General features: G+C 32.4%; 25 protein-coding genes and 6 long non-coding RNA genes across 61 annotated transcripts; 19 read left to right on the top strand and 12 right to left on the bottom strand.

The window, feature by feature from the left end:
- Positions 1-1,437: 1,437 nt before the first annotated feature.
- LOC149481156 (cytochrome P450 CYP12A2-like) lies at positions 1,438-14,022 on the bottom strand. Its single transcript, XM_089706175.1, has 12 exons — positions 13,938-14,022; positions 13,136-13,269; positions 12,630-12,760; positions 11,951-12,063; positions 11,181-11,297; positions 10,682-10,833; positions 9,696-9,819; positions 5,408-5,564; positions 4,174-4,200; positions 2,653-2,838; positions 2,083-2,254; positions 1,438-1,716 (listed from the first exon to the last, which is right to left on the bottom strand). The coding sequence occupies exons 1-12, from the start codon at positions 13,982-13,984 to the stop codon at positions 1,565-1,567; spliced, it is 1,512 nt and encodes a 503-aa protein (XP_089562301.1). The 5' UTR covers positions 13,985-14,022; the 3' UTR covers positions 1,438-1,564.
- Positions 14,023-56,362: 42,340 nt separating this feature from the next.
- On the top strand, positions 56,363-87,649 carry LOC149481155 (uncharacterized). Its single transcript, XM_089705683.1, has 35 exons — positions 56,363-56,472; positions 57,493-57,623; positions 59,540-59,629; positions 60,035-60,199; positions 61,748-61,852; positions 64,545-64,610; positions 64,982-65,102; positions 66,331-66,508; positions 66,864-66,970; positions 67,045-67,184; positions 67,267-67,887; positions 67,962-68,156; positions 68,540-68,677; positions 68,876-69,043; positions 69,123-69,206; positions 69,369-69,519; positions 69,594-70,128; positions 70,209-70,516; positions 70,741-70,959; positions 71,040-71,130; positions 71,212-71,772; positions 71,919-72,045; positions 72,138-72,358; positions 72,876-73,084; positions 73,453-73,635; positions 74,107-74,230; positions 75,609-75,740; positions 76,149-76,295; positions 78,981-79,133; positions 79,832-79,908; positions 80,979-81,152; positions 81,562-81,747; positions 85,993-86,179; positions 86,846-86,981; positions 87,532-87,649. Exons 1-35 carry the CDS (start codon positions 56,458-56,460, stop codon positions 87,581-87,583), a joined length of 6,297 nt encoding a protein of 2,098 aa, XP_089561809.1. The 5' UTR covers positions 56,363-56,457; the 3' UTR covers positions 87,584-87,649.
- Positions 87,650-91,560: 3,911 nt separating this feature from the next.
- LOC149481154 (uncharacterized) lies at positions 91,561-120,152 on the top strand. Its single transcript, XM_089706152.1, has 3 exons — positions 91,561-91,991; positions 97,133-98,035; positions 118,005-120,152. Exons 2-3 carry the CDS (start codon positions 97,149-97,151, stop codon positions 119,296-119,298), a joined length of 2,181 nt encoding a protein of 726 aa, XP_089562278.1. The 5' UTR covers positions 91,561-91,991; positions 97,133-97,148; the 3' UTR covers positions 119,299-120,152.
- A 55,225-nt stretch (positions 120,153-175,377) lies between these two features.
- On the top strand, positions 175,378-177,875 carry odd (odd skipped). The gene is made up of 3 exons (XM_089705629.1): positions 175,378-175,546; positions 175,857-176,409; positions 176,929-177,875. The coding sequence occupies exons 1-3, from the start codon at positions 175,441-175,443 to the stop codon at positions 177,320-177,322; spliced, it is 1,053 nt and encodes a 350-aa protein (XP_089561755.1). The 5' UTR covers positions 175,378-175,440; the 3' UTR covers positions 177,323-177,875.
- A 41,748-nt stretch (positions 177,876-219,623) lies between these two features.
- Positions 219,624-222,075, bottom strand: LOC149481152 (uncharacterized). The gene is made up of 3 exons (XR_016316903.1): positions 221,900-222,075; positions 221,347-221,482; positions 219,624-220,561 (listed from the first exon to the last, which is right to left on the bottom strand). It is a non-coding gene; the product is annotated as an uncharacterized LOC149481152 (long non-coding RNA).
- A 9,256-nt stretch (positions 222,076-231,331) lies between these two features.
- On the top strand, positions 231,332-236,445 carry LOC149481151 (uncharacterized). The gene is made up of 2 exons (XM_089705603.1): positions 231,332-232,482; positions 234,854-236,445. Exons 1-2 carry the CDS (start codon positions 231,452-231,454, stop codon positions 235,227-235,229), a joined length of 1,407 nt encoding a protein of 468 aa, XP_089561729.1. The 5' UTR covers positions 231,332-231,451; the 3' UTR covers positions 235,230-236,445.
- Positions 236,446-295,786: 59,341 nt separating this feature from the next.
- On the bottom strand, positions 295,787-322,800 carry drm (odd-skipped family member drumstick). Of its 5 annotated transcripts, none has more exons than XM_089705680.1 (3): positions 322,565-322,800; positions 302,960-303,220; positions 295,787-296,948 (listed from the first exon to the last, which is right to left on the bottom strand). In XM_089705680.1, exons 2-3 carry the CDS (start codon positions 303,175-303,177, stop codon positions 296,900-296,902), a joined length of 267 nt encoding a protein of 88 aa, XP_089561806.1. In that variant the 5' UTR covers positions 303,178-303,220; positions 322,565-322,800; the 3' UTR covers positions 295,787-296,899. The 5 variants fall into 5 exon arrangements, with proteins under 5 accessions (XP_089561806.1, XP_089561807.1, XP_089561805.1 ...); XM_089705681.1 differs by lacking the exon at positions 322,565-322,800 and adding an exon at positions 320,058-320,204; XM_089705679.1 differs by lacking the exon at positions 322,565-322,800 and adding an exon at positions 319,709-319,919.
- Positions 322,801-342,879: 20,079 nt separating this feature from the next.
- Positions 342,880-357,922, bottom strand: AGO3 (Argonaute 3). Its single transcript, XM_089705545.1, has 17 exons — positions 357,787-357,922; positions 357,405-357,607; positions 355,280-355,370; positions 354,405-354,498; positions 353,658-353,787; positions 352,364-352,535; positions 350,300-350,427; positions 349,771-349,934; positions 348,986-349,183; positions 348,196-348,345; positions 347,562-347,739; positions 347,036-347,293; positions 346,182-346,409; positions 345,256-345,439; positions 344,452-344,617; positions 343,611-343,829; positions 342,880-343,212 (listed from the first exon to the last, which is right to left on the bottom strand). Exons 2-17 carry the CDS (start codon positions 357,603-357,605, stop codon positions 342,948-342,950), a joined length of 2,826 nt encoding a protein of 941 aa, XP_089561671.1. The 5' UTR covers positions 357,606-357,607; positions 357,787-357,922; the 3' UTR covers positions 342,880-342,947.
- Positions 357,923-371,585: 13,663 nt separating this feature from the next.
- LOC149481148 (NFU1 iron-sulfur cluster scaffold homolog, mitochondrial-like) lies at positions 371,586-373,657 on the bottom strand. 2 transcript variants are annotated; one of them, XM_089705642.1, is made up of 5 exons: positions 373,469-373,657; positions 373,173-373,411; positions 372,655-372,840; positions 372,212-372,399; positions 371,586-371,827 (listed from the first exon to the last, which is right to left on the bottom strand). In XM_089705642.1, the coding sequence occupies exons 1-5, from the start codon at positions 373,540-373,542 to the stop codon at positions 371,690-371,692; spliced, it is 825 nt and encodes a 274-aa protein (XP_089561768.1). In that variant the 5' UTR covers positions 373,543-373,657; the 3' UTR covers positions 371,586-371,689. The 2 variants fall into 2 exon arrangements, with proteins under 2 accessions (XP_089561768.1, XP_089561769.1); XM_089705643.1 differs by having other exon boundaries at positions 373,173-373,399.
- A 980-nt stretch (positions 373,658-374,637) lies between these two features.
- spz3 (Spaetzle domain-containing protein 3) lies at positions 374,638-407,502 on the bottom strand. Its single transcript, XM_089705592.1, has 7 exons — positions 407,345-407,502; positions 395,342-396,301; positions 384,012-384,133; positions 377,583-377,707; positions 376,981-377,196; positions 376,355-376,480; positions 374,638-375,903 (listed from the first exon to the last, which is right to left on the bottom strand). The coding sequence occupies exons 2-7, from the start codon at positions 396,120-396,122 to the stop codon at positions 375,747-375,749; spliced, it is 1,527 nt and encodes a 508-aa protein (XP_089561718.1). The 5' UTR covers positions 396,123-396,301; positions 407,345-407,502; the 3' UTR covers positions 374,638-375,746.
- Positions 401,140-401,794, top strand: LOC149481147 (uncharacterized). The gene is made up of 3 exons (XR_016316927.1): positions 401,140-401,487; positions 401,614-401,675; positions 401,750-401,794. It is a non-coding gene; the product is annotated as an uncharacterized LOC149481147 (long non-coding RNA).
- A 165-nt stretch (positions 407,503-407,667) lies between the features above and the next one.
- On the bottom strand, positions 407,668-408,669 carry LOC149481145 (uncharacterized). The gene has a single exon (XM_089706111.1). The coding sequence runs from the start codon at positions 408,565-408,567 to the stop codon at positions 407,668-407,670; it is 900 nt and encodes a 299-aa protein (XP_089562237.1). The 5' UTR covers positions 408,568-408,669.
- Positions 408,670-441,264: 32,595 nt separating this feature from the next.
- LOC149481144 (UPAR/Ly6 domain-containing protein bero-like) lies at positions 441,265-452,376 on the top strand. Its single transcript, XM_089705800.1, has 4 exons — positions 441,265-441,418; positions 450,041-450,120; positions 451,331-451,448; positions 451,759-452,376. The coding sequence occupies exons 1-4, from the start codon at positions 441,361-441,363 to the stop codon at positions 451,986-451,988; spliced, it is 486 nt and encodes a 161-aa protein (XP_089561926.1). The 5' UTR covers positions 441,265-441,360; the 3' UTR covers positions 451,989-452,376.
- A 6,152-nt stretch (positions 452,377-458,528) lies between these two features.
- LOC149481143 (uncharacterized) lies at positions 458,529-466,092 on the top strand. Of its 2 annotated transcripts, none has more exons than XM_089705884.1 (4): positions 458,529-458,735; positions 463,891-464,906; positions 464,991-465,099; positions 465,603-466,092. In XM_089705884.1, the coding sequence occupies exons 1-4, from the start codon at positions 458,678-458,680 to the stop codon at positions 465,803-465,805; spliced, it is 1,386 nt and encodes a 461-aa protein (XP_089562010.1). In that variant the 5' UTR covers positions 458,529-458,677; the 3' UTR covers positions 465,806-466,092. The 2 variants fall into 2 exon arrangements, with proteins under 2 accessions (XP_089562010.1, XP_089562009.1); XM_089705883.1 differs by lacking the exon at positions 458,529-458,735 and adding an exon at positions 463,666-463,808.
- A 547-nt stretch (positions 466,093-466,639) lies between these two features.
- LOC149481142 (uncharacterized) lies at positions 466,640-467,773 on the top strand. Its single transcript, XM_089706036.1, has 3 exons — positions 466,640-466,712; positions 466,933-467,181; positions 467,541-467,773. The coding sequence occupies exons 1-3, from the start codon at positions 466,640-466,642 to the stop codon at positions 467,765-467,767; spliced, it is 549 nt and encodes a 182-aa protein (XP_089562162.1). The 3' UTR covers positions 467,768-467,773.
- Positions 467,774-469,441: 1,668 nt separating this feature from the next.
- Positions 469,442-486,845, top strand: LOC149481141 (UPAR/Ly6 domain-containing protein twit-like). The gene is made up of 3 exons (XM_089705670.1): positions 469,442-469,600; positions 482,002-482,193; positions 485,693-486,845. Exons 1-3 carry the CDS (start codon positions 469,543-469,545, stop codon positions 485,896-485,898), a joined length of 456 nt encoding a protein of 151 aa, XP_089561796.1. The 5' UTR covers positions 469,442-469,542; the 3' UTR covers positions 485,899-486,845.
- A 1,989-nt stretch (positions 486,846-488,834) lies between these two features.
- crok (crooked) lies at positions 488,835-493,953 on the bottom strand. 2 transcript variants are annotated; one of them, XM_089705672.1, is made up of 4 exons: positions 493,769-493,953; positions 493,533-493,694; positions 489,438-490,366; positions 489,115-489,254 (listed from the first exon to the last, which is right to left on the bottom strand). In XM_089705672.1, exons 1-3 carry the CDS (start codon positions 493,827-493,829, stop codon positions 490,071-490,073), a joined length of 519 nt encoding a protein of 172 aa, XP_089561798.1. In that variant the 5' UTR covers positions 493,830-493,953; the 3' UTR covers positions 489,115-489,254; positions 489,438-490,070. The 2 variants fall into 2 exon arrangements, with proteins under 2 accessions (XP_089561797.1, XP_089561798.1); XM_089705671.1 differs by lacking the exon at positions 489,438-490,366 and having other exon boundaries at positions 488,835-489,254.
- Positions 493,954-495,332: 1,379 nt separating this feature from the next.
- LOC149481139 (uncharacterized) lies at positions 495,333-497,092 on the top strand. Its single transcript, XM_089705673.1, has 3 exons — positions 495,333-495,536; positions 495,617-495,796; positions 496,089-497,092. Exons 1-3 carry the CDS (start codon positions 495,488-495,490, stop codon positions 496,301-496,303), a joined length of 444 nt encoding a protein of 147 aa, XP_089561799.1. The 5' UTR covers positions 495,333-495,487; the 3' UTR covers positions 496,304-497,092.
- On the bottom strand, positions 497,072-777,745 carry LOC149481131 (glutathione S-transferase 2-like). 3 transcript variants are annotated; one of them, XM_089705658.1, is made up of 5 exons: positions 777,609-777,745; positions 499,163-499,301; positions 498,449-498,616; positions 497,968-498,110; positions 497,072-497,413 (listed from the first exon to the last, which is right to left on the bottom strand). In XM_089705658.1, exons 2-5 carry the CDS (start codon positions 499,293-499,295, stop codon positions 497,243-497,245), a joined length of 615 nt encoding a protein of 204 aa, XP_089561784.1. In that variant the 5' UTR covers positions 499,296-499,301; positions 777,609-777,745; the 3' UTR covers positions 497,072-497,242. The 3 variants fall into 3 exon arrangements, with proteins under 3 accessions (XP_089561784.1, XP_089561783.1, XP_089561782.1); XM_089705657.1 differs by lacking the exon at positions 777,609-777,745 and adding an exon at positions 522,837-522,924; XM_089705656.1 differs by lacking the exon at positions 777,609-777,745 and adding an exon at positions 499,536-499,590.
- Positions 503,530-560,254, top strand: LOC149481137 (putative G protein-coupled receptor CG31760). Its single transcript, XM_089705686.1, has 18 exons — positions 503,530-503,600; positions 537,518-537,643; positions 545,735-545,918; positions 549,040-549,235; positions 549,558-549,716; positions 550,123-550,258; positions 551,135-551,267; positions 551,672-551,804; positions 552,100-552,253; positions 553,356-553,465; positions 554,265-554,409; positions 554,757-554,826; positions 555,008-555,146; positions 555,317-555,422; positions 555,848-555,991; positions 556,316-556,477; positions 556,915-557,706; positions 558,097-560,254. Exons 2-17 carry the CDS (start codon positions 537,551-537,553, stop codon positions 556,942-556,944), a joined length of 2,094 nt encoding a protein of 697 aa, XP_089561812.1. The 5' UTR covers positions 503,530-503,600; positions 537,518-537,550; the 3' UTR covers positions 556,945-557,706; positions 558,097-560,254.
- LOC149481138 (uncharacterized) lies at positions 534,220-535,495 on the bottom strand. Its single transcript, XR_016316954.1, has 3 exons — positions 535,132-535,495; positions 534,947-535,008; positions 534,220-534,872 (listed from the first exon to the last, which is right to left on the bottom strand). It is a non-coding gene; the product is annotated as an uncharacterized LOC149481138 (long non-coding RNA).
- Positions 557,027-561,687, bottom strand: LOC149481136 (protein MIS12 homolog). Of its 2 annotated transcripts, XR_016316893.1 has the most exons (3): positions 560,826-561,687; positions 560,640-560,723; positions 557,027-557,086 (listed from the first exon to the last, which is right to left on the bottom strand). XR_016316893.1 is itself a non-coding variant. In XM_089705654.1 (2 exons), the coding sequence occupies exon 1, from the start codon at positions 561,453-561,455 to the stop codon at positions 560,835-560,837; it is 621 nt and encodes a 206-aa protein (XP_089561780.1). In that variant the 5' UTR covers positions 561,456-561,663; the 3' UTR covers positions 560,611-560,723; positions 560,826-560,834. The 2 variants fall into 2 exon arrangements, 1 of the variants encoding a protein (XP_089561780.1); XM_089705654.1 differs by lacking the exon at positions 557,027-557,086 and having other exon boundaries at positions 560,611-560,723; positions 560,826-561,663.
- On the top strand, positions 566,033-760,391 carry Pde11 (Phosphodiesterase 11). Of its 7 annotated transcripts, none has more exons than XM_089705542.1 (21): positions 566,033-566,335; positions 610,799-610,877; positions 636,210-636,224; positions 692,025-692,166; positions 696,145-696,261; positions 701,628-701,802; positions 711,276-711,421; positions 719,403-719,553; positions 727,961-728,068; positions 729,194-729,442; positions 746,566-746,724; positions 748,391-748,525; positions 751,544-751,693; positions 752,239-752,289; positions 753,051-753,305; positions 753,707-753,816; positions 754,196-754,384; positions 754,834-755,062; positions 756,214-756,297; positions 756,482-757,892; positions 759,184-760,391. In XM_089705542.1, exons 4-20 carry the CDS (start codon positions 692,075-692,077, stop codon positions 756,824-756,826), a joined length of 2,745 nt encoding a protein of 914 aa, XP_089561668.1. In that variant the 5' UTR covers positions 566,033-566,335; positions 610,799-610,877; positions 636,210-636,224; positions 692,025-692,074; the 3' UTR covers positions 756,827-757,892; positions 759,184-760,391. The 7 variants fall into 7 exon arrangements, with proteins under 7 accessions (XP_089561668.1, XP_089561669.1, XP_089561670.1 ...); XM_089705543.1 differs by having other exon boundaries at positions 636,210-636,266; XM_089705544.1 differs by lacking the exon at positions 636,210-636,224.
- On the top strand, positions 739,293-740,341 carry LOC149481135 (uncharacterized). Its single transcript, XR_016316905.1, has 2 exons — positions 739,293-739,493; positions 739,667-740,341. It is a non-coding gene; the product is annotated as an uncharacterized LOC149481135 (long non-coding RNA).
- On the top strand, positions 741,339-742,178 carry LOC149481134 (uncharacterized). Of its 2 annotated transcripts, XR_016316900.1 has the most exons (3): positions 741,339-741,421; positions 741,563-741,743; positions 742,085-742,178. It is a non-coding gene; the product is annotated as an uncharacterized LOC149481134 (long non-coding RNA). The 2 variants fall into 2 exon arrangements; XR_016316899.1 differs by having other exon boundaries at positions 741,350-741,743.
- On the top strand, positions 761,168-761,851 carry LOC149481132 (uncharacterized). The gene has a single exon (XM_089705652.1). The coding sequence runs from the start codon at positions 761,168-761,170 to the stop codon at positions 761,846-761,848; it is 681 nt and encodes a 226-aa protein (XP_089561778.1). The 3' UTR covers positions 761,849-761,851.
- Positions 763,399-804,866, top strand: LOC149481130 (long-chain-fatty-acid--CoA ligase 5). Of its 5 annotated transcripts, none has more exons than XM_089705552.1 (15): positions 763,399-763,515; positions 763,916-763,952; positions 785,257-785,411; positions 794,194-794,317; positions 794,987-795,130; positions 795,302-795,427; positions 795,614-795,813; positions 796,115-796,315; positions 797,005-797,222; positions 797,384-797,534; positions 799,413-799,523; positions 799,879-800,046; positions 801,249-801,392; positions 802,707-802,880; positions 803,302-804,866. In XM_089705552.1, exons 2-15 carry the CDS (start codon positions 763,943-763,945, stop codon positions 803,437-803,439), a joined length of 2,064 nt encoding a protein of 687 aa, XP_089561678.1. In that variant the 5' UTR covers positions 763,399-763,515; positions 763,916-763,942; the 3' UTR covers positions 803,440-804,866. The 5 variants fall into 5 exon arrangements, with proteins under 5 accessions (XP_089561678.1, XP_089561679.1, XP_089561676.1 ...); XM_089705553.1 differs by lacking the exon at positions 763,399-763,515 and adding an exon at positions 763,686-763,743; XM_089705550.1 differs by lacking the exons at positions 763,399-763,515; positions 763,916-763,952 and adding exons at positions 776,099-776,255; positions 783,213-783,495.
- A 5,090-nt stretch (positions 804,867-809,956) lies between these two features.
- On the top strand, positions 809,957-918,618 carry for (cGMP-dependent protein kinase for). 5 transcript variants are annotated; one of them, XM_089706126.1, is made up of 12 exons: positions 809,957-810,316; positions 851,190-851,906; positions 881,069-881,235; positions 896,029-896,248; positions 906,717-906,858; positions 910,672-910,766; positions 912,552-912,698; positions 914,073-914,392; positions 914,876-914,963; positions 916,105-916,289; positions 916,618-916,834; positions 917,134-918,618. In XM_089706126.1, the coding sequence occupies exons 2-12, from the start codon at positions 851,422-851,424 to the stop codon at positions 917,297-917,299; spliced, it is 2,232 nt and encodes a 743-aa protein (XP_089562252.1). In that variant the 5' UTR covers positions 809,957-810,316; positions 851,190-851,421; the 3' UTR covers positions 917,300-918,618. The 5 variants fall into 5 exon arrangements, with proteins under 5 accessions (XP_089562252.1, XP_089562253.1, XP_089562249.1 ...); XM_089706127.1 differs by lacking the exon at positions 809,957-810,316 and adding an exon at positions 837,564-837,703; XM_089706123.1 differs by lacking the exons at positions 809,957-810,316; positions 851,190-851,906; positions 881,069-881,235 and adding exons at positions 886,961-887,102; positions 889,978-891,811.
- On the top strand, positions 869,464-877,155 carry LOC149481129 (uncharacterized). Of its 3 annotated transcripts, none has more exons than XM_089706145.1 (2): positions 869,464-869,905; positions 876,620-877,155. In XM_089706145.1, the coding sequence occupies exon 2, from the start codon at positions 876,703-876,705 to the stop codon at positions 877,126-877,128; it is 426 nt and encodes a 141-aa protein (XP_089562271.1). In that variant the 5' UTR covers positions 869,464-869,905; positions 876,620-876,702; the 3' UTR covers positions 877,129-877,155. The 3 variants fall into 3 exon arrangements, with proteins under 3 accessions (XP_089562271.1, XP_089562273.1, XP_089562272.1); XM_089706147.1 differs by having other exon boundaries at positions 876,583-877,155; XM_089706146.1 differs by having other exon boundaries at positions 876,565-877,155.
- An 8,188-nt stretch (positions 918,619-926,806) lies between the features above and the next one.
- RapGAP1 (Rap GTPase activating protein 1) lies at positions 926,807-1,150,728 on the top strand. 4 transcript variants are annotated; one of them, XM_089706131.1, is made up of 14 exons: positions 926,807-927,007; positions 981,024-981,152; positions 1,054,559-1,054,700; positions 1,123,975-1,124,161; positions 1,129,526-1,129,710; positions 1,143,278-1,143,422; positions 1,143,662-1,143,937; positions 1,144,513-1,144,694; positions 1,144,957-1,145,054; positions 1,145,665-1,146,021; positions 1,146,232-1,146,319; positions 1,146,721-1,146,904; positions 1,148,381-1,148,547; positions 1,148,768-1,150,728. In XM_089706131.1, the coding sequence occupies exons 2-14, from the start codon at positions 981,082-981,084 to the stop codon at positions 1,148,906-1,148,908; spliced, it is 2,223 nt and encodes a 740-aa protein (XP_089562257.1). In that variant the 5' UTR covers positions 926,807-927,007; positions 981,024-981,081; the 3' UTR covers positions 1,148,909-1,150,728. The 4 variants fall into 4 exon arrangements, with proteins under 4 accessions (XP_089562257.1, XP_089562255.1, XP_089562258.1 ...); XM_089706129.1 differs by lacking the exons at positions 926,807-927,007; positions 981,024-981,152 and adding exons at positions 1,010,240-1,010,475; positions 1,045,931-1,046,095; XM_089706132.1 differs by lacking the exons at positions 926,807-927,007; positions 981,024-981,152 and adding an exon at positions 1,010,241-1,010,475.
- On the bottom strand, positions 972,576-978,658 carry LOC149481127 (uncharacterized). Its single transcript, XR_016316968.1, has 5 exons — positions 978,445-978,658; positions 978,179-978,297; positions 976,185-976,288; positions 975,117-975,237; positions 972,576-973,275 (listed from the first exon to the last, which is right to left on the bottom strand). It is a non-coding gene; the product is annotated as an uncharacterized LOC149481127 (long non-coding RNA).
- Positions 1,150,729-1,153,433: the final 2,705 nt, after the last annotated feature.

The raw sequence follows: 1,153,433 nt of genomic DNA, 5'->3' as shown, positions 1-1,153,433 counted from the left end.
TTTCTGGTTAGCATTGTAACTGGTATATTCTTTTAAATATTAATGCACAATGCTATTTCAATGCTTTCGTTGTAAGTACACTATTATACTGTTAAATTACATTTAAATATGAGTTCTATGTTTCCGGGATGTCAATTTGTTTGCGAGCCTTTTCTACAAAAGATATTTATTTCTGGCAGAAAATATTTGAACTGGCATACAAACTATAGGGAAAGTAAGGGTTATAGCTGTATCTACAATTTTAATAAAAAGTTGAGGGGTCAAAATACCACACGAAGAGCTGAAAATTTTACGGTTTGTATCTAACCTTTTTGTGACTGGGATTATGTATTTACTGGCTAGTAAATATTTGTACATCAAAATATCTCCGAGTGACTATAAATAAAGGGTATTCATGCAAGTAATAGTAAAAACAATTAGTAAACTGGAGCCTGGGAACATTTGGTCCAAATGCCACATGACGTAAATTTTTCCAATCGAATATGGCCGGGTTTTAGTCACGCGATAACGGGAAAAAATTTCTCTTATTCTGAACTTTCGTACAATGTTGTGTATGAGTTCGTGTGTGTACCACATGTTGTGAAATAAATATGACTGTATGGTGAAGGTTCTAGACCACAGTATTTGATAAAATACTTACAGTTAAGAGATTAAGCGCTACCATTTGATATAATATTTTCTTAAGAAATATTTTTGTACAAAAAATATGGGTAATTTGTCAAGTATTAGTGAGTTTCACAACTTGTGAACATGGTCCATTTAGTTTATCAGGATATGACAAACTGGTCATATTCAATGTAATCCAATGGAGGTTTTAATATTATGCTTAATAAGAAATAATGCGAATAATACAGTATAAACAGTATTTTTTCGTTACATGATACAAAAAGAAATACAATCTTTAAACCTGTCACAATACGAGAACGACACACAATTTCGTCGCATCCAAATAGAGGGAACGGCACTCTAGAGAATTTTTCATATGAATTCATATCAGTGTACCTATTCATTTTTATGTAAAATAATGCAAGGGCGTTATTTTGTCTAATATATTCATGAAGAGACGAAACACTTTGCTTGGGAAGCATGTATCGACGATCTTTCAACTTTATGACTAAGGATCGGGTAAATGTAATGAATTATTGAAATACGCTTGTAGGAAAAGTTTTTATGTTTGAATAATGTTTTGGATGTAAGAAAATGATAATATTATAGTTTTCTAATCATTGGTTAAAGAAATAAAAATAATAAACATTTATTAGATGTGCAAAACTAACTTTTTATTAGAAAACACCTAGTAAGCTAACGAAAGCTTGCGTATTCGAAATAATTTCTGTAACAGCTTATCGATACATTTGCTATGTGAAAAATAAAAATCTTTAGTAAAATAAGTCCGTTTACAAGGAAAAAGTAAGGAGAGAAAATAAAAGTACCCAATAATATAAAAAATAGTGTATTCAAGTATGAAAATTATATTATATTACATTCCTTAAACTCTAACTACATTAAGTAAATATAACAAAAAGGTTTCTTAAAAAATCAGGCTTCTTTTATAATCGACTCATTAAATGTCTTTAAAAACAAAATTAAAAGGTTTAACGACGTAGTTAATGCCTCCCAGTTTCGTCTTTATCGGAGGGCCGATCCAATCGAGTCGAAACTTTTGTATCACTGTACTTATAAAAGTTTCCATCTCCAATTCAGCTATACGACGCCCTGAAAAAAGAAATATATAGTACAAAACGTAGAATATAATATATTCTTTTTTAAAGCCGGTTTTAATAGGTTTTTTTTAGAAATTGGAAGTTTTGGCAGCTATGGTAGAGAATTAATTAATAAATAAAGTTTGCTTTCACGGATTTTTATATAACTGAAATTGCTTATTAACCATCCTCTCTATCCCAGTACTACGTATACAGACATGATACATTTATTCAAAAATTGAAGGAAACTAAAATTTATGAATTTTCTTATATTAAAAGAGTTTCAGTTGTCAGTGGTTTGATTTTAATTCATTTCTTATCATCCAGTTTCGGATACTCTTCAATTTTATTAAATATTTTTATTTTAAAAAACAATTACCTATACAACTTCTGGCCCCGAAGCCGAACGGATTGAACGCAAACGGGTCAGCGTTACGATAGTACAGCGGGTCAGCTTTGTCAGCGATCCATCGTTCAGGAATGAACTCCGTCGGGCGAGGAAAGTGAGACTCTAGCATGGATAGGTATTGGTGGATGAAGAATATGTCCGTCTGTGGAATTAACAATTTGTTTAGTTTATTATTATATTATTATCTGTGAAAGTGAAATTAGTAATATGCACTATAAGGATACAAGCCTTGATCAGTAAATAATTCGTTTTTATTCTGTTGTTATAAATGCGTATATTTAAAATAAATCGATTTGAACTAAATAGTTTTTATTAATTCTTTTAATTATAATTTCAGGCATATACACATGCTAAAGTCTTCATTAATAATAATAAGGTAATGTCTTAAAAATTCAATCGATGTAATCTCCGGTTTTGAGAATAACTTTAGATGTCAGAAATGGTATGAGTATTTGAGTAATTTAAATAATAGTACCTACGTATACATAATCATTAATCAAACTTTCAATCATTGTGGAAACTATTAATAAAATCACTCACATTTTTAGGTATTTTATATCCCAGTAGATTGTAATCTTTTGATATTTTCCTTATATTTCCTATAACGACTGGCAACATTCGCATTGACTCCTTTATGCAGGCTTTTAAATATGGCCGCCTTTCGCTGTCAGATAATAGTTCTTCACGCAGTTTGTTTTGCTTTTCCGGATTGTTTGCCAGCAGATAGGGTAACGGCACCAGTGGTCAGCCAGGCACCAGTGATCAGCCTATTGCGTTGTTTATTGGCCATAAATATCGCTGCAATCAAAATAACCAAATCACGCGCACTTAAATAGAAGCTCTGTTTCGTTATTGGTTCATGCATCACGCAATAGGAGCGGCAGGGGGTCAGGGGAGAGAAGTAAACACGTTCATACAGGTGCTGTCCGCCGACAAGAGCAGAAGTGTCATGTTCGCCATATTTTTTGTTTCACGTGGTGCTCTTTTGAAAGGTGAGAAATAACATATTTTAGTATGAAATGTGAGTGTGTTTTATAGATAATAACTTTATAGATTACTTGGAGCATTTAATTTTATGAAATTTGATAAAAAATATTGTTTTTTTAGTTAAAAATTTGAGGGGCTGACCATTGGATACTGATTTTTTATGAAAGATCCAATGGACAGCCCCGGGGCTGATTACTGGGATTATTTCCTAATTGTTAGATAACCCAGTGGTCAGCCGCATTTCAAAATATCTTTTCAAGCGGCTGACCACTGGGTCTCAATCTGTGGTCTCAATGATCCAGTATTCAGCCACGATGTTATTGAAATAATATTTTAAGTATAAATTTGTGTGTAAATCTATAAGTTAGTTAAGTTTTACCTGAAATAATGGTATTATGTGTATTCATATCCAAAAGTTATTATTGTTCCCTTTTTTTTAGCTAAAAATGCCGCCAAGACAACAGTATCCTCCAGAGAAACTCTCATCTGCCATGGAAGCCATACGAAGTGGAATGCCGATTAGGGAGGCCAGTAGAACATATGGATTATAGATACATCAATAGGACATATTATATACTAATATCGTTGATTTTTTTAAAAAGAATTATTGCTGTTTTTATGATAAGTAATAACAAGTTCCTAGAAAATAAGAAGACACAAAGAGATTGTAATAGTATGTTTAAAATAATAATGCATTATGTGCGATATACATTTTTTTGTGCTAAGTGAATCGTTGCTATAAAAATGTGATTAATATCGTTGATTTTGATATAACATTGTTTATTTTGATATCATTATGAGTTATACTTACTAAAGGCTGAACACTGGGTTCAACAAGGCTGTTTATTGGTTTTTAGAGGCTGTTCACAGGGACACTGGGCCATTTTTTGTTTAAAATTAATTATATATTTTACTAAGAGAATTATTGTTTTTAATAAACGTTGATTCGAAACTACAATAAACAATAAATCCATACATGTTGTACGTTTTTTTATTCGACGATTGTTGTAGAAATGGCAATTGTCCAAACTTCAAAAAGCTGTTATGAGGCTGACCACTGGTGCCGTTACCCTATAGAGTTGTTATTACGCTGTTTGACGTCTGGAATGAAATTGTTATTTACATTAATACAGTATCTTATTAATACATATTTAGTTATATAAATAGTTAGTGTAATACTAGTATAATTAATTCAACTATCCAAGTAATTTTAAGTGTGTTTTAGGGTTATAAAGTTAAGTTGTTAACTTATTAAAGTTTTTTTTACATTATTTGATGTTGGAAACTTCACTATTGTAGAGCTAAAAAAATTGGAATTAAATTAATCATACCTAATGTGCTAGGAAAATAATCTGGTCCTAACATTTACTGTTTACTTGTAATTAGGTAACAGAAGCGATATCTATAAGGAAAATAACTAAGAAATGCCTTTTTTTCTGTATATTTATTCTGGCAAATTTTAACTTATTATATTTCAATAAATCCAATTATTTTGAATCTGGAAAATGTGTACGTAACGATCAGTTCTAGAAAGTGCAATTTCTCGCATATAAAAATGCAATCACAACGTCGTAGCACAAAAGAAACGTTCATTGTTTTAATTTAATTCAAATAACTGTTTTGCTTTTAAAGTTACGTATTCGAGTTTAATGTAGTGAAAACGCAATGGTTTAAAATGTAAACAGTAATTCCTTTGTGAATAGTATGCTATTATTAATGATAGTAGATTTGTTTTTCAGGAGTAGATTTTTCATTGGATTCTAAGCGATTTATCGCGTATGTATCTGACCACAAACTATTGGTTAAGTAGGCATCTGAGGTTTCTGTTAATTATTATACTAAGGTCAATTTAACGCGAAGCTGTAGCAATTAATCGCGGTATTATAAACTTGACAAATGGAAGTACGACTCAAAAAACTCTATTACAAGTTGCTACCTTACCTACCTTAAAAAAATTATAGAATTTCTTTTAATAGGTATAACATAACACAAAATATTATCCATTCAAAGATTTGTACACTTTATACAAATAAATCTTAATCAGCCTATTCACCACAGTTACTTATCTATTGTACCTGTATATTAAAAATTAATTAAAGCATTAATCCTAAAATGGCATATACTTGCAAATTAACTTCCACATAAAGCCTTTAATATAGCGCTATAAATTACGTTGAAAATTATGAAACGAGCTCCAATTATTTATTGAAGCACTCATCACGTTGACCAATATATTGAATGATACATCATAATAATGCCTTAATTAAAGTTTATAATGATTAATCTATGATCGATATTAATTAATTACCGTATCAACGCCGGCGAATAGCATGTCACTGGCCATGATGGTCGCCATTTTGTCGTCGATTTCAAGCAGTTTTTCTAACACTCCTCTCTCTTCGTTGGGTTTTTTGTCGCGTGTCTTCAGTTCGTTTTTCGCTTCTTTGATGAATTGTGCGGTTAATCTATATGATTAGATTAACTCTTAATTAAAACTATATATTATCATAGTGATTAAGAATTAATGAAAAAGAGCTTATAAAGAGCAAAAGCAAACCAAAATTCAATTTATGAAAGAATTGAATTGTTATTATTTATAAATCGTTAAAAGCTTCGACGAAATTGAAACTAATGGAAAAAGGATAAATGGATCCCATCAAAAACATCCTGTAAAAAACCCAAGTCTCGCAGCTCAGTCTTTCTACCGTCAAAAGTTGTGAGATCCATGTAATACCAAGTCGGTTAATCTATTTAGTGTCTACTTGAAGGACCTTCTGTCTTAAGTTATTACATAAGTTATTATCATGCCAATATTAAAAATATTTAACGCTTTAAACAAATAAATCGACTTGGACATCGCTTGATTTGATTATTAGTATGTATCACACAGCACGACGGGCCAGCGACCAACAGGAACGAGAGTTTCAATCGCGTGAGGCGCGAGAGACTAAAGAATCTAATATAATATTGTAATATTCATTTTGTTTTCATGCGATGTCCAAGTCGATCTATTTGTTTAAAACGTTAAATATTTTTAATATTGGCATGATAATAACTTATGTAATAACTTAAGACAGAAGGTCCTTCAAGTAGACACTAAATAGATTAACCGACTTGGTATTACATGGATCTCACAACTTTTGACGGTAGAAAGACTGAGCTGCGAGACTTGGGTTTTTTACAGGATGTTTTTGATGGGATCTCACTTCTTTTTGTAGAGCCTTTCTTTTTGATACCATCTACTTCTAACGAATTTTGTTAAAGGTCTTATGATATTTTCTTATTTTTATATGTAGTCTTCCTCTTTTTTTTTTCCGGTACTACTTCTTGAGCTTCAGCCACAGTTTTTCTCAAAGCCCACTCCCTGTCTCTATGGGCTTTTCTCGGAGGCTTTGATGTCTCAATTTTTGACAAGTCTGGACGGTAAATATAGACTACAAGCCCGCATAGGACAAAAATATGGGTCAAATGAACCACCAGGGGACATATCTAGAACGATAGCAGAGCAAAAAATAATAAGATTCATCACTATGCCGTCACTTGTAAGCTGTCCAACTGAGTGCAGATGAGAATTGAAAAGTACAGGTAGACTCGGTAAATTTTGGTCATATATTTTTGTACGGCATTCTTAACCATCGATAGATCCATTAAAAATAATAAGAAACCGCTCAGTGCCGTACTAAAATGGTGGTCCACCAAGTCGGAATTTTTATTTAATTTCCGAGAGTTACCGGGGGTAAATTTGGTCATTTGACCATGTACGGCATCTGTGTCATACTATTGCTATACTGCTTTTAATCCATTATTCCGCAACGCCGTACAAAAATCATGGGGACAAGGGGAAAAAATCGAGAGTTGCAATCCCCTCTCTTTCCCCACTCCAGGGGGTCATTTGACTAAGTACGGCTTCGGTTCCAAAATATTATCTAGCACTCAAAAGTACTATTAAAAGCAATGCCGTCAAAAAATAATTGTTCTTTTAAATGTATACCAATAATCATCTTAATTTCATCGAATTCTTGATATAAAGAGCTGTAAGGTCATTTGACCCTGTACGGGAACTTTTTTTTTAACATGATATTGTAAAATTCAATTGTTGTATAGTATTGCCGTTCAAAAGAAACCGTTCTAAAAAAAGTTATAGAGAAATGCAAAACCAGAAATTTTGTTAAAGTTTAAACATCGTAGATTAATGAAATATAATAGTTTTCTACACTTTATTCGTTGTTTTAAATAGTATTAACATAGATAAATTAGGAAAAAACGATGCCGTACATTTTTGTGCAGACCACATCTTTTAGGCTGATGAAAGCGACGAAAGCTACAATTTTAAGGGTGCTTTATGGCCATTTGATACAGTACGGCATTAACATATTTTTACCCAACTACGGCAAAGCAAAAGGAGGGTTATGGTTGTTTACAGGTCATGTATGTATGTTCATCTATTCCCTCGTAACTTCTAAACTACTTATCAGAATTCGACAAATGACATATCATTAGAAGCGTCTGAATTGTTCACTGGATAACCAGCGACCAGCTAGCTAAAGGCTATATGGGGTTTCACAAAATCTAATGTGGCGCCCTCTAGCGGACAAAACATACAGAGTAAAAAAATAAAGTTAAGATAAATATGCAGTGTTTGGTATCATTTGAAAGCGCTTTACTTGTACATTTTGAATATGTATATATTACTAGCATTTGCTTGTGACTTTACCTGTATTCATTGACTGATTGCATATAATTCACATCTTTTCGTTCATAGTTTTTTTATTAGTTCATCAATTTAACGGAGTCCATTCCACCTGACTCCGACTTTCCAAGGTGATAATTAACCACCTCGAGCTTCTTAATATTAATGTATATTTATATTTTATTATAAAAATATAAAGCAAACATTTCGTTATATGGATTTTTTTCTTTTTCAGATTTTTCCCCTTTGAACCAACGAAAATGTACGGCACATGAAAAAATATTATCTATGCATAAAATACTTTAAAAATAAATTTATTTCGTGTTGTGTCAAATGACCCCCTGGAGTGGGGAAAGAGAGGGGATTACAACTCTCGATTTTTTCCCCTTGTCCCCATAATTTTTGTACGGCGTTGCGGAATAATGGATTAAAAGCAGTATAGCAATAGTATGACACAGATGCCGTACATGGTCAAATGACCAAATTTACCCCCGGTAACTCTCGGAAATTAAATAAAAATTCCGACTTGGTGGACCACCATTTTTGTACGGCACTGAGCGGTTTCTTATTATTTTTAATGGATCTATCGATGGTTAAGAATGCCGTACAAAAATATATGACCAAAATTTACCGAGTCTACCTGTACTTTTCAATTCTCATCTGCACTCAGTTGGACAGCTTACAAGTGACGGCATAGTGATGAATCTTATTATTTTTTGCTCTGCTATCGTTCTAGATATGTCCCCTGGTGGTTCATTTGACCCATATTTTTGTCCTATGCGGGCTTGTAGTCTAATACTTCTTAATCTGTTGTATTCACAAATTGATGATTCCTGCGCTTTAATACTTCCAAAGTCGACATTAATGAGATGTAAACCGCCCTGACTTGTAACTCTCGAAAGTGCTACGTAAGCTTGACCGGATGTGAACACTGCAGAACCTATATCCATCAGCGCATTACTTAGGCTTAGGCCCTGACTTTTATGTATAGTTATAGCATAGGCTATACATATGGGAAATTGTTCGCGATGAACATAAGCTCTATTAATAATTTCAAATTTAGTTTTGACCGGACCAAGCTCGTACCTATGCATTATTAGATTTTCGTACTTCAAGACATGTCCAATCATGTGTTTTTTATTACGTCGACCATTTTACAAGTAATACCTAATGTTGTTCAGTTTCATGGGCTAAACACACCCTTACCCACCCTATACCCCCTCCCTTGCCTCATATGGTAGGTACCTATCTACACCTATTAAATTTATAACCACCACCAACCATCAACTGCATAAATAACTTTGTAGTCCCATATATTTATATGGGATTACAAAGTTATTGATGCAGTTGGTGTATTTGGAAAACTGGACCGAAATTACAAAATATTTAAGTTTTCCTATGATTAAGACACTAAACTCTATATGTATTCCAAATATGAAGCTTCTAAGTCTGCTAGAAGTGCCTTGGACTTTTGATGATCGGTGAGTCAGTGAGTGACAAAATTTAGAAACTTTAACAAGTTGTCATTCTTAAACTACTGGTTCAAATTGACTGAAATTTTAAGTATTCCGTGTTTATACAATGCCGGATTAGTTACTGAAGATTCAGGTTTCTTGCTTTATCCACAACCGAATTATAGGGGGTCGAAAAAGGCCCGAATTGCTTCGAGAAAAGGATGGTACGGCCGTGCCGCTTTTTTTTTGCTCGACTTGGCGGGGGCACTGCCGTGCCCCCAGATATATAAAATAGACAAAGCTCTTTTGTAAAATTACCTTTACCTCTTGTATAACAATGAATCTCTAAGAAAATGTCTGGCATTAAAAGAAATGGTGATTTAACTTTCGTTGGTTTCAAGCAAAATAGAATTTTAAATCTTGACATAAAAGGTATAAATATAGAAAATCACCTGTCAAGTTCCTTGTACCGTAGCATGATCTGTCTGTACGTTGGTGTCGAGATATATCGCCAAATATTCGGTCGGAATTCCAGTTTTTCAACGAGCACAAATATGTCTCGAACGGTTTGAATGATAGACCGGGAGATACTGACACAAAATTTCGAGTCATTTGTAACAGGATGGCGGTTCTACAGGGTTCTTAGTACGCAATGACAAAAAGAAAAATGATGGTGTGAACGCTGGTACCGGCGGCTTAGTCGCGTGGGCGTTAGTCGAACTCGTCGGAAAATAGCGAAAGTCAAACGATTTGTAACAGTATGGCACTTATTTTTCCTGTAAGTTTGAGGATCAACGAATATAAATACAAAATTTCAAAGATCTAGGTGTTGGAAATCTTCACTTATATAAATTAATAATAAATTTATTTTTCAAGTATGACAGCACTTTTTCCCCCTACTAGAAGTATGGCAAATATAATAATGGTCACATTTTATCAAATACTCTCCAAAAAGCCAAATGCAATACTGGTACAAAAAGATAAGCGAAATAAAAAAATTTTGCAGATTTTCGGCGGTATGGCGACCATTTGGAATCGTCCGAAAAGTATGGCATGGCGATTTTCGTAAATGGCTGCACGACGATGGTTACCTGTGCAAAAGTTAGCTTGGTACAAATGGTTGAATAATTGTTTTTTTTAAATCAACACATTCGCGTCGGTATGGCGGGCTGTAAGTCATACCGGAAAAGTATGGCATGACACTACCGCCTACTTCTTTTTTATGGGCTATCGGTAAATTCTAAAATTTTTGTGTTACAAATCGTTTGACTTTCGCTATTTTTCCGACGAGTTCGACTAACGCCCACGCGACTAACCCACCGGTACCAGCGTTCACACCATCATTTTTCTTTTTGTCATTGCGTACTAAGACCCCTGTAGAACCGCCATCCTGTTACAAATGACTCGAAATTTTGTGTCAGTATCTCCCGGTCTATGAGTTGTCTTACGGGTGAAGTGTTCGGGAGCGTGGGATCCAGGCAATGGAGACGTTTGCCGAGCGCTATGGCGCCGATCGACTCGAGGGACCACAGATTCATTTCTAAATCGAAGTCCTCTATCATGTTTGTTGCGTTTCTTTTTGATTTAATCCTGAAAGTGTTAATTTGTTTGCGAATATTATGTTATTGGTTAGGTATTTCATTTGCAGTTTTTATGACACCCTTGCATTTTTCTATGCAATTAACAAGATACATATAAATCTTGACTTTAGAGTAAAACATTCCTCGTATGAGATAATTTGAATCATTTTGTTGTGTAAGCTTGAACTTAAGTAAGCTTTTACGATATTAAAATTATTAATTCATTTCTCACTGAAACCCTCTATTTATTCACGAATCATAACTTCATAGTGCATCCCACTAATAGAATCGCTAAAAGCATTGTGGTGTCTTCGCAAACTTCAATTATTTTAATTAAGTCCAAGTTTTGACGTTTACCTGGTAATAGTTTCGTCAGCTACTTCTCTTAATGTATTCTGGTACAGTCTTATAGTTTTCGGCTGCATCAAAATCGGATTCACCGCCGACCTAAATCTCTTCCAAACTTCTCCGTGACTGTAAGGGAATATTTAATTTTAATAATGTCTTTAATGTTCAGGTATCGATTTATTCTTAGTTATGTTCTTATAACATTATTTTGTACCAAATAGTCTTTTGAAGTAGTTTGGTATCTAATAATACTATTTGTACGTGTAAGCACTTTCCTCAAACTTATAATACTTATGTAAAATCGTAAACCCATTTTCCTGAAATGATCTTAAACACTCGAATCTAAAATTTTGCAAGATTGGGAAAAATATCTCCATGATATGAAACTCACAAACTTGGCGGCTATAATATTGTTGGTAAGATACGTTTTTCTGTCATTTTCCATTTAGGTACGGAAAAGTTCAAAAGTACCTAACAGACGTTTTTCATATCAATGAATGTTTGTTTATGTTTGAAGATTTTTTCTTACATTTTCTTTTCGCTTTCAGAATTTAATATTTTTGAAGTGAAACTTGTTTAGGCGCGTTGAGAGTAAAATTTCAAGATGGCAATACCGTCACGTCTTGGAGCAAGGCGACGATTTTGATATCTTTAAATCTTGCCAAATAAGTTTCACTTCTGACACGTGTGCTCGGCACACACGCCCTTTTTATAACCTGCTCATTTTATCCATAATTATCGATTTCTAATATACTTACCCCTAGTCTATAAATACTTACTCTGAAACGAGTCCAGTTGGAGAGTCAGGGGTAGCTTTATTTTTATTCCTTCTATAAAGTTCTAGAGTATCGAAGCCAGGCCGGACCGGCAGAACATTTTCGCCTCGCAGAACCTACAAGCAATTTAATTTATAGGTAGGTATATGAGTACACACATAAATAATATTTTACACATGGATAACAATTCAAATGTTATTCCTTTGGGATGAAGTCATTTGAACATTTGCGGAAACGAATTTGTCGATAACGCAATTGTTTGGGTCTGACTACTGAAGCGCCTTAATAGTTTTGTGTTTACTATTGAACTATATTTTGTATGGATGCTGTGAGTACACTATTCTAATATTATGTAGTATTCAAATAAGCAGCATTAAATCGATATTGAAAAATAACATCAAATGCGTTCAAAACGTATTATATAATAATTTCATTACTGCCTTTGTAGAAATGTGGAGGATAAATAAATAAATTCTTTTATAATATTTTAATCGAATGCGAAAGAATCTTCTTGCAATAAGAATTCACATGATGATATCACAATATGAATTATTTGTTTACTAATCGACCAATTTAATGGCGACCAATTTAAAAATAAATAAGTGCATCTACACTTAAACAAACAATACATTTGAAAATATATTATTAAGAGATAAAAAGCTAATATAATTAAAAATTTTACTTGTTCCGATGCTTTAGCGTCGAATAATATGACCATAGAGCGAGCGCCAAAGAGTCCATCTACTTTAACTATAGGGCCGTACATTTTGTGCATTACATCAAACATTGGCTTTTCTGTTGCAGCTTGCATATCTGTAATTATTCATTTAATTAATTTTGTATTTATCTTACCATAATATGTGTTATTTTATTAATCTACTTCATAAAAAGTAAGAGCTTCTCAATTCAGTCGGTATATTTTATACTAGTACAATAAAAATAATTTATGAATGTAAGAAAACACTTCATTGTATACTATTACAAATAGGGATAACAGACATTCATTTAACAAAAAAATAAACATGCACAAATACCGGCCTTATGGCAGCCTTATATGGCATAGTCATCTCTTCCAGGCAACGATATTTTGAGTTATAATTTTATTGATAAAAACGATAGGTACCTAAAATTGTAGCGCATTCATTAATATTACCTAAACATAAAAAAACTACTAAATTAAAAACATACGCTTTGGAAAGAAGATTTTCGCGTAGTTGGAGATAAGCGACATCGTCCTTGAAGGCCCCGGTATTTCCTTCCATGATTTCAGTTCAAGTGACTCTACATCTGCTTTTCCGAGGGCTGCGTTTGTTGCGACGTTTCTAGAAACAAATAATCATAGTTATAGCACAGATAATATAATACTATAGTAGTAGTTATGGTTTAAAAATAAATAAAGAAATAAAATATCTGTAATTAATTTTATTATTATGTTAAATCATATAACTTATAATTGTAGAGGTACATATATAACGCGCGGGAGATAACAAAACACATAGAAATATATTATAATGTTAATATTATATAAAATTACTAGCGGCCCGCCCCGGCTTCGCCCGTGGTACATATGAAAAATAGATGTTGGCCGATTCTCAGACTTACCCGATATGCACAGAAAATTTCATGAGAATCGGTCCACCCGTTTCGGAGGAGTATGCAGACTAACACTGTGACACGAGAATTTTATATATAAGATGTAGATATTAACAATCATACCATTTAAACATAAGTATAATATTATAATATCAAACACTTTTAAAGTTATCTGTGAAACATGCGCAGTTATATAAATATTTATGTTTATTATCTTACACGTAAACAAATCATTAAAAACAAACACAAAACCTCAGATTATTATTTTTTTTTATTTTTTACAGAACACATTTGAAAAGATGATTATAAATGAGCAGAACAGTAATATATTATAATAGAAAAATTAAATATGTATTCTACAAGTTATTTTTATTGGAATATTCTAAGATTAAATTACCTTATTAAATTTCTGTTCACCACACAATATGTTCTTACGACACCCATCTTATGCACTGGATAGATAGACTATTTATAAATACAAACTATTATAATGTCCATGTTTATCTTCTCTAATGATAACAACTCACTTAAACTCTAATACTCAATAACTCATTTGCTACACTGATATGAAATAACTAATGAGTCAATTAATAACTAGTCTATACGTATACATATTTGTGGAAAAAATATTTTAGAGATATATAATCGTTTTATTATTTTTGACAAATATAACTTCATTAATATAAGGATCATTAAGCTTAATGAGACAAAAAGATAATTAGAGCCTACGTTTTCAATAGAAGATATTTTTGACATACATATACTCTATATTATTATCTACGTCTAATCTTAATCGTCAGTGTTTAATTCTTATACAATAATGTTGAGCTTCAAGTAAAAGATCATTTTATATTCATCTTTTATTCTTCAGTTATCATACGGAACCATATATTATAGTATTAATATTAGTTCCAGATGCAATTTATGGTAGATATCATGTAACGCGTAATTAGAGATAATACTAGAGTACTAACCTATAGTAAATATAAATTGAAACCTTGATTATTAGGGTATAGAGTCACTATTCCATTACCACGTACAGTATTATTAACATCGGTAATTTAAATTCAATGTCATGGCCACTACATAAGTGTAAACTAACTAGGTAATGTTGCAATAAATCCTATCCTTATAATTATGCGAAAGTTTGTGAGGATGTGTGTGTGTTTGTTACTCTTTCACGCAAATACTACTGGACAATTATTAAATGGATAAACATTACAATGAAATTTAGCACACATATAGAGGGTAACTTGGATTAACACATAGTATAGGTTTTATCCCGGAAATCCCACGGGAACGGGAACTGTGCGGGTTTTTCTTTGAAAACGCGGGCGAAGCTGCGGGCGGAAAGCTAGAGTAAGAATTAGGATTTTTAGTAAAGAGTTAGGATTTTTATAAATATTGATTATTTGTTTATGTACTAGTTAATGGCCACAAACAACATAAGACTGATAAGTAGGTATTACAAATTAATATAAGACTGAAATGGCCCTTAAGACCTATGCTTGCACATCCAAATGTATAATGACTATGCTCCTTACACAATAAATATAGCAACTCAGTGGATATTTTCTCAGACTCCCTCTATAAGTTTCGGAAAGCAATGCTTAACATTAAGACTTAACTCTTTTTCAAATTTATTTATTTATTTATTATTTATTTAACAATTTAATATACCACACCGAGTAATATTTACAATTATACAAAGACGATTAATATGGTAGGTACATTAGGCGGCCTTATCGCTTACTAGCGAACTCTTCCAGGCTGCCCAAGGTAAGAGATAAAGAAGAAATACATGTAACGCGGGTGGCTGATATAATACATAAAATAATAATATAGATCATGGAAGATAGAATACATAAAATACAAAAATGAATAATAGGAAAGGATAAAATACATTATATTAAATAGAAGGATATGCTAAATTGGAGAGGTGCTTATATAAAAGAGATTTAAAAGATTTTATAGAGGAAGCTCGTCTAACATCCACAGGCAGAGAATTCCACAGTCTGATAGCGGTTACAACAAATGAGTTACCGAGGAAGGAAGTATGGTGAGAAGGAAAGCTAAGGAGAAGGTTATCGGCGGAACGAAGAGTGTAGGAACCTGAATCTAAGAATTTAAATTGATTTTTAAGATAGGAGGGAGAATTGGGATTAAAGAGGATGGAATATAACAACTTCAATGCATTTGCATTCCGGCGAAGTCTAATAGGAAGCCACTTGAGTTTTTTGCGAAACTGGGAAACGTGGTCGTATTTGCGTAATCCGTAAACAAAACGAATGCAGAAATTTTGGAGACGCTCAAGTGTATTCAATTGCTCTTCACTAAGATCAGTGGTACAGGCGTCAGCGTAGTCAAGGAGAGGAAGGAGAAGGGATTTAGCTAACGTAATTTTGGTAGAAATCGGTAAGAAATGCCGTAAACGTCTCAAGGAACTTGCTGCAGCGTAAAGTTTACGACTTGTTTCCTTTAAGTGGTACGACCAAGACATGGTCGTGTCAAAGTGAACCCCTAGATTTTTGACATTACTTTTAAATTCGATTATGGAGCCATCTATATAAACTTTAGGCATGCATGCCCAGTCAATGCGCGAAATTAAATGGGAGCTACCAATTACAATAACAAATTCACATATTATTGTCCTTATGTCCGTAATATATAGATGAAATATTTAATGTAATAACTTTTTTAATATTGCCTGTTGTAGTTAATCAGAACTCTTTAATGATAAAAGCACACACATTTCTTTTTTGTTTAATTGTATATGATCCATTGAAATGTTACATTTTTTAGGCCTGACCTTGAGTTTTTTAGAGGACGCAATTTTATTTTTTTGATGTGTAGGGGGGGTCAGTGTGAAGCTATCACCAAGTTTGTGGGGTCGCCACCCTTGTCCCACGGCCGCCATCTTGAAAATAGCGATTGAAATGGTTTTTACGATATATCTCTTAAACTATTTATCTGATTATAAAAAAATGTTAACATTATTCGTTGCAAATTAAATTCTCTACAACTTAGGTTCAGTAACTTTTTGTCGTAGAACTATAGACAAAAAAGTTATAAGTGAAAATATTCAGAAATTAGAGATGTTTATATTTTTCAATAAAACTTTTTTTTATAAGTTTACGAAGAAATTATATCAGACCATTTTTGTAGATTGTTTTTCGTAGAACAACTTTTATTAACAACATTTTTTCATTAAGTAAATAGCTAAGGTTTTACAGCCATCCGAAGTGAGTACTATTTTAAGTACTCTTTACTATACAGAATACGATATATTATGTGTATACTAATAATAATTTGTCACCAGTAATTACTTTATTTTTGTTATAATAATATTTTTAATAATTAATTTTACAATATTATTAATAATTAATTATTGAATCTTTTCCCCACAACCCAGGAGGTATAGTCTGGAAGTGCGTTTTTTTTACGTCGAAAAGCAGGGCTGAAATGTTCTGCAGTGTGCTTCCATTGTTGTGGAGTCCGGGAAAAGAGCCAATAGCCAATTTATTATGTATAGTTACTACTGAAAAATAGTACTCACTTCGGATGGCTGTAAAACCTTAGCTATTTACTTAATGAAAAAATGTTGTAAATAAAAGTTGTTCTACGAAAAACAATCTACAAAAATGGTCTGATATAATTTCTTCGTAAACTTATAAAAAAAAGTTTTATTGAAAAATATAAACATCTCTAATTTCTGAACATTTTCGCTTATAACTTTTTGTTTATAGTTCTACGACAAAAAGTTACTGAACCTAAGTTGTAGAGAATTTAATTTGCAACGAATAATGTTAACATTGTTTTATTATCAGATAAATAGTTTAAGAGATATATCGTAAAAACCATTTCAACCGCTATTTTCAAGATGGCGGCCGTGGGACAAGGGTGGCGACCCCACAAACTTGGTGATAGCTTCACACTGACCCCCCCTACACATCAAAAAAATAAAATTGCGTCCTCTAAAAAATGCGACCCCAAATGTAACTTTTCAATGGACCAATAGATATATTGTGTATAGATATCGCCTAATTTATTATTATTTTCTGTGAATGTAGTGTTCATCTATAATAGTTGTGCATAATAACGTGTAAATCCTATGTAACTGTTTTAAGTGAATGATACATAAGTAACAACTGGTGATGAACCTTTTTAATAAATAAATAAATAAATAAATAAATAAATAATAAGTTCTTCTCGTTGTTCAAAATAAATAGGGCTGATAAGTTAATATTACAATAGCATTATCACACTTTTGTCCATTCAGGTAGCGTCATGTATTAGGTGGCAAGATTTCCTTTTATAATTCTAACACTAAAAATAAGGAAAATAAAAATAATTTAATTGTAGATATAGCAGGCACTAAATATCTGGTAATTGAATACAAACTAAAATAAACTCCATAATGTAAGGATTGAAAATGTCATATTAATATAGATGTAATATCACTTTTGGAAAGCATATTATAGCGATAGCGAAGTTAACCGAAATAATATAGTGAAATGTTTTATTGGAAAAGTTGAAAGAATTGTAATCGGCCTTCGTAGTAAAGCTAGGGTTTAGGATACGATTTGTATTTTATAAATCTGATATAAAATTGTAAATACGAAAGTCTGTATGTGAGGATTGTGCTTATAATAGCACCGATTTGTACGGAATTAAAAAAATAAATTCTTTAAAAAGTTAGAAAGAAAGTGAACTAAAATCTATCTAGTTTTATATTATACTGCTCTATTATTATATTAGGTCTAATCTACTAATATATTGTTATCTATTAAATCTTAATATTATATTTAACAATAAAATTAATGAAAAGCAAAATTCTGAAATTTTATAGTGAAAATAAAATAAAACATTTGCTGTCTGAATCATATAATTCACGTTTCGTTAAATTGATGCTTTACTAAAGACTCTGTACAGTAAAACGTTTTATAACTTTAGGAACAATTCTAATTACTCTTGCAAGTGTCTGTTAAGGAAATATTACCCTCTACTGAAACTTAAGTCGTTCTTTCATTATTCTATTGCTATATTATGCATTAACATAATCTTAATATACAGGGTTACTTGTAAAACACCAGCAACCTCGCAGGACAAGATAGCTAACATCATAAGTAACAACATTTGTTCTACGACTTTTGGCATAACGCAATAAATTATTTTTAAATGATTTTTTAAACTTTTATTGTACTCTCCTTACATTTGTAAGTCTATGTTCTATTAATTATCGGATGGACGACGCGACGCCCCCTTCCCCCTCTCGTTCGCTTTTTGTTTACGTAATTTTTGGGAGGCGTAGAGTTTATAATATTCAGACGGAAAATTAAATGAATATTTATTTTTGTATGAAAATAAAATCTAACAAATTATCAAAAGTCGTAGAACAAATGTTGTTACTTATGATGTTAGCTATCTTGTCCTGCGAGGTTGCCGGTGTTTTACAAGTAACCCTGTATATAAATCTCGTGTCACAATGTTTGTCCTCAATGGACTCCTAAACCACTTAACCGATTATAATAAAATTCGCACACCATGTGCAGTTCAATCCAACTTGAGAGATAGGATAGTTTAAACATGTAGGTACCACGGGCGAAGCCGGGGCGGACCACTAGTATATTATATTTTAATCTACAACAATCCAAATATTAATATGGATATTCTTCTTATAATAGTAAATTTATATCAAAGTATATCAGCTGATAAAACTTTGAGATAAATTTCGCACCGTTATTACATTTAAAAAGTTGCTGTTTCAAAATTGATGTATTGTGTAGATATAACGACTTAACATAAGCTCTTAATATCACACAATATTGCAGCCATATGTTTGCAATATTTCTCCTTTATATACAATTTGTATCTAATAAGATTCGTAAAATGTTTTCTTTTCCCTCCAACTTATTAAGCCCATAAAGTGGTACAGAACTAATAAAGAGAACCCTTCACGAATTTATTTTACTTTCTCGTAATGTTCAATGAAACAGACGTATAAACTGATTCTCTTTACGTTTTTAATTCACTTACTATTGTACAAAAGAAGCATGACCTTAATTAGGAATGTGGTAATATTATTATATTATGAATGGTTATCACTACATCCATACTAATATTATAAATGCGAAAGTAACTCTGTCTGTCTGTCTGTTACTCAATCACGCCTAAACTACTGAACCAATTTTCATGAAATTTGTTATGGAGATATTTTGATACCCGAGAAAGGACATCGGCTACTTTTTATCCCGGGAAAATGATGCAATCCCGGAAATCCCACGGGAACGGGAACTATGCGGGTTTTTCTTTGACTGCGCGGGCGAAGCCGCGGGCGGTAACCTAGTATTAGTATAAAACAATGTCGCTTTCACTGTCCCTATGTCCCTATGTATGCTTAAATCTTTAAAACTAGGCAACGCATTTTGATGTCGTTTCTTTTAATAGATAGAGTGATTCAAGAGGAAGGTTTCAGTAAATAATTTAATAGGTTTTAGACAAAGCTGCCGAAGCTACGGGTGGAAAGCTAGTAAATTATAAAACATTAGTTTCACCCGCAACTTCGTGCGCGTGATCAAAGGAAATTCCCATAATATAATGAATGAAATATTTCAACACGGTATAAAGCAGTATATTGAGTAGCCACTAAATTTATTGATTCCAGATACAAAAATCATCGTGTAAAATCGCTCTGTTGCGGTATGAAAAACAGGACAAACAAACTTTTTATATATTGGTTAGGATTTATATGAAGAAAGAAAATCACGGATTCAAGTTTCCAACTAAACTTTCGACAAATTGACCGAAATTTGTCCGAAATTTCATTTCCGACTTTACGAATAGCCTTATATAGGTTGCTTTGGGCGGTGGAATGACGGTAACTCGGGTTTAGAAACTCATCAAAAAGGACAATGTGGAATAAATTTTAGACATGGTTCATGGATGAAATAGACGCCTGGTAAAAACTAGTTTCCTTTATAGTTTGATTGTTGATAGATACATTATATTTTACGTAATACGTATTTACGCATTTGTTTGTGACTTTGTATATTATTATTATGATTACAATACGTAACCATGTCATAACTTTTATTAATAAAATTATTATTTAAATTAGAACTTATATTATTACCGTTTTGTAAAAAAACGAGCTGGAAAAGAAGGAAGGAAAGGAGAGAGGAAATTATGGATTGCAGTAGCTATATCTATTAAATAACACAATAAATAGCAATACAATCAAGTTCCTCAATTAAAACATATGAAATGAAATGCGTAATCGAATGCATGTCATTTATCTAAATAATATATACATATTTTAATGTTTGAAACAAAATATTGGTTGAATAATTAATTAACCGTTCTGCATCACTCGTTCTACGCAATGTTCAATTTATTGCAAACTTCCAATCGTGACGTCGAATATCCATTTAGATTTTATTCAAATTGTTTAATTGTAAACATGAAACCAGCATGCAAATATATTATATTATATCGGCGGCGGCTGGATTTATAAACTATGTGGGCTGGTTATATCCTCTACATTGGGCGTCTTGGGTAACTTCGAGCATCAAAAGACATAAACGGAATCTAACACTGACAATCACTTATGAACTGAAATGAATACTTTGTATAGCGAATCTAAACTCAAACTAATATAGAGACTGATATAGACTCGAACAGACAAGTCCGCTCGGCACGAGCTCCAACACTTGAATGCCCGTCCGCTACCACGGCCATGTCCAAGTGCACTCCGTGAGTCATGCGCTTGCGTTCGGTAATATCCCCTGATATTAGGGGGATCTCCGACATATATTTATTAATTTCTCTGTTCGAGGCAAGCTTTTTCGTGCAATTGATTATATAACAAAGTAACTTCATGGATATAACGGATACAGAATATTATGTTATCTCAGAATTACGAATAGTATCATTATATTCTTTTTAATATAATAATCTATCGTGTTATTGTAATAATTGAAGAATACATAAACATGATTGCATTCCCGTTAACGCTGAACTCAAATTCGAACTTGTATATCAAAAAAGGATTACGCCAAAACGCGCACCAAAATCCGTAAAAGAAACAATAAAATATGTACGAAAACGTCCGATATGCAGTATCCCATAAATGGAAACCTAAATCCGTGGCCGACGAAGCTTTCCTTTTTTCTGTCTAGTTTTTGTACGCCGCAAAGCTGAAAACTCTTCGAAAACGCAAAACATGCATGATTTCCGTTCTTCAAAATATATTCATGACATTTAATAGACTGCTTGCATAAAATTAACTACGTTAAAAAAAACCGACTTCAAAAACGGAAAAATAAAAAATAAAAGGATTTGATATTATTAATTACTACATATTATTTAGATGTGCTATTTATTAAATAGGTTAAATAGGTCAACACGAATTATTAAACGAACCAAAGTCGATAAATTTCAGTCAATTAATTACTGAGTTCCTATGGCCACCTTCCGATTCCATCATCAAATCAGCTCTATGTTTTAGATCTATTATCTCCCTCTCCCTCTCCCTCTCTCTCTCCCTCTCCCTCTCCCTCTCCCTCTCCCTCTCCCTCTCCCTCTCCCTCTCCCTCTCCCTCTCCCTCTCCCTCTCCCTCTCCCTCTCCCTCTCCCTCTCCCTCTCCCTCTCCCTCTCCCTCTCCCTCTCCCTCTCCCTCTCCCTCTCCCTCTCCCTCTCCCTCTCCCTCTCCCTCTCCCTCTCCCTCTCCCTCTCCCTCTCCCTCTCCCTCTCCCTCTCCCTCTCCCTCTCCCTCTCCCTCTCCCTCTCCCTCTCCCTCTCCCTCTCCCTCTCCCTCTCCCTCTCCCTCTCCCTCTCCCTCTCCCACTCCCACTCCCACTCTCACTCCCACTCTCACTCCCACTCCTACTCCCACTCCCACAGTGTAGGTACATATTTATTTTTATACGAATTTATTAAGATACAAAAAGTTAAAATGACAATATTATCTTAAATATATTTTTTAAAAATCGCCCAAGCAAAAACGGCTGTATCTTTTGATTGTGTTGGTTTATAAGTTTTATTTTTTCACATTGGTATTCAGTATTTAATTTTAGCTTGATACTGTCACGCGTTCCTGAGAATTGTATTTTAGACAGATAGACGGACAATAAAGTGATCCAATAAGGGTTTCCTTGAGGTTCGAAGACCGGGATAAGACTTCGGTTATAGTTGCTAGTTACATATTATTTTTTATTGTTGCCCCACCATGAGCCCATGGCTAGCAACGTAAATGTATGTAAGTTATCCAGTCGTATAACTGATGCTTCGTCGATTATTTCCAGCACAAATACATGTAAAATGCTTAGAAATCGGTACATTAACGAAAGCACATCAGCCTGTATTGATTTATGACAGCAATAAATGAGATTAGACGGTCCACCAGCATTACCCAGTAAGGTCGTTTATCAATCAACGCTTTATTTGAGATCGTTCAATAAAAATTATGACAATATTAAGACCTAACTTTTACAGTCTTTGGCACTCGTTTCATTTTTGCTAGATTACTTTGAGGAAGAAATATTGCTACGCCTGTTTTTTCCTTCTTAAAATTCCGCTGTGCTGATAATCTGTGAATTATTAATGATTGTCGTCTAAAGATAATGTAATGAACGGTTAAATTAATAAATTAACCACGTTCAATAAATGAATCAAGGTGTTTAATTATAATTCATTAACGTTTACCTATAATACAATGTAAATTAGGTGTTGAATTCTCTGCAAAATTTATTCTCTATAGTGTATATTACATTATTTTCATGTCAGTCAATACGTTTGGAAACCTATAAATTAAATTGTTAATTTCTCTATTTTACCATATTGTATAGTTTATTAAAAATACACTTTACTAGAACACGGTCAATGTAAAAGCCGATATTTGATTAAAAACCTGATTTACATATTTACCAACCAGCATTTCATATTCCATACAAGCAATTAAGTACACAATTCGTAATAATAATAAAATTATTTCTAATGTACATACTAATAACTTATAACAATACGTTATTATGATTACTAATCATGTCTATAGTTTCTGTTATGGTTCAATATACTGTATTTTAAATTCACATACGCTATAATATTATTTGTCAATACGAAATTTGAGCAATAACCCATTATTCTATAGACCATAGAATAATTCGAATGTTCTATTGAGCTCGCTTCACAAATTGATTATTCAACAATAGGCTACGCTGTGAACTCTAAACATCAAATGAGCTAATATGAACCACAGAGGCATATTTAATACTAGCTGTGTCTTACCATTTAACACGCATTGTTCAGGTTCTATTGGTCTTAGCATGATGGTATATTGCCTATAGCCTAATAGATAAATGGGCTATCTAATACTGAAATAATTTTTCAAATCGGACCCGTATTTCCTAAAATTAGCGCGTTCAAACAAACAAACTCTTCAGCTCTATAATATTAGTACCTATACATTTATATAATTTCTCCAATCTACACGAGACTAAGTGCTTTTTCCAATACGCTATTATATTAGATTAGGGTTAACTGTTATTTAGCCGGCCTTTCAGCTCAGTTTATCGCGTCGCTTATTGTTAATCTAATTTTTTGAGATAAAGAAATAATTGCTGGTATAAAGTGATAATGGGGCCCTTTTTGGTTATGTTTATACGTAATGTAATGTTCGTGTTAAATTATTTAGTAGTAAGTTATTTAGTAGAGTTAATTTTGTATTGAAATAATTTTATTAATAAAATGTGTGACTGGACATGGACAACCAATTAATAAAATTTGTAATTTTGGTTTACCAATAATGATAGAATACCACGCGTGTAATACGTCATTGAAGGCTAATTAATTATTTTCCCGCGCAATCAATACGAAATAATAAACTAATTACAATCAGACCTGGAACCTCATTGCTATTTAAAATATCAATTTAATTTCTAAAATTAAAAACAGGAAACAAAATAAATCTTTATCATAAAAATAAACTAAGTATATTTTTTAAGCAGAAATGCTTTTTAATAAATACAATGAATTTGTTAAAGCAAAAGTATTGCTTAAAGCTATGTATATTCGAATCGACTGCATGGTGATTTTTCACGAAATTTAATCTTCAGGTGACGTTTTCCCACATAAAAATTGCGCCTTTATTCATGGCTTACTAATAGCAAAGGAAAAAATGTACCTATATATGAGGATTTTCGATAAATAATAGAAATTTATTCAAGTAAATGCTGAAATTAAATTAAATGTTTTACCTGAAGTGGATTCGAGCATTTTAGTTTATTTAGGCAAATAATTTGTAGTAATATGATGTTCAATTTATATCTACAAATAGAATATTAATTAATATTCATACTTATTATATTATCAGCAAGACTAAAAAAGCAATATATGTACAGTAAATATTCCTTCAACCCCATTATATGTACTATGGTATTATTTTAACATGGAAAGTGAACCTTGACTGTCATACACAGATACACTGCAGATGAAGTGTTTACTTCTATTCTAACGAACGCACTTGCTTACGGATAATGCCTGTATAAATTCTCGAATAAAACCATTAATCATGCCAAAGCGAGCCTTTTGTCTATCGAGTTAGAAAGTGTATGGAACATTTCTAAACTTCACAAAAGGCATAGGTAATATTATACTAGCTGTGCCGGGCGGTTTCACCCGCGAGAAAAATCAAGAACATATTTTTATATCTCATGTGTTATTCTGATTTATAACGTACTAGCTTTCCGCCCGCGGCTTCGCCCGCTTTGTCTAAAACATAATAAATTATATAATAAAACCTTCCTCTTGAATCACTCTATCTATTAAAAAAACCGCATCAAAATCCGTTGCGTAGTTTTAAAGATTTAAGCATACATAGGGACATAGGGACAGAGAAAACGACTTTGTTTTATACTGTGTATTGATGTTCCAACCAAATCCATCCTATAGTTTATACCTAAAGAGAAACAAACATCCATCCATACTCACAAACTTCTTCGTTTATATTATTAGTAGGACAAGTAATATCGTAATGCCGTAGCTAAAGATACAATATGATAATTCGCACCAGAAAAAAATGGAGTCTTAGATTAAACATACATTTTGTTCACGTATTTTTTTGATTGGGTGTGTTTCGTTTTATTTAGAGATATGTTATGAATTTAATACATCGCTGTGAAGCTGAAAATGTTATGAAAATAAGAAGTATTAAGGGGCAAAGTAATATAAGACATAGAGCTTGAAGTGTGAAAAACATGTTAAAGAAAGAATTTAAATTTGAACAAATAATTATAAACTGTATTAATTGAGTTTTTATAATACCAAATCACAATTTGTCAAATCAAGGTCAAATCTAATCGAGTAAATTGAACGAATTAAAAAATTAAATTGCGTCCTCTGAAAAATGCAACCCCAAATGTAACTTTTCAATGGACTAAATATTCATAATGAAAATCGACATTGTCTGAACTATTTCAACCTGATAAAATAACGTTCAAATTTCTTATACCGTATTATATTGAATAATCATAATATTATGGTCTTCGTTAATTCCTTAACAATTCCCACACCAGTATACAGTCTCAACTAGACGTAAAACGCAGGCTTGTAAGCATTTGCAAGATGGAACCGAAGCCCTTGGGTAGTTTGGCATTAGGCCAGAATTCCGTAGGGTGCATTGGAATACCGCGCTGTTGTGCCATAAATTCTGCCTCGTGACGTCGTTTGTTAGTGACGTGGCTTATTGGTTGTAGATCTGATTATATACGTTTTATGTTTAATAATTCGTGTTTGGTTATGCGCCTTTTTGCCGTTCTTTAAAGATAAATAAATTTTCCCAGCATCTCAAAGTCATACATCTTGTTTCTCCTATTTTTTACGGATAATATTATGTTCTAGCAATTTTCTTTTTATACATTTTGTTATAAGTAACTAATTATGTATTATATTGTGTAGCATAGGTAGGGCGTTCATAACTTAGGTAGGACGTTGTATTTTATAATATATAACTAGATTTTGAAATACGTATCTTCAAGATAAATTTAAGATATTTATTACCTTCATACTCATAGCATCTTGCAAGTCAGCAGCCCAACCAGCGATGATATAACTCCGTCTTTAGTATGTTACAATCGAGAAGTGAGCCGCGAAAAAATTATGCTACGACACGTTCCCTAAAAACAGTGAAATTGTTTGAGAAACTTTGTCACTATATTAAATTTTAACTTGGAGTTACAAGAAAATTGACTTTTCAGCATTCTATTCTTTGATAACTTAATTATAAACCTACGCCGTCTGTCTGTATGTTCACGATGAACTCAATTACCACTGTACCCCTTTTGGATCTATTTTTATAATTGGATAGCGTAGATCTTAAAGCAGTTTTTCGTATATTACAAGTGAAGTTTTTCAACGCGCTAAATATATTATATTATACATATAAAATAGTAGAGAAGAAAAATATTTATGAGGCGAGTTAATGTATTCATTTCTGTTTCAGGTACTTTAAGTCTAATTCAACAATGAAAAGGTCACATTTACATAATTTATTTATAAAAGGTTTAGCGTAAAAGCTTTTTTAGTTTTTTCGTTAATATTTAAAATGTTGAACTCTTTTAAAATGGTGAATTTTTAAGTCACATAAATCATACATACTTTTGAATATATTTGTTTGTGTAACAATGAAATACATTATATTATTTACATTAACATATTATTTATTTCGTCATTTTTATAAGAATGTTACATTTTTATAAATAATATTTAAGTATTTTTTCCTTAAATTGTTGTTATAATTGGCTTATTATAAATATGACTCCACCCACAGAATAAGGAAGTTAAATCGTGTATTTCACAAATGAGAAAGGATTCCTTTTGTGTAATAAATCAAGCTCTAGTGTGGAAGAAAAATTACTCCTTACGTCTCAGCTCGGGCTGTCGCGGCGCTTTTCTTACCGTGGATACAATGAAATATACACTAGTAAGGGAAATAGAGGAAGTTTTTTTGTATTTTTAAGTTGTTTCAGTTTTTAGTAGTTCGAAAATTTATTAGGCATGTATATTGTATATACAGGGTGTCCCACTATCGGTATACTAAGCGCGAAGGGATTTGTAGTTTAGCATACACTGATCACGTAAAAAATACTTTAACCCTTAAAGCTTTTCTGTCACTTTTTTAGTACATGTACTTATTGCCGTGTAAATCTTGAACATTCCAAAAAATCTAGAAAATTGACTACGTTGGAGAAAGTACGATAACAATCCTTTATTTTTCTCCTACATGCCAATTATAGAGAACATTTGATTCGTGTGCTAGGTGACTGTTGAATTTAGGGATTCCTGGAATTAGTGATGGTTTGTGTTTCTGGTCAATAATAGCTTTAATGAAATAGTTTCCATGTTTGATTTCTATTGATTTAACTTTCAGGTGAGATAAACTGTTGTTTATGCTCTAAAGATTATGAAATATTCAAATAATTATATAACAAAATATTCGAAATATAGCTGGTCCGTTTTTTGGGACAGTGCTGTAGATACAGGTAACTAAGAACCCATTGGCATGTCCCAAGAAACGGACGTTGCCATGATTCCTATTTTAATAAAACGTCACTTTTATGGGATTTTCTTGCTTAAGTGTCTTTAATTATACATAGTATTATTTTTAATTAAGTTCAAAATGACGAATATAATCTAAGATCAGTTAAATATGTTGGGTCTACAATAGAACCGGGAGTTCCTCAACCTCCACATGCATTTCGTCTAAATGTCCTAATCATCGGCCAAATATCACTTCACATTTTAGAAAAACCATTATTATTTGTATTAAATTAAACCAAAGGTTGCTTGACACGAAATAATAAATGTTATTTAATATTCTACACAACTAAATAGTGTGATTGAGCTCGAGAGGGCTCATTTATCATTTGTAAGGTATTTAGTTAAAATTGAAGAATTTTTTGTTATAATAGATAGTGAAATACTTACTGTGTTACAATAAAACAATAAAATGCTACTTGAAATTGTTATCAATTGTGTTATATTAAGTGAATTTTATTTTTTTTCACTCTTATTTTATAAGCTGTATAACAGCGTTGTCCGTTTTTTGAGACAGCATTGAAGACGGGGTTCTTGGCAAAGGCCGTTTTAACGGACATCCTGAAAAACCTACTTACAGAAAATTTGTTTTATTTTTTTCTCTACTATAGTATTTTTTAATCAATAACTATCACTAAAACCAATTCAGGTTATATCTGGGGACATTATTTCAGGGCTCGCCGTGTTAAGGGTTAAAAAAAATTACGTTAAAATTTTTTTGCTAATTTTTTCCTTAAAATCCATGTTTTCTTCTCTAACTTCGCGCAGGCGGCATATACCGCTTCGCTAATGTGAGCATTTTGTCTATGAAAACATAATTTTAAAAGATAGCTCACGTGCGGGTGACAAAGTTAGGCGGGTTGCTTATTAGGGGTGTACACATAGAGTTTTAAGAATTCATCTATTTGAAAAAAAAATGCGTTTGGAATTTTTTAAGTATTTTTTACGTACTCAGCGTATGCAAAACTATAACCTCCTTTGAGCTTAGTATACCAACAGTGGGACACCCGGTAGAGTGTAAGTTGATTAGGTATTAAACATTAAATATTATTAATACCTTACTTCAATAAATAAATGTTGTTGTTTTTTTTTAATTATATTAAATACTTAAATTCTACGAATATTATAATATTCAAAAAATATTTTTGTACAAATAAATTCGTCGCTAGCACATTTGCCGCATTTTAATCCGTCAGTCCTCGGATCACAGACACAATAGAAAATCTATTGTGTCTCGGCCCGATCGGGCCGCTCGGTGGTCAATGGGTTAAATAAAAATAAAACACCTGAAATGTGTTGGGCACTCGCGCGTCAAAGTTATGGATCAAATGCTTGTAAAATAAATTTTCGAAATAATTTTTGCGAATTTGCAAAGCTTATGCTGTGCGTCAATATGGAGTCAAACAGCGTGTTTCGTTTTAAATTCATTTTCATATTATTTCCGTCTGACCCTGGAATTCAAGAGGCATGCTTATGTCACTGAAAACGTTTCCGAGATGAATCTTTGTGGAAATGAAACGAATGTTTTAAACGGTGACGGTGCAAGGTAAAATTAAACGTATTGGCTATAAAATAGAATGTTGTTTTCAGAAATTATGTTTTTTTACGATTTTTATTACTTTAATTGTTTTATTTGATTCCTCGTGTGGAAACTTGTACATATGAATGAGGTAGGTAAATCGGCGTTTTTTAAAGTACATAATTTCCTTGATGCGACATTTGAATAGAAAGATATTATAGTATTCAATACAATCATTAACCGGTATTGAAACAAATAAAATAATACTATCATGGATTCATACTGTAGAGTTGACTTACGAACTATTTTAAGTAAACTGCTTTTTATTTTACTATATTATAACAAACAAAATGTAACGTAACTTAAACACTTCTTGAGATACATTCTTATGCTCATTTTCATTACACCCAGAATTAAACAAGATCGTTCCACTTAAATAGCTCTTACAAAGTTACTCTCCACCGTGTCGCAGAAATGAAGTAAAAATAAAACTTTCCTCTCCATAAAGTGGAAAATAAAGTGTTCAATTAAATGAAAATGAAACAGCTAGAAAGTGTTAATAAATACTTGCGATGAAATGAGCAAAGTGGCACAATTTTCGATATCATTCCAATCGTCTTAGATGGACTTATGGGCGCGTGTCTTTCGTACAAGTTTCCAGCTTTTGTTATTGAGAATTATTAGCTTTTGAATATTGTATTGAGATGTTTGGTGAGCAAATTAGAATATCATACATATTTAGTAATTAAAAGCTTATTCGTATTTAATTTTAAACTATTTAGATTTATTGAAGTTGAAAGTATTATAAATGTTTTGACCCTAATCTAGGATTTATAGCAATACCTGAATTCCAAATATGTGATGCGTTCAAAACAAGGCAGTAAAAAATTGCAGCTTATTCTGTAAATTAAAAACATCCTTATGTTTTTCTATACACAAAAGTTCCAATACAATTAATTGATATGGAGTATGGACTAACTGATTGCTTGCAAGCATAATTTATTTATAAATAATTTTAACACATTTAAATTTACACGAATTAAAAACATCAATTCAGTAAATAAGTATTTTTATTTAGCTAATGAATATATGAAAAATGTTTTCAATTTCAGCATTTTCTCTTGTAAAATATACCTAACTACTAGATATTAATTCACATCCATTTCATTTCACAAACCACATAGCAAAGTTATATTAAAAGGCTCCATTTGAAATGCATATGAGTATTTTTAAATATGAATAAAAAAATGTATTTTCTATCTATAAATCTGCGTCATTTCATTGCAATAATTATGATATTATGTTATATTTATTAATTAATTCAAGAAAATATTATGAAGTCATAATATTTCTGAAGACAAGAAATTCTACTCAGAATGATTTCGACTATTTCGACACTTCTGCCACAGTAAATTTGCTAGACTATGTATTGTGCTTCTGCCATATTATATTGCACGCTTACTTACGTTTTCTAAATCGTTCACCATTCCTTCAACATAATACCGTATGTACATAAAACATCAATCCAAACGCTTGTTGTTTTGCAGTTGCTCTCTCGAACAATAGAACCGGACCTGACGATGAATGATAACACGTTAAATGGATCGTTGATGATTGATACGCTCGAATGGCACGGAAAATTAAGAATTGGATAAAAGTTCGCGCCAGCAAAAATCCGAAAGTGCGAGTCGGACTCGCGTACCGAGGGTTCCGTAGAAACCTGTTTTTATATGTTGAAATTGTATAATATTATACTTTTCAGAAATTTTCCTTTATCCGTGCTATACGATGTTGCTTCCAAATTTCAAGATTATGTGTTTACGGGAAGTACCATGAAGGTTTTGATTCTCTTGCATATGTCGAAAATTTGGTGTACCTTTTGATTGCATTGGCTCATAAATGATTTTTTTGCAACTTCAACGGACGGTAGACCTGATTAATGAGTATTCAATACAAATTTCAGCTAGCTATCTCCACGCATTCCTTCGAAATAGAGTCTTGACTGACAGACAGATGGACAACGAAGTGATCCTGATCCTATAAGGGTTCCGCTTTTTCCTTTTGTGGTTCGGAACCCTAACAATATGAAAGCCATGAATTGGGAAATGACAAGGATTTTCAAAGCATTAGGGGATACAACGGCTATAGAGCTGACGCGATTTGGATATGAATTTCGATCAAATATCCCTGAATAAATAAAAAATGGAATACATTTTATAGTATCTCCCTTAAAAGCTCTTTCAAGTTTATATGAATTATGGTATTTATCGTTATGTTTATTACAACTGTTTATAAATATTAAAAGCTTTTTGTTGTTGTATTATACACCTGTAATACCTGTATCAAATACATAGGATTGTAAATATGACTCGTCATTCATAATAATATCCAAAATATACATCAATAGCTAATGAATATCGATTGTTATATTGAAATTAACAATTTCACAGAGCTGTTTTTACCTAGAGGAACATTTGAAGCCATCTGAGGTGCTAAAAATATATAAAAAATCGAGATGAATACATAAAAATACATTCCCCGCCCAAAAACTACTTAACTAGAAGCACTCATATTAAATACAAGTATTTTAATTAACGTAACGAGGGTCTCGGGAAATTGCTGGGAGTAAAAAATTGGCCTTAATTATAGCAGTGCTGACTTGCAGCTTTACCCTTAGTCACGATTATCGGTTCGGTATAATAGCTATAGGTATGTATCTGCTTTGAAAATGTATCTTTGAAAATTTGGAAATAGACATATATGTCCGTCCTTTACTTGTACTGTACTTTTTATGAAAATGTTTATCATTTATAGATTGTACTTACATACTTAGTTTTTTGATAGCTAATATACACAAGCCTTTCCTATATCTTTAGAATGTCGTTGGGGTAGTCTGAAATTATGTTTATAAAAATTAACGTCAATTTTTTTGTTATTATTGTTGTATTCTATTTGTGTTAACAAACTACATACTAACGTAGTACAACGTTAAGCGAGCAAACATGTTTATAATAAATTATAATTTCTCTAAGTGATTGAGATGTAATCCTTTTGATAAATAAATGTCTTAAACCGTAATATAGGTACTATTCCTAAAGCTATCAAAAGACTAAATGTAAGTACATGATCTGTGGCTATAGGTAAAGATATGTGAGATATTATGTTCTCTGTGTAATGTGTGTAATCTTCACATATTTGAAATAAGTAAATGAATAATTTGTCTGATATAAAATGATGTGGTTTAATGGAACTAGAAGTCTGAAATTTGCGCATATTATAATGTTTATAATCTATCCATATATAATATTTGTTTGGCTATTTGTCTCCTAAGTACTTGTATTATTGGGTACCTATTTCAAATATAATATTGTTAATTTCAGTAATTTAGAACTTGGGTTCGACATTAAGAAAAATGTACCTTAATACAACACTGTGTGAGTATATATTTGCACACTCAGACCCTAACCTTTCAGGAAATACAGCTGAATGTAAATCGTTACTCGTCGGTTTAGTTGACAATGAATAAACAATGAGCTTTCCATTTATTTTAATACTAGCGGTCCGCCCCGGCTTCGCCCGTGGTACATATTTACGTTTTCTCTACATAAAAACCATCCTCGTACTTCAAGGAATATAATAAAAAAAGAATTATCGAAATCGGTTCAGCCGTTCTCGAGTTATGCGCTTACCAACACATTTTGCGATTCATTTTTATATATAAGAAGATGAAATGTGATTCATACTAGCTTTCATCTCATGGCACTTGGGTAAAATGTAATCATAACTGTTATTTACGAGTTATTAACAAGAGGAGACATTAGGTAGTTTAAAAACTGTTCAAATATCATAAGATACTAGATTTCGGCAGTGACAGAATTAGGGTTGATGCCGCCCTAGGCCCTGTTTTATTCGGCCCACGGCTTCACCCGCGTATTCAAATAAAAACCCGCATAGTAACTATTCGGGTTTTTATTTGAGTTCCCGTGTGAATTCCGATATCAAACCTATCCTATGTTCTTTGTCAGGTCTTAAGCTAGATGTACAAAATTTTATATAAATCGTCTCAGTGGTTGAAGCGTGAAAAAGAGATAAACAGATACTATCGCATTAATAATATTAAGTTAGGATTAGCGAAGAAATGTCTTTATCTGCTTCATTTGGTATATCACTGAGGGCCGATTTTTCAATGCTTGGTTAAAATTTATCCGTCCAATAAAGTATTACACGATAATATTAAAATGTTACGTAAAACTGTCAAATACGGGCAATTAGAATACGTTTTTAAAATGGTCGTTTTATACATTATTCGACGAGCCCTGAATTGAGCTTTTGAATTTTGCAATTACGTAGTTTACAGCCAAAATATTGATTGTGATTTAAACGAAATGACATAAATACCTGTGACAAAATTACCAAGGCTCAAAATTAGGCTTTGCTTTTAAGCCGACCAGGTTAATACAAAAGGGTTTCATTTCAAAATGAAACATAATTTTAGTAGAGATTCTTATTGTTATTAATTTACCAAGGAATTGTGGACAACATTAATTATCATTTTACTACTTGTACATTGTTATATGGTATTGACAGTGGGATTATTTAATTACGTGCTTTTATTAATTAGCTGAAATTAAATAATTTTTGGAATTAAATTCTCCAATGTATAAATTATTTTTATCCTGACTGTTAAATAAAAGAAATATATCGAATTGGCTATTAATTCTAATCAATCACTGATCAATTTCACATCATTTTATTATCATTCCTCCTACGGCTTTTATTTCGGGCTAAAACTACTGGTCCGGGAGCCAGCAGCAGATTTTATGACCAAGTTCCTCTCAAGCGGTAATTAGTAAAATGCATCAAAGTATAGTATTATGAAGCCTCGTGAACGTCAGCTGGAGCTCGGTTGGGGGGAAGAGCGGTTGTAGCCTCCCGTATCAGCTGACGGTTTTTCCACCAAGATACAGCCAGCTGACATATATATTTATCCACAGTTACATATAAGCTATCATCAGGTAAATTTTTGTTTGAGAGGAAATAACGGAAAATAAATTTTTCTTTAAATTTAACTTTCATGTTCGAGACACCAGCTGACGTATAATACACCATGTTGTAACCAGCTGACTATTTTTTTTCGTTGAGATATTGGGTTAGCTACAATTTGACAAATTTTTAGCTGAGAGGAAATGAATGAATGAATGTATTTTTTTTCCTATGTGCGTGGGAGGCTACAACCGCTCACCCCCCCAACCGAGCGCCAGCTGACGTTCACGAGGCTTTATAATACTATACTCTCATGCGTCTGACGAATTATCTCTTGAGAGGAAATAGTTAACCAAATTTGAAAATTTGGTGTACCTTTTGATGGCATTGGCTCATAAATGATTTTTTTTGCAACTTCAACGGACGGTAGACCTGATTAATGAGTATTCAATACAAATTTCAGCTAGCTATCTCCACGCATTCCTTCGAAATAGGGTCTTGACTGACAGACAGATGGACAACGAAGTGATCCTATAAGGGTTCCGCTTTTTCCTTTTGTGGTTCGGAACCCTAACAATATGAAAGCCATGAATTGGGAAATGACAAGGATTTTCAAAGCATTAGGGGATACAACGGCTATAGAGCTGACGCGATTTGGATATGAATTTCGATCAAATATCCCTGAATAAATAAAAAATGGAATACATTTTATAGTATCTCCCTTAAAAGCTATTTCAAGTTTATATGAATTATGGTATTTATCGTTATGTTTATTACAACTGTTTATAAATATTAAAAGCTTTTTGTTGTTGTATTATACACCTGTAATACCTGTATGAAATACATAGGATTGTAAATATGACTCATCATTCATAATAATATCCAAAATATACATCAATAGCTAATGAATATCGATTGTTATATTGAAATTAACAATTTCACAGAGCTGTTTTTACCTAGAGCGACATTTGAAGCCATCTGAGGTGCTAAAAATATATAAAAAATCGAGATGAATACATAAAAATACATTCCCCGCCCAAAAACTACTTAACTAGAAGCTCTCATATTAAATACAAGTATTTTAATTAACGTAACGAGGGTCTCGGGAAATTGCTGAGAGTAAAAAATTGGCCTTAATTATAGCAGTGCTGACTTGCAGCTTTACTCTAGTCTCGATTATCGGTTCGGTATTCTATAGGTATGTATCTGCTTTGAAAATGTATCTTTGAAAATTTGGAAATAGACATATATGTCCGTCCTTTACTTGTACTGTACTTTTTATGAAAATGTTTATCATTTATAGAATTGTACTTACATAATTAGTTTTTTGATAGCTAATATAAGTACTATTCCTAAAGCTATCAAAAGACGAAATGGAAGTACATGATCTGTGGCTATAGGTAAAGATATGTTAGATATTATGTGCTCTAATGTGTGTAATCTTCACATATTTGAAATAAGTACATAAATGAATAATTTGTATGATATTTAGATCTGATGAAAATGATGTGGTTTAATGGAACTAGAAGTCTGAAAATATAATGTTTATAATCTATCCATATATTATATTTGTTTGGCTATTTGTCTTTTAAGTACTTGTATTATTGGGTACCTATTTCAAGTATAATATTGGTAATTTTAGTAATTTAGAACTAGGGTTGAAATTAAGAAAAATGTACCTTAATACAACACTGTGTGAGTATATTATATTTGCACACTCAGACCCTAACCTTTCAGGAAATACAGCTGAATGTAAATCGTTAGTCGTCGGTTTAGTTGACAATGAATATACAATGAGCTTTCCATTTACTATTTTAATATGAAATGTGATTCATACTAGCTTTCATCTCATGGTACTTGGGTAAAATGTAATCATAACTGTTATTTACGAGTTATTAACAAGAGGAGACATTAGGTAGTTTAAAAACTGTTCAAATATCATAAGATACTAGATTTCGGCAGTGACAGAATTAGGGTTGATGCCGCCCTAGGCCCTGTTTTATTCGGCCCATGGCTTCACCCGCGTAATCAAATAAAAACCGGCATAGTAACTATGCGGATTTTTATTTGAGTTCCCGTGGGAATTCCGATATCAAACCTATCCTATGTTCTTTGTCAGGTCTTAAGCTAGATGTACAAAATTTTATATAAATCGTCTCAGTGGTCGAAGCGTGAAAAAGAGACAGACAGATACTATCGCATTAATAATATTAAGTTAGAATTAGCGAAGAAATGTCTTTATCTGCTTCATTTGGTATATTACTACAAATAACTCATTAATCTCTCTCTTACATATAACAAAACTACTGAATTGTGCTTTTGAATTTTGCAATAACGTAGCTTACAGCCAAAATATCGATTGCGATTTAAACGAAATGACATAAATACCTGTGACAAAATTACCAAGGCAGCCAGAAGGGTTTCATTTCGAAATGAAACATAATTTTGGTAAATTCGTATTGTTACTAATTTAGCAGAGAATTAAGGACATAATTAATTATCATTTTGTCATTACTACTCGTACATTGTTATCTGGTATTGACAGTGTGATTATTTAATTACGTGCTTTTATTAATTAGCTGAAATTAAATAATTTTTGGAAGTAAATTCTCAAATATATACATTATTTTATTCCTGACTGTTATAATATAACAGATATATATCGTATTGGCTATTAATTCTAATCGATCACTGATTGATTTGACTGCTCCTACTGCTTTTTATTCTAGCTAAAACTACGCAAGAAAAGCCGTATCACAAATATTTCACAAGTGTATCAATACTAGAAAATGAACATATTTTACTTCAACGAATACTCGACGAATAGTTTAAATACATTTATACATAAAACATATCGTTATAAATTTATTTGCGATATTCCTCTCGTTAATAAATCGGAAGTTCGCTGAAATACCTTGAGTTACTTTGGCTTGCAGTGAAAATATTTGTATTCGTGGTCGTAACTGCATCACCGGTATTAGCAAACAAACTCCACTACGTTTTAACTCTCAAATATCTGTCTATTTCGGTCATATAATTAATTTATACTTCCCTTTGACTGCATAGTCAGTGAGGAAATTCAGTTGTATACCAACTAATATAGATTATACACTTATTTGTACAAGTTAGGTAATATTTGTTATTAATTTATTTATTTTCTCAGACTGATACATAAAGAATATTATGAATAAAGTTATTAGATATTTACATACATAAAGACAAATATGATATTGATATTAATAACAATATTGCGTGTATAGAAATAAATGTGCTTCATAATGTTATATTACTTCCTTTGAAGCTCCTAAGATCTTTCGCTGTACAGAGCAGAAAAAACAGTAACTTTTCATTTTTCAAACTCGTTTGTAGTTCAAAGAGAATGGGTTAAAAATCTAAAACAATGTTTCAACCTTTAAAAGCCCATCCGTTTGAATCACAAAGACTTTTCATTAATTCAAACTTTGATCAACGATAATAGTCGTGATATCAGATATGTGGGAAATAGAGTTTTCGGAGATTTTGGGAAACGAGAAATTTGAATGAAGTTTTCTGGTTGTCGGACGATAGGTAGGTATAGCAAATTGTTTGTGTAAGGCTGTCCCCATACAGTCGTAATGCCTGTTCAAATTCACATTATTTATTCATAATAATATGATTATGAATTAAGAATCTTAAAATTTTATGTCTTAAATAGGGGAACGAATTCGAGAAGTACCTATGTTACTTTAAATAATGTTCAAAAGATATCAGATTAAAAAAAAGGAATATTCGATTAAGATTATTGTTATAAACACAAATTATTTATTTCGTCGAACATTATACTAGTACGTATATATACGTACGTATGCTTACCTAATATCAAACTAATAATAACCTATTTAAGACTACGTTTACCATAATATTACTATGATGGATATATATAGGATAAAATTTTGAAAATTTAAAAAATTTGCATGAAGGCTTCGCATTATATCTACGTTATTCATAGATTCTTCATTATAAGCTAGCGGAGTCTTAACAGGAAATGTCAGGAAAATATGTTGTGGTCGTGAAGACTTCACTCTGATATGTTTGCGATACAGCTTATTCGCTGTGGGAAAAATTATACTTTTATTTATTTTTATTTTATTTATTTAAGTATAGACTTTCATTGCTTATATGTACATAATGTTCATTGTACAATTACAAAATACTTACCCTTAGGATATTACTACGTGAGAATTTGTTCTTGGTGTTTTTTCTATTTTCTCCAAAGTGCTCATACATTTTGTAAGACAACTCTTTTAAATCTATCTGATAGTCCCGCTTTGATTTAAGTCATAAAAATATTTGTACTATAAGGTTATAATGATATTTTGTTATCGATGTACATACATAACACATACGATTGCGAGGAAAATGAATCGCTACATTCGTCACTCTTTCAAGAATTTGATAAAACACCAATCTGTGAATCTGAAACAAGTGTTGATATAAATCTAAAACACATATAAATGTTCGCTAGCCGAAACTTTCAAGGTTTGCTATATATCACTCAAGTTTGGCCAAAATGATATCTGATGTTACCTCATTATTTCAACTTGCTTTCAAAACTTTGGCCATTTGTGACTTCATAATCTTTGTAGCAGCCATAAAATATGGAACTGGTGCATTTATTTGCTGCTTGTAAAACATTTGATTCCAATTTATCAATTTCCGATCTAAAATTATTGTAGAATATTTTTAACAACATAATATATAATGTTAACATAATATTATAAAAGAGCAACTACTATTTGATTAATCAATTATTATTACAAATATTAGAGAGAGTTTATTATGGTATAAACGTAGAGGCCTATTATTTAGTAACGCCGGATCTTTTTTCATTTCAGTATTATAGTTCAACTATATTTCATATCTCATAATAAATGAGTTACGGTTACATTTACATAAAACTATCCACAGTAAACATATAATTCAATATAATTTTCGTTACATTTCTTTGAAAATTAAATACAAACACAAGTGGCTAGAATAAATACGCAAAATCAATACAAACTTGCAGTGCAAAGTTGATATTCTAAAGGATTGTTGACACAATGAACCAAGATAGCCATTAAACTGATGAAATTTTGTTCTACACCAATAATTGTATAAATTATAGAAGAACGTTTTGTTTTTATTCTCTACGATAACACGTCATATTATTTTTTAAGACCTCTTGTAGTAAAGGCAAGAGCATACTTTATTAAATCATCAAAGTATAACCTAACTGATTTAAGTAACTAATTCAAATGTTACATCGTTTTTTTTAAAATCGATTCTTTAATAATAAAGATTGTTGCTTGTAATTAACATGTTGACACATTTACTATACATATACCTGTTGTTACAGTCCAAACGTATTATTTGAATGTTCAATGCCCACTAAATACAATTACACAATCTCAAACAACTTGTCATCGTATGAAAATGAGCATGATTACAAACTATAATTCCAATATCCATTATAGCCATACACAAAATAAAATAAATTATCTACAGAACTAAATTCTCCCGTTTAATTAAATTTCAGTACTTCCCTTACATTATACCGCGAAGGGTGCGTCAATTGTGAAATGATCAATCCTTCAGAATTGTTCCCGTATCGATATAATCTCAGGCTGTTTCCCGAACAAATTATAGCGGTTGGAGGAAACAATTAAATTGCGGAGCGTGCTATTGGTAAGGAGAATGGAGCACTAATTGTTTTGACGAATAACGCTCTAATTAATTCAATTCTCTGATGGTTTTCGCGTTGCAATGTATTTTCCGGAGGTGTGTGCTAACCCGCTTTTGTTATCGCTTTAGAGTTGTTGTTAGATTTAATTGGATGGTTGTTGTTTTTGTTACGGGTGACAGTTTGTTGTAAAAATTGCTACTTATTACATAATGCCTTTCTAATTGGTGTTCGTGTTTAGTGGGAATACGAGAGTCATCAGCTCTTCGTCTATTTTAGTTCTTTTTGTTCATCACGTTAAAGTCTTCATAATATTTCGTAATTCTTGTATATAAGTATAATAAATATAAGTACTAATTTCTAATATAGTATACTTACTTGTATACGAAGTATACGAAGAATAAGTACTGTAAGGAAGTCAAGGGGTCAAAAAGAAGGCTAATAAGAATCCATACTAATATTATAAATGCGAAAGTAACTCTGTCTGTCTGTGTGTTACTCAATCACGCCTAAACTACTGAACCAATTTGCATGAAATTTGGTATAGAGATATTTTGATACCCGAGAAAAGACATAGGATAGGTTTTATAACGGAAATCCTACGGGAACGGGTTTTTCTTTTAAAACGCGGGCGAAGCCGCGGGCGGAAAGCTAGTGAAAAATATTGCGCCTATAAAAAAGTCACAAAGCTCTCGCATATTAAAGTTAAAAGTGTTTTCACACAAAACAATTTAACCTCGAAAATGGTGGCACGTCGACATAAAAATAGCAAACTTGATTTAGTTCGGTCAGATTTTGTGCAATTTGTCGATTCAAACTGGTCGGGAAGTTAATAGACCAGGTGCCAATAGGGTCATTTGAACAGCTATGAGCTAACAAGGAATGTTCACGTAGTTAGCAATTATAACTGCTATTAAAGGAGACGTGGTAAATCGATTTAGTATACTGCAGAACTTTATGTAATTATGACGCGATCTTACAATGATTAGCTAAGCTCATTTTAGGAAACGCCGACAGTATATACCTATGCAGAATGGGTTATTTGATAAACAAACGTTAAAAAACTTGAAAAATTCATAATGATAACATAAATGTACAATTTGTTATTTTATCGATTTAGAGGAAAATATTTATGTTCTCGACTCTACTTTTGAAAAATATCATGTATATTCTTGTATTAGTTAATTTCATTAAAAATTAACATGCTATTATGTATCTCGATCTACTTTGTTACAAATCATTATAATATAAGCCTTAATTGAGCTTACTGTGGGACTAGGTCGATTTGTGTAATAATGTCCTATAATATTTATTTATTTATTTATTTATTATTAATTGTTCTTGTTAAAACTGAGTTTGTTTTGACCATACTGACAATGGAAATTTGTATCTAAAATTGCTCAATTAATCGATTTTCATAGAAATAAAATCATACTTTAGAAAAGTTATTTAATTTTAATCCTTACAACTAATAGTTAATGGATGATTTAAGAAATTAAAGGCGATACAACTTTATATAATCCGAACCACTAATATGTGTGACGTCACAACGCGTAGGTACTAACAGAAACGACTATTGTTACAAAAAATTGAAGGTACATTGTGTGATACATAACGTGTATAATACACAACTAAATGGCTAATCTGTTAAGCGCTGACGTTCAATACAAAAGCCTTTGTACAGTATATTCGTTTACGCAACAAATATTTACCCGGCCGATCCCTCAAAATGAATTGAATTGAGCCTTCCCGCTTTTTGTTGGGTAAAAGATAGCATTCGTGCTATTGTTGTGATAGAACGTAATACAAATGGTTTGGAGATAATCCCAAACTATTTCCTTATAAACATATAGTTACTAATTAGTTTAATTTCGTCGGTCATATCACTATCACTATCACTATACAACAAAGTCGCTTTCTCTGTCCCTATGTCCCTATATATGTTGAAATCTTTAAAACTACGCAACGGATTTTGATGCGGTTTTTTTTATAGATAGAGTGATTCAAGAGGAAGGTTTTAGTATATAATTTATTATGTTTTAGACAAAGCGGGCGAAGCCGCGGGCGGAAAGCTAGTTGCATATATACTTCAAAAGATATTCAAATGTGGTTTGAATTTTCTTCACAATGTTTGATGAAAGAGATTTTTCATAGATATGAATTTTATTACTCATAACATAAAATAATATTAGCAACCACCTTTTTAATTTCATATAACGGGTATACGAGAGCTCAGATTCAGGAATTTAATATTAACGTCGTTCTTCCAGTCTATTTATCGGTATCATGAGCAAGGGTGACCTAGTTAGTATGAAATTTTAGCTTCGTATTTACATTAATTTTGATGGCATTATATGTATTATTTATTGTTCATCATGTTTGAAAAAAAAGGGTTTAAACTGTGTTTTTGCTCTTTATGCCCATACTTGCTGTATTCAAAGTAAACGATTTGAAATAAATGTATTATACTGGAGTATACATACCTACCTGCTACAAAAAGGGACTTCTAATCACTCTCGTCAAAAGTAATATTACGATATATGTAATTGAAAAAAAAAAATTGTCTATTAGTGTCTTAAAACTGATCGAATGAGAAGAATTTTAAGACGACTGCTAACTAACAACATAATCATGTTATTGCGTCCTTGAGTAATCGCTCAAGGACGCAATAAAAAGTTGAAAAACAGGCGTTTAAAATATATAAAAATGTATGTAGGTACTTATGTATAAAATATCCAACTAAGCTCTTACAACGAATACCTTCACTCACAGTTGCTTCCAACTGCTGTGCATTTAAACTCGATACAAAGAAGCCAAAAGTTACATTCTCTCTGCAAGATTAAATCGCGAAGCCTTCACAGCCAACTTGTAATATCCGGGAAAACTCATTTCAACGATCGCTCTATGCAAATAGTTCCTGATTATTCCTGTCATATTGAGGATATCGAGTTGGCAATACTAGATATCAACGGTTTAATAGTTTGTTTTTTATAGGAGCACTGTTAAATGCATCGCTACGTGCGGTTTATAACGAATGTTGGAATAATAAGAATAATTATTCTTTATTGTGAAAACAATTTCAAGAAAATTTGTGATTTAAAAATTGATTTATGATACTTATTATTTACCCACATTCACAAAATATAATTAAAAAGTCGGTCCTACTCTTATATCTAGAACGTTTCGGATACATAGGTACTCATATTTTATAAAAATATTCTCAATAAATACCCATTTTTTAAATCTTAACATAGAATTTAGGTAGGTATATTAAGACAATATTTGTAAACTTAAATATAAAAAATATGAAACATACTGCTGTTTTTCTCTTACATATAAAGATAAATGTATAGATACCCTCATCTCACTAAGCGAGGATATCTCGTGACTGTAATTTGTGTTACTAATGGGGGAATTACGCTAATGTCTAGAAGTTTCTGCTGTCCTTGCAAATTATTTCATCTGGTCTTTTTTTTAATATCTGAATTTGATTGTATTTAAGTTGTCCCTTGGAATTGTGAGTTGTGACTTGTGACCGTAGTATTGTCTTGTGTTTGTTATTTGTAGAAAAATACAGAATTGATTATGTAAATTGATAAAATTTATATATAAGTATATCAGATAGAAAAATTTTATATTCTGGTAAGAAATAACATGAAATAAGCATATTAAAATAACTTCGTTAAAACATTATAATATTGTAATATGCCTTTCACCGCAATTTGCTCTTCCAACTAGCTGCTTAAGTGTTTGTTATGAAGAGTAACTTATCCTATCCAAAGTACAAAAAACTTATATGTTAAGGTTAGTTCGCTCGTAGGTAACAATCTTTGGCAGTGTTCCAGTTGGCAAGTAATGCAATAGGTACCAGCTAAGACAGCTTGTGGAATAGGGAATAATAGAATAATAGGCTTAGGGAATAATAGTTTTTGTAAATGTTATGTAGATTTAATATAGGTAACTGTTTAAAATATAATGGGGTGGGAACGGCTAACAGTTATATTGAATAATTAACTTCGACTCTGTTTGTCTATGATATGTGAAATTAAAACAACAGAAGTATTAAAAGGAGTAAGAAATGATTAGAAGAAGAACACAACACACAAGATAAAATGATTCAGCACCGTATTTTGAAAATATTTTCTTCCTACCCACGTCATTAATTTAAAAAATGTTGTCATTTAAATTTTACAAAGTCACATATCGCTATATATTTTTTTTTGAAAGAAAAAGAAGACAATTTTTCCCCCAGATGTTGGTAGTTACAGTTAGTACAAAATATGTATTGATACTTCCTCAAATAAAATTTAAAAAGTATTTTATCATTAGATACAAGAATTGGAAAATGAAACATATCTCACAAATCAAATCAAACATCATAACTCCACACATTAAAAACTACGTTAAGTAAATAACAGCCACTTGAAAGTTTCCATTTCCTTAAAAGCCATCCAATTGACATTTGTAGAACACCTCATTTTATGTGTGACAACAGCCATGACCCCGACGTCTCGTTTTATTACATTTTTATTGTCCCCCCATAAAAACTTTATTACTGTAAACGTCTTAGGCTGTTAAAATTTGTTATGATTAAACATTTTATAATGAACCAGGAAGAGTGCTCTTAATAATATAGCAAAAATTTCATGTATTTTCCATTAGATTAATAATTAATTTAACATTTTGTAACAAACTTAGTCATTTTTTAAGTATAAATTTGACTTGAATAAATCAGGTATCTCAATATTCATTTAAAATTGTCCGCACTATTGCCAATTTATACATCCACCTATTTTGAAGTGGACTGTCTTAAAAATTAATATTGTAAACAATTATCTACCGTTTCAGCTTTTTAACCATACTCTACTTTACAACCAGTACCGGTTCTATAAAAAAAAAACAGTCTTAGTATTTTTAGGTATATCTTTATCATAATATCCGTATTCACTACCTTTATGCTAAAAGTGCTACCATAAAATATCACTGAATGGCGATATCACGAAATATATCACTTAGATGATAGGTTTTTAAATTACCTCCACGTTATCATCTATCCATTAAGCCATCAATCATCGATAAAAGCTCAACAAATAACGTATAAAGCAACTACGTATGAAAAATGTTTACTATGAAAGCCATTACGTTAAATATGGTCTCCATTTTAGTAAATAACGACATATGAAGTACTAACTGAGCCCCACGGTTTTACCGGCATTGCTCCGCTCCTGTTGGTTAAGACCGAAGTGTGATCCTAGAGCCTTCCTCAATAAATGGGCTATCAACACCGAAAGATTTTTTCAAATCGGACCAGTGTTCCTGAGTATAGCGCATTCAAACAAACAATCTCTTCAGCTTTATTATAAGTATAGATTCTTACGAACGATTCTTCAATAAAACTAGACTATTAAATAAATACAACCACTTATATACTCGGCATTGATTTAATATAAAGAGATTACCTAATTGTAAAAATATAAAAAGAAGAAGTTGAGTTTCGTAGAAGTTTGAGAAGAAGTATGAAATTTCTGTTTGTACGGTTGTGAAAGGAGATGGAAATACATCGTTTATTCTGTCGAGTTACAAAACGATTTAGAATTTCAATTTATTACAATACAATACAAACTTTATCGAAACAAATTGTTTTGTACCATTTGTAGGTTTACCCGTAGGTTTTAAGACGATTACAAATCGCTTGATACTGTAGCACTAAGTAATAGAAAAATAAATCTTTGATTTAAATTGCAGGACAAGTGACAATTATGACATAAAATTATGTTGCTATTAAAAATTCAAGTAACGAAAAAAAAATACATTGGATGCAACATGTTACCAACATTGGGGTTTTTATGGCACTTAAAGTACATAACGCAATATTTTTTAATATTAATGTTTAAGTGATTTCAATATATAAATTCAACTGAAAAAATACGAATGAAAGATTTCAACTGTAAAAGTCAGTTCATATTATGACACAAAGCAATTCTCTACCATCGTACCTACATGAAATGAATGTTTAGGATTTAATATTACTTTTTCACATAAATAAATCCCAATAAATCCAAAAGCGATTGGCAAAAAAATGTACAAGAAACGATATTTAGGGTTTACTACACCCCTACGGCATGACAGACATTGTCTAATAAGATGTCAGTCTGTCATGCCTGTCACAATTTGAGCGTAGTACAATATAATCCGTAAGTTTATCTTTTCCCCGATATAAAGTTAACGGGTAAACTCGTAAATAGCTTAAACGGTATCATGCAAAATTTAACGTCTATGTGCCCCTCAAGTGTCAGAAAACAGAAAGACGTTGACTGAAAGTTTACTGACGGTTTAATACCAAAATTGGTTTCCGCGAAGTAAATGATTTACGTAATATGTTTTTGAAATAAATTAATACACAATAACAATTTAAAAAAGGAAGAAACCCGTTAAAATGACGTTCGATTATAATATAGCTTCAAAGTCCTCTTAAGTTGTTGTTAAAATTCATGATAAATTAATTAAAAAAATAGTAGAATCGTTAACTAATATATTCAAATTCAAATTCAAATTCAAATTCAAATTATATTTATTTGCAAGAATGTAGTTACAAATTATAGATGTTTTTAATTACAATATTATGTGGCTAATACATTCTACCCATTGATTGGGTGTGAAAATATTGAAAAGAAGGTTGATTAGTCTAATTATTTAAATGTACACACAATTCAGTTTACACTACTTCAAAGTCATAAATTCTTCAATGTCATAAAATTGTTTCACCATTAACCAGTTCGTCAGTTTATTTTTGAAAAAAATTACTGGTAGTTCCTTGAAATTGTCCGGTATTTTATTATATATTTTAATAGCCATAAATATTACACTGTTTTTAGCTTTGTTAATTCTACACGTTGGGAAATGTAATTTGTTTTGGTATCTTGTCAACATATGCGAATTTACTTCTCCTTTCTTCTTAAAGTATTCCGGGTGATATTTTACAAATAAACATACTTCTCTTATGTACATGCAAGTTAAAGTAAGGATCCGTAATTTACTAAACAGAGGTCTACAACTGTCTCTTTGGTTCAAACCGCACAGAGCTCTGATACATTTTTTTGTGAGACAAATACCTTCCGCACATCACAAGATTGTCCCCAAAGAATTATTCCATACGAAAGTACAGAGGAAACGTAGGCATGATAAGCATTTATTGCTGCATTCATAGAAACAGTATCTCTTAAACGCCGTAGTACGTAAACGAAACGATTAATTCTGTCACAAACGTAATCAATATGTTTGTTCCATTTTAGACCTTCATCCAACAAAACACCCAAGAATTTATGATGATCTACTTGTTCTATTACTTGGTTATCACACTTTATATTTAGGTTTATTTTGGAGCAATTCTTTGTATAAAATTGAATTATTTTTGTTTTTAATAAGTTAATTTTAAGATTTTACAATAATTTTACAATATTTTTAACTGCTTCATTTATATCTCTCTCGTACGTTTCCTTTTCAGTACATTTAACAATTAGGGTAGTGTCGTCTGCGAATAAAACTGATTTGTGTTTCACTGATTTCGGTAGGTCATTAATATACAAGAGAAATAAAAATATAGATTTAGATCTAAGTAATATAAACATAATAAAAGTCTAACCGAAAACTAAAACGAGGGTTTGAGTTTATTTCAGGCTATCACAAATATATTCGCTATCCACCCGAGTTTAAAGCCCACGTAATAAAAAAGCGATTTCTCGAGCAGCAGTAAAAGTTTGTGAGTATCCGGGGGAAAAATAAACTGTAAAATATACTTAATTATGCACTCAGCAAATTAATGTATCTCTACTTATGTACTAGCTATCCCGGCAAACGTTGTTCTGCCTGACTCTTATTACTTGGGTGTATGAAAAATAGAGGTTGACGATACGGCTCACAAAATTTCATGACAATCCGACCAGCCGTTTCGGAGGAGTAAGGTAACAAACATTATGACACGATAATTTAATATATTAATCGAAAATAATTGAAATAGATTATTTAATCTAAAATGCCTTAGAAACAGCTTATTCCATTAGAGGTATCGAGTAATAGAGTCTGTTAATATCCTGGGCGAAGGCGGATTCTGATAATTTGCAGTTGCAATTCGCATCGGGAAGACATCTCAGTGTAATATATCAAACTAAATTGATTCTCGATTAACGTTTACGTTCGTAGAGCTATTTCAGTCTCTAGGATAATCTGTTATTCCGCATACATTATTATAACGATATTACGATATATTATCTTATACGATGAGATCGTTATTATTATTGTGTAACGATAAAATTACAGGTATTTTGTTATACTACATTTTGTTTATCAATATCTTTACTAATACGGTTGAAATCTGTCTTATTAAAGCTGTTGTATAAAACTAAAATGTTAGACAAAATATCTCATACTTATTATATGTACTAAAAAATAATTATAAAAAAGGATAACGACTCAATGTACTTCGTTACTTCGCAAATACGCAGTAAATTTGGTTTACATATCATTAGAAGCGTGAATGAATAGTGATACAAAAAAGTTTTTACTTCTTTCTCGACTTTCAAATAAAAACGTCCAAATGAGACAAGGGAAAAATGAAAATAATGTAAGAAAATGGAGCGCGCTAATGAAGCGTAGACCCTATAGAAGCGCTCCTCGTGTATTTTAAACACGTGCTTTAAAATGTGGGAAAATTGTAAGAATCTTCTAGATTTTTTTAAGTTTCTTAGAATGTATTGTTACGTGGAAATTCTTGTTTACATTTTTATATGGACTTGTAAAATGTTGTATAAGAATGTTATTGTGTATTTTATTTTTCTTATTTCAAAGTGCAATCGAAAACAAGGAAAATCTACTGTAAGAATATAGTTAGTAGGTTTATTAATATTGATTTAATTATATTATGTTAGTCATAATATAAACAAGAAATTTTATTTATTCCGCATAAGTAAATTAATTAATTAGCCAAATCACATAACAATGAAATTCATTACTAAAGGAAGTTCGCAGGATAAGCTTGCAGCATAATATAACAATTCTTAAACTATTTCAATTCCAACTAATAATGCTAGCTACAGCAATGTCTCTAACAAGAGTTGCATTACTAGGAAGAGGTTATTGACGATACTAGTATACTCTGAAATACAATCTTATATTAAATACTAAGATAATAAAGTCAAATATAATAGCGTACGTTAGCAAATTGCCTCTTGAAAAGCGTTCGTATGTGAGGATTTTCTTTATGTATAATACTGTAAAATAACGACGGTATTACTGATACAGCTCAGTAAATCAATCAGATATAATTGACTCTTGAAACGATATTGTACGAGCATGAATGTTGCCATTTAAAAACAAACATGTTGGTATAATAATAAGCTATATTGAACGTACAGATTTTAACTGACTTGGTTTATATTTTGCAATGTATTTTTGCATAGTTCAATCTATAAAATACAACTCTCATAAATATTAACGATATGGTAACGATACGATATTGGGGCATACTAAATAGACTCCGGTCTCCGGCGTAGAAAGAATAGAAATCGTTATTTCGACTCGGAAATTGGATTGGGCGCGTGAAGAGCTAATATAAACGCAGGGAATTGTCGATTTAGCCCTATTTTCGACATTATTACAATGAACGAGGAAAATTTTGAAGCGTCAAATGTTTTGCTGAACATTAATGCGAATTTAATGACGGATAATCAAGATTACGGTACGCGTAAAATAAAAATAAAATCAATATTTCTATTGTATTGGAAGCTTTAACAATATTTCACGAGAAAAATTCTATAAAGCTTGAAGGAATAAAATTGCTTACGATATTACATTTTATTATTACATCTAGGTAGAAATTCCTGTGTAGAATATTGTAGTATGCCGACAAAGTTTATTGTATATGTATTTTTCAGCTAGCAACAGCTTAAAATTCTTATCTGCCTTTTAATGTCGCCAAAAATGTGCATTATATTATAATTGCACTATACCGAGTTATTTCACGTATAAAATGACACAAGGCTAATGTTTTCACATCACACCTAAAAAAGTTATTGTCTTCATTTATTATTCACATTCAGAACGCTACCTTTTCCGCACATTAGGCAAATTCGTAGCGTCAATTTATCTCATTTTCTTTGTTTTGTCGAAATGAGTGAAACGGTAAAAATAAGGAATATCGCTCACAGATTTAGAAATAAAAGAGCTTGTGACAAATGTGCAGGAAATTGCGCAGATTTTTCTTTATGTGTTTCTTTTTAATTATTGTTTGATGTTTCATTACAGGGAGGTTTGTTTAAAATTAGATATAATTATGACTAACGCCATATAGACCGGGAGATACTGACACAAAATTTCGAGTCATTTGTAACAGGATGGCGGTTCTACAGGGGTCTTAGTACGCAATGACAAAAAGAAAAATGATGGTGTGAACGCTGGTACCGGTGGGTTAGTCGCGTGGGCGTTAGTCGAACTCGTCGGAAAAATAGCGAAAGTCAAACGATTTGTAACACAAAAATTTTAGAATTTACCGATAGCCCATAAAAAAGAAGTAGGCGGTAGTGTCATGCCATACTTTTCCGGTATGACTTACAGCCCGCCATACCGACGCGAATGTGTTGATTTAAAAAAAACAATTATTCAACCATTTGTACCAAGCTAACTTTTGCACAGGTAACCATCGTCGTGCAGCCATTTACGAAAATCGCCATGCCATACTTTTCGGACGATTCCAAATGGTCGCCATACCGCCGAAAATCTGCAAAATTTTTTTATTTCGCCTATCTTTTTGTACCAGTATTGCATTTGGCGTTTTGGAGAGTATTTGATAAAATGTGACCATTATTATATTTGCCATACTTCTAGTAGGGGGAAAAAGTGCTGTCATACTTGAAAAATAAATTTATTATTAATTTATATAAGTGAAGATTTCCAACACCTAGATCTTTGAAATTTTGTATTTATATTCGTCGATCCTCAAACTTACAGGAAAAATAAGTGCCATACTGTTACAAATCGTTTGACTTTCGCTATTTTCCGACGAGTTCGACTAGCGCCCACGCGACTAAGCCGCCGGTACCAGCGTTCACACCATCATTTTTCTTTTTGTCATTGCGTACTAAGAACCCTGTAGAACCACCATCCTGTTACAAATGACTCGAAATTTTGTGTCAGTATCTCCCGGTCTAATAGGTAATAACAAAAAATATTATATGAAATTACTATCACATAGGTACCTACTGTAACGTAGAGTTTTGAATAAAACTTTTTCATTTCAGTAAAACGTAGTAACTATTTAATAATATTATGTGGTAAAAGTGTAAGTGCATTTAATATTTAGTTCCATAACAAAATAGAGTACGTTATAGTACCTAGTAGGTACTTCACGCTTTAACGCATGACGTTGTTTCTCCTTTCTACAAATATCTATTAAAAAAAAATTGTTCAAACTAAAACAACACAACCTCGTTAAATCCTGAATATCCACTGTTCTAGCTTTAAATAACACCATTTATAGCACTAGTTCTAAAAGAATAAATAGGATAAGACCTTAACCAGAGTTTGCGTGGAATAAACGTTTACCACATGAAACCAATTATACAGTCGAGTGCAGCGTAATTGCACCGAAGTGCTGGGGAGATTTACTTAGCTGCAATTACTTAACTTTGACACAAAACATTAACCTTGGTTTAACTAAAACTACTGTTTAAACACAATTATTAGAGTGAAGTTTCAAATTTGCGACTGGAGAAACTGTTTGTTGTGTAGGGTCACTTATGTTCAAATTTTGTCGATCTGTAAACTGTAAATTAAATACGGTATTTATCGGCCCATACATCATTTCAAATTTGTTCTTGGAAAGGGTTGGCAATAAGAACCTCATTTAAAAAAAAAGTAGGTACATTTTCAATGAAATTGTGGCATTGAAAAAATTACAAGTATTACATCCATAAACTAACATTATTGTAGTTGTAATTAAACAACTCGAATATCAATAACTATGAAAATACATATTTTATATCATGCATTCAAATTTTTATTTCTTACCGTCTAACTTATAATTATATACCCCATTATCTTCTCATAAAATATCTAAACTTATTTAATTTTATTGTTCATACAAGATTTCCATAATTCATAAACATTAAACATTCACATTACACGTACTAAAAACTTCATACAGTAAGTACTTAATGTATTTATTATCTCCTACATGAATTTCTTCGCAGTTTACATTGTTAACTTTTACTTACATTACATAAAGCCGAATTTCACGAATCTTGAAGTTTTCCAAGAGAATATGTTTTAACGAAAGCGCTTTCAGCTCTTAAAGTTTCCAATATTTTCTAAGAACATTATCGCCGTGGAAAGTTCTAGACCTGATCATTACCGAACAAAGACTCGAGAACACAATCGATGCACTAAACCGTAGAACGTGTTATGCAAGTTAGACACTTGACCAAAGATTTTCTGTAAAGGTGGAAATTTAAAGCATATTTTCTTTAGATTCAACGACAAACGCATTTTTTTTTTCATAAATTTTCACATTTTTAAACAGCCAAGAAGTGAAATTGCGGTCTGATTCAAAACGAAAAAAAAAATCTAAATTTGAAAATGGAACGCTAAACCACAGCTGAACGCTTGGATAAAATATTGCACAAATTTAAAAAATTATGTTAATCCTTGTAAATTGTAATATGTATGCACGTAGTTTATTATTCCTTAAAATTTTAGAAAACTGATAAAAATATCTAAAACTTTTTTTAAATGCCAAATTCAAAAGTTAATTTGATATTTTGTTCCTTGTGCGGTTCGAGCGCGCGAATGCTGGCTACCAACAAAGAAAAAAAAATGTGGCGGGAAATTTTTAAATGTCAAATGGCATTGTGATCGATTTGTGCTTTTACGATAAAAGTGTTAATTAATAAATAATAATTATATGTACTAAACACTTTTAGGTAATTCATTAATTAAAATTAATATTATAAGTTAAAACTATGTACAATTTTGTTTTTTTTTTGTTATAGGTGGAGTGGGTGGGCCGGGCGGGCCGGGAGTATCAGTTTCAACACAGGTAAGATTATCATTAATAATTTTGATTGAAAATAATAATTATATACGAATGATTTATGTACTATTAATAAATTGACAAACATACTTATTCTTTGTAATATGTATTAATTTGCATGCTGTTTTTAAATAATGGCTAAACATGCTGTACATAAACTATAAGTAAAACAAATGTAACATTTTTATACCATGTTTATCGTAAATAAAGAATTATGAATTACGTATTTTCTATAAAATATACATTATTTTAACGATGTGAGTACCTCAAATACAAATCTTGTAGTGCCTATACTTAAACAATAAGAAATGGATAATTTTGATGCTATTATTCATATGTATATCGATATATTTATACTAAAAATGTATATTTGTTAAATGTTATCTTTAAATACCGATATACCTTAGGTATATTAAATATACCTAAGGTATATCGGTACCACATTATAAAATCTAAATTTTAGATTTTATAATGCAAATATTAATGGATTTGTGAGTATATTTTAATATATTATTAAGTATCAAAAATTATATATTCCCTGTGAAGTACATATTTTCAGTTTCTTCTTTACTTTACATAAATGAATTCCTTTTCTATTCAGAGCGTATCTATAACTATTGGAAATTCTTCCCTATTATTCAAATTCAACCAATGCCAGCTATTTTATGATTTATGCACGATTCGTATTTATGATATTTTATTCCTTGAGAAAATATAAAAGTACGCTGCATTTATATTTAAAATAGTTTACATTTTTATGTTTTCTAACTTCACTTTTTTAATTTATTAAAATTTTATATTGACATATTTATTGAAAATCGTTTTGAATTAAACACTGAAAGAATGTGAAACGACCAAGTATGAACTGATAACATTACGGCCATTAAGGCCAAACTATTTTGTAAAGGCATATTGTACAATAACATTGCAATAACATGAATTTCAAACACAACTTACGTTTATATCATAACACAATTACGTAAACTAGAGCAATTAGCAACAACACAGGGTATGATCATGTCCGCGTAAAAAGTTCCCAAGAGAACTATGACGGCGAGTCTTCCTCTCAAATGACGTAAGTTTGAAACTTTAACTGCAATGTAAGATACTCCTGCCTGAGGGAGGAAATAAATTTTCTGTTTATGCGCTATATTCGGTGTTAAAATGTTCATAATTTTTGTAAATTCAACTTAATTTATAGTTTCTGTATTTCGACTCCAGAGGCTAATAAAATGGTATCAAATTATCATTAAGATTTTTTTGGATACTTATCTAGGTATATCAGTTTTTTTGAAGTGAAATTACTTTAGACGCGTTGAGAGTAAAATTTCAAAGTTGCGTCATGGCAATACTGTCACGTCATGTAGTAATGCGACGATTTTTGTATCCTTGAAACTTGCCCAAGAAGTTTCACTTCTTACACGTGTGTTCAGTACACACGCTCTTTTTTTAAATTAATGATTAAAATTGTATTTTCTTTTTCTAATACGAATCAGGATTCTTATCTTTGGTCATTTAAAGACAAGTTTAAATAAAAGTAATATGAAACATGTAATATACGGAACCCAACAGGGTATGAAATGTGGTATATGTCGAAATGGATGCAGGCGGAACGCTAACACGATACATCCTTTGTTGTTCAAACCTCAAGAGTGAAACTTGGCTCATTATCGCCGACTTCATTCCTAATTCGGTTATCTCATTGAAGTGTTGATTAAGCTTCTGTAATAAGCACGTTACTTTGGCGAAAAATATTTTATGAAAATTTTCTTTGCTATTTTCTTTTTCAAATTACATCTTAAGACCTTTTAACAAAAGCATCTAATGTTTTAAAGACGTAATTATTAGATGAAATTTTCAAATACTGGTTTTTTTAATCAACTTTAGTTATTATTTTAATTCGAATTTTTATCACAAAAAATGTCCTAGCTGCTTATGTCATGGAAAATATAATAAATGATTTTCAAAATCTGATTATTTGAAGAAATCTGTAAAGGTAGATACAATAATTATTATCTAGGTATATTATGGGGTATATTACAACTACGACATAAATTACTTACTGCACTATAGCCTTTATATAGCTGAAACAGCATTAATCTGAACGCTGGTGACCTTATGCTCAATTACGAAACGTAGCTGCAGACAACAAAGCTTTTAGTCCCTGAAAGTGCCAATAAAGCATAGACAGGCCTTTCTATCTCTTTAATAAAATAATGAAATTTCCATTTCATTCTCCCTTCAAACTCATAAAGTGTTATTTTAATTTTGCAGTCTAATTAGGTTTCACTGGAATTGAATATAAATTTAGCTAAATATCTCGCTTCTTGAATCATTCGCTTACTCGCTTTTAGATAATTGGAATAAACCACTGCTTTTGTGGAGAACTTAGGATTATTTCTTAACGAAATTGAAAACATAACAGCTTTTCCAACGAGAAAACAATATAAATCATATACATTTTGTGGTAATTTTAAATAATCTTCTTCAGATTAAATAAATTGAATGAATAAAAACAAAATATTTTCACATATCACTTGTGAATGCTATCTCCGGTTTTCTAGTGCGGTGGCTCGATGTGTGCTGAAATCTAAACAGATTTTGAACGTGGGTAGTTATTTTTGAACGTTTGAGTTCTGGTTATTTTAAGTTTGTTTTTCTTTTCTTTGTTATACCATGTTTGTTCAGATTATATAAGAGAAAGCAACATTCAGTAGTGTGGAATTTATTCTAGTGCTATTTTTATTGTATTGAATAAAGTAGAAGAAAGAAAGTGATAAATTTTTATACAACCTACGTAGGTTTAGGTAAAATACGTATTTTACTTAGGATATTCGTAGATCCTCGTCAAAGGATAATAGCGTTATCTGTTTTCTAAGAATAATTCCTATTGGTTCAAGAAATGAAAATCGAATATTTACATAGGAATATGTTTCTATAGGCAGACATAGCACACTCGGCGAAAGGCTACGAATCGGAGGATGAAAACTCGGGCAGAAAGCGGCAGAGGGTCAGCGACGACCGGCCAGCCAGTCGGACGACCATGTACTCTAAACAGGTACGTATATAGCATAGATAATATTACAATACTGGTATATAGTTAGGTTTTACGACTGTTAAACATTTGAAGTTATACAATTATTAATGCCTTTAAAATGAAATCTTTTTGTCTAATTATTATTTGTCCCAATTTAAATAATAGGCTGAGTAAATATGATTAAAAGCTATTTCATCTGTAAATATTTAAACAATGCGGTACAGTCTACAGACATCCATAACTTCCGTTTCATAAAGTTTAACGTTTTGGTTTTTAAAAGCTCTACATCGAACAAACCGATGTAGAATTTTTTTTGTGTTTAAAGTTAAAATCAATATAGATTTATATATTAGAGGTGTCTAAAAACATTGCGCACATGATATTATTACAATACATTTTTTTAATAATAGGTATATACATCATAATTCAGGGCAGGTTATTAAAATGATTTTCGTTAATAAATCATTTTAATAACCTGTCAAATAACTTTAAAATAGATGAAAATTTCACACAGAATAAGGAAATTTGAAGAAAATAAATTTTATTCCGTAGCCTGAAAAGAATACTATCTCGGCTGTCCAACACATCGTAAAAGTAGAAATAAATAGCGCTAAGATCCTCGCTGTCTTCAATCACTATTGTAGGAAAGCAATTTCTTGTGTGCGATATTATCTGACTTGATCGATGTTACGATGTTTGATAAGGTTTAAGGTTAATTCTTTCAGCGCATCATTAACCTTGATTTATTTGTGTGAACTTTTCATAAAAGTTGAACTAAACCTTGTCCTTATTTATCTATCAATTAACGTAAATTTAACGTAGGTAGAATCATCATATGTATGTATTTTAATTGGACCAATTTAGAAATACTGTAGTTAGTATACAATGTTGGAAGTATAAGCTATTAGTTTGGTAGCTCGTGCAAGACTATAAAAATAGTATATAAGCTCATTTCAGCATAATATAATGCGTTTTAGTTATAATAATGCCATCTTATAATTCAAGTTTATCGCTTACGGGTAAATTTTCTTCGTATTCAAGGAGTTCCGGGAACAATACTGTATCAACAACAAACAACTGGATTTGTTGGAACTGGAGAAGTCCAAGAAGGATCGATTCCTCGGATGCCTGTCACAATACCACATCGAGAGCCCATGTTCCAGAACCAACAGGTAATCTTTATTTATAATTTCATTTTTACTTTGTATTTAGTATGATTGTGGTGTGTGTGTGTGATTGTGATGATATTTGCAATTTCCTTTATGTTTATTCGACTCGTAAAACTTATGATTGTGAATATTTTGGTGTCGATGATAAATGAAATAAGGTCGAACTTATTCAGCTTAAAAAATAGGACAAAGACAGGATAAGGGAAATAGGTTAATAACATTGACCACTATCAAACTATACATCCTGATTAAGTTAATCTTCAAGTTGTAATTTGCGCTAACAACACGAACAACAGTATTAGTATATTTGGGATACAGAGATTAAGCCTACAAGCGAGACAGTTGTACTAAATTGAGCACATTAATTTGTGTTCCAAAACTGCGTAGAATTATGTACGTCGTAAATTGTTTAATCTGGGAGATCAAGATTAATTTGTTAAACAAATAATAAATGTTTCACCATTAGCTACACTGTCTAAAATGTTTGCCCCATTAAACGTTTTACAGCCTAGAAATTGAGCAAGGGTAACAATTATTGCAACTCTTGTAAAGTTTAGGGTTAATTTTTTCAATGTCTTGGATACTAAAAGCATCATCTAATTTTTATGGGACCTTTTAAAAAAGTTCCTTTTTCTAAAACATAGTGTTATCATAAGCTGCTTTTAAAGATGATGCTTTAAGTATCCACGACATTGAAAAATTAACCCTAAACATGCCCTAAACTTTACAACGTACGATACATTATGAAGAGGCATTTTATTATTAAAATTGGTGTAGATAATTTAATATTATTTTCCTTTACTTCAAGTAATCACACGAATTTATTGTCACTCTATCTATACGTATGTCATCAAATAAATAATAAAAACCGTCGTAAATCTTGATTGTGATAAACCCTATGCAGAAGAACGTGCCTGGACCTCTAATTCACTCGAGTACCCTCGGTCACTCCCTAGTGCCATATCAAAGCTCCATCCATGCATAACATATGAGCTTACTTATTCAAGCCTTGGTTTTCGGGAAGTTAAAAGTTATTACTCTCGAGTCAACAACAAATCTCGGGCACGCAAACAGTATTTCACCTGTCAGCGTGGATAAATATTCCTATTGGGTCCTTCAGGAACATACGGTGTGAGTGAAAAATTGTTGTATGGTATGGTATCACATAATGATTAGTTGTGGTTTGTGTGAAACAAATTGTTCTATATTATGGTGATGGTATGGTGGCTAATTAAAGGAAATGTCACCTTGATCTGCACGATGACAACATATTAATATTATGCACTTGTGTTCTTCAAATAGTAAATTTTGAATCTTATGCCGTGATGTTTTGGCGGATGTAATAATGTTGGAGTTTATAAATAATATTATATTTTAGGTACTATATATATCTCGATCACGAAAGATATAGTAATAATCCTTAGCGTATTAAGGAACCAATAATTTAATACCAGATAGCTTCCATATTGTGAAAGTGATGTTTAATCTATAAATACTTGGATTATAAAATGTTTTTCCTCGTAGCCGGTCTCTAAACAGATTAGCTAAATAAATGATCCTCTCACGGGAAGCGTTAAGGTAACGAATCGAGCGTTTTATTATGGTTGCACCCTCCTAATAGTATTAGTAATACCGGACAAAAGGTTAGTCCATTTATCCCGTGTTTTTATTGCTGAAACAAGTTTCGATATATTTCATGGATCCGGGACTATGTTAGTTTAACGGTTAAAGTAATGGGAGTAGTAAATACTGTTTCGTATTTTTATTTAATAGTTAAGCGAACAGTATTTTTAATCGCCAAACAGTTGTAGAAATATGTTGCCTACAAAATCTAATAAAACATTAAAATATTAAGTTTTATACTATATTGTACGTATTTATATAATGCAGAGAAACATAAAAGCCTTATTATATTCCAGAGCGTCATTTCTATCCGTTTGTGTCCGTCGTCGAGTGCCCTCAGATGAGAATCTCAACACCGATTATGCACCCATACAACGCTATCCCAGGTATTACAATTTCCCTATATAGAAATAGAATAAAATGTTCTAAATAGAATACATGAAATAGTAAATTTTTGTGTAGCAGAATGATATAATTGTTATGTTGTATGTATTTGTCGTAGCGCCGTAGCAATGCCTACGGAAATTAACGTTTGCAAGATTGTTTGCAAGTTTTGTTAAAACTGTATTTGTTTTATAATAATATATTTTGCCTAAACTATTAATAAGACGATAAAATATTCAATCTAATTTCAAATAAAACACTAAAAATCATAATTATTTTGGTATACATATGATCAATGATCATACAACAAATAAATGTAAATAATAATATTTTATACACAATTTGGATGTCCAATACCTGGATATCCAAAAGCACATAATATCGGGCATCCGACCCGCTGACCGCAGGTTCGGGCAGCCATCGCCCGCGCCGGCCGAGCTGCGCGCACACGACGCAGAGCTCGAGTGCTCGTACTTCAGGCGTCGGCCGCGCTCCGTGTGCAGCCAGCCTGACCCCAAGCGGTACACGTGGATGCCAGAGGATGAGGACTTCACCCGCATGGAGTGGCCACAGTTAGTTATTATACTATTTACTTTTTACAGTTTTTTATTCGACTGCTTCCTTACTACTTCATTAGCTCTGCGACCCAAACAGTGTTTTGACTTACTAATAGTACCTAATTTCCCTCGTTTGCACGCAACTTCTTGCTAATTGACCTACCTGGAAAGGCTGAGAAACGGCCGATAAACGTCGACCAGTTGGAATACGCAGATAAACATTTTCCACATTCTGATCATCAATTTTTTGAAACGCTTAAAATAAGTTATTCTATCAAGTATAAACTATACTTAACGAATTTTTAACTTGAAATTATCCGCCAAAAATTTGTAACTGGGGTTGGAAGTTTCTTAAACTTTTCGCAGCATAATAGACACAGTTGGTCTAGAATTTTATCTCAACATACTATATATTAGACAAAGCCAGCAAATTGATAAACACAAACCTAACTTTATCCCAAGAATTAAGTATAGCTCAGTAAATTCGAAGCGGATCTTCCGCATGGGTCTCCATCCCAGATTACGTTGCTAGAGTTAGGCTTAGAGTTGCTTGGCCTAAACAATTGTGCGTTCATTGTTGTTAATTTACCTCTTTGGACTACTTCAGATTATGAAGGATGTCTACTTAAATTAAGTTGATTAACAGTTGAAGAAACATTACAGACTTAATTGTGAAAGTAATATGAATAGCAAGCATATTATAATAATGTAATATTACTGTCTTAATATTTATATGAAAAGTAGGGCGAAATCTTCAAAGGCATATAATATAATTAAGTGGCTTCAAAATTTTCAAATATAACACTTCTCTTTTATTTTAATTAAGAGCGACGCAAATTGCGCGATAAATGAATTGATCTAAATGTAATTCTATTAACGAAAGTGGCAATTACCGGAGGCCAATATCGAAAAGATCTTCGTTAAATCCCTTATAAAATGTAGACCGCCACAAATTATTCGAAATGCCAAAATTTACATTAGCCCCGGATGTTTGAAATCGATAATTGATTCAGCCAAGGATCGAGCTCAAAGTTTTCTTGTTTGAGAACCATCTTGTTTACTGAAACTTTATGATACTTGTATTGATACTAGAAATAATAAGTTGGTGAATCAATAAAGCTTGTTATTAATTTATATATGGAAGATCAAGTACCTATAGGGAAAAAATACTAATTTGCTTATAATGGTAATATTTCGTATAAAAGATTTGTATAGCAATATGTAGTACTTTATTAAAGTCATTGCTTATAAACTGTTGCAGCAGAAACAAAATACATTTGTTGCCCATGTATTTTTTCGAAGTACTAAAACTTAAAATTAACTGAAAATTTTGAGAAATCGTCGCCAGGTAAAATTTTAAATATTGTGACTCCGTAGTCCGTACTACGATTTATAAAACACAAAACTTATTATAATAGATAATTGATTCGCATTTGCCACAAACAGCAAGAGAATCTGACACAAAACTTATATAAACTTATATGAAAACAATATTATTGAACGTAGCATTTCGAGGATAGTTGGAATCGAGCAAACTGAAGTATAAATTGGATTGGCTTTCAGATCGGTAATAGAAGATAACGCGGGGTGGCCGCAAAATTACAGTGTCGACCAAATCGCGTCTGTCAGCCGCGGCGGCTCGCTTCCGAGACCGCCTTCAATAATACCGTAAGTATTTTTTACTGTTGTAATATTTGTGATGATTGTGTTTTTTTCGAAGTGTAGTTTTTTACTGCGTAAATATGCCATATCTTGAACTAGTAATAACTTGGAGTCCCAAATGATCCCTATAATTTCTGACTTTTTGCATTCAATGTACTTAATTTAAAGTAAAGACAAAAATGTTACTAATTTTAAGACAGACAAAAGTAAAATCGATCAATTACGTAGCAAATGGTGTACTTTTAAAATATATAAATAGAGCGGTTATTTACACTGCTCTATTTATAAAGCATAACTTATATTTCTAATGGTAATTTGTAAATATAAATTCAGACAAGAGCAAATATTATTAAAATATTCATAGCTTTGAACCCACTTGTAATTTATACCATAACGAAAGCTAGCTAATAAGCGATATTTATCTTAATTTGAATACAAATTTGTTTTCTCATAAAATATATAAACATCGAAGAATATACATAGAATCCTATATAGTGAATACAATTTCAAAAAATAATTTATTTTTATTTGCGAAATTCACGTTCATATTTGTATACGTACAATCGAATAGATCGCGAGTTTTTATGAATCCCGTACAAAATCTTATTAGCCACGTCTGGTGGATCAAGAAGGTTTTTTCCTATTTATTTTTATTCTCAGCTCCAAAACAAGCTTACGTTGAGATAAAAATAAATTGTTTTATTCATCTATTCAAACATTTTGCGTAATATCCAGTCTCCCGCAAGCCCTACTGTATTAGAGATACTCATCACGCTCTGAGGCCTAAAGCACTTCATTTATCCATTTCATCCTCTTTTATTCCAACGATAGAACAAAGGCCAAAGAAAGGTCGAATGGGAACGCTTTAACAATTAGCGGTTAGATGATTGCTTACGTGCGTTCACGACATATTTTTCTGCATGTTAGATTTTGCAATTATCATAGTACGCTCGTTTACTGCTACACAATATTGTTAAGCTTAACAAATAGAATACAAAAAAAAACGTTTTTATTAGTTTTTTGCTTTGCATCATATTTTCATAATTATGACCGCAATGTCAATATGACAAGCAAACAACACAATTGAAACTGGGCAGGGGTTTCCTTCTAGCAGTATTATTTCCAGTGTGAGAAAGTGTATGTGGGCTGATCCTTTAAAATTAAATTTAAAAAAATCATTCATTTAGTTGTCAATAAATAATGCTGTATATTAGTTTTGTTTCCTTATACAAGGCTTCTGGTAAACCACGTTGAAACATAACACAACAATAGACTACGTAGTTAGTACCTGCTTACTTCAGTCCTCAGTATTATATGTGGTGTGATAATCTCTTATTGAGTTAACGAACCGACCGCAGTCAATTATGTGGCACCACAGGTATTGTATTGTAATTACGGGGTACATACAATGGCAATATTATCGTCCTAGCCTGGTAGAAATAGCATAGTTGCACTGTTCATACATTGACTTTAAGAGCGCATATTCTATTTAACGCAAGTCAAAAACTCCGCGATCTATTACGATAGATCGCGGCTTGCGCTATCCTTTTACTATGAACAGCATAGGTCCGCAGGAGAGCGCCGAGCAACATGTCCTCTCTCTGGAAAGGCTCGCTGCCGACTGATTTTAATCGGGTCGCGCGCAGTGTTTTATAGTACTTTAAAAAAATTTGTAGAAAAATAATAGAGGTACCTTAGTTGATTTTTTAAATTTTATCTTATAAGTAAGACATTCTTTTATTGCAATATGTATAAATTATATTCAATAAAGTCAAATATCTTGGTGAAAATAATCATTTTGTCGACTATAATTTCTAAAAAAATTCACATTGTTCGGATTTTAATTTCGTAAGTTAGGAGTCCAAAATAAAAAAATCTTTTAACTAACTATTTTAATAAGGATTTTTGCAGTTAGTTAAAAATAATTGTGTGTTAGATCTGTCAGCAATTTCAGATATTTTTAGCTTCGAAATTGACACTAAAAGTGAAATCAAGTAATCATCGGCTCAGTTATCTTGATGGTATTCAGAAATACTGTATTAATTGAAAAAAACTCTTAACTAACTACATAGACAATAAAATTTCCTAAAATTATTAGTAATTCATATGTTTGTAAGATAAGTGGTTGATGGACAATCTGGTTTGAAAAATCACATATTTGAGCCAAACAGCGCACGGACCGCGTAAACCCTCTTAATAACTCAGGCCCCGGAATCACAGACACAATAGAAAATCCATTGTGTCGTGGGCCGATCGGGCCGTTCGGGGTCAATGGGTTAAACCAATTTAGACTTTATATTATTAAGTTTTGAAATCTATTAATACCTAATTAAATTACATAAATAGATTTTTATTAATTTTACTTCAGCTCATTTTTTATTAGATAGTACCTAATGTAGCGTAGGTAGGTTCGATTTTGTTTCTACAAATAATGTATTGCAAACAAAAATTTAATAAACTTCTTTATAAGGTTTGTACAAAACTTTACAACAAACAAATTTTTATGATATGAATGACTGCTATGTTTTTTTGTTGTTTAAAATTATACCTCAATTCGCTGTTTGTACAATATCTTCATAATTAGGTAAAAAAGGCAAAATATAAATAGAAAGAGAGCATTATATTATATAAATGTACGTGTTATACTAAAATGAACACTCTGTACGTGAAATAAGTACGTATATCTGCAATGTTACAGTTGCCCCGCCCACACTCCAATACCACCGCCACCTCCGCCACCACCACTCACCATACCACCTCACAGGTAACGTATGCCCAGCACTGTCATAGTAATCATACAATAAGGTTGCAAAAAATAATAAGGCTGCTTTAAACTATTCCTTACTAATTACATTCCTTAAACTATCGAAAATTGTACAAACCAGGTAAAATGGCAGACATTGATGAAAAATGATTTAATTGGGTTCCAAAAAATTGCATTAATCTTTTTCAATAGATAAACAAAAACGTGTTTGTAGTATATTAACTCCAAACGCAAATTTCGTAATTGTCTCTCTTCACCAAACGTCAGGAATAAAATTATAGTATACGTAAAATGTACATACTTACAAATTTTTTATAGGTCCGTTAATATTTACACAATTGGTTTAATATTAATATTTATCAATATTTCAGAACAAAACACGTATCATTCGCTCGTTCGCACACCCTTACAACGTTCGACGACTCCGTGATGCCCGCAGCAGTTGGCGGCACTCGATTCAGGCGGGACTGCGAACGACTGATTGACGGACGGGTGGGTTTTTGCTTTCAAGTTCATTTCAGCTTCTAATTGGATAACGTTTGAAGTTTTAGTCAAGATGGCTGCTTTATATAATTTTTGCTCTATTTAGGTACATTAACATAACAATTAATTAACATTTATTATACTCACATTGTTAATGTCATCAACTTGATGCTCTCGAGAGGCTGCAAAACTTTTGCATCAGATTCATTTTCGGCTTGCGCAAGTTCGATCATGTTTCTGATTTTCGCAAAAGATTACACTGGCTACCTATTCGCCTTCGCCGGAATACTCACATCCTTCAACTCCTGTACTCTGTCCTGTTTAACCCCAAAACTCCTGTCTATCTCAAAAATCAGTTTCATTATTTAAACTCCAATAGTTCCCTTTCCCTTCGTTCCTCTGATCTCCTTCTCCTATCCACCCCTATTCACCATACCAATTTTTTTAACTCCTCCTTTACCGTCCTAGCGATTCGGCTGTGGAATGCTCTTCCTGAGACTATCAGACGCGCCAAAACACCACATCATTTCAAGTCACTTGTAAAAGAGCACTTTTTCTCCAGTAGTTTCCTTTTTTATCTTATAAATATGTATTTATATTTTATATATACTATGTATAATATGTATTTATATACATGTATAATATGTATTTATATGCATATATATATATATATATATATATATATATATATATAAATATATTTATTAATTTGTATAAATTAACTTATTATTTTTATTTAATTTGTATGTATAATATAATTAATATAACTTGATTAATACATATATACTGAATTATCTATGTCTATTCTTTAATTAGTAATGAATTATTTGTATTATCTATTCTTTTTTTTTTAATCTTTTTGATGCGCCCTCGCTTTTTACCAATGTCTTACATGTCCTTTATTTTTATGGTTGCCTGGAAGAGATTGCTTTTAAGCAATAAGGCCGCCTATTGTACACTTTCCAATTTTGTGTATTCACTTATTTTAAATTTCTGTTATATGTACAATAAAGTGTCATAAATAAATAAATAAATAAATAAATAAATAATGTGTACTTATGTAAGTACATTATTTCGTCAGGATGAGTTTTATATATTTTTTTTGCTCATCAGTCGCTTACAAACACTGTATTAATTAGTTTCATAGTTCTCCATCAAAGAATATTATTTTTATTTACTTAAAATATTTCTTAATATCCTTCCTGAATTTCACCTCAATAATGAAATTGTATTACAGCCAGAAAACAAACCATACGCGACACTGCCAGTAATGTTCCAGCCGTTCGCGCCATACCCGCCCTACGTGGCGCCCGCTCCAGTGCACTACCCGCCAGCCCCGCTCGCCCCACACGCGCCACACGCCATGCAGCACGCACCCGTACGACCGCATGAACCGGCGAAGGTCGTCGTACTGGGTGAGACGTTCTAGAACATTTTATAGTTTTAACGCAGAAAAAGTCGTTGGGATTGGTGAGATATTAGAGAACGTTCGCACGCACCACCCGTGGCAATGCAACACGAGCCGGCTAACTGGGTGAGATGTAACATTAGGTACCTAAATAAAACTGTAAGGTTATAAAAAATATACGAATATACATACAATAAAATGTTTTAGAAAATTTGATAGTATTAACGGAGTCATTGCGCTCGGTGAGATGTTAAAGCTCGGCGGTTAGCTAATCTAAATTATAAGTAAAAGGTTTATTACTTATAATCATGAAAATATTCTTATTGGCATTTTGTTAACATACGTTTCCTGTTTTCTTTCAGACACTCTTAAGAAAGGGGTTATGAGGACACAAGCTACACAGACAGAAGCAAGTTTAGGAAAGAAAGCTACAAATTACTTATCGCTTAGCCCAAGAACAATCAAAAGGGTATGAATCTAACCAACAATACTTTACATTTGTAATTCTCCCGTGAAATAAAATATATCTTCTGTCAAAATTAGGTAAAAATGGTAGCAGCTGGTGTACAAACAAATGGCATTACTGTTGGTGTCAGAAGGTTAACAAAGTCATTCTCAGAGGTAGGCGGTGATCGTTTAGCAGGAATAGATTCTAATGGAGATGTTACTGCAGCTATTGAAAGGTTCGTATACGAAACAAAATCACTATAACACTTACCTTATGCACATAAACGATTATTTGATACTCATTATTGATTATTTCAGTATAATTGCGGGTGAACATGAAAAATTGCATAGAACACAATCAGAAGAACCTCCTCGGTCTCCCCGTTCGCCAATCAAACCACCATTGTCACCCTTGCAAAGAGGAGATTCTGATGACGTCACATCTTGCTCCATAAAATCAATAGCTTCATCCCAAGTTGACAAATCATCTGAACTTAGTGCTCTGCAAAAACAAACTCAAGAATACTTCCAACAAAACTTCCAATTTATTCACGAAAGCGATAGAGACGACACTATTGACGACGACATTGAAAATATAGAAAAAAGTATGGCATTAAACAGAAGAAATTTAGAATACTTACAACAAGAAATCGCTAAGCAAGCACAAATTGATAGATCGTTGAGATCGATTCTTTCTAAAAGCACGAGCGATGCATCGCAAAAGACAGTGAATTTATCAAAGACATCTACATTTCAATCTGAACCATCTACTGAAACATCAGCGACAACAACGGATGATAGTGAAAAAAATGAAAAAGAAATTATTATCGATTTTGAACCTAGACCAGATGATGAAGCTATACCATTTACAACGTTAAGGAGAAAAAATAAAAGAGTACTCCAAAAAACGTTATCTGAAGGCGAAATATTGCTCGATGCGTAAGTTTCTAAGTTAGAAATTCTATTAATAACTAATTTGATCATAATATTCTGATGTTAATGTTATTTTTTAGTCGAAAAACAGAAATATGCACAGGAAGTGAAGGAGTTAAAGATGCACCAATTATAATGTCAACTAGTCAAGAAAATATGACCAGAGAAGACAGAGAACGCGAAGCAATGTTTAAACAGTATATCGCTCAGAATTACAGTGAAACACCTATTAAGGATGAAGGCATTTTCCCATTTGAACCAGATGGATCGTTTAGGTAATAATTTAGTAATTATATGACAATGCTTTTAAACACTTATCAAATGCATTTTGCACGTACACTTTGTTTGGAACGGATTATTTATAAAGAAATCGGTACAACGCAATCAATACTATGTTATGTATGTTATGACTTATAACAATAGTGTAAAAAATAGCATGGAATAAATTACATTTAATGCAGTAAAATTGACCCTAATTTAAAAAAAAAAACAATGTAAAAATACCCATTAAAGTAAGCCATAACATTACATACATATCATAATAAAATAAGTTAGCTTACTTGACTAAGTAAAATAGAATCATCTTTTTCATGCTCTATAATGTACAATATCTTTATGCTTGCTTAATGCATTTTCGTTCATGTAATCCTCTTCTTAGTTCTTCAGAAAGCAATGCACCGTATGAAGACTTTCATGAAAAATATATTAGTTACAAGCATGAATCATTTAGAATTCGAAGCGTTAGCTTTGAAGATAAAACAGAAACTCATGATAAGGAAGAAATTCCAGTGGACAGGTTGGTATTGGTTGATAGCTACATATTATCATAATATTTTATAGGAAAATATCGAAAGCAACAGCTTGCTTTATGCTTTTTGAGCAACGAACAACAACATAAATAATAACTTCATTCAAAATGCTTAGTAATTTTAAACATTTTTTTTAAGTACGTAACTACGTGATAAGAAATTTTTATATAATTTAAAATTTTCAGTACTGCAAAATCAAGTCCAGCTTCACCAGAAATAACAAATCATGAGCTCGTAGAGGAACAAAAAGTGAAACGCACTGTTATTTCCAATAATGTTACAACTATACTTGCACCTTTAGAAAAAAATTCTCCATCTGCATCTAACGAATCACTTACTGTAGATCAAAGCAGGTAACAAACATAAGCCAACTTATCATACTATTATTTACCTTAATAAAAACGTCAGTAAATTAAATATGACTATTTTCAGAGATCACTCTGATGGAATGTGGAATGAATCGCAAGCGACTGTATTACAATTAGATTCTGGCACTGATAATGGCACAGTTGTAAGGTCTGTATATTAATATTTATGCTGAGTAGAGATATTATCATAAATGTTATAATTAATAGCTCCTATTACAATTTCACGTATGCATGTAAAATTAAAAAGTTTTAGTTTCAAATAAAAAAACTCAAGGCACTGTTAAGAAAATGAGTCCATTATTATTTTCAGCTCTTCGGACCTTAGTTCATTAGCAGCATCACCTGGAGCATTGGCTTTATTAACTCCAACATCACGAAGGAAACAACTGTTATTATTACAACATCAACAGAGATCCTCCTTAGATACAGATGCTTTAGATGAAGAATTTGATGCATCTCAAGTCTGTATACTATCACATATTATATTTATAAACTATTTTCTTTACTGTTAGTAATGTAAAATATTTTATTTCAGAGTCAATCACCAACATCGCCGCGTAATAAATTAGACACATCGAGTTCAAGTTCCATTCATCAAATGCGGCCATCACTTTCGCCTCCAGCTGTTGTACCAAATATTCCATTGCCTATGTTAGCAATAACAAAACAACCGACTATTTCCAAAACATCGCCTTCTCATCCGAAAATAAACCACACGCCACAAATTGCAATAACACATCCCAGCTTAGATTTGAGTGACGTTCCGTTTAAACGGACTCCCAGTTTCATAAATAAAAAGCGAGAAAGGGCACTAAGTCCATCGAGAAGACAAGAATTAACGCAGAAAAAAGTTCCACCAAAAGAACCAAATGGCACAATACCTAACCAGATGGTACAATCGCCGTCAGAACCAACATTGGCTAAAGCAGGAAGCAGTGAGACTAGCTTAGCAAGGACCGATTCAGGTAAATTAAATACAGATGTATCAGAGAGTACCACTACAACAGAAGATTATGTTACAGCTAATTCAGATAGTTCTAAGAAGAGTAATAGTAAAAACCAAAATCATAGTAAGTAATTAAAAATATTATTAACTATCTAAAAAATTGCCCTTTATTCAAATGTGATAATGTAATACGATTATTTTTAGGTTCAGAAAATAACAACAAAGCGCAAGATGGGTCGTCATTTGAAAGTGCATCAAGTTTGTATTCGTCAACTAAAACGGATAACATAGCGGAAGATTTAATCGTGCCAAGTTTTTCACCGCCTTTAGAAATTAATGATGATTTCATTGTACCTAATCTATCATCGCCACCATTACCAATACCTGATAGAAAAATAAAGCCTTCCGTAGAAAGATTTGAAGTTAAAGCGGAAATCAATCCATCGGTAGAATATATAAGAAAACATAAGACTGAAATTTGTAAATCCAAAGATGATGTTCCTCCTAGAACAGTAAGTACTTCCGTTGAAAAGCCTTTACTAAAAATTAATGTGTTACTTATTATACAAATCGATCAAAAAGTGAAGCTCCTAAAATATGCCTCATTTTTTAAATATTTTACTTGCATATTGAAACTATGATATAATTATAATATGATATATTTACAGAAATTCCAATGACACAATTTAAAGTTACCTTATCAATTCAATAATTCATATTATTATTTTTTTTTAAGATTATTCCAACACGAGAAACAACAAGCCTTAAAAGCAGTTCTAGCGGCAGTTATAGTATAGGTGGGTCCAACCCTAACATAATTGAAAGTGTTATTGATAAGACTCCAACAGAAAAAATGAAAGATTTGCCTGAAAAACCGGAACCGCAAGAAATCAAATCCAAACCAGAAAAACCTCCGAAGCAAGAACAAAAAGATCAATCTATACCGAAAAATATGGTAAATAAAGTAATTTTTATTAAAGAAATTTTAATAAATAATACACAAATACTAACAGTCGATTGGTGTGTTTCTTATAGGGTTCGCTGTCCGATGATGAAAGAAGTGTTCATTACTCGTCATCAGGCTATTATGAAAGTCCAATAGACGATGACGATGATGGAGGTTTGAGTAAGACATTAATTAGTAGTTATGTCAATATAAGTTATATTGATTGAATTTATCATTCATTAAAATTAGATTCAATTTCAGCCTACAAACATTCGCAAAAATATAGATCTACAAGTCGTCCTAAACTTTGGTTGTCAGAAGAGAAACGACGAAAAAAGAAAGCTTTTACATTGGAATTTTCAAAATCATATGATGACTCAATATCCACATCTCAAGATGATTGGGGTAAAAAAGACAAGGAATTAAACAATCAAAGCCATAGATTGGAAAGAAGTTCTTTAAAATCGACTCTATCAAAATCTCCATTAGACGAAAAAAATCCAGAAGCAAGAAAAAAGAAGACACATTTTATGGACAAGACCAAAAGTTTACAATCTTCACCCAGAGAATCGGTCGATATTGAAAAGTCATTACGGGATAAAATTATCAAAGAGAAAGAATCTGACAATAAACGGCCACTTGAAAGGGAAAGATACGTAAAAAGAACCAAACTAAAGGCAAAAAGTCCTACTCAAAGTAAAACGGTAGATATCAGCCACCGAGGATCGCATTATGAAAGAAGAGAAGCATTAGGTTCCAATATGAAATTACATCTTAATATACCTACCTCAGATGATTCAAGTGAACAATATAAGAAAAACGGTAATTTAAAAGATTTTTTCTAATATTTTTTTAATGGAACATTTCACATTTTTGATCTCCAGAATGTAATCGTGTCATTAAATCGCTACAAGAAGAAAAGAATACAAATAAAACTGTTTTATGACCTTATTATTATTTATTTTTAGGAACGAGTAATGGAAATGTATCTCCCAGAAAACATAGACGATTGCGCGACAGTCCAAGAAGGAAAGGAACTAATTCCTCAACAGCCAAGTCTCCAACATCCAATAATAATCACTCTGGTTCATACTCGTGAGTATCACATTTCTTATAAAATAATTGAATATGCCTGAATTATTATTATGTGCATTTTACTAAAATAACCAACCTTTATTTACTTTCAGCTCAAGACCAAGGAGAAAAAGCGGTTCGAATGAAAGCATATCATTACCAGGAAGTTTGCCTCGAAGAAAACAATCCATACCAACGTTGCCTTGTATGAGCTCGTTAGAAGCTGAAGACATTGAAACCGCTCGAACATTAACAAGCGCTGGTTCAAGATTAACTCCTTTACGCTATGTTAAAAGCCCTACATCGTCACCGAGGCACCGTAAACCAGATAAAGGTTGGACACACAACTTATGCATTTACAAAATTTATATTTTTTTAACATCGCTACCAATGGCAATTTCAATAAGCGTGAAATCACTCAAAATATTTCATAACAAAAACAATTTTCTTAAATTAAATAAGATAGTAACTTTACGATACCGACTTTCCCACGTTTTGTTAAATCGTTTGTTATTAAACTCTGGTCACAAAGCATATTCTATTTTTCAAGATATGTACAATTATTTTTTTGTTTTACTTAATTTTTTAGCCCCACTGCGAAGTCTTCAAATAACATTTAACATTTAGTTACTCAAATCTCTGAAGCATTCTGAACGATCACATCCATACTAATCATAATATTATTATAATGATAAATATAATTATTGAAATTTCCACTCGCCCACATCTTTTATTATTATTTTTTTTTGTAAATAACGTGCTAAATAACTACCCTCATTGTATGACTTTAGCTTAGCGAATTGTCAATTCTTCCAAAAACCAATAAACAGTAAAGGAAGTTTCGTTAACAGACGGAAAGTTTGCAAAGGCGGCCTCAGCCGAATCCCTCCGTTCCGTTTCACCAGGCTCGGACTCGGTGTTCTATTCGGAGCAAACCGAGCACAGCGCCGGCGCTGAGTGCGAGGCGCGTGCACACTGTCTGCACTGCGGCAAGGAGGTGCACATCGTCACCGCGCCGCATGAACATGACAGCCGCGCGTCTAAGACCTCGCACACTGATGTAAGTGCTTCTGTAGCTGTCTATAACTTATACCATTTGCCTTGGCATTCACTAGCGCACCACGAGTCGAGCCCTGAGCCGTATCAAGCTGTTCACAAATCCACCATCATCCAATTTCATTAAAAGCATAAAGCAGTAAACTTGAATTACTATTCTTTTACAAACAGTTTATAAGTCAAATTACAACATGTAGTTAAAATAAAATAATAAAAAAATAAAAATCATTTATTGAACATCAGTTGAATGATAACAAGTCCTATTACCATTTTTATCTTACGTGCGTTTCTGAAATACTGAGTTTCAAACCAAGGGATACAAAGACACATTTGTATCGAACCCATAATTCACACATAACAATAATTCTACAGGAATCCTATGCGGACGCAACACCAGATATAGTCCCAGCACCAGCCGGTTTCGCAGACTCGCCATCTTGTATGACAGCAAAGAAGCCCGCAACTGGAGCTCGTTTATACAAGAAGCTAGATAAACGATACCGTTCTGAAGATAAATCTAGACACTATCGACATAGACAAGATGTTCGTGCTAAGGTATGTGACAGCATCTACCGTAACTCTTCCCTTCTCTGACCGCATAATATAAGATAGAAAAATGTTACCTGAGTACCAGAAGAGTGGAATGTTCAAATTCAAATTCAAATAATGTTACAGAATAGATTTTTTGTTATATAGTAATTCAAATAATTCAAACCTGTCAGTTTTTAATTGCAAATAATGTAAAGCCTACAATAGTAGGCTAGCGTCGATCCTGATGGTAATTATAGATGCGAAAGTAACTCTGTTTGATGAAATTTGAAATAAAAATTGGTAACCTTGGAAAACTAAACATAAGGGTATTGAAAATTTACAGCTTTTACGGGATAAAGTTAAATGTACGCGAGGGAAATTTTTGCAAAGCTTCGATCGCGTACATTTTATTTCTACGCGTAAAAGCTGTAAAATGAAATTTTAATGTAATAACAATACCTTCATAATCAATTTATTTTGTGTTGTTTTGTATAGTCGGAAGAAAGGGGTAAAGAAGAATACGCATCAAGCGAGAAGCCCCAAGATGCCCGTATCGCTCGCTCCGCTGGGAACAGTCTCGACAAACTCGGCGGGTCCAATGCTAGCGTCGATCCTGATGGTAATTTATTATTCGAAAAATAATTTAATTAAAAAAAAGTTGATTAAAACTGAGCAAAAGCTCATAATATCCTACTTATAGAGCAAATGAAAATTTTGTGTGTAAATTTTTATGCATTATTTTTCATTTTATTTTTTTTCAAATCAAATCAAATAATTTATTGCATACTAATACATTTTACATATTAGAAACCTTATGCAGATCTTGCAATACAATATTATACTTAAATTACATTCATATTGTCACATACATTTCAATTTTCCAATACACAGATTACAAATTAAACATAATAATAATATACAATTTAGATACTATGTCCGGGATCACAGACTAATTAAATAGACCACATCTAGAAGTGGTGAGGCCGGTCATTACTATTTATGATAATAATTATATAGGATGTCGTTTAGAGCCTAAGTTTACGAAATAATATTATATAATTATATAAGAAATGAGCGGTTTACCAAACAAATTTTATTTTAATTGTAGCAGGAATGGACATAATACGATATTATACTTGTCAGCGATATAGCATTTTATCGATCAACAATACGCAAGGGAAATGACACACGAGCGGCCACCATAATTAATTTCATTCATTTTTTTGTTTTTTCAATTCGTATCAATAATAAATAATTTCTTCCTATATTTTTCTATAAATTGTTGCAAAGATTATTTCAATCAAACTTTATGGTTTATATGCATTTATAATATGAACAGAATCTACTATGGGGAGTGCTCTGAGGAATTGTTCCACCTACTACCAGCCGCACAGTTCCACCACCGGACCACACGCCGTAAAAACCAGTTCCATCCGCACCATCTGGATGGTTGGCGCTCCACCACTGTCCGCTTCACCCGCAACTTCCTTCCGCGTACGGTGAAACTGTGGAACGATTTGCCACCTGCGGTGTTCCCGAACAACTACGACATTGGGGCCTTCAAGAAAAGAGCTTATTTGTCCATAAAAGGCCGGCAAAGCACCTGTAACACTCCTAGTGTTACAAGTGTTTATGGGCGGTGGTGACCACTTAGCATCAGGTGGCCCATCTGCTCTTTTGCTTGCTCTGACATAAAAAAAAAATGTATTCTTCTTTGACTGACCGGTTGGCTTGGTTGGTAGTGGCCCTGCCTTCCAAGCCAGAGGTCGTGGGTTCGATTCCCACCCGGGGCAAATATTTGTGTGATGAACATAGATGTTTGCTCTGTGTCTGGGTGTTAATTATCTATATTAGTATTTATTTAAAAATTATATACTTTTGTATGTTTATCAGCCATCTGGTTTCCATAACACAAGCGAAAGCTTAGTATGGGATCAGATTGTGCCGTGTGTGAAAATTGTCCTAAAAATATTTATTTATTCTAACCCGTTGTCCAGAACACGAGGAATGTTCCGGAAGCTCGGAAGGCGCGGAGGGGCGCGAGCGCGGCGTGTACGCGACGCCGTGGTGGTGCGGGAACTGGATACTGCTGTCGGAGACTGATGACCATTGGACTAGGATTCCACCTGGTAAGTGTGATTTAATAATATAATAATTTTATTTAAAACGAAAATTTTGATTCCGGAAAATTTACCCAGCCTTCGTGCTGATGCTTGTCTTAATTTTAAAATTAAGTAATTAATTAATCACATTATTGATGAAATCTTTTGATCTGAATTTCGACGAATAAGTTTTATCCAAGCATTGAAAAATTGGCCCTAAATGTAACATATGTGTTTTTTGCTTAAATAAATAAAATTTTCATTTTCTTTTTCATTCATTTTCATTTTCAAATAAAATGTTTGTCCTTTGCAGTTTACTGCTAATAGTTCCCCCAATATCATTTTTAACTAAAACACCAAAACCACAATGATTTTCATATCAATCGTTAAATAACTTAAAAATACATTTGTTTTTTAAATGATTTTTTCTCTTAGATTCATTAGCATCACCAGATCCAAGTCAAGAAGATCCAACAGAATCTGAAACCGAGTTCAACAAGCGCTACGTGGCTCTCACGCACCGCCTCGTGCACCGACGCGCTTGTATAGAGCTCAACAAACGACAGACTAATAATACTTTTGGTAAGTAAATATGTATTATAAATATATTTAATTCCATCGGATACAGGTATGATTAGATTTAAGTCGAGAAGTATCGAAGGAATATGAATCAGAGTTCAACAAGCGCTACGTCGCGCTCACGCACCGCCTGGTGCATGGACCTCAACGACAAATCAATTTTGTTCATACCGAAAATTTACTCTCTCTTGAAGTATAATTCCACTGCAATTTTATAATATGTGGTCTTACTATTATAATCAGCAAAAAATGAGGCCCGGGGAAAAAATAAATAAAAACCACGAACAAAAGCCTCTGGTGGAAAGTTTAATTTCTGCATTTGTATCATTCATGGATTAGCTGATTTTTTTAAATCACTCATAACATGTTTGGAAATCAGTAGTATTAACTGTTTGAAATAATTAAAAAATGTACTTGGTTTTCCAAACTCTAATACAACAAAATATTTTAAATGAACTTCTCGATATTTTGCTATCCAGCCAAGATTTACGCAGCATTTTTTTCTCATGTAAAGATTGCACGCAAGTAAAATCACAAAACGCTCTATTTGCTGTTATTTGTTTATTTGTAAAAGGTACCTTACAGCTAAACATAAATTCAATAGAACATTATGCTTATGAATGTAAATAACCTCGTAATTTACAAACATTTTACGAAAGTACCTTACAAACAAACGTATATATAGAAAAAGAGCGTGTCCCGAGCACACGTGTCAGAAGTGGAACTTCTTTGATAGATACCAAAATTTTCGCCTTACTCAATGACGTGACGGTATTGCCATGACGCGACCTTGAAATTTTACTCTCAACGCGCCTAAAGAAGTTTCACTTCAATAAGAAAACTAAACAAGGAACTTATTAAAGCACGATGAAAACGAAGTAATTTATTCAGACCATACGCATGTAGAAAGGCACGAAATACGTCAGAACGAGCTACTATAATAACAATTAAACGCATTACGTCACGACTAATGTAAAATTAACGCGTCTCTCCTAACCCGTGACGCGAGGGCTATTTCCGTCACCTCTCTTTATTTCAATTCTTACACCTGATATTTTAAGAACGACCTCAAACATTTTTTAGCGACGCTCATTATCGGCGAATATGACATAATGGTCTATTGTTAAAGTCGGATAATACGTAACTTTTAACTTTTATTTTAGTTAAAACTATACAAAGCTTTCGTATTTTCTAAAAAATAATGTTAAAAAAAATTTTCATTTTATTTCATTATACTTAAAGCATCCGCCAGGTATTCCTTCATATAAAAATAATTCGATAGAGGTATAAGTTTGTGAATCATCGTGTGTTTAGTGGTTTAAATAGAAACGTAGAGTCGATAAAAAGTCGCTACTGTTACTGACCGAACGAATGCGCACTAAATTTAATTTCACATGGCCAGCATAACGTCAATTCTCAGTTGTTGAAGTCGCGCGACTGAAGCGAGACGATGTTGTCTCCCGTCGTCGTATGAAGTGCTTATTTTCTATCGATTTGACATTTGCGGGTTAATGACGTCATTTCGTTACAGCATACGTACCGATAACTTTGTAATATTTTGATTCGTTCAAGTGCGTTTACATTACAATGCACGATTTGTGTAGCAAAACAATGGGCCACGCTCGTAAGTCATATTTCAGTTACCTGTGATTGTGATTTACATACGTTTCACGATACTCATTGCGATCTTTGTCCCGTTTTAGTTAGAGGAGTTTTATCTAAGCCACATGGCAGCTTAAGACAAAAATTGGAGGAGATTTTCAAATTGATGCTGGTCTTGTGGTGCCGACAAAGTGAAATAAACAGGCTTGTTGCTTCAGAACCGAGTGGTAACATATTTATTATCAAATAAAAAAGATAATAATTTTCAACAATCATTTCACAATTAACTTTTGATCATCATAATATTTACATATTTCTTCATCGATCTGCAGCTATTTTAATAACCGGTTTTATCATTCTAGTATAAAAAAACGTGGTTAAATCTCGATCCTTGTTCTCACGCGTGTTATCACAAATTACGCGAATATGAATTAAAATTTACAGCTCGTTTTTGAACAATTAACGCGAATGTTATAAGCCTGGCGCTAGTATGAATGGAGCTATGCGGTCATTGGCTCCACGCCAAGTATCTAATCATATAGTTTGCATTTTTTCCGATATTAGGTCGAGATTTAAAACTATGTATGTCATGGCCATGCTCTCTATTGACGTGGGCTGTACCATGAGTGTTTTACAGATAACCTACATACCTATTTTGTTTACGACTTTCAGCTTTTATGCATTGAATATTTTTGCGGTTGAATTATGTTTGACCTAATCAATGACCTAATACGATATAGTTTCAAGAGCATTATCAATGAATTATTGTATTACATATGTTCCGTAGTGAAGGGTTAATCTCTGCTTACATGTTCGTTTCAACTAGGTATTATACCAAAATGCAAAAAAAAATAACATTATGGAGACTAAGTTACTCTACCAAAATTGATTGTTTGCGTGCTTAACTCATATTATAATTGTTTATGGGTTCACTTCAATTTTATCAAAATGTAATACGACGATATCTTTATCGATGGGATATACATTTATGATTATTATTCCATAATTTAATACCAAAATGCACCAATTCTGTGAAATATTTTTGTTCTACAAGTTTATAATAATATTTGAATCCAACAATTGCAGAAAGCGACAAAACGGTGGTAGTACGTCGTGGTAACGAAGAGTTTGGGTTCCGAATCCACGGCAGCAAGCCGGTGGTCGTGTCCGCGATAGAACCGGACACGCCGGCGGAGACCTCTGGATTGGAAGTTGGCGATATTATTATATCGGTTAATGGTAAGGGTTTTGTGTTTTTTTGACGTGACAACGTCTTATAATTCGATAGAGCCGGCTGCACGCACGAAAAAACATGACTCATGCGGCGTTACCTTGCCCTGAGGCGTTCCATGTAAGGCTTGAAGTGCAAGCGAGAGCGCGGAACGAGCGACAAAGAAGCACAATCGGACGTTGTCACGTTCAACTATCGTCAGTAAACCGACTTTACAGACAACCAATTTTTTGTTTAGTCTATGGACAGTAAAAAAAAGTAAAGTATAGATGCTTATTAATTGTTTACTAGAATGTTATCTAATGTGTATTTTTTGCTTGATGATTCCAATTTATGAACAGTTGATGAATGAAAGATAACTTTTTGCATACGATTTTAGGAAAAAAATGAAAGAGAATTTTTTAGACCTTTAAAATATTAAAAATACATTATAGTTACTACCACTACACAGTATATTATCAGTAAATTGATTCAAACTAAAATGTAACGAAATATAAAAACTATTTTTTTTTATTCCAACAATAGCAAAATATGTTATGACCATCGACCAGTGGTTGTATGGTCGATGGTTATGACTCTACAGTTTGATTATATTTTAAGAACTCCAACATTAACACATGGATTAATAATAATGAAAAGATTTGACTCGTGTAGTTTAAACCATTGCAGTTAAATAATTTATATTAAGTATGTAAATCTGTTTCAGGAATCAACGTGTTAGACAAAACACACTCGGAAGTTGTGAAAATAGCTCATTCTGGCTCGGAAATTCTGGAATTAGATGTGAGTAATTTGCACTTAAATATCTTGTTAATAATATTATGAGGCAAGAGGAATGGTTACGTATTCGCAAAGATATAATTCATAATTAATAAGAATAATAATTACTGCGTACTTTAAAGGTTTCAATGAAGCCCTGTAAATTAAAACAAAACAAACGTGACGTAATGAATAATTATTGATATTTAGTTTAACTATAATCAGGAAGAAATTTAAAAACAAAAACATGTAAAGTCAAAAAAAATATATGGAAAAGCTAATTTTGATTATTTGCTCTATATTCTCTGTCAAACTAAAAAAAAATATGGTTGATACATTTCGGTACTGCAATTAGTTTCCGATTATTAATAAACGCACAACGCGATTTCCAATTCGATGGGGTGATATTGTGACGTCATCTCACAACTCACACTCACACACTTGCTCCGCTTGTCAGCTTGAACTTACATTGTCGTTCAGTACTATTGCGATTCACTAAGAAGCTGAAAGATACGCTACTACGACTAAGGTAGTCGTAGTAGCGTATCTTTCAGCTAGTCGTACTAGCGTATCTTACCGTGGTGAATGTGAATGGATTAATTACGATGATGATGATGACACATTTCCATAATGTACAGCTTATGTACCAGAATAAAACATAAGCTTTTTGCCTAGCGTTCCTCTACGGAATAAACAGCTAATTTCAAATAATAACTTAATTTGACTGAAAGTGTGAAAATTAGAGGTAACTTCGTGATTTATGTTTTTGATCGAACAGAATCCCTGAATATAATTATCATCTTATTTGATATCTATTTTATTTTTTAGACTTGGTTTTGAATATTACACGTTGATGCGTGTTGTTGTCTCATAGTTGTCTTTGGTAATTTTGCTTTATACCCCCTCTTGTACTATCCGCGAGGGGGGCTAGTGATCTGTACTACAGGTCTTTCACAGACCTATTTCAGACACTAGTCCTTCACAACGAAAATGCTACATACTTACATATTTAGTTCGTTTGTAATAGTTTTAAGTTGTGAAGGCAAATAAATGAACTTTTATTTATTTATCTTAATACCGTGCTCATGTACCAGGTGGCCAGAACATGCGAGGCGGTGGCCACACTAGCGCACGAGGGCGGGGGGGCGGCGCTGTACTCGGGCTACCTGTGGCGCGCCGCCGCCCGCCCGCACGCGCCGCTGCGCTGGACGCGCCGCTGGTTCGTGCTCAAGCGGGACAACTGCTTGTACTACTATAAGACCGACTCGGTGAGTAGTACACACATACACACACACACACAGACACATGTGCGTACAGAGTGATACTCACACACATGTACAAACACACACACAATATGAACAACAATCGTATTATATCTCACACATTAATGACCATCTTTTAGGATATGCATTAACTATATTTATTACCAGTTTTTATAACATTATTTGTCACCCAAAACTCTATTAAAAAAAAACCTTAAACTAAAATAATTATCTACAGTATAATTATTCCCGCTGCAGATACACAGGCACATGCGCGTTTACGATTAGAATTATTAATATTATTTAACGCGTGTAACAAAAAATCAATAATTTTGTCTCATCACTTCCAGCTTAAATTCATACCCATATATGTAAAACTTCAAAAACATATTGACTCTATAACATCTATTTACAGAGCATCCACCCCGTGGGCGCTCTCATGCTAGTGAACTACCAGCTCAGCGAGGAGGACGCGGGTCGGCCGCACGGGTTCCGGCTGCAGCGCGGCGGCGGCGCGCGTCTCCGCCTCGCCGCGGACTCGCCCGAGGCCTCCGCCAGGTGGCGCGCTGTACTCGCACACGCTATTGATGCGACCAATCAGGTAAGCACACATACATACATTACGTTGTTGAGACGCACACTCACATACACATTGGATGAAATGGACACGTTCGCGGTGCAATGTGGAAACACACACGCATATGACACTTGATTCGCTGAGAAAACGCATGTGGTCCCGCGTGGAAACGTACAAACGCACACACACACATGACATGCAGAGGACACGTACGTTTTACCGTGTCGAGATGCTCACACACATAGACACACATTACACGCAGAGGAAACGCATGCGGGACCGCCGTACTTGATATATTATAGAGAGCACGTACGCGGTACTGCGTGGAGACGCACACACACACACGTCATGATATCTATGATGAGAAAGAGGGTTGTTTTAGTCGGTATGGACAATAAGACCATGATCGAAACCGACATACCAGGTCGCAGACCTTGACCTGATATACTTAACAGTATTTTTTCCCTCTATAATAAAAAAAAGACGTGTAGCACTCGGGGACTGCCACGGTAAAGCTATTGCATAGCATGCCTTCAAGCCACGCCTCCGTGTCCGTCGGAGTGGGGAGCGTGAGGTTTTTTCGTTACGGAATTTCTCGATTCGTTCCCCGCGCTCAAGGCCCGCAATAGAAGCTATGCAATAGCTTAAAAAAACACACACACATGATACAGAGGATACATACGCTGTACCACGTCGAGATGCACCGACACATTAATATCTAATACATAACACGCAGAGGAAACGCGTATGCAACGCGTATAATAATTCGCGTGCTCTTTCAAACAGTCACAAATTCACACAAACAGACCCAGATGTTTTTTCCACATTCCTAATTGTTAAAACACCAAAATAGTAGAAGACAATATAACGACACGTTTACATGGGTACATGTGACGCACCGATGAAGAGATAAAACAAAGACAAAACAAAGGGTTGACCCACGGAATTACCTTAAAGTATCAGATTCATGGTCATACGACGTTGCATTGTAAACTGAAACAATATGAAATAATGGCCTTAGGAAATATCACATGATTCCAGAAAAACAAATCTGTTCGAAATGATGAAGAAACACGAATTTTATAAAACCTTTCAGAATATTTTCTTACCAAAAATATTTTTACTAGCTGCGATTCGCGGTTTCACCCGCGTGGCTCCGCTCCTGTAAATATAAATATGTATATACAGCCTTTCTCGATAAATGGGCTATCTAACACCGAAAGATTGTTTCAATTCGGACCATTTTAATTATTATCCAATGAAAAACATGCATTACAATAGCTAATAGCTATTATTATTCGAATATTTCTGCAATGCAACAATATTCACGGTTTCCAATTTGAGGCAAAGCTCTATACTCTACATTAAGAAACTTAAGTTTGCGACAGCGATCACGAGATGTCACTTTATGAAAAATCGTGGTAGAGTCTGTACTATTAACTATTCTGTGGTAGAGTAGAAAAATTAGAATCATTTTTTTATTTCAATCAATTTCTATGACACTATCAATTTGGTAAGAATCACCTAAATAGAACAAACAAACAGATCATAATTAATAATACATCTGTTACTATAAATACTAAAATTATGTCAAAAGTACCTACAAGATGGCGTTACTCAGTTTTGTCTTTGTCTCGTTCACACGTGGAAACTTAAGCATTTGTGATCATTTTTGGTTGCATATTAGTTCTAATACTGAAACATAGATGTCACTAATTATACAATTTGGTATTTTACGTAATACATTTCATTACATTGTATTATAATCATATTAATATAGTTCAACAATAAGATATTGATGTTATTACAAACAAGAATAATTGTCCGTATTTAAGCAAAAAGGAACCACCCAGCAAAAACGCACTTCTGAGATATCAAAGGATTTACAAAAACATTTGCAGCTCTGTTAGATGAAGTAAAATTAAAATTTATTTTATTTAAATTCATTGATAAATTACTTATTTAAGTATGTGTATATAAATTTGCTCTGAATATTCTTAAACTTTCTAGATAATTAAGAAAATGTGCATGTGGTTCCTTTTAACATTTATCAATTGATAGGTTTTCTCTTATACAAAAAGGAACCACATCCCAGGGATTTAATGATATAAATGAAACTATGTATTTATAATATCGTAATTAAAGCTTTAATTAATAAAATATATAAAATAATACTTATATAGGACGTTCATTCCACGTTATCATCAAATTGGATTTCGAAATCCACCGTGTCTAGTCCATCTATGTGGTCTTCTATTGCATCATCACTAATGAGACCGTTATAAAAACTGTGCATCTTGTGGAATGAGATGTAATATGGACTGAATATATCGCTAGAAGGTGAAGAAAGCTTCTCCAGAGGCAGTGACGTATAAGGTTTTTCGTTATCTTCTGTAAGAAAAAAAAAAAAGCTTTAAATCAAAATAATAAAGCCGCGTGGCTTTTATACGTAGGTAGGTATATGGCGACAGCAAAATATTATTAGTTCTTATAAAACAGTGGCAACCCTAGCAAAAAATTAAATAAACTTGTTAAAATTTTGAATTTCGCAGGGAAGGGCCTTGTTCCGGTCAAAACAGTAGCCGCGCGAGTTTTAAAATCAAACAAATAATTATATGCGCTGAATGATGTGGCTGAATGTACTGTACTGAATCTGAATCTAAACGTATTTTACCAAAATAGTAGGTACCTAGATCATCGACAGTTATTTTTAAAACAGGGTTTAGACTTTAGTAGTTTCATCTCACAATGACAGATGAATCGTAACAAAATGATCTCTTAATTCGACTCGCCGCGCCTTCGTGAACAACGACATTGTCGTTAAAATACGTAAATCCACAGAGGATTCCTCTTGTACTTACTTAATGAACTATCTTCTTAAAATCACACCACAATCGGGAATGAATCAAAAGTGGATAAAGCGTACCTGCATCTCAGATTCAATAAGTACTTAAATGCATTAAATAAAACTACTTACGCGTTGTATCTTCATTATTATCTTCGGTGTTCGTCTCCAATGCTTTTCTTACCAATTGCTTGCTTATTTATTTATTACTAAACATTTTCACATTTAATTTTAAAGGTAATTTACAAAAACAATAGAACTTACTTCGCGGAGGAAAAAAACACCGTCACGTATTCGAACTACTTCGCTGAATGTCACCTATATTGTCAGATGTTCGACGTTTTACTTAAAAAATTGGAGTTTTGCACTTAAGTAATGAAATACGTTGTTTAAAGATGAGAAGCATTGTAACAAGTCAAGGCATTTGGTTCCATATAGCGATGATGGGTTTCAGAATGTTTTACAATATTTATTTATGCATAATAGAACCGAATGCTTGTGGTTTTATTTTGCAATAAAAAATTACAATTAAATTATGTATTTATTTTACGCATAACCATACCACAGAAACCTGGTTCCATTTTGTGTATTAAAAATAATTGTTATTAATAGAAATATGTGTAATGTATAATGGTACCAAGTAGGTGTGGATCTGTTTTGTATAAAATGACATGATAGTAATATCGTTTATTTGTTTGAACAAAGCAGTCCCGTGGTGCTGTGGTTCGGTTTTGCTTAATATGGTATTATTCGTTGTTGCTGGTGGTTCCTTTCTGCTTTTAGTATACCTTGTTTCCAACGTAAAAATCATGTGGTTCTTGTTTGTATAAGAATTTAGACCACTTTTGAATGAGTATTCTTCAATAAAAGTAAAAAACGAAATTTGTCGAGTGGTTCCATTTTGCATAAATACGGACAATTGTATGTAAAGGAATTAGGTTGTAATGGTTTATTGTTATTGATAAGTTCAGTGTAGCATTCGAAAGTCGTTCAATTTTGGAGGTCGCGTATTTTTGTTACCGACTTGCATTTTGAAGAATAAATGCTTAGCTCTGTATTCGTAGTAAATTCTTAAACAGGATTTTTTTTTTTGAAATTGTAAAACATTTACAAATTAGTAGTAATTTAAATAACATTCGTCAATCTGAATAATTGTAAATGCATCGAATAAACTATGTACCAGTTTAATGTTTGAGGGGAGGGTTTAAAAAGTGAAAGAGGGTAGAGCTAAAATATTTGAGTTTTTCATAATAAACGAAATATCTTCTTTAATCTTAACTGTAAACAAATCTCGTAAAGTATCATTTATTTTTTTGTGTAAAATAGTGTATCCAAAGCAACTCTTTAGAGCTTTTCATCAGTTTTATTATTTATTTAATTGTCTAAATACTTTTACCAATAAAATTCTAATTAATTTCAAACAGCGAGACGGCTGGCTCGAAGTGACAATACGGAACATGAAGCTGCCTCCTTCATCCATCCCTCGGCCAGATTGCTTCGGGTACCTCATGAAGCTTGGCTCCAAGTGGAAGTCGTGGGCCAAGCGATACTGCGTACTGAAAGATGCATGCCTATATTTCTATAGCGATGGGAACAGCAAGAGCGCGTTTGGTAAGTATTATTGTGGGAAAATAGATCTTATGGCTATGGGGATAAGTGTCAATATGAAACATGAAGCTCGGCTCCAAGTGGAAGTCGTGGGCCAAGCGATACTGCGTGCTGAAGGACGCGTGTCTCTACTTCTATAGCGATGGGAACAGCAAGAGCGCGTATGGTAGCGCGCGCGAAGTACTATTTCAAAATCTTATATAAAATTATAAAATTTATAAAAGTATTGGTAATCCAACACCAACAGGATATTCCAAACACAGTTTGCGCACTATTTATTTTATAATACACTTATGGCCTTCTGGCAGCAAGATCGTTCCAGAAAGTAATTTTCACATGATTAACAAATAAAGAAAAAGAGCATGTGTTATGTGTTAACACATAGATAGGATAGATTTTGTCCCGGAAATCCCACGGGAACGGGAACTGTGCGGGTTTTTCTTTGAAAATGCAGGAGAAGCCGCGGGCCGAAAGCTAGTAAATGAATATTTTTGAAGTGAAAACTTCTTTAGTGGCGTTGGGTATAAAATCGTCAGGACACGTGACCTGATCGAAAAAGCGTAAGACGGATGGATATCAAACATGCTCAACGTTAATAATCAAGTTTTCACTTCTGCCGGCACTCCCGTTTTTTTTCTATAACAAACCCTGTATCCATGTATTGTGTAGGCATGGCGTGCCTGCACGGGTACCGCGTGGCGGGGTGCGCGGCGGGCGGCAAGAAGTTCGCGTTCGAGGCCGCGCCCTCAGAGCCCAACCAGAGACACTTCTACTTCCACACCGAGTCCGAGATGGACAGGAAGCGGTGAGGCTTTTCACTAGTGATAGATAATTAGATAGTAGGATGCTGTGGGGATGGGATCTTGATTGGTTTTTAGTTTTATGACATTCAAATGGCTGTAAATAAAATTAAAATCATGATTTTCATATAAGAGATTTGTGAAGTCCGAGGTGGACAAGAGGAGGCTTTGAGTATAGATAGTGTGATGTTATGGGGTGGATGTTTCCTTAGTTTTTAGATTGATCATCATCATCGTCATCATCAGGCCGTATTGGTACGTTCTCGCTACTGGGACATAGGCCTCCTATGAGTGCTAGTTTAATACCAGGCAAATAAAAAGGATTTTTAAGGTTTAAATATATTTGAGATTCAAAGTCTTCGTGAAATTAAATAACGTATAATGAAGTTTCATAATCATAATCAATTTTTTAAAGAAACTTTCCATAAAGTAATCAGATCCTACAAGTACGGCTGTTTTACTTATCTTGTTTACTTATTTAAGTCCAGCAAAAGACTTCCTTCTCAAAAATACAATAATAATGATTTATTATATTCAAATATTCTTTTTTTACAGATGGATGGCAGCCCTAGAGTACTCAATAGACAGATGGATGAAGGCCGGTTGACGAACATATTTCATGTCGGATTCTTTCGAATTTGTATGAACATCGCAAATATAATTTTATTTTATGTTTTTGTTTTTTATTTACTTTTATTATTTTACTTTGTCGTTATTATACGTTATTTTAGTCGAGAATTGCTATTGACTCATCACATCTACGGGTAAAAATTTTATCAAGTATGATAAATTTTGTTAATCAACATAATATTATTATTATTACCTATGCATTTGGTTCGTGTCGGTTCTTTATTAAATATTATAGTATAATATATGATATTTGTATAGATAACACCCGTCCTAAAGTTTTACCTGCTAAACCGTATGGGGACAAAACACATTATTAAAAGCTTATAAATATATTTACGTTTTAAAATATTGTAAACAGAGAATTAGTAATCGTTAAGAAATTTTAGAATTTATTTATGAAGAATTATTATACATATAAATATTATATTCAATTCAATCTTTTGGAAATGATTCACTTTAAAAAACATAGCAACGACGCATCGAATAATATCTAAACATAGCTTAGTTTTAATAATGTCTTGTTGAAGAATAAAATAAAATATTTAAAAATTAGATATATTTATTGAAACTCATTGAAATATAGGTAGATAAAAATATCTAAACAAGAATTATAAAATGATTTGTAAAATTACTTTGATGTAATAAAGATAAATTGATTATTATCAATAATTCCGATGCAATCATTTTACTTTTACTGTGCCCATAAATGAGCGAAAGCCGTCTAAAGATTCTAAGAGAGGTTGGAAAGATCTATCCAATATAGAGACGAACCGAGAGGTTTTATTTATTTTTATTTAGAAATTTACTTATCTAATTTGATTTAAATTAAATATTTTCAGTCGAATAAAATCTATTTTAAACTAACCTATCTCTGTTTTATCAATTCTTTATCGCTATACCTATAAGAATGACAAAAACAAAAAACTTTGATTAGATTACGCAATATAAAGTGTATAACAGTAATAGGCAGAAAAAGGCTATCCAAATCCTTTTGATTGAAATTCGTTAAGATCTCATAATATGTATTTTGTCATAATTTATCTCCTATTATTTTTTAAAAGCTTTTACTTGATATACTTTGAGCAAAAACAATCACTTCAATTTTTTATCCTTACAATTAGAATAAAATATCTGTGCCAACGATAAAGCTCGACTCTTAAAAAACCTGGGATGATGGGGAAATTTTTCACCCTTTGAAAGAACTAAAATTAACATTTACCAGAAAAAAAATTGTCACGCTTTGATAACTTATTTTTATTACCTGAAAAGTTTCTCGATAAACCTATATTGCCAAATACATTGACAATACTAACAACTCTACCTTGAACTTTAAACAAATATGCATGCCCCAGTAAATAAATATTATACGAAAGTATCTTAAAATTTTAGTTTAGATATATAAATAAAATGGACTCTACTTTTTCCAGTCTTTTGTTTCCTGAAATTATTTTTATAAATAAGAGGATTCACATTTCTTGGCAATGAATAATGATCATTTGCTAGTATTATGGTTAGGGAGCCAGGTGCAAATTTGGTTAACTATTTCCTCTCAAGAGATAATTCGTCAGACGCATGAGAGTATAGTATTATAAAGCCTCGTGAACGTCAGCTGGTGCTCGGTTGGGGGGGTGCCTCCCACGCACATAGGAAAAAAAATACATTCATTCATTCATTTCCTCTCAGCTAAAAATTTGTCAAATTGTAGCTAACCCAATATCTCAACGAAAAAAAATAGTCAGCTGGTTACAACATGGTGTATTATACGTCAGCTGGTGTCTCGAACATGAAAGTTAAATTTAAAGAAAAATTTATTTTCCGTTATTTCCTCTCAAACAAAAATTTACCTGATGATACCTTATATGTAACTGTGGATAAATATATATGTCAGCTGGCTGTATCTTGGTGGAAAAACCGTCAGCTGATACGGGAGGCTACAACCGCTCTTCCCCCCAACCGAGCTCCAGCTGACGTTCACGAGGCTTCATAATACTATACTTTGATGCATTTTACTAATTACCGCTTGAGAGGAACTTGGTCATAAAATCTGCTGCTGGCTCCCGGACCATTAAAACTTAAAACAACTTATTGAATTACATTTTAAACAGTAGAACCTCTTTTTGAGCGAAACAGTTATAGAGTTTTCCACCTATAGATATGGAGCATAAAATAAATAATAATTCTCTCTCGAAGTAATTGTGCAGGACACTGCGTTTACGTCTTAATAATTCTATTTTAAAACAAAAGGATGAAATTTATAAACTCATGTTATTTACTGTTGCAATTTAATTATATTTGCGTAAAAATAATCAGATTTAATTAAAAGTTATAATTATAAACGGTCTTTAAATTTACACTGAATTTTATTTAATTATTTTCATAACGAGTATAGACCATTTTCAATACCAAAGTATTTTATATTAAATAATTCATAAATAGTATAAATACATGATCTTTGTGCTGTTGGAACAATCTCGGCCATGACTTTTTAAAGATGGTTTACATTACTTCTTCGAATAAACTATACGTGAAGACTTATAAAATATATTACCTATATTACGAATATTTACCAAAACTAAAACTTATCAGTAGTTGTTATGATGGAGGAATAAGTGGATCATTGATATTTGTAGAAAATATATAATTTAGATATAGATAGACATTGTGTGCAAATGTGTCATCAAAAATGTATAATTTAGACGCCAAAATGTAGAGTCAGATTTATAAGCTTTTACAAATAAGTTGTTAATTGTATTGATGTGCCAATATAGGAAATAAAGAATATGTATTACATATTATTCATATTAAGTTGTTCTTTTTTGAAGTTTTAAATTTTATGTGTACCTACTAAGTGTTAACGATTTCGATTTCATTACGGTACATGTGATACCTGTGTACATATTCATAAAAATACGTTTTTCATGTATTGTAAAATGATTTTAAATATATTAAACGATGCGATGAGTATTCGATATTATTGTTAAATACCCTTAGATTGTGGTCCATATTAGGTGACTATTAAATAGTGCATTAAAATTGATAAATAATAGGAAAGAATAATCGAAGTGAAATTGTATATAGTTAATGTTTAAAGCTCAAATATATATAAATAATAAATAAAAAAGACTTGTTAACAGACTTCGTAAATGCTTTCTAGAGTAGCCTTTTACAATAGTGAGTGTTTTAAAATTATTGAGCGTGAGACGTAAGGTACGAATTCGAAGAGATATTAAGATTATAAAGAATATAAATGCACGTTAACATAAAATATTAATTACATAATGATTTTATTCATATTTAATAGATTTATCGATATTTAAAATACAAGATGTAATATGTGTTCATAAGAGAATATTTAAACGAATGGAAATTTCAATGTCCTTACTTAAGTTCTTTAATATTGTCTTTTTAATTACAGTTTAGCATAATTTTACGATACGACTATGATATCAAGTTTATTTACATCACCACTTTAATAATATTGTACCTAGGTTTTCTATGTGTTGTAAGTCATTTTGTAACAGAAATAAAAAAGAAAATGGAAATGGTTACACTCGGCGTTGGAAAATTATTGAATGTTACGTTAATGTGGACAATTTTTGAAATTTATGTGATTGTAAAAATAGATTTCGTTGTAATAAATTATGAAAAATACACAATTCGTTTTATTTGAATCCCTCATTCATGTTTGGAATTTATCGAATCCTAGGCTCTTGATAATTTGAAAGGTAAAGAATACATATTTTTTCAATTATTAGCGAGTGGGAACAAAATCCACGTGGAACCAAACATTCGAGGGTGGCGTTAATTTACACGACTTATAAGCTACTAACACGTAAAATAAACAAAACAACGATATCCTTCCCTTTTTATTGCCTTCGAAGTAAAAAGTAAGGCTGCGTCGGGCGGGCGCGGGGCGCGGCGTGCGGGGCCGCTACGGGAGCGCTACTGCCTCCGACGACGTGGGCACAGTAGTACGCGCACTCTACGCCTCACCGCCGCGCGCCTGCGCACACGCATTCGCTACGCCTGACTCTACAACCACAAAATGAGTGCAACACACATAACTATATGAGCGGATTACAGTGCAAAAACTCGAACAGTGATGTGATGATAGTGTATCGATGATTAAAACATCTCGTGTCGGTAATAACTCTTCGCCAGTGTCTATTAACTGTTTTATGGCCTGTACAGTGCGTCTATTGTTGTGTGCACATCCACTAATCTCCTATTCACCTGTTGGAGTCACTGTGGTTAGACTGTGTAATGTGACAAAAAATTGCAATGAACCTTTGTTCCACGCGGACCCTCGGTTTGTAAACTGTGGACGACTACCTGACTTCTGAGGGTAGAAGTGTCTAGTGATCGATCGGACGACCCGTCGACTTGTGAGTCCTTTTTTTATATAATACGTAATTTAATACAACGGATGTGGAATAAATTGGGTAGGCAGGGTGCGCTTTACGTCGCTACCTGTTTTATTTTCATAGTCATATGTTCACATCCTACTAGTTCGTGACTGCGCCATGCATGTTTATTATTTTATTATAAAAATACCACCCAAGAAAACGATACCTTTTATAACGGTCTGCGGTTAAATGCTATTGTTCTTTTTGTTATGCCTCGTGCCACTGTGTTACAGTAATTACAATTATCAGTAGCCTCATTGTCTTGTGGAAAATTATGAGGTGCTAATCTCTATTATTTAAGAGCTTAACAGATTAACATTTAAAACAGTTTCTGAAATGCTAAAATTATTTACAGTTAAATTGTTTTCAGATTTTAAATTATTGTTTTTGATATAAAATATGCATAGAGATTCGTTGAATATGAAAAAAATTGTAGAGCGCGCATGCGCTTATGTCTACATGCATGTTAAATGCCTTATTAAATATGTATTCACTTGGTTTCATCGTTTTATAAAAGCTATTCAAAGAGCCAATGTTTTATGTAAGTTTATTTTTGTATGCAAAGGCTTGCACGCGGTATAAAGCAAGGCTTCTCGTTAACGTGTAATGGACACCGGCAAGTTTCGAGTTTGCGGTTATCGACCGCCTGCGTTTTGTTTTGTACAACTACCGTCATTGACAAGGTGACCAAGGAGACATTGTGTCATTTGTATATGTAACTACAGCTTGTAAATATGTTCACGCTAACGAATTACAGTAATGTTAGTAAAAACTCTAATGTAGAGCCGATAGAGTTGATTCATTAGTTTTTAAATGTATTTCCTTACTATTTCATTTAATTGTAGAGTTGTAATAGCTCATTTAAGTTTGCTCCTTAATCTAGACTTTTACTCATAGGGAAAATAAAAGTATATTTATAATTCATTATGTAGCTTGATAGGATAGAATGCCTCATGGCTCTACATCAGGATAATAAAAATCGACCCATCTCATCTATTAAATATAAAAATTCGCAATTAAATTATAAATGCCAGATGTTAATAATAATAACTTGTATCATAGTTGTCATTCGATACGATTAAACAATTTAATGGGCAACCGCTTACGCAGCTGACTTTTATGCTCCAATAAAATATGCAGGTGATTTTACTATGCAATGCTATCACAAATTGCCTTAACACCGATTGACTAGCACATCTGCCCTTTAAGCCCAGTAGCATGCTTTTTGTAACGAAAAGTTTTTTTGGAAATTAGAAAGCTGTACGTTTATCAGCTCTACAAATCAATAACACATGGTTGTGGAGTTTGGTTCAGCTTTTGTAGTCGTTTTTACAGTGTCATTGCATCAAATAATACGTAACTTATTACCTCTAGTATAATCCGTATTTGATTAAGATTATTTCATAACACATCGCTGTAAATGCATTTGAAGAAACCTTCATTTCCTCAACTTTTGAAGTGCACAAAGGAAAGTAAATAAACCTTGTCCCATGTTTGAATAGGATTGTTTGCCTCTACATAGAGGTGTCTGCTCATACAACACAGTAGAAACGTGCTCAGTACCAGCAAATGGTAGTTAATCTGTACATTAACTGATAATGTAATCTAATCTGACATATGCTTCGTTATTGCTTATCATTACAACAGCAACCTTGCGGCACCAAAAAAGAATTCCACGTAAAATACCATTAAACCTAATTGTATCCCATATACCAATTCGGTATTTGTACATCAAGATTGTTTGATTTTGATAAGTGATAATCAAATATCAAGATAAAAATTTAATAATCAGGCCAGTTATTAATAAAAGAGGAAAGGGACTTCCTAAATTCTCTTTCATCAATGCCGCCACTTTAATAGGTTAATTGCACTATGAATGATAATGTTAGATATCATAAGTAGCGAAATGCAATTCCACTATAGTTGCAGTAGTATCCTGTCATATAAGACACTTGTTATTTTGATAATATTTCTTTTAAAGTGAACGTCTTAAGACTTTCTTAAATAAACAATATTGGTCTTACCACAAAACAATTTAAACACAGTCTAACTTTAAACCAGGGATCTGTCACTTTAATTGTTGTCTATGTGAAATACGAAAAAACCATATTAAAGAGAACCCGCGCTTAAAGTTAAACCCTGTCTAAAGTTTTTTGTGGTAAGACAGTATCAGTTCTACCACGCTATAATGTAGGTTCAGTGTGCTGCTACATGAAAAACAAGATTTAGTCTACGCAAGGAGGATGGATTAATATATTATGTGAGTTTTGCTTCACGTAGTTTATAACATTAAAAGGCAGGTCATTTTCATAAAAAAATGTTCATAAAAATAGTTAATAATAATTTACACCCTATATAATTTGTCACGAGAATATACTAAAATCTAAAATTCCCTAAATGCCGTCATTTATACGTTATTTTAATTAAGAAAACGAATACAATTAAAAAGTAAAATCAAAATGATGTTGCTGATGAGTTATCTTATTTATTACATGTGCAAAAATATTTAAAATCACAAGTCAACAACCCCAAGTTACCCATTAAAAACAAATTAACGAACTGGAGCGGGGACGGGTTCCGAAAACCGTTGATTTAAAGCTTGTACCGAATTGAGGAACCCAGATAATCTGATTCTGCGTATATACCTACCACCTGACTCCGTAATATTTATTATCCTTACCATACATTTTTATGCATAAACAAATCAAGATTAAAATATGTTTATGATTCTCACGGTTACATAATGCATGATACCTTTAATATGTTAATAATAGTCAATCTGTATAAAATCCAGATTGAAATGAAATATTCAGTGTGAATTCGCAGATAGACTACAAGTGTGTAGAGGCAGATCTCGATCCATAAATTTTCATACGATTTAATAGGACAATTTCAATTTATAATTAGCTCTATCGTGTACACTATATCTTTGCTCATTAAAAATACAACTTGTATGTCAATAAAGATTAGAGGTAGAATAACGTAGATGACGTCGTTTTACTAATATTGTAAAACTTTTTAATGATTGTCACATTTTAGCTACTTTTGTAAGAAATCCAGGTACGTACGTACCGTTTAGTATCATATTATGATTTTTTTTTGACGAAGAATTTTTTGATTTTCCGAAAACAACCAAAACGTTTTCTAATACTGTTTCTCTATCGATGTCGTCGATTATAAACATGTATAATAACATATCCAATTTTATGTCTCTAAAAAATGTTTACGTCTATCATTACACTTAAAAAACTATTACTCACTATAGCTCTTGCATACATTTTCATATCTTAAGATCCCCGGACCAAAAGAGAGATAAAAGTAGTTTTACAGCTTTAGAGCAAGTAAGATGGTAGAAACTCGATCAGCCGTTGCCTAAGTGTGAGTGAGAGGTGGATATCAATGCTATGGGAGTGAAGGAGACGGTGAATCAGAAGGCTTTTACGGTAGAACGGACAACATGCAGTGAAATGTAGCCCCGGTACGCTCGCCTTTTCCATCTCGCTTGAATAAATTGATTCTAAGATTAATCTTTATTTACTTGCTGTAACTTATCTTTGGGCTTGTTTTATTTTTAAACGCATTGTGATACCGTACCCTGAGTGTCCGCCGTGCGATGTTTACTGACCTTAAATGATATTAAGTGATCATTCGCATTTGGCTTCAAGGGGTATTAATAAATAATTCGTTGTTTTAATTAACTTTTTAAATAACAACACATTAATTTTATAAGACTATCTTTAGAATAATATGCATAGAAGAAATGTACACCGGAAAGCTAAAGACAACATCGTTTATTAAGCGCAAGGCAGTAAATACGGTGAAGATGTTTTATTGTCACGAGCCATGATGTTCCTTTCAGTTGGGAACAGTCGGACAAATCGTAAATCTCAGAATAGCAATCTTTTCAGTGGTTATTACTGTTGAACAAACAAAACGGTCTAACACTTGTCCCAGCTTCTTAAATTACCAAATATAAAGCCATAATTTCCAAATAAAAAATATCAAGAATTTTCATGCAAATCACCGAATCCATTTAAATTATATATATTAAAAATATTTAGAGAATAAGCAATTAATAAACGACAGGGCAATATTTTATGTTCGTTATTTATTATCGAAATAAGTTTAAGAAATATCTCGTATAAGCTATCGATAGCGACGTATCAAATATGGACGTATATGTCTTTCGGAGCCGAAATCCGGTCGTCATTAACATTTCCCGATATCACCAGAAGCTAAGAAACGATACTATTCTGTATAAACTGTTGAATGATTCATGAGATACAGAATCCATTAACATAATTATAAAGTTTGTAAATAAAGCAAAACAATGAAATACGTTTATGGATTTGTTAGAAGATGGTAATGCAAAAATAAAAGTGTAAAGAGGAAACATTAATGTTATTTTTAGCGAAGATAGTTTTCTTGTTATATACAAGTACATTTAATGTTATTAAAGCTTAAATTTTTGTTAAAATACTTCTCAAAATCTCCAAATATCTAACAGTTATATTTGTGCCTCATTAATTGGAAAATCTTTCATTAACTAGAAAGGTAGAAGAGCCAATAAAACTTTCGAAACAAACACTTAACTCTGTTTGACAATAGAAATTGCTATCCATCCGCGAAAAGTGAAGCCCAGTTGTGAAAAAGCGTAGGTGGATCGCGTGAGAAATGATACGGTTCCATGGTAATAGCCAAGACAATAAGCTACTTAATTAAACATGTGTCTCGATCCATAAATCTAAATGTTCAGCACCTGTAAGTGTCGAGTTAGCGAACTAAACTCATATCGTTAGCCGAGGAGCGAGTGAGAGCCGTAAAGATAAGAATCAAGTGTAGCTGTGGGTTGTCGCGACCAGTCGGCTAAATAACCACGGTTTTATAGACAATCTTATTATTCATGACTTAACATCGACATCTAAATTTTGGGAGTATTATGAATGTGTAGTCTAAACAAAACTTTACTGCCCTTTATGCATGCTATTAAGATTGAAATTTAAATACGATTTACATATCTAAATGCAATGTACATTTTTAGTTTTAGTGTAATAATATAACGCCATTCATCAACATTTTAAAGTTATCTTAAAATTAATCTGAGCTTGTTTTTATTTCAGATGACTTGAAGACGTTATGTCGGATACTAGTGGAAACGCAACTGTAGTAACAAGGGCGTCAACACCTCGCCCAGTACCCGATAGTCCTGTCAATGCTCCATTGCGCTCCAGACATGATCAGTTCCTCGCGAGCTCAGCTGAAAGGGCGGCGCAGAGACCCTCGTCAAATGGCAGAAACCCTGCAAACTTTGACTCACCACCACTACCATACCATAGACAGATGACCACGGGTGCTCTCCTAACATCTACGCATAGAGAATCATCTGCTTTTGTTCCTGTTGTACCAACCAGAGCAATGCATCCCGTTATGTACCCTAATGAAATGCATCCAGCATTAATCCCTTCAGAAATTATCGAACGGGAACGTATGCTGGATAGAGAAAGACCTGAACCTTCTAAAGGTTCACCGGATAGAGCTTCTGGAACATTCAATAAGAGAAATTCATTCGACTTGATGGCTATGATGGTTGAAAAGAGAAAAGAAGTGGCTCTTAGAGAGGCAGCGGCTGCGATGCTCTTACCTCACCACAGGACATCATCAATTGAAGGAATGATTTCGGATGGATCATCGCAGCCTCCTATTTATGGCCCTCCGGGAGCTTTTCTTGGTGCACCGGGGCCGTCACCTACAGCAGCGAATAGTTTCAATTTTCCTGGGGCAGGATTATTTCCACCGGGAGCTGGTCCTCATCAAATGCATCCACACCTCGACAGACGATTATTGCGCGCTCCTGGCAGAGCGTCTAGACCGAAGAAGCAGTTTATATGTAAATTCTGTAATCGACAATTTACAAAGTCATACAATTTACTGATCCACGAGAGGACGCACACAGATGAGAGACCTTACTCCTGTGATATTTGTGGAAAAGCTTTCAGACGACAAGATCATCTACGGGACCACAGGTTAGTGTTACAAATTTGTTTTATTCAACTTAGTCGACACTTTATTAATGCAACAATACTTGTACAATGTACATGTATTACTACAAAAACATACTCAATAATAAAAGCTATTCCTGTACCAACCGTAGCTTTTTCCGTCTTTAATATTCTGCTACTGCTTTTGCAATTTATTTTATAAACGTTAATTATAAGGCTGGTATCTATTAGTACACATATTAATTTTCTACAACACTGATCCTAGTAAGTAAACAACCAATTTATATGCACGCAACAGGCAGCCGGTGTAACTCAAGTTGCAGATGTTAACCCGAGTGTGGCCGCATCCGCCGCGATACTAGGAAATTGTTCATTTATAAAACTTTTAAATCGTAGTATGCTTCTAGGAATCTTATCTTGATAGAATATTTTAAGCTACACGGTGTTAGTGCTATGCTTTCATGGTTCACGTTATGGTTGAAAAAAATAAATTACGACTGGTGTTATATGCAAGATTTTTTTCACGTAATGTGCTTTTCCGTACCATACATTTTGTTGGATATACGCAGACAGATACATACCTTAACATAATAACTAAAGCTATACTTTTGATGAGAAATTAAACTCGTTTATTCAGTATAAGAGAAGATCTCCTTAAAAAATTTAATTAATCAATTTTAAAAAGTTCCCACAACGTAAATCGAGCCGTCAATAAAATATAGATTTATTGTTTCTATAAAAAGCCAGGCGGTTCTTTCGTATTTAAAATAATAATTAATAGCATGTTTTATTACTTGTATACGTCAAATATATTGTATAGTTCCATAATATAGCTATGTATTAAAATTCTTATTTTAGTATAAATCTAATCCTTTGATATATTTAAATAAAAAATATTACGTCTTTCATTTGGTCATCGGCTTTAGTGATTTGAGGTTTTTAATATCTCAATAAAATCTACCTTTATACGTTATAACTTTGAATGTTACGAATGATTATGTCAAACTCTCTTTATTATTTAATACGTACTGTAAAGTCCTTTAACACCAAAAGGTTCATTTCGAGTGTTTTACATTTTTCCATAAGAGATATTTTTCATAGACTGTCACAGACAAATATATTGTAAACCTTGTGCAAAACTTCAATTCAAATAAAAGTAATCAATAGAGCTTATAATTGATTTTAAAATTACGCATTGCATTTGCCATCACATACAAAGATCTACAGAACGCTAGATTAGTTTTCATATTCACAAAGCGCTTACACAAAATAAATCTAATCCAAGCAACCGTTTTAGTTGTCAAGGTAATCCGAGATTAAAATTAAATTGCCATTCAATAAACCATTTCTGGTTTCCAATCAAAATATAAAAACGAAATCAAGCGTAGAGGAATCACGGACTTAGTGATTTTTGATGAATCTTAATACCCATTCGAGGCTTCGTCTCGCATTAGGTTACGCGTTTTTTACTCCGTCGTAATTAGTTTAAAAATGATGATTCATCCGTTTCTATTGGAGTCTGAGACGGTAATGGAAGTTGGTACGGTCAGAAAAAAAAAGATTATTTCCTCAATTTATACTCTTATGTCTTCAACGATCATTATGCTTACAATTTGAAATAATAATAAGTAGATTGTTCAAAGTCTTTTTCAATTACGTAATACGTATATAATTATTTACAAAATAGTTTTTTCGTCTATTGAATTTAACTTATAAGAAGAATAGCTTTATTATTTTAAAAGTATTCAATTATTACGAACTGTATGCGGTATTAAAATTTTATTATAATAACAAATGTTTTAGCCGCTCCTGTTTTGCTAACGCTACTTTATTCGATTGTGTTATTACTGAACTATTTCGTTTTTTTTATGCTGCTAGAGCTCTTTTGTTGCAGTTCAATAGACCATTAACTATTTGACTTTTTATAAATTTGGAACATAACTTCGTAAATGCAAACAGTTGTATGAAATTTTAACATATTATATCCTTCAAAAGTGTTGCTGAAAAATTACTTTGAATTTAAAGTTAACCCGTATTTTTATGTTCTTAATCATTTGAGGTATTAATGTATGACACCACGTCACCCAAATATGATTGTGCATTGTTTTTATCGTATAAGACATTATGGTCCGATTGCCTTTATAATCAAGATGCCTGGAGTATAATACCAGGTATTACTCTCGGCTCGTAATTAATAACTCGGAGAAAAACTACGTGATGACGTCTTGACCTTTCAAGGACATGCAATTCGCGCCAATTTTGCGATTCTCAGAATAATCTTTATGTTCATGACTCTTAGCTATAGCTTCATTGAAATAAATCGTTCACTTCGTATAAGTTGTTCTCTTTATTTGTAGCACTTACTTTCTAAAAGGTAGAGACAAATTATTCAAACTGTTTCAAGATTTGTCCTATAACACTTTCCAAGTTAATTTTGACGACGTTATCTATACAACGTTTACACTTTTCTAAATTAAGATAACATTACGTTTGATAAAACGAACACCTCTGAATACTCATCAAAGGTTAACAAATTCCATCGGTAATACGACATAGGAGTTCCCACCATTACTTTTACGTTTGTATCTTTTTGATATATCAAATTGTACTTACTAGGGCCAAGAGAATACAGTAAGCTTCACCTGAGGTACATAATATATTTAACATTTACATTACATAATGCATTTACTGATCGAATTGCTGATTTTAAAACGAAATCAGCACAAAATTTTTAAGTAATTTGCAGTTTAACGAATAAATTTTTCGCAAAAATTACAAGATGCTATCGTCGATGTGTAAATAGAGCTTATAATCGCATCGTATATATTATAGTGGTCTCATATGCAATTATGATTCGTCTGAGAGCACGTATAATGGGGACTGGTCGTACCTTCTCGTTCCGATCGCTTAAGGGGCTGGAGCAAAAAGGGATATCAAATTAATACTGAATCCATAATAAATCAAAGCGGGCAGGTGGACTCGGTCGCGAGAACAACAGTTTCGCCTACGGATATCTTTAGAAATTATCATCTCGGTCCCATTCCAATAATAACTCGCCTTATTTCCTTACTGATACCTAAATCGATTGCGAGAATTTCTGATATTCAAAACAGTCAAAACGATTTCAGAAATGTTACCCGCGGGCGAAAGGGAGTGTCACGCGATCGGTGAAAATGTTTTGATATCAGTCTCGAAAATTCGCGTCTGCCGAATGTTTGGTTCAAAATTAATGCAAGCGTTGATTGGAAAATTTCTCATACACGTATCTCGTGTTAAGATGAGCCTGCATTTGAAATAATCGTGACCGAAGCTGAGGAATAATTAACAAGAAACGCCGCACGAGCGTTCGTTGATTTCACAGTATCTATAGCTTTTGAAAGTTCTTTCGGACCGTGTACTGGCTTGCGCAACTGAGTTATACCTATCTATAAGCCTTTTTATTCATTAACCACACCTGCGGCTTCGAATAAAAATCGCTACATGTTAAGAAATATATATTAAGTCAATAAATTGCCTTTGGCTTTCCGATATCGCGGAGAAAGATCTTCAGTGGTCAAATTTGTTTTCGCGACGTATGTTATAGCTTCATAATTGTTTAAGTTCGGCACTTAACATTTGAGCGAGACCTGTAATTTTATATGTATCAATAAGGTTGAAGAGATACATTATTTAAATATAAGTGAGACGATTGCGTGTGCTTGCAAATCGATTTTTTGTTAGAATCTGAAGCAGTCAAATTATGTTCTCGCGTGATATTGATTCGGATATGTCTTAAATTTATTCAGATACGTTAATCTGTCTGCTAATCATTTTTGTAGTAAAAAATTCCATTTCAAACGATCGGATCATTTAAACAAGAATAAAAAGAGCATTTCTGTTTTTAATAATATCTATCTAGATTCTAGATATGACGAGTTAATACGCGTCATTACTGATGCAAATATTCATACATTAAAGTGCAATGAAATAATAATAAAGTTTAATACATAAAATAAACTTTCAATTAACATTCCCTAGATAACATCGGGCCCATTAATCAAAGTGCACTCGTTAAAACGGAAGGTGTTCGCAGTGGTGCATTTTATACTTATTTTATATTAGGCTTTGTACAATCAAGTTACTTTAATATATTATAATCAATTTAAACTTTCAAAGGTTTATTGATCACTAGCTGTTGCCCGCGACTTCGTCCGCGATTACGTCGTTTTAGGTCATTCGTCGTTTAAAAAAAATACGTGACACTTTATTTTTGAATGTTCTTAATTGTCTCTTATAAAATTTAACTACATTAAAATTGAACACTCTGAAAATCTTAAAATCGGAGAAAATTGAAAATCTGAGGAAAACATGAAGGAATGTGATTTAAATTCTACATTACTTAGTATTTCAAATAATAATCTAAATTAAATGTAGATTAACAGTTTGAGCGCACCGTTATAGAATATGTACCTAAGTATTAAATTACGTTAGTTTACATAGTAACAAAACAAAAACACGATGACTTTCTTTCGCGCTCGGTACCACAAACTAAGCATGTTAATGGTACGTGGCCCGCGTCACTTGACCCCCCGCGAGTTCCCCTCCTTTGCTATGCGAAAATACATTCGTCGCCCTGCTGTAGGAAAAATTGTAATACTGTGGCCTGGGCGTTATACACGCCCAGGGAGTTCCTGAGTGCCGATAGACATTTATAACAATCTTATATTAATATCACCATCTTGAGGAAAAGCTTCTAATGTCGATTTAAAACTGCATACATACGAATTAACCTGATGAAACATGTTCTAAAATTGTGAAATGAGTTCAGTTTTAAATTCAAGAAATATTGATAATTCTTGTATTCGACTATTCGTTGTAGTCGAATACAAAATATATTTAAAGAAACTTAGGTTGGCCTTCAGGCAAAAGGGATCCTATCAAATGGTAAACTTGTCCTTGTATCTTAAAAGTAAGCATGAAAGGACCTTCTGATAATTGTTGAGCACCAAAGGATCATTTGAAACGCACTACTATAAGAGCGAATATTGTCTAAGAACTGTTTAGATTGCACGTCATGTTCCTCTAAAAGTAGTGATTTCAAAGGTTCCGGTGTATCTTCAAACGAAAGCCGACTCCTTACTCCACTTTAAAGCATTACAAAAATAACATACTACGTTAATATCGCCTATACAGAAGATGATCTGTAATCAATTGTGAGGTTATAATAAAACCCACTTTTATATTTGTCGGACCCCACCACCGAATTCGTAGATTGATCTTCTATGTTTACCTCTAAGTCATTAAGACTATGCGAAATCTGTCTGCAGTAAGAGGGGCCTCTCGCTATTCGTCCGTTTCCAGAGACCGAATAGTTTCAATTCTTAATCTTTCATTAAACAAACTTAATAATCGTTTTTGTCTCAATTAATTGTAATATTCGCGTCCCTACTCTAGTCATTGCTTATGCTCATGTTCATCTTCAAGAGATCGAATAATATTATGGTGCACCCTATCATTTGTCAAACGGTCTTCATATTGAGTAAAAGTTTCAGATTCTCGAGATAAAATGTGACGGCCGTGATCAGCTGTGAGACGTTATACCCTCTCAGTGAAGGTTTCGGTCTCACGGGATAGTACATGCCGTTCGCGGTCAGCTGTGAGCCGCAATTCTCGTTGTGAAGCGGTTTCAGGTTCTCGGCATAACACGTGTTGTTTTCGGCCTAGAGTATACCTCTAACGATTCTTGAGAACTCTTATTTCTCATTTTCTTAGCTTTGCTCGAATTTCGAGATAAAGATTTTTTAGAGGGCACTGATGCATGAAAATAAAAATTGAGTTAAAACGGACTGAGAGTGTTATAGACAAATATAATCAGAAAGCTTCGAACTCCTAAGCTATCGGAAGTTACACGTGTTATTGTGAGTCAACCATAAAAGATAGACATTTATGATGTCGGGAGATATTTTTTATATAATAAGGAGAACATTTCTTTCATACATGATTTCTGTGTAGCTTTAACCATTAAGGTTGCACACGCGACGAAAGCTTAAAAATGGAGTTACTGCTCTGCTCAGGAATATGAAAAATAATTGTACCAAGTTTCGTTTAAATCCGTCGAGTAGTTTTTGTTTCTATACCGTTTATACGGACAAAAATTTTACTGTTTGCTTCTTTGGCATCAGTGTCGATCCCTAATCACCCCGTGATAGTTATTTAGGAAATATATTTCATGTACAGATTTAATATACCTAAGTATACATAATATATTTAGATTTCAATTTCCATGTAACGTTAAATTCGACTATACAATAACTAACAGACAACGCAGGTTACTCTCGTTTCCGTAAGTTGAGGCGGCTACATATTCGGTCCTCATAACATCACTTTTAGTGAACGAAACGACAGCGCGGTTTAATTCGATGCCAACACCATCAGAAAAAAGGAAATATTTTTAATTGTGAAAAAATATTATGATTTACACTATTTTAATATAAAATATATGGCTGTGAGTGTGTAAAAATAAATCCAGCTAGTTTCACATCACACTTATGTTTATAATTAGCTATACGACATGAAAATATACATATTAATTACCAAGCAATAATCATACAGGTAAATACTGAACAAAAGTATTAACAGTCAAAGTTTATTTTTACTAACATTTAACAACACCCATGTAAATGATGAAGAAATGATAATTATCAACGAACTAACCTTTTCTATAATACTTAACACAGCACATTTTTTAAATTATCTTGCTCAACTCTGCTCAAAAATTTGAGGGTTTTGTTGGAACTGTAATGTGTCAAAACTATGATATATCTAAACTACGATACAACTTGCATGCGGAAATGCTCATTACAATCAGTGAATTTAAAGAATAACTAACAACAACTATTCAATTTTATTGAGCTGATGAATATCTTTTGCCTGGAAGAGATCACCGCCGCCTAATAAATATACTGTGTTTTCTTATAAAATCGTAACATAATTTCTTTTATCTACTAAATTTTAATAAATAAGTTCTTTTTGTTATTTTTATCTAAAATGATCTTGAGCTTATATTAGGCAAAAGTATACATTAACTTTTTATAATTTCAGGACCGCACCTTAAATGGGGTGCTCGGAAAATATGCCTACGGATTATTAATAGAGAAATGATACCTACGTAACAAAGTTATGTTGGTTCCATTTTATTTATAAAATATAATGAAAATGGGCAAATATAAAACATATTATGTAAAATGATTAAAAATAAATAAATGAAGCAACTACGATTCAAGGAAAACATCTTTTTCAGTGTGAAAATGCTCTAAGCAATCCTGGATGATGAGTAGGTATAATATCATGTACTCTCATCCCAGTACGGTCGGTACCTCGATAGCCATAACGATAAATATTATAATCAGATAACAGCAAAGTCAGAATAAAAATCATAACTTGTACAGTTGTGAGTGCAAAATTTATGTTTCATTTGGCAATAACATTTTTTTCGGTACTAAAACGTAGTAGTTTGATATGTGGTTGGCTGCCCCTCCTCTCCTTCCTGAAAAATATCCTCCAAAATTACCCGAGATACTTCCAATGATTGAACCATACGTTGGACATTAACTTCAGTCAAAAATTGACGAAGCGGATGATTACTAATTTCCACTTAATCCTTGCTGCCACTATCTTCATCATCAAATCATCAATTTTCAAGTGTTGTTGTAAAATTGTCAGCAGAAATAGTCTTCCAAAGGCGATATAATTTTATGAACATTGAATCTGTAAATAAAAAATCAAACGTTAATAATTGTAAATCAATAAAAAAAGCTACTTACATATAAAATTTTATCAACAAACTACTGTTCCCAACGCACCTCAAAATCTTGTAAAAGTCAAAAAGAATTCATCATTTTATTATTTCATTCTAAAAGTGTAATATAAAACCATTATAAAACCAATAAAAAACATGAATTGCTATCATTATAAAAATAAATACCTATAAAAGTAACAACTTACCTTTTGTGGGAACGCATGGTGAAAATTCACAAAACACGAAGATTGAATTTGATATTTTTGGTTTTATGACATTTATTTTAATTTTATTTATTTATTTATTCAAATGCTTTATAAATATAAATTTATAAATAATAAATTTATAAAGAATAGAAACATTCGATCACGAAATTATGTGGGTTCGAGTCCCGCCTCGTGATCGAATTTTTTCTATTCTTTATAAATTTATAAAACACGAAGATTAAAAATGTAACCAATGAACACAATCAATATTAGATTAATTGTAATGGTGTCTAGTTTGACTTAAAATAATAAACATCTACCCTCACTTTTAAAAATGTAGTATATTCACACGAAATATAAGCGCACCTTATAGGGAAGGGAAGATATGGGTTAAAGAGTTAAATAAATAACATGATTATATTTAAATTATTAATTTTCAACAGTTGTTCAGTAGTGATAACATGTAAATTGATTTGATTTTTACGAAATCTCATAGATGGCGCTGTTTCAAATTTGTCTTTATACTACTAAATTCATTAAACTGTTTCTCTGCCCAAATTACGTAAATGACATAGTTTTTATTTTGTAAAGCTAGATAATAGCATGGCTTACTCGAAACCAACATTTAAACATGAGTCTTTAGATTGTACGCTGTCGTAGTACACGGAATATGTAAGAAAAATAAAGGTTCACAGCTCCTCCCGCGAAGGTGATATCATGATAATATGTTTAAACTATCCTCACCCGACCTCTTAGGAATATTCATGCAAAATTTGAAGTAAATCTATGCAGTACTTTCTGAGATTAGCCCGGAAATACATACAGACAAACAGACAAACAGACAAACCGACAAACAGACAAAAATTCTAAAAACTATATTTTTGGCTTCTATATCGATTATAGATCATGGATCAAGTATTCTTTTAAAAAAATATTCAATGTACAGTTTTGACTTTCCTACGATTTTATTATATGTATAGATTTACCGCTAATATTGTACATTTCCTTTTAATTACAAAGTATTTTAAGCGCTACATACACGTACAAATAACATACAATTGTGTATTAAAAGATTGAAAGTAGGTATCTGAGATCGTAACTCTTAAAATCATACTTTAACTCATGAAGCATAAGGTTTAATATGCAAAATGTTACATAAGCCTGCGTGGGTTGACAAGACGTATGCTTATCTCCGATTTAGCATTTCTCTGCTACTTAATCCAGTTTTTAAAAGCCATTAGGCTTGTAGTAGCGATATGATGCTGGCACGACCGTGGTTTGTGGTCAAAAGTTTGTCTTGAGCAATATTACCTTACTAGGTTCTAGAATTACACCTCTGATAAAGTACATTTAGAGTTAAATTCTCCATAATAATGAATAACGTTCGCGTAGGTACGTTATTATAGCCAGTTATTAAATAAAAACCTTTATGCAATCAGCTGTATGATTATTTCCACACCAAGTTCTAAACGTTAATAATTTAGAATGATTTTTTTAACTAATGACATGCTATTTTGCGTTATAGGAAATGTCAGAATTAAATCTATCCACATACAAAAAGCCACTTACTAAGATAAACTACTAAGCTATTCTAATAATTTGAGTACGGACGTACATTCAAGTCGCTTGTGTACTCGGGTTGAAGATTTTCGTTTAAATAATTTCTGAGTAGTGTCAAGCAGGCTCACGGTAAACAGCGACCGGTCGGTTGAGCAAACAAAACGATGGATGCTGGACCACTCCGGCCTCAAAAAGCCCACACCGCTCGCCAACATATTTGTATTGACATAACATCTCACGGTATTTGTATATGAATATTTTAATTATTGGACCTCGTCTACGGATTTATATTGGATTCATAGCTATAGGACAACTTGGGTTTTGCAATATCTATTTTATGGTAAGAAGAGATATGAAGGAGATAAATTTTCTTCTAATCGTATGTCATTCAGTAATGCAGCTTGCTCTACCTGACCTGCTAGCCAGTGATTATTTGTCAACTTCCAAACAATTCCTTGACGTAACCCCAAAAACAAGTTTGAAAGTATTCCAACGCTATGCCATTGTTATTTATGAACGTAGAAGAAAGGTATCCCAAGCCACGTCTGTCCATTTATCATAAATGTCGTCTTATGTTTCACGGACACTCACACTATTGAATATATCATACAGCTCACAAACACACAGACAGGTAAAATTCTTAAATCGTATTTATATTCTGTGGAATAACTGCTTTTTCCTAAAGCGGATTAACATGACTAATTTTTAATAGAAAACCAATTAGCATTAAATTTGTTTGGGATAAATTATGAAATAGTGATTTGTTAGAGCTACAGTTAGAATTTAAAAGCCTCTACGTCGTAGAGGCTTTTCAAAGTTTATATCTATTAATAAATTTAGCTCGTAGAGTCTACGAACTACGTTTATTCTGAGATATAATTTTTTTTAAAGAAATTGCTTTTACAAAGGAAAAAGCAATTTTCTTAATTACATAATATGTCAGTGAGGATAAGTGATATTTTAAATTTAATCAGATCGCTGCGTTATTTAGTTAGATGGAGATAATTCGAAGATTGTAGGAAATTGTGGATGCGAGGGAATGCGGTAAAATTTAACATGAGAGTCGATTTTATCTCCCGTACTGATGGCGTTCATGGTTTAAACCATAGTAGGTATAAAGAGTTTAAACGCCATACGCCTTTAACCGGTTGTCCTTGATAGCTTGCTCCTTTTACAGATACTTGTAAGTTTTTTCTCACTATATTGTGAGTAATGAAGACATGAAATATGCGTTTATATGTAGTACATCTCAAATTTACTATATTTTTAAAATAACTATAGGTATACAGGTTATTAAACCTATCATTTAACATCATACTTTGGTGTATAATAATTATAAACATAATTTAAAATACACATTTATGTACCTTCATAAGGGACCATCATTACAGCTTAACATATTGAAAAACTTTAAACGGTATCCATATTCTTAAGACTTAATTCCCATAGTTCGGTTGAAATCTCACAAAAAACATCATCTCAGTTAGACCAAAGCCAGTTTTGAAAAGAAATAATCGCGTTATTTATTACCGCTGCCAGAGAAGAGCCTTTAATCTGTTTTAAGCACGTACAAGCCGATATTATGGGAGATTGGAACTTTGATAGAATAGATATAAAACTTTACCAATAGCATTTTTGAGCTTTGGGACCAGATCACGTTAATTATTCATTTTACTGCGCCATCGTAATATTATACTCATATTTTAGCTTCAAATGGCCGCGATAAGCTGGGCTTTTTTATTTAAATTATAATGTTTTTGAGCGAAATTCTGAGAATAATGTATTAACGTAATTTTTGGTTGCTTGTTTTTCTAGTTTTTTTTTTTTTTAAGTTGGCATAAACCATAATATATTAAAGTATAAAGTTTATACTTCTCTCGCATCTTGGGATATGGATTTGTATTTCTTTATGTGTACCTACATAAAATTACTTTGTAGTTTAATTTCAATGCTAGGAATACCATACTCATATAACATAAAAACTAATTTATCACAAAACATGTATCGATAGAAAACCGCACCGTATATTTGAAATACGTAATAAATAATAAACGATCCGATAGAATGATTACATCCAATCACATGGCTGGCTCTTAAACTGGATTTATTATAAAACCAAAATTAACACTCCTACATATACCCCGTTGGCCTAATTGCAGCCGGGCAATAAATCATAAGACGCCCGATCGAGGCATAAAATTGGACGAAGGATTCCGAGTCTAATTGGTTCCATACATACTTGAACCTATCAATACAACTTGATTAATGGTATCAAGTGACTTCAATATAATTGCCAGCGGACACCGTCATGAATCAACCGACACACTAGTACATCTGATAAGAACTAGTTTTACCTAACGAATTCAAAGGCTACTTTAGCTAACAACTCATTTCGTTGTCTTTTTAAGTCACGTACGCTGCGGTGTTTTTGGTATAAAACGAGGCGTGTTCGTACGTTTCGGCCGTTTTATCTTATCGCGTGTAATGAGTTTATGGAAGGAGACAATAAATTTATTTACGGTCAACGTGGGAATAGATCTAGACTCGAAAATATTCTAGAACAAAACTCCTAAGCCGTTTTGAAAGTTAGAACAAGGTCTCGCCGGGGGAGTCGAGCGTATCACAAAATTAAAATCTTAGAGCTGTTTGTATGGTTAAAAGAAACAAAATGTTATTATAGCTAGCATAAGCGTTGCGCTATCGAATTTCACAAAAGCGAGCAGATTGAAAAATTAGATTGTGTTTCGGAATCGGTGGAGCGCGATCGAATCGAGTATCAACTATCGACTTTTTGTTAGATCGAGAGGCGCCACTGTTTTTTACAACAGTTTTTACAATCACACATATTCGGAAAGAATTAAACTCGAATGCGAGAGACGCGGCGAATGGACGTTAAATATAAATGAGATTTCGGTTTCATGAAGTAACGCACCTGATGGCAGTGTGAGTCAAGTAAGTACAATGAATGTTTGCGTCAGTCAGAGGTGAAATTGAGTGTGAAGCGGCAGCGGCGAGCCGTCGCTCCCATTAAGTCACTTGGACGCCGACCGCCGCAGAACCGGCTTTCGCGCCACAGTATGTAGAGCTTTACCAACGCACCACGAATATTTGCCGCATCATCGTTTTGTTACACTTAAAGGAATTAAGACCTTAGCTTCTGGGGATAGAGTTGATTTATAATTGGCTAAGATTGTGAATGTTTCAACTGAAAATACTGAACGGTTACATTCAGTCTTGATAGGTAGAGTCAGTGGTGCATTTGTAAACTTGTGGAAATATATTTCACGAAAGCTTTCATATTCTTATTGGCTTCTTCATTGACTATTCTAACTTGATAACTTGTCTTAGTAACAAAGTATTTATTTATTAAAACATATTGGAAGGGTGCTAAATAACGTAATTCCCAAGTAAAGGCGCGACAATCTCTAGCCAGCTACATACCTCCACGCTCGCACGGCCTCTGGCGCGCTCCATTAGTATATTCCATTTATTTTTTGTCCACGTACCTGTCCGACTTTGGGGATTCGACTTTTTATAAGCCGCGCGACGAATACTAAATTTCTTTAGTATAACAACAGAAAATAAATGATGCACCGTGGAACTATGCGACTTTGTGACTTTATCATTTTTCGATTAAGGTTTTTTGACGAACTCAAAGTGGAGAGTAATGACGACGCTCTTTCGAGTTTTATGCTCTATTACGTTATACTTAACGAACAATACAACCTTAATCTTTTACTATTTAATAAACCATGTTTTAATGTGATGTTCTTGGAAATTCTCTATATATCTTTTACAACATACATAAAAGTCTCAACGTACAAGCTTGTTGTTGCCATGGCCGAGCCGCTTCGTATAAATTAATATTTCTATTACGTTTTCGCCGTATCAAATTACCATCTACAAAATTATAACTCGCACTAAAAGCTGTTAAGCATCTCGCATATAAAATATTATAAAACGCGCATTTGTAGACGGAACGATCGTAAAGCGCAAAACGTTATTCCACGAGCGAGCGGGTTATATAAACTAAAAACGAGTGCTATTACCATTACAAAAAAGACCGCTTTTTGACATCTCATTCCGCTGAAAGTGCAAAAAATAGCGCTATGAGCGCACTAATACAGTGTTGCGAAAAATATTCATGCGAACACTGGCTCATTTGCATATGTCATATACTTGTAAATGGTTGGCTACTGCCTCGGCATATATAGACATTACAAAGTTAAGAGGCGACGCGGGTTGCATAAACAGTATTATTTATTACACCCGATAGAGTAGGGACATAAATTTTTCAAATATTATATCTTTCGAGTCGATTTCAATTCTAATTAAATTAGCAATAAATAACCGGATAGATAAAGTCCGTAAAGGATTACTAGAAAGAATTCTATTAAAGACTGGATAAACTGTGCTTGTTAATAGTAAGAGATAAGATAGGTTAATTCGTTAATAGGAGAGTAAATCTCGTAGATTTCTTCCTTATTTACAAACAGTTTTATAATCATTTAGCACATGTTCAAAATAGTATTAGGAAATTTTACATTAATTATAGAGTTATCACAATCCTCATACAACTAACAAACACGTACATAAAAAGGAAAAAATAAGCTAAATTTACATGCAATACTTTTCTATTTTTCCCACTCAAAGGTCGACAAAATCTTCCATTGACGAGCCGTCATTCTAATGTTAATTAGCTGAAAGTCGAACGAGCTTTGGTAGCAGCGACAAATCGGCTAGTACATGCAGAGATAAAATGGCGTGGGTAGAAACAACCAACTATTGGTTAAGAGCCTTTATGTACGCTAATACATCCGTCTGACATTGGATATTTACATATTCAGCTTCTAAACTGTAGGATTAAAGGTTTTAGAAGTGCATTTGGCTGGAGATTTTTATGCCAAGCAATATTGTAACAATAACAAATAAATTAAAGATTAGTAATTAATCTTATTCAAACTTATAGAATTACACAGCATTCACATTTAGCTGGTTCTAATTCTAGACAAAACTTTGTTATAATACTAAAAACAATGGTAAGAAATATGTTTAAAGGTTTTTTGCCTTTTCTGATACACGTGTTCAGAAGCTTTATTTCAATTGCAATAAAAAACGTATATGCATATCTAACATTTAATTCCAGTGTTATTATGGACAGAGTACAGACAGAAATATTTAAAGTAAAACTCACAAAAAATCATGTAAAAAATCTCGAAGCACTTGAGAATAAAATAATAATTAAACAGCATTTTCTGTAATTTATGCAAAAGAATTTTTGTGGTACTTGAATATTGCATCAGTTTCTAAAATTCGGATGATTTGGAACAACAGATTCAGTCATTTCATTATACAAATCGCCGGATTATGTTAATTCAGAGTCACTTTAATCTCTTTTGATTTACCTACGAAACCACTTGTAAGCGTTTCTTATAAATTTATGTATGACTTGTCGCTACTGTTTTGTATTAGCGTGTTTTCAAATACGGGTATCTAATTAAGTTTACAATTTGCATAATTAAGGTGACTTTTTGTCTTCAACTCGAATTTATATTATATTATCTATTTAATGGACGTCGTTGCGTTATCGCAAGCCACATCGAGTCATATTATGTATTTGGGTTAACACCGAACATTGATTCCGACAAAGGAATTCGATTTCCATTTTTAATATATTTTTGACATCGTTCGAGAATTAAACTAATTGAAGTGTTCGGATTTGAATAAATAATTTATTATTTACGACTTTTGATTAAGGAATTGCGAATGGTTGGAAATATAAATAACTAATTACTTTAATATGTAAGTCGATAAGCAGAGCTTTGGCAGCATCAATCTATGAGATAGGAGGCTTAGATGTTGAGATGAGTGCGGGGAGGGATCGGACAGTGACCCCACGGCATTCCGCTGCGCGTCGGACCTGCTCTCTTTACTTTTAATGTAAAATACATGAAACAGCTGCTTCATAGAGCTTTTTCAGAGATGTACTATAATCAATTACTGCCTATGTTCTTTCACATGATAAAGTGTTAATGATTCTACCTATTAAAGCTTATTTTTAACCCATTGAGCCCCGAACGGCCCGATCGGTCCACTACACAATAGATTTTCTATTGTGTCTGTGATTCCGGGACCTGAGTTATTACATTAAATAGATGCTCTATTAAAAATTCGAGGTGATCATTTTGATTAAATAATAGTTGATAAATACAAATTAAGAAATGAACAGATAGAACATTCAGTACTAAGAATTAGTTCCTACGTAATATTTTGAAGAATCCATTAATGAATATCGTCATCAAACCAAATAAATACGGGTACGTGACTTTCGTACAGAAATATCCAAATATTTATATATGCGTTGAATCTCATCGAAGGTATAAAAGCCATTCTACAAACCTTGAAACACACTCAGCCAGGAAAATAAATATTGCTTATCTAGGGTAATCTTTCCGTTGTTTATTAAATGGAAATTTATTGTGTACTCAATATTTATTGTGAAAATAAGAACATAATAAAATGCGTTTTATTCGAGATAAATAAATGCGATATTCACACTATTTCTTCTATGATGTTGTGGTTGACAAGCCTAATATTTCATGGTTCTATAGCAATCAGACATCGATAGGCAATCACAGCCTCACGATTGAATGTAGAAAAAACTGACCCGGATCGTGCAAGCAATAAGAATGGTGTGATAAAAAATCTTTTTTACATCGAGCCTGAGTAAAATTTGTTAAAACGCTTCATAAAATAATATAGTTGAAAGTTGTTTACCGCACTCTACAAGTTTAATGAATTAAGTACTAGACGTAGTAATGGAAGAACTAGATTGACAAAAAGTTTTTAGCTTTCTGTTTTCCAAATATATTATATGAAATTTGGTGCAAATTTCATCTAAATCGGTTCCGTGGTTGAAGCGTGAAGTAGACATCGATAGACAGAGTTACTTTCGCATTTATAATAATAGTTAGGATTGCTGTTTTATGCAATATTTTAATACTGTTTAGTATTTGCCGTTTCTTAAGTTTGTAAAATTTGTAACCCGAAACGGGGACGGTCAGAACCTGTTTTCGCGAGTAAACGCCACGTTTCTCAATGAGTTTGTACTTGAACATTTTTTAGATCAGTTGACTGACCTAAACCTTTATCCATATATGGAACAACTGAATTTTATCAGTACGGTGTCCGTTTAACAGTAAGTTAAGTCATTACCCTGTATTTTGATCATTAATAAGTTATACAATGTTGATTATAAATATTGATTATGATTCTTGTAACACATCAAAATCTAAGCTAAAATTATCTATTCACTGATAGATATTGCACTACCTTCTTTTCACAAATGTATGCGTAGGTACTAGGTACCATTTCCTTCTACTTACCTTAAAAAACAGCAGTAAATATAAAGAGAAATCCATTCTTTCCACCGCAAGAACATAACCAAGCGGTAATGGAAAATATTTTTAATGTAAGCCATTAGCGCGAGGTCCGAGTCGTCTGTAATTTCGACTTTTTTTAATCCCCGCGCCGTGCCTTGATGGGATTCTGAACGACTGTCCATTGCGATCCTTATCACGAAGTATAATATTAAGAGACAGACGTTACTTATATTTTATAACGTCAAAATTGATCGAACTGGCGCGATAAGTCGGACGCAGAGATTTGTTTATACCTACATTAATTATGTGCATTATTTATATTCCATCCGCTAATGTAATATACGCATATGTTAATTATTCTTTCTGGTTTGTTTGATATTGCGACGGGATGTTATGTTTGCGTTGTGAGAATTATTGTCTAGTTTTCAAAGTAACCCGGTAATTGCCTTGTTAATATAAAGCTAGCGGTCGCTTTGAAGTTGTAAAGTTGTTTGACCAGTAGTATCCGTCATCCCACGTAGTCGCTTAGACTTCTCAATTCATTTCGGAATTAAGATATCGCGTTCATTAGATATTTCTAATTTATTGGAAGTTGTTTCGACTCTGTGTCGGGTTTTTATTTAATTGGATCGTTTCGTCTAACTTCGATTAATAAGTAATTGGAAACTGGATTTTTTGTCTACAGGTGTTCTGGCGGAGCAAGAGAAATTGCCTGTATTGTGTTTCTATATACTGCTGTATAGATCTTTATCACATGCTTTAGTTCTACAATGTAAAGTTTTAAAGTGTTCCTTTGAAATACAGAGCTTAAAATTTTTGTCTCAAAAAGCAAATCTTCAACAAAGCTGTAAACAAAATAGAATCTAAATACAAAAAGTTCGACTCTCTAACTGTATATTTTTAATTCTCTGTAACACGAAATTAAATGGTATTACGAGAAAGATTCCCAAGGCTTTATCTGAAGTTATTACGTGTTGGGAACAGCAATACTAAATTTTAACGTTAATCTCCATATTAATATCCTCGACCGTGAGACTTAACCGTTGAGATCGGAACCTCCGGTTTCTAGGTACAAACCGGTCGATATGAACATTCATATTTGCGTGATTCTTGCTATCGGTGTATATTGCTTTTTAATTCCATTACTTTGTTCAATTAGACAAATTGGGAAGAGCGAAATTTTAATACGTTTTCGTAATGGTTCAATTTAAAAATTTTCAGACGGTGAATTTGAAAAGTAATGGTCCAGTTAACTGTCATTTTTCAAGATCATAGAAATATCAGTATATTATAAAATACATCCATACTAATATTATAAATGCGAAAGTAACTCTGTCTGTCTGTCTGTTACTCAATCACGCCTTAACTACTGAACCAATTTGCATGAAATTTGGTATAGAGATATTTTGATACCCGAGAAAGGACATAGGCTACTTTTTACCCCGTGACATAGGATAGGTTTTATCCCGGAAATCCCACGGGAACGGGAACTATGCGGGTTTTTCTTTGACTGCGCGGTCGAAGCCGCGGGTGGAAAGCTAGTGTATAATAAAAGAAAAAATAAAACAAGATTAAAAAATATACCTAATTCAAAATATGAACTGTCCAAACACAATATGATAAATTAAAATAACTAAAATATCTTTCAAGGAATTAGATATATGAGTTTCCCACCGCCATCAAAGTGACAAGGCATCAAAAACGAAATCTTGATGCAGCACAAACCAGTAACTTGAGATGTACGAGATCATTATGCCCTTTTTATTTATCTTCCATAGTAATGATATATTATTTACACGGTGCATTCCTCGACGACCAAGAATGCTAAGACTCATTACCATTAAAACCCGGCCCTTATATTTATTTTATTACATTCTCAAAATTTTCAAATATAATTTTGATAATTAAGGTCGCATTAACACAATAAAGAGTGTGATGTCGCCAAGGACATAAAACTAAATGGTTCCGATATTGCAGCCTTCGCTAAGTAACAAAACTTGTATTTTTTACATTTTATTTGCAACATTTTAGATTCCGAGATCTGTAAAGGATTTTTATTTTTGTATCGTGGTTATGTTTAACTGGTTAACGTTATATTTTTAATGTTGCTAATGTGCTTTATTACTATCAGGATATTAACAAAATTTATGAAAAAAAAATCATTTAAATTACACCGACATATCATTATAAAAAAATACCTACTAATTCCTTTTAAATAATAGGAGGTACCTACGGACAGCACATTCCATTTAAACAAGCTCCCCATATCTCTTCTTCAACTTCAACAATGTAAATAAATCACAAGTAAAAAATCAATTATAATATTAATCGAAAGGCTATCGTTTATATTCTGCGAGAACATGAAATTTATTTTAATCAGCTAGCCGATACACCGGTGCTTTTATATTAATCGAACCGATTGGCCACAAAATGCTTTTAACGTAATTCGATTCGGCCGAACTGGCACTTGGAAACGCGACCAATTAAAAATGGCCTCTCGTGCAACGTCTTCCAAGAGTTAATTAAAAGCAGAGATAGCTTTAGAAGGGTCTTAGAATAGTGGTTCATCGAACGTTGGCAATACATCGTCCGAGTCGCCTTGAGTCTCAAATTACTTGGATCACGTTCAAGGTGCGCTTGCGCAGAATAGTGGTCACTGAAGTTAATACATAACGCTACATAATGGTTCCTAGAACATTGGCATATCTATTTCGTGTTCCCGTCTTGAATATCTTTAGTAAATCTGTGCGAATTAAAAGTTTGAACTAAAACTTGTATCACTGCTTGCTTACATTTTAATGGCATTATTCTTTATTTCAATACAAGTAAATATATTTTATAATAGTATTTAAGCAAATTATCGTTGCTAAAAATACTAAACTTTATTATTATTCGCCATTAAAAAGATATATATCGAGCTCGACTTATGCTCCGCCCATCACCAGCCTTTTAATTAACTCGTGCAGTTTTATTGCTTCAATTATTAAAACCGCGATAAACACTAGTTATGATTATATGACTATTGCAATAATAACATTCATTAAATAGTTTTTTCGTTTTTGTTGCAGATACATACATTCGAAGGAGAAACCGTTTAAATGTACGGAATGTGGAAAAGGCTTCTGCCAGTCGAGGACTCTCGCCGTGCACAAGATCCTGCATATGGAAGAATCGCCTCACAAATGCCCAGTTTGCAGCCGTAGCTTCAATCAACGATCAAACCTTAAAACACATCTTCTCACACATACTGATCATAAGCCTTATGAATGCAACTCGTGTGGCAAAGTGTTTAGAAGAAATTGTGATTTACGGCGTCATGCTTTAACACATGCAGTGGGTGATGTTCCTCCTGGAGATGTTCTTGATGTTGGAGAAGAGGATATTGGCAGACCCGGTTCCCCTATAGAACCAGGGTATGATGATGAAGATCCAGAACTATCGTCCCCAGAACATTCCCCGGTTAGACGAGCGCGTTCATCTTCCGTTGAAAGTATTGGAAGAGAACAAAGTGAAGAGCGACCTAGGCGAGCTTCGCCGCCTCCACACAGCGTTGAAAGAACTCACTGTCACCATAATGAACCGAGAGACCGAGCCAGCCCGTACACTATGAGACCACAGCATCCAGATAAACATCGCATGCCGTCAGCAGAAATGTATGAAAAGCGCAGATATACATCAGAAGAAATAATGGAAAAGGAAATGCGATACAGTGAGATACCGGAGCCACAAGTAAGGCACCCGCAATTACAGATTCGGCGAGATTTACATCAAATACAGCCTCCTGATCCTTCGAAAATCAACCAACTAACCAGCCCGCCTATAGATCCTGGGCCTTCAGGGATGTTCCTTAGTTCATTTAGAAAGAGAAGTCATCCGCCAGACATAGGAGAAAATATGAGAACTTGTGCTCCTGTTTATCGTAGTAGATCTCCAGAGCCAACTAATTTATCGATGCCACGCCCACCGATGGGCAGTAATGATGTTGCAGTCGGCATGCCGCCACCTATCTTAAGTATACCGGCGTACCATAAATTCGGGCTACCTTTGCCCCCGCCACACCCTCAAGTGGCTTACGGTCCTATACCACACCCTGTTTTAGGACCTCAACAGACATGTGCTCAAGATCTTATAGTCAAACAAACAGCTCCAAAAGACACTGCACCGAGTACATCGACGAGCGTATCAACTTGCAAAGATGGTTCGCAAAATGCTAAAGGGCATGATGATATTAATTCAAGCTCCATTGTTAGTGGGATTAAAAATATAGTTGGGATTCAACCGCCAGCTAATTCAAAGTCTGGGACTAGCCAGTCGAGTGGACCCAAAAAAGGTTTCAGCATAGAGGACATCATGAGACGTTGATGATGCGTTTAGGTATTTTTAGTAGTAGTTTAATATAAATTTGCAATATATGCTTAATGATAATGGAAAGTATTATTAGTTCAGGTTACTTTGTAAAATTATAAGCAGTACCTACATGTTGTATGTATTTGAAATGTGGATTGGGTTTTCGTAAAGATCTCATATGGTTTGTTTGTGCAGTGTTTTGTTTACGTCCAAATTTTATAGTTAGTTAAAGAGAAGTTTAGGCCATATTTAACGATATTTTAATGTTTGAGTTCCGAAGTATCAATGTTATATCTTGTATGTATGTTTAGATTATAATAAAATTAAGTTGCGACTGGTAAATTGATGATTGTGTTATTTATTATTTAGTTTTTAAGTATTGATAAGATGGCAATGTTAGTGTATGTAGTTTTAATTTCGTGATGATTTTATTATACGTAATGTACTGTTATAAATGTGAAGATTGTATAAGTATTACAATTTATTAAGAACTTTGATTAGAGAAAATAAGGTTGAACTGTATAGTTTTGGAATTTTGTCATTTGTTAGGTAAATAACGGAATTTGTTACATTAGGTACATATTAGGTATTTGTTAAGATAAAGGCTATCTTCATGTCGTTATTATGGGTAGAGCGAGCCATTAATAATTTACGATAGCCTGGTTTACATGGATAGTAATTAAGTACTGAATTTATCTCTAATCAAAGATTAAAATTTAATGATTGTTTATGTTTAACCACACCGTCTTTATTGCATTTAAAAGAAGTGTACTTACTTAGCTCGTTTTGCTCATTTTAATGTTCTTACTATAATTAAAATAATGTTACGTAGGTACATATACTTTTCTATTTTATTTAATAAATTGTAATTAAAATATGTTAATTGTTTTATTTACGAGTCAAATACTATTGCCGAGAATACCAATGCCGAGATTTACCCTCTTTAAGGCTGCAGTCTAGCAAAATTGCGTTTTCAACAAGTTATTTGACAATTTTTTCCCGGCTAATGAAATGATAAACTGATTTTTTTTTTCTTGTTTATCAATTAGTGTTATATACGCAATGCGCGTGAATTTTTTCACATTTATAAAGTTACTTTATGTTACCTTAATCAGGCCTTCAAGATAACTCTCTTTCCCCCAAAGACATTTCGAGCTAAGTTTGTGCACTCACTACGTTGCAACCGATTACAATTTACACAATCTGATCAGCGCATTATTATCCTTATATAGTCGTTATTAAAAACTGCTGAATACAATTGCCGAAAAACTTATGATTTTCCTAATTAGAACGTTATAAATTCATTAAATTTCCCATTTTTTGCCTTACAAAATCTATTGATAAATACTGCTAAAAGTTATTTTTTCCATTAATTTATTCGAGTTGGTTGAAGACCAATGAGTATTAATCCTTTAAAAAGTTTTTTTTTTTAATTTTGATAATTCTTTAAATATTAAAAATATATTTAAAATAATTAGGAAAAATCCTAGCGAATTTCTTCAGTCGCGCTCCTTGGGCCGGAGCGTTCTGACGTGTGCTCTACGCTCGATTTTCCTTCATACCGAAGTGAAAGTTGCTCTACTTCATTAAATTTAATATTTTTGTTAATTGATTATTTTTATCTTAGTTTTATGCAAATTTTCATATTTTTAAACATTTGATTTCGATATGGAAAATAAACGAAAAAAATATGCGTGTAACTATAACTAGAAAAAAAATTATCTTCGAACATAAAGTTAATGAAACCAAATAGATTACAAAGGTGATTGGCAACAATTTCTTTATTTTACGGGGTGTCAGTAAAGGGATGTATGTTTCTTCACTACATAGTATAAAACAAAGTCGCTTTCTCTGTCCCTATGTCCCTTTGTACGCTTAAATCTTTGAAACTACGCAACGGATTTTGATGTGTTTTTTTTAATAGATAGAGTGATTCAAGAGGAAGGTTTATATGTATAATAACATCCATTAAATAGTGGAGAAGTACTGTTATTTTTGAGGTTTCTAATGTGATGTCGTAAATAATTACATTTTTTCCGCTTACATTGCAAACGCAGGCTGAACCCTACGAGTTTTATCAAAATAATGTACACACACAAGTATTGTACACATTGAAAAGGTCTACAGAAAAGTCCGTGATGGTATATGTCTATCTCTTATGGATAACCCACAATAACTTTTTTTGTCATTTACTTTTTACGACAAATAATGGCTAATTTTCGAAGCGATTTTAACCAATACAACATTAATCCTTAACCAATTAAATACCTTGAATACATTGTTCATTTAATATAGATCTATATGGCCCTTTACACCGTATGATTGAAGTGAATATTTTCGAAGATAATATTACAGGTTTAAAAATTGCGGGACGTAGCGTTTGTGGCGGTACCGGCCGGCCGCCGCGGCCGCGCCATTGCACCCATGCGAAGCATGGGCGGGTCGCTAGTTAAAACTAAAGTAAGCTCATAAATTTTCTTATAATAATATAATTTTTTTTTGAAGTTCCAAAAATGTTTATTTTTCGTTTGAGAAATACGAAATATAATATAAACTTGTATTGAGAACTTGAACTTGGGACATACGGGGAAAATGATTTGTTTACTCCAAAATTCCAAATATGTCGAGGTGTTTCAATTTTTTCTTCTAGTCATTTTAAACGTAGCGGCATGTTGTTTGATTATTAATTTTGTAACTTAAATACAGGATGTTGGTTTTATATTCTGATCTTACAGACGCGCTGACAAATTTAGTCCACCATTTCTAGTTTGGTCCACCAACTCTATTTACCAATATTAAAATGAATGGATCATCATCACATCATCAAAACTCAGATGTAATGGAAGATCACAATAACATAGAAAATTCAATGGGTGTTGAGAACTAAACAAACACAAGTAACAGAGACGCACAGAATAAAAAAAGAGGACGAAAACGATAATTCGTTGATGCTTTCCCTTTTCGACGTATTGTTAGGGTACATCACCAATCTGCAAAAAACAAAACTGATGATTCCCAATTGCTGATTAAAAATGAAAAACAAATAATCGACAACAGTGGTGAAAATTTGCTGATCACAATGAAACATCCTTCAGTGGTAGCAGATTTACTCATTTAAAATTTATCGGTGAACAGCGTAAAGGAGAGGAGGACAGGAAAACATTATGAATGTCGATGGTGGATTGTATACAGGGTGTAATCGATAAGTATGTGCAGGCGATTATGACGTTATTATTGCAGGTATCAAAAAACTTAAAACTGATATCGAAATTACTTTACCTAATGAGCAAAATGACAATAATAACTTTTTAAAAGTATAACGAGAAATATCTAAAAAATTTACTTTATACACTCCCATATCAAGAAGGGAAAATGGGACTAGTAGAAGTTAAATGTCTAATTCCGGCAAAAGACATGAATGCGGAAGATGCGGTTAAAAATAAAAAAATTAATATTTGAAATACAATGAAAAAAAATAACACTTTTGTCATAGATAAGAATCATGACTATTTTTTCCAAATTCAGGGACAACTAAACGTTGCAGAAGTAGAAGTCTGCTTATTTGCTGTTTGGACTGGAGTGAATCATGATCGTCTAATATTAATTTAGTGAGAAACGTCTTCCCAGTTCAAAATGGAGAAATAAACCATCCACGCGAAGACCGACATCCGCGCGGACGGAGTCGCGGTCTGAAGCTAGTCAGAAATAAATATCTTTTGTTTTCATTTGCACATTTTTCTATTTTATAATTTTTTACACAAACATTACATTTTTTTTATTATATACAAAATTTGTTTATCCGTTTTATTAGTGAAACTGAACAACTTTCACTAAGAAACTTAGGTCTAAAAAAATGTAGAGAGTTATGCATTTTGTATGTAAAGCTTATTTTTTTTTTTTATATTTCGTCCAAATTTCTTTGTTAAAGTTGATCAGTTATATAAACATGAAGTTGAAGATATCAATAGAACGTATTCGCAAATTTTGTGTACTTATAAAAAGAATCAACTGGTGTAATTTTCACGAAAATTGTTTCAAATTGTCATTTTAGGTACTTATTACGAATATTAAATTATGCATACGAATGATTTAATTTATAAAAATTAAGTGGAGCAACTTTCCCTTAGTACATTTGTATTATTTACATATAGGATGACAGGATGCATTTGTTTGCACTACTAGACCAAGCCCTTAAGTAGATAGTATAATTTTTATGTAGAGATCAGAGTAAAATAACTTATCATTAGATACTTAAATATTTTGATAAATAATACCAAGTTAACAGATGTTTTCATCACTCTAATGTTTGACTTAAAATAGAGAAAGCAGTTGTAAATGATCACAAGTTACCCCAAAAATAATAGAAACTAAATTTAACAACGTTTCTGTACAAAGTTCAAACATTGTCATATCAAAAGCAGTTTTACGAGAGTTTTACAATGAATCTCAGACACGTACCTTCAGCTACTTATATGTGTGTGAAACAAGCTGCGAAGGAATATTTTATATTATGTCTGCTATAAAACATTAACGACTTTCCGTCCAGTTGTGATCAGTCAAAATGGCTGGTAGCTACATGACTAATAGGTACTCTTTCATGAACTAAAATAAAGGGGACTTTTTCTGAATTGAATAGGTAGGACCAAAGTTAATTTGTACTAGTGTTATAAATCTGAAGTTAAAATTCAGGATTGACTGGTTTGAATTTAAAATCGTTTTTGTACCGCATGGTTCAATCTTAGGGTTCAAATTATTGACAAGGTATGACCCGGTGAAATGAAAAACATTGCAATTATGAACAAAAACTACTAACCGATAGAGCTGTGTAAAATAAAGTATGGAAAATAATTAACCCTGTTTGGCTTAATAACTTTTCTAAGTATATAACTTAAATAAGTTTATAGAATTGATCTAGGTATTACAATTTTATTGATCTGCTCAATATATGTAGTTTACCTAATTTCTTTCGAAATCCGTTATATTTAGCGTAGATAAAGACAGGGCGTGAACATTTTGAAGCTTTTTACTGCAGAGTGAGAAATAAGTATGAGTGATTGATTTATGTGTTTATGTAGTAATTTCAAAATTATTTAATGAATTACAACAAAAGATACAATTGGTACCTTTTTTTTTTTTTAGTGGGGAAATCTTGCATAGATACCCACGGCCTCCGGGGAAGAGGCCGCGGGTTATGTCGGATTCCTACCGACCAAAACCCCACTGTGTTCCGTCAAGCCGCATCAACGACGGGGCCACGGGTATGATACAATTGGTACCTATTTTATACTTATTTCACTTATTTCTTTCGTAGATTCAAATTTCAATCGATGATGTAATTGTATTGTTTCACTAATTTCTATTGAATTTTGTCATCAGAACCCGGATTCGTTGTTTCGGAATAATCGTAAATCTATACGTGCTGTGAATTCGAAGCATAATGAGTTGTTTTACATAAACTACGTGTGGTGGGAAATCCGAACCACTGAATCGTACGTGATGAGAAATTTGTCATGTAACTGGTGAAACATACAGCAATAGCGGTATGGAGACGTTTTTATGATATAGGAAAATGGGAAGAGGTATTGGCAAGTGGGAATCGCGAATTCTGATGTGTATGATTTAGGTTAGGTTCAAATGTGACACGTACCACCGCCCACCCGAATGAAGGCGCTTTTCAGTTGATGTTTTGTTGTGCCTGTAAATGTGTGAATCCAAATTTGTTATGTGTATTTGTTATGCTTCTGTATTGATGTGTCATATCTTCGTTCATGTACACTACAAACAAAAGCACGAACGCTAAAACTCAACTCTGTGTTGAAAATTATGTTACACCTTACAAAACGTACAAATTACACAAACTCAGTTTTGTGAATAATGAGCAATAAGTAACGAGAATTTGTGATAGGGTTTTGATTTCTTATTCTTTAGAATCTAGATTAATTGATCTTATTTACTTATAAAGAAACATTAATCGCAAAAATATTTACTACGAGTATTAGAAACTCTTCTGAAAAAAGCTTTAGGTCCTTAGGAAAGCTCATGATAGCAAGGGAATTTTAACAAATCTTTATACAAAGTCGCCTGCACCAGTTACTCGTGAGTAATGGCACCTATAAAACTCTTTTTTGCTCCATATCCATGTCTGTCAAAGAACGCCTGATCTATGACGTTCGATTCACCTTCTAAACTACTTCCGAGTACAAAGCCAGTCAGACGTTCAATGGTCCTGTGATTAACAGTTTATTTGAACTAGTGTATCGGAACACTTAGCGAATTTCTATTAGAACGAGTTTGGTATCGAACGATCTCCTAAACTGGTCGCATTGTACGCGGCTTGCAACTGGGCTATACTGTGAATACTAAAACTTTGAATGTGGGTACAATTTAAGAAAATAACGTTTTATTTTTAGTCAACTGCATAATAAATATAAGTGCCAGCTTATTTGATTATATGTATAAGGGTGGCAAACTAAAATATATAAATAAAAGATAATATAAATTCCTAAAACACTATGCAGTTGATGCCTAAAGATTACATCGTCTTGTCTTGTATCAGATTGTTCTTGGTTGTTGTATCTAATATAAAATCAAGTTCTTCGTAAAAAGTAATTGAAGCTGATTAATTAAAATAGCATTCTATCTTATATAACTACTAGCGGTCCGCCCCGGCTTCGCCCGTGGTACCTACATGTTTAAACTATCCTATCTCTCAATTTGGATCGAACTGCACATGGTGTGCGAATTTTATTATAATCGGTTAAGTGGTTTAGGAGTCCATTGAGGACAAACATTGCGACACGAGATTTATATATTGTTAGACGTAACTTTTGATTTAATATTTTTGTGGATGAGTAGTTGTCAATATAGTTGTCACTGTTTCCTGTCCGAACATGCTTAGCTATCGCATACTATAAATTGCCGCGTTCCTTTGACTCGTGGCGCATTCGTACGAATCGTGCCTAGGGGCTCGGACGTTGTTTATACGACGTTCGACCCAACTACCCTCACTTTACTAATAGTCGTTGACTAGCTGCGTTTTGTTATCAACTACCTACATCAATTAGGTAGCTGTGTAGAATCGCAGTACATTCTTATTACGTTCAAACTAATATTTAACTAACTTCGCATCTTTTATTTCTTATATCAGAAGCGGGATAGAATTCAAGCCCATACTTTTTAAATGTGTTTTAGTTTACGTAGTTTTGTAACGGCATACTGGCGTTTGTGGTTTTTCGTGCGTTGTGTAAAATAAAAGTTTGTTACGTGGATTATTGCAACGGGAATGTAGTTCATCGAAGGAGTTGTGTGTAGTGATCCAAATCGCTAGTCGAACCCTGGCGTTGAGGTATTGTCTAGTCGCTGACGTATCGTAGTGATGTATTTCACTAGTCGAACGAGCGTAGATATACCAAGATACGCGAAGGGAGTGTAGGCACTGTCATGTGGATGTGGTTATTGTTCTGTCAGGTCAGTCTGGCCGAGGCAGGATGGTTGTGTAATCCCAAGATGAACTACCGTAGTGTTTTAATACGAGAAAAGGCGTACGAGGACGTACGATTGTCAGTATGGCCGTGTTAGACGTAACTTTTGATTTAATATTTTTGTGGATGAGTAGTTGTCAATATAGTTGTCACTGTTTCCTGCTAGGGGCTCGGACGTTGTTTATACGACGTTCGACCCAACTACCCTCACTTTACTAATAGTCGTTGACTAGCTGCGTTTTGTTATCAACTACCTACATCAATTAGGTAGCTGTGTAGAATCGCAGTACATTCTTATTACGTTCAAACTAATATTTAACTAACTTCGCATCTTTTATTTCTTATAATATACATATTAAGATACAAGACATAATACTATTACAATTACTTAACTGTATTACATACTTTAATGTAAAGACGTAAAGAAGGGATTAAAAAGGTACCTACTTAGTTCCAACTAAACATCGAACTACGGTGTAGACCCACTATACTTTATAGTTTATACTATTTCTTCTCCAGAGACATATCAGGTTACTAAATCTCAATTGACACATCTCTAACGAATTAAACATGAGTTCTATGTCTTCATGTAAATTACTTTAAAGAATTACATACTTTCTGTACTGGCAAAGATTTATCATAAAAATTCGATTCGGGTGGTACATTCTTCCTCAGGATATAAGTCAAAATTCAACCATGTGTAAGGCTTCATTATGTGAACCAGACGAAAATAAATAAATCAAAGCATCAGTGGTCGATATTAGTGTAGGTACGCATTATCAGACTGGGCTGGCCAGTGGATCGTAAGAGGTTCCTTGTATGCTGTAGGGTTTGCAGGCAATCGAGCGGAAAGGAATTTTTGCTTAAATTAAAGTCAAGTTATGGAAGAACAATATAAGCTTGAGGTGACGCTGATAGCGTAGATAATTACATTATATGGTAGCTCAGTAATGGTAAAAATAAATGTTACCTAGTTTATGATGTGAAAATACAAGCATGATATGTACTAGGATTCCAAGATTTTTGATTAATTATATCATTAAAGACCACTTTACATACTATTGTAGATGATTTTCTCATGAGATGAAAGAAATTGCTATCTATATAGATAGTGTATGTACCTCCGCCATACCTACCTCATTGACGATCTGTGATTTAAAAATAAAATCGAATGCTTTCAAGAGCTTTAAATTGTATGATGATCAATCATGTCCTAAAATGGCTTTGTTAAACTACCTGCATTTATTTACACAGCATAAATGCCTTTCCAAATAAAATAATCGAGTGACAACCCTATCGGAACACCAAGCAGCCAATACATTGAACTGCCTAATTAAAACGGTGCAGGACCCAGACCCTTTATCGGTCCCGAAGATAGCGTTACTGCAAAATGACACGCGAGCGTTCGGCAACGTTCGACAAACTTCGGCGAAATCTGTAGATAATTCGAACGTAATTTATGAGGAATGCGGTCTATAATAGCACTTTCAGGTTCTATTAATAAATCTTTTGGTACCAACCCTGTTATACATACAACAATTAATTTATATTCTTGAGATTTAATGACCAAAAAATGTTTAATAGAAGCGAACTGGGAAACTATGGATTATTAATATTATGTATGAATTATTTAATGCAATAAACAAATAATTCAGTATACTCATTTAAATAATAATCTAAAAAATCAGGTATTTAATTTCACACAATGTTTTATCTATCATATTAAGTGTTAAGACATCGTAACATCGAGGTTAAGAAACCCAATACTTATATAAAACTTCACAAGACGTCAAACTTAAGTTATATGTACTTGAAAATGTACCTAAACGCTTGAGTACTTTTAATACAAAACACATTTCAACATTAACACCGTTTATCTAAGTGCTCATTACTCGACTCATTAATAGCAAAGTAAAATTATATATAATAATATACTATGTACCTACTTTGTTATACGCAGTATTATAATTCATAGGATATTAGAGATAAACTACGATAACATGGCGCGCCCCTCCAAATTACTGTTTCAATCTGTGTAGTGAAATACAAATATTTAAATATTATATTATTATTATTTATAATAATATAATAATTAAATTATTAATTTTTATTATTATATTATATTATTATATTATTTATTATGAATTTCACAAATACTTTCAAACGTTTTGAATTTTGGAGGGGCGCGCCATGTTATCGTAGTTTATCTCTACATGGTGATGTCACTTCAATAAGATTTTTTATCCCCATCATAATTATTAATTATTAGTGTTTATCTTAAATCTGCTACATCCCTCTCACTACATACCGCAGGCATTTGCAGGCAATGCTTTTTGAGGAAGGTTCTGTGTAACATTTGAGCATTTATTACATAACTAATGAGTAGAGCGAATTTTCATTATTTTTTTTTTCAGAAAAATTTAAAAACTGCAGTCTCGGTCATTAGACATGTCCACATACTTACTAGTATTATTTATTTAATCCTTTCGATTGTTTGATAAAAAAAAATAGTACTATGTTTTAGCAGCTTTTCTAGCTGACTCTATTCAAGTACCATGTTAAAATTAGTCTGTAATAAATCTATGCAAATAAGTATACGTACATTAATATCCAGAACTGCAATGACATCAGACGTTTTTCTTAAAAGGTTGAACAGTTTCGATTCAGGTTTATTTGACATAGTTTTATCTTCGTTTTTTTCGAATTTTGTAATGTCCTCATTGATTTCACCTTTCTATAACCATATTATGAAATAATAATTATTATTAAAAAAATCTTATTTATTAAAAAAAAAAGCTGAGAGTAGTAGTTTTTTTTTCATGAATTGAGATTTGTAATTGAATCTAACCTTATACTCCCTACGGGTCTATAGGACTTTAACATTAACTTTATAAAACGGTAATGGTCAAATTAACAAACATGGTTTAATTGAACAGAACTTTCAAAATATGAATAGGTAGTTTTATGATATTTCTTGAGAGCGTTTGGATAAAATCTGTATAGTGAGGCGAGCTAGAAGTGGCGCGTATGAAATAATAAATGCTCTATGTTGTAGATTTTATTTTCTAATGTTGGTAATTGTTTGAACTTTGAATTTATATACGTTTTGTAAGAGAATACAATAAATAATAATTAATTAAGTCTTGCGGCTAATAAAGTATCAGCTATTCATGAAATATCTCATGCAATCAAAAATTACACAAGGCAAAATCGACTAGGCCTTAAACCTATTTCAAAAACATCATTTTTTCATCATGATGGATGATGATAAAGTGATCAGTATTTTACAAACTTATTACTACAATATTATATTGTCATCGTTCGCTTTCTTAAGAGAAATGCTATAAACCTCAAGCTTACACAATTGTGAATATAATTATATAGAACAACATTGTGAAAAATAAGGAAAGCTCTAGCTTTTATTGAAACTATCCCACCCACAATCTATAAATTTAAAATTTACATTAGCCCAAAAATATCAGCTCTAATCCCTAAAAAATTAACAAAGTCCAATCTCTTATACCCCCAGTACATTGCACTTGGGTATTAACTCGGCAACCCGGAGAACCAGTTCTACCTATACCGCGGACCGCCTGCGCTGCAGCTGCATAGAAACACCATAATATTGAATAGTATGGGTTTTTAAATATTTCTAGTTTAGTTCGAGAATTGACGAACGTCAGGCGGTGATGTATTTTAATTTGGCAGGGTTGGAGGCAGTTGATGGAGATGATGTATTTACTTATGACAATAATTTGCATTCAAAATATTTGTAGATATGGTTCTATATGGATTTGTTTAGATCACCACGGTAAGTACAGGCAAAGAGGTACACAGGTAGTAAGGAAAGTATTTCATAGGTACTGCAAATATGAAGAGCAAGGTAAGTACTCAAGTGTTTTATTGTTAAATATTTTCTGTGTGTGTAGAATTTTATTTTATATTTTAACAATTTTGTATAGTATAAAGTGTGTTCAAAATTGTGGGCTTGTAAACAGTAGATGATCAAATTATGTATAATGTTACGTGCGTATACCTACATTTTAGCAAGGACTTAACTAGTAACAGTATAATTTTCGTAATGTTTATACACAGCATGCATTGAGAATGTGGTAAGAAAACAATTTTTTATTTAAGTGGGTAGTAACAAAATTTTTATATGTCTTTATTTATTACAAAATGATGGTATCCCTACACAACTTTATACACGTACGGATTAGTATTACGAATCGAGACTGGCTATTTTCTCGGGCTAGCCTTAATAGAGTATTGCATTTAATTATACGCGAAATGAAATGAGATTATTTTGTACTTTGTTTCTTTGTGTTTCGTTTCAGGATAATGTACGTCTTTATATAGATTGAAAGGTATCGATAGCAATATTTTTTTATTGAATTTTACTGATTTGATCGAGTTGAGGATATGGAAAGTTAAGATAATTACTTGACAGCCATTTTGAACATTTATTAACATTGTAGGTAATACTTATGTACACTAGTTCGTAATTTTGTAATAAGAATTTTCCGGTTCTAGTAGTAAGATTCAGCGTGAATATTTTCCTGGTTATCGTAAAAACTGAGCATCATATATTATTACGATGAGGTAGACGGTGTCCTGAATAAATTTTATTACTTATCTAGTCATAGCTTATGTTTTGTGTGTGAAAAATACCTATTAATTTAAATTTTAAGTTTTGAGTGTCAACTACTGAGTTAACGTTAGCATAAAAATTAAGAGTTCTTAATTATTTGAAATGAAGTAACTTACATAAATAATTGATGTCTTACCAACTAAGTAAGCTCGTAAAAAATTCAGACAAACAATTTATGAAAAATGGAATAGTTACGCAACAAAAATAATAGTCTTTTTAAAAATGTTTTATTTTTTTTAAACAAGATTAATGTTTAATCTAGTAAATAATTGCTGTCCGCCTTCATATAAACGTCAGTTAAAAAGGGAAAGGTCAGTTAGTTTTACGTCAATAGTGATAGAATCTTGTGATAGCGTTTATTTTTTATGATAGACGAGGAAAGCGAATAGGCGTCTCATATTATGTCAGGGTTGCCAGCTGGATGATAATTAATTAAAAAGTTTAAATATAGTAATATTGGATTTCGTCTGGATATAGCTGTTGTTTATAAAATGGTATAATTTCACTTTTACTAATGTTATATTAAATGTGAAAGTATATTAATTTATAAATTTTCATGATACCTTAGTTTATTTGACGCTCAATTCCGATGAAAGTGCAATTTTTGACTGAATATTAAGTATTATGAAATAATACATACTCTATGACACAATTTCTCTTTTCCCCTGTTTACTGGCATCCCTAGCATATCCCAGGATTAGCGACTAGTTCCTAATTTACAAAACTAACAACAAAAACTTGTTGTCAACCCTACGTGATGTTATATGATATGCATCCATATAGTTGTCTAGTATATATTATGCTTTATTTCTCTACTATGTAATATTTTGTACACTTTATTAGCTCTTCTAACAAAAAATATTTATAACTAGTATTTACCTTGACTTCCGCGCGTTCCATCTTAGACCACATCTCAGCTTAACATCAGGCGAGATTGTGGTCAAGCGCTTCCCTATTACCAATAAAAAAAAAAAAAAAAAACTTTACTTGTATCTTTAATTGTTATAATGTGATGTTCTTTAAATAAGGTACGTTATAATTTAGAAAACATAATTATGCTTGCTTACAAACTACTTTCCAAGCTATGAACTGTTCTTTAAATAATCAAATATTATTCGCAACCTCTTTTTGTTCACTATGTTAATTACGTTAGGCGGTTTTTATTTCGGAATAGACAATTGAGTCTCTACTCTATGTAATAACATTATATCAAAGTATACAAATAAGTACGTTTTTTAATGTTTTATATTTATATAGTATTTATTATTAAAAGTTAGTTGTCTGATGAGAGAATCGATTTAATTCCGTAAATTCCCTAAGCTTTGACCATACCTTACTGGCTCAGTTATTCCTAAATAACAATTAATTAGTAAGAAAAGATATCAATCTGACGTATAAAATTCAATAAACTGTGAGATGAAAAATTGACCCAAAGTAAATTTTTGTTAAAAATCTTATATAGCTTTCTGCTTTTTACTGATAAGAAATCAGTATATCCGTCCTTGTCAGTAAACAATGGGGTATCGTCTACCACAAAAAGAATACGACAGTGGCCCTTTAGTGACGTGAGACGTATCGATAATTATTCACGATAACTTTGATATATTCTATAAGAAATGTGTTGATTATCTGTAAAAATGTATTTATTCTTTATTAAGATTGAGCGTCTTCGCCACTTTAAACTTAATATTTATACTGATGATTCAAAAGCACTGTCGATTGATGTCAATTTATAACCTACTATGATTGCTAATCTCATAGCTAATTAGCTATACTCGTAAGAGCTACGTTTATATATACCTATCGACATTTTTTTTATAATATTGCAACTTTAATATCGTCGCACAATGAATTTAGTTTATTATTAGTTTCAAACTTATAATAAACGTTTTCTAGTTACGCTGGCTACTTACTAAACATTACAAAATACCAATCATAAATGCAATATAAAACAAATTGACTATAATATTTTAAAACAGTTCAGGCCATTTCATGTGAAAATATTCAATATTAGTATTAGTATCACAGTATAATTAAAATTATTGTAAAAACATCACCAAATCCTTGCAATGTCTCAAATTCAGTCACAACTATCGACTATCGACAAAATCTATCGATATCTGTCCGTGCCTAGCGCTACTGCCACAAAAAATATTTTATCGAGCACGGGACAGAGTAAAAAAACAAATGGCCGGTAAGTCACTCGAGTCGCGTGACGGGCGGGGAGAGGCAAGTTATTATTTTTTTGTCACAAGCGTCGGGTTGGACTCGCTCGCTCATTGTAACTTGTGGCTCTCAAACTTTTAAGTTTTTGAAGTGAAACTTCTTAAGGCGCGTTGAGAGTACAATTTGAAGGTCGCGTTATGACAATACCATCGCCGTCCGTACCGTACCGACATGGAGAAAAGCGACGATTTTGGTATCAACCTTTGAATCTTGCCAAAAAAGTTTCACTTTTGACACGTGTGCTTAAGATGAGAATGATGATAAATTATAATACAAAATTAATACATACTGTATAAGTTGATCTTTCGTATGGAGAAATAATGCATGCGTTTTAGTAAACAAACTGGATTAATATACAGGGCTGTATAGGACAACAATTTTTTAAAGGAAATATACAGAAATACACTTAAAAAGGGTTTTTGAGAGAGAAAATCCTCCTCTACTATATTTTGAATTATTTAAATTGATTTTTTTATATTGCAAGGAATGACCTCTTCTCTTGACTTCTTTAAAAACTCTCTCTCTTAACTTCTTTAAAATAGTTAAATATTTATATAAAATTATTTTTGGAATTCAAATTGTATTTACTACTAGCGGTCCGCCCCGGCTTCGCCCGTGGTACATATTTACGTTTTCTCTACATAAAAACTATCCTCGTACTTCAAGGAATATAATAAAAAAAGAATTATCGAAATCGGTTCAGCCGTTCTCGAGTTATGCGCTTACCAACACATTTTGCGATTCATTTTTATATATAACTAGCGGTCCGCCCCGGCTTCGCCTGTGGTACATATTTACGTTTTCTCTACGTAAAAACCATCCTCGTACTTCAAGTAATATAATAAAAAAAGAATTATCGAAATCGGTTCAGCCGTTCTCGAGTTATGCGCTTACCAACACATTTTGCGATTCATTTTTATATTATTTATATAATAAGATAAGAAGATTTACTATGTAGGAACTAATGTTTTTGAATTCCACTTATATATTTTACGATAAGTTTTAGAACCTTTGACATTTTACTAAAGGAACTCTCTTCAAATACTTGTTCTAACTAAATGATATTCATCCTTTAAAGTAAAAGTATTAGGAAAGTACTACATACTATTAAAATTGTAACATTAGTAGAAATTTCTTCCATGTTAGAATTACTTATTGGTTATCCTTATAATTAACTAGCTTTCCGCCCGCGGCTTCGCCCGCGTTTTCAAAGAAAAACCCGCATAGTTCCCGTTCCCGAGGGATTTCCGGGATATAACCTATCCTATCTCTCAAGTTGGATCGAACTGCACATGGTGTGCGAATTTTATTATAATCGGTTAAGTGGTTTAGGAGTCCATTGAGGACAAACATTGTGACACGAGATTTATATATATTAAGATTAAAACAATTTATTGAAACACTCTTATTTTACGTTGAATACCTAAGTAGGTAGGCAAAAGGCGTTGTTGAACATTTATATTAAATTAAAAATATATTAAACAGAGATATAAAGTAAATATTATTCTTAATACTTATTTGTTCTGAAGCTATGACTATAAAAGCTTGAAATTAATATTTTGGTTTCATGGCATTCAAATGCTTTATAAATATAAATTTATAAAGAATAGAAAAAATTCGATCCGTCCCGCGAAAATTCGTCCCGCCTCGTGATCGAATTTTTTCTATTCTTTATAAATTTATATCTATAAAAGCTTGTTAAGTAAATAATATTATTTATAATCAAAAAATTATAACCAAATAGCTCTACCAAACATACTTTCTCTACATCTTAGCTCTACATCTAATAATTAATTGTTGTTCATTTTATTTGTTTATTTTTAAAGAATTAGCAATATGGTTTAAACGTTTATAATTTACATGATACATACTAACTAAGCTTATTTGGTTATTGTGACGAATAATTATGAATGTTTATTGTTAACCAATAACCATATAGTAGGTATTATTCATAAGAAAATACTGGCTTTAATATTATATTAATTTTAAATGTAATAGAGCCATCTATGTCAAAAGGGATAGTATTTTATCATTTATTTTTGTAAATATCTACCTATACCTAAAAAATGTTTTAATAACACTGAAATAAATAAAATAATTGAAAAAATAGAGCATAATTTATCTGTTTTATAAGCTTTGTTTTCTTAGCACGGAAACTATCATCTTAACTGATAGGCGATAGCTATAACCTAGTACACAAGATCTAAAGATTCCGTTCTACATTCAGTCTGTCATAGTCACATCTACATTTCCCATAAAAATGTAACACGACACGACAAATCGTTAACTAATAATTATGACACGACTAATCGCTTGCAAATCGAACACTAATAATTATAATTCTTAACTCCACTGGAAGCATTGCGCTATACAATGCAATGAGCCGCACACCGAGCTATAAAATATCTGCCATCTTGATATTATATTTTGATCAAAGAGCATGCGCGCCACGCCCCCCATGGCGACCACGCCTGGTAAGGGTGACTGGGGTGAAATAATAAGGGAGGATACAGATTGTAGATAAGGGTAATATGAATATGATGATACTTTTATAGTCTTGTAAAAATGTACATTTTACGCTACGCTTTTAGTAGTTCATTGTCTCTATGATCTGTATAGGAAGGATACTTGTTTCAGTAATCGATTTAGTTCTTAGACGCTGAATAAATTTGTTTCGGGTTTCGTAGTTGTCTCTATTATGTTTCTAGAAGATGAACTTATTATACGATTTGACGTCGAAGCAAATTAAACAGTAAACACAAGAATTAGCGGTAATTTCTCATAAAATAACGCGACATCAGTAAAAGCGTGATCTTCCCATCTACTGAAAGTAGCAAAAGGATGTCCATTACTATGAAGCATATTTATTAATTATTTCTAATCTTTATACCTAGGTAGCTTTCTTTCTTATTCTTGTTTACATAGATACCCACAGCCCACTAAACCGCGGCGCCCGGGGAAGGAGGAATTTGTACTAAATAAATCCTTAATATTTCATAAATCTTTAAAATGTATAGTTGGTACCTAAGTCAAATCACGTGCTCAAACATAAACACACAAACGTACATAACAGTTATCAAATCATCTCAACCAGTTAATGACGGAATTATCTTTACAATAAGCAGATTAACTGCGTCATAGCAATATAGCCGATAAACGTATCACGGAAAGCATTTATCACGACTATTTGCCATCACATTTGTAGGGCGATGCTTCTTAATCAGATTCATTACGGGCTCAATCAACAAACATTGGTTGGTGTTTGTATTGCGCGATATTGCGTTGGGAATCAATTGGTTTCGGTAACTTGCTTGGTTGATTAATGTTTATACTGATATTGTTAATTATGTCTGGTGTTAATGTGATTACGGAATTTTTATCTTATTATAAAAGGCTATCTTATTATCTGACTTTAATTCACACTCATAGCATAGGTACCATCTAAAGTATCATCACTTTAAATTGTTAGTCTCAGATTTAGGTAACAACAAAAAAAACTTTATTGTGCACCAAAATTATTTAACTTAGAAGAAAAAAAAAATAAAACAAAAGTTGAGCACAACAGGCGGTCTTATAGTTAAGACAGCGATCTCTTCCAGACAACCTAAAATTACGTATCTGGCACGAACGACGCTTAGTACCACGATTATGATTACTAGGAAGTAGGAACACAGACTAAATTCAAAACAACGAACAAACTAACTAGGTAGGTACTAAGTTAGAAGAAAACAACGCGCTAATTCCAAAAGAAGCAGCTCACAATTTATCACCCTACCAAGCACTTGTTATTACACTGTCCTTCAACAATTTAACGGTCAAGCGACAGTATGGCAGTGGATCTGCGGGATTTACGACTTTTCTCCGCTTAATGAAACTCGGTCGCCGCGACGCAAACACATAAAGAAACTACAAATTAGAGCGTAATGTTTACGGGGGTTGTTATTCGTGGCTGAACATTTAGGATACGGGGCTATTTCTGGAGATAATTTTGTTTTATAAATATTTATTTAACTTTAATAAACTTCGTGCAAGTTACGATACTGGTAGGTACCTACCTAATTTGACTCCTTAAAAAATAGGTAATAGGTATATCATTCAATGTATAGGTAATAACTGTTATGATAATCTAGGAATACCTATGAGTATTTCCATTAGAGTTTACACAATAATTGATTCTGTACTTGCCCGAACTCCGAAGCCCTCTCTTGATGCACACAGGATTTAAATTATTAAACTCAAACTCAAACATTCATTTATTCAATTAGACTACTATTTAGTAGCACTTTCGAATCGTCATTACATAAGTATTTTTAACATTTACCACCGATTCGGAAAGCAGTATCTACGGAGAAGAATCGGCAAGAAACTCCATAGTTGCTCTTTTAAATCATGTCAATATTACATAATATGTAACTTATATCTAACTACATAATAATATATCATAATATGCCAAAGAACTGTCCTGTGGTTTTTACGCGATAACCCTCCATGGGTCTTTATCGTCTATATATTCCTGAATACTGTAGTACGCTCTCTGAACTAGTACATTTTTTATATAAGTTTTAAATTTAGAACTACTATACTCTTTAATATTGTGAGGAATTCTATTATATAAGCGTATACCTTGACCCATAAATGAATTTTTAACTTTAGCTAATCGGAAAAATGGCATTTCAATTCTATTCCTGTTCCTTGTGCCATAATCGTGTCTATCTCCTACTCTTGTGTGCAAGTCGGAGCTTTTGTGTACATGCAATTAAATTTAATATTAAAATAGGTACTTACTTAAGTAGTTATAAGTAGTAGGTATTTAAATTTCCTATAAGTAGATTCTTCATCTAATAATTAAGTACCTTTAGGTACCTGTATATAAAGCACAGATAATCTACTATACATATAAAAATAAGTCGGGTTTTCCTTCCTGACGCTATAACTCCAGAATGCACGAACCGATTTCCACGGTTTTGCATTCGTTGGATAGGTCTCGGGCTCCGTGAGGTTTATAGCAAAGAAAAGGTGTCTCTGGTGGCGAAACGGAGTTCGCCCGGTTTGCTAGTAATAATTAATATTATTATCATACTAGGTATCATACAAGGTTAGTACCTACCTAACCCAATAAAAATGCAGGCAGAAAATGATCGTGAAACATGGATGTAACTTTTTGTTCAATTAAATGTTTACTATTATTCTGATAAATAAAGAAGCAATAGTAGACGAAAAAAGCGACATCTATACTTCTAACTTAAAATTGTGATATGTATCTTATATGTACGAAATAATATAATCAATAAAAGTTTACAATAAAATATATAGATGGCGCTAATTCACATTATACTTCAGCGCCATCTATCGACATTACAGAAACACTGAACCGTGGCAATCAATACTTGTATATATATTCGTTCACCACTCGGAGTATAGAGGGCAGTGTACGAGAAACTACAGTGGGGAGCCCATGTCAACACCGCTGCAGGTAAGTTCTGTTCAGCTGCATAATATGCAGTCCGAAAAATACGGCATCTCACCGATGAAGATACAGTTAGATTGGTTTATTTCAGCTACTTTCATAGCATTATGTCCTATGATATTCTACTATGGGGCAGGGCTGCAGATAGAAACTATATTTATCTTACAGAAAAGAGCCATTCGCTCTATATATAATTTACGTGCTCGGGACTCACTAAGAGATCATTTTAAGAATACTGGTATCCTTACTGTACCATCACAGTATATTATATTTAATAATATTTTATATGTACACAAAAGCTCCGACTTTACACACAAGAGTAGGAGATAGACACGATTATGGCACAATGAACAGGAATAGAATTGAAATGCCAATTTTCCGATTAGCTAAAGTTAAAAACTTATTTATGGGTCAAGGTATACGCTTATACAGGGTGTCCCAAAAAGTAGTGATGAACGGAAGCTGGGAGGTAGAGGACCTAAAGGGCTATCCGAATCACCCCCATGTATGTTATGCGATTTTTCGTATTTTCGGAGTTATGACGTTTTTTTCAATTTTTCACCTATCGCCGAGTACGGTGATATTTTCACTCATGGTGACGTCAATTATTGCGGAAGGTGCTTGATTTTTTTTGTGTGCTAAGCTGAAAGATAGGCCAATTCAGTATGGTAACATTTACTATCGTTAGATCTTTGAATGGAATAAAAAAAAGAATTAAAATGCCAAGAAAGATAAAATTACCCAGTATGTTCTCCACTTCAAGGGCCCGTAAAAAAATAAAATCACATAAAAAAAGTTTTCCATTTGGCTTTTAAAAACTTGCTCTATCTATCAGGTAGCTACCCTGAAAATTTCATTTTATTGTTCAGAAGGCTTCAATCGAAAAATTGAAATCTAAATGAGGTAAGTGCAAAAATTGAATTAACATGATGATTAATAAAAACAAATTAAAACCAATAACAAGGTGTTTAATTACAAGAAATTTTTAAAATGACCCCGCTATTGCTCAGTGCAAGTGCGACATCACCGTAAAAAGTTGTCTTTTAAATGTCTGAATGCCCTTTTATCATTTTTAATGGTTTCTTCTGCTACTATGAATTTCCAGGTTATTTCGTTCAAATTGTGGCAGTCTCTCGTCTTTGTAGTATCCCCACGGAAAAAAATCAATAGGGTTTATGTCCGGGGACCGTCGAGGCCAGGCTAAAGGGCAAAGATACCCTGAAAGATGGATTGGTCGTTGCAGCCTGCGCATGCGCTGGTGACGCCTGCCTTAAAGCCTGGCCTGCACGGTCCCTCGACCTAAACCCCATTGATTTGTTTCAATGGGGATACTAAAAAGACCTCGGCTACTTGAGAGAATGCTACAATTTGGACGAAATAACCCGGAAATTCATAGTAGCAGAAGAAACCATTAAAAATGATAAAAGGGCATTCAGACATTTAAAAGACAACTTTTTACGGTGATGTCGCACTTGCATTGAGCAACAGCGGGGTTATTTTAAAAATTTCTGGTAATTAAACACCTATTTATGGGTTTTAATTTGGTTTTAATGATCATCATGTTAATAAAATTTTTGCACTTACCACATTTAGATTTCAATTTTTCGATTGAAGCCTTCTGAATAATAAAATGAAATTTTTAGGGTAGCTACCTGATAGATAGAGCGAGTTTTTAAAAGCCAAATGGAAAACTTTTTTTATGTGATTTTATTTTTTTATGGGCCCTTGAAGTTGTGAACATACTGGGTAATTTTATCTTTCTTGGCATTTAATTCTTTTTTTATTCCATTCGAAGATCTAACGATAGTAAATGTTACCATACTGAATTGGCCTATCTTTCAGCTTACCACACAAAAAAAAATCAAGCATCTAGCGCAATAAGTCACGTCACCATAAATAAAAATCTCATCGTACTCAGCGATAGATGAAAAATTGAAAAAAATGTCATAACTCCGAAAATACGAAAAATCGCATAACATACATGGGGGTGATTCGGATAGCTCTCTAGGTCCTCTACCTCCCAGCTTCCGTTCATCACTACTTTTTGGGACACCCTGTATAATAGAATTCCTCACAATATTAAAGAGTTTAGTAGTTCTAAATTTGAAACTTATATAAAAAATGTACTAGTTCAGAGAGCGTACTACAGTATTCAGGAATATATGGACTATAAAGACCCATGGAGGATTATCGCGTAAAAACCACAGGACAGTTCTTTGGCATATTATGTTACATAATATTATGTAATATTGACATGATTTAAAAGAGCAACTATGGAGTTTCTTGCCGATTCTTCTCCATAGATACTGCTTTCCGAATCGGTGGTAAATGTTAAAAATACTTATGTAATGACGATTCGAAAGTGCTACTAAAATATAGTAGTCTAATTGAATAAATGAATGTTTGAGTTTGAGATTTGTAATCAATTATTAGCTTTTAAGTATTTGTATATTTTTTTTCTTATATAGTCTAATCTAATCTTCTTCTTCTTCTTTATATATAAAAATGAATCGCAAAATGTGTTGGTAAGCGCATAACTCGAGAACGGCTGAACCGATTTCGATAATTCTTTTTTTATTATATTCCTTGAAGTACGAGGATGGTTCTTATGTAGAGAAAACGTAAACATGTACCACGGGCGAAGCCGGGGCGGAGCGCTAGTATAATATAAAAAAATATCCCTATTTTAATTTTAGAATTAAAATATATTTGATTCAACTGTTTAGTTGTAAGTGAGTTTAAGCGCCATCTAGAATAAGTTGAAAGCGCTATCTAGTGATAAAGTGATGAATCATTCTATTGATTTGTAACATTATATTACACACGATTTTATATAGATGGCGTTGTAATTAAATAGCAATGCAATGGATATCATTATTCAAATTATAATATTACCACAGTATTACCATAAATTACCTATAGCAGTATAAATACCTATAGAAACAAGTCATGTTTCTTTTATACCTACAACAACATTACAAATGCATAAAAGACTATCCAATATAAGCGACGTCCCTGAATAAATTGAAAATCTCTTCCAACCCGCCACCCTAAAAATTTGCATGCAGAAGCGCCACTTCAAAGGTAACTGTTGATAACTTACCTTCTGCAGAGTTTATGCCCAATTTCCATTGAAATACCATTCATATTTCTTTGCAATACAGTTCAAACTCCTTTGTTCCGTTCCATTGAATTTCAGGCATCAATTTTGAACTGGGAAATTGTTTTTGTCACTTCAAACGCAACCTTAGCGCTGAAAGATAAGGTTTAAATTGAAATGCATGTATCATTCTTGTATGTTCTTTTGGATCTGTGTTTATGTAGATAAGTTCATCTGAAAGCAGAGTTGATGAAGGGTGGTATAACGCAATTTTGTACTGTTGAATGAGTTTTGGTAGCCGCCAGCCATTTTCCATTCTGTATGGAATATTTACTTGGAAACTTGGTATATTCACTGCTTTTACGGTTAAATTATAAAGCGCTTTCTTTAGGTATGAGATTCCTGTCTTTGATTTATTTGTTTCTTTCGTGCTTTTTAACTTTATTAATTACGCCGTCTGATATTTTTTTAATCTTTTTGTTTTTTATTTTCTAATCATGTTTAAATATGAAACTAATAAAACTGAAATTTTTAAGATATTTACCTACTTACCAAGATTAAAATCAATTTAAAATGTATATACCTTACGAATTACTATAGAGATAACGATATTCGTATCTATTGTTGTTATTAGCTAGATCAAAGTTAATAATTATAATAATTTTCACATACTGATAAAATCCGTAACTGAAACATGGCGGGCGTGACGTCATCGCGACGGGTGTCAATATTGCTCTTATCAATGTTGCATCTGTTTGATCTGCCCTATTTATTAAACGCCATAGAATAGTGTGAAAGAGATTTATCAGAAAGATCAGTATACTAGTTTACTTTTTAAATACAATTTAAATCAAAAGTTTTCGTTCAAAGGTATCTGATCTATTATGTAGGTCAAAGGGAATGGCCTCGATCTCATTTCATGGACAGCAACTTTTTGCTACTAGTATCTAGAGTCTAGACCTTAGACATTGGACAAATGGTAGAACTCGTGTATTTATGTATCCAAAACAGTTTTACATTACCTATTGAACTTTACGATTATTCAACTACCTACCCAGAACTAAAGCTTATTTCTTGGTTTGGGAAAGATGATGGTGAAAATAAAATCTTTAATGTCCGACACATTTATGAGCTTTTCCCTAACAGACAATATTTTATTATCTTCAGTCTTAATATTCTTATATAATAGGTACGTACTTATGTGCAGAAACTTTTAACTCTAAAAATAATGAAGATATCTCATCTTCAGTCCACTGCAATCCCTATAATATCTAAAGACGACACCTTATATCCGGAACTAGATCGACGGCTATCTAAGATAAATGATGAAACTAACACCTTACTCTATTGACCCAAGTAGGTATAGATAAGCATTTCACCGTTCAAGTAGTCGCTGTCAAAATTGTCAAATATTGTAAATATTTACTTTCTTGATACTTTCCCACGATGAAACTGTCTACGATTAAGTAAAGAGTGATAGAATTGGTAAAGACAAGATGTTTTTGGAGAAATGTAGCTGGATTGGACTAATTCAATAAGAAGTTGGTTATGATAAATAATAATTATGCACCTAGATGGTTAACTTGAATATAATTGACTAGCTTTCCACCCGCAGCTTCGCCCGCGTTTTCAAAGAAAAGCCGCATAGTTCCCATTCCTGTGGGATTTCCGGGATAAAACCTATCATATGTGTTAATCCAAGTCTGCATGTTACTATATGTGTGCTTAATTTCATTGTAATCGGTTCAGTAGTATTTGCGTGAAAGAGTAACAAACTCACACATACACATCCATCCTCACAAACTTTCGCAATTATAATAGTAGTAGGATTAACTACCTTTTGTGTCTTAGGCTATTGATAAGGGATAGGAACAAGTAACATTTATTCCTTGTCGATAGGTACCTACTCAATTGAAAAATTAAGAATTGTCTATTATAACACATAGGAAATGTTGCTATCTCATGGAAGCACCTAAGCACGTATGGAAATTGCCTACCTACCTATCTCTAGATTGAAAAAAGATGTTTACCGCTCAGGCGCCAAAAAAAGTTCGCACGCTTATAATCTTATCATTTCTAACTAAACATGTAAATATACATTTAAATACCATCTGAATTTTACTTGAGTACTTGGTATAGGTACCAAATACCAATATACCAAATGGATTACCTATAATAAATGAGAATTGCACCCTGATTCACTGCTTCAGATACGGGACATTTTTAGGATTAAATTTTTCTAATTCGAATTTCAATCATTTTATTTCTTTAAATTTTATCGAGGTAGCATTCAGAAATTCACGATGTCAACTGTTCAGGATTTCAATACCTGCCTAATATTGATAACTAAGCCAGCAAAAGATTTCATGACCATTTCCTTTCGAGCTGATAACTTCTACAAATTACAATGGTTAAGGGTTAAGTACAATTTTGTATGTATATTTTTATACTTATTGTTGTGTTACCATATTTTCTGACTGTACTACAGAGTACAGACAAAATAGTGCAATTTTCATATTATTTTTATTTTACTTAGGTAGGTAAAAAGCCGTAATAGGTACCTTTTTTTTTAAGTGGGGAAATCTTCCAGAGATACCCACGGCCCCCGGGGAAGGAGCCGTGGGTTATGTCGGATTCTTACCGACTAAAACCCCACTGTATTCCGTAGTAGCCAGTAGGTCCTGCTATTTGTTAAGGCTATAGTTAAAATATATTTATATTGATAACTTCAATCAGTTCTGGGATTATCGATATTGCACGAGATAGTTTGTTTCTAGTTGAATTTGTTTATTCATAGGTAGTTAGTGGAAAAAATTGTCACCGATAAATGAGGAAATCGAAAGATAAAAACAAGAGTTAGTGATTAGCTTCTGAATATTATTAGTAATAACGGAAAATAAAATGATTAATGCATACAATTTTGTATTATCTTTGAACATTCGGTTATAGAGGCTTATCTCAGCGGAACAGAAGATAAAATATTATAACTCAGTGTGCATAAAATATACCTAGTATGTATCATTATAAGTAGAACATGACAATAATATTATCTGATTAGTATAAGCAAGTATTTATCCTGAATAATATAATTAGCTTCTAAGTAATTCTGTCTTTCCTTAGAATTGGAGATAATATTTTGTACTAATCCAAGGAAAAATAGATTTTATTGTGATTAAATAGTAGGCTACCAGTAGTAAAGTGAATGTTATGAATAATGATTGTGTTGATGTCATGCATGATCAATCTGCTACTACTAAATTCGGTAGTCACACGATTCAAAGAAGCTATGACAAATTTATTACATACTAGCTTACCGCCAGCGGCTTCGCCCGCTTTGTCTAAAACCTAATAAATTATATACTAAAGTCTAAAACCTTCCTCTTGAATCATTTTATCTATTAATAAAAACCGCATAAAAATCCGTTGCGAAGTTTTAAAGATTTAAGCATACAAAGGGACATAGGGAAAGAGAAAGCGACTGTTTTATACTATGTAGTGATGATGATTCATATGATTTTATCTATGTTTGAACATTTGTAGGAACATGTAAAAATTGTAGGAACAGAGCTGATGGAAATTTCCAAAAATTTGTGATTAGAAAAAATTTTGATTATTTTACAAACTTTGTAGGCACCTAACTACATCAAATTCGTTGTTGGGTAAACTAAATTTTACACGAGTTGCTAATATTTTAGTTTAGTATGTTACTGTGAGCTGTATGAAGATGCAGTTTGAGACTAAACCAAAGGTCTAATTATTATGGTTATTTTACCCAAAGCTCAATTCCAAGAACTACTCATATTCATATTTATCTTAGAGCTAAAGATCTTTTCGCCGCTCTTAGGTCAAAGCACTTGACCGATAGTAATCCGTTCCCATGCATTTAATAATAGTCAGTAGCGAGTTATCAAACCGATATCGGAAGTTATGCCAATATTATTCAAATCCTACGTCAGCTTGTTCTTAGAAGTAAAAAAAGTAAATAGTACGTGTTCTTTTTTATAGCGTTGATTTTTTATATTTTCCTGTAACTTACCTAAAGTGTTTAATCCTTGTTTAATCTGATGCAAACCATATTTATTGAAGACCAAACCAAGAATTAATATATTTTCCAAAAAAAATTAGATTAATTTTTGACAAATATTATTTTCTTAACTGTTTCAATTAAATTTTAAGAAATTCTAAAAAGAAGCCCTCAATATATTTTTAGCAATTCTTGTTATCAGTCTAGTGATAGTAGGTAGGTACATTAATTTGCTATCGTTTACATATTTGACATGTAAATAAAAATTTCAGCGTGGGAATTAGGATTCATAAATTATTTCCTGCGAATAAATTATGTTTAAATTTTAATAATTATTTTGTTGAAAAACATAACGATGTGGTACCTACCGATAATTTAGAAATTATTTTTATTTAAGCATAGTCATTTTTATAGCTTTATGAAAAAACATTAGCAGAAGTCATAGCTATATTTAATTTAGTGCGTACTAAAACTATCGGAGTTACCTTCAAAGTGACTTTTTTGACCGGTTTTTGTTTTAAACAAAAATGTTATTTGTACAATTTTTTCGTTAGTCGCGTTCCGTCCACGCGCCGCTGTTGTAAAACCATTTAAGAACAATGCCATCATATTTAACAAAATATGAGAATTCTTTACGGATAATAACTATTGGACAATATTTTCAGAAGGTTGAAAAAGTGTAATGGCCAACTTCTTACTAAATGACTAATATTTTATGGCACAATTTAAATATAACCTGTAGAATCTTCACGTTGTTTGAATTTTTGTGAATAATAATTTAAGATACACATACACATTATTACAATATAAAATCTATATTTTGATACATTTAATAAGTATATAGAAATAGTTTTAGCTTTGAGTAGGTAGTCTTGGAAGATAAAAAGGAAAAAGCTTTATAGATATTTTGCATAAATAAAATGGATTATTTCAAATACAAGTTTGAGTTGAAATATGTATATATTTTCAAAGTAGTTCAGCTCAGAAATCAGAATCAAATATTTCAATCATGTTTTTCATGAAGTTCAATTCATAAAAGCAAATCTATAAATAGATGACTAGTCATCCCAGTTTTAATTGAACTACAATAAAGAAAGATAAAATTTAATTATATTCGAGGTTTATTTATTTATTTTATTTATTTGACACTTCATTACACACATTATTTTATAAAATATAAAAGTAAATAATAAATCACAAAGTTACAGCTTTAATATGTGTAACGGGGCGGCCTTATCACTTCAGAGTGATCTCTACCAGGCGACCCCTCAGGCAAAGGACAAGTGTTTGCTGTATAAAGGGAGGCATCAAAATTTATTAAAAAAAAAAAAAAACTAAACAATATTTTACAAACATACATATTACTTAATAATTAATAATATATACCTACTAAATGATAAACATACACATATAAAAAAAAAATAGTTATTAATATTACTTAAAGTATTAAGGTCACTACTCGGAGCCATATTCCAGATCTAAATAATATTTATGTATTAGACGTTTATAAGAAGTTAAAGATTGTGCACGTCTTATATCCACAGGTAAAGAGTTCCACAATCTTACAGCGGTTGAAGCAAATGAATAACTTAGGAATTCAGTTTTTCGAGTAGCCACACGCAGTGTGAGTCTTTCTTTCGACCGTAGAGTATAAGTTTCATTCTGGAGGAATTCAAAGTTATTCTTAAGATAAGCAGGCGATTTAGGGTCAAAAAGTACTTGATACAAAAGACGGAGAAAATGTATATTACGACGAGATCGGATTGGCAGCCACTTGAGTTTTTTCCTAAAATACGAAACATGATCGTACTTCCGAAGCCCAAAAATGAAACGTATACAAAAGTTTTGCAGTCGCTCCAGTTTATTTAAAAGCTCCTGTGTAAGATCCGGACAGCAAGCGTCAGCGTAATCGATAATAGGCAAAAGAAGAGATTGTGCTAATATGATTTTCGTGGAGAATGGCAAGAAGTTACGCAAACGCCTTAGCGAGCAAGATGCAGCATAAACCCTACGACTCACCTCTTTTATGTGATCACGCCAAGATAAAGTTGTATCAAGGTACACACCAAGGTTTTTAACAGTTTTGCTAAAAGGTATAACAATGCCATCAATAGAAATAGGTGTGAGGTTCTCCCAGTCAAGCCTTGAGATGAGACGGGGGCTACCAATGATGATGACCTGACTCTTAGATGGATTAATGGTAAGGCCATAGTTTGTGCTCCATTCAACAATCCTGGCTAAATCAGCATTAGTTGAGGCTATAGCATGTGATATATCTTCGAGGCTTGACTGAGTGTATATTTGCAAGTCATCGGCGTACATGTGGTAGAGAGAAGTTAAATTACTTGTGATAGAGTTTATAAATATCGCAAAAAGAAGAGGAGACAACACGCCACCCTGCGGGACACCATCAGTAATGGATGACCAGGATGATATTTTATCATCAACTATTATGCGCTGTCGCCGTCCACGCAGGTAACTTTGAAACCAATCAATCACCTCTGGAGATATATTAATTGAACGAAGCAGACCTAACAATACTCTATGATTGACACTATTGAAAGCATTACTAAAGTCTAAAAGAGTTAATACGGTTAGCTGCTTATTGTCCATACCTGATCTAATGTCGTCGGTAACCTTAACTAACGCTGTCGTAGTACTGTGACCAGGACGGAAACCGGATTGGAAAGGACTAAGGACGCTGTTTATGTTCAGAAAGGTGGTAAGTTGTTGATGTATCAAGCGTTCTAGGACTTTGGAGAGGAAGGGTAAAATGGAAATAGGGCGGTAATCAGTGGGATTACTGGGATTATTTTTTTTTGGAAGAGGTATAATTTGAGCAGCTTTCCAAAGGTCAGGAAAACTGCACGTAGTTACGCTACAATTTAAAATATGGGTGAGGATAGGAGAAATTATATCAAGGATGGGAATGATCATACTACGACAGATAAGATCACTTCCGACCGCATTAGAAGATATGGACAGAACGTTCTTCTTAATATCACAGTCGGTGAATTGATTAAAGACGAATGATGGGAATTGAGGTGTTGGAAGTGATGAAAGATAAGCTAAGGTACGATGAATTAAATTGTCATCGAAGGAGGTAGAAGATGAAGAGAAGTGTTGATTTAAAGAATCGATGTTAACATTATGCGGGAGATTGGTTTCAGATTTTCCAACACCTAAGGTTCTAAGAAATTTCCATGTTTTTGCAGTGTCACCACTGTCAATAGATTTATGGATATGGCGTCGTTGTGCATCTCTACACAACATGTTACACCGATTCCTGATATTCTTATACTTCAATTTGGCTGCATCAGTTTTTGCGGACTTAAGTTTTGACTTCGCTCGGTTTTTCTGATTCATAATAGCAACAATATCCTTGGTAAGCCACGGCGCAGGCAGATGTTTCTTTTTAACGCGCCTTAGCGGTGCATGCTTATCGTATAAATGAGTAATGATGCTATTGAATATACCCACTTTAGCATCGATTGATTCAGCTTCAAAAACATCTGACCAGCTCATTTGTCTGGCGTCAGACAAGAGGTTCTCCTGGTTAATTCCACCAAAATTACGTAGCAACAGGACAGATGGTCGAAGTTTTGGTGGACGTAATTTATAGGACAAGTAAATTAGTTCATGACAGGAAAATGCATCAGCAGGACATTGATCAAACTTCGCAACAAATTCGGGAGAGGAGACTATCATGAGATCTAACAGAGAAGGGATGCAACCAGGCATAAAGTGAGTAGCATTTTGGGTAAGAACATGAAGGTCAAACGAGTTAACAAGGCCAAGTAATTTGTTGGAACGGTGATCACGTTTCAGAAGACACGTATTAAAGTCCCCCATAAAAATAACATGTTTGTAAATCGGTAAGTAGTTTTCAAGCGTATTTTCTAAAGATGCAAAGTAGTCTACTAAAAGCGAAGGGCTGTAAAATACACCAAGTAAAATTTTAGAGTGAGAAAGATCCAGTTCTATGAGAAGATGTTCTGCTGTATTTAATGGTGGAGGTTGGGGAGAAGTACTTACAATTTTATAAGGCAAGTGTGAGCGAAGGTATATGGCCACACCACCGCCACCTTTTCCAATTCGGTCATTACGAATTAAGTTAAATCCGGGAAGGGAGTAGGAAGATGAAGGAAGACAGGGCTTAAGCCATGTCTCAGACACAAGTATTGCGTGAATATTATTCGACACGAATGACGCCAGCATATCCGGAAAATGAGCAGGGATGCTTTGAGCGTTCATATGAATAACATTTAAATGTTTCGGTACGTCGCAAAAATAAGCAGAGAGGGTAACGTCCAAAGGTTCTGCAGAAGCGCTATGAAAACTATCATCACTGAACGTACACTGTGATGAGATACTAGATTGACAATCATTAAAATCTGAAATATCGCTCTGTGACATTTCTGTGGAAAAGTAATATAATAGATGAGAACAAATAAATAAGTACAAAAATAAATAAGTAAAAAGAAAAGAATGAATAAATATGTGTAATGTAATAATATGAAAATAATATCTAAGGTATACTAAAACTAAGGGAAAACAAATATTAAATATACTAGACTTTAAAAAATATAATATTATTATATAAATTAAAAAAAAATACTACTAAAACTTTTAATTTATTGAAATATAAATAAATAAACAATACTTATACTACTAATAATAATATATAAAAAAAAATTATAATAATTTTTAACGAAGTTCAAAAAAAAAAAACTTTATCCTTTACCTAAGGCATCTTACATTAATTATTATAACGGCAACACAGAGGTATACACAAGAATTATTAGTGTACTGACACTGACGTAAAATTGACATAGGACATATTTTGACACTAAAGCAATCATCAATACAAAACATACATAATTATTATTCTTTGAATCTGTATACAATTTTAACAAACTTATTTAGCTAATAGTGATTAATAAAGAACACATAAACAAATTTGCAGGAAACAGTTTACAGCAATCAACAATTCAATTTTAACATACTTATTTAGCTAATAGTGATTACTAAAAAAAACACATAGGTAAACAAATTTGCAGGTTACAGTTTACAGCAATCAACGATTCAATTTTAACATACTTATTTATCTAATAGTGATTAATAAAAAAGAACACATAAACAAATTTGCAGGTTACAGTTTACAGCAATCAACGATTCATTTTAAACATACTTATTTAGCTATTAGGTATAAATAAAAACAATCAAAATTTCAGGTAAGGTACAGTTAACAGCGATAATCAATACAATTTTTACATATAATACTAATTTAGCTAATAGTGATTAATAAAAACACTTAATCAAAATTGCAGGTTAGGTACAGTTTACAGCAATCATCAATGCAACTTTTACATACTAATTTAGATTAATAGTGATCAATAAAAAACACTTAATCAAATTTGCAGGTTACAAATGAGAATAAGAATGAAATTATTGATAATGCAAAGAAATTGAATAAATCAGTTTTATAATTCATAATAATTGGTGAGAATTGAACATTAAAAACACTACATTCAAATTTGCGGGTTACAAATTAGAGAATGAAATTAATGATAATACAAAGGAATTTGAAAATAAATTAACAACTACTACTATGTTTAACAAAGTATATAGAAGTAATATGTATACACTATAAATTATTAGCTAGGTATTACTTACATAATTAGTTAAGTACTAACTCAAATCCTTACATCACTGATTAGTTTTAGTTTATAGTTGTATACTACAATTGGTTTATTAAGATGATAGAGATTTGGATTAATATTTTGCAGTGAAATGAGAAGAAAAAAAACATTAATTTAGACACTATATTTAACAAAAAAAAAAAGGCATAGAAGTAGTATGTATGTTGCGATAGAACTAGTAGTTATTACTTAGGTACATGATTAGATACTATTTAATTAATAATTAAACATAGGTACAATCAATTTATTTAGATTTAGTTAACAAATTTAGATAAGTTAAAGTAGAGAAAAGAGTAAGTATATATAAAGAAAAAATAGGTAATTGATTTTACAACATCACTTAGCTTTAGTAGGACGTCTTGACCGCTGAGGATATTTCTGGGCATTGGTATTGTTATTGGGGGGCGCAGGGATATTGTCTGAAGTAGCCTCAAGATCTGATAAGCACTCAATACGCCGTCGTGAACCATCTATCACTGCAAAAATCCGGCCATTAGAAGTCCAGCATTTATTCACACCATAGCGATTTCTTGCTGCCATGAAAACTTTGTGTCGCTCATTAGTCAAGAATTCAGATAAAGTAATTCCTGACCCTCTAAGATTAGACTTTGCAGACCAGATTACTTCTTTCATATTAGATTCATAAAATTTAATAAGTATCGGTCTTGGTTTGTCACCTTTTAGAGCTCCTAACCGATGACAACGTTTCAAACTGGCACTGGAGAAATCGGTCACCTTAACTTTTTCAGTAATCACTTTTACAACACAATCAATCGTATTCTCGTTACCCTCCTCAGTGATTCCATGAAGCAGAAGAATATTTCGCCTATTCCTCATCTCCTGCTGATCCAGTAATTTTGCAAGTGAAGCAACTTGATTTTGGAGACACTGCAAAGATGACAGGACGAATGTACGAAACGCGTGGAATTCCGAAATCAGTTGCGGAGCAGGGTCCGTTGAAGAAGAAGTCGAGTTTTGTAGTTGCTGGTGAAAATCAGCCATCTTTTTTTGAAACATTTCGGACATATCCATCATTGACTGCTGAATTGATTCCATTGTTAAGTGCGGTGCAGTTTTCAAAAACACCTGTTGCGTTTTACGTATTTTAACTCGGAGAAACACAATGGATGTAAGACACGGTAGGTAAATACGGCTTTAGCACATATTTTATACTAGTTCTACCCAGTAAATGTATTTTTAAAATAATTTATAGTTAGAGCACACTTCAAAGTCGTTTTAAAGTTTTCACGCCTACCCTCGAAAAAAAGAGGTTTCTCTACTTATAAAAGATGAACTGTAGGTATCGACTAACGACTAGTTTATTTCACACAAAATTTTACGTAGATTTTTGAAACCAGCGGTACCTCATTGTTACATAGCCAAGCTCATCAAAAGAGTCGAAACAAATAACTGTGAGTTTTGAGTTTGAGTCTAACCGTATCTTCACGCGTATCAAACTAATTATTAGCTTCGTCTACAACAGCAGGGCGTAGACAAAAACACAATGGTATAAACATGGAAATACGCGTTAAATGTACTATTTGTATGGACGGTCATTATCGTTGATATTTGACACAAAATGTCAATACAAGATACACAATGGGATGCTCATGCGACGCTTTGTTTACAGGAAAACCATTAAACGTTATTGGCCGAAACATTTTTTGATGTTACTCGGAATTGATTTTGTAATTGCTAATGGGCATTATTTTTTTGTGATTGCTGTTTTATGACTGTTTAATTTCGATAAAGTACCTAGATGCTATACAATGTGAATCATGAATTAAGGTAGCAAATATACAGCGTGGAAATTTTCGATGGACCCTGGATGGAAAGTACCTACCTACTTGAAAAACTGAAAATATAAAATTTTTCTGAAAGGAATTTATTTTCAATCTGGAATCAGTTTACAATTTTGGGACTTTGAATTATATTAATTTATTTATTTTATTTATTTATTTATTTATAATTTTATATTTTGAACTATACGTTTTGGTAGGTACATATTTCTGAATAAGTTACCACTTACAATTAGGTACCTATATTATTTTTATTTTTATGTTATTGTGATGCTTAAAACGTAAGATCAAAACACAGATGCAGTTTTACTACACCTTATGCCTTTTATTTTACAGTAAAAACGTAATAAATTTCAATATAATTTATGTCCCCAAAATGTGACCTACTGTTTTTATTACCTACCACCCCTTCACTGTTTATCGGTAATTTAATCGATTCGAACCAACTTAAAAGTTTACAGCCAAACACGACGAACAATTAGTTTTTAATTTTTTTACTCCATCCAAAAAGTTTATAGTTAAATTCCTTGTAGACTTACGAAGTTAAAATGCACCTTAATCATTTGTAATAGAGCGTTTCTAAGTTTATAGATAATGTAGTAAGTAATTCAATGTTTTACGATAGCTCTAAAAATAAAATTTATTAGTATGACAATTCGCTGAACGTCCGTTTTTGCTGCAAACCCTTTATCGTTTTATAGCCCTGTGACACCGATTTAAGAATAGCCAAAAGGTGCAACACTACAAAACACGGTTTAAGAATGAAACCAACTTTGTGAGGTAAAGAAGTATTCCTTGCTAAGATATTTTATATAAGAACAATCCAAGAGTCAATCTAGCCTACCTACTATGGCCTAGTATTAAACAGAGTATTTAATAATTTAGTAGCTAAACACCGAAACAAGAGAAGATCACAAAATTATTTTAGTCAACAATTTAATGAGATTAAAAATAAACTAACACATTTAAAACACAAAAAAGACATTGCCTCGCTCGTTTCAAGTAGCCCAACATTATAATCATGGTAATACTTGACATTCCTTAAAACGCGAAACACATGTCCTCATGCTTGCCATAACGTTATCTCTCAACTCATTTACAAGTTTAGATAGCTGCACACTTACGCATTAGCTGCGAAGAGGGATCCTGCAGTATACGTAAGCGCTGTAGCGCTTTATTCAGTTGCTCTACATTGGAATTTAAAGCAAAAGCTGTAAAAGCTCTAACAGTAAAAACAACGCTGCAGAGTTTAAAGTATTATTGTTTTGTAATATGTTATTCATATTGCGTATATTCTTCGTAAATGATGCATTAAAAAGAATCTCAAAAATGTTTCAGAAATAATTATTGATTAACTATGACATTAAATACGTTACGAAATACTTAGGTATATTGCAGCGTATGCACAGTCTTTAAACATTTTCATTGTTGCATTTGTAATATACATACTAAAATGACAAAATAAATATCATACAGCGCTTCATTCGCTTGATTGTATGTCTGTACCACTTCAGTTTTCATCTTTTTAAGCTGTACTGATAAGCGAGTGAAAATGTTCACAGAAAAGGTGTTCGGTTTTAAGTGACGATGACTATTTTTGACACGTACAAGTTAAGGGAAGCTAAAAAATGTTTACGACATATTGCCACGATAAGTAGGCCTACTTGCGCCTGCGCAAAAATGAGTGGATATCGTGAAAACCACTTAGAAACAAGTTTTAATTTTATTGTTATTTTGCTAATAGTAAAAATACACAACATTTTCGATAGCTTTCAGTCCAACAGATGATTATTGTACCAACAAATATTATATTATTGTTTAAACTCGGACTCTACAAATTAAAAGGATTGCTTTGTAACTTCCAGTGCAGAAAATGTATATTAATTACTATAATATAATAAATTTCCTATTTGAATCAATAATCAATATGTTATATAAAAATATATTAAAATTTAATTTCATAAATAATTAAGAGTGTCAAAAATATTATGTTGGATCTGTTTAATGACGCAGTTATTCTTGCAAACCATACTTAAGTATAAATTGAACCAAGAGCATGTCATCATACATACTCTTTATCAAAACTATTGCCTATTTAATTATCCAGTTACGTCAATCAAAGTTTCCCAAAGTATCATACTGATCATAACGAAGCCGTAGGGTGGCCGATAAGGGAGCCAGATGCACCATCCGCCCACCGATTTTGTTACATTGCGATTACATCTACGTACTTTAGTTGATTTTATTGCGATGAAAAGGATTCAGAAAATGGTGTGAGTCTAAATAGTTTGTTGCAACATCACTACATAGTATACAAAAGTCGCTTACTCTGTCAAAACTACGAAACCGATTTTGATGTTGTTTTTTTATTAGATATAGTGATTCAAGGGGAAGATTTTAGTATATATAATTATTAGGTTTTAGACAAAGCGGGCGAAGCCGCGGGCGGAAAGCTAGTGACTAAATATAATGAGTGAAATACAGACATCACGCTCAGAATAACCCAGAGCTGGTTTTAATACAGTTATTACGAGTTCTAATACCTATTTGATTTTTTGCATTTGTAGGTTCCTGGCATTTTTAATATAAACACGGTCTATCAAAATATTTCTTAAAATTCGTTCGTTTAAGAAATAACGAATTTACGTCTAACAAAAATTTAAACTAAGAGATGCATTAATAATCTACAAAAGCACTCTATGAAAAAACGACCCAATTTTAATCCCTATCCAAGAATTTCTCCAAGTTGCGTGCGATTCGGTCAATTTCACGTTTCATTTCAATCTGCGAAGATATATCGACATTTCTTCGAATTTAAGCGTAGGTAAATACAGAAGCCACTTTGAAATAATATAGACATGTGGTGACATTTTTTATATAGTTACTATTATTTTGATCTATAACTAAAGATGAGATCAAAACTACAAGTTTGAGTTTTGAATTAACTGTGCAAGTAGATTAGATGGAGAAGATAGTTATTAAAGGTTGCTATGTTTTTTAATCTTCATAGATTTTTAAGAAAGAACAAAACTAAATTAAAAATTTTAAATACCTTCGTTCGTTCACTCTACACAAAATAATGCTACGCTATTTTGTGGTAGGTATATCCTATAAACCTTAAAAGAGCATCAAAAAAGTGAAACGTCGACACGTAATTTCATTTTCAAAGGACGTATTGTCATTACCATAGTCAATAATGCGTTCAAATCAGAACTGTACAAATGCACGGAAATTATCCCCATACATTGTGAGGCGATGCCCCGCTAGGCTACAGTTAGAACAACTATTCCTCTTATAATTACCTTGGTGACGATTCTTTTCTTATTGCTTATTGAATTGGTCAAAATACGAAGGCACGCTTACACCCCACGCCCATTGTCCGACGATCAACACACCGCATTTAGTCAAAATTTTGGTTTACATTTCTGGGAAGCAATGCCATTCTCAACATTTGTAACTTGTCAAACACAAGGCCCGTTATGGCTCGCAAGCGACAGTTACTCGTGTTTTTTGCTCCTCTAAATTTATGAGAACCAATAAATATTCAAAATTAGGTTATTTTATTAGAGCAGACTTCCATAGTAGTCGTACAGTTCTTACTTTCAATGTTTTGTTAATGGTCGATGTAAAACGGCTTTGTTTAGTGTTTTGTGATCCAATAAAAAGTTTCGCTTTTAAAGGTCACTTTTTGGCGTGTGACTAATATTTCTTTAGAACGCTTTCGTTTTTTAAACATTTGCTATTAGTAAAGAATAATTGTATCTTTGGACATTTTTTTAGGAATGAGGCACGAGTCTATGACAATTATTGTAATCTATACATGTAATAAACTAGCGGTCCGCCCCGGCTTCGCCCGTGGTACCTACATGTTTAAACTATCCTATCTCTCAAGTTGGATCGAACTGCACAATGCACATGGTGTGCGAATTTTATTATAATCGGTTAAGTGGTTTAGGAGTCCATTGAGGACAAACATTGTGACACGAGATTTATATATAAAATATTTACTAGTTATAAGGAAGAGTAAAAAATCATCATGCAAAGTCATCATTTGCACAAACTAAAAGACTAAAATATAATCTAAAGAGATATTCCATGAATGATGATACCTAAGAAAATTTTCAGTTACTTACACAAAAATACCTTTTAGTTACCTTAATAGGCACTAATGTGCATCCAGCATTTTATAAATTGCAATTCATAAAATGCTGGATGCACATTAGTGCCTAACTAACGCAAAACGCTTACTAAATGTTTAAAATTTAAATCATAGGATAACCGCAATTTCTAACATTATTTAACTTTAGACCGGAGACAATAATATCTTCCAAAAAATACTCCAATAACTGCATTGTGAATTAAGTTAAGTACAAATTAAATAGGTAGAGTATCTTCTAGCTTCCATATTATGCTCTCGACGGACACACATGTATTTAGAAAATTTCTATAAACATATCCTTTAAAGGTTTTAGTCTCAATATTAGTCATCAACTGTACAGTTACAATTTTATTACTGAATTTCCATTAGTTCCACTAGATAAATGATACATTCTACAGAAAATAGTCCAGTGAAAGTATATAAATAACCTCTTTCTTCCTAATAAGCGTTGCGAATGCTTCACAAACAGAATTTCACTTTTACATCCTAATTACCCTTTCTTCAACTACCCTTTTAGGATTTATGGTCACACCATTTCGCGCAAAGGATACAATGTTTGTCGCAGGGCTTTGTTCATTGTCTCCTCGTTCCAAATAAATGCAACTCTTTCTCCTTTGATTCGTCTAGCGGTGCTTTTCAACTATTGCCGTTGTTTGAACCGTAAACAAAACGGTCCTTGTTACGGTAAGTAAAAGGGTAAATAAAATTACTTTTCGGAACTTTCCTGAACCGAGACGTTGCTGAATAATGGCCTTTACTACCCTTGCATTTCTTAGTTTATATAGCTGTTGATTCCTTGCACATCTTCTAGCGACCTTGTACGTTGAATTATTTATTGTATTTCACAATATTACAAGTACAGTTATGCGATTTGTTGCGATTTTTATTGCATGGTTTATGTTCGCGAAGTGCCTAACGAACCCTTTTGCAATTATGTTTTGTTAAACCCGTTAGTTTTTATGTTTTTGCGTTGTTTTATTGAGGTTTGCAGTAAAGGATTGCAAAAAGGGTTGCTAGTTTTTTAGAATCGCTAAATGTTTATTATACGCCATTTTTAGCAAAATACCGTGTAACAATGTCTAATGTGTTTTTACAGACTGATATTTATTGTATTCCGTTATTGGCATTTGGCATAGTTAAAAAATAAAAACCTATGTCTTTATCACCAATTATTTTTCTTAAATATCTATCCGAGATGAGAGTTCTTAAAATATTATAATGGTAGAGCCTATCTGTATGACCATTAGTGTTGCTTCGTTATTGACGAATCGAAAATTAATTATTTTATATGTCTCAATTGAAACGAGGTAGGTGTTGATTTTTTGAACGTACCGATTTCAATTATTACCAGGGCAATCTAAGCACAACGCAACTACCCATGTAGTTTTCTGGATTTCTTTAAGTCAGAATAAATGTTACTGAGCAATAGTTTTAGATTATGGCTTTGATATAGTTTGTGACATAATATTTCTTCATTTTTGTCTAGATAATATGTGACTTGTGAGGAGTTATGAATGACAAGTATATTACTTTACGAAACTTTAATAATTACATAAACAAAGCATCGCGAGCTTTTCTAAAGCATAGCTTTTGTGACTAACAAATTAAGTTGATATTAGGTAGAGTACCTACGTAACGCAGAGATAAAATAATTATCATAAAGTTCGAAAGCTATATCTACACTACAGTATTCACTGCTCTTTTTCCTTATAAGTTATCTTCTAACGATATAATTGAGTTATCGCTAATGATATCGTCGCTAAATGACAATAAATCCACACTAACCATTAAAACAAATCCCGTACATAAAGCCAAAATCACGATGCATTTTATGTCAATTTGTCCTAACTCCCTCTGCGGCTGACAATTGCTTACAGTACGTGTCAAATAACACTTTTTGTAACGGAATATTATGTCATTCAAATTTTATATCTATCTACAACACGTTAAGGTATATATTGGTATGTCTGGATAGTAGTGTTAATGTGATGTTTGTGTGTACGGACCCCTGTTTGAACAACAAATTAGTTCCATTATACGCTTGTAAAGGGAGGATGTAACGCCTATAGGATTAAATGTTGTTCAATATATTTCATAATTGAAAGTATACATTTTATTAATATCGTTCCGATCTCAAAGTTACTTTTAGGGCAACTAAATTGTACGATTTAAGGATTCATTATTAGCTAATACGTTTGTAGATAAGGATATGGTACATAGATTCAATAAAAAAATGTAATTTAAAATGTGACGTAAATCATTTTTATCGGATATATTTCATCAATTTGGCACTGTGTCTTATGGAGTGGAAAGCGTCGATCGCCTATAGCACAGGTCTAGTACCCAGTTTAGGCGATTGTCGTGTCTCATGTATGTAAACTTTTTATAATGTGGGTCCAAATAAATATTTTTATTTCATTTTCATTTCATTTCAATTAAAAATTGGCATTTTTGTAAGATTCTTAGTTTCCCTTCCTCTATCTGTTGCAATATACCTTATCTATAAATATTTTAATGCAAAATTGTTCCATGTTTGTTAGACAATTCATAACGCAGCCCTTAGGCCTTAATATTTTTCAGTTGTTTACAAGTTTCGCTTAGGTGCCTATATTATAAATTTTTAGATAGGTTTTATTCATAAATTAGTTAAAATTTGTTTTTAAAATATAGAGGATAGCAAATTTATCCATTATTAGGGCGGTAATAAGGTATTATTACCACACTTCTGAATAGTACACAACATTACAACGTAGCAAGCTTTAAGCTCTGTCACCATGATCTAACAAAAAGGTCCAAAAATATATCCAAATCACATTCGAAGGGCAATTTTATTATGACTAGTTTTTATTTAAAATGTACTTTAATTGTAAATGTCTCAGCAATATACATTTTTTGTGTTCGACGTGCTCCAAAATCGTGCACCCGGCTACATTCGAAATCGGTGCCTTTACAACTATCTATGTTTTGTGTATTTCAAATAGAAACAATGGTGCATCATAAACATCTATTTTTCCCTACAATAAACTAATTCGTTCCTACTGTTCTATAGCATTGTAAACTTCCGAATTGTAAAGCAGTATTGCTTAACAACATTAGCGGCAGTCTTTGAAACCGTCCGTCAGTTTCAGAACGTTCTAATGTTTTTGCAAAGTTGAAAATTGCGTAAAATATAAGTATGTAAAAATGTTTTATTGCTCTAACTATGAAAGTTCGCTGGAGAAATGTTTATTGCGCAAAAGGCATTAGAAGAGAAATTGCGATAAAAAAGTGCCGTTAAAAGTTTCTTTTGCAGACTGTTTTTTGTTGTGAAATATGCAAATGTCTTAAAATTTTACCTGACTTGTGATAAAGTTAATTTAACTTTGACTTAAAACATTTAGTGGTACAAGAGTGAAATGATAGAGCACAATTTGCTCTATATTGTTAAAATGTAGATCCAATAAAGAACATTTAGAAAAAATACTTACGAATTTTTTTAGGAATTACACACAAAATTAAAAAGCATTTAATTTAGAATCGGGTACGTTATACATATCGAAATACAAATCAATCACAACAAATATCGCTTACGTTTTCATGACGGTATAATATTCCAGAGAGTTATAAAACAATCCACCCTGCATATTTGCAAATGTAAAGTTTGTTTGAAAATTGAAATATTATATTGATCCTGTTGTATCCTCTATAAAAATCATATCTTTAATCCAATTTAGTAGCATAATAATAACGTTTTATTATACATATAAAGAGACCTAGAAGGCACCTTTAGTTCCCGCTACAATGTTTATTTTTAAATATACTAATAATAATTAAAAAAAATGCTTTCACGTGCTCCGGTTGTTCCAGTACAGTTAGGAAACGCTGCAATAGGGCAATATTCAGTAAGTTTATGGTGCAACCGTTCAATAGTTTTATAACCGGCTACTTTCTTTCCGTTACTCCAGTTATATTATTTTAAAAGTACCGACAAAGGTACCGTTCTTACTGTATCCTTTGTATGGAGAAAGCTGAATGCCGATAGACGTAATTTGTTTTTAAATGCGTCCATTTTGGTGCTTCGCGAAATTTTATTAGAATGTACAGTTGGAGCAATAAAAAGAAATTTTCGTAAACTATGAAATAAGACGTTGCGAATAAAGCTTGAAAGTTCACCAATTTAGGTAATAGTCGTAGAATGTGAAAATGCATATGAAATTTAACCGTATTATGATATTTCTTATATTCTGTCAGACAATTATTATTAACAACATCGATGTCGCCTTAGGACAAATGACATATTACGATACCATCTTTGTAATATGGGCTATCTGTAAAAATGTGGAAAATGTAAATTTTAAGGAGTCATAGAATTAACAAATAAGGTAGAGAAAATAATATTGTCGCTGTACTTTGTCATTGCATAAGCTTTGAGAGATTAGTTAAAATTCATATGCGTGTAGGGTAGTATGTAGTAGCTGTATTTTTAATTATTTATCCTATGATACCGATCTGTAATCTGTTACAGTAGGTGTACAAAATATACCGTGTGTACTTACACGACTCACCACACACGACACCACATGCCACTTCAAAAACTTCAAGGAATTTCAATCGAAGAATAAACCGAATCTATAGAAGAAATCAATCTCAAATGTACTGAAGCACATTTTAAATTAAGGCAAGGTGTGTGGGCTAAAGTGCGTATGAGAGTAGCATTGGTAAAGTCAAAATGCATGAAATTGCGTCACTTTAAATCGATATAATGCGGTGTTTGAAGTGACGATAGCTTTCAAGTACGGTGACAATCGAGAGAGGTTTAGTGCAATCGATTGTGAAGGTATTGTTGTATTGAACATAGGTGATATTCAATATTGGATGCGTATTTCATGCCATAAGCCGTGGTTATATAGGGTAAGCTCGTTTTTTGAATAAGCACATGGTTTGGAATTTATTTGATATTATTGTAACATAATATTACGTAATTTTCATCTCAGGGGATGAAATATAGATTGATTGATTGTCAGGGGATCTGTTCTATATCAACAATACTCCTATAACTCCTTTAATTCCTCCTTTATTTTAATTTGTAGGTACCTACACGCTATAATACGACAGATACGTAACAAATTAACAATATTAATTTATTTTATCTGCTTTAAACTTCTTTAAATAACAATATAATTTTGACATTTTAACGATTTATCAAACCAATCATTAGAAATTAAAAAAAAATCTACCTATTCCACCAATCAAAGCAAACCCTAAGAACATAAAAATTAAAGTTTGTTAAAACAAGGGATTCCATCAACAACATGCCATGTCTAAAATATTTTGCGGTTTGGAAATTTCATTCATAAAATGAGTCAAATGTAAATATTTGGTCAAGTTGTGCACAACTATTGAGATGAATCAAACAACTATAGGTTTTAGAACGTTACATTTAAAGTTGATATTTCCAAAGGTAATTATGGCAAGGGTTTTATTTGGTCTAGGATTTTTACATGCATTGACGCCACTTAAGACCACCCAAGTCGGAGGATTTCGCACCATCACTTGAATCATAGTTTGTTTTAGATGTATTCATGACGACTTAACTCGGCTTATAGTTAAGCCTTCTTTTATCTTAATAACAATATGTTTACTATTCAATATTTACATAATACTATGTTGAGGTATCGTCCTATCTTTATTTCAAATCTGCTTATTTTTGTTCGTTCTGGGAGTTTAATTAACATGTATCAAGGAAAGGATTTCCTTTACATTTATGTAAAAAAGCTTGTAAATTTTACAAAATCATGAAATACGCAGCTGGTACAATGGCTTTTTATATAAAACAAGGAGAATAAATAAGCACAATGTCGCTCTACTTATACCGAGACCCTTTATTTTAGCAACGCTAGCATAGTATGTAACAAAAAATAATCTACAGAATTCTATTAGCCAACCACGTTTCCCTTTAAAAAAACCTATAGATACATACATTAGAATAAATCCATACCAACCAAGGTACTAATAACAAAATTATAAAGCCAACTAAGTATTCAGCTCTACACTCTATACAAAAAGGGTCAACAATATAACCTCTAAGACAAAAAGGGTCAACAATAACCTCTAAGAAATGCCTGAAGAAAGAACCTCTTTTGACGTTTACACTCTACAGTGTAGAGATGAAATACCTCTTTCGTCTTTTTAAGAATGTAGAGTTCTCTACTAACTCTAACTCTCTAACTCTATACTCTACAAATGTCAAAAGAGGGTCTTTTTTACAGGCAATTCTTTCTCATCTATGTCGACGACATAAAACGTTAACTGTCATATAAATGTAGCTATCATATCTAGGCTTACAGTAACAAGGTCGATAGCAAATGAAGCACTTCTGGTTAAACGATGATTATACGGATCCATTACGTTACAACACCGACACATTAGCCATTTGATTTGTTTACGGCGCAAGTCATGGGCGAAGGCGAGTTTATTTGCAATATAAGCGAATTAATCATCAAAGGCACATGCACATATAAGATATTTGATTTGATGTTTTCCTGACGCTTTTGATGGTTAATACGTATTTTCAAAATTTAAATTCTTTGGTGAAAAGTATATAGAGTTGGAATGAATTATTATAATTAAATAGGACCTAGCGTTGGACCTAGCTAAGCTGAGATTTCTGTCTTATGGCCATTATTTTAGTTTTACTAACTTGACCGTCACTAGTAATTTATTATTTTTTTAATTCATTTATTTATAATGCTTCTAACGCAGAAATTTGTCTTTCGTTACAATTCTGATCATTCGATTACAAAGTAATTTAATTGTGAAAAGTGCAATTATACCCCTATTTCTTTTCAGTTACACTCCACAAAACAGTATCATTGATACGCCCGCCGCGATAATAGCAGTCACAACAGACTTGTCATAGCTGTCATTTTTATTGCTGTCTCGTTTATTATCATAATATAATCCAGTATTAAATAATGTGACGTACCTACCTAGATAATCATTTAATTTTTTTGATCTCATAAATACAGTAAGCTAATAGTTTAAAGTATAAACTATCTTAAGAAATTTATATGAATACTGCTAAAATGATATAATTTAATTTACTTGATAAAAGGATTTATATCATATGGATGGAATTAGCGAGATTTGTTGATAAAAAAAAAGAAACTGAAATAAGATTCCGCGTTAGTACTTAATTGGCATTTCTGAACAGACGAACCTGGGCAATGTGAAGTATTCCATAGATCATGTGTAATTCTGATGTATAACCTATATTTCTATATTTACTAGGTACCTATAAAGTTTCATGCAAATCCGTCCCTAGTTTTTTCGTGAAAGAGTAACAAACATCCAAAGTCAAAAACTTCTTATTTTATTAGTAGGATTGATTTATCTCATAATATAGGAGTTAGGACAGATATTCAATTATTTCTCTACACGCAATACTCATTATGCCCCAGACGAACGCTATCATTCAATTGTAAGTTTTGTAACGTAAATAAACAGACGTTCGCAAAATGGCGGTCAATTATAGCAGTTATCATATCAAATAAACTGTCAAAATCGCAATATTTATCAGACACGGCTAGATCAAAGGTGTTTCAATAAATATATTAGTGAATATCTGCTACCGTAGCGGCGGCTTTGATGTGCGATACCGTCGGCGCGGGCTCTTTGATAATCTATCGGCTACTTTGAAATATTATCAGTGACTACCTGTGAATTGTTCTGTTTTATACATAATGGAGAATGTCGCGATAATACGCTCTAGAAGTACTCGATCGATGCATTTAAACTAATTGTTGTAGTACGTCGAGTCTATCAATTTCATAATGAAGACGAGGTTAGAAGTTGAAAATTATTTCTGCAATATTCGATCACTTCCTATAATTATTTATTGGCGGAATTCGATCCCGCCTACCTATTTTTGTGGTTCGCAGCCACCTTTAAGATCATAAATTGGAATAATAACATATTTTGAAAAATTTTAATGAATAATATGGAATTATTATAGTTAGATCTTAATTTGAAATAAATACGTAATCATCTCAACCCAGAATTTAAAATCGAACCGAACCAATACTAAAGGAAAAAATATTTATAGAACAGATTAATTACAAAATGATGAAACTCATATGTACAGGAATTAATTACGATGCATTAAATAAATGTAAATATGTAGATAATGATCGAATTAATGATTAGAGGCTTTCATTTATGTTTAATTGCATATAATTTATCAATTAAATTAATGACTAAGTGTGAGGTGTTGGAACTTGGAAGTGAAGGATTGTATCGTTAATTTATTAGGTATGAGTAATTAATGCATTTTATATTTTGATTATATGAAATAATGAGCAATAAGACTATGTACCTACTCGATGTCACTGAAGATGCTGTACATCTTCATTAGCTGTAGGTACCTGTATAATAAAAATTGTAAAATGCCCTATATCTATCATTAAACATACTTATTAATTTTATTATAATATGTAATTCGTTGTTATGGAAAATACTTGTACTTAAAAATAAATCAATCAGTTAGGTATCTCTTCAATAGACATTGATTTAAATATTTAAAATATGTAACAAGCTTAGAATCGAGATAAAAAGGTAAATAAGTATAAATAAATTAGTCATCTATTTGTAGAACAGCAAAATGACCCATAATATTTATGATTATTTACTAATTAATGAAGTATAGAGCTACTTCGAATTGAGCCACAAATCGCTTACAAAATAAACTTGAAGAACTCTTTGCTTTAACTTTTTATTAATAAATATTTTTGTTTAGCAAACAAAACTTTTTTGAAAACCATTAAAAAGCAATGACGTTGTTTCTTGAGTGACCTATTCATAATTGAAAGAAAGACGCGGACGTAGCATAGGCACGATTTCTGTAAACACTATCTGATATCTCTATGTTTTTTAAGAAGAAAGAAAAACATATTACAGACCAAAAAATAACACGCACTTACTAAGAATTGCATACACTTCAATATGTAGATAGGTATTATTACAAAAAGTTGTTTACAGGTTATTGGGGTCATTCGAACAATTTGCAAAAATCTTTTGTTGTTTACGCTGAAACTGACAAAAGGCTTTTGAAATAGACGAACAAACTATGCTTTTTTGAGCTCAACAAAGGTCATAGTTTAAGGCGAAGTCGAGCGAATGTTATCAGTAGTTTTATGAAGCCTTATCTACGCCCATTCAGGTTCATTCCATTGTTTTTAACTTCGGCATTTAAAAGGAAACGGTGGCAGACAAGGCGCCTTAATACCATTATTTTAATAGAGAACAATTCTATATGTTTACAATCGTCGGTACTTTGTTCATTGTTTTTGAAAGTCGGCACCTTTTAAGATTTTTGCTCCTATGTACACAGAGCTGGAGCAATGCTAAAATTTTACTAATTGCACGTTGTTAAGCGTTGATTTGGGAGGTGCGTTTCCTGTTTGAGGTAAAAACGTGCTAAAACGAGTGTTTAGTGAATCATTGAATTAATTATAAAAACAAAATGAACTTTATACGAAAACCCTTCAAAAGGGGAATGCTTGACATAGACAGGGCAGCTTTTAATGAAAAAAGACAAGGTCACCAACATCGAGATATGTCACCAAATTTAATTTCAATTTAAATAAAACTTAAATAGAGAATAATTAAAAGAATATAATATGTTAAGAAGAAATAAACTATAAAGAGAAGTGTTTTTGTTTTGTCGAATCTAACTTTTATTCTTTAAAATTCGGTAATAAATCGAACGTGGACAATGAATGTTTTACAAAAATCTAAAATAAAAAAGAAAATTTCGACATGGGAATTGGGGTTTACCCCAGAAAAACCTAAGCCTATAAAATCATAATTAACTAATCTCAAATAGGTATGTAGGTAAGCTATAATACTATAAACCAATTTTGTTCAATTACTGAGCAATGTGTACAAAAATGACACTTAAATTTTCAATGCAAGGTCATACATTCAACGAGGAAGCTTCTAATAGCATTGAAATATAACCAATGTAGAGTACGAAACGTTATAACTGAAAACGTCAAAGTAAATATTTAATGAAGCCATAAGGAACTCGTCTCGGCTTTATGGTGATATATTTTTATGAAACCGGGAAATCCTTTTTTGGACTGTTTTCGGTTCTAGTGATTTCTATAATATTGAATGAACGTTTTGGTTGATTTTTTCAGGGATGGGAGGTGTTAGATTAATTTGAAGATAGTTGTATATTATTTATGTACCTAGGACCTAGGTAGAGGAGTATGAAAGATGTAGCATATGAAATATATATTTTTTAATTGCAAACTTTCAGAACTTTACTATACCTACTTTAGAATAACGTATGATTAAGTACCAAATAAATATTTACATAGTTAATATGAATCTTTATTAATCGTTTGCTCTGAAGTCGTCTTTGAATCAGAAGTAGCTTTTGCCAAATTTTGGTACCTAAAAAGGATACTCGGCCAAATAAAATAATTGTGGAAAGAATATCCAATAAATAATTCATATTCCTATTAAATGTGCCATACTTTGTTGGGACTTGGGTATAGGTAGGGTGGTGGCACCAATTATCGGCCATGTCAACTTTTTTTGAACTTTGACTGGATGTAATTTTTACATTAATTGCTTTTTCTTTCTTACAATGCCTTTTTCGGGTAGATAGATATTGAAACTCCATTACTACATTTGCAAAATTACGAATCCATTGTTACTTTATTAAATATAGAATTTTTATTTCGAATATGCCGATTTCCCTCAATATCGGCCACTAACAGCAAGATAACACCCTAATATCTGCCGTCTTTAGCCCTAATATCGGCATACCTTTTCTTAGGTGAAGTTAGATGAATAAAACTTAAAACAGGTAAAAATTTTTATAATCGATTGAGATACAAATCAGTTTTTTAACTCGCCTATCATGAATGGTCTTTTCGTTACTTTGTCTTAAAAATTTAAAGTAATATACCAAGTTCAGTATTCTTATAAAACAAATAAAGATACGGGGTTAAATGAGACTTGTGTCAATCAACTAGAAAAAGAATTAGCTTGGAAATGTTATAAGAAATCACCCAATCATTAAACCAACATATTCATAGAATACTACTTCACTTCTCATCCACCCACTATTTGATAAACCAAGAAACCAGGAGGATGGTGTGGTATTAAAGATTACTTTTGGTGGTCTACGGATGTAGGGAAAACAACCATAAAGATTCTCCTGCTGCAGATATGACTAGCAAAACATTTATTGTTACTTTTTCACTGCCCTTAGCAACTTCATAAATGTTCTTCCATCTCTTAGGCCCTATTACTTTCCCTGTCTTCGGAAATATACTAAAGCTCGTCTCATCCCCATTAATATTATCCGTGGGTCTTGTAATATGTCTTCTGTTTCCGATTGATTTTATATTATGTTCTTGTAAGTCATTAAACCACTTTCTTCTGTAACTACAGCCCTGGCCAGCTTCTTTCATTTTAAAAACAAGGAATACTTTTTCCCTGGTTTTCCATTTTTAAACGGATTGGGTCTTTTATCTTCTTTTATAATATTTTTAACGCTATTTATCACGTTGCCACGTGATCCAGGAAAACCGTAGATAGGTAAACCGTAGATCACTCCTCAGGATGTCGTATTGTCGAGATGCTTCTCTGATGCTCATATTTTGATTTTTGACGGCATTCACTGTCTCTATAATTTTACTATGGTCAACAAAAAGGACAAACAAAAAGGTCAACAAAAAGGAAAACGTTTGCAATAGCCAACGTTTTACTTTTAGTTGATCTTTTGCTAGTTAAGATTGTGCTGGCATGATTTTGGCATAGCAATTAGGTAGTTAACAAAAATTAAAATACATCACCTCTCTGTTTATTGTAAAGTCCGACGGTAGTAGAAAAGGTTTTAACTAAGGTGGCCGTTATTACGCAACAATTCGCTTTATATCGGCCGTAGCTAATAAAAATCGTTTTTAGGCGGCCGACTTTAGGATCCAGGGATCAAACGGAGCTGTTGTTTCATTTCTAACCTTATTAATATCACTGCTAACATATAAAATAGCTAAACATGTTATTTGAAGTTTTCGTGCATTACCCCAATATCGACCACCCGGCCGATATTGAGATTTATCAGCAAATACAGATCCCCAATCTCGGCCCCGCAATTATTTCATTAAAAAGACAAATAAATGTAAAAACACACTATTTTATCGATAATTTGACTGTTTTTCTTTGAGAACACATAAAATTCAATACTATATGTTTGTTTAATTCCATTAAAATACTTATCCACGTAAAGCGTCGACTCAGCGATTTGACTACGCAATGCCGCCAAACTACGCACGTTTTTACCTTCACGTGCTCTATGGCTTACTGAATTTTCAAGAGTTGAGGTACCCACACCGAAATTTGGGAGGTTTTGCTTATGTATATAGACTCACTTTTTGCATAAAAACTTTTATGATTTAAGATCGATATTTATAGTTATATTCCGTTTTCTCGAAAAGGCCGATATTAGGAGCAGGCCGATAATAGGAGACTCCACCCTATACTAATGTAAGAATATAGAGATACTTAACCTGTATTTTCCACAAATTAAAACGTCTATAAAGATATAGTATAAATAAATATTTATATGGAAATCCATGTCAAGTTTATTTGTTTTTTGATTACGCGTTATTTTTACTAAGTGAAACAGATACTTTGGTAAATAATCATTTTACGATCTGATTGTACCTACTCTAATCCAATTTTATCAGATATTACAAGGCATAATTAAGAATGTGTCTAATTAAAAACTTTATGTACGGGAAACCCGAGTAGAAGACAATGATTTTGCATTTGAACAGCATTTAATTCATTTCCTTGATAAAAAGTTTTATTCTTTGTTTAGTAATAAATATTCATGTTTTAATATTCTGATTTTATCCAAAACTAGCTGCTCCGTGCGGTTTCACTCCCGTGGCTTCACTTCTGTTGGTCGTAGCGTGATGATATATAGCCTTATAGCCTTCCTCGATAAATGAGCTATCTAACACCGAAAGAATTTTTCAAATCAGACCAAGTAGTTCCTGAGATTAACGCGTACAAACAAACAAACTCTTCAGCTTTATACCTAATATTAGTATAGATATACAGAAGTTATAATACAAAACTGTACCTATAGATACCTATAGGGTAATAAATAAAGTAGGTATTGTGTAGGTATTATATTTAGGTATACATTTATAGTCCAACTTAATTAAAATTCCCTGAAACTAAATCAGTACCTATCAATTGCACTTTTTAATTCCACATAAATTTCTTTATAATTATAAGTAGATATTTATAATAGTTGTTAACTCTTCATTTAAATAACTTGCATATAAGACAGCCCTTCGAATAGTTAATATTCAAATCATATGCGTCTTTGATCCGACTTTAATGCAGTTTTCTACGATGTTTGAAGATAACATCTACAAATTTCATTGCAATATCTAAATCTCTATCAATTGTCTGAATAATATAGGTAGGTAGGTTGTTACGTAGATAAAATAGCTTCAACTGTAGGTACATTTAGAAAATGAGTATTGTTAAAGGTAGTTAGTTACTACTTACCTACTATTAGTACCTACTTACCTACTAATATAGTTAGTTTCATGTTGTAGGTATTTATTGATATCAAATGTCAATTAAAATTTTTACTTTACTTTTATATTTAATCGATCAACTTCACTAATTACCTTATAGTAATCACTTCACTGAATTAAATGACTTTCAAAATTAAATTATCAAATAACGATTAAAAAGAACGTAATATTGAGCTTTTAAACGAATACCTAGGTTCCTAGATAAAATCTTGAAAATTCATATAAATTCAATTTTTTTGTTACTTTGTAAGCTCGGCTAGAGTCTAGATAGTAGCCTTATTCGGTTATAATTACTTTTTTTGTGTAGGTAATTTAATTATTTATCTTCTAAATTTAAAATGTAACAGATATTAATATTAATTTACTTAATATTTTAAAGTTATAGGAGTAGGTAGTATAACTCTACCATTCCTTAAAAATACTAAACATCTTATATCAACTGAATAAACGCGAATCAAAGTTAGTACAAATTATAAAATACATAGAACTAATCGCGAACATTAAAACACACGAACGGAACAACGATTTGCAATTACATACAGCAAATGTAATTAATTTAATGTGTTTCCTACGAAGTGCATGTTCGCTAAGTGAATAATTATTTAGGTGTACACTCAAGCGCAAATTACGAATGGAGGTACAAATTATTGTACCTATTTGAGTTTACTATTATCGTATCTATACTAATATTATAAAGAGGAAAAGTTTGTAAGTATGTATGTAAGTATGTATGTATGTATGGTTTTCACGCAAAAACTACTGTACCGATTTCAAAAATTCTTTCACCATTAGAAAGCTGCATCTTTACTGAGCAACATAGGCTATATTGCATTTTCAAAAAAAATAGAGATCCTTACCAAAAATGCAATAATGTAACCCAAGGTGTAAAAAAATCCTCAATAAAACTTCTGTCATCGCGTGCGCTGCGGAATCTATTGAAGATAGAACAAAAAAATGTTCTACAGTATTATAGAATGGATCAATATCTACAAGAAAGTCCGCGATACCATATGTCCATCTTCAGTAGTTATGTTACTACAACAACTTTTTTACGTTTTCAAAGTAAATAGAAGTGCCGACAGTAATCAAACCATGTTATCCATACACATATATTAATCCTTATCCCATTAAATGATGTTTTATTATAGACTGTTTCAATACCAGCAAAATACTTTTTAAATGAAAAGAATTGGATATTCCATTCAAAAGATATAACGAATTTAAAAGTGTCAATCTACAGAAAATAGTAGGTATACTGTTCGAGCAGGCCGTAGTGCGGGGGTTACGGAGGAATTCTACCAATATGCGTCTTGACGGAACACAGTGGGGTTTTGGTCGGTAGGAATCCGATATAACCCACGGCCCCTCCCCTGGAGGCCGTGGGTATCTATGAAAGATTTCCCCACTAAAACAAAAAAAAAAGGCCGTAGTGCGGGACGGGGTAAAGGTGATTTTCATGTCCGACCTATAGTAGACTTTTCACTGTAAAGATATCGCTATCTATGCGGGTGAAACCGCAGGGCATTGCTAGTTATGTATAAAACTTGAGCCAATAGAAACATAATACAAAGTTAAAATATTTATTTATGTTAATTAACGCAAATAAAAATGTAGAGAATATAAGTAGGTATTTTGTTTACTTCATCCTGTTCCTAACAGTCTATCATTGTATAGAATATAGATTATTAAATTTATTTTCTTCTTTACACCAAAAATAACGAGAATGAAAGAACTTGACAAAGCTGGTATAAAAAAAAAATAGTTATTGAGGTGAGGAGGTGGAAAAATAATAACACTTGTGTTATTATTTTTCCACCTCCTAACATAATATGTGCGTAAATGTAGAGCGTAAATGTTATTTACGATACAAGTATGATAATATAATGTATTTTCTTAGCAGTTGAGTTACCTACTCACTTACTGAGATTGACCACTGTGATTGAAAGTCGGTAAGATCTAAGGGTAAGATCTTAAACAAAACGTATCGTGTTCTTTCCGACTACCAAATATCACACATCTGTGAGTAGTCATTGTGAGCTTTTAATATAAACATCACAAGTTTCAACTAAATAGTAGCTCTCAATTATAAACAAATTAATCTCGCCAAGTATTAAATTACACAATCAGACCGCATACACGTAATAGCATTTGTCTTTCCTCGCAATAATTTCCCAACAATCGTTCATACAGACCTCACTTCAACAAGGTGTCTAGTGGCAGAGCTGACACATTCAATAAGGTCACAAAACGCGATTTAGTTACATAGAATAATCGTGTTTAAGGTGAAGTAATAAGGGTTGTAATGGTGTGTTATGGTCAACATGGGTAGTGTTAATCAATGTTTGCGTCGGCGCCTTTGATGGTGACACAAAGGCCGCCGCCCGTGTCGCCTCTCACCTGACCCATGTTTGCGAAGCCAAATGTAGATATTAGTGAATTGCCATTATTTTGTATTCGATGTTTTGTTCATTTCATTGAAGTTGATTTGTATTTAAATAGATGATCCGTCATATTTGTAATAAGTCTGCTCTACATAGCTATTATTGCGACTTATTTGGCTCTATCTAGCGAATTACGCTAACTAAACTTAAATAATGGTTCATTGTAGGTAATAGTGTAAATTTTGCTGGTAAAGGAATTTATTTTCAAAATTGCTTATGTAGGTATTATTTCTCCATCAGGTACAAATAAACATAGATAGGTACAGGTATCAAATCTTTCCTCTTTATATAATTCATTCAAAGTGTAGATTTATCTACATGGATTGTACAAACATTAATAATTATTATATTTTCATGCTGTTGCCTGTAATCTTGTAAAAAAATATTGTGAGTGGGTGTTACATGGTAGATCGTATAGGTAGGTAGGATGCCTATACGGTATGTCGCATTGATAATATGCTTAATAATATTAATTACAGAAATTAAGCTGTGTGTATTGTACGTTTCGTTTTTAGATTTAAAATTTAAATGTCTGTAAACGTCATTAGAAACATAAATTAAAAAAAAAAGATCATTATGTATTATGTAATAAATTTAATTTATATTCTTGTGTATTATGTTAACAATTTTTAATATAATATCTTTACACATTTATACAATAACATCGCCGATATGGTCTCTATTTGAATCTCTCAAACTCTACCAAAAATGTTAAACGCACTTTTACAAAATTTTAAATGTACCTATAGGTGTAATATGTTTAAAAATAATAATATCTTTGTATAATATGTATTTATCATTGCAAAAATAATATTGAGTAGACACTAGATAATTTTGAATCAAACTTTTATCTTCTAGGTTATAAAATTTTGTCAAATATTATGTACTTATTAAATTATAAGTATATTTTGTATTAAATTTTTATAGTTCGGTTAAGTTACAAAATATTAACAAAATAAAAATTCTCTGAAATAAATGTCCCTTAACATAAAATCAACATCCAAACATTGTCTAAATCTGAACAAAGACTTGCCTACGAAACGCAATTACGAAGGCAATTCGCTCACCTAATAGCATTACTAGAGGTGCCTTGTCACCAAAAATTTGCATTAACCATTCTACTTTCCAAACGTCATATCTCTCCTAGAGTTATTGCGACAAAGTTCCGGAGCGATCTCTACATTATCAAGTTGGAACTCTATCGCAATACGCGCGTTGGCATTTCGAACGATTCGCGACTCACGCCGATCGATTCTGAAGGCAGAGCTCAGTAAGCCCCGCCCACTGGGAGGCGCGGAGCTGCTTCGGGAGCCGACACAGGCGCCGGTGGAAGTCGGCGCCTTTGATCTCTCCCTACCCCGCGCCGTGCGAACACAGGTCTCGATAGTGAACGCACACAAGCTCATTACACTTCTCGAGCTCTCCCAAGCCGGTTGTCAGTCCGAACCGGTTTGTTGACATCAGTGTCCAGTGCTAGTGTAGTGTTTTGTTTCTATGGATTGTACTCTTGTGGAAATGGAAGATAAGGCGTACAGTGTTGACAGTTCCGACGATATCAATATCGAGGAAGAGGAAGACGAACACATTGAGGAAAATCACAGTAAGTTTCTTTTGGATTTATTTTTGACTTTTCTATGTTTAAACACTGTATAATTTTTATTATTCTTTGTTATATTGTGTGTTTAATTGATGGTCAGATAAAATAATACCTTGAATTAACTAATTTATCTTATAAACAAACACCAATCAAGATAAATGCGTTATCATAATCAGTGGACATAGTCTTTATTATTTACATACAATACGCTTAATTGTGTAGTGTTCACATGTTTTAATTTCATTCATATTTTTTGTTTAACGAATAACTAAGTTATGCAATTATAGGTTTCTAATTAATCCTTTTTTTACAGGCTATCCGCCCGATTTTCCGATCGAAGCTCTTGTGAAGTTGGAGCGGCCGTCACCTCCCTTACCGACGCCGCCTAACACTCCAACCGACGACACACCACCCGCTGTCGTGGTATCGCGACACCAGACCTGGCCAGCACCACAATACCCTAACTACAGACCAATGCAGACCCCATACTCCTACGACAAACAAGTTCCTTACAGCTACCCAGCTGCTTCCTATGTTCCACCTCAAGTTGCCTCCCTTCCTCCATCCGCACCTTATCACGCAATGCTGGTCAACCAATGGATAAGAAACGCTGCTTTGTATCACCACTCGTTGAGATATCCGTCCATGGCGCAAAGAATGCCGGGAAGGAATCCACCGCAAATGAGAGCGCCAGGAGTCCCTGGCACGAGGCCAAAGAAACAATTTATTTGCAAATATTGCAACCGCCAGTTTACGAAATCATACAACCTGCTGATTCACGAGAGAACACACACGGATGAGCGTCCCTACTCATGTGACATCTGCGGGAAGGCTTTCAGGAGGCAAGATCATCTTAGAGATCATAGGTAAGTTTCACGAATGTTTATCATTATATAATTTCTTAGATTCCTTACATAATACATCAATTAAAGTAATTCAATAATTGTTAATCGAAAGCGTGAAAATAGAAATAGGTCCTTCAATTATACCAATGACTTTACTATAATGTCTCGTTTCTAATGCTAACAACGTGATTTAAGGCGTATTTCATCGAAGCATTGTGGCGATAAGAAAGTTAAAAAACGAATTCGAAGTGTAAACCTTTTTGTGAGGTCGCGAGGCGGCCGCACGCGCTCTTCACACAACCGGTTTAGATCTTTACGACGTCCATATCTGTCTTGCTCCGCCGTCGAACAAATTACATGTTATATTTCTTTGCTTTTACGAGATAGCATTTTCAAATTTTAAATCAATAATGCATCGTATCTAATCGTGAGAATACGTTTACATTAAGAGGATACACATTGAAACCTAATGCAGTGTAACCGATCCCCGTCTATAAGTGAAAGTTGTACAATATCTTATGTTGATTTTCTTTTTTACAGGTACATTCATTCTAAAGAGAAGCCATTCAAATGTACCGAATGCGGTAAAGGCTTTTGTCAATCGAGAACATTGGCCGTACACAAAATTTTACACATGGAAGAGTCGCCTCACAAATGCCCCGTTTGCAACAAAAGTTTCAACCAAAGATCGAACTTGAAGACGCATCTGATGACGCACAGCGAGGCCAACAAGCATCATTTAGAACATCTCGAGGGATGTCAAGAGGTTTCATCAACGAGTCAGGTTTCTGACAGTCCTTTATTGGATCTGTCACACAAGCCCACTCCGCCGCCTCAGGCGTTCCAGCAACTACACGCCAGTCCACAACAATCTCCAGTGGAGGCGCCTAAGAGGCCGTTAGGCTTTTCAATAGAAGACATAATGAAACGTTAATAACGTACTGAGTAATTGTAGTTTTAGCCAAACATGTTTTGTAACTAATGTACAAAGACGTTATTTATTATTTGTAAATCACTTCATTTCTGAGTACCTATTCTGCCAAAGATGTATTTCAGTACTATGTAGAATTACAGTATTAGTAGTGTTAAATTGCGCTCAGTGTTAATATGTTCGATTATTAATCTCACTTCGTTTGTGATTCGTCATCTAAGCTCATTTAATCGCTCGGATTATAGTTCAATCGCTTCATTTTAATATGTAAAGTTTGATCTTTTCATGCTTAAGACTGATTATTGTTTATCATTGTTATGTTTTTTTAGAGATTTATTTATTGTGATAGAGTTTTATCGTAGGGTGGTTAACTAAAGTTACCAAAAATATTACCGTTGTTTTAAGTAAGTTAATTCCAAATAAACCTATGACTCAGATCATGTTCAATGTACGTTATAGTATTAGTGTATAGTATAGTATTTGTTCCTTGTAAATATTAGGTTTAGAGTCAGTATTAAATAAGTTAAGAGGCTACTTAAAATAAGAAAAAAAGAAAAGAAAGATTATAATTACTTTCCTTGTTTTATTTCCCAATTGATGACTCACTAACTTCATATAAAACACATATTTATACCTACTTCAAAACCTACATAACTACCTAAACTATTAATTAAACTATGAATTACAACATTACTTACACACTACAATTTATTAAATTGATCAATTCACCTTTTTAAGGAATTATTTTATGGTTGTTAATAAAACAATACACTTCTAAAATAACCGAAAGAAAAGGCCACGTCTAAACAATACCAACGTCCTCATAGGTCATTTTCGGCAGGTAGATAATAAATAATAATGGTATATTCGGTAATATAATCACCTAACTATTCAAACTATAAAATATCACAAAAATCCATATCTACTACAGTAAAAGTTCTTTATTCGCGGGCAATAGGTTCCGTAAATGTGCCGCGAATAGAGAAACCGTGAATATGGAATGGTAATTTGTATGGGGTTATAGGGGATACGTTCCTAGGTGACGAAAAAAGGAAGCAAATACATAAAGAAATCAGTTTTATTGAAATTTTTGACCATACATTATTATTAATTAGGTATTATCTTCAGGTTTAGGCCAATAGCTTAGCACTTTTTACTCGTTTTTTAGTCGACATCATAAATTCGTAGTTGTAGTTCAGGCGTTTTCTAAGGATAACAATTGATTATTATTTAGGTAAATACATATATGTATGTACCGATGTACCGATTCGCTCCGCGAATAAAGAATTTTGGGCCGCGAATATAGAAATTAGGTCGCATTTTTTCCACCCGCGAATAGTGAAACCGCGAATGAAGGAAGCGCGAATAAGGAACTTTTACTGTATAATATTATAAATGCGAAAGTAACTCTGTCTGTCTGTCTGTTACTCAATCACGCCTAAACTACTGAACCAATTTGCATGAAATTTGGTATGGAGATATTTTGATACCCGAGAAAGGACATAGGCTACCTTTTATTGCGAAATATGTACCACGGGCGAAGCCGGGGCGGACCTCTAGTATGAAATAAACTGGCTTAGAATATAAATATTACATTTTACACTAATAAAGCTTGGGTTATAATTACCTCATGATACTGCATCACGAAACATAGTTAAATCGCATATATGCAACATATTGTATACCTACAGAACGAACAATAGAAATACTAACTAATTACGATGGAATAAGTTTGACTGCATCTAAAGTTTAATTTATAACACTAGTTAATTTAAGTTAAAATTTTAAAAAAGGCATAAATTTTCCTATCCTTTACTGATATTGTACCTACTATTGTTATTATTGCAGCACAATAAAGTGTTTAAAATAAAATAAAATAAAAATAAATGATAAATTCTACAAAAATATAACACTAACCAGGGACAAAGGATATTAGTAGTTATTACATTCACATTAACACTAAGTTATAATTTAATTAAATAATGTAGTAACATGGAATAAAAATAGCAAAGATACCTTTTTGTAAATAAAATTAATAACATTCTTAGACCTTTTATTTAATTTGCATTAAATTATGAACTTCTAAATCCCATATTACTGCCTCTTCCTACGCTATAATACCTAGTGTAAGACATAAGTTTTGTATACGTTTCTTCAAACAACTACTAAGCTTTTAAAATATTAGGCATACCTACATTATTTTTTGTGTGACAAATAAATTACTTAGGAAGTATGTATAATAAATACTTAGCGGTATATAATAATAAAGTTAATTTCATAATTACATATAATCATTCATGAAATATAAATAATAATAGATATGTTATAGAATTATTATTTTAAGTTTTTAGTTTATTTAAGTATGGTGAAGTAATATCCCTTACTTAGTTAGATCTAGCCTCTAGGTAGATGCTCGGTAAGTAAATTTGTTAGATATTACCAGTAAAATGTACAATATTTTATTGAATCACAAATTATTTCAATTATTATTCCAGCTATTATTGTTCAGATTTTTAAGTTATATCATAAACTCTCCTAAATACATTTTTGTAAATAATTAAATAAATAAATAAATAAATAAAAAATTTATTTTGTAAGTAAATAATTACAATGATACTTCCAAATGTAGAGCTACTTAATATAAACTTTTTACATCAAAATACTATAAAAAAACATACTCTATCATACAAAACCGTATAATTAAATCAAATCTTACACATCTTTTAATTAAACCAACCAACCAAAAGAAAACGATTACAAATAGCTACAAATTGCTTATTTCCTCAAGCAAATAATTGGAGCATAGTTATTTTTTCATTAATTCTTTGTCACGCCATCTAGTTTGTCACGCCAGAACTAACGTGTGTCATTTGTCACAACGGGGTGTCGCTACTAGTCACATTTGTAGAGATTATGTTTCTCAACTCTCGCTCTATGTAGAGCGGAATATATTGAATTTTAAGCATATAAAGTTTACTGTAGAGCTTAAATAATTATTCATTAAGTGTGGGACACTACGAAAGTTGTAAATAGTATTAAATTACTTGCTAGTTACAATAAGTGACGGGCTATCATTAAATGATTATACCTAGGTAATTATCTAACTTTGATTAAATTATTTGAATAATTTATTAGGTTCAATATTAATAATACATATTTGGATAAAATATATTCAATGCATTTTTTACAATCAAATTAAAGACAACTCACTTATCTAAAGACAATATGGCATTATGTGCAAAATACTTTTGTTTTAGTAGTGTTGATCAGTGTAGAGCAAGAGTTACATAACTATGTAGTTAAAATGCAAATAATTTTACCATAGAATGGACTAAATAATTGTTTTAGGAATCATTTGTATTTCGAAACATCGGTTTAAAATGAATATGTACCTACGAAAGTATCAAACTTTTTTCTATTTGGTGTTCAAGATTCAAAAGAACCACAATTTTTGAGTCGTAGGCATAATTTTGTATATTTTTGTTATCCTTATTTTATCCAACATCAAAGGTAAACTCTCAAACAGCTTCTAAGCCTTTTCTCAATTAGGACCGTTCAAATCTAAACAATTTTATAAGGGAGGGTTAATTATTTAGATTTAGTGGAAGGATAGAAATTGCCTTAGATTACAACCGACGCGGCACGCACGGGTTTGACAGATGCAACAATTTAGTTCCGTTCTCGTATACGCAATTTAGCAGTCAATGAAAATTGCACAAAACCCATCCGATTGAAGCCTAATCGCTGACGAGGCCGCGAATTCCATCCAAACATTTTCCCATGACTATTTAGAGTTTTGGATAAACTTCGATAATCGACCATTTTTTACCTTTTGTCCCAATTAAAACCAATTTGGTGAGATTAAATTCGAATTTGGAACTCCGCTGCCATATCTCAAGTTGTTTTGTCTGTCATGCGCCTGCGCACTGACTGACGGTTTCGTTGATTTATTAATATTTTGTATTGATTTATCGATGATAATTAAAGGATTTCTATTCTATTTTAGGTTTAAATTTACGGTTACGGTAGCTTGGTAGAATAAAGTAGGCCAAAAATCATTGTTTTATTGTTTTTTCTACGATTGTGTTTTTTTAGTCAGCCTTTAAAACATCTGCCTATATTTTATTACTCACATACTAATACGAATGTAGGGATACGCAGTTGTAAGGGCCTCCATCACTTATGACAAGGAATGTTTGTAATACTTGTTGAAATCGAAGAATGAACTACATATATATTTCACATTATGACTTGAGATACTTTTAAGTTTTAATATACACTCAGGTTCAGATTATAAATTGTAAATTGTACAGTTCTTATCAAATTTAAATTATTTTTTATTCTTTACATAAAAAGAAACAGTTTAAAACTTCACACTAAATTTGAATAGCATCTAAATTAAGCTACAGCTTAAAATAAGTTTTGAAATAATAATCTTTAAAAAATATCATCTCTTATTAGTGGAAAGTTCTAACAAAAAACTAAATATTTAAAGTTATTACGCAAAAGGTCAAACTCCAAATTAACATAGTAGTGGGCAATTTTGAGTCATAGGTGAACAATAAAATGACTTAATGAAGATTACCCGCCCGCGGCTTAATATCAAGTAGCTTCACAAAACAAAGGAATTATTTGGATATTTATTACACTTTAGATAATTATCCTCGTTTTTACTGCCGTTTTGATAGAGATTTATGTTAGCTCTGAGCGATGCTCCTAATGTGCAATCAAATATAAATAACTGTGTACAGTTGTTTGTGTTATATTTGGAGTGGAAATTTACCTTGACGGTTTTAGAAACTAACTACTAACTTCTAACTGTTATTTTACATTAGGGTTATGGTGAATGAAATAGGTAGGTATATTACGTGGACGGGACGTCAGTTCGCAATCTGTCCATGAAAATTCTTAGTATATGCCTTCAGTAAAGTTCAGTAAAGCTCCCAAAGGATAAAGTCCACTGAAAGCCATTCTACCGGGATAAGAAAGTTTAAAGGATATACTAAAATAAATGTGTCGTGTGTCGTCGTCGCGTCGTCGTGTTTTGTAAGCGTGTGACGCTGCCTGTAACAAAATATCCTTGCTAGACCTCTAGCAGTGTTAGCAATAGAAATGAAAAGAAATCGTCTCTATAATGAGTACCTACCTACACAGCGTGATAGCATTATGTTGGTATGATGCCACGAGTCCAAGATTTTCATATTTTTTTGGACAATAATGGACCAAGCCAGAAGTATTTAACAACTAGGTACGAGCAAGTATCTATGGATTAAACAGTAGTCTGTATTAAAAATATCTAAGTCATTCTAACCCAAGCAATAAATTCCAAACATTTCTTCAATTTAAACCCACATTTTAGTGAATATCCCGTATTTATTTCACAAAACCGTTGGCGCACGCGCCTCAAGCCGCACACGCAATCTGATTGACAGCTGTCAATCACCACAAATCATCGGTATAATAGGTTCATTTCGGCCAATTAGACCCGAGTCGCACCCACTGTGGGTGAAATAAACCCATGACCTAATATGAATATTGAATATTAAACGTTCTGTATTATTATTGTATTATACATCTGTTACTTGGGGCGTTTATTACTTTTGTGAATGTATTCCCGACCAGCAAGGCAAGATTTACAGAATGGGACGAAATATAGATACGATTGAAGGATCAGATTCAGGGATAGGATTACCTGAGAATTTGTGGAGATTTTATACTATTATCTATAGGTAAATCATGTTTTAAATTTAGGCATATAGGACAAGAGATGTGATTCTCTGGACCTTATATCAATCCTGAATTAAAACTGTTATAGGTACCTATATTCAGACAATTGAATTTGTTTTTTTCTAAATCATAGGTCACTTAAATTATTCCATATCAAAGAAATTGCCATCATCTTTATAAATTTATATTTATAAAGCATTTGAATGCCATAAAACCAAAAATATCAATTTCAAATTGCCATCAGTTTCAGACACAACAATTTAAATATATTTTCTCGTCCTTATTAAAAAGGGTTGTCTGTGTTTGTACCGCTTATGCCTTTTAAGAAGTGTAGAAATAACGGAATCATTTAATTGTATTAAACAAAATATAAATAACAAAGATACTAATACTATGATGTTGATCTTCTCTCTATTATGCTTAACTCTGATTAATTAACTTTCATCATAATGTTTTGCCGCATTAAAGCTTATTACAGTATTACTACAATATTTCGTAAGGTTTAAATACACACTTCAAGTAACAAAGCATGTTGATACCTTCACGTCAAAATCTTTCGAAGATTGACAAGCCGACAACTGAAATTAGTCTCACGTCATCTATTTATTAAACTTTACTTGTATTTACAACCTTATTCCAACAGCAATAAAGCTTTCGATAAACATCAAAGGGCAATGTCACAATAACGATAGACGTGCACACGTCAAACAAAAATTTGGAATGGGCTAAAATTAAATCTTCTTTTTGATTTCAAGTTTTTGAATGGAATTTAGAAAATAACGTTCATGTTAAGGTTGGATTATTAGCAGGAGAAATAAAATGTACCTACATAGTTTCATGTACCTAGTAATTTTATATTTCGTCCTTTTTAGCGTTGCCAGTGCTACATGGAACAAGAACTTGGGTCAAAAATCACTTCAACGTCATTGCAAAATCACGTTTTTTTTATGAAAAGATCTTGAATAATTTCACCTGAAAATCCCATTAGGTACTTTCCATTTTTTTAATTTCTAAATGTATCGAGCACCGGAGACCATCACCATCGTCATCGTCATCATCGTCATATTTGTTTTTACTACCAAGGTTCTTCAAAGTCTTCGTCTAAGATTATTTGATTGAATTGGACTATATTTTTAAACAATTCCAGCGAAGGTACTTTCATTCAACTATTATTACAGTCACACTCCACGTCTTGAAAACTATAGGTATTTTGTTTTTAATTTTATATTCTTAACATTGACGTTTGCGTGTGTATAATTGCTACGCTATATAATTTGTAATTGCTCCAAAATAGACCCTACAATTAAATGCATAATAACCGAATAATTAGACCAATCTCTTAATCGGAATTAAATCTGTCAGTTTCTAAGTAATAGCAGGTAAATAGAAAAGGGTTCTATCCTTCAAGAACGTATAATTATTTTGGATCAAAATCCGATGTGCGGTTTCGGGGTTATTAAATAGAATTTCGAACAAATGTGCTTATAAATAGTCTTGAAATGATACGGCAATAGATGATGATAATTTTGTTATGACTTAAGACGAATTTTGCAGTATCTCTGGATATTATCGTCAGACGTGCCTTCCGTATGTTTTTTGTAAATAGACTTTGTGAGCAATTTGACGGGCGCTTTAATATAAATAATGATCGGTTTATGACATTTTAATGGTGCAAAATAGAGATTTATGAGGCCATTTTGCTACAATGAAATGTTTGTCTAATTATTGGGGAGATGATGATGTAGGTGTGTCATTGGGTTTTGGATGCGGTCAGCAGAAGTCTTTATCCTTCTTTATTACGTTTAATTTGAGGAAATTGTTACTTTACCATCCCTTACCGTACCTTTTTCATAAATTTTCCTTATTTCAAATGCAATAGATTAAAATAAATGCCAAAAGTATTTTACCAAGCAATGTGCTTTATTTTAACTGCATGATATAATTAATTAATAACAACAAATGTAACGCAATATTAATACTCCAACTAATTTTCAACTGGCGTTACTTTTTACCTAATACCAGCTAATCTTTAGGCGCCAGTATTCACGAGCCGTTCAGAAACTAATCAATGTAACCAATGATTACCACTTTTCGATTGTAAGAGGGTAGGTTAAAGTAAACTAAATTACATTCTATTAGGGTAGTATTTTGTGATACATTTTTTATATTACTTGAAATTATAGCGTAAGTCTGACGGAGGTTTATAACTTGGTACCTAAATAAGTAAAAATACTTATTTACACATAGCCACCAATAACTAGCATGTTTATTAATAAAACTAGTGTTCAAACTATTTTTAACAACCCTATTCTAAGTCTGATTTCATTCTAAGCGACGTTCTCGTCTTAGTGGAAACTATAACAACATTTCGTATAACTTCATAGAAGTACGAATTTTGTGTAACTCCATTGAATTAGCAGAAAATGTTTCCCTTTTCACGAAAACACACCAGCGTTAGTTAGTTGGCGACGGAGACCTGAAGAGTCCTGAAGAGTCTCCGTCGCCAACTAAAATAACTAAAACATAATATTATCATAGAGATATATCAATAGGTACCTACAATTAACATCTTAGTTTCTAGGTCTTTTTATTATATACCTACCTATATGGAACTAACGTACATAAACAATTAGAAAGAGAGCGAAATTCATTCATTCACATTATCGTATCCTGCGATAATCACTTTGCTCTTTAAAAAATAAATAAATATATGTCTATAGTTTTGTTTCTGTTTCGTTCATTCACTCAGACCTATCATTATAACGAGAAGAACCATTTATTTTTTGCGCCGTTTTATGAATGATCTCTTACAGTTGCGAATTTTGTGATTTCATTGTATTTTACGACGCAAAAAATTAAGCTTCCACTATCCACACCGATCTTATGTTGTTATAAATTATGTTTAATTAGCACAGTCTTATATAATTTCAATTTTTTTATTGGATATAATGTTTTGGTTTAATGCCTTTTCCATTGTATTAGCACCGAAGTTTGTATTATTACATTCATTTTGTATATTTACACAGTTTCTTAAACATTCGAAAGGTAGGTACTATGATGTATATTGCTGTAAAATTACAGACTGCCTGAACAATTTTAGTAAGACGGTGATGATAATTAGGTACCTATATATTAAAGGTATAACGTCAAATCTTACAAAGTTCACTATTTCCTTGAAATATCTGTTGAAACAATTCATCTAAACACGTGTGCTAACGCACTTACACATCTTTAATCGTGAGAAATTTACCGCACGACTTTCATATTACCCACCACAGACGAACACATTTGTTACATACTAGTATAGCTGATAAATTATCAAGATAAAGGTCATAGGTGCTCTTTACTACCGTTCAAAGTATTTTTATTGTGTCACAGCTAGAAATATAATGCAGGGGACGCGTGCTATGATCACGCGATAAAGAACAAACTGACGAATTTTTTGTTTTTTTTTTCAGATAAACGTTGAAATAGCGCAGACGAAGGAATTCCTGTTGTGTTTTAAATTAGATTGGATGTATTGGGTAACTTACTGACGAATAAGAATATATCAATGATGTATTAAACGAGGAGATTTAAGCCTTCTTGCGCATTAAGTTAAACCATAGCTAAAGTTTCAGAGTCGATAATGAATTTTAATCTTCTGATCCGATTTGTGTGGGAACTAAAGTCTTAATCGTTCATAACAGTGGGTAAAAAGAATAAAAACAGTGTTACCATCATAGACCGCGGACCCAAAAAGTAACCGAAATCCACCTGCACCAGTAACACCCAGAGCATTAAGCCACAGCACGACTCGCCTGAAGCCAAGTCGCTTATTAGGGATGTACCACGCACCTGTGTGAATATTTTCATAATCCTCCTAATTAGAGGTTTGCGGATATTCCCAAAGAACGCCGAAAGCCAAACGGTTGAGCCTTACTGTGGAGGCAATAAATTGTTCGACATTTGACCCCAACTTTTTTTTGGTATTCGCCCTCTGGCTGCCTTCATCCGTAAGGTTTGGAAAGTTCAGAGAGTATCTAGTGTAGTTTCACTGTGGTAATTAACAATTATGTAAAGGATTGGACAGACTAGTTTCGGATTTAATAATGTAAAAGTTTATTATACAGTCAGAGTGCATATTCATGGAGACGAGTCGTTAATAAAGTACTTAATTTGCATGCTTGCTAGGTTGCGAATCGATCAAGATTGCAATACACATTGCTATAACGCGTTTTATAAAGTTCATGGCTTTTTATCATTTCTCTTATTATATTCATCTATTGCAATTGTAAGTGTGCAAAATGTACAATATGTTCAAATCGCATAATGATTGTTGAATTTCAAACAAACGATATCGTAAAACAATTTCCCTCACGATAGTGCCACATAAATCCCGGGTCGAAGCTTGCTCTCTGCTCACTAATGTCGAAAATATTTATCGCAACCATCGTCAACTGTGGCGTTCGCCCGAGGGCTACCCGCCTCGCCGTCAAGTTCCCACGTGTTCCGAATGCTTGGATTGCGTGCGACCTCTTACACCACTCCGTAAGGTACGACCAACGCTAAATCTGTATCATTATCGTGATCAACAACCGCAGTATCGTCACTTTTATCTCCTGGACTTTGTTTGTCTGTGGCTTTTTTATTATGTGGAGCGGCGATTGCTGCTGCAGTGGGTCTACCGTTTGCTTCAGGCTAGTTTTTGAGATCGGTTCTCACCTACGATTTACCGTGGGATCTTATTAGGAATTTTTTGTAGGTGAAACTTTCATTACGTATGTTGTTACTCTCTCAATTGATTGTATATTTTTGTTGGTATTAAGTATCAAGGAAAAGACATGCAAATTGTTTGACTTCGTAAATGGCTGTAAAACTCTCTCAGTCTTTGCATTATGGACGATGAAAATAGCCATTGAATAAGAATCATTTCTCAAAGAGTAGTATAATAGAGGTCGTAATAGCAGCACTCATGGTAATAACGATGCTAAGCCACAAGTGATTACAAGCGTTTACCGAATTATTCGGTTCAATCATTCACTGTAATATTGGGAATAAAATCTCTGGAATTTTATTGGAACGTCAGCCAGTTTTTGTAATAACTATGTCTGAGCTGAAAGGGTTCAGGAATTTCGTTATAAATATAGTACTTAGAGTCGGAATGTTAATAAGTATATTGATTGTGAAGCTTAATATAGGTACTGATTATAAAAATTCAAGACAGGAATGTAGAGATATTTTTATAGAAAATAACACTGATTTTTTTAAGAACAAATGGTTTTTTGTCTATAAAACTACGTAATTATTACTGTACGTTAATAAAAAGAAATTATCTTAAATAATATGATAAAGTTACGTTACGTTACGTTAATGACATAAAAATATTAATACAGCAACCGTAGTTTCCTCATAATATTAGCATCAGTGTCCTAAAAAATGGATTAAGCGTAGAGTCCCAAAATGCTTATTGGAAACGTTGCCCGCCCCTAACCGCTTGATTCGTTTCAGCCTACTGCCAATTAGGGTCAATTTTCGGCTAGCACAAAGGTCCTGAAGACCACAGGTCGGTAATTAAAACAAACAGGATCAAAAAGGTCCGCTCCAGGCGCCACGGGGAGACGTGCGTCCCGACGCGCCGTCGCGCTGCCCGCAACCTACCCCCTCATTATAAACTTAATCTAATTATTGAATTCGTACAATGTTGTGTTTACATTTTTTTTCTAATTTACTCCTCTATATTTTGGGATGGATGCGTAAGCGCTAAATGGCACGTTTAAAGCAATATATCATACAAAATGGAGTCACTGTGGAACCGACGGTGATTTTCTCACGCTAAGGACACGGAGTCAGATTTCGGTCCAGTTATTACAGGTTATGTTTTGCCTCTATATAATGATTGTGTGGCGCTTAACTAGTAATACATTTTTTCTGGTACTGAGTCAGATAATAGGAATTTTAATGAAAAATATTGGAAGGATAATAGACGATCACATTAGCTATTAGGTCAATGGTATGACAAACCAATTTGTGAACCCAAGACAGTTATATTAAATTGTTCTATTCGATGGGCTGCTGTGGAATGTATATAATGAATATATTATGTACTTTTTAAAGAAAAGATGTCACTCTTGCTATTTTCCATATACCATGGAAAGTTCTAGCAAAAATGTATATACTTTCCCAGAACTCCGCCCTTTCCTATGAGAGTGATAGTATAGACTTAATTACTTGTGGATTATAATATATTTTACACAATTGACTAGTGTTGGTATTTGGTTCAGTAAGTACTTATCATATTTACACTGTTATGTTTTTAATAAGTATCATGTTCTGTAGTCTATATTAGGTACCAGAAAATCTAGGTAGCTGACCACAAATTCAAAGTAGTTATTTCAGATCGCTTCTAAGAAAGGTTCACAAAAGTTTCGTGGGAAGACACAGGACAGGGGGTCAATGTATCGACCTCCATGAGCAAATTACAAGTCGGCGATGGACGTGATCGATTTGTCCATGCATATGACATGTTATTGTGAGCGTTTTGGTTCCAAAGCGATTCATTTACCACGCTTACATTGAGTGGAAAGTCGTCATTAAGTCTTTATTAGTGTTCCCACAATTATGGGGTAAGAGATTGTGTGTTATCGTGTCATTTTGTTTTGACATTGTGATGGTGGTGACATAAACAGAAATATGTATTATGTATGTTATTTGAATATAATTCAGTGCTATTATATACTAGCGGTCCGCCCCGGCTTCGCCCGTGGTACATGTTTACGTTTTCTCTACATAAGAACCATCCTCGTACTTCAAGGAATATAATAAAAAAAGAATTATCGAAATCGGTTCAGCCGTTCTCAAGTTATGCGCTTACCAACACATTTTGCGATTCATTTTTATATATAAAAGATTAATATAATTATTAATTTATAATACTAGTTAATTTTTGCAACTTTTTAATATTGAAATCTAATATTATAACGAAACTTAACTTTTCTTAATACATATAGTTATGTATTGCAATTTGCAGCTCGATTTCATGAATCAAGATACATGTTTATTGTTTGTGCAAAAATGCGAATGCAACTTTGCAAGATACATTAGGTAGGTACTGTCACTACTCATACATTTGTTGCGAAGAAAATACAGTTATGATTTTGTATGATGTAAGTCTACGGAAGTAATCCTGTCGAATATTACCCAAAAATATGTTATACTTTTCATCACCTCTCCTCTTAGGTACATCACCTTGAAACAAAATAAAATTTAGGTGATAACTAAAAGTTAAAACTACGGTCTACGCACATGTTTATGCATATTGCACATAATTTAACACCTATATATATTTTAATGTCTTTCAAATATTTTCATGATGAACTCCGTTATTATTATTTATCCTCAATTCAGTTGTTGTTAAAGTTGTTGTTGAAATTCAGTGAAATTATATAACAGGCGATTCCTCATAACATAACCTAGAAATAATTTAATAAAGTCGTTAAATAAATATATTTCAAATATTATAAATTCTTGAACATAACACTTCATCGCAATAATTGCTACTTCAATTACGACAGGCGCTACAAATCTAAACAAAAATAAAAAAAAGACATAGAATAGATAAGTATAATATACTAAAATATAATTGCATACATAAGTATGTTGAATCGAATGGTATCCCCGGCTATATCTAACAAGCGAATAAATTCAAGGCGCGTAGTTACTTGAATATGCATTATTCGTTCCACAGTACGCATATCTACTGGACGTCATCAACACAGTGGGGTCAGAAACTGCATAATCAGCCTTACGTAAGTAAATCTGATAGCACTAGGCGTGTCGGTTGGGCGGGCTCCGCATTCTAAATTCAAATTGCTAGTTACCGCTCACGCGAACTAATTGTACAGATTAAAAACATTAAAAATATACACTATGTACTAACTTTTTTAAAACGGCCAGTGTTGTTTAATGAAACATTTTAATTTTGCGAACTTATTGTATCTACCTACAGATTAAAAATATAAACATAATATACAAACTTTTTAAAACCAGCCAATGTTCTTTATGAAACATTTTAAGCGACGTTCGATTTGCAAATTGTAAGCTAATATTTATTTCAAAATGGTTATTTATTGGTTGTGAAAATTGAATTAAAGATATTCAAAAATAAAGCAGGATCGCGTGTTTTCCATCACTTAATAATCGCTACCTTTTACTGATCATAAGGATATCTCAATCGGTGAACTCAATAAATTGATTGCTATAATAAACATCGTTGGTCTTTAGATGCAGTGTTTTGTTGTACGATGGTTTCGGGCCACGAAAAAAGAGACTTTAAAATCGTTTGACCGACTTTGAAAAATAGTAAATTTTTACAGGTTTTTAAGTTCTCTATCTATCTCTATATAGAGTTTTTTTTTTATTGAATGTAGCCTACAGCCCACTATCATGGTACATAACATAACATACTGTTCATATACCTACCATGTATGCAAAAAGAGATACATAGCGTTTCATCAAAATTTTTACGTAGAAAAACGCAAATATGAAACTTAAAATAACTACCAATGTACCTATTAGATAAATTAAATTAATACAGTAACAGTAACTATGTAAGAGCCCCTCGTTTTTAGTATCGAAATATATAACAATAACTCATCGTATCCTTATAATATTATAAACGTGAAAGTTTGTGAGATAAGTTGGAGAATAGTTGTATGAAATTTGCAATTGAGATAAATTATAATCTGGACAGAAAATAGGCGTATGACCCCGTAATCAAGCGATATAAACCACGTGCGCCAACACGTTGTGTTTTATTTATTCCTATATTATTGTTTTAGAATTGTAATTTTGCAATTTGCAATTTAAGCTGTGAGAAGTAACGGTTTTATACATCTTGAACTAATATCTATCCATCAGTCACTGTGGAGACTCAGGCCTCTTATGAGGGTTCAGTCACAGATTACTCAATACATAGTTACTACATAAGTTATGCGTTATTATTACGTCGGTCAAGGGTGGGTTTGCAGTAGCCACGTATGTCGTCAAACTTTTTTCTCAATGTCAATTATTATTTTGTTACATTTTTAACCGCGTATTTTATGGCCTCAGTGTTTAAATCACTTCTCACTTAGATAGTTGCGTGTCTCGAAGCTACTCGTGTTCGCACGCAAAGTGTTTTTATTTAAAAAGTCGCTTTTCGCCTAAAGCTGTTTAAAAACATGAGCCAAACTCATTAGTATTGGCGTATGAAATGATGAATTGAATTTTGTTTTTATCAAACATATAAGCTTTATGCATTCTCGAAGGTATACAAGATAAATGGGACTGTTTGTGAATTGTGTTTTTATTCATTTTTGTAAATAAGTTATACATTTCAATTTTCAATTTTATCAACAAAGGTATGTACACAATTAGTTGGTATTAGTCGGCGCTTACGTATTTTCTAGAATGACCTAAAATAATATGTTTTGGCCTCCAACGATAAGAGAATTTATTTGACTCTATACGGCCGCGGCACCACTGCTTGCTTGTTTTCAATTTGGAATGTGCACAGGAAAATATGAATAGCAATTTACTTTTATTTAAAGGGAAATAAAAAAAATAATTAATGTTCCTTTTAAATATAAAAAGAGAATTGAATTGAAATGAAAAATTTTAGAAGACGAAGAATATAGAAATAAAAAGAAAATAAAGAGTAAGGAGGAGAAGAAAGTATAACAATTTTCAATAAATACTCTTTATGAACATGGTATTTGGCAATAAGTTCCCTCTAAAGGGATATTAAAATGAAAAATATGCTTCAGACTGATTGGCGTGGGAAAAAGTTTCGCAGTTCAAAATTGAAAAAAAGTCAAATAAATATCGTGCGGCGCATTCCCGCGTCTGGTACTATGTCGATTATATTTGGTGCATCATTACGATCGCTAATTATATGGTGCTGTTAAAACCACCCAGTAAATAAATAAAAACATAGAAAAAGGTAATTCATCACTTTTTATCAGTTGTAGCTGATACACTGGTTTCAGATATGTATTATGTATTCTAGTCTTTTCTGTAAAGCCATTTTATTATGTGAAAAAAAAACAGATCTTTGTCAGCCCTGCTATGTAGTATGCGCTGTAGTATATTGTATAGAAAGCAGGTAATGCTACGGTATTTAATATTTATGCAACAGTGAATAATATTATTAACTCTAGGTGTGAAGTAATTCGTATTACTACGCTGCTGACCTGTTTCTGCAATTGAAACGACAAAACTGATTACAATATGATTTGCGACACTGCCTTATTTTATTTTGAAATCAATCACAACGTGTACAGCTCAGTTTAAGTTTATTGTGAAGTAGTAGATACAATAAAATATAAATTGCACACAGTAGATTTTTGTGAAAAGGACAAGGATAATAATTATGTAGAATTTCTCCACTTTATAAGGTAAATACTACAAATGTACTGTAAATACTACAGAATAAATCAAAGTGCCAGGATGAATAGTGTTATACCTATGTTATGAGGTTCCGAGATTATATTAAAGAGTTGTAAAAGTATTCTGTAAAAACAATATTTCTAACGAAATTCAAGTCTATCATGTAAAACGACTACACGAAATTAACTGCAATCATAATATACAATTTATAAACTGAAATTTTGGAGTATAACGTAACATAAAATAATATTATGGTAATAACAGCTCCATATAAGTATTTCAAAAACCATCGATGCTTTTTTTGATCGAGCCGCGGTGCGCACGCGCTGGTGGGTGGATTTTTTCACGTTTCTACACGATTAGAATGGTAAACTCCCATCGTAAAACGTTTTATTGTTCAACGAACATAGCAACATATTTTGTAACGTAATAGTTGTAATGTCATAATTTGAAACGTTTAAGTAAAACATATTATAGGTATCTCGTTCGAATATTGGGTTTTGAAATAGTATTCGCGTGAAGGCGTGAAGGTTTGTTTAGCTCTCTTGCTTTTTATTAGTTTAATATAGAAGTATTTTGCTGTCGGTATGTGCAAAAAGTATCTACTTACTTGATATTTGTATAAGTGTACTTGCATTTTGTTAACTTAAAAATCGAAAGACTATGATAGACAGATATACTTTTAAAACTTACAAGAAGACTCAGAGAGATATTATTCATTCTATTTATAATTTAATTAATAATGTAAATTAGCATCTGAACATTTAAGCTCTAATACTAAAATCTTAACATAAATTGAACCGCCATTTAACCTGCATTTAAATCAACGCACAATACCTTCGACCCAGTGAACCTAGTGCAAGCAGATCGGAATTTACGGCTTTAGCCTCTTTGACTTATGTTCTGCGGCCGCCCTTTACTTTTTAATTTTTATTGAGGATACTTGAAAATTAAATTCTACGTGTATGTATGGTAGAGATGTCGGCGTTTGGTGTTTGTTGTAAATATGAAGGTTAGTCTGTTCTGCTATGACGTCATAATACCTGAAAGAATTTAAAAATTGCAGGCTTTTTAAGTTCATTATAGCTTGGAAACAGATAATCAGGCATACTATGTATGTACCTATCTACTGAAATTTCTCTAGGTAATCTACGCGAAATAAACTCAAGTGAAACATCAAAAAACTAGACATATTAACTTATAATTTAACAGCATTACTTTTCATTTAGCGAAGATTAACATCGACGTTTCGAAACGCAGCCGCATTATGCAAAACACTGAAAAGATTATCAGCGTACAGGAAACCTCATTGTTTCCATCCTATTTACATACAGAGCTCATCTGTCGATCTGTGTACTGATTGCATCGCCCATCGCCTTGTTTTATTTTCCCATTCATTGATGCAATGAAACTTAATATCATGAATATATAATATGTGGTGATAAGGTTGGTGTATCAATGGGTTGGATTTTTTTCGTAAGAGGTCCGGTTATTGAAAGGAGTATCGTCTATTGGTAAGATATAAGGTAACATAGAGCTTTCACGAATAAATCTATTACCTTCGATATGAAATGATCAGCATGTTTCGCCTTCTAATCAATGTTTTGAAAACAATCTGAGCGATGAAAATTAAATAAGCTCTTTTACTTTTTTTTTTTGTAATAGTACAATAAATTTCATTTCAGGATGGAAACTTGCACGAAAAATAAACACCAGCAGGAAATATTTCTATTAAAATCTGATAATTATTGTATTCAATCCCATGTATTAAAATAAATAATATAATTTAAATACATATAGGTAAGTAAATCGAAACTTGTCCGCTTTACAAAAACTAAACGCCGCGTAATTGTGAATAAGTGATTTTGTATTTTCCACACATGACTGGATGATTGGATAGATTTAAATTATATTTTCGCCATCACAAGATAGCTAAAGCAAGGTGTGGTCCCTAGTGTTGTTCAGATCCATAGCGTTTTATCGATAAACTTGAAATTCTATCGATATCTTTGACATTCCTAAACAAACGATATAAAGTCATAGATAATGCAAATGTTTGACTGTTTCACACTCAGGAAATATTTATATGAGTCGATAAATAGCCAATTAACTTTGGTCCTATTATAATATTATTAATATTAATATTCTATTGAAAAACTAGCAAAACTTTGTAACTACGTGAAAGTGATTTTCTAACTTTCTATTTAATGGATCGTCTGGATTATCACATACAGATTAAGAGTCCAATACATAATAACATTATGATCAACCAATATCATCAACATAATTAAGATACAATACTAAAATACGTAACACACAAAATTGTAAGATGAAATACAATAATAATATCGATAACATCAGACACCGGTACATCACTACAGTTCGCGTGACCTCTGGCCTTCGCCCGCGCATCGCACATGCCTCGAGGCGAGCCCGCCCCACACCTTTTCGGTATCAAAGAAAAAATCGATTCTACCTTTTTGGTATCGAAAAAAACATCGATACCGTACCAAAATCGTTGGATTTACTGATCGCTCGATACATCTCGAATCGTGATATGAATTTGCGCTTGTTTTTTGATAGTGAATACAAGCCATTTGCGTTGCAAAACATTTATGTTGAACATGTTATAACGTGTAATATTTAAGATGATTTGAACTTTTGAATAACTGGTATTGGAAGCCAATGTTTATAGCTAAAACATCCGCAAGTGTTTTTGTAACAGGCATTTAAATGTGAATGTTTCCTCGCATGAACAGAGTAAGTTACAATTAAATTCATCAAAAAATCGTGTAGATTTAGGCTCAATTAATGAGGTATTGTGCAAAGTAATGTTGGTGGCGGATTGAGCACTTAAGAAATATTAATCAAATTTAATAAAATACTCTTTTGAATGCACGAAAGATAGCCACAGATCGAGTTATACAATCGGTATAATCATCACCGAAACGACGCCTATAAAAAGTCTGTATTACAATCAAAGATGATAAGATAAAAAACCATCAAGATAACAAAACACGTGTTGATCATTAAGACACCTACAGAATAATTCGAATTCCACACATAATCCACTGAAAGGCATTCAAGCAACAATGCACAAAGGCCAGCTTGACTCAATTAAATCTTAATTCGTACAAAGAAGTCGATTAATGAAATTAAGTCGGCATTTACCCGGGTTAACCATCAAAGCACACAATAGCCCTAAATAGTAACAATCAAGTGAAAAGATCCTCGAATGCCCAACAAAAGCCCTAACTAACCCACCTTGCGTTGCAGTGACTATTAAAATTTAATGACATGATTTATGCGGTTAAAAAAACACACACGAGAAAAGGGTACGATGTTACGATCCATTTTTCATATAACGCAGTTGGTAGCAAATGGTCAAATAAAAAATGTTAAACAGAACCGACACTTTATGAAAAACGCACTCCAACTGTGAGCGGGCTTTGTCATCGAATACAGAATTTATACATGCTTACCTGTTGAGCTCCAGCCGTGAATATAACATAAAGAATATTCCATATTTCTGGATTTGTGTTACGTAACTGGTATGGCTACACGAAAGTAACGGGAGGCAAATATTTTGCGCTAGATTTAAGGTAAAAGTACTATTATTAGTAAAAAAAGTAAGTGGCTTTGTCTTTCTACTTTATTTATTCCTTTAATTATGTCTATAATGTAGAGTACGTTTTTTTGACAGTATATGTATAATGTTTATCTCATTAACAAAACATACCTAATTACAGTCTGTAGTTAAATTATCGCAATTCAGTCCAACTTAAAAACAAAAGCATTTTAACAAAAAATAAATAAAACAAATACTTACTTTCTTTGTGCCATACCGAATTATAATATTTGGTCATTCTCTTAGTGGTAGCCGTCTCATTTATAATATTTTATAGAAATCAACAAAACAGAATCGAGAACATTAACATGGCATACAAAGCGCTATGCCCCGATTTCTTACTGCATTTTTATTGGTTATTAGTTAAGAATAGGTTACCCAAGTTTTTTGATAATGACAAACCTTTTAAGCCATTTATTTGTGAATGGTGTTATGAAATGCAAATTGGTTTTGATTCACGTTTGACAATATCATTGTGAATTTATTATCTAGTATATTTTCGATAATAATTTAGATATTAATATTCTTATGCTCTTTGTTATTATTTGTAAGGAATATAATGAACGATACTATATATGTATTATAATTTACGTGCTTGGGACTCACTAAGAGATCATTTTAAGAATACTGGTATCCTTACTGTACGGTGTACCATCACAGTATATATTTAATAATATTTTGCATGTACACAAAAGCTCCGACTTACACACAAGAGTAGGAGATAGACACGATTATGGCACAGGAATAGAATTGAAATGCCATTTTTCCGATTAGCTAAAGTTAAAAATTCATTTATGGGTCAAGGTATACGCTTTTACAATAGAATTCCTCACAATATTAAAGAGTTTAGTACTTAGTTCTAAATTTAAAACTTATATAAAAAATGTACTAGTTCAGAGAGCGTACGTACAACGTATTCAGGAATATATGGACGATAAAAACCCATGGAGGGTTGTCGCGTAAAAACCACAGGACAGTTCTTTGGCATATTATGATATAATAAGTAGTTAGATATAGGTAAGTTACATATTATTATGTAATATTGACATGATTTTAAAAGAGCAACTATGGGGTTTCTTGCCGATTCTTCTCCATAGATATTGCTTTCCGAATCGGTGGTAAATGTTAAAAATACTTATGTAATGACGATTCGAAAGTACGACTAAATAGTAGTCTAATTGAATAAATGAATGTTTGAGTTTGAGTTTGAGTTCGATTATGATTTTATTGGTGTTTATATTGATATAATTTAATGAGACAATCATAGAACCTTAGGCTAACCAGTTATAGTAGATTTGTCAGTAAGGCCTAAACCAGTTTACAATAGGTTTGAAATAATATTTTCTTCGGAGGCTACGGTATCACATTATGCAGGATCTCCTAACAAAAAAGGAAAAATCGATAGTCATGGAATATTTACTGTTAATAGATTACTGGTATGAGTTTGTGTACCTGAGTTTAATATAATTATTTATTAAAACAACAGTATGTGATTATACATATTATAACTTCATAAAGTTGTATTAATGAACCAGCACATTATCATCAATTCCTATTAAATATTATGGTCACCCTCTTTATAAATAATTTAAGTAATTTTTCTATTCAACTGTAAACATCTCAATGTCAATACAAAGGTACGTGGGCATACATTGATGACATAAAATACGGTTATACTCCTAAGATAACAGTGTAACGGTATTATATAGATTAAATTCTCTGTTGCCTCTCGCTTTGTTAAAATAACTCGTCTTTAATATTAGTATAATGGACATTTGTAGGTACTAGTAGATATTTGATATTTTATGGAGAAGAACACCAAAAACTGCAGTTGCAATTAACTACATGAATTATGTTAGGATTGAAAGTATTTATCTTTAACATAAATTTATTACCTATCTAGTTATAAATATTAAACTTTTGTAATTTAATTGTCGTATCTTTATTTATGGCGATATTGTTCACTGAATTAAATATTTGTATCAAAGTACACACCATTTTTTATTTGTCATTAAGATAACTAAATTAGAGAAAAATGATACAAAATACATTTTATTTTGTATTATTGAAGTGAAACTTCTTTATCGGGGTTGGGCAAAAATTTAGTGTAACATTTTTGCGTTACGCCATACGCGTGACATTTTTGCGTTACGCCATACTCGTGACATTTTTAAGGTCATAAAGAAGTTTCACTTCTTACGTGTGTACTCTAGTACACGCATACATTTTTTTTTCTCTCGTCTCGTCGTCATAAATGTCAACATTCTATCTTCTTTGCTTCTTTGTATTTCAGGCTTCAAGCATCATGTCAACACCACCACTTCTGTGAATCCTATTGAATTCTCAATTCTCGTCCAATTTTGAAAGACAAATTTAAAAATAAAGTATTTCAAATGGAAATTACATTAAACATTAACATAACAGGATGTTCTATTAATTTCTGAGTTACATAAAATTCTTCTTAAGAATAGAATAAGAAAAATAATAAAATAAATTGATTAAAGTATTTTATTCAGATAACTATAGAAACTTTTTTTCAATCCAGAAAAAGCTTCGATTCTCAAATCTATCAATATTTTCTTGTATTCTTAGCGATGTTTAATTATGCTTACCATTTTACAATACGAAAGCGCAGCAGACAAAAAGACGCCAAAAGATGCAAAACAAAAAACAGCGTGGGTACAAACGGCAAAACAAAATATTTTACAAAAATGCCCCAAATTTGTTCGGGTCACCGTGACTACGCGTTTTCAGACGTCACCATATTATATTGTATTCCACTCAAAAATAGTAGCGAATGTGACATTGACAAAGGGTGTTGGGATGCTGTCGAACTGAAGTGGTAGCAAAAAAATCTCGATAAAGTGTAGAATTTATTATTAAACGCACACACCTGTCGCTAATTACCACCTTTTGGCGGCTCTAGCCTTTGTGACGCGAAATGAACAATATGAAAACGTTTTTTAACAGGGGCTTTGATATAAATAAACGTTTTTTCATAATGAAATTTCATGGGAATAAATTGGAGTATTGGAGAGATCAGAGAACAGTTGGGTTTTCTATACCTTCGAAATGATGTCCATATGCAGCCATATCTCAGTGAGATTGGACAGTTGTTCAATAAACGATTGGAATAAGAAAATGGAGAAGAAGAGCTTATAATTGGATAATAGCTTAGGATAAAATCATATTAGTAATGCATAATTTCAGAACAAGATGATATAGAATGCATAGGCACCTACGTTTAGATTTTTTTCTATTAAAATTAAAGTATGAATTGAATCGTATTGTAGGTAGTAACTTTATAAACTTCTTTTATTTCATATTATCGACATAGATTTTTTTATTAATTAACAGCATTAGGAAAGCAAGAACTTTCAAATTTAAATCCTTTTAGATGCTCATATTCTTATTATAAAATTGGACTATAAAATAAAATCATTTATCATATGTTCTTTTAACTAGTTATTCCAAATAATTTTAAATAAATGTATAAATACAATTTTCATATATAAAATATAAATACAATTTATATATTTCAGCTCTACTTCATCCCACTCCTGGACTTCGGGGGAGCATTTACGATGTTCCCTCTGTAGTTCAACGGATTACAAGACACATAACTATCTACGCATCTTCAGCATGTAAATTACAAAAAGGCTATTACCACAACGCACTCCATTGTTGTCCAATTAAATAAAACCAAGTTGAACCCACGACACCCACAGCTGTCGACATGGTCAGAGGTCATACCTGCTTATTGAATACGACACTAATATTATGTATCTATTCAATCAAGCGCGGTGCGTGTTCAAATCAATCATCAATTTGAATACATTTGATAGTATCGCCTGTAACTTAATAAAAAATGTTTGTTACAACGTCTTGGTCTCGTCTTTGAACGCTACACTTATGTGTAGTTGAGAATGATTCAGTATAAATTGGTAGGGTTAAGCGTATTTAATTAGTGGAGATCGTTATTTTATGCACTGGCTTATGAATATTTTTCATAGATATGCATGAAAATCAAAACTATTTGTCCTAATTGTTCATTGTAACATTTATCTCAATGAGCATGTTACTCATTATGCGATTTTTTAATTCAATAAACTTATCTGGTATGATGTCTATCTCTATCCGTCTAAATAAAATTTGTACTATTTTTAAAGGGCTGGTAATCCATTTAATTCCATTTCTATGTTTTTTTCGTATATATTTTTTCGTATATATTTTTTCGTCATCTAATGTGTTCTACTATGGCGTAAAACTTACGGATCGCGTCCAAAATGAGATACTGCGCTCAAAAACGCAGATAACCGATGTAGCTCATAAAGCTGCTGAGCTGAAATGGAACTGGGCTGGCCATGTTTGCCGAATGTCGGAGGAGTTGTGGGCGAAAATTACCACTTTGTGGATCCCCAACAAGGACAAAAGGCTGCGTGGTAGGCCCAGGACAAGATGGCGGGACGAGCTTGATTCCCATTTAGCGGATTGGAGCAAAATTGCTCAAAATAGGGAGAAATGGATTGAGGGAAGAGAGGCCTTTGCTCAGCAGTGGGACAGCCATGGCTCATAATAATAAAAAAAAAAAATAATGTGTTCTGTTGTTCTATAGTTCATCTAACCTTTGTTTCATAATTGTTGGGGACTGTACTTTTTTAATTTCACGTATCAATTTTTCGGAGCAAAATTATTAAACATTGAAACATACCGTGATTCAATTTTATCACTCCGATTGAATATTGATATCAACAAAACATAATAACATATTGATGCCAAAGTTAATTCACTTTGACTCGCACAAGCCCGAGTGTAAAATATTAAAAACAGCACGAAAGCATATTATTGTAAACATTTATAAATTTCATAAAAGATTAAATCCATTTGGACCCGAACATTCGATCCAATTAATAAGATTCGTGCAGTGCCGATATAACATATTGCATTTACAATTAGGGGTGCGCTCCCTGCTGTTTTCTTCTACCGTACAAGCCTCAAATAGCCATAGCACGATTTGACCTGTGGCATTTTTGTCACACGATAATAACCCTTAAGTTATCAGATATAAGATACACAATAAACACCAGGTTAAATTATTAGATAATGCCCGCGGGTCATTCAGTACTATTTCATAGTTTTGACTACCTACGCGGTGTTGACAGTGAAAAATTGTACGAAACTTTCCACGGCTATACAGTTTTGGAGCGTATTTATTGTTTTCACTTTTTGAATGGCTTTAAGTTATATTGAATATGAGATTTATGTTGTTACCTTTTGAGATCAGGTTATATTGGAGATGTTATAACGGGTTTGATATTACATAATATTTTATATTATGTTACTTACTGTTGAATAAAATGTAACATTATTCTCAGATATTTACTTTGTGCGTTGACAAAGTACAAAATAATTAAGAGCTTTTGTATTCGTGAGCTTTCTTTGCACGCTTTCATTTATTACACTACTCACAAAAATCTGATATTAAGAAGTGATATTTATAAATTAGTTAATTAGATACTATAAACTAATATTAATAATGGTATCTATACCTACTAATATTATAAAGCTGAAGAGTTTTTTTGTTTGTTTTTTTGTTTGAACGCGCTAATTTCAGGAACTACCTACTGGTCCGATTTGAAAAATTATTCGGTGTTAGATAGCCCATTTATCGAGGAAGGCTATAGGCTATATATCATCACGCTAAGACCAACAGGAGCCGAGCAATGCGGGTGTAACCGCGGGGCACAGCTAGTCAACGATACAATAAAGATGAAGATAATGTTTTGCCGTTATATTGGGTACTTCAATTTATAGTCTTTACTCATAAAGAATGGAAAGTACGTTAATTCATAATTATGTGTGAAAAAGATTGAGATTATACATACGTATAGTGTAGGCTTACGGTGGATTGGCATGCAGTAAAGATCGAAATAAAATTGCTGCTTTCAGAATAGTCATTATTGCAGTAATCCAGATCATAAGTGAAGCTTATCTAGCGGTTAAGACCTAAATAAACCAATTCAGAGAGGACCGTTGGATATAAGATTTACGTCATATTGCTATTCATAGCCATAAGCCACATCATCATTAGTTTTCCTTTTCCTCAACATTCTTCTCAAGCATTGTCATCGATATTAAATTTTAAATTTACAGTAGACCCGCGATATTCCGACATTCGTTTTGACATGTCGGATTATAGGGGGCGACGGATAGGCCAGGGGCCAGTGTAACGCGGGTCTACTGTATAGACAAGAAAATATAGCTATAGGAAATAACAAATTTCTTCAATATTCAATAACATGCAATCCACTTGCCCATTGCGTACAAACTCAGAATTTCCAGTCATACTTTATAAGCTATCTAACAGAATACAATTACTTACCTACTTGCGTTGAAAATTTATAGCGGCTTTCGTAAAACGGACAAATTACATGCAATTGCGTTTAGTAACCGTTAAATCATTTCCCACGCAAAGCTAACCAGGTTTAAACGATTTGTCTTCACGCCAACTAGAACACTGTCAGATAATTAAAAGTCAACATAATATATTATGGGGAGGGCAATCACGGGAGTCTTTGACGACTGCCTTGGGCGAAAAGTGATCGATGTCGGGGTGTCCGTCTTCTTTAGTTGTGATTGATTTTTAGTACAGGGGAATGCACGTGCGTTTAGAGGACTTAACCTTCTTATTGTATGTGTACTACCCTTCCCTGTTGTCCAGGTCGAAATAAAATGGTGCGTGGTTAATCTTCTTTTCTAAACGGTTCATTCAGGTTATCTCTCCCATTAGAGGTACGGTCTACGGAGTACTCGAATTATCTGTCTTTCTTGTTTGAGTGTCATAAGCCACGTCAGTGTAAATGAAGATTTCATAAACGATCTTCCTGAATTGACATTTAGATATTAAAATTTCAATCATATTAATAGGCATTTACCAATCATAGTAATTACCCAATTTATCGTCACACCAACACCTCCTTAATTTTCCAATAGTCTTCAAACAACGCCAATAAATAAGGCCAAATTCATACCAAAATGTCCCAACTTATAAGACACGACAACTTATAACTTTTCAAGACAAATACACATTAAAAGTATGAATATAGCCTAAACAGTGACTTTACAAAAATGGTTACTTATAAAGCAATTAACCCGCACCATTCTCACTTGCTCCATTCATTAGTTAAGTCCATTTGTAACATCAATTAATTCTTTGTTTCAATGTGTCAGTTGTAAATTGAGAAGCAAACACTAGTTACGAACGTATAAACAATGTATGAAAAACGATCTGTCCAGTGATGTTACTTAATGGAGTCTGGAGTGATGTAAGGGATTTGTAATATTTCAACTTGAGTGTGTTAGAGGTTCATATGTAGCTAGATGTGTTAGTACTTATTAGAACTATGTTTATGTTGCTAAGTTGGGACTATGTTTATTGAAATTTTACATTGTTTGGCTAGACTCTAGTCAAAAAATGTAAAATTAACTAGAGAAAGAAAATTTAACGCTCTACTTTTTATTCGGGCAATAATATCTTAAAAACACTTGATTATTATTAACATCTCATATAATTTAAGATCGGATCATTATAAAAATTACATTCGTTATATCAACAAGGATGAAGTGACGCATCTCGTTTGTGAAACCTTAAACATGTACATATTATACATTTAACTCCATAAAGGAACATACCACAAATCCAGACGCACTTAAGCAAAATGAGAAATTAATCATAACATTTTTTCAATCCTGAATAACTCATTAAAAACTCGCATAAAATCGCGTCCCAAGAAATGACAATACGGCACCTTAAGTCAGTGCGCTTGCGCAGCTTGATTTAAGAGATATGCACACGTGTCAAAGCAGTAAGTAAATCACCGCAGTCGTAACAAGCGGTAATGATTTATACCGAGCAATTAAAAGGGACGTTATTAAGGGTCACTCGCTCACTCGAGTCGCCAACACACCGATAAAACGATTATACAAGCGACAGAATGAGATTAAATCGATTCGACTCGCCGCATCATTTCGGTTACCATAAAATATTTTTGACAATTTCAGAAACATCCAGCCCGTTAGAATTACGACGGGTTCGTCCTGTAAATCATCGGTTTTGAGGTTTCGCGACCCCCATCAAAGAGTTAAGACGACGCAACGTATTATATAGTTTAGTGAAAACGATCGCTCGACTTTGAATGGAGTCATAAACTCTGGGCCGTCTTGCCTCACGAGGACTTGGCGGCGATTTACGAAGCATTGTCGTATTGATTTTCCTAAACTCCTGTGCAAACAAACGGACGTGCCGTGTGCATTTTGCGGAGAAAGGCCCGACTTAGACAATGTAATCATAACTATTGCACTAAACAGACAACATGAAATATCCAGTGCCAAAGCTCATGACTGTTATTTACGAACAATAACTACTAAATATTATAAAAGCATTCGAAGCGATATATCGATAACTGATACAAAATATTGGGAGATATTTAATATTTATCAAGTTGAACATTAGATTCAATAGCTTCATTGAACTCATTCAAAATACCATTTGTGAAATGGAACAAGTATCAGGTAACAAGTATTACATTTTAACGGACTAGATTTACTTCAATTGCATTCACATTTAACAAAATTTATCTTATTATTTGTAGATGTATGTAGCTGCATATCATTTGTAATAGGTACATACAGTATTTTATTTTATAAAATTCCGATCAATCTTCAATTTTTTTTTAAGTTTAAACAAGATGAATTAATTAATCACGTTCAGCCCAAAATGATGCAACGAAATTTTGAATAGTGCACTAATTCCATGAACTAACAAGTCGAGTCTGATTGTTTACACATCCCTAAACACGAGCCCAATAAAAAAAAATCATTAACAACGAAAAATAATTATATTTTATAACATCTCCGCCTATTTTTGGCTACCAAAGCACTCCCGTTTTGAATTCTATTAAAACTTAATTAACTTTTTGTGGGGTATAAATTTGGAATGAGCTGAGGACTCACAATTTGTTTTGCTACTTCTAAACGTCACTTGTTTTATGATAAATGTGGTCCTGTCGAAATGGGATTGTTCAGCAACGTGCCGACAAAGTGCTGTCGTCATGCTCGTTATAGGAATTGGCGATTTGGAAATGAAGTATTAATGGAGGTATTCAGTCAAGGTAAGCTTCGAAATTAATCGCATGTATAAATTGGGTCTCGTTTTATTATTGTATTAGGAGCGGTTAATAAGTTTAATATGTGATTGGTTATTTAAATGTCTGGGTAACAAAGCCTTGCTCTATCTAGCCTTGCAAATTATAATGATATATTTTTATCGTCTAATTTCATTTTTAGAATTAGACTGCAATATATTTTAATTATTTGAAATTCCTTCCTTATATCTCCGTTACCCTACAAAAACTATACCTATATCGCACTAACCCCCAAATTGATACATAACGGCCAATCAGTGTTAAACTGTTTTCATCAAAACAATTGAGCTGGTTTCCATGGCAGGAATTTAAGACACGCAGGTTGGGCCTAAGGCGATCACTGATCTCAGCACAATATTTCACAGTCGGCCAATGGTTTGGGAACTCCCGCTGTGCTTCTGAATTAAGTAAAAGCCTTCGAGCTCTTGTTTCTTGATACCTCTAGCGGGTTAAGCGACGGTCATACTGGAGTGTGTTTTCTTGGAGTATTTGGGACAGGCATTGTTTTATAGAACATATTTTTGTTGATTCGAATGATCTAAATTGTATTAAAAAAAAAACATCTAGTGTTTCAATCGTGCGTATTTGCTACTATGAATGTCTACTCCATATTTATGAAAGTTTTATGAAGTTAAATAATATATAAAGAAGTCAGATTGTATTTTTTTACAAATTAACAGTTTAGAAAACTTCTCTTCCCTCTCTTTAACAGGACACATGAGTAAAGTTTATGCATTACTTTGATCAATTTTGCCTGAGGCATCTACAAAGCCTTTCCTCATTTTAGTTGTTTCTATTTTATCACTACCTTACACGCAAGCTAAATCGTAAAGGTTTCTCATACATTTACTGTACTTAGAATAAATTGATCGCAAGCATTGGATCATACAAAGCATCTCATACAAGGCATCCCAATACAAAGTCAATTTGATGCAGCAAAATGTTAAAAACAAACAAGTCCCATCAACCATTATGACCCAACCCTTACTCGCCTTAATAGATGTCTCGGTCCAATTTACCATTTGACATGTTTTTAATTTAGCGTCGCCCGCGGCTGCCGTCGGCGGAGCACCTAAATAACGTACATATTTTTCCAGAAATCATTTGCCGCCGCTCATTACCAGGCTCATTTGAATATTCCTGTTGTAGGATATAGCGATATATGATTTCGATGGTCTTTATGTGTAAGTGACATAAGACATTATATTATGTTAAGTGTGAGTTTATTTGTGTGAATCTTATAAATTGTGACTTTTTTACGCTTCAAACATGTGTTTCAAGAGCAAAAGTTTTCTTTGGATCGATGATACCTTTTAAGCAATTTTTGATCTCAGTTCCTACAAGCTTTTGTTCTTTTGACATATTGGCCACTAACTCGTTGCAATACCTCAAGGTCTAGAAAATGAGGGAAATTACATAAAATCTAATAATAGCATAAACGATTTTTGTAACTTGCAATGCACATCAGTGATAAATTATAAGTATTTTTTTCCTTATTATTCAAACCCCGACATAAGATTCTCGCAATTATGTTGTTCATATGAACTTATTGCAATAATAGGCCAACGTTTTATATATTAAAAATTAAAATAATACTATTACATTTTGACACAAGTACCTACTTACATGGGTACGAAAAGAAATACGGAAACCTAATAACGTACCTACCTCATACCTACTACATTACAAGTGAAGAGTGCAGTTTCACTGATCGATTTTCTTTAGGGGCAAGTAGGTGAACCGGGAATCGAACCCAGGACCCACGGTTCTACGCTTACGCGTCAACCACTGAACCAAGGAGGCGGTCATTATAGTAAGTAGATAATATTTACTGAACCTTATTTTTATCCGCATTATACAATAACACAAAAATAAAGGAAAAAACGTTCAGCGTAACTTCTTCACGTGTTTGTGTATAAAATAAAAATATATTTTATTAAGCTCATAAGACATAAAGTACGATTCAGGGTATCTGCATTCTGCACCATTTATAACTAAATGAGATGATGATAATAATATTTTAGCACATTGCCTTTCCGGTGTTGTCTTACAAATGTGTCATAATATGTGTCGAAAATATTTATATAAAAATACATTTATATTTTGTTATTTGTATTAAATGTTAAATTGTTATATTGGATCGTTCCTTATCACACGTTGCGAAAGGGGGCTAGAAAAGTTGTAACGACATTTTTTTTAGTAACTTCGTTCCATCCGGGTGTCCCTTGACACCTGTCAAGTTTTTTTTAGAATCACAAATCAGTCATAAGAATTTTAATTCGAATTATAAGTAACTAGCTTTCCACCCGCGGCATCGCCCGCGCAGTCAATGAAAAACCGGTATAGTTCCCGTTCCCGTGGGATTTCCGGGATAAAACCTATCCTATGTCCTTTCTCGGGTATCAAAATATCTCTATACCAAATTTCATGCAAATTGGTTCAGTAGTTAAGGCGTGATTGAGTAACAGACAGACAGACAGAGTTACTTTCGCATTTATAATATTAGTATGGATTTTTAAGTAGATCTCATAATGGATAATGACAAAATATAACTTCCAAGTTAATATTATATTTTTTTTGCAGTTAAGTAGGTACACTATTATTTTAATAACATACAAAAATAAATAAATCAAATAAATGGAAAGGAATGAGTGAAAGAATAGATGGTCATAATATTTACTATTACTTATTCCCTTTTTATAAAAACAATACTTTTACAAATACATACTTACATTTTCACTTCCTACGTCGAGTCAAAAATTCTCATCTCAATGAAAGTGATTAAATTTTTTTTTTAATAAAACAACACAAATTATCCACTTATAAGTATTATTAGATAAACAATATTCATTAACTTAAGCTTACATTTTCACATAATACATAATTCGAAATGGTTAGTCCGCGGCTCGGGGTCACTCGAGGTCAACCAACTCTGACCGCGCTGACAATGCCAAAATGTCTCACCTCTTGAGGTCAGGCGCATGTACCATTACACTGGAATTTATAATATAATGGAATAATATAATGTCATTTGACAAAAGCCTAGTGTATTAAAATTAAAAGGAAGTAAGAAGATGATAAAATTTTGTTAGTAGATAATATTGTAGCTTGTAATAGGCTATGGAAATGAGATATTGCTTATTTAGATTTAGAATATCGTTCTTTTTATTGCAATAGAGCATTATTGCAATAGGCCTAGAGGTTTTCTTACACATTTGAAGAGCACAAGCAAAAAACAACAAGGAAGCATATAAATATTAAACTTACACATATGTAAATCTATTGTGTCAGAAATCAAACAATCTTTATATTAGTAAATTAATGGACTTCTATATGGTATAAAAATCAAATAATCGTTTATGGTTTCAACAGACCAATCGATTAACAAAAAACGTTATTATGTTGATATTAAACTAATAAATTTCCGCACACAAACGATACCAAATAAAATTTTATGACGGCCAAATAATAGAAAATTTGCACATAAATAAGCGTAATTTGCTTTAACCTGTCTATTTAGATGTTTTTATAAAACGTATCAGTTGAATTGTCAATTAATAGATTAACAGGTTTTAGACCTATGAATATATTGTGGCGTTGCCACTTTTATTATCTATATTTTGTTATTTGTGGCGTTCCGAAACGGAACGCTCTTGACCGGATTTCAAACAGATTCGACCGTTAATTTTCTCAGACATTACGGAGATAATACGCAGTTAATACGTACTTAATACCAACACACAATTATTCATAAGTCTCCTGTTAGGCTGTTTAGTTGTATAGACTGAACTCGTTGTGGTGAAACATTGTATAGTATTAACAGATTGTAATAGTGAAAGATTGACTCAAAGTTTAATCTACAAAGTGCTTTCATTTTACATGGGTAACAAAACCCCATAATATCATTATGTTATGTTCATTCAAATTGACTTCGCGTATAAAAATACTGGGAAAAATAAATCAATCAATTAAAATACTTCATAATCTCATAATTGCAAAATATTCTTCCTCATCACGAGAAATTTTTGACACAAAACAACAAGAAAACTTTTTACGAACTTTCGTTTATTAACAGTGCATCGATATTCCGTACAAGATGATTTAACATCAGCCTCTATATTCATAAAGTAAAGAGATTTAGTACCATACAGTAATTCGTACGAAACAATACAATTATACGACTACTTACAATAAACTCATAAATAAAAACCATAATCAGGGTTTAAATCACTCATTTACGAAGCAAACACGACTTAACAAGGCCTAAATAAACATTTTCAACGACTGTATTCACAAACATATTAAAATTCAGAATCCTTTGTCAGGTAAATAAGAAAAATGTCGCCGGTAAAACTCGACCTTCCATTTCGCAATGGCTCATCAGAATTTTTCATATATTTATCACCACCCTTTTAAGTTGAAATCGCGCCAATACATTTGGTGTCTCTACGTAAAACAAACAATTTGTAATCCTGAATTATGTGCTGCTGAATGCATACATTTAAAAGATATGAATCTATAAACTAGGGTTGTGCGACGATGTGATCGGGTGTATCGATAGTTTTATTTCTGTTAGTAGTGATTAAATCAACTAAGTTAAATTGTTGATAGAGATGTATCTTCGGAATTAATTTGGGATATTTGACCTATTTTGTTTATCATAATAGGTAACTATGTAGATAGTTTATAGATTCGTAAATTAGGTTTTGGAAATTGATGAAAAAAACGGTTGCCTGTGTGACCTGTGTCCCTTTAGCAGGAATAAAATATAGTGGTAATGGTATTGAAGTTAATAAAATGACAAGTAAAATGTAGAGATCAATTTGGTGTTGCCTTCCCCTTTTCCTAAAATCTATGATACAGGTACATAATAGGTAGTTTAAATTTATGAATAAATTATAGATATATATGTTGAAGAAATTAATTTACCTACTTAAAATTATACTAAAACGCTCACATGCACCATAGGAAAACTATCGACATTCCCCTCACTACTATTAAGTCATCGACTTAAACAAATAAAAATATCGATGTATCGCCACAGTCGACCTTTCCAGAATACCGTGACTATTTGTCACCTGTACTCGACTCCTGTACGGGTACGTTGCAACACGCTGATTCCCATCACTAGTGCTAAGAACAACAGCTTAAAACATAACTAATTTTTTACAAAACAATACTTTATTATTATTACAATAGGGTTGTCAATTGATTATTAACTATTAATAACTTGAGACCAAATAAATGTGCCAGCAAATTTATTCTTTCACAATGTTCCATGTTGTTCTAACCGCTTTGCAATCAATTTGACAGACATTGCTTGAATTCTTAAGATCCATGAAATATTAATCTAAAAACTTATTTTTTATTTATTGAGCTTTTGTTTGAATAAATATGTAATACATTAATATGATTCCAATAAATAACCACTGTCTTTTTAAATTTGGCAAAAATTCGTTTAGGATTTTTTGCATAAAGACAATGAAGGATTTTAGAATAAAAAATATATCATAAAAAAGTAACAACTATTCTTACCTATTAATTATAATTGGTGCAAACATGTTACAATCACAACCTAATATGTCACTTAGGAATAACGCAACGTACCTACTACCGTGAAATATTGAATTTGACCGCCTCCTTGTTACAGTGGTTGAGCGTAGAACCGAGGGGTCCTGGGTTCGATTCCCGGTGGGGACGAAGAAAAAAAAATGTCTCGGTCTGGACGGACACAGAAGTCTGATCACCTACTTGTCCGTAAATAAAATCGATCAGTGAAACAGATCTAATTACTTACCCCTTACCCCACTCGGGGATATGGGACTTCACTTTACACTACCGTGAAATAATTTCCAAAGCCTGTTCAATAGTTTTCAATTTATCTGTTGCAAATATGCAAAATCGAACCTTAGTGTTTTCTGAGATGTAAAAAATCAACAAAAACTTTCTAGCTTAAACTAAATAAACCATCAAATTCATCCCAGAATTTGAAATTAGATATAATCAAAGATATAATGGCCAGTCAACACATCTTAACCTTACATTAACCAGTAACCATTAAAGTATTCCAAAGTTATAGACAAGATCGATATAAAATATTTGTTTCCATTTTATTCATCAGTATCAGAAATCGTTAAGCAATTTAAAATGTAAATATTCTAATGACATAAACAGTCGTTTAGAATAGGAAATAAAGCCATGATGGAGATAATATTGTTTGATTGGACGTTTTTTTCTTTTATTGGTAGAATTTTTAGTTACGTATTTAAGAACTTCATTTTTCTCAGGAATGTGTGGTGTTAATCAATGTTAATTTTCACATCAATATGAAATTTATATGCGAGTAATAATTATCAGTGATTGTATTTAAAATTATTGACATTGGATGTTGTTTAATTGAAATTCTTAACTAGGTCCCTAGGTACAAATAAATGTTTGTTCATTAGCTGCAGATTATGTATTCTTAAATTGCTTTTAAGGATATTTTTTTTAATTTTTGTTGACATTCATTAAATAACATGTTTTAGGTTCTATGTTAAGCTCCAAGCTAAACTCTAACATTAAAAAAAATGGTTCAATTCGAATATAAAATACTATTACATCAAATAACGTCATTCGAGCAACATAATATAAACAGTCTACATTAATATTTTTAAACAAGTACCTTCTATACTTGTTCCATCACAAGCGTAGGCGGAACAGACATCAAATAAAGTAGACTACGATCAAATAGCCAACGAAATAATTGTTCAATATATCTCCTTGTACTTTATAGCAGTTAGGAATCTCTTAATCATCCGATACGAAACTAAAAACATAAATAAGATGCCACGCATAACAACGCAACAAGTTCCGGAACCAAAATTGATCGAATCAACTTTAATTATAGACGGTTTTGAATAATATGAACGGACGTGGTGCCAATACCGAATCATAAATAACACCGTCAAATGAATTAAGTACCGCGAGCGTCATCATTATTCTTCATAAGGCACTCACTCGTCTAATGATTTCCAAAACTCGGACTACCGAACTAATAAACATCAATCAAACGTTAGAGCTTTAATAAAAATTATCAATCATATTACTGTCTATAACGAATTCGATTTTATGCAAACAGAAGAAACAAAAGCATTAGATGTTAAAGGAACAACGTTTGATGTTAACCTACTGTGCAATGTAAGGGGGAATCGATTAGTCATTATTTGATTTAGTTTGGCTAGTAAGCCCCTGGAGAGAGGCGGCGGGGGGGCACTAGCTTTGCTTTTCGGTGATCATGAACCTATCCTTCGACTATGCGCACGTGGAATAATTTGGCTCACATACCTATGGATATAATTAAAAATAATAAAATAGATATAAGATGTAAACACAAGATAAAGGAGTATAATTAATGCAAGTTTAAGACTGAACAAAACGCGCGTGAATCGAAATAAAATGGCGAGTTATTAATATTGTCTACGGATTACAGTTGATTAATTATTGTTTACGTTTATTTTAATATTGTGCAGTAGGTACATCTGCAATATATTAAACAGAATATAAAACCCAAAATGATAACAATTCATCTTATTGAGTCTTTGTTCGCATTAGTGTAACAAAAAATTGAATACAAGATATATTGATTTGTTCACCTTCATGTTACATTGAATAATTTTAAAAGCTTAGAAGTAATGATTTTGATAGACGTTTCTGCTCAGAGGGAAGCAGCCGATTCGAATCAAAGAAATACAAGCATTCATTAACTCATACAGAAGTAATAAACTTCGAGGGGGGCTAATTATGAATAAGTAACCTTCACGTAATACGATTAAAAACACAAGTAATACGAACTCAATGCAACATAATTTACTGACTTTACATGCTCATTTGTGATTAGCCGGCGCGAAAGGGCAAATCCTGTATTAAGATAGGTAATGAGGTTAAATTCCATGTCTATTTTGAAAAGGTTACAAGTCAATACCGAACCCAACGTAACTTAGATTCTAGCAAACAGATATATGGCTCATATTTATTGTAACACATTCAAAGTTGCTGACGAAAGTGCGGTAGAAAATTAAATACAAAAAGTTACGATATTTAATGAAGAATTACGTAATGTGGACTCTATATAATGTGTGAATAGGGTTTATATTAAAAACGGTGATGTTAATGAAACGAAGAAAGAAGTTAACGATGGATTGTGTGGTAAGTCGGCACCCTGCTGCCGTGGACCCCGACCGCGCCTATCACGGACAAGACATCGATTAGTGATCGACTGAATTCAATTGCTTGGCGAGACATGAGTCGATACGGTCGAATCGAGACGGACCGATCGATATGTATTGTTCGATTTTTTGAAAATTTGCATTTTAAGAACGTCACGTCAACGACAACGCTGAGTCACCTGACAAATGGAACGGATCGATCGTGTCAGATATCGAATGCGTTGACCGTAAGCCCCGTTTTATTATTGTTGTAAAATGATTACTGTCAACTGTTACAAGGATTTTTTATCAAATCCTATCTCGCTTGTTGTTTTCGTCATTTCATTGGATGTTTCTCGATGCTATCTAAACATCAACAAAATTTAATAACGTTAGATAATTTTAAAATTTCTTGGCTAGCTCCCACAAACGAATAGAATAGAAACTTATAGCTTGTAATTTTTGTATCAGACTATAAAACATGCTAATGTACGTTAAATATTATTATTATATTAACGTATTCATTGTTTATCGTCACACGCATAGCACGATCTTCCGATATTTCATCTTTATTGGCCTGTGTCATGACATCACCATATACGCTGCCCGTTGATAGTTAAGTTTTGTCTTCATACAGTTTATATAATACATTGATCATACTTACTTTAGATAAATTATGTGTTGTCACGAAATACTTCAAGCGTGCTTTATTATTATTCGCTGCATAAGGACTGGTTTATTCGTAACTACTACAAGTGAAGACGTTTATTTTAAATGCATTTTATGTATTTATTTTATTGTTTCCGCAGGTTAACCTTTGATAACGTGAACATAAATTCAATAAACATTCGCAATAAAGATACTTAATACTTTACATCTAATGATATAAATTTCATTTTACATAGAGTCATATTTTGTACGTTACATTTTAGCCCTTTCTCCCAGGTTTAACCGCTTAAATAATTTTATGACTTTCATCAATATAATTTCTATAATCTAAAACTAAAATAAAATACATTTTTAATTAAATTACACTTAATTTTAAGTTTACACTTTATTTTAAGTTTACAAAGTAGGTACCTACAATAAATTATTCCAAACGTGATTAAGGTGCCACTTTATAAAAATATTGTAAAGGTTCTATCAAAATAATAATAATAATATTTTTTATAACAATACCCTTTATCTATCAACATGTATGTTGATTATACGTTTTGCATTCTCTACACAGTAGGGCACCCACAGTTAATGTAATATAAGAATTTGAATAACACCATTAATAACCTCTTGAGATCGTATTTATTTCATTCTTTATTAGTAATTTATAAAATTGTTACTCGTTTTGTTTTGTATAAGAAACGTTTTTATAACTTGCGTCCTTTTATGGACTATTTTTACGTCAGGAATAAGAAGTCTTTTATGGTATAAATCAGCTCGCATTGGGTCAGCTTTGTGGGTTATTGTCTAATGTCCAAACACTTATGAAGGGCACTTACTTACTATGTCTCAGCACTGGGAAGAAATAAATAAGCTTATGATGATAAACAGAGTTATTAATGAAATATTAGAATGATATAATGATAATAGAGAGGGTAATGTGAAGAGAATTAGCTTGCTTAGCTCACAGTAAAATTTTCGTTCCTTTGCTGCTATTGTAATGTCTATGTAAATTGCGTGAAAACTATCTCCTCGACAAATGGTGGTAACACTGTCATTAAATATTTTAAACACTTGACACATAAAATATAACTTATTTTATGAATTGAACAATTGAACTTGAACAATGCGTTCAAGTTTTTAAAAAAGCAGCTTTTAAAAAAGCTCGTTCTAAGTAGGTACCTATTAATAGGTACTGCGTACTGTATCAACATAAAAACACAAATCGATTCAGCCTTCATGTTTTGCGTTAATCATTTAATTTTATATTATTATAACCATGTTCTCGTCTCATATCGATAGTTACCACCAAGTGACCATTAAAAATGTATCGAAAGAGACTCCGACATATTTTGGTGAAGTCAAGCGTAAAGATTGAGTTAATTGTGACCTCGCCGCTAAGCGTCTGAAGAGCCTTTATGTTTCTTTTGTGATTTATTTCAAGAACTGGCGAAATAGCTCTAATTAGCTTTTCGTACCAACCTTGCACATAAATCTGTACCTACATAAGGAAGTAGTCATTTTTTTCACCATAATCACTATTCACTAGATGTTACAATATCTACTATTTTATAAAAAAAAATCTCTTCATCTAAAAGCATATCAATGCTATAAAACTAAATGTTACATAATATACATATTTTTTACTTTACATTTTTTTAATGCAAAACGTTATTATATTCAATATTTGGACGCATTAGCTTAGGTACAATTTACGGCTCATACTGAAATTTTAATTCACACCTAACATAGGTAACTAACAAGAGAAATTTAGATTTCATCGTAGTTCGTAACAGAGCTCCAATAAATATTTTTTAAACATCCGCATTAAAGCGCGACACACACGGTGAAGATACTATAATATTTTATCTTAAGATACTGTTATATTTTAAATTGTATAAACAACAATCATTTTAAATTATTGGATCAATTTTACTGTGATATTATTTCGATTATGCAATCATCAGCTGAAAGAAGTTTTAATAATAGGAAAAAATGTAAATATAAAATAGTTGGTTGGAATTCACACATTAAACATTTTCATCTACTCGCTAGGCAAACTTTCCTGGAATGGGTGTCCTACGGTAAGCCGCGTTCGGGATACTATTTCGATGCTATGTTCTCGGCACGTAAAGAATTTAAGACTGCATTAAAATATGTTCAAAAAAATCAAGACAAAATAAAGTTAGATATTTTAGCTCAAAATCATTATACCGGAAATTTTATTGAATTTTGGAAGGAAACTAAGAAAATGGATTACAAAAACGTTTTACCTGCTTGCGTAGATGGACAACAAGATTCTAAAGCTATAGCTAATCTTTTCAAGGCACAGTTTAATACGAACCCTATAGCTAATGCAAATGTTAATGGTAATGTGTATGTATCAACTTCAGCTGAGACCGTACAATCAACTGAGAAACATAAGCAAAGTAATAATATCATAACATCTAAGGACGTTTCTCAGGTGATTAAAAATATGAAGCGCGGAAAGTCACCGGGTCATGATGCTCTTAGTATAGAACACGTTTTATATGCTGGTAAAAACATCTACCCTGTTCTGGCTCAATTTTATACTCTCTGTCTCAAACATTGCTATTTACCTAAGGATTTAATTAAAACTATAGTTATCCCTGTCCCTAAGAATAAAACCGGTAGTATCTCGAGCGTGGCTAATTATCGACCTATCTCGCTGGCAACAATTGTGGCCAGGATACTTGAAAAAATTTTGCACTCCAAATTGTCCCCATATATTAATATTGACGATGCCCAATTCGGTTTTAGACCTGAATTGGGAACTGATATGGCTATATATACATTAAAAGAAATTGTTGACTGTTATAATAATCAGAATACTAGTGTATATGCATGTTTTTTAGACTTAAGTCGTGCCTTTGATACCTTGAACCATGATATATTATGGAAAAAAGTTCGCAGCAGTGATGTTTCTTCCGACGTTGTTGGTCTTTTTACATATTGGTATGATAATCAGACGAACAGCGTTAGGTGGGGCAGTACTCTGTCCGACAGCTATATTCTCCCGTGTGGTGTTAGACAGGGTGGAGTAACCTCTCCCGATCTGTTTAACTTATATATTAATGATTTGATTGTGGAGCTGAGTAGGACTGAAGTTGGACTTAAACTAGATGGCAGATATGTCAATAATTTGAGTTATGCTGATGATATGGTCCTACTCAGCCCCTCAATCAAAGGGCTACGAAAACTTGTTGGCATATGTGAAAGATATGCTCTTTCGCATAGTCTACAGTATAATGTAAAGAAAACAGAAATGTTGATATTCAGATCGGGTAAGGGACCGGATAACATTCCGCCAATCTGCATTAACGGTCACCCTATTAAAATAGTAGATAGCTTTAAGTATCTTGGCCACATTGTTACATCCAAAAGAAAAGATGATGCCGATATTGAGCGACAACGACGTGCCCTCTGTGTCGTCGGCAATATGATCATCCGGAAATTTCGTAGGGCATCCAATTCCGTTAAAGTTCATTTATTTAAGACTTTCTGTCAGTCCCTCTATACTTGTCAACTTTGGACTAATTACACCAAAAAAGCATACGATGGCATTCGAGTAGAGCACAATAACATCTTCCGATATTTGATGGGGCTCGACAAATTTTGCAGCGCTTCGGAGATGTATACCAACTTTAGAGTAAACTCCTTGAATGCCATCCAGAGACACAGGATTGCTACATTTATGTCCAGAGTTGACAAGTGTAGAAATAAAATTGTACGCAGTCTGGCTGACAGAAATATAACTAGTAGTTTGTATAAAACTTGGATCTCAATTATTATGAGATAATTAAGTAATGGCTTTATGTTTTTATTGTATTAAAATTGTATTCATGTAAATTATGGGACTAAATTGTTCTGAAATAAAGAATTTATTATTATTATTATTATTATTATTAACGCATCCGGTATCAGCGTTCGGACCATCATTTTTCTTTTTGCCATTGCGTACTAAGACTCCTGTAGAACCGCCATCCTGTTACGCGATGACGCGAAATTTTGTGGGTCATTTGTGTCATGCGTTAAGATACTGTAATATAAAATATAACAGTATCTTAAGATAAAATATTATAGTATCTTCACCGTGTGTGACGCGCTTAAGTCATCCGTTAGCTGTATGCTTTAATATTGTCATCGGTCCGTTTCAGAATTTCATAATTCATATTTCACTCAAGTTTCATTCTCTTGTTAAAAAATACTTATCCCAAATCCTTCTCCAGTTTAGTCTATCCCTGTTCCAAATTTCATCAAAACAGAGTTACTTTCACATGTGTATAAGTAGGTATGTAGGTACTTACCTACATGTATTTATAACAAAAACTCAATGCTCATTACTTTACCCACTGCTCTATAAATAAGCCAGAGCGTGTCTTTTATCTATAACCAGTTCTGACATTATATAAATAGTCCACTAATTGCTTCAGCAATGTCTTATTCGAAAGGTTTTTGTTAAGGCGACATACAATCATGCTTGTGCACCTTTTGGGCTACGCCCCCTGGGTGGAGCATAAGAGCGCGCGGGACGCTTCACAAAAATCCCCTCGCCACGCCACACAACTGAATAGATGACGGAAACATACGGAACTAACGGAGGTTCAATGAACTTTACTTATATTCTTATATTCGCGCGGTTAAAGCTGAGTAAAGCGATCCGGCAACGTCTTTTCGTTGCCGGGCCCATCGAAGTAGAAAAATCGACCTTTGTTCCTTTGCACGAAGGTCGATTTTTAATTGGTACAAATCTGGTTACAAAAAATGAGCTTGTGACTAAATTATTTTATGATGTAATTATTTGTTATTGTTAGAATTGTCGCTACCTACGTTACTAGCTTATTTGCAAATCTTTGTAAACAAATTTTATAGGTTTTCGACATGGGGACTTTACGTACAATCTTTATATATAAAAATGAATCGCAAAATGTGTTGGTAAGCGCATAGCTCGAGAACGGCTGAACCGATTTCGATAATTCTTTTTTTTATTATATTCCTTCAAGTACGAGGATGGTTCTTATGTAGAGAAAACGTAAACATGTACCACGGGCGAAGCCGGGGCGGACCGCTAGTATGATAATAAAAATACATAATAGAATAATGCTATTTACGTTTGTTTTTTTTTTACATTATTATCGGTTTTAAAATATTTAAAAAACGGGTTTTTGTTTTTATATCATATTTATTGAAAAAAAACAATAATAGACAAAAAAATATTTTTTACAATTTTGATTATTTTTGAATAAATATATCCGACATTTTGATATACTTAACATCAGATATTTTCGAATGCTGGTTTTGTTACCATTTTATTGTTCCAATGTTTATCTTCTTGATACGACTTCTTCTCCTTGTTCCGTAAATAAATATGTCTCTTGCCCGTTACTTTGAGCTATCCTTGTACATTGAGGTGCTGAAACAACCATAATAAGTTATAATAGGAGAACAATTAATTGATAATACCTCTTATAATACCACGATTATTATAAAGATACTGTCATCAAAACTAGAAAAAATTGCACAGCTGTGTACGTTCCTTTGTCGCTTTATTATCCTAGCCCGTAATAAACTCGATTGTCGGCGTCTTACATAGCAAACTTTCTGAGAAAATCGTTCTTTTGTTTGCAAAATTTTACGGTTGACCGCAATTATTCTAACAATTAGTAAAAAATTTCGCTGTGTCCGTTCGTTTATTGCTCTATTGTCCTATCTCGTAAAAAAGTCGGCATCATAGTTACATAACTACAAATTTTTCAAATATTTTTTATATAAAATTTATAAGTCATTATGCTTATGCATAATATGCAAATAGTATTCATACAAACAAATTAAAAAATTACTCATACATTCATTCATTCGAATTGATATATGTATAAATAAATATCCTTTATCTAATCCTTGTCTTGGGATTGCTCACATGTGTATAGAATTGTTAGTAGATCAGCAATAAGCCTAAAATAGCATGATATCTAATAAGTAAAAAAATTACAATTACCGGTGCAGTGAAAGACCTCAACAATAGTTATAATACCATAAAAAAAAAAAAACAAAAAGTTATACGCAATAGGGTTGAAATAAAAATTGTTTCTGATCTCACTGGTAATTACCTACCCGTCAGTGATAACTTACACTAGTCTGAAATATTCCACTATCTTCAATCTTATGACTTATAAATAAATGACATAAGAATAAACTTACACAAAAAAGTACTATGTGAAACTGTCTGAAGATCCACATCAGTTTCTGGTAATCATGGTTGGTCTAAAAGACCAACGTGTCTTTATTGCATCCTGGCTTGGAAGCTGCACATCGGATTTTTCGTGGTCGCGCTTTGCTATAAGAAATAAACATACATACACAAATCAGTAGTATATTTATTGGAAAATGAAATCTCAAAAAAACAACTAAAACATTACCTATTTATACCAATAATAAAATTATAAATAAAAATAAAGACAGAGTGCATAAAATTATAAAATTTTGATTTGTGCGTTGCTAAATTCAGACTTTGTAAACATATATGTACTAATACAAAAATCATAAATAGGTAATGAAATCTCAAAATATGACTAAAATAATATTACTTATTACAAATAAAAATAACTATCAGATTTTCATTTATGCGTTTCTCAATTTAGACTTGTAAACATATACCTAGTAATCAAAATATTTGAAGTTGAAATCTTTAGACTTGTAGCGACCGAAAGACATAATAAATATTATAAATAAGCATGATAAACATTAAACTTACCTATTTAGATTCAATAACTGTAGTTTCTTCATCTGCCTTCGCAACATTTTCTTCCTAATGTTCTCACCATCAATGTTTTGGCCACCAAAATTCACCATGTTTATGAAAAACTTTAGTAACACTAACACTAAATCACGTATGCGAGTAGACAACGGCACCGCGCGAAAAAGTTGTACAGGACAGCTCTCTAAGACGCGTTGGCGTTGACTAACAGGAGGCGGAACGGCGGAAGCGACCGGCCTGTGCGCAATTTTTTGCTCATAGTTTATAAATATATTTTTTTTAAATTACTGATGTATTAATTGAAAAATCTAATCCCGTACGTCCCTCTAGAATTGAATGGAAGTGGATGTGGATAAAATTTCATTGATATTACTTTACTATTGTCCAAATGAAATTGATTCTCCGTTTAATTTTTGGCCAACTTCACAACGTTTTTCTATCGAGGCAAATTTTGTCAATCGTGTTTCGGTTTCCAAACGTCACTAAACAAACTCTTCAATTAAATAAATCGATAAATAAAAAAAATCAAATTCAAAGTTTATGAAGAAAAAAATTAATTCTCCGTGCGCTCGAAACGTCTGTTTTGGGTCTCATTTCGCCTTAAGGCGGCTTGTGTCGTGTTAACATTGAATCGCGATTGTGCATCGATTTGTAATGAATTGTTCAGTTTAATTGTGTAATGATAGATAATTGAAATTGTATTATTTGTCTGTGCAGTTTTATTCAAGCGATCAGTTATAGTGTAGTAGATAAATAGAATGCAATAGAATTATATGGTTGTATACTAAAAATAATTGTAAACAGGTAACCTGTTTTATCTAGATTCAATATTTAGGTTCTGTATCAAGCCATATGCTAGCTAGGGTAATTATAAAATCATTAGTGAAAATTATAATAAATGAAAACACTGTTTAGATTTTGCCATGTTTTTTCAATTTAAAATTTACTATTATACAAATTATTGTATAGATATTATGTTCGTATACCTAGTGAAAAATTTTAGTAAATTTGAAAACATACCATCTCTACTTATAGGTAGATCAATTTACGAGAAATTTTAAATATCACTAAGATAACCGAAAGATTTAACATAATCAAATTCAAATTAAATCAAAAATCAATTACCTTTTTAAAAGATCAAACGTATCAACCTTTGCCAAATGGGTTATAAAGATAACTGAGAATCAATAGCAGATTTCGTAATAAAGCATAAAACTAAGATAAACATTAATTAGTTCACTTAACAAATCATCGTTGATAATGCAATGCCATTAAATTGCAAACAAGAAATTCGACTGACATTAAACCTTACTTAGGTTTGACGACACATTTTTTATTTATCTTATCGATATTAAAATATTATCGATATAAAGCTCCTGTTAAATTTATGTGATCAATTATTTTACGTCATATCAAGTTAAGAAAGTGTTGTGATGAATCTTGCTTTAAATAATTATCGATAGTTTAATCGGTACGATAAATATGATGGGACTATAATTCAAATTAATTCATGAATATTTCATAATACTATAGACGGATGGATTCAGCTATAAACACAATAACTACATTTACAAAAGCTATAGTTTTACATAACCCAATGCATATGTAAATCATTGATGTCTAACCTCAATAATAGCCATATTATAATACTGAGAACAAAGAAAGGTATTATAAAAGCATCACCCACTGGAAACGTTCACCTAGACTAATTTATTGTTCCATAGTGATTTTATGGGTCCCATAACAATGTTGTAAATTCATCGACACGTACGGTAATTCACGGCACATCACTATTTCAAAATCGTGTGTGGTAAAAAACAAACAGTGATTTCAAGTTTTATTCATCTAAATACGGTTGTAAAACATAAAAAATCGTTTTTCCACCAAACTTTGATTGCCGGCAATGAAATAATTAAACGTGACAATCGTAAAACACTGTACTTCTATAAAATGTTATAGCCTGATCGCGTAAACATACTGGGAAATTATTACCTACATATGCCTACCTTACTCATAGACAAGAATAATATATCTTATACTTTTTATTTCAATAGCTATAATCTGCCTTAATTACGCCTCTTATAACGCACAATTTTTGGTTTGCTGGATTAAAAAAAAAGCTCAAAAAACAGGGGCAGAGCCGGTGCAGCTAGCAGTGCTGGCTAGGAATATGTATTGTTCTAAAGATAATAAGATTCATGAAATAAGTCAATTATAAAAAAAATTACAAATCACTTTAACAAAATTATATTTTATTGGCGCTACAGGAATTTATCAATAAAACCTTCGTACCATAAATACATTCAACTTGGCTAAAAAAGTCATCGTTACATGAAATTCGATATTTGTTACAATCAATAAAATTTTATATATTTTGTAGTTGCTGCTTTTAAGATAAGAAATCAAACAGTATTCTGATCGATATTTTATTGACGTAAGTATCTAGTGTATTGTTTTGTTTTATTGATTGTTGTTTGAATTATTGCTCGTAAATAAGTAGATCTTATCCAATCAAGTATTAACTATTCCTTTATCTTCGTTTTCATTTATTTCACACTAGCGATCTGCCCCGGCTTCGTCCATGGTACATGTTTACGTTTTCTCTCCATAAGAACCACCCTCGTTCTTCAAGGCATATTATAAAAAAATAATTAACGAAATTGGTTCAGCCGTCCTCGCGGAGTTATGCGCTTACCAACACTTTATGCGATTCATTTTTATATTATAGATAAATACGATTTTGGTACCTAATACATAAATGTAAAATTTGAATTCCGCAATCCAGATTTCCCCTTTCAAAAACACTTAACGAAATTTCTAAAGCTAAAACACTCAAATCTCGCTGATATGTCCTACAAAGTAACGAGCTATCATTAAATCACAGGTAACTTAAAACCACCGATCAATTTTCCTACCTCCGACATAATGGTTCCTATACACCAACTATTTACAACTAGATACAACCAACATAGTCTTCTGCGTCTCACCTATTTAGAACAAAACTATACAACCTGCCTAAAGCTCGAGAACTACACCCCAATATTCCGCACTCGATAACCGCACTTATTGTAATGGATTGAAAGGCCATATTCCTGTGTGTGTATTTGGATATGAATGCATGTATTTGCATGTGTACCCAGTTCACTTTGTAATGAAACATTGAATACATTTAGCGGTGTCAAGTGAACATCTCTTTTAGTACAGCGACACTAAAATTGAAATATTGCTTTGAAATGTGTTAATGTTCGCATTTTGCTATTTAGATTTCTCAGACTATTTAAATTTATGTGGATACTTAAATAGGTAAATTGGAAACTAATAGAAAAAAACTTCCCTTTTACACTAAGCAAAATAAATTATGAAGTAGGAACCCTACCGAAGTAGCTACCCTACCTAGTTACCGAAAACTCAATAGCCAAAAATATGATTATGTACTACGCGATCGCAAAAATATCCTCATAATATATTAAATAGTAAATAATAATATCATATTTTATAATAGTTTCAAACCTGTATTCTTTATGATCTAAATAATACACGTACCTATTTATCTCAACTCAAAACAAAAGTTTTTGCTTCAAAATTGCCTATCAATAATGTTTCCATCTCTTGTTCCTTAAGCTTTGTACACATGGAACAAGTATAAAACTTACAACAATAAACAATAATAAAATGAAACATATGTATGAGATCAATAATTTAATTTTATGTTAAAATTGTTTAAAGGCGTCATGAAACTTCTAGAGAGTAAAATGTCAAGGTTACATCATGGCAATACCGTCACGACATGGAGTAAGGCGACGATATCTTTTACATTTACGACGGTATCTTTTAAATTTTAATCTTGCCAAAGAAGTTTCACATCTGACGCGTGTGCTCGGCACACAGGCTCTTTTTGCTTATTGCATTAACAATGAAATGGAAGAAAGAAAGAAGCTTAAATGAAGGACTATATCAAAATCTAGTTTTACTATTTATTGATTTAATTAAAATTTAAAAGTAATAAACAAGCCTGTAAAAATGTAGAGCCAAGGAAATGTCTAAAAAATAATTTACATAATTAATTATTTATCAAATGTTTATTAATTAGTGGAAGTTTTAACTGACTATAATTTAATTAAACTAATAATTTAAAAAGGAAATTATTAGCATTAATTCAAACAACACACGTTTATGTGAACTCAGCTTTACATATTTAAAAGCTCTCGCAAATCGTCAAAAAGCTGCGTGGGCGCAGGTTATTTGCGGTCAAATTATGTAATGATTAAGTTATGAGTTGAGATTGACTTATATTTATGATATGTAATATTAAATTCATTCAATAGCCTCAATTTGTAGCTCTTTATAAATAGTTTCTTAATAGTAAAATTATTTTTGTACATATCTCAAAATATAGAATGGAAGAGAGATAACTCAGTGTTGTTTTTAAGATTTTCAAGTACCTACAATATTATGTGTATTTTAATTGTATATAACAACTAATTATAATAATAGTTTCAAGAGAAGGTTTTTTTGCACACTTCTTCATTGACCTATTCAATAATTATTGTCTAACATGATCCAATTTTATTAGTAATTTGCCAATTTTGCGAAATATAGTTCATTTTGAAGATTTGCCCTTGATTATGTTATCCCAAAGCTGCTTATTATCATCAAAATACTTTGATATGACAATGCGTATAGGTACTATAATCAAACTATAATAGATCGTTAATATTAATATTTATTTAACGTCACCATTGAATATACAAATATAGCTGTCATCAAGCACCTAAACTTTCATACTAGTTTACTGTCAACTACAATACAAGATACGCATTAAGGAACAGGTTATTAAAGTGAAACTTTTATTACATCGTCTCAAACTTTTTGGTCTGTGTAGCGCATGTCGCGTACGTATCGCGGCTGCCGAGTAGGTATCTACCGTCCGACCGTCCGACCGTCACGCGACATGCGCTACACAAAGCAGTGTTCGGAACCTTTCGAACAGTTTCACTTTTACCGTGGTTTCATAAAACCACACAACATTTTTTTAAATTTATATGGGAAAGCATACGTCACACATGTTAACACTGCATTACTAATCTACCAAACTAGCCTAATAACTTGATAATCCTTCTGAAAATTGTGATGAACATGTATGAACATTTTCATCATAAAACGTCTTGGATTCCACCTAGTACTCCATTACATCTTCACTATACCTTCGACAGTTACCAAACTGATAAACGTTATTTATCCCCAATAAAAAGCTCTTAAATTCCGTTATGGCAACATTACTTGTAGATAAATTAATTTTATATCGCGGTCGTGAGCGCGGGCTGCCCCCGGGCGAGTCGGCGTGAGAAAGCTGAGCTAGACCATGCTGTCAACACTACGTCAAGTGCGTCATTTTTGCTGGAATTGGATGATCTGGAACGTTCTAATCACAATAATGTATTATGGCTGAAGAACTTGGGATAAACGTTACGTTACTTTACATTACTGGCAACTATAGGAATGTTGGTTGTGACAATTCTTTAAAGAAGTATAAAATTTAAAAGCCTAAAAGCCTAAGATCTAAATAATACTTTTCAGTTACCTACATTGGGAACAAGTCCACAACCTTTTGTTATTAATATTTCCTTATGGACTCTATATTATATTCTATAGGTACCCTACATCATTATTATGTTTTATACCCTGATAATGAGATACTTGTTATAAACTCTAATATAATTTTATAAATACCAATTATGGCATTATCTTTTATTTTATTTTTTCTTGTTATGAATGAACAATGAATCAACAGTAGATACCTATTCTAAAATCTGATTTACTCCAATATTACTACAATACTAAATAGAATCAATAATCGAGCTGCCACGATACCCAGATTTTCGTCCATACCTCTATACTCGATTCTGCAAAGTTTCCCTAGTTTCCCATGTCAGTTACGTGCAATTACCACCACGCTCTATTGGAGCATGCGCCTTTGTCTCTGATTAGTCAGCGTGACAGTTGCTCGACTATTTTGTTGCTAAATCGTTGCAATTGCTTCGAGTGCCGGAATTAACGCTCTTGGCGATGTGGGTCTTGTTTTGAGGTAGGTGGAGTTCTGAGTAGTAGGTTTCAGAGAGCCTCACACGAAATATAGCTTTTACATTATTTAGTTTCCTAATTGTCTTGACTCTAGCAATAATTTTTTGGGCATTCACAAAGTTTTGAGTAGGATTTCCAATTTATAATCCCTACTTAATATTACAAATGCGAAAGTAACTCTGTCTGTCTGTATGTCTGTCTGTTACGCTTTTTATCTTTATCAAAACTATTTTAAATATATTTATTTTTATCAAAACACCACGCTGGCGAAGCCGCGGGCGAAAGCTAGTAAATGATAAAGTGTCCTGTCTTTTTTTACAACTAACTGAACCATGTAAAGAAAAATATTGATAAGTATACATAATATATCTAATACACAGTAACTAATATATTCTGAGGTGTAAACTTAAAAGTTAAAAGCATTATTAATATGTAGGTTCTTATTCACTTCTGCTCCCCTAGTCAAGTGGCTTTCTGTTAGCGTAGCGTTCAATAGAATAGACTACGAATGTATGAGATTGACGTAAGCTGTAGATAAACGTATCTACAGCTTACGTCAATCTCATACATTCGTAGTCTATACGTATCTACAGCTTACGTCAATCTCATACATTCGTAGTCTATTCTATTGAACGCTACGCTAACAGAAAGCCACTTGACTAGGGGGGCTGACATAATATTGGATTTCAATATCACACGCACCGTAGGTACGTAAGTATATCTTCATTTTTAGAAATGTATTTTACATTACATAAATACATAAAATGGAAATGAGAACCTGATAACCAAATCTCAATTCTCGTTTTAAGATACATTATACATTTACAGCAAGGTATTAACGATCAATTGGTATTTCATGCTTATGAAAACATGTGAAAGGTTTACTAAGTAATAGTGTATTTATTCAACAAGAGCTTTTGAGTTTTCATAATATACTAGCGGTCCGCCCCGGCTTCGCCCGTGGTACATAGGTATTTACGTTTTCTCTACACAAGAACCATCCTCGTACTTCAAGAATTATAATAAAAAAAAGAATTATCGAAATCGGTCCACCCGTTTACACGTGATGCTGTGACAACGCGAAACGCCCTATTTTAAATATATTTAATTTTTGTATAATACTAGCAATGCCCTGCGGTTTCACCCGCATAGATAGCGATATCGTTACAGTGAAAAGTCTACTAAATAGGTCGGACTATAGGTTTAATTTTTAATCACATGAAAATCACCTTTACCCCGTCCCGTGGGGCCGTGGGTTATGTCGGATTCCTACCGACCAAAACCCCACTGTGTTCCGTCAAGACGCATATTGGTAGAATTCCTCCGTGACCCCCGCACTACGGCCTGCTCGAACAGTATACCTACTATTTTCTGTAGATTGACACTTTTAAAAATTCGTTATATCTTTTGAATGGAATATCCAATTCTTTTCATTTAAAAAGTATTTTGCTTGGTATTGAAACAGTCTATAATAAAACATCATTTAATGGGATAAGGATTAATATATGTGTATGGATAACATGGTTTGATTACTGTCGGCACTTTTATTTACTTTGAAAACGTAAAAAAGTTGTTGTAGTAACATAACTACTGAAGATGGACATATGGTATCGCGGACTTTCTTGTAGATATTGATCCATTCTATAATACCGTAGAACATTTTTTTGTTCTATCTTCAATAGATTCCGCAGCGCACGCGATGACAGAAGTTTTATTGAGGATTTTTTTACACCTTGGGTTACATTATTGCATTTTTGGTAAGGATCTCTAATTTTTTTGAAAATGCAATATAGCCTATGTTGCTCAGTAAAGATGCAGCTTTCTAATGGTGAAAGAATTTTTGAAATCGGTCCAGTAGTTTTTGCGTGAAAACCATACATACATACATACATACTTACATACATACTTACAAACTTTTCCTCTTTATAATATTAGTATAGATATAGATCTGTTAATTATTTACTCAGACAGCGCTTTCTATGAGCTGAGCCATTCATATTATAGGGTAGACTGTATACCTCACTACCTGCGAAGAAAATAATATCATTTTCTATTACACAATACAAATATAAGGTGAAATATGATAATTAGGTACCTATAGTTTTGCTTGGAACTAGAAATTTTATTGTTTTCTGATATTTTTAAAGATGAACGAAGTGTTCCATAAATGTAAGTGAAGCTTCTTCATAATATGTATGAAAATAATCATAAAAAAAAACTAAACAAACAATAAAGTAACAGTAATTCCGGGACACTATTTATTTTGACAGTTTATTTTGAATTCACACTTTGCAAATCCTTAAAACAAAGGAGCATAAAATTAAAATTATGTTTGATTTGTAAATACAAAGATAATAAACATGTGTATTGTGTACAGAGGATATTATTTTTCTTGTTCATCCTACATTAAATATTTTAAACTTTGTAAACATTGTTTACAATTAACTGTTTTTTCATTCATATTAACAAGGCACTAGGTACATAGGTAGATACCTACATAATGTCTACATTTATAAAATATAATATAATTCAGGTAATGTATGTACGTACCTCGAAATTATAGTTACAAAATTCATAAATTTAAAATGTTGTTTAATTAATATAAAAATAATTGTTTATTTAATTGACTTTGTGATAAATAAACCGGCATAATATTATAATTGAAAGTAAAAGCTTTTATGGATAAACTTACAATATAATTTTTACTCAACTTTCACCTTATAAAAGTAACTACCTAGGTACTTAATACAATAACTAACATCAAATTTGATTTACCTTGATAACATATTGTACCTACCTATAATTTTCTAAGCTACAAGAAAAATATTTAACATAAATACGTTCAAACAAATTTGCACTTCAATAGAACAAATGTCTCGTTTACAACTTGATTAATATTTCGTCATCAATAAGCCACTTATTAACCTGCCTAAGAAGTGTGTGAAATATGTAACAATCCATAGATAATATTTCAAAACATGACACGTTGTTGTCATAAGCGCATTGTGGTCAACCATTATAGTGATTACGGATGGCATTACAAGTAAGCGATTGAGCGTGACGTGACCCACTAACAAAACAAATGGGCCGATCGCTCGAATTGTTTTCCCATAGCCCGAACGATTCCATTCAGAATCTCATTACACTCGAAAGAGCCACAACAAATCTGGCGCAATGTTGTTCTCATGGACGTGTCTGTCGTTAGGGCAGCGTGAGCCGTGAGGTGACCATTACTGTACAAAGAGTTGCCTAAAATAGAGAGCTTTTGTGAGGCGGACGAAGGGGAGGCGGGGGCGGGGCGGTCACGGGCTGCCCGCCGGCTCAGTCGCGCCGCGCCGAACGCTCGCCTCGCACGCCGTCCTCCGTGTCGTGACTCGAAGCGCATGCGCACGCGATAACCCCCACCGCGCCACAACACGTGCTTCAGTGACCACCTGATGATAACCTACCACTAGCGCCCACGCGAAAATGCAAGAACAGAGCACATCCCGTACGAATAAATCGACTCTCAACTCATTGGAAAGTGCCATCATCAAGCTGAAAAATAATCTGCAGATTCAAGACAACAAGACGTCCGAAATGAATGGACTGCTCAACGATACACCAGTGCACGAGGATACGAAAGCAAGTAAGAGTACTAATTCATCAACCAGTACGAATTTAAATTTATCAATAGCATCCGCAGCGCTTTTACAAGAGAATATGTTGCAAAGATCATTACAAGGCGTTGTGATTTCGCTTCAAAATGCGATGATGAATTCTCTACAACAGGCAGCGCTTTTACCTTCTAATTCTGCAGCCGCTGCAGCGCTGAATTTACAAGCATTAGAATCCTATTTGACTTTACAACGTCTCACAACAGTATCTACCGCTAGCAACTCTCCTCAACCCGACAACAGTTCATCCTCCAAACAAGATATATTGCGAATAGCAACCGCTAGCGCAAAGATAAGTGAAATAGATTCCGTTGAGAGCCCATTAAAAGTAGCGTCACCAAAATCTCCTGAAGAATACCCGTTACCTGACGCTATTGCCGCGGATGATGTTGATTTATCAGAAGAAGTAGAAGAAGACTTAGCACTACTAGACAATGAAGACGAATTTACTTTAGAACAACATTTGGAAGCAACCTCAAAGAGTTATAGCTACAATTCTGCACAAAATCTAGATAATGGATATCCGAGTCTCCTCATGAATGCCATGTATCAACAACAAATGAACGGTCCATCTCAATCAGTTTCACCTCCGCCTAACTCATCTAGTTCTAAATCTACAAACAGTTCTACATCATCAACGGGTAGCAGTATATCGAATAAACAAAAGACAACCAGCAGCGGACCTAGAACAAAGAAACAATTCATCTGCAAGTTTTGCAATCGACAGTTTACGAAATCATACAATTTATTAATTCATGAAAGAACTCACACAGACGAGCGACCGTATTCATGTGACATCTGCGGAAAGGCTTTCCGACGGCAAGATCATCTACGAGACCACAGGTAAAAAAAGCTTTTGTTTTATTTATTTAAATACTATTTGACATGATTAAACGTATCTTATTGTCATCTTTATATTTATGAGTAATGATTCATCAATTATGAATATTTAAATAACTTGTTAGAGTTGTAATAATAAGTTTGTGTAACATACCATTTATTGTAGGCGTTAAATTACCATAGCCTAAAAGATAACCTTTTAACACGGATAGAAATAATAACAAATGAATGTAACTTTATCTCTACATTTGAAACTAATAGCTAAATCAATGGGAGATATAAATTTTATTCTTTCCTAAAGCGTCGTATCGGATGGGCCGACCCGCTTTTATAAGATAAAACAAGGTTATAGCCGTGTCGAAGAACATTTGGAGGGATCACGATTCTCATTTTTCAATATCAATAAAAGATTTTAGTCTTCGAGTTTCAACGCAAAACGTTATGAACTTTTGAATAATGGCGGTGTAGAAAAATATTTAAAACAAAAAGGGTTAACTACGGTCGAGCAGATGGTATCGAGGGATCCTTCGTCACGCTCGTAAATTATTTTACAAAACCATCGCTAATCTGAGAGCCGATGTTTTAATTTTGCATCTTCATTTTGTTTTTACATTTGAATTCCTCTGAATCTGTGCGCATATCTGTCTTATCGGCGAATGTTATCTCGTTAAAAATTCTTAATCCTAATTCGAAGAAAATTGGAATTCCGAACGACGATAACAATAAATAATTCCATTACGGACACGCGTCGTACCCACGGTGATACAACAACTTTAGAGTGTGTTTATCTATTTCTCCACTTATCTTTTCGTGTTCCCCACCCGAAGGAGGCAAAGGTGTTAAATTTTTAACACCTGTCTCGGCGATTTCTACCCAAATCACCGTATCTCTGTCGTAATAAAATAAATTTCGTGTAGACGCCGCAGGGTTAACCCGAGCTGGGCCCGGCCTGTCCGTGTTCAATCGATGTCCGTTGACACGATACATTCAAATGGAATGGAGCGTTCGACGGGTTTTAACAAAGCAATGGTGATCCCGACGCGAGGATTAATGTGGACGACAAATACAAAGACCGTTGTAATTAAACATTTTAACAATGTGAAACCGAATGTCTGTAGATGACGATTTCCTAATACTGTTTTTTATGAACATTTTTTTGAACTTATGAGATTTTAATTTAACATAAAGATTTAAAATCTGTTTATCATTTGTTATTAACACGAAAACACATAAAGCCATTAAAACCGAAGTTAACACATTCATTCAAATTCTCAAAAATCAAATTTGTTGATAACCGCATCGTAATTATAGACTTAAACATTCACCGCTTATTAATTAGCATTCGGTTAAAAGTTAATAAGGTATCATAGATGTAATTTCACAGGCCATCAATATACATCGTCTCTTTAATTAATCAGAGATGTCGCGATGGAGTTAGGCCTAACTGCGCTCGCGCCGATCGACTACGCTCCAATGCGCGACTTAATCAGCCCATCATCTTATCCAAATCATTTTTTCATTCATCTGGTAACACTTAATCGTCGGCTATCGTTATCTCGATTATTATTACATATATTACGTTACTTGGAACACGAATTTTCTATCGTTTTATTTGTTTATACGCTATGCTTCGCGGCTTTACGACCATTATTATTGATTACACGTTTCTTTGTAATTGTTGTTTGTTATGGATTGATACGGTGTTGATTTTGTACAGAGATATTTACCGTTAGGGAATATTTAGTCACACTATCACAATTTTGGTGTGTCTAGCGTTTATTTATAGCCATCTTCTCAATCTAAATTATTTAAAAAAAGCTCAGTTGTTCAAAAATAAACATTTCTCTTCCAAAGTTTTATCATTCATGTACGCATTAATGGTATTAGGCATAAAAAGGGAGTGTACGCCAATTTATTACCAATATCCTGGGGGCACTTGTTTGGCTCAGCTCCTACAAGGTGTTCACATCTTGGGCAGCGTTTCGGCGCCTCAAGACATGATGTATTTATTCGAAGCCTGTTAACGCGTTGGACACAAATTATGCTTATAAGAGCTGTTTATGAATGCTCCTTTCACGGCTATATATTTTCGATAATGGACTGCTAATAGTGTTAGGCGTTTGTAATATTAAGCTTCGGATATGTGAATTTATTTGGCAGTTCTATTTCTAATGGTGTTGTCGTATGTTTATGATCTTATTTGCTCGATTTTTTTAGAAATAGCCTGAACTTTAATGGATAATTTTTAATTGTAGAATAGGTATTTCATACTATTAGAGCGCAAATTCTTTGTAGAGCCTTTTAAAGAGTGTGCTCTTTAGTAGACATAGTTGTAATTTTTACCTTGTATTAACATGCTTTTTTTCTGTTACAGATACATCCACTCAAAGGAAAAGCCTTTCAAATGTCTGGAATGTGGAAAAGGGTTCTGCCAATCGAGGACGTTAGCCGTGCATAAAATTCTACACATGGAAGAATCTCCTCACAAATGCCCCGTCTGCAGTCGAAGTTTCAACCAGAGGTCTAATCTCAAGACGCATCTCCTCACTCACACTGACATAAAACCCTACAACTGCTCCTCATGTGGAAAGGTGTTCAGACGAAACTGTGACTTAAGACGTCACAGCTTAACGCACAATTTGGTTGGAATGGCCTCCGTCAACACTTCGCCCAGTGGAAGCAATGGGAAGAGTCCGTTACTCAACCCCAACTTTCCCATTGACAATTTAGACACGGAAGAAGAGAATTGAAACCTCCTGTGTATTGCAATTAAAGACTGATGAATCAAGTGCCTTTTAGAATTAAGTATCGAATCTTCTATATTGTGTGCCTTTGTTTTCGTAGTATTATTCTAGTGCGTAATTTTCATCTCCTATCTTCTAAATTCTCTGATCTCATTTAAATGTAAATATAATTTATGTGCCTTAGTCAGCTGACCGTCCATTTAGCTCGAAATAATGAGTGTATATAAAATGAATTTTATCGTCATTGTTGAACTCTATCAGCCGTACAAATAAACGAGTTATAACATTTTATGAAAAGAATAAACTAAGAATAAGGAAAAATCATACAAATAAACACGTAATAAATGAAACCTAGTATAACTTCGTAATAAGTATTCATACTAATGCTATTTCGTCCTTATTCCGGCTACCACCCTAGTATAAGTCTGACATAACCGAGTTATAACGTATCTTTTAGTACATTGTGCTGTGTTTTACAAGTTTTAGAAGCAATTTTCAATCTAAATTTGAGATAATAGCAATGAGAGTAATACGAGAAGTAGAAAAAGTTGAGCAAATTAATAATTTCATTACGTACCTATTGAAATGGAAAATTTTGTATGAAATGTCAAAATATACGAAATTATGAAAAACCCTTTTGATATTTATAATGATTTATTTATTTACGACATGCGCCAAACCATACATACATAAAACTTATTTCTAAACTTATCACAATAATATAAACTTTCGTTGAAAATATAAATCTTCTAAGCCTGGAGTTGTATGTTTTGAGTACCAGTTATTTGGCAACTCTCTATCTCAAGGTGGGTTTATCTTCTGTTCTCCAGATATTGGATAGCGTTCTCTTTCATTTGCTTGCATATTTAATGATATATTTAAATTATTTCCAATAAATATTTAAAAAATAAATAAACAGAACATCGTATGATGAAACTTCACAACAAATTCGAGGAAGTCAAACGAGCGTCAAAATGACAGCACCAAGGCTTGACCGTAGACAATTTCAATGTTTTTCATAATTTAGTGAATGAATTGCTACGTTGCCGCTTCGCGCCTATTGCATAGCGTGAGCATAGTTACATCGACGTTATTCCAAATTTATTTGTAAGAAATTATGACATCCTTATTCTTTATTTATTCTTATCATATCTATTCATTGCATAAGGTTTGAATAAGCAAGTTTTTATTTGTACGGCTGTATATGTACTTAATTGATAATTATTTTGGATGTAAGATATTCGCAATAAATTACCTACTTATTTTGTAAAGGTTGTACAAAAATAAAATCTTATGAATGAAGCTGATGTTTTATTTCTGATAAAAGTTTTGTGTTACTAAAATTTTTAACCTTTTGGTGACTAGAATACCTATTAAATATTTACTATTATCCGTAGAGTCTATAAATAAATCTTATAATTCAGGTCCAGATTATACATGTAAAAATAATAATCCAGTAAGTTTAATATATTTTAATAGTTTCAACAACTACAAGTAAATCTACAGTTTCCTCTCAACATAATAATATAATGTGAGAACACAGAATACACCTTTCTCTTTCATTCACGCACTTTCCCTATCTTTTGTCCTATTCATTTAGTAGATATGGTTGTATAGGAACATGTTTTAAGCGATATGTTGTTGTTACTTTTAACAACATATGATCGATTTTTTTACTATTCTATGTTACCGTTACAAATTCTAAAAACTTGAATAGATTTTGAGCAATTCAGGTATAGGGATAAATAAATCAGACAGGGAGATTATTATAGGGTATTTATGTACTTTCTTTATGAAAACACAACTTGGAGGAAGTAAATACAAAAGGCAGGGTATGTGTCGATGTGTATTATAAATAAGCAAACAGCTTTCAGGCGTACTATGTTCTTTTATATATTTAACTTTGTGGTATTTATATAGTTGTAGTTATATTTTTGTTATTGTAGAGTTGTTGGGCAATTCAATACAATACACATAATATAATAAAAGATGTATCCTCATTCTAAGACTAGCTATTATTTATTTGGCAATAAAAGAGATTCATTTAAACTAATTTAATTTAATTGTAAAAGTAATGTATACGTAATTCTTTAATAACCTTAACGAATTATCTATGCGTTTGCTCTACTTAAGTTAATCTCTAAAATACCTGGACGAATTTTGGCAGAACTATCAGTGGATCTTCTTGGAATGATTTTAACGTCGCGTGGGTTAGATTCACTAGCAGATAGTGATTTTTTATCTACCTAAAAATATATCGCCAACTAAATGCTATGTTGTTCTCATATTGAAATTCAAACATTGCGAATTAAGATTTGCGTATATCAAAATATAGACTTGATCTTATAAAGTGGGAGAAAGTATTCAGTAAATATTTATAACTTATTGTTTTAAAAACCTGCAAAACTCATTTACCAAAAAATGGGCAGAGATGAAAAAAAAAGTTTTAGTAGGTACCTAAAGATACTGTCAGTGACGTCATCAGGGAAAAGACAGAAAAAAACCAGCGACGCAGTGACGTCATCAGGAAAAAGACAGAAAAAAACCAGCGACGCCAATCTCAAACAGCAATAAACATTGTTAATTATATTAAATCTGTATACAGCCACCTGTACAACGTCACCAAACACAGTAAAACAAACGTCTTCATTAACTTACATGATATATGACTGCACTTGCTTTGATAAATGTTAATATTAAGTTTGTTATTTAAAGACCGGTCTCAAAGGTCAGGCAAAGAGAAGTCAACCTATTAATGGTCATCGTACAGAATATTTTGATTAGACTTAATGCTCTAATAATAAATAAACGTCACAACGATTGTGGTATTATTGGAAATGTGTAATCTGTGGGAAATTTACTTTCGAATCAGAAATTTGGTTTGTGTTGTTTTGAAATATGATATTGTAAAAATTTAAACCATAAGTATAGTACTGCAAATGTTTAATAATCTTATACTATGTTTTAATATGATAAAGTATTACAAGTATGTAGAGAAATATTGTATTGGAATTTGTGACTCTACATAATATTATGCATTCAACGAAACATGAAACATAATACATTGAAAAATTACAGTTTTTGCCTCTTTAATTAATTATTACAATTAATAGGTTGGTAAACCACAAAAATATATTAGTACCTATTTATTGTTAAGTTTTAACATTCTCTTCTCTTTTATTTCAACAGGAATAGGTAGTATATGACTCTATTAGTCGTAAGAAATAGGGAGCGCTACCTATAGCTTATAATCCAGGATTCGTCTACTAAAAAATCGTGTGCTTGTGAGAATATCACATTCGTCACAACAGGTGTGACGACCACAAAACTAGTAATTACAAAAATAAACCAAAGCGGAAAGCTGTTAATAACAAAAGACGACTACCGAGCTTGAAAAATCGTTTCAATTCAACACAAAATCTTCGATGCATTCAACGTGATCAAAAAGAATTCGACTTAATCCAACACAATAGTTGAGAGTGTATCAAAATGACATAAAGATTCCTTTCATAGTGAAGTGGATAAAGGGCCCATATGTCTCGCTTTTTTCGGGGTTTTAAATTGATGAAGTGTTAAAAAGGTCAGTTATTTGTGGGGCGTTGTTTTGTCTAGTAAATTCGCGTAAGTATCATATAATCGTTTAGTAAAAAATGTGTATAGTCTATGATTAAAGATTTAGAATTTTGTACATGCATGTAATATATATGAAAACATAATGTTATGTTATTAATACAACTAATAAGATTATTTTAAATTTAAATGGATGCTTCCTATAAATTTTAAGATAAAATTCAATAACTCTTTGAATACATAGCCAGGTTACAACTTTTGTACTAAAATTATAGAGCTAAAAATTATTGAAATAAAATATACGGAACCATTACTTAAAGACAGCTAGGTAAAGTACCTAACCAATATATTAATTAGATTTAGGTTGGGTGATTAAGTAGCCAATAAATCAAAGAATGTAAACAGATACCTAGGTGTACTTTTTTATTACCACTGCTATAAATTCGGAATCTGGCATTTAAATCAAATGTTATGAGCAAAGTCAACTCTTGTGTTACATTTAACCGATTTAAAAAATAATTTAAATTGGTATAATATTGTACTAGCTTAATTGTGAGATTCGTGTAGGACTAATATCAATGCGAAAACATGAGACCAACGGAAGGAATTAAATTAAAGAGATTTTAAGGATAGTGAATTTTTTATATAGTCTTGTGTATGTTTTGTTGTGTGTATGTTACTTTATTCCTAAAAATTCATTGGAGTCGACTGAAATGGTTGAAAAGTACCTACTACCTATATTTATTCAATTGCAAACATTTATTGTAAGAGGTAAATTACAGATCCAGTTGTGAGGTATCACTAATAGTTTTTTAATTTGAAAATTGTACCACACATATTGCTATTAATCGCACCTAAATACCTCGAATTTGTCGCAAGCTCTATCATTTTACAACCCCAGCCATTCAGTTTGTGACAACATAATAATGGAAGCAAGAAAGCGAGTGAAGTGTAATCCACGATCACAAATTATATACCAATCACCCCAGGAAATCCCGCTGCGTTAAGTCGATACCTTCCATTTTTTCTCACATTGTCATCGACACCGAAATTACTGTCAATTGTCACAAAGGATTGTTTACTTTTAACGGTGTTTGAGAAATATTTGCTTTTAGCATCGAGTGCTTTGAGATTTTGTGGTGCGTTTATTCGACGACCACACACGCTCGCCTTTTTTTTCGTTTGCAAAATTGTATAAGGTGTTTTGACAATGCTTTCGAAACGTGAGGTCGGGCTGTTTCGTATGTTAGCGCTCTTTGTGGTGTGGCTTATTGTTTTAATGGTTTCACTTTATTTTTCTTTGTTTGAACGCGAATTATATGGACGGCTCGAGTAATTCTTGATCTCTGCGTTAGAACAACGGACACCTACAAGCTTTTGACTCTTCACACTTCAAGTCGAAACCAGTTTTCGAATAATCAATGCTGTCTACGTCATACTTCCGCATAGCGACTGAGGTGTGTTCTTGCCTCTTGGTTCATTCAGTTTAGGAAAAACTTTAGGTTATTTAATAATATTTTGTACAATATATTTTGAATTTCAGAATCTTTTATAATGAGCTTTTACATTTGTGTTTTACATTGTGATTGTATTGATAATTGATATGTTTTCATTTTCTGGCTAACTATATTATTATTCTAAATTTATAATTTTATAGTTAAAGTTACAGTAAATATGACCTAACCTTATTAATGGAAGTAAATGAAAATTATAAAAAAGGCACCAAACAATAATTTTAAACTCAAAATTGTATTCCATAAACTTTAAAATTTCACCATAACTTTAACCCTCAAACGAGGGCATTTAAATCAATTCAAGGATATGACCAAAGATAAAGTAAGGGCAGAAAACAGATGTGTCATTGCGCAATCGTAATTGAAGTTACATCACAGCGCAGTAACATCGGTATCGAGGAGATATGTTCTAGCGTCGTGTGCGGCCGTTATCGGCACTACTATCGCGACGGCGCAGTTACTGTCCGCTGTGACACGATGCGCGTGGGCAAGCGGCAAAGATTCGATAGCGCAGAACTGGTAATGTATAGGTACATAGTTAAATACTCCTGTAAGTATGTTTGTTAAATGTTAATGGTTTATATTCTAGTGTTATTAATATCTAAATGTTTGATTACCTGGTGTCACATTATTAAGAATACTAAAGAGATTACTGGATTTAAATTGGCCTTTCTTAGTGGGTATATTTTTTCATTGTAATATACGAATTATTTTTTCATTGTAAATAAAATATTATTCCATTGCAAACATGATTCGTTTTTCAGAACGTTCTACATCCTACAGAAGTAGACATATTAATGAATACAGCCTACAGAAGTAGAAAATTAATTTTACATTATTAGTTCTACATCCTACAGAAGTAGCTCAAATTGTTCTAGAAACAAAGGTACGCAAGTATCTGAATTGGTTTGTTTGGTGATCAAAAATGAATTTCAGTCAATTTGCGTGCGAAGTGCGATATTTCATGTGATTCTCTTTTTAAATTATTGCTCAGATCTAAGTTTTACACGTACAATAAATTTTTACGTTTTTATTTTATCTACAGGATTTGATTCATCAAGGCTACTAATAAAATCACACACAGCCGGTTATCCAACTTAACCATATTATTATCATTATGATTAGTATTTAGTAGAGGCTAGAGCATAGGTACATACTTAAACATGTAAATTGTTGACACATCTGTTTATAAGCTACTCTTTGAATCACATACACTTAGCATATATAAAAAGGACGTGCAATCACAATTGTCACCGTTAATTCGCGGACTGATATGATAATACCGAAGCTCGCTCTTGAGATTGCAATGAAATATAAAATGAATATTTAAGCGTTCACTTTAACTTGATAGTCGAATAAATATGGAATGACCTCACTTGCATTTAACCTTTGTTGTATGTTTGTTGAAGGTACATCGAATTTGTTACAAACGTTATTTGTCTTTATATAGGTAAAACTAGAGAATTATTCTATAGGTAGGTAGGTACCTATAATATGAGAATTGAAGTAGGTAACTGAATGATTCAATAAAAAAATAGTTACCTACGAGTCATTTAGGTGTGCTTGTTCTTTTTAACTATAATTAGATAAGGTGCAGCAAAATGTTGAAGGTATGAAGTCTGACTATACCTACTAGTTATATACCTACTTACATACATGTAGTGTAGTAGTAGGTGTAGGTACCTATGAAAAATGAAAATGAAAAACCTCTATATAATATCTAATACCTAGAGCTATTGCACGAGTAATAACTTCTGTTGATATTTTATTTTTGTTAATTTACATGCATGCAATTAATAATTTAATGTTATTTTTTAATCTTATCTTTCTTTATTTAGGGATTTTTTGTCCAAGAGGTCTATGTCAATCCCATCGTACCTTGTACAAATATGTATAATTATGAATGTAGTAAGTATTAACATACGAAAGTACGTACCTATAACCTACTTATCATGCATGTAGCCTGTAGAGTGTAGGTACCTATGTTCCTACATCTACCTATAGCCTATGGATAGGCTATTTATTGTTTATTGTTTTATTTTATACCTAGGTATAGTTCCTAGGTAGGTATAGCTATCTACTGCCAAAATTAAATTTCGCGACTTATAAGTATTTACTAAACTAAAACCAATAGGCTATACCTACCTACGTTATAGCTACATTGAAAAAATGAAACAAAAGTGGATGTTCTTTATAAGAAAATGGTTAAAAAGAAAAAGATGCATAACTTGAGACCTGCCTTGGTACAAGAACTGCCTTGTTCTTGAAACAAGAGTCGAATTTTGTCTGAAAAAAATTTTCTTGCACATACCTACCTACCTAGCAATAAGTATAAGTAAGTCATGTTATTTTTGATTTTTCAAAGCCTTGTGTTTCAAAAGCAGTTAAATTTAAACTGTTTTTGAAACACAAGGCTTATTTATTATTAATTATTTAGGCAGGTAATAAATATTGAAATAATAATTTATTACAAGAAAATTAAATACATAGATATTAAAAAATAAAATAATTACCATTGTGATTAACTACCTTATAATTTCCTTCATCGTTTACCTGCCGTAAGTTTACTTAGTAGGTACCTACCTAATTAATTCATATTTTTAATAATAAAATTGTTTTAAATACAGTAGGTACCTATAGGTAGGTAGTTGTAATCTAATTAACATCACTCTTATGCCAGTAGATAGGTACCTATAGCTATAAATATATTCTAATAATATCAAATTTTTCCTATAAAAATAACAGCGTAATTGATACCTCCACTTTTCTTCACCTGATGACATCAATAAGTTCAATCCTCTGTTCAACGTAATTCAATACTTTTAAAATGCTGTTTCAGGGCGGTGGGCGGGGCCAGCACAAGCCCCGCCCCCACTCATAAACTAGATTGTGATTGGGCGTCGCTATCGATGCGCGTGCGCCGTCGAAATTCAAATTGAATTGATCAGTATTGAGCGCGCGCTTTGAGCACGTATGTTATGGCAATCTGTTAAATTGATTTTGTACACTTTTTTTAATAAGAATTATTTTACGTTTTAGCCAACAATTGATTAATCATGATGCTCCATATAGGTTACATTAAAATTTGTAAAGTTCAATAATGAATAGGTACCTATGTTTATTTTAGAGAATAAAATTCTGAGAGAGATAAATAAAAAAGTCTGTTTTTCCTTGTGATAGGCAACCTGTAGGTTTGACAATAATTTCATCTGTATGATAGGTACTTTTAAGTTAGGTTATCTAGGTATGTGCTTTGCTGATTTGCTCTACTTAACTTATTACAAGTTTCACACCATTCATCTATAAGATTTTTTTAAAATTAAATTAAAAAACCTACCAGTTTCTCCATAAGCCAGCTTTAAAAAAAAGGTTTTTACCTATTCTTATAAAGAAATAGGTAGGTACATCTGCTCATTAATAAGATAGGCCAAATTAAACCATTGTGCTACATTTGAAAGTTACTTACTTAAGTATTTGTGTAACAATTAGATCATGGTAGGTAGTAACACACCTTTTCCGTCCAACCTATCTTCTATACAAAGCAAATATACATTATAGATAGCAAAATATACTACAGATTACAACAAAATACAACCTAATAAATATAATCATCGTGTTAGTCATCCATAAAGGTATTTCTCGATAAAACTAATGGATATTTAGGTTAACCTAAATGCTAATACTAGATCAGCAATAGAAATATCCCCTAATAGCTTCGACAAATTGTGCTCAGAATCTACTAGTACCTATATATTATCTGTGCTATCTACAAGGAATCGTAAGTAAAGACATGTATATTATCCTAATGATTTTGCTATTGTTCTAGTTTAGTCTAAATGTTTGGTCGTGGTTAATAGATATTGAAAACATAGTGTATTTTGATGGTGGATGTTGTTTATTTTGTACTTTTTAAAAGAGGGGTTTTAGCTCAATAGGTTCCTAGACTTATAAATTTATAATAGGTATAGGTAGGTTTTAATGATTTTCATGTTGTTGTTCATTTTCGTGTTGTTAGTAGGTATTGTTTCGTTGTTGAGTTCTTTGAGCTATTGATTTAAGTAATAGGTTGCATGTTTTGGTTAATAACGTATCCTTTGAAATTTAGATATCTTTATGTATATTAGAATCCCCTTCTTCATAACTCAAAAACTGTTTATTGGAACTGCGGCTAGAATTAAAAGAAACATTTGGTTGAAATCTATGATAACCTATTACCCTGATATTTACTATTTTCAATTATATAGGCTAGGTATGTGTAATATTACAATATCAATAGTCCTAAATGTATTTTACATAGGTACTTTATCTTTGGTTTTGAATATTTTTTTCTTTAAGATTAATTAGTTATCAGCTGATAATTTGGCCAAAATGACTCTTGTAGACTCACAATTAGACAGATGACTCTTCAATAGAGTTTAATAGTCGTAAATTATTTTAAAAGATTACAGGTTTTTCTTTATATTCGTTTTACGTTGTTTAAAAGTTATTAAGGGTTTGTCCTAGTTTGTACAAATGTATGTGACTGTATTTACACGTTCGAGAACATAATATTGATAGGTATTGAGTTCTCTTACATTTTCTTTTTGCCAGTTATTCAAAAAATTAGAAAGATTCTATTATAAAATGTATTTTCAAGGTACATATTCTACCGATAGTTAGGTAGATATCCTACTTAGTTATGACAAATTATTTCTTTATTTCGTATATTTCAGCCTAATGCTTCTTCTGTGTATCTCTTGTGGTTGTAACTAGTCTATGTTTATTGTATTAGTAGGTATAGTAATAACTAATCGTGTCTTATTTTTATTGTTCGTTGGATAGATACCTAGGTGCCAACTACAATTTCTACACGCACAATCAGGCTCTTAGTAAATATATTTTTATTCGTATCGTAGGTTATCCAAATGTAGAGCAAGAAAATTAAATAACAACGATTGTTACGCGTCGGTGTAACAGGCGGCCGGAGCACGCGCTAGGCCCTCAAAGGTATTCACATACACAAATATTTGACATCCTCCGCCCATTGTGTCGGCCTCACCTAAAGGTTATCTTATCATTTGTTTGCGGAACAAACACCTCTGTTTGGTGACAGGCGCTCGAGTGTCTGTCCGTTTGTCTTCAATGTTAAATAAGCGCTTATCTGCAATCGAAGTCGCGCGCATTGCTATGCGCTTCGGGGAAATGGAGCTTTGAATTGTGATAATGTTTTAATGTTTTGTGTTTTATTGTTTATTTGTTTTTGAGTTGTTTTGTTTTCGTAAAACTTGATGAAAGTTAGAATTAAATCGAATTAAATGTCTGTCTAAATGGCTATATGTTATCACATACCTATAAGTGCCACTATTTCTGATCAATATACCTAATATGTTATTATCTATATATTTTTAACTGTTATAAAACAATTGTTCATAATAATATTCTGGTTGGTATTTTAAACGATTGAAGGTTAAGATATTTATCTTTAGAATCGTCGAGAAAACAGGCAAATATCGTGATAACAATTAGTAACACAATGCCTGTTATTGAAACTAGTGCATGTATTCTTATTCGTTTAAGCATAAAAAAAAGAAATATTTCATTCAGTGAAGTGACAAGAGTATCGCCTACCTACCTCCTAAAAAGGACGTGCCCTGTTATTTTCATGCCCATAAAGCTTAAGTAGGTGAATATTAAATAATTATCCCTAACAGGGACTTTATAAGCGCAGAAACCTGGTTAACGTCTTAATTGCCTACATTCAGTCCATCAACGGGCAATTTTATATAGGGTTCAAGTAGGTTGTTTATCGTTTTATTACGCAATAGCCTCCGATGGTCCTTAAAGTTCTGGCAGAGTTTTCACACGGGGGGCTATTTTGGATGTTCGATAGTTTTGCAAACGGTGTGCAAAGCAGTAAAACTTTATAAGACTTTGAAGGTAACCTAGGTGATAAAAGGTTACACTACGATAAGAAAACATACCTAGAATACAATATCTTATTAAATAAGTAAAAAATAAATAAATTGAACAATTTATGGGTTAATCGTTAATCAATTATTATAATAGATTAGACTCAGCTAAGTAAGTATCTTATAATCCTGATACTATCCTTAAACGTTCATTGCAAATATGAACTTTTACCTATATTTCTACATTGTATTTTGTAAAAAAATGTGTACCTATATGTTCCTTAATTAAAATACAAATTCACCCCGTGTGAATATGGTCTAATTAACAGCTTTATTTAAAGAATTGGCCATCATTAATTAACGTATAGGCCGACAAAATAGGGTTTCATAATTAAAATGTCTTAATTTTATTGGGCTACCCTTGGACGTGTTCCTTTATATGCCCAATAAAGGGGATCATTTAGGGGGCTCATTATTGAGGGATCGATAATTCGTCAGGTAAAATTGAATGGTATCTTAGTAGCCCATATTAAATAAATTAAAAAAGTAACAGAATCCAATTGCTATTGTTTAATAAGAACATAAGAAGGAAATAATTATGAAGTTAATTGGAATAACATGTTAGAAAAATTAATGTCTGTCTCACGATGCTTTATTCATTCACTTTGATTAGGATGGATAAAATAGGTTATTATTTTTTACGAACATTCTAAATTATATTTTTTATTATAATATTTTCTTGAAGACTCAGCATTTACTAAAACATGTAATGTCTTCTTACGATATTTAATTATTGAACAGATGACCAACTACAACTTTTTCTCAAAGCTGCATTACATTATCATGTACCTAGGTTATGATTTTAAATCATGCATAATATCTATCACATTTTCCTAATTAGAGAGACATTTGACATAGGTAGGTACTATTACTTTAAAGTTACAAGTGACAACTCTAAACCTCAAACACTTAGCAATAAAAAATTAAAAACTACACAATCCAACCTCTTTAGACAGAAATCATTAATTATAAGTTAATTACTAAAAGTAACGAGTGTAATAGAGCTACCTCAACATAGAAATAAAATCTATGAAATAATACCAATTAACTTCTACCAGTTATTATAAACGAAATTAGTTCATGGCTATTGGCTTCTCGGTTTATAAAATTCATTCATTATTTATATATGTAGGTATGTGTAACGTGGGATAGTAGATAAATTAAAGGAATTGGTTCCGTAGTCCGTACCCAAGAATACAATATAAAAATAGCGATACCCAATATAATAATATAATAACATGAAATTTTTATGAATTGTATTTTAGTAAAAAATGATAAATGCATAATATAACGTAGGTACATTACCTAACACTAAAAACAGTGCGTTCGTTTAAACGTATGTTTTTTTTATTAAATTGAGAGATAATAAATTAATTAAGTAATCTGCTCATTTAATATTTTATCAAAAAAATATCAATTCAACTAGAGTTTTTAATAAAAACTTTTGCAACTTAAAAGACAATTGAAAATTTTGTGGAGATTTTTTATAAAAAAAATCCACAAAATTATATCACATCACTGTATAACCCTAAATACTAAACTGTATCGTGTACATAATTTGAATTTGATTTTAATGTAAATTTATTTTTTTCTTTTTAATTAAAACCAACCCACGGGTCCCACTGTTTCACAAATATAAACAGAAGTTTACGACCGCCACTTTTTTAATTATAGTTATGTTTAGTTCTATTTGTTTAATGGCTACCAAATGACAAGTTACGGTCGTATTTTAGAATAATTTCTATCTCTTACAATTCCCATATTATTATACTCATTAATTTTTATATGATGCCTTGTGGAAACCAAATAAATGTATGTAGAGCCTATGTCACTCGAGAATAATATAACTTTCAACTGTTGAATGACTTTTTTATTTCATTCACTCTCCATTTCACTTATATTTAGTTTAGTGAAAGGATACATAACTAAATTTAATTATTGAAAAGACGCAATGAACAAGAATATTCGACATCTTCCGTGATTTCGTGGTATCTTTTTCACATTTCGTGAAATCTCTGTTATTATCTTTTCCCTGTACACCTATCTATTAACTTCTTATAATATTGTGGTCAACCTGCAGAATGATTGAACAGATCCTAATGAAGCTTGCACATTTATTAACATTTAGTCTGAACTTCAACCTCTTGGTCTCCTTCTGAAAATTATAAAATGCAGTAAATATAAAATTTATTAAACAACCAGTAAAAAAATTGTTGTATGATCTGATCTGATCTTGAAAAAACCTGAGAATACAATTTTAATAATACAAATAAAAATAATTTGGAAAATCCAAAAGTGCACGCCTCATAATTTTTTTTTAATAAATATTTATTAATTATTATTTTTGTTTATTTAATAACAATTAAACCACATCGAATCAGACCCTGAAAAATGAAAGGGTTCTATTCCTGAGCATACTCAAGCGTAAGAGAAAAAAAAAGACTCGATTAGTAAAGTATTTCGGTCGCTATCGTGTTAACAAGAAAAAGGATCCGCACATACAGACACACGGACGTCCAAGACAGAACTTTTTTAAACTGTTTTTTAACTAGTTTAAATAACAAAAATGACATCAAAAATATCATGAACGTTAAAAATAGTGTTTTTTCTTAATATGTGTGTGTATGTATTATCTTACAAGTGCAATGTATGATACATAAAGACATTTTAAGTTTGAAAAATCAGATGTTTTGCGCGAAGTGACAGTAGTACCCACCTCAACGCTTCGCTTATGAGGCGTGCAATAAATGTGAACAATACTGAATTTCTTATTGATATTTCTTTAAGTAGTCCTTGATTTTACTATCAACGTATTTTATGTTAAAGCCTTATTCAATTACCGATTATATGAAGTTCAACACTTGAAACGCTTAATAAATTATTGTTGCATAAATAAGGTTAACATCATAGTGCTGAAGAAAGCGAGGCGTGTAGCGAAGCGATTTCTGTAAGTTTACGAAATGTAGTAAAATGTGAATTGAATGATACTTATTATTTAAATAAATAATAGGTACCTATATTTATTAATTTTCTTAATTAACATTTAAATCAGACTAAAATTATTTGAGGTCAGGGAAAAACAAGTAAAAGAGAAGTTGAAATTAATATTTTATTAAGTACCTACTCATTAAGTTTTTACTAATTTTATAATTCTGCCTCTGAATGGACCTTATATTCAATTTGATTTTAATTTAGTATTTAGGTAGGTACCAAGTATTGGCAATATTTTATTTTCTCTCGTATCATAACCGTTTTATGTTGCATTTTGTAAAGCTTAAGATGGAAAGGTAAAGAGTGAAAGCACTCATTACAGTAAGTAAAATTTAACTTATGTTAAATATTATAGCAAACTTTATTATAACACAATAACATAATTAACAGTAAATTCCCCGTATAAAAAGTAAAATATTTTTCCGCTTGTCGCTAATCGCCCTCGCTATCCTCAACACCATAACCACACTCTCAATAGTAACAAGTGACAGCATCTTCGAAACGCAGCCGACAACGACTTAAAATACTTTTACACGGTCGTGTCGTAACCGTATGAGGTAAGAATTTAAAGCAAATATCGGATCCGTATTGCCTATAACGTCGAGTAATATTGATAATAAAATCCAAATCGAACTGTTACAGCCAGTTGCAGTAATGAAATAATTTGCAACAGTTTATTACGTTTAAATGAAAATCAACTTATCGACGGCGGGTGGTAATGGAGTAATGAGAGCTTTTAACACGATCGAAGCGGGATTAATGATAATATTGTGGACTCTATTACCTTGTAATAAGGGAGATAATTGTATTCGTTATTAATTGAGACGTATATCTTTGCTTAATGCGATCACTGTTTGGTGCTTGGAAACTAATTTGCAAGTAATTGATGAACATTAAGTACATTTTGATTGTGTTGGTTATTTTTAGTGGCTAATTGTACGATCTTGGCGCAATTAAAATTTTGTTGATTTTTAGCTTTGATGTTGATCGCTATGAACTGTCGGGATGTGTTTTTTATTTGTTATTATGTTTTGTAAATTACTTTCGGGTCTTAATTAAGGGCTAAATATACGTATTTCGTTTAAACAAGCATAAAATATGACAGGAATGTTTATTGCAAATGGAAAATTAATATTTGTATTGAAATTTTTATGATAATTATGTGGTTTGTAATAATTTCGTATGTAAATAAATAAGTCAATGTTTTCATTGACTACTTTAATCAGAAATTCCTTTTCATAGCTTTAAAAAATACCTCTTAATTTGAGAATTTTCACAAAAAAAAGAAGATACCAAAATCGTCGCCTTACTCCATGACGCGACCTTGGAATTTTACTCTCAAGTCTCAACTAAAGCTTTAGGTACCTACTTCACAATATAGAATGAAAAGCCAAATTTCCAATTTAGATAAATATCGCACCAAAAACATAACCCACTACAATAGTATAGTTACTTGTTTATTATATCGACCCGTGTTGAGATCTCCAAACCACACGTTCATCAGACAATTAAAAAGCAAAGAAAGGGTATCGGCTGTATCCATTATGGCACCTATTGTTAACAATCCTCACAATACGATGCTTATGACCCGTTTAGTTTGTGAAAAAAGAAATGGCTAAATAGTTAACACACTGCTGTTGAGAATGTAGAGCTTTTTGAATATTGGACACTTTTAGCACAGATTAGAGAATAGTTACTTCCTTTTAGTAAAGTCATTAGGAATTACAAAATGATAAATGAGAACACAAATGTACATCTTACGGTTGTGTTCTCATTATTTATAAACCCAAGGTGACTATAAAACATGAATCAATAAAGTAATAAGAACAGTAGTTGTATTATGAAATGTATTAAGATTTTAATGCTGTCTCTACAATATCGCAATTACAAAACATTATTTTTCTACTGAATTAATCTTAAATTGTCTTATACTTATGCACACTATGACTTATTACAGTTTTTTTTTCATTTGTTGTTAAATAATAAAAAATGTTTAATGTTTTGTTATCTGAACAAAGCGTGCGTGTGTATCACATATTATTTCGGACCATAACAAATTCGGGCAGATCAAGCGGCGGGCTTGACGTTCAAGGATTTCGATGTATGAATATAACTCGAGTTTTATTATAAACGTCGTTTATGTTAGATGCCATTGTGAAATCCAATAAAAGCTGAAACAAATCACTGACCATTATGTCAAATCACGTTCCGAAGTGCTATGTTATTGCACGCTTATCTCCGCTCTAAACCTTTACTGCACGAGTCGACAGCCGCAATTAGTTTGACTAAGATGTTCAACAAGATTGAATAAATCTGACCCACATTTGAGTACTAAACAAAACTAGCCATTACAGATAATAAACGTACAGCTATAGCTGCTATGTGTCTATAGTCTATACAAACAGTGTTGTCATTGATCGAAATTCGAACGTCATTCGAACTAAATCTAATGCAATCAAGTAAAGATGGCGTCTCGCGTTTCGGGAGTGCTGCTCGATATTGGACTCTATCGCGTACGATTTAGGGCGATGTTATGAGTGTATTAGTATAACAAGTCGGTAATGTAATGGTATCGTACGGTATGACAGTTGATTAAAAGGGACCGAAAGAGAGGCGAGGTTGGGGGCCCGCGACAGCACCGTAGGGGCCACGCGGCAGGAGGGCCCTGATGATTGTATTTAAAATAAATAAGTACCTCAATGAACGATTGTCCGCGCATTCCCGAGTGGTTTATGGATGTATGTGATTGCGCATCGATAATTTATGCGATGTTTGTCGGTTGCGATGTATCGATACCGGATATTGATCGTTTTACTTCGTTTATAGTCTTTGTATGGATTAGACACAGACAAGTTATTACGTGCTAGCACTAATCGTGATGCAATAAACGTTATAGGTAGTAATATGTTAAACGTTCCTAATAATAATTATATGGAGCAATATCTTTGCTATAGACTTATTTTATAAAGTACACACATAGGTATTGTTTATAAATTATACTGACGTTTTGTTATGAAAGCAATTACGTTTTACATTAATTTATTTCAGATTCATTACCTAATAATATCTTGTAAGAAACTCTTAGCAGTTAAGTTATATTGGAATATTGTTTACTTCATAAATATAAAATTATAATTGTAATCTTTTTTCCAATTCCCAGTCTTTTCAGAATCTGTACCCAAAATAATAATAAAACGGTATCATTACAGGGTATCCGACAAAACAGATAACAACAAAAATGGTACAATCCCTATGTAATTACAAGACGATTAAGCACAGGCTAAATAGAATATCTATTAAATAACGCATCTGTTAAAGGGTAGATGCATTCATAATGGTTTTATAATGTCCAAATGCTATAATCACAAGCTTATCTTTTTTTCAGTGTAGCTTCATTAGCTAGCCGTGGTTTAACCAGGGGTTATATAATAGTATAAGAACCTAATTGTGGGTTAAGATAAATGGTTGCGCTTTTTGTGACAATATATAATAACCGACGGTTAAGTTTAATCGGATGATTACATGCAGGCATTATCGTTTGAATTGTGACTACTTCATCGTAAGGAACAGATGGTATTTGGTTGAAAATTATGAAATTTGTTGAAGGTAAATTTAATTGCAAAACTTTCATTGAAGCTGCCTCTTAATTCTCTCTAAAGAACTGATTAGAAGAAGAAGAATGGACCTACCTTTATTAGAAACATTTCCACAAAAATAGGAAAATCGTTCTGAAAATTCCTCTTAATGTAGATAACCTAGTAATTCAAATAAGCCCAAATCAAATGCACTCCTAAACATACTGTATTAATAAACCAGATGACATTTCAAAGAATCATAAATTTTACAACTGTCTTCCGAAGAACTGCGAACAACGCGCCTAAGTAGAAACTTATGTATGTTTATTTTTTGATAGGACTGTGTAACTGTGTGCCTTTTCTCTTAAAATCTTTTTTCGAAGGTTTTTTATTTATGTCTCCAATAAAAGAGGTGGCCTTCTTACATCGCACGACCTTTATTTTTTTCGTGGCATTTTTTTTAGCGCGCATACTTACATATTTATTTTTCGCGTTGGCTTTGAATGTTTTGTGATAACGATATTAAATAAAAATGTTTGATATTTCATAGAATGGGTCACGTTAATGCAAGCTTTATTGGTTAGGTTTTTCTGGCAAGATGTATAGATAAGTAGGCACGTAATGATTTTAGTGTTGCATGTATGCGAAATACAAAAAAAAATATTTTAAATATTTTTCCTCACCTTGGTAGAGTGATTGGCGCATATAAGCGGACTCCGTAAATATGGACAGCATGCCGATTACCATTAAAGACATTTATCAAACACTGATCTATACAATAAGTCATTCCCATTCTAACGCGAATAATAAACAAATCTATGTAGATATTACCAATACTTTTTTGCAAGTATCATTTTTGACTTACAATCAATGTATCATCTTAAATCATTTTAAATACGTTGAATATTAATTTTAAAATCATAATTGCATCCAAAATGAGCCGCGAAAATCGATTGACGCCACCTTTTCGGCTTAGATATAGAGCTGTCAAAATGTGAGTCAAAACTTTATAATCTGATAAACGGAATTCTTGTTAAAGTGTTAACGTTTAACAATGAAGAGATCAAAGTGATATTAACTATGAAAGCTATAGATAGGTAGCCCGGAATGTCGTGGGACTCAGTTCATAATCGGATATATTTTTATTCGTTAGCATGGGAAAATGTTGTTTTTAAATTCTTCATTGACAACTCGTTTGTTTGAGATTATTGCATTTGAATATTGGTTTTGAACTGTTGATTAATGTTTTGGTTATTTTGGTAGCTAAGCTTTGTTTACATTTGTGTTGTAATAACAATTTTCAACAAGAACTAAAGGAAAATCTTGAAGTAAGTATAGGGGAAATTTCAAATTATAGACATTTGGTACCTATACAATGATACCTATTGAAATAACAAATATCAGTCAGAAGAATCGGATAATCTCTCTATTATAACTTATTTATGAAATCATAGGACTAAATATGTCAATTATTATTGTCGTATCAACAAACAACAATCCATAACAAAAAAAAAACGATAAAAAGGATAAAACGGTTTCGTGATCTTTATTAAAATTCCACGCAGCGCCTTCAATTTCTCAAGTCAATTATATATTCAGTGTTTGTACATGAATAAATTTATAAACTATATTGTTTGACAAATTGTGTCCCATAAAGTTGCTGGAGGCGCCACTCGTAAGACGATTTTTAAGATTTGAATAAGTTTTTTCATTTTTATGGTGATAATATTATTAGTGGTGATTGTATCATTTTTTTAAAGTTTAATACATACTACATGTATAATTGTATATGTATACTCTACTTAGTACCATTTAAATCCAAAGAACAATTCCAAAAATTAATAATTAATTGTTTCAAAATTTTAAAATACTTGTATTCCTACCTAAATAATATATAAGAACTAAGTTTTTATTCTATAGTATGGAAACGAACTGTTATTCTTATTACGTACGTAGGTTACCTTATTTTTGAAAAGAAACCTCACTGTTTATCCACGATTTTACATAATGGAAGAAACAACATAACCTTAGATAAATCGTAAATATTTATATTTCATTTATGCTTGAAAACAAGCGCATGCGAATCGGTTTGAACCATTTTCATGAAAATATCCATGTACGTTCGCTAAGTTTGAATAATGTCCTAAACTGTTTTTCATACCCCTAGTAGTAAAGGTCTTTGCAGGACGTATTATTGCTCACCTATTATTTAGATCTATACTTTTTAAATTGATGCTAACAGCGATTACTTCTCCAGTTCTCCACGTATTAGTTTTGCCAACCCTACATGCAAACCCCCAACAAATTGCATTTCAACCCACACAACCCATTGAATGGGTTACTTTTATCCCGTACGTAGGGCGGGCCTGTGACCGGCGATTATGGTGGCCCTTTTTATTCCTTTCGCTACGTAGATGCCTTTTACATTGCCGTTCAATTATCGAAGCGCGGTGAGCGTTGGAATTATGTGGATGGGACGCTTTGTTCTAGAGATAGCCGGTTTTGAAGCACAACGTAAGTTTTATAATCACACATAACAGTGAAGGAAATTCTTTCCTTTAGATTTTCTTAAATTTACTTACAACAAAACACATAGTATTCTCAGTAAATTCAGAAGTACATTTTATATATTATTGCCTACTGCGGGAATATTACGGTTACAGTATTTTAATAGTATAGCTTAATTTTTATTCAATATAATTATTATAAGACTTAACAATACACTTCGACATGGCACATATATCTGTAGATGTTACATTAGGGTTTTACTGGAAAGTGGAGGATTTTTATAAATACCAGTAGGATTTTTACTATGAGCTTAGCTAGTAGCTATGCCTACTAGTTTTCAACTTAAAAATTCCTCAAAAACAAATCCATCCATTGGTGAAAACAAATGAGATTCGGTGCAGTATATTTTAGTTTAACGGAGGACTTTGCTTTATAATATGTAGTGTCCAACAGCTGTCCACACACCACAGAATATGTATAGAAGCTGTTTAGGCTATTTCAACATAGGCGTATCCATACAATTCTTTCCCGCCTACGCATACTGATTGCACTCTTCTTGACATTAGTTCGAGTGTGTTCGCTGCATACGCTTATACCTCGAACACTTTTGCTAAATAACTCTTAAACTATGTTATTTCGCAGTCGGATTTGAATCAATGGCATTTATAAATTGCAATATGAATGTAGAATTTCAATCTGATGGTGTCAAAATTTGCTGAAACGGAATAGTAATTACTTCATATTTGTATATAGATAATAAATAAATAATACGATATAACGAATATATTATAGTATATTCACATAAATCTCTCCTTTTAAGTGCCATTTTTTCAAACTAAATACCTTTAATCTGATTGACTAGATTTTCAATTATTTTTTAAGTTATTGATACAGAGCTACGAATTTCTTACCCAAATTAATAAATACGGTGAAAATAAGCATATATAAGTAGCTACCTATAAGTCGTCTATTTAACTAGTTTTAAAATTTATTTTTAATGCCATTAGACGTAGTATATTATTATTAGTCTGTGCTATTAGCTACAAATTTCTTTCAAAATGACAAATTAATAAAATCCCTTAAAATAAATAATTACAATTATACTAAAATCGTCTAGAAATCTCTCTCTTATCATAGCCATGTGAAAGCTTGACCTGACCTCTCCAATCTCTATATCCGTAGTCTTCCGCGAGAAATTATCGAATGTCCTTATCTTGCTCGCCTCAAATTATTGTACAGTTAGTGATGCGCTTGCGCAGTACGCGACGCTGCACCTTATCAACTTCAACAAGCATTGATATAAGACAACAAATAATATAAGAGACCTTTCCTTTGTTTGGGAGTTGATTATTGGCGTTTTAAATTTAGTTTTTTGACTTGAAAAGCTTTTTTAAGATTTTACGTATATTTGAACAATAAGAAACCAGTTTGAACGAGATATCATATAATTGTTTGGTATTCGTAAATAGATTATATGTATATACAGACTAATTGTTTAATTTTACTGAATCGAATGACATAAATTGCTTTTTTATTTCCGAAATGAAACATTTTGTAATAGATGCTCTTTGAAGGAAGCTTTAGAAAAGGTTTATTTACTCACAAAAATAAATACTCAAGAAATGTAAGCTTTACTTTTCCAATTCAAGGCGTGCATCTATACGAAAACTCTATAGTTTTCGTTAAATACCAAATTTAATGAAAACACAACCGCTATCAATAAAAATATCGGTTACATAGATAGCTTAATTAACAAAAGATGCACCATACGATTGGAAACCGCACACTACGTTTAAAATCTCGAAAATCAGTGCGATAAGATAAAGCGTACGTCAACGATGCCCGACCAGGGTGGAAGAGCTCTACCCTAATGGTATCACAATGTAGCCAGAGGTCAAGCTGAACTGGTGATGGATATTCAACATCCAAATCTTAATTAGCGTCTGCGGTGACCGTCATTATGTATTAAGCTTTCGTTTCATCAGAGATCTGTTTTCTGCTTGAGAGGATGCCGGCGCCTGCATACCTGTCCGGTGCCTTTGCCCTTATCGATTTAACATAGATCGTGTTACGTGTCTGGATATTTTCCGATCCATTGTAGTTGGTGATGACGTGATTCTGGAATTTCGTAAACAACTCTTGATACACTGTTATGGTGCTTTTTATTTAAAATCCTAGATTTTATAAATAAGAAAGATGAGTTGGAAGTTTGCTACTCGCACAAAAAATACGTATCAATGAATTGCAGGATAAATAAAACTCATTCCCTAATTTTGTGATTCATAACTATACTTGTGTAAATATCTATCTGTGAATTATCATCATTAGAATTTACTGAGGTATATGATGACGCTTTACAAGATAATATGACTGATAATAATATAATTCCAATTAGCGTAAAAACCATGAAAAACACAAAACCCAAAGCATCACAAGCAAACACACGATATAAACTAGTCCTAAAACCTATCCCGTCAACACCTCAACATTGTAAACACATACATTGTAACGATATAAACGCAATGAATAATCGAAGATAGTGATCTCGACGATATCTCAGATCGTTTTCATTACAAATTTATTTCATCCGAATTGAGCAATAATTTGTCGTCAGGGGTTAGCCCGCCGTGGACCGGACTATAATGACGTCCTTATACGATTACCATAGATGACTATTACCACAGATACTATAATGCTATACTATAATGCTATACCTTACATAATACATTGTTAACGCTTAGGAAGCGTTAATTTTTCTTCGAATAGCTATAGCGGAGTTTATTATCTTTATGAACTAGTGTATTCAATTATAAAGGTACGGAAGTCTGTGAATATAATTTTAGGTAAAATATAGTAAACAAAATATTCAGATTAAAATAAAATGTTAAATAATAAGTTCTTTTTTCGATTGGGATTAAAACATATGACAGACGGCCATTTACGCACCTTTTAATATACTTACTATCTTATTATTAAGTTTTCTTTTCTTCTCAAGACTTCTCTAAGCATTATAGAACTTACCAAATTAAAATTAATACAATGATAAATTCGTCAAAACAAAACATAGGAAAGTTAGGATAGGACCAGGATCGGTTGTTTCTTCATGTATTTTTTTAATCGCATAAGTATTGGTCAGTCAAACCTGTGAATATGTAAACAGACCCATTCCTAATCTCATTACCAATATCCGTTTTAGCATAAGTGACAGGTTTAGAGAAAAAAACGCCACACCTCTGATCCTCTATTTACCATAGATTTGCAAACAAACTCCCATAATATTGTCTCTAATAATCTGTGAATAAAAAATGATACCAACCAAAGATAATCTGACCACAGCTAAACGAAAGTTAATCGGCTTTTCAATGTAAACTTATTGTTTAGAAAAAACTAATCCCACCCAGTTGCGGGTGAGGCTGTATCGAGGAATCTCTTTCCCAAGCCTTGTTCACTGCTGATGGATTTACGACACTTTAAGACACATCCTTTTTTACTCTGTATCAATAAATTTGTCGTAAATTTAAACGTATTGAAATAAAGAGCAAATTCCCTTGCCCGATTTCGCATTCAGAGTCAATATGTGCTGTATTATTTCATGATTTATGACATAAAGGACTAGCTACTGTTGTTGCTTTGTCTCATTTTAATTTACGTTTGACTTAACTTCTATCCGATTTGGATATAATCCTTGGTTAAGCTTGGAAATATTTTTAAAGGCACATTCCTTGGTCCGTTAATTTTGGCAGTGTGAGCAAATCTTAATCCTAAATTTAATTAAAATTTCTTTGGGAGTTAAAATTTAAAAACAAACACAAAAGATTAATAAATTAAGACAACGTTGAGAACAGTTACATTTGGCTTCATTCATGTTTATAGTAAAGGAACATTTTTAAGCTCATTTAAAAAAATCCGTTACATTGCGATCTAAAAAAAACACCTGACACCAGACCGGACCTTACGGTATGTTTTTTGTAAATTTTTCACAAGCAAACAGCATTGAAATTCATTGCAAATTGGAGCATATTGATGTATCTGTGTTATATCGGATGCAATGCTGTAATGTTGGCAAATGTTTCAATAATCCTGACCAGAAAGCAATCTTAAAGTTAGTCCATCCACCTCGGTGGTCCCTTATCGCCAATACGTCCAATGTCACTTCTGCTGAGACATTTCACCTTTTTTATAGCTCTGCTCTTCGCGACTCTAAATTACAAACTTACATCTACCGTAAAATCACGATGCGTAAACCTTATCTGGTTGTTTTAAAGTTCAAAATTGAGTTGTAGTTCAATAGGAGGCTTCGTAGAAACTTTGTTTACATCTATAGTTTTATCTCAGTCTACTTTCTCACCTTTTTACGACACAACGTGTGGCTCGAAGTGTCTAAGATACAATTATCGATTACGTAATGTTATCGGTACCGATCTTTTGTCTTCCGGTTCGATTTTTGTTGATTTAGGTTGGTTTTCTTCAATTTAGTGGCGCTAGGTTATTCAATGGTCAGTTTCCTGTTAGATTTCACGTGTTTCTTTTTTTATTTTGTCAATGAAATCTTTGTTTATTGGTTTTACCTGTGGGGCAGACCCAGCTACGTCTGTTATTAAAATAACATAAACGAAAGATAATGTTTGCATACTAACGCCTTAAATGTGTGAAAATGCTTAATGGTGTTTCGGGGCGAGTACCTATTATAAGCCTAGCTAAAACTTTGACCACCAAGAAACTAATTGAGTAGCTATCCTACTCGCAACGAGGAATAAAGATATTTTTATTGCAAAATCAAACAATTTGCACAAAACACTACATTAACCTGCTCACATTTCTTAATATTTATTCGCACACTTTTCATAACAACTGCTATACATTACAATTTCTCAAAACATTAAACAAACAATAGGGGGCGACGTTAAAAATTAACTCATTCCTCGACTTCGTTGATTCTTATCGCAAAAATACGCGTTAATGGCTCACTCGAATGCTATCAAATAATTATCTGCGAGATAATCTCATATTACGACTACAATAAACTAAGGCCACGCGTAATAATTCAGGAGAAATTATACCATAATTTAAATAGGAGTATAATTTTCAACGCAACGGAATAGCTACTTCAGTAAGAAAATTATAAGACGTAAATAAACTGCTTCGTATCAAATTGCATAAGAGAAATCTTAAATATGTGCATATTGTACGAGGCGTCTGTTTGTATGAAGACATGAATACCGGCGGAACAACACAAGCGTAATGTCTTGGTTGAATTATTTACAGAGTCTATTGTTTATCGCATTGTGTCGCAAATATACAAGTGCATGTTACAGGTGGTTGTGGAAAAATCAATATCATGTGCATTCTTTAAAGCTTGTCAGTATTCCATAACATTATTTTTTTAGCTCCTGCTTTACACTTTGATGATGGTTTAATGCGAAAATGTATTATGTATTCTATTGTATAAGTAGGTACAGGGTTATGGTTTTTAATTTTTATCGCTGAAAGGGCTTCACAGATTTTCATGAAAATGAAAAATGAGATACTTTTTGAGCCTGATATAGATTTTTGAGCATAACATATACATTTTTAGGGTATTTTTTTAAACATAATATATACATAATAATACCTATTATAGGAAATAATAGTTTTAAATTACGATTTATTTTAATAATAAATAAATAATGATGTACTGGCATCATTATTAAGGTTAAATAGTTTATATATTATTCATAACCACAAAGCATAGATATTGTTTATCCCATACTACCGTTGTACCACATCCCATATTGCGTAAAATAAATCATAAATACCACAAGAAAACAATGATTAATTCCAACAATCAATTTCAATTTACATAAATGTTTTTATCCTATGACTCTTCAGTTGAATCGACAAGGATGGTACTCAGGGAATAAATAATAAAGCACTAATATGTAATTATACATAATAAGAGGCGTGGTTGCGTCCAACATTGGCCCAAACGATTGAATTATGCTAAAATTATTCATTGTACCTATAGAATTGATGGTTGTGGATTTTTGAGTTCTTGTTCTGGTAGGTCATAAGGTTAGGTGCATGAAAATGCTAATTAAAACATTTAAATAATAAAGAAAATACTTATAGTGCGCATATGAGTTGATGGCCTATGCATATGGTTGATATTTTGAAGCACCTAGCTTCAAAAATACTTAATAGGTAGGTAGATATCTATCTAGGTTGCATCGGAAATCTTTTAAAGCTAAAACTTAGCCGGAAGAAAGATGTTTTTTTTTACGACTGCAGGAGAGTAGCACTTCTTTTATTTATTCAATGTTTTATATTTATTGTATAAGCAGATTATCTGACCTTTTTTATTAAACTGTTAATAAAAAAAATAAGATACAATCGCCGTAATAGTGCTAACAACAAAAAATCTAAATCCAGTCAAAACATAATATCACTCCGACCAAATAATATATTTAATTACGTCATTACGAAACAAAGTCTTCACGCATGACAATTCTCACAACAAATTGCCGCCAGGCGTCGGGGGCGACAAAAAATTTGCTCCAGTTCCACACAAAACATTTATTGCGACTAACAAGCGGACCCCGATGTTATCGTATGTATTACTTTCATCCTTTATCGCGCGCCCTTATAATTGATTAGGGTGGGGTTATATGGTGCTAAGAATATTTTTTTATTTATTGTAAAATATATCTAAAAGTTTATCGAGGAATCAATTTTGAATTTTAATGGCACAAAATATTAAAGGGATTTGAGGGAGGTATTTTTTAATCACTGCATTTTTTTAATTTCAGAGAATAGGCATTACATAACACATCCGTTTACCTGTAAGACACAAATAATATTTTTTACAGTTATAGTTAATTAAAAACTAACCAAAAAATTTTTAAATTTACCTTACAACATATTTAAATTAAACACAAACGAAATTTCCTATTAACACAAATATTAGGTAATAGAATTCAAATTATTGCATTACTCATTTTAGAACTATGAATTCAATGCCCTTTACTGTTATTGTACCACAAGAACTACGAAAAAAACATCTCATAAACGGAGCCATGTAACTCAACCCTATTTTTTATAGACAGGGTTACCGATAATCATGTCACAGGTTTTTTACCCAAAACCACACAAGACAAAATGGCGTTACCATCAGATTATCATAGGCTTGTGGTCGGATTATTGCTTTATTTTTTCTCTCGCCTACCTGTCCAGAACCTTAAAATATTAGGACGGATAGGCCAACTATTCGATATAGAGGTAACCAAATTAGAAAGACCCCTGTATTTACCGCTGTAGAACGAATAGTTAGGTCTCTATAAAATGGTAATGTTGGACCCAAATTAAAAGGGCAAGCAAGCTTCTTAACCGGGTGAATATTTTGTTTATTGTATCTATTAGAGATTTGTCATAAATTCGTGGATGTGTAAGATAAATACTTTGATATACGCTCAAATATTTGTGGTATTCGTTATACAGTGATTGGAGTGTTTAAATCTAACATTGTTGAGTTATGAGCAATCAAATGTAAGGGCTTGGCAGAGTTGGCACCTGTGGTTATGTTTTTAACATGATTTTGTTAGTGAAACGATTAACGCGCTTGTGTTAGAGTAAAACAAGGATGTAATTGTAATATACCTATATTATACTAGATGTGCTTGTAAAATATACAATGTTCATTAAAAGTTTAAGTTTAGTAGGTAACCGACAATTATTGTTTCCTGATAAGTTTTCATAAAATTTTCGTATAGGTACCTAAGAATTATTAGGGCTCTACATTTTATATCCGATTTATTTTGTGTATCTGTTATATTGGTTTATTAGCACTTCGAATTTACTAGAATTCATAGGTTGTGCTAAGAAGTGCACAAATTTTAAATAAACTTATTGTATAATAAATAATAATATAATAACAATATTTCTATTACTCATCATAAATCGGTTTTAATAATGTGCGATTACACTATAAACAGGCTATTTAATTCTATTTCCTGAACTTTTTTATCATATTTTCATAAATTATAGAGAATGTCTTAATTTATTTTATAATGCAACATTAGGATGCCAGTAAAATATAAAAGTATCAATAAAATATTATTTATTTGCTTGTCAATCACACCCACGCGACTCCTAATGAAAGATTAAATTTATTTTAGATTCCACAATTATTAATTATTCATTTTAATAAAGACGTTTACGATTCGTATTGATTTATAAATTGATGATATCAGTTTCTATTTTTGATTAATTCAGATGTTGCACAATATATAAAAGTCCACTAATATAAAAAATAACTTAAGTATTTTAATATATGTTACTCAATATCGCAGAAATTGCCTGATTGATTTGAATGAAATCTCTTATTGAGTTGTAAATAAGAATGAAACTTATTAATTAAAAGTTCTTGTAAAAAAAACCTGTAACCTTTATTTTATATTACTCAGAGCCGCGACAATGATAAGTATGACTACAACACAATACAATATTGTTTCCAAAAACGTTTCCTTATATTTTATCGTGTATCAATTCAATTTAACGTCTTTTTTATACATCTCTTACTTTTACGAGCGTACCGGGATTTTTTGTAAGTATTTTATGTTACAGAGGCAAAAGTGTGACGTGTCACGATGTAAATGACGAACGTCACGAAACCAATTTCAGCCATCGATAAGTCATAAACAATCTTATAGTTATGTAGACCGTATGCGTTTCTATATTACTCACTCAATGTGATAAAGCTCGATAATGCATGTGCTACTTAGATTAGCTCAAAAAAGTATTTAAATATCGCGGAAAAGAAAAAAAATAGGAATGAACAATTATTGTCAAATTCAAATAAGCTTTCCATAAGCCTTATTTTCGCGCTGTACATATCCTACAGCAAAAGAAAGTGTTGCTAAGAATCTTTTACTATTAAATACATATTATAATTACCTAATAACAGAACAATTCTTAACATCAATAATTGGTCTAAGTTCATAGTAATTTTCTCATATTACCTATATCATGTAGGTAGGTATATGTAACAACGGTTTCCACAATCAATTACAGTTTACAAAGGGCATACAATTGCCGTGTGGGTGATCCCTGTTTTATGGTAAAACGCTTTATACTGCGCCATAATGTGTTGAACGGTGGACCCATAATATTTTTATCGTGAAAATGTATCAGATAACTGGGGTCGATGACACGGTACTTTGTTTGACAAAAGCTTTGGGCAATTCGCTAAGAAATATAAATGTTCTGTTGAATTTTTCTAAATTCTACAAGTCACATGGGTATTATCTTAATAAATAAATAAAGAAACGTTTACCTATATAATATGTAAAAAGGTAACATAAATGAACTGATTAATAAATAAATAACCTTTAAGTAGGTACCTATAGGAAAAAAGTGCTTTCACATACAGAAGCATTATTATATAAGTAAATAAATCGTTTATTTTCCATATAATGTAGGTATTTACGTATAACCTTGGCATAAGCAACGTATTAGTAAACTAAAACAATTCCATAACTGAGGCAAATAACAGTAAAGCACAACATTGCACCGACCCTACCGCACCTTAAATTTATCTCAGAAAGCATCGCAAAAATAAAGCATTTATACACGAACGTGAACACTCGCGAAAGAATTCCATACATCAGGTAATAAAAAGAGGTATCGTAAGGAAAGCAGCTCAATCGTTGAATGGAGTGCCTTATTTATTACTTTAGATTATCACAACAAATCACTGGACCGATTGTCGTGGAATCATTTGGTGTAACCCGAGAACACCCCTTTACATTTGATGATTGGACAAATAAATATATTTCCCGTATCCTGTTTATCGCTTCTCTGGTGTTAATAAAAATGTAGAGAGGACTGAGGAAGGATGGAACTGTTTTATGTATATGCTTTTCCCTTTTCGTTGATACAGATGTTAATTGTAAATGCCTCATTGCATAGTGCCTGTGTGTGTCCTGTAAAACAAACAAAATATAAATTAAATATTTATAGTTTTCTTAATATGGTTTACTAATAATGTTTATGCATAGGATTCTTTACATATTTAAAGATGCTACATTAAAATGAACTATAACAACTATACTTGTTTAACAAACAATTATACTATTTAACCTTAATTTTATAAATCTTTGTTCCAGCCATAACTCCGCAATCCGCAACAAAAACCACACATACAATCATATCCATCCCACCCCATCTCCCCAACCGGTGTGAATGGGCTCATCGCCGGGTGGCCGGCGTCCGTCGCCGTATCGCTCTCAATAAATTAGGAGCCGCTAATACAAGCCGTGCCCTTACAGAAGACTGTCGTGTCAACCCGCCACTAATGTACTGCCTCGATAACACCTTCAAAAGCTCTCATGTACGTACAAGACGACGCGCTTCAATTACATGGAGGATGAAATATTAGAGAGGAGGTTAGACTGGATAGAAATGGACTCATACGTCTTTCAAAATTTTCAGATAAATTAGGTTCTGGTCCTATTTTTTTTAAGCCAACTCACTTACGTATACTGTTTCTTTGGTATAGGTACTGTACTGCTTTTTTTTAGAATATAAGTATATAATAAGGTAGTTGAATTTCACTTACCTTAAAAATATGGAAAATATTTGAAGTAATAGAAAAATTAAAACTAACCAAAGCTCTCACATAAAATAATTGATAGCATTCTACAAAAGCTTTTTCTTATTTACCTACTTTGTATGAGCTTTTATATGCTATTGCATTCCCACCAACATCAGGAGTCACAATATTTCTTTGCATGCGAATACTTACTGAATTAAATACAAAAATACACCAATAATTATAGATGCTCTATCCTCAAATGTAGCGCTTCTTATCCAACAAGAGAAAAATTTGTATTGTGACGAAATAAATCCTCGCGTACTTTATTTTTAACGACCATAATTGATTGTGCTCAAATTTATGGATTTATATAAATTTTGCGACGTGATTCAACGTTTTACCGTTCACATTAAGGATTGTAAATCAGGAGTACTTCTTGAGAATTTATTACGAGCGTATTGTGATAGCTTGTGTCGCAAATCAGTTTTATTTTTGGTCGGAATGCGGTGTGCGATTTTTCTTTAAGGAGAGCAACACTATGTTCGCTTCGCTTGTCCTTTTAGGTTATTTTAAATCGTGTTATTATAGCCTACTGTTTCAAAAGTGGTTCAAAAAATAAAATAAAAGCTCTTCTAATGTTAACTAATTTAAATATTTTTATTTTACTTATTCATGAGGCGTAAATATTTTTTTTGCAATGATTATTATAATATGATCATCATATTTTAGAAGCGGTACAAAGCGGGTAAGTATGTTTATCACAGCTATGTTTTACTAGCGGTCCGCCCCGGCTTCGCCCGTGGTACATATTTCGCAATAAAAAGTAGCCTATGTCCTTTCTCGAGTATCAAAATATCTCCATACTAAATTTCACGCAAATTGGTTCAGTAGTTTAGGCGTGATTGCGTAACAGACAGACAGACAGAGTTACTTTCGCATTTATAATATTAGTATGGATTGTACCTATATTATGTTTTATTCGTGTATTTATATTTAAAAGTATATACTTAACAAGAAGGCCGCTAATTAATTTCTCTTCACTAACTTTATGTGAGGTCATCTTTATGAGTTCATAGATTCTTAACACTAGAAAATTACGTCTTACCTACGTTACAGTCATAACATTGAAAATGATAATGTTTGAAATGACAGTAGTACAGTAGCAGTAGTTCGTTATAGATAGTAGTATAATGTTCCTTTGTAGGAAACTATGCAGAACATATTCATTATGTTATAATTTTATTACAACTTGAAGTTACTAAAATCGTAGAGCATGATGACCTTACACAAAATAACCGACAAACAACGGATAAATTCATACATTTTCTCGTTGGTACTTAATAAATAACTTGTAATGCAGATCGGTCTTATTAAATCATTGTAGTCTAGATTGTATTCAAAAAGTCAGATTCCTCATATCTACCGCTGCATACGAATTAACTTTGTTGTATTCAAGGGTTACCTAAATGGCTTTATTACCTTGAGTTAAGATTCCAAGGGCCATAAACGTAGGATAAAGACGTTAGTCTTTGATCTATCTCCACACCTCGTGATTGTTTAATTGTAGGTATATACTAACTATTAACTGCGACTTTGTCTATGTAGATATCATTTTTTTTCATGAATTGACTGAGCCAAAACCAACTGATTGAGATAAAATAAACACGTAGTTTAAAGTGTATTAATTATTGCTTAAAATATATTAGTAAAACCAAATAAATTTCCTATTACCAAGATTTGTGTGAACAATCAAAATAAAGATCGGATCATGATGATTCAGACAAACAGAAAAATGCGACTAGCCATTTTTTAAGTTCAATTGCGCAGTCTTTTATTACAGTAAATACATACTAGGTACTAACTCGTATGACACACCTTAATAAAAAATACCGATTATCAATGTTATTTTCTCTACGTGCTTTTTTTTATGTTATTAATTTTAGTGTTATTGTTGCTATTTTCTTGTCGTGGTGCTTTCTTATTTATCTTTTACGGTTCTTTATGTTTTATGTGTGTGTGTTGTGCTGTCCTTGATAAATAAATGTTTCTTTCTTTCTTTCTTTTTTTAACTACGGTGCTATCACACAAATAGTAAGTATTTATAAGTAGATATCAAAATGAAGATTTTTGTTATTAAATTAGTTAAGTGAAAACTCTCTCAAACAAAAGCGTACCGAAACAATTACAGTCCTTTCACGCCTCATCGCCACAATGCGTTGAAACCATCCGAAATATTCCAACCTGACCTTTGGCTAATGCACTGTCTATATGTCTATCCAGTGAGCCAAAACTAGTAATTAACCTATTGGAGCCAATACAAAGTTGCACCGAGCTCCCACGATCTTACGATACGCTTCTAAGAACAGTCCTTTTTATATTTAAAAGGTTTTCGACTAGATAATTATACGTTTACTTGGGGTGCTTTTCTGAGATGTATCTTATGATTATGCGGTAGCTGTGATGAATCAGTTTTTGCTTTGTGCAATGCGGTCTATGTATTTGGTATTGAAGACTTCGTAAGCTTTAGGTAGGTACTTGATATTTGTTTAATACCTATTGTGTTTTATCAATGTCGTCTAGATTGGTAGAGCTGTTTTAGATTAGCCGGAATAATCAGATAAACCAAAAATAAATTTAAAAATGCAATTAAAATAATTACATATAACATAGACTTATTGTTTTAATAGTATAGCAGCGAAAGTAATGAATACTATATCTTGATTGTATGTTATGGGATGATTAATAAACATGAATTTTTTCGCATTCGATGAGAGTATGCGATAAGGAATGGGGATGAAAGTGTGAAAAGCATTCAATTTTATCTGTTCCTAATCTCTAAAAATTTCATAACCTTTTTTTAAGAATCAAATGATGAGTTTTGTTCAATTATTCAACACCATATTACTCATTAAAATCCAAATTAATTACCAAAACAATTATGCATACATTTAAAAAATTAACGAAGTGATTAATCAACACAAATGTAAGCGTCCCGTGTTAATCAATGCGGTGAAACAAGAAAACAAACGGCACGCAATCTGCAAAACAAATTAGCAATTATCTGGATCGTTATGGTTAAGGGCCCTTAGTAGGTGAACACGGCAAAATGGACTGTTTTCTATGAGCTATAATTGAAAATATTGAAGTTTTTTCGCACTGAAATTTCTAATATGTATTACAGAACGTATGTGTGATGGGATGACTGTTTCCAAAACACGATTGGAAAAATTTTGCTCGATAAAAAAAAATCCTGAAGTTACCTCTAAAATATCATATAAATGCTCATTACAACTGTATTTTACGATAATAATTCGTATAAAATCACAAATACATAGGTATTTACCTTCTCGATTTCGTGACTGTTTTAGATTTAGAAAATACTAAATATTTTCATTCACTTTTTGATAAAAATGTGAATGGCGCTTACGATTTTAAGTTTCGAGCACATTGATTCCATACTAAACGCGGATCCCCTCACCGCTTACCTCAGGCCCGAATAGCTGAATTTTCGCTGACCGCCTAACCCCTCTTAACGCGAAGGCGCTGGTTTAAATTAAAGTTAAGGAGCCGTCATTAGGGCTCTTACAAACTGGCTTCTGTTACGCCTTTTTGTGGTAAAAGCGAATCGCTTGCCCGTCGTTAATGCATCGATACGCATCTGTAGGAATGTCGTGTACAGGGTGTTGTGTTGTTCGAAGGGGGAACGTAATGTAGAGCATACTGAAACATGTTGAATTCCAAAAACAATTTGTAGGGGCAGTTGTGATCAAATATCGGAGATGTTCTAAGAACTTTAATCGTTTTATTATTGAAATCTATGTATAAGTAGAAATTTAGAATAATAGGTATGTATTGACATAATGTAAACTTGTAGGTTTGTCAAATGAACTTAGTAGGCAAGCCAGTGCTTGTAATGTTCATTTGATGAAACCTAGTGTAACATTAACTACGGATAATCTTTTTAGAAGTTGGTCTAATGTGCATGATATATCAACAATTAGTGAAGCTATAATTATTAATTCATTAAATGTCTGTAAATAAAAGATTGTCTAGTTATTAAAATACGCATGTAGCGCTTAGGTACAATATTATGTATTGTTATAATGAATATAAGATATTATATCAGGTGAAGTTTGAAAAATATCTTATATATAAAATTCTCGTGTCACAATGTTAGTCTGCATACTCCTCCGAAACGGGTGGACCGATTCTCATGAAATTTTCTGTGCATATCGGGTAAGTCTGAGAATCGGCCAACATCTATTTTTCATATGTACCACGGGCGAAGCCGGGGCGGGCCGCTAGTAATCTTATAAAGTTTAACACCCTGTATAACGTTCAATGTTTCAAACAGAATACGTCAGGCTTGTCAAAAAGACGTAGTGGTCGCGTCAATCAAGATAGAGTGAGTGCAGGCAAAAAACAAAAGTTTGCCAATTATTACTAGTTCGGCCATAATGGTTTTGGCATATAAGCACATTGCTTGCGAAGCACTAATTAGTTGTTGTTAATCTTTAATATTTAAATGGTTTTATGCATCGGTGGGGATAGAGAGCAATTTGCGTTTTTTAATTGATGGTGTGCTTTATAAACAGTTTTGTTGATATAGTTTTATATTATTTTTCACGTGAGACATATACCTACCTGAGATACCTACTTATAGATATTGTATAGCTATTGCTGGAAGATAGCTAGTAAATGAATGTAGATACTATAGTTATAATTAGCTTAAAAATTAACACTGACGACTGTTCTTGAGTTCTATCTCTCATTTTACTATGTTCTATAGCATGTGACTTTGCGCAAACTTTTACGCATCTGAGAATTTAATAGATTTAAAAGACATGACTCACTGTAGAGATTTGATTAATTATAAATGTATCATAATTCATACGTTTCAAAGAAAAACATTTCGTTTTTATTGTGTCAAACTTTAAATATCTAACGGTTATTCTATCAAACCATTATTACACAACAGCCGGCAATCAAAGAAATTAAATGCAACACTTATTAGATACGGTTAACAAATAACATGTTATTAGATTTTTGTCTGTCTGTCTGTCAAAACGTCCTTCAGTGGCATGAGATGAGACGAAAATGACAACCTCCGTTCTAGAACCTGTGATTATAACTTAACCAGCGGTTAACCGCGTTTTTACCTTATAATTATTTATTTGATAGTATCTTTTGTTTTTAATTTCATTATTTACCTATCTATCTAGGTCTGTGGTGTGCCTACATGAGCGTGAAACTTAGGTAATATATATATACTCATATTATTAAGCTGAAGAGATTGTTTGTTTGTTTGAACGCGCTAATCTCAGGAACTAGTCCGATTGAAAAATTCTTTCGGTGTTAGATTTCCCATTTATTCAGGAAGGCTTTTATAGGCTATAATATCATCATATCAGTATAAAAACAACAGGAGCGGAGCACTGCGGGTAAAACCGCGGAGCACAGCTAGTGTTATATTATATGTTTTTTTATTCCATACTTTTATTTTACAGTATTAATTATTCTTCAAACTAAAGAAAAAAAAAACAAATGTATCAGATTTATTGGTTTTTAATGCAGATATAAGTTAATTAATAATTAGCTACTTCGTTTTGCTTTTGCTATTTTCCAGTGACATTTAAGACTTGAAAAAGTAATAAATAAGATAAAGTGGTATGTATCATAAAGTATATTATGATACAAATGCATTATTCAATTATTAATGGAAACTATTTTTGTAAACAAAATAGTTGAAATATAGAAAATCATATCCCATATGCATATTGTATTACATAAACGTGGAGTGGTTAGGTATTAAGTGTTGGAGGCTAAATGCCTTTTTTTGCTTTCCCAGTTTGCACCTGCCAAAGCAAAAAAATCTTTAATTCTTCAATAATTATTAAATTCATACGTCATAAAGGTACTTATAGGTATAATATTTTACACATAGGTAACATTAACAGTAATTCCTAAATAATAATACGAAATTCAATATCGTGAGAAACCAAAAAATATATTATTCTGGATTACGTTAAAAGCACCGATTTAACCCTAAAATGTTCGCGTGTAACCAATGATAGACAATAGGTCTATAAACCCTCTTATTACCGCCCTTTTCCACGTTAACAGTCATTTGATTAATTAAAACTTGGGAGATCAATCGGGGTGTCTATAAAATTTGCTTTTTAATTACCCAGTACTAAACAAAATTGGCTTTGTTTTTTTAAATCGTATTCCAGAAAGACGGAGGCCTTTGTAAACCTATCGGTTCTATTGATGATTATCCAAGGTTAATATATGTTATTGACTGTGATTATATTTTTTCGATTGGTGGTATTTATTAGATAACGTTAATAGGGCGCTTAAAACATTTCACAGTAGTGTGATGGAAAAAACGCTAATAATTATAATGATATCCTCGTAGCGGTCATTAGGTGCGCTTTATTGTTTTATTTTGTTTTCGTTTCCATGTAGGTATATAACAAACGAAGATAATTGTGCATGTACGTATTATTCAAGCTGATTTCTTCGTTTTAGAACATGTTCTATGTCAGTTATTTTACTTGAGATAGGCACATTTTGACAAATAGGTTTTACCGATGTATTATAACATATTACGTAAGTAATTATTAATGAGTATTGCACGCAAAAGTATATAACACAAATAAAAAAACAATTATGTAAATATCAAACACTGCAAATACTTTTATATAAAACACGCATACCTGCTTTAGGGAATCCATTAAATCTTTAACACCGAGGTGGTCATTTGATAAGCTTGTTTTGACATGTCGTATTTATGCGGTGTTGGAAACACACAACTTTATCTAAATTACATTGGAAGCTTCGGACATATCTATTTAAGCCCCAAAGTCAATTAAGTATGCCTGGGACTTCTACTAATACAGCTTTATCTCGAAATTTTATTGTATTTTTTTATGAAACGACAAAATCAATTAATGCACTGATAAGATCTACTACATTTAGGAATCTATGTTTATAATTTGTGGTTTTTATGTGAAATGTCCTCTCGCAATGTGAAATCTAATCGAGTCATCTACACCTCAGCGTAACAAATAAAAGACGTGGAGTTACCAAAAGAATGCTGTCTCAATCGCAGCTGGGACAAATTAATTTCGTTAATCAAACGCGGCGCAGGCGCAATGCATCAAGCGGACAGCGAGAGAGCCGATAACATTAGCGTGATATACGGTTCCCCTAAAACGTCGCGGTAAAAAAGGCCCCGTACGCAGGAGAGTGTTAATCGTGTACTTCGTGAGTGATTATATTAAAGTCGAATGTGTAATTTTGCAGTGTAAATATATGCAATCTGATTAAGACATTAGGTGGACACATTGACTTCAATATAACTATATGTAATATAATTTGGGATTATACAAAGTCTTAGATGCTTATAGAAGGCTTCGCTTTATATTAAGGATTAATCCTAAGGTACTTTTAGCATTGGATACTGGAACTGACCCAGGTTGTCTGGATGAGATCGCTGCCTTAGGGATAAGACCGCCTGTATTAATATACCTGTCTATATTTATGTTTATTATTTACTTCTATTTTTATTTTTCTGTGCACAATAAAGTATTTTTGTTTTGTTTTTTGTTATAACGTTGCTACACTGTTAAAAGCTTGTTGATCCTGAATCTTTAGTACCTACAGTCCATGTTCACCCATATAAACAATTACTTATTACCAGTAGTTATCTTATTACTATACAAATATAATAGTTCAAACCCTAAAATAATATCCCTGGTTAGTTTTGTACTCAACCAAGCAAATTTTCGTTATATGTATTGTATCTTGGGTCTCTGCTAAATATGACAAATACATATTTCCTTTATACGGGTATTAGAACAAACATCATTAAAAACTATGACAAAATAAATATTGTTACAAGTAAAATAGGTAACAAAACATTAATCTTAACAAATATACCATAACAGGTCAACCTACGTAAAGTTAGGACAATTAGTATCTTGACAAAATACTATAATATATCTTGTCAGTTTTAAATAAAAATAATAAAGATATTATTCTATTTAACGCCTTTTTAACAATAAGTAATGACAATGAAAAATATATAAGTTCATTTCATAATTTAAAAACAACATTATGGCGTTTCTGTTGACATGTGATAACTTTTAACAAAAATCTAGTTAGTTAGAGTTTAAAAGAATTATGACGATAAACATGTAATATATTTTAGTCGCCCACGTATTATTATTAGGATTAATTACTTCTTTTCTTTGTTATATAGCTTGTAGGATTGTGAGACAATTTGAATGGTTTTATAATGGTTTTATATAACTATATTCCTAGTGAGATGAATCGCTTTCGTGTAACCACAGTACAACTATGTTACGGTAGGTATATAATTATATCCTTAGAGATACAACTATTTACGGCTTTATCTATCTTACTGCGACACATATAATATATTGTTAATTACTTGTTAGTTGTTATGCAATTATGTTCCAAAAACTTTGCACCAATTACAAAGCAAAGCAATTGCAAAGCAAAGCCTCATACCGCCTCTTACAGATTAAAAATTCTTTTAAATCTACATAAACATATGAAAAAACAACCAGCAGTATTCGTAATTCAAACATGGCCCAAGGCATTACACAAAAGGCGTAATCAAACCACTTATCTAACTCGATGACTGATCGCTTATTGTCCGCTGGCTACCGGTCTTACCTGCCATAATTACGTTCCATACAGTCATAACTCAAACAACACGTTTGTCTAAACTATATCTTAATACAACGCAATTGAGATCAATTCGATGTGAGCGAAACAGCTGCTTATGTTGTTCCATTTTCGCAATTCACACAAAACGTAGGCTACCTGACTTACGCCGCTCATTGTAATAATTGATAGAGCAATTTAGGGTTTATACGAACGCATTAAAATACATTTTTGCATTGTTGTTTTATTGCAAAATGTCAATTGATGCTAAACACTTAACCCTTAATTTGGCACCGATAAAAATATTCAAAATATATGAATTTGACAATTTTGTGGTTTCAGGAGTATGTCATAAAGTTCTCGAAAAATGAAAAAAAAAATCTACCATTGCCCACTGCTGGGAAAACTGGTGTCCGTCACAGCGGACACTGCCAAATTACGGAAAATAAAAACCACAGTTAATTTTATTTTTTTTACTAAAGAAAAATACAGAAATGAACATTTTAGAACTATTTGATACCGAAGTACAGTTTATTTTATATGGAAATTAAAAAAAAAACAATTCATGTTTATTTTGTATGAAAATTAAAAAAGAAGTCTAAATTCTTCTTCTGTTAGTTGAATTGACTTGCCGGTTTTTTGAACTGAATATAAGTTTGTCTGCTCTACGAAACTAGTAAAAATATCTTGAGAAAAAAAAGGTGAAAGAAACTCAAAGGTGAATCATCTTCTGGCATGTCTATGTAATCATCCTCCTCACCTTCTTCTATTGTCGCTTGGTGACGGAATTGAGTTACTCTCCAATAATTGTAAGTCAGCTGAAAGTTGTTTTTTTTTTTTGGTCTTTTGGCTTTGACTGTGGGTGGTTTCTTAGTACTTATTTTTCGGGGTGCTAATCAAGAAGCTATTGGTGTTATAGGCGTTGCAGGCAATCTAGGAATAGCAGATAGGGATAGAACATTTTCAAAAAAAGACTCGCCAATTTACGCACGAAAGACTCTGGTCGTCAGCAGGTCTATCAGAATCTTCGGAGTGTAATTCTTCATCGTCGGATGTATCTATTGTTACGTTAGCAAGGGAATATGGTGCAGGAGAAAACAAGGGGTGGAAGAATTAGTACTTGCATCATGGAATTCAGTTTCCAAATCTGATATTTCGCTAGCATCGGAAGGTGCATGTTCATTCGGCACTAAAGCAATAATTTTACTTGCGCGGTTAGGCTGTTGGCAAAGAAAAAAAATCCAAACTCAGAACCATAACCAAACAAGTAGAAGCACCCACATTTTGGCGGTGTCCGCCGCAGCGGACATAGTAATAAAGTGGTACTTTTCTATACAATTAGCAACGTCCGCTGTGACGGACAAAACATTTTGGTTACAAATAAACACCATAATAATGTAATAAAGTGTGTATGTTTTTGTAAATAATGATTGAAATGTTTATTATCTAATAAATAAATATATAATTCAATTCATTTTTCCACAAAAAATAAGAAAAATAGGTATAAAAACCTTGAGCAAAACAGGTGGCTGCATTTTAGCAGACATTTTGCGTCCCAACTGACATATGCAATGTTGTCACAATCATTACTTAATTTTTTACTATTTGTTTATGGTATAAATAAACATTTAATCGATTAGAAATCGATGAACATGAAATAAAAACTTGGCAGGATTTATTTTAAATAAGTGTCCGTCACACCGGACTATACCAAATTAAGGGTTAAGAATGTATCTCTTTGAAGAAATCTTGAGCACTTTGCAGAGTATCCGATATTTCTTATTGCTTTTAGAGCATTGTGATGTTTTTTGTGATAAATGTAATGCACTTGAATATTTTGCATCTTTGTGAATTCCAAACCTATTGTATTATTAGCGCATATTGTTCATGAAAACAAAGATAATATTGTAATGAATCGTAAAACAATAGCAATTAATAATTTGTAATAAAATGTCCTTATTAACTGAAAGCGTCGCGGTCGTGGCCAAATAATTACGGTGCACTACTAAGTGCTTGGGCAAAACTTTTAGCTACTAGCTATTAAGTATTCTGTGGCAAAACTATAATTGTCCGTATTTAAGCAAAAAGGAACCACCCAGCAAAAACGCACTTCTGAGATATCAAAGGATTTACAAAAACATTTGCAGCTCTGTCAGATGAAGTAAAATTAAAATTTATTTTATTTAAATTCATTGATAAATTACTTATTTAAGTATGTGTATATAAATTTGCACTGAATATTCTTAAACTTTCTAGATAATTAAGAAAATGTGCATGTGGTTCCTTTTAACATTTATCAATTGATAGGTTTTCTCTTATACAAAAAGGAACCACATCCCAGGGATTTAATGATATAAATGAAACTATGTATTTATAATATCGTAATTAAAGCTTTAATTAATAAAATATATAAAATAATACTTATATAGGACGTTTATTCGACGTTATCATCAAATTGGATTTCGAAATCCACCGTGTCTAGTCCATCTATGTGGTCTTCTATTTCATCATCACTAATGAGACCGTTATAAAAACTGTGCATCTTGTGGAATGAGATGTAATATGGACTGAATATCGCTAGAAGGTGAAGAAAGCTTCTCCAGAGGCAGCGACGTATAAGGTTCTTCGTTATCTTCTGTAATAAAAAGAAAAAAGCTTTAAATCAAAACAATAAAGCCGCGTGGCTTTTCTACGTAGGTAGGTATATGGCGACAGCCCCTCCCATCGTTCCAAGCCTTGTCGTGGCGGGGGGGCTCAGTACCTGGGTTGCAAGCCAGCATCTTGGGGAAGCTAATATGGAATACACACGTGCCGCTCCTGATTCGTTTTTCATAAAACTATACGGGACGCGGCCCTGGAGTAGGGTCCTTGGAGACCAACGGCTGCAATACAGCGATGGATGGCGGTTGGTAAACCGCGGCGCGGCGGGCCTAGTGAGAGGATGTCTCTTGCTGGGCACTGGGGCTTAGGCCCCCCGCCGGGCAAACTGTTACCTCTAACGTGTGACGTTGTCATGTCTAGCGGCACGTTAGAGACCAGGGGGCTTGCCTTAATCGGCCGGCCCAAGAGGAAGGTGACCTCAGAAAAAACCCCTCCAATTCGGCGCTGGGGCGCCCCTCAGGGCCTACGCGCGGCGTCGAATTCCTGCTTCCATCTGCGTGGCAGGTGGCTTGGCGAGAGGACCAAGTCATAGCGGCCAACCCCCGGATACCGCCCGCCCTCCGGGGCGTAATAGGGTTACCCGGGTGCAGGGGGCACCGCCCGGGTGGACCGTATACATCCCCCATGCTCGTGGGACCTTACCTCAGTATACAATGAACCAATTCGTCGAAGAAGAAGGAGGAATAAAAGCAAAAGTAGAAGGAGGCATGTCGAGAGAATCGGCAGTAAGAATCGGCAGTAAGAAGTGCAGTGTTGTGTTGGAACGCGTGACAGACGCTATGCCTACACCCATTGCAGTTACTAGTGTAACAGAAGCGGCCGCAGAGTCGGATTCTGCCAACTCTATGGCTAGCATGAATTCGCAGGCTACAATGAGTCCCCTGGTTCGCCGGGAGGCTCTGTGCACTCCGAAAGAGTCACGGTTTTGGCGGTGTCGAAAACGCTCCCGGTTAGACGATGGAAGCTCCAGCGACACTTCTATCGCCTCTGGTAGGAAACCTAGAACTGGTTACCGCAAGGCGCATAGAGTAGAGAAGAATACCGAAGAGGGAGTTGATCTAGGCGTACCAGCTTCAGCAGACCCAGAACCCAAATCTGTGCTCACACCCTCGATAGCTCTGCAAACCAACAGCGTGAATGCATCGACTGAAGATGTACGGAGGAGGATTGAAACAAACCTGGCGACGGTGGAAAAGATCGCCAAAGTGTCAAACCACCTGAAGACCACCTTTGTGGCTGACTTGAGAAACGCCGCTAAGGCTATTAGGGAGGATACCGACTCCCTCGCGTTGAGGACGCTTACCGATGAAACGAGGGCGCTCCGGGCAGAGAATGAAAGGTTGCGTATACGGCTGGATTTGCTCCAAAACGAGATGCGGGAAATGCGACTTCTCATGCATCGGGGCCCAGCTGCGTCTGCACAGACAGCGGAGTTGACACATGACTTTGAGGCTAGGATGGTACGCCAACTGGGAGAAATAATCGACGCACGGCTTCGAAACTTAGAGGCTCAAACGAGTCGTCAACAAAAATCGCGTCACTCTATTGTGGAGGATGGGAAAGGAAGCCGGGTTGCTGGCATCCAACAGCAGAGTTGCTCCGAACCCTCGGAGGATATGGGTCCAAGACCAAGGAAAGCAAAGACTCTCTCCAAACTGACTCGGGATGTGACGGAAGCCAAAGAGGGAAGTTTAAAAAAGAAGGGACAGAAGAAGCAGAAGAAGAATAAAAAGGGAGCAGAAAATGAGGGACAGACGGTGGAACCTGCGTCCACTTTCTCTCCTGCGGTGGTGGTTTCTTCGCGTCTTGACGCAGAGTCCCCTACGGAGCCCGCACCCATCTCTTCTAGCGAGGGCTGGTCAGTGGTGGGAAAGAAAGGCAAGGCGAGCGCAAAGAAGGTTCAACAGCCTGTGTTCAATAAGCATACAATGGAACTGCGGAGGGCGTCTCGAGCACCTAGGCCAACACAATCTAGGCTAAGGGCTCCGCGATCCGCGGCAGTGGTTTTGACAATTCCTACAGAGGCCCGGGAAAGCGGTGCCACGTACGCTGCGGCTATTAAGGAGGCTAGGTCAAAAATAGACTTGAAAGAAGCGGGCATCGAATGCGTCAAATTTCGCCAGGCGGTTACGGGAGCCACTATCATCCAAATCTCCGGGCCTGACAGTAGCGATAAGGCTGATCTCCTGTCAGTCAAACTGAAGACCTTATTCAAAGACAGAGACATCAAAGTGTCTAGACCGGTTAAAATGGCGGATGTACGCGTGTCAGGCCTAGATGCGTCTATCACAATGAATGACTTGAAGGAAGCCGTAGCTGTAAAGGGAGGATGCCCAGCGGAGCAGATAAGGGTGAGCCAATTACAAAAGGACAGATCCGGTTTGTACGCAGCCTGGGTGAACTGCCCTATAACAGCAGCCAAAAACATCGCTGAGACACGCTTTCTCGTCGGATGGGTTGCGGCGAGAGTAAAGGTGCAAAAGCCAAGGGTGTTACGTTGCTATCGCTGCCTCGAAGTTGGCCACGTGGCTAACCGGTGTACATCAGAGTGCGACCGCAGCCAGCTGTGCTATCGCTGCGGGCAGCCAGACCACAAAGCCGTCAATTGCACTGCCAAGCCAAACTGCACTATTTGTGCGGCGGCAGGCAAGAAGGCAGATCATCGCCTAGGTGGTAGTGGCTGTTCAGTTGATAAAGTAACCAAAGAAAGGCCTAATAAACATACAGTGGGCCCCCAGGAAGGGGGAGCAGATATGGAGATAGTGGAAACCGTCAAAGTATAAATGGAACTACGCTTTTTACAATCGAACCTCAACCACTGTGCCAGGGCCCAGGATTTGCTGATCCAGAGCCTGGCACAGTGGTCGATTCACATCGGAATTTTATCAGAACCGTATGCTGTTCCCCCTGGGCGGGATAACTGGATAGGAGACATTGATGAGGTGGCTGCTATAGTGGTGACACAAGCGGATGGATCACCCACAATTTGTGCACATGCGAAGGGTCACGGCTGCGTAGCTGCTAGGTTTGCTGATATAATTGTAATCGGAGCATACTTCTCACCGAATAAAACGCTTTCTGAGTTCGAAGCGTTTTTGGGAGAAGTGTGCTCCCTGATTCAATGGGGTCGCCCTCATCAAATTATCATCGCGGGAGACCTAAACGCAAAATCTGTCGCGTGGGGTTCCTCAGCATCAAATGCTCGTGGAGACGTCCTATTGGAATGGCTCGCAGCTCAGAACCTGGTCCCACTCAATCTAGGCAATGAAAACACATGTGTGCGCATGCAGGGGGGTTCAGTGGTCGACGTGACGTTTGCGAGTCCCACTCTTGCCGGTCGAATCAGGGGCTGGCAGGTCCTGTCGGAGGTTGAGACCTTATCTGATCATAAGTATATCAGGTTCGAGGTTCTTCCAACGGCGGGACCTACGAGGAACACAAGCTCTGCTCCTGTTGAGGCTGGCCCACGATGGTCCCTAAAGAGTCTGAATGGAAATCTTTTAGAATTAGCGTCCTTAATCAGGGCGTGGTGTCCGAGACCTGACACCATAAATGTGGATGCTGAGGCTGATTGGTTTGGCGAGACAATGGCGCAAATATCGGATGCAGCAATGTCAAGGCTCAGAAGATCTCTCCCACGGAACAAAGTTTACTGGTGGTCGATGGATCTTGCGCGCCTCCGATCAACCTGTGTTACTGCTAGACGACAATACACCAAGTATAGGCGAAGGCGGAGGTGTGCTGACTACTCCACCGTGGAAGAGGCTGAACGGTACGCTGCGTACCAGAATGCCAAAAAATCTCTTAGAGAATCTATCGCGGTCGCAAAAGAGAGAGCCTGGGCCGAATTACTGGACACACTAGACCTGGATCCCTGGGGACGCCCTTACAGGTTGGTGATGAACAAGCTGCGTCCTTGGGCCCCACCGATCACAGCTAAATTAGAGCCAGCGCTTCTTAAAAAAGTAATAACAACCTTATTTCCGGGTCGCAATACAATTGAGCCTGCCGATCGAGTTAGGTGCACCAACCAAGAGGAAAGGATCAGTGACGAAATTATCCCGGACGTGTCGTCAGCGGAATTGAAGGCGGCGGTAGACCGCCTCCAAAGGAAAACCACTGCCCCAGGCCCCGACGGCGTACATGGTAGAGTGTGGTCTCTTGCCCTCTCATATGGTCTGGACCAGCGATTCCGTGTGCTATTAACCGAATGCTTTAAGAGCGGGAGGTTTCCAGAACGGTGGAAAGTTGGCCGCCTCGTGTTATTAAAGAAGAGCGGTAAACCGGCGGACCTGCCATCGGCGTACAGGCCGATCGTCCTGCTTAATGAAGCAGGCAAGCTGTTCGAGCGCATTATCGCCAACCGCATCCAGAACCATCTGGCAAGGATTGGACCAGATCTTGAGGAAGCTCAGTATGGTTTCAGGCGAGGACGCTCGACAGTGGATGCTATAGCACGCCTACGCGACATTGCAGAAGGATGCGTTTCCCAGGGTGGGGTAGCACTGGCAATATCACTGGATATCTCCAATGCATTTAACACTCTACCCTGGGACAAAATCTTAGACGGCCTGTCTCGACACCGTTTGCCGTCATATCTTCGCCGCATCATTTCATCTTATCTCCGAGAGCGACAAATTACCTTTCCACGGCAAGACGGCTGGGGCAGGTATAGGGTTGAACGCGGTGTTCCACAGGGCTCTGTGTTGGGGCCTCTTCTGTGGAATATCGGGTACAATCACGTATTACGAGGAGGGCTGCCGCAAGGCGTAACCGCCATATGCTACGCCGATGATACCCTAGTGGTATCCACAGGCCGCGACTTTAGAGAGGCACGACTCCGCGCGACGGCTGGAGTGGCTCAAGTAGTTGCCAGAATAAAAAGCCTCGGACTCAAAGTAGCCCTCGATAAATCCGAAGCTATATGCTTTCACGGCCATCGGAGAGCACCACAGGCTGGAGAAGAGATCGTTGTGGGTGGAGTGCCCATCCGGATCGGGCCCCGACTGAAATACCTCGGTTTGGTGCTCGATCCGCGATGGACATTTCAAGCTCACTTCTCGGCACTGGGGTCAAAGCTCACCACCACGGCAGCGGCTCTTTGCCGTATCATGCCCAACATTGGAGGGCCGAGCGGGGCGTGTCGCAGACTCTTTGCCGGAGTGGTGCGCTCACAGGCGTTGTATGGATGCCCAATATGGGCCGACAAACTATTGACGCGAAACACGATCGTGCTAGGGCGGTCGCAGCGAGTGATAGCTATAAGGGTAGCAAGGGCGTATCGCACCGTGTCGTATGATGCGGTTTGCGTCATAGCCGGTACTGCACCCTGGCACCTCGAGGCGGCCGCCCTGGCGGAAGTCTATTGGCGCAGAGTGGAGGTAAGAGAGAGGGATGAAGAGTTGCCCTCCGAAACACTTGAAGGCTGGAAGCGGGAGGCTCGCGACGCGGTGTTCGTCAATTGGAGTCGAGAAATTAATTCATCCTGCGTGGGGGCCTGGACCCTCAGCGCGATAAGCCCTGTGCTTAGAGAGTGGGTAGAGAGGAGGTGGGGGCCTCTCAGCTACCGGCTTGTGCAGGTCCTGTCAGGACATGGATGCTTTGGCAGCTACCTGCACAGGATAGGTCGGGAACCGGCCCCCACCTGTCACCACTGCAGCGACCAATTGGACACGGCTCATCACACCCTGGCTGAGTGCCCGGCATGGACGGCGGAGCGAAGGGCTCTTGAAGGCTTGCTAGGAGAGGAAGAGGTGACCCTGCGGGGCCTCGCGAAAGTGATGGTCAGTGGCAACACTAAATGGAAGACAGTCGTGGCCTTTTGCGAGGCCGTGATGAAAGCAAAGGAGGTTGCAGAGAGGGCCCGGGAGAATGACCCAACGGCGGATCCTCTGCGCCGACGTAGACCCGGCAGACGCAGACGTCTTTACGCCCAGCATCAGCCGTGAAAATAACAGGAACTGACGAACAAGCTCAGGGGGAGGTTTACGTAGAAACGAGCATATTGTAGCTATGCTCGCGGCAAGTAAACCGGCCCCCCCTGTGCCAGAAGGTGGATAGCCCGGCAATAGAACGTCGTTATCCTCATCGGATACCGACGCCTATTGCCACGTTATGGGCTTAGGCGAGCCGCCAAGTCGCGGCAATGACCACGTAAGCGGTGGGGGTACAAGGCCTGGCTGTTAACCCCTGCCGCCGAAGGTGAACAGTGGCCACCGTTGGGTTTTAGTGGGTATGGCTTCTTGCGAGTCCCACATACCCCCTCACGCAGAAAAACTGCAGAGGGGGATGCGTAAATGCATTTCCCAACGTAAAAAAAAAAAAAAAAAAAAAAAAAAAAAAAAAAAAAAAAAAAAAAAAAAAAAAAAAAAAAAAAAAAAAAAAAAAAAAAAAAAAAAAAAAAAAGGTATATGGCGACAGCAAAATATTATTAGTTCTTATAAAGCCGTGTCCCTACTAGACGACTAAGTATGTTGTATGTACATGCGCCATGTACAAAAAACTGGCTAAGTGCGAGTCGGACTCGCGCAACGAAGAGTTCCGTACCATTATCTATAAAAACGGTAAAAAATCACGGCTTATTGTATGGGAGCTTCTTAAATATTTATTAAGCTATTGCATAGCTTCTATCGCGGGCCTTGAGCGCGGGGACCGAATCGAGAAATTCCGTAACGAAAAAACCTCACGCTCTCCACTACGACGGGCTCGGAGGTGTGGCTTGAAGGCATGCTTTACCGCGGCAGTCCCCGAATGCCACACGTCTTTTTTTATTCTGTTTTTTAGTATTTGTTGTTACAGCGGCATCAGAAATACATCATATGAAATTTCGACTGTCTAACTGTCACGGTTCATGAGACAGAGGGATAGACGGACAGCGGAGTCTTAGTAATAGGGTCTCATTTTACCCTTTGGGTACGGAACCCTAAAAATCATACGCAACAGTGGCAACCCTAGCAAAAAATTAAATAAACTTGTTAAATTTCGCAGACTAGGGCCTTGTTCCGGTCAAAACAGTAGCCACGCGAGTTTTAAAATCAAACAAATAATTATATGCGCTGAATGATGTGGCTGAATGTACTGTACTGAATCTGAATCTAAACGTATTTTACCAAAATAGTAGGTAGGTACCTAGATCATCGACAGTTATTTTTAAAACAGGGTTTAGACTTTAGTAGTTTCATCTCACAATGACAGATGAATCGTAACAAAATGATCTCTTAATTCGACTCGCCGCGCCTTCGTGAACAACGACATTGTCGTTAAAATACGTAAATCCACAGAGGATTCCTCTTGTACCTACTTAATGAACTATCTTCTTAAAATCACACCACAATCGGGAATGAATCAAAAGTGGATAAAGCGTACCTGCATCTCAGATTCAATAAGTACTTAAATGCATTAAATAAAACTACTTACCCGTTGTATCTTCATTATTATCTTCGGTGTTCGTCTCCAATGCTTTTCTTACCCATTGCTTGCTTATTTATTTATTACTAAATATTTTCACATTTAATTTTAAAGGTAATTAACAAAATCAATAGAACTTACTTCGCGGAGGAAAAAAACACCGTCACGTATTCGAACTACTTCGCTGAATGTCACCTATATTGACAGATGTTCGACGTTTTACTTAAAAAATTGGAGTTTTGCACTTTGAGCTATTTAAGTAATGAAATACGTTGTTTAAAGATGAGAAGCATTGTAACAAGTCAAGGCATTTGGTTCCATATAGCGATGATGGGTTTCAGAATGTTTTACAATATTTATTTATGCATAATAGAACCGAATGCTTGTGGTTTTATTTTGCAATAAAAAATTACAATTAAATTATGTATTTATTTTACGCATAACCATACCACAGAAACCTGGTTCCATTTTGTGTATTAAAAATAATTGTTATTAATAGAAATATGTGTAATGTATAATGGTACCAAGTAGGTGTGGATCTGTTTTGTATAAAATGACATGATAGTAATATCGTTTATTTGTTTGAACAAAGCAGTCCCGTGGTGCTGTGGTTCGGTTTTGCTTAATATGGTATTATTCGTTGTTGCTGGTGGTTCCTTTCTGCTTTTAGTATACCTTGTTTCCAACGTAAAAATCATGTGGTTCTTGTTTGTATAAGAATTTAGACCACTTTTGAATGAGTATTCTTCAATAAAAGTAAAAAACGAAATTTGTCGAGTGGTTCCATTTTGCATAAATACGGACAATTTATACTCAAATCAAAGGCTAACAGGACAGGACTTTTACGCTTTAGCAGTTTTTGCCTTTTGTCAAATCGGTCAAGTAGTGCCTTTGATTAGCACGTTCAAACAAAGAAACTCTTCAGGTTTATAATATTATTTATTAGTATATAGATTGCTCTTACGTGCTAAAGGTTAGAAAGCATACATTCACGTATCCCAAACCGCAAACAATGGACACAAAATCCAACCAAATAAATGACAATCAAACGGCGTTTCGAACACGTTCGATGTAATAATACATACGAATCGGTTCCCATAATTGTGTTGATTTGTTGTTGAATTACATGAGACAATGGGAGGCGTAGTTGTATGGGATCACGATGACAGCGGGCGCATCTCTGATGGGCTCTGTTCACAATGGACAACGTTGGGCGAGTATAGACAATCACGATAGTGTAGAGGGCCTAAACACCTAAATGTCTATGATCAGCTGTTATAGTAGATGTTTATTCATTATAGCCGTAATGGTGGCAAACATTGACGATCATTTGTTGGGCCAACACTGCCCATTTTGAAGAGGGCCCATGAAATAATGAACGCGCCCTGTTGTGGTCAATGGGTTGAGGCGAATGCAGATATGCATTTCAATAATTATTGACGTTTACATGGAAGTATTAATAAGGGATATAGTGAAATTTGCCGTTACAGGGAGTGTCGGTCAAAGGGCAAAACAAACAATTAAAGCTATTATTTATTCTATTTAACGCCTTTTTAACTAAGCTTTATGAAATCAAAGTTAAATGAGATTACAATACATTGCCCATTTGGTATTAAATATTATTCAACCATGATAGGATACGCATTAAGTTGGTAGTTAATGTTTCACTCGCAATTATCATTTATATTGTTCTCCTCAGTAAGCATTAATTATAAACGATGATAAATAAATGGACATTTTTCAATTGTATCACGGACCTTGTAATTATTTATTTAAACCATAAACATAACTCGTCAATTTTTGAAATATACTTTTTTACTTTTTATGTTTTTAAATACAATACAAATCGATAATATAATTGTTGTATTTAACAATAAAACAGTTATTAATATCCTTTGACATTAAGGGCAGGGAAATAGAAGACTATCATTGGACCAAATAAAAACTAACAGAAAAAAAAAACTGAATCATACTTCTAATAATTATCTTTTCAATTTCGAACATCATCATAGAGGGATAATATTAAAAAAATGTAAGTGTGATATATTATATCTGTTCCCAACAATAAAAATATCATCGTTATTACAGATGTAGGTATATTTAAATAGATCAAACAAGTAAAGAGTAAACGGAACAAATACATTAGGTACTAAAACATTGTACTAATGTTTATCTATATACTTCCTGTATGAACGTTGTTATTACCCAACTTTATTGACCAAATAGTTAATTTGAGATATTATTTCGAATTGATTTCTACTTTAATTCTGTAAAATGTTGAATATATTTTCTGCTTATATAATACTTAATAGAGTTTCACATAATATAAAAGTGTAGTCCCGTGTCCCCGTAGTGGGGTAGGGGGCAGATACATTATTCATACATCTGTTTCACTGATCGATTTTTCTTTAGGGACAAGTAGGTGATCAGCCTTCTGTGTCCTGCCAGACCGAGACATTTTTTTTTCGTCTCCACCGGGAATCGAACCCAGGACCCCTCGGTTCTACGCTCACGCGTCAACCACTGTACCGAGGAGGTGGTCTTCACATAATATAACTCTCCATAATTCTATGCAGAGAGAGTAACAACATGGTAACAACTAACACTATCTAAGGTTTTATTTATTTATCAATTGTATAGAAATCAGTGCTGCGAATCAAGTGTAAGGCCCTGCGCAGACGACAGACTATCCGTGACGCACTTTTTAGTCTGTGAAAATGGAACCTATGAAATTATATGCAGTAACGCACACGACGCGCAAAAAGTCCGGCGCACAAAAAATCCGTGTAATTCGGGCAGACCGCACCGCGCCGCTCCGCACAAAAGTGTGTGAAAAGAATTGAACGTTTGCTTCAACGCGCGCTAACGCAGACGGCGCACACTTTACACGATTTCCATAGCGTCTACGTCCCTACAGCTCTGCCGACAAAATGATCGAAGATGTGCGTCGTGTGCGTTGAGTCTGTGAAAAATCCGCGACCGACTATTTGCGCGCCATGCAGACTTTTTGTGCGCCGCAGACTCGATCGCACAAAAAGTGTGCCGTCTGCGCAGGGCCTAAATAATATAGAAAAAGCAAGACATTAGGTATATTTCAAATTTTAATTTATTATCTGAGAACCATGTAGGTATATGGTTTTTTTCTACCTTTTTGTAAGTTACTGGTAAAGTCCTTAGTAATTATTTTTAAGGGGTAAGTATATATTATTACTACCTATACCTATTAAAAAAATAATATTCTTAATTATTTGGAAATTGAATAAAATTAACAAAATACATGACACACAATCCAAAAACTTAGTGGCATTAAATCTATTTAAAACTAGCGGTCCGCCCCGGCTTCGCCCGTGGTACATGTTTACGTTTTCTCTACATAAGAACCATCCTCGTACTTCAAGGAATATAATAAAAAAAGAATTATCGAAATCGGTTCAGCCGTTCTCGAGTTATGCGCTTACCAACACATTTTGCGATTCATTTTTATATATAAGAATATATTATAATAAGCTAACTACTATTTAAAATAACTAATATAAGACTATCTTTATAACTACAATATCTCTATTAAAATATGGTCGCCTAGAAATACAATAATATATTATACAAGTAATCTAACTCATTAGTCGATGAGTGGTTATTTATCTACATAATGAAGCTATCAAATCCACACAATTCGATACACGGCAATCTATAACAAATTTATTTTACTACCAAAAAGATAAAGTTTAACAAATTGAAAAATTCTTATGCAATCATTAAATATGTTGAATATAATAGTTTTATGTAGTCGATGTCTGTCTCTGTCTTTAGCGTTTGTATGATGATTACTCAGAGTTCATTCTTTAATGTGTCTTTTGATTTTAAATCATTAAAAATGTTTTTTGCGAAGCTTCTTAAAGAAATAAGAAAATAAAATTGAAAACTACACTGTCTACTCTATTACTTCACAAACCTAAGTCTATTCAAAAGTGATGACAAACTACATTTTTTATAGATTTGAAGGCATTACAAGACTTTAGTCTTAGCAAAGTTTCTAATGTATTTAACCTATGTAGTAATTTAATAAAAAAATTGTAAACTAATTTGTCTATTCTACTAAATTACAAACCTAAAAGCCTATCTAAAAGACAAACAGCATAATATAAACATAACAATCACGTTTAATAATAGAAAGAACAAAGAAAATATAGAGTGCCATTTTAGTAGATATAAAGCTATATACACTGTTATGTATAGTATAGAAGCGTTGGTGACCTTATGTTGTCGGTGCCGGCCGATACGGGTTAAAGAAAGATTGCGCTTCAATAAACTAGTGATGTTCTAATGATTTATCGATAAACGTTTACGGAATATAAAATATTGTTTTTGAATAATTTTTACGTATTCCGTATTCCACATATTCCTATTCCATTTAGGTAGATACCTAAGTTTGGCAGTTAAATAATTAACTCAGCTATCATTTCAGATTATTGATAAATGGATGGTTACACCATCCACTTTTGTATTTACGGTTATTGTAAGAGAATGCATATAAATTATTTTCATCTATTAAGTAATTTTCAAAAGTCTAGCATTTTTGAACGTAAATACTGTTCACAGTTCTGAATATTTTGCAATATATTTACTACTGGCGAATTTATATTTCTATCGATATCAAATGTCAGTAGAGCAACCCTAAGGGTCGCCGCCCACGCGGGTCGCATGCTATATTCGCACCGCCCCAACTTCGAGACAGAATCAGAATCGTTTAATATCTTTCACAATCACATCACCTCAACCTTTGGCACATCACCCTAATTTACCAACGTTACAAAACTTCAAAAATCAACACGTCAATTTATCGCCACCACCTACACTGTCGATAGAAAAACCTATTATTTATGACGTCACATCGTGGTAAATTCGGCCAATTATACCGAGTGGTCTGTAGCGGGTCACACCCGTAATATAATATCAGATCATTATACCACTTAAACGCGGAAATGTGTGGGTGCAAAACCACCGTATCCAAACTATAATTTGAGTTCTGTCCGTCCGTCCGTTATATACGTCTGCTAATAGCCGTAACAGCATTTAATTGTTAGCGTTTGTGATTTGTTAGACTTAGATTTTTAATTGTAAACACGTGCGTCGATTGGTGTCTGATAGCCGGATGCAAATTCATGTGGGTGATATGTCTACTTTCTTTTCTAGAACAATAACAAATTTATCTATGCCATTGTAAATCTTGATGAAATAATCATAAAAATAGTTTTCGTATAAGTCGGACGCAGTTAATATTAGACCATAAGAAACTCTTGAAACTAACCTACTCACATAAAACCGAACACATTGTTACAAATTTTCATACTTGCCAACTCCTGTCCACAAAATGGTATTGGCACGCGACATTCAAAATACTGCACGCCTCTCGACCCCGGAGGATCACGATTTATTCAATGGATTTAGTCGCCTCGGCTTTCGATACCATTCTTTGATTCAGGGTTGTTGAGATTTATTTTTTATATTTACTATACCTAAGTATAGGTATCTTGTTTTGCCTAGAACATATATTGATGAGAGGTCATTTAGTAGATGATGCTGTTGCTTTAATAATTTATGCCAAAACAATCTTGAAAAAAATGTTTTCGTTTAAACGTGTAATTAACGTCCTGAATAGTAATTATAAGCTGATGAACCTAGTTAGCTGCGACACACATCCATGTAGGTTTACTTTTCAACGAAGATCCACCTTTATAGTAGAGAAAGCTCTTTCACGGCTACCGGCTAAACTTTAACTGGCGGGTCACGAGTGGTCAGGCATCCGCCCTCCCGGAATGGCGCGAAAGGATGCGGGTTCGAGTCCCGCCTCGTGATCGAATTTTTTCTGTTCTTTATAAATTATGTTAATAAAGCATTTGAATGCCATAAAACCAAAAATATCAATTTCATCCTCAGACCTATCTAACACCAAGTAAAACTTGATAGCACAACCCTGCTATACTTTTATTCCTATTGAATGGATCCGAAGAGGCGAACTGAATGCGTTGTGTTCAACACGATGTTGCCAGCAGTGCATCAAGCACTTATTTATGTGTCACGTGTTGCCCAGGGCGGTGTACTTAGATTTCAGTTTGTAATCTGCATGGCTTTTGTGGTGATAAACACGGAAAGCTCGATTTGGAAAGGACTGAAAGGACCTCTGCAAAAAATCTTTAAAACATACGGACATGTAACTAATTATATGTATTTCTAAAACAAACTCGACATCATAGAACTACATTGCCAACATAAACAAAAGTGTAATCACTATCTTAGCGATCATTATCACAAAACCTTTAGTAAATTATAAGTTTTCAAGGAACTAAGTAATATATAATATTATGATACATTTGACTAACAATTAACCACTAATTAAAACGCAATAACACGCAATCATAACTCACAAACGCAATACGTGTCAATTCGCTTCTCCGAAAGTCAATTTCGCGCCATTTTGCTTGCACCGCAACCGCAGGTTATGATCTCATGTCGTCGATTGGCCCATCCGTCACGGATGCGAGTCCTTTTGACAGGGGCGTAGCTACCGCCGTATCTGCCGTATCAATTATACGGGGCCCCCGCGCCCAGGGGGCCCCCAAGCACATGTGAGAAATCTTTACCCTTCCTAAGGCCCTCCAAACAAAATTTTATACGGGGCCCCGCCAAGGTACGCTACGCTTCTGCCTTTTGAATAATATACTATGGTAATATGTAATCTATACTAATATTATAAAGCTGAAGAGTTTGTTTATTTGAACGCGCTAATCTCAGGAACTACGAAAAATTATTTCGGTTTTAGATAGCCCATTTACTGAGGGAGGCTATAGGCTATAATATACCATATTACCATCACGCTATGACCAACAAGAGCAGAGCACTGCGGGTAAAACCGCGGGGCACAGCTTTTATATAGGATACACTCTTGTACTAAATAAAGATTTCAAAAAATCATGTGTCCAAAATCATTCTGCTGTTATTTTATTTAAATTATTATCAATGAAATATAAAAAGTGTAGATACATAGAGTGAAAAAGTGTGAAATGAAACATCAAAAACCAAATTGAAGTTTTACATAAAATAAAAACAACAAAGTTTGAAGTGTTGAATTATTTTGAGTTTAAATTATTTTACTGCTTTTTAATAACATAAATCTATCGGCGATTTGTCCCACTAACAAAAGACTTCAAAAAGATCGTTGAACCTAAATAAATATCAATAATAATATTTGAATAACGTAGACTATGCAAATATTGGTTTTTAATTCAGGTGTAAAATAATTTGGTAAACGTATAATTGGTTTAATAGTACATATTTGCATAAAAACAGGTGTTCGAACAAATACTAATAGCGTCAAATGACGAGCATGTAATTGTGTAAAAATATCGAAACGAAAACTTAAAATTGTTATACATAAAGCAGTCTTAATTCTATTAGCAGCATGTGTCATAATCGCTTGTATTTATTTTTTAATTATTCCAATATTTGTTGTAAGAACAACTCCACTAATAGTCAGCTTACACGCAACGTATTCAATTAAATCTCTATAAATCTAGTCCATTCACGGGTTTTCCATTGATAGAAAATAATTTTATTTGTAGTTCGACCGTAAAACAATTATGTGTAATTACAAATTTTGTTCCTTGGTTCCGTTTATAGAAAATCGATTTAAATTTATAACTCGTATAATGGCCGAAGGAAGTATTGGATTGTTCTTAATATTCATATAGGTACATACCAAGTAACGAATAAAATGAATAGGGAACTGAGAACCTTTATGTCTCGTAACTAATTTATCGGTGTTTGGTTTTACTGTGTCGGTGTGGTAAAGGTAAAGAATTAATGAATGAATGCTATAGAAACGGTTTTTATTAATTTTAGTTTTTTGGTAACGAAACTACAAAACGAGAAGCTTAATTTGTTGAGATGTTCAATGATTCTTGAAAAGATTTTATTAATTATATTGCAACCAAATTTGATTGGAATTTCTATTGTTTTTAACAGATCTTAATGCGCTTTTCGCGAAGCGATATTTGTGTGTAAAAAAGTGGTAACAAAATTGTGGTCATCTAGTAGTTTTTCTCACCTAATAATATTTAAAGATAAAAATTAAATTTACAACCTATAAACGGCAGACAGCAGTTACTAAGAAGATGTTGTATTATAGCACAATTTTCCAATGTACAGAACATTGTCCTCAAAGGATGTTAAGTAGGTAAGTACCTAGTTCAACGAAAAAGATATCTAAACTGAAGTCCCATACTATGTTTATCAAGTCTCTATAACAAATAATATTCCACGAAGGGCATTCATTTTTAAGCAGCGTATACATCAATTAAAAAGCAATTAAAGCATGATCAATACTTGTGTGAACTAGGCTCATTAGAACAGGCGCCTACGCCTACCCACGCGTGCAGCCAACCTTATATCATTATGCAATTGTAACACAGCTCATCTTGATTTGTTGTTAAAATTTTCCAGGCAAGTGATTGGAAACTATACTATTATAAACGAGAATTACTGAGCACGGATTGCGTAGAAAATTAAAAGCATACTGTTAAAAGCTTGTAAAGTTCCACATCCTGGTGTAAACCTGTGCTGCAAAATTACAAGCTTCTGTGTTCCATCTATTGTATAAAGTGATTGATATTTTCGAAATCAAATAGAATACCTATAGGCTAAATTATTACATAGGTTTCTTATTAAAGTATAACTTGGTACTAAATACCTATGTTAAAACTGAATTGAAATCAAACTGTATAGTGTGTTTATAAGTCACAATATCTACTCTTATAACAATTCATTAGCGATTATAGAATCTACACATGGAAAATAATCATCATTATTTTCGTCAAAATATAAACGTTGCTATCGAACAAAATATGCAATGTATTTGTAATACCTATCAGAATTCTAATAATATGCCTTTTCTGAAGACCCGAGGTAAGAACCTATATATCGGAAAAATTTGCTACCATTTGTCCTTATATATTTCATTATATTCGAATGTCGCTCTAACAGGTCTACAAATCCTGAAAGTTTTCTTTACATGTTTTATTTTAATTTCAGGTTGTCCACAGGCATCACCACCAGCACCTAACCTTTACCGTTTTAACCTTTAACGTGAAATCCAGTAGGTAACAGTTACATCGATGCTATTCTTCTGCACAAAGTCACGATTAGACCCTCCTTCCGCGTATTGTGCATCGCGCCTAGAGGTAAACTCCTAGATATCATTTGTTCATTTGGTGCAACGTGGGAAGTCCACGCTAATGTAGTTTATTTGTATGTAATTTATATAATAATATTATTACTTTATTTATTTCCCTGCTTATTGAGTCTAATTCGAACTGTTGTCATTTTCTTGCTGATCTCATAAACTGATTCATCTTATGAATACACTTTTTGTTTTTTCAGAATGCGTTTGGATGATGAGGAGATCTTGTAATGGATGATTGGATCAGCATGCTCCTCTGACTACTCTATTAACATAACCATTAACTAATTTTTAAAAAGCAAAGTTCATGTATCCTAGTAGTTAATGTATACTTTTTTAACAATTGAAAACGTTTGCTGACGTTACCCCTTCGGAAGAAATAAAACGTATTATCAGACTATATAATATAGGTTTCGCCTCGGATCAGTCCACTTAAATTTGTAGATATAGTTATTAAATTACTGTTTTTTATGTATTAGCGTGTAAAATAGTTATAAGTATGTGTGTACCTGAGCGACATAATCATTTCGCGATTAAGCTCTTAAATAAAGATAAAAAAAAACAATACTTTAACATTTTTTTTTATTTGCTATTGTTTCTATATCAACCCTCCTTACATCAATGACAGCCACATAACTATTTTAACCACACCATCAGGATCCCGATTAATAAGTATCACAAATGAGTTGCAAAATAATAATGTAATCATGCATCACACCGTGGGAACCAGGAACCGTGACTTACTAAATAAAAATTTAACTTTCTAGAACATTGCTTCCGTTGGTACTTTTTGATTACATCTGAGATGTGAAGTTGAGACAAATGTCTCATTTATATGCTGTAATGATGTTCTCGTTTGTAATTGGAGCTTGTGTGCCAAGATTTAAAATTTGCTCATTTAAAAAAAAGAATTCTGTCAAGGCTACAGCAAACAGTAGTTTCATCTGTCCTATAGGACTTAAGGACATTACCATTAGAAAATTTGTTTATTTATTATTGAGAAGGTTCTTAAAAAAGAGCTGTACCATCTTTCTGCTTGGTGTACCTAGGTATGTATAAGAAAAAGAATCGTTGTCTATGGTACCTATAATTCACGCGGATCGATAGATACTGAACTGCAGTAGTTATTGCCAGTAAATTGTATTAAATTCTATTATTATTCTTATCTGCAATTACAATTTAAGTATCATTTATTCATACAAACTAAAACATATCTTCTATGTACATTGTTGACTACGTAACAAACAAATGTAATAAAGCTGTTTATACACCAGGCTTTATCTGCACCAAAGCATTTAAAATAAAGCTGCATTGTATACACTGACACTAAATCTGTATCAAACCTATAAAAAAAGCTGCATACACACTAAGCTTTATCGGCAATAAGCCGATCTAAGATTACGTGGTTTGGACAGGCGATGACTAACGCGGGCAGAACGGCCACCGTGTTACGCGGGAAACCTGTTCCATGCGAAAACATTCAGTGGAATTCATTTGGTCGAATTCCTAATTTATTGATGTTTGAATTTGGAATTGCTATTTTTGTAGAGTATTGTTTTGAAGTTAGGATGGGTATCATAGGTGTACACTGGGTATGATTGAATATCGTAAAGGCATTATTTTGGTTAAAAATATATCATGACCTTATGGACAATAATATTCTAATTTCAGGAAATACTTATTTAAAATAAATGGCTCATTCCTTACCACACTGAATAGATATTAAACTCAGAAATAGCCTTATATCTACCCATTAAATCACTCATTCGATTAAAATAATTTTTTGAGTTTAATGTTATATTGATTAGGTACTTTTAAAGATACCTATATCGGTGAAAGCTTCAGAGGCCTTAATTTTAATCAGGTATATTAAAGAATAAAACGCTGATAAATATTTAATTATTATTTATTGTTATACATCTACACGATGAAATACATAAGTAAATAGAAACATTTTGCATATTCATTTTTATACAACTTATTCTAACTCATAATATATGGCTAAATGACAGATATCTGTCAAATATTGGCACGTGGAATAAAAATATAACGCCTAATCTTCAAATATATTATAAATTATAATATTAAGGCAATGGTCTTATGACATTTTATATATAAACAAGATTTATATATTTTGTGTTAAGACTATTTTAAACTACTGATTACTTCGTCGTAACAACGAAGTATAGTAGTTGTGTTACAATTATAAATGAACAAAATATTAAATGACATTTAATGATTATAGATTTTTATCGAAAAGAGACTTTAGGAACGATGCATACAATATCTATGAAGCATAAAATTTATATAAGCTATATTATATCAATATTCATTAATCATCTCTCTATAGGCATTTTAGGAACGAACTCCTAATCCTTCCTTAAGTTATTAAACAATCCCGTACGTTCTACGTATAAGAAGCTAATCATAACAATTTAAATATAACATAAATATTATTTTACATAGAATATAGCTAAGCAGTTAAGCCGTTTATATGCTACCGTCACTTATCCTAATAAATACTATTTACAAATCACCAGAATACATTTTTTTCTGTATTTAAATATTTTTTTCAACATAAGCAACATTTTTTTATAATATTGTCGAATATGGATACTAAATGGAACGTGCATGTTTAATATTTAAATATAAAAAATGTTTACACAATTTTAAACGAATAATTATCAAATTAAAAATGTGTAAGTATCTTTATATTTATTTACACGGTCTATGACCATATTTGCATTGAATTAACTGGAACAACATAATTTTAAAACAAAGGTCTACCAGACATTTAAACGCATTTTTCAATAGATTCCAATTTGGAACGTTGCGTTCCAAATTCGAATATTTGATCTTCTTTTTTTATGGCAGGCCGCTTGTTTTAAATATTCTTTTGTTTTATATTTAATTCTGGCTTTTTATGGTGATACTTGAATACTGTTAACAGAATTCCCGGGTTTTAAAGCGTTTGACGTCACTGGGGTCTTCATAATTGTGGTATCACCATCGCAAATACATGGTCTCCTTGTTGGATTTGTAATGAATGTCTCTGTAACAAACATAACACAATAAATACACATTGTAAAATATTTAGTTATTATCTTCCATAACCTTTAAGTTTAAGTTTTAAGAATTATTAATATTACTAATTACTATACACCCAATAGAAAAATTGATTAAATTTAAATTTTAAATGCTTGTAGGGCGTTTATAAGCACGACCGTACTTATTTTGAAATACAAAAATATTCAATATCGCGGTCTCTGCAAATCAAATGTCATCAAATAATCCTACATTCAGTATGTTTAAAAATGTTGAATTGATAAAAAACATTTGTACAATATTGAACCTTACTCTATTGTGTTAGAGACCGTTGTTGAATCGTGCTACCTCCATCACCTTCACCGCCACAAGCATTGACTACATCTACAACAATCGAGAAAAATATGTTAATAACATTCATTTGACATAAGAAATAGATGTTATAAATACATTAATTCTCTGTCGAGCGTCAATAATCATGACTTGCCAAAATTATTTTGCAAAAAAATAATTTTCTGAATACATTATTCTCAACAATCCCAGTTATTTGTGTACACAACCAGTGCAAATACAATCTACTGTTAGTGAAAAATTTAGAATTTTGAAACCGTTACCAATGTCACCAAAAAGTATAAAAAAGTCTTTAAAAAATACACCGTTACAATGTTAAAAATTTAACCGTTAAAATCCCAAATGAGATTTAACTTATCCCTGAAACAAACTAAAGGATTGTCAAAAGCCCTTTTTTGATGTTTTTCGCTAGGTGCTAAAGCCTCCAAGGCCTAAAACATCTTAAAGGGATTAACAGAAACACGTGGCCAAATCCTCACTAAGTTTTTAAAAGGTTTAAAAATATATTAACAGTGAATGAAACTTTAAAAACAAAACACAAATTATTATTAAAATTGGTATCACAGTGAAATTTTCTTGTCATATTTTTCCTGCTAACTGCTTTCACTAATGTTGTTAAATACCTAATTATTATATTATAGGTACCCGTAAATTGATGATTGACTTTCCAGTCCAACCTAAACGAAATATCCTTGAAAATGACGAGAACACTGATACGTTTTACTATTTAAAAATTACATAATTATTATTATCTACGAATGCAGTTTTCATACTTCCGTTTCCTAACACTTACAAAAGTAAACCATAAATTCCTTGCAATGTCGTAATTACATTTTTTACGCCTCACACGTAATGAGATAATGAACGTAATCATGATTAAGAGATTAGTCCGCCCGTGAACCACGGTGTAGTAATCTGATAAAACGTGTTGAAATGTTAATGACTTCATATTAATTATGTGTATTTAAATTCCCGTCACCTGCAGCGCTAATAATGCAGATAAATTAGCCGTAATAGCTACTATTTTATCGAATATTTAGCACTCTGTTACATTTAATTACTACAGGTTATGCAAAAACGATAAAGCATTTCTAACATTGACTTACTTTTTCCAATAGATCAGATATTAATAAACATACCTGACCATAGAAATACTATAAGTAATTTACTAATTCTGTAGTTAATATTTTGAAATCTAAATTTCCAAGTAGCATTTCGATACTACGATCGAATAAAACAATTGCACTTTACAAGTACACAAGATCGCGATGGGTTTACGTAATCCGTGCAGAAATCGCGTCGAAACCGTATCGTAAAGGGCGCAGGTGACAGCATTTATACTTCCCGATACATCGGGTTACTTCGTGAACACCCTGTATGTAGTGTGGGAACGGAACCGTTTTCGTATACAGCATGATTGTTTTATCACGACTGTGGTTTAATTAGTGTTTTATTTGTGGGCTTCCTGATTCTTGTTGTTTAACCGTAATATGGTATGGTTTCAATTTATGATTTTTAAATTACAATTTAACATAAGAATGGCTATAACCTATGAATAATTTTATTTATTATATAATAATGCAAACATTTTAATGTCTAAAACCTAAATATCATAAAAAATCTTTTCTAAAATGTTATTGAAATTAGGTACTTTGTCCCTCTATTTTTATCCTCATAATTTCTAAAACAAAAGCAACATATTCCTATCTTGAAACTAATTGCTAAAACAGTTCAACACCCTGTATAAGCCAACTTAGAGTCAACTAATTAACCGCATTGCCACCTTCGTCGCGAACGATTTTGTACAAACACCCATTGTCTCCGATCTAGTTCAATTATACCCAATTACCTTTGCGCAGGAACATTACCTATTTGGAGCTTGGCTAAAATTAGTTCTGTTAGAATTAAATCCAGCTTCGAACGCTAAATTGGCCAGCATCGCACGAACTTTAGCTAAAAAATTGTTAACGGGTTATTTTGATAGTTTTTAATTGTATCTTACAATCAAACTAGGGACTATTAAAATATTTTAAATACTAACGGAAACATGAACTAAAATCAAGACATAGAATATATATAGGAACGTTTAAAAAAGTAATTTAGACACAAGCAACACAAACCTAAAAAGAAAACAAAACGCCCCAACTACAGTTTTTACTAAAAAGATAATATCGAGTTCAAGTAAACTCGAATCGACCTATCGGCCGATACCTGATCTGAACAATGACCCACTCTGCTAACTTTATAGACCATCTCGATCGCAATTAAGGTGGTAAGCCCTTTGTTATCGATACGTCAAAGGCTAGCTTAATTACGATATCTGTACGTGACTAAGATGTTCGTTTAATTAAGTGGGTATAAATGTCACCGAATGTTAGCCCGTTCACACATAATACACGGCTGTTTATTCTGTGGTAGGGACATTTAATCTTACTATAGACCTATGTGCATTTATCATAGTTGCATATCGGTAAAATTGTCATGTGATAATGAGACCAGTTTCTGTAATATATCTGTTAAAATTTGATGTTTCACAAAGGTACTTTTTGCTTGCAGGTATAACAAAAACTAAACAATGTACAACCAGTAAAAATACATTTTTTTCAATCTGTATAACAACCGTCGCGTGCTACAAGGATGAAAAAGGTAACTAGACGTAAACAAAACTATTATATATGCATTAAAAAAAATATAGAAAAGTATAATAAAACAGCTAGTCGTGTCGACCCCTGCATAAGAGCGTTTATGAAAATTGAATAATTGGTCGTAAACATCGCCAAACGTTTAACTATTTCCGCGTAAATGATCAGTACTGGGTTCATGCACACTTATTTAGCGAAATAATCAGTAGCGGTACCTCACCGCCGTCGGCACTCACGTACAGAGGTTCACACGATATATGCAACTAGCGTGTCCTACGTATGCGCTTTTCATGGCTTACAGTTTTGACAGAATGTATCCTAGAAAGGTCTCTTTCAATCATGGTAAAGAGGACACGACACAAAAAATTGCCGCTATAGATTGATGAATCTAGAAGAATGGAATGTTCTATCGTCTATACAAAACGAAATGAAAGTGTGAAAGAACGATATCTATTTTTAGACATACCGAAATGAAATTAACCATCAATTTTCCAGACAGAATCGCACCAACCGCAACTGATCACCAATTTTTCGGTCGATCAATCCATCTAGCCTTACAGTTACATCACGTGTCTTGCCCCTATATGCATAGATACCGTAACATCGATACGGTATACATTGTTACAAATTGTGCTCATATGGGGCTACCGCGTTCGCACAGTTTCGGAAGCATTAGGGGCTATTAAGAACCGTTAACACACCGCCACGTCACGAGCTCACGATTCCGCGTGAGGGATCTATCGAGATCTCGGTAGCGGCTGCAGCCCTCCGAGTTCTCACACGGCACACATTCACGTGTGCACTGCGCTCTTTACTGCGTCATAAAGCTTGTGAACTACTCAAAATAGGAAGTAAAAAGCCAGAAATATAACAGTGTGTAATTCAAAGATTAGATGATACCAAGAATAACTGATAAGTAAAGACGGGTGTCTCATATACGACATAACTAAGAAAAGAATTCCTATATCCCAAATTCGCAGTGTGAATGATGATGAAAATTACCTACTCCTCTTATAGCATTAATATGATACTGTTGATATTTTGACACGACATAAATTTTAACTGTGTATATCTAATTTACTTAAACCTACAATGAGTTCGAGCAACGAATGAATAAATAATTGAACCACTAAACAAACACTAACAATGAGCAGAGACGAGTATGACATTATTTTGGAGACAAAGATGAATTAGCGAAACGTCATAAGCCTGTCAAGTCGTCGCTACTAGCACATTGTATGGTAATTAGCCAAGTACAAGAATGTCACCATCCCACTGTTGTAGCGAAATAAATTAACAAGTTCAAAGGCCTTGTTGTGGAAGTGACGATTTCATTGTCACGGTGAAAGCTAATCCAATAATAAAAACGGATGAAACATGGAAGATGGTAAGAAACATCGTTGAAAGGCATAAGATGGTATAGATCGATTAGATTAGTAACTACATACTACATGAAAATATATTCAGAAACATCCTTATTCCTCTTTTAAATGATACTTCTACTACTACAATCAAATAATTTTTATTTGTAACGAAATATTTTGACTAAAACGTTATAACCAATGATGCTTGATATACTTTCAATTGGACCCATTAAAGCAAATAAATCAAAGGAAACTATAAGACATAAGACAAAAGTAAGTCTTTTTCATTCCCACGAATTACAAATCTTATCAGAACCAATGTACTCATAAAATGCATTCGATACTTGCATTTTCCTATGTTCGTCTGAGCCGAGGACCTCGCCTAATAAATTAATACCTTGATTTAAAGCTTAGTAATCGACATTGTATGTAGATAATAAATTTAAACGATTACATTTATGGCATAGATAAGAATTATACAATTAAAACCTTATTTAATTGCCCTTTTAGATATCCTTGACGATTCAAATGCCTTTATTTCAAATTGCAATAATTTTTAATTGGTAAAGTCGTTAAATTTAACAAATTAGTCATATCTGCATCTGTTTGTTGTTTGATTAATTACTAACAACAAATCATTATGGTAGCGATTAACTAATGAACTCGAATTATTGAATAAAATTAACATGCAATTTATCAAACTACTGTAACTAATACTAATTCATTGTTCAAACGGCAGCGAATATTCTATCCACAATCCACAATTTCCCTTGGACATAAAATGCTGTTATTCCCAGCTACTTACACTTTTAAGACGAAAAGATTAGACCCAACCAAAGTATTTCAGAACCCTTTAAAACCCACTGATCCTGCGGTTATTGTAACAGTAGTAGCTCAGAACGTCACAGCTGATTGCGCTGCTGATAAAGTAAAGCCCTAATACGCCTCGATGCGTCTAGCCACGGCCTTGTCTCCTGTGACAGAGAAACCGCTAAGAATGTAGGTCGCTTGTCAAATTAACGTAACAATCCCATTACAAAATGTATAGAATGTAACATTCGGTTTGGTTGTTTGAGCAAAATTGATTGGAAGTATGAAAATTTAATGGTAAGAATGAACGGACTGTGTAAAGTTTTGTATAGCATGATTGATTTGATAAATCAAAGGAATGTTTTCGAGACTCAAAAGGATAAACAAAATAAATTTCGATTAGTCTACGGAAGGGGTAGGTGCATATTATTCACATTTAAATTTGTAAGAAGTTTTGAAATCATGGCCCATTTGCAGTTGAATTCATTTTAATTGTACATACCTACCTGAATTCAGACATAGGATCCAAGTTTGACAATATAAATTATTAGGTTATTGTTATGTAATCACCAATGTCAGGTACTTAATCATAATAATTAAAGTATAAATAACCAACCACACACGTATTTGTTTAGCTTTTTCCTATAAATAAATCCCGAACTATAACAATCTAACTAGTAACTACCTACTACTACTAGCTTTAGTAAATTATTCATCCTAGCCATCACTGTGATACCAATAAACTAACAAATTAAATTTCATATTCAGTCTTTAAAACCTGTCTTAAACTTTATAACAATTTACAATTAATGTTAAAATAGAAACTATTAAAAAAATTTAATTTCACTTACCTGTGCTGACGTAAATTGTCCTGCCTTTTGAAACTCTTCCCACAGACCTCACAGCTGAAAGACAGCTCGGGGCTCTTGTGGGTCCTCTCGTGTATCATAAGGTTATAGGACTTAGTGAACCGACGTTGGCAATACTTGCAGACGAACTCGCATTTTGGGCGCAGTTTACGCCTGAAATCTCTTGTGTGATCTTCGTCGATTTGCATCACGGCGAACATTTTGTCTGGGCTATGGTGCTTGTGACGGGCGGGGCTTGGGCGCCTGTTGACAATGATAACTTATCAGTTGACAGCTCTATACGATTCTTAACTCTATGCGCTAATGTTAAAGTAGAAAATGTTGTGGGGCGCGCACTGATAATTTTAATACCTATTTGTTTTAACGTTATGCTCGTATAATGGAGTAATTTCGTGCTCAGTACTAATATTTTTATACCACCCACAACATACTCAATTAAAAATATGACGACTATAATTTCTTGATAAACAAAATAAAATAAAATTTTCTATAAACAATAACAAAATTTCAAAACACTATAAATACACCTATCAACACAAAACATGCACACCAAACCATCAATTCGTAATACGCACCTTAAAAGCGTCAAAAGAACAAGCTACACTTTCACAAACTTGAACAGTAACATAGATCGCTAATGAGTTATTGCAACTGGATGTGACACGTGCGACGGTAAGCGGGTGCGTTTGGCAACTGAGCGAGGGTGCGGAAACTACTGATAACATTACGCGGAAGACGCATCGCCCCCACCACGTGCGAGTGAATGAGCAGGCTACAGGTAGCGGGACGGTAGGCTCATACAGAAAATGCACTGCAATACTAGTTGTACCGCGTTTCAGTATACGTTCGAGCGATTTGTGGGGCATGAGTTTGTGAATAGATCACACGTAGTTTTCATGTATAAGCAATATTAAGGTTGTGCGTTATCACGAATGACGCGAATCATTAAGTCCTCAATGATATACTATAAAATTAAATGATCCAGTAAAATAAAGAAACAATGGGAATAAAGCAAACGGTACCAAATTGAAATCGGAACAAAACTCACTTTACGTATACGTCACTTTATACGTCTCTCGTCATATAAGAGCAAATTGTGCGGGTTTTACTTAATTACAGAGACATAAGTAACGTTTACTATCGGTCACGGTGGGAAAGCCGCCGCCCGCTCGCGGCGCTACCGTGCGTGCGTTTCACTCACGACGCACTTTTGGCACTGGCGCTTACAACCGCAAAATTACCGACTTCTGTTGTTATTGCTCCGTTCATTGCACTTTCTAGTTTGTGTAGTTCTTGTAATATTTATATGAGACGTTAAAAACTGTCAGAAATCACCGTCTTTCATATTTAGGAATCGCTAACTCAGAAGACAACACTACCTATAACCATAGTTTGTATGTTTGTATGTCACGTTTGCTGTAGGGATTTAGTGTTGTCTGATGTAACACTAAATTGCAAATCATTAAACTGCCGACATTATTAAATAAAACAATTTTCACACAGTATTAAAATCTTAACTAAGGATTCAAAGGTGCGAACCACAGACATAGATAGACTACGCAAGTACCGCGATCTGTATGAAAACCAAGCGTGTCATATTTTTTGTACTGACCTTGACGCGTTATGACGTCACGAACGCTTTTTAGTGATGGTAATTTCATTTTACGCTAAATCGATTAGGACGCCACTCGCGCGGCGATTCTAGTATCGTCCTATCCCATCGAAGAAAATCGAAAGAAATCAGATCAAACTAGATCTATGTCTAAGAGGTAATTAAATAAATGAATCGTAATCGATTACTAATTGGATTCAAGACAGAAAAATGATAATTACCATAGACAGAGGAATGATAAAAGAAATTTATAAACCTTTTAATATTCTAACAAGTAAACTAATGTGTTTTAGCTTTTTCTTACATATGCCCATTGAGTTACCGTGTACTACGTACTAGAGAGGCCATCGAAAGAAAGTAATGAAACTGTCAATCAATCAATCTTTATGTCCCGTTGCATCAATCCATTTTTCTTTTATGTTCGGGTTACTTGGAAAACTGAAAAAACAAACATAGTCTAAGCAATAAGGAGTTTTCTTAAAAAACTCCCAAGATGACACTTTAACTAATGGCGTCCATGTCATAATATTTATTTTTAGTACCTTTGTATTAAAATACTTAAAAGTTCTAGGTCAAGTCGTATTAAATGACAAAAAAAATCTATGCCTTTTTTTCTGAAAAATTGCTCCTTCAAATTATCATTTTTCTGTTCGATTATAAAATCGATTAGAATCGAGAACTGTTGCATCAAATGAACATCACTAACCACAAAATTGGACAGAAAAATGAGAACAGAAAAATGAGAAGACGCTATTCATTGCTTGTTATCATACGACTCGATCTTTACCGTGCCAAGTAAAAGCCGCAATGTATTCCGAATCATTTCGTATGATTTGGTATCCGTGTTTGTCACGATCGTTTTCCACAGATATTCTTTATTTGATTTTAAAATAAATAGTGCATATTCTGATTAGAAAATTACTTACCGGTGGAAGGAAACATCTCTGCTAACTCGGCCACTCACAGCTGTGGAGTTTCTACAGTTTATAACGGCGTAATTCGGCATTTTACTTTATTCAGCTTCACGTCTTTCCTTGGCGAACTGCAAGCGCGGACTGAGTGTAGGCCAGCGTCAAGTAAGTTTCATAATCTTAGTTTGGACACGGGAAGTACATACACTCGCTTAGTCTATCTTGATACATGTCTGTGGTGCGAACAGTTATTTCACGCTTCAACACCGACTTGTAATTATGTCTTGTATTTATAAATAAATGAGTAATAAATACTGCTTTGAAATATACTAGGTACCTGGTACATGTTAAAGGCATTCTTGGCTAATATTATAATATTAGTAGAGGTCAAATTAAAAAGTTGAAATAAGTTAATGGCTATAATCGTAACAACATCACATGAAATTATACCTAGATTCACTACTACGTTCCAAAAATATATCAAGAACTTACCACCAAAATAAACTTATTATCCGTTTTTAATAAATATTTTAAATAAGCACGATTCATCCAGAAACACTATATCATTGTATTCCAGACAAGACGCTAGACGCGAATGTCATTAAACCTTAGGGTGCACTCACACACATCAGTCACCGTCACGGCACGTCACCGGACAGGATTAAAAAAAAATATGTATCAATAGTTCTAGTATGACTCTGTTCCCACACGACAGTCGCCGGCACGAAATCTATCAGTGACGTCCCCGGTCAGGCACGTCAAATAATCTTTCCATACATGTATCATACTTTTATCCCCACTCACCCGGTGCCGTCACGTCTCAGTTCAGTCAGCGTCGTGCTACCGTCAATAATTGCTACATGTTCTCTTGCGTGACACACGTCTAATCACTGACTAACCTGATGTATGTGTTCAATGATTCAGTCAAACCGGCGACGTGACTGACGGACAACATGACGGTGACTGGTGTTTGTGGATACGTACACAAACCGTCACCGATCAGTCATCGGTGACTTGACGGTGACTGATGTGTGTGAGTGCACCCTAAATAACCAAAAAACGAACTCACGACGTCAAAATCGCGGCATGTGATGGCAACGAAAAATCGGCAATCTAACAAATCTAAAGCATTTCGACATAACTGGCTACCATTTACGGAAGATGTCCCCTGTATACTTTTAGATAATTATCTTGTAGTCACGAAGTACACGATTTAGTAGCTATATCATCTCTTATGGTATGAGAGATGGCTAGAGATTTATCTAGAAATTTCTTTTGATCTAACAGCTGAGAAATATTAGCGAAATCGTTGGAGTAGAACGGCTTTTTATGGTCAATTTGTGTAAAATTGTATAATACACGTAGGTAGGTACTATATTAACCAACTAGCGGTCCGCCCCGGTTTCGCCCGTGGTACATATTTCGCAATAAAAAGTAGCCTATGTTCTTTCTAAGGGTCTAAAGATTGTCTGTGCCAAATTTCATCAAAATCAGACCAGCACTTTATGAGCCTATTCATTACAAATTACAATCAAACAAACAAACAAAGTTTTCCTCTTTATAATATTAGTGTAGATTGGAAATCAGAGCTTATATTTTGTTTTCAAAATAATTTTTAATTAGTATCTAGTAGGTAATAACTTGTATCTACTACTAGATTTTACTTAGGTACCTACATAGTACATACTTAATTGTAGGTTTTTATTTTTATATATTATCTGCAGTGCAAAGTTTCTATCATATATTTATTTTACCTTAAAATGTTACATTCAATTTACCTCCTCAGAACTATGGCCTCTAATAACATTAAACACATTAATTAAAACATAAGCGGATACACGAATGAATCATGCACCGATATTTTGGAGCGGCATTCTTCAAAATTGATACATGATTCAGCGAATGAACTATTGACCTGCGTTCATAGAACGACGTTCGGAAATGTACTGCGCTGTGACAAATAGTGGAAATTCATTGTTACATTCTATATATTGTTTTTGCGAAGTTAGTAGGTAAGTAATGAGAACTCAAGATATTGACAAGTGACCTAAAATTTAAAGTTACATTATCTTATTTGAAAAAAAATAATTTCCTCAATATTTATTAAACTGTGTTAGCTAATTGAAAATATGGCTTCAAAATTGGCTTGATTTGTAATTCTTATAATTATTTTAACGCGCGACTTTTGAGGCAAGGGTACATACCTAAGTGCATATTAGGTACGCCTTTTAACTTTAAAATCTTAAATTCAATCTCCGGCTAAGAATGATAAACAGCCCCTGATAACATCATAATTAATATACTTACAAATACCTGATCGTTTGGTCCCCAGATGCATCTAGCATTCTGCACTACCACCAGAATTTCTTAAGCTCCTAATACATTAGTAATAACTCAACCATTAATATATTATATATAACTTAACACTTTACCAAAGATCGCTAAATTATGCGTCAGCAGGTGAGAAGCTGTGGTTTTCGATTTGTTTTAAAAGGTCTGAGTCAACTGTTCATTAATATTAAGTGAAAGGTACATCGCTACAAGATTCGTATTACATAAACTGTATATCAGTAGGTTAGTTTGTGTTAGTTATGGCATAACGCAATAGTATTTAGCAAAATTATCTTAGTTTGTAAATTGACTTCGATTTGAACGCTATTTAGATGGCTCAAACTGGTAAAAAAGGGTAAAAATTAAAAAAAAAACATACGTCATGTATATATCTATCAACATATCAGCATGAAACCAGTTATATATGTAAATTGCTTGTAAATTGCATCAAGACCAATGAAAACTTAAAAAAAATTACCTAGGTAAATTTTAAAATTAAAAATGAATACAGCTCTCAATGTTTGATAGCATTTACCGGAAAAAACACACATAAAATAGGCAATTGTAGGTAGGTGTAGGACTTAGGAGAGACCGGATAGAAGAATTTTGCGTGATAGGTAGTATAACTTGTACAGTTGTAGATACTATTTTTTTTTTCAAAAACAGCGAGTATAATAGGTATTATATTCCTGTATAATATGTTTGCATTGAAAAATATGTTTATGTATCTACTTATAGGTTGCAATGATAAAAAGTACGAGCACTCGTAGATTGAGATAAATGACGTAGGTACCTAGGTATCGTAAGATGTCAGAAAAAACAGATTATAAAACGCATTACAGAGAAGGATATAAGTTATAACTTATAATATATAGGTAACTCACGCAGAGGCGGCTCGCCCTAAGGAGCGCTGGTGCAGTGAACTCCCATAAATAATTATTATAATAAAATCATACTCCTTAATTTCATTATTAATATTAATTATTACTATTTAAAATCAATCGTAATCGTAAAAAACTACTGTCAATACCAATGAAATATATCCATCATTCCATCATTCCATATACCTGAATAATACTGTATTATACAATAACGCGCGAAGCGGAGCGCTCACGATTGCGCTCCAATGAAAAAATATTTAGTACATTTCCTAATACGAAATCCAATAGGAGTGAAAGAGAGGGTTTGCCAGTGCCCTGTGCGCGTGAAACAGAAGATTTTCTATGGAAAAATAGCAAAATTCGGAGCGCCGCTCCCGCAAACGTTGCCGGTTCGATTTACCGCCGCGCCTGGGCGCCCGTACACAGGACAGCGACGTTGCCACTCTCTATATATATTATAAACAAACACTCGACTCTCGAGTCAACTTCAATGCGCGCGAATGCAAATTCGGGAATTTTCTGATTAAAATCATAAGATACGTGTTGAAATAGTCTGTAGTTATCAGTATTACTTGTGAGTGTGAAAATGAACAATTGTAATGTGGCGTTCATTAAAAAGTGTGTTAAAACGTTACAAATTCGGCTTGAATTGAAAGCTAAGGGACTGCCACGGCCTGAACTTGACCTTACGCAAAAATGTACGAAAAAATGAAAACATATACGCGTGTGTTTAAATCCGAACAATATTATGTGAAAACACCGTGGTTATGTGGTTGTGATGAAAGCAACAACAGACATTTACGAATGTCTTGTCGCTTTAAGTTATAGATATTTTTGCACACCAAAAAGAAAGACGTATGTATTTCCTTTATAAGTAATTTTTTGATAAATGTACTGCTGTACAGTTACACCATGTATTTTCAGTGTTTTATTTCAAGTGAACACCCATAAAATTTTGTCACGAGCCGCCTCTAGTCACGCTTACTACATTCCTCTGCCTAGTTCTTGCAGTTTCTTTAAATTTTAAAAGATTTTTGTAATAATTTTGCTTTCCTTATTTGTTCGAACGACAACAATGAAAAAATTAGACTAATCTCGAATCATATTATAATTTAATTACTAACAAATATTCTGTATTTTTTAATAATAATTTCCAATTCCAAGCAATAGAATTCAAAATACCACAGTGTGAACAAGGCCTATTCTATTTTATAACTTTACGATGTGTTCGCAAATCATAAAGGCTACAATATATTTAACAAAAACTGCCACTAACCAGTTAATCACGAAACATTCCACAAATTAATAAAAGTACATTTAAAACGAAATTATTTTTCCATTGTGAGCAACATAGTTGATGCTGTTAAGCATTACAATGCTTCTTTTAAGTGCATTGCGTGGTTTTTGTTTTGCTTTTGCGCTGGCAATGTACATTAATATTAGCAGTAGTGTCGAATAAAATACTGTGTAAGATATTTCCTAAGAGTGTATTTTGAGTAATTAAAAATGATTTTTGTATTAAATTTTTTAAATGAAGTATTTTCCATAACATTTATTTTATTCCTTAATACTATTGCCATAATATTTTCATAGCCGTAATATCTACAAGATTAAAAACTACTCAAGTAAGTAGATAAATCTCAAAACATTTGAACCTAAAAGAGAAAATCAGATGTTGAAAGAGATGAAAGGGAATTCATCAAGTTATTGTGTCTATAGACGTGCCTAATGTGAACACACACAATAATAGATCTATTATTGTGTGTGTATTGTTCGCTCGCTGAGTCAGCGTGACTTGGGATTATGGTTCTTGGAATTTGGTATGAAAGTTGAAATTCGCTTGATGATTGTGCAAGTTGGATTTTAGCGCGCTTGTAACAGGATACGTGAATTATAAGTTTGAGGCAAATTGCAATTTAAGGAATGATTTTAGATAATATGGCTACGCGCAGACATACAGCGTTCTGCGTTCCGCGTTCTGCGTTCTGCGTTCGTCAGTTCTGCGTTCTGCGTTCTAGCGCACACAGGAGCTGTTCAAGACATTTGCGTTCTATTTCGTGACTCTCCGCACGTGAAACATGCCTCTCGAAAGTTCATCTTCCGAAGATGAAGCCTTGCTTTTTGTGAAGTCTAGAGGAGTCAAAAAAAAGTAGAAAATGTTGGGTACACCCTATCAACACGAAACGAGATGATATGGGAGAATTTAGTATTCTTATCCCTGAGCTGCTTCAAGATGAAGAGAGATTTTGTATTTATTTTCGAATGTCAATAAAAAGCTTCAATGAGTTACATGACTATGTAAAATCTGAAATAGAAAAATAAGATACCAATTGGAGAAGACGGACCAGCCATAGCGAGAACGCGAGTTCTTTGTAATTCTGTACAGAGAACGCGAGAACGCAAGCGTTCCGAATGACCGCCGCGGTCTAACTGCGTTCTGTGTGCGCCGGCGCTATAGATCCTTCACATTACAAAGAACGCGGAACGCAGAACGCAGAACGCGGAACGCAGAACGCTCTCTGTCTGCGCGTACCCTATATTGAAACAAAATCTTTAAAACTGTTTAAAATGATCAAGACGAAAAATGAATGGAGCTGCGTTTGGAACAAACAAAATATAATACTTTATTTTATTTATTTATTTATTACTCTTCAATAAAACTATACATATAAAACTTATTGCTAATATAAGTATACAAAACAAAAAAAACAGTATAGTATATTAGGCGGCCTTATCACTTAGAAGTGATCTCTTCCAGGCAACCTGGGCAAAAGGTAACAAGCTTACTGAAATGACAATGGTAGGTGGTAGAAAAAAAGCAAAAGTACTTTCTTATCGGCGAATGAGAAATTCGTGCAGAAACTAGCATTTCCATTGTCCACTGTACAAAAAGTTGGTCAAAACGGTCTATGTGTCGTTACACAGATGACATAGACCGTATGTTTTCACATGACGTTTAATATGACCTAAAACTTAAACTCTCATAACTAGGTAGGTTATAAAAATCTACTGTGCGTAAAAATCTACATATACCTAATAAATAAAATCTATTGTGGGAAGAATATAATATGTGCTGATAAAGATCCTATAACAATTTTATTTATATTCATAAATACCTCACGATAATATTAATTAAAACCTACGTGTTTTCATGCCAGCCTATTAAAACTAGTATGTAATACAAAAATATTTATGCAGTGTAATAAAATTTACATAGATGAGACGATAAAATTCACAAATGCTTAATACTTTTCAACTACGTAACGTACCTACAACCCGTTGCAAAAACGAATGAACTTTGCACAAAATATTAATAGTCTTCATGAAAAAGTGAAGGATACTTACTCCTTTGCTAATAAACGCAAAATAACAAGCTATAATGCCGGCTCAGAACGATTAAAGCCTCGACAGTAAATTAGCCATCTTTTAACTCATTCTGCGCCATAAATATCATTAAGAATAAAATGGTTAAGAATAAAAGTATCTCGTGCTATGCGCGTGCTCTTGTATTTCAACACAATTTTATGTTTATCATTCTATTTGACATTTTTACGAACAATGACTCGTGTTCTCCCTCGCGCTGATAGGGATCGCCTTGGTGGTGAAAGGGATGGAATACAATTGTTAACTTGTCCTTAAATTTTTGAATAGAATGCCGAGTATGAGCTGAATCACGTTGTAATAATTATACTTTTTATAAAAGATTTTAATGCATTTATAATTTACGCGGTGTGTTTTATTTTTTATGAATGGACGCGATATCTCCGTAGCTATTGTTTAATGATTATAGCAAGTGAAAGATTGAACCACTAATCTATATTTTTATAAAAATACTCCAATGTTAATAAAATAACTGAATAACAATTGAAGTAAAATTGACGCGAAAATACCTAAGTTGGTTTGATGAAAAATATAAATTTTATTTAAATGTATTTTATTAAGCTTTTTATAAACTACCTACCTATGCATAAAAATCGATCAAGTTGATTGTAACTTATCCTTATTTTAGCAAAAGATAATGAGTACATTATAACTTAATTTAAATTCAAGCTGCACTAAGCCGAGACCAAATTATAATATACAAATGAGCGAGTGAGCAAAATAACGAACAGTTTATGTACCGCGCGTTCTCACAGGAACGGTATGCGCAGGCGACGGACAGCGCGAGGAATGGAGTCGACTTTGAGCTTACAAAATGATTACGTGGTTAAAATTATTTCACGAACTGTAAATATTTTTGGGATTTATAGACTATTATAGGTATCATTAAATTTGTAACGTTGTTATAATATAACGGTCTCATAATTATAATCATTTTTGAGCAATGCCTTAACAAAATCAACTTTTTTACATACGTTTTCGAGTTTTCTTTATTTTACGTAGCAGACACTTATCTCGTACTAACATACCTATGCAAAAATGTTACCATTAAGTATTACATGATGTTGAGATTAGGAAATTATTAACCTATAAGTAGCTAACCTATTAATTTTAATTGTATTTTTTCCAACATTTTATATATAAATCATTGAAACTTCTCAAATCAATAAGAACATAAGTTGTTAATAAATTCTAAATAAAAAAAATAGCATAAACGCCACTCCATTCATTCCCCTGTCGTCTGATCAACGTATCTGAGTGCCTGATATATTGGACTCTCGGCCCGATAGCCTCCGGCAACGCTTCGCCCTCCCTGCCCTCAGGCTTGTAATCCAGCTTGCTTAACACTTAGGTATATAAAAACACATTCATTTAGGTACTATGTAGGTATATGGGTTTCTTTTTAATTCTATAGAGCTTATTTTTGTAATGAACGTGTGTTTTTGTTTTTATTTCAATTAAGATTTGCACGTTTTGAATATTTTTATTACTTAGATACATAAACAAGTTGATTAAAATTTTCTTCGTACTATGAATAAAGATTAATTTAAATATATACCTACATTATTATTGATTACTTAAATAACCAAAAAAGGAACGTATATTTCAACGAAACAAATTCAGAGCTGAAGAAATACCAGCAATTCTAAAACTATTTGATATTCATAATTATTAAAAAAATTAAAAAAACGAACAAAATATTACTGTATACCTATGCAAACTTATTCCATCCCGCCTACTTGGAAAAAAAAGAAAAAATTCATAATCTGTGGACCATTTTGAAAAAGGAACGCGCGCAATTTGCATACAAAACATCCCCATACGAATCCCCTCGGGATGCACGGTAGCATTTACACACGTATGTATTATATACGTATACGCACACACATGCGAACACACGGCTACTGGTTTACGCGGCGGCCAATCAAAGACGTGATCACTTTTATATGAGCCGTTGTGTGATGCGTTTTTTACTGGTTCTTTTTGAAGCTAGTTTTGTACATAGCAGAAATTCTTAATAAGTGCTTTTGAAAATGCGGTAGAGAATAAATTTTAAAGAGAAGAATATAATATATGTATATATATTATAATTTATAACATTTAAATGTTAAAGGAAAGTATCAACTTAGTAAGTCAAATTTATTGTTTTGCGATTTTTTTCTAGATCTATTAATAAAAAATAATGCCTACTTTCATTTTAAAACAAACAATACAATGATGGCATATTTATTAAGGATTAGTGAAATGTTACTAGACTATAATTAAACCTTTAAAATGATCATAAAGACTGCATCGTGATCATGAAGTTACATAATTGATCATCACGAAGTTGGCCCGCGGTCTTAATCTCAATATTATGCTACTAAATAGTTTAGGCTTTAGGCAATTAAATGTAGCTCTAATTCTATTATTTGTTTGTTTTTATTACGGTTCTTATAATTGTATTAACGATTTATAAATTATTAGGTAGTATTAATAACCTTAATTAATTAAGAAACACGGTGGTAGATAATGTTGGTACCGATAAACATAGGTAGATCATATTATAACCTCCCTATAAAAAAATAAATATTTAAAAGAGTGAGAGAAATTTTAATAACATTCTAAATTCTAATAAAAATATGATCCACAGATTCCGTAAAAAACATTTCAATAAAAAGCTGCCAGTGCAAAAAAACAAAACGATTCAAAATAAGAACGCACGTTACCCGGCTACTGTTCACCAATCAAAACGCGAGGGCGTGGCGCGTAACACGGCAGCCGAATTAGAAAGAATATATAAAAATGGAACTTTTACTTTTTTTACCGACGACGCGTGGGAGGAACTTTCTATCGCCCGGAGGTTAATTCTCGTGGGATACTTTAACGTCTTATGTTCTCTAATTTAAAATCTAAACAGCGATAACTATAGCTTTGTATTTAAAGTTTACGTATTCTTTTCAATATTTTTATTAGTTTATTTTTCTTCTTTAAATATAACGTATAATCTGTTTAATCTTAGCAAACAAAATCGACCGCAAACGGTCAAACATAGCAAAAAAGGCAGGTATACACCTGTGGCGCTTCCTGTCAAATGCTTGACCGAATAGCGCCGGTGTGAACTGGCCTTAGCTAACAATCAATGGACATGAATGAACGTGTGAAGTGTACTCTAAATAAAGTAAATTATACCTCTTTACTCTAAAGCAGGTATAACCAACATTTTTTTCAACTGTCTTTACCATATTACAATAAAAGTTACGAAGAAATATCTGCTAGGTATAGGTACAATATTATAATATTATTGACTATTGACAGAATAAGTGTTAATTTATCATATTCTTGTCATGTCGAACAGTGTCAATTTGAATTATATCGTTTATGATCACAATTTATTGTCAAACCGTTCACACTAGATAATACCCAACGAATTCGCGTCATAAGCAGTATAATAAATTAGAAAAGTCCTATTCAAACAACGATAAGTTTATTCAATTAGGTAGGTACCTACCCATAGGTAAGCGTTATCAGTTAGCCTTATGTTACTTAGGTAAGTTGATTTTATTATACACCGTAAATGTTATCGCTAAATAAAGTTATCAGTCGTACGTCGGGATGTTCAAAGGGTTCGCATTCAACTCGTGCGCAAACAAAGCTGTGCGATAAGTTATCGAACGGATAGAATACAAGAGATTAGCTACATACTTGCTTGTACAATTGTACTATTTGCGAACTCTTTGTATGCAATACACGTACAATTTTAATTGCCCTGTGAGCGGTGCTATTGTATGATGTTGTCTTATTAACGGGATTCGTGTTACAACGATAAATACGTATTATGTTAAAGTTAGAAGTTTTAATGTGTTTTGCGTAACGAATCCTATCCTACTACCTAATATTATAAATGCGAAAGTTTGTGAGGATGATGGATGTATGTGTACCTATGTAGGTCTGTATGTTTTGTTACTCTTTCACGCAAATACTACTGAACTGATTACGATGAAATTAAGCACACATATAGAAAGTAACTTGGTTTAAAACATAGGATATGTTTTATTACGGAAATCCCTTGCGAACGGGAACTATGAGGGTTTTTCTTTTAAAACGCGGGTGAAGACGCGCGAAAGCTAGTTTTAAATTAGCAATACAATAGTCGATACCTACGGGTTTTAAGGTTATGCACCCCTGTAAAGTCCGCCGTACTATTTGTTAGTATTTAACCATTTAACACATCTCAGAAAGGAATTCGTTTATCTATAGCCACGGTAAGATAAGCTTAGCCGAAACTTTTGTCTTTATCTCAGGCAAACAAAAGTTTCCTGTTCTTCAAATTATATGTTATGAGGGCGTTATGTACAAATGCGGCTTTTGACTTTGTAAATATAGGTACCTACAATCGTTTTTCCTATACGTTTGATATTTTCATAACAAAATATTTTGTTGGTATTTTCAATTTAGAGAAAATTCAATATAGGTATTCATAACTGATTATCTATCCATTAAAAATATACTTAGCATTATATTTTTTCAGTTTTTACCATTTTCTCATTGTGTCTATAATTTTTGAAACCATAGAGTACCAAATTACGAACCTATGTAAACAAACCCTTATGTATTCACCAACATGGCGTCCGAGAACAATCAATTCCGTGTCCCCGTCGATACGAGCGCATTATAAATGGATACACGAGTCGGCGTTATGACAAAAGCGTTTCTGACGATAAATAATCATTGTCTTCAGACATTATTCCACCCTGTGGCTCGTAAACATCCAGCAATGTGTTAATATGAGCCGCGTATGTGACAGTCTGTGCTCTTCGGCGGATTTAAAAGAAAGTGACGTATGCGCCCCGCCGGGATTCAAAACATTCCGAACGTTTTCAAATTTCGAACGTTTTCCCTTTTTGTTTTTAATGGTCGACTTTCGTTTGTAAGTCACAGTTTGATAAATTGACTTTGTGTCCCTTAATATGATTTTTAGTCTGGCTTCTGGCTAAAAGTAGAGTGAAATTTTTAAAGAAGTTATTTATATATTAGCACAGATCTTTCAATTTTGTCTTGTGATTTCCACAATGGTAGCTGCATGGTAGCTGTATATTTTTAAACCAGCTTGTTTCGTTCAGGTTACTTAAAGTGCAACTATAACATTATACAGGGTGTCCCGCTGTTGGTATACTAAGCTCAAAGGAGGTTATAGTTTTGCATACGCTGAGTACGTAAAAAATAATTAAAAAATTCCAGACGCATTTTTTTTTCATATAGATGAATTCTTAAAACTCTATGTGTACACCCATAACAAGCGAGCCGCCCAACTTTGCCACCAGCACGTGAGCTATCGTTTAAGATTATGTTTTCATAGATAAAATGCTCATATTAGAGAAGCGGTATATGCCAGCTGCGCGAAGCTAGAGAAGAAAACACGGATTTTCAGGAAAAATTTTGCAAAAAATTTTGGACGTAATTTTTTTTTAAAGTATTTTTTACGTGATCAGTGTATGCAAAACTACAAGTTCCTTCGCGCTTAGTATACCAATAGTGGGACACCCTGTATACCAACAACACGCTCTATATTATGAAGTCTAGTATTATAAAAAAACACTTACGTCTACATAAAATTTAAAGCAAATGTATAATTATATGCACATTAGAACACAAAAGCTTAAATTGTTTTTACAGTCTATAATTTAGTATCTAGTATTAAAGTCATTGAAGGTGTAACACGCAAAACGACTATTTTTGTAATTGACTTTAGAAATGATCAAATGTGAAATGATAATTATTAAGTAGTTTAAATACAAGATAAAACTATTAAAATTAATAGTTTCTAGAGTAAATTTTATCTCAACTATCGTCTTAGGTATTTAAAAGCAGAAATTAAAATGTAATTAACACAAACAATATGTCACTACCGTAATACTGTTTATATAGTAGAGACAAAATTTGTTTAATAGTAAGCTCATAATATTATTATTATGTATTACATCAATTTAATAAATTCAAATGTTCATACGAAAAAAGAATCAAATTGTACATTTATATGAAAATTCAAATAAATTGTTAAGCTTTTTATGCAATTACAGTTGACGCAAATAGTAAACGCGCTCGCAAAATATGAAGCAGATATCATTTATGACGTAAAAACTAAAAACAAGTGATTCTTTGCGCATTAGTATCATAATTTTATACGCAAATGTGACAAATATTTTCTCATTTCGTGACGTTTGAAATAATAATATTTTAACAAAACAGTGGGCATGCTTTGGGGCTACATGCAATCGGCTTCAGTTATAAAAATGTAAATTTTTGTCGCCGCGGGCCTGCGATTAAACATCAATTTAAATTGATACCCGAATCATGTCGTTTTTTCACAATAATATGTATATGATTATTTAGAACTGTGAACACTTTTAATTTTGTAGTATGTTTAATACGGTTTAGTTTATTAATGTACCGTGTAGTAAGATTATGATTTTAACTATAATAGGTAATTGGCGAAAAATAGAGTCATGTTCTGATTTATTACTTTAGATTTTGAAATAAAATAAAGATATCTATTTTATAGCGGACATAAATACGGATTATAATGGACATAAATATTTATTGACAATGAAAAATAAATTCAGCTGGAAAATGACATGTGATAAAAATGAAAACCTTAATATTTTTGCGCATTAGTAGATAATAATTTACTGGATACTGGCACATGATATTGCAGTATAAAATTCACCTGTCTTCACCTATAGAGTGTCATTAATTCTCTAAAGTTTGTGTGAAAATCGACAACATTACACAAATCTCATGGGAACCTACATTAAGGGCGTCAAAAGGCATACCTAATGATGCGTGAAAAAACTAGAGTTCGACAAAAGTAACGAATTAAACGATTCTCGTACGTGTAATCTTTTGAAAGGAGACCTTTTCGAAAACCATTCTTCTTTTATTGTTAAATAAACCATAAATCGTTATAAAATGGACACAATTCCACATTGAATGGGATTCAAGTCGGGTGCTTTACATCGAAAAAAATGCATGAAAGACATATTTTGAATAACATTTTTTTGGAACCTAGCGCCAAGAGGCGCTAAGAGCAAGCTGCTCTATAAATCTAACGATTTTATTTCGATATTTTATGAGTGGTAGGTCAGTTTTCTTGTGCATAATAATATAAATATAAATTATGTCCAATTCTGATTAATTTATGGCTCATCTTCAAGAAATGTTCTGAAAGACCCAAAGAAGTAAACAAATTCACAATAAATGAACCCAATTGGAAATGTTTTGCTGCGCTTAATCCATTACGACGAACGATAAAACAAAGATATCAATTCTAACACTAGTTTGACATATGAACAAAGTTGACATATTAATAAAACATGCAAAAATATCAAATGGCTGTGAAATAAAAGTAGTAAAATAGGAAGATATAAATTTTACGACCATATAAACATAACATAAATACATTTGCAAGTCAAATCGATCTCTCTCTTAATTGTTTCGTCAGATTTATCATTATTTGAGATTATCTCATGCGATAACGAGTTACTGGAGGTGGTGCATCCCTTATCTCCGATCTCAGGAACGCGATATTAAGAGAGCTTCGATTTAGTTAAAATTAAGTAAGAGTTGGAGTACTCACTGTGTTTGGGCGCGAATGACTGGGTTTTAATACTGATTAATGGTTATTTTTACGTATAAATTAGTCGGCTGCGCGGCGTAGACTGTTCGAGTGCGGTAAAAAACAGTAATTTATTAGTGGCGACTTCTCGTGTTGGCACGGGCTTAACGAGTGTGTGGCGTGCGGTGCGGTGGACGGAAAAAACTGGCTCGCCTGGTACGTAGCTCGAGCAGCAGTGGCCTGAGGAAGAATAACCCCAGGAGTCGCTGGGAGCTGCCACCGCTTCCGAACGCGCCCCGCGCCCCGCGCCCCCGCGCCCCGCCGCGCCCCGCGCCGCCCGCCCGATACAGATCACGCATTCTACGAATACCTTCAACTACGGCGCTGGGGACCGCCTGCCATCTTTGTCGCTCCCTCGCCGGTGATGCGTCGGATGATCGCGCGGGTGAAGGGGCCTGATGGATGCTCAGCAGAAGAGCAGGAAGCGGCTCAGTTCGGCGAGCAAAGGTCGCGCGGGCCAAGCGAGGTGGACGACGCAGCGCTGTGGAACTCGCGTCGAAGTAGCTGCGCGTGCGCAACACCGGCAGCGCCCACATGACCGGTCGGCCGCGCGGCGCTCGCGGAAAGCTAGCCGTCCCGCTCGCGCGTACCGGGCCGCGGCTGTCTCGCTCACGCCCAGCGACGTGGAAAAATGTATCTAGTTCTGTCGAGGCGACGCGACGCGGAGTGCAGTAGCAGTAAAGTTTTTTTTTTCGTTTTAATAAATTTGTGGTTGTTCGTCTCGCTTAGGCGCGCGCCCGAGGCGTCGTCGAGCGAGACGGTAGATTGCCACCGGGTTACGCCTTCCGCGCGTTCTCGTCATTATGTAGGTTGGCCGTATTAGAGCCTCCGTGTATTGAGAGTGCATGTATAAAATATAATAATGTAGTAAATACGGCGCTTGTTTGCGGTGAGGCCTGTTATTTATGTGCGCCCGCGGCTACCGCGATACGCACCGCCCCCAAACCATTTGTCTCCACCTCGCACACTCGTTACTTATGTACAGACATCACTCGGTTTATACTTTAATAAATAACAGTTTATTGTTCATTTACTTTTCTTTGACATGCTCTTTGTAATTTCACATCTTATTCCACAACAGATGTAGGTACCTACAAGCGTAATATTATTTTTAATTAAATATCATTGTACGTTCGCAAGGATAAACAGTTATTACACAAAAAAACTTGGATAACGGACCACGCGCCACGTAAAATCCATTACAATACAAAGTGACAATTTTGACGAAAAAAGTTGAGCCTAACAAATCTTGCATTCCATTCAAGACGGTCACGCTTGTTAGATTCCAATCACTATTCACGTTGACAATACGTAAAAACATCAAAACATATTACAGTCGCATTGTTTACGAAATTGGACTTCATTATGCGAAACTACGGGAAGCTTATACGCTCATTGTCGGGTGTTAAACTGCGAAGTGTTACAATAAACAATGGTGGACATAGAAAACCGAATGTTTGCTCACAATCCGTAGAGACAATCGACGTTTACGGCCGGACAAAGACGTCAATCGATTAGATTCTTTTGTTGACAGAAATACGAACTGCGACCACACCGCTTGACGTGCGTTGCTAATTTTCTAATTTTGTACCCTCCAAAGATGGTGCAAGAATTAATGTACTTTCGAGGAACGGTAATAAATATTTTTGGCATATTTCATTTTCTTTTTATATTTTTTTTTTAATACTTGATTTGTTGTGAAAGCGATAGTGATACACTAAATAAAGCAACTATTCTTTTCTAAAATATAATCTTAATGGTAGATACTTTACATCTTTAATAATCTATAAATATTACTTTAAAATGTGCTCTAGGTAGAGCGCGTGATATTTAGGTACGTGGCTTCTGACTTTAACACAAACATTCTGATATTTAACCTTTATAAGATATTCTACATTAAGTCTACCCGACGCAATCGAGCGCTTTGTCTTTATAAACCGCTGACGCAATTGAAGACCAAAACGAACCATGGCAATTTAAACAAAAAAGGAACTTAATCCCAAACAATAGAGTCCCATTTCACAACATTTAAACTGTTAGCGTTCGAAAGAATTGTTCGTTGACAACAGAGACATCGATTCTATTCTTTTTTGAATATCGATTGTAAAAAGCATTCTCATGATGCTGTGAGAACACAGGTCGAGTCGAGTGTACAATCGTGGCTTAAATTCCTTAGTCTATTCAATGTAATCTGCTGTCTTTGTGTATGGAGTTACACGCTGGCCTGTCAAATTATCATTGTTAATTTTGAACACGAAGGTACATGCAGATCGGTAGACGGAAGATTATCAGATGCTTTCCCGTCGGATCGTCGTAAGAAAGACTAGAGTCGAATCCTTATTTGGATATAATGGTCCGCTTCACCGTTACCATCTTGTTAAGACTGTGATTAAACAAGGATAAGACCGAGTCGGTTAAGAGATTTATTATATTGCTTATAAGTATGAGCCATTATTCGAGGTTAAACAAAACCAATAAAAATAATGAGAATTTTACCGTCATTAAGAGATACAGAATAAAGAATCGCCTAATTTAAAAAGCAAAATAACGAAATATTATTGCGAAAATATTTATTCTCGAAAATCTCTATCATGTTTTGCATCAATAAAAAAAGAATATGGTATTTGAATGCATATATTTCGGAATGATAAATGCGATTAATCTCTAATCTGCCACCGAATTCTTCGCTGAATACCTGACTTGTACTTTATTGAATATCCACTAAATTAAAAGTCATTTTGGCCTTTTTAAAATTTAAAATAATTTATTAATTGTTGACTGGCGTCCTAAAAATATAATAAAAAAATATTCGCTTACCCATTTGTGAAAAATAGCAGGGAGTAGAAGGGAAAACTTGAACACGAAGCGTCCGTCGGCGAATCGACGAAACGATAAAAAAATCTTTATAAATGTTTAAAATCAGACCGTACAATATCAACGCTGCGACACAACTGCCTGTTAAGAAATCAGGAAAGTATGATAGCGAATTTTTTAGCTTTAAATATGTGAATTTGCAGGACCGCACCGATTTGAACTGATACCAAAAAAGACATCGACAGTTGACATTCGGCCGCCGAATAATTGTGTTTTACAAGCGAACCGAATAATAAATAATTCAATTTTGCGGTCCGCCGATTATATTACAGGCTTTATCCATTCCGTATGATGCAGGCGACAATAAAAATGCAAATGACGCCCAACGATGTTGTAATTTACGGTGTTGAGTTTTTGAAAGAAACGCCAAGTATGGCTATCGATCGTATATTATATATTCGGGTTTTACTACTTAAATCATTAGTCGACTACGCCTTTACAGATTTGACGTGTTTCTGTTAATATATGCCGCTTGTTAACGCTTCTGAATGTGCGCACAGATTAATACTATTGTTCTCTAAATATATAAAAAAATGTAAAAACCGCTGACCTCAGCTCACTTACGTCAGATCGTAGGAAATACATATTCTTACATAACAATTTTACAGTGCGATGATCTATGTACCGTCTCGTAAAGTATGATTCACATTGCGTACATATTTTTTTGGGATTACATCAGATCCGTTTGCATATCGCTTTAAATCTGTATTCCTTAAAATAAAATACGAAAATAAACATACTTATACCGATTCATTCATGGTGTCCACACGTATTATGTCTGCCATTCGCCATAAATTATAATTGAAATGTCATCGAGAACATTAAAGATTCGTCATGTCGTTTTAATATTGTTTCCTTCCTTATCTACGAAACCAGATGTTTCTATTTCCAATCACGGCATCAGACGGAGTTAAAAAAAATCAATTTACAGGTTATTTAGTGAATGTATTATGCAGATTTAATCGATTGTGTTCTTCGAAAATCGATAAATCTATAAAGGCGAGACAAATAAGTCATAACATTGGAAGTCCCGGTAAGGACAAGGCCAGACAATTCGTTTTTTTTAGTTTAGGTATCGATGCAAAAATCGAGTTGTTGCTAAATAAAAAAGTGAACGATCTTTCCGAACCAGTTTGCCGACGTGTCATTGTAAATACCTAAGTAAATTATTTTAAACACATTGTCACGTATGCTAATGAAATAAAACGTACCTAAATATTAAATTAGAATGTTGTTGTGTCCACATATCACTAAATATAATATTTCAGCTGTCCAATTTATTTAATTTTAATCACCGTACAAGATTAACGTATCACAGAAGTTTCCGAACGATATTACATCACTTAAATAAGATAAAAATGTGGGCCGTTAAAATTTTATTGCGGCTAAAATTTATATCGTGTTACATCGCTCTACAAATATCTTATAATACGTTAAAAATATAATAAAGAATCAAAACAACATGTATTAGTGCGATTGGCCGTATTTTAAACATCCTAAATTATAATTCTTAAACCACCTGTTTAATAACCGAGAACCTAATCAATTCACACATTGCCCCTCATCAAATGTTATAAATGTATTTGTTCGTTGCTTTTATTAGCTCGAAACATTAAGATGTGGATGTGTATTTTAAAAGCTCTCGTCGACACATCGCAAAGTAATTTGATAGTTGTGGACTAATGCGAATTAAATCGATTAAATTTTGCCCTGATGCATTTATTATCGAATATCGATACACCTACATAATGATTTTATATTCATTACTAATAAATTCTGTATTTATTGAGCTATTTCTATACAGTTTGTATTGGGCTTATCATCTACTGCGAGCTATAGATAAGCGAAACTAATAAATTAAGTGTGTTCAGAAAGCATAGTTTCGATTGAACACATAAATAACCGTTACAATAATAAGTTATTGTCAACCAGTTACTAAATCGAATTACGTGATAATATTCATTTCGCTTTGGATTATTTTCAGCTTTAAATCAAATGCTTGGAGTGAAGTGAGACCATGGTTTAACTTTCTATATTGTCATAAGATAGGTTGGAACGTGCCTACAAAGAGAACTTTTTTATCTTACATATGTCATTTCCATTACCTTTACCTACCTATAAAATATTTTTTTTAACTAATTATGATTTTAAGCAATACCAATTTGTTAAAATTGCCTATCTTCGATATTTTAAATATCTTTTCATTTTACATAATAACTAATAAGTATTGAAATAATATCGCCCAACTTTTAGTGGAAAACAAAGTGTCCATGAATTTAAAGTGAGTAGTTTGGTGTATCAAATTTCGTGACACCTTTTAAACACCTTGAAATTATCAAATGACCTAACAGAGACTACGCATTGACAGACAGCTCCAATGGTAATAAATATTATATTGGAATAATTAATTAATAATCTGTGAAATCTAAACGTTCAAAAATCGATAATTAATTTACGTAATATATTAAAATTACGCGTTCGTTATAATAAATTGTGCTAATTGGCAATTTTAAAATGACGGTTAGAGTTAATTGGAGGAAGGTATAATTTTAAATTTTTTTGGTGTAGTTTATAACTTAGATAATCACCAAGACACTTAAAAGCCGATTTTCACATAATTTTCGCTGGCACGTTAAACTAGCATGTAGCTCATGTTTTAATTATTCCTATACCTACTTACTCTATCTCTCTATTATTCTTTACAATCAGCTGATCATTATTTTACTTACCTAGGTACTAGATAGGTTCCTACTTCCTACCTGTATTGGTTGTTCCAGTATTTTCCTAAAGCTCTAGATTTCATGAAATACCTATTTGGGTAGTCATCTATGAAAATGAAAACTTAATTGAAAAGCATATTTTCCTTTCACACCACTACTATATTATCTACTATATTATTATAATATATTATGTCAAAGTTAAAACGAGGAAAAGCGTGATCACAGGCCACCCATCCATTCTAGTCGGTGCTCTTAACACTCTTTCTAACGGATGTATTAAAGTGTATCGGAAAATGATATTTACCGACACCACACAGGAAGTTTTTGTTTGACACCGACAAAGTTTCAAGCACTCAGCTTACAAAATGTCGGCGAACTTTCTTGGAACGCCGCGGAAAAACGATAGGGTGCCTTTATGGCGATTTGTGTAAAGTAAAAACTCATAATATTTTTGCTTTTAAACCTCCCGTACGCACTTCTGAAATGAACCATGATGCTATAGACATAAGGTGGTATTTGAAGTGACGGTAGTTGATTTAGTATGGTCCGAAGAATGGTCTTAATGTGGTGACGTAGCGGTGACACTTTTCAAATATTGTTGCGCTTTGAGATAAAGGTTCTGTCGGCGCTTTATATGGAGTTTGCGTGCGGGCTCTGTCAATCGAGATTCTTTGTTGCAAGATATAGATGTCTAGACTCTAGACTCTAGACCCGATACATGACCTCCTTTACGCCTGAATAGAAACCTTTAGCTAACTTTAATGAGCTGTTTGCTTGTTAGATTGTAGATTGTTTAAATAAATTGGATGCATTGAGCGTTAATGACAATCTCTTTTAGTGGGTTGGGTCATTACCCAACCCATTGGTAGCCTTTCAATTTTTATATGTAATACATTTATCAGGTGGTTAATAGATAATAGGTAGTACCTAAGTAGTATAAATATTAGTATTTTCATGAAAAAATTAAAATAGAATAACATTTTCATTTTTATCGAATATTCGATATTATACGTAACATTTAAAAACCAATACCATTTAATTAGGTATCTTATAAGTACTAATGTAGATTTATCAACACACATACCTAGGTATATAATAATATTACAATAGTGCACTTTATTAATGAAAGAATCAACACTTTATATACACAGATATTAAATGAATCTAAATAACGGGGCTTAATTTAATTGTCAATACCTAATCAAATTTGATTAATTTCAAAGACTGTTAGATTAGAATTAGCCTTTGACCGAAAAGCAAAGGTCAGTCTTGTGTCTCATAAGTGTTATAGTGGATTGAACTAATCTTTCACAGAGCAGGCTTTTACTTTCAATATCTTCATTTTAATAATCCTTCGCCTCAAATTATCCGTTGTCTGACGATTTTTTTTTCATAATTAGATGATGAGATTTTATTGGCGTGAATCGTGATTACCTATGAGTATATAAACAACAATTTACATAATTAAAATGTATATGAGTACATTTTTTCGAACATTCTTATGTTAAAATATGAAGGTGCTAAATTAAACATCCTGAATTATAAAACACTTGCACTCAAAGCCTGTACATGCATTACACATAGTTGTCGCAAAATATAATTCATGGGGCCTAAAATACGTCATTCGGCAGAAATAATAAGGCTGTGGGTACAATATAGGGCCATAACGGAGCCCTGACGTCGTCCAATACATGACGTCCGCTTATGCTTATTTATATGGCTTTTGCTGTGACGTCCAACATAGACAGAGAGTTGGAATAAGGTAAGAAACGATTATAGAAATATTGTTCTGGATTTAGAATATTAAATGGACTAGGTAAATATGACGTAGGTACCTAAATTATATGATATATAGCTTATTCCAAATTCTTGTTAATTGAAAATAGGCGGTGTAACTGACCTAGCATTGGTTCGGGTTTGGTTTAACATATAGAAATTAAAACTAAACTAACATAGCTGACTGAAACAGTTGTGAAGTACTCCTACGGTAAGGTAGATAATCTTTGAAACAGCTGATGGCTAAAAATAGTGTAAATAAGCCTTAAAAATCTAATAGGAAGGGCAGCTGAAAGGGTACGTAGCTGGATATCTCTACCTGCATAAAATGTCATCTATAAGTGTCCTTTAACTCGGTCAAAATAAAAAGCTCCTTACCATCTAAAACAAGTAAATCTTTATAATTAAACTCTTAGACTATGCATAAAGGCATGCCGCCTGTATAATAGGAGGACAGCAAAGCATTGTAATGCCTTTACATGTATATACCGAGACCATTCATCTCGCGCCGATGGTTGAGGTATGGGCACCATAATGTTCCAACCATAATAATTCCACGCTAACTAAATAAATTAAATTCCAATCATTAGGCTACTCATAGGCTATTAGACTGTGTTGCTTGTGTTGTGTAATGATAGATGTCTTTGTAAGTGTTAATAGTTTCTAATATTTTTTATAGAATCCTACATATTATTCTGAAATTTTACTTAACCTATATCTTACTTAAATATGCAAAATAATACAGATAGGAATAAAAGTTATGACAAAGTTTATAGAACGGTGCTTTTACATCAAACGAGTGAATGCTCATTCTTACCCCACTTTGTTAAATTATTTTAGTGTCAACAGGCAGTAGTAGCAGTAGCAGTTAGTAGAGCATTCTTTCGTTGTTCTTAGTGCGTTGAAAACGATTCCTTGCAATGTACTGAACAACAATGAATACGAATTTTCGTTTACACTCGCTCGATCACGAAATAATGCTCTTGCTCTAGCTCTATGTTCGTTTGATGAAAATGCACCGTGAGAGAATGGCATTTTCTCCCTGCTTTATGTTTTTCATGAATATGAATAGTTCAGAAGAGCGTCTTCAAAGCTAGGGTCAATAAGCTCTTCCTATGTGCCTGACTAAATATCGCCGCTTTTCATCACGCTATGATTTGTGGTAAAAATGTAGAGTCGAAAAATGAATATTTATTTATATTTAGAAGATTATTTTTTATACTCAATTTTTTACATAAATCTACATAATATATAACTTGGGACAAAATAATTACTTGACAATGTGAAATTATTTTATTTTTTTAAAAGAATGTAGCTCACCTAATATGAATATAGTAAACAATAGAGTAGATATGATTACTTTTAGTTTTAAGTAAGAAATGTGTAATTAATTGAAAATACGCTGTATATTTCTGTACTTTTCTCAAAATTTAGGCCTACTATTTACTGTTCTCTATCTATTTCCATAATATACTAGTTAAGTAAATATCAACAAATGATATAAGTCCCACTTTGCCAAAATAATTAAGTACCTAAACATAAAGCCCGCAAATAAACCAAAGCAAGTATGTTCATTAACTAAAAAGCCTTCGACAGCGATTATTATAAGCTATACAGTATACATATATCGATATATATCAGCGAGAGGTCCGATGTTCCCACGGCAGCCCGGGGCTAAAGCCAAGAGTCTGAAATCCGAACTGATTACAGACTTCACAGTCTATTTAATGTTTAGAATAACTTTAGAAACTGTTCAAGGCGCTTTAAGACGTGTTGATGTTTTTAATTTGTAGTTAGTTATATATAAAATGGTTTAGTAACTATTAAGTTAAGATTTATTAGATTTTTTAAATTTCATCTCAAAATCAAAAATACACCATCTCACACATGACCATCTACTACGTATATTAAAAAATGGGTTTCTATTAGTGTCCGACCGAAGGTTCGGTTTCGGTTTCGGTTTCGGCTGAGTTTCGGCCAAAAATCAAGTTTCGGCCGCAGTTTCGGTTTCGGCCAAAATCGGCCGAAACTTTTGCCGAAACCGAAACTTATTTCGCAAGTTCAGTGAACTTAGTTCACACACGTTCACACGCTCGCCTAACGTTGTCAAAGCGTTGGTTGACCCACGCTGGTGGTAATTATTATTTTTATATAAGAGGTATACCTAAAAGAGACTGATTATTCTTCTAAGTACAAATACCAATCCAAAGTATTAAAGAGAAAGATCTCAAATTACCAATACTTAGTATTTAAAGTAACAGTAACACTGGGGAATATTTATGTTTTTCTTTTTTGTCTTAAATTAAAAGTTTACTATTTTATAACGTAGAAAAAAATATTAATGGGCTTCAAAATACTCTAGATAAAAATGCAATTTAAAACTTTAAAAAATTTAAGCAGTTCAAACGCCGCCATTTTGCGCGCGCTTTGCGTGACGTCACATGACACGTCCAGTGGGTGTTTACCATAAGTGTTTACTGTGGAGTGCTGAATACAATGTCGTGTCAGATGACGTCACATTTTAGAAGTTTGAATTTCGCTCCCTTATTTTGCACTTTTTGAATTTTATTTTAGGGGTTAAAATAATAAGCAAATAAAAAAAATCCTTTTCATTATAAATTATAATATTACGATAATAAGTATTGAAGAAAAAAATATTTTAGGCCATTTCAAATTTTAGTATGCATATTAGGTATTAGGTATTAGGTACTGATTTGATTTAGATGACTGATTTTACTGCGAACTTAATTTGAAAAAATAATAAAAATTAAATTTTTTATTATTAATACATATTTTAAAAATGTAATTTTTTATTTTATATTAAATAAATGATTACAGCAAATTTAATATACTGTGTTTTCATTTCATGCCCTAATTAAGGCAAAATAATAGGTAAAATGCGCCAAAGTTCAGTATTTTTAGAAATTTAATACTTGGCCACGTGAGTTTCGGTTTCGGTTTCGGTTTCGGCCGAAACTGAAGCCACGGCCGAACATTCGGTTTCGGTTTCGGTTTCGGCCTGGAAACCAGTTTCGGTCGGACACTAGTTTCTATAGTGGGATCAATTATTTTATATACCTAGAGATATAGATAGAGATGCAGTGAATTGCACTTTGCACTTTGCATATAGGTAGGTATTTATGTAGATATTGTGACAAATATTTGAGTACTAATATGTATTAGGATAAATAAAATTATATTGGACAAACAGATTTAATGATAGCCACATAAGTTCAGTGGATATAAAATATTAAAATAAAATTATGTATTTACTGCTAAAAAGCCCTAAAAGGTACAAAAGTAGGTATATCTAAAACCACGCCCTTCATGAATCCGAATCACATTACCTCAGCGCGAAGGCATTTAGTAGGTTTGGCGTCGATAGCATTTCCTATGATGCATCAAAGATAACAAGTACCTAATGGGATTTTCCTGTTGCCTATAACGAGTTAAATTCGATAAATCTACTTTCATTCCAATAGAGGTGGCGTCATCATCATCATCATCATCAGCCCATATACATTCCCACTGCTGGGACACGGGCCTCCTCTGAGGGTACAGGCCATAATCCACCACGCTGGCCGCACAAGTGCGGGTTGGCGGATGTCACATGTCATCGAACTTTTGATTCTTCGACATGTCGGTTTCTTCACGATATTTTTCTTCGTCCTTCGAGTAGTGGTGATGTTACAACATGCGCAGACAAATTGAAAAATTTATTTATTTCCTGCGCGCTCTCCTGGTCTCGAACCCCGGACTTATCGATTCGAAGTCCGAGGTATCACCACTGAGCCACCTCTGCTCTAGAGGTCGCGTAAACATCAAAAAAATATATTAAATATTCAAATTGCATTGCAATAAAACAACAGGACACCTATGCAAATAAATATCCAGAGGCACCGTGCTTGTAGGAACTCCACAGGGTATCTCACGTTTTAGTTTTACGACGGCCTAGGCAACTGTAGGTAGGCATCGCTAATTTTAATATAGCCTTTATGTTGTAGCAATATGAACTATCGATGTTTCTTGTTTAATTGAATTATAGTTCCGTCTGTTATAAAGTAATTCAATGTGTCATTTATAATGAATAATTTCGTTGCGGTGTTGATTCAGAAGTTGCGAGTCTAGAACATTCATTATTATTTGAGCAAACACGAAAGTTTGAATATTATGATATAATTAAATAAATTTCTATTTAGGGGAGCGTCAACGAAACTTTTGATGCCGTTATAGTCCATTGAATAAAAAGTTCTAGAGTGCGTGAGTTAGTAACGTAAGATTAGGGCATGCACCCGGGTTTACCCGGTTCCGAAAAACCCGGGTAAACCCGGGTTTTTTGATGATCTTGAGAACCGGGTCTGAAAAGTATGAAACCCGGTTCTCCCGGTTCCGACCAAAATATTAAAATATAAAGTATTATTTATATTTTGCTGCATTATTTTAACAAATTTATTGTATCTGGCAACGTCGGACTCACGTGCATCGCGAATTTTCGTGCCACGCCTCAAGCGTGGCTCTGATTGGTTGTCTAACCTTAGATTCTATAAGTTTCCTACGGTTGTATTACCAAAAAAAAAATTAGGCTTCGAAAATGACAAAAATTACGCTACAGAAATATTTTTATTAGATTTTGTTGTGAATTTGAAAAGCTGTTGATTTTACTGTTTCATATAATGATCCAGTCATGTTTTTGTTTTTGGTATCAAGCTGTTTATATCGAATACTTAAGTCTTCGGTCTCATTTTATGTGAAAAAGTCAAACACACAAGCCAACGCATCAAAATATACAGCCGTAAATGCTGAAAATTTTCGCAAATTTCGACATTCGCATGGGACTCAAAACCTACAGCTGGGTACTTTTCATGAACACAGAGCCTTTAAATTTGGTAAAAGTAACGTCTTATAACACAGATAAAGGAAAAATTGCTAGAAACATAAATTTTAATGTTACAACATTATAAAAAATAGGTTTGTTGGGAGCCCTCGGAGCGCGAGTCCGACTCGCACTTGGCCGGTTTTTTGCTTTATAGTTTGCAGTTATTGAATAAGGTTTAAGTTTATATGTAATATTATGATAACAAGGTACTTTTATAAGACTGATAAATAAAGAAAAGTATTGAAATTTTGTTTCTTTATTAATTTAATAAAATAAGACACAAGCTGCGTAAAATAAAAGACCCATCAGTTACTTTTACAGTTACTTTTGTTTAATTTCGTATTTTTTCCGAAGTATTATAAAAGAACCGGGTAACCCGGTTCTACCCGGTTCTGAGCTCGATTTGGAACCGGGTTTCAGAAACTTGGAACCGGACTCGGTTCTGCATGCCCTACGTAAGATGTTTCTTCGGAAACATGTCAAGAGTCCCTAGGTAATACGATACTTGAACTTTTTATTTTTTTTCTTCCAAAAAAACTCAAAAGTGCAACTTGTGACCGGTACCGATAGATTGCTCATAATTAGGTCTATCATTGATAAAAAAACCAGATTCCACCATGGAGGCCTTTAGGAGGTATTGAATTTTATTAGGGTAGTTACGATACATGAACTTTTTAACTAACTACCCTAATAAAATTCAATTCCCCGTAAACGCCTCCATGGTGAAATCTGGTATTTTTATCAATGATAGACCTAATTATGAGCAATCTATCTGTACCGGTCACAAGTTGCACTTTTGAGCTTTTTGGAAGAAAAAAAATAAAAAGTTCATGTATCGTAACTACCCTGATAAAATTCAATTCCCCGTAAACGCCTCCGTGGTGGAATCTGGTATTTTAGCAATGATAGACCTAATTATGAGCAATCTATCTGTACCGGTCACAAGTTGCACTTTTGAGTTTTTTGGAAGAAAAAAATAAAAAGAGCAAGTTCAGTAACTCAAACTGCCCTAATATAATATTTTGACAATCGATTCCTCCTAAAGGCTTCCATGGAGGAATGTGTTTATTTTACCAATTATAGAACTAATTAAGAGCAATCTATCAGTACTGGTCACAAGTTGCACATTTGAGTTTTTTGGAAGAAAGAAATATTTTTTGATCGATTGATGTTGAAATTGTTTGAGCCAAAATCATGTTTTACTGCGTATAACTCAGAAACGGTAGGATATAGGAAAAAATGATTCAGGTACAACTTGTAGATAATTTTATGGCCTTTCAATTTTTCCTTGAAAGTTTTTCTCTAACATGTACCGTTTTTGAGATTTAAGCGAAAAATGAAAAAATGGACCCATTTCCCCCCTCCCCCCACTGCGGGGCTCCTCCTAGTGGCCCGGGGTTTTAGTATGTTTATTACCTAGGGACTCTTGACATGTTTCCGAAGAAACATCTTACGTTACTAACTCATGCACTCTTGACTCATTCAATGGACTATTATTAAAGATACAATTTTTAAACACAAAAAATGACCGACACATATTTTGTTGCAAGTACATTATACATAGTAGGAGAGATAGAGCAAGAAAGTTTAATTTAACTGAATCATGTATTGTTAGTAGTAGTTACGAAGTAACTATTCTCTAATCTGTGGTAGTAGTGTTACTAACTACTGTAACTGTTACCTAAGTAGGTAACCGTACTTGGCTGCGAAGAATGAAACTTATAGAGCACAAACATTTTACATACTTTTTACTCATCTTTCTACTTTCAACGATTTGCTACACACATCTAAATCTGTTACTTTTCAATATTATTTTTTTAACAGTCATCGCATAAATTGTACAAAGAAACAGCTCGTCAACGGTCATCTAATTATCGTCACATCTTTATTGGAAAATAACCAACTTCATCGATGAAAGTTATACGATTTTGAACTCTATTTCTTTTATAAACTGTATAAAATAATAAACGGATGTGAAAAAAATCGATAGACGCGTTGTGGGGTCTAATTAAGATATGTAAGCGATATGGTTAGTTGTATTGTGGAAATGACGCTCCGATATTGATGAGTGATATGTATAATTTAATAAATATATTTGTTAAAACGTGTAGGAAGACCGTATGTCTGTGAAATCATGAGAATAGGAGGAGGCTGTTGTACCTGTACATATTATGTGTTTATGGTTCGTACTAATTTAAAATGAGTTTCAATTACTTAGGAAAGGAAAGGTAGAGCAAGCTGGAAGCTCTATTAAATTATTTGTGAAACTGTAAAACTGAACTAGTTTTTTTCTTTTGCTTTAGATAATAACCTAGTTACGTAAAATAAAATTTTCGCATCAATAAAATTTCTTATAGCATTGTAAATTAATTTTATAATAATTATTTTTCTCATATGTATTATGATTTATGAACTTTTGAGCGTTAAACTCGAAAGTTCATAAAATATGTCCCACATTCTCAATTAAACGACCCGCCAATTTATCACTCGTTGTTAGCTTAGGCTAACCGCAAAATTGAAAAAATCCGAATTGGTCATCTGTGCAAGTAAATACAGATAAATAATCGGGTTTTCTTTAATTGAATATGTCGAAGCGGTGTGATGCGTGGGCTGCTGATACGAATTATAGGCCATTGTTACGGCTGGGTGGGCAATGGTAATATTTTGCAGCAATATTTAAAGAAAAACTTTGCTAATGATACATTGCGTCATGCTCCTGCAATGGTTATATTTAACGCTGTCCTCTTTGGCTCTTTGGTAGTTGTTACCTACATACAGGTAATGTAACTAGGTATAAGTGGCGAGACCTGGGTTTGATATACCTACGCTGGAAACTCAAGAAAAGGCTTACCATTATCTTTATATTGACAAGTTAAATTAAAAAGAAATTTTCTTATTCTCAGGGTCCAGGAAGGCAAGAACCTTATTATTCGCTTTAACTACATAGGAGTTGTTAAGTTGTCCCGTTCCATTTCTATAACCTACTTCAGAAGCGCATAATATAAGTAACTAGGTAATGTAATCGTTAGCTGAACAAAAGGATTAGATTAGGAAAATTACGGAATAGGTACTTATCTTATGTGTCGAATAAGCCTCAACGGAAAGACTACCTATGAAACAATTTCAGGACATTACCTAATCTACTTTTCCACTCCTTTGATGTTATCAAAATATTCCATTGATAAAGTCTATGTAATAAAATCAGTGTTTCCGTAAATAATGATAAGATCTGAATTATTATAGTGCGTTTAATGTTGTCATACATAAATACTACAAATAGATACCTACTATTTTCATTCATAAAGTTTAACATCTACGATTTCTTGAAATATTTAAACGTTTCCTTAGAAAATAGAGGTTGTCTCATCGTTTCATAAGCTTTAAATAACAGCAAATTTTTGTTACACATAAGTCATTGTTTTTATAAGATAAATTATATTGAAGCACCACTCTCATTAAGGTTGTCGATCTTGTACCATCGTATTTGCATGAAATGCATGCGTCTCTAAAATTGACCAAGAATCGATCGCTAAAAATCCATGTCGCTCGCTCAACTAAACAAAAAATACCGTCCATCCCACGCAGTTTACACGAAAACTGATACTTATTGCCATTACCATAAAATCGCCGTCGCATGAACGTAATCTCATAAGCCGTTGTATGATATTCAGCTTCAATAATGCGTGCATTGGGCAGGCGCGCGCGCGCTTGGATCTGACCACTACTGTGCAGTTCCCACGAACTTGCGTCGTGCTGTGCTCCTCACTCTGTATAGCTGCGTCCCGTTCCCACTTGATGGACTGCCGCTCTTTCGTTAAACGAAGCACACCCACACACGGTGTCGGTATTTCAGTTTGTTCCGACTTTCTGAAGTACACCCGCATAGATTAGCTACGTCAGCCCACAACTTGGATTTTCTAATGCGTTGTATGAACGGTAAGAGATGGGTACTACAAATATTATATGCAGGAATAATTAGCGAATGTTGAATAATGAGTAAAGGGAACGTTTCTGCTATAGTGTAGACCGTACCTACGTAGGTATTTACCTATGCATATTTATTGATCGATGTCTAACTACTGAACCAATTTGGATGAAATTTAATAAGACGACGGATTATGACTTGCAATAACATTGTTATAAGTTTATTTGTATTATTTACTGTATGTAGTACGAGAGAACTTCTGATCTAAAACTCTCATAAATACCTAATAGGTAATTATAGATAATCGACTTAAATTTTAATGAAGATCAATTATTATATTTTAATGGCTCCCTATACTTTTGACAGAGAGAACACGTCATATTCTGGAACAGATTTTTTTATGAACCTGAATTATTTCTATTAACATAATAGGTACCTACCTATATATCTAGGTAATAAAGCCAATCATAGATTGCCTAAAAATGTAGAGTATCTGTAGAGATAAAACATTATCTCTACACAATACACATACCAGCCTCAACGCATGTTTACTTTAGGTATCATTGGGATCAATTAGCCACATCTTTTAGCAAATTAACAAACCTGAAACCACCAAGAATTTAGACCACGTTGGTCAATACTGCGCGCGTGCTCTGAACATGTTGTCAGGCAATGCCGCGGGGCTAACTCTATTTCATATAATTAGACGAAATTTCAGCGAAAAGCTATTAGCCCGATACAGAATTAGCGTTTAATGTAATTGAAGCCATTTTGAACGTCAATCTTTTGCATTCCAATCGGACTTTTAGCTGTTGTTAGTGAAAAATGTTGGTTTTATTAGCTAAATAAATCCAACAATGCATTCTTTCATTTAAGTATTATGAAATAAATGGAGAAAAAATGTTTATATACCTCTTTCAACTATTCATTTAATGAATTAATAAGAGTGTTGGTATCTACAACGTTAAGCAATCTTACGAGGTAAAGCTATTGCATAGCATGCCTTCAAGCCACACCTCCGTGTCCGTCGGAGTGGGGAGCGTGAGGTTTTTTCGTTACGGAATTTCTCGATTCGGTCCCCGCGCTCAAGGCTCGCGATAGATGCTATGCAATAGCTTAAAAAACTTTGCGCTAGATATATAAGATATGTATATAGAAATTAGAAATGACCTTATTTTTGTTTGCTAAAATTAAGTCTAATAAATAAATAGGTTAGGTTTTGCGCTTGCGAATTGTAAATATTCTGTTGGCAAAGTTTCAAATCTAAAGTTAATTAAAAATAATTTCAGTGTTATAGTTAAGTTTCAATACTCGGTTGGGTGTAAATAATTTGTCTTTTGGTAAAATAAAACAAGCTATTTATATAAATCTCTTTTAATTGAAAAAAAAATAGAATTAAAAACTTACTAACTAAAAGGCACAAGATTCATAATGATTAACAATTCTTAGTCAACATCTTTAGAAGTTACCTTATTCTAGGATATTATTAATACTTAATATTTATTTTGGCAGTTTTATCATAGCTTAGTAGTTAGTGAATATCTAGCTCAATGGAAAAATAACAAATTACATAACCACAATTTTATAGAAAAAAAGCTCTTGAAAAAAGTGCCAAAGAAATATACATACATACAATGTAAAACATAATCCTCCTTCTGTCGAAGTCGGGTAAAAAGGTTTTATACAGAATGCCAAAGGTACAATTGTTTATTAAAAATAGATAAGAATCCGAAATAAATTCGTAACTACTGAAAGTATATTTAGTTGAGAATTAAAGCGCGTCACACACGGTGAAGATAATGTAAAATATATATTATCTTAGAGCATATTTCCGATTATCGCTCGCCATACAAATCCTATGAGCTATAACACACGACGAAGATAATATATATTTTACCTTCAATATTTTAAGATACCAAGCGATAAGCCATCTATAGGCCGGGAGATACTGACACAAAATTTCGGGTCATTTGTAACAGGATGGCGGTTCTACAGGGCTCTTAGTACGCAATGACAAAAAGAAAAATGATGTTCAGAACGCTGATACCGGATACCTTAAGATACTGTAATATTTTATATTAGAGAATCTTAACATAAAATATTATAGTATCTTCACCGTGTGTAATGCGCTTAAGAACCCCACAGCCTCATAAAACTATAAAAAAACAAAAATAATTTCGCAACTTAAAAGACCTCCTTATTGTCATTTAAAATGAGTGTAATACCTAACTAAAAATTATATAAAAATCTACTATAAATGCGAAAGTAAATTTGTCAATTCAAACAAAATTGAACCTTATTATAAACCATCACGGTATACATTATAATTTATAAGTACTTAAATGCGAAGATAAGTCGATATGTTCTCAACATGATTCCATACCATAGAAATCTAAATAACAAGACACATAGAAGTTCTATAATGTCATAATTCGTATGAAAACCACTGTCGCCAAAATCAACACATTTAAAACGATAGCTAAACTTGTGTGTACACAAGTAAACTATGCCTTTTATTGGACAGCTTGGTTTTAGTGAAAACTAACTTAATATTAAATTAAGCTTTTTATTATGTATCCTAACGCACGAATTAACGGTTTATTTTAGAATAACATCTTTAAGTATATGAGACGTTTTGTTTCTTTTTGCTCCAATACGAAAAAACGTGATAATAAGAATGATCGACTGTGTCATTTATTGTTATTTCGATTACTATTAGACCGGACTCTCAGTGGAGTTTCGTTTGCAAAAATAGCGGACCTAAATCTGACTTCTGATATATATTGTATAGCTCCCAGACATCCTATAGACAGATGTTGCCAACCAGTTTTGTGGTCCCCCTCCCCCACCCCGGTAATTAAATATGGCATTCAAAGAAAAAAATTAAAATTTCGAAAACATGCCGTGTGGGGTATCAAAATATGAAAGAGCTTATTGAGCAGATTACGAATATATAGCATACTATAACATTTCTTGCACTTTCTCTAAGATTTTTTAGAAAATTTACGAAAATGCTCCATTTTTGATTTAACTTTAAACCACTATAGATTGAAAACTCATCAATATATTTTTTAAATTATTATTTTAAATAATTAACAATACTCCATTGTTTACGATTCAATAGTTCGTACAGTGAAATAGTTGCATGGGGGAGTGGGGGGAGCATCCAAAGATGGCGAGTATATTTTCAAGTTTTTGCCAGAAATAAAGGCCTAATACAAAAATATCGGTGTCAGGGCTTAGAATAATTATCTCTGCACTGTCTTTGTGTTTGACAGAATGAAAAATATCGCAGAAAATTCTTGAATCAGCCTCTGTGTGATTAGATTTGAAAAATGGACCATTTTCGTAAATTTTCTAAAAAATCTTAGAGAAAGTGTAAGAAATGTTATAGTATGCTATACTTAGATCATTAAGTAATGGATAACACTCGCAGGCGTTTCCCCTTTTGCTGAGGTATAAGATTATTCGAATCGAAAAATCTTATGCTTTCATAAAAACTACTTGCGTAATCGATTACAAACACTCTGCGTATTCGTAAAACATCGAAAGGACGTCTGCGAGTGCTCCGCTTAAAATGCCGTTTTGCACTGTCAAGTCTTGCAGAAGCAATTCAAACATGTCGAATATTAAAAAAGATGGAATAACCTTTAATTTGTGTATATTTTTTTATTTTTTAACGTACATTTCTAATTAAATGCAATTTCTAATAATCGTCGATGTATCGTTTAGCGATATGATCAAGACAAATAATCGTCGATTATTAATCGAGTCATGTTTCGAGAGAGAAAGAGACGAGACTATCATGGAAAGAAAATATACAAATTTAATCTTTATCTACTAAGAGAGAAAGTTGAATTTAAAACGCGATAATGAACCGCATTCCTTACGAGACTATCTTTTAAAGAAATACAAATTTAATCTTTATGATCTAAGTTATAAAGTTGAATTTAGAACGCGATATTGAACCACACTCCCAACGAGACAACTTGGAATGAAATACAAATTTAATCTTTATGAACTTGAGGATAGAGTTGAATTTAAAAACTCGTCGCTTAAAAGGTCGTAAATTTTTACGACTTTCGTGACACAAATTATTTTTGTGAATGTGTGATTGTGTTTCAATAGTGTGAGTTGCCCTCCCCGCACCAAAATCAGCAGAAAGTTTAGTTAGAACATTTGCCAGCGTACTCCATCCATTACTTAATGATCTAAGATGCTATATATTCGTGATCTACTCAATCAGCTCTTTCATTTGATACCCCACGCGGCATGTTTTGGAAATGTTTATTTTTTTCTTTGTATGCCATATTTACCGGGGTGGGGGGAGGGGGACCACAAAACTGGTTGGCAACATCTGTCTATAGGATGTCTGGGATCTATACAATATATATCAGAAGTCAGATTTAGGTCCGCTATTTATGCAAACGAACATCTCCTTGGAGCCCGCTCTAAATGAGTAAATTGACAATAAATTTTTTAAAAATAAAACGAGAAATATCCAAAAATTTTACATTAAACACGCAGCATATTGATCTTACTTAGGTATACGACATCACAGTTTTCTAAAAAAGAAAAAAAAGATCCGTTTCGCAGATTTTAGAGTAATAATAATTATAAAAATAAGAATACCCGTAACTATGTGACTATTTTCCTTTTTTGCGAACATACAGTGTGTATGTAAGGTAATTAATTATGTGTATCGAAATCAAAGAGTATTGACGAATGAATTAAATTGGTATTACAGTTATTATATTGGTAAGTTTTATTACAAGATATAAAAAATACAAATCGACGCATGTGTATGAAATTAAAGTTAATACAATTTAACTTGCAATATCTAAAATCACATAATATGTTATGGATTACTAAAAACTAATTATGTACTTACTAAAATTTTACAGTGTAACATAATATTACATAACAATTCTAGCACGACTACTTATAAAACTAATTACTAATTAAAATAATCTGAACTTTATACTAACAATTTAGAGGAAAATATTATGTAGTTCTTTGTGCACTTTGTCACTTACAATTATGGGACAAACTTAGAATCAAATTAAATGAGTACTAACATAGAAATCAAATGTGTGCTTTTTTAACATTGCTGTATAGTTAATACCCCAGCCACACGACTCGACGAGTGGTATGGGAAGTGACGAGGGAAGTAAGCAGGGACGTAGTGTGGCCACGTTACTCGTCATGCCACTCGTCGTGCTCATCGTCCTGCTCACTGCTCCCTATTTTGTCGGCTTTTGCGCGCGAGTCAAAGGACCGGCAGTACGAGTGCGAATTAGGGATGGGCGTCATGGAATCAACGGACTAGTTAAATTAACCGTCTATATGTACACTCAACGATTCGACTATTCCATCGCTCACCAATGCACTAGTTGAATTCAATGGCTAAACAGTCTTATTGATAAGAATAAATTCTTTTCTTTGAAGTTTAAAAAAAAAAAAAATTTTGGTTTACAAGATCAATGTTTTGAATAAAAACAAACGATAATAAGTTTTTTAGTAATACATACTTTTTTTTAGGGAGTATAATTTTTGTAAGAAAGCATAAACATTTATTAATTGTTTCATTGAGATTAGAATTTATTAAATAATAGTTATTTATTTTACACATGGACTAGTCGAAGATTTTAACTAGTTGAACGACTAGTCTAACGATCTAGTCTCGTTGATGAAAAATACGTCGACGACCCATCCCTAGTGAAGAGCGTCGCGATTAATCGCGCGAGTAGAGCAGTGTGTGGCCAGACGGCAATATCGAGGCGAGCGGCAGCGCGATGAGCAGGACGAGGAGCAGCACGAGTAGCAGGACGAGTAGCATAGTGTGGCTGGGGTATAATAATCGACTGTTATTCAAGACAGCAATTATTGCATTGCCATTTTTTTATTTCACGCGCGTAATGCTTGGTTTACAAGGGTTAAGTAACTAAGTGCGTGCTCTTCACGTACACTAATACTAGCTTTCCGACCGTGTCTTCGCTCGCGTTTTCAAAGAAAAATAGTTCTAGTTCCCGTGGGTTTTCCGGGATAAAATCTATTCTGTGTTAATCCAAGTTACCCTCTAGATGAGTGCTACATTTCATTGTAATCGATTCAGTAGTACTTGCGTGAAAGAGTAACAAACATATCAACACATACACATTCATCTTCAAATTATCGCATTTATTATATAAGTAGGACTTACCTCACCGTTCACACATTGGGACTTAGTATAAGTGACAAGAACTAAGCACTTAGTTGCGAAGCCCGTGTAAACCGGCGTAATATTTTGATGAAAATGCAAGATTCTACCTCCAGATAATAAAAAGGTAAGCGAATTCTAAAAAATTATGAACAAAGCCATTTTTTTCATATAAGATGCCTTTATTGACGAAATATAATCCAAACCCAACATTTTTAATCTTGTACATTTGTCAGCTTGTCATTTTCAATTGAGTTGATTCTCAATAATCTCAAAAACGGCTTAACCAATTTGGTTCGTATATAAATAAATCCATGTAGGCGAAATCGTTAGAAAAGGTGGGCTCATTTGTAAATGCTACAAAACATTATGAAATCAAAATTATTCAAACGACATATTGTAGCCATTTATTTTTTGTCACTCTTAAATAAAAAATCAAATATTAATGGTATTACCACAAAATAATTTAAACACAGTCTAGCTTTAAACCAGGGATCTGTCACTTGTTGTCTATGTGAAATACGACATAGCCAGATTAAAGAGAACCCGCGCTTAAAGTTAAACCATGTCTAAAGTTTTTTGTGGTAAGATAGTATGTAATTCACAATACTTAGAAATTATTAATTCAGAGGACGTTATTTTTAGAGGTAGAGAAGTAAGAGTATCTATATACTTTATTTTATACCTACATTTTTGTCCAAAAATTTGAAAAAAGTTAATTTGAATATATCCTTGTTACGGTGGGCTAATTTGGTTTACAAATGGGATAACAACGTATCTATATAATATAATACATATTTTACTTTCTTGCAGTATGTTAAATATAGATTTTATAGGAAAAACAGCTTATCCGCCAATGCATCAGATGGTGTATCATGTATACTTTGTCCTACCAAATACGCCAATCTATGTGCATATTGGCAAGGGGCTGGAACTCGTACTGTTCCGGGCCAATTGTAATACAAATGGCACATTTTGTATGTAAGCCGTTGGCATTGATCCGGGGACATTGGACTATCGTCGTGGACCACTACATAGTGGGTTGGTGTTACTGTACCTTGGTTCACCTTTTGGGAGACTATGAGGAAATCGTACCTGGAATGTCAAGGGATTGTGTTAATATAGAAAAATATAGAAGAATAGGACTTGTGTGAGGAAATTTTAGTTTTATAAATTACTTTATAATATGTTTTATAAAATATCAATACTGAATTCTCTACAAAATGTTTAGAGCTGGACTACTAAATTTTAATTCAAAAGTATTTAAAAGAACAATTTTGTACTGTCAAAAATAAAATTTGCTTGCAAAATCAGAGAAAAAATCGGTGTATTAAAATCGAAAACGTTACTTTATACACAATAGACAATTGAATATCAATTGCTGAAAAATCCTAAACATTTATTCATATTTAAATGACGTCATAATATATCCATATTATTTTATACTCTTTTTCTACCAGAAACAAATCTAAAACCTTATAAAAAATACTCACCAATTTCGTCTAGTAATATCGTGATCTACCACAGTTCCCGGCGGCGGATTTTCCAATCCTTGATGTGATTTCATAAAGATCCTCGTGTTAATTCTCTTTTGTACCACAATGTATGTAAGCATTGGTTCGTACACTTCGCCAAAGCTTGAGAAACACACTTTCATTTGTGGTATCTCATAATCTTGGATTAATTTTAACTGACCATCACCTACACCGTCCCTGTAAATAATAAGTATTTGATTTTGATACAATCTTTTTGCCAAAAATCTTCTGAATTTGACAATAGACGTGGTTGCTTCTAAATACATTATTTACATATTTGACGCTGCATTGCTATTGTAATTTAAAAAATGCTAATTATGTTTTAAATGTTTAAATGGGACATTTCTATATCCGATTGAAAATTCGAATTAAAGCCACGAGGCGTTACTGCTACTAAATAATGATAATACTTAAACAAGTATGTGTAGTAGCAGAATAATCAATTTCTACCAACGAAATAACAAAGCTTGAGACATCGTATTACACTAATATTCTGCCGGTAATAGTTCAATATTTTTATAAAAGTTTTCCATTTATTTTCAAAAAATTATCATTCTGTACCCCAATCGTAATAAAAAAAGACGGGTTGCACTCCGGGAGTGCCGGCAGAAGTGAAAACATGATTATTAACGTTCAGCATGTTTGATATTTTGGAATGGTATCCGTCTTTATACGCATGGAACATAAGGGCTAAAAAAAAAATCCGTCTTACGCTTTTTCGATCAGGCCACGTGTCCTGACGCGAGTTTAAGATTTTATACCCAACGCCGCTAAAGAAGTTTTCACTTCAAAAACTTACCTAAACATAATAATCCTCTCCGGCAAGCGTCCATTGACTCTCAGGAAATGTTTCAAAGAGTCGACCAAACAGGCCTTCAGCTTGTCCACTATTTCTTGACCCCTTTCTTGGAACACCGCTCTTGAATACCAGTGCGTCATAGATTGGTTGTAAGAGGCTACAAACGCTGTGAAGAAAAATTGTTATTAATTTAATAATTTGTTAACTTTACACACATTTTAACACAAATAGGCATAGATAGATGATATGTAATATAATAATTAGTTGGTTATATAGTTAGTTAAATAGTTATAGTTAGTAAATAGTTAGTTTGGCAAAAATGAGAAAAGAATAGGCGTTAGTTTAATTGCAATCACGGATTTACTATAGTAGCAAAATTTTATTTAGAATTTTATAAGCAATTATATATTATAATGCAGTTCGTATATGGAAGTGCATCTAATAAATGTAAATATTATCATTTTTTACTCAATTATTTTCTGATTACCTATCTTAATTTAATCTCAAAACTCACTAAAAACTAAAACATAATTGACTGACCGGTTGGCTTGGTTGGTAGTGGCCCTGCCTTCCAAGCCAGAGGTTGTGGGTTCGATTCCCACCCGGGACAAATATTTGTGTGATGAACATAGATGTTTGCTCTGTGTCTGGGTGTTAATTATCTATATAAGTAGTTATGTAAAATTATATATGTATGTTTATCAGCCATCTGGTTTCCATAACACAAGCGAAAGCTTAGTATGGGATCAGATTGTGCCGTGTGTGAAAACTGTCCTGAAATATTTATTTATAAATATAACTTACAGCAAACACTGCGTCTCTTCCTAGCGGGATCGTGGTATGAATCGATACCAATGACCATAGCACTTTTAAACGGAATGCTAATACTCCACAAAGTACCGCCCAGTTTGCAGTTAATTTGTAACAGAATCTTCTGCGTAATGGCGCGAATCTTCTGACTGTTCATTATTGTACGTGCGTTTATAACCTGGACGGAATAATAATAAGTTTTTTTAGTATAATATAACATTTATAGATTATACAATGATATGCATGAAAGAGTATATCTTAAGTTAGGGACTTTTGATGTTAACTACACTATTATAATTATAGCGTATCATTGATACCAGATAATGTTGGGAAATACAAATAATGTGAAATAATATTAATAAATAATTATTAATTTTACTACGTAAAAGATTGATTTTATTTTTAAATGATATTTTGATGAGAATAACATACCCTCTTTACAAACTGAGTACCTCCTAGGTCATATAAATTATTCCTACCTGATACGCTACGGGGTTATCAGCACAGTTTATCTTTTTCATTCAATTGTAGCTAAGATATTACGATCTACTTCAAACTATCTTGTTTACAAGCTTTCTATATACTAAACTATTATTATACTACAGTATTTATACTACAGTATTCAGGAATATATGGACGATAAAAACCCATGGAGGGTTGTCGCGTAAAAACCACAGGACAGTTCTTTGGCATATTATGATATATTATGTAGTTAGATATAAGTTACATATTATGTAATATTGACATGATTTTAAAAGAGCAACTATGGAGTTTCTTGCCGATTCTTCTCCATAGATACTGCTTTCCGAATCGGTGGTAAATGTTAAAAATACTTATGTAATGACGATTCGAAAGTGCTACTAAATAGTAGTCTAATTGAATAAATGAATGTTTGAGTTTGAGTTTGAGTTTATTCCTACCTGAGACGCTACAGGATTATCAGCACAGCATATCTTCTTTATAGCTGCATATCTATCGTCTCTACTCGTTGGACAGATCGCTACAACCAATTGTAGCTGAGACGTTATAGTCTTCTTTAAACTCATGACGTATGCATCAGTTCGATCATTTGGTAGTCTTACAAGGTTCGGTTCGGCTACTTTTATGCCCATTGGTGTACAGTTCCGCTTAACTGTGTCTACGAAGTTCTGTAAGTAGATACAAAATGTATAAGCATTAATGTCTTGGGTTTGATTTGTAGTCTCCCCGTGTCTATGATCGCTAATGTGTTCGTAGTTCGCGATAAATAATATAATAAATTAATTGCGTTTAAAATCCGTTAAAAATTATAATGGCTTTAATTTCTAAATGATTATAATTATATTGTATATGATTATTATAAATTATAAAATTATCCCTTTAATTAGAATGCAGAATGTTTACAATTTCTATTTGTTTATCTTTTAATTTGGGAAATATAAACTTAATATTCATATGTAAAGTATACATATGATTTATTAATGAATATAAAAAACACACATGTCTCAAAAGTAAAATATTTAAAGACATACTTAAACAAAACCTGACCTAGTTAATTCATTAAATCTCTAATTTATAAAAAAAAAATTGGTTGTCTGTAAAGTCGGTTTACTGACGATAGTTGAACGTGACAACGTCCGATTGTGCTTCTTTGTCGCTCGTTCCGCGCTCTCGCTTGCACTTCAAGCCTTACATGGAACGCCTCAGAGCGAGGTAACGCCGCATGAGTCATGTTTTTTCGTGCGTGCAGCCGGCTCTATCGAATTGTAAGACGTTGTCACGTCAAAAAACTCACCATAGTAACATTCTTATCCCTATCTGTATATAACACGGCCCAGCTATTGATATCCACAGCTTGCATTACGGGATTCCTTGTGACTTCTGCGTTCCACTCTGCATTTGGTTTCCCCGGCACTTTCACATTATTGCCAAAGTAAAGTGTCTCTGGTGGGAGGGTCCTCGCTACAATGTTTATTGTTTCTGGGGCCAGGCTTAACCCCCAGCCTTTGAGACGGTTTTTAGCTGTCTCGTTATTTAACACGTTGCTTATGTACTGTAATTTAATAAATGATAGTTGGATTTTTAAAGAATATTTTCTCGTTTAATTATATATTTGTGTCTAGGCTTTTTGTGTATTTTTGAAACATCATCAAACTTGATTTTACAGTATATTTTAAAGGTTTTACTTGTTCGGGGCTCAATGGGTTAATATTTTATGTATGGCATTCTACATTCCAACCTAATAGTTATGAATATTAAGCTAATATCATAAATTATAATAAACTATAATTTATAATTATAAGAAATTTCTACAACCAAACCTTTTTAAAAGCGGCATAACGTTGGTTAGGCGTAATACGAGTGTACGTAGCTACATCCTTCATTAATTTAAAGTTACTCCTTTGATCGTCAGTTAGACCTGTGAGCTGACATAACTCAGGCACTAAGCATATCATGTAGTCTATCGGTTTTTCCGAACCGGGAACGCGTTTTGACTCCCTAAAATAAAAAAAAAGAGTAAATTGTAATAAATGGGAAAATAAAGGAACTAATTCTATAGTTAATTAATAACCGAGTTTCCTATGAGATCTTTTGGGTAGAAATAATATGCGATTTTAGTGATAGTCTAATTGAAATATTACGACATATTAAAGTTGAGATTTGGGCTTTTTTACGTTTTTTTTAAGGCACATAGAGAAAAAACACGATAAACATGATTAAGTTTCCTCTCCATAATACCATCCTCGTAATTCAAGGAAAATTATAAAAATACAATTAACGAAATCAGTTCAGACATTCTCGAGTTTTGCGCTCAGAAACACATTTGGCGATTAATTTTAACTATAGATCAGTTCCACTGTAAAAGTTATTGCATATGAATTTTTCAGCGCTCACGTTCCCTTACTTTTTCAATTTTGGTTATATGTACATATTGTTATATAATATTGTAATCACCTTGATATAAGCATAGGCTGGTCCCAATCCATGATATCAATACCATAATTCTTCTTGTAGTAGTCAATGTATGATATCTGTATTGTTTCACCTTTCTCCTTTTTTTCAAATGTTGATTTTGGTGTCATTGTATCATCAATACTGTCCACACTAAAAACATAAATAAAATAAGATCATAACACAACTTACATTATTGTCATTATTTTAGAACAAAACTTCGGTTTAGTGACTGACTAGATTTCCGCCCGCGGCTTCGTCCGCGTTTTCAAAGGAAAACCCGCATAGTTCCCGTTCCCGTGGGATTTCCGGGATAAAACCTATCCTATGTGTTAATCCAAGTTACCCTCTATATGTGTGCTAAATTTCATTGTAATCGGTTCAGTAGTTTTTACGTGAAAGAGTAACAAACATCCATACATCCATACTTACAAACTTTCGCCTTTATAATAGTACATATTAAGATTAAGATAAGATTGATTTGAAAGATCAAAGGAATTAAAAATTAGGCAGAAGAAACAGTAATATTATAAAATAATAAATAAAAAATAACTAATTTATAACAATCCAGATACTGTTGATTAATAATTGCAAGTTTATCAAATTTTTTATTATCCTAACAATACTCTATTTAAGCTATGACAAATATAATTAACCCAAATATATTTAAAACCGTTCACTCAATATTAGCTTGCACTGTAACTAACATGATTTTCTTTTATATTTCACGTCTATGACAGGAGATAAATGTAGAAAATATTTTTAATCTCGAGAAACACTCGCTACAACTTACCGGAACAATTTCTTATTATACGTCGTCATAACAGAGCAACTAATTAATTTCTCCGAAAGTGCCCGTTTCCAATTGGCACCCTCTTGTTGTGCCGTTTCTTTTATAAGAGATAACACAGATTGTGTTCTCAACACGCGTGACGTAGAATCCAATGTTAACATTAGACCTCCTTCGTATTCGTCTACAGCTGTTACGTACCTGTTAAATATAGTAGAGTAGTAGTAGAGATAGTAAAATTTAATAGAATTCATTGTTTAAATGTTTTGTATTGATTACAATTAATAGAGTAACAGGCTATATCTAGTACTAGCTTCCGCCCACGGATTCGCCCGCGTGGTGTTTTGATAAAAGGTAGCCTATGTCTTTCTCAGGGTGTACCTAAAGATTGTCTGTGCCAAATTTCATCAAAATCGGTTGAGAGGTTGAAGCGGGAAAGCGTAACAGATAGACAGACAGACAGACAGAGTTACTTTCGCATTTATAATATTAGAAGGGAAGTAGGGATTTTGATTTTTGACTTTGATATTTAGTTTTAAAACATTCAAATGCTATGTATAGTGTATATATTATGAATACTTTACTTTTGATACAAATAGGTGTTTTCCAATAATATTTGAATAAGCTAAAAGGTACAAAATAATTAAGACAACTTTGTGTGGAGGAACCAAATATTTGCGTAAAATTACTATGAAGTTTATCTTGAGCCATATAAAATAGAAATTATAAAACATCATATATTATTTTTCTATATATCTTAGAATGTCTTAATATACAAAACAACATACCCTGGCCAAACTTCCAGCTTATACTGTGGAATTTGAATAGCAGCGTGTTGGTTGAAGTGTTGTCTTCCAAATCGTACTAGGTCTAAATCGTACATAATGTGCTTGAACAATAGATTATATATGTGTATCATTTCACTTAGTCGACGCGTACGACGAAACGTTATCTAAAATCAAATAAAATGGATTACGAACGAATTTTACCATGAAAAAAATGTTTTACTGTAGAACATCATGATTTAATGACACATGCAAGCAAATGAGAATGATGTCTCACTCAAGGACACACAGAGAGTATTGGCAAGTAATTATAACTTGTGTAACATATTAAAAATAGCAACAAACATGTTTTATTTTCAACAAGCAACAGTACTGCCTGTATTTCCAAAATCTCTTCTTGCGTGAATGAGTATATACCCTTATAAAATAACATACATCCATCCTTATAAAATTTCGCATTATGGATTCAGAACCACTTCAGTAAATTTTATTCACAATATTCAATAATTAAATTAATATATAAAATACTTACGGTCAAATTAACTTTGCTGTTATCATAAGGATTAGTGGACTCTAACTGCATCACATCACTCGGCAATCTGTGTGGTACATATAAAGTTGTCCCATCAAATGTCTTTTCTTTGAATAAATGACGATGTTCTGTAAATAGAGGAATTATTGATTATTTCGTAGTTTTTACACTATAAGGGTGCACTCACACACATCAGTCACCGTCAAGTCACCGATGACTGATCGGTGACGGTTTGTGTACGTATCCACAAACACCAGTCACCGTCATGTTGTCCGTCAGTCACGTCGCCGGTTTGACTGAATCATTGAACACATACATCAGGTTAGTCAGTGATTAGACGTGTGTCACGCTAGAGAACATGTAGCAATTATTGACGGTAGCACGACGCTGACTGAACTGAGACGTGACGGCACCGGGTGAGTGGGGATAAAAGTATGATACATGTATGGAAAGATTATTTGACGTGCCTGACCGGTGACGTCACTGATAGATTTCGTGCCGGCGACTGTCGTGTGGGAACAGAGTCATACTAGAACTATTGATACATATTTTTTTTTAATCCTGTCCGGTGACGTGCCGTGACGGTGACTGATGTGTGTGAGTGCACCCTTATAGTTAGTGTAAATTGTGTATGAATAAAAGTTGCATTTGATCGAGTGAAGTACACACATTATAATGTAATGATATTTAAAACAAACACACAAGAACAACTGTTCAAAAGCTGCATTAATTTAATAATAATTATATGTCTTTCTAAGGGTAGAGTCATAGTATTAAAGAGTTTAGTAGTGTTAAATTTAAAACTTATTTAAAAAATGTATTAGTTTAGACAAAATCCATGGAGGGTTGTCGCGTAAGAACTACAGGACAGTTCTTTGGCATATTATGATATATATTATGTAGTTAGATATAAGTTACATGTAATGTGAAATTATATTGTATAAGGACATGATTTTAAAAGAGCAACTATGGAGTTTCTTGCCAGTTCTTCTCAATAGATACTGCTTTCCGAAACGGTGGTAAATTTAAAAAATGTAATGACGATTCAAAAGTGCTTCTAGAAGAAGTCTAATTGAATAAATAAATGTTTGAGTTTGAGTTTGGTTAAGATTCCATTTGTGAATCAAATACAAACATTCTTGTAACATTCAGAAACAGAGTTACATTTATCATTAAGATTATGTGCAAGGAATATGTGGAAGCACCATATTCATAATTATTATATACTAGCTGCGCTTCGCGGTCTCACCCGCGTGGCTCCGCTCCTGTTGGTCTTAGGTTATTGATATATAGCCTACTAGGTTTCCGCCCGCGGCTTCGCCCGCGATGTCAAAGAAGAACCCGCATAGTTCCCGTTCCCGTGGGATTTCCGGGATTGCGTCATTTTCCCGGGATAAAAAGTAGCCTATGTCCTTTCTCGGGTATCAAAATATCTCCATACCAAATTTCATGAAAATTGGTTCAGTAGTTTAGGCGTGATTGAGTAACAGACAGACAGACAGAGTTACTTTCGCATTTATAATATTAGTATGGATATAGCCTTCCTCGACAAATGGGCTATCTAACACCGAAAGAATTTTTCAAATCGGATCAGTAGTTGCTGAGATGAGCACGTTCAAAAAAACAAACTCTTCACCTTTATAGTACATATTAGCACAGAATACATAATAGTAGCTAAACGCTACAGAACGGACACTCTCCGCCTCCCGCCAAAATTAAACACTTGACTCACCCCGCGCGATCGTGATTAAAATGGTCCACATTATTCTACAAGGACGATACGCAACGACGATTGACAACATTAATCAAATTGACTTAAAGTAATTTTATTATTTTGGATTTGCGATTATCGTTTTTCGTAGAAAATGGTTAGATATTGTGCTGTTTACGGATGTATTTCATCAGAAAAACGCGATTTTTTTTTTTACGCTAGTCACAAATGTGCCAACCATAAAGCGTTAACACACACATTTGCAGTCTCTACAGTGTGACTGTCAAAACAATAATTTTGTATGGAGTGTCCGGGGTGTGGTATTAGTAAGTATAGATTATCATCATAATTACCTCCAAGGAGTTTGAACCGCAGATGTTTGTGATCTTGATCAGGCTGGTACTTCACTTCATATTCAAACACATTGTTCTCTTCAAACTTGAGATATATAAAATTGGCCGTCACGTCACACGGGACACCCGACTCTCCCTTCTTCACAACTGGTGGGGTATCTTTAACTTCCCTCTGTTTAAACAAAAATATAATTAAACTAGCTTTCCGCCCGCGGCTTCACCCGCGTTTTCAAAGAAAAACCCGTTCCCGTAGGATTTCCGGGATAAAACCTATCCTATGTCCTTTCTCAGGTATCAAAATATCTCTATACCAAATTTCATGCAAATTGGTTCAGTAGTTAAGGCGTGATTGAGTAACAGACAGACAGACAGAGTTACTTTCGCATTTATAATATTATTGTCGAGCCAATTTAATAAGCAACATTTGACGTCTATCAATTTTATCTTCGAAGAGAGGTAACCTGCTTAAAAACATCGATTAAAGTGAATTAATCGATACTGACTTGAAACATTTGTCAATCGAACTTGAAACACATTTATTAATTTATGATGATTTTTATTCACAAGTAATCAATGCATTCGATTCTAGATGTCAGATTTCGATTTTTAGAGTAACGTCTCTGGTATTTAAAAAGAAAAAAAGTTTATTGACACAAAATTGTAGCGACGTCAGTTCTTTAATTCAGAAATTGTTTATTATGTTTAGAATGGTTTATCAGTAAAATTAAATCTTAAAATTACTTGTATCGGTCATTATTATTATAAATATGGAATCTTATTTGAAAAAAGTTAAGCAAATGTGCAGTTCTAACAAAACGAAATATCATGTTATTCTATGTCGTCGTTACTAGGTTACGTTGTTGAATTTTGTTGAACTGTCAAATGTTGCCTATTAAAATGGCTCTACTATAGCATAATAGTATAATTAAATATACACAAGGAAATATTATAATGTCAAAAAGTATGCAAGCACTATTAATCAATAAGAGAGAAGTATTGTTTTTTACATGCTATAGTTATCTATAGTTCCTACTAGCTTTCCGCCCGCGGATTCGCCCGCTTTGTCTAAAACATAATAAATTATATACTAAAACTTTCCTCTTAAATCACTCTATCTATTAAAAAAAAACCGCATCAAAATCCGTTGCGTAGTTTTAAAGATTTAAGCATACATAGGGGCAGAGAAAGCGACTTTGTTTTATACTATGTAGTGATAATTATTAATTCTATGAGCAACAATATCACAAATTAACACACTAGTACATGTAGGAGCGTAAATGTACACATTACTTACAAAATATTTATTCTTTCCAATCGAAGACGGTACACTTGAAGCTATAGTGCTGGCTGCCATTTGCTCAGTGACAGATTGAACTGTGCTGTCTCCGCTGCCCACTACCGATGATGAAGATTGAGCTGCCTTCCTGTAATCGCAGTCTGATTTCAGAAAGTGTAATTTTAACGTTATAACGTTTTTAAAATCGTTTTAGTCGGGTGACATGTTCAGAAACTTGTGTCACACCAAAACCTCACGAGCGCGATCGCAGGTATAACGAGAGAGAGACGGACCGATCTCCCGTCTCATCTCGAGCGCTGCCACCAATAAGACGTTATCACGTAAACATCTCAATCGTAAACCTACTTTACAAACAACCAATTTTTTAATTGTAACATAATTTTGTACCTACCTGAATAACTATACCTGCGTTATACAGTAACCTATTCTAATACAGTATTTAGATTGTCTAACTGTCCTATATACAAAGCTTCATCTTCAACATATAAAACAAACTGAAAGATGTTTTGGATTATAGAAGGTTGAATTGTTACATATGATCAATCATATTAGTAAAATTGTTTCTTACTACTACCAATTGGATTGTTTGACAAACTGTTCGAATATCTCAAAATAATAAAAATATGGTATGTACACTGAACACACTTATCAAATCAAATAATCCAGATTATATTAAAATATCAGACAAGGGGTGTGTAGAGAAATCATTTTTTTTCAAGTTGGTTACAACATAGGTAAACTTACAAGTGCTGCAATAGTTTAATGCCTCTGCCAAGGCCAGGCCCGGGCACTGGTGTAGGTCGCACATCAGAAGCTGGACATATTATTGGTCCAGATGCTAAAAAATAATAAAAAGTCATTGAGATAAACATATGGAGACGACACCGCCTACATCACTTATGTTCTGCTCAACATAAGCCATATGGCTTAACTGCACGCTCATTTTTTATTTGTTGTTACGATATTGCATAAATACATAATACAAATAATACGGAAAAGTGACTAACATAACTTTTCATCGGGGCTAAACTGTACATTATAGGGCGTGGAGTTGAGAGTCGTAATTTTTTTTGTGGTTAGCTATTGTCCTATGGAACCTAAATCTGATATTTCACACCACGCAAACTTTTAGTTTTTGAGTTACGAATATTAAACATGAAACATATGAGTGTAAATTTATTCTGCACAAAAATATGTTATAAACTTGAAAATTTACATATCAATGCTTTTCTATTCAGTTATAATAAATATGAAATTAAAGCTGTTAAATTAATAACTAACTGAACTGACTAATATATTTCCACCAAAATTAGGTGGCACATTTGTTGGATACTTGCTATAAGATATTTATTCATATTTATCTATACTAATATTATAAAGCTGAAGAGTTTGTTTGTTTGTTTGTTTGAACGCACTAATCTAGGGAACTACTGGTTCGATTTGAAAAATTCTTTCGGTGTTAGATAGCCCATTTATTGAGGAAGGTTATAGGCTATATATCATCACGCTACGACCAACAGGGGTGGAGCCACGGGGGTGAAACCGCGCGGAGCTGCTAGTTATACTATAATTGCTAAGGTTTTCTACATTTAACAAAGGAAGTAAAGATTTACACATACCACTAGGAACACCAGGTTTTTGATGCATCTTATTCAGCATTGCAGCAATTTTACCCCTACCACCTACTGTAGATGGTGCAGCTGAACCAACCTATAGAGATAGAAAAATCATGCTAAATTGTATAAAAAAAAAGTTGTTTTCTCTGTCCCTATGACCCTATGTATGCTTCAATCTTTAAAATGCAATGGGTTTTGAAGTAGTTTTTTTTTAAAGAGAGTGAGAGAGAGATTCAGGTTTTAGTACATACCTAACCAGCCTACCGCCCGCGGCTTCACCCGCTTGACTAAAACCTAATAAATTATATACTAAAACCTTCCTCTTGAATCACTATCTATTAAAAAAAGCCACATCAAAATCCGTTGCGTAGTTTGAAAGATTTAAGCACATAAAGGGACATAGGGACAGAGAAAGTGACTTTGTTTTATACTTTGTAATGATTTATTAGGTTCTAGACAAATAATGTGCAGTAACGTGCCTTGTGGTTTCACCCAGGACGAACCAGATGCCAAAATTAAATATTTTCATAGGTAAAGGTTACAGGTAACCGAGTGTACTTTACTAATATGGGCTAAACTGTACATTATAGGGCGTGGAGTTGAGAGTCGTAATTTTTTTTGTGGTTAGCTATTGTCCTATGGAACCTAAATCTGAAATTTCACAGCGCGAAAACTTTTTGTTTTTGAGTCACGAATTTTTGAAAATCGGAAAATTTTACTCCATTTTATCTTTGAAACGCGAACTTACTGTTAATTGACAGTGTCAAATTGACCTACAGCGATTGTCAAACGCGTTTCATTTCAGGTAAAACATTTCTATCTAACAAAAAAAAAATTATAATTTAAATTTTATTTATGAAATTTGTATATTTTTTAACAACAACATTAAAAATAATTATTATTAAGTATAGTTTTTGTAAAATAGATTAAATAAAATAAAATTATTAATATTCGCAATTTATAATTTAACAAAAATATTAATCGAAGTGTCTAGTAGTCCGCTAAACGGATGAATAAAATAAATTAGTCGTCCGATTACCGGATGAATAAAATAATTTAATCGTCCGATTATTCGGATTACTAGATAACCTTTTAACACTAAAGCTAGTTGGGTTGGACTAAAGCAAAGGGGGCACAGGACTTTTGATGGAGTTGGTGTCATTTTAACACCTATTTATTATTGTTTTATCGTAAAGATAACGCTAATATAAGCATGTTTTATAGGAACAACTTTTCTCTAAAATCAAAAATGGCGGAGATATTCACCCTCAATTCGTTAGGTTAGGTTTAGGTTAGGTTAGCCTTTAGGTTAGGTTAGGTTAGGTTAGGTTAGGTTAGGTTAGGTTAGGTTTGGTTAGGTTTCTTAAAAAAAAAACTACACAGAAATAGGAGCCCCGCGAAGCGGGGCTCCGTCGACGCGCAAAAAAAAAATCAAGTTAGGTTAGGTTAGGTTAGGTTAGGTTTCTTAAAAAAAAAAAACTACACAGAAATAGGAGCCCCGCGAAGCGGGGCTCCGTCGACGCGCAAAAAAAAAACCTAGTTTAGGTTAGGTTAGCCGTTAGGTTAGGTTAGGTTAGGTTTCTTTAAAAAAAAAACTACACAGAAATAGGAGCCCCGCGAAGCGGGGCTCCGTCGAAACATGCTTATTTTAGCGTTTTGAATAAAAATTATGTATTTTATGATTCCTATACAATTTTCACTTTAGATCAAAAATTTTCTAAGTCCTTACTTTGCGCCCCCTTTGCTTTAGGCGGACCAAAACTTAATTTGTAAATATCTCGAAAACTATTAATTTTCGCGCCCCCCCCTTTACAGGGGAAGTTCCTAGTACCCACCCCCCCTCTCTCCACCCCCCACTACCCCCAAATTCCACGCCCTATAATGTACAGTTTTACCCTAATATGTTTCAGTTGTTTCTAGCGAAAGATTACTCTTTGGCTGAAGTATAAATACATAGCTGTACATTGATCTTTCTTCACTATTTTTTTCATTTATAATATCTGTAGGATATAATATTTAAGAATGCCCAAAGTCATTAATGCTAAGCTTTATGTCACAATAGTTTATAAAGAAATCACATAACTCAAAAGGAACCATCACCATCATCCTCATAGTCGTAGATACTCACAGCACTTGGCGCCACACTTGGCGCCACACTCGATACTTCACTCGCTGCATAACTAGGAGCCACGCTTGAAACAGCGGTAGAAGGTTCACTAGAACCTGGGCTCTTATGTGACGCATCCTGGCCAGGTGCCTCCGATCTTTGAGCTCTTAACGCCTGGATTAAAGCAAGGCCTCGACCACGACCCTTCGAAGCGTCTGCCATTTCTAAAATATATCGCCTAATGTAAGTATAAATAACTATATTAAACTGTGGGTAAGCGAGATATCAATGATCAAAATTTGTCCACTCAACAAGTTTTTCTAAAAGTTACTTGAAGGATTTCAAATGTTTCCAAATTTTATTGAATATAAGGTGAATAATGTTTGTGTTAAAGAATACTTACTCTTTGCTTACACTTAAAAATATATATTTAAGTAATAAACACTTTAGAAACAAAGTTATATGTTAAAACTTTTGTGTTCTACCCCGCGAAAATCGAGATTCTTGCGTGCTGCACAATCGCAGAAACAACCACAAACAAGGAAAATTTATCAATCCAAACGTCAAACTTCTAACTTTTTTTTTCTCAGAGGAATAAACCTATAGAGTTCTTATATTGAGACAGAACAAAATACATATTTTCTAATCTACTTACTCTTAGTCAATAACAGCATAAGTCAGATTGAGATAGCGATAGCGTATCTGCACTGTCTTCAAACGTAGCGCGCCGGCTATGTTTTGTTTGCCTTCCAGCTGGAGGTCTCGGTGCGTCAAGTGTTTTTAACGAAATATTTAGAAAATATAAAGTGTATAGTGTTTCTTTTTATTTGTCAGTGTGCTAAAATGACTATTGTATGTTTAGCTACCGGCTATTACTAGTCGAATGGGAGTTTTGGATGAAAACAATGAAAAAATATCTTTCCATCGGTAAGTGATTTTCAGCAAATTGATAAATATTTATGTTCTAACCCTATTTGAAGGTTTTATCAAGCGCTTTTTTATAAGTTTATGTTGTAACTGTAACATTTACCCACTTTATGGGGTTGTGGAATACAAAAGAATTAAATAATTTTTAAAAAATGTCACAATATTATCACGTTTGGCATTTTGTTTACCACCGTAGTGTTGTAACACATCTAGCGTATATTATCGATTTATGACAAAAAATCTATTTCATATTAACGTTGATTTATTTATTTTGTTTCTTATATCAGATTTATATGTTGTAGCAAATAATAGATGTAAATTTTCTACAGCAGGAAAATAAAAAATACCACGTGGTTGTTTTATTTGACTTATCTGTTTAGTTTGTTGTTTCTCTTTTAGATTATTAATAAATTCATTTTGTTTTAGATTTCCAGAGCTAAATAAAAAATGGGTATAAAACATGAGACGTGTAGATTGGACGCCGTCGAAATTTGCTAGATTGTGTTCACTGCATTTCGAGCCTGCGTGTTATCAAGATGGATACTCTAGAAGAATTGTGCAATCTTACGCTTACGTTTTTTTTTTGTTCCTTTAGATAATAAATACATTTGTGTGTGAGTGAATTTTTATTTGGAAATACATATAAAAAATTTTACACATTTACTTTAAATGTGTAAAATGTGAAAATTAAACGGTTGATTAAATGACAGTTCTCATAGATGAGAAAATACTATTGAAATACATACTTAATATACATGCGTTTTCAAAGAAAAACCCGCATAGTTCGCATTCCTGTGGGATTTACGGGATCAAAAGTAATTTTTCCAAATTTCATTGTAATTGGTTTAGTAGTATTCGCGTGAAAGAGTAACAAACATCCATCCTCACAAACTTTCGCTTTATTAGTAGGATGTAAGGAAAATGTTTTCTTTAAGACTGTCCTTTTATGAACTTGTTAAAATTCATGCTGACTGTGCCTTTCTCCTCACTCCTTTAACTTTATTGATCTTTATTTTAAATTAAATACATTTCAAGTTTTAAAATTTATTTTAAAAGATACTAGCTTTCCGCCCGCGTTTTTAAAGAAAATCCCGCACAGTTCCCGTTCACGTGGGATTTCCGGTATAAAACCTATCCTATGTGTGTATGTACAAAATTTCATTGTAATCGGTTCAGCAGTGAAAGAGAAAGTTATCCATTCTCGCATAATTTCGCATTTATTATATTCGTAGGATTAAACAAATAATATATTCAACTGAAATTTATGATTAATTTTGTTTTTTTTTATTATTTATTATTTCACGAAACCGTAAATGCAAAATGCATACACGATTTTATCGATTGAAGCACATCCCATCACTATCACCTTCTATCTATCTAAATACGTACCTATAGTAAAAATGGTGCCATGACTATGTTGAAACGTAGCTTGTAGTCTATAGCTATCTCATTCTTTCATACGACGTTTTCTTTAGATAGAGAGAAACAAATATATGTAAATTGTATACGCTCGATACAAGTACTCTATAGGTTTATTGCTCTGAGTTTTTTTTATTCATTTCATGACCATAGACAATACATATTATATACTACAATAGGCACAGAGTATGTAATATAGATACTAGTTTTAGCTAATGCGCTTAGTACACCTCTCTAAATTTAGGTCATTTATATTTTAGGAATTAGAAGCTTCTGATCACAATGTCCTACATTCAGAAAGCAAATCAGATAGATAATCTTCATGAGATTACGAATTTTTAGAAGCTAATAATTAAGATTGTTTATCAATATATTCAGCACCCGCTGGTTCGACAATTACAGTAGTATAAATACTCTAAGGACACTCATTATAATCTTTATTATTTGATTTGGTTTCTAAATTCAGGACAGTCTACAGCACCTTCTTATTTCTAAATGACCTTTTATGTTCTATTGTACCCACTTTTGTTATGTTGGCAGCACAATAAAGTGTTTAAAATAAATAAATAAATTTAGGAAGGTGTGATGAGCGCATTATTCATACTCTAATTTTGTATGGATATATTCTGTGGATATATTTATAATTCAGGACCAGCCTTAATTATTGCTCCGAGTTATAGCCATTTAAAGGCAACATTTGACAGTTCAACAAAATTCAACAATGTAACCTAGTAACGACGACATAGAATAACATGATATTTCGTTTTGTTAGAACTGCACATTTGCTTAACTTTTTTCAATTACGATTACATATTTATAATAATAATGACCGATACAAGTAATTTTAAGATTTCATTTTACTGATAAACCATTCTAAACATAATAAACAATTTCTGAATTAAAGAACTGACGTCGCTACAATTTTGTGTTAGAATAGAATGCATTGATTACTTGTGAATAAAAATCATCATAAATTATAAATGTGTTTCAAGTTCGATTGACAAATGTTTCAAGTCCGTATCGATCATAGAAATCTAAATAACAAGACACTAGAAGTCGTAAGCGTGCGTGACCTTGTCGCCACTCAGGTGATTTTCACATCACCAGTGCATTCGTCACTGTTCAGTTGCTCTGGAGACGTATGAGTGTATACATGGTGTGTTTCAGCAATTCCCATTGCGGAAATTCTTCCACAAGTTGTAATTATACTTATAAAGGAATAATATTTCATCGGAAAATATTTTTTTTTAGAAATAATTATTTCAAATTGCCGTTTTTCCTTAAAATTATAGAATATTTACAAGTATTACGAGTGTCACCATAGTAATCGAAATAACAATGAATGACACAGTCGACCATTCTTATTATCACGTTTGTTCGTATTGGAGCAAAAAGTCTCATATACTTAAGGATGTTATTCTAAAATAAACCGTAAATTCGTGCGTTAGGATACATATTCAAAAGCTTAATTTAATAGTTAAGTTAGTTTTCACTAAAATCAAGCTGTCCAATAAAAGGCATAGTTTACTTGTGTGTACTGTTTAGCTTTCGGTTTGAATGTGTTGATTTTGGCGACAGCGGTTTTCATACGAATTATGACATTATACCACTTCTATGTGTCTTGTTATTTAGATTTCTATGGTATCGATTGATTCACTTTAATCGATGTTTTTAAGCAGGTTAAATTGGCTCGACTATAATATTTATTTAATTTTCTATCATTGAGTACTATTACTACGTATGGAGATGACACCGCCTACATCACATAGGTTCCGCTCAACATAGGTCAAATCTATTCACGGTCAATCCCCGACGTACGTCGGCTCAAGGCCGCGGTGCTGGATGTATCCTACTGACGATCGTGCGCGCATCAAGCATGGCTAGGGTTGCCAACTTTTATTTGAAGAAATAGAGTATATCTGATTTTAAAGGAGGTAAATAAAGAGTAAATAAATATTTTTAAAAATGTATTTTTTTGTTCTTTTAGCAGTACCTAAAAATTTTTCATTATTTTTAAATGAATTATATGAATCCAAACATTCCAAATCTTTTTTTATATATTGCAAGAGCTCATTTTTAATTAATTTTTAACGAAGCTCGGTTTCTCTCTTCCCGCCACTTCACATTCATGACCGAAAAGACTCTTTCAGTAAATGCTGAAGTGGCGGGAACAGAGAGTATATAGCTAATCATTTTTTTTAAACAAACAAATTCGTCAAGATATTTTTTTTAAATTAATTGCAATTTTTCTGCAGTGGACTTTTGCATAAAATCTGTGTTATTCAACAATTCGCCTTGGAGTTCTTTTAAAATAATAACTTCTGAATATAAACTGTCCATGTGTACAAGGTTGATCCAAAAGTAATGATAATTGGGATTTCCTGTGTACATAATAATATAAAATAACCGTTTCTTGCTTGCTCATGTACTCACTAAGTTATCACAAAAAAATCATATCAATAGGCCACGTTTCCAAGTATTTACATTAATTTCTGTTGGCAACACTAATCTGCTGTACGTCCGCGCTATTCACTGTCCATCTGCACGACGTTCGCGGTGGTGGGGGTGCTCGCTGGATGAAAAGTTGGTCGTGCACATCCAGCAAGATAATAATAATAATTATTGACGTACGTCAACGCTATTCACTGTCGTTTTGCGTCGTGCATCGTGTATGACCTTGGCGGGACGTACGTCAAGATGGACCGTGAATACGACGCTTTAGATTATACACCTATAGATGTAACCACTAAAATGACTTTCCTTGAAAGAGCGAGATCGTTAATTGTCAAACCCATGCAAAGAAACAGGACAGAATATATAGTTTTTGTCTTTGTCGACATGGCCGGTTTTATTGTTTGGCAAGAACAGATTGTGACAAACAAACTTGGCGTCTTTTGGATTTTTCTGTGATTGTGTGAATTTACAGTGTTTATTGCGTATAAAAATTGGATAATACAGAATATTTAGTGTACGTGCGATGGTGGGTTGCAGTGTTTTGGGTTGTAAAAGCCGGAGTGAGCGAAAAATTGAAGGAATAACATTTCACACGTAAGTAGGCGAAATTATCATTTCTTTCGTTATTACAACGCCAGATGATCATCGATTATGATGTTTTGTGATGAATTCAGTGATGTGATGCCAAGAATATTGAGTTGTGATACGTGTTTTCACTATCTTAAAATAAAATAACGATTAATAGCATCTACAGACGCTCCGATTTGGTTGGTGCCAACCATATTGGAACCGACATGGCAACCATTCCAACATTGCAACAGATTGTCCGACGGTTGGCCTTCCAGCTGTCAGTTGACCATCACTACATAGTATAAAACAAAGTCGCTTTCTCTGTCCCTATGCCCCTATGTCCCTTTGTACGCTTAAATCTTTGAAACTACGCAACGGATTTTGATGCGGTTTTTTTTAATAGATAGAGTGATTCAAGAGGAAAGTTTATATGTATAATAAATCCATTAAATAGTGGAGAAGTACTGTTATTTTTGAGGTTTCTAATGTGATGTCGTAAATAATTACATTTTTTCCGCTTACATTGCAAACGCAGGCTGAACCCTACGAGTTTTATCAAAATAATGTACTAAGTATTGTAAACATTGAAAAGGTCTACAGAAAAGTCCGCGATGGTATATATCTATCTCTTATGGATAACCCACAATAACTTTTTTTTGTCATTTACTTTTTACGACAAATAATGGTTAATTTTCGAAGCGAATTTAACCAATACAGCATTAATCCTAACAGCCTCTGTAAACTAAAATTAGATGAAGCAAAAATTTACTCATACGCTGATGACACCGCAGTAGTATTTTCGGAGAAATCATGGGATGCCGTTCGACACAAAGCTGAAGTAGGTCTATCAAAAATTGCTACGTGGTTACAATCTAATCTTCTCACCTTAAACGCAACCAAATCAAACTTCATTTGCTTTTCAATAACTAATAAAACTCAACCTTCTAACGACTTTAGTATTCAAATCCACAATCAATGTAATCTCACTACATGCCATTGTCCTTACATAAACAGAGTCACCTCAGCGAAATACCTGGGAATACAAATTGACCAAAGACTGTCCTGGCATCCGCAAATAGATTTAATAACATCCAGAATTAGGAAGATAACATGGACTTTTAAAACACTTCGCCATGTTGCTAATAAGGATTTGCTAAACAAAATATATGTTACACTAGCACAATCAATTTTAACCTACTGTTTACCAGTGTGGGGCGGAGCCACAAAAACAAAACTTTTAGAAGTAGAACGTGCACAACGTGCTTTAATAAAGGTTATGCATTTTAAACCATACAAATATTCTACTGAACTCCTTTACTCCACAACGGGCCTACTATCTATACGCAAATTATATATTCTTGCAACTATCCTAAAAAAACATAAGACCATTACCACAGAATACATAATAGTAGCTAAACGCTACAGAACGGACACTCTCCGCCTCCCGCCAAAATTAAACTTACCTCACCCCCGCGCGATCAGACATAAAATGGGCCATATTTTTCTGCAAGGACGATACGCAACGAAGATTGACAACATTAATCAAATTGACTTAAAGTAATTTTATTATTTTGGATTTGTGATTATCGTTTTTCGTAGAAAATGGTTAGATATTGTGCTGTTTACGGATGTATTTCATCAGAAAAACGCGAATATTTTTTTACGCTAGTCACAAATGTGCCAACCATAAAGCGTTAACACCATGTTAACACACACATTTGCAGTCTCTACAGTGTGACTGTCAAAACGATCATTTTGTATGGAGTGTCCGGGGTGTGCCATTACATACGACCCTAACATAACCAATCGTAGAAGAAGGGATATTATTCCGCTGTTTCATAAAACGAACACATCATTTAGTAAGCGTCAGTACAATAGACAGTCAGAAATTTTATACAAAAATGTAAATAAAATTATAAATATATATGGAAATCGTTACAACGAATGTAAAAAACATACCTTAAAATGGCTTAAAGAAATTAGTTATACAGAAGCAGAAGACATATTAAAAACATGTAATTAGTAGGGAGTAAAATGAAAATGTAAAATAAAATAAAAAATCACCGTTTTTAAATTCTTGTACATTACCTACACAAACAAAAATATTCGAACACACATATACACACACACACACACACACACACACACACACACACACACACACACACACAAACACACACATACATCCATTCTACCAATTTTAGAGTATTTTTATGTTAACATTACCTTATTTTTTAAGCTTTCTTTTAATTGTTAATGCCTAGTAATTGTTATGGAAGAGAAGCGCCTTCTAACACAAGTGAAATTTATCACTTAAATGAAGGCACTTACCTCCAACCCAAGATGAAAACTTGTTTAAAAGAAATAAACAATTTTTATTTTTATTTTTTTTTATTTTTATTTTTTAATCCTTAACCAATTAAATACTTTGAATACATTGTTCATTTAATATAGATCTATATGGCAAATATAATATAATATATGGCAATATAATACATATATGCAGTTGACTTTGATATGAAGTAGTGAACGGACGTCTTGCCTCATGCCACCGGTATTATCGAAAAATGCTTAAATAGCGTTGGTTGCAGCAACCATTGTTGCTACAGCACCGCTACAAAAGGAACAAAGGAAAAAACGAAGAGAATGGGCTAAATTCTACTATAGAAATAGAGAAAATTACAGTCATATGCGGCTCCTTTAGGAATTGGATGATGAAGATTTCCGAACATATCTTCGAATGACTCCAGAATCATTCGATGAAATATTAAATATTAAGTTTTTAATGTAGCCGCACTGTCCATTTTTTTTAATACTTCTAACATAATAAAATACGCTTGATTTCTGGCATCTCTATTTGCGTAATCTTTGTTACTTAAGTCCCACAAACAGGGAAAGTCTTTATAATATAGTTCCAGTAATTTTATTATTATGTCACGTTCGGTGACCGTAACTCCCTCGGCGACGGCGTTCATGTTGACGTCCTACACCGGCGGCGTTGCGAATGCGAATGAGCCAATTACCTATATTACTCTATGGAATGAGCCGATTTGGTCGGAACAAAGCTTCCAAACGTTCCAATTTGGTCGGATCGGATAGGAAGTTGGTTTGGTCGGTATCGCCGACGCATCCGACCACGTCAAACCAATATTAATAATAATTATGTCGGACCGACCGCTCTCTTCACTTTCCGATTTGGTCGTGGTCGGATGGTTGGCACCAACCGAATCGGAGGGTCTGTAGATGCTTTAACGATGAACGGTTCAGGGTTGCCATAATGGCTACTTTAATTTACCCAAATAAATCATATTTCTTTATTGTCAGTACATACATACGATTCGAGGTCTTGTTTTGTGAAGAGAAAATAAAGATTATGAGATTATGATTGTTGGGTTTGCTTATCATGGTAGGTACTCATCCTACTTATATTATAAATTCGAGGGTTTGGATGTTTGTTTGTTACTCAATCACGCAATAACGTCTGGATGGATTTCAATGATATTTTGCACATGAGTAGTTTATTACCTGGATTAACACGCGGATGAAGTCGCGGGTAAAAGCTAGTAGTATAATATTTTTATTGAGAGGAAACTAATTCTTCTGTACATAAACTTTAATTTTAGTTACATTTATTTAAGGGCTTTATTGTAGTTTATTTAACTTATTACTCAATAAAGATAAACTTTCGTAACATGCGAATAAAATCTTCTTTTTTCAGGTTTCCATCCAATATTGATAAAAAGAAATGGCTGGATGCCACTGGACGAGAAAATTGGCTGCCAACAAAATATTCAAAAATTTGTTCCATTCATTTTGATGATGATTCATTACTGTATAAAAATAAACGAGTACAATTAAAACCTCACTCAGTACCAACAAAATATATACATGTAAGTATTTAGTAGGTTATACTTTCAAACCAAAATATGGGACAAGAATCGTATGTTGAAGTGACAAACATAGTGTTTGTACCAAAAAATAATAAATTTATGTGAATTTTATAATACATTATTAGGTACTAGCTTTTGCTCGCAGCTCCGCTCGCGTGAATGGCAAACCCTCAGTAAAAATGCGCTTTTTTCGGTATGAAAGGTAGGTACCTTATGTCCTTCAAAGAATGAGTGTGCAAAATTTCAAGATGATTAGTTCAACAAATGAACAAACTCTCTTCGGATTTATAATATTAGTTCTCAATCAAAGTTCTACTTACTAGTTTAAGGCTCGCGGTTTCGCCCTCCTCAAAAATTGCACCAAGCTTTAGTAAAAAAGGTACAAACATGAACTACATACAGCAGACAGCTCTTGGGGACTTTGCTTTATAATATTATGTAAAAATTTTATTATGAATTGTTGCAGACTAATCCTAACCAAGGTCAGTCCAGTAACCAGGACGATGTGCCGTTGATACATACCTCAAGAAGCATATCTGACCACACTAGGGTACATTCTAATAATGCAATATTGAGCCTTTCTTTTAATCATTATTTACTAGTTTATGTATTTATTTTTAAACGTTACAGAGTCCAGTTTCAACAAATCTGTGTCCACAACAGGAAAATACTCCATTACCATCTACGAGCCAGGAGAGCAAAGGGAATTTTAATACATCTTTATCACCTCCTAATAAACGAAGGAAGGTGATTATTTTACAAGAAGTGCAAAATATTCAAGCAAAGAAGTCAACTGTGGTAAGCATACCTGCGACCGACGGACAGACGGACACACGAGTGATCCTATAAGGGTTCCGTTTTTACATTCGGATGTTCGGAACCCTAAAAAATATAAAAGGAGAACTATATAATAAACTACTTAATTTCATTTTAGGGCGGTCCCAGCTATGGATATCATGTAAAACGACTAGAAAATCTGCTGCAGAGTGAGAAGACAAAATGTAATAATCGTCGCAAAAAATTGCGTGCTGTACGTGAATCTAAACGACGATTAGTTAAAAAGACAGCACATTTACGAGATATTTTAATAGAATTAAAATGCAAACTACAAATGCAATCTGAATAATTAGATTTACTATCAAATGTTGAATCTGAAAATGCAGATTTTCTCAAAAGATACCTAGACAAAACGAACTGTCCGCGAAAATATTCGCCATCATTACGAAAATTTGCATTGTGTTTGCATTTTTTAAGCCCTAAGGCCTATGCGTTTGTGAGAAAGCAATTTAACACATGCTTGCCCCATCCTAAAACTTATATCGGTGGTATAAATGTGTGGATTGTGAACCAGGATTCACAAGTGAAGCATTTGAAGCTATAAAATTAATAGTTAGTAAGTCGAATGAAAAAATATTATGCTGCCTTAGTCTTGACGAAATGTCAATCCGACAACACCTACAGTGGGATGGCAAACGCACCGTCGGATACGTGAATGTAGGACATAATATAGACTCCGATAGTATTCCGCTAGCTAAGGATGCTTTGGTCTTTATGGTTACGGCGTTAAACTCCCGTTGGAAAATACCAGTTGGGTACTTCCTGACAAATGGTGTCAACGGAGACCAACGTAGTGAGTTATTAAAAAATTGTGTGCATTTGTTAATAGACTGTGGGGTACAAATAGTATCGGTGACATTTGACGGATGCCCTGCAAATTTCGCCATGACAAAAAATCTAGGCGCTCAGTTTAATGATATTAACAATATAAATCCAACAATAACTATTGAAGGTCAAATCATAGTAATAATACCAGATGCATGTCACATGTTAAAACTTGTTAGAAATACACTAGCCGACAAAAGAGAGATTTTGAATGCTAATGGCGAAATAATATCCTGGAATTATATTGAAAAATTGCATAATTTACAAAAACAGGAAGAACTGCATTTAGGGAATAAGCTTAGAGCTGCTCATATTAATTACAAGAAACAAATCATGAAAGTTAAACTCGCTGCGCAAACTTTCAGCAAATCTGTCGCCGAGGCTCTTATATTTTGCAAGGGTTATCTAGCCATAGAAGACTTTGTACATTCAGGTGCTACTATTGAATTTATCACAAACTTTAATGATTTGTTTGATATTCTAAATAGCCGAAGTTTATATTCATATGGTTTTAAAAAACCTATCAGTAAAGAAAATTTTGATAATATGATGAATGCAAAATTAGAAGAGTTAGAAACATATCTCAAAACGCTCAGGTTCATTGAAGGCGATCTTGTCATTAATTCGGGAAGAAAAACGGGGTTTCTGGGGTTTTTAATTTCTATTAAGGCGCTAAGAATTATTTTTTACAAATACATACGTATTGAAAATGCTCCTCTTCGATATTTATGTATGTACTTATAAAATGAGCCAAGACCATTTGGAGGTTTTCTTTAGTGCCATTCGCTCTAAAGGTGGGTTTAACAATAACCCTACGGCTCTGCAATTCGTATCGGCGTATAAGCGACTGCTGGTCCATGGTGAATTAAAAAATATTACCACAGGTAATTGCATACCATTAGATAATATTAATATTTTGACGTGCAATTCAAATTCGATTTGTCGTAAAATAAACAGTAGAAGAGAAAGAATATTGGCTATGAATGACGAAAGTCTCGATGAAGATTCAATTGTTGATTTGCCCGAGGGTCATGACTATATAGGAAACTTGGAATTATCAGAATTTTCAAAGGAAGCCATAACTTACATTGCTGGATATTATGTAGTGCGCAATTTGAAAAAAATAATAAAATGAGATGAATGTTTAGGAGCAATATTTGCAATTGAAAAGTTTCCGGGTTTTATTGTTCAAAAGGATGTTGGCGGATTACATTATCCATCACAAGATGTTATCAAAATTTGTGTGTTTGCTGAAAAAATTCTAAGACAAACCACATCAATACACGGGAATTCATATTTTTCACAAAAAGGCACTTTGCCAAAAATGACTTGCAGTGTTTTGAAAAAATTTATTGGTACAGAAGTCTTTGCAGAAATAAAAAATCATATTCATGAACAAGGTCCTTTTGAAAATCATTTTGCATTATTAATTAAAGCTATCACTTTTAGATATTTTGAAGTCAGGATTCATTATATAATGACGTCATTATCTCAACGAGATGAAAGAATCAGAAATATGCATACTAAGTTAATATTGTTTAAGGGTCAGTAATTATAGATGTACAGCTTGGCCAGAACGTCTTGAAACGAAACTAATCTTTTTGTTTGCTGACAATGTTATAAAATCTTTGAAATTTGATGTAAACAAAGAACGCAGGTTGTTAGATTTATTATTGTGCCATAAAACTAACAATATGTTAGTTCATTGTGTATTTTCACTTAATAAAGTGCAAAATATATAAAATAAAATCATTCAAAGTGTTGGTAACGAGAGGACAGTAGTGACTTCCGGTTTTCTACTCTTTTTTGCCAAGCTGTACTTATTTCATTATGTATATAGTAATAAATAATAAACATGTTTATGTTATAGACTGGTTTTATTTCATCATTGAACGTGTCGTGTGTGTTTTATGTCGTGTCGGTCGATAGATGTCTATCATTGAGGTATTATTAAAGAGAGGACACCACGAACAAAATCTGTGCAACAAGCGCGGCGAAGCGGGCCGGCTAGTGAGTCATACACTTTGTAGATATTCTGCCTCTTAATACTTATTAAAAAAATATGAATAAAATTATCAATTAAAACCAATCAATGTAACAAAAAAAAATGGTCCGAGACGATTGACTCTAACTCGTGTTACAAATATGTAGTTTAAAAGCGATGCCCTCTCTAGTACGTAGTACGTGGTCAATGATGTCCATACAATTCTCCTTACCTACCTTACGGAGGTTTTATTAAAGTATTTCGTACGACTACGACATAAGAGTTACATTATTGAAGCTAGCATTTAAAATATGCAAATTCAGAATTTTTAGTTTGCGAAGTACTTACAGGTATTTATAAAGTCTGTTCGCGATCAAGTAAGATTCATAATATTTTTTACCTAATATGTGGGAATTGCCAACTTATTAGGCAACACCACAAAATTCTATTTCTGTTTCAAGTGCGGTCACGCCATGGTTACATCTATAGGTGTATATAATCTAAGGGTCAAATCTCAGAGGAATAAACCTATGCTCTGAGGGTCAAATGGTCTCTCTCTGCACTCAGTCGCGTTAAGCGCGATGCAAAGAGTTAATACAAATAATGGTCGCGTTCATGTCTTGTTTGTTAAAAACTTAGATAAAAAACCACACGTAAAACCAAAGTGTATAATGTATAGTAGGGCACCAATATTACAATTTATATGATTTATTTATTTATAATTGACTTTATCCTAAAAAGTACGATATAGCCGCCCCGCGCCGCCGCGCTTGGCGCAGAGATTTTCTTCGTGGTGTCTACTCTATACGATTTATACCAATATCTATATATCCATGTTTTCTATTGAGAAGTGTGTGAATAGTACATTTTAATTTATTGGGCAGAGAACGAAAAAAAAAAATAATTATAGAGAATAATGGTAGTTATATTGGTATAGATTGTATGGTAGATGGTATAGGACATTTGATTTTTGTAATATGAAATTAATATCATATATTTTGAGGTCATTATGTAATAATTTACCTCGTAGAGATAGAAAAAATGGTTGCCACTTGCCAGCTCTCAGTTAGCCGCAACGGCGTCCGATACTGATATTGGATCGGATAATGTGAAAACGCTCTCAGGAGGAAGGTATCTTTTTGTTAATTATTTTCAGGGACTGGGATAGCAGAACAACTCAAAGCATAAATTTAATATGCATCACTTGGAAATAAAAAAGCGTAATAATGAGGGTGTGTTACTCCTACAATTAATGGAATTTAAAAAAATTGCTACAGATGAAAGAATGTTCCGATGTTAAATAACATGTACTGTATAATACAGGCAATATTTATTAATATACACTATTTACAACATAATTGCGTAAGAATTTTTTTTTTACTACTTCTAATATCTCGTTATTATTCAGATTCTTGCTTTTCCTTCTTCTTGATTTGTTCAAACTCTTTAAAGATCTTCTCGCTTAATTTTTCACCCTCATCATCTATTTGTTCAACTGCCAATACTTCGGGAATATAGAATTGCATCATATTTTGTACCTGCAAATGATGGTTTATGTATAGTATGTAAATTTATTAAACATTAAAACAATATCAGAATAAATGGTTATTTGCAACAATGAATTTTTAGATTGTTAGGTATCTTATTTTGTGTGTTTGCAAATAGCATTTGCATGCAAATTAATTACAAAGATATAGTTCAACAGATGGTTATAGGTAAATGTGTTTTTACCATGTACAGATTATAGCAGATTGTAAGACATATGTTTAGACTGGCTGACTAGCTTTTTTTTCAATCTACACAGCCAACAAACATCCTAACCTATGTAAATTTAATAATCAATTATTAAACTAAATAATTGATGTAATTTTTCTTTGTACAATGTCAAGCCAACTTCTATTTTATATTTCTTAGCTACTCACTCCATTTTTTAAGGTGACTATTGAACTTGGACAAGAGGAACATGACCCCTGCATTTTAAGTCTAAGCACTCCATCTTTGAAGTCAACAAATAATACATCCCCACCATCTTCTTGCACTGTTGGTCTAATTCTTGTATCAAGCAATTCCTTAATCATTTGAACCACTTCATCGTCATCTTCATTGATTTCTGTAAAAGAAAAATAAATGTTAGATGAAAGAAGTTTAACTTTATGTGGAAGTACTTTGAAAGCACTTCCACATTTATTTATTTTTCTGAGCATAAAATTTCTGGAAGTTTGAATTACTTGAGTATCAATATAAATATAGAGACAACTTCAAAGCAAAATTTGTCAAATTATATGCCTAATAAGACTATATATTTTTATACAGTTAGATTGAACCAAAAAGGGTAAATCATTATTATAAAGACATAAATTCTTACGTGTATCTCCTGAGGGCTTTGCATCTGTAACTATAGGCAAGCCACTTGCAAAGAAGTCCATAATAGTTGCAAAAATATCTGGCTTTAGAACTTTCCATTCAACATCATCATCTTGTTTAGTGACGGTTATAAAATCAGACCCAAAGAATACACCTTTTACGCCATCAATACGGAAGATCATTTTTGCTATAAACAAACAATGACAGTTAATAGTTAGATAAATAACAAATATGTAGTAGGTATTTGCAATTTAATTATAATATTTTTAACATGTCATTTGACTTGTTTAATTTAGTAATTAAGTATTGCATTTATTTACTAGAAAAACTTTTACATTGTTTTATTACATCATTTCACAATGGTGTATTTAAAAGTAAAAGATACATAAACCAATTTCTTAATAGACTAATAAATAGTAATATATTTTGATTTGGTCAAACTATGAAATTTTGTTTGCATATTCTTAAAACTATTCTTTTAAAACATCTCAATTTTTGTGAATAATGTTAATGACTTACCTAGAGGGCTGCAAGCAGCTGCACCAATGTTTGGAAAATCTAGTGTCGTCCCCGGTTCTAACACTTGAGTACCAGGCAGAAACTTCAAACTATTCGGGTTAGGTGTTTCTTGAGTCTGGATAAACATCGACCGACAGTTGCAACTATTCAACAACGGTTTCCGATCATTCAATTTCATTTCAGTATTTTTAAGTCCAAAGCCACTAAAGGCCCTTACATCACGATACCTAAAAGACCGGCTTGTTAATGGTTTTAGATAATATTTTACAGGATATGCTGGATAGAAGAAATTATACCTGGTTACAGCGGCTAGACATATTCGGCTGCATTGATGGCCTGTTCGAACGAATCGTAATGAATGTCGAAACATTTTTCTATACTTATCCACCTGAGCAGGAGATCCGTCAAGAAGTAATTATCTCTTTTTTTCAGTGTTATTTCCAAAACGTAATTTGTAAATTGTATTGGCAACTGGCATTGACAGGATACTTTGACAATTGACAGTCAATAACTCAATAGCAGTGACATTGACATAAAGTGACCTGTGTATAGTCGCGTTCTTTTGGAAGATACTACTACTTTATTATTACCTACTTGTTCTGTGGATTACCAATTATCGTGGTACTTTATAATCTTCTCTGTAACAATGTGGGTACAAAAAAAAAATCACGGTTACAAATATATTCTTCAGCATAATAATATATTTCATTTTCAAGACATACATATAAAAAAACATTTGCAGAAATGTTGTGCGATTATAAAAATTGAAAATTAATTAAATTTAGGTAGTTATATTACGTTTTATTAAAGTATGGATTTTTGACTAGGTATGAAAATATGCAAGTAAATCACATTACTTTCACTAATAAATCAATTGTTTGTTGTGATCAAAATTAAAATATGTTTGTTATTGTTATCTCAACTAAAAATGCTATTATTGGAAAGCTCTTTAAAAGGAGTTATTCTTTTTTTATAAATAATGAGAGTCTATTTTCTATGGCTTTTCTATTTTTTTCCAGACATTGGTAACTACGGTAGGTAACTACTAACTATGAATTCTTAGATTATCTAATCTTAAATATGAATGACTAAAAGCAGAACTTCATGATGTGACGTATTTTATTATTCCAGGTGTACAAGAATGGTACAAGGAAAAAAAAAATCGAGAGGATAATGAGTGAGTGATGCTATATCCACTTTTATAATATTGTCTAACTTGATAATGATAGAGAGCACACATTTGTAAGTGAAACTTAGTTATTTATGGCGATCCTATAATCGAAGCGATGGCGATATCATCAGAAAAAATTCTATTGTCACCGATCCTTGTTACACGTAGGTACAAAGCTCGAATTAAATATGCCCATTTTTTAAGACTCGGTTACATTCATACGTCATACTTACAGGTGAAACGTGTTAAAATGGAAAAATGTAAAAAAGGTTAATTCTTGATAAAAGGGTAAAATTCGAAAACAAAAACATGTCTGCATTATTTATTTAAAAATTTATAAACAATTATTGTAGTATATTGTGTGAAGACAAAAATAGAGGTTCCTTTGAAACTTTTATAGGTCATACAGAAATAAAGCAATTAAAATAAAAATAATTTTATATAATAAGCTTAAAAGATGAACAATAATAATTATTAAACGATATAGCTATGATGCTAATGTAACATAAGATAACACAATTAAAGTAAGGTAGCCATTTAACAATAATTATTACAAGAATATTTAATCTAATGAACACTAGGAGTAGGTATACAAGTCATAAGATCAGAGAGATTCTCGAAAATCACAAAGATAAAAATGATGTTCATAAGAAAAATAATACTCATACACATAACAACTACAAAGGTACAATAAACATATTATGAGATACAATTGGAACTTAAAAAACCATTTGACTAAAATTAAATAATTTTTATGAGATGCTGATTTTGTCACAGAGTAAAAAAGCAGCGAAAATCCACAAAATACAGTATAAATTACAAACAAATATAGAGGTCAAAATATGTTGTTAATAATGTAGATATTTATACATGTCATATCAATGTGTAATTATAACATTTTATTGAATTCAAATATTCAATTATCGCCTTGACCAAGTTTAATAAGGTGCTTGTTTTGGAAGTAGTTTTAAAAATACTAACTAAACTTTAGGCACCGGAAATCATCAGTAATAAAGCGTTCAACTTACGTAATTTACCCTGAGAAATATGTTGCAATGAATAAGTTAAACGGTATGCAAATGTGGAACTCCTAAATGCGAGTTGTTACAAAATCACAAGTTACGGTCGTTCAACTAATAGAGTGAAAAAATCGTTAAAAGATTTTAACTTTTGTAATCTCTCGTATTTAACTTCCAATCATTACTCTTTAAAAGCATACAATTCATATTATAAAATTAGCACTTGGACAAAAGTTGGACAAGTTGTCAATAAAACTGGCTGACTTTCATTCTGTTTCGTATTAAATACATAATTGGAATTTATATTAATTAAATTTCACGTCTCCTACAGAGTATCTTCACACCGTTACAGGGTAGTCCATAACTTGTCTATGGTCATATAGTTTAAGGCTTACAACGGCACACACAACAGGAAGGGAATAAGAACCAATCCATGAAAATTCCCGCGCAGTCGTCACTGGGGTCGTAAGCGAGGAGGCGATGCCATTTGTACTTCTGTTCACAACCGCAGTCGCCGGAACATCTAGATGTTGATTGTTTGCTGAAAAAAATAATCACGGATTAATAATATTCCGAAATGAAACAGATAATAAAATATGTTAGCACTCTTATTATGTCGCATGCAAATTAAATAAGTCGTGGTTTCTAAGCTGACAAGTTGATTGCGATAGGTGGATAATGTCTACCTGTTTATTATCCCAAATGTATAATAAATGTAGAATATAACAAGTTACACTATGTTATATTCCGATCCTTTTATGCTACGTTTTTTTTATATTTTATTTTACGAATTTTAATTTGAATTTTATTTAAATTGAAAATGTTACCAATAGATTTCTTAATTCAGTCATATTTAAAGATTGATTTTACTTTAGAAATATTCAGTAATACCTACCTACTGCAAAATAATAATTTAATTGAGAGTATTTAGAATTAATAATATACTTACGTACTTTACTAATCGCTTATTAGAATTTTAATAGAAGAGTTACCTGCACACTTCTTGATGTATCGCTTGTTCAAAATGCATAGTGTTGACTATTGCACGTAACTTCCGGCCAGAATTTAGCGCCCAATACGGTGTCATAATTTCGGTTTTACTTTCGCAGGCGTCTATTCTGAAATTTTAGATATAAGAATTAAAATGTAAACTCCGTAATAATTATAATACGCAAACCATGTCGCTTTTGAAAGGCAAATAAAATAGGATTTTCGATGAGTTACAATATATTAAGACGATTGCAGCTGCTAACCTTTAAATATGATTGAGGCTATCAAACTTTACCATTTCAGTGAAAATTTGATTTTCTTTATAATGTATTGTAACTTCTATATAAGGTGGTTCAATTCGCAAATATCCAATAAACTTTTTTCTTCGAAATCTATCCTCAATTAGGTATCCTACAACCCCTCAAGTTATTCATCTAATATTTTTTTCAATTGTGTAAAAACAGGATTCTTTGAATACTCAAATTACCTGCCAATACTATTAACCGACTGTGCGTCTGGCAGGGGCGGTTTCGACTGCCGCACGTGCCTGAAGTACGAATCTCCCGAATGCGAGTCCATACCAGCATGCATGTAATTTGTGTAAAAAGAGGATTCTTTCTCAACTAACCTGCCAGTACTATTAACCGACTGTGCGTCAGGCAGGGGTGGTTTCGCCTGCCGCACGTGCCTGAAGTACGAATCTCCAGAATGCGAGTCCATACCAGCATGCATGTCTGGTACCCCTGGAGCCCTTCGCACCCTGCTCCCGCCAGGCATAGTGAACGACCCATACATACGTTTGATTAAAGCTTTGTTCTCGTCGATGAAGGTTTCGATTTTGTCTCTGGAATTAAAAAAAAATATATCTATATATATTATTAAAAAAAATCGATAAAGAATGGTTATTTGATTAGTTTTATTGAAATTTTATGGGATTTTTTTTTAAGATAAAAAATCGACCACGAGGCGGGATTTGGAACCGTCTCTTTCGCCTTATCATATCGGGGCGAAGGCGAAAAAAAACTCAAGAACGGATTTTTTCAAATATTATTTTTATTTCAAATATAAGGATAGTCTTAAGTTTATATCCAAAGGATAGGCTATATAATGTAAACTTTGTTTTTAATATTTAAAAATTATTACTAACCGCGGTTTAGTTCGCTTTTTACAATCCCCTTTCCTATTTCAATAAATATTATAATAATCTGTTGAGTAAAATAAAGCACTTACAAAGGATAAGTGTTGCCAGCCGTCGGACAATAAAGTTGAAAGTTTCGCTTCACGCATGGCACTCCTCTGATGATTTGACCTTGGATTTCGTAGCCGAGCGCCAGTGACAGAGCAGTCCATAAGATCTGAAAAGATATTTTGAAGGATTAGTTTTCTTAAAGTTACACGAGCACTATAAATATATTTGATACTAGCGGTCCGCCCCGGCTTCGCCCGTGGTACATATTTACGTTTTCTCTACATAAAAACCATCCTCGTACTTCAAGGAATATAATAAAAAAAGAATTATCGAAATCGGTTCAGCCGTTCTCGAGTTATGCGCTTACCAACACATTTTGCGATTCATTTTTATATATAAGATTATCTACAGTATTAATATAATATGAACACAGAATTTTGTTCTTATAAAAGAAAATACTTATAAAATATTAGCGATCTAGTAAAATAAAGATTTTATGTTTGTACACATAAAACGCTTCTAACACTCGTTGGTCCTAAAAACAGTTTTTATATGAGATTTTATTTTATTAATTGCTGACTTGACTCCAGAAACCTCTATCACATACATCTTAAGCCGCTAAAACCATGAAAGAGAACAAAACATAATATTATCTACAATAATATTAAAAATTAAACTCACATAAATATTAAAATTCATGTTATCCGCCGCTACTGGTTTTAACTACCGGATTAAATTTTTAATTAACACGTCTCTCGCTTGTAAGGCAAGCTAATTATCTGATTTAACTTTAAACTTGTGAGAATGGCGAAAAACTAAGTTTTTATCAGTTTTTCTACGCTTAGAACACAGTGACTTGTATACTCTGTACGTCCGGTGTAACATAGGCCATCATTGTAACTAAGGCCGTTTATACAAAAACGATTTTTGAAATACACACTTGTATGTAAAATTTTAATCATGCAAATTCATTATTTGCATTTTATTTGAAAATTATACGAGACTGAAATTGTAAAATTATATTTTTTATTAATTTTTTGATGATTATAATCAGAGTTTAATGAATGCTAAACTATTTAGTTATTCTGGCTATCGGTACACTTAAAACTTAACACGATTAAGAGTACTGTAAAATATATTATATTCGTGGAATAAATGAAACGATATTTATATTTTTCTATTAAAATCCAAAACAACAAAGAAAAAACATAGCGGCCTAGCTAACTAGTGTCATAAAGTTTATAGTTGAACTGGCACTAAGTATGAACAATGAATACAAATGTTTATGCTAAATAAATATTGAACCTACCTAGAAATATAACAACTCTTAGCGCAAATTGAAATTCAAACAGCAGTCGCAATATCCAACACAGATAGAATTTAAAACAGAAATGTCATCTGCGAATTTTTTTAATAGTCTGTGGTGCCTGTTATCAAGATTTATGATTCAATTAATTACGAAATAATGTCTTAAACTAGATCACATCATTAATTTAGCAACGCTTCTCATTTTGCAATTTAAAACCAATTCCCTATAAATGGACGCAACTGTGTCAATAACCTTGCAAGCTATAAAATAAATTTACATATTATATACATATTGTGATAAAAAACGATATTGTAGTCTTATGGCGCCGAGATCGCATAACATACGTCTTATCAATAAATCAGATAGATATTATCTATGATTAAGATATTTTTATTTATAACTGTAAAATTCCCCAAAATGGCAATCCTCGATTTATAGTTCAAAATATGCAGAATAGAGTTCTCAAAATATGCTGTACTTTCAAATTTTCTGGTGAGTTTATCATCTACAATTTTACTTCGCAGTGTGTTAGTTTTATAATGTGTAAATACGGAATATCTTTTAAAGATACGTAAGGCTTCAGAAACCCAAAATTTGAAAACCTTCAACATAAACAAAAATATAAACACAAACGGGAATTCCGATTTGCAATAATCGCTCGTCGATCGATTACTTATTCTAAAATAGACAGGAGTTTTTCGTTAAGATCAGGCAATGACCCATGATAGCTGTTCATTGTTGAATTTGTCACGGGGTCTTAAATTAAAACACTGATTTGTTTTTATACTTTAAGATTTAATTCGGTTTCCTTTTTTTTACTAGAACATTTGAACGAGTGATCGTAATTTCTTGCATCTGGCAACCTTCACGATTTAAAAGACGTAAAAAATCTAGTTAATACAATAAACGTAGGAGTGATTTAAATTAATAATTGCTAACACACGTAGAGAATGTGAACAGTAGCCATAATTTGCTTGGACACGGTTTAAGTTTTAAAATGCATGTCGCGTTCATGCAAAACTTTGTATTTTGAATCCAAGAGACACCTAAATATCGGCAACATCAAGGTTGAATATTGTGTTTTGAACATTGAATAGACTATATTATATTCATCAATGTTATTAATTCATGCTTCATGGCTAATAGTTAACAATCGACATGATAAAAACATAAACATTGGCCTTAGATGTTCGTATGTTTCGCTGTGGTATAATTTATTGTTAAATTAATTTAACTTTTAAACATAAAAATATTTATTTTAGGATTTATTAGCGTTGCATTTTTTTAACAATATGGATACTATTCTTGTTTATAGGTTTCTCTCAGACTTAAAAGTTTAAACAAAGATAAATTAATGTTAACTGGAGGCTCATAATAAACTTTCGCATTTTTCATGAGGACAAAACCATCAAGGATACCATTATACAATAATGTTCGATGGAGGTGGATTGGTGATGTCAATTTTCTTTGTTAATCAGAACTTTTTATTCTTCCCACAACCCCTCTTACTCATCTTGGAAATTAGATTCAGTGTATGAAAAATATTAACTTTCAATCATTGAGGGTACTTTTCAAAACGTCCATCACATCGTCGAGCTGTCACACGTCCAATCGCTCGCAGTATAAAATATGTTTAATCTTAATGCATTGCTATGAATGCCTTAATCCATTTCCATTTTTGTTCATAAAAGGTCTCACGTATACTTTATCAGCAAACCCACGCTAGTGACTAAACAGCTCGGTTTCCTGCGGTCAGACGCCGTCGCAATTCTAATAAGCAGCCGGTCTATGCTAAGTAATGGCGGACCGGTATGAGCTTTTGCTCTTGTTTTCCTTAAACACCCACCTTTCATTCACAAAACTTAGTCATCGGTACTGTGATTCGAAAGAGACAGATGTATTGATAAGCATTACAACCTACTAAATTGAATGAATTAATACTATAACGTTAGATACAATAGGTTTGTAATGTTTGGCAGGATAAAGGTGGGGAAAACTAATGCTTTAAGATGAATTAACAATGCCATAGAAAATGCACGACTAAAAATTAGGTATGGGGTCGATATTATCAGAAATATAAACTTTTGTACAAACTAAGTAGGTACCTTCTGGGAAGTCTAAACCAGGATTCGAGATTCAATTGTTTACTTTATACCTGAACGATTTATCTTTTATTTAAGAAGTTAATAAACAAGGTTTTAAACGATATTTCATACATAGGGTCGGTATGTAAACTTTCAATTCATACTGACTCAGACTAGACCTTCTATTAGACTACATTACTTCCCGTTAACCTAGCATTTTGAAATTAGGTACGCTTGAAGGTTAAAGTAAGAAAAGCAAGTGTGACTCAAATGATTTCATGACAATGAATCTTCAGGGCTGTTCTACATTCGCTTTTTCCTTTTGTTTCATAGGTAGTAGTTGTATACGTAGTATATTATTATTAGTCTGTGGTAGTAGTTATGAGTTGCACAATATTCAGTCATACTTTTTAATTTTTAAAATCTAACTGACTATGCCTATGATTATTTGCAACTGGTGGTTTCTTCCTTGCAATATCGTATTGTATTATAAAATTAAAAATGAATCATTCTATGGTGATGGACTTCTTGAATAGGTCAGCATTTCTTTCGATTCTTCAACCGTTTATCGTAGAAACGCTTGCATTTGTAATGATATATAATAAGCTCTCTAAGCTTATGTCTTAGATCTTATTAATTCCATATAAGAGTTAATTGATATGTCAGTACCTTTGAGACCAAGGACTGCAGATAAAATGTTGTTAAACAAAATGATTAGAATTTTAATGTCGTTACATTGATTGATGACTTTTAATGAGTCGTATCTGTTTGATAAAATTTATGTATTCAGAGGACAAATATAATTAATAATTTTAATCACTTTTTTTTCTTCACTCAGCCGGAGTTTTTTTTTCACACCGCTGCGAGGCGAGATACTTGCCCCCCCAATAATTTTAATCATAAACACATTTATATGTGTATTATTGGGCACATTGGGTACTTACATACTTTTGTACAGGTACTTGTAAAAATTGTGGAAAGATACGAAATGCCCAATGTTTTCCAATCACAAAAAAGTGATATAAAAAAGTTGACCCAACCTAGTATCTACACTACTTTTATAAATAATAAGTGGTTAGTTACGTATTATTTTGGTACTAAGTTTAAAAATTCATTTAACATGAAACTTTCAATTTGACATCGTAATTTTAACGATTAAATTTAAGTTCTATTACCTTTCAAGGTTCCCATAAATGTAATCATTTGAATCTAAATTGCATATTACTAATAGAATTGGTATTTGCTCTTAAGCTAGTTTAAAATAGGTCAACAAATAATTCGTACTCATTACATGCTTCACTTATGTAAATGAACAAGGTGAGAGAATCTAAAACTATGCATAAATTACCCTTTTATACATGTATTTAGAGTAAATCAATTAAGTCATTAAAACAATTAATTGAGAAAAGACAAGTACATAATTATGAGTAATAAGACAGGACACTTAGTTACAATTTTCTGACATTTATTATCTACAATAATAAAACTTTTAATTAAAAAAAAAATATTGCAGTTCATTGTATATATACGAGAAATTGGTAAATGTAGTAGGTACCTAGATATAAAAATTGTAAAAGAAAGGCGTCGCATAACAAAAAAGTTTGGAAAATCCAAAAGTGCACGCCTCATAATTTTTTTTTAATAATTATTTATTAATTATTATTTTTGTTTATTTAATAACAATTAAACCACATCGAATCAGACCCTGAAAAATGAAAGGGTTCTATTCCTGAGCATACTCAAGCGTAAGAGAAAAAAAAAGACTCGATTAGTAAAGTATTTCGGTGACTATCGTGTTAACAAGAAAATCCTCCGCACATACAGACACACGGACGTCCAAGACAGAACTTTTTTAAACTGTTTTTTAACTAGTTTAAATAACAAAAATGACATCAAAAATATCATGAATGTTAAAAATAGTGTTTTTTCTTAATATGTGTGTGTATGTATTATCTTACAAGTGCAATGTATGATACATAAAGACATTTTAAGTTTGAAAAATCAGATATTTTGCGCGAAGTGACAGTAGTACCCACCTCAACGCTTCGCTTATGAGGCGTGCAATAAAAGCTTCCTAACCTCGAAAAAGCTCGACAGATATATTTTATGGTATTTACAATCAGAATGATAGAGAAACTTATGCTAACATTTATTTTCTAATTCGTAATTACCTAAAACGTTGAATGTAAAATGAAAATTTTAATGCTTTATATTTTTAAAACGGCCTATAGTTTATCTAAAACGCGAAATAGCCTTAACTAAAACAATAACAACTTTCACTCATTGAAATTGCCCAATTGTAAAGAAAATAAACATTGTCTTTAGTGATAATGAAGATTTCAATATTAGGAAACATTGTCGCTTATGTAGGTACGTTTTACTCAAAGGCATTTGTTTTGTCTTTGTGCAAACACTATGTTGTTTGGTTGACCTACCTTTAACTATAGGTTTACGTGATGGACAATGTGCGAATTACACTACTTTAAGCAAACTGTGGCAACACTTAATTAGTTTGTACTACTTAGGTTATTGCTCGTAAATACCCACATGAGTTTACGCATTTAAATTTTACGACTGCATTTCCAAATATATTGATAATATATTGTTAAGCTTTTGTGTTATCTGCAACTTTATGGTAGGATAACTGTTTAATTGTGATTCTACACAATTTTATAGCAGATTTGGTACTCATATATAATCCGACTATCAAACACTTCAGGTAAAGTGCTACAAGCTTAAAATAATAAAGCATTTTGTTTTGAAATGTCAAAACGGTTACTGAAAATAAATTATGTAAGTAGATTGTAGGTAAGGGTGAGTGCCTTCGGTGAGTGCAATCGCATGTTCTTATATTTTTTCTGATACTTTGAAATGCTTGAAACCATATTATTAATGTTAAATTGAGATTTAGCTGCATTACAAGAGCTTTTCCCAGCAAACGAGCTAGCATGCAACTCAAGTCATGTGTATTTTTGTAGTAAAAGATAGTCGATTATAAATGAAACCGTATCTATCCATATTGAAACCATGAATAAAATTTTAAAGGAATACACAAACATAAAAGTATGTTTACTTACAGGTATTTGATAAAAGGAACCATTGTTGACCGTGGGGTATGAGGTGAGGGGTACCACTGGGACGGTACCATTTCTTAGCAGTATTGGCCCTTGGAGCGGCGTCACCGATGGCTGTATACCATCTGAAAAATCACAAGTAATACATTAAAGCAATTTCATTTATTGATATATTGTTTAATTATAGCGCAGATTATATTATGTACAAAATGTGTAGGTTATTCGCTGGGAAGGATAATTTAAAATTGGTTGAGTAAACGGTCTTGATACTTTACGTTTAGTGCTTACCACAGTTTAGAAATGTCAAGAGCTATTTTGTTTACGCGATCACTGTCAACACAACCTCATTATTAAAAAAAAAAGAAGTTAAAAAAACTTTTATTACCATAAGTTGCCATTTGATGAAGATTAGATACAAAGAATATCTAGTCAATGAGTAACCATAATGTGTCAAGCAACAATTTCAACAGAGCTGGGCGCGTCACATTCGTGTCAGAGGTTACGAAATCATTCAGATTTTGTTGAGAAAATACTGTATTTTATACAAGAACTAGAATACTAAAGTGATTTAAATGCTTTTTTTATTGGTTTACATTGATAGCGGGTTATGCAACGTTTGGCGAATCACCAGAAAGGATGAACAAATAAGCGAAAGTAAAAAACAGACGCGTTTCTTATAATTGAGTAATACAATATATTTCCTTTTAAGGTATCGTGAATTTTTCGTATCCTGTTTGGTTAATGGGGCTTATATTTTATTCCGACTTTTTATTTATTAAATTTGTTTCATAAGTACTTATTATTTTTTATTTTTTAAGATCTTAATTAATTCGCTTATCGTGACAAAAAACCTATATTTTAATAATTTAAAAATGTATTATACTGAAATTGTTTTCTCTCCTAATTCTCCTAAAGACGAATTCATAATAGTAGTAGTTTGACTAGTTTCCAAAAAAAAAAAAAACAAATGAGATTTTTTGCATGTGTGTTGTGTAGAAGTTTTTCATATGACCCAATATGACCGTTCTTCTATCAGTGTCATCCAAGTGCCAAAAGATCCTTGTAGCATTTTATTTCTATATCTTACTTATACTCATTGATATTTCATATAAACTATATCCCAAGTCATAGAAAAAAAACACAAGCATGCGTGACACAAACCACAAAGAAACTAATTAAATCATATTAAAAATCAATCTTTGACCCAGCTTCCGGCCAAATTGGTCTATTCATCTTCATGTTTCCTCATAATGCTTAATTACCATATAAATATTAATGTGAATGCAATCATTGATCACAAACTGGTTTTATACTATTACGTAGGTATTTTATCTCGCGTTTTTAGCGAAAGCAAAATGAATGAGTTTTTGTCAGAATACTATTTCACAAGTATAATTATAAATTTATTAAAGAATTGGTATAATAAAATAAAAGTATGAAATGTTACTCTTGGTAAACATAATTTAAATGTGTGTATGTGTGTTGCTTTTCTCTCGCATGCCGGGTTCAAAAATTATTAATTATTTTCATGAATTAAAGATCACTTAAAACCATCAATCAGGTTTTCCAAAGATAGAATACGATGTAGATTGCATTGCATTTACAAATGACATTAAAATATTAAGTAAGGTATATGGGATTGTTATAAATATTAAAGTACGTAGAGTAGAGGCCTAAATTACCGTTTTACTATATCCATACTAGAAGTAAAGTAATTAATTATCGCTGTATAGTTGAGACCAGACAAGTATAAGGAAAACAGAATTAATAATCAATTATTCTCAAATTACATTAAAATTTGTTCCATTCATAGTAATTTATTTAATCACGACAAAGAAACTAGTTCAGCTAAGGCACCCAAAGGTCGGTATTTGAAAGGGCTAGAATCTAGATAATATGAATACTATAAAATTATTTATCGCTCCCAGGAATATAGATAACAACTATATCGATTTGTAATTATACCGCAAAATAATAATGAAAGATTGTTTTCAAAGATAATTTTAAGAATTGAATATAAAGATCGATACAAGACGTTAACTTGGAAACGACTGTTTATTTTAACAACTTGTTAAAAGTAAAAATATCCGTCGACAACTCCTTCAAGTCGAACCGTTGTATTGATTTGTGAAACAGAATAACGTGCTTACTTGGCTTTAGCCTCTTTAGGCTAATAATAATCTTCTCATAGTTTGAGTGTATGAGACACTACGTTAAATTAGTGACAGTTGAATCACCCTAATTTCACTAGGTCAAACGTTTTTGATAAACAAACAAGCCTCGAAAACTTCAAACCAGTTCTACAGTTCTCTTCACGAGTCAAAGGCCCCTTCCCAGAGAATTGCGCAACTAAATTCCATTACCATGTGGCATGCACGTAAACTATGGAAGTTTATTTTGGATCGGAAGATCAAAGATACCCAGTACCCACTCGATATACAAACGATTATTGTAGGTAATAGATAAAATATATAGGTACGTAATTGATGTTTAATTTACCCAAAGTGCGGCTTCTAAAAAGTTAAGTTTAAGTTTTTGTATACTTTTGTAGCAAAAATGTAGATATAATTTAATTATCAAATTACAATATTTTTTTGTTCAATAAACATTCAAAATTTTTTTTACACAATAGAAGGAGTTTACTCCTTATAAGATCAGTGGTCTTTGACAAGACCTAACTAAAGTCAAATGTTGTTGTCAAGTGTTGTTTTCAAACAAACGCAAATTTTAATTATTTTGTATAAATAATTATTGCGATCAGGGGCTCGCACAAACCAATTTGGTAACAGAAGCACAGAATACATAATACCTAGTAGCTAAACGCTACAGAACGGACACTCCGCCTCCCGCCAAAATTAAACTTACCTCACCCCGCGCGATCGTGATTAAAATGGGCCACATTTTTCTGCAAGGACGATACGCAACGAAGATTGACAACATTAATCAAATTGACTTAAAGTAATTTTATTATTTTGGATTTGTGATTATCGTTTTTCGTAGAAAATGGTTAGATATTGTGCTGTTTATTTCATCAGAAAAACGCGAATTTTTTTTACGCTAGTCACAAATGTGCCAACCATGAAGCGTTAACACACACATTTGCAGTCACATCAGTGTGACTGTCAAAACGATAATTTTGTATGGAGTGTCCGGGGTGTGACAGAATACTATAACTAATATAGACAACCAAGATTCAAAAATTCATAACTTAGTTTCATAAACACAAATGACTATTTTTTAAATATTAGGTACACTTGTAGATAAATTACATACATGCATTGTGTGACAAGATTTTCAGAAATATTGATTTTAATGTGGTATTTGCAAGATAAAAATATATACGGAACTCTCAATTTGAAGTCCATCTCAAACTTTATTCGCAAATCAAATTATGTAGGTGCCTAGTTAGTATGTTAACGAATGTAAAAGTGATCTCATCTTCGTGTTTTGAAAACGAAAGTTATTTTAACGTAAGCTATAATGTAACGTGAATATTTATTTTCAAGTAATTTATTTAAAATTGAAATGTGTATAAATTGTAAATTTTTAAATACGAAATTGTAGCATAAGGCATTGCTATATGATAATTTGCATAATTTTCTAATTATTATACTAAATATTATAATATTCTCCTTAAAATGTTATGCAATTTATAAATAAAAACCTAACACAGATCATAAGCTAGAATTTTGTACGATTTGATAGGCGTTAAAATAATGAATAATTTTAAATTATAACTTCCAAGAATTAGCAAAAGTGAGAGTAATAGTCGTAAATTAATAGAAGTCGTAAAAATTTTGTATTAGACGGCATTGAATTTTAATTTAATTATACTCATTGAATATATAAAATATTTCCTAAATGCTCGAGAGACTAGTAGAATAAATAATAAAATAACATGTTCGTTAAAAATAGACTTTCGTTAGAAATTGGAACATCTCTGGCTCATTGTACTATCAAAATTGTACTAGTACGTAGTAACTCAATGCGGCATCATACATCTCCTGCCGCCGCGGCCGTTGGACGCTTTATAAAATAATGAAGCAAAAACATTGAATAAACGTATATATGTATTTCATTTTCGAGTGTTTATCATACTTTGTAATTACCATGGATAACTACATACATGGATAACTACATAGTCGTAACTACTTGGTTGTAAGTAGTCAGTACTGGGGTACACAATTTTATAACGTGAAAGATAACTCGACAGAGAGCAGAGAGTAGAGACCCATTTAATGCTAATTAATTTAACAAACAAATCATGCGACCTCATACGATCTTCGAAAGCGAAACCAAGGTCGAATCCTACGTTATGACTAAATGCTTTGAAGAAGATACCACGTAACACATTCGACTAAACATAGTATAATAGACGTTGCAGATATTAAAGAATAATAGCTTGTGATGCAAACTTAATTGCACGGTTTCTGATACGATAGATTAGCAATAGTACTATGGAGTTAATAGACGTATAGTTTTATTTAAGTTAGTACTATTTGATGTATAGAAAAAGAAGACGGACTGGGGCCGTATTATGACCTAATATTATTATGATCACAACCAGCCATGGTGAATTATGTTATCATATGAATTTGCCAGTCAGTTCAATTCACGGCGTAATCTGACTGGGAATAAGAGGTCATACGGCCCCTGATGTTCTTAAAACGAATAAAACTAAAGCGACCCTGTTAGTAGGTAACGTTCGACTATATTTAGGAAATATCAACAAAGGAAATAATAAGATATTTCATGTCATTGTACAACATGCAAATTGGAAGTAAATATTGCCTGTACTATTGATTAAACAAATAATCTATTAGTCCATTGAATAAAAAGTTCTAGAGTGCGTGAGTTAGTAACGTAAGATGTTTCTTCGGAAACATGTCAAGAGTCCCTAGGTAATAATATACTAAAACCCCGGGCCACTAGGAGGAGCCCCGGAGTGGGGGGAGGGGGAAAATGGGTCCATTTTTTCATTTTTCGCTTAAATCTCAAAAACGGTACATGTTAGAGAAAAACTTTCAAGGAAAAGTTGAAAGGCCATAAAATTATCTACAAGTTGTACCTGAATCATTTTTTCCTATATCCTACCGTTTCTGAGTTATACGCAGTAAAACATGATTTTGGCTCAAACAATTTCCACATCAATCGATCAAAAAATATTTAAAGAAAGAAAGAAGAAAGAAAGAAATCATTTATTTCAACACACACAACTCACAAGTACATAATAAACATTACAAAGTACGAAGTTTAAAAAATAAGAAGAAAAAAAAAATTAAGTAAAGTAAAACAAAATAATAATAAAAGTATCAAAATATGTGAGGTTGCGTGCGCCAAAAAAGGATGCCACTCAGGATACCTGAGGCATAACGCCTCAGCACTGATTTTCAGTGACACCCTTCCGACATCCAGATTGTCAGCCGCTTGCATGTTAAATAGAATTACCAATAATATAATAATATAAAATATAATTTGTGGATACAATATGATACGGATAAATAATTAATAAGGTCACCATAACTTACATAAAATACGCTTATATCATTATAGATAACCTACATGAAAAAAAACTTTAAATAAAACTTAATGAGTTAAATGAAATAAATAAAATAAATAAATATTTCAGGACATTTTCACACACATAATATTAGGTACCCATACTATTAGCACAGACTATTTAGTTAATAGTATTAAGTTCGTTACAGACGCACCGAAAGTTGTTGGACTTGCTGCTGTAAAACAAATCGCCTAAATTTTAGACGGAATGTGGTTATTGTTTTTGTATCCCGCAGAGGAGGAGGCAAGTTGTTCCAGCATTTCGTTGCGCTGTAACGAAAGCTGCCTCGAAAAGCTGTCGTATGATGCTTGGGTACCGATAATCTGATTGACGTGTTTCTAGTTTTATAAGATGAAACTGAGTCACCTAACCAGGAAAGTTTATTGTATAAATAGATAGGAACATTGGAGCGTATTACAGAGAATAGCAAAACCGCAAAGTGCAACTTTCGTCGACTCTCCATGTTCAGTACCTTGGCATCATTTAGATAAGGCGTAATATGGCTTCTGGCAGGTATGTTCCAGCAATAGCGAGCGCATGCGTTCTGTACACGCTGGATTGCTTTCCTTGTTCGCGCAAGGATGCGCTCGCCATATACAACATCCCCGTAATTGAATTTTGACAAAATTAAAGTATCGCACAGCCTTACCCTTAGCAATGGTGTTATGTGATCTCTGATTCGATATAACACCTTCAGTCGATAAAAGCAATTAGATATTGTCTTACTTATATGCTTTTCAAATCTGAGAGACTCATCAAAAATAATGCCAAGGTTGCGGGCTTCCCTTACACGCTCCAATGCACTTCCCTTTATAACTACTGGTTGAAGCAACGATTCTACTTTATTAATAAGGAAGGGAGTACCAAGAATCATAAATTTTGTCTTTCCTGGATTCAATAACAAACCGTTTTGCTCGGACCAATCTGCTATGCGGTTTAGATCGGAGTTAAGTTTATCAATAGCCAGTTGCGTATCTCCAGGATGGAAAGAGATGTACAACTGAATATCGTCTGCATAAAGGTGGTACTTGCAGTTGAGCATACAGTTTGTTATGTCCGAAGTATAAAGGATAAAGAGTAGCGGTCCCAGAATAGATCCCTGAGGAACGCCTCTTGTAAGACGTTTGCGTTGCGAATAACGCGCCTTGCCATCCTCTCCATTGACCACTACAGACTGAAATCGATGTCTAAAATAGCTTTCAAACCAGAGTATTGCCTGCGGACCAAAACCATAGTAAACTAGTTTGGACAGCAAAAGTTCTATATTAATAGCATCAAAAGCCCGAGAGTAGTCGAGTAAGACCAGAATTGTGGCTTGACCTTGATCTTGTGAGGCTAGCACATTATCCACAACGTCGGCTAGGGCTGTTGTTGTACTTCGTCCTTTTCTAAATCCTGACTGTAAATGAGGCAATATATTCTCTGCTTCCAAGAACGCAGTAATCTGTTGGTGTACAATTTTCTCTACTATTTTAGAGAGACAGGGGAGAATACTAATAGGACGAAGCCCCGTATAATCAACAGGAGTACTGGTTTTTTTAATTGGCCTCACAATTGCCTCTTGCCACAGCTCAGGAAATGTATTCGTGCTAAAAGAAGTGTTAATTATCTTAACCATTCCTGGTACTATGATTGGCAATACTAGCTTTACCATATCCAAAGAGATACCATCGACACCCATTGCGTTCGAATGAAGCGCCTTCAATGTTTGTATAACGTTTTCTTCAGATACATTTGTAAACTGAAACATCGTATCACTGTCCCGATAGCGCTTTACAATGAAATTATCAATTATACTCCGTTGGATGTCGCTACTTCCCGGCACATTAAGGAAATGAGTATTAATTTCCTCAGGATTACTGATATTTAATGGCAAATCAGCGTCTTTGCCTTCCTTGAGAGTTACTTGATCTCTTATGTGCTTCCACAGAATTCTGGGATGATCAAAATTTGAGTTAATGTACTTATCAAAATATGCATTTTTTTCTCTCACGATGGCCTCTTTTACATATTTCTTTAGCTCAATGTAATAGGGTCTATGCTCAGCGCTTTGTCTTGCCCTAGCATGTGCCTCATCACGTCTCCTCATCATCAGTTTAATATTATATGTTATCCAGGGATAGCTTTTCTCTTTTATATATTTTGTTTTTGTTATTTCTTTCTTCCAAAAAACTCAAAAGTGCAACTTGTGACCGGTACTGATAGATTGCTCTTAATTAGGTCTATAATTGGTAAAATAAACACATTCCTCCATGGAAGCCTTTAGGAGGAATCGACTGTCAAAATATTATATTATGGTAGTTTGAGTTACTGAACTTGATCTTTTTATTTTTTTCTTCCAAAAAACTCATAAGTGCAACTTGTGACCGGTACAGATAGATTGCTCATAATTGGGTCTATCATTGATAAAAATACCAGATTCCAACACGGAGGCGTTTACGGGGAATTGAATTTTATTAGGGTAGTTACGATACTTGAACTTTTTATTTTTTTCTCCAAAAAAACTCAAAAGTGCAACTTGTGACCGATACTGATATATTGCTCTTAATTAGGTCTATAATTAGTAAAATAAACACATTCCTCCATGGAAGCCTTTAGGAGGAATCGATTTTCAAAATACTATATTAGGGTAGTTTGAGTTACTGAACTTGATCTTTTTATTTTTTTCTTCCAAAAAACTCAAAAGTGCAACTTGTGACTGGTACTGTTAGATTGCTCTTAATTAGGTCTATAATTGGTAAAATAAACACATTCCTCCATGGAAGCCTTTAGGAGGAATCGATTGTCAAAATACTATATTAGGGTAGTTTGAGTTACTGAACTTGATCTTTTTATTTTTTTCTTCCAAAAAACTCAAAAGTGCAACTTGTGACCGGTACAGATAGATTGCTCATAATTAGGTCTATCATTGATAAAAATACTAGATTCCACCATGGAGGCGTTTACGGGGAATTGAATTTTATTAGGGTAGATACGATACTTGAACTTTTTATTTTTTTTCTTCCAAAAAAACTCAAAAGTGCAACTTGTGACCGGTACCGATAGATTGCTCATAATTAGGTCTATCATTGATAAAAAAACCAGATTCCACCATGGAGGCCTTTAGGAGGTATTGAATTTTATTAGGGTAGTTACGATACATGAACTTTTTAACTAACTACCCTAATAAAATTCAATTCCCCGTAAACGCCTCCATGGTGGAATCTGGTATTTTTATCAATGATAGACCTAATTATAAGCAATCTATCTGTACCGGTCACAAGTTGCACTTTTGAGCTTTTTGGAAGAAAAAAAAAAAAAAGTTCATGTATCGTAACTACCCTGATAAAATTCAATTCCCCGTAAACGCCTCCGTGGTGGAATCTGGTATTTTTAGCAATGATAGACCTAATTATGAGCAATCTATCTGTACCAGTCACAAGTTGCACTTTTGAGTTTTTTGGAAGAAAAAAATAAAAAGATCAAGTTCAGTAACTCAAACTGCCCTAATATATTATTTTGACAATCGATTCCTCCTAAAGGCTTCCATGGAGGAATGTGTTTATTTTACCAATTATAGAACTAATTAAGAGCAATCTATCAGTACTGGTCACAAGTTGCACATTTGAGTTTTTTGGAAGAAAGAAATATTTTTTGATCGATTGATGTTGAAATTGTTTGAGCCAAAATCATGTTTTACTGCGTATAACTCAGAAACGGTAGGATATAGGAAAAAATGATTCAGGTACAACTTGTAGATAATTTTATGGCCTTTCAATTTTTCCTTGAAAGTTTTTCTCTAACATGTACCGTTTTTGAGATTTAAGCGAAAAATGAAAAAATGGACCCATTTCCCCCCTCCCCCCACTCCGGGGCTCCTCCTAGTGGCCCGGGGTTTTAGTATGTTAATTACCTAGGGACTCTTGACATGTTTCCGAAGAAACATTTTACGTTACTAACTCACGCACTCTAGACCCCCCTTGGAGGGACTCATTCAATGGACTATATTGTTTACATTTTTAGTAAATGTACTAAAAATGTACCTAATCAATAGATTATTTTCTCACGCAATAGCAATAAATTTTATTCAGGAGAATAACACATCGATGTTTAAATTTAACTACAACTACAAACAACGTTATTTAAATCTTATCTACTTATTGTGAACTAGGAATATATCTTTAATTACTGTGCCCATGTTGACCTGGCCTCTGTAAAGCAAATATACGTAAATATTAGTCAATTAGGACCATGAATTTAAGAAAAATACGTGATAATACAAATAAATCTATAATTTGCCCAGTGCCCGTCTTGCATTTTCCATACTTAGGTACACACGTACCTACACGTTAATTTCACAAAACTATTTTTTTTGGACTCTGCCCGTAATTCTAATTAGATAGTATTTTCCACCAGGTATTTTCGTTACTATTGTACTCTGCAGACTGGTACATTATAGCCTATACAAAATAAACACGAATAAAAAATAGGTACTATAATAATTGATTTATATTAACGCATTTATGTAAGAAATATTGCTACAGTTCATGAGCTGTTTATCAGACTCGATTTTGATATAATATTTTAAATATTTTTAGGAATAATATTTATAGGTATTTTGCAACCAAAAATATTTTTTTTTTAATTTTAATTGTTTATGTTTTCTTTCTCTTCCTCAAATATATCTGTTGGATTTCAATAGTGTTTGCCATTTTAAGTTAACAAAATTAAATAAAAAAATTGCACACGTTTATTTAAATCTCAAAAAATCCGTCATAAGATCTTGACTATTTAAAATTATGAGGTTGCATTTTGACACTAATATCAACAGAGACTAATAAGTAGTTTATAAATATTTAAAGAGTTTTATTTGCTTAACCGTCACCAATCGGTAATGAGTCAAGGTTCTCACTTTAACTGAAGCAAAATATCTTTAGATTATGACAAACTCAAATATAACTTTGTTCTTCCATATTTGATTTATCTGGTAACTTTTATTCATAACTTTAAATTAATTAAAAGTTAAATTAATAATATGTATTAATGGAAACTTAACTTAAAAAAATTACAGTAATATCCTACATAAATGGACTTTCGAACAAGTGTATAAGCTACTTTTATCTGGGCTAATCCAGACTAGATATCTATCTCTGTACCAAATTTCATACCAATTCGATTAGATGCTTTTGCGTGAAAGAGTATCAAACATTCATCAATACACATTCTTTTGATTTTCCCCGTTTATAATATTAGTAAGATTTCTAGAGAAGAATTTTCTGTGTACCAGAAAGTTCACACGACCTCAACAAGACATGAATAAAGTGTATAGGTTTTTTTTATAAAAAAAAATATATATGCCATCGCTATCGCTTGTGTTTTATACAGAACCTCAAGGCCAAATACGCCTATTATTGACCGATAGTGGAAGTAATTGGTACGATCGTGCTACTCAATGTCTTGCTACCTATATAACTACATTGTTCTTAATATATTTTAGATAGCAATCTCGTGCTCTATATTAATCGTGTCATTTATTAAGCTGTAACAAGAACTTTTTGCAAAAAACAAATTCAATTGACTGTAATGACCATTTTGGTATTTGGAGTATTAAAAAGCTATTAATCATGTTTACATTTTGTGGTTATGAACATTTAGGAGGAAAAAAAAGGTTTAAGACTTAGAGGTTAAGCATTTCCAAGTTAGTAATGATGAATTGTCAATTGTAACCGAGTTAGATTCCATCAGGACATCGGCGTTGTAAATGTGAAAATGTGTATGAAAAATTTTAACATACCTGAACCGCCATCGTCGTAATACTCGTCGTCATCATAGTCCAATACTGCGTGTAACTGCGTCTTGCCTCCCGAGCTCCCTGTTTCAACTTTGGTGAAACCTCTCGGAGTGTCCGGAGGCGTTTGACCACTACTTCCACTATTATTAATACGTTTTCCAGCCTCATTTTGCTTTCGAGACGGTGCTGCTGTCGTTACAGAACCGAAGCTAAATTTATTAACGTTTTGATTCGAATTTCCTTCGAACTTTCGACTAGAAGTTTGGCCAGGTACGTTTGACGGTTGATACGGCAAATCCGCGAACCCTGGGTAAGACGGAACTTGACCAGCATTCTTGTCTATCCGTCTTTGCTCGTAATCATAATCACCAGTCGGGTCGTGTACATATTGACCGTTGTTGTCATATTGCATGTTTATTTCCTGGACCCTTTGGTTTTGTACAGGTATATCGAGCCTCGAATTTGGATTATACATTTGAGGATGTAATGGATTGTTGAAAGGATTATGTGGAACGTTATTTTGACGTGGGTATTGAGTAAATTGATTGGGAGGTGGGAGATATGCAGTGCCGGCGCGTTTTCTAACTTTAGGTCTTTTTGGTTGTGCTTGACTTGGTGGTAAGAAGGGTTCGTTACCAGTGTATTCTGAAGCATATTGAACTTGATGTTCTTCTGGAGAGTAAAGCAGGTCATCAAGGTTCACTTGAAGAGGTGTAGGTGCTGTTGCAGCAATAGCTGGCGTCGCCGCATTTACAGCAGCTACCGTAAAATTTGTTAACGCCATCCTTTAACAAATTTTTTTCATTGCTAAATGTATTTCTATATTGTTGTCTTTTATAGCAGGCTCTTCAATCTTCATCCACAATATCATTTATCAAATTATAACGTAAGTACTATGAAACTGCGAGCACTGAATCATTTTTAAGAGAGCACAATACACTTCACTGTCCTCCACTGTTGTACCTGAAACAAGAACAACCATATTAATGCAAGACATTATCTACAAAACAGCTTTTAAATTCTAATTCATAAAATTTTAAAGATCAAGTCGTAAATCACTGTCTATTGTTTGCGCAGGACATTATGATTGTTTTGTATGGGCAAAAAATGTCTAAAATAGATGTCGCAATTGAACCAGTTCTCGTATCTCGAATACAAAACGCTTATGGCTGGTTTTCCCTCGTTTCGTGATATCCTTGCGGCTTAACAAATGGCAATCGAATTGAAAGGCCCGAGTCGTGATCATTGAATGCCGAAGTTGATGCTTTTGGGACCGAAACGAGGGAAGCCCGAATGTAGCCTTTCAATGTCCTTGTACAAATTAATAGATCTTATTTGTCATTGTATTTTTATTTTAATGCATATGCTTGCTATCTATGTAACAACCTTAGTAACAACTGACAAAAGTGTTTACATATTGAGATCAATCATGCTTCGTGTATCAGATTATTTAATACCATGCAGTTAAGAAACAGTTGCTTCTATTTCTGTTCTAAGCTAAGGAAATTTAATTGCCATTCATTATTTTTTTTCCGAAAATTTGAATGAATGCAAGTTAATTAATAGATACGATAAATAATTTCTAGTGAGCGTAGATTGTTCAAATTTATTCAAATAAAAACACAAAATTGAATAAATGATCAAGAGCAATTATTTCATACTCTTATGTAGGTACAATATTGCCAAATCGTTTAACATTTCCTCTTAATTTTCGCAGACATTTGGAGTTAGATCGTGTTTCCTTCGCACGTTCGACATGTTATAATATCATCGAAATGCATCATCACGACATTATTTCGTGAGACAAGAGTATATGACAATAATTAAGGAAGATTTTATTGAGTTATGAAATTAGTTAGGGACAATTTGTTCTTGGTTTATTTTGTTAGAATAGATTTATTCGATCATATTTGTATAGGGATACAAACTAATTATCCGAAAGCATACGTATTAGTTGTAGCATATTATTATTAGTCTGTGGTATTAGTAATACTTTTAACTTACATACTAGATCTAAGGAAATATGTATCGTATATTGTAGTAGATATTATAAGGTAAAAAATACACAAAAAGAGAATGCACTAAAAGTTATTGAGAACTGGAAAACAACGGTGATCATGTAATAAATGGCATCAATGCACCGTTATGTAAGTAAAACACAGTGAGACAATAGTATTGCATATTGGTAGGTCACATCGTTCTTTGAATTATTTTTATAACGCTCTCAACGTTTTACTTAATACTTTCAATTTAAGTACTTGATATGGATACCTTAGGTAGGTACTTTTGTAAATGTTTTGCATGAAATTGGGAATTTAAAGTGTGGTTAACTTGTGTGCGTGTATTAATGTTCATATATACCTATTTATATGAGAATATACATAACTGAACGAAAATGCAGGGATATGATCATGGGACAAACCTTTATCAGATAACAAGTGTTGTAACAATACTTACATTTTTGGATTTTGTTAGAACGTTTTCTAATGCACTTATTGTGCTAAGATGCATAAGTTTTTCTTATGACATCGAACACATATTATGTATATTTTAATCACATTGTACTGACGCCGAACATGCTATCGGCTCTTTGTGGTACAAATATTGAAATATATTTAAATCCCGTCGTTGACATGGCATTAAATATTGTAATAACACTCTTTCGAACTTACCATGTATATTAACTACGTATTTCTATTTGAACGTAGCTTAAAGTTGTCAGATTAGCATTTTATCAGTATTGATGTTTATATTGTGTAGTGCTTTGAATAATGCAAGCGATACCTGAAGATATTTAATATGCGTCGAGCTTTACGCATTATTATATTCATGCGTGTTATTCTATCTACTTACCAGCTGGTATTGTTTTAAACTTTCAAGTTTCATCTGCACATTGCCTGGGATGAAATTGAACACATTTCAAGTCACCATTTTATCGAAGCAAATTAAATGCGAGAATTTTATCGGCTACAAATTATAGGACAAAAGTTCTTATATCGGAATCATCCCACGATGCATTAAAATTGAAAAAAAAAAAAACTATCATATTTATATATTTTAAAATATCGGTTCAGTTGTTTCATATAATATTAGTACATACCATTCTAATCTTCTTATATATATAAAAATGAATCGCAAAATGTGTTGGTAAGCGCATAACTCGAGAACGGCTGAACCGATTTCGATAATTCTTTTTTTATTATATTCCTTGAAGTACGAGGATGGTTCTTATGTAGAGAAAACGTAAACATGTACCATGGGCGAAGCCGGGGCGGACCGCTAGTGTATTAATAAAATGTGCAATAGGTATAATGTAGATAAAAGCTCTTTATAAAATACTTGCTATTAATTGTATCTAAATTCTAACATGCTGTGTTAAATTCTTTAATGCTGGGTTTTTACGAAAATATTCACATGAGTAAATACTAATATCATAATGAATGAATGTTACGCAAAATTAAACGCATAATTTATACAAAAATTCCCAAAACACTCGGCAAAAGAACATAAACATAATAAACGCCTTTTTTGTAATGAACCAATTACTGTGTGTGATAATAAATTTGATTTAATTTACTTTTTTTTTACTACTTTAAAAAAGTCGAATTGAGGAATGGAATGGAAATTAAATGAAAGGGCACGTGATTTTTTTACGAAGATGAAAATGTTTAGTATAGGTACTAAATATGCATGATTTATATAAAGGTCGGCCGTTCTAGTTTTTGCTCAAACTAATTATTATTGTTTGTTCGACCTGATAAGTATATCGATCGACCGAACTAACTGCAAACTCAAACCAACATTTGAACCTTAGCTATGTTGTTATTATTTAAAATTATATCACTGTTATTCGTTGACTACAGTCATCAGGCAGACTTTAGTTTAAGCTTAGATAGAAGCCATCACGACACATTGCTTTTATTTCCGAGAAAGTAGGTGATCAACCTTCTATATCTGAAAGCCTGGAATATCAAAAACTACGTAGGCTTTACTCTTGGCTGCAATGTCAGTGTAACTATATGCAAATAACATTTACAACCGGAAATACACAATACCAAGTAATGTACATTTCTATGAAAACAAATGTTAATATAACCAAGGTTATCACGCGTGCTCTATTAAAAGGTCAAAATTTTGAGTCCCGACCTAGGCATTCAACGAGATCTGAGGAGTTTCTAGAGATTACCAAATACAGCTATGGTAACATAACAAAGTGGCTATAAAAATAATTTAGTCAGTCGACCTTGTCACTATATCTCGAGCAGTTGGAATGTAAGTGACCGTGAGCCGAGTAATTTTATTTTATATCTTTGTATAAGGGGAAACAATAAGTAAACCGCAGACGTACGCTTAATACCAATATATTTGTGGTCTTCTCCAGGGAATATGAGGGTATTTCGAAATTTTTTTAATTGTGATTACACACGTTTCGGTCACGTACGCAGACCGCATTAAATATTTCGCTTTTATGCAAAAATGTATGCGAAATACCGATCAATGACTCACTTCAGCTACGGAACTATAAAGCTAATAAATTTTAAAAGAACGTGGGTTTTTCGTAGATTGTCAATCTTGATCGAGAAAGGCGATTTTGTTTTATACAAGTACATCTTTATGTAGATTCGTATCTTGTAGGTACATCGAATACCCAATATTATAATATAATAAATAATTCTGAGATATTTTATTACTTCTTCTGGAATGTTGAATGGTGAATAGCCTTCTATGCTTCTAGTGTTTTTGTTACTACGTCCTAGGAAACATGTTTTATTGATTGAGGAATTTAATAACGGTTTTAATAATATATTATTTTATATCAAGTTTAACATAAGCGTACATCCAAAACGAGAAAAAGTAGCCTTTGAAAATAAAATACTTTGAGCTTTAACTTTTCTAATTAGATCATTTCAAAATTGGGATTAAACTTTAAAGCAAGTATTAAAATATGCCTAGAATTTTTGTACCATTAATTATTAAAAGAGAAGAAACATATAGGTACCTACCTATGGTAGGTACCTACACTATACACCCACCTATTACTTGAAGACTGAGAAGATTTTTAGACGACGTCGATAGTTCTAAATAATAAATCAAATAGTTTTTGAATCTATCTATGAATAAGTACTTGATATTATAATAATTATTATATTATCTAAAATTGATAGATGGTTCCAATACATTTAGTGATGAAGATTTATTACCAATAATGATAAGCATACGGTTAAACAAGGCCTATGTGATTTATTTGAATACCCTTAAATTATAGTTATTATAGCTTATGTAAACTTTACTCAATAATTAATAATTATATTAAATAGAAATAACTGTGTCATTGAACTAAAACATAATTATTTATGATTTTATAACATTCTGGGAACTAAACATTTGATATACCAATTATTTATATACTGCAAAAGTAATAAGTTAAAATTTAACTTTATACCTACCAAAATTTAAATACAACATAGAAAAACTACACTTCCAGTTTCGAATGGAATATTTTAAGACCAAAGTCTCATTAAAAGCTCGTCCTAACCTAATTATGTCAATCAATAATGTAACATACGAGATTTAAGGTGATGAATTAATTTTTCTAACATTTACGGCCCTTTTCAAACCTTCGTAATTTTTATATTATTAAAGTTGTCGTGATGAAAATTCTTGACAAGAAAGTTCAATAGTAACACAATACGTCTACCGTTTTAGAAACATGATTCCATGATATTTTCTCGATAGAAAAAAAATACAAAGTTATCATTGTTATTTTTTTTTAATCTCTGGCATCTTCAAAATAACAAACGTAAAGTTACGACTTTTTGGATATTAACTATAAAATATACAACCTATACGTCTACCGTGTTAGAATTTTGAAATATGCGATGGTTTTGAAATAAACAAGAAATACTTGAAATTAGCGCGCGACCAGCCAATATAGCGAGAGCCGCCCTGTACCTTCCTACCCCGATCGCTGCACGAGTCATTCCCGCTACGGCCGTCACACGGGGAACTTGTGTCGCTCGCGCAATCGTAAAAAAGGGTGACAACACGATAAGACAAAATGAGACAAATGGGGACAATAAAGAAAATAAGAAGAAGAAACATAAAGGTTGGAGGAAAAAGAATGCTTACAATTGGAACAAATTAATGAAGTAAGTTGGTTTTATTTTAAATTTGATGATAATTGTATTATAGACGATGTTTGATATGTACCCCTGTTTTAAGTACATAACGAATGTGTAAGATTTTTTCATTTATAGCATAAATAATCTGTTCAGAAATCCGGAATCCAGAAGGAAAATAAACCCACTGATTGTTCACAATGTGAATCCACTCCTTCGTAAGTACCTTTATTCAGTCAAAAATGTATGTTATCAAAGCTCTACTGGTTTTATCGCATGATTCCATTTTTAGCAAAAAGCAACAAAGTGCAAAGAAATAAAAAATCATGGTGAACTTAGTGGTAGTATGGCGGACATAATATGGAACAGGAGCTCATTGGAGTAGTATTATATTTAAAAAAATACGAAATAATTTCAAGAATTACATTTCTTAGAAGGTGGTAGATAAGTATGTTGTATAAAGAATTTGATGTTGATATTTATTTCATTTATACTTACTACACCTGTGCGGGAAATTGCTTAGTAATAAAACAGGTTTATATTCATATTTACATAGTAATGTGAGTTTTCATTTCGAAAAATTTTGTGTAAGTATATTAAATTGAGTTCCTGGGTGATCTGGAAACACAATTGGGCCCGGAAGATGGCGCTGCAGTCACTCCTCCTAATGACATGAACCGATTTGGATGAATATTTGTGTGCACATTTCATTTTTGTGGGATGAATGGTTGATTCGCTTTCACATTAGCTAATATTATCTATGTATTTTTGTTGTTAGAAAGTAAACTTAATTTAATGTTTATAATACATTATTATTGGTATAAATAAGCCAGTGTTCGTCTCACATTGCTGTACCTGCCTACCTACCCTACCAGGGCCTAACTTTGTTCTGGCTATTTTATTTTGATTATTTGTAATGAATAATTACAATTATAATAGAGTGCAAAAAATAAATACATGCGTCAATATATTTTGTGTTTTTTTTAAACAATTTTTTTATTTAAAAAAATATCATTCCGACCGCGGCTTTGCCCGCGTGGAATTAGATTATATCGTGAATCCTGTCTTATCCCACAGAAGTGTTCAGTTCGGATAAAAAGTATCCTATGTGTAAATCCAGGCAATTAGCTATATTTTATCAAAATTGGTAATGTAGTCTTGACGTGATTAAGTAACAACTAACAAAAAAATATACAAATTAACATCCAAAGTTTCGCATCAGTTTTACTGTATTAGTGATATCTTCCACTCTTGACTTTGACTGAGAAGAATTAGGGTTTATAACTTCTTTCAGAAATATTACCTTTCATTTCTGGGCATGACGTAATATCTACGTCAGCATCAAATTCTATCTAAATCCATTCAGTAGTCCGCGTTATTGAGTACCATTTCATTTTTTCAGAGTAACAATATTTTTTGTTATTTTAAAGATTATTTATATAAAGTAAACATTACGAAATAATAATAATTATTAATAATGTCTAAGTAGTTGTTAAAAAGAAGATTATTTGTTTATAAGCAAGAAAATAAAACCAATAAATCAACAATTAAATATATGTGTATAAGAATATTATAACTGTATGACGACTCCATACATGTTTGTCCCGAGTCGGCCAGCGGCAGCGCGGCGAGTTTGCAAGAATGACTTCGCGCACACCCGCGTTCGCGATAGCGAGCTATTAGACTCCGCCCGCCAAGCAGTAGATTTTTTTTTGTGTATCGTCTTAAGTGCATCCAATTTATTTGATACTAGCGGTCCGCCCCGGCTTTCCCCGTGGTTCATATTTCGCAATAAAAGGTAGCCTATGTTCTTTCTCAGGGTCTAAAGATTATCTGTGCCAAATTTTATTAAAATCGGTCCAGTAGTTTATGAGCCTATCATTACAATCAAACAAACAAACAAAGTTTTCCTCTTTATAATATTAGTGTAGAAATTATAATGTAAAATGTGTAATTTGCTATATAGCGTTGTCTTTCATCCACTATGATGAACTCAGGGTACAATAAATTGCATGATCTTATGTAGTACGACAGAAATGATGTTTATGTAAATAAAAACAAAGAAATTGGTCACTTCTTGATAGCAACGCCTGTATGAGACTTTCAAAAACAATGCAAATTTCACAAAACAATAGGCTGACAAAATAGTTGAAAACAATGAGATTTTCGCACGTTCTGATATTAATATTAAAACTGTAACCAGTTCATGAGGTAATTATATGTATAGATATATCTACAGTCGCGGAAGTTTAAGATAACAAATACGTCACATAAAACAATGTACAATACTTATTGAATATTCAAATAGAAGTTACGTATATTCACGTAAACATAACAAATTGCATTTGTTTTACCTAAATCGAAAAGGATCGATTAAGCTATTTTTGTTTTCAGTAATTATTCAGTTCATAATATAACAAAAGAGCATGTGTGCATGACACGCGCGTTACTCCATGACGTGACGGTATTGCCATGACGCGTCCTTGAAATTTTACTCTCAACGCGCCTAAAGAAGATCACTTCAAACACTATGAAATAACTTTTATCATCGGTATAATAAAAAAAAAAACGGAAACACACTGAATTACATAAACATGCTGATTAACACTTCCATTCGAAAATAATAAGGCCACAGCCTGACCTTTTCTCTACACCACGCTACTAAATATACACCGAAAGGATTAATTACTAAAAGAAAGCTGATTTATACATGTTGTTTTAAAAGTTTCCACGAATGACATTTGAAGACGTCAACGACATGGTGAGGTTACGGAAAAGATGTCACAATGCAATATTGGGTGATAATTAAAACTACACGAATCTCCACCAAAGAGGCTTTCGCTTTTTACCATACATTTACATGGAATTATGTGTGAAAAGATAAGTTGTATCTTGTTTATCGTAAAAATTTTACCAAATATTATAGAAAAAAAAACGATATATCTTGTGAACCATGAAGATGTAGGTATGGGGAGTTTTAAGATGGCAAACAAGTTCCAAAACAAAGTATTTTTTTTTGTTTTGGAACTTATAGAGATAATCTTTTAGAATTGATAATCTGCTATAACTTGAACATTATACAATCAAAATACCCAAAAACTTTTGGTTATACTTTGAAAGTGGAAAAAATGTAACTGACAATAATATCCTTGAAATAATATAATTATTTACGATATAGTCTAATCGTTACATTAATAAATAATTATAAAATACAAAACCATAAATGACAGTCAGCCTAATAAAGGAATAATTCCTTCGTTATTATTTAAACAAGCGTAGTAATAAAGCTATAAAATTAATACCATTCCTGAATTTTATCGGTAATATATTAGCGATATGAAATTTATCTTTATCTCTCTAAATGGTAATATTGGAAACCAATTTAACTTCAGCTTTGCGTCTATTAATATTGTTATTATTATGTTTAATAAGTGCATATAAATTTTAAATTAACTTTACATTGAGTAAACATATTTTATACTTCCTTAATACATAAATCCATGAAAGATGATCTCCATTAAATTTTAAAACAGAATTATTGATGATGAATTGATGATCAGCATTCCGTATTATTTTTAGAGTTAAAAATTCGTCCCCACCACATCCTACTGAAAAGTTAATGTACTACCAACACGAGGCAAAATGTATAACTTTATAATCATTTGAATAAAAATAATCGTAGGAATTTAAAGATAAAGCCTCGAAGAAGTTTAACTCGTTTAACTGTGTCACACTTACTTCATTAATTTTTATGCATATTACGTGTAATTTTAAGTGATCGCTTGCCTAAATTATTAAGAAATTATTTCGTATGTGGAAATGTCTGAAGAAATTGTTTAATTGATAGTTAACTAGCAACCAATAGCTTGTTGGAAGTTATAGTTTATTTTTAGAATATACTTTATAGTGTACATAATTTAGTACTATGAAATCGAACTAAGAATCTGAACGTCAATGACCTTTATGTGTCAAATATGATTGGAAAAATAGGATTTACTTAGAAATCCTGTAAATATTGTGGGTATTTCCATAATGGTTTATTGGTGCAGAATAAAACCTTCTTAGTTGCAGATCTCCTAGTAATGCTGCGAGGATCCCATTTATTCAAATTTCAAAGAGATGTTACAGGTATCATAATTTCATTTCCCGCCTTTTTATAAAAATTTATATTCTTTCAATTTATTTCATTAAAGAATTAATTTACGAACCTATAGAAAAAGTCGACATTGTCAGTCATATCATTAGAATTAAACGCGTGCACGGCTGTGTTATAAAAATACATTATTTGATTATTTTTAAATAGATCGTTGTTATTTAAAAATAATCAAATAATGTAATAATTAATTGTGTAATATTTTTTTTCATTAATTTAGAAATGTTATTCTAAATTAATGAAAAAAAATATTACACAATTACGGAATTACCCATTGAATTAATTGTTTTAACAGAACGTTCCTTTGTGTATGAAAGAGAGGAGCGAAGGTATAAATGAAAGGAGCCAAAGTTCTAAAGAAGTTGCTGCATAGCAATTCATATAAGAAACACAATTAAAAATATCAAGTTTGCCAATAGTAAAATATATTTTTAATGGACGTAATTTTGTTGTATCATCGTACTAGGTTACGAAAAACCTACCTTCTAATTATAGTGTTAAACGGATAGGTTTTTAATTAAAAAGATAAATACAGTGTCGTACCTATAACTACATGCATATACCTACCGTGTGAATTACTATAGCAAAAGTATCGTTATACAATTATTGAAAAATAATAGTAAAAAATACATTTTACCCACTTTCCGCGATTATTTATATTAAATAATATACTTTTTAATTTATTCACGACTAGTTTCTATTAATCATCACATCACATCATCAGGTAAATTAAACCGGTCGTAAATAAATAGAAAATGTATAATTTAACACAGATAAATAATCGAAAGTGTCTGAAGTCATCTATTAATCTATGAACCTCTAACACATTTAAATCAAACTTTTATTTCATTTATTTCAGATTATGAGATAGTATTTAAGTAATTCGCTTTATGCTTAAGTTTTTTTTATTTCTGAAATAAACACTTTAACACAATTTTTAAAGAATAGAAAAAATTCGATCAAGAAGCGGGATACGAACCCGCGTTTTTAAAGTTTCTCTTTTTTAAACCACTTGAATGCTATTTAACAAAATATATTAAACTTTAAAACAATTATTTTTTTAACCACTTAATAGCAATTAATGAGTCTTAACGGGCTTTGCTCGATAAATCAGTTAGTCAATACGCGATAAAGGTCATCTAAATGTCCAAGTATATCTCTGTCTTACATCTCAAAACGTCATTGATACACAATATTTACGTAGACGTCGTCTAGGCTGTGATCTCATGACATAACACGATTCTCTTTATTTCCAAATAACTATTTACCTATCATTGTTGTTAGTGTTTTAAGTTGTATGTGACAGATCTCTAGATGATAGTATTCAAAGGCTATTTTATAAAGTATTATAAGTACATGCTGTAAGATAAATAATAACACAAAGCTAAGCTAATACAAAGCTAGGGTAACCAAAAAAGAAGTGTTTTCTAAAGCAGTAATTAATTACCATTGATAATAATATTTATTGTAATAATTTTTTACAAGCAATATTTCTCTCACATGCCCAAAGGATAGAAGTAATGTTACGTAAAATTTGCGTAAATTTCTCACCTTGAAGGCTGAATAACAAATGTCACACTCAATAAGCACATATCGTAAATCTGCTTGTTTTTACTTCACATTTATTTGAGAGATAACCGTAATTTCACACGCTTCTGTAAAAATACGATATTACTATACGAATATTGATAAAATGTGGGAAACAAATTGGCCAAACATAAAATAAAGTATTACCTGTTTCGCTCCAGAATCCACAAAGCGTTCAATAAATCCACAGATTATATAAACAAATGAATAAAACTTTAACGTGAGCGCCGTTCGAAACGATGTTATGCAATCGGCACACGTGCGGTCATCGTGCGACTTACGCGGTTACTGATCGAATGCTGTTTGCTGTAGCATGTACCTTTTACCAAGTTGACAGTCAGTGTCACCAGCCAGTATTAAATCATTAAATGGTAAACTAATTGTAATTATTTATTTATTTATTTATTTATTTATACATCTTTGACTTACAGTACAAAACATACCAAAACGCACAAAGATAACAATAATTATTACAAAGTCTGACTTAAAAATAAGGTACAATTAGAGACAAACGATACAATATTAACATTAAATAGGTCCACTTCAGATTTAGCACGTAAAAATTTATTTAACAAATTGAGTGCATGATGGGTGGGTGCACTCCAAGCGGCTCGCGTCCGGAGCAGGCTCTCCGCGAACAGTGGACGCGAGCGCCACTGCACGGAGCAGCTCGGTGCCCACACACCACAGGCCCCCAGTGCCACGGGATTGTCAATTTTGCTATTTAACAGCAGATAATAATGAACCATAAGCGCGCGCTCGCGTCGTAGCTCGAGTGTATCCATTCCAACCATCCCCGTAACGTACAAGGATGGATATAAGTAGGGATAATATCCATACATCTTCCGGAAAAGGCATCTTGAGAACTTACGTTGAATTTTTTCAATCATTAACGTGTAAATTTTTTCATGCGGGCTCCACACGATAGCGTTATATTCAAGCTTACTACGTACAAACGCATAATAAAGGCTAGTGATAACAGTTTTGTCATTAAAACGAGCAGTCTGCCTAAAAATAAATCCAAGGGCTTTATATGCATTATGGCATAAATCAATTATGTGGTCATTAAAACTTAAGGAACGATCGAATAATACGCCTAAATCACGAATCGAATTCTCTCTAGCTACAATCTTATCCAAAACTTTATAGTCATAGAGATGTGGAGATTTACTCCTAGTAAAAGTCATTACTTTACATTTTGCCTCATTAAGATCTAAACGGTTCATTTTACTCCATTCGCAGACGCTATTTATATCGTTTTGTAATGCCTGACAATCCTCAATACTTCCTACAGCCAAATATAATTTTAGATCGTCGGCAAACATAAGACACTGGGAAGAACTAATAACATCTGGAAGATCGTTGATCATTACCAGAAATTGAGTAGGTCCGAGGGTACTGCCTTGACTGATACCAGAATTGATGGCATATGGATCTGAACGATAACTACCAAGTTGTACAAATTGAAAACGATCCCGGAGGTAGTCTGTAAAATATTTTACCAGCCTGGGAGTGAAACCAATCATAGAAAATTTGCGCAAAAGGACGTCATTATCTACGCGATCGAACGCTTTTTTAAAGTCGAAATAACTGACATCGATTTGTTTTTTCCGATCTAAGTTTTTAGAAGCGTAGTCGACGAAATTAATTAAATTTGTTGATGTTGATCTACGGGCACGAAAACCGTGCTGACAATCCGATAATCGAGAACTTATTTGTTGTGAGACGTGATTATTTAAAATAATTTCTAGTAGTTTAGCAAAAGTAGATAGCACCGCGATAGGTCTATAGTTCTCAATGCTCACTTTGGAGCCACTCTTTGGAACCGGTGTAACACGCGAAGTTTTCCATACGGTAGGATACGTATCTGTTTGGAGAGACAAATTAAATATGTAGTGAAGAGGTTCAATAAAAATTGAAATACAGTCTTTAATAATGAACGGCGGTATATTATCCGGACCTGCTGCCGAATGCGGTTTAAGGCGCCGAATTGCAAGCTTTATATCAGATTTTGAAATGTAATAAACTTCCGATGATGTTTGGAATAATAAATGTATCACGGTGCAGACGATCGTCCCGGAATCAGAGCTTTTTGACATGTCACGCCATGGATTTCTATCATTTTCCCGGATCAAGTCGTATCCGTACGAGATAAAGATGAATATGTATCGAGAGCATGGATTTCCCCATTCTTTCCAAGTGTGACATGAAACAGGACTTTAAAAACGCGGAATTGTTTCCATTACTAATAATTGCTGTAGAATATATTGAGTGACTGGAATTACATACAACCATATAATTTTTTCACGTACGACGATATATTTACAAAGTTGAAATATCTGTTCTCGTATCTGAAAATTAATTGTATCTGGGAATTAATTAAATATGCAATGGTTCATAAATTGGTGTCGAAACTTGGACGCTTATTCAAAGAGCAAAAGTCTAGTAACCTTTGAAATACTTAACAGCCTGAATAGTGTCTTTAAGTTTGAAACATGAAGTTCGGCTCACAATCCGAATATAGACCATTAATTATTCTAGAATGCTATTCAAATTAAAATTTCAAATATAATATAGATTGTTAAGTGTAAAATATTTGTACAAGGTACGATGGGATTGACATCGTCCTCTTGGACAAAAATTCCTAGATAAACAAAGATAAAAATTATTAATTATGGACAAAGAGTCAGAATGTATTTGTAAGTACTAATTAGTTATTAAATTTTCATATAACGTGAAAAGTTATATGGAAAATAGAGCGAAAAGGATATGAATTAACTAGTACACATGCAGATATAATATTTAAAATATGTCCATATAGATGCTTAACAATGCATAAAATCCCTTACTCAAGGTTGCATATTTAAAAATGGTACGAATATTCAGAACACAATTATGAAAGAAATGTGAAAGTCCCCATCTCTTGTGCCAATAAATATTCAAGGTCAAAGCAACGAGGGGCTTTTCGCTTTATTGGACAAGTTTTATCGTTAAAAGTTTTTTGAGAAAAATTATTGTTTACAGATACTAATTGTTATTCGGTAAGTTTTATTGTTAAAAGAGTCTTGAGAATAATTATTGGTTTTAAAAATTCTTTAAAGTCACCGATTCCGGAATATAATGGATAGGCAATTAATAAATCATCATTCAAGAAAATTGTAAAATTCTTGTTGTCAACTTCTTAGTACGCAATAACAAGTACAATGAACTTTTTCATCCCCCTAAATGATAAGATCTTTTTCATCTTTTTTTCTTTTTCATCCCCCTAAATGATATCTGAAGAGAGGACCGCCTCCTTGGTACAGTGGTTGACGCGTGAGCGTAGAACCGAGGGGTTCGATTCCCGGTGGAAAAAAAAAATGTCTCGGTCTGGCAGGACACAGAAGGCTGATCACCTACTGGTCCCTAAAGGAAATGGATCAGTGAAACAGATGTATGCATAATGCATCTGCCCCTTACCCAACTAGGGGACTCGGGACTTCACTTTTTAAATAATAAGAGTAAGGCAGAACAGCGTTTACTGGGACAGCTTGCTAAGATATAAAGACTAATATTAGCTTTAAGATTAATTTCACAATGAAAATGTCGTAACCTTATAAACGCAATTACTAATTGATAAATTAAATATGCATTACTTGGCGGCTCATCAAAAATATCTTGACGTACTTATTATGTAAGATAATTATCTCTTTCAAAACTTTTTAAGTGCAAAATCTCCCTGAAAGGGTTCCGTACGAATTTTATATTTTACTTATGTTATTTATTGAAATAAAAGAAAATAATAAAAGATTTTAAGGCTCACACAGCCAAGTAAAGGGCAAGTTTACACACCTATATCACAGTATTACCATAATATTGTAATACTGTGCCTATATTTCGAATGTGTGTAATATGTGAAAATTAAAAAAAGGACCGTAATTAATATGAATACTTCCGCCTTGAGTAACTGTTTCAAATTTTTATTTTCCAGAGTTTCTGCATTATATTATGTGTTAATCATGAACACTATTAAATAAACATTATTATACATATATAAAATGATTTAATTTGCTCAGGAGCAGCATCGTTTAAACATTTTAACCATTATTCTACTTAACCTTATTTAGTCTTCGTTACGAGAAAACCAACATAAATTCATTCGATGACGATCACAACATCATCAACATTTATTCTGCCGACCCGCACTTGACTGGCACTTGCTCTCTCCTTAGTTTAAAATTCAAACCAAACTCACACGTAAAGCAATATTTATAAACTCCGAGGTACATAATATTATGATAACGTTGTTTTTATAAAAAAGTTAGGTACTGTAAAAGAACTGCGTGCCGTAAAATCAGTTTGGCTACGCTAATATTGCCTATTGTATAGAGACAACAAATCTTAACTACCTGTTTAGGGGTTGTCACAAATTAAAAAGAAAATAAAGATATAACAGCAAATATAATTCTAATATTGTTATAATATGCGAATAAGACAAATATTGTGTAAAGTTTTTAGCTTAAGCTTTTACGAAAGCTTTGTCTTTCTTGAAGAGCTTACTCTTATTTACTACGCACTAGTTTCATTGCAAATAAGGTAGGATATAGCGGAAATCATATTAATTCATCTTTTTATATTGCGGTGGAGAACACTCTTGAAGGTTTTCTATGTAGATGTTTTATAAGCTAGCTTTTGCGCTTACTTCCATCGTTATTTTCATCACCCTATCATGTTCTATCAAATGTAATACATTTGTATATATAATACTACTAGAGGTCCGCCCCGGCTTCGCCCGTGGTAAATATTTCGCAATAAAAGGTAGCCTATGTCCTTTCTCGGGTATCAAAATATCTCCATACCAAATTTCATGCAAACTGGTTCAGTAGTTTAGGCGTGATTGAGTAACAGACAGACAGAGTTACTTTCGCATTTATAATATTAGTATGGATTCGATTATGTAATTATAAAGTAGCAACCCTTGTGTAAAACAACTGTTGTTTAATAATATCCGCAACATAGCTACGTGACATCGGAAAAACCGTACAGAATGTGAATTGTTGTTATGAACGGCTGACTATCAATTTTAATGTTTGTGACATAACTCATAAATTGTTACAAATATTTGTAAAATAAACCGAAAACTGAATAAAGCCATATTGCTTATACTGTTATACATAAACTAGTATGCAAATTCATGTCTTATTCATACTTACATCACTTAAATGTCAGCTCTGTCTATCCGTCTGTTACTTTCTTACGTTTGAACTGCTGAATTATTTTGGATGATTTAATTTAATTTTATATTCATTTATATAAATAGGCATATTTTTTTCGGATATACGAATACAATCAAACCGTCAACCAATAATCTTCTAAAATAGATTGTTGAAATCGTATGATCGTTTAAAAAAAAGGCATAAAATTGCAAAACTATTATATGTAATAGGCATGATTTCTGACATTTGCTCATGAAGCTATTATTAAAGTATCACGTAATATGATAAACCAGTAGCACAGGCCTTGTCAAAGTTTTTGTGGTTCGGTTACTGGAGCTTAGACAATTAGGTCATAGTTCGATCTTCAAAGTACTCGTCATCAAATTATTCATCCTAATTGCTTTATTTATAGACGTTTTTTAGAGTTCCGCAACAGCGCAGCAGGAACCTTATATTTTATGTTGTTGGATAAACGATATTTTATGGATTAGAGTTAGGAATGAACCGTTTCAACTAAGAGCTGAGTGTGGAATAGATGTGTAAAAAAATCCTCTTCTTTTTCTTCTCACTTATATTTCCATATCAAGATTATCACGTGGTATTTACTTCTATAATAATTAATTTAGTTCACATACAATAATAATATAATCCTTGTAAGGGAGCCGCTGGATGCAAGCTGCCGGTGACCGGTCGTGGTGGAAAACCTTGAGGGTAGACTTTGTCCAGCAGTGGACGTCCCACGGCTGAAACGACGACGACGACGAATTAACAAGATAATATATATTATCTCAACTAATACTATAACGAGAATTTTATTATTATATTTTTTAAATTTAACACATAAACTGATGCATAAATTTTAAATTTTATTTTATAATAAGAAAGCATTACCGAGTAACATACATATTTTATTTTCTAAAAAATGTTTAGATATAAAATACAGTGAAACCTGGTTAAGTGAGACATCAAGGGACCGGCAATGTCGTTTCACTTATAGAGGTATTCCACTTACCCAGTGTCTCAGATATACAGGTATAAATAAATATCTGTCTCATTTACAGAGGGTTCCAATAATAATTTGACATTTTTCAAATAAACATCTGTATGATAGTAAAGCGAAACTAAAACTGAAGGTAATTAAAGCTCAAAATTTGTACTAACGTACTTGGAATTACGTTTGGAATTTGTGCGTAGAATAAGAATGAGTAAACAAACAATTTTATCTCAGTTACAGAGGTTTATGCATATAAAATTTACTCGCTGTCTCAGTTATAGAGGTAACTATGATGATAAATCGTAAGAACAAATCCCAGATATAGAGGTTTACCTCGTCCCACTAACAGAGGTAATTCAGTGCCAAAGTGTTGGGACCTCAGCATGAGTTCCAGTTATGGAGGTTTCTCACTTATCCAGGTCCCACTTAACCAAGTTTCACTGTATATGACGTCTTGGGTAAACGATTGGCGTTTGTTCATATACACCAAAAGTTCCAAAGGGGAGCATCCTATATTAAATTCTAGTATAATATTTTTTGTACTATGACTGAACGTCATTTTAAAGTATAATATCACCCACCAACCTATATTTTTATGTTTTATTTTCACTATAACATTGTTAGAAAAGATCTGAAGTTATTACAGAGAAAACTAATAACAACAACTATGTAACTCAATGCTTCTATTCAACGAGTAATTAATAAATCTTAAAATTCCTAATATGCAAATTAATAACGTATAGTTAATCACGATTTCCTTTAATCAAGAGCTCACGTTGTCAAGTATATATTCCAACAAGTTAATTTGTAAAACAATAGGGCATTAGGTATAATCAGCAAATAACTACCTAATCACCATGTCCACAGGCTATCGAAGCTTTGTATGTTTACTGGGTAAAGAGAACAGATGGGAAACGTTTTTCTTAGACAGTTTATTATACTGTCGTAAGTCGTTGTATGGGAATAAATGTAATTGATTGTACATGTTTGGGATTTCCTTGCTTCCGCTATGACGGGGTTTTCTTGTATTTGATCCGCTCTGTTAACCGGAGATATTTTTTATTTGCATTTGAATAATGTTTGCCATTGCCTGAATTAGATCTTAATGTGTATTTGGCGGTTAAATTGTGATCTCATATTTAGTCATCCGTATATTTTTTACCCGCTATCGGTGTATTTTAGAATTAATATGATTGTTTAAATACTTTTTAGATGCGTGATGTTCTTACAAGTTGATAGATTTTTCAAATAATTACTTATACCGATATAATATAACCTTATACTCTTCGGCATAATTTTACCTTGTTTCTATTAATAAATAAATAAATATTATAGGAAATTATTAATAATTTTGTTTAATAAATTTATCAACTTTACTTAAATTAAAAAAAAAACGATATAAAACGATTTATTAAAAAAATTAATGTTGTTTTTTATGATTTTACTTCGTTTTAAGAATATAAAATTCATTCAATAAATACAGAGTATTTTTTTATTTACAAGGAAATTTATGTCTTATTTTTATACGACATGACTTTTATGACTCTATTTATTATAAATTAATTAACTGCACATAATTTTTATATGATGGCCGTTTAGAGTAAAGAGTTGTCTTTAAAATTGTGTTTTTATTAAGTTTAAAGGACTGAAAAATTTTGTAGATTCTTGGAAGATTCTTCATATATTTAAAGAATGATTTTAAATATGTATCATCACTAAATGGTATAAAAATAAGTCGCTTTTTCTGTCCCTATGTCCCTATGTATGCTTAAATCTTTAAAACTACGCAACGGATTTTGATGCGGTTTTTTGTAATAGATAGAGTGATTCAAGAGGAAGGTTTTAGTATATAATTTATTAAGTTTTAGATAAAGCGGGTGCAGCCGCGGGCAGAAAGCTAGTTATAGAATAATATACCTTTTACACTCTAGATTTTTTTTACTGGTTTATTTCATAAATCTTTCATTAAGCCTCATTTATTATTGCGTTCATTCAGAATTTTGTTACAAAAATAGGTTTATTTTTAAACCTACTAGAAAGAAATGCGCACGTACGAATCCGATGTTCCAAAGCTTGTATAAACCAAGGGTCACAAAGTTAATTCATAATAACGATTACTTCACATTGTAAGCATCAGATGAAAGATATTCTATTTACGGTGCATTTACACCAAACGAGCAAATGCTCAGTCTCACCCCACTATGTCAAATTATTTTTGTGTAAACAGGCGTGCATTTTAACGTTGTTCAAAGTTTCTATGCAATGTTATAATACTGAACGACACTGAATACGAGTTTTTGTTAACACTAAAAGATCACGAAAGAATGCTTTTGCTCTAGCTCTAGCTCTATGTTCGTTTGATGTAAATGCACCGTTATAATAAATATGTCTCTATCATGGCGTAGGTAATGAATCACAGAAGCACATAACAAATGACCATACATGCCCTTAATTAAATGTTCACACATAAATTGAAACTTTATGATCGTAGTAAGTGATTATTCTTCGTAAATAGTGTCATGATATGGATGGTATGCGATTGTAATAGCAATTTGTAAGCTAGTACCATATCATTTATTATATATTAATATTATCCTTAGTTATTTAAAATTTATTATTATTAAATTGTATAGTGCGGCACTTTGAAGGAAGTTACCTTTTAATGTATTTACTATATGTATACTGTTCATTATGTAAGGCCTTAACTAAATAGACACTAGACACTACATAAATAGTACGGTAAAATTACGGTGAAAACCATAAAAATGTTTCTTCTCCAAAATAAATTACAACGTTATTGTAGGTACATTAAAACTTTCCTTAGATTATTATATAACTACATAATATAAAATCATACTACATTCTTATTCACTTGCCGGGGACTTTGTATTTCACTGAGTCAATAAAATTAACTGGAATTGCGCAAGTTAATCAAGCGTCTCATTGGTCATTTAACAAATTTTAAACACAGTATATTTTTAACTGACTTCGAAAAAGGAAGAGTTTCTCAATTCGACCGTATATATATTTTTTCTAATTAATACTTTTCGAAATTAGGGGTTTTCAAATATCGATATTCTCATAAGTATTTATCTAAGTATCTAATTAATAAATATTAAATAATCTCTGGTAGTGTAGCCATATTTAAGAATTTTCTGAAAATTTTATCTGTATTTCAATATGTATATGAAAAAGGACGTGAAGCATACCATTTGTCCGGTTACCTAGAAGGTACTGTTTTTTTATATAAATTACAACTGTTATAAATTAAACAATGATTTATTGTTTATATTATTTTTTTATGTATTCGACAATAGTAATTACGGAACTTTATCCAATCTATAATTATAACAACGATAACATAACAATTTGATACGTTATTTATTCAGTAAGACAGTAGTTTATTAAAATATATCCGGCATGATTGATTATACGTATATTTTTTATATGACTCTTATCATGTTATAATATTATGTATTAAGTTCGTTAGGACTGGACATATTTTAATTAAATTCATATAATATACCTTTTATTTCCCAGAATAGACTAGTAATGGTTAATGTACAACGATCCTAGTGCTTAAAATCTAAACGAAGCTCTATGTTAGTTAAACTTCAAATTGATGAACAGATTTTCATAAATTTTGGCAAACGTAAACGTTTTCTTTAATACTACATATTTTAAAAATGAAATAGTAAGTTAAATAAAACGAAAATACATATTTACTTTCTCGGTGTGTGGAATTTCCACAAAAAATCCATGTTTTTCCAATCAGCGGACATGTTCGTTCCTTAGATCATTACTTAATGATCTAAGGTTCGTTCTTATACATTCATTGTGGTAGAACCTACTATGGTAATAACCTAATATTTAATACGTTATAGAAAAATAAACTAAATTAAAAATAAAAATCCACATCATTTTGGAGCATAATATTCATTTCAAACCTGCACCCTAGCGATTACAACAATAGTAAGTACAATTAATTGAAATATAAAAACGAGAAAAACAATTTCCCAGAACTGAAAAGCAGTTGAACCGGTCTCAGGTAAACCCGCGAACAATTATTGTATTAGTTATGACTCAAGTGATAGCGCGTATAAAATGACAAGGTCAAAATGCTTGGGCACATTCTTTCGGTATTATGATTTACTGTGAAACTATGTAATTGTAACTATGAAGCTATGTGCTCTGGTTAAATTAAATATTTCTTATTTTGTTAGGTATAGAGCACACAGGTCGTTCAACCATTTTTTAAGCTTTTTCACGTCGAATACCACTAACGTAGAAAATTTTAAGGTAAAGAACATGAATAAAATATGTATTAATCATATGAATGTATTGCATTAAAATTTTTAATTTTTATAATTTTTTGATAATAATTATTCTATCTACGAGTATAATAAATACATTTCGATTAAAAAAAGTTCGATATAAAAAAAATATTTTTCTAGATGCTCTATATATATATACGTTATAGACGCTCTATGCAAGCTCTATGTCTCAGTTTTTTTACGAAATTGATATCATTTTTAGCTCAACAGAGAAATTAAAAATATTATTTGGCGAACATTTTATTAATGTTTTTTCTACATTAAAAACAATAGTTTCATTTACATCAAGTACCTACGGTAGATAAATATGCATATGCGATACTATTGTTCCGTGTCGAGTTATGAATTATTTAATCTATTCTTATATCAACACGATTCAATATTTGATCCGGTAACTGGATTAATTGGTCTAACAAGAAATTAATTTCATTCCTCATTACTTTGATTTAGTATTTAACATTATTTATTATTACTATTTATTATTTTTATTATTATTTTTACATTAAAGTATTTAACGTTGACATTTCGATTGTATATCTTTGGGTTTATCAAAAACAGCTGGTTTTACTTTGTAGTTATTAGCTGATGTAATGGATTATGCATTGTATTAAGTTATTTGAGTTTATTGAAAGTATAATTGCGTATTATTAGTCATTGCGAGTAACTCGTATAGTTTTGGTCACTGGGAACTTGTAGTAGTCGTTTTATAATAAGTAGGATGAAGTAGAATGACACCTACATTTAAAAAATAAATAAATGCAAATTCTATGAACATCAATAGGTAAAAAACTTTTGCTTCTTTAAATGATTGTGCGTTTGTCTATTTGTTAGATTCGTTCAAAAAACATATTATGTATTTTTTATATCTGAATATGCCACGAAGAGAAATAAAACTTCAATGATTTTTTTTCAATTAAACTTTATATACGCTAACCAACGGAAAGGGAAATCTCACACTAATATAATACAATTCATTTTCCTCTTCCTTTCCTCATAAAATGCAAAGTTATCAAAATATTTTATTGCTGCTCCGATCCGATATGTCGTCGCATGTGATGTTCTGTAGGCTTTCATAAATTGGCTATCCAACACCAAAGCTCCCGAGATTATCCTGTTCAACCTCACAAACGTTTCAGCTTCATAATATTAATGTAAACAGAATAAAGGCCCAAACAGTGGTCGTGTCCCACAGCAGGTGTTCAGTATAAAGCGCCCATAATTGACTACTTATCTGTTTTATCACTTTACTACAAATTCATTCCCTGACCGAGATAAACTGTGAAGCAATCGGTCAAAAGCGACGTCCATTATTGTAGATTTCGATCTCTGTTTTGCGTAGATTGATTATAAATTATATTTATTGGTTTCCAGATTATGTAATTGATTAAGAATTGGTTTCATCTATAATAGTTATAGGTTAATTCAGGTGATTTATGCCATACTAGCTTGGCCCGGCTTCGCTCGGATCGACCCGGATATAAAAAAATGCAGTCTGTACTCGGAAAAAACGTTGTTTTCTACTAATAACCCTACAAAAAGAACCAACTAATAAAAAATATATTAAGTTATTTTCCCTTAATAGAGTTTAGACAAACTTTCATCTGATTGAAAATTGAAAAGTTAGAAAAACTATCTAGTTTCCTACGTTTATTATGGCGTCTTGTAAAGTTGTATCGGTCTATTCATTACAAAATATTGGCCTTACTTACATAAACTACTTTTCAGATATTGCATACAAGTAATAATTTATAAAAATAAATAATTATTTTTAAAGTTATTTTCAATGTCAGAATTTTATTTTGACCTTATTATTAAAACAAAATATATTACAATTTCGATTAACATATTCATTACTATATGAAAAGCGAATATATTCCATTTGACCCCAGTAACATCTTCAGGCAAAACAATAATACAGGGAAATTATACAATATAGCATATAAATTATTAATAACATCGATGGGAACGATAATATCATCAAAATTATAATCGATTGTCTGTCGGCAACTGAATTACTCATAACTTACCAGCAATTGTTTACATAATGTTGATTTGTGAATATCACCGTATTATACCCACACACTATTGTTATTTGATTGTATTGTGACATCTAATTATGTGAAAACATAATGGATCATGAGTTCGCACTAATTAGTTACTTATACTATAATTTGTTTGGTGAAATCGTTTGATTTCGTACCGCTGATGTGTGTTTATTCGATTGATGATTGCCTTCCAAGCCAGAGCTCGTAGGTTCGATTCCAGCCCCGGGGCAAATATTTGTGTGATGAACATAGATGCTCTGTATCTGGGTGTTAATTATCTATATGAGTATTTATTTAAAATTATATATTTATGTGGTTTCCATAACACAAGCGAAAGCTTAGTATGGGATCAGATTGTGCCGTGTGTGAAAATTGTCCTGAAATATTTATTTATTTATTTATTGAGATTATGGTACCTGATATATAAAACCGTGGAACACCTATCCTGGTCGACTTCTTCCAGTTATTTTAGAAGTATGCCTAGAGCTTTTTTGTGGCCATTTTATGTAACAAAATAAAGGTCCTGGAAGTAAAATGTGGACAAAAGAACTCTGTTTAGTTATTACATGATTCTAGTTTGGAAATGGCGAGGTTATTGATTAGCAAACAAATTACATATTTCACTAGCTTCCGCCCACGACTTTGTACGTGCATCCCCGTTTTTCCCCGTTCCCGCAAGAATTTCGGGAAATCCTTTCTTAGCGGATGCCTACGTCCTAAACTCCGAACATCTACCTGCATGCCAAATTTCAGCCCGATACGTCCAGTAGTTTGGGCTGTGCGTTGATAGATCACTATATCAGTCACCTTTGAGTTTTATATATTATGTATAGATTAATTTTATTATAGCGTTTTATAGTTTAATTGTCCTGTCGGAAAACATTTAAACGTTCCAAATATAATATTCCATCACCGTCATCCTTATACATTAACTTTTCAGTTATTAAATATCTTAACAACATTAAAATGAGTTATTATCTTATCTTATATATAAAAATGAATCGCAAAATGTGTTGGTAAGCGCATAACTCGAGAACGGCTGAACCGATTTCGATACTTCTTTTTTTATTATATTCCTTGAAGTACGAGGATGGTTCTTATGTAGAGAAAACGTAAATATTATGTACCACGGGCGAAGCCGGGGCGCACCACTAGTTCAATATAAAATGTTTTTAAAGCCAGAAAAAACCTTTTAATTACAACACGACGTCTTTGTAAATACAGTTTCTTAACCTAGCGTACCTTTACCTCGCTTTTAACCTTATATTTTTAAGAGTTTAACCATGTCAACATCATTTACAAAGGACATACAGTTAAAATTATAATTGAGTTATTAAATTGACAGATCTGCTGTTTAATTACTATCATAAATTAAATTTACTCATAACATTTAACCAACATCTTCCAAAAATATCCATATGTTTAACCCACCTACTAACCTAAGTTGATTTTAGTATTCGTTGAAAAACTTTTCAATAAGATAATTAAAAAACAAAGAAGAAAATATTTTCATGGATATATAATTTTATATCTTCTCAGTAATTGAATTTACTCGGTCGGAAAGTTTCGTTCTTTTTGTATGTTATTAAATTTAATCTATACTATAATACTAGTGGTCCGCCCCGGCTTCGCCCGTGGTACCTATATGTTTAAACTATCCTATCTCTCAAGTTGGATCGAACTGCACATGGTGTGCGAATTTTATTATAATCGGTTAAGTGGTTTAGGAGTCCATTGAGGACAAACATTGTGACACGAGATTTATATATATTACCTAAGATTATAAAGAGGAAAGTTTAGTTACATACATACATAATGTATGTATGGTTTTCACGCATAAACTACTGGACCGATTTCAAAAATTATTTCACCATTAGAAAGCTGCATCTTCACTGAGCAACATAGGCTATAAAACATGTAGGTACCACGCGCGAAGCCGGGGCGGACCGCTAGTACAAAATAAAGAGAAACAAAATTCATGTGCGCATTGGAAATTAATAAAAATATCAGATGTTTCAGATCAATTTCACGGTAGATAATTATGTACACACTAAGGGCCGGCGCCCACTGCCGGCACGGCACGGCATGGCACGGCAGAGCATCCCGCGGCGTGCAATGGCATCCCGCGGCGTGCAGTGGCATCCCGCGGCGTGCTGAGTGATCCCGTGGCATTCAGTGGCATGCCGTGGCATCCTGCTAAAAGCCCCACTAATGCTGCATAAGTTTCAACCTTATTTCAACTAGCTAGCAATCATAATTCCTCGACCCCAAAGTGACGCATACGCCTCGCGGGATGCAATGGCGCGCCGCGGCATTCCTTGGAATGAAACAGCAAGACACGTCATGCCGCCGCATCCTGCGGCGTGCCGCGTCATGCTGCAGCATCCTGCGATACGTCGCGGCATCGTGGCATCGAAATAAAGTAACTTGAATTCTAAACTGATTGAAATAAGATTCAAAATAACTTCATTAGTAATAAAATCCTCTGCCCTGCCATGCCACGCCGTGCCGGCAGTGGGCGCCGGCCCTTAAGAGTTAAGTGTATTATTATATTAATCTAGATTATGAACAATAAAACTTCAAGTACATGCATTTAAACACTCGAAACGATAAGTCTTTACGTGAATTAAAATAAAGATAGTATCTATTATCATAAACTGTATTTTATTTAAAATATAAATGCAACAGAGCGTTTATAAAGATAAACTCACATTAGTGTGACAGATTCATTTGTGTTTTTGAAATCTTGATACCATTTTACATCGTTATTAATAATAATAATTGTTAAATGTATATGTGATAGCAAGGTCTTATTTCTCGAAATATATAGCCTTATATTGTTAATGTAGGTACAGTGAAGTGGGAACACAATCGTGACCAAGGCATAAACGAGGGCACGCTTGGGCACGCTACATTCTTTGTCACACTGAAAGCCCCTGCTTGAATTTCAATCTGTTTTATTACATTTAAATAAGGGGATTATGTATTGTTATGATTTTACTAAGATTTTGAGCGCTTCCTGGTGTTATTTCTCGGTCAATAAGTAGCGTATGTGCTACTGGTACAAATTGCACTTTATTTTCTTTCTGGTAGATTTGGTTAATAGCTTTCATAAAATACATAAATTGTTATTTATTTTGATGGTAATGTTTTTGAGTCGCTAAATATCGCCATATGACAGCTTTGAACTTTATCTTGCTCTGCATCAATGAATAATCGATTAAAGATCTTCAAGTTATGATATCGATATAAGATAGTATGCTCTCTTTAAAGCGAACCAAAAATGTATTGATGCCATACATCTGAACTCCAATATCTAGATAAATTTCAAATAAATCTTATATTTTCACGTGCATGTTTACTGTAGCAAGTTATAGGCTTTTAATAGTCTTGTGTTTAATCAGTCAAATTTTCTAAACAAAATTGAACGAACTGTAAATTTAGGCTAGATAATAATAGATTTATAGTATAGTATAAGGAGGTATAGATTTATAATAGATAAGAATAGATTTATCAATTAAAATATTTCATTGATATAGTAACGTACCTATTAATGTCACCATAGAAAATATTTTTCTTATAAAAAGCTTTTCTACCGTGCTTTAAGCCGCCTGATTTTAAGTGATCATAAACAGCCATGAGGAAGGAAACGAAAAAAGAAAAATTGGAGAATATTTATCAATTGATATCTATATTTTAATTAGCACTTATGACTGTCACCATAGCAAAAATCTTTCTTAAACCTTTTTTACCGTGCTGTTAGGCCGCCTGATGGTAAGCGACCAACATCAAAAAGATAACGGAAAAATTTGCACACTCTGCTCCTGCATATTTCTCCTTTTTTGTGTTTTATTTTTAATCTTTTTCATCCAATATTGAACTATTTATTGAGCCCATATATTGCAAGAGCTCCCTATTTGCATCCTTTCACTACACAAATATATTTCGCAGAATCGTTAAACCAGTTGGTATTAGAATCGAAAATAATCAAGGTCGATACTTAAATGTCATTCATTACGCTGTCGTTCATGAACGATTTAGTTCAGATAAATAATATCAAACGTATAATTTAATTGTTTGTTTAAAATTACTGAACGATTTTTTGTTCCATACCAAACTACATAAATTATTACATTTATTAAATACATTGTAGTTATAGGTGTCACACATTTGAAGTTATGATAATGTTAAGTGTTAGAATTTTTTACTTTAATAATAATTTGTTGATTTTTTAAGACTAAATTATTGGATACTTGATGTTAAGCAAATAAAGAATTTGAATATGAATGTATTGAGCAAGCAAAAATTTGAATATGAAAACGTCTCTATAAATTTACATTTATAACATTTTAAATTCGTAAATTATAAATGCTCTGATTTACTTTTATGTTTCCATGTGTTAAATGTCACATTGGTGTCAGATTGACTGAAGTTTTCGTTGCGTCATAAATCGAATTAAAATAAAATTAAACGACCAATACTACATCAAGTTTATTGTCAAGAAATCGATTGAAAAATGTCCACAATAATCGATTCACAATATCGATTGTGTGTAATACATTTCCTAGCAAAATTCCTAAGCAAACGATATAAATTATATTACATAGTTGTGTTGAAACACCGAAAGGTCAACAGAATAATCAGACGTTCAACCGTGAACTTTCATACTTTCAGCACAGATTTACATTTAGAGACAATTTGCTTGAATACCTATCCTATGAATATCCATATATGTGTTTGATTAAATCGTTGACATTCAGATTCCCTTTATTTTGCCAAATTTATTCAATTTATATGTTTTTTATAGAATTATATTTCACTAAATATCGTATTAACTTGCTATGGTTGCAAAACGATTGCTGTATTATTTAATAAGCTTTAACTGCGGATTGATATATGATTTAATATCTACGTTGTTTTACTGCCGCGTTAATTATTACCATTTTTAGATCAATATTAAGCAAAAAATATAATTGTACGAATGATCTTAGAAATACAAAACCATTAAATGTTTTAATGCTTTCCTCTTCCCGTATAAGTTGTATAGTTAGTTCGATTGACCAATAAAAAATATGAATACTAACTAATAATAAGTGTCTTAGTTTGTATGGACAAAGCTGCGTGTTCTCGAAAGCTACTGAATGATAATGATAACACTTGACAGGAAAAAAAATAACGTGGGCTTAAGAATAATGTAATTTAATAGTAGCTTGATTCAGTTTATAGCATACTAGAGGTCCGCCCCGGCTTCGCCCGTGGTACATATTTCGCAATAAAAGGTAGCCTATGTCCTTTCTCGGGTATCAAAATATCTCCATACCAAATTTCATGCATATTGGTTCAGTAGTTAAGGCGTGATTGAGTAACAGACAGACAGACAGAGTTACTTTCGCATTTATAATATTAGTATGGATTACGCTTATGCTAATCTTGTTATAAAATAACTGCTTGAATGGAATACTTAATAATTATAACCGGACTAAATATAATCATTCTTGAAACTCTATTTTTTGCAATTATTTTTATTGGCTATATTTTAAACTTATCTATAAGATAGTCCTTACGAACTAAATTAAAAAAGTATAAAAAAGTATTTATTTTTATTGAAATGATACATGTGGGTCATAAGTAAGTAAAAAATATAAATATTAATGATTTATATTTCATAAAAATGTTTATGAGTTATAATTAAAGCAATTCCTTGAAACATATATCTACTTATTTCTTAACGCACTTAGCCGTGCACAATAAAGCAAATATGATTTGCGATTCTAAAATATAGCATGCCAAATTATGTCTTACTGCGTTGGGATAAATGTTCAAATTGTGTGTTTAAACATTCGTATAATATGTATACTCACGTTAGTCTACTATTAAGGAACTATTTGAATGACAAGTGTCCACGAATCGACAAGTTTGTTATTTGTAGCCTATCAAATAATAACTATGTTTAGCGAGTACAGTTTTGAAGAAAATCTTATAAAAAAATTATTGAAGCTTATATTATATCAAGGAGTTTCCGACTAGTTTTGATTTTATGGTAGATACAAACTAGATATAAAGAAACGTTTACTAACTGCTCCTGCGATTATACTCACTGTGAAAACTGAAACCGATAAGTAATTTAGAACTATAGGTACATGGCAATAACAGATTCTGTTTCATATTTTCCGTGTGAATAAAATAATTTCTCGCATGAAAACTATTATACCTGTGACGACGTAATTTACCCACCAGCTCTCCAATTATCTTTGTATATGTGTCTGAATCTTAAAGAAATCCACAACTACTAAAAAATTGCTTTGAAATATGTACTTATTATTCTTAAGCTTATTGCATGTTAATAATAATATATTACTTGACATCGAAAACATCTAATGACTCTATGCGACTTTCTTACAAAAATTTCCTTCTCTTCATATAAATGAATTCTTCACATAATTATAATATCCATCTATTCTTTAAAATGTATATTTAGACTTCTGTAAGTGATACTACATACGAACACAAATAATTACCTCATTACACGAACTATTACTGTCGTTATGAATTAATTAGAAAGGTAATTATTTTAAATTAGTTGTTTCTTCTGTTAATAACCATTTAAAATTGTCTATTAGTTGTCAACGAACAAAAAAGAAACAATGCCTGTAGATTGGTTCCATGTTTTTTTTTTCTTAATTTATAAAATAAATAAAAAAGTGAGTTCGGTACCTAACTAAGGTCATTAAGTCGGATTCTTTAAAACTAAGCTTTTACCATCTAACTTTAAATAAAATTTGTTTATTCAACGAGAAGCATTGTCTTTGTAGACTTATGTTTCTGACATTTCGGAAACACTCAAACTCAAAACTCAAACTCAAACATTTATTTATTCAATTAAACTTATTTTAGATGCACTTTCGAATCGTCATTACATATTTTTAACATTTACCACCGATTTGGAAAGCAGTACCTATCTACGGAGAAGAACCGGCAAGAAACTCCATAGTTGCTCTTTTAAAATCATGTCAATATTACAATTCAATTTTACATAATATGTAACTTATATCTAACTACATAATACATCATAATATGCCAAAGAACTGTCCTGTGGTCCTTCTTCACAAGTCTAGATACATACAGCTCATTAGATGGGAAACCAAAATTGATCTTCAGTTGAGATTAAAAAGCCTTCTTTAAGACCTGAAACTCGTGTAAAAAACTGCTGCTCTATTCTCTAACCACAAACCCTTTGTCTTGAGTTCAGAATGACATTTGCTTTTCAAATCATGCTTCATGCAGTGGAAATGTAGTTTTTTGTACAAATTATAAGAAACCAGTATTCATTGTCCAAAACAGTGGGTAGTGGACCAGTTTAAGCAATTTAAATGGTACCACGCCCAAACCGCTTGACATAATATTTCGGTTATTTACTAGAGCTATAAAGTGTTTATAAATGAATGCGAATTATAATATTCATTATATATTTCTGTTTAGAGCAGCATAATGATCTACAGATAAATTGTATCGTGGCTTTACAATAGTCTGCATGAAAAGTAGATACAGTTAATACTTAAAAGAAATTGCATGTAGGTGTTCATAATAAATAATATGTAGAATTGTTAAGGGTGATAAACTGAATCCATTTTGTCCTCATTCCTTCATTCGTAGTCATCTACCGTCTTCACTCTTAGTTCTATAGGTTCATCCTGGTTTCTTGGGCGTGATTTCTTACCCCTAGAGATGAACGAAGATTTTTTATACTACAACATGCTTATTTTTAACGATTTGCTATATAATAATATTCAAAATTGTACTATTTGTAGGTACCTATTGCCCGCTGTAACTTATTTCGCAGTTAAAACGCTCTCCTGCGTGTTTTCAATTGTGTAATTAGTACCTATGTATGTAATTTCGATAGATTTGAACTTTTAATCTATTCTTATGTGAATACCTAACTACATTCATTCTAAGTTTCTAAATAACATGCTTCATTTTTAGTGTAACGTCTGAATGAAATAATTAGTAGAGCTGTTACTAACCAAACGTTTGCACGTGTCATAATATTGTAATGTGAATGTACCTCTGGAATGTACATTTTGCACCGTGCTATTGATCTGTAGATTTTTATTGTTTGAATTTTAATGAGATAAAAAATATTTGAATTGACTATGTACCTAAGTAATAAGATGCAAAATAAATGAATGTAATACGCACTTAGTTATAACACTGTCGAAGTACACGAAATAGGCAGTAAGGCTGATCGTAAATTTTTGAATTTAGGGCGTTATTATTATAAATAAATTATCCGACTTTATCATTGAGCGTTAGGTTAGTTTATCATGATCGTGATCTAATTTGAATAATTAACAAGCAATGAAAATCGGTGTAATAAACAATCAGCGGTTAGTTTTCGGCTTTCGCAATGGTTGCTGGCCTCGGCCATGCAGGAAACGGGAGAAAAGTGACGTGACCTCGCCCTATACCTGTTTCCTGTGTACTTTCGATACATATACCGTCGTCCCATCATAGTTACATACAGAACGTGCTGTGGACTGTGGTCCCAGCGAAGGTTCATTGGAGTCACTATTCGGGCATGTGAGCAGCATTCTCTCAATGTTAGGTGGTTAGATCGTAACGTATCTAAAAATAGGTGTCATCAGATGATTACTTGCACCTTCTTTAACGATATACAGGGTGTCCTACTATTGGTATACTAAGCGCGAAGGGACTTGTAGTTTTGCATACACTGATCACGTAAAAAATACTTAAACAACAAAATTACGTCAAAAATTTTTTGCTAAATTTTTCCTGAAAATCTATTTTTTCTTCTCTAGCTTCGCGCAACCGGCATATTATACCGCTTCTCTAATGTGAGCATTTTGTCTATGAAAACATAATCTTAAATGATAGCTCACGTGCTGGTGGCAAAGTTGGGCGGGGTGCTTGTTATAGGTGTACTCATAGAGTTTTTAGAATTCATCTATTTGAAAAAAAAATGCGTCTGGAATTTTATAAGTATTTTTTACGTACTCAGCGTATGCAAAACTATAACCTCATTTGAGCTTAGTATACTAACAGTGGGACACCCTGTATAATTATTATGGATAAAAATGTTTTAAAAATATACTTATTTCTAAGCAATGGCGTTTATATACCTAGTAAATCAGTAATGAATATTACCACAGACTAATAATAATAGATATTACACTAACATTTTATATGTGCATATGAACAGACGTTCCAGAAGTATATAATTAGTTTCTCGTGGCCATCTTTAGGTATTTGTGATCGAGAAATAGGGTATCTAGATAATATCACAGACTAATAATAATATACTACGTATACCTTAGGCTTAATACAAATAATATTTATAAATAGTCACGTATATGAATTTTTCAAAAAAGCGCCATCTATGAACTATATACAATACTAATAAAAACATACGTTCTGAAACCTCTTCTTCACTCAATGTATAGGTATAGCTTGTAATTTTGTTTATTTCTAAAAGATGGCGCGGCCTATTTGTTAGACTGCTTTTACAAAGTTGCATATTTTTATACAAACAAGCAAATAGGCATAGATCGTAAGAAAAGGGTAATTGAGATGTGTCACCCCACGATAAGCAACACGCAGCCAAGCAATTACTCGGATGTTATTTGTTACGTAAGTTACCTACCTACACCTACTTGCCTACAGGAATTATTTTTTCATGGTTTTTTTAACCAAGAACGACAGAAGTAGTAGGTAATTCACTTCTACTTCGACTTCTCAATTCGTATCGTATTTTTTTCTAATTCTGCATCTTGTGTATACTTAACTCCTTAATTACACTTTGAGTGATAAAATTTAATGAGAATTGCATCTGAAAGATGGAAAATAAATTTATTTTGTATTCTATTCTTATTCTATTCTTTTGTTATAATATTATCGTAACATCGCTTTTTGTACGTATCAAACAGGTGATACAGATTGTTAGATATATGTAGATACTTACGTAGTTACAGGGACTGTCATCAGTCTGAAATTTCTGACGCATAATATTATGTGTCTTTTAAGTGTTCTGTGAATAATTACTTAATTAATTAATATTATCAGCCATTAGTTCAATTAATCATTAAGAACTAATAGATCCTGGAGCTTTACACGTATCTCAATGTTTTAGTTAAATTGTTAGTTATTTGTAACCAGACTGTTATAATTGACCACAGGATAAAAATAATGAAAGATTAGATGAAAACTTAACGTCACAAATAATATTAAATTAAACTATGTACCAGCGAGTGTGTCATCGCCTACTAAGTAGTATTTATTAATCATATTTAACCAATTAATTATTACTTGTTTTACCTTCATTTATTGTATTTAAATTAAAAATATCATAACTAAAGCACTAATGTCTTGCTGCGGAATGAGATCCTGTATTTTTTGCAAGTGTTGTTATCTCTACAACTCCATAACTCATATAAAACAAGGTTTAATGAAAGGCAACTTATTGTATCCAATAATTTTTTTTCTATTACAAATAATAAAATTAAATATGAATTAATACTTATAATAATTTTACTTTCGACTTTCATCCTCGTAAATAATTCAGCCCCCCTATGCAAGTGGCTTTCTGTAGCGTAGCGTTCAATAGAATAGACTACGAATGTATGAGATTGACGTAAGCTGTAGATACTTTTAGCTACAGCTTACGTCAATCTCATACATTCGTAGTCTATTCTATTGAACGCTACGCTAACAGAAAGCCACTTGCATAGGGGGGCTGACTTAAATTCTAAAACTATTGAATGTAGGTATGTTTATACTCTGAAGTAAAAACTTACATTCAATAGTTTTTTTTACTAGATCGAGAAACAAAATATAACATTGCACATGCAAATATCCTCCCATTTTTATTGAATGGGATTTGTAGACTGTAATATCATGTAATATGCTGAGTAATAGCAAAGGTTAGTGCTTGGCGAGTCTTTGACCTCATTGAACGAATGATCTTGGAGGTTAATTTAGTTAAATGCTAAGTGAAGTATATCACACATATGACAATGCTGCAGTATTTTGTCTTAACTTCAAAAGAAATAGAAGAAATTTCAGTTTATTATTTTATTTTGGTTGATTTCTGAATATAAAATGTTAGATTCAATATTTAATTTTATAACTGGCCTATGATCGTCTGAAGCACAGATCACAGAGACTAAAGGTAAAGGGTCTGAACTCTGAAGTATAGATTAGTAGGTGGACGAAGTACCTAATGACATCACAATTCACAGACACTAGAACTAATGTTTAAAATTGCAAAAAAGTATTATATAGGCTCCAGGAGTTAATGGTATTGACGATATTATTGCAACATTACTTTTACCACAGATAATAATATAATAGATACTAAACTAGTAATTTTACATAATCTTGGAAGAAGATAAATTTTAATAAATAAAGGCAACTTTAATTTCCAATAAGAAAAACTATTTGTTTCAATAAATACGTTGGAATATATCTCAGAGACATAAATCTTTCATCGAACAAATAGGTTAGACATAAATCTGTCACAATGCGTATTGTTCTAATTAAGATTCGGGAAACTGAAAACAAACTTTGAGAATATGATGAATTTAATTTTAAACAATGTATTAGTTTAAGATTTATAGATGTGCATTGTTAATAATAAAATACTATTTGTGAAAGCTTACGATGTAGAAAACTATACGTATAACTTTTATATCTTTTGAAATGTCTTTTTAACTACCTACATAGTATACACTACATAGTATAAAACAAAGTCACTTTTTCTGTCCCTATTTCCCTATGTCCCTTTGTATGCTTAAATCTATAAAACTACTGAACGGATTTTGATGCGGTTTTTTTTAATACATAGAGTGATTCAATAGGAAGGTTTTAGTGTATAATTTATTAGGTTTGAGACAAAGCGGGCGAAGCCGCGGGTGGTAAGCTAGTTTCATATAAATACCGACTTACCATCAACGCTTCGATCCTATCTACCATTTCTTATTTTACTTGCGTCTCACCTGTATCCATAGGAACTACCATTTCATATTTTGCTTGCTGTTTATCTGTAGGAGCTATGAGATCAAATCGGCAGTCGTATAAAACAAGGTCAAAGAAGGGACCATAAACAAGATCGACCCATATCGCTAGGAAACTCGGCGCCGGCCATCCTGTGAGCTTGTGATGTGGAGTAATGACTGATCAACTGGAATTACTATTACTTTTACGAGGGTAGTTGGAGGACTAATTATTTTTCATGGTATATTTGTTTGGATGGAGGAACCAGGAGGTGAACGTTACCTAAACTTCGTAAGTATCTAATCTGTGCCTATGCACTAATGTAGATAATTATTCTGATAATAGGATAGGTCGTAAACCAAGGATGAATAGTTTAATAATTACCTTATTATATGAGGAGTTTTTGGGAATTTAAGCAATATATTTTCAGAGTGCCATATGGGAAAAATATAATAACTGTATTTTTTAATATTTTTATATAATTTAATTAATGCGTAAACTCACAAAATGAATGTAGAGTTGCGTAGATATAGAGTCACGTAGAGTCATCTTACCAAGCACATATTTGATTTCCTTTTCTGTTGTTTTAATGTTAATAATTTAAATATATTATAAGTGATGTAGATTATAAGCTTATCTTATCATGAGATTTAGAAATTTTGTTGATTGAGTGATAAATAAAGTCCGAATAACATGAGATTCGACATCCTTCCAAGGACCTTCATTTCAATTATTTACGACATCCTTCCTTGAGAAGTTTTTTTCCAGAGAGTGTTATCTACACTAATATTATCACGGAGAAAGAATATAATAAGTGTTTGTTTGTTTGATATAAGCTCCCAAACTACTGTACTAGCAGAGAGCTACATTACTTTTGAGCTCTAAGAATAGAGTATTTGTAATGTCAGCTTTGTAATCATGTAACTTTCTGCTGGTTTCAATTTTCAAAATCGATCAAATATATTTTTAGTTTACCCTGTACAAACATTGCATAATTGCATGAAGTCATTAGTTTTGAATCATAACAGTGCTATTGTTTCATGCTACGTACGAGTAAGTAGAATGGTAAAATAAATTTCCCCTTTGTCATTTTTACGCAATAAACAGCTTCGGTTTTTAAATTTTAGTAATATGAAAGGTTATCGATAGTTATGAAATATTATATCTACACATGTCGACGATTGAACTTGGCTCCCAATTTTACATATTTATGTTTAGGTGGGATATTGTATACCTAACTACCAATCACACAATAAAAGGTATTTGTGAGATATCATTCGATAATCTAACGTTATCCAAATTTATAGGATGTAAACAGCCTACGCTATTATGCCGACACCAGTATAACATATAGGTAGATACTTATCATTTATTTCCATCAAGAGAAGCTTACATGTAAAACATTATTAAGTGTGTTTTGTTTTTCGTAGCCAGCGGATAATCAAAATAATGCCTCGATTTATTTTTCCCTTGATTTTCCGCGTGTAATAAATCTCCTAACATCGTAAATCAGTGTTTTATGTGTGTTTTCCTTTTAGGTTATAATATGTTTGTTACTTTTTATTTGTACGTTCTTTAGATGGTAAAATTATTCGGAAAATAGCATAAGATTAATAATATTGAATGTAATTTTTAAAATTGTAAATCTGACATGATTAAAAAGAGCAACTATGGAGTTTCTTGCCGATTCTTCTCCGTAGATACTGCTTTCCGAATCGGTGGTAAATGTTAAAAATATGTACTTAATGACGTTTCAAAAGTGCTTCTAGAAGAAGTCTAATTGAATAAATAAATGTTTGAGTTTGAGTTTGGACTTCCTTAATTCTAGAGACCCGTTTTCTCTACCTCTCCCTTCGTAGTCCATTCCTTTATTTCCTTCTCTCTTATCCCTTAAAAGTGGGCTATGCATTTTCAGAGGCCACCACTACCACCACTGCAAACGTTTACGGGTGGAGGTGATTGCTTACTATCAGGCGAACCACCTTCTCCGTTCACCACACTATTATAAAGAATAGTTCAGTACCTAGTTAGTTTGCAATTCAGAGATGCTACGTTTGATAAGTTGTGAAAATTGATATTTAGTAGAACCATGTAGAACAATAGTTGCTGTATTTAATAAAGTAAAGTATTCGAAATTAAATCCTTATGAGTGGGTGTTTGGCATTGAAACAAGACAGGGTTATTTAATCATTGCATTACACGGTAACACCATATAATAAGTCGTGTAGCCATTACATAAACTGAAGATTACCATTGTGAATCGCATTTGAATGTTTTCGCAAAACACATTTATTATTTTTTTATTCCTGGATATTATGCGTTTAAAAAGTAAATCCCTTCGTGCCAATTCATGCTGTAATCGCATTCACGCGATGTCGTCGATATAAATGTGCCAAGTTCATTCAAACGGTGACTAATCTTTATTACAAATGCATAAAATTACAAGGTTTATTTTTTATTCAAACTCCAAGGATTTACGACGCTTAAGGAATTATTGTTTGTTTACATTAGACAAGTTTTGAAGTAATATTCTTTTTTTAACGTAGGTAACAAGGTTTAAGGTACAAACCAACATTTCAGGTATCTAGTGTTACTCACAAAACAAAATGTTTATTAATAAATATTAATATTATATTATATTTAGTTAGTTAGGTGATGGATCGAACTTTGAACTAGCATGCTGTAAGTGGATGTTCTTCATATAATGTAAAGAGGCCTTTATGAATTTTTTTTGTAATAAATGAAATAATCCTAAAAAACCTTCCCGAAGGAACCTCTGAAGAGAGTCATAAAAAATATAATGGTCTTTAATTTTCTAATGCAGGAACCTCACATGAGTAAACGAAAACAATGTAGATTTGATGTATTTTCTAAATGCCCGTAAAGAAACAATAAAGTTTCAAGGATTTTATGTTCCCATTTGTAGAATGCATTCGGTTCCTAGGAGACTAGGAGTATATCGAGTTTGACAAAAGTCATAAATTCTTAGAATACAAAAATGTATTTCATACATAGATGTTTGGATGCATTTTTGTAGAAGACTTTAAAAGCAATCAAATTTTTTAATGAATGATCTTCTCAAGTGCCTAATAATAAATACAATACTAGCAAAGAAATAGTATGTACATTGTTTAAACCAATCTTAATATAAAATTAAGTCGTTAGCATAATTTGGTACAATTTTCTACAATTATTATAGTGCTTATACTTGGTCATAAATTAATTGAAGTCATAGTTACTAGTGTAAGCTTCTGTATACACGATATGATAAATGTCTTGCGTTATCTGAGAGGTTCTATGGCTGACGTGGCGTAATTAAGCCAGGACGCTGGTCGCTGACCCACTTCGTAGATCGATATGTAAAGTTGTTCCACTTATCAAACTAGGGCTAAGCAGTAAACATCACAGATAAAAAATACTTTTATACTCTGTGTTAGGCCGTATTCAGAAAGAAAGCTGGAAACTTATAAGCGCTTACCGGCGCTGGTTCGTTCTACACAGAGGAAGCAGGTTGAAGCAGACCAAGACAAATTTTATATGGCAACGGTAAGCGCTTATAGGCCAGTAGAAATCGACACTAAAAAACCCTAAATTCGCAAAGCACGATGTAGATTTGAATTTTTGGTATGTTGTTTGGATCAGTTAGGGTGATGTATATCCCAATTTGCAACTTCGAAAAAGTTGTGCTCGCTGCGCACCACGTGATAAACTGCGAAAATTTTGGACTTTTTTCACTTTTTGCTCTAAAAGTCATAAACTATGCGTTTCCGACAAGTATGATTCAGTACATAAATTAAGGTTATTAAATTTGCAACAATTTAAGCCTAACCGCAGCTCTCTAAACCTTATAACGACTAAACTGTGGCCATTCGAAGATGGTTCATTTTTCCCGAAATATTGAAATTTTTAGTTTTGCTCCCGTTTGAAGCAAAATATTGGCAAAAACCGCTCGTTCTATGAGAAGTTCGTATAATAAAGTTGTAGTGCATTTAATTTTCTTTCATAAGAGCATAGAACAAAGTCTGTGAGACAAATAGTTCACTCACAATATCTGAAAAACAAAAAGAAGGTAGAAATAGATTTTTAAAGAATTGAAACTGAGGGCATATAAAATCATAAAAAGGATAATACTTTTTCATTTGCAGGATAGGTAATTAACAAAATTACAAAGATAATTAAATTTGCAACAATTTAAGCCTAACCGCAGCTCTCTAAACCTTATAACAACTAAGCTGTGGCCTTTCAAAGATAGTCAGTTTTTCCCGAAATTTTCAAATTTTTAGTTTTGCTCCCGTTTGAACCAAAATATTGGCAAAACCGCTCGTTCTATGAGAAGGTCATAAAATAAAGTTGTAGAAAATTTAATTTTGTTAATTACCTATCCTGCAAATGAAAAAGTATTATCCTTTTTATGATTTTATATGCCCTCAGTTTCAATTCTTTAAAAATCTATTTCTACCTTCTTTTTGTTTTTCAGATATTGTGAGTGAACTATTTGTCTCACAGACTTTGTTTTATGCTCTAATGAAAGAAAATTAAATGCACTACAACTTTATTATACGACCTTCTCATAGAACGAGCGGTTTTTGCCAATATTTTGGTTCAAACGGGAGCAAAACTAAAAATTTGAAATTTTCGGGAAAAACTGACTATCTTTGAAAGGCCACAGCTTAGTTGTTATAAGGTTTAGAGAGCTGCGGTTTGGCTTAAATTGTTGCAAATTTAATTAGCTTTGTAATTTTGTTAATTACCTATACTGCAAATGAAAAAGTATTATCCTTTTTATGATTTTATATGCCCTCAGTTTCAATTCTTTAAAAATCTATTTCTACCTTCTTTTTGTTTTTCAGATATTGTGAGTGAACTATTTGTCTCACAGACTTTGTTCTATGCTCTAATGAAAGAAAATTAAATGCACTACAACTTTATTATACGACCTTCTCATAGAACGAGCGGTTTTTGCCAATATTTTGCTTCAAACGGGAGCAAAACTAAAAATTTCAATATTTCGGGAAAAATGAACCATCTTCGAATGGCCACAGTTTAGTCGCTATAAGATTTAGAGAGCTTTAATTAGGCTTAAATTGTTGCAAATTTAATAACCTTAATTTATGTACTGAATGATACTTGTCGGAAACGCATAGTTTATGACTTTTAGAGCAAAAAGTGAAAAAAGTCCAAAATTTTCGCAGTTTATTATTTGCGTATATAATCTTTTTTCCTACTTTCCCAAATTTAGTAATTTTGTTTATTACCTATCCTGCAAATGAAAAAGTATTATTCTTTTTATGATTTTATATGCTCTCAGTTTCAATTCTTTAAAAATCTATTTCTACCTTCTTTTTGTTTTTCAGATATTGTGTGTGAAATATTTGTCTCACAGACTTTGTTCTATGCTCTTATGAAAGAAAATTAAATGCACTACAACTTTATTATACGAACTTCTCATAGAACGAGCGGTTTTTGCCAATATTTTGCTTCAAACGGGAGCAAAACTAAAAATTTCAATATTTCCGGAAAAATGAACCATCTTCGAATGGCCACAGTTTAGTCGTTATAAGGTTTAGAGTGCTGCGGTTAGGCTTAAATTGTTGCAAATTTAATAACCTTAATTTATGTACTGAATCATACTTGTCGGAAACGCATAGTTTATGACTTTTAGAGCAAAAAGTGAAAAAAGTCCAAAATTTTCGCAGTTTATCACGTGGTGCGCAGCGAGCACAACTTTTTCGAAGTTGCAAATTGGGATTTACATCATACTAACTGATCCAAACAACATACCAAAAATTCAAATCTACATCGTGCTTTGCGAATTTAATGTTAATTTCCACTGGCCTATTATAAGTTTCCAGCTTTCTTTCTGCATACGCCCTAAGGTTGGCGGAATTGTACCTATAAAAAAATAGTTTTATACTCTATGTTACATTGGCGGGATTGTGACTATCGAATAGAATTATTATCTGTGCTATCGATCACAGCTATCGATGTTTTATGGGAGGGTGTGTGAGGGCGTTTGAAGTAATCTTGTTAGTTTTCAATTACTTTTTTGGATTGCTGCCAAAACCTGGATTTTCTTTTTTTGGAGAGGAACGCACGACATTTTAGTGTTAATATTTATTTCAATGTAATGTAATGTAGGTAAATATGTATTAATTATTAATTAAAGAGTGCCCTGATTATAATGAAAATATACTATTATAAGCATATTATATCAGATAAAACTTTACTATGTTGTAAAAATACACGTTTATAGACATATAGGATTCGAAAGACTTGGAGGTATATAAAATGTCAATAGATAATAAAAACAAGCCTGGAAGTCGGGAATCGTCTCAAGTTACGTCTTTAATATAAGTTTGCGAATAAGCTCAAGCTTATAACAATGTATTATGGGAGCTTGCAAGGAAGTCTTTTTTATGCTTGCCATTATTTAAATGATCTCAAATTTGGGGTAATCGGAGCTATCGCTATAGCTTAGGATGAGAGATGCGTTTTGGAAATATATACAGCTTATAGGAGAATATTCTTTGTTTTACTCAAAAAGACAAAAGATTAAAAAATAAAATAAATAAATTATTTATTTATTTCCACAACATGTACAGTTTTTTAGATTACGTTAAACAGGCTTTAGGTGATGAAAGCTGGTGCCTATGGTAGGTGTAAACTTGTAATATAGGTATTAGGTATCCACCACTAACAAACATAGTAAATTAAAACTCAAATTACTTTAGTTACATTAGCAAAAAAAATATAAAATTGTTCTTATAGTAAGTGATAGTTACCAGCTATACCTGAGGACTCGTAATAATATCATTCAGAAATCTGTCCAAGAATTGAAGGTCGTTTGATTAGTGGCTAGTAAATAGTACCTAGGTATTAACTACAAGGTACATAATATAATATTTCTGTAGTGGAAACATGATATCCCGTTCATATATACTACTAATATATTGTTAATTCTAGTATCGATGTAGGAATGATAATTATTATTAACCTTCATGAATGAAAAACTGTTGATCTTATAGTAAGAGACAAGAGTTTCGTACGTCTTGTTAGTTGTTACATAATAGATACTCAAGTTTTTTTATTATAGTGTTATTCCAATGTATGACTTATTAGGTACTGTAAAGTTTCATCCAAATCCGTCTAGTACTTTTTAGCCAATTCGTTACAAACATACAAATCTTTTCTCTATATAATATTATTATATAGAAGAACATTTATAAACAGAGCTTTTAATACTGTCAATAATAAATAATCGTTATTTACGATGCCCCGAAAACATTTTACAGTTTACTGGAATAAATATACAGGTATCTGAAGTCGGTGCGTGACAGTTCCAAATGCACTTAGGAAAGCACTTTTAACATCTAGAAACTAGATGAACCTATAATATTTCACAGATAAATACATTATTATGTTTTTTGACATCACATGGGATCATTGAAAAATATTGTTTGTGTCTGTTTGTGTACCTATTTTATTTCTTAAATAAAAGAAAATTTGTATTTCTAATCAACATACATAGATTCTTTCACAAAATGTAGAGAAACTTAATACATATAACATAAGTACTTTATTACGGTTCTATATTCTGTTTAGAAAGTCTAAACTTGGTGTTAATACCTATTTAATAACAAAAACTAAACTGAAAAACTTGCCTATTATGTATAGACATTTTATCTCATTACATAACATTGATAAAATAAAAAATTATTCCATTAAGCTCTCGGTGTCTTATATTTATTATTTATATAGTCTTAGTAGTTAAAGCATAATATTTTATTCATTGTATAATCCGTATACTTACTAATATTACAATTGCGAAAGTGTGTTTTATGCTTATGAATTATGATTCTCATAGGAATTTCTTTTGTCGAGCGAAACCGCGGGTAACATCTAGTTTGATAAAAATTGGGTCGGGCACGTCCAGCACAAGGTAGAGCATTATAATACCTTCATAGAAAACTATAATATATCTGAGCATAGAGTATTATCTGAGCTTCAGATCATACATAAGTTTTATTTTGTATAATATATTTAATTTATTTTTTGTGCTTGTATTTTGCTCACGAGACCGTTCAACTCACTAACATAGAAAAACATGTATTTTTTTATACATAGAGTCATTATTGTCAACTTATTTTTATCTTGTACGTGCCACGTAACTGTATTTTTTTATCTTAAAATTCTCGTAATCTCTAGTAATCTAAGTACTTTGTTTGTTCCCTCATTCATAAGACATTCTCGTCCAAAAGTTTAACCGGGAGCTATTTTTATTTTTGCGGTTCAAAGAAAACGACAGTGACCATCGATCGAGAAAAATCTTAGTATCGCTATTTATACATATATATTCAATGGGATGATTATTTGTAGAGATTAATTATTCCATTTACACATAGAATGTTTTTTTCTTGGTGAAGCCGATTCATATAAAACTTGTTCGAGTATATATTTACTCTTTTCTATAGTATATAAGTTAAGGAGTTTTGGTTACTTTAAACTATTGGAGTAATAGTTTAAAGAAACCAAAACTTACTCCGTGTTATTCTTTATAAGATAATATTATGCTCGTCAAAGAATCTCTTCGTCAAAATCAAACGATTTTGGAGATAGACTGAACAATAAATAATAAATATAAAACATTAATTGCTAGTGAATAATTTGATATAAAGTCAATATTATATAGTTATCGAATTAACACGGGCTTATAAGCTTTATCAAAGTATGCAATAAGATTAAGAAACTCATAAAATTTTACACTCATTACATACAATGTAAGTTTTACTGGACTATAATCAATACAAGTTACGTGACCCTATTATGATTAGGTTCTGTTTAAAAATTGTAAATCCATAATATGTTAAACTCTTATCTAGAAAATAATTAAAATTATTTTATTGTAATAATAAATAACCTTCGACCTTTAAAGTTTCTACTATTCATATACCAGTGACCTTTTTAGTATTTTACCATCTTATAGATCTTCATGACACTGTTGAGTTTTTTTTTAGGTCTTCATTTTCTTTATGAAATATTTTGTCAATATTTGCTTTTAAAATCCTGCAATTTTAATTCTTTATAGTGTTGAGGGTTATTTGTATACGTTATACTTATCTATACTATAAGTTCAAAGTGCAACGATTTGATTGTTTTTTGTCTGTTTATTTATAATATTAAATAAGTAGATTAATGAAGCTACTCAAGATAACTCACTTACTGACTCAATCTAAACATTTTTTCATCCCGAATGAACTCGTAGCCGCGGTTGATTTGGTCAGAGTAATTAAATTCTTTATACAATACTATAATTTTTATATGATCCATTCCATTGCATCATTGAAAAGTATTTCGTATCCCTTGCCTTGCATATAAAGCTATGAAGCAACTGATCAACAAATACGGTGCCTTCGATATGTAATAACAAAATTACAATACCCATTGCGTACCACACAAAAAACATGGCCACCCTAAGCAGCGTGTAAATGCGTTCGCCGGCGACGCGTTGGCGGCAAGTTATTCTAGTGTTCAGTCTGAGTCGTTCGTTACAAGAGTCCGCTTGTTCAGAAAACATCTTCTATAATCTATGATGGCTCGGTGTGTTGCTTTTACCCTCGCCGCTCTACTGGCTCTGGTCGAATTCGGTACGTTTTTGTCCCTTATTATCCAAATGCATAGCTAAACTGGTGACCTTTTTCTATTTTTAAATTTGATTGTCAGGTCGAAATGGTAAACAGTGATCAATCTTGATTTGTCGTGGTATGATTGAAGTAAATGATTTTGCGATTTTTATGTTTAGTTTTAAGCTCGATGCAAATTTGTTTTTTTTAAGGTCTTCAAATACTTTGACCATCAGTTGGTTTACGTATATCATATTTTAAATAAATATGATCAAGCATGATTAGGATATAATATTGTAATAAAGAATTTCTTACTGTTTACAATTTCTACAAACAATGTTCTAACTTTTACCCTAAGCTTTAATTACTTTCTTATATTATGTACAGTAGGTATAAAACAAGCTTTAAACTAATGAAATATAAAATAACCGTTACTTTGATTTTATTATTCGTATATCCATGAAGGTTTTGAGTATACGACTAACATAAACAGGGTTGCATGTAGAATTTCGTGTGCGATTCAAACTTAAAGATTACAATGTTACAATATGAACGGCAAATTGTATACTGAAATTGTCCTAAACAATATGTAATAAAATAGATTGAAACGGCCATGGTTGCCAAATTAGGGTGCTGAATGGGGACAAACATATGAAATAGTGGCTTTTACAAAGAGACACAGTTTTATGGACCTACATACTTATGCCAAATACCTACTGCTAAGAAATCCTTTGTTATATTTATAGGCTCGAGAAATTCATTCGCAAATATTTCAATTTATTTTTATCAAAACTTACTTTCAAACAGAGAAAGTTTCCTGAAGATACCGATCTTAGTAGGTGAAACCAGCGGTATGGTCTACCTAGAGAACTGTCATAAGAATTCGTTAGAAAAAATAAATTAATCAAAATTATAGTAATACTTTTTAATTAAAAATTATAATAATAATATATACAGTTTTTATATAAAACAAGATGCAATGGAAATCGACATTTTATATAAAAAACGTGAGAAAATTAACTTTACGTTTTTTTTATAAAAAACGATGATTCAATGCGAACTTGTTTATTGACCTTGTATAGTGTATCTGTACATGCAATATAATGAATATATATGTATATTGCAAAAACATCTAGTTTGTTTTAAATTGTTTATTTCATCTATGTTCTACAATAGGTTAGAACATCAAAAAGAGGGTTTAACATAAATATCACGAGTGTAACTGGCAGTCTACCTATGTTATACCTACTCAGTACTCATTATTCTATTTATTTTTATATGAATTTTAATGAGACCACGAAAAATGCGCTCCTAAATTTAATAAATAGGTCCAATGTTTTGTTAAGAATTTTACTTTTACTACTCCAATAAACTCCATGTTATTATGAAATGAGTAATGACAAAACAAACATCCATTTTACAAACATAAAATCATTTATACCACATAGAGAGTATATAATTATATTCTATGGTACAACGGGTACAACGGTCGGACCATAGTATAGGTACATAAAACAGGGTATGACATCATGTTCACCAATGCGTAGTACCTACGCGACACGTACAGTACATTTGATCAATCTGTCCATGTGTTCATTGAATACTAAATATTTATTTATATTAACACATTTCCGATTGCAAGTGTCACTACTCACTATAGAAAAACAGTTCTATGTAATAATAAGTAATAACTCGATTTGTGCGTTTTCATATATTTTTCTTAGTAGAGTAAAATATGAGAGATTTGTATAAAATTAAATGAAAATGAAGCACAAAGTATACTTATCTGTGGAAAAATATACCTTGTATTTATGAATGCGAATGTATGTTTATTTTTTTTGTCCGCTTCATTGTATAAGCAATAGATTTATGTAAATTTCGTCTGAGAGATTATTGTATTTTCGTGAAGCGAAAAACTGTTTGTTAGGATTTTAAATTAAAAATAGTTTCTTCAATAAATACTACTAACCAAAATATTTATATATCAACTATTCGATTCAGAATACTCTTTCATATGGCAACATACGTGTTTAAACTTTTTTTTATAATATATCAAGCAGGCATTTGACCACAAGTCAGGTATCAGGTATGATGTAAAATAGACTGCGATCTAGGTGACATGCCTGCTTGAGAGAAACCTATTCACTCTCGCTTTGAAAACTGAGTTATATTTTCCACGCCATACAAGCGAACAGCAAATAGGCATCGTTATCTGTTTTCCTTATGAAAAGAGTAACAATTGAGTTTTATCAAGGTGAACAACATATTAATGGTGAACTCACGAACCGAGCATATAATGCTTGTATATAAACACAGTTAGGTTTATCAGTCATCAGTTTAGAATTGGTTTTGAGATAACATCGACGCTTTGTTATGCTTTTAAAATTAGACAGTTTTGCGCTGGCTCATGGTTCTATGGATTTAGAAATATACCACATTCATACAAATGCAATGTTATAAATGAGAAAGCTGTTGTTTCGCTTTAACGACTATCATTGAACTGATTTTGATGATATGAACTGATTATGATGCATTTGGTTTAAATTTATTAATTGTTGAAGGTCTCTTTTCGAACTTGCTCTACTATATTTTATTTCTTTAATAAGGCTAAAGAGCGAATTTAGGTCGAAGATTCTGTTAAAGATATTAAAAACGAGTACCATAAAAAGTATAATTTATTTGATAATTAGTATTGTAATAAACTTCTTTTATTACCTATCTACCATAATAACTATGACTAATTTATAGCTAGTATTCTTCCATATTTATTATGGTCAGTTAGTACTTACCCTACTTTCTAGTTTTTGTTACATAATTTATTTATGTTTTTGTGATCATTTATCTATGTTTTTGTAGCTTTATTTATTTGTTAATAAAAATGTACGTTCAGGAAAACATTTGCGTTCACACATATATATATATAAGTATAACTCACGCAGAAAGTTTTGTTTTGATTCTCAAGGATCGAAATGTGGACAAAGTTTGGGATCATGCCAAGGAACTATGGAAAAAATACTAAATTTCTACCTCATAACTTAGGCTTAATGTAGCCTTGGAAGATTAAGTGTGGCCATTATGTGAAATGCCACAAAAAGTATTTTTTTATACTTACCGTGCTTGCTGGCCGGACAAGAATAAAATAGTTTTGCATATTAAGTGTAGGTATGAGAAAAATATGTAGATTATTTATCTTAAGTACGATATTTATTTAAGTGTTGTATTTTCTACGCTGATTTTCTGATTATTACAGCAAAGGTACATTGCTGAAAGCTTTGTATAAATAACTAAGTAGATTTTATCGCTCTGTTTACACAAATATAGATCAAAAGGTGTGAAATGAAGAGATGTTTTCTGGACTTATGTATTACGTGGATTGATTCTACCTTCTATATAAATGTTTGGACTAGGATGTATATAGTAGGTACATACATGTATATTATTTAGTTGAAATTTTTACATTGATATTCATAATCAAGATTTTATTTTATTTAAATTATGAGGTTCCTGTTTATATAAAAACTTAATGCTTTTTAAATCTTTTTAGTGTTTTTTTTTTATCAATAGGAAGGTAGTACTTAGTTTATTGGTATTCACAAAAAAAATCTTATGATGTCTTAAAATGAGGCAAGTTGAAATATAAATTTGATATGAACCGAAAAACTTTCCAGCTTCACAGGTTAAGCTCATTTAAAAACTTGTTTGTTTGTTTCCGAAAACATTAAAAGTTTAAATGTAAATTATAATGGGAACTATATTTTCTATCACCAAAATTTATATTTGTCATCAAGTTGTATCACCTAATAAATAGATCTATCACCACGAAATATTTTCGTTCTCAGATAAACAAAAATTGTTCCCAGGTATCAATTATCAAATTAATGTTAATATATGTGTTAAATAAGAGATCGATAACCAATAAAATTATATTGCATTACATGAATATAAACTTCGTTCTTATAATAACAGTTTTGTTACTTAAATAATAGCTCTGTGCTCAGAATGGTAGATCTGTCACCAAATAAATCGATTATCGATCCCTGACTGCGACTCCTTTTTCTTTGATATTTTGTCACCAATACAGTAGTAACATTTTATTTCGTTCAGATATGAAATTAATAGTATTCGATACCAATTTAATACATCAATTTATAATTTTAATGAAAAAATGATCAAAGGGGCGGAGACAAATTGGCGCGCTTTAAAAATTAAGAATAAATATTGATTATTTTAACTTTAATTAAGTGTTTTATCTTCTATTCTGCTAGCCATAAGCCAGCTATTTTAAACCAGCGCTGATTGTTCAGTGGTAATTATTTTAAACAATAAATATTGATTATTTTGACTTTAATTGTTTTATTTACTACTCTGCTAAATTTAAATATAATTTATACTACCAGTGGAAATTTAGAACCTTGGGAGTCTAGTAAGGTAGCAGAATCTTTTGGTTGAAACGATGATGACAACTCTAATTTTTTATTTGAACTTAATGCAACTTTCTAGTAACATAATATGATTTATTGGTGATCTCTTTAAATTAGTTTGCTTAAATACTTATTAGGACACACCTATTATAATACATATAAAAACATTTATTTGGTACTAGACCTTATATCTCAGGATTTTAGGTGATTTATTGTGGAACTGATTTTGCATTGTTTGGTGACTACATTTTGGTGACAGATCTACTATTTTGAGGACAAACCCTATTATTTAAGAAACACAAAACTAATTAAATTGGTGATAGATTAAATGATACCCAATTATAATTCAACGACGCGTATTCATGTTTGCAATCGTTCGGAAATCGTAACTATCGAAGGTGACGCGATTGATCATGAACTAAATATATAAATGGAAGGAGGTGACATCATAAAATATGTGATTATTTGTAGCCTTTATTCAACAAGTTTTGTAACGAATATAGATATAGAGTTACGAAGGGTTTTATATGCTTACTACCTGTAACAGAATCTCTGTTATACCTACTTAGATATTATTTATAGTATTTTATAATCAGCTGTGGTAATACCTACTTATGTCTGAATGAACCATAGGTATTCTGTAAGCATCAGCAATCAGCATATTATGTAAAAGAAACGGATTACGATAATTTGTTTGTTATACATATTATGTCAATTTTATTTGATTATGCACATTTAAACAGACTTATAATTATAACATGTATGCATGGTTTCACCAAAAGCGTTTCAAAGCTCATCTGTAATTCAGACTTACCTAATATAACTGTAAAGTTTCAGCCTGATTCGTCTAGTTCCTAGTTTTTTTGTGAAAGAGTAACAAATATCCATCCATTCTCACAAAATATGAGTAGGATTATGCTCATATTCATTCGATGTTATTCACTCAAACTTTTACTACCTAAGATAACTTTTTAACCAATTTCTAAACTGTTAAAAAATGTGTTCAAAAATAAATAATCTATATTGTAGGTAGAACTGCGAGCAAAGCGTAAGCGTATGTTATAAAGGCCCCCCCTAAGGTCAATTTAACGTCTTGACACGAATTTAGCGAAGATGGATTATGTCATCGAAGCCACGCCTAACGCAATTTAAACGTGGTATATATAGTCAAAGGAAGTTCACCTTTTGTTTTGCTAACAAATACTAGGGGTAAATGAATTCTTTATATTGGCACTGGTCACATTATTATTAGTCATACAATGATCTCACGCATTGGCTTGCTCTGGGATATTTTCAAACAAAACTAGGTACCTACCATCTTTATAATAGATGCTTTTGATAAAATACATATATCATAGATATTATACATGTTAATAGTATGTTAATTATGATGAAATTAGCCATTTTCAGAAAGCATTAATTATAGTGAGCCATCGATAAAAGTCTCTACCGTAGTTTATTACTTTTCTGACCTATTAAAGGGAAAATAATGTATGTCATGAAAGGGGTGCGTTCTCATTATGTTTAAGGGCTAACCTTATAACCTGAAATAAAATTGATTTACGATTTGACGATCAGTTATTTTATCTTTTCTATGTTAATGATTTCTTAATATTGGCACTCGTCACATTATTGTTAATTTGTTAGTCATACAATGATAAAATAGGTAAAATGCTATAGTAAAATACTGCTTATACCTTTTTTATTAATAATATTGACAAAATATTTAAATATAATATTGTTTATTATTAAGCGTAGACGTAAAATAAAGCTAGTGGTTAAGTTTATTTACGTAGTATAAAAGTCCAGGTATAAAATTGAGCTAGTTTATATTTCTACGTCCGTTCCAAAATCTAATGATAGCAGAAAGTTTGGTAGGATGATATAAGTAACCAACTTCTAAACTAACTTAGTAACGTTGTTTGAGAAACCAGTTTTAGATAAAGTTTTAAACTTACCTATGAATTGACTCGTAATTGAATGCCATGAAATCTTTCTATTGTGTTAAACAATTTTCTTTAATATAAAATTTCCTATTCGACTAATATACATACAATTTTATTGCATTTTTATACGATAAGTTACTGTCTTCCAGCGAGTTTGAATATAAGGCACTTTTCACCAATAGATAGAGTAATTCATTAGGCATGTTTAGATGCATAATTAATTTAAAAATTATCTATTATATTATTTTAAAAGGTTCGGTATTCATTCTTTATACAGGGTGTCCCACTATTGGTATACTAAGCGCGAAGGAACTTGTAGTTTTGCATACACTGATCACGTAAAAAATACTTTAAAAAAAAATTACGTCCAAAATTTTTTGCTAAATTTTTCCTGAAAATCCATGTTTTCTTCTCTAGCTTCGCGCAGCCGGCATATACCGCTTCTCTAATATGGGCATTTTATCTATGAAAACATAATCTTAGACGATAGCTCACGTGCTGGTGGCAAAGTTGGGCGGCTCGCTTGATAAGGGTGTACACATAGAGTTTTAAGAATTCATCTATTTGAAAAAAAAATGCGTCTGGAATTTTTTAATTATTTTTTACGTACTCAGCGTATGCAAAACTATAACCTCCTTTGAGCTTAGTATACCAACAGTGGGACACCCTGTATATTAACCCTTGCCACATACCATTTTGTTTGAAGACGTCGTTATATTTTTAATAAGGTTTTGATTTGCATCTTGAATGCAAAATGAGTGTTAAGTGTGAATGTCAAACTAATAAAGCATCTTTGATTGACGTCAGTGACATGACACTTACGTGCTATTGATATAGCTTTTCTTTTCCCCATAGAATGTGACTCTACCGTGTACATTTTGTGGTTACTTCAATAGGTATATACTTTTGTAAGATCTGAAAATTATTATGTTTTATTTATGAACCATTGATATTTTATAAATACTATGCTAACAATAATTTGTATATTAATGTAGAGTTGTTGCTAAAGTTGTTTAACAGCATGACCTGATTGCTGTATATTTTTAGATTAATATCAATCATCCTCTTATTAAAACAAATTTAAAAATAGCTCCCATGTGTTGCCTCAATGTATAGAAACACTAATATTAAGACTACGGATACAAAACATGTGCTTAATAAAATGCTCAACACATTTTCTAACAAAAATATTTCATAATCTTACCCATAATAAGGACTAATATTTTTCTAACATTATTTAAAATTATAATATGACTTTTTCATCATTCCTTGATAATATGTGTACAAAGCAGTTTAAAGTGGATCAAAATCGAGTGAGTCTAAGGAGTTGGTTACATACAAACATGCTGAACATTGTAATTTGGTGTTCTACGAAAATCACTCTCATATTCTAAATGCTGCTTGAATACTACTATTTATAAAACAGAAGTATATAAGTATATAGGGTTAGGTATAGATAGGTAGTTAGTTGTATAAGTATTAACAACAACTACCTAGTTACTCAGGTCTTAATTAGCTAGCATGTACCTACATTGTTACATCGTAACAAACAAGGTTAATTCTTTGATTTACACCTGCTCTATAAGTATGTTGTGTAAAATTGACTATTTCTGCCTTTTTTTACTTTGAAATAATAAAACAAATACACTAGGCATATAGGTACATTATACGGTACACTTGCCTAAATATATCTAAGGACAAAGATATAGTCACAGTATTACAATATTATTTATATAGTTCTATGAATTTGTTCATCGATAATCTCATTAACAATTTGAAAAGATTATAAAACACGACATACGAATTTTTGTACTTAAATTTTTAAATATGTTTCACATAATATTAGCAAAGGAATTTTTCAATGTATGACTCAGACAAATTATGAATCTATTAAAATGTTGCGTCGTAAACAGATGGTTTGAATAACCTTACAACAATAAATTGTATTCAACATCTAGAAATGTTGGTTTTAAATATTTTGCTATAGATTAATATCTGCATTTTCTTATAATGCAAAGAAGGTAGTTAGGTACTATAAAGTATGTACGAATGAAGACAATATTTCATTTAATTTCATTCGATTTACTTACATTTGCAGTATAAATACGTGAAGAGGTCTAAAAATTAAGCAGTTAAGCTGTAGGTAGGTACATATAATAGAAACACATTTACATAATGAAGTAAACATGTGGAAACTATACACAAATCCAGGAACTAAATAGATCGACCGATGTTTTGTATTTGTTTTAAAATAAAAATATTTTATTGTTTCTTTTCAGGATCATGCCTGCAGTGCTTCCAGTGTAACTCACAATCCGACCCCGCCTGCAAAGACCCCTTCGGTGGAAAGACTGTTGTGGTGGGTATTTATTATTAGCAATTAATTCTGTTTATGGGTAAAACATACATCTTAGAATTACCTTATAAGTTATAACTGTTTCTCTTTAATACTAAAAATAAAAGACATTGCACATTACAGTATTAATAAATAAATTTTATTTAATAAATAAACAAGGCTTAAAATTTATAGAATAAAAGAACATCTACACAGTTACGAGAATAAATCTTAACTTTGAACTCCAATCTCCATAAAACCTTATAATATGATGTGAAATACCACGATTTTCCCTTTGAGTCCTTCGGTTTAAGAAAATTTAAACAAGAATTTAATTCCATACGAATCATGTCATATTTCTTAGAATTCACTCCAAATACAAGTTGGAGATCTGCCAAAAAGCTTAGAAGCTTAATTATGATTTCATAATGTTTACAAACATATAGTCTATTAATATCTGTTGGCAGGCTACACCATAAGTTTGAACGGTTAAAACAATGAATCTTCAAATTTATTTTGTTGTGTACCCGGTTTTATATTCCCTTTTCTGGTTGGCTGCGTTCGGGATATTTTTATAAGCATAGATATGACTAACCGCTAGAGTTACATCGTTAACGTAGCAAGAGGATAGTTTTCTAATTAGGCGATGAACATAGTCATTTGCAAGTCTAGCAAGCTGTAGTGTATAACTAGCTTTATGTGCTGAGTTTGAAAATTAACACCAACACCATAAGTGTATATATTATCAAGTCGAATATAGGCTAAATTAGCGCAATACACGTAGTAACTACATATTTAGTAATCTGCGGCACTTTTATTATATATTTCAAAGATTCTATATTATATAATTTGAACGAATAGATATTTCAGAGAAGTTTAAAGACCCAGTCGATCAAAAATATGGACTGTATTGCATTCGTTTTAAAAATTATTAATGTACCGACAACGGAGGGGTGGCTTTACTGCAATTGTAATCTATTAGCTATAGCCACGCTATAGCATAGGTATTGCTATAGGATAAGTTTAAAACTGCTGTCGTAAAAACGTTCGTAAATTCATGTTTCTCTACAAATTTTATCTAGGTATGCAAAAAATTGGACTGAATTTTCCATCACTTTTCATTTTCACTAATTCCAATCATATATTATAAGTTATAACAGTTGTGTATATATTTCTGTTGGAACAATTTTCATTAAGATTTTATCATTTATAAATATTTTAAATTAATTTTCAGGACTGTTCAACACAAGATTCCATTAACTACAACCGAGCCTACTTGAGCACGATTCTCCCCCGGGAACTCATTGAAGGAGTCACTGGCGCTCCCCGGTACTGCCATAAGATTGTCTTGGGTAAGGAATATATTTTGTTTAACTCTACCTAATTATTATTTCTTTAAAAATTCGTGTTTTCTCAGAAGAAATGTCAACTACCAAATCTGTTTTCTATAGTTTAGTGTTGAAGCTGTTCACTTTTTGACATAAAAAATAGTCCATTTTCAAATAGTGTATTAGTAATATAGGGTTTTTAATAAAATCTTGCCTTCAGCTCGGATAAGACAAATAGAAAATAAAAGTTTACAAATTAAACATCAGCATAATTGGTGATTTGTGATTATCGTTTTCATGCCTTCTTAACAATAGATGTATTCCTTTATTCCAGAAAATGGCTCAGTCGTGCGTACGTGCCTTGACGCCAACCCCACAGCCTTGAAGCACACCTGCCAGCTCCTAGAAAACGCCGCCAAAGCCGTCCCCAGCGACCCCAGCAAGCAAATCAAGCATTGCAGCGTTTGCGACAAGGACCGCTGCAACGGCGCTGGATCAATCGCTGCATCCGCTCCATTGGCCATCCTAGCTCTAATTGCGACTTATCTTTACACCAAGCATTAATAGCCTAATTAATCAGCAAGCAACCATGTGCGCTTAAGCTTGAACTTGACATTACGTTAACAAAAACAGAAAAATCACGAGCACTGTTGTAACTCGCTTATCAAAGTGCCAAAATTGAATTTTAAACGTCCAATTCAAGAAATGCATCGCCTTTGAATTTCATGGACCGTCCAATGTCGTTTTTGCTTGTTGAAATTTTTGTAATCTATAAGTAATAGATAAAACATTAATTATATTTAAGGAGTTATTTCCAATTGAGTTTTCAACAAATTTTATGGTTAAATTAATATATGTATGATTTCGTTATTTGTACTTAGGAACCTGAAGATGTTACCGTATTTATTATTCCATATTTTTTGTAATATACGTGTTATAATATATTGTTGAACGTGCCTTTTATTTATAAAACCAATCATTGATAAAGTTTAGTTTATTTAATAATTATTTGTTAATCAAAACAAATTTTAAAATACGCTTTTGTTAGAGAAAACTGAAAAATAATAAACAAACAATATTTTATCATGCATTTTTTATCAATCGAATGTTTTGAAAATAGATAGTACTTTCCCTTTTTATTTTTGAAATTCTTTTGCATTATGTGATAGTATCTAAATATTAATTAACAAGAAATAATACATATTGTTTTGATTTACTTGCATTTGTTACAAATTGATTATCGATAAAGCCTGCATTTAATCAATGAAAAATAATCAGTCCCTTTCAATGAATTGATAGTATCAATTTAGTCGTATGTTTTTAAGAGTATTTTCCAATGTGTCACCTAATTTTTTTATACTTGTTGTTATGATAATCATTTTAATATAATCATTGATAAAGTAACGTCTGCTGGAATTGTATTAAGTCTATTTTTATCAAGAGTTTATAAATTTAAGCTCATTTTATAAGAATTTTAAATTTTATTGAACTACTATACTTAGATATTAATTATTAAAAAATACATTTTGGTATTTCACAAAATTAATTAATTGAAAAAATTGCTTAAAATATACGTATGGAGGGTATAATTTAATTTAAATTATTTATTAATTTTAAAATACCTCTCCAATATAGCTCTACATTGAAAAAATCATGTTTATTATTATTTGATATCGATTTATTACCTTGAATTTTGTCTCATTGGCACAGTGCTTCTTATGTACTACAGTCCAGTACAGGATTCGAACTTTAGCAGATACAAATTTTTCGATCATAAAGCACTCGCTTCGCATTATGAGTCGTGCAAAATAAGAGAAGTAGAGCGCAGAAGAGAGATGAATTATTTAAATATCATGAAACAGATGTAGCAGGCAATCCAGCCATTAATATACTATTTAGCAATATATGGGTGTGTATGTACCTAATATGTAGATTTGCAAAATGCCATATAAATAAATAAACTACGATAAACAATAAGAAGATGCTCCTGCCCTAGTTATATACACTCGACTCCGTCTCAATGAACGAAAACTTAAGGCTGTTACTAACTCTGATAAACTATAAGTAGTCCTTGATAAGGTAAACCTTGCAATGATTAATGACATAGGGAATTACAAATCGACTGAATATTATCTGTCGAGTGGTTTGCATTAACGTTTTACGTTGCGATATGTAACTGGACCATAAAAATGCAAGGGGTGTACCCATAGGTAAACCTAACTTCAGTTACAATGTTAAAAGACTCAAAAACAGTACTAATTCTAGAAATTTCTTTGAAAAGGTGATAGAATCCTTCAAGAAGTTTCTGAAATTCCAAAAAAAAAATAGACCCTATATTATTTTTGTGTGCATTGAACAATAAAGTGTTTTTATTTTATTATTTATTACATATTTTATACGTAGGTACTCCTATGTCTCTATCTTATTAATTATTCTACATTTTCACCAATGACAACCTTGTTGAAAATTCAAACGCTTCCTCAACAGACTTTTTCATTTCAATTTATACGTGTTACATAATAAAATATTTAAAGAAATAGTGCAATTATACATAAATACAAGAATAAATACTAGAAAAAGATTAGTTTTTGTCAATTACCTAATCAGGCTTTAAGGTTGAGCCACGGACCATGAAAATCAATTGACAAATCGATCTCATTTGTTCTTGAGACACTGCAGTAAAAGGACAAACATTTAAAAACTTGTAATTACGTAAAAGTGAAACACCCTGTATAGTGTATATGAATCATATGTCTGTATAGACATTTGAATGATATCCATATGATAGGGAGTGATAGTCGTTAATAGTGATTTCTATAGGCGATACATAATATGAAAATGGGGAAAAAATGCATTTTTCTCGTGTTACTGTTTGCTACATGTATTACAGGTATGTACATTGTACACATATGTATTCATAAATTCCCTTGAGACTGGACAAAATTCGAAATTTTTTTGCAAAGCATTCGTAAGTCGTAACTAATAGAGGTAGATACTAGATATGCGTGATGAGTCATAAAACTATTTAAGTACGTATATATCTATTATCCTTACAAAAACTGAACTATAATTATTTTCTCTTTCTATATCTATATAAAATTCTCGTGTCACAAAATACTCCTCCGAAAAGACAGCACCGATTTTGATGAAATTTCGTATGCATATCGGGTAGGTCTGAGAATCGGTCCACATCTATTTTTGATACCTAAAAGTTATAATTGCTCATCACCATTTTATAAATTTCATCACAGCTGGTTTTGGGTTTCAAAAATAGCGACAGTTTGGATTATTGCGTTACTGAATCACGCCAAAACTACTGAACAGATTTTGATAAACCTAGACTGTCTTGTAGCTGAAAAACATATGAGCTATAGAAATACTACCTTTAGACCCCGGTCTTGTTTATAACAGTGAGTCAAACGGGACAAACGGCTCGTCATAGCATAATTTTTTTATTCGTCAATAGCTATACAGATTACATTATGAATACATTAATAATTACCTTTGTATAATTGTTATTAACTAATTACTGTTTCATTTTAACTTCAGCTCGTTATAGACTCGTAATATAAATAAAAATAATTACTGACTGATTAATTTAGTAAGTACATATATACTTTGCGTACTTCTACTGTGTTTTTACGTATTTAAATTTTAATTATTTTATGCAAGAAAGAAACTAAGGATCGTGAACATCGCCATAAGAATCTAATAATAGATAAATAATTATTTAAAATCTGTCTAATATTATTAAGCTGAAGAGTTTGTTTGTTTGTTTAAACGCGCTAATCTCAGAAACTACTGGTCCGATTTGAAAATTTATTTTAGTGTTAGATAGTCCATTTATTGAGGAAGGCTATAGGCTATGTATCATCACTCGAAGACCAACAAGAGCGGAGCAATGCGGGTAAAACCGCGGGGCACAGCTAGTGAAACTATAAAGAATAAATAGATTCTAATGAAGTTTATAAAACGAGGTTTAATTGAAATACGTTAATTAATTTGCAACCTTGACAAGCAACATTAATCGCTGCCTATGTCAGTTTTAACTCAATAAACTAAGCTTGAAGGTTTCAATCGCATTTGATATAAAAGATTTATATTATATAGAAGATATAATTATAAACCGATACCGATGTTCTGACTTCTGCCCTATTGCCCCTTTTTCATGATTTATTTCCATAAGAACCTACCTGCTTTACGAAGCTGGATTGGTAGAGCCATTCTCGAGTTTTACGCTTAGTAACACTTTAGGCGATTCATTTTTAGATATTAAAAAAGAAACTAAAAAACATATTTTATGGAGATGAAATTATTGTTTTGTCATTAAACACAAAGTTTGAATGAAAATCTGTACGTTTAAATTCAGTCAAAAACGAGTCTATAGGATAGGAGTAGCTTACATGCAATTATACAGGTGAAGCTATGGTATCTATGGTATATATGATATGGTAAGGAATATATTTTGTTTAACTCTACCTAATTATTATTTCTTTAAAAATTCGTGTTTTCTCAGAAGAAATGTCAACTACCAAATCTGTTTTCTATAGTTTAGTGTTGAAGCTGTTCACTTTTTGACATAAAAAATAGTCCATTTTCAAATAGTGTATTAGTAATATAGGGTTTTTAATAAAATCTTGCCTTCAGCTCGGATAAGACAAATAGAAAATAAAAGTTTACAAATTAAACATCAGCATAATTGGTGATTTGTGATTATCGTTTTCATGCCTTCTTAACAATAGATGTATTCCTTTATTCCAGAAAATGGCTCAGTCGTGCGTACGTGCCTTGACGCCAACCCCACAGCCTTGAAGCACACCTGCCAGCTCCTAGAAAACGCCGCCAAAGCCGTCCCCAGCGACCCCAGCAAGCAAATCAAGCATTGCAGCGTTTGCGACAAGGACCGCTGCAACGGCGCTGGATCAATCGCTGCATCCGCTCCATTGGCCATCCTAGCTCTAATTGCGACTTATCTTTACACCAAGCATTAATAGCCTAATTAATCAGCAAGCAACCATGTGCGCTTAAGCTTGAACTTGACATTACGTTAACAAAAACAGAAAAATCACGAGCACTGTTGTAACTCGCTTATCAAAGTGCCAAAATTGAATTTTAAACGTCCAATTCAAGAAATGCATCGCCTTTGAATTTCATGGACCGTCCAATGTCGTTTTTGCTTGTTGAAATTTTTGTAATCTATAAGTAATAGATAAAACATTAATTATATTTAAGGAGTTATTTCCAATTGAGTTTTCAACAAATTTTATGGTTAAATTAATATATGTATGATTTCGTTATTTGTACTTAGGAACCTGAAGATGTTACCGTATTTATTATTCCATATTTTTTGTAATATACGTGTTATAATATATTGTTGAACGTGCCTTTTATTTATAAAACCAATCATTGATAAAGTTTAGTTTATTTAATAATTATTTGTTAATCAAAACAAATTTTAAAATACGCTTTTGTTAGAGAAAACTGAAAAATAATAAACAAACAATATTTTATCATGCATTTTTTATCAATCGAATGTTTTGAAAATAGATAGTACTTTCCCTTTTTATTTTTGAAATTCTTTTGCATTATGTGATAGTATCTAAATATTAATTAACAAGAAATAATACATATTGTTTTGATTTACTTGCATTTGTTACAAATTGATTATCGATAAAGCCTGCATTTAATCAATGAAAAATAATCAGTCCCTTTCAATGAATTGATAGTATCAATTTAGTCGTATGTTTTTAAGAGTATTTTCCAATGTGTCACCTAATTTTTTTATACTTGTTGTTATGATAATCATTTTAATATAATCATTGATAAAGTAACGTCTGCTGGAATTGTATTAAGTCTATTTTTATCAAGAGTTTATAAATTTAAGCTCATTTTATAAGAATTTTAAATTTTATTGAACTACTATACTTAGATATTAATTATTAAAAAATACATTTTGGTATTTCACAAAATTAATTAATTGAAAAAATTGCTTAAAATATACGTATGGAGGGTATAATTTAATTTAAATTATTTATTAATTTTAAAATACCTCTCCAATATAGCTCTACATTGAAAAAATCATGTTTATTATTATTTGATATCGATTTATTACCTTGAATTTTGTCTCATTGGCACAGTGCTTCTTATGTACTACAGTCCAGTACAGGATTCGAACTTTAGCAGATACAAATTTTTCGATCATAAAGCACTCGCTTCGCATTATGAGTCGTGCAAAATAAGAGAAGTAGAGCGCAGAAGAGAGATGAATTATTTAAATATCATGAAACAGATGTAGCAGGCAATCCAGCCATTAATATACTATTTAGCAATATATGGGTGTGTATGTACCTAATATGTAGATTTGCAAAATGCCATATAAATAAATAAACTACGATAAACAATAAGAAGATGCTCCTGCCCTAGTTATATACACTCGACTCCGTCTCAATGAACGAAAACTTAAGGCTGTTACTAACTCTGATAAACTATAAGTAGTCCTTGATAAGGTAAACCTTGCAATGATTAATGACATAGGGAATTACAAATCGACTGAATATTATCTGTCGAGTGGTTTGCATTAACGTTTTACGTTGCGATATGTAACTGGACCATAAAAATGCAAGGGGTGTACCCATAGGTAAACCTAACTTCAGTTACAATGTTAAAAGACTCAAAAACAGTACTAATTCTAGAAATTTCTTCGAAAAGGTGATAGAATCCTTCAAGACGTTTCTGAAATTCCAAAAAAAAATAGACCCTATATTATTTTTGTGTGCATTGTACAATAAAGTGTTTTTATTTTATTATTTATTACATATTTTATACGTACTCCTATGTCTCTATCTTATTAATTATTCTACATTTTCACCAATGACAACCTTGTTGAAAATTCAAACGCTTCCTCAACAGACTTTTTCATTTCAATTTATACGAGTTACATAATAAAATATTTAAAGAAATAGTGCAATTATAATAAATACAAGAATAAATACTAGAAAAAGATTAGTTTTTGTCAATTACCTAATCAGGCTTTAAGGTTGAGCCACGGACCATGAAAATCAATTGACAAATCGATCTCATTTGTTCTTGAGACACTGCAGTAAAAGGACAAACATTTAAAAACTTGTAATTACGTAAAAGTGAAACACCCTGTATAGTGTATATGAATCATATGTTTATATAGGCATTTGAATGATATCCATATGATAGGGAGTGATAGTCGTTAATAGTGATTTCTATAGGCGATACATTATATGAAAATGGGGAAAAAATGCATTTTTCTCGTGTTACTGTTTGCTACATGTATTACAGGTATGTACACATATTATGTATTCATAAATTCCCTTGAGACTGGACAAAATTCGAAATATTTTTGCAAAGCATTCGTAAGTCGTAACTAATAGAGGTAGATATGCGTGATGAGTCATAAAACTATTTTAGTACATATATCTATTATCCTTACAAAAACTGAACTATAATTATTTTCTCTTTCTATATCTATATAAAATTCTCGTGTCACAAAATACTCCTCCGAAAAGACAGCGCCGATTTTGATGAAATTTCGTGTGCATATCGGGTAGGTCTGAGAATCGGTCCACATCTATTTTTGATACCTAAATATGTGATAAGAGTAAGACAGAACAACGTTTGCTTGAAAAGCTAGAAATTATAATTGCTCATCACCATTTTATAAATTTCATCACAGCTGGTTTTGGGTTTCAAAAATAGCGATAGTTTGGATAATTGCGTTACTGAATCACGCCAAAACTACTCAACAGATTTTGATCAACCTAGACTGTCTTGTAGCTGAAAAACATATAAGGTATAGAAATAAATGTACTATCTTTTGCCCATGGTCTTGTTTATAACAGTGAGTCAAACGCGACGAATGGCTCGTCATCTATACTTCTATACTAACTTTATAAAGAGGAAAGGTTTGTATGTATGTATGTATGGTTTTCACGCATAAACTACTGGACCGATTTTGATAAAATTTGGCACAGATAATCTTTAGACCCTGATAAAGAACATAGGCTACCTTTTATTGCGGAATATGTACCACGGGCGAAGCCGGGGCGGACCGCTAGTAGCATATATTTTTATTCGTCAACAGCTATACAGATTACATTATAAATACATTAATAATTATGTATTAACTAATTACTGTTTCATTTTAACTTTAGCTCGTTATAGACTCGTAATATACTTAAAAATAATTACGTAGTACATACTATCTCGATGTGACTGATTAATTTAGTTAGTATATAGGTATTATGCGTATCTACTTCTACTGCGTTTTTACGTATTTAAATTTTAATTATTTTATGCAAGAAAGAAACTAAGGATCGTGAACATCGCCATAAGAATCTAATAATAGGTAAATAATTATTTAAAATCTAATATTATTAAGCTTAAGAGTTTCTTTAAACGCGCTAATCTCAGAAACTACTGGACACTGGTCCGATTTGAAAATTTATATCAGTGTTAGATAGTCCAATTATTGAGGAAGGCTATAGGCTATGTATCATCACGCTAAGACCAACAAGAGTGCGGAGCAATGCGGGTAAAACCGCGGGGCACAGCTAGTGAAACTATAAAGAATAAATAGATTTAAATGAACTTTATAAAAAGAGGTTTAATTGAAATACGTTAATTAATTCGCAACCTTGACATGCGACATTAATCGCTGCCTATGTCAGTTTTAACTCAATAAACGAGCTTGAAGGTTTCAATCGCATTTGATATAAAAGATATAGGTACCTATAAGAGGTATAATTATAAACTTTCTACCGATGTTCTGCCCTATTACCCCTTTTTCATGATTTATTTCCATAAGAACCTACCTTGTGCCTTATCTAAAACATATAAGTAAGCTGGATTGATAGAGCCATTCTCGAGTTTTACGTAACACTTTAGGCGATTTATTTTTAGATATTAAAAAATAAACCAAAAAACTAACTAACATACTTTGTGGAGATGAAAATTATTGTATTGTCCTGAAGCGTATTGCCACAGAATATAAATTATTATAATAGTATGGTATTGCAAAAAGTTTGAATGAAATCTGTACGTTTAAATTGAGTCTATAGGATAGGAGTCGCTTACACGCTAAATATACAGGTGAAGCTATTAATATAAGCGTGTAAAAAAATAGTAAGAAATCAAAAGTTAAATTAAGTATTTTTCGGGTAATCCATAATACTCGGGTACCATCATAAGGAAGGTACCCGGTCCTTTGGAAGGCTTACGTGGGGACACGGATCCAACACGCAGAGGCCCTATAGAGAACTTTACTGTGTTGTGGGACACCAGCCGCAGCCTGCCCATGACTGCACTATAGAGATACAGTCCTAGGCAGTCCGCGGCCGATGTAGGACTATTTCGAGATATGGAAAACAAAATAAACTGGGCTATGGAGTGGGATGTTAAATAGCTGGGTCCACACCGGCCGATCCACCGCGATCCGATCGCGCGCGGCAGGCGCGCGATCCAAAGATGCGGGCGGTGTGGACGTGCCGCGCGCGATCCATGCACGCGTTTTGCCGCGCGCGATCCCTACCTCGTGCGATCCGTTAGCGGGCGGTTTTTGTACCCGCTTCAAAGGTGCCTCGGTTGCGTGATGCTCGCGGTGTGGACGGTTGTGTTGGATCGCGCGATCCACCACATCTCAGAAAGTCGAATATCTCAAATTGAATAGCATTCATTCTTGCAAAATTGTGTTCCACTTCATCTGAAACTAACTCTGCGTACAGCTGAGTCCCAGATTCCAATCGATTTTTGTAAAGTTGTTTCACCCAAAACCGTCGATTTCTTTTTTTTGATTTTTTGCGCAAACATTTCAGTATAATAAAAGTTACTGCTGCAACGGCAAGACGCCGCCGTTGTACGTGTGACTCCATATCGTACAAGAGTTAGACTGGCTGAATCACGGATCGCCTTAGGATCACTTGGAGCGCATATTTTGGATCGCAAGTTTTTAAAGTGGATCGGCCTAACATGATCCACGATCCATGCTCCGCGATCCTGGATCGCGGATCGCGGGATCACTGGATCGGCCGGTGTGGACCCAGCTATTGGGCCGGTATTTGGGAACTATTGGAAACTATGGCACCTGCCTTTCTACTAAAATAAAGTAAAAATATGTTGGCAGGTGGTGACTCGCCCTTTTTTTTTTTTTTTTCGGGTAATTATTATTAGTTTAACATAGGTATTATATAAAAAATACAGATTAAAAAAAAGATGGGCCAAAGTAGCATAATTTTACAATTATAACTGTTATCAGTAGATACTGCACGTTTATGATTATCTCGTGATTTACAATACCAATATATTTAATTTCTAAGAAAATAAATATTAAAATATATTTTATGCTCTAGCATCTTTTAAATCGATATTATCGATAAATCGGTATTTCAATGATAGATTTCGTTACTAAAAATACTTTAATAAAAACTTTTCAATGGGTTTTTTTCGTTCATTTTGATCTTTCGATATTCACGTTAAATGGACCACAAGTTAAACAATTATATCTTAACATAGTAGGTATCTAATTAATAAAACTCAAAGGTGACTGATAATATAGTGATCTATCAACGCACAGCCCAAACCACTGGACGTATCGGGCTGAAATTTGGCATGCATCCGCTAAGAAAGGATTTCCCGAAATTCTTGCGGGAACGGGGAAAAAGGGGGATGCACATACAAAGTCGTGGGCGGAAGCTAGTAATTATATAAAACTCAAAGGGTTAAGGACTGACTGACTGACACATGCATTTATCTATCAACGCTCTGCCCAAACCGATGGAATGGGCTGAAATATTTTGGCATGCAGATAGATGTAAGGACGTAGGCATTCGCTAAGAAAGGATTTTGATCAATTCTACCCCCATGAAGAGCATAAATAGGGGCTGAAAGTTTGTACCATGAAAATTTATCTTATTCACGCAGGCGAGGCTGCGAGCAACAGCTTGTTGCATAAAAGTGGGTAAGGTAACTAATACCTATGCACTATCATTTATCTTTAACAATATATTTGATTTAAGTGTAATTTCACTTTCATAGAAAGACATCAAGATAATACGTTATAATACCTACGATAGGGAATACCCGTCATAATTCTATAGGATACTAATAGGATTAGATTTAACTTCTAAGAAACTGAAACTTTAGTCACCGATGTATAATTTGCTGATAATTATAAGTACCTTATAGTATAAATGATAAACCTATAAAAATTTAGAGTTTACCTATCAACTATCAAGTTAAAAAATTATGCTTATTTTCCGTGTTTTGTAGTGTAGGTATTCTGTCGATAATGAGTGAAGAGGTTTCTCAATCTGAAATTATAAGTTGAAATGTTTACCATACTTAAAAAAATGGTGTCACACAACATTACATCGGCAGGCAAAAGTCTTAAAATTGGCACAATGTTTTGTGATCTAAAACTATTTTAGATTAGATTAAGATAAATTTTAATACATCCTGCACCAATAAAAATACCTAATAATTGTATTTATATTTTATTAAATAAAGATTAGGTTCGTAGAATGGCTGTAGGTAATAAAAGGCAGTAAATAGTCTGGCGGATTATTTAATACATTTTAAAAACAAATACAATGATTATTAATTATAAGTATAAAGACCCATGTGTGTTGTTGATAGGATGAAGTATTTTATCAGATAGTACTTATCTATTAACGAGCTTACGATGGAATTATCGATCGAATGTTTTGTCTATACAAAGGCATAGCAAAATATTTTAGGATACAGAAATAAACAATTTATAAAGATTTCCACGATTACCGCCAAATTAATGTTAAACAAGGAATAAACCTAGATCATATTATTAATAGATACCTAATATTATCTATTGGTCTAATAGTAGCCATATCGTTTATTTTAACTTAGGAAAATATAAGTTTCTGATTTTTCCATTTATACGGTGAAGAACAAGGTAATTTCCAGTATACCTACTTAGGTAACTTTTATGTATATGCTATATTCATTAATATTTACTTTGAACTTAATGTCAAACAAATTGCAGGTCTAATAAACCATAATTAATTTTAGGAAGTAGTCCTTCGTACTAATCGATTTATTTATAAATTATTTACACTCCGTCCAGTTATTTTAATATTAATGATAAGATTGTAATCTATCCTTCTGTAGCTTTCGCTGATAAGGGAATGCTGTTTATATTAATAGTTCTACCGTCGCTTCTATCAGTTCAGTGAGCCTCTTCGAGTGGTACAAATAGTAATTAAAAATTTGCCCAAATTAATTAATTTCAATCTAAATAACAATCATAGTGCCACAGTTACAATATGATTTACAAATTGTTCTTGTGGATAAATATTTTCGCTTTACTTTCTCATAAAGTAATCTGTAAGTTATTTTTATTCATTAACATTATTTGAAAATTAACTTTTAATTGTGACTAACTAACAAATATTATTGGCATTTTCAGCCGACGATTTGCAATGCTACGTGTGTACTGACTGTGAAAACGACTTTGAAAATAAAATAGAAACATGTGTAGATACCAGCGTAGGAACGACAACGATTGCAGACTCAGATACGACTACAACTTCATTTACAATCGAATCTATAGCAACTACCGAAAGCTCAATCGCCACAACTACCTTAACCGATGGTAGTACGGTAGGTGATGGATCTGTGACTGACCCTAATACATCTTTTCCGGTCGAGACAACACCAGAAAATGAGCAACCACAATCGACTACATTAATTACCGATGGCACAACTGTACCAATTGAAGGCTCCACTACACCATCGAATATCAATGAACAGACTACAACATCAAATGAAGACGCAAGTGTAACAACTGAAAATACTAAAAAACCAGAAACAACGACACAAAGTGTAGAATCGACGACTCTCACAACGTTGGATACGACAACAGTGTCTATTGATTCAGAAATATCAACAATTAAAGATGTTACAACAACAACAGTCTCTGTCGAAGAAGGAAACGAATCAATTCCAGACAATAATGGCCAAAATGTGACACCAGAAGACTCCAACAATGTACCTACAACAACTACATATAGCAGCGTCAATAATGAACCCACAACACAAAACGTAGAATTAGATACCTTTACAACGCCTACAATTATTAATGTTCAAACGACACCTATTCTCGAATCAGGCATGACTACAATGGAAAGCCAAATTACTACTTTAAATGACCAAAGTATAACCTCAACAGACTCCGTTGTATCAACCAGTAGTGAGCCAGATACTATTATAGAACAAACAACAACACCATCATCGGCTATAAATAATGAACGAACAACATCTATTTTGGAATCAGATACGACAACAGTAGCATTTGAAACAGAAACTCCAACATTTCCAAATAGAGATTCGACAACATTAATATCAAACGGTGACCTAACAACAACAACCGATGATTTAGTGGAAGATTTAGGGAAATCAAATATCGAGCCACCAAATGTTCAGGTTTGTAAACTGTTCATTGTATTTGTAACAATATAGTTCCTTCTCTTTATGATAACACCTATAATAAATAACATTTCGTTGCAGATGGTTGATGAGACTAATAAATACGGTTTACGTTATTCTTTTATAAGAACCGTTCGTCAAGTTACAAATGACGTAAGAAGACCGCGCTGTGTTGTCACTTCTTACCAAGGTAAATATAAAATAAAAATCCATTTGTAAGAGATATTCATCTTAGAAACAGAACTAATTTCATGAATCACTCGAATATTATGTTTGACCTTTGACCTCTATTACATTCACCGAAATCATAATAAGCAACATCCCACATTTTGCAATAAGCCACATTGACTAGACTATATCCACGTATATTGAAGCTTTTGCTGTTTCCTATCTATCGATTAACTTTCGATGACAACTTAGTTCACGTTATACCCACCACATTATAATAGAAGATAACAAATTACCGCAAAATTAGATAAGTAGTTTCAGCATATTTATTACTACACCAAAGGTGTTCCACATCTTTACAAACTTTCGACTTTAAAATATTAATTGTAAATCTCAATGCAGAATGAATGCGAAAGCTTCATAAACGTATCGAATTATAAGACGTTGTCACGTCAAAAATACAAAATAGATAATTAACAAGAACTAATATAATTGTATAATAATTGTGATTGTTTATGATTACAGACCAAAACAGGACTATCGTGATGCGAGGTTGTTCATTTGTCCAAGAAGATGACCCTATGGAACACTGCAATGGACTTTTGGGTACAGATCACACACAAAATCTGAGCCGATGCCTTGTTTGCGACCGAGATTTATGTAATTCAGCAAATAAAGTATTTGCTACTATTACGCTGCTAATGATTGCACTTATTTCATTGCTATAAGTGTTATTTCATTTTTTTTATTAAATCAAATTAATTAATTAGCGAAATGGTTATTGTGACTTTTGTCTTTCAAGTATTAAAATATGCTGTGCAAAAAATATTTTGTTTTACAAAACTCCACTGGTAAAATTATTGACTATCAACAAAATGCGTAGATATAATAATGTTAGTTTAAAGATGAAGTTAAATTATTTTATTTAACTTAGAATTATTTAATAATGACAATGTAGTTTAAGTAGCAATAAGCCCTGTTCCTGTAAATAGAGTTATATTTATTGTTCTCATTTACTATTTTTAATAAATTAAATTATACACCACTGAGTTTTTTTATTTAACACCTGAGTTAGTAATATTATGAGAAATTATTAACATTATCATAATACATATAGTGATCACAGATAATATTATAATACCATAGAATATAGATAATATATACCTTTAATATTATACTAGGTAGTGATATAGACTTTTACCAAGGATAAGATAAACCAAGATATAATAATTCAACATATTGCATACAAAAAAAAATTGACACTTTTTTGAAATCAAAAATACATACCAACAAAGTAATTAATTACTTAATGAGTAATTAGGTAATCCATTTTTGTCCTGAAAAGGACATTTTCCACGATATATAAATAAATATGTAGTACCTATGTCTACAGAGCCAATCATATTCGATTGAAAAATAACATTATTCATGCACTATAAGAACTAAACAATTAGTTATCGAATGCGTTTTCGACCCTTTGAGCATGATGAATTTATCGATAACATTGTAATAAGCCTTTATAAAATATCACGTGAACGTCTCAGCGGTGGGTTTTCAGCAAGATGTCTAGAACATGTATACTATTCTCAGCATGCTTCGCTTTTGCATTCATAGCTTACTCAAATGCTATGCCAGGTAAGTAATATTGATTTAGCTAATATTATATAGATGATAACTATTGGTTTTATTGATTTTTGTGATTTTATATACGCTTATAATATCCGGTGAAAGAATAGCCTTTAAAATTTGGGATGATATTAATTTAACAAATTAAAGAATTCAGCAAATAATCAATTTAACAAAAACACAGCACAGAATCTGCGCCTTAAATTTTAACCTTTTTAATTTTTCGCAGATCAAAAATTCAACAACGACAACAACAATTCTTTTGAAAAATCGGACAACGATACCGACAGAGTAGGATCCTACGCACAGGCTTCGTCTATGGGTGTGGCTCAGAGACCCCAGAACACACAATACGCTTTTGTAGAATGTTATTCTTGTACCGACTGCCCAACAGTTGATGAAATGACACCGACGAAGTGGTGCCCGGTGTATTCTGACGCTACCCCCCGATGTGTGGTGTATGCTGAGAAATATAGATGTAAGTTGGAATATAACAGTTTTTTTGGCAGTAATTTTTAAACAGTAAATCTTTCAAATTACATTTTTAATATATTATCTTCTAACTATATATTCTGTGCTATAAGCTTCCTGAAAAGAACTGCTCTATAATTTTCTTTATGATCAATTCAACCATTTTATTTATAAGCTCTAGTTATTTAATTTCGGTGTGATTAATCTTACTTACATTTATTGATAATGATCCTCGTAAAAAAAGCGTATTAATAAATATAGTGTAACTACAATATTTACAAAACTATGTAGATATTTCATTAGATACCAGAGATGACGTAAGACGTAAGAGTCCCTCGTATCATATTATTTGATTATTTTTTTTAGATCTAGACAGGCCCTGGTATATACGTGGCTGCACAACAGAGAAAGGCACTTGCGCTGAAATCCGAAAAGCCCACGAACAATTCCCTGATATCGTCAAATTATTGTTCTGTGATGAATGTGACGGCAACTTATGCAATACAACTAGTGGAGCATCTATGGTAGATAGTACCATCGCTTTCATTATGTTGGTAGTAACGCCTGTTTTAACGAAATTCACTCTCACATAAAATTATACAAAAGAAACTTAATGATGCATTTACACATTCGTGCGAATAGCGAGCCGAATGATCACGCATAATGTGTAAACACTAAACAGTGCACTAGCTATTGAGATTCGCAAATTCATGTTAAGAAAATGTAAACAGTGAACGTACACGAATGTGTAAATCCACCATTAGGATTTATAAATTCATAGGTAACTTTGAAAGAACAATTAATATAGATTTAAATAAAAATACTATTATGCTTAATGATGATTTTATGATCGATTTCTAATGGACTTTGAACTGATTTGATTAAGTTACGGTTAAATGAAAGGTCTCAATAGTTGTTACTTCATTAAAATGTTTCCTACAGTACTTGTTTTACTATATACCCATAAAATATACATATAATAAATATCTAATTTTCAGATGCTATGATAAGGTGGTAAGTAAAGGTACCTAAAGCAAAATGTAACCTAAGTTTCAAGACTAGTTTCAGGAAAAAAATATATAGAGAAAGGTATGCAAGTTCTATTATAAAATTTAATATAACCAATCCAACCTAAAAGAAAATAAATTGGGATAATTTTAGCCTATCTAAGCATACAAAATGACATTTCTTTCGGTCGTTAACTCGAATTAGAATGAACTCGGAATCAAAATGCACGCATTGTAAGCCAAGAACGTATTTCCTATTAAACTCAACCAAAAATAAAACTTTTTAATAGCTATCTCATACAATGTTCTGTATATTGATACTATTTGATACTGAAATAACATAAAATTTGAAGTTTAAACATCCTACAATTGTATTTGGGAATTGGGATACACGTGTTCTGTTCACACATGTCTAACAAGTAACAATAACAAATGTTAACGGTATTCTTTGAAAGTAGATTGTATTAAGAAATTGATTATGTTATGATAATATAACTTTAGTGAAAATCAATAACGTTTATTTAAGAACACATGAAAACTTTATAACGGAAAAGCTATCAACAGTCATAGCTTTCAAACAAACTCTTAACTGAGATTAAATTAATAACTGTTATGTTTATTAGATTACTAGATGGTTATAAACCTAACTAAATATTAAATATGTACTAGATAAATACTATCAAATAAACAGGGATAGAAATGTCTCAATATTTATAGGTTTGCTTTGCGTAAACAGCAAACTTTCGTCCACCAGAAAGTGTTTGATCAGTTAAATCTGGGTCATCAAAACGAATCGCTGGCATCACGCACCACATTATAATGAAGGTCACTGACCTGAGGGAGACTGTCCCGACTATAAAAATGGTTGTTGTGAAAATGTTTTTTCAGCCCTGATAAATTGGAAGGAATTATGGGGTAGTTTTGACCTACTTTTTCCATTACTTTATGGCATAAGCCTTACAAATTTTCAGTGAGTTCTTTATATTATGTTCGCCAATATCTTTGTAGATATCTGTTACTCGTTTTATGATTATATTGGTGGTGGTTGCATTGAAGAATATTATAAATCAATATTTACAACACTGATTTTTTGTGTGCTCTATGTATCTATGAGTCTTATTACTTATCTACCTGATGTAATTTTATAAAATCCTCTTCAATTTTAATCCGCCAAAATATCTGTCACGAATGCACGAACACATAGATTAAAAAACATTCCGTTCGTCATGAAGGCGAGGCGGTGAGCGGTTAGGTTGGTGCAAGTCAAGCTGGCATTTGTTGCTTACGATCGCTGCGAACCGATCGTGTTATATTCCGTTTTGTATATTTAGAACGTGTGGCCGTGTAGTGCATTTTTCGAAATGGCCAAGGTTGCTATTATTGTGCCTGTGTTATTGTTTGCCTTGGTTGTAAAAAGCAGTAAGTATCAATTTATTTTTTTACAACTTATGATTAAAGAACCAACTGGTTTATTGGGTCGATTTATTGTTTTTGTATGACGCATTCGTTTTTTAATATTTTGAAAATGGGATTGTTAAATTTATGGTCGTAGTATGTTTTATTCATAAATGTGCAAACGCATTTATTTAGATAGTGTGGTACACCCACTCATTGTTGTCAATCAACATTCAATGACAATTCTGCATATATTTTGCGCGCCAACAATTTTTAAGCTAACGTTTTGTTATGGGCGTGTGCGCAACTTAATAAGCCAATTCTTTAAAACCGGTAAAACGAGATTAGAAACTCGCAAAACACATTAAAAACCTTTGCGCATATTAAACGAGTAGGTACAGTTCTATATTTCTTATTAGTTCTGTTTGTGAGCAGACGAAGCGGTTGTAGGTATTCTTTTTTTTTTCACAAAACATGGTTCCTACAGCTAGTTAGGTACAATTAAAATATAAAATCAGAATCAGAATAACTTCAACTCTTGTATTTCTATTTCAAGATATGTGATATGCTCGGCATATTGTTACCATTTACCTCAGAATACACGCGATTTATCAATTCATCCTTATCAAGAATAATATTTGCAATTATGATAATGCACCGCAATTTATCACAATGAACCGGTCCGAGACAAGTTTATGATACATTTTGTAATCTTATAGGTATTATTGTGTTTACTCGGATATGGTATCTTTTTAAAAACTCAAACTCTTAAGGATACCTACACTACTAGGTACCTATACTATATAGGTAATTTTTGGTAAAGTTTTTATACCAATAGCTACCACAGAATATACATACCTAATTAAAATAGTAGGTGCCTACTACGTACCAACACATAAAGTTAGCTCTACAAAGATAATAATTATTATTCTTCCATTAATCGTGTCCTTATCTTACAAAAATGATGAACAATAATTATAAGTAAACCCAATTTCAATTTGTTTAAACAGCAGCAACATAAAGCCTTTTGCGCAGTATTTTATTACAATGTTCATCAACAACATTCTATTAATCGAATCCAGTCGAATCGGCCAATCGTTCTTGAGGCTTTGAAAGTCAGCAAAATAAGTTGCATAATCTGTGGACTGTGGTATGTTTTGAATACTCTGTGGACTTAATAAAAGTACGATGAACTAGAGAGGGAACTGTTACGGTGCGGATTGCGACATGTTACGTCCGCACATAGGCGACTTTCACTTTTAAGTTAGTAGGTACTTTAGGTCAATCTGACACAGATAAACAGATAAATATATGTTTTTTAATTTTTTCTCATCCGAATGCAGCATACTGCTGAACTTTCTCTTGAATCTTAAAAATTTTAAAGAAATTAAAATTCGGAATTCCCAATTCTGTATGGAGAAACTATAAATTATATTTATTGTTGTAAATTGTAATACGTCTCTTTTATATGGAGAAGTTGAGTTGATTCTTACTGGATTCTTATAAGAATCACTTTTATGATGCACTAGCTGTGGCACGTGGCTTCGCTCCTGTTGGTCTTAGCGTGATGATATAATATTATAAGCGTTATAGCCTTCCTCGATAAATGGGCTATCTAACACCAAAATAATTTTTCAAATCGGACCAGAAGTTCCTGAGATTAGCGGTTTCAAACAAACAAACAAACTCTTCAGCTTTATAATATTAGTACCTATAGATTAAGCATTTCATTGATGACCTGAATTCCACACTATGCCTACATTTACGAGAAGAATTTTTCAAATCGTACTAGTTCCTGAGATTAGCGCGTTCAAACAAACAAACTCTTCAGCTTTATAATATTAGTGATTTTAAAGCATTTCATTGATGACCTGAATTCCATACTATGCCTACATTTACGAAAAGAATTTTTCAAATCGTACTGGTCTGGTTCCTGAGATTAGCGCGTTCAAACAAACAAACTCTTCAGCTGTATAATATTAGTGATTAAGCATTTCATTGATGACCTGAATTCCATACTATGCCTACATTTACGAACAGTTAGATAGTACCTACATAATCTACATCACACTTAGAAAAAAGAAAGTGAATATAGATAAGAATACCTGATATTGGATAGCAGTTATTATTATGTTCTTACCATGGGTATACCTTACCATTTATATTTTGCTCTGAATTGGTGTAAGAAAATTTTAAAATAAGAACCACAACAACCATTTTATACTCATAACTGACTTAACGAAACATTAGCTGGAAGAATGACGACAATATAATTAAAAATCAATTATTAAATATAAATTACAATTTTGGATGTTTCAAAGAACATACCAGAACAACATTAAAACAAAATTCTCATTTATGCATCCCAAAAAGTGGTAATGACGAAAACGTTTTTATGGTTTCACCCCAACTTAAAACAGTTCACCTATCACCCTCTCAAAATGTTACCAACCCTCATTCTCCTATATTAAAGGCAGCAATAACTATGCAGGGTTTACCCGTAGTAATTGAAATACACCCCAAACCCACACGAATAAACAAAGGGGAAGAACTAGGAAAAATAACTTGTGTATGATCTCATCATTTATTATAATATAGAATATTTAGTACCTACATAGGTATTATCTCTCCTCACCTACATTTATAATCCATTGATTTTATATATTTGTATTCATATCAGCTACTTAAAATCAAGTACCTACTTAGATAAAATTGTTGTCATTAATTTTAAAGCAAAACAGTATGAAACTTCTATGAAATTTGAAACAGCATAAAATTGTTTTTTTAGTACGAGATATTCAGCGTCATCAACAATACTTCGATATGTTTTCTTATTTAGATATTTTATTCATTTTATACAAATAATCCTTCTAAGAGTTGACACAATAAATTAACACCGAAGAGTACAACGATTACTATGAGTGCAAAAATGTTATTAAATATTTGCTACGGCGTAGTTGTAAATCTTGATTGGTAACACACACGGAGGCGTAGATTCCACATATTATTGTGAGCGTAATAAATTGTACCTACAGTATTAAATATTATCCTCGATAAGATGGTAAACACACGATCGTATATCCTAATCTGTGATTCTAGTTTCGAGCCCCAGTAGATTCTAGTTTATTAAATAAATAAAGGTAGGTACATAGGGTACAGAATGGCCACTCACACCTCCTTATCCATACGGAAAATTCGGTCAGTAAAAAATACGTAATTACAATAACTACAAGTACAATAACTACTTACTTATAACTTTAAAAATATATTAGTTATGAATATCTCAAATATATAATTTTCCCTACAAGAGGACATGGTACTTCATTCACTCAGAACATTAATTCATAAATGCATTCTGTCCTTGGCACTCCGTATAAGACATCGTTCAGCTATCTCAATGCTACGGAAGCTAATATAAAATACAATGTTTACAATATCGTAACCTACATAAACGTCATGCGTAAATCGTTAAAATTTTTACACCAGTGAGGTTTTATACATCCCTTTAAATATTAAACACACGTGATATAATATCATGCAAAAGCAATCTTATTTCAGTAATCTTAGCTGTGTTCATATTATACGTAGGAACCTACAAATACCTATATCGAAGCTATTTAAAACAACATCCTCATAACATTTCATTTAACAAACCTGTTTCATGATTTCGTAATCAACGTATCAAATTATGGTTAATATAATGTTTCGTATAATTTATACAACTTCAGTCTGCTGATTCATTAAATAAACATAATATCTATTATATTTTATAAATATTTTATTTACAGAGACATGACCAACAGCTATTCATGAATAATATGGTGTTGTTAAACATGGCTTCCCTTGCCAAATATAATTACTTTACTTATTGTCGGTCTCAAATTTCACGAACGTGTACAAATGCGAAGAAGAAATACCACGAATTCAAAGTTCGTGAACTAATTCACATATAAATTTTGGTACTAATTAAAAACAGCAACTAGAACTTTGTGTAAACAAAATATATCTTTGAACATCGTATCCGTTCGCACACGGCCCTGTCACACGTATATTTAGCCATCTAAAAATATGACCACGGTAATGTCCCTACGTGTTACGAAATTTGCTTGATAAATAACACAGGAATCATTAGGAGCAATTTATACGATCAAGGTAATTACAGTCTCTGTTGAACAAGGCTGAAGTATTTAGCAAAATAGTTGCAAAAGCGTCAAATATATACTACGGAGATCTTGACTAGGCTCCATCGTTAGTTTTAGTGATAATTTTCAATATATTTTATCAGAAAGCCCGCATGCCTAATGGGAATCAATAAAAAAGTTAAGACCCCAATAGAATTCTCATTGTGTTTGAACGATGGCAAATCACACCATTATTGTAAATTAATGCCCATTGTCAATGCTATTGACATATAAATAGTACCTATAAAGCACATACATGTATCAATGCACATATGTCTGTGGCATAGAAATCTAAATAACAAGACACTAGAAGTCGTAAGCGCGCGTGACCTTGTCGCCACTCAGGTGACTTTCACAACACCAGCGTGTTCGTCACTGTTCAGTTGCTCTGGAGACGTATGTGTATAAACATGGTGTGTTTCAGCATATCCCATTGCGGAAATTCTTCCACAAGTTGTAATTATACTAATAAAGGAATAATATTTCATCGGTAAATATTTCTTTTTTAGAAATAATGCCGTTTTTCCTTAAAATTATAGAATATTTACAAGTATTACGAGTGTCACCATAGTAATCGAAATAACAATGAATGACACAGTCTAGCATTCTTATTATCACGTTTAACACAAATTTCAACCTTATTTCTATGAGTTTATGTTCAAAGTTATATCACAGTATTACCATTATTTCCTACAGTAAGGAATCGCCTTTGATGTCACGCGATGCCGCCGCCAGCGTAGGTAATGACGCTGCCACACGAAAATACGCTAGGGTTGCAACAAATGGGAAATAAAACAATTGTGATTATTAATATTATGATGAAATCTTTATTCATATGTACATTCAAAATAATTGCGATTATTAAATCTGATGTAATTATTTGTTCATAAATATATAATTACAGATATTGCACTGCTAAATATTATTTACGTGGACACTTTATTTTTGGATGTTCTTAATTGTATATTATAACATTTAACTAAGTAATACATTCGCATTGGGATGTACAATCTGATTAGAAAATAATGAGGACAACATATATACATAGATTTGATTTTAATTCAACAGATACAATTAATAGAATCTTTCTGAAATATTGTTTCCTTCTGGGATTTCAATGTAGATTTACATCCGTAAACCGAACAGTTTGTGCGCGCCATAATAGAATATGTAAGTACCTATGTATAATAAAATTATTACACAAAAAATACGACTGCGTCATCCTTTCGCGCTAGGTAAAGCAAACTAAGCGTGTTTGCTTTACGCGGCCCGCGTCGCCCGACCCCCGCCAGTTCCCCTCCGTTTCTCTGCACAAGTACATTCGTCGCACTACTGTAGGAAATAATGGTAATACTGTGGTTATATCTATTGAAAATTGACAACTTCTGTTGTAGAAAAGCCGAATTTTTTCGTATTGGAACAAAAAGAAACAAAACGTCTCATATACTTAGGGATGTTATTCTAAAATAAACCGTAAATTCGTGCGTTAGGATACATATTAAAAAGCTTAATTTAATATTTAAGTTAGTTTTCACTAAAATCAAGCTGTCCAATAAAAGGCATAGTTTACTTGTGTGTACTGTTTAGCTATCGGTTTAAATGTGTTGATTTTGGCGACAGCGGTTTTCATATGAATTATGACATTATAGCACTTCTATGTGTCTTGTTATTTAGATTTCTATGGTCTGTGGTATAAAGAGATGATGATTAGATTGTAAGTGAGCTTTTCGAATATCTTATTTGTAAGCTGCTGGTATTTGATTTCGCACCTATTTTTCCGTAAGTCGTAAGTTAGTAGACCTACTAGTCTCCGAAAATATATGACGATTTCAAAATCGTCTTTACAAATTTACGCAAAACAAACTTGAAATATAAAAAAAAATCATCCTTAGCGTTATGCAAAAATTTTAAAATTGTTTAAAAATTCAGTCGAAAACGGGGTTCACTGCAGAAATCACAAGAGAGATTCTGTGATAATGCTTACGAGCGCTATAGAAACTATGTTACTTATATCGCATAGAATGCACACATGCAACACAGTTAATGTCACCTCATTAAGAAAACCATGACCCATTGTAGCTGTGTCAGGGGTCAGCTATAGTGACTCACACTGGCTATTAGATTAGGTGAGATCTATATTAATTTAATTAGTAGTATATTTAATTTTAACTGGAAGTCGGAGTACGTTTGTTGAAAGAAGGCCATTCTTACTTTTACCTTGACTTAGGTGTTACAGAGTTTACGCTTCTTATAATTATATGCATTTTATGATTACTTTGATCAATCGGAACAGTTTTTAGTTCATGTAAGATTTTGTAGTATTGAAAGACATACAAGTGCTTTAAAACCATATTGCATTTAATATATTTTATATAGTCCATTTTGATATCCCTAACTGAACCTCTGGTTAATGTTTACCCCTTGGGAAATGTTGCAGGCCTGATAGTAGTATTATTTCCAGCGTGAGAAAGTGATGGCTCTAAACCTTTATAGCTGTCATTTATTCACACTGGCAATAATACTGCTTTAAGACATCATAGTACGAGGACAGGTCGGCCAGTAAACGATAAAGATTAGGCACATTACTGCTCCATCACAACTAAACAAACCGGCTTTCGTGTTTACTACTAAAAGAGCAAGGACAATTATCTACTATGAACGAGTACCACCTTATTCGCCAATTAGTAAGGCCGTTGCTTTAAAGTTTCAATTAATGAGGTCATGGATAGGCCCATTGTCTGTGGTCTACTTCCGTTGAAGGATTAACTATCAACATGCTAAACGGAAGATGGTAATGAAAATCATAATTAAAATTAAAAATGTCATAGTTACTCTGGATAACAATCGGTACATGAATCGAGTGTAAAAATCGGTAGTAGTTATTGAAATAACTGGTACCTAGGTAGTTAGGTACGTAATCTGCGATGTATGTAGTAGGTACCTACCTAATGTGCGAGTTCTAAAATTATAATTTGTAATAACAATATCTGTAATTAAAATTACATCCACTTTTTGTGTTTTTACTTTTTATCATAATTTGTATGTGTATTTTTATTTCATTGTATTGCACGCCTCATAAGCGAAGCGTTGAGGTGGGTACTACTGTCGCTTCGCGCAAAACATCTGATTTTTCAAACTTAAAATGTCTTTATGTATCATACATTGCACTTGTAAGATAAAACATACACACACATATTAAGAAAAAACACTATTTTTAACGTTCATGATATTTTTGATGTCATTTTTGTTATTTAAACTAGTTAAAAAACAGTTTAAAAAAGTTCTGTCTTGGACGTCCGTGTGTCTGTATGTGCGGATCTTTTTTCTTGTTAACACGATAGCGACCGAAATACTTTACTAATCGAGTCTTTTTTTTTCTCTTACGCTTGAGTATGCTCAGGAATAGAACCCTTTCATTTTTCAGGGTCTGATTCGATGTGGTTTAATTGTTATTAAATAAACAAAAATAATAATTAAAAATATTTATTAAAAAAAAATTATGAGGCGTGCACTTTTGGATTTTCCAAATTATTTTTATTATGTGGGAATCGCAAAGCTTGGCATTGGCCTTGGAAATAATAAAATATACAAAGTAAATGGTAAAATATATGACTTTAAAAAGTTCTCAAAAAAAATATATCTCGAAGCCTGAGACAAATTTCTCCCCTATTCTATTTTATTGATATTGTCACTACATTGAGCGATAAATTAAATAACATTAAGGGTCTTTAAGACCGGAAGGAGACAAATTGCTCTTTTCAATGAAAGTCGTTCAATAAAATTAATGAGGATTTACCAGACAGTAATCATACATTATCTAATTTTGGTTTATTTGATGAAACAGTTCCTTTTTTATTTTCTATTAACAAAGGAGCACTTAGTAATTTTTGTTTTATCATATAATATAGTCAAGCAAATAAATATAATAATAAAAAAAATTCCATTACTTTAATTTGGTTGGTAGACCGTAACTACCTGAATAATGAAAATAGGTTTTGCGCAGATTTATGTTTAATCCGCGTAGTTAAAAAGCTTTATATTTCCAAAAAATATAATTTTATAATATGTAATAATATCAAAGTCGTGCGGCGTGCCATTGTGTCGATTTGGATTTAGCGTGGATTTTCTCGTGGACACATTAATTTAATGGTCTTGCAAATGGTTAAAGTATTTAGGCTAGCAAAAAAAAAATAATTTGTGAATTCGAAAAGACTATAAGTACGTAGAAGTTTAATTAATAATAGATAAATATGTTCGACAAATATTCAAGTACAGTTTCACCTCAATATAAAATATCTTTATTCAACTTCTTGGCAGCTCCAGAACATTTTCTAGGAATTGTTCGCTTATTTGGCAAACAGTACCATAGCTCCATTAACACGTATTGATAGTATTGTAACGTGATTAATAGTTTGTGCACCTTTTGAATTATTTAAGTGGAAATTTTGATAAGTAGGTCAAAGAAAAATACACATAGAACACATCTGTGACCCTACTAGTAGGGTATTGTTGTAATGAATGTTTTTATTTTAGTATTTACTTCTTTCAGTACTTATATCGACGCTTGCGATCACTTCCGCGTTTAAAATTGAATATACTCATTATTTATTAAACTGGTTATATTATGTGGATACCTTTTATATGTTGTATTATATGTTAGTTAAAATGGAATGTCTCCTGATAGTAAAATTATTTAACTTGTACACACTTACTAACACTAACTTGCACACTTGAGAAAACATATAGTTTATTAATAGGTGTGTAAATTCGTGAAAAATACTTGAGTGGATATGTATTTAATGTAAAATGTAAATTTAAATCTTATAAATACATTTCGTTTTTGTGCTGTTTAACAATACAATGCCATATCTAACTTCAAATACCTACCTACTTAAATTTATAAATTTAGATTCAAAAATTACAAGACAATTTTCGTGGTAAAAATGAGTAAGAAAGTTTTGCTATAGGTAGTTATTTTTTATTAATATATCGATAAAAATAATTATCATTAACTAGATAATTTACCTAACTCAGTCCTCACATGAAAATCTATGACATTTTCCTCTGGGGTGTGCGTTTAAAGTTTAAACCTATATATGATTGACCTCAATTAGTTAGGTACCTATTTTAATGACAGAGGCACAATTACTTTTGTACACAAACTAGGTAGGTAGGTACTTAGGTACCTACGTATTTGCTCAACTTTTTAATTAAAATATGCGTAGAAACAATGAATAGGCGATGGACATAATTGTAAATTAACGACATTTTTATTAGATCATTATTTATTGGTAATGGTAATGAAGCACGCTATTGACAAAGGAAATTAGTTAATGAGTAAATTATTGCGTCTATATTAAATGTTATTTCTACAGTAATTTTAAAAATACGTATTGGATTGAAAATGAATTGGATAAAAAAAAAGAATGGTAAAATCGCTGTATAGGTAGGTAATACAAATACATAAACATTCCTAGGTAATGATATGATATATTGATGAATAAATAGTATTTCTAAAGGAAAGTTATACATAGGTGTACGTACTACGTAGGCAACTATGTAACTCATTATATATATGTATATCTAGACAATGAATGCAATGTTGGTTGTTTTCTCATAATTGTCACTTGTCTCACGTAGGAAAATACAATCTTATTTATTTTCCATCGGTATTTCATACAATGATCTACATTTTATCGACATATATTCACACACAATAACATGAATATATCTCAAACAAATTCGTAGTCTAGACTAGAACCTTCGACTGTCAACTTATACCTACTTAGTTACGTCTATTAGAACTCATCATCATTGTAAAAAAACACGACGTATTGTTAACAGCAAGAATAAAATATTCAAATTATCTTATGAATAATAATAAGATAAACCAGCAGTTCCAACAAAAAGTTAACGAAAACATAATTAATACATAGGCAGGTGCTAATGTATGGAAGTTGAGTTCACGCGTGGAGTGATGACGTAAACTTTGACCAAATTGTCGATGGTGTTTAAAATGTCGAGGGCCAAGACCATTTCGACATACCTGCCAGAATTTACATAGTTTACCGTTCATATTTGCACGTGATCGTAATACAGCCAAGGAAACACATTATGTAAGGAAACCAGTACCAATTTCTATTGTGTACGTCCAACGCTGCGTGTCAAGAAAAACTCTTCTGTCATCACGCACCGTTAAGGGTGCGTATAAAGCAAAATTACCAATCTTCTATTAGATGATACGTGTAATATTCAAGACCAAATCTAAAAAATAAAATATATATCAAACTAGATGATATGTTCAACGATTCTGTTCAATCAAAAACATAAAATATTAAAATTGACTCGATAAAAAAAAATCACCAAGTTAGCTCTAATTTTCACACTTTTACGTTTTCTACTTGACATGGTAATACTTATTATGATTTTTTTTTCATAAACAATTATATTAAAACATTTGCAAGATATTTGTCAGAGCATTTTGTGTAATTACTTTTAGTTTTGGTTTTATCTGCGATAAACCACTTTTATCGTGACAAAACCAAACGTTTATCTCGAGAAAAAAAGAGCGCCAAAAGTGGTTTATCGCAGATAAAACCAAAACTAAAAGTAATTACACAAAATGCTCTGACAAATATCTTGCAAATGTTTTAATATAATTGTTTATGAAAAAAAAATCATAATAAGTATTACCATGTCAAGTAGAAAACGTAAAAGTGTGAAAATTAGAGCTAACTTGGTGATTTTTTTTTTATCGAGTAAATTTTAATATTTTATGTTTTTGATTAAACAGAATCGTTGAACATATCATCTAGTTTGATATATATTTTATTTTTTAGATTTGGTCTTGAATATTACACGTATCATCTAATAGAAGATTGGTAATTTTGCTTTATACGCACCCTTAAGGGCCTTGAAAAGAACCTATTAACTTTTTATACCTACGTTTATTGTGATCGTGATCATTGTTGAACCTTGAAAATATGTTTATTTCCTTCAAATGAAAATGATATTATTGTTGCTAGGTAGACCATAACATTGACTGTAATAATAAGTTCTGTTTATCACTTACTAGCTTACCGCCCGCGGCTTCGCCCGCTTTGTCTAAAACCTAATACATAAATTATATACTAAAAGCTTCCTCTTGAATCACTTTATCTATAAAAAAAACCGCATCAAAATCCGTTGCGTAGTTTTAAAGATTTAAGCATACATAGGGACATAGGGACAGAGAAAGCGACTTTGTTTTATACTATGTAGTGATAAACAATGTAGGTAGGTACGTATTTGCGGTATAATTATATAGCGTTTCTTTAATACTTCTAGTTTCTCCCGTAGACAGCTGTAAGCGCCCCATAAAAAGAACCACGTCGACTGTTCTGACTTACTGTAGAGTGTAGAGGATTGCAATGTATAATATGGGTACCTAGCGAAAAGTTCTCGTACCTTTTTATTTTTTAAAGAAGTCGATCAACCAAAGTATTATAGAGTTACTATAACACGAAGGCATTGTTTCATAAAAATGACGCATGGTTATAGATAGACTACGTTTAACATAACACGTGACATCGGTTAAAATTACCTCTGTAAATACGTAATGAATCAAAGTAGGTAGCTAAGGAGGAAAAATAAAAAACGTGATACCTACGTTTTATTCGTCAAGTTTTTTATATGTATGTACATTATATAATTAACTAAAATATTATTTTTGGGTTTATAACTACGGTTATTTTATTCTTACAATATTCTTGCAATTGAAATTGGTTTTGTACTTTTTGAGATAGGATACTTACCTAATAGCATAAAGTATAAAGAGAATACTATGTAGATACTAGATAGGTAGGATACCCAACCCAACTTTATTTTCACGTAAGATAACAGACAGGAAACACTATTCTACGTAGGTTAACTACAAGCAAACAAGTTTGTCGTGATGAAATCACAGTACAATATGGTTTAATTGGTTTTGTTTTGTTTGATTTTTTGACGAAAAAAATTCGCAAATCGCTAATCTCATTTTTTAAATATTCAATTTAAAATTTTCTTGGCTGTATTTAATTATATTATTGTAGAAATAAAAGTTAATTTCCTGCAAGAAAAAAACTCATTAAAACTTTACAACGAAGCAACGTTAATTGTTAGATAACCATTTACGGTACACAATGTACCTACAAAGTACAAAACAATGTACGTCGTACAACACTTCATTTTTCCTAGTAATTTAATCACTGTTTTTTATTACAGGTGAAGCCGTGCGTTGCTGGTCGTGTTCTTCAGACCTGGACCCATCAAGGCCAGATTGTAACGACCCCTTCATCCCAGGACAGGCCATCAACCCAGGCTACTTGAGGCTGGAGAACTGTGACGCGAATGCGGGAGCTACCTACCCTTACCTCACTCAGTCCAAAACAGCTTGCAAGAAACAGAAGAAAATAAGTAAGTTTTAGTAATAATGTACCTACCGTATCTGTATGAGGCGTGGAATTTAAAATGTCCTAGGGATACCTCCATAGATACCTCATACCACTTTAAACATCGAATCTCTTTATCATCATCTTTCAAGGATTTCTATGTACCTATTTAAATATGTGCCTACTGCATTTTAATATATCTACCGCTCATTCCTTCAGCGTTAAATGATAAATTTAGAAATTCTGGAAATAACTATGTATCAGTTAATTTAAAATATAACAAGTCTATGCTTCTAATTACTGAACACTATTTAATCGATTGTAACTTGTAATGAGATTTTAAAGCGAAATTAATAGTTTCTAGGTATCATTATTTTAAACGTGACAAATGTAAATTATTATGATTATTTTTCCGACCCAAATATCGACCAATAGAATTGCACCATTCGACGTCACGTGGTACAACCTACATGGTATTTGTGGTATTATACTGATAATTTTTTGAAAATTTTCTCTGGTAGTTGACGTCAAACTGACAGGTTGAATTCAATTGTGAAATTATTGGCCGACATTTGGGAAGGAAAAATAATCCCCCGAATACCACACGAGTTTCAAAATTATCTGGCATTTCCCTCAAGGTTCCCTGCAAACAAATAAAGTCGTCAAGTTTTTCAGGTTAAAAAATCACGAGCGCGAAGCGCGAGTTTTTATTTGGATTTTCTATGAGTTTCATGGTCAACAAAATTGCTCTGTTATTAAGTGAAAATTCTAAGTAATTTTGTACACTTAAATTCTTCAATGTCAATATTTTTTAAGTTCCTCATACAATTTTAACGCGGAAAACGAGTGTGAGTTTGCGTTTTATTTGAATAGAGGACAACTTATGTACCTACTAGGTAATTCTATTGTTCTGTAATTGCTCTAATTACGTGACGATTTAAAGCCTGCTTTTAATGACACATTTGGATTTTCTATGAGTTTCATGGTCAACAAAATTGATCTGTTATTTTTAGCTTAATAATAACGTAACGGCACCAGTCTTGTACAGATTAAGGAAAAAATTGAAGTTTTTTGCATATTTCTCGTAGGTTTTTTAACTTTATTGGATATTGTTAAGTTATACCTTTAGTTCAATGTTAGTTTAACGTAACCAATGTTAGAAAAAAGATTACAATGCATAAATAATGAAGTTATTTATAAATTAAAAAACCACTTTTTTGCACCAGTGATGGACAGTGAAAATCTAATGATGGACACCCAGTTTTGGACAACATCCAGTTATGAACACCCATTTATGGACTGTACCTAATATTTTTTCTCCAGTTATTTACACTTGGAGAAGACTTATAGTTCATCAATAGAATCTTGAAAATGATGATTGGAATACAATAAATCGGGGATGTATTTATAAAAAATAGTACTTATTAATTATTTTGCATAGTTATAATATTTAAAACAGTCTTAATTTCCATTTTCTAGGCAAAAATTGGACAAATGCATCGTTAAATACGAGTTATGTCCGTTAAGAAACACCAATATGGGTTTTTTTTCTCAATAAGTCAGGGATGAAAAATATAACTAAAAAAAGTACTGCCATTCCATCCATTTTGGGACTTCTTCTTCTTCGTCATATCACTCTCGTCAGAGCGAACGTGGTCAACATGAGGTTTGGGGGGGTAGATGTTACCCGCTTCACGATATTCCGCCATATCTCTCTGTTTCCTGGCATTCCGCTACACTCGTGAAGTGAATCGCCAATCTGAATCCGCCAACAGCCTTAATTTGATCGGTCCATCGATATGGATTCCAAATTGTAGCACGAGGCAAAAAGCTTTTTTTAAACTGTTGTCAAGATGGTGTGGATGAAATTTAAGCGTGTGTGCTATATGGTGGTGGAATTTAGCAGCAGACAGCGATCCAAACAGTTCATCAGAGAACTCTCTATGATAGATACGTTACAATACGCATAAGTAAGCGACTTCTCTACGCAGTAATAGAGAATGAAGCCGAGAACGAGTCGCACAGCACATAATGACCCATTGTTCTAAAATATATTCTTCATGGGTAGATATATATTATGTTGTTGGACCCATTAGTGTAATTTTAACAAAAAATGTCAATGTCCATTATAGGAACCAAAGCAAATCCAGTCATGGACAATTGTTGTACAATATTGGAACCCTTTGTTTGAAATCGTCGTGATAGGTATATTATTAATCAGAATGAAAAGACAATACAGAAAAGGGCATGTAATTAATACCTTTAAAAAAAGTTTATTTTCGACATATGTCCATAAATGGATATATCCATAGAATTAAATCCAGTTATGGACACTGAAGAATTTTATTTAAACAACATAACCTATCATGATACTAAATCGTGTAATATTTCATACAATTAACTACTATAAATAAAAGTAATATCAAATTTTGCTAACATTTATAAAAAAATTCTTATAACCAAAATTGTGTCCTCACTTCCTTAAGGATTTCCTTAGTAAAAACGGATTTCTTCGAAACGAGTCGCAGCAACTAAACATAACGTTCTGCCATCTTCAAACATTTTGGCCGAATAAGATGAAATGTCGTATTTTGATAGCTTATGAACCAAACTTTTATTTTAAGTATTGCCAAATTATATAACGTTAATTTTGGTCTTAATATTTAAATTTAATATTTATTTTGTCCATTACTGGATGCTTGTCCACCACTGGTGCCGTTACCTTATGAATTTATTATTAGAAGAGTAAGTGTATATTTATTATTAGTAACTTCAGGTACCTATCTAATAAAATTAGCGCAACGTGGTGTCTTGGTTTAGATTTCCGAAACAGACAGATAAAATTACGTTCAGTCAAAAATCTAATAACCCAGAGGCCAGAGATTATCATAATCAGAATAAATAATCTGACAAAATCTATCGGCTCTACGCCCACCTAAAGATTTTATTCACTTATAGGAAATTTGACATTCCTATATTTTTGTTTTATTAGGATTTTCAAGTTTTTATTTCGATAATCACATTAAGAAAACAATGACAAGATATTCTTTGAAGCATGTACTTACCTATTGAAAATTTCGCGTATTATAACAAGTTGCTTTTCATTAAGTTCGAACATAATACGCAATTGTACCTCCTACGCGATCTCCAAACTAACCTTGTTACGAACGTTGCGTCAGTGACTTGACTGAGTCACCATTTTATTATCATCTTCTTGAGGTGCATGCTAACCTATTTTCTTGCGTTATTATATAAGTAATTAACAATAGGTAGATTATAATGATGAGTAATAGAGTTAAAAAGCGACATAAATTGAATACTATCCATAACTAATGAAATAATGTAGAAAGAATTAGAGGAAATACATAGTTAATTCAATGAATATAATTCCTATATATGATTAAACGTAATGTAAAAAATGTCACGATGATAAATAATAACTGATTTCACGCCACCATAATCAGAAAATATTTATGCGCAGAAAAAATGTAGAACGAAACAAATATATATTTTTTCTATTTCAGTCAACGGCCAGCTAGTTGTATCCCGTGGCTGCACATGGAAGCGTCAAGACGACAACTCAAATACTTGTCCAACTACCTCTAACAGCGCAAATGAAGTGACCATCTTCTGTGAAACCTGTGACTACGACGGTTGCAACGGCGCGGGCGCATTGGGCAAAACATTGGCTTTACTTCTTGTGCCAATCAGTCTTTTACTCTTCAAGTAAACTCTAATTTAAGACCGTCACATTGTCCATTTCACTGGGTTCCCACCGTAACAGCCAATGAATAAAAACAGAAATGTACATGTTTTTACTGCATTGTCACCGAGGTTATTTTGTTAAACGGAAAATTTTTATGAATTTAAATTGAATCAAATCCTTATCTCATTTTTAATGAATAAAATAATATAAATCTCATTTTAAATCCATTAGGTTATTGTCTTCATCAGAATTAAACTTCAAAATTAATAATTTTCATAATAATTTTAATTTTCCTACTTTTCGTAAGGATTAGGTACATAACATAATATTAATTCATTCATAATTTTTTATTAATAAGTACTACTTACTGAGGATATAGACATTTTCAAGACCAGCTAGTACTATGGTTCATAATGTATACAGTAGGTACGCGTAAATTTATTGGACGTAATTAATCTTCTCGACTTAAAAATACGATCTTAACCCTTTAATGTGTATTGTTATTTTAGGAAATACCACTAATATAAAATATTTGTAAGCAGGCACATTAATAAGATATTATAAAATGGTTAAGGGCTTTATATAGTTTCTTTCTGTAATAAATTAGCGCTAGCTATTAAAATAAGGACTAACATACTAATCTTGCTATACTTTCCAATTTTTTTTATGTATATTGTTATATTTCATTTTCGCTTCTTTAAAGAATATGTAAAAGATTTGCTTACTTTTTCTTTCCGGTAACTTTTTGTAACTATGTTAATTTATATTTTGTAAGTGCAATCTCTTAATTTATACCATAATTCCTTCTAAGTAATTCCTTAGATAAATATGACTAGGTAAACTAGGTTGTACATTATTTTCTCAACTCTTGTGTCCATACAAATATTATTCTTTGTCATTAATTGCATATGTATATGAGAAGTACAAATAATGTTTGACTCTTGATTTAATAAAATCTTACTTTGTTACAAGTTTTGTTTTATTTTTACACATATCCAGTCATGCTGTTAACTCCGCCTTTGATCAACAGTGTACGATAAGAGATAATAATGTATCGTTTAAAAGTTCTATTTTGGTTCACTTGAAACTACACGAAAATTTCCTATGCGACTAACTACGCGACTATATGCGACTGCTAACAGTGCGATATATCGCAAAAACTATTTCAACCGCTATTTTCAAGATGGCGGCCGTGGGACATGGGTGGTGACCCCACAATATATTAGCTTCACATTGACCCCCTACACATCAAAAAATAAAATTGCGTCCTCTAAAATTCGCAAGGTAAGGCCTAAAAAATGTAACATTTCAATGGACTAAGATGCTTAAACCAGTGGCGAATAAATCACTTTTATGTATTTCAAATTTGGTGTAAAACGCACGTAACGATTTTGCACTTATTAAAAATGAATTGCAGTGTGTAGCCGATAAGGAAGAAACTTATTCATAAATAAACTTTATTATATTGGTCATTATATCAGCTGATGGGAAATCCGCGATTGGTGATATTAAAGGAAATTATTGCTATTAGACGCTTGCGACTTTGTTGGCAATCAGATATTATATTATGTAAGCACATATTCTACTACTCTGTATGTATACAGTAGATTACAGTATAATAAAAAAATAATTTGGAAAATCCAAAAGTGCACGCCTCATAATTTTTTTTAATAAATATTTATTAATTATTATTTTTGTTTATTTAATAACAATTAAACCACATCGAATCAGACCCTGAAAAATGAAAGGGTTCTATTCCTGAGCATACTCAAGCGTAAGAGAAAAAAAAAGACTCGATTAGTAAAGTATTTCGGTCGCTATCGTGTTAACAAGAAAAAGGATCCGCACATACAGACACACGGACGTCCAAGACAGAACTTTTTTAAACTGTTTTTTAACTAGTTTAAATAACAAAAATGACATCAAAAATATCATGAACGTTAAAAATAGTGTTTTTTCTTAATATGTGTGTGTATGTATTATCTTACAAGTGCAATGTATGATACATAAAGACATTTTAAGTTTGAAAAATCAGATGTTTTGCGCGAAGTGACAGTAGTACCCACCTCAACGCTTCGCTTATGAGGCGTGCAAAACAACAAAAACTAAAACACATACATGCATACATCTATTTATTGATTCAATTGTATAAAAATACTTAGAATAATGGACGGAACAATCAGTCATATTAAGTGTAAAATTCTTGTAAAACATATTACAAAACCAGTTTGTATTTTAAGCTTACGAACTAGTAAATAGCAAATTTTTACTAAAAAATCTACCTGTTATATGGCAAATTTGAAGACAAACAACAACATTTAAAAAAAGTCCAATTCGGCAAAACATGTAAACTTTCTCATACACAGTATGCATAGTAAAAACATTGAAAAGTATTATTTAATACATAAGGCAATAAGGTAACATTTTCCTTACATGTTTTTCCATATCTCTTTCAGCCCTTTGATAATTTAAAATAGTAAAAATTTTAATATGACACAGTAAAACACTATAACTACTAGTTTTAGAACAATGTACACAACATAACTAATAGTATATAATATGATATTTGTGCAAAGTGTTATATAAAACTGGCATAGTAAACATAATTACATACCTTCATAAGAAATTGTATTCATGGTTTTTACTTGATGTAATTGCTAGCTATATTATGCACTGGGTTAATCATAGCACATATTAAGTTTATTTGAAATGTACAATCTGGTTTAAGTATACAATTAAATGAAAATAAACTTAACAACTACAAAGTTTTAGATCTATAGAATATAATATATGAGATTCAGACAAAAATAAACTGTATCACCAATACTTGCTTGGCATTCAATATAGTTATATATATAGAACGGAATTACTATTTTAAGAGCAATGAGTATTATAATTTATATACCAAGATATTTTCAATTTTGTATAAAAATTTGAATTTATCTTTTCCTCTGCTTTAAATTTAATTAAGGCTTCATTGTGTATTATCTAGTTGAGGCTATTCAGAATATATAAATTATCAAAAAATCATATGCTATCATTCATAGTTGTTAATTATTTCACTATCATCAATCAAGAAAACAAATGCATATGGTAATACTAAACAATGTCACATTTCTCATTTTGTACTGAAGAAAATTGTAAATATTACATTAACTATGACATTTTAGAGAATAAATAAGCGGCAGTTGCCAATACAACTACCACAGCATTTGGATAAGCTAAGCTAGCTGAATTACATCCATCCTTACTGTTACATGTGCAGTATTCTACAAATATATTATAGGTGCCCGTTCGCATCAGGCAGAACCGTTCGTCTCCTTGAATTCCCACCTCACCGAGATATGCACAGTCCCTTATGTAACGCCATTCACCATTCACTGAAATTATAAAAAGATTTATTAAACAATTATGTAGGTATGTACTGACAATATTACAACTAGTTTTATATTGAAAATATTGGGGAAAAGAGACATAGTGATGTATGAAATGAGTTGTTTTTGAATTGTCTAATTTTCCACGTAAAATATTCATAACAAACACACTAAATATAGTGCTATTACCTACTACAGCAATAGCCTATGTTGCTCTTCGAGTTCGACACCGCGACGGCCGCGGCGTAAACATTGAGAGATATCAATCAAATTGAATTATTTAAACTTGGCTAATGTTCTGAGGAAGCTACATCTGAAAATTTAGTTGACGGAAACTCTTTGTATTTGAAATTTGAGATTAAGAATACTTGAAATTCAGTAAATTTTCCTCGATTTTAGTTTTGAACCGCACTGTTTTGAGTTGAGTAGGTAGGCCGTAGGTATCGAATTGACAGTTGACACAACCGCGTTTTATTTCACGAAGAATATTTGTACACAAAATGAAGACATAAATCATTTATTTGAGTTTTAACAACATGTAAATAATAAGTATTAACTACAGAAATTAATTTTATTGAATGAACATAAAATTATATAATACATATTTTCATTTATTTAATGTTTATTTTAGTGAATCAATCCGCTGTCGCCAGTCAGTTGTCACAGGTTGTCAACTTGTCAGTTGTCACTGTCGTCTCACTTCTATTTGAATTTGACTTGAGTTACCGTCTGGTTGTTTTCAACAATCAACAGTCGTGATCGTTTTATGTTTACTTCTTTATAGCCCTACAACAACGAGAGTACCATGGCGTCATCGGATTCTCAGTGCTCCAGTTCCGCTCTTTCGCCTGTAAAGTTGAGTGTGCAAGTGTTTGACTGCAGTGATCCGCTTCGCACGGCCACCTGTTCAGTGCTTACGAGTAGTGCATCAGTTTCGAATTCTAGTGAGCTGCTTTTGTCTACAACTTCGGGAGTGCATATGTCGGACTCTAACAAGCCACTTATGCCCTCTGTCTCATCGCGTCCTGATCCTAGCCAATCTACATCTTCATCTGAGACTGTTGAGGATGATGACGGCGAACAGCGTCGTAATACAGGCTCTTTAAGCAAACATCTTTCTGTTGATGAAATTAGGTGAGTAGCTTAAAAATTGTTGATTAATTACAAATATGTCTGATTGTCCTTGCTTCACATGCCCAATTTCAAATAGAATATTAATTTACAGCATTTTAATTGTAAAATTAATGATACTTTATAATATCATTCAATATTACTTATTTAAGAAAAAGAAAAACTATATATTGTACTAACTACCAGTATTGATATTAAACATGTTTTGTTCTTCAGATGTCATTGACCCAAATAGTTTATATCGCCATCCCCAGAGAATAAAATAACTGCAAAAACACAACTTTTTAAGAAAAATAAAACACCAATAATTGACTATAACTTGCCAAGCAATAGACGTAGAGATAAAAATAGGCTCAGTAGTAGCAAATTTTTTAAACTTTTATTATGTTTTCAAATTAGTTTTAATAACTTTATCAGAACTGAAGATAATTAAAATTTAAAAAGTAGCATTTGACTTTGAATAAAATAATAATAGGTGTTTCTCATTAATTCGCTGATTTGTTTTCCAAGAATATTATTGTAAAAGTTATTATCACATTAAGAGTAAAGAAACTTTTTCACTACCATTATACTATCTTTTTTTTCTAGTATGAATATGTTCTGGGAATAAACAATGAATATTATTGTAATAGCTTATAACTTTGTGTATTATAAGAGAAAAATAAAAAAAAAATTATAGATGTATTAGGCTTCATAGGTTTCAAATAAGGCATAACAATAAAACTATGGTAATTGCAGTTATCATTTTATTCTGGGGATGGCAATATAATATTACCGTTTTCTTTACAATAATAGTTTTTAATACTAAATGTTCTTTGCTTTAGGTCTATGTGGAACTGGAGAAAAATCTTCAGTAAACTAGCCACTAAAGAGCAATGTTTACAGTTTGCTGAGGAGCGGGGGATGATTCCCAGAGAGAAAAAGTGTCAAAGGCACAAAACCCCTATGACTCTGCAAGCTACAGGCCAGATAGGAACGTTCAGGTGCCGAAAGCGTACCTGCGGGTCAAGGTCTGTGTCCCGTGCGCAAGGTACTTTCTTCGAAAATGTGCACCTAAAAATAACATCATTGTTCCAATTGATGTATGCATTCAGTCTTGATTTATCCCATCATCAAACCCAAATTGAATTGGCCACAGATGATGACCTGGTGATCTCATCAAAAACTATTACATTTTGGTTTAGTTACTTTAGAGAATCAATTGTTTTTTATGAATTAGAGCACCAAAACGGTCTTGACAAAATCGGTGGACCAACCAAAGTGGTACATATAGATAAGTCTATGATTTGTGAAAGAAAATTTCATAGTGGCCGAAATATAGAAGGGAATTGGGTCATAAGAATGATAGAAGATAATCATCATGATTTAAGACTAGAATTGTGTCCCGATAATGAAAATTCGGAAGATATATTTGTGTCAATTATAAAGAAACACGTCCAGGAAGGTTCAATAATCCATACCAACTGCTGGGAAGCAAATTTAAACCTTTCTGAACACGGTTTCATTCATAAACGGGTCAAACACAGTGATCTCGATAACAGTCACTTCAGATATTTAAGAAAAGATTTCAGAAAGAACAACAGAAAAGATTTTACTGACTGGCTTATTGAAACAAATTTTAGAAGAAAAATAAAACAAAATCATAAAGACGGGTTTGAAGAATTGATTAAAGCTGTATTATATTTTCATCGTTCATCTCGCGGCATAGGAACAGTGCCCATAGAAGAAATCATGTTATAAATTTTACCTCTTTCCTGCTAGAGATGCAACAAATCAATGCACGCATTAACCGTGTTTGCAAAGGTAACCGGCAAATAATTGCCAGCATTACATAATTCTGCGATCAATAATATCAAGTTCCTCCTTCGTAGCGCCAGACACGACAATTCTGCTGACGAGGATGCCAGCTCCAACTTGGCACTTGATCACAAAAAATTTAGTCGCGAGTATTACACATGATAACCAAAAATCATATACATACTCCGATTTCGGTGATTTAACAACTGCAATGGATCATGCCATAGTCAATACTATTCTTAGCAGACCATTGGGTTATTTTTTTTACTTACAGCATGATTCCTTAGTTAATTAAAACGATTTATGATAGTAAAATATTATATGTATAAAGAACTAAATAACATAGATTGGTCTGCAACAAAAAAATAATTGTCTTGTCCTAATTCATATTATAATATGTATATTTCTTAATTCATATAAACAAACTTTGATTCTTATTGTTTTAAATCTTGTAAATTTAAAAATTAAATTAATTAAACAACCAAGGGTTCATTTATCATTACATGGTAAAAAGTTGCTATGAACATGATAATTTATTTAATATATAAATGGAAAAAAAAATCCAACAAATAAATGCTTAAAATACACTATGTACAACAGCTTGACTTGTTAATTCCCTTTTTTTTCACCTATAGGCGAATCAATGAGGCTGTAATTATGATGTGAATGATAGCATTAAACATTAATAGTGACTCAAATAAAATTGATTGAAACAACAACCTTTTTTTGTTAATTTTCCCAAATGACTATTAACGTTAAGTTTGAAAAACATTTGTACGGAGGGACGTTGCATGGGTAAACCACTGGCTGTTAGTTTAGGTGATAATGAGAACAATAATATGTATTAACTAGAGTTTGCCTGTGGCTTCCTTCACGTTAAAATGATATTTCCAAACCATTCTCAAATAACCTTGACAACACGCAAATAGTTTTATTATTGATCCAGACATTTAAGAGTTCAGTAATAAGCATATGCACAATGAAATATAATTATAAAGATAAACATACTAACAGTGGTTTTAAATCTAGATAAATATTTTGGCAACTTTGAATGCAATTTGGGATATTGATATCCTATCCTACTAATATTATAAATGCGAAAGTTTGTGAGGATATGTGTGTGTTTGTTACTCTTTCACGCAAATACTAATGAACCGATTAAAATGAAATTTAGCACACATATTGAGGGTAACTTGGATTAACACATAGTATAAGTTTCATCACGGAAATCCCACGGGAACGGGAACTATGCGGGTTTTTCTCTGAAAACGCGGGCAGAAAGCTAGTACAATATACTTTCTATAAAATTCTCAAATTTTTCTAGCGTACAGTCTTATATGCAATAATAAAAGTTACCTTTCTGTCTTATCTTCCGACACATAGAAGGTCTTACTCCCGGCAAATGTCTTAAACCTTTTTCTTGTTTGCAATCCGTAATTGGTACCGTACTGTTATCGAATGGATCTGCACATTTAGGATCGTTGCTAGATCTGCAGCTCCAACATTTAATACATAAAGCTGGAAGTAATATGATAGAATCAAAGTAGTTTCAGGGCGTGACCAAAACAACAACGCCGTTGATAATAACTTACCATTCGACACTATGTTAAGAATAACATATGCAACCAACATGTGTTTGATATATAAAACCATTATTTTTATTGATTTTAACTTGGTAAATTCAGAAATATACAATTGTGTATATTATATTCGCCGTTTATTTTATGTTCAACAACCAAAACACGGTAACTTTTAGCTGTCAAGTCAAACACACAGAGCAAGTAATGTCAAACAGGTTAACCACAGATTTATAATTATTATTACTACTTGGTTACTACGTAATATGTAGGTAAACGAAAACTTCTATTCATCATAATTTCACTCTGACTTACCTGTGTCCTGTGTCTGATAAAACAACAGATAAGATAAATCGATGAATTGCATTTAATCGCGATTTAAACGCTTAAATAAATGTTTGTAGACAAATTTCACTTCACATCCAACATATTATCACCAAGTACTGACTGGTCACTTCGTTCTACTTGAACAGATTCAATCTGAAGGAGAATCCGTCGTGTCTCTGTCAGCCTGGAGTTGGGGAGACGGTTCCTGACCTGTTACTCGAGTTCCCAATTTTTGCAAGCAATAGATAATATGCTATTGAGCAAAAATTGGGAATGGCGATGACGGGTGAGAATCTGCCTTCCGGCCTGGGGGACAAGCTTAGGGACAAGTGTATATGCCGGAAGATACTGACACAAAATTTCGGGACATTAATTATTGTAACAGGATGGCGGTTCTACAGGGACTGAGTACGCAATGACAAAAAGAAAAATAATGGTCAGAACGCTGGTACCGGCGGGTTAATCGCGGGGGCGTTAGTCGAACTCGTCGGATAAATAGCGAAAGTCAAACGATTTGTAACACAAAAATTTTAGAATTTACTGATAGCCCATAAAAAAGATGTAGGTGGTAGTGTCATGCCCTTTGATCTAAGGTCATGCCATACTTTTCCGGTGTAACTTAAAGCCCGCCATACCGACGCGAATGCGTTGATTAAAAAAATTGGTTGTCTGTAAAGTCGGTTTACTGACGATAGTTGAACGTGACAACGTCCGATTGTGCTTCTTTGTCGCTCGTTTCGCGCTCTCGCTTGCACTTCAAGCCTTACGGAACGCCTCAGAGCGAGGTAACGCCGCATGAGTCATGTTTTTTCGTGCGTGCAGCCGGCTCTATCGAATTATAAGACGTTGTTACGTCAAAAAAAAACAATTCAACCATTTGTACCAGGCTAACTTTTGCACACGTAACCATCGTCGTGCCGCCATTTACGAAAATCGCCATGCCATACTTTTCGGACGATTCTAAATGGTCGCCATACCACCGAAAATCTGCAATTTTTTTTTTCTCGCCGCACGATTTGCCAACTCGAAACCAGTATGAAAATTTATTTTAACAAATTCTCAAGAATGAATGCTGCATCCTTACACACATTATTTTATATTTATATGTAATTTTTATATTTGTTATATATAAATTATTTTATATTTGTATGATTGCGCTAATCCAAGTCAAACTTGAAAATCGTTTCTTACAACTGGCAATACAGATTTAAGGTGTGTACGTTTGACTGTTGAGTGTTGTAACTTGTAAATAGGTATTTATTTCATTGTTGTTGGATTCTCTGTCTATGTTGTTGTCATATTTCTTGAAGAAATCGCAATTCAAATTTCAAAGTAATCTTGAAAGTCCTTATAAAATTGAATTCACAAAACTTTTTTAAATAATAGTATCTTGCCTACGCATTAACAATGACGAATAAGGCTGTTATATTTTTTATGCTGTCTGCTTTGCCTGCAGGTAAATAACTTTATTTTTTAACTGTTTCTAATTCATTTGCTGTTAATTATAAGTATCGTGAACCTAATATAATTTTTCAGCTTTGTCTGTGAGGTGTTACCAATGCGCATCTTCACAAAATCTATATGAAGATACATGTGGAGCTTATAAAAGATTTGATACAGACAGCCACATAGCAGTCGAATGCAATAGCGATGAATCTCATATGCCCGGCTCTTTCTGTATGAAGTTAACTCAACAGGGGCCTAAAGGATTTATTTGTAAGTTGATTCATTATTAATTTGTTGTCCTTTTGTATAATATCACCTTGTGATACAAATAATATGTATAATCTTACAAGCATAAATAGAAGCAGAACATATTTTGATGATTATTGTGAATGTTTAAATGGTACCTACATCCATGATAAGTAATATCCAACCTGAAATCTGCGAAATATAATTTACCTCCAGATCCTGGTTTACTGGTTTTAACTGTTAAAACAACTCATGTTAATAAAAGTAGATGTAGTGTGTTATATTACTTAATATTTTTCGTATTACTCAATTTTAGGGGACGGTAGATGGCGACAAGTGATCAGACGTTGTGCTTCCGTTGCTGAAACAGGTGTTACAGGTGTTTGTAATTGGGGAGTTTACGATAATGGAGTGTATTGGGAGGAATGCTATTGCTCAGCTGACGAGTGCAATGGATCTGTGACTATACAATCAAGTATAGCATTAATCTTGGGTGTAATGCTGCCAACCTTGCTTGTAACATTATCATGATCATGCTTCTTGACCATGCTAAATAATGGAGTAAGAATATCATCTGTCCGTCCAAATAGAATTTCTGATTTTAATGACGTTTTGTACTATTTCAGTGTTAAGAGATAAATCTGTGATAAGTAATATACTTATATTACTTGCAAATTATTCCATCCATTTTTATGACATTCCGTCCAACTTTTATATTTATAAGAAATACAAGTATATATAAGTAAAAACTGTAAATAAAAAGACAGTTACATAGATATTAAGTTTTCTGACGGTTTTTGTTGAAAGCTATGCATTAATAACTCAGGCCCCGGAATCACAGACACAATAGATAATCTATTGCGTCGTGGACCGATCGGGCCGCTCGGGGCTCAATGGGTTAACATAAGTTTTAAGTGATACATTAGAATTCCACATACTTTCTGTCCTCAATCCACTGTTTTTTTAAAGTTTCCTCAGGTTTTAAACATATTTGTTTGAATTATTACTGTCACTGGATGGCAGAAATAATAATCCAAATTATCATTAAATTATAATACTAACTGTATTCTTAAAAGTTACTTTTCAGAACTGTATTTAAGTTTATGCACATTATGACTCATTATGCTTGATTTCTATTAACATAGTGTTAATTTTACACAAGTAATGTACAATGCTCTTTTGTTACAAAAATTTAGACTGTGCGTCATACCAGTTACATTAATTAAGAGTTGATATTTTCTTAATAATTTGTTGTTGTTTACATATTCAATGAATGCAGAAATATTAATGAAATTTCAATAAATTTTTATAAAATTTTTATTGTTGTGTTTAATTTAAAAGTAATTGAAAAATTAAATAGTTTAGAATATTTGTATATTTTGAACTACATTTGATATATAAAAAATTTCGCTTCAATGTTTAGTATCACGTATGTATTCAAAATAAGAAATGGCGAAATTTACTAATTTTTTAAACATCAGTTTTAGGAGCAAGATCACTAAACGCTTTTACTTTAGGCACAGAGTAAACGGCATTTATGACTTGCTGGAAACTGGGATATTGTTTTTCGAGTTCTGGCAACTCTAACATCATTTTTAAATAATTGAATACTCCTGCGAACACGAAGTCACCCCATGTAAGCTGAAACAAAAGATTCAGTTAAGTTTTTCGTATTTGTATATTGAGTAGGTAGACGAATTGTAATTTTAATACTAATTTTTTATAAAGGTTTTATGTTAACTTGTTAGCAATATCCAAGGCCTTTTCAGCAAATAGCAAACACCTTATGTTACATTCATAGTAAAGTTTCGGCAGTTTCTTTTAGAAAAGTGTCTCTATGTTTCTATTTTTTTTTGCAGTTTTGCAATTTCGGATAATTAATAGACTTATTTTTATATAATGTAATGATATGTAAGGGACTTGTTTCTACTTTACTCCAATGTGTAATTATTTTATTATATATGCTGAGAGAGACAGACAGATAGGTTCGTGTCTTCTCATACTCATACGTATTTTAAGTGTTCTCTCACGTATTGCGATGAAACACATATTGATGTTTTCGTATTACGATGCAGATTTATTGAATATAATGTTTCATCGCGATGCGTGTTGCAGAAGAGCTGTTTGAATCAGAAGGTCAAAATTTAAAATATCCTATAGATAGGTAGTAGAATATATTTTATCTGGAGTCTTACCTTTCCCAATGCAATATGGCCGTTATTACGACTTATAATATCATTCAATTTCTTAAGCTTTGCCGGAGCTGTCTCTTCGAAAAATACTTTTTGTAGTTTCTTTTTAACCTCGGGATCCTCTTCGTAGTGTACTTGTGCAGCAGCTTAAATTTAATAAAAAGAAAATATAAGAATACGCGTTTAATTCTTAGTTAAAATCGATTGATTTTAGGTAGTTACTAAAAAATTAAATGATAAATAACCATCAAATAACTATGTAATCATTATGTAATTATGTTGTTTGAAGAATAATTTGACAAAAATCTTCACATTGGTAGGTACCACTCGAGTGGAGACACGGATTCAGCTTATTGTCGTTATGATGGAAAAGTGGCTAACCATTCTCTACGCCTAGGTACCTACCATACGTACGGTACCTACGTACAATTTATTAACAAAACTCATAGAAGGTAAGTAATCGTTAAAACACAAAGAATCTTACAGTATCGTAAATCGGTGAAGTAATCGACGTTTTGATCGATCTCAAGAGACTCTTCCAAGCTGTCGCCAGCTAGGCCGTACTTGTGGCCGAGATATCGGGATATCGCGTTGCTCTCAGCGTACACTTTACCATCGATTTCCAGTGTGGGTAATTGGTTGAATGGTGTTGCTGAAACATCAAAGTATTAATTTAGTTTGAACATGTAGATATCTAATCTAAAGGGTTGGACTTTTGTGATGTTAATAAGCTTTTTAGGGTGCTTTTCCACAAAAGATGTGCGAGGGATGTGTTTATAGAGAACCAATCATATCAATTTCATTTAGTTTGAAGTTTATTTGAAGCTTTTTGCGTTTGAAGCGATACTATATATTTTACAAACACATTCTTCGCTAAAATTCTCGCACTATTAGTCTATTAGGTAGGTATATTCAGCCAATGCCAAACAAACAGCCTAAACAAACTATGCAATGAATTTATAAAGTAAAATACAATAGGTATAATATCAAATTATAAAATCATTTGTTATAGCATATGAGAGTACAAACTTGTAACCTTTTTTTTAAGTGAGGAAATCTTGCATAGATACCCACGGCCCCCGGGGAAGGAACCGTGGGTTATGACGTATTCAGTCACAACTAAATTATATATATTTGTACATTCTAACGTAAAACTCATTTAATATTTGTGATATTTATAATAAAAATCATAACTTACAAGACATTATATTTGGCCAATCCTCTTCAGTATAGCGAACGTCCTCAAAATCTTCCCCTCCGTACGCGAGTAGAGTGCGAATTGCTTCCCCAAGCCCTTTCACATTGAAGTAACGTAACACGATTTTTGGCATTTTTTACTGAAACGTAATAAGTATTAAGTATAATAAGTACATTAGTAACATAATTTTTGTTATTTTTTACCGCAATTTAAACAGTAGGTATATTGCAAAGATAATAAACTTAATTAAATGTTGTGTAAGTTAATGGTTAGATAATAGATCCTACCAATTAGTTTTAGTATCAAAATCAGAAAAAAAAACTTACTCAGTAAATAAAATATATTTAAAAATAATAAATACCTATCTACTTACCTGTTGTTCACTCCGCCGTTACCTAACTACAAATTACCACATAGGCCGTTTGTACACTAAATATCTAATAATAAGATAAGGAATCAATATAAATTAAAGATAAGTAATATATCTTTCAGCTTATCATTTCTTTATTGTGATACAAAGAATAGTCGCATTAACTGATTTGATATGTAAATAAGTACCTACTTAGATATTATGCTCCTCTCGACGAGAACGTAGCTTACCTACACCCTATTCTATGAATGCGATATTTTGTATGTCTGTCGGCTTTAAAATGGTCTATAGATATAGTATCTATACTTACCCTTTAAAAAGCCTCCCACTAACGGAAAGAAGTTACCTAGAAGTTAAAAGCTTTTTCCGGGGTAGAAACCGTAGAGCCTAATAACCAGTTAGGTCATAATATATAATTTAAACAGAAAGTCTTCCATTGGGTATCGTTTGATGCATTTTGGAATTGTTTTTAAATATTTTCCTCGCATAATGATGTGTGTGTGTTTGTTATTCTTTCACGCAAATACTACTGAACCGATAACAATGAAATTTAGCACAAATAGAAGGTAACTTGGATTAACACATAGGATAGGTTTTATTCCGGAAATCCCACGGGAACTATACGAGTTTTTCTTTGAAAAAATTTGAAAACCCGCTCCGAAAACCGAACCAGCTAAGCCAGGATTTTCTATCATCGAGACTTAAAATATTAGTAACTACTTACGTTAAGTTTACAAACATTATTCTTCAATCCAGCATTATTAATTCTTAGATCTGCACACAGTAGGTACTTATAGCACACATGACTTGTTGACAGGAAAAGGTTGTTTCTACATCTTCTTCTATTGTAAATTGATAAAAGGGAGATTTAAAATATATAGTTTCCGAATTGAGTATTTAACGTTAAAACGACTCCAACCATACTTAAACCACATAAATGCTGCATAAATATTTTCTTGTATGTATCATAAGTTTTCTCAAACTTAATGTAATGATAGGTAATATTATGTACAATATTTATTATGGTTTTGAAAAAACTTTTCTACTCGAGCTGTAGCTCGGTTTATTATTTTTATTCCTAACTCCCGCCCTGAGACCCTCAAGGAAGAGGAGGTTCGGAATCTCTATTTATAAATACTGTGTTTCCTAGCACCTTGCTTATGAATTATGATATTGACTGAATGTATTGCCGCTTGTTTTTGCAATATTTGTATGTTGATGTTCGCGTCTAATTCATCTAAGTACTTATTTATACTCTTAGCAACGATTCCAGTTGCTCCTATAGCCGGGCTATTTCATTTTTAAGAGGATGGTATTTGCTTAATTTCTCTATTTCTTTTGGTCCTATATTATAATCTGATGGTACTGTTATGTCTATTAAATATGTTTTATTATCTGTTTTATTTATATATATAATGTCCGGTCTATTATGTACTATTGTTTGATCTGTTTGTATTGGAATTTCCCACATTATCTTCGCGGTCATATTTTCTTTCACCTGAGGTAGTGTCAAGTGTTTTTAGCCACCACTGTTTAGAAACTTCTATATTGTGTTTTTTTGCTAGCGCCCAAAATATATATTGAACTAAATTATCAATATTTATATTATATTTTATTTTATATTTTTTGTATATCTTATATATAAAATTCTCGTGTCACAATGTTAGTCTGCATACTCCTCCGAAACGGGTGGACCGATTCTCATGAAATTTTCTGTGCATATCGGGTAAGTCTGAGAATCGGCCAACATCTATTTTTCATATGTACCACGGGGAAGCCGTCTTTGAACTTAGGTATATCCTATTAGAATTGGGAAATTATTTATTTATTCAGGCTACTCCAACAAAGCCGACATTAATTGGTAATTATAATTAAAAGTCAAAACACGGATTTTGGTTGAACGTGGACATTATTTATCATAATCCTTGTTTTTTTCATCCCGGTTTTTCGGCAAACGCAGAATTTCCATACGCGTATTTCCATATCGTTTTTCATCCTGTATTGTTGAATTTTAATGTGATAAATTTATAATTGAACAATGTGCGTTTGGAAAATTCACATTTTAATAAATGGTTATCTACTTTAATAGATGTATTAAAAATTAGCATATAACTTATGCCTTTACATATTTCAAAAGTTAAAATAATACGTACCTACATAATAATATGTTAAAAATTTCGGTTTTATACTTTCCAACTAAAATGGGACAATTTAAAATTTCCCGATATATTTGAAAAATACTTAATATCATGTGTATGCAAAACTATTTGATTACATTCCCAACGTGAAAGCTTTTAGCGACCGCCGAGAACCGAAAAGTTAATGATTCTGTAAGGGGCCCTGCATTTATTAATATTGAGAGGATTTTACATTGTGTCGTATGTGCAGATTAAATGTATAAGAATTATATATATTTACCAGTAACCAGTTGGTACTGCATTGAAAGATAGATCTTATAAAGTTTCGATTCTCTAGAGATTTGAGAAACTTATAATACCTACCTATTAATAATAATAAGTATTTAGCAATTAATAAGTATTTAGCAAGTTTGTATGTTATAAAGTTGAAGAGTTTAGTTTTGAAATAAATAAATAACCTGGAAATTAACCACTATAACACCGCAATAACGGTAATTAGTAACAACCAATAATTTATTTAAATGAAATAACTTTGAAATTGTTCATATTTTAGCACCGCTTATATTCATGCTTTATTCAAGAACACCCGCTGGCGCATAATAAAAGTTCATTTTTTAAATGCTTCAAAATTCGTTCGTTATTATTATCATAATAAAACTTCAAACATAAACATTTTAGACGAAAACTCAGTGCATCCTAATTAAATAATAACACTAATTATAAATTTAAATCAGCTCGTGTTTTTATTTTCAATAGGTAACAACTTAGTTTCACGACGCATACATATCTTATTATTATCTATGCATATTTGAAGCTTGCATCGGATGCATACCTATTTATTACGTATATTTTCTTATCTCCTATTCAATATTTCGACTTTTTTTCTCAATCTGTACTGTAATGAAAATAACTTAATGTTTATATAATTAATTGTTTTAATGTACGAGTGTATAAAACAATAGATAACTAACCGACATATTTTAATTATGCTTCATTCATTTGAGGAAAACAGTATCCAAAATTCACTATTTACCAATTATTGGTCATATTAATAAAAACAAACTTAGGATCCAAATTCCAATTCAAAGTCTGCTTGATACTTGCTAACTCCGATATCAATTTAATTAACGGAAAATAAAATATTTTTCTTACAAATGAATACAAGTATTTAGGTATTAATATAATACAAAGTATTGGATAATCTCACTATGTTCTTAAATAAATAAAAATATAAAAAACTATTTCTACATTTGCCAGATGTCCAATTTAGGGAATGAATAAATAAGATAAATATTATTATATATTTACATTATTAAAAAAAACATAAAATCTTTAAAATATATAAAACCTGAAAATATAAAAAGCATCTCTACATTTTAACAACACTGTTACAGTACAAGTACACCTACACTATAACTAAGCGAATCGAAAATTAATGTCAAAATAAATATTATAAACGTCAACCCAATTCTTAAAAATAAATCTTGGAAAAGAATTATCGCTAAACCATTGAGCTTTTCCCAATGATACCTCGGAGGGAGTCGTGGAAAATCGGCATTGCTCGTAGTATCACTGCGCAGCGTCTAGCTGTCCTATTTTATCCCGATGTTCCTTATGCGTGTAGGATAGAGAGGGAAGATCGATCTACGTTTCTATTTATGGCACTTCTGAACCGACTCCTGGCGAGGCTTTCCTGTAGGCTACAGCTACAGCCCGCTCTCAGTGGCCTGAAGGATTGAACGTGAAACGTTTGCATTTTGTTGTAAAAAAAACGGTATTTGATGATTTTTTATTATAAATCCCAGCACCTTAGACGTTAGTGACTTACAGTGCGTGTATGAATTTTTAATAGAGTGAAGTGTTAATTTTTCACACAGAACAAAGTTTGACAATCGGACGTGGATCACAAAAGCGTGATAATTCGATAGCGGTGAGTTTTAATTAAAGACTTTACATTTGAAAATACACATATTTTAATTTACGGGCACTTTAGTGTTTAACGAGAGTAAAGGGTATCTATTAAATTCGGTATTTACCTGAGGATATGTTTAGAGCTTTTGATATTGAGGGTTCTGAAATTTTTGAATAATAAAAAGAAGATTATAATATTTTATGTTATTTAGAAGAGTAATAAATAATTAAAACGAGGTTGCATCTTCATAAAACAACATTTATTTCAAATATAGAGCTACTTTTACGTAAGTCAATTCCCAGGAACAAATATAGATTTTAAGAGCTTAACTACTTACTGTAAACTTTAAAGCGCTGATATTAATATCAGTTTTAAATTAATTATAAAAAGCCTCGTTATTTCATCTAATAAAGTATTTCTTCTTTTTCCGTGATAGGTTCTTAATTAAGCCCACTATTTGACTCATAAAAATTACAGCTAGATTGCTACTTAATTTAAATCAAATGATTTATAACAATGTTTAGGAAATTTAGACTTGCCAAATGATGCGTCCACACTTTACATAATGTTCTGTTTTCTTGAATCTGCTAAATCTCGAAGGAATACTGAAAGGCGATTGGAAGGTTTTAAGGAATTTATTTTAATCGAAATAATTCATAAATTATACTGTTATAGTATGTAATTTTCGTTGATATTATTCATTATTCATTGTTATGGTTTACTTATTCAATCTTTATTTTATATATATGCACATTGTACCTAGTACCTACATTGATTTTAATTATTATCTATGCATACCTATTATAGTAAATAACATTCGTAAAGGTAAACGAAGGAAATTGTAAACTACACTGACCATCTGTTGATTGTAGACCCTCTTAATTCTTACATTTCTTTTACCTTCTTCAGATAGTGGACACTAGTTGCTAAATCAATAATGCGCAAGGAACAACGTGACTTCTAAAATTACAAAAACATTTCATAAAACGTCCCCATTCAGAATTACTGAAACAAAATGCCCATTTACGACTGGCATTTATCGTAACAATATGAATTCTCGTATCTTGATAATCAAAATGGTGTGAATAACGTTGCGTGGCCATAAAGTTTATAGTCCATTGAATAAAAAGTTCTAGAGTGCGTGAATTAGTAACGTAAGATGTTTCTTCGGAAACATGTCAAGAGTCCCTAGGTAATAAACATACTAAAACCCCGGGACACTAGGAAGAGCCCCGGAGTGGGAGGAGGGGGGAAAAGGTCCATTTTTTTCATTTTTCGCTTAAATCTCAAAAACGGTACATGTTAGAGAAAAACTTTCAAGGAAAAGTTGAAAGGCCATAAAATTATCTACAAATTGTACCTAAATCATTTTTTCCTATATCCTACCGTTTCTGAGTTACACGCAGTAAAAAATAATTTTGGCTCAAACAATTTCCCCATACGATCAAAAAATATTTCTTTCTTCCAAAAAAACTCAAATGTGCAACTTGTGACCGGTACTGATAGATTGCTCTTAATTAGGTCTATAATTGGTAAAATAAACACATTCCTCCATAGAAGCCTTTAGGAGGAATCGATTGTCAAAATATTATATTAGGGTAGTTTGAGTTACTGAACTTGATCTTTTTATTTTTTTTCTTCCAAAAAACTCAAATGTGCAACTTGTGACCGGTATTGATAGATTGCTCATAATTAGGTCTGTAATTGGTAAAATAAACACATTCCTCCATGGAAGCCTTTAGGAGGAATCGATTGTCAAAATATTATATTAGGGTAGTTTGAGTTACTGAACTTGATCTTTTTATTTTTTTCTTCCAAAAAACTCAAAAGTGCAACTTGTGACCGGTACAGATGGATTGCTCATAATTAGGTCTATCATTGATAAAAATACCAGATTCCACCACGGTGGCCTTTACGGGGAATTGAATTTTATTAGGGTAGTTACGATAGTAGAACTTTTTATTTTTTTTCTTCCAAAAAACTCAAATGTGCAACTTGTGACCGGTACTGATAGATTGCTCTTAATTTGGTCTATAATTGGTAAAATAAACACATTCCTCCATTGAAGCCTTTAGGAGGAATCGATTGTCAAAATATTATAATATTAGGGTAGTTTGAGTTACTGAACTTGATCTTTTTATTTTTTTCTTCCAAAAAACTCAAAAGTGCAACTTGATACCGGTTCAGATAGATTGCTCATAATTAGGTCTATCATTGATAAAAAAACAGATTCCACCATGGAGGCGTTTAGGAGGTATTGAATTTATTAGAGTAGTTAGGTAAAATAAAAAGCTTTCGAATTTTTCACATTTCATGGGATGTAGCTCGAAAACGGCTGCGAATAGAAAAAAATGATCTAGGTACAACTTGTAGATAATTTTATGGCCTTTCAACTTTTCCTTGAAAGTTTTTCTCTAACATGTACCGCTTTTGAGATTTAAGCGAAAAATGAAAAAAATGGACCTTTTCCCCCCTCCCCCCACTCCGGGGCTCCTCCTAGTGTCCCGGGGTTTTAGAATGTTTATTACCTAGGGACTCTTGACATGTTTCCGAAGAAACATCTTACGTTACTAACTCACGCACTCTAGACCCCCCTTGGAGGGACTCATTCAATGGACTATTATGTTATTTAACATTGTGCGGACTTCATACATTCTTATGAGTTGTTTGGATCATGTCGGCTTGTAGTTAATAGTTAGTTGACCTGATTATATCATGGTAGGCTTGAGAACGAAATACTTACTTTTTAATTGTGTACGTACATATTATATCAGAATTATAAATAAATTGCTGCAATCCAAATTAAATATATCGCTTTGAAGTTTCATTGCTTCATCTTAAAACTAATATTTTAAGACTTAATTAATGTATAATGAGTCATACATTGTACTTAACATTTTTTATTATTTTGTGTGGTCATTCAATAACATAACCTTAGAGCAAAAATACCAACAAAAGGCAATAATATATTATCTAAACTTAATCCCAGAACACTAAAATGCCATAGGGATATAAGTTACTTAAATGCGTTGGCCAGTGGCCTAGTTCACCTTTGGGCTAATTATGTAAAAATTGTCATCTCACTTATCCTATACCAAGTGCCCTTAACAAGAGTACCGTTATGAATCGTGATGTCATTTAATACGGCGCTTTGTTACAAATTACTTACAAGGACAGTCTCATACAGTAATTAACCTACTGTTTTGGTACATTTTTCGGGACCATATCATAAACATGATACAGTACTAGCTAATAGCATATTAAGCAGGTAACAAGTCACTCTAATTGGAAAAAAAAAACAATAACATACATAGTAATTAAATAGGTATTTACAGTATTTCTTCACAATACATAATATTATAAGAGCGAGGATAATTATTATTTTTGGGTTCATATTGATCCATCTTGATTAAACTTAATTTAATTACCAAATAATATATTGCTAAAATTAGAAGTAGTACATGTAAATAAAATAATGGTGTAGGCGAAATCAGAACAAAAATAAATAAAAAGCACTCCGGCCGTAATACAAGTCAGTAGGCTATTAGTCCTCCGAAGCATTGATTGTTATTAATGAGTCAAGGACAAATTAATCTATGGCTAACAAATTATTATTCATCTATTCTACTGACTGTTTAAGAATGAAATAATTGAAAGATAAACCGCAAAATAGTCATAAAACAAGGAAAATAGAGTTATTTGAATTTGTTACTAACACTATTATTTGAAGTTAGAAGTAATAGATACGTTGGTAGGTATAAATACGTATCTCCTGTAATAATATAGATATAAATCCTTCTTACTTCCATATAAAGTACTCTTTAAGGGAAATTGAAATTAAACGCTCGAGGTTGTCTTAGAAACAAAGATGAAATCATCCATTACTTTATATTATCCTTATTTATATATTATTTATTACAAGTGGGCTATTATTTATATAGGTAACTAGCGGTCCGCCCCGGCTTCGCCCGTGGTAAATATTTCGCAATAAAAGGTAGCCTATGTTCTTTCTCAGGGTCTAAAGATTGTCTGTGCCTTTCATAACAGACAGACAGAGTTACTTTCGCATATATAATATTAGTAGGGATTAATTACAGTCTTCTCATATCCGTGGCTCATATACATTTTTTTATACTAACTTTATAAAACATTGTAATTGTAATGTATCCGGCATAGCTTCAAAGCCCATCTCATCAGCATTTTTAATGTACTAAATAAACATTTATAGGAATTAACAATAGCAGTTGTAATAAACGAAAACGGACAAATGGTTTAATTTAATTAAATTCGCTTCATAGCCAATTCCTTTAGAATTAAAGTAAGGAAAAATGACAATTTATACGATGTTCTTTTATCGCGTAGCGTAGCTACTTGTCTGTAATTGCTTCGTAATTACGAAACAATTTAGCTTCTTTGTCACCGAACAAAAGGTAACTGCGTTTTCATACGTTTTCAATGGAACTGTATAACGTATGAAAGATTATCATTGTGTTTGAAATGGATTTTTATTTAACTGCTTTTTATTAGGGTAAGAATAGAATTTAGAACATGATGGATACAAACCTTACCTTTACCTACCATTTTCAACAATTAACGTTAGGGTCCTTAATTTTTTACTTTATGTATCTAAAATGACTTTTTCTATTGCTGAACAAAACTTATATGTATAGTTGTTATCAAAAACTATAACGGAATTTTATAAATTCAGTTTTGAATAAAAACTGACGAACTGACGCAGAACTTAATACTTCTGACTGAAAAGCACAATATACCGAGGTTCTCTATATAATATTTGTAAAAAGGAATGAATGATTTTCGGAAACATAACCCCTAAGTTTATGGAAAGGGCGGCAGAAGTTTGTATGTTACATAAAGTTTCCTATGTTTACATACCCAAGACGCAACGAAGGGACAACTGTTATAGAAAGGTGGTGTGTAAGGGGCGGGTCACTGGGTTTAATATTATTTATATAATAATCTGGCTACAAACTTGACAGTGTTTGATATCCATTTTCCATTGATTTTGATGCCAAAGATAAACGATATAAAGAAAGGTTAAATAAGTGCAACCGTTGTAAATACAATCTGTTTCTGTTATTTTTCATGACAAGAATTATAATGGAATTAAAATACTTGTTCATTATTTTCTTCTAGAATATTCTACTCCTAATAGAATGTATCAATAATATATCATGAAATCTTCGCATTTTTAACTTTCTACCCTCATATAAGTATAGTAAATTATGTACGTGTATTTGTGATTTTTTTTAAAGTTGCTCTACCTTATTCATTTTAATAATACCTTATTATCCCTTACCATAATGAAGGGAAGATTTTCCATCATGAATTTTTATGCACCATGGACAATATTTCTATCCTTGAAAAGAGACTTAGAAAGGTCTGTGGTCAAGGTTTAACATTGACCTAGCTGGAGCAAATAAATCACGTCATATAGTTGTGATCTCGTATCACAATAAATCTTTTATATTTATAATTATAAACTCTAACTCAAATATATCCTATAAATAAAATTATACATAAGTTCTATTAAATATCTTAAGGTACTGTGGTAATCAAGGTAATTTTATAACTAATATTAGATTTACCTAAGTTACTTGAAAACACGTTTATCATTCAATAATTTTCAATCATCTTTATATGTTGTACCTGCACTTACAGTATTTATTTGTTTACCAATATTTTAACTAAAATGACACCATTATAAAGTAAATACGTGACCTTTACCTGAAAATCGAGTTTATAAACATAATTAATCCACCGGCTATTTTTATACAAGGACCCCTATTACAGAATTAAAGCTCGCCTGCATGAACAATGTTTTATAAACGGACTGAGAATCAACTCAGCCGACAACCGAATAATAACGGCTCAACGAACATTAAAGTTGCGTCTAAAATAAAGCCCACAGAGACGAAAATGCCTGTGATCCTGAAATGTATACGCAAGTAAACCAAAATACATACCTATAAGATGATGTGCTTTTGGGCAATGACGCTGGCATTTCCTTAAAAGGCAAATCTATACTAAGATTATAAAGCTAAAGAGTTTGTTTGTTTGTTTGAACGCGCTAATCTCAGGAACTACTGGTCCGATTTGAAAAATTCTTTTAGTGTAAGATAGTCCTGCGGCTGCATTTATCCAGGAAGGCTATTATAGGCTATATATCATCACGCTTAGACCAATAGGTGAAGCCGCGGGGCGCAGCTAGTAGATAATATAAAATTGCCTGCTTTTGCGCAATGAAGTATATTATCCTCCACCTATTTTATCTTACGCGGAAGTGGGAAAAAAAATGTCCTATACTAATCCGGATTATAAGCTACTAAGGGATTATTGTGACTTGCTACTCATAGTCTAAGTGTAATTTTGTGGGTTATTAGTACTACGTAGTAGGTACATTGTTATAATAATTTTAAAGCCATTTACTATGCTGTAGCGTCTCTGTCTGTTTTTCTGTAAAAGGCTTTTGATGTCGTTTTCAGCAGTGCATTTTAAGTCTAGTTTAATGTTAAGTATCTTAATTAGATACATTGCCAACAAAAACCCATTTCTATGCGAGAATAATACCGCTAATTACCAAGGAAATTATATTCGGATGAGAAGATTTTGTATGCAAAGCAAAATAGATTTTCACTTTATTGTGAAAAGATTCTATCGCCCTACGAGTCAAAGACGATGCGGGTCAGATGTACCCAAATAGAAAATGAATAAGATAACTTTCATCTTGATTAGTATAAGTCTTCAAAGAAAACCCGGAACCCATATATTCTAAGTTTTGTTATTCAAAAAATTATATTAGACTAGCTTTCTATACACGGTTCGCTCATGGACATTCAGTTATTCCTCCTAAAAGCTCTATCTATATATGAAAGGACTTGTCTTGTGGTTTATTTAGATTTTACATATACATATTGATGCTTAAAATCAACATAGGTAATCGACAGCGTTTTAATGTGGTTTTTTAATATAAAATAAAAAAAATTAACAATATTTTTAAATAGTTAGATACTACTACTTCTGTGCTACTACGTAAATTTGAAGCTTATATTTTTAAGGATTAGTTATGGTAAAATAGTAAGTAAGTACGATTTACATCATTACAATATTCCCTTCACTTTACTGTCAAATTTCCAAGTTTCAATGTGAAAATAACAAAGCTACGTGCCCAAAAGTTTCTATTCTTTACGAGACCTTCATCAAACCTTTCGAGTTTTGGAGCGTTTCCCGTTTACTTTGGTACTATCTTCGACTTAAACAATAAAAAGGTCGCAATTTATTTAAACGAAGGAAAATATAATGTTTTTGTATTCAAAGTACATGGTTGCACAAATGGATTATTAACCCGTGACGCGTCCTATGTACAGACGGTTGCTCATAACTAAAACTGTACTGTAGCGTCCTGCGTAACAACGACTGTTCATAACGCGGCCAATGACTTTGAAGGTCACCTGTAGTTCTTACAAGTGAATGTTTCCAGTATAAAAAATATTTCTCTATGCCTTAAACATTTATAATTCGAATCGACACGACTCCGAGACAGGCAATAGAGACCAAAACCACAAAATAAAAAAAAAAAGTGAATCATTGATTGAGTTGCGTCATCGGCCATAGTTTGTGACATTTGTCTTGTTCAACGAATATTTGGATTGTGAATTATGCCGAGAGGAATAATTAGATGAGTGATAATTGAGACGTATATTACTGGAAATTTTACGTAGAATACGTTTATGATATTGGTTTTAGGGATATTTGAAGAATACTCAGTGAAAAAGTGTCTCAACTTTTCAGTGCGGAAGACGCAAAATGGCGCTTTTTTTCTTGTTTGTGAATAATGGAGATTTGTTATTATTCATAGTGAAATACGTTGTGTTAAATGTGTGAAAATATAAGTGAATGTATTTGGCAATCGTGTAGTGATATGAAAACGTGAATATGATCATTTGATGACTCAGCATTATAATGTAAGTGTTAGTATGTAAGCAATTAAAATTAAAACAAAAGAAAATCAATTTTTTATAATTTTATAGAAAAAATATATCGTCATGATTACATTTTTATGCTATAACTAGTTTCTTCCTCTTTCCAAAAATATATCATACATGGCATATAATTATAGAACAATAGGGTAAATAAAATTTTCAAACTCGGTAGTCATAAAAAAGCTAGATTTCGTGAACTCCCTTGACACTATCGGGATCGGTGTCGGCTGTGCGCCGGACGCGTCACGGGTTAATACTTAATCCCTTTTTGAATGAAGAAAATGCATAATTTGCACAACAGATAATAATATAATACTATCCTAGTAGTATTTTACTATTATCTTTCAAACCTAGGTACAGGAAAATTATTTAATATGCATAAAAAAATAAATTAGTGATTCTTTGAATTTGAATATACAGACTATAAGATTTTTCTCTTTTGTCTTCGTCATTATCTCTATTCTTATTTGAGAAATAAAAACAATTGAAATTCTTTCAGAAAAAACTTGCAATGAGAGTTGATAACGTGACGTGAAAAAGATCACTGCGAAATCTATTTAGATATTAAAAATAGTATAAAGTAGTATCTACGTTTCCAAAATAATAGGTTTATAGTCAGACTATTTAAGTACAATCAATTTTGCCTGACAGCCTTTCTGTTTAAAAAATTGTTTGTACCAAATTATCCGATAACAAGCCGAGAGTAATAAATACACCTGCAACCTATGATACCTATTATCTAACCTGTGAATATGCAAAGTTTTACATTTAAAATACTGGTATGTAATATAGGTATGTAATTTAAACTTTTTCTCCGCTCACTGTTGGTACCTACATTGTATTTTTTGCTTCATGCAATCAAGTCGCAATTTAACTTGTGAAATAAAAAGAAAATGAGTTTGAAGCCATATTGCCGTTTGATAAGTTTCCACTCTTTTAATTTAAATGTAAAAGGCAGGACTTCACCAAATAAATTATTCAATTTAATTTAAATGTAGTGGCTTATACAGTTATAGTAAAGTTCAGGGTTGAACTTCTGTTATGTAGTGTATAATAAACGCATGTACGGGAAATTGAAGTTTTAAACGTATATAAAAGTATGGTTTTAAACCACGGTAGAGTCAAAAAGTATTACTGTGCATGACATAGAAGAATAATCGCTTACTTGCCCGTAAAGAAAAATCGATGAGTGGAATCAGGTGTGGAATGCATTAACTCCATAGCCCATAGTTACTTTAATTTTATATATCAGTAATTGGATTTAATCAATTACATATTATTAATTATTTATCACTTTCCTTGCACCTATAGCGCTTTCATGAAAAAGGAAAAGTCGGAAACTTCATTATTGAGTACCTAATAGGTAACATTCGATATACCTATCCTTCACACTAATATTATAACTAATAATAATAACTATTACATACTTTCTTTGTTTCTATTTTCCCAAATCATTGCAAAAAAACTGTATATTATTAAGCGTTTCATACTCAATGTGAAATTCTATTACGCTTATAAAATATGTTTTTGTATATTTTGTATCCGTAAAATTTAATAACACAAGCAAAGTTGTATGCATGAGCTAGTTTATGAAGTCCTTGGCAACATTGCATATAAAGCAAACATATCACGCAGAAAAGCATCGCAAACAGTAATTTTGAACTTTGCAATTGTTCATAACTCGAAATGAACAGTGGAATGGAATCTGTGGTTACTATAGGTCTATATATTTACTAGCTATCCTCGCAAATGTGTTCTGCCGACTGCCTTACTCTTATCTCTAAGAGGTATCAAAGTACGTATGAAAAATAAATGTTGGTCGATTCTCAGATAGGCACACAAAATTTCATGAGAATCGATCCAGTGGTTTCGGAGGAGTATGGTAACGGACATTGTGACACGAGACGACACGATACGATTTTATATTTGTAGAGTAGAGATAGAAAAGATTTAATACTAGGTTTAATTTACCCGCGACTTAATCCCCGTGGATTAATATTTCAAATAGTCGGCTGGCTTTAAAATATTTTCAGTGCAATGGATGTATCCTGCATCATGATTCATGGCGTTATTGTCTTTTTTATCAATGTGTTATACTTACGTAGATATCTGCGACATATTTTAACCCATTGACCACCGAGCGGCCCGATCGGGCCGAGACACAATAGATTTTCTATTGTGTCTGTGATCCGAGGACTGACGGATTAAACGTATTTCATTGCCTCATATTTATCCAGAAATTACTTAAAAAACGCATTTAATGCAGTTTATTCTACGATGAAAATATATGCGTCTGAGTAGCGATAATAATATTTTAACTAAGATCTTTAAATGTACATAATTATGTAGAGCTCGTTGGTGTGTATTATGTGTAAGTATTATAAGTAATTACCTATATTGTTCATTTTCTGTGTGATCCTGAAAAAAGAAAAAAATTAATTTAAAGAACTCAAAAATATTTTATACTGTATCAGAAATTCCAGAAACTGGAAATTGGAATGCAGTTGAAACGGAATATCGTTTTTTTTTTTAATTTAAAAACAGATACATAAACATAAAAAAATAATAACAAACCTAAATATTACACGAAATACAATTACATTTCATTTCCTAATTATAAAAAATGCATATAATGTAATATTAAATGCCAATAATTATTCAAGTAATTACTAAACTATGCGACTGATGTTACAAGGAACTACGATGTACTTTGTGTTTCCTTTTATTTCAAGGAGTTCAGATTTCACGTAGTTATTTATAATAGGAGTCCTTGTGCATCTCCGCTTGCTTGCACTGGGTGAAATTATTGTTACTACACAAGAATAAATATCTTGACTTAAGGTCCTATGTGGGGCAGAAGGCGTCCACAGTGCGCCGCCATCGCGTTCGGTCTTGGGCTACGCTCTTCAGCTCCGGCCACGTCAATAAATATCTTACTACCTATAAAAAAGACGGGTTGCACTCCGAGAGTGCCAGCAAAAGTAGAGAAACGCGCGTAGTAGAGAGGGGATAGCTGTCTACTCTCCATCCGTCTTACGCTTTTTCGATCAGGTCACGTGTCCTGACGCCAGTTTAAGATTTTATACCCATTACAGAAAAAGTGCTCAACGCCGCTAAAGAAGTTTTCACTTCATAAAATATATCCTCATAGATACCTATAAAACTGATTGATTAATTAGGTGAATTACGAAACTCATAATTTGATCAATAATAAGATTTGATTGATATATCTTTAAAAATAATTTGTATTTGATATTTTTATATTTTATATATTTTTTATATTTTCAATGGATTCAACGAATCTTGTAATATTTTTATTGTCTTAAAAGTAAACTACGTTCATAACATAATGTGCTAAAGAATTCAAAATCATAATTCAGAAAACCTTTAACATCACAACTCGAACTCGTGCTCCAGAATTATTTCTTGTGACCAGCAAATTAACGTCTCAGTTATGGTTGAGATTATTATTATGTAAAACAGAACCAGAAGCCCTGAATGTACCTCTTAACTAATTATTATTATAGAAATTTGTTTCACAAGGCCGAAGTTATTAAGTTTAAAGTTTGTTTGCAATTTTGATCGTTAAACAAAAGCAAACTTCAAATCCATGATGAAGTTTCTAAGTCATTTATATTCCCATTATGAATTTGTTTTAAAATGTCTTTCAGGTTCACAATATTAGTAAGGCCAGCAAAGACTCAACTAATAACTGATAATACAATATAACAAACTTAGATAGAGACTGCATACAAAATTCCTTCACAAGACCCTTGTCCTTGATAGTTCCTCGTGTCTCGGATTTGATTTATCTTTTAAATATATTACCTAATCATTTCTAGTGAATTGCTACAATCTAGATTCTAGATTGTGAATTATTATTTTTAAATTAAATTCAAATTCAAATCTAATGCACCTGCAATAAGATCAACTTTTACTTAAAATGTTCTACAATATTTTAATTGCGAAATTTGAACATCGTACACCTACGTGTTAAATTATTTTAATCTTATCACTTTGTGTTAATTGCTTCAAAATAAATTAACAATAAAATTCGATGCCATTGTCATTTAGAAGTGCACACAAGTCCATGTGTTGTGAATTGAGCGAATAAATATGTCATTCAATAATAAAACTGTTTTAGTGACTGGTGCAAGTTCTGGCATTGGGGCTGCAATTGCTATCAAATTCGCGGAGGAAGGAGCTGATGTTGCAATTATTGGAAGAAACGAAGGCAAGCTGAAAAACGTTTTTGATAAATGTCGCAAATATGGGAGAGACCCTTTAATTGTTGTGGCCGATTTAACCAATGATTCAGATACTAGAAGGGTAATAAATGAAGTGATAAAGCATTATGGAAAACTAAATATACTTGTAAACAACGCTGGCACAGTATCGTTTGCGAGTATTCTCTCAGAAAATGCCATGAACGTGTTTGATCAAACGATGGCTATTAATTTGCGCGCGTCTGTATTTCTTACACATCTATCACTTCCCCACCTCATTGAAAGTCGAGGAAACGTGGTAAATATATCTAGTATAGGGGCATACCAGACATTGTTTCCATATAATTTCACCTACTGCTCATCAAAAGCAGCCCTGGACCATTTTATGCGAAGCATTGCTATGGAATTAGGCGGAAAAGGTGTTCGTGTAAATAATATTAACCCTGGCCCTGTTAAAACGGAATATTTCGAGAATAGTTTTCAAAATGAAAAAGAAAGGACTTCAACATACGAAATGCTCACAAAAGCTGCGGCTTTAGGTAAAATATCAGAAGCGAGTGAGATAGCGGATTTGGTTCTGTATTTAGCTAGCGACAAAGCAAGAAGTATAACGGGTTCCTCTTTTGTGATTGATAATGGGGTGATGCTGAATGGCGTCATTTCAAAGGAGATTAACACTACCATTTAATAAGTTCGTATCTATAACGAGCAGCTTATTTTGTGTGGTTTGTCTGTATAAGGTATTCTAAGTATATTTGCGAAAAGTGGGTGTGAAAAACCTGAAGCATGAGTTTTTAAGTACACCTTCAAACTTATTAAATAACTATGTGTATATGGTTATTTTAAAGTGATGTGCTATTTTAATGGGAGAGATATACTGGATAGCTGGCTATAATTTATTGGATAATTGAGAATTAATAACAGTCGGAAACGCAACAGCAGTTGTTTCTATTAATCATTACGAGCTTGTCAAATGCAGTCTATTGCGCACATTGGCTGCAATTGATTTCTAGTTAAGAATATATAGGACGTGAACTATTAGGCACAAATCTATATATGTTTAAAAATAAAAATCGAATAGCAATATCTCACTATGTAATTAATATTGAGTAGGTATGTTTACGGTAATTTTGAAGTTAGGATATACTTTTCATTATTTTTTGTATTTGCGAAGTTTTATTTATTTCTAAGTAGGTACCTACGATACTAAATGTCAGCTTATTTAGTCGAAGATGAATGATTGTCTGCCCTCATTTTCAGTGTTAATGTTTTTCTGTAATTGTACTACTACCATAAACACGTAAATTTTGTGACGGAATATCTCTCAAATTTGAACGCATAAAAATGTATCCTTAACGGTAATTATTTCGCATATTCATGTTTAATCGGTAAATAATTTCACGCACCTTTGTTTACCCGTAACATAAAACATCAATCAATTTAAAGCACCTTATCATCCGAAAATTTCCAATCATTCCACTTAACTTGATTACGGTGTGGAGTAGCATTCAAATGACTCTAATGGCGACTGGAATTCAATTTGCTAAACGTTATGTGCACTCTCATGGTACATTAGTCCTTTGTAAACGCAACATTGAGTGTATATACTTGTACTTAGACGATATCTATGGGATACCCGTGTTTTCTTCGTATTAGGTTTTTACAAAGATAATTGCCAAATGTTCTTTGTAATAATTAAAAATTTGCATGCTGTTTTTGAATAACGACTAAACATGCTTACTTACTGTAACTAAAACAAATGTAATCTTTATACCATGTTTATCGTAAATAAAGAATTATGAATTTCATTTGCACGAGGTTTTATTGTTATGTAGGATAAAAGTAATTAGTTTAAAATTGATGAGATAAACAATTAAACATAAACGCATACTTACGATCTACAACGCATGTTTTCCTATACCTCACTTTTATAAATCCAAAGTATGGTAATAATATTGCACAGACAATATACCTACATGCTTACAAAATTTGATGTTCGGATTGGTTACAAAATGGAATGTTAAATAACTATCGACTTCATGTATCTATGAATTACAATGTAGAGTTTCAGTGTTTTTCAAATAAAAATCTTAATGTGAAAAAGCAATATATTTTATCGACCAAACACTATTTTTGTCGGGTTTATTGAATTTTCCTATACATAATACCGGTATATAGGCAACTTCTAATAAACAAAACACCAAAAATATCACAAAGCTTTTCAAATGAAAATATTCCACGACCTTCCCTTTCTAAAGGGTTTTTGGGTCTAACCATATGCATATATTGAGGCATATTTTCCTTGTGTTATAACACATGAAAGTTAACAAATCATCACAGTCTTTTGGCTGAAGCAATATGAATAATTCAAGCTCTATTATTATGTAAATGCACTTTTACTGGAAGTGTAATCTTATTTCTGCCCTGTGTTTAGTTTTATATCACACTGCACTTTGTTTCAGTCTCCTTTCAATCTTTTAAAACTGTTTGCTTTCTGTTCACATTTTCTATGTCAACACTTTGAAGGCTATCGAGGGAATTGTTTACAGTTTATAGTTATTATTTATAAATAAACTTTACAAATAGAACATGAGTTTTCTTCACAAATCACATGTTGCGTTATGTTTGTATTTTTAAGACTTCTGTGGTTACAACGCATTGGCAGTGAGGATTCATATTTGAATTTCTGTACAATTATATTTTTAGTAACATAATATATGCGTGATGATATATATAGATATAGCCTTCCTTGATAAATGGGCTATCCAACACCGAAATAATTTTTTAAATCGGGCCAGTATTTCTCGAGATTAGCGCGTTCAAACAAACAAACTCTTCAGCTTTATAATATTAGTAAACATTTTTAAAAAAACAAACGAAATTCTATTTAGTATTTATGTTAAACAACAGGTTTTAAAAATATTTTCCCAGTTGTCGGAAAATAGACGGGCGGCTTATTTGGTGCTCATTATAAAATGGCTGAGGAGTCATTAGCTTCGTTACTCTACCAAGCACCCTTAAAGACCTTTGGGAAAAGCTTTTTACTGTCATTGTTAACACTTTAGCATAATTTTATTAATACATTTGTATCAATTCTAAATGGAGATACATTTCAGTAAAATTATTTCGAATATGTTTACATAGCAAACGTTGGAATTTTATCTGTATATATATTCCTTTTCTGGGAAATGTTATTATTAAAATCAAATTTTAATCAGCGTAATTAAAACTTATATTATATAATTTTTTTATTCAACATGAATTGTTGTTTAGATATTTCATGATGGTGCTGCTCAGTGCTGCTCTATCAATTCTAAACTAATTTAGAAGTTTTCTATAATAGTATCTGAGTTGATCAGGAACATTATATTACCACAGATACCACAGATATTACGCTCAAAGTTTTTTGCAGTAATGGTCACTACTTTAATAAATAAAATATGAAATATTATGGCCAAGATAAACTGCGAGTAGAGCCAATATTACCTATTTATTAGACAATGAATTGGTGGCCAGTTTTGCTTTATCAGGAAGTTTATTTTATATGGACTTAGAACCTCGCAAAATTTTAGTATGATAAGTTCATATATTTATGTTAATTCTTAATTCACATTACAAGTTTTGTTTTTGGATGACTAAGAAAAACACAAATTTTCACCTATATCAAACGAGATAAATTAAATATTTCAAATTATCTAATTTTCTTGTGTAACTTGATAACTTCTGCACTTAGCGTGGAAGATATTAAGATAATTATAATTGTAAATTTGTGATAACAAGGGTATAATTTTCTGAGATACTCACCATTTACATTCTGTGGAACGGATTCATGGAAATTGGAGTACGTAATACAAATTACATAACCTCTGGTTAATTTACTGTAAGATTAAATTAAATTACCAGAAAATACAAACTGTGTCTATAACCTTGAGAAAATCTACAGCCTTTAAATAAAATAAATACTACCTATACTAAATGTAGCTACATTTCGGAGGCTTTCTACAACTGTAACATGATTTTATTAAAAGCCAAACACAGATTTAAAATTTGTTGAACGTAAAATAAATGTAATTCCGAAATCCAGGCTCAATACTTAATACCCAATTTGTCTCTCAATCATGAATGTATAGAGTATTCATATTCAGTATGAAATTAATAGTAGCAATTAAAACAACATGTTGCGTTGAGTTGCCGGCAATATTTGAGCAGCTGTCGCGAATTTGGACGTGATGTAGTCCTATTGCTGAACTTTGTGTCCGCCATTTTTGCTATGCGAACTTACCAACTCGCACGGAAATAAAAGATCCTATTTGTATTTTGTATAATATCATGTTTGTAGTGTTAATATGTTTGTGCAGTCACAACAGTAATTAATAACCACGCTAAAAATGTGTAAACGTATTATGTTTTTCATCATGATCGATTCGTAGGTATACATTGATTAGTTAATAAAAATTTCATTAAACAAGAATCGATCTTGACTACAAATATTATATAAGTATTTAAAAGATGAAATAAGTACATATATAAGTTACTTACTAATTAACAACGACTTCTTTGAGTTTTTCAGTTCATAAATTAAACTTTATATAATAACTAATTTTATACAAGTTAAAAACATTCAATTCTATGTAAAACAATTTAAATTAAATTTCGAGCAGATTTTAAGACCTCAAAAGAAATTTCAATCTTTCTGTTCACAGTAGAAACAAAGTCTTTTTAAATGAATAGGTACATTTTTACAGTTTTATTACAATGCACAGTCGTGCTAAATTTCTAAATGTTTTTAGTTCTCACATTTACGTACTAGGGACATTTTCATTTGTTAGTTCTTATTTCTTTTACAAACGAAATCTTTTACGAACCTGTACTATACGTAAATGTATGATAATAAATAGGGTTGATAATAAATGTTGGAATGCTTTTTTTACTACTTGATAATCAAGATTTTTTTAACAAGAGTTAAATAATTGAACTTAATATTGTACCTATCTATGGAAGGCTTCCTTGCGCCTTTTTAATTAATCTTCCTTGGAAATAACATATATTTGAAACATTATATTATCCAAGATTAGGCGTCGCGTCTCTCCATTCTCCAATATTAAGAAAAATAAGCACTAAAAACATGTACAATTACCTACTGTAACCGCCTTTCACCGATATAAGAGACCGCAACCAAGACACTTTGCCATAAATTAAATTTTCTTAGAAAATTACTCGCGAGTCGCTTGCCGTGTGTCTGCCTTTATGTGGAATTTATTGTGAAGAGCCAAGAAAATAACATTAACTAAATAGAGTTCTTATTTATCTAAGAAACTGCATCTTTGTGGAAAGTCTGTCTCATGTCTGTCTAAATATCTGTAATCACTTCAGATACGTAGTTCTTGTATTTACTTACGTAAGACATTCTAAGTACTTAAATTATAAATGGAAATTTTCTGTTGATATAAACGCAAAAAGGGCTGATGAGAATTGTATGTAACTTTGCATAGAAAAAAGGAAGATCTCGGAAATTGTGATGTAGGTAGGTACTATGGAATATCATTTTTACCGGAAAGCCTATATTATTGTCTTTTAAAGGTGTTCAATAATATTTTCATTTTGCGGATGCATAAAACAATATTTTAATTGAAAATTTAAGTATAAAATCGAAAGAAAACACCAATATACCTACGTCATTTAACACACTCGTCATCACTGAGGTAGAATTAACAAACTCTTTGATAGCACGTTTGAAGGCTGCGTGAAATTATGCAAAAATAATTGGCTTCAATAAAACTTGTACTTTAAGCACGTTTTTATGACCTGGTTTCAGAAAAAAATCGCTTGCTCCATAATCAATACTGAGCGCTCTGTTGACAGCATGAATACAGCCTCCGACCTCGCAGTTGGAATTACACAACACGGCTGTTTGGCTTAATTCTAATATTTCGTTATTCAATGTTCTCAAATTGTCATGTGTTTTATCAAGTAGTTAATACGCATTAACTATTTCGTATGTTAATTGCCAAAATGTTTGCATTTTCACACTCAAATACAGTCTACGTTCTTATTAAACATATTAAACTACACCAAATAATAATATTAATTTAATTAATGGCACATCGACTACAAATACCTATAGTTAAAATTCATACAAAATATTTTATACATAGTGTTATCAAATAATAGATTTACCCAGTATTCGTAGCTGTTTCACAATAATTGTACATAATGTTATAGATACACTCTATATTTTCGTCTCAACTTTTCCGCTTAGGCCTATTCAATTTGTTCATTTATTACATCATCGATTCCTTTCTTAATCCCTAGCAAAATCTACACATTTACGCACTATTGGCATAAGCAGATTAGTATCAGTACAGTATTAAGCTCTACACAATATACATATAGGTATATAACATGATATGGTCAATACCGGCTTATAGATTTCAGATATATCGAAAACGGTTTGCAGCAATTCTGTAGAATTGAAACTAACCTCTATTATCGACTGATTTTCAGTTAATCTTTAATGTAATGGTTACAAATTGCTGGCTATTTTAATTTTTAACGTTTGAAAAAGTTCGCCATTTGATGTGTATTTATATTTTACTAAAACACTTTTTATATACTCGGTAAGTATATAAATTATGAACTATAGAAATCAAGATAAGGGTGTATACGAGATAATTTGGAAAATTATGCCGCTTCCTACAGAAGAAGTTTTCACTGAAGTTTTTACATTTCAATCGTTAATTAATATAATTGTTTTTAAGAATACTGAATATGTCTAGCGTGCTACTACTATTAAGTATTCTGTGGTGCTACCAAAGAAGCGTAAAAAACCGCCTGAACTCGGCATTCAATTAACAATATCAGCATGATTGTTAAATGTTATAGCAAATAGGGCTATATTAAATGCATATTATATTAATATAATATGCATTTAATATAGCCCTATTAATATAGCAATCATATAAGCATTTAATATAGCAATCATATAAGTACAAAAATATCAACAACACAAAATATTTATCCATAATTACCTAAGTTCCTCCCCTACGCAGAATAATAAAATTCACAAATGATAATAAAGACAAAATTAATATATAACAGCATCGTATCAAAGGTTCCACATCACTGGGATACCACGAAAGAGAATGCCAAAACTCTGACAATATTACTAATTATAAATTAAATAAAATACCACAATAAACAAGGGTTGCTTGTGAGAAGAATATTAATTTTACACGTGTATCAAATGTGTATCTAATGTTGGTTGCGATCAATAATTTGGCAAAGATATATTAATACCTATCCATTACGAGTGGCGCTTTTATCATTTTAAATTGGCATTATTTTTTTTAATAAAAAATAATGTTTGTTATTTATTATTGATAAATGATAACACATTTAAACAAGAATCAAATATGCTATGTTAGACCAAAGTAAAAGTGTCATCGTTTCTCGGTTAAGTGTACCGTAGAAATGATGAACAAACAGATATATCACTAATTTGTATGGCTTTTATGGTCTGTATGTATATAACATATCCTATCTACATATAGGTTGTATATGCTAACGATCACGATGTCCCCCTTTGCATGAAATTATCATAAAATCAATATAATCTTATATATAAAATTCTCGTGTCACAGTGTTAGTCTGCATACTCCTCCGAAACGGGTGGACCGATTCTCATGAAATTTTCTGTGCATATCGGGTAAGTCTGAGAATCGGCCAACATCTATTTTTCATATGTACCACGGGCGAAGCCGGGGCGGACCGCTAGTCTTATATATAAAATTCTCGTGTCACAATGTTAGTCTGCATACTCCTCCGAAACGGGTGGACCGATTCTCATGAAATTTTCTGTGCATATCGGGTAAGTCTGAGAATCGGCCAACATCTATTTTTCATATGTACCACGGGCGAAGCCGGGGCGGACCGCTAGTATTACATAAATACACACATTGCAATTTGGGATATTATCTGTAGGTAACGTTAGTTTTATAGCTATGTATAACTTTTATGTTAGACCGTGCGTTTGTTCAGTTATAATCTAGAAAATTACTTTTATAAAAAAAACCATAGTTAACAATAAGAAAAATAAATTAAAGCGATAGATTGATAATGCCTAAAGGGAGCTAAATTGTAATACTCGGTTACTGATGGACATCGGTTACATATAAATTCATAATAAATTAAAGACATTCTGTCTATTATTCAAAATCTTGCTGGGAAATAATAATTGCCTTAATCTTCTTATATATAAAAATGAATCGCAAAATGTGTTGGTAAGCGCATAACTCGAGAACGGCTGAACCGATTTCGATAATTCTTTTTTTATTATATTCCTTGGAGTACGAGGATGGTTCTTATGTAGAGAAAACGTAAACATGTACCACGGGCGAAGCCGGGGCGGACCGCTAGTATTATAATACAAAAACACTGCCCCGCTTACGGAATAATATTTGTGTGTGAAATGAAATTCCCAACTTTATAAGCAGGAGCGTTAAACATTATTTTTCATGGAGATATCAAAGAGTCTTTAACGTTTTTAAATTAGAGTTATTCATAAATCCAGCAAATACTCTTTATTCCTGAATGTAAAACTCGCGTAAAACAAGCCCAAGAAAAGGCTGACTATTTTGCATTTTCCCTAAGATCAGTATTTTATTCATGGAATTAAGTAAAAGAAAGGTCCCTTCTAATTTGTTAATTAACACTATATCTGGATAAACATTATTTTCTCTTCGTCCGTTATATTACGTCTTTCGACTCGTAAACCCGAGCTTTTCTCTTTAAGGCTTGTCAACGTCGTAAATACATCATAAAATGGGGGAAACAGGCGTTTTTAAGACGCCTCACCTTAAAATCTAAGCTCCGTTGTATACTTTGTAGGGATTAGTGTTTAATGTGGGTCAACTAAATATAATTGAAAAGGGATTAGATAGATTTAACAAAAGGTGAGTTATGCTATTTTATACGTATCTGTAAATACCTATGAACTTTATGTAATAATATTGTCTTCAAAAACGTTTATAACTAAAATTTACCTTTTATATGAAGATATTACAAGAGACAACCTTTCTTATTATATCCTGTAGTGATAAATCGCAATTCAAAGTACTTAGTGAGTATTGAAGTAAACTAAAAACGTTTATAGCCTTTCAGTTAGTTCGAGCACCTTCGAGTTTGCATCCACAATCCTAGTCGATAATCACCAATCAAACTTAGGTTACAAAATAAAAGACAATCAAATAACGCTTTTACAACTATTTTACTGCTTGTTATAAACCGAGTAATTCTCCGCTTGTTAATAAGAGTAATATCGTAGCTTTCAGCACCATGTATGATCGTAGAGTCAAACATGATTGATGAAGCGATTCGGAGTGCCGCTTTATTGGAAATTACCCTGAGGAAGTCCATTTCCCCCGCGATACAACCACAAAGGTTCATCACAGATATACAGTTATGTATGTATGTGTGTATAAAATCTGAGCACGGAGGTATTAAATTGTATAATTGCGAAAAATACCAATTAAAATATATGAGTCTTTACATTACTTCAAAAATGTAGGCGTCAAAAATCGTAAGAAGGTTTAGGTTTACTCCTAAGGTTTACTCAGACACAATTCTTTTTTATTTATCTTAAGATAACTTTTTTGTATGGATATGAACTGAGTAATTAATAAATGCCTGCAAAAAAGAACGGATTTTTTTATTTTTATTTAAACTTTATCAGATTTAAAAAGAGCATCTACAAAAGTTTCTTGCAGATCTTTGTAGAAACTGCTTTCTGAATCGGCGGTCCGTAGTTGTTAAATAATATGACGATTGAAATGCACTTCTAAAAGAAGTCTTGTTGAATCAATATAAATATTTCTGAGTTCAAGTTTCAAAGACTTCGCTTCCAATTTTATTTTAACTGAGTACTATTTAGGTTGCGTTTGTTTTTCTAGGGTTCAGTTCTAACGAGAAAAGTTCGAAGATGAAAAGAAAAATACCTATATTTTTTGTGTTTTGAATTCCAACCTCTACAATACTTCCTAAGCGTGTACCTAACATGTAGAATAATCCAGGAACAGAGAAAACCTGGCGGTCATAAGGGGACCATTTTATTTGATTTCCAAATTTATCCTTCGAAGTGGGTTGCCATATGTTTATAGATATGTGACAAATATGAGCGAGCCTCCGAACATCGATAAAATCGTGTTACCTGATGCCTTTAGTACTATTGGAAGGAAGTTCCTCCATCAGTCTGTGAAGTGGATCTCATAAATTCAAAGCGTCACAGCTTCCCACGGATTTAAATCGGAACTAACCCGTTAAACTGATTGATCTACATAGCGGCTGACCCATTTTTATTTTCTAAAATTGGAAAGCCTCGGTTCTCCTGTCACGGATCGATACGGGGAAAATAAATATAATGTAAGGGGTTGACCAATCCTTTTACATAATTTTCTGCTTATACAAAACTAGCCTTGGCTCTACCAGTTTGACCGCACTGAAACAAAAAGGCTTATAGATAGATACCATTTTGTGATAGTTTTCCTTCCATTTCAGCACATAAGAATATAAATATATTTCAAACAGTAACCATACATGGTAATAAAGTTATAATACTAGCAAACATTTCATTAAACTAATAGAGCTTACGCTCGCACATAATGCGTTCAAACGAGGTAATGTTGTACAAGATTAAAATCAAACTTTCATCCCATTAGCACTATAAACACTGTTAGCAAACAAAGGTTCTAATTCACATCAAGAGCTAATCTGCACTAGCTGGCATATTGAAGCACGTCTACAACTTAAAACTTTGCTGGAACCACGCCCGAGTCTACTAACACTTTTATTTCATATAGCATGTGAAATTGGCTGGCTTTGAAACGGATTTTGCACTTATTACTATTGCATTGGAACAAAGTTATTTGAATTTCAGCTTCGTTCAGCTTTAAGCGATAATCTTTGAAAGGTAATGGATAGAGGCAGATTTACGATTTACTGCTAATTAGGTGTGAACTTAATCAAAATTGGAATTGAATTTCGTGGAAAAAACGTGGACCGCGGTCAAGGAAATTTGTTACGAGACTACAAATAATATAATTAATCACAATTTATCCATTATCGACTGATGACTATAATTCTTAAACTAAAAAAGTTGTAGACTAAGTTTACGTACGCCGTAAACTCAAAACTGTTAACTACCTGTAATTACTAAGTTTACAAGAATAATGTAAATCTGTTTTACAACGAAATCTGAACTAAAATACGCTTCCAAAAATGTTTTTGAACCCGTGTTGACTGCCGAAAAACTGAAGTGGCTTCATTCATCTGTCTATGAAAGTCTGAAATAAATGGGACATTCACGCTCAAGGCAAAAAAGACGCATAGCTATGCCTAGTCTTCATTCACCACAATCAGGTGACCTGGTTGTTTACAAATGAAGGTAAATTCATTTTTTTCGGTAAATGGAATATTTTGCGCTAGGATATTCAGGTCATATTTTCGCTTCGTAAATTAACAAGGCAGTTTTTACTACTGCTTCTTTTTGTGGTTGAATAGATTTATCTTAGTTTTTCTACTCTCTTTCTCGGTAGAGCGAGGAAAATTATTGGATCAAATATTAGCTAAACATTTAAAAAATCATATAATTATTAAGTATACATGAAAACGAATGAATGAAACGAATTTAGGCGTTTATTTTTTTACTATACCTATTACCTAATATATTTGAAAATATCTATAGATTTTTTGGGTCATTGGTATTAATGTTCTAAATAATTGATTATTAGTAAAGATGTGGTTTGTGGTTAGTAACTGATTTGCATTCCGGGTGTTAACCTGAGATTGTGTGCGCTAATGTTGGTTCGATATGCTAATGTACTCGCATTCGGTTCACCACTAATTTCATGAATGGATCATGTGTGGATTGACATGTAATTTCATAAAGCGGCTAACCTGCTCTAAAGCAAAATTTCAATTTGTACAAGAATAAGCCTTGTAGTATGGGAACTATTGAAAAAGTTCCTGAACAGTTTTCAGTGTATCAGGGAACATAATTTGAATAATGATTTTTACTAGATATTATATTTTAATATGATACTAGGCTATGTGTGTTTAGCTTGTAAAGAATCTATTTTGAAACAATCATAATCGTCATATGAAATGTTTTGCTTCAATACAAACTTGTAAGCTTTGTGAGCCTTGTGAATCTTTGAATTTTTTTTTTATGTCACATCCAGCAAAAGAGCAGGCGTTCGCAGTGTCAGGTACTTTACAAGCTTTTTGCTGGTTTTTAAGAGAGGAATAGGCTTTTGAATGAACAATTCTCCATATTGATTTCAATAGTTACACGTGGTAGAGCTGCGTTTGATATGTGCCTGTCATGGAACTTAATATTCTATATTTCGACCTTAGATTTCGACTATCAGACAGACAGAATTTCAGACCTACAGTTCAGAACGCAAATTGCTGACGTAACTTGCAAACTATTCAACCAAAGTTAGAATTCGCCGCTCGAAGTCATTTACAGTATAGATCTGCAATATGTAAAACATTAAACAACTTAGGTTAGGCCTATGTGTTCATAGTAAATGGAATGCTTATTTATATCTACTAATTTCATTTATTACTAGGGTAGATTTTCGGGGAATTAGATGAACAAATTACATTAGTGTAGGCAAAAATTAAGTATATTGGTAATTCCTTTGCGATATTATGATGTTTAGTTGATATAGTGGGTACTAAAAATACCAATGACCTAATTACACAGTCCAATGACTTAACTTACCTAAATCATTCCACTTATAACAATAAAAAAGGAGTTTAGTATACCTTATAAATAATCTGGCGTGTTAAAAAAATATATCACATGCAATCGGTGCAACACTGATATGATTGAGTAGATGAGTACTTATATTTAACTTATTGAAAACCATATATGTAATGCCCTTTTTACCCGACTGCCAAAGAAGGAGGGTAATGTTTTTCGAGTGTATGTAAGTATGTATGTATGTCTTTTCCTTTGTGACCACCTGTAGCCTAAACGGCTTGATGGGTTTTGATGTATGAGGTATCGTTAGATTTGTCTTGATTACGGGAGTGTCATAGGATACATTTTATCCTAAAAGTCCCACGGGATAAAGACATAATAATATTTTTTCTAAATTTCCCTTTATTTAGTGTGCAGTCGGGTATTTTGTTTTTTTAATAATAATCTTGTTTCATGCATTCTGATAATCATATTTTCCAGTATGTCACTTCATTCCCGTAGCGTTATCACTGTAAAACACCTCACATGCAGTGTTACAATCAATTGTTGTAAAACAATTTACCATGCGTCCATGAGACCTTTGTCGTTTTTTGATTAAAAACAAACATTGTCAGTTTCTCGTGAACAAAAATATACAAGCCTATTTATTTTATTCTCGTAGATGTGGTACGATTTGTGATATGAGAATTATCAACAAACCATTATCAAGTTAAATTCGTTAGTTAAGTGTCTAGTTATTATTTAATAAGATGCACAATTAAATGCAGAACTATTCACATCACTTTAGTTTATATAAGAGTTTTTAAGCTATTGCATAGCTTCTATCGCGGGCCTTGAGCGCGGGGACCAAACCGAGAAATTTCGTAACGAAAAAACCTCACGCTCCCCACTCCGACGGACATGGAGGTGTGGCTTGAAGGCATAGCATGCAATAGCTTTACCGCGGCAGTCCCCGAGTGCCACACGTCTACATAGCCTACATCGAGCAATCTAAACTTATCCGTATTTCAACGAAACTCGGAAGAAACATCAAACTACAAACTGTTTCCGATTTCGTATACGTGAAGCTTGCCAACAAAGTTTAACTTTAATATACACTAGGGTAAGTCCGGGGTAGTTGGCCATAGTTTTTTCTAAGCTCTATCAGAAATGAAATACTTTTGTTTTTGTGATTGTATTTATTTTTTATTAAACTTTGAAGATTCAACTATGATATTCTAAACATGAAAGTAACAATTTCTAACAAGATCACCTAATTAATTTAAGTTTTCTAAAAATCACAATTGGCCATCTCTCCCGAGGTGTCCGGGCGTGATGGCCATGGCACTAGAGGTAAGATGGCCATAACTCAATTCTAGGCTAAGGATTACGTTTTAGTCTAATTTTTTAGTTTGAAGTCTTCTTTTCTCTACTTCGCCGCGTTTTTTTTTTGGTTAATGTATCCGCCTTTTCGGTTGACGTCACTTTGGAGACTGGTTTAGAATATTTTTAAGCAAGCACGTGTCCCGGACGTCTGTTAAGCTGTAGTTCAGCTTCATCCATGTTAAATAAGTAGTTAGGGAGTAACATCTCATTGTCTTGAATAAAGAACGCATTGAAGTAGTTGAAAGTATGCATTAACTTCTGATCTGTTCATAGTGTTGGCTCTAGCCAAAGAAACTCCTTTCGACTTCCTGAGGGTAATCAATATTTCTGCTTTAGAACATCTGTTACCAGTCATATCCCGCTTTTTTATTTTGTTGGTTAAATTTATGCTATAATTTAAACTGTTCGGCTTATTCGTTGGCTATTCGCTCGCGTCATCCATCGTTAAAGAAATTATTTTTCTTTACTCTTCTTTTTAATGAATGCCTAAAAAAGTTTAGGTATTTGGTACTGGAGTCCTGCCACGCGTACGTTTATGCTATCATTACAGCATTAACAGCTGCTTTTAGCGATTTTTCCGACCTTTCACAGCCTCTGCCTTTCTCCTGTTTTTATTAGGCATTTAAAACAAATCTAAAAATAACTCAATCATTTGTACAAAACGTGATTTTTATACTATAACACTATGGCCATCATATACCGACTAGAATTGGCCATCTGTCCTTATATTCCAGGAGAGATGGCCACAACAAAAACTAAAACAAGTAATGACTTGAAGCAAATTATTTTGAGGTTATAACGTAGCACTGCTCGTATACTTTACAACAAAGACAATTATCACCATTATTTTAAGAAACCAAGACCACAATTCCGAAAAATAGTTGACATCTAAAAAATATTCAAGCTATTTGAATCAAAAAACAAAGGATTTACTTATATTTTCTTTGTTTTTCGCTTAATATTTTGCCGTACTTTTGTCCTCACACACGAAAAGCAGCGAACTAAGCGCTAAACAGTAACAGTTAGTGAGCGCGTCACTGAAATATTTCGATAGGCCATCTCTCCCTTATGGCCATCTACCCCGGAATTACCCTATATCCACGTCATATCGAGAACTTAAAAGCAAAAGACAATAGATCTTCAGCGGATTATTGCAAGTTTGAACGTTGTCGAGTCAATACAGATCGCTTTAAGCTTGCGGAAATCTTTAATGTTGAGACATTTTACGTAATATTAAAGAGAAGATTACCTATAAGTATATTTTTTTTAACTGGACGTCTAGATAATGTTTTAGTATTATTATATATTTTATATACACTTCATTGTTTAAAGTTATTTCATATATATTCATGGAACATTCGAGTTTGAGTTATTATTATTCAAATAAATAGTTGATCGAGAATTGTAAATATTGAAATGAATTAAATTCACTTTTCAATTTACTTTCCTACTCGAAAGCTTTTTGTATAATTTATTCCAGAATTTAATGGCAAAGAGCACTCACATTTCACCTCGTTTAAAGCCTCAATTTACGTTTTAAATTATTGGATAATTCAGTGGCTGTTATATTTCTACAGTTTCGGTTATCGTGAGGGGAGAATTGATGATCGTCATGAACATGCGCGATGCAAATATGAAATGTGCCAATTTTCGATACATTGCGTTCAAGATTTAATGAGAATAAAAAAAATGTGTGCGTGTACTAGAGTACACACGTAAGAAGTGAAACTTCTTTATGTCCTTATTTTTCAAAAAATAATTTACTATATACAATATTAAAGAAATACGTTAGTCACACGCTCGTCGCTACCTACTTAAATATTTACACCGGCCGCTGCTGCAACTCGCTCGCTTCGCTCGCTCGGCTCGTGCGGTAGTTCAAAAGTTAACCTAAGATGCTCGTCGCTTCGCTCCTCGCTACCTATTTACATATTTACACCGGCTGCTGCTGCAACTCGCTCGCTTCGCTCGCTCGGCTCGTGCGGTAGTTCAAAAGTTAACCTAAGATGCTCGTCGCTTCGCTCCTCGCTACCTATTTGAATATTTACGCCGGCCACTGCTGCAACTCGCTCGCTTCGCTCGCTCGGCTCGTGCGGTAGTTCAAAAGTTAACCTAAGATGCTCGTCGCTTCGCTCCTCGCTACCTATTTAAATATTTACAACGGCCGCTGCTGCAACTCGCTCGCTTCGCTCGCTCGGCTCGTGCGGTAGTTCAAAAGTTAACCTAAGATGCTCGTCGCTTCGCTCCTCGCTACCTATTTAAATATTTACACCGGCCGCTGCTGCAACTCGCTCGCTTCGCTCGCTCGGCTCGTGCGGTAGTTCAAAAGTTAACCTAAGATGCTCGTCGCTTCGCTCCTCGCTACCTATTTGAATATTTACGCCGGCCACTGCCGTTTTCAGCTTATAAAGGATTTCGACTTAGGCGGATTTTGATTGGACAGAGAGTTTGAGGTTTATTCTTATAAATTTTGAATTCATAAAATTATAATTGAACACCTGACACCAATCAAGCAAACACGTGTTTACGTGAGTCATAGATTTATTATCGTATACTCCTAAAATGTTTTCTAAGAAACAATAGTGTACTTACATTGTCGGCACGTTCTTAAAGTCGGTAACTTATTTTTGTTCGAACAATAGAGGTAATAAATTCCTAATGATCAAGTTGTAAAGGTTGTAAAATAAAAAATATTCTATATTAAAACGTATATATAATATACAGTGCGTCATTAATTTCTGACTGTTTCGAAATTTGGTGCAAAATAAAATAGTGTGTAAATAAAATTTGTAAAAAATCAATAAAATAAAACAATTGAGTAAAGATCTATAGGCATATTATGTATGTATGTAGTATTTATACAAGATATGTATATTATATATTTATACAGGGAACTTCTCAACGTGTTATCTATGAAATTATACTTTTACTCAATTGTTTAATTTTATTTACACACTGTTTTATTTTGCACCAAATCTCGAAACAGTCAGAAATTAATGACGCACATAGTACATAATATATACATATTAAGACGATACACAAAAAAAAATCCACTGCTTGGCGGGCGGAGTCTAATAGCTCGCTATCGCGAACGCGGGTGTGCGCGAAGTCATTCTTGCAAACTCGCCGCGCTGCCGCTGGCCGACTCGGGACAAACATGTATGGAGTCGTCATACAGTTATAATATTGTTATACATTTATTCAATTGTTGATTTATTGGTTTTATTTTCTTGCTTATAAACAAATAATCTTCTTTCCAACAACTACTTAGACATTATTAATAATTATTATTATTTCGTAATGTTTACTTTATTACAAAATAATACAGGTTATAAATAATCTTTAAAATAACAAAAAATAATTTGGAAAATCCAAAAGTGCACGCCTCATAATTTTTTTTTAATAAATATTTATTAATTATTATTTTTGTTTATTTAATAACAATTAAACCACATCGAATCAGACCCTGAAAAATGAAAGGGTTCTATTCCTGAGCATACTCAAGCGTAAGAGAAAAAAAAAGACTCGATTAGTAAAGTATTTCGGTCGCTATCGTGTTAACAAGAAAAAGGATCCGCACATACAGACACACGGACGTCCAAGACAGAACTTTTTTAAACTGTTTTTTAACTAGTTTAAATAACAAAAATGACATCAAAAATATCATGAACGTTAAAAATAGTGTTTTTTCTTAATATGTGTGTGTATGTATTATCTTACAAGTGCAATGTATGATACATAAAGACATTTTAAGTTTGAAAAATCAGATGTTTTGCGCGAAGTGACAGTAGTACCCACCTCAACGCTTCGCTTATGAGGCGTGCAATATTGTTACTCTGAAAAAATGAAATGGTAATCAATAACGCGGACTACTGAATTGATTTAGATAGAATTTGATGCTGACGTAGATATTACATCATGCCCAGAAATGAAAGGTACTATTTCTGAAAGAAGTTATAAACCCTAATTCTTCTCAGTCAAAGTCAAGAGTGGAAGATATCACTAATACAGTAAAACTGATGCGAAACTTTGGATGTTAATTTGTATATTTTTTTGTTAGTTGTTACTTAATCACGTCAAGACTACATTATCAATTTTGATAAAATATAGCTAATTGCCTGGATTTACACATAGGATACTTTTTATCCGAACTGAACACTTCTGTGGGATAAAACAGGATTCACGATATAACCTAATTCCAAGCGGGCAAAGCCGCGGTCGGAATGATATTTTTTTAAATAGAAAAATTGTTAAAAAAAAAACACAAAATATATTGACGCATGTATTTGTTTTTTGCACTCTATTATAATTGTAATTATTCATTACAAATAATCAAAATAAAATAGCCAGAACAAAGTTAGGCCCTGGTAGGGTAGGTAGGCAGGTACAGCAATGTGAGACGAACACTGGCTTATTTATACCAATAATAATGTTTTATAAACATTAAATTAAGTTTAAAACAAAAATACATAATATTAGCTAATGTGAAAACGAATCAACCAATCATCCCACAACAATGAAATGTGCACACAAATATTCATCCAAATCGGTTCATGTGATTAGGAGGAGTGACTGCAGCGCCATCTTCCGGGCCCAATTGTGTTTCCAGATCACCCAGGAACTCAATTTAATATACTTACACAAAATTTTTCGAAATTAAAACTCACATTACTATGTAAATATGAATATAAACCTGTTTTAGTACTAAGCAATTTCCCGCACAGGTGTAGTAAGTATAAATGAAATAAATATCAACATCAAATTCTTTATACAACATACTTATCTACCACCTACTAAGAAATGTAATTCTTGAAATTTTTTCGTATTTTTTTTAAATATAATACTACTCCAATGAGCTCCTGTTCCATATCACGTCCGCCATACTTCCACTAAGTTCACCATGATTTTTTATTTCTTTGCACTTTGTTGCTTTTTGCTAAATATGGAATCATGCGATAAAACCAGTAGAACGTTGATAACATACATTTTTGACTGAATAAAGGTACTTACGAAGGAGTGGGTTCACATTGTGAACAATCAGTGGGTTTATTTTCCTTCTGGATTCCGGATTTCTGAAAAGATTATCTATGCTATAAATGAAAAAAATCTTACACATTCGTTATGTACTTAAAACAGGGGTACATATCAAACATCGTCTATAATACAATTATCATCAAATTTAAAATAAAACCAACTTCTTCATTAATTTGTTCCAATTGTAAGCATTCTTTTTTCTCCAACCTTTATGTTTCTTCTTCTTATTTTCTTTATTGTCCCCATTTGTCTCATTTTGTCTTATCGTGTTGTCACCCTTTTTTACGATTGCGCGAGCGACACAAGTTCCCCGTGTGACGGCCGTAGCGGGAATGACTCGTGCAGCGATCGGGGTAGGAAGGTACAGGGCGGCTCTCGCTATATTGGCTGGTCGCGCGCTAATTTCAAGTATTTCTTGTTTATTTCAAAACCATCGCATATTTCAAAATTCTAAATCGGTAGACGTATAGGTTGTATATTTTATAGTTAATATCCAAAAAGTCGTAACTTTACGTTTGTTATTTTGAAGATGCCAGAGATTATAAAAAAATAACAATGAGAACTTTGTATTTTTTTTCTATCGAGAAAATATCATGGAATCATGTTTCTAAAACGGTAGACGTATTGTGTTACTATTGAACTTTCTTGTCAAGAATTTTCATCACGACAACTTTAATTATATAAAAATTACGAAGGTTTGAAAAGGGCCGTAAATGTTAGAAAAATTAATTCATCACCTTAAGACAGAGGTTAAGCTTAAATAACTTGAAAAATAAATAACATGATCACGCCCACGTGTTGGTGTTTTAAAAAATTCAATCAAAAACTGAGGTTAACTTTAAATACAATTTTAGAAAAATAAATACCACAATCAACATTCAAGTATTAGAAAAAATTGATACCATAATTCCACCCACGTGTTAGTGTATTGAAAAATACAATCAAAAAGTGAGGTTAATTTTAAATAACTTAGAAAAATAAATACCATAATTACACCTAAGTATTAGAAAAAGATATGTAATTACTTACTTTTTTTTTAAATTCAATGGAATTAGAATAATTAAAATAAACACTTTGATTGTGCTGATCACTTTAATATAATATTATCACGTCACCATAGAGCGTTGGAAATAAATACGAGTGCAATAGAAAAACGGTCAAGTAAAGTGGTAGGACGTACGTTAAAACGATACGATATCCCTACTCCGCTGGAGAAAGTATACGTCGAATCACGCGTGGTAGGGATAAGAAAAAAAATGTCACGAGTACGGCATAACGCAAAAATGTAACGCGCGCGGCGTAACGCAATAAATGTAACGCGCGCGGCGTAACGCAAAAAATGTCTCACAAAATTTTTGTCCACCCCCGATAAAGAAGTTTCACTTCAAAAATATTCTAAATATTTTTTAGTCATTACTGTGACATTACGGTATGATGTGTAGATATCAATTTTCTCTGTAATAAGGTAATAAAGTAAGTACATATATGTTTTTACTCCATATAATCGGATATGTATCTACCTACGTACTTTCTAAAATGATCCAAAAGAATTGTTCTTTTATTTAAATATAGATAGAAATACATGTGAATTTCTATTCAAGCTTTATATCGATACGAATTTTCATATTGCATCCATGAAATATTATGCAGACTTGAGACTTGACAGAGATGCAAAGACAAAGTGATTTTCAATGTTAACGGTTTCTAGTATTTCTTACTATTATCATAAATGTACACGTATTTTAGCTACGTTGAATTTACAGCTGGGAAATGTCTTAAAAATATGTAACAATACCTTTCTTATTGAATATTCTAAAAACCGTAGCCATTTTACTAAGCTGATGAGTGATGTAAAGCTAACTAATGGTATAGGTAAACCAGAATCTGATGGCAATTAGGGAAATCAAAATTTTGAGTGTGCAACCCTAGGGAAAATGGACTGAACGATCTTGATACTGCGTATTTTTTACATGTTTATTTTCGTAAGTACTAACACATTATAAAATTGACTTGTACACCTTGGACTTGACAAATAGCCGAAATGGAAACTCCTGTAATAAGTTTTCATAAAATTATATTTTAATCAACAAACAATATTATAGTTACCTATTTATAACATTTTTAAATTAAAGTATCAAAACGGGTATGTCCAACTTATCAATAAAATCATTCACGCGCTTTAAAATTGAAAATTGTGATGTGTTTGACCCTTCTTCATCGAATATTTTTCTATACACATTGTAAACAACACCTCTTGCTTGTGATCGCAGCGGTTTTATCGACATTTCGAAGATTTTGAAGACAAAATCCTACAAATTTATCATCAACACAAATAATTTGACAACCAATTTGCTAGTTGTCAAATAAAGTTGCCACATGAAAATCTCGTATTTTTTAAATATTAATATGCCATCAGATTCTGGTAGACCTATAAAGACTTTTTATAATCGGTTTTATTTTAGAATGTAATTAAGGAACAAGCAATATAGTCCTCTTTATTAAATTAGTTTAAATATAATCCTAATATAATTTATTCTATTATCACAGTTGAGCGCGGGCTAGCGCGAATGTTTCCCGGAGATGCGAGCGCCGGGGCGCGTGAGCAGTGCCCTACTGCTGCCCATCGCTCTGCTGTCCCTGCCGATGAACGCTGCCAACGTCACAGCGTATCGGGTAAGAAAATATAATGAAAAAAAAAAGACGTGTGGCACTCGAGGACTGCCGCGGTAAAGCTATTGCATAGCATGCCTTCAAGCCACACCTCCGTGCCCATCGGAGTGGGGAGGGTGAGGTTTTTTCGTTACGGAATTTCTGGATTCGGTCCCCGCGCTCAATGCCCGCGATAGGCTATGCAATAGCTTAAAAAGATTTTTACATAAGTATATAAGTATACCTACTGGTCATTGCTGAGATAGTTCGCTTATTTATGATCTACTACTGGACAATGCTTGTAAGTTGCTCGGCCGAGTATGAGCTAGAATATACACGTAACATATGATCAAAATACATCACTGCTCTACTATGGTAGATATTAATTTGAATTTACAAAGCGCCGCACGGCGATAATATACCTAATAATAAAAATAAAAACCTAAGATTTGCAATCCTATTCCACTCCGACTCCGAAATGTGTATTTCATAGCAAAAACAACAAAATGTAATTTTCTTGAACGCTAGAAAATTGGTGGAATTTACAAATCATTCAAGATCTCTTGGGCACAATAGTGAGTTAACGCGATTTTAGTTAACCGTAAAATTCCTGTAATGGAATAAACTGCGTCCCATTTATTTGATCGCTTCAGGCGAATTTCATTTCAGTATAAGTTCATTTTAAACGGTACGGATTAAATTATCCGTTTGAGGTTCTGTTCTAGACTTTACAACTACTATGTCGTAATAAATAATGAACAAGAAAACAAATGATTGATGATTTTAACGGTTTGTTTTATAAATGTAGATACCTATCATATAAAAATTCTAAGATTAATTTCGAGATTTTTAATATTTTAGAAAACGGAAATAATTTTCAATATTCGGAAAACAAATCTAAAAAACTAAATAAAAAGCAGTAGCAGCAAGTTCGTTCATGTTGATCTCATCCAGGAAAATGTGATATTTCTCTTTCTTAGAAAACGGATTTAAATAAATGACATGTCGCCGGATTTGTGATCATTTCGAAACCAAGAAAGGACGCCCACATAATAAACAAGATATCTTAAATAACACCCTATTGGAAAATTCTGCCCTAATATATTTTCTCGGTTCCGTCTATTATATGTTTTCTCGCATGTCTGTGTATACCTAACAAAGATATAGCAATACAATTAATCAAAATAGTTATTTGCAATATGCATTGAAAACTCTATTAGTTTACTATCATTTGGCATAATAATACTTAATAAATGTTATACACCGTGTTGAGTTAGTAGTTTTTCAGCATTGCATGTGTGAACAACAGAGAACTTTGCAACAATAATGGATATAATTCTCAGTTTTTAATATATTTATTTAGAATTATAAAATAGGAAGTAGCAATCAAATAAGAATTGTACACTATACAAGCAATTACTTTAAAGCTATGTCTTCTTGAACTTAAAGGAAAACAAAACTTAAGGAAGTTCCACGTCCCAGTCTCTAACGTTCAATCAAAAACCTAATAGTAAATCTGAACTATTCGAGCAAATACCAACTTCGTTAATAACATGGATTGATTGTAAAATATACCAATATAATTAAATTTAGATCTTTCTTGAACATATTATTTTATCAGTTCACAGAAATAACGAAAGACAATCAAATACTGGATGTACAATTAACATTAAACCGGTTGTCTGGAAGAAATCGCTATTTAGCGATAAGGCCGCCGTTTGTTACAATGTATCCTAGGTTAAGTCTCAATTTGTAATTTATCTTGAGCAATAAAGCATAAATAATAATAATTAAAATTATACCAACTTTCATGATATAATTTTGCAGTGTCATTCCATTTCAAATGTATGCAAAACTGCAACTCACTAAGAAACGAGTTTTCTTGTAAAATTGAAATTCATCTGATAACTTTTAATTATCCACTGAAAGAGAACATTAAAATATAACAATCTGAGACTCGATTACATCTTTTCAATGCTATTTTAAATGGCTCTAATAATATTTTTATCATTTCTCGGAATCGAGTAGAATATTTATCTTACTGTGCTGTTATGAAAAAAGTAATTGATATCAAATTCAAAGCATTTTTCTTAGCATTTTCAGTACAGTATTATTTTGTAGAATTCTTAGACGACGCGTAGCAACTCGTAGCTCGTAGAATGTGTAGACCGTCGTAGCTTGCTTTCTACATAAAGCAGAAAATAATAAAAGCTTTATTGTCTTTAACTCTACATTTTTCAAGTAGAGCAAAAGTGGTATGTTGTATATAAATTCCATACTAAAGATAGGAATATATAGATATGAAATAATAGTATATTTAATTTGTTACCTTAAAACCTTACTACATCTTCAATCACAGAAGGGTTCGTCTTAAAAGTCTTTTAGAATAAGCTTTTCCGATATACATATAGATTTTTAATCCTCTGAAGGTTGAAAATGAAAGGTATATAAGTAACCACAAAATAACTAATCAAGCAACTAATCAGTGCGGATAAAAGCTCCAGTAATACTAACAGTACGTTAGATTCTACACAATACGATTCTGAAACAAATGCTCGATTCACCCCTTTTAACATTGAGAAATTACTCGAATGCTCCCTTTTTTCCTGTAGTTAAACATGTGTTGCATCAAGATAGTATATAGATAACGACAGTGGAAAAACTAAATTGCGAACGGGTATTTTATTCTTTCTGAATAGAAAAAAGAATCTATATCACCATCATGTTGATTCAAAGTTAAGTAAAATTATTTTATTTTGTAAATCAACGAAATTCAGAACAGCGAAAATCAATCAGAATACAAACACACAGAATACGTTTTCGGAGAATCAATAGTCCCAAATTGTTTTATTGAACCAAACAATGTCTTTCTGCCACACCCCTCTGTTGAGTAATTATTCAAAGAGAACTCATTATCTCGATATCGTTATAAATCAATTAGAAAACTAATAACTATATGTACGTTGAAAGGCATTGTGCATTGTTCTAGCTCATTGGCCTAATGCTCCGATGAACCGACGTCAATTAGCTAAACAACTGTGTATTAGATTCTATTATGGTTTATAGTGAGCTTTGTGTGGTTTTTGCTTTTGATACGAAGTATAAAAAATATACGTTATTTTGTGGACTCCTGTGACGGTAAAAGTAAAATACTTGTGTATTGTATTTCTTTTATAATAAATCAACTGACAAAGATACGACGTGTTTATTATATTATTCAAATACTAATTAAATTAAAGATTTGTTGTTGTACGTTTAAATTTTAAAACAAAATGACTGTGAAATAAGAGAAATAGTAGACCAATTTATTGGAAGGCTAACAACCCATGTATCTCATTCATTTAAATTTTAAACGTTACGTAATACATTACGTTCTTTCCCAATCTAACGAAGTATACGTTCATTCTATATTCACATTTTATGTGACAACATGAAGCGTTAGAAACTATTGGTTTGAGTTTAAAACAGGCTTAATTATCGGGATATTAACACGTTTCAGTGCTCCGCTCATTCGAAACTCATTAGCGATTTAATAGACAACCATACATGCTATTAATCGAGTGTTTGTTCGTCGGTGCTCATGAAATTATATGACCATAATATATTTTATATTGTCTCTTAACAAAACGAAAATTGCATACTTCGTGTATGATGAAGCAAACAATTTCTGTTCATGTTTAACAAATAATAATTTATCGAGTTGTTTATTTACTTGAAAAAAATAACCATCTTATTCCGGTGAGGAAAGGGGTAAAGAAAACAAATGGTTTAAACATCTAATTTTAGTAGCAGCTTTTTGACCTTTCTCCATTTTTACTTCGGGTTCGCTATCCTAATCCCTTTTCTCATGAAATGTTGGTCCTTGACAAGTATAAATTACCTGCGGGAAATTATCAGGGTATTTTTTGATAACTGTTATCTATTTCTGTAGTCTAGCACTACAGACTACCCATATCCATATCACCCATTTGATCCTGACTTGTATTATGACATAAATAATGCGAGCCATACTTTAATATTTTAAGTAATATTTACGTATTTAATTTGAATGATCGCACAAAAATTCAATAAAGTATAAGAAGAGACACAAAAAATCCAATTAAATTTTTATGTTCTAGTGCCCTGTTTTCAGAATGGTTGAGATTCAAAGAAAACCATTAAGAAGTTTCAAGTGGAATCCGCAAATACAACGACAGTTATTGGTTTGGTTAACTTTGCAAAGGTTTTCTAGTGAGATTAAATCAAAACATTTTTTTTTTACTTTTATAACTTCGATTCAAATGCGATAGGCACTTATATTTTATGCTAGGTTACATTTATATTTAAACTTATATTTTATGTTCCAATGTTTTAAATCTTACCTTTCCACTGTATATTTAAGTTTGAAAAATTTAATTCTTCAATTTGAATTGATACAATCAAAATAAAATTTCCTGCCGCTCTTCATGACTCATGACACCCTCATTTAAGAAGGGATACCTACATTGGAAATTAAACTAGACACTAGCAGCCGTACAAATAAACGAGTTATAACATTTTGTGCAAAGAATAAACTAAGAATAAGGAAAAATCATACAAATAAACACGAAATAAATGTAACCTAGTATAACTTCGTAATAAGTATTCATACTAATGCTATTCCGTCCTTATTACGGCTACCACCCTAGTATAAGTCTGACATAACTGAGTTGTAACATATCTTTTAGTACATTGTGCTGTGTTTTACAAGTTTTAGAAGCAATTTTCAATCTAAATTTGAGATAATAGCAATGAGAGTAATACGAGAAGTAGAAAAAGTTGAGCAAATTAATAATTTCATTACGTACCTATTGAAATGGAAAATTTTGTATTAAATGTCAAAATATACGAAATTATGAAAAACCCTTTTGATATTTATAATGATTTATTTATTTACAACATGCGCCAAACCATACATACATAAAACTTATTTCTAAACTTATCACAATAATATACACTTTCGTTGAAAATATAAATCTTCTAAGCCTGCCGCCTGGAGTTGTATGTTTTGAGTACCAGTTATTTGGCAACTCTCTATCTCAAGGTGGGTATATCTTCTGTTCTCCAGATATTGGATAGCGTTATCTATCATTTGCTTGCATATTTAATGATATATTTAAATTATTTCCAATAAATATTTAAAAAATAAATAAACAGAACATCGTATGATGAAACTTCACAACAAATTCGACGAAGTCAACTGTCAAACGAGCGTCAGCGAATGACAGCACCAAGGCTTAACCGTAGACAATTTCAATGTTTTTCATAATTTTGTGAATGAATTGCGACGTTGCCGCTTCGCGCCTATTGCATAGCGTGAACATAGTTACATCGATGTTATTCCAAATTTATTTGTAAGAAATTATGACATCCTTATTCTTTATTTATTCTTATAATATCTATGCATTGCATAAGGTTTGAATAAGCAAGTTTTTATTTGTACGGCTGTAGATAGAGAAGAGGTTTATTTATATCTTCTATCTGTAACAAAATCAAAATAGTTTGGAAACACCAAAAGTGCACGCCTCATAATTTTTTTTAATAATTATTTATTAATTATTATTTTTGTTTATTTAATAACAATTAAACCACATCGAATCAGACCCTGAAAAATGAAAGGGTTCTATTCCTGAGCATACTCAAGCGTAAGAGAAAAAAAAAGACTCGATTAGTAAAGTATTTCGGTCGCTATCGTGTTAACAAGAAAATCCTCCGCACATACAGACACACGGACGTCCAAGACAGAACTTTTTTAAACTGTTTTTTAACTAGTTTAAATAACAAAAATGACATCAAAAATATCATGAATGTTAAAAATAGTGTTTTTTCTTAATATGTGTGTGTATGTATTATCTTACAAGTGCAATGTATGATACATAAAGACATTTTAAGTTTGAAAAATCAGATGTTTTGCGCGAAGTGACAGTAGTACCCATCTCAACGCTTCGCTTATGAGGCGTGCAAAAGTATATGTAAAAGTATACTTATGTATTTTTTTTTAAAGTATCGTTTTTATCTAAGATTGAAAATTGAGCAAGAATGCCAAGCCATTTCGTTTCGCGTCACGGGAAATATTACGCACAATTGAACGAATAAAATAATTTATAACTGTGTCTGTGTGTCTTATTTTCTTGTTACAAGTTCAATTAATGTGCCTGTAATGTATGCAAATCTAAATTATCTCTACACTCCATAAAATAATGTAAAATCTAATGACTAATTGTAATTATGTTTAATTTAATACATTTTATATTGATCTTGCTAACCTCCTCTTTTTGAAGTCGCTTTGTTACATTTTTATGAATAAAAATTTATTTTCTAAAAAAAACGAAGAGAGTATAATAGGTATATGTCGCTTCATTAGTTATTTAAAATAATAAACAGGCAAATTAAAAATACCTGCTTGCGTCCATAATTAATGAACACGATAAATTTAGAACGTTGACAAAGTAACAAAACAACGTGAAAAATGTCTTGAAATTTAATCCTCAACAAAGCGCTCACCGTCGAGGACTAAAACAATTTAACTAAATATCTGTCAAAGATAGTAAAATGTGCATCAGCTTGGAGTGTAATTAAATCGATTATTAATTTCCCCGACCTGTCTTCGTTCTATATTGCACGGAAATTCTGCCTCAAATGGTATTATTGCTACAAATAGTTTCATTTGGTTGGAGATCTTTAATGGAAATGAAACGGTGCAATTTCCTGTGGATATTTTGTTATGTTATTTATTAGTTTAAGGGCCGATTTTTCAATGCTTCGATAAAACTTATTCGTCGAATAATGTATAAAACTACCATTTTAAAAACGTATTCTAATTGCCCGTATTTGACAGTTTACGTGACACTTTAATGTTATCGTGTAATACTTTATTGGACGGATAAGTTTTATCCAGGCATTGAAAAATCGGCCCTAAGGAAATAAATCGTAACACTGTGATAAACTTATATATGAGAAACGTATAAAAAAAACCACCACCTTGTTTTCTCCACCGTTAACTACTTATAGATAACGGCGGAGAAAACAATTTTGGGTATTTAAGTACTAAAGTACTTATGATTTTATAGTTTGTAAAATTTTTAAAATTGAATTTGTACTAAAAGTGTGTAACAAATTATACTTTTTATTGTTCTATAGGTATTATAACATGTAACTAATGTACTATAATATTATGATTTGAGATTTAAAAAAGCGATAATTTGTTATTAAGTACTCCTTTAAAAATGTTAAAACAAAATAAAATAAAACATTTTTAGAAAGGTATTTAATCTGTTCACAAGAGGGTTATAAATTCTAAAATTTTATTGTGCGTTACATTTTATTACCTACTTCAAATTATTTAGTGTTGCGTGCTGCACTTAATGTTTCTATTTTTAGTTTTATATAAATAAAAAATCGAACATAGAATAAAATTAATATGCTTACTGCTTTGATTAACTAAGTTTTACACATAAAAATAAATTACAGCACCGCATTCAACCACTAAACACTTTATTTGTACATTTTATATTGAAAAATGAAAAATTGTCTTTATTAGTTTCAAAAAATGTTACATAATAACAAATATACCTAGTTACATTATGCTGCATTGAATTTGAACCCCACACTAGGATAGGTATTACATAAAAAAATATTTCAAACTATTATTGGAGTAGATTCAACATTTAGTCAACATTATCTCACGGGTTAAGGAATTTATAGGCGTCCCAATGTCTAGACAGGAGTTTATTGTGGGTACAAGAAATAAACACAGACTGTACACGTGCTCTGTGTTTCATATTAAAAATGTTGAAATTTTGTTAAAGTACTTGTATCATATTAATTTACTTTTTTAATGGAGCCTTTGTAATTTGTATCCATAAAACCTTAACAGCTTCTTATTGACAACATAACATAGTTAAAGCTGATATTATTGTTTCATTCTTCTTAAAAAGATAAAAAGACAAAATATTTCTTTAAAATTTTTATTTTCAGGCATTTCACATTTTATTTCACGTGATGCAAAGGTTGTCATCATTTATATCGCAAACTTGTAACAATGTGTTTTTACTTAACATAAGTCTACCCTAAAGTTAAAAAGCAATAATTTTCCAGGAGGAGTTAGAGTCGTCACTACGGCTAGTTCACGCTGTAGCGACGGGCGCGACCGGCGCTCTATGCGTCACGCATCACTACGGGCGACTTCGCGCGCCGCTGCACGCTTCGCGCTGGGACGCGGCGCGAGCGCGGGCCGACCTCGCTGCGAACATACTGCAGCAACTCGGCTTGCAGGACGCTGGTAATTAAAACAAAAGTTAAAAAAACAAGTGAAAAGAGCGTGTGTGCCGAGCACACGTCTCAGAAGTGAAACTTCTTTGGCAAGATTCAAAGATACCAATATCGTCGCCTTTTTCCATGACGTGACGGTATTGCTACGCGACTTTGAAATTTTAGTCTCAACGCGCCTGAAGAAGTGTCACTTCAAATATGTTTTAGCTAAATAACTAAGTTCTATGACAAAGAAAATGTAAAAACTAAAGCAGTTTAAGCGAAGCGAAGCACGGGTCAGCTTGTAGATGTCAGCAACGGCAATCAATTATGGCACACAGGTATCTACTATTTCATGACGACTTCTATAAAGACGACTCCAGGAATATGAAAATTTGTTTGTGTAATATCTATGTGTTACGTAATAAATTACTGACTATTTGGATTCTGATAGAACAATGGTCACTGCATAAAATATAAACATCATTAGAAAAAGAGAAATAGGATATGAGTATTTCCGGAATACCATCCCTTCCTAAACCTTCATTAGCAATGTTACCGTTTTCAAGATATCCGTAACTGAAATTGGAAACATTAATTTCTATACCTTTATCCACATTTACATTACAGTGACTCCGTGATGTAATTTTTTTAATGACCTGACATGAACTCACTATGACAAATGCTTTTAGTATAAATAGACGTAGAGCAATCTTTCGTTGTTCTAGTGCGTTCGAAGAGATTAAATAAATAAAAAAAAATAAAAAAGAGTTTATTTTCTCACATTGGTTACATTAAATAAGTACACATTTCCATTACATATAAATAAGTGTGAGACTGGTGCCTAAACTAGGTAATAAAAATTACCTGTATTTTAGGTCACCAGGCCCCCACTCCTCACTTCGTTGGATCACATTTTATTTATACTTGTTGAGAGAAAAGAAAACACTAGAAATAAGAAAAACTACAAAGAATATATATACCACTATTATACCAAAGCTCAGTTGTAACCACCAGTCCAGAAAGCAAGGGTTTTGTATATTTTAAAATGATATAATTATCATTGTGTTTATTTAGGCAAAATTATTTTCCCATTACATTATGCAATGTTCTAATACTGAACAACATTGAATACCAGTTTTAGTTCACACTAAAAGATCATGAAAGCTAGCTCTATGTTCGTTTGCTCTAAATGCACCGTTAGAAGAACGGAATCACCGGCAGAATCTTGAAAAAAAAGCATTGTTTAAACCTACAATCCTTTGCTGTTACATGTAGGTATATCATGAAAATGAATACATTATTGTATCACAGTGAATGGACAGGTAATTGCCAAGACTTATAGGATCAGAGTTATAAATATAAGAAAATAGGCGACCCATTGTCATGTTAAAATATCTTTCGTAAATATACCTTCTTTGACGGAGTTTTCCTTGCATAAAGCTGGGTATCGACTTCGCGCTCCTGGCGCGCGCGCCATGAATGACCACGCCGAGAGTGCGCTCCGCGGAGAGCGTTCCAAATAATTAAAGTATATCAACTAAGCGCGCCTGGCGCGCGTGGCAACTGTTCCAGTGTTTGACCGTTCATCATGGAAGCTAGTCGTGTACGAGCAGCAGCAGCATTTTTTTCTTTAACTCCGGCACAGGGACTCCCATTTCACTACTGATTTCTCTCCAACCAATAAATCGCTTAGAGAAGATCTCTAAGCGATTTATTATGATGCGAAGAAATTTTACTGTTCCACAAAACTTCTTTCATACCATATAGCGGAATTAATTTACGGCAACTTTGTTTATTTATATATTATATCCATAATTATTACTCGGAGCGCAACAAACACAAAAAATACGACAAACCCGTCTCCATTGGCGCGCGCGCCACGTTTGATGCGCGGTAAAAAACCGACACCCGATGGAACGGACCGCTCCGCGTTCGACCGCTCCAACGAACATTTTGGCGCGCGTTCCAAACTGGTATCCATTTCACGCGGCTGGAGCGCGCGCCAATGTTCGACCTCTTGGAGCGCGAAGTCGATACTCACCTTAAGCCTCTTTTTTATTTTTCTTATTAAACTTCCGCAGTTGACAAAGGGATTTTGTACGTAGGTAGATACTCTCCCACGTTACTTTATATTGTTTATTGAATTGAATTGAATTGAAAATATTGTTATCGGCTAAAAATCTTAAAAGTTAATTGCTATAAAAAGCGTTATTATATAAAAAAGCAGCTTTAAAGATTATTAATATCAGAGATGGTGATACATTTAAGCTTTTCTAATTAAAATATCTTTAATACGGTTTAGTTTAAGCCGTAAATTAAAACTATATCATATATAGCTAAATCGATGATCGATTGAGTTTATAACGGAATCAGATTTGCAATATCTATTTTCCGGCACTATTTCCTTCGTCTAATTTATAAAGGCGTTAAATAACATAGAAATAGCTTCAATTGTATTTACAGAGTTCCGTTTCTATTTGACCTCGTTCGTGCCTCCGTAGGAAGATGAGTATTTGTCTTAAGGGCACTTGTTTAATGTATCTTTCCATTGTTTACAGTTCTTGTTCCTTAGTTGCGACTATTTCATTGTTATTATAGAGCCTTACACTATTTTCGTCTAGTAAAGTGTTCGATTAATTTTTTATCAATTTTTAGAAATATCTATTCTTCGAGTGGTCTATAAAATCAGATTTGCGTAGCCACTGTTGGTCCAGTAAAAACAAGAAAGACTAATTGGAAATCCATAAAAAAAATCAACATAAATTAAGCATGAAATTCAACGATGAACAAAGCCCGAATGTAATCATAATCTGATACATGTTGATGTACAATTATTGTTACATTGCCTCATTAGTCATAGGCATATCATCCATCATTATCTGCCCATTCATGTTTACAATGAATTTTATGTTTACATGGAACTTGTTTTTCCTCATGAAGCCGGGCTTTTGTGATAACTTATAATATATAATTTCATGTTTATCCTATAACATATTAATAGGATAAACATTAAATTCACCACGTGTCAAGACGTTTTAGTATGAACATTTTATATACAAGTGATTAAACCTGAGTCATACATATATATTATTAAAGCAATACAATAGCAATTTGTGAAAAGCATTTGGTTACTAACGTTTTCATTCTAGAAATATTGAAGGCAGTCTCACAAGGACTAGTAGAAGGTACAAGCACATCGGAGCGCGCGGTCGCGTCACGTGCGCTCTCCTTGCGGGCTGATGGTGTTGTGAACAGCGCGGTCGCGTGGAAGCGGTACAGTGCCGCTGAACCGGAGATCGTCATGTACCCGCAATTGGAGAAACCTCCAGACCCAGAATATCCGTGGTAAAATGTTTGAGTAATTAACCTCGATCAAACTTTGTAGGTACCTACTAAGAACTTATGATTGACTTGTAAAATATGGTTTCATAAAATAATAGATAATTATTAAAATGTAAGGTTTTTTTAATGTATCTATAAAACGTTTATTTCTTTACGGAGTAGTTGTCATCAATCATGTTTCATAGTTGAACTTGTAAAACTCGGATTTCAATGCTTAATTAAATGGCGTGTTTTTTCCTGGTAAATAGCCTTTTTATACCTAGAAAACAATACTTCCGACCTCTATGCTTCCGACTCAAGCTTAAAGGTAAAACTAATATCCTAGGTACGTATCAGCACATGAAAGTGAATCCCTCCGGTCCCCTAAGTTCATGCCCTCTCCCCCCGGAGCCACCATGGAGGGGTGGTGGACATACCCGTATTACAGTTGCGAAGCGGAAAAATGGCTGCTCTCCTATACAGTTCCTGTGTCTACAATACGAGGGTGAGTTATAATGCCTATCTTCCTACATTTTATTATAATTATTGCTATTCATATAGTGCTCCATGTTACGTAAGTACATATTATCACAATGAGTGTTATACATATATACAATTTTAATATCCGAAATCAAGCGGATAGCATTTAAATTTACTTGCACTTCAGGTACATAATATTATAAGCTAATCAAAATATGTACTACACTTCCTAAGAACCTAATTAAAAAGCGAAGCTTTCACAAAAGCTTCACGATATATTTATTCAATAGATTAGCAACTTACGTGTATTCAAATGAGAGAAAGTTCAAAAATGAGCTCAACGGAAAATCATTTCAAACAATCTGATAAGATTAACAGAGTAGGCAAGGGACTTCCATTAAATGATAACGGTGCATTAATCTTCCTTTCAGACTCAAAGGCGTTGTTTCGCTCGATATAGACATATCTAGTTTGGAAGTAAATCAGTGTGAAGAAAGCGATGCAGAGAACGATAATCAAATATATTCGTTCCACGGAACCCATAAATGTCCTAATGAAACTACTTACGTGAGTATTTGGCATATTATAATATAATTTATAGCCAAGGATTACGGCGCGTACGGGATTATTGTTATAGATGTGGAAGTTAGCCAAACAAATGTTTTGTTCAGTCTTGTTTATAATATTTCGTTGTTTTGTACTTTAACCTACATGTTTACATTTTCGGTATGCAATATCTTTGATAAATGTGATATTTTCTTACCCATCATAGGATAGATAGGTAAAACATTGAGGTGTATACTATATTTTTATCTGATTTGTGTCTAATTTTCATTTTAAAAAAGTGTTATTGACAGTCACACACGAAAGCTTTCATTTTCAATCCTATTAATTACAATAACAACCAAATTTGTTAACCTATATATGCTTATCTACCTATACAGGGTGTCCCACTATTGGTATACTAAGCGCGAAGGGCCTTGTAGTTATGCATACACTGATCACGTAAAAAATACTTAAACAACAAATTTACGTCAAAATTTTTTTGCTAAATTTTTCCTGAAAATCCATGTTTTCTTCTCTAGCTTCGCGCAGCCGGCATATACCGCTTCTCTAATGTGAGCATTTTGTCTATGAAAACATAATCTTAAACGATACCTGACATGCGGGTAGCAAAGTTGGGCGGGTTGCTTGTTATGGGTGTACAACATAGAGTTTTAAGAATTCATCTATTTGAAAAAAAATGCGTCTGGAATTTTATTAGTATTTTTTACGTACTCAGCGTATGCAAAACTATAACCTCCTTTGAGCTTAGTATACCAACAGTGGGACACCCTGTATATTAAGTTACCTACCAAACGTTAACTCATTGTTGCTTCATAATATCCACCTATTCATATAGCCACAGATAATATAGTACTATTAATAAGGGTTTTATTACAGTGTGAATACAAACCAAATCGGGAAATGAGCACCCGCCACTCCAGTTGGTCGCGAGGCTCATACATCTGCAAGTGTAGACCGGGCTACTACTCGATACACCACCCAGAGGGGTTCAATGGCTCTCTTGTTGAAGGTATTCGCTTAAATGTTGATTTAATTAAATAATTTACATGTTGTTTTAAAGTTTCGGTTTTGATATTATGTTTGATTTGGTGTTGTGCTAATTTGTATTTTTGTTGTTTTACGGGTGTTTGAATATTATTATCTATGATCTGAATTATTATGATGAATTTGTGTTCTCTGTATGTTCTTATTCCTCTGTGCATAATTACACTAACTACATCTAAATGAATGTCGGTTTGGGTCAATAATTTTACTTGAAACTATGCAAGATACATAGTGGTTGGTAGATAGATCAAGTAATAGGTACCTATATCTAGGTAATGGCACGTAGAAGACTATATTGATAGTTTCTTGAAATTCATTTTGAGTTATGACGATGCATATTCATTATTCATCTTTATTATTGATTTTCAGTTGCATATCAAGAATACGACGAAAATGGCGTAGAAAATTGGAGCGAGCCTTACGAATGTTTGAAGTGCCAACCGGGTTGCGAGTCATGCCGAGGGCCAGAACCTTGTCTTGCTACATATAACTGGCCATTTCGGTAAGGATAGTATTAAAAATAAAAAGTTTGTTGAATGTGTTAAAAAATTATATTTAAGTATGTTCATAAATCGAGACAATGGGCATAACGTCACGTTATGATCACTAGAATTGGAGCGACAATGCTAAATACATAATGTAGTAATATTATCTATTTCTTTATCACGGGGGACAAGAGCAAACATTCTTAGACTTGGAAAAATAAAAAATGCTGTTTTTTTTTCAGTTTCAAATTCTTAAATGGTGTTTCTCCGAAGTCGACTATCACTTACGTTGATAATATTTTCTCATTCCAGGATATCTCTCCTAGTAATATCAGTGACTTGTGCAGTAATGACAGTCCTACTCACGATATACACGCGGCACCATCGACGAGTCAAAGTGTTTCGTGTAGCCAGTCCTGTGTTCCTCTCTATAACATTGCTGGGATGTGCTATTATGTATATGGAGGTTTGTTATGTATGACTTGATTATAGGCTTATTATAGGGCTCTCTTCACAATGTATTTATTCCTCTATTGTACCAAAGGTTGTCTGGAAGAAATCGCTCTAAGACCGCCAATTGTACTTAGTGTAAGTTATATTTAAGTGTTTGTATTCCTTGTTTTGTTATCTTTAAGTGCAATAAAGTATTTATAAATAAAATTTGCAAAGCTGCCCATTTATTTATTTATAAGCTTTGGGCGAGTAGAGACAATCACGATAGTGTAGAGGGCCTAATAGGCATGACGAAAGATTTTGAAATTCTCTTCCATAATGTGTGTATACGTTTACTATACAAGAAAAACCCTATATTTCGGTAATATACTTAAATTTAACGAAGATAAAAGCCATTTTTCAAAAAATATTTATTAACTGTGCCAAAACAGCTCGCAGGTGTCATGGCGTAGGCGTGACGTCACTCTTTAGTAAATACGTAAATATTTGTACGCATTGCGAAGAAAATTAAAAAAATATTTATTTAATATGTGTTATAGAAACGAATTACAAAGTTTATAAGTGGTGTGCAGTATTGCAGTGTGAATCCACATAAAAATAATGCTCAAAAATGTGTTAGTAATTATTTCAAGCGAAAAAATAATAAGAAATTATTGTATAAAGTTGGCGCGGAGAACCCCGAACCATGTATTCGTGAATTCGCAATTATATTTCTGTTCTGAGTCGATAAAGCATACGTGAAACAATAGAAAATAAATAAAAATGCGTATCCTCAACATATTCATAACAACAAAATACATCTGACGTGAGTTGTTTACTTAAGCGTGACGTCACGCGTGTTTTAGTCAAAATGGCGAACTGCAGAATTTCAATGTTTTATTTTATTGATGATCTCATTAATCTTAATGGTTTTAAGATTTCTAAGTCGCTATATTTAATTTATTTATTACACATTTTCCCTTAAAAACACTAATACGATCATTTATGGATACTGTCGTCATGCCTATTATGTCTATAATCGGCATTGTACATGTTTATCCATAATAATATAATAATAATCATTGCGCGGTATTGATTTATAAGATTTTTTTGATCTTGACATTATTATTTTATAGATGGCAGCTATCTTCCCAGTGCTCGATAGATATTCATGTATAGCAACTAAATGGACCCGCCACATGGGATTTTGTATCACATATACAGCGCTTCTTATGAAAACATGGAGGTAAGTTAATACTGATTGTTTAAATGGTCCGGGAGCCAGCAGCAGATTTTATGACCAAGTTCCTCTCAAGCGGTAATTAGTAAAATGCGTCAAAGTATAGTATTATGAAGCCTCGTGAACGTCAGCTGGAGCTCGGTTGGGGGGAAGAGCGGTTGTAGCCTCCCGTATCAGCTGACGGTTTTTCCACCAAGATACAGCCAGCTGACATATATATTTATCCACAGTTACATATAAGCTATCATCAGGTAAATTTTTGTTTGAGAGGAAATAACGGAAAATAAATTTTTCTTTAAATTTAACTTTCATGTTCGAGACACCAGCTGACGTATAATACACCATGTTGTAACCAGCTGAATATTTTTTTTCGTTGAGATATTGGGTTAGCTACAATTTGACAAATTTTTAGCTGAGAGGAAATGAATGAATGAATGTATTTTTTTTCCTATGTGCGTGGGAGGCTACAACCGCTCACCCCCCCCAACCGAGCGCCAGCTGACGTTCACGAGGCTTTATAATACTATACTCTCATGCGTCTGACGAATTATCTCTTGAGAGGAAATAGTTAACCAAATTTGCACCTGGCTCCCTAACCATATGTAGTACTTATATTTTATCCACCATGTAGATAAATTTCGTTCTTTACAGAAAAAAAGCTCCGTCACCTAACTTACAGAGCATATAATATAAAAATAATCAAATTCCAAATCATCACTCGAGTTTCTCCTATAATTATTAACCTATATTAAATTAAGCTATCCCATAATCTATGTTCACATTGATTAATTTATAAACATTGCAGGGTATCCCTAACATACCGTGTGAAGTCAGCTCACAAACTAAAGCTAACAGATAAACAATTGTTACAATGGATGGCGCCCATTCTTCTGATCATGTTGGTTTATCTCGGAACTTGGACGCTCTCCGCACCACCTGATGCTGAAGTTGTAAGTTTAAAATATAAACTCGTTGTTGAAACGTTATCAAATTCATATTTAAATTAGACTTCTAGAACCTCTTTTGAATCGTCATAACATAGATTTCGGTACCTTGTAACTTTGTAAATTGCGATTCGTCTTTGTTTAAAATCACTAGTTTAAACCTAGCTGCCCCCCTAGACGTGGCTTTCTATTAGCGTAAAATTTAAGAGAATAGATATATGAATGTATGAGATTGACGTAAGCTGGAGATAACGTAAACTTTACGCTAATAGAAAGCCACTTGTCTAGTCACTCTGTCGGGGCTGATATATTTTTGTAATAACGGTTTTCGAGTAATCAATTTTTGTCCATAGATAACAGACAACAGGGGTTTGAAATTTAAGCAATGTACATACAACTGGTGGGACCACAGCTTAGCAATAGGTAAGAATCTCTGTGCTATAATAATGATATAATATGTACCTAGTAGTTTTTTTTATTTCTTCGTTTACTTTCGACATAGATACAAAATAATTAATCTATTTTCGTAACTTCTTTCACATGAGACTATTGTCTATGTATAATGAAATTAAAGATATAGATAATTAATTTTATCGTTTTCCAGGTGAAATTCTATTCCTTCTGTGGGGTGTGCGTGTGTGTTACCGTGTGCGACACGCGGAGAGCCTCTACAACGAGGCCCGTCTTATCTCTATTGCTATTTACAACATTTTCACCGTGAATTCTCTTATGATCGCGTTTCAGTAAGTTTGTGAACTTGATCATATTTGCTTTACGTAACACAATATTGCTATATTATAAAGATGTCTTAATAAAATAATATCAATGAGTTGTTAATAATAACCACAAACCTACTTACTTACTTCTATTTAAAATTTAAGATTTTAATAAGTAACTGTTATTCAAATTTCAGCTTATTAATTCTACCACGTGCTGGACCAGATATTAAATATCTCCTTGGTTTTATTAGAACACAATTATCTACATCAACTACCGTCCTCTTGGTGTTCTTGCCCAAGGTAATAAATAATTTATAATTTCATAATTTTTTGTAGCACAACTCTACCTCTGTTGCGTAAGTCTGGGCGGCGCACATGCCACGTAGCTCATTACCAGGCAGTGCGTCTGCTTTTTCTAATACCATAAAGAAAGTATTTTAACATCATTGTTATTCAGAACTAAACTATGTATATTCATAACTGTCATAAGCACCATGAATTCTTAATATTCCACTCAAGAAGCTTATATCTAATACACTGGAGATTTCAGTATGAACATTAACTTGTAACAAGAAAATATGACCTTGAATGACGACTGTATGTTTTTATCCCTTTCACACCTAACTTGGCAAGTGGGGCACTACATAATCAAAAGAGAATGGGTTAAGATTAAGAATTCACGTATATCAATCCTATAACATCTAATTCAGTATTTCCACTACAAGGTATTACGCGTGGTCCGCGGCACGGGCGACACGTGGGACAGCAGAGCGCGTGCACGCGGTGTGCCCGCGTCCTCCTCGCTCAACGGCATCGGGCTCGTGCCGGACGACCCGCCAGATCTCTTCCAGGAGAATGAGCAATTGAAGGTACTATAACTAGTGTTTAGCGTTAAAATTGACGTGGTTTGCAAATGTGGTAATTTTAACAACATTAGATTTGGGTTGAAAGTGGTTACTAAATAAAGTGGAGGAAGTTTCTAAAAATTAGATTTAGTGCTACTATATTTACAATTTAAGTGGTTATTTTCGGAACATCTTCTAGTAGGTACTTAATTAAGTATATTTTTTTTTAATTCGAAATTACAATTTCTTTATTGGTTGTAGAGTGGTTGACCGGTGAAATTTAAGCAATCTCCAAACTTCCAACAAAGTCAATAAACAGAAGATTTAAATAATACTTTACCTTTACAGGAAGAGGTCCAAAAACTGGCAGCTCAGATCGAGTTTATGAAGATAGTGCAAATGGAAATGCACAATCGACACCTTCGTCCAAAACCCGGCGGATACTTTAGCGCTAACGCTACTAATGTTCCGCAAAGTCCAATGCATTCCAAGACAGTTAATATTTCACAAGTAAGAATAATATAAATAACCCACCTTGTAGAGTAGATGTCCCGTAGTTAACGTGAACTTAGAAAAATCATAGTAAGTTATTATTGGAATAGGTAGTTAGACATATAATAACTGTGGGCGGGCTACAATAATTTTTAATAGTGCTTATGATTGTGGTTGAAAATGGTCTAAGTAACGTTTGTGCTGTGCGAAGATATTAATTATTATGAGCAAACAACAAATCCAAACCTATCCAAAACGCACCGACAAAACTGCATATAACATATTTTTATCCTCAATGTCCTTTCATCGCAACACGTTTATGTGCTCTTTCGAATTTGCATAAAGATGAGACACAAAAACTACATAGTCTATGTAAATCAAAATTCAAACTAGACTGTTTAATCATAATAGCACAATATACCACCAACACTTGAATGACTAGCGGCATTAAACAGGAGAGCACAGAATGGTCAGGGCCAGTGTGACTGGTGGCGCTCAGCGAGTGCGGCTGGTCGTGGCCCGGGCCGGCCGCGCGCCGCGTGCTCACCGCCATAGACACGAGACCACCCGCGTTCGTGTAGCACCAGCTTTATTCATAGATAGTAAACGCAGGTCCATTATTGTTATCTGTAGTCGTATAGACATTTTGACATTTAATTTGAATCTGTACATGTTTTTTTCGCAATTTGAATTTTGAAACGTGAATTTCTTTTTAAACTACTATTGTCATGACGCGTTTGTGTTGTACTTAATTCGGTTTACGTTTTAAATTACTTGTAAATGTTTAAACATAGGTAATAACTAATATTAATTATTATAATTAATAATTATATGTTGTTTACACTAATTAATGAGGGGAGGATTTAATCATACTGCCCGTCAGAATATATATTTTTATGATAATTGATAAACCAAAGAGCAACTTTTATCTTGTACGTGTGAAATGTATATTATTATTATTAATTATATTATACTGTAATAAGGTTTTTCATATATGAACCTTGTACGTATAACTTGTTGAAAAATTAATAATTTTAGATGATTTTTATATTATATATTTATTCACCTGTTTTTATGCATTTAAAATTTAAGATTCACGTGTTTTTCGAATTACACGGTAATAGGATATCTTTATTTGTGATTTAAAATTGTAAAGTGCTTACAGCCAATTTGGAAACTGTTTATTTTACTTTTAATGTTTTTGATTGTAGTCACCTACCTTCAGTTTATTTTTATTTAATTCGTACGTAGAGATAAACTACGATAACATGGCGCGCCCCTCCAAATTACTGTTTCAATGTGTGTAGTGACATCCTTACGAAGGAGTTTGTATGTAGTTGTACGTATTCGTCTTTAGTACTTTACGTCCAGATTTGTTGGTCAACTAATCATAAGTTGCCGAGCGCCCAAGACAACGCACGTGTCGTTTTCATAGAATACGTCAGTGCAGCGCCATTACTAATAATAATGAGCGATTAGAGCGTGACTAGTCGAGCAACAAATCCGTGGATTTGTTTTTGTTTGACGGCCGTCTCATTACGCACACATGCGTTGTGAATCTTGGTGGTGCATTGTAAATACTTTCAAACGTTTTGAATTTTGGAGGGGCGCGCCATGTTATCGTAGCTTATCTCTAGGTATGTATATTTTGCAAGCATTATATATTTAAGTACAGGAACATAACTATTTTAATAAGTAACCAAAAACTGTAAATTATTGAATTCAATGCATTTTTTATTTGTAAAATATATTTTTACTTGTTTAAATACTTCCTACACCGTTATATTAGCATTAAGTAATAAGTAGAACTTAAGTGTATAGATATAGTGTAAAAACAGCTATTTGTGTATTTACTGTGTATAAACAACTTGGTTCTATCTATGATTAATCTATATTGTTTAAGTAAGCCTTTACAAAAGGATATTTTGCGAAATAGCATATCATGCGAGTCTTTAGTCATTGTGAATATTTTAAAATTCAAGTTAATACCTACTGCTCAATTTTAAAGAATTTTAATATTATTTTAATTTTTATATGGTTTACAACTATGGTTATAAAAGTTATTACTCAAGTACCTAAATGTACTTTGCTATATTAATAATTTCATTTAATTATTATTTGATTAATAATTAATTTTATAGTTTATCATAAGCTAGCTATAGGGTATAGCTTTAAATAATCTCATAATAATTATTATAATCTTTTGATTTATTTACTTCTTAGGCTTGCAACTTTGTTGATGTATTAATTACTTGCTAGTTATTAATGAACTAATAAGCTTGTAGTAATAATTATTATTTCTAAAACTAATGTTTTGGTCTAGATGAGCCATTCTCATATTATATACTTATGTATTATATTAAGCACTCTGCAGCTAGCTTATGTTTATCCAAAATATGTTTGTATTGATTGATTAATACACAAAATTAAATTTAATAAACATCAACATGTATTTTGTCATAGACAATAATTGCAAAGTTAATATATTAAAGTATACAAATATTATATGGTTATGTTCTTGTTGAAACTTAAAAATGAATTTATATGTAATTGTATTTTAATTCTAGAAGGAATTAAAGCTAAAATGTGTACATAATATCAAGAAAGCATAAATTCTAAAAATTGTACATAATGAAAATGTAATTTTAATAATTTTATTGAAATTTATTAATTTTCATATTTAAATATGATTCTTTTTTAACTTTTCATTAGTTTTAGGTACCCACAAAATTGTCCACTTATTCTTTTTAAATTTAACCTAATGGCTAATCTGATATATATTTTACTTCGGAGTAAGTATATATTAATTTTTAGGTAAAGTTCCAGATAATGTCAATTTACAGAGTTACCAAAGACATATAAAATAATTGTAAGACTATTGATGGTTTACCAGTATTTTTATTTGTTGAGATATAATACAATTGAATCCTTTATAATTATTTTTAGTCCATTCCAAGTAGGTATCTAAGCTTCTATATTATGTATTATGTTCTTGTTTAGATGTCTGTAAATTTAGGTGCAGTGAAACTCATTATTTTTTTAAATGTTACTTTTTAAAAGTACCTAATCTAAGTCATAAATGTGATATAGCTAGAACTAGATAGTAATAGATTCTACAATATTGACAATTACAGTTTATTTGAATTGGATACATATAAAATATAAAAAAAAATATAGGTATATATGACAATAAAAAAGTCTTAAACAATGAAAAAAATAATCTGAAGAAAATAGAATGGACACTACTATAATTTTAAACTATTATGCAGCTTAAAGAATTTAAAAATTATAAGATCCAATACCATAAAAGTAGACAAGTATGATTTTTTCTGTTACCTAACCCAAAAATATCAATTTATCTACATAATATCATTTATTTTTAATTAATTTATAACATAGCTACCATGCAAAAGAAAATGAGGGTCACCATATTTTAACTAAGAATAATTATTATTGTTTGGAGTTGAAAATCAATTAACTTATATTATGTAATATTTGAGATAAAACGAACAAAAATATAATAAACATTTTTTTATATTTAATTATTTAATATTTAGCTTGCAGCTAATTTAGGTTGTGATAAGTAAAGTACAAAGAAGTCAAATAAATAAAATATCTAGTATTCTAGCCAAGTTCTATACACTTCAAGAAAAGAAAACTACATAATATGTATAAAAATTCAACAACAGCATCCAAGTAGGAAAGTATTACAAATTCACTTGGCTTCATAAAATAAGACTATTATATTGAGGGTTTGAAGAAAAGGTAAGTATCATTATTACCTCAATTTAATTTTCATTTAAAAGTATATGAAAAAATAAACTGTAATTGTCAAGATAAAATAGGATAGACAATGTTTGTAGATGAGTAACGTTTGCATATTTTATTTAAAATAATAAATGTCTGCAGATTGTTGTTGTGCCAAGTTATATAAACATTTTAGATACTATTTTAATTTATATAAAAGTCTATTTGTTCTAGATATTATATTTTGTTGTTAAGTGATTGACGACCAGTCAATGTTATAAAGATTTACGTATTAATAAATGTTGTTGTTCTCAACAGTTAGATAATGTAAGATGTGTTTTTACAATAAAATAATATCTGTTATTGTTGTTTTTTTTTATTTCCTTAAAATAATATAATAATATAATATTAATATTTGTACAATACAACATACCTACTTAATATTAGATATTGGGATCCAATTACTTCATGACATACTCAAGTTAGTCTGCTAATATAATGATGAGCAGTTTCAGGCCTGAAATAATAAATACATTAAATTAAAATATGAGTGATTTTATAGTATTATATTGATGTAGGCTACTTTGTACAAAAGTACTTTAATAAAAATTTATATTACCTCGCTCAATTAATCTTCAAAAAGATCTTCTTTATTAGGTTTCTGCATAAATGGTACCCTCGAGCAAAGGAACTGGACCTCATGTTGCACTGATTTAACAGTATTAGGATTTTCTAATGTCTTCTTAAATACATCTAGTTGGTCCATATTCTTTGTCGCAATCTCACAAACTTTTTCAACCGATGACAATTCTTCTTCCTCAGCAGTAAGCACGGCTTCCATTAAGGCAGCACGGTGTACTCGTTTTCTTAAGTTGCTGATTTCATCATTAAGGTTTTGATACTCCTCTTCAGAAACATGGTTTAGTTGAACTTCATCCTCTGGTAACAGGACATTCTGTGGTATTTTCAGTAAACGCTCGAATTCTTCATCAATAACTTCGAGAGAAGACCCTGCCCTCTCACAATACAAACGTATAAGTTTATCGCAGGAACGAGTAAGAGTTTTTCTATCCGTATCGTTCAGACCCAACGAGTCTTGAATGGATGATTCCATATATTTCACCCCATTTTGTATTTTTTGTTCTACCATCTGCCGCACAGCGATCTTGAAACGTTGGGCTCCGAAACCAAAATATTGAGTTTCATATTCCTCGTCTGTTCCTCCAGTCCAAGGCGGGGTGTTAATCATGATTGTGGATATTCCGTAACAGTAACTACCAGTAACTTGAAATAATGCAAAGAATTAGTCATACATTACTACATTTAGTCCACACAAATTACAAATTACATAATTACACTATTCAAGCACATTAATAAGTATCAAACAATAATCATAAAAAACACACAAGGACAACCCATGATTCCATGAAACCAAACACGAAACCAAACAACGTCAACAACAATCAAGTTTCAGCCGTTCCGCGTTCGTTATTTCAAATGTGAGTGACAGTTAAGCAAGTTAAATTATTGCCATCAGAAATATTGTAATTATATATACATATATAAATGTTAGTATTTTAATTCCAAAATGATAAAAAATATATTAATAGTTAACTTACAATAATTTCATAAGTATATTGCGATCCTTTAAGAAAATATTAGGAACGAAGTTAGGTTTTACCGCCATCTATCAATACACCTGAGAAATATTTAATTTGTGCCATTTTATTATGATTTCATATATAAATTCTAGATGGCGCTATAATCAATTCTTAAACTTCTTGTATCCGGAGCGCGGGCAAATAGTATATATGTAATTTCGGGCGACTCCAGGCGGCATGTTATTGGGCGGCAGAAAGCACTAAATTTTAATTCAGAAAATATAAAAAAAAATAATAAATAATAATAGTGAATTAGAAATATTTTGATTGTTAATTATTTACATATAAAACAAGACAAACACTACATAATATTATGCATGGTAAATGGTAATGTAAAAAAGTCGCTTTCTCTGTCCCTACTTCCGTATGTCTAAATCTTTAAACATACCTACGCAACGGATTTTGATTTGATGCGTTTTTTTTAAATAGAAGGAGTGATGCAAGAGGAATGTTCATAGAAATCTAAATACATAAAGACATTTTAACCTCCTGGAGCCTGCGGTCATATATATATTACATAAACAATAAAAAAATATTTCAACGCCATCTTTTGCGTATATGCGGGAATAATACCTCAAATCGATGTAGTGGTATGTCATCCACTATACTAATCGGTTTTTGGTTTTATAAGTGACAGTCACAGAGTACATTGAATATACGGGTACAGTGATTTGAAGTATTCTCATTTAGAAGTTGACGGTGGCTGTGCGACGGCAAACACGTGGTCAGTAATCTTACATTTCTAGTGGAACCATTAGTATATTGCAGTATATCTTTGTATATCTAATGATAATAGATATTATTTCAGGAACAGCAATAGTTATTTTGTAAGATAAATCTAAAACTTGTGAAAAATAAGAATGTTTTCTTTTATGTCATACTGGTAAGACATTTGGTCTCAATTCTTGCCAAATTGGTATTGGTTACAAGGGCCCCATGTATTACCTATATGACATTATTTAGTTTATGTTACAGATTTTATTATAATTTTCAAGGATTATAAGATACTGAGATCTACCAACACCTGGATGAGTCAAATATTGACCAATATGATGGACCTATGGAGTTTCTTGCCGGTTCGTCTCCATAGATACTGCTTTCCGAATCGATGGTAAATGTTAATACTGTTGGGACGATTCAAAATTGCTTTTATAAGAAGTCTAATTGAATAAATAAATGTTTGAGATGAAGATAATCCCCCAAATGATACCGATGAAGCCGCCCAAATTCCAGAAAATTATTCTTCTTCCATTTGTCCAATGAGATTGAGTCATTTCAGAACAGAATCGTCGCTATGTATGTGATCGCTATGTTGTTGGCAGATCATCTCGGGGACGCACATGACGTGGACCAAGCATTAGAGGAGGCTGACCGAGAAGATGGATTAGAAATTAGACCTAGGGGTGGACGTGACAATATAAATACACCGCCGCGCCGGTGCAAAATACTTGAACTGGTCGTTTCTCACCCTTAAAAATACCTAACTTTGAACCAAGGTGCAAAAAATAGACACAGAACAATGGATAGAATAATAAATATTTAGATTCAAGTTTAAAAATATATAATAACTAAAAAAACATGTAGTTTTTCTTCATTTTCATAAACTTATTACACTTGGAACTGGGACCCCCTGTAATATAGGTATAAATGACATAAAGAAAATCCAAGTTTTCCACGAAAGATTTTTTTTCCATTTTTTTGAATATCTATAATTGCATTAGAACAGATACAGCTAATTTTTATTAAAAAAGAAAGAAAAAATAATCCTGGGTCTCAGGAGGTTAAGTTTGAAAAATCAGATGTTTTGCGCGAAGTGACAGTAGTACCCACCTCAACGCTTCGCTTATGAGGCGTGCAATAACAATGGGAATGTTGTAGCATATAATTAGGGCGTTTGTCCACTACAAGGAATTTTACGGTCCGGCATTCCGATTTTTTACGGTCCGGTATGGCACGCAATTAATCTAAATACTAGCTTGTGCACTATACGTAATTTTACTGTCCGACATTTTACTTTTCCCTATTCCGGATGGTTTTTTGAGTTTACGAGTCGCTGTAGGTATAATTGTTTTCGAGTGCCCACTTGCTTGGATTTTACTCTTTTTATTGCATATGCCAATTGAAAGCAAGCTCTTGTTTTACTTTCTTTTAGCTGGCAATGAGATTTGAGAAGTCGGTATTGTTATTTTATATACATTGACCTATAATTATTATCTAAGTAAGTGTTGGTAAGTTAAAGTTCAAGTGGGAATAGCTTTAGCTCCTCGTCACCGATTAAAATAAATAAGTGAAACACGCATTTTAAATCTCTTACGGAACTTTACTTTTTATTATAACGAAGTAATATAATATTTCACCTTCTATATTTTTACTCGTTTCTTGTAAAATGCAAAAACAATCATTTATGATAGCATTATACCGCCATACTTCCTTGAACTGTACCGCACTGATCCGAGTAAAGACGGACAGGTGCACAAGCAATTCATCGGTTTTTTCATGCCACACCGGACCGTAAAAAATCGGAATGCCGGACAGTAAAATTCCTTGTAGTGCACAAGCGCCCTTATAATTTATTTATTAGGTTTTAAAAGCTAGTAAAACTATAAAATAAATAAAAAATAATAAATACTTTTTGCGTTAGTTTTAAACAAAATTAAGTTGTAAAAACAATTAAAAAGGTGGGCTCCGCATATATTACCATATTATATGAAACATCAAAAATTTCACATCATTTTAAAAGTTTAAATGTGTCTGTGGTGAATATGTTTGGAATGTATTTTTATCAAAGAGATCTAAAGATAGTTGCTCGACGCTCTCTTGTGAAAATGGATGGCTAAAATAAGCATACTTTTTTGCAAAAAGTAAATAATTCTTTAAATTAATAGCATTAACATATTTTTATTTATCACCTATCATTTTCTTTACACCTTTATCCAATTTTATATTGTGAATAATTTAATCATTACAATAAATAATACTCAATAAAATCTGTATTGTGTTTATTATGTTTATTTTTATGTTATTTATTTTATATACATAATATTATATATTATATTAAATATGTAATTATGTCAGTTGACTTGTACAATATAGATACATCTCTGAAACTGAATTAGTTCTTTATATTCCTTTACTGACGACGACTTATTTCTATTTCCTTAAATGAAATTGTCTAAGTAAAAAGAGTCCTATTTCCTTTTACTTTGATATAAATGCATTTAATTGTCGTATTCTCTCTAGGACCTCTAGGTAGTAAGAGTAATTTCTCAGACTTTGATCACGGAATGAATAGGCAATCGTAGATAGAGATTTTCAAACTTATCGTTGTCGCACGATATTTAAATTATAGAAGCTTAATTTTATTGCTTAACCTACTTTGAAAACTTTTTATATTTAAGAATCATGCTATAGTTACCTATTTATATACTAGAAACTTATGATAATAATTAATAAAACTGTCCCAAAAATATCGATATTTTACTAAATAACTAGCTTTGCGCTAGCGGAGTCTGAAAATGCCAAAATACCGGGTCGAAGTCTGATAAGTTTTAGAATATTGATAGGTGGATGCTAAGGGTGGATGGTGGAAATTTGTTTAGGAGAAAAAAAAAACATTTTATTACATAAAAATTTGTTAAAGTTGTTCAAAGTGTCCACCATGAACTCTTTTGTACAAACTCTACATTTTTGAATTGAAACTTCTTTAGTAGCGTTGAGAATAAAATTTCAAGATTGCGTCATGGAAATAACGTCACGTCATGGAGTAAGGCCACGATTTTGATATCTTTAAATCTTGCCAATGAAGTTTCACTTCTGACAAGTGTGCTCAAACACATGCTCATTTTTAAAGAATGATTGCTTCAAGCTGCATGCCTTATCAAGATTGTGGTAGAGAATAATGATAGGTAGAGCAAAAATTCAATCTTACTTTCGTAAAATCTAAATGAAAAATGTAGAGTCGATAAAAGAAAATTAATTAATTATAAACATTATATTATTTGCATGAGAATAAATGATTGTTTACTTAGCAAATATGTATTCTATAACACTGATACTGGCCCGCGATCGCGTCAGAGAGAATGTTTATACTATTTAATATGGCGCAGAACACGCTTGAGGCGTTTGTGAACCACAATTCACTTCGCGAAGCGCGTCGCGGCTCTTGTTCTCGGTCAGTAACAAAGTAGAGTGCGCTGAGTGTCGACGCGTTATCGTTCAACGTACCCCGAATCGTATTTAGTTACTGAATACATAAATAAAATTAATTCTTATAAGAATCAGATTGGCGTTTACTAAATAAATTGTAAAGGGCCTTGTTGTTAACAAGTTGTTCGCATAGCAAATATCAGTTCCGACCGCGTGTGTGTGAGCAGTGTTTACAAAGTTTTCGTTGTTTGGTTATGGTTTTGTGTGAGTTTTTACCCGTGAACTTGGTGCAGTGAGTGCAGTGACTAATTACATTCCTGAGGTAAATATTTATCCGATTGCGTGTTAATTCGCTCGTAATTAAAGTAATTGTTTTATGTACGCACTCTATCACAGTGTTCCTGTTATATGTTTTTTTTTTGTCACCTATTGTTAGGCGAGAGGTTTTTTGGAGTTTTTGTCAGTAACAACATTGAAGGAAAATGCTGATGATTCAAATTAACGATACGAGAATTGTGTTTTTAAGTTAATGATTTGAAGTTTTTAATTTATGTGTTTACTCTATTTTGATAAAATCCAAGGCTAGTTAGAAGTGCGTAAAATTCTTTCTAGGATTTGATAATTAGTATGCAATAATACCTATCTTGATTACACTAAGAACTAGGTAGAGATATACCTATGTAGAGATAAAGTTACGAAAAAACTGAAACCACATTTTTATAGTAAAATACGTTGACACGTTTCGTAAGCAATTATCAGAGCATATACATTACAAAACACATTACATTTCATGTTATCCGTAAATATATTTGGTGCCAACAAGTGAATGAATCATATTATTTGTTGGCGTCGTTGTATAAGGGTGTTATCACATTTGACAGAATCGCCGATCGATTCGCGAACGTTTTGATCCCATGTGAATATAGTGTGAAGATACGGTACATTGATTTTGCTTGGTTTCGGAAAAAAAGTGACAATGTAGTAACTATGGTATTATTAGAGTTATTTTAGTAGATTCTGCTCAGCAACGATGATATTTTGTACGAACGCTGTCATTATTTCCACATTATTTCTTTGTTAAAAACTACCAATTAGCGAACATTTTACTTGAAATCCAATATGCAATGATAGTAAATAATAAAAAACGAGGATAATTTATGAAGAGAAAACAACTAATTTTTAATTAATTATATTTTATATGTAGTAGATCATCATTCGATGAAATAAATTCACAGATGTTGCAACTCTACCTCCTAATTTAATACAATTTTAATGAATGTATCTGGAACGATTTACGATCATCATATTTATCGTATACTAAAATACGTTAGAAAGATTTATATGCGTAAATAAAGTGTAACATTCTAAAGAAAAAAAAGATAATAGGTATGTTTATATGCAAATCAAATCAAAATAGGTACATAGAGCAAATGTGATATAGAAGCAATTAGTTATTTCAACGCAATTTTAAGGAACTGGCTAATGGGATAACACCTTAAATTATTCAAACTAAATGTTTCGTCTACTAAAATAAGTGTTTATAAGTGTTTTTTTTAATGTAGAGTTATTTTTGATGATTGATTGGTAGGGAAGATTTGGTTATAAGAATAAAACCCGGAAATTACTGTTTTTAACGTTGCATCATCGTAAATAACATCATAAAGATTATTATGTTAGATATCACTACATAATATAAAAGTCGCTTTCTCTGTCCCTATATAACTATGTATGCTTAAATATTTAAAACTACGCAACGCATTTTGATGCGGTTCTTTTAATAGATAGCGTGATTCAAGATGAAGGTACATAATTTATTAAGTTTTAGACAAAGCGGGCGAAGCCGCGGGCGGAAAGCTAGTCTAAAAATTAATTTAAGTACCTACCTATATAAATAATATAATCATGTTCGTTTGGAATTGGACTGAAAACGACTGTTGCGTTAATTACGCTTTCAAACTACAAATTGACTAAATTTTGTTTAGGTACTAGTGGGATTAGTTACCGTGAAATGTGTAAATTATTTGGGACACATACAAATATAAAGTTTCTTTTATATGTCGTGATTTGAAATTAAATTCGAAAAGTGTACTTATATACATAAATTTAAGACTCAATTTCATATAGAGCATTAATATTTTTATCTTTTAATTGATATTTGATTTCAAAGAAAAATACAAAGTTGAATAAAAGAGAAAATACCGGTTCAAGCTTCATTATCTTGAATCTGCGCCGAACTGTAAAACGTAGTTCGTGGATAAAGAAACCTTGCTTACAAATGCTAGTGTAGTTTGTTGATTTTAGCCAAATAAACGCTGAAGTTACATTTTGACAACAATTTTACATGTAGATATGTAGAAGGTATTAGAAGAGTAGTATTTAATACTGGTACATTGGTACATTTACGGTTTAATTGAAGTCACTAAAAGCGGGATAACAAAAATGTAAAATAAAGCATAGGTACCTTTACGCTTCACTCCTAGAAGTACTTACAATTTTTATTTAAAATTGGTCCAGTAGTTTTGAGACTAATCCTTACATAAAATATACAAAATTTAGTGTGTTTCGTGAGGGCAACTTTTATACATACAAAAGTAGGTATGGTAAATAAATAAATAAATAAATAAATAAATAAATAAATATTATAGGACATTATTACACAAATCGACCTAGTCCCACAGTAAGCTCAATTAAGGCTTGTGTTGTGGGTACTAGGCGACGATAAATATAATATTTTAATAAATACATATATAGATAATAACACCCAGACCCAAGAACAAATAATTGAGTTCATCACACAAATATTTGCCCTGACCGGGGATCGAACCCAGGACCGTCGGCTCAGTAGGCAGTACTTTACCACTGCGCCAACCGCGTCGTCAAAAAAATAAATTCCCATAAATTAATTAAGAATCCTACTAGATTATTTAAACGGATGATTGCATGTTTTTTAATGCTTTAATCGTGTATAATATTTTAGTCAAATACACTCATGAATACATCCGATATAGATAGTTCCTATAATATGAATATCTAGAAAATTAAAGCACACAGTAACATATTACGTTTTAAATAAAACAGAGTACCAGGACATAAATATCAATTCCTATAAGGTTTATTTTTGGGTCGCGACATTTATACGGTGTTCGTAAAAAATGGAGTTCTAACAATAAATGAGAAAATTATACAATTCCTTCTAGCGGACATATTTATATCAGGAAAAACTAAAGTGTAGAAGATCAACACTGAATTGACTGAGGGCTTTCTTGAATTTTTTATTCTGGGTACCTTATGAACATAGGAAGACAGCTATATTTTTAAGTTTATGTAAGTAATAATTCTTCGTAAATTTCTATACAACGATTACATTTGCATCGAATCGATATTAGAAACTTTAAACACATGACACAAATACATAAAAATACGATAAAGACAACTAGGTACATTATAGTCTGTCCACTATAAGAATTGCTTTTTGACAGCTCGACGGGTGATACCAGAAGTGATGTTCAAAAGATTATCGATTGTGATACCATTTCAATTATAAATTCAGAATATTATCATAAATCGAATCAGGTAGGTAAATAATAATTACAACGTAAACGTACTAATAAGATATGTAATAATAAGACCACATATCTATGCATTGTATGTTAAAACTAAACTAAACTAATATTTTATTATTTATTGGTTTCTATCTTACAATTTGGTTGTCTTTACGTTTAAATTATATAACATAATAGAAGAGTATTTCTATCGATTATTATAATCTATCGACCCATCATTGAATAATTCTGTGTAGACATCACTAAGTGGGCGGGACCTGTCTATGAAGAACGATAATTATTTGTATGACATTTTAACATAGACAATACAATCCTTCATAGGCGTGAAGCTGTCAAAAAGCAAATAATATAATGGACAGAGTATAAGACAATTTAATTGAAATATTAATTGGAATGATTAGCATTTTCTCATATGTTTTATTGATTTTCTAAATAAATGATAATTACTACATATCAATTCATCACACTGATATCATTAATGTACGAATTTTATCGGTTAAGTAATTTCGCTGATAAGCCCGCATATACGTAAGTACGAGTAAAAATTTATCATCGAACCACATGAGATAAGGTTACTGAATCGTAAAACCAAATCGGTTTATAGTTATACCTCATAACATATATAAATCAAGGAAACAACATAATTTATTGGTAACTTATATAGGTTTCATGGAAGAGATTGCTCTGAAACTATAATTATTGTAATTTATTGTCAAGATATATTGCAATATTTAAATATGCAAACATCTGCTCTATTATACATGTTGATGAGTTTTAAGGATTTTGGCACATAAATTTTCATAAAAAAGTACTTTATTATGACAAACAACCGCAAAAATAGTGCCGCTATTCAACAGAGTTGTTGACGTTTTTCTTCATCGAAAATATGATGCAATCTGTGACAGTTGACCCGTTTTAAGACAGTGCGCGCACGAGCAACTTTGTTTGTCTCCGCAACTATTTTGTCTCTTCACCCATGGGCTAGTATGAAAGTGCGCGCACGTAGCGACGCAACTCCCCATACAAATTGATGGGAGAGACAAAATAGTTGCGGAGACAAAGTTGCTCGTGCGCGCTCGCTCTAATAATTTCCCTAACAATGAACCTTATGCTTTTAATATGAGTTCATTTGTTTAATACAAGCACACAATACATAATGGAAGTTTTGTATACATTCCCTTGAAGTTTACCAAATATATGATGAAGTAAATATAAAATAGATTTAGTAGGAAACGCGGAACATTTGATGGGATGAAAATAAATTGCTATTTCAACTTCTTAAATATTCTTATCGCATATCACGGAGGTAAACCCTGTGGAATCGATTATTGATTCTGTGTAGCTTAAACTTTACCGATTTTGCTTTATTTGTAATAGACTACAAGCCCGCATAGGACAAAAATATGGGTCAAATGAACCACCAGGGGACATATCTAGAACGATAGCAGAGCAAAAAATAATAAGATTCATCACTATGCCGTCACTTGTAAGCTGTCCAACTGAGTGCAGATGAGAATTGAAAAGTACAGGTAGACTCGGTAAATTTTGGTCATATATTTTTGTACGGCATTCTTAACCATCGATAGATCCATTAAAAATAATAAGAAACCGCTCAGTGCCGTACAAAAATGGTGGTCCACCAAGTCGGAATTTTTATTTAATTTCCGAGAGTTACCGGGGGTAAATTTGGTCATTTGACCATGTACGGCATCTGTGTCATACTATTGCTATACTGCTTTTAATCCATTATTACGCAACGCCGTACAAAAATTATGGGGACAAGGGGAAAAAATCGAGAGTTGTAATCCCCTCTCTTTCCCCACTCCAGGGGGTCATTTGACACAACACGAAATAAATTTATTTTTAAAGTATTTTATGCATAGATAATATTTTTTCATGTGCCGTACATTTTCGTTGGTTCAAAGGGGAAAAATCTGAAAAAGAAAAAAATCCATATAACGAAATGTTTGCTTTATATTTTTATAATAAAATATAAATATACATTAATATTAAGAAGCTCAAGGTGGTTAATTATCACCTTGGAAAGTCGGAGTCAGGTGGAATGGACTCCGTTAAATTGATGAACTAATAAAAAAACTATGAACGAAAAGATGTGAATTATATGCAATCAGTCAATGAATACAGGTAAAGTCACAAGCAAATGCTAGTAATATATACATATTCAAAATGTACAAGTAAAGCGCTTTCAAATGATACCAAACACTGCATATTTATCTTAACTTTATTTTTTTACTCTGTATGTTTTGTCCGCTAGAGGGCGCCACATTAGATTTTGTGAAACCCCATATAGCCTTTAGCTAGCTGGTCGCTGGTTATCCAGTGAACAATTCAGACGCTTCTAATGATATGTCATTTGTCGAATTCTGATAAGTAGTTTAGAAGTTACGAGGGAATAGATGAACATACATACATGACCTGTAAACAACCATAACCCTCCTTTTGCTTTGCCGTAGTTGGGTAAAAATATGTTAATGCCGTACTGTATCAAATGGCCATAAAGCACCCTTAAAATTGTAGCTTTCGTCGCTTTCATCAGCCTAAAAGATGTGGTCTGCACAAAAATGTACGGCATCGTTTTTTCCTAATTTATCTATGTTAATACTATTTAAAACAACGAATAAAGTGTAGAAAACTATTATATTTCATTAATCTACGATGTTTAAACTTTAACAAAATTTCTGGTTTTGCATTTCTCTATAACTTTTTTTAGAACGGTTTCTTTTGAACGGCAATACTATACAACAATTGAATTTTACAATATCATGTTAAAAAAAAAGTTCCCGTACAGGGTCAAATGACCTTACAGCTCTTTATATCAAGAATTCGATGAAATTAAGATGATTATTGGTATACATTTAAAAGAACAATTATTTTTTGACGGCATTGCTTTTAATAGTACTTTTGAGTGCTAGATAATGTTTTGGAACCGAAGCCGTACTTAGTCAAATGACCCCCTGGAGTGGGGAAAGAGAGGGGATTGCAACTCTCGATTTTTTCCCCTTGTCCCCATGATTTTTGTACGGCGTTGCGGAATAATGGATTAAAAGCAGTATAGCAATAGTATGACACAGATGCCGTACATGGTCAAATGACCAAATTTACCCCCGGTAACTCTCGGAAATTAAATAAAAATTCCGACTTGGTGGACCACCATTTTTGTACGGCACTGAGCGGTTTCTTATTATTTTTAATGGATCTATCGATGGTTAAGAATGCCGTACAAAAATATATGACCAAAATTTACCGAGTCTACCTGTACTTTTCAATTCTCATCTGCACTCAGTTGGACAGCTTACAAGTGACGGCATAGTGATGAATCTTATTATTTTTTGCTCTGCTATCGTTCTAGATATGTCCCCTGGTGGTTCATTTGACCCATATTTTTGTCCTATGCGGGCTTGTAGTCTATAAATGTTATTCTTGTACTTTTAAATTGCCATAAACAAACATCTCATACGTTTTATTTATGTATGGGTATTTTATGTATGGGTTAATAAAAATATCGTATACGAGGTTCAATGAAGCCATTCAGTCATATAAAATTTTATACGCAATTATTATTTTAATATCTTAATGGAAAAATATTAATAGGTACTTCGACAAAGAAAACTTTTCCTACAATATTGTAACAACTAGCTTACCGCCCGCGACTTCGCCCGCTTTGTCTAAAACCTTATAAATTATATACTAAAACCTTCCTCTTGAATTACTCTATCTATTAAAAAAAGCCGCATCAAAATCCGTTGCGTAGTTTTAAAGATTTAAGCATACAAAGGGACATAGGGACAGAGAAAGCGACTTTGTTTTATACTATGTAGTGATAAGAATAGGTAATAATTTGAAATATATGTATACCTAATCGAAAACGATTTTTCAAGTCAGTCTTCAATTCTGAAAAGAATCATAGCCCTATTGAAAATAGATTTATGATCTTACTGAACTCTACCTGTGACTCTATTGAGTTTTATAACTTTTCATCGCTCTATTTCATGCTCCGGTCTTCTGAATTGGAATGTACATATAATTCTATATTGATAAATTGATAATCTTACATAATATTTAAAAGGTAGGTACAAAACACAGAACTAGTCTCTTCTTATGACGTTCGTTTGTTTGGAGGTGAAAGCGTAACAATCTTGATAGATACTTTCACATTTATATTATTTGCACAATAAGTTTCTTACATTATAAGATGTTATACAAACATAAATTCAATATAAAAAAATATTATAAATTGTGCTTATTAATGCAATAAATCGTGTAAATATATACAATACACAGCTTTGTATGAAATACGGTACAATCTACATAATACGGAAGGCAGTTTGATGGCTGTCGTGATTATTTTAAATTACAAAACAACGTGTTCGAGAAGTTTATAGCGAGAACATGCTCAGAAAGAATAAGATAACACTTCGCGAATATACGTCATAACATGTATATTGGCAATGAAATATTTTTTCAATTTAAAAACCTGTAAGTAGGGTAAACCCAGTCTTGAAACAAAACAAACCGTTTCGTTAAAAGCGAACTCTCATTAAACAGTATATGAGCCTCTCCTTAAATCCCCGAATACCTCGTAAACGAGTGACTTGCGCAGATAATAAAACTCGTTTTGTTGCATAAGACACTTCTAATAGCACCCTTATTGCCGCCATAAAGTGCGACCAATATTAAATTGTTTACGTCGTGCTTTCGTTACCTGTACTTGACACACTTTCATTTTGTTTTGAATGTCCAATATTTTCACGTATTTTCAGTTTTGGAAGGCCGAATGTTGGTATGCAAGACTAGCTCTATAAAACGGTCGGGGATTTTCTTATTCTATTCAAATTCTTTGAAAAGTTTTTCTTCATATTATACCTACTTATTTTCTATGAAGACATATTTCATGGTAGAAAATATACCGTACCGTACCTTATATTTAAAACATAAATACTCTTAGTAACTTACGAGTTTTCGGAAGTATAAAAATTAAACGTAGATTAATGAATTTATGTCTTTCCCAACTTTACTACAAAGAATAAACAGAATAATAACATTCAATCACCATGTCTCAAGTCACCACGAGTATGTTGTGTCACCGCTCAAAAAAACGCAGATTATCGTCTCTAATACATATTTATGGTTTATGTTTATACCTATAGGAATTACAATAGATATGAATCGTATATAAAACAAACTACATATTTGGTTATCCTTTGTTGCAAGTACAATGTTTGTGAGAACAATACAAAATGGTTTTGACTGTATTGTTCAAGGTTAATATCTGAATCTTCAATGAAGTAGAGCTATGTAGCAGTGCAGAAAATTTTAAATATTAAATGTAATTCTCAACTTATATTTTACTTCAATTTATGATTATTAGCCTTTTAAGAATTTATTCCTTTCCATATCCATAATCATTATCAAGTTTTAAATTATTCATTGGATATGTTTTTGTTGTTTTTTTTTTGTCATTCTCGTTCTGAGATTGGTCACGTGTAATGACGAGCATAAACACAAATTATGTCAAAATATAACACAAATATGAATAGGTACGATTTATCTCCCATAATTTTACGTAAGTTTTACAATAACGCTAAAATGTAAGGTTTAAAATTTGACAAATCAAAGAATCCGGTATTCACAGTGGCACTAAAAGATAAAAATGAAATCGAGATATTATGTACGTAAGTACTTCATTGGGTAAATGGCCTGTTTCGACCTTTCGAGATAAACGACATTACGATGACTAAACTTATTTCATTGCGTTATTTTGTGAAGAACACAGATAAATTTATTGTATTGGTAACCTTGTACTTTGTGGCGGAATGAACTCTATTCGGCTAGTTTTTATATGTCAACATTTTGTTCAAAGTCCGATAAACGACGAATATTATCTCTATCGAGAGGTTGCCATAGTAAAATTTATTTACAATACTTTTTGTACAATACTGATTTATGTGTCTAGTCCTATGATTTATTCCGGATTAAAGTTAATTTTTTGCACAGATAAAACAAAACTGGCTTTAGTTAGACATGTTATAAACAAAGTATTAATCATTTATCAGATATTAAAAAATACATTTTTATTTTTTGTATTATTTACATAGATTTCATTTCGATAAGCAGGATGTGCCTATTGCTCTATAAGGTTATTAAAGTGAAACTTTTATTACATCGCTTCAAACTTTTTGGTCTGTGTAGCGCATGTCGCGTGTATCGCGGCTGCCGAGTAGGTATACCTACTCGGCAGCCGACCGACACGCGACATGCGCTACACAAAGCAGTGTTTGGAACCGTTCGAACAGTTTCACTTTTACCGTGGTTTCATAAAACCACACAACATTTTTTTTTTACCTTGAAGTCTTTTTATATTTTCAACATTTCAGACGCGATAAGATCCATATCAAATTCAAATACAATTCAGCTTTAATTTCATATCTTTCATCTTATCCCAAAAAGGAATCAACCTAGTTAATCACACAAACTTTATGAGAACTTAAATTTTATCTAACTGTATTTTAAATATTAATAGTTAGATATAATATGTATATTACCAAGCACTGCATTATACCAAAGGTTATTTATTAATCTTTTAAAATAAATTAAAACAATAACAGATATGCATATGCACCTAAGTATATTTAATATACCTACATAATATGCAGCAATGTCGAGAAAATTCAAGCCATCTGTCCTACCTCATAAAATTGAACTTCATTCATCATTTCTCTACATCATTATTCATTATGTAATCTACACGAAGAGCTTTGATTTATTTCCACGTGACAGTCTCCACGTGCGAGGAGATTAGACGGATCCCGGTCGCTGCAGTCTGTTATGCAACTATTGGTTGAGTATTTCTGGATTACTCAACTTTATTGCTCAACTTTCAAGTGTGGTCAATCTTCCCGTACTAAATTCAAAACTCAAACTCAAACATTTATTCATTCAATTACGTTTTTGAAGCACTTTTGAGTCTTGATAACATATTTATAACATTTACCACCGATTCGGAAAGCAGTATCTATGGCGTATACTAGTAACCTATGATTAAAATATTATACGTAAAAAGATGTAGAAATGTTAAAAGCTCTCCGGGAGTGTTAATTAGCCAGAATTTAGTTTAGTTATCTCTTTTTCGCTCAGGATAATGGAATCATACCACAGAATAGTTAATTGTACTACAGATTATACCATCTTACTTCGACGTCTAAACGTGTGTGCGTTTGTGTGCCGTTTTCGAAGATCAACTGTTGTGTTTGTAACCGATTTACACTCTTTTACTTAGGTATAATATCAGCTACGGTACAAAAAATATAAATTGAAGCACGTCGAGTAATAATATCAAATTAATTTATTTAAATATATTCATGGTTTTCTCTTTTGAATGGCTTTTTTTTGCATATTTATTTTTCAAAAACGTTAATTCAGTTGTAACTCGTTTTTACATCTTGATAATATCCAACTTGTTTTAAATTAGGAACATTATGTATCAAGGAGGTTAATAATACGAAATAAAAAGATACTGCCTAGTTACCAAGTAATAAAAAAAGATTTAGTTACAAAAATCGTTTTTTTCTATCTAAATGGTAAGTATCTCCAATCTCCATATTTAATTTTTTATGAACATACTAAAATCTTATTATTCTATTATATTCACAGGTCAAATCAAACTACGTTGCAAATATACCATTCATAATAATATTATGCATTTGAACTATGATAACATTTGTCATCATAAAATTTGTAATAATAATATACAAACCATTAAATTATGTGATAAAACTGACGATAAACATAATGTTATCGGCTTCCTATGCCTATAAGATTAATAAACAGTCTTAAAGTATTATACTTTGTTAATTTTGTTAATAACTCAGTTGTGTTTATTATTTCTATATTAGGTATTATATTTGAGCGTTTTTAGTATTTATTTAATTAAAATTTTAAGAAAATAATCGAATAATAATAAGACGTAGGTATTTTTATTTGTCATTTCTGAAATTGGTCTATGTAGGTATGTTGAAATTTTATTTCCGAAAACAAGTATTGTATCTTTAAATAAACTGCTTAATAATTACTTGTTTCTGTTTAATACTGCATCAAGGTGAAGTCAAAAATTTATATTTTGATCAATTAAACAATGATAAAAACAAAATATTTAACTTTAAAATAAGTTTTTATTTTATAACTAAGTCTTTAACGATATTTCTAAATGTTGAAGTGTTTATTTTGCTGTCACTAATTTAATTGATGTTTAAAAATCATGAGTGGAAATTTAAAGATGATAATCCAACTATGACTATTCATGCAATAAGGCTGAGAGTAATCCGCCACTAAGTTTGTCGAGATCTTTTCCAAGATTTCCATGAAATCTAGTTCCTCATCGTTTTGACAATTTTATAATTCATCACAAATAAAAATAAAATTAAAACAAGTCTGCTATTGTAAAAAGTAAAGATATATGAGTCTAATACAGACATCTGTTTATCCATAATATTCTTAAATGAATTACTTTGCATTCCTTTTAGAAAAACAATAAGAAATATTTGAAATAATTGTAAACATTCATTTCATAGATGTTACTAGCAGTTAGCTGCATCCAAATAAAGCAATATACTTTATATTATGTCTCGTTCACGTAAGTACTACCTCCTACTATGGAAAAAGAGATAAAATATACTCTTTGCTCGTACAAACACATAAACTAGTACAGTATTCCGTTAATGCCAGTGACTTCAGTCTTCTGTGAATGGGCAAAGCAAGTACAGGTATGACGTTACGCTGATGGGTACAATCGTACCAACACAATAAAATATATAAATAACTAGGTTTCCGCCCGCGGCTTCGCCCGCGCAGTCAAAGAAAAACCCGCACAGTTTACGTTCCCGTGGGATTTCCGGGATTGCGTCATTTTCCCGGGATAAAAAAAGTAGTCTATGTCCTTTCTCGGGTATCAAAATATCTCCATACCACTCCATATCACTACTACTACTCTACAATTACTTATTAATTACTATCTATAATAAAGGCTGAAGAATAGATTAAGAGAAGAAGAAGAGGGAATCTGAGAAACTAATAAGTTTGAAAATTGAAACTGCATTCTTTAGGAAGACATAGGCTTCAGAGCATCAATGAAAATTTTGAGCATTTGAATGTATAAAGGTACATAATGATTTTTTTCCAGGAATGAAGTGAATAGTTGAATGAATATTTTGTATGAAGATATTTGAATGAAGCTCGGACCTGGATGTATGTAAGCTACTTAGTAGTTACCTTCTATCGAACAAAAGTTTTATCTAATGTTATAACTTTATAAGGAATGAATCAACACCTGTAGGTGTAACACATAACATGCAAATGCAAAAAAATATACGAAATATGTAACAAGGTATTAATATAATTTATGTCGAAGTGGCATTTGATCCCTCTTGTGAAGTTCGTTTGAAATCTGATCATCGGAACTTTTTGTAGGACCTTTATAACACTATGAGATACTGTATTATATTTATTTTATTGCCAAGAATGTTTACCAATGTTTAAATGATTGGAAAAAAATATCTGAAGAAAGATAATCATAAATATTGTGTTTCTAAACACCATAAATGTTCATATTAGCATTTTGCATAAGTTATTTTATCACGTTAAAATTAATTCAAAAAATTATATTTCGTTTTGGAATTATATTTATTATTTCATAAGCAATAGATACTACATTTCTCTGGCCAAAAATACATATTTTATATTTTAATAAGAAATACATATATAGTTAATAAAATATCTACGAATATACAACTCCTTGTTATTTAATACCACGCTAATTATGTAGATACCATAAATAAGTTATATATATAATAGTATGGAAGTTATATATATTAAATCAAATCTAACAAGACAGGTTCAACAAAATGCAAATACATACATATCATAATATTATTATGTACCTATCACAATCCATACTAATATTATAAATGCGAAAGTAACTCTGTCTGTCTGTCTGTTACTCAATCACGCCTAAACTACGGAGATATTTTGATACCCGAGAAAGGACATGATAGGCTACTTTTTATCCCGGTAAAATTACGCAATCCCGGAAATCCCACGGGAACGGGAACTATGCGGGGTTTTCTTTGACTGCGCGGGCGAAGCCGCGGGCGGAAACCTATAGTATCGAATAAATATGAAAGTATGTACGTACTATATTATGCTATCTCTTATGACGTCAGACTTATCCTGTGGAATAACTTATGCAACCATTTTTATGTTGGCCTCCAATAAGTCGCGAATAACCCATTTCCAGTCAGTATATTTTACTTTGGTATTGAAAGGATCTACGTATTATAATATAATAAGTCGAAACTAAACACATACAGTATAGAAATAAAGGAAAACTTTATCAGAATATTTTCTTACCTTAAAGCTCCTCATAAACTTTATTAATCAATGTTTAAACTAGTTTATTCTTTCATCCTCAAGCGAAACAACTTTAGAGCAAAAGAGTACTCTGATTAAATAAGTTCAATGCCAAATTTATACGAACCAAAGTAAAAAGATTACGACGTGGAATGATGTAAAGACCTAAAGAGAATAAGTCCTTTAGAATTTTAGATCGTTTATTCAATGTACCTAATAAAATCCAATGTTCAATTGAATTTCAACGTCTTCTAAAATTGTTAATAGTTTTGTCGAAACATAATCATTTAAAATTATTTTCGATTTAAAAGCTCCATAATAATAAAATCGAACTAGTTACGTCATCTTTAACTCAAGAAAGGCTGGACCGGTTTTATAAGCTTGATAAAGTAGAATCGCCGCTAATCTGAATAAGTTTAAAAAATCAGACTCCTTTTTAAAAAGAAAACAAACTATGAAGGAAATTCGTGCACTATGAAGCTTACTATGCCAGCTCGTATTACATCGTAAAATACCCACTTAGTTAAAAGGTACCTACTATTACTTCGTCATGCTTTGTGGAATACATTTTTTCAAGAACTTCTGACAATTAAGGGATCGTTTGTAAGCCACACCTTAATAACTCGTTTTACACCCTGTACACACCCATATCCTTACAGTTATAAATAATTTAATACTTAGAGTAATGAAATGTATGTAAATGAAAATGAAATAATTATTATTTGATGCGTAATGACTATAGAATTTTTCCCGACTTATACTAGAAATTTTCCTGTCATGGAAATTTTCCTTTCTTATGGAAATTTTGCTAGCTTAAAGAAATTTTCCTGACGTATAGAAATTTTCAGGACGTATAAAAATTTTCCTGGTTTATAGAAATTATCATGACGTATAGAAATTTTCATGACGTATAGAAATTTTCCTGGCATATAGAAGTTTTCCTGACGTGTAGAAATTTTCATGACTTATGAAAAATTTCCATTTATAGAAATTTTCCTGGCTTATAGAAAGTTTCCTGGCTTATAGAAATTTTCCTGACGTATAGAAATTTTCATGAAGTATATAAATTTTCATGACGGATAGAAATTTTCCTGGCTTATAGAAATTTTCCCGACTTATAGAAATTTTCCTGACTTATGAAAATATCCTTACAGAGGAAAATTTTCCTGACTTATAGAAATTTTCCTTACTTATGGAATATATATGGATAACTAATCAGTGCGCAAATAATAATTGCAAAGATACTAACTAGGTACGTTAAATAATATGTAATATAACGTTTTTCCTAATTGTTCACAGCAGATAACTTCAGACGTGAGATATGAGATAACAGATGATTCATACATTACTTTTTCTGTTTTTTTTTTTTTAATATTCACTCTGAAAACTTTATAGTCGATAAGTGGTAGATATATTGATATATGTACTACAAATAATGTAATAAGTTTATTTATTTTATTTTTCTTAAATAGTTCTATTGTACATGTCATGTCTGATATCTGCGTATGCCGTATACGATTTTTAATCGCTTTTAAAGGAAGTGACTTGATTGAAATTAACATTCAAATAAAAGTCATATTATTAATTACTTATATAAAAGATACAATGAGAATATTGTACGTAACAATTTCTATCGTAAATATTTCTGTAAATAAGATCTTTTCAAGACATTTTTTGTGTTTTATTCTTAAAAGTACCTAAGTACCTAATGTTGGTGTAAAAATTACACAGATAATATCTTACCTTGAAAATACAAGAGGGAATATTATTGTTTATATAAACTTCATTCAAATACATAAGAAGTCAAGCTGCGACTGACACTAGCCTTTGTGCGAAGGTTTATCTATTCATATTTATCTAGAGTAAATAATAAATTAACTGATAGGTAACTAAAGATATAGATAAGAGAACACATGTCTAAACACAAGGTAGGAAAAGTATTGTAAACTAAATTATATAAACTGTGATATTACTAAATAAAAACAATCGGTACCTATAAAGTTTTTTAATCAATGTTTAAATTGCTTCGTTTCTCTTTTTAGGACAAATAACTTTAAAGTGGGAAACAGAAGTTTGATTAATTAACATCAATTTTATAAATGAAATTCTTAAATTATACATATTTACTATTTTATTTGAGATATATTTTTTAATTTATGGCTATGGAAGATAATATCCTATCCTATCCTATACTAATATTATAAATGCGGAAGTATGTGAGGAAGTATGTTTGTTACTATTTCACGCAAATACTACTGAACCAATTACAATGAAATAAGCACGCATATAGAAGATAACTTGGATTAACACATAGGATAGGTTTTATCCCGGAAATCCCACGGGAACGGGAACTATGCGGGTTTTTCTTTGTAAACGCGGGCGAAGCCGCGGGCGGAAAGCTAATCATTCGTAATCCGACTTCAGTGTTCAGAGTTTAGACCCGTTGAATGTACATATTTCATACATATTATGTAGATTATATATAATAGATACCTATTGCTCCTTAATCCTTATCACTTAGCTGATTAGTATACTTTCGATCATTATATTCGTCCAAGCTTTCGATCCTCTCTCGATTACTTTTATTAAAGGCTATGCTTCTTTATGGGACATCACTTTATACAATACTTTTTTGATGATTTCTGATAAAATAATTTCTATGTCGAAGGTAAGTAAGTACATTATGCTATGTATAGTTGGATCGCCAAGCAGTGAAGGCATGCTTTAATAATAACAAAGAATAAAATAATTTCAAACTGAAATACATCATAATTTATAACAGAATCTTTTGTATGGATTTAGTTATATGTGTTGCTTCAATGTACATATTGAAGACTCTTATGATCGTAACGTCAACTTAAACATAAAATTGTTGCTTACGACTTGTAAGTTGTTTATATAACAAATATCGGTCATTGTATCAATCCGGTTTTAGTAAACTTACATGACCTTGGGATACCCGTTTATTATGCGTGAAGACGAACCATCCGGACGGCTATAACTTCGTTAGTCTGATTGCCTTAGATCCTGCAGAATCGTAATTTAGTTAGCTAGTAGGTACTCGAATTGATGCGAATCGAGTTATGTGGATTAAGAGAGCCTTAAATGACTCGATGTTTCGAGTTCTAATCTAATGTAATAATAATAAAATTAAGCCTAAAATCTTCATAAATAGAGTCTCTTTATTGCTTGTTTCTTAGCATTACAAACAAAATAAGATAACACATTATCAACACGGGTCTTCCCCTCCAATTTAATCGTAGATCTTATTCATAGATAAAATAATATGATCAATGGATAAGCATACGTCGTATTGTATTTTATAAAAATTAATAGCTCAAATATATTGTGTAACTTATTTCACACTAAATTACAATAGGTCACAAGGAACGTATGTTTTACAGATTTACGACTTTTTTAAATTACTCTGTTCGAACATTAAAAACGATATAATAATATTACGTTTCGACGAAATTGTTATTTTATGGAAATATATATGGTTTTTTATTCCAAGAACTAGATTTTTTACAAGAAAGCAGACGTTCGTATTGCCTTAGCGACAAAATACATGTTTTATTATGATGGCTGATGATGGTTTTATATAATACCGGAATCAATGTTTATATTTTTTGTTAAAATAAAAAGATATAAATTATTCTTTATTTACAAGGAAGTGTTGCGACATGTTTCGCTATTTTACTGGTTCTAATTAAGAAATCATGCGCAATAGCGAGGCATATAAAATTCTAAAAAGAAGTACCTGTAGTAAATGAATAGGTACTTACTTACTATGTTATATGTAATTGAAACACTAGAGGACAAGGATTTTGATTTCACTTTCATACGGTTTCCTTTTGGATATAAGATATTAATATATTCAAATGTATTTTTACGTTTAGTTAATTTTTTTTGCGTATTGCGTATGTAGAACAATAATTTCCATTCAGCATGATAAACGAATATAATTGTAATTTTAAATTTGTAATTTATTTGTAATTTATTGTAATACTTTTCGTGGTATATAATCAATGTTATTAAGTTTCTTTAATTTTTTTTTAACTAATATTTTTTAATAAATTGACGAATTGTAATTGTAATAAATATTTTGAACGCTGTAATTTCCTATAATTAAAGGTGCAGAAGACCATGTACTTAAATAATTAGATATAACAAATGTAATCTGTATCCTTTGTTGGAAATTCTAAATAAATAAATAAATAAACAAAAGAAGCTATAGAGCGCGATACATAACATCTGTATCTAAGGAAAATCTTAATAATCGACTCATAACAACGTTGATTTTTATTTCCATTGGTAATTGGTATTGTTTAATTTTTCAAATTCCCAAGGACCAAACTACTAACATAACAAACATTTTATCACAGCAAATAATAAAATGCTGTAATTACATATTAATGTGTAGACTAGGTAGCTAATTACTTTAACATCAATGCATTAGGGATTTGAACATAATACGATAATATATTCCATACAGAATCTTCATACACGGTTGTAGGGAGATTTAATTAATTTCAAGCGAGCAGTCGCAACGAAATTCAATTATATGGGAATTTATATTAGGGACTTGTTAAAATGTATTATTCTAGTTGCTTATAAGCTTAATTAAATTATCAGGAGACTGTTTATTTAGAGTATAAACTTATAAAGTATCTACAACGTTGTACATAAAGTTGAAATATTTATGACTAGTACAATTCAGATTAGATGTTGTAGAGATATACATATAATATAACGGTCTAGACTCAAGACAGACCCTAAAATCAATAAGTGCAATACCTAACCCTACATCACTTATTACAGCAGTTTTGTAGTAACCTGCCGCATTGAGTATAGTTTCATTTTAACAATCGTTTTGCCTTAAATTACTGCATTAGAAAAAGGTTGCAAACCGTTTTATGGTAATAGCAGATTGCGCAGTAATTTTATTAGTGTAAAATTTTGGACTTGTGCATATTATAATCAAGTATTTCACACTATAATATGTACGCATGATACATGACTTAGATAACTAGTACCTACACTTCCAATTATCAAAGGATGCTTTAATGTAAATAGCAATAATTCTGTAAAGATGAATGAATGAATGAATGAAAATACTTTATTTGCACCAAAGACAAGGAAACAACACAAAAAAAAACACATACAAACAAACACGTACAAAAAGGCGGCCTTATCGCTAAAGCAGCGATCTCTTCAAGGCAACCTTTAGTCGAGGAAGATGTTAGTGAAAGCTGGAATGGATCTTTGAGCTTGTGTTTAAGTTTTGCGTCCTGTTTCACAATCGTTGAGTAACATCGTCAGATTGATATTCCCACAATCTGTTACTTCTGTTTTGAATAAGATGCTATAAAATAACATTTATATTCCGATTTGGAGATTGAGAGTCGTACATTATACAAAATAATTCAGCACATTAGACTAATTAATTTTAAACCGTTGGGTGTTGACGTGACATCTAGTAGGAGTCAAACCAGCTAGCCAAATATTAGCACGACCGGTAATGTTAAATGCATTGTCATTGATGTTTGCATTCTTTTCGACCGACTTCAAAAAAGGAAGAGAATTCGTTACCACAAAACTATTGGGTGAATCGATTTCGATGATTTTTCAATGTACCTGAACCGAGTAACTTCCCGTTGATTTAAATAGGATTCTATTTTTTTGTTAGAAATAAATATTCGCTTTTATAAAACACTTCATATGTACTCAAGATTTTTATTTGATCATGAATTGCAATTGAACCATTATTACTAAAATAATAAAAATTAAAATTATTTGTCCCTATTATTTACCTAATCTAGATATAGATTCAGCATTTTTTTTTCTTAAAATTCAGAATTAAAAATTCTATGAAAACAATACCTACTATCATTATCCATAAATTTTTTACATAATAAAAATACCTACTATAAATATTGCTCACATAAGTTGTGCATACAAAGTAATTGTTGATGTAATAGATGATGTCACGTGATAAAGCATATACTCAATTCGTATTGGACAAGTATGACAATGTTAATTATAATACTGTACGACTTACGAGTAATTTTCAATACAATAATAATATATTAATAATTCAAACATAAGGTAAGGTCGTCTCCTTGGTTTTTGTGTACTAGCTATTTATAGAAAATTATTTTTAAATGTCGTATTTTTTGTCAAATATATTTTTGATACTTAGGTACTACTATTTTTCAATTATTTTCCTCTTAAAATTGTACGCGATACGGAAGTTAATTCGGAATTTCGACTGTATCTCAATTTTATTCTGGAACGATCGTTTGTGTAATTATTATTCTATTCACGAATGTTTTTGTTGCCTGTGTAGGTACCATTAAAAATTATTGAGACTGAGCAGTGCATTATGTATCAAATGAAAAATTATGCTGCAAGCAATGGTTATGTATCGTTGCAATAATTTTATATGTAAGTCATAAAATCGAAAAAAAATGTCGTAGTCTTATTTTATTAATTTTTTTTTCGTGTTTTACAGCGCAATTTAGACGACAGATAAGATCAAATATTTTAATGAATTTGAATAAAATATAAAATATAACTTAATTATAACGACACCTTCAGTTTTAATGTCTTCGTTGTAGGTACCTATTTAGGTATAATAATTTGTATAAATAAATGGTCAATTATTGCAAGTGTCAAATTTGCCGCAGTTATTGGTTATTGATGCTATTAACGAATATGATTGATGAAAATTATTGCGTGATTCAATTATATGCTTCATTTAATATGTTTTAAAACAACTGAATAAATTAGCACGCGTGATGTTTAATTTTGGATTTCACTGTAGGTATGTAGGTACTGAATGTGATTTTGTTTTCTATTCAATTATTAAAAAAATGACGATAACAATTCATGACCTAGATAAACCTACTTTTTAAAAAGACTCCACATATAAACAAACATCTAGTTACTATTAAATATGTGTGATTCAAACATTTAGGTAAATCTTTATTTAATGATATTAGCCATTAGGTACTTACACATATTTATAATGTGCCGCTATTCAAAAAATGTTGTGTGGTTTTATGAAACCACGGTAAAAGTGAAACTGTTCGAACGGTTCCGAACACTGCTTTGTGTAGCGCATGTCGCGTGACGGTCGGCTGCCGAGTAGGTATACCTACTCGGCAGCCGCGATACACGCAACATGCGCTACACAGACCAAAAAGTTTGAGACGATGTAATAAAAGTTTCACTTTAATATTATTTGTTTATTTCCATTCTCATTTTGTTTTAACGACCTGCATAATAAACACGTCTTAGGTAAATACGTAGTACATACGTACATATTATTGTGAATAGTGTGAACTATTACACAAACACATTCTTATCACTATTTTATATAATCGCATTAAATTAATTAAGATACCACATGACGGAATATCTCATTTTGCTACATTTGATTATTAAATATTACTGATAAAAGGTAATTATTATTAATTATATTAGAAGATAAAATTTAAATATGTTGATTAATTCTAGTTTATCTAGGTAGTGGTATTTGTCTGAATTTTTGATATTATATCACGTTTTTTCACGACCGACAGGATAAAAACACACTTTTCCGGCTTTAAAGTATAAAAATATTTGTCTAACTAGATACCTATATGTCTTACCACCACTTCTAGCTTTTACTCACCACCACGGCTTTGTCGAGTAAATCATTAAAGACGAATAAAAAATCACCTAATACAACGTCGGTTTCCAATTTCAATACAAAAGTATTTTCAAAATAGGTTCAATAGGTTTGGAGCTTATACATTTACCTATTTGGTGTATGTTTCTACGTGTAAAGAAGTGATAATTAATCAGCCAAATGCATCGGCATATTTAGCAGTTATAATCTAAATCCATACCTAAGTTTTACAAATAAACATCAATGGAAATTGGAAACTAGTGACTTTTTTTTTTTGTGTGGTGTCTCTCAATGTTAGCCAGAAGGGCTTCTACATTTTAACGCGGACGCGGGGGTGAACTGAAGGTTCACCCTGGTAGCGACATGCACAAGGGCGTCCCCCCTTGACGGGGATCTCGAACCTCGGCTTGGGCTGTCGCTTGAGTGGAGGAGGCCAGAAGGGCCCTAATCGGACGGGAAACTTGTGACACACTTACTACTTTATCCGTAAAAATGTGGTAGTAGAATCCCATTTAATAGCACATGAGTAAAGCTAAGGGTATGTAGTAGATATGCATTGCATACATGTATCACTCGTCATAATGAAGTTAATAGGTAATCCGCCCCTTCTATGCGATCCAACATATAACAAGGGAGTATTATAACCATTATATATATGTACCAAGATCGAATTCGACACATCTATACTAATATTATAAAGCTGAAGAGTTTGTTTGTTTGTCTGAACGCGCTTATCTCAAGAACTACTGGTCCGATTTGAAATGCTTCCGGTGTTGGATAGCCCATTTGTCGAGGAAGGCTATAGGCTATTTATCATCACGCTAAGACCAACAGGAGCGGAGCAATGCGGGCAAAACCGCGGGGAATGAATCGCAAAATGTGTTGGTAAGCGCATAACTCGAGAACGGCTGAACCGATTTCGATAATTCTTTATTTATTATATTCCTTGAAGTACGAGGATGGTTTTTATGTAGAGAAAACGTAAATATGTACCACGGGCGAAGCCGGGGCGGACCGCTAGTACATAATATAATCAAATACATTTCTAACTTCTTTCTCCTATGGACAAAACGGTCCTTATAGAAGACGACCTACATAATTAAATTGTTTGTATGAAGCAAGGAGGTATTTTTTTTATTTCTATAGAGCTTTGCGAACGGTATTTGCGCATTGTACCACAGATTGTACGTCGTCAATTACAATAGAAGCTGGAATGCAATTCATCACATTATATAAAAAGTAGAATTTCCAATAATATACATAAATATTAGGATTTGCGAGGCTTAGATACGTACCTATATAAAATGGCCTCGAGTGCAAAATAGAAGTTGTAAGTTTGGTGTTTGATTTTCTTATCAACCTACACGTTTTTAAAGAAACGGTAACGGTACACACTACACAGTCATCATCCTTATACCGTGTTATCCTTAACAAATATTGTCGTATCATTTATCGGGCGAGCGTCAAACGTTTTAAGCAATTATCCTTATCGATGAAATGTTCCTCAAACACAAAGCACGTGATATTGTACTACATGTGCGTCGTCAGATAATTAACAGTTTCACACATTAATTAGCGTGTACGTGTTTGCTTGACACACTCCAGTTGCACTTGTGAATCGTGATCTGTGCTGGGTATCTACGCATGCTTCCGTACGCGTTCAAAGTCCAAGATACGTCATCTTTCTTAATACTATATAGAGAAACATGTGTGTATGTTGGTTTGTTACGATTAAAAAAAAACTTCTATTTTAAAACTTTAAGTTAGGTAGTTCAGTTACAGGCTACATCAGTTACAGGGTAGAACGCTAGGCTAATTTCTATAGACCCCGCCCGCGCCAACTTGAGCGAAGCTAGGACAAGTGGCTTGTAGTATATTTTGTTTGTTACTTATACAAACATACTTCTATATTTACAAAGGTAGAACATATTTCGCGCTTAAACTTTAACTGTTGCAGATGTATAAAATACTATATCTAAGTAAAATAACGAATAATATAAACTGAATAAATAACGTTTATTAGAACAATTTGTATTATTCATATTACAGTGCGAAATGCGCATGTAGGTACTAAACTCAAGCACATAAACATACGCCCATTTCTGACAAGATGGAGTAGGTATAATTTATTTTATATTACATTGACTGATAACAAGACATTTGCATTGTGATGAATCATTCGAGTTAAGTAAAGTTAATATAATAATAGTGTGATACTTTATTATATTATTATCTGTATAAATAAAAATGCTTTTCACGTATCTAGGCAAAGCGTCCGTTGGTTTTATATAGGTATGAAAGGTGAACTTAATACCTATCTGGACTTTTTCGCAATCATTTACTTTTATAGATCGTACCATCATCATAAGCAGTGTATGTTTTGTCTTCAAAATATTAGACGTTTATGAAAATTGCTTATAAGACTCTAGTGTTTACTTTATGAGATCACGTCTTTAATCTAATCTTCGCTTTTAATAATACTTCATGATGTTTAGCTGTTTTTAATGCAAGTAAGATAATGAAATACTAATGCCTTAATTAAAATTTTGTTATATACAAACTTAAACCTCAAATGTACTGCGATGCTAATTGCTTTATTTTAGAGAAAAACTAGGTATGTGAAAAGATAAACAGTTTTTTTATGTGAAATACGCGATATAATACTTGAAGTTTATCTTTACCCTTAGCTTTATTTCCTACTCCATAAATGTTATTTTAACTTAATATTATAATCCACTTAACCGATTTCAAAAATTGCTCTACCCCCAGAATGCTACATCTATTTCCAGTAATTTAGCCTTTGATATATTTTTTTATCCCACATCACCTTGTTTGTAGACGAGACAAGTGACATTGTAAAAAAATTCATACTATACAAAAAAAGTATTCTGTAGTTAGATAGATAGGAAGGAAGTTGATATATTTTACGTGTTTAAGTGGCGTGTCTCTGCCTTAAGAGGGGCCGCCTCCTGTGCCCTCAATTTCCTAGATCGAAATCGATACGATACAGATGTTGCATGTTATTGAAAATTCAATTTTATTTATAAACTAGTTGCAATATTTGTCTGATATTGGTTTATAATATAACTTTAATTTTTAGTGTAGAGCAGACCTGGAACAAACAGAAGGAAAATTTTTGTAAGACAAAATAGGACATTTTCGTATCTAACCTTGTTTAATTAAATTAAATTTTAATTTAGAGTTCTAACACACGAACGGCAAGTTTGAGCGGCAGAGGCTACTTCAGCCGTCGCCACCTGTCGACGGTAGTCGTCGGCACGTCGACGGCAGTAGTCAATAGTCGACGGCTGTTAGAACACGTATATTTTTATATTTAAATTTATTCTACGTCAGAAAAGCTCAGTATGTGAGATGTCACTCATATTTTAGGTATCCCTTGAATAAATTAAATTGAGGACACAATTTTATATTATACGAATAATTTAATATCGGACCTGTGCTATGCTAATTTGCCTTTTCATCATAAAAGGCAAATAGGTAGATAATATAAAATACATCAAGAGTTCTTATTCAGTGTTGTCCTCAATATCCTCGTAATTAAATAAGAAATTTTTGCTATAAATATTGTGAACGATGTTTTTCGGCGACTTCAACCGAAAATTTCTGAGGGTCGTGATAAAAATAGGTTTGGAATAAACACGTGTACATATGTTAATATGTAACTTATTATACTTAATTCGCAACTTGTAAGTGTTCTATTGACATGATATGAATTGGCATTCAATTAAGCTTATTGCATTAAGTGCATTTGTGATAATGTTTAACAAGATAATGTAATTTACTTAAGTTAATACTTTTATCTTATTTTGAATTCAATTGAATATTCGTATTTAAATTTCATTAAATTATTAATTTATAAGACAATATTTGTATGCCTGTAGTTTAACGGAATTTTCCTGAATCTTCAGTATTCTATAAGATATTAGTGTTTGAAGAAGAGACTTTAACGCTTTACAGTTCAATCTATCTTTCTTTAATAATGGAAGCGGAATTGCCTGCGTTTTCAATCACTTTAGAAAAAGCGTGGGCATTAGTTAAGAACAAGAGCAGAAACTTCAATATAAATTCATAATAGTTTTATTTTAAGAAAACCATAATTAAAAAGTGCTATAAATTATACCACAAACCATTATCTTATAATCAAGTCCCTTTAATAAGTATTATTAATTACGTCATTACGAAAGATGTATTTAGGAAAATATTGTATGCTATTGTAACGTAAGTAAGAAAATTGACGCCATATTTAAGAACCAAAAACTGTACCACACGTGAAACTAAGTGTAGCCATAAACCATAGTGCACACTGCGAACCGTTACACCAAGGCTCACTGTAAATAGTGTTTGTTTGTCCGCTAGTTCAATGTCAACCCTGACGTCTTTCAGGGTCTGGTTATTCAAGGGCTGTATAAGGGTCTAACAACTTGAGCGATTCATTGCACGCGTTGTCTATGTATGTACTTCCTGCTTATATTTTGTATTGTGTGACATATTGGTATGGAACAGTATGGAAAGTTCTGGAATGTGTCGACTGATTAGTTTTTTTTTTTAATTATGACTAAGGCTGATTAGTTGTTATTGGAAAACGCGGGAAAACATACATTACGAAGTATGGGTTCACCACAGCTCTACAGAATTGCGTTTTAATTTTGTATTAGTTTAGTTACATGTTATCAACTTTGTCTTCTAATAATATTATTATCTTTTAAAATATAGAGTTTTAGTATCTTAATGGTAATTGTTCCGGTACTTTACATGTGTGATATTTTTGTGTATATATTTTTGCAGTTGACAATATAACGCCTGAAATTTAAATCTAGGTCAAATGGTATTGCCTGATGATGGTACAGCTGGTTAGCTTGTTACGGCACAGTTGCAATGCAGTGCAGTCTGCATAACAAAAATACAGTCAGCAAAGAAAGCCAATAAAATCTTTTGAATATTTTCGAGCGCAACTTGATTCGTACAATGTGATGACTTAACAGTTTTCTAAGATAATGTGTTAGATTACTGACTTACTTACTTAACAGATCCATATTCATAAGTTCATAACTTAATATCATAAAGAGGAAATATTCACTTTTGGTTTTGTTTGTTTTACGCCTTAACGCAAAACTGTTCTACTGTTTAAAAAAATACCATTATAGGGCTTCCTACGTCCTAACCGAGTATGATAGGCTATATTTTTTATCCTGTTTCATCCCGGCTGAAACCGAGATAATATACTAGTGTATCAAAAATGTGAAAAAAGATGCTGATTGTAGTTGCTAACCGTACGTAGGCACCTACTGCTCTTAATAATTATCTTAATAGTCCCCGGTTTGTACTGTATTATGTATATGTTACATGTTGGCTTATGTAGTTTTCCTTTTTATTTATTTTGACTTAACACACATTAATATGAAAGCTTAAAAGTAAGATGTATCTTAAGTTTTAGATACGTCTTACGGCTCTACCTAGTTATGCACTCAAAGTCTAGACAAAAAAAAGACGGGTTGCACTCCGGGAGTGCCGGCAGAAGTGAAAACTTGATTATTAACGTTCAGCATGTTTGATATCCATCCGTCTTACGCTTTTTCGATCAGGTCACGTGTCCTGACGCGAGTTTAAGATTTTATATCCATTACAGAAAAAGTGCTCAACGCCGCTAAAGAAGTTTTCACTTCAAAATTATTTAGTCGGTTAAGCACTTGAATAAAAATTGTAATACCTATAATATGATGTTCTTACCATTAAGTTACAATAGCACTTTTATTTTACTTATTTGAACATATAGATAAATTATATGTATGTATTCAATAGTTAAAAAAAGACGGGTTGCACTCCGGGAGTGCCGGCAGAAGTGAAAACTTGATTATTAACGTTGAGCATGTTTGATATTTTGGAATGGTATCCGTCTTACGCTTTTTCGATCAGGTCACGTGTCCTGACGCGAGTTTAAGATTTTATACCCATTACAGAAAAAGTGCTCAACGCCGCTAAAGAAGTTTTCACTTCAAAAATAAATTGTAAGTGACAAACAAATGACTCGATTACAGGTAAATTAGCTTGGAGAAATTTTTGCGTTTGTAGTAGTGTATGGTCAGCAAATAAAATAAAACAACATTTTATTTTTAGTTTTTATTTTATACAGGGTTACTTGTAAAACACCAGCAACCTCGCAGGACAAGATAGCTAACATCATAAGTAACAACATTTGTTCTACGACTTTTGGCATAACGCAATAAATTATTTTTAAATGATTTTTTAAACTTTTATTGTACTCTCCTTACATTTGTAAGTCTATGTTCTATTAATTATCGGATGGACGACGCGACGCCCCCTTCCCCCTCTCGTTCGCTTTTTGTTTACGTAATTTTTGGGAGGCGTAGAGTTTATAATATTCAGACGGAAAATTAAATGAATATTTATTTTTGTATGAAAATAAAATCTAACAAATTATCAAAAGTCGAAATGTTGTTACTTATGATGTTAGCTATCTTGTCCTGCGAGGTTGCCGGTGTTTTACAAGTAACCCTGTATATATAAGGGATTTTAAATTAAACTATATGTGTTTCTCCTCTGAAAAAGATGAGACTTTATTTTAATATTTGCACATTTAACATACATATAACTTTTACATTAACAATGTTACTAAAATGAAAAATTTACTAACCTGAAAAAGAAACGACATTTAAAGTTTAATTCTTTAGTTTGAGAAGTCAAAGGCTTGCCTCGACCATGTTTTAACACTGGAGCCATATTGAATTAACAATATAAAGTTACAACACTTACACACAAATTAAACACTAGTTATGGCCCTGCCTTCATACAAAACTGCTGAATACGCCGTTCGCACGGGAATAGATGCGGATGCGATTTCCCTTAGTTAGCATCCAAGCTTACGTCTTTATAATTATTAAACTGTATAAATTCATTCTTTAACTCCGGTCTGCATCGTGCAGACATGGGTGTAAAAGTCTCATTTTAGCTATTAAATGTAGTTTTTAAGTACATCTGAGTTTTCATTTGGGGCCTCCGGCTGCGGGACATGTAATTCACTTCAACAAATATTATAACAATAATAACAAATAATAACAACAATCAACAAATACAAAATTTATCAATTAAACTACGTACATAATAATTATAATTTTTGAATGAAATGTGCTTTATGTTCTAACGGTACCAAACGACTGCACGTGGCACCTGCGGACAGCGTAAACTGGTTTATTCTGGTTTTGTGCGTGTTTCCACTTTCCACTATCAAGTGACGATTTATTTATTTGTTTTGTTTCGTAATTATTATGGTCAAATATTAATTATGAAACAAATTATTATGGACACGATATTTTACTGTTTCACGGTAGTCGCCTTGTCGTTTGCTCAAGGACGTAAAATTGAATGATATATTTTTTTTTATAAAGTCAAAACCATTTTCTTTCAAATAAAAACTTGTTTTTATTGAAAACAAAAGTGTTGCTAGGAATAAGTATAAAATTAAATAGTAATGTTAGGATATCGAAACATTTTTGTATAGGCCAGAACGACATAGTGGAAACGCGCTCTAAGATCTGAGTAATATACACACCACTACATATGCAAAAATTTCTCCAAGCTAATTTACCTGTATATGCCAAAATGGCTAAATCAATTCGGATAAAATATGGCAAATATGACCGCCACATCACAACTGTCACAAATTCAAACTTATATAAGGTACATATAATTCCTAATAAGGTATTGTACAACCAACTTCATGTTATTTATCTATTCATTATTCGTCACAAGATAGCAAAGTTGACCTTCCGTTCAAATTATTGCCGATTGAATTCACGTTTTCCACAAAATTTGAGGCGGCCTTCACAAACACACTTACGACACACGGATTACAATATTTTATGGAAATTTATAGGAAAAATACCGAAACTCTCAGTAACTGATTGGTGACGGAAACCGTATTAAATATAATAAATAATTTTCGATAATAATTATCCTTATATGAATAAAAAAAATTGTGTGCTGGTATTATGTATTTGAAAAAAAAAATTGCTTCATAAAGTTAATCACAATTCACAACAATAATCGCCACAGTTTGATAGCTTCCAGATATGTTCTGTTTAACTTATCTGATGGTTAAAATGAACAAATAAGTTATATTATCACCAGCAAGCTGTGAAAAAAGCCTTAAATATACCTAATATATAGTTTTAAGTTAAAAACCATTGACATACCTATAATGGTACCTAATAGGTAGGTACCAAAGTTCAGACTACATAAAAAATGTTTTACCTTCTCACGTGAGCATAACTTATAAAAATGAATCGCAAAATGTGTTGGTAAGCGCATAACTCGAGAACGGCTGAACCGATTTCGATAATTCTTTTTTTATTATATTCCTTGAAGTACGAGGATGGTTCTTATGTAGAGAAAACGTAAATATTATGTACCACGGGCGAAGCCGGGGCGGACTGCTAGTTTATTATAAAAATTTACATAGGTAATAGTTATATGCTTATTATTTAATTTGCATTTCAATGTAAAAACTCTAAACACTTCCTTTTATAATGAGTGTTATCGTGGATATCTATTATGTAAGTTGATTTATTTTGTAGAATTGTGCGTCAATTTACTTACCTGAAAAACTGCAAATTGCAGCGCTTGTGTTATTTTGAATAATCATGATGCAATAATAACATAATACAATAGATATCAATAATCTCTTTTATTAAATTAATGACGTGATAAAGGGATTTTTATTTACTTAAATATTATATATCATTAATAAGTCACGCTCTGCATTAATCACTTGTAATCTATTTACGATAAAATAAAGAAATATGTACTAACTCAATAACGTCGTCAGATTAAATAGTAGATCGGCTTAGTGCTTCGTTGACTGGAATCAATTATCATCACACAGTATTTTTTCTACAAAATTACTTATAAGTAAGTAAAAGGTATCGAGTGTTTTGTTGTTTATATTATCGACATGAAAGATCTCTAACCGAACGGTGCGTTGACATCAAACGAACATAGAGCTAGAGCTAGAGCAAGAGCATTCTTTCGTGATCTTTTAGTGTAAACGAAAACTCGTATTCAGAATTGTTCAGTATTAGAATTAATAGAATTGCATATAATCTTTTTGAACGCACTAAGAACAACGAAAGAATGCTCTACGCCTGTTAACACTAAAATAATTTGACATAGTAGGGTTAGAATATTGAGCATTTGCTCGTTTGATGTAAATGCACCGGCCGTTATAGACGATAACTTTTCTATTATTTTATATTCTATGTAAATAAGTAATAAGAAAATACATTGCCTGGGTATACATAAACAAAATAAACGGTCGTATTATTGATTACCTAGAGTACATTTTCATTATTCTCGCGTATCAATAGGTACAATTCAAAAACACGTTGTTAGAAAAATCCTTGTAAAAACTCTGACACAGTAGCCAGAGATTAGGAAGGGCCCTCATATATTATTTATGTCACAGCAGCTGACGGACCCTTCAGAAGGCAGGCTAGCAGATATTTTACGGGTCAAGAGACACTACATTGATCTTACCCTCAGAACTTTATTTTTCTTCGTACTTTGTGAACATCTATATAACTATGGGGTATGAATTATTAATATTGTCGTGCTTTATACAGCTTCTGATATTGAAAATTCTAAACATAGTCAATAGATCCTCGTTTTATTAACATTACAAATCCGTATGTTTGTATACTGGGAATGTTTTCAAAAACTACAAAACTGTTTTTAGTGGAATTAGTTCTAATACTTTAAAGTATTGTGAGCATGCGAGCAAAACTACGGCGAAAACTAGTCAAATAGCAATCTAAAATAAAGTTACCTAGGTACTTATAGGTAATTGTTTTCAAGTTTCTATAGAATTTCAAAGTTCTAAGAGCTTATTGAGTAGTACTTGACGCTACCAAATTTAACAACAATAAGTAATTAATATGGTTATAATGGTTCAGAAATCAAAGTTAAAATTCAGATTTATACCAAGAATTTACTTATTTTAACTTATATATTTATTTTCTATTTTTTTTTTATTTACAAAGAAGTATTAAAAGTGACCGGTATTTATATCCACGAAACAGAAAACGAAAATAATAACAAAATATAAATGAATCCCCGTGATATTTCGTATTTTTAAGAACTACTAGAAGAATAACTTTTCTATATTTATTGAATAATTAAAAACCTAATACCGCTATCATCGTTAATAGTTTTAATCTTTGAGTAGTTAATTACCAATAAACTCCAAATACGAATTACTAATAACATTTCCAAAACATGTTTTGATAAACGAATAAAAGACCTTAACCTTGTTTAATATACAAATATTTAAAACATTAAAAAATATGGCCAGTGACCGTGAGCCTAAATATTAAAAGTACATGTTTGAATAATTTTTACATTTTGATAAATGTTACAGTGCATCTACATTAAACTTATTGTAATCCAACAGCTATGTCAAATTCTTTTAGGGCCGATTTTTCAATGCTTGGATAAAACTTATTCGTCGAATAATGTATAAAACTACCATTTTAAAAACGTATTCTAATTGCCCGTATTTGACAGTTTACGTGACATTTTAATATTATCGTGTAATTATTTATTGGACGGATAAGTTTTATCCAAGCATTGAAAAATCGGCTCTTAGTGTAAACAGGCGTAGAGCAGTTTTAGTTTAGCTAGCTGATTGATGTAAATGCACCGTTAGTCGAATTTGAGTTGAGAATCTAAAAAAAACGAATTATTTATCTAAAACAATTGAATTTAAGTACATTAGAACTATGTATAAATTTATATATATATTCTTATTCTATCTATTCTATTCTTATTAAACAGTCAGTGGTTGAACGTTTTATGTAAACTAAAATGTGAAAAGGTCAAAGGGTTAAGCTAGGGTATAGGGGTAGCTGGGCACAGAATAGTTAATAGTACGGTATAAGGTAACTTTTTAATTATTGTATATCTAGTCTGAATGATCATAATATAACTGAACATATTAATATTTGAATAGCTAATTAATAAAACTTTTATAAACGTGGAATGTATTATGAAGTACTTTACCAAATATTATTTTAGTGTTCAACGCAAGTCATATTCCAGTGATTGAACCTTTAAAATTATTATGTAAACATCACGTGGAGTTTAAGGAGAACTTATCTTAAAGTATATTTGTTTAAAATCATAATAAGTATATTACTAATATACTGGTTTAACATAGCATGACGTGGGGTATGACGCATCTACGGTATCTTATGGTCCATATATCGTCAATTACTGTATGGCATGGGTAAGTAATGACTTATTTCAGCACGAGGCTTTTTTCGGTACCCGGATGTTATTTCAGGCATATTCTCAGACTAAATTTGAGCGAAATCGATTCGTGTATATACGAAGGAGCAATAAATAGCGCTACATTTCATTAACATGGACGCTTTTGGATTCCATCTCAATTAAAATTGCTAGGATGAATTAGTTTATTACTCTGAATTAGTTTATCTCAGATGCTTAATAGTTAATATGACTGATCGGATTAGGATTAGCAGCAAACGTACAATATCCATTATCCATGTACCTTGGGATAAAAGTCGCAGACAGGCAGGAAGATTATTTCACACAGAAATAATTGATGGGATCGGAAAACATTTTAGCATGGCGTTGATATTATATAGTAAGGAGAAGCACACGGGCACTATAATATACTAGCTTCCCGCGGCTTCGCCCGCTTTATATAAAATTTAACAAATTATATACTTAAACCTTCCTCATGTACTACTCCATCTTTGTAAAAGAACCATCAAATCCGTTGCGTAGTTATACAGATCTAATCATACAGACACGCAGACTGCGTAAAACGCGGAAAGCGACTTTTTTGTATACTATATGTAGTGACAAGTATCAGGGGAGTAGAGCCGCGTGAAGCTAGTAGGGGTTTAAGACAGTAGGATAATAAATAAAATAAAATTTTGCATTTCCTTCAATCTGCGTGATAACAATTGCTGGAGAGTTTCAAGACGGCTATAAAATAATAAATTAACGTTTTTAATTCACTGTTTCTGAAGTAAGATCTTTTTTGTTCGAATTAAACCAATTTTACTTATTGTGTTTTTAATCATCTCTTTTTCCTAGTTTCTATTTTGCATCGGACGATTTATTTCAATAATTCGATTTTAAGATTGTTAAAATATAAAAAATAAAATATTTCTATTGCGGACTATAAAAATGCGGAAGAACAGATAAAATCGTTCGTTCATATCCGCTCTTTCCCAGAGATTTCATTTATATTACTTTCGTAACTATTGAATATTTTTTGTAGATACCCCTAACTCAAAATCAAATAGGGTACGTATTTACTACGCTTTTAATATAAATTATTCTACTAAAGCTTTGTTATACATCTACAATTGCATTTAAAATCAAGGCATATTATGAAAGTGATACAATGAAAATTTTCACTACAAATAATATTAAATAACGATAAAAAAAACCTCTGATCTCCTGTACAAGTTATTAACACGTATAATGTTGGTTAACTTTTTTCAATTATAAGTTTTGAGTGTAAGTTCATCGGTCTTGAAACATGATTTTCATCACCAACAGTAATGTAGGGTAACATGATGTCAAATGTGACAAATAGAAAGTCATATCAAATAATGTAGAGCAATTATTTTATTCTTACGCGTTTACAGTTGTGAAGAGGCAATTAGGCCAGCATAACTACGATCCTCATTTTTCATACACGTGTACATGTTATAATTGTTTTCTATGTATTATTATATGTATAAATAATGTTGATTGAATAATTGGTTCTAGTGTTTACGAGAAATGCTTTAGATTTCTTTTAGGTACTTATTTGCATCACAGACATACTAATAAATTCGTTGAACTCTGAAAGTCATTCAGTAGGTAATTATTCACATTAATTACAATACAATACAATACAAAATCCTTTATTTAACACACACACATACACAAGATAAATAAAGAAATTGCCACATTATTAATTAACTAATTTATGAACCCTCCATTCACACAGCTTTTCTTTGATGTCAAATAAAATTTTCTATTTCTATAGAGTTATTTAAAATACATAAATATAGTAAGAATATGATTCAAAATCTGAAGTTTTTCTATCACCATTTCCTAATGTTTTTACTTTTTGTATTCAACACTGAGGTTTGTGATTTGGCAGTGTGGTAAGAAATCGCCTTCATGTCATTTATAAGATGTTATCCGAAAGTAAGCCGGCACTCCGCTTTTATCGCTTTGGGTTATATGGGATCTTATCAATCTTCGTAATTCCATAGAGAGGTTTATTTAAGAGATTGTTTTCAAACTTTTCCATATTCACATAGATATTCGATATATACATCGATAAGTAAATCATTATAGACACAAAATTATTTATTTAATTATCACTTTTATTATAGATACTTTTATAAAATGGAAAAGAAAATAACAATTTTCATACAGCTCATACGGCCTTATCACTTCAGAGTGATCTCTACCAGGCGACCCCTCAGGCAAAGGATAAGTGTTAGCTGTATTAAGGGAGGCATCAAAACCTTACGTGTGTAATAAAATAAAAACTAACAAAAAACTAATTATATCTTCGATTAATCATCTATTCAATGACTCCTGATTTCCGATGATTTTACGCAGTTAAACAGGGAATTTCCATCGCTATTGCCTACTATGTACACACGTAATTTGTGTCTATTACATGTATTGTGTTAATGCTCTACTTTGTTGATCTACGTTATATTGCTTGTAATCACAAACATGCAATCTGCGTCTTAAGGAAACGACCCACGCGATCCGTTTATCTGGTACCTTTCTGGTTAGAATCTAGATTTATTTAGTTTACGACTAGCTTTAATAGCATAATTACCCGGATATTTTCCTTCAAATAAATGAATCAAAAATATGTACCTACAAATTTACGAGATTCTAAATTACCTTCTAATATAATTATTAATGTTCTGTGTTCAGGAGCTGTCTTTGAATGTTTAAAAGTCGTTTATGTTAAAAAGTAAGCTTCAAGAAAATATCATAATCATTTCTTTGGCGCTGACAATAGGAACCCAAGTTCTGTGTTTATGGATAATGTTGAATAAAAATTAAAATGATGATGGCTTCCCATAAAAAGACCATGTAAATAACTGTAATGTTTATACTTACATTATATTATGTAGACCATGCTTTTTTTTAACTGTCTACATCATCGGGAAACATTTTTACGCTACAAATTGCTAAAGAAACATGACAGTGATGAATTAATAATTACGCGAGTACATTGATTGATTTGATGTTTCGTTCCGGAATGCGTAAACAATTTAGGAAGTGTTTTCCTAAAGTTCTACTTTCATACACTCAAACTTTATAAATATTAATTAATAATCGAAAAAATATTCTGTTGGTTATTTGAATTCGAGTACATTTTCATGAAAATTATATTGTGCCTGATAATAAAGCTACTAAATTTGTATTTAAATTATTAGAAACAAACTGTCATTAGTAGAGCTGTAACTTCTAACTAAACTAAGTAAATAACTATGTAATATAATTTAAGAGGCTTAATTTCACCCACTTGAATTTCTATAGACTATAAAGGAGAGGCTGAAATATTGAAATATATTTTGAGACTTGTCTCCCCCACCTGAGTATCGACTGAATATAAAGAAAATTGCCTTCCCAGCCATGTTTACCTGGGTACTATCTCTTTTATTACCCAATTTTACGGTTATTACTTCAATTTAAGGGATATTTTGTTTAAATTGTTACTTTACGAACAGACTGTTTTGCTCGTATTTTGTATTGAACATTGTTGCTTTACCTATTACTTTACGGTTAGTTAATTCAATACGTTTTATATTCAAAAGGTACATTTCTATTGACGATAAAATTGGACTTCAATAAAATGAAAATAGCATTTTGAATTTGTTATTGAACAAGTACGAATAGTACGTAAGTATTTATATTTAGCTTATTTTCGGTAATAAATAAAAGATATTTTTAGTGGAATATTTAAGAAACGGTGAAATGTATGACTTCGCAAGCAAGACAATATTTACGTCTTTCATTTTACGCAGTATATTAGGATGAGAGTTTATTTCAGTTCACCATCAATTGCAAGTAGGTATTAAGAGTTTGCTTTTTTGTACGCGCTAATAACATATGAAGTACCTACCTAGTTCGAAAAAAAAATAGCTATCCAACCAAATACAAAGGTACAATATAAGTATGACCGTTAATTCGAGATGCGGAATTCAGTGTGAAATTTAGGTTAGGTAGTAGGTACATTAAACGAGGTTGCGGTTTGGAATTTCGGGTTATTAATAGGTACGAACAATTTGACGCCTTGAACTCATGTACGTATGAATGATTGTTTAATGAAACTTGCAATCATAGAGCTATCTGATATAGTACTATATATACATATTATATATCATGCAGCTATTAACGCTCCTAGATGAATAACTCATCTAAATTAATACAGTGGTTTAGGTTTTTGGGCATAACCGCCAGATTTACAAATACTAGAGCAGTAGAGTTTATGATTATTGGCGAATATAACTCTATACAGACAGTCCTTTATAATATTTAAAGTTTAAACAGATTGACCAACATAGCAACAACCGTTCCACAGAAAGATTACATAAAATTGTGCAATTTGTGCACCATTTGAAAAACTGGCCTCGTGACCCCGATGACCAAGCGACAATAATCGTGTGCATTGTCTCGTATAGATATTCAGAGTACGTCTAACACAATGCAAAAATTCAGCCCACGGAACGGGGAACACTTAAAATTTTACCGCCAAAAATGCGACGTGAATATTAAACGAAGTAGGCACCGGAACGCAGAATCTTTTTGTTTGGAAGTGTATCAAAAACGCAGACAGATTCTAGAACTGTTGGTATTGAATTTTGATTATGTACTTACTGCATTTAATGCATTTATGTTCGAGGAAGGAAAAATAAGGGTTTTTTGATAGTCGTTTGCATATTGGCACATATTGGAACGATCTGCAGTTATCATAAAGGTCTCGTTTTTCCTAGATAGAACTTCAACTTCCTTATACTGTAAGATCTAAATTCATCCAACGTAGGTAAATGCTCTGAATAGAATAGAATAGAATAGAATAAGAATTTATTCGCAGTAAAAATCAAACACATGAACAAAAAAAATACACAAGAAAAAATAACAGTTTACTACGAAAAGGCTTATGGACTCAGCATATGGTGGAAGCAATGACTAAAAGGCCAGTGCTTTCACCGCTGTTTTTCAGCCATAGCCTGTAAATGAACTTAGTTTGTTTTTTTTTGGCTTTAGCCCATTTAAATGGTTATCTAATCTCTAAGCCCAGTTTTATTTACTGTCCACTCGTATTGGACCTTGATAAATTAATAATTTTCTAAATACGTTTAAAACGTGAGTTCTTTGTATTACTTTACAAGAGCAGTGTCATTGGCAGACTGAGCTGTCACGTCTCTTCGCATTGTTAAATAAATGGTTCCAACTTTACGTAACAAATGTTCATTGTAATCATTAAAATTTCTAAATATAATGAGCGTTTTGTTTCCTAACAATGAATATTATTTTAATACATATTATAATGGGCATGAAATTTCCTTAGTCTCATCAATCAATCATATTGAAAGCACAGTTGCTAGCGAGGTACCTACACCCACGTGAGAAAATAACCTTTTATATGTATATCAGATATTGGAGAATAGCAATCTTTTATAAAGGAAAAATGCAAAAGTCAAGGAAGATAATTGAAATAAGAAACGTACTTACAACGTAGTATATATAGGTACTCATAATTTTTGCTACTTAATCTTTTTGTGGAATTTTTTCTAGCTTTAACCACATATTAATTTATAGTGAAATAATATTACATTTTATTTATCCTATAATTCTCCTCTACATAACCTTAGGTAAAACTCCCTCGAAATCCAAAAATAAAATAAAGATTCTCATCTCATAATGTTGCTAAGACAAACAAAATTCAATTAAAAAGATTTTAATGAGAAACTGACAATGAAAAGTACATAAAACCTCTCTTTTCAAGCCTGAAAGCTTGCGTTAATATCTTGAAGTAAATTACATGCTTCAGTTAAATTTGATCCTTAGTATAATAAAATATAAGAAAGTCTTTGTTTCTTTTATTGCTTTTCAATTTTCATATAGTAAGGGAGCATTTTTTTTTCATTCACTTTAGAATTTCCTAAGACTATGCGGGTGAAAAACTAGTTTTTAATAAACATAAATCTCTGCTACAAAATTACTGTTAAAAACGCAATTAAAAGTAGATTGATAACATTTGCTGTTTAAAACAAAATACCTTCAGTAGAACCTGTTGTAAAATAAACAAAGTTATTAAAATATTAAACAGAAAACCGTAGCGGTAACAAGCACCCACTTATTCGGAGCTGAAATTTGTTTTAGTTACAAAAGTTTTGTTTGGCTTAAAGTTTTCATACAGTGTAGGTAGAGATTGTCTAATCTAAAAATGAACGCCCCTCCACTGTGTTTACGCTCACATTCAAAGTACGTGTATAGACGCAATACACACAAATTGGTCTGCCTCATTGGTCGTTCAGTCCTCCAGTCCAATCCATGCCCGAACGACAGGACCAGTTGGCCAACTAGTGCATAAATGACGCGATGCACGACAGAACGGACGTGTCATTCCGTACATAGCGCGCTCTCCCCGCCATACAATGCTAGGCACCTGAACTGATCGCCCGATTAGTTGACAAATCAGTGCGCGAGACAGTCAAAGTTTGCAGTAGAATCGCCGCGCGCACACATATAAAGTGGCTCAATAATTATTTGTCCTCACACATTGAAACAATTAAGTTTAGTGGAGGGGCGTTCATTTTTAGATTAGACAATCTCTACGTACATATTATTGTTTGTTAAAATAATAATGAACCTTAACAGCCGTACAAATAAACGAGTTATAACATTTTATGCAAAGAATAAACTAAGAATAAGGAAAAATCATACAAATAAACACGAAATAAATGTAACCTAGTATAACTTCGTAATAAGTATTCATACTAATGCTATTCCGTCCTTATTACGGCTACCACCCTAGTATAAGTCTGACATAACCGAATTATAACATATCTTTTAGTACATTGTGCTGTGTTTTACAAGTTTTAGAAGCAATTTTCAATCTAAATTTGAGATAATAGCAATGAGAGTAATACGAGAAGTAGAAAAAGTTGAGCAAATTAATAATTTCATTACGTACCTATTGAAATGGAAAATTTTGTATGAAATGTCAAAATATACGAAATTATGAAAAACCCTTTTGATATTTATAATGATTTATTTATTTACAACATGCGCCAAACCATACATACATAAAACTTATTTCTAAACTTATCACAATAATATATACACTTTCGTTGAAAATATAAATCTTCTAAGCCTGGAGTTGTATGTTTTGAGTACCAGTTATTTGGCAACTCTCTATCTCAAGGTGGGTTTATCTTCGTATAGCGGATCGCGTTATCTATCATTTGCTTGCATATTTAATGATATATTTAAATTATTTCCAATAAATATTTAAAAAATAAATAAACAGAACATCGTATGATGAAACTTCACAACAAATTCGACGAAGTCAAACGTCAGCAAAATGACAGCACCAAGGCTTAACCGTAGACAATTTCAATGTTTTTCATAATTTTGTGAATGAATTGCGACGTTGCCGCTTCGCGCCTATTGCATAGCGTGAGCATAGATACATCGACGTTATTCCAAATTTATTTGTAAGAAATTATGACATCCTTATTCTTTATTTATTCTTATCATATCTATGCATTGCATAAGGTTTGAATAAGCAAGTTTTTATTTGTACGGCTGAATACCTATATTTTTTATGAATAAAATATAAGAGTAGGTACCTACCGATAACATGAAAACTAATTCGAGGTTCTATTACAATATTTGTAGTAGAGCCCTTTGTAATCATTAAATTTTCCAGTATTTTGTTTAAAATATTTGTTTTTTTTTTGGGAAACATGAACACACTGTAAACGTAGCGTGTGTATAAAATTTAAAAACAAAATCAGCCGTACAAATAAACGAGTTATAACATTTTATGCAAAGAATAAACTAAGAATAAGGAAAAATCATACAAATAAACACGAAATAAATGTAACCTAGTATAACTTCGTAATAAGTATTCATACTAATGCTATTCCGTCCTTATTACGGCTACCACCCTAGTATAAGTCTGACATAACCGAGTTATAACATATCTTTTAGTACATTGTGCTGTGTTTTACAAGTTTTAGAAGCAATTTTCAATCTAAATTTGAGATAATAGCAATGAGAGTAATACGAGAAGTAGGAAAAGTTGAGCAAATTAATAATTTCATTACGTACCTATTGAAATGGAAAATTTTGTATGAAATGTCAAAATATACGAAATTATGAAAAACCCTTTTGATATTTATAATGATTTATTTATTTACAACATGCGCCAAACCATACATACATAAAACTTATTTCTAAACTTATCACAATAATTTTTAACACTTTCGTTGAAAATATAAATCTTCTAAGCCTGGAGTTGTATGTTTTGAGTACCAGTTATTTGGCAACTCTCTATCTCAAAGTGGGTTTATCTTCTGTTTTCCAGATATTGGATAGCGTTATCTATCATTTGCTTGCATATTTAATGATATATTTAAATTATTTCCAATAAATATTTAAAAAATAAATAAACAGAACATCGTATGATGAAACTTCACAACAAATTCGACGAAGTCAAACGAGCGTCAGCAAAATGACAGCACCAAGGCTTAACCGTAGACAATTTCAATGTTTTTCATAATTTTGTGAATGAATTGCGACGTTGCCGCTTCGCGCCTATTGCATAGCGTGAGCATAGATACATCGACGTTATTCCAAATTTATTTGTAAGAAATTATGACATCCTTATTCTTTATTTATTCTTATCATATCTATGCATTGCATAAGGTTTGAATAAGCAAGTTTTTATTTGTACGGCTGAATAGGTATTACATGTTATTAAATTTCCCGTTTATACCAGATTTAAAGCAAAGCAAACTCAAACTGAAACTTACGGATCTTCTGAATTATTTATTTATGTATATTTTATACACCAGACATAAATTACCTGCGACTGAATTTCACAATATTACACTAGCATGTCGACTTACATTATATAGGAATAGCTATCTGTGCCCCGCGGTTTTACCCGCATTGCTCCGCTTCTGTTGGTCTTAGCGTGATGATATGATACCCTATATATTATATAGCCCTTCTCGATAAATGGGCCAACTAACACCGAAAAATTTTTTTCAAATCGGACCAGTAGTTCCTGAGATTAGCGCATTCAAGCAAACAAACAAACTCTTTAGCTTTATAATATTATTATATATTATAGGTACTGTTGATTTAGTGAACAAAAACTACGACTAATATTATGCTATAATAAGCTATTAATACCAGCTCTAGAAAACGAAAAATAATAAGTATTAGTCACTATTTTCTCAGTGTAAAATGGTATAAACTTGTAATTATAAATGAATTTAAATGAGGGAAAACAATAAACGGAATTGCGTTAATTAGATCGGAATGCGATAGTAATCTTAACTACTCTATCGTGTGAACCAATTAACTAACTATTTTACATAACTAATCAAATCGGAGTGGAATAAATACGTAGATATCACTTTTCATTTGGTTGATTTATAGGTACACACATATTTGGTCCGCCCCGGCTTTTCCCGTGGTACATGTTTACTTTTTCTCTACATATAGGTATATATTTTATAAGAACCATCCTCGTTCTTTCGTTCTCCTCGAGTTTGCTTACTGACACATTTTGCGATTCATTTTTAATTTTTATATTATTATAGATTATAAATTATGTACAAAATATACCTACTTAGGTACCTACGGAAAATTTTAAAGTACACTGTCTTCAAAATTGTTTTATTCAAATTAGCAGACGTAAAAATCTAAATAAATTAATGTTTACACCATCTTTTAGAAAGATTAATAAAAATTACATTCATTTTAATTTATAATATGTGAAACTCTTGTAGGTACTATATTTTGTTAAATTAATTTCATAATAAACTAAATTATACGTTGTATTTTTATTAAAAGAGAATATTTAAATAAACGCCATCTAGTGGTATGGTGTAACATTACTACGTAGCAGCATGTCATGGCGACTAAACTTTACGCTATGAGGTGCTATTTAGAGTTCTCTTCTCACAATAGATGTCGTTCTAATTAATTTTTGTTGAAGCTTTTCATGAAATATTTTTTGAAATAGAGTTTAATATTTAAGTCGTACCAATGAAAATATTTATGTTTAAAATAAAGTAAATGAGATATATTTTTCAATAACTTCAGAATATTACTTACTTTTGGTCCCGGCTTCTATCCTATATTAGCTGAATATAATAATCAATAGGTAGGTAGCCTATATTGTGCTGTACCAGATTATAATCTATTAGATTACCGCCCGCGGCTTCGCCCGCGTTTTCAAAGAAAAACTCGCATAGTTCCCGTTCCCGTGGGATTTCCGGGATAAAACCTATCCTATGTGTAATACAAGTTACCCTCTATATGTGTGCTAAATTTCATTGTAATCGGTTTAGTAGTATTTGCGTGAAAGAGTAACAAACACACACACATCCTCACAAACTTTCGCATTTACAAATCTATCTATCTATGTTACAAATTATGTTAGTATTTCTCAGCCATAAATTCACTGATAACAAATATTAAGTAGGTATGTAAAATAAATGGGTAACAAATATCCACCCCCTTTTATATTTTCTCATTTATAATTATCCCGGATTCGGGAAGTACCTACATACTTAAGCTAAGACTTATAGGAAAAAACAGACATAATTTTAATCGTTGAATACGCTTTTATTTATTTACGTTGTGTTATTTATTAGCCGCGTCCAGACCGACCGAGCGCGGCTCGCGAGTCCCGCTCGCGAGCCAATAGCTCGGCCGGTGTGGACGGCGCTCGGGCTTCCTCGGGCGCACGTTGGCTCGGCCGAGCGCCGCTCGACCCCGAGCCATGCGTTGTCGGTTTTTGGCGATGCTCAAAGGCGGCTCAGTCCGAGCGGCTCGCCCGGTGTGGACGGACGTAACGACGCTCGCGAGCCAGAATCAAAAATGGATAAAGAAGACAGTATTCGCTTAATACAACTTTACGGAAGCTTCAAAATGTTATGGGATTCGAAAGATCCAGATCATTTAAATAAAAATTTCGGTTTTGGTACAATTTTTTAATCCAGTTTTCGTTTCTTTTTTCTTTTTTTTTATGATATATCCAGACAACACAAGCGCCGCAGCATCTAATAATACGTGGTTTTCCATCGTTATACGGAGAGAAACTGAATGCTCAAACCGGCTCACCTTGGCTCGCGAGCGCGGCTCGGAACTTTACACAATTAGCTCGGGTGCCACGGCTCGCGAGCAGGAAGTCTGAGCGCGGCTCCCGAGCCGCGCTCAGCCGGTCTGGACGCGGCTATTCACTTAGCCCCATTGCTCGATGTTATAGGAACAAAGTTAAATAAGGTTTAAATCGATCCATTTGTTTTTGACTAGATATATATATCTTTACAAACAAATCAAAAATCTTTCCTCTAAAATATTGGTATCTACTGCAGATTGCATGCATAAGTGCTTATGATGTATGATGCATGCATATTATAACTATGCGATATTTAAATAGCAGCAATCTATACATGTGTATGTATTCTAGATATTTCGATTTTCTATTCATATTATAATATCAACATAGTTAATATCCATGTCTAATAATATGAAACTAACTACTAGCTGTGCCCTGCGGCTTTACTCGCAGTGCTCCACTCCTGTTGGTCTTAGCGTGATGTTACTTAGCCTATAAGCCTTCCTCGATAAATGGGCTATCTAACACCGAAAGAATTTATCAAATCGGACCAGTAGTTAATGAGATTAGCGCGTTCAAACAAACAAACTGTTGAGGCTTATAATATTAGTATAGATCAACACAATATTATCCTTGTCTAATAGTATTAAACTATTACAGGACGGCATCAAGCTGGCGTCGTCGGGCGCGGGCAGCCCGGCGCCGCAGCCGGTGCAGTGGCGCGTGCGCAGGAAACCAGGTAAATAGTGTGGCCATATCAGTTTATGTATGTTATGTATTGAATATGTACCTACATTTAATATTGGTAGTGTTATAGGTAGATGTATGTTATAACAAAACGATAAGGTAAAGCTTTTGCTAACCGGTGGTTATTTATTTTTATGTACTTAATATGTAGCCTGTGGCCTGTAGGTATTATATACGCTTTATATTATGACAAGTCTTGGTGGGTAAATAAATTCAGTAATTGTAGCAAATTATAAAAATCGTAATTATTGAACGACTCATGATGCGAAGCATCAGAGAGTGCTTTACGATCGAAAAATTTTTTTCGCCTCATTTTTGCAGCTATTCTTATATAGCCTTGTTAGTTCACGGAATCAAGATATTATGCATACTATTGTCGAGATAATATAATGGAGATTAATCCCATACTTTTTAAAAATTGATTTACTTCAATAGAATTGAAAAAAAAACACCGAAATAGGTCAAAAAATTTTCCTGTCCGTCGAATGTGTGAAACCTGAAAACACTATAACTTGTGAAAAAATCCATCATTTGAGTTAATTTTTTTTTAAAATATTCTAATCGACGATTGTAGGTCACTGAATGCGAATGATTAATTAATTCAGTGTCGTTTAATTGCAATTAATAAAAAACGAAAACTACAATAAGTTTTTTTTATATATATATATTTCATAATTAAATGAGCATTATGAGTCGTGCACTTTTTGGATTTTCCAAACTTTTTTTGATATTTCATAGATCGATAGAGTCATAGAGCATACATCAACTTTTAAATATCCCATTTTTTATAGTATGATACATTACAATATGCTTTTCTCTACAGAAAGTGATTTTTTTGGATGTCTCCACTGGGAATGATAATGTATAATGAACCTCAAATCTCAGTTATAAAATGCCGCTACTATTGTACCATGGAGTCGACAAATAATTATTTATTAAAGTAGTTAGAGCGAAAATAATGTGATAAGTACCTATACCATTTTACGATAAAACACACTTGGAATTTTATAAATACTCGAGGTTGTCCTGCTTTCAAATTAAAACTTGGCCATGAGATTTGAAAATGACTCCGCCAATGTCAACTAGCTACTTTGAGGAAGAGATATTTTTTTGTAAATTTTCAATATTCTGGTAAATTGATCTTTATCTATATATTTGATCTTTATCTTTAACTAAATATAAATGCTATAAGTATAGCAAATCCATTCGACCAGTAAAATATATTTTTATTACCAATGATACGGTACGAATACGATAAATGATCGTATGAAACCACGACTCAGATTTCGATGATTTCTTTGATAATACAAAAAAAAGTACCTACATAAACAGAAAACAATATAAAAATTAAAAAGGAAAGGAAGTGGCAACTTCGAAACATAATTTCGTAAATATATAAACCTACTTATTATGTACATCAACCTAAAAAAACATACATCAAAGTAAATATGTAGTTCGTTTCGAGTAAATAATCAGTTTTACGATTTCCTTAAAGCGGTGATGCAATAAATAACCCACTGGTAATAAAGCGATGGTTTCCCAGAGAGCATTTCATGATTCATAAAATCCTATACTGCAGTGTTGTGGGTTTAGTCCGTAGGTTTAATCTGTAAATGCATTTCCTAGGCATAGGTTACGAGTTTCATGCAATAAAACACCGCTTTATTACCGTCATATTCTCTTTTGTCCGTCATAGCTCTGCTATAAATATATCTGATAATTTAACTCAAATTATATAGGCGGTTGCAATGGAAGGGTGCAATAAAAATATAATTGCTTCTTGATTTTATATGCAACGGCTGAATAATAATTGGTTGTGAGTGTATGGAATTACTTTTATGTTCGTATTATAAAGACGGTATATCAAATAGTTTTATGGATAGTTCGAAGATATTAACTAACAAATGTAAATTATACCACCTAGATATAAATTTGAACAGATTATCTTGAGAGCTGGTAAATCGTTTATTGTGCTTTTTATGGGGATATTGTAATGAATAATTATTAAATATGCTTTCAGATTTTGTAATTTATTCTTCAAAATCTATAAGTCTAATGCGTGCTACACATAATATATAGTATAGTAGAGCAAATTTTTATTGTAAGTTTCCCCTGGTTGTATAGTATGGTATGGTGCTATAATATTTTTGGTAGCTGCTGGTTGTTTCTATATAGGGCCATAATACAATGCAAAATAAGCATGGTTTTAGACACCGCTACCTTTATTTTACTGCCTATCATAAATCGCAAGTACTCTATAAAGTTATGTTATAATCAATTTCGTATGATTAATTTAAAGCTGCGTCGTAATACAAGCACGAATCCATTATTAAAAGTTTTAATTATGTAGCGGCGGTTGTATGAAGTTAATGAAAACACGTCTGACCCACGGATCGTCAACTGAAATACGCCTATTACGGGAATATCTCGATTATTAATGGTTTTCATTACGTTGCCTTTTAATCCTAATAGACCGTAATGGGCCCTTATGACGGATAGCATCGTTATTATGAGCTGAATGTTAATTTGGTTTATCATCGCTTTATTACGCTCATCTAATGTTACTGCGGTTAATTTGGTTATCTAGATTACGTACATTGTTGAATTTTCGAAACTAAACTGGAACAACAAATGAACCATTTATAAACTCTCTTCTGTGTTCTAATTTATATTTAGAATTGTTACTTCTACCGCCACAATAAATGAATAAATTAGAGAAGCTTTGTTTATCGTAATTCGTATCTTACCTTACTTATTTATAATTACTGTTTCACGAATCCTCGGCGTTATAAAGTAAAATTTCTCGTCTCATATAAATTAGTTAGGTAACGGATATTAAAGTCATCGAGATATATGTACTACTAGAGGGGTTATTCCAAACAAAAACATTGCGCGCGGCCGATGTGGTGGGGTACGTGTGGAACGAGCGAGGCGTGGCTTCAAGTTCAAAGATTAAGCAATGCGTGCAGATGCGACACATTGTGCAATCTGTTTACTCGGTACTATCTGGTGGTACTGATACTAGGGAATTAATAATTAACGAGGATTTTATATTAAACTGTGTATTTTAATTTCCTTTAAATAATATCAATTTAGTAAGCTTTTGTCGTTTTGTGTAGTAATCAATAGTTTTATCAGTTTTTGCTTCATGATATTGTAATCGAATTTTGGAGTATTGGTTTATAATAGCCCTAATTAAATGGATACGATGATTCAATGTTGATGGCGTTTACGTATAAGAAACTCACATTTTGAAAAATCTCACGTGAGATTCGAGGATGGGGGAGGGGTTGAATAAATTCTCACGACATCTCACCAGGGGCAGGGGGGGAGGGAGGTGCAGAAAATTTTAAAAAACACCTCACGTAATTTATGGACGCCACCTTACTCGATCACAATTTTTGTAACTTTACTATAAACGGAACTACATTTAAAAATATACTTTATTTATTGAGTTATAAGGTTGCTTCCATTCTGTTTATTTACATTCTCATAAACATCAATCGCCGCAGAGGTGGCTTGCGACAAAGGCGGCTTGTGTCAAAGGCCTCGGCGATATCATTTAAGAACATAATATTATGTACTTTAGGCAAACTTGTAATAAGATCTATTTTACTTTCTTATTAGTCCATTTGACAAGGATATTGGGTAAGATACCAGATACCTATTGGAATAATTTTATTATTATGTATGTACTTATAATCCGCGGGTCGCATTTTTTTAATCCGCGAATAGTGAAAACACGAATAAAGGAAGCGCGATTAAGGAACTTTTACTGTATTAGTTTCTGTGAATGTTGTGTTTATTTGTAATTGTTGTGCATAATAATTTATAAATCCTATTGGAACAACTGTTGATTAACCTTTTTTTTTTTTAAATAAAAATAGGTAAATAAATAAATATTACTTAATATAACCTACCGTTTTACTTTGCGTAGTCGGGTAAAAGTATAAATAATTTGGAAAATCCAAAAGTGCACGCCTCATAATTTTTTTTAATAAATATTTATTAATTATTATTTTTGTTTATTTAATAACAATTAAACCACATCGAATCAGACCCTGAAAAATGAAAGGGTTCTATTCCTGAGCATACTCAAGCGTAAGAGAGAAAAAAAGACTCGATTAGTAAAGTATTTCGGTCGCTATCGTGTTAACAAGAAAAAGGATCCGCACATACAGACACACGGACGTCCAAGACAGAACTTTTTTAAACTGTTTTTTAACTAGTTTAAATAACAAAAATGACATCAAAAATATCATGAACGTTGAAAATAGTGTTTTTTCTTAATATGTGTGTGTATGTATTATCTTACAAGTGCAATGTATGATACATAAAGACATTTTAAGTTTGAAAAATCAGATGTTTTGCGCGAAGTGACAGTAGTACCCACCTCAACGCTTCGCTTATGAGGCGTGCAATATTTAGGTACTACACCACGGTAATCTTTCCTAGTAGATATTGTATATACATAGTTAAAAAAATCCAGTTATATTTTTTTAACAGACTCATCGATAGTGTCACGTCTGTGCTGTTAGTCTATGAAAAATGGCGCGAAACGCAGAACGCGTGGTGATTTTTCGCAAAATGATAACAATATTAGTAAAATGCATGACTTACTCATAAAAAGGAAACTTACTGGTGAAAAGTCACTCCTCGGGCTTTGTTTGTATTATGGGAACTGTTAAAACAATATCTAAGCAAACACGAAGGCATTTTGAACAGAGCAATAACACGTGTTGACGCGGCAAGCGGGGGGCACAGTCCGACACAGACTAAAGAGACTTGTGATTCTTACCTCTAGCTCGTGTTAAAGAGAGTGTAGTAGCGATCGCCTCTCTAGTACGTAGTACATTCTATCTCGATGATTAAAGTCGATTTCTATTTGCCACACTATGAAGACAGTATTTGAACACCTACGTGTTTACTTCTGAGGAAACTCATTAAAATATCAAATTAGGACAAGATTCATATTATGTATATGTATTGTATTTCGATGTTTTCGTAAACGCTCTGATTACAAATCGATACTTACTGAGTCGCCGGGTAAACCCAAATTTCCTAAGGTTATGATTATCAAGACCTATTTGCCTAGCACTTTTTTCACTCATGATTTCTAATATAATGTGAGATCAACAATAATAATTGATTGATTGGAATAATAATAAATATTAACTTGTCTGAAAAAATATTATATTGTTAGATATAAGATAATAGGCAGAACAAAGGAAGGATAGTAGTATCATTTTCAAGGTTTGTCTTGTTTTTGTTTACCGTAGTTGCCACAACTTGACAAGCACGGTAATGGATAATTCTGTGGTTTAATCAATCAAGTTTCGCGTAAATTCGAGAAGGTGACCCTTGTTTGATTAATTGATAAAATATTTGCGTGTTAGCTAGAGATAGATAAATGATAACCGCTTGGGATTCTTGTGATAAATGTGTTTTATATAAAGTATTTATGAGAATTTATTTGCGTGATTTATTTCTGAAAGTATAATTTGTTTGAAATTTAAATTAAGTATAACACGATTTTAAAACACAATGTTTTACATAGAATTAAAAATAATGTATGCGATGTTCACAGTGGGAACAAAGTTGAACAAAAGTACGTCATTAATATTAAAACATTGCATTTTTTTCTTATATTAGAAAAATGTAAACGTATTACCACAGACTAATAATAATATACTACGTATACAAGTATTACGTACTTACGTTTTTTGTTCGAGTTAAATGAAAATTAATTTCACAATTTTAAAATAGACTTGTTACCTACTATGGTTAGGCAGAAAATTTTAACGTTTAATATTGCGATCTATTGTGTTTCTCAGTAGATAATAATATATTATGACTAATTTTCATTTTAATAAAATTAAACTCGTTACCTAAAATCTTCTTATATATAAAAATGAATCGCAAAATGTGTTGGTAAGCGCATAACTCGAGAACGGCTGAACCGATTTCGATAATTATTTTTTTATTATATTCCTTGAAGTACGAGGATGGTTTTTATGTAGACAAAACGTAAACATATACCACGGGCGAAGCCGGGGCGGACCGCTAGTACTTTATACAAATATTTAGAGGAGTTATGAGGAATTATATTATGTGAAGTTTTTCATCAGCGAAAGTGCTGTGCATCATCGATCATCGTGATATAGGTACTTAAAGATTATCCTCATTGTTTCATCCATAAATAAGAACATTCTAGAAACTCGGTTAACACAAACTCGAATTCCCTTTATAAATATAATTTTACGATAATTATATGCATAAAGGAACTTTGTTATTGAACGAATAAGTATTGTGCGTAAATTCTTATGGGACTAAATTCCTAAGACGTTTTAATTTAGCACGGCATCCCATTTAATTGTTCTCTTGAAATAAAGACCGCATAAATTCTCGGAAAGCACCTTATTTCCAACGTAACAAATTCATATAATTTACATTTACTCTCCCAGTTTTGTTTTTAGCCAGGCCTCAACGTTCTTTAAGGCATTGTTTTGTTTTTGTAAGACGTGATTATGGTTATATGAATTACAATGGTACATGATTCCAATTAATGTCTTGTCGCTCATGAATATAATTTTGTTGTACATTTTATTGCGGAGTACGGTTATAAGAATACCAATTCTATTGTGACTGTAATATGAAATGCTGTAATTCGCGCCTTATTTTAGAAATTATAGTAAACTAGAGATTCTTTGGCATATCACTATAAATTATGATGTTACATATGTAATTTGTAAAATTAAATTGTAAAACTGACATGATTAAAAAGAGCAACTATGGAGTTTCTTGCCGATTCTTCTCCGTAGATACTGCTTTCCGAATCGGTGGTAAATGTTAAAAATATGTACCTATGACGTTTCAAAAGTGCTTCTAGAAGAAGTCTAATTGAATAAATAAATGTTTGAGTTTGAGTTTGAGGTCCCTCCCGGCTTCGCCCGTGGTACATATTTCGCAATAAAAGGTAGCCTATGTCCTTTCTCGGGTATCAAAATATCTCCATACCAAATTTCATGCAATTTGGTTCAGTAGTTTAGGCGTGATTGAGTAACAGACAGACAGACAGACAGAGTTACTTTCGTATTTATAATATTAGTATGGATGTTAATGAATGACGTAGCATTGACTGTAACGAAAAGCCCTGTGAAATTGTATTAGGAATTTCGAATTACATTTCTGTGTTTTCCCTATTAAAATTCCTTTATTCATGAAACACGTAATATTTTAATACCATTCTACAAGTTTTATAACTGAAATAAATAAAATACAAAGTAACAGTATCCTTACTTTGTAGATTTTATACTCACGTGTAGATATCTCCAGAGATGATGAATATATGTATTATGTGTCTTTCTAAAACACACAGCGTTGGTGAAGAAAGCTGTCTATGAATCCTATATATCTCTATGAAAAAGGGTCACCTTACCGAATATCGATGGATCTTTCACCTCACTAGCAAGAGCGCGTCCCTAGTATGTCATCTGTCATCGCCAATTTGACATCACCTTTGAAGCGCTGTCATCTGCCTCTGCCGGCATAGCGTTTATGAATTCGTGCGCAATAACATCGCGCAGAATATAATTAGTATTTATCTCTAGTAAAAGTGATAAAAAAGTGTTAAAACACATTAAGCGTTAAATTTTAGCAGTAATTGGTGGTTTTCTAGTTGTTAGAAACGTAATTAGTTCCAATATGAAACACAAAAGACCACGTTGTCGGAAGAAAATTCGAAAACCGGTGCTTTGGTATGTATAATAGTGGCGGGAACTCTTTTTCGTCCTCGGAGGACGAGAAAAGCAATGGTTCGTCACTGCCCAAGAGACCGGGAGACGAGAAATTCCGTAAGTACAATCAGACTTGTCATGACATGTCCGGACTCGTGCATAGAATTCCATGCAACACGTGGCATACATTTCAGTACCTATTTGACACAAATACATCAATATTAAGATGTAGGTAATTAATAATAAAACACAATGCATACAATGCATGCAGACACATTGGTTACTGTGTCAAGTATTGCTTTTAATCAGACTTTTGAGATAGCGTTATTACTTATTCTACCTAGGTAGAAGGTACTTAGGTATAAGGAATCGACCGTGATCCCCTATGGCTAACGAGCCCCAGCAGCAGGTAGTGAGGTATCTCAATCACTTTGACCATTCGATTGTAACTACCTAAACAAAAGTGAGTACCTACTACTTAGATTTTAGACAGGTACAAAACCAATCTATTACAATATTCAAAAGAGAAGAAATTGTTAATTAACTATTATAATATTATTTCAATATTGATACATGTCACATATAGATTTTACATTACTTAACTGTTTTAATATCATTTCAATATTGATACATGTCACATATAGATTTTACATTACTAAGGATATGATATAGAGTGTATAATATGAGCAACAGTCTCACACAATATTCAGTAGGAGCTACTTATTATTGCAAGTTGAGATTACCTAATTTATCTTATGGTAAATAATTCTTAACATAAAGAGCTTATTTTCATAGTCAATTGATACCAGAATAAGCCTTGGTTCTATGGGTACTTATTTGAATAGTAGTGGAAAATCATAAGAAATAGACATTGCATATTATGAGAAGTAGATATGATATACATTATCATCATCAAGGACCCATATTTACCGTACCCCGAACAGTTGAATGACATCATTCTTGCTTATAATGTTACCGATGATAATGATGTTTATCTAGTTCCTTTCTTACTTAAGTGAAAGAGCTTGCCTTAAAATTAACACTCAGGCGTGATAAAATTTTTATAATATCAACAGTAAAGTAACCAAAATCTTTGTATTTTTTATTTGTATCTTCTACAAAAATATGTACTGAAAATATGTACAAGGCGTCCTTAGCCATGATTAGCTTAGTATGGTTATGCTGAAAGAACTGAGTGTCCAGAAAGACACAGAAAAATATATGCCATACTTACATTCAGATATGCTTCTGGCAATAAGAGCTGATGGCTCCGCCAGGTTGATATTCAATCTGAGACACCTAAACACCTAGGTATTAACCAGGTAATTTTGATACATATCACAGGTTATAATGGTAATTAAATTTTTACAAAGCCAGGATTGGCTTGTAAAATTAGACATCATTGGTAACAGTAATGAGATTCTTCCAAGGCCAGGATTGGCTTGTACAATCAGGCATCATTGGCCTATTTTCTGCCTGCATATTGCAGCCATTTCAAATGGTCGCGGAGACCCTACAAGCTAGAGGTGCCCTCTTTCTATTTTATTTAAGCTATTAAGTTTGGTCTATTGAGACCGTTACAAAATTAACTTCACAGGTCTTGTAGACTGTGAGAATTTTGGAAAAGCTTGATTGGCACTACAGCCACATAAAGTCCATTGCCTTCTGGTTTAGTTGGACAATTATCTTTGGGTCTACCATGACTAATCCAATTTAATTTCACAGGTCGCGGAGACCATGGAGGTTTTGATAAAGCCTGATGGGCAGGACTATTCCAATTCAACTTTACAGGTCGCGAAGACCATGGAGATATTGGTAAAGCTTGATTGGCACTCCAATCACAAAAAGGGCCACAGCCCTCTGATTTAGTTAGACTATCAGGATTATTCTAATAATTTAACTTCACAGGTCTCGGAGACCATGGAGATTTTAGTAAAGCCACAGAATGAGCCACAGCCTTCTAGTTAGACAATTATCTTTTTGTCTACAAGGATTGTTCCAATTAACTTTACAGGTCCCGGAGACCATAGAGATTTTGGGAAAGCAGGTTTGGCACATCAATTACAAAATGTACATTGTAAACCTGGATACTTATGCCTCATGTGTGAAAGTATAGAAATGTCTGTGTTATTGCTAGTCCCAAAAGCTTCAAAGATAGAGCATACTGTGGTAGTCATTAAGAGGACCATGTCTTGCACTAAATAAGAGTTGCAGACAGTTCTAGACATCTAACACTGAGAGGACTGTACAGTTGTCGCCTCCAGGTATTTCTCTAGAGTTTCGCGCACAGCAGACCAAGAGAGAAAGGCTTCCCCTCTACATGCTATACAAGACTTACGAGCTGTGGAAAAGACAACATACACAGAAATGTCATAGTCTTTGTAAAAGAACAAGTTTGTCACTTCCTAACTACAGATACCGCGGATGCGGGCTGAGTAGGACATCTGAACAGTACTTACCTGTCAGAGAAATGGAGAGGGAAGCAGGGGCCTTGGCCTTAGAATTTCTGACTTATATGTAGTGTACCATAGGTATGCAATAAAAATGCTTCTGAGTAGATTGAAAGGGGCGCACATCCTGTAGCCCAAGCAACCAATCAGACTTTGGTCGCCCACATACAAATGTTGCTAACTCTCTTAGCCCTCACAACTGAGTAACTGTACCTAGCTGAGAAGTTGAGAATAGCTCTTGGCACGCTTCCAGGACGCCTAAATGGCTTTTGATTTAGACTGCCTCTCAAGAAATCTACCTGTACCGGAGTGGCTTCTCCTACCTTGTACAACAGGAAATATATTTTGGAGGCTCCTGATATGGTCCATTCCGCTATCCAAAGAGGTGCTTTAGTGCCAGGGCATATTTGCCAAAGCCTGCTCCGAATTTTGCGACATCTGCAGTCGTTGATAGAGCTGACGCCTAGGCTGAATATTCACTTCCAAGGATAATCCTCCAAGTGTACTAGCGCACCTCACACCCCGGGACCCGGGCAGATACATAGCACCCACGGGTGGCTTATGGTTAATATAATAAATAATAATAATATACGGGCATTTCTCCGCAACTCGATGTCAAGCGCCTAAAGATGGCTTATGGTTATTGACTATTATGGTTATATATGGTTATTGACCCGGAAGTCAGGAGCACTCAGACCATTGGTGAATGGCCTTACCCCCCAACTGCTCAGTCAGAAAAGGGGGGGGGGGGGAGAAAAAAGCCCAGTGTAGAGCAAAGGAGAAAGAGCAGTTAGGTAGTGGTGCCCCTCCACAGTGCCAACATATGATCCTCCAAGCAGGAGGTGACTTTCATAATGCAATGCAATGAAAAAAAAAAAAAAAAAAGAATGCATGTAATCTAGTGCACAGAGATTCTATTTAGCTAATTAAATTAATTAATTTTAATTAGCCTAGGTCTATCATAAGCAAGCTGACCCTATTCTCTCAGGAGCTCTTATGCTATTACTGGGGTCAGGCCGAGAAGCTCATGACATGAACATGACTTCTGAAGATCTCAAAATAGAGTTTTTTATCACAGCAAAATAAGATTATAACCTGACCTGAATTTGGATATAAAATGGATACAACAACATATTATCCATCAGGGGTCGGTTGTAAGGACAACCAGACACATAAATATGCCCAGTGACCCATGTGGAAAGGTTGGTTCAAGTAACAAAGGACTGATTTTCAGTCTTAAAAGTAGATAATTGATTCTTATCTATAGAGGGGCGGACCCTTTAAGCTTGCAACACAAACCTTTATGTCTGGCTAGATAAGGTCCTTCTAGATCTTAAAGACAGTAGCAACTCTGTCCAGCAGTGGCTTCAAAAAGGTGGTAAGGGCACCAACCTGTTGAGGCAATGGAAGGACCATACAGTCCTTTATAAAGTTTTACTGTCAATAAGTCAATTTAGCCAGTGCCAGTGAGTCTGGTTTACTTTAAGGTAACCTTAAACTGTTTAATTAATTATTTAATTAATTGTAATTAATTTAAGATCCAAGTAATGATCAATGTGTAACATACATGCTTAATGCTTAAGGCACAGTTGTGTTAACATTGGTTATTATAGTTATTTTATATACAGATGTTATTTACTGTAGTATTTAGCCTTAGAGGCTCCATTGTTTATCCTTGATGACATTGATCTTCCTTTGAGTTATAATTTTTAAAAGGTTATTTTTATCTTATTATTTGAACTTTGATTTGTTTCAAAGATACAGAGATATAATTAATCAGTTCTTAGGTTCTAAGACTTAGTTCATTAGTATTGGCTTATGATTATCTGAAGAGAATAATTTAAAATTTAGAGGATATATGGTTAGTTCTTACATGAAAGAAAAACAATTTTTGTTGTTGCTACATAACCCCCTTGTATTGTTTTTAGAATTTAAAATATAACTTTATTTTACAATACAAGAGGTTCATTTAACATTCTGAAAGGAATGAAATTTAAGTTGTTAATACTCTTAGGTATTACAATATTAACAAGATAATTTATTTTCAACATAGCGTTTGTATGTCTTTCTTCACCAGCAGATATCAAACACATCTTCACCAACGCTGTGTGTTTTAGAAAGACACATAATATTGATGTTTTGCATTAAAACAAAACATGTATTATGTGTCGAATAAAACACACAGCGTTGCAGTTTACTGCTTGCTGATGAAGATGCTATGCCGGCAGAGGCAGATGACAGCGCTTCAAAGGTGATGTCAAATTGGCGATGACAGATGACATACTAGGGACGCGCTCTTGCTAGTGAGGTGAAAGATCCATCGATATTCGGTAAGGTGACCCTTTTTCATAGAGATATATAGGATTCATAGACAGCTTTCTTCACCAACGCTGTGTGTTTTATTCGACACATAATACATGTTTTGTTTTAATGCAAAACATCAATATTAAATATTTACGCGTAATATTTTAAATCAGTATTAGTACTTCATATTGGTTATTACTTATTACATACATGTTTAATCCAATTTTTGAAGTGAAATTTCTTCAGGCGCGTGAAAGTAAAATTTCAAAGTGGCGTCATGGTAATACCGTCACGTCATGGAATAAGGCGACGAGTTTGATATCTTTGAATCTTGCCAAAGAAGTTTCACTTCTGACACGTGTGCTCGGTACACTCTTTTTTATTAGTATTCGTACCTACTTCAGATGCCTAGTTATTTTATCTAGGTATACTATCCATACAGTTGCACTTGACTACAGCCTTTATTACGTAAGCTACGTATTGGCGATGGCTGATAAATATTCCCGTTTGCTTTGCTGTCTCATAAAAAAAAAAACTTTCTAGCTACACGTAGTCGATACTTATACACAGTGACCTCAAAGAAAATGATAATATCATTTAGTCAGTGTCTTTGTAGATTTTAAGCTTCATTTCTAAATTTAAAAAAAAATTGCTACGTATCTACGTTTATTCTAATTAGTAATAACTAATAGATCACATAAGTGAAGGGCAAATAAAACTATGCTTATGGTTAGGGAGCCAAGTGCAAATTGGGTTCATTATTTCCTCTCAAGAGATAATTCGTCAGAAGCATCAGAGTATAGTATTATAAAGCCTCGTGAACGTCAGCTGGCGCTCGGTTGGGGGGGTGAGCGGTTGTAGCCTCCCACGCACGTAGGAAAAAAAAATACATTCATTCATTCATTTCCTCTCAGCTAAAAATTTGTCAAATTGTAGCTAACCCAATATCTCAACGAAAAAAAATAGTCAGCTGGTTACAACATGGTGTATTATACGTCAGCTGGTGTCTCGAACATGAAAGTTAAATTTAAAGAAAAATTTATTTTCCGTTATTTCCTCTCAAACAAAAATTTACCTGATGATAACTTATATGTAACTGTGGATAAATATATATGTCAGCTGGCTGTATCTTGGTGGAAAAACCGTCAGCTGATACGGGAGGCTACAACCGCTCTTCCCCCCAACCGAGCTCCAGCTGACGTTCACGAGGCTTCATAATACTATACTTTGATGCATTTTACTAATTACCGCTTGAGAGGAACTTGGTCATAAAATCTACTGCTGGCTCCCGGACCATTATGCTATTATGTACTTTTTGTTTTATTGGAATGAAAAAAAGAAAATTCGTTGCCGGGAAATTATATCGCAATTTTACTAATATTATAAGTAAGACAGATACTTTCCTTATAATGTGACTAAAATTATGCTAATGAATATAGTTGTTCTGATTATTTCTTCTTTAATCGCCCACATTTAATAGGGTTAACATGAAATAAGGTTATCGTCGTAATGAAATTGTTCAAGCTTGAGCGAGCCTTGTATCAATATAATATAGTCACAATAGTGTCGTCTTAAAGAAAAATAACACTTAACATTAAGTACTTCGTCTCATTGTAAATTTCAGATCGCACGACAATAATAGAGGCAATAAAAGTAAACGATATAACCCGATATCGCTACGCCATTGGACAAATGTGTTTAAAACTGCTTGCCTTGCAGTTCTGGCAATGTTGGTGATATTGTGTTTTAATATTATCATAGATTACGAGACATTAAGGGCTTATTGGTACAGCGGTTGTTTATTGTATGCAGATGGTTTAATCGGTTTTCAGCGTGAGTTAGAGTTCAACTGTGGTTCATCTTTACGCCGAGAGCAATTTTCTGAAAGATATTTTCATTTTTACGTTACTTCTATTTTTTGAATAATATTAATATAATATTATTATCGTATTATGATAACTATATGCAACTTGCAATATGACATAATTTTACCACCTTTTACAACAAATGTTCCCGCATCGTTTCGTACCGTAGGTACGTAGCTGTCGCTGCTTTACAAAAGATCGATCATCGAACAGATGGCATATACACCTGCCAGAGATGGGCTACATATTCAGGACTTCACCCTATAAGGCCCGGTGTACATTGTAAAACATTTGCGTATGAATTATCATAGATCAATGGGGCACAGAGTAGCGATTTTGCGGCCAATGTCACACGTTATGCGACCCGCATGTAATGTGTGCTAGCCTTTAGACATAGTGTGATTTGAAGGCTGGTAATAAACACCATATGGAGGAAATTCAACGGTTAGATTCACTGGAATTAGATAACGATACGTGTATAGGAATGTATTTGTTTATTTAACGTAAATTGTCCATACGGTTCCAGAAGTCAGCTACAGTAGGTTTTGTGTTGGATTTACCCAGTAAGATATAGATCTAAAGCTAAATTAAGTATATAATCGTATAATTGGACTTCCAATCTTCTAACAATATAGGTATTCCCATATTTTCAAAGCGACTTATTTGCCAATAACTGTACTACAACGACAAAGCGAAAAATTGTCCCCACTATCGTCACACATATAATATATTTCTGTAAAGTAATCGAGCACTAAGCTGAGTATAAATCTCACGACCCTTTCAAATTCCACGCGATTCACTGGTCTTTCCACAATGACATGGAAAAATTTCACTTCACATACACTTTTATGAATATTTTATTACTTATGAACTTGATATTACTAGGTATTGTAGTTTGTTATATTTCCCAAGTGTATCTTTGAGGAAAATGTACATTAGACTATAGAATTACGACGTAGACATTTACTTATGTGTTTCTGATGTTTTTATTTTACTGATATCTTATGGGTTTTTTGAAATGTTATGCTAAAACTGAGAGTCTGAACTTTAAGTTTGGTCTCGTGTTTATTGAAAATTTTATAGCAGGTACATTTTTCAGAAGAAGGATCTGATCGGAAGTATAATGAACTTTGAAATTAACTCGAAGAGTTAATTCACCAGCTAAAGAGTTAACTTGTGACATCCCGATATCCTGTTTATATTAATTTTATATTATTAGTACACGTATAAACAGACGACGCCGCATGCAACATCTAGTTCTACACTAATTCAATACAGTTATATCATCTCTCCTTTATGTCCTGTCTTACAATGTACATGGATAAATTATTATCTTCCTCTCTGTTTATTGTCGGAGTAAGAACACATGCGGTGTGTCATTAAACTTAATAATGGCCCAATTTGTAACCACAATACTCGTATATCTTCGATATCGCTACACTATCTACGTTAATTGTATGTTTGGGAATAAATCTATCTATGGAAAAGCCACTCGTTTCATAATTTACTACCCACGCCCCGTGGTTTTCTCTCGAAGCTCGGAGATTTTCATAAAAATTGCTCCATATTTTCCCGCTGTTGCAGGCTTCAATCTTACTCATAAATCCAATCCCTTTAATGCATTCGAAATGTGATTTATTTCAACACATCGCGTTATGTGTTTCAAATGCTTTTGATACTTTTTCATTTATAAACGGCACAAGAGGGATAAAGGAAGAGGAAAATGTTTTTTCGCTTAATGTTGAAAATTACAACGAGGACAATAAACTATTAAGTTTGAGGAAAATTTGTCGACTAATGTCCTATCGTTGGCTGTTTCTACCCAAAACGGCAATTTTCAGTTGATTGTTTTCGTTTCGTTTCGTTTCATTCTTTTATTCTCGACAAAAAATGTAATAGTATTACGAAACAATATCAAATTTAAATGAAATACGCTTTTAACTTTTTGTACGTAACTCATGAATTAAATCGTTTGTAAATTATTGTTCGCATTAAAATATACGAAAAAAAATGTCTTATTATATCTTACAATATTTAATAAGTTAAATTAAAAGCAAAAGCTTTGTAATGAGACGCAATAAACCGCATATTTGCATACCTTTTGACCTCACGAAGTGACCAGAGCCGCACATAAAACGTGTAACATATAGGACACTGGCTTTAAATAAAGAGGGAAAAATAATGCAATAAAGAATAATTAGCTGTACAGCAGCCAGTAGAAGGTTGTATATCTCCTTGATTAGCTATATCAAAGTTTTACCTTTGTGGCGAGCGGTAAAGTTGCTCGCACAAAACTTTTATTGGCTACGGTTTAGATGTTCGCTTGTGTACGCTAAATATATAGCTTTATATTACTACTATATTCTGGTAAATTACTTGTTAGCGTTGGGATAGTATTTATTTAGATTTACATCTCTTATATTAGGAGAAAATTGGAAGATTTAATTAGAAGGTGTACACTTAATGGTTATTAAGGATGATTGTTCTATAAAATATGGAACTCTTTATTCAAATATGGTCCAATAATATTATGATATAAACAGAGCAAACATGGCAAAGTTATTTTTGAAAAGTTACGACACATTTTCATAAAGACTTTCTAGTTTCTACATCAAAGCAACACAGCGAATTAAATAGGTGTACATAGGTATTAGAAAACAAATGTTTACAAAGTTAGATGTAACGTCGTTTCTCTTTATGAGATAACAACAACGCTTTACATTCCTTGGTGTGGAATGAGCATTTGGGTTTCTGTGGAAAAATGCTTTAAATATTATTCTTGACCCTTTTGCATCGAAGAAACGTTACAAATATATTGTTACGGAATAATGAAATTCAGATTCATGTATAAGCTTTTCTAGAAGCTCTTTGTGGCGATTCGTAATCTAATCAAAAAATCGTGTATCGTATGTTACGCCCACTTAAATAAGAATTTCTGGAGATGAGGCAATGTATGTATATTTAACAAAGCTTCTTTCCATTGATCTCTGAAGTACCTACATCTCTACCTACGTATACGTTTTCATATACGTATAAAATTATTTATACTTTATAGGTACCTTAACAAATCATTATTATTTGATAAATTTAAAACATTAATTATGCTATGCATTAATAGATATACAAATTAATAAGTACCTCCTTATCATAAATGTGTGTTTGTTTTTTTTTCTTTCACGTTGCAACGGAGATATTTTACCATATGATTTTTGTGCCTGGAGATTCTAACTCTCCAGAGATCTAGAGAGGCATCTTTGAAATACACGTCCAATCTTTATATCCCACAGAAATTTCCTTTGACAACGCAGCCGAAGCCACGGTAAAAAGCTAGTCTCAATACATAGACAGGCGCATGCGATCAATGATGACACAATACTACGGGAAATGTTTCCAAATAAATGTGAGTTCACGCGGCGGCCGGGTGCGGAGTGGCCCAGTGTTTGGTAGAATTCCAGTGACGTCACAACTCACGATACTGAAGAAAACAGGCTCATGTATGTGTGTAGGTCTTGTTTGTTTTGGATACATTTATTTTATAGTGTAGCTGTAACCCACTGAAACAATTTTATTAAATCCGTATTACATGTTAAAATAATAATCAAACTCTAGATCTCGATAGAATCTAGATAATAATCAGTACAACGATCAGTTTACACAGTTATACACTGTTTTGTTTGATTATGTAGTTACATTTCACCTGCAAAATCTTCACTTCACATATGTGAGTATGCAGGTTGTGATTTACGCATTAGGTATATTTTTTTTGTTAACCAATATCTAAATCATATATTATATCTATTGGTTGGGCGTAAGCCATAAATATTATTAGTTATTACTTATTACTATGTATTTACTATTTAGATTCTTCTAAACGTATTACTATATTCTTTACCTTATATCTTTTACATGCTTCACTTTACGTTTCCATCCCTTTCGCAAACAAATCATTTTGAGTTTTGGTTAATGAACATTGTTTTATTATCTTACATAGTGTTGGAACAATAGGTGGATCTATTCGAAACACGTGGCGTCGCATGCATAATAGAATCGTTTTTACGACTGCCTTATAGATAACAAATTTTAAGCACCCGTTACGACACAGATACCTAGGTTTATTATCTCAGGACTTTTATTTTGTTATTTTATATATGTATTCCACAACGATCCTTATTTACATACTTATACAGTGTAGGGTGAAGCATAGGTTTTTACCTGAGGGTTCTTAAAATTATTTATAACTAGCGGTCCGCCGCGGCTTCGCCCGTGGTACATGTTTACGTTTTCTCTCCATAAGAACCATCCTCGTACTTCAAGGAATATTATAAAAAAATAACTATCGAAATCGGTCCACCCGTTTACGCCGTCACGCGTGCGGCGTGATGCCGTGACCAAGGGAAAAATGGATTCTTTTTTATATACCTATAGAGATTTTGCTTTGCTTATTTATTAGTTTAAGGTTTTATCACATAATATATTATCTGAATTTGAAGCAAGAAAGTGGCAAATAATAACCTATGAAAAGTCAAAATGTATGTACGTATAGTACAAAAACAGTTAAATAAAAATAATGACAAAGTTAAAACTTAAAATAGAAAGTTTTTAATTTTATGTTCCTAATTCATAAAACGAGATTCTAATCATCAAAAAAGAAACACATAATACCTTTTGAAATCCTCGTGAAAGTTACCTATCTACTCTCCGTAGTCACATGTTTTTTAACTGACCCATCAAAGTTACAAAAACCTGTATAATAAATATAAGGTTAATAAAATAAAACTGCCTTAGTCGCTTTATTGTTACTAAACAAGTTTATATAACATCACATTGCGAATAAATAGTATGAAATGGTTTTTCCTATAAATATGTTTAGTCTCAGCCATCAATAGGTCCATAAGATTTCAGAAAGGCTAGACATAACTATTGAAGTTTCTAGTCGACTTGTTGCTTAAAGATGTTGTTACTATGGTAAAGGGCATTGACCTCTCCATTTCCCCTGAGTCTAGGTAATCTATTTAGTATTCCAGACGGTTCGTACTCAGTTGACATGTACTAGGCTGTTTATTAAATGATACAGTGATATAGGAAGGATGGTAATTGTATGTTTATAAAGATTAAATTTATATTTATTTCGAAGTATTATGTTAATTTTGAGTACGCTGTATGAACTCAACATAATAGCTGAAAATGTACCTACTTGCTTCATTTGAAATAATGAATTGTACACCAATGTTTCTCAAACAATTCATCGCCTAATTTCTTTGACCGCTCTACAAAATATATTTTTCTTTCAAGACTGATAGTTAAATATAAAACCAAGTTTTATAATATAAAAGATTTTCCTGGCTTCTTAATAAAGAATTTTTGTCTTGCCACCAACTTAAATCCTTGTTTAACTTTGAAGCGCTTATGTCATATATACAAGATTCATATTAAAGTTGGGTGAAAATTTCAGTTTCAAGACAATCTCCGGTGAAATTCTTTTCTATGCCAAATAGTGGGAACGTGTATGAGTTTTTAAAAAAGTAGGAATAAGTTTGCTTGTTGGTACACACGTATTACCAACATTAGAATGGTTGACATAGGTCACTTACATGCCATTTAAACGTTTAACATTACATACTTTACATTGCAATTGTGTTTATTTATGATAATTTTCTGCAGGCATTCTGATTATAATGAAAATTGTATTTGTAATATGTAGGTACAGTTCTTTTTATATTACTCCTTAGGTAGAGTCTGTTTCTTAAGGTATTTATAAATATTGATAAATAATGCTGACATCTAACTATTATTTACATTTTCAAATAAATGCATGAGGTAAGGCTACACGGATCGATCAGTTGTTTGTTTGCATCTAGCGGTCGCTCACCCACTGGCATGTGACGGTGATGACACCAATCCCATGTGCGCTTCGCCAAAAATACATTCGTGAATGAACGAAACCCGCCAATTCCGAACGATCCTGGAGCGCTCGTGGAAAATTTCACATCCGGCTAAATTTCAGCCTCCCAACACCACATAAAAATAACCCCTCCTCCTCAGATTATAAAGACCCAACTCGCGTGACCGATCCGTGGAAAACAATTCGGTGAATGCTATGTTTCCATGAGCGTATCTCAAATATCATTCATCGTATTGTACATACTTGACGTTGTAATTTCGTTTTAGATTCATAGGGGTATTAAAGTTTATTGGAACTAGTTACGTAAAGCAATAAATAAAAGAGGACGACATTAACGATCCGATGGTCCCGTCGCATACTCGGCATATTTTTACATTTACATTCTCAATGCAGTATCAGTAATTTTGTTGTCATGTGGAAAGTGTAATTTTCGCGTTTACAGCAAAACTGTTTGGCATTTAACTGTTGTCATTGCAAAGACAAGTGAAAATGTAACACACACTTAATACGTCATTCGCGATGGTTAATTGATAGAAATTTCAATCAATGGGAAGTTGGAAAGAATTAAATATATGTAGTAACTATTCTTTATGATAAGACCAAAGATAGAATACTAGAACCATGTTATTCGTGACCGAGTTTGTAAATGCACATGGTGTTATATTATGATAAGAAAAATAATTTAAACTTTTTTTTACTTTTATGTTCAGTAAAGGAATGATTATGGTAAAGGTGGGGTAACGTTAAAAGTATCCCAGATCGGTTGGATTCTCTATGCAAAGTGGAGGGAGGTGATGAATTGGCACTTCGCATGACACAGTCGAATCACATTAGCATTTATTATGGTAATACTTTGCATTGAACTTCTGTGGTAGAGAGGGATTTACTCAGTACGAGAAAGCCTATTCTTGTTATACGTATTACATTTAACTTATATTGTAAAACATAAGGTATTTTTGTTCAAAGGGATGTGCTCTACATTATGATATCTTACCCAATGTGCTATTATGTTTATATAGTTCTTTTTTTCTTGTGAAGTTCGACAGCGATTACAAAATCTAAGCCTCTATGAATCCACTTCAGACAATAATTTCATACAAAGTTTCATAACTTTTATAAGAATGATTCAATCTATAACCATCGTAATCATATACTTAACTTTATACAATAATAAGAATTAATTCCTTTATATTAAATCTCTTAATGACGTCAAAATTAACGACGACAATAAATAATTAATTTTTAGCGGACACGTGCCAGAGCAGCTTAACAAATGACGGTACTCCAGTGAGGATATTATTCTCTAAGTCGTTCCTCGTAAGACGACTCGACTTGACGGCTATTTATTTCGGAACTTTATTAAATCAAATCGGACGCCTCTCGAAATAGAAGTACTTAGGGTCTGGAATATCAAATTGTTGAGAAATTCTAGGAGAATATTCGTGAACTCAGACTTAACAGCCTTTGTGACGTATATTAATGAATTATAATTGTTTAGAATATTTAATTGGACCTGTTATTCTTTCATTGGAAGGTTAGTGAGACGCTAATATAAGAAGGTATATAATAGATACAATTATATAAGTATAATGTTATACTAATGAAAATTCTATCATGGCCACTGATGATAAACTCACGATTAGTGGTATACATAAAATATTATTTTAAAACAACATTGATTTGATAGTATAACTACAGGAAACATATCACATTCAATTAGAACATACATAAGTAGAGTTGTATGATTTTAATACTTGCACACTTATATGAATGCAAGATATTCCAAGAAGTATTTTCTTAGCGGAATACATTAATATCTTAAGTGTGAAACGGATTACTAATGTAGATAAGAACTGTGGAGCAGTTGGCGTACCATTTTATTTTTGTATAGGGTTACCATAAGTTGTGTCCTGTTTTGGAACCTGAAAAAAAACATTATGTTAGAAATGTTATACATCATTTTTAGTAGAGATGAACAGGATATTTAATACATTGGGCCTGAAATATTAATTTAGTCTTAGATATGAGGCAACATTACATATTTAAAACACTTAATACTGCAAAAATGATTTGATAACTCACTATTCAAATAAATATCTTCTGTAATATTTTATCATTAACCTAGTTCATATTAACTTTAATAATACAAGCTGACCCGGAAAAAGACGTTCGAGAATTAATAACATAAACATCAAGGCTTTTCACAAACTAAGTATACTTATTTTCATACAATTTTATGGTAAGACCATAGCAAATGCATGGTGTGCCTAGGGAATGATAAATGCTCCAACCATTGCCAACTGAAAGAAACGCTATTTGTTTCTCATCTGACTTTTGGCTTCACTGTTCCGCTACTGCAGTGGAATCTACAGAAAAAAAAAGTTAAATTGCGCATTGTCCTACATCAACGAAATTCGACCTAATTTAGTTAGGCTTTTTGCTCATATGCAGTACTGCGCCTAGTGTTTCATATTTTTGCTTTATGTTGGTTTATTATTAAAGCAGAGTAAAACCTGTAAAAGTTTCATTAGTAATTATTTAAATATTAAATTTAATTTTTATGTTGCATACATGTTACTGTATACGAAAACAATCTATCGGATAAGAAGTTTTAATACATTTTTTAAATATTTTAGTCTTTGCAAAAGTACTGCATACATACTAATATGAAGTAAATGCCCTGCTCTTATGGAATAATCTTAAACAACAGCGGGGAAACACGGCGATTCGCAGCTTGGAAATGCAAAATAAATATCTATTTAAAATGTATATTTCGTCCTTTCAATATCGTACTCAATTTCCCTTCCAAGAATTGCCAATTTTCAGGATTCGACTCTTAATAGGTTCTCGTGCAAAGGATTAACAAAATATATAAATACCATTGACGCACAAATTCTAAAATAGACCTAGAACTAACGTAACGAAGTTTGAGAGCATTTCCAATAAACACGTTTATGTATGACTTCACTTTATATTCTTCGATACATACACACTGTTCATATGAAAGCTTTTTGAGAGATGAGACATTGATGCTAAGAGGTTCAGAGTTCATGTTGTATTTTAGATAAAAAATAAATATATTTTCGTTGTTAATGCCAATTTGTATATTATATTTCATCATTTCATATGCGAATGTAAATAAACAAGTATACTTACATAAAAAGAAAGTCGGATATTGTAAAAATACCTATTGTAATAAAACGGCGGAACGGATTAGAAAAGTTAAGATTTTCGGACGGTTAAATTTGTCTCCACTTAGATTAAGATAAAAACTTTTAAAACATTGAAATACTGACAAAAAACAAATCCTACTCAGGCGGAGCTGGGCGAACGGCTTGTGTTAACATAATATATTTTACTTTAATGTCCTCTCGTAGAAGGCATATCCCTATATAATGTGCCTTTATAAAAGTCCAATAGTAAATAGAATGTTCAAAAACTAAAAAAAATATATATCTAGATCTAAGAAAAATCCTAGAAGCCAAGGAATATTATACTCACACAGAAATTAAAAAAACGCTTGAATTTAATATTACTATGTACCGTATATATATATATACTAGTAATGCAATCTATCTTTCTACTTTTCTGCGAAACAAATGATAAACTGCCACACACAGTTTTATAATTCTAGTAAAGTTGCTCTATTTTATCTAGAGGTTACAAATAATTATAATATAAATCCATTGTTTTCTGAATACATGTTCATTGTAAAATACAATTCATTAAATTAATACCTATAATACCCATAATTACGCGACACATCTGATTTCTGAAATCTCTATAATATACATATATGAAAAAGTAGAAGGTATGCATTGTATCATGTAGGTATGCACTACACTAGTGAACTTAATACTATTATTTTGATTTAATTCTGATTACTTGTTCTACTGATCATATGTCTTTAACTAATAAAAGAGATGATAAAATCGATATTACTTTTTAATAACTTTATATTTGCCTATCTGCTCTATGCCCACTTTAGGTCTCGAACTCATGAAGTATACTGATGCAAATTGCTTTTAACCTTATGACAATAATTTTGCTTTAATTTATTAAAGTGAAACTTTTATTACATCGTCTCAAACTTTTTGGTCTGTGTAGCGCATGTCGCGTGTATCGCGGCTGCCGAGTAGGTATACCTGCTCGGCAGCCGACCGTCACGCGACATGCGCTACACAAAGCAGTGTTCGGAAACGTTCGAACAGTTTCACTTTTACTGTGGTTTCATAAAACCACACAACATTTTTTTTAGTATGCTTTAATTATACAACTGCGTAGTTCTATAAAATATTTAGATTTTAATTGCCTTCTTATTTTAATATGTAAATACTTTTTAGGGTTCCGTAGCCAAAATGGCAAAAACGGAACCCTTATAGTTTCGTCATGTCCGTCTGTCCGTCTGTCCGTCTGTCCGTCTGTCCGTCTGTCACAGCCGATTTACTCGGAAACTATAAGTACTACAGTGATGAAATTTGATGGGAATATGTGTTGTATGAACCGCTACAAAAATATGACACTAAATAGTAAAAAAAAGAATTGGGGGTGGGGCCCCCCATACATGTAACTGAGGGATGAAATTTTTTTTTTCGATGTACATACCCGTGTGGGGTATCAATGGAAAGGTCTTTTAAAATGATATAAAGTTTTCTAAAAAACATTTTTCTTAAAGTGAACGGTTTTTGAGATATTAGCTCTCAAAGTCGTAAAAAGTATGTCCCCCCCCCTCTATTTTTATAACTACGGGGTATAAAATTCTAAAAAAAATAGAGGTGATGCATGCTAATTAACTCTTTCAACGATTTTTGGTTTGATCAAAGTATCTCTTATAGTTTTTGAGATAGGTTGATTTAACTGTAATTTATTATATTTGCTGCTACGGAACCCTTTGTGCGCGAGCCCGACTCGCACTTGGCCGGTTTTTTTTTGCTTATTATTTGGTGTAATATTCTTCTTTACATCGTGCATATTCGTAAAACTATTAATATAATACATTCGTTTTTTTTCTTTTAGTTATTTATACATTTTCAAACTTTTATTTTGTATCATATAAATGTTTGGTAGTATTTTTTATTTCAGGTAATTTCCATGCAGTAAGAAAATTAGATGGATACCATTCAAGTGAGTACTTATAGTAAATAATTTTTAAGAAATCATTGATGATCTGAGTTTTTTTCGGCGAATTTATTATTTTTATTTCATCAGTGATTCTTCTAAAATCTATAAATAAGATAATTATTAATATCTAATACATTTTGTTCGAGAAATTTAATTTTATTAAAAGTACTTGTCTTTTTTAATAACCTGCATTAGCATTCGGTAAACTTCGACTTATAATGATTTTCTTTCCAATTGTTTTGAAGTTAAACTTCTTTAGGCGCGTCGAGAATAAAATTTCAAGGTCGCGCCATGGCAATGCCGTCACGTCATGGAGTAAGGCGACGATTTTGGTATCTTTGAATCTTGCCAAAGAAGTTTCACTTCTGACACGTGTGCTCGGCATATACGCTCTTTTTTAATTATAATAACGTTATATGAAACTAACATCAAAATTCACAGTTTTTGTATAGGTACCTACTTTTATATTTGAACACATGTTTATTTTAATTGAAGAAAAAAATCATACGTCTTATTAATTTATTTCCCTGAGCGCGTATTTTATTCAAAGTAAATTGTTTATGGCCTTTATATCTACGTCTAAACTCTAAATGGTAAGTTGGTAATATTTTTTAGTTTTTATAGACTTTTAAGTTTTAGTATGGTAATAATTTATTTAAGATATGGCAACTACAAGAACTATTGTATAACACAAAAGTAATGAACAGTGAATTAATTTTTCACCTTACGCCGATGTGAATGTAGCGAAACGGCCAAGCCACATATATTTTTGACTAAGGTGTAGAGTTTGTGAAGTTAGGCCTTGTAGAGTTATTGCGTGTAGTGTTAGAAGCGTGGCTCTACATGAGATCTGATAACTTTTTGATAGTGCGAGTCATATGGGCTCGTCTTGGCAATGCAACTATTTCACTGTACGAACTATTGAATCGTAAATAATGGACTATTGTTAATTATTTAAAATAATAATTTAAAAAATATATTCATGAATTTCAATCTATAGTGGTTTAAAGTTAACTCAAAAATGGAGCATTTTCGTAAATTTTCTAAAAAATCTTAGAAAAAGTGTAAGAAATGTTATAGTATGCTATATATTCGTGATCTACTCAATAAGCTCTTTCATTTGATACCCCACACGGCATGTTTTGGAAATTTTTATTTTTTTCTTTGTATGCCATATTTAATTACCGGGGTGGGGAGAGCGGGACCACAAAACTGGTTGGCAACATCTGTCTATAGGATGTCTGGGATCTATACAATATATATCAGAAGTCGGATTTAGGTCCGCTATTTTTGCAAACGAAACTCCACTGAGAGTCCGGTCTATACAGGGTGTCCCACTTTCGGTATACTAAGCGCAAAGGGACTTGTAGTTTTGCATACGCTGAGTACGTAAAAAATAATTATAAAATTCCAGACGCATTTTTTTTAAATAGAGGAATTCTTAAAATTCCATGTGTACACCCCCAACAAGCAAACCGCCCTCATACTCACATTAGCGAAGCGGTATATGCCGGCTGCGCGAAGCTAGAGACGAATACATGGATTTTAAGGAAAAATTTAGCAAAAAATTTTTCGCGTAATTTTGTTATTTAAGTATTTTTTATGTGATCAGTGTATGCAAAACTACAAGTCCCTTCGCGCTTAGTATACCGAAAGCGGGACACCCTGTATAGGCAATAGCTAGGTTGTTAGTAAAGTTAATGTTACCAATTAATTCTGCGTACCTACATACAGTTAATATGTATTTTAGAAATGAAATTAGATAAGTTAAATTTGTTTTAAACAAATCTATAGAGAGGGCAGTTATGCCCAGTAAGTATTTCCAGGAAAATGTAATGCCATAAATGAAAGGGAAATCTATAATAGGTATAATATGTAGAGCTTCTTAGTGGTTTCTTAGAAAACTAAACGCAAGGGCTGCTTTATGGTTTGCCAATGTGTGGTGTCCCGTGTCGTATACAATGAGCCGTATTCGGGTATATTTGTTTTCATCAATATTTTATGACATTTAGGCAATTTTATAGAGTTTTATATATAGCGACTCTGAACATCAATTAATTCGTATTTGTACTACAGGAAAGGTCAAATGATAAAAGGATAAAAGTGATAGATGCGACTTCGCCCTAAACTAAGCCTGGCATAAATAACATGTTTGTAGTGTGGATTTTTAAATTTATCACGCTCTAATTCATGCGAATGAATGCGCACGTGTTGTATAGATGAGTATCGAGGGTCAGAGTCACCTTAGCTCATCAACATACACAGGAAAAACTTATCGCAAGATTTATTACAATAGAAGCTGCGCTCGATAACAGCTGCTGTCGCCGCGTCGAACACAGCTGTGAAGCCAGGGAAGAGGGATACAATATGTTTATAAATGCAATTGCATGTTGTGTTTTATGCTGTTTATCAGGGCGTGAGTGTGTGTAGTGCGGTCGGAGATATCGCAGCCGCGCGTGTGTGCGTGCGTTTGGCGGTGTGGGTGTCGGTGACGCGAGGTGCGGAGGCCGGAGCGACTCGAGGCGCCAGTCGATTTCCGAGCGTCGCGGGGCTGCCGCGCTCTCCGACGCGTTGAGCCCTCTTGCGATCCCAACTTTGTATACTGGAAACTTTTTAACTCATTTTTCGAGGAGATTCGGCATCCGCCCGCCTGTTGCTACCCTAGTGTCGGAGTCGAGTCGCGTGTGCAGTGTAGCGAGCGATTCTACATGCAATATCGCGCGTGTTTCAGAGTCCGTCGGTCTATTTTTGAATGTTCACCAAACGGTGCGCTGCTAAGTTTTCGAAACGCAGGCCGACTGTCGGGTTAACGGCCGCATTGTGCAGCGCCTCATGTGTTTTTGTTGACGGATAACATTTGTTTTGTTACTATCATCTGTGGAATTCGTGACACGTTATCTGTAAGTACGACTCCGGTCGCTTTTCCAACTCATTTATAGTGTAACGTACAAGTTTGTATTCAACCTGTTGATCGCCTATAGCAAAACTGCGACATACGTCTGTAAAATACGATCAAATTTCTACGTATAGCCAGCCACTTTGTAGCGTTGACCGATGCATACATCGATGGTACATGAGCGAAGAGTTGCGTATGCACTGTACGTATACGTACATATGAAATGTACTTGTATGGCTGTAAGAACAATGTTTTGTTCTATTGTACACGTTATAGTGTACGTAAGCCACATACCGTCATACGCATGTTCCGCGGTTGGTTTCGAAAGTACACTTTGTTTATAATGGGCCGCTTCATCGTTCTCATTTTTTACTCACTGTCTGACAGTTTCAGGTCTAGAAATAATTAATTATAATGTTAATTTAAACGCTGACAAGTAATTAATTGAACAATGTCTTTAAAGATGAATAAATTTATTTTGATTTATACAGCATTAATCATGATTTATCATTTCTCTATTTGAACTTTCTTGATCGTAGACTTTTCTTATTCTCAGCACAGAAGTCGATAAATGTACAAACTGAAGCTGGTTGAATAAATTGGTAAACAATCGTCAGCAAACAAGACTTAAGTTGGAAAGGATGTAGGGTCCTCAGTAAACACAACGAAATTGATTTTAGGTGCCGTCCGAGTTACACAGCTATCGTCAACATATCAGGGATAGTGCCGTTTATTCTTTCATAATATTACATATTATCACAATACTTTCTTTTAGCGAAAGAGTATAAATAAATACTAATAAATAAATAAATAAGCAGTAGATAAGCCTATCAAAAATAATTCCCATGTTATAATCTTCATAACTTTCCTTTTCTCTACATTTTTCTCTGGCACGTGACTAATGTAGAAAAATAAACGTAATAAAAACATCATGATTCATAAACTATGCTTTATTTTTATTATTCTGTTGAAACATGCGCTTACGCAGTCTTGACGTACAGTAAACTGATATAAGCTAATATTCTTTTTTCTGAATTAATTAGTAGGTACATCTAAAACAGATCATGTGGCGCGTAGTAGGTATTTCGCGGTTTTTCATTATCTCCAAACACAACCACAAACTTGTAAACAACACGTGTATGTGTGTGTTTGTGTTGTCGCGGTCATGCAGTTTTGTGTTTGTGTGCGTAAGTCGTAAGATAACCTAATTAATAAAATTGGAAATTATACTTGTATTTCAAACACGTAATAAAATCTTTTTGGATTAATATCGATTAATGTTAACGATTTCTTTAAACTATGTAGGTATGTACCTCTGATACAGAAGTCCATTAATTGTAAAGGAATCTGCCCCACAGTTTATGTACACAGGTTAATAAAACTATTTAAGGAAATTTATTACTTATTCAACAAAATTTATGCTTTTAATACTTTTGATACACGGCCATGTGCTTTTATCTTATATTTTAATTTGTATGTCATGGTTAAACGGGATGATATTAATTTTAACGTCAGAATAAATTTTTATTATAGTACCTACTACCTACTTACCTAAAGAGAAATTACAAAAAAAATCTTTTTTATTGTATTAGAGTAGTAGAGTAGGTATTCCGTATTTGCGTAGACTAGAGATAAAAAATAATGTTAAAAAATGAGAATTTAATTAATTAATTATGTAAGCGTGGTTTTTCTTACTAAAAAATTAAAAATATAATATTAAACATAATATGACGTATTATTTCACATACATAACACATGAGTACTGAAAATTGAACATTCTGAGTCAACATGTCTTCCTTTTTGTTAGAAAATTTTGTTTTAAATTTCGATAGAGCTAGTTAGAGTACAACTATTCTTTTTTATTTAATAATCTAAAAAGGTAAAGGTTTTGCATACGAACGATTGCTATTAGTTAAAATCACTTTCTGAGTCAACATGTCTTCCTTTTTGCTAGAAAATTTTGTTTTAAATTTCGATAGAGCTAGTTAGAGTTCAACTGTCCCAGATAAGTATAATGACTTGGCAACCCTAACTGGGGTCAATGTGGTCACCCGATAACACAGCTTTTTGTATGAATGAACTGTCTGTATCCCATACATTAACTTCAATTAAAATAATACCTTTGCGATAAACTGTTTTAATGTCTCTCCAATAATTAATATGAAATTAACTACCTATCTATAGTAAGTACTTACTTATAAATTAAATATTATTAATTTAAAAGGTTTTTTAATGTCACGGTTTGATTATATTTACAAAAAAGGTAACACGTTACACGTAGATAATAATATATTGTCTGAGAAATATTCACTTAAACAAGATAGCTTTTTAGCAGCGTAATTCGGTTAATGTACTGTTATCATTTTGTAGATAAGTAAATGCACGTTTTATTATAATGTAATAAAAATATTCTTAAGTATGATTACAAAATCTCGAGATAGGTCAAAGACTGTTGTTCAAGATCATTCTTTCAAAACATAATAATATAGGTATGCACTGCATCTTGTGAAAATATATTGTGATACCTATTAGAAAATCTCTATTTCTATGTAAAAAGTAAAAACCCTAGGTAGATATTTAACCTAGCAAACAGTGAACTAATTCAACAAACGCCTACTAACTACACCATAAACATAGTTTTAAAAACTTTTATTTTACGACTTACTAAAAAGAAAGTATATTTAATTTATAACTAGGCCAATGTCGAAATTCAATGCTAAAAAAAAATCATCCGTTTATCAAAAGGATAATCACGGCCAAGGGCGGTCACTTACGCAGCTGATAAAATGGGACAAATGGCGTTGTCATGGCAACTATATTCTTACAGCTATCACTTTTACATTTGATACATAAGTAATAATTATTTTCGATGCTTACAATGGAATATTTCGAGTTCATGTATGTCAAATGATACCTTTTTATTGTGAGTTATATTAGAACTTATACGTCTTAAATATATTAGAATTTAGAATGCACAAGGGATACACAAGTGACTAGGTCATAGCCCATAGATAATAGGTATATTATTGTAAACGAGTCTTATGTTTGTTATTAATTAACATATACAACGTACATACCTTTCTTATTATTTCCTGATGTGTTGTTCCGTGTCATTGATCAATAAATATTATATGTAAAATATAATATAGTTAAAATAAATTGTATTTAAATTTTAAAAAAGTTTGAGGTAAAACTTCACCTACACTTAGCCCAACCACAATAAAATTCTGACTAAGCATAGCATAGGCAATCGACGTATTCATAAATCGAATTTATAAAATAAATTCTTCTATAAGTATTAATAAAATATCTAGACTTTGTCTATGCCTCAAATAAATGTCAAAGTGCATTCTTTCAATTTGCATAATTCTTGTACTTAATGCTTATTTAATTATGTTATAAAAGATGTGCATAAAATATGCAAAAAAGGACATTTAAATTTCAAATTAACTATATCCAAATAAATTTGGATAAATGATTATTATACACAAAAGCTTATGTAAATAATTCTTCATTGATTTACTTTATTCAAATTAGATGGAGTATAGGTAGGAAAACAATCCGTATCATATTTGATATTCGGTATTTTGACGCATCTGTAACGTTAAATATTCTTTATTTCTTCAAATCCCTTATACTATGACACTTGGGATTTGAATTAAATGAATTCCCTATTGATACTAACGATGGCGCCGCAGAGGAGGTCATAGATTATTCCAATCACAGAACTGTCTTGAGAAGCGACAACTAAGATAATTATTTTTTTCGCTCTCGGCCCGGGGTCATAATTACATTGGAGAAAATGAATAGCACAAATCTTATTACAAATTAAACTCAATTTCAAGCAAAATGTTACGGAATACTTTGAAAAAGTATAAGAAAAAATATTAAAAAGTAGGCACCTACTTACTTGAGTCTTAAAGGGTATTCTTAGATTTCTATCTTACGTTAGATCAATCAGACAATCAATCAAATCAACATTGATTTTTCATCAAATTACTGAGATCCATAATTTCAATATTTATTATTATAACTAGCTGCTCCGCGCGGTTTCACCCCCGTGGCTCCTGTTGGTCGTAGCGTGATGATAATATATGTATAGCCTATTAGCCTTCCTCGATAAATGAGCTATCTAACACAGAAATAATTTTTCAAATTGGACCAGTAGTTCCCGAGATTAGCGCGTTCAAACAAACAAACAAACAAACTCTTCAGCTTTATAATATTAGTATAGATTAGTAAACAAGTTCTCTATTTTATTCAATTCTTAGGCTTCAATGGAGTAATAAAAAGACGGAATACAAAGTATTTTAATAAAATATTTTTTCCCTTAATTTGGTAGCTATGTTTTTATTGCTTGTGCACAATTACACGCAATAAAAACAATAGAATAAAGAGTTTATAATTAAAGGTTTTTTTACATAAAAAGTGAACTCGTGTTTAGCTATGTGTATGAATATATTACGTTCAAATGTAAAAGAAACATAAAACTTAGAAATGAAGTAAATAACCTCTAAAGCTGTTTTAAGTTATCAATAATTTAAGTTAACCGTCAATAACGAATGTTTAAAAATGAAGACGTAAGACGTAAACGTAGTCACGAAAGAAATGTCGATTTCGAATTGTTTACATATTCATAAATGTTTTAAATACTTTTTTCATCCTCAAACAATGACGTGCGTTCTCAAATTCTAATTTCTACACTCCTTTCGTCATTAGAAAATTATTTACGCTTTTTTTGTCGATTTATAAACAAATAAATACCGATAATATTAAAAAAATATAAAAGGTCACCTGCTCTTTCCGAAAATGGAATAAAAAGTATTGCTTTTAAATGTATGGAAGTTGACGACCTTTTTTATAAATGAAAAGAACTGATAAACAATTTATGCTATGCAAAATGCGTTACAATTTAAACAACGAAATAATTTACTTTATACAATTTGAAAACTTTAAAGGAATACATAGTTTTGTTAAAATATAAACTACAATATATTGAATTACCTAGTAAGTACATAAATATAGTAGTTGTACACATAATAGGTATTATTAAAAGATCATCAAAATACGTTCATAGTTAATCTAAGATTCACTTGACAGTCATTGACGAGAAATCAAACAGTAATAATAGTCCGCAAATTGTAAGCATTCAGCTTTCATTAGACCCGTAAGTTATATTATGGAATATTCTAAAATATTCCAACTAACCACTACGATATACCGTTTATCGTGCGTAGTCAACTATAAATTTAGTTTGCTAAAGATACGCTTCTACAGAAAACCTTCCTCGTGTAATTGAGTTACTTTTAACTTGCTACCTGTTGTAGTGAGATATAAATACACGAATCTAGTTTAATTATAGAAATGAATACTTTATACATTTTGTTTGTGAAATGTGTATGGCTAATGCATAAATTACTTCATTAAAAATATACTGTAGAAACGAATAAATATAGTAATTTCGCAGCAGAAGACAATTCGAAAATAGAAAATAAGAAGACATTTCATAAAGGACTTTATTCTGAAAGAAAATCACAAGGTAAATCCCAAATTGATGATTTAATATTGAAAAATTCCATGAAGATTACATTTAGATTCAATTTAGGTCGGCGATATCAATAGGCAATAATTATATTTGGTTCAGATTTTCATCTCTCATTGTCATAGAAACCTTACCTTTGAATATAATCAAGATTATATTCAAAGAAATCGACAAAACTTACTGATGGATTCTAATATTCAGGAATGCTGTTTTTAGAATACAAATCGATATGTTTAAAATACACACATAAATAAATAAAACCATTATAAAACTGAGCAAATTGACATTTAAAAGTAAAAGACAATGTTTATTATTTCGAATGTGTGACCCCCTTTTGACCATAATATATAATATTATATTCGCAGGTTGTTTTTATAATAGACTTTGTATATTGATAAAATTAATTAAATGCCGTTCAATTTTATTTCCCACTAGCTGTTTCCCGCGGTTTCACCCGCATTGCTCCGCTCATGTTAGTAGACTTAGCGTGATGATATATAGCCTTCCTCGATAAATGGGCTTTCTTACACCGAAAGAATTTTTCAAATCGGACCAGTATTTCCTGAGATTAGTTGAAATTAGTACAAACAAACAAATAAACTCTTCAGCTTTATAATATTAGTACCTATAGATACACACACATAATACATACATGCAATCATTATATTTTACTGTTTTTAAATTTTCTCATTTCCTTGAGCGCGCCAGAGGTAATAAATTTAAAACAATGTTACAATTTAAAGGTTATAATATTAATTTATGTAACATCAAGATTGAATTTATGTAAAATTTTGGTGGATACGTTTCTTAAATGTCTTTAACCGATTTAAATACATACCAATAAAAAAGTTACAAGCCGATTAATAGTTTTAAAGGTTATCGTGTATAAATAAATAAAATAATGTAAACAATTATGAACGAGATTACATACATGATACGTCGTAAATCAAATGATAAAAATATTTTACATTAATAATTATAACGAATTGGCGTATAGAATGAATGAGTTGATAGTAGGAAAATTCTTTAAAACAGCAATCTATAATGAAATCAGAATTCATTGGTGTTAGTTTTGGCGCGCGTCCCGTTTATTGAAGGGCGACAAATCCAACTGCACTAGGAAAATTTTCAGGTATAAAATTTTACATACACAAACTCTCGCTATTGATACCTAAATACAAACAGCTCTGACATAATCTTATATAAAAATATTCCGAGACGTAAAGTTTGTAGAGTTAAAAGATGTTCGAAACGGGAGCGAACGTGAATAACTAAGTTATCTCACGCCATTAATGTATTTTATGTCTAGTTAGATAATGCGCATAAAATCCCTCAATAACTGTAATAGCGAGCATCCTCTGTGTTCATTGTTGTGAATAATGAACGATTGTTTATATTCCATGATGTAATGCTGATAGATTTACGAGTAGCAGAGCAATGAATCAAACTAGCAGATAACGTAAAAGTAGATTAAAAAAATTCAGCACTCGGTAATTTTCCACAATAATTTATCTCGGCGAGACGGGTTGTTCTGTACATGTTATATGTAGCCGTGTTGTGGCGACCTAAGCGCTTTTTGATGACCCACGATAGAAACTAAGATCGTCAGTTACGCGTTCGATCTTCACATTGTTTTGATACATTGTTTCTTTACCGTCAAATTACGTATTTCATGAAGAAGTTTTAACATATTCGGTAGTTTTAATCACCTTTATTTGAGATGGAATTTGAAGCCTACAAGTAAACCAATTGAACGATATGCAAATAATCGATATATGTACACAGGGAAACACATTGAGCCGTCGATTACGTAGGTACTGTAGAGTTATAAGAACAACAATTAATCATATCTAGGTAGAGTAATATTGATAATAATTAAATGCTGTAATACGGACGTTATCTTATCTCCACTGTTTATATTACAAGTCTATAAACTTTCCTTGATATTGGGAGAACTTAGCAATATCTTGATAATAACAAATAATACGGAAAACATTTAGAGATATGCCCATTGTATACATTAGTCGTGTTACAATATGAAATAACTAGTAAATTTTCCATAGCTAGAGAACTGTAAAGTTCATTTTATATTACGTGAATAGGTTTTGATCGAAATGATAACGTTGTTTTTACACTGTTTGTGTTATTGTAGAGCGTTGTTTGTTGTGTTTGCACACGTTTGTAGTCATAACATAGTGTTTTATAGTTAACACATTTAAAAACTAAATTTCGATAAATTTTGCAGCAAGTTAGTCTTCGAAGTAGGGTAAAAGAGAAACATTTTAAAAAGCAGAAAATTATATTCCTACTATTATTAATTATACACACCCCGGACACTTAACCTCATTGTAGAATATGAATGGTATTAAATATTTTCATATCTTGTTATCCTTTCATATCCCGTTACTATCTATCAAACAGAGTACATAATAATATTTATTAATTTTCCTCTGTGCCTATACGCATATCTGGCGCCTCGTAATTACACAGACTAATAATAATTGTAATCAGTTGCATGAGTCTCCGCCTATCGCAAACTTGTGGACTACTCTGTACGTTTACACACACATACACACATATTCTACACGTGTTGAACGTCTCATTTCTATTTGGTCACGTGGGCAATTAATAACATGATTACTTTTTTGTTTAATTTTTGCTAGCGTCACAATTATATAGGTTATTAGAATGTAGAGTTTTCTATAGAAGATGAAAGTAGAATTTCTATTTTGTTTACTCGACTTTTTTAGCAGACTTTAAACAACAAATAGTTCTGTTTATCAATAATTATTTTCGTACAGAGCAATGAATGTCCAAATGTATAAAGCAAATAGAGAACAATGGCACAGACACATAAATTTCAAGTAAATTCATTCGGATTGAATAAAAACACCATGTATCTCCATAAACACTAGCAAAATCAATGGTATAGCAATAAAGGCATTAGAAAACACACCATTAAGTCCTTGAGGTGAACAACCTCGCCGTCGATCCACGGAGCAGTCTGGAATTTCAATTATTATTGTTGTTGGATTTCACCATGGTGCAAACTAAGTATTTCTAAGCAATTGTATGTATAGAAACAGCATAGTTCATTGTATCTTTGAACGTTCGAATATCAGCGAAATATAAATAAGTTTTCGAACAACAACCTGATAATCGTTCATGACAATATTTACAAAACGTTTTACATCTTAAACTTTAAAGTAATGATTCGAAATGAAATGCTTCATTGTAAAATTGTTATATAACTATAAGGTGTACTAATTTGTACTTCGACCTTCTTATATATTAATTCGCGTAATTTTCGATGTGTATAAAGTTGTGTGAAATCACAAGAGCTACCGTCACGTCATTGTGAAGCAGCGATAAGAAATGATTAGTTAGGTAGGTATGACGAAGGAGGCTTGGCGAGATAACGCGAGGTTAAACAAGTACTAAACAGTTAAATAATGCCTCCGTGTCCATGAATATCATAATTATCTAAGGCTGTAAGTAGGAGGGCGTAAGGGGCTTACAATCTACGCATGGGGCCTGCAAAATTGGGTAGGCTTTATCTTTAGTCAATTTTAAAGCTTTTTCAGCATCAAATTATAATTTTGCTCAATGTGTAATTACTGAAATGGGATACAAAAGTACTTATCTTTAAAGTAAATAACAAAAAAAAAAAACTTATAGTAGAGCGTACACATAGTGCAAACTGTCGAGTTTAAGTGTATTATATTATTATTTATTATGTTGTGAGAAATATAAAAAAAGAAAATTGAGAAAAATCTCATTTTCTAAAATTGTTTGGTCCAAGATGGGTTGATGTTTTAGTAAATTTAAAGTTTGGTTTCCTTTATGAATTTTTCTATACACAAGGGACTGGGATCGCCCGATTCCAGAAATTTGCTGCTAAATATAACTTTAGCTTGAATTTCAAAGAAAGATTTTTATAGTATCAACTATCAAGTCACTTGACACAAGTTTTCCAATTTGCATTTGATACAAAATCTCGCGAACTGCATATTATATGCAGAATGTATAAATTTGTCTAGTTTTAAAAGAATGATAATTTGAGAAGATATCCTGTTTTATTTTTTGCGAGTATCTGAGAGAATATTTCAAGAACATGATCAAGTATTCTGTTTAGTGTCTACTACATTTTAAAACATACAAAAAATAAAGGTTCAAAGTCCCTGCAGGCATCTACTATGTATACAACTGAATATATATCATATCTGATACATATTTAATGTACAATTAATAATACGTTTGAAAAGTTGTGCTATTTGTTAGTTTAATTCATCCAACCTTGTTAGACACATCTGCCGTCAAATATTTCTCGCTATGGATGTGTTATTGAATTTTTCCATGAATATAGTAGCAATTGGCAATTTCAATTTGTGTTCCTATTCTAACAGTAGGTACGCTGGTCCAATTATATTGGACTTTAAGGTAACTGGGGCTAAGTGTGGGTGGTGACATTTACAATTTTACATAGGAATACATATATATGTATATATATATATATTTTAGGGATTGTTTCTATTTTTTCGGTGTTATATTGTTGTGTGCTGACTGTGTGGTAGTTATTATTCCTAACACTCTTAAAATACCAATATTAAATATTTTCACAAATTTAATAATTAAAATATATACTGATGGAAGAACTCGATATTTTAGTAGGCACTCATTAAAACATGCAAATTGTTTAACTGAATCACATAAGAAACTGGTAGTTTAGCATAACACATGCCCGTAAAGACAAGACATAAGTAGTTTTTATTTGTACCGGTTAAGATTCCATTGAATTGAACCAATCTATGACTCAGCGTAAGAAAAACGACTTAAAGTAGTGGTCATCAATCTTGAGTCAAGCTTGCTATACTTTCGTCTTGTGTTTTGTAGAAAATCCATATTATCTTTCAAATTCAGTTGAATCTTCCTTAACTTTCCCCAACCTACAATTACTCAATACATTTAGGTATGCTGTAAATTTATCTATTCACTGTTCAGATATGCGGGTTTGATACCTCTGTGTAATTCGTGGTTTAATTGACTCGATGAATATTTAATATCTGTTTGTCATCAACGCTGATATTGCTTTAGACTGTTGAAACAAATTATTTATTCATTTTACATTTGTGCTATCAACAATTAATCGCATTAATCTGTTCAATTATATAAATTAAATTCTAAGCTTTGAGATATCCAACCATACAACATGATTGTACTTATTATATTTTATTGGCTTGCAATAAAGTATCTCATCCTCGTCGCAATAGATCCATTCGATATTTTATTTAACGTTTTATCACTCGGCCATTGGTTGATAATGACAAAGGATTAATGAATGTTGTACTATTCCGTCCAAATATTGATACACTAGACATTAATAACTTCTCTCTATTGTCTCTAAATGGCAATGTGGCTATAAAACGTTCTTAAAGCGATAACGTGGTCGTTTGCAGTCCTATCCACAATTCTACACACGGACCACACGTGTGCCCACATCTCATTAATTCAATCGATACGCCGTCACTAAAACATAATGTTACCAACACTGTTGCTGCTTTATTGCTGTGCAAACTGACTGCTGTGAAAATATTATACGCTTTGATAAGCGAACATTGAAAACCTTTCGCGTCGATTGCTGACTTTTTATTCTTTGCTCAGCCATTTCATCGAGCCTCAGTCCTTACTGCATTACAATTGAAAATAGCGATACAATAGACGAATGTAAGTCGACACCAGCACAGCTGACTGGCGTCTCTCAGACGGGTGCATCTATAAACATTATAAATGCATTAGCGTGATAAATATCCATTACTCGTTTATTGCATTCAGCTTTTCGAATTGCCTAATATCGAAGTTGTACGAACATATTTCTTCGAGAGGAAGTTGAATGTCACGTCGGATGTGTTTCCTCGAGGCATATCTGTGATATATGAAGTTTTTGTCGTCTATTTCTAAGCGAGGGCACGACCTCTCTCGTGACGTCATAGCTCGAATGAACGTTCACCTCCCTCTTTCGCCTTAAAACCCACGTTAGGGTCAGTTTCATGTAAGTCGAGTTCAGATATCAAAACCACAACATCTGTTGTCTAGGGAGTCGTTATGTGTCTGCTGTCTGGACTTTGTCGATATAGCAATTGAAACCTTATATTTTGAAGGGTTGGTAAATGGTAAATGGTATAAGAATAATTCATAAATACGAATCTAGTTGAAAAGAATCAAATAAAAACTTTTTAGTTTCGTTCCCATCAACACCAAACAATTTAAATTTATTTTTCCTTGTGTCAAAATGCTATTAAACGCATGGAATATAATAATTATGCCATTATAAATGTTTAATACGGTTTCAGTTTCGACATTAGTTGAATACATTTTATCAAATACATTTATCTTATTTTTATTTCCTTTGACGTCCGTATAGAAGGAATAGCTATTAATATCCGGTTTCTTATCTCGTCGTGTGGACCCGGTTGTTTGGACTTATGTATCTCTGCTTGTTGATACCATATTCGGAGTACTTCACTCTCCATAGTACCAATAAATACTACTGTGACAAATGACAAATTTATAGAGACAAGAGGACAAGATAGAACTAGGTGGAGCAGCGATATTTTCAGATTTATGATTTCTTTTCAACTTAAATGCAAGAGAAATCCATGTTTTGATCGTTTGAAAACCTTATTTATTGCCTTTTAAATTATAATTGATAACTTTCCTTAAACGCACTTCAATAAGGATAAGCCGGTTGAATAAAAGTCTAAATGTTTTATTGGTTAATTCTTGGAATACTGTGCTTGGTTAAAGGTATGTCCAGTCTTGCCGGAAATCAAAAGATATTTATCCGCATTTCCTATACAGTAGCAAAATCGTCAGTCCTCATCGAATGAGTATTGAAACAGAACTCGTTTTCATAAAGTTAACGGAAGACGATAAAGCTGTCCTTGTTGTGCTCTGCTCGTAGGTACGTGGAGTGTATGCCTTGACCTTCGCCGGTCTGTGACCGCATGCTAAACAAGTCAGGCGGTAACGTCTTGCTTTCCTAATAGTTTTCTTTGAACTTTTGTTCGTTTGTGTTTCACCTTGATTGTCGTCTATTGTAGTTGGAGTGGATCTATTGATAGTTCTGAATGTCTCTTCATCAAAATGTTCTTCTGTTTGTATTCAGTATTTGAAAACTTTCAATGCTCTCCATAAAAAGTATTATTCATTAACAAAGTTAGGCCTTGTAGTATTGATAAAACTAAACAAACCTCTTTTTATATATGTACTTAGCTGTATTTCCAATTTCGCTGAATGAAAGTAAATCTTGTTTGCTTTAAAAAAACTGCGTTAATATGGTTGATAGAATTTAATAAATAACGTTTTGGATATTTTGCGACGCTCAAATTCTGGTTGAACCAATTCGGTTTCTTCTTTATAATAAAAAACTTCCAGTAGGTACCGGTTTTGTATTTTTCCTTTCGTAATGAGACCTTTACCACATTTGGTGTCGTCTACCGCACTGTTGTTTCTATACAAACAATATTATTTTATAAAATAAATAATTATAACAGGCTTTACCGGTTCTGCTTATTGATGATCTCGATACGATACGTGAAATTATTGATGTACATTTTTTAGATTAAATAATGTAGGAGGTTTCGAATAGGCGAAGGTGAATATATGTCAGTTCTCTAGTGAGACATTGACACAGACTTGTACTTTCATTTCATAACGGAGCGGCGCGACGTTAAAAAAATAACGTATATGTTTTTTGTCGTGCTTTCATGATAGGGCACTTAACTATTGAATGTGTCACCGTCCTACTCTACTTTGATTCATTAGTTATATTTTCGCTTTTATTTATTTTCTGACGGGGAAAGGGGTTACTACATTCTTTTTGTTTCTTTTCTTTGCAGTTAAAGTCCGCACCCGTGCGCCATTTGCCTGGCACGGTGATGGCTATGGATGATTTGAGTACTCTGTGAATTGTGGTGGTGACTCGGTGATGGGATCATCGATTAACGAATAGTGTTGTGCTAGTGTTAGTGATGTAACATTCTATGGAAGTGTTAGTGTGTACTCGGAATGTTCACGAAGCACGGCAAGACGCTTGAGCGGTGTTCTCACCCCTCTCATAGGAGCTGCAAGAAGAAAAAACAACCCCCGCATACACCCTGGAAATACTTGATGAATTGCCCACTCGTTAGAAAATGTTTTGGTATAGTATTTTTATGATTTTATTTATTTTTTAACCCATTTTTGATTTTTTTACTATTATGTTTCTTCGAGTGTTCCCAAATAAAATGTGATCCGTATTCATGTTTCGCGGCTTACTAAAAGTCAAACATGTTTTTGTTTATTGTCCAATATGCAAAATTAAGTTTGTAATATTTCCGTGGCCTTGTGTCATAGTATTAAAATTCAGTTTGGTTACGCGCTCAAGTTTAATTGCTACCTACTTATTTGAATAATGGAGTACTACCACACCCCGGACACTCCATACAAAATTATCGTTTTGACAGTCACACTGTAGAGACTGCAAACGCTTTATGGTTGGCACATTTGTGACTAGCGTTAAAAAAAGTCGCGTTTTTCTGATGAAATACATCCGTAAACAGCACAATATCTAACCATTTTCTACGAAAAACGATAATCACAAATCCAAAATAATAAAATTACTTTAAGTCAATTTGATTAATGTTGTCAATCTCCGTTGCGTATCGTCCTTGTAGAAAAATGTGGACCATTTTTAGACTGATCGTGCGGGTTGAGGTAAGTGTTTAATTTTGGCGGGGGGCGGAGAGTGTCCGTTCTGTAGCGTTTATCTACTATTATATGTATATTCTGTGATACTACGACCGCGTGACAGTTCGCGTAAAGGTGAACGCCACGAGTGGAAAATATTATTTTTTTGACTTACCTACTATCAATTTATTGCGCAGTTATTAAAGTGATTAACCGTGTAGTCTATCTTGTAAAATCTTGAATATTTTATTTAAAAAACTATAGCTCAAGAGATAAATTATTTGTAATAATTCTCTAGATTGTAAAATAAATCTCATATTGGTCGATGAACGTACCCGACCTTGCGACGGCATTCCTCAACGTCCCGATTGGTCGTTAGATCAATCCACCAACTAGATCTGTGTATGTATCATCAGTCTCTACATGGCATTATTGGTATTAATCGGCGGGAAGCAATTTATTCCATATGGCATAAACTCGTTGCCTGCTTATAACTCGGCGTGTTGTAAAAACTTAAAATAGTGTTATGTATTGCCAATTCGTGCGGTAGTTACGTTAACAGTTAGTGATAACATTTATAATTTAAAGACAACTTAACAATGAAAAAGTAAATTGATAAGGCCAAAATATCAAGCTTATTATGGACATCGTTACAATATGAAGAACAAAACATTTTCTCCTAAAGCACCCATGCTAAGGTCCAAAGCATATGAAGTTGATCCCTACACGGCAATCATTGTTTATTGTTTTCACAAGTCTAATAATAATAAACAATGACTCCGAGTTGGAAGCAATGAATTGAAAGGTGAATTTGCGACAAATATTCTCGCCGTGAGCAAAATCAAGACCGAAACACGATGGGCGTGTTGAAAAACAACTTTTTGCGCTGCCGAAACCGTGTAGACCATAAATGGAGCAAAATTGGTCACCAAACGCTGAATTGGTTCCTTTAACCCGCCATTGGTGACGTGAATTTGACTTACAGCGTTGGTGACCCCGGTCTCACGCACCGGGGTTTTTGACTACGAGTTTATCTGTAATTTACGGTTCATGCTACTTTTCATTGGGATAGATATAAAATTTGATCTTTTATTGTCAATAAAACATAGGTATTTAATAAATCAAATCTCTTTTATTAGCATAAGACAACATCTTTGAAATAACTAAAATTGTCAAGTATTTTAACAAAGTTTTTATAAAACTCAAAAATAAAGCATCAATCTTAATTATTTAACAGTAAAATTAGGCTTAGTCAGTCTTATGACACTGAAAACATAAAATGAAGTAACATAAATGGTAATACTTCGACCAAAAAAAAAAATATACAATACTAAAATCACTCATCTTCAACAGCCAAACAACTAGAGCAAGTTATTGGTACTACGTGCGATCTGGTTCGAAATTATCTGGTTCGAAGTCACTTCCAGATTCACTTTCCGATGACGTTTGTAATCTGTCCTCATCAGATACTGCTTCTTGCAAAAGAGCCTCGAGACGACACTGATTACTGTCGTAAGACATGCTGAAACAGTGTTCACAATTTGAACAAAAAACACGGAATTTCTTGTAAAATATCGATCAAATCTAGCAAAACGCTTACTAATAATAGAATTATATGATTAAACTATAAATTACAACAACAGCTTTATCAAAATAAGTAAAATAAAAAAAATACACAATAACCATTTTACTTACATAGTTGGTGACGCCGGTCTCACGCACCGGGTTGGGGCCAAAACTCAGTAACGTGCGCCCGCGTCGCTGTCGTGGGGTAGGGGTAGGGTAGGGGGCGCGAAATTAGGCAGCTACTCGAAACCACAGTGCAATTCGATAAACGGTGACAAAAATATTTGGGTTTCTTTAACTGCCCGGTCTCACAGACATATGAGGTCACCAATGGCGGGTTAAGGATTTATAAAATGATTCGAGATGTACGAATTTTCAAAAGAAAGAAACCAAAACGGCTTTATATTCTTGTTGCAGATAATAACATAAAACGCTTATAAACACTTATAAAACGTTTTAACCAACAGCGCATTCAATTCTTTTAATCCACTTAATTTATAATCAAGAATTATTTGAATTTATACGGTCGAGAGTCAGAAAATGCAATAAAGTTTGGCAGCGATCAGCGGCATCCAATTCTAGCGTTAGCGCGATGGATCGGGCGACGAGTCGGTCAACTAGTTGGGCGACTAGTTGGGCGAGTTCACTTGTTGCGCTTTGGCAATGTCAGGCACCGCGTCCATCTCGTGAGTGACGGTTGTTTCATTACGTTACATTAACCACAGACTCGACGAGCTGTAACTACTAGGTATGGGGGCACCGCTGATACTCGAGAGCGTTTTAACGAGATTTTAATGCTTTGACTTGCAAAATTTATTACCTCTGGCGCCAAGGAGTGGTTGTCTTCGGGGATTTACTACTTGTAAATAATTTCCCGCTCCAGCAATTGCTTATGAGTTATGGGTGAGGCATGCAGTTTTTCACAACAATAGCTTTTGATCTGAGAGCAAAGTGGTATAAATTTTATTTCATGTTTTATAGTCGTTTCACATTTTGTGTGTTTTAACATTGTTCTTTACCCACGATCAAGATTAATTTCCTTTGAGATTGAAGCTCGTGGTTTTTTAACGTACGTCATAGGAATGTACCTAGTAATTACCAATCACAAACGCTTAATGAAGACAGGTGGCTGTAATCTTATATATGAAAATGAATCGCAAAATGTGTTGGTAAGCGCATAACTCGAGAACGGCTTAACCGATTTCGATAATTCTTTTTTTATTATATTCCTTGAAGTACGAGGATGGTTCTTATGTAGAGAAAACGTAAACATGTACCACGGGCGAAGCCGGGGCGGACCGCTAGTCTTATATATAAAATTCTCGTGTCACAATGTTAGTCTGCATACTCCTCCGAAACGGGTGGACCGATTCTCATGAAATTTTCTGTGCATATCGGGTAAGTCTGAGAATCGGCCAACATCTATTTTTCATATGTACCACGGGCGAAGCCGGGGCGGACCGCTAGTGTAATATAAAAGGTCGATTAGACTGCGGCTCAGCGGGAAGCTATATTTTAGCTATTATGAGAATTAAGAAAGAAATAACGTATTTTAATAAAATAAATTTTTAAAGATAAGATCTATGATTATACGAAAAAGATAACATAGAATTTAATTAACCGTATACAATATATTAGCATGTTAAATGCAGAACACGTGACAAAATATGTTATGTAGTATGATTTATGACACATATATACATAGGTATATTAAAAAGGCATAAAAAACAATGTGAATAAGGTCACCTGCTTCCTCGCAACGGAAAGTAGTAAATATTTTATACTATTTTCAACATCTATTCGGTCGGTGTCATTGCCAAATGTCAATATGGTGAACTATTCCATTTACGGCGCTCGAAACGAATTTCAAAGACATGCATTCGCTTTATAATTTTTTTTAAAGAATAGAAAAAAAGAGCGTGTGTGCCGAGTACACGTGTCAGAAGTGAAACATCTTTGGCGAGATTTAAAGATAGCAAAATCGTCGCTTTACTCCATGACGTGACGGTATTTCCATGACGAGACCTTGAAATTTTCCTAACGTGCCTAAAGAAGTTTCACTTCAAAAAAATTGAATCATGTCTTGTTTAGCAAGTCGGTGACCTTTTTGTTGAGAATTTTTGTTTCTGTTATTCGCGTCGCGTGGACCTGGAGCAGGTAGGCCACGATTTTTCCCGGATGAATATATTAAAGGTATTTAGTATGCGAGTGTAGCGACCGAGATTGCGTTACCTTGTCGCCTTGAGGGACGCACTGCATATTGCATAGGCTAGCTCCATCTGTATTATGGAACGACAATGATAATGAATTTGTGTTTGTGTCATTTTAGATAATTTACACATGCTTGTCGATTTTTAAGGTACCTAACGGATTTAACCATTTGAAAAAATGAGCGATAGCTCTTACAAAAAACACGATAGAGTGATATTTTTTATTCCAATTTTTGTGACTAAACGTTATAAATCGTTGAATCTACTCGTGAAAAGAAACATTTTTCTCTAATTATTGAGAACTGGGTCAAAAGCTTGAGACGTGCAGATTAAATTTGATTTCCTCCATTTAAAATAAGTGGCACTCTGACGAGGAATAATTCTTAAGGACCTAAAAACTATGGAAAAATCCGTTTAACTCCGTTGCTCCGCAAAAACACACTTTTTCATACATTAGATGATAATTGAATGTTATTTTTGCGTTTGTATACATAAAGGATGAACGTGCAGGAATGTGTTTGATGGTAAAGTTATTCATGAGCTAAGTAATAAGTAATTCAAAGCGAATTAAACTTTCTCTTCAGACCCCAATCGTGATTAATGTTATATAGTAGGTATACTTTACACGGTATAAGTTTAATCGCACTACTTTATTAATGTATATTATACCTACACTTAAGGCTTTAATGAAGAGGTTTTAACGTCAATCCTACTTATTGTCATTAACATATTATATTTTCTATATTAAGCCGGCTACGCACGTACCTACAGCAGGGGCAATATTGGAATTGCACCCTTAATTATTATTGGCTCCTTAATTGTGATGTATATAGGCAAGCAGGGGAAATTTAGGGAACAGATGAAATTGCTCCAACCGCCGTGCAACCGAGATTGTTCCAATATTGCCTCTGCGGCATGTAGGTGTGTAGCCGGCTTTAGCAGGTTTTAAACGCTCCCATGTGCATAAATTCGCGGAGATAGTTTCACTCAATTTATGTTAAAATCGTCATCTAGTAAAATCACGGTCTGTCTACTATTACGCCATTTATTCTTGTAATTTTGGTAGTGCCCTTTAAAATCGCAAAAACGTATGTAAAATAGCAAATTACGTTAATGTTTTTTTTTATTCTACGAAACGTGATACGAAATCTGTTTGCGTAAAAGAGTTTTTAATTTATGAGGTAAATAAACATTTATTCCATTTGTATTTCAATTAACAATTTAGTATTTTATTTCATGAACCGGAATAGAAATAATAATGTGTACAAAAAATAATAATAGGTATAAGTAATAAGTTCATACATATTACATACCTACCTAATTTATTGTCTTGTAGTGATGGATGTCTTCTAAAATTTTATTAGTTGATGATGATCATAATAATTGCAATAAAAAATATATAAGTGTTCGTTTATTTTAACGCATTTCCTTTATAAAGCAATCGAAGTAGGTACAGATAAGACATTGATTAACCAAACTAATAAATTATTTAACTGCAATTGCATCAAGTGACACAATTATTTAGATCGGCCACTCACGTACCTACCTGCAGCAGGGGCAATATTGGAATTGGTCCCTTAATTGGTTCTTAATAATTGTGATGTGTATAGGCAAGCAGGGGCAATTTAGAGAACAACTGAAATTGCTCCGACCGCTAACCAACCGAGATTGTACTAATATCGCCCCTGCGGCAGGTATGTGAGTAGCCGGCATTACAATTCACGTGTCCCCTGTGAATAATTGAATTAAAATCTTTCCCAATTATAAGTAAAAGCTCGCAATTGCAATAAGAATATTTTGACATGCAAATCGACATTTTTGAATGCAATCTCATGCATTCAGAATCATGTCACCGGATTCAATGCTGAATTATGTATGATCTCCAATACGATATTCATGTCTGATATGAAATAACGTATCTAGATTGTAAGAAGTAGAATTTTGTAATTTATAATACGTTTTTCCTTGATTGTACATTTTTTGTATTTATATAATCGGCGGATAGTAGTTTGGTTATATTGTCGCAGGATTCTTCAGCTTCAATTAAACCAACAAATACTTCAAATAACACTTTTATTAGTATTCTTAACATAAGTTATATAATATTCACAATTTGACAACGTGTGACGCGCGTCGCTGCTCTACGCATATTGGCGCTCTCTCACCTGCTCTAAGCTTGCAAAGCCCTACGTCTAGGTACATTATATAGATAAATAATAATAGAACCTAACAGCTCGGCCATCCTGTTCATAGCGAGTCCCTTCGCTCAATTATATAGTATCGAATTAATTGACAACAAAAAAAAAAAATAATATTATAATGATGGATTAACAGATTCTAAAATACTAACATTATTGTATTGTAACGAAAAGGTTCCGAGAAACTTAAAAGTAATGTCATTACTAATACAACTCATATTAACCTAAATTTCTTATATCTTTTATTTTAGAGCTTACATCACTCAACAATCCATAAATAAACTAGAGAAGAATATACTAAAGAGATACATATAGGATTCTTAGTTAAACTTAACTCATACACTTAAACTCTAAATACACCATTCTTAATTAAACGTCTGAATCTGAGTTTTCCGTATCACTACCAAACTCCCTATTAAAAGTCATCCATGGCTGTACCTTATCTACCGATACCACGGCCTCATATCGTTGTTTTTTTCGAGTTAGAGGAGTATCTTCAATGATTAATCTATCATTAGGAAGTATCTTTATTACACGATATGGGCCTTGATATTTATTTACAAGTTTTTGAGATTTACCATCATGTGGAGTTTGTCTCTCTACACGCACTAAGTCACCCACTTTATAATAAGTTACTGGTTTCCTAGCTTTGTTATATCTGTCAGCATCTTTAGATTGTTGTATTTTTATTTTCTCACTAGATTCACTTCGAAATGTATTCACCTTATTAACCGGGGTTTCCAGTGTATCATCAATTACAGAACTTAAAATTCCTTCCGTTCTACTTTTTATATTAAAACCGAATAGCAACTCAGATGCACTCTTTTGCAAAGTTTTGTGTTTCGTGGTATTTATACCTATCTGTATATCTAGAATATGCTCATCCCAAGCTTTCTCGTCGTCTCCATGAGATGATGTCGAAAGAGCATTAAGAATAGTCCTATTGAACCGCTCAACTTGACCGTTTGCTCTTGGAGTAGAGACAGCATTAATAACGTGTTTGATATTGTAAGAAATTACAAAATCTTTAAACGCTTTACTAGTAAAAGTAGATCCTTTATCGGTAATGAGTCGCGTTGGTATACCAAAATAACGAATGTGTTCTTTCATTACTTTTATAGTCGTTGCCGTTTTGGTATTTAGTTATAAATGTATTTTAGTAGTGTTATCCGCGAGGGGGGGCTAGTGATCTGTATTACAGGTCTTTCACAGACCTATTTCAGACACTAGTCCTTCACAACGAAAATGCTACACGTTTAAATAATATTTTGTTTCATTGTAATAGTGTAAGTTGTGAAGGCAAATAAATTTACTTTTATTATTATTATTATTCCTGAAAGACCGAAACAACTAATAAGTAACTCCAATAAATATGTACGTTCGTTACAATCTCTAGGTAACGCGGAACTATTTATCTATTGAAACATGGTAAGCTCAAAATAATTAGAATAGGTAGATACCTTTTGTTCTCAGATAGAATCACTTTTTCCCACAACAGCTTTCTAAATTAATTACACTGTTCCAAAGTTAACTATACTTGAGTACACTTGATTCTTCTTTTAACTATTGTCCAAACTCAGAAAATAAAGAATGAAATGTCTATTAATAGACCCAAAACCGAACTTAACAATCACACCTTTACTGCGCTAAGCCCAAACGGTATATGCCCGACTCAGTGCCCATTCTTTTGTTTCATAAGTACATGAATGTTTTGTTGTTCTCAGGGTCGGAACGCTGCCACATCGTAATCCTATCCTTAATGTTGTTAATATCAACACCACCTTTGGTCTGACCTCGGTCCCCATCCGGCCTGTGTTACATGCGTGTGATATCACAGTCCCACTAACACAAACTTGCCCCATGACGCATGTAGGTACAGTTAAGAATACGTCAAGCTTTACAGTTTGAACCTTGTCTGTACGGGTGTAAGTGTAAATATTGAACTGCTCACAATTTTACTGATAATTCAAACTATACTTAGTTCGATTTTTTTTTCAAAACCATCAATATGTAAAAAAAAAAACAAATAGTTATATTATACCAGAAACATTTTCTACTTTTCCGCACAGTAACTATTGGTACAACACAATGTAATGTACTTACGTTAATCCACTCTTGTAGGCGTGTTGAGAAAATTTTATATATTCTCCGTCATCCCACTTCTGAACTATTGTCGCAGGATTCTTCAGCTTCAATTAAACCAACAAATACTTCAAATAACACTTTTATTAGTATTCTTAACATAAGTTATATAATATTCACAATTTGACAACGTGTGACGCGCGTCGCTGCTCTACGCATATTGGCGCTCTCTCACCTGCTCTAAGCTTGCAAAGCCCTACGTCTAGGTACATTATATAGATAAATAATAATAGAACCTAACAGTTATTACAATATGATGTTAATTAAAATGTTAACCTGTCAGAAATATTAAAATTAAACATGTAGTCTTCTATACGAGATAATTGTTGATTACGTTTTCACTTAACTAAATTACGGTATAGGGATGTTGGCAATTCCTAGGAATATCTGATGAATCATATCAATCATATAATAAACCTGGGATTTTTACTGACAATAACTCTATTATTTTCCTGTCGAACTACCTAAGTGACTTTAGGGCTAAAACTTAGTATTTTCATGATGTTGAATACAAAAAGAAGTATGTACCTACATACCATCAATCAATCAATAGCCAAAAAAAACTTTGGCAAACCACAACATAAACATAGAGATATTTTTAATGTTACAGATAGTACGGAAATATAAATATTTTGTTAAGATTTGAAGGTTTATTATAGTAGACATTATGGGTTTAAAATCAACATTTCTGATTCATGATTAACCTAAACAGTATTGGTATAAACAAAGCCGGTTTTTAATGGTGCGTGATACTTTTTATCATTTTCTTAAAAAATCGAAACAAGACCCGTCCTTGCATAAATTGGTTTATTAAAGAGGTTACATGATTACTGTAAAAACATATGCCAGCTGATTGACACTGAAATATATCTAAACTTGAATTTCTGTTTGATTAACGCAAGTGTTTCTATTATATCCAAGATTTTTATGTGACACTTTAAAATGTGTTAAATACATTAATTTAATATATTATAATATGATTCGATAGATAGTTCTCTATGGAAACTACAATTCGAAGCGTGGTAGGTAACTAAAATCTATGTACCTAATAGGAAAATATACAAGAGTCAAATTTTATGGGTAACAATTGTTGTATTCAATTAACCAATGACTAAGAACATGACGTCATCTAATCAATTTCTGATTGCTCCCAACATCTTTTTCATAGAAAGTATACAGAATTTTGTAAGAGTGCTCTTAAATAATCGTCAATTAGAATTTGGCTGGCGTGTTGAACGTCCGATCCGTCCTGTATGCCCTTACTAAGTACTAACCTTAATATTTCGATTCCACTTCTTTATCATTTAATTTTGTTTCGTTTTATTTAAATTTAAGGTGTGTAAATATATCTACGATCAAAAGATTGGACATAGTCTTCGACTTAATTTAGGATTACTTTTGATAGGATTATTTTAACGCTGAGTCAGTCGAGTTAGACGAACAATTAAATATTAGTCAAGGTCGGTTCAAAATAATGAATTTTATTATAATAGAAATTCATAAAATACTTATAAAATGTAATTAAAATTCCGTTTTACATACCAAAAGTTATCATAAAGTATTTTTTGTATTATTTCAATACGTTTGAAATTCAAAACTGCTGTAATTCCGAGTAATAATTAACATTTATGTATTGTTCATTTTATGAATATTTAAATAAGACATTGAAACGATCCTCTTTATTTTTTTCTGTTTTTTATTACTACATTTTATTCGTTTCAGTTAAGAGTCATATGCATATTATTTAATATCCAGAAGATTTTACTGTAATTGTTTTCTCATAAAGTTAATGTCATGTTCCTTAGATCTTTGTTTGTTTGAACAGATTGTTTTCGTAGTTAGATTATCATTGGCCTATTGGAGATTGGAAGTTATTTTCGATCTTTCTTTCGTGTATTTCTAAAAGACAGAAAAAAATACGAATAATGGTTTAGCTCGTCTAATAGATTGATTACCTGTAACATTAACAATGTCGCGAGTGAAACTACTTAAACATTTTACATTTCCAATCAAAAACAAATTAAATGCTACATTCGTTGTATTCGTAATTTTGTAGTACTGTGCAAAAAAGATTTTAAAATTAAATTTGATTTACTAGCCACATACTAAGGATCTAGCTTATCTGCTCAACAAAATAAACACTAGACGTACATCGGTTGGAAAATCGTAGGTAATTTAATTTTCCCATGTTGCAACTGCGACCAATTGGTTGGATAAAATAAATCAAATAAACTAGCTTTACAAAATATAACGACAAAATATTGTGAGGGACTTTTTAGTAGCGGTAAAGTACATGCTCGCATGCTGCTTGGAAATACATTTTTATATTTGTTTGGTGAAAAATATGTTTTGCAATTGACGATGTTATAATTTTTAAGGAAAACATTAAAAAGAGCTAAAAAACTAGAAATATTCTTATAAATATTCAACATACTTTTATTAATTCAAAAATCTCGATCACATTGTAGAAACAGGGCTATTAAATATTATCCAACAATGTTTATGTCTAAAATTCTATATCGCACTATTGAAATGCACCTATTTGATATTCTGTCTCTAAAAAACATAAAAAATAAGTGTCTAAATACTGTCTAATATAATATTATGTGGATATTTCTGGATATAATATGTGCTACAGTGCTAGGATCTCGAATTGCTGAAGCGATTATAATGAAAATTCTCATTCCAAAATCAATGTCAAGATTTACGCGGAAAATCGTTTTTTTATAACGAAAACGGGAAGATCTAGTACCTAAAGTATATGATAGCGAATCATCTTCCTTCCTCTATATTTTATTTTATCAAATAATCGCCCATATGGAAGTAAAACCAGTTGTTTGTTGCACATTTCCTGTCGTAAACAAGACTCTAAACAATAAGTTATGTAAAATGTTAGAACATATTATTACTCAGGAAATGATATGCGGATAAGTGCGGATATTATGACGTACCGTATATAAAATTGTAAACAACATTTCTGATTAGCGGATGGGTTGACGCTGGATCGGAATCGAATCAACAAGTTTATCTGTGTATATCTTGCATATATTTTAGTATATTTTTTTATAGATTTATTTCAAATGATACCATCAATAAGATCAGCAAATTGACCCAGTGGCCAGTTTATTATTTACATTTATAATATTAATAAAAAGTAGCTGAGTTCTAATAATATATAATCGAAATAAAATGTTAATTCATTTCATCGTTTCAGATTTTAATAATGTCATAAATGTCGTTGCACAAAATGTTGAGCATCACATATTAATATTTATTTTAACGCTTCATTAGGACCACTTAACAGTCTATGTATTATTTGGTTTTTCAGTCATTGAAACATTTGGCAAGTGCTAAATAAATAGCTAAAAGTGGATGAGTTAGGACTTGATATTCTATTTTTACTCTAAACGAAGCACGTATCAATATTTTCTTATACACTAAAAAAAGATTAAACATGAATGTATTATTAGAACAAATGTGCTAAGGAGTCGACATATCTACAACAGAGTCAAATTTAAGCTTTACATAATGGAATGGAATCATTATTTTCCATTTACTATTTATCACCATCTATTGGATGCGGTTTTTTTTAATAGATAGAGTGATTCAAGAGGAAGGTTTAAGTACATATATAATTTATTGGGTTATAGACAAAGCGGGCGAAGCCGCGGGCGGTAAGCTAGTATATTATACATAAAAACGGCCATTAACATATTGACAATTGATTATCTTATATATAAAAATGAATCGCAAAATGTGTTGGTAAGCGCATAACTCGAGAAAGGCTGAACCGATTTCGATAATTCTTTTTTTTATTATATTCCTTGAAGTACGAGGATGGTTCTTATGTAGAGAAAACGTAATTATGTACCACGGGCGAAGCCGGGGCGGACCGCTAGTATAAAATATAAATTACTTTAATTTATTCTCTTCTATATTGACACTTCATTAGAATAAGTACGAAATATCGAGAGTTGATTAAAATTGAGCTATTTTCGTATACTCATTTTGTATAATGTACAAAATTCTATATTTATTACGAGTTGGCGTCCGCCGTACAAATTGGATGAAATTAGATTCATACATAAAAGGACCTTGGACAAGGACAGAGGCTAATTATTATCGTATAAACAAAACATGAAAGAGATCAGGCGTATACAAAGTTAGTACTCATAACATACCAGAATAAATAAACGTATTTGTCTTCGTTGATATACGTAACACGCGCTTAATTGCGTCGAGTTTAAAATTGCTCCAATAGATAATTGTAGCCGCCATTCATGATCTTCAATTAACTATTCTACAATCGAAATCCTAAGGCACAATTAATCAATGACAATTATGTTGTGTCGCGACTTGTCCATTTGCTATTTTCACTTGTAACAGACGATGCTGTGATGATTTATATATACCTATTTGATGTAAGCTCGTGACCCGAGAGATTTTAATTTGAACACTTGGTTCGGTAACTGCGCAATTTATTTAGATCTTGCTTTGATGGATAGATTGCTCCTGGGGGCTTTTATATTGCTTTTACTGCAAATAATGATTATTAATTCAATCTATATCTTATAAGTATCATTAATTTACCAACGCTCGATGTGGCTGTCATTCTGTGAAAGCCTAGTATCAAAAATATTTTTGTATACAGAAAATAAAACGAAAACAGTCGAGTTTTGCTATAGCACCAACAACTATAAATATTTTGGAAAAGCTAACACACGTGGAATCAACGATGTGTGCGTGAACGTTGAACACTAGTGCAGTGTAAATGTGTGTATCGAAATGTAGCGAGTGTCGCCATCTGGCGGTTTGGATGGAGACTAGCGCGAGGTAGCGCCCGCATGGGGCAATCGGCGAGCATGTGTCGCCTCCACGGATCATGCCTTCACCACAAGAAAAGTAAGTCCTTATTTTTCAAGTGAAACTTCTTTAGACGCGTTGTAAAATTTCAAGGTAGCGCCATGGAGTAGGGCGAAGATTTTGGTATTTTTGGATCTTGCCAAAGAAGTTTCACTTCTGACACATGCGCTCTGCATATACGCTCTTTTAACTTTATAAGGACTTATTAGTTAGGTGTGTAATTTGTCTGTATTAAATATATGCAGATTAGGGTGCTTTATAAATTAAGCAGATTTATTATGTGATAATTAATGTCTTGTATATTGAACGTCTCCAGTATTTACAGTAATTTTAATAAATACAGAAATATTTTTGCAATGTCTTTGTATAATTATTGGGAGTGAAATAAATATAAAATACATTGTAGGTTACGTGCCGCCCATGGACGTATAAAAAAAGACGGACGGTATATCGCTTATACATGGAGTGAAGCTTAATAATGGCGGCGACACATCCATGTGTGTGTGCCATGTTGCCATGGCAACAGCTGTGTTGATGACAATGGCGGCTGTATTTTTTTCTATAAATTTTGCCGTAATAATTTTGTCATTAAAACATAAAAGAAATAACTTGCTTCCCTGTGGAATGTAATCCCTTGTGTTTTGTTATTTAAAATTGTACTGTTGCGACACCATTTAACCACGCAAGACGGCATTTTAAATATTTTTTGTGAAACAGTGACGCAGTTAATCAGTCGGTAGTTCACGACGTAATGGCGGCCGACTAGCTTACTATGGTGAGAGTGTGTGCGTGTTCATTGTCTTTACACGATCGCTAGCTTACTACGGTGGCTTCACGTTGTTTGTTCGTAAAATGGCGTCCGTCTTTTTTTATACGTCCATGGTGCCGCCATTGTGCGTACAAAAAGGAAATATATTATTAAAATTTAAAATATAAAAGTAGTAACTCATAACTTTGCATATTAGAAAACCCGTCCATCTGAAGATTAAAGTTTGCAAAATTGATGTTTTGTTGTTAAGAAGCTAACAAAAAATTGCGGTCGAGATTTGTAAGATAGCCTTACACGCGCCGACCTTTTCCCTTTTAAATTTTATTTCTCTTCAGGGAACTGTAGGTACCTTAAACATCCCGAAGGTTTTGAAGGAAGGAACTTTCAATCTTACGTGATGTGTAACTTGTTAAACAAAGGAAAACTTTTGTCGTACATTCTGTTACGTGATGTCACGTTTGAGTTAATTTTATTTTGGGCTAAATTAATTATTAACTTTAGAAATATGTTTAACATGCTTTTATAAGCTTCACCTGTATGTTTGTAACCTACTCCTTTAGAATCGATTTTGATTTGCTGTAAACGTACAGATTTAATTCAAACTTTGTGTTTCTACAATTACAGTGTATGTTCTTAAGTTCATAATTATATCTTTACCTACTCTACGAATAAGTAAAAATGCTCTTTTACTCAGATTAAAAATGTATGAAGATCTTGAACTCTGTATACTTTTAAAGTAGTAAAATTAATTAATTCTCAGCTCTCGCGCCTGCTTGTATAATTTAGTGTAATTAAAACTACTCCGTTGGAATTTGTGTGGACAAAAAGTTGACATTGATTTTGTGAGAGAAAAGCTCTTGGTTAGATAAATAACTTAGAAGGAAAGAGGAGTTTTTTGTTATGATCATCTATGTAAATGTATGTAGCATACAAATCTCAATTTGTAACAGAACATAAAAAGCTATTTTAATAGTACGTGCATAAATAATTCTTTAAGCAATGATAATTGTTACTACATTATAAACGAGACACATTAAACAGACTTAAAAAAACACACTAAACACAAATTCAAATGTAACTTCTGATATCTGTCTTTCATACATTTTACTATATTATAATAAACTTTCGTAAAAGCACTGTTTCCTGAAATTTAAGGCTTAAATTCGACTGGTTATTCTCAATAATAACAAACAAAGCGGGGATTTGAATGAAAAATATTCAAAATATTTCCAACCTGATTGTTTTTGCAGATTGTACGATTGTAACACATTGTTGAAAAACAAATGTATTTATTTTTATAGAAATTGCTTTCCGTTTTCATTTTAAGTGAAGGCTATCGTAGATTTCGACTTATAATGCAGTTTTGGTGCAAATTATTACATTATTTGTCATGGTTTTAGTTAGTAACTAAAACCAAGAGGCATATTTCATAATGCCTTAGTATTGAGTACTTATTAATGTACCTACCTAATATAAAATTATTAGGTACTTAGTTTTTATTAATGGTAAGTTATTAAACAAGACCCAATGATATTATTTAATTTAAGTTCGAAATTTGATACCTTCGAAAAAAGAGACGTGCGAATTTTGGTTTGGCTATACTCAAAATATACCATAAACCGGGCTATAAATTGATATTTAGTTTTATAGCATTGAATTATAATTAATTATCGATTAGTTATCATACAAATCGTCATTGTAAAACTGTTTTATGCTATTAAAACTTTCATTCATTTGCGGAATAGAAATCTTAAGACCTGATCATTAATTACTCCTATAATATGTTAAATGGAAATTCCTTAAGTAGGTATACAATGTTATTTAAATTTTTCGAATTAATCAGGCATTTTAGGATGTAAAAGTGTGATTAGAACAAGTTCTGATACAGTTATTAGCCTAAAGAAATTAAAAAAGGTATCTTATTTTGATAAGAAACACTAATGTCATTTGATCCCGTGCTTAACATTAATTAACATTAAATTATAGTCTTCTTAATTGAATAAAATCACCACTTCAACATAATATCTCACGCGATTTGCGACAATAAAGCAGAATAAATTAGTTAATAAATAATTTATAATCTGTAACACTTAAGCGAAAAGAACTCTGATGATGTGTGTATACGATGTATAAGAAAAATGCTTTTTTTTGCATTACATGCAGTGTAATAAATCTTAATATATATAAATCTCGTGTCACAATGTTTGTCCTCAATGGACTCCTAAACCACTTAACCGATTATAATAAAATTCGCACACCATGTGCAGTTCGATCCAACTTGAGAGATAGGATAGTTTAAACATGTAGGTCCACGGGCGAAGCCGGGACGGACCGCTAGTAAATAATAATTATGAGAAGAGAAACGAACTGCGAAATGCCCACCCAGGGCCGGAGGTCAATTTTTTTAAATCGTCTACTCAATTACATTAAGTATGCCTTTGTATAAGAAAATTAACAATGTAACTTCCAAATGTCTGTTTTCCTATCTATATAAATCTACTATAGCTTCGCCCGCGTGGTCAAAGTAAATTCCCATGCAGGAAATGATTCGTTTCACCAGGGTAAAGAAGCCTATAACCACAGTAGCTACTAACCTAACCCTTATAATTTCCATACAAAAATTATATCATAAAATCATTTACTTAAAATAAAGACAAATAAAAAAATAATAAATAAACACTTTTGCATATATAATCTTAGTAGGGATTTACGTAGCTGTCTATCTAATGGGAAATCATATTATATTATGTTTTATAATCCTATTATTTTATTTGCTGTTTATGGTTCTTATCAAAAGGAACGAATCCGTTTAGAAAAGGAATCGTTGTAAGTAACGTGGGTCGTTCTTGTAATAAAACCGATTATGATAGCGGCAGTCGTAAAACCTGTGAGCCCTAAAATCAGCTCATTGGGCAGTTGGCAGTCAGTGGCAACAACTTCCTAGTTTTTCTAATAAATTTCTAGTCCGACGAGTTTGTATACAATATTTTTGTTAAAAAATAAATAGACTTGCGTACCTACGCTACGCTACGAATTTCAAACAAAAAATATACGACGCTTAAAAATTGCTCGGTAAAGTTGAATAAAATCTATATAACATACAAAAAATCTTTCCTCTTTTAAGAAATTAAGTAATTTAGAATTAGTTTTCAAAATATTCTTATAATTATTACTATCTACCATATACCTACACCACACCTACACGATAAATACATATTATTTATACTGTGCTATAGGTAGGTACCTATAATATATTTAAATGACAAATTATTTAATAAAAGTTCCAAGGTACGTTATCAAGAGTACATACATATTATGGAGCCACTTATCAAAAAAGGTTAAAAAAAAAGAAAATATGTTATATTTCTTTTATACAAGTGATTTAAACATTTGTCTAAACAGACCTTACGTTTATATTGTACATAATTTTATGTACCTAATGGTAACGTCACAGTAATTAAATTATATTTTAGTCAGTTTAGATCTTTATCATTTGTTTATTACATATAACGGATATAACCATAATTTATTTTTCTAGCGAATAAAATGTATGCTTTTTTATTTACAAGTCTAATAAAGTTGCTAGTGCATGCTATCATTTAAGGTCGTGGATATTTATTTAGGAATTTTTAAATGTTTGAATTGAGATAAAGGCGTAACTATTGCAAACACAATGTTTTAAAATATTTAACCGTATATTTAGATTTTATCAAAACACATAACCGGACCGGAAATGACAAAAATTCATAGACACACTCACTTTCCTCATTGTAATTATTATTTTACGCTGTTTAAACCATATGTGCAAAAAAATGTTGATTTCAAAGAACTCATTTTCATATTTTACTAGGTACGATCTGTTTGCCGAAAATGTTGCTTATATTTAAAATTAAATGGATTGAATTTATATTAAAAATTTACGATTAAATATTTTATCTGTGTTACAAACGACGACGTTGTGTAATTAATCGAATAGGTTTAACGAATCGAGAATAAAATAATAGACATAAGAAAACATGTAAGTTATTTAGTTTATTCACACATGAAACGTCCTTACACTTAGGGTTCCAAATTAAACTTTTACAGCACGCCCGAGATATCTCAGAAAGTACGTACTCAGAACTAACCTGTATACAGAATGCCTAACTGAAACTAACAACTATACAACTCAAATTGGCAATTCGAATTTCGACTCGATTGTTTTACGCTTTATCAAATAGAGCATCTCATTAGACAGGAGTTAATTGTATTAGAAAGGCCACATGAGATAGGGATGGATAAAGGTCGCTGAACCCTAGTCATTTAAACTTTGCTGATTATTGTGCGCTTTTCGACGTGTTTTTCGGACGTTCTGAATAATTTATGTTAGGTACACATTAGAGCAGCAGTACACATGGCATTTACAGTGTTTTTATACGTGTTAAGCATGTTTTTATTAGGTTCGTTTGCGTTTAATGATTATTTTTTAATACATATTACTTTTAAACTACATCTTTAATTAATTTCACCCTAATCATAGTATAAAACATCATCAAAGTAGAAAATTCGTGGAAAGGTGGTTTGCGATCAGAAAGCTTTATGGATAATTCATCAAAAACTATATTCTTTTACAAATAGTTGAATGCTAATACATACATCGACAACAAAGAAGCAACGCACTTAAACAACCACATTCTAGTATAAAGTTAATTTCCTTTTAAATATTGAACAGGGTTTTATAGCGAATAAAAACAAGAAAAGTTTTATAGGATCGTATATTCGGGTATTGGTTTATCGGGCGATGGTATTTTCGTTACCAATCTGTAAATGTTCACGGTTTAGAATGAAATGTGTAACTGAATGAGGTTTAATAATAACATGTCTTTTCATTCTTATATAAATTCAATAGTTTCTGTATTTGAGTTGGATATACCTAATAAGAATGATGCATATCAATACACTTCTAATGTTTTACGAGGAATATATAGAAAATAAACATGGTAGGTAATTCATAAACAACGCAGCATTAATACTTCCGAACATTCTTCATATTCCTGACATTAAAATATTCAAAGCGTTTTCCTTGTGAATATTTATTGTTCAAATATTTACTAAAGCACAGAAATGAAATAATATAATACTATTAGAGTTACTAAATAGCATGTGATATTTTAAAACTAATAACTAACGGCATGTAAGTTATAAAATGGATATTATGGAAATACCATGTGCGCGAGATTAAATTTTCCTCGAGGATTCTTTACGAGAGGACTAAAACATGATAAGTTGTAACTGCAAACTGTTTAATGAAATTAGTTGTGTAGCCGATATTTGCTTTGACAAGTCAAAACGAAGTCATTAAACGCAATTTTTTGCACGCATCTTTACGGGGATCAGAATTTTTTTAAGTTAGGTTTAATACGATAGGATTATGATGGATACAGTTCAATACAGTATTAATTTTACCTGAAATTGATTTTCTCAAACAGCTTAACGTCAATGAAGCCATACTTCCACTTATAAAGATTAATTCGTTTACCTATACATGAACTAAGAGGCATTATATTATAATAAACATAATAATACATAATAATATGAGGTGGCGTATCATATAGATATGCTTATTATATATATCAGATGACTTGTTGAACTGAAATGTATATCTATATACGTTTTGTAGAAATGTAACAATTGTAGCTCACGTGGAAGCAAGACATTTAGGCCTGTAACGGATTTAAAACACGATTTATAGCCAAGTTAACTATAGTGATACATATAGCGTGGTGAACAAGAAACATTCGAGAATCCAATTTACTGCGCAATTTTATAAGCGATAAACTGGTTAAAAAGTTATGAAAAATGGCAACCCTTTTACGCCTAAATATCCTTTTCACGTAGACAAGATAAATCTATAGCTTATTTACAAGTAAATATTTCTATAAATGTTTATACATCATATTAAACACTTGACCGTAATTTGAAGCTTACTTCATTGAGAAGGTACCTAGCTTTTTCCGCCTATTCTTCCCTCTCTTTCCGTTGTATGTATGCTATCTCTCTCGCACACCTCTCCACCAGGTGGCGGGGCGCACGATAATGTCGGGCGCTGGATGTTTTTCATTGGCGTCTAGCTTCCGCCGCGAGAAGGTTGTCTACAAGACTACAACCTTGGTGCTATTAAGTATTAAGTATTGCTTAAAGCAAGTGCTAAAAGTGTTAAAAAGTGTATCCCGTCGGATCGGTACAGTGAGTTATTTTTACATCTATTCTAATAATATTTTACTTAAAAATGAGTAAAAATCTTTAAAGTCAACGGTATAATCGTTGGACTTTATTTTAAATGCTGAGGTTTTTAATGAATCCTTCAGCAATAGTTTATTTTTCAATATGCTTAAATACTTAATAGCATGAATAAAGATATTTAAAATTAACGATACAACCGTTACATTTTACTTGAAATAGTAACTTTTCTTTTGAAATATTTCATTATGCAATATGTACTAATTAATATTTGAATTTTTAATACTGTGAGTAAAGCTATTTTAACGGTGTTACCGTTCGGCTTTACTCGAATCGTTAATATTACTTTTGTGATTATTTGATATTACTAGATATATCAAATACCCTCTCTTGTATATAGATATTTTTAATATTTTATTTCATTTTTAATAATGTGTTTTTATTACAAGGGTACAAGTGAATTTTTCGTGGAAAAATTACAATTAATACTTAGTATGGATATGAGCCAACTCAAAGCTTTACAGGCATACAATCCATTGCTACGACTTTATTACATTGTCGTTATCGCTAGGAACGGTTCGGAATTCCTATCATAGTTTATTACTAAAAATTATCGAACGAGATGAGTCAGCTCCAAGAAGTCACGACATGTCAGAACACGTTGTGATATTATTTTATAAATCGTACGGGAGTTACCGCTCAACTGAATAATGATGGAATTCGCTCATGTATAGTAGATACGTACCATGAATGTTCCACACATTCAAAACTATCCGTAGTCTATACGTGTCCTTTTATGAGTATTATTCTGATCCGTTTTTATGTGAAAATAGACACTGTGATATTACACACGGCTAATTTGATTGAAAATAACGTTTCCTATGTTCAAATGATGCAACTTTTCTTGTTAAAACGAGTAAGTACCAAAAATTTTACAATTAAATTCTTTGGTTTACTGAACTTGTGCTGAAAGGGTTATCGTATAATAATTATCGAGATATCTTAATATAAATTAGATTTAGATCAGATAATTTCACTTCTAACATTTTAGAATAATATTATAAACTTGTACACCTTGACAAAAAGTAAAAAATTGCGGGTGAGTGGAGATTATTTTGTGCAATTAAATATAACGTCCTACGACGGTATGGTTGCGTTCGTAAGGAATGTTAACGGATATAAAGCAACTAAATGTTACATCGATTGCATGAACAAAAATAAATATGAATCGTTCGTGAAGTTCATTTTAAAATTTAGTGAATTGATTTGAATTATGAATTTATTAAATGTCGCTAACATTGGAAAATAAGTTAAAGGACCTTGTTAATTGCTATATTATTTAAATGATTATTTACTGCTATTTTTATATTAGCACTAAGGTGTATTCTTGCTCGAAGCAGAATACATAAATGTAGCCACTACTCCTCGCAGGGGTTAGCCAGGTCAAATTCACCCTCGCAGGGTGTCTCTTAAGCATTTTTTGGCAGGCCCTACTTATTTCTAGTTACAAACATCCCTCGCGCAGCTGTCGCTCGCAGGGAAATGGTGCAAATATATATCGGCCCTCGCGGGGCTTTGATTACAATCGTCCCTCACGGAAAAGATGGTGCGAATATATATCAGCCCTCGCGGGGCTTTGATTACAACCGTCCCTCATGGAGAAATGGTGCAAATATATATCAGCCCTCGCGGGGCTTTGATTACAACAGTACCTCACGGAGACATGGTGCAAATATATATCAGCCTTCGCGGGGCTTTGATAACAACCGTCCCCACGGGGAAATGGTGCAAATATATATCAGCCCTCGCGGGGCTTTAATGGCGATTGGTGCAAATATACAAAGGATTGATCATTAAAATGATCATAGATATTTGCTTTTGTCAACGAGGACCCACGAAAGAAGTTTTGGATATGACCGTATCGGATCTTCACTCTTCTAAGGTAGGTAGAAAAAGGTTTTGAAATCTACTTCACAGTGGGCAGTATAGTAAATGACCTAATAAATACAATAAAGGTTAGATACGTCAAATAATGGGCGCATGAAATTGATACTTCGTATCCTAAAAGTTTACGCTTCAGGAATCAGGAAACCACCATTGGTTTACCAATTATGGAAATTGGAATTGAACAAATTGTATTTACCAATGCAAAGCCTAATCACAACAAAGGAAGGCGAGTCGGATCAAATATCTTCTCGCAGATGATTTGTGGCGGTGGTTTCGAGGATTGTCACCAAGCCTTGTGTCAACGGTATGTTTGGTATCGTAATTAAATGGCACTAGCCGACCAATTTTCATATACAAACATCGGAAGAGATTTTTTAATCGCAAAGCGATTGAATGTAACAAATGACGATTGATTACGTATAGTTGACCTCTCATTGGCCTATTTTAGTTGCCCGGTCTTGTAGGCAATTTATTTGACTCGTTTTTCAACCCATTTGACCTCATTATTGCACCCATGAGATTTTTCTTCGGGGCTCAAACAATAAATCGCTGAGGGATTAGGATAATCGTTTGTTAGACAAGTTTTTTTGTCATCCCACCAGGATTATTATATTGTATAATAAAGTTATATACAACTATTAACGTAAAACGTTTAAGTACTCAACGAATGCTGAGAATACTGACTGTTGAGTTACATAGGATAGAGGATAAATAACGGAAAGTCAATCTTTCCAAACAAAAGCCTCTTATTATTAGATATTACTTGGAACCCCTACCCTTAACGAGAAAGCTCTGCCAAATGACTTCTCATTTCTTTGCTTTGAGGGGGGGGGGGGGGCAATAAATGAAATGTACAGGCTATACGGCTTTTAAAATATAAGTCTGGTAAGCGAACTAAACTTTGCTGGTTTAGTTCTTGCTATATCGCTATCCGTGCCTGCTTCTCGTGTTTACGGGTGAATTAAGTTTATCAATAGTCATAAATGCAATGCTATTCAGAGGATATACTGCATTTAAAACATGACAAAGTCTGGTAAGCGAACTAAACTTTGCTAGTTTAGTTCTTGCTATATCGCTGTCCGTGGCTGCCTCGCGTGTTTACGGATGAATAAAGTAATGTCCTGTCTTCGCATCCACGGCTAACTGTCCTATACTGTCATAATCTTAACACAGATTCATTCGACATAGCTCCCCACGAGCTCAGTTCTTCATTTTTGCACTCGCACAACTGTGGACAACACAAGAGCAATGCCTCCATTGGTAGCAGTTACAATCAAGGGATAACTAACCTTAGGCTAGCCATATTACGGATGTTGGAACAACCGACTATATTCAGGGCAATTTTCTTTGTTCAGTGTAACGTTTAGACTGTCGTAGCATTCCTACGGAACAAAGATGGGATCAGATCTGCATCCTTAATGCAGTTAATCGAAAGGAGATACTTTCAGACGACGATAGTATTCAAAACCCACCATATTCCTTAACATAATAATGCATAGTTAAGCTTATAATCTCTCTTGCCATTATCCTGCAGCAGAATTCCTTGGCGATAATTTATCCTCGTTAGAACGAGCAAGGGTTGTTACGATAATATGAGAAATCCTAGTCAGTTAGAGACCTGAACGACGCGATAGAGTACCGCTATTTCAGTAGTAGTAACACCTAGAAGGGTGAAGGTATTCTGGTAAGCGGAACTGAAGGCCCGGTCAGCAGCATCAGCCACCTAATAGACAGTGTTCAGTGCTGCACCACTATAATCTGCAAAATGACTCTGACGGTATGAAAATGTGGAGTACATTTTCAAAATATCAAATGATATAGTTGGAATAAAAATCCTATTTGCCTCCGTCTATCCAAAAGACATACGGAGTAGCTAGTAGTAGTTGGTTGAATTAGAATAAAGTAACTATAGTTAAAATCCTTTGTTACTGACTGGATAAATTTGGCTCTTTTCCTATCTGACGTTCATATAGCTGTTGACTGCCTAGTGTTTTGCACAAACACTATTATTATAAACTAGCGGTCCGCCCCGGCTTCGCTCGTGGTACTTACGTTTTCTCTACATAAAAACCATCCTCGTACTTCAAGGAATATAAAAAGAATTATCGAAATCGGTTCAGCCGTTCTCGAGTTTTGCGCTTACCAACACATTTTGCGACTCATTTTTATATAAGTATATAAGAAGATAAGTCACGTTATGTAGTCCCGAGGCTTTCGGTATATAAGTTCTGATGTAAATCATAATTATATCTTAAAACCGAATTGATTAAAAGTAACGTACTTGGCTGTAGTAATTGCAGTTTTGGGACACAGATAAGCTCCTTATCATTTTAGTCTCTTAAGTTCAGTATATTTGTTTCCAGTACAGAGTTTATGACCTATCAGTTTTAAATAAATAATTCATGCATTGTACTGAAAGTACTAGCCATGTTTAGATTATGATTGGTGGCGTTGGCTCTAAACATTAATAGATACCGCACGGTTTGGTTGGATGTTAAAAATCTGTATTATAATTAAAACCGTTTACCTGTTTTGATATTTTTTTTGCCTTATTCAAGGGGTGACCTTTTAAATTTATTTCTGACCCCAAAAGTAAGGACCAAGTTCTCTTCTTGTCCGCTTGTAGCAGGTTGGGTTAAAACTGTGTGAGTTGAGACAGGTGGTAATTCTATGTTAAGATGATTCAATTGTGCTTCTACAGAGTTCTAATTGAATAAATAAAGGTTTGAGTTTGAGGTATTTTTGCCTCGTCGGGATCAGCTGTTGCTTCATTTTGTAAGTAACATCTAAATGCATAATTGAAAGTCGTTACTGGCGCTTTCGCAGATTTACGCTAAAGATAGTGAAAATTGTAGTAACTTTAACTTTTCAAGCCCAAAAGGTTAACTAAGGTACGCTTGAACCAATCTCATAAGTTCTAATACTTTTAATCATTATGATTAACTTTTTGGTTCTTATTTGATTAACTTTTCATCTAGGATTGTTAATATATTATATAATATAAAAATTTGTGTGATTTATTGGTAGGTATACTATCTGCACACCTTACTCTTTCAAATAAAGAAATAAGTAATTACTTATGTATTCAAATTCACATTGGCGTCCATATATTGTACACCAGGTGGGTAACAAGCAGGTCTCAATGAAGTAAGCTTCAAATTACGGTCAAGTGTTTAATAGCTGTGTTTTACCTGAAAATAAAACACATATTAAATACTTACCTATATTTGAAGCTTACACTTAACGTCCACCTGTTGTGGATTTCGACTCAATGAAAAACATCCAGCGCCCGACATTATCGTGCGCCCCGCCACCTGGTGGAGAGGTGTGCGAGAGAGATAGCATACATACAACGGAAAGAGAGGGAAGAATAGGCGGAAAAAGCTAGGTACCTTCTCAATGAAGTAAGCTTCAAATATAGGTAAGTATTTAATATGTGTTTTATTTTCAGGTAAAACACAGCTAATAAATTGTATATAAACAAAGCGAAACGGGTACAACATAGCAATTCCCCAATTCCTACTTTCTCGCTAACCTAAATTCAGTGATTGCCAAAAATAGCATGTAACGGGATATATGTTTGAGCTATTTTCCATGGAATTTGATCCGAGATGGTTTGGAAGTCTACGTCAACGGGTGGGCGACGGACCAGTCAGAGTTGAAAGTCATAAAACCAATTTACGTTGAAGAGAAACGGGGTACTGTCGCGGACTTCGTAGAATACTGCTATGGAATTTTTCACACCGACTTTTATGTTGTAGTATTGTTAATTTAATTTTATATGAATATAGGGATTCGGGGATTTAATTAGAAGGATCTGTGATTTGATGTGGGTGTTTTATAAGTTTTGGAGAATGGATAGAAATGTGTGTGCAAATATAGGTACAAAGCTACGCAAAGCTAAAATGGGTCATTAAGAAAAATGGATGCATGATATGCATCAGACGGACAACAAAGTGATCCTATAAGAGTTCCGTTTTGCACGCCTCATAAGCGAAGCGTTGAGGTGGGTACTACTGTCACTTCGCGCAAAACATCTGATTTTTCAAACTTATGTCTTTATGTATCATACATTGCACTTGTAAGATAATACATACACACACATATTAAGAAAAAACACTATTTTTAACATTCATGATATTTTTGATGTCATTTTTGTTATTTAAACTAGTTAAAAAACAGTTTAAAAAAGTTCTGTCTTGGACGTCCGTGTGTCTGTATGTGCGGATCCTTTTTCTTGTTAACACGATAGCGACCGAAATACTTCTCTTACGCTTAAGTATGCTCAGGAATAGAACCCTTTCATTTTTCAGGGTCTGATTCGATGTGGTTTAATTGTTATTAAATAAACAAAAATAATAATTAATAAATAATTAAGTATTAAAAAAAAATATGAGGCGTGCACTTTTGGATTTTCCAAACTATTTTTTTCTATTTTGAGGTTCAGAACCCTAAAAAGTGCATATTTACAAAGAGTGAGGAAATAAATAAGATTTATATATTTATAACATCCATATGCTCAAGTAAAAGTTTTAATTGAAGGTAAATAAACAGTGCATGAAATAAATTTTATACTTTTATGCATTGAAGGTTCGGAATAAAATAGTTAGACCAAAGTTTATCCGGTAGCAAATTCCATTTTGCACGCCTCATAAGCGAAGCGTTGAGGTGGGTACTACTGTCACTTCGCGCAAAACATCTGATTTTTCAAACTTAAAATGTCTTTATGTATCATACATTGCACTTGTAAGATAATACATACACACACATATTAAGAAAAAACACTATTTTTAACGTTCATGATATTTTTGATGTCATTTTTGTTATTTAAACTAGTTAAAAAACAGTTTAAAAAAGTTCTGTCTTGGACGTCCGTGTGTCTGTATGTGCGGATCCTTTTTCTTGTTAACACGATAGCGACCGAAATACTTTACTAATCGAGTCTTTTTTTTTCTCTTACGCTTGAGTATGCTCAGGAATAGAACCCTTTCATTTTTCAGGGTCTGATTCGATGTGGTTTAATTGTTATTAAATAAACAAAAATAATAATTAATAAATATTTATTAAAAAAAAATTATGAGGCGTGCACTTTTGGATTTTCCAAATTATTTTCTTTTATTGTGAGTTCTTTTGAGGAAGTTGAACATCTGCAAGAAACGAAAGGCATTAAAGAAAGTGGAAAATAAAGCATAAAATACTTTCTATGTAGGCTTCGTAGCAAAAGGCGTTCCTCTTTGATCCTATGAAAACACTTTAGGAACCGTTTCGATTTTCTTTATAAATGGCGTGTTAAAGGGCATTATATAGATTTTAGTCGTTGTCAATAGTATATTTTATTTATTTTGGTTTTACCTTTTTTGTATGAGGTTTCATTTTATTTTTTTACATTATCATAATCGGGGGATTCTTATTACTAAAATTCTATAACTTTCTCCTTATATTTATTTTCTTAATTACCTACCTCAACAGTGAGCGAAGAAATGAGCAAAGGTAAGCTAGTTCACAAGATTTTTTCAATTGAATTAAAAAAATAATTAACAACTTTTCTTCTTCCATAATTATAAACTATACAACATAACAATATTATCAATACTCTTTCAAAGCTGTATCACAGCTGTATCATGAAAAAGTATCTCTTAATTACTAGTCTACATTTATACCATCCTGATACCGATATCCCTCTGACGTTGAAATATGCATTGTTAACCCTACGCTCATGAAAATTATAAGAGAAACAAAAGGGTTTTGTTCGAACATTCTTTTATTACCCTCCACGTGCAAACTGAATGAATGACACAATATTATCTGATAGACGAACATTAAAGTCTGTCTGTATATAATTCATGAATTCCTAAATTATTTGAATAAATTTACATATGGGTAGTTCTATAATAAGAGGTTTTACATCTATTGAGGAGACGGCTAAGGAGAAAAGTTGGAGTTTTTCCATCAAACATATATATCATGACTTTTGGCCCGTTTATGTATCTATTCACGTAAGGGCAAGTTACTTTATAGATATTTTGTCACTTTTTTGATGGCCAGGGTAAATACATCAGGCAGGGTAGAGACATGAAGATCAGGGTAGATACGTATTTGACCAGGGGAGAGAATTAGAAGCAATAAAACAAAGAATACAATATAAATAATCGACTTTTATTAAAGATTGTACTTGAAACTTATAATCAGGCAACATTTTTTATCACATGTATTTATTTATTAATCAGGCTAGGTATCGTATTAATCATAAATCAGACTTTTAATAATTATTTATCACTAATTTTATACTATCTAATTACAGCCTTTTTTCAAAACTAAAACGAAAATAAATGAACATGTTTTAATTATAAAATACAATTATAATATAGCAAATTGAAGGCATTCTCTTGCCTATATGAACAAAAAATCCTTTCCTTGCCTTTTTTTCAAATCTAAAACGAAAATAAATGAATATGTTTTAATTATAAAATACAAATATAATATAACAAATTAAAGGCATCCTCTTGCCTATATGAACAAAAAATAAAATTGTTAAGCTTTCTCAAACACATTGACAGACTTTTTGAAGGAGTAGAACATCCTCTGCCCTTTCAAAACAATATTTGGCGTAGGTAGTGTCTCAACAACCTGACTTTCTGAGATGAATGATGAATCTTTTTCATCAACTTTGAATAATTTTCCAGTGTTATCTGCAATTATACAAAAAACGACCTGTATCTCGTCATCTTCTTCCAAACTCGTACACATGGCCACATAACGGTACTCTGTTTCTTTGGTTAATAATTTGACTAGAATAAAGTCACCGTTCTTTAGTATTTTTTTGGATGTCGACGGTTGTTGAGTATCTATTATTTGGTGTTTGCCATTTCTGGAGTAATTGTTTTTTGAATGTCAAATGGAGTCTCATTTTCGGACTCTGTATCCGGTCCGTAAATATCCTCGACTTGGAGACGATATTCTTTATTAACAGAGTATGTCATAACACCAAGCTTAAAATGATTGCAATGTTCATCTTCATTTCTGGATCATTTTTAATCTTTTGATATCGTATTTTCTCTGCTTCACGTTTCTTCTGTAATTTTTCTTCACGTGTTAACTTTTTCGGTGGTGCCATAATCTAAAACAATAATAATAATAATAAAAAAGCTAGCACTCAAATATAAACTTATTCAAAACACAGACACACCATACTACAAGTATTAGAAAATAACACACACAAAATGTACTACGATCGAGCAATTTAACAGATAAAACGGACTACAACAGACCCAATATTACAATTCATGATAAAAACAAAAAACCAGCATACATTATTGATATTGCAGTCCCTAATTCACATTACCTACTTAAAACTTAAAATAATATAAAGAGTGAATGTATTGTATGTTAGTTAAGCTGAAACCGATAAGGGGACAGGCCAGGGTAGGGACTTTTTTACATTTTATAACGAATTTTACAAAAATATGCTTTAATTGGATATTTAATTGTAATGTTATTTAATAAAGGGCATTGAAGTGGTGTGATTCATTGCACAAAAAAGCATTGCATAGATCAAAAAAACACTTTTACATAGATTTCCGTAGTAGTCACCTCTTATCATAGAATTACCCATATAACTTGCCAAAAATGTACATCTGTCGTAAAGGTTTGTATAATTTATTGCAAAATTTTATGTTGTACTTGTCTAGAAGAAAGGACTGATATTACTTCGATTCAATATCTTCTCTTATTATAATGTATATTTATCGATGCTATTGTTATTGATCTTGGGCACAAAAACATTAACATACAATGTTGTCATCTCGTTTCGATAAAATTGTTTTATTGGAATTATTATTGCCGAAAAACCATATACAATAGAATAAATACTAATTTAAATTTGTAATTTTAATTATTTCATTCTACAAATTAAAATTCACCGACCGAATATTGGAAACAATAAACGTGTCGTCGCCGTTGCATTCGTTAATTTGACCAGTTTTTACTATTTTCTTGTACGAAATTGAAAATCCATTTGTTTGTTATGTTTGGGGGTTATATATCTATATGCAGTAGAATTTGATTTTGAAAATGGCGGTGAAATATTAACAAAAATGCAGAAGATTTCAGTTAATTTAAATTGTCATATAAATTTATAAAGAATAGAAAAAAATGTTCATTGCAAATATTGAAAATAAAAGTTACAAAAAGTGGATTAAATAGTCGTATTTCAAGTGCGATGACTTAATAATCTACACACAGTTTAATAACACCAATGAAATGGAAATACTTGATTTTTAAATAAATTAATATTAAAGATAAACAATTTGTAAACGCGAAATCCATTTCCATAAGCCGGCGCTGTATACACAATGGCTGAATCAATTTATGATCCCGGTTAATCTCCTAACGTATTGTTATAAATATTTCAGAAGAGATTATTATTGTATTAATATTTACTTTATCTAATAATTTTAGCCTTTGTCGACGTAAATGCAAATCCCTTTGGAACTAAATTTACGTAATTAACATTTACTATGAAGTTTCATTTTTAAAGATGTAAATAATTATAGGTACTTAGGTTTCAATATACGAAAGTGCAACGCATAATTAATTACATTATTATTTAAAATTAATATGTTTTAAACATACCTACTTGGCATTATATTTCAAGGTTAAAAGCAATGAAGGGATGGTTCACAATACTCTGATTGAACATTAAATGTTGTATCTGTTATGAGAAAATTTTGCCACCCTTTTTTAAATACTTTATTTCGTTGATAATGATTTTTAATATATAGTATAGTGTAGTTTAAAAAGTATACGAAGAAATTATTTTTTTAAAAAGGTTTCAAAAGAAAAAAAATATACCAGCCAGTATTTTCACAAAAAGTTTTCTTAAAAAGTTATTAGCGTTATCTGTGGTACATATTTTATTGTCTGTGGTTGAATACGAAGCAATTTGCATAACACCGCATTTTCCACGGTGAATGCTCTGAAGAGCTGTTCGGTACAATACCAGCCGCCGAATTTAACCACCGAAGCGCACGCCACAAGCTCAAATTTCACCCACATCATCTCGATACTTGGCGTTCTTCCACCGTGCGTTTTAGGAGGAACTTCCTACCGCGCACTACTCCTCTGTGGAACGACCTTCCAAATTCGGCATTTCCCAAGGACTATAATTTAGAATACTTTAAGAAGAGAGCGTATTCCTCCCTCAAAGGCCGGCAACGCAACCACAATACTCCAGAGTCTGTGGTTGTTCATGGGCGGCGCCAATCATCGCTTTCTGTACGGTGACGCGCAAGCTCGTTTGCCGACTTATACATAAAAAAAAAAAAAAAAAATAAAAAAAAAAATAACACTAGATACTTCGGAAGTTATTTCAACTCTTGACATTGTTGAACGTATAGAATTATTCGTTTGGAATAATATGCATTTTGCACTCAATATTGTTTATGTTATTCAATAATGCTACGTGTTTATTGAAAATGTATGACATTGGAAATAGGAAAGGCTTCACAATAATAAGGACGTCATTCTTATTGTATTTGTAGTTGTCAAATTCATAGCCATTGGGTAATTTTAAATTAAAATATTGAATTGAATTAATTAATTTTAGGTTAGAAAGCAGAAACACCGATGATAGGGTTAAATGGGCGAGGGGCATATATGTCTATCAGCGGACAGAAAAAATTTTATAAGATTAATTAATTGCACAATAAACACGGTCTACAGGATTGGCATGAATTCGGAACCTATAGTTTATAAATTGGTTAAATTTCGGTCTATCAATTCCACCCAAGCGCATACTGGGGCTATTATTATACCTATAGGTATACAGTGCAGTTATAATATTTATTATACATTTATATATTCTTAACGAGGTTGAAAACATGCACCCACATTTAAATATTATTGACAAATATAAAAGCTTTTCTTTGTATCGTCTATTTTACGAGATTACCTTCTGATAAAAAGGTAAGAAGGAATTTGCAAATCATTCGTATTTTTCTATATGATTAAGAAGTCCTAAATCAAAGTTTATCTTTCTTTATTTTTTTTAAACAAGAGTTGGTTTATGTTAATTTTATTGATAAGGAAATAAGAAACAGTTCAAAAAACGTAAACACGTGCGTTTGCACGCGTCATAAAAAAGACATTTACTTATTTAATACCCACGTCACCATTTGCATTAGAAGTATTAAAGCTGAAAGAAAAACACGAGCCATCCAATTAATATTTTCATAGAAAGCATACTTCAATACAATAAATTTACAGATAAAATAACGCAGTTCTTCAATTTCAATTAGAGGAAAGTCAACTCGCATTGTTAGCGGTTTAATTAACATTTCTATAGTAACACACGATCAGATAAACATTGTAGCGTGTCTATAGCAATTAAGAGATATTAGTCGAGTGTACTATTTGTATTAATGTCCATTTTACATGTGCTCGGAAAAGTACGAGACATATTGAAATGGTGGATACATTTGTGAAGTCTATTGAAATATGATTTTCTAGAAAATTTCTAGGAAAGGAAGTGTGATTTTGTGAAGACATTTTGTGTGAAAATGTCTTCGGTTTTGTCTGTGGATTTTGTGCTCGCGACGTAGTACCCATCCCACCTTTTCTCCTTTGTTATTTTTATGCCATGGTATTCCATTTCTTAGTATGAATTTTAAAAGATACCTACAAAACTGTCTGTGAACCGAATTGAATTTAATTAATAGAATTGTTTATAGATAAAATAAACAAAAAAAAAAAATCACATATAAGTCAGCCATTTATTTTCCCAAAAAGTATTTTCTCTATGGACTTATGATAATATTAAAAAAATATAATTTGACATGACCGCTGTCACACTTGATAAATGATAAATAGGTACCCTTATTAGTGCCGAAGAAAATTTACACAAGATAAATTGTTTGTAAGAATAATGGCTTGGCGATGTTGTGGATGTAATATATGGAGGGGTAAGAAAAGTAGATTATTTTTTCGTATTTTTTCATAATATTTTATATTTATACTTAAAATTGTGACCGCCTCCTTGATACAGTGGTTGACGCGTGAGCCTAGCACCGAGGGGTACCGGGTTCGATTCCCGGTGAAGACGCAGAAAAAAAAATACGTGAAGCACTCGGGGACTGCCGCGGTAAAGCTATTGCATGCTATGCCTTCAAGCCACACCTCCGTGCCCGTCGGAGTGGGGAGCGTGATGTTTTTTCGTTACGGAATTTCTGGATTCGGTCCCCGCGCTCAAGGCCCGCGATAGAAGCTATGCAATAGCTTAAAAATGTCTTGGTCTGGTAGGAGTTAGGACACAGAAGGCTGATCACCTAATTGTCCCTAAAGAAAATCGATCAGTGAAACAGATGTATAATGCATCTGCCCCTTTCCCAACTTGCGGACATGGGACTTCAATTTATACTTACAATTTCAGATATTTCTCAAAATAATAAAAAAATTCCCACGCGATACTACATTGCCATAGTGTCTTTGAACTTTGTTTATTTTAATATCCAATAAAATATTTAAAAAAAAAATCCAAATCACGTCCTGGATGTATTTTACCCATAGGTATATTTTAATGAATATTATTAAAATACCTAGCCAGTTCGTTTGTGATGGCAATAAAAAAATATTATCATTTATTTTTGCATTTATATAATACATTAATTCGCGATTACCTATAAATGAAAAAAATGTTGTGTGGTTTTATGAAACCACGGTAAAAGTGAAACTGTTCGAACGGTTCCGAACACTGCTTTGTGTAGCGCATGTCGCGTGACGGTCGGCTGCCGAGTAGGTATACCTACTCGGCAGCCGCGATACGCGCTACACAGACCAAAAAGTTTGAGACGATGTAATAAAAGTTTCACTTTAAAAATGAATACAATACTTACTTTTTTGGACCTGTGGAAAAATTTCCATCCTTAGGCCACACACAGTTCACACGTGTTTATCACTAAAGCAGTTGTTTTTTTTTTCTTTATTTATTATAATATTTATTATGGTAAAATAAATAAATATATAGTTATTTATTTATTTATTCTACCATAATAAATATTTTCTATTTCTGAACCATGAAATGGAGATAAATGCCGTCTGAATAAAATTTCTTGTCAATATAGATTTCTGGCTAATGTCGTAATTGTAGATAAAAAAATGCATTTCGCAATACAAAGAGTATAACAATTAAAAATATTTTTAATAAAATATGTACCTAGTTAAAATATGATGTATTTAAAATCATATTTTATTATACCTACTTACTTCATAAATTTGGACAACATTTATTATTATTTTGTGCCTAATCTTCTTTTTCTTCAATGGCAACTCCCGATCGCATTGACTGCAATTATTTTTTATCTGTAAATTTTAAGTTGACATTCGTAACTTTTTCAATGTACCCGCCATTTTACGCAGTCTGATTGCCTTTAATTTTGTTTGTGTTGTGACTTATTCATTCGCCAATATTATTGTTATTGCGTAAATATTTAAGTAAATAATTTTTATTTTTTATAGATTATATGTGATTTTGTGAAATAATAAAGGTAGTAAAATGAATATGTTTAGAATATCATACACCACTCGTCCTTTCGGTAAGACTTTAAATTCTAAACACATGATTAGAGTATACTTTATTTTTGTTTATTTTATTAATTTTAAAGTTTGTTCATACGGCTATTATATTATTATATTGATTTTAAAAACAAACGATTAGAAATATGACGACACACAGAATTCAATTTTTAATTGCTATGAGGAAATAAAGTTGTTGAACTTTTTAGATTATTGTAATAAGCTTACATTTTATTTTTTAAAATACATAAATAACAAACAAGTATAAAAACAAGGAAAATGTTACATTTTTGCAGAATTGGACATGAAACAAAATGTACTAAGTAGGTACCTAACTAAAACGTGATGGAGAATATAATGCCAGAAATATTTTAAATGCAACAGACTGTTATTTTAAATACATATTTAATAACATTTTTTTTGAACAGCAGTATTTTTGTATTCTTATTTACTAGTTTATTTTGAGATCAATTAAGATTATTTTTGTCAATGGTACCGTTAACAACCAAAATAAGATATTAAAATTAGTTGATTGCAATTTATTCTTAGAAAAATTTTAAAATTATTCTATTTATAATGTTATTTATTTATATCTTTATTTAGATAATTTTGGATATAATTATTTTGAGCGAAAAATTGCTATTTTTAATTAAATTCTATAAAAGTTTATGAATGTTACCGTTATACATACTTATATGTAAAATAAAATGTCCAGATTTGGAAACTTTTACTATTTTTAGTACTTTAATTGCCGCTTATTGCTGTTTATTTTAGCCATAAATATATATTCATTAATTTTTAATCGATTTTTTGTGTACGCTTTTCAAATAAAGTTTTTTAGATTTTGTCAAAATTTCTTTTGATGTTTTTTAATTTATTGATACAATCAATGATATTCTTATACTAGGTATATAATGTACAGAAATACAATAGGTGAAAACATTCATAAAGCAACTATAGAACAGTCAACAGAGCTATGGGACGTCTTTGTGCGTATAAAAATTGTTTGTTGTATTAATTTTGACTACTACTGTCAATACGAACTTAAGACACAATAACTCTTGCCGCATTAAGGGCTTGGTCTAGTAGTGCAAACAAATGCATCCTGTCATCCTATATGTAAATAATACAAATGTACTAAGGGAAAGTTGCTCCACTTAATTTTTAAAAATTAAATCATTCGTATGCATAATTTAATATTCGTAATAAGTACCAAAAATGACAATTTGAAACAATTTTCGTGAAAATTACACCGGGTGATTTTTTTTTATCAGTACACAAAATTTGCGAATACTTTCTATTGATATCTTCAACTTCATGTTTATATAACTAATCAACTTTTACAAATAAATTTGGACGAAATATAAAAAAAAATAAGCTTTCCATACAAAATGCATAACTCTATACATTTTTTTCGACCTAAGTTTCTTAGTGAAAGTTGTTCAGAAACGGATAAACAAATTTTGTATATAATAAAAAAAATGTAATGTTTGTGTTAAAAAATTATAAAATAGAAAAATACGCAAATGAAAACAAAAGATATTTATTTCTGACTAGCTTCCGCCCGCGACTCCGTCCGCGCGGATGTCGGTCTTCGCGTCTTCTACAGATTTATTATATTATGTATAATATATAGATTTATATTGATAAACCTAATAAATCTTTTGCTAGCATTCTGATGCTTTATCGGTTGCACTGGATTTATCTCTTTTTTTTTCAATCGCTTGAATGATATAGGATGGGTCCTTGATGGGCATCGAATGCTGAAGTCTCGAATCAATCAATTCTGACAGTAGGCAATTTATGTAAAATCTTGATAATGGTCCATCATTTTATTTTGCCTAAACGTTACATAATTTTTTATATATTCTATTTTTAACGAATGATTCACTCCAGTCCAAACAGCAAATAAGCAGACTTCTGCTTCTGCAACTAAACGTTGCAGAAGCAGAAGTCTGCTTATTTGTATTTCAAAAGTGTTATTTTTTGCATTGTATTTCAAATATTATTTTTTTTATTTTTAACCGCATCTTCCGCATTCATGTCTTTTGCCGGAATTAGACATTTAACTTCTACTAGTCCCATTTTCCCTTTTTGATATGGGAGTGTATAAAGTAAATTTTTTAGATATTTCTCGTTATACTTTTAAAAAGTTATTATTGTCATTTTGCTCATTAGGTAAAGTAATTTCGATATCAGTTTTAAGTTTTTTTGATACCTGCAATAATAACGTCATAATCGCCTGCACATACTTAACGATTACACCCTGTATACAATCCACCATCCACATTCATAATGTTTTCCTGTCCTCCTCTCCTTTACGCTGTTCACCGATACATTTTAAATGAGTAAATCTGCTACCACTGAAGGATGTTTCATTGTGATCAGCAAATTTTCACCACTGTTGTCGATTATTTGTTTTTCATTTTTAATCAGCAATTGGGAATCATCAGTTTTGTTTATTGCAGATTGGTGATGTACCCTAACAATACGTCGAAAAGGGAAAGCATCAACGAATTATCGTTTTCGTCCTCTTTTTTTATTCTTCGCGTCTCTGTTACTTGTGTTTGTTTAGTTCTCAACACCCACTGAATTTTCTATGTTATTGTGATCTTCCATTACATCTGAGTTTTGATGACGTGATGATAATCCATTCGTTTTAATATTGGTACTTAGAGTTGGTGGACTAAACTAGAAATGGCGGACTAAATTTGTCAGCGCGTCTGTTAGATCAGAATATAAAACCAACATCCTGTATTCAAGTTACAAAATTAATAATCAAACAACATGCCGCTACGTTGAAAATGACTAGAAGAAAAAATTAAAACACCTCGGCATATAATTTTGGAGTAAACAAATCATTTTCCCCGTATGGGGATTTCCCCGGATGAACTTGGGAAGTTCAAGTTCTCAATACAAGTTTATATTATATTTCGTATTTCTCAAACGAAAAATAAACATTTTTGGACTTCAAAAAAAAATATATTATAAGAAAATTTATGAGCTTACTTTAGTTTTAAACAAATATACATCCCTTTACTGGCACCCCGTAAAATAAAGAAATTGTTGCCAATCACCTTTGCAATCTATTTGGTTTCATTAACTTTATGTTCGAAGATAATTTTTTTTCTAGTAGTTACACGCGTATTTTTTTCGTTTATTTTCCATATCGAAATCAAATATTTAAAAATACGAATATTTGCACAAAACTAAGATAAAAATAATCAATCAACAAAAATATTAAATTTAATGAAGTAGAGCAACTTTCACTTCGGTATGAAGGAAAATCGAGCGTAGAGCACACGTCAGAACGCTCCGGCCCAAGGAGCGCGACTAAAGAAATTCGCTAGGATTTTTCCTAATCATTTTAAATATTTTTTTAATATTTAAAGAATTATCAAAATTCAAAAAAAAATTTTTTTTAAGGATTAATACTCATTGGTCTTCAACCAACTCGAATAAATTAATGGAAAAAATAACTTTTAGCAGTATTTATCAATAGATTTTGTAAGGCAAAAAATGGGAAATTTAATGAATTTATAACGTTCTAATTAGGAAAATCATAAGTTTTTCGGCAATTGTATTCAGCAGTTTTTAATAACGACTATATAAGGATAATAATGCGCTGATCAGATTGTATAAATTGTAATCGGTTGCAACGTAGTGAGTGCACAAACTTAGCTCGAAATGTCTTTGGGGGAAAGAGACTTATCTTGAAGGCCTGATTAAGGTAACATAAAGTAACTTTATAAATGTGAAAAAATTCACGCGCATTGCGTATATAACACTAATTGATAAACAAGAAAAAAAAATTCAGTTTATCATTTCATTAGCCGGGAAAAAATTGTCAAATAACTTGTTGAAAACGCAATTTTGCTAGACTGCAGCCTTAAGAATTAAGAACACTTCCCAAAGAAGTAAATAAACAAAGGAATTCCAATGGTTTTTCTAATATGTTGAATTAAAAGGGAATTTCAATTGTTACATGTCTATCTATAGTTGCGTTACCGTTTGATCAAGTAAATTTAAAGATAATTTCAATTGTGGCAGGTTTACAGTTGCGTTACCATTTGATCAAGTAAATTAAATTTAAAAGGTGATTTCGATTGTTGCAGGTCTACAGTTGCGGAGTATAGAGGAGCCGCCGGGTGGCGCGGGCGGCGGCATGCCCGCGCCAACCTGCTACGACGCCGAATGCGCTCGCACGGAAGCCTGGCTCGATGAGAACCAGGAGTTTGTGCATGATTACTTTTTGAGGTTTGTATTCTTTAAATACTATCCTATAGAATACTATAATGTGATACCTACTCACGTTAGTGATAAGTGATAACAATGCGTGCGCGTTACCAATTAGTGATTACAGTGGAATTCTGCAGGATTCAATCAAAATTGTATCGTCAAAAATTTGACGATTTTTTCTGGACAAAAAGAACTACGTTATATATTATACTTATTTTTTTCATTGCTTCATTTTTAGTATACACCGCCTACTGGTATTCGTAATTTATTATTGTTTTCCTTGGTTGGGTCACCTGGAAATGGCTCTGTAGCCATAAGGTCACCCATTGTGCTATTTGTTTGTATCTAATTTTGTGCAATAAAGAATTCATTTATTCATTCATTCATACGTTTCCAAAGCCACATTTAGTAGTATTATGGTTATTTGGGCAACCCCGACCCGTAGAATCACTTTTTATGAATTTAATGGAATAGAATTGTTTGGACTTTGTAGAAAGACGTGCTATTTTTTATCGTGAATGCAAAATTGGAGGATCATGAAATAAATGTAAATCGGATATCGCACGATAACGAATATACGAAGCCAAGCTTAGCTGAAACATAGCACATTTAAAAAAATGAAAAGTTAAAAATAGCAAATAATCTATTAACAAATTGCAAACGGTAATCGTGAACGGGTTGTTGATTTTTACAACGCCGCGTCTTGATTTCATCTCGTAAAAGTAAAACGGCGGGGTCTCGCTAACGAATGTCAAAGTTCATTTTCCTTGTGCGGTGCGAAGTGAAAACAAAGTTTACTTCTATCTCGCGTTAAACACAATTTACCTTCAGGTCCGCTTTGATGAATGAGTTGCTAACTTATATAAGATTACGTTCTTGTTCAAGAAAGTTGTCGGCTCAGAACAATTTTGGTGTGTCAGGCAATGACTTAACAGTTGTAAAGAGCTGTCCGTTTTGGGAAAAGCTTGGTGGTGAAAAGCTATTACGAAATTATGTGAAATAGCGAAAAGTCTACAAATCTACAGACAAAAAAAAATAATCTTTAAAATATTAAACTACTATTTTCAAGACATAAGCGTAAATTTGTATGTGGCGCACTAAATCCATACTAATATTATAAATGCGAAAGTAACTCTGTCTGTCTGTCTGTTACTCAATCACGCCTGAACTACTGAACCAATTTGCATGAAATTTGGTATAGAGATATTTTGATACCCGAGAAAGGACATAGGATAGGTTTTATCCCGGAAATCCTACGGGAACGGGTTTTTCTCTCAAAACGCGGGTGAAGCCGCGGGCGGAAAGCTAGTTTTCATATAAGTTTGAAAAGTTTAATAAGGTTTTAAAAGTTTTTACCAAGGAGTAATTACACTTGGACAAGTTTCAAGCATTTTAGACCGGACTCGAGTTTATTACATCACAATTATACGAATACTACTTTTTCCTTCTAAAATTTAAGTTTTATATAAGACTTTAATATAAATTTAATATTTTTTTGCAGCGTAATTTATACATTACAAATTTTACTGAATTTAATATACGTACGTGAAATAGACACTAAAGACTATATTAATTTATTTCAGAATATGTTCTTAATTTGTTAAATGGGTTTTCACTAATAAATTAAGTACTGTCTAAAAATAGCTTTCTGTATTACATATTTTAATTTAAGCTTTATCTTCGTAATACTTATTTCTAATTGTTTCATGTTTTAAATTGAGCAGTGTACTACATAGTTATATATAGTACTAGCTTTCCTCCCGCGGCTTCGCCCGCGCAGTCAAAGAAAAACCCGCGTAGTTCCCGTTCCCGTGGGATTTCCGGGATTGCGTCATTTTCCCGGGATAAAAAGTAGCCTATGTCCTTTCTCGGGTATCAAAATATCTCCATACCTTTAATGAAAATTGGTTCAGTAGTTTAGGCGTGATTGAGTAACAGACAGACAGACAGAGTTACTTTCGCATTTATAATATTAGTATGGATTCATTAACACTTCTTTGGCATGCATTTGTCTTTAGCCATATTTTGTCGTGTATTTTTCATCTCCTATTTCGCTTCCAGATTTATTTCCGTCTGAAAAAAATAGTCTTTCCCTTTTTCTGCAATGCAAATAAATTAAAGAATATCCATTACATCACATATTAATAAATAATATAATACTAACATTTGCTTCGGATGGAAACAATTAGTGTGAATAACTCTGCATGAAATTGACTCTTAGCAACGCGAACACTTTGCTATTAACTTTTCTTGCATATTGAGTTAACTTGTCGCTAGTTAGCCACCAACTTCGGTAATTTAATTTTGAAGCTTTGTTTCAACTTCCTAGACAGTACGCCTTTTAATTAATAGTTTTGTAAATAGTGTTCTCGCTTTTTGTGTTTGTTTTTACGCGACTGTTAAAGTTTAAATTAAAATAATGAATCACTTCAGACTTGTTATTTGTCTTTATTTGTACTATGGATTATTTTCGCTCTTTTACACGCTTAGATTCTGTATTAAATATTATCTCAGATACATATTAGAGGTATTGTAAGAGAGGTCTCTTTACATTATCAGTATCAATAAAATCGATTCGCTAAAATGTTTGTACGCGCTTAGCTTTCGAATAGGTGCCCCAAATGTTAATTGTTTTCTTGTTGTGTTCGCTATTATCGGGACAAAGTTTTAATAAAAAAAAATACATTTATTTAATTGCAAGGCAGTACTAATTCGCTGGCTTCTAGTAGTTTATTAACATTAAAATATCAAAGTCTAGCTCAGTTGGCAACCCGAGATGTACGCTTTATTTTGTAATAATTTCTGTCTTCAATATTATATCTGTCCTTTATTGCGTACAATTGTTTTTACAATTTCTCTCTTAAATTATTTCGATAAAATCCTGTAGGAAAATAGTGCGCAATTTACAATATGTTTCGTTGCGTCAGACGGTTGTAGACAAAGAATGTAATAAGGAAGTTGTATGAATTAACTTTACAAGCGATCATTACGAGGCAATCTCATAGTGGCCAATAAAGTTAGCGTGCACTGCTTACGGGCAGAATGGTACTGAATAAGTCGGTTTTACTGTGCAGTATTTCATAGCTTTTATAGTGTCGCTTGACGATACTTGTGAGTACAACTTACGTGACAACATGACGTTTGTAGGTACATTGTATCTTTTTGTGATAACGCTGGCCACTTTTCTGATAATTCGGCAACTTTGTGTGTGTTTTGTTGATCGAATGAGAGAATATATGGACTATAGTCTAATGGTAAATTAATGCTGAACACTTTTTAAATGGCGCAGGAGAAGGAAAACTGTTTCATTACCACTTAAAGCTGTAATGGGTGCAAATTAGAATTCGTATAAATTATGAATGAGTGGAAATAATATAATGACCAAAAACACTTTATTTGTTTAATTTAGATCTAAGTCCGTATGAATTATGCATCACATTATAAAAAATTATAATAGACAGAGTTGTGGAAAAAATTTTAATTTTTTTCAGTGGAAAATTCCCTCACATAGAAGGCTGGATGCAGGCTGTTTGCGATTGCTACGAATAATTAAATCAAACTTGTTTTAAAATTGCTTACTAAAATCTGAAAAATTTCGTGTTTTACGCAGATAGGTACTATACAGACGTAAAGGCGTAACTGTGTGCTTAACGTCTTTTGAGCATAAATAATAAATAAATAAATGAATACAGCTTCTTATCTTTGATTGATTTTGAAATGTTAGCTATCCGCCTACAGTTTTCCTTTTGCCTACGTTTTATAGCCGTACATATTTTCACACCCTTAAACATAAATTGCATAATGCTTTTGACAAAATATATAATACGTCTTAACATTGTCTATCTCTGTTACAAGTTTCATCAAACCTTTCAAGAGGTTTCGTAACACATAGTCATACAGAATTACTTTCGAATTTACCTATAACATTTGTACCTATTAATATTCATTCTTTATATTCATTTATATTATATTAATTCATACTTGCATCTTCAACAGGAAAGCGCCAAGGCAGGTGGTGGATGCGTGGCTAGTGTCGCACGCGACGCCGCCCAGCGCGGAGTTGGCTTCACCGTCCCGGGCGGGCTCTGGCTCTGGGGCCACTACACCAGTCAGGTAATGTTCTAACAGTTATATGACTTCATACAACAGTCAGTTAATATAGAGACGTCTTTTAAAAGCTTTGAATCCCACTATATTATGCTTTTGTTACAACTAGTCGCAGTTTGAACCATTGGCTCAGATTGTTTTTGCGAATATTTGTAACAAAAGCTACAATTAATTCGAAAACGGCTTGTAATTTTAATACATTCGATGCATTATTTTGTTATATACTTAATATTAATACGGTAATGATACTTAGTGATATTTCATTTAAATTAAAAATAATTATTGGATTTACTGTTAGAAAACAGTAAACCAAAATGCTATAGAAATTCAGTATTGTTTAAAATATTTAACTAACTCTGTCATTTGTGTTAGGTATTGAAAATAGACTTCTGTTGTATTAAAATTTATTGCATGGTTTCTTTATCTTTTATAGTGGTACATAAATTGTACATCTGATATCTTCATTAAGAGTATGGAATATAATTTATCGACGACAGAAGAACATTTTAGATAAAAAAATGACTGCATCACTAATGCAACTTTCTATTTTTTACCTGATTCTGTCGCCATAATATACAGTACCTAGTACAAAAACAACATTTGAGTATAATTGAATTCCGTAAAATACGTCTTTTATAATCTATAAAAAATATTATATAGACGAAGAGATTGTATGTTTGAACGCGTTAATCTCAGGAGCTACGAATCCGGTGTAGAAAATTCTTTCTGTGTTAGATAGCCCATTTATCTAGGAAGACTCATAGCAGAATGGTCGTCACGATAAGATTCATATAGGAGCGGAGCAATACGTGTAAAACCGGGGCACAGATAGTAAAAATTAAAAAGGTTGGTTGGCTTTGATAACGATTGTATCAGTTGTAATCAAATGCACAACGCAGATCGACTTTAGTCGTCAAAGGCTTACTACCTAAACAGAATTGTCCATAGATATCCAGGCTTCCAAGCTAATAGGTTTATCTCCGGCTTTGTTCCGGGAGATACGTTTATTCTATTCGCCTATTCCTGAGCTATATAAAATCCTAAAAATAATACCATTAGGGCGCTTGTGCACTACAAGGAATTTTACTGTCCGGCATTCCGATTTTTTACGGACCGGTGTGGCATGAAAAAACCGATGAATTGCTTGTGCACCTGTCCGTCTTTACTTGGATCAGTGCGGTACAGTTCAAGGAAGTTTGGCGGTATAATGCTATCATAAATGATTGTTTTTGCATTTTACAAGAAACAAGTAAAAAATATAGAAGGTGAAATATTATATTACTTCGTTATAATAAAAAGTAAAGTTCCGTAAGAGATTTAAAATGCGTGTTTCACTTATTTATTTTAATCGGTGACGAGGAGCTAAAGCTATTCCCACTTGAACTTTAACTTACCAACACTTACTTAGATAATAATTATAGGTCAATGCTTGGTCAATGTATATAAAATAACAATACCGACTTCTCAAATCTCATTGCCAACTAAAACAAGAGCTTGCTTTTAATGGGCATATGCAGTAAAAACAGTAAAATCCAAGCAAGTGGGCATTCGAAAACAATTATACCTACAGCGACTCGTAGACACAAAAAACCATCCGGAATAGGGAAAAGTAAAATGTCGGACAGTAAAATTACGTATAGTGCACAAGCTAGTATATAGATTAATGGCGTGCCATACCGGACCGTAAAAAATCGGAATGCCGGACCGTAAAATTCCTTGTAGTGGACAAACGCCCTTAGTGTTATTGAAACCGTTAAAAGAAGTTGTTTGACATTTGTTCAAACAGCGTGTTTCTTGTACACTCCCGGCTTTCAAAAAGCAATCTAAATCCAGCCTAAAGCAGTTTGTAATGAGAGTTCGTGTAATCACAACGTTTATTTACTCATAAAACAGATCCGGTCTTCACTTTGTTGACAATTTAGTACTTGCTCAAATAATAACCATTGTCAGTCGCACGATTTTTATTTGCTCATGATAATTGATAACGTATATTATGTGGTATGTAAATTTAAGTAAGATTATATTATAATAAGAAGTAATAAATTACAAACGCTACTTTCTGATGCGGTGACATCTATATAATAATTCTATTATAATATAATAAATTAATTAAATATAATATAATTCTATAATAATAAAATAAAATAAAAATAAAATAATATTCTTATAAAATAGTCTTTGTAGGAAATGAAATATGAATAGTATTTTCTTGCGTTTGATTTTGTGTGATTTATAGCGTTCGTTCCCATGGTAATCATATAATTGTAATTAATAAATCACGCTTTAAATCTATTCAGAAGTCTAATTTATAAACGAATGAGCAAGTAAGTAAATGTTTAATTCCGTTCCATTGCTTCTCATTGATTGTTACAATATAATTATGTACCTAATATTAAAGGAATATTTTATATGCACATATTGTGTTTGTATGTATCATGCTACAACAATTTTTATGCCAGTAGCCAAATATGTGTAGCAATCGATTACTGCTACACTTTAACCACTTACCCAAAAGTTATTAAGAAATGTGGCAATGAAATATTTACATCCATTTCACATGCTCAAAGTAATCACTGTACTTTGATGTTGACGCATCGTATATTAATTTAGATATCTAAAAATTATATTTATTAAACGCTTGTATAGAAGAAATTTTGTTTGTACACCGTAAATATAATGATGCAATCATGTTGTAACAATTTCATTAATGCCCCTAGTAACAAACACACATTGATAAATGCTACCGAATTAAATTGAATGGTTCATAATTTATGTCACTTTATTATCAAGGGGGAACTCGGTAACATTATACTAGTAATTATCTATTGAACATCAATCTATTTTATTTTGGACTTTAGACTGATGTTCAAGTTTTGGTTATTGAAATGTAATGAAAATCTATTTTATAGTTAGGTAGGTACTGTTTTGTTTTTTGATATAAAAATAATATGTTGTGATTTTAAGCATAGGTACACTTTTTTGTGTGATAAATAAAACGTAATTATAAGACTGTATAATTTAGTACTATATAACAATACCAACTTATGAAGCATATATTATATAAAGCATATATTATGCCTAAATGAAGTACGACACGGCCTTTTAAATGTTAAATCTGTTACACCCTTGACGCATAATTTTCGTATATTTTTATGGGCGAAATTCTGTTTCAGACTTGGCCAGGCGCCATTGATAGTCTGTTAGCATTCATTATTATAACGTTGCTGTAATAGACATGGCCTATCGAATAGGATCATTCGATGATAGGATGTGTTAAAATCGATTTTATATCGCTTATTGGAACCAGAAATAGTTTTGGGCACTGAAATCTGACTTTGGTGTGATTTTTTGAGAAGTATTTTTTTAAATATAGCGGCAGCCAAATCTACGCATTAGAATATTTTATGCGTTTAACGAAATTATTGAAGGTTTAAATATAAGTACATACAAATTAGATAAAATCCAAAATTTTCCATTTCTAAAATTGTATCAAGAATTTACGATTATTTTGATTTTTATTAGAAAATTAGACAGGTTTTTTTTATTATTTATAGCATGAGTATCATATTTTGGTATTTTTCCATCATCTTTTGGAATTTTAATGTTCCACAATTTGGCTTTTTCCAGCGGTATTTGATTGCAATCGATGATATACCTATATATAGCATGCTATTTTAACATCGTAAAAAAATTCTAAAATGTTTTTGTATATTTTAAGTAAATGCTTTTTGCCCGACTGCGATCTGTCGCAGTAAATGCTTTTTGCCCGACTGCGATCTGTCGCTGCGAACTCTCGTTCTGACGAGAGTTATGTTTTACGAGTTTATGTTCGTATGTATGTATATTTCTTTGTCGCGCCCTAGAGCCTAAACGTCGGTATAGTTTCGTCTTATTCGTGAGAGTGACACTGGGTACTTATCAGCCCGGTATTTTTATGATAAAATTTTTGTTTTAAATGTAGAAAATAAAACATTTGGGTGTCAATACCTATGTCGTGTTTACCTGCCAAAATGGAAACTTCATCAATCTTACGGCACTAGAGGGTTCACTAGGATTCCCCTGTGACAAAAGAATAAATTGTGTTTGCTGTTGAAAGAGGTTTTATTATACCGGCTCTCAGACTTCGTACGAAAAATGAAGAGGTGTCGTGAGAAACATAATTTCTGATTTGAATTTTAAGGGTCTTTTCTGGTACCTATGATAAGTTTGTCAGTTTACTGTTTAATTAATAGACTCCTTATATAACTCTATAGAGTTCTTCAAATTATAATTTGAAGAAGAAAATGCCTAAAAAAGATTATACTAGAATTTTTGGACAATTTTAATTGTATAAGTACCGTAAAACAATTTTTCAACGTACGTTTTTACTAGTAGAATAACTTAACTTTTTATCCTTATAAAAGGCCTCTAAAGATGATTCCTTTTGCGATTGAGACACTTAGGCGTCAGTAAGATCTCGTTGGAAGTAATAAATCTATAATAAAAACACCTGAAGTCTGAGTCTGAATCTGGAAAAATGTTCTAACAACTTTTATTGTACCTAGATCTCAAGATTTGCTTAAAGAAATGGATTTCCACTTTTTCCGAACGTCGTATTTTTAAATGTTTTCGCGAAAAAAGCCTATAGATCCTAATTGAATGATTTATGAACACTTGGATTGAGTATTTAGGGAAATTTTTTAATAAAAAAAATAAGTAAATGTCTATCTTTATTTAATAAAAATATATTATCGTATTTTAAATGTGTGAGAATTAATTAAAAAAACCATTAAATTTATTTATTTATTTTATTTTATAGTAAGATTAGTAGGAAGGATAGGATGAATCATGAATGTTAGAAATGGAAATTCTGAGTCATACTTTCAACTTTGCGACCTTGTATAATAGAATATAATGGATGGTTATCGCGCATAATAATTATTATCAGTATGTATCTCTAAGTCATTAAAATACCTAGCCATAGGACAGTAACTGACCCTTATGTAACACCTATAGACTGTCGAGCAGTTTTTCCAATGTTTTTAATAAATTATAGTTATATTCCAACAACTAGAAAGAAAGAAAGAAAAACGTTTAAACCAACACAAATAAAAAATTAAAACACTTAAGTAGAGAACAAAATAACGTGCTTAAACGTATTTTTGAATACAAGAAATTCATATAGGTACAATATCTATTTATGCCCATTCATCTTCTCTTGGGAACGCGTTTGATGTCAAAGATATTTATAATTTCACATTCCTACTTTTTAACTTTTATTTCAATGCCTGCATTAGACAAGGGGACATTCAGAGACAGAATTAAATTCGACCAATCACTAACACACAGATGCTTTAACAATTCCAATATGAATCGTACCAATGTGTCCACAGAAAGATCTCAGCGCACGAGTTCGAGCGGGGTGGTCTTCTGAAGCCGCTGGTGACGACCGTGGACGGCACGCCCACGTTCCTCGGCGACCAGCCGTACGCGACCCCCTCGCGCCCGCAGCGACGGTCGCGGCACGAGCTCAAGCAACTGGACGAGAAGGAGCTGATATTCGAACTGGTATGTTTTATTTATTTATTAAGGCTCATTAGCAGCTGAACTACACACAATCAGTAAAAAATGAGCAATGCATGCCGTATAAAAATTCGTTACAATACATTGTTTACATTTCTTAAATAATTAATCAGATATTAAATTATATATTGCGAGATATTTTGCGGTTAGATGATTACATCTATCTGTTATTTGGTTATTTTTCTTTAATAGAATATTGTTAAACGGTCTACACGAGATGTGTTTGCAACTAGATGTTAATTATGTTGATTACGTTTATTTTACTTTGATAAAAGAGCAATAATGTTGACTTTATTTATTTGAGTGCGCGTAGTACATAGGTACCTACCTACAAATTTGAATGTCTACATAATTAATATCAATGTATTCTGTGGTAGGTAGATTGAAGATGCACTTATAACTCTGGTTTAGAAGTATGGAAATTGAAAGGAAAACAGATTTGAGTGGATGTGCAAAGTGATTAATTAAACATGCAAAACCGATAAAACGATCTAACTTGAACATTAAATAATATTTATATAACATGGAAAATTACAGGGAAGTCGATTAAAGTTTACTATTCCGATAGTTAAAATGTAATTATCGTGGTCTCTACAAATAGTTGCCCTTTGTACAGCTTTTAAATGTTATTTGTTGTAAGCAAATTGACTATCGTTTATTCAGCAAAGTCAAACGACCATCAGCCCATTGAAGTAGACGCTAAAGCTAATTATTAAGTTATTTCTCAAATATTTATGTAGTTTCCTTTGATATTTGAGAGCCTTTTAAGAAATTAACGTTATATTTCACGTATATTATGTATCAAAGCTTTTAGTGTCTACCTTTTAGAATTTATTCAATTGAAACGTAAAATATATTACATTTTATTAATATACGCATATTTTTGCTCTATAAAAAGTAAAAATTATTTTGAGTTTTATTAAAAGTAATCTCAATTGAGCTCACAAAAGTATACTTAATTTTGTTGTGCTAAATTAATGTAGATATTATATATTTCACGGGAACAAACATTTTCGGAGCGGCTAATTAAAAACACATATAATAAATTTATCATTCTGTAAATGTAGGTGTAATACATGCCCTCTTTGATAAAGAACTTATTTATTGTTCAGTCCCTAAAATAGTTTAACACTACATATTATGGTGTAGTTTCTATACAGTAGATATTATGTAGGACTTGATTAATTAGTAATAGTAGGTAATATAATGAATAAATCGCGTTAATTTTTTTAATTTCAAAAGGACTTGATTATTTTTATATTTAACTTGAACGATGCAATATATTCTAAATCTCGACCAAAAACTATCGTACAACAATCAGCCCTAAGATTACGGTCAGCTTTGGCGCCGTCCGAACCGTGAGTTCACATTTAACGAGCATAATAAACATAAACACTACGATTATGATAACACATACAACGTAACGCGATATGTCTACAATCTACATGTGTACCAATTTAGGCCTCTGAACCGGGAGGTCATTGATAATGGGGGTCCCCGCTTGATAATAATTATAATATGTAAACACACGCGGCGTCCGTCCGTAGCGATGTAACGTTTGCGAGCCGTGCCCTATCTATATCTGTGGTACTAACACCTATCTATTGGGTTAATCCCCTGTGCGAATTTCGCAGACTGGACTTTGATACGCAATCTGATTTAAGATATTATGTTTTCATCATTAAGATGAAACTGATTTCAAGATTGTTATTACAATGTTGCTTGCGCGTGAAGCAATATGTTTAATTCATAGGTTAAAAAGCGGAAATTTTCGAATTTATAAGTTGCTACTGCCTATATATTTTTTATAGCTTTCATATTCGGTTTAAACAAATGCTTAAAAAACGGGTTAACGAGCGCGCCTCAAACAAGCCGTTAAATATTATATTTTGGATTTTTGGATATATTATGTATGATGTTTCGTGTCTTTATATACATTTTATATATATTTGGATGTTATTGAGTAAGCGGTTTGCGGGAGGCGTGGAGAATATTTAAAGCGAGACACTTCATCCCTCAGGGTCGTATAATTTCACGCGAAAATTCAACCCACGCAATTACAAACTTTTCACGTTTATTCATTAGTTTATAAAATTAACTTTTGATATAAATTTGCGGATTTGTTAATTAATTATTATTATCGCTATTATCTCCTGAAACTCAAACATTTATTTTCGAATTGTTTTAATTTATTCTACAATGTGTTCAATACGCAACGCTTATGATAATAAACACAAGCATTTCGTAATATCTGTGACCAATGCTGATAATTTTCAAGGTTTTGCGCCTAAAATTATAATTTGGATTACCTACGAAAAGTAAATAGGTAGGTTCAAAATATAATATTGGTCCTACTGCCTGCCTACAAAACTTAATAAACATAAGCGAGTGGTGACCACATTGCTATACCGTAAAATAAACTTATTTTATCAACTACGAAAACTACATATTATCTTGAGACACAAATGTAGCAAATAAACAGAATTTACTACCATTGTACTATGCTTTATTAATAACATTTCCTTGCACACGCGAGAACAGTAACAGCTTGCGTCTATGTAATGAAAGTAGGCTTCACAGCCCGTTAGAAGGTTTCAATATTCGACACGCCCACACAAATTCGGTTTTGAATGTGGCCATTATGCATTAATTTGGAACTTATACGTCATGTAAATTATGGCTGTTAATATTAATCGCTCGTTTATTGAATTTTCAAAGAGTTATTCGGCTTATTATTCGTATATTGTTTAAATGGCGCTGATAAATGTGTATGTAATTAAGGTTATTAAGTTGTCGTTTACCATAATTTGTGACAATGTTTGAGTTATATTATATTGTTAGGAATTGAAGGTGATATTTTATATAGTTACATGTAGATTATTACTTTGAAAGTGTTGATAGAAAATAACTTATTGCTTGAACTGTTGAAATATTAATTGAATAAAATGCAATATATGTGTATTAAAACGTTTTATTCGACATTAATTGAGAGCTATGTAAATTTAAAAGATTTATTACGATTAATAAAAATAATACGCATTATAATGACGTTAATAAATCATGACAAATGCTACACAGCACACACCATAACAATATCTTATTCATAATATTTATGTTGCTTATTATTAAACAAATCATCAGATATAATGTATATGACATGTGAGAGAGATAAATGTTTTATACTCTACGACCTACGTAATAAAGTGTTATTGCATAATACGATTTTGAAACAATGTCGATAATTAATATTTAAACGACGCACAAGTAAATACGCCTTTGAAGTTTTAGTTAGTTTTGTATATTTATTATTAAAAAGATAAAAGCATGAAATGTTTCATAACACGTCTGAGCAGTTTTCAAGTTAGTTTAGAAGAAAATTTGTTATTTAAAAGATAAAATATTAAAATGTTTCATATTACGCAATTTATTATCTTTAATTTCTACGTCGTTTGTATGTAATTAAAATTGATATTTTTGTCCCTCAGCTCGGTAATTATTTAAAAGTTGATTATAAATTACTTATGCAATCCTTTAGCTAATGTAATCCATACTATAATATTATAAATTCGAAAGTAACTCTGTCTGTCTGTCTGTTACTCAATCACGCCTAAACTACTGAACCAATTTTCATGAAATTTGGTATGGAGATATTTTGATACCCGAGGCATAGGCTACTTTTTATCCCGGGAAAATGATGTAATCCCGGAAATCCCACGGGAACGGGAACTATGCGGGTTTTTCTTTGACTGCGCGGGCGAAGCCGCGGGCGGAAACCTAGTTAAATATATTTCACACATTATATTTCGTTTCCCTTAAAATTCAATGGTTGGCTGGTGGATATCACTTTACAGTTACAAAGTATCTCTTTTTTTCTGTATGTCATAATGTCACCATTATATTAATTATATTAACAACAAAGTATTAAATAGAACGTACTGATACAAAAAATGCTCACTACTATCTACTCCTGAGTCCTGACACCACCAACATACAATTATCATGTACGTATGAATAAATTTGACATGACATACCCAGTCATGTCATCGTTATTATATTAGCAGGCAATTACGGGGTAACATTTTCGGGAGACGTTCTAAAATTACGTTAGCCAATATCCTATTATCTCGCTTGGCACGTATTTAGGTACTACGTTCGGAAATTGCGTTAGACCTTAGAGGAAATGCAAGCAAACCCGCGATGAATGCTAAGGATACCTATTGTAGCTTGAAATCATAAGCTTAAGATTGGTAAAATATCTGAAGTATAAACGTTGTTTCAATTTACGGTATAGTTTCGTTATTGTAGAGAATAATATTGTAAGGTTTTTTTTATAAGCATTATTGTTTCTTAATACACACAAACATAATTAGTTTTATTAAGTAAAGGAATGTGAACCAAACACTTAAAACGCACAAAAGAGGACACTAAACAGTATTAATTAAAAAATTACCAGTCCCTTAGGGTCTTGTTATACCTTCAATAATCGTGTCTTCAGTGTTGTGTATTTGTATAAAACTATCAACCATTCAAACTCTATTCGTAACTAACAAGCCAAATCAACATACATAAAAGTATTTCGATTAGGGTTATTTCTGGTATGGAATCATAATAAAGATCGCCCCTACATAGTTAGTGAAAACAGTCACGAACTCCAACAATAAGGGCATCGACGGAAGATAAATTTTTGTAACACAAATACAATGTACCAATCTATAACAGTTGATAGTTCATCGACCGAAATATGATTTTGTTACAAGTTAATATTTAGATAGAGAAATATATTGTATTGTCTAGTTTTCTTCCTACGATATTTTGTTTTATAAATAACACATAACACTGTATGACACAAATAGACTATCATTATGATGAGCGTAAAGGAAGACATAATAAAATCATTGTTCGCTTTATTACTATTTCAGTGTTTACATTGAATGAATATCTTACAGTATCAAAAGGTTTCCTGGTGGTAATCGATTATTTGGATCGTCTATAAATAGCCCTCGGTTGTTAAAGGGACAGAATGTGTTATGAAAACGTTGAGCTATCGAATATTAATTGATGTTTTCGTTCGCGCCTACGGAAGGGTCTTTGATTGGCGATGTTATAATTCCTCGACACTGATTTACGCCCTTCGATGTAATTAACTTATGATAAATTGCGTTGGTGATAAAAATTATAACTGTGAGTCTCGACTGTTTTGCTATAAGTGGGATTAGGGTACGGATAATTTGGCAGAATAGTAGATATTATATGAATACAAAGATGTTTTAATATAGATCACTGACCCGTATATTTAATTTGTATAAGTCAGTTTATTAGGCAGTGTGTGCATGTGTGTATAGAATATTGTTCTTATTTTGACTTAATAAAAAATTGGAGGTCGTATTGGAACTCTTGTAAGTAGATAATATTTACATACGAGAACCAAATGTATATCTTAATGCTGTTTTCATGCTTACTCATGTTTTTTAAACATAATTGCTTGTTAGTAAACGTCTCAGAGGTAATTTGAATTTCATTATTGTACCTACATTACGTTTTAGAGACGTAGGTATGTGAAATTCTTTCTTTTTTAATATTTCTTTTTTATCGTATGTAATTTTATTTTATTCTGGCAATTCATTTCAGTAGGTAACGTTTCTATAGATACAATATAATCTTTCTTTTATAAAGAAAGCATTTCTTAGTATTTACCTACGATCTACGATCTCCTTAGTGAAGTCATTGGCCTTTTTCTAATATACTTGCAAACTAGAAAACACTACGTAGTACCTAATAATAATCACGTAAGTCATCATTCGTATCTACAATTTGCAAAAATAATTACTTATAAGAATCCTTACAGTATACTTTTTAACTCCAGAAAAATGTTTGGACATAAATACGAGAAAGAATATGATTCTGTTACTATCCCAAAAACTAAGATTTTATTATAAAACCTATAAAATAAATTATTGCCTCCAATTGCTAGATAACCCAGCAAAAGTCGGGGCGGCCCGTTAGTCGATAAAGATATTACTACATATTATAGAGGTCAGTGGTTTTGTCTTAGTTCTGAAAATATAGCGAATGATTTTTACACTCGGTCTCACCAACCTTTTATCTCGTTCCGAGTCGTTGTAAGTAAGTTTCGCAATTTATTTCCGATTTTCTGAACAAATTTCCGTCTGTTCGGTTTGCTTGAGATTTGAACAAGTTTATAATATACATACATGCTTGGGAAATGGAGGCGTGTGTGCTTTGTAAGGGTGTTATGTGGGATATAAAAGTTAAATGTATTATGAATAAAATTTTGTTCATGCATTTTCATGAGACTACAGTCTAAAATATAATTAAAGCGGATAAATATCTATAAAATCATTGAAATATGAATCTTCATAGAAATACAGAATTTCATATTAATCAATTAGCAAAAGGAATTAGCTAAAGCACATTGTGAGGCTGCTATTGCTATTAAATTGAGGTGTTTCTGTATATATTTAGACACTAAGTTTTGATTTAGTTAAATTTAGGCACTAAATAACGACTTTGATCTTTATCTAAATGAAGGTAGTCTCCAATTTGAAGATCCACAAATCATAAAGCGTGTCTTTAAATTCGATATCCTAGTATTTAACTAAGACGCCGAGATTCCGAGCTGAACAATTTGGTGCCGCTCGCACAATTCAAAGATGTATCATATTTCAAGATCTTCCCGAGCACGGCCGAACATTTGTTTAATCTGCCATCGCAATCCATTCACGTCTCGATTGATATGAGAAATGATTAATATAATGGTGGATTTAGGTTGAACGTGACCGTTCCAACAATAATTGGAGAAATCCGTAAGATATATTATGCGGTACATAACCTCGTAACGCCCAGGCTATTTTTACCAAACATTGGCTTGCAGCCCAAGTACCTTTTAAAAGGTTCACATGGTGCGGACCCGGAGGTGATGAAATCTAAAAAAAGTGCCTTATTATTTCCGTATGAGCGTGGGATTTTTTCTGCATGTAAATGTATGTCAGTGGAAGGTTTTGAGACACTAAATAACCCCAAATTCGTTATTCTTTATTTAGGCATATGGGCTTTAATGTATTACAAAACCCGATTTCGCAAAATTCGTATTTTTTAAATTATTGATTAGCGGTAGACAATATAGGGTTTATTTTATATTACAAAAAACAATGAACATAAATATTTGGATTAATACATGTCTTCCAAAATTTTAATGACCAAAAAGATATCTCACACTAACAATCTGAGAAAAAAATATCAATTTTTGAACAATATGATCATTATTTTCTGTACTTATTATTTTTAAAGGCTAGTTTATCACGTGTTTTAGGATTTCTATCAGAAGAAATCCACTTCCAACAGATGACAGAAGCAAAAATTAGCAAGTTTCTAAATTGGACCCAAAAACACTATATAATAGCAACCCATATACCTTTTAAAATCAGAATGATAGTAGGTAAATTGATATATTTCTATAGAAATTTTAAATAATTTCGCAAATAAGAGTTGGTTTTTAATAAAAAAATATTATTTTCAGATTCTTCAGAACTGGAAGAGCTTTCTTGGTTTTGGTTTATATGTTGTAATCCTCATCTCCAAATAGTTCATACTCTTCTATATCTGACTGATTTAATACTTCTAAAGCTTCTTCGATTTGCTCATCTCTCATTGGGTTACCTGAAAAGGATAGGTACTAAAATATTCTGTAACAGACTAAATAATTTACTTTATATTATGAAGGAGAAAACGGTCTAAATCATAAGTTTCAAAGGCAAATCAAATTGATTAGTGGTTTATTCCCTTATACCTTTTAAAATCCAATAATATGTTAATACTCTTATACCTTCTAAAAGGTATCCAGATTTTACGAGGTTATTTTACACGCATATTCTTTATTTTCGCGTAAATCTAAATGTAATTATAATATTTACTTATTTGTCAACAAGCAGAGTAAGATACTCTCAGTTAAAAACCTAAGATTGCATCAATAATCATGGATTGAACTTACCACGTCCTCTAGTCAGTCAAGATGGCCAGACTTTTCGCCGGAAATTACATATATTTTATTTTTCTATTGACACTATTGCTTAACCATAGACAAAAACATACTTTCCAGTAGCCGGATAAAAAACAGTAATTAGATTTGGCGCGTAATTTAAAATGTTACGGCGTTTTCAAATCAGATACTGTCAGATACCTTTAAAAAGGTACCGTGGGCGTTTATGTCATAAAGTTGGATAACAGCTTGGGCCGGTACCACTATCGAGCTGCATGCCTTTTAATAGGTATCTGGGCGTTACGAGGTGTGACAATGTTATTGTGATTATTCTTACGTTATTCTTAGCTAATAACGGCTGGATGGTATTCCATTTGCAGGATAAATGGAATTCCTTTTAATATTTCATGGGAAAAGTGAATATGTGTGTTACTCAATTGAGATATAATAATATTTTTGATGTGATGAAAAGGGAAAGACTTCATTATGTATCATTTAATATGGACCTAATCTTGGTGGGTCATAAGGAACTTATTTTATTATATCTGTACAATACATGTTCCATCCAATAAAAAAATTTTAATTGCACTTTAAATTCAGCTGTCATAAAATTCAATATGGAAATTTCGCCGGTAAATAGACAAAAATGGAATTTATAAAGCAGTCTGTTAGAGCACTCAACTGCAGCCGTCTGTAGCCATATTCATGATGACGTACTGCTTTTAATTTTTATTCCGCTTCACTTTACGACAGTAAATAAAAGCAGATATGAAATGTTCGGTCTTAAATCTAACAAATAGGGCCTAATAAAAGTATATGAACAATGTTTATTACATATAATATTTTTTCTGGCAGTTTCCATGAACCCTTTTAGTGGTACATATATGTCGTTTTATAGACCCTTCTCCCTTTTAAGTTTGTAGACACAATAGATGTAGAAAATTCCGATGTAAATACAGCGACGTTTTCATTTCGAATTTTCGAGAAGTGTTTAATTATCATTAGTGAGTTTTGAAAGGATTGTTTTTAATTCTTAAAATATTATGAAATTATGAACATTATTTTGAAGTTTATAACGTACTAGCGGTCCGCCCCGGCTTCGCCCGTGGTACATGTTTATGTTTTCTTTCCATAAGAACTTCCTCGTACTTCAAGGAATATTATAAAAAAAGAATTATCGAAATCGGTCCACCCTCCTTACACTGGTCCTTGGACACGCGTGCTGCCGTGACCAAGAAAACGGGTTTCATTTTTATATAATATAGATTTTCTACATCTTATCTTATAATTTCTAAAGAACTAGACTTGATTAACGAAACTATTTGACTTTATAACTTCTCGCTTTATGATGAAGCCTCCTTATTGAACTAGTTTTTAAATACCTAATGTATAAGTAGGTTAGTATACACATATTAATTAATTATTGTATGATAGATTTTCAATGCCGAATCTTTGTCCCCAGGTTAAGGATATATGCAACGAATTGGAAGTACGGGTACTCTGCCACAAGATTCTACAGAATGTTTCGATACTGCTCGACGCTGACCGGGGCTCGCTGTTCCTCGTGCAGGGGGAAAAGGTGGCATCACCGAATCCGCAGAATGGCAGGTAATTTAGTATTGTTTTTATTGGGGAAGAATGCTGCAAAATATACGTGACATCGCCTCTGAAATTGGTAGGTACAATAGATTAGAATTTCGATAGTATAATGGCCCGAATGAGGCAGAACGTCTGTGGTTCATGATTATTAGTAAAGGCATTCTCCACTTAAATAGACAAATATGATGTGCTTTTATTGCACTAATGAAAACTTTAAACATTAATTATTATTTTTTTAGGAGTAAAAAATGATTAATTCTTAGAAATTAAGGACACTTTAACGGATTTTAAGCGCGATTTAATCATTATTTCATAAAGTCGACGCGACGGTTCGCACACTTTTCCGCGAGCGTGGTCACGTTAAGACAAACTAATTTAAATATTTTCGAGTAATCCCGGAAAATAACAAACAGTTGCCCTTTTCAAATACAACAACGTGTTGGTTATACAAAAGCTAAGAGTAACGTTACCAAAATTTCAAGCCTGTTATTAGGTCATGCGAAATCTGACTAACTCTGCATTTAACCTGTTCTACACACATGAAAATGACAGGCTTGTTACGTTGACTAACTCGAAAATTTGTACCAAGCTACGCTCTAATTTAGACTACCTACTTACTACTAATAAATGAACTAAAATGTTTGTCAAGTGAATGAACAGGAGTTTGGACTTTTATTCTTTTAAGTGGACGGAAAATAGAAAATTGATAGGTTTTCATAAGAAATTTTTAAAATTTTTGAATAAGAAAAGCGTAATACGGAATAAAATTTTGTTTCGCCATTTTATGTACTTTTAAGGGCCGATTTTTCAATGCTTGGATAAAACTTATTCGTCGAATAATGTATAAAACTACCATTTTAAAAACGTATTCTAATTGCCCGTATTTGACAGTTTACGTGATATATCGTGTAATACTTTATTGGACGGATAAGTTTTATCCAAGCATTGAAAAATCGGCCCTAAGCTATATAGAAATTGCTAAAATTTCATAACATAAAATAATATGTGAATCACTTATAAAATAATTTAGGGGCCCTTCATCTCAATCAAAGTATTTAATTAATTACTGGACCTTTCGTAAATACCTTAATCAAATCAAAGTATTTAATAAAATTTTAACCCGTTGTTGAACTTCATCAAAACCGTAATTATTATTTAATTCAGCTCTCTCAAATAAATTAACGACGAAATAAGTAGCTCTAGAGAATAAGTACTAAGAACCTACAGTTGTGAGGAAATTATTTGATCAAACAAAGCGCTCCGTCCTTTCCTGTACAAATTGAAATTATTTCTGTAAATCAAATAATGACATAACAAGAGAAATGCTTATTCAATTTTACGGAATCATTGTAATCGCAAAGGAAACTCACGTGTATAATTATGTAAAGACGAGCGGAATCCTTACAAGGTCTGAACCCCAGAGAACTTCTTTATAAGCAGACGACATTATTAAATTTCACGCTGTGAATTACAGTGTACCGAAAAGCGATTGTCTATATGCGAATATAAGCTATGTCTCTGCGATGTAAGCACGAATGTAGCGTATACAGTTAACCTGTTATGATCTTTGGTATGGGGTTCGTAAGGTCGCTACTTGAACCGGATTAAATCACACAGGCGGTTACATTATGCTTACCTTTATAGATTAGGTCTCACATGGCGTGTCACGATTGTAACGAGTGTTTTCTGAGTAAGTCTACGGGTGTTTGAATTGTTAATGGCTAAGGGTGTGGTTGGTGTCAAGTATCTGCAGGTCAGGTACCAATTTACGACATCTGTGTATCGGATTGCGTCAGTCTTTGAATCAGACGTGCTAGAATTAGGGTTTTAGTTTGATAGCGACACTTAAAACCTTAATTGAAATCTAAATTTTAACAAATTAGTAAAAAATCATACCTACCCTTAGTAAATGCTCTCAAACAATTCTGTTATTTACATAATATATAGAAAACACTTCTTAACAAATAAATAAATTGTTTCTTCATCCTCACCTGATTAAATGTAAAGCGTAACCGAAAAACCAAAAATAGCACAACACCTAAGCTCCATCAAGGAACGGTTGAGAGCGAATGTACTCAGACAGCGTAAAAAGAAAAACAGGATTAGGTTAAGTCACATCCGGAGGGAAGAAAGCAAATTTTGTCCGCCGGCCGGCATATAAAACGTTTTAGTACAGACCTTCCTCATTATTAGACCGTGACAAAGGAAAAAAATCGGAAGTCCAGTGTTCGCATAAACGGCGGACATCCCACACATTTTGTTGACTTAACGACGCGCGTCTGTTTCTCGCTTTTATTTTCATGGCTTCAATGTAATATAAAAATACAGTAATACAAAAATACAGCTGTACTTGGAAGAAGCTAGATAGCTAGTAAGACATTTTCAAAGGAATCTTTGCTGTTTGTGATGGTCAACGTTTCATGTTTTTTTAAGAGCTAGGAAAATAAGCAGTGGCAATTGGTAGACGATATTTTCCTCAATTAGTAAGGTAAATAGTAATATAATAGTTATGAGAATACAGAGAATTGGTGCACTTTACTGTTATTTAGACTCATAAAACTATTAAATAATCTTAAACAGGGTAATTTTTTTTAAATGACTAAAAAATAACACAACTCTGTGTAGCTTTTCTTTCGTAGTGTCATATACATATCACAATGAAAGCGACATTAAATTTAAACGAAGTTGCTACACATCTTTTTATAGCAGCTAGTATATGGGACGGTTGTAAATTATAGCAGTCTACGTCTCAAGCAATTTTACATGAACATAATGTTATCATAACACATCCATATTCATGACGGGCTCTGGATCCCAAGTAGGACATGCTATTATTTCGTTATATTGTCAAGTGTGGATCGGGCTATTTCGTCAACATATTTCGTATTGTTTATCGCGCTGGCTTTAATCCAAGTTACTTAACTTTCTGCGCGCAGTTTGTCTCCCTAAGGGTACGGTTGGCTCGGGGTCTCATCGTTCCAATCTGTCTTCGGTTACACGCTCAATTTCGCAGTGGTAATGGTATACGAAACAGTACTGACGTTGTGGATGTTATCCCTTCACCCATATAATGTGTTTTTTCCCCGCGATTTGAGTTCCCTTAGACAGATCATATCACGATTGTGCACATTGTCTTGTGAATAAGATTATTTGGTACTTTGTTTAGGAAGACAAATTTTGCAATATTTATTGGGAGAAAATAATTGTAAATAGTCCTTTAACTCATTAAGAAAGACTAACTCACTAAGAAGTTTAGTTTTCAAATACAGTTTATGTATATGAAATTACGGTCTCAATTTGCAACGTAATACTCGTAAGTTAACATAATGAAAGGTCTCTTTTTAAAATTATTCAAATTCGGGGTAAAGCAACAGTTTTAGTTTGTCGTAAAAATCCAATTTACATACACTTAAAGGTCTGGAGGGTCCGCAGAAGTGTTAATAAATGGGGCGTGACAGTTTACATCGTCACAAAACTTGCCGCTCTAAGAGGGACTCTTTTGATTTTAATCCAATGAAACCAGATGTCTGCTCGTCTGACAAGATAAAAGTTAATGGGCCGAGTCTCTATATAAGATTATACGTGAAGGAATTTTAAGTGTGAAGTTAGAAAGTCTGGGGCATTTCTTAATACTTAGTAGATACACTTGCATATTCAAGGGTCTGTTCGAGTGAATAAATGAGATCGTTCCTTGTTTTCACGTTTGCAATGTTCGCGTTTTTATCGGTTCACAGTTACATGTTTCTGTGCCTTGTCATCGCTTCTACAGTCCCTTTAAAAAGAGATCCCTTTTTTCGCCGGTACGAAGCTTCGACGTCATAATTGTTATAATAGTTCTGTTCAATGCATGTTTTTAAATATTTTTGTATAGTGTATAATGTATATAGAATCTGTGCGTTGAGTTTTGCGGTTGCTACAAACTTAGAGAAGGAAATAAAAATTCTAAAGATAACATAATCCTACGTAGTTTGGCTTTCCGATTGCTTTTAGAACTAGTATGTACATGTCCATATAGAAAATGAAACAATGGTCTGGAAACATGATAGGTGTTTATTTATCCAAGAAGGTCCCAATTAATAACCGTCCACCCACTAATTAAAGCATGTAAACAAATGTCGTCATTCGCTATATCTCGGAATGCATACATGCATGCAACAGATTATACATCCATGACCCAAAATAATAATTATTGTGCGAAACATTACGTTATAATGTGTTTCTGCGAGGAGATTTCATTAGGAAAACATACTTTTTGAGCCATTAATGTCTCATCTTTTTACAAATAAAAACATCTCAGTATTGTTAAAGGTATTCCATAAATTAGATAATTTAAAAAAGCAGAAGCTGCTACATAAAATGCATTTGTTATTAAAAAAAAATGCCTTTTTTAAATAACCAATGTAGGTATCGGTAAGGTATCGGTAATGAATAAGTGCCTATTCGTCGCATAGCTTACACGCGTTTGCTTGTTCGCCCTCACAAGAACACTTACATAAAGCCTGTCACCAAGGGGACCTTTACTCATACGACTCGTAATCTAATCGTCACATTCGTCGTATGGAATCTAAATGAAGAATGGCATTCGAAATTTCACGTTCGTACTTCAGAATTGACTGATATGTCTTCATTGGCTTTAAGGTTAAGGTCGGCGGGTGGGCCGGGGGCGACCCCCTGCTCGAGGAAATCACGCTCACAGCGAACATGTGGGAATTTGGGAGATGACACGAGTATGCGTTGTCTTGACGATTATGTTCCGTGGTTATCGGTGTCGATAACAACGCTGATGTATATTGAACGATAATTTGTATAATTGTATTGCTATCGTGTTATTAATTTCGAACTCTATTTTGTTCTGATAACCCGTAAAAGCCAGTGATTTTAGGGTAAACGGTTCGGGTCAAAAGTTTGATATTGTACCTACATGTGGTGATATTTCAGAAATATAATGTTTAATCATTGTAATAATTATACATTTTTTATTTCATTTGCTTTTCTTGTTTATTACAATTTCATTTCTTTAATTAATTATTTATTCTACTGCCCATAACATGATTGTCAGCGAAGTTGTAATTTAAGTGTTACAATCATAAGAAGAGTTATAGTTTTAAACAGCGACTCATACCTAGTTAAAACATTTGTTTAGTATCTACCTATACTCTATTTCATATTATTCAAAAATGTAAATAAAACGAACATTTTAATTATTCAAATTCAAATTCAAATTCAAATATATTTATTTGCTCGTATATGGTTCATAAGGGTGTTACACAAAAATTTTTTTTATCGCATATACTGCCATTTTAAATGGCGTGCAAAAATTTACAAATTAATACAGTCAAGTTATAAAATACATTAATAGACAATTACAAAATTACCCACAAAATACATTAATAAACAATTACAACAACAATTACACATAAAATTACAATTAAATTAAATTAAGATTCATACATTAATGTCACGATCATATAAAATAATATTCCTTAACACTAAAAATTACACATAAAACAATTACACATAAAATTACAATTAAATTCAATTAGGATTCATACATTAATGTCACGATCATTTAAATATTCCTTAACACTATAATAATTTTTAGCTTGTAGCAGTCTATACAGTTTATTTTTGAAAAAATTCAGTTTCAATTCTTTAACGTTTATGGGTAAGTGGTTATAAATAGTTATCGCCATGCAATACGCATTATTTCTATATAGTGCAAGGCGGATCTTAGGTGAGCGTAATCTTTCTTTGTGTCGTGTAGTATTTGTTTCATCGTATTTTTCAAAGAAGATCATATTTTTTTTAACAAATAAACATATTTCCAAAATGTATAAACAAGGTAATGGCAAGATTTTTAATTTTTTAAAGAGGGGTTTGCAGCTATCCATAAAATGTACTCCACACAGTGCTCTAATACATTTTTTTTGTAATTTAAATATTGGTTGTATTGCTACAGAGTTACCCCATATTATTATGCCGTATCTAAGTACCGATGAAACGTACGCGTGATAAGCGATCATAGCAACATCTAAATTAATCGTCTGTTTCAACTTTTTTAGTACATACACAAAACGATCCAATTTATTTATAATTTTTGCAATGTGTGGTTTCCAGTTACAAAATTTGTCTAGTGTTATACCCAAAAATACACATTCATTAACAGTAGTCAATTGATTATTTTCGTATTTTATGTCAAGTTGTATGTTTGTATTATATGATTGGAAATTAATTATATTTGTCTTAGTCATATTAATCTGGAGATTATTCAGTTTTAACCATTTTATAGCGTCGTCTAGAGCTTTAATTATGTCCCTTTCTAAGTCTTCCTTAGTTTTACTTTTTATTATAAGTGTAGTGTCGTCTGCGAAAAGTATACTGTCTACGTTTATTGCATCTGGGAGGTCGTTAATGTATACCAAAAATAGGAGGGGGGCTAATATGCTGCCTTGTGGTGTACCATAATTATTGCATGTATATGTAGACCTGTATGATTTTTGGTGGGATTTATCGGTTTTAGTGATTTCCACGCACTGTAGTACTTATTAAAATATTCATTATGATGATAGTGCGCAAATAATAAATCAGCCCATCGGAATATCGGCTATTACAATAATTAGGGTGTACACTATACAATACAGCACCAGCCACATTCATTAGCCACGAAATTCAATACTACAGAATCCCGTTGCGTAATTTTACTCAACAGGACCATTATGATTGACTGCAGTCTTGAAAATGGACGCCAATTTTCAAGGAACGGAATAAATTGATCACTGTCATTATTCTAAGGATAATGTCTGAAGCCCTGCCGCAAATCGCCACAAATCTTACTCCCAAGTACCGTCATCAGTTACAAGATTCCTAGTTATCGTAGAGCCCGTGTATCTGCCCGACGTATTTTTCTTTATCAAGTGGAATTATGACAGTCTTTTTTGGGTGAACCTTTGCATGTACCAGTCGTAATTTATGTCAAGATTTCGTTGTTTATAGGCCGCGACTTTCAGATAAATGATTCAACTTTTGTACAAGCAATACTCGTTTTTGAAGTTTCATTCGATGAATAACAAAAACAATTATTAATAAAGAAACTTAAGTTTATAAGTTTTAACATTTTTCGAACCTTTTGTTTGAGTAAATATTGGAATAAGTATGTTATAATAGGATTGATGAACTTAATCATGTGAAAAAAGGGCATTGTTTTGTACATTACTTTACAAATTATAATTTCTTTAAAAACTTTTTTACATCGTGATGAAGTCGGCCGAATGTATATTGTAAGTTAGCTTTTATCTTGAATTTTTAATTATTGAAATAATTATTCTATTCTGTAATTATATAATCCAGCTATTTATCAATACATTTTTTTTTGTAAACGTTGTCTGCAAAACAGTTGCTGACATATTGCGTTTCGCCTTGTTCGTGCCGTCGGTGCCTCGCAGTCGTTGCGATTTTATTAAATGTATCCTAGCTATTTGCCGATTGTGAAATTCCACTGGCGGCTATTAGGAATTCGATTACGCTCATGTCTTGCGCCTGTCTAGCATCGCGGACAGATTATAATATGATTGGCTATTCAGTATTCCATATCTTAAGGGAACCTCGACTGGGCTGGCATAAATGCGAAAATGATTGGTTTAATTTTCATAACATTTCCGAACATAGATTTATGAAAAGCGATTTTAATGTTTTCTCTAATTTGTTGACCTACAAGTCAAACTTACTACCAAAAGCTCATCATTCATTTTTACCACTGAATTTCAATTCCTTTCTAATCTACGATTTTGAGCACGTAGCACGATGAAACATCATTTCTACAAATTTTCATTTTAATATGCAAAACAACGATTTAATATCATGCAACGATTTAAAATAAGACACTTATTAATATTTACACAAAAAATGGTAGACTCGTCGCTTTTGGTCGCCATCCCGTCTTCCACACACAAAAGATGGCTCTGAAGGGTAATTATTCAGGTGTTGTCCGCAGATGTTTGGTGTCAAAGCTGTTCGACGTGTGCTCCAAGTCGACCCCGGAACAAATGGAACAGCTGGAGGAGATCAGGATACCCTGGGGCAGCGGCATCGTCGGATATGTGGCCGAGAGCGGCGAGCCTGTTAATATACCTGATGCGTATAAGGTTTGTTGCGTTGTTATATCGTTTGAAAGTATGTAATTTTATTGGGTAGTTCTCCAACAAGGGACTACGAAAAATCATTAATAATTATGAATCTGCATTATACTGCGCATGTTGAGTAGTTGCCTTTTTTATCAGAACACTGGCTAATTAGGTATATGTTTTAATTTAATTCTTGAAATTAGGAGATTCTGTATTCCATAGTATAACTATTTTTTGATAAATATTTCTTTTGTTTCTTTCTTTCTTTCATGAAGCAAATGCTCACTTTATATTAAAAACCATAACCATGATATTATGCCTGTGACATCAAGGAATTCGACATTTTATACAAATTAATCTATTATAGAAATGGAAAACAATACATTTGAATTTTTTACTGACGATACAAGCTATAGTTGCTTCGAAGAAAATAAATAATATTGTCAAGATTTAATATGTAAGTTTTTTGCTATTTGGTTATATACTTATCTCTAGATAGGTCATAAATTGTAAGGCGAGCATAAGTCAGAGAAGATGAATGGCTACAGCTCTAAATTTAATATGCCAGACTAAAGATCTAGGGAGAAATTGTCTTTCACAGTTCAAGACGCATTTGCTTAGTAAAAATGATGGACGTTGAATTTGCCCGATGTATGAAATATTAAACCATCTGTTTAGCTTTTACGTGTAATTCCTACAAACACGCTTGCAAATCATTATATTAAATGTACATATTTAGTTTTAAGCAGAGCTCAAACTAAAATATCAAAGGAAAGTGAAACCAAAAGAAAAGTCCAAATATTTATACGTCGCTAAAGAATTCGTTACTTTCAGTTCTAGTTGCACTGACCTTCATAAAGAAATTAAATAAAAAGCGGTGAGTTACTTTTCAAACTGCGATTCAAAGGAGTTATATTGCATTTCCCGAATGAAATTCAATTAAAAAATAACTTACTCTGCTTTTGAAGTCGCTTGTAGCTTGGGAAAAAATCTTCTTTATAATAGTATTTTCTTTCACTAATTAAGAGGTGCATAAAGAAAACGTAGAAAGGTTGAAAAATAAAACATAAAACACCTCATTCATTCAGTCCACTCTGCGAACCGGGATACCGAAATGTTGGAGTTTCGTTTTAAAGTTTAAACGAGCCGTTTTACCATTTCCTACAGTTTTTCTTTACATCTGCATTTTAAATAGAATTTTTGAGTTGAAAAATGCATTATTATAACACGGTTGTGTTAACTTATTCTTTGATAAAGCTAAATGGTTATGAATTCATTGGAGATTATACGATATTGCTTAAATTATTTTATCCTTTATTCTAAGTGGGAGTTTTCAATTTAATTTCATTGGAAAATTAATGCGAACAATGAAAGTAGCGCGATGTATTAATCCGATACTTGGAATGAACAGCTAATGCTGTTATTGATATTATATATATTTTTTAAGTAATTTAAGGAAGACGTCAGACGTGGACGGAGGGAAGAGAGGCCTTTACCCAACTGTGGGACAGCCATGACTGAATAATAATAATAATAAAAAATACAAGTATTTAAATATTGAAATGTATTAAGCACCCGAGATTTTAATGAATTTTCTATGATACCTGTATAAAGAGGAATATTGTATGATATAAAACTTTCGACCTTCCTCAATGTCGTCCCTTTTCTCTGGCCCTTCAAGTGCGGACGACAAACCGTTGATTGGAAGTTGCGTACGAGTGGTTGTGTTTTGTTATATCACGTGTTTTCAATATAAATATAAGTATAGAATATTTAAGTATGTAATGAATATTGTATTTTCTTAAATATATTATTTTGTAACAATAGATATTCTCTATATAAATACATATCCCTAACAAACGCTCAAATTTTTCTAGTAAAATACTATTCATATAAATTTCGTAGAGTGAAAATAATCATGACATTTTAAAGGTACCAATATTTATTATTAATTATCATCGTATGTGGTCGGATAAACGAAAGCAGAACTCGGAACACATTAATTTCAATTACACTTACAGAATTCGCTTGCAAACATTTTCATTAAAGTAATTTGTCGAAAAGTATTTCAGCGTACGTTTAATTCGTTCAAAAAGCATAAACATGTCATGCGAAACGTATTAATTAAAATTATGTACCGGTGACATTTGTACATAAATAAATGTATAATTGTTATTAATGCAAAACGATGTGGGAAATATACGTGCTCGTGGAAGAAATTAAAATTGATTTTAATCATTCGGAGTGCACTTTGTTTAAGCGTAATTAATTAACAATATTAATTTGCTATGTACAAACACGATATGCATATTTTATTTGTGTGGAGAGCCACATAACTTGACCCGGTTAACGATATCCCGGCGTAAAAATACAATTATGCATTTATTCCAGGCAAATAGTTCAATTTTAAACAGTTCGAAATAAACTATTGTGGTGTACACATAATATATTTTATTTATTTAACAACAGAAAAGCGCATAAAATAGTGAGCGACATGTAAGGAGAATATGAGATAATAATATAACAATTTCGAACATGCTATTCATAAAAAGAACACATCCCCAGAGTCCGAAAATCGTTAATTTTTTATCCAAGCATAGTCTATTATAGATGACAAATGAACCTAATTAAACGAACAAAGGGCTCGTTTTTGTTTAACAACTTTGTGCCCTGTGGAGACAGTTCATTCATCAACCTTCGTATTAGGGCTAAAAGCACCAACCATTATTCTAAAGGCACATTTCAGTAACGCGTCGTGCAAAAAATTGACATGATATCCATCATCGTCTTAATTTGACTGTGCTCTTTATTTTTTGCCGGAGCCCTCGGAAATTGATGTGTTTTATTATTTTTTAAATGTATTTCCTGGATGTGGAGCTTAGCGAAGTTTGACAAAATTAATGCATGAAAAAAATTATGTTCAGGAATTAGAAGTTTTTAAAATAATCAGTAAATCATTAGTTTATAAACAAGGGAATTTTTTAAAATAATCATTTGTGAATTGTGTATAACAAAATCAATAGAAAGTTTTATAATACTTACCTATAGTTGTTCGGATAATAAACATTTATTTTTCGCTAACCCACTTCTGCCCATATTAGATGTGAGACTAAGCCATAATGTTTTCAAAAGTTAGAGGCGTGAGATCGACCAGACATGAATAATTCGTGCGGTGCCTTCAGGATAAATGGCGTGCTATCAATCTTGCCAGTTCATGAATTCCCCGATAGAGGTTATATTGGATGGGAAACAAAGTGAAAGTAATATTAAACTCGATAATAAATGACTAACACATCACGGTTACGCAACTATAAATATCCTGGGCTTGTATTAGCGATAGCGAGGCCTTGTCGACGTCACGTTTGATCGGATTGTACAATCAAATAAAGACGAGAGCAGTGAATTATCGCGATATGTATACAGAATATTTTGGAGAAACACATAATGGATCGTGGAATGTAGGTATGTTATGTAGGCATCGAATAAATCGAACCGAAGCTGAAGGCGCCAGAATATCGAATTACTCGAAGTATATCAGTTTAATTAAAGTCTTCAAAACCTTCTTCTCATTTTCGTCATAGAACATAAACTTATTCCATTTGAATATTATTAAACTAGGCAGTTGCCGCTAGGTAGTAATTGCAATAACTTAAAAGTTTCATGGCATGTAATCTGCCGTCTGCGACAAGATAGAAATGTACCACGGTTCGTATCACGTTAACATAAAACACGGCACACATTTATTGCAATTTAATCTATGCTAATTATTTAGAGTTGAGGTGATTTAATATAATGTGTTCATCATTTCACTGATAACATGTTCTTATAAGGCGTTCTCGTTTCGCTGGCGCCGTAGTGCGGTTGACTCATGTAAGTGGCCAATTGCGGCTTGTTGTACTCAAGGTCAGGCTTACTTGGGATTAATTCATCAAGTTCCATTTGCACCAATGTATTGTACGAGTACTAAACTTGAGCTAAAATATTTAACAGCAATTAGAACGGTTTCCTTAATAAAAGTCAAACAAAACCCCGTTTTAGTCCCAAAAACTTACCAGGAAAACTTCCTTTAATAGGTTAACACGGAGCTGAAGTTAGAACTTATAATGACAGTTCTATACCATCTTCTGTCCGATCGATTCTATTTGAAACATTGGAAGGAGCGTCGACTACGACGCAGGACATGATTCTCCAATATTCAGTATTCATGTGGGTAAATTATATTGCGAAAATATGTAAAGGCATCGATGGCAATCGTACGTGTGTTTTCAAGTTCTATTGAGGTAGGCATAACAATACATTGGATAAATTACCATAACAATACAATACTCAAATGATGGAGGAAAATAGTTTCTCGTCTAACCATCCATTTCTTAAATCCTGATAGTAATGTCATCGAATAGTCTCTATTTAAGGCAGATTTAGATTGTCCATATTCATTTTATTCAGATTTAATGGCTTCAACAAGACGCATAAAAGGGTCGTTTCGTGTAAAGCGTTCAACTTTGCTAATATGAGGGCAATTGTCGAAAATTACAAGGTACTGCGTCACGTTGCCGTCGGTTTGAAATTAATACTTACCGGGAAACTATTTTATATGCTCAGTAAAGACAGACAACCTTGTACTTAACTTGTAATCTTTTAAGATATAATATATTACATTTAACGAAGTTAATTGTGCTGCGGTATTTTCAAAATCATTGCAATTTACGTAACGAAATACAAAAAGGAAAACAAATAAAGCTCAGAAATATAAATGAAAAATGTGCCATGTGGTTTCGTAAAGACCTCGATTTGGCCTAGAGGCAAATACATACTGTTTTGCATGCGACACATGTTTTGTTCCAACCGTTTCATTTATATTTCCAAGAAACAGAAATCTTGAGCATTATGCAATATTTCAGGTTCATCTCATATTAGAATTCATGTAATCTTGAGTAGCTCCAACTTATCTACAGTGAGATATAAAAATTCCTCCCCCGAGGAAACATGCAGTACAATCGAATTTAGCCGTGGTTTATTTTTATCGAGTCTCAGTTGAATCTTTTGTGAAACATTTTCCTTTTTAAGGGTCTTTGACTCTTTCATCGCTTGAGATTAAACATTTGTATGCAAAGTTTTCTTGAGTCATTTTACTTGAAGACGGATGAACCCACTATTCGAGCCATTCGTGATGCCAATGTCGTAGTTTCATTACTTTAAAATGGTTTGTGTGCGAAAGTTTAAAAGATATTCTTTGAATTTTTTGGAATACATAATATTATATTAAATTACTAAGAAGTATGCTTGGAGTAGCTACCCCATACATTCGATTAAAGATTAGATCAAAAAATATTTTTTTAATACTTACATGATTTTATTGCCTTGGTTTATCTGTTGTTTAATATGTTAGGTATCCTTTGTAATTCCCAGCTACAAACATTATTTTAAAACGCCTACACGCGACGCTTTCAACAAATGACGATTACACTTGTTGACATTAAGTGTTTTTACTACAACGTACTTGACCTTAATTTTTAATGGGTCAGTCTTCAAATGCTTTTAATTTTATCGTGAGTTATGCATGACAATACATTATTATTGTTTGCATTGGATTTTGAAAATGCGTTATCTTAATGGAACTCTGTCAGTCAATTTGCGCTTGATATCTCCATAATCAAGGTTATTACGGGCCGAGTGTTTGAACTTTGAAAAATCCTCGTTGATATGAAAAGCAATAACGTATTTCGTGTTTTATTATCAAAGTTTATCTATCTGATACACGCGTGTATAAAACTTCGATAAATCACCGCGACTTGTATCGGAAAGCGTTCAACAACTTTGTTTACAACACTTTTGGCTTTGAATTATTTTTATTGGTGCACTTATTTCTATGAGTTAGCGCTATTTCGTGGTGAAAGACCTTCACTATCACTTCTAGAAGTTGGAATTATCAAGTACAAATATGAATGTTGAATCACTAAAATTAATTCTTGGAGATATTTTGAGCACTATGTACCAAAGTATGATATTATACAGTTTTATACATGTGATTATCTAATTGAATGGTATGTAGTTTACAGTTGGATGAAATCTTATCACTAGAACTATTCCTAGGCATGAATAGAACACTATGTAATTCCGTCTTTGGCTTGAAGCCATATGATTCGCCGCAAAATGCTAACTACATTGTGTATATCATGTGATATGACGCTCTACTATAATTTATATGCAGTATGAAACTAAAGATTTTGTACGCTAGCGTTAGCTTATATAATAATAAATTTTAATACCATATTTGGGTGCCTTCCAACTCCTGTCAGTTATTGCAATTGATAATGTTATTGATGGTTTTTATAGAATGCAATTGTGACAGGTTGAAAATTATAGATATTTTAAACCTGTGACCTGTTAATTTGTATGGTATCACAACAAGAAACCGTGGAATATTCATAAATGTGCTATATAAACTTCCGATGCATCAGTTAATTGTAAAGAAACAACGAATATACTTTGTGGATAATTTATAATGTTCCAAACCTGCAGTATAAATTCCGTAAGAATGAAATTTCTCATATAGAGAAGGCATATTGGCTGCACTTCGCACGATGTGTGAATATTTCTGATCGACGGTAGCATATTATGGCTTCGTCTCTAGGATTGCAGCTACACAATAATAATTCATATTGGTACCTCAAAGATACTTACTACTTTTAAAAACATTAATATACTCTTATAATTTATAATTGCGAATTTGGTTTATTTTATTTTAACACTCCGAATAGGAATATAGAAAAGCTTTACGTCTTATTATTTTCGAATAAGTTGGATAACTGAACATTTTTTTATGATCCGAGTATCTAATCTTGTAATAAACATAAAATGTTCGATCATAAAATGTTGATCCGAGTATCTAAATGAATAAAATGTGTAGGTACATATATGATAGGATCTCTTTAAATGCAAGGATTTGCAAATGTTTCAAAATGGGAGACTACAAATACGAATTTAATATTGCAAATTTTCTGAAAGTACTTGTGGTATTCAAATGTTTGAAAATTTAAATAGAAATCTAAACCGCTCGGGAGCATAAATAAGGGAATCACAGTTAGTAGAAATAAATAGAAGAGCAAAGCAATAGAGTTGGATCGTTTTATCGAAGTTTTCAATTCTATAGCGGGGTTTTTAAAGGGATCAAAAGTGGAAAAAGTGCTTGACACAAAGTTTTATTTAGTACCCTGAATATAGAAGAGTTAGGTAAATTGAATAAATTGATTACTATTTTCTGATTGAATTTTAATCAGTCAAGAATTTCACATAAAATATTAAATTTCGTACGAAAAACATTAAGTGTTTTTACTATGCTGGAAGTATGCTGGAAGTGTTAGTTGTTTTAATAAATTATTGTTAAAAGACCTAAATAAATATTTATCGTATACAAAATGGTAGCAAACGTGATTTGTAAATGTCAGACTAAAATCTTGTCGCCCAAATTAAGCCTATTAGTCTGACACTTAGCACGAAGGTATGTTGAAGTCTTACGTTCCAAAAGATCAAAGGTCCAATTTTCAGTTGTTGTAAGCTGAAAGATCAATTAGTGAACGTGTGTGCTGTAGGCGTGCGGTTTGTGGTCGCTACCGTCTTGTTACCTTAGGCTCCCTTGAGCAAGGAACGGAGAATTAATGAGACATCTCACTCCATTATTACCTTGTGTGACATTCAATTTTAGTTTCAATTAGTTCGATTGGGGGATGGATAATGTTCTAAATTATAGCAATCAATAAGTAGTAATTTTTGCCCTTTTCAATCGCAACTTTAATTGTATGATTCCAGTGGTTCCAAGAGTGTTAATAAATGGAATTGTGACTTCGTTTTGATATCTCTTTGCGTGTGTTTAAGGCCGTCTTATCGTAGTTTCAGTACATGTGTTTAAGAAGTGCCTCTAATACCTTACCCAATATAAAACTTCATCTACTTTCTTCGCAGCTTACAACACATAACAAAGACGATAATCCCGATTCTAATAAAGTATGGTATCAGTGTGGGGTTGTATTATTATTCCTAATATTTTGACCTAGTTTTTCCACATGGTCGAAGTTAAACAAAAATCATATAATAAACACATATTCATAAACACCTACATGCCTCGACATGAATTCAGCGCAGATACGTTATAAATATATGCTATAAATCAATTCATTATGCTAGTTAATATAGAAGTATTATATTAATTATTATACACTCTGAATAATTGTACAAAAAGGAAACTTTATTACTGAAAACGTCACTGCGATATATCTATGCAATGTACCGACACTTAACTCTCGGGTGGACTTGCAGCTGACCTGCATTACCAATTTCCATACGTTACTAGACGAATACCAACAAAAATAAACATATAAAACAATAGTATCTCATTTCTCACTATAGCCACATTCTCCTTTTGTTGCAGGACGAAAGGTTCAACCACGATATCGACCAGCAGACGGGCTACAAGACGCGGTCTCTTCTCTGCATGCCCATCAAGGATATCAACGGAGAGGTTATTGGTGTGGCGCAGGTTGGTTCTTATTGATGATTTCAATGATAGCTTTAACACTTTAGTTTTCATACATTATTTGGTAGGATACAGATGAGCTCAACAGAACATTTTCAGAAATTGTGAATTTGGCTATAAGTTAAACTTATATTTTGGCTATTAAACGATTGTTACATTGATGTTTTGAATATATCGTGTTTTAATAAAATAGAATATGTGTATACGTGTGCTAAGATTTGAAAACGTGTACAAGATTTATAATAGGAACAAGAAGTTCTTACCAAATAAAAAAACATTAATGCCATATTAAGAAATCTATCGAATACAAAACACTTCAAAAATATGTAGGTTGCTATTTATTCACCAATTTGTAAACTTTGATAAAGTCATCTCAGTAATATAAGTTTCTAATCTTATACTTATTATAATATCAAAATTAAACTTTGAGCCCCGAAACTTGTCGAAAGGAAAGCTATTATATTACGAGGAAAAGTTTAAATTGCTTTGCGTAAATGATTTCAGCGGCTATTTATATAGATCTATCCACCTCTTATCTAAATAAAGACATTGATGTACCTATTAATAATGATAAATGTCTCGAATATTATACTGAATTAAATTTCGCATGACTATACATCTTTTCTTAGCCTTTCCTTTATAATATTTAATTCCGTGAAATGGATCATTTACCAACACATTTGCAAGTAACGATAGAAAACGCTTGTGTTGATATGCTGATACGGCTTCTTCTTGAGGTATGGGTTTAATAAAAATATGTCGTGAGCATTCCTAGGAAATATCTTCCTAGAAAATTTTAATGTTATTTTCACATCCAAATTTAAAGTAGGTTTAGATTTATAATGTTCAGATGTAGTTTCTGCAAATAAAATATTATGTTAAATAGAATGACTTTTTTGCATTTATTTCCATTTAGGTAGTATAATGAAGAACCTTACTACGTATGTGATCAGAACAAAAATCGCAAGAAAGTTTTATGCGTAGTTGACATGTTTTTATGGCGTCCTTCCAATACTCTGTTTAAGCCAAATAAGATTTCAGCATCTACTTTAATTACATAAAATTATACTATCGCTGCCACACATACAATGTACATACAATCGGTATTCACAAAGCATTACATTCCAGGTGATAAACAAACAAAACGACGGCCCATTCACATCAAACGACGAGAAAGTTTTCGCCTCATACCTTCAATTCTGTGGTATTGGCTTACGGAATGCGCAACTATACGAGAGATCACAACTCGAAGTGAAGAGGAATCAAGTGCTATTGGACCTGGCGAGGATGGTGTTCGAGGAGCAGAGCACGATAGAACACATGGTGTTGCGGATACTGACGCACACGCAGAGCTTGATACGGTGTCAGAGGGTGCAGGTTAGTTGTCTTGCGGATATGATAATACTGGCTCTTTTGTAGTTTCTGATGTACGTACTGAAATTAGTGTCCAACTAGGGCCCTTCCGGCCTCCTCCACTCAAGCAACAGCCCAAGCTAAGGTTCGTGATCCCTGTCAAGGGAGACGCCCTTGCGCATGTCGCTACCAGTGTGAACCTTCAGTTCACCCACGTGTTCGCGTTAAGATGTAGAAGCCCTTCTGGCTAACATCGAGAGACACCACACAAAAAAAAACTGAAATTAGTCATGTTTCGTTGGAACGAAGAAAATATAAAAAAATACTGATGATTAGGGTGACAAATCAACATCGAGCTGTGCTGCGCTGTACTGCGCTGTGCTGTGCTGTGTTTCTTAAGCTACGTTTTTTTAACAATTAAACGATGCTGCGCTGTACTGTGCTGTGCTGTGTTTCTTAAGCTACGTTTTTTAACAATCTAGCTCAGTATAAAGTAATCATCAGCTCGTGTAGTCGTTAATCTCGTCAAATTGACCCTATTTTCAAAAAAATGTAAACATTACGACATAGTTGAAAGTGAAGAAGAAGCGGATATGGATATTTTATGTGTTATTTTGTCGTTATAAGAGTCCAGTCACGGTAGCTTGTTACCTCACACCATGCGTGAAAAATACGGAGAATTTTCTAAAGAGTTGCCACTGAAGACGATTTTTTTTAAATATTTGCGAATGACTAAAAATCATTTTAATTATTACTAGCGGTCCGCCCCGGCTTCGCCCGTGGTACATATTTCGCAATAAAAGGTAGCCTATGTTCTTTCTCAGCGTCTAAAGATTGTCTGTGCCAAATTTAATCCAAATCGGTCCAGTAGATTAAGCGTGAAAACCATACATACATACATAATTACAAACCTTTCCTCTTTATAATATTATTATAGATTAACTAGCGACCCGCCCCGGCTTCGCACGGGTGCAATGCTGATACTAAATACACTACAGAAAAACTGTGAACGTTGTACAATATAAAAACATAGCGGCCCGCTCCGGCTTCGCACGGGTATAAAATATATAGCCGGGCGGCCGGCCGGTACCGCCGCAAACGCTACGTCCCGCAATTTTTAAATCTGTAATATCTTCGAAAATATTCACTTAAATCATACGGTGTAATGGGCCATATAGATCTATATGGCCCTTTACACTTATATAATGTATTCTATATAATGTATTCAAGGTAGTTAATTGGTTAAGGATTAATGCTGTGTTGGTTAAAATCGCTTCGAAAATTAGCCATTATTTGTCGTAAAAAGTAAATGACAAAAATAAGTTATTGTGGGTTATCCATAAGAGATAGACATATACTTTTCTGTAGACCTTTTCAATGTGTATAATACTTAGTACATTATTTTGATAAAACTCGTAGGGTTCAGCCTGCGTTTGCAATGTAAGCGGAATAAATGTAATTTTTTACGACATCACATTAGAAACCTTAAAAATAACAGTACTTCTCCACTATTTAATGGATGTTATTATACATATAAACCTTCCTCTTGAATCACTCTATCTATTAAAAAAAACTGCATCAAAATCCGTTGCGTAGTTTCAAAGATTTAAGCGTACAAAGGGACATAGGGACAGAGAAAGCGACTTTGTTTTATACTATGTAGTGATAAGCTCGACACAGCGCACTGCGCAGCATGGCAGAGCTCCATAAAAACATTGCACAGTTCGGCACAGCGCGGCTCAGCACGGCGGGTAGCGCGCCTCGCTCGAGACTGCTGCGTTTTTAAACAGAGCGCAGCCTCACACAGCGCAGCACAGCATGGGTTGTTTGCATCCTCATTAAAATATTAGACGAGCGAGTTGACCAAACACAGCACAGCGCAGTACAGCGCAGCATAGCTCGATGTTGATTTGTCACCCTTAATGATATACAGAGAGCACAGAAGGCTGATTTGTCCCAAAAAAAAAAACGATAATGGAAATAGAAGTAGTTATGCATATTGCGTCTACGATTATAAGTTAGTTAATATATCAACTTCTTTTGAAAATGTTGAGGCAGTTTAGACTGGTTGGTAAACAATTGTACTGTTTAATTCATAACACTTCATATTACGTAGACGCTCATACGATTGTGACGTGGGTAGGAAATAAACAGAATAAATTTGTATTTGGGTGTATGACATGTTGTATGACTACCTATGTTTGCAAATAAAGGAATTTGTTAAGTAACAGGTTCAAGTGTTATTAAAATCAAGTTAACAATGAAACAATTAAAATTATAATGAATTCCGTATTTTTCATGTCAATACATACATATTTAAATATTTCTTAACACATCAGGGACGAATTACCTTCTGCTGTATAAATCGTTTTATTTACTTTTTACTATATTATAATTCACTCACGTAGAATTAAAATAATGATTATAACCATGAGAAAGTAAGAATTAATGGCAAGGTGATTTCTTATGAAATTATGCATAATATCCTTAGGACTGTAAAAGGTTAAAGGATATTACTATCATTAGCATAAAGTATTTAATAATAATATATTGATTCTTATCTCGTTATAATCTAAGATAAATTATCGTGTGAATTGTATTATTATGGCTTCTTACATCGTAAATAATACGCTAAGAGAGGAAATTAATCACATGTGTCGTAAGACTTATTTAAACAATAATATAATATGAAAAGATCTTTCGAAACTAAAATAAGCATCAAAATAATCAATATCACGAAATTGTTGCAACCCATTACACATTTTCAAAATACGTATCGGCAGTTTAACTTCGTTACTTATTCAATAGTCGATTTAAAATTCAATCATTTTGTATGGATAACGTTATCAAAAACCTACATGTGTTCAGGCATCGATTGTTTTAGACTAACAAAAAAACAATCAAATTTCTGATAAAGCTGCCGCCCGTTGCTCACGTAAAAAATGCGAACAAAACATTTGATCACAAATAGCAAAATGAAAATGAAAACAACCCAACACCGGTGTGGATTGTTTTGAAAACAGTCGAATTTAGATTTGATACAATCCAATTTCGGGCTTAAAAGCTTATATAATCTGGTTTGTTAGTATTATCAAGTACTATTATGTATTTTGTGGCATTGGATGTATATCAACAAAGGATAGTATCAAATTCACAAGACGGTTTGACTATCTCTAAGTCTTTCTATAACTAAGTTAGTTCGTCGGAATATCGATACGTCTTCGGATTGCAGAATTTGCATTTGTATCCAAAACTGATTGCGACAACTACATCGTTGAAGTTAATTGAAATGTACTGATTTTTTACATTTACATAATGTTTACAAATTCAACAATCACGCTTACGATAGTAAGTAGTAACATTGGTTTTGTAGTAACGTTCGTTTTTTATTAATATGTATATCGTTCAAATGGAATCGAACGTTTAATGTCGATTTACATTTAATTTTAACTCTAGGTCTTACAAAGCGTTTGCCTCGATATAATCGCAATCAGATAAACACTGAAGGCAAATTATCGCCAGTTTCAAACATTACCTGAATAGTCTATAATTGTAAGGAAGGCAAATAGCAATATCTGTAAGTGCAAATCGCCCGTGGCCACGAAGATATCATTAAAGCTTAGTTTACATAAGTCACAAATAAACAAACATTAATGTAAGATATGTATAGGCTTCTTCGAGATATATAATAGGATTCCTGAATAAAGATGATACATGACATTTTCTACGAAAATATATTATACACAAGTAAATTAAGTATAAAATGAATAGCAGTTTTATTAGTTTATATATGGATAAATATAATTTTCGAGTAAATAATAATAGTTAAAAAAAAACTAAAAAACACGCTTTTTATAGAAAACCGAACTAAAAAATAGAAATTTTTTATCAAATTAGTGTATTGTCATCGGTCCTCAATAAATCTACAAAGTTTGAACGAAATCTGGCCGTTTAAAGTGGGTCAAAATCGCGCCCAAAGAAGTCGGTTACAAACATACAGGTGAAGCTAATATAAAGCGTGTAAAAAAAACTAGAATATTTACTCCGATATCTTATGAAAAGCAATAAAAAGAAACAAAAATTTAATGATTTTATAGTATACTCAATTCTATTTTCATACAAGATTTGCAAAACCAATTTGCATGCTTCAGTTAACCGCAAATATAATCAAGAAACGAAAGTATTATTTTCAGCGATATGAAATTATAAACTGGATTATAGCAGTTTTCGATATCGAATAATCACTGTACATTGTGTTTATATGCTTTGAAATATTGTTTTGTTCGGTTTAACGTGTTACTAACTAGATCAAAAGTGTAATATAAGCATAATATAAGAGCTAGCGGTACAGAAAACACGTCTTACGTAAAGTAACTTTAAGTAATACGTTTTTAATGACACTCAGGCGTGTTTGGGCACATGTAAACTAGGCTTAATTCGCAGTATCACCCCGACTATCCGTCGCCGGTAAATTCTATTTAATGGAACTTGTAATAACTAGTGTTGTAGTGACTAGGCGTCGGCCTGAGGTGGCGCCGATGTCGGTCTTATCGCGATTATCGTACAAACAACTGAATGCTAATTAATATTTGTCGGCAACTCGCAGTCGGTCCACAATGAGATGACTGTCAATATTTAAATTATGCTCTACATTGTATGTTGCGAATTTTAACTGTGTTATTTATTTTGTAGCAAGAATTTACGTTTGTGTTATTTTTCCGATACAACATTTAAAAAAGAGCCGTGTCAAGGATTTGGCAAAACTCGTCGCAGCCATAACGATAAAATAAACTACGCATAGCAGGGTTTTAATTGTGCAAACAATTCTGTTTCGTGAAGCCAAATTTTGCGTATATGATAAACTTGCAAAATATTATGACGTAATACGTTTCATCCAATACATTTATACAGAAATGCTATATAAGTACTTTCCATTACTATACTACTACTACTACTACTAGCCATTGTCTCCATTGAAAGTTACCAGAGAAGAGAAATAAAATGATTTCCTTTGTATTCTTTCACATATCTGCACCATACGATGTACGAAAAACTAATTCCTTAAGTTGCCCGCTACTATCTTTCCAGTTCTTGGCTGATACCCATTGAAGAATAACTATACAACATTGTATCGGATTATTGGAACACCGCCAATGTTTCCGAATTGAGATATACGACCGAAACGCGATGAAAATAAAGGTTTTAATATAATGAGCACTTCTTACGAATGCTTTGTTCCAAGTTGTAGGAAGGTTTTTGATACGTCGCCTTCGCGGTCTGTTTAGAGTTTATAAGTTTCACTTGACATGTTTAACTGTTTTTGAGATGTTGTAAATCATTATGGACTGAAGATTTTCTTTGCGATATACTTTTTCTTATAATTCACATTAATTACTGTATTGTAGATATTTACATTCAAAATCTTGTATTTCCTCACTACCCCCGCATGAAATATGTCTTATTTTGTATAACGTGTATCGAAATTCCTTTTTATGATTCATTTGTCCATGTGGCTGTGGTGCTTTGAAGATGCAGGCGTTATAAAATGTTTCCTTGAAAATTGTTAATGTCTAATTAACAGAATTCGAGGAAAGAATTAACTTATAAATATTGCATGATTTGATGTCGTTTAATCGTTACATAAATACATATTAATATGCGTCCCTTTTCTGTGAACGTAGCATTAGACATGACGCACCGAGGTTTACCTAGTTTTAACTGTCGTCATAAATACGCTTTACCCATAAATAATCAAATTATATAATATGGTGATACATTGTAACATTCCAAAGAATAGATTTTGCGCTTTCTTATGATTGTGAAACATAATTTAGGCGTCTCGTACAAGCTCTCTTTTTTAAATACATTTGGTGACTAGGTAAACTTATTTATTCAACACAATATATAATTTACTGAATCAAAAAATATAAGATCATAATTCATAAAAAGAGTGTTCTATACGAAGTTTTTTTTGTTATATTTACGAATATGAAACATTTGGATGAAATTAAAGAATCGTTTTCGTGACACTGGATAGCAGGTTAATATAACACAATAATGTGATCTTTTTAATTCGCATTATTTAGGTCGTCACCCTTTGAAATCGAAAGAAAGCGCCGAAATTATATGGGTATGACGTTTGGAGACATATGGAATCCATCAAGTCCACTCTTAAATTACTAGCATATATTGAGGTGAACATCCAGCGTCATAACTTCTGACGAATAACGCACTTTTTGAATGTACGAATCAAAACAAAAGAAATGTATAATCATTTATTGTTGTATAGTTTGTATTCTCTTGAACCTAAGTCGGCCTCGGGTTTTAATATTAATTTTAACTCAATACCTGTCGCAGAGAGAAAAGGGGTCTCTAAGGAAAGACGGACGACAAAGTAATCTCATAAGGCTTCACTTTTCATTATAAATCTTGCAAAATGTCAACGGTAAAAGGCATAGAAATCCGGCCTTACGATTTTCATAAGAAAGGCAAATTGGAATTTTGAATAAAACACGTGATTACATTATGAAAATTGAGCTCAACTTTTGTTAATATGTTGAGCAAACCCAACTTGGTACTGATTGGATTATAGAAATTGTGATATCGACGTCATAGCATTTTTCTTATTCATATCTACAGTTAGAATGATTTTAAATTTGCACGCGCGTTCGTCGCTTCCAGTTAGAGCTTGGTCTGTCTATGAATTTTCTTTCAATTTTATAAAATTCAATTAATCTTTTAGTTGCTTTATCGTATTAATATAAAAGTCTGTATTAATCTTAACGACAATACTCTAAATAAATACGCTGTAGAAAAAACATCACGATATTCTGTGTTTATGGAATTAAAAATTGTACCATTTTAAATATTTTATAGAGCTAAGATGCTAACGAGCATTATTAATTGATTTTGAAATATTGTATGTGCGCTTGCATATTTTAATTTATCATTAACCCCAAAGGCACTTTAACGTCCCTTGTAAACATCTAAACAAACAAATAAAGGAAACACTCCTACATTACGCTCAACTCTTCTATTCATTAATATATGCGTCATATTTGATACAATCAATAAGCATATCACATTAAAATGGAGGTATTTGCGTAACACAGACGTCATTGTGCTAAAAAGTAATGTATTGCGACTGAAATGATCTCTTTCCTGTGTTATGTAAATAAGATCGGCAGATGATTGGGTATCGGCGGTGAACGTTCGAGACAATAAGGGTCGGCGCAAACGGGCCACCGACCACAGCCACCGGTGGCCAGCGACAGCCACAGATCACAATTTTTCATATATTTTGTATAGACGCACCGTACACGTGTAGCCGGTGGCGACCACTCGCTACAGAAGTGTCCGTGACAAAATATAGTAATAAATACAGCAGTAGCTTCGGCCGCGTTTTCAAAGAAAACCCAAAAGTTCCCGTTCCTGTGGGATATCCGAGATAAAACCTATCCTTTGTGTTAATTCAAGTTACCCTCTATGTGTGTGCCAAATTTCATTGTAATCGGTTTTGTAATATTTGCGTGAAAGAGTAACAAACATCCATCCATTCATCCTGAAAAAAATTCGCATTTATTATATTAAGTAGGATGTGTCGAGTGGCTTACGCTGGCCACTAGTGGCTGTGGTCGGTACTCGGTGGCCCGTTTGTGCCGACCCTAACGCAATTCGATACCGGGTATCGGATATCTCGGTCAATCGGTTTATGGATTGCGTTATGTAATACTTTAAACGCTATGATAGACAATAGATCTGTTTTGCACGTAAATGTGATTAACTATGTTGTATGTCTGAAAAGAAAATGCAATGAATATTTCTATACGTAAAGCGTGCTACAGTAAATTATATCATCAATAATTCTAAATGAAATAGTATGAGAAACATGTAATTTAATATTTTTAGAAAGTATTGTTTTATGATTAATGAATGCATTGTAAAATATTTGAAATGTAATTTATTGCAATAAAATATGTCATGAAATTATACTAATGCGAGTGTACTAACCTACCTCAATCCGATCTTAAATGTGTTAGCTTTACAACATCAATGTGTATATTGACATATTGTGTTTAGAAACCCAACAGAAGGTAATGAACAACAATTGTATACAGAACGTATTAAAATATTAGGGACTGTGGCTCACCTCTGGGGGGTAACCGGCATCTCTTATAGCAAGCTTATTATAACATTACTATGTCTTTTCGTACCGTGACACCCTTAACGCAAGCTTGTTGCAGCGTTAAACTGATTTTGTTTTTCTAGCAATTTTGATGACGTCACTCGTAATAGTTCACTCAATTATTGGGACCGGTGCGAACTGCGATCTATTTGACAATTTGACAGTTATCAGCATAGAGTAACTTATATAGGATGGGTAGTTATCAGATAATAATAGAACTTTACATCGGCTTGTTCGAAGAAAAGGCTTCAAACCTTTTGATTTAAGAAGAATCTTGTACCTAAATAGTAAACAAGTGCGAAATCATCACGAGTCCCTATGAGATATGGGGGCATCATATGAACAATTTGAAAATACAATATAACCTACAGATTTATCTGTGTAAGTACCATATAATGTAAGTACCATACCCAATGCAAATCTATTTAAAAATACGTCTGTATAAGTACACATTCTCCACTTGTTATTTCTCTGTATAATAAAATGCAACTCTACTTATTCCCTAAACATAAATTTTATCTAATACTTAATGTAAATCTATAAAAGATTGTTTATTATTTCTTCATGATTCAATATATTTTATCATGTTATTATTTACCTATATAGAATATAAGACTATAAAAGTAAATCTACACTCAAATACACTACCCATATTATACTTATGTAATCTGTTGTTAAGGATCTCATTTAATTTTGAGAAATAAAACCATTATTTATTTCCAGATTCTACAATCAATTCCGAGCACTAGGACCACATGGAAGCATTGATAGTATTCAAGAAGCCATAGTGCCAGCGCAACATGAATATATTTTTTCAATAGGAAGCAATATCATACTTTAAATGTTTAAGTGCAATAAAAAACATTTATAAATCCAAAATCTTTATTTAGTCCTTTTTATTTATTTATTGACAAATCTTTTGCTCCTTTACTTCTCTTGATATCATTTATATAAAAAAAAGTGATAAAACATGGAAGTATTCGAAATTAGATTCAATTCTATTTAGCTTAAATATTTATTAAAAACAATTAGGTAGATATATATAACTCAAATCCAAATTTGTAAGTAAATAGCATATTAAAAACGCCCTTGATTAAAAAAAATTAAGTTTTATTTATAGTACCAGCCTTTAAAACTTAAAATTCAATAAACAAAAACTTTACATTTACATCACAATGAATAATTCCTACACTAATAGATTAATGGTATTTATATTTTTATTTTAAATTTAAATCAATTATTGTATTTGCATAATAAAGAGTAGATAAATAATTTAAAAACTTGCAGTACTTATGTATACTTTTAATTTCATTTTTATTAAACTTAAAATGAAAACAATGTAGGTACTATATTAAGGTACAATTAAATTTTTACATTTTCAGATGTATGATACAAATATTAATATTTTAAGTGTAGACTGTAGACATGGTAGCGCCTCCCCCAACTTGAAGTTCTTCTACCACATGATCATCTCCCAAGCCGGTACTTCCTTGTTCAATGTTTGGGCAAGCCGGCAATCAACACAACTGTGAAAGATAAATTGGACTTAAACTGATTCTTTGTTGCTTTAAAATTTAATAAGTACATTTAATATGTTTACTTTTATTATTAAAGGGCTTGTCATGGTGTATGTAAACGTCTAAAAAGAAGTTTTTTAAACAATGTCGGTATGGTTTGTTAACCCGCCATTGGTGACCTCATATGTCTGTGAGACCGGGCAGTTAAAGAAACCCAAATATTTTTGTCACCGTTTATCGAATTGCACTGTGGTTTCGAGTAGCTGCCTAATTTCGCGCCCCCTACCCTACCCCTACCCCACGACAGCGACGCGGGCGCACGTTACTGAGTTTTGGCCCCAACCCGGTGCGTGAGACCGGCGTCACCAACTAAGTAAGTAAAATGGTTATTGTGTATTTTTTTTATTTTACTCATTTTGATAAAGCTGTTGTTGTAATTTATAGTTTAATCATATAATTCTATTATTAGTAAGCGTTTTGCTAGATTTGATCGATATTTTACAAGAAATTCCGTGTTTTTTGTTCAAGTGGTGAACACTGTTTCAGCATGTCTTACGAAAGTAATCAGTGTCGTCTCGAGGCTCTTTTGCAAGAAGCAGTATCTGATGAGGACAGATTACAAACGTCATCGGAAAGTGAATCTGGAAGTGACTTCGAACCAGATAATTTCGAACCAGATCGCACGTAGTACCAATAACTTGCTCTAGTTGTTTGGCTGTTGAAGATGAGTGATTTTAGTATTGTATATTTTTTTTTTGGTCGAAGTATTACCATTTATGTTACTTCATTTTATGTTTTCAGTGTCATAAGACTGACTAAGCCTAATTTTACTGTTAAATAATTAAGATTGATGCTTTATTTTTGAGTTTTAAAAAAACTTTGTTAAAATACTTGACAATTTTAGTTATTTCAAAGATGTTGTCTTATGCTAATAAAAGAGATTTGATTTATTAAATACCTATGTTTTATTGACAATAAAAGATCAAATTTTATATCTATCCCAATGAAAAGTAGCATGAACCGTAAATTACAGATAAACTCGTAGTCAAAAACCCCGGTGCGTGAGACCGGGGTCACCAACGCTGTAAGTCAAATTCACGTCACCAATGGCGGGTTAAATACCTTATTTGTTAATAATTTTTCAAGTATTTCAACGTTTTAGTTGTTAATCTTGCAATTCTTAATATTGTATTAAAAAAAACTTAAATGTGTAGGTACAATGCCTTAGAAAACTTTTAATATAAGTAGCTTCTAACCAAACATAGATAGGTTTGCTTATAAATTAATATAAATATTTACTTTTGACCAGCTGCTCTAGTTTTTGTGAACTCCCAAATCATTTGCACTTATACTTTCAGAGAATTCTATCAACTTCGTCTCAGCATAACTTTTAACTCGTTGGGAGTTATTTATGTACCTTTGTCTTTGTAACTTCAGGGTCAAGGAGCTTCGCGCACTCTGCACAATGTTCTGCTGCAAGTTAAATAAAAATTACTTCAATTAACAATAATCAAAACAGACGAAATCATGCAAAAACCAATACTTTATTCGTAAAAATATATCTGTGTTATCATAAATCGTCCAATGTTTTAGATATATTTATTACTCGTATATATTATCTTACCTTGCTATTTCAATTGCTCTTTCATGCCTCTTTCATGCATTCTTTAATGCATATTACTTATCTTTCGCAATTTTTCAATTTGATTTATCCAAATTTTAGATAATAAATACGAGGACAGTGATTATGACATTTGGATTTTTGACATTTAATTTTCAATCACCGCCATTTTTATAATAACAACCTTGTTTTGTTGAGTTCACAAAATAATCTTACTTTATTTTGGTACCGGGAGCCTTTTCAACATGATTACTATACGATTGCCTACAATGTCCAAAGAGCGAATGAATTCCGAAGTTTTGTCTATTTTTTTAAGATTAATGGCTTGGCTACGAGGCTTTTAGGCCAAGTCGTAATGATTTGTATCGAACATTAAACGTCAAAAATCAAAATGTCATGTCACTGTCCTCTTAATTCATATCTTATATATAAAAATGAATCGCAAAATGTGTTGGTAAGCGCATAACTCGAGAACGGCTGAACCGATTTCGATAATTCTTTTTTTATTATATTCCTTGAAGTACGAGGATGGTTTTTATGTAGAGAAAACGTAAATATGTACCACGGGCGAAGCCGGGGCGGACCGCTAGTTAATATCTAAAATTTCAGATAAACTTAAACTGTGAATCTCATCTCTGGATAAATGAGAAAGTGCGAAAAAGCAATATTGAAATAGCAAGGTAAGATAAAGTACGAGTAAGGACGATTTATGATAACAGACTACAGAGATATATTTTTACGAATAAAGTTTTGGTTTTTACATGATTTCGTCTGTTTTGATTATTGTTACTTAATTGAAGTAATTTTTATTTAACTTACAGCAGAACATTGTGCAGAGTGCGCGAAGCTCCCTGACCCCGAAATTACACAGACAAAGATAGGTACATGAATAACTCCCAACGAGGTAAAAGTTATGATGAGACGAAGTTGATGGAATTCTCTGCTGAAAGTTTAAGTGCAAATGATTTGGGAGTTCACAAAAACTAGAGCAGCTGGTCAAAAGTAAATATTTATATTAATTTATAAGCAAACCTATCTACGTTTGGTTAGAAGCTACTTATATTAACAGTTTTGTAAGGAATTACACACCTACACATTTAACTTTTTTTTTAATACGATATTAAGAATTGCAAGATAAACAACTAAAATGTTAAAATACTTGAAAAATGATTAACAAATAAAGTATTTATTATTTAACAAACTATACCGACATTGTTTAAAAAAACATCTTAAATTACATACACCATGACAAGCCCTTTAATAATAAAAGTAAACATATTAAATGTACTTATTAAATTTTAAAGCAACAAAGAATCAGTTTAAATCCAATTTATCTTTCACAGTTGTGTTGATTGCCGGCTTGCCCAAACATTGAACAAGGAAGTACCGGCTTGGGAGATGATCATGTGGTAGTGAGAACTTCAAGTTGGGGGAGGCGCCACCATGTCTACACTTAAAATATTCAAAGAAAATGTAAAAATTTACTTGTACCTTAATATAGTACCTACATTGTTTTCATTTTAAGTTTAATAAAAATGAAATTAAAAGTATACATAAGTACTGCAAGTTTTTGAATTTTATCTACTCTATATTATGCAAATACAATAATTGATTTAAATTTAAAATAAAAATATAAATACCATTAAACTATTAGTGCAGCAATTATTCATTGTGATGTAAATATAAAGTTTTTGTTTATTGCATTTTAAGTTTTAAAGGCTGGTATTATAAATAAGACTTTATTTTTTTAAACAAGGGTCTTTTTAATATGCTATTTACTTACAAATTTGGATTTGAGTAATATACCTAATTGTTTTTAATTAATATTTAATCAAAATAGAATTGAATCTATTTTCAAATAATTCCATGTTTTATTACATTTTTATATATATATAAATGTTATCAAGAGAAGTAAAGGAGCAAATGTTTTGTCAATGAATAAATAAAAAGGACTAAATAAAGATTTTGGATTTATAAAATATGTTTTTAATTGCACTAATACATTTAAAGCATGATATTGCTTCCTATAGAAAAAAATATATTCATGTTGCACTGGCACTTTATAGTTTCTTGAATACTATCAATGCTTCCATGTGGTAACGCTGGGTAATCTTATCCCTAGTGCTCGGAATTGATTGTAGAACCTGGAAATAAATAATGGTATTACTTCTCAAAATTAAATGAGATCCCTAACATAAGTATAATATGGGTAGTGCATTTGAGTGTAGATTTACTTTTAAGTGTTTTATTATATAAATAATATAACATGATAAAATATATTGAATCAAGAAGAAATAATAAACAATCTTTTATAGATTTACATTAAGTACCTAGGTATTAGATAAAATTTATGCTTAGAGAATAAGTAGGGTTGCATTTTATTATATAGAGAAATAACAAGTGGAGAATGTGTACATAAACAAACGTATTTTTAAATATACTCTTAAGATTTGCATTGGGTATGGTACTTACATTACTTTTATCTTACACAGATAAATCTGTAGGTTATAATTGTATTTTAAGATTGTTCATATGCTGCCCCCATATCTCATAGAGACTCGTGATGATTGCGCACTTCGCAATAATAAATTATTTACACGATTCTTCTTAAATCAAAAGGTTTGAAGCCTTTTCTTGGAACAACCCGATGTAGTTATGTTAATTTTGCATTTTTAATATAATAAATGTATTATCTTCTTTAAAAGCTTCATTTATTAAATAGATTTCCAACTACATACGTTTCACTTAAATTTGATGTGTATTCTTTTAATAATATTCAAAATAATGTTATAAAAGTTCCATATTTACAACTTCACTAAAATTGCTTAAAACTGTCATTATTGACATTATAACAAGAATGCTAAATGTCAAAGAGAGCGTGCCGGTTCCAATTTTTCGATTGACGTCTCGAAACCGCTCGAAACAGTCTTGTTGCAATTGGTTTTCATATGTTTTAGAAGGTCCCGGTGCCAAAAAAGTAAGATTATTTTGTGAACGCAACAAAACGTACCCATAATAAGACTGTTATTCTAAAGGTGCCGGTTACCCCCCTGAACTTGTATGGAAAGGTGAATAGCAAATTCGAACCGTCATATTTAAATTAATTCGGCCGTGTTTTGTGAATATTACGGTAACTCCAAAATGAAATGTTACTCGTATTTAAAGCCGGAAAGCAGTCCCGCGGGAAATTGTATGGCTTAGCGTGGAAAGCGCGTACTGTTAATTTTATGCTTTATACGCGGCCTCTCTTCCTGAATTTATAATGTTCACACCCATTTATTTTTATTTCCTTTTCTTCGCGTTATAATACCATGTTTACTTGCAAATAAACGATTTATTTATTTCGGTTCTGTTTTTAAAGAAAAAGTTCATGGAAATCTGATCCTCGTTCTTTTATGGTGTTAGCGGAACTGTGATTGAAATTCTTCGTATTGTAGTACTTTATTACCTTTATTCAACCTCACACTTGATTCATTGTCGTATCAATAACTCATATTATTTACGGATATACAAATAGCAAATTAGATAGATTTTTATTCGGTAGATTTTCACAACTCAATCCTAACTAGAAAGCATCCCTTGCCACCTGCAATCGCTCCGCAATCGTCCCAGTTGCTGCTTAACAATTTATTTTTAAATCCTTGAAAGGCTCACTACATTATGCATTTTCGTTTACGCTGAAGTAGTTTATTCAATTGTCACTTGAAAGCCTTCGAAACTGTCTTTGTAAGCAGTTTAGAAATGTAGGTTACAGCTCACAAAGTGTAGTGACAATTGCATGTGACACAACTATCCTATAAATACAATATCGTTATTTGTTACTAGCATTCTATTTTAGAAATTTTACGTTCTATTATGTATTGCAGCTATTTATATCGCCTTCTGTGCTATTCCCCGTTTAGTGCATTCCTAATTTATGACTCGCACATAGAGCGAACATTGTAAAAGTTATATTATTGTGTGAAAATAAATAAATTACACCTCTCCGTACTCGAGGTGAAGTCTTAGGTGAAGTCAATATTTATTAGCCCCTAGTGAATACAATGTGCTTACGCTGCCTCATATATTTTTTCCTTGCCGGTAATTAAGAGGCTTTATTATACCACGCCTTTGAGGTCTAATAGACTGTAATGAATATAATTTTCTCTGTTATTTATCAGGTCTATATTTTTCTACTTTCAACATGATATTCTTGAGAACAATAATATAAATGTTATTAACCATGGCATATGACGTAAATCCGTTCAAGAAGGTAAACATTATTCTCAAGAAAGATTTATTGGACCTCATCCAAGAAAAATTTAATTGCGTAACAACAATGTAGTAGGATGAAAAAATCCCTTTAATGGAGAATCTATTATTGTTGCCATGGTCCGGCGACTAGGCGAATTCGGTGACGTCATTATTTATGTTCTAGGAAGATATTGCTATTTTTATTACGTTGAAACAGTAAAATTCTTAGAAACTAACTAGCTATGAGAAAACTTCATGTAAAAACAATATTTTTGAAAATGCTATTCTTTGAAAACTACGTGTATCCAAAGAATAGCGGCAAATGAAACGAACAAGATATCTAGTAATTTACTTGGTTCTACGATCGCTTTAATCTATTTTAACTTCTTGAGTAAATTTAATTAGGATTTTTTATTAGATTCCCTTTATGCGAACGTCCTGAAATCCAATTCCAATAAAAAAAATACAGCCACCCCGCGTTAAAACCAAACGTGAAACACCGAGGGATTTTGCATAGTAATTTAATTGAATTTCAGAATCGGCAGTTAAAATAAAACTTAATTTACACCAATTACCATTAAAATGGAATAAAAGTTCGTAATTCATAACAGGGCAATTTCAATTGTGAGTTTCGTGAACAAAATGGCGACTACCCGCAATGCTATACACAATTCATTTTACGTTTATGAGCGAACATGATCAATTCGTTCGTTCGACAATATAGTACAGGGAAATATATTTACCTCGAGACCCCAATTAATGTTGTTTGCAGAGTGAAATCAAATTTTAATACAGCCTTTGTTTACAGTTAAACAGATAATGCCCATTAAAATTCATAAGCCGCTTTTCAAGATAATAACGTTATTGTTTATTGGATAGTTGGTAATGCCTTGTTGTAATTTTCACAATTAGTTGTGCCGTTACGGTATCAGTAATTTTAAAGTAACTTTAAAGTTCTTTAGTTATATGATTGCACTCAGAATTAATTAATTTTCTGTTCTATTATTGTTTGACTATTTCTTCGGTGCATCTTAGCTCCTTGAGGGCTGTTTATTTTCTGCTCTGTCTGTTTTAATAAAGTAAATAGAGAGGGACTTACACGTTCAAAACTTAATTAGACGATTTTAAAGCTAGAAGTTCTCTTGAACAGAGCAGTTATAAATAAACTGTGTAAATGATTTTGCAGGCAAATAAAAAGGCCAAGACCAAAATAAATTGCGATGAATTAATAAAAAAATGTTTGTGAATGAAACACATTCATAGTAATTACTTTAAATGAAAAGTATTAGCATTTACTCGAATGGTAGCGCGTTTATCTTTGACTACTATATTTACATGTAAATGCAGTTGCTTCAGATCAAATATTTACATAGCTCCATGGCTCATTTGCATCTTAATTTTGATAACCTTGCAGCAATATTTGTATAGCAAATTACTGCCAATTAAAATGTATCTATCAATCGTATCTAAAGCGAGTTATCTATTTAAATTTAATTATCATTCTGTAACACCTATTTTAATGTTCTTTGTATTGATAAGCAGAAATGTCAAGTATCGTCAGATTTTTTTAATTTGCTCAATTATATTCCAGGTGCTGCTAGTGCACGAGGCGTCGAAAGGCAGTTTCTCTCGAGTGTTCGACTTGGAGGCGGGTGATGACGCAGAGCCTGGTACACCAAGAACGTCACCGTATGAGAGCAGGTTCCCCATCAACATTGGTATCACGGGATATGTCGCTACTACTGGCGAGGTAAGAGTATATGCTGAATATGAATATAATGTAAACCATTATCACAAAGAAGAAAAAAAATTTTATTGTATCTAGCTAGGTACCTAGTCTATTTTAAAAGCTACATTTTATTAAGTTACATGGGCAATTTTTTATTGAGTCAATCCAGGGTAAGAAATGAGAGGGCAAACGGCTAATTTGACCATGCACTGTACCCAATGCACAATGAAAGCCAAAATCGTTCATTTGTCAAGCTGTTAACTCTTTTGTGGTAATTTTGCAAATACAGAACTATATATATTATATTATATAGTCATAAAATAACGCAAAATGTCTACGTATTTTGTTTTGCGCCAATTTGACATTCGGGATAACGATGGATATGTTTGCACAAAATTCACGCGTCCCTTTTGTGTTTATTTAGGAAATATTTAGCTAATGGTGTAGTTTTATGCAAAATTACCTATTTCATAGGTATTAATTATATTCATATTGTGAGGGTGATGATAAGGCAGTTCCTATAACGAGTATTGTAGAATTACATGACCTTTCCTCTGCAGTTTGTAGCGTTTTCAATCAATAGTCTGTCGGTTGTAGTGAGATTTTGAAGGAAGAGCATTAGCAGCTTTTGGGCTATCCAAAAGTAAAATATCCATTTTTAACTCGGAACTCCAAAAAGTTAGTACATATAAGTAATTCTTACATTATGTGTTCATCCTAAACAAATAAAGAATTCCTTAATTCCATGAATATATTTTATAAAAAATCAATCCTACTGGTATTAACGTTACGTAGCGCGATTTTATAAATGAAGCTTGAAAAAGATGAAGCAATATGCTAAGAGGCAGCTTAAAGGCTAATCGCCGACAATCCCCCAGTATCCAACGGTATAGATAAAGCTTACACAGAAATCGGCGTTCAATAAATGCTGCTTAAATTCAGTAACCTTGATATCAAACGGGATTACTGTAATTACCTAATACCTACGTAATTACCTAATACCTTACCTGGGTATTCGTGTAATCCTGTGATGATATGTGTGATAAATCATAACGAATTGATAGTTAAATTCTAGCTGTAGGAAATATGTTGCTTCTATTTTTGCTTCGAAACCGAGATTCCTTAGCGTAAATAATATTAAGTTATTCCCTGTTATATTTAGTTTCCTATTTATAGAGTTCCAGAAACTCATTCATCAAACTAGCGGACTACCTTATATTATATTTCTTTGCTAAAGTAACAAATTTACATCTCTTTATCTAATATTTATAGACAATTATTATGCATTTCTAGTAAAATTAAGATATCAATGTTTTATAACATTAATATAACAAACCGTGACCCGCGGTTGTACACGCATTTGTCAGCTCCCAAGGGTTTCAGCCTGCCTCCATTTCTGGCTATCTAACACTGAAAGATCAAGTCGCATCCCTTGTTTCTGTTATTAGCGCCCAAACAAACGCTTCAGCTTTATATATAAATCTCGTGTAACAATGTTTGTCCTCAATGGACTCCTAAACCACTTAACCGATTATAATAAAATTCGCACACCATGTGCAGTTCGATCCAACTTGAGAGATAGGATAGTTTTTATGAAAAAAAAACGTAAACATGTAGGTACCACGGGCGAAGCCGGGGCGAACCGCTAGTATTAGTATAGGTTAAATAATTAATCAATCTTTCACAGACAGTAAACATACCGGACGCGTACACGGACGCTCGTTTCGACCCCTCAGTGGACGAGGGCGCGGGCTTCAAGCACAACACGATCCTGTGTATGGCGATCAAAAACTCGGAGGGACGGATCATTGGTGTCATACAGGTAATTGTTTTGGGGATTAAAATGGGGTTTATGCTTATAAACTCTCGTGTTGAGGACTGCTTTAATTATCTGTGAGGATGTTGTGAACTTTTGACAGATCTGTGGATCGCTATCAGCCTTATTATAAAATTATAACATGCCTTAATTTAAATTGTTCTGTCGCTCTGATAACATAAGTTTTTCCTACGTTTAATAATACGTTTTTTTTACTTCTAATTTAGAAAGAAAGAAGTTAAAGTTCTTATAATAATATTGGAACACTTTTAAATCGAATTTAATTGTAGTTTCTTGAGAAACATTTTTCAAGTTATTTACGTTCGTGAATAATAATCACAGCTTTATGAGACATGAACAGAACTTATATTTTTGAACTAGGAATTCGAGAATTAATTATTTATATTCTATTCTATTTCTTAGAATTTAGTTTATTTTAGTATACACATTGTATAGAGGATACTTTTATATAACTAGTACCGTCGAGTATAATTTAAATCTCGTTAGGAATTGTTTTGTTGGAGAAATTGCGTAGAAAGCTTAGCAATAAATCACAAAGAGCCCGTTCTCCGTTCGGTATTAATTACCGAAATGAAGTACAGATTCGCTAACAAACATTTGTAATCAAAACACTAATTGAATTCTTGCAGTGTTTTGATATTTTGGTATCGAATAATTTATTTTTGAGAGACTAGGAAACGATATTTTATTTGTAACTGATGATGTATCAAACAAGAAACATTTTCTACATCGAGAAATTTTGTGATACTTATCTACCTCAAAAGATAACATCAATAAAAAGGATTTCATCGAAATTGAACCTTTCCTTTAATAATTTATTTGGTTACAAACATGTTTTGGATATGATGCAAACACTAAATACTTGAATAGACACAATATTGACGTTTGTACGTATTTTCGTCATTGTAAGGTGGATAAAGAATAGTTACCGCGTTTGGAGCTGTAATTACTGATAACTGAAAAGGCACTTATAGAAAAAAGCGTTGATTAAAAACTCAAATTCTTGTTAGATAATGTTGGGCAATTATATCGATTGTACTTAAATGCTTGTATAGTGTGTGTTTTCCTTGTATATTTTTCTATTCATTGCGCATTACGACTATATAACCGTAACCAAGCGCTGAAAGTTCGCAAAAAATGTATGTAAAAAATTATGACACTATCAACATCTAGAACGCACTTAAACACTAACAATTTTAATGAAAAATTCAAACGATTGTTGAGCAAATGTGGGTAACGTTGCGCATTGCGGTCGTATGCGACAAAACAAGGATACAGCGTGCTGGCTTCGGTGGCTTACGCGTTACAAATCTAAACCGGTTCTAATTAACCCATTTAAGTGATATAGCGCCTTATTTTCTCGTGGAAATGTTTAATGCGGAAATTTTTTAAATAAATTCCGTTGTTATTTGTAGGTATACGTAGGCATTGTAGGTGGAGGAAAAAATTATCCTGAATTCGTTCTTATCTTGAAGATAAAAGCCGGCTTCTTGAGAGACAGTTATTGATATAAACATAATATAAGAATTCTGGTTTTGGTCGAAAACGTAAAATCTGCTGTAATTAAAGTAGCATTCTAAAACACCAAATTTACAAAATAAAGAGTTTCCGATTCTAACAATATATAGCTTCACGCAATTACTTAACGAACAATCATTCTAATCGAAGGTTTAAAAGGTACGTTTATGAATATGTAATTAGAAAAGGTTCTTCGGCAACTTTGTTTCGCGTAGGAAAATAAGATTCTTTCACCAATTGCGCTTGTAACTTGTTAATCTTAACTAAAAGGTTATATGAATTTCAAAGCTAGAGCCTTTATCTTAAATGGGATTACAGAAAGTCTAAAAAAGAGGGCGATAAACGTTATATTTTATTTACTAGCGACCCGCCCCGGCTTCGCACGGGTGCAATGCTGATACTAAATACACTACAGAAAAACTGTAAACGTTGTATATAAAAACATAGCGACCCGCTCCGGCTTCGCACGGGTATAAAATAGATAGCCGGGCGGCCGGCCGGTACCGCCGCAAACGCTACGTCCCGCAATTTTTAAATCTGTAATATCTTCGAAAATATTCACTTAAATCATAAGGTGTAAAGGGCCATATAGATCTATATTAAATGAACAATGTATTCAAGGTATTGAATTTGTTAAGGATTAATGCTGTATTGGTTAAAATTGCATCGAAAATTTGCCATTATTTGTCGTAAAAAGTAAATGACAAAAAAAGTTATTGTGGGTTATCCATAAGAGATAGACATATACCATCGCGGACTTTTCTGTAGATCTTTTCAATGTGTATAATACTTAGTACATTATTTTGATAAAACTCGTAGGGTTTAGCCTGCGTTTGCAATGTAAGCGGAGAAAATGTAATTTTTTACCACATCACATTAGAAATCTCAAAAATAACAATACTTCTCCACTATTTAATGGATGTTATTATACATATAAACCTTCCTCTTGAATCACTCTATCTATTAAAAAAAACCGCATCAAAATCCGTTGCGTAGTTTCAAAGATTTAAGCGTACAAAGGGACATAGGGACATAGGGACAGGGAAAGCGACTTTGTTTTATACTATGTAGTGAAGCGTTGTCGTCAATGTGGTTTTTGTTGGCAGACGTTTTCATCTCTTTGAATTCTTAGCGGCATGTAAATGAGTCGGCGTAATATGTTAATTCACGAGTTCACGGTCGAATTTTGTTAAGATATTTTACGTTCTGGGTTATAATGAATTGACAGTTTTAAAGAAATTTTCTTTTTATTTTCTTTATGAAAATACTAGCAAAATTAAAATTACGATCTCCTGAATATTGTAGGGGTCATTTTACGGTATTCGAAATTATAATAATTATTGTGGTACCTCCACCATTTAATTGAACGTACTAATTTCAAATAATACCAGGATTATTATTATAACGGTAGATACCTATTTTTACCAATAGCATATCGAAACTTTCTCACAAACAAATACATAATATTTATTTTACTTCTTCCAGCTAATAAACAAATTCGACGACCTACTATTTACCAAGAACGATGAGAACTTCGTGGAAGCGTTTGCGATATTCTGCGGCATGGGGATACACAACACGCACATGTATGAAAAGGCGATCACCGCGATGGCGAAACAGAGTGTCACTTTGGATGTGAGTACTTTTAACCGTTTACCGATTTGACGACGCGGTTGGCGCAGTGGTAAAGTAACTGCCTACTGAGCCGACGGTCCCGGGTTCGATCCCCGGTCAGGGCAAATATTTGTGTGATGAACTCAATTATTTGTTCTTGGGTCTGGGTGTTATTATCTATATATGTATTTATTAAATATTATATTTATCGTCGCCTAGTACCCACAACACAAGCCTTAATTGAGCTTACTGTGGGACTAGGTCGATTTGTGTAATAATGTACTATAATATTTTTTTATTTATTTATTTATTTATACTTAGTATTTGTGTCAAACGCCATGTAGTTAGGAATTTTAATTGGAAATTATGGTAGGAGATAGAGTTTGTGCAGTGTAGGGTGCACTCAATATATTGTCATTGTTTGGACATACTTTTAAATACTTGGCAACTTAAACCAGGTTCACGGTTTCCGTGTGTGGTACATAGCACGTTTTTTTATTTAATATAGATAATATTAAGATTGATGTCATTTAACAACAGCTCATTGTTTCGCATTAATATTTCAGGTTTTAAGTTACCACGCATCGGCATCATTAGATGACGCGCAAAGGTTACGGGTAAGTTAACCTATTTTATGAAATAAAGAGCCTAGTTTAAATAGTCTAGTCAATATTAATGGTGTTTCTAATTATACGCTCTCAATTAAACAGCTAAATTATACTACACTAGCTGTGCTCTGCGGTTTTACCCACAGTGCTCCGCTCCTGTTGGTCTTAGTGAGATAATATAGCTTATAGCCTTCCTCGATGAATGGGCTATCTAACACCGAAAGAATTTTCCAAATTGGACCAGTAGTTCCTGAGATTAGCGCGTTCAAACAAACAAATTCTTCATCTTTATAATCTACTAGCTTTCCGCCCGCGGCTTCGCCCGCATTTTCAAAGATAAACCCGCATAGTTCCCGTTCCCTTGGGATTTCCGGGATAAAACCTATCCTATGTGTTAATCCAAGTTACCCTCTATATGTGTGCTAAAATTCATTGTAATCGGTTCAGTAGTTTTTGCGTGAAAGAGTAACAAACATCCATACAAACTTTCACATTTATCATATTAATAGGATACTAATACTGGTATTATAAAGCTGAAGAGTTTGTTTGTTGGTTTGAACGCGCTAATCTCATCATATTATACATAATCACCCTAAGACCAACGGAGCAATGCTGGTGAAACCGCGGGGCACAGCTTGTATTAAGTACAGATATGTCGTAAAAAAGGAACAATATTTCTCTTTCTTCTTACAAATCAGTCTAATAAACAATAACACAATATTTCTCCTTTTTCTTACAAATTCATCTAATAACTAAACCCAACATTCCAGAGCCTGCGGATCCCGTCGTCCGCGCACTTCAGCCTGCACGAGCTCGCGTTCGACGACATCGCGATGTCTGACGAGGAGACGCTGGGCGCGTGCCTGCGCATGTTCCTCGACCTGGACTTCGTGGAGCGCTTCCACATCGACTACGCGGTGCTGTGCCGCTGGCTGCTCAGCGTCAAGAAGAACTACCGCAACGTCACCTACCACAACTGGCGGCACGCCTTCAACGTGGCGCAGATGATGTTCGCGATACTGACGGTTTGTATGATGTAAAAACTCAAGTATAAATTCGAAATGTGCAGTAAAATTTACATTCTAAACTGTGCCAAGTCTGTAAGGTGTAAGGATCAACTTCATAGGATGCGTTAGGATCATTCGTTTTTATTACAAAAAAAAATGTACTTTGTCAACAGTAAGATTTCAACAAAAAACATTATAATATGCATTAAATAAATAGAAGTCAATATTGTATCGTAAATAAATTTGCCTGGTATATTTTTGAAGTAGCATCATGTCGCAACTGCAAATCAAATTGAAATCATTTTTGCGATACAAATCTATAGAGATTAAGACTAGGTACTTTTTTATACTATTCGTATCAAAAACCATAAACTAGTTTGATATCAAACTTCCATGATAGAAATGCAACTTAATTTCAGGAAACTCAGTGGTGGAAGATATTCGGCGAACTGGAGTGCTTGGCGCTGATCATTGGCTGCCTCTGTCACGATCTCGACCACCGGGGGACGAATAACTCCTTCCAAATTAAGTTAGTTTTATTCAAAATATATAATTTTAGAATTTTTTGAGGCTCTGTTCGCGTATCGATTAAATAAAATCCACAGATAAATAACTCATGTACTGTATGAATAAATTGTACATATTATAATATTAATTATACAATTTCATGCAAATTTTATAATCTGGCAATCTGTGTGTTTACTTATCTACAATGATAAAAATATGTTAATTACTTCATGATGTTTGTTACCCCCTCCTCCACTTCTTGTTCAAACTTTCTTCTATGCACATGCGCATTCTTAATTGGTTGTCATAACACACATATAATCGTTTTACTGATTCCATAATAGTTAAAAACAATAAAATCTTTCTACAATGTTTTCTCATGCAATTCTTTAAATTTCCAGAGCATCATCCCCGCTCGCACAACTATACTCCACGTCGACAATGGAGCACCACCACTTCGACCAATGTCTCATGATTCTCAACTCGCCCGGTAACCAGATACTCGCCAATTTGTCGTCTGAAGACTATGAGAAAGTGGTCAAAGTGCTGGAGGACGCTATACTGTCTACGGACTTGGCTGTGTATTTTAGGTGAGATTTTATAGTAGTTATGGGGAGCATTATTTTCTTGTCAAATACCTAATAAATGTGAATGGTTCCATTTAATTTTTATCGTTGAATCATTGAAATTATACTTGCTTATAAATAGGCTTTATTCAAACAGTTATATTTTTACTAAACTAATGATTTCAATTAACCATGATGTGCACACAAAGATGTAACACATGCACATAAAGATGGCTCTAAGAGGCAATTTGCTATCGTTGCGCGCTAATATAATGTTATAATTTTATTAGAAAAGTTTGTTAAATATCCAATAGACTAAAAAAATGCAGCTGTGCCCTGTGTATTAGCGCGCTGAGTCTTTCCCATTGCGAATTTTTTTTTAAAGATAAAGACAGTGATTTATTTTTTTTATGTAAGGTGTAATTTATATCTACTTACACATCTTATAACAATATAATCATTATCACTTACAGCAAACGCAAAGGCTTCATAGAGCTAGTGAGTAAAGACAGAACGGTGACGCCCATGTGGGGGGAATGTGAAGAGCGACGCGGGTTACTGCGAGCCATGTTAATGACGGCTTGTGACTTGGCGGCCATTACCAAGCCCTGGCCCGTGGAACGACGGGTCGCAGCACTAGTGGCGGGCGAGTTCTTCAGACAAGGCGATTTGGAGAGGCAGAACCTGAATTTGACCCCTATTGTAAGTGTAGTAGAGACTGTTTTGGTTTAAGTAGAAATGGTCAAGCCTTGGAACGTGGATCGACGGGTGGCAGCACTAGTGGCGGGTGAGTTCTTCAGACAGGGCGATTTGGAGAGACAGAACCTGAATTTGACCCCTATTGTAAGTGTATTACAGACTATTTTCTCTTGAGTAGTAATGGCCAAGCCCTGGCCCGTGGAACGACGGGTGGCAGCACTAGTGGCGGGCGAGTTCTTCTTCTTCAGACAGGGCGATTTGAAGAGACAGAACCTGAATTTGACCCCTATTGTAAGTGTAGTAGAGACTGTTTTGGTTTAAGTAGTAATGGTCAAGCCGTGGTCCGTTGAACTACGGGTGGTGGATAGATGTCTAGATGGATGATGATAGTTGTGAAGCTTTTCGCCATTATAAACAGTCTAGTTTAATAAATATTTTTTTATTTATGTATACCTGATTGATCAACTCCCCTGTCTTGGGGACTGTACATCGTTCTTACCTTATAGAAGTTTTACAGCAGGCTTTAAAAGCATTCGTTTGTTGAACAGTTTTAATTTGTAATATTATAGTAGAGCCATTTTAATAGGCAACATTTGACAGTTCAACAAAATTCAACAACGTAACCTAGTAACGACGGCATAGAATAACATGATATTTCGTTTTGTTAGAACTGCACATTTGCTTAACTTTTTTGAATTACGATTACATATTTATAATAATAATGACCAATACAAGTAATTTTAAGATTTCATTTTATTGATAAACCATACTAAACATAATAAACAATTTCTGAACTGAAGAACTGACGTTGCTACAATTTTGTGTCAATAAACCTTTTTTCTTTTTAAATACCAGAGACGTTACTCTAAAAATCGAAATCTGACATCTAGAATAGAATTCATTGATTACTTGTGAATAAAAATCACCATAAATTAATAAATTCGATTGACAAATGTTTCAAATCCGTATCGATTAATTCACTATAATCAATGTTTTTAAGCAGGTTACCTCTCTTCGAAGATAAAATTGATAGACGTCAAATGTTGCCTATTAAATTGGCTTGACTATAGTGGTGCTAAACTGTCAGAAACATTTTTCGAAGTAATATAATGTGTTTGGTACATATTTATAAAATATTTTTTATTTATTTACAGGACATAATGAACAGAGATAAAGAAGATCAACTGCCCGCTATGCAAGTCAAATTCATCGATACCATTTGTCTTCCGATATACGAGGTAAGAATTTTTTTCAGCATAAAATCTATAAATTTATACTACATTATGAATTTATGATAAATCAGCAAAATTGATTGGCTTCCGACAACTCTTCCGACAACTCCCGGAGTGTAACCCGTCTTTTTTTTTAATGGCGTGATAATATTATATATTTATTTATATATATATTATTATCCTTTTCCAGGCATTTGCTGTACTATCATCCTCTCTACAACCAATGTTGGATCGAGTGAAAAGCAATCGAGCGCATTGGATCGAGTTGGCGAATAGCGACAAGCCAAACGGAGAGAAATTCGACTACGGCCTCGATAAGGATAACGAGAAGAACGACAAATCGAGTGCAAGCTCACACGTCGATGATACAGAAAATACTTATGAAGGCGATAGTAGTGGAGCAGTTAGTCTCTCATCCGAAACTAACTCGAAGTACGATAATCTAGAGAATCCAGTGGTAGGGCTCGTATGTAACAACGCTCTCACTATGCCAAGGGATCCCACTAAGTTCTCGCATTTGAACGAAATGAACTAAATCCACGTCCAAAACCTTTACTACCAATGTAGACGGAGTTTCGTTTCCGTCTCGCTCTTTGTTATAGCATTTTTGAGGTGTGCGAGTGGGATGGCGATATGTTTAGGGATAATACGACTAAATTGTGTAGTATGCGACTTCGAATATATTTTTAGTATAAACTCATTGGTCAGTCGAAGGTTTTAGTTTAGTGTGAAGTCGAATTCGCGTGATATATGTAGGTAGATGATAGTTATAGTCGAATTTGAAATTCATACGCAAGGCGTGTTTCATTACCATCACCTTTTGTACTACATTGTGTAGCTTTATTGTATGAGATCATTAGCGGTTATATGTCGCTGTAACATCAAAAGCTAAATAACAAAAACCATAGTACTTTTTATTTTATGGCAGTACTTCAGACTCCAAACTTCATATATTTTTTGTGTTGCTATATATTTATAAAGATCACATAAATATATCTGAAGATTGTGATGTTAATTTTGGAAAGATCTAAAAGGATTTGGAAAGTTTCTCAAATGTCATCTATAAAGAATACTATGGTTTTAGTCGTACACTATAGCTCAAAGGGACATATAAATTGAATCACTTACCTCATTCATTCTATTCCTACTACGTGTATAATAACATGAATTATGTTCGTGTGTGTCGCTAGTTTTTGGTATCATTTAAGATACTGTTATTTACTTTTAGAATTAGTTTTATGTTTCAACATGTTTGGCAAATCACATATTGAAATCACCAGGGCCTAACTGTCGTGACTTAGCAAATATATGACCAAGATACCAAAAATTGTATAGTTAGGTATTTCAAAGTATTCATAACATTTTATATTTTTGTGATTATTAACGCCTTTTGATAAATACGACTTTATCACGATAGTTACGTATTTACATTATCATATCATATTTTGAGTGGGAGCAATATGATTTACAAAAAAAATATACCGGCCAAATTGAGAACGTCCTCCTTTTTTTGAAGTCGGTTAAAAATGGGAATTTCTTACTAACTATCGTGGTAGTCGATTTATCAATTTTTATTCACTTCCGAAAAATACAATGCTTCCGTAACTCCACGCCATATCTGTTTGCGGACGATCTGAAATTTATGCGTGTAATAACTCACGACGAAGACACTTTTCTCCTTCAACAGGACTTGAATGGCCTTGTATTTTGGTGTGAATCAAATGGCATGAAATTGAATATTGAAAAATGCTGTTATATAACTTTTTCACGAAAACATGTTGGCATTAACTCAAAGTATTACGCCAACAATCAAGAATTAGTCAGAGTTGAAAGTATCAAAGATTTGGGCGTTACTTTTGATCAAAAATTTACTTTCTTAGCCCACATTGAAAATGTTGTAAAAAAGGCCAACCAAATGCTTGGGTTCGTAATCAGAAACGCAAGATTATTCAAATGTCCTAAGACTAAAATTATTCTTTATAATACCTTTGTACGTAATGTCTTAGAATACTGCTCAGTAGTGTGGCGCCCTCACTTTGCTACACATTCACTTAGATTAGAACGGGTTCAAAAAAGGTTTATATGGCACCTTGCCTATAGTCAAAATTTAAGTAAAAGTCTAATTTCGTACTCGAAGCGTCTGGAATATTTTAATTTGGTATCTTTAGAGAGAAGGCGCGATAATTTTGATATTTTATTTTTATACAAATTACTTAGAAATAATATTGACTGCCCTCAACTGCTTTCCTTGATTGGCTTCCGAACGCCTAGTAAATTCCCACGGAAACCAATCCCTCTGTTATCGGTGCCCGTCATGAGGACCAAGTTGGGTTCCTTCTCTCCCTTACCGCGGATATGTAGAAATTACAATCGAATAATAATAAATCACACACTAGATATACATTTTGACAAATTTGGGAAATTTAAAAAAACCTTACATACGATCAACCATGTCAGTGTTTAATTAATACTACCGCATAATTTTAATATTATGATATTGTATTTTATCTAAGTTTAAAAAAATAATTTAATTCTGTGTTTTAAATGAATTTACTTGACTGTTTTAGGATGTATTTTAAAGTAACGTTTCGCTTTTTACTTATTTTAAATTATAATTATTATGTAGTTGATTATTATTTTTTACGAATTAAGATTGTGGATAATTTGAATTGAATTAATTTTTAAGTATGTACTTGTTTATAATTTATTAACTGATAATTTTGAAATGTATTGAATGTGTTGTAACGTATTTTTTTATAGTGCATGCAGTGCTCATTTTTTATTGGTTGTCCATCATGTTCTATGTTTTTTGTGTATTTTTTATGTAATTTCATCGATGTACAGCTGCTAATGAGCCTTAATAAATAAATAAATAAATAAAACAATGTTGAGTATTGTGATGATAGTTTCGTTTTAAATAGTCTAGTTTTAGATAAGTTTGACTGTAAATGTCCATGGCAAGAGCGAATGTTTTCGTGTCGTTTGTATTATTGCGTGTGGACAATAAAATAATGATTTTAGCACATCATTTTGTAAATACCGATATTTAAGCGATTTATAATTAACGTATTGAGTACTTACTTGTGAAATTTCGTTTCCTACGTGTCGCGTTTCTGCTTTTATATAATGCCTCGCTTTTTATTCGTACAAGACAGTTATGGTACCCGTATATCCATTCCAATATATTTTCATGCCAAATTATATATTTTGTGTCGTCTCCTAAACAAAAAGTCAATTATGTATAAAACTGACGATGATTTTTCTTTGACTACGTACAATTCGCTTGTGTGTAAACGATAATATTATAGATTTAGTGAAGGAGTAACATTCTTATATTATTAAGGGAATAACCTCAAATCAATTAAAATACCACCGTTTTTGTCTTACAATATGGATAAATGAACATATTTCATAAATCATTTTTGTAATCTCGCTCGATAAAATAGTTTGACAATAATTTGGGTGCCTCATTTTTAATGTTTTTTTTTTTTAGTTTAATTTGAACATAATTTAAAATGATATGAATTAATTGTTTTGCGATCATAAGTTTAGTAATTTTTTAATTATTCTCAACATATTTTACATTCAGTAGAACTGAAGTAATGAACTATAAGTATAAAATTTGTAATTATCGTTACAACATTGATAGTGAGGCTCCTAAACTTTTGTATTTTGAATACGACCAAAAGAAAATTATTCTAGTACTTATAAATTATATCGATACTCGCAAAACATATAGATTTTTAGTGCTTAAAATTTCAACTAATACAATTTGACCTTTCGACATAGTCCGTCGTTAAATATTATGACCAATTTTCATTGTTTCAAAGCAAATATATATAAAACATATTTTCTAATTGGATTAACTCTCTCTATAATCGTTAGATATTTACATTTTAAAAAATCTCAAATTATTGTGGTAATAAAATATGTACAACGTTAATATTAAGATTGCTGTAAGTATTATTAGCAAGTAATTAGAGAAATAATAATTGTAATTCATATGACGAGTTGTATGGCGTGTGATTAATTATGGAGGTTGTTTTGTTCCAAACAAAATGTTATTTATTTATGAATAAACAAATTTTGAAATAATCATATTATTGTATTTTCCTTTTTACCCCTTACTATCCTTTAATATCACAAGTTCTTTAATGTTATTGTAGAAAAGGGTATGTAATTATGTATACCTATAACATATTGAGAATAGAAAAGAAATACAATCATACACAAGGACTTGGCCCTCATCCCTTTTTCAGAACCGAAATAAAATAAAACACGAAAAATGTGCGTTGAAATTTCATCTAAATAGAGAATTGTGTTATGAATATTTTTACAGAAATCTGTACAACCTTATAATATTAAAGGAATATAACAGTATCGGTCAGTCCTCTAAATTAATTAAAGCTTACTTAGGAGCCTGTGGAATAATAAGGACCTAAGATAATAACCTACATAGATTAGTTCCACACAAGGTTCCACAGCTTAGTTACAGTGGATAATACACTCTACATAGAGTAAGCCTTTGCGAAAAATAGGGCTAGAAACTTTTTTGCTTTTTAGTTAATTTAGGAAATCATTAGTTTTTGACATGATTAATATAATATATAAATTGTGTAGAATATATATATCAAAATATCCGCTTCGATCAAGCGAGATTATTCAAATTTACAATTATAGTTTAATCTTCAATCCAAATAGAACAGAATTATTTATTCCGTGTTTATTCCAGACGAACAGATATTATGTAATTTTTGTTAATAACCAGTATCAATATTTTACGTCAATATAAATTAGTGTCACTCAAGATTACAATCAGTTTTTGTGACTTTTTGAGTCCTATATTTTTATTTGTTGATTTAAAATATAATCAAAGATGCCATTAATCGATATAACAAACCCGGCAATAATAATATTCCTCATAGAAAACTATGAAAAAGAGAACCGTCTTCGCTTGAATTGGATTCACAAGCATCGTGAGCAGATCCAACAAGCCGCTACTCTTACTAGAGAACCAACTAATTACTTCGAAACTGATGTCATTGCCCACAACATGATTGGAGGTATGGACACAATAACTAGAGACCACGTTGTAGCGGGCTACAATAGAAGGAAAGTACCCATCCGCGATGGAACGTTCATACCGGGTGTTAAAAACCTACGTCATGGACATTCGGTCGTAGATGTTGGACTTGGAAACGCAAAAGACGACCCGCGTCTAGCGAGGCCCGATTCTGACCTATCCAGCGACCCCATCATGCGTCCAGTTGATCCTGAAATGAAAGAGATTTTATATAAATCCAAGCCCGACTTTGGTAAGAAACAGTATCTCGAAAAGAGATCTAAAATATGGCCTGAGAAGCGGTACTATTTCGCGGAAACTAGTGGCTTTGTGTACGGCTGGCGCATGAAGGATAGTGAATTGCACCAAAAACCTCAATTTGGGAGGTGCTGGCATTTGACGAGAGCTTTACGAAGCCGCGTTGGGCCGCAGCCAGACCCGTCACATTACAAGTCATCCGATGAGCCAGGTCGAAGCAGTTGCGCAGGCATATAAAACCAACAGGCAACAGCATAAAACTGTGTAGATTGATTTCATTTTTCATACAAATAATTTAATGTTTTAATAAATAAACGTATATTTACTACAACTCTACATCGTTGCCCGCACTGTTTTATTATTTATATCACAATTTATAAAATACGCGTTGTTTTATCAATAACAGTGCGCATGTTACTATCTTACGTCCCTATTCATTTAGTCGCAAGATACAAAAGGGGACGGAAAATACCTACGTTACGCATGCGCAAATTGTATATGGACAGGGGATTTCTACCCCATAGCAAGGTCTTTACAGTAGTTGAATTCGTCAAAACGGGTGCCTATATTAGGCATTTCCCGAAATAATATTATTATGCTGTGATGTAGGAAATAATAGGTTAATTTACTTTACACTTAGCTCTCAATTATTATACTAAGCTTCGAGCCGTACTTTTTGAATCACAGCTTTAATATTAAATAGTGAACGTGTATATAAAAACTGTTGGAGGTTTAAAAAACCAAAATAATTTTAGTGAGTGTATGATATTATGTCATAAATACTATTAGCGCAGGTTAGCGCTAAGAAATTGCTTGGTGAGTACTCTAAACTACTTTAAATCAAAGCATGTTGTAATTAAGTTATATCTAATAAACGTCGCAAAACGTTATACAATACTAATACTATTACCAATATTTTACTCTACTCTAATTAAATATTGGTAAACTTAATGTTTACAAGAGATATTTTCATAATAACTATAAAAGAAACATGATTCGACCGAGTTCCCATCATGTCGGTCAAGTACAAATGGGCTAGTCTATTTTTGGCGCAGTAAAGCCTATATTATGACACGGGGGAGTCGAAACGTCGCAACTCCCAAGCCTTATGAGGGTTAAAGGGATATGTTCCTATTAAAACTTGTAAGGAGTGACAGATATTTTATATGTTAGTGGACCAAGGGCGGGTTGCTTTGAAGGATAAGAGGTACTGTAACATTAATTAGAACCCCAATTGCGCTACATTTTTAAAAGCTTTGGAAGCTTGTGTCGCTAGTTGCGACTGTAAGCCAACGTGTTAGTACAACGTGAGGTTTGGTAAAGGGGAAGTTTATTTATGTTTATTATAATAATATGTCTATTGTAGAGTTATAAGTGTTTATGAAATACTTAAATTGTACTTTGTTTTAATTTTCGGGATAAATTGTAGAGAGAAATTGTTGCTCTAATAGCTTCTATCTATTCTTCAGCTAACAATGTTAATTACATATTTCAAGCATATTTCATTTCAATAATACATTTCACATTTATGGTATAATAACAAGTTCCTTATTGGAGGAATGTAAAATAAAATTTTATGATGTCACGACATTCTTAATGTAAATATTAAATAACAAAAATACCACAAATACCTATAATAGCCTAATAGCAATATTATATTTCGCTGTGCCATTGCCGATTCCTTGCATGTACACGCTGGCGTGCTAGAAGTTTAAAAAAATAAATCTGTCAGTCAAAATGCAGCGTGGCTTGTGACAAAAATTGTATAATTTCAAAAATAAATATCGCCAATCGCGATGATTCCCCGTAGAGCTGCGAGAAAATAAATATAAATAGAAAGTACGATTTTATTCCATCGTTGAGTGCCATACCTAAAATACACACAGCAAGATTTCGCAGCAAATGTGAGTTTTATACGTAATTTGTAAATTAAATTAAATAAACAATTAGCTTGGTATATTGTTTATGAATTCTTAAACATCTCTTACTCGAGTATTGTTCCCATTTCTTATCACTGAAGACTGAGTAAAAACAACAAGTTTGACATAAACTCTGTGATCAAAGTACAAACTAAAATATTAACTTGTAAATTTCCTTTTACTTCAAACCAAACCATCAGAACGAGTGGTATTGTAAGTTGCTATTTATTTGGAAAAATAGAAATTATACTCCCATGAAAACAATATTTTATTGCATAATACAAAAAATATTGCTCATCTATTAAATATTAGCTATATAACAAAAATATTTTATTTGTAGCAAATTGCAATTGTGCAAAGTATTAATAAATTTATTTTGTTTTAGGTTTGCAGCTGGGCAGATTGAATTACGATGTCCAAATGTAAGTCTATATATAATTATTTCGTTATCAGCACATTTTCATATTATTGGTAAATTTCCATTAATAATATCATTCGGAAGATTAAATATTGAATCAACTAGAGTCTGCAAAACTCTCTAGTAATGGCGACTTACCCAAACCATCGCTTGCCACGACTAAACATTCATACCCTAGAAAACCATAAACCGGTTGGATAGTGTTAATACGTTCTATCGAATCTTGTAAAACCACCTTCTTTATCACTTGCTGTTCACCCCGGCTCTGCCCGGGAAACTTTAAGAAATCTTATTCTATTCCAAACGGAGACAAATCTAACAAACCCAAACTCACTGAAATGTGTTCAGCCGTTCTTGAGTTATGAGTGGTGTACTTAGTACTAACTCTATTTTCAACTACTTGTGTAAATAATTATTAATTATAAATAAATAATAATAAGTAAAGCATCTTTTCCATACAAAATAACAGTAAATATACACTGTTTATTAAATTTAAAACGAGAAGAAAGAAGGAATATTACTATAAGGATACCTTTTTTAAGTAATGGAGTAGCGATAAAAAATCAGAACTGTAATTTATAATTATAATAATCATTGTATAATTTATTCAGCTAAAATAATTTAGATTACGGTTGTAATAATTATCAATACGACTAATTAATTATAATTAAGTACTACAAGTATTTGAGCACCTTCAACCTGTATGTATATTATGTATTATAATATACATATATGTTTATACCGACATGGTTATATAATACAAGCTTGCGACTTCGGTCGCATAATACCAACCGCTTCAACGGTTTAGACCTAACGTGATGTTCACAGACAATAAAAAGGGAAAAATCTTTAAATACCTCCATTATGCGTTCCCTATATAAGGATAAGCTAGAAGTACAAGATTAAGAAAGCTTACATTTAAATAAGAAGGCGAGGCTTGATGGAATATTTCAATTTGTAACTACAAATTACAATTCAGAAGCAGAAAAATGGCAGTATTGACTCTTGGTGCACCCTCGTCTCCTGAAAACCATAGAAAACAATTGGCCTGCGTCTGATGGTTGTTTTATATCTTTCACGTCATTGAGCTACGAAAGTTTGAATATGGAGTGCGTGACCCTATATAATATATTCACGGGTTTAATATGAGTGGGTGTCAAAGTTATCGATATGATACAAATATTGTCCACTATAAAGTCACACGTACCGCGAGCTGAACACCGAGCCTTACCCACCGAGACTTTATACATTGGTTTTTACTGTAGAGTTTTTACTGTACTAATAATTATACTTATTTATTTTATTCAATTCTCACAACATTAAAAAAATCGCGATACCCAGACCACAAAATGTGACGTGGATACTTTAGCTGCAAAAAACCGTAGAAGCTAAATCATAGTTCTTCACTGAAGATAAAATTGTGAAGCCTATTTAACTAGATTACCTACCTATAATATAATTTTATGTATCTAGAATCAGAATTTTGTACTCAGATTATGCAAAATGCAAATATAAACATAATTTTCAAAATAATACAAAAATTTTCTGTTTACCTACATTTTTTTGTTAACATACGTATTTACATATAATATAAAAATACTAATATTTCAATATATTCAGTTATTACCAAAAGCAACAATAAAGTTAGGTTTTATTTTTTCGCACATTCTTGTATTTCATGCCATATCATTATACTAATGTATAGCTTATTACATTTACAATAATATTTGTCTATATGTTAATATGGAAAAGAAGCTAGGAAAGCTATTTGCATGATAAGAGCTCATTTTGTTATTCCCAAAATATGACCTTGCCCGGCCATCCCTTTTGTTTCAAGGCCAAGGCGTATATCCGCAATACAGTAGAAAATATTATGCATAGAACTATCATAATAGGATATCCATTTCCTATTATATATTTATAAGCATTAGATTTGTTTATATTATTATAAAGCTATACTTATAGTACCGTTTTAAATAAATAAAATTGAGTACCTATTGGATTTATTTTATGCGATTGACTACGAAAAGTTTGAATAAATTTATATGACGTGTTTCATAAATTTCACAAAGATATGATTAGTGGCAGTGTTTTAGATGAAATACATCTGTAGTTAAAATTTTTGAAGTGAAAACTTCTTTAGCGGCGTTGAGCACTTTTTCTGTAATGGGTATAAAATCTTAAACTCGCGTCAGGAGTGACCTGATCGAAAAAGCGTAAGACGGATACCATTCCAAAATATCAAACATGCTCAACGTTAATAATAATCAAGTTTTCACTTCTGCCGGCACTCCCGGAGTGCAACCCGTCTTTTTTTTAAATCGGGAGTTAGGTTTAAATAGCTCTACCGTAAGTTATAGAGTCGGTTAAAATATATTTAAATTCATTATATCTCCTATCTATCTATATTTAAAGGTGTCCATAGAGACATGAATTTGAAGGGACGGATATTTTCCAATTGCAATTAATAATAATGAATGCCATAATTATGTAACTTCAGTCTAAAAATCCGCAAAATAAAGTTAAACATAAAGCTAAAAAAGTTGCTCTAGAAACTAAAGCTTCCATTTTATTTCAAAATATTACATATAAATAGGGTCGATTTCTAGCAATATAATGTGATTGGGGTTTTCTACTCTATCACAATATATGAGTACCGACCTTCGTTGAAAGAATTTGCAGTATTCGCGTTGCCAAAGTCGCCAATATGTATTGATTTTAACCGGAGCCCTCGAAACTTTGTTGGCCTTTGACAATCATTTGATTTGTTCTTCTTCTAATTCGTACTTTGGTATTGTAACTATTAATTCTTTGGTCTATTACAAAGTTTCGATAAGGATTTTCCTAGTATTTGCGATTAATTTCGATTATATGAGATAGACAAAACTTTTGTAATTGTAGTAGGAAGGCAATATAAAACTCTAAAGTCTAAACTCTAAACTATAATGAAATAACTCTATTTTTATGATTATTGATATTATATTCATAAAGTATAATACATACTAGTAGATACCGTACTAAGTTTAATGGGTTTTAACAATTAATACGAATGACCTCGACTTTATGAAGCTTTGGTTGTAAATGTCATGTCTTGATGGATTTCTGTACTATAAAATTCTGTTGTCTTCGTTTTGTATTAGCTAACTAATATAGAGTAAATTGAACGTACAATTATTAAAGACAATACAATTAGTAATTAACAACAAGGGCCTTATAAATTACCCTTCATTTATTAGGTACTTATTTATAAATGTTTCGCTCAGTTAATGTGTTTATATTATTTTCTTACAAATTATTTACAAGTTATTGATAGTGTCGACTATACTATATAGATATTTATTGTTATTATTGAGATTCTATTTTAATTTACCTGTTATTCCACAATAACTACAAGTACCTACATTTGACAAGATTTATGCATCAGAGCAAAAATTCGTCTAACTAAGAAACACCTTCAATTAGCGCGAGAAAATATTCCGTAGAACAAAACATTTTCTAAACTTCAATCCCGTGGATTAGTCGTGATAAATTCGCATTCAAACTAATAATACCGTTGCGTGTATAATCGGAGTAGATGTAGGTATATATTAACTCACGATTCACATTTCACGCATTCCGTTAAACAATGCTAAAGCTCCACTGTATTGTCATTACGCACCGAGAAAGAGCCCGAGCAAATAATCGTGCCTAGCTAAATGTCATCGATTATTAATAAAAGGTACCTGAAATAATTACGGGTGACTAAATGCCACGGCAGTATATGGAACGGTCTTAATAACACTGTTTGTATATCTGCGATAAATCCGTGGAACATTTTAATGAATAATTTATTGTACGTTTAAGATATAACGTATATAGCATCGAGTAATTAAAAGGCTGGTAAACATTTAAAGCACCTAAATTAATTGAATAGCCAGCATTCGTAGTATTTAATAAATCTCTTTAGTCTTTAGAGAAGATACCGATTTCAAGAGTTTATATAGTTTTTAATTGGCCCCATTTGTAAGCGGTAATTGCTATCCCTATACAGAGGATCGTTGAAATCATTTCATTAATCAATCTCATGAAACTCATTATTCATTTAAATTAATCAAAGGATTTTTACAACTTATAGCGACGCAGTATTATAATGTGACATAATGAATAACTGACTAACACGTTTTGTTAATTAAAATCGTTATTGCTCATATACATGATACCCAGTAAACAATAAAAATATCGAAATTGATTAATTAAATAATTAACGATCTTAATTATTCCCGTATAAAACGAGAGCGGTATTACAATAACGGTCGTTGACTGCAATTAAGCCGATTTAAATCAACACTTAAATGCTACGTTTTATAGTCTGCATCATAAAAGGCTCTACAAGGAAATGACAGTTGCGATCGTCTCGAAAGATTGGTGGTCAATGCACCCGGTGCAATTACATCGGACATAGTGGGTCATCGAGCGTGCACCGGGTTTGTGGGTCACTCCGACCGGATTCGTAACAACCGCGCTCACACCTACGTCGCTCTGCGGAATTAGAACCACTGGAAGAGGTGTCATTGTCAAGAGCAAGAGGTCGATGACGTCGCGTCACAATGTAGGGAACGAAAATAGCCTACAATTGAATCTATACGACAAGAGAGAATCCACGGATTGTCGCTTGCTGTAAATATAGATGTTCGCGTAATTGAAGATCAAATATAAAGCTAAAACAATGTTTATGTGAAAGGCTGAACAGTAAAAATAAGTGTTTAAATGCACGCAATAATAAGTGTACTTATGCATTAAGTAATAAGTTCTTATTTGCATAAATAATTGTCATATTTTGATTCTTTAATAAAGTATTGATGATTATTGTTTTCAAATTCGTTTCGGTTAATTGTAAAACAAGATTATAAACAATTACAATATCCGTAGTAAAACTAAGTTTCTCTCACATTTTCATTCCGATCTACTTGGTAATGAATGACTGTCATCGAGTAGGTAACTCATATCTTAAATTGAAGAGCATCAAGTAGGTATTCTTTATGCCGTTGTATTCATTGATAAAGTTCAACGACCGTCAAATTTTGCTACGTAGGCAATTTAATCTTGGTTGAACAGCCTAAAAAGTTGCGAACTTCTAGAAACTAGTTTTACTTGTTTATAGGATACATACGTAACAAAAGCAAGATAAAGCCTATTCTCATATCTTAGAAGAGACGAGGTGTCTAGTTTATGCCATTTCAAGAATTTTTAAATCCACGCCAAAATACGAGAGCTTGAGTACGTCGACCCCAAGTTTCTGCGTTAGAAATATGATTGGATAGATAACTGTACAGATATTTTTTATCATCTCCAAATTGAGTTCATACGTTTGATTAGCTTTCAATCTGTTCTCTCGCAAATAAAATATATTTGGATGATGAAATTCGTTGTGTTGTTGACAGGAAAATTAATGTCCCATAATTTAGAAATAAATTAGCGCCGCGTAATTTAGCATTGTCCATAATACGGCGTATCGAGAGTTTTGTAGGTGGTTCGATACAAAGCGTTGTCGTAGCGTCGTATTATACGAATCTACCATCAGCCAACGGTGTTGGGAACGGTACATTTTTTATCAACTACTCAAATTAGCGTCAGCTTTTTAATCATCTTGAGTGCATAATCTTTGTTTATTTTAGTAACGAGCGACGAAAATTCTTTCTGTTTTCAAAACATGAGCGCCTTACGAATGTATTTGCATTGTGTTTAGAACGAAACACGCGTAGTGGTCAGTGTTTTTTGTTCAATTATCGATTATGTAGGTTAAAGCATCACATAACTGCTCATGACACAACTTGAAGCGTGTTCGATACGTTCAGCGCAGTCTCTCGAGTGGTTTATCAAAGATCATTAAACATTTTTGACTAGGCGTTACATACAGTTATAAATTGTAACAGGAGGCTATTGAAACTGACATTAATATTATAAATTGCGAACTTAGTTATTTCATGATGATCACAAATATTTATAGCCTTGTGACTAGCTTTTATACTTGTTCAGCTGTACGATTCGATGCGTGGGGAAATACATTCTCGAATAAGAACAACGTCATGCGAATGGAAAATACAATATACAGAAACCCCTGTAAGTTTCCTCTCAAATATAGGGATAGCTAGAGCAAATAAAAAATAATTGGCATTATTAATCTCTCTGTATTCCATATTACCACTTCTCAGAACACAACCGTCATGATAAAAGTGCCATTACCTTTTGCCAAAGTTGATACATGACATCTTCTAGTTTTATGGATTTCAGCCTTGCACCTGAAACTTACAGATGGATAAAAAATTCAATCCTTAATTCGCGCCGAATAATAAGAATATTTACGAGTGTTTATTGCGTATTTGCTGAACAAACACCTAATAATATCTACATAACATCGTGTTATTATGATATGGACTATAATAATTTCCGTAGGAGGAGTGTTTGTATATTTTCATATTATATAGAGACAAATAATAGTGTTCTCTAAAGACCGAAGTAAAGTTAATGAGCTACACAATTTCTAATCTAACTACCATATTATGTGTTTGTTAATTAACATTGTACACTTCCTGAGATATTCTAGCAATTATCTGTATAATAGAATATATTTTATTCCAGGATAATATCTGACTAGAAGAAGTTTTGTTCTCGACTAAAAAACGATTGTTATAGAACCATATTACGTTGTATGGTAATTATTTAAGTAACTACAAGTACCGTGTCTGCCGGTTACTCTTTGGCGCAGTAGATACGCTCAACTACATCTGTTGCAGTGCCGTTAGTCGACACACTAACCGCGAAGGCAGATTAATACGACCAGACTGAACAAAGGGCGGAATGGCCTTATATAATTTGTGTAATAAATGCCTATGGTACTTTTTATACGGGCGTAATGGTTATTTAATAAATACACGTCTGGATACATCATCTTTGCAGTAATGCATTATGTGTAATGCTTGGTCGTGGTGTGCAGTTTTATGAGCTTCAAGTAACAAGTTTTAATTTCTGTAGAGTATTTGATATTTCATTGTGTATATCTGTTTGAAAAAAGATTTATCTGCCGCCTCATGATCGAGTTTGTTTCTATTACTTAAAAAATATATATTTATAAAACATTTGAATGCCGTAAAACCAAAATATCACATTCAATATTGATCTGATTAAATAATTAAGTTAATTTATTTAAGTTTGTCTGATTTTAAAAGATTATGTATAAAAATAGTATCAAGAATAGAATACACATAAAAACAAGGATAAATTACACACACGACAATATAGAGAAACGTTAAGTGATTGGAAGCGATTCAAGCGGAAATTTAATTTGCGACTAACAATATAGAGTCTCTACATTCATCAACGTATCGAGATTTGATGTGAATATACGACTATAATTTCAATAACTCGTATAGACATTCAGAAGTGGGCCAGATTCGCCTTACTCCATTCGCTCGACAAAGCTTTAAGCTCTCGACCGGTTAGGTCGTTGACCCAACAACCTACTGGTTCCTTACTCACATTTTGCTATTATGTTGAAATAATTAATTTCATCTATAAATCGTATATTATCTTCCATCGGATTGCTGTCGCTAACGTTGCATAAATCTGTTTTATGTTCGCCACGGAATGAGATAAAATTCGACTATTATGCTGTCATTGTGTCGTTGAGGTGGATAAAATATTTGGCATTGGTCGGCCATAGAATGCTATTGTCTTAGAATTCAAACAGAACTTTTGGTCTCTTTTCAATTCTAACGTTTGCTTAAGTGCCTTGCACATTGTATGCTTGCGTGGATTTATTTATATTTAACCGTTTTTTTGGTTAAAATACGTTTTTTCCTTAATAGCAATGCTACTTACGGGATATCATCATTTACTTACGATAAACTTGTTTATTCAATGTAGAACGTTCATATTAACAATATGGTGATAATAAGTATTTAGCTATGTTTGAGATCGTAAAGTCCACACCCGTAGTAAACACAACATATAAATTTCAGCTTTGCATGATTATTAAGATCAAAGCGAGCTCCAAGAACATGTGACTAGTAAACAAAAACGTATTAAATAGACACATTGAATAAAACCAGTGTCGCATGTCGTTTGCAACAAGCTCGAATTAAAATACCATTGCCTGATATACATGTCGCCGGCTTGTAATTAGAGTCAGGACGTAATTGGAATACAGTGGGCTTCTGTGGCGGCTCTAATTCTCTTAACGGACAACAAGATTAAAATAAGAATAGTTTATTGTCTATCTTCGATGCAACTTGGCCTTTTCAAACATGTGAATACGAACAAAAGTTACATTACGAGGGTAGTAGGATAAATGCGTTGCAATGTGCCTGCTAGCTGCTACTAATCTCATTTAAAAGCGCAATACGAAATAGCATAGGCTAACGCTTTTGCATTCGTATGAACCGCAGTGGCAAGTTCAAGGCTGGTCGACTCCGCTTCCCATGCTGCATGTGCATGCGTATTAATTCAACTCACAAACGCTTACCATTGTCTATCATTCGAGTGGGTTCATTGACCTCATAAAGGATTAATGACGCCATTGTGAGGAGTTATACGGTCTATATCTTATTCCTTTTTGCAACCTGCGGGCGCTCGGCACAATGGTTAGAAGCCCCCGATTCCGAGAACGAGGAATGTGACAGTTTTTCGTGTCTTTCGCATTTTTAACTGGCTGAATATTTGGGAGTCGCAGACGCTGTTATCGGAAGAAGCCTTAGACTTTATATCTTGCAAAATTAATGATTTCCCATTGCATAGTTAAGGGCCTTGTTATTTTTCGTGCACAGTCGGCGATATCACGAATGATGATCTCAGGCACAACATTGAATGCTACGTATATCGATGAATGTTTATGTGTTTATTTATATTGCTATATCAGTTATGATAAGAATGTGATTAGTTAGTGACAGCGATTAGTGCATGTGACACGAATGTAACTGCGTCATCGGTAGGTACTTCTGATCGGCAGCACAGTCAGACAACAGCTCCCACGCTTTGCTTTATATGTACAATGTAATTGTTCACCCGACTAAAAATACATTAAAACGGTTGCGAGGGTAATTCCAGATGATGACAGAAAATATAACTTTGCTACATTACAAATAGAATCAATTCTTTATTTTGATCCTTCTTGAAAATTTTAGGTATTTATAAACATCTAGCTTTGTTCGTTTATTTAAAGGCGCTGCAGTAACAAACACACGATTATAGTATATTAGTATTCCGTCCATAATCTGCATGTGACACTGAATTTTATCTCAATAAAGTTTATGTCCCATTAACGTTCATACAAATCGAAAGTGAAACGTGTTTCTTGTCACTAACCGGGTTATCCTGTCCACTATAATGGGGCAGAATATAAAACAAAAGACAAGACTGCCTGTTTATGGGTGCGTTTATCCACGTAATAGCCCGGCGTTGCGCCAAGCGAAGCTAATTTGCATACCGCATTTGCAGAATGTTTGTCTCGGCCACTAACAGACGATTCCGCGCGGCGAACGATGCTTCTCTATTTTAGTCAACGAGTCAACTGGCTCAGTGCCTTTACAACCTAATAGCAATATATTATTTCGTCGCTGGCGAATCGCAATTACTTTACTTTGAGATTTCGTAACTCGAATGCAATAGGCTGGCTGCACACTCGGACTTTTTGTGAAGCGACCGTATATAATGTTTGTGTTGTTATTGCTAAGAACCTTTAAGGTGCTCTACATAAAGAACACGATTTTAAGACAATATTGTAAGATTCACTGTGTAAACGTTTTTCATGATATTTTTTTCTACGTAAATATTTTTTATACGTACCTACTTGTGCTCGTACATGATACTGATTTCTATGGAAAAGAAGATTTCTTTTCAAACGTTCTAAGAATGCACTTAACAAGAATTGAATAATAGTTTCCAGGTATACAGGGTGTCCCACTATTGGTATACTAAGCGCGAAGGAACTTGTAGTTTTGCATACACTGATCACGCAAAAAATACTTTAAAAAAAAATAACGTCCAAAATTTTTTGCTAAATTTTTCCTGAAAATCCATGTTTTCTTCTCTAGCTTCGCGCAGCCGGCATATACCGCTTCTCTAATATGAGCATTTTATCTATGAAAACATAATCTTAAACGATAGCTCACGTGCTGGTGGCAAAGTTGGGCGGCTCGCTTGTTATGGGTGTACACATAGAGTTTTAAGAATTCGTCTATTTGAAAAAAAAATGCGTCTGGAATTTTTTAATTATTTTTTACGTACTCAGCGTATGCAAAACTATAACCTCCTTTGAGCTTAGTATACCAACAGTGGGACACCCTGTATATCAAGATCGCGATTCACGAATAAACAATAGCCGTATGTATAATGTACTGCTTATAATATGAAAAGGTGTAGATATATTTCGTCTGATAGGCAATAATGTAAATGCATTATAGGAATAATTAATTATGATGATTTTTAGTTCAATCTAATTAATTGCGAAAATTGCGATTCAATATTACCTATAGTACTACTAACATTATAACATTGAATGTTCCTACCTGAAATACCTGTGTTCACAGATAATTATCTAGTAATAGATACTGTGAATATTAAGCGATTTTACTAATTGAATTTAATCGAGTACTTAATGTAAGAAGAAATTTTATGATGCATCGTCATTGGAGCGATCACGTTTCGTATATTATTACGACAATGTAATTTGTTGCTACGGTCATGTACCTCAATGGCGTACCGCGTAGGTACCTTTCCATATACGTTCCAAATATTTCATCGTATTTTGCAAATATTATAATAATACGTCGAGTTGGATTATTTAATAAACGGTATTATTTCTTTGTAAACAATGTAGCTTTATACCTTTATTATGCCTGATTGAGGAAAATGGGCTAAAGTCGTTTGGGGTTATCGTTAAAAAATTATCCAGAAATTTATGGGCGTTGGTTTACGGTTGTATGATTTCACAAGTATGTATTAACTGCCATCTTTAAGTCTTATAAGACTCTCTATAGAGCCCGCTCTATAGAGCAGTAGTATAAATATACCAATTTGATGAATGACGTTGACTCCAAACTCTCGATGAGACAATATTTGGATATAACATAAAGCGCCAGATTCCCTCATTTCCCAACGGCATATGACAACTTCATTCTGTAATGCAACATAGCAATGCAGTGTGTACTGCAATTTGCAAGTTTGGCGATGCCAATTTATATGTTTAGTTCGTCGCCCTTGTAAATATTATTTGTTTTGCTGCTCTGCCACGCATAATGCATGTGATAATATTTGAACACAATTTCGTAATATTAGCTTACGTCGCACTTTAGGGAAACTATGTCGAGTACACAAAACATAGGTGTGTGAAATTTGATTATTGTTTACACGCAAAAGGTATCCAATGTTATTTGTTTCCTTTTCAAATAACCAGTGGTACGTTTAATATATTTATTCAGACGATAAAATATTCCAAGTGCCTATTTGAACGCGGAAAATGCGGGCGACCGAGTAGAAAGTAGACATTGATATTGAAAAACGAGATAATAGTGTTCGGTTAAGCGGTAAACAGTAAAACAAAACATAACTCTGTAGATTTACAATTAAACTTTGAGTCGTGGTCGCCTCGAGCTACAATCGTTTTAAACAGAGAAAACAATTTAGAATGCAATAAAGGCTGGCTTGTATTTACGGAATAAAAGGCGTCCATGTTGAATTGAATTGTTGTAATTTACTCATTGTGCACTTTACAGTTGAATGATATCAATTTGTGTCTCAGTCATTATCTGCCTTTTGTTGGTTTTTGCGATTCGATATTTTGCATTTAATCCAAATAGGTGGTGCTGAAAATTCAATTCTTATCCCTTATGTTATGCAATTGAAACTTTTTCAGTCACATGCTTAACATACTATTACTAATGCATTTCTGTATATCTATCGCCTAATGCCAGTAATATGTACATCAAAATAATAACATCAAACAAATTCAACGAATTCAAAATTTAGGAAACGATCAAAATTATTAAAAATAGTGTCAGTATGACTCTACAAGGTTTAAACATCAGGAAAGACACACAGTCCGGGCGATTTCCTGAAGCTGCCTTCCCACAATAATGCTACAAGTGATCCATGTCAACACAAAAGAGAGAGGTGGCTAGGCAACCGGGGGAGGCAGCGTCGGGCCATCATGATGGAGTCGCATTGTCGCATCGGACGGCCGCCGCATCGGCCGCGCGCATGACAGCGTACGCGCATCGGACGTAACGTGCACGACACGACGTAACGTGACGATAAGTGATCCCCAGTACTGAGTGTAGGTAACGCACGCCGATGGAATGTCGTAACGATATCGCGTTGTTTTGTTGTTGTATAAACGCAATGTGCGCATGCGTCGATTTGTGTGTTTTGAGAATTTTGAATTTTTGTAAATTTTACATGATTTTTCGTTTGCTGAAAAGGGTTTTGAGTCTTGGATGAATCGTGAATAGCGCTTCGTAGATTATGAGGTCGTAATCAGGTTATTTTTTTAATATTGCAAACAATGCCAGGTGGGTCATTGAACTCTAAAAATGTAGTATTTGATTGAAAATATATAGTATACCTACCTACTCCCTCTGCTTTTCTATTTAAATTTAAATCCGGTCTATTTTAAAGAAGATTTACAAATATTTTTAATTTTAATTAACTATGCTAAAGTGAACGATCGGATCAAATAAAATATATCATTAATTAGTCACTCCGTTTAAATTATTAATATTTCAACAAATTAACGACATTTTTATCAACATCTAATATATTACTTCCAATACAACATTTAATAATACCCTAATTTATTTAGGTATTGATGATACTTTATACCAATAAATACAAGCAGTAGGTTTGTTCCACTTTGCACAATAGACTCATTGTTCCTTTACAACGAAAGCTCTATTTCAATCGTTAAAGTTAAACCTGAGACCCTTGACCGGTAAATAGAACATGATTATTTATTGTTTAATATTTAACTAAATTTATATTTTATGGTTTAGAAATGGGTTATATTCAAAACCTTTTTTTTCCATCATAAATTGAAAACAAAGAATTTTTTTTGTATAAACAAATTAAATGTGGATGAGAAGAGACATATTCTTAGCAAAACATTATTTTTTATACAAGAATTAAAGTTTTTAAGGAAACTATAATTAACTGACCAGTATATGTTATAAGAAAAGGATACAAATAGGAAAACTAGGTACATAAAATAGAGCAAAGCAAAACATTGGCACAGAAAAAATAATTTTGACACAGAAAATATATGTAAGTACTAATAATCTTAATATATATAAATCTCGTGTCACAATGTTTGTCCTCAATGGACTCCTAAACCACTTAACCGATTATAATAAAATTCGCACACCATGTGCAGTTCGATCCAACTTGAGAGATAGGATAGTTTAAACATGTAGGTACCACGGGCCAAGCCGGGGCGGACCACTAGTACTTTATAATTACTACTTACCTATTTTATTCGCTGAAAGTATTCATGATTATATTTCAAAATTCCGAAATAATTTATGATTCTTATGTACCCAAAACCAATTTAAGTGACCTACGTAAAAGTATAAAATACGTTTTTTGTCCTTTATTTTAAATTAAAAAGAATATAAATAAAATAAAGAATGCATACATATCTGAGATATTTGTAAATTGTCGTATACTTGGGTAAAATAAAATATAAAAATCCACTTCTGGTCACAATATTTCCTGTACACAAAAAAATTAAAATATATTCACTGATTCAGTTTTTATTATTTTGCACTTGATCTTTTATGTTGCTACTCAAGAATAAAACGGATTTATATTTTACTTGCAATTTTAATGTTTCTTTGTTTATTACATACAAGCAAGTAATTGTATATCACACGTCAATCTTAAGGGCCATATTGTTGATATTTACATACAAATAGACTCAGTTTTATTAAACTAGTTACTATTAAAGACTTGATTTTATATATCAATTTAAAAACTTGCTTTTATGTGATTGTTATCCAAGCTTGTAATATGCCAACATTCAAAACTCTCTCGAATTGTTCCTGTAAATACATGGCCAAATCTTTAGTAAATAGTTTTAAATATTACGAAAATAATTTAGAGAGTCACATACTACCTTTATGAAATACAGGATGAATTCGGCATTAAAAGTTGACATATTATTTAGACGCATAAAAATCGTAAGACAGGAAAATACTCTTTTGTACAAGATGTTTTGAACGAATTAACATTCGTTATTGTGAAACAATATTAATATTTGTCCGTAAATGTAGAGCTATTAATGTTATTCATTTAATTAATTGTACCTGTAAAATGATATACCTACTCAAATTAATTTTGATTATTTGGAGGCACTTTGAATCTTAATTAAGTGTTGTCTATCTAATTTCTATATGTATTACTTAATACTAATCAAGGTATTCATTAAAATTATTGTTTAAACGATTGGTAAGTATTATGGGTCTATTTAATTGATGAGTATTTGTTTTTCAGTACCGGTCAACATACCCGTATTAGGCATTGCTTAGTCAACAATTAGCTATTCATACAGATTTATTTGACTACGTTTCATATATTTTTATATAAAAAAAACCTATTTAATGTTATATCGTAGCTATTTATTAATTCACGTCCATTTTTGCATAGAATAGTATTTCTTAACGATCAAATAATTGCTACTGTATTATTATTAAAGATAAAACGGTTATTAAAATATACCTACATCCCATAAACATTAAATTAGTATATGCGAAAAAACACGGACAATTTAATTTGAAATTCTAAATGTATTCAATAGAATCCTACGGAGGGGTTATAAAATGGTTTTATACGTGAGAATAAAACAATTTGTACCGAGAATCGAGACGGTGCTAGTAGGAGTAATTGCAATAAACGGTGTTTCTGTGAAGTGCTCAGTATCCTGTCTATTTGGTCCTGTTCTATGGCACTGAACATAAAATCCACGATTCAAGTTGGACTCTCCAAGATTTGATTGCTCGTAGGTAATATTTTTACATGCTAACTACTAGGGGTGTATAAAATACAAGACATAACGTTGGAGGTAATTATTTGTGTAATAATAAAAAATATACTTGTGATTGTATCCTTTTTATGGTTTTATGAATAGACAGCTGCATCACTTGATATAATCTTTAGTATAGACTACAGTCTATAAGCCCATCAAAACTTAGATCTAAAGGATACATTTTATGATATTAGGATAAATATTATATTAGTAATTTAAAACTAGTTTCTTAATCCAGGGATTAAAAGAAACAGGATTCTTTCAATTCAGGGGGATAATGGGCACGGGAGAGTCACGTTTTTTTTTTCTTAACCCATTGACCACCGTAAGGCCCGATCGGGGCGCGACACAATAGATTTTCTATTGTGTCTGTGATTCCGAGGACTGATGGATTAAATAAGATATAATTATAATAGAAAACTAAGCTAACATCTCAGTTCAGAAATAATTGACTACAACAAACCCAGTGCGGATATCTCATACACACGTGACTCACTTCACGTGGGTGCCTCATTTCGTATGCGCAAACGCAATGCAAAGGAAGTGCATTCGTGTAACGACAGCGATGTTAAAAGGAAAGTCGTGTGCAAAATTTGATTAACGTTTCTTGAACGCACATTAGATCTCGATACAATTCACACTTTCGATTTTATTTGTGTGTACGCGGAATTCTAAATAGGGTAGCTGCTCTGTTTGTTTTGTTATATATAGTTATTTGTTGTATAGTTTGCATAAGTGTAAATAATTAGATTTACCGTTTCTACGAAAAATTTATTTTTAATTCATTGATCTCAAAAAAAAAACATTCTAAACACCAGGACGACAGGAAATTTTAATATTTTATTTTTAATTGTATTTTGCACAATTTTGTTAAATTGCGACTGGATGAAAATTTTGTTCGTGGTCGTCGTCGTCGTTGGTAGGGTGAACAAATCCTTAGCAAAACATCATAAGCTTATGATTCTATTCCTTTGCGTTTCGACGTTTGCCTCGGCGCTCAGGATTTTATATATTAAACATAGAAGTAGATATTAATATTATCTGTTGATACAATGATGATACTTATGTACAAGTAGTATGCAGTTGATTTTTTGATTACATTAACAAGTGCACTCCAGTGAAGGACTTTGTTTGTTTAATGATTAAATATAATTATAATAAGATTTATTATACGATGAATTATAATTGTTCAAGTAAGCATTTAATGTTAAATGTCGACTTCGCGTTGTAATAAGCACACTTTGAGTTATTTAATGATAGTGAAGCTTAATTTATGCATAGTAACCAATTAAGTCATGACTTAACTTACGAATTGTACTTATAGTTAATTGATATAATTAATCATGAATAATAGTTATAATTATCTATTAAAAAACAGTTGTGCATATGTGTAGGATGAGCAATGTAATGTCCATTGAAGTAGTACATAATATAATCTTCAGATTCTTATATATAAACCTATACAAAAGAGAAAAGTATTATTCCACTTTAAGAATTAACACATTAACGTAGCGTTTGCACATATGTCAATAAATGTTAATAAAACAATCAGTCCCCTGTGCTTTCGTTGCGGACGGTACCATCGATGCCGTGAATGCATCGAACACTTACTATACTATATAGACGTTTTTTATTCGTCATATCACTTTCCATTAACGGTAAAATCATGCTACGTGACTGTGAGGTAATTAAAACGGTCCGTGATACCGCGTAACACCTTAACTGTAACCGGCGAGGCGTTTGGAGAAAAAATTGGTGGAGAATTGACGAGTTTATCAAAATACGGTTGGACAATGACCCCGCGGTGGTACGGCGTCACGATTCCGATGAATTGCAATCAGCGTGACGTGGTCCGTTTTCATTTAGATGATATACAGCTAGTGTCAGTGGTACGGTTATAGTCATCACGGTGTTAGATTTTGCTCATGCAAGCGTGCATTTACCGTCATACTTTAAAGTGTCATGTTTTTCACAAACAAAAGGGCTTTTTTCCTACAATGACTGAAACTGAAATATGTAACGATCAGAGGAAATTGGCATTTTCATATATAGAGAGAATAATAAAATAGAGTGCGTAACTACCTATTCATGTTTAATAAATCAGTTTCCTGTCCGAGGTGCTGACAAAGAGTATAAACAAATTAAAATTTATGTCCATTAATCATACAACAATAACATTTTATTATTATTATTTACTCCTATCTTTTAATTGTTTCACTATCAAGCCAGCGCATATCTTTATTTAAATACACTACCGTTTGATGCTAGCCAGGGTGACATGACACAAAACATGGCAATTTCATTGTTCTGCGGTGCTGATATAAAATGTCGGAACAACCGTTAGCTGAGCGCTTTACAGCGGAAGTGGCTGGTAAATTATAGGCATTCAGCTTAGCTGTCCATAACCCTAAACCCAGAATGGACATAAATGTTACAGGAAATATACCTACTTTCTGTGAAACTGTAAATTTGAACATACATAATAAAGCATTTATATACAAATAACTTTCAAAACAAACTGTTTTAGTTGTTTTATAAACGTAGTAGAGTAATTCAGAGAGACGATTGAGCTTAATTGAGCTGCTTTTAAAACGGATTTTATAAGCTTAAATAGAAATATTCTTTAAAAGATGGTACTTAAAATTTAGAATAAAACGCTAAACTCCTCAAAATAAAACAGTTTCTACCATTCAGATTCAGCTATTAATTAAATGTTTCCATCGAAACTGTGGCATCTAACTGCATTTACGTTATAAAAATTGTTTGCATTTATGTTATTGTAAGAATTCATTTAATTCAGTTTTATCTCACGACCTAAATAATCTGCGAACACACAAAATTAATGATCCGACTGCTATTCGACTTTTCATGTTTCTCCTTTCAGCGGAATAAGGAAACAAACATGTTATATAAGTCGGTTCTATTTGCCACTCAGTTGTGATTTGTTCAGTGAATTATCACCTACAAACGGATATTATTAAATACATTCATTAGGAATATTATTTTCCTGCCCCTGTACCATGAAAGTATTAAAGCAGTATTACTTCCAGCGTGGGAAAGTGATGGCGCTAGACGACCTATATAGCGCTGTCATTTTTCCACGCTGGATACAATACTGCTTTAAGACATCATGGTACGGGGGCTGAGTTGTATGCCTGTAACACCTACAACGGCGTCTGATTTATTGGGTCAACATCGTACTACGCATTAAATGCTGAGATTAATTTTATTTCGGTATCTATATTTATAGTCTGTGTCACGTATTTTTGTGAGAGTAACGGCACATTGTTGCACTATTATGCAATCTGTGTACACTTAGATTAAGTGATAAGACTGATATGGGCCGTTTCCTGCTTTTTGTAACGGTACTCTGAAAGTTTGTTTTTTTAAGCAATTTTTAAATACACGTAATTAGATAAAAATTGCAAAACATTACAGCAATGAACGGGTGTCATAACTGATTAATAATTAATTCCAATGTAGCTGTTCTTTGAATGATACTAAATTTATGTGGCGATGTAAAGCCGTTGCACGGTTGCATATAATTTGGAACTATTAAGTTGAGCTCAAGCGTATTAATTTAAATCATAAAGCTATAAATGCAGTCAGAAAATGCATTTCTGCTAAGCTTATTCAAATATAAAGTGGACTTTAATTTATGTCTTCGTAACCATAATTATTATTGTGGACATTTACAATTTGGAGTTATTTACTTAACTAATCAAGTAAATAAACGTTTAACATAATACACGATAGATAAATACATCTATATTCTATACTAATATTATAAAGAGGAAAGGTTTGTATGTATGTATGGTTTTCACGCATAAACTACTGGACCGATTTTGATGAAATTTGGCATAATATTTAGACCCTGAGAAAGAACATAGGATACCTTTTATTGCGAAATATGTACCACGGGCGAAGCCGGGGCGGACCGCTAGTATAATAATATAAACAACAACTATTTAAACACAGCGTTGTAGACAATATCTACATTCAGATAAGACTATAAAATCCGAAGCTAGATTATGTTTAAGATATCAATTCGCAATGTTAATGACCCATGCAAGGCCAAAGCCCTTCTCGGATAAAACTATAAAACCTTTTAGTAATGTAGACTTCGATTCACTTCGCAACAAAATAATCGATATCGCGTATCTTTATGACAATCGAGTACCGCACTTTTACTTATAAAATAAAATATTATAATAGATCCAGCGAGCGACGACGAAGCCGATACTAATTGTGCAAAAATGTTCGTGTGAGTGGTGTTTATTTGTGACTATAAGATAAAAGGCAAATATCAAAATGGGAAGCGGGAAGTTTGGGTTCAACGGCAAAAAGGACAAAGTGAACGTGACAGATGGTAATAAGACTGAGTTTAGTGTTAAGGAGAAATGTCAAAAGCTACGCAAGAAACTGAGAAAGACTGAATTACAGAAGACTGAGGACAGTACAAAGGAGAAGACGATATGGTGGAATCAATGCAGTGGTTGTGAGTAAATGTTTATGCTGTTTTTTTAAGGAACATGTTTATGATTTAAATGTTCTCACAATATTTTTTCTCAATGACACACGTGACATACCGTGTTTTATTTTTATTTTTATTGCGCTGGTTGCTGTTGGAGTACAAATAAACAATATTGTATTCGTTGGATCTATTCTGTATCAATACGGTACGAATAAAAAACCTATAAATTAGAAGTACATTCTTCTAGGTCATCTTCGACGTTTTATTAGACTTTTTTAGATATTCAGTTGTATTAAGAACATTTATAATTATTTATCAACTCTTTTTTCAAAGTTTATTTAATTGACGGCCTTGTTTTATTTTTTATTGAATGAACGACGCAGCCGGTGCATCTTTTTTGAACGTCCTCTAAAATCTGATTTAGAACTGAGGAACTAAAGAAACTATTGTTCGTATTCAAAATATAATAAAAGCGTACTTGCGTTTAACCAGCCGTCCCTTCAAGGGCCGTCCGGCTTGTTACGCTCTTTGAATTTACAATGAAGGGAAATTAGAGCAACCAAGGTTCGAGCTTTTGAAATCAACTGGTACCTCCATCTATTCAAAGACAAGGTGTCGAGGCCAATAATGCGACCTTAAACACCGCCTTCAAATTATATGTGGGCCCTTCTAAACATCTATTCGTTTATTTCGACATTGACTTTCGCGACCCACAACCCTGTCCCTAATTTTATGGCACAATTTCGATATGTGAGAGTCATGATTACAGTTGCATCAGAAATCATGATATGACTGTTTATTAAAAGCGAGCATCGTGCGATCGATCTAGAGAATTCCATGATTCTCATAGGTTTCTTTTGTTTTCACCGAGTGCAGTCTATATTTCGCTAGAAAAGTATGTCAGTGGAAAGCGCGAGAGACTCCCGAGAAATCTACACGCCAGTGCGATGCCGTTGCACGCCCCCCGGTAACCACTTTCTAAACAAGCTACATAGACGCCAGTTTATAGTCCAGGAACTAAAGTGCATGAAAGTTGAAGTGTTGACATTTCCTTATGCAGATCATAACAATCGCACAAATTGCTGTGTCCACAATGCAACCGAGAGATTACCTATTCAATAATAGTCGAGTGTAAAGTAAGCCACGTTGGTGCTGTGATTTCACTGAGTATAAATAGGAAGCTTGATAATGCAGTAATGTGAACCAGTTTACCTCTGAAATATTTTTAATGCTTGTTGAGGTTTTTTAATGCGTCATTTTTAGTGTAAAGGTCGATGTGACCAATATAATTATCAGAAATCTGAAAAATGCACACTTACTTTAGGCAATAATTACGACGGTCCTTTAGGTTGTAAATGACAGAGGACATCTATGACTTCCTCATTCATTGCCGTGCATTTAATGTTTATTGCCGGAAGTAATAAAATTTACCGAAATATGATTATATTCGATCATAGATGATAGTTCCGTTTTATAAAAGAAGAACAAATAAAATGTATATAATAGGTAGGTAATTTAAAACATATTTAACACAGCAGAACATCTTCAAAAATCTATGATGATTATACCAGAAACCACATACCTAATTATTAACGAAACTATTATGCAGATTCCATAAATCAAATGCAACATTTTATTTCCCCGGTTACATGCTTGATACCATATTACATCAAAGCATCGCCTATCCAGACCCACATTATATATTCACCCAGAACCAGAAACACTACATACTTACCTATTCTATAACATCTAATTAACCAGTCTTTCCAATAACTATTGTTACAGTGAGCGAAATCGACCAGTACCTATGGATGGTGGGTGGATCAGCAGGGGCGCTGGCCCTCACAGGCGTGGCAGCTGCTTCTGCGTTCTACCTGACCACACGGCCAAAGCCCGAGAAGCCACTCGTCACACTACATGAACAGAGCCTGCTTGAACCTGTGAGTATACTTTTTATAAAAAAAAGTTGTAATTAGTAGTTATATGATGTTTACTCTCCTTTTTTAGTAGGATAAGGACACAGGTTTTTTGGGTTACAGTTGCAATGTAAAAACCTTATTAGTATAAAAGTTTGAATAAATTATTTTAACATCATTGTAATTTTTTACTCTTTTTTGTTTGATTGAAAACGCATAATTTACCGAAATATACGAAAATTCGGACTATTTTGGTGATAAGGCGTTGAGTAATTGCCTATATAGACAAGCGACGGAGATTATATTTAGAGTTCGTGACCGATAAAATTATTTTATTTTGCATTCGCGATTTCCTAATAAAATGATAAGATTGATAAATTATTATTATTTAAATGCCTACCATAGCACACGCGGTAGATATATTTTTAGAATAGAATTTATTCGTAGTTCATAAACTCATCAAATTTTTTACATAATTACCACAATAGGTCAATGATCGACGTTCTCCTATGACCTAGGGTATGCAAAATGCAAATGCAACATCACGAATGATAAAACAGACTCCTTATAACTGTGTACCAAAGTTCAAGATGTCCACAGCAAACCGCGACTCTCACACTTGGCAGTGCGCATCTTCGAGCGATATTTTTAACTCATTGCACGAAGAGCTACCCTGCTCGATGCTCTCACGCCAGTCCCAAGAGCTCTGTAGCGAAAGTGACACTGGAGAATCCCTTGTTACCGTAATTCAGTGAAATTTAAGTACTTTTGTTTGTGAAAAGTAAACGCTATAAGACGCTGGTGGCGAGTTCGCAAGTCGTTCACGTGATACGCTATGCGCTCCGACGGTTGCGCAATGAAGTAATGAAGATTTGATTTTGAGTGGCCATTCAGTACCTAGTGTGATAGATTGGTTTGTGAAAATGACGTGTTGTAACTGCTGTGTCGGCGTCGCTCCAATCCGACCACCGATAAATCTTGCGGATCAGTCGGATTCTGTTAAAGTGAGTTTAAGTAAACTTTATTAATTTTAGGACTTAGAAACTGGGTGGGATTATGATTAATGTTGAAACGGATTGATAGTGAAAGTTATTATTTAATGAAGGTCGGTATATGTATCCTGAAATATAAAGGCGAAATTACGTTAGTTGGCAGACATCAACGTTCATAGTAGAGGCTGATCAATGATGAACCAATGACGAGTTGGAAATAGCTGTGGTGCTTTCTAGATAATTTTTAAATGTTGAGACATATGTGCGGATATAGATTTATTTGTGGAATAAATGTAATGAACACGATGAGAATATGTCTTATGACTGAAAGGTTAAATATTCTAGCATCCTTAGGTAAAATGAAGCATTTAATTCGAGCGGCTAAAAGTATAGAAGATAATTCAGATTAAAGCTCTGTAAATTGGTTTGTTTTTTATTGTTAATTAGTAAACGCCAAGAATACATACGCACCTGTTGACGAATATTTTATTAGAATTAGATCTTACATTTCTACAGACTGCACTATATACTTATATTACCCAAAAATCTTGTACAACGAATAAAAGTCGGAACAAATTGCCACTGATATTATTTCCTAAAGCTGAATCAAATTATTAGTACGAGTAGTATGAGAATTTCATTTGGGCTATCTTAATATTTATTTGAAATATGTTCAGACTCGTTCATATTAATGTTCCAAATTTTTTTTTTTTTTTTTTAAACTGAAAGCGATAACTTAAAATCAGGAAGGGACTTTAAATTTGATTACTATCGTAATAAGGGACCAGAAAAATGATATGTATTACTTCCGAGGACAGTTCGAGGAATGTTCCTAAATACATAATTTAAAGTTGTCCCAGTTGAAATATTTAATACATCCTAAATCATCAATGCCTCTAATAGCGAATGTTTGACTTTACATAGGAACTTCCCGTACGTTTGTTTGTTTTCTTTACCGTGAATTATGTACTATATAATGGGAATTTCATTGAGTGAATTTCAAACAAACATTTCGTAAAATTTATGTGAAACGGCTCGGTTTTATGCACTTGTAACTGTTCATATAATGAAGGTTACAATATATAACAGTATTTCACGTTAATATTATTCAAAAATAAAGCAATTCTGCGGATTTTTATAGCGAAATAAATTCCAAGGTACATATGGCGAATCTGAACATTCCGCTTAATTATCATAAAATAAAACACATTATTAATAGAGTGGGAAATTTTATGGTAGACAAAACATCTTTATGGCCCGCCCACGAGGGCTTTGTGAGAGGCGAAAAAAATGTGTGTATTCTAAATTACATATTTGAAAATACACATTTTACCTAAGCAAGATTAAAAATAGTATGACAAATGAAAATATTCTTCTTAAATTTAATTGCTAGTTTTCTCCTTTCTTTTTCTCCTACCGAGTAATAAAAAGTAATTGTGACGCTTGTATCTTTAAATAAATATGAAATAAATGAAAAGAATAACCTCCTCCTTTTTTTGAAGTCGGTAAAAAACACATTACGTAGGTAAATTTATTGTGCTAAATCGCTATCAAAGAAACTACCTTGATACCTTCCATTACATTAAAAACATTTTAAACATTTGGCACACCGTACAAACTGTCACGAGACAAACAAAAATTGTACTATTTGCTTGTCTTACTTTTGAAAATGAATCACGCGGAATCTCACCTAACGTTGTAGGACATTTTCGCAATATTCGAGAATACTCTTTCATTCAAATTAGGATCTTAAACATAGTTTAATTAATAGTCAATATTATTTGCTGTAAAAAAGACGTATCATTATTTTATCACACTGAAAAGTAAACAAAGATTAAATACGTATATTCAGAATATGTTCTCTTTTATATTTTACTGATAATAAATCTGAAAAAGGTGCCGACGTTGATAAGTTGGATGTGAAATTAACACGTTATAATAAAATAATAAGTGTTTAACAAAGTTCTTCCTATTTATATTTTCAGTGAATGCATAAAAGTAATATAAATTTATTTTTTGATGATTAATGCGATACGCTTACACCGTATACGCGTCATGAAAATAGTTGTAAAACGAAAATATGTTTATTTTTTACATTACAAGTGGTAAACATTATATTTACGTCACACTTGAGTTTTGATACTAATTTTCGCATTAACCATGTAATAGCGACATAGATTTATCAACAAAAATAAACCGTTTCAAAACATGTTTTTGTCGTATTACTGCTATACTGCTGAGCTGAAAAATAGCATGCTTAATTTTGAAACGAGTGTGTTTCGTGTTATTTCTCGTAATTTATAAATGCAAAATGCACTAGCGATCCGCTCCAGTTTTACGTGGTTTATGATTTAGTTACGTGTTTATTTTACGTATGATTAAATATTTTTTCTCGGTCTTTGAAGCAATTTTCATAACAGCTGTCTTCTGGTTTATGAAGTAGCGTGTTAAAGAAATAAACACTTTTGATGAATGGTGCTTACATGAAGACATATTAATTTATATTATAACGTTTGTGCACAATAAATAATCTGAATGTATGAAACAACATACATTGATGATTGTTTTAATTAAAGGAACCTTCAAACAGAATCACAGTTAATTACGGTCGTTGTTGTGAGGTAAAGAACACATACATACATAGAATGTAATATAAAAAAAATATATTCTCGTTTATTATTTAATAAATTTCTTCTTGCTTTAGAATCTGCAGTAATTATTCTTTGACATTGAACTAAATATTGTGTTTAAAAGCGTCTACGCAGGAACTACGCAACTGCTACGAATTTAATAAAGATTGAGCTTCATAGTTTGAAATTTAATTATGATTAATGGTCTCCAGCTTCGTTTGTTTTTATATCTAACTATATAATTGTGTATATTTAATTAGGGGAAATTGAGAAAGTTTAATAGTACATTGGTTAGTTCTTTGCAATAATATAATGAATGTTGTTTACGTGACTATTACCTATATTACCTTATTGTATCTAATATGAAGATAGTATCTTCGCCCAAAAAATATTGAAATTAGAAAGATCCAGCGTTGTTCCTATATTCTTGATATTGCACGCCTCATAAGCGAAGCGTTGAGGTGGGTACTACTGTCGCTTCGCGCAAAACATCTGATTTTTCAAACTTAAAATGTCTTTATGTATCATACATTGCACTTGTAAGATAATACATACACACACATATTAAGCAAAAAACACTATTTTTAACGTTCATGATATTTTTGATGTCATATTTGTTATTTAAACTAGTTAAAAAACAGTTTAAAAAAGTTCTGTCTTGGACGTCCGTGTGTCTGTATGTGCGGATCCTTTTTTTGTTAACACGATAGCGACCGAAATACTTTACTAATCGAGTCTTTTTTTTTCTCTTACGCTTGAGTATGCTCAGGAATAGAACCCTTTCATTTTTCAGGGTCTGATTCGATGTGGTTTAATTGTTATTAAATAAACAAAAATAATAATTAAAAATACTTATTAAAAAAAAAATATGAGGCGTGCACTTTTGGATTTTCCAAATTATTTTGTAATTAAGATCAATATTAATTTAGCATTGCCTAGTAAAATAAATGAGAGGATGATTAAAATATGTATTACCTAATTCACAAATAAAAATTAATAAGCACTTTGTTTTAACAACCAATTACCGTACCTTAACTCACTTTTGCGTGATTGATATTGCTCAAATAGTAATTACAAAGTGTTCTTTAGTTGAGAGCACTTTATGATACAGTCGTGTTTACTACCGGCTCGTCATAACGTTAATATTCTTAATGAATTATGCGGAAACCGTGCGCTCGCCAAGTCGCCACAATGTCAAGTATTTCTGTGATAGTATTTAATAAGTTCCCATTCCATATGTTTATGCTTGGCTTCATGACTTTCAATTTGTTTAATATGAACGGTTGTATGAGCGTTTTAATAGCATATTGCAATGAAATTCAGTTTAAAGTACATACGCATTTACAGGACTTTGACTCATATATTATGTATATTATAATTCACAATTTGAAAATATTATATATTAACCTTAATGATAATAGTGTGTTTACTGTAATATATTTACAAAAACTAAAATAGTAATAAGAATTATTACAAATGTGCAGTATTCGGAGCCATTTAAAATCAATTACTAGACTAAAATAATTCTTAAATTGTCTTCTTCTCACAAGAGTTCGTTTGGAGTTATGGATCGTATACAAAATACATATTTAATTTATATACGGGGTTGATCAACCCACATTATTATTAATATTCATAATTATGTAAATATATCACCTACGTATTAATTTTATATCCGTTATATTACCACAAAACACCTTTTGTCATATTATGCTCCTATAAAAGTAAATGTACTTACTATAAAGGCTTATCACCAATAGAGGGCACACGTTTCAGGGGATTATGGTTAAAGTTTATTGAATAGCATTGAGCATTATATTGTAAGTGAAAGTGTTGAAAATTTAATGTGGCTTGTGCATATGAACGTGTTAATATTGTTCGCAGTATATTTCTTTCATGATAATAGTAGCATCTTATTCAATCTAAACGAATGTGTTCTACTTTATATTCAGCTCAATTTAGGCAGTTTTATTTAAATTATTTGAAAGACTTAATAGTAATAAACAGTTTCGCGTTAATTTATTTTATAGTAGCTTACAAAGAAAAACCCGTACAGTTCCCGTTCCCGTGGGATTTCCGGGATAAAACCTATATTATTTGTTAATCCAAGTTACCTTATTAGTTAGTTATATGTGCGCTTAATTTCATTGTAATCGGTTCAGTATTATTTGCGTGAAAGAGTAACAAACATACATGTACACATACCTACATCCATCCTCACATACTTTCGCATTTATTAGTAGGTTAGGATCTTATTCGATCGAAATGAATGTGTTATCCTTTATATTCAGCTCTATTTTAGACAGTTTTATATAAATTATTTGATAGACCTAATAATTTTATATAAATTAGTAATAAACAGTTTCGCATTTATTTAATTCATATACTTTGTAATAAATTAACTAACTGACAAGTAATCAACATCAAATCATTCGTTATGAGTGTAAACAATTTTTACGTCCCTAAAACAATTTTCCATTGATTTTCTCGCCGTAAATATTTCAACGATTCGTGAGGGCTACTGTGGACGGATCAAACAGTAATGAATATATAAATAGCGAAGACAGCGTGTGTGTTATGTCACCGAGGTTTTGTTATAAATAAATACGCGGTCGTGTGACCGCACGACTGTCCGAACATAATTTAACAGCTTCTTGTTTCCTATCAACTTGGCCTTTGCGTTCAAGGGACTACCTACTGGAGAATTATCGAATTTATATATAGATGTGAGTAGAAGGTAAATATATAAATGTCAGTAGAAGGTACTCGTAAGATTCGTAACACTTCTTTATATATAAATCAGTCCCCTGTCTGCTCTATCAGAAATACAGCGCCGGGAAAAATTATTGCTATTAGCTGTCATAAATTCTAAATTGCTGTGGATAATTTATACTTATTTGATTCAGTTTATTCATCGCAATCTTTTCGAGGAATGAGCTTTAGTTACGATGTAAGTTACATTGGTTTACTACTTGCAATACGTGATATCCGTCACGTCGTACTAGCAGCTTTGTTGAGCGGTTTTTTGACTGCAGATATGCAATCTCTCGTCATTCAAGGTCATATTTTTCTTGTTACAAGTTAATGTTCATACTGAAATCTCCAGTGTATTAGATATAAGCTTCTTGGTGTATACTGTATCACTGTACAAGGTAATATAGATATACTGGTCTAATTTTGAATTTCTACATTGACACATATTATTACCTCATTTTTTTCTTAAAATATCATATTTTTACACTATATTATTATTTTTAACATACTATTTTTACAACCAAGAAAGAATACACATATATTGTAGTTGCTGATCATGTAAAAAACGCATAGTAGCATCTGTAGCAAAAGTATTCATATCCATTGCCAAAAATGAGTAAGTCACTTGTCAAGACGCGACATGGTATGAAAAAAAGACGACAGAAGCTTGTCAGTTATATATGAGAATCGTCTAAATGTAATATTAATGTAAGATTTTGCAGTATAATAAACTGTGCTTTTAATACTTATATTTCTTAATCTCTTGTATCACAAATATGTTTCCTGTCTAAAAAACCGTTTATACAATCTTTAAAAGAAACCAAAAGGCAAGCGCTTTCAGGTGTACGTTTTTCAATAAAGTTCATTAACGTGCTCCGTAATGAGTCTTTTATTTATGCATTAACTTTTACCTTCAAAGCAATACTTGTTTATACACATTGTAAACTTTTAATTAATTACGTATGACAGGTGAGTCGGAACAACTACACCTACGTATGAAACGTTGAAGTCGCACCCCTTGGACCGTAAAAATCGATCATCGGTGTCGTATTCGCATGGAAAGTCCGAAATACGCTCGTGCGATGTTAACAGATAACATGTATATTGTATACTGTTACATTGTTGCAGAATACAATTTAAATAAAGTAGAAGCTCATATTTAATATTATATAGTGTAGGTACTGAATGATTTTTCATGCATATCATGTCATGAGAATTTAAATCATTGATTCCGTGATTATATTTTCCTACTTAATGTTTATTTTATGGTTTAAATAGCATTTTTACACGCACATACATTCCAGTTTGGGTTACAAACGAGTTGTTGGTAATTATTGAAAATCTGCTATAACGCCTGGGGAATGACGCCTCGGGCAAGGTTACCCCAATTTTTTGTATGTTTTGTTGTGAAATTCAGTGGAAGTTTTCGTTTAGTGATGGCAAATATTTTCACTGAACTTACAAATATATCTGGTTACTCTACACTTATGCCATTGGGGAATATGGTTTATGCTTTATTAGATAAGTTGTGAAACTATTATTAATATTAAAATGTTGTTACATTAAAAATATTCTAAAAAATGCAAATGCCATTGACCTGTTCATTTACATCATAATTCACAATACCGTAGGGCAAGTTGCGGAAATAAAAATTTTCATGTTAACTGAACCGGAGACATCATTCGATTCACATCAGAGATTAAATGTGTCGTAATTTAGTTTATCAAATTATGCAAAACATAAAATCTATTTCTTTATAAAATATCAAAAGGTTAATTCGAAATAATACGTTATTAGTATACAAAACATCAGAACCTGTAGAATATTACTGATATTCGATCAATAAATAATGTGTGTTCTTTTTACGTGTTATGGTCCAAAGTTATAGTGCCTTTGTGTACAATATGAATAGGTACCTCACATTATTACATCTTACTACATACTTTAACGTTGGATTGTATCGCAAAGGTATTATAATTTCATCATTTTCAAAAACTCTATATTTAATTTATTCGTGTACACAGCGTTGTTCGCATTATTACCACGTAAAAAGATTACAACTGATTACTGTTTTAGCTCGTTAGTGAGATTCGCTTCAGAACAACGACCTCTAGTAACCGAGTGACATGTATCATGATGCATACTGTTGTATGTACCTATGTGAACTTATAATAAAGGTATATGCATGGTGCACTGCGTTGATATCATTGTTATAATGTTTGTTAGGTATACGTAGATTTAAACAGTCTTCTGCGTTTAATGTGATGATGGTACAACATTATTGTTGAACTATGTATTTATTTAAAAGTCATTTCTTTGTTGGTATAGTTTTTTATTCTATGATCGTTAGGTAGAAACAATTTCTATTCAAATCTCCTTGATTAATGAAATTATCGTCCATTTCTCATGTATAATTATTCTTATTTCCAGGGTCCAGAACTTGTACGTGTATCAAAATTCTACAAAGAAGCGAAAAACGGTCGGTTTCTTCGATATCTGCACGACGACACGCGCACCTTGTACGAGACTTTTCGCAGAGGTGTCAAGGAATCAAGTGAGCTGAGATTTCTCAAAGCAATAATCTGTGATTGCTGGATGTATATTTTATATTTCCAGTTATGATTTAGATTCAATAATGGTTGAGTATTAATATTAAAACTTTTCCCTCGGCAATACCCGCCAAATAACAGCTAAATACTTTGTACTATTGAATGCAAACATACAACAATACCCGATTGACTATCGTTTACGTAGAAATAAAATGTTAATTTAAGTCTTAATAGCCGTAGAGGCTCTATTGTACGTCAATCCCAACACTAGGTATCCAATCAACGCACGAACGGCTTCGAAGCTATTCTTTAGTTGTCCTTATTTTGCTACGTGTTTCCGTTCCCCTGCGATAAACGCGATAATGAGACCTAAAAGAGCAGTAACGTCGCTCTTTAACTTGTTTACACGGGACACATGCATGTAATTAACTCGGCAACTAGAATTATTGCACGGCTAGTAATAGACAGCTGCTGCGGTCGAACATTATGCATCTTGATCCTATAATTATTTTCACTGAAAGAGTCATAAAGTCGTACCATATATGCGGAATATTCCGAGGACGACCTTGCCAACTTTTACTAGATTTAACGATGATAAATTGGCAGAGTATTTATATATACTTCATGGTCACACTTTGATTGATGTGCTTTTTTCTTTCTGCTTTTTAATGAAGATAATGGCAACTGTCTCGGTTGGCGCGAGGGACCAAATAAGCCGTACGTGTGGCAGACTTACAATGAAACCCTGCTGCGAGCGAAAAACTTCGGTTCGGGCCTTATATGCCAAGGTGTACCTCCGGGCCAGGGCACTTTTGTAGGTGAGTGACTCGACACTATTATTACTGTTCTTTTGTGCGATATTAAAATACGTTGTGATAATATTTTCAATGAAATTGACGTTTATTATCCACGATATTTTCCAATATTTACCGCTCATTGCCATTTGGGTGCGATGTTTTACGGCATTTATGGTTTGTTTTTGTTTTCAGGTATATACGCCCAAAATTGTCCAGAGTGGATCATGACAGAACAGGCTGCTTACTGCTATTCAATGATCATAGTACCGTTATACGATACACTAGGAGCCAACGCATGTGCCTTCATTATTAATCAAAGTAAGTATTTTTGTTACAATAATTTACAATGATTTTAATATATGTCCAGAATAATAAATATATTTAAAAGTTAATTAATTGCTATTATATAAAATTACATATTATGATATAAAAAGAAACTTAAGCGTAGACTAAAAAAATGTATTTTGAAGAATAAAATAATAATATATCTTTCGTGTATTTCAGCTGAAATGTCAATAGTTGTATGTGAAGACGACAAGAAAGCGAATTTACTACTCGATCAGTCGCCGAAATGCCTCCGCAAGCTGATCACAATAAAGGAAGTGTCGCCGTCAACACACCAAAGAGCACGGAGTCGCGGTGTGGAAATCCTAAAGTTCAGCGATGTGGAAATACTGGGAGCGCAGAAAGATCACCCGTGCATTGTGAGTTGGTGCTTACAATTTGTTTTAGTTGAGTTTAGTTGAGTCACGAATGTGTAATATTTAATGGGTTAACAGAGTCAGGTTGTTCTCGAGCAAGGGATGGAAAAGTATGCATTGTGTGAACTTTCAAAATGTAAACGTTGTGTAAAATTTTAATGAATGGGTTTATAAAGTTAATAATAATATGATAATCTATAAACTGATTGGGCAGTTGATGAATAACACGACCACTTTTATCACGTGATTATAATCAAAATAGAATTTTAATATTTTATTTTATCATATGTTAATTTATTTTCAGCCTCCCCAACCAGAGAGTCTATGTACAATCTGCTACACATCAGGCACAACGGGAATGCCCAAAGGCGTCATGTTGACACACGAGAACGTGGTAGCCTCCCTGTGCAGCGTGACGATGCAGCTGGGCGAGCACCGGCCGACCAAGCACGACGTCATGATCTCCTTCCTGCCACTCGCGCACATGCTCGAGCGGTGTTGTGAGGTGAGAACTTTCTAGAACAAAAAGAAAAATGTTAGAAACAAATCCTTGTTCAATACGACAAGTATGTTCTGTCTGTGACAGATATAGAATTAATTATTAAATGGACGATTAGTTTTGAGATAAGAGAATAGGAAAAGAGTAGTTACAGTCAGTGTTATCAAATGCAATCGGTACATCTGGTGTTCATAACATGATGAACATTGTGATCATTACCAGTCCACTCAGGAAGTTAGCAATACATCATCCATGTTACCGCGAAGTAAAGACGACATAATATTCTCAAGTATATGTAGATTCCCGATGTAATCAATCATTCCATAGAAACTTATCGTCTTTCATAAGTATGACAGATAAATTATCCCATCGGCACTACACAATTTAATAAATCTAAGTAACCAGCCGCAGAACCGAATTAGCTTTCTAATGTTGTGACAGTGACTGATGGCGCGCGAGTTTCCCGTTCTGTTAAATAGTTTACGCCCACCCGTTTGTGTTTGTTGTTCCTGTATCACCTAGGAAATCAAACATGCTCCTAACAAATTACCTTAAATCAATGTAAATTGAAAACATTAATATTAAAGGAATGTAATGAATGTTTCAATGTCTTGAAATAGTAAAACACATGATGAAAAAAGAGGATGTTTATATGAAGAGCATTGAAACAAATGGTTTGATTTCTTAAATTTCAGAACGCTCTATACATGGTTGGAGGAGCGGTTGGTTTCTACAGCGGGGACATCAGAAGATTGGCAGATGACTTGAGTGCTCTCAAACCAACGATGATGCCGGCAGTACCGAGATTATTAAACAGGCTATATGATAAAGCGCAAAGTGAAATTTCCGGTTCGAAAATTAAGAAACTGCTCTTCAATATGGCTTTGTCAGCAAAGGAATCAGAACTGAAGAGGTAATATATATTATTTTATATTAATACTTAACTATGACTTATCGATTTTGATGTTGCTGTTATCTAGTTTTATTTTTAAAATTATAATCGTATATACATATATAGATACGATTTTAACTCCCTATACATAGTAATTCATACATCCTTTCACCGTTCGCCAGAGGTATAATCCGGTCAGATTCCGTATGGGACAAGCTGGTGTTCCGCAAGGTGCGCGAGGGCATGGGCGGCAGACTGCGCATCATGGTGGTCGGCTCTGCGCCGCTAGCAGGCAACGTGCTCACGTTCGCAAGATGCGCGCTTGGATGTTTGGTAATTATAATCCTACTTATATTATAAATGCGAAAGTTTGTTTGTTACTCCTTCACGCAAAAACTGCTGAACCGATTTTTATGAAATCTGGTACATAGAGAGTAACTTTGATTAACACAGACAATATATCAGAACGCTAAGACCAATAGGAGCAGAGCAATGCGTATAACTGCGACAGCTATAACATAAACTAGTATTAAGACTTTGGAATAAACAGCTTGTTCACGTAAAAGTTGCATTTTGGTGATATTATAGGCGGGTAATATTTGCATGATGCGATTCGTCACGTTTTGTTGTTTAGGTACATTGAGAAGCTGTATTTTTTGTGATTTTGATAAGAAATGTTCCACGTTTGCACGATGCTTATGTATTTGGTAATTAAAGTAGTAAAAAAAATTGTAACACATAGTTTGACGCCGTCAAGATGCAGTTTTATTATAACTACTATATTAATTTTATAGTCAAAATGTAGTGAATAGTCATTTCGTGTTACGTTCGTTCAGTTGCAGCATTGTTAGTTTAACAATTAGAAATAATATGTGCCTTTTATTGGTAGTGAAGGAGAAGAGATTGAGTTCTATAAGGTTAGTATTAACGCGGAAAGATTTTGATCTGAAAAAAGTCATGTTATTTTCTATACATATTACCAATTTATAAACATTCTAACTTCAGGAATCTGGAATCAGGAATACAGTAATTAATGGAATAATTTGAAATCATATTTTCTACTATAAAGTATATTATTTATTGTCTGTAAAAATGTTTACACGAGCAAATATTGAGTCTTTTGTAGAGCATTTTATAACACATCCCTCATACATTAGCATTCCAACAACTCGAATACGAAAATACCGCACTGATAGACGCATTAACGTCAAAAGTGAAATATCTTATTCAGAAAGATCAAAGTGTATTCGCTAATAGATGCATCAATATTCAATCATCGGCCCTCATACGCGGAACTAGAGTGTAATTTTGGAACAGATTCGTCACTAACGTAGTTCATTTGTATGATATTTTCTATAATAATATTTATGAATACCACCAAGGCTACGTCGAAGTATTTTCGAGTATTCGTCGTTATGTGTTTTATCAGAAAATAACTGGCAATGCTCTTCATTTCCGATGTTTATTTTGGATATGCCAGATACCAGATGTGGCTTATAATTTGTGAATAATATTCAGTGATTCATACTTTAATGCCGTTTTAAATACTAGGAATTTAACTCAATTTGTAAGCTAGAACTGTTTGTTGATAGAATTTCCGCTCTTCAATTTTATAGATTACTAGCTTTCCGCCTGCGGCTTCGCCCGCGTTTTCAAAAAAAAACCCGCATAGTTCCCGTTCCCGTGGGATTTCCGGGATAAAACCTAGCCTATGTCACTCAGAAATGATGTAGCTTTCCAACAGTGAAAGAATTTTTCAAATCTGCCAAGTAGTTTCGGAGCCTATTCAATTCATACAAACAAACAAACAAACAAAAAATCAAACCTTTCCTCTTTATAATATTTGTATAGAAATACCAATTGAAGGTGGCTTTCCACTTTATAGCTTTGTGTCATATTAATACTCATTACTTAATGATCTCCTTCATTTTCTACTTTGATCTTGAATGAAGATATTTTTGTTATTTATAGTTACAGCAATATTTTCCATGTAAAATATTTGTATTAATAACATTTGTAGGTAATATGACTCACGTAATGTGCGTCCTAGTCCTCGATGGTGCTTAAAAGACAATAACAGACAATAATAGAAGCGAAAAGAGCTTACAAAACCAATTAAATTTAGCGTTTTCCTTACATTTACCTCTCATAGTCATAATGACAATATGTTGTAATTTTTTTTTTCAATGGCTTATGAATGATTGTTCCCAGATCGTAGAGGGCTACGGTCAGACGGAGTGCACTGCGCCGGTGACTCTGACGGTACAGGGCGACCATGTGCCGGAGCACGTCGGGCCTCCCGTCGCTTGTTGTAAAGTGAAGGTACAGATTTATGTATATTAAGTTGGTAAAATAAAGTGTTTTTAACTAGAGGATTCCTTCAAATGTATGTGGACAGTTCTTTGCTTGTCTTGTACTTCTTGTTGCTATGGTTACTTCTTCAATTTTTGGGAACAAACTATTACAAACGATCAACTGAAATCCAACATACAGTGAATTGAACAGTCTTAATATGCATTTGCTCCACACCCTGCAAAGATAGTCAAGACTTCTTTCCTTATAAGAATTTCAATTCCAAACAAAGATATAAAAGTATTTACTATCATAAAGAACTTTTTTATTAGCCTCAAACCTAAAAAGAGTATTTTAAACTAACCAATCTCTTCAAACATTCCAGTTAGTGGACGTCCCGGAGATGGAGTATTACGCGGCGCAGGGCCAGGGCGAGATCTGCGTGCAGGGAGCCAACGTCTTCAAGGGGTACTTCAAAGAGCCGGAGAAGACGAGGGAGGTCATCGACCACAACGGGTGGCACCATACGGGCGATATTGGGAAGTGGCTACCTGTGAGTTTCGATTGTTTTACTTATAATGCATATTGTACAGAAATGTGAAAAATACTATAGTGCTGCGAAGATTTATTTTTAATGTTGACAAAACTAGATAGAAGGTATAATAGTATCAATTATTTTTATGGTTAATATTTTCCGTGCGAGTTTGTATTTTACGTTTTATTGGATTTTCACAATGGAATTGGAATCATATTGTGTGTTTCTAAGATTATATCAAATTCATATTAAGTCGTAAAAACTGCTCCATTATCAACCGAAAGAAGTTGAGAAGGGGCAAGAAAACATAGCTACCGAATTTAAAATTACATGTCACAGTAATACATTACCTGCCTATAATATTTATGCTTTAATTAAAACCTTTGTAACTCTTGTATTTCTAAACAAGTTGTACTGCTTAGTTGAACCCGCATTGTAACATTACGATAAATTGTTACCTACATAACGATAAAATGCAAATTTCGTTAGCGCCTATTTTATAACATAAAGCTAAAAAGCGAATATTTTGTGAGCTTTTTATGCAAGCGCTCCAACTACCAAATCATGTTTCTATGCAAGATATTGGCCAAATTGGTTAGTAATACACTACAAATATCTCCACATACATAATATTTAAATCGTTTTAAACTAATATTTTACTAGCTGTGGGCTCAGCTAGTAATGCGTTTTTACCCGCAGTGTTCCTCGATAAAATAAATGTGCTATCTATCACCGAAAGAATTTTTCCAATCGGACCAGTAGATTCTGATATTAGCGCGTTCAAACAAACAAACAAACTTTTCAGCTTTATAATATTAGTACAGATTAATGACTTACAATTTTTGCTCGTATACCTATAAATAATGAATTAAAATTTCCAAGTTGTGACTGAAAATATTATAATAATAATGAATTCAAATTTCCAAATTCACAGCAATAATTTATATTTTTAGAATGAATAACGCAATCGGCCAATAGCATAATAATAATTATCAGATATTATCAAATCCACGTGTAAGAAGGCAATACACTTATATCTTATTCTTTAATAATAAAATTAGCAATTTAAATTATATTAACTGCGTCATAAATTACTTCTGCATAATTATATTCGTATTATATTTTCGAATATAATAAGTATTAATAATTACAATCCAATATTTGTGTGTAAACGAACTTTTATGCATTTAAATTTTATTTTAGTCTTTATTTTTTTCCAGAATGGCACGTTAAAGATTATCGACAGAAGAAAACACATTTTCAAACTATCGCAAGGCGAATATATTGTGCCCGAGAAAATAGAAAACATTTACATTAGAAGTCAGTACGTGGAACAAGTTTTCGTACACGGAGAATCTTTGAAGGTAATTTCATGTTTTAATTTATTTACCAATAGCTTTTTGGCGGCTTCGTCTGCGTTGTCAAAGAAAAACCCGCATAGTTCCCTTTCTCTTGGGATTTCCTCGATAAACCCTAGCCTATGTAGGTATACTTTCTCAGGTCTCAAGTCATCTCTGTACAAAATTTAATCCAAATTGGTTGAGTGGTTGAGGCGCGTAGAAGAAACAGACAGAGTCACTATCACATTTGTAATATTAGTTATGATCCAGATGGAAATCATTTGTGTAGCACTAATTTGGCTTCCTACTAATATTATAAATGCGAAAGTTTATGAAGATGTGTAATTGTGTATGTGTGAGTTTGTTACTCATTCACGCAAATACTACTGAATCGATTACAATGAAATTTAGCACACATATAGAGGGTAACTTAGATTAACACATAGGATATCCCGAAAATCCCACGGGGACGGGAACTATACGGATTTTTCTTTGAAAACGCGGGCGAAGCCGCGGGCGAAAAGCTAGTAATTCATAAGTGAAATATGCGAACTCTTATTTGCTTATCAGCTAATAACATATTTTTGTAAAAACAGCAAAATTATTTTTATATTTACTTAATCTTGTGTAATAAAACAACATGTAGTAAACAGTATACACCCATAAAATTTAATGTTTATAGAACCAAGTTTTATGCGTGTATAAATGTGAGTATATAGCGAAATCGAAATAAACATAAATCATTATACTTCACCTCGAAAAAAGCAATAATTTAACGAGAACATAAATCGAGAGCAGCGGATAGTTAATAATCGTAAAAACCAACGTACTTTCATGAAAGCAATATCATGTTTGTTTTATGTCGGTATAAAATCACGCGTGTCGTAAACTTACCAAATAAAACGGTATGAATCAGAAGTCCTTAGAGAAAGGTAATAAATAAACGTAATATAATATTATTATTAATCAATCAAATTCGCCTGTTTATGAGAATGAAGAATGTTATTAATAATACATGAATGTGTGTTATTGAAGTAAACCCTTATCTGTTTGAAATCTTTACAAATTATGATACAAAGGTACGTCTTAAACCCGCTCTGGAATAACATTTATACACAAAGGTCGTAGAAACAGATTTATTATTTAAACGATGCCAGAGTTCTGAGTCAGCTATTCTGTATCTCGTAGATATAATGTACATAATACATAATAATATATCGACTTGAGAACCTCCTCAATTGTTTGTTGGTTGAAATGATGTCGGTTAAAAAGTCGGCATTATTGCATTTTGTATTTAAAATTCCCTCACATTTTTTATTGTTATTGTTTTTATTGCAGTCGTGTATCGTAGCGGTGGTTGTTCCTGACGTCGACGTGGTCAAGTGCTGGGCTCTAGAGAACGGTATCAAGGGCACTTTCTCAGCACTATGTGAGAACGAAAAAATAAAGAAGATGATCCTCGAAGACATGTTGCAGTGGGGACGGCAGGCGGGTCTGAAGACATTTGAACAGGTGGGAAAGAGATGAATATAGGAGTTTGTGCTGTCTTTTAAAATTGATGTTTAGTATACAATGGTATTAACCATGACGTGTTTAGAAAGTGATATTATATAAGAAAGTTAGTGTTGTTTTTGATTAGAAAAATTTAATGATTTTAATGATATCAAGAAAAGTCAGAAGACTCTTTTATCGATATTTTTGTTCCTACAATTGGAGTAATATTAGGCAGTACTCTTTGATAACAGTAACTTATATTTATTTTATGTTCTTTAATTGTTATAATTATGTCCAAGAAAGCTTTCTTTATAAGTACAAAGCTTTTGCAGTCATCACCTACTGAATTGCAGTGTAGAGCTGTGGTAGAGCCGTCACCACCTCTCTTCTATACAAAGAAATAAAAATCAATACTAAATTTGTGTTCATTTTTGTCCAGGTCAAAGACATCTACTTGCATCCGGACCCATTCTCCGTACAGAATGGTCTTCTGACGCCCACACTCAAAGCGAAACGACCTGAAATCAAGAGCTACTTCAAGCCGCAGATCGAGGACATGTACAAACAGCTTGAATAGCTGTAGCTTTTCCTGTAAATAGCATCATTGGAGAAAACAATGATTTACGATGAAATTAGTGTTAAAAAGAAGTGACGTTTAGAAGAAAGAACAAAAATACTAACTTCTAGGAAAGGTTAAGAAAAGTGCACGCAAGTGATACAATAATAATTGAATGATTGTAATAATTTTGGATAATAAACAAATTTTTGACAAGAAAGTTCTCATTCGTAATTTATGGCTGCTATCAGTATAATAATATAGTCAAAATATATAACGATATTACGATGGTGATAATTTTCAACATTACTTTAAGCAATAAGAAACGAGTCGTTTCTCTGACAGTCAATTATATGATTGCACATTGTATTCGCCTTTATATTATTATAGTTTGACAAATTTCTACTAAATCGTTAGGTAATGTTGAATAGGCGAGCATAGCAATAAACGCATTAATATAAGTAGTTGCATAAATGAAAACAACGCTGACCTTTTGATCTGATACCGTATTCGAGGCTTTCAATTAATAATCACTAAATGAAAATGGTCGTAAATCTTTTGTGATAGCACATCTAGAATTACGCAAGAGAAATGGTTGAGCAAACGCAATTAGTTACTGTCTTGAGTGAACGGCTAGGAAATATTTTGCAACACGTTTGAATAATAGTGCCTATTGGTTTTGAAAAGATAGAGGAATGGTATAAGTATTATATTGAAAGATTAATATACGTTTCTTGATGATCAACTATTTGGTTTTATACCTGGAGTTTTGTTTGACAAGTTGGATCAAACAACACGTTTAAAGTTAACTCATGAATACGTGTGTTTTGTTGTGTGGCTGAAACTATAATGAGCTTACGAGCTGCTATTTTTTTAGGGCCGATCTTTCAATGCTTGGATAAAACTTATCCGTCCAATAAAGTATTACACGATAATATTAAAATGTCACGTAAACTGTCAAATACGGGCAATTAGAATACGTTTTTAAAATGGTAGTTTTACACATTATTCGACGAATAAGTTTTATCCAAGCATTGAAACATCGGCCCTTAAGTAATTGTTTTTTGGTATTACTTGTTTATTTTACAGTTTTGTGTGTTTACTACTGAACTAGAGGATGAATCTCTGTAATGGGACCTGTTGATAAAAATATTTTTCAATTCAAGTCTTTGTGTCTAATTCTGGACGAAGTTTTCTTTCGATTTTATGATATTTTTATGAATAGGCCCAGTGTGTTATGTCCATGATTTACTGCATTAGCGATAGACGATTTCTAATTAGTAAAATCGGTCACACTTGTAGATAATTTTGTACTCTCTATATTTTATTAAGATGATTCAAGCTTTGAGCGAATGTTGCGGATTCATGTTGTCTTTACCAAAATTTTGTTGTTATTGGTGCAAGATGTACTACAATAATTTATTTTTAAATAAAATTCTTGATGAAAATATGGTCATTTTATTTAAATGCCCTTAAGTTGCAATCTGTTTAACCAATGTTTATAACAAACTAACTCTACCATTTTTTTTTCATATTTGTTAAAAATATTGGCTTCATCACTGCTCTATTTAGATTTAGATGAGATATTACCATAAATAAAATGAACCAATAGCAATTATAAATATAGAAATATATCTGAAAAATAGAATTCATGCCATAAAAAAACTATTGAGACTGCAAATACTATACAGGGTGTCCCAAAAAGTAGTGATGAACGGAAGCTGGGAGGTAGAGGACCTAAAGGGCTATCCGAATCACCCCCATGTATGTTATGCGATTTTTCGTATTTTCGGAGTTATGACGTTTTTTTCAATTTTTCACCTATCGCCGAGTACGGTGATATTTTCACTCATGGTGACGTCAATTATTGCGGAAGGTGCTTGATTTTTTTTGTGTGCTAAGCTGAAAGATAGGCCAATTCAGTATGGTAACATTTACTATCGTTAGATCTTTGAATGGAATAAAAAAAAGAATTAAAATGCCAAGAAAGATAAAATTACCCAGTATGTTCTCCACTTCAAGGGCCCGTAAAAAAATAAAATCACATAAAAAAAGTTTTCCATTTGGCTTTTAAAAACTTGCTCTATCTATCAGGTAGCTACCCTGAAAATTTCATTTTATTATTCAGAAGGCTTCAATCGAAAAATTGAAATCTAAATGAGGTAAGTGCAAAAATTGAATTAACATGATGATTAATAAAAACAAATTAAAACCAATAACAAGGTGTTTAATTACCAGAAATTTTTAAAATGACCCCGCTATTGCTCAGTGCAAGTGCGACATCACCGTAAAAAGTTGTCTTTTAAATGTCTGAATGCCCTTTTATCATTTTTAATGGTTTCTTCTGCTACTATGAATTTCCAGGTTATTTCGTTCAAATTGTGGCAGTCTCTCGTCTTTGTAGTATCCCCACGGAAAAAAATCAATAGGGTTTATGTCCGGGGACCGTCGAGGCCAGGCTAAAGGGCAAAGATACCCTGAAAGATGGATTGGTCGTTGCAGCCTGCGCATGCGCTGGTGACGCCTGCCTTAAAGCCTGGCCTGCACGGTCCCTCGACCTAAACCCCATTGATTTGTTTCAATGGGGATACTAAAAAGACCTCGGCTACTTGAGAGAATGCTACAATTTGGACGAAATAACCCGGAAATTCATAGTAGCAGAAGAAACCATTAAAAATGATAAAAGGGCATTCAGACATTTAAAAGACAACTTTTTACGGTGATGTCGCACTTGCATTGAGCAACAGCGGGGTTATTTTAAAAATTTCTGGTAATTAAACACCTATTTATGGGTTTTAATTTGGTTTTAATGATCATCATGTTAATAAAATTTTTGCACTTACCACATTTAGATTTCAATTTTTCGATTGAAGCCTTCTGAATAATAAAATGAAATTTTTAGGGTAGCTACCTGATAGATAGAGCGAGTTTTTAAAAGCCAAATGGAAAACTTTTTTTATGTGATTTTATTTTTTTATGGGCCCTTGAAGTTGTGAACATACTGGGTAATTTTATCTTTCTTGGCATTTAATTCTTTTTTTATTCCATTCGAAGATCTAACGATAGTAAATGTTACCATACTGAATTGGCCTATCTTTCAGCTTACCACACAAAAAAAAATCAAGCATCTAGCGCAATAAGTCACGTCACCATAAATAAAAATCTCATCGTACTCAGCGATAGATGAAAAATTGAAAAAAATGTCATAACTCCGAAAATACGAAAAATCGCATAACATACATGGGGGTGATTCGGATAGCTCTCTAGGTCCTCTACCTCCCAGCTTCCGTTCATCACTACTTTTTGGGACACCCTGTATAATATAGAGTTCGATCTATGAAGCAAAATAATTTTTTAAAAAGTACGATTTAAGATAATTATGTAAAATACATTTCAAAACGAAGAGGGGGGGGGAGGATTATTTGAAACATTTTTCATAATTCCAACTTAAGTTGAGTTTTAACACAATATTATCTTATTTAATGATTTATTTACAAAATTTTAAACACTATTATCAAGTGTTAGTAAGTTCTCTCCTATTCGAATACATTCTTTCTTCATAAAATACTAGCGACCCGCCCCGGCTTCGCACGGGTGCAATGCTGATACTAAATACACTACAGAAAAACTGTAAACGTTGTATATAAAAACATAGCGACCCGCACCAGACGGCCGGCCGGTAGGCGGTAAACGCTACGTCCCGCAATTTTTAAATCTGTAATATCTTCGAAAATATTCACTTAAATCATACGGTGTAAAGGGCCATATAGATCTATATTAAATGAACAATGTATTCAAGGTATTTAATTGGTTAAGGATTAATGCTGTATTGGTTAAAATCGCTTCGAAAATTAGCCATTATTTGTCGTAAAAAGTAAATGACAAAAAAAAGTTATTGTGGGTTATCCCTAAGAGATAGACATATACCATCGCGGACTTTTCTATAGACCTTTTCAATGTGTATAATACTTAGTACATTATTTTGATAAAACTCGTAGGGTTCAGCCTGCGTTTGCAATGTAAGCGGAAAAAATGTAATTTTTTACGACATCACATTGGAAACGTCGAAAAAAACAGTACTTCTCCACTATTTAATGGATGTTATTATATATATAAACCTTCCACTTGAATTACTCTATCTATTAAAAAAACCGCATCAAAATCCGTTGCGTAGTTTCAAAGATTTAAGCGTACAAAGGGACATAGGGACAGAGAAAGCGACTTTGTTTTATACTATGTAGTGATGATGATCTTAGGTAAGAAATGAGACGCTCTTGAAATTTCATATACACAGACAGAAGTGTTATATTGTATTAGATTATAAAAACAATTGACAGATTACGCAAGAGGAACTCCACAGCATCCGTCGAACGAGGAAGATGCTATTTGGATAGCCCTCAGAAAATAATCTTCATAATCGACCGCTATTTTCATACCGTGAATCATGCAATCACGATATATTGAATAAAATTGTCTTCACCTAGACCTCGGAACGAATATAGGTTAAAGCTTTTTGAAGGTCAATCGAAGTTGACAGTGAACTACGCTAAAATCTAATGTATTTTAGGCAAAACCTTGGTGTTGTATACGCTCGCACAAGTGTTGCATCGGGTGAAAATTTAGTCATCAAAATTAAACAGTTTTCTCATTAATTGAACTTGGTATCCATACTAATATTATAAATGCGAAAGTAACTCTGTCTGTCTGTCTGTTACTCAATCACGCCTTAACTACTGAACCAATTTGCATGAAATTTTGTATAGAGATATTTTGACACCCGAGAAAGGACATAGGCTACTTTTTACCCCGGGACATAGGATAGGTTTTATCCCGGAAATCCCACGGGAACGGGAACTATGCGGGTTTTTCTTTGACGGCGCGGGCGAAGCTGCGGGTGGAAAGCTAGTAAACTATACAAGTATGATGTTCTAGTACAAATGATAACATACCTAGTGAGTAGTGCCTAGAGTCCAATAAGTACTCACTTATTTTATGCATGTTTTGTATGAATAAGCAAATATATAATACTGTGCAATAACTCACACTCTCTCACTCATTTAAAAACATCTTTGTATCTTTTTATTAGTTAGTTATTTGACATTAATCAGGTAGGATAGTAAAAATTTATTTTTATTCATTTAAAAATAAAGGAAAGGTTATTATGTAGAAAGTTGAAAATGTCATATTGAAATTATAAAATAACATATTGGATTCATAATTATAATTTTTTATAAGAAGAATAATTTATTATTTTTCTATTTTACATCTTATTGATTACTTTTTACTTTTAAGTACTATTTTTATGTACTATGATTATATATTATTTTATGATACTACTAGATTTCCGCCCGCGGCTTCGCCCGCGTTTTCAAAGGAAAACCCGCATAGTTCCCGTTCCCGTGGGATTTCCGGGATAAAACCTATCCTATGTGTTAATCCAAGTTACCCTCTATCTGTGTGCTAAATTTCATTGTAATCGGTTCAGTAGTTTTTACGTGAAAGAGTAACAAACATCCATACATCCATACATCCATACATCCATACATCCATACAAACTTCCGCCTTTATAATAGTATTAAGATTAAGATTAAGATTATGATTTTTATGATAATACAAACGTTTCCTATAAAACTTATTTATTTCTTTCAAAAGTTAGTATATACTTTTAACAATAATATAATTGTATTATATTTAGTGTACGAAAGCCTCTATTTTTAACGAATTTCAATTAAATTGTATCAAAAATAATTTAAAATTTGACTCTACATTGGCTCTACATTACACTCACTTGCGCCATCTAGTATCGACTAGCAGAATGAATTATATATTTCATATTTTGTATGAGCTACTACTATTTTTACAAACCTCTAACTTTTAAAATATTAAAGACAAACATTTCTATTCAAATAAGGGCGGTAAAATATAAAAAATACCCAGGATTCAAAGTATATTTTAAATTAACTCACATAAATTATTATTATTGATAAGAGATTCTTCGTGGTACAAACTACTTTAAAACGTCCTATTAAATAAAGAGTAGGTAATATTATAATAATTCGTACTTTGATACTAATTGTAATTTATAATGTTTGCTGTGTGTAAACAAATATATTGGCATAGATTTGGCATGATGTTACATATGTATTATCATAATATACATAGTTATCTAACCTAGTGTTATATAGATACCAATTATATAAATAATTCTGCATAGTGATTTTAAACCCTTCCGATAACAACATAATACATTTACGTGTATTCTTATATTACCTATCTAATAATTAAAATCCTTATTTATGAGTGAGGATTATTTTTGAAAGGTTCCTAGAAAACAAATAAATTCTAATGCAATTGTTAAGTATGATAGTTTGTATAAATCGATATACTCACTTATCCCTTTGTCCTTCTAGAAAAGTATAAAACTATGATGGACAAATGACGTGAAGTATATATGTTGCGTATTCATTCATATTCACAACGCGGCGTTTTTATTTATACCTTTTACCGCTTATCGGCGCATCACGCCAGGGAGCAGCTTCGTGCTGTTTAGTTTAGTTGCCATACGGGCAGCGAGGTAGCTACTCGTATCTGCCGCGTGCCCTCTAGCGGCGTCGCGCTCCGCCGGTTCCCTCCCGGTGACCTTGAAGCCGTGCCGTTCATTGGCCGCGCTCTGCTGGCCGACGCGCTCCTCTCTGTTCCCTAAACTATGCCATTTGAACACAATCACATACCTGCCTGTGTTCTGTGCCCCGCGCGTGCAAGGGCATGCGTGCAGGTGGCGGTGTTATCGTACGTCACCTGTCAAAACGATGTGACAACCGCTTTATAACCTCAATGTGACTATTTTTGTGGAAAATGGCTGTTTGGAAAATGTTGAGACCGACTCGAAACGATATTCGTAAGTAAACTTCATTTATGAGCCGGGTTCTTCCTCTTATCGGCTGGGAACGTGGGTGTTTTTCTGTACACATTTGCATAGTGCATACATAGTATGCACACAACATTAGGTACCTATATAAAAGACAACTCAAATACAATTTTATACTGACAAAAGTCATTTAAACAGCAGACAAAGCCGTGATGTCTGTGCGTATTCTAAAAATAGCTTGCTCAGTAATGGCGGTTACGTTAATCAGCAGTTTACTTTAACTTGGATAATTAATTGTTGAATGTTTATATCGCAGTGCTCTTGCATGAGTAAAAGTGACAATCACGCTCAGTTCCCGTGCTACAATTGAGAAGCAAAACAATGAGCTATTTTTGTATAACTTCTTATCAAAGAAAGTGGCTATAAGACAAATTTAATAAGTAGCTTACAAAATATATGTTGTAATGGCCACAGATAATTATTTTTTAAACAACGTAATAATGTACCGATACCGAATATTTATAACAGTTTTTCATGCTGAATGCATTACGTATGCATTGAGTGTTATACATATCGATTACCTAAGTAGTTATATACCTATATCAAAGGATAAAAGAGAATGGAATAGATTGTAAAGCGAACCGATGACTGAAATTAAGATCTCAAGCATTTATAACTATTTTAGCGCGATATCTGAGCATAGCTGCACATATTATTATATGCATTTGCATACAAGTTATAATATCTTTATTATAATTTCAATTCAATTCAATGCAATCAAAATGAAGAGACAAAAAGATTGTATTATTCCAGTGTGTTCAAAAGTACATTTTCATTAGCTTATTTAATATTTTGCCCCAAATAAAAAATAATATAATGCGTATAAATAGACGAGAAATTTGGAAACTAGACATATAATATATTTTAAGAATTAATTAACATATTATTTATTGGTCCTTATTGACATTTCCCTCCAATTTAAACAATAAATAAGCCATTACACATTTCATTATTTAAAGAAAAGTGGAAAAAGCCAAGCTCTAACCATTTACGTAAAAGGCAATATAAATTAATGTGCATGACTATCCGCTCTACAACGCAACGGAAGTGAGAAGAAATATAGTACACGTTATTGTTATTGTTTTGAACGTAATTTAGGATGATCCAATTAGTGGTTAGTTTAATATGGGACTTACTAACACAGTTCGTGTCTTCCTTGCTTAATTATACTATTTAAGGGCTGTAACGTGTTTATTAGAATACATAAAGTTTCTTCGGTGAAATGTTATTTATAATCAGTTTGTGTTAGCATGATTTCATCCTCCTTCTTAATCAGAATTTGGGTTTGGGTTTGGTTTGGTATCCTGTAGAGTATTTGGGTTTTCATCCTGCAGTTTTTGTCTCCAATAGATCCGCTCGCTCGCTCTAATAACATAGGCAATATAATCTTTTATAACGGGACAACCGGCTAAAATCAAAATAACTATTAAGATTTGCCTGATTTATTTATTTTTAATTAACCATATCCGTGCTTCATATTCATATCTTTAAAACATCACTTTCCCATAGCATCTTATCTTACTTGTAGGTGATACAATTCACACACAGTTCCTAAACACGAAATAAACTCAAAACTAGTTTGTTTGAAATAATAATACGCGACGTGTGAATGTAGAGCCTTGGTAAAGCTCGATATTTTATCACACTACCTTTTAACTGAGATAAGTTTAATGTAGATATCCTGTATCTTTTATAATGCGTTTTTGGATGAATACATTTATTATTTAAATAATATAAAACGTTATAAATAAAAAAATAAATTGAATTAATTTCTGTTATCTATCGGTTATGTTTGCAGATTTTAAGCATTTTAAGTCTAATGGTCAGATAAAAGATAAAAAAGAGGTGCACTGAATTTTATTCACTGTTAAAGTTTAATCTAATTTTATACGATGATAATGACGTAAAAAAGAAAATTCAATAAGTTTAATATTAATTTTTAATAACAATTTTGCTATAGAAAATTGAACTTGATAGAGTAGAATAAGTAAGTGCATAAGAAAAATAGTGTAATTCGTCAATAACGGTCATCGTTATCTGATATGTCACAAAAACATATTCTAAAAATACATTTCATTTAAATGTTTATCGACATGTTATTTATAAATGACTTATATACATTTTTGCATTAATTGCTTTTGTTCGTTATTCACTACATTTCAATTGTCATGGTTGTTGTTAATTCTGTCAGCCAACTATGAACGATGACAAAAATACATTACAAATCAATTATGCACTATTGTTGGAAAAATGCTATTTTCTAAATAATAATATGTAAACAAATTACCTACTGATGTGATATATCCTGTATTATGCAAAGTTTTTTCTATGAAATAGTGCAGTGTGTGAAATGGGCTAAACAGTACCTAAGTAATAGACAAAAACAGCGTGAAGAGTGAAGAGTGTGAAAGTTACTTTAGTGTGAAGAGATTTAACTTTAAAATTATCGTTCTATTTCTTTAAAAATGTGAAGTAAATCGTCATAGATGTATTGCACCGATTTTTAAATAATTGTATTGCTCTTTATCATAGTTTGAGTTTCGTTATTATTCGAAAGAACGACTCAATCGTATCATGTAGGACTATTTGGTATTAATTATTATGTCTCTCTCCATAATACACGGGTACCACCAGAAGGAAGATACCCGGTCCTTTGGAAGGCTTACGTGGGGACACAGGTCCAACACGCAGAGGCCCTTTAGAGAATTTAATGTGTTGTGGGACACCAGCCGCAGCCTGCCCATGACTGCACTATAGAGATACAGCCCTGGGCAGTCCACGGCCAATGTAGGACTATTGCAGAAAAATGGAAATGAATAAAACTGGGTTATGGAAGGGGGTGTTAGATGGGCTGGTATATTGGTTCTATGGGGACTATGGACGTCTGCCTTTTCAATATTAAAAATTGAAAATAATGGCAGACGGTGACTCGCCAGTTCGGTCGATGGGCTCCCAAAAAGGTTACCGAGAATGGCAACAAGGGGGCAACATCAGCTGAACGGCTAGGGGTGTAGAGAGGTGCGACACCGGTTTCACAATCGCGGCCCCGAGGGCCCGGAGCGGGTTTCCCCGCTATTACGCCATTAGACACTTCCACCCCCGAGCATATAGCTCTAGCGGCTCCACTCTGGACAGCCAACAAAGGCAAGCCAGAGGTGGGGGATCCTGAACCTCGTCATTGTTCACTCCGAACTGCCACCAGGGCAGTCCAGAGGTGAGGACAGGGGCCTTCCCCGGGAGCGCTCGGTTCCCGCGGGGTCGCTACTCCCCGACACCTCGCCACAAGGTGCCCTGCGGGGTGACTGACTGCACGGCTGGAATATCTATTATAGATATGCCATCCGGGGGCGATGGGGTCGTCACATCCCTACGCCTGTATTAATTATTATTATATATTAACGAAGACGAAGACGAGACGAAATATTTTACAAATTTTTCCGTGAAATTGTCTTGTTACATTTCTTTTTATAACATGTAAACTTACATTCTATAGTGACAATATTTCTAAAATAAGTACACTATTTAAATAAGATTATTTTCTTATATCTACCCTTAATTTATGAATAGTTATTGTAACTAATGTACAGAATTTGCTTTATAAACCTAGATAAACAATAAAAAGGAGTAATTTTTCAGACATGAATAATAGCTTAATTTTGTGTTTTTAAATGTATGAGATTTCATCACAGCATTATTTATCACGCAAAAAAATACGTAATTGCGTCAGTATTATTGAAACTACGCACTTAATAAAGTTTTACTCAGTTTTATCAATTAATAGCTAATAATACATACAGTCTCACAAGTTTAAATTGTATTTACTTTTTTAATACCCATAGGTTTATAAAAGTAATTCATTTTATATGTTATTGGTTACTCTACATTTTCTCATATACATTTATTAGAAAAGTATTTAGAGGATTAGCAATTGCCACTATCTATAAAACTATATAAATTTTATTCAAAATGAATTATAAAAATTATAATTTATTACATAGGTAAGTAAGGGTTCAGAAATAAGATTGTAATCTATTATACCCATTTGAAACACTTGACCATAGAGTTAACAAAATTGTGAAATGTCAGTAACATTACTAAAAAGTAAAATTATTATGTATATTTGCTATTGTCGAGCCAATTTAATAGGCAACATTTGACGTCTATCATTGTTATCTTCGTAGGGTGGTAACCTGCTTAAAAACATCGATTAAAGTGAATTAATCGATACGGACTTGAAACATTTATCAATCGAACTTTAAACACATGTCAATAATTTATTATGATTTTTATTCCCAAGTAATCTATGCATTCGATTCTAGATGTCAGATTTCGATTTTTAGAGTAACGTCTCTGGTATTTAAAAAGAAAAAAGGTTTATTGACACAAAATTGTAGCAACGTCAGTTCTTTAAATCAGAAATTGTTTATTATGTTTAGAATGGTTTATCAGTAAAATGAAATCCTAAAATTACTTGTATCGGTCATTATTATTATAAATATGTATAATCGTAATTGAAAAAAGTTAAGCAAATGTGCAGTTCTAACAAAACGAAATATCATTTTATTCTATGTCGTCGTTACTAGGTTACGTTGTTGAATTTTGTTGAACTGTCAAATGTTGCCTATTAAAATGGCTCTACTATAGTCTACATTACGCACATCAGTTGTCAAAAATATTACGTTATTATATTATCTGTCACGAGACTTATCAATAAAATATAAACATAGATACAACAACTTATCGGCCTAGTTTACTGATTACAGATTTTTTATTGAGTCGTATCACAATCGATATGTTTTTATCTCAATTTCATTGAATTATTTTGCCAATGTCAGATATTTCGCCGTTTCGTAAAAGTATTTAGGGCTAAAGAAATTTTATTTCAATACTAACGATCGATTTATTTTACTAACTAGTTGCGCCTCGCGGTTTCACCCGCGTGGCTCGGCTCCTGTTGATGTTAGCGTATTGATAATATTGATATACATATATTATAGCCTATAAGGCTTTAATAAAGGCCTTCCTCGATAAATGGGTGTTAGATAACACCGAAAGAATTTTTCAAATCTGAGCAATAGTTACTGAGATTAGCGCGTTCAAACAAACAAACAAACTCTTCAGCTTTATAAATTAAAATTAAATAAGTATAAATTTCTAAAACCTATTTAACAATGACTGTGTATGTGTGACTGTATGTATGGCCTTGACTAGAGTTAAATGTAACGATACGAACAATGATGTTATAAATTTATTTAAGTTTGAAATATAATAAAATGAAATCGAACAAAAAGATTGTACAAAAAAGTACCTTCACACAATATTTGTCAATCTCATGATAGTTGATGATAAAAACGATTAGAAAAACTAAGCACCTTTTAATATTATGTGTGAGATGTATGTAAAGTGTAGAAAAAATAGATCCGGTTTCTGTACGTTACAGTTATTTTAAGATATCTACTATTGAATAATTTAGAGAAACTTACACATAATTCCGCCAATTAATTACTATCAACCATTTGGTCAACACAGAAAATATTGCAAATAATTATCATACTGATGTAAACACCATTCTTTATACATGTACGCTCGAAGTTCGAGCTTAAATTTCTAGCAATTTTATGCTTCTATAAATCTTTTCTTAAAGACCTTTGTTCTATTTTAGTTTTAAAGGTTTCTTTAAATAAATCACGTTAGAAGGATTTTCCGAAACTGATTATTTCATTTGGGCGATAAAGTCATTCAAATCTGCTGCCGTCATAAAATCATGTTTTCACCCGACCCCTTATCTTACCTCGTGTGTATCTTTGAATCTTTTGACAGTTGTTGATCTTAAATTTTCCACATAGATGTATCCAAGGTCCGATGTACGTAATTACTGAAATTGATGGCTCTTAAATTATTTCTATTTTCGCTGGCTAGTGGTTTTGAACGAGAACAACTTGGCTATAACTCTTCCTATTTCTGATTTAAACACGTGATTAAACTGTCAACGTATAGATACATTTTAAATTTTAATACGTATTCACAGAGCCTCTTAATAGATACATCGATAAATAGTGTGAACAAGTTATTATCTATTTTCGTTATCGGTCACAAAATTAAGTAAAGGAAACGGAATAAACAGACTCCACTAATATCCTTTTAATGTCGTTAAAATAAGGCTAAAGATAAACATCGAGAGGATTATTATTTATTAGCATTAGGAAAATATTCCATATTTTTTAAGAAGTGCCAATAATGGTCATACAAGATAATATAAAATAGAGAATTCATCTATATATATATATATATCTTTATCTTTGAAATTTGGCCAAATTTATTTGAATTTTAAAATTGAAATTGAAACTCCACAATTTTGCACAATAAGTAATTGTAAATAACCTAATTTCGACGTACCTATCGATAGCGGCAGAGTTTTGTCATGAATAATGTAGCTCTGCTAAATGTATGTAATTCTTCAGCAAACGTGATCTGCGTAGGTATTAGGTCTTCGAGGTATCATCGTGAATCGAATTTTAATGCTATTACATATTCCTAGACTTAAGTGGACTAGAAAACTCGACTTGTCACATTATGTGAACAAGAAAATGCTGTCAATTCTGTAAACAAGGAAGCACTCTTTTATTGTCTAGATCTTAGGAAATACTACAGAAAACAGTAAATGTATGCAAAATGAGCAGATATAAGATTATATATATTGACGAAGTATTAACATAAATTAGAATCTTAGCGTTCCCATGGAACTGAAAATAACCTATAAACCTACAAAAATAGTCACTAAATAAAATCAATCAACACAATTTAGTAAAATCTAGTTTTCTTGAATATTTATGCATAAATCTATCTTAATTAAAGAAACGGTAAGTCTCATAAATTAAGTTTTTTTTTCTCGAGTCTTCGTGTAACCGTTGTCCTGTCTAACATTATTTATGTTAACATTATTATAGTACAGTGAAGGCAAAATCTTGAAAAAGTGACGCAAATCGTTTATATACGTAGAGACTGTTAAATTCCTTTGTGATTCATTATTGCCGAAAATATAATGAAGAACTGTGCGTCATGATTTGTGCAAGGCTAATTTTAAAGATTTTTTTACGTTTTTTGGTGGTACCATATGAGAATAACGATTCATCAGATTTGTTAGCGAATAAAAATGGTCTCAATCTAACAAAGAGGATACTGAAGAATAATATAAATTGATGCAAATGTATCTTCTATTTACCACACACATAATAATAATTTAGGTGATCATAATATATAATAAAGTGCTGATTCGATTTCTTGAAGAAAACGTGTAAAAGTCAGACCGATCACCGAACAGGCCGTTTTGCAGGAATTCCCAAAAAGGTATGATACCTTTACATTCACAAAAGTATATGAAATAAAACATCGATATTATTAGCATTCAGGTCATTATGAATGTAACCGACATTATTGGCTATTTAAGTGTGTAATGTGTACATAAATTGTTGTAATTTCTCAATGGCAACCCGCGAAATTGTAATACGTGCTCCTTTGTCGTTCGATTTTGTATGCGAATTGCAAAATCGGGTATGGATTGAATGATTGAAAGTTATTGTATGTCATAAACTGTGAATACAAATCACAGGAGTGATAAATGTTATCCAATAATACTTATAGTACCGAATTGTTATCACGTGATGATGTTAATAGTGGTGCATTAGTGCTATAATTACGGAAAGAACACAAAGAAATAGATAAGTTGGTCAATGTTTAGAACTGATTACGCTTTTCTTTGTTTGAATTTATTTAGATATTAGACAATTTTTGGAGTAATAAAAAGTAAAAACATAGACATTAAACAACTTTATGTAATAAAAGGAGATAATAAAGTGCAGATAAAATCATTGATAGACATATAGACTAACTCGCTGAAAAAAATGTGTCTTCTCTTTTCCTTCCTTCCCCCAGAAAAACTTATGTATGGTTTACCACATCAACATTTTATTTTCAATTAATTAAATATTCATTATAAGCAGTAGGAACCGGAGACAATTTTTTGTTCAACAACTGCACAGTTGTAATCACTAGACCAAGAAGGACACAAAAAATTAACAGTTCCATCTTCTGACTGAATCTTTACGTAAACAACTTTATTTCCATAGTTTTTTGAACACAAGATTAAGTCATTCGCAATTGTAACGATTAAGCACTTTATGGTCTACTAGCTTTCCGCCCGCGGCTTCGCCCGCGTTTTCACAGAAAAACCCGTTCCCGTAGGATTTCCGGGATAAAACCTATCCTATGTCCTTTCTCGGGTATCAAAATATCTCTATATACCAAATTTCAGGCAAATTGGTTCAGTAGTTAAGGCGTGATTGAGTAAAAGACAGACAGACAGAGTAACTTTCGCATTTATAATATTAGTATGGATGGTACACTATATTCACTTTCACACACAAAAACTAAATCACTATATTGGATAGTGATTTTCCATACCATCTTGATCATCAAGATCAAATATTTTTCTTGAAATTATGAGACAACAATTTTCAGCATGTAGTAAGTACAATTTATGATAGCACATAATATGTAATATATCTAATTAACTGTTGATATTGTTAAATTATATTCCCGAGTTCTTAAGGCTTATTCTCTCAACGTTTTCGCAAATATTATCTGCTATACCGACAAAAATAACCGACAGATACTCAAGATTATATCTCTATCACATCACGATCTAAATGTGTGAAAAGTGTTTCTATGCAAAACCACTTGTTAATCATATCAAGATGAAGAAATGCGAAAAAATAGCGTCTCGATAAAAACTCAATTTTATAAGAGTAAAAAGTAATGTGTGCTCATAAATTATAAATATCTTACTAATGATTCACGTAACCCTCCAAAATCCACATATCTATAGATAGGTACTAACATTATAAAGCTGCTTGCTTGCTTGAACGCACTAATCTCAGAAATCACGGGTCCGATTTTAAAAATTATTTCACTGTTAGATAGTCCATTTATCGAGGAAGGCATAATTTCATCACGCTAAGACCTATGCGGGTAAAACCGCGGGGCAAAACTAGTAGATTATAAAGTTTATTGCGCTAAAGTGTTATTAACGTCTTGCACCGGAATTAATATTTATCATTCGAGACCAATGTTTACGAAGTGCTAATCTTAATGTTGCATTTGATTTAGGATTACGTTATATCAACAACTATATTAGGCTAGTGATACATCATCTGTACAAATATATATTTAATTTATAAGAAAGTTTTTAAATTGCATTAAAATATAATTTGCTGTATATTTCTTAAATCAGGTCTTAATTCAGAAAAGTCTTATTTTACTAATGGAATTGACCATCCATGTGTCCACGAATCACGATACAATATATCAAAAACAAATTAATATAAAAATTATATATTTATTATCACTATTATAGAGCTGACATATCATTCTTCATATCTTTGCGAAAAGGAAACTGCCAATACATTTGTTATTGAAAATTTATGCAACTAATCAGTTTGAAACTTGAGGAAGGAACAGGGCCATATTGTTTTAAATGCTCCCACGTGTAAGAACTTGATTACATTATTGTGTGTATGTTTGTCTTTTATGGTGTAAAACGTTTGGACTGGGAGTTAAATTTCTTAATCAACTATTCCTTCAAGATGGTTCTTAGTTACTATAGAAGCAATTGTGTCTACATTCTGCTCTCAGTTACTGATAGATTGACCAATAATGGAGCTAAGAATTTTCTTTTATGTTCAGGAGCTATAGCAAAGCTTTGTTATAATTTTGTTACAAGAAACAAAGCGTGTTGTCTCAAATCAATTTAGATTCTACTGAAATACTCATTAGATTTTATCCTATTTCTAAGAAGAATTTCTTATATTCGCTACAAAATAGTTAACGTTCTGATACGAGATTAAAAACAACCTTTATATCTCCTCGTGCACTTGGATTAAATGGCGCAGTGCCAGTATTGGCGTTATTATAATATTATTTGTCTATTACTTTTGGCTATCTGACAGTTTTGCTTCCGCTATTTCACTGACGTAAACCTGAATTTGAAGGGTATTTCGTACCTGTTAATTGAAATCACACTAAAACTAGCCATAGCATTTACTTCCGTATATTTAAATAATTCTGGTCTAACTTCTAAGCCTACTCTATGCCAAAATGTCATCAAATTTCAGAGCTTCGAATGATTGAGTGACATATCACACTAGCGGATTGCGAGCGGTTTCAAAGCGGAGCGGGTGCGCAACGAATACGTTGCGGGCGCGCAACGAACACGCCGCGGTTGCGCAGCGAATTCGTTGCGGACGCGCAACGATTTCGCTGCGAATAGAAGCGTCGACGTCATTTTGTATACTCTCGCACAAAAGCCAGCCCTTCCGCCTTCCCTAACTTCCATTCAATATTTCCATCGTTTCTGTAGCACTCAATTTTTTTACCGTACTGTGGAAATGCACTTACTTAACTAAAGATGTAATAACAACTGGAGTTGTTAAAAAAAGGTGCTATAAAATTGAATTACTAGGACTTTTAGAATGTACCATACATTCCAAAAGTATGTAACGACTGACCAGTATAATCTCTCCCATATCAACGTATGTTATAAAGAGATTTTGTGAACCTAATTATGAGCAAAGTGATAGTGAGTTGCTGGTTGCTTGATAAAATTTTCTATTCACTGCTATTTATTTAATAATAAGATAGCCCTGTTTTAGTTAAGGAGCTTTAACATTTATTTCACTAATGAACTTTCTTAATGAGCAATTAAGTTATCTGATTGCATTTCGACCAAGATTTAATAGATAAAACAATACCCTAAACAATAACATGTTATGAAACTCGTAAAAAATAATGATCTCATAATTATTATACTATCACAAGTTATAAGTAACAACCAGCACGGATTCCATTTTGTTAATGAGTGTACATGACTGCGACGTAAACGTTGCGCATCTGCCACGCGTCCGCAACGAATTCGCTGCGCAACCGCGGCGTGTTCGTTGCGCGCCCGCAACGTATTCGTTGCGCACCCGCTCCGCTTTGAAACCGCTCGCAATCCGCTAGTGTGATATGTCACTGAGTGACAAACATCCATATTAAAGAAAATGTTACGTAGGTACAATTTTAATGTTAGCATAATGACGGTGCTCCGTCATTTCTACCAACAAATAAAGTCAGAAGAACAATTTCGTGGATATTATGCTCAGCAGCAATATACTGAGTCTACCAAAATGACTCTATTTAAAAGGAGTATTCTAGCTGTAAAATGTCTACAGCGTGGGATAGTTAGTCCAAGAAAAGTCATTTAAAAGTAGATCAAGAAACAGTGTTAATAGTCAGTTTTAATATTATGTATATTATAATCAGTTTTATTGCGCTAATACGTTTCTAATGCTAAAATTGTTTACACAGCTCCCAATAAACATTTACAATTTCTAAACGCGTTTGATCTCTCAGTGCGCCACTTTATTTTCGTCCCCGTTTATTTTTTCTACCGAAATCTCTCTTATGTGAGGAATTCTGTTACTTTGGTAGTTTTATTTCATCATAAACGCGTTAAGTGCTGACATAAAATCATCAGGGTTTTACGATCGGATGATGTTTGCGATTTGTTGCATATTGAAGATTCAGGAGGTATTTTGGTCTTCTGAAGTCCAAAGGGTGCCAAGGACGGGCTAAGAACATTTTCTGAGATCCTATTTGTCGTATTTTAAATATTTTATTTATTAATTAGGTATGTAGTTGGTTTGGTAGAAATAATTTCAGAAGCAATAAAATTCTCAAAATCAAACAACAAAAAGTAAACAAGACTGAGGTGACCTACCTATATGTCCTCTCTCAAAAATGTCGAATGAAAAACAATAAGAAATTTTTTTATGCATGCGTGGAAGATTTTTGAATAAAGAATATCTATTTCTTCTGCAGAGCCTGCAGCGAAACTTCTTTATTGGTTTTAATTTGAGAGATGTTGTTAGACTTCATAAGTATAATATAACAAGTACAATAAAAAGTAATGTAGGTACATAATAAATTACAGTTCAAAAGATTTTCTCATGTACGTTTACGTAGTACGGTTATTTAACAATTATATTTAATAAAAATTTGCATTACAATGACACCATAAACTAATTTTACATAACTGGATCTCATAAAAATGCATAAAACATAGCGACCTTTAAAACTGTTCATTATGTCATACTAATATATTTTATTGGCACATTGATAAAATAGGCATTGCGAAATTTCCTTTTAGTTAAATTGCAAAATCGCAATTTGATAATTTATTTGAAAACACAATTTAAAATATCTGACCTGTCTATAAATGGTCAAGCGCCGGATAAAATATTATTCAAAACGTGTTTAAAAAAGAAGCATTTTTTAGAGATGCCGAAAATTTTGCAATGAGAATCAGTTTTTTTTTCGATCAAGGTCTAATTTTGTCTATTTATGTATTAAAAAAGTGTTTTTCCTCAAGAAATGCTAGTAATACTTTATTTTAATTTACATTTGCACACATGCGTTTTGCACATAATATTATTATGTTAAATAATAACTTTATTTTTTATTTATTATGTACTTAGTTTTCTTTTCACTGGTCTTAAATTCAAAAACATTTATAAAGACGTAACTGTTTTCACTTAAAGTACTTATCTCCGTAAATTTCTGTATATTTATTTAAAGCAGATAAACAATCCACTATTTTATGAGCATAAAATCTGTTTACAGACAACTTTAAACATTGATATTCGTAAATTTTCCATGCATATAAAATTTAATTTCGAAATATCACACTTTGAATGGAAGAATAGGTGATGTATTCACACATGTTTACTTGTATTTTTATTATTTTAATATTGAAAAATTTAAGTGTATAAGAATCTACTTACATTTTTCTATGGCTTTAATATTTTATAAAATTATATTAATTTAAACTTCTAATTCTTGAAAAAAATCTGATACTGCTATAAACGTATAATTTTTTTTTCATGTCGAATATCCATTTGTTTTTGTTTTTTCCTTATAGGTATATGATAAATAAATCAATCAGAAACAGTTCCCTGAATTTGAATGAATATCTGCATACCAAATTCAAAATTTCAGAGTTCACGTAGGTACACAACAAAAAAAAACTACGGATTTGCATAGTATGAATTTAAAGCATGAAACAGTAATTTTCATCGCCACCTACCACATATGTTGCCTGGCAGTGATTAACGCATGTTATAACTTTATAAGGCCTTCTGTACATTAATTTAATCCATACTAATATTATAAATGCGAAAGTAACTCTGTCTGTCTGTCTGTTACTCAATCACGCCTTAACTACTGAACCAATTTGCATGAAATTTGGTATATAGATATTTTGATACCCGGGAAAGGACATAGGCTACTTTTTACCCCGGGAAATAGGATAGGTTTTATCCCGGAAATCCCCCGGGAACGGGAACTATGCGGATATTTCTTAGACTGCGCGGGCTAAGCCGCGGGTGGAAAGCTAGTGATTATATAAATGAAATGAAATGAAATATGCATTTAATAATTTTAATTATTTTATTGCACAATAATAAAAGCGGTTGGATCGAATCCCATAACGCTCTTTAATTTTTATACATAATAATGAATCTATATCTATACATATAATAAATCTGTAGAAGGATCAATTCTGTACATTGAAAATATTGAAAAAATAAATAGCAGGGGGTGTTACTGGATCGATACCAAACCCAAATATGTGATTAAAAAAATTTTTGTCTGTCTGTCTGTCTGTCTGTATGTGAAGGCATCACGTAAAAACTAACGGTTCGATTTCGATGAAACTTGGTATAATTATACCTTATTATCCTGGGCATAAAATAGGATACTTTTTATCCCGGAAAAATACGTAGAAATAAATAAATCTTAATTTTTCCGCGCGGACGGAGTCGCGGGCGGAAGCTAGTAATTAATATATTAAATTCTTCACTTTTATTAACAGTTAACACTCAGCTTCCTGTCTTAATAATTATAAGAGATAAAGTAGGATTTTGTTCTGCAAAGTCTTCGTTCATTGTAAACAAGTCAATGATACAAAAGAAAACAATTCAAAAGACATTTCTATTGGCAATCGTTGTTTACAACATTTTACAATATAGCAAGGTGACGTACTCGTATTAATAAAAAAATATAATCTATTATTAACATGTGTTTGGTGTCGTTTTCTTCGTTAAATAATGTATCATCTGCTGACAACTAAGGCTTTTTTGCGAAAAACTTATTATAATATGTTAATTAACTTGACACTTAAACGAAAATAAATAATGGTTTAAATTTTAAAAAAGTCTTAACTATTAAGTAGGTATAACCTATTAATTTATATCACGTTATTTCAACAACTATGAAAGCAGGAATAATTATTTTAATTTGAAGCAATTTTCACGCACATCAAACGAAATACATGAGCGGAGTTTACAAATAAAACAATATGTACGTATACAATAACGCAGTAATTAACGACAGAAATAGCACGAACGATAACCGTTTGTAATATAAAAGTTATTTTCATTCCATTCTATATTTATAACACAGTAAAAATACAACAGTTGAGCCAGTTATCGGATTGACCATTCCTGTGTGGCTATTTATAGAACTGTTTAGTCATCTTTACATAGTCATGTATCCGTTGGATGATTGAGGATCGCGTGGTATGGAGACTTGTAGCATTGTTTAAAGAATTGTGTAATAATAATAAACATCCTCATAACTAGCATATCTTTACAGTTGTAGATTTTGATTGAAGAGGTATTTATGCTCGTTAAGTTACATAAAATGTTCAAATTAGCAAATTGAATTAAAGTTAATTTGAGTTTAATTAGTTTGATTACGATTTGCGATGTCCTTTTTTGAGTTGAGATTGTTTAAACAGTTAAAAATTATACGAAATTTGCTTTGACTTCGACTGTCGAACAACTAGAGAAGCAAATACTTTTTGATGCAAAAAACATGAGCGTTGAATTACAGAATTCTCTAACCATTTCTCTTTCGTTTTTTCTAAACTAATAAACAAAAAATATCTAGTAATTTGTAAAGCTTACTATTTAAAATTGCATAGTTAAAGTATCGATTGAAGTATGCACTTGTAACTGAAGTGTCGACACTCGAGTAGCAGTGGTAATATAATCAAATTACATAACATTTGTATACAATATTATATTAACGTACAAACACTTAACACTATAATATAATGTGGTTATTATACGCACCGTAATTGGAGACACACTCAAAATATTTTTTCGGCCATAGAATTTAAATATTGTTTTGCTCAACATATTTCGCTTTTTTACCTTTCTCCCCGTGGTTGCCTGGCAAAAATCACTGCTTAGTAATAAGGCCGCCCTTTTATGTGTTTTTGTAACCTTTTGTACTCAAGTAAGAATACAAATTCTTGCACAATAAAGTGTTAAACGAATATATAAATAACTAGATTTCCGCCCGCGGCTTCGCCCGCGTTTTCAAAGGAAAACCCGCATCGTTCCCGTTCCCGCGGGATTTCCGGGATAAAACCTATCCTATGTGTTAATCCAAGTTACCCTCTATATGTGTGCTAAATTTCATTGTAATCGGTTCAGTAGTTTTTACGTGAAAGAGTAACAAACATCCATACATCCATACATCCATACATCCATACATCCTTACAAACTTTCGCCTTTATAATAGTATTAAGATGAGAGAGAAGGAACATACAATTAAATGTCCATTAGTATGAAAAAGATCAATCAATCTAATCTTAGTAAAAATCGGCGTAAAAGGGTAATTAATTCACACAATACCATAACATTTTCTCATATTAAATGTATGCTAATTATTAACAAAAGAGTAAATTTGCGCTCAATGAAACTTTTATTATAACAGGTAGAGCAGACATAAGATAAAATAGGAGTGCATTTTTAAGCAAATAATTTAATGAGTAAATATCTAAGATATTTGTTGAACAAGCATTAAATTCAGATCAAATATGGTTACACACAACTTGTTTACATTTAGAAATCCTTTGAAACCAAAGCAACATCTGTGTGAGAGATAACGAGGCCAAAAATAGATCAACTACAATAAAGTCACACACACATACAGATTACAGACACATATACCGTGTACGTTCCTGCTATAAACTGCTACAGAGATATTCATTATTCACTCACACTAAACTGCTTCATTCTATATGGAAATAGTCTATTTTTAACTGATGTTTATTGCTGTCTCTCGACATTTGATACACGATCATATAGAATACGATAGATTTTATTTATTTTGGATCGCTATAATAGTCGCTACGTAAAAAACACCCATATTATTTAGTAAAACGTCTAACTATCGTGAAATTCTACAAGTTATTCTTCCTTTTTGTGTTCGAAGAAAGATCGATAAACCTAATTAATATTATTACTTACAAATGCTCTGTATAACCTTTAAAGTATTTAAAAAGCTGCAATTAAAGATAAAATACATACTTTATAGCATAATCTCACACGTAACAGTAAGCTCTACAAATTCTCATTACCTTACATTTTTCAGAATAAACAGTCATTTGTTTAATTCATATTTCCATGTTCTTAATTTACAGTTTATTATATTGAAAGCACGCACGTTACCTATAGGCTGTAACTATAAGATCCTATCCTATCCTTCCTACTTCCTATCCTATCCTATCCTATCCTATCCTACTTAATATTTTAAATGGGAAAGTTTGTGAGGATGGATGTATGTATGTTAGTTTGTTACTCTTTCATGCAAATAGGTACTACTGAACCGCTTACAATGAAATTTAGTGGACATATAGTGGGTAACTTGGATTAACACATAGGATTTGTGTTATCTACGCGGAACTATGCGGTTTATATTTGAAAACGCGGGAAAGAGTTAGTAATATATTTTATACAATGTAACATCTATTAATGTAGGTACATAGTTTATACAATAAATCAATTTCAATTTAAATTTAAACTAGATATCAATAATTTACATATTAAATGGATCCATAAAATCATTTTATATTATTCACGACCTTATTAGAAAATTATGAGTGCAGTCCATATTAAAATAAAATCATGAAAGTAACAGGTTTTTGCTGCTTGTGAAAACACTGCAATACCTATAAAATTCTAATAACACTTACAAAAATAGAGTTATATTTTTAGAACAACATTTAGGTTTCCAAATCCAGAAAATAATAAATAATAAGTGACACACTAATATTCTTGTTGATAAATTAATACAGACTGACCTTTATATTCACACCAAACATATTATAATATTTTGAATTCGCTTTTATTGTTCAGGTTGGTTCATGTAAGCTTGAATTGTAGAGTAAAATTCCAAGGTCGCGGCATGGCAATACCGTCACGTCATGTACCTATTTTGGTATCTTTGAATTTTGCCAAAGAAGTTTCACTTCTGACACGTATGCTTGGCAATCGATTAATTCGATTAATTTATCATGAAACTTAATATTTTTGTTTTTATTCTTCTATCTATTGGGGTCGATGCTAGATCGTTTAACATGTTTAAAATTATTTTAATCACCTCTCACAATCTTATGTCTAGGATATTGATCGCCCCAGCTTCGCCCGTGGTACATATTTCGCAATAAAAGGTAGCCTATGTTCTTTCTCAGGGGCTAAAGATCGTCTGTGCCAAATTTCATCAAAATCGGTTGAGAGGTTTAAGCAGGAAAGCGTAACAGACAGACAGACAGAGTTACTTTCGCATTTATAATATTATATCGTAATCGTAGGGATTATATCGTAAACAAATCAATTTAGATAGATATTAACGCCATCTTTAGATTAAGAGGACATAAAATAAATGGTAAGAATAACGTAATAATATGCCTTTTGAATTCATTATTTCCAGGCTCCAGCAAAATCTCTGGATATATTTTCCTTAAATAGAAACAAAATTTAGCAGCAAGAATACATTTTAGAATATTTGCCAGTTAAAAAAGCCATGGCGTATGCCGTATATTATGTATCTAAACCTCTTATTACCTCATTGTATCGTCATGGCGTGTCGAAGCATTGTAATTTGTATCATTATTTGAAGAATGTCATGAACCGGTCCGAAGTTCGGACAAAATCACGTTCCGTTCTACGTTCGTATACCTTACACCGTACACGCCCTAAATGAGAACTATATAGTACTAGATTTCCACCCGCGGCTTCGCCCGCGTTTGCAAAGGAAAACCCGCATAGTTCCCGTTCTCGTGGGATTTCCGGGATAAAAACTATCCTATGTGTTAATCCAAGTTACCCTCTATATGTGTGCTAAATTTCAATGTAATCGGTTCAGTAGTTTTTACGTGAAAGAGTAACAAACATCCATACATCCATACATCCTTACAAACTTTCGCCTTTATAATATTATATATATTATATATATATCTGTGGCATCTGGGAGACACCTGTTAACTCCATTTTTGGCAAAATTTTGTTAGATACATGTTTGATAAGTACAGAAAGCGTAGATTTTTTTGATCCAGGCGTGATATCTCTACGTCCACGGGAAGTAAATGAAAAAAAAATGTACACTCCTGTTAAATCCAAGATTTTTTGCTACAATCAAGATATATTATAATTATCATTAATATATCATAGTAACTTTTGATGCCAAACCTGATAACTAATATAATAAGTACATAAATGTTAATTCCAAGCTTTATGCCTATGGACTAAAACTTGTTAAGTCCCAGTTACCGCGTATGTACCAAAAACATGAGATACCTACATGTTAATTATTGCAACTTATCAGATTTGGATTTATATTTCCAATTTGGTTTATATAACGGTGACTACTAAATAATTAAAATACAGTGTTATTTTAATGTAAATATCTATTTATTTTCAAAATAACCACCATTTTGCCGATGGGGGATAATTAATGTGGCTCCGGGGCGACTAGGAGAGTAAACTCTATCGTTATGGCGGTTATGAGACTGTTCAATCGGAAAAATATCTTCATCTGTGAAAAAAATATTTTTCCACGCTTCACCAGCGGAGCGCGCTTTCAGTAAGCGACATATTATTTCAAGGAGTATTTTTTTTATCTTTATCACCCAACCGCTGCGCTTTTCGCAGCTTGTATGCTGTTAACTTGAGTTCATTTTTAACAACTCGTTGCAACGTTGAATGACTTACACCTAAATCTCGAGCCATTTTTCTTACCTTGGCTTGTGGATTGCGGGTCAATCTTTGTTTGACGATATGTCGAAGCCTAGGCGTCCTCAGAGTTCTTTTTCTGCCTCTTCCCGGACGATCACCAAGATGGCCAAGCATATCGTATTAAAGTCGCAGTATCTCGCACTGCCGCTTACCAAATAAGGATATTATTGCAAAAAATTACTAATTTTTAATTTATGCTCTTCACAAATAACTTTAAGTTGGCGCCAAATCATGTGAAAATAATAATTAAAAAACAAAAGCAACGCAGCATGCCCCATTTTTTAAATTTATTATTTTCAAATTTGTCAACGTAATTTAGAACCACTCTGTATATTACCTGTTATGTATTGTATTGCATTGGCTCAAAAATCTACCGAAATCCACCACAAGTTTCTCGTGCCAGGTCACACTCATTTTATTAGAGTATGACGGTGATCATGCGTTGATAGAAAGATTTGTTAAAGAGTACAACCCGAATATTGCAGTTGAATGTTATAAAAATGACAAGCAAAAATTTCTCGGTGAAATTTATGACACAAACCGAATTTTACAGTTTTTCGAAACTACTAAGAATTTTGTCAAAAAAAAATTGACATTTCAAAACAATCTTTTGCTTGGAAAAGTATTTTCTGGCTAAAATTTGAAAAAAAATCAGCGGAAGTAAGTTTTAAGTATTCATTGGAGAAATCTTTGAAAAGCCTTTTAGGACATTTTCAATGAAAAGAAGAGGAAGGCAAAGTATATTTTGTTTAGAAACATTACTCCCTGAACAGGCATATGTCGGAGGATTGGCGATTGATCCATTAAATCTTTAACCAAAAAGTTTAAAGATTTAATGGATCTTATGCAATTCATTGATCCAGTATAACGCGATTTCTATTCTAATTTAAACCAATCAGCTTCTGTTTTGGAAAACTACTCAGATAGCGAAGAAGATTATGATTAGTATCCAAATGAGTGATTCTTTTGTTTTGGTATTTATTTGATATGTGCCTTTATTTAAATTTTCCGTTGCATGTACACTCCTGTTAAGTCCATACTTTTATTAAAATTAGCCATAAGAGTGATTCCATTGTGAAATCTATACTTATAATAAATCTGTAGAGAGGCCAATTCTGTACATGGAATATATTTAAAAAAAAACTATGAAGGGGTGATAAGGGATCGCTACTGATGCCAAAAATGCAATCAGTAAAATTTTTGTCTGTCTGTCTGTCTGTCTGTCTGTCTGTCTGTATATTCGTTATAGAAACAAAAACTACCCGACGGATTTTAACTAAATTTGGCACAATTATTCTTCATACTCCTGGGCAGGTTATAGTAAAAGAATCATGTAAATCGGTGTAGAAACACCAAAGTTATACATGAAAACGTCATCGCGCGTGAATACAGAATCATGCCATAAGGATTATTTTTGTGTATCAGTTGCCGCGTTCGACGCGCTGCGCGGCGGGAGCTATAAAAATTAAAAAGGCGGCGGGTCTGCACCCGTTTCGCGTTGTCACGGCATCACGTGTGAATGGCTGAACCGATTTCGATTATTCTTTTCTATTATATTCCTTGAAGTACGAGGATGGTTCTTATGTAGAGAAAACGTAAATATGTACCACGGGCGAAGCCGGGGCGGACCGCTAGTTAACTTATAAATAAAGAAATATAACAAAAATAACGTAAAACATTGAGATAATGTAAAATTGTTTTAATTAAATGAATAGCAATGAAATAATCATTATTTTTATTTTGCTCATTTTGAGATAAGTCCATTCCACTGCAATATTTTTTTTTGGTTATAATCTGATAAGTCACATTATTCGCTAAACTACTGCGTCAAATTTGTAAACTGTACAAGCAAAAAAAGGGTTAATATATGATATTTGATTATAATATGACATAATTCATTTATATCTTATATCCGATTTTTAGCAGCCAATAATACATCAATAATATGTTAAATTGCTTCTCCTGAAAATTTAACTTTTTGGAGTTAACAGGTGTCTCCCAGATACCACAGATATGTATTAGAATTAGATATAAGATGTAGTTACTAGTATGAGAACTATATAGTATGTAGTTACTAGCTATAAATAATAACTTAGGTATAGTAATTAATTCACGCTATTGTTATTTACAGAACCGAAAATAAGTGTAAAAGGTGTGGTTACAAAATTCAGTTAAAACTTTCAAATTTTAATTCAGTTATTGTTTTTATAACAATTCTGGCATTTACATGAACCATCTTCTAACACATTTTATCTGCTGTAAATTCATGTCAGATGGGGTATTTTCCCGCTACTCTACAGTTGTAACAAAAATCAGCCGATAAATCATAATCATTAGGCATCTCAGATGACTTCTGAAAAGTAACATCTATTATAGTAATTTACACACATATAAATAAAAACGACTCACACAAATTATTAAACTCTAATAAAAGAGACTGAAATAAATTACGTTTGACAAATGAATTAAAATGGAATTAAACATAACCGTATTGATACACATTTCATTACCATTCTATAATTCACTTATTATATATAATATATGCAAATTAAATGATAATGCTATCACAAAATAGCATAGCACTTTATTCGTAATAAGAACAATTCAAGAACCGGTATAAAGAAACCCGTTTTCAGTCATCTTCGAGATATTTCTTTGGCACGTTAATTAATTTACATAGATGCCTGGCTGCTTTACTTTTATCATTATTTGTCTTTCTATTTTCTGCTAAGTATTTATATCCTTTTATCAGTGCATTTGTATCTAGAAGTGCATCTGAACAGTCATCCATTGTTAAATCGTATAAATAATTGACTACCAGATGTTTTAAGCATGACTGAAGAAATATAACGTCAAAGAACGAACAAGACTAAGCTACTAAATAATTGTTACAATATTATAATATAGTTACAAATTACAGACGTACTACGTGTTATGTAGGTATTATTTGAGCGCAATATTGCGGGTACCTTATTTGTCTAGATATTATCAAATTAAAATGTTAACCCAATACACCATAATAATTTCAGCTTAACAGACCAGATTTTTTTGTGTGAAAGAGCATAAAAACACATCGATAATAACAACACACAAGAAAATATTGTATATTAGTTACTACAAACATATTTTTTATATTCTGTACTAGCGGTCCACCCCGGCTTCGCCCGTGGTACATATTTACGTTTTTTCTACATAAAAACCATCCTCGTAAGTACTTCAAGAAATATAATAAAAAAAGAATTATCGAAATCGGTTCAGCCGTTCTCGAGTTATGCGCTTACCAACACATTTTGCGATTCATTTTTATATATTATAAAAGATGACAGATAGGTATTATATAAAGAAACAGTGCATAGCAGCGTAAGCACAGAAAAATAAATACAGCAATTAATAATTAATGTTCGGTAAACATTAAAAATAGCCCATAACATTAATTTTATGTTTTATGTGATAAAATATTGTTGTTCCCATTGTGATACGACTCCCATAATACGAATCGAGCATTAATAGAATACGTGACAATCCCTTATCTGTTATGAGTTAAAAATAGATCGCGGAAATAGTGTCCACATAATATACCTATATCTTTACATAATACATAACAAGCAGATAAACTGGACTCGTTACCTTTGTCCTTGTAAATGGAGAGAAATAAAATAATATATTTTATAGCTATCACCGCACCGCGGTTGTGTAGAATCTCCGAAAAAGAATGTTAGGGTAGGTAGGTATGTAAATAAAAACATTTTGACCTAGAACAAACGTTAGCTACTGCTAGAACGTTGTAAGCGCTCATTATATGTATAATATAGTCTATTGGGAAATTATTATTTGATGTATAAAATTTGCACAAAATAATGTGCGTTGATACGCAGAAAAAAAATTGTAACTGCTCAGAGACCGTATCCATACTAATATTATAAATGCAAAAGTAACTCTGTCTGTCTGTCTGTTACTCAATCACGCCTAAACTACTGAACCAATTTGCATGAAATTTGGTATGGAGATATTTTCGACGTCCCCCGCGAATAATCCGGTAATGACCTATTACGGGGTTCTTCATGTTATGCGTTTTTCGGCATCTAGAAGTTAAAATACACCATGTAAATTTTTTTCAGAATTTTTCTATCTTTATTTACGAAGATATAAAAAACTACGCGTTTATTCCATAAAATAACATTAAAATGTATTTGAAACGAATAATATGGTTTTAGATCTTTACGAAAAATAATATCAATATGATTTGACAGTAAGCGTTGTTACGATATTATTCAGGTAAAAAGTTTTCTACATTATTTAATTAAGTGCTAGTACAGGCTTATTCGGGGTTTTATTAAGAAATCGATTTCCCGCTACTTTCATTATGGAGTGCAAGTATGCAAGGTATTTTTTTAAACACTCTTTCTATTACTTAGCAAATGATTTACACGGCCTTAGAAAAAATTAAAAGAGATGAAAGTTTGATAGATAAACGAGACAGGCATCAGAATAGACCACATCGAAACCTTCATCTTCATCTTCATTAGATGCTGGTCGTCCGACTCAGGTTCTACCTGCTGGCCAAAATAAGCCCCCATCAGTATGGCTTCATGCCACAGAGGAGCACCGACGACGCCCTCTATAGACTAGTGAGCCACATCAGAAATAAGAGGGAGGAGAAGAAGATTTCTGTTGTGGTATCTCTAGACATAGAGGGAGCCTTCGACAACGCCTGGTGGCCAGCCATAAAGGTGCGGTTGGCCGAAGTTGGGTGTCCGGGGAACGTTAGGCGGGTGATCAGCAGATACCTGAGTGGAAGAGGTGTGAAACTTAGGTATGCGGGTGTGGAAGTGAGTAGAGAGACCAACAAGGGGTGCGTGCAGGGTTCCATAGGTGGGCCGCTCCTGTGGGACCTCTTGCTGCATCCTCTGCTGTGGATGTTAGAGGAGATGGATGTGTTTTGTCAGGCTTTTGCCGACGACATTGTGCTAGTGTTTGATGGAGATACTGCTTTAGAAATATAGACGAAGGCAAACTGCACATAGAGGAAAATTGACGAATGGGGTGTCAGAAATAAACTAAAATTCGCGCCACACAAGACATGTGCCCTGCTCTCGACACGAAAATTAAAATTTGACAGGCCACGACTTGTAATGGGGAGTGTGGACATCCAATATTTCGAAAGTATTAAGATACTGGGCCTTACTATATTGATGGCGGCCTGACATTCAACGCCCATGTCGGGAGCGTTTGCAAAAAGGCAATCGCCCGTTATAAGCTATTAGCAAGAGCAGCCAAAGTAAGTTGGGGGCTTAACCCCCAAGTAGTTAAGACTATATGTATCGCAGCTATATAACCGACTATATTGTATGCATCAGCAGCGTGGGCACCCAAAGCGGAAAAGATGGGGGTCCAAAAGAGGCTTAACACCGTTCAACGGGGTTTTGCCCAGAAGATCTGCAGAGCATATCGGACTGTCTCTGAACTCTGCGATGCTGTTGGCTGGGATTCTCCCTCTTGACCTCAGGATACTCGAAGCTTCGAGGCTTTATGAGATCAAGAGGGGTGTGTTGCACCCGGCGGTGTTGAGGGACAGGGAGATGGAACGAATGGCACCCGCGATACGGACCCACATACGGCAGAGCAGGTAGAGCTGGGGTTTGGCTTGATAGATGCCTATGCCGACGTGGTTAACACCCACGTCTTCAGGGTCTATAGGAACCGCCCTTTCCGGAAACCGGATTACGATCTGTGTACTGTTTCATTCGTCAAGCTTATTTTGAGACAGGATACGATCAGCGAATGGGATAGGAGATACGATGTAGGAGGAACGGCCGGAGTCACGAAGCCCTTTTTCCCAAGCGCTGCTGCTGTATACAAGGTAGTCGCGAAAAAGACATCACACACCACACCACACAAGTACTGACTGGTCACGGTGGATTCGCATTCTGTGAGGTTCTGATGAGGATTCTGATTAAATTTTAACTGTAATAGGACCATAGTATAATTTTCATGATTGTGTAATCATGTGTAATAGTCGTGTTTTCAGTGCAGTGTCTATTTTCTATGATAATAATAACTATCGTGTTTTGTGAAACAATCCAAAGTTGTTTCATTTACTAAAATGTCCTGTATTTCATAAAACATACTATAATAATCATCAAATAATACTTAAGTAAACTATTCGAATAAACAGTAATAGTTATAACAATAAAATGTACGTTACTGTTAAACAATCGAATAACCAAATAATAGATTATTACAAATGTTCAGTATACAAAACAAATAACACGAATATTAGCGCAACAAGATTTTACTGTTGCCGTCGAAAATATAAATTTACACGAACAATATCGTAAGTGATATTACTGACCAGAGCTTGACCTACACTAGTATAGTAAAATGAATCCAGCTAAATTATAACGAAGCCCTTGGGACTACTTAAATTTTGTTGAAATAACCAGATAGCTAAAAAAATTAGCTTCCATATGCGATATTAAAAGTCTCTGATACTTGTTGTTTAATGGAGTTATTAAGGAAAAATGGTTTTTTATTTTTCCTGAACATTTACACTTTTACGATTACCGGATTATTCGCGGGGGGCGTCGTTTTGATACCCGAGAAAGGACATAGGATAGGTTTTATCCCGGAATTCCTACGGGAACGGGTTTTTCTTTAAAATGCGGGCGAAGCCGCGGGCGGAAAGCTAGTTTATAATAATTATTAATCTTAAACGGTCAACTGGAGAAATGCCATCTATGTGATAACGTATGAAACTATAAGGATAGATCGTTCTAAATGTACTCTTGTAGTTCTGCTACTCGCCGCGAGATGGCACGGTTTATAAAATATTCAATGTTCGTTTTTACTGTTTTCTGAAAGTATAGAGATTTGTGATAAACATAACACGTCATGATAATATTTATTTATCACAATACCTGTTAGTCATGAATTTGCATTTTTTTTTTTTTCGATATTTGATATGAATTAAAAACTTAAATAAGAAGATAGGTACCAAATAACTAATACCAAACACATTCACAGATACCTAAAAAAATCTAAGTACATATTTCAATTATATCAGGATTTGATTAAATATCAAGCTCTTACCCGTGGGAAATAATAAAATACCGTTTTGTTCTGAGATAATGGAACTGCAGCACAGCCAGAAATTTAATAGTTATTTCATGGATGTATCTGAAACGAAAAGACATTAATTAATTCTAAAGAAATATCTATTATTTATTAGACTTTAAAGAGATAGAAGTTAATAACTGTCTTGAATTTAAAATAAAACTAAACGAGGATAAAACTAAAATAAACTATTTTATAATTTGGAAAACTACCAAGTTTTATGTCCATTTTTGTTTGATTTAGAAAAGATATGATCTAATCAGATCGATAGCCACGAATATAGAAGTCGTGATTTTCCTATAATATGTATCTTTATTTAAACCACAGATAAACACACTATTCACCTATCTTTAGTTTTGAGTATAGTCTGTGGTATAGTGCCAAGTCTATCCGGCATAATATTATTATAACCATTTATACATAAAAGATTATACCTATTGAAAACCATACGTTGATAGTGTCCCTTACATGTGAGAATTAATAATTAAAAATAATTGAAGTTAACAGTTACCAAGTTTCATGCATTACAAAAATTCTGTAAAAAAATTACTTTACCTTTTAACATTTTCTGTAATGTAAATGCTTTCCACATATAATACTAATTCAACATTGTCATAAAAAACCTCAATATCGACAACCCTAAATACATTTTAGCTACTGACTTTGCGACTACGACTTTGCTATCTCAAGTGGTTGGAACTAGTAAAGTCACCATCACTTGATACAAATTGATCTCTCTGACGCCCGCGTCACGTGCGCGAAACGAAACATTTGGATTTAAACAAAGCATTGATAAAATCTGATAAACTACGTTAATACTTTCTGACGTTGAATTGTGAACTACATAATATTATATGAACAGCTGTGATAATTAGGAAAAGTTAAAGAAACGTCTGTGTGTGAAGTGTAACAATACTTTCTTCGTTTCTTGAGGGTATGATGAAAAACTGTTTTATTTACATTTACCCGCCGGTGATATAAACAAGAGACGCGTTATTATTGTAATAAAATAAAGTGACAAGGTATTGTGAGTGCATTTACGCCGAGATATAGATATTATAAGGTATGTTTTATTATTTTTTTCTTCTCATTATCGACAAAGAGTAGAAAAACATTCCGAGAATTAAGTAATCTTCAACAAATAACGCACATAATTATTATTTGTTCCTTAACAATTTTCGTACAACTAATAAGGTAATAAGGTTCCTTAAAACAATCAAATGTTGCGTGTCATACAAATTGCGGCGAAAATAACGCGAAGTCTTTTGGATGATGTGCATGTCATTATAAATGATTGACGAGGGAAGAAAATTAAGATATAAATGTAATTTACAGGTGTATAACCGAGGTATGTTCTTATCGCATCAATAATCTTTACGGTTTGCGAGATTTTAGTACATTAACGCCTCTTCTTGGATGGATTTTATAGCAATGGCCTTCTAGAGGGAACATAAAAGCTTGTTGCAGAGAAATTTAAAAATATTTACGATGAGATGAAGTGCTAGAGTAGATAATAAGCAATAACCCGTGAATCGGGTCTGGAAAAATAATTCCTAAAAGGTAATTTGCTGAATATTTTCTACGAATTTAATCTTACAAAAGTTTTAACATAAATCATAATATTGATTAGTTTACAATTTACATACCTAATTGGTGCTTAACATTCGCAGACGAAGCTTTTCAAATCATTTATTGATCGCACTGATTATTTATTTTTCATACATCTTCCGCGTTAGTCACTACCGATTTGGTTAAAAATTTAAGCTAATTATTTTAAAATCTCATGAAAAACGATGACACTAGAAAATTTATGCTACGAAATTTACATAAAATGTCAATGATAAATTTAGGTATTGAAAAATGCAAAAAATATCTGCTTTTTAAATTCCAGTGAATTTTAAAAAGAATAACTTGCTTAATTTAACTGATTCGTTTAAAAGTTGCAATTTTTATGTAAAACCCTTACTCGTATAATTCAAAACATTCATTCCGTTAAAAATAAACTTGTATTTTTATTAAAATTTATCAATTGCACTTGTCCTACTTTTAAATTGTAGCTGCATTATATAAGGGTATCAATTAAAACGATATTTTATATACAATTATGAATTTATAAGAGTAATTATTTAATTAGTATTTTTATGAATATTTTAACAACTACAGCATACACCTATAAATTTATAATAGTTACCTACTGTTATAATATTATGTTAATTAATAGATATATAAATCTGAGTCCTTTTTAAAAAGAATAAATATTAAAATGTATTTTTAAATAAATTTATTCTACTGTTGAACGTGACTTAATGCTATTTTTGCATTATAATTAATTTAATTAACATAATAATAATAATTGTAAACTGATTATAATTGCCAACGATCAATTTGGCCCAATTAATAAATATTAATAGTAAGCATTGAATAAAATATACATTATTTTTTCAACACAATGCTTTTGCTGTAAGTGTAGAAAACTTTAAATTCTTGAATTTGATATGATTTTTTGTCAAGATTTTATTTTCGTTAAGGTTTATTTATCACTAGCTGTGCCCCCGGTTTTACCCGCAGTGCTCCGCTCCTGTTATTCTTAGCGTGATGATATTATAGCCTTCCTCGATAAATGAGCTATCGAACGCCGAAATAATTTTTCAAATCGGACCAGTAGTTCCTGAGTTTAGCGCGTTCAAACAAACTCTTCAGCTTTTTAATATTAGTATAGATTTGATGAAGATTCATAAAATACATATACTGTTTGTTGAATGGTGTCATATTACCATAAGCATAAGATAATTTGTATAATAGACTTTCCTTGTATTGACTATTGAACGCAAATTATCACTTTTGTTAATTATTTAGTCGTGTCTTAGACTTATTTGTTTATGCCATTATGCTAAATTGTACTCATTATGTTCAAAGTGCAACATTGTGTATGAGTTGAAAATATTTTCTATTTTTATAACATTAAGTGACATTATAATTTATTTAAATAATTTATAGAATAGTTCGAACTGTAGCGTGTTCGAATAAAGTTAATCTATTAACGTGTGCGGTGTGTGGTCTTTTTCCACGTTTTTAGACAAAAATGATTGTCTCAAAATGAGTTTTTAAAATTTTTTATCAATATAGATCGTCTCTTTTACTTAGCTTATTATCGAAAACCTCTACTACGAATATTGATTTTAGAATTTAATAATAATCGATTAATTATCGAACGTACATTTCATTTCATATTACTATCTACTAGTATAGCTACTAGTTTTTATTCTGTGGTACATACATTTTTATATAATTTAATAGTCCCTTTATAACTTTAACATAACTTTTAAAAACTAAAATATTATAAGTAGTACCCAAACATAGATTACCAAATAAACCGAGCTTACAAGCGGCCGTTCAAAGGCATCTAAAGCGGATTCAAAAGTTTGACAAACAAATCAACTTACATTAACACTATTAACATATATCTATTAAACAGCACTGTTTATCCGCTATATATGTTATGTATATCGTAATTATAGGTACATACATTTGTACGGTCAACATATCACGCGGTTTCAATTACGCATCGCTTGCTAAATGATCGACGTCGCGTAACGTCACTTTATTGTTTTTATATACAGGGTGTAATCGTTAAGTGTGCACAGGCGATTTTTCCGTAAGTATCACAGATAACAAAAAACTTTAAACTGATATCGAAAGTACTTAACCTAATGAGTAAAATGGCGGTAATAAATTTTTAAAAATAAATCGAGAAATATCAAAAAAATTATCTTTAAACCCTCCCATACATTAAGTATGAAATATGAATATCCCATATACACCCTACATTTAATATGAAAGATTTTAGCTTTCTTTTTCTTTTTTTGTAAATGTCTGGAAAATCCCCGGGAAATGCTCGGAAAATCCCCGGAAAAGCCTGGGAAATTCCCGGAAAATAACCGGAAAATGCCTGGGAAATGCTCGGAAAATGCGTGAAAATGTCCGGAAAATATCCGGGAAATGCTCGGAAGATCCCCGGGAAATGTCTGGAAAATCCCCGGAAAATGCCAGGGAAATGTCCGGAAAATGCTCGGAAAATCCCCGGAAAAGCCTGGGAAATGCCCGGAAAATAACCGGAAAATGCCTGGGAAATGCTCGGAAAATGCGTGGAAATTTCCGGAAAAACCGTGGTAAAATCCCCGGAAAATGTCTGGAAAATCCCCGGAAAATGCCAGAGAAATGTCCGGAAACTGTCTGGAAAACATCCGGAAGATCCCCGGGAAATGCTCGGAAAATCCCCGGAAAATGTCTGGAAAATCCCCGGAAAATGCCAGGGAAATGTCCGGAAAATGTCTGGAAAACATCCGGAAAATCCCCGGGAAATGCTCGGAAAATCCTGGGAAATTCCCGGAAAATAACCGGAAAATGCCTGGGAAATGCTCGGAAAATGCGTGAAAATGTCCGGAAAATATCCGGGAAATGCTCGGAAAATCCCCGGGAAATGCTCGGAAATCCCCGGAAAATGCTCGGAAAATCCCCGGAAAAGCCTGGGAAATTCCCGGAAAATAACCGGAAAATGCCTGGGAAATGCTCGGAAAATGCGTGGAAATTTCCAGAAAAACCGTGGGAAAATCCCTGAAAAATGCCTGGAAAATATCCGGAAAATGTCCGGAAAATATCCAGGAAATGCTCGGAAAATCCCCGGGAATTGCTCGGAAAATCCCCGGAAAATGCTCGGAAAATCCCCGGAAAAGCCTGGGAAATTCCCGGAAAATAACCGGAAAATGCCTGGGAAATGCTCGGAAAATGCGTGGAAATTTCCGGAAAAACCGTGGAAAATCCCTGGAAAATATCCGGGAAATGCTCGGAAAATCCCCGGGAAATGCTCGGAAAATCCCCGGAAAATGCTCGGAAAATCCCTGGGAAATTCCCGGAAAATGTCTGGAAAATCCCGGAAAATAACCGGAAAATGCCAGGGAACTGTCTGGAAAATATCCGGAAAACGCGTGGAAATGTCCGGAAAAAGCGTGGAAAATGCCTGGAAAATGCCCGGAAAATGCTCGGAAAATCCCCGGAAAATATCCGGAAAATGCGTGAAAATGTCCGGAAAAAGTGTGGAAAATGCCACTTCAAATTTGCGAAGTAATTAAAGCAGAAAACCAAAAAAGAAAAATAAAGCTAAAATCTTTCATATTAAATGTATATGGGATATTCATATTTCATACTTAATGTATGTGAGGGTTTAAAGATAATCTTTTTGATATTTCTCGATTTATTTTTAAAAATTTATTACGGCCATTTTACTCATTAGGTTAAGTACTTTCGATATCAGTTTAAAGTTTTTTTGTTATCTGTAATACTTACGGAAAAATCGCCTGTGCACACTTAACGATTACACCCTGTATAGTCATTGTGTTGTAGCACACTGAAAGATTAATCTAAAGATTTATACATAACTAGCTTTCGGCGCCTTCGCCCGCGTAGTCAGAGCACCCGAAAAAGGAAACCCGCATAGTTACCGTCAACGTGGGATTTCTGGGATAAACTTAACCTATTTCCTTTCACAAGACTCAAACTATTTTGCACCCAATTTTATCTATATTTATTCCATTTAAAATCAGTCACAATATCCTCTGAGACAAAAAGACTGACAGACAGAGCTACTTTCGCATTTATAATATTAGTGGGAATATTTGATGACTTTTCAAGCAAGCATAACGTGGTTTGTTAACGTGTACATACCTACATTCTTATGTGAAAATTATGGATGATATTTATTACTTAGGTATTTACTTATAAGTTATAAGCTATGTACAGTACTCCAAAAGTGATAATGCGCATAGAAATCTTTGTCACAGTTCGGTAACTGTCATATTCCCGGAGCGTCCGAAGACGATATGTATATAGAGCGGTTAAATGCATTTTCTTCATGCATAATTAAGTTAAATTTGTTTAGTCAAATGAAATACATTTTGGAAATACAATTAGCGAAGATTTGCATGCGCATTATTAATTTGGAGTATGTACTGTAGTTTGATTACAATGTTGTTCAATAGATGTCACGTTGGTGTAGCGCATGGTTTCTCAATACCGTCTCTGGACAGGCCGAAAAAAAAGTATTACCTACTATGTATATATGTACATGTGTATTTTTTGTGGTGACTAAAAGAGGTTTTTAGAACTCTTAACTTATCTTAATTCGTTATTTACTTACTTTTGATATAGGATTTGAAACAAGGCTAGATGTGATTAAGACATTTAAACGCTTTACAAGAACATGTTTAAAAAGGGATTAACTTTAAAGGATATTCAGATATCTTCTATCAATCAGCTTTTAAACAAGATTACTTTCTTCACAAAAAAGTCTATTTAATTAAAATACGTATTCCAATTTTTGCACAATCGTATTCTATAGCATTATGGTATTATTTCAGACGCTGCAATAAGCCTTTTTATTTCACAAAATTATAATAACAGGCTAAAAAGTAAAAAATTAAGCAATACAAACCAAAAAAGATGGCTATCACAATTGTATCAAACTTATAAACCAGTTCCACAAATTTAACGTTTTCCATCAACTACATACCTTTATTTGTCTTGCCTTTCATCACACCGTATGCCTTATACGCTTTCTTATCCCGATAGCTTAAATTACGATAATTGGCTTAAACCTTAAATATTTCAAAGGATTTAAACAGTGGCGATAAGCGTGTCGATAATAGCTTTAACCTTTATGTATTGAAAGACGAATAATGTTAATGTTTTGATAAAGGAGTATTTATCTACGCTATGTGAGTTTAATCCGAATATATAAAATGTGAGTGAACTTTGGGACTTGGGAGACTTATGTATTTGAACTTTGAGTTCGGCAATGATAATAAGTCTAATTAAAGTTGCTTTTGAAATTAACTTTTTTCCTTTTATATTAACGAAATTGTGTCTGTGGTATTCCAGACAGCATTTATAATACTAAACGCCGAAAAAATTCCATACTTCATATGTTCTTAGATTAGCTATATGCCATACATCATATATTGGTTTCAGGAATAAATAGGTACCTAGACTATATTTCAAATAAATTTCAAGTTTTTTTCTAATGAATCACATTCCAATATGAATATTCACTTTGTTTATTAATTACGTAGAACTTCTAGTACCTTTAGTATTGTTCTTACCGTGTTGCATTAACGATAAAATCCCACATTGTACTGCAATTAATTATTCTCAAGGCGACAAGTCACATCAATAATGCGGCATTATGTCGAATTCAAAATAAATATTTCTTATTTCTCGATGATTTAAATCATTTATACACGCCCCTTGTTATAATAAGCACCGCTACTGGTGTCGTAGTCTATAAAAAAACCTGTCATTTACAAAATTACTAGCTACGCGGTTAAAATGCCACACGTCGTAAATTAATCAGAATGTGTGCCCTTCGAGTTTCTCTGATTGCTGTCCTTTTCATGTACGTACCAGTAATTAACGCTGAAGATAAATTTCATACTTTGTTTTTTTTTATTAAACTTAGTTCTCTTGTAAGTGGTTAATGGGAGTAGAGAATTAATCAATTATTGACAAAAAAGTTCACGATTAAAAATCTTTAAATGATTACTCAACAACACCACTCGCGAACTTTAAATACTATCGCCAGCATTTAAAAATTGTTTATAAAAATGCGTATTTAAAGTATGCGGGCGTGACTTAAATAGTTCGCAGTGCAATTGACTAAATTGCACAATTACCTGTAACGCTGTCAAAAGTTTGTACCTAAACTGTCAATCAAACATTCAACGCAAGTCCTTTTGAAAAATTATTACCGAATTTTAATGGTTTTTTCCTTAATTTTTGTCTTAAATTAAATTACACACTTTTATGAAACATCCCTTTAATGGCCCGCGTGTCTTCACCGTTAAGGATTCGCACGAATCTACAAAAACTTGCATAACATTTTGACCAGAACTGGTTTTATGAAGTTATGTACAACGCTTCTGTAAACAGTAAAAGTATAAAGTAATTAAATAAATAAAAGCTGGCGGATATAACAAACAATAAAAAGAATACAAAAGTGCAGAAGCTCAAAATTGAAGAGAGATACCTACTCACTCAGTTGTATCAGAAATTTTTGAGGCTGAATAAATCACGAGTTAAGAATCAAATGATGACTATATTACATGTACTTCCTACTTTCAAACTTTAAGTCTAGAATTGTGATAATAAACAGGAAGTAATTTCTATTAAGCTTCTTGTGAGCTTCTAGTATCCAAACAAAAAACGATATGACATTTCATTTTTAACAGCATTGACCGCTGGCCGTACCTATATTTTCTACATATCTTTAAATCGGACATTGTAATTACTCCCCTAAATGTCGGTCACGCGTCTCGCATCATTCAACTGTCATAATTATTGTTTTGACGTGTTGAGAGTGATCTGATTAAAACGAACTCCAGATTTATATCACCTTCAATGCTAGTACCGTCAGCAATGAGGGGTGGTCAAGTTTCGTCTATTTATATCTTATCCATGCATCCATGTATTGGAAGGGATCGTAGATATTCAACCTAAGTAGCATAAACTTTAAAATCATTACCATAGTCAAAAAAGGATTCTTATTACAATAATATTGAAAGACGAGCTCGTACAAAGTACCTACCTACAACATTTTGGATAAATGATGTTGTTTTTTCTGTAAACGGTACCATACATTTTTAATGTGTCAAAACTGCCTTTGAACACGACGTTGCTCTGAAAGTATCGTGCTGAGAATTAACAAATCCTTTAGTACTTTCTCGAATTTATTTAAGCGATTATAAGATCTTTTCAACGGATAACCTTGATCTGCACTTTTCAACTCATTGTCTGGCGTCTGCTAATGTTATAAGTTTATCCATCATTTATATTTGAATAACTGATTAAATTTCATTGGAATTTATTTCGATTGCACATTTCTTTACTCACGTTATGTGTTTTCATAATAATAGCAACCTTCGTATGGATTTATAGAATCATCATAGAATTAAACCTTCTAATATCAGCTAAAAGACCTTAGTCAAGGCTAAGAAGTAAAACCTTAATCTAGATCTTTAATCTTAATCGCGTATCTTTTTAACAAGATGCGTATCTACCTATCTAATACGGATAATATAAGATTTCTTTTGGTGATGTGATTCTAAATTATTTCTTATTGTTCAATTTGATGATTGCATTCACATTCAATCTAAACTTGTTTCTGTTTTGTTTATTGGCAGTAATAAAGGATAAGGATATTCACTCATATTATGATATACAATCTCCACTTCCAATCAATGCTATCGAGAAGACGAACGTATAAGTCATAAGGACAACACGCGATATGACGGTAATAGGAAATTATATGGAACCAGTCCATAAATTGGAAAGATACGTAGCACATGCCCATCTTGAGCCCTCGGCGATCACATTTCAATTACATAGCTCGGTATTTTTATAAGCTTGGTCCTAAATTGGTTGACCTGAATTCTACTGGGTCTACAGGCCAACCTTAACGCGGCCTGTTCAATTATTAAATGACCGCATCACTACGGAAGTACCTTATTTGGCGCAAATAATCTATAACGATAGATAGACGATATAGATGTGACTATTTGGGTATTTGTTTTGGATGCTAAGCTATAATATTGTTTGATAATGATTTAGCGTCCGTAGTAGTATGTAACACGTAGTAGGTACATGATTGACAAAAGTCTGTCCTTTACATTTGAAGGTAAAGAATTTATTCGAAGTTTGACATTTAATTTCATGGTAAAATTTCTCATGATTAATTAGTCAAAACTCAAAAGTAACACTGAGGGTTTCGATTCTCAAAAGACAAAATTGTTTCCTACGTGTAGAGAGAATAAGTAAAATCTTATCAGCATGTTTCTGGAGTCCCCCTACACGACATAAATCAAGTTGTTTGACCGTCTATCGTTTAATTATAATATAACAAGTAAAATTGTAATGCTACGGGTTTGACAATATACCTTCAACATTGCATATGTTGCATCTGTACTGTTACACAAACGTAGACTATAAAACTCCTTCACATACATAGTTAAACTGTACAACATTATAAAACAGAGCTGCTTTCATATAATCCATTGCAATTAAAAGCACATTCGATTCATCCAATAGCCGCTGGCCAATAAAGATCAATTACTGTTAATTCTAAATAACGCAATTTCACGAAGCCTCATGTAACAGTCGCGACTACTCTTAAATAACATAATTGTGCATATGACAATGTTCAGTTGTGTTGAATTGAATCTAATTGAGAATCGTCTAAAAATAACCCGAGATGCGAGACGTTATAAATATATTGAACTTTTAAGCAACGGATAGACGACCGCGACGCTTGTATACGTGATAGCTGGTATTCTGATTTCTGTAGATTGATGCAGTTTAAATAAATTACCGAAAAGTCATACAGAAAAACAAATATAAATACATAAACGATGGACGCACAAGTCAAGAAATGTTTGTTGAAAAATGTTAACACTAACATATGAGAATGTGAATAATATTTATTGTTAAAACAATTTGAGGATATTTTAAATCAAGCCGAAGGCAAAATATTCCCAGTGATAGTTTTCATTTTTCATTTATAATGAAAACTATCACTTAAAAATTAACTGACCACAGAAACAAAAAAAATCTAATTTATTTTCTTCTAACGGCTATTTCCCAACATACAAGAGAGAAAATTGCAAATTACCTGTTTCGTTAACAATATATTCATTGAAATAGGGTAATAAAACGATTTTATTAGCCTATAAAACATATGAAGTCATTCTAAATGTCACAAAGGAAACATTTGAGTTAGCAACAATTAATCTATGTTGCATAATTTCTGAAAGATAAAAGCAAATAATCTAAGATAACACTTTGTTTCAAAATATCGTACAAATCTTACAATATAAATGCGAAAGTTTATGAGGATGGATGGATGGATGTTTGTTTCTCTCCGCCCGCGGCTTCGCCCGCGTTTTCAATGAAAAGCTGTTCCTGAGGGATTTGCGGGATAAAAAGTAGCATATGCCTTATTGGTCTTCAGCTAACTACATACCAAATTTCATTGTTATCAGTTAATTAGTTTTTACATGAAAGAATACCAAACATCCATCCATCCACTGTCTCACATGTAATATTTTGTACGCATTGTATAATAGTTAGTAAGCGATTTCCAAGAACTATGCATGACCTATACAATATTAGTTTCATATAATGTTTTATGCTGCGTTTACTGGAGATAAATGGATTTTAATGATTTAACTCTCATATAAAATGTCTTATTCGTGACTCAATTAAACTATTATTTACATATATATCATTATGAACGAATACTTAGGTACAACGCAAATACTAATTCTAGTTATAAATATTGTTTTGATATTGTTCGTTGACACTAATTTCTATAAATAAATATTTATTTCTCGTAGTATAAAAACAAATTTCTTATGTTTATCATATCTAAATAATTAGGTATATATCTTATCATATAATTACTGAATTTTGTTTTCATTTTTGTGTCAGGAAAGATTAATGCAATCAAGAAGAAAGGGTTCGATCCGATCGATATTTTTGTTCGAATTAGGAAAGTCTGCAGATTTTTATTTCGAAGGAAGCTGTATTGTTTAGCCTGAAAATGATATGAATCGTAAAGCAAATTATTATGATAAAATAATATCTATAAACAAATCAAAAAACAAGACGTGAATAAACATACTGATAAAATATAACATAACCTCGACGTAACAATTGCCTGACCAGGGTGCGGCTGCATAAAAGTAAATATTGTTCAATAAATATATAAATAAAATTGACTTTGCTTAAATCGTGACTCGTATATACTATTTAAACATACATAATATATGATCATGAACCAGGTGGCATTTAGGTAATCAAACTACCTTTGTGTGCATATTAGTAGGTACCTACACATACAAGAACACGCCTACCGGAATCAATAACACAGGAACACCCACTACTATCGAGAGTAAGGTTGACATTAACATATGCAAAGAGTATCTTAGAAAATGTCCTAGGCATGCATTAATTGATAAACGTATGTATCCGGTTTAACATTGGAAAAAACTACAAGTGGAGCGGGGTTATAATATGTAATTATTCTATCGCTGAGATGTTCCTTCATAACTCATATCTAACATCTTTATGTTGAGATTTGGTTTTTCAATTTTTGCATGGCATTATTAGTACATGCGCGTTGTTTTTTGTTTCACCGATTTGTGATTTTATTTATTTTAAATCATTTTTGCAAGTGGTTGTACATACTAAAATCTTGAACTTCGCATATTGTTATGCTTATTACAGAAATTTCAAGTTAATACATGAAGAATAATTTAAATAAAAATATGACATACGACACAATTTAAACGAATAATAATAAAGTTTAATTTTTATGCAAAAACTGAAAATGAAAATAAATGACTCACAACCAATTTAATTTGTATACTCCTAAAAATTACAAGAAAATTACATTTCAAAGGGATCAATAAGAAGTTTAATTAATGACGTTTATAAGATTTAAAAATGATTTTTTCTGAAGTTTGATTTATGGTACTTGATGGATTTTAATTTCGTGATAATGTACAGTACACTTTCACTTAGTTCATGAAAAATACTAAAACAGCCCATATTAAAGTTATAATTTGAGAGAAGAAATAACATGCATAATGTAGCCTGCTACCTAGCCTACCTACCTAATAAAATAAAATATTTTTGTAACAATAACCAAACTGTTATTTTACTCATAAAAACACACATTTTCCACATAACAATAAGATATAATCTATTTGTATAGAATAGTTTTTTCATGAAATAAGTGAACCATGTTTGGGTTTACCGTTCTGTTCCGGAATCCTTGGAGCGTTTATTTCGTTTCGCTTATGAAAACGTGGTTCATTTACTTTGGCCTTTTGCCTTGATTTTGTCCAAGTCTTTTCTTTGCCAAATCCATTTGTTTGTACAGTTGAAGGAATGTCTGCTGCTGTTACTTCCCTAATATAAGTTCAAGACGTTAGTATCAAATCTGACTATTTCCCGCCATTTTACGTTGACCACAGATAATAAAATACCACAGATATTATAAGACTATAGATAATACTAAACTAGCGTCGTGGACAGAACTGTGATTGACATAACTTTTTTCCCGTGGAGATTAAAATCTAGATAAAGAGAAAAAGAGACAAACATATGAAATTAGTTTCTCTTCGTACTTCCTAATCATCGAGTAAAAAGACCCCAATAATAGATACAGACTGCGATCACTTATTATTTTTATGATAAGCATGTACATAGATAACTAACCAACGCAATTTTGTCTACTCTGAAAAGGAAAATTGTTCCTGTTTATGACATATTTTCGATGAAGTGCCTCTCCTATTGGTCGTGATGTGGTTATATTAATCCTATACTTTGTCACCTTATATTAAATAAATAATTATTTACTTACTTATATAAATAATTTTGGACTTTGGATAGTCCACATAAATAATTTTTAAATTCGAACCAGTTTTAGACATTAGCATATTGAGTCAAATAAAAAATCTCTTCCGCGTATATATATTCAAACAATTTCTGATTTTCATACTCTCAGAAGGGAACACTAGTTTTCTCATACATCATATTTTACATCAAGTAAATTTCCTAATTTCTCGTAAAATAACAATTTTTTCTACTTGAGATTAGATCTCCTCCACCATTGCTATTGAACCCTTAGATTGAACCATTATAAATCTATTTCATTAAATTGTGTGCTGTTGTCCAAAATATGAAATTTTTCTAACACAAAATGAACTTTCAGAGAAGAACGCAAATAATGCAAAGATAATGTTGCATATTTCTTTGAAAAACCCTTACCTCGGAAAACATAATATTTATTAGGCCTTCGAAAATATACATAAAGTATATATGTACTTATATTCAAATGACCAATACTCATGCGTATAAATAAAATCTTATCAATGAAGATTTATTTTGGAATTCTAATGTCAGTATGCTTTTAAGATTATATCAATCGATAAGATTATAGATACACCAGGATCATGTGGTCAGTGTTGCGTATACATCAGGTGACAGAGATCTGTTCAACATAAACAATGTTTATCATTACTGTCGATAAGGGGACTATTTTATTATCTGCAATAAATCAGTTAGCCGTAACCATATGTTCACAGATCAATATTTATAGATTTATATATATAATTATTCAAATCGAGGAGTCAATGATAACGATTTATAATTAGCTATCACGAGTCGGTCCAATGTGATAACATAATTAAAAGCGAAATTATTTTAAATCGTAAAAAAACAATAATTGAACTATCGGATACTTACAATTTTACTGATCCACTTTGATTAAACGGAACGGCTTTAATAGAAATCTATTTTCAAACCTAAAGTAATAACCATTCCAAATGACGAGAAAATAATAATTCGTGTGACGTTTACTACTAAATGTAACACGTTTTCATTCATAATTGTTTAGGGTGATAAATGAGACTGATAGTAAAGTGTGCATGTATTTGCAGGGCGTCGCCGAGGCACGCGGGGCTGACAGCGAAGAGGACGTTTCACTGTATCGACTGTCCGCGCTCGCGCCGCACGACTCGCACGCACTAGCCCACACACATCCTGCTGTTCCCGCTAAACGATCACGGACATTCGAGAACTCAGTGCTACACAGTGCAGTGTACGAACGTTAACTCTATAAACCAAGTGATAATCCTAGTGATTAAAGTGCAGTGCTCGGGAGCCGAGTGAATGCGCGTCTGCTTCGATACCCTCTGCTTTGGATCGTCACAGCGCACAGCTGGTGACGATGAGCCGAGGGCCGTAGTACACACAGGAGGAGGTGCGCTTACCGTGGCGCCCACAGTCAACGGCGATAGACGGGCCTTAGACGAAACGTACAGAGAGGAGTTAAATGGTATAATGGGGACGCCGAGCGCGATGAATTCAGACTCAGAGAATTGCGTCGCCAACGCGGCTATGTCCAACGACATGCAGCCCCTCATAGAGAGAATTAGAGAATTGGAAGCGTTGTTGAAACAGCGCGATCAAGAAATGTTGGAATTACGTTCGCAGCTAGACAAACTGCAGAGCGTGTTCCCATACCAGCAATATGCTAGAGCTTCAAGGGCACCGAGGAAACAGAGAGCTCAGGGTATTTCTGCTGAGCCACAAACAAGCTCATCACTACAGGATTTGGCGCACCAGACATTCCCGATTTATGACAAGAACGACGCGTAAGTACCTTTTATTTATCAATATATTATTACGAGTAAACACTTGAATTGACAACATATTCCATTGCAATTTAGAAGGACAAATAAATCATACGATAACAACAAAATATTAGCTGTTGACACTAGTTTTCGCTGACTTATTTATTATAATATGTTGCGTTATTGACAAAAAGTAGGGCAAGTTATTTGTCATATCGGAGAGTTCGTGGAAACTGATCTATTTCATTATATTATGTGGTTTTGTATGCCTATTTTAGTGCAGCAAAATGAAGTCTGACTAAGCAGTAAGGCAATCGGTAATGCACTTTGAATCCAACAAGAACTTAAATGACCTGTGATATATCATAATGCGATATTGAACAGAATAATTCCAATCGCGAAACCGTCTTATACGGACATTCAGCTAATGATCAGATAATTTAATTCTTGGAAATGCAAAATGATTTCTTACTGTCCGATTGTATCTTACCACGTGGTTGCATGACTGAGGTGGACTCATATGTCCAATGCCAAATACTATTACTATAAATACTTAGATGTAATTAGCGTTATTAAACGCGTGTAATATAAATTGTAAAAATGGCATTCATTTTTCTTAAGATAAAATTAATAGCTAGCAACATAGTTGATTTGAAGCATTGAAAACTTATTACTATGAAAATTATAGTAACTACTTAGAAAATGATTTGTCATAAAACATGGCTGACTGTTTAAGTACATCAAAATACTTAGTAAACACCAATTTCGATGTAAAACGTACTAGAGTGACCATAATTTCTTAAACAAATTTACGTTTTAGAGTTAATTTAATCTTCATTTTCTCTATTGATTGCCTTTTAGAAATGAGTATTCTAACGGCTTGAAATATACTTTTAAACATTCAATTTCATTTCTAGCTAATGTTAACTATTTTTGTCAATGAAGAATGCGTTTTATATTATTATTTATAAAATAAACTTACAAATAGACACATAGAATTATAATTATGTTGTTGATAGTTGAAAGGTACTCTTTATATTCATTTTATGGTATTTTTTACCGTGTACCGAATACCGTGACTGCCCAACATAACATTTGCTTGAACAATTTACACTTCTCTCCTTATGGTAAGCTTCATCTACAATAATCTTGCCAATTTCAAAATAAACACAAATCATACATTTGCTACATGATTCCTTAAAAAAAACATTATCATTATGTTATTCTACAAGTCAAAAGGTCACTGAACTTTGTCAGAAGATAATATATCTATCTATTTTTTAATTCTATGCATTTTTATATCGATGTATAGTACCGAACAAGGCCGATTTACCGTTACCTTAAGAGAAAATTGATATTTTATCGAATTTTTTTGTAATCTTATACTTTTGATGGGTTATAGAAATAACTACATCCATAAATATTACGGTATCAAATCGATAAAACAACAAATCTATCAATTCTATTTATATACTTATGAATAAACTTTATACGACATAAACCTTAGAATAAGAATTCCTTCATGCATTGTGAAATAAATAAATCGTAGATGTGGTATCAAACTAATTTTCTGTCTGACACACACCTTTAATATGAATAATTCATTATTTATATTCCATTACCAGTAGGAGGCGGTGCAAACACTTTTACATTGGTTTTGTCATAAAATCACACAGCACATTGCTTTCAAGGTATCTGTATTAAGTATCAATAAAACTGGCCATTTATTTACTAAATGGTAATAAAAAATCATTTTACACAAATCAAAATACATAAATTATGTTACATTCATATCAGCTTATGATATTAAAATTGTCGTAAAAACCACCGACAGAGAATTGAATTACCAAATTGTGTATGTAAAGTACAAGTCAATAACTGCGTTAAAAACAACCGACTTCAAACTTGCACTTGCAACATTTACAAATACAGACAAAAATGCTCATAAAATAAAAACTACTGGGCCTATCCGAATAAAATTTTTATGGGACCAATTCGACACCATCCCGCATCGAACAAAAAAAGAATCACGTAAATCGGTTCAGAAACCACGGAGTAATCGGTGTACATACATAATAAAAAAAAAAACATACCGGCCGAATTGATAACCTCCTCCTTTTTTTTGAAGTCGGTTAAAAAGGCCTAGAAAACAAGAATAATTAAACACGAAGCCAATAAAGTTGTACTTATGTCAAATAAACTCGAAATAAAGCCATTGATTAAACTTAACGCGGTGAAATTGTACGCAGTAATTTCTTACAACGACCCTTCATAAACAACAAAAAGGAGCAATAATTTGCGTATTTCGTGTAAATTGGCTCATAAAGCAACTGCAAGGAATATAACAAGACATAAACCAACGCAGCCTTATGCAATACAGGTTGATTGGACTGATTCTTCATTATTATCTTAATTCCCATTGTCTCAGGTCAATGCAATATGATTATCATCTAGTTATTTTCCTTCTTTATCAATCAGGTTCCTTGAAAGTGAGGTTCTTTTGATACAACAAAGCTAAAGTGACCTGAATGTAGTGAATTTCTTATCTAGTACCTACCGACTCGACGTTTTATAAAAAATATCTGACGTCACATATCTAGAACAGTCAATATCCTTCTGCTTTTAACACTGAAACTAGTTGCTGATAAAGGCAAACCGAATGGCATAAAAACCCGTCAGAATTATAATGTTTGTATAATGCGCAAAGAATTATTTAGATAATTTTACGATACAGTAATATGATGCAACGATAAAATATTTCAAGCGTTATCTTTTAATAAACAAGGTATTTAACGTGTTTGAAAAAGAAACTATTACGCTACTTTTAATCGCAATGATAATTCGACGCTAATAAAAGTATCTAAAAATATCTTTATTTGAGGCAATAAGGCAACGAGAAAGGAAAATAAAACATGTTATGACGACGATGAGGAAGCGTATAAAAGTGATTAAATGATTTGACAAGAGTTTGTGCGTTCATAATTGCTGTTTAAATTCACGAAGATAAGTGTTGAATTTCTGAATCATAAAAATTCAGCAAATTCCTTTGTTTATTAATTATCAATTATTTTATTGTAACGCACTTAAAGCTACATGTCATAACACACAGATAGAGTCTGAAGGAAAATTTATTGATAAAAGTAACGCTTGTTATTGCTACATAAAACATAAACTTCCTTCTTTTCCTCGACATCTTCATAACTCGTCTATCTGTTATTATCCTATTGGTAATTGGCATATACATTATTAACTCAGGCCCCGGAACCACAGACACAATAGAAAATCTATTGTGTCTGGGACCGATCGGGCCGCTTAGGGCTCAATGGGTTAAACAATATACATCAACATTAATTTCTTATTACAATATTACGTTTATAAACAAAAGTCACCTTCTGTATTTTATACCAATGTTTTTTGGTTTCACTGCGGTTTTCTAACATAATTACATCGAAATCAAAAGACTAAAAACCTAGGTATTTTTTTTTTTTACAATGTCGCAATATACTTACATCTACCTATGTTACATTTAAAGGTAAAGACCAATAGCTAGGTACTATTTCCAATTCCTGTTCCTGTTAAAGAGGCTATTTCCGAATAGTAAAGCGACCACTTCCTCATAAATGTTTCATCTCGATCAACAAACATAAAAACAAGAATGCCATTACTACAAGTCATGTTATTTAATAAATACGACATGTGGTATTTTAATATAGATAATGAAATTGTTTAAATTTCAATCGCTACTTGTGTATTTCTACTCATGTCCTTTAACAAGTCACAAGCAATTTGTCAATGACAAAATTAGTGCCAATTAAAATTCGCGACGCGATAGAACTTTTATCGTCGTCAATCCAAAAAAGAGTGATAATATCGTAAACGATGTCGTAAAGTTTAAAAGTACTTATTAGTATGCGGAGAGGCATCATGCGGGAAATCTAGTTTTGGTAATTATGCGTCCTTCATGCTAATACGAATTTAAACTAAACCAGAACTTTCGTAACCCTGGTGTGGTAAGAAATTTGATCTCATACGGGTAAATTGATATAGGTATTATAATACATTAAAGAAAATCGATTCATTTATAGTTAGTAACTGTTGTGTAGGTACATATTTCATTTGGCCTATCATTCAAGTTGTAATTTGTAATGCGTGAAGGATTGCAAATAACTTTAAAAAGATTAGAAATTTGTCGTGATACTCGAATTACGCTTAGAGGGTTATCATCATCATACTAAATACAATCCAAAGTTCCCATGGCACCGTATTAGCATTTATTAGCGGTTCCAAATATTGTCAAAACTGCGTAATCCGAGACATTGAGGCAACCTTTCTGGTCGTCCTTATTCTAGGAGCGTACTGGATCTACTAAATGAACCTCGTTTTTTACGACATTTTTATTGCTCTCAATAACATTCATTAATTCTTTACACGATTTAAGACAAATGTTTTTTTTCTTAACGCTTTGATGTTGCCGCTCAATGATATTCTAGTCTGTCTTCAATTAAATGCCATTTATATAACAATAGCATAATGTCAACATTAATACGATAAGCTTAACTTGTCTTTTAATAAGATTCATGCTACAATTTGCCTTTTATAGACACCTGATTATATTACCCTAAATTTCCATAAAGGTTTTACAGTGTGAGTAATATGGAAAGGTGTTATGAGGTTCATTTGATTAACATAAGTTAAAATTAAGTCAGTTTAGTGTAATGGGCATGAAGCCTGATTTGGTTCTTACGTTAAACGTATCTACTTTTTTAATAGGTAGTGTTATAAAAAGCGCAATGACGTCTCCTAATGAATCACTTATCCACAAATATTTTTTTTAATACTATGGAACCAATTAAATAAGTCTCTCAATTCTTATCTTTAATTAACTAAAAACGAGCCGCTGAATATACTCGTATGTTGACTATACAGAATATGTGCCTGATTTTTTTTTAATCTTAGAAAATTTCTTGAACTAGGTCCTATCTTTTCAACAACACTAAAAATAGCTTTGTGTAAAATTTTATCTTCATCGATACTCTGTTCACCATCTGTCAGTCAACTGACTGGTAACTACAAAAAATTATAAACACATACCTATACACTTTTACAGTATAAAAATTAACGATCTGAATGAATATGTATCTGCCAGTTTCTATTTAGGCTTTACGGTACTCTAATTATCATGTTCAACTAGTACATAAACATATAAGTGAGACCAATTAAACAGTTTCATACTGGAAATGTTTCTTATCCGAGTGCTTGCCTTCAAAGACAGAAATTATACATTTGCATAATTATCTACGTAGGTACCTATGTCTCGTGGTGTGGAAAGTGTAAGACAAGTTATTAGTTATCTGGTATTCATTAAAGAAAGGACGCAACAATTATTTTTAATTGTTCCGTGAAAGAAGGTTATTTATTCTATAAGTGGGGCTTGGTGTAAATATATTTAATGGATGTGAGGATGTTTCTTGCTATTTTGAGTTAAAATACTCAACGAATTTGGTTGAAATGAATGAAAGGTATATGTTGGTCTGAAACGATAGTGAAACCAAATGTAAACAACACAGTCTATAGAAAAGCGAAAAAATATAAGTGTGTGTTGAGGGCTTGAGGCGAATAGTTTAATGTTCCTTAAATAAATAAATATATCATTGTTATTAAATTCTTAAAACATTCCATCGATTTTTAAAGATACAAAGGCTATTATAAAACCAAATACATTTGCCATAAGATAAACAAACGATTATGCTATCTATGAATTTATGTATCAATTTAAAAGCATTATACAAGAATTTTCCACACTGTTTGTTCCGATTTTTTATGGAAATTTACAAGGGCCTTGCCATATCTCTAATGTAACACTGTGAAAGTCTGAACGCGTTAAACAAATAAACTCAATGAAGAGGAAATTCAACATAACAACGTAGTTTTCGAAACCCAAAGAAGGCTATGAGAGAAATCTTGTCTTCCAAATTGCCTTTAGTATATTTATGTGCTATGTAGCTACAACAATACATAGTGCGGAGATATTTTAATGTGAAATTTATTGCATATTCTTCAATTTAAGAGCTCTGGCATCTTTATATGTGCGCACGTGAAATATTGCGTTGTTTTGTTTTAAACAGAAGATGTGGTAGTCTTTGTTTAAAGGAGTCGTTGTTTGGGAAAATATTGTGAGAATGTTTGTAAATTAAGTGCTACTGCATTCTGTTAACGTTGAGATTTATAGTTGCAATTGCATATTGATTACTGTCGATTCAATAATGTTCGCTGTGGGAAAGAGCTCTTTTCATCTGGACAGAATAAAGTTTTACTCTTTTTAAAGGCTGTATTTATAAACATAGCCTCTGAATTCGACTATTTCCAGTCTGTATTCTTTTATTATTTTCTATTTGTCTGAAGAAGCCTGGATTGGGAACTATGACCAAATACAGCAACAGGCTATTTTGTTCACGATACTTTTTTATGTTCCTTGTCTTTTTTATACGTTTTCGTTCAGTAACGTTCCAATTTTTTAACATTAAGTATGTAGTGAAAAGTTAAAAATAATGAGTTCGCTGAATGTTAATGGAAATAAAGTTTTTGTTTCGATGGCCTCACGTTTGAAGTAATATCTGTTTTTAAATGTATGTCAAGTGATACAAGAGTGCTATCCGAGAAGTCATTTTATTGTTCAAGTAATAAAAGGCCATCTGGCACATACATGATTGTTTTAGATTTCTAGATTATTTTTATTAATCCTTTTTTTTCATATACTTTTATGAAAAGAAATACAAGTCTGATATGAAAACAAAACTTTAGTAAGCAGAGGATGTAAATAACGCGTTATTTAGGTTTAAGTGAAATTATTCTTATTAAATATGACTTATCATAACCAGCTAGTCATTGTTCAAAAATGCTTTTCTTTAATCACAAAAAAGGGAATGTCAACAATGCCGCAGTAACAACTAAAACCTTGATTCTTTACTCTTTATTTAGTATTCTCGGCTTGTAATTTTCGCAAGAATTGTTCACAGTTATTCAGTTAAATATCTTACCGACCTTTTATTATGTTCTTACGCTGTATTTTAATTATTGATTTTGATAGTGTTTTTCTTGTACTTAATTAATGATCAGTTAGGTGTAAAATTTACGAGTCGTACGTGACCAGAAGACTTAAATATTTCATCCATAATGAAGACTGGTTGAAATAATTTTGCCAAAAAACAAGGTTCGTTACAATTTATGTTTGTAGATGAAAAGATAATGATTGGTAAGTCCAAGCCAGATTTTAATACAAAGCAACATATTTAATGAGTATTGACTTAAATATATTTATTGACATATTTATTTATATAAAACCAAATATTATACCTACTCTTTACGTTTTTATTTTTGGACTTAAATTGAAACGGCTCAATATTTAGGTCATGTAATTTGCATACTAAAACGTTTTTTCCTGGGTTTTATCAAATTTATGTAAAATAAATAGGCAATTAAATTTTAAGCAAATAATATAAAAATAACTTAGGGTCAATGTACCACTAGCTGACCAAGCGCCAATACATGACCGAAATTCAAATATACGCGCCAATTAAGAAAATACGGCAGCCCCAGATGATAGTTTATTGTTTTTTCTATAAAGCAACATCATCTATAAAATAAAAACAAACCTTGCTGCCATTGGTCAGAAATATTGACATTTTTTCAACACGAAGATGTAATTAAGTAGGTGCCCCGTAAGTAATCACATTTTTTACTAAGAGTTTTTTATCGGGAGTTGATTGGGAAATCTTAATTTATCTTGAATGCAATCGATTACTCTTTATATGTCTTGTTATAGGCATAATGTTGAACCATTCTGTTATAGACTTTCGGCTTCATTTTTGGCATGAACAGTTTTTCATGATTTTTAGCGGCCTGGTTATCTTTTGGAGCAACGAAAACAATTTTTCGCCTATTGTTGACCAGTATGGTCAGCTCTTGGTTCTTTATATTTTGCTAAGAAAGACTTGGTTTGGTTTGTGCTTATACCTACCTAATTTAACAAACCATATAAGCCGTAGTTAAGTCATAGCTTTATGTTGCATATTTCCAAAAGCTGACCACCGTAAGATTTTTTATACCGAACTTAGTTGGTCAGGTTTCGGGGCCGAGAATATTATTAACCTTGAGTTGTCCACTTGATTTCCGTGACCAAGTGGTTTGATTTCATCAACCTATCTTTATTTATTAAATAATATATTTATTTATTAAACAAAACTAATGTTCCAAGAAGGACATTTTGTCCATTTTGAAAATGGTCAACTTTTAGAGTAATGATGGTCAGATATTGGTGATCAGTGGTCAAGTAATGGTGTTTTTAGCAGAAATAACTTTCAGAGTAGTTTTCATAAAACCTTTGAAGGTTATCAAATTGATATTAAGAACAATAGTTACAGTGAGTATTCAATTATCTGTGTCCCAAAAATAACATTGAACGTAAAACAAATAACCCGTTTTTTATATATAGCTAAAGATAAAACCGCTTAAATGGTCAACTAGTGGTACATCCACCCTATTTACACCTTGGACTTCTGATCTATGACTTGATGATATTTTTGTATATTGGTAGCAGCATTGTTATTTATAATCCTATGACTAGCTTTTATAAGAAATTTATTGTACAGAAGGGTATCAGCTACCTATTTTTATTTTATAGCTATTTAATATTTATCTATTTATTCAAAATAGGTATCTCTAAATTCGGTATGTACTCTAAATGCTTTCGACTTCTTCATTGACTTGGTCAATAGTCACTCATCTATAGTTCTCATACAAGTGAACCTTACTACGAATTCTGAAACGACATTTCATATTATAGCTTTTAGTTTAAAACAGTTAGGTAAGTTTCCCTCCAAGCAACCTTCCCTCACACTGTTATGAAATAATTATTTAATGACATTTTAACAGTTATTACATGAAATATAAAACACACGCAGCTGGTGTGAGTCTGTGGCAGCCAGTATCAACCCGTTACATATAAATCAAAACCAGTTAGTTTGTTCTATTTAAGCCGAATAGACATTTACTACGTATGATCTTGTCCTCGTCTGAGAGCTAAGTGCAATTAATGACGTTCATTCGTCGTATTAAATAAGATATATATTTAAAATTAAAGTGTTCGACTCTAAATAATTATGCTATGCTATTGCAAAGTTAAAGAAATATACATTCAAATACTTACTTTATTTTTCAAGTGGTATATGGTGAAACTATATTAAGACGATTCAAAAGTGCTTCTAGACGAAGTCTAATTAGATAAAAAAAAGTTGAGTTTGAATCTCACTAGGGTTTTATACCAATTTGACATCAATTTGTCTCCTATGTGATTTATTTATTTCAAATATTTCTTAGTAAAGGTTGAAATAATGACAGAAAGAAAATAAAAAACTCAATACCTACTCATATCATATTATTATCCGAGCAAAATTTCTCGTTATTAAAGCCAAAGACTTACAAAGGTGATAAAATTATTATCGATAAACATTAAACTGTCTGCAATATATTCCATTCTCACATTGTTACATACTTTTTGTGATACAATCTTAATTGCACAAAAGAAAATTGGTAGATACATTTAATTATTACGAGAAGTTTATTTCAAAATAACACCTTCGGTGGTATAATTGCTACCTTATAATGTTTCTTATGTTTGTCCAATTTAATACTCTGAGATTGACATTAATTGAGCTTTATTTTCAGTTCCTATTAAGCAATTAAAATTGTTTATGGTATAATAAATTCGATTGCGAAAGCTGCTAAATATATTAATGTAAGTGATACGTTTGGTTGGTAATTTATTCCGTCGGTAGATAATTAATAAAATGTATAAATTTCTAGTAAATTATCTTTATATTGCTAGAATAATATATATTCTAAGCACCTATCTTAAGTGTGCTATTTTTAAGATATTTTATGCATTTTTTTCGCAATAAAATCATTTGAATTTTAAACAATATTCCACGTAACCTGTCACGAATTGCTTTTCTAGATCTATAAAACAGGACAAACAGAAAAAAAACATATTTCACATTTCTAAAATAATCAAGTTACATATAAATGAAACATTCAGCAATTAATTAAGCAAAAGTAATGTAAGTAAAAACATTAAACAACAAACAAGTTTCTTTTTTCGATTAATTTAATTAGCGAATTATAAGTAATTTACTTAAAGACATCAATGTCTAGCAGGTTTTGTTTTTATTAAATCAGATTTTAATTAATTATATTTTTATTTTTCCATACCGCATTTGGTTGACAAGTCTTTTGAATGACATGGTGGTATTTTTCTTTGCTCATAAGTATCGTTTTTAGTAACCAGTTAATTAACTAATTGGTAATCGAATAATATTAACTGTTTTTCGTCCCAGTTTATGAAACATTTGTATATTTGAAAGGTAACTGAAATCGATCAACAATAATTTAAGGTTATAGACCAATTTATAAGAATAGATAAAGAATATTTCGATGCTATGTAAGTTCTATGTGAGTTCGATTTTTCTGATTTGATTAGCCTAACAAGCTTTTACACTTTATTATTGTTCTCTCCTTTTTATTTAGAATCCTAAAGATTTCAATGAACAATGTTATAGCTTTGACGTAAGAAAATGTTTACATTCGCATTTATATAAAAACAGACGGCTGTAAAACTCCGTTTGGGTTAAATACATTCCACGAAATTATTCTATGGCCACTACACAAGAGAGAGATTGTTATACTTACATTTTTATACTGAAATTTACCTTCATATAGCCTGTATATCACTTACTTACAGTGTTAATTATCCTTGATTTCAGTAGGAATAAACATGACCGGAAAAAATATTTGAAAGCAACACTTTATAGGAGAACTACGAACAAAATATTGAAAATAGCTAATCAATGAAAAAATAGAACAACATTAATTCCACAATGCGACGAATGTGCAGGTATTATGGTGCGATTTGAATGTATCAATATGCAGAGGTAAAAATTCATATTTTATGATAGCGGATATAACCTACTAATACCTAAGTATGGATATGTTTTTTCTTGACTTTCATCACTTCAACCATGTTGAACTCTTTTCGTTATTCTAACATTATCTAATAGTCGTATGACTACGTAAAAATTAAAAAAAGTGTTTATGAACTCATAACATTACCAACGAAGAAGCTTTCAAATCAGCTGAAGAGCTTATACGCGAACATTGAAAAATCAACGTTACCTTCTCACCAAAATTTCATATCGTATTATGTAGGCAGTCCTTATCAAAATTTTATATCATAAACATATAATTTGGTGATACGTGCTCACCTGTTTTAACACTTAACAAACCGTACAATTACTGGAATTTATAACCTCAAAATCAAAATATAATAACGGTTCGAGGAATATAATTGAATAAGTTAAGAAACGCATTGTTATATAATAAGCATGATTATTGCTGACCCTAGTATAGGTCAGGTAACCGCTAATTACAGTATAAGTGGAAAAAATTGGGATATTGTAAACCAATTTAATCGAGGCTTGCCCAAAGCCCGTCAGAAGTGGTTTAAAGAAACACATTTTGCGTATGATTGAGATGTTAATTTCTCTTCCGAAGTCTTTGCTGGTTTTTTGGATATTTGCATGACGATGATTACCGCATGTATTTCACAAAAAATATCATATGGGTAATTGTTGGTTGTCCGAATTACATATAACAGTGTCACTCAAAAATTCCAAAAAGAAATGAGAAATTAAAGATGGACCTATTGGAATTTGAAACAGGAAACTATCCACGTATAATCTATCAATTCAACCATTCAGAGGTTTTGGTTGGTTTCCGTCTTTTCGACTCAAATAGACAGACAAAAATGACACATAAAATGCTACCTATAAGTCATAACCTCATATTCAGGATAATCATAAATAATAAATAAATAAATAAAATTCATTTAATTCAGGCCACATAGCCCATAAAGCTTTTATGGATTTATACTTTCGAGAAAGCTTAATACCTGCCAGATATCGGGTTCGAGTCTTGGTGTAAAATTGTCTAGACCGCAAAAGCTGACAAACTGCTTCACTAGAACGGAAATAAGTAAAATATCTTTTTCATAGCCCTTAAGAGAAAAGGCCATGCATTTTAATAATTCAGAACCGTAATATTCATACTTCTTCGATAAATGAGCTATAATTAATAATTTTTCAAATCAGTTCCGTATTTCCTGAGATTAGCGCGAACATGCAAACAAGCAAACTTTATTAGTATAGATTAGAATTTTGATTATGATACGCCTTATACTTACGATGACAAATGCTTTACAAGACAATAAATTTATCAATCAACTATGTACAATTGTACAAGCTCTTTCAGTAAATACAAGGAGAGATATAACATCGATATTGAATGAATGCATTCAAGTGCTTCGAGATAAGACAGTCAACAAATTATCTTTGAGAAATATGTTTATGCAAGATTACTATTAAGGTTGGGAAGTTTATACAGATATAGGTAAACAGCTAAATAAGTTTTAGAAGGACAGTTATACTTGTGCAAATAAAAAAATAAGTTTCACAGGAGAACGTTTTTTTTTTAACAAAGCTTTTATAAACTTATTTATTTATTTATTTATTTTATTTATTTATTTCTTATTTATTTAAACACATACCTATTAGGGCTTATTTTAATTGTATTATTCGTATGGTTCGTAATACATATCCATATTCTTAGCAGACAAACTGAGATCTGAAAACAAAAATAAATCCTCACTAGAAAAAAAGCTCATGTATTAGGTATTTAAGAGAAATGTCATCAGGAAAAAGCTAGAAATATTAAACTCATTTTTAAAAAGTCACAAGAATGTCGTGCAGCTTCCTACATACGTTGAAAAAATTGCTGAAAAGATTAATGATCCGAACTGTGAAAGTAAACCACCAAAATTAATTACCAAAAGTCGAATGAAGTCGTATATTTTTGATGTTTTAAGATCGCATTAAGAGAAATTACTGACCTTATCATATAGAGATGTGAATAATCGATCACGAGGCTTATCAAAGAAAATTAATTTACATCAGGCGGTCGGACCACCGCAAAATGGGATCAGCGAAATAATTACATAGTAAACTTAAATTACCCTTAATTATAGAGAAAAGATTTTGTGTTAAAACTGCGAAAACCAACGCGCATGTAATGTTAAATTCTTTATTATTTTAAGCCAAGTGCGTAAGTAAATAAACAATGAATATTAAGTAGATTTATGAGGTGGCATCAATCAAGTTAGTGTCGAATATAGTAAATTTTTTAGCTAAACAGAAATCAGTCGGACAAGATAATCATAAAAGAGAGCATATTATGTGCTGAATATGAGCATATTATTTGAAACTTCTTTGGCATGATTCATAGATATCAAAATCGTCGCCTTAATCCATGGCGTGACGGTATTGCCATGACGCAACCTTGAAATTTTACTCACAGCCCCTAAAAAAGTTTCACTTAAAAAATTTCATAAAAAATACGAAGAATCGATTGTAACGGCTAAAACATAGAACCTTTATGATAGATACTTAACTTCACAATACCAAGTTTCAATTACAATGTAATATGAAACGAGTATATTTTGTTGCATCGCATAGTAATTGCGCGTTCTTCTGGAACCGAGACCTTTGTGCATTTACTATGCAATTATATAACAATAATCCACATTAGAATATGAATCACAAATATTATCTGTTGGTTATTCGCAAAACACAATGAAACAACGCAACGGTACAAAACTATTGTTTTATGAATAGATACCTTTCAAAATTTCATGTGATTTCATTTGTTGTGATTTTGGGAGAATTTAGTAAATGAAAGTGATAAAATCATCCACAGGAATACAGGATGATATGACCCATTTTATAATTATATTTTAGCTTTTGAGCAGAATATTATAAATACTATTGTCAGATAAATAAAAGTTTTAAAATTTGATGGCAATCATTGAATAAATATTTCAAGATGCACTTGTGTAAATGTAGAATGATCGACTTATGATACCGACCGTAAATTTTTGAATGTGATTGATAGTTCACCATAACCACAGAATAATAATTACTATCCATAACTCATTATACTTTTAGAGATGAATCTATTTTCTAAGGTTTTCAACAAAAAAGTTAATATAAAGAAGCGATTGGGACTCAAATATATTCTACTATCACAACACAATATGAACAGTCCAACAACAGTCCGAACAAGTCTCAGACTAGAATTTATAGGTACCACTACTCAAGATCATAACATTACCTATGTACATTAAAACGTGTTGAAATGGCATAAAGTCGTGTAATTAGAATGGTTTTCTGTCTAAAATGTAATCACTTCGCGATTACCGTCAAGTATTATAAAATTTCTAATAAACATATTGGTTAAGTGTCGCCTTTTATGTAAATATATGTTAAAACTGTTAACGTTATTATAATATGAATACGTTAACACCTTCAAGCAATGATAGCATGGTTTATTTGCGTATAGTGCATAGAATAATTAAAATTTAAGTTGATTTTTTTATTTCAATTATATGTTCGGTTGATTCTAAAAATCTTGAGGAATATACCTACGTGATTGACTAGTGATGATTTAATTAAAGCAATCTTTCAGAATTATAACAATAACGATTATTATCTACAAATAAAATTAATGTTAATGAAACGTAAAGCGTAAAAATGGTGTCCTTTCTATTATAACCTTTTTTTGCACTGTAAATAATAATAACCTCCTACTTTTTTGAAGTCGGTTAAATAGGTAGATATATAGGTATTATATATATGTTACGGCTAAAGGTAGGTGAGAACATAAACTTAAGATTAGCCGGCTAAACTTAGGTTTATTTTCGACGAGGTGTTAATGTTAGTTTGTTCTATCTTTAGCCGGCTAAACTTAAGTGTAACCGCAGGCCCGTGGCTAAAAATGTCGGGGTGGGTAGATTTGGTTACTATAATACATGTAAGGAACAGGGCGAGTGTTTTCTGGCACTTCGCCGGCTGCTGCCGCAGCACGCTCGCTGCGCTCGCTCGGCTCGTGCGGGTCTTAAGAGTTCTAACCTAACCTAACCTAGCCACCAGCTTTCTGCCCTGAGTCGGGGTGGGTAGATTTGGTTACTATAATACATGTAAGGAACAGGGCGAGTGTTTTCTGGCACTGTGCGGGCCCCTCAAGCCCTCCACCGGCCCGGCGCTAACCAAATCTACCCACCCCGACATTTTTAGCCACGGGCCTGCGGTTACACTTAAGTTTAGCCGGCTAAAGATAGAACAAACTAACATTAACACCTCGTCGAAAATAAACCTAAGTTTAGCCGGCTAATCTTAAGTTTATGTTCTCACCTACCTTTAGCCGTGACATATATAATATTTAATTACGAATAAACAGTAACTTTTTTTTAGATATCTCACATGCACATAAACGATGCGGCATATAAATGAAGGAAAGTAGATATTTTTTTTGTAATGTTAAAAATCTTCATGCACAGGAAAAAAAAATAGTTAAATATAATTCACGTGAACTCGTCGGAATCACATTGTAGACGTAGTTACGAGTTAATATTATGTGGCCCTGTATGTTGATCATTTATATTCATTTCTATATTTAGTACGTCAACAAGCTCCGCTCTATAAGAATGTACATGACTTGATCAACAGTGACCACGCAATCAATTTGACCCGCCCTGTAGGTACCATTCTACTAGTCATTTTAACAAGTAGGTTTCCTATGACTGAACGACGTTTAATGTTTTTTTTCCCGCATAGAGGCGTTTTTATTTGTTGGTTATGTAAATAAACATTTACTTTATATACTTAATGTGACAATGCAAAAAATATTGTTTAATTCTTCATCATTAATTATTATTTGCCAATATTCTTCCGTCGCGTCGATGTAAAATGTTTTACCTAGCAAAATTAGAACGAGCGTTGAACAGTTGTACACAAAAGATATGACTAAAATATCAAAAACAACAATAATTCCGATTACAATAGATAAAATATTATTTGACCTTGATCTTAATGTCGTTTTATCGATTTAATTCAATCGTGTCCTCTTTATTAGTTATATTTTTATTGTAAACAACGCCATCTGTTGAGGAGTAGCGTAACTGTGATTTCAATTTGTAGTGATGGGAATTTCCCATAGATGGCGTTATTATAAATGTTATTTTATTGAATCAGATCAAAAGTAGTCTTTATTTTTTTATTATAATTATTTTCGTTTTAATAATATTATTAATAAGTAATATGAATACTTAAAAGTGTGGTATAAGCAATAAAATTGTACATTATATTCTAATGAGCAAAAAAAAATTATCTCCGTTTATACAAAGCAGCAGCAGCTATAGTGCGATAATGGATTTTATATTATTTTTTTGCAAAAAGATTTAAATAGTTACTTATGTCAGTTTGCAATTAGCAATAAATATAATTTTAAAAAATTTCAGATACTAACATATTTTTTACTTAAATTTTATGAATAAATATTTTCATTTTTGAACGAATGTAAGTATTTGAAAATTAAGATGATTGTCTAGATGGATTATTATATATATCTAATGGAGAAACATTGTAATACCTATGTATTTGTAAAACCCCGACAAAATTGCCCGAATTCGGCCATCCATGTTTATCCATAGGGCATTCCTACATTAAAAAACGCGGGTTCAAATCTCGCTTCCAGATCAAAGGTTTCAGATTTGTTTTTTACAGTTTACGCATGTTTAAAGTGTTTCTCTTCTTAATCTTGAAAATAAAAATTTAGAAAAATGATGTCCATGAATATTCAAACCAGGTTATTGGTCTTGCTTCCACCAAGTGTAAATAATAGGTAACTATAAATTTTGCTGAATTTTGAAGATACTTCAGAAACTAATTCTTAGAATTTAGCCAAAATATACACACAATATTTTTGTAACAGCAGACGTTCACCAGGTTATGGCTATGACGTTTCAAGGCCACCTTGATTTAATAATAGATTGAGAACAGCATCAATGTTTAGTTTAAACCATTATTTTACATATTTGTTTATGATTAATTAACTTTTCTTTTATAAAGGCAGTCCAATTTTCGCCCTTTTTTTAATCCTGTAAAGCGATGATTAATTTTCTTCTTTCGAACATGATATTCCATTGGAATAAAAATATAAAATGTATCTTTTGCACGACACGTTTAACCCATTGAGCCCCGAACGGCCCGATCGGACCACGACACTGTGATTCCGGGGCCTGAGTTATTAAATGCTCTGAACTTTCCTATTGAATGGGAAATATAAACACATGTCGCAGCCTAAGGTCACAGCCTACAGCATTTTCCTACTTTTGGAATTCATTATTCCTTTTCTTCTACTGTGTGTGTTTGTTGATCATTAACGAGGACCATGGCGGCATAGATTTCGACAAATTCATTGAATTAAACTTTGAATTTTCCATCCCGATGACAGCAAAAGAAGAATTTTAAACTACAAAATAATAATTATAATCTAACCATAATCAAATCTTTATCCTATGATTACACCTATATATTATCTACTATCTTATAATAATTAATCCTTAGCTAGTAACTAACATGTATGCCTAAAGCCATAATATATAACTAAATTAAGGATATCTGAGTGTATTTTTAGCTTGGCGTTTGCCTTACAAATGCTCTGACCTTACTTCTTCATGAGGTAACGGGTTGTCGTTTAAACTACAAATTAGGAGCCGTGAAAAGTTGCTTCAATTTGTTCCTCAAACGACATATTATACCAAACAATCTGTTAGCACGATTGCTCAAAATATTATTGTTTTTCCATACTGATACATAAATAAGAAATGGTCCACGTGCCGATATATTTGGTCAACGTAATCAATTAAGGAGCAGTGTTCGAAATAGGTCCATCAAAGTCATAGAAGGCTTATTTTGGCGCGCGGCGAGCTGGTCGCGTAGTTAGACCGCGCAGCCTGATCGCAACGTACGTTAGGCGAGCGCAAAAAAATCCGCGCATTTTGCCAATGTGTATTCAAAGTACATGTGTTTACTTTTATGTGTTTTTAATTAATTTTTTTGGAATAAAACTGCTATAACGTACTTTTGCTGACGCGATTTTTGTTTATATTTAATTCGTTGCATTTAGTGAATTTTGGAGCTTTATGAAGTTGTAGGTATTTTATATGCATTTTGTCGTTCGTAAACCTTGCTTTATGACTTCAAATTTCGTGACGATAAAACATGACCTAGAAGTAAACTTTAAAATAATGATAGCATCATGGAACCCGAACAGGACAAATTAGAGATCGCATAATATAGTATGTTTTATGTACATGTATGTTTGTTTTGTACGTGACTTATTTGGAAACTACTTATTTCAAATTCACAAGTGGGTGATTATTTATTAGTAAATTTATGGTTTGTTTAGGTAGCACAAGATCCGGTGTCAGTGTTTTTATTCAGTTATAACAAGATGGTCATGTATACTACAAAATATTGTCGGCTTTTTCTACTATTATATTTTGAGTGTGTTAACTTAAATAATTAATAAAAACAATGGATACTATATGAGTGTAGACTGTAGGTACCTATGTACAATTGTATGCAATTTTGAAACTTTATAGAACTGCTTATATAATTATATTATATAATTATATACCTAAGGGATAAATTCTAGACCAACATCACATAAAAAACGTATTGCGAAGTTGTTTCTTACAATACTTTGCTCAATATTCAAAGTGGGTACCCACAACTTGTAAATACAATTTCTACGTGATATCTTAACGTAACGCATCGTTGACTTCCGACAAACCTTCGGACATTTCCGGGTTGCAATGCCAGTATAATCTATTCTATTTATAGAAAAATGGAGAAATTGATTTCTTAAATACCTATAAGTTTATCCTTCCTTGTGATGAGAAATATTTTAATAAAAATGGTTATAAACACCTACGACCAAAAATAATAAACACATCATCTTCATCATCATCAACATCAGCCCATATGCGTTCCCACTGCTGGGACGCGGGCCACCTATGAGGGTACAGGCCATAATCCACCACGCTGGTCGCTGGCCAAGTACGGGTTTATACCTATATATAGGTTATATTATATACTTTACAGTCAGGAGTAATATGTAAAGAGCGAAGTCAGGGAGAGCCTCTACCTATTAATAAATTAATTGTTTTTAATCATGGCGGGTGTAAAAGCAATTTATTAATTGCACTAATTTATTGATCAACATAGTGTGAATTAATGTATGTAATTAAAATAACGAAGTGTTATTTAATTTTTTTTTAAATACGTGTACAGTTTATAAGTCTACATTCTTTCATACCAACTTATCTCAATTTTATTATATTACCTATATATTATTATTTCCCAGATCTTATATGCCTTTCCGTATTATTTTATACATTTCCTTGTAAAAATTAAAGAACAGTCTGTCTAAAAGGAAAATCGATGAAATAAATCACATTAGCATCCAATAGACACGTCATCTAAAAGATACTACAAACTGTAATTTAAATCTAACAGGAATAGAATACAATGCACCATGATTTAATTTTATTTAAAGGTTCTAGAACGTTTTAAATATTAAATTATATTAAACCAAGTTTTTGGTTTTTTATTTTTATCTACAATAGTGCCTGATTTAGTAAAAGCTCATTTTCACACTGTTTGTATGCATTTCCTGAGAACATTTACTATGGTAATGTTTATTTTTTTTACACCATACGAAAGTAGAGATTTCAATGAATAAAAGGCTTCCCAAGTTTTTGAAAAAAGCTGATATTTTGACGGGTGACTTTTCGATTGAAAATTAGATTGTTTTCTTTTATTAATTCAAAATAAGGCGAAAAAATAAATATTTTCAATCTAATAAATTACAGTGTATTTGGGACATAATAAAGTAATTTTCACAAAATTTCGTAGAAAAAGAATAAATTTTGAAGTATATAAAAATAAAAAACCAAAAACTTGGTTTTTTGAATTTTTCACCTAAATTTTGAGGTTATGTGAAAAAATTGTTAATACAAAAGTTGTAGATCCTTTTGATCCTCAAAGTTGTACCTACAACTTTGCCATTGAACTTTTTTCCGTAAGACTTGTAGTTTTGTCGGAAATCGAGAGAGACCATTTTTTTCTCTTAAAAGCTCCCCCCTCCCACTTCCTGAACTCGGATTGACCGTAATTTATTTTTCCTTTTATTTTCATCATATTCCCCTCCTTTTCATCCGACTTCGATTTTCATTTTCGTCGGGTTTCATCCGACTGCGATTTTTTTTTGTTTAAAAAATTATCTACTCTAGTCTATAGTAGATGCATTATAGTTTAGTTTATTATCTACGTGCAATTAATTATTTGACATCGCTGTTGTACGGCATGTCAGCTTTTACTGAGATGATAAATTTGCTTTACAATAATTAATAGCCGTGTGACCACTCTTCAGTGTCATTAACATGAAAATACATACTGATTTTCCTTCTGTTAAAGTGACGGTCTTTTTTTAAAGTGACATTGGTGCATTCAGTATTAATTAGTGTCAAGGGTGTCTTAGAAAGTAATTTGAAGTTTTTAAACTTCTTGGAAGAGGCAGTGAAGTACTATAAATAAAACGGGAAATATGTTGAGACAAAACCGTATCATTGCAACTTGCAATAATTATTACAGAATACAGATTACAGATACATTATTTTTGTAGTTTTCAGAAATATCATGATTAGATTGTCGGGTTTTAATAGTTGTAGAAGTCAGAAATGACATGATTGGGTTGTCATGTTTTAAATTTCAATAGTAGAGGTAAATAAACATGACGTTAAACACCGTCTCGTTAAGCCCAAAACGTTGCCAATCACCAAACATAAAACCCAATAAATCACACCAAATTTCACTCATATCTTCAAACTTTCGAGACACATAAATAGCGTCACATCTTTCTGCTTGTTTAGCGAAAAGTACACTAAAATGTGTCCACCACATTACGTAATCTGCCCTAATGGTTTCGGCAGTTCCGATGTCATGATAGCGTCAGGCCCATAAATAGCGAGTCTGCTGTCAGCTTCGGCTAACAGGCTTAGCGTCATGTGACGTCAGTTAAGAAGATTATCTAGCTGTTTGATTTTCCCTACTGGGATAGGTTTTACTATATGTATACGCTTCACACGATCAACCGTTAAACTGCGGGCGAGTTGAAATAATAGTATACTTGATAATGCTACCAATTGAGAAGTCTCTGTTGTTTGAGGAACATTAGTTAAAATAAAGTAAAGCGCTCCGCGTGGCATTATGTTTGTGACAGAATTATGAAAATTGGCTGTTTTAATATGTCCATATTACTTTTTATAAAATTTGTGTAAATATAATCGAGTACCTGAGTATCGAGGCTTCAGTATTCTATGAACAGCAACATATTCTTTTTCGCCAGCATTTGAGATGATTTTTTAGTTTATCGAGTTGAGGTTTTAAATACCTACATTACCTTCATACATTTTCGAACTAGAGATAAATATTACTATTCTACCACGATAAACTAATCTTTTTATTGATTCCACGTAAAATGAAATCCCTAGAAGATAATAATTAAGGAGCTCTATGAATAATAATTTAAAGTTATAGATGTATACAATTTAATAGTAATAATAATATACAATAACGTACATTATACATACGTAAAACATACATTAGAAAAATTTATTGATGTAAAGAAATAACAGGTTAAAAGATCAAACAAGCTCTCAATCATACGCTTTATAATAATCTGCCGACATTGAAATTATAATCTTTATTGGTTAAATCAATTATCTGGCTTGGGCTTTTAAATAAGAAGCCAAATAAATGTAGGATTTTATCGTTCCGTAGTGAATATGTTCGTTTGATGTAAATGCACCGTTAACCCAACATAGAGCTAGAGCTAGAGCAATAGCATATTTTCGTGTAAACGTGAACTCGCATTCAGTGTTATTCAGTACTAGCGGTCCGCCCCGGCTTCGCCCGTGTTACATATTTACGTTTTCTCTACATAAAAACCATCCTCGTACTTCAAGGAATATAATAAAAAAAGAATTATCCAAATCGGTTCAGCCGTTCCCGAGTTATGCGCTTACCAACACATTTTGCGATTCGTTTTTATATACATACTAGCGGTCCGCCCCGGCTTCGCCCGTGGTACATGTTTACGTTTTCTCTACATCCTCGTACTTCAAGGAATATAATAAAAAAAGAATTATCGAAATCGGTTCAGCCGTTCTCGAGTTATGCGCTTACCAACACATTTTGCGATTCATTTTTATATATAAGACTAGCGGTCCGCCCCGGCTTCGCCCGTGGTACATATTTACGTTTTCTCTGCATAAAAACCATCCTCGTACTTCAAGGAATATAATAAAAAAAGAATTATCGAAATCGGTTCACCCGTTCTCGAGTTATGCGCTTACCAACACATTTTGCGATTCATTTTTATATATAAGATAAGATAAGAACATTGCATAGAATCTTTTCGAACGTCTTAAGAACAACGTAAGAATGCTCTACGCCTGTTTACACTAAAATAATTTGACATAGTGGGGTTAGAATGAGCATTTGCTCGTTTTGATCTAAATGCACCGTAAAACAAATGCTTACCCTTTAAAAATATGATAGGTATATCTTTTTAATTATGTACATTTCTAAAATTATATTCATCACATTTAGAAGACCTAGTACAAAGACTCTTTGAAATTTTTGCTACAAAAAATAAAAAGATTTTGATTGATGTTTTCGTGATGTTTTCTATTTGTTTCCGTACCGTTCATTTTAAATGACAAATGCGTCTATTTTTACGAAAACATCTTTTTTTCTGGAACCACGTGTTCTGGGCTCATGTCCAACATAAGCGGGTCTAGGTCATCTAACTCTGACTGATATGAGTTATGTTTACCTGTACGGTATTTATGTCATATTATTGATGAATGTCACTTGTAATCCATACGATAAGTTATCTATCGATAACGTCTAGAAATAACTATGAAGACATTGGAGCTTTGCCTCTATGGAAAAATTATTTTTTTATAATTAGAAAAATTACTCTTACAATCTTCAATCAGGTCATCAATGCCTATTTATACTGTCTGATTTTTAAAGTATACTTTCATGACTAGGAAAATTTGTTAGCTATTTATTTTTTATTACATTTTAACTAAAATCAGATATATTTACACAATTGTTAAACTTATTGTGTAATAGATTTTTTATTGCTCTAAAATAAAGTTGGTCTTTATAAAAAAAAAATAATTTAGACATAAAACTGTTAACTGTTAAGTGTTAATCTTATCTTTAACTATCCATGTTAATCTATAAGCCAAATAATATAATATAAAATTTGCAACATAAATACTGAAATTACTTTAAATCTCGTTGATGTTAAAAAATATATTCTGTAAAACTGACGCTCCTCCTATATTTCTGCTCTTTTCTTACCTTATGATATTTATAACACTTGATATTAGTGTTACTAATAGTTGGAAACCAATTTATAGCTGGAGATCGTATAATCAAATAAGCTGCATTTTTAATTTTAATATTCAGAAAAATTAGTCTGAAATCTTAAATAACAAGCTTCGCAAGCAAATTGAGCTACATACTATAATATTATCAATGGTTTACACTCGTAATTTTCCTGAATAAAAGCCCAGTTACAATTGATATTCAATCATAGATGTTCTATTAGAACCAACAGCACGTGTGTCCCAAATTATTCTCGTTGACCTTTTAATTAAAAGTATAAGGCGTTTGCCGATAAGTCAACTAGTTTGCTGACCTTATGATTAATTATTTATATCCTCCCACGTATAAATACTTATTATAATAATTAAATCTGTCTATGACTTAGATGCTATGTAATACTGACTAATTAACGAAAAGAATTTGGATACTACCATTTGAAATTTATGACCTTAGCTATATACTGATGCTTTACTAGAAAAAAAAATATTGAAATAGTAGTAAACATACTAATAGTAGAAAATTCTATGCTTCTTATAATTAACTTATGCATTTATAATAGTAAGCAAGGACTACGCAGTTATCATTAGAAGTTAGATTAGAAGATTGTCAAGTAATTTAACAAATTGTTATGATTATTGTATTGCTACTATTAAGTATGTCGCGTAAAATGCAAACTCGTTTAGAAAAAAATCTAGTCTATTTTAAGCTCAACATTAATAGTTGTCTTTGTTCATTAAATCGTTAGTCATATTTCAATAAACACCAATTAAAGGTGACAGACGGTCGACGTGGTGGTTTCTATAAAAAGTTGTGCGACCACAATGCTGTGTCATTGGTTACTGTTCAATGTATTGGGAAAGAATTATAGACTCACGCTTGATGCTATGACATCGTGCATAATTAGCGAGGAACAATGGGTACATTTAAAGTCGAGCCCATGCTGACTGTGGGCGCTGTTGTAACAAAAAGTATTCTCTTATTGTTTCGTTTATTTACAATCACTTATCTAAATTCTATTAGAGTCTAGACTTCTGATAAAGTACGGGAATTTCCAAAATACTAATAAGATACTAAGTAATACTTTGATCGATTTTCAATATCAAAAGCGTGTAAACTAAATTTACGCTTATTACCTATTATAAGTGGCCTGTACATTCCTTTATCTGGTCCTATCGATGATACAGCTGATAGCAAAAGTACGTTAATAGCAGTGTTGCTCTACTCAGCGATTTTTATAAACGTAATGTAAATTTTAAAATTCAGTGCCATAATCGGACAGTATGTCAATGGTTTATAGTGTGTGAGTGAAATACAAGTCTAGGACAGTGATTTAAAATCTAGTGATCATGTCGCACACACACACAACGCAGTGTAAAGTGGACCACTACTTTAAGTTGGAAAAAAAGTATCTGGACTTAAAAAGACTGGTTATGGAGAAGACTGAAGAATTGAAGAAGCGAGACAAAATTATATCAATGCTAGAAAATGAAATTGACGATCGAGATGCAACCATACGATATTTAAAGAACGAAATAGATAAATTTCGGCAAGTTGTCAAACCTTTGACTAGGCAAATGATCGACATGCAACGAAATGGCGTGGAAGTGGAAGAAGAAGGTCTAGTGATTAAATCTCCTGGTATAGAAAATACCAGAGTGTTCCGTTTGGTTGAACCCAGGCTGAAAAGAACGGCCATATCTGCAGAGCCTCTCTCCTCGTTGACTCAGGATCCTGAAATGAAATTGGTTAAAATTACAAAAAGTTTGAAGTGAGTATTTAAATGCCATTACCTGTATATCAAAAATGTATCAAAAATAGTAAGCTATAGCCGTTTTTCCATCATTGGTTTTAAAATAGGACTCTTATTAGACATTTTGTTTACATATATGAATTATAAGCCATATGACCAATTACGGTACAACATTAACATAATTCAAAACGTCTATTGCTCTACCATTACGAAGGTCACAAACGAGATCGTTTTTACAAATCGCACGTATATTTCATTCAAAGCAATATCACGATAGCGATAAATCTTTTATAATAAATACGTGCTGTACAACATTTGTATCGATATCCATCAATCAGCAGTGCATTTCTCTCGGCTATGGTGCTGTGGTCTCGAGGCCAACATGTGTTAGCCGGAGTACCTTCGCATTCGCATTTGGTATAATTACGTTCGAACTTTACTGCGTGTCCTCGCCTTTGGCTGACACGATTCATGACATGAATGTAACTGACTGAATTGATGAGTTCAATCGGACTGCGCGGAAAGTTTAGCGTCTTTTCTTTATTTTGCGAGCGTCTCTTGCATCGTTTGAAATTTGAATATTTGTTTTTGTTATATTATGATGTATCAACAAACAACATTTATATTACAAATTATACGAATTAAATGCTTCATTTCCAATTTTCATAAACACACGTGAATTTATCAGGATAGTAAAATATAGTGACGCTATCGTCTTCGAGTAATCGAGTTGGTAAACTAAAATACTTTTGTGGGATGTGGCCTACAGAGTGCAAACATATTCTAGTTTTAAAACTGCACTGACCTTAATAAAATTAATTTTATTAGCCATGCGTTTATATGTTGATCTAATTAATTTATATGAAGCTGTATAATCTTTATAGTATGGTTATTGCGTCATGGCTGCAAATAACATATTGAATGTGAATATAAAATGTTCTGTGTAGTGTTTATTTAAGTTTAACAAGAAACTTAGTCAAAACTTTTGGTTACATTGATCTCTCTGACATTGATTTTATTACATCATTCTAGTTAACGATGTAGTAGTTATTTTTGGGATTTTGCGAATGATTTTATAAGTATGCATCTTCGTGTTAACAGTTCATATTATTTATGTGATCATATTTTGTCAGCTTCATTTAATTGCGAAATGAAAACGTCCAGTGCTTTATTTATTGATACTAATTGTGTCTTATTTCTCCCTGATCTCTATTTTACTACGTACTATACAACTCACGATTAAACTATGTACATCAACAGTCTCTGTACATATATATTTTACGAAACCTTCGTGCTCTCATAATCTGATCTTATCGATAATATTATTTTTATTTTTTTCCCGATATAGAAATATCATTATTGCAATATTACAACGGTAGTAAATAATTATGTTTGAATTAATATTTCACACACATAAAAGAGATTCGAATGCACGTACTTTTTATATTTGTTTGTAATACAAGCCGAGCTATTATTATTATTTATTATAGTGAGTAATGTATTAATTGAAATGGTATTAAATCTTTTAAATACACTACACATTATGTTACAAAAACACCAAACAATTATTATCTATGTGTTTTATAATCATTAAAACACTTAATAACATAGGTTTAAAAGCATTGAAAGTAACAATTTATAACTGTCAAGTCTAGAAGCAATTACAAGATGTATTAAATACCCGGAGTTGATCGCTATTCATTGCTTTAATTTGTTGTCATTTAAAGGTTATTGTCATTAAACTGTCCCATTGAGAGTATCCTTGATAATAACAAACGTTGTCTCGAGTATGCTTGTAATTTGAGTTTAATAATATATCATTAAAAACAAATTAAATGTATGTATTTAATTTCTTCTATGATAACAGTGTACATTGGCTCTAATGGGATGATTCTGAGTTGGTAATTACTTAATATCTGTAAGTTTACGAGTAATTTAACCCTAGAAAGATAGTCTGCGTCAAATTGACTCCTGCGTTTTCGAAATATAGCTGTATCTTTTTAAATGTCGCGAATCCATAACTGTGCGTTTAGGACATTTCATAAGTCACTGAGAGCTACCCTATGGTATACGTGTCAATAAAGTAAATGTAACCGATTTTGAAATATAGCGACTACGTGAGTCAAAATTACGCATGATTATCTTTACCGTGACTTTTACGATTTTGACTTCTATGGTAGTTTGAATATTTTTTAGCTTATTATTACTGTATATTGTGACTTATGTTAAAAAATTATTTTTATACACATTGAAGCAAATATAGAAAACAATTGGGGATAGAAAATTGGAAGAATATTGTATACTGGCCGCTCTTATGCAAAGCGACGAGGGTCCCTGTGAAGATACCGATAGTGAAGTAGGAGGACCATGAAATTGAAGATGACGTGCAAAGTGACACAGAAGATGCTTTTCCTGATGAGGTACAAAGAAAAGATGATATATTACATTCGAGCAAAAGGCGCTGTAGATGCACTAGACCGAATGTGTTCCCTGCGGTCCTATAGTAGGAAGACAATGAGATGGCCAATGGCTTTATTTTATGGAATCATTAAAATTGCCTGCATATTGCATATTAAATTTATAGCCACGATGTTAACAACAAAGCACAAAAATATCTGAGTCAAAAAAACATAAAATATAGAAACATGGAACTGTCTTCTTTGTTTATGTGTGGGCGTTTAGAATCACCAGCTTTGAGAAGATATTTGCGTGATAATATCACCAATTTGTTGCCAAACGAAGTATCTGGTACATCGTAAGAAACTACTAAGGAGGCCTTCAGTAAAAAAACGTATTTACTATACTTTTTATCCTTCTCAAATATGACGAAAGGCAAATGCGTCCTGCAAAAAATCTAACATAGTTATATGTCGTGAGCATTCTTTTATATGTGCTAAAGTTGTTTCTCACTAATTTTTCATATAGCTATATGTACAACATACATATAACATATAAAAAAGTCTGATAATTGGGGTAAAAAATAAGTTTTTATTAGAAATAATACGTATAACCAGAATTCTAGATTTAAAGCAGACGTTTAATGTTTTCGTTTTTTTATATATATAAAAATAATTATAAATAAATTATTTGTAGTATGAAGTATTCTAATATAACTGTAAATATATAATAACTTACAACCTATAGAAAAAAATAATATACCTCGACTTAGAGCTAACTAAAAAACATGCGTAAATTTGACGCATGACTATCTTTCCCGTACTACTCAATATGATTATCTTTCTAGGGTTAACTACCAGCTTATAGATATAATTATGACCCTCCGTAGGTTGTTCCAATAGAAAATGTAATAAGGCAATAAAATTCAAAACCTTGTTTTTAATATGTTCCCAGTTTCCTACCTTATGTGGCAAAAACTAAGCTTCTATATCTACCTCACTTTAAGGTACATAATGATTACGCATAGGTTTTTTGCGAATTTTATGAGGAAATTAATATGGTGCATATTACAAATATAGCAAATAAAAAACAAATGTCGGCTAATTGTTTCCTAATAAAGCTGGACTTAATTACAGTCTCAGTAATTACCAGTTTATGTTTTTAGAATAATTAACTTGCAAAGGAATATGTTGGTTAGTAATTGTTAATTTGTTTTTCCGTTTGTAAAGAAAATAGTATCACTTGATAATACTTATAATTTACATAGTGAGATTATGTTATTGAATGAATTTTTTACAGCAATTTCGTAATATTATAAATAAACAATTATAAGCAACAGAACTTTCGTAATTATAAATGAAATAATCATGATTGAGTCATATTTCATGATTGTATAATTATCGCCCGTTAAAAATATCGTTATTGTTTATTTTAAGTTCTTAATGAATATCATGTTAATAGCAGACTTAACTTCGAAATGTTTAAAAAAGATGAGCTGCAATGGTTATTAGATTATTTCACAAATTTGGCAAAATACCTATTCATAAACCAATATTTTTTCACAGATCTCGGGAACTAATAAAGGGCGCGATCCTTGACAATGACTTCATGAAGAATCTAGAGATGACACAGATCCGTGAAATTGTAGATTGTATGTATCCAGTCGAATATGCAGCCGGCAGTGTCATCATCAAGGAAGGCGATGTTGGCAGCATCGTCTATGTTATGGAAGGTTAGTACTTTTTGTTACAGCGCCATCTATTGTCGAGTAGTTGTACTTTTTTAGACGGTTTGTTTTACAGCAATTTTATTATAGCGCCATCTATGATGTTATGTAGGTTTCTTTTGGTTGGCAGCTCAAATCACAGATGGCGCTTTTATTAATTTTTGTTTAGTTTGAAAATTATGGAAAATAAAATACAAATGAATTAAAAACAATACAACGCGTAGTCATGAATTAAATAAAACAAAATGTTTGTATTAGGATAGCGTACAAATTTGTATATAAGCATTACGTAACAAGTTTAAATGACTTATTATGAATATTCATGAAATAGAAACAGCAAGTTAAATTGTAACTTTCCCTATAAGCAGAGAAAGCAGAAAAACGTCAGGTGCGCGAGATTTTCTTAACCCAACACTGTTACATGCGTTCCTACATTGACATCTTGCCTTATTAGAATCGTTTAGAAATTCTAGTACCATAATGAGTAAACTGGTGTCATCTTTTCATGATAACAGTGATTCGTATAAACAACACTTGTTACGTATTTCTTTAAAAATAACAATATTCTCGTATTATAAGTACCTAATCTGGGATTAAAGTTATTCCCTTTCATTATTTCCAATTTATAAAACTTAATTCTAAGGAACACACACACTTTTCAGATTTGTAGGTAACTTTATCACTACAAGGACTAGATGATCTTCAAATTCACACACTATTTGATTTAAATTTGATAATAAAATCAATTCAACCTTTCATTATGCAAAACTCAAATTCATTTTTTAAAGAAGCTTGATCAAATAATATTATGTAGTGCTATTAGATAAATGTCAACAGTTTCGTGTATCTTGTCCAAACATAATGTCGTTTAGACCTTGTGTTTTCAATACTTTGGGTTGCTATCACAATACGAACGTCCTTTGTAAATAAAACGCCTTTGTTGAGCGAAAATAAAGGTTATTTACAATTTCTAAGGTCATTCCGAGTCCAAGTACCGAGATGCATTGTTGAGTTGGCTATTATTTTTAACTGTGACATAAGGTATCTTGTAATCGTATACGACCAGTCAAGAAAGTACATTCTTTTGTTTTATTCTAAAGATATAAGGTTAATTTTATAATTAACTAGCGGTCTGTCCCGGCTTCGCCCGTGGTACATGTTTACATTTCATCTCCATAAGAACCATCTTCGTACTTCAAGGAATATTATAAAAAAATAATTAACGAAATCGGTTAAGCCGTTCTCGAGTTTTGCGATTCATTATTATAATATAGATTTAAATTTCATTTATAGGTAATTCAGTTTATTATACGCTCTATACAGGGTAATATTTACCGTAATGTTTTACCTACATCCGAACCAGAGTCCACAACTTCACAAGCAGTATGATAATTTTTTATCATCTTATCATTATGTAAACATGTGCCACTTTTGGGAATCGTATGCTTACCGTACGCTGACTGGCAGATGTTTTTCTTTGTGTCTAAATATTTATAGGTGAATCTTTAATTATCTAGATAATTGTTATATCTATTAAGTTAATTTTTATAAGGTTTAATCAAGGAATGTATGTAGATGTATGTAGATACTTAAAAACCCTTCGGTTTTTTAAGTATCTATATAATTATAAAGTATTTTCAGCATTAGGTTAAGAACCTTCTGTTTAGACATAGTTTCATTTATAAATAACAAATCTATCGCCACTTCAAACAGTGTTATCGTAGCTTCTGTTTATATTCACTTATATTAGCATACAAGATTTATCATAACCCAAAAACCTCTTGACCTATTATCGACATATACCACGTGCAATCAGTTCCTTTTATATAACACACGAATCAATAAATCAATTATTACTATCATATCCTACTTCCTATATAATCTATACTATGTAATATTATAAATATAAAGAGTTTGTTTGTTTGAAGGCGCTAATCTCGGGAACTACTGGTCCGATTTGAAAAATTCTTTCAGTGTTGGATAGCCCATTTATCGAGGAAGGCTATAGGTTATATATTATCTTCACGCTAAGACCAACAGGAGCGCAGAAATGCGAGTAAAACCGGAGTGCACAGCTAGTATTACATAACTGAAAGTTGAGGATGGCTGGATGTAACTTTTTCAAAAACATTGATCGGTTTGATCTATGTTTGCTATATATATAAAGATTTACAGTTTGTCAAGTTTGTTTCTTTTTAATGGAAGTTCAATTATAATATTTATAGCTTAAATAATCGTTGAATTTTAATAAAGCAGCAGTAAATTTTCACTTATTCGGCAGCTGGTATAGCTGGTCCCCAATTTAAAATATACTACTTGGGCCAATTGTTTTCAGTATCAATTCATTGGGTTAAATCGTCGAAACGAATAATAAAAAACTTTCTGAGCTAATTTATTACCTACTGGTACAAAAATTTGGTTATTTTGACAGTAGATCTAATAAAAGCGAAACTAACATATGAAGAAACCGCTCATTAGTCTAGGAACTACAATGGGATCAAATACCACACATTTCTTGGAGGTGATGAAATTTCACATTTCAAAAAGGTAATCTTCAAGTCAGTTCCGCTCACTATAAGTGGACAATCGTAGATTAGTTCACATTGGCCTTAATACCCATAAGCTTTATTCACATTACTGGCTTACTTATGAAATATAAATCCGGTATAAAATATTACTACGAAAATAAGAGAGATGGACGTGAGATTGAATTCTTGATAAGGCTCCATAATTAGGTTTGAATACGTTGAGAAGTAAACAACAAGAATATTATGGTCCTTTCACCTTTGTTATCATCAAAAGAAGAAGTAAATAGTGTTGGAGACAAATAAAATATATGTCAGTATTGCGTTATGCGTAGTTTTGTAGACTACGGAGAAACTTTTCTAGTTGATACACCAAGATCTTCGCAAATCTTGAGTAAGGGTTATAATCTTAATTTACAAAAAGTTCATTGAGTATCTACCTATAGGTTAGTGATGAAACATAAATAATAAACTCGAACATACGAGCAATATAAATCTGAACATTCACTACAACAATCACGTTTTATATTAGCTTTTCAATAGATTTAACTCATATTTCTATCCACAAAGCAACTGACATCTGCTCCGAAATCGCATTGATGCAATCAACACTTATTACAACAACAAAGGGACCTATTTAATGTGAGGGGATGCCCGCATTCTATGTACCTTCACTGTAATAATAAGGCGATCAATTGTACTGTTTCTATGGCTAAAACATGGTTGAACAACTCTAGTTATTTTGCTTCCGATTCTGGTTATAATTCTGCATCATAAATACGCTATTTTTGTCTTTATTTCTTCCAAGAATTTCTTTGTTCGCTAATTAGTCACTTAAAAGATAAAGAACATCCTTTTTATCACAAAAGAATGTCCCAAATTAGCAAAGATAAACTTGTAAGAGAAATTCAATAATAACATTAATGTAGCTAGCAATTCTATAGTTATTCACAATGATCAAGGAGATACCTTGAGAGTATTATGAAATATGCTTTATACGCTTTACTCAGTTACCATGTGTTAGTCATAGTAAATTGCAATAGTTATGAGAAGTTATGTTCTGAGTAGGTCACTGATAAATTAAAGCCTTAGCTTGTATCCTGTCGTTACAACAAGATTTTATTTTAGTCTTGAAGTATTTAACAAAATAGGTTATTACTTCAGAACATTCATTTATTAAATGAATGATTAGGTACTGTTTTAGTCATAAATCTTGTAGTTAGTTTTAACTACTTATTAATTATGACTTACTCGTTTTAACTATTATTCTTATTTTTTTTTTTTTTTTTTTTTGTAAAAGGCACCCGTCATCACAGGGTGTTCGCGCCACCTCTGGATTATAGTCCAGAGACATTTTTTGCTTTTTATTTATTTCGCACTATTATTATTCTTATTAACTTCTATTTGGTCTGATGTTTGACGTGTTAGTGTTAAATATAGATGCGATATCTGGGGATTTGAGACCGGAAAATAACGTTTAGAGGACAAAAAGGCCGATCACCTGTTTCAGAAATAAATATAACTATTTTTAGAATATGAAAGCTTTCCTGTAATTAAATTTTGTGTACAAGCGATTTTAGGAAAAAGACATTTTATAAAATTATTGAGTTTTCACTTTATTTATTTTTTAAGTGAAACTTCTATAGGCGCGTTGAGAGTAAAATTTCAATGTCGCGTCATGGCAATATCGTCACGTTATGGAGTAACGCGTCGATTTTGGTATCTTTGAATCTTGCCAAAGAAGTTTCAATTCTGACACGTGTGACACACACGCTCCTTTTTTATGAATGGTTTTCAAATTGTATTATTAGTTTGAGGTGAACGGTCATTCCCTGAAACTGCGTCTCATTAATAATTCTACATCATACTCTCGAGTTTCAGAAACAATCTTCGTAAAGCCTAATTAAGTATTGATAATATCGATTTTACCCTACAGATGAGCTGATTTAATATTGATTCGTGAAAGTGAAACAGCCTTGACCGAGGTCTAATTTGCGTCACAAATAACCATAATCCGGAGTCAACTTTTACTTTGACTTTCATCTTCACTGATGTAATGTGCTTTATTGTAAACAGTTTTGTATTTCAATTTCATATTTTCCTCATGGATCTTTTAAACAAAAATGTTCTTCCTTAATTTTTATTGAACATAATATTGTAAGAGTATGGAGCACAATATTTGGTTAAATATTTAACCTCTGATAAAACTATATTATACGGCGTGGCTGACATATTTTATGGGACCAAATGTTTTTTGATGGAATACCCTTTCTCTGACCCCTTTTTATTTTCATCTCGATATTTAAATATTAGATTAAAGTTTATATATTTAGTACTTAGGCACTTTTAATATTAATAAATATTATTTATTTTATAATTTTATGAATAATCGTTTGAAGTCTATCTATAATTAACAACCTTTTAGTATCTACGCTAAATTGGAATAATGTACGCAAGTGTAGGTAGGTATCGATGTTAAATAAAAATATTTTACGGTTAAAAATATTTTAATGGCAAATATTAAATTTGACGTAAAACCAAATGATTATAGTAGTATCCAAACAGAAGGTGATATATCGCTGATAACATTGACATTATTCAAACACGTTATCAGATTCAACCTCGATATAGAAACATTAGCAAAACAAATTCAAGTAAGGTTAAATGTCCTCTTAAAATCTACCAATTAATTATTAATGTCATATTGGTCTATTTTAAATGGTCTTGAAGAAGGCTGTGCCGCGATAATTATTTTGACGTGTCTTATCGCGTTTAATTTTCGTTAATTCGCTAATTAAGTATATGTATTAGGAAATTGAGTAAAACGTCAGTATTTCCAGATAAATGCAGTCTCCATAAAGTCTTCAGCATAATATTATACTTAGTAATACGAGTTCTAGAAAGAAAGTATGGTAAAATTTAAATTTATATAACAATATACCTTTCTATGATCAACCATTGTTTGATTGTATTATTATTCGTGCATAATACATAATAACAAAGATGTTTAATTTGCACTATAAACAAAAGTAACGATTACCGTTACTTACCTATATTGTTACATATTACAGCCAGCGGAAGCCAAAGTTTACACTAGACAGGGTGTCTATAATTATGGTCAGGATTAGGAACTTCAAGCTTTTTAATTCAGGTGCAAATGCGATCTCGATTCCGTATATTCCGTCCCGCTCGCACTCGTTAGTTTGACGTGCGCAGGAGTTGATTAAAATCCGTGAGCGGCAGTAAGCGGTCCGACGCAGTCGTGATTGGTGCGTTACGAAGTGCGCTCCGAATTTAAAACTATCGTGTCAAAATATTATGTGATGAAACATGAAGAGTGAAATAAAAGTATTATTTGTTTTTTTTTATTAAATAGTGACGTCATTTAGTTACGTGCAGTGATGTGTGAACCGGTCGTTTCGCGGAAAGAATAATGTCACAACAAAGATTTCGAAGGATAATGTTACTATCGTAAAAGTAACTGGATCTCCTTATGACCTCTTTATGCTACAATTTAACCACTGGGATAACCTTACAATGCGCTTTCGAGTACCTACTTTTGGACAATAATGGACTGAGCTGAGATTATTGTTAATGTCCATTCGTCCAGACGAGCTGTAGATACAATGTTTTGAATTTTTATTTAAATTTCTTATTTAATAAAGAGAAAAGTCATTAAAACTATCAGTATTAAAAAGTTATCATTGCTCAAGAGCAAACCTTCCTCTAGTATTTTAGAATTTTAGAAGTCACAAGACAGTTTATAAACATCGAAGGCGTTTGCGTGCACTACCAGCTTGCCGTGAAAGTATTTTGGAGCGTTGTCTTTGCAGAGATTTTAGCATATTAATGTCTTAGACCCATGCTTTCTACAGTTAACGTTTTAAAAATAAATCTGAACTTGAATCTGATGTCAGGCACTTTGTTATCTATTTAAGGAAATCGCACCTTTGTTCATTACCGAATTTAACTTCACGGCCACTATTGTCATTTAAATGGTGATTGATTTCAATAAAGATTGTTTTATTGTGCTGCCATTGTTTAAAAGAAATTTTATACCGGTCTCTCGCTTCGCTATCTTGATTAGCAGCCAATTGATTGTATACTAATGCTGGCCATACACCATACTTCCTATCGTCCATTCGGCATGACGCTACCGATTGGATCAGTTAAAACTGACCATGTGTGCCATACCATAATGCCAATCCACTCCCACACATGGTCAGTTCTAACTGATTCAATCGGTAGCGTCATGCCGAATGGACGATAGGAAGTATGGTGTATGGCCAACATAATGTCACGTTCATTATGATTAGAAAGTTATATCAAATTTGAAATGAAGCATGGTCCGATCGCGATCGTGCTCTATGAGTTTTAACAATGAAGTGCAGCAACAAATGACTGAGTATTATAATGATAAGCATCAAGTACCTAATTGTGTATAAAATTAGGAATGACACGAAATGTAGAAAGTAGTTATAAAGTGCATACTTTTTTAATGGCATAGGCAATTAGTGACACCAATTACCTATATCAATTTGTCATACTAATTATTTCATCAATGAATACAAGGCTGCTTATATTTAATGACCTCTTGTAAAATATAACGGACTGTCCCGTTGATAATAAGGCTATATAAATTCAAGAGATATATTGTATCGACCAGTGAATGGTCTAGAATCTAGATCGACTAGACCTTAGAAATTGCTGTCCTATAATAAATATCCTAAATTGAATGCATTTATTAAATTGATATCAAGGCTGAATAGTAAATCCATGTTTTATTGTAACCAGACCAGTTTCTCTTCGAGTTTTTAAAGACGCCAGGTGCAAATATATTACCCGTTTTAATCGCCTTTTGTTGTTGTAACTTCCTTTTCGAGAGCTTTGGGTGGCTTCGATTTTTTGTTATTTGATTAATTTATACAATCATTTTTTCAAGACATTGATGACTATAGTCAATCAATTGTAATTCTTAATAATTTCATATTGTTTACTATAATGTTATTTCCCACTAAATCCAACAAATAGATGATTTAAAACCATGACCTCTAACAGTTTGTCATCTCTCTTTGTACGGTCCATTACACTCAAGCACCCAAGATGTAATATCATAGACATTGTTGGCATACGATAGTCAGACATGGATTTCTCCGATTCCTAGGATCGATTCTCGAGTATCAGCTGGTCAAGTGCATATGTGGACCAATGAACTGGTTTCAACCTCATCGTCAGATGTATGGAAACGTTTTCTAAGAGCCGATCATGCGTTCAGTAATTAACGCTAATAATTTGCAAACAAGCAGAGCCTTGAGTTGTTGATTCCATATTCATGATAAACATAGCGTTTCATGAAACTGCACATTTTGCTTGCTGTATCTCTAATTCAACATGATAGAACAATTAGAAGTAGGTAGATACGTGAAAATACAGCATTCTTTTAAGATAGTATCGCTAAAATCGTATTATCTAAAGATGATAACTCGCATTTTTGTAAGAAAAACTTAAATAATTATGATCTTATTTGAAACAGATTTAATAAGAACCTTTCATGTAGTGTCAAAATAAAACAAAACATGCAAGATATACCAGAAGCACATACAATTTTCTACAGCACTTATTTGCCATGACGTAGATATTCATCTCGTAGAACATTTACAAACATCAGTGAAAGTGATGTAGGCAATAACAATAAATGTTAAAAACTGGCTTCTGTATGGTCGGTTAGCAGCGCTCAGTCGCTTAGCCCCATTATCTAATTATTACGTAAGAAGATACAGTTTGTATTCATTTGATGGTTTCTCGGGCTCATAAGTATTGGGCTTGTGCAATCCATGCTCACATCCCGTGACGCGTCCGCTTTTTGGAGTAATCACCGTATCCGTCAATACAATTATTACTGTAATTAATCTCTTTATTCAAACTATTAAAGCAGGCACGTAACTAGATGCTTTATAACATACTATAATACTTTTTGTATGATTGAGATCGATCCATTAAAATGGATAAGTTTATCTTAAAGAAAATTGTTAGTATCCGTAGGTACTTACGAAATATTCCATGTTGTATATTATTTACATGTAAATGAGAGCTCCTTGTAAAAAATGAGTCACATTATGTCATAGTTGGACTCGGAACCTGTATGAGTCATTTGACCTTTTTATATTCAATGACTGTTTGGTTTTAAGTAAATTGTAGCATAAAATGGAACATTACTCCACAGATTAAAATATAAGCATCGGAATGATAAAGAACCTTAGAACCTGTTAAATTAAAATGCATACGGAAATACGTTAAACAAACAAATAATTAAGGCAAGAACAATGAAACATCAAAGGCCATCTGGACACTCATTCTTCGAAAATTCTTCTCTGAGTATCAAACTTTGTACGCAGAAGATTTATTGTACAGTATGAAAATCAAACATTATCCAGGAAAAGCGGTCATGGAGGACCCGTGGCTTTCTTTAAACGATAGAACTATGGACCTGGTTTACGCCGCTAACTGGGTCGGGGCGGAAAACTTAAATAATAATTATAGCACCAATAGTAGTAACCAATCAAATGGTTCAAAATTTAACTCGATATCAAGGAGCAAATCGTGCCGAGATGTGGGTTACAGTGTCGATAGAGAGGAATCCCAAAATGGTCGAATGTATGAAGCAGACGATATTGAATATAGTTATGCACATAACGTTTCGAATAATAACAATAACATATCTCAATTAGCAAAATATCAACAAGACATAGAAGAAAAATCTAGGTCTAACAATAATCTACTAATTCAGAACAAACTTAAACACAGCTACAGTTTTAAAGATATGCCCAATGGTTATAAACCATCGACATTAAGAAGGGTGAAACGTCGTAATTTCACTGAGTGGGATATCGATGCTTTTGGTAGCAATGATCGACAACCGCCTGTACCTCCGCAGAGAAAAGATTCCCTTAAATATGCTCATCGACAAAGAAAAGTGGATTCCAAGAAAAGCTATTACCCGCACCCTGATCCTGGCCCGGTGCCCCCCGATCCATCTTCTGAATCTTATTACGAATATTACTCCCGAGTCAGTCAACAAAATAACGATACCGATAGTGATAAAATAAAACAAATCCAAAAAGAACCCAAAAAAGACAAACATTATAACGATACAGTATCCAAATCTTCAACTAGCGGTTTCGGCAGTGATATGTATCAGATTATAAATTCTATGGCTACTCTAGATTTGGCGCCTATAAAAGCACGGTCCGGAAAAATTAAACTAGAGAAAGAACTTGACGCTTCCGCATCCGCTTTATATAAGCGTCATAATATGAATGGATCTACATGCGAACAAATTCCTCAACACATAAAGCAAACAAACATCGAACGAAACGGTTGTTTTGACGATGCCAAATCTAATTTTCGTTCAAAATCCTTGAGAGTCAAAAGTGATAGCAGACCTCCCTTAAAACAGTATTTGGATACAATGGAATTTGACGAAAGTGGATACAATAATAATGTTACCGTCACTCAACCGAAAAGGAACCTCTCTCCGAGTGAACAACTGACATTAATGCAGTACGAAATGAGTAAAGGAAGTCAAAATCCGCCACTACCGCCCATCAGTAACGGTTATAACTCTGTTAAATGGGGGAAAGAAAGTGACTATCGGACTAAAAACAATGCCAGTTGGCAAAATAAGCCGGATAAATACGGTAAACCGTTTAATACAGTGCGCGTGAAAAGTGACGATAGATATGATAGGTACAATGACATTTTATCGCTGGGTCAGCCCAAAGAAACTATAAGTGAAGAACGTGTTAGTGATAAAAGTAAAAACGGTGCTTATCCGCGTAGTGCGAAAAGTTCGTCTAGCGGTTCGGACTCAGATTTCTCTATACCCCGACCAAAACTAATAGTGCCTGTGCATACATATGGAACACGCAAAAGGCGGACAGGAAATCTATGTCAACGGGATAGTAATGCCACAGAGTCTTCCTTGGACGCTGGTATACTGTTGGATGTAACCCGCCTAGAAGATCAAACGGTCGATAGTCGCCGAAATGGAGATTCAGGTAATGTAAAAAATACTGTACTTGAACGTGTCTAAGATAAATTATAAGATCGCTAGATACATTATCATATATTAGGTATGCTTGTGGGTTGATTTTGATGGATGTATCTTTCGAGGTCTTGTGGTTATTATGTAAATAACTTTGTGACGTAGCGTGGTGATATCAAATTAGGTAACATGTCTAATATAATTTACGTTAAACAAATAACTTAATAAAAAAACATTTTCCTTCCTCACTTTTTATGAGACTAAAATAGAGGTATATTTACGAAATCGTAGTTTCGCTTTGTTCTCCGATGTTAAGGAGTTGCAAAATACAACGCATCAGGCATATCAATTAAGCCATACATTGGTTTGACCTACATGTCTGTAATCACGCACAATAGTTATTTATAATAACTGTTCAATTTAACTAGTTCTAGGATGGTACTGACAGATAAATATTTAACTTTAAATAATATTTTTTTCACTTCCTGATATAAACTTTGCAACGTTTTGGCAAATTAATTTAAAAACTTTTCAGTGACTCTCAATAGCTGTAATTTTGAAAGCAGACAACTTTTTGATTTTAAATTTTAATTATAAAGATAATTTACTACGAAATGTTATGAATATCAAAATATTGTACGCGTTTTCATGAAAACTAAATGAACGTTTAATTTCTCCGTCGTATGAACTAATATCGTTTGACATATAGCAATGAATATTTTGTTTGGTAATAACAATGAATTTGTTATTCTTACATCAGCGTTATTAGTTATTACACATATAATAAAGACCATATAAACGGAATGAGTCTGAACTTTCGACCTGTAATATAACGCGTTTCGCCTTGAAACAGTTTCGTGAAGCAAATTATTTAGGTTTTCTTAGCTCTGGTTTAATGGATTTGAATATTTAAATTTGTATTGATTTATGAATGCAATCTAATTGGATCAATTAAGCAGTTTTAGCAAAACAACATTCTATACCGTTAGTACTGTTATATAAATTAATAGTAACATTAAATATAAAAGTGTTAATTATAAATAAATTATTTAGTAAACCTTATTATGCATTTTTGATTATATTAATACCACAATATAAAACTGCATATTGGTATTGACCAAGGAAATTAATCGGACATATTATTTGTTATTATTATTTTTAGACTCTTTAACAAAATACTCGTTTATATAATAAATATTTGTTAAATATTTAGTGATTACGTTATAATATGACGTCATATCTTATGAAAAAAATAAAATATTAAATGGAGGAAATTAAATATCATTGGATTTAAAATAGCTGCTAAATGTAACATTTCGTATTTTATATTCTGTTACTTATATCACTTATTTCCTTATTTATAATACCTTAATAACCAATCGGTTAGTTAAATTGCATTTATTCATAAGTATTGCACGCCTCATAAGCGAAGCGTTGAGGTGGGTACTACTGTCACTTCGCGCAAAACATCTGATTTTTCAAACTTAAAATGTCTTTATGTATCATACATTGCACTTGTAAGATAATACATACACACACATATTAAGAAAAAACACTATTTTTAACGTTCATGATATTTTTGATGTCATTTTTGTTATTTAAACTAGTTAAAAAACAGTTTAAAAAAGTTCTGTCTTGGACGTCCGTGTGTCTGTATGTGCGGATCCTTTTTCTTGTTAACACGATAGCGACCGAAATACTTTACTAATCGAGTCTTTTTTTTTCTCTTACGCTTGAGTATGCTCAGGAATAGAACCCTTTCATTTTTCAGGGTCTGATTCGATGTGGTTTAATTGTTATTAAATAAACAAAAATAATAATTAATAAATATTTATTAAAAAAAATTATGAGGCGTGCACTTTTGGATTTTCCAAATTATTTTTTTTTTATAACGGATATTAAATTTTATATAAGAAATGGTGAACGTTTTATTAATTAATAACCTTAATTTCATCCATATTGAGATCAAATTTGTTTATCATTAATTCTACGAGTATAAATTTAATTTTTGCTCCTAATCTGCGACAAAATTAATAAATTATGTACTCTATAATTCTCTTGAACAAATTTATTCGTAAAAGACTAAGTTGCTAAATTATATATATGCTTTATGAGTTATGACTGGAACCAAAAAACCTGTTTTAAAGTTAGTGCCTAGGTAGATTTGAGGTAGGGTTGCCATCATTCACATATTTACAATATTAGATAATTAGATATTATAAGCCCTGAAAAATGGAAATAATAATGTAAAAAAAAAGTTGGGAACAAGTATGTACAGGTGAATTAAATACAAAAATCGATATTCAACAGTAGATATACAATAATGAATGAATGATATGAATTCTTGAAGACGTTTTTAAAGTCAACTAGATACTATAAACAATATTATTACTATTAAATGTTTAAAAATCTCTTAAGGACGATTTTGTTTACGATAAAAGTCCTCTTTACACATAGTAAATTAGTAACATTGTTTTCCTATGTACAATTTTATGCACATTGACAACCCTAATTTGCGTGTGTGAGTCTGGTATTCTCGGGAAGTTTTGAAACTGCAAAGCTTGGGCCAGGTCAAAGTAAATTTCATGGCCAATTTGCTTCAGTGGTAGGCATGACTGTTTCCCAACCGTATTCGTTACTAGATTTATCGACGAAAGTAAATCCCTACATAAGATGTATCAATGTTAAACGCTTGTAAGTAACATAGTTAATATACGATGTAGTATCTTTCGATATACTTAAAGTTCTATAAAAATGTTAGCCTGAACTTTTGAACACATTTCTTATTTTTAAAACCAATTTTAAAATTTATTGAAAAAGAACGTGATGATTAATTTATGCTTTTATCTAATTTCTAAGCTTAGTTTAGGCTCAATAAAAGTTCTCATAAGTGAAAAAAGTAAACAAATTTATTCTGACGGAAAGTAAAAACTTGTTGTAATATTATTTTCTCACGTTCATTTCAACGTTCACATGCTTGTTGACATGATTGGTATCATCGTGATATCTCTTGAGTACTTACTTATAGTACTTAATAAAGTACTTATCTACTTATAAATACTTTAAAATATATCAAAATTATCAATTGTCTATTTAAATACTGATATCACAGATAATTCAGATAATCTCTGAACTATCTTTTCTCGAAACTGATCAGTTATTAGTTATTACTCTGAACCAAAATTTGTATATTAGTCATAATAGACACATAAAAAGAGCGTATGTGCCCAGCACACGTGTCAGAAGTGAAACTTCTTTAACAAGATTCATAGATAGCAAAATCGTCGCCTTACTCTTTCTGTCCACAAACTAGTTTGAATTCGATTGAAAACAAACTTTTGCAATGTCTAAGTTCGAACACGTCCGCATGACTCACATCAAATTGGCGTCTAAATCCTTGAATAAAACATTTATAGAAAACCGGTATGTTTTGAAAGTGTCATGTTAACTCAGACTAGTTCCGTTCTTCCAAACAAAATGGCCACCACCATAACATTGTAACTATAATCTTGAGATTTTTCTTTTCTTTTTATAAAGCTGAAGAGTTTGTATGTTTGTTTGAACGCGCTAATCTCAAAAACTACGATCCCCATTTGAAAAATTCTTTCATTGTTAGATAGTCCATTTATCGAGGAAGGCTATAGGCTATATGCCATCACGCTAGGACCAAGAGAGAAATGCGAGTTAAACCGCGGGGCACAGCTTGTATCAAATATTTACATTCAGGATCTTGTGATGTCATTATTGCATAATGGCATGATTGAGAAAATCTTTATTTTTAATAGCAGTGCAATTGTTCTTCTAATCCTTGGGCAGATTTGTTTAACACTTATGGTCACGCGAATGTAATTAACGGGCTCGAACGAAAATCGCTTCGATATCCTGCATGCAGTACCTATTTACACTATACTAATATAGTAATACGGCACACTGCCTATAAATTTCAATTTGTGGAAAATTAGAGAATATATCGTAGTACCTACAAAGAATCTGTAATTCAGGGCACAAATATAGGAAAATTAATTTGAATCTTGCTAGCGATAAAATTCAAGGAGCTTCTGCTTTTTAAATTACCTAAATATCATGCAAATCAATGAACTGAGTTCAAGAATATACGGGTGCCCAATTATAATAGTACAAACATATTATATAGCAAATTCCTCAGATTATTCTGAAATGTTTACCTAAGTGCTCTTCGAAGTATATTCATATTTTTTTAATTGTCTTCAGAGGGCAGAGTGGAGGTGTCCAGAGAGAACAAGTACCTCAGCACCATGGCACCAGGAAAGGTGTTCGGAGAGCTGGCCATCCTATACAATTGTAAGCGGACGGCCACCATCAAGGCAGCTACTGATTGCCGACTGTGGGCCATCGAGCGCCAATGCTTCCAGACCATTATGATGAGAACTGGACTCATTCGTCAAGCAGAATACACTGATTTCCTGAAAAGGTAAGCTCCTTAAAAATGTACCCATTCCCGTTACGTTAGCTAAATGTCGTATCTTTAAATAATTCAAGGAAATTTCAACGTAATTTTTATCTTGATAGTTAACAGAGAAATATACCTCAAACGTCTTAATTAAATAAGCAGAAAAAAGAAATTTTTATGTAAATATAAATGTGAGAACCAAAGTTTCGCTACGTGTTGTTCTTTCATAGAGGATCAAATATTAGTACAAGATTAGCGTATTATATAAGCTTACGTTTTATTTTTATAGATACTTTATAGGATAAAAATAAGCATGATTTACTTCATAAACACACTCTGATAGATACATGAAATGTTACTTTCGTGACAGCCAACAGTAAATAATTCCAAGAACGATTTCTGTCATCTCGACACGCGTATCTTAGTGATCTACTGACGCTAAGGAATTATAAGCATAAATAGTTTTCTTTTACTTTATACGGTATACTTCTATGTACATTTTAAAACAGCTTGGATTTAAAGAAGAACACGTTTTTTTCATCCTACTTTCCAAATATTAACGCAGAATAATTAATGTTTACGCCGTGATATAAAATGTGAATATTAAATTTTTAATGCAGATTTCTATCTTAAGTTGTAGGCTGAGAAGGTGAAAGCCCTTCCGAAAGTAGTTTACCGGAAATGTATCTAACAAGCATCTATTAAGATCAGGATATGTTTATAGTTCGATTTGAAAACTATTTATCTAAATCTTAATCATTTTCTCTTTTATTTTCGTTCTTAAAGTGGAATTTATACGAAAACATTTTAATCATCATTTCCTTCGTTGAGCTTTATTTAGAGTAGTTATTTTGGCGTTTCTACCAATCCCTTTTTAATGAGAGGTTGTTTACATTCGTGAGGCCAGTAACCTCAGTAGTGACTTTGGAACAATATGTTTCTGTGTTAATTGATAAAACATGGGTTTCAATCTATTTAAGAACATTGTTTTGAATTACTAGCGTGTTGTTTAGAAACATATTTTATTTTGAACTTCCTTTTCTGGCATGACGAGCAGATTCGACATACCTACGCCTTTTGTAACTGTATTATTTGTTATAGAATTAACAGTTAAAACAGCTGCGCATTGTCCTTCGAACCTACATGATAAATTACGCGCACACTTTAGTCCCCTTCTATGTGACATAATATGAGGACTTGACGTAACAAATAATAATATCACTGACGTTTTACCAGCCACATAACTGATTCAAGTGGTTACCATAGCAGTTTTGTATGCATTCAAGTGAGCATTTCCTTACCAAAGAATAGAGATTGAGGCACTCGTATGTACTATATCATCACGAGCCTCTTGATAGGGGTATTGACCCGAGACATTTATGCAAATGGTACGGCGTGCATGGCCCATTCTTCTGCTTTCATCGGTATCAGCTATTTGCATAGTCTTCATTTCTTTCAATATAAGCGGAAATAACTCTGGCATTTCGGTATTCATTTAATGTTAATGATCAAAACAAATCGTTTGAATAAAACGTGAAACATGTTCGGTATCTGAGATGAACCTAGTTGAAATTCAACGAATTCGTTTTAAAAATAACTAACGCCGTATTTGGGAGAATAAAGTTAGATTCAACTTAACGTTTTCGTTTCAAACTGCTCCAAAGATATGACTAGTGAAACATATCTTAATTACGTTCCCACAAACAGCTAACATCTGCGGTTCTATATAAATGTGTTTTGTCCGATTGCCTAAATATTAGTATGTACGATGTATCACAATGATACTGTTTTATATAACAATCCAATACATAACGTTACAATTATGAAGCCTATTAAAATGCATGTGCACTTGTAGAAAGTTGACGTTCCTAGGGTGTCGCGTTACGGAATGCCCAGCAGTTCTCTGAAACCTTAATAGCGTTTGCGTTACATTATGATGCGTGGCCATCCTTTTGTGATTAATACCTTCATCTTCTCTATAACTCGAGCATGAAAGGAGATATTATGATATTAATTTCATTAAATACCCAGTTCAGTCAAAAGCTTTTGAGTGTACGTATGAGCTAAGATTTCTGGTGTATTAGTTATTTTTTTATCAATAAGATAGATCAATTAGCTTCCGTCTAAAGCAGCGCCTTGGTACACGGGTTTTTGTTGGTAGAAATCCGACATAACCTTTTTCTTCCTTCCTCGGGTGCCGTGGTTAGTTATGCAAGCTTTCCCCAATTGAAAAAGAAAAGGCTAATAGAGTGTAATGGTAAAGAATACTGACTACCAATATTATAATAGCTTCATCAGTATAATTATTAATACATTTCTTTAACCAATTTGTTCGTGACTATCCGTGTTTTATTGCACGCGAAAATTGAATTGTCACGGTTAATATAATTTACCTAGTTGTGAATTTTGTTCAATTTTCTGCTACATTTTATGAATGATTATCTATGATAATTTAAATAAGTTCAATAAATTGTGAATTTCGAAGATAGGGATTTAATAACTATATTCGAAGATAGCAAATATTCCCACAAGATAAGCTTGCGGAAGCCAATATCTATCGCAATGGATTTTATACAAAAAACGCTAAGAAATCTGCAGTATCTCAAGCATCTTAAGCAGTGGCTTTCCCCAACATATAAACAGGCCAATGCAATTGAAAGTAAACTGTTTGTATTCATGTGAGCGATCGGACTCGATTCCGAGTTTTTGTAAGATATTATAGCAACTTAAAACAAAGGCATTGTTGAAACTTGTCGCAGTCGGTTGCCCAAGCCTCGTGCGATAATTTGCGAAATACTTGTCACGTTTGAGAGTCATGACATTTAGATCGGCTGGCCTTTCACTGACCATACTGTTCAATATACCTGGATACATGGATAACAAATGTGTATCATTTACTAATACGTTATTATTTGTATTGACTGACTGCCTCCTTGGTAAAATGGTTAACGCGTAAAACCGCGTCCAAGGTTCGTTGTCCAGTGGAGACGAAGAAACAAAAATGTCTTGGTCTGGCAGGTCACAGAAGTCTGATCACCTATTTGCCCTTAAAGAAACGCGATCAGTGAAACAGATGTATGAATAATGCATCTGCCCCACTGTAGGACACGAGACTTCACGCATATTATTGGTATGGATCCTTCATTATGAGTCACAGCTTAAGGACCTTTATACCTTTATAATAATTCAGATTACAGACCTAAATTCAAACGTTATGTATTTCGTTGTGGTTCAATGTTGAATTATAATCGTCATTACATTATTGTTTACAGATTAGTCATTATTCAAGCGGTAGAATACATTTTCAAGAATTAGCATAATCTTGAGCATCAAATGTAGTCAGTCATTTGATTGTAATAGGCGGATATTTTTATTATGATGGATGGATATTTTATTTATTATATTAAGTTCAGCAAATTATAATTTTCCGCATTGAGGTCGACGTGATTAATGCTGGAATTTTAATAGGATGGTATTTCAATTAATAAGTTACTGATATTGAAGTTAACAGACTACAATGTTGTATTGTACTTATGCATGAGCAAATTATATTATAATCTTCATCATACACGGATATTAGAGTCTATACGATGTGTAGTCATATCATTAAGAAGGAAGGGAGAGATTTCCTATAATAATTTTTCCCCTTATTTATTTTTGTAAGATGACAGAATTAGTTCTTGCCAGTTCGAAGACATTGCAATACTTTCTTTTAGGGAGTGTAGCCGTAACAAAAAGATTATAATGGCAAGATGCCAAGTGCCTACATATCCATAAAATGAATTAGGTTGTCTGAAAGCAAAATAAAAATATTCCGAACACAAATCGTAAAGAACTGGGAGCGTGAAATTAATAATGAAAATGATAAATATGTCGTGTTTGTATTTCAGCCATGTCTTTATACAATGTTCTTGCGACGTGCAAATTGCATTATCTACTAATAGTAATAAATCTTATTACTTAGAAACCAAATAAACCGTCAGTTAAGTGTGAAAAACAAATAGTAAATACCTAGTTGTTTTGTTAATAATCACTTCTATTGAAAAGCTGTTTAAGTTGCGTCAGGACGTTATTTATCATAAATTGCATATATTATAACGTTTATTGAAACAATTACACGAGTGAAATAAAGGTTAATTTCTATTTTCTCTTAACCTTTTCTTTATTACAAGAGACTATCAATGAATTAATTAGAACGGTAATTCCTTGTAATATTATTCATGACGCATTAGTAATACCAACTGAAATTAATATCCATTTACTTTATGACAATTTCAATAGAGCGGAACTCAATTAATAACCAGTATTATTAAATAGTATTGAGAAATAGCAGGCAGTAAAAACGTAAACTTCGAAAGAACTTGAAGTAAACTTTCGTAGTAGTTAGATATAATAATTGTAAAGATAAATTAAAGTAAAAGTAAGTATTAAATAAAAGTAAGTATTATTTAAAATATGTACTTAAGTACATTTTTATAGGTGTGCGTGCGTTATTATCGAATTAAGTCCGATTTCGTTATCCATACTTAATATTATAAATGCGAAAGTAACTCTGTCTGTCTGTCTGTTACTCAATCACTAGTCCATTGAATAAAAAGTTCTAGAGTGCGTGAGTTAGTAACGTAAGATGTTTCTTCGGAAACATGTCAAGAGTCCCTAGGTAATAAACATACTAAAACCCCGGGCCACTAGGAGGAGCCCCGGAGTGGGGGGAGGGGGGAAATGGGTCCATTTTTTCATTTTTCGCTTAAATCTCAAAAACGGTACATGTTAGAGAAAAACTTTCAAGGAAAAGTTGAAAGGCCATAGAATTATCTACAAGTTGTACCTGAATCATTTTTCCCTATATCCTACCGTTTCTGAGTTATACGCAGTAAAACATGATTTTGGCTCAAACAATTTCCACATCAATCAATCAAAAAATATTTATTTCTTCCAAAAAACTCAAATGTGCAACTTGTGACCGGTACTGATAGATTGCTCTTAATTAGGTCTATAATTGGTAAAATAAACACATTCCTCCATGGAAGCCTTTAGGAGGAATCGATTGTCAAAATACTATATTAGGGTAGTTTGAGTTACTGAACTTGATCTTTTTATTTTTTTCTTCCAAAAAACTCAAAAGTGCAACTTGTGACCGGTACAGATAGATTGCTCATAATGAGGTCTATCATTGATAAAAATACTAGATTCCACCACGGAGGCGTTTACGGGGAATTGAATTTTATTAGGGTAGATACGATACTTGAACTTTTATTTTTTTTCTTCCAAAAAAACTCAAAAGTGCAACTTGTGACCGGTACCGATAGATTGCTCATAATTAGGTTTATCATTGATAAAAAAACCAGATTCCACCATGGAGGCGTTTAGGAGGTATTGAATTTTATTAGGGTAGTTACGATACATGAACTTTTTAACTAACTACCCTAATAAAATTCAATTCCCCGTAAACGCCTCCATGGTGGAATTTGGTATTTTTATCAATGATAGACCTAATTATGAGCAATCTATCTGTACCGGTCACAAGTTGCACTTTTGAGCTTTTTGGAAGAAAAAAAATAAAAAGTTCATGTATCGTAACTACCCTGATAAAATTCAATTCCCCGTAAACGCCTCCGTGGTGGAATCTGGTATTTTTAGCAATGATAGACCCAATTATGAGCAATCTATCTGTACCGGTCACAAGTTGCACTTTTGAGTTTTTTGGAAGAAAAAAATAAAAAGATCAAGTTCAGTAACTCAAACTACCCTAATATAGTATTTTGACAATCGATTCCTCCTAAAGGCTTCCATGGAGGAATGTGTTTATTTTACCAATTATAGACCTAATTAAGAGCAATCTATCAGTACTGGTCACAAGTTGCACATTTGAGTTTTTTGGAAGAAAGAAATATTTTTTGATCGATTGATGTGGAAATTGTTTGAGCCAAAATCATGTTTTACTGCGTATAACCTATTAGTCCATGGTATAACTCAGAAACGGTAGGATATAGGAAAAAATGATTCAGGTACAACTTGTAGATAATTCTATGGCCTTTCAACTTTTCCTTGAAAGTTTTTCTCTAACATGTACCGTTTTTGAGATTTAAGCGAAAAATGAAAAAATGGACCCATTTCCCCCCTCCCCCCACTCCGGGGCTCCTCCTAGTGGCCCGGGGTTTTAGTATGTTTATTACCTAGGGACTCTTGACATGTTTCCGAAGAAACATCTTACGTTACTAACTCACGCACTCTAGACCCCCCTTGGAAGGATTCATTCAATGGACTACACGCCTAAACTACTGAACCAATTTGCATGAAATTTGGTATGGAGATATTTTGATACCCGAGAAAGGACAAAGGCTACCTTTTATTGCGAAATATGTACCACGGGCGAAGCCGGGGCGGACCTCTAGTATAAAATAAAAATTGTTTCTGACGCCCGAAGGCAAAAAATTGTTCAGTGAATAAAATTTTTACAGATTCGGAGAAGGCAAACGCAACCTACAATTTATTTTATCCACAATTATGTACTAGCAAATAGCAATATTTTTATATTATCTACTACAAATATATCTTCAACATAAATAAAATCTCTTTATTTCAAAGCGAAAACAAAATTACGAGCGTTAATAACGATGCTAATAAATTTTCCTGTTAGCCAAGATCTTAACCACATTATCACGTACATTTTCCACCTGCATATATTACATGTAAATATATCAGTAATTACTGTGTTATATGTGATGTTAATTTCGCAATTACAATTACGCTGTCCTAATGAATTTTATGCAATTTGAAAAGGTTAATGAAGTTGCCGTTCGTTTGTGTACCTCGTTTTTCAACCCTTCGTTTTGGTTATTATTTCGAATTTAAAACGTACAATTTATTTATAGAAATAATATGTGCTCATATTCCATAGAATATGTGAATATTCATAGTGTATTTTAGATTTGATATTCAGTTTTCTTTATCACTTTCATTATTATGATTATTATTTTTATTTGTAATAACTTTGAAATTGTTTAAATTTCATGAGAGTTAAAACAATCTTTTACGTAAAAAAAAAATTGCAATTCTACGCAAACATTACATCATACTCATGTAAAACAATTGTATCATGCGTTTCCCAGACAAATTGTATTGTTACAATTAAATAATTATTTATACGTCATATGTATATTTCTATACCACAAGAATAAAGGTATTGTTTGACAATGAAAAACAAACAGCAATAGCGATTGTAACGACAGCTGTTTACAATAATCTTTTGACGCAATCAAGATATTATTTACAGATGAACGACGAAATGTTATGATAGAAACATGACATGCAATATTTAACCTAATGAAATGCATCATAACAATTTTCTTGAAGTGAAACTTCTTTGGGCGCGTCACAGTATTAGCACAGTATTACAATATTGTAATACTGTGGTATTAGGTACAATATTTCCTAATTATTGTAATACTTTGGACGCGTTGAGAGTAAAATTTCAAGGTCGCGTCCCAGCAATACCGTCACGTCATGGAGTAAGGCGAAGATTTGATATTTAATCTTGCCAAAGAATTTCACTTCTGACACGTGTGCTCGGCCAGAGATGCCTTAATCAATATAATTTCATGAAAATGCATGTTTCTTCAGACGAATATCTCAAAAATATTATATTCTCACTATTCACGAAAATAAAAAACATTGATCAAATGCATAGAATCATTATCCATCAAGGTAACAGATGAAACTTATTTGTCCCATACCCAATATAAAATACCTATAAAAATTATTAATAGCATTGTAAATTTCCTTTAAAATCAGTTTATAGTCAGTTTATATAAATATCATGTGTTCAATATGAAAAAAGATGCACAAACTGCCAGCTGATATCTTGTTAGCCATTTCACATGTGAAGCATAAATTTACGCCTGATTACACATACGATTTTAAATGTCTTTATAAATATGCGAACTATTTATAATTTAAAGAATTCACTTCTGATATATTTGGGTAAATAGACCAAGAGAACGCGTTTGTATTTTATTAACAAGTTTTTGCTCTTTGCGTGTTTAATTGTGAATAAATAAGTTAATAAATTATAAATTTACAATCGTTGATCCGTTGAATGGAACATAATATTTTCGTGCTTCAATAAATTTAACACATTCAAGAAATGAAAGGATGTGATTAATTAAAATTTTAATAAACTGACATGAGAAATATTCGGTTATGGTAATTACTTACTAGCTGTGCCCCGCGGTGCGCCAAACCTTTTGGTCTAAACGTGATGATGATATTATATACTTTGCCTTTCTCGATAAATGGACCATCGAACTGAGAAATAATTTTTCAAATCGGACCCGTGGTTCCTGATATTAGCGCGTTGAAACAAACAAAAAAACTCGTCAGCTTTATCTACACTAATATTATAAAGCTGAAGAGTTTGTTTGTTTGTTTGTTTGTTTGTTTGTTTGAACGCGCTAATCTCGGGAACTACTGGTCCGATTTGAAAAATTCTTTCGGTGTTAGATAGCCCATTTATCGAGGAAGGTTATAGGCTATGTATCATCACGCTACGACCAACAGGAGCGGAGTAATGCGGGTGAAACCGCGCGGCACAGCTAGTAATACATACAAGTAAGTATAGATGTTTCTATGTGATTTTTTTGTATAATGACTGATATAAGATAAATGTTGGCGTAAAAAAGAAAAACAAAATTCGTATACGGTCTAGGGTCTCGTGAATAATAACAAAAACCCACAAATAGTAAATGTATCGAGTTCGCACATACAATTTTAAATGTCCTTCAAACAACATTTTACTTTTATACTTGATGGCCGTGAAATGTTCCGTTCACATTTAAAGTGTAAAACATGCATAGATACAAACATTTTTATTAATTAATTGAATATATTGTGACATAATTACAGACATTCAATGCGTTTTAATTACCTTGGCGTTGAGATAAAAGTCCCTTTCAGAGAATATCTGCTGTAATATTAAAAAATTTACTCAAAATTTCCATATAAAGAGTAGGTATATAACTTGGTACTAAGGTACTTGGCTTTTTAATATGTGTATCTGTCATAGGCTTTTAATAGCTTCATTTTTATGTTTGTATGTAACAACACATCAGTATATATAATCGACTCCCTGACTCGATTTTGATACACCTTAAACGGACAGATTGAATTCAAACTTTGTACACTTATTAAGTATCGGTAACGATACAATAATTTCATGAGTTTAACATTTTTAGCTGTATTAATTATTATTATTTAAATTAAAAAACAGTACCTACAGTTACTTAATGAGGCCTACAATGTTTCAACACAATTGCATGCATGAGCGGAATAATAGGTGGCAATCTGCAATGCAATATCCAATCATATTACAATATATGTTTTAATAAGCTTTCTAACTAGTTTACTATGTGTAAATGGGCTATGTAAATACGTACCTAAGTATTACTGTGCTAATAGTTAATTGCTGTAAGATATTTTTTTAGTGTGGTGGTACTAATTGAGTTTAATGTGTAAGGTTGGACGTACAAAGTTATAAAAGGCAAATAGCACAGTAGCTGTATACTGACAGAATGTTTAGTTCCGTAAAAAGAACCGAAGGGACTTCTCTATTAAAATCGAATATGTATCTATATATTATATAAAACTCAAAGGTGATCTATCAACGCACAGCCCAAACCACTGGACGTATCGGGCTGAAATTTGGCATGCAGGTAGATGTTAGGACGTAGGCATCCGCTAAGAAAGGATTTCCTGAAATTCTTGCGGGAACGGGGAAAAACGGGGATGCACGTACAAAGTCGTGGGCGGAAGCTAGTTGTGAAATATACGTAAATTGACAATTTTGTAATTTTATACTTAAAAATAGATTCAAGTATCAAAGAGGCTGATGTTGATATTATTTCTTTTAAAATTATAAAAATATTTCTGGGAAATAACTCGATACTTTAACGTGGGAAAACCTGTGGGGAAAACAATCATTCATACTATGCAAACTTAAAAAAGGGTAAATATGAAAAACCATAAACGTAGACAATACATTTGATCGTATTTCGGATTATTAAGATAAAAAATACAGATTACCTATAAAGTGTCTTCTAGTTTGATACTGAACTCAATTAATTTATGTGTTTTAAACACATTAAAATAAAATAAATATCAACTGCTGGCATTTAAGATACTCTTTCCTTATTTTTAAAAGCATATGCTATTAGCGACAACAAATATAGATTAAGTATCTCTGATTTAAATTTTAAATGTAACTATTACTAAAAAATAAAAATTAAACCAATGCGAACCTCCTTAAATGCATAAAGTTTTTTATTTGCATACCTAGCTATAACAACATAGTATGTGGTGCAAATTCTTTGTGATAGACACAATACGACTATACATATGTATACTCAAGAATAACTCTAGTATGATCCCTTACATATATCTTTATAATTCGTGTTTATCTTTGTAAAATTAATTGTTATTTGTTTTTTTACAGTGTGCCGATCTTCAAGAATCTTTCCGAAGACACGCTGATCAAAATATCTGATGTATTGGAAGAAACACATTATCAAAACGGTGATTACATCATACGACAAGGAGCCAGAGGAGACACGTTCTTTATTATATGTAAGGGACAAGTGAGTATTCTTCTTATAAATACATTTATTTTTATATTATCTAACTATTTAAGGTATTTTTTGGGAATGAAAGAGAGAGTAGAAAAGCGAGTGCTATTTAATTTAGAACTGACATTTTATAGATAAAATTAGTGCGTTAATTTATGACGAAAGTCAATAAAGGAAACGATAAAAAAGTCTCTCTATTTTTAAAGAAAAGCTGAATTAAAATTATGCACAAAGGTCTACTACATTTCAAAAGAGAAATTTGTTGTATAACTTTGTAGATAATATAATATCTAAAGCATGAACGTTCCATATAAAATACAGTTTACGCTCATTAAAATAAAGATAAGCTCGCTTAATTGCTGCATTTACATCCAAATACGTACTAAACGTGATAAAAAACATGAAGATTTTATTAGAGTCATTTTCGTCATTATATATCTATTAGGGTTTTTGATCGACTGAGATTCCAATAGTTTTGCTACGGTCGCAACAATGACGGTATATTTTATTTGAGTGTTCCCCATATTGTGCGAAAGATCTGCTAGCAATTTCACTTTCGTTCCGCGGTTTGACTTTCGAGTCGCCGTGACTCCGACGCAACCACGCCTTAATGTTTTGTAAACATAATTCTTCAATCAGCCGATTCGATTCACTTTTTCTTTGCCCAACGTTACTCGGATGACGAAACGATGCCATAATTTAGAATGAGCGTTAAATCCACGAGTGTTATGGCTCTCTGTAGCCTTGATTTTTACGTGTTGTTTCTTTTTATTACTTTCTTAATCAGATTTTAGTTGTATGTATATTAATTTTGTTTCTTGATAATACGAGTCATAATGTAATTGAACAGCTTGCGGTGAATGTAATGATCAAGCCAATTATGGCTTTATTATAAAGACTATCTTTCTATTAATATATATGAAAAGAGCAAATAATCGGATTTCAGCAATATTATTTATTCTGTTTTGTATGTATTAATAACAAACTTATTGTCTGAACACGGTGATTGTATAAGAGGTTCACCTTGGCATTTAACCGAAGTCAATAGTGTTGCAGACAATATTCGACTCGAAGTGAATGTAATTCTGAGATTTGATAAGGCAATATATCAATTATCATTAATGGTATTTCTTCTTGTTTTAATTCAAGGAAAGAGCACTAAGAGTTGGGGTTAGTAACAGGCATGTTTTAGTGACATAGTGTTTAATCTTTATCAAAGCTTTCTCGTCCCTATACCAATTATTTTTTGAAGTTTTACACTTTCAAAAAACGTTATCTTTTGAATGATCTCTACAAATTCCTATGCTATATTATCAGAGGAATATGCATACCTTTTTTTAACATAAGCCCTATTATATTGCCCTATTGTATAGCAAGCGACAGTGACGTGTGACTAAAATAAAATGATGCAGAGGCAGTAAGGCCAGGCCATTGTGTACAAGGTCATTGCACGGGCTCAGTGATAAACCACTTTTTGCTATACCCAATTGATTTCAATGCTCGAAAGATGGTTTGATCTCTATTGGAAAAGTTAGTTCCTATTGTGGGAACTGTGTTAAGGGTCAATCTAAAAGAGTAAAGTAAATTTGTGAATTTTGCGTGTTGCTTCTATCTAAACATATATAATATACATACATATATTAATTTCAAAGTCTTTTATTTCCAAAATTTGATATCATTTTAAATAAATAACTATGCTAATACATACTTAAAAGATTAAAACAGTCGACACACTGCGGATTATCTCTACAAGCACAAAGTTTATGGAACACACGTAATAAATTTATAACATGCTAGAGAAAGGAGATCTGTGTACTGTTTTTGCGGTGATTTAACTTCATTACTCAGTTATTCAGTGCAAGAAGATCTTACTGTCCGCTGAGCACAGTTGCATGCGTTAGTGAAAACTTTTCTAGGCATCTCAATTTTCTAGACTAGCACTATAGTCATGTAATTTTCAGTGGAAAGCGCACGTTTAAAAATCATATATATTACCGCTAGCTGTTCCCCGCGGTTTCACCCGCATTGCTCCGCTCCTGTTGGTCTTAGAGTGATGATATATAGCCTATAGCCTGCCTCGATAAATGGGCTATCTAGCACCGAAAGAATTTTTCAAATCGCACCAGTAGTTCCTGAGATTAGCGCGTTCAAACAAAAAACCAAACAAACAAACAAACTCTTCAGCTTTATAATGTAAGTATAGAAAAGAAAAAAAATTAGTTGTTCCATCTTTTCATGTAAATTGGTAGAGTTAGAGCTAGGCTCTTGCTCTAGAGCAAGAGCATTCTTCGTGATCTTTTATTGTTAACGAAACTCATATCATGGACCAGGTTATATTTGTCTATGCTCATATTCAGTTTTGTTCAGTATTAGAACATTGCACAGAATCTTTTCGAACGCACTAAGAACAACGTAAGAATTCTCTACGCCTGTTGACACTAAAATAATTTGACATAGGTGGGTTAGAATGAGCATTCGCTCGTTTGATATAAAAGCATCGTAAGGAATTGATTCCCAAAGTAAAATGTTTGCTTAGATTGGAACCAGATGACATTGGGTCAAATAATCGGAACGGATCTATATACTTTTAAAAAGTGGCCTTCATTCTATTTTAGACTGTGTCTTCCTATCTTATAAAAAAAATATTCAAGTAAAAGAGCGTGATTAAGAAATAAACACAAATGTTTATAATTAAAATATTTAGAATATATCTTTATTTAATTTGAAACGTTGCTAAACTATGACTAATGCAAAATAAACTTAGTACACAAGTAGTAGTTTTTAAACATTCTCGAGCGAAAGTGCAAACTTAAATTTCTAAAGCATTAAGTGTGTGCAATAAAACTGAAACACATTATGAATTGTAAGAAAAATGAAAGTTAACTTAAAAAAGCGTTATAGATTATTCGCTGGACTTTTTATGTCCGGTTATTGGTTTGTTTTTTAAGATGATTGTGCAGTTTTCAGTGATTACGTTGTTATTATGTCAAATTTAACGTTCCCACTTATTGAGGAATGAAGATTTCGTAATATGTCTGTATTTTTCTTAATAATATTGCTAATATGAATTTAATTATGATACGGTTTCAAATTTTGATTGAAAATATTAGTATCATTTTGATTGAATTATGGTGAAGCAGATTATGAAGCAATTTATAGAGTTTTACAAATTTATAGTTTTGTACAAAATAAAACAACCATAGCTTTTGACAAATAAAACAATCTATTTAACCCTTTTTACGTGCTTCATCAGCACTTTAGATGCGTATTTAAATTTAACAAAATATATGTATAAAAAAGCATGCAGCGAAAATATTTTCCAAATTAGCGTCGTCCATTCGCAATGCTTTATTTGACAATTCAATTTGGCGAAAAATATCAACCGCGTTACTCCGCTTTCCATCTATTTTACACGATTCACTGAGCACTATGATTTAATTCTGTTGCTCAATTCCGTTGAATCTAGTTTAAAAATACATTATACAAAATACTTAATGGGTGCAATTTATGTAATTTGGCTGGGGAAATTTTGGAGGTTATAAAAGACCTAACTTTACATAATTCCTATTAAATCTTTAACATCTTTATTTTCACAGCATTTAATTCAACCATTCTAAACATTTATTTCTTATTTAAAATAACTAATTTGCTGAACGGCTTACAAGACAAAAAGATAATTACAATTTCCATGCGTCCATTGAGCGTCTTTCAAACGTTTTCAGCCATTTAAGTACCTCAAAGGCGTATCCAAATATGGAACTACGTGTATGAGAGATTTAAAAATTCATAGCTTTTTACGTTCCTAATGCATCTTTCATTCCACAGGTCAAGGTAACACAGAAACAACCCAACAGCAACGATGAAAAATTCATCAGGACTCTCACTAAAGGCGATTTCTTCGGCGAAAAGGCATTGCAAGGGTAAATATTTATTATCTCATATAGCATAGACTATTGTTCGTATAAATAATGATTTTTTATATAGCTTGATCATTCTTGACCATTGTTTAAAACAATCTTGTTTGAGTAATATATTGTTTGAATACTTTGTATAAAGATAAACATAATATTTCATGTTATCACTACATAGTATAAAACAAAGTCGCTTTCCCTGTCCCTATGTCCCTTTGTACGCTTAAATCTTTAAAACTACGCCACGGATTTTGATGCGGTTTTTTTTTAATAGATAGAGTGATTCAAGAGGAAGGTTTATATGTATAATAACATCCATTAAATAGTGGAGAAGTACTGTTATTTTCGAGATTTCTAATGTGATGTAGTAAAAAATTACATTTCTTCTGCTTACATTGCAAACGCAGGCTAAACCCTACGAGTTTTATCAAAATAATGTACTAAGTATTATACACATTGAAAAGGTCTACAGAAAAGTCCGCGATGGTATATGTCTATCTCTTATGGATAGCCCACAATAACTTTTTTTGTCATTTACTTTTTACGACAAATTATGGCTAATTTTCGAAGCGATTTTAACCAATACAGCATTAATCCTTAACCAATTAAATACCTTGAATACATTGTTCATTTAATATAGATCTATATGGCCCTTTACACCGTATGATTTAAGTGAATATTTTCGAAGATATTACAGATTTAAAAATTGCGGGACGTAGCGATTGCGGCGGTACCGGCCGGCCGCCCGGCTATACTATATTTTATACCCGTGCGAAGCCGGAGCGGGCCGCTATGTTTGTAATTTTTATATACAACGTTCACAGTTTTTCTGTAGTGTATTTAGTATCAGCATTGCACCCGTGCGAAGCCGGGGCGGGTCGCTAGTTTTTTATAGTTTATACTACAAGCTTTTTTGTTAGCGAATTTAAAACTTATCAAATCTTTCCAAAAAAACTATAAGACATGTAGTAATAAAAAATGAAATCGTATAGTATATTGAAATTATTAAAAAAACTTTAATTTTTATTGACGCAAAAATTTATACAGACCGGTCGTAAAATGTTCGCTGCGTGGTTTTATAACCTTAGAATTGCTAATTGAGGACCTTAAGATAACACGTGGTGACTTTCAGGGTCACTATATTATATACGTTACTGGCTCTATTTGCTATAAATTCTCACGTTTTCTGTACGTATAAAATATTAATATTGTTTGTGATATTTCGAAGCTATGCCAATTGCCATAACTTTCCTTGTTGGAAAGTGCGAAATTTAATAACTTAAAAGAGAGAAATCGTAAATGCTTGTTATGTGACATTGGATTTGTTAAACAATTAATGAGGCTGACTTCCTATACAATTTTAGATTTTAACGAAAACACGTTGTCACGTGGACCAAGCTGTGTTGAAGAATACTTTCAAAGCATGAAACCTTGGAAACTTTGAACTTGTTGTTTTTTAATGGCAGGTGTTAATTTTGTCCTTTTTTCATTAAATAAACATAAAATGAATACATTGTTATGAATCCTTTCCTATTTCTTGCTAAACCAGGCATGTAATAAAATAAAAAATCTTACCACGAATCAATTAGTATTTTTGAGCTGAAGCATAGTCAACCCACTGAAAAACAATTCTAAAAATAGGCTCTCATATTTCATTCATGAGCGGTTTTATAATAATTTCCCAATCCACTAGATGAGTTTAGTTTTTCGAAATGAAAGGTGAAACGTCTATACACATAGGTTACAAACATTGTAAGCAGTTGTGTTATAATAATGAAATATATCATTTTTCAGAGACGATCTACGAACGGCGAACATTATCTGCGACACGCCGGAGGGCACAACATGTCTCGTCATCGATCGGGAGACCTTCAACCAGCTGATATCTACTCTGGACGAAATTCGCACCAAGTACAAGGACGAGGGCGACGACAGGCACAGGTAATTTGGACCCAATTCCGTTTGAAATAGAGATAAATTTGGATTGCGTCTAACTACGCTGTTTTTGTTCATTGATTGAAAATTTGTTCCGAATAATCGCCATTCAACTTGTCCAACAAGGTGTGATTTGGTGTTTTAATATTATTAGATATATCTGAAGACAAACTTTTAAATTTTTATTAAAGTAAAACTGTTTGATTAGATAATTATATTTGTTAACATAAATGTTGAATATTAGGATTATTTTAAGATAAATTCGTAAACATATCTTCTGTCAAGTTCACAACCTCAGAGACAAAATGCTCGAATTACAATGGCTTGGTTGAAATCTCAAAATGCCACAATGCTATTGTGTTTTAATCATTTTATTGCTAAACATCGGACACACGCTTGATCGTATTTTAATGCTCTATTTCTGTTCATGCGTACATGGTATTCGTTTTGGTAAGTAAAACAAATGTATACAGTTAAAGGCCGTTGACTGAGTCTTTTATACAATATTACCATTACTTAGAATTGTTAATAATAAAACGCTATGTTATGAATGAGTTATAATTGTTTACAAAGTTTTGTTAAAATTAAAGACACTGCAACAGTACTTTCACTGTTATACTTAGAATATAAGCTAGAAATTAATATCCAAGTGGAAGTAAGGTTATTAACTTTCCTACATGACATAGAAAACATGTTTATAAAAGCTATTATAATTATAATTCACGCGTTTTTGCGATAGACTGCAACACAATGTATTGTGAGTTAATAAAGACATAGTAATGTCAATTTTAAAATGAATCTCATTAATAGAGTGTTTTTTCTTTAGCTCTTAGTATAAAAATCAATGTGATAGATACTAATTTAAACATACATTTTTATTAGTACAAAAAATATAAATAATGTAAACAGCCTATGATAAAGAAGCTCTTAAGATGTACAGCAATATATCTGGCATTTACATTATCAAGAAGATTAATTAATAGTCATTATTTTAAACGTAGACTTTGTTGTTATCTATACGGTACAGATAAGCAAGCTTCAAGTACAAATAGGCGCTTTCAACGTACCCTATTTTTAGTTCAAAAATAACCTTTTTGTAGCAGCTATTTACCTTAAGTCATGTCAGATTATTAGGCTCTTACAACAATCTAAATAAGGCTACATCGTTGCTATATTGTATTTCTTTATATCTATATAAAATTCTCGTATCACAATGTAAATTACCATGCTCCTACGAAACGACTGGACCAATTCTCATGAAATTTTATGTGGATAGATCTGAGAATCGGCCAACGTCTATATTTGATACCCCTTAGTTATAAGACTACGACAAAACAACGTTTGCCGGGACAGCTAGTGAAATATATGTATTTTCCACAGACTAAACGAAGAATTTGCCAACTTGCGTCTATCGGATCTACGCATCATCGCGACTCTCGGTATTGGAGGCTTTGGTCGCGTAGAATTAGTCCAGATACAAGGCGACTCCAGTCGTTCTTTCGCTCTAAAGCAGATGAAGAAAGCCCAGATCGTTGAGACGAGGCAGCAACAGCACATCATGTCTGAAAAAGAGATAATGTCCGAAATGAACTGCGAATTTATAGTCAAGTTGTATAAGACGTTCAAGGACCGTAAATACTTGTATATGCTTATGGAAACCTGCCTTGGTGGAGAGTTGTGGACTATTTTGAGGGATAGAGGTAACTTTTTCTTTATTGGTTGTTTTTTTTATTATATCTATGCAGAATATAAATAAAAGATATTATAATAAGAAATATGCTATAGATAATTGAAACAGAAATTATGAAAATATGAATTTTACTTTACATATTTAAAATTTAGATAAAGTAGAGAGTTCGTTTGATGTTAAAATTTATGAGCACATTTTGTAAAGAGTTTATTTTAGATGTTAATTATTTCGAATTTTACAACGCATTTTGAACTTTAATGAATTGATGTCGTAACCATATACATAATTAGTTTCTAAAATATCTTAATTTTAATTAAATTTGCATGACAATTTTTATTTAAAAAGCTATTTATAATTTAACAGCATACATAGCATTCCCTATGTATGTTTAATAAACTCTTTGAACATGGTTATGGCAACATAAAGCTGTATTCAAAGAGTTAATTATACCTATTTAGTAAAGAAAATTAATTTACGCTTTTAATATTTGCAGGACAATTCGATGACTCCACAACAAGGTTCTACACAGCGTGTGTCGTGGAAGCTTTCCACTACTTGCATTCTAGGAATATTATTTACAGGTAATTAAATCCAAAATGATAAAATACAAAGAGTAATAATAATTAATATAATAATTAATTAATAATAATTAATATACAAAGAGTATAGTAACAAAATGATTTATTACACTTGATTGGTATCAATAAACTCTAGAAATTATTTCGGATTACTAATAATTTGCCAAAGTTTTGTGTCAATTTTTATGTTTTTTACCAAAGGAAGAAAATAATAAACTAGGTTAGTCATTTAAACATTGATCGAAAAACTTTATAAATAAGGTGTAATCTGTAAGTAGGTAGATCAGTTTTACGCAACAGTTTCTAAGGGAAAACAAATATTTTATATTATACACCCACGCACAAACTTTCCTTTTATAATAATTTTGTGATATTATTCGTTGAGACAGGTAGACACATCTATTATTTATTCTGTTTCTAACACTGAAAATATAATACTTTTAGAAATGTTTTGGCTCGCTATCAGCATAGAAACAATTATCAAAAGAAAATAAAGGTGATTCTAATTGAATTATAATTAAGGTTCTTTACTAATTTCAAAGGTAAAATTATATAATGACAACTTTGATCTCGATTTAATTAATTTTCTTGTAGCGAAATAACAAAAATGAACTGACGTCTGACTGTTGGATCTTGTACAAGAAAATTAACTAATTAATAAAATTGTTTCTAGTTAATATTATAACAAAAATTACGTTTTTCATTATGTTAAATGTAAAGTACCTATTATTTACTAAATTGGTTCCCATAATTTAACACGAAGACATTGATATTTTGTACGTACATACGCAAATTGTTAAGAAATCGCTAAGTATTTCGGTTTTTTTTGTCTCCTACTCCGGTTACAAACCAAACTGAACCGACCAACTATTTTATGATTTATTAATAGAACCTCCTGCACTTTCTACATGGGGAAGTTAACTATACTTACCGTCAAAACAAATCTATTAACTGTCCTATTACATAATTTATTACTATGAAGCCATATCTAATCATTAGGTATCGTGAATTTAATGTTAGTGTTTGATGGCATTCAAATGCTTTATAAATATAAATTTGGCGGAAGACGCGTAGATAGAATCCCGCCTCGTGATCGTTTTTTTTCTATTCCTTAAAAATTTACACTAGGTATCGTATTTTCCAGGGATCTAAAGCCAGAAAACTTACTGTTGGACTCCAAAGGCTACGTGAAGCTGGTCGACTTTGGTTTCTCGAAGAAGTTGCAAGCGAGCCGCAAGACCTGGACCTTCTGTGGTACTCCGGAGTATGTGGCGCCAGAAGTCATTATGAATAGAGGTCACGATATTAGCGCGGATTATTGGTCGTTGGGTAAGTATTTTTTATGAGTTGTAAACAGTGTTCTTTAAGGTTTTAGAGGTCAGTTTTTACAATTGACTCTTGAGCGTCTAATAAAACAATACAAATACACAAATATGAATGATAAAAACTACTGTTTTTCAAATTGCTAAATGCTGTGTTATTAAACAAAATATCCATAGATTATGTGGTTCAAAAAATTAAGATAAAACATGCGAATAATTTTCTCAAAGACATTAAAAATAAAAAACGCCTACTTCACGAATTACGTTTATTGTAGTTTCCGACTAAAACTATGCGAACATTATTGTCTAATCTGATTTATTATCTAATTTTTCAGGTGTCCTCATGTTTGAGTTATTAACCGGTTCACCTCCCTTCACCGGGGCTGATCCAATGAAGACCTACAACAAAATATTAAAGGGTATAGATGCTGTGGAATTCCCGCGCTCAATCACCCGTAATGCCGCGAATCTTATCAAGAAACTGTGTAGAGACAACCCTGCGGAGCGCTTGGGCTATCAGCGTGGTGGCATCACTGAAATACAGAAACATAAGTGAGTATACATATTAAATTTAATGTTTATTATTATTACTATATTATATACATATTATTATTATAGATAGATGCATAGATCGTGACTGGGTCTTTACAAATCGATAACTGAATATAAGCAGAATTTGGTTGCGTATGTACCATACAAATTAAATTAAATGTTTTTATTTATTTCCTAATTAAGTACATATATGTTGAACTAATGAGGAGGTAATATTGAAATTCTAGATTTATAAAAATATACAACATTGATCTCTGAAAAATACACAGCATACTAAAATCACAATCATTTACTTTCAGATGGTTTGACGGTTTCAACTGGGAAGGCTTAGCGCAACGCACGCTAGAGCCGCCAATCAAGCCCACAGTGAAGTCAGCCATCGACACCCACAACTTCGACCAATACCCGCCCGATGCGGACGAACCGCCGCCAGACGACCTCTCCGGCTGGGACGCAACCTTCTAGAACATTCTAGAATGTTCTGGAACGTTCTGGAACCTTCGGGAACAACGCAGAAACGCTTCGGAACAAACTTATTTTATACAACTAGAACGTGACATATAAATGTTTAAAATATATTTTATATCAATACTACAAATGTAGATATATTTATAATCCAATACTTATTGACTCTAATCCGATAGCGTTGTATCTTGCGTAAGGATAATACATATTTTGTATAATAACTTGTCATTACAAAGTAATGTATCGAATTTGGCATTAGTTAGGAATTTTTTATCTCATTTTAATAATTATAGTTAAGAGACGTTTGCCATTACGCTATTCAGGCCTTGCCAAGAATTATGTGAATGATAAAGATTATATTATCTCTTTCAAATTTAACGAAACTACTATTTTTCATACTATGTTGCAATCCTTTTTGTGTAAATAAATTGTATTTTCATCGTTATATAAAAAGTCGTTAATAATTAATAATGCCTGTAAAGTAAACATTTTATTCCTATTTATTTTAATTCTGACCATATACTCTTTCTACTGTTTTTGTCTTATATTTTAACATAAAATATTTTCCTAAAAGCATTAGATTTTAAGAGAATAGGTGACTTGTATACCAAACCAATGTTACCAAGCAATGGTAAATGCCAAAACCACAATTAAGGAACTTTTCAAATAATTGTAAATAAAATTTATTGCTGAAATATGCTTCTAGAAATATTATGGATGCGAATTTCAATAATATTTATGTTCACGATATGCTTTGTTGATAAAAATCGATGTATTGACAAAGTTCAAAAACGAATTATATTGCAATATATTTGCAGTCCAAATTCGTTTGATGTTTTCGAATCTACGAAGTCGCAATTTATTCCTAATGTAATATAATAATTATTGTATTTTTTTTGTTTAATTTAATGAATGTGATAATCGTGACTTTTGATAGTGTTGTTTAGATGTGGTGCTCAAATAAAATGTACTAAATTAACAAATATAATTAGAATTTTGTTTATCACTAAAATGTGTAATAAAATGTTATTTAAGCAAATCAATTATTGCCTTATTATATAGAAAAAATATTACGGGCTTAAAAATTCTATGCACAATTATTCTCCACTTCATAGTTTGATTTATAATTGTAAATATTAATTAGATAAATATAACATATTATTGATAATTTTGTATGAATATTAAATATTTTAATTTGTGAAGTGTTATTTTAATACAATTGTTGTAAGGACGTATATTTTTGTAATCATAGGTTAATTATGAAATTGTAATGAAGTTAATTTTACTTTGAAATATGTTAAAATACATTATTTCGATCAAATTTATCTTTCTTTTTTACGTAAGTAATACTCCCTTAGATATAATTGCATGTACAGTTTTCAAAACACTGTTTATGAAATCTGAATATCTTTTGAAGATTTTCTGGCAATAATAACATACATTTTTGAAGATCGAGTTGTTTTTAACACCTCTTTCGGATATTATAGGGTGAAGAGAATAATATATAAAATACATAGTACATATACAGCATTTTAGAAATAAACAATCTAGCTAGTGTCAATGCAAAGATTTGAACCTTCGATGAATTTCCTTTTACGTTGGAGGACCACTATAGCATTGATCAAGAATTGAAAAAAAAAACAAATATACTTACCTAATATATGATCTAGTTAATACAAAAGCTCTGCTACGTGTAGTGCGGAAGCACTACATGAAATATAATTTTTTAATTTACGCATAGTATACAAATTTTACCCATAAGATTTCTTCAGATTTTAGTTGCGACAAAAATCGTGCTACGAAATTATTAGTAAGTACAGATCCTCGTAATCTTTTAACTCAGAATCGTATAGAATCAATACGGGAACATTTTACATGAGTTTAAACTTGTTAAGTGGGTCGTGAGCTGTGATGGTACTAGGTAAATACAGTTGCGCTTCAAACGTCCTTTAAAATTGGGTGTGGTACAAAATATAAACTGAACATCGTAATAATATTTTGGGAAGCTCAAATTTAAAGTAAAAAAAAAACAGCCATTTTATATATTTATATACTCTTCATAATATTATGTAAAATGTCACGAACATTACACCATAAACATCAGTCAGTCAGCAAATCACGTTGTAACAGCAAGTATATTTTATATTTTTAAAAGAAAAGTCCTTGCATTGAATGCAGGCTATCGTATTTCGCTGACCTGCAAAATATGGGAGCGTTTAATGTAACATTTTTGTATATTTCTCGATTTATTTTTAAAAATTTATTATGGCCATTTTACTCATTAGGCTAAGTACTTTCGATATCAGTTTAAAGTTTTTTGATATATGTCATAGTTACGGAATAATCGCTTGTGAACACTAAAACGATTACACCCTGTATAGGAAAAAACGCACAAGCTCGTGACTTACAACCACAATGTATGTATCCGAATACGGAATTCCGTAGCGGGTCAGTTATCGGAAAGTTGGCCCCTTCAACGTCCGCACTCCGCAACTAGGTGGTGTTGTTGTCTATTTCGCATAATATATCCCTTTAAACATTATTGATTCGATTTAATTTTAAATTCTTACTGTAAAATGAATCTTTCGTTTAAAATTTATCTAGTTTAGTTCTGGTCTAAGATCCGAACATAAGGCGAAATTCAACGGCGTGATAATAGAATGAGACCAATTTTATAATTAAATTAGTCTATTAAAAAATGTATTAAAAATGGGTTGACTGGGAAAATCCTGGACAGGACATTTTTAATGAATTTAAAAAAAAACATTTTTTTTTAATTAATTGCAGTATCAAGATAATAAAAAAAAAATATAATAGACTTAAAGTATGAAACCTACAGAATGTGCAGTCATAGTTTTCTAATATTTACCGGGACAAACGGCTAGGTTAGCAGGTATAAACAGGTATGGTCGGTACCAGTTACTTTCACTTGATAGGATGATGAAAAAAAAAAATTATGTCATCACTGTTTTATTACAAAATTGTTTTATTATCTCGAAACTGCAATTATTAAAAAATAAAAATAAATAAAAAAAATTTAATTCATTAAAAATGTCCTGTCCAGGATTTTCCCAGTCAACCCATTTTTAATACATTTTTTAATAGACTAAATTAATTATAAAATTGGTCTCATTCTATTATCACGCCGTTGAATTTCGCCTTATGTTCGGATCTTAGACCATTCTGTAAAAATACTGAATACCCAGGAACGAAATGTATATAGTGACGTAGAGGCATAGTTTTACTTATATTCATTAACAAATAAATGTGGCTTATATAATATATAAAAAGTATGTAATAAATAATAATATCTACTTCTGTCCTTCTGAATGTTATAAACTGAAAAACTATGTATTTTACCAAAAATTCAAACAAGCGACGATATTCCTACACCATCTATGGATTTTATATTTTTATCATCAGACTTATTTCTTCCTTATCTTACTGTTTATAACGATTCCTTAAACCCATTTATATTCCGGCGAGTTCGTAAACAACCTTTATTAGTACAAAAGAGATTTAACCGTAGAATAATCGAGTCAAATCCCAAAGTTCGTAGATATGGGTCGCGGGTAATGAGTTTCCAGAGGTGTTAATAAGTAAACACGTGAACCATTTTCAGCTGCCAATATATCTTCACCGTTTAATTATGGATGTGATATTACGCTCTGAATATAATATTAATCCCTGGAATTGGGTAAGGGATGAATCTTCTAAATGTCAAGGTTCTGGTAGGTAATTTAGTAACGTATTGGTACTATACATATTGTAAGTAGAACTTTGTTGGAACTTATTATTTGCAGCATATTTAAGTTATTATTTAAGAGATGTAGATCTTCAGTAGATACATACACTCCTATACAGAAAGAGAATGCTTCGTAAAATAGATAGTAGATCACACTTTTTACTACAATCGAAATGTTATAATAATGCATAAGAAATGAACCTGGCACAGCGTATAGTATAACCCTACCAAGTATGGTATTACAATATCTGTGGCTCTACCTTTGTTTTACTAATCTACATTCCAAACCTGATATTATCTTGGAAGTATAAAGAAGGTAGGTACCTGCTAAAAATGTATTTCCTGATCTGTAGATTGAGGTCAAAAGTTACCCTATTATACAGCTGGTTAACGAATCATCACAAAGCTTGATTGCAACATTCCGATTGGTCACACAGAAATGCATTCGAAACCGCAATGTGTCAAACAATGTGACAAAATGATCCGTGTAGCGAGGAAGCGCTGTGTTTTCGCGCGTTGATAACTTCATTCCTGTGTATAATGGGATAATTTGGTTCCGCACCTCTTGGGGTCCAACCCTCTATCGGTATTTGTCGATTGAAAGCGCTCATGGAAGTTAATCACAGCGCTAATTTGATTGAATGCGTAAAGTAAATTGGAATCGAGATCATTTGTTTTGGTCAAAATGGACTTGTATGTATGAATATAATAAATTTCACGTAAAGTGATTGTTGCTTTTTACCAAAAGGTTTATGAATTGTTAATTAATTTAGACTTTTCAAATAAATTTAGAGTATTTTTCATATTTTGTCAGCAATTTAATAATGCTAGCAAAGGAGAGAAAATAAATAGGTAACAAAAAAGAAACTCGAAAAGTAAAGTTTAGGTGCAAAAATAATTTTCTTCAGCCTTATCCAATTAAATGACAAAAAACATACTTACTAACATTATTAAGAGGGTTAACCCTCATTAATTAAAAGAGCCTGAAAATTGTGAAAGGCTGACTTTGTAGAATAATCAAATTTACCAACGAGCGTTATAATAGAGGTTGTTTAAATGTCTTTTGAATAAAATACTCATAAAAATTCATAAAACTTGTCGCAAAATGACTTTTTTCTATAAAAGAGCTTAAAACTTACTGGGTTATGGATGAGTAGGCAGTCCCGATTATCAATTTTAGCGACCTAGTTCGTCTCGAAAGATAAATTACTTTTACGTTTATACGGTTATATTGTCAAGTTTTTCACAAACTAATAACGAAGTTGCGGGAAAAAATTGCGCAAAATTTAATTACCTAAGTTTATACTTTACAAGATGTTATGATAAAACTGAGCTTTTTTAGAAGTCATTCACGAAATTGTTATAAGCAATATACTCAATTACACAACTAGGTAATATTAAACCTCTAAATCTTATTTAACTTTTCTATTTATTATAAAAGCAGTTTAATAACGACACGACAACTTATCACCTATTGTATGCAACTATTATACGTCACGTCTGACGTCACAAAACTAACAATATAACCTCAGTACTAAAAGGAACATTAAAATTCAAACACAAAACATCATAGGTGCTCACTTCGTGACAATGTGAACATTACACGGCCTTTGGGACACTTTCGCACTCTATGATTAATAATTTAAACATACCTTTTGTACGGTAACAGAACGCCATGAGTATTATGTACTCACATTTTGTCTTTGACCTTTTCACACGTACTTTTTTTGATTGAAGTTGTAAGGTTTTTTTTGGTTGAAGTCGTTTTTATGTTTATTATATTAGAATTTTACTTATTTCAAAGTAAATTGAACTGCTTTGATATCAAAACGATTTCAGGCTTCAATTAGATGCTTTTCAAACCCTACACTTTACTTATACCAAGCATCATAAGTCCGGTTAGGCTGTAGCCCTTTTGGGCTAACAGAGATAATACACATTAAAAAGAAAAAAGAACCGTGTGTTTTTAGCATTTTAATTATTTTAAGTACATATAATTATGTGATAAATGCGACCCATGATTACGTGAGAGCACAAACACACCTACTAAAACGTGTATTACATAATGCCTCACGCCCGTACTCCCAAAGGAAGTAGACACACATACACTGTAGTCAATCCATCGTAGTTATTTGCCTCTATAATAGAGGGCGAGCCTTCAAACCCACACATTTATGAACTCCTGTTGCTTTTATAGTGCTATTCAATGATAATATATAGACAACTAGCTGTGCCCAGCGGTTTTACTTGCATTGCTCCGCTCCTATTGGTCCTTCGCTTTCTTGAACACTGATCATTTTTTTCAAATCGGATCCCTTAATTTTTTGATATTAGCGCGTTCAACCAAAAAAAGAAACTCTTTAGATGTATAATAATAGATCAAAACAGCCCTAGGATCCTAAAATCGTATTCGTACTGCGTCGCTTAATAACAACTCGATAGAAAACATATCGTGAAAAATGCATGCTCCTTTTGTCTCTGTCGTCGACCTTTGGACTCTGCTAATAGAAATACTTATCACGCCTAGTTAGCATGTCCCATGTCACATCATTCGCTTCAACTAGGTCGTTACTGAGATTCTGTGTACAGTTACAGCGAAAATAGCAAAATATACATTAAGAGCAAACTACAAAGTGTGATGATATGATGAAATTGTAGCTTCTGCTTTCAACTTTGCACGCATTATACCGGAATGAAAATTGGCAATTGAAGCATTATTTTGTAGGTCATAATAAAACAATTTAAATTATATGTCATTATTTTAAAAATGTTAACTTGTAATAAAATGTTGCATATCAGGTAAAACGCGACTGTAAATCAAGATAGAGATCTCTATCTTGGCTCGAATTAACTACGATTTTTGTAATAAAATTGTACCTACATAAACCGCATATATATTTAACATAAATAATAATAAATACTTTAGCCTAAATCCTTACTTTGTAAGAAACCAACTAACAACGTCTTAGCAAACCATAAAAAATGATACAGTGTTATAATCCCGACTGTACCAGATTACTGAACCGTGGTCAGTGCATGTGTAATTTAGAATTGAAGCCTCAGGCAGTCAATATGTAGTCAGTTGACACTTCAGCAAGGGTATATGAAGGAAACCCTATACAGAAATCAAAGCAATGTATAAGCTTTGCATTGATTTGGAAAATTTAAAACGATATGTAGTTTTGTTATTTCTATTGGTGTTTATGCATAAAAAATGCTACTAACAAAAATACGTTTGTGCTACGAAAAACAGGCAATTGATTTAATTTGTACCTGCTTATATTTTTACTTATTAACATAGTAGGTAAGAAGAGTACCTTAAGAAGTTTTAAGCACCTACTTAAGTTACATTATCTCTCTCTTACCTAGCTTATTTCACTCTTCTTTATTGTTATCGTATCTTCTTTCCTATCCTTATTTTTTTATATATTATTATATTTATTCATTGTATATGATATATTAATTTTATTTTGTTCATTTACGCCTTATTTTTTGCTCACCCACCTCAATCTCTCCTTACGCATATACATACGGTAGCCTGGAAGAGATCGCTACCTAGCGATAAGGCCGCCGTTTGTACATGTCTTTCTCTATTTTATGTTCTTTCTGTATTTGTACTTTCTGATGTGTGTGCAATAAAGTATAAAATAAATAAATAATAAATAGGTACAATATAGTAAACAATATTATATCATTTCAGTAAGTGTGTAGTTTCAGATGTTAGTGACCAAATCATAGTCTATAATATGACACGAAAATAACTCTATTATTTGAAGGTACACAACTCATAGAGGTAAGGAATTAAAAATGCATTTATTAATTTTCTTTAATAACAATCCCACGCAAATCTTTTAGCTTGTTAAATTATCATTTTAATAAGGTAAATATTATTTTCTAATGTTAGTAATTAGGCGTTCATCAACTATTGATGCATAACATTCGCATCATATTCGCATACATATACATTATACATATACAAACCTTATGAAAAAAAAAACAATTCTCAATATATCAGGAGTTATACACGTGAGAATATTTCCCGAATACAAACCTTATATGTATATAAATAAACATGTATAACGATTTTAATTATGAGTAATAATAATACAGTGGAATCCGTTTATAATGACATCGAAGGGAATCGACAAACACGTCATAATAAGCGGACGTCATACAAAGCGTTATGTGAAATGAAAAATCTTTTTTATGTAAATATGTATGTATTTAAGTATTTTAATACAGAAACATAGTATACTTGAATATGTATAGGTACATATTAAATCAAAATCAAAATTGCACGTAATCAGCAGATTATTATAATAACTACATATTTTTACTGTAAGTACCTACACTGTAATTTTTGTCTGCTTTTGTTTTTTCATTTTATTGTAAAAAACAGTCTCTAATACTAGTGTAAAGAAGACATAGCTTTGGTCAAATTATCATTTTCAATATTGCTGTTAACAAATCGTGATAATAAATTCACTTCGGTCATTATAACCATATATAATTTATTAAAAATGGGTCATAATAAGCGGTATGTCACTGTAAGGGAAGTCAATATATCCGACTTTTTTATAAAGAATTTTATATGAAAACCAAACTTCGTAGTGCAATCACGTCATAATAACCGGTTGGTCAATATAGGCGGAGTCATAATAAACGGATTCTACTGTAGTAAAGATGCCGTAAATAAGGATGTAGTATTAGTAGTATTTTTTAATGACTTATTATGGTCGCTGATGTGGTAAAATAAAAGGAATGAAAATAGATATTCCTTAAAAAATAAACTTAGGAAAGGGTTACTTAGGTTTACGTTACGTTACGTTAAGTAAATTTTTTAATTGGCCAGTTTTCCTTGATTCAAGAATATTATTTCTTTCTTGCTGAGTTCAAATTTTCTTAAATATTATAAAAATAACCTATAAAAGAAGAAATTGTATAGGATTTTTAATTTATACATCACTAGCGGTCCGCCCCGGCTTCGCCCGTGGTACATATTTCGCAATAAAAAGTAGCCTATGTCTCAGGTATCAAAATATCTCCATACCAAATTTCATGCAAATTGGTTCAGTAGTTTAGGCGTGATTGAGTAACAGACAGACAGACAGAGTTACTTTCGCATTTATAATATTAGTATGGATTTTGTACACTTCTATACCATATATATCTCAGCCTCATGACATGAGTCAGAATGATGAATAACATTTTTTCTCATTTCACCAATCGAGTGAACCATAATGTTTTCATCTGTTTATACACATCTGCATATCCGGGTCAAACGGATATGTTCGCAGTTAGTTCTATAATTCACAGGTTTGTTGTTTTATTTTTTAGTTTTATAGCATTAATGCAACTTAATGTATTTTTCGAGGAATAGAAAGAAAATACTACTGCGAGGATTCGAAACCACATCCTTCTCCTTACCTAGCCTAGATTAGCTACACCTTAGACCGTTGCGACATGAGCCTACTTTACCAATCGAGAAAATGTTCAATTAGGAACTCATTCATAGAGTTTACAAATGTATGAAAAAATTAATCGCCTTCATTACATACACCTATGATTAAAACCAGTCATTATAAAACCGGTTAAACTAAAATTTAATAACAATCATTAGAAAAAACAACGCTTATCATAATCGCATTAAAATCTAAAACAATGGCAAGTAAACGCTTTTTACGTACAGTGATAGAGCAACTGTGACGAAAACATTTTCCTCACTCGATTGCTGTGTGAACAATTTTCATAGCCAGCTCAGTTGAAATTTGTGTTGCGAGGAGGACACTCGCTTCCCTCTGAACGATTTCGTTCGCGTAAACAAACTCGACTGGTAAACGACGATCCGTACGACTGTATATCTTATTCCCTCGTGAATTAAACTATATGTGGATTAATATTCGGTGCTAGTGACATCAGTGTTTCAATCGTGTATTGTTTGTGTTTTCCGGCGTGTTTTTCAGGTAATTCTAACTTGTTATGAACAATTTGTGCGTGAATAAGTTCGAGCCGGCATTCACTTGTTTTGGTTTCACCGGATTCCTTAAGTGGGTTGCAATTAATTTGGCTCTAATTTCCGACGTTGGATCGGTTGCGTAATTGTTATATATAATTGCAAATACTAATTAGCTCGGTGTTCATTTGAGATTAATTAAATTAATCTAACTTGATTTAAAATAAATTTAGTCTCTCTTACATGTTTGTTTATGGTTGAATTAAATACGATGATAAACACTCTACATTCTCTTGAAGTTTAATATTATCAATAATTAAATATGCTGTCATATCTTTGAATTCGTAACGTATGAAATCAGTTATTCGAGGGAATTATACAAATAATATAAATAATTATAATCCGACACTAATTTTAATATCTAAAAAATAATTAATCATAATATGACTCCACCTGTGTGCGTGTAGGTCTACGCAGCTTAAAACAACAGGATAATCTGCTACGTAATTGACTAAAAAGTAAAATATCATTTTAACTTAACTAGAATTAAATTAAAACAATTAGAGAGTCTTACTTTATTGAAACTGCTTAAATTAAATATATATTCATGAAACAGTTAGCTTAATAGATCTACTAACGTAATCTTATTACAAAAAATATAAAAGATTATAATATATTTGCGCTGCTCTACCTCATATAATTATTTTTTCATGAACTTACGTTTGCTCCTTTAATGTTAATCATATATATTATTATTAAAAAATGCGTTTAAGAAAGTATATTTACAATTTTGGTAAGAACATATTATAAGCTTTACTTAGTTATGAATGTTTTAAATAGATACCCGAAAATGTATTACTTTTTAATTATCAAATGTAATACAATGGACCTCATTATGGACATAAAATGACTCATTTAAAACTTATACGATAATTATTATTACAAGACTACATATTTAGTATAATAATTAGTAATTACGAATATAATGGTACACTGTCAAGTGTGTTTCTGACTTTATTCATATTGTCATAAACGGTTGTAAACACATGCGGCGTTGATCACATTTCTGTGTTTAAGAGATTTTTCTTCAGCTGAAACCTACTATATAGTATTAAAACAAAATAATTAATCTCCTTTCGTACAACATGGTACAACTGAAAGAGCCCTGTTACTGCACTAGACGGAACAGCTTTTTTTAGGATTATTTTATGGAGCCTACAAGAGGAAGGACAGAAATGTCTTATTAATTATGAAAGCTAGTTTTCCGCCCGCGGCTTCACCCGCGTTGATGCAAATCCCGCATAGTGCTGCGAGATTTCCAGGGTAAAAACTATCCTATTTCTTTTCTCTGATATCAAACTATATTTGTACCAAATTTCAGTCAAATCGGTGCCATGTTTGAGGCGTGAAGACGAGACAGACAAATAGAGTTACTTTTGAATTTATGATGTTATTATACCTAGTTAGAATAAGATTATTTATGAAAATCCTTTTAATCTTCAAGAAACTTTTTAAGACGCTGCTTTGTTTAACACATTAATTAACCATATTAACTCAAAGAACAAAGAGTTTTGTTTAATGTAACTCAGTTGCAACTACAGTTAATTCTTCACAAGCGGCTTACATGGGTTTTCTGTTTCTAATCCTGTAAGCTCTTTTCTCTTTAGTTAACGTATATTAAAGCAAAGAAATGCGAGTTTCTTTTTCATTTAAACTGCAGTTTTAATTAAATAGTGCAAGAAATTGTGGATATACATTTACGAGTTACATAAAATGTAACTTGATATAATAATCAATTATATGGATGATATTTCCGTAGCCACACAATTATGTTGGTAAATGGGTATATCGATCAAATAATAGTTATTAAAATAACGAAAAGTTAATGATTTGTATCCACTTAAGTGGACGTATAATATTTCTTATACAAGTAATTACCCGCTTCGGCTATATACGAATAATTCTATTATACGAATATTTATATTCGAATAATGATATTATACGATGTAAAAAACAAATACATTATGCGTTTGTGTAGAACAATAAATAACATAGGAGACCAAATATTATCATCGAAGTTTGTCAGATGAAAACATAGTGTGTAAATTATGTAGAATTCAAATGTAGTTAATATCTTATGATACAGGAAAAATATTTACCTATTACCTACATAATTTATATAGAATAATTATACTATGGAAACAAACATACTATGGCATGGGAAATAAACAAAATAAAAATGCCGTAATTTATGGAAAAAAATAATAAATCTCTACATTATAAATCTCGGTGAACGAGCACTAGGACGAAGTTAAAACAACTTGTAACATCGTTATGAGGCTTTTGTGCCTCACTACTGGATAAAAGCGTCTCTTCTTTCTTGAAATTAGGTCTACAGAGCTAATTTAAGGAGAAATGCTAGTTAAATCAACTCGTATCTTACTAAGAATAATTTATTAATATTTATTAATTACATTTTCGTACATATATGAATTAAACTACAAGTAAAAGAAACAATAATATTATATTATGTAGCACATTTGGCTGTTTATCACTATGTATTGACTATTGATCTCTACCAGGCAATCACAGAAAACTTTATATTATACCAGCCGCTTGTCCTGACTTTGCCCAGGCTAACTCTGGATAAAAAATATCCTATGTCACTCCTGAATAGTGTGGCTATCTGTTAGTGGAAGAATGTTTATGATCGGATCAGTACTTCCGAAGATTATCCCCTACAAACACAAAACATAGAGATCATTACATCATAACGAAGGAATATAAATTACAGTCAAATTTATTTAAAACAAAAAACATGTTTCTGGGTATGAATGAAACATAAATATGTATGTAATTCATGTAAATGTTTAAATTAGCAATAAGTTAAATATAATTGTAAATGTATAGTTTTATTAAAGAGTAATAAATAAAAATAAATAAATAAATAAATAATATCCAGTCGTAAATGCAAGTAAATATCAATATTTACATTGAAATTGCGATATTATTTCTTCTTTATTCATATCGAAAATACATATATTTTCAATAATTAACGTTGGAAATTTAAGTAAAAATTCATACAATCGTAAATATATGTGTATTGTGTACAGGATTTTACTGAAAAAATGGGTCATTCGTTTCAGTAAATGTGAATAACGAGAGGAATTTGCATTTTACTTATAGCTTTAATATATAATTTAAACGATCAATACTAGGTTTTTCTTTGAAGAAGTAGTAATAGTACGACTAAGAACTACTATTATTATAGTACCATAATATGAGTGGAAAATTGGAAGTCGTGAACTCGTGACCCGAATGGGTCATACAAGTAGGTATACCTAGCTCACGGCTAAGTGTCATCCACTTTTATATCTGTCTTTAATTAAAACTTTATTTATCTCTGCTATAAGTTAATGCCAATACTAATGAAGTTTACGCGCTTAAAATAGAATAATGGCGATGATGAAAATATAAAATATTCAATGTGAACCAAACACAAAAAAGTAAGACGATACCTATTAGTCATTGTAATAAAACTGGTTGTTCGTTCCCCGCTCAAAACCTAAAACAGCAATCATTTCGTATTTAACGTATACAAAGGCAGAGGACATTTCGTTATTAATCTTGCCATAATTTCAAATTCCAGGAATAGAGGATTTTAGTACAATTGCAGAGTCTCCGCAAGCCACAATCCCCGAATTCATTGCAGGATTCAGGAAAATGTACACAGCAGTAATGGACTGAATTCACTACAATCTATAGATGGAACTTCGATACAGATTCTTGTTCATTTATTGTGTTTGGTTTATTCGTAAAATAATTGATGTATAAATATTCTTATTTAGCTCAGCTTGTGCTATATATTCGGTGATATTATTTAGAGTAGGTACCTATTACGGTGATATTATTTATAGCTTTTCGCATAGTTCCCATTCCCGTGAGATTTCTGGGATAAACCCTATCCCTATCCTTTTTCAGGTCTCAAGTATACTCGTATAGTATTATAATATTTGTACCTAAGATCTGTGCTATATGTGTTAAATGTGTACCAAATTTAATCCAAATCGGTTCTGTGGTTTACGCGTGAAGAAATACATAGAGACTTTCGCATTTATAATATTATCACAGTATAAAAATACAGTTTTATAGACTGTGACATTATAATAGGTATAGTTTATATAATATAATATATTAAGCTTTAGAATTGATCATTTTTCGATTTATCCAATATTTCTACAAGTGTAAGATTTGATCCAGTAGTTATAAAGATACGCTAATATAATCGAACAAACCAAACAAGTTTGATCTTCCTGTATGCATCGATTTTACGGCTTTTCGCTAATCGCAATAATTATGCTTTTATATGAAAACTAGTTATAGGGTTCATTACTCTGTACCTAATACCTATGTATAAGTGTAGTCTAGATTTCAATGGCTTAAGTAAAGGTATTTATTGTGAGGTAGTTTGAAATAAAAGTTATAATTATGGGGATTAATTAATGCTTTTATTTTGGATATAAATTAAAAGATAAGTGAGACAGTTTTATTATATAGTGTTTATTAATGTTAAATGCATTTTAGATGTTCAGTAAAATACTTAATGTAATGGGTATACTATTAAATTATCTGTTGTAGTTGTTAATAACGATACAGGAATGCAACGGAGGTAAGGATTGGATAGGAAGGTTGATGGAAATAGGAAGATTTAAACGCTATTTTCTGGGTAAAGAAGACTAAAGTGAATATTAAGTATAAGGTAAATTAAATTAGAAATCAGTCAAAGTTTGAGAGGTAAGATATCCTAAGAAGGGATTTATAAAGATTCTTCGTTCGATATTCGTCTTTATAAAGACTTCAGAATTTTTGTGATATTTTTTGTTTCAATGCTAGTGAAAATAAAACTATACACAAAATCGTGTGTGTGTAGAGTCACTACTGTGAAGAATCGTTTTAATTTGAAAAATAAAGATTCAACTTAGTGTGTCACCTTTTTGGACTGCATTTTTAAACGATGACACTTGCGGTTATCTACTTAGGTATTATTTGCTCAGATCATAAAAATAAGTTTGATTTGTATAATGCGTAGTTAGTTTATTAATTCAGCAGGTCGTAGATAGTTTTGTTGCGGTTCTTGCTTTGAGCAAAACGTTACCTTATTGTTTTTTTTGTATACTTACCATCAAGTGACCAGTTACTTCTTCAAAAAGATATTTTTTCAGTCGTCCGACCAACCGACGATGACATGACACGCCCATGACTTCAAACAATTGTAATTATAGTTATAAATCATTAGTAACATTATCTTTACGTTTAACGCAAACTCCATAGGTAATCGATCCGGTTGTACAACAAAAAGCTAAGTCGAAGAGTTGAAATAATAATTTGCTTACTTTCCGCCCTTCGGACTTGAGTTTTGTAAACAATTTAACTCTGTCCAACAATGCTAGGATTTAGCAGGAGTATTAGATTTTCCATTTAGTAAAGCACCGAAATCATTTCAATTTAGAAAAAAACAGGCAGTAATTGTTAAAGATGAAGATTGGAATTATATTATGTGCAATATAGAGTCTGAACAAAATTCAAGTCTGGTAGGTATTGAATAAAATAATATGCAACTTGATGATAGTACAGTAAGTTCCACTACATATTTCTAAATAGTTGCAAACTTTCCAAAAATAATGCAATTTTCTTTATATTACACTAGCTGTGCCCCGCTGTTTAACCCGCATAGCTCCGCTTCTGTTGACAGTTGGTCTAAGCTATCTAACACCGAAATAACTTTTTTCTAATTTGACCAGTAGTTCCTGAGATTAGCGCGTTGGAACAAACAAATTCTTCAGCTTTATAATATTACTAGTATAGATATAGATTCAAAACCGAAACATTCCAAGCAGTGTACATTTATCAATGATAAACAATGTGTTTGTTTGTATCGAAGTGTAGTTATATCAATGTGCAGTCAATAAATAACAATTAGTTTATGGACTGAGTTCCATACGATCATATGATATTTCTATTCATTTGTTAAAACGTAAGGTAAGTTTTATTTATAAGAAAAGCGAGATTGCGATCAATCTTTGCCACCGTTCCGTTATTAATAATTTTCTTGATGGCTGCGAAAGTTGCGCTCGGCTCCACTCTGGATACAAGTTTGTGTTCGATCATCTTCTGTTGTTCTATTATACTGTATACAAACCTTGTCCTCTTTATAAAGAACACATACTAAACACAATAATTATATAATTTAAACGAATGCTCCAAATTCACACATTTTATTTATATAGGTACTCACGACATTTTGCACGACTCATGATGCGAAGCATCAGAGAGTGCTTTACGATCGAAAAATTTTTTTCGCCTGAGTTTTGCAGCTATTCTTATTATTATAGCCTTGTTAGTTCACGGAATCAAGATATTTTGCATACTATTGTCGAGATAATTTAATGGAGATTAATCCCATACTTTTTAAAAATTGATTTACTTCAATAGAATTGGAAAAAAACACCGAAATAGGTCAAAAAATTTTCCTGTCCGTCATGTGTGAAACCTGAAAACACTATGAAAACACTAACTTGTGAAAAAATCCATCATTTGATTTAATTTTTTTTTGAAGTGAAACTTCTTTATCGGGGGTGGACAAAAATTTTGTGTAACATTTTTGCGTTACGTTACGCCGCGCGCGTGACATTTTTGCGTTACGCCGTACTCGTGACTATATACATGTTATATTAAAGTGATCAGCAAAATCAAAGGGTTTGTTTTAATTCTAATTCCAGTGAATTTCTAAAAAAAGTAAATAAGTAATTATATCTATTTTTCTAATACTTAGGTGTAATAATGGTATTTATTTTTCTAAGTTATTTATGATTAACCTCACTTTTTGATTGTATTTTTCAATACACTAACACGTGGGTGGAATTATGGTATCAATTTTTTCTAATACTTGAATGTTGATTGTGGTATTTATTTTTCTAAAATTGTATTTAAAGTTAACCTCAGTTTTTGATTGAATTTTTTAAAACACCAACACGTGGGCGAGATCATGTTATTTATTTTTCAAGTTATTTAAGCTTAACCTCTGTCATAATATGTATATACTATGTGCGTCATTAATTTCTGACTGTTTCAAGATTTCGACATTAGGAATTTATATTTATTGAAGTGAAACTTCTTTATCGGGGGTGGACAAAAATTTTGTGTAACATTTTTGCGTTACGCCGCGCGCGTGACATTTTTGCGTTACGCCGTACTCGTGACATTTTTGCGTTACGCCGTACTCGTGACTATATACATTATACATGTTATATTAAAGTGATCAGCAAAATCAAAGGGTTTGTTTTAATTCTAATTCCAGTGAATTTCTAAAAAAAGTAAATAAGTAATTACATCTATTTTTCTAATACTTAGGTGTAATAATGGTATTTATTTTTCTAAGTTATTTATGATTAACCTCACTTTTTGATTGTATTTTTCAATACACTAACACGTGGGTGGAATTATGGTATCAATTTTTTCTAATACTTGAATGTTGATTGTGGTATTTATTTTTCTAAAATTGTATTTAAAGTTAACCTCAGTTTTTGATTGAATTTTTTAAAACACCAACACGTGGGCGAGATCATGTTATTTATTTTTCAAGTTATTTAAGCTTAACCTCTGTCATAATATGTATATACTATGTGCGTCATTAATTTCTGACTGTTTCGAGATTTCGACATTAGGAATTTATATTTATTACCTCTATTGTTCGAACAAAAATAAGTTACCGCCTTTAAGAACTTGCCGACAATGTAAGTACAGTATTGTTTCTTAGAAAACATTTTAGGAGTATACGATAATAAATCTATGACTCACGTTAACACGTGTTTGCTTGATTGGTGTTCAATTATGATTTTGTGAATTCAATATTTATAAGAATAAACCTCAAACTCTTTATGTCCAATCAAAATCCGCCTAAGTCGAAATCCTTTAAAAGTTGAAAACTCTATATAACTCGAATTTTTTGGCGTCTCCCTTGGTCTTTTGAACTACCGCACGAGCTGAGCGAGCGAAGCGAGCGAGTCGCGGCAGTGGCCGGCGTAAATATTCAAATAGGTAGCGAGGAGCGAAGCGACGAGCATCTTAGGTTAACTTTTGAACTACCGCACGAGCCGAGCGAGCGAAGCGAGCGAGTTGCAGTAGCGGCCGGTGTAAATATTTAAATAGGTAGCGAGGAGCAAAGCGACGAGCATCTTAGGTTAACTTTTGATTTTTGAACTACCGCACGAGCCGAGCGAGCGAAGCGAGCGAGTTGCAGCAGCGGCTGGTGTAAATATTTAAATAGGTAGCAAGGAGCGAAACGACGAGCGTGTTAGACTAACGTATTTCTGTAATATTGTATACAAGCTGTGCCGCGCGGTTTCACCCGCGTGGCTATGCTCCTGTTGGTCTTAGCGTGATAATATATAGCCTATATTACTCGTGGATAATGTAGCTTTCGAATGGTGAAAGAATTTTTAAAATCGGTCCAGTAGTTTATGAGCCTATTCATTACAATCAATCAAACAAACAAACAAACAAAGTTTTCCTCTTTATAATATTACTGTAGATAGTAAATTATTTTTTGAAAAATAAGGTCATAAAGAAGTTTCACTTCTTACGTGTGTACTCTAGTACACGCACACATTTTTACCTCTATTGTTCGAACAAAAATAAGTTACCGCCTTTAAGAACTTGCCGACAATGTAAGTACAGTATTGTTTCTTAGAAAACATTTTAGGAGTATACGATAATAAATCTATGACTCACGTTAACACGTGTTTGCTTGATTGGTGTTCAATTATGATTTTGTGAATTCAATATTTATATAAGAATAAACCTCAAACTCTTTATGTCCAATCAAAATCCGCCTAAGTCGAAATCCTTTATAAGTTGAAAACTCTATATAACTCGAATTTTTTGGCGTCTCCCTTGGTCTTTTGAACTACCGCACGAGCTGAGCGAGCGAAGCGAGCGAGTCGCGGCAGTGGCCGGCGTAAATATTCAAATAGGTAGCGAGGAGCGAAGCGACGAGCATCTTAGGTTAACTTTTGAACTACCGTACGAGCCGAGCGAGTTGCAGCAGCGGCCGGTGTAAATATTTAAATAGGTAGCGAGGAGCGAAGCGACGAGCATCTTAGGTTAACTTTTGATTTTTGAACTACCGCACGAGCCGAGCGAGCGAAGCGAGCGAGTTTCAGCAGCGGCTGGTTTAAATATTTAAATAGGTAGCGAGGAGCGAAGCGACGAGCGTGTTAGACTAACGTATTTCTGTAATATTGTATACAAGCTGTGCCGCGCGGTTTCACCCGCGTGGCTATGCTCCTGTTGGTCTTAGCGTAATAATATATAGCCTATATTACTCGTGGATAATGTAGCTTTCGAATGGTGAAAGAATTTTTAAAATCGGTCCAGTAGTTTATGAGCCTATTCATTACAATCAATCAAACAAACAAAGTTTTCCTCTTTATAATATTAGTGTAGATAGTAAATTATTTTTTGAAAAATAAGGTCATAAAGAAGTTTCACTTCTTACGTGTGTACTCTAGTACACGCACACATTTTTTTTTTTAAATATTCTAATTGATTGTAGGTCACTGAATGCGAATGATTAATTAATTCAGTGTCGTTAATTGCAATTAATAAAAAACGAAAACTACAATAAGTTTTTTTTTTTTAATTTTTCATAATTAAATGAGCATTATGAGTCGTGCACTTTTGGATTTTCCAAACTTTATTCTTTGTATACATTGTATACAGGTATTTTTATGGAATACTGTTTTACTTTCTTCTTTCAATTATGTATATGCATTACATTTTCCATTTTTTTTATGAACAAAAACTGCTATAAAAATCACACACACACAATAGCCGGTAGATATTGGAAAACTAAAGCCCGTTATCATTTAACACATGAATGATGAAGATAAAAACTAGATGGAAAACTAAAATCTGATATCATTTAACACATGAAGATAAAAACTAGATTCCGAATAAAATAGCTTATTTCTTCCATATCGACCTCATATCTCACACCCAACGGTGAATCTCATGCGATTGAGTTATATTACGTGTTTCCTTAATGAAACATAATGATTATCTTCCTGATTCAGTAATCCATGTAATAATAACACTAAAGCGCTTTCATTGCGTGATATTAGCTCATTTGTACCAAGTACTCACTTGAAGAATCGGACTCTAGTCACTAGGCGTATTAAACTACTAGCTTTGCCGCGCGGTTTAACCCACAGGCCACAAACAAAGCCGCGTAGAAAATCAAGTACCTATTTCTATAGCTCATGTGTTTTATGATGTTTAATCTATATACCTGTAAAGTTTCTTCCAAATCCGAAAAGTAGTTTTTACGTGAAAGAGTAACAAACATGCAATCTATGCTTATAAACTTTCCCGTTTAGAATATTAGTATGATCTACCTCTTAGGTATCTTACTATATCCCTGAGCTAGATTTTTTTCTAAAACCTAAATATGGAATATACCGCACTCAACGTCAGAAGTATTTACGACGTTCAAGAACATGTTTGGAATTTTATAAGCGAAAGTTTAGTTTTTTTCAAGTTCCTAAAGGGCTTAATAGTATTCAATATGGAAAGGTAAGGATTTATACGGATGTCAATAAGAGATAAATAATATATTGATCTCTTATAGAAGAAGATAAAATGATTAGTTTAATGACTAATTATTAATCGGTCGTTAAAATTAAGCGATGATTAGCTCATCTGCCAAAATAAATCGTAATATTTAGAACGCATCCATAAGTAAGAACATTCAACATATAAGGAAGGTTGTTCTTATGTAGGCTTGAGTGATATTTTTATCCAGTAGTCCATTTGGACTATTGGATAAAAATAGAATATATATATATATATAATAGAAATGCTATTGTCGCTTACAATTTAATAAACTAATGACTAACATTTGAGTATATACATTTCTGTAACAATTATTTTTATTAAAAAATAAAATAATATCCACTATTTCACGTTGGAAATGATATATGAATATTTGCGACTAATAAATATTGCATATAGAGCTCACAGTTAGGGCATGCACCCGGGTTTACCCGGTTCCGAAAAACCCGGGTAAACCCGGGTTTTTTGATGATCTTGAGAACCGGGTCTGAATAGTATGAAACCCGGTTCTCCCGGTTCCGACCAAAATATTAAAATATAAAGTATTATTTATATTTTGCTGCATTATTTTAACAAATTTATTGTATCTGGCAACGTCAGACTCACGTGCATCGCGAATTTTCGTGCCACGCCTCAAACGTGGCTCCGATTGGTTGTCTAACCTTAGATGCTATAAGTTTCCTACGGTTGTATTACCAAAAAAAATTAGGCTTCGAAAATGACAAAAATTAGGCTACAGATATATTTTTATTAGATTTCTGGTGAATTTGAAAAACTCTTAATTTTACTGATTCATATTTAATGATCCAGTCATGTTTTTGTTTTTGGTATCAAGCTGAAATTTATATCGAATACTCTAGTCTTCGGTCCCTTTTATGTGAAAAAGTCGAACTCACAAGCCAACGCATCAAAAGATACAGCCGTAAATGCTGAAAATTTTCGAAAATTTCGACATTCGCATGGGACTCAAAACCTACAGCTGGATACTTTTCATGTTTTTATGTGATACTAGCGGTCCGCCCCGGCTTCGCCCGTGGTACATGTTTACATTTTCTCTACATAAGAACCATCCTCGTACTTCAAGGAATATAATAAAAAAAGAATTATCGAAATCGGTTCAGCCGTTCTCGAGTTATGCGCTTACCAACACATTTTGCGATTCATTTTTATATATAAGATTATGATAACAAGAGCGCCGAGACAACCGTCAAAACGCTAAAGGAATAGAATACGCTATCGATACAAATTGACAAGCGTACATGATGTTTTGCCTAAGGATTCGGTCACACTACCAACGACGACGACGACCACGTACAAAATTTTCATCCAGACGAAGTTAAATAAATTGTGCAAAACACAATTAAAAAAATTTTTTTCGAGATCAATGGATAAAAAAATAGGTTTTTCGTAGAAACGGTAGCTCCTAGAAAAAAATGTATTTAACCTTTTTTATAGATAATTTTATGATGTACAATTTTGGTTCTAGGTGATTGTAAGTATGATAAACTTACCGTCTCGGCGAAAATCGCAAAAAAAACAATTTTTTTATTAATTGACCTCGAATTAATTTTTTTCCGAGTACCGTAATGACGGGAGATTTAAATATTTTATTTTGAATAAATTTTGGCAAGATTTGAATTTTGGTCGTGGTCGTCATCGTCGTTGGTAGTGTGACCGAACCATTACCAAAATATCATGAGCTTAATGCTTATGTCAATAATTAGCGTTAGCAATTTCTATTCCTCGGCGATACTGACGTTTGACTAAGGGCCAAGGTACTTTTATAAGACTGATAAATAAAGAGAAGTATTGAAATTTTGTTTCTTTATTAATTTAATAAAATAAGACACAAGCCGCGTAAAATAAAGGCCTATCAGGTACTTTTACAGTTACTTTTGTTTAATTTCGTATTTTTTCCGAAGTATTATAAAAGAACCGGGTAACCCGGTTCTACCCGGTTCTGAGCTCGATTTGGAACCGGGTTTCAAAAACTTGGAACCGGATCCGGTTCTGCATGCCCTACTCACAGTAAACTGTGACATGACTAATGCCACAACAATGTGCGTGGCGCTTAGTGGAGATGAAACGTGACGTCTTTGTAAAATAGCATTTATTACCATACAATTACAATTCATTTTACTGTATCACTTTGTCACGTTGTCAAACACTAAATTTAAACATCAATAGTAGTAACGGTATGTAATACCTATTCAGAATACAAATTAATGCAAAATAAATGCATGATACTAGAAATGTGCGTTTGTAGAATCAGTATTGAAACAAATCCGTATATGTATATTATAGTTAGTTGAATTTAAATTTACATAAAAAATTGTAAATGTAACAGACATTGAGCAAAATGTTACTATGTAATTAGAATTTAATTTTATGATATTTCCGTGAAATACATGACAAGTAAAATAATGAAGAAATAAAATAAACATCAAATGTATTTCTTCAAGCTGTTTCGACGATCGATGCCATACTCGTAGTCTTACTAAATATGACCGAGTCAGAAAAGAAAAAAGAAAATGTGACATACCTAGGTACCAAATAAGTATCACACATGAACATGAATTATATCTTAGTAGTAAAATAATAGGAGATAACTAAAACAAACAATTATATCTGCAAATAGTTTATTATATCACTATTAATCAGAAACTCTTGTCGCGTTCAATAAGACCACTGGAATTGTAAGCACAAATAGATTTGGAATCAATGTTCATTGTCATGCCTAAATCAATGAATGTCAATAAATTCTCGATAAGATTTTATTCTGGTCGGGTAATTTTATTTAGAGTAATTTGATTGGCGGCTCTATTTTGGGGTGTTTATTTCGAAATACAATACCCTCGTGTAAAAGATGTTTTCGGTGAACAAAATAAAAAGAAATTTGCTGGTCTGAACAAAATTTAAAATAAGATGAGAATTGAATTATTTAATTAATTTATTAATTGTTAAGATTTTAAACTAATCTTAACTTATGGATCTTGTTTTATAACATTACCTGTAGGTATATTTTATTATATCACAAAAATTGTTATTGTTCAGAAATCATAATATTTAAAACTAACAACTTGCTCGTACGTGGTTGAAGACGGAATATAAAGTGAAGTGAACCGAAAAATTTCGATGCATGCAAGTTCCTGATATGAGCTTGGTTTAAAATAGAGATATTTGCCAGAAGTCTCTACAATCTTGGACATTTGAATAGACTTTTACAATTCGAAGATGAATCAAAACCAATCAACTTTTTGCCGCCAAATTGCATCTATTCATTGGTCTAAATGTAGACCTCACTTCCCGAAGTAAATAATTTCCCATCACGATCTCCGTAAACATGTACACTTATGAATTTGCCTCATGAATAATTCTTGTGAATTTCGCACAGGTGGTTCTCGTATAAACCTTTCCTGTTGTAAGGTAACAATTTATTCATTATCGGCCCTTTTTCTGGCCCTTCCATTTCTAGCTTTTTCAATCTTATCTGCGAATTCATCTTACATTTCTATTCCTATGTGACGACTTGGACTTTTACATTATTCATTCAATTCAGCTGACAGCCGACCGTTTCAATTGATGCTAAAAGGTTTAAATGATAAATAAATTTCCAATGAATCATGTTTTCACTTCCTATTTGAATGCATAAACTGGTTCGCATCTTTTAATGGTACTGAAAGAAACAATAACGTGTTATTGTTAAAAACTTTTAATGGTGTACATGGGCCTTTACTTGTATAGGAGTATTCGTTTATTTTGAAACACATGCGCAATTAGGAACCTACTTCAGTTAGCCTTGAAAAGAGAGTAAGGACATTTTATCACTCAGTAAACAATCAATCAGAGATATAAACTTGAATCATATAATTAATCCAAAAGGTAAATAAAAGACAATTCACTTTCAATTTTTTTTATTCGCAATATCAAATTTTCTATATACAATTAAAGCATAGCTTGTGTAACTAATAATTTCCTCAAGCTTTCGTGTTTAAACTTACAACTAAACACATTGTTAACGAAACAAGAATATCAAGTATGTCTATCAGTTTAGCATTAGATCTGTGCCAGTTGTACCAACCAGTACGGTTAGGTAATAATCAAAATCTGATATCTGTCCGGGGAAGGCTCGTGATTGCATTGTAATCTCGTTCGCTCCTGAGCGGGTCCCGTATGCCTTAATAGGTTTGTATTATATCGTATTAAAGACACGAGGAGGTTATAGTAAAACGTTAAATACAATTTAAAGATTTGATAGTGTTCTAATTGAACTTATTTGAATTGTTGTTACTACTTGCAGGTATGAATTGTTTGTATTATATCGTTAAAAAGCTCGAGCAGGTAATAGTAAACCGTAAAAATGTTTATGAAAAGATTTATTTAGATTATTGGTAGGATTAAGCCTCATATTTATATTATGCCTTAATAAGTTTGTATTATAACATCGTATAAAAGGAGGAGTAAGTAATATCTAATAGCTAAAAAGTTAAATTGTTTGTGAAAAGATCGAATAGAGTTGTATTGTTGAATTTGAATGGTCTTTACTAATTGATGGAAATGAATCTCCTAATCAAACTAGCCTAGTTTCTATATGCATAGAAGACTCTTTTTAATCCAAGTTATATAATTTGGGACTTTTAAAAAGAAATAAACTTGCTTATGAAAACATCATTGAAATTCATATACAGCAGCGAAATCTAAATCTTTTTAGATGCGAACAATTCGCAATCCACTTATCTAATATTTATTAAAAAGTATATTATTCTTAACAACATGCAATAAAATGTTATAATCCTCATCTCTATAAACACAAAGAAAATGACTCAAATAGTTCTAAAAAGATAATTGTAATTATTTCATTTCCTTTTACATAGAATAACAGCGATGCAACGGAATGTTAGCTTCAATTAGGAATACTTAGGAATGCTTTCCGCCCCCGTCTTTGCCAGCTTTGTCTAAAACCTAATAAATTATATTTAATTTATTAGGTTTTAGAACCTAAAACCTTCCTCTTGAATCACTATCTATTAAGAAAACCGCATCAAAATCCGTTGCGTAGTTTTAAAGATATAAGCATACATAGGGATAGAGAAAGCGACTTTGTTTTATACTATGTAGTGATTTAAATAGCTGCAATGCAAAATTTGTAGTTTGCTGGATTAAACATCAAGTTAAGTATACGCACTGCAGTATTTTAAACGCTATCGAATACTGATCATAAATTTTCATTTATTATTCTCTAGTATGGTATCGATTACGAAATCATTATATGATAATGTTTAGTAGACCGGACTCTCAGTGGAGTTTCGTTTGCAAAAATCGCGGACCTAAATCTGACTTCTGATATATATTGTATAGATCCCAGACATCCTATAGACAGATGTTGCCAACCAGTTTTGTGGTCCCCCTGCCCGCACCCCGGTAATTAAATATGGCATACAAAGAAAAAAATAAAAATTTCCAAAACATGCCGTGTGGGGTATCAAATGAAAGAGCTTATTGAGTAGATCACGAATATATAGCATACTATATACATTTCTTACACTTTCTCTAAGATTTTTTAGAAAATTTACGAAAATGGTCCATTTTTGAGTTAACTTTAAACCACTATAGATTGAAAACTCATGAATATATTTTTTAAATTATTATTTTAAATAATTAACAATAGTCCATTGTTTACGATTCAATATTTCGTACAGTGAAATAGTTGCATGGGGGAGTGGGGGGAGCATTCAAAGATGGCGAGTATATTTTCAAGTTCATATAGTATATAGTTATTTTCATCAAATCCACCACATAGCTCACTTAAATTATATTACGAACTATTGAATCATAAACAATGGACTATTGTTAATTATTTAAAATAATAATTTAAAAAATATATTCATGAGTTTTCAATCTATAGTGGTTTAAAGTTAACTCAAAAATGGACCATTTTCGTAAATTTTCTAAAAAATCTTAGAGAAAGTGTAAGAAATGTATATAGTATGCTATATATTCGTGATCTACTCAATAAGCTCTTTCATTTGATACCCCACACGGCATGTTTTGGAAATTTTTATTTTTTTCTTTGTATGCCATATTTAATTACCGGGGTGTGGGCAGGGGGACCACAAAACTGGTTGGCAACATCTGTCTATAGGATGTCTGGGACCTATACAATATATATCAGAAGTCAGATTTAGGTCCGCTATTTTTGCAAACGAACATCTCCTTGGAGCCTGCTCTATAGATGTGAAGAGTAAAGTGTCTTGACTATAATAATCTCAGTTTTCAATAATAATGAACCTTTCATTTATGATTTAAGATTTAATAATAATAAAAGTCTCTGTGTAGTTCAGAGAATATGACTATGGTCATGTACCTAGTAGGTTTGGTATCAAGGATTATTTATTCATTGATTTTACTTATAGGAAGCAACCAGTAATTCTGGTTAGTGTCTATAAAACAACAGTAATATAATTAAATTATATTAGTATAGGTATACTCCTAAATTCAAAACAACTCCAAACAAAACACGTAGAATACAACAACTAACTACTACAGCGTAAAATGTACATCTCAATTGTTCTAATGGAGTCGAAAAGGACAGCAAATTCATTGCACATGCGTTGTTACAATGAGGAAATGTCACAACACATTAATGGCTGAACTGATGGCTGTGATTTCACCGTCCAATGACTATAAAATACTAGCAATGCCCTGCGGTTTCACCCGCATAGATAGCGATATAACGTAGATAAGTTACAGTGAAAAGTCTTCTATAGGTTTAATTTTTAATCACATGAAAATCACCTTTACCCCGTCCCGCACTACGGCCTTTTTTTTTGTTTTAGTGGGGAAATCTTTCATAGATACCCACGGCCTCCGGGGGAGGGGCCGTGGGTTATGTCAGATTCCTACCGACCAAAACCCCACTGTGTTCCGTCAAGACGCATATTGGTAGAATTCCTCCGTGACCCCCGCACTACGGCCTGCTCGAACAGTATACCTACTATTTTCTGTAGATTGACACTTTTAAAAATTCGTTATATCTTTTGAATGGAATATCCAATTCTTTTCATTTAAAAAGTATTTTGCTGGTATAGAAACAGTCTATAATAAAACATCATTTAATGGGATAAGGATAAATATATGTGTATGGATAACATGGTTTGATTACTGTCGGCACTTCTATTTACTTTGAAAACGTAAAAAAGTTGTTGTAGTAACATAACTACTGAAGATGGACATATGGCATCGCGGACTTTCTTGTAGATATTGATCCATTCTATAATACCGTAGAACATTTTTTTGTTCTATCTTCAATAGATTCCGCAGCGCACGCGATGACAGAAGTTTTAATGAGGATTTTTTTACACCTTGGGTTACATTATTGCATTTTTAGTAAGGATCTCTAATTTTTTTGAAAATGCAATATAGCCTATGTTGCTCAGTAAAGATGCAGCTTTCTAATGGTGAAAGAATTTTTGAAATCGGTCCAGTAGTTTATGCGTGAAAACCATACATACATACATACATACATACATACTTACAAACTTTTCCTCTTTATAATATTAGTATAGATAAATGTATAGATTGAATTTTGTTTTGATTAACAACGTAACTATAAAATTAGACGATATATTATTAAAAATATTAACTTGCACTGGCCAATGGCCATCCAGGTTAAAAAATAATATGTAGAGATATTATTATGTTAACAAATTTTGTAACTTTGTCAGATATTTTGTAAAATTTGATGTTTACTAGGCAAGAAGATTCCAAGATGTTTCAATGCCATATTTGAAGTTTATTTTCGCACTTTTTAAATTCAGATCCCTGTTCTTAAAAACAAGTTAATTAATTGTTGCTTTACATCAGATATTAGAAAACAAATATGTACTTAGAAATACCCGAAGAGCGTTGGAAAATAATTTACGAGCGCTGCTGAGATTTTATAAGTAATTAAATATTGACGACTGTTTGTTTTCTTCAAGTTTATAACATTTCTTAGTCTAAGACGTAAGACTGTATCCATTACAAGGATCGTGATTGTAATTTAACTTTGTAATCCGATGTGGTCTAATAAATTCTTTATTCAGCTACTTTGTTAAGACTCGCGTTTTAGCGATAGCTCTGCAAAATTGCGGAAACGGTCGCCGCATTTTTGATTAATTAATATTAATATCTAATTTAAGAAATTTCATAGAAATATAACTATTACACTAACCGCTATGCTATTTGCTATGAGTATTGAGTATTTTAACTCAATGTTACAAAGCGTCCGCTTTTTAAGAGACTATCAAATCAATAAATCAATAGAGATCTCACAAAGTATGCAAGTATTATTTACAGTAATTTATTTAGTTGTATTTGTAAATATTATAAATTACTGTGTATTATTTACAGTATATTATACGTCATATTTTTAGTCATTAGTCCTTTAGCATCTCTACATCCAGACATAAGCCCCTGGACGGTATAAGAAATACATAAGTAAATAATAGATATATACTCCATACATTGAAATGCTCGTTAACCAAGCAGTTAATTGAAGACTGGTCTTAGCAGTTACATGTATAATTACATCACAGTGAATGAACATCATTACGTAATTGGAATGCATCCATTTAACTCAATTTTGGTAAACAATTCATCAATTTAATATGTGATAACTGTGTAGTTAAGTTAATAATAAATTGATTTTTAAATAAGCAGTATTATAAGTAAGTCCTGAAAACCTTTTTTTAGTTTTTAATTTATTGTGTCCAAATTTAATTTATATCTTCCTACCTTTCGCTCTACGAAAACGACAGTTAACTTTTTTTATTATATTAGAATGTAATATCTAATATAAATTATAAACACAGATTAGGTCTTTATAACATTCAATATAAAATATACCTTTAATCCATGATCCATAAATTAAGTACGTTTCCTATAAGATTAACAAGCGTCTTCAAGGCTACCGGATAAAAAGTACCGTGCAAAAAAAACATCAACATCCTTCGCATTTATATACCACGGAAATTGTGAAAAATATTTCTTCAATCAAATTCATAACATTCTTTAAATATACAATTTTTATTTGATTATAAAACGCATCATTATTATTTAATTACGTAGAAATTTAAATATCAAGAGATTCTAAATGAGAGCAGTTTCCGCGTATTAATTTAAAAAGGTAATGCTTGTAATAATTTGTGGACCTTCAAAGGAATTGTACGTGCCGTATCTCGGTTATGGATAAGGAAGTCATTATATAATAAAATATTTGTTATCAAATAAAGATAGCTCTATTTATTTTATCAAAGCGAACTCGAGATATTTTTGTGTCGAAATCATTGATGAATTAAATTAAAATATGGGAATATTTATGCTATGTTATCCGATTTGTATTTTGTATCTTATATATAAAAATCTTATATATATCTAAAAATGAATCGCAAAATGTGTTGCTAAGCGCATAACTCGAGAACGGCTGAACCGATTTCGATCATTCTTTTTTTATTATATTCCTTGAAGTACGAGGATGGTTTTTAGAGAAAACGTAAATATGTACCACGGGCGAAGCCGGGGCGGACCGCTAGTTTTTTATATATTTAAATTTTAATAGTTCTACATTAATCCAATCGGTTTATACAGAGTAATATTTATAAAACAACGAGAGGATAAAAGGTAATTTATTGAGGAAAATTTGCCCTTGAAATTTGCATATAAAGGTATATTCCTATACTATTTCCTATACTATATTAGTGTGTAGTAAGCCTAATATTAAAAATTCACAGTCATTTATCCTATCGCACTTCACTATGGAAATATGTAACCCATTAGTATAATAATTGCGTACTTATTCTTTAGCACCTAATAGGAAACACTATAAAGAGCTTTTTAAAGGAAAAATCTAAATGTAGCAATTATTGCAATGATGTAACTCCTAGGAACCAATAAATGGAGTTAAAAAATTACCTATCCAGACATAAATGGACATATTGCCTCGTTTATATTTCTTTTATCTATGGAAGCACTAACAAGGGAATCTTCCTTCAAACATTGACCTTAAAAGCTAGCGTTTTCACATACGCTGCTGTTTTATTACTGTTTGCTACTCTGCTTGAATAACGCTGAAAACATTAATTTACTATATAAATGTATTAAATTACCTAATTAAATACATTTGAAACTATTAAGCATACATATTATACTAACAACTCTATTAAGCATCCAACCAATATTCCAATCAAATTAGTTTGTACAGGTTTGATTGGAGAGTTTTTATAAAATACTAGCTGTGCTCCGCGGTTTCAACCGCATTGCTCTACTCCTGTTGGTCTTAGCGTGATTTTATATAGCCTTAGCCTTCCTCGATAAATGAGCTATCTAACACCGAAAGAATTTATCAAATCGAACCAGTAGTTCCTGAGATTAGCGCGTTCAAACAAACAAACTCTTCAGTTTTATAATATTATAGTATAGATTATATTAAACATCATCCCTTAATATTAAGTCGTTGTGTTACAACCAATTACCGAGATGTACATTGTAGTTATATATACAATGTACATCTATAACAAAATATAATAACAACAGATACTCATTTGAACAATTTTTAAATATAATATAGAATCGCACCATACACTGTGTTAAGGAAAATCAAATAATAGTGGTTATGGATATTAATTATTTTCATATCTTGAGGATGCCGTAAAGACCTCATTAATATAACAAAACAAACAACAATAATTTTCAATACAAGGGACTATGTTTATTATTGTTTAAATTAATTATTATCCATAAGAGACCAGCTAAGTTCTTAAATAGATTAATGAGAATAGCATATTCATTGGAACATTTGATTAATACAAAAAATCGTTCCCACTAGCAAACGAAGTATATAAAAGAAATGATGGCATACCTAAAGCTGCCTATAATTTTCATAACGGAGCAAAAACGGTTTGACACATCCCATCCGTATCCCACTTGCTTCCACAAGACATTTATTTATGATAATGAAGCAATTCTCTTGCGAATACGCATATATCGCCTATCTAAATATGTATCTTTACTGGATATATATGCAAATAAAGATTGCTCTTTATTCAGTGATTTGTTTGTACATTGATTGGTGGTTTTTTTTATAAAAATATCTCTATAATATGAGAGTCTTGTCTACGAGTGAAATCATTGCTGGATGGGACATTTATTTATTGCAATACGTTTTGTGAAAACAGTATTATTATATAACTAGCTTCCGCTCACGACTTTGTACGTGCGTCCCCGTTTGTCCCCGTTCCCGCAAGAAATTCGGTAAATCCTTTCATGCACAACATCTACCTGCATGCCAAATTTCATCCCGATACGTCCAGTGGTTTGAGCTGTGCGTTGATAGATCACTATATATCAGTTACCTTTGAGTTTTATATATATTATAGAAGATAGAAGACTACTGATAATTGATATAGAAGAAACTAGTCACATTGTTACGCCTGATTATAACACAATAGTGAATGTGTGAAATGGCTAAAAGGCTTTTCCTCCAAAAATCTACTCATATTAACAACGACATAAAGGTGTCTCACTAAAATATGACATACATCTGAATGCATAAATAAAGTAATATCTCAATATTACGTTCTAAAACGCACCAGTGAACAACAGTAATCATTATTCAATAATGCACGTATAATCGATTATGGCTGCTTATGATTGATGTATTTAGATTTCTATATGATTATCGACTTCTTGTAGCTAGAAGTTATATGAATTTGATTTGTTTTAAACATCCAGATAATTTTATGTTCCTAGTCTATGGCCCTTTCCGATTCTTACAGCAGTTACGTAGTACACTTGTTGGTGGCTATGGGCTTATCTAATATGTATATTTTGTCTTCGTTGTTTGTGGTTTTTCCTTATTTATAATGTGTAGAAATTAACGAAAAATCACATTAACTATTATAAATGTAATTGGTAATTAGTTCTAAATGGTACACATTATTTTAAGCATTATTTTGAAATTTGAATAAATGAGTTTTCATTAACTAAATTATCGTTAGAAATATTTTTTTGTATTATATAATTAAAGCCTTTTGTAATTTACCTAGTATTTTATATAAAATAAAAAGAAAATATTCCATTTTACAGGCTTAAAGTCGTTACGTTTCGTTGAATAGACGAGATCAGTTTTTAATTTAAATTCTCTGGCTTAAAACAGGTTAAAGAAATTCATTTATTTTACTTCTTTATAATTTAAATAAATATGAGGAATATAAGTTTAGAGTATGAATGTCTGTTCTGTTAATTGAAATAAGAGTTCATTAGACTGCTTATTTAATATTGTTTGTAATCTCGTATTATTGTGAGTTCGAACAATTATTTACTCATTTATCTTCTTAAATACGTGTATTTATTCAACACAAAAAGACTATCTTTATCCCATGACGCTTGAAGACAAAATTAAAATATAAGAATATAAGAAATTTCAAGTGTGATTGATTGCTTTTAATTACTTATTAAATATATAATAATTGTTCAAGTAAACAATTACTGTGAAACTCACATACACTTAAATTATATAATTACGATTGCTTATTCCATTTTGTTCACAATTTATCTCGGAAAATATTCATTATTTTCAAATGAAATGGGAATTATCTTCACAGTGCAGTGTGGTGACTGGTGTCACTAAACCGACTATTCAGACCGAGAGAGATATACAGCGAGACAAGTTTATTTTAATACATTAACTACGAAGTGTCTACAAAGTTGATATTACCAAGTGGTTTTTATTTCATATAGTTTTTCAATATAGAGATTTAATAAAAAGATAACTTTTCGTATAATATTGTGCCCTTTGTGTGATTGAAAAAACTTTTATAATGGGATAGATAATATGTGGACTTATGAAGCGGGAAAAAAATCTTTTTAGGCTTAAAAAAAGCTTGTTGAGTTGTTAGTTGTTACTGTTCTACGCCTGCAATTCACAGCCTAGCTTGGCAATAAGTACCTTTCTGTAGTTTGTTCCTGTTTACGCCTGAAATGCTTCAGCAATTCACAACTAATAGCATGCATTTGGGATGATAGATACTTTCGGGAAGAACATAAAATCTAAAAGTATTACAGGGTATTAACGCTTGTCGGAAACCTATTATTATTATATATAAAAATTAAAAACCGATAAACGTTAAACAAAATATATGAAATACGAGTTACAAATCATAAAACGAAATTTATTTACGTGCACCGTATTATGCGAGTTTCGTACGGTTCACAATTTTATTACGGATTATTTATTGGCAATAAATCGTATCGTTTTTAATGTTGTGAAATATCATATTATTTGCTTTACTGTCAGTCATTATGTTTTATTTTTGTATAGCAGTAAATACAAATTATTTTGATCGAAATCTCTTAAGTTTTCAATATTAACAGAGACTACTACTATTGAACGAGTAGAAAACAATTTTTATATTATTTCTTTTAAAATAAATTTTTTAGTATTCATTGCCGTGTATGGTTTAGTTGCGTATATAAAATAATATTTGTGTTATATATATATATATATATATTATAGATTATAATCAAAATCTATTCAGCCGTTCTTCCTTGATAATTATTCAAACATTTACACCAACCTACATGTTCACATTCAAAATACACGCACACAACACAAACAAGACCCTCCCTTCAAAACAGAATACACCAAAAATTCCAAGCACGTATTCATTGTTAAACTATGTGTCCCTTCTGACAGGACAAAGTTACAATGCAGACAATTTCTGTCAAAATAGTTGGGAATGAGCCTAAAAGCGACCACAGTTGACGTGAGCCAAGGCAGAGCCGTGCCTACCACGCCGTCACTTGTGACGGGAATCGTGAGAATAATTGCACATAGCTTTATTACTGAAAAGCATAAATATTTGGACTTACAGCCTGTATTTATACTTAACTAGCAAACCGGGCGAACTCCGTTTCGCCACCAGAGACACCTTTTCTTTGCTGTAAACCTCACGGAGCCCGAGACCTTTCCAACGAATGCAAAACCGTGGAAATCGGTTCGTGCGTTCTGGAGTTATAGCGTCAGGAAGGAAAACCCCGCGACTTATTTTTATATAGTAGATTATTTGTTACTTTTGAGCCCGGAAGAGGAGTTTATTTGCTAAATATCAGAAGCATCATTTGATTCTACATTCTTATGTATTAGGAAGATAAAATGTGCATGATTTCAATCACCCGAAAATAAAAAATACATTTGAAATAAATAGGAAACATAAATCACGTTTTATTCTTTGTCTGAGTTTCTACACATTAGCACAATATTAGTACTAAACTGTTACATTGACGTTGAGGCCAGTAATTAAATATAACACTTCTAACACGCAAATTACATTATTAGTTTATTCTTAGTTTTTCTTTTAGATCCATTTTCATAATGAGTCATTGAAAACTAATTACAATTAGCCAAACAAAATATACATAAAAAATATATTCTGCAAATTCCAATATTGTATCTGGATGTCTCCAAATTAAAAAGCTTACCTAAACATTCTGATATAGACTGATAGCCTAAGCTTAGCAGCATAATTTATGTATTACAGTTGATACACATATTCATGTAAAATTATACTTTACGTTAAATATTTATAAGGTCTATATTCCCGAGGTAGACGGCAAACGATCCCTAAATAGGTCTAGGTCTTTTAGGATACAGAAGGGATATTTCGCAAGAGACAACTGATCAGTATAATCCGCTTCGATTGCTCCACATCCCATTAGTATGTGACTTTGACAAATAATTGGCATTTCTTCCAATATATGTAGTGTTTAGGCGTGTATTAGTAATCTGTGATAGACAACCTATGTTTGTTTGTTTGTTTGAATGCGCTAATCTCAGGAACTACTGGTCCGATTTGAAAAATTATTTCGGTGTTAGATAGTCCATTCACAGAGGAAGGCTATATAGTAATATCATCACGCCAAGACCGTAGGAAACCGCGGAGCGCAGCTAGTCTAATATAATAGTTAAATGAAATGAACATTTTTTATTTTTCATTTCATTTCAACACAATCTTCACAATAATAATTCTACTCTCATACTTGTCATAACTGAAAGAAAACGTGATAGGTATAATTTGTTTAAAAATCATAAGGATTTTGTAATCCCAATTTATTTATTAATCATTTATTCAGGAAACTATTCTAATTTATAAAAAACTAAACAATTAAAAAAATATTATAAGAAAAATAAAAATAAAAGCAATATTCCCTGAAAAGGACTTGGCTCAGCACAATGTCATCCATACTAATATTATAAATGCGAAAGTAACTCTGTCTGTCTGTTACTCAATCACGCCTAAACTACTGAACCAATTTGCATGAAATTTGGTATGGAGATATTTTGATAGCCGAGAAAGGACATAGGCTACTTTTTACCCCGGGACATAGGATAGGTTTTATCCCGGAAATCCCACGGGAACTATGCGGGTTTTTCTTTGACTGCGCGGGCGAAGACGTGGGCGGAAAGCTAGTAGTTCTATAAACCATTTATAACAATTTCAAGAAGGATAACATCCTTCTAGATATTGTAATCTGATCCGACCGACACCTTATCGCATTTTAATGAAAACACTCTTCCATCAGTGAAGGTCACTTAAATTTTGGTAAAGGCTCGTAAATAAATAGGAATTGTAATTTTATGTATAATATATTTTAACATAATTAGCGAGTTTCCCTTTGGCATAGGCCTCGCCTAGGTAACCACCTAAAATAGGAATTGATTCTTAGATTAAGTATAAGAATACATTAAAATTATAGATTAAGTAATTAAAAAACTAGCTCCTGGGCTATGTTAAACGTTTTGTAAAGCCTTATTCAGGTTAATTTACTAATTCAAACCAACTACATGATTACCGTAAACTATACGTAGGCGTTACTTGATCACGTACATGTAATTCAATTGTATACGGTCTATTTGTGGCCAATAACAAATGTTTGTACTTATTCCGAATAGCCTTACATTGGTGATATAAGTCTTATTGAAATGTAAGAGCGGAATAATAGAATTTTGTGGTCACATTTCAGATTTGCACCCATAAAGTATGTCAGTTATTATTCTTTCTAAAGGTGAAATTCAATAAAAAAAAATTTATAAGCAACGAATGAAAACAAATTTAAATAATGTATTCTGAAAAACATTATATTAAAAGACACCGAAAAAGGTTCATTTTACTTTCATAATTATTCGTAACGAAATTTTATTAAATTCAGCTTAGGTATATTATACTTCTTCTTACATGAAGTCAATTTAATTTGATCTCTAAAGGAATCAAATTTTTGAATAACCTTTGTAAAATAACCTAAGTATATTTTTATCGAAACCATAAAGTAAAATACTAGCTGCCCAAGCAGACGTTTTTCTGCCCTATTGCCTCTTTTTCGTATTTGCTCTCCATGAAAACTATCCTTGTTTCAACAAAATTTTTTCCTTATGTTCTCGAGTTGTATGCTTATCAACACATTTGGCGATACATTCTTATTATACAGAAGATGTATTTCATCACACAATATAAATATGAAATATATTTGTAGCAAATACGGCAGACAATGTAACCTTATTCCCCTATATCCCTCAAGGTATTCAGCTAATGACCGTGAAAACAAGGGGTGCTAATAAATAAAATTAGCACAAAGGTTACTTTATTTAACATTTATACCCAATCATTATTTTTAACAAAAACCTAAACAGCTTTCAAATGGCTAGAACAGGAAAAAAATGAAAATACCGGAAGATTTTTCTTTTAAATAAAAAAATAATCATCAAAATCGGTTTACCCAGTCGAAAGTTCGGAGGTAATAAAAAACACATTGACTTAAGGACCTTCTCCTTTTTTGAAGTCTGTTGAAAACATGTTAAAGTTAATTAATTATCTATACGTCGAACTGGGTTTAAACTGTGAAGAGGAAACAAGGAAACTACAGGCTTCAGACACTCAAGTTTCAAGGATTGACATCCCCTAAACCACACTGAGTCTTGTATTTCAGTCGTATTTCTCATTGGAACTACTAGAAACTTAGCATTCAACTGATTTATGTTACAGCAGTAATAAACATTTAAATCCATACTTAATATTATAAATGCGAAAGTAACTCTGTCTGTCTGTCTGTTACTCAATCACGCTTAAATTACTGAACCAATTTTCATGAAATTTGGTATGGAGATATTTTGATACCAGAGAAAGGACATAGGCTACTTTTTATACCGGGAAAATGACGCCATCCCGGAAATCCCACGGGAACGGGAACAATGCGGGTTTTTCTTTGACTGCGCGGGCGAAGCCGCGGGCGGAAACCTAGTATGAAATAAACACTATGTTTATTCCCTGTATTTCGCGTAATATAATATCTGAAAGCACCTTTTCATATTTACGTTCGTAAAAATGAAATAAATAGGTGTCTATGTAATTACATTTTCTTTCTAATGGCTCAAACGGGATTACATTATATGTTTTAATTACGACTTCAGCACACTTTTACATTTTGGCAATTATTTAAAAATTCTCGAAAGCACTAAGCTAGGCAACTAGGTCGAGACTCAAGAGTTGTTCCGAAATAATACCTAGCTTTCGGTTTCGGTTTTCGGTCTCAAGTGATCCTCGTTTTCGATTATCGGAACTACAACAATCCGAACTTGACTGTTAACTAACTATTGGATTCTGAATTATCCTGCTGCTATTTTTACTATGTACCAAAGTTGAAATTCCATTTAAGATTTTATTCCAATTATGTGATCCTACATTATTTAGTTGTCGACTAATCAAAAATTACTGTTTCAAATTATTTAAGGGTATTTTAAGGTACAAACAAAACATATTTTCACTTCAGTGGTTTAATGTAAAATTGTATTCATTTCCAACTTCTACAATACATTACATTATAAAATTTTCCAAAATATCCTTTTGTCAACACAATTATTTGAAACAAATCTCGAACATTCTACCAAACAAAGGGTAGAGCTGAGGCGTTTGAAAATATAACCACCGATCCATCTTTGTCCGCCGATCATTACGTACCTCATGAATTTTCTTTCAACTGATACGGGTTAAGGTCAAAGGTGAAGACAGGCTCACGAAATGTGGTGTATCAATTTACAGGCTTTATTAATATGACATTATTTTGAGCCAAGAGTTGATTCTATAATTAATGTTGATCGTTGGGAGTTAATGTTCTTTTAATTGATATGCACTTGTTAATTTGTAGGATTTCAATTGAATTTGTAATTCTATTTTTGGAATTATTAAATGTGATGTGATGTAGATATGAATATGGTGCTATTGACATAGTTGCCTTTATTTATAACATGGTACGTATAAATTATATTCATATCAATTTATTTTTATTCCAGTGTATCATAAATGAAGATGATATATCTATCCGTTCATTGCTCTGTTACTTAGATCCCATATATCATTTATCTTCAAAAAGTAATAACATTGTATTAATAATTCCACAGACAAAATATTATATACTCCTGATGAATGGAACGTTATATGTGCATAATGAAATGTAAGACACTAATTAATTTTCGTCGGTCGCAAAATTGACCTATGTTCGCTGGGTTTATGCTGAAAGGACCTTACTGTGTTTCTTTTATCGGCAAATTTATCGTCTTATATCTGTGGTCATACGGTTCATTTTAGCGTTTATGTATTTTTGTAATAAATTATCTGTCATTAGGGTTGTGTTTACAAGTGGGAGTACAATAAGGTCGGCACGTCCGGCTTCATTTGAATTGCCAACGAAATGAGCCCTATGTGAGAACTGAGACGGTTCCGTTATGAAGCAGAAAATTGTGGAAAGCAACTCGTAGAAAGCTCTATGTTTATTTGCTAAATGAGGCATTGCAGATATATCCTGTTCAAGATGGTGTTGCGGATTAAGATAATAGTGTGTATTGTGTTTATGGCATTTAGAGAAACTTTTTTGATTAAGAATAGTTTATGTATATCATAAATGAGGACCATAGAAATCTAAATAACAAGACACATAGAAGTGCTATAATGTCATAATTCGTATGAAAACCGCTGTCGCCAAAATCAACACATTCAAACCGAAAGCTAAACAGTACACACAAGTAAACTATGCCTTTTATTGGACAGCTTGATTTTAGTGAAAACTAACTTAACTATTAAATTAAGCTTTTGAATATGTATCCTAACGCACGAATTTACTGTTTATTTTAGAATAACATCCCTGAGTATATGAGACTTTTTGCTCCAATACGAACAAACGTGATAATAAGAATGGTCGACTGTGTCATTCATTGTTATTTCGATCACTATGGTGACACTCGTAATACTTGTAAATATTCTATAATTTTAAGGAAAAACGGCATTATTTCTAAAAAAAATATTTTCCGATGAAATATTATTCCTTTATAAGTATAATTACAACTTGTGGAAGAATTTCCGCAATGGGAATTGCTGAAACACACCATGTATACACTCATACGTCTCCAGAACAACTGAACAGTGACGAATGCACTGGTGATGTGAAAATCACCTGAGTGGCGACAAGGTCACGCACGCTTACGACTTCTAGTGTCTTGTTATTTAGATTTCTATGATGAGGACATATTGTATGACTTATTTCTTATGCCGACCTTATATACGCCTGCCAAATACTTATTACTTACAAGCAATATTCAGGATCTTTAACTAAATAAAATAATACGTATGTACAATTAACAAAATGCTTTCCCATACCTAAAAAGAATAAAACGGTCCTTATAATCCACGTATGATAAATACATAAACATAGTTACGAGAAAACCGTATACATATTTATAAAACGGAGTCAAGTAGTAACATTTCTAAATAAAAACGCTGCATAATGAAGAATTCAAAACTCTTTTTATCTCACAGTTTTATCTCATAGAATTTAAAGTTCAAACCTCTTTTTATTGCGCCTCTCATATTTTCGAACAAAAGCAAGTGCAATGTCCGAAATCCCCTCGAAAATGATTAACACGTTGCAATTTGTGAGATAATTAAATATTCCTCTGAAGTGTCATCATATAAAATGCGCTCAATCTCAGGTACAATCTGTACGTAGTATGGACTATAGAGTACACTTAGAAGTCCTTTATGCGAAATAATAATGGCGGCCCTCTATTACTTTTTCTCGAGGGTTACCTTTGAGTGGCTGGCTATTGTCTCGCTTTTGAGTTGGTTTTTGAAACTAAAAACTTGTCACCTGTACATTCAATACAATAGGTATGTTTATTGCATTGCATAAGTGAAGAATTGCTAAAAATGTTATGTAATTATGACTGTGTATTTTCCACTTGCATTTTAAATAATTGTAGAAATGGATAGCACGTTTTATTAGTAGAGTTATTGTTTTCTTACGTTTATTATTTATTTATACAACGAATTAATACGCTCTTCCTTACTCAGCATTTCTGAAAAAGATACAAATATTTAACAAAATAAGACAAACTTATAATTATTACAATAGAAACAGATTACATGAGGCAGCTCTTTCTTCATAACAACATATTTCTGAGAAATAACAGAATCTTCTTCAGTCATATTATAAAAATATAGAGAAATAGGATTATACCTTATCTTGTATTAAAAATGTATATCAACTGGTTTAAAACATCTCCCAGCTAGTTTATGTGGTACCATCAGGCATCAGCAAACCTAGATATGAATACTAGTGAAAAATTCAAGCATTTCCCCTCGGGAAATCACTGAAAAAGGGTTATTTTACACTCGGTTAGCGCAGTTGTTCTGACACATGTATAACTTTAGCAATATCGTTATACAAATAGCGTTTTATTAAAATATCGCAAGTTTTATTTGTTGGTAGTATTGCGGCAATACGCTCGGCTCTTATGAATTTATCATACTTGAATGCATCGTTTGTGCATTCTAATGGCTTTTGTTATGCTGATATTACTATTGGCTATTATACATATAAGCTTTGTGTACACTTTTAAGGTGAAGTCTCATGTCCCCTAGTGGGTAAGGGGCTGCAGATGCATTATGCATAAATCTGTTTCACTGATCGATTTTCTTTAGGGACAAGTAGGTGATCATTCTTCTGTGTCCTGCCAGACCAAGACATTTTTTTCTTCGTCTCCACTGGGAATCGAACCCAGGACCCCTTGATTCTACGCTCACGCATCAACCACTGTACCAAGGAGGCGGTCAACGGTCAAGCGGTGTGTACACTTTGTGGCGCTTGTAAATTTATTTGTATTTCTATTTGATTAGTAATTAAAGCGTTGACAGAAATAGCTTGTTTGTGTTAATCCAGAATATAACCTACTAATGTGCCAAATTTCATTCACATCATCGTTATCTTTAGAAGCTTATATCTCTTTAGCCAAACAAACATCTTTCACATTTAGAAAAGCCCTAGCCTTGCGGTTTTAACCCATTAAGTTTAGATTCTATGAATAAATACAGGCCAAGTTACTGCTGACCGCCAATTTTAATGGTCATCATGTGGGCGTAGATCCAAGGGGATATTAAATTCCCGGTGGACATAACGCCTCGTTCTGGCAGGACACATAAAACTGCTCATTTACTAATGGGAAATGGATAAAATATCACATCTGCTTCACTGATGCGGTAAAAATATAAGCAAAGAAAACAGAACATTCTATCCGTAACATACAAGCACACGTTGAAACAGTCTTCTAAAATTAGTTAGTAAGATGATACGAAATAAAAACCAATATAACACTGATACCAAATTGCACCAGCAGGATGCAGGAGCATGATTCATATCCCACTTCAATTAAAATATATTGCTGCATCCTTGCACTCTCAATTAGTATAGCCAACTTTACCATTAGCACCCGCTATTTAAATCGTATGAAAGATACGTCAATATAAGAAGCTGTAAAAGACAGCCGATGAAATCTATACTTTTTAATATTGTAAAACTGAAGAGTTTTTTGTTTGACGCGCTAATCTCAGGAACTACTGGTTAGATTTGAAAAATTATTTCGTTGTTAGATAGCCCATTTATCGAGGAAGGCTATAGAGTATATGCTTTATATCATCACGCTAAGACCGACAGAATCGGAGCAGCACGGGTGAAACCGCGGGGCGCAGCTAGTGAAAGATACGTAAATATAAGAAGCTGTAAGACAGCCGATGGAATGAGATATAATAAGGGACCCTTATCCTATTCCTCTTTATTCGTTAAAAAATACTCATTTGAATGTCATTAAACTAAAAGTTAATGTGATATTGAAACTTGTGCTTTGCTGCATTATTAATTATTTATTATTACAAAGTGCTTTTGTAGCGAGCTTATTATACAAGGAAATGCAAAGAGCTTCCTAGAATGAGGTTACCTATACAAAGTGTAATTGAACCATATTCTTGTAACTATACGAACTATGAAGTAGTAGAAAGTGTTTTGAAGTTGGAAGTCTGACAATGTCTTATTGATTAAGAACCTAATTTGTATACAACATATTATAATCAAGAAATGATTACGTCGTCCTAATTTATAACAGGAAACAGTCAACCTAATAGATTATTACCAAGATTATTGACTAAAAAATTTTTTTTAAGTACTTCACAAACAATTATAGGAAATATTTAATGAATTCCAGCCTATACTCTTACCAGCTTTTACATTTATTTTTAATAGCTAAAAATACCTCGCTTTAGCAATAAATTATTGCCAGCTCTTTAAATAATTTATTTTTCAAATTCTTGCCATATTACATATTTCGTAAAAAGCGTACTCATTCAGACACGTAAAATTCCATCTATTTAATTAACAGCTGATTAAATATGCTATTTATCTGTGCTATTTTTAGCTGGACAAATTGATGTTTACGTGGAATATGTCGTTCAACATTTACATATTTTGTTTACATCATTACACATTATTTGTAAATTGTTTACATATAATTTGTTGTTCGACAAACATAATTTTTTTAATTAATTACAATACACACAAAAAGAAAAATATGTCGACACGATAGATACATGGAAAAAATATAGAGCGATATACATATTTTTATGTTTTATAATAAGTGTGTGGGGGGGGGGGGTTAGCTTAGAACCATGAGATACTTAGCATAATTTAAATCCTTAAAATTAAAACCTGAGGCGAACAGCTAGTAGTAATAGAAATCACATCAGTCTTTTCATCAGTCATTTATGATAATTAATAACCTCAGGCCCACCTGCACCTTTTCTTGCCAAAAAAAAGTGTTCGATCTTTGTTCAACTCTTTCATTTAAACATAAAATCATTTGTTTCTCGAACTGTGAGCCCGCATGCAATTAGGTTTAAACAATACGACAATATCACCAGCGCGCTGATACTCATATATTGCATTCCTCATGACATATTCGCATATTTGAGTTATTACGGGACTCCGTTTCTTGTTATGCTTCCTGAAACTAGCTCACAACCCCTGGGTATATATGATCATTTATATGGAGGACTAAGTTGACTTTTCTGTTCCTGCAACGAATATAAAAAATTATATTATTTAGGCTTGTAGAGATATAATAAATAAATATACATAATAGCTTAGTAGCTCACAAAGCTAATTAATTAAAGTTGTAGGTACTTATTGTTTGTTTTGCAAATTGATTTTCTTAAAAGTTTATCAATTTATTTTAATTAAAAACTTAGTAAGTACCAGACACTAAAGAATTAAGCTGACGTATTTTAAAACCGCTCGACATTTTATCACTTCAATGTCATTCGACAAATTTGCGATTGGAATAAGCAATATAAGCCAAATCGAGACGGTGGAGTTTACTTAGGACTTCTCTATCGGCTATATTATGCGACACAGCGCAAACACAAACAGTTCCCATAGGTCAACTATTTATCGAACGTTGAATTAGTTTACCCCTAAATGTTATCGAAATTGTGTTGGTTTACTAAATTTAACTTTGTCGTCGTTTGCGTCGCTACCAACGTGTTTGTCGTCCGATTTGCAGGAACTTTTGTTATAAGGCTATTAATTCACAGACCTATTTCAGACACTAGTCCTTCACAACGAAAATGCTACACGTTTACATATTTAGTTCCTTTGTAATAGCTTAAGTTGTGAAGGCAAATAAATGAACTTTTTATTTTATTTTATTTAATTCATAGTCAGCTACCACGCGGGCTGTAACTATAATTTGGAAATTTTGTATCAATAATACTATTCATAAATATCATTAAAGAGATCTATAAAAGGGTTTTTATTACTCTGATAATAATAAGTCGCTAAGACATATACATCGTCGTCGTTTAACTGCTGCAAAATATTATGAAAGACTTTCCTTTTGCTTTTATATGCAAGCTAAGTTCAGAATTATGTCCATATCTTTATAAGGAAACTAGAGTATCAACAAGTGTTGCCAATATTAATTCACGAGCTATAAAAGCTCTATGGAAAAGCAATAATCGACTCAACATTTCACTGTTAAATATTTATATGAAAAGTGAAACATATGTCATCGTTAATTTCTTTTTATTCCACTTTAAATAGATTTTTTAAACAAAATTCTGCAATCGGACTAAACATCAAAGTATGCATAGTCAGTTAATTTTATGGCCACTAATGTGTAGTGACATAATTTTTGAGTAATAACATTTTATAGGAAGTCTCCATTGCCATAAAAGTTTCAGTGGTATCAAAACAAAGACATAAAGTTGATGCAGGTCATTGACCCGGCTGAATCAGATGTCGCCAGGCCTCTGAAGCACTAGTACCCTTTCGACACTGCGGCACCGACTAGTGATGTTATTTGACGATAAAATCTATGGTTTTCCTTTTATATTATGCTTGTTTATAAAATAATATTGTAGAGATATTATGCATTGAAATGAGAAGATATATATAGCACTTATAATAAATAAATCGTACTATGATTTCATGTTTATTTCCAACCACATATTGGTTGAAAATAAAAATTTGATATTTAATCGGTTTCTGTATTAGGTACCTATTCATGAAATTAACATAACCTAGACATTTTCTAATTACTCAATATTGCTTTTTACTGTATAAGTATTTAATTTCATTTAAGTTTCATCAAGAACACAATTTTAGAACCGACGTTGATGTATTTCAGAAGCTTTCCTAATTAATTTGAAATTAAATCAAAGTCAAAACAAATCCTGTATCTTGAATAGCTATTTTAATTAAACGTCACACAGAGTTTTGAAAAAGTTTTACCTGAATAAGGAATCTTGTGTATAGCGGGAACCTTCCAATTAAAGCTAGTTCTAAAGAAAAAGCTGTATCGATTTCTTGATAGACACAAGCACGCAATTAGTTGAACTCATGCACAAACTGAAACACATTATCTTTATCTATATGCAACTAATTTACTTCTTTACTATTTCCTCCATTTAATGACGAAGCTAATAAATAAACATCATGCCGTTTCACACTTCTAAGTAAGAATCTTGACAGTCTTTTTTACTTTTGACAGATGGTACGTACCATGTTTAATTTATCGATGTCGATAAAAAGCGGACTTCTCTTATTAGCGCCATGTTTCATCTTTGTACAAATGACCAGATAAGAGCTGAATGAAATCGTTGTAGTGCTTGCTTTATGGGCTATGTCTGATACAAGTGCATGCATCTATCCTGGTATGAAACTCGTTACAAATCTATGAAGTGCGCCTACATCAAGTGGCTTCACTTTTTGTTGATTTCCTTGGACTGTACTGTCTAAATTTAATCGTTTTATCATAATTGTATTTTGTTTTATTTGTATTTTAATGCTTTAATAGATTTTTTGTGTTTTTGTTTATTATGTCTGGTGGAGTCAACGGTCTTTTAAAGTGATTCCGTTAACAATGAATGAAAAAAGCAATTTAAATGTTTACTTTCAATTTAAAGCAGGACGTTTATCAGAAAATGCAAAAGGAAAGAGCTTTCCTAACGTCTTTATGACGGTTTTATTCAAAGAAAATCTTTAAATGTAAAAATGGATGTCTTCCAGCGAGATTTACATAATCTGAACGAAGTCGGCGGCAATTTTTTGCAAAATTATTTATTTACTCTCTAAGCCCGCCTGAGGTGAGCCGTAGAGTACGGAATACGGAATTAGATAAATATTTTTTACAATTGTATATAAAATTCAAATGAAACATGCAAGTTACCGTTTGCCATTCTTATTTGTAGGAACGATTTCTGATTACGAGACGAACCGCTCATTCGATTGTAGTACAACTTTTTGCTTGAGAAATATATTTTGGGGCCTCCACTGATCAAATACACTCTCTTGATATAATCTATATCTCACAGGTACGGTATGAAATTGATATTCTGAGACGAGAAAACTTTATAAAATTATGTTGATATCGAGACGAATTTTATTATTCTAACACACGTTTGACATGTACTCAGAAAATGTACACAATATATTCCAGTATCGTAGCCAGCCAGCTATATTATTTTTTAATAATAGGATTCTAATAACATTTTTGAAGTTATATCAGGTTATATACGCGTCGTTATCTCCTCTTATGGTTGATTATTTATAACCGTGTTTTGTGCTGAGTTATAATCTGAATTTGATTGCCCTAAATCCTTAAAAATTAAAACACGATTCCGTTTCTGTATCTAGCACATAATTTTTGTTATTCCCATGACCTACTCGTTAAAATAAATCAGAACAAAAACGTATTATTTTCATTAAAATTCGACATTAGATACAAAAATTGTCTCGTATTACATAGCTTTTTTAATATCGTATTGAAAGGATCATTATTCAAAATGGAATAATATCAGCATAATGCGGGCAAACGTCCATTCATTACACATTTTTGTTCAGCCATTCACTAGATTTAAAACCTTCAATAGCTGCTAATGAAAAGGCGCACTTAACGCACAACCTCTTTGGCGAAATAAAGTTGAAACATGTTTTTGAGCATAAAGGATTGCATGCACGTGCATTTAATGCATGCTATTGAGTGATCGGAGTGACTCATTTAAAGTTAAACCATGCCTGTACTAGAATGTGAAGTTCGCCTGTTCACGACTGATTAGTTTATTTTGCTAGGTGAAGGAACGTCTTGGATAACGCAAGTTGCCTAGGTAAAGGTAATTAGGTCGATTTAAATGTTTTTAGGCAAAAGTGTCATAAATGATAATGAAAGCTACAATGTTCTTAAATAAAACACTTTATAATCTTATATATAAAATTCTCGTGTCACAATGTTAGTCTGCATACTCCTCCGAAACGGGCGGACCGATTCTCATGAAATTTTCTGTGCATATCGGGTAAGTCTGAGAATCGGCCAACATCTATTTTTCATATGTACCACGGGCGAAGCCGGCGCGGACCGCTAGTAATAATATATAATCCATACTAACGATTTACCTGCAATGTCTGTCTGCGCCTGTAATACTTACACTACAAAATTTTATGCGGATACTTGATTGAGCTCATGCTGATTTAAAATATTAGGTATATACTATTTTTTCTTAAGATTCTCCAGCTACACTATTTGAGCTTCAAAAATTGCAGCTCTTCATGATACTCCTGATGTTTATGTCAAATGAAACTAAGTTTAAATCGTTTCCTTAACGGGAAGACACGCCAGTGTTCATGACAGGCGTGTTAATTACAAACGAATATTAGGCGGAATAAAGATATCATTATAATTATTATATTTTAAACTCTATTGTGTTGGAAAAGGGTTTATTTTTCACTGGTTTAAAAAATATATTAATTGCAAAATAACACAAGTGAAAGTATATTTTGACACGTATAAAATGTAGATAATAAATATTAACAGACGAAAGAATCTCGGTTACTTTTACTATCAGGAGTTAAGTCTGGCTAAATAAATGTTTTCTATTAGATAGGATAACCAAAAGCGAAGCATTAGCGTATAGTTTTATATTATGTGTGGCATCAGACAGGAGCATCATAATATTTAATACCAGCCACATGCTCAGCTTCAGTCGTAAACTCTACTTTTCTATAATGATTGTTTGATAAAACTGCACCCCTATCACAGAATACTATATATACTTTAATAGTAGCTCCCTATAAAAATATTTAATTCTAATAAATTTAATCTGTACTATCTATTATCTAGCTAATATTGTATATTACCTATTGCACGCCTCATAAGCGAAGCGTTGAGGTGGGTACTACTGTCACTTCGCGCAAAACATCTGATTTTTCAAACTTAAAATGTCTTTATGTATCATACATTGCACTTGTAAGATAATACATACACACACATATTAAGAAAAAACACTATTTTTAACGTTCATGATATTTTTGATGTCATTTTTGTTATTTAAACTAGTTAAAAAACAGTTTAAAAAAGTTCTGTCTTGGACGTCCGTGTGTCTGTATGTGCGGATCCTTTTTCTTGTTAACACGATAGCGACCGAAATACTTTACTAATCGAGTCTTTTTTTTTCTCTTACGCTTGAGTATGCTCAGGAATAGAACCCTTTCATTTTTCAGGGTCTGATTCGATGTGGTTTAATTGTTATTAAATAAACAAAAATAATAATTAATAAATATTTATTAAAAAAAAAAATATGAGGCGTGCACTTTTGGATTTTCCAAATTATTTACATTATTCTCCTTTGTAATCTTCTCAGATCCTGAAACTTATTGTTGCGTTTACTGTTGTTGTTTGATTCGTTTCACATACAAAATCAAATGACCAAATTTACCCCGGCAATTGTCGGAAAATAAAAATAAATTCCGACTGTGTGGACCACCATTTTTGTACGGCATCTGTGTCATACTATTTCAATACTGCTTTAAATCCATTATTCCGCAACGCCGTACAAAAATCATGGAGACAAGGGGAAAAAATTTCTACTTGTACTTTCGAATTCTCATCTGCACTCAGGTGGACAGCTTACAAGTGACTGTGCTGTTTCTTGAATCTTAATAAGTTATTATTTTATGCTCTTATATCGTTCTAGATAGGTCACCTGGTGGTTCAAATGACCCATCAATTTTTCAACATGGGCCTGTAGTCTATAATAGTAAAGCTAAAGTACCTATTTCAATATAAATATAAAATAATGTATAGAATTGGCGCAATTACGATTATTGCAAGATTAGAAACAAACATGCAAATTATGCGCAAACAATACCAATTTACTAGTCATTTAAACCACAGACTTTCCGATCATTACTGCCAGTGGATTAAATCGAGTATGAAATTAATGTGAAATATTTGATATGCACCACAATGGGTATCATCTGGCACGTGTGAATTTTATTTGAATTGACTGTTAAGGAACAATGGTGGAATTATGAAAAACAGACAAATGTTTGGCTTGTAGTACGTCAATGTTTTTTATTACGTCAATTGTTTCTGTCTGATATTGGATAGTTATTTTGATTATAGTGAATTAATTATATTGTCATTTTGAACATACTCTGTGGACTGTGATATCCGCCAGTCTTATCATGAACTAGTTCTCCGTCTGCGGCTTCGCCCGATCTGGCTAAAACTTTATAAATTATAATATAATAAAACCTGCCTCGAGAATCACTCTATCTATTATAATTAAAAAAAAAACTGCATTAAAATCAGTTGCGTAGTTTTAAAGATCTAATCATATAGATACACAGACGATGGAATTCGACTTTGTTTTATATTATTTAGTGATGTGTTCTACTTTATTTTTGCTGCAGCATTCGATCCCTTTTTGGTATATATACCATCTATAGATTTTTATATTTACATCTATAAATATAAAAACGAAAGGACTTGGGTTCGATCACCCCAAGGGCTAATAAAAAATTGTCCCTATTTATGAAGGCATAGACATAACATTCTTGCCCGTAAAGATAAATCGATCTTACATACAAATGTGAAATGCAATTGACCCATACTTAATAATAGCGCTCGGACTGTTATTATCCTTTAGGAAACAATGGATAAATCAAATCAAAGACGTCCTAACAAAATATTCTAAGAAAATATACCTACCCAGAATCAATTACGAAAGCTAAAAGTTTCAAATAGTTGCTAATTGAGATAAAACGGAAGCCTAAGCCAATATTTGAATAATCTTGTAAGATAAATTCTTGTTAAAATAACTTATAAAGAGTTATTATTTAAGTGATTGGCAGACAGTCAGTCGCAATGATAAGACAAAAACTAATCAATCAGCAAGAATATTCAATATCATAAATATTCATTGTCATTATTATGATTAAAGATATAATCTAACTTTGTATTTTTAGCACGTTTTTATTAGCCTGTAGGTATATTTTGTCTGTAACCAACTCTTTAGACTCGATGTTTTTTAATTATAATTCTGTTCACTTTATCCTTAGATCTTTATCAACTATCGGTGACAAAATAATAATTTCATGAAATATGTCGTATTAAAGCGTGTGTTTTTTTTAACTATATTCATTATTTAAAATCTGCCTCTTTACATCAGGTTGTGTGGTAGTGATAGAATTTCTTAGAAAAAAATTTAGACGAAATTAATTGCTATACAAATATAAGATTTTAGCATCTGTAATTGAGATTTCATGATTCTTGAGTGCACATGTATACGTGAGAAGGAATTACAATTCCATAGACTTTCTATCGAAATATTTAACACGGCGCGCGCGCATCGAATATTCATTAATGGGAACAATGGCGGCTCCAACAATTTAGGAGGTCTACGTGACCTTTGCATGCTTTACTTTTGTTATAGTTTTATATGTTGCGTTTTATTTATGTAGTTGACCTACCAATTTAAAATTCGGTAGCTCACCATACAGTTTCTTACTATATGGTATGTATACACTACGCTTTTAAAATCCATTTCCAAAAGTTTCCCCGTGACCACGCTCGCTGTAAAGTGTTCGAAACGTCGGGAAAATAATATAATGAATAAATCGCGTTTAAAATCCGTTAAAGTCTTTAATTTCTAAAAGACTTTATTTTCTTCATTTACAATATTCTCATCAAACCAAACACTGGAAAATAATATATTTTCAGAGATGCACAGACAGAGTTAATATAATATAACAGTATAATACCCAAGACATGCAAAATCAGCATATTATTTGATGTACTTTCCATATAACAAACCAATATTGGATTGTTGATATTATAATACAAAGGATATTATACAGAGATATCTTTGAAAGAATCTTCGAGTGTTCTCTGATGTTATAGTATCTAATACAAAGAATACAATGCTTCAGAATAAAGTCCTCCCACGCTGTTTTATTGAAACGTGAAATATAATTTTTGTAAAATATATTTATGTGTCTCATTTTATTTGTTTATCCTTTTATCCTTTTCTACACTAATATTATAAAGAGGAAAACGTTTGTTTGTTTGTTTGATTGTAATGAATAGGCTCATAAACTACTGGACCGATTTTGATGAAATTTGGCACAGATAATCTTTAGACCCTCAGAAAGAACAAAGGCTACATTTTATTGCGAAATATGTACCACGGGCGAAGCCGGGGCGGACCGCTAGTATTTGATATCTTTAGATACTTACTCCCAAACTATGTATTTAGTTTTCTTTTTAATTCGTGATTAGTGATAATCTGTTTTTTTTTCTACAGGTAGTATAAAGTAATATCAATCAAAACAGGCTGAGACGGGGTGATTGCCTATAGTATGTTATAGGTAATATTATTAAATAGGTATATCTGTATGAGTAAAAGCAAAAAACTCGGGGTTCACTCATGTAGGAACAATATTGACCTTCAGACAAGAAGAATTGTGATTTTTATAAGGAAAAATTAAATTCTTGCTTTGAAAATTTAATTAGGTATATTTTTTATGCTTACTGATTTGCTGTAAAACTGCTATCTTGTGAAAGTCTAATCTTTGTGTAATCATTTTAAATGCACAACCTCACATACCTACCAATAGACAATAAAGTTCACATAAAATCCGCTGTTTGCAAGCAAAACTTTTTAACGATCGTAAACTGGCTTTTGCAGGGAAATTGATATATCTCGAAATTTATTGCAGTCGTAAAAAAAATGATATTGCAGTAGTTTCACCTGAATTCAAATATGTATGTAGGTACTATGTATTACATATTATAATTACATTTGTCGAATATAAAGCCTTAATTGATTTTATAGAAATGCATCAAAATATAGTTTTTAATTCTACTGAATTAATTTTGAAACAACAGCTTATAAAAAAAAACGTAAGATTAGAAAACATTTTCCTTCTACATATATACTTATGTAAATAATTTCGATACATAAATACCTATAATTGTTGTTGACCGCAGTCTGAAACAGAAAATAAATATATTTAAAGCTTTGAAAACGGAAAGTTTTTGATGTTTGTAGGGGAATAAACGCGATGATGAGTAATGAACGAGCGAAGCCACGACTTTTTGATTAACGATAAATAATGTAAACATGCAACGGAAAATCAGCCTTTTCCATACATTTACGATCTACCTAAGTCCGAACCCACGTGGGAACTATTAAAAAAATCAAAATATATGCGCCAACACAAAATACCTACTCTTCATCCCTTACTCTCCTTAGTCCTAACCCACTGGATCGTAAAATTCGATGCGACTGGAGAGATCAAACAGGCTGCCAGGCACAAACCAAACTCCCAAAACAATAAAGTCTATTCTAAACCATTGGCTATACGTGCACAAACACCTTAACTCTAACTTTTTTTTTTATTAACAACTAGCATTCTAAATAAATAGCTTCACAAATTATATATTCCCTCTTGAATTACGCTATTAAAAAAAATGATTCAAAATGCGTTGCGTAGTTTTCAAGATTTAAGCATACATAGCAAGGGACAGACAGACAGATTTACATATTATATTATGTTATAGGGTAGCATCTCGCCTGAATGCTCTTCCTTAGAAGGCATTTTTTTTATTTTATAACTTTTCTCTTATTTAACTCCTTCAGTTATAATAATTTTGATAAGAAAAATGCATAATATCTTCTAAATCATAAGCCTGAAACGTTTCATGAAGGAAAGCCACAAAACCATATTCTAATTATTATACCTTGAAAGAGCATGTTCCTTAAGATCTAATAGAAAATATAAAAGTAATGATGTCTGTATACAATCTGCAATATAAAAATTCAAAGCACGTGGAACTTGAAACTTTAGAAGTCGTGCAATTCACTGTTGTCATTATATGTTAACGATGTCAGCTTACCCCTTTCTATAGAGCTAGTAAAGTTGTTATTAGCTTTGCATTTACATATACAAATTACTGATGACTTCTATACAGAAATAGAATATGTTATTACAGAATTTATTTATTTGAATTATATTTATTTGAACGTCTTACGTTGCAATTAGGCCACAAAATATGCGCCAAGAAGGTGTACTTAAATAAAATCTATGAGAGTATTATTCCGATACATATTCTAAGTAGTTATTAGAATATTAAGCTATTGCATAGCTTCTATCGTGGGCCTTGAGCGAATATACAATAGATCCGGGGCCTTGAGGCTACTGGGGACCGAATCGAGAAATTTCGTAACGAAAAAACCTCACGCTCCCCACTCGGAGGTGTGGCTTGAAGGCATGCTATGCAATAGCTTTACCCCAAGTTACTTTAGTCCCCGAGTGCCACACGTCTTTTTATATTAGTATTTTTTTAATACAATAAATTCAATAACATATTTCGATTCCTTATCCAACTAGGATCATATTTTGTAATATTTCTAATCAATTTCATCAAACTGCACGTTTAAAAATCCAGATCGAAAAAAAAATTAAACTGCAGAAAAAATTATAAAATAAACAATTTTCATTTGAAAACATTTATTATGTTCTCAAGCTAAAATAAGACAATACGCTCGCTAGTTTTCTAGAACACATCCGACATTACTAGTTACGAACTCATACTTTAAATTACCGTATAACATAACCAGGCTATATATATTTTATAGTGTTAATATTCATTTTTAAAGTGCAATAATAATATTTTTTGAACATAAGTTCTAGCTATAGAATCTTGGTCGCTGATTATGCTAACACTATTTATTGAGCGACGTCGAAAGGACATAGTCTATTAAATTCTTATCAAATAATTGACATTTTTATCATCTTCCTTCGCTGATATTTTTCTCCCTGATAGAATGGAAATCACATTCTTTCTTTAAATTAGTGGATAAAGGCTAAGTGTTCATCCCTTTTTTAACACTACCCAAGTATAAATCAGCACACTCAGTGGCTTAGGATGAAATTTAATGAACATTATTAGAGGATATGTACTTTTAAATTATCAAATCCAAATCATAATTTATCATCAAGCATTGCTAATCATTTTTTATATAAACTGTTTTTAAAATGCATTGAATATTTGCATTAAATATTTTTTGCAATTTGGTTAAATTTAACTACACTTTTCATTTACAAATACAAATTAATATTAATAAAGTTCTAAGATTACTTCTTAAATAGATAAGGTTATAACATAATACAATAGATCCTTTGTTCCTTATCAGATAAAAAAGTAGGTAACAAAACATCGTAATCGGTATATGGGCGCTAAATTACATAAAGGCAAAACAAACGACTAACTTTTGTAAGCGATCTGATTATTCACCTTTACAAACAAATAATACAAACTTTGTACCTAATTGATGCGGGCGAAACCGTGTTTTCTAAAGTTTAAGGAAGCAAATATGTATTATCAACGTTGGAAAATGATTTATTTACCGTTTTACCTTCAATGGAATCCGGATATTATAAAAATAGATACGATGCACTGGCAAGAAAAAAAAAATAAAGTGTTCATTCCTTTTGTTGTGAAAGCAGAATTGTCTGAGGATTATCGCCATTGTCAGCCCTTCGTGCTATCCGCCGGCGACTTCACCCGCTTTATCTAAAACTTAACAAATTATACATATTAAACCTTCCTCGATAAGTAGTCTATCTATTAACAAAATCCTTTGAGTAGTTTGAAAGATCTAAGCATACAATATAATATGGACAAACGCCTGTTTGTCCCTATGTAAACAGGAGGCAGTGACTTTGATGATGATGGGAAATTTCACGTAAAGTAAGTAAATGTTTTAGTTTATTCCGCCAACCATTCAGTGTTGCAATATTTATAAAAAGCATCAAAATTCCTAAAACAACTATTTGCTTCATGTTTCGGAAACACATATCAATAGCTGCACCTTATCCCTATATTTGAATGTAATAATTGTTATTCACTCTTACGGAATAAAATTTATCATTCCCCAACTATAATTTCCTTATTTTGGTTTTTTACGAACCAAAATCATAATCTATTCCTGAACAATTCCTTGAAACAACGACAAAATACTTCGTCGTTGTTTCTTCTAAAAACCCATACAAAAAGATATTCATCACATTTTTTCGAGACTTAAAATCTCTTTAATTACCTATACTTACCCTTATATACATTTACATACAAAATAAAACTTATATTTATATCGATATATAAACCGTTCCATCTAGCCTCACATCGTTTTCATTTTAATCACCGATATCGGTCAACCGTAAATTTCTTTATTTAATCCGTTAATCGATGTTGAATCAAAGAGCTGTCATTACTCGGAAGTTGCTGGTGGAAATGTATTTACTAGTGGTACTTATATTTTTTGCTCACGAGCGCGGGAAATTATATTCAACGCTGAAAACCTGAAAAAAAACGGATAGGGCGTTTATTTCCTTTAAAATTTTAAATGATTATTAATTGTTTAAAGTATAGTTATAACGTAGTCTTGCTTATTCATTACTCAATTAGCTTCTGACATATAAAAAATATTGATCAAAGACACAATTAGTAGTTAATTGTTTTTATAAAACCTGAACCATGATTATTCAATTTAAATAATAATAAAAGTCCAAAGGAAATCTGACATATCAATCTTCAAGGAAGAATAAGGAATTTCACTATTCCAGTGAAAGTTAATTTTATATAAGTTAAATAATAGCAGAGCTTCGAGAATAATCCTACAATATGAATAATATGTCAAAGTTATAGAACGATAAAAACTTCTTGCTCCAATTTCCTCATACTTTCATTTCCATAAACTTGGACAAACGGATAATAATCCAATCAAAATGGATAAGAGATAGCAGTTGATTTTAATGAAACTACCGCCTAGTATCTGTGCTACCGCCTATGGCTTGTCCCCGCTTGGCCCAGATATAAAATAATTTTCAATCGTATTTAGGTACTAACTTTTGTGATAAATCTTTAAAAATCTTTCATCGTTATGGCTGGTCATTAAAGGTCATTATTTGCTAATAGACGTAGATATCTGTCAATTTATCAATATAAGATTAAGGGCCGATTTTTCAATCCTTGGTTAAAATCTTCCGTCCAATAAAGTATTACACGAACATTTTAAAATGTCATCTGTAAACTGTCAAATACGGACAATTAAATACATTTTTGAAATGGTAGTATAATACGTTATTCGATGTATAAGTTTTAACCACGATTGAAAAATCAGCCCTAAGTTATATACCTACTTAGAATATCTTATATGAAACCATATAGCTAAAAAATAGAAGTAAATCTGTATATAAGTATACTATGAAATTTTACAAGAAAAATGTAGTCTTGTCTTACACACTTATACTTCTAAGAATTAATTCATGAAACACAAATTTAAGAGCCACTGCTTAACCCCTTGAGTAAGGGTTGTCTACTCCTTTCTTTCTTATTATTTATTTAAAACAAATCGGAAAATTATGAAAGAAATTATATTATAAATATTATGTATACAATCTTATCGAACACATTAATTTGTTATGCAAAGAAGTAAATGGGGTAAATATTGAATAGATAAATAGTAACAAATAGAATGTGACGGTATAATAAATTTTAAGCAGTCTATCCGATATCCTTAGCATATAGTATATGTTATGTGTTGGTATTAATAAATTTTAAATACTATCTAATATCTATTTGCTGCAATATTTTTTTTAAGATCTGAACGGCTTTTTCGACCCTTGCAGAAAGCGTTGACTCAAAACGTAACAAAAAATGGTCATTGTTAACTTGATAAGGTTAGGGTCCCATAGCAACCCAAAACTAGACAAATAGATGCAGGTAGAATTTCTAAAACGCGCTAGCGAAATTTTTTCAAAATTTAACTCAAATAGATATTAGATAATAGAAAAATGGGTGTCCGTTTCTTCGCATGAAATCAGTGAGAGAGAGCTGAAAATATCTCTATTACAAGGTCATAAGGACCTTTTTCCTGTGACCTCAACCTCCCAGTGACTACCTCAACCTTATAGATGATTTTCGACATTTGGCACTGAGTGCATGTTTGAGAATTTCAACACACATGACGAAGAATATTTTGACATCACTTTTTACAAGCAGATGATAATTTAAGATATCAGAATAATAATCTTTTATTAGATTAGGTAATATCATATGGATAAGCTGTATAACTATCCTTGAAGCTAACGTGTATTCAAAAGTATAGTAAAATCTTAATTATTATTCATAATATACTTACTTACAAAAAAGTAGAAAAAAAAACACTTGACAACCCTAATATGTTCAAGAACAGGCGGACAGGGCCGCTCGGCGTGGAATTTGCTAAAATTCTTATATACCTGGATGCTCCACTCCCGTTCCTAAAAAATAAAATAAGCTTGTTTTTTTAAAGTCGGAAAAATAGGTTTCTTTTTTGACACTATCAATATTTATTTTTCATGGCAACAACTGTTTTGGCACGTCTTAATAACAAGCACATAATAATATATTTATTTGTTAATTTTTTTTTCAAAGTGAAAATTTTATGAGCCTGTGGTGAAATGTCAAAAATGATAACAATAATTATAATATTATGTAACTAAAAAAATATAATTGTTGCGTTATTAATGGACTTCCAAAATATACAACCCACGGAAACTTTTAAACACAATTAATATAATCTAAAAAACGAAATATAGAACCAAAATATATATTTGTTTAATAATTTTTAGATTATTTCCAGAACTGAGATCTTGAGTCTGAATCGCGCAATTGAAATTTTTTGTTGCCTTAACTATATATGTCGTTTGATAACATTGTCAGAGTGGGAACCGCTCTCTGCAGGGGAAGCCGGTTTGCGGTCATGCCGGTCTAATATGGCCGCCCATTCAGATGACTATTTGTTTAAAGTTAACCTTTACACAAAAGTAATTATCGTGAGATTAACGTGAGAAGACATTATCAATATGAAGCCTCGTACACAGGTTTGTGAGTTTCGACTCTAGATAACCAAACCCCACCAGTGTAGAGAATTTGTTCCCACTTTTTGTGGCTATAAGTAGCAATTTTCTAAAAGTTTTAAGGACGCTTTCAATAGCTGTTTAACCTGTATGTATGTAACCGGCTCCCTAAGGCTCGATTTGTGAGATTGAATTCAAACTTCGTACACTTATTGAAATTATTATATTGTAACTTAATATAAGTGCCAATATAATACATGTTTTAATTATATTTTATTTATCCATTAATCGGGATGAAGTTAGTTCAAACAACCACCCTGTTTCATTCATCAAAAGTCGAGCTTTGTACAGAAGATAAAATTTAATACCTTAATGACGTCACAATAATGGATTTATTCATGAAACTTATTCCTTGCAGCTGCTTTTACAATAATCTTGATACAAGTATTTTTTCCTCATGCCATATTTTTTTCTGTAACAATGAGATAAGTAATAATATTATGTTTAAATTACGTTGTACCTAATCTGTAAGAGAGATTCCCTGGAATATTTCACTATACTATCACTAGGAGGTATAGGTACTTTGTATACAGGGTGTCCCAAAAAGTAGTGATGAACGGAAGCTGGGAGGTAGAGGACCTAGAGGGCTATCCGAATCACCCCCATGTGTGTTATGCGATTTTTCGTATTTTCGGAGTTATGACTCTTTTTTCAATTTTTCACCTATCGCCGAGTACGATGATATTTTCACTCATGGTAACATCAATTATTGCGGAAGATGCTTGATTTTTTTTTGTGTGCTACGCTGAAAGATAAGCCAATTCAGTATGGTAATATTTACTATCGTTAGATCTTTGAATGGAATAAAAAAAAGGATGAAATGCCAAGAAAGGTAAAATTTCCCGGTATGTTCACCACTTCAAGGGCCCGTAAAAAAATAAAATCACATAAAAATGTTTTCCGTTTGGCTTTTAAAAACTTGCTCTATCTATCAGGTAGCTACCCTGAAAATTTCATTTTATTATTCAGAAGGCTTCAATCGAAAAATTGAAATCTAAATGTGGTAAGTGAAAAAATTTTATTAACATGATGATCATTAAAACCAATAAATAGGTGTTTAATTACCAGAATTTTTTAAAATGACCCCGCTGTTGCTCAGTGCAAGTGCGACATCACCGTAAAAAGTTGTCTTTTAAATGTCTGAATGCCCTTTTATCATTTTTAATGGTTTCTTCTGCTACTATGAATTTCCGGGTTATTTCGTCCAAATTGTAGCAGTCTCTCGTCTTTGTAGTATCCCCACGGAAAAAAATCAATATGGTTTATGTCCGGAGACCGTTCAGGCCAGGCTAAAGGGTAAAGATACCCTGAAAGATGGATTGGTCGTTGCAGCCTGCGCATGCGCCGGTGACGCTTGCCTTAAAACCTGGCCTCCACGGTCCCTCGACCTAAACCCAATTGATTTGTTTCAATGGGGATACTAAATAGACCTCGGCTACTTGAGAGAATGCCACAATTTGGACGAAATAGCCCGGAAATTCATAGTAGCAGAAGAAACCATTTAAAATTATAAAAGGGCATAAAGACATTTAATAGACAACTTTTTACGGTGATGTCGCACTTGCATTGAGCAACAGCGGGGTTATTTTAAAAAAAATTCTGGTAACTAAACACCTATTTATTGGTTTTAATGATCATCATGTTAATAAAATTTTTGCACTTACCACATTTAGATTTCAATTTTTCGATTGAAGCCTTCTGAATAATAAAATGAAATTTTCAGGGTAGCTACCTGATAGATAGAGCAAGTTTTTAAAAGCCAAACGGAAAACTTTTCTTATGTGATTTTATTTTTTTATGGGCCCTTGAAGTTGTGAACATAATAATTAAGGTAATTTTATCTTTCTTGGCATTTAATTCTTTTTTTTATTCCATTCGAAGATCTAACGATAGTAAGTGTTACCATACTGAATTGGCCTATCTTTCAGCTTAGCACACAAAAAAAATCAAGCATCTAGCGCAATAGTTGACGTCACCATGAGTGAAAATATCATCGTACTCGGCGATAGGTGAAAAATTGAAAAAAGAGTCATAACTCCGAAACTACGAAAAATCGCATAACACACATGGGGGTGATTCGGATAGCCCTCTAGGTCCTCTACCTCCTGGCTTCAGTTCATCCATACTTCTTGGGACACCCTGTATATTGTCGATAATATTATTAGTCATATTATGTTTCTCAGTAAGTAGATTAGATACATTTTTTTATTATTATCATATTATACAAATGTGTGTTGTTTTTTTAGTTAATTCGTTACATAATAAAAAAATTATTTATATTCAAATTAACATACTTACTTACATCAATTCATTACACCAAATCCTTTTAAAGTCTTATCTTGTGGTTTTAACGTTTTTGTTAATCTTTTTAAACCCATGTCATCGTTTAACGTTTACACATCTTATTAAAATGTTGGCTACCTAAAACAATATTCTTTACATAATGATACATAGGTATGCTACTTAAGTATTTAGGTAATAGCAATGACATTAAATTAGTAAGTATTATATATTGTGTTGGTATACAAAAAATAATAATATTTGAGATATAAATACATCGAAACAAACCTTTATAAAATTCCATCACATGAAATGGAATATTACGTGCAAATATCCATACTCCCTGTATTAACGCTAAATACTACGTTGAATTCACCTTTCACACATTATTTTTTTAATTTTACTTATATGATATCGATAGGTCCTAATGAAATTTTATACACTGAGAGTAATAATAACTTATTGATTAACTGTAACAAAAGAAGATTAAACTGTAGTGACAGCAACTTGTACGTAACAGATTTATATTATTCATTTTGGGAGGGTAGTTTAAACATCACGATTAACAGACTACCCGCAATGAACAACGTTGTCTCGTAATTTTTTTTACATATTTCGTATTATGATTGTACTAATAAAATATTAATTATTTTGCAATATTATTTACAATTACGAAATTAAAACTTTATCTTTATTCATAGCTTCAGTTATTATTTCAAGTTGAGTACCAAGTCTGAATCTCACTATAAATATTTTTGCATGAAATTGACATAAAAAAATGCGTAGAAATAAATCTATCGGTGTCTAGTTCTCCTCTGGAAGGCGTATCACTACGTCATGAGGTTTGAAAAATTTATGACTTATATTCTAGGCCACACTGTGCCGTATTCGGTCAGTTCAAAATTGTCAGATATGAACTGCTAAGGCAGGTTTAACGGGCGTAGGGAGAGATTAGCGCCGGAATCTCTTCCTATACCCAATTTGGTCGGAGTTCAGTCTACTGTTCTCACACCACTGTAGGAGACGCTTTGACACCATTTTTGCTCGTAGGAAAGAAGAAGGGGCATATTTTTGATGTAAATGAGCATTAATGTTATATTTCGTGATATGCATTATTTGTCCCATGCTAACTTCTTATTGAATAAACTTTTGCGGTTTAAGTTATTTTTAATCAATGTTCATACAATACCTACTTTATACTTTAACTAACACCTGAAAATACTAAAGTTGAAGCCTAACGTAATTAAATTCAAAATTATTTATACATACATTATTTATTATTTACAAAACACACATTTTTATTCTAATCTAAACATCGTCAAACAGATTAAACTCACAGGTTAACTAACCATAAACATATTCTAATGTGTACACTGTACATATTAACAATTTTTTGATAACATAAAAATTAAAATGTATGCATTTTCCTGCCACATATTAAATTCATCGTTTTATTTTAAAATTATAAAAAGGTATATTATTTTATAAAAAATACATTGTTTATTCCTCCTTCTTATCATCCTATAAGTATTGTCGTTCAGTGCGCTAATTACCTGCCTCAAATATTTTCATTTTTTTCCATTAGCTTCTTACCCCTCCATCAAAAAGGAGTCAAATCTTCTACGTCAGTGGTTATGGGTGCACAGCACCTCTCTTTCCTCATCAAACAGCAATCGCCCTATGATGCAATGATCCATACCACATAGTACTTCACAACAAGCCAATAAATCGAGGACGGATACCCAGTCACGCTTCCCGCGTAGAAACGGACTCCTACACTCTAATATCCCAAAATTTGTAATATACGTTGCATTCAGAAAAATTATGCCATCGCGTTCTAGGATTCATAGAAAAAAAACCCTGTCCACACCATCCTTGGTGACGTCAAAAAAGGTCCAGACAATTGCGGGTGGCAGGTAAAAGAAATGGAAAGCGGTTAAAATCGCAAGTGAACAATGACCCTTACAAACGATCCCTCAACAACTAGGTAGTAATTAGAAGCAACTAACATTAAACATATTTTTCAATTTGAGCGTAGGTTTTTTTACTATTATTATTAATTGTAGTTTTGAGATAAAATTAGCTTTGGGCAAGCTACTAGTTATTATTCTGTGCTTTGGGACTGGTTTATATTAAGGCTAAGGGACTCACTGAAAAAGGTGCTATTCAAAGACCGGATACATTTACACCATTTATCATAATTACATTGTTAAATTACAGAAGGTTATACCAACAGAACTACTAGGAGTACAGAAAGCCGTAACTATTCCAATTAATTACAACGATCAAAGAAACTTGAAGTGGAAAGCGCTCGGGTGTAAAGTTCAAAAGATGCTGGAAACTCTTAATATCGTAGAACTGTATAATTATTCAGTGGAAATCCACACTTGTTTCAACGAAAACTGGATTGTTAGCAGAAAATAAATAGACTGCTTGGTTAAAATACTTTTGGATGTTTTGGTGAATTGAGATGTTGTAAAATTGGCGTTGACTCGTTCAGTTCGTTTCAATTTGTAAATGATTTCGAAATGAGTTTTGTATTTAAATAAAATTGAACACTATACTTAAACATGAGAGACGGTGCTTTTGAGAGGCTGAAAACTGAAAAGTAAAGCGGTTGGCCAGCCAATACGTAATGAAAATAATTTAGGTATCACCAAATAATTGTATTAAAATGAAAAAGTAGTTTTTGTCATTGAGTAGAATAATCAGTAAACTGTTTTATTACACATTTTTAAAACCCATAACTATAGATAAGTATTATAAATTATAAAAAGATCAACCAAGACTTATAAAAAATCTGTACAAATAGTATCAAGGAAATGCGTAAATATAATAATCTAATATGTATTTATTCTTTGTTTCAGGATCCGAGTGATTAGTGCTAGTGCAAGTGAAACGTATACTGTCATGTAATCAATCACAATGTTGAAGATACAGATGTTAGAGTCAATCGTCAGTAATGATGAAGAGAATCCGGAGCCGCAAACTAATGGGTGAGTTTAATGTTTATGATAATATATACTAGCTGTTCCCCGCGGTTTCACCCGCATTGCTCCGCTCCTGTTGGTCTTAGCGTGATGATATAATATAGCCTATAGCCTTCCTCGATAAATGGGCTATCTAACACCGAAAGAATTTTTCAAATCGGACCAGTAGTTCCTGAGATTAGCGCGTTCAAACAAACAAACAAACAAACTCTTCAGCTTTATAATATTAGTATAGATAAGCTGTTCGTCCTGCAATAATAATAAATAGAAACTATAATAATATAGAAACAAGTTATACACAGGACACTACTACTTACACTAGGTACTGGTGAAGAATAAAAATCTTACACATATTTTTCAATTAATTATTAAAAACCTTACTAACGATAGTAATATAAACTTTAAGTACGCATTATTAAGATTAAGTAATGCAATTATTTTATTGTCACCGAGCCTTGACAAGTGTACAAAGTTTAAGATCTGTGCGTTTTAAGTGCGTTGAAATCTACTTATACAAACATACAGGTGAGCATGTGAGCGTATTAAAAATTAAACTACATATTATGTATCTGGTAATTTTCAGTTTATTTATAGAAAAAGAAACTTATTTGCTAACAGTATTAGGGTACAGAAATAAAAGGAAAGACTATCAAAGAAGATCGAAAAACAATAGTAGGACCTATCAATACAAAAGGTTGTCAAAAGGGATACAAAATCGGATAGAAACATCAAGGAAATTATATAGAAAGGATTTAATTAAGTACGTAAGGTAAACAATCTGCCATTAGTTTCAATGTGATGGGGCATATAATGTGAAGTCCCGTGTCGCGTCTGTTTCAATTGATTTTCTTTATAAATAGGTGATCAGCCTTCCATGCCAACCCAGAGCGGGAATCGAGCATTATTACAGAAAATTATTTAGATCTTAATAATTGCATCTATTTTGAAACGAATGGAAGTTATTTCTTCTTACTTATTAACTTATACTCGTTTATATCGGATTGTATACACGTCCATTTGATACCCTAAATTTTTAACTAATCAAGGAAAACCACCTTTATCAAAAGATATGAAGATGTTAGAAGTAGAACTGTTGATAAAATCTGCAGCTTTAAGCAGTAAATTAGACTTATTTCCAAACCAATTTGAATTATATTACTCTGTACTTATTCAAATTTTATTTATCTGTATTTTTAGATTAACCGTATCAACTGTAAGTGGAGTTAGGAATATTGAAGCGTCCCCAAGGAGCCGCCAGCCTTCACATTAAGCCTCGGGATTCCAGAATAACCCATATAAACCCTGATCTAGTTCACATAAATTCTATTTGTAGGTGTGCTATCGATTTTCAAGCGAAACACCGCCTGTGGAATTGTTAGCAAATAACAGTTTAAAAAACTTTCTGCGTCAAAGCATTCAAATTCCGTTTGCATACCGAACTTTGACTAAGCAATTTCCATCATATGAATTCTCGCTTTGAACTGTTGACAGTTTTATAACAGTTATTTTATGAATATTTACATAATGAATGCCTATGTGTTGATGTTATACCGGAATATTTTATTGGAAAAGCCTGACATGTTTTTGAACAACTTAGCTTAACTCTATTGGATCTTTTTAAATGTAAATATTGTACCAACATTTAGCGTAAAATGTTAACGTAAGAATAAACATCCTAAAAAAAACTTTTAACGATCTAAAAAAATTACAATGGCCATCGACTGTCATCTATAAAATTGCGAAAGCACATCTATAAACCTGCGATGGGATTCAAGGCACCTTAAGGACCATTAATCCTAATGTATATAAAAGGATAAGGCCTAGAAAGATCAAAACAAGTAAGGTTTTTCAATTCAACACAGACATTGTATGGAATTGTTTGCCATCGTAAAACTAAATGAGGAATAGAAGTTAGTCGCCGGGTCTGCCGCCTCGGCGTCGCCGGGAGCAAAAATGTACGACGGTTCTTCTGGCAAACTACCAAAAATTAAACTTGAATGTCAATAATGTAATTAGTAATTATATGTTTCCTGTTCTATGACAACAACAGTTACGTCAATATTGTTCTGACTTCTAGCTTCTAGCTTCTAAATGGGATTACGCTACGAAAATAGGAATGGAATAATCATAGTTGCGGCATTTTTGCGTGGGTAAATAAAAATATTTTTATGTTTCAGTTCTGAGCATATTAAAGAGGTCCACTTATATTCGATCCCGATATTTGAGATAGCCATTCCATATCCTTATAAGATTATGTAAGTTTTATTCCAAATGTTCAATTATCTGGTATACAAAGATTCCATTGGGAACGTAAAATAAGCTTTTTCTTACCATTATCTTTGCATGAAATTAAGTTATTGCCTAACGCATCGTACGGTTTCAGGCATCAGCTTTAAAATTGTATATCAATTTAAATTGAATTCTTATTATTATTCTTAGGCACTATCTGAATCCAAAATGACACAGAATTTTAAAATTATCCTATTATGAACTAATTTGAAGAGGAATTTAAAGCTCAACCACGCATTAGTGCAAGACAAATCAAAAAATCATAGAACAATCTCATTTTTCTCGGTAGGAGGATTGAGATCTGTTCACTGTAAAGAAAAATACCTTCAGTAGGCACCTCGATCTAAAAATAATAAATAAATATCATAATTTAAAACTACGTTATACGAAAATAACCAAAAGAGTCAAATCGTATACTTGAGTAGGCCAGTCGCAACTGTTTTCATTTTCGACCAATGTGAGCCGCGGCGCGCGCTATATCATCGCAGCTAGATATAAAACATTGTCGATAAATACACATATAAAATTGCAACTAATTCGCAACAGCAATATACTCAGCATGTATCTTTAAGATCAATATCTTAAAAGGTACATGCCAAGTGGATAATTTTCCAGATATCCTGTGGCTAACTCTGTATACACGGACTCTGAATAATTATTTTAAAATGAGCTATATAGTGTGAAATCTGAAAAAACTTCGCTTGCGTGATTCAGCGGTACGTTTAAATAGAATAATGCTGGTTAGACTGGTTTATTGTTTTTAATATAATTTTTTAATTACTTTCTTGTAACGGAACACTTTATCTATTAACATTTTAATAAGTAATAATATGTACATATTAATGAACGTTTAAGGGGCCATTGTTCAAAATGTATGTTTCTAAATCATGGTTTTTGGATAGAAATCATCATATTTAAAATCCTAAAAAAATATATAGCACAGATAAACGTTTGATCTAGTGACTTTTTTGGATAAAAACACAATATTAAACATTTAACTCGATCAAAAAAAAATCAGAAGTAACATCGATTTTGAAAGCATAATCAGTTTTATGAGAATTAGGGGAACGCTATGTTTATGAAAATTTTACATTTAATTTACTAATCAGGTTTTACAGGGAAATTTTTGGATAGATTTATAATTTAGCCCTTATTTTTTTCTATATAAAATATAATACGTAAAATGCGACTCGCGCGCACCACGTCAGTGCCGCCAGAGTCCAGCCGGACGTCATCGAAGGAGGACCTGTGCTAGTTTTGCTCCCGACCACGTTGTAGTCGCCGCTCGCGTATTAGAACCGAGCGGCGAGTAAAACGGCGAGCACGTCACGGTATAAATAAATCAGTAGTTTGATTTTGTTTGTTATCCTAGGATTATTGTTGTAAATATAAATTAACCTCTTATTCTATACTATTAAACGAGCAATATTTGCATATTAATATATTTGTTTGTAAATACAGTGTGGAAATTTTCGATGGGCCCTGGGTGAAAGTACTAGAAATACTGGAGATAGCAAATTTCCTTTATTTTTAAAAAGAAATAGAACTGCATTCAAAGATTTTCAAAAATTCATTTTCTTCGACCGGGAATCGAAAGAACTATAAAATCCGTTGCGTAGTTTCAAAGATTTAAGCTTACAAAGGGACATAGAGACATAGGGGCAGTGAAAGCGACTATGTTTTATACTATGTAGTGATTTAAAAAAAATACCTTGTAAAATGTTTTAAAAATTACCTTGCCTGAGATCCTCTTTTATATGGGTTGTTCAATAGGAATAGCGGCAAAGTTTTGAAGTACTAGTAGAAAGACTATTATGATGTTGGTTGATCTGTATTCAATGAGTATGACAAATATTATTTTTATAAAACAACAATCCAAGATGGCGCCGACGAAAATTTGACTTTTTTCGTGAAGAATGTCATTTTCATGGTTTTTGGGGTAGCTATTAACGAATATGAGGTCAAAACTAAAATCCAAGATGGCGCTGACGAAAATTTTACATCTTTTCGTCATGGGTATCATTTTCATGGTTATTGGGGTAGCTATTAACCAATATGAGGTCAAAACTAAAATTCAAGATGGTGCGGACGAAAACTTTACATCTTTTCGTCACGGGTGTCATTTTTAATCATTAATTGATTATTATTCAAATTGTTGTAAAATACTCACACTTTTTTAAGTTGGTTGAATACACTAACATACTTATTACATACTTATATTCAATTACATATTATTTTGCCTTTTTTATTTGTTTTACTTTTAATTATTATTACCAATATTTTCAGAAGAAAATAAATTAATGTATCCAGAACGAGAGTTTCATTTTAAACTTTAAATGTATGTATAAAATAGACCAATAAACCAGAAGCGTTCTTTATGTTGAGATGATGTTGATTCTACAATAAAAATGTTAGATTCCATGATATTTTTATTTCTAAGAGCAAATATTTTTACGAGAAATTAAAAATAAATTATATTTTATATTGTTTCTATCGATTTCAATAATAAAGTAAAATTTGAAAAAGGAATGTTACCTTTCAGAAAAATTTGCTATCCCTAGTATTTCAAGTACTTTCCATTCAGGGCACATCGAAAACTTCCACACTGTATACAAACAAATATATAAATATGCAAATATTGCTCGTTTAATGGTATAGGATAAGTAGTAAATTTATTTATCAAATACATTCCTACGATAGCAAATAAAATCGAACTACTGATTTATTTATACTGTGGCGTATTCGCCCGCCTTCATAGGTCACCGGAGTTCATGCCGCGCCGGCTCCTGCGCAACGCGGGCGCGAGCCGTCTCAGTGCCTAAAATGCCTAAACTTTCAGTATAATGGGCTCTTAATATTGTACACAATTATTTAATGTATCTTACGGAATTTTATAAAATAAAATGTAATCACAAGATAAAAACAATTTAGTAGATTATATTTATGAATTATTTCAAAATACATACTAAAGTATATAATAATAGGTTATTGAAACGAAGTCGCTGGCAGGTCTTTGATAAAAAATAATTATTATTATTTGTTTCGTTGACACCGGAGACTTTATAATAAAATTTAATCATAAATACCAAGTTTTTATATAATATTTAATATCTAGTAAGGATAACAGCTAGAAACTGTAACAACAGTATATCGCTGTTCCGTTTATTATCAACGAACCGTGAAAAAACAATTAATTTTAAAGTTTATTACGTCTTAAAGGTGATAATTAACTGTATATACCTAAGTGTGTTACGATTGTTAAGAAATATTATGATAGCTATCAAAATAGATAATTTCAGTGTTTTTGAAATCGTATTTTTTCTGATGCATTGCCGAAATACATAATCTTTTTACATTCCTACCAAGTTCAATGGATAGCGACTACAACATGCAAATATGTACATATTACAAAATTTACTACTATGTATTGCAAATGTATAACATGTCATTTGTGATCAGAATCAATTTTAAATCAACATACCTAGCTGCTGCAGATTAATTATTCGTATTATTTTAATAATTCTTTGATAATTATTCCTGCCTAGAAGAAAAAGCGACATAAGCTTTTATAAAGTGTATTTGGTTGAAAAGATTACACTTTTCTAACTGAAGTTTAATGATGTTACTAAAAGAACGCTGATTCTTCAGAAATAATAGCAAGATTTAACCGTAATACCCTATAAAACTATTCAGTACGTACTTTTGTAACATCTGGTGACTGATACAGATTCTAAAGACGCCTTACATTTTCTCCTTGACTAACTTTGACATGTGCGCTCAGTTAGGCCTTTATTGTAGTATCAATTTACCTAAAGCAATATTGTCAATATAAATCATTTCCCTCACCTTTGATAAAGGTTTAACGTGTCAAAGACACGTCTCGTAACAATGTCATTTTATCCCGCTTCGAAGGCTAAAGAAAATATCGCTTACAAGAAATCTAGATCGACCACTTTAACAAGAACTTTTATAAGTTTGCCACAGCTACTGGTAAGTTGGTAACTGAATCTTGTTAGCATCGCGGGGATCAGGTTATATTGGTGCAATTATTATAATGTTAGTTTCACTACTATTCTTCAGGTAAGGTCTCGTAATATTACATTTAGACACGAGTTTGGTTTTGTTAGCGTTAATAAATAATAAATCATATTTTTTTATGTATGTGATACCTATATTGAGAATGTTGGTTTATGGTTGGTTTATTGTAGGTACATAGCATTGTCTATTGACTATTGATCTTCTTTTAAAGTTTTCATTCATGAGGGAAGGGTATTCTAGGATAAGATGCAATATAAGTACAATATATCTGTCTTTCGATAACCGGGACGGTCAAGTTTATTTTGAATGTTCGTACATTTTTGATGTGAAACATACGGGCATACTGCGACGGTTTTTTTTTTAATTTTTATCAAAATAGTAAATAAATACTAAATAGGTAAGTACTTACGAGTTCCGTTTGATACTGATCCAACACTTTGTAATAAAACGAACTTCAAAAACGAGCATTAAAATTTTTAAACATTCCATTTTAAAATTTACCGCCACAGAAAAAAAAAGAACGTCAAAAGTTCCCGCCAAAACTATTTACGTTTAATTTTTTTATTTTTTATTATATTATACTTTACTCAAAATTTAATATTATGTTTAGAAGACCAACATTTAAGATTAGATTATAGTATATATTTTAAAGTTCAAATTAAAATTAATAAATAACGGCATTGCATTATAATAGATTTTTTAAAACTGCGCCATCTAGCGTTTAGTTACTGAACTTGATGTAACAATCCATAGTCTACGTCGGGCATTCGTCTATAATTCAATCGATACTGTTTAATATTCTTATACAGAAACTAGATGGCACTTATATAAATAAACTGAATTTTCTATTTTTTATGATTTCTACTCTACTAAATTCTAAATAATAAATAGAGATAAAAGAATTTGTACGTATTTTCAATTTTATTGCATTGTGTAAAAATAAAACAAAAGTTGTCGGGCAGAGATTATAAGCGTATACGGTATTGAATACTTATAATAGGTAATTTTCACTAAACTTATATAACCGTGACTATACCGCAATTACTTACCAATGAAAAATACCAATACATCATATTTTATGACCACTTCGAAATTTGGAAGGAAATTACTCCAAGAACAATATTATGAAGAAACGCGTCATTAAATTTGAAGAAAGGGTTCCAAATTAACAAGACACATCTGCTTCCAAAAATTATAAACTAAGCTACCTAACCAGACATTTAGAATACTTACCAGTGAATGAGACATGAGTTATTAAATTATTCATCCAGTACATGATATTAATCATTGATCTAAGTAAATTAATTAATCCATTCCGATCGCAGCATCAAATTCTTTCAACAAAAACACCAGTGACTTACATGTAGTAGTAGAAAATTAATAAATAATGCGAATAAAAAAAATCGTCGTTCTATGAAGATAAACACGATCTAGGTCCCCATTAGAAATGTTTTCTTCGAAATCATATTTCGCAAATCCATTCAAGGGCTATAGAGCTTTCAAATGCCACGGCGCGCGTCAGTACAAAAAGTCGTTTGCAGGAAGAAACAGGACTGGCTGTGGGGAGCATCCGTAGGCGTGGATCAGCACAATGAGGTTAGGAATGAAATGGAAAGAAAATCGAAAGCAAGTTTTACCGGCAAACCTTTCAGGAGCTTTCAATAGCGCATCTAGAGTAAACGAGTTTAGGTTGCTATAATTATTATGTCAATTGTAGGGACGCGTGTTAAAAAACGACAGCTTTTTAACCAGATTCTTATCAAAGTGATCAATATGTAGAAAACCGGTTGCAATGTAATAAAATCAGAAAAAAATAAAAGCATTTTTTAATTTGTAGTGAAGTATTAAAAATATCAGGAAAAATTATAGCAATAAATAAAATTTTGTACTGGATAAATATTGGGTCACGTTCTTTGCTAGGTTGATTTCACTGGACTTAATTTATACGTACCTAATTCCAAACTGCTTAATTAACGCTCTTGTCCAAATAAGTAAACTTAACCAACGGAAAAGTTTTTAAATAGGGTTTGCCAAATGTGCGGGCTGTGCCTATAATCTTTGGGCCTTAAAGTTATCAACAATTCTTACAAAAAAAACCATTACTAAATGATAGTTTTTCTAACCGTTAATATTTGCATAACCTACTTAAAAAGGTATTTATTGAAGGGTTTCGCCATTCCTATCTTCAATATTAATGGCTACACCTGGTTACCGGCACACGCCCGCCTTCCGGCCCTTGCAAAAACTTATAAAAATATAACTAGGGTGAAAGCGAGGATATTTTAAATCGTTACCGGTTTGTTTCCTTATAATTTAATAAGACGCGTGCCGGACACGGCCAATTGTCAATGCTCAAGAAGTGTGACGTAATATTGAGTTTTGACGCTATAAAAATAAGGAATGTCAGGAGTCAGGACTGTACTATGAAAGGAAATTAAATGCCCTGTGAATTATGTTATTTTATTTTATAATCACTTCCTGCTTACATTACGCTTTATGCACCCGAAACTAAAAGTTATTTGTTTTGTTAATTTCTAATCATTGAAGTTATTCAAACGTGTCATATATGAAGCAATTAATTATATTATAAATAGTAATAACTGGTAGTCATTAGAATTTAGAGAAAATCATTTTTATTTAATACAAATCGGCTTATCTTCCTAATATCTATATCAAATAATTATAATCCAAAAACTCACATTAGTAGGCATTTTTCAGCCTGAAGTTTTGAAATTATACAATTGCCCTTAAAATTATAAGTCGTGTCGGTCCCTATTGTGGACATTGTTTGACACATTATTTACGATAACAGGGATTTTTCACGGGCCATTTAATTTAACTCGTGGGTTTAGCGGGACGACAATAAGATTTAAATTTAATAAATCAAAACATTTTGCATTCGTGTATTGTTCTTAATTATTTAAAATCATTTAAATAGAGGAAATGGTTTGATACTTTCATTATTCAACTAACTACAGTTCATGTTCAACTGACTGTATTTTCTATTCTTTAATTATGTTGTTATATTTTTCTTCTTAAATATTAAACCAAGTTTTATTCGTACGCTACACTTTAAATTTAAAATGATAAAAGTTCTTGAACCCCGGTTTAAACGCTGATTTTACCTCCAGTATCCACTGTTCAAATTGCGAATTTGTTTAAAAGATTGCAATTTTTTAACACGCACACAAAGTATATGCAAATTGCGTGTTCCTCTTTTAGGATGTCGGTTTTAACTTTGTGGCCAACATCAAATATTTGCTTATACATGTTCTACACTCGTTTAATTATAACAGCTAATAACAAACGCACAAAAACAAGTTTATTGTTTGAACAAACAGTTCCTATGTTAGTGAGGGGCGTCGCGTATCGATGCCAAAAAAATATTTGCAATGTTTTTGCTAACATCAATAAATTCAACACCCTAGAAATGTGAGTGCCTTTGTTACCAATTGAATTGGCGGTATTGTGAAGTGGCACGTGAAATATGAGTTTATTTTTTATGAAACTGGCACAAATACTGATCTTGTTATTTTTGGGGCAGCACTATGAACCCGTCAATTATCGATAATAATTTTATAGGAAGCCTTGCTATAACCTAAATTTAAACTCGAATAATAATACGTTAGAAAATTACAATTTTATTATGAGCAGAAAATTTCGGTAAAAATAGGTAAGTAAGTAAGGTAGCAAATCTACGAAGGAAATAGGAATTTCCTTGTTATGTATGAAAAAGTTACGGTAGCAATCTATTTAATAATATTTATGATCTAACTTGTATGCAATATTACACAAACATCGTATGAAAATGCAAATAAGAACGGTGAATCAAAAGCAACAAATCTCGGCGTTGCATGCAATTTAGAAAGCGCTAACAATGTGTTTAATTAATGGTTATTTTTTTCTCACAATCATAACAACTTCTATGGGAGAGGTGGAGCTTTGAAACCCTCGTAGTTATTAAGTTAACATTCAATTATTCTAAGAAACCAATGTTCTTTAGTTTCTCGACGCATGTTCCCAATGTTGCATAATTAATTTATAGATTTATGTAGGTATTTCTAAATTGCTAAAAAAGAGCGTGTGTGCCGAGCACAAGTGTCAGAAGTGAAACTTCTTTGGCAAGATTCAAAGATACCAAAATGGTCGCCTTACCCCATGACGTGACGGTATTGCCATGACGCGTCATTGAAATTTTACTGTCAACGCGCCTTATGAAGTTTCACTTCAAAGCAATCCAAATAATTGACGTAGTGTAGTTTTTTTCTGTTATGGCAAGAACGTAGCGTATAGTTAGGTATAAAGTAGGTATACAAATAAATTCACTTTTTTTCTTTTAGTCGCATGACCAAAACAAACTAAACATAATTGACATGACAGACGACAATATTTTAGTAGAATTTCAGCGCGGTGCGATATGTAATGTGAATGCAAATTTAGTTAGAATAATCAAAGGGATGCGACATTGCATTGTTATGCCACATGAATATTGTTCGTCTCGGCAATGATGAATCAAACCCTCGTTTATTTGTCAATGTTTATGATACTCGTGGTGAATTCGACACGTACGAATGTCAGATTTAAGATCTAAAAGTGGTAGGATTTATGCCCTAAATTAAAGTTGTCTTACATTTTATTTCATCGTGAAAAAAGTTCGGGCTTCTCTAAAAATCGAGAACAAGAGTGTTCGATACACTTTGCATATAGCGGTTTCGCTTGCGGTTCTTTACTGAACTTATATATGCTATTCCGGTACATAAGCTATGTAGCAATATTTACAGCGGCAAAGTATTATTAAAATCTGGTTTGTGGTTTTCCCTTGAAAAAGTTACAAACATCCATACTTTTTTTGTTAACATTTAGAATAGTAGTTATAGGATTATGTCAATGTCATATATACAAACTTTATGTATAAATCGATACATAACACGGCAGCTTCAGCCCTATCCATATTTATTAACATCAGATATTTCGTTCTACCCACTTCAATGATCAATCGTAACAATTCGTGTAAACGTGCCAAAGGTCAGCAGAGGGCGCTGCATGTCACAGTGTCGTGATGAATTGCTGTCATATTCAAATAAATTCTATACAAATGTAAATTTAGTCTACATCTGTGACTGACGCGTGCGCTGTGTTGTCGGAAGGTGAAAATTGTATGAAAGGGTTTGTTCGGTAATAATAATATCGGTAGATATATGAAACGTCTATAATAATTTCAAAATGAAATTCTGGTTTTATAGTTTTGTAACTGTTAATACGAGATATTAAAAATAAATTGAACTGTTAAACTGCTTAACAGTTCAGTTTTTTTGTGGTTGTAAATTATAAAAACTAAACATAAGAAAAATATTCATGGCATAATAATTATGCTGAGATAGTTAGTTAACTAGGTATTTTTTTTAAGTGAAACTTAAAAAAAAAATAAATTACTATTACATCATTACTAAAAAATACTATTACATCGCGCGTCTTAAACTTTTTGGTCTGTGTAGTGTAGCGCATGTCGCGTGACGGTCGAACCGTACGATAATTATTATGGTACAAATACGATAATTTTGTGCCTAAGTTTCACTTTTACCGTGGTTTTATAAAACCACACAACATTTTTTTTATATTTTGGTCTTAAGTATTTAAAATGATTCCTTCAAAGCAATTTTTTTTAAAACCCGAAATTTTACCAAATTTCCATATCAATACACAGTTAATATAACACTACCTAGTTACCTACTTACAATAGTTAAAAAATATAAAAAAAAATTCGTCAATGTCATATAACAAAAATTTTACAAAGCGTTACAAACTTGACAGCTAGCAGCTTATAGTTTCATTAATTTTTAATAAAAATTACAGATTCAAAATATTTGGGCCACACTACCCCGCCCCGCGGGCGCGAGCGCGTCACAACGGTTACTCTTTTATCAAAGGGTAATGCACAATGCAACAAGGAATCGAGTTACATTTATTATTCTGATATTTAGTCTTTTTGAAACCAGTGGGCCGATTCCTCTGTCACCATTCACAAATGATTGATGGATCTAATTAATTTTGTCGTACGTCGCTCCACGAATGCGCAAGATACTTGAATACCAAATTAAAAATGGGAAATTCGATCCATTGTAGTGATAACAAAGAATTGCTTTTTTCAGTTTGGAAGTGCGCTATTAATTACATGCGGTAATACAGGTAATAATAACAAAGTGGACATCTGCATTCTACATACCTTTTTTATTTTATCTTTATATGTAAATCTATCAGTAAATTTGTAATCTTCACAGATTAAAAAAAAAAAATTTTAAAGCCAATAGGTACAGTAATTTATTAAAGGACGTTCTATAACCATCCTTTTCATTAAATATATTCATTTTGAAACAGCCTTGCAGTTGTGAATACACGATAATGATATGTAATGAAGCATCACAGAGATCATTTCTCATCTGCTAACAATTTAATACAATTTATTATCCTTGTATCGGCTCCTTTAAGAAAATAGTTGTTACATCGAACGCTTAAAATCAGAATACAAATAGACACTATAAATAGGAAATTAGCAATCACTACCTGAGGCTTCCAAGGAAAAAAATAGAGGCATATTTGAATAAGAAATGCATTTCTCGTGAAGTTAAGAAGCCGGCAAAGACAAAAGACTTACAGTAGGTTAAACACGCCGCTATCCAGACCAAGATTTGAAACGCGACACACCACAGAAATCCTTTTGTGTGGAAAAGAGCATCAGCTTAATGCGACCCCATGACCCGGTTCTTACAAAGATTAACGCCTAGTATCTATGCCGCTTACAATATAGAAAACAAAAGGCCGATATTGTCGGCTGGATTATTGACAGTTGACACTATTGCAAATATCAATCTGGAACATTCTCTTATAGTTGTCTGAAATAGAATATTTTAATATAAAATGCAGGTGCCTTTAGTCGATTCAAATATCAAAGATGACAATAAAGTATCTTTCATTGGAATATTGACAATTCTAGCGGTCTGGAATATGCGAAATATGCATGAAATATGTGAAATACGCTTTTACCGACTACATATTTTTCCTTGTTATAATTAAAGACGATATGGCCGTTTCCACTTTTTAAATTCTAACCAAAACAAAAACGTAGAAGATTTTTGTGCATCTACAAAATTTACTCCTTCCGTTCTTCTTTCATTGATTCATAGGATACATTATAGAAATTGCAACACGAATGGCGCAGAAACAACAGCTCTACGTGGAAACAAATCAATAAGACTAACTAAGCAATGAGCTATTTCCGTCCCCTGCAGCAAAAAATGAAATGATAGACGCACTTTTAATTTTATTATGCAGAATGTATGTTTCATCACAATGCATGTAATGGAACACAGGTAAGAATCTTTAGAATGATATGGAATTTTGACCACGGAACGCTTCAAACTATACTTATATACTTTACGTATATCGTACGTAAAATTACCAATGTGAATAATACAAATAATAGGTTTGTAAGTCAGTGCGCGTGTCGAGTCACGCTTGGCTGCTCCAACTCGTACTTAGATTTGATTTAATTAACCGGTCCTGTATTTCACTTCCGACGGAAGAAGTATTTATTAATTTATAGTTTAAACAATTAAGAACCTGTTCAATGTGATAAGTTAACGCGGGGATGGGTATGATTATAAATAATAAGAATTGTGCAGGAAATATCATTAACGTGAGTAAGTTTTGGAAATGTATGTAATAATGGGCAAAAAAAGAATGTGTGAGCTTTCCCATCTATACTAATATTATAAAGCTGAAGAGTTTGTTTGTTTGAACGCGCTAATCTCGGGAACTACTGGTCCGATTTGAAAAATTATTTCGGTGTTAGATAGCCCATTTATCGAGGAAGGTAAGGCTATATAACGTCACGCTACGGCAAACGGGAGTGCAGCTACGGGGGTGAAACCGCGCGGAGCAGAAGTTTTATTTGCTCTAAACAAGTAATAGAATCTAATAATAAATTTTCGATTTTTATGTAAATTAGAAACATAATACCATACCTTTAGCTTTTTACATTCATATATAGGTATCATATTTATAAATAATTATTTTATAAGACAGGCTGTAAAAAAAGGTAAAATTATAACTCTACGTTCACAAAAATCTCTAGCTATTAACAATTCTTCAATAAAAGTGTACGCGTCAATAAAATTTGCAAACATTACCACTACTATCATGTCTAAAAATATAAGATCAGACTATAAAATTTTTAACGAGCCAAAAATCGCACTATTTTACGACTTTAACAATACAATGAGCACCGTTATAGCAAAATGTATCTTTTATCTATGAAATTAAATATAGCCCATCTGTTTTGTCGGCACTATCATAAATCTATTGCTGATTGACACATTGTAGCTCTCATACAGCGTTCCCGAAATAGTTTGATAAAATAACAATTTAATGATTAGATACAGGCGCGCCATGTGCTTTATTTGTAAGTATTATTCCCTTGTGTGTCTGTCGAATAAAACAAATAAGGATAAAAGTTGGACTTTAAAATTTGTGTAAATAATTCATATATTTTGTAGTTTGTAATTTAAAATTGGTTGCAAATAGGTAAGTCCTAAGAATAGGAAGATATAATAGGTAAGTAATCAAATAGTGTAAATTATATCATACCATAATAATTATTATTAATTAATAACTATGACATTAATACATCGCATTAGAGTATATATTCTATGTTAGTACATACTGTACGCATTACTAATCAGTAGTATACTATGTAAAATTATTCTCTATGAGGGATTAGGAAGATAAATTAATTTACTATTAAGAGCACTTAATGAAATAAACTATATCCACTAAAGCAAAAGATAAAACGCTTGCATTAGATAAGAAATGTACCAATATCCCGACATACTGTTATACTAAAAAATTTAACAAAAAGGGACAAAACGGATACAACAAAGGGATGATTCGATATGGGTCGTTACTTTACCTTCGACAAACGCTACCGTTATATTTGTATCCCTTTTAGATAGATTGCAAAAAAACATTTTTTGCTAACGGAAAAGGAATCGAAAGATGTCGAGTAATGTAGAACCGCAATAAAAATAAAGTTGAAAATTTTTGAGGCATGCAGAGCAGGGATCATGCAGGGCAAAATAAGAAAACTAATCTACCTGGAGAATATACGATTGATAGAGTCCAGAGATAGTTAAGCAACACTCTCTATTTAAAATAAAAGTTGGTATGTTACAATAATAATTAATTTACTTGTATTATATGAATGAGTGAGCACATAGTTATATAATAGTTTGAGATACTGTAGTTCTTGGTATGTTTATCGTTTTGGGAACGTTTGCGCAACTATTTACTACCACACTACATAGCAATAGCTCGATGTATGTATAATAATTAAATAAATTTATAATACATATATTATCACTAGTCACATAGTAGAGAATAAACATACTAGGATATTAATAATAGATTATTCGATAATCGATTATACATCTCTATCATGGAATAAAAATTACGCATTGCTTAACTACACAAGTATGTAAATTGTAATGTATATTTTATAAACAGGGTATCAATAAATCCACGAGGATATTGTTTCAAAATGAATACATATTCAAATTCACAAGATCACGTACCTACTAATTAAAGGCAGTATTGTTTAATTCATACATCCCCACGGATCCAACTTACCAAACGTAATTAATTAACAAGGGTCTTTAAAAATTAATTATCTCACGAAAGCTGTCATAAGGGCCATGCCTAATATTTCATACATATTTCACCGTTCTATAAAAGTGTCGAGTCGACCTTTCAATTTGAGCTGTCGGTTCTACGATGTTGGATTATAAGTGCCGTTTTTATAGCCTCAATGGGCACATTTCGGGCGTTATTTTTATTACCCTACATCGTTTACATGGATCCCTTAATTTTCAGTGTATGTGCACTATTTCTACTGTCAGATGTATCTGTGATACTACATAGGCGATATTTTGTTTTTCATATACATATGTATGTAATGTATTGGATAATAATATGGTGGGCAAAGATTGATAGACGTTCTAGAGTTTAATTCTATAAATTACAAACACCTAAAATTCTTCTTCAAAGATAACACCAAAACAAGTTCATTCATTCATCATAATTTAACGATAATTTGGAAAATCCAAAAGTGCACGCCTCATAATTTTTTTTAATAAATATTTATTAATTATTATTTTTGTTTATTTAATAACAATTGAACCACATCGAATCAGACCCTGAAAAATGAAAGGGTTCTATTCCTGAGCATACTCAAGCGTAAGAGAAAAAAAAAGACTCGATTAGTAAAGTATTTCGGTCGCTATCGTGTTAACAAGAAAAAGGATCCGCACATACAGACACACGGACGTCCAAGACAGAACTTTTTTAAACTGTTTTTTAACTAGTTTAAATAACAAAAATGACATCAAAAATATCATGAACGTTAAAAATAGTGTTTTTTCTTAATATGTGTGTGTATGTATTATCTTACAAGTGCAATGTATGATACATAAAGACATTTTAAGTTTGAAAAATCAGATGTTTTGCGCGAAGTGACAGTAGTACCCACCTCAACGCTTCGCTTATGAGGCGTGCAATATAATAAGAAAATATTAAGGACGTGCCGTTTGTTTTGTTTAGAAACAGCTTTGTGTCACAAACCTCACAATGAAGATATATTTTAGAACTGAAATAAAAATTTATAGGAAAACAACAAAATTCCTATACTTTTTCTCCGAATATTGCGGATATATCGCTTTAAACTAATGATTGCCAAATGTAATTCTAACAATTGATCACAATCTAATACCAAAAGGTCGTTCAACTGCTACTTGTAATACGAATCTTTTGATACTTAGGAAATGTTAATCAAGTCACTATAGACTTTATTTCATTGCAAAAGGGTTCATCTCATCTTAACCCTTTTAATTTACCTCTTATAACTCTTGAGCCCCCTTTTTACGTGCTTCTAAACAAATTCAATGCGTGCGTAATATTATCCTTTACATATTAAGAATGTTACTAAAATGATTAACTAAATTACACAATAGAGATAAAATTGAATGAATTTGTATTATAAGGGCCTGTTAATCATGAGTTCGTTATTACTGCAAAACTCGAGTAAATATTTTTAATAAATTAATTATTAAAATAGAAAATATTATTTATAGCGTTAATAGCAAGAGATACATTAAAAGATCGAAACTTTTAATAAGTATACATAATACTATACTAAAGCAACGTAATTTTCGCGTGATACATGAACGTTACATAATTTTATTTCAAAAACGTTACATAAATTATAATAAAATAGCAAAGAAGCTAGTGCTTACAAATGTTTTAAATATTTAAAAATGTATTGCCATTTTATACATTCATCTCACGTTTATTTAAATCTATGATGTCTCATTTTAAAATCCGCTATTAAGCCAGCGTAATCTGGCTTTTCAAGTAATCTCAATGGTTAGGGATCAACCCTAATTTTAATTTAAAACTTGAATGGCCAACCCTAGTTTTCGATCTGGTGGTCAGAGTAATGTAATACTTTATCGCGGACTCAAGTTGCACTCAAATTAACACTTAACAGATGTTTAGAATTATACGCACAAATAGCACGTTGAAATGCTGAATATCTTAATTTTATTTCTGTCCAAATATTGAATCATCCCGTTGTTCTAATATCCTTAATGATGAACACACAACCTTCCCTTAAAATGAAAGAAAGCGGAAGTTATTTGTCAGAATTTTAATAATACCAAAAAACGTAAATTAGCTGTATATTTTAGACGTTCCATAACTTCTTTTTCAACATTTTCTAATAATAAGGATTAGGTACCAACTAAGTAATCCAAAAAATAATTATTGATTACATTAATTTGATTTGATTACATTAATTTGATTTGATTCATTGATTTCAAAAGTTCCTAAAGTTCTACGACACTAAGATGAACACAATATGTTTAAACGTATCTCATATTGCTTGTAATATATTTTATCTGTATTCATAGCCAACTAGATGTGAAGAAAGCTGAAAGAGTAATCGGAATTTTATTTATCCAACTCAATAGAGCAAGTCTACATTCTACAATGCCTCGAAAGCCTATTGTAAATACAACATCGCTTGATGTCTATCACAAGAATGCTCAATTAAGAAGATTAAAGATTCGAGTATTTTAAAAGACATCGATTTATTTCTTTGAGTTTTACATAGATAACAAATGTCCGTATAAAGACATGTAAGTATAAAAAACAAGTTGGACTGGAAAAGTGCATCAAATTGCTTCAAATTCAACGGAATTATTTATCACATATGCAATCTTTTATCTTAATGTCATAAAAATTGTAAGGACTGGTTCGTATTTTAATAAAAGAAAACATTTTAAAAACAATTCTAAAATTGTTTTTTACGCAAATTCATAACTTTTATTCTTTGTAACAAAAGCAAGTAATGTTTTAACAATTAATTTTGTAAACGAAGATATAATTAAAGATTTTTATTTCTTATCTATTAGAAATATTGGTGGATAAATGTATTTTACTGTTGAAAAGTCTGATATAATAACACTCATTATAAACTTCCAGGAATAAGGTCACGCCCGTTATGTGGTAGTTACCAATTACCACAACCGACACCGAATTTAACTAAATTTATGTTGGTACTAGATAGAATAACTTATTGCGTTCCTTACACTTAATTAAGGAAAACGAGAACCATAATAAATTTGTACTAAATTGCTCTTTCATATACTTAATCTTATTTCAAGAAGAATAATAGAACCTTACCTTAGAATTCAAAAAAAGAGTGTATGTTCCGAGCGCACGTTAGCAGCATGTTAGAAGTGAAACTTCTTTGGCAATATTCAAAGATACCAAGATCGTCGCCTTACTCGATGACTTGCCGGTATTGCCATGACACGATATTGAAATTTTACTCCCGACGCGCCAAACGAAGTTTCACTTCAAAAATATTTTAAAATATCCAATGTCCATACAAGTAAAATCTCATGCAACCACAACATAATGTATGCAATAATGCAGTAATACAACAATATTATGCAAGTGGACGTTATCTAAACACACAGTGAGGTCATTGACACTGGGGTTGGTTTTATTGCTCTCTTGTTTTGCTACCTTTGTCCCCTTTATGAATATTGTTCAACACTTGTATTATGCGCCACCTTGCTCTGGACTTGAATCTTGAGATACAGGGTGTTCTAAATCTATGTTAAAAATATAGGAACGTTCTACAAAATGTTAACAAAGTGAAGCTTATAAATTACATGTTACATTTGTAAAAAAAATATGTGATAATTAAATATTATTCTGTACAATATGTCTAAATTCTTATTTACGTCTTTTTCTTCGGAATGTATTATTGTTAAGTTTGTAATTCCATAATACACTCGAAGTATAAAAATTACTGCATTTCTTCCATTTAAATCATACCCATTTTATAAAGTTTACCTTAAACAGCGTCTATTAGTCACCATATATAATGCATCAGCTTAATCATTTGATGAAATACCTATCATATAATATGTACCTTCCTGCGATGTCCTGCTACAGTTTCGAAACACCCTGTATTCCACTTGTCCACGTTCAGATAAAGTAAAGTAATGGAGTTAACTGTGTGAATAACAGCATCCTTTTGTGGCACATTGTGTTTTTGTGGGAACATCTTACTGGGTCAGGCGCTGCATTGTGATGCATTGTTGAAAAGGTAATAAGTTCAAGACAACCCTTTTTAATGTGTAATTTGACCAGAGATTATATTGTACATATTTAATACAGAAGAAAGCTGTTTATTTGGTTTTGGGACCATTGTGTAATATTGTTCGGTTTTGAAATTATAATACCCAATGTCCATACAATACGTAAAACCGCATAAAAAAGAAAGATTCTTCTAGAAGTAATATTCTCTATAGATGAGTGTCTATTTCGCAACTCACCAAATTTTTATTGAGCTGTTTAGTTTTAAATTTTAGGAAACTGTCTAGTATCATATCGGTCTCTGATTTTAATTTAAAAATATTATACTACTATCTAAGTATAGAGACATGCTCTTCAATTCTGCTTTATCTTGCAAGGAATTATTTTAACAAAACAATTTACAATCACGATACTACTGAATAACCTATTGTGTTATAAAATAACAAAATGCTCGTACCAAGTAAGTAATGTAACAAATGTAATATCGTTAAAATTGTAGGGAGCTACGTAATCTAGACCAACGAATTAAAGTGACTAGAAACACCTCGAGACGCTCTAAAGTTCTAAGCAGTTGATTTTCAACAAGATAATAAAATATATGGCAGTGTTATTTTTCGAATTCATAATCTACTAGAGGTCCGCCCCGGCTTCGCCCGTGGTTCATATTTCGCAATAAAAGGTAGCCTATGTCCTTTCTCGGGTATCAAAATATCTCTATGCCAAATTTCATGCAAATTGGTTCAGTAGTTTAGGCGTGATTGAGTAACAGACAGACAGACAGAGTTACTTTCGCATTTATAATATTAGTATGGATAGAGAATAATTGAAGGATTTCAAAGTACTCATAAACATTTACAATCACTGTAAATAGAGTGTGATAGCTTGTAAGTTTTCGTCAAAACTAAAGAATACCATTCATGAATAAAGCGTATTAAATTATTTTATTTCTCACGTACAGTTAATTTAATAATTCTGCATCAAAGGTTACAACGACTTTTTGTAATTGTTTTAAATCGAAATCAACTTGCTATTCAATTATGTATCATAGAGATTATGATAAATTTTAATTGAAAAGTCATATCCAGTTGATCTTAAGTCTGTGGTGACTGGTGTTGCCACAAATTCCGCGTATTCTCTATAAAGCTGGAAGGCTTCCGTCGGACTGTAATTTAGAATTTATAACAGCACACTTGATTGTGCTCTTATATAGCTATATCCCTTTTTGGTGTCCAATGAAGATGTCCCAGCTTCAAGTGCGAGGTATTTTGATAAGGAGCATTTTATATCACATAGAAAAGGAAATATTTAATAAAAATTGCTTTATACTGAAATCTATACTAATATTATAAAGAGGAAAGGTTTGTATGTATGTATGTATGGTTTTCACGCATAAACTACTGGACCGATTTTGATGTAATTTGGCACAGATAATCTTTAGACCCTGAGAAAGAACATAGGCTACCTTTTATTGCGAAATATGTACCACGGGCGAAGCCGGGGCGGACCGCTAGTAAGTTAAAATTTAGTAAAGCAACGGTGTTAAATACACTACAATACATAGTATCACGAAGAAATGAAATCGTCAAATTAAAAAAAAATTAAAAGATCATCATTTCATAATGCAATGAGTTTTTACGTATATTTTTTTAAAGTATTTTTCTTTAACCATTACTAATTAAAAGAGTTTCTCTTCCAATCAAATCCATTATGACCTACTCCAGCTGAATACTTTCCGACAGACTAATAATATAATTGTGCGTTTTAAAACATTTTACATTATACAATAATCGATGCAATTACAAGCTGTTGTTTCTAAACAAGGCATGCGCGCTCCAAGCTAAAATATGCTTATCATGTTGCCTTCTGGGGTCGTCATAAATGCAATAATTATTGCGTATTGGCCCATACCTGTCAACTATATGAAATTATGTGGCTTCAGGCAGCATATGAATTGCTTTAAATTAATAAGTGGAACGAATTTAGAAGCATTAGTATTCATTCACAAAAACTAGTAGTTTTCTCAGAAGCGTTCCGTTTGAGATCTTATAATAGACCTCATTTTGAGGCTAATTTTCTTTGTCAAGTTTATTTAAAATTGGAAACCCTGTTATTTTTAATATAGTAGGCCCGGTTCTGTTAAATGTATTATAGTGTTAAAATTATTGTTATAGTAATTTAAAGATAATGGCAATAAAGATTAGCAAGAGAATATAAAACATTGTCAAAAATTGCGACCATTTTGAATTTATCAAGGACTTTTGACACATCAAAATTGCCTTAAATCAGGTTCTCAACCTTCTACGCCCACAGAGACCACAATTATTTTACTTACCCAGTGACTAGTCAATGATCCTTATCACTAATGTTCATCAGTGATTAACAAAACCGCAAAAACTATGTCAGTGTGTTACCAATTACGCATTTCACGGATAACCGCACCGTCGGATGCACGCAAAAACTGGTCTAATATTAAATTCACTCAAACCTGTCCAACTAAAATCTAATTTCACATGATGGATGGAGAACTCGATCACGCTCTCATCGGAATGGAATCAAACGAGATCTGAAACGAGTTGATTACAATTGAACTTGTAAGGTGTCGTGCAAAAACCGGATGACAATGCAAATGTAACACAGGATTTATCTGAGAACGCTCTGGATGGTAATGAGGTCGGATATTTGTTTGTTTTTTGAGATTCGGGGCTAAGGGCTGGTATTGTGTATGAAATTAATTATGTTCTTTAAGGAATATTTGATTATTATAAAGAAGAAACAGGTTAAAGGACTTTGGAAAATTTGAATTACCTTTAGAGTCGGTATTATTTTATAAATTTATTTAACAACCTTTATTTAGTAACCTATACATGGATATTATCTAAACTCTAAGCATGTAAAAACCTAACCTAATATAATCTACAACGGAAACCGGAAACAACTTTATAAACGTCGATAATATTCATTCATTCATTTTCATTTCATTCAATGAGTAAAATGCAAATAGCATTAAAAGTATTGTAGCATTTTAAAAGGAATTTATGTTACAAACTAATAAGTTCTTATTCTTTTTTCAGGTAAGTGCCAATATGGACGATTAATTACAGGCCATGGAAATACGGGTAAGAATTATTAGTCTCGAATTTAAATGAATCCAATAAAGTAACTTAATCCACGTTGGTGGAAAACTAAAGTGTACTTAAATGGTCCTGTATTTAGGTTAAGCTGCTCTTTTGGGAACATTGCTAATTCCAACGATTAGTCAGTAATTTCTTGTATAAAATTTAGACCATAGTTAATGTTTTCATTCATGAGAACGGCACTATTTAGAAATAAATTGAACAGATTTTTTAGCTAGCCATTAATATCCGTATACTTTAGATTTAGAAAAAGGAAACTGTCCAGACTTCAAAACTTGGTCACACAGCACACTAATTTCAAATACTATGAAATTCTCACAGAATAGAACAACGTTGGGTCAGCTTCTAATAATAATAAAAGCTTTATTAAGGATGCAATTCCCTTCTTCTATATTTAATATCCACGTATGGATATAATATTAGTAACGACTAACGATAGACGTCCCATGTAGTTAATAATAGGTCAAAGTGGGTCGTGACCCTTCTGAGGCTTGCTTGCACAAGATCCAAAAATACGTAATAATATAAGGTCAACGCCTTTGTAGAAATGAATTTCGTACATTTGATCTTATGATAAGTGTATACGGTCATTCAAGTTTCAGTCGTAATTATACAGAATGGCCTTGTAGCCAGATTGTTTCACAGCGTCTTGTTTCTGTTATTTCTAATACTTTAACGTCTCATATTGACGGTTATTTTGAGAGTTATTTTGTGTGTTTTATAATTTACAAAAATTAAAGGTTTCCGTTTATTAATTTCACGGGAAATGTAATCATATCGTTCATCGTTGTTTCTATTGATATTACATGTAAAATATTTGTATATTAAACCTACATATTTAGTAATTTTAGTATTAGGAACATATAATTATGTACCTACTTTAATAAAGGTGAAGAAAAATGTGGACTCATATTGAGAAGTAAGTACCTAAACACTATTTTTTTTATATTGTACTTGCTTATTAATGCAAAAGTTAATCAAATTATCTTCGATTGTATAAAAATAATTTCAAAGATAAGACCGAAGTTTTTAATTAATGTTTCATAAATGTTTTAAAGGATCGTGTTTACGTTTCAAAAACACGTGCAAACGTTGAATCTAGATCATTCCGACTCCGAAGTGAATTTGTTGGCAACAATAAAGTTCTCGTGAACTGTTTGTTTTAATCAGGACTACCACGTGTTCGGGGTACAAAGTATTATCTGGTTTCCTTTATCTATGTAAGCGGTGAAGCGCTGTAACTTACCAACATTGTGTGCATAATATTACGATATGCATTTTATTTGCATTTTTGCAATATACGAGATAAGAAATAGCGCAATATACGCCCGCACATGCTGTGCACAAATACATAAATAAACACCCTTTCGTTCTAGTAAATATACATTTTAACGTTTCATAGTTACTTTGCAGTCGTTTGTTTTGCTAATTGAAGGTTGTAGGCAAGATCGCATAGTAACATGTATTTAGTAGAATGTGGCAAACTCTTTTATGATTTTGATAAATGAAAGCTCCTCATTAATTACTATTTGCCAGTCATATTTTAAGAGACTTTCACACAATCATCATTAAAGCGCTTACAAGCGCTGCTATATTTTTCAATGATTATTATTTATAATATGTAAATCAATTAGTGGATTGAAGCGCTAATGCATTGAATATGTACTATGTAATTGCTTTTCTTAATACAGTTTATGTACGATGCAAATGCATACATTTATTTTACTCTTTTACAAATTAAAATATTTCTCTATTGGTTTGTAAACATGCCTAATAAGGATAACTGTCCGCATGTATTTTTTTTTCTTCTCCGAATAAAAATAGTGTGCAAAGTAAAGATGTAGCCTGTAGCCATAAATTGATGTTACGTAATGAGGTTCGTTATATTGACAGGTGATGGCTTGATTTGCTTCCGGAGTGAAGATATGTTTAGACTTTAGTCCTTAGTTTAGACACGGTTGGATCTAGACTCCAGGGTTCCTAGTTAATGATATGTTTTTTTTTGCTTGGATACGAGGTTTTTGACCTTAGTTATTTACTTGCAACTTCTAATAATATTTTGTTTTAAGTTCATTAACCCATTGAGCCCCAAGCGGCCCGATCGGTCCACGACACAATAGATTTTCTATTGTCTGTGTTTCCGGGGCCTGAGTTATTAAAAAGATGAAGCTGATATAATATTATATATAATAATAGAAGCCATGATAAATTATTTTACGTGGTGTTGAAACTTATTCCAATGTGAGTAATTCGATTATTGGCAATAATTAATAACGTTTGCTGACGTCATAAAATAAGTAAAGTAGTTTGTTTGTTTTGTTGTGGTTTTTACTACATTCGTGTATGAGTCACTTTTCAAAAAGATAGTAAGTAGTCAAATTTTACCTATTTTACAAAATGTGTTAATTTCTGTTAGGTACATTCCAATAATGAAATAATTTTATACGCTATATTACATGTATTAGTTTTGCTTTAATTTTCTTTTGTGCAGCTCTCTTTTCACATTTTTTAAATACATTATATTTGTATGGGCAGGTTATTTTTACTTGATAATGTTAAAAGTACAAGAGTAATATTTATCGAAAAGTTACTATACAATACGTATTTCTTACCCTCTTCTCACTTTGACAGCTTTTGTCGGAACTTTCTATATAAAATTGGAAAATTGATAAATAAATAAATAATATTAAAGTATAGAATTACAAACATTTTTACATACTAAATAATATAATGTAGCTTATATTATTTAGTAAGTATGTAAAAATTGAAAAGGTTCTAATAAAATTGAATTCATAAGTGTTTGCTTTTGAGGTCGTTAATTATCATTTTAATAAAACACTATAACAATATAAATTGCAATTCATTATTGAACCAAACAATTCAATACATTCCCATACTATTTTTACTTCTTCCCAATATTTGTTACCATTTATCACACCGGTTCACGCAACGTTCATTACAAAAGGTCTCATAAGACCTTTTATTATAACTTAAGACCGGGTCTATTGTCTTATACAATTACATTTATCGTTTCCAATTATAGCAACGTAACAATGGGTTTACCCTAAAATACTCTAAGAGAACTGACACAGGTGGTAGCACAGTGACCCCGATTTCCTCGCCCCGGGACGTCCCCCATCTATTATAATCGGACTATCGGTCCCAATTAGGAAGCTGTATGATCTCGATAAGAAACAAAAGTGCCGCCAGGTATTTTAAGTGCCGTGAAGTGAGAATGTCAACGACCCTTTTAACTTCGACTTTAGTTTGAGATATGCAAATTGTAACGTATTTGTGAAGAAGGTTTTATTTTCTTGTTGTATTCATTTTATATCTCAAAAGCAGTTACCGCGCTTGTTGTATAAGTGTTCTTCCAATTCAATTATAAATTAATTTGATTTTCTATGAGTTCTAGAATTGATTTAATCATAAAGCAGGCTTAGAACCGTCTGGTTACGCTTCATTAGATCGCCTTGGACCGCTAGATCAAATAGAAGCCAATCATAAATGACACACCTCCAACGACCACTAATTTACCGAGACTCAAGAGTAAACATAAGCCAATTATACCTAACTGTTACACGTCTCTAAAGGAACTTAGGCCAACTCCGGCTTTGAGATTTCCGGATTAAAAAGCAACAAGTTCAATGCCAGGATGTTATAGCTTGTCTCATATCATTTTACTGTTCGTAAGATGATATAGATTTATTAAATGTTTTAACTGTTAACGGGATCCATTCTTGATTAAACTAATTAACACTACAGCAAGCAACATTACGGGCAAATGTGAGCAAAATACTATGTAAAATCATACACGGCGCACCTGCTGCGTTTTCAAAATAGTATTTACTATGATATTACCAGTTCAGAAATTTTTTAGAATAGCCCTCTAAATTATTATGCAACACAGACGAAACCACCAGCACCGCCACAAAGTCATGTAGCAAAATTGATCTATAGGTAGGTACACTAGTCTGTCCACTATAAGAATTGCTTTTTGACAGCTCGACGGGTGATACCAGAAGTGATGTACAAAAGATAATCGATTGTGATACCATTTCAATTATAAATTCAAAATATTATCATAAATCGAATCAGGTACGTAAATAATAATTACAACGTAAACATACTAATGAGATATGTAATAATAAGATCTATGCATTTTATGTTAAAACTAAACTTAACTAATATTTTATTATTTATTGGTTTCTATCTTACAATTTGGTTGTCTTTATGTTTAAATACTTTAAATTATATAACATAATAGAAGAGTTTTTCTGTATCGGATATATTTTACAGAGTATTTCTATCGATTATTATAATCTATCGACCCATCATTGAATAATTCTGTGTAGACATCACTAAGTGGGCGGGGCCTGTCCATGAAGTACAATAATTATATGTATGACATTTTAACATATAGACAATACAATCCTTCATAGGCGTGAAGCTGTCAAAAATCAAATATAATGGACAGAGTTATAAACATCCTCCTGAGGTAAGTGCATTTCAAGGAGTTTCTATATGACATAATACAGTTACATTACATTATTGAACTGACTTAAAGAGGATATAGACCCGTCACTCCGACCACTACTCGTACACTTGAGTCTGTGGAAAATTGTGAATCGTATCGAAAAATAGAAAAGACCTTTCATACTCTGTACTATTTAATTCTTTTGAATCGGTTAGTTGTACCTATATTGACGCGATTTATAGAAAATTAGCGTCTATATTAAAATTGATGAACAGTGAACTGTTTTTAGAATTTAGCCGTGTAACGTATAATCTGTGGCTTTTATGTTGTTGTCATCAACCCATTAAAAAACACTGTTGCTCCTTAAAACTTTTGAAACGAAAGTGACAATAATGAACGCATTGTAGGTATGCCTGTTGAATTAACATTGTAGGTATAACTTTTTGCATACAGAAAAGGCCATTGTAATTTGTAACTTTAATAGGGATGTAATGGTTTTTGGTAGGTACTAGGTACCGTTGCTGTTATTAGGTTATGCCGTTACTGAATCGATTCGATACCGAATTCTGTGAATACGCTGCTGGATATGTATCAAATACCTAACTAAATTAGTTTGAACTGGATTATGGTATGCAACAAATAATAACATAATTCATAATTCATTTAAAATTTAAATATACCGAGGAAGATCTAACTTCTAACTACGTCGATGTCGTAGGTAATATTTTTATTAGAATCTGTGAATTTTCAATCAAATTGACAATAACTAAAGTTCCGAATCTCATGAGTCATGACATTTAACACACCGTTGTTACGTACCTACATTTATACATAGTACCCAACTAATCTGTGACCGTTGTCAACTGTTTTAAATCGGTATTTATCCCGGACCCAGAGAAGCATACATATGGGAACATTAGTATGCGTCACAAAACTGAGTGAGTAGTTGTGTAGTATCCGTAAGATACAGGTGAGTAACGCACGACAAATGATACCCCGTTATAGTCGGAATACATTACAAGTTAAGGGTGTATAAATCACAGACCCTTTCATTCCTTGAGAATTCATACAATACAATGTATAGTTAGGAAAGCATTTTAGAGGAATCTTAGAGGAAATTGTTTAATCACGATACCTAATAGGTATTTTGATTTCCAAAATAAATTAAACTATGAAAATATATTATGATAATTAATTTATCTCACATAATATGTTCTCTGACCATAGTTAAAAATAATCTATGGGGTTCAATGGTTAATATATGCTGATAAGCCCCGTAAATCATTGCAGTCGGTTACAATCTTTACAATAGAGGTTTTCGAAATTCAAACGCGTCGCATTGCACATGCGCCGCGGCCGTCGAGTTGTATCTCAATTGTCGGCGCGAGCGCAGTGACCAATGAGCAGCGGCTGCAGGCTGCATTCTGCAAATCAACAACAACAACGCTCGCTTAGTTCGTGTTCAACCGCCGTGCGGAGCGCATGTCGCTTGCTGTTCTGTGAACGTGTGCGCGTGTCCGAAGTCCGAACATTGTATTTTTTTATAGTTTGCAAAAACAAAATGTGAACAATTGGAATGATATAAAGTATTTTATTTACCCTGATGGATATTGCTGTTTGTTATTGAAAGATTTGGATTATTTACTATGGTGATTGTTGGTGTTTTTAATAGGTAAGTTACTTTTTATACCTAATAATTACTATCATTGTACACTATCTTACATGGAGCATGGTGATAACTATTGTAAATTTAGTAACATACTGCCTGACATAATAAAATTGTGACATGTTAATTTCTATATATGTACAAGTTTGATATCTTTTCGGCGAATGTTAATTATTTGTTTCCGTCTATTCTATCTAATCGCAGACGTTACACTATTCGTTACGTTTCAATAGTTTGGTAATCACATTTACATTATGTATACTTACGCACATAACAAAATTGTTCAATTTTTGAAGAGATTTATTTAAGTTATTGATGTTACGTTGATTTAATTAATCGGCATGGATTGTTAATAACAGAGGCTAGCTAAATGAGCTGTCTTCGTAAGTGAAGTTAGGTACAGTTATTTACAAAATGCAGTTTGTAGCGACTGCAATTTAGAGCATGACTGTACCTTGAATCTAATTTCGCCCAGCGAGATTAAAGTAGGTAGGTTTATACCTACCTACTTTACTTTACCTGGTATAAGCGGAGATAAATGCTTTAAACGGTGATAAGTACAAGCTAAACTGTCGGTACTTGTAAAATAAATTATTATTATTTTGATACAAACATTGTATCTAACTCAGTGGGTTCATGTCGAATTGCTTGCACAATAAACAACGCAAAGTCTGTTTATTTGAAGGCACTTGACATTTTACATAATTCTTGTTACGCCGATCAATTATTTAATAAATATTATGACTAGATTTATTGAAATTGATTCATTCTGGGCATTGCATTTGTTTAATTATTGCTTAAAATAACACAAGTTAAAACAATCTTGATTTATTTTTCTGTCCCCGTTTTGACCTTTCATCTTAGTAGACCACATTGTTACATGCGTTTGCGCCTAAGCCAATATTATTGTTATGTGCAACTACCCGCTAGTAAAAAAAAAATAAACAGTACGCCAAGTGGGCTAATGATCTTTACCATCTGTCATCAGAGTCATCGGTCACAGTGCATAATGCCCCCTGCATGTTCAAATCAATCAATGACAGATGCATAGTTGGTAGAATATAGAGATTTAGCTTACTGTCAGAATATATTATAATGGATTATTATTTGTTTTAAATTATTCAAATTGATTATTTGGATGCTTTCGTCAAGGTTGAACTGTGGTATTTTGCATATTTTTTTCGTAATTTCAAGTTAATACATAATCTAATTTTAAATAATGCATAATTATATAAACTTTATGGGCACATTAATCCATGATAACACAGCTATAAAATTAACAAATTTCAAGTACTTTTGTAACTAACATTCTTAGGTATAATTACGTAAAGATGAACGTAATCGTGATATAAAATACACTTTTAATATTCATTAGTTTCGTCGCTAAATATAAATTATCGAGTAATTAATAATTGCTACCTTACAAAGTAGATAAGCTTATGTTCTCTTATATTTAATTACCACTAATAATTAGTTAATTAATAGTTAACAACATTGAGATGTCACGTAAATGTTACGTATAATGCATAACGTCACACGTAAGCCACAGATACAAATTAGAGCACGCTAGCTGAATGTCAAAATGACAGTTCAAGAAATTTCATAATTATCCAGTTTTAATATAAATTAATGAAGTAGGGACGTGTTAATTAACAAGAACCGAGTAATACTCCTATGAATTGCAAGACTAGGCTGAGAGAATATTTCACAAAAATTAATTTAGTCTTAATTAAGTAGGATCGCTGAAATTGAGTTAAATTAATTTGAAGTTATATTCTACAGTATATTTCTGATGAATTTAAATGTAACGTAACATAGGTACTTGATTTACCTACAAGCCTTAAACCATCAAATTTTGTTTTACAAAACAATCAAAACTGTCATCAGTATGTACTTATTTTACAACATCTGCATCATTATTACAAATCATTTTCAACCAAGTTTTGATCATAGAAAATTCGTAGACAAGTGGTTTTTTAATGACACGCATATTGTGTTTTGGAATTTTTCCCATGGCATTAGTTAAGAAATCAAACAGTTACTCCTTTCCCCTTTATTCCCAGGCGCGACAAAACTATAATTTGGCACGCTAGCACACTAACCGGCATTAAAACCGTCACCTGTCAATACTTTCCTAATTGATGGATATCCATCACTTTCTTCCGTACTTCACGCGCATATTGCCGTCACACTCTCACGCGCTATTAAGTGGGTTTGTTCCTTTTCGCCTCTCTTTTTTGCTGGCTACCTCTTCCTCTTTGCTGCAGTAATTTAGAAATGAATAAATCATTATCGATGCGTCATTTAGATATTTCACTTATTACATTGGCAATAAAGTGTATATTTGCGGTGTCGTTTTGTGTGGATTCGGCGCGTTTCCGATTACGCACGCGAAATGGAAACTGATCTTTGAATATGCATGTGCACGCATGACGTCGGATCAGCTGAACACTTCCAGGCATAAATGTTTATTATTCATAATTCGCTTTTGGGGTTAGTTAAAACTTCCGGACATTAAGAAAATTAATTTAACAATATCGATAACTTATACCTTCCTGTATGTATTTCCTTTTTAGGCAAGTGTGCTACAAACCTTATTGAGTATTCTTGTATGCGTTCACCCGAAAACCGAATAAGCCAAATACATATTCCCATAATATATTATTAAAACTTTCTTCTTAAGAATACGCAGACTTAATTAGAGATGTATGAGAGCATTCGTGTGAATTTGTAAGTTATCTTTTTAGACAACTAGCCGAGATTTATGAGTAGAAAGAACAAGGCGCAATTAATCTTTATGGTTTTATGAGACGTTCAAAAATATTAGCTTTTTTACGTTTGTGTAATTTATTTTTACTTCCGCATTAAAATGATTCCATCACTATTTTGGAGAAATGCGTTAAAGTAATAGCAAGCAGATTCTATTTGAAATCAGTGGCTGCAATTGTTATCCGTGGGCAAATTTATCTCAATACCTGCTAATTGACGATATACAGACATCTCCCTCCCACATATCAAATATCCCACTTGAAAGCAATTTTGATAAAAGCGTAATGTCTTGATAATAATCTTAATAAATCTTTATTCCTGTATCCGATCTGAGGTCCGAGTGGGTACGCACTACGCAATGAATCACCTAGTGTTCGCCCACGGGCATACTTACCTCTACAAGTACTCATATACATCTACTGTTACTTTAATGGATTTATGGCAATTCCGACCTTATTACATTCCAATAAACGCTACTGCATGTGTACTCTGCGCTCACCCCGAGGTCGGTCAGTGCACCTACTAACTAAACATGAAATTTTAATTCGTTGAACGACAACTGATATCATTATCGAAGATTTTCTGAGTGTCTTACAGCAATATCTTATTCTATTGTATAGATTTTTGCGCAACGATTTGTCTGCTTTGTATTTAAACGCCTGGCCTTATAGGGAACACAATTGCTAACACGAGTCGATAATTTAATACTGATTTCGTAAATAATATAATCGGTTCATTTCTAAAGCCTAATCTCGCTCACACCATTCGCAAACAGCAAATAGTGTTTATTTCAGTTTCACTTCTATTCCCAGTAGGAAAGCTGTTGAGCTAGAATTTATGGACACACTTTCTCTGACAGTGTCAGTCTAAGTATATTCCAGAGTAAGTTATCTTGTTCTGAGAAACACCAGTGCTATTAGATCGCTTCAAATCAGGTCACATTTGCTCCGCGAGGCATGTCAAGGGACCTGGGACTGTTCACTGAATACTAAAGATGTTTGCTGGTAATTGTGGTTAGAAGTTTAGAACCTCTCTTGACAGAGTGAGTGAGGTTGTTTTGATTAAGAAGATTGTTAAAAGGAATGCTTCTGAATAAATAGGGAACTACTCCAGCAAATTTTGTCTCCCGCTTTGTGACCACGTGGGGTCGGTTCGTGGGGTTTCTGATTATTATTGATCTGTGATCTGTCCATCCAGTATTAGAGGGGCGCGTCTACACTCATCAATGTCTCCGATAAAATCCTCTTGTATACATATTATGTGTACAAAGCTTAGGTATTTGTTCCACGTCAATCATAATATGGTGTATCACGCATATAATATTTTCTATGAACACTCGCATCCATAATAAGAAGTTAAGTGCCTGTCATCTGCGTTTCATTCCGATATCGGTATATGAGTCAGTATTGTCATTGGTCTCTCATACATTGAAAGATCGGAGATATGTTGCCGGCCTATAAATAGTTTGTTAATTGCGTCATATTATGCGTAAAATAAGAATATTTGATATTAGTAAATCTGATACAAAACGAATAAATTTAGACAAATATAAGCTCTGTTGTTCAATGAATTTCCTAAACTTATACGCTCGCAATGAAGTAAATTTATTGCTTAAGTATTCCTTCCATTGAAGTTTGGAATAACATAAATATTTATAAGCTTAGGGCCTCACGATCAATTATTTATGTAAATAAACAATCGATATTTAAATAGGGGTTCACGTTTGTTACTTTTACCATAGAATAAATAAATATACTTACTTCTTCGTGCCATACAGTTACGTACCACAGACCAAGATATACAAATCTCTCTCAAAAGACAAAATACTTTCTTTCACATCTCAGTACGTTAAGAAAATACAAAGAAGAGCAGATACTTTTACTTTTTCGAACTTCTTTCAGATTTCCCTCATTTATTAGAGCAAATAGAGTTTAGAAATCCCAAAACGCAACATCATGCCTACATACTATGAAACTGTAATTAAAGCTCAAATTAGCAAATTCATCTAATGTTCAAATGGAGTCATTATCTCGTTATTTCTCCGTATGATAATTCGATTTGCATATTTAACTGCAAGTAACCGGTGATTATGACATTTTTACTGATGCAAGATATAAGTACAAAATAAAAGCGAGTGTAGAAAGTGACCATCGCCACACGCCATCAAGAATCAAGATGGAGTTGATATTTCTGAAACGTTTTTATTAGTCGCAACTAATGTCTTATTTTATTATAAGGTACGTATTTTAATTGCGGTCGTTTAATTATCTTATTGGCTGCATACATCTTCATGCGCGTGTTGTAAGTTTTCAGGTAATAATTTGTGATTGTTTATCTGTGTTTTTATAGTAATACTATATATATATATATATATATAATTTAGCCAAAACAATACCGTCAAGGTATTGTTTTGGCTAAATTTTGTACAATTTTCACTAAATTTAAAAGGTCTGAATTCTTCAAAGGTAGCCTTGAAGAATTCCCAAATGAAAGAGTTTAAACGAGAAGGATTTCATTTGCTACATTTCATACACTAATTGCTCAAAGGGAATTTAAATAAAAGAAAGTATCGTTCGTTCGTTAATCCTGTAATCGTTTCGTAGACTATCGATCTAAAAGCTTTGTTTACAGGTCATTAACATCGAGTAAAGATAATGATAGGTATGCATATTATATAATTATATAACTTACGCTTCTAAAAGGAACACATTACAGTTATTAACAATAACATGAACAAGTTGTAATCGAGTCAAAATCAAATGCAATTTTCCTCTCAATTACTTTCTATTACTTTTAATGTAACAGGCATTACGTGCACTCATGCAAAAGATAAACACACTAATTATCATTTTTCACACTCCGCAGAACGTAATTTTTCTTCACCGTAATGAAGATACACTTTTTCTTTCATTCGCCGATACGGAAAAAACACACAATTATCGACGATTGTTAAGAGTGATCGATAATCGGTAAATCGGTGAATGATTATGGCATAAGCTGATACGCGAAATGCCCCTAACGCCATGGAATGCAATTGGCCCAACAATGCCATTCGCATGATTTTTATTGTTTGCATCTGTCATTCAACTAAACCTCGTTCAATGCTTGCATCATGCACACGGTTCGCCTCATATTATTTGAAATCTGAACCAATAAATAGCGTGGTTATTTTTGCGCACGCGCTGCATTTTCGATACAGCTATTATATTTTTTCCCCACAATCGATTGAGTTTATTTATTAGTTTAGTTGTATAGGGTAGGATTTACGAGTGATTTTATGGAGGGATTCGTGTTCCGTCTTGCTGTCAATGAACGCATTGTTGGTTAATCGTTAATTTTAAATAGCTCAACGATTTCATTACTCGCAATGGCTTCGTTAAACTTTTCTGAACATAAATTTACACTGATAGCGATGTTTTTGTTACTCCATTTAATTGTGCTGTCGAGCGTTGAAGACGTAATATAGTTTTTTATTTGTTGTTGCATTTAATAGATTCTCACTTGAGTTGAGCTGTTAATTTGTGAAGATGTTTTTAAACTAATTTTATTAATCTATTTCGGGTTACATAAACGAACTTTCTTTAGAGTATTTAAAACTTAGATATTTAATTTGTTAAGTTTGGTGTTAATATTAAAGTCGTTTATAATATCTTTACAAACAGTATATAGTTTGTTCACTGTTAATGAAAAGAAACTTTACCTATTATGAAGTTTGGGGATGAGGTTTTACGAAAGTTACACATTAACAATGTATAAAATTTGGAACTTGTCTAACTAACATACCTACCTACTTGTAACTTCTATACATAATTAATTATTATGTCCGGAACAAAGTAGGAAATACCACAGCGCTTGTATTTAATGTGTACCTACATATATATACTAATATTATAAAGCTGAAGAGTTTGTTTGTTTGAACGCGCTAATCTCAAGAACTACTGGTCCGATTTGAAAAATTATTTCAGTGTTGGATAGCCCATTTATCGAGGAAGGCTATAAGGCTTATCATCACGCTAAGACCAGAAGAAGCGGAGCCACGCGAGTGAAACCGCGGAGCGCAGCTAGTTAGATATAAGATTTAATAATATGTAGTATTTTTTTTAGATTTATTATAGATTTTTCTTTCAAAAACAGATTTAAACGATATGGTTTGGTGGAAATATGGAGCACGGATAATAATTTATTACCTCGATTATAAAAACACCAGAATTCAGACTTTTCATCTTTTCAATTAAGAAACGATTAAGTTTAAAAGTTTAAATTAGAGTTTTAACTTGTTAACCAATAACTGTGTGAATGGCAAATAATCCAATAATACCTACATGCTTTTTGCTACATCAAGTTTTTATCATAATTTGTATGAGAATGAATAAAAAACAACAGAAGGTTAATAAATTATCAAGCACGATTGTCAATCACGCGTCAAGATTTTGTTATTTGACGCGTCAAGTTTTTATAGTTTTGTATGCTTGTTAGCTACCACAAATATTATTAGGTATTTTTTCTAATAACCTAACATGATATTACAAGACATGTTTTTATACCTATATTTCTCATATTCAAGAAATCAAGACCATGTTATTATGCTGGTAAAGCTTAGAAATTAATAACTAATGACTTATTAGTGGATTACAATTAGCATTAGTTTAAGCTTCTAGCAATTATGTTCTGTTTATGCCTTCACACGATTATTATTTTAGTATTTTGATATTAAGAAGGCCATTATTATTAAATAAAGGAAGGTTATAGGTATTATTTTTAAGAGCCTGGATTAACTATCTACTAAAATAAATATGATTGTTCTAGTTCCGGTAAGGAAATCTAGGAATCAGTGAAACAGATGTGAGATGCATCTGCCTCTTATTCTATAAGGGGACAGAAGTTTACTGTATCGATTATTTCAGGTCATATGATATTATCCAAAATTCAACTAAATCGGTTCAGTAGTTTTTATGTAAAGGAGCATTAAACATTCGAATGAAGACGCACTTCCCCATATATAACACTAACACAGTCAACACAAAAACAAATTTTTAAAATAAAGTAAACAGTATCAAAATAAACACAGCATAAAACAAATGAAAAGGTTGCTGTTTCAGCATAAAATAGCACATGAATTTTTCGCACATTTTGTGTTGCAGCTAAATGTGATAAATCTAGTTTGAATTTAAAATTCAGAAATATTTTATACACTTTCATATTCTAACAAATATTGGCTTGGATGCGCGAAAAACCATACTGGTTGGAAAATTCTGTGAAATCCATTTTCAACATGATCCTGTTGGAACTCGAATTTTCGATTTGTATAGAGTTCTTTTGCACGCCTCATAAGCGAAGCGTTGAGGTGGGTACTACTGTCACTTCGCGCAAAACATCTGATTTTTCAAACTTAAAATGTCTTTATGTATCATACATTGCACTTGTAAGATAATAAATACACGCACATATTAAGAAAAAACACAATTTTTAACGTTCATGATATTTTTGATGTCATTTTTGTTATTTAAACTAGTTAAAAAACAGTTTAAAAAAGTTCTGTCTTGGACGTCCGTGTGTCTGTATGTGCGGATCCTTTTTCTTGTTAACACGATAGCGACCGAAATACTTTACTAATCGAGTCTTTTTTTTTCTCTTACGCTTGAGTATGCTCAGGAATAGAACCCTTTCATTTTTCAGGGTCTGATTCGATGTGGTTTAATTGTTATTAAATAAACAAAAATAATAATTAATAAATATTTATTAAAAAAAAATTATGAGGCGTGCACTTTTGGATTTTCCAAATTATTTGTTTCTAGTGTTGCTTGGATAAATTTTTGTTTATTTTCAATTCATATTGTTTTGTTTATTTGTTAATTATTCAGTTATATTGTTTGAGATAACTGTGTTGATTGGTATTCGATGCTATCACATTTCAATTGAATTTATTTATCCTGTACGAACCGTAGTCATATTCATAAATAAAGTCATATATATTCAATCCATAAAATAATATTTTTTATAGTATTATATGCCATCTCAGATATGTATTCTAATATTTTATGACAGATTTTTTATTAAATACACAGTAAGGGCGGGTCCTATATAGTCGTTTTAGCGGGACATATAAAAACGAGGTCATCGGTTCATCACAAAAAGCGGTTCCTTCTAATAAATGTATTCAAGAATAATGCGTAATTTTAATACACATTTATATTTATCGAGGGGTGTATTGAGTCGTGTGATTTCGTATGAATTATGAATATTTTAGGGCTGATCTATTTTGTGAATGGTCATTGTTGAGTGTCCCCTATGCTGGCCTGTTTGTCGTAGCGTGGTTTGGATGCAAATTATCCGTTAATAATCCATTATTCTTGCGCTATTTGGCGTACTTATTGAATTTTAATGTTTGGCGACGTATTAAAATCGATTCGGTTTCGCATTACTTCAAAAAGTCGTATGCAATTTGCTAACTAATAAGATATCAGTATGGGTGACCTGCATCAACGTGATTTTAATAAAAACACCATCGTAATGTTCAAGTTCATTATACTGAAATTATAGTAACCATCACAATCAAATAAATAATTTATAGAAAGTTATAAATTACAAGATTAACGATTTCCTTGCCAAGTTTAAGTCGCGAATACCTTTCAAGGGCAGAGAAACTAATACAAACGGAATAAAACGTAATAACTGATCATGATCGAATTACAATTTATCGATATTTCGATAAAATAAGCGCAGTTACAGTTGTAATACAAATGAAAAGTAGCAATTTCCAGATGTCTATAGTTCCATCGAGATACTTTTACCTTACGGTACATTTTCAACGGTATAATAATCGTATTTTATCGGAATAACGTTAAAAATCTGATCACAAACGATTCAAGTTTATCGGAAATAATCGTATTGATTTTTTGTTGATGGGGGACCGTTTTGTATTGCATTCGATCGAATGTTTGGTTTTGGTGACCGTTATCTTTTAATGCTTAATCAGACGGATTATTACCGCATTTCACCAACGTATCTATTGAGTGGTTGTTGATCAACCGAAAAATAGTAAAAATGCAGTGACTATGCACTATTATTGTATGGTAGCGGTCAGCGGATCACCATTGTTAATTAGTATAAGGTCGGACAATGTTTACTTTTGGCTGTAATATTGCATTATTTTATTTCTTCTTCTTACTTCTGCTATAAAATATAAATCAAGCGAGAAATAAAATTTTATTGACGTTAAATGTAAATTTAAATATTTATGAGACGTCGGAGCATTTGCTTAATTATCGTTAAACATAATTTGATCTTATTCATTAATCACAGCCAATTAAAAGTTTAATCTCGGTTTCGTTCAAATTAAATATTAATTTGACATTATTGCTAACAATTAACTTCATTACCTATGATCCATTGAAATGTTACATTTTTTAGGCCTGACCTTGAGTTTTTTAGAGGACGCAATTTTATTTTTTTGATGTGTAGGGGGGGTCAGTGTGAAGCTAAAACCAAGTTTGTGGGGTCGCCACCCTTGTCCCATGGCCGCCATCTTGAAAATAGCGGTTGAAATGGTTTTAACGATATATCTCTTAAACTATTTAACTATTTGATAATAAAACAATTTTAACATTATTTGTTGCAAATTTAATTCTCTACAACTTTGATTCAGTAACTTTTTGTCGTAGAACTATAAATAAAAAAGTTATAAGCGAAAATGTTCAGAAATTAGAGCTATTTATATTTTTCAATAAAACTTTTTTTTATCATTTTACGAAGAAATGATATAAGACTATTTTTGTAGATTGTTTTTCGAGGAACAACTTTTATATACAACATTTTTTCATTACGTCAATAGCTAAGGTTTTACAGCGCTCAGAAGTGAGTACTATTTTTCAGTAGTAACTATACATAATAAATTGGCTATTGGCTCTTTTCCCAGACTCCACAACAATGGAAGCACACTGCAGAACATTTCAGCCCTGCTTTTCGACGTAAAAAAAAACGCTCTTCCAGACTCTACCTCCTGGGTTGTGGGGAAAAGATTCAATAATTAATTATTAATAATATTGTAAAATTAATTATTAAAAATATTATTATAACAAAAATAAAATAATTACTGGTGACAAATTATTATTAGTACACACTTAATATATCGTATTCTGTATAGTAAAGAGTACTTAAAATAGTACTCACTTCGGATGGCTGTAAAACCTTAGCTATTTACTTAATGAAAAAATGTTGTAAATAAAAGTTGTTCTACGAAAAACAATCTACAAAAATGGTCTGATATAATTTCTTCGTAAACTTATAAAAAAAAGTTTTATTGAAAAATATAAACATCTCTAATTTCTGAACATTTTCGCTTATAACTTTTTTGTTTATAGTTCTACGACAAAAAGTTACTGAACCTAAGTTGTAGAGAATTTAATTTGCAACGAATAATGTTAACATTGTTTTATTATCAGATAAATAGTTTAAGAGATATATCGTAAAAACCATTTCAACCGCTATTTTCAAGATGGCGGCCGTGGGACAAGGGTGGCGACCCCACAAACTTGGTGATAGCTTCACACTGACCCCCCCTACACATCAAAAAAATAAAATTGCGTCCTCTAAAAAATGCGACCCCAAATGTAACTTTTCAATGGACCACTACATATTTAAATATTCTAATCTTCAAAATCAGTTACTAGACATTGTTTTTAATTTTTATAGATATAAAGATGTCAATTTTACAAAGCAGGTGTTCATTAACATCTGCCTCGTTCAAGGGTCAGCAAAAAATATAGAAAGAAAGAAAGAAAGAAAGAAAGAAAGATCATTTATTTGACTCCACAAAAAAAATAACACGCACACAATACAATTAGATTAAGACAATACAATTCAAACACAGTAAAATTAAAATACATATAACTAAATTAAAAGATATAAAATTAAGAAGTGGAGCCAAAATGGTAGCCACTCAGCATAAATTGCAACGCAGCTGTTGCAACACTGATTTTCAGTGGCCCCTCTTTGAAGCGATTGGAGCGGCAGTGCGTTCAAAAATATAATATTATGATATAATGTAAACTAATAAGAGCAAAAACATGTACTTAAGATAATTTAACATGACATATAAATAGATAAATGTTTAAAATTAAATCATAATAATAAATACATAATATAGACAGATAGATCATATACCTACATAATATAAAATATATATAAAAATGAATCGCAAAATGTGTTGGTAAGCGCATAACTCGAGAACGGCTGAACCGATTTCGATAATTCTTTTTTTATTATATTCCTTGAAGTACGATGATGGTTTTTATGTAGAGAAAACGTAAATATGTACCACGGGCGAAGCCGGGGCGGACCGCTAGTATAAAATATTTGTAAACATAGTAAAAGTTAAACCCATCACACAACTAAGGTTGGGATTTAAACTCATGTAATAAATATTTTTTGTATTTTTGTTTGAAAGAGTTTAATGAGATGGAGTTTAATATTGGTGGTGGAATATTGTTCCAACACTTAGTTGCGGAGTATTTAAAACTTCCCCTGAAAGCAGCTGTGACACTCCTTGGTATAGCTAATTTGCAAAATGAGGAACGGGTAGCATAAACGCTGCCCTCTCCCATCCATGTTAACTTGTCATAGAGGTATTTTGGCGCCTTTGTCATTACCACTCCAAAAAGTAGAGACGCGAGGTGTAACCGCCTACGACTTTCCATTTTTAAGCATCCAGCCTCCATCAGGTACGGAGTAATATGGGACCGTGGGGGAACGTCCCAACAAAAACGCGCACAAGCGTTCTGAACGCGCTGTATCGCGTTCCTACTACGACGCAGTAACCTGGGCCCGTACATGACGTCGGCATAGTTAAACTTAGAGAGTACCAAGCTCTCACATAGTCGGATTCGTACTTCGACGTTCAGGTGTTCCCGAATACGATACAGCAGCTTGAGGCGATAAAAACAATTTGCAATGGTTGTATTTACGTGCTTTTCGAACCGAAGATTTTCATCAAAAACTACTCCTAAGTTTCGAGCCTCGTTGACGCGTTCTATTGAACTATTTTCGACGGTGACGATCGGATTCTCGCACTCAATCCTACGGACCATATTAGGAGTACCTAAAATCATGTATTTCGTTTTTTCCTTATTAAGCACCAGCGAATTCTCACGAGACCAGGCTGATATCCGATCTAGATCGCTGTTCAGTTTTGCGGTGGAAGCTAATGTCTGTGAAGGATCGAAAGAGATGTACAATTGTATATCGTCAGCATAGGCATGATACTGACAGTGATGTATACAGCTAAAAATATCAGCACTGTAAAGGATAAATAATAAGGGCCCAAGTATTGACCCCTGCGGTACACCCCTCGTAACAGCTGTACATTCTGAAAAAGAAACAGACCCATCCTCTTTATTCACCGCTACTGTTTGGCACCGTTTACCACTAAGATAGCTGTTGAACCAAGCTACCGTTTGCGAACTGAAACCATAAAAAGAAAGCTTAGACAAGAGCAATGGAACGTTGATAGTATCGAAAGCACGTGAATAATCTAACAATACCAACAACGTACCCCTGCCGCCGTCATGCGCATTCAAGATATTGTCCAGCACGTCAGTTAGTGCCGTAGCAGTACTTCGGTGCTTACGAAAACCCGATTGCAAATCCGGCAGTATGTTATTATCTTCAAGATATGCCATCAATTGTTTATAAACAACTTTCTCAAGCACCTTGGACAAACAGGGCAAAATACTAATCGGACGGAGATCTTTATAAACTAACGGGTTCTCTTTTTTGGGTAAAGGTTTGACAATTGCATGCTGCCATAATTCCGGAAAGATATTAGATGATATGGAACTGTTAACGATATCCGTTAGCACCGTTAAGGTCATTGTAGATGTTAGATGGAACATATCTAGTGAAATGTCATCGACGCCAATAGCTTGTGATTTTAGTTCTTGTAAAACCTTTACTATAGAATCTTGAGATACCGGTTTTAGATCAAACGTAGCATTACAATGTCGGCGGAGTTGATAGTGCGCAAGTGTTTGTGGAAGTACATGATTGTGTCCAGGTATGTCAAGAAAATGGACATTTAATTTGTTTGGGTCGCTGAGATGCGGTGGGAGGATAAAGTCTGACTTTTGCTTAACATTAACCTGAGCCTTTATGTGTTTCCATAATACTTGTGGATTTTTAATATTTGCATTAATAAAAGTGTCATAATATGCAGCTTTTTCACGAAAAATAGCGGAGCTTACATATTTTTTTAAGTCGGTGTAAAAAGCTTTATGACAAGGCTGCTTAGATTGTCGAAAAGTAGCTTGAGCCTCGTCACGGCGTCTCATCATCAATTTTATATTGTACGTCAACCAAGGAGGATATTTATATTTTATACAAAAAGTCTTTTTAGGTGCATGTAGGTCATAAACATATAGAATAGATGCAGTTAGAGCGGTCACTTTGTCATTTACACTATTTAAACTACAAATGGATTCCCAGTCAATGGATGTCAGGGTTTTATTGAAATCCACTAAATTAATATCTTTAATTGGCCTTGATGAAATCCACTTTGGTTTTGGCTTGTCGATCTTGAGGTTAAAAGTGCATGAAACAAGTGCATGGCCACTTAAATCTTTGATATGGTCTATGTCAGTATCTAAAACGGCGGCATTGGTACATACCAAATCAAGTAAGGTCTCACTCGTTTTAGTAAAATGAGTTGGCTTGGAGATTATTTGCTTTAAGTTGGTGGCAGTTAGGAAATCATTTAATTTTTTGTAATTAATGTGGCCTATGTCTAGAAAATTAACATTGAAATCCCCGACAAGTATAATATTATCACACCATATGAAAGAACCTACGGATTCCAGCAAGGCAGATAAAAATAAGTCCAACACCATCCAGGGTGGTCGATATGCCGTGCCTATAACGATAGTTTTTCCACGAACCACTAGCTTGACCCACATCTGTTCAACCATATAATTATTAGGATGAGACAATTTACGTACATTGATACCATTCCTAATGTAATATCCTACGCCCCCACCGCGGGCACCCATACTCGACGGGCGTGGTACATGCCGAAGACTATACCCAGGCACACGAGGCGCACGGCCGCTTTCTCCCTCCCGGAGCCATGTCTCGTTTATTGCCAGTAGGTCTACAGCGTGACGATCCATTGCCACCAGAAACTCGTCGTGCCGAGTACCAAGGGATCCAGGATTTAGTAAACCAATTTTAAGTTTGTTTTTAAGAGCGAAGGTTATTGATAAAATAATAAAATAATGTACAATAAATAATGTATAGTAATGATTTAATATAATGATAAAAATATAAATCCTTTAAAAAGAATAATAATTTTGAGAATTTATTAGAGGTACTATAAAATATGAACAATATTAATAAAATAAATGTATATATAAATAAATAACAGTAATATAAATTATTTATGAATAATAATAGTAAATAATAATAATATCTGTGAAAGTATAATATCCTGAAACGCCTACCGCCCAACACGTCATGATACAAACAAGTGAGAAAAAATAAGACAAACACACATTCAATTTGCACATAACGTACAGAAATGTGCTCATTATTATGACTATTATAATATACTCTTAAAAAAATAATAAAGAACGCCATTTTAAAGCTTAAAACAAGTAGAATTATATATAAAACATACAACAGTAGATAGCACAAAAATATTCTAATATAGCTTCTGCAGTTAAAATGAATAATAAAAAAATTAGTAATGTATATAAAAATAAGTTTATACTTTCGATTATAGGCCAGTTTTGGAAAATTTATGATTATTAACAAATTAATCTCTGCCAAAAACACTATCTATATCCTCAACTGATTGTATATAAAAAACCTTTGAGTTCGGTTCTTTTCTAGCGTATATTCGACCAGCTCGTGTCCATATAAAACGCCAATCATGTCCCTTTTGTCGCGCTAAATAGAATAGGTTGCGATTCGTACGAGTAAGATGTTCATTTATATAAAACCGGTTTGTTGTTGTGCCTATCCCAGTGCCGGCCGTGTCCGCGCCGCGTCGCACGCGCGCTGCGCGTAGAAGCTCGTCTCGCAGATGCCGTCTTGATAAGCGGACGATAATCGCGCGTGGTTTAATAGCGATATTAGAATCTTGGATATTGTTTTGTTTACGACGCAGACCGACACGTTGAGCAGATACTATGTCGCATTCACTCAAATTAACCCCGATTTTTTGTGCAAGTGTAATTACGACGTGTGTGGGGTTTTCATTGTTGGACTCAACTACACCTGTCACTTCTACATCATTGAGTAGATGTTCCTGCTCGGACTGGTTCAAGCGGGCCTCCAGTTTCGCAATGGCATCGCTACTAGCAACTGAAGTTTGCTCACTGGAAACCTGCATATCTTGACTTTCCAACCTCGACAGCCTGGCTTCTACATCCCCCAACCTTTTATTAAATTCATGGATAGCAGCCGTGAAATTCGTCATATCCAGCCGTAGACCAGATAATTCGGATCGCAGGAGTTTGATCTCATCTACAAGAGATGGTGACTGAAGTTGTTCGGGTGAATTTTGTTTGTTTTTCGCCTCGTCGCCAACGGGGAAAGATAGGTCGGTGTTAACAGGTAGGTCATGTTTATTCATGCATTCCTTACACATCCATTTGGATATATTGCGAGAACCGGGACTAATATTCGCGCATTGTTTGTGATAAATTGCACTGCACTTATTACATTTAGCGCCATCTATTGTCGCGCAGAATTTGCCACAAGCAGTACATTTTTTCGCCATAATATTTGAAATATGTAGAAGTATGTAGAAGGAAATATGTTTATTGATTCCCAGATTATTCGTACCAGTAACCGAAAGTTGTGCTGAACAGCTTCAAACGAAATAATAATAATTAACGTAAACGTCAAACTCAGCTGCTTAACAGCTGATCACTTAGATTTCAAATTTTTGCTTTTATCACTGCACAAACACGAAACGAACACTTTTGACTATAGAACGTATACTTAAGGTTGTTTTGTCACGTTTATTATGGTTAAAAAAGACTTCTATATATTTTTACAAGATTAAAGAAATATTAGAACGACTGTCACTTCAACCGCCACAAACGTCATATAGGGCAAATATACTTTAAGATTCCACATGTGCACTACCGTTCTGACTTCCTTTTATTCTATGTATACTAGCTACCGCCCGTGACTTCACCAAAGTTTAATCCTACACAAATTTTATACTAAAACCTTCCTCTTCAATCACTCTATGTATTAAATAAAACCGCATCAAAATCCGTTGCGTAGTTTTAAAGATTTAAGCATACATAGATAGGGACATAGAAAGCGACTTTGTTTTATAAGTAGGTACTATATGTATTGATATGAACATCGAAACGCATCCAAGATAAAAAATGCTAACGATTGAATATTTTTTTAACTTTTTATTTATAAAACTGAAGCTGGAAACCTCGAGTATTTTTTACTTTTAGGGCCATTGACGGGATGCCGATTGACGTCCCATTTCGAAGTTTTAAATATATTTTTTTTTTCGTTTTAATCCTTTTTTCATGTAGGTTTGTTGTAGAGGTATATGTTCACATTCCCCCAAATAAAAGAAATGTAGATTATTGGTTATGTATTTATCAAATCGATACCGAAACTATCAATGAAACCATCATTCGTCAATTCTTAGAACACTGATTATAGAAAAATTTCTCATTGAATAAAAACATGTACCTACATTGTTATAATACTCCATACAATAAAATCAATAGATATAAATAGATAGAGAACCCATGTTTTATACCATACCAATTTATTAAGATCTTCGGTGAACAACAGATGTGAGATGACTCCTCTTCTAGCAATTCTATACACTAGGATTGTATCCTAGTTTGCTATCCACTGACACAAAACCCTTATTTTAAATAAATACCCTTATATATTAAAAATTATCACTTTCTTTACATAACCCACTCAGTTAAATTGGGTGACGGTTGTGTAATGTATGGTATCTTATCGAAACGGAAAGGTCAGCGAATCATTGTGTCGGGCTTCCTAACAATTATAGACTAAACGAGCACATTTACTATTGTCATTCTTAATATCTATTATCCAAAAGGTCGATGTCGTAATGTAAACTTGTTGACTCTTTTTAAGTCTTTAAACTTTAGTACAAAGAAACAACGTTTATATAATATTTATATTTATTATTGCCTTAGTAAGATATCCGTCCGCGGCTTCGCCCGCGTTTTCAAAGACTAACCCACATAGTTCCCGTTCCTGTGGGATTTCCGGGATAAAAAGTAGCCTACCGGCTACCTATGCCTTATTCTGGTTCTGCAGCAACCTACATACTAAATTGCATTATAATCGATTCAAACATCTATCCATCCATGCATCTTCACAAACTTCTGCATTTATAATATTAGTAGGATTAATATTACTCTACCATAATATTTACATGGCATTTAATGTGCCAAACCTAACTCAGATAATTATAATCGAAAGATAAATCTTAATAACCCAGCTAACATAATGTATAATAATTAAGATTTCCTCCGCCATTATGATTAAGGCATATTCCAACATATTATTAGACTAGCTTTCCGCCTGCGGCTTCGCCCGCGTTTTCAAAAAAAAAACCCGCATAGTTCCCGTTCCCGTGGGATTTCCGGGATAAAACCTAGCCTATGTCACTCAGAAATGATGTAGCTTTCCAACAGTGAAAGAATTTTTCAAATCTGCCAAGTAGTTTCGGAGCCTATTCAATTCATACAAACAAACAAACAAAAAATCAAACCTTTCCTCTTTATAATATTAGTATAGATAACGTAATAAATAGTTTACCTGTTACATACGGTACCGCAAATTCAATCTCATATATAATGGAGGCTATGAATCGATAGCCTTTGTAACTCTCAACGAAGGTATAAGGAATAAAGAACGAATGTAGAGCTTTCTTTCAACAAATGGTCGACAAAATATATCTTTGATGGTGAATATTCGTTTGTATAAATATTTCGCATTAATTATGAAAATATAAAGAAAGTACCTATGTTCTTTGATATAGTTTATTCCACATAATAATCAGTAATAATATCTACATTCTACACCCAAATTACTTAATCTTAATTCTTAATTTTCTTTTTTTCTTCATCTTTAACCGCTGGCTGACTAAAGGTCTCATTGTCATTAAAATTCTACAGCGAATTTCACGGTATATCATTTCTTATATCTACTCAATTTTAATATCATTAAAATATTATATTTCACATACAAACCTACAAAATATGCATAGAACATAGTCGACGCTCCTGCAGGAACATTCATGGGTACCTGACCACACGACCCGGGAAGCGATCTCCAGATATGTTAAAAGTGTGGGTAGCTCGTAAACCAACATGTCAGGAGAAATGTGTTAACTTACCGTTTGTTTATCAGCTTCAGCTACTGTGACTACATTTAGAGGTAATAAAGTGCGTGAACACGACAGTTGATATTTGTGCGAGATAAGAGGATTTTTGTTGCGAACTGGTTTGTATATCTTTGCTGAAATTGATTAGTTTCTTTTGTAGATGGATGGACAAAGAGGCATTTTTGAGATGAATCGATTTGTTATAAATGTTCGCCTGGTTATTAAATTTAATCGAAACAACCTAAAAGCACATGCTGTCGAAAAGCGTCTCTGCTGCGCAAAAGATAACTTTAAAATATATAAAAGAAAGAATTGCGCAATTAGCTTATGCTAGTTATTCTTGTTTTATGATAACCTTTTATAATATAACATAACAGTAATAATGATACGTCGTATCTCATTCTTAAGAGTAAATCCAGCGAGCACTTTGGCGCAATAATAATTATTTTCCTATGAACTTCGATCCTTAACGGTAATACATCATCTTTTAGATCGAAACTTTCTTAGATATCCACTAGTTTCACAGTTATGAGCTTTATTACATTCTTAAGCCCCTTATGATATTATTCTTGCTTATGATACTATGCTTCTTATGATATTATTTCCGTATAATTTGGTTACGTTGCCATTGAGAAGTCTCCTTCATATTATACTTACAATTTATGAGTTAGTTACATTTGCCTCTCAAGATCGATCAAGTTATGTAGTGTTAATGTGGATAAATAAGACATAAAGTCAAGAGCTGAAGTGAACACAAATTCAAATTTATGTTCAGTCACATTCAGGAAAAGGATATTATACTAAATCAAAACACTTCATCGTTTATAATTAGCACTTACCAACTATGTATTTTTTCGCAAAAATATGTGACCCTATTTTTAAGTACAAACTTTTCACTTATGTTAATCAGTTTAAAATCGAAGAAATCAACATAGAAATAGCAACATAGTTACGAACCTGGTATACGTAGGTTACCTATTGGCCCACTACTGATTTAATATTTATAGTGTCCTAGTTTATTGTGTGGTAGTAACCTATTATTTTGCTAAGCTTATAAATTATAATATACTACAGAGGTGAACACATTTCACAGTTAAATAAATAATTATCTAAGTATATGACTATATAGACGTACATACATAGACCATATAGACGAAGATAAACTGAAATAGCTTTTTACCAGAATCTATTATATTATACCTAGGTAGTAGGTACTTCTTTATGTTTATAGTAAATAAAATTAGGTTTTAATGTAAATTCACATTTTTTATTGAATTATTCATTTCTATACTTACTGTTTCATTACGTAGTATGAAGATTTGTAATTGTAATTTTTTAAGACTATTTCCTTCCTTAATTCATTATTATATGATACTACTTTAGTATTTGTTTAAATAACTGACTCATTAGCTTATATAAATTTAAATTATAAATGAAGTCGGATTAATTGTTTTGTATGTAAACTATCCACGCGTAAGTTAAAATTTTATTAGCTTGTTAATAAAAATTTGCAGGCGTAAATGAAATAGCGAAAATCGACATGTAGGTCAATGTCGCTGTGTGCAACGTTGTCGTAAAAATTATAACGAGCAAAGTTTAAAATTTAAATTGCAAATTTATAATTATTTCCGTTTTCATTTGTATTTTGAAGATTAATTTTGTTAGAAAGGTTCATGTTCAACTTGTTTGAAAATATCATATTGAAATGTTGTTCAAATGTAGTCCAAGTTATATTATCTGTGGTTCCAACCACGCTCCAAATTTCGAATGGCGCCAAATTCGTTTGACAATTCGAAATTCAAATTGTTGAATTCTGTTGGCGCCAGAGCACGACTACGCCAAGACAGAACCACAGATTAAACGCTACTACGTAAATAGAACATTCGATTGTCAGTAATTATGTCAAAGTAAAATATTCGCTACAGCTACCAGGGTTGGCCTAACCACAAATTACATACTTACGTTTAAGCGCTGTAAACACCATGCCTCAGTCCCGTACGTAATAACTGGGTGAAATTGTCGTATAATATCATGATTGTGAGTCGTTTTATTACTCAATTTTATGATACCTTGAAGTTCAGTGTTAGTACATTGAGTTCATTCATGTTTAATTAATGCTGCTATTAATATCGCAGACGTTGTTAAGATGAAAATTTGTGATTATTCGTCCGTCATGGACCGCTTAATATTGGATTGAACCTGTAATGCTGTAATCTTATAGATTTTTTTGGTTTAAACGGGTGTGAAATAAAAGGTAAGTAGGCACCATGGGTAGGCACTTTAAATTATTTAGCTTCGAAAACATAATATTTATTTATGAATTCATAATTTTAAAGAATCAACTCAGCAGAAAAACGGCTAAGAGAGACATGCTATATCATATTATACTTAGTTGAAATAACTTTTAACATTGTAGTTGCTCTAATCCAATTAATGTTTAAAGGCCAAGTTATATTTACGAGTAAGTATATACTAACTGTCTTAATAAAAACGAGTTGACGTCATGTCTATTATATAGATATAAAAAGTTTAATGTGTGTATGCGTGAGCAGGTGATTTCGTAATTCTTTAACTACTGTAGATACTATTTTTTATATTATTTGTTTTGCATTTGTATGCTTTTACTTACTAGAATTAAAGCCTATTTTTATCAATTTTTGCTACTTAAATAATGAATTTATTTAGGAATTTAAAGTGAGATTTAATGTATCCTACATAGTTGAAGATTTTAAGACAGCATTTTACGACCAAGTAGATGACTCTACTACTCTACTCTTTGTCTAAATTACGTAGGCGAGTAACAAACGATACTTGAAAGACATTTTCATACAAGTTATGGTTATTTCAATGTTGTGAAACTACAGAACGATGGAAATGTGAGATCTTGTTGCGAATAAATGCTAACAAAAAAAAATACTATAAGTAAAAAGATGTAAGTAGGTACCAACACAACATTCGATCTTCAAAAACGGCACAGACGATCAGATGTCAAAATAAGAAGGCATGATTCAACTATGGGCCGGCGCCCACTGCCGGCACGGCACGGCATGGCACGGCAGAGCATCCCGCGGCGTGCAATGGCATCCCGCGGCATGCCGTGGCATCCTGCTAAAAGCCCCACTAATGCTGCATAAGTTTCAACCTTATTTCAACTAGCTAGCAATCATAATTCCTCGACCCCAAAGCAAGACACGTCATGCCGCCGCATCCTGCGGCGTGCCGCGTCATGCTGCAGCATCCTGCGATACGTCGCGGCATCGTGGCATCGAAATAAAGTAACTTGAATTCTAAACTGATTGAAATAAGATTCAAAATAACTTCATTAGTAAATAAAATCCTCTGCCCTGCCATGCCACGCCGTGCCGGCAGTGGGCGCCGGCCCTAACGTGAGCGAAAAAGAGACAAGTGAAGTGAATTGTGGCTCATTAGCCACAGTTCGATGTGCCACTCCCGGAGCGCTAATAACAAAACCCTTATAATTGCGTGTACATATCAATTACAACTACAGATACAAAAACATTTTAATACAAAGGATATGTCTGCCTTGATAACCTCAATAGAGAACATCGTAGTGTCTTTTAAAACAATTTTTTAGTTGCCAATCCACTTATTTCCGTTCTAATCAAGCGTTATCACCACCTGTTAGAAAGGTGCTTCGCTTTTAAACGTTTTATAACCATCGGTGACAGTTTAAGTTCCTAATTATATTCTCATACTTACTCCTATTATCGTAAATTAATATTGTTAGGTCGGTCGAATCAGTAATCAATTTTAAGTTTATCATGCACCTTGCGTTCTTATGTTTCCAATAGATGGATGATTATCAACTTACTAGCTTAATCTGGCTCACGTCAACTTATTATTTTATTGACAAAAGAAAGGACCTTGTCAATCAGGTATAAATAATAACTTTAGCCTATTAAAATTATTCAAAAAGTCACGTCGGTTTTGCCTCTTATCTAGATATTCTGATAATTTATATAAAGTGTAATAAAAAATTAATATACAACCAATTATAAAATACAATTGATATGTACATTTCCTTTTCTCATTAAAGTTATGTATGATAAGACGCAAAATTTACGATATTTCTTTAGTACAAATAAAATACGAGGCGTACGTCAGGTCGTCAGATACTATTCAATTGCATTTACAACAAGCATTATAAAAAATCTTAGCGTATTTTGTTTCATATGAGCTAACGTATCATACGCACTACACAGATACATAATATTATCGTATATTACGCCACAGATAATATAATACCAGTACCTACCTAAGTAGTAACCGTAAATCTCAGTACACTATTGTGGTATCTGTGGTCGGCTTTTGGCACCAGTATTCCTGCCCACATCTCCTAAAGGAACAATGCTACTGTCTTTGTTTCGAAACGTTTTCAAAGTATTGAGCTTGCACTATACTGACCGATACCATCAGCTTGACAAGTATGGTCTATGGGTGTGTAATTTATAGTTATTGATAACCTAAACAATGTCATAACTTTGTTATCGTGAATGGACGTAACGTTTTTGATTATTTATGTGAATGAAGACAAATTTTGAGGTGTATTGTTAATGATTCGTTGTCATTTATGTATTGATGTAAGGTTTTGTATTTATTAATTGATAAATCGTTTAATAGGGCTACCCTTATACACTTAAAAATTTAGGATATGTAATAGTTTTCTTAATTCATTCAAATGTATGCCCATCCTTAAAAATTAAGCAATTTTCATAGTTAGATGCAACTAATGCAGTTGCATTCCTTTGTATGATGCGATTAAATTTTTAAGTATCACAAACAAAAACAAGCATTAAAATTATGTTTAAAATTTTCATCATAAATTATTAAATTTATATAAATCTATTAATTATTCCTGTCTGTAGTTCAACATGTGCATTACCCAGTTGGTAATCAAGTGGCATAAAATGTGAACGATGCACTTGATAAAAAAACATTTTCTATTTCACTTTTACGGAATAGTAAAAGTATGAAATCCATTTATTTCATAATGCGCAATATAAACATTCTCGGAATACCTTTATGGCTCATGAAACTGCAAAGCAACCCATTCGTAGCTCAGAACAAGCGATTTGTTCCGGACGTTGGTTTGGGCTTAACGCGTTTCACTATTCCTTAGTTAATCTGTGGATTATTTATAATCTATGGTCTCATGGTGTTTTCACTTTGACACTTTTATGTGGACCAAATTTCTAAAGCCCCCAATGTGTTTCGCACACACGATTTCCTTCCTACACAATAATAAAAATCGGCTTTGGAATTTACATCAAAACCGAATGCCGCCTTTAAGCTGTACAGGAAGCAATAATTTTGAATGTAATCAAAACAATTAGATCAATAGCCATTGATGCCTATATATAGGTAGTTGTGTCAATTGTATTGGAACCGGTCATATGTGGCGCTAGCAAGTAGGTACGATTCTTGTTAATTTACATATAATTATGTTTGACAACTTATATGGAGACGGTAACCCACTCAATTTACTTGTAGATTTACTATACATTATTTTGACATTATTTATGATTTAATGATCTTCTGTACACTCCCACTAATCTGTCTCAAAGGTTATTAATAACTTATTATTTATTTTATCAAAAGCTAGAATCTCTTTTATATATCGATTGTTATCTTTAGAAGTAAATTGTGCCGCAACATGATTCCTACCACTAATGAGTGAATAATATTCATATATTTATGTATGTATTAAATTATCAGTAATAGGTACATCTCCTATCAAAATTACATCAACATAAACACAAACAGAGCACCATAATTGTACACATGTAAATTTTAATTAAGAGTAAATCAAAGAGATAATTTGCAGAAGATGAGGTCGCATCCGATCGATTTAAATTAACGTACGATAACATCATACATCAACATCAACATCAACATAACATCGCCTACGATTCTAATCGTCCCCCGATCACAGTTGCATTGCCGACGTTAATACTTAATGTCGTGTTTAATAATCCACTCCGACATATTAATATCGTGTCCCTTTAGAATAAAATGTTTTTAAAGTAGGTTGACAGATCATATAGGCCGCCACTTGATAAATACTATAGAAAAAGTGGTAATTAAATAGTGATTTATAACGAGTGCTTCTTGTAAGATCCACTTAAGTAATGTGCAATGTAATGTAAATAAAAAGGGTTATAAACTTGGATATGACTTGTGTCACATCCTGCTTGCAAGTTTTTCATCTGGAATGATTTTTTACCCATACACAAAAAGAGTGTTTTTTACGTATTTGTGCATGTATGTGTCGTGGTCATATCGTAGATTTGATCATTTCATGATATGAGTGGCCATTTCACGAAATGGTCGCATATCGTGAAATGGCCAATTTAGTTTGGCCACATCATGATGTGGTTTGGGCAGATCAATGATAAGAAATCGTTTCACGATATGGCCAATTAACGCACGGGTTTTTCATGAAATGATCAAAATTATTTGATCATATCGTAAAATAGTTACATTAATCGTTGGTAGAGGCGCTGCAAGCTCTGTGTTTATGTGATAAGATGGCGGCCGCTGGCGAAAATTAAATTATTCGCAGTTACGAACTTCATAATTCGTTTCGAAGAAAGTCATAGCAAAGAATTTACGACGAAGAGGTAGGAGTACTATGGAAAATGTGGATATCTTATATGTATTTAAGAAAAAATGCGACTTAAATAAAATAATTTAAGAAACTACTACTATATTATTATAATCATGGATTATAATTGTTTGTATTTTTAAAAAGCGATCCGCTTCTGGCACTCGCCGGCCGCTGCCGCGGCACGCTCGCTTTGCTCGCTCGGCTCGTGCGTTGTTTATCAAAGTCTAACCTAACCTAACCTAACTGTTTTCTATTGCAAAAACGATTCGCTTCTGGCATTCGCCGGCCGCTGCCGCGGCACTAACTTTAATGACATTAAACAAGTTTTTAGAATATAGTTATTCTGAATTTTTTTAATATTTTATGGACTCTTTATATTTTATACGATCTGGCCAAATGTGGATGACCAAATCGTGAAACGTTGACGATTTAACGATCTGATCAAACTATGTTGGCCATTTCACGATATGCGACCATTTCGTGAAATGGCCACTCATATCATGAAATGATCAAATCTACGATATGACCACGACATATGTATTTGATCGTCATGATTCCGGTTTTTTCATCACATTAGTATTTGGTTTATGATTATAGAGATTCTACGTTGTATTTTATAGAAATGGTAATAGCAATTTCATAAGGCATTTAAACACCCAATTCTAATCAATGTATCAAGGAACGTCCCTCTTTTATATTTGTAAACATTGTAAATCATTTCCCCCTATTAATCAACACCTCATATAATAATAAAAGAGGTTTAATGAGGCAATGCTTCGGATTAATTCTGAGTCACGTGTTTATTTGTCAATTAGAATTATTAATTATCTGGTCATCGCTAATGCAGTTTTGTTATTCAATTAATATCTAAAGTGCATTTCGCTTTCAAGTTAATATGGCAATAAATTTTAACTTTCAAATGTAAATGGAATATTAAATTGATTTAATATAGTTGTGGCCCTAACTGCATATGATTTTCGCAAGTAATAAAATATTAATGTTTAATTTAGGAATGTATGTTTGTAAAATTGACAAATTGTATGCTTTATGTGCTTTCAAAATGTCGTGTCAATGTGCTGTTTCCTTCGAAAAGTTGCTGAATAATTCCTACTTTAATGTCTGTATTATTTAATTGAAGAAACAGAAGAAGCTTCACAATAATAGCACAATTTTTTTGAAAACTAATTCGTTTGATACTTACTTAGTATTATTTGAAGCAATATAACTTGTCACTTATAAATTATAACCTTCAGTTTAGGCAATTAAGCTTTATTATGTAATCTGGATTAGTTAATTTTTCCTAGGAATGACCGCAGTGTAATTTGAAGTTAGATGCAACAGGTTAGATTCCTCTTCGAGCCCTTGTTTAGTCATATTATATGCAGGAGTATGGACGACTGTGATAGTGATATAGGATAAGTAATAAAAGTTTTATTTATCTGGATATTATTTTTTATATATACATATTTTTTCCTAAATCTATACATATTTTTTTAAAACTTCATCAATAGTGGATAACATCGCCAACTAACCGCATAATGAAGTATTTATACCACAGGTTAGTAAGAAAGTTACTAAGTAAGAATTACTTTTGCGATTTTCTCGTTATACCACACTCCACAGCATGCTTATTGCTTATAGGTCCACAGTTAATATAATACTAATATGTAGTACTAATATTTCATTTATGTGCTAAAATCAGCAAATCCATAAATAAAGAAAAAAGCGACTACGCATTTACTTATATAACGGAGATTGGATAGCCAAATCAAATAACGTCACATCAGAAAGCTGATTAGGGTCTATCACGTCGCTATTTTGATGGTAATTTTAATTCTATTATTAAATTCTTGCTTGAATATTGTTTGACTTTGAAAAGGCTTGCTCTGTAATATAATAAACTAGCTGTTCCCCACGGATTTACCCGCATTGCTCCGCTTTTTTTGGTCTTTGTCAGATAAAATATAGCCTATATTCTATGGGATTATTCGATAAATGGGCTTCCTAACACTGAAAGAATTTTTCAAATCGGACCAGTAGTTCTTGAAATAAACACGTTCAAACAAAAAAACAAACTGTTCAGCTTTTTAATATTAGTATAGATTTAACTAGCTGCTAAGCGCAGCTTTACTTCACGTTACTGCGTGGATGTAACTGTTCATTCACATTTCCATATTAATAACCACGTGCGTTTAACTTAATTTGTAATTATTAAAAGTATCTACTGCTTATTGCAATTTTATTAATAAATTCTTAAACGGCGAATTAACCCAAATTTTGAATTCAGTTAAGATTCAAAACATCATATTTTCTTCACTTTTTCAAAGATCCAACCAACACCGCGCAATTAACGTAGTCTCTCTATATTAATGACTTTAATTAATGCGACCCAAAAGAGAAATTTTCATTAACTGTAGGTACCTCATTATTAATGCTCACGTTGAGGCAGGTAATGGTTTTGCAATGGCAGAACTATTTCCCGAAGTCATTAGGCACGGTGAGTTCCTAAAATATGGCTTAGTTTGGCCTTGGTCAAACTAATGAATATACCTCGGGAATAGTAGAGTAATTAAACAATATTGCTTGCTATCACGTTATTACTTTCTTTGATCTTAAAGTATTCTCATTGGAAATACAAACTTGAACTTGAAATTATGAATAACAGGTCGGCCTGGGGCTTTATGTGTGGTACTTGAATTAAAATGTATACCTGCATACCCAGTCGAATCATTTTGTTTTTTTTTTGTATTTGAACAAATAAACAAGAATATGCAAATATTTTAAAGAAGCCTTCTGCATTTACATATTTATTATTAATAACTCAGATACTTTGATGCTTTTTCTATATTAAGTTTTCAATCATAACATGCTATTAATAGGTACCAAAAGGGATTTCAAAGCTAGTAATATTCAGTACTTGTGAATAGTAATGAAAAGAGTATTATCTCAAAGCAATTCAATTATTTGCATAGCTCAATTATGTATTCAAGTGCGTGGGGATATGATTAACTGCAATTTACATAATGCTCATAATGATACCTTCTGTAATAAACAACTTGTATCTAATGTGCCAAAATCCTACTGTGTCGTCCCACTTTTATACCTAACTAGCTTTCTGCCCGCGGCTTTGTCTTAAACTTGGCAAATTAGGGACGCTCTTATTTAAAAAAAATCGTATCAATATCTATTGCGTAGCTTTAAAGATTACTGATGTACAGGCGACAGACAGCGGGAAGAGACATTGTTTTATACCATGTAGTGATATGGATAGTTCATATACAAATATCACTGCTAGGTACTCTTTTCCATCTAATCTAAAAAAAAATATATATATTATTACACGACTCAAAAGACTTATAATTCTCAAGAGACATCGAAAAAACATATTTACCTATTAAAAATGTAAATACAGGTATGTTTTATAGATAAAATATGAAATATGTTTAAATTTAGTACTTAGTAGTATCTTTTATAGATAAAATATGAAATAACATGTTAAAATTACGTTCAAATATTAATCTCGTTTCAGTCCCTTGTGGCACGTTTGTTCATATCTCGATCAATCTTAAGATTAATCCCTGCAAAGATGTTATATAAATAACAACAGGACAACATCAAATTGCTGACTAATTGCTTCGAGATTAAGCGGTTGAAAGCAAAACTTGTCTGCTCAACTGTTGCTCATTTTGTGCACTTACACTATATTTGGGTTCGTTTTTATTTTGTTGTAGGTTAAAAGATGATCGTCAAATATTTATATCTACTTTTATACGTATTAAATTTACACAGTCAATTCAAAACGTGAATAGTAATGTCTGAACATCATTAAAATACATCACGATTCGATCTTATCTAGGTACATGTTGATAATAACTCCGTTAAGTACGTAATACGTAATACATTATTTTATTTAAATAGAACGACGCTGAAAATACCTAAGAATATCCACCATCTTTTGTGTAGCGAAAAGGTTTTCGTAATTACCACAAAATGATGTAAAACCAAAGGCTTGTAAACGGTGATAAAGCATCTCGATCCATCATATCTGTTTTACAAGAAAGGGCAAATCTACACATGATCTCAGATCGCTAAGCGGTGAAGCCTGGGGCCTGGTAATATGGAAGCTATCCATATTAAGCCCAACAAGGCTTTCGCCTGTGCCGAGAAATCACGACGTTGTAAATAAGAGGCACGAAGGCAAATTAATCACTTCACAATACGTTTAGCGCGGTCTATAATTTATGTATGTGCTTTCCTTTTAGAGTATAATGTGTATTGATAAATAGGAAATTTAATATGGTTGTAATGTGACAGGCACAATACACAATAGTACAAAATAATGTGCTTACATTGTTCACAAATTTTTTCGCATTCTATTAAGTAATCATCCATATTTTTTTCAATGTTACTCAGGTGGATACATGTAGTAGATATTATTAGCTTATTGTACAAATACATTTATAAAATATTAATATAACTCATACCGCTTTGCCAAGAAAACATGAAATATAGACTTGAGTTCGTGTCTTCACTTTTAACTAGATAATAAAACGTTCAGAACATTTTAAAAACTAACAATATTTTGGCACATTGTTACAAATTTGATAAGTGCTTGGCACAGAGAACTGTCTAGACTAGACTCGATTTATTATACCAACTTGGTGTGGGAGGCGTTTGCCTTGCTAACTTTATACAAACGTATGTTTTATACTTTGACGTAAATATTGTAAATCTATTATGAAATAGGTTTACCAAAAATACGAAATCATTTGGTATTTAAACATATTACACGACTCAATGCGAAGTATTAAAGAGTGCTCTACGATCATAAAATTATTTTTGCCGTAACTATTCAATTATTTTTATCTTTTGGAGTAAAACTCCTTTCCTTTTGCAAGCATATGTGTACACATAAAAACATACTTAAAACATTTATTTTTAGAACGACACGCTAATCTTCATACGAAGTTTTTTCAATGGCTGCTCATAAACGTAAGACAAGCATTAATAAAAGTTACGATCTACGGAGGTGAGAGAATGGAATAGCGAGTGAAACTTGAAATTGTTGCACCTTTTAAAACAACACTTTAAAGCTAAGAACACATTCATAAAAGAAATAAAGAGCTTAGCCGCTGCACATTAAAATTCCGCTGTATTGTGCAGTAAGTTACAAGACTCTAGCACTCGTAAACCGAGACTAATTGCTTTACCTACAAAGGGTAAAAAATATTGTGTATTGTTCACTCAGCTATTGTAAAGTCACAAACATTCTGAGGAACGTATGGGAGATTTGTGGGAAAACTAACTTTCAACTAAGGAATATTATGGTGAAGTAACATTTGGTTTACGTCCACTGTTGGAGTAATTTTTATTTAAATTGGTAGCTTGTTTTCTTCCATATTTTTTTTCAAGACGCGAAAGGTTGCTCTTGGATACGTCACTGTGTTTTTAAAACAAATTTATTTCACTTTAAATTTGATTTGGAACATCGGATCGACGGCCATCTTATAAAAGTAAATCCTGTAATAATATTACTATTTGTAGAACATTCGTAATCGAATAGACCTTTTGCGAAAATGTTTTCACGTATAAATAAAAGTTTCGGGGACATTGCTTTCTTTGGTTTATCGAAAACTTTATCTAATACAGCAGTTTTTTGGAATTTCATTTACGTGGTGCTTTTGAATTTTCTGTATAAGGTCTGATGTCCGTCGGTAGATTACCTGGATATCTGTAATGTGTGTCTGTGTATATGTGTAAGTCTATATGTGTAATTAAAATAAATATATAATATATAAGTAAGTAAAGTCCACCGTCATTACCTTTGTTAATGTTCGTTAAGCTAAAGCTCTTATGGTCTGTTTGAACAAAATTTGCATCAGCTGTTGTTTAAAGTTCTAGTCGGTACGTGATGCAATGCATTATGAAACTACGTGGGTTGGCGCTTTTGTTCCAGATTCTAAATACAGTAGTATTTAATTATTATTTTGTCTTTATCGTATTGATCTTTGAAATATTTTATTTCGTTTTGAATTCAGGCTGCGGAATAATGAATTGTCCATACAGCAACGTTTCTTTCCTCCCTTTATGAGTTCTATAAAAGTACCTTTTTATGTACACCGACATTAGGACATATAAATAAAATTTAAAGGATCAAAAAAAGTCACTATCCACATCCCTTACCATAGCTTATATTATAATACTTTCACTCAAAAATAAAATCGACTTAATTAGCCATTAAAAGTTTTATTCATTTATCGCACAAAAAAGGCGCCATGTCTATACAGCATCCTTTATAACCCAATGTGTAAATTAATATTTTATTACAACTCGATACTATCTAATCATTAATAAAATATATAACGTTATCGCCCAGTTTCTATTTCCTCTAGAGCTATCTCGTATTGGGTCAAAAGTGACCCGTATGTCAAAGTTACTACTTCCCCTAGCAATTAATATCACTCGAACATATATTGTGACGTGGCTGTGATTGTATTTATTGGTGATAAGTTATTTGCTTTACGATATCTAGAGAAAGAACAATTCATACAAATAATAATATGAACTAATATTGTGTTCTACATTTTTAGCAGTGGCCATGAGACTCACTCGGGTCGTCGGTCAGGGTTTTCTTTTTTATTATTATGTTTTACTTTGCTTTGCTGGACCATATATAGGACATTCGTTTCCCAAGGAAAACCATCCTTGATTTCTTCATCTCGTAATAATTCAACCCATTTAGTGGTATGTATAAATAGTTCAATACATTTGTAACCATTGATGCCGATAACTATCAAGTATTCTTCGTCGTTCTTTCGAGAATTTAATTTCTTGTATTAGATCATTAGATTGTGTTTTAGAATAATTTCCTAGATTAGGTACTCTATAGTATAACTTTATTAACTGTAAGAACTAAGTTATTATTTTTCGTTAAACGTTCCTCAAAAAGCTTAATACATACTAACGATTTTATCATACATTCCCAGCTTTAATATGATGTTTAATTGTTATTTACGACCCAAAGGCACCGAAACTACGCTGTAAAAGTTATATGATAATTATCAAGAGTCGCTATCAATAGAGACACTCGTAATTTTTACGGTTCCGTTTTATGTTTGCCAGCTTGCTTGGTGCGGGTTTCACGATTTTTGGTATTATATTTATACGAACACTCAAACGTTAGTGAAAATAATTCACTTTATGGCTTCTAAAGTACCTTGCTTATATGATGAGCAGTTAAAAGCCATGTAATATGGCTGAGCTGATTATACCGCTCTTAATTCGTATAGCGATAAACATCTAAAATAGAGCTCATAAAATTTCTAAAATAAATGGTGTATTTTTGAAATTATGGCCTGTATTTTTTATATTATGTAATCATCCTTGTTAATACATGCAATTACTTATTGTCACTTCAGATTCAACGGGCAATTTGTATGGCCATTCGACAGTTCATTTAACTGTAAAGACTAGACTGGGACTTAGGAATACTGCACAAATATAAATCCTAGTATTTGTGCAGTATGGTCCTATTGGAAAAATTATTTCGGTGTTAGATAGCCCATTTATCGAGGAAGGCTGGCTATAATATTATAGAGTATAGACCAACAGGATCGGAGCACTTCGGGTAAAACCGCAGGGCACAGCTAGTATATGAATATAATATCTAAAGGTAATTCCATTATTGTTTGGGATATTAACGATTAAAGCTTACGTAATAGCTCTATTTTTTGCTATTTAAGTTCTCAGTTTGATATACAGCCGATTGCAAAATACACCTACGCGGTTTGTTATTGTGTTCATAATTTAATCTCGCTCAAACGTGAGCTAACCTCATTATCTGAGATCTGAACAACATAATTGGTTTGTCGGTTTTACATATTTGGTATTCATTATTTTGATATATCATATACCTTATGAGTTCGGTTTTTGAAGGGATTAAAAGTGTTAGAGATAATTTGGAATAGACCGATTAATTGGAATTAAAGCTATTATAATGTAAAGCAGATTTTAACGCATTTTTATATTAATTTGAAAAAACTTTTCCGCTGTGGTTTTAGGTCATAGTTCACCAAGTGCGTTCGTAGATGTCACATGTCAAACTGGTATAAGGAAATTCTGGTTTGATCATGTTGTTTTCCTTCACTGATTGGCGCGGCTATGTGAATAATTTGCACATAAATTTAAATTTACATTTTCGGCTTTTTTTACACCGACCTTTTTATTTGTTTAAGGTTTAAGCGATAGATTGAAATCACAAGCGGTAACAAAGCCTTCTCTATATTTTCGTGATATAAATTTTTATATGAGTACCTTTCCTATTAATTTCTGCTTCTAAATGTTTAAATCCTTCAACCGATACACTCGTATATAAATTACATGTTTTTATTTATATTGTTTTAACTATTACGTACGCATCGGCAAATTCACAAAAGAAATCGCTCCAATGAACACGACAAAATACAAAATGCAATAGAAATAATAAATCAAATATTTTGAAACGAGTATCGGCATCGTTAAAAATGTGACCTCGATTTTGATAGGTCTCCTTTTATATCGATAACATCGCAATATGCCCTGTTTTATTTAATCTGCCATACAAAAATAAAACTTGATCTGCAATTAATCATACGATTTTAATGTTTTGGTCAGGTGTGGTTTAATTAAAATATATATTTAACATCTATTAACTCTGGTATCGTATTTTATATGACCACTAGCGTTCCGCCCGCGGCTTCGCCCGCTTTATCTGAAACCTAATAAATTATATACTAAAACCTTCCTCTTGAATCACTCTATCTATTAAAAAAACCATAAAAATCCGTTGCGTAGGTAGTTTTGAAGATTTTAGCGTACATAGGGATATAGGGACAGAGAAAGCGACATTGTTTTATACTATGTAGTGATCTAGCTGCCCCGGCAAAAGCTGTCCTGCTTTTGATGTGTAGGTATGGTAATTAATTAACATTGTGACACGAGATTTTTTATACCTATAGAGAAGAGATACTATAAACTTTATTGTGAAGTATCTTTTAATGAAATCTTGTCATCGTGATGGGAAATAAGCTCCCAATGTCCAATGATTGTATCGGATCTATGATAAGAGCAAAATCTGATCTTCTTTACCGTTATTGATATGCGTGCACAGCAATAATGCTTCGTAATGATGGGTAATTATTATAATAGCTGTTAATTCCCGATCTTATATTACGTCGGAATAACTTGACGGTAAATTATTTGTTATACAAAACGAATTTCATTGATTGAAAATCAATATTCTAATGTGAAATTGGAGAAAGTTCTGGAATAATCCATAATTGTACGCATCGAGTAATGTTCTGGTCTTTCAACGGGAAAACTCGATTATAAATCGTATATTTATGATAATGTAAGAGTTTATTAAATTGACTAACAATTGGAAATATTTAAACGTGCGAAGTGTAACGCTGCTAGTTACTTACTTTTCTTCCAATATTGTTCATATTTTCCCCATAATATTTAGCGCATTGTAATTTATGTCATTATTTCAGCTTACTCATTCCTTATCAAATATGTGGTATTATGTGTAATTTAGTTTATTTGCCTGTATTCATGTAGTTAGTTCGCTTCTGTGCCTGCTTTAGAGCAAATGTAAATAGCGCTTTTAAACTGGTGTCTTCTTTTAGGAGCCACATTTCGGAAGAAGTTATTACGTATTCGTAAGGTTAATCCTTTGGGTTGGATCGCCGAATGAAGTCGAAAATAGCGAAGATGAAATATTTCCCCTCGGGCGGGCAAAAGGAAACGTATACCCTGCTTACAGCTCGACGAAGATATATGAAGAAACTAATGTATGTATGGCGATCTTTGGTATGACATTTGGTTGATGATATGTACAAATTGGAATTTATATATCATGTTATATACTTAATTATATAATTATAATGTATATTGTGTAATATATTATGTTTACTTTTCAATAAAAAATAATTTATTTATTAGTGTAGGTACCTAATTCATATATCTAAGTACCTAATTATTGATCTTACCAAAATCATTTAATTTCTAAACGATGAATTTACTACTTTTATAACAGTTTATATTTTTAATACATAGAGTTTTCGCATGTACCTATATGTTTAACCATTTATATTTTTCCGTTTTCGCAAAGTCCCACTAGCTCAAAGTATAACTTTGGTTGCAGGAGATCCAAATACAGACGGTATTTAAAGTTTAAACCATACCTATCTCAATTTATCCGTACATATAACAAAAGTATAAATTATTGCCAAATTTTTATTTTGTTGCAACATTTTTTACTTGACAATCCCACCGCAAAATGCATAAAAATAACTCATTGTAACATCTACATCAGTAACAGATCCTCATCAATCAAAAATAAATACTAGTAAGGTAAATAAATCGATAGACGCCTCAATACTTCCTCATTTCGCGTGATCGAGTCTATCTGTTATGGTCTATACTCTATGGTCTAGTACAAGTAGTTTCAGCTCCTGTTAGCTTAGATATTTAATCATGATAGATGTACTATTAGTTCTGATCGAAAGTACAAAGGAACGTGGTTAAAGACAGCCATTATCAAGTTTGTGAAACAAAGATATTTCTCCAACTTTAATTGCTTCGGATTTCGTTAATATTCGTGTTTCGTAGCTTGTAAAACTCAATTAAATGTTTTAAAGTAGTTTGATGTTAAATCAAGTATAGGAAATTTGAATATAAACACAACTAATCATAGCTTTATATTTATTACCTAACAATTTCAACAAGATTAAAAATATAGTTATGATAAGTATTTTTATTAACGGACGTAATTTCACTTATCTATTACTAAAAAGTTAATTTCAATTCATTAAAAGATAGTAAACAGCGAATATAAAACCCCATTTACTGCCGCATTAAGATTTAATTAGACTTGTAATTATTATTATGAAGTATCGAGCCAATTCTTTCTTATTACAAAATTGATTTCACACTCAACAGCTAACAGCAGTCCCAACAGTTAACGTTATTTACGATTCGCATAAAAACGCCGATTTACAATAGCTATTACATTGATAATTTATAGTTTTATATTTAAGCTCTTATTACAACTATTACCCAACCTAGAAAAGACTTAATTCATATTATTATAGAACATTTACACCGTACATTATACTAAATGGTGGTTATAATCGTCAATTAGTTGACGTGTGTAATGCTGAATAACGGACGAACACACCTGCAAAACTGCTGATTATGCTGATTATAATAATCCTTGTCCTAATAATCAGCTATTACACCCCCGTTACTGGAGTTTTTAGCGTATTTTTTTGCAATTACATGAATATTAAAAACTAGTTCGTGAACCAAGCAATAAAATTTAAATTTTTATTCGATGATGTCAACTGTAGATAGCATTTTAAATTTTTAATTGTTACCGCGATTACACGATTTTTAACGAAAATTTATATTATTCTACAAATGCTTCAATAGAAAAGGCAGTAAGGAAACCATTAAAATAATAACATTTATAAATCAAACATAGCTGCATAAATTAAAGTGAAATGTGTCTAATTATATGAAGGAATGCAAAATGGAACTGCCGGTTACCTTTCCAATGAAATACAATAATTAAGTTGGGTATAAAACAATAAAAACCTGCAGCACCTGCGCGGCGTTGGGATAATCTATAAATTTATCATCGGGAGGTCTATCCTAATCAATTTAATCGATCGGATTTCAATCAATTAACGAGTTAATCATACGTTTTATTACATCGGTTTACTCGGCGATTATAAAATACGTTAGGTTACAAAGGTCAATCATTACTTTTCAAGCTGACTCATGCAACTTCGTTTGCTCTCAACAAATATATTTTACCAATTTTGTACAGATTTGATGAAGTTTCTCTTTTATTATCGTTAACACCATTTCTCGATAAATGAACCATCTTATATGAATAATTTCAATACGATTTATTTCTACGATCGCTTTCAATGTAACAAACAAACCTTAAGATTACTAGAATAATGTTAAACAATTTCTTCCCGTATATAATGTGTTAAATGATTACGCTATATATCAGTATGACAAGCATGTGACTTATGTTCAGTGCCGCGGTCACGAAGCATTCCTCGTTAATAAATTTCTTTGAAGTGGCTAGAAGGGTTTTCAGATTTCAATCCACGGCACTTAGACGTATTATTTAGCACTTGGCTAACAAATAACTCGTGAGTAATGTATTCCTTTTTGAGTGAAATGCAGTTTGTGCTACGTTCAATTTATATTATATGCGGTATTTATAAATTATTTATCGGTTTCGTATTTTAGAAGATATATTTGGTAAAATATTTAATTCTTTTTTAATAGGTATACCATTGTCTTTGATATTTGTATTAGTTGATTAGGTACCTACGTATATTTTTTCAATGTTAATCGCTCAGACATGCAAAATTCGCAAAATATTTTCGTTGAAATTTGGCAGTTGCTTCATACATATTATGATACTTTTCTGTAGGAAATGCCACTATATTTCTACCCAGTTAAGCTGAGTGCTGAACAATAAAATTTAATAACCAACACACGATATATCAGTAATAAAACAACGTAGCATTTATTTCTATGGATAATGAAAAATTGACGTCTATTGTGAGCACATCATACATTGATGCTATCGTAGGCAATTTGATAAAGTGCATCAAACTATGCTACAGAAGGATAATTTTCAAAGAGTTTAATCTCTTAAATCCATCAGCTCGAGAGTAAATCGTGGCTATTTTTCTCTAGCCAGAGATATGGGGTATTTATCGTCTATGTTATTTTTACTACTGACCAATATATTATCGTAAGATTTGCTTCTGTTGTACAAATGAAAGATCTATGTAGATTTTGAATCATCAGCATGTGGGTAACGAAATTCTACTAAACATTTTTTTTAATCTTTTTTTGCTGCGATCTGTCTCCATCATGCTTGGGACAATAAGCGGCATGTTGGACATATCATTATTGGCATGCACGGTATGTGACCTGTGTCACAACTCACATCCTCTTAAATCCTCATCTACTAAATATGTGTCAGCAATTATTTTATTCTTACTAGATAAACCGAAACCAAATCTAAACTAAGCACGTACAAAAACCATTCATTATTCAAGTTTTCAATGAACAAAACTAATCACAATCCTACCAACTATTATAAATTCATATCAGGAAGGCTCATTATACAACGCTAAATTTCCAAATTTATCTGTTTGTTACAAACTCCCAGATCACAATAACTGCTAACATTGTTACGTACGTATGTATATAGTTAAAGTTAACTGCAACACCCTGTTTGTTCCCAACTTTAGTTCATTGAATATCTAACATTATCAACGACTTACATATGAACCCGACCTCACTTATTGAATTTGCTATCGCGATCCAAGTTGTCAGGCTTAGAATATCGTCTTGTTATTGATTAAAATCTGTATTCATGTGAATGAGTTGAAGATTGCTGGATTTAGATGAAGGATTTTAACGCATCTAGCATACTAACAAAGGTACGGCCTATGTCATAGCTAAATGAATGTGCAGGAAATAATTTATACCAACAAGTAACTATAACATTCAAATACAGCATTTCAATTTTAAAATCTACACGGAATATACTAACAGAAAATTTTTGTTTTACATTGGAATGTCTTTAATAACAAGGTATTATTCTGTCCTTTATCTTCTTATATATAAAAATGAATCGCAAAATGTGTTGGTAAGCGCATAACTCGAGAACGGCTGAACCGATTTCGATAATTCTTTTTTTATTATATTCCTTGAAGTACGAGGATGGTTTTTATGTAGAGAAAACGTAAATATGTACCACGGGCGAAGCCGGGGCGGACCGCTAGTTAACAAATAAAATTGATGCGTAATAGCCAAACTGATATTTCAGATATATTCTAGTCTCCATCAAGTCTATCAGAAATTAAAAGTGGTAAATACTAGACCAAAGGGACAGTTACATAACTCAGTTATAGAATTCTATTCATCACGACTTGCACGAAGTCTTGCTAAAGGTAATTTATGGATAATAAATTCCTGATTCTCCTATAATTTGAGACCACATGCAGTCTTTAAATACTATCTGTCGGATAAAATTGTTTATTCACATAGAATAATTGACCATAATTCACGGATTAAATCTATATTTTATGATATTCTGCAAGCGAATTAAACGTTACTTAACTTTGAGTTTATATTGTGAAGTTTGAGTTCTGACTCATCAATATTCCGAGCATTGAGTTTCGCGACTGGGTTCTTCGTTGGTTCTTCGTAATTTCTTTACAAGTTAACCTACTAATCTTATACATACGACAGTTTAATATCTACCAAAGCTATTAAGCTGAAATTTGCTTTGCAGATTATAGCCAAACAGGAACTATTTATCCAGGTACAACTAGGACAACCGTGAAGCGAGTATAATCTGGAATTACATACCAATCTGAATAACATATTTCATACGTGCCTACACAGAATATGTTTTGAAATGATAAATGTAACGGTTACAGTTCCCCTCGCCCATTTGCTTAAGGCTTTATGTCCCTTGAAGCGTCTCTTTGTCGCGATACAGGCTTTCCAGACACTTTTTTTAAAGAGCTTTTGTAGACCGACAAGTGTGACTATCATACCTGTACAATATACTTTAGAGATAGCACTTGTATTCTGTTCTGTTCCCCTGTGCGATATTCTGTGGTGTTAATACATTGCTTTGTAATGTTGGGCCCTTAGTTATGTACTGGTGTGGTATTGGCTGGTATTATTATTCATTTTATAAGTGAATGAGATTTAAATGTTATTAAAACGTTAAAATATTCTTCAATCAATGTTCTTTTGTAAATATTTGTTTAGTTCTGATCGAAAGTTTATTTGTGATTGCGCAGATAAAGTTATCTAACTCGCTAATTGGGAAGTTCAACAGAAATGTAAATTTCTCTTGTCTTGTTTTGAGATGTTTTAGAGATTCTCGATTTACCAGCCTTAATTAGGAACCTGTGCTTTTATTAAATGAGGAATACAAAATGCTTTACTGAACAGATACTTATCTATTATTTTTCAAATTTTAACAAGTACAATATTTCGTTCAAATTATTTTAAGCATAAAGGAGACTATGGATACATTCTTACAAACAACTTTAAATTGATAGTATAACTTCCTTCTATCTAATGAATAAAATACATAATTAATCATCGTTTTATTTTAGATCTTTAACAGTTACAAGTTACAACCATAGAAATCTAAATAACAAGGCAATAGAAGTCGTAAGCGTTACAACCCTAATCCTAGTGGAGACAAAATATATAATATATTAGAGGTAAACAATATTTTAAAGCTTATCCATACAAACAACGACGAAAATAGTCTTATTATCGAAATAAATAATATCTTATTCGAGTGCTAACCCTACATATCCGCCTATCAAAATTTTAACAACATATTATTAAGGATTTACACAGTAATTTCAGTACACAGCTTAAATATAATTTTCATTTCCATAACGAGTTGTAATTACAGCGTGCGGTGACAAATTGTCCCCATTTCTCTGTTATTTGTTTGTATTCTATTGTTTTAAGAACAAGAAGTGACGAATTACTTCCTCGAAACTGAATCCGCGGGAACGGGACGAGAAACTCGATACAGAGTCGTAATTTATAAAATTAATTGATTGATTCTTAAAACCCACTTAAATATTAAAATCATTTTCTTTAATCTTTTATAGGTATTTTAAACACGTTAACCGCGTTATTATGTTTTAAATTAGTGAATTGAACATGTAATTTTAAAAAATATTATGACATTTTTCATTAGGTACTGAAAACTTACTGATATGTTTTCGATATTTTAAATTTTAAATTTTCATGCATTATATACTGAATGATTAAGGTAAAAAAGGGAATACAGATAGATTACTCTCTAAATATAATATTATCGAGGCTCATATTATCATGTCTATATATGAAAGAATCGGATTGAACTAGTCATTGTACACTGACATTGTACACATTGTACACATGGATGAAGCATGGAGCATGTACAAGCAAACGCAAACCTATGATAGTTGTCACTACAAATCTAATACGAAAATATTCATCATACTAAAATACGCAAAACGTTTAAAATGCAATAAACGCAAACAAAATTGCAATGAAGGTTTTGCAAATGTGTTGTCTACCACATGAATGGCCACATGCATTCACCACATGTGTTGTTAAATATTCAGATGTGGTCTAACACATACATACATATAACACATACATATAGTATGCAACACATGTATGCAGTTAAAATTTTAACATTCGCCGTATCGCGGAATGAGCAGAATATTAAAATTGTTCATATCTAGGTGAATCTTTGTTCCTATAATAAATTATTAACTAGATTATACTCATGCTATGTTGGGCTTATATTTTTGTATTTAGCCTAGATATAAATTGCTTAATTTTTGCATTTCAAGTATCACATTTCCATTTTAGCATATGAATTATGTATAGGATAATGGCGATTATTTTTAAATAGGTAACAAGGACTTTTTTAAGGACAAATACTTAGGTACTTTAATAGCGTTGAATATAAAAAAAAACATTAATGTCTCAATTCTGATCGTAAAATTTTACGAACATACATACATACCAGCAAAAGAACTAATGCATGGGTTGTAAACATTGCATACAAATGTAAAAAATGTAAAACTTACCATTTACAAGTATTCAATCTACAATGCAAATTATATTTTGTACATATAATAATACGTTCAATAGTACACTACACAGTAACACGATTTCCATAAATAGCGATTCACCGCGGAAGACCGAAACATTACAATATTAAAAGAAAACAATCATATTATTATCAGAACAGCTGCTCTAAATTACACATACGATAACAATAGTTACCCTTCAACTTACAAATTGAGCTTAGCTGAAAAACAAACATTTCTTAATTGAGTCGCCACGAGACTGGTTTTCGCAACTATTGGATTTAGGGCTGGTTTTAATTCGGAAAAGCATTAGTTCGTTTATACCTCAGCAATAAAAAGGGGTCATTGAATGGTCAGTTAATTGACTCATAAATCACAGATACACAGAGGTATTTATTAGCGCTATTCTTCGAGTGGACGGAGGGTTGGCGCGAGCCGCTTTGTTTAAACATTTCTGTATCAATATGAACCCGGTTATCTTAACATAAATGATCTCATTTATCAGCTTTTGAAATTTCGAAAATTTTGGCTCGTGCTGGGCGGCACAAAAAATGATACATTAATCTCTATGACATACGGCCTACTGTTATTGAAATATTTTTTTATTATTCTTATCTTCTATTGAATATTAGAAGTACCCTAGCCTACCCTATTTAACATGTAAAGTAAACACTGATTGTCGCATAATAACATATATCATTCATTTCTGTTTAATATAATTTTGATTAAAATCAAGAATTCATATCTTTATGGAGTTCTACATTTTATGTATAAAAATCGTACTTATCTTGCTTACTTCGTATTCATTCTATAAATTACAAATACATATGATAATAAAGGCAATCTAATACCACTGTATTCACAAAGACATAATACTGCTTTGAACGTAAATAAAAGGAGATATAAAATCTCGGAAGCTTCTTTCCTCTTTGCAACAAACCGTATTGTAGACTTATGTAGTACCTAATGAAGAAAATCCTCGACTATTGTAGAAATCTGTTATATTCTTTTTTATTTATCTTTTAAAAGCAATGTTGTATTTGGGAGTCAAAGAATTTTCAAATGATAAAGTAGATTTTCACTCGGTAACTCTATGGTGTCTATGGTGTCTAAGGTAAGATGGTAGGTAATATTAACTAGTATAGTAAAATGCATCCAGCTTAATTATAACGAAGCCCTTGGGACTACTTAAATTTTGTTGAAATAACCAGATAGCTGAAAAAATTAGCTTCCATATGCGATATTAAAAGTCTCTGATACTTGTTGTTTAATGGAGTTATTAAGGAAAAATGGTTTTTTATTTTTCCTGAACATTTTCACTTTTACGATTACCGGATTATTCGCGGGGGGCGTCGTTATAATTTAAAATTTGATCTGAATTTCATTTTACGTCACGTGATTATTTTATTTTACATATAATTAAATATTTACATGTCATTATTTTAAATATTTGTAATAATAATTATTATTATAAGAAACTGTCTCTTAAGTATATCATTAAGTATAGCGCCATCTATCGCATCGCTTCTGAACTACAAACTGCCGAAGTAAAACTATATTAGTTCTCATTTCTTCCGCCAGGCGGCAACACGTGGCGGCGCCATGGAGCTCAACGGCGACAGGTGGCGCTCGCGCTCAACACGAACTCTTCGAGTTACTAGAACGAGTACAATGTTCCCGCCTCGATGATCAGAGGGCGGTACTGCCGCCGTATTTTTCTCAGGTAAGATAATATATATATATAATATAAAATATTATCTTAGAAATATTATCTATATACCTATCAATAATTAATATTCAAATCAATAATTAAGAACGAGAAATATGAAATGAGAATTATCAAATAATTTGTTTAAAATTTGTACTGTATTAGAAATTTTGGGTCGTTTAATTAATGTTTTATTTCTTTTATAAATCGTCGCATCTTTATTTATTCAATAAAAAATTAGGACAACAAACCGTCCAACTAAGAATAAATCGAAAATTAGATTCACAAATTGTTAACGGCAGAGGCCAAGTTCGCCGGTCAAGCAATTTTACGGCGGATTTTCTACGACCGGCGTCTTGGGGTCAACTGTAACGTTTTTACCATTACCATAGAAATAATTGGCGGAAGTTCGATGTAATGATAAAGGCAACTGAGGGTGGTAAACGGAGCATGTCGAGATTACCTCTGGCCTGTCAGTCTACGGGCCATTGTTCGGACGTCTTCAACTTTTTATTGGACTTATTTTTGACGGTTGGAATTCTCTAACTGTTAACTAAAGCTTTCAAAGGGGTATTATTATACGATACGATTTTAGAAGTATTGTTTGCAGACTGCAGCAGACATTCTTAACATAGATAAATAGGCGTAGATAAATTAATAAGTCAGAAAAAACAAAGTATGTTTTGTAATATGAGGTTACTACAGAGCGTTTCCAGCTCGGATGAAATTAAAGTTTTTTCGTATGAAAGTTGAAACTAAAATTTTATTCTGCAAAATAACTTTTCGGCGAAGGAATTTCTTTGTGTAACCTTGTACAATATTAATTGTCAGACGTTTGAACGGATGTAATTATGTAATCAGAGCATTGATAGGCGACATTGAATATTGATATTATAAATGTTTTATATTTATTACAAAAAAGAGCAAATTTTTGCATTTTGGAAATGGCTTTTATGTCACAATTATGTCTTAATCTGTACAATACATAAATATTCATCGGTATCTAAGATTATGATCTCCGAATTAATATTAATGAGTTACAAATGCTGTTATGATGTATATTATCCTTGATTTAGACAAAGAATACATCATAGGAATACATAATATTACTGCTTCGACTATATGTGGTAGGTAATATTAAATATGCACCCTCCGGATACGAATTATTATTTTATTTTGGGTTTAAATCCCCCAGATTCATTCTGCGTGTAATTGTTAAATTAAACTTTTATAAGAGCGTTTAAAAGCGACGATACACTTTCGCTATTCTACTACATTTGGACTGTTTCATAATATGTAGGTAGGTCTTTTGTACTTTTGTAAAAGCTTAGCGTGATGAAAATCATACGATGTGTTTATATGGTAATAAGGAAAATCATATTATAGTTTTCCGTCGACGTCGCGATCGTTACATCATTAAGGGCTGATTTTTCAATCCTTGGTTAAAACTTATTCATCGAATAACGTATTAAACTACCATTTCAAAAGTGTATTCTAATTGTCCGTATATGACAATTTACAGGTGATACTTTGAGGTAATACTTTATTGGACGGATAAATTTTAACCAAGGATTGAAAAATCGGCCCTAAGGTTAATAAATATTAAATTTTTATCCTACTCTTGTCTGGCTGGGTGGCTACTGGCTAGGGTTAGTAATATACAAGGAAATATTTCCTCGTAAATATTTATTGTGACTAATATTAGATAGCTAAACATATCAGCATGACGTCGCTTTTAACTTTTAAAAGTTTATTCCGATCTTATTGTTTATCTTACGACGTACGGTGTTCTCAGAAAATGTTTATAAATTGACGTAGTTCAATACAGGAATATTCTTTATTTACTTGTGTTAGTGATTAATATTTCCTTGAATATCTTTATACTTCTTTGTTTTATTTCTTTGATATTCTTTAATGTGGATTTCCGTAGAAAGGGAAATACGATGTGTCATGTAAAGCAAAATTAAAGCACAAAGTATCCGAAATGATTGTTATATAAGGTTATTAATTTTCTCCTAATATCTCTTTATCATTTCCTGAGTATAAATGCTATTTAGGTTATTGTATTCATCTGAAAATTTAATTTTCGCTGTTGCTGTTAAATAAGAAAGAGTGTACACTGTAAGTACCTAGTACCTACATACGAATCTTCGTAAACATAGATGCCACAACTATATTCTGGAGTACCATGTATTCGTGCTTATTCCGAATAGGTTTTCATTATTCTATTTGCGTTTTAAAAGGAAAGTTTGAATAGTTGAAAAGGTTAGAAGTTAGAACCAGCGAATAGTTGGTGTTTCGCTCGTTATCTTCAAATGACGATCAACACCCCAAAGACCACTCGACAAAATAGTGGAGCCACGAGGCGAAGTTTATGAAATAAGTTCTAAATGCCCACTCCGAGGCGCCTATGGGTCTGACCCTGTTTTAATGACTCTTGGCACATAATTCATTATATTAAATCGCTTAACTGTTGCCAGGAAACTTTATTTTGACACAATAAATGTTTGCTCGTATGTTTTGGTATTTACATTAATTTACGGGTGTCGTTATTCCAAATAACTTTCATAAGCTATTGAAAAAGACGGCACATTCAGACATAAAGACTGTGTTATATCTTACTGGTGGTAATTTTTTTTTTAATTTATCATCCTATTGAATATAAGATAGAGATATTAATTTAAATTACTACCTAATCCGCTCTGCAAAGTTCTAAAGTTCTTTATTTCTAAACCATTCAAGTTTTTTTAAACAGATGTATACTAAAGGTACTAGGTATTGCAATTTTTAGTGAGAAGGTACCTAGATCTATCGATTCCCGGTTTTCATATGAATAACTTAACTTATACATAATTCAAAGCTTTTGTGTATGCACAATATTTTGTTACACTACATAGAAGCGAAACAAAATTACAATGTGCTATTTCTTGGAAGCAAATTATCAAATTACACTTGTTTTTAAAGTAAAAGTGAAGATAGTCGTCGACACACGACCTCGTGACCATATTTAACTCCTTTTACTTGAGATTGTTAAAAATCTTCAAAATCTGTGCTTATATTTAAATTTAAACCAATTTTAGTTTATTTTTATTTCCGAACAAACGTGTATTATGTACGTCGAGAATATTTGTAGCTGCTTCTTTGGAATTCAAGTGAGTAAAAATTGTATTCTACTACTAAGTTTATTTTGTTTTATTAGGTTTCACGATAATATATCGTAGAAATATGTAATATAGAAAATTAATTTGTGTCTAATAAATACAATTTATTTAGGTTACACTGTTTGATTGTTTATTTAATTGAGGTTTCTTGTTCTTTGATGTCTTAGGTTACGATTATTAGGGTTTTATAAAAATTGCGTCCTTAATTGCTTCTTCGCTAATGGTTGTAAAACGAAAATGTTTTTGTGTTTTAATCAATGATTGTTCAATATTATTGTTTGTTCAGTAAATTTAAAATCTGATGAGCATATTTTATGGACAAAAAGATGGTACTTACTGCGTGTTAACCTTGCGTATGATGTTGATCACCTTATATGTATATACTAGATTTTCGCCCGCGGCTTCGCCCGCGTTTGCAAAGGAAAACCCGCATAGTTCCCGTTCCCGTGGGATTTCCGGGATAAAAACTATCCTATGTGTTAATCCAAGTTACCCTCTATATGTGTGCTAAATTTCATTGTAATCGGTTCAGTAGTTTTTACGTGAAAGAGTAACAAACATCCATACATCCATACATCCATACATCCATACATCCTTACAAACTTTCGCCTTTATAATAGTATTAAGATTAAGATTAAGATTTTAATAAAATTCCAGAATTATTTTTTGAGCGTTCACTTCAAAGGCTTACGAAAATATTCCGCTTTTAAATTATTTGTTACCAGCCGCTTGTTCTTGCTTCGCCAGGGTTAACTGGGGATTTAAAAGACAGCCTATGTTACTTGGTAAAGATGTAACTTTGTAATGATTAAAGAATTCGAAAAATCGGTCGAGTATTTTTGGAGTTCATGCCGCATGCGTAACAAACAATGAAACAGAGAAGTATAGAAGTAAGTAAATAACAAAATAAATACATAGTGTACTTTTCTAGTAACTAGTGTTCTATAATCTGTGCTTATACTACTAGTATAAGTATATAGCACAGTCTATAAGAATAGACTGTGCAAATACCAAAATTATTCTTCTTGCAAGTCTTCTATTCGCACTATATTCATGCAACAAACAAAAACTTACTAGATTATACTTTATGCGTAATCTGTAGACTGTAGTCTCGAACATTCCATAACCTCCCTGTAAAACCATACATCACCGTTAAATCCTTTCCCATTGAAATTACCCATGTCATGTAGAGCGCAATGCCGGTGTTTTCTTGATAAAATAAAAGAATCACTGGAACAGACACGAATGCGTCTGCCTGTCGTTTCGCTTGGAGTAATTGTCGACAGAGCATTGAACGTTGCAATGCAATAGTCTCGTTGAAAAGATGGCACATTAAAATTGATCTTTTTAAAATAGATGAATTGCCAAATGTTGCTAAGCGTAAAGCTTGAGAACGGCTAGAACAATTCGGCTATTTTTTAACGTTTCTGTGAAGCCACAAGGAAAGTTCCTATGGAAAACACGAAAAGGTTTTATTTTAAGTTTAGTAATTGCTAAGGAATAACGCAAAATTCATATGAACTGTAAAATAATAGTTAGAGAAAGTACATACCTACCTATTACCTATTACATACCTATTATTACTAGCTTTTATCCATACTTTTTTATATTATAAATGCGAAAGTAACTCTGTCTGTCTGTCTGTTACTCAATCACGCCTTAACTACTGAACCAATTTGCATGAAATTTGGTATAGAGATATTTTGATACCCGAGAAAGGACATAGGATAGGTTTTATCCCGGAAATCCCACGGGAACGGGAACTATGCGGGTTTTTCTTTGACTGCGCAGGCGATGCCGCGGGTGGAAAGCTAGTTGAATATAAATAAGAAGTTATTTAATATACGAAACCTAAAATACATATAAACTGAGAAAAGTATTTTTTAACAAACGTTAAAATTTAATTGAAAAAATGAGAAAAAATAAGCAGTGCTAAGTGCATAATATTACGATGGCTTTTAAGTTTTAACCTAGCTTTTAAAAGGAACGAGAAATAGTTTCATATAGTTTTTGAGAACTTCGTTGATAAAATAACATTTTCCTTTAATTAAATGAAGGTATTTCGTATAATATTAATAAACTATAAATCCTTACATAAAAAGAGAAAATAAAACAACAAAAGTATTTGTAACTATAGGAAATATGTAAATATGTAATAGGTGAAACTGTTATAATATTATATATGCATTAGTTTCAATATTATCGTGTTCATATCTTAGGTATAGCAACTAGGTACGTTAAAGTGGAATATCGATATCTATATAATCTATATTCTATATCTATATATCTATATTCTATATAATATAATAATATTATAAAGAGGAAAGGTTTGTATGTATGTATGTATGTATGGTTTTCACCACAGACATGATGTCTGTGGTTTTCACGCATAAACTACTGGACCGATTTTGATGAAATTTGGCACAGATAATCTTTAGACCCTGAGAAAGAACATAGGCTACCTTTTATTGCGAAATATGTACCACGGGCGAAGCCGGGGCGGACCGCTAGTAAAGTATAAACAGGTATTATTCATTGTGTGTTTTATGTATTTCAGATATTTAAAAGGCCCTATAGAAATGGTTTAATTCTTTCCATTTATACCCAATACCAGGTCAATATATTGTATTCGTGAATGGCTTTCGATCACTGATCTCAATCGACCTTCGATTTTAAAGGTTATTTAAATGGTCAATAGAATGTAATGATGTGAATTGTGGATTTATATTGAATAGCATACAATGTGGTGTTGTAATTTATTTACTGAGTCGTTGTGATTCATCTTATTAACGCTTATAACATCTTGTTTTTATTAACGTTTCGCCTGGTGGTATTGTGACGTTGCATTCGTATTACACATTTTTAGGTCAAATATTTTGTTTATACTATAGGTACATGATTAAATATAATGAATTGTAAATTTTAAACTCCATTTAATATGCCGCCAATAGGCCTTGATAATGTCTCTTGAAAATGTCTGCCTTATCTGTATACGGACTTAAAATGAAGTAACTTTAACAAATTTAAAAGCAGTAGCTTAGTAATATTGCAAGGATACATAACATATTCAATTTCCTTCGTAACATGGAGGCTAGGAAAGCCGTTAGTTACATTACAGTTGAGCAAATATACTGCAACGAAATACCGCATATTCTGTCGTTAGTAGACTTATAAAATCGGATTACAGCTTAAATTATACCTTGGCAAGCGCTACTATGAAGCTATTAAAAATGTTTTCGACTAGTTTGCGAGCTTACCTTAAATAAAACAGCGCAGACCGTTTCACGGTTATATTTTACCGGTAATAAGGGTATTATCTTTTAAACTCGGTGTTATGGCGACGAAATGCAACCGAGAAAAGAAAAATTTGAAGAAATTTAAAGCTTTGCATAAGTTGCAAGCTTTTCTTGCGTTAATTGCAAAATGCTTTGTTGGAGAAGGAAGCGACGATATTGTTCCGTTTTGTTTTCAAAGTAGGTATAGAGTTTGTACACGAGATAAAAAATCTATATGTATCCAAATCAGTTCAGTAGTTTTCGAATGAATAAATTACAGGTTATTTCAGGGAATTTCTTAGTGTAATTTCTAAATCCAATAATCAATAATGTTCGAATATATTATCATATCATAATGAATGTATGTAATTTAGTTCTACATAATTATTTCTGTTCAATTCACGAGACCTGTATCTATCCGATCTCACGTAAGCATGTTTTGGGTTTAGTGCACATGTAATTATAGCATAGTGATGTGCTGCACAGGACTGTTAACGACCGTCCAATGAGGTGCATGCGGCTGCATAAGTGATGCGTCGCTTACGTAATCATTTCACAGGGATGCTATGCGATCAGGTGAATTTTGTTTTAACTGTACATTCGTATGGTGTAAAAGAACGTTGAAGTTACTTTACGATAAAATTAAACATTTAGTTAGATTGTAAATTATAGTAAGGTGTTTGGTGCAAGAACTTTAATATAAACTAAAGAAATGCGCCGAAAGTTTATGGAAAATTTACAAATATGAACTCCATTGGTAGCTTGATTTTTTATAATTAAATGCACGTAAGAATATATCCGGTTCTACAAATAAGTAAGCGTTTATTAAAGTGGGAGAAAATTGTCTATACCATACACGTAAGGTAGCAAAAAAATGCGTTTATACTGCCTGTCCGTGCAGAAATTTCTCTCCTCATATTTCTCGTTTATGTTTAATTTTATTCGATTAAAATGTAGATTTAACATTTCCAGGTGAATCTTTTGTAAAAATAACAACTAATGTTAAGAAGTAAGAACCTTAAATAATTAGAATTAGAATGTAATGAGATATCATAATTTTAAAATGTTATGTATCACCGGCATAATTAATTTACATTTACTTAAAATTCTTAACATATTGATTGATTTTTCTACATGTACACATTTCATGCCTATATGAAGTCATCGATATCTCAAATAAAACCCAAATAAAACATCGATATCGTCTGCGCACATCACTACGCCAACTTGATCTTGACTATGCAAAACTGCATCGGAACCGAGCCTCCGATGCAATCAGCCTTCGGATTAGACGTCGGCAGTTACGTCACACGCTTAATCACACCATATCGATGTTAACACGTCATTTGAGTTTTTTAATCTGTAATCGATTGACAATTAATGGAATTTTTCGCGCGCTTAAATACCCACCACAGATAACTAAATACTTACTATGTTAGTAGTTGGTAATACTCACACTTCATTTCATATTGGTTTTACTCTGTAATCGATGCGAAAACTTCCACTTGCAAAGTCATCGTATTTATTTATTTGTTGCTTTTTAATATAACGAACCTCATAAGTTATAACTATTTTGTAAAGAAAACAGTATATTATGGTCTATAAGGCCTTGTCTCTCAGTGATAAATAATTTAAGTTCCCGCTGAGGTTTTATGTTATGATTCTAGTTTTACTTATTTGGAATACTTTTAGAATGTGACCTTTTCTGAGTGCGGCCTATTTGTCCTTGCCCTATGGAATTCTAAGTGTACAAATAAACATTTAATTCTTTATATTATTTTTCTCTTGTTAAAAAAATATCTACGCAAAATTTTATAAGCAAAGTACTTACCACCCTATTTGTGACGAAGTTCACTGTTCAACCCACTCATAAACATTCGTCAAAATAATAAAAACTCTACCTACCTACCTACCTATCTACCTCTACGATAGACAAAAAAAAATTAAACGTATCACATGAAAGCTACGATTATTTATAGAGCACTATTATGAAGCTTAAAGCAAGAGGGCAATTAAGATAATTAATTATGTTTATAATCGGACGACGAGCTCAAAATAGTGCACGGAATTTCAATTATTATGCTACTATAAATTCTATACGACAGGTCTAAAAAAATCTTTAATAAGATTTCATTTGTGAGAATTTTCTCTCTTTTTATGTAAAAAAGCTCACTCGTATATTCACGTTCATTTATAGAAAGTTAATGCTGAAAATAATAGCTAGTGCTATAATAATTGATTGATAATGGACCATACAATTAACAAAGCCTTAACAAACTATATATTATCTTCATTAAAGTTTTAAATTGATGTGCTTATACAATTTGATCTTATTAATAAGGTTATTATCAAGCTTTTATTCTATTATACAAGTCCAATGGATTCTGCTCATTCAGTTTAGTTTCATATTTACATTTACATACTGCTAAATGCAATTTTGGATATGGCAATTTGTGCAGCCTATTCTATCCTTCCTCGGAACCAACATATATTCCTATCTAAATCCAATCTTATAGTAGATGACATTCCGACTAATTGTACTGGTTAGTTATTGGTAGCTTGTAATGCTTACCCTAAGATTGAGGCTCCTTTCCTACCTATACAATACTAGTTGTGCCCCGGCGGTATTACCCGCAATGCTCCGCTCCTATAAATCTTAGCGTGATGATGTAGAGCCTCTAGCCTTCCTCGATAAATGGGCTGTCTAACACGGAAATAATCTTTCAAATCAGACCAGTAGTTCCTGATTAGCGCATTCAAACAAACAAACTCTATATTTATAGAGAAACTAGATTTCCGCCCGCGGCTTCGCCCGCGTTTTCAAAGGAAAACCCGCATAGTTCCCGTTCCCGTGGGATTTCCGGGATAAAACCTATCCTATGTGTTAATCCAAGTTACCCTCTATATGTGTGCTAAATTTCATTGTAATTGGTTCAGTAGTTTTTACGTGAAAGAGTAACAAACATCCATACATCAATACATCCATACATCCATACATCCTTACAAACTTTCGCCTTTATAATAGTATTAAGATTTGTCTGAAAATTGCAGTAACGCAAAAGTGAAAGAGAAAACGGTAACTGCGGTTTGAATGCAGTTTATAAGCGAGAAAATAGATTATAACTATTATGCGTATTGCCGATGGCTAGGGAAAGTTTTTAATAAGGTTTTTACTGCGTCTTGTAAGCTGTTTATTATTTACTCGTAAATCGTAAATCGTATTATTACTCGTAAATGTCTGATTAGTTATATTATATAATATACAAAATGCTATGAAATTAGTTGCCAAGTGGGAAAATCAATTTTGTATCAGGGATTGAATTTCTAGGAAGCATCGTTAATAATTTTGTTTACTCCAACTTATTTAGAAAACGTAATTCATAGTGATTACATTTTTACTGTCATTATAACATGGAATATACCTGTATAATTTATGTAGTACAAAATACAAATATGTATAAAAATAGTCACTAATTTTATTTCTTTACGTATGAAAAGGGTGGACTTTTATACATGTTTTGATTATTATAAACGACGTAGGTATTGTTATTGTTATAGGTTAATACTTAATATGGGAGTCTGGAGTATGTTCGCAAAGCATTATTTATTTAATTCAACTTACCTTTATCTGAGTTCCGTTCGATATGATATTATATTGCTTTAATTAATGTACCTAATACACTCACCGGCACGGAATCTTGGCCACTTACAAATTTGCCGATAAAAAAAGTTTGAAGTGTTTTTCACGATTTTTTTGTATGCAGATATGTTAACATATTATTTGTTTAATTTTATGGTAAGAAATCATTAAGTTTGAGAATAATCTTTTACCACTTTTTAAGAGTTACTCGAAATTTGTGATTTGTGCGGTTAAGCCGAAGTTACGAATTGTTCGTTTTAAACTTTTTTCGATATCGTTTATGCCGTTTGAAGATATTGTTATTGTTGTACTGTAGTCAATGATCATAACAAACAATAAAAAATGCCGTTTACATCTGAACAACCTGCTCAGGCCATCACAATGTTAGACCAATGACTGCCGCAACGTAAAGTACCTAATGTTCAGTACGTACCACGTTCAGCGGTGCACTATGCATGGAGAAGATACCAGGAGACTGGCAGCTACACGTGCAGACCAGGAAATGAAGGCGTGAGGTGAACATCAGCTCGAGAAGACCCGTTTATTGTTCAAGACATACTCAGAAATGGCTTTCTGACAGTTTTTGAGATACACCACCGGCTCTAAAACACTAGGATAATAAATGTGAGTGAGCAATCGGTGAGAAGACTAATGAAGGAAGTTAATTTGAAGATTTTCAGACCAGCACGCCGTCCAGAACTCCTCAGATATCACAGAGAAGCACGTCTTCGTTTTGCACGAGAACATGAAAACTGGACCCACAGCCAGTGCGCTCGTGAGGTGTTCACAGATGACTGCTAAGGCACTTTACGAGCTTCTGATAGCCAAGAGTCAGTATAGAGGAGACGAGAAGAGAGGTTTTCATCCATCACCACGCTCAAACTGCGATTTTTCATAGAGGGTCAATAATGGTATGGGGAGGTATAAGTTCCGATGCTCGCACGGAGTTAGTTACCGTAGATAATGGCTTAAATTTGATCAGGTACATCGAGGAAATTCTCCAGGAACATGTTCAGCCCTATTACAGGTTTATCAGTGAAGAAAATTTGCTACTAATACACTATAACGCATGACCGCGTGTCGTACGATGCGTATAAGAGTACCTTCAAGAGGTTATTATTGAAAAATTGGAGTGGCCAGCTCGTAGCCCGGATCTTTATCCAATAGAACACATCTGGGACATGCTTAAAAGAAACATTAAGTTCGATACCAACCCAGCACCAATGTTAGATGAGCTTAGAAATACAGCTGGGGCCGTTTGGTACACTATAGCTCAAGTAGACATCAAAAATGACTTCTAGAGTATGCCATACTGGATGCAAACAGTGTTTAAGGCAAGAGAAGGAAACACCCTATATTAAAAGGTCAATTTTTTTTTATGGAAACGTTCTTTCTAATTTTTGTGCATTTTTTAAGAAATCATTTAAATTTTATAGGAAAAGCGTAAATTCTTGTTTAATTCATATCTACGCGGTAGTACTTCTTATAAACTTCCAATTATTACTAAAAGTTAGTAAAAACATTAAAGTAACTAGTTTTGATTAAATTTTTATTGCATTTTGTAGTAGAAAAGAAATAGTGTTATTTTACGCAAAAATTTGCAGTGGCCAAGATTCCGTGCCGGTGAGTGTAGTCTTGAAATTAGTATCTATTTGTAGTTATTGTCTTTTACTTTAAAATACTTACGTCATAACCCATAAGCTTATTACTAGTTCATAGAAGCTTGGATTCACTTCCACAACTAATCTATATACCTAAAAACGAAACCCGTTTCGCGTTGTCACGGCATCACGTGTGAACGGCTGAACCGATTTCGATAATTCTTCTTTTATTATATTACTTGAAGTACGAGGATGGTTCTAATGGAAAGAAAACATAAACATGTACCACGGGCTAAGCCGGGGTGGACCGCTAGTACTTAAAGAATGCTCAATACTTTCACAAACTGAGTATATGAGTCACTTATATATTAATTTATATTTAATTTTTATTCATAAATACTGTCTATGAATAACGCGTTTGTTTACGTTGTAGTTGCATTGTATTTTAATTTCATCTATGAATAATATAGGTTTATCTATCACCCCATTAACATTAATGACGTATGATGAAGAATACCCATTATTCTTTAAGTAATTAAGCTGTTTACATAACTGTTAAACTAAAACCAAACATAGTATACACGATAATGTTTCCATAGAATCTGTAATGCAAATTGCAAAACTGTATGTCCGTTTATCCTTATAAGAATAGTCACAGTAAAAAGAATTTCGAATTCTATGTATTGTGACATAGTTCTGAGTTTCATTTGTAGTGACAGATATAGAATACTGCGTTTTGAGGAAGTATGTGTGTGTGTTTATTTCCTGTGAGATGATGGAACTAATTAATCAGTCGAGTAGAAATATCGCGAAATAATAAACAAGGGAACAATAAGTCATCCAATTTGTAGAAAAATACACATTTTCACAATAATTAGTATTGTCACTTCCTTCTTCGTGTATTGTTTTCCGTTCATCTTAATTTCTACTATTGATATAGTTATTCTACAGTAGTTAAAAAAAATTAATACAAACGATGTAAATTACTGCTGTAAGTATGGATGGATGAATGAATGAATGGATGTTTGTTATTCTTTCACGTAAAAACTACTGAAGCGATTACAATGAAATTTGGTATGTAGATAGCTGAAGACCCAGAATAGGACATAGGACTTTTTATCCCGGTAATCACACAGAAACGGGTACTATGCGGGTTTTCTATGAAATCGCGGGCGAAGCCGCGGGCCGAAATGTAGTTAATAATTGAAATTTTAATTCGTACTTACTAATTATTGATACATTGACATTCTTTCAATCACATTAAAGTTGTCACACCATAAGTCGATATTTCTATCGATAAACATGCACAACACTATTAATTTAACATATTCATTTGTGTTTCCTTTTGAAATTCTAGTGTTTGCTTCTGACGTAATATGAGATGGCTTTAAATGGGATTGCGAGCGTCCCTTGCTACCCCGCGGTTAACCGAATGTTTAAAACACAAGTAAAATCATATGTTACTGTTTAATGCCAAATGATGCCGGAATATTTGGTTGCTCTTTTAATTTATTGCATTGTATTGCATGAGTTAGTAGTTAGTGAGTAGTTCTGGCTAATTTGATATTGTATCTTTATTCATAGGTATAAAGTACTAAGACAAAATTTCAAATATGTCTACTTTATTGTTATTGCCTGACTGTCAAGAATTAGACGAAACAGAGTACCTAGATATTATTATTATCTACATATACTTTCATATTCGTAAAAATTTCATAAAATTGCAATGACGTTCTAATTAGAAGCTCATTGGGAATATGCTCATCAAATACACACAGAATTTGACTTAACCACATTATTTGTGGGTATTTGGCATTCTGTTGGATTTAACTTTTGTGCGGTAACATATTATAGAGATACGATTTTATCTTTATTCCTGTATGAATATCACATAAATTCAGTCCCCTTTATTTGACAGTTGACTGACTACTCTTGATACTTTTCAATAGTTCACAGTGTACAAAATACCTGTTCTACGTATTTTTTTAAATTAAATTCTTAATATGATTTTTTGTCCATAGTGTATTTAAATTACTTTTACGTGTTGTATATTGTTTCGATCGAATTAATAAGTCATCGCTGAAGCTCTACCTATTAGAAATAAATGATGAACATAAGTACTTACTTACGAAAAAAGATATAAACAAAACTTTCTCATTTACCCTTAGATCTCTTAAAATACATACAATTTACAATAACCTCCCGACTAATTACCACAATGAAGTAATTTTATACATACTAATTTTCATTACGATCCTTTCCTCTAGGAAGTGCAGCCTTACTACCGTTCCCACATCCTTCCCGACAAAGATGTTAATTCTTTTTACTAGATAGATTTCCTAAAGGTTTTGGGTTCCTTCGGCTTCGGAAGCAGCTGTATTCCTGGCACCTGTTGAATCTTTGTTCCACCAGGTAGTTATGGTCTGGTGAGCGCCGGATATTCCCACGCGAATGCCACTCCTACATGCAAATGGCTGCCATCTTTCATTTTGGTGCTTGCAATTATTGCATATTAATTATACTACTAACTAAATTGTATTCGAATAAATTAAATTGCAAACTTTTTGAGATCGCCGACTGCATCCATCACCTGTTTAAAATTTACATCGGTATTGTGGTAATCTATTTTTCCTTGTCGTACGTAAAGAAACGCAGTAACCAAGACAGAGACGGGGCGTCATTACTGAACCGTTGGTGACTTGCTGCATGTAGCAACTAGCAACTTGCGTCTGGCACGCGCTTTGCCGCTTTCGGCTTTTCCATTCCATAATCCATTCCGTTTTCGAACGTCAGAGAGTGTGGACGTATCGCTCGTTATCTTGATTCTCACGTTTCGCTCGTGTTTTGACAGTTTCGGAAGTCCGTACGTGATCCTATATTATTATTATTGTTTTGATTGTTATCAACTATTCAGCGACCGATAAGTGGAACGGAAATATTATATAGAAGAACTATTGTGTAATCAAAACAAACAAAGTTTGTTGGATGCATATACACGTGAAATTATAACCCACTTCTAGGGAAAACGGCAGTGCAAAGTGAAAGTTTTAACGTCGCCGTGAATAGCATTTTTGGACAAAGCTATCTGGGACACATTTTTGGGACTGTTTTTCCTGAGGCGTGTAAATAATTGCAAAAGTTCTCGGCCGCTCAGGGCACGAGCAGCTGGGTGACCCGAAAAGTGATAATAAAAATAAACGATTAACCGCGAGATTTACGTAGTTCTTTGAAGCTGGATCTTATGATGATTAATGACGCGTGCGACTCGAGGATGCGATTCGGCAGGCGTTGAAAATTGTTGATTCGAAAAAACATTCTGGCTTTATGAGGGAGAGACGGTCGTTACCGATAAGCAGCGAAGTGGCGCTGAAAAGTGAAAAAGATGGTGGTGGTAGGGGATTGGTAGTGAATACAGTTTTGTGTGGTGTGGTTGATGAACTTTCCAACGGGAGGACCGGGCGTAGGGGATCGTGGGTGCGACAGGCAGTCATGGGGGTGCTTAGGTGGAAAGATTTGACAGGAGTCAGGTCCAGTACTCCCACTGAACAGAAAGAGGTGAGTCGATAGTCATTTGTTTCTATTTTTATTGACTAAACTGTTATGCCAATGCGAATGCAACTGCATAAATAATGTCAACTAGAGACGTGATTAAATGTTTCGAAACTTGAAAATAAATGTATTTCATGTACATGAATGACAAATTGCACTGACTTTATTAAAATGTCAATACTGACTTCTGCAACAGCTGTTTGATATGCGCCAGAGAAATTAGATTTTGTAGTTATTTATTGTTAAACTAAATGGAAAACTGTTCGAAACTTTATTCTCGTACAACAAATAACAATAACATAGAATTTATATGGCCTATTCAAACTTGATATTATGTTAATAAGATATCGTTGAACTGTCGCAAGTCGTCTGTAGATATTGTCATATCACATGAATCATATTTTACTATCAGTTATGTAAACATGAGTAACAGAGAAACGGTTAAGTGGTATTTTTGGCAAAGTCCGGTTCACCTGAGTCTCCTCTCTAGTCTAAAGTGACGTTCACCTGCGGTTTTAGAACTCGTTTCGCTAATGAAATGTAGGTAAACATCATTTTTGTGTCAAGGCTATTAAAATTAGATATTCTCTGCCGGATAAGTTTACATCTTGAGAGTATGCTCCTGTGAGATTAGCCAGATATAAATACAAACATACCTACATAGATTCACCTGTATGTTTTTAATATCTATGCTTGTATGTTTGTATGTAACCGATTCTTTTAGACTTGGATGATTTTAACTTTTTAAAATATAATGTAAGTAGGTTTACCTAACTATTAAACATTTATTCTTTATTTATGAAACTGAACATTTCAGACTCGAGTCATCATTTGTTAATAATTTATTAATTTAATAACAACATTAAACCGAAATAACCTCCAAATTATCAAATTGTAATTATTCCACTGAAATAGTTGATGTTATTGTTTATTATTAATAATTACTGTCAAATTAATTCATATATTTTCTCTTTGCGGTGCGGCATGCCATAAATACAAACATTTCTTGTCACAATCATTCATATTACATTTACTGATTACGTGTCTGAGAATATATAGGCAGTCTAGATATAAGATTATATACTTTATAGTACAATATGTACTCACATCACGTATATTTACCTAAAACACGTAGCAGCGGTCGTAATAAAAAGTAAATTGAAGAAAGGGTTACTCAATAAATCTTTTCGCCCAGTTATTATTTCTCAGGCCAGGCTGTAATTTTTCAAGTAAAAGCAAATGAACCACCTGTGTACCAAGTGACCGTTATGAGTAAAGGCTATTACTCAAACAGGGAACATAATTCGAAATTAGGTTATAGTCCATTGAATAAAAAGTTCTAGAGTGCGTGAGTTAGTAACGTAAGATGTTTCTTCGGAAACATGTCAAGAGTCCCTAGGTAATAAACATACTAAAACCCCGGGACACTAGGAGGAGCCCCGGAGTGGGGGGAGGGGGGAAATGAGTCCATTTTTTCATTTTTCGCTTAAATCTCAAAAACGGTACATGTTAGAGAAAAACTTTCAAGGAAAAGTTGAAAGGCCATAAAATTATTTACAAGTTGTACCTAAATCATTTTTTCCTATATCCTACCGTTTCTGAGTTATACGCAGTAAAAAATGATTTTGGTTCAAACAATTTCCCCATACTACACATCAATCGATGAAAAAATATTTATTTCTTCCAAAAAACTCAAATGTGCAACTTGTGACCGGTACTGATAGATTGCTCTTAATTAGGTCTATAATTGGTAAAATAAACACATTCCTCCATGGAAGCCTTTAGGAGGAATCGATTGTCAAAACGTTATATTAGGGCAGTTTGAGTTACTGAACTTGATCTTTTTATTTTTTTCTTCCAAAAAAACTCAAAAGCGCAACTTGTGACCGGTACAGATAGATTGCTCATAATTAGGTCTATCATTGATAAAAATACCAGATTCCACCGCGGAGGCGTTTACGGGTAATTGAATTTTATTAGGGTAGTTACGATACTTGAACTTTTTATTTTTTTTCTTCCAAAAAACTCAAAAGTGCAACTTGTGACCGGTACTATTAGATTGCTCTTAATTAGGTCTATAATTGGTAAAATAAACACATTCCTCCATGGAAGCCTTTAGGAGGAATCGATTGTCAAAAAATTATATTAGGGTAGTTTGAGTTACTGAACTTGATCTTTTTATTTTTTTCTTCCAAAAAACTCAAAAGTGCAACTTGTGACCGGTACTGATAGATTGCTCTTAATTAGGTCTATAATTGGTAAAATTAACACATTGCTCCATGGAAGCCTTTAGGAGGAATCGATTGTCAAATATTATATTAGGGTAGTTTGAGTTACTGAACTTGAACTTTTTATTTTTTTTCTTCCAAAAAACTCAAAAGTGCAACTTGTGACCGGTACAGATAGATTGCTCATAATTAGGTCTATCATTGATAAAAACACTAGATTCCACCACGGAGGCGTTTACGGGGAATTGAATTTTATTAGGGTAGTTATGATACTTGAACTTTTTATTTTTTTTCTTCCAAAAAACTCAAAAGTGCAACTTGTGACCGGTACCGATAGATTGCTCATAATTAGGTATATCATTGATAAAAATACCAGATTCCACCATGGAGGCGTTTACGGGGAATTGAATTTTATTAGGACAGTTAGTTAAAAAGTTCAAGTATCGTAACTACCCTAATAAAATTCAATACCTCCTAAACGCCTCCATGGTGGAATCTGGTTTTTTTATCAATGATAGACCTAATTATGAGCAATCTATCGGTACCGGTCACAAGTTGCACTTTTGAGTTTTTGGAAACAAAAAAAAATAAAAAGTTCAAGTATCGTAACTACCCCAATAAAATTCAATTCCCCGTAAACGCCTCCGTGGTGGAATCTAGTATTTTTATCAATGATAGACCTAATTATGAGCAATCTATCTGTACCGGTCACAAGTTGCACTTTTGAGTTTTTTGGAAGAAAAAAATAAAAAGATCAAGTTCAGTAACTCAAACTGCCCTAATATAATATTTTGACAATCGATTCCTCCTAAAGGCTTCCATGGAGCAATGTGTTTATTTTACCAATTATAGACCTAATTAAGAGCAATCTATCAGTACCGGTCACAAGTTGCACTTTTGAGTTTTTTGGAAGAAATAAATATTTTTTGATCGATTGATGTGTAGTATGGGGAAATTGTTTGAGCCAAAATCATTTTTTACTGAGTATAACTCAGAAACGGTAGGATATAGGAAAAAATGATTTAGGTACAACTTGTAGATAACTTTATGGCCTTTCAACTTTTCATTGTAAGTTTTTCTCTAACATGTACCGTTTTTGAGATTTAAGCGAAAAATGAAAAAATGGACTCATTTCCCCCCTCCCCCCACTCCGGGGCTCCTCCTAGTGTCCCGGGGTTTTAGTATGTTTATTACCTAGGGACTCTTGACACGTTTCCGAAGAAACATCTTACGTTACTAACTCACGCACTCTAGACCCCCCTTGGAGGGACTCATTCAATGGACTATTATGCAAATTTACTTATGGCTTTGTCCCTTGCAATTTCGTGGGGGAATTATAAAATTGAATGCTCTCTAAAACCACGTCTATTATAAATTCAAGTCTATCTTTTCTCGTTTACACGTGGATTGAACCGAATTTGGTGAAATTTATACTACTAATTGTAAAGAAAACGAATTGTAGGTTATAAAAAAGGCACTTAATAACCTTTAATAGAAAAATAATTTCATACGTTAAAAAATTTATTCTGAATAATAATTTAACAAATATAAAGGTGTCAAAATTCCTAATTTTATCAAGCTCAACTAGTTTTCATATTGATGCAGTAGCAGTACCTATTTAATAATAATTATTATAAAGAAACAAAATTATGAAAGCAGTTTATTAGAAACTTGACATACCTTAATTAGTAAAAAAAAGTTTTGAATAAGTAGGTACTAATTTTTAAATATATATTCTGGGTACGTAGAGATAGCAATTACGAAAGCCTTCGTGACTATGATATCAACGCAATCATGACATTCTTTTTTATCTTGATTGGTTTCTAAAGATAATTTGTAACATTATATGAATATAACGCTTGCATTTATTATTGAGTAATAACTGGTGTACTATTATTTTATAAGACAAATAAGATTCCGATAAGACATTAGTGTTTATTTTTAAAAAGTTTGAGCATCGTTTTCGTGAATTTTACTCTTCGAAACAACTACAACTGTTTAAAATGTATCATCATTTGACAATTACGTGATACATGATAGTAAAATTTGAGCGATTGGTTAGTTTAAAAGTTTACAATTTCTACGTGAATACTGTTATGATACAAAAATATACCGATAAAAAGTTTTTATGGATGTATCTACTTCAAGAAATAAATTTGCGAAAATTATTATTATTAGTGGCAAAATAAATCGTAATATTGCTACAGCTTAGCGCAAATCGTGACGAATATTTTTACTCCAATTACATTTGAGTGTCTGTTTGTAGGGTTGCCACAATCATAATTCACATGTTACCTTTAAATTATAAGTACCTATTATTATTTATCGGTAAAGTTTAAAAAGTTGTGTTTCTTTGGTGGTTGTTACATAAATTACTCATTCTTTATTATAATAAATCTCAAAATTTGTTATCCTAAACAACGAACTTACAGAAGTTTAATGAAAAAAGTTTACTACTCCTCCCATCGATATTAATAACCATATAAGACAGTTGAGTCTAAAATGTTAAAATACGAATGAATTGAAATTGGCGAACGGATAATTATCGAATCAAAATATAAAGAGAAATAGAAAATGAAAATTATTTGAATTTTTTGACTGACTCCGCATGTAGAGAAAAATAATGAGTCTATTTGTAGAATTTATTATTTATTTCAGTCAATTGGCAACCCTGTTTTTATTACCGCGATGCCATCACATTTGATGTGGCCATACTCAAGCTTTTGGGGTGAAATGTTATTAATATAAAGGGTGATTCTAAGGAAAGTATTCCTATTTCGTATTTTTGCATAACAACTTTCATATAAAGCTAACTCATCGATTATTATTATAGATAGCAAAGAGAGAAATTCTATAAGGGTTCGAAAAAAGCGGGAAAATTAAAGCTCTTTTGTGACAGCTTGCGATTTTTTTAAACAGAAGCTTTCTTTAAACTCAGAATCGATGGTTTTTATTTTATAGTAACTAACGATTTTTATTATTTCAAGAAGTTTAATTACGATGAATTTATTGAGGGTTTTCAATGTATTGAACATAGATAAAGGAGAATGGGCAAATTGGGCCTGAAACTTTGGCTAAGACCAATACACACGAAATATTGTTTTTGTGATAGATCATTACACATAACTTACGAAAAAAATAAAATAAAAAAATAAATCAACCGGGTTCTTGTACAGTCAAGGCAAAAAGTTTTATTTATTTGGCTATTATTTTGCGTACAATAACGGTGTTTTTAATTCGAGTGAAGTAAATATAAATCTAAATGTCACTGAAGTGACTGAGTTAAACCACAAAAAACGTCTAACTACGTTGAATTATAATAAACACGGCATCTAGGTACCTGTTACAAAACATAATATTAGTGTATTTCGGTTATTAGAAGGCTTAAGATTAGTACGTATTTGTAAGTGAAAGTGAATTGGAGTAACATAAAGATATTGTCATTGTCTTATAACAGTTATTTATTGCAAAAAATATTATACACAAAGAAATAAAACTTGATGTGACTGTACAAAAACCCGGTTGATTATTTTTTTATATATATTTTTCCCGTTATGTATGTGTTATGATCTATTATAAAAACAATATCTCATGTGTATTGGTCCAGCTCAAGGGTTCAGGCCCAACTTCCATAGTAAAATGCCCATTCTCCTTTAATTAATAATATCAAATAAATGTATTGAAAACGTGAATTATATTTAATTTAATTATTTGATTCGTATATAAAGTCCATTGAAGCCCGTGGTCACGCTGAATACCTGAGAATTTTCTGAACGCCTTTTCACATGATTTATTCACCTTTCTTTGATGACCTAATTCAATAGATGCTTAGTGAAAGGGACTCAGTCTATATTATACAAGACGTAAAATAATATAAAAAAACCTCTCCTTCAATTAGTTTAAATCCAAAAATATGAGCAGTATAAATAGAAGCTCTATTACCTATTGCTCCATAGAATTTAGTTCTAATTATTTAATATTTATGAGAATTTATCTATGAATTGAAAGTTATGCTAACCTTGAAAATCTTGAATGTGAGTAGCTGGTCCGTAATACTAGGTAATATCTATATCTATCTTATTATAATACTAATAGTTTTGTTCATTGCCTAATACTTTTAAATATAATAACAGTGTATATTTGACTAATTATTATTATTGATGTAGCACTGTATGTCTTATCACACCTACCTCCTCAACCGACTTCAAACAAAGGAAGAGGTTGTCAATTCGACTGTATTTTGATCCAATGTCGAAACAATGAATGTTTGCGCTAATTTTTATGAAATAATATAAACCAGTAGAATGTTGCATCTAAACATTGTGCCCAACTTGGCACTATGACAATTCCGTTGACTGTTGTCAAGCGGTCGCTGACATTAGACCAATCTGATGATGTAGATATAAAAAAACCCTGACACAGATTTCTGGTAACCGTGGAATGCTGCAGTTTTTATATAACCAACAAATTCGTTAAATTGATTTCGTTTGACGTTTTGAAAAGTGGAAGAGCAAACAGTTTTAATGACTACCTATATTTGTTTAAGTTTCTTGGTAGTTTGTTATGAGCGGTTATTGTTGTTTAACTAATGATGTGTGATTTAAAATCGACGGTGGTTAATTTTTATAACCAGGTCATTATACATATATGATCTCTATTGTTTCTGCTTGAGGCTTTAAAATCAGATCTGTAAATTGATGATCATTCATTAGCTTGTAAGTAAACAACTAGCAATATGGGACCTAATTGGTTCTTTAGGGTCATTCTGTATTTTGCTACTTATTTACTTTAATGTTTTCCTATGTTATTTTTTAGTTAACGTGACTCTATCTTGATAAAAAAACAATAAATTTAACTAAATCATCTAATCTTTGTTAGATTAGATGATTTAGTTAAATTTATTAATATATTCTTCAACCGGCAAAGAAATATTTTAAATTATAAGTCGATAGGAAAATGTTTAGCTATAGGTATATATCTAAGTACAAGCTATAAATAGACGGAATTTGAAGAGAGGTAAAGTGTGAATGATATGCTCTCATCCGTATCACAGTTTACCCGCAAAAAGGTTAATGCACTATCGGTAATGATACAAAAACTGGGAGATAACATTGACAGGCCGGTGATGAATCGCCACGACCTGATTATGGTTTTATGGTCTCAGTAAATCAAGTGATATTGATGTGGATGATATAATACATCGCACCCGATTATCTACATTTATAGTGCAGTGGATTCGCTAAGGCGATATTTGTTGGAAGTAAATATTGGACAATATAGCGATTATAAGTTCACTTGTACAAATGTTTAAGTTTCAGCTCAGACTCCTTTTGGAATTTTAGTATAGATGTTTTTTGTTGAGGTTCTTTTATTTGATTTACTACAACACTAAACATAAATCATTGTAAAGTACTTTAGGCTATATTTAGTTCACTTTATGAAAGTTCGAGCATTCTTTTATTTCGCAATCGTTTCCCAAAATAGTCTATAGGATAAATTCTCATACAACCCTACAAACTCTGCTGTAAAAATAATGCGATATTTTTATCATATACTACGTAAAACATTACGTGTTTGCCTTTTATTACAGTACACATTGAATTTGGAAGCGAAGGCTAAATTAGCCTCGAAAAAACTTGGTGTGCTCAGTAGATCGAGACAGTACTTCAAGCCGGCCCACCGACTTCAGCTTTACAAGGCTCAGGTGCGACCGCATATGGAGTACTGTTCTCATCTCTGGGCCGGAGCCCCACAGTATCAACTCCTTCCTCTTGACCGCATCCAACGTCGAGCAGCTCGAATTGTCGATGACCGTAGGCTTTCCGATAGGCTCGATCCTCTGTCAGTGCGAAGAGACGTTGCGTCTCTCTGTATACTGTACAGAATCTACTATGGGGAGTGCTCTGAGGAATTGTTCCACCTACTACCAGCCGCACAGTTCCACCACCGGACCACACGCCGTAAAAACCAGTTCCATCCGCACCATCTGGATGGTTGGCGCTCCACCACTGTCCGCTTCACCCGCAACTTCCTTCCGCGTACGGTGAAACTGTGGAACGATTTGCCACCTGCGGTGTTCCCGAACAACTACGACATTGGGGCCTTCAAGAAAAGAGCTTATTTGTCCATGAAAGGCCGGCAAAGCACCTGTAACACTCCTAGTGTTACAAGTGTTTATGGGCGGTGGTGACCACTTAACATCAGGTGGCCCATCTGCTCCTTTGCTTGCTCTAACATAAAAAAAAAAAAAAACATAAAAATACACATAATGGCAGCCTATTGAACCCATTTGCCGCTCCCAAAATTTCGTATTGATGTCCAATGTATATGACATTTTAATTAACGTTAGGATCTAGTAAACTATGCTTATACTACACATTTCATTAATAATATATGTATTTAGGTATAGAACAAATACGATAAACATTAAATATAGTTTTGTATCAGAAAGCTGTTTAAAATAAACAGTAGCTCAAATAACGGAGTCCGATGTGTGAACGCATCTTCTCTTGTAAGGAAATGGTCCGCGACGAATGAATGTAGCACAAACAACGAAGTCTGTCACGAAAATGTATGTATATTGGAAAGTATTGAATTTAACTGTTCCTTATTCGACACACGTGTACACTGTACAGAGGGCTATCTGCCAATTGAAAGGTGATTTGTTTGAACTGAAGATGTTCTTGATAAATATATGCTCAGATACGAATGTAGTTATTATGCGTTTTGAACTTTTGATAACACGTACCTAACTAGTAGAAGGAATGGTGTGTAAAATGATTCAATTAAATTATACACAAACACACAAAGTTCTTGCATAATTAGGTACCTATGCGCAAATATTCCCTTTTAGCTAATGTGTAACATTTTATAAATTTGTATATAATTTCATAACATTTGTTCGTTTGATTTGTGTTCCTATCTTAATGAATATTGAATCATAACTACGTTCTATAAATTGTATCTAAACTATATTATAGAAAGTTATGTTACAAAAGGTCTATCAAAGTTGACAAAGCAACAGATTGCTAGTTGATGCTTTTGACAATTCAGTTGTGGCTTCTGACGACTATTGTTCTATCGAATAGAGAATTAGGTTATATTGTGCATGTATTGTGCCCTAGGTCAAGTTGTATCGTAATGTCATTGCTGTTAGCACTTAACAATATCAAAGAGATTTATTGAAGTTATAATTAATTCAAGTTGATGTACCTACCTTAGAACATGTGTCATAATATAATAAATTTAAACTTACTTATGATATATTATGTAGTTTGACTTTAATCAATGGAATTATAAAATGGTTTCAAATAAGTAGTTAATCGTTATAATTGTAGTTTACCTAAAGATTCCTAAATATGTGTACCTACACAAAAAAATGTCACGTTCCTATTTACTTGCGTTATGGTGTTGTTAAAAATTGCAGGATTTTAGTAGCTTTTAAGTTTAAAGTCCCCTTTGATTTCTGCAAACACATCTCAGTTTAGTCTTGACATTAATTGTAGAGTGCGTTTCACGAAAGAGTTCCCCTGCCGTTATGTTGGCTTACCTGACTGTCAAAAACGAAAATATTTTTTTTTTAATCAAAAATGACAGAGAAAATATTCTCCTTTCTAGGCAGCCGACCCCGTAAGATACGGGATAAGGCTAGGAAGAAAGGAGAATATTTTCTCTGACATTTTTGATTAAAAAAAAATATTTTCGTTTTTGACAGTCAGGTATGCCATGCCAACATAACGGCAGGGGAACTCTTTCGTGAAACGCACTCTACGTGATATTTCATTGTTTTGTTTCACGATAACTAGACTCGTGAAAATCAAAGTTAAAAATGAAACTTTATAGTTCACCTACGTGCAAATAAAATATGTTTAATAATTTCGTATTCTACATAAAATACGTTTCATTATTTTATCAACAAATTATCATAAAAATCAGGTTCGTTCTTTAATTGACGTGAAGCGAAAGCGGACAATGATTTCGTTTATTTCAAACAAAGAGTGTATTTAAGATAAATATTATCTGAGCGAACAAATGAATGGATTCTTATATAATATAACATATCACGATATTTTATAACATTAAACACTTTTATATGTAAATCTTAATTGCGATTGTAAAACTCGAATCAAATTGCATAAAACTTGTAACTATGGTTACGCAAATGAATGAAAACTTTTAATGGCCAATCAAATTTTCTAGCGATTGTGTTGTTCTAGAATATGCTAATTATTGAGAAACGTTATGTTTTTATGGTTGAAATGTGTGGTGTAGACTTTTATATCCGCCCCGGCTTCGCCCGTGGTACATATTTCGCAATAAAAGGTAGCCTATGTCCTTTCTCGGGTATCAAAATATCTCCATACCAAATTTCATGCAAATTGGTTCAGTAGTTCAGGCGTGATTGAGTAACAGACAGACAGAGTTACTTTCGCATTTATAATATTAGTATGGATTACGTGTTAATATTTAATTACGTGTTAATATAATATATTGTAATAATAATATTATTTTGTCTGAGTTCTCAGAAATAAGCTCGCCCTAGGCCGTTATTTAATAACGAACAATGTATGAAATTAAATACGAACTTGGATAAAATAATTTTTTTTAGTTATTATAATTGCTACAAATAAACGGCTGAGCTGTCGACATTATTATTTTTTACTGTAGACGTGCCATCTCAATTAAGTTGAGCGTATGCAAACTTAGCATTATACACATCATTGTAATGACAAAATTATTGTTTATTCCTCGAAAATATCAGCAGTTTCTGGTCAAATGTATTTATAATAACCGACCGCATACCGTATGCACATATAATAATAACTGCTCAGTTTTTACAATAATTAACGTTGTTTATGGAAACGCTTTCCAATGTGAAACCTAATGGCTTTTTCTGAGTTTCACCCGCCTTAGTCATGCAAAACTCATTAGAGATCATGCGAAAAAAAGCGTGAGAAGAAACAAGATACACTAAATGATGTGTTTGTATTTATTGTATTGACTTGGGGATTTATTAAGAGCCCATTATACTGAAAGTTTAGGCATTTTAGGCACTGCGAGACGGCTCGCGCCCGCGTTGCGCAGGAGCCGGCGCGGCATGAACTCCGGTGACCTATGAAGGCGGGCGAATACGCCACAGTATAAATAAATCAGTAGTTCGATTTTATTTGCTATCGTAGGAATGTATTTGATAAATAAATTTACTACTTATCCTATACCATTAAACGAGCAATATTTGCATTTTTATATATTTGTTTGTATATATACAGTGTGGAAGTTTTCGATGTGCCCTGAATGGAAAGTACTTGAAATACAGGGATAGCAAATTTTTCTGAAAGGTAACATTCCTTTTTCAAATTTTACTTTATTATTCAAATCGATAGAAACAATATAAAAGATAATTTATTGTTAATTTCTCGTAAAAATATTTGCTCTTAGAAATAAAAATATCATGGAATCTAACATTTTTATTGTAGAATCAACATCATCTCAACATAAAGAACGCTTCTGGTTTATTGGTCTATTTTATACATACATTTAAAGTTTAAAATTAAACTCTCGTTCTGGATACATTAATTTATTTTCTTCTGAAAATATTGGTAATAATAATTAAAAGTAAAACAAATAAAAAAGGCAAAATAATATGTAATTGAATATAAGTATGTAATAAGTATGTTAGTGTATTCAACCAACTTAAAAAAGTGTGACTATTTTACAACAAGGTAATTTTTAAAACATTTTACAAGGTAATTTTTTTAAATCACTACATAGTATAAAACAAAGTCGGTTTCACTGTCCCTATGTCTCTATGTCCCTTTGTACGCTTAAATCTTTGAAACTACGCAACGGATTTTATAGTTCTTTCGATTCCCGGTCGAAGAAAATGAATTTTTGAAAATCTTTGAATGCAGTTCTATTTCTTTTTAAAAATAAAGGAAATTTGCTATCTCCAGTATTTCTAGTACTTTCACCCAGGGCCCATCGAAAATTTCCACACTGTATTTACAAACAAATATATTAATATGCAAATATTGCTCGTTTAATAGAATAAGAAGTTAATTTATATTTACAACAATAATCCTAGGATAACAAACAAAATCAAACTACTGATTTATTTATACCGTGACGTGCTCGCCGTTTTACTCGCCGCTCGGTTCTAATACGCGAGCGGCGACTACAACGTGGTCGGGAGCAAAACTAGCACAGGTCCTCCTTCGATGACGTCCGGCTGGACTCTGGCGGCACTGACGTGGTGCGCGCGAGTCGCATTTTACGTATTATATTTTATATAGAAAAAAATAAGGGCTAAATTATAAATCTATCCAAAAATTTCCCTGTAAAACCTGATTAGTAAATGAAATGTAAAATTTTCATAAACATAGCGTTCCCCTAATTCTCATAAAACTGATTATGCTTTCAAAATCGATGTTACTTCTGATTTTTTTTTGATCGAGTTAAATGTTTAATATTGTGTTTTTATCCAAAAAAGTCACTAGATCAAACGTTTATCTGTGCTATATATTTTTTTAGGATTTTAAATATGATGATTTATATCCAAAAACCATGATTTAGAAACATACATTTTGAACAAGGGCCCCTTAACACGCTATTGTTTTGTATTGTAACGGTTGCGTACGAATGAATTCTTTTAAGAAGAACAATAAGTCGGTCGCTTGTTTTTCGGGGTTAAGTCGGTTAATTAAATGTATGTTATTTGATCTTTTATAAGGTAAAATTATTTTACGAAAAACCATTTAAAGAGGAAAAAATACGTAGAAAAGAGAGTTGCTTGAAACTTCATTCTAATAATGAAAGACAAAGAAATCGTCTTTACCTGCTCTGTATAAAAATTTAATTGTATTCAAGTATTGAAATTATATTTAATTAACAGATTATTCTACAGTTTTATGAACAAAGGAATCATTTGCAAGAATAAGACATGTTAACTTCAAGAGAAATAAGGATAATATGTGAATTTTCGGTTTTGTTTGCATCTAAAATTACGAAATAAGTCATAGTGTGTTTTCCAATCGTTTTTGATGACTCAAAATCGAAAGGAGGATATAATATGCGATATTTTATACTTATCTATGCAGTTATACCGGCTGTATGACCCGGCTTTGTCTGCAGGATTGGTAAATACTGATTTTTGATGGTAAAATAGTTTTAAAATCGATCGAATAGTTATTGGGTTCAATTTCTTTACACTTTTTCCATAGATTGTGATAATTGTATATAAATATCGTGTTTTTTTTTCACTATTCGTATAGTAGATAACATTTTCATGTTATTGCTGTTGAAACTGATCCTTGAGAACATCTGAATTAATAATGCGCAAGAAATCGCAAAGAATCTTCTATATTTACACAGGTGTGATAACTTACCGGTTAATATTTTTAATATGATAAATGAATGTATCATTTTCCTTTTTACTTTGACTGGTTATAAAGTATAGACAGTAGAAATTATAAACTCTAAAGCTGAACCGATTTTAATGTATTTTAGTTAAAAATATTACAAATTAATTGCATATGAAAGAGATAAACATACATAAATTACTCTCACAAAAAAGGAAAATTTTAATTTTCAAAACATTTACCAATATTATTGGGTTTACAGCTTTCACCTTACCTTACAAGGTATTTGAAAATCATGCATCTTCCTCAGATAACTTTTATAAACATCTGCTGACTAAGCAAGTCTTCGCTTCGTGATTCATTTTCCCTTTTATCTGTCAATTTATTTTATATTTCATCAATTTGTAGGGAAAACGATTTATAAGGGAGCAATTTTATGATTACCGTTCTAAGCCTTCAATGATTTATCTAAATTTTTTTCCCGGTATAAGATAACGCATTCGATTTATCAGCTATAATAATAAATTGTTGTTGGAAAGCTTTTGAAATATTATAAAATAAACGTAACAAACTAGGTTTATACTAAATATTCAGAAAGTATAAATTGGATTGCTAAAACTATTGTGTAAATGTATTTAATACAAAATGTATGATAAGACCATCGCATTAGAATAAATGCAGTTTCAACATCTGCCATGGGAAAGGCGTATTGTTTGAAAAAATTGTGTTCCACTTTCGTAACTATTTACACGCTATACCATACTATGTAAAGTTTACATTGTTTACATTGTAAACAATGGGTAACGGTAGCAATTTAAATAATTTTCGATTTGCCCAGAAGCTGAGAAACATTTATATTTTAACTTTTTTCGTATTGGCATGCAGATATCAAAGTCCATATTTTGGCAGCGTTTGCCAAGCCGCTATTATTTTTTGCGGTTTGCTTTGCGCATTCCCTTTAACCATGCATATTATGACTGTATGTGAAGACATTTTATTACTAGTATTTAAGTGAAGTCCCATGTCCCCTAGTGGGGTAAGGGGCAGATGCATTATACAACTGTTTCACTGATCGATTTTCTTTTAGAGACAAGTAGGTGATCAGCCTTCTGTGTCCTGCCAGACCGAGACATTTTTTTTTTCTTCGTCTCCACCGGGAATCGAACCCAGGACCCCTCGGTGATACGCTCACGCGTCATCCACAGTACCAAGGAGGCGGTCATTACTAGCATTTACGTAATATTATGTTTTAGGCTTTAGCCTAATAGGATAGATACCTTATTAAGTATATTCCATAAAAAATAAACGTAATAGTTTTTCATTAATAATGCAAAAAATATATGTATAAATATGTCTCCATTTACATATCATATGTAGTAAATCATATGAAAGCCTATTTATTATTTAATTTATGTTAATTTTAATTCCCAGATACTATACTTCGGTATATTCGATAGAGTTGTAAACTACAGGCTCATACATATTGTCTTGTTTACGATAATTTTACGACGTGTGAAATTGGGCCGTGTTTGTATGTGAAAGTGTTCAGTTTATGGTGGGAACTTGATCCTATGAAAATATTTTGCTTTGGTCGTAAACTTTATGGCAAGGATTCAGTTTTGTCATTACACAATTATTGATATGTCTGTATTACTATTACGTACCAAATTTAATTAATGTTCGTTTCAATATTTTATAAAAATACCTATATTCAATATTTACGAAAAGTAAAATATTGTTGTTACTCTACCGACTTCCTTATACATATTTATTTGCAATAGTTTTGACGATATTACTTTGTACAATGTTATTGACTCTCAAGATTTCTATTAACAACTCCTAGCCTATAGAAATGGTGTTATTGGTTTAGATAAATATTAAACGAATAAATTTTCTCTTGTTTCAGGTATGTCTCAGTTCATTACAGTGCAAATAGACCGGAACATTTACGGTAAACACTTTTAATGAAGCATACTTTCATCTCCGTTTGACTCGATGTCTGGACTCGAATCGATTTACATATCCATCGTTATCGATACAATCGTACTCGATTATTCGATCACGCGATTTTACGTGTCTGTTCTACCACGTTAAGGTGTTTCTTTGGATAAATTGCGTACAATATAGAAATTAGTCATTGAGGTGTGGTTTGTATACAAGTTTAGTTCGCCGCTAATGAATACACGCCTTGATACAGCCTTGTAAAAAGGTGTAAAGGGGTTATGTGATGTAAACGAAAGAAATTAGCGTAATTGGGCGGATTATTGCTTTATTGTGATACTAAATTCACTTTTATAACTGCAGCATAAGTTTATGCTTAGTAGTCTATGTCTTGTAATATAATTAATTAAAATCTCAATAATCATACCTAATATTCTAATATTCTCGAGAATCATATCTAATATTCTCGAGACACAAAAGCTCTATTATTTCAATATACATTTTAATAAAATATTGAATGAACTGTTAAAACCTTACAAAATCATACGTTAAATTTTATAGATTTTTCAACGCGTTAAATTTTTTTCAAGTATTTTGCACACACGCAGAACGTGTTATAAACAAATTTTTTCTCGTTTAAATAATTAGCAACGGCTATTTTCTTAAAATAAGAGTGTAGTCACGCAATTATTTCCGTCATACTTGCGCTGGGTGAAGGTCGACTATTACATCAGTGTAACGACTTAGTTATAGGTTTTATGCCTTACTTTGATTGGTTAATATGTAGGTACCTTGTATTGTGAACGACTCTTGTAAAAAAAGCTTTGTAACAGGAACCAAAGAGTGGAGAAAAAGTAAGGTTGATTTAGACTGTTGGATTGTAATAGGTATAAATTGTAATAAAATTATGTATGCTAATATTAACTTTACCTAGTACGTACTGTACATGTTTAAATTAGAATTCTGACCTAAATAAGATAAAATAAAAAGTACTAAGCCAACTTGGTAAATGTTTCCATAACTTGTATTGTATTAACTGAAAACTGCAGCCTCAAACTACAAAATTCAAACAATATTTGTTACAAAAAAAAAAAATATATATTTTTGGCATCAATTTGTCAAAACACTATTTGACAAAAAAAGTTGTGTTACCGTGAAATTTATTGCGTCGTGGGTAAAAAACAAGTAGGTGAGTCATGGATCATCACGAACTCTTAATAATTACATGAAGTGTGAAGTGTTGTTTAACTAACTTTATGACATAATTACGTTATTGGTGTATTTTTAGATGACATAAAACTGACATAACATGGATTAAAAATTTAAAAGTTTAATTATGAATAAACCTTTAAATGGCAATGGTATAGTAAAGTAACTAATATAATCTCTAAATTTAGGTTTTTATTATAGAACAATCTTGAATGGTAAAGTAAAAGCACCTCCTAATTTAAGTTCAATCAATTTGTAATAACTTATTTAAAATTAAAGAAATGGTAGAGTCTTAAGACTAATTACTGTTCGTTATTGGCTTAATAAATGGTAATTATTTTAATATTACATAGAGAGGTGGTAAATACATACAGGTTATAAGTTGCACTAGTATAGTATATATATATTATCTATGGTTATACCTGAATGTCTTTATACCTCGTGTTATATCTCTATGTATTGTGTGTAAGATAAATGATGCCTCATAGTAATAAATGAGTTAACGTGAAAGGATAACACGCATTTTCCTAAAATACAGTTATATTCTTATTTCACAATATTCGGATATCACATAATATTATATCATCATATACTGTGTAGTTACCCAAAGAATAATGGTTTGATAAATAAAGTTTGATTTGATAAAATATATAAAATAACAAAAATATTTTTTTTTTTATCTTGGGCAACTTAAAAGTCAATTGATATATATAAATTAGGTATATAAAAAAACTACTACGTAAGTTCTTTTCAATATTTAATATTTAATTTAAACCTGAATTACAATAACAAAGTCTCTACGTGATTTCTGTAGTATTATGACTTCTGAGACCGTTTTAATTAAAAAATAACTTACCTTTCTGTTTATATTAATATTCAGAAATAGTTTAATTAAAAACTATGTAATATATACTAGAAATACACAAATGCTAATATAGGTAATACGTCGAAATGTATTGTATGTGACAATTGTTGTTTATTATTAGTACAATATTCTCATACTAATAAACGTAGCTGCTCGGCTTTCTAATATATCGCACTTTCCCCAAGATTACGAGGTGAAAACGCAAAATGTAATAGCTTTCATTGTCACGCGTTACCATATAATGTAATGTGCTATTAACTAAGCGGTTAAAATACACAATAAAACTTTAGGAAATATCTATCAAATAAACATTTTTAATATCACAAACGTTGAATTTGATATTTTGGTGGCATTCAATGCTTTATAAATAAAAAAAAATTAAAGAAAAATAAATTCAATGATCCCGCCTCGTAATTTATGTTTTATGAATCTTATCTCAAAATATGTAATAAATTCGATACATTTGTACAAAAACTTCTTTTTGATTCGAAGTGAAATATATTTTTCATTTTGGTAAGTGCTTTTGATCAAAGCAACTGTTCTTTCGTTATTCAATTAGATGGAAGAGCAATCAATCAATTACTGATAAAAATTGAATGTGCTAGAAAAATCTGGAACTGTAAATAATAAACGATTCGAACCATAAAGATGTTATTACTCGTTGCTAAGGAATAAAACGATCAAAACGTGTTGTTTACTGTGAAATTATTCTACGAGTATTTTAATTCATTTTTATTTAATCTTGAAATAGGTACTGCCTCAATGTGGGTAGATCCTAAAATGTTACTAAATAAATTCATATTAACATTAAAATGAGAAATCTATCTGTCTGTCTGTGCAAGCCATGAAGGCTAATAACGCATTACGGAATTTGATGAAAATAGAGGATGACTTTTGGTCCTTGGTTGAATTTCGGTATTAGTTACATTTTAATTCTAATGAAAGGATTGAGCAAAGTGTGCCAGAAAGTGACTGACATGAATAAAGGCTAATTCCTATATGGCAATTACATTATCATAACAATATCGATCGACACATATTTCTAAATGCATATTGCATATGATACCGTCGATACGTACACAGTTACAGTATCAAGTAACGCAAGAGGTGTGACTAAGCTGGCTTACAGCTTGTCCTAAACAAATCGTGACCTCTCATTAATATGTATGAAGCGTAGGTTTTGTGTAGATTTCATCCAACCGTCACGATTCGCAGCAATAACACGACTGACCCTTGTCAGCAAACGTCCTTCAAGGAATAGATGGTGCTGTACTGAAATTTTTCTTTTGTCTTGACCGTGTAAAATCCCCTACAATGCTAGATGTATGGTAGGAAGCGATAGCCATTCATATTTATGAGAAAGAGTTCGGCGACGCGTAAAAAACTTAGGATGCTGATCCTTCAAAATATTATGTATTATTTTCGTGGGGTTATTTTTCTGCGGCTGCTGTCAGGATAACAGTGACCATTCGATTAGTTTATTAGTATTTGTAAATATAGCCTTTCTATTTGTCTGTTTTTATTTTTTTTCATAAATTGTACTAGTTTCTGCTCGTGGTTCCGTAACTACTGCGTGATAATGTAATAAACTTATGGACACACACTTTATGTCAGTATTATTCGTATCAGTTGGTATAATCCAGATAACACTGTATCAATATATTTTTAGAAATCAATGCAATGTAGACTAGATAGTTAAAATAGACCGCAATTTGTAGGTATTCACAGAGTCTAATTCCGTCCAGACCTAAATTCAACTAAGTTTTGACGACAATGTTGTTAATCAAGATTTATAATTTAGATTTGACCCAAAACTAACATTAGCTAAACTATAATTTTGCTCTAAGATAACCAGCGCATAATTAATACTGATAATTATTAATTTATTACATTTATTAGATTCTATCGTATTCTTAATAAACATGAGTCTACTGAATATTTATATGAGTATGTTTGAGACCGTTCACTGTACAAAAATAATTACATTGATAAAGGCCTTTGACCAGTCGAAACGTGGGTTTGATATGGTTCTATGTGTTGGTAGTTTCGTACTCGAATATATTCAACATTAAAGCTGTTTCTATTTACGTTTAGAAATTGCTTCTAAAAGCTATTACTATACATTGAAATTAAAGCTTCTGAACATGCTTTAATAATTTCTTGTAATAATCATACATAGAGACGAATATAAAGCTCTTACAATTAATTGAATTTTAATACAATTGAATAATAATAATAATAAATATTATAGGACATTATTACACAAATCGACCTAGTCCCACAGTAAGCTCAATTAAGGCTTGTGTTGTGGGTACTAGGCGACGATAAATATAATATTTAATAAATACATATATATAGATAATAACACCCAGACCCAAGAACAAATAATTGAGTTCATCACACAAATATTTGCCCTGGCCGGGGATCGAACCCGGGACCGTCGGCTCAGTAGGCAGTTACTTTACCACTGCGCCAACCGCGTCGTCAATATGAATGACACGTATAAAATATTAAAGATTATACAAGTAGGTATAATTAGCGGATGTGCCCATATAAATCTTAAGACAAAAACGGTTTCGCGTTGTGGAGACCTTACTGTTAATGAGAGCGTTTCTGGAAGTGACTTGGTTTCATTACAAATGACATGCAATTCTTAGTGTACACTATTCTATTATAATGATAATGTTTAGCTTTGCTAATAACAAGTTTTCTTTGTGGACAGCACAAAACAAAACACGGTTTTGCGTTGCTGTTAAAATTAAAATGCTATAATTCACTATTAGTAGAAATAGGAATAAATGTAGGTAATTGACAATAGCACAGAATTAATCTCTTTGCTTGCTCTCTGCTAAAATAAAAAAGGCAGCAGAGACGTAGTGTGTGTAAATAATTTAAACGCGATCGATCTTGCTAACTATAGTTGACAATTTACTATTAAATAAATAAAATCTCAGTTCTATAGAAAACCCAAAGATTACTTAACAACTGCGAAAATTACAATCCGCGTTACTTTGACAGAAGCGCAAAGTCTTCACTACACTTCCCTCTTTTGTAATTCAACTACTAGTTTGTTAACCAAATAGTGTGAACGGCACAAAGCTTTGGCTTTATAAGTGCTCCCTTCAAATGACAATAAAAAAATTTGGGTTAAATCTTCTTTTGTCTAGATAAAAGCGTCTTTCACTCTATATGTTTTATGAATTTTATTTTCATATTTTCATTTCAACTCTCTACAATTAAGACATTTTCTATATTCTCTTTTTGTAGACATGCATTTGTTGAAATTGAGTTGAAATTCTCAAGAGATTTCGCTATAATCTTTTATTTATCACTTTACAATTTATTGTAAAAGTACATTCTCCGAGCGGTAGCCAATTAAAAATTTCCAGTACATAAAAATTGACATTAAAAAGAGCATTTACGATTGTCGCTAATAAAATATTCAGCAGTCTACCTCAATTCCGATCTATCTTGAATCCGGTGGGAACATAATTTGGGATGAAATAATGAAACAGTATAAGTTACTCGTTTATGTTTTATTCAGAGCTCTTGTTGTCTCGTCCCGCGTATAAAGAGCGGTTGAAAAATATTTTTGTATTATATTCTCTGGGAAAATATTTCAGTTGCATTTGAATTGGTCTTGAATTAACCTGGCCTGAAGTTCTGAAATGCAGTTGAGAGCTCCTTGTTTCCAAAACTTTCCTATTAACCCATTGTCACATTTTCGCTATATTTAGGAAATTAAATTAAATAGTTGGTTTTAATTAAGTAGCTAGGTAAACATGTTTTTACAGACCTTTGTTTTCTTTGTTTGAATTTATTCAGAATAGCACACAACATTTTATACTTGTAAGTTGTAACGTTCCTAAATTAAGGAGTGGCTTTTTATTACCGCGCTTTAAGCCTATTTGATTTTTAATTACAAACTTCCCTATTGCCATTCCTACGGGAACTCATAACCTATGTCGGGCGGATCCATATTTTAAAGCAAGGTCCATATATGCGACTGTTAAAAAAACTGAATGACTTCAAAAGTCGTCGTTGTTTTATTGTGTGTATAATTACAACATATTAATTGCATCATTGCTCGTTGATTGTTCATTTACTGGTTCTTAAACTGTTATTAATGACACTCGATAAACCGTAAGTTTTTGGCAGCGTGCCGTCCTCACCGTCACCGGTCATATTGTGTTTCTCTTATCATATATAATCCTGGTGCCAATGCTATCAGCCTCAGTACGTACTACGTAGGGCCGTTGAACAAGCACGTTTTCACAACATTTTCCTCTTTCAGTTCAGTATATTGAGACGCGTTATGTGGATGTCTAATTCGGGTGTTACTGTGTGTGTTATACAATTGTTTATTTGATTTTGAACAAAGTGCATGTGTGATGTGAAAATGTTTAGAAAGGACAAGCGACCGTCTCTAGGGTCAATAGTGGTTAGAATAATGCAGGCGTCCCGACGCGGCAGCGAGCCCCTCACTACACCGGACGATGATGTAATATTTTTTTTATTTCTACTCCCAAATGTAAATATTGACGCGTATAATACGACGGTAAATCGGCCTTGAATATCCGCCAATCTTATCTATGACTGATTGTGCGAATAATTTTTGGGTACGACTCAGTGTGCTGCGACATTGGTGTATCTATAGTCGCTCACCTAGCTGATGATAGAAATATTTTATGATTCCTTGCACAAAGACACAATCCTTTCCAAAATAGAGTCATTTAGAATAGCCGTCCTAATTATGAAAAAGCAACCTGTGTTTTGAATTGTTTATATCCATTCATACTTAAATATTATATCTTTATGATCTTCATATTGTGACACTTCCACACATACGAGTAATGAAAAACAATAATGAAAGCATGTCAACCTTTACTAACAATTGCATACAAACGTTAGAAAACCAGTTGATGTGTTATCGCATTCCCATTACATTTTTAAAGTGCCTCAAATTACCTTAAAACCCTACTTCAGATCACTCAATGTTAAGTGCGCTGAGTAAGTAGGTATGTGTTTGATACGTAATTTTATTTCTTTTGTTAATGAAATAAGGTACAGTGTTCTGTAAAAAACAAACATCCTTGAAATACGCGTTTAAGAATTTGTGTTTTTGCAGTACTTTTAATTTTTTGTTGTAACACGTACCTAACTCTAGTTGACAGATAGTCATAATTCTAGTAGATTTTATTCGTAATTATTTACTAGAGTTAACTACTTGAAGAAGTGAATTAGGTACATGTTATACATCTAATTAATATACTTAATATTTAAAATTATTTCTCATTTTGCCAAAATGGGAACAAAATACTAATATTAGGTATCTGAATCTTCAATTAATATGCTACAATATGTCATAATTTAAAAGCATTCTTACTATTGAATTGACATCCAACCAATTCTATTCTAATATCTGAAGCAATTTATTATCTCCTCTTTCAAAACAATCATTTTGATAATTGAAAATGCCTATACAAAGATGAACCCATACCCACTACAGTCCCTAGAGAATCCATAAATGCCTGAAAACTTGGGACTTATCCAAATCCTAACCTTTTAAACTCGAAGTTCATTTGAAAGTGTTTCGTGTCGACACAGTTTTGTCTCCTTTGGGGATATTTGAATGGGCAGTCGCCACGCTCTGCTTTAGATTCGTTCCAAGTGATATAGCTTTCTCAATAAAACGGGAAACGTGTGTTTAGAAACGCGGAGATAAGCTCTGCTTTTGATTACAGATGTTATGTAGCTGTGGGAATAGATTCAGTGAGCCGCTTTTAGAATTATATTCATATCAAGCTTTATCTTAACTAGACTAACGTATTCTGACTTTTTAATTATAGAGTTGGAGGTTGGATTCAACACTAATGGCATGTCTTTAATAACTAAATATCAGTCAGATAATGCATATATCATATACAGAGTATTTCATAGAATTTGTATATCTAGCCACACTGAAGGGTTTGTTAGTGATGTGATGGTGCGTTTATTTAATCGATAACTAACAATAATACCCACTACTCGATAAGTCCATTGACTGATTCGAACATGCGTGTTGATCGTTGGTATCCATGGCAACGGTTGCGCCTGCGCAGGTGCTTGATAACAGCTGACGGGCCATTTGCAGGCACACATGTTAATCCCACGATTGGCTCGTGCCTATCTTGGGTTAATCATACGCAGGTAGATAAAGATGATTTATTTATAGATTTGGGAGGTTTCTCTTAAATGTTTTTAACCGCAGAAATTATGTTAGACCACTGACCACGTCATATTCAATTGAATTTATATGATAATTAAGCATATTGAATTATCAAGTGTATTTAGTCATATTATTTCTTGTATCTGCTTAAATTTTGTTAATGATCGTGATTTAAAATTATCAATTCGTACCTATTATTTAAGTATTCTATATTTTTCATCAATTAAATTCTATTAAAAATATTCTGCAACTGCAAATTATTTCAGAGCACCATGATAATAATATAATCGACCGCAAACGCCTAATTGGGTTCCCCGTTGCAATGTTTCCAGGAAAATCATTTATTTATTAACCTTATTGTATCTATTTATATTTTGTGTAGGATATTTGGCTTCGAAAAAGGAATTTAATTTTATATTCCTTAACATTATTTTCATTACCTACCTCTGATATATCATAATTTTATCCAAACCTTCAGGAAAACAAAAGGTGCCTTTTACTAGTTTTATGTTCTTTGCAATATAATAATTACCTCGTTTACTACGAAAATGAAAGATTACAGTGCCCCAAATATAATAAAACCAACACGCGATCGTAACATACGCTTTTATATTTATTATAAAATATAGCTAGGTTAGATTAAATCTATGCAATGTTGTTGTTAGAAATTTTAATAAATCGAGAGATTTTGTTAAAAATTGATATTAAAAATTACCGAAATATGTAACATTTTTCATACAATTTGCTTATAATATTATTATGGAAATTTCTAGATGTCTACCATATCTCTATGCCAGTTTTCATCTGATTTGGCATAAGCCTGGATATTGTATTTTCTTATACCGCAGCGAGTCTGTAAAAGCAGATATAAATTCGGATATACTTAGCGTATTCAATACGCTCACATTTTCTACATTTCACTTGACTATTACAGATTTTAAAGTCGAACACTCGATATATCAGGACGTTTTGTATTGAATCGTCTTTAAATTTCCTACTTTATTAAATGATTTTTTTTTATCGGTACCAACTGCATTTTGCAGATATTTTAATTATTGACTTTAATTGTTAACTACAGAAGTGGATCTCAAAGCACATTTTAATGATGTAAATTTTCCTCATTAATTATTGAGTTAAAATATTATTTCAATATAATCTCATAATTTATGTTTTTTCATTTTATATCTGATACGCATAAAAATAACTCGAAAATTATGAAAATCCCGTTCAAGCAAATTAGTGCGAAACACTGTAAAAAAGGTCACCGCTAATTCATTAAAGGGTGCGTGTTTTAGGCAATACTTTAACAGCCAAACTCTAATACAAGTGAGTGGTTTCTAATATAATCGTGTAAACGAACTCAGATCATAAATAACCAATCAGAAAATGGGATTCTCGAGTTGTCTATCATTTCAACGTATCGGTAATTGATAGTTCGTAATGAAGTCAGTATTTCATGGAACAATACAGCACTACTGTCCCTCATTGTTCAAGATTTTTATGGGAGGAAAGGCTTGCTTTTAACTACAGGTTTAAGGATTGAAATTGTACGCTTTTGTTGTAAAAAACGTTGTAAAATTGTAGGTATGAATGATTATGTAGAGCTCACGGTTTTGTATTGTTTGATAGAGGATGGTCTGTAACATAGTTTCGTAAAAAAGGACTATTTCAATTAGGGATGTAACGATACATGATTTTGCCGATACGATACCGATACCGATATTTGTAGTAATGTATCGGCGATACCGATACCGATACCGATATCGATGGCTTGGTAGAAAAATAAATAGTGAATTATGCATAAAAAGTTACCAACATTTAACAGAGACAACTGTTAATCGTATTCTTTTAAATAAAAATGCCAAATCAAAAAACAACAAAACCATTTATTTTAGTATTATTATTTTACGAAGTCAGTTAAACTTTAAGTAATACACATACAATCAGTACCTAATAAAAGTTTACTATTGGTAGAGTTTTTTCAGAAAACAAAGTGCGCACGCGCGGGCGGCCTCCCGCATCGTTCATTGGGCGCGGGTTTTTGAATTATTTGATATCAAAAAAATTGGTTGTTTGTAAAGTAGGTTTACGATCGAGATGTTTACGTGATAACATAATGCAGTGGCAGCGCTCGAGATGAAACGGGAGATCGGTCCGTCTCTCTCTTGTTATACCTGCGATCGCGCTCGTGAGGTTTTGGTGTGACACAAGTTTATGAACATGTCACCCGACTAAAACGATTTTAAAAACGTTATCACGTTAAAAATTAAAAAATTCTAAATTATTTATTTCTTTCCTTTACATAAACAAATTTGTGATTGGAACACTCCTAGTAAGCAAATAAAATGCTTGTGTCAGGAGGTTCCGCTCTTCCTTAACACTATTACAGAAACAGAAATAAAACAATATGAATGAATATTCATTATATAATGCAAAAACATAAAAGAAAAGAAAGAATTTAATAAAAAAATATCGGTATCGGTTGATTTATTATCGGCGATACCGATATATCGGTATCGGTATCGGTATCGTTACATCCCTAATTTCAATATTGAAAACGTTTTTAATGAAAATCATAAGTTTTTTTTTAAATCTGAATATTAATTAATTTTTAGTCTACTTCATAGGTCAATATAATAAGCTTAATAACTTTTGCTTTAGCTTTATTACCATTGGAATTTTCATCAACACAAGAGAAAGGACGCGTTATTTATACGATTAAATTGTAATGTTTACTCTGTAATGCATTAAAATTAATTATCTGTGGTGTGTTTCAAGTTCAACTATAATTAGTATAAGCCAATGAACTTCGCAACTAACAATTAGTGGCGTCTCATTTTGTGCCCATCACAGGTTCATTATACTTAATGAATCTTCTATAGACTATGTTTATATGCGAAAAAATGCGAACGTCATTTTGATTTATGTAATAGTTCCATCCATTGTATAGTTTTACGTTCTTGGACCCAAATTGTTATTTTAGCAATGACTCACGGTGTGACTAATAGACCTCTCACGACTAAGGTACCTACAGTAACAAATAGTGGTGAAAGACATAATAAACGACATCGATAAATTTCTTATCAACTGGGTTATTAATTTGCTCGAGTAAATCTGTTATTATAGCAGGAATAAATCCTTCATAGAATGAATTTTTAACGTTAAACACTTTATGAGACGTCAGCGAATCCCTAGGTAGCTTTCAACCAGGTGCACTTCAAATGACTCATGTACCAACGTGCTTCTTAAATCAACGGCATAAGATTCATATCGCTGTGGCAAAGTATGAAATCATAATCCTAATGTCTTGCTGCTTGAATAAATCAAGCTGTCGCAACATTTTGAGAGACACGCAAGCGTTGTTTGCAAATAGAATATGCAATGATACGTGCTAGAGGTACGAACTCTTTTGTTCTCGGGTTCAGCGTAGGTTAAGAGAGTCAAGTCCAATGTCTTACTTGTTAGAAGGTTTACTAGAGAGTAGAGGTTCATGTCAGCTTTTGTTCTGATTCCACCCGGTTGTTAGGTCATGAGAATATTCTGGAGCAATTTGTTTTCATTCGATCTATTATTTCGCAGGTATATTCGAATACGGATCTTGGCATCGAGTAATTGCTTCTTGTAAACATTGAGTGTTAGAGATATCTGCTGTCAATTATAAATTAAACTAAAATAAGCTCAAATCGTAGAATTCGTCTGAAGAAAAACATGTTTACGGTGTACCTGGCACCACACCAATCGCTATAATCTTTATAATGATTTTCATGTGTTTTTCCTATTCACTTACAAATTACACGTAGTATAGGCATAAATTGCTTGTAATTTATCAGAAATCGGACATCCTAAAATTATGGAAAATTAAATCGATAATTTTACAATGATGCAATTCTACACCTACAATAGAAAAAACTGTACCTATCGTAAAAAATGTTAAATGTTATATCTGTTTCAAAGTTTAAACTCAGCTGTGTTTTTGTTACCAAATGTTAGTCATTTCGGTTTTATTCTGTAACCGAGCTAAGTTCGTAAAAAAGGCTATTAAATCAGATCCAACACTAAGCGATGGGATTTTTATTTTATTTAGGAAGTGCACCTAACCGAGACGATCGATCGTAGACGACCACGCTATAAATAAAACTGAATGCATCGTGACCCACTTAGAAAAGTTTTATTACGAGATTCTATAGATCGGAGGCTGCGGCAAAACTACTGTTTTGTAGTTTTATCCCTTTTGTTACGAAGTTTGCAGACTACTTGTAGAAGCATGAAGTAACTTTCTAATAGTCATACTTTTACTAATAAATTGTCTTGATAGTTGAAGTCGTGAGGAAATGTCATTTCCATTCATACATTTTTCTCTTCGCTGTTTAAAATTAATTTTATTTTTAAATAAGTGCTCTTCTTATGATACCTTTAGGTATAGTTTATAGTACATACAAAGAAGCTCTATCGTGAACTTATTTTTTACAAGCATTTTAAACGAAGGCTCGATCACGAACGAGTTAAAGTTTCTATTGCAAAGCCTTTGTAGTCATATTTTTTATCTCGTACCTACTCTTAGAAAACGAATACTTCAGAGTTCAGAGCACTCCTTCTTGGAACTTTCAAAGGCACTTTTTATGCGGAACTGTCGAGCTACCGTTTTATCGGTTTCATTATTATCTACTTAATTGAAATGTATATTGGAAAATAAAAGAAGCAACACAGCAATTCGTACAGTAAGTTCCTAAGAATACCAACCGCATATTACTCACAAATCAGGTTTTCTTTAATGATAAATCAAAGAAGAATTTAATGCTGATTTGTATTATACTGAGTCTTTATTAGGTATCTTCAGGGCATTCACATGAATGACATGCTAACTAGAGAAATTGTGAGCAAGGTCTTTGACAGATGGCCACAGGAGATTGTCAGTCATAACACGCGATCTTTAGTCAACCGTACAGTGTGTGGCAATGTTGTTATGAAACAGCGGCTGTAGCAGATGCAATTCTATCGGGTTACGTTTGCTTATGAAATTTTGTATGGATAGACGCCACTTCGTCTGGAAGAATCGATAAGAAGTTAATGATGGTAATTGATGGTAATCGCTATCTGATAGAGTCAAGGCTATTACTAAAGAAGTCCAGATAGGAATGCTTTGTAATGAATGTAATACTGAACACTTTAGTGTTTTAAATAGTTTATTAATGATGTTAATGTGGTCAAATGTTGATTGATATATATAGTCATTGAAGGATGGCACCAAAAGCATATGTACTTAAAATTTTTAGCAATGTGTTTTTAGTGCAATGATATAGGCACTTACAAAATTTATTTTTTTATTTATTTAAATACTTTATTGTACAGCAAACTAAAAAATACAAAAAGAAGACTTATGCTAAAAGAAAACACAGCACAGATGGCGGCCTAAGTGATTTCTTCCAGGCAACCAACTGAAAGTTAATTTTAATGTTACATAAGTAGATATACCTAATATAGGCAGGTTAAAATTTGCATATATTTGAGTTTGTTGCAATTAAGACAATTGTTTACAAAATTGATTACCCATGAATACTTATTCATAAATTCATAATTAATTTATAAATCAATCATTTCCAATCCTATGTAATTGTTATGTTCCTGGCAAATATCTAGGAAAGTTGCGCTAATGAAGATTACATAAGCGTTATGTTTTTTTTAAGTAGGTATTTTATTTCATTGTAGTCATGAATAGCGACGATTTTCGTAAGTAAATTAGGAATTATCACAGAACAATTTATTCAGAAAACTCTCCATTAATTTTTACTAGTTTACGTTTTAAAGAGATACAAGATGATACAAAAATTATAGTAAAATATAAGAAGAATTTTCAATTTTCGACAGACTAATTACTTTCTATACGAGACTCAAACGGTACTCGAAAAAGGTTTCCATGCAGAATGTTAAACATGATTTGGAGATAAGACGTAAATTATGCTCATTACGGTCTTTGTGTTATGTGTAATGTAAAAGCGAAATCGCATATTCCTCTATAATAAAGGCGGGCATCGAACTATAGTTACGTATGCATATTATGTTGTTTTACGTTATTATGAAATTTGTAATTCAAATTACAAAAACGAGGCTTAATCCGCTGTTATATTGCACTTATACAAGATTAGTTAATACTGCATATAATCGGTAGACTGGTGTTGAGTTAAGTCTATAAAAGTATGTTAGATTCATCGTTGATTATATTAATAGTTCAGTACGAATACAAGGTCTAGGTTTTAACATATTTTGCGTAATAGTTATTTGCTTTAAAATAATCGCCAACCAACGAGAACATTTTGTTCTGAAAATATGTATTTATTTCTCACCGGGCAAAAATAATGCAGCGAACGCAATGAAAAGCGTGGTTTATGTTCGCTTTGAATAACACAAAAAATGATATAATCTTTTCACATTTTAATCTTTTAACGATTTTTGACCTAGTTCGTTCAAAACGCACTACCTACAGCTCTTTATTAAAAAAAAAGGTGAAATATTTCAATACTGAAATGTATGTAGCTCTCCAATTACGTTTCAGCGAGAGGCGTGGAATGTACACATTAAGCGAATGCCCGGTCACAGGTAAAAATTACAGCTTGTGTATGAGAAAATTCATTAGGGCAGCGCACGGTAAAATATTAGGGCATCGCCACATTGTTACATAGGATCTGCCGTCACAAGACAGTTGTTAAACGCACGTACACGTCTCTTCTGTGTAACATGACAAACAAATGAGTTTTAAAAGATACATAATATTATAATTTAACTAAAAAAAATGTCTTATAAAATCTGTGTTGGCTAAACTAGTTACCCATGTAAAAAATGGAAGATAGAGCAAAAACGTTATGTATCTGTCAGATCTTGAATTTAAGTTGGTTACCGAATATTCTAGAATGTTTGAAACAGCACTTGCGCTCATACCCTTAAACATATGTGTTGCATGCGAACTGGAGTATTCATTACGGCCTCCAGTATGCCCGCCATGCATAAATATAACACGAACTAAATTATAATATATTACGCGCCATTTCTGTGATGCATTAAATGTGAAAAATTCCAGCCGCAAATTTGAATTGTGTGACGCAGAGTTACTTCAAATTTTAAATGCTGAACAATTTCACGTGCAAATGATTTTGAAGCTTTATGTTGTGGCTTATATAAGCTATGGTAAAAATGTATGTTGTGGCTTATATAAGCTATGGCGAAAATTATCCTTGATAAAGCATTTTAAAAACGAATTTAAATCATTTTTTTGAATCAAATTTCATAAATTAATAAATGAATAAAATTCGTTAAAAAGAGGAAAAAACACTATATAAATAGATGATTCATTAATTCAATTTGAACAGTATATGCTCACATAACTAACAAATTAATTGATAATTGTTATTCATAGCACTTCCTAATTCGTCTTGACCGCTGACGTCACAAGTTACGTGAATCTTTTACATATATGGCCAAGTCGCCATATCGTCTGCGAAGTTTTGAGCCAACAATAATAATTTATTTCTCCGTATGCTTCCTTGTTCCATGTATATTGTATATAATGTGGCACATGGCTTCCATATGTATAATTAGTTTGCATATGTCTAAATATATAAAAAATAATATCGTTTTATTGTAGATCTATTTAATTTTCTATTTCTATATCTATTTTATTTAATTAAAACTGTTGAAAGTGTTACAGAGCTTTTAGATCCTCAAATAAAATTTGATTCTCTGGATATTTATTTGCACAACTTTAAGATTGAATCTTGTTTAGTTTTACGATGACACATAGACCTATTCCAAATTCCAAACCTGATTCCAAACTTACATTCCATTTATCTAAAACAGTTCTCCGATTATTCAAATATATTATCCTTCCCTAAAACTAAGCCCAGATAGACGTGATTGTCCCAAATTCTTAAGGTTTGTTAGATGTTATCTAAGTAATTTGTTTCCCCACTCGTCTCGACGATTAGTTCCTGATTTGCCGTTGGGGCGACGCCAATAATGATCGATTTTATCTGGAGACAGACCAAGTGTTTGAACTGCCTTATCGCATACCAAACAAACCCCAGAAAGCAGAACGTTGCCTAATTGAACGCCACTTTTGGGATATTCCGAATTAATGTTCTCGAATTATCTTTTGCGGTCTTTGTAAGTTCGATCTAGAGCAAAAAGTATCTACATGAAGTAGACTGGTTTAAGAATGATATTAGATTAAGGACGGATGAAATAACTAACCGATTTGGAATAACGCAGTATCACTAATATGTACAATATATGTCTCTTTGTATATTTAAATCTTTAAAATTTTGCAACGGATTTTGGTGCAATTTTTTTTAGAACATACATTGATTCTCGAGAAAGGTATATTATTTTTCAGTTTTCTAGAAAGCGAGTAGGTAGATAGAAAACTAACAATAAAGCTTATCAATAAGTTTTATATAAGGCAAATATTATAGTGCCACGTCCAGTGTAACTGTAAATAGTAACAGAGATATGAGCTATTGATTTACGGTATCACTACCGAGAATTCATATCTGATACCAATTAAAGTTCGTATATGCATTTGGGGTTACAGTACGTGGGAATTGTTTGTTTGTTTATTATTGTTAGATTAAAGGGAAGTTGAGTTTTGGCGTCTTATTCAGTATAGAATTCAAATTTATATGGTATAAATAAAAAAACTTACAAACTCATGAAATTGTTGTATTGTCACTGATCCTTGCTAAAGTGTACAAAGCTTGAAATCTGTCCGTTTCAAAATAGAGTCCAAAATAGTGGTTAAACAAACACAAAAATAAACATAATATAGGTAAAGCTAATAAAATCGTGTTAAAAGGATAACCATGTTAAAAATATTCAGGATGGTATCTTTTCGTTTCTCCCCATACCATACATTTTATGTTTATAATAAGACCGTTTTATTTCAGCGTCAATATAAAGCAAATATTAAAATCCCATATTCAAATTCAATTTACATCTATCAAAGCTTGTTGACGTACTCGTACGTACCTAGTTTCAAACGTAACTTTAATAGTTTTCGATTTACGGAAGAGCTTATAAGAAAATTGCTCTACAAACTTCCTCTACCTGCTTCTCAACTCTCATACCCATATATTCAATACCTATCTTACCGTTATGGCCAGAAATTTGAACGGTTTCCAAATAAATTCCATTCAAAATACTTACTTTACGACGAAGGGACTCGATTGAAAATGTCGGTTATTTATATCGAGATTTAGATTGCCTGATAAATATTTAAATCATCTGCGACATTTTTGGATGTTTTAATGAACGTAATTGTTATTCTATACATGGATTAAATGCAAGTCAATTTCTCCACTTATACTGTTTGATTTATTGAATCTTTTTCTTTTGTGCCTATTCTTAGATATTCGAAATAGGTACGTAATAGACAGTTACATAATATCCTCATATCTTGCGACAGAATAGCCTTGTATTTCTCGCTGGAGATGTTTTATAGTACCGATATCTTGAGATAAGCTCCCCATGCACCTTTATTTCTTCGATTTATTCATGTCTCCGCATAAATTTTGCCATCGCAAAAGAGCTAAGGTAGCCAGCGTTCATGGCTTCCTGTGTGATATAAAGGCGTATTGATTTACTTTGACAAAAGTACAATGTTTAAAAAGAAAAATATTAGGGTATATTGCACGCCTCATAAGCGAAGCGTTGAGGTGGGTACTACTGTCACTTCGCGCAAAACATCTGATTTTTCAAACTTAAAATGTCTTTATGTATCATACATTGCACTTGTAAGATAATACATACACACACATATTAAGAAAAAACACTATTTTTAACGTTCATGATATTTTTGATGTCATTTTTGTTATTTAAACTAGTTAAAAAACAGTTTAAAAAAGTTCTGTCTTGGACGTCCGTGTGTCTGTATGTGCGGATCCTTTTTCTTGTTAACACGATAGCGACCGAAATACTTTATTAATCGAGTCTTTTTTTTTCTCTTACGCTTGAGTATGCTCAGGAATAGAACCCTTTCATTTTTCAGGGTCTGATTCGATGTGGTTTAATTGTTATTAAATAAACAAAAATAATAATTAATAAATATTTATTAAAAAAAAATTATGAGGCGTGCACTTTTGGATTTTCCAAATTATTTTTCTGTCTCTCTGCGTTTAACAGTTCTATATTTTGGAAGTATTTTTAGTTCAAGTCTTTTGTAAAAGTTACACCTGTATTATAAATTTACATGCAATATCAGTACATATAACGTTGTACTTTAACTATCTTCCGTAAGATTCTCCCATAGCAAACGCTTTAAACCGAGTTCAAAGTACTCCAACACTCCAAGAACTAAGAATGGCTTAACACCTATCATCTAAGACAAACGACGCTTAGCGCTTGAGTCGTACAATAATAGCTATTAAGGTTTAAGTCCATAACTATGCATCCACGTCTTTAAGCCGGATAGACTCAGCTCAGACATGCTCATGGAATATTGGCAAAATGAATACTCCGGCATCGTCTATGAAGATTTTTAATCTTTTGTATTTTATTACTCTTTTATAAGAAGATTCTATACAGGGAATATGTACCTAATTTCGTTTATCTATCATATATATTTAACTTTTACTGAATAATGATATACGTTTCTCTTTCTAATAAAACGTTTATTTTCTTCAATTAAGTGTATTAATCGACTGCTTTTATCAACTTCATAATAATTATTTTATCATTATAGTTGCTCATTGCTGACGTTAATGATAAAATGATCAACTTGTATCCGTAATGATGTAGTTGTTTCATTATACTTACAATAATCGTAAACTATAATTATAGTGATTATATTCTATGAAGCTTGATACGAGTCATTTTTCCAGAGTAAAATTTAAATATGTAGGATCTTTAAACTTTAAATGTAACTCTTTATTAAAACATTTAAATGAGAAGTTTTTTAGAATAATATTGCCATTTTTTCCCAGATATTTCAAATACTAATAGTTTATTTTTTCATTGCAGGTATTTTTAGATAATTTCGATTCTGTATGGGTAAGAACGTAGTTTTAGGAGGAGCACAGTATTCTAGCAATTTGTTAATGTAAGGAAGGCTGCAGACGTATCCTATAAGCTGCCACGGTTGATTGAAGACAACGGGATAATTTAACGAGACGAGGCTGGTAGAAAACATAGTTACACCAGTAGGAATGTTAAATTCTGGTAGAACTTATCAAAGCATGTTTTAATATAGGCTACTATAGTGCAGTGCAAATTGCCTTACATACAGCTACGAATTAACTGAGCCAAAAAACCATTTATGCACAATTGCGTTTATATTCCACGCTGAACAGATGATGTCGCGAAAATGTAAGAACCGTACTTAGAATCGGATTTTATGAAAAAGCGTTTCTTTCTTGTTTGGCAACGTAACCGCTGTTTTGTCGGCTCGCTGGATTTTTTTCTCTGTTAGCATCAGGCATCTCATTCAGTGGTTCGCCTCGCACTGCATTTTTCATTTGAAAGTTGAAAACGCGCTTGGCTTTATTCATACCAGAATATTATCTTGGCTCAATACATAAAAGTTTTCGCGTACAATGCAGTTCATTCGACATTCAGTTCTTTGGGCACATTTTGTAAACATCATTAAATTATGCAGAAAACTGAGTGAATAAGTTGGTTACTTTGTAGTTGTGTTTCTAATAACCGGTTCGTCTAAAATAGTTGTTAGGCATCCATGTTTTATACATGCAAAAGTATTGTTATAATCCCGCGTATTTTGATAAAAGCTGGTTTGCAACTCGATCTTTAGAAAGGAGGACGAGTGTGTGGGACTAAAGGAGATTAAATGTCAGTTAAACGCCGTTCCTCGGACTATGACCAATATAATTTAGCTCGAATAATTGCTGGCTATTAAACTATGCTATTAAATTAAAGTAAACTGTAATAAGTAGGTAATAACTAACCCATAAGTTTTAATTTTCAATTTGCCTGAATTACCTTTGCTGTAGTTAGTTATTGCAAGTACCTATATATTTGTAATAATGAGATTTTCATACAATCATATAATACTTACGTTATCTAGTCCTTATAATCGATATAAATTTCCAAAAATATAGTAAAAGCATGTTTATTTTTTGCTTAATAAGCACCGTCTGAGATGAGTAACGGGTGAAATGAGATGCGAAATAAATTTTCATATTGCAATTTTATAGCACATCGCGTTCGATATTTTCACATGTGAAAAATCACTTTTAATTCATTTGCTTTCGCTTTTCCCATTTCAAAACGTTACTATATGTATGAGTATTTTTTTTATAATCATGACACCCCTGAAATATTAATAAGGAAGAGTAGGTATATAGGTAAACGCTAATCGATAATCTTTTTACTTTAATTGTATAATTTCGGGAATTGATTGATGCGTTAGGTTAATCAGCTTATATACTGCACTGAAGTATAAATGTCTATTTTTTGTACTCTAAATCTGATCTTATCTTCACATAATTTTATTGTATTATACAGTAAATTATCTGAAACGTTCATTGACTGCACATTCTTCATTGACTGCACGCAGAGTTAATCATTGGAATCTTCACATTATATTTCATTTATGGCTGATTTTTCAATCCTTGGTTAAAACTTATTTGTCGAATAATGTATAAAACTACCATTTCATAAAACGTATTCTAATGTCCGTATTTGACAGTTTACGTGACATTTTAATATTATCATGTTTATACTTTATTGGACGGATAAGTTTGATCCAAGCATTGAAAAATCGGCCCTTATTCCTCCATACATTATAAATAGAATCATAGATATGATGCATTTATTTCTTTCCTCTCAATTTGTCCTAATCTGTAACTTAGAAAATTGTAACCAATTCATTAGAAATATCATCTAATTGTTGCAATTATTCAGTATTCTGCCTGAACGCAATTAAGGCAATCAAAAATTCATTAAAAGTATTATAATACTTTTATTACCATAGTATCATTTTATATTGTACGAAATATAAAAGGTCACACTTTCCAAGTATATTCAGTTCAGTCAGTAAAAGAATAGCAGGTGACCTTTGAACAACGTCTTCAAACTAAAGGTCTCTCTTTGTTCCCACAGTGAACCATAAAATTGTTTCCTTACCCTATTGTTGCTATTTTAATAATCATTTGATAGCTCTGAGCTTAGTAATTAGCAGAGTAGGCAAACGACAGGCAGCAAAGAGCTATTTTAGTTCACATTCTTAAAGAAAGCTAGTAATTAACGATTTAGAGCTAGATATCTTGAAAGTTAAGTAAGTTGCAGGTTTTTTTTTTAATTTTTACTGTTTTTTATTCATACTTGTTATTTATTAAGTTTTTATATCTAACTGTTATGTTAACAGCAACTGTTCCGGTATAACAAAATTTAAAATACATAATAAGGTTAATCCAGATTAATATAAAATGTATTTGCGCTCTGTTTATTTTGCATAAGTGACTTCATAAATGATTAAAAATGCTTGTTAACTTTAACGTTATTTAATTAGGATTTAGGATTCCACAGTTATTTGAAGAGTTTTTACATAACTTTCATTTGGTTTTAACATCTAGTTTTGCCGTATTACTAATTTTGAACTTCACGATGCAATATTAAAGTTTAGTAATATTAGTAGGTTGGAAAGCTAACAATCCAGTCAAGGCACGGTTACGGGGCCTAAGTACGGCGTAATATTATTATAAAACTTTATAGAACTAGAATTCGCTCGAAGTTGCTAGAAGCACTTGATAACGTCGTCAATTAGTGCGTTGGCCTCGGCTGTGCGCGTCTCGGTTGAAGCCTGAGCGTTGAATTTGGAGCACCCTGTATTATGCCTTTAATTTTAACATTATGACATTATTTTACAGAACATATAGTTATTATAAGCTGTCAGGAAAATAAATACATGTACTACCATTGAACAAAATAATTTGGAATTGTTACGTCTGCGTCATTATGTAATGAAGTTATATTTGTTGAATGTTTTTTCCTGTAATAAATACAATTTACCTTAAATTTTGCCAAGCCTACAATGTGGTAACTTCCTGAATACATATATGAATTCCGGGAAAATCGAATAGCCATTAAAATTTTCATTGGGTCGTTAAATATAAACTTTGATAGTAATGACGATAAATTAAGCTGTAAAAGTAGTAAAGTACATAACCATCGTTGTTTAGGCGCATCGCTCCAAGGCGGGCGGGGTCATCGACCTGGTTAATAACTTCCGTTCTGCAACGTAGGCTAGTTCAGTTAGGATGGCGTGATAACGAGTTTTCAGACTTTATTTTATATAATATTTTATTTGTACAATTTTGAAATTAAGGCTTTAATAACGTAGTTAACGCTCTCAGTGCGGTAGGTATGTCATGTTCTTCATGAAATGAAACCGGTATAAGGAAAAGTTATTTGTTTAAATATCGATATAATATATAACTCTTTTCAATGCTATTTCCATTATATGATGCATGGCACAAAAATATATGTAATAGAAATCACAACTACAATAGAAAGCCGTTTTGGAAACATCAAAAGTTCTAAAAATTCGGATGGCTTTGAATATTGACATTGTCAGGTAGATGAAACCCATATCAACCAATACGAACCAACTGAAGTCTTACAAAATAGTTAAAACCTTTTGAATTCCACATGATGTCACTATAAAGGCTATTATTGACATAAAAACTTTTTTCCCACTGGTCCTTCGAGCAGGATCTATCTAAGTATATTACTTCGCTATAGCTAAATAAAATACACATTCCATTTATTATCGTGAGTATAACTCTTTAAACAAAAGCTTTCCTGGTTTTTAGTTCTTTTATTTTGTCTCCATGGCACTAAGGGAACTGTCACATTGTAAATGTACCCTGTATGCGGTTAAATATCAAATTTACTTCGAATCGCCTTGGATACTTGCGGCTTTGTACCTGTAAATAATATGTTTGTGTTTATGAGTGCGCAACGTTATATTATGTTTCAATGTAAACACCACTTGTAAATTATGTATCGTAGTTTATTGTAGTTATTCATTATTCAATTATTGAGAGCAGTACTCTATTTTAATAATTATAGCTCTTAAAGAAGTACTTGTATGATTTATGTTTGAGATGCAACATTAAATTATCAGTTAATTCTATACTTATATTTTACAATAATTTCTTTTCAATAAAATATCCTAAGATTAGTTTCAACATATAAGTTAAAATGAACAATGATGGTACGCTTTTGCGAGGATATTAATATATTTTTATTCATTGAACAGTAATAAAACACAATATACTAAGCCTAGCAAACTAAAACTCATTTGTTTAAATACAGCTGCAATTTGCTGTTTATATTTGCGTTCAGTAGATCAAACTAATAAAGCAGTGTAATGAACTTTTGCTCGATCGAACCTATTGTGTCTACTGAAGGCTCAATACTATTGAGTTTTTTTTTGATCTAGGTCTTTTATTTATAGTGTCATTTAATAAAAGTAAATGAAATATATTATCTAAAATATTTCAATAAATAGATTAAGAATATAATCCAATTATTTTGATTGTTACATCCAATCTTGAAAGTATATAATATATTAACTTATGTGGTACATGCACATTTTTAAACAACCGTGAAATACATATACATAACACTAAACACACACACATACACTAGTCAATACTAATTTTTTTACAGTGTCTGTGTCCGGAACAAAATAATTTTATTGAGTTAGAGGTCATGCAAAAAATAGAAGATATTGCATGACTATATTAATTACAAATCCAAACATTATTAGGAACAAACGAATTACCATTGTCTTATAATATTTATACATATTGAGATGGAAAGTCTGCATTTTTTATTACTCTTTGCCCCAAAGATTGCGTGGGATTCGGGTTTTATTGACCTGAAAATTACATCTATTGTCTAAGAAGAATTATATTATTTGCCTATAATAATTACGTTTAATTTGCGTGACCGTCTTATACATATTTCTAGAAAAATCTTCGAAGGTCTATTGCTTCATAGCCATAGAAATCTAAATAACAAGACACATAGAAGGGCTATAATGTCATAATTCGTATGAAAACCGCTGTCGCCAAAATCAACACATTCAAACCGAAAGCTAAACAGTACACACAAGTAAACTATGCCTTTTATTGGACAGCTTGATTTTAGTGAAAACTAACTATCTATTAAATTAAGCTTTTGAATATGTATCCTAACGCACGAATTTACGGTTTATTTTAGAATAACATCCCTAAGTATATGAGACTTTTTGCTCCAATACGAACAAACGTGATAATAAGAATGGTCGACTGTGTCATTCATTGTTATTTCGATTACTATGGTGACACTCGTAATACTTGTAAATATTCTATAATTTTAAGGAAAAACGGCATTATTTCTAAAAAAATATATTTTCCGATGAAATATTATTCCTTTATTTAAAGTATAATTACAACTTGTGGAAGAATTTCCGCAATGGGAATTGCTGAAACACACCATGTATACACTCATACGTCTCCAGAGCAACTGAACAGTGACGAATGCACTGGTGATGTGCAAATCACCTGAGTGGCGACAAGGTCACGCACGCTTACGACTTCTAGTGTCTTGTTATTTAGATTTCTATGTTCATAGCTTTTATAACATCAATGACAAAGGTGTCAATAAGATGCGTTATTGGAAGAAGGTTAATGTTTTTACGTGTGTTCATATTTAAAAATTGACATTTTGTATATTAATTACATTTTTTATAAATTTATGCTAATTTCGGCTAAGTTTTGCGGTCATGGTTAAAATTAAATATTAATAATTCTTTGAAAGACACACTTGGATTAATAATAAAGATGATTTTGTAGATTTGTATTTCACGTTTATAAAGGTGGCTAGAGCCTATAACTGTTTAGTACCAAGAAAGCTGGCAGTTTCGTTTATAGAAAAAGTGTTAAATTTCTAAAATTATCTTCTTGAACAAATCACCACTGTAGTATGTTGATTTATATCTGTCATATCTATTAATTATCTACCATACAAATGTACACATGTATAGTACATTCTTACCCGCTCGGGAATCTCCTAATCTCGTAATTACAACGAACAATCACGTGCAGTTGTTAATTTGACAACAATAGTACATGCAGTCACGTCTAGGCATTGCTTGACTATGTACATAGTGGTGCATATCCGCGCTTCTGCTATCTATTGTACTGCTATCTAGCTTTGACTTACACGATTGTTATGAACGTTTTGTTTTACAGCGCTTTTTAAAGCTGACATTCGATTTTTTGTGATAGAATACATCAAGGTTATTAAAGGCCAAAACGTAAGCAGTGAGAAAAATCGATTTTACATATGTAAATAAAGCCTGGCATTATATTAGTATAGGATATCTATCCGCGAAAAGTGGTTTATTATATAGTAAAAAAAGAAGTATAGTGTGTTCACTATGAATTGTTATATAATCATAAATTGAACATAGCAATTAATACTGAAACAGTACTTACGATAAACTGTTTTACGTTATTACTTATTACATACAAAGAATCACGTGACAGATACATATAAGAAATATGTCTACAACACCATTACTATATATTTTTACCGTTCACAATAATATGCATGTCGAATTACTATAGTTATTGTGTATTGCACCACACTTACAAAACGCTATTACTATTTATTATGGCTGTCATTATTGGTGTAAATGAAAGTGCTAAATACCGCCTTCACTGTTATTACGATACAGTATAAGTTTATGTTAGATGTATAGGTACTTACTATGTTGCAGCTACTGTGATATTTTCTATGTAAATAACCGTCGTGTTTGCTTATAATTCACATTCTATAGGTTCACATTCTAAGGTCTGTAGACCTTCAATAAAGATATATTACGTTAAATAAACATCTGAACATATAAATATTCAGTACTTAAAATAGAAATTAACTGAATGTATCAAATATCAATTATACTCAGTAGTTACAATATTGCGTAAAATTAACACATTTGTAAAGATCTCAAACGTAGTTGTATTCTTTGCCGAAACATCTCGGCCACATAACGGTATCCGTCGTGGACAATCCGGCACTGTATACACTTGTTTATGTTAATAGGTAACACGATACGAAACATCCACTTTCTTCGGTTAACCTTGGAAGTAGAATATGGGACATTGTATGAATGACTTTCACTGCTAGTTGGATTTGTACTAAATTGATGCATGTCAAACATAGCCAAAGACGGCTATTATTGAACGTTAGGCCACAGTATTACCATTATTTCCTACAGTAGTGCGACGAATGTACTTGTGCAGAGAAACGGAGGGGAACTGGCGGGGGTCGGGCGACGCGGGCCGCGTAAAGCAAACACGCTTAGTTTGCTTTACCTAGCGCGAAAGGATGACGAAGTCGTATTTTTTGTGTAATAATTTTATTATACACTAGCAATGCCCTGCGATTTCACCCGCATAGATAGCGATATCGTTACAGTGAAAAGTCTACTATAGGTCGGACTATAGGTTTAATTTTTAATCACATGAAAATCACCTTTAGCGGGACGGGGTCCCGCACTACGGCCTTTTTTTTTTTAGTGGGGAAATGTTTCATAGATACCCACGGCCTCCTGACCAAAACCCCACTGTGTTCCGTCAAGACGCATATTGGTAGAATTCCTCCGTGACCCCCGCACTACGGCCTGCTCGAACAGTATACCTACTATTTTCTGTAGATTGACACTTTTAAAAATTCGTTATATCTTTTGAATGGAATATCCAATTCTTTTCATTTAAAAAGTATTTTGCTGGTATTGAAACAGTCTATAATAAAACATCATTTAATGGGATAAGGATTAATATATGTGTATGGATAACATGGTTTGATTACTGTCGGCGCTTCTATTTACTTTGAAAACGTAAAAAAGTTGTTGTAGTAACATAACTACTGAAGATGGACATATGGTATCGCGGACTTTCTTGTAGATATTGATCCATTCTATAATACCGTAGAACATTTTTTTGTTCTATCTTCAATAGATTCCGCAGCGCACGCGATGACAGAAGTTTTATTGAGGATTTTTTTACACCTTGGGTTACATTATTGCATTTTTGGTAAGGATCTCTAATTTTTTTGAAAATGCAATATAGCCTATGTTGCTCAGTAAAGATGCAGCTTTCTAATGGTGAAAGAATTTTTGAAATCGGTCCAGTAGTTTTTGCGTGAAAACCATACATACATACATACATACATACATACATACTTACAAACTTTTCCTCTTTATAATATTAGTATAGATAGGTACTTACATATTCTATTATGGCGCGCACAAACTGTTCGGTTTACGGATGTAAATCTACATTGAAATCCCAGAAGGAAACAATATTTCAGAAAGATTGTATTAATATTTAATTGTATCTGTTGAATTAAAATCAAAGCTATGCATATATGTTGTCCTCATTATTTTCTAATCAGATTGTACATCCCAATGCGAATGCATTACTTAGTTAAATGTTATACAATAAGAACATCCAAAAATAAAGTGTCCACGTAAATAATATTTAGCAGTGCAATATCTGTAATTATATATTTATGAACAAATAATTACATCAGATTTAATAATCGCAATTATTTTGAATGTACATATGAATAAAGATTTCATCATAATATTAATAATCACAATTGTTTTATTTCCCATTTGTTGCAACCCTAGCGTATTTTCGTGTGGCAGCGTCATTTCCTACGCTGGCGGCGGCATCGCGCGACATTAAAGGCGATTCCTTACTGTAGGAAATAATGGTAATACTGTGGTTAGGCCTTTACCTGATTCTTGCTTCGTAGTTATAACGCGATAAGAATTTGTTATACACATTTAGAAACTTACATGAATATATTCTATTCAAAGCATAAGTACCTACTAATCTTAAAAGTTTAAATAAAAAGAAGATTAGTAATCTCCATTATTCCAATGCATGTAGTTTGCGAACCTGCAATGCTAATCGAAATTGATCGTTAGCAATGATAGTCTTAGCCAGCAGTCGAATTCACTGTGGTTGCATGCAGAATTAACATTGGTGCATTTTTGTGGAGCACAATGATGCAATCTCCGCAGTCGCTTTGTAGTATACTCCTATTCACAATTATGAGCTTTTTGAATAAATCCAGAGCCACCAAGCTCGTATCTCGGAGTGGTTCATTACCAACGTGTGCTTTAATGATAGCTTGGGTCTCGCGTGTTCATACCAGAGATGTAACGGAGCTTCGATTCCGGTTCCGTTAAGTCGGAACTTCCGATTATTATTACACTTTCGGTTCCGACTTCGGTTCCGATACTTTTGTATCGGATGTTAATCGGAGGTCGAACGAAACAAAGCGGGCGGCGCGCGACGGCCTGTGCCGAACAGGTTCATACATGTCGCGCGGGGAATCCCCCGACCCCCACTACGTGCACTCTATCATCAATTATTTTTTCACTTGTTAGTTGTTATTATTTGTTACGCCCAAGACACGTTTATAGGTTATAGATAATTGTTTTGATTTTTGCGGCTTATTATCAATGAAAGTGATCTGTTTTTGTGTGGGATAATGAAACCTAAGTCCAGTTGTATTTGGAACTACTTCAATGAAGTTAATTCAGATTCGGCAAAGTGTAAACTGTGTATGAAGACGTATTCAAGAAAGGGAGGTACGACAACGTCCTTAAAAAGTCATTTGAAGTCTGTCGATGCCACTGAATATGAAGAATTCATTAAGTCAGAAACTGAAAAAAAAGATACTGTACACAGCCTTCGACTTCGACGCCCCTTCAGGATGCTAAAAAAACAAATGACTTTAAAAGAAACTTTGCTGAAGAATACAAAATGGTGCACTTCTCATGCTAAATCTAAGGAAATTGACAGATTAATTTCGGAAATGATTGCTTTTTATTTTATAATAAAAAATAAAAATGAAAAGAATTGACTATAAATCATGTTTTATTTGTCCTTAAACAAACTGACCCTGTCTCCGATTTCGATTCCGATTCCGATAAACCAAATTTGAAAACTCCGATTCCGATTTCGGTTCCGATAAAACTACCTCCGTTACATCCCTGGTTCATACATACTGACGATTTGCCTCTCATTAAAATAAAAACCAATCTACACTTTAATTAACGAGGTTAGTAGACTTAAAGTTCCGCTCGCTGTATACAAGTAATGTATAGGTTTGCGTCACGTGTGTCAAAACAAGAGGATCAATGTTAGGTTAGACTTATGAGATTTCGTATCTACGTAAGCTAAATGCGTCTGGAATTCATACGTTTGCAGCTACCGTATTTCAGTAACAAAATAAATATAAAGCTTTAGTGCTGACGGTTTAATATCAAATACGCGTATGCTCTTTGTTATAAATGTATTTTAATGTGGACTGTAATGTGTCTTGCAAAATATTTATAATACGCGTAATGTTAAGTCATAATTTCTGTCTCACGAAACTGACATTTATGTTTTGGAATACCGAGAGACGTGATAATTAAAATTTGTTAAAGTTTGATTAAATTAGTTGATACATTTATGCGTTCATTACACTTGTTTCAGAGGTAAATATCTCACAAGGGAAGCTGAAATATAAGCAAGAATTACTTCACTTTTCTTCACTTCACAGTGGGGTCAAGCGGTGCTTTCAACGTTTTACTCCGGCTATGACAAATTTCCAACTCCGCGGGGAATTTCATTTTAACGGTTCATTTTAGTAAATGTGTTAAAGCGAGCATATTAAAATAGTATCTTATCTTCACCGCTTCCTTTACAATTAAGTCAGATAGCATCAGAAATGGAGGGGCCCGCTGGTGCCGTTCAAAATAGAATGGAGAATATATCTTGCATGTGACCGACGAAAACAATGGTTTATATTCTAGCGTAGCTGCTTATTAGAGTTGTTTGTAAACAATGAGATTTGTTTAATAATACACCTTGGATATTGCAGTCTCGAATGCTTGTACTTGCTGTACATGTAGGTACCTACTATTTATTACTTTTACGTTTGTTGCTTCCATCAAATGCTCTTCACTACATAACTAGTATAAAACAAAGTCACTTCCCGCTGACTGTCTCTTTGTATGTATGCAAATATCTTTGAACCTACGCAACAGATATTGATTAGATAGAATGGTTCTCGAGGAAGCTTTTAGTATATAATTTGTTAAGTTTTAAACAAAGTGCAGATAAAGGGCAGATTAATTTTACATGCATTTCTCCGGTCCTCTGATGTTCTGCTCTGCCATAATTTACCAACATATATCTCAAAATGCAATCTAAAGCTTATATTTCTATAAACCCATAAAAATGATAACTAGCGGTGTCAGATTGTTTTGTAACTCCAATTTAAAGATATCCCTTTGATACAAACGTTGAATAAAAAACCTCAAACTGATTTGAATTCGCAGCGCTCATTAAACGCTTCGAAAAACGCGATTACTGCGAGTCTGAGTTTTCCTCGCTCTTACCAACTTTAATGTTAACTTGCTAGAATTTTTTGCACTGAATTTGTGTCAATGACTCCTTGCTTGGACCCGGTTGCATTCACGTGCTTTAAACGTTCGTTTCTTTAACAAATGCCAGAATCGATGTATTTTAGAAGTACACCACAATGTTTTATATGAACTATTTTGATTTGAGTTTTATAGATAGGTAGGCCGCTATAAAGTTCGTGTGAAAAGTGCTGAAATAATCTATTGTAATTAGTTGTAAAAACGTATACAGATACGGCGTATGCTCTAGCAGGATTTAAACTTTTCACAACGCGCAATCTAAAGTGCGAACAATATTTCCCTGCCAATCTCAAATCTTTTAGCTGTTTGTTATCTTTATTAGCAGACATAATAATTCCATTTACAAGGGTTCACTCCCTTCGGAACAACTGCCGTTCTGTTAAAATAATACTCGAACAGCTTCCACACCTTTATCTCGGTAAATGTGAGTACGTAATGTATCCTACGAACAATAGGACATGCATTAAAACCGGTTTCTGTTTATAAATTCTATGTTTACATATGTTGACCCTTTTAGGCTACGCAGATAATAGATCGTTCTTGTAAACAACGCATTATCTTATGTGTTTATAATAAAGATTGCAGTTGTGTTTTGATAGCTTATAATTTGGAGCTGGTATTTATGGATATTACTAATATTTTCATAGAGTCTTGCATCACCGTTAAAATGCAATGAGCATTATGTATAATTGTGTTTTATAGGTTTTTGGATGAATATTGAATTTCAATTACTTCGTATTGTTTATTATTAAATATTCGCAGATATAGGAATAAGTTGGAAAATCCAAAAGTGCACGCCTCATAATTTTTTTTAAATAAATATTTATTAATTATTATTTTTGTTTATTTAATAACAATTAAACCACATCGAATCAGACCCTGAAAAATGAAAGGGTTCTATTCCTGAGCATACTCAAGCGTAAGAGAAAAAAAAGACTCGATTAGTAAAGTATTTCGGTCGCTATCGTGTTAACAAGAAAAAGGATCCGCACATACAGACACACGGACGTCCAAGACAGAACTTTTTTAAACTGTTTTTTAACTAGTTTAAATAACAAAAATGACATCAAAAATATCATGAACGTTAAAAATAGTGTTTTTTCTTAATATGTGTGTGTATGTATTATCTTACAAGTGCAATGTATGATACATAAAGACATTTTAAGTTTGAAAAATCAGATGTTTTGCGCGAAGTGACAGTAGTACCCACCTCAACGCTTCGCTTATGAGGCGTGCAATACAAAGACTATTATTTAATTCAAAGCACTGAGTAAGTTGATTGCTAATATTGTCATGCGCCTTATACAATACCTTTGATGGGGAGATATACTTCTTTGTTAGCACTTCATATTAGAAAGAAATGTATGTTAAGCTATAATGCTAGAATACAATGGGATTTGGTGTTGCCAGCTTATCTTTTATCGCTTGTTTGTGATAGATAAAGTTGTTTAGCTTTATAGGCGCGTGCCGTTTATTATGATTCATTACCATGGCCCAAACCTATCCCATATAGATAACGTAAGCAAATTGGTTACTTCATTATTTTGTCTTGATGTACCTTCGGTACGGCTATATTTTCTCAATAACAATTAACAACTATACAAATTATGGTGTCAGGTGACATATATGAGTTTTGGTAAGAGCAATTTAGTCCAGGATCCTTCGCCCATTTTTGCACGTGATTACTATCAGGCTTATTTTCCGTGAGTAGCTTTATTTTAATGAGACGCCCAATAATTTCCTGAACGAAACTCTCGATTGTGGTAAACATTGTTGCTCTTGTTTATTTCATAATTTTAAACCAAACTCGGTTCGGTAATTCGTTGAGTACCTTTGAAACATGTTTCAAGTACATATACCAAAATACAAAACAACGTAAGCTACATATTTCAAAACACAATGTAACCTACAATTCTCCTAACATTTTGTACGTAATTTTCTCTGCCGAAAGAATAGAAACTCAACAATGGTCTTGCAAGCATAGTTCTCGACTAGCATAGCATTACTATACAGTTTTCTATTATAAGGAACGGCACATATAGTTTCCGATGTTGCAATATACGTAGCTTGCATCGAATCAATTTAGTTCCCATCACAAACCAATCATGAAGCGGCCTTTCCACTTCCTCCTCCGACTGCCAATATTTTGTAGTATTTCAGTGTCGGCATTTTTGCTTATAGCTTGTTTATGTTCTTAGTATGTAGTTTGGTTGTAGCTTCAAACATAGACAACGAAGTGCCCACGGGAAGGAAATATTTAAATGTTAAACATTTAATTATTGTCTCAATTATTTCTAGAAAACCAGGTTCAACTTAGTATGGTTAATTAGAACCGAAATATTTATAATTATTAGTGAAATAATATAAGGTTTACCTATTTTAATAAGAAGTTATGTAACATAATGTAGCTGGATTTATCCTCATATTAACCGAAAAACATGGAAAAAGTAGAGCAATCCTACGTAAGCGCGTTAAAAGAAAGATTTAATGCTATTTTTGTCATGTATTTTTTGTTAGTTCAAACATTTGGACATAGCTGTATTAATTTCATGGACTGGAACGAATATAGCTATGATTCTTAACCTTAAAATTTATTTTCGTTTGAAATCAGTCCAGAATTTTTGAAATATCAAAGAAACTTTTCTGCTTAAAAGTATTATTATTAATTTATTAGTATGCCTAATGCCTAACCTATAAGGATTTTTTTTGTAATAATTTATCAGACATTGATACACTATAGATGAATACTAATACTCATCTATTGTCGTTTATAATAAACAACCATAGAAATTACTTAGGTGATTAAAAGCCCAGCATACTTTGTTTACCACCTCCTTCGATCAAGATGTTCAGATTACGATTCCTTGAGGATACTAAGAACTACGAACATAATATAGACGTGGAACATTTTATCAGAAGTATATTGAAATATTATGATCTATATAAATAGACGTTTACCCTCACCAAAAATAAATGCAGGTGAATTTGTAACCAAACCGGGTTTCATTAAATCGAACCCATTTCTCCGGCTGATCTAAAAATTTGTCGCGCCAGCATTAATGAGACAAGACAGAATTATTAGTGGTGTTCGTTCAATATAGCTCCAATTAATTTCCGTTCCTACAAATTAATTTTGTCCCATTTATTCGTTTGTTTTGAATATCAATCCGCAATATTTCATTAGAAGTTGGTTATTTGACGCTGTAGGTATATAATTGGAGTTCATATCTTTAGTCGAACTCTGGTACTTAATTGATTTTATTCTGTTTTTGGAATTATTTTTATTTAATCGGAAATAGTTTAATGGCATGTAACGAAAAACTGATTAGATTTGTTTGTTATAAAAAACCTACATATAATTTTATTAAAAAGGTTTATGTTTAGATGGAATGCATAAAAATTGCAAATGCGTGTTCTACCATCGATATGCTGAACTCAATGTTTCTTTTATTTTATTATCTTTTTGTTACAAAATGTATGTTATCCTAGTAAATTAAAATTGTCTACAAACCACAGATTAGTTGTTTCAAAGCGGAAAAGAAGCCATACATGTAAGGACATTTGATATGTAAAATACCGATTACTTAACGAAGGCGCGTTATTATTTATGTAATTATTACTAATCTTATTACATAGTATATACGTTGTTTATTTATTACATGATATTTAATGGAATGAAATATTAATTTATGAATGGATGAAATAAAATTATTTATTTCTTTTAAAATATGTATTACAAACTGGTTGGGGTCGTTGAGTTACATTAAACTCGATTATTTTAGCAGTGTACGAATACCTATAATATCTTCGATTCGTGTTTTTAAAAATTTTACTTTGCAAAGTTTGTTCAAAAGCATTAAAAGTGTTTTAAACTGTTAGTCCGGGATACATCGCCCATTTTTGCAAGTGATTACTATCAAGCTAATTTTTCGTGAGTAGCTTTATTTTGATGAGATGCCCAATAATTTCATGTACGAAACTCTCGATTCTGGTAGCTTACAGAGGTAACAAGGATAAAAATTTTTGATTTGACGGTTCTCAAATATTTATTACGCAATTTGTAGGACAATATGTCTGTTGAATTATATAAGTATTAAATAAGTGAAAATAAAAAAATCAGCTTGTTAGTAATCATTTATGATGACTTCGTTATCGATACACATTGGAAAGGGGGACTCTTTGATCAAACCATAGATTTTGTAGGACAAATATTTTTTCGAATACTTTAGATAAATTATCTTGAGATTGAACGAAAAAAAACATTCAGTTAATAATTAATATTTGAGAACCATCAAATCAAAATATTTTATCCTTGTTTCCTCTGGTAGCTACCACAATCGAGAGTTTCATACATGAAATTATTGGGCATCTCATCAAAATAAAGCTACTCACGAAAAATTAGCTTGATAGTAATCACTTGCAAAAATGGGCGATGTATCCCGGACTATGTTGCAATAAAAGTTATTATAAGACTTACAAGCCATAAGTATAAAGGTTCCAAAAGAATATCCTATAAGTAATTGAGAAGGGTAATTTCAATAATAGGGAAACATAAGTCATTAGAATTATAAAAATAAAGATTAATTTGGTCTTCATTACAAACTTCAAAGAAATCCAAGAAAAATATATGTTAAAAAATACCTAGTTATATACCTACTCAATACTGTTTGTATTTATATATTGGTGTAAACCTAGAAGGAACATTAATAACTACAACGATAACTTAGAAGCATTAATAGCCTTCACTTCACAAACGATTGCAGTACGTACTTAGTACTTACAGTTTGTTCATTAGTTCATACAGAACATGTGGACGTGAAGATTTTATATATGTGTAAGTCGTATTTGCAATTAAGGTTGGGTCGCCTAAGATCGGATGTGACATAAGATCGGATGCATGGAATAACTCGCAAACTAGGCAATATTCTCTACTGCTACCAACACTACTAGATCCGCCATTTTGTTCTGCCCCTCTCTTCACTCTGCGGCCGGCCAGCGACCAGACGGGACATGTACACAGGTGATTCAGCAGAAAAGGTGTATTTTGTGGCGAAAATCGTCGATCCGATCTTACCTACAAAATTTTGATGGCTCATTGTGGAGAGTACTTTCATTGAAATAATGTAATTAATTATTTTGGGGCAGAATTAGCGAATCCTCTTTCCATCTGTATACTTTGATTACGCCTAGGACGTTCACAACCCAAGATCCGATCTTCCCTCCCAATGCCGAAGATCGGACCGAAGTTTAGCTCTTGACTGCGCCTTATGCAATAATGCGCAATAATTATTAACTTTTAATATATTTAACTATCCAATGACGCTATGACTATCAGACCTTAGGTACATTTTCATTATTTAGTCCTAGAACACGGAGGATAAAAGTTTGAGAAACTTAATTAGGATGAGGAGGGAAGACCGGACTAAAAAAACGCAATAAAAAAAAAAAAACTTATTTGTCAAATTTTTTGAGGAATTTCCTGACTCAATCATTGATGTATGGACGTAAGTCCGGATGTTTTCCTAATGTGAACATTATTATTAAACGCATAGAAGTGAAGATACTACATAGTCCAATCTTCGGCCGAACTGTTATTTTCTTCACTATGGTAAGTCGAAAAAAGTCTGCTTTTTAGGCTCTAAATTTGCTTAGATAGATAGCATCTACGCAAACCAAAAAATTAGGGGTTAAACAATATTTTTTTGTCATCAATTTACAGTTGACCGCAACAGAAAAACGACATCGAATCATAAGAAATAAAATAAAAAATACAGTACGTATAAAATTTTCGGCATATGCGTCCGATCTTAGGCGACCCAACCTTACTTAATGACTTTTCCTTAAGGGAAATTTAATTTGTAATAAGAGTTGTAGATGTAACAAAATCTTAACGAATGTATGTAAGGATAATGTTCTTATACTGAAATGGTGTGTATGCACTGTGCATCCACTTAAAAAACATTAGTTTATAGTTTAAACATATTATGTAGGAAAATTACATTATATAAACTAGCATATGTTCTGATCTATGATAATGTTTCTTTTCTTGCCTCCTGCAAAAATACAAAATACATCGATAGTAATTCGATAGATCCACTTAGCCATACATATCAACAGCAATTATCCTGCTATTTATATTTTTAACACTTTAATTTGGTGTCAGATTGAAGAAAAAGTATTTATAAATGCATAATACAAGTTATATAATAATTGACAACAAATCTTCAGTCTCTTCTCCATATGCAAAGAGTTTAACTTCAAAGGTATTCAATTAACTAAAAATAGTGCGATTTTGTAATATAACAGAATCGGTATCATGCGTGACGAGCAGAGCATTTCTAAATACAATACGAAATCTAACTTCCTCCGATCAAAGAATTCTTAATACGATATTATTGCTACTGGCAGTTATAGGTCTGATGAGTTTTAAACGTTTACGGTTAAAAATATCTTCATAATTTACGACTAATCACTATTTAATACTATCTTGGGAAACGTTAAAAGATGAAGAGGAAAAAATAAGAAATGGGTTTGATTTTTAAGCTGTTCCAACGTTATAAGTATTCATTTACATGGGAATTGAAATCCAAAAATAAAATAAAATAAACAGCGTAAGTTATAATGAAATTACAATGGAAAAGAAGACTTCATAAACAACTTTCGAGTTCTTAAAACGTTTGTGGAAAACGTTTAGATTTGCGAGATATTCGTGGCATGGCAGTGAAGTAAACACGAAAACTTCGTGACGTTCGATTAATTCTATCAAAGTGAAAATGTTCCACCATTTTCCACGCTACTTGTTTCGAATTGCTGTCAACAGTTCAACTAATGCTTCCGTCGGTCCAATATTAAACTTTTGATGGTGTTTATGGCCTCGCCTCCGATTTATTACTGAGTCTATAACGATATCAAATGTATCGATTTCACGCTTTATTATTGTAACCTGCTTCCCAAAATTATTTTGTTAAAATTCAATTTTCTTGCGGTCTAGGCGTTGGACCATAAAATTCCCTAACGGTTGTATGCCACGGTGTAGTCAAAAGAACGGTAGATAAAGTTGGATCGTGCGATAGATTTACTACTTCCTCGCTGTCCAAAACTTTGACGGAATCAGGGATATATTCCATTTTTAGGATCAACAAACCAGTCAATTAGTGACTTTGATCTCGAACACCGTGGTTAATGTATTCATGTGATTGTGCATGGATTAGTCGAGTCAATTGGGAATTCGTTTTGATGGACTTCATCAAAAATTTATTGTGTTTTGATTTTAATCCGATTGTTGGTTTTGCTGATGATTGGAATGGAATTTTATTTTAATGAATACATGTGTAGTTGTGTAGTTCTAGAATGAAAACGGTCAATATCAATTATTGATGTGTACGATGTGCGTATTACCGTAATAATGGGGTGACAACCGAATCGAGGTAGTTATCACGTCCCCATACAAGGTCACATACGATACATTAAGTATTTATGAATATAACATGTGAACCCTAGACTCTAAAGCAGCCATAAATTTCATATGCACGTGAATTTGATAAAATATACATATCACAAATATAAACAAATTAACAAGGTATGCTGACGGAAGTAATAAAAAATGAAATAATTATTAACCCATTCCAAACAAAATATTGAGCAGAAACTATCGCAGCACCTTTCAATAATGTACACCACAGACAAATTGATTTACTAGTACCTTTTTTAAACTGTTCGTAGTACGATATTAACTTTAACTTTAATTTCAGGTGTCCCGTCCTGTACACAGCCGGCCTGCGTCAGTGGGCGGTACGGGGGTCACCCAGGACATATACGACGGGCAGGTGACGAGCCAAGGGGCCCCCTCGTCACCTAACACGAATGTACTGACGAGGAGATGCGAAGTCGCCTGCCAGGCTAGCCAGCGGCTTCTGCAAGAGATATTGGCTAAACCTGGTGAGTGTGCTACCTACAATACTCTCCAATCTTTTTGACCGGGCTGAAGTTAGGTACAGGTCGATGCGTAGAATATACACTATACCATAGTAATAAGAACTACGTACATGAGGAAGATGACAGATGTGCCAACTTCTGCCCGGACGTCAACGTTGTGAATGGATGAATGGTATTTTTTTCGCGAAAACGAATTTTTGATGTGTGATGATTTTTTATGTACCAGAATAACACGTAAGCTATAGGAATATGTATTTGCTTGGCGTCCGCAGGTAAAACCGCGCAGCAAATCTAAAGTATAAGAATCCTGAATCAAATAATTTTAAGGCAGCTTTAATCTGAAGAAATAAGGGAATTATTATCAGCGTTAAGAAACTTGCTATATAACTTCTGTAACACTATTTTGTAATGTGTTACAGTAACTATATAAATAGTTGGGCTTATCGTTATGAAAATTTGAAAGGGTTAATTTTATTGCATAGGTAAATGACTCACTGTTTATTTATTTGAACGCCTTTTAGCGATCGTGTCTGGATATTATGAAAATACATCTAAGGGTTAACAATTTTGTTTGTTGAAAGAGAATTGAGTTGAAAGCACTCATCGAACCATAATGTAATTACAGAGTTGAGTTAATTAATTTGACGACTCGTGTTTCTCTTGTTACCTGACTCGAACTTTAAACTTCAGAATGTTTTTTATTAGAAAAGTATAACAGAGAGATAAATTATAGATCACGAAAAATACGAAAGCCTGGTTAAATGAGAAGTACGAATGTTACTCTATGCCTTAAATTTAAATATACCTACTACATTTCTAAAAATACCTACAATCGATATTCGCCGCAAAATTTTAGTAAATATTCCTAACTAAGTGAGAATAGCGCATAAATTTGCCATTTTATGGTACATCTACACGCTTGGTTCAAATAATATAATATATTTATTTTTCCAAATTTCACGAAGCACAAACGTATTTTATGACTGTTACATCAAAATGTACTACAAATGAAAGTTATTTAATCTTTCGACGTCTTTGAAGTCTTAAATAACAAAGACTTTCGTTTTTCAGATCATTTATTGAGAGAAAGTTAAGGAAACGTTAAAGAACTTGAGAAAGTTTTTGACTTTAAAATGGGCTGATATAGATGATATCGTTATATATATATTCACTCGTTCATTCTTTGTTGATCATTTAAACCCCTTATATTTATTTGTTTTGCTTCATTTGCATTTTATTTTCTTTTATTTGTATACACAAACTGACATACACTTGACCCATTTAAATTCTGTCAATTTGCAATGAATATAAAATATGCACTTATAATTTTTAACAAACAAAAGATGCATTTGTATGTATTCACTTATTCAGTGTACAAACAATAGAAATTCATAACGTAATTACGAATACGGTTCTTTATTCTTATGAATAAGTTTGCATATTCAAATTAACATTTAAATGAAGTATGAAAACTCAAATGTTCTTTCATTTAACAAGCTGCTGCTTGTCAAGCAAATTTAAAATGCAACATTTCTAAAGTCGTTTTATCTTAATCCATTCAAAAGATCTAATTTATTCCGAGCAGTTCCTATTTAAATTTGAGTAAACTTTATGTAAAGAAGGATTTTAAAGAAAAACCACCCTCACTAGTTAGTTGATTAAAGCATTAATTAAATTAGGTGGCATCGCGATATCTTGGGAAATCAAGAGTTGTGTTCCGGCTGAGTTGAGTCGGGCTTCAAGAAGTTGTAAATATGCTATGTTTTAGCGTAGTATGAGAACGCCTCGAGACAACTTAGTATAAAATGTTTGCGCAATTATATCGTCCCGTGAGCCAGAACTTGTGAGGAACATTCAAAAAATTCAAAAAATTCAAAATTCTTTATTTGGAACAATAAAAACACAGATACAAAAAACTTTATGAACGATGGCACCTATAAAAGCTTAAAAAAGCTGTGGCACAGATGCCAACGCCCGCCTCCATACATTAGAAGTTCCAGTGACTAACATTTTTACAGTAATAATTCCAAAAGAAAAACACAAGAAAACAATAAAAGTAAGTAAGACGATTACACAAATTTAAAAAGACATAAATGTGCAGGTGTGTATATGTATATGTGAGAGTGTGAGATTGTATGTATGTGTGTGTATATGTGATGGGTTTATTTTATGCTGTTTTATGATACATATCCGGCTAGGAGTTTCTTTATTGATTATATATGCTATAAGCTTATATGCTAAAAAGTAAAGCCATCCTGTTTTTCATTACTTCTTCAATGTTATCTGCTTTTCATTCACCTATCCTACATAACTATTTTAAAATACATCGAATATAATGAGTAATATAATATTCCGATCTAGTCCGATCTATTAATCAACAAAACAAATATATTTTAAGTGAATTCGGCAATACATTTTCGCAAAATATCAATTCGTTTTTCAAGCGGTCGTTGTTTATAAGCAATGATATTTATAGGCTCGAGAGCTGAGTGGGGTACCGACTGCTTTATTAGAGACCTTTATACCCTCGGTAAATCACCGATATACGTGTACTTTTTATAGAAATTATTGCCCAAATTTATTTATTAGCAAGTACACAAGTGTAAAATATAAGCACTTTATTTACGTTTAGAATTTGTACTTTAAAATTACCGAAATGGATTCTAAAAGCATATTTTATTCAAAATATTAATTTTATACGTGTTGGCGGCGTTTCAAGTCTTTCATTACAAAATATAATATATGTACATAATAAAATACAAAATTATTGAGTGCTAACCCTCTTATTGCTTGGGTAGTGTTGTGTGACGTCACTGGTTTGTGATTCATACGAGTAGCTTTAGGGGAAGCCGTACAACTTGTAACACGCAATTCTCGTTTATTTATCATTTGTACAACATTGTTCAAAAAGAGTTAAAAGACAGGTGATTAAATGCAAATGCTAAATGCAATGCTACTAAATTAGATTTCTTTTGTTAAATAAATAAAAAAATGGTATATAGGTAATATTGCATTGGTATGGCTAATATTATAAAAGTAATACACTTTTGCCTCGGTAATAATTATCGTCCTTTCTACCCAGACTAGAATCGATATATAAACTACGAATGATAATAATTCGTCCTTCATTTGATGCAGTCTAATTATTTCATATTTCTAAATATCCTTTCAACATTAATCTCCCATTATCAGACATATCTAATGATATTTAATATAAAATATTCAATGCATAGCTATTTTAACTGCACATATTTGAAATCACAAAAAAACGAGGCATATTCACGTGATTTACATAAAGGCGTTACGCTCCTTCGCAACGGACAAAAACTTATCTCCCCAAAGCGAGAGGTGTTCTTATACCTCTCGCTTTGGGGAGATAAGTTTTTGTCCGTACTACGAGTACGAACAATAGTTCCAGGATGAAGAAATATAAAGCCCTGACAATGCCGGTCTAGACTAGAACATTACTGGAAGATTAGGTCCCTTTAGGAATAAACCCCAAATCTACAAGTTAAATCAAGAAGACTAACATCGATTTGATTTACAATAAAACTTTGTATGTCGCATGATAGAATACGATAAAATTCAAATTTTAAACAGCTAAACTTCAAAGTTTGTAAATAAATTTAAAACGTTTGATTTGTTAACATCATAATGGCCTAAAATATATGAATACATTTGAATAACCAAAATACTGTCGTGACTTCCTTAATGTACAAAAGTTTTAAACAAAAACTATAATTATATAACATCACCATAGTCGTTTTATTCATAAAAACTTTTGTATTATTATTACCAATAATGAACGACTTTTTGTGTTGAACCGCTTATATCAAACGTTTTAACTGCATTGAGTTTAAATTTTCTATCTTTTTGTCATTACATATTATTTTTACGAGTTAATTGCTAGTTGAATAGAAGAATATAACGTTACGGTTGCATTATTCAAGAGAAATTTCTGTTATGAAAAATACATAAACGTATTGTTTTAAGTCGATGCATTTGTAATAAAACAAGGTCATTGCACCCGTTTGGGTGTTATCATTGTTTATTAATATCTTATCATACATTAATTAATATCTTTTATAGTCGGATTTAGCCGCTCAACCTAATAACCAATAGACAAATGAAAAAAATGTGTGCGTGTACTAGTGTACACACGTAAGAAGTGAAACTTCTTTATGACCTTATTTTTCAAAAAATAATTTACTTTATGCAACTTTACAGAAATACGTCGAATCACGCGTGGTAGAGATACGAAAAAGATGGCGCGTAACGGAAAAATGTCACGCGTAACGAAAAAATGTTACACTAAATTTTTTTCCAACCCCGATAAAGAAGTTTCACTTCAAAAAAACTGTAGGTAACATTGTTACTGAATAATAATATATTTTTTTTTTATTTGTTATATCTACCGAATATAAGAAACGTGATTACAGTAGTTTTTGCATATTTGAGTGACAGTACTCGCCAACACTCTCATAAACTTTCACATTTATAATATAAGTGGGAAGAATAGTAATTTCCCGAAGGAAATGAATAAGGTCCGTGAGATATTGGGTCTTACCACAAAACCATCTTCTCACAAAGTTAATAAATATAATATTAATGCTTAGAACGTATAACTGTTTATTAAGTTAGTGGTTACCATTATGCCCAAGCCCCAAATGTATTGAGAATTTCTTTGAGGAAATAATTTTAACAGAGTTAAATAAACAAATTGGAAATGTTTAGCCTTGATTATTTACTTATGGCTTAAGAGCAAAGTTCAATTCTTATAATTGAGTTGTTAATATTTTACCGTAACTAGCTCAGCTAAATGATTGATTTATATTTTATAAAAATAATTAATTACCGCCTTAAGAACACATAATATAATATGCTGTTGCAGGTGATATTTTGTAGGCGGTTACATAAATACAAGAAATAAAGGAATTTCGCTTGAGAACGGAAGATAAAATAAACCTGCAATCTACCGCCCACTTTGGATTAGTAACACTATTTATAGCCGAAGAATCTGGGTTGCTTCTTCTACAATTTTGTGCATTTATTTCTGCCCCAATAAAAATAACTATGAAAGATTCTGCATATTAAAATTAGCTAACTCAGCCAAGTACACAGTAGTACTACTAATATTATCAACGTTTATAAGGGTATATAGACGATAACACTTTTCATTTTCCAAGCAGAAAGAAATAATCAGAACTATGTGCAATTACGTATAAAAAGCTGTTTTTGCGTGAAAGAGTAACAAACCTTCATATATTCATACATTCTTCAAATTATCGCGTTTAGTACGATTATAGTATTAGAACATACACTTACATACCACGCAAATCAATCTTCTAATCCATACATCTCTTCCAGGTACTCCCCCCTCCGTAGTCCTGCCACCAAGAGGCGGCTACTGGGCAGATGGCCTCGACGACAATCCCTCAGAGGAGGACAACGAGCCCCGACCACAGCCCAGCACCCCACGCCAGCTTACAAGAAAACATAACATAGATACAGATGACACCGCCAAGTATTACAGGCGGTTCTTTTTAGGAAACGTAAGTATTATAAATGTTATATAAAATACGCTTACTTATGATATAATTGTATTGTTAACTATCCTTGATAAGTGAACAAAGTATGAATTAAACCATACAAACCAAGCAACTGAACCTAATGAAAGCGTATTAAAAATATGATCCAACTAAGATTAGGAACGCCAATCATGGTCTTTATGTCAAATAACGTAAGACAAATACAACTACTTAAAAATCCTTTTGCATAGAAAAGATCAAATTTCATGAATTAGTAGGACAATATTATTGTTAAAAAGATTCAAAAAGAAATGGTAAGCTTTTTTACTGTAAGTTGGTAAACTTAAAATTACAAATGAAATAAGATTTCTTCCATTTATATGAAGCTGAAAACATTACCTTCGTCAAATAATACTGAATAAAGTTTCGAATCGAAAACACATGTGTATGTTTGTGAAAACAAGAAAATTGAACATTTATAAGTACTTTTATTTCGCTTACATTTGTATATTTGCACATGAAATAAATTGGATTCTACAAATGTCAGCATTTCCAATAGCAAACTAAAACGCATTTTCTAAATGAAGAATGTTACTAGGTATGCCAAATCCCTTGAAATTGTGTCTCAGTAAAGCCTGTATGTATACAAATACACTAGTTTTTGTCGTATTCAAAAATACCAAGTAGTTTTGATTTTATACGCATTCAAAGTTTCGAAAAATATCGAGTCCCGCTAAAGTCACGTGACCGCTTGTGACGTCACGTCACAACGCGCCGCGCGGCCGCGCTCCCGCGCTTAGGGCGAGGCCACAACACTGCGTTGCGGCGTCGCGTCGTAAAAATGTACGACGCGGTGCGCTTATAATTCGTGTGAATATAACTACATTTTGCACGCCTCATGAGCGAAGCGTTGAGGTGGGTACTACTGTCACTTCGCGCAAAACATCTGATTTTTCAAACTTAAAATGTCTTTATGTATCATACATTTTAAAAGTCTGCGGCGTCGTAGATTTTTACGACGCGACGCCGCAACGCAGTGTTGTGGCCTCGCCCTTAGTATCAAGTCGGCAGCGCTGTAGTAGGTGTTATAGCTTGCGCAGTATTTTGATGGGTTTTCGTCCGCGAATTTCGTTAATAGTCCAATAATAGTAATTATTATTCATTTAATAAAATAACAGTCATGCCAAAGTTTCATCTTTATTTAATAGTTTCTCAAAATATTCTATACGATTGCGTTTTTGCACTGCTGATCTCTGAGGTTTATCTTCATTTTCCTGCTGACATTTGAATTTGTGTGGAACTATACCCTGTTTTTGTTTAATTCTTCCCCCGACCAACTTATATTTTAGTATAGTTGTCCATATCATTCTCAACTTAAAACAAGAAAAAATCTTACTAGCCATCTACCTATACTAGCCCATACGAGCAGAGCAGAAGCACAGTCTAGTATATATTAAAACTTGTATAGAAAACAAAGGATAACGCAAAACAGCTGCAATGTTCTTAAAATATTTTTTATTTTATTTTATTTTATTTTCTTTATTGGAAAACATACAGAGACAAAGACAGAGATATATAAAAAAAAAAAAGAATCTTATTAACTAAAAATACATGAAAATGCCTCCTTATAGTGTTTTCACTGTGAACATATAATATTATTTTTGCCAACACCCAGCAGTAGGAAAGACAAGGAAAAAACCACAAAAGACAATCGTTGATTAATATTTTCATGCGTACATAAAGACGGAGGTAAATAGGTCTACGTATTTGCAAAATCTTTACATATTAACATTCTTATATGTTCAATAGCAATTTTTTTACATTCATTTTGTAAGACGAAGAGGAACAAGAAAACATATCAAGATCATTCATATAGGTATTATAAAAACTAGACATTCTGTGAAGAGGCACATGAAGACCCATATTGGTTCTGGCGGTTGGTATATGAAATAAGTCTTTTGAGCGTGTTGATCTGGATGGGATGCGATAATTTATTAAGCTAAGAAGTTCTGAACAGGCTATTTCTCCTACGCAGATTTGTAATATGTTATTATAATATGTAGTACTATGTAAGAACACGGAAAATTCTGACACCAAAGGTTTTACTTTACACCTCTGACCATTTTTTGTTTACGTCCTTTGCAACTATAAAAAACAATTACTTATCCGGCGAATTGGTAGTTGTATTTTTACATTTAGGAACAGCACATCATTTTCTGGTATTTGGATTGGACATTTTTAAAAGTATTTAATTATAATTTCGACGGCGCGGGCGCGCGATCGCTAGCGGACTGAGTGAGCCAGATTGAGCGTGTTGTGGTGTGACGTCACACCATCACCGGGCGTTTACAACTTGTTTTACTTCTAAATCGGAAACTAATTGACGTATCGAAGTAATTTTTTCACCAGTATTTTTTATTTTTGACAGAGAATATGGAGTGCTAATAATCAAAATTAGTGAACATTCTCCATTGTTTAAATGCAATGAAGTCGAGTAAATGTTTGCTATGGAATTAGAAAGTCTTTGAAAGTTTTTCTTTTGTCTACAGATTATTAAATCGATATCAATTATCGGAAAAGCAATTCGCATTTCTCTGAAAATAAAATGAACAAATACAATGTTATTTTTTTCTGTGGTCATAAACTTAAAATTGCGTTTGTAACAATCAATTTAATTATACAATCGTAAAAATATCAACACATTAGTGAAATAAAAGTAAATTACATTTCTCGCTTTACGGGTTAAGTCTGGTACTTTCCTTATGGGTCATTAACCATAATTAGAATCTTGTTGGTCTGGTCTTATTGAAATTAAAGAAACCCGAGCTACGCTTTATTTAACTTTAACAATTACGCACAAATTCTACCAAATAAAATAAGACAACAAACAATAGAGACATTTAAAATTATTAAGCTTAATTGAATTACAATATAATATAGTGGTAACAGTTTAAAATTTAATTTTATTAAACGTCATTGTATCTACATTTTACATAATTATAAACGTTAAAGCTTTCTTTTAGTTTTTATCAGATGATAATTACCTGTTATTAACTTTTATTGCATCCTAGAAGCAGGCCCTGGCTTAGCTGGTATAATTATAAGTCTCTCGTGATATCTTTTTATTAACAACATGAAATACATTGAACTACGTCATTGGATATTGAAAATTTATCATGTGCTCATTGACATTTCGCGCCGCGCTGTCTCGTGTGGCCGTAACGAGACGCAGTCAGTATAAAAATATATTTCATGTTAATTATTTTCACATGGTATTTCGACAATCACTTGGTCACGTTCCCCTTGACATAAAATGTGGAAAGTCGAGAGCTTGCCCACCCAATGTCAATGTCCTTTTATGCCTTGACCTTCTAGTGGACCTCGTCAGGACATAAATCAATATACTCTTTTCCGCAGTTATTAAGAACCAGTTAAGGTTTTGATATATTTTATTCATGATTTTTGTGAATGCACCTTGCAATACATGTTCACGTTCATGAGATATAATGTGAAGTTAGTGATGATTTCTGTTTGCTACTTTAACGTCGAAGTCATTAAACTGCAGCGGTATTACGTTAAACGTAAAAAAATATTCTCACGGGGCCAATGCCATGAACTCAGGCATGAAATACAATTTAGCTATTAATAATAATTTCATTAGTTATTTCACTTTAAACTATTTGCCAAGAAAACAGCGTTACTATAAAACAAGATGGAATATTGAAAAAAATGCAGACTCATCCTAAGTTTTCATTTTATTTCTCAATTTCAGAACCATTTTACTCGATGCCTGTCGATGATTATAGAAATATCTTTCATAAATGCACGATCATTTGAATCGCTTTGAGAAATTTTAAATAACGAGGCCTTACAATTCAATGGGTATCATTGTAATACAATGTTTCGAATCCCCTACAATTCAGACGTGTGAACATCGGCTCATCTCTACAAAGCTATTGCAATACGAAACTGTTAGATCGACCTCTAGTCGCATATAATATATTAATGAAAGCTAAAACAATCTGTCGATATCGCTGTGCTTTCAATTCATGAGATGAAGCGAATTGAATTGAATGGAGTACTTAAGATTGATTAAATATGGATCACAATTCACATACTATCTAACTATTGTTTTGAATTTTAATTGTTTCTATTTGTTTTTGAATAGTGTTCCAATTAATGTGATTGACAGATAGATAGACAGGTGTCATGTGAAGGTCCAATAATCACTGATATATCATTCTTTCTACTTCTTCATTGAGACAAGCACTCTTTATTCTTTTACCAATGATCCTGAAGCACGAGATTATTTTCTTTAAGCTTTGCCCTCGTTAAATAAAATTGTGGAGAGGTCTGATTTCAGCATACAAATATTTTGGAAACTAAATATTTTTACATAAAGAACCAACTGAAAGATTGAAATATTTGTTTCCATACTAGCATGACCATAGCATGACCCAATTCGTATAGAAACACAAGCGATCCATAAAGCACGATACATATTGGTTCTCTCAAAAATACTGATATCTTCTATAACATTCATATGTTTTAGATCGTCTATCACATAAAGCATGAACTAAGATCTACATTTGACACGCTATTACCAGCACGTGTGAACTTTCCCATACCCACGCCCCATAGGCTTACTTTTTCTTCGTTTTCGTATCGTCTGTATCTTCATAATTATTTCTATGAAGTATATGAACGAGTTCTGTTCTGTGTTTTCACACGCCAAATTCAATGTCAGGGGTTTAGCAATAAAATTGCGTAAAGCGCGTCACACACGGTGAAGATACTATAATATTTTATCTTAAGATACTGTTATATTTTATATTACAGTATCTTAACGCATCCGGTATCAGCGTTTGGACCATCATTTTTCTTTTTGTCATTGCGTACTAAGACCCCTGTAGAACCGCCATCCTGTTACAAATGACGCGAAATTTTGTGGGTCATTTGTAACAGGATGGCGGTTCTACAGGAGTCTTAGTACGCAATGACAAAAAGAAAAATGATGGTCCAAACGCTGATACCGGATGCGTTAAGATACTGTAATATAAAATATAACAGTATCTTAAGATAAAATATTATAGTATCTTCACCGTGTGTGACGCGCTTAATTAAGCTACATATATTTTGCTATGCATTATATTCTTAATTGCAATGTTCTACTGACTAAATTATTTTAACGTTCAGTGTCAAAAGTTAGTTGGTAGATAGAATCTGTGTGCAACTACAGAGACAAATCTCCGATTGATTAAAAAAATTAAAAACTCAGCATAAAATTTAACATTCCATTAAAAATACCACTCGTGCACCAATTAAAATCGTATGCACTCATGCGTTAGTTAAGCGGAGTACTCATTACGAAAAACCTCTAACGACAGTGGGAAAAGTCGCCTGCCTAGCTACGCGGAACGGACTGGCTTCACGCCGACTGAGCCAAGCGGCTTGTAGATCAAGCCGATTACGGAATTATGCAGCAATTTGATACCGCGCTTGTGTGCTCCGCTTTATCGTTCGTAATCTAGCCAGAATTACATACGTTTCTTCCCTGGAAACTGTTGTCAGATTGAATAATTCGATACGCTTTTGTGCGAAGAGTTTGAGAACGTAATCATTGTAAGACCCCATCCCAATTTATACAGCGTGTTCAATTTTGTGGTCACGTAAAAGCTTAAAAAATTATAACACATAAGCTTATCGTAAAAAATGACAGTACCTGTCGCGAAAACCGGGTTCAATAGGTTATGGTGGCATCGCAAAGCAAGGGTTAGGCTAGATGAATGAGATGCGGTGATCGCTACAGCGATAGCGAGGGTTGACGCGTAAATAAGTTGCGCGTATTACTGAGATCACGCTCCGTAATGGGACTATTAAAGTTTATGTCCCGGATTTGTTTACCTTAATTTATTGTATGCGTCAATTGGGCTGCGGAAATCCACGTGGAGCCAAACCGACTGCAAATAACTGCGTAAATGAGACGATTTCAGCTTTTAAAATTAATATGATTTTTCTGTAATGATTGGAGTTTTCTGCTCTACTGATTGAAAATCAATTACTTAATTTTATTTTTTTTCACTTATTAATTTTCGGTTATGTGATAATTAAAGAATGTTGCTACTGCATTAATTATTTTTGAGTGTACGAAGTGTATTGTAAGATGCCATAACACAAATGATGAACTCAACCCGCGTATGATGTTAACAGTCCCCAACTTTAATTACAAGTCGGGTTCTTGCAAAATTGGTAAAGTTATATGAGTTCTATATCCGATTACAAATTCATTTCTGAATTTGTACATTCCGAATGTGTGCTAAGGACGTGTGAATTAAAATATCTATTGTACAGTTTATTTGTTTAGTATTTCACAGCTAGGGTGTGCTATTTGCTTTTGTATATTGTTCATATTGTTTTAACGAGTACCGTTGCAAACGCTTTCCAAATCCTATCACAGACGGAATAAATTAAAATGGAATTGAATATGTTGTAAATAAAGGCGTAAAATCAATCGGCAATCCCGTAAAGTAATTTAAGACTGTGACGAAGACAGATGCGGAAGATGACAAAAGAAAAGTGGGAGTAATAAGCAAATGCCTCCGTTCATAACGAGAAATTGGTTTGAGGACAATTCGTTTGAAGAAAGAAATCGTTGAATCGCGGCGACGATTGCAATCTTACCATCCAGTTCGATGAAATAAATCTTCGAACGCAAATAAAATATTTTATCCAGCTAAATGACGCAAAACAGGTGCAGATTATTGCAAAAGTTCGAAACAGATCATTTACCTTTGGTAAATCTCTGAATCTTAAAATTGTCAGCTGGAAGTTTTAATTTATTCAGGGTAGAAAGAACATAGAACTGGGGTTTTTATGTTGCAAAAACTTTTGAAAGCGGACAATTAAATTAATCTTGTTTAACATACCTTTAATAGAAACATCGAAGTCCTATAGAATGCTCATTTCAATGTTGCATTGATGGATAACAAAGGGCAGCCATCAATGGGTTCGTTTGCCAACCAAAACATCCAGAACATTCCATCTTCAATGACAAGATCCATCAGCTTTGGAAGGAACATTAACCTCACGTCCCTACAATTACCGTCCTTAGCTTTCAATTTACGTCTCCAGAACGATGAAAAAGGACAGGCGATAAAGGGATTTTCAAAGTGAGATGAAATGGAAAGATTCAAATTTGAATGATGAGACCGTTAATGATAATGTATCTCGTAATGTCCCTCATAAAACATTTCCCATATTTTATTTTTCCATGAAACAGCAACGTATCGGTTGAAATTGAAATTTGATTTTTTGTGTGCTTTACGAAACTAGGAAATAACATTAAAACATTTTATCAAATGTTACAGTGTTCGTTTATTTTGAAATCGTCAAAGAACTACCTCGTTCATTATTTAATTGGTTTAGTACTAATGATTTCCTGGCAGCAGACCGAATGTTTGCGAACGGAAACACCAAGCATTGAGGTAGAATCAATCCATTATACTGATCACGTACCTTCTTAGAACTATCGATGCCTATTTGGGTTCTGTCTATGCTATAATATGGATATCATGATTAGACTATTGCCAGTCTATTACTATATCATCCTGATTCTATAATATATTGCAGTTGATGTTCTGTTTCCTTTTTTTAAAGTCTTCATTCCCTATCGGATGTGGGATATGATAATAGTTTTTGATAAGCGATAAATCCACCATAACCTTTATATTTTTCTTGAAAGGTATACCTTGGACAGGTTTTGCTATTCATTTCGGTTAAATAAAATTTATGGTCCTTCATATATGGCTAAATAAATGAGAATAAAAGTTTTCAATACTTAATGATTAGCTCATTAGTTTAATCGAATTTATAGTCATTAACTTTGATATAGTATTGATAAACTTTTATGCCATGATAATTTTGTACAGTACAATGTAATTTTAAATTTAATTATTACTTCCACCAGATTACTAAAATAATATGTTTTGTAACCAAATCACCATGAGGCCATTCGACCATGGTGTTTTGTGTTAGTTAGATTTGAATTTTCATTAACTCCCATGTCAATTAAGCCTTTGTTCATTTATCTGACCTTAAACACTACGAAATAAGACAATTGTATTATGCGGCAATAAACCTTGTCCGCTTTAAAAATGTCGTTAACTTCATGAAATATTAGACGCTGAAGACTGTATACATTATGTTTTATCGTCTCCGCAATTCGCGTACAGACTCTAAATGGATGCTTCCAAGCGCTTCTTCTTGGGATAGTAATGAAAATGTCTTTTAAATAAAGATACATTCAATGTCAGTGGAGGATACAAAAGTACGTGCCATCTGATGTTCAGTAGGCTGAAGACAATAGGGGAAATGTAAAGCCGCTTTCTTGGAATACTGATTTAGATTATGGCTTGGTTTCAAATATAAGCGGAGTATTTCAAATGTTAACGTTATTATTTGCATGTATGTATGTAATATTGGTTTGTAAAGGTTCCCACTTCTTTGGAGTGAAGTGATGAGGGAACTTCTTATCGTAACTGAATGTCCTCCAAAGTATGTTATAATGAATACAAACATTACCAAATATATTAAAACCATTTGTCTATATTTGCATTTCATTAAACAATAGTAAAAATAGTAATATTTCACCCATACCCAATAACATTGAGGCACAAAACCGATACAGAACTATCGAAAATTAAAATAATTGCTGTGCGCGATAAAACATGTCCTCGACTATGACAGGCGTGTCGAAACAACGGCAATATTTGTACTGACTGTAACCTATTTATCGTATAATTCGCGCTTGTATTTATTGTCCCTAATGGTGTGATAGGTCAATTCTTCATTGGATGACTAGAAGGTAATAAATATTACGGTAAATGACATCATCTCTTAACAAATTCTGATTCACTCTGATTACGTAGATGGTCTAGAATCGTGACTTGGCTTGTCTTCCTTTTACTAGTATTATTCCAATAGGCGTAATACTTGTTTTCTATTGATATAAATGTTTAGGCGATATTTATAGGTTCTAAAAGATGAATAATATTATAATATTCTAAGTTTGTCTTTGAATTATACAAGACTAGCTGACGCCACAAATATAAAGGTATACACTATACACCATGTCTGGTTCACTACATACAAAAGACGATTAATGCCATCCGTCTACCAATAGATGCCGCTAAGTGTATCATTTTAACCAGCAAAAAATAAAATTAGATTTAATTGCAATTTCATTGCTTTTTATAATTTTTTACATACTTTTGTAAATGGAACCTACCTATTTAATTTAATTTTCACTCGATTTCAACTAATTTTACAGAAAAGTTTATATTCAAAACAACGCCATCTCATGAAACTACTATAAACAAGTTATTCTCCTCCGATTTGACGATGCTAAACGAATACTAGATGGCACTACAGACGTTTTTACGTTACTTTTCACGTTTTTAACACAGACTAATAATAATATCACAGACCACAGACTAATAATAATATACTACGTTTTTAATCTATTCCTCTGAGACATAACCTCATTGCCTTTGCAGTACCTATAAAAAATATTGTAAATGGGTTAAAGCCGTTATTAATTATTACTAACTGCGTTCCTGTAGCGGCTTATATTAGGTAGGTACCTAGTGTATTGATCGTTTTCATACGAAAAATGAATTGTCGGAAAACTTGCGAGATTGTGTGAATATTTGATTGCAAGATCTCATTACAAAATAATATACATAATACAACCTATACTTAAACCGTAGTAAGTATATTATTTCTAGTCACATTTAATTATAAGTATATAAATTATAAATAAATATTAAAGGACAATATTACACAAATCGACCTAGTCCCACAGTAATCTCAATTAAGGCTTATGTTGTGGGTACTAGACGACGATAAATATAATTTAATATTTTATAAATACATATATAGATAACACCCAGACCCAAAAACAAATAATCAAGTTCATCACACAAATATTTGCCCTGACCGGGGATCGAACCCGGGACCGTCAGCACAGTAGGCAGTTACTTTACCTCTGCGCCAACCGCGTCGTTAAGAATATCAAGAAATCATCATAATGATAATAAATCGAAACTAAAATTAAATACCTACCTACGTCATCTTGTTTTATTTTCTAAATAATCCTATCAGATCTAGGGGCACGGCAGTGCCCCCGCCAAGTCGAGCAAAAAAAAAGCGGCACGGCCGTTTACCTTTATATGAAGTATGAACCAAAAAGTTTTGAGATTTAAACCGTAGAAAAGGTTTTGAATGATCCTTTGCTTTTTTTTCTTTATGCGCCTAAAATTAAATATTTCGACATCGATTCCCATAAGAATGAAGTATTTTCCCGTTATAAAAAGTAGCCTATGTTCATCAGGTAGGTATAATCACAGACTAATAATAATATACTACGTATACAAGTATAATTTTTGCTTCGAATGGTGAAATAATTTTTCAAATCAATCCAGTAGTTTCGGATCCTATTCAATACAAACAAACAAACAATCAAATCATTTCTGTTTTGTAGATAAATACGAAAGTTACTCCGTCATAGTAGGACAAAATAGAAAATAGTGGGACCACGAGAAAATAGGTATTCCCGCACGCGTCTGAACCGATTTTGACGGAAATTTCGATATACATACACGGTACATACCTACGTTGAAAAAGGACATCTCAATTTTGTTGCATAAATAGGATTCAAGGTGTAGGAACAGGGATTAAATAAGGCACACGGTTGAAGCCGTAGAATGAAAGTTGGTAATTTATAAGATTAATTTATTGTAAAATAAACTACTTCATTTTACTTAAACATAAGTACCTATTCTATTTATCATTCATTGACTTATCATAAACTTTTGAGTCTAGTTAGGTACTAGTACCTATTATGTGAAAATTTTGAAAAAAATGTTTTCTTTAGGAAATTATTAGCATTAATTACCTTGTCTTGTCATTAATTTATTTACCTACTTGGTAATAATCGGTCGAACACTTGTTTAAAGTTTATTTTCCTTGTCTTTTCCAGGTAATCTAAATTATTTAATTTTTGCAGTAGGTAATTAATTAATTTCGGCTTGAACAGACAAGGCCATTAGGTGAAGCGAGATTGCCAAATATGGGTGATCTGTAGATTGCCGTCCTGCTGTCGAGCGTTCGCGGTACGGACGCCGCGCTGTTGCCGCACCGTGCATTTTGTATGAAAACAAACGACCGGCCGTGCGCCGTACGACAAACGCACAGCTTCGGCACTGTAGCGACTAGCGGTCCGATACGAAACGCATAAATTGAAAGAGCCATAAGTGTTGGAACAACATTCCACCACCATTTAACCAGTTTGACAAATATTAATAATTTTCGTTTCCAATTTATACCGGAGACATATTTTAAAATCCTGTTCTAACCCTGCATTTGTATCGAATTACAGTTTACACATAAACTTTAATTAAATATTTATTTTATTTACTGGTTATAATATAACATAACATTATATAGACCGTTATTTTCTGCCTATTTATCATTATAATTATAAACATTGTAAGTATATGTTAACGGAAATGTATGTAATCCGTCATTGTATAAAATTCCCAGGAAATGTATGTGATTCCTAAAATCGCATGGAAATGTGTGAAATAAATTATTTTATAGTACACATAACAACGTACACAAAACAACAATGTAGATGAATAAGTTTATTAATATTAATTATATAATAACATTTTTATATAATATTAAAACTCACTATTATCAGCAAAAATGGATAATTCCATTTGAATTTTACTGAATATCTTTATTTAGGCATAAAGGACTGAATTCGGCTTAAATATTATGTGAATATAACTAGATTCACATTTTATACTTTTCCTTGAAATATTTTGCGGGATTTATATTAAATCTCGTTCTAAATTTCGATACCAATACATTTATCGTTGCCGTTCGGATCGCCATATTGGAATTGTATATGAAGAAGCCGTTGTTTTCTTTGGACATAATAATATCTCCTCCAATTGATTCTACAGCCAGAACATGACGTGTTAGAGACGTTTTCTCATAAATTGTTATGTAATTATTATGTTTTATCTTCCTTATAGAACAGTCATTGGGTACATATTGCAAATATTTAGTCACAAATCACAATAATTATTACACACAAAGATTTTAACATTGTTTGGGTACACAATATAACACTTTTTCTTCTTTTTTCACTTTTGGCAGAAATATTACAAATTAAAAAATGTACTGTACATTAACTGAGTAATTATCTAAATTTACGATTTATGAAGAACAAACTTTGTAAACATCCACCAAAACAATAAAATAAAACGCCATTTTGAATTCAAATTTCAAACAACAAATCAACATCAAGACGTTGTCTATGCTTAAGTCTTAACCATTGACAAGAAATTGAAGAAAGAAAGAAATAATTTATTAATGTACTAGCTTAAAATTAAAATGTACAAAAATAAGGTTTAAAAAAAAAGAAGAAATAATAATAAATAATTAAAACTAAAATATTAAATCTTTTATTATATGATTACATCGGAGAGGCCAACATTAGAAATATTTTTATTTTTTCTAAATGTTGGCAAGCCAGACTTGACCTTAGGTCTTGGAAAAGTACAAAATAATTTGAACTCTATGTCAATTGAATGAAGTTTAAAATTGCTTGATAATGGAAGCCTAATCAAAACGATGTTCTAAGTGTCGACCCACTGAACTGAACTAAATACCAGTCATAATAATGTAGGTACTCTGTGAGTCAGCTTTGTCTAATGTCTAATTAAAAATCCGAGTAGGTACAAATAACAAAATATTATGTTGACAGTTGACAGTTGTCAAGTGTGACGCCAAAGACTTGAAAATAAAAGGTACGTGTACATATATTTACATTAGTGCCATCTAGTGGCTCTGGAAGGAAAAGAACATCAAGTCTGTGTTTAACGTGCCATCTAGTGTGTTAAAAGCAAAATACCAAGAGATATAATCGAACATGTAGTACGTTTATTCCCCACTGGCGCTTTAATTGCGTAAATTCATAGTGCATATTTTTTTGTATGGAGTGAACCGTCTGTTGTATACGTAGTATATTATTATTAGTCTGTGCTATACACATATATTTTAAAAGGGTGTCTTAATCATTGTTTATACATAAACCTAAAATAAACTAAGGAAACAACAATGTTTTCAGCATCCTTTGTCCCTAATGATATTTATTGAATCACTAATAATTAATTAAATACATTATAATGAATATAATGCACTATTTTTGATAAGCCGTAAATAATATTTAATACGATACGACATCCGCTGCTATTTTCCTGTAACCTCTAACAAATATTGTTAGGTTCCATTTATTTCTCAGTATGATGATTAAAGCCGATAATTAATTTGCTAAAGTTAACTTCTGAAACAAACATTATTAAGAAATAAATTTGATTACATTGAAGACTGATTGAATATTACGTAAATAATTGCTCTAAAATAAAATGCAAGTTTCTTCTAACTTCGTGTTTATGACATGTTATATAAAGAAAAATTTTAAGTCTTCGAAGTACACCTAACAGAGGTTGTTTTGTTACAGGAACACATTAACTTGGTCGGCTTCGACCCAAACCTGGGCCCAGTGGTGATGTCCCTAAAGAACGAACATATGGCAGGCCAGGACCACACTAGGATACTGCTGAGGTTACACACGGAAACCATGCATGGACTTATACCTGTTACAAGTAAGTTTCATGTTTCAAGTCATCGTTAAAAATCATGTAGAAATCAGTATGTACTTGCAAATATTTGCCCTAAGGCTCTTAATATTTCTGATAGCTTAAAATGTAATTAAGAATGCATTTTTATACTACTTGATGTATTCAATAATCCAACACAATATGTGTGTCTTATTCTTGTTACATAGTAAATAAAATCAACCTTTCATGCCCGGCTTTTAAAGTAATCGACCTAACAATTCCAGATCCCGGCACCATGCAATCACCTCTGAAAATGGCTAAAATGCTGAACGAACAAATCAACGTGAACAACTTCACGCCAGTAATGTGTCTAAACGCATCTTCCCTTATCGCGGCATACGACGAACATGTCCTAGTAAACACGTTCAAGTTTGGAGTGCTTTACCAGAAGTATGGACAGACCACGGAAGAAGAATTATTCGGGAACAACGAAACGTCGCCAGTTTTTAACGAATTCCTTGAAATGCTGGGCCAGAAGATCCAGCTACGAGATCATAAAGGTCAGTGGAAGTCTTAATTTGCAAGTTGTTGAGAGTATGAGACAAGATATATATCAAAGTTTTAAGTTCGTGGGAAGTTTTGATGGAAGTTCTATCTGAGAATCTGTTTAGGTTTAATAAATTTTAGTAGTAAACAACGCTGCAATAAGTTTGCATACCTACCAGATTCTTCTGAAGAAAATAAGCTAAAACTATAGTCAGCACTCAATATAGCAAATGCAACTACAGCCTCAAATTATTTATCCATTCGAACATCAGATAACAAATCACAATCAAGAACTTGTAGTCTACCAAGAAATAGCTGGATTCTATAAAAAAAGACGGGTTGCACTCCGGGAGTGCCGGCAGAAGTGAAAACTTGATTATTAACGTTGAGCATGTTTGATATCCATCCGTCTTACCCTTTTTCGATCAAGTCACGTGTCCTGACGCGAGTTTAAGATTTTATACCCATTACAGAAAAAGTGCTCAACGCCGCTAAAGAAGTTTTCACTTTAAAAAAAAATATTCAACGTAACCTACCTTATTGTATTGCCTGCCTTCTTTCTTTATTCTAGAAAGTTCTCGTCTTCCAGGTTACAGAGGAGGCCTGGACATAATGAACGGGCACACGGGCACGGAAGCGGTGTACGAGCGCTTCTCCGACCGCGAGATCATGTTCCACGTTGCGCCACTGTTGCCCCACACCGCTGGCGACGCGCAACAGTTGCAGCGGAAGCGACATGTTGGCAACGACATTGTCGCTATCGTGTTTCAGGTATTGGGTTACTGACATACTTTGGAACGGTTTTAGCGCATATTTTTTTACAAAAAATTTTAAAAACAATATTTTTTTCTTGATATCGTGAATTTTGTTTTTGTAATCGTAATGGTACTGATGTAAAAAGGGGGTGTTTATTTTAAATAGCAAACTATATGTGGCTTAAAAAGACGCATCGTTTGAATTAGAAATTAAATTAATTGTCCTTGCAATTAATGAATTATGCTCAATCTAATTATTATTGTTATTTAATTTTCAGGAGAGAGCAACACCATTCACTCCAGATATGATTGCTTCTCACTTCCTGCACGCTTTTATAGTTGTTACGCCTGTTGAAAGCGCTGAAGGGGAGACCAGGTAATATTGAAATTATATAATTTTAAAAATATTAGGTACCTATAAGAAAATAACAAATAGTAGAATCTATTTTAGAACGCTAAATTATTATGTAAAAATTAAAAAAATATTTGTATTATTTGTATAATCAGTTTAATCACTTTAAAATCTCTTAATTTTATTAAAGTGGTAAGGACAATATGAATATTTCTTTTCCATTCACACTTTAAGCTAGTCAGTTGTTTGAAGTAGTTTGTGAAAGTTTCAAATAACGATGGCTATATTTGCATTAAGAAGCGAGGAAATAGACCAGTGGGAATGGTACCTCTGGGTAATTTAAATGCAAAATAATATCCTTGGCAACTAGCACTTTAAGTGTCTAACATTATTATATAATGGCGTTAGTGCAAACTTCCTTTATATCCGATTTATCATGGGAGTGCGATTTTTCTATTTAAATATTTGATTAGTACACCATTAGATTCAATTTTGTTGTTAATTTAAGTTTAACAAGTATTATACAAATGATTTAGTTTAAATTCGAAACCTATCGATGTTTTTCTTTGGAAAAGTTAATTGTAAATTACCTGCTACCATTTATTTGTATTCTCATCTAAAATTTCTGCCGCAGGTACAAAGTGGCCGTCACAGCACGTAGGGACGTACCATTCTTCGGGCCGACTCTCCCGCAGCCGCCGATATTCCGCAAAGGGCGCGAGTTCAAAGACTTCCTCCTCACCAAGTTGATCAACGCCGAGAACGCGTGCTACAAAGCGGAGAAATTCGCCGAATTAAAGTCGCGAACACGCACATCGTTGCTACAAACGTTAGCTGAAAAGTTGAAAAAGAAAACTGTAGAATTCCTTGGTACGGGGTCGAGGTGTGAAGCGGGCGCTGTATCACCGCAACCAGAAGGCACGCCTAAACAAGAGGGACCCGGGGCAAAGTTTATAGGCACAGTCAAGAAAGCGATTATCTCGAAAGTCAGGTATGTTAATACATTGTGTAATAAATACGTGCAAATCATGTTATCGATGATATAGGTTTATGTAATTGCACTTTCTCGTTTATATTAATACATTAATACAAAGCGTATACAAGTATCACGCAAATGTTGCAATATAATATTATCGATAATAATTATGAGATTATTATATTATTGAATCATAGAATGTACCAGAATATGTCTTCTTTACAGATCACCAAGTGTAGACACGAATCTTTCAAATGATAGTAAGAATGCCGCCAATAAGAAAATCACACCACATGAGACGCCCACCCCTAATGTAAGTATACATTCTACGAATTGTCTAGAAGCTTTTAAATAACGTCTACTTCCGAAGGGTTTTTGGGAATATCGGGATATATAACATGACTAAAAGGTGATCTTTTAGCTTCTATCCCATATTTGCACAAGAGAAAAAAAGAATACCTACCACAATCTAAATACAACATTTTTAGGTGGGCAAATTAAACCAACAATCAGGTAAAAATATAACAATCAATTAAAATTTACTCACTTATTATCTTCATAAAAGATATATTAATGTACTCTCAATCAAGTATTATCGAAATGCTTTCAAAACTTTACACAAACTACCAAATAAAAGATATCACTTTAATGTAAACTCAATAAAGTATCAATCAAATATCATCACATCTTTACACAAACTACCAATTCTTCCAGAGCGGTCGATCAAAAACGTCGATCCCGTCATCATCAGCGAGCGCGGTATCCGTCCGGTCGGCGGGCGGCTCGGGCTCGGGCGAGTCCAGCCCCGACGTGACGTCACGGGCTGCCAACCCACGCGCGCCCTTACACGACCATAGCGATGATTCTAGCTTGAATTCTGTTGATCTTGATCCGTTGGGTGAGTACTATACACATACACGTACACACACCCATACACAAGCATATGTACTATGTATAATTTATATGCTCCCACTGCGCTACGCGCTCACACTTACAAAACATGCATTTTGCATACACATACAGATTCTCATAAAAATTACAAACATATACGCGCGTATATAATATACGCATGTACACGAAACGATACGCGAACACAAACGCATACACACAGGTACACGCATTCCAAACCTAAGCCCTTCTATTAGTACATAGCAAAAGATAATATTTTAACAAAATTTTCATCCGTTAGATGAAAATTTGAAAGATAAAACAATCTCGACTTTGATTATGCATGATATTGCATTTTAAATGTCTGCGTAATTTATTAATTAAAAATTAAACGCGCTTTCGTGTCCGCACTTCACAAGCACTAAGTATCGGCGGCAACATAATAGAATTAATGCGAGCGGACATGAAATGTCGTTATGTGGTGTGCATCTCTTGATATAATAGCCTTTATTTCAAAATGACAAGGACTAGATTCTAATACAAAAATGAATACTTGACACATAGTTAGTTTCTAACTGATGAATAGGGATTAACACTATTATTTTTGTAGTTAAATGACATTAATAATCTTACTATATTCTAATTTATAAGGTTATCGAGAAATTAATATAGAAATCATACTTTGTATGTCCATCTACATTCTTTTTGGTAGTTGTATACGTAGAATATGTTGTGTATATTTAAATGTATTATTAAATTGTTATTCAAACATTAAAAACTTTAATTTTACACATACATATAACTTTACATCAATGATATAATTTGATTACATAGAAAATGCAGTAAATTATGTCATACTACACGCATTATATCATCATAGGACAAAGATTGTTTCTTTCCATTAGGTCTCCTATACTCTATGAATAGTGTCATCATATTTTTTACATAAAACATGTAACATTAGCAAATTCATAGATTTTCATAATGAATTCTTTCTGCAATTAGATGACAAGGACTGGTTGATTTGTGGTAAAAATGTAACAGGTTAGTCCTGTTAACAGATTTGTTATTAATATCCCCTGCACTATATGTTCATAGTGAAGGTAGTTGCACATATTATTTTAGTAGAATAGTTGTTCTGTGCGTAGTTAGTTCGATGTAAGAATAAAGGTATGAAAGACCATGCCCTGCTTGTTTTTAAATTCTCAAATAGAAAAACCTTATACTTCACCTGAAATTTTTTAATAGAATAAATGTACTTATACGCTGGAATATTTTTGTCCAAATGTTTTCTTTAACACTCAATTATTGTTGACTGTGAGTTTTATTCTTGTCTTCATATTTTTATGGTACATCATCAAAGTATATATTTATTTTTTATAATATGATATAATAATAAGTAAAACAAATCCTACAATAAAATAATAATACACATGTGTAATTTTACTATAATTATTCCTATTCTAATTATCATCTTTTTCCATAGGTGCAGTATACGTAGACAGTGACACGGGATTAGAATCGATGTCCTCAGCCGAAGTGGGTGCAGCGAACAATCGAGAACAAGTTTTGCCGCCAAAAGATGCCGAACAATTGCGACAAGAGGTCTGCCGCCTGAAAAATGATAAACTGGATCTCTTGAAACAAAATATTGTAAGTATATAAATATTGTAATATGTTAAATATAATTTAGTAACTTTGAAACTGACTATGAATTTCTAAGCTATTGAAAAGGCTATAACAAAGTATTCTAAAACCATAGAAATCATAATTTTGGTCAGTTTCCCGGTAACAATAATGCATATGAAAATTATGATTTAAGTACAACGCCATCTTGTGTCACATTCACTAACCACTTCAATTTATTTTTCAGAACTGGCAAAACGAAATCAAGTGTTTACGAGAAAAAGTCATCACATTGCAGGCTGAACTAGCAGCCGCCGCCAAAGACAGAAGACTTCGAGAACAATCCACGATCATACCGAACCCTTCCACACATGACTCCACAGCTTAAATCATAAGCAAAGGAATCTAATCATTATCATCTACGCTATTAAGTCGATTTTCGCATGCATACTGCTATCGATTCTTACTTATTCAGTAATGATTCTTATAAATACGAATTTCCATTAGTAATCTCAAAGGAAGATTGATTTGATTGTTGATTACATTCGTACAAATTTTAAAATATTTAAATGTCTGCGCATAATACTTCCTGCGCCAAGCTGGCCTAATGATAGTAGAATAGTGCAATATTTCTATATTATACTATAATTAGCAAATTATATGTATCACAATATTATATACATACGTAACATTCGACAAATATTTTTCAAATATTTAAAATTATTTGCCAATACTGGCAAGTGCTATGTACATAGCGCAAGAAACGAATTTCTATATAGATATAGTAAAAAAAAAACCTTTTTATATGTTGATTCTACAAATATGTATGCTTTTGTAGTAAAATTTTGATATCCTTTAATCTTATAGAAAGAAATTCATTATGTCCACGTTTAAAATAGTTGAAATGCTTAAAACACAAATTTTATACGTATTTGATTTTTATTAATGGTAATTGTTTCTTAAATTTCGATGTTCTAGTAGGTAATTATAGACCTTTTAAGCTTAAAGATCTAAAAGCTTTCAATGTTTAGAAAAAATTACGGAAATTTCATATTTACTGTTTTAACTTGTTCAAATACGTAACTTCTAGCTGATATATTCTGTAATTCTGTTTCTCAAACTATTAATTCATATTGTCTACATTATACAAACTGTTTTTGGATGTCATCGCTATTTTGTACTAGAAGTACATTTAATAATTTTATTAGAAAGCGTAGAATAAATGTAATTTATTCGTTTATTAACATTTAGTAGTCAATGTTTGGAAGAAGTTTAGACAAACGGTACCTACGGAAGCCTTCTCTTTGTAGCCTATAATATATAAGTTCGTTAGAATCATATTATTATTATATAAAATCAATAGATCGTATAGTATATTAATTAATATAAGAGTTTTCTATTTTTTTGTAGATCCCAGTATGTATTTCCATATTTATCGTATTTTTACATTTGTATAACTTTTGTTAATAATTCCGTGCAATTTACGTGTTCTTTCTAGTGTAAGCTTTGAAGAGGTATTTTTTTCTTTATAAGAATTAATATTGATTTTATTTCTGTACAAATTATCATTTTTCTGTACCACGACTGTGGTTTATCGTTTACAATGAGAGACTTATATTTAATAAAACCATTCCGAAGGTAAAATATTATGTCTATATCAAAACATTTATTTGATCCGTAGTCGTGATATTGAAAAATAATTAATGACCTATCTTACTTGATCTTTTTCTACTGAGCTTGTAACTAAATCACCCAGTTTTCCAGCTGGTTTTGTAAATATATTTTAACTGGTCTAAGACTATACTAAGTAATCAGTATTTCTTAATTTATGCTTGACATTAAGTATAGTTTCGAGTGTCTTTGAGTTTGATTATGTTTTGTTGTTTATAATTAATATTTTATACCAAAGTTAACATTCCCAACTACATAGCATAGAGTTCCGTAGCACTTAAAATAATAGAGATGAATCAGTATTCTTAAAGATTATAGTTGAGCACGTAACGTAAGTCTAAGTTTACATTTAGTTTAAATATTAAATGTAATCCTTTGGATTTTGTTCGACTGTTGATTATGATTATATGTTGATTAAGAGCTAACTGTTGATTCTTCTCTTAGACTTAAACCAAATATTTCGAGCGCGGAGCGTAAGAGAATATAGTTATAATTATAAGAGATACTATTGAAATATATGAATAGTTACTAAATTAATATCGTTGTTTCATTACCCTTCCCTGAAAGTTTTCTATATTGTAATAGATCAATGACAAAAATGATATATTAACAATAATCAATCTCAGAATAAATCTGATTGAAATGAAGGATTGCCATAACATAGACTAACTGGCAACTACCATCTACTTAACAACTACCTAGTTTTAACTCAAATCTTTTTGATTTTTCCTTCGTCCAAACACTAGGCAGCGCATAGAATTAACACAATTTTCTTACTAGTTCATAAATTTTTGCAACAAATTGCAAAATTTGCAAAAATTTAATATATTATCTATCTCCCAACGGTTTTCTTACTGAGATAATTCCTAATATGGGAATATAGGGAAATAATTTTTAAGAATCTCTATATTTATCGAAACACAAATTTGAATGTGTAGAATACGAATACTAGTTTGTGTTTATGTACAATTTACAAAGTATCAAGGGTGACCGGTGAACGTGGTGAACATGGATATTTGCGCAAAAGCACCATCTATAGCACACACGAGACAACGCAAAAAGGGATATTAGCTAAATTTATACTGGTTCAAAAATAAAAATATAAATGGCGTTAAAATAAGAACACCGAAGTTGTGGTCTGCTTTTTATTTTTTATCATGTACTCAATGGTTTTAATAATATAAAAAAATACTATAAATCAAGTTTAGATTGGAATTTAGTTTTAATATTTAATACAATTTTAAACCTCCAGTAATCGTCAAAACAATATATCTTCATGTTTTACATAAAGTTCATGTTCGTGTTCGTGTTCGTGTTCGTGTTCGTGAATTGAATTTGAATTTGAATTTGAATTTGAATTTGAATTTGAATTTGAATTTGAATTTGAATTTGAATTCGAATTTGAATTTGAATTTGAATTTTCGTGTTCGTGTTTGAGTTTGAGTTTGAGACTAGGTTTGTGTTCGTGTTCGTGTTCGTGCTAATTTATGCCTAAATTAGTACAATTGTACTAATTTAGGCCTAAATTGTTAATAAAGAATTGGTATTTATTTGATTAAAGAAAAATAAACATCTCTGGACAATAATCCAGAGGAAAGCACACAACACCCTGAGATGGCGGGTGCTTTAAAAAAAAAAAAACCTAACCTAACCTAACCTAACCACAGATTCAAGCTGAAGGAGAATCCATCGTGCCTGTGTCAGCCCGGAGTCGACGAGACGGTTTCTCACCTGTTGCTCGAGTGTCCGATTTTTGCAAGAGATAGATATGTTATTGAGCAGAAATTGGGCATCGCGATGACGGGTGAGAATCTGCCTGCGGCCCTGGGGGATAAGATGAGAACTGAATTCTTGGAGTATTGCGAACGAATTGTGAGGGTGGTTAATAAAAGACACTGTGATAAGTTGTGATGTTAGGGTTAAGTTTAATAAGTGTTGTGCCGTATTGTCTTATTTCTTTTTTATTATTTTCATTGTAATGTACGTTTTTTAATTAATGTAAGTTTTAAATGTAATATTTAAAAGTATTTTATTATTATTTTGGAAATTTCATTATAAATTGTTAATTTGTAATATTCTTCACTCTTAATTGTACTAATTTAGGCCTAAATTGTTAATAAAGAATTGTTTGGTATTTATTTGATTAAAGAAAAATAAACATCTCTGGACAATTCGGTTAGGTTAGGTTAGGTAAGGTTAGGTTAGGTTAGGTTAGGTTAGGTTAGGTTTTTTTTTTTTTTTAAGCACCCGCCATCTCAGGGTGTTGTGTGCTTTCCTCTGGATTATTGTCCAGAGATGTTTATTTTTCTTTAATCAAATAAATACCAAACAATTCTTTATTAACAATTAAGGCCTAAATTAGTACAATTAAGAGTAAAGAATATTACAAATTAACAATTTATAATGAATTTTCCAAAATAATAATAAAATACTAAATTTTAATATTACATTTAAAACTTACATTAATTAAAAAACATTACAATGAAAATAATAAAAAAGAAATAAGACAATACGGCACAACACTTATTAAACTTAACCCTAACATCACAACTTATCACAGTGTCTTTTATTAACCACCCTCACAATTCGTTCGCAATACTCCAAGAATTCAGTTCTCATCTTATCCCCCAGGGCCGCAGGCAGATTCTCACCCGTCATCGCGATGCCCAATTTCTGCTCAATAACATATCTATCTCTTGCAAAAATCGGACACTCGAGCAACAGGTGAGAAACCGTCTCGTCGACTCCGGACTGACACAGGCACGATTGATTCTCCTTCAGCTTGAATCTGTGGTTAGGTTAGGATAGGTTAGGTTAGGTTAGGTTAGGTTAGGTTAGGTTAGGATTTTTTTTTTAAAGCACCCGCCATCTCAGGGTGTTGTGTGCTTTCCTCTGGATTATTGTCCAGAGATGTTTATTTTTCTTTAATCAAATAAATACCAAACAATTCTTTATTAACAATTTAGGCCTAAATTAGTACAATTAAGAGTAAAGAATATTACAAATTAACAATTTATAATGAAATTTCCAAAATAATAATAAAATACTAAATTTAAATATTACATTTAAAACTTGAAAATAATAAAAAAGAAATAAGACAATACGGCACAACACTTAATAAACTTAACCCTAACATCACAACTTATCACAGTGTCTTTTATTAACCACCCTCACAATTCGTTCGCAATACTCCAAGAATTCAGTTCTCATCTTATCCCCCAGGGCCGCAGGCAGATTCTCAC

Source organism: Colias philodice, chromosome 17 (genome assembly GCF_061535455.1).
Source record: "Colias philodice isolate Cphi_HAF_F1 chromosome 17, ilColPhil1 Martin Lab GWU primary, whole genome shotgun sequence".
NCBI lineage: Eukaryota > Metazoa > Arthropoda > Insecta > Lepidoptera > Pieridae > Colias > Colias philodice.
The sequence above is the reverse complement of the archived record's forward strand: the minus strand, read 5'-3'. Positions and strand labels throughout refer to the sequence as shown.

What these genes read in the sequence shown, in the direction of transcription:
- LOC149481144 (XM_089705800.1), top strand. Translation starts at nt 441,361, where the DNA reads ATGATGGCTCGGTGTGTTGCTTTTACCCTCGCCGCTCTACTGGCTCTG. An exon ending in ACTGGCTCTGGTCGAATTCG is followed by an intron (nt 441,419 to 450,040) that starts GTACGTTTTTGT and finishes GTTTCTTTTCAG; the next exon opens with GATCATGCCTGCAGTGCTTC. An exon ending in TCGGTGGAAAGACTGTTGTG is followed by an intron (nt 450,121 to 451,330) that starts GTGGGTATTTAT and finishes ATTAATTTTCAG; the next exon opens with GACTGTTCAACACAAGATTC.
- LOC149481156 (XM_089706175.1), bottom strand. Translation starts at nt 13,984, where the DNA reads ATGGGTGTCGTAAGAACATATTGTGTGGTGAACAGAAATTTAATAAG. An exon ending in GAAAATCTTCTTTCCAAAGC is followed by an intron (nt 12,761 to 13,135) that starts GTATGTTTTTAA and finishes GAATAATTACAG; the next exon opens with ATATGCAAGCTGCAACAGAA. An exon ending in ACGCTAAAGCATCGGAACAA is followed by an intron (nt 12,064 to 12,629) that starts GTAAAATTTTTA and finishes AATTGCTTGTAG; the next exon opens with GTTCTGCGAGGCGAAAATGT.
- AGO3 (XM_089705545.1), bottom strand. Translation starts at nt 357,605, where the DNA reads ATGGCAGACGCTTCGAAGGGTCGTGGTCGAGGCCTTGCTTTAATCCAG. An exon ending in AAAACCTGGTGTTCCTAGTG is followed by an intron (nt 354,499 to 355,279) that starts GTATGTGTAAAT and finishes ATTATTTTTTAG; the next exon opens with CATCTGGACCAATAATATGT. An exon ending in GCGGTTCAAACTCCTTGGAG is followed by an intron (nt 350,428 to 352,363) that starts GTAATTATGATG and finishes CTCTATTTACAG; the next exon opens with AACATCGTCATTTATTCAAA.
- LOC149481131 (XM_089705658.1), bottom strand. Translation starts at nt 499,295, where the DNA reads ATGCCAAAAATCGTGTTACGTTACTTCAATGTGAAAGGGCTTGGGGAA. An exon ending in TTGGCCAAATATAATGTCTT is followed by an intron (nt 498,617 to 499,162) that starts GTAAGTTATGAT and finishes TTGATGTTTCAG; the next exon opens with CAACACCATTCAACCAATTA. An exon ending in GCCATATTGCATTGGGAAAG is followed by an intron (nt 497,414 to 497,967) that starts GTAAGACTCCAG and finishes CTTTTGTTTCAG; the next exon opens with CTTACATGGGGTGACTTCGT.
- LOC149481148 (XM_089705642.1), bottom strand. Translation starts at nt 373,542, where the DNA reads ATGTTTCGACATTCATTACGATTCGTTCGAACAGGCCATCAATGCAGC. An exon ending in TGTCTAGCCGCTGTAACCAG is followed by an intron (nt 373,412 to 373,468) that starts GTATAATTTCTT and finishes ACCATTAACAAG; the next exon opens with CCGGTCTTTTAGGTATCGTG. An exon ending in AAAGCCCTCAGGAGATACAC is followed by an intron (nt 372,400 to 372,654) that starts GTAAGAATTTAT and finishes TTTCTTTTACAG; the next exon opens with AAATCAATGAAGATGACGAT.
- drm (XM_089705680.1), bottom strand. Translation starts at nt 303,177, where the DNA reads ATGTTCGCCGTGATGCAAATCGACGAAGATCACACAAGAGATTTCAGG. An exon ending in GACAATTTACGTCAGCACAG is followed by an intron (nt 296,949 to 302,959) that starts GTAAGTGAAATT and finishes TGTTTGTTACAG; the next exon opens with AGACATTCATTACAAATCCA.
- for (XM_089706123.1), top strand. Translation starts at nt 890,167, where the DNA reads ATGAAAATCAAACATTATCCAGGAAAAGCGGTCATGGAGGACCCGTGG. An exon ending in CGCGGATTATTGGTCGTTGG is followed by an intron (nt 916,290 to 916,617) that starts GTAAGTATTTTT and finishes CTAATTTTTCAG; the next exon opens with GTGTCCTCATGTTTGAGTTA. An exon ending in ACTGAAATACAGAAACATAA is followed by an intron (nt 916,835 to 917,133) that starts GTGAGTATACAT and finishes ATTTACTTTCAG; the next exon opens with ATGGTTTGACGGTTTCAACT.
- LOC149481139 (XM_089705673.1), top strand. Translation starts at nt 495,488, where the DNA reads ATGACGAATAAGGCTGTTATATTTTTTATGCTGTCTGCTTTGCCTGCA. An exon ending in GCTGTCTGCTTTGCCTGCAG is followed by an intron (nt 495,537 to 495,616) that starts GTAAATAACTTT and finishes ATAATTTTTCAG; the next exon opens with CTTTGTCTGTGAGGTGTTAC. An exon ending in GGGGCCTAAAGGATTTATTT is followed by an intron (nt 495,797 to 496,088) that starts GTAAGTTGATTC and finishes ACTCAATTTTAG; the next exon opens with GGGACGGTAGATGGCGACAA.
- LOC149481137 (XM_089705686.1), top strand. Translation starts at nt 537,551, where the DNA reads ATGCGAGCGCCGGGGCGCGTGAGCAGTGCCCTACTGCTGCCCATCGCT. An exon ending in ACTCGGCTTGCAGGACGCTG is followed by an intron (nt 545,919 to 549,039) that starts GTAATTAAAACA and finishes TTTTCATTCTAG; the next exon opens with AAATATTGAAGGCAGTCTCA. An exon ending in TCTCTTATGATCGCGTTTCA is followed by an intron (nt 555,147 to 555,316) that starts GTAAGTTTGTGA and finishes TTCAAATTTCAG; the next exon opens with CTTATTAATTCTACCACGTG.
- spz3 (XM_089705592.1), bottom strand. Translation starts at nt 396,122, where the DNA reads ATGGCGTTAACAAATTTTACGGTAGCTGCTGTAAATGCGGCGACGCCA. An exon ending in GCTGGCAACACTTATCCTTT is followed by an intron (nt 377,197 to 377,582) that starts GTAAGTGCTTTA and finishes TTTTAATTCCAG; the next exon opens with AGACAAAATCGAAACCTTCA. An exon ending in TCGGTTAATAGTACTGGCAG is followed by an intron (nt 376,481 to 376,980) that starts GTTAGTTGAGAA and finishes CTAAAATTTCAG; the next exon opens with AATAGACGCCTGCGAAAGTA.
- LOC149481155 (XM_089705683.1), top strand. An exon ending in CCCATACAACGCTATCCCAG is followed by an intron (nt 59,630 to 60,034) that starts GTATTACAATTT and finishes CGCTGACCGCAG; the next exon opens with GTTCGGGCAGCCATCGCCCG. An exon ending in ACAGACTAATAATACTTTTG is followed by an intron (nt 76,296 to 78,980) that starts GTAAGTAAATAT and finishes CAACAATTGCAG; the next exon opens with AAAGCGACAAAACGGTGGTA.
- LOC149481154 (XM_089706152.1), top strand. Translation starts at nt 97,149, where the DNA reads ATGTCGGATACTAGTGGAAACGCAACTGTAGTAACAAGGGCGTCAACA. An exon ending in GATCATCTACGGGACCACAG is followed by an intron (nt 98,036 to 118,004) that starts GTTAGTGTTACA and finishes TTTTTGTTGCAG; the next exon opens with ATACATACATTCGAAGGAGA.
- LOC149481129 (XM_089706145.1), top strand. Translation starts at nt 876,703, where the DNA reads ATGTCGCACACACACACAACGCAGTGTAAAGTGGACCACTACTTTAAG.
- LOC149481130 (XM_089705550.1), top strand. Translation starts at nt 783,309, where the DNA reads ATGGGAAGCGGGAAGTTTGGGTTCAACGGCAAAAAGGACAAAGTGAAC. An exon ending in GTGGAATCAATGCAGTGGTT is followed by an intron (nt 783,496 to 785,256) that starts GTGAGTAAATGT and finishes CTATTGTTACAG; the next exon opens with TGAGCGAAATCGACCAGTAC. An exon ending in AACAGAGCCTGCTTGAACCT is followed by an intron (nt 785,412 to 794,193) that starts GTGAGTATACTT and finishes TCTTATTTCCAG; the next exon opens with GGTCCAGAACTTGTACGTGT.
- LOC149481136 (XM_089705654.1), bottom strand. Translation starts at nt 561,455, where the DNA reads ATGATTAACACCCCGCCTTGGACTGGAGGAACAGACGAGGAATATGAA.
- LOC149481143 (XM_089705883.1), top strand. Translation starts at nt 463,748, where the DNA reads ATGATTTACAAATTGTTCTTGTGGATAAATATTTTCGCTTTACTTTCT. An exon ending in ACTTTCTCATAAAGTAATCT is followed by an intron (nt 463,809 to 463,890) that starts GTAAGTTATTTT and finishes TGGCATTTTCAG; the next exon opens with CCGACGATTTGCAATGCTAC. An exon ending in TCGAGCCACCAAATGTTCAG is followed by an intron (nt 464,907 to 464,990) that starts GTTTGTAAACTG and finishes ATTTCGTTGCAG; the next exon opens with ATGGTTGATGAGACTAATAA.
- RapGAP1 (XM_089706129.1), top strand. Translation starts at nt 1,045,995, where the DNA reads ATGAAGTCGAAAATAGCGAAGATGAAATATTTCCCCTCGGGCGGGCAA. An exon ending in GGCGGTTCTTTTTAGGAAAC is followed by an intron (nt 1,129,711 to 1,143,277) that starts GTAAGTATTATA and finishes GTTTTGTTACAG; the next exon opens with GAACACATTAACTTGGTCGG. An exon ending in GCGATTATCTCGAAAGTCAG is followed by an intron (nt 1,146,022 to 1,146,231) that starts GTATGTTAATAC and finishes TCTTCTTTACAG; the next exon opens with ATCACCAAGTGTAGACACGA.
- LOC149481145 (XM_089706111.1), bottom strand. Translation starts at nt 408,567, where the DNA reads ATGATCAACGATCTTCCAGATGTTATTAGTTCTTCCCAGTGTCTTATG.
- LOC149481141 (XM_089705670.1), top strand. Translation starts at nt 469,543, where the DNA reads ATGGCCAAGGTTGCTATTATTGTGCCTGTGTTATTGTTTGCCTTGGTT. An exon ending in TGCCTTGGTTGTAAAAAGCA is followed by an intron (nt 469,601 to 482,001) that starts GTAAGTATCAAT and finishes TTTTTATTACAG; the next exon opens with GTGAAGCCGTGCGTTGCTGG. An exon ending in CAAGAAACAGAAGAAAATAA is followed by an intron (nt 482,194 to 485,692) that starts GTAAGTTTTAGT and finishes TTTCTATTTCAG; the next exon opens with TCAACGGCCAGCTAGTTGTA.
- LOC149481142 (XM_089706036.1), top strand. Translation starts at nt 466,640, where the DNA reads ATGTCTAGAACATGTATACTATTCTCAGCATGCTTCGCTTTTGCATTC. An exon ending in TTACTCAAATGCTATGCCAG is followed by an intron (nt 466,713 to 466,932) that starts GTAAGTAATATT and finishes AATTTTTCGCAG; the next exon opens with ATCAAAAATTCAACAACGAC. An exon ending in GTATGCTGAGAAATATAGAT is followed by an intron (nt 467,182 to 467,540) that starts GTAAGTTGGAAT and finishes TATTTTTTTTAG; the next exon opens with ATCTAGACAGGCCCTGGTAT.
- LOC149481151 (XM_089705603.1), top strand. Translation starts at nt 231,452, where the DNA reads ATGCAAGAACAGAGCACATCCCGTACGAATAAATCGACTCTCAACTCA. An exon ending in GATCATCTACGAGACCACAG is followed by an intron (nt 232,483 to 234,853) that starts GTAAAAAAAGCT and finishes TTTCTGTTACAG; the next exon opens with ATACATCCACTCAAAGGAAA.
- odd (XM_089705629.1), top strand. Translation starts at nt 175,441, where the DNA reads ATGGATTGTACTCTTGTGGAAATGGAAGATAAGGCGTACAGTGTTGAC. An exon ending in ACACATTGAGGAAAATCACA is followed by an intron (nt 175,547 to 175,856) that starts GTAAGTTTCTTT and finishes CTTTTTTTACAG; the next exon opens with GCTATCCGCCCGATTTTCCG. An exon ending in GATCATCTTAGAGATCATAG is followed by an intron (nt 176,410 to 176,928) that starts GTAAGTTTCACG and finishes TCTTTTTTACAG; the next exon opens with GTACATTCATTCTAAAGAGA.
- Pde11 (XM_089705538.1), top strand. Translation starts at nt 652,769, where the DNA reads ATGTTCACGAAGCACGGCAAGACGCTTGAGCGGTGTTCTCACCCCTCT. An exon ending in TACGGTGTCAGAGGGTGCAG is followed by an intron (nt 729,443 to 746,565) that starts GTTAGTTGTCTT and finishes ATTATATTCCAG; the next exon opens with GTGCTGCTAGTGCACGAGGC. An exon ending in GGATCATTGGTGTCATACAG is followed by an intron (nt 748,526 to 751,543) that starts GTAATTGTTTTG and finishes TACTTCTTCCAG; the next exon opens with CTAATAAACAAATTCGACGA.
- crok (XM_089705672.1), bottom strand. Translation starts at nt 493,829, where the DNA reads ATGGTTTTATATATCAAACACATGTTGGTTGCATATGTTATTCTTAAC. An exon ending in TCTTAACATAGTGTCGAATG is followed by an intron (nt 493,695 to 493,768) that starts GTAAGTTATTAT and finishes TATTACTTCCAG; the next exon opens with CTTTATGTATTAAATGTTGG. An exon ending in TCGGAAGATAAGACAGAAAG is followed by an intron (nt 490,367 to 493,532) that starts GTAACTTTTATT and finishes TTTCATCAACAG; the next exon opens with AAAGATGTTTGCTTAAAGAG.
- LOC149481132 (XM_089705652.1), top strand. Translation starts at nt 761,168, where the DNA reads ATGCCATTAATCGATATAACAAACCCGGCAATAATAATATTCCTCATA.